The sequence below is a fragment of the Mus caroli genome, unplaced genomic scaffold, assembly GCF_978045245.1.
Source record: "Mus caroli unplaced genomic scaffold, Mus_caroli_1 scaffold_14, whole genome shotgun sequence".
In the NCBI taxonomy this organism is placed as follows: Eukaryota; Metazoa; Chordata; class Mammalia; order Rodentia; family Muridae; genus Mus; species Mus caroli.
The window spans coordinates 38,145,083-39,197,500 of record NW_028227269.1 but is presented as its reverse complement, the minus strand read 5'-3'; the positions used below and the strand labels follow the sequence as shown (position 1 = coordinate 39,197,500).

Below are 1,052,418 nucleotides of genomic sequence, written 5' to 3'. Positions count from 1 at the left end.
ACACAGAGTATAAGACCCCTGTCCTTCAGACTCCCAGTAGATTGTGTGATATTTAAAAGGGTAGTATCTGAGTAATGATGGCTGATAAGACAAGTGTCAGTAACCCAGCAATCCATTATTTGTCTTTGATAAACAGAAACACTAGGAGTTTATAGTATATTTGTGGAGTCTGGCATCATGAATGGTGTCTTAGTGTCCTAGCTTATAAGAGGCTATTAAAAACCCCTGAAAACACTTAGATTTTACCTAATGGGGTCCATGGAGATGCTCCCTTGAATGGCTGTAAAGACTGCTGATACAATTGAGATTTCATTTACATACTAATTTATTTGGTTGTTTGTTTGTTTTGAGATAAGATCTATCATTGACCTAGAACCTACCAGTAGGCAAGACTGGCTGACCAGTGAGCCCCGGCATCTGTCATCCTACAAATTCTAGGGGAAAGAAAATCAACCTAAATTGTCATGGCCAAATTAACTAAAGCAAGCAATTAATTGAAGCAAACTTTTCTATTCTTGAATATGAGCTGCCTCCCATGGCAGGCTTTAAGAGGTCAGCATATGATGTGAGGAAGATAAAGTTTTTATTGTTTAGAGGTAGGTTTGTTTTTTTTTTTAAAAAGATTTATTTATTTATTTTATTTTATGTATATGAGTACACTGTAGCTGTACAGATGGTTGTGAACCTTCATGTGATTGTTGGAAATTGAATTTTTAGAACCTCTGCTCACTCTGGTCAGCCCTGTTCACTCCGGTCAACTCTTCTTGCTCAGGCCCAAAGATTTATTTATTATTATAATTAAGTACACTATAGCTGTCTTCAAATGCACCAGAAGAGGGTGTCAGATCTCATTATGGGTGGTTGTGAGCCACCATGTGCTTGCTGGGATTATGAACTCAGGACCTTCGGTAGAGCAGTCAGTACTCTTACCCATTGAGCCATCTCGCCAGCCCCTTGTATTTTGGGGTTTTTTTGTTTTGTTTTCTTGTTTGTTTGTTTGTTTGGGTTTTTTGTTTTGTTTGTTTTTTTAATGGGGAATTGACAGGCAAATGGGAGGAGTTACAGAAGCAGAACATAACCATAATAAGTTTATCATAACAACCTTTGAAACAAAGACATTGTGGTGGTTTAAATATACTTGGCCCAGGGAGTGGCACTCCTATGAGGTTTGGCCTTGTGGAAAAAAAAAATGCATCACTGTAACTAGTAGGAGATGCTCCTCCTAACCAGGTGGGAGCCAATCTTCTCCTACTGGCCTTCAGATGAAGATGTAGAACTCTCAGCTCCTCCTGCACCATGCCTGTCTGAATTCTGCCATGCTCCTGCCTTGATGATAATGGACTGAACCTCTGAACCTGTAAGCCAGTGCCAATTAAATGTTGTTCTTATAAGAGTTGGCTTAGTCACTGTGTCTGTTCACCGTAGTAAAACCCTAACTAAGACATGTCTAGGTGGTCATGATAACCTTTTGAAACAAAGGCATGGTTACCATTTTCTGGAACAGGCAGTACAGAATCATTTATAGTTAAGGTTACAGGTATGGAATAGCCTAATCCTTGAGAAACAGATTTAATCATAAATAGGAATGAAAATGAGCCTACTTTGTCATTATTATAAGATGGCTTTCAAGCCCAAGATGGAGGCAAGGTGGTTCAACAGGATCCACCTGGCTCTGCCTCCAGCTGGCCATTATTTTTATAATGTGAGTTCTTGGGACCGAACTCAGGTTATTATACTTATGTGGCAAGTATTTTATAACTGAGCTATCTCCCAAGCCTTACTTGGAAAGTCTTTAAAAGGAGAAAACTATTAGCTCCGGAAAAAAAACAGAGACAGGCCAAGATGTGGTTGTTTATGTTATGTTTGTAATCCCAGCACTCACATGGCTGAAGCAGGGTAATTCTGAGAGTTCAAGGCCAGCACGGGTTATAGTGTGAGTTCCAGTCCAGCCTGAGCTACAGAGTGAGAGCCTGTTCCTCAAACTCCCAAACAAACAAAAGCAAAAACCAGAAACAGATCATCATGAAAAGGATGCAAATTGTCTAGTATTGGTTTTGGAAAAGAAGAAAGGATTAAGAAAGAAAAGAAAGGAAAAAATATTCCCCCAGTTTTAACCCAGTGACACATGTCAGGTTTGTGATTTACAAAGCTGAAGAACAGATTTTGGTGCTATAAACAGCTCAAGTTGTGGTAATTTGTTGTGGTATCAACAAAAACTAGTACACGGTTTGTCATCTCTCTGCTTCAAGATAATGGCACTTCCATCTATAAACTTCTAGATCTAGATGACTGACATTAAAGTGCTTAACAAGCCTCAAATATCTGTTGCCAACTGTTGGATCTCTTGAGGTTCTAGGGAGAAACTTTTTTTAAACTGCTTATGAACACTTGAGAGCATGTTGATGCCTTACACCTCTGTTTTGTTCTGCTTTTTGCAGTAATGTGACAGGGCAAGACAATACAGGGGGTTCTTCCAGCTTGTATTATTATTAAATCCATTTCAGGCTTCACTAGAATTTGATCTTTTTGAAGAATTCTATGGAAATATATCCAATATCTTCTAGGAACCTGGGATCAAGATGCCCCAGCTAGCTTATCTTAGCTTCTGTTAAACTGCTTGTGCAAACTTCCCCTCCAGCTAACTGCTTATCTTAGCTTCTGTTAAATTGCTTGCTCTGTAAAGGTGCCATATAGCTGCTGAGAGAGATGCTAGGATGTGATTTCTCCCTTTAAAAACCAAAAACCTGTGCTCTAGACACTTGTTACACATAGGTCCCACATATCTGAATATATGAGTCCCAGCTGACTAGAATAGATTTCCAATTGGCTATTAACTGTGCCTGAGTGGTCATCTCTGATGGACTCCCTGTAATAATAATTAAACAGTAACCCTTGATACCTGGTCCCAGAACACATAGACTAACTTCCAGCCAATTGTAAGTAGAAAAAGTAAACAAAACAAAAAACCCAAATCAAACAAAACGCATTATTCCCACCCCCAAATGATATTTAAGTCAATCATGGAGATGCTACTGTTTAGCCAACCCTAAAACCCTGAGTCTCCTTTTTAAAGACAAAGTCTCAAGTCCATGCTGGGGTGCTAGCTCCAGGATCAGCCAGATTCTGCAGAAGAGATAAGGAGGTGGCAAGGAAGGAGTGACTCAGGCACGGTGGTGGTGATGGTGGATGATCTTGCAGCCTGACTGATTGGCAGTTAGAGTGATTTTTTATTTATACAGAACTCAGTAGGCAAGGATAGAGTCATGTTGTTCCAAAACATAGATCATTTCATTTTTGTCTCTGGATGTGTGTTTTAACTTCCTCTTGGTCATGAGTCTAATTATCGTTGATAAACAGTGACCGAACAAAGTTATCTTTTACAATCACTTTCCCTCATCAACCCTCCCACCCAACTTTTACGAACCTAGAGGCATATTTTGCCAAAGCATGACAGCTCATTCTCAGGCTGGTAGCTCTTGCTGTTTCAAAACATTGGAAAGAAAATCTCTAAGGCAGCCTGGGTAGATTGTCGTGTTCAAGCAGTGTATTAGCAACTTTTAATGGTCAGAGTGTTGATTGTTATCAAACCTAAGAAAAATCTTCAGGCTAAAGCAGCGGCAGTTATTATTTAATTTCTGCCATAATACAATGTTTGTATCTTTGTGGAATTTATTTATATGTCTAATCTTGATACTCTTTTGTCCCCTTGGTCATATGACACCAAGTGGCCCCCATGAGCTAACTTTTCTAAGAAGAGCTAACTTTTCATTCTTTTATCATTTATCTATACTATTCTTTGTCCATTAGTAGAAACTCATATGTAGGGCAGAGATGACTCCAGCCCACCTAACTTTGTTGTTGTATCATTTCTTTAAGGAGAGTACCATATACAGCCCTCAATCTTATATGCCACATAATTTCTTGAGTCTATAGTAAGAAGAGGCTTTTAATCTGATCTGTTGCCATCTCCTCTAGCTTGCCAAATCTTGTTTACATTTTTAAGTTTACTTTGTTCTGATTATCTTGTTCCTGTGCAAGTACAGGGACAGAATATGTGTTCCAAGAGTGTCTGGGAGTCAGAGCCTCTTAAGGACATCTCTGGTGTCTTTATTTGAGTCACAACCTCCAGGGCATAAGAAAGACCTTCAAGCAGGGCCAGATAAGGATCTCTCTCTAAAAGGGGGAGGGGTAGTATGCTCAGGACTTTCCTGGGGAAACTTAGAAACAGTACTCCTGAGAGAAGGCATAAATGATTCATAAGAAATGTCCATCAATCCAATATCCCAAGTTGTACAAATATTAAAAGCCCCCCAGCATTCAGTAGTGGAGATCAAGACCAAAAAATGAAAGACGGCATGGCAGTGATTGCATCCGCGTCACTACGCTCAGCTTTGCTGGATCTTTGTCAAGCAGCTCTGCCAGCTTTATGACATTTGCTGTTCCTATTAGATATGGATGAGCCAAGTCCATATTGTTATTGAACTTGCTTTGTATCCAAGGATGACCTTGAACTCGTGTTTCTTCTGCCTCTACTTCCTGAGTGTTGGGATTAGAAGCATTCACCACCCTGCCCAGTCTGTGCAGTGCTAGAGATTGAACCTGGGACTTCTTGCATGTTAAGGAAGCATGCTAGCAACAGAGTTACATCCCAAGCCATTTTCTCCCTCTTTTAAGATGGGATCTTATTCTGTAGCCCAGGATGATTTTGATCTCACTATGACCCTCCTGTCTCAGTGTCCTGAGTGCTGAGATTCTAAGCATGAGCCATTTCCAGCTTCAGTATATATTTCTACACCCAAACGATTGTTCTCATTGCAAACTTTAAGGTGTATGGGACTTTAGATTAATTAGGATTCACCAATAGGCTATAAAACGTTGCTTAAACACCAAATACAGCATCCTGTAGCAACAGGTATTATATAACCTGAGCTGATTATTCAAGCCCAAGCCACCTGTGCCTGAAGAATGCAAATAATTATCATGAAGGGAATGTAGGGAGACATAAGTCATCCAGGTATTTGAGTAAATTCTCCCTTTTATTGTACATATGTAAAGCAGTCCTCGGACCCTTGAGGCTGTTGAAGAGTAATAGCTACAGAAGGGCATTTTTGATGTTGCGACAACTGCAGAATCTTCAAAGCATAATTTACTCCACTGACAAAAGCTCATTTCTAGATGCTTCCCTGCTTTGCAAGTAGTGCCACTGAAGGAGGATGGGAATCTGCTTGGATTTTTACCTGCCTTTGTTATTTCTCTTCAGCAATGATTTGTGAGCTTCATGATTTTAGATGAAAAGAATCTTTGAGTTAGTTAAGGGGTGACCATGTGAGAATGCCAGTGTCCAATCTTATAGAGCACTCACATGCTGGGCGGCTGATTAGACAAAGGCCACAGGAAGAGGACCAGAGAGGCAGCTGCCTTGGGTAGGGGATTTGGGTTTTTGCCATGGTTGACACCTATTTATTTGTTATTTGTAGACAATTTCCCCAGGGAAGGAAGGGAAGTGTGTCATCCTGCTAGAGGAACAGAGCAAGAAAACCTGTAGGTGACTGCTAATTTTCTCTGAAGGTTGGAAGATTTATATGTCATTTTTCTTTTTCGAAAACTGTGTACCCCTAGCAAGGAAACTGAAGACTCCAAGCGAAAGCTTAAGGAAAGTGTTTTAGATCTACCTCCTAAGAATAGCATCTGTTATTATCCACCCAGACAGACAGACAGGCAGGTCAGTCCCTGTTAAGTTTTTCACACTCTTGTCATAGAGACTTTTAATTTTAATCCAATGTCGAATGCCACAAAACCTTGACATTTAAAGACTGTAGTTATGACCAGAGCCGTATTTTGTTTAAATCCAGTTATGGCAATTAGGCTGCAAACCTCATGTACTCCAGGTGGGTAGCGAAAGCACCTCTGTGCTCTGTTCTTCCAGGAAAGCTGGAGGGAGGTGACTCCTGGTTGGTCGGGGGTTGGATCAGGTCTCCAGGCTCCTCTCTACCTTCTGCTCCACCTCCTTTACACATTAGCTTTCCAAGAGTTCTGTTGTCACTTCCTCACACAACCAAGTCCCCTCTGTATGACTTCCCCTTCTTAGAGCAAAGGAAACTACCTCCCAGATGGTCCCAGCAGCGATGCTGCTTTCTACATCTTTTGCCAAGAGACTTATTCCTGAGATAACCCCAGGAAAAGAAGCTGGGATGACCTTGTTTGGTTGACTGTTCTAAGTTTGGTTCCAGTTGTCTAGATCATCTCATTGTTACCCCCAAAGCCCAGAATCAGGGAGCCACTCAGGACCATACAGAGAAAGACTATTGTGGAAACAGGATTAGATATTTCTTATGCGTTAGACAAACATAGGGTGGTGGTAACAAGAATGGATTGCAGAAGTCAATGATCCTGATTCGAAATGGGTCTCAGTGGCCTATGATCTTCCTCCATATTCTTCCCCATTCAGCTTCCCTCTTTTCAGTGCCAGGGCCCTGTATGAGAGCTGCACTACTGAGCCCAGAAGTGGATGTTTTCACAGCTCCCAGAATAAATAAGATCTGATTGAGTTACCAACCTTGGGTTAAGACACTGCAAGAGGGAAATGGCAATAAGTATCTCTAAGAAAAATAACTTTTAAACTCTTCTGGCAGACTATTAATAATCATCAGTCTATAGCTTAATAGTGTAGTACTGGCTGAGCATGTACAAGGTCTTGTGTGAAATCCCTAATACACACAGAGACACACACAGTTTAAAAAAGTTATTTTATTGTTTTAGATGTATGGATGCTTTGCCTGCATGTATATATGTGCAGCACATATGTAATTGGTGACCACTGAGGGCAGAAGAGGACAATAGATCTCCTGGAACTGGAGTTATGAGCTGCCATGTGAGTGCTAGGAATCGAACTTGGATCCTTTGGAAAAGCAGCCAGAGCTCTTAACCACTAGGCCACTTCTCCAGGCCACATATCACTATAACCAATTAGATATTACTGCTGATGAATACATGTACATCTACTGTTAGTAAATAAATATTCTTTTTTTTTCAGTGAAAATGAATTTATTACATATGCTTAATAGTGACATTCTTAGAGTAGCCACTGCAGAGCAAGTAGGTAGTCTCCATTTCTCTCCCTCAGTGTGTGCTGGTTATTTCTGGAATCTACAGATTCTGGGTTTCTACACACTGGTTGCTTCAAGTGACCAGAGATGGAAATAAGGAGGTGGCAGGGGTTCAGCTCAGGACATTGGTCCAGAAGCAAGAGAAAGGCTCTGGCCCATCACTCCCTGAAAATCTGTCTGGTTTCCTAGCTAGGATTCATCAGTGGTGTTTTTTTTTTTTTGTTTTTGTTTTTTGTTTTTTCTTGGTGCTTTTAAATCCTCTGGCTGCACCCTGGCAAAAAGAGATAGTAGAAGGTATTCTGTGGCTGTAGGTCCTCCTTCAGGGGCAGCGGTTCAGAGCAGATCTTCATGGCATCACTGTCGTCTTTCAAGGCTCTGGCTGCTGCATCTGCTGCAGCTGGCATGGCTGGGACTCTCTTTGTCTTGAGTCTATCAAATCAGATATCTGCAGGGTACATGTATAGCCTTATCATGTGATCCGGTCTTAGCTGGTCTTGAACTTCTCTGGGCAGTTTTCACCTGAGCCCTGTACATGTCTTGCCTCTGGGCCAGGATCTAAAACAAAGAGTTATGTCATTCCAGGAAGTGCACACCCAGCAAATGCCCGGAGGGGAAGGCACAGCTGCAGAAAGAGCAGGTGTTTCTATGCCTCACGTGGTAATGGTGCTGGTATTCCACTATGGAGGCAAAAACTTGGCAATGGTCAGCCACCTGACAGGTGAACTCTGGCACCGTGGACTTTTCCAGCATCTCAGACACTTGAGTGAGCATGGCCTGTAAGCACAAGTGCTGCTGCACATCCCCATCCTCGAAGAATTCGTGATCCTGCAGGAAGTGTACGGGATGTGGAGCAAATCAGAAGGGTGTCTCCCCAGCCACAGGGTTTACTGATTAGGCTGCTCCAAGCTCCTCGGCCCTTCAGCCACAGCCCTTCAGCCCCTGTCAACATAAATCAATATTCTTAAGCAAACCTGAAGAATTTCTAAATAGAGTCATCAGAGTCATATTCTAATGTACTTATAATTCCTAACAAAGGCCAGGCAGGCATTTGCCTAATGTTCCGGGGTCCTACCTCTGGCTTTAGACTTTATTTCTAACCTAAGATTCAGTATCCCTTATTTAGTAGACATGTAAGTCTGGACTCCTTAAATGAGCCAGTCTCATTAGGTACAATATAGAAAATAAAACAATCAGAATAATGCTTGCATCAAAGGTAGGTAGAGAGGAATGAGATGAGGCATAGGAGATCCTTAGCATATTAATGACCCTAGACTGGCCTCCTAGCCTGTAATGACCAAGACATGGACAAATATAGCCAGATGATCTTTTAACCCCTTCAACATGAGACCTTTGCATGACTGTTTCCTGTTCCATACTTACGACTCTGTATTGATACCAAGACAGAAAGTATGTAAAATGACAATGTGTCTCCTTATTTCTTCTCAGTCTTTCTCAAAGAACGTGGTATCCACTTTGGGGAACACCTCTTTATTTAAATTACTAGTTTTCTAGGGTGGGGAGATGAAGTGTGTGTGTGGTATGTGTTTGTGTGTGTGTGTTGCTGAGGGTTAGATCTGGGTGTTTGTCTATGCTAAGAACATAATGTAAGACTAAGCTACATTCCAAACCAGTATTATAAGGGTAATAATGCATCATGTTTGTATCCTAGTTTGCTTCTCTGATGTAAGATCAGAGACCAAAAGATCACTGACCAAAAACAACTTAGAGGAGGAAAGGGTTTATTTAATCTTTTAACTCCCAGAAGATGATCCTTTCTTGAGGGAAGTCAGGGTAGGAGTTCAGTGCAGGAATAGAGGCAGAGACTATGGAGGAATGTTTTCTTATACAGCCCAAACCCAGGTGCCTAGGGATGGCACCTCCCACAATGGGCCAGGCCCTTCTACTTCAATCAGCAACCAAGAAAATGCCACCACAGACTTGCTCACTGGGCAGTCTGAGGGTCCCTTTCCTTCGTTGATTCTAGACTGAGTCCAGTTGACAAACAACAACAAAAAATAACCAGCATAGTGTGTGTGTGTGTGTGTGTGTGTGTGTGTGTGTGTGTGTGTGTGTGGTTGGTGGTGATGGTGGTTGTTGTTAATTGAATCCAGGCTTCATAAATGCTAGGCAAACACTTTCCCACTGAGTTATAGCCTTTGCCCTACACTTCCAGGTAGGGCTTGTGTTTTTAAGGTTTCTAAGGAAGACATTTGTCCTTGTATATATTATTTTAATTTCTATATACAACTAAATTAATTATAATGAAATATGTCAAAACATGATTACTTTTATCAAATAGTTTGATGTGTCAAAATCAGAGTCAATGTGTACTGGCTGGTTTTGTGTGTCAACTTGACACAACTGGAGTTATCACAGAGAAAGGAGCTTCAGTTGGGGAATCCATGAGATCCAGTTGTAAGGCATTTTCTCAATTAGTAATCAAGCGGGAAGGTCCCCTTGTGGGTGGTGCCTTCTCTGGGCTGGTAGTCTTGGTTCTATAAGAAAGCAAGCTGAGCAAGTCAGGGGAAGCAAGCCAGTAAGTAACATCTCTCCATGGCTCTGCATCAGCTCCTGCTTCCTGCCCTGCTTGAGTTCCAGTCCTGACTTTCTTTGGTGATGAACAGGAGAATAACAGAAGTGTAAGCTGAATAAACCCTTTCCTCCCCAACTTGCTTCTTGGTCATGATGTTTGTGCAGGAATAGAAACCCTGACTAAGACACAATGTGATCAGCAAAAACTAAAAGCCACTGTATAACAAGATAATCTTGCCCACTGATAACTTGCTAATTCAAAGTATGACTTTGGAAACATAATATGGTTGTTAAGGTTAGCCAGAACTACTGGCAATTGATATGAGATTGTAACTTAGTTCCAAATGGAAACTGCACCTTTAGAATGATTACTAGAAGTGGGCTCAGATGTTTTCATGTGAATTTCTTCTGGAAGGAGCTTAACATGTTGAAACTTTGAGATCAAAACTAGTGCTACCCAATACCTTTCCACAATAACGGACTACATTCTTGCTGCTTACTATCGTTAGTCACTAAACACATAGGGCAATTGGGCACTCAAAATGTGGCTAGGGTGACTCAAAAACTAAGTAATAACTTAATTTAACTTGGAATAAGGAGCCATGTGTGCTTAGTGGCTAGCATGGTAGATAACTCTCATCTACAGAGGGTTTTGTTTTTTTAAAGCAGGTAGACCAAGTATATAGAGGAGGATTTCAAGAGCTTTATATTTTAAAAAATGAATTCTCCTACCGTCTCTTATTCATTTGATTCCAATTTCCTCCTTTCACTATTATTCCACAGTCAGTGAACAGGTTAGCCCCTGGCTCCAAACCTTCACTGCTACAGTGATGAAAAAGTAGCCTTGTATAGACATTACAAACAGAGGGAGGGAGGAAGGAAAGGAGGGAGGGAGGGAGGGAGAGAGGGAGGGAGGGAGGGAAGAAGGAAAGGAGGGAGGGAGGAAGGGAGGGAGGAAGGGAGGGAGGAAGGGAGGGAGGAAGGGAGAGAGACAGAGTCAGAAACAGAGACAGAAAGAGAGAGAGTGACACAGAGACAGACAGAGATAGACAGAAAGTCTGTCGTTCCATATGAATTTTGTCTGCAAGAGAAAACAAAGGCGGGGCACTGAAAAGTAAGAGGCCTCCTTGATTTGTTCCCCCACTGGCTTAAGATGTTCTGTGCATATTAAGACAGCAAATCTATTGAACCTCATGCCAAGTGGTGAAGGGACACAGAGAGAGACAAATTGATCCTTGTAATATGGCAGTGGGGGGCGGGGCGGGGTGGGAGGGTGAGACTCGTAATCTTTTGACCAGGAGGAGTAACTTGGAAACTATGGATGCCATCTAAACTGACACCTCAAAGTCTGGGTGCAAGAGACTGAGGAAGAGAACTGGGGAGGGAGGAGAAGTTTGTGCTAAGAGGACTTGAGATCGCCACTTGAAGGCATCTCATTTTGGCAGATTATTTTGAGCTAAATTAGGCAACCGAGAAGCAAATAGCAGAAACGTTTCCTGCTCCCTCCTCATTTTCCTAAAAGCAGAATATACTTTTCCAAAGGCAGAGATCTTTCCTCTCTCTTTTTGGGCAGGACGTATGAAAGTTTGTCACCAAAGACAACTTCAAGCCCTTCTTTACACAAAAAGAGCCCCCAAGGAACATCCATCGCAAAGTCCCTCTCAGCTGCCTTTCCACAAGTTGCTACCCTTAAAGATGTGAAATTCTTTTCTTTCTCTCATCACTTCTCTAAAGCTGTGCTGTCCTCTGTTGACATTCAGTATAAACCTGGATCTAAAGTGACTTCTTTCAGAGTTATGTAGCCTGAGAATTTCCTTCTGTATATGGGGAACAACACTTGTCTATATACTTGTATAAATCTGTCTTAGTTATAGGGATCTTTCCTAGGTATACACATGAAGAATAAAGAGAAAATTATTTTTGCTCCATTGAAGTACCAAAGCCCCGGAGGCAAGAAAGAACACATTGTCAGTGGACCACAAATAGCGTAGGTGGAGAATAAGGCACGAGGAAAAACTGGATGGGGATCAACCTGGAGAGAAAGCGCCTGTCAGACAACAGACCCAAGTGTCTTACCCAGGCCAGACTTACTCTGAGAACAGCACATCAGAATGTAGTCTATATCAACAGACAGAAACCGAAACAGTGTGAAGTCAAAACAGCTGGAAAATTCCACAGAGGAAAATTTTTACTCTTACCTGAAAATACTGTACAGACAAATTAAAATTCTCTCCAAGTGGAATTTTTTAAGTGCTCATTAAATGAATGGAGAGAGATGTAACCATCAGTTCTGATACTTGTGGGGTTCAGTATGAACCTGGCTGTCAGCTGTCACTGGTCAACTGCATAGGCCCTTTGGAAAGCAGTTAGGAAATTTATATTCCATAGTTTCAAAGATGCTCACACTTACTGATTTACTTCTGGTATTCACATTTTAAGGGAATAATCAAAAACATGAAAGACAATATATGTCTAAAGTATTCACTGCAACATTAATATATTTATGTTATATTGTGAAATAATTAAACAGAGCTAAGACTTCCAACTATCATAAGGAAATATTTATGATGCTTATAGTATTTGCAACCATGTAAAGATCCAGTAGTCATGGGGGAAATCAGGCAAATTCAAGATGCTTGGTATTTTCAACTCAACTAGATGGAATCTTCAAAGTATCAAAGTTAAGAAACCCAAAGGATGTGGTCACATTGAAGTGACATCACCATTAGCTTTGGTGTGCGATCATTGATTATATTCCTAATTGGAAAAGAGAAGATATAAAGGGCATTGTTAAGATAATTAAGGAAACTGGTGTAGACTATAGATTAGATAACAGATTTGTATCAATGACGAACTTCTTGCTGTGTTTGTAGAAAAGAATGTCCTTGTTAATAGGAAACACACCAAAGCATATAGTGATAAGGAAACACAATGAAACACTCTCAGGAAAAAAAAAAAGTTGTTCAGCAAGATGAAGAAAGAATGGAAACGATAAGGTGTATACACTCATCTTGCACCATCACACACACGTGCACACTCACAATGATGGAATTAAGTATGATCACACCAAAGCAATGAGGGGGTTGTGGTATGGAATACACAGCAGTTTTCTCTCCCCCGCCTTGCCCAATTTCCTGACAGTAGTTGTATTCATTATTTATTTTGATGTCTTAAAATATTGTTGTTAGACATTGCTTTGCACAGAAGCATACTCTATGAGCTGCCCATTAATGTTTACTTGGGCTCTATTTCAGCGACGTAGGAGAGGAGATGGTACCCATGTACATAAACAACCATGAAGCCACAACCTCGCTTCAGTGCAAATCAACCGGGCCAAAACTTGCTACCCCAAGCCACAAGAGCATAGACAAGAATGTCCCGATCAATGTCCTCCACAATGTCGTGACAGAATGCCTCAAACTATAAACTGACAACATAGGACGGAAGTAAATTACATTCATCTGGCTTATCTAACCGTACAAGTGCTTGCCTTCAGAAACCGACTTTTAATGTATATATTCATATTGAGGGTTGGTGGGTATGATATGTATGTGGGTGCAGGCATGTGTATGCTACAATGTATGTGGGAAGGTTCCAGGATATTTTTCAGGAATTAATATCTTTCTTCTACCTCAGGATTTGGGGATTGAACTCGGATTGCCAGGCCTTCTTGCTAAGCATTTACTCACTGAGCCATCTCCAGCCCTGGGAAAACTATTTTGAGATGGTTTTGTCTTTTTTGTTCTTTCTTTCTTCCTTCCTTCCTTCCTTCCTTCCTTCCTTCCTTCCTTCCTTCCTTCCTTCCTTCCTTCCTTTCTTTCTTCCTTTCTTTCTCCCTTTCTTTCTCTCTCTCTCTCTCTCTCTTTCTTTCTTTCTTTCTCTCTTCCTTCCTTCCTTCCTTTCTTTCTCTCTCTTTCTCTCTCTCTCTTTCTTTCTTTCTTTCTTTCTTTCTTTCTTTCTTTCTCTCTCTCTCTCTCTCTCTCTCTCTCTCTCTTTCTTTCTCTTTCTCTTTTTTGGATATTTTCTTTATTACATTTCAAATGTTGTCCCCTTTCCTGGTTCCCCTACCCCCACCCCCTGCTCCCAAAACCCCCTATCCCATTCTCTTTCCCCCTGCTTCTATGAGGGTGTTCCTCCCCACCCTCAGTTTCCCTGCACTGGGGCATCTATCAAGCCTTTGTAGGACCAAGGACCTCTCCTCCCATTGCTGCATGACAAGGCCATCATCTGGTACATATGAAGCTGGAGCCATGTGTACTCCATGGTTGGTGGTTTAGTCCTTGGGAGTTCTGGGGAGGGGTGGGGATCTGGTTGGTTGATATTGTTGTTATTTCTATGGGGTTGCAAACCCCTTCAGCTCCCCCAGTCCTTTCTCTAATTCCTCCATTAACTCTGTGTTCAGTCCAATGGTTGGCTGTAAGCATCTGCCTCTGTATTTGTAAGGCTCTGGCAGAGCCTCTCAGGAGACAGCTATATCAGGCTTTTTTTTTTTTTTTTTTTTTTTTTTGAGACAGGGTAGCTCTGTGTAGCTCTGTAGTTCTCTGTGTAGCTCTGGCTGTCCTGGAACTCACTCTGTAGACCAGGCTGGCCTCAAACTCAGAAATCCACCTGCCTCTGCCTCCCAAGTGCTGCAATTAAAGGCATGCATCACCACCGCCCAGCAATTTCTCTATATTTCTTGCAACCAAACTGTATGGTATCTTCAGCAAGAGGGTCTTACCCATGCAGTTCTGGTGGGCAACCATAGAGACAATTTCCTATTTTGTCTCAGGGGCCTTGGGGGGCTCACTGAACACCAATTCACAGGAACATAGCTGATCTCAGGCACTGGGATTTTCATTTAATAACCTTATGGCTTCTGGGAGTGGATTTACTACCTATGCAGGGTACGATTATCTAAAGTATTACTTTTTAATTTTTAAAGTTTTCATGCATGTATGTATTGCATGGTGAGCATTGTGTTGGCTAGTTTGTTTGTTTATTTAGTTAGTTATTTAGTTATCTTGACACAAGCTCAAGCCATTTTCATTTGGGAAGAGAGAACTTCAATTGGCCTACAAACAAGTCTATAGTGAATTTTCTTAATTAGTGATTGATGTGGGGGGTCCCAGGCTATAGCGAGTGAGGCTCACCCTAGGATGACAGTTTTAGGTATGATAAGAAAGTAGGCTAAACAAGCCATGCAGACCGAGCAAGCCAGTAGACAGCACTCCTGCCTGGCCTCTGCATCAGCTCCTGCCTCCAGATTCCTTCATTGAGCTCCTTGCCCGACTTCTCTGGAAGATGGACTAGAACAAATAAACTGAAATAAACCCTTTCCCTTGCAAGTTTCTTCTGGCCAGGGTGTTTATCGCAACAGTAGAAACCTCACGGAGACAAGACTATCCCTCCTCATGTCTCCTTAACAAGCCCGGTTCCTTCTCCTTTCCCTTCCCCCACAAAATGACTCACCCTATAAATTGGCCACACAGGAACAAAGCAGATAAAGGCCATCCAGCTTAGCTAGCCGCCCGACTGGCTATTTATCTTTACAAAGCCTATTTTGAAGTTGGTTTTTAAAAACTCCTAGTTCCTGTGTGAATAATAAAAGCAAGTGGAAGTTTTTCTAGATAACCCAGATGGTTGAACTGGACATTTCTAAAGGGCTTCCATCTGAAAACAGAATTAGGGATACATGTGGATAGTAAATCAAAGTTCATTTATATTGGAAATACACAGTATTTGAGGTTGGGGTGTGGCTTTTTGGCAGACCTTAGCTACCAAGCATGAGCTTCTGGGTTTGGTCCCAGCACTGAAATGAATCACTCATGCATTCCACAATGTTAAAGCATGTCTCTCATGATTGCTACTTAGGAGGCCTAGGGGTTGAAGGCTAGTTTTTGTCTCTTAAGACATATTGTTCATTACTTAACAATTCTAAAAATTAGGCATAGTTTCTCTAATATATGCCCTAAGACATAGTAAGCTGGCAACGAGCTCTTTCTAACAAAACATGCTAACTTTTTAAAAAGATGGCCACATTTTGAGATAAAATAGTAAAATATTTTTACTCATCCTTAAAATATTTGTTATATATGTGTACTTCCTGCTGTATTATCTTCTTATATCATGTCATATTTTCACAAGCAAAGGTAGTTTGTAAGGAAGCCTTAAATCACTAATACAAATTGAAGAACATTTGCAATGAATAAGAGAATCCGCATAAATAGATACAGATGAAAACTAAGCTTTCTCGCCAGCTGCTTACCGTGCCTCTCCTCATTCTTTATTAAAAAGAGATATTGTCAAGTTCCGGAAAGATGCCCAAGACCTACAACTAACTGAAATATCTATCTTGGTATAATCAGAAGGATTCAAAAGGAACAGGAAAAAGAACTCTTTTTTTTCATTGTGACTCAATATGTCCTTAATGTGATTTCTGTGGCATTACCTAAAGATATCAGGATATCAAGCGTGGTTGAATCACAACCTTTCCCCTTCCCACACAATTAATGTGCTCCTCTCAGAAATCTATGTTGAAAACTTGTCTCTTTATAAGGTTTGGCTAGGGGATAGGAAGGAAAAATGAAATATCTTCCTCTGCTAACCACTAACCTAGGCTTCATCTTTGGGGAACTCCCAGATGGCCTGTTTTATAATATTTCTGAAAGCTCTTTTTACAGGGTGGATTTCTTGATCCACTGGCCTATATATCTGCACAGTATTGGGCCTCTGATCCTTGAAGTCAGATGCATTGATTCCCCTCTGGAATATTTTTTTTTAACTCGACCTGGCCTCTCAGGACCTGGCCTGCAGTGTCATCATACAATGTGGCATCTAGAGTGAGCTGGATACCAGTGCCAGGGACAATATTCCTGCAGAAAACCTATTGGTCTTGAGTATGAGAACAGGCTTAGCTGGTCCCCCCTCCCCCATCTCTGGTTAATGTTTCAAGCCAGCAAACAGCTACTTACCATGGTAAAGATGAGAGTCACAGACAGGAATGGGGACAGTGGAAGCACTTTCTGGGTTTGGGCTGAGGCCTTGTCATTGGATTGGTGGCCTCATAGATGCTATTTGACCATAGTTGCCCGCTAAGGCTATGGGTGAAAATCACTCTGAAAATTCCTACAAGCACCTCATCCTCAAAGATATTTGTTTGCTTACTTGTTTCCAGGTGTCAGTGTCTCTCTGTTTCCTAGGAGAGCTTTGAACCCTTGAGTTCAAGTGATCCCCTCCTGTGAACCTTTTGAAGAATTTTCACGAAAGTTCTATGCTCAGCTGTGTCAATGTTCCTCACATCATTATGGGGTATAGTCAGAGTCAAGAACCAAGAAATAGTAGATAGTGTCCCACTCAAGTTTTATGGACAGGGATAGAGATCTGGATATAATACTAATTTGCCAGCACCAACTGCCAAAACTGTTCTGGTGGCTTGGGAACACCAGCCTTCCTGTCAGAACACTGTGTAAGCAATCCATGCTGCTGGACTATAATGCAATCATTTATAGGCTAAGGCTTGAAAGAAGATCACTTACAATTTTCCTTACAAATTTTTAGCAGGCTTAACAGAACAAGTGTTTGTTAATCATCTTGATCTCCCTGGCTCATATCTTCAGGACTAGAAAAGAGTGTCTGGTACCCTGTCTTATTCATTCTGCTGTTTCCCTGTGGTCTTAAAGCTGACATTGTTGTTTCTACATTTAAAAGGAAGGATATGATCCATGTGTATGCAGAAGTGAGCTGCTCTCTAATTTTGCCCTGTATGCCAATTTCTCATTTTCAACTGCCTTAGCTACACAGAACCTAAAGCTGTCTCTAAAACAATATTTATGTAGAGGCTAGACAGAACATTGGATTCAAATGGATTTCAAAAATGTCATTATAATAAAAAAACTCGCATCAGTTATTCAGAGTTAAACTTAAAAATATCTTTGCATCCTTTGAAAGAGAGCAATTAATTCACAGGGAAAGTCACCCCATCTTCCTTAAAGCAAGCGGAGGCATTGTGCTGTCACTTGTAATTCTGGCAGAATCAGCACATCTCCTCTCTTCCCACAGGTTAAAGCTCTGTGTGCTGACTCTGAGTGACAGGAACAAATGTCATTGCAGCCACCGTCACACCAAACAGATGTCTCCTAGCTCTAAAGCCAGCCTTTTCCCTTGCTGGGGTATTGAAAAGCTTAATTAATGTTTGCAAAAACTCTTGAAGGGCCTTATATGGAAATCAGTATGTAATTACAAAAGATTGCTGTGAATGAGACTGGGAGAAAAGGTGGAATGCAGTTGGTAAACCTTATGATTTTCTTTAATCACGGCTTTCACAGTGCCGAAATAGAAAGGAGTTACTTTAAGCGGAATGATCTATAAGTTCAAGGCATTATTAAGTTTCATGGTTCAGCTTAATTTTCTTTAAATTCATACTAATGGTACTGACTTGGCCAAGTGCACTGAAGTTCTTTGTTACAGAAATTAAAATCTATTATTTGATATCTGTCTCCCTAAGAAAGCCTTAGTGGATAAGACGCCTTGCTTTTCTATGAGGTTCAGCCAGCATACATCCAAGCCACAGACTCATAATTGAATTTACTTGAAGCCTTTCTCTCTCCACAGAGCTTTTTAGTGCCTTGATAGAAACACATATTTTCTTTGTTAGATGACTGCTCAGGAAACTTCAGCAATATAGGTTATGTTTTGCATTTTATTAGTTTTTATGTTTTTCTGAAGCAGAACCCAGAACTGAGCTTATCCATCTGAAAGCATAATTTCATAACCATGTAATTTGTCGTCATATTTCTCCCTAGTACATCTTCTGGGACAATGTTAAATTTATTCATCTCATTTCAAGGCTAATGGATTCGAGTTATTATTCTAAGTAATTCATTGAAGCCATTGCTTGTGAATTCTGACTACAGTTTACCTTGGCAGTTTTTATGGGGCTCAAGACTTCAATGCCCAGGAGTTGAATAGTTCAACTCTGAACTGACCTTGTCATTGTAGTGAAAATCCCTGTGTACTGTGTGGAAGCATCACCTGTCAATAAGGAGTTCATGACCAATGAGCTGAGGCTGAGGCAGGACATCTGGAAGAGAGATAGGAACCCTGGGAGTTAGTCAGGTGTTGGGGAGATTCACCCTGGACTCTGAGGAAGTCAGATGCATGAAACTAAGGAGAGGTAACTAGCCTTCTGGCAGATTTAGAATAGTGTAAATGGGTTATATAAATTATGAGCTAGTCATGGAACAAAATTTATGGCCTACACATTTATTCATGAATAAATAAACCTCCAAGTTGTTATTTGGGAATTGGGGTATGGGTGGGAAAATCCCAAGGTTACATCCCACTTCTCTTACAGGTCTAGCTTGCAGGGATCTGAGTCTTGATCAAAGTCACAAGCCCTTATCCATGTAATAGAGCAACCTATCTGAGGAGAGATGGCTAAGTTGGTACAGAGGTTACTGACATCCTTTACCCAGGAAAGATTGCCCATTCCAGACTACCCCTATGTGGTATAGGGCTGTGACCAGGTGTGAGATCTAAGGTGTTAGCTGGAGGAGACCAAGGACATAGTATTTTTCAATAACATGGGTAAAATTCTTGTGCTGACCCTTTTGGAGTTAGTATAGTTGCAGCAAAAGGTAAGATCTAGAGAACCCAAGTCATCCAACTAGGTCAGGATGATTAGACTGGGGTCCAGAGAATCCAGTAGAAGGAAAGTCAAAAAGCAAGAGGAAGAACATGTGAGAAGTCAAGTCAAAACCTTAGGATGAGAACAAATGGTAGCAGTTGGTTCGTTGGTATCACAGATCCTCAGTGTTTGGACTCCTCCCTGTGTATAACACTTGAGCGGCTTAAATAGCATCACTGGTATTAAGTCTCAAAATTCCGAACTTGGAACATTATGGCAGACAGCATGGTAGAGGAACCATGCCATCCTTCAGCCCGTTGGCAGGCAGGGCCATCTTGACTATTTCTTAGTCATTTATTTGTTTAATGAAACATTTTGACTCTCTTTGAGACAATTTCCTTTGGGAAATGCTCTCTCTACTGCAATAGCCACAATAAAAACCATCTCTTAAACTTCCTTCATACATTCTGTCTTCCACAATTCCAAACTCCTCAACATTTCACAGAGGCTCACTCTTCATATTCCAACTCCCAGGGCCTCACTTTGATTCCTACCCCAGCAAAGGCTACACTCCAGTATCAGGGTTTGCCTACAATTTACCACATGTAGTGGCTCTTCCTGGTTGTCAACTTGATTATCTGGAATGAACTACAATCCAGAATTAGAGGTTCACCAGTGATCCTAATCTGCAGGCTGGGAAATACAAGTTTTTGACCTGGATCTTGGCATAGAGATCTTGAGGCATAATGACTATGAATTCCAGAAGATTAAGACCAGGAGACCTCTGAATTCAAAGTCATCTGGGATTAAAGGCCTGGTGACACACACCTTTAATCTGGGCTACACCTTCTGCTGGAGACCTACATAAAGACATTGGAAGAAGGAAGATTCTTTCTCTCTCTCTCTCTCTCTCTCTCTCTCTCTCTCTCTCTCTCTCTCTCTCTCTCTCTCTCTTTCACCTGCTTGCCTTGTGGGACTGAGCAATTGCTAAATCCTTGGACTTCCATTCACAGCTGCTGCTGACCATTGTTGGGAGTTGGACTGCAGACTGTAAGTCATCAACCGATCCCTTTACTATATAGAGACTACCCATAAGATCTGTGACTCTAGAGAACCCTGACTAATACACCACAGATACCAAGGGGCAGAAAGAGGTGATATCTTTCTCCATACACCAAAACGTCAGCATATATAGTCAACATTGCTATAACAGAGGGTTAACAAGAGAAAGCATACAACACTTATTTAGTGAAAGTTTTGACTCATGAGAGCCTTCAGGTCCAGAGAAAAACATTTCTATACTCAAGTTTTGGGCAGCTGTGTAGAAATGTGGTCCGACAAAAGCATATGATCTAAAGCTGGGGCGGTGACTCAGTCTGTATGGTACCTGAGTTCAAATTCTTAGCTTCCACGTGAGCAGTGGGTGTGGAGGTATGTGACTGTAGTCCTAGTACTGGGAGACGAGGAAGCAGATCCCTGGAGGACACTGGCTATCCAGCAGAGCCAGTTAGTGAGCTCTAGGTTGAGGGAGTGACCTTGCCTCAGAAAATTAGTGTGGAGAGGAGGTGAGATGGTTCAATAGGTCAAGGCACTTTCTGTGAGTCTTACAACTTGAGTTTGATTCCCAAAGCCCACAAGGTAGAAGAGAACTAACTTCCAAAAATTGTCCTCTGACCTTTATGTGAAAGCCACAGCACAGCCTTTCAACCTCAAACAAACAAACAAATAACTAGGGAAAATTACATAGAGCACGATTGAAGATGGTACCAGACATGACCTACAAACACATGCACTCATATACAAACATATAAAAACACCACACACACACACACACACACACACACACACACACGTTCATGCATACATGTATGCACTGTTGGCCTCTCTAGGGAGCTGTGGGCCAGATGGGGGTGTTCCAGAGAGAAGGGAAAGACAGACCTCTTTCAGTTTTATGGCTTGTTTTGTAGAAAGGAATTCTAGCTTCTATCACCTACCTGTAAGAAACTAAATTCTAGTTTCTGTAACATTCTTTAGGTGAGTACTGTGTGTTACATACATAAATCCTGAGCACAGTCCTTTATTATGAAGGGTCATGTGCTATACTATATGCATGTTCTACACTTCTATATGACTCCCACAGACACAGTGAATAATTCCTGTAGTGGATTGAATAAAAATAGCCCCCATAGGCTCATAGGAAGTAGTATTATTTAAAAGGATTAGGACTTGTGGCCTTGTTGGAGTAGTTGTGGCCTTTCTAGAGCAAGTGTGCCACTAAGGGTGAGTTTTCAAATGCTCAAGACAAGCCCAGTCAGTGCCTTACTGCTGCCTGCTAATCCCGATGTAGACCTCTCAGTCTCCAGCATCATGTCTGCTTGCATGCTTCAGTGTTTCCCACCATGATGATAATGGACTGAACCATTAAACTTGAAAGTCTGTAAGCCAGCTCAAACAAATGTTTTCCTTTATAAGAATTGCTGTGGTCTCTTCACAGCAATAGAAACCTTAACTAAGGACTCATACAGACATAGATGGTAGTAGCATCTATATCACTAGGTGGCAGGAATCTTTCCATTAAGTTTCATCTGTTGGCACATCATTGGCCAGTGGTATTAGTGGGTAAAGACTATGAAGTTTTTGAGTCTTTGTGTCATATCTAAAAGTTTCCATTCCACATAAAACTTTGGACTAGAAAATGTGCTATTCTTTTCTATACTAATCTACCTTATGTTCTAGGAATATTTCAGTAGGATCATTGAAATGAGTGAAGGATAATATATGGTCCCCCCCCTCTGTTTTATAGCCTCCTTCCCATATATTTACCTTAAAGCAGGGAAGCCATGCTGGACTCTGAGCAACATGCCTGGTGGGCAAGTAGTTAGCAAATATTAGCTGAAAAGAAAATCTGGCTTGACTAGTGGTGATAGAGTTAGAGTGGACATCTACAGGAGAACCCACCTGTGTGCTGTTTCCATGGAAATGAGCATTGCTGCTATTCCAATCTGATTGATAGCACTCACTTTACAGATTGGAAGCACTAATTGAATGTCAAAGGGACTAAATCGTGAAGAGTGAATTGTTTCTTAATTAAAGGGATCGAGCAATTGAATTAAGTGGTCTGGTAATTGTTGAGAATCACTGAGATGAGCCCTCTGAATCCTTACACCCCTGTTTACTCTTCTTGTTCCTGACCAGGCTCTGGAATGAGAAGACACCTAGCTTGGTTCTTGCTCCTCATTACTTACCATTCTCCTTCCTATTTTTACTTTACACTTTAGTTCTTTTCCAGCTTTCAGTCTTTACTGCACACAATATTTTTCCCATACTTTCTGCCATTATGTATGCAGCACTAATGTCCCATATGCATTGTATTTTATTTCACTAATGTATACAAAACACAAATTTTATATTACTATGCTTAGGTTGGGATTGATTAAACCCATGTGGAAATAAAAGAAAAAAAAATAAACTAGCCTCTCCAGAAATAAGTAGTCCTTTAATCAGAACAATGAAAGATAGTCGTCTCTTTGGGAGAACAGAGACTGTGTGGACATGGTGCAGGGAACTTGGGAGGGCAGAAGAAAGCAGGGATGGAAGATCCCATCTGTAGGTCCATTCTCCTACAGTGTCAAAGTAGTAGATATCAACCTCTGTTGGTTTGCTGTCTTCAGGAGCATCCTGGATCCTAACAGATCACCCCACAGGCCTTACCAGTCAAGTCAATATTCCTGTCTGAGCTATCTTCATCTGAGGATCTTAGGTCATTAACTCTTTCACTACCTAAAACAATATTCAATATTCAATATCTGTCATGATCCAAAGTTCATCTTAAAAATAAGGAGACATGACTGAGACATGAGACATTTCCTCTCTATACTGTGAGGAAAGCAGCTTTACCTGTGCAGAGCTTGGTCTCTGGCTGCCTCGAAAAATCCTCCCTCTCTGGTAGATCACAAATCTGTCCCTTTAAGGCACTGGTCACTCTAAAAGGCCAAATCTCACAGCCTAAAGAAATTAAGCCATATACCTACTCCTACCCTACCCCCCATCCCTTATAGTGCTCTCCTTAGGATAGAGACTTAAAAAGCTGTTCTGGGCTTTTTTTTTTTAACAGATCCTAATTTATGATACTACCCAGTACCTGGCTCCTCCATTTTCCTTACCACTAGACTATTTCAGACTAAATCACATGGTGTGTTATTTACTGTTCTACTGCTATGAAGAGATACCACAACCAAGGTAACTTATGAACAAAAGTCTTTAGAGCTTGCTTACAGTTTCAATGGGTGACTCCATGACTGTCATGGGGAGGGGGGGGGTGTGGGAGGGCATGACACCAAGCCGGCAGACATGGCTCTATAGCAGTAACTGAGAGATACATCCTAATCTGTAGGCAGAGAGTTGGGGGAATGAGAGGAGAGAGGAGAGGGGCGAGAGAAGAAGGGAGAGAGAGAGAGAGAGCAAGCGAGCATGGACTTGAAACCTCAAAGGTTACCCCCCAGTGACACAATTCCCGCAATAAAGTCACATCTCCTATCAAATAGTGCCACTCCCTGATGACTAGACATTCAAATATATGACCCTAGGAGGGCCATTCTTATGGCCAAACCACCACCCAAAGGAAGCATTTCTTTTCTTTTAAGGTCTTATGTTGTTTTCACAATGTAGTCTCCTTTCTAATGCCCTCCCACCCCAAGGCACTTTTTCCTAGTAGAGCTAATTTCTGAAGGTCTCTGCTCCTTTCCTGAACCCATCTGACTCATTCATCCATCTCATGTCTTCTTGATGACCACTTTTGTGTAAGCTTAAAGGCTCTGTTTAATTGAAGGAGACAGCTAATAAGTACCAGGGTGAATACTAGGAAACATCATTGACTGGAACTGCACGTTGTGTTATCCTTTTACAATTATTTATTTTTGAGTCAGATTTTCTACTGTAGCCCAGGCTCACCTGGTGCTCATTGTGTAGATCACAGCGGTCTTCAACTTGCAGCAACTCTCCTACCTCCGCCTTTTAAGTGCTTGGATTCCAGGCATATGTGTCACCATGCCAGGCCTTTTGGTGTTATTTTGGCCTACATTGCCCTTGGGTGACTGATTTGCTACTATGTTCATCAAAGTCGAACAAGAGTACACAAATTTTCACTTACCCGTAGGAAGTGACTTTGACTAACATTTAAAAAAAAAAAAAAAGCTTTTTATCCCTTCTAGTCTTCCTGTGCTCAAGGATCTTCTCTTAAGTGGACTCTAAAAGTCACACGACTGGGATCTGGACCCGACAGTGAGCAGTCACCTGCTTTTCATGTGTTAAGTCCATTAATCTTCATACCAACCTTGAGAAACCGTTTCCACACTCCCTATTCGATAGGTGTAAAGATCTTGAATGTTACAGCAGCAAGTGGAGACTCCATAGCCTGGCTGCTCACCCCTCCTCAGCACTGCCTCTGGAAGCCTGCTGGAATGCCCTCAGAAGTTTGCATCATGGCTCAGTATCAGGGCAACTTTGCTTCGAAAATCTTATTTGCTGCACACCTCGTTTACAAAAAAAAGAAAAGTCACATTGGTTATGCCAAGGCTTCCTCTTCAGTGTTGGCTCCGGAGGGCCATTTCACTGGAGATGGCAGACAGCTTTCATCTGCATGCCAGTGCCAAACAGTAAGCAAAAGCTGCATGGGGCTCAGCACTGGAGGATGCTCGGGGACTTGGCAGGAGAAGGTGATTAATTAGAAATGGCTCCCCTGGGCCCTGGAGCAGGAAGTCTTTGCCTCGCCTGAAGCTAGCTTTCTGGAACCACTCACGTGCTCAGTCATTTCCCAGCTAGCACAGGCCTGCCCTGGATTTCCTCTTTTTATTCGTGGCTTTGGGTTTGGTTGGGTTTTTTTGGGCGGGTGGAGGGGGATCATTCATTTTTTTCACTAGTTACGTTTTAAATTTTGAATCCAATTGTGTGAAGATGCTGAAAAACATAATTTCCCTTGCTTACAAAATCCAGAATTACTATATAATTGAGGTGAAATCAGATAAACTAATAAAAGGATGGGCTATATGAGTTAAATTCTTAGATTTTATAATCTATTAAAAAACAAGTTTCATAGAACGTATAGTATTTCATCAACTTTTGTGCTTATGCTTGCTAATTTTAAAATTGTTTGCCGCTTACCAAACAGCTCCTATTGACCACACAACCCATTTCCAGTTTCACTGATAAAATTTCCAAGTTTGTTATATGCCCCAGTACAGGGGAACGCCAGGGCCAAAAAGTGGGAGTGGGTGGGTAGGGGAGTGTGTGTGGGGGGGTATGGGGGACTTTTGGGATAGCATTGGAAATGTAAATGAGGAAAATACCTAATAAAAATATTTTTTAAAAATTCCCAAATTTGAAGACTCATTAAGAATTAAAAGCAAAACAAAACGAAAATAAAAGCAACAACAGAAAACAACATAGAATGTTTGTCTTAAGAATTTCATTGTTTAGCTCATTGGTTAGAATGCAATAAGAGTATTTTTAAATGTACCTATAGCTTTTAAATTTTTCTCACTGAACTTCTACCTTTATAGAGAATAAAGCAGGCTCCAAATAGACGTTTACAGAAGACATAAACTGCTTTGAGAAGGCCATGCTTTCTAATGTTCTACAAAGGAAAGACATTGAAAATTCTCCCTGAAAGAAAATTTTAAACAGATAAGTACACTTTCTTCAGAAAGTAAAAATATGTACATAGTAAAATTATAATTAAAATTCTCTGCAGCTGTTTTTTTTTCCCCCAACCCCAAACTCTAAAACATAATTTAAGAGAAGGAAGTTCTGTGACCTTTTGCATCCACAGGAGTAACACATACCTAGAATATTCTAGGCTTAGCATTTGCATACTGATTCTTCGTTTGAAAAAAGAAGTGGATTTTGGCAATCAATTTATCTGGTCTAAATTACAGACAGTGCTTTGAGAGTTTTTCTCTGCTCAAGTATCCCAACTATAAGCACATGAAAAGAGAGAGCACAAGTCACATGGCAGCCTCAAGAGAATCGTCATTTTAATTGCATTGATCTTACTTCATGAGGTTAAATACAATTGTTCCCCAAGTAATATATCATTTTTATTGAGGTTAATGTTGAGTCAAGATGTAATTTCAGCAGCTTCTTAAAGGTGTTTGATCTGTCTCCCCAGCCACAGGCTGATACTTATTGTTCACTTGGAATTCCAAACTGGTCTTACTCCACTCATTAGAGTTGAATATACTTTAAATAAATACTGTGATTCAAGATAGAAGTATGTGCTGTTTAAGTAAAGAAACTTCAGAAGGCTTCCATCTTTCAACATGGCAAACTTGATGACAAGTGATTGTTGACCTCGAAGTCTCTGATACTGTTCTCATTGAGAGTTTTGGGCAGTTTTTCAAAGTTTTCAAAAGTTTTGGACACTAGAGCTCAGCAGAAGTGACATAAAATGTCCTATGCCTTTGACCCAAAATGTGCTCTGCCTATCTTCAGGATGTGCAGGGACAAAGACAAAGCAGAAACAATGATAGTGGCCAACCAATGACTGCTCTAAACTAAGACCCAGCCCTAACACTCTTGATGATACTGTTATGCTTGCAGACAAGTCTCCTTCCTCCCAACAGTCAATGGAAAAAGATGCAGAAACTCACAGCCAAATATTAGATGGAGCTCTGGGAGTCTTGTAGAAGAGTTGGGAGAAAAATTGAGGGACTTGAAGATAGGGAATCCACAAGAAGACCGACACAGTCAACTAACCTGAACCTTTGGTGGCTCCCAGAGACTGAACCGCCAACTAAAGAGACCATAGGTTGGACCCAGGCCCCTTCTGCGTACTTAGCAGAAGTGCAGCTTGGTTTTCATACAAGTCCCCCAACAACTGGAACAGGAGCTGCCCCTGAATCTGTTATCTGCTTGTGGATCCCATTCCCCTACCTGGGCCACGTTGTCTAGCTTCAGTGAGAGAGGATACTCCTAGTCCTGCAGTGACTTGATGAGCAGGTGTGTGTGTGTGTGTATACTGGAAAGGGGGCTGATACTGGAGTGTTAAGTGAATAACTAAATAATTTAATAAAGAAACAGCCTATAATGCTAGGACATGAAAGACCATGCAGTTTGCTTGCTGGGATACTCGTTCTGTTCTTGGCAGCTGGAGTTACCATGTAGAAACTCAGCCTTCAAGAAGTCTCCATGATGGAAAGACTCACACAAGTTTGCCTACAGACACTCCTGGTCAAGACCAGCTCCCAAATACCTAACAAAGGCACCAGGTATGATTGATGAAGCATCAGGTGACTTAGTCTTTGAGTTATATCCTCAGCTCCACTGTTCAAAGCTTCCTTTCATTTTTAAGTTCTATTTTATGTGTATGGGTGTTTCACCTGCATGTATGCCTGTGTAGCACTAGTGTGCATGGTGCCCAAAGAGGCCAGAAGAAGGCACCAGACACCTTGGAACTAGAGTTACAAATGTTTGTAAGTTGCCATATGGGTATTGGAATTAAACCCAGATTCCCTACAGGGGCATTTAGTGATCTTAACTGCTAAGCCATCTCTCCAGTCCCTGTTCAAAACTTCTTAGTTGAGATCCAAGAATGAAGGAGGTCAGATATATTACTATGCGTGTCCTATTTAAATTTCTCCCCCCAGAGAATCCATGAGCACAATTAATTATGGTTGGTTTATCTTCTAAGTGGCGTGTGTGTGTGTGTGTGTGTGTGTGTGTGTGTGTGTATGTGTGAGACAGAATATGATTCTATAGCCCTAGCTGACCTGAAACTCACTTTTGTGTATCAAGCTTGCCTTGAACTCCCAGACATCTGCTTGCCTCTTCCTCCTGAGTCCTGGGGTTAAAGGTGCTCCCTACCATGCCCTGAAACATGTAACTCGTGCCTGGAAAGAGAGTAATTTTATAATATTTATTAGATGCAAGATAAATATGTTTTATTGCTTTTAGGGCCAGGCACTTGTAGAAGACTCATAGATTTTGAAGTAAAGTGTTAAAGGAAGTTCAAAGAAGCATTAGAAGAAGTTGGAGGAGGAAGGCCTCTTGATGGTCTCCATAGAAAGATAACACCATCACCTGTGAGAGTGTAGAAAAGAGATCGGCCCGAATGAGCCACCGAAAGAGAGAGAGAGAGAGAGAGAGAGAGAGAGAGAGAGAGAGAGAGAGATTTCTTCCTTTTCTTGTCTATTGTGGGAGGCATTTCCCTGGAGTCTTTTCTGGGACTGGAGGGTGACATTGGCGTGCTGAGCACGCTCCTGACTCAGGGCTTGGAGAAGCTCTCCATGCAGAACAGTGTAGGTCTCCAACAAAACGTGATGGAGCGATGCCCTGAAGATCCTAGAGCTCAAGCCTGAGTTCGATATTATAAAGGGATAGGGCATTTGTAGGTTCTCTTGCAGTCGGTGCCCTGCCATTTCCCACAGGGGAGGACCACACATGCCTGTTGCAATGCCAGGCAACTGGTAGTCTGAAATCTGACCACAGAGTCTTTGACTGTTTTCTCATTAAGAGGTGGAATGTGGATGGAATATTTGTGGTTTCCCACTCCAGATAATCCAGATGTCCAAACCTAGTCTCCAGTGTGATGGCATTCGGAGTGATGCCCTTTGAAGGGGATTGCTGCCCTTATAGGAAAAAGAGCAGAGAGCAAAACTCCCTGAGCACACAGGTTAGATGACCACACCACAGGGAAGAGCAGGAACCTACAAGCCAAGAGGAAAAGCCTCAGACGACACCAACTCCCTGGAACCTGGATATCTTGGGCTTCTCACCTTTAGAGCTGTAAAAAACAAAAAAGTGTGTTGGTGCAGTCACTCATGCTGTGGTTTTGATAGACAAGTTCGATGAAGTCACGTAGTAACCGTTTCCACTTACTCAAACTTCATACTAAGCCCCCATACACACACATACATACATATATATACACACACATATACATAAACACACACACACACACACACACATATACATCCCTCAAGGCTACATGGTGGCATTTATTATAAAGCACATCAGGTGAGGCTAGGGCCAGGTGAGGCAGTGGGCAGGCTCTGTACAGGCAGTCAGAGACCCCTGAGCTGTCTTTGACATCTATGCTTCTGTTGTCTTACTGACCTGGCTGAAGTCCTTGCTGTCCCCACCACCATCCTCAGTGGCCAGACCCTACTCCTCATGAAAGGCCGCTCCTGAGCTGGAAGATATGTTGCCTTTTGCTCTCAGCTTTGTTCTCCATGGCTGTTAGTAGCATGTGCCTGCCCTTTTCCTTCAGCCCAGGTTCTACCTCAGCTACTGCATGGAGAGATGAGAAGGCGGGATGGGGGAAGTGTCTGGAAATAAACAGGGCTCTCCAGGCAGGAGGCAAGAGGAGACAGACCCTGGGCCCTGGGTCTGGTTCATGAGCCAGACATCTGCAGGGGGTCCTGCCTCATTGCATATGCATCTTGCCCCTGTGCAGAGTGTCTAGGCTCTGCTTCACTGATCTGAAAGAAAGAGATGCAGGGAAACCTGGTTACTCTTCATGACATACGGGGAGACTTATTTGTCATTGAAGTTCTCTATCATGGGTGGAGAAGCCTGGTCTGTCAGCTTCTGAACCAGGACAAAGCAGGGGTGTGGGTGGGGGAGGGGGGAAATGAGGGGGTTGGAAACTTCACAGCCAGTGAGATGATATGTCTGTGGCACATCATCTGGATCTTCTTCCATTTTGGTCAGATATTTCCATTCTCCCCCTCAGCAGTGTAAGAGAGCTGGGTCCAAGAGAGACCATGATTGACAGAGTGCTTCATCTAATAGTTCTAGGGTAGGCAGAGGAGTTTGTGGCGTTACATGCTCATCAGGACTTCTAGCTTAGCATTGTAGATTCTCCCAGAAGGTCATGGATGTGGGTGCCTGCAGGGTAGGAACCATAGGGATATATATGTATACAAATATGTGTGTGTATGTGTGTGTGTGTGTGTATATATATAGAGAGAGATAGATAGATAGATAGATAGATATAGATATATACATCCCTGAGCTACATCCTCCTTTTTCTAAAAGAAGAACAATTATTATTATTGTATGCTTACATTACCTTGATTTAGCAGTTCTTCAGATCTCTTCTTCTACTAGGTGGGTTTTAGCAATCAGCTCTGGTCTTCACTCATAACCAAAACATCCTATCCATTGAACTATTATGCTAGCTTTTTATTTTGTTTTTATTTTTTATTGGATATATTCTTTATTTACATTTCAAATGTTATCCTCTTTCCAGGTCTCACCCCCCCTCCCCCGCTCTGGGAAACCCCATATCCCCGTCCCCCCTCCCCCCAGTGGCTAAGATCAGAAACTCAGGTAATAGCAGATGCTGGTGAGGATGTGGATGTGGAGAAAAAGGAGCACTCCTCCATTGCTGGTGGGATTACAAGCTGGTACAAACACTCTGGAAATCAGTCTGGTGGGTTCCTCAGAAAATTGGACATAGTATTACCTGAGGACCCAGCTATACCACTCCTGGGCATATACCCAGAAGATGCCCCAACATATTAACAAGGACACATGCTCCTCTATGTTCATAGCAACCTTATTTATAATAGCCAGAAGCTGGAAAAAACCCAGATGTCCTTCAAGAGTACATATATTTTTTAAAAAGGTTTATCAACATGAGAAATAAATAAAGCTGATGCCACCTATGTACAGAATTGGAAAAAGAATGCTATTGCACCATTGTAAATGAAAATAAATCCAAGGTTGATCAAGAAAAAAACAGGTAAACTTGGTATTTTCTTCAATGGGATTCTATTGTGAATCTGAATGTACTTAAGTCCACAAACTACATATATTATAATATCATCTATGAAATCACCATCAAAGACAAGAAGCTGAGCAAATGAACAAGTTGTAGCTACAAAGTGATATCATTTCTTTAAACTTTTCAAGCCAAAAATGCTATATCTTATTTGCAGACATACTCAGATGTTGTAACCAGTAAAAAAAAAAAAAAAAATCAAGGATGTAATGTTGAGCCAGGGAAATGTTAGTGATCCCCCAAAACAGACAGGAGCCGATCTGATGCAGCTCACACCAGGGCCTATATTCTATTAGAGCTAGTTCAGGCCCCCTCAGCCAACCACCATCACGCAGGACAATTTTGGTGGAGGGGGAGCCCCGATTGTCTATCAGGACAAGGCTTTATAGTAAGCAGCAAACAGGGAATACATGTGCAAGCATCTAATTGGAAAGCTACTGTGGCCTTTAACACAATTGGCTGCTGCTGGGAGTCATATCATAAACTTAATTTCTGCTCCCCTCTGCATTGGTGGTCATTAGGCAATGGGTGCGTTTATAACCTGGGGGTGCCGGTTTGTTGGGGGAATAACCTGGAGACGCTGGTCTTGTTGGGGATTAGCCTAGAGATTGGAGCTAGGCTCAGGTTTTGTTGGGGGACAACTGGAAAACTAATGCTAGGTACCAGCTTGTTCGTTTACCTGAGCTCAAACTTAGGTCAGATTCTCTAAAATGGAGTCTGAACTTAAAAGCACTGACATCTCAGTGACATGTGCAGACTTTAGTATGGTAGCGGCATTCAGAGGATTACATGCCAGGGAAGGGAACTAGGGTCTGAAAAAGCTGTTAGTCAGTGTGTATGATCTATTGTTTCATCTCATACATTTCCTACAGATTGAAAGTATTTCAGAATAAAATGAAAAAATTATTTCAAGTCACATTCTGCCTTGGTTATTTAAAAAAAAAAATCTGACTTCTACCAATTACATACTTAGAACCTTTTCCTCTAGACTGTCACAGCAGTGCAGACATCAATAGATACATCGTGGTTCTGAAACAAAGCTAAGGGGAGTGCCAGGACTCCTGCATATATGGTTCATTTTGGCTTGTGAAAGTGAAGGACAAATGGTTTTCATTTATTCATCAAACACTTGGAGAGTGTCTACTAAGACAGCTACCGTGATAAATAAGACATGATCGTGACTTTAGGCACCAGACTGACGGGCTTCGTGCTTGTACAGACAGTGATTGCACACCTGTGACAAATGCTCCTCGTGGTTTATACAAGGTTCCTGGGGAACAGAGAGTCATCAAGTAAACCAGCTACAAAGAGAGAAAAGAGCATCTGGAAGACTGGGGGAGAGGTCTTTGCAATAAGCAAGAGAAAAACAGAAGAGGGGGAGGAATGTGCAGCCTCATCCACAGAGTCATGGTCCGAAAACAAAGAACAGCATTTAAGACTTCTTGGAGACTGGTGCGTGCCTGCCTCTGTGTGTGTGTGTGTGTGTGTGTGTGTGTGTGTGTGTGTGTCAGGACTCAAGACTCTAGACAGTTGGAAATGAGGAAGAATTCAGGTGCAGGTCTCCAATGTAAACCATATAATCCCCAGGAATGGATACCATGCAGAGAGCTTTGGAAGGGCCAGTGACACACTTCTGTCGAAAAGGAGCAGATTATTTACTTCTGAGCATTTCCCAAGACCCTTACATGTGTATGTGGCCTCTAGGTGTAGCAAGAAAGATCTCTGTGGGCTTCCTGTTCCCTTCAGACACCCTGATCTAGTGAGAACTTGCTTCTCCCCTGAATATTTCAGTGGGTTGACAGCTTTCCTGGTCACACTTTGGTTTGTCACTAAACCCTAGAACTCCAGATCTAAAAACCCATTAGCGCTTCCCAACAGAAACATCCGGGGGGGGGGGTGAGATTTTTCTCCAGTCAGTTCTTTCTCAGTCACTAGCTACTATGTTAGACCCTTGCAAAGGTATAGAGGTAGTTGAAGTGAAGTCTTGTTTGAATGATGCAGGCATGAGCTAAGCTCCCTCCAACACAGCAGGAGTCCAAAGCTGGACAGATGTCATAGCACATTCTTCTAAGATCCCACACTAAGGCCCAAAGTCTACTTTTCTCTCACCATACCTATATAGTGCCTTTGAATTGCTTGCTCATTTCTCGCATTAAAGGAAGTCACAGCCCAAGTTTTCTACTGTGCTCTATTGCTTATTTCATAGTCTTCTTGGGGGTCTCTTTTAGGATGAGCCCAAGTTATCTGTCTTCAGTTCTAATTTGAGTCCACTGGAAACAAATACCTTTAACCACTAGCAATGGAAGCACAGCGTGGAATCCCTCTGCTGCCTCTCATGCAGGTTAGGACACAACCTCTTATCTTCAAACTCTTTAGATGTGAACCATCCTGGATCATTTTCACATTCTCTGAATTCCAGAGAACATTTGCCAAGCCCTTTGAAATCCCTTGAGCTCTGCTTATTCTGCCTGAAGTGAGAAGTCTGTTGTAAACTCACCTACAATATATCAGCCCAGCCCAGCACAGCACAGCACAGCACAGCCCAGCCCAGCCCAGTCCAGCACAGCACAGCACAGCACAGCTCAGCTCGGCCCAGCACAGCACAGCACAGCACAGCACAGCACAGCACAGCACAGCACAGCACAGCACAGCACAGCACAGCACAGCACAGCACAGCTCAGCTCGGCCCAGCACAGCCCAGCACAGCACAGCACAGCATAGCACAGCCCAGTCCAGCACAGCACAGCACACCCAGAGCCCTCTCTATGCTTTTTCTAGTTTATCCTTCTCTTCTTTATCCCCTAGGGAGATGGTGGGTTAATACTGACAAAACTAGTTTCACATTTTTCTCAGTATGACTCACTTACATGAGTAGTCTGAAAGGGAGCAACTTGTCAAACTACAGCCCTCGGGTGCCTGTCACCTATTTGGGCAAATAAAATTGTATTGAATGTGGAAATATCATGTCTCCTTTGATGCTACAGTGGCTAGTTGCAACAGAGACTGTATGGCCTGCATGCCTAAAATACTTATCACTTGGCTTTTTATAGAAAAAGTTCCCAACCCCTGTTCCAGAAATGTTCAGTATGGTAGCATCAATGTGTATGTGTGGTTACACTTGCATTAAATTAAAGATGTAGTTTTTGCCATGTGAGGTGGTTGAATGAGAAAAGGAAATTAAAAAGGAAAACATGAGTGCTCCTAGGTGTGGTGGAGGGGAAGGTGTCTTGTAGATATGAGGAAGTACATTGCCAGGGGCTGACATCTGGGAGAGTCTAGAGTGAGCAAGACCCTGACCTGGGCCATTTGAGGAGAAGGGAGAGGGGAGGTGGGGGAACCAGGAGACCAAGAGGCCAGGAGGGTAAAGTACAAAATTGCTGTAGCCAGTAGCCAAAATGGCTGGATTCTACAGGGATCAGGCAGCCCAGTCCATGGCTGGAGAGTATATAACAGGTAGGGACTGACTAAGGGAAGCTGGGAGAACCTGGAGGCCACTTCCACTTTGATATATTAGGCACCTCGTCAGCCCTTTGTAGGGGGTTGAGAATTAACAGAGGTCACACCTGGAGACAGAGGCAGGGGCAAAGGCAGGATAGTGGAATATATGAGTTCACCAGGCTGGAGTGATGGAGTGCTTACTGCTCTTGCGGGAGCCCCAGAGGGCAGTTCTCAGCACCCAATACCACTGAGTTCTCAGGACTCAATACCATCTGTAACTCTAGCTCCAGTGGACCTGAGAGCCTCTTCTGGACTCTTCCAACTCCTGCACACACCCAAACACAGAGCCACACACATATATACCTAATTGAAAATAAGCCTTTTTTTAAAATATGAGGCAAGCGTGAGCTACATAGCAAGACAACTTTCTCAAACCCAAATAAAATACAAATGTAGGTCCTGAGTTCCATCAGCATTGCAAGTGTTCCTTAATCCTGTGTGCCTAGAGTTGCCACACTGAGAAGCAGGCATATTTTCACCACTGCAGAAAATTCTGTTGTGCAGGACCGATGTACAACATCGTTTCAGTATATAGCGGCATGTGGTCCTCTGGTATTCTTGTTGGCCTTTTCTGCCCTTAACCTGAGCTAAGACTGAAAATACCCTACTAGTTTAACACATTTACTATTACATGTAATTCTCATTTAATCCTCTTAAAGGCCTACGAAATAGCCATGTATCTGTAGATAATGAAACGGAGGCTTCAGAAAGTTTAAAATGGAAGCTATCTTGAGATAACACTTTCATTTTAAGAAGCTAGCTTTATGGTAGGACATGAGACTGAAGGGAAGACATGGGCTAGCATATTAATGCAATAAACTGAGTGACAGAGTCATTTCCTATGGCTCACACAGCATAGGACCCCAAGCTGTGTAACTTAAGATGCCTGGATTTATTCTCTCACAATTCCTGCAGAGCTGTCCCTCTGATAAAGACGCTAAGAAGATTCTGCCCTTGCTTCTTCTAGCTGTGCATAGTTGCTGGAGCCCGTTGGCTTGCAGGAAAGCCTTCACATCATCTGGATCTTCTCTGTGTGTCTCTATCAAATTCCTATCTTCTATTCTAAAGATACCCGCCACTAACTATGGTCGACCCCAATACAATGTGGCTCATTTGACCTGACTTAGGTCTGCAAAGAGCCTACTTCCAAGTAGGATCACACAAGTATCTAGGGTTAGAACCTCAACATAGTATAATGCGGGACTCAACTCAACCCACACGTGGATGTGAAAACTAAAAAAGCTGGAAGATACTAAAGGGACTCTGGAAGGAAATTGTGAAGCCTGAGATAACTTGCAGATCCGTGGCTATCATGGCCAAGAGGAGAAAAACAAACAACAAACAAAAAAACAAAAGAAAGAAGTCCCAGGGGGGAAAGAAAGGTAGTTTATGAGCTTACCTAAGCTGGACTATGTGCCACCTAAACTGGGTTTTGCATTAGAAAAACTATGGTGATTGGGATACAGATGTGGGGATGAGACAGATCAACAGAGATGTAAACTGTGACACTGAGAGCCACAGCTGGATGGTAGGAAAGGAGCTATCCATGAAAAGAACTAAGACTGAACCTAAGAGAGTAAGAAGAATGCCTACAGGAGAGATTGTGGGGGGACTTCCAAGACAAAAGCATTTGGGGGTTAAAGGAGTCACAAACAGTGTTTTACACACTGTCTTAATTAGGGTTTTACTTCCGTGAGCAGACACCATGACCAAGGCAAGTCTTATAAAAAAAACAACATTTAATTGGGGCTGGCTTACAGGTTCAGAGGTTCAGTCCATTATCATCAAGGTGAGAGCATGGCAGTATCCAGGCAGGCATGGCACAGGAGTAGCTGAGAGTTCTATGTCTTCATTCAAAGGCTGCTAGTGGAAGACTGACTTCCAGGCAACTAGGGTGAGGATCTTATACCCACACCCACAGTGACACACCCATTCCAACCAGGTCACACCTATTCCAACAAGGCCACACCTTCAGATGGTGCCACTCCCTGGTCCAAGGATATACAAACCATCACATTCCACTCCCTGGTCCCCATAGACTTGTTCAAAAACATGAGTCTATAGGGGCCATACTTAAACATAGCATAATGCAAAATGCATTTAGTCCAACTTTCAAAGTCCTCATAGTCTATAGCAGTCGCAACAATGTTAAAAGTCTAAAGTTCAAGGTCTCTTCTGAGATTCATTCAACTTAATTAACTGTAATCCCCAAAGCAAGGCAGGAAACCAGCTGGGCAAACTCCAAGCTCTGCATCTCCATGGCTGATGTCAAAGTGGTCTTCAGATCTCCACTCCTTTTTCATCTTTGTTGACTGCAACAAACTGCTTTCTCCTGGGCTGGTTCCAATCCCTGTTAGCAGCTTTCCTAAGCATGTATCCCATGGCTTTGGCATCTTTAACATCTTTGAGTCTCCAAGGCAATTTCAATGTTACAGCTTCTTGTTTCAGTGTCTGGGATTCCACTTTATCTTTTGGACTCCTCCTAAGGGCTGGCATCACTTTTCAGCTCTACCCTCTGTAGCACTCTAAGCTCAGGTTGATCCACTCCACTATGGCTGCTGCTCTTGGTGATCATCCCATGGTACTGACATCTCCAATACACTGGGGTGTTCCACTCCAACTAGGTTTCACCAATAGACTCTCATAGGTTCTCTTTCAAGGTGCCAAGCCTCAAATCTTTTGCATGACCCCTTCAGTCCTGGGCCATCAGCTACAGCTGAGGCTATATGGTCTCCAATGGCCTTCCATGACCCCTCAGAGTGCCAAGCCTCAGCTGTTCTTCATGACACCTTCATGCCTTCAAAACCAGTACCACCTGGGTGACTCTTACACATTACCAAGTCCAGCTGCAGCACAAGGTACAACCTTGGCTATCTCTGGAACACAGCTTCTTTGTGCTCCCAGAAAACTACTCCCAGATTTCAACTCTGATGCTGGTCTCTTCTTAATCATTGCTAATGTCTTAGCTCCAGCTAACCAGCATCAATTGTCCCAGTAGTTCCTTCCATTCTTAACTCTAGAGTCAGAGCCACATGGCTGAAGCTGCCAAGTTCTGGTGCTTACAGGATCTAGAACATGATTCCCTTGTTAACACTGGCTTTATGTTTTCTAAATCCTTCACTGCCTAAGCTTGGCTATCCTGGTTCTTGCTCTGTAGATTGACCTTGAATGCCGAGATCAGCATGAATGTCTCATGGGATTAAGGGTGTGTACCACCAAGCCTGGATCTAATTAAACTGGGTAGAATCTTGCCCCAAGGTCCCACTCCCTTAATCTGTCATCTCCTAGAACACAAGATTTTGCTCCATTTCACTTCCTGGTACTCCTTTAATACTCAAACCATATATTTTATATTTTGCCTTTCTAAGCTTGCTATGCTTGTTCAAACTTCTTTTTGTGAGACTTAACCAGAGAACAAAGTCTCTGCTGGGCTTTTTTGAAATTTCCTTTGTCAATGCAATTAATGCAATTAATCCAAGTCTCTTCACCTTAGCCTCAGGCAGACTTTTCAAACAAGGGTAAAAAGTAGCCACATTCTTCACCAAAATACCACAAAACCAGTGTTTATGCCACATACTGAAATTCTTCTCCTTTGAAATCTCTTAGGCCAGGTCAACACAGTTCAAATTACTCCCAGCAACAAAGTCTTCCATATCCCTACTAGGATGACCCATTAAGTCCCATTTAAAGCATTCCACTGAGTTCCAAATCCAAAGTCCAAAAATCCACATTCTTTCAAATAAAAGCATGGTCAGGCCTATCACAGCAATACCCGACTCCCAGTACCAACTTCTGTCTTAGTTAGGGTTTTACTTCCGTGAACAGACACCATGACCAAGGCAAGTCTTAGAAAAAACACAACATTTAATTGGGGCTGGCTTACAGGTTCAGAGGTTCAGTCCATTATCATCAAGGTAAGAGCATGGCAGTATCCAGGCAGGCATGGCACAGGAGTAGCTGAGAGTTCTATGTCTTCATCCAAAGGCTGCTAGTGGAAGACTGACTTCCAGGCAACTAGGGTGAGGATCTTATACCCACACCCACAGTGACACACCCATTCCAACCAGGTCACACCTATTCCAACAAGGCCACACCTTCAGATGGTGCCACTCCCTGGTCCAAAGATATACAAACCATCACACACACCTTGGTGGTGGTGGTGTTCAGGAGCAGAGCAGATGGCAGTCCTTTGTTCATCCTAGCCTGATGCCTGGCTTGGTGGCCAAAGCTGTCTTATGCCTAGGACTCATGAAAACCAAATCAAATTAAATCAATTCCAGGCAATGCAACGTGGAAGGAGGAAGACAGACAGAGACTTGTGGACTGCTGTGCCACCCCAGACCTGCCCTACAGTGAGTGCACAGCACAGGCAGGCCATAGGAAACACCATCTTGCCACCATTCCATGGATTGATGGAAGATATCACCCAGAGGCCCACCAGCCGGGTGGCCAGCCTGCAGTTTGAGTATGAGTATGGGAGAGAAGAAGCAGTGGAGTAGCTTAAGCATTATGATGATAGCTGGAACTGTAGACTTGAGGGTGGAGCAGATTAGCCTGTTGGGAGTGGCCAGCCCTGCCACCTAGAGCCCTGGTGCAGTCCTAGCTTGAGCTGCTGCTGCGACACATGTCTGGGTCCCTGACTACATACAGTAGCAGGGGTGGGTGTTGACATCCATGGCCCATATTACCACTAGGGAAGATGGGGATGACCCTGTTTTTGGCAGCCAGTAGGGACCATGTGGATGTCCAGGGGCTGTGCATAATAGGCCCCACTGTCACTGGATAAAGCACTCTGAAGAACTAACACTATTTCTCTCTCTTGCCAGCAGCAGCACTTGGGACAGTGGGCCCTACCACCCACCCAAGCAGCACAGTGGAGCTGGGGCTGATGGCAGGGGTGTGGGTGAGCTTGCCCTGAGAATGAGAGTATGGGAGAGCTGACCCCACCACTCATCTATTATGGTGTGGCATAGGCACAGAGGTAATACCTTTCCCATCCTCCATCTGGCCACCTTCAGCAGTTGGGAAAGCTATCCACCCGGTCATGAGCTCAGGAGAGTGGGCCCTGCCCCTTGCCTGGACAGTACAGCAAAGGTGATCCTGCTGGCAGGGGCCCAGGTAAGCCAGCCCAAAAGTCGAGATCTCACAGGTGGTGTGGGTGAGCTGGGGAATGCCTTGCCCCCTTGGCTCCTCATCAGCTGCAGCAGTCTAGAAAGCTGGCTCCCGGGGTCACGAGAGTGGGAGAGCTGGCTCTGCACCTTGCCAACTAGCTATAGCCCTTGGGAGAGTGAGCCCTGAACCTTGCATGAGCAGTGCTCTAGAGCTAGCCCTGGTAGGGGGGCACTGGTGAGCCAGCCCTGGAGGTGTAAGTGAGGGAAAGCTGGTCTTGCCACTTCTTTGCAGTGAGATGGCCAAGGGATGCCCTACACTCCCTTGCCTCTTGCCACCTGAGGCAGTCAGGCGAGGTAATCTCGGGGTCATAAGAGTAGGAGAGCAGGCCTGCAACTCACCTAGGCAGCACAGTAGATCTGGCCTTGGTGGAGGTGGTGCAGATGAGCAGGCCCTGATGTCTGCAGTGAGTTGGCATGTAGACGTGGGTGGGTGTAGGGATGATGTCCTCTTCTCTCCCACCTCCACAACTGGAGTAGCCTGTGTTTGTGTTTTATTTTGGGGCAAGGGTTGCGGGGGCGGGGGGGAGGTTACAAGGGTGAAGTACAGCTATGAGGGCATGAGCTACATGATGTGAGATTCACGAAGAATCAACAAAAACATTTTGTTTTTTAAAGAGAAGAAAAAGAAAAACCCAGATGGAATAAAAATGTTAACAATGTGGAAATTCAAACAAAGCTAGACGAATCTTAAGGTCAATGTAGACTAGAGTACGTGCAGGGGACAATTCATGGGGACTCAGTGTGTAAAGTGAGTGCGACTGACTTCCACCACCAAACTTGTCTGTGGAGGAAGCAGATCGGAAGGGCTGATATAAGAGCAAAGGGAAATGTTCTCTTCTCTGTTTGGTGTCGCTTAAGATGGGGTATCTGAGCTTATTTAGATGCTGAGGGAAAAGTCAGTAGAGCTGGGTGGGATGATTATGGAACAAATGAGGATTGATGATGTAGCAAACTGAAAAGACACGAGGGACTCCGAGTACCGATTTTGATGAGAGGAGAGACAGTGAGCAAGAGAGTGAACAGTGGGAAATCTAGGAGGATGGAGCTGAACGTTTAATGACATTCTTATTTGCTGGTCTTTAATTTCTTGTCATATATAATGGAAGGTCATCAATAACAATGGATTTAAAGAGTTCCAAGAAATACTCTTTTTTTATGTGAGTGGTAAATTCTTTGATACTATATTCTTTGAGATTAACATTTTTTATCATCAACTATGAAAGCACAAAAGACTATATAAATCATTTTGACATGATCCTGAAATTCATTACCCAAGCTGTTTTTCTCCAAGAGATTTGTTTTTGTCCTTCCTGTTTATTATTATTATTATTATTATTATTATTATTATTATTATTATATACAGAGAACTCAGTTGAGGGAAGTCCAGCTGGCAATGGTCACCTACAGGTACCTAAAAGGCCTGGACCCTGGCTTGGAGTCTTGTTATTTCATTATTGTTTCTTAGAAATGATTTCACATCAGATAACTTAATGATCTATCCCCACTAGAGTCTTTTAGAAAAGGGCTCTGCTTTGCTCCAAATCTTTATCACCAAGTGAGATGGAGACATTAAAAGTTACAAGTTTGGTAATATAAAAGATGATATGATTATGACATAAAAATATACTGTGGTTTAAAAAAAAGTAGTCCAAGTAAACAAAAGGAATTTTAAAAGGAACGAATCTGCAGTCTCAAATCCATTGCCAGGAAAGTATATGCTCCTATGGTATAGGAAGAGACAGAAAGGGGTTATTTGAGGTACTGGATACAAACATTTATTGTAAAACTATTCAATACAAAAAGTAAGGTGTTGGTACGAGCAATCAGTCCATTGGAATAGAACCATGGAAATTAATCCATTCAAATATGGAACTATGATGTCATAGTCTCCTCAAACCCTTGGGGAATGTGTTCTAAGATTTTCAGAGCATCACCATACCCCTTTCATAACCAAAATACAAGATAATAATAACCCTTTGCATATCATATTTTCTTCTATTCATTCATACTTATGATAAAGTTGAAGTTGTAAACTAGCTCCAATAATATACCAACAATGATAACTAATAATGTGGTCAGAAGTGGTAGCACAGGCCTGTAACTCAGGATGCTGATGTAGGAGGAGGGCCATGAGTTCAAGAACAGTTTGGCCTATATAGCAAGTGCTGGACATATTCAGGGCTACATGTGATCCTGCTGCAAACCAAAGAAAAACTATTAACAAACTAGAGTGATTATAATATGCCATAACAGAAGATATATGACTTTGGTCTCTGGCAGCAGAACAGAATTGTGTGGCACTCATCCCTCTTCTTGGTATAATAATATACTGTCCCTGGGTTGGAAGGAAGTGAGGTGACTAGAGTGGGCACTATGACAGCATTTGACTACTACATATGGGCTATTTGCATACTAGCACCACAACATTCCGATATGGCTCCTGAGGGAGCAACAGGCCGGTTTTCTAGGGTAGGTATCCTAAACTAAGGGAAGCCTCACTTTCTGAGCCGGTGGATGAGGACAGCACATTACTTAGAATCATGCAATAATGTAACATTGCTTCTTCTGGATGCTTTTCATGTAATATTTTCCACAACGGTTGACTGGGTAAATGAAGGTCCATCAAACATCTCCGTGGATAAGGAGAACTATTGCCTCCAACTGAACTGGCCCTAAACACGAACAATGTAGAGTGCAATGTAGAGTCATCAGGGTTTCCAGGGTTGGAGAGATTGCTCAGTTGGGAAAGTGTGAAGACTCAAGTCTGGATCCCCAGGAGCCACACAAATGGCAGGAGAGCATGACAGACACTTGCAATCCTAACACGCAGAAGTGGGACCAGAAAGTGACAAATTAGTTGCTAGACCCACTGAGCTAAAGAGCAAAGGTTCAAGGGAGAGACCCTGTCTCAACAAACGGGGATGAGAGTAATGAGGGAAGATACTCAATGGTAACTTGTGGTTTCCCTAGGCATGTGCACACATGTGCACACACACAGAGACAAACACACATGTATGCATACATACCACACACATGTACAAATGTAAAAATCAAAGAGAAGGAGTGTTCAGTGAATGAAACAGATGGTTATCAAATACAACATGGAATTATATCTTCCACCATACACAAAAATCCAGGTGAATCAAATATTATACCATGAAGGGGGGATAGACTATCTTGAATACTACAGAGGAAAGGGGAACTCCCCCAAGATAGGAGAAGATTTCCTAAACAAACAAGATAAAACAAATCCCCCTGTGAACTACTGTGAAAAAGCCTTATAGATCTGACCACACTAAAATGAAAACCATAATCATCAAAAAGCATCCTAAAGAGACTGGAAAATACAAGTTACAAACTACCAGAAATATGGAATGCATTAACATGACATGTTAATATGTAGAATATGTAAATTAATCTCATAATCAATATGAAAAAGAATTTTCAACTAAATAGGAAGAGGCTTAGAGGCACCTCACAGGGAAGATGTAAGAACAACCAATAACTGAACAAAACGATGCTTAGCCTCATTAGTAATGAAACAAAAACAAATTAATATCACAGTAAGGTACCATTTTATTCCCATTAGATTGAAAAAACCAATTAGTTTTACAATATTAAGCACAGTGAGAAAGTGGAACTACAGGCTTCTTAGCCATTGCTGCTGAGAGTACAGAGCGTCAAAATGACAGTGGAAAACAAACTGATATTTTTCAGTAAAGATGAACACCTGTAGGCTGCGTGACTTTTTCGATACATATTTCAGAAATTTTTAGACTTGTATGCAAGGAGCAGGTGCCAGAGTCTTCACGACAAATTTTTAGGGCACCCCACTAGAGACAACACAAAATCCATGCTGTCGAGGATGTGAATAAATGATGCCTTGACAAGGAATAAACTATAGCAATATCCGGGATTGTGGGTCAACATTTAAAACAATGTGGAGTGAAGAAGATAACCTCGAGTAAATGATAAGAAGCATGACTCCGTTATATGGATTTAGAATACAATAATGTATGTCACATACATGCCACATATATGCTACGCTGTGATGGAAACAAAATTGCTAATAGTAGAGAGAGTTGGTGCTGTCAGTAAATGACACACAATTGACAACAAGGGTATTAGAAACGTTCTGTTTCACCAAAGAGGACAGGGAAGACCAACAGAGTCAAACCACCTGGACCCTTGAGAGCTCCCAGACACTGAGCCACCAATCAAAGAGCATACTCAATCTGGACTTAGGCTCTCACACATGTAGCAGATGAGCAGCTTGGTCTTCATGAGGGTCCCCCACCAACTGGAGCGGGGGTTGCCCCTGAACCTGTTGCCTGCCTGTGGATCCAGTTCCCCTAACTGGGCTGTCTTGTCTGGCCTCAGAGGAAGAGGATGTACCTAGCCTAATAGAGCCTTGATGTACCAGGGTGGGTTGATACCCAGTGGGGGCCTCCACCCTCTCAGAGGAGAAGGGGAGAGGGAACGTGGGGAGAGGCAGTGTGAGGTGGGTACTGGGAGGAAAAAGGCAGGGGCTTCAGTCAGGATACAAAATGAATGAATGAATGAATGAATGAATGGAAAATAAAGATAGAAAAATAATACCAGAAAAGAAAAAGAAGGAGGGGGAGGAGGAGGAGCAAGAGGAGGAAGAAGAGGAAGAGGAGGAGACTAGTTAATGAAGAGTCCAGCATGCAACTGTTTATTTTGATTGTTGCATAATTTAACAAGTACATGCCATAGACATTTCAGTAGATGTGTTTCTTTCAGAGCTTATGTAGCCGTAAATAAAAAGTTTGCTTGTTGTCCTGGCTGGTTTTGTGTGTCAACTTAAAACAAGCTGGAGTTAATCACAGAGAAAGGGGCCTCCCTTGAGGAAATGGCTACATGAGATTCAGCTGTAAGGCATTTTCGTAATTAGTGATCAAGAGTGGAAGGGCCCATTTGTGGGTAGTGCCATCCCTGGGTTGGTAGTCCTGGGTTCTATGAGAAAGCAAGCTGAGCAAGCCAGGGGAAGCAAGCCAGTTAGCAGCACCCCTCCATGGTTTCTATATCAGCTCCTGCCTCCAGGTTCCTGCCCTGTCCTGGGTTCTTTTGGTGATGAACAGCAATGTAAAAGTATAAGCTGAATAAACCCTTTCTTCCCCAACTTGTTTCCTGGTCATGATGCTTTGTGTAGGAATAGAAACCCTGACTAAGACAAATTGGTACCAGCATAGTGGGGTATTACTGTGATAACCTGACCATGTTTTGGGGAGGATCGTGGAAGGACTTTGGAACAATGGCTAGAAGAGCCATTGAGTGTTAAGAGCTCTGTGGGATGTTCTGTAGGAGCTTGGAAGATAATGTTGACAACTGTGCAAACAATGGAGGCCTGGCTTGTGACATTTCAGAGGGAAGATTAAGAACTCTTATCAGGGCCGTTGCTATTTTGATTGTGAATATTCTGTGGTTTTGGTTAGCTGGGGATGAAGAATCAGCTGTGATTAACAAGATACCAGAACTTGCAATGCGAAAACTAAGCATTGCTGGGACATTTGATGCTGGTTAGCTGGAGCTAAGAAATTAGCAGTGATTAAAAAGAGACAAGTGTCACTAAGTTGAAATCTTCTGGGAAGTGTTTCCTGAGAGCACAGAGAAGCTGTGTGCCAGAGGCAGCCACAGTTGCACCTCAAGTTGGCAGCCAGGCTTGGAAGTGTATAAAAGTCACTCAGTTGGTACTGGTTTTGAAACATGAAAGGGTAGCAGCTGATGCCTGGCATTGTGAGAGGCCAGGAGAGGTCACTGGTGAAGGTGCAGCCTTAGTGGCAGTTGAAGGCCCAGGACTGAAGGGGTCATGCAGAGAAGCTGAGGCTTAGCACCATGAAGAGAGCCTATGACAGGTGGCTATTTGTGAAAGTGCAGTCCAGTTGCAGCAGAAGATAGCAGTGTTTTGGAGATGCCAGTACCATGAGATGACCACCAAGGACAGCAGCAGCAGTGGAGTGCCAGCTGCCGGAGCCTAGAAGACAAGGTGTGTGCTACAAAGGGCAGAGCTGGAGAAGCGACCCAAGCCTTGGAGGAGCCCAGAAGATCGTGAGTGGATCCCAGACATTGAATCAAACGGTTAGAGTTTGATGTGCTTTTTATTGTGACTATGCCCTGATAGTTTGCCCTCTTGAAGTAAGAAAGTATTTTAGTGGAGCCCACAGTTTAAGAGACTTTGAATTGTAAAAAGACTTTGAAATTCAAAGAAGATTGTATATTTTAAAGAGACTGAAATTTTAATGTATAAGAATTTGTAGATTGCGGGACTTTTAATGTTATTTAGATCTTGGAGATGAATAAGAAAATAAGGGTTGAGGCTTAATATTAATGTGTTTGTGTGTCAAGTTGACAAGGGGTCAGTTGTTTTGGAAGATTTTGTGTGTCAACTTAAAACAAGCTGGAGTTAATTGCAGAGAAAGGGGCCTCCCTTGAGGAAATGCCTACATGAAATCCAGCTGTAAGGCATTTTCTCAATTAGTAATCAAAGGTGGGAGGGCCCTTGTGGGTAGTGCCATCCCTGGGCTGGTAGTCCTGGGTTCTATAAGAAAGCAAACTGAGCATGCCAGGGGGAGCAATCCAGTAAGCAGCACCCCTCCATGGTTTCTGTATCAACCCCTGCCTCCAGGTTCCTGCCCTGGGTGAGTTCCAGGCCTGACTTCCTTTGGTGCTGAACAGCAATGTGGAAGAGTAAGGTGAGTAACTCTTTCCTCCCCAACTTGCTTCCTGGTCATGATGCTCTGTGCAGGAATAGAAATCCTGACAAAGACACTTGTACATGGAGGATATAGCTCATAATTTTAAAAAGTCAGAATTCGTGCTATTTGTCTTTGCAGTGGCTGGATTATTTGTTAGCCATAATCTCTTCAAGTTTCACCTATTTTGTAATGTATGACAGAAGTTCCTTTCTTTCTGTAGCTTAGCAATATTTCACCATATATACATATGACAGCACATGACTCATTTATATGAGGTAACTGAAGTAAAATTACTAAACAGAATACAGAGGAAAGGAGAGATGCAGAGAATTTCAGCCATGAGAGATTAATTTCTAGGTATGTGTGGAACAGCATTGTGCTTACTGTTTTTTTTTAATACTGAAAAAAATGTTTATTGTCATTTATTTTATTTAACAATTTAGGAAGTTCGCAGCCATTAGTCATTTCAGTGCAGTTTCAGGTGTGATTTGGAATTGAGGAATCTCAGTGGAGCTGTGAGGGTGGCGGACTTTGTAGGTAAAATACATGCACACTTTCCATAGCACATGTGGAAGGATCGCTCTAAAATTGACTTCGTTGGGGTTTCATTCTCTGCAAACTGACCTGGGCCACTCAACATGGCCATTATTGTTCTTGATGTTATAACATGTTCTTTGTACAATGAATTCATGACCATCAGAAGATATTATATTAACTTGACATACCTGGCAGTCGATTATGTTCTTATAAATTCTACTTGATCCCAGGGGAACTTTAGTAGTTTCACCCATGGGTTCTGGGGCACAAGAAGGAATTACTTCTGTTGAGTCACGGCTGCTTTCTGCCCATTGTGTTTATTGTTAATGCTATACTGTACATATTATTGAAGTTTTTGACAGGGTAGATTTCGTGTTGTTTTAGCATAATAAAAACAAAGAGTCAATAAAATCAGCTTTTGAAGAAAGGGTAAGAGAGGCCAGTGAGATGACTCCATAGGTAAAGGCGCTTGCTGCCCAGGTTAGATCACTCTCTGGGTCCCATGTTGTGGAAGGAGACATATCCCTGACAGTTGTCTTTTGATCTCTCCATGAATGTTAAGGCATGTATACCCACTTGTGCATACACACAGTAAACGGGTACAATTTAAACAATAGCTTTAAACAAACAAAAAAAAAATGACTAGGTTATGGTAAGAAAGTCTCGACTTCAGATCCCTGCAAGTGATCCTCTTTCTCTAGCATGCTCTGTTATAAGTGCCGGTGAGCACACTGTGGCAGAGAATGGCAGCTGGAGCCTGTTTCAGTAGTGAGTCCTCACCTGTAGGATGTTAAGTGAAGTGTTTAGTCTGAGGTACATCAGGTGAGACTCTTCTCAAACACATGAAGAGCTGTCTCTAGAGTGGGAGGGCTAAGGTAGCAAGAATGCCACACCCACTCCACCAAGGTCACGCCTCCTAATAGTGTCCATGGGGGCCAATTACATTCAAACTACCATGTACCTGTAACAGAAACAAAACAAGGGAATTTATCTTACCGTTCACCCAGCTATTTTACAAAATTAAGGGCTATAAGCAGAGTCAGTACTGGGAAAGCGATCAGCTACTTGCAACTGCTTTTCACCTCTTTGTTTCTGAAATTTTTTTGTATTTTTGTATGATCTTTTTATGTTCTTCATGTGTATGAATACGTGGAACATGAGGATGCTGGAGAACTTCAGGTATCTTCCTAAATGGCTCTTCATCTTTTTTTTTTTTAAATTATTCATTGATTGGGTTGGTGGAATTGTGCACACTTGTCAAAGTGAGCCTGTAAGAGTGGCTCTTAGAGTCAATTTTCTCCTTCTATCATACCAGTGACTGAATTTGGGTTGGCAGCCTTGGCAATAAGCACCTTTCCCTGCTGACTATCTATATGGCATCTCTACTTCATAATTATTATTATTACTATTATTTTTATTACTATTATTATTATTAGGGGGTGAGACACGGTTTCTCTTTGGCCTTAAACTCAGCTACCTGCCTCTGTCCAGCTGAGGGCTAGGATTAAAGGTGTGCACCATCATTGCCTGATTCCACATTACTACTTGAGTTAGGGTCTCTTGGTAAACCTAGAATTTACTGATTGGCTAGACTAGTGGGCCAGCAAGCCCCAGAAAATCCTTCTGTCTCTACTGGGATCATAGGTATGCCATGGGGCCCAGCCTTTTATCTAGGTGCTGAGGTTCTAAACTTGGGTGCTTACACTTGTACAATAAACACTTTATGAACAGAACTGTCTCCACAGCCTTTAAATTTTTCTTTTAGATTTAGTTTATGCATGAGTGTTTTGCTCATACATATGTCAGTGCATCACATACCTTGCCTACCTGGGGCCTGTGGAGGTCAATATACCATATTGCATCCCCTGGAACTGGACAGATTGTTTTCAAATCAACCAGGAGTCCTCTGCAAGAGCTGTAAGACCCCCTTTCGGGGACCCCCACTCTAGTCTCAGGAGAGAGAGCGCACCCAAAGAAACATGAGAATCCTTCTTGCTGCAAACACATGAGGCAGTTTAATGGCGGAGCTCTGGGTCAAAACGTATCTCACACAGGAGACAGTGGATTTGACCCCGAGGCTCGAAAACTAGGGGGTTTTATGGGGTAAAGGGATTAGGGGTGGGGAATTCAGCATAGCGACACACTATTGGCTTATTCAGACATCAGCAGAAAAATTACATGTCAGCAAAAGAATATGTGCAGGTCAGGGTGTCAGGGTTCTATGAGTTGGATGTTTATCAATGCTAGCAGAGTATCTGGTTTAAACTGCATCAAAGGGCAATGGGCAGAGGGAGGTGCTGGGCCAGATGGTTGTTGACTTAGTTCAGATAGCCCTGTTATGTCCTCACATTCCTCTTTATCTTTATGGTCAAGCTGTTCCCAGGAATGCTTTAACGACAGGGCATGCCTGGGTTTGTTTTTCTTTGTTCTCAGCCCCAGGAAGCCTCTAGGCTCACAAACAACCAGCAATTTCTGAGTACTTTATATGACTTACAGGTCTTGAAATTTCATCTTTCTTTCAGAGCAACAAGTGTTCTTAAATATACTGAGCCATCTCTCCAGCTTAGGCTGGGGAAAGGAGGTCCAGTAACAGGCTCTAATTGGAATCCAGCTCAAGGGAAGGCTCCAAGGCATGACACTATTACTGATGTTATGGTATGCTTATAGACAGGATCATAGCATGGCTGCTCTCTGAGAGGCCCAACAAGCAGCTTAAAGAGACAGATGCAGATACTTGCACCCAACCAATGGACAGAAGCCAGGAACCACTGTGGTTAAATTAGGGGCCAGCAGTCTCAACTAACCTGGATCCCTGAGATCTCTTAGACACTGAGCTACCAACCAGGCAGCATACACCAGCTGATATGAGGCCCCAAATGCATATACAGCAGAGACTGGTCTGGTCTCAGTGAGAAAAAAATGCATCCAATCCTTAAGAGACTTGAGGCCCCAGGGAGTGGGGAGATCTGGTAGGGTGGGGGCTGGGGGTGGTGGTGAAGACATCCTCTTGGAGATGGGGGAGTAGGTATGAGATGGAGATCAGTCAGAGGGCAGACTGGGAGGGGGATAATGACTGGACTGTAAAAAAAAATTAAAGTATTATATATATATATATATATGTTCATAAAGCTGAGTGGTGGTGGCATACACCTTTAATCCCAGCACTTGGGAAGCAGAGGCAGGCAAATTTCTGAGTTTGAGGCCAGCCTGGTCAACAGAGTGAGTTTCAGGACAGCCAGGGCTACACAGAGAAACCCTGTCTCGAAAACAAAACAAAACAAAAGAAAGTAAAAAATGTGTAGCTCAGGCTGGCCTCCAACAAATGATCTTTTTGCCTTTGCTTCTTCAGCGCATTCTACGACTGTGCGCAAGCACAACCAGCTCTTCCCACATTCTTAAGGAGCCTGTGGGCTCATTCTTTTCTCAGCTGCCTCTTTCTTTAAAACAAACAAAACTTCACTTGTAGTGCCAGGCTCATGGGTGAAGAGTCTTGATAGGCTGAGATTATATCAGCGGTCCATGCCCACTCTGCTTGGTCAGGGGCTAATGGTTGAAATGTGAAGTAGGGTTTGTGTAGATAGACCTTGGAGGAATGGAGCAGTAAATGGATTTGGCAAAGACCCTTAATGCTGTCAAACAAATATTTAATTCAAAGCATTGAAAGAGGGCTAAATATAGTGGTGCATAGAGCACACAGCTCAGAGACATGGCATTAATGTTAGTTGAATTATTGTCTCTCTCCTTTCTAAATCTCAATAGTTTTTTTTTAAGTTATTATTTATTTTTTAAAGATTTATTTATTTATTTATTTGTTTATGTATTATAAATACACTGCAGCTATTTTCAGACACACCAGAAGAGGGCATCTGATCTCATTACAGATGGTTGTGAGCCACTGTGTAGTTGCTGGGATTTGAATTCAGGACTTTTGGCAGAGCAGTCAGTGCTCTTATCTGCTGAGCCATCTCTCCGGCCTGTGGGATAAAAAGTAGGGTCCCGAGTCTGGCCTACAGTATGCCACAGAAGAGCTGAGAACTGAGTGTGGGGCTGGCAGGTAGACTCTGGCCCAGGGCTGAATGGAAAAGAACAGGGAAAGAGCTCTAGCAGATTCCTGCGATAACAAGAGTCCTTGGTTTGGGTTGGAGGAAGCTGTGGCTGGAAATGCAAAGAGGTCTCTGGGCGGGAGTTTAGACACATGGGTGGGAGGTTAGACACAAGGCTCTCTAAGGGAAGACCTGCTCCATTGCTCCAGCATGGTGGGTGGATGAGAAGAGGCAGTCTATGGTTTTAAGGAGTTTATTGTAGAAAGGCAGAGAGGGAGAGAGTAGAGATGTAGAGGCCAGATGAGGGGAGAAGGGAGGGGGAGCAGGAGGGCAAGAGGTGAGAGTAAGAAAAAGAGGGTAAGAGAGGGGAGAGAAGGAGGAGGGGGCAAACAGACCCTTTTATAGTGGGCCTGGCCTACCTGAGTGTTTCCAGGTAACTGTGGGGGTGGAGTCCAGACAGAATACCAAGAGCTTGGGCCATTGCCTCCATGACTGATGGTCATACACTTGGGGGGTGGGGAGCAGGGCAGGGAGGAGACTTTGGAAGGCTGCAGCTGTGACAGGGGCCCAGGAGGCATGGCCAAACATCTGCCATTCCTTAGGGTTACCACAGTTCAAGTTCTGTGCTCAACCAGGGACCAGGCTGTCTGTGCACAGCTCACTGCCTCACACCAGCCCTTGTTTTATATATTTATTTATTTATTTATTTATTTATTTATTTATTTATTTATTTTTGGTTTTGTTTTTTTTTAAACTGAAAATTATATCTTTACTCCTTTGTTATTGTAAAAGATAATATTTTAAAGAACTCTGCAGACCCTGAAAAATATAAATTGTAGCTATAGTTGAGCGAGGCAGCGATTGCAGGCACCTATTGCTAGAGTCCCTTGGGACACCTGGCTTCCGTCTTCCGCTACAATTACTTTGGTCTCCTCTATTAACCTGCCTTACCTTTATAGGTTGGTTTAGTTTCTGGGAGTCTTAGTGAGGGTTTCTATTGCTGCAAGAAAGCACCGTGCCCAAAAGCAAGCTGGGGAGGAGGAAAGGGTTTATTTGGCTTACGCTTCCACATCACTGTTCATCACTGAAAAATGTCAGTACAAGAACTCAGAGCAGAGACCTAGAGAGTCAGAAGAAGTGAAAGACCAGAAAAAATTCAGACTCCCTAGCACCAAGAATATAGGTTGGCTGGTTCAGTGACACTGTTCCAGGAACTGGCCGACCAGAAAAGTTAGATTAAAATCCGGAGAACAATCTTGAGAAGCAGGGAGTTTCCCCTTGTGATTTTTAGTACCCCCTTGTGATTTTTCACTGGTATTTTTGGCATTTTCCAATAACACCCTTCCTACCCCCTTGGGTTGTGTTTTTTTCCTTTAAATACCCCCTTTCCCAGCTACTCGGGGCGGAACTCTTCTACCCCTGCGTGGGATACGAGTTGACCCCAGCGTGCTGGTTCTTGTCAATAAACCTTGTGCAATTGCAGCAAGGACGGTATCTCATGAGTTCTTGGGGGGTCGAGTCATCCTGAGACTCGAGTGAGGGTCTTCCAGAAGCAGAGGTCATGATGAGGTGCTGCCTACTGGCTTGCTCAGCCTACTTTCTTATAGAACCCAGGACCACTAGCCCAGTGAAGGCACCACCCACAATGGGCTGGACCGTCTCACAGCAATCACTCATTCAAATGGCCTTCTGCTTGCCCTCAACCTTATCTAATGGAGGCATTTTCTCAGTTGAGGCTCACATTTCTCAATCAACTAGCCAGCATACTGGGTAATATAGATATGCAGCCTGCCTTCGTCACTAATCGAGCCTTAATACAACAAAATGGCCTATTTAAAAAAAAATGGCTTTTTTCCTTTTGTAAAGGGTAAAATCAGCTGTGTCTTAAGTATGGCCAAATACGCTTACGCTGTCCTTCCAGACTCTCAGTCACATCAGCCACCAGCTGACAAGCCATTGATTGCATCTGTACAATTGTTTTGCTTTTTCAGCTGTTGTAATGACAAGATTGGCCAACAGTGCGCTTATAAGTCACATCTTATTTACTCGTTATTCTATAGATAAACAGTGATGACCTAGAAAATGTTAATTCAGCTGAATTAGACACAGTCCTTGCTCTGCTCCTTAGGAGGTGTAGCTCTGCTTACACAAAGTACACTAACTCATAATTGAAAATGGAAGCCCACGTGTTGGCTGGTAGGCCTTCAACCTATTGGAAATACTGGAAAAAGAAAGCCAGGCAGGTGGCCCACATCTCAAATCCCATCTCTTGAGAGTCACAACCAGGCAGATCTCTATGAGTTCAATGCCACTGTGGACTACACAGTGAGTTCCAGGCCAGGCATAGTTATAACGTGACTCAGTCTCTCTCTCAATTAAAACTTGAATAAATTAAAATATAGATTACAGACATATCTGCAGGGCACAGGAGAGTTTTGTAATTCTTTGCTCTTATGTGTAATTCTTAATGTGATAAAAATAAGTGGCATTTTCCTAGGCAGTTTAAGCATATACTATTATGTATGCATTAATCGTATCAGTATGTTCTATATTCGTGTTAACCAAGCTAAGTGGCACATTAACATTGCTATGCAGCCACCACTACTGTCTGTCCCCAGAGCTTTATCATCTCCAAGGCAGTTCTCCATGTTTAAGTGCCCATTTACAACTGTTTTTGTATCACCATTGTTAGAAATGAGGTATATTTCTTAGGAGTTTCCCTGATAATTTCTACTACTTCTTTTAGTGCCATGAAAAGAAAAGGGGGAGTGGGTGGGGACACTTTCAGAATGGCAGTATCTTCAAGAATCCCACATAACAGTAAGGCAATAAAAATTTTAAAGCTAAACTAAACTCAACACAGTACCCGCTCAGCATTTGTAAAGACTCTCCCAGAGGGCTCTGTCTGCTCACAACAATGAAGCCATGGGGATGTTTGCACAGATGCTTGCCTTCTGCGTAGGTCACATTTCCTGCACAGTTTAACTGTCATTAAAAGTTTTGCTTTTACTGTTGTGGTTAATGCAGAAACATGCTTGTAGCACTGTGAGTTTTGAGGGTGTTATGTGATTGCAGCAAGAAGGCCCCTGGAGCTGGGCTGCCAGGACCAAATCCTAAGAGAAGTCTGAGGTGCTCCACTTGTTCATACCCCACTTCTTTGTAAAACAGGACAGACAGATATGGTTTAAATACAATCTCCCTCAAAAGTGTATACATTATAGCCTTGCTGCTAGGGTGTGGGAACTGGAGAAGAGTGTGGGTGAAGAGGGTAGAAAATCCTATGGTCCCTGGGGATGCACCATTAAGGGGACTCTGGTCCCATACTCCCTGAGTCGATCTCTCTTTGCTTCATGGATTGTGATGGAAGTGCTCCCTGTTGTCTGAGGTCTGTGATGGAGGACTACAGCAATGAGGTGACTGGATGCTGGCCCAAAAGCTCCATCACTGTGGGCCAAAATAACCTTTTCCTCTTTGTAAGTTAATTGCCTTGGTATTTTGTGATAAAAAGCTAAATCAGGGACCATAGCAAATCTTACCTCAAGACCATACTGAGAAGACTAAGCAGTCAAAAGTTTTATCCTGGTACTTGTCACAGAGTAACTGCTAAATAGGTGTTAGATTTATTACAATTATAAAGAACAAAAAGGTTGAACTGTTATATGCATTTCTCATTGCAGGGTCTTAGTGGGGCAACCTGAAGCTTGTGGAATTGAAGTTTGCGGCTTGACAATGTCCTAGTCGACATTGTGAGTTTTAAAACTGAGTAATATGAGATCCATGAGCATCACCCTTGTTTCCTAATCATTCTCACTGTAAGATATAAAGAAGAAAGAAAAGAGAGACAGGAAGGAAGAGAAATGAAAAGAGCCTAAAGATTCCGTTCTCGGGTTATAATATTAATGTGTGATTACTTAGCCAAGAACTTACTGAAGCATTTCAAATTTGCTCCTACATAGTGACAAAAAAAGTTTTAAAACCAACAAGAATTGTTTAGCATGTTACATCTTTGAAGTCGTTTCTTAGGTAAACTTTGATGTTTTACTTAAACAGCTGCCTCTTCTCAGGCAAGCCTTCACTGGGAATATCTACAATATCCCAATAGAGTTCAAAGTGGTCCCAAGGCTGAGAAATTGGCTTCATGAAAAAATATAATCTTAAGAGCTCCAAGGTCTAAGTTGATTTTATATGACAAAGCCAATTACAGGCCCAGCTGCTCTCTGCTTCTGAGAGCTAGTTTCAACTAACATAATTTCATATCATCTTTCTTGGGAACTAAACCCTTTGCTTCTTATGTAAGTAAAAGGCTTTCTTGACTTCAAAGGGAATTCTGACTACCTTAGAACCGGGTGCGGGTTTTTAAACATCTCCCTTTCTAAATTCTTCTTAATTCCTTCATATCTAAAAATTCTGGATAGGTGTAAAGAAATGTAATGCATTGGTATAACTTCAATGATAGGATGTATTCATCTCTTCCCTTTGCCTCTGGTGCTTAATTGACATTTAAGGAACGTTGATTCTCAGGCTTCTGAAAAAGCTCACATTGTCACATGCAATTGTGTTACAATGTATTGATATGCATTAAAAGCTCCCAGAGATGGTACATAACAATCTCTAGCCCATGGCATTGGCAAGATGAACACATGTAGTCTGTTTTTGCTCTACTTTAAAGGCATATATAGGTCATATGAGTCAACGAGTCAAAAAGTCAAAGAGTTTCAGCAATTATACAGTGTCTTTAAAAAATGACCTGTAGTCTGCTGGTGTTTCTAACCTGTCCCAAATGAAAATGCTGACTCGGCCTCCTTGACTCTTCCAAACAGTGAGCAGGAATCAGGCTTGTCTCCTGGAGAGTCACTAATTGCATTCAGTGGATGCAGGCAAGCAGTTATAAGAAGATCCCTCAAGTACAGGTCAAGAGAACACTCCAAAACAAATTTGGTCTCAGAGAGCAAATTTGAACTCTAGACTCATTTGTTTTCACCAGTCTTTTGCTATACTGAAAATACACATGTCATACTCAGCTTCTGCTTGCCCAGAGATACCTGACCCTATCTCCTGACTTAGTGTGTGTTTCTACTGATTCGATAAAACCCCAGGACCAAAAACAACCTGGGAAGGAGAAGGTTTGCTTCATCTTATACTTTCAGGTAATAGTCCAGGGAAGTCAGGGCAGGAACCTGGAGGCAGGAACAGGACCAGGAACCATGGAGGAACAATGCTTTGCTGGCATTCTTCTTCTGACTTGCTCAATTTATTTCCTTATACACACTGGATCACCTAACTGGAGGTCACATCACCCATAGTGGGCTGACCCTTCCTATATCAGTCATTAATCAAAACAGAAAACAAAACAACAATAAAACAAACAGACAAACAAACAAAAGTCCCACACACCAATTTAATAGAGGCAGGATGTCAGGACAGGAACAAGATGACTCTAGTTTGTGTCAAGTTGACATAAACCAGGCAATACAACTGACCCCTTGTCAACTTGAAACACAAACACATTACTATTAATCCACAACTCATCCTTTCTTAGTCCTCTCCAAGATCTCACACTAAAAACATAAATAAAATTAAAAGTCCCATGGTCTTTACAAATTCAAACACATTAAAATTTAAGTACCTTGAAAATATCCAATCTCTTTTAAAATCTATAGTCTTTTAAAAATTCGAAGTTTCTCTCTCAGTTGTGGACTCAGGGAAAATACTTTTTTACTTCAGGAGGGTAAAATCGGGGCATGGTCACAATCAAATCAGATCAAAACCAAATTCCAACCATTCAATGTCTGGTTCAACCGCTTATGATCTTCCGGACTCCTCCAAAGGGCTTGGGTCACTTTTCCAGCCCTGCCCTGTGTAGCACAGTTTGTCTTCTAGGCTCTGACTGGCTCCACTCCATTACCACTGCTGTTCTAAGTGCTCATTCCATGGTACTGATATCGCCAAAAAAACCCAATGGAGTCTTCTGCTACAACTGGAGTGCACTTTGACCAGTAGCCTCTCATAGGCTCTCTTCATGGTACCGAGCCTCAACACTTCTCTGCATGATCCCTTCAATCCTGGGCCTTCACCTGCTATTGAGGCAGTAACTTCACTGATGGCCTTTCATGGCTCTCATAATGCCAGCCCTCAGCTACTCTTCATGACCCCTTCATGCCTTCAAAACCAGTACCACCTGTGTGACTCTTACATTACTAAGTCCAGATGTCAACACAAGATATAACCATAGCTGCCTCTCTCAGGAAACATTTTTCAGAAGATTTTACCTCAGTGAAGCTAGTCTCTTCTTAATCACTCATAATTTTTAACTCTAGCTAACTCTAGTTGTTCCAGTAACGCAAAGGTTTCACTTCAGCCAGTGGTGTTGGATGGTCTCTTGTTAACCACAGCTGACTCTTTCAGCCCCAGCTGACCAGAATGATGGACTTTTAATTGAAAACATCAAATGGCTTGAGTCTTTAAATTTCTTCCTGAAACTTCTACAAGTCAGGCCTCCATCTTCTGCACTTCTCTCAACATTCTTCTAACCTCCGAAGGAACATCTCACTGAGGTCTCAACATGCAGTGGCTTTTCTAGCCCAAAGTCCCAAAGTCTTTTGACAATTCTTGGTCAGATCTGTCACATAAATACTCCACTGATATCTACTTGCCTCAGTTAGAGTTTCTATTGCTGCAACAAAACATCATGACCAAAAGGCAAGTTAGGGAGGAAAGGATTTATTCAGCTTACACTTCTGCATTGCTATGCATAACCAAAAAAAGTCCAGACAGGAACTCAAGCAGGGCAGGAACCTGGAGGCAGGAGCTGATGCTGAGGTTTTGGAGGAGTGCTGCTTATTGTCTTGCTCACCAATGGCTGGTTCTGAAAGACCCCTGTGGGGAGTCCCTCCCCGGGAAGGCACGCGCACCCAGTAGGACGCTGAGACCTTACTCGTTGTAACTACACGAGGCTTTAATGGCACACAAACAACAAAGGAGTGCTCAAGCCAGCATGCTGGGGTCAAAACTCATGCACTGCGCAGGGGGCAGGGGAGTTCGACCCCGGCCCAAACTTTTTACAGGCTTATAAAGGCAAAAACCACAAACCAAAAAGGGGGAGCCGAAAGAATTTGCGTGGTTACACATGATTGGCTTATTTAAATGTTGGCGGGGTGATTACAAATTAACAGGGCAGTACGAGCCTGCTAAGGTGTAGGAAGGCACAAGGGCTTGGGACCTCTTGAGGTCAGCAGGACACCTGGTCAATGTATGATTTATGGTGGGCTATAGGGAGGCGCCACCCTGGAGACGCCATCCTGCCAGATGGCCATTTGGTCCGTCCTGATAGCCCTGGCTAGTTCCTGCACTCTCTTTTTTATCTTTTATGGCTGGACATTCTTAGCTACAGGGCGGGTCAGGCTGTGCCTGGACCTGCTTGGGTCTATTCTTCAGCCCTGAATTTCTTGAACTTAGATACCACAATGCTATGAGACCCAAAATGATAAGTTTTCGCTCTTCAGTTCAACCTGTTTCTTGTGGTAATCCAGGACCACTAGCTGAGGGATGGTACTACCCACAATGGACTAGACCCTCCCTTACTGATCACTATTTAAGAAAATGTCTTGTAGCTGAATCTGACAGAGGCATTTTCTCCATTGAGGCTCCTTCCTCTCTGATGTGTGAAATTAACCTAGGGACTGGCATTATTGGGAGTCGTGGACTTGTTGGAGGAAGTGTGTCATTGGGGTGGACTTGGAGGACTCGGAAACTGAAGCCTGGCCTAGCATGTCTCCTTTTGTTCCTGCCACCTGTGGATCCAGATGTAGAACTCTCAGCTACCTCTCCAGCACCATGTCTGCCTGCGTGCCATCATGCTTCTCACCATGACGATTATGTCCTGAACCTCTGAACTGTAAGCCAGCCTCAATTAAATGTTTCCTTTATAAAAGTTGCCATAGTCATGGGGTCTCTCCACAGAGAGAAACCCTAAGACACCAACCAAATAACACACTACCCAAAAAACAAAACTGAGAACTGCATCCTATTGAAGGTCGTGTCTGCCTCTAGAGTAGAGATATAACCCATGCTTTTCTTAACTGTCAGTCACCAGTTCATTCTAGGGAAAGGAATACTAGGTTCGATTATTTGAGTCACAGTTTCAAAATTCATGGAGATTATGGGATCAGAACCAGGATTTTGGAAGCAGTAGCTAAAATAAACTTATTAAAGGTGGACCTCCTGACAGCTGATCTTTACTGGACAATATATGTAAAGGCTTTCTTTAGATAAATGAGCCAACAGGTTGAGCTCACATCTGTTGTCATTTCTCTTTCAGGGGTGAACAATTCATCCACCACAGATGAGATTCCAGCCCCCCACAAGGCAGGTCTCCTAGAGATGGTCCTGCAGGGAATATATACCTCACCTGTCAGGATAGCCAATGGTGGGGGCCCACTGATAGCTTGCTGTAGCTCCATGACTCCAAAACATTTTTTTCAAAACCAATTTGTAAACAATTCTATTTGTCCTTGAAAGGGAGTAAAGGAAGCTTTTCTCTTTCTTTCTTTCTTTCTTTCTTTCTTTCTTTCTTTCTTTCTTTCTTTCTTTCTTGATCAGTCAATACATTCTACCGAGGAATTCTGAGGTTAGACATGTTTCCTTAGCTGTGATGGTTGGTGACAGCTATAGTCGTGTGGCATCAGAATGGCAGTGATACAAGTCATCACAGGCAGAGTAGTGGAGCTGCTGTACCTGACTCAGATCGCCTCCAGGATTGGGGGCAAGTTATCAGGAGTGTAGGTACAGTCAGCTCACAGCTATATCACTGAATTTCTGATTCTCAGGAATTGCATTTAACCAAATGAGGTCTCCTCATTTTCTACCAGCTGCTGCCAACTGCCACTGTTCTCTGCAAGGTTCAAAGACCTACCTACCCCCTCATCCAGAGTGAAACCGTTGGGGAGGAAAGCATCCGCTCTAGGCTTTCTGTGGGATTAACTGGACTTTCTCAGTCCAGCTTCTCCCTGCCTTTTCCTGCTTCAGCACTCACAGCCTGTTTCAGATGTTCTCAGTAAATAAACTGCACAGAAACCTCTTTCTCAGAATGATTTTCTGGATCTGAGAGCCGTGATAGTCCTGTTACTAGCGCTTATGTACAAACAACTACGGGGACCTAGCCTTGACTGATTTTTGTGTCTTAATATTGACTTTACATTTCTATGGGCAAGAGATGAAAATGGTTTTATTATGTATGCACTTCATGATAGTATAGTGTGGGCTACATCTTGTCATTTGCTAAGTACCTGTATTTATCCTATCAGATATACACGAAACACTTATGTAGTCAATCAAGGATTGCAGGTACTAACTGAACGTGGGATGCTTCCTATCCACATCTTGGGCTCTAGAAGAAAGCAGATCATGCAAGCCATGAAGAATTAGCCAGTAAGCAGCATCCTACCATAGTCTCTGCATCCACTCCTACCTCCAGCTTTCTGTCTTGTTTGAGTTCCTATCCTGACTTCCTTTGACGATGAACAGTGATATGGAAGTAATCCTTTCCCTCCCCAACTTGCTCTTTGGTCATGGTGTTTTGGTGCAGCAATAGAAACTCTAACTAAGGTAGCCCTCAACTATATTATCCACAATGGGGGCTTTCCCAGATGACAGTGCGAGAGGTGTCTCTGTGATCTCTCTGGCCAGCACAGTAATGATTCCTGGTAGGCAAGAAGATAGTTTGGTTCAGCACAACCCGATAGCTGGGGTTGGTTCAAACTTTGGAAGTCTGGCCCTGAGCTCTTTATTTTAGGCATATTTAAGGACAGCACAATTTGGTGAAACCTTTCCTCATGATAACTAACTCAATCTCATGTGCACTATAAAGCTTAAGGTGTGACTACATTGAAACTTTTTGCAAAGCACATATAACACCTTTTTTACAAAACTGGGTTCTCTAGATTGGCCAACCCACGATGAATTTCTAGTGTGATCTTAACCACACAGCACAAAGGTCATCATGCCGCTAACCATGACCTCTCCCGGGCTTCTGGGTAGAGACAGGTTATACATTAGTCCCTTTGAAGGGATAACCCTGTGTGCTTAACATTCCTTCTCCTCATGTTGGTCTATGAGCACAAGGACCTTCGTACCTCCTACAACAATAAAAACTAGATTCTGAATAATATAAACTCAAAAGGATCTGCTGCACGTAAGGTAGACATAAAATTTAATAGGATTTCAGGTAAAATCTTTTGGATTAGGTGACAAAGATCCAGTGTCAAGTCAAACCTGCATATCTGACTTGCTGTCACTCTTAAACAGGGATATTTGATCTGTATGGTGGGAGAGATAAATTAGATTAATCTGTGTTTTGATGGGAAGATTAACCTTGAGAAGCATTTTGGGTTTCATATATTCTTTTATATCCATAAATGTATACAAATACGCACATACACACACTTGAAAATAGTCTCTCATGTAAATGTAAGAATATGACAAGTATCTGCTTTGATTTATTTCATCTTGCCTACAATTGCCTATGTTATTTTTGCAGCACAAAAATTACCAGGAGGTCTTTGCAAGCAGGATTTACTTGCACTGACAAAACTAACTCTGGTTCTCTAATTGAAAGTGCACATGTATGGCGTAGACTAGGGATCGTTCTAAACCACGTAGATACTGTGGGCTGAATCTGACAGCAGCCTTCTTTGTACACACAGGATAGCACAAAGGTTCCATGGTGGGTAGTTAGCCTTGCTCCATGACACATGTAACTTCCATCTCTGGTCCCAAGGTCACTTCTGTAGTAAGGTGAAAGGCTGTAATTCAGAGCCCAGAATTGACAGACATTATGCATAATCACATGCCACTGTTCTGTGTCTAGTAACATGGCCATTTCTGGCTAAAATGGGAGACTAGTCTTTGTAATGAAATCCAACAAAACCCAAGAAAGAATGATAGGAATGGAGGCCAGTAGTTTAGTTATTTCTTTCTAAGTCAGGGTTAGCTGATGTGGAAAACATCACCAGCCTTTTCCACCATTATTAAGCCATAGTTTCAATGGTATACAAATGATGTTCTTTGAGCAAGGAATCTCTTTATGTCCATCACTTACATATAAGACAAACATCAAACACTCAAGACTATAAGAATTACCAGGGCTTATCATCTTGACTTTTAATTTACCGAGTCTGTGCAAGAATAGATGACTTAACTTTGTTCATTAAGTTGATGGGGATGAAAATGGCTGGAATATTGCAAAATTTAAAATGATTACTTTGTGTGTGCATAGATATGTGTGTGTAGAACCACTAAGGGTAACTTAGTTGCCTTTTAGATAATAATTTTAATTATTAAAATGTCCTTCAGGTTGTGGATGAGGACATTTACAATCCCAGTACTTGAGAGCCCAGTGTGAATGTCACTGTATTTCCTCTGATGGAGGGATGAGATGAGAGCCATTCCCAAGCTGTGTGAATACATGCTTTGGGCTGATTCCAGAGCATAGAAATCTAACTCTCCCTAGGCCTAGGCCTGGAAGTTTCTAGCTTCCATACAGTCTAAGCTTCTGCAAGCCAAGACCTTGAAGGCCTCAGCTTCCAGCCTCCATCTGCCAACCTAGGTCCTGAATGTTTCAGCCTCCATGACTTACTGCTAAATAAACTCACTCTTTCTAGCTCTTTCTGAACTCTTGATGGCTGGGTCAACTCAGCTGTTCTGGCTCAAACTCTTCTCCAAGTTGACTGATTCAAATTGGCTACTGGCTGAATTGTTCTACTTGGAAAAACTACCTCTGAACTCCACAAACTTATCCGAACTCAGAGGCATTCAACTGAACTGCATCAAACTCAACTGAACTCAATTCCCTGCACTGCTCTTAAGCAGCCTCTTTCCTGTCTGTTCTCCTGAGAGTTGGGCGTATCCTATCTCTGACTCATTCTATCAAATCTTTCTCAGATGCATCACTTTTCTGCCCCTCAATTAGACATCATTTATTTGGGATTAAAGGTGTGTGCTAAAGGTGTGTCCAGCCAGATCGCATGGATATAGATATCCATAGATATCTTGGAGTGTGATTTTTTTGCCAGAGCAACCACATTGCTGGGTTAAAATTCCTCTACACCCTAGGGGAGTAAGATCAGGTCTGAGTATATCAAAGTCCACCAGGGAAGCACAACCAAACAGAAGAATAAGCTGAAAAGTAGATAGAAAATCATGAAGAGGAGACTGCTATGGTCTGACACCCTCTGCCCCCAGAACAGCTGTAGTCATTTTGTTCCATGCCTACCAGCTACCAATATGAAAATATTGTTACTGTAACATGCCTGCCAGTCACTGACAGAGAAATAAATGACTTGGGTCTGTGCAATGACATGCTAACCACATACCCTGTTTTTGTTTGGAATGTTCTGAGTGTTCTGTATGAGATGTGCTAATCTTAAGAAATCCCACAAAGCTTTACATAGGACCCATCAAATCAAAGGTCAATATGAGCTGTTAATGTCTGAAATATCTTGTGTCAGAGCTGACCACTGGGCAGCACTTCCTGAATATAAACTCATTGTGGTCCCCCCCCCTTTATAAGTTGACAAAAAAGGATATCTGTTGTCTTAGTTCAGACAATTCAGAGCTACGTTCCTGGTCTGACCAGTGTGTGCTTAACTGAGATCAGTGTTCATACAGTTTGTGTGGTGATTCCTGAGCCCCAACAGAGACATAAAGACAAAGGGCATTTTCTAGGTACATAAGAGGAGTCTTGAAGAAGACAGGCCAGGTGATCAGACATCGTGCCTTCAGTGTACCTTGGATGTGGAAGACCTGGGAATCTTGGTCACCTTCATGGGTGACATGGGGCTATTTCCATCCCCCTCCTCTTCTTTCTGCTCCTCCTCCTCTTCCTTCTTATCTTCCTCCCCTTGAGCCTCCTCATGATTCTTTTACATGCATAAGCTTCTGCATCTCTGTCTCAGAGCAAGTCTTCCACGTAAGTGGTAGGTGTTCAAACTAGTCTTCATTACGTTTCTGTCCAGCCTCACTGAGAGAACCTGCTGGGGGCTTAGTTCTCATCCAAGCTGGAGTGCTGGCACTCCACTTTCCTTGAAAAGATTTCACAGATTCAGCTGGACCAGGAGCCTGACAGCCACTTGAGTCTCCATTGGGCCACTGTCCCTGGCTTCCTGTCCTTACTCCTGGATCCTGGAAGTGAAGGCACAGTGACAGCACCCAAGTAGAACATCTGTGGGAAGGAAGAAGAGTTTATTAAGGAATGCAACTCCTGGTTGGTTGAGGAAGGAGGAAATCAAACAGCAAAAAATCAGGAAAAGCCTTGCCAGTTTTGAGAGCACAGGTAGTGGTGGGGTTGTGGTGGTATGTACAAGCCAGAATAATCTAAACGATAGAGTAGTGGGAAGTGAGGTGTGTCACAGAACAGCCTGGGAACCAGTGTGGGAACTTCAATCTGCTACAGGCTTGATGAGCTCATCAGAAACTAGATGCTGTTGTCAAAGGCTGTCATTTACAACTTTCTCATCCTGAGTTTGAAACGTGGGTAAACCACATGTTAGCATAGAGATGCCTGTAATGTAACCTCCCCCCACAGCCTGAAACAGGCTAAGCCAGAACCTGACCTTGCTGCCACTAAGAAGATTATCAAGGGTGGAGCCTTCCTCCCTAGATCGCTCTATTGTTCTGCCACTGCCACTGTTCCTCTTCAAGATACTGATACCCTTGGCGGAAATGGACCCCCCCCCCCTTTTATAAGGCGTGTTCCCCGACATTAAAATTTGAACTTTGAACAGACTAGCATGTCTTGGTTCCATTGTTTCTCGACCCGCCTAGGCTCCTTCTTTTCTTCCAGATTCCAAGATGCCTTCCAGGCTCGAACCCGGACATGTGAACCGCTGGCCGACCTCAACACTGTTAGATTTGAATTTCTGTGGTTCCTCTTACAGCTAATCAATTGCTCCAAGGCAGGGTTAACTTGATGGGAGGTTCCAGTTCTACTCATCTGGTCTCATTACCAGAAAACTGTCACTTGTTATCCACAAATCCTCTGATGCCTTAATGATAATGCTAGTTACTTAGGCTTTGAGATGTATCCTTTTAACAGTACCACCGAATCCTTGAGGGCTAGTTGGTTCTCTTTCTTACATTTTTAAAAATGAACTCTGCAAGGGTATTTATGAACATATAATAGGCTCGTGGTAATTTTTGAAGGAGAGGATAATGAGTCAAGGAAACTGGGAAACCCTTAGGTCAGAGTAATAACAATGCTTTCTTTTCCTAGCATTGTCTTCTGAGCAGCTTGGAGGAGTGTAGCCTGGCTGTAATTGACAAGGAAAATGGGAGGCTATTTTCTCCCTTTGTAGTCTTGTTGATTAGCACCAGGTCTCATAGTTGTCTTTCCATTTTTCTGCTTCTTCCCTTGGGGTGTCCCAGGACCTGCCGCACACCAAGCAGGGAAAGACAGAGCAGAGTGGAGTTCTGAGTCGTCCCTTGCAATGTCTGGACCCAGATGCACAAAGGGACAAAGGGTAGGAGAGGATGGATTGAAGTCTGGAACAGGTTGGGTCAGTAGGGTCCTGGCCCAGTGGTGAATGCCAGAGGAGGAGGTCTCCTTGGAGGACTTCAGTTTTGCAGCTTTTTTAGAAGACAGTTCTCTTAGACAATAGTCAGAGAAACAGCGTGTGCTCTTTATTGTGGGTGAACAAGGACTGTAGAAACCTTCGAATATGGCAAGGGGTTCTTTTTAGGGTGAAATTTCACTGGCTGAGGTTTAAGGTTCTTGGGGATACTTTATTTGCATGGAGAGGCTTTCCCCAGATGTTGAACCTGGAATTTTGCCAAGGATTACCGTGACATTCCTCAGCTAGAGTGTGGGGGTTGGGCTCCCCACATAGAGGAGAGAAGAGGAAGCCTTTCATCCATTTTGCATGGAGATCAGGGGAGCTAACTGAATGTAGTATACCTTGGCTGTAAGTAGCAGGGTTTCCCAACAGATAGTCATGAGTTACATGGGGGAAAAAATGTCTTAGCTCTGAAGCTAGCTCCAAATGTGACATCAATGACCTGGGCACCACTCATGGTAGAAATATAAATGGGATTTAATGTAAAAACATAGCCTTTGAGACTTCTGTGGCCAGGTCGGCTGTCAGCACTCACTGTGTCTGATGTGCCCCGTGCCCTACTTTTAGCCTACAGGGCTGGCTCACCAGCTGTCTCTTGGATCATTACACTGGTTGGTATCCTCAAGGTTTTAAGATTAGGTAAGCTTCCCTAGCCTGCTTGCCTGCGTGCCTGCCTGCCTGCCTATCATTCTTTCTCTTCCTTCCTTCCTTCCTTCCTTCCTTCCTTCCTTCCTTCCTTCCTTCCTTCCTTCCTTCTAAATCTAGGAAAGACACATTTTCATCTTCATTGCAGCTTTAGATGGGACATCAATAGTTTTTCCCCTGTTACAAATGAAATTCTGGTTAGTCTGTGGGAAGGTGCTGGAGTGTGTAGAAAGAACAAAAGAGATGGTGTGAAGAAAATGTGGACTGCTGTCCAGAGCCAAGGAGTAAACAACAGATAAATAACAGAGGAGGAAAGGCACCTGAGGTTGTCTCTCTGTGACTTGAATCCGTGACCAATTATCCCAGTGACTGTCAGTTCCCTGGTGACAGAAATACTAGATTATTTCGCTATTTTCTATTGTACAAGAGGGTTTGAGCTAAAAGCTTTGCAAATCAAGATTGCTAAGGTGAAGTCTACTGAGGGATCAAAAGAAAACCTGCTACAGTAAGCTTGGGATTGCAGAAAGCTCCTGGCAGTGGGGGCAGAGAACACGCCAGGAGACTGTACCTAGCCTTTTTCTTTTTCCAATTTTTTCTAGATTCTAACTTTACAAAGTAGGATAAATACGATGATGGTGTATTTTATTGGTGAAAGTGTATTTTTTTCCAAATGATAATAATAGAGCTAAAATGTTATTGCCAAGTTGAAGGCATGAGAGGCCACTCTGGGAACTGAGAGGAGAGCAAATATTGTAGTTACCTGCTGGGCTGGGCTTTGCCTTCTGACTTTCACCTCCTTCAAGCTCAGGTGCTCACTTCCCCAGCACTGCCATGTGGTGCTCACCTGCAGCTGTTCAACAGCCCACCCTGTCCCCAATCCCTCCTGCCAATCCTACTCCTCCTGCCTTCAGCTTTTACCCGTTCTTTCTCTCCGAGTGTCATAGTCTTTGAGCAGGATGATGGCCGCCTTCATTTGCCTCCCATGGCCACTGAATGCTGCTGAAGAAAGTCACACAACTGTACTAATTGGGGCCATTACAAATTCATAATCTTCAGTCTCTCTGCACTGTTCAGGAAGTCTTGCATGTGCTTAGGAATTACGAGCTCTGATACATTTGTGTTGACACAGGCCTCACAGCTCTCCTAAAACCTTTCCTAGCTCACTGTCCTCTCTCTCAACAAACAATCATCCTGCCAACAGGAGAGGCCTCTTTAAGCTCCCTCCATATCCCTAAGAGATGCTTGTCTCTGCTCTGCACTGAGTCCTCCACAGGAAGAAGCACCTGTCTTCCTTCTCAAGAACATTCCCGATTCTGTCCCCCAGAGCCTGGTCTCTCATCTCCAGGAGCCTTCTCATCTCCTTCACAAACCAGCTCATGTCTCCCAGACACATCTTATTACTCCAGGATCTGCTGGCCATCTTCTGAGTACTAATTCCCAGGCCCCTGCTTGCACAGGCAATGGAATGGGGTGTCTCTTGCCCGTTTTGTCATGTCTGAGTGTTCCTCAAGCCTTTGATAATAAGTTGACACATCCGTGATGCCATTTCTGGCCCACATCATCCCATTTCATCTCACTTTAGGGTCAATGTCTGTCTCAGCTTTACCATGGCATCCTCTGTAAGACTTTTCAATTCTTATCATTTAGTCACCCACTTATTCTTTGTCTTTACACAAACTAATGTAGGAAAACTGAAACTCCAGAGAGAATTCCAACCTACAATTCATATATTCTGATTTAATCAATACTGTCATTTGACACATTCTAATATATATTTCTGAGACTATATATAATTTTGATTATGTGTTTATATGTGCTATTTTATGAACAGCTATAAGTATTTTACTTAATTTTTATTTTTAAATTTATTTTAATTATTTAATTTAAATTTTAAATAAAGTTATTTTTAATTCATATACATATAAATTATGAAAACTTATAAATAAAATATTTCAAGGTGTTTCATATTTACAAATATACAGATACATAATAATCTTAATAACTATTGATTGTCACATTGTATGAAGATCTTATTAAAACTATTCCTGACTATTAAATCAATAGGATGTCGACTTCTATTTCAATCAGTGTTGCCGTGATTATGTATAAATATCTGTGCCCATTTTTTTTAAATAAAGATACTTTCTTAGAATAAATTCTTAGCCATGCAATTGCTGGGTTGAGAAGGCTAGTCAGTGCTTCGTAGATACTGTGCCCAATGCTTCACTCCACTAATGCTTTCCTTTCGGCCTTTGAAAGAACCGATGGAGAATTCACTGCTGTCACATGAGCTTTTGGCATAGTAAACTTTAGTGTTTCTCTGTTCAGCATTGCTCATTTGGTGCCCATTTTGCTGAGGCAGCCAGTGGCATTGTTAGAGATCACGTAGAAAGCCAAGGTCACTTCAGTCCCTCCTGTCATTTCAAACCTGCTGTTTGTGCTCAGTCCCCCTCTCCCCGCCCCTTCTCAAGCTATCAATTTCCTTTAGCATTATGCTCCTAATATTTGAGGAACCTGACTTGAACAACATTTTTTGAATGACATGTAGTACCTTTAAAGTAGTAACTTTGAAGAATGTTGGGATTTTTAAAAAACACCAATGATGGGAATATTGGAGAAAAGAAACTTGCGTCTGGCAGACATTATCAACTCACCAGGGTTGCTTGAGTGTTTCTGACTTGAATTCTGCAGCAATCAAGCACTCAAGGCTCAAAGTTAAAGATGAACTCCAGGCTTTTAGCCTAAAAAGTCTAAAATCACAGTTGAACAAAGCAGGGTAGAGAGGAATAAAAATGGATTAAAGGTTACTAAATGCTTGGAAAGTTACTGTATCCCACGGTACAGGGTAGGCCCCAGTAATAATGAATCATTTCTGTAAAAGTACTTTTCTTTTTAAAAAATTCTTTCAGCTTTTGAGATGATGGTATAATCACATCACTTCACTTGTCTTCTCTCTCTCCAAACCCCCCCAAATACCCATCTTTGCCCTCTTTCATAGTCATGGCCCCCTTTTTCATCAATTATATATTATATACTAATGATAAGATATGTAAGTACAACCTGATCCGTCTGCATGTGTGCATGCCTTCAGGACTGGCTATTTGGTGTTGGATAACCAGCTGGGATACTCTTCATTCCTTAGTTGCCTGTAGTTCTCTGTGCAGGGTGGAGGCCTGACCTCTCTGTCATGCCCGTTGTTGTTCTTGTTCAGGTTCCGATTAGGCAGTCTTGTTGATAAGACATATGGATGTGGATGTAGCTTCTGACACTCCTTGACAACACAATTTCTCAGCAAATTCCCTGGTCCTCTGGTTCTTCCAATGGTTCTGCCCCCTCTCTTTTACAAAGGTCCCTGAGCTTTAGGTGTGGGAGGCGCCACAACTCTTGCCTGTTACCGCAGGCCTAGCCAGTTCTCCAGGATTAGTGAAGCCATAGAGCCTGGAAGGAGAATCTACAAATCCCACTTCACTAGACCAGCGTCATTTCTAACAACATCTAAGTAACCATTCCTTTACTCACAAATAAGTGCAGTTCTTACCCCGCACCAGAGAGACTCCTCTTTGCAACAGAGACCATTACAGAAAACTGCAGCTGTGAAATGTTTGCCTCTTTAGAAAAGTATTGAAAGCTGTGCTTCCAGAGTCTACCTTATGTCACCAACAGTAGCAGAAGCAAGGGCCCCTGGCTCTCACCTACACCAGGCTCCATTCAGAGTTGGATTTCTACCTGCTTGTCTTCCAGCCTTTGAGATTTCCTGAAGCCTATACTGGAAAGGCCTAGAGGAAGTTGTAAGTAAGTTTCATTTGCACCAGTAAAGATGGTAGGGAATCAGAGCATCCGAGAAGGGAAGTTTCTCCCAGTTAAGGCCCATCATGAATTGAAGACAATAGATTTGCCCAAATTAACAGTCTTTATTTTTCTCACTTCAGGAAAATGTGTTATCAGCTCCTGATGGGAAATACTGATATGCTCAATCATGTGCCACTCTCTCCCACAGCTGGAAGCACTCTTTCTGTTTCTGCTTTCTTTCCTGCCACAAGCTTCTCCTACTTCCCTCCCCACCTGCTTACCCTCCCCTGCCCTCCCCATCCTTTTTCCTGGTCCCAGAGAGACAGTATGGCCCAAAAGCTCTTTTTCTGACCACTTATCTCTACTGCACAGTCATCTCTTGTAAGCATCAGTCCAGATGTCCTGATTACAGAGCTTCTCAGTGTCACAGTGAGAGGGAAGGGAAGCCGGAAGAGCTGGCCACCTCATCACTTACTCAAACACCCCAGTACATTATCAAATTGTCCCCAGGAGTGGTTGTTGCCAGCATCTGCCAAATCCACCCCTCCTATTCCTCAAAAGGGATTTCCTGCTTGTAGAAAACACGTTGATGTGCCTGTCCCTTGGCCTTTCTGTCTTTGCATTTCTGTTACAACTTTAAGAGATATAATGAAAGAAATGTCAGGATGAGATTATATGCTCAAATAACGAACATGACGCTTGATCTGTGTTGGCAAACTGTTTCAAAATGATTATCCTGTTTTAGTGCCAAGAGCGCTATCAAAGACTGCGGCTCTCCTTGTGTTCTAGCTACAAACCTCTGCTGTCATCTTACACATTTAGCTACTGTAATAAACAGCAAATGTGTGAATCTTAGTTGTCAACCTACTTGGATTAGGAATCAACTGACAGTTGAGCATATCTGCCAGAGGTTTTCTTGATCAGTTTAATTGAAGGAGGGAAGACATCTGCAACCCCCAACTGTGGACCACACCTTCCTGTGACAGCTCAGAGAAAAGTAAGCCTTTTACCTGCTGGTTTTCTTTCTTTCTTTTTGTTTTTTTAAACTTCAAATCTTTTTCTTTCTTTAATATTTATTTATTTTATGGATATAAGTACACTGTCACTCTCTTCAGACACACCAGAAGAGGGCATCAGATCCCATTACAGATGGTTGTAAGCCACCATATACTTGCTGGGAATTGAACTCAGGACCTCTAGAAAAGCAGTCAGTACTCTTAAGGGCTTGAGTCATCTCCCTTGCCGGCTTTCACACTGTGTTGGCTCCTTTATCTGCTTTGGGGACATCTTATTGCTGTTGCTCCTATTCGTTTTATTGGCTCTTTTTCCTCTCAAGAAGCCTAATGCAGAACACTGTTTCATTGCATAGTCCAATGAAACTGAGAGAATCCTAAGGAGGAAAGGGAATGTGAAAGCTCTTCTATCACCGAGTCCCTGGGTGGGAGGCAAGCTCAGGAGAGAGGGCTTTTATGGAGAGGAAAGGAGAGACAGGAAGCTCCATTCGGGGCTAGTTTAGGGTCTAGAGCACAGCTGTGGATCTCTCCCTCCAGCAGCATTTTAGCTAAAGAGTAAGGGCCAAGGCCCGCAGACATTCTGCGTTTTCTGGATCCAAAGATCTAGAGTGGACATGTTGACTATTTAATAAAAGGGGCTTCTCTTTAGAACCTGGAATGCTGGACACAAGCAAGGCAGGGTTAAAGGATCAGGGAAGACTGACTCTATCAAAGACATGAACACCGCATCCCCTAAGCTTCGCTGTTTCAAAGTCCGGTGGGTTTAGGAGCAGTATCTGAGGGCCGTCTAGTGGGCTCAGTGTGAACAGAGGGATCCCAGGGTCTTCCCAGAAATCTCTCCTGTGGAATAAAATACCTTCTCGAAATGTCATCCTAAGTTTTAAGGCTATTACTTTTCATGTTCCCTGTCACTTCCTTTTATCAGGCCATCAATTTCCTCAGCACAGATTCTGCAAAAGACTTAATTGATTTATTAACATTTTTCAAAGTTTAGGAAATAACAGCAATATTTTCTTCCCACATATTAAATTAGCAGAAAAAGAGAATCCCTAGGAGCAGTATATCATATTAATATTTAATCTTTAAAAGAAGATTCAAGATATATTGATGATGTTAGGATAGGCTTCCGAGCTGAGGAAAAAGGGCAAACTGTTGGTAGCCAGTGGCTACTGCTCATAGAGGAATAGTCACGTGACTCCAAGAATAATGAAACCTTTCTTTTCTTCAGGTACCAGGGCTCTTGCCTTAGGGTACTATTGCTGTAATGGAACACCATGACCAACAGCACTCATAGTTCCACTTAATAGCTCATCATCAAAGCAGTGAGTGCAGGAACCTGGATGCAGGAACCTGGATGCAGGTGCTGATGCAGAGACCATGGAAGGGTGCTGCTTATTGGCTTGATCAGCCTGCTTTCTTATAGAACCCAGGACCATCAGCCAAGGGGTAGCACCACACATAGTAGGTTGGGCCCTACCCCACTGATCAAAATGCCCTACAGTCAGAACCTCAACTGAGGTTCCTTCCTTCCAGACAACTCTAGCTTGTGTCAAGTTGATATCAAACTAGCAGGCACAGCTCTAGAACGTTGAAGGCCATCAAAGCCATCAAGAGACTGTGGCTTTCAAGTTCTTGTCTCAAAAATTCAAAGAATAAGATTCAAAGACCATAGAAAGTGAGTTTTAGGAAGAAGTTCAGTATCAACACATAGATAGAAGCTTAAGACAGAGAGAGAGATAGAGAGAGAGGAAGGAGGAGGAGGAGGAGGAGGAGGAGAAAGGGAGAGAAAGCAAGCAAGCACAGAGACCCTGTATGAGTGGGGTATCCCAGAAAATAGGGAGCTACTGAGCTGCTAGTCTTGAGCCTTTTAAAATGACTTATGGCGTAACTGGGGTGAGGCACAGAAGGGGATAAGCAGGCCCAGTTGACCAACCTAGTTTCCAGGTGCCTCCTCCTCTTAGCTTCAGTCACTAGCACACATAGCCTTTAGGCTGAGGTGCTCCTTTTGGAGAGAACAAAGGACAGAGACTCATCCCTGACCTCCAGCCTGCACATCCTGGGGTCTCTGTCCTACCTGACTAGTTTCTGTCTCCTGTTCTCACCAATGTGTTTGAAGAGTTGAATTACCACAGTAGGGCTACATTAGGACAGTGGCACTAAAAGGGGCATGTCACTTTGGGGGACTAATTTATCAACAGCCAAATATAGGACAGCAGAATAGGTCAACCTAAAATACAACTCTTGGAGACTACGATATGCTTGTTTGGCATACATCTTATTTTGAGTGATTTTGAAAAACAGCAAATATTGAAAAAGATCTGAAAACAGTGATACTACCTCTTTGTAAGAGAAATTAATAATCTCTAAAGCAGTGGTTCACAACCTGTGGGTTATGATTTCTTTGTGGGTCGAACAACCCTTTCACAGGTATCACCTAAGACCATCAGAAAACACAGATATTTACACTATGATTCATAACAGTAGCAAAATTACAGTTATGAAGTAACAATGAAAATACTTTTATGGTTGGGGGTTACTACACCATGAGGAACTAACTGTATTAAAGGTCACAGCATTAGAAAAGTTGAGAATCAGTGCTCTAAAGAAAATTCCCAGTTGTAAGCATGTCTCCATGGAAGGACTCTTACCACTCCAAAAGTTGTATCTTAGGGTGACATATTCTGGTATCCTATGTTTGACACCCATATTATACCCAGTTGTAAGCATGTCTCCCTGTCTGTTCCAGGAAACAATTCTTACCACTGGAAAGCAAAAGATTACATTTTACACACAAACTCCCCATTCCCTTTTTATTTTTAGCAGCACTGGGGATAGAACCCACAGCCTCAAGCATTCTAGAGGAGCTCTCTCCACTGAGTTATGTTTGTTCCCTAGCCCCTTGTTCTTGCTTAGTGTGGTTTCTTAGTCATCGACCACCACTGGCTTTCCTATCTACTCCTTATCTTTGCTATCTTTAGCTGACTGACGAGGCTTAAGCTTGAAGTCTAAACTACTTCTCTGAGATGGTCATTTACATCAGTAGCCTTCAGTTTGTTGCTTATTGAGTGATCTTTTCTTGTGACAGTTCCTGTTGTATAAGCAAGTTTCCCCCAAAGCTTGTTATGACTAAATAATCTTTTAAAAAGGACTTGTACCTTAATATAGGAAACTCTAAAGGTAGCCTCCTTAAGTCCCAAAGTAAAAAAAGTCCAAACTCAGGAAGTTCCTGAAACTTACCAGATGCACAAGGTCCCTCCTTCCCTAAGGTTATATAAACAGCAAGGTCTTCTGAGGAAGCACACAACAGCCGAGTTGTCAGGCTGCCCGTAAGTCATGCAGTGAAGTCTAGGCTTCTAACTTTCATGAGCTATGTACGAGCCATGCTGGGTAGACTTTGTAGATGGAGCAGTGTTTGCGGTATTTCTGCTCCTCTAAGCAACCCCTCACCCATACTCCTGTGAGTAACTCCAACAAACTCATTGGTTCACCAAGTTAGACTTTGATGATTTCTCATTGGTTCCCTATCTGGAGTAGGTGTTTGTTCATGTCTGCCATATATAGTGTCATATAACAGTCCCTGCACAGAACAAACACCATGTTCTCGCCTCTTACACAGAAAATTACATGTAAAATCCAGGATTCCTTTGCCCTTGCAGTTCCAGTCAGAAAGTCACTTTTGTGTGAGATTTATCACAGGGAAATAATGCAAAACATGGAACATGCTCTGAATAATAGTCTCAGTGATGTTATATATGCATAACATATATACAGCTGTATTTCAAGGTCTGTGATTATAACTATGTTGAAAGATACCTGTTTAGAAAAAGTATCAATCCCATAGCTTATGCCTAGTGAGCATGACGTCATATTATTTTGCTCACTGGCATTAGTCTACTCTCCCAGGTGTTTCTTGTCCAGCGATGTAATCATCATTAATAAAAGGAACATTCACATAGACCTATAAACTCTTTTTATAAAAAGCAACAATTGAAAGTTTGAGACTCTCTGAAACACTTTGCTCATGATGGAGCATGGTAGCTTCATTGGGAAGTTCTACAGGCCACAGGCCACATTAACTTTGTTTCCCATACTCATTGCCTTTTTGTAAGGCTTGTTACTAATGCTTTGTTGTTTGAGTCTTTGTAATTGGATCTTGTATAACCCCAGGCTGGCCTGGAACTTGTTATGTAGCCCAGGCTGGCATCAAACTCTCAGCAATCTAATAGTTTAAGATATCAACTGCTAAATTGTCTTCAGATTTATAGAACTCAGAACACCTACTCACCTCTATAATTCCCCCCCACCCCGTCCCTTAGTCTTTTAGTTCAGTTCACCAACTGAAACATAAATTCATGTTAGGGTTAGCTTGCAGAAAATTCCCACTTATGTCTAAAAAGAACTGTGGGAGCCAATTCCAGGATGAAGTCCACTGAAATCTTGCAGAGAAGGTCACACAGAAATAAGCTCATTTTGCAATTTTGTTCAGATTCAAATGCCAAGTCTACTCTTCCCAGATCATGATTTTCAAGGAAAGGGATGGTCAGAGGTGATTTCTGAATAGATATTCAGATATCCTTTCCCCAGTGTGGCTGTGAGAACTTTCTGACTGGGAGCATGCTAAGTGGAGCTGGTGAGGGCAGACAGGCTGGTACATGCAGATGCCAGGATTAGCATACACTCTGGTCCTCATCTCAGAATCCTAATCACACTGTTGCAATGTTGGACTAGAGCAAAGGACAGAACAGGGCATCTCCATGCTACCAACAGTGTGCCCAGTTTTTCTCTTGCATATTCCTTCGTTTTCCTTTGCTCTGTACTTCCTCGGTATCAGAACACACAGGCTACTCTCACAATGGTTCATCATGAGTGGACACCAGGACTGAGTTCAAACATGAGAAAGACACCCCTAGGACACGGTCCTCCCCGGCCCCATCTTCCTTTACCTCCAGAGCTCTCTGTGGTCCTGCACTTCTCAAAATGCACCTCTGAGGTTGACACCTGCTATTCTCTTTAGATGCTAGCCTTTGAGTATTTCCAATTCTTCCTCACAAGTTTTTCCTACAACACTGTCTCTCAGGCTGGGAACCTTGCCCACCTTATTCTAGAAGCAAACTCCCAGCTTTGAAATAAACCAACCCTGAAAGACGTTAAGTGTGATCTTTATTTAATCTTTTATCAAGGCCTTAGTCAAAACTTCAGAATGTAAATTAAATTGTGCTCTTGCTCCTCTGAGAACTGAAGAGGGTGAGGCTCTCTCCTTTGTGGCATCAGTCTGGGAAATGAGCACTTGACAGTGTACAATGGGCCTGGAGTACATGCTTGGTGAGTGAGCTACCTCTGTGAATCCTGCTCACCATCTTACACCTATGTATAACGGGGTGTACATGATTAAAATTAGATGCATTAAGTGAAGGGAATGGTTATATAACTTAATGTGTCCATCAAAACAGAACTCTTTCACCATACCCTTATTCTATAAGTTCATAAAAGGCAGCCCCAAACAATAACCAAGGCCCTTTAATATCCTCACTTAATGCCTTGCTATCATGCCTTTGCTTTAAATAAAGTTTCCTTGCTACTTATGCAAATTTGTGTGCTTGTTTTAACCCTTTGAGTAAGAGGCCAAGAATGTGAGAACATCCAGCCTCGACCCCAACCATTGGTTAAAAAAAAAAAAAAAAAAAAAAAAAAAACTACTCATGGTTTTCTTATAAAATTAGGACCATGTTTCAGTATTCACACATTTTGATATAAACCACCCTGCAATGTGTAAAAATCAAATAAGACAGTGGAACCTGTTACTCTTCTGTGTAACAACCACAAACCAGACGGAAACCAACTTAGGTAGGAGTCTGAGCTATTCGTATTGCAATTATGCACAGAGAGTAAAAATACTTGCAGGCTTAGTTATAATAAAAATGTTCACAAAGGATCCAAAAATGCTGTAGTTAACGGGTTTTGGTGTTTAATAGGACAGCAGTTTGTCATTGACTTACACAAATGTAAACCCATCTCATGAAATTAAAAGACAGACTTTAGTTAAGAGACATTGTTTTCCATCAATGGATTTTTTTTTATTATGAAATACATGTCCTATCATTTTGTAAAATGGCAATACAAAGGGCTGGCATGCAGATAGACCACGTCACAGCTGGCAAAGGCAGCAGTCAACCTGGCAACTATCTGTTTTGTGTCGAGCTTTGTAGTGTAGACAAACTTGGATGGCTTGATTGGCTACATTGGCTCTGGTTAAAATCCTTAGTGTTCGGCTGCCCAGGTAATGGTATCATCTCCACAGGATGGTCACTTACACCGGTAACTTTCCAACCTTTGTGCTCTGTGGTGTAACTGTGTTCAGGGTCCAACAGCAACAGAAATAGGATCGATCGGCAAAGAAGTTTACAGATCTCATGACCAAGAGATTTGTGCAGCCGCTATTCTCAGCAAAGCCACACTGATGACTGGAATAAAGGCAGAAACATTAAGATTAATCTGATAACTTTATTTAATATTTACCATTCTGCAGCAATCAACATGAACATCTGAGCTAACAGAATCTCTTAAAATGTTCTGCTATGGAGCTGCTTTAGAAATACACTCATATGATAAAGTCAACTATTCAGTGCCAAAAAAGAAAAAAAAAAGGCATCAAGAGCAAATAACACTGATTTATTGTGTGCCCAAGCACTAGTCAAGAAATCTACTAAATTACACAGGAAAAGGAAATCAAAGCGGCTTTGTTATCTTATGCTTTTCATCTTACTTATGGGAAAGATTTTACTTCTTTAAAGCAAAAGAAACATGGAGCTTTCTACATACATGTATAAGTGTATGTATGTATGTATGTATATATATATATATATATTTTTTTTTTTTTAGGGTGTGATTACAAACACAAAGTGTTATTATCAAATGCAAACGCTAGTTCAAGAAATTTCTAACTGCAAAACCTGCAAGATACAAAGCTAAAATTCATAGGTTCCTTTCCTCAATTATGAATACTTTCACTAAACATAAATATTTTTACATATATTAATTTTCTGACATTCAAAATTGTAAAGTCAATATGGCAGAATTATTGTTAAAAGCACATATGTACAAATATTTTCCATACATAAAGTATTTGGCATAATTATAACAATCATACTGCATCCACAACTGTTTGCTTTTTACTTTTTTTTTTTTTACACATAATGGTATCTCTTATTAAAATTAACCAGTTATGTACAAAAATACTTGAACATTTATTATAGAAAACCTCTATAACCAGCCTCAACAGCATATACCTGCTGAATGGTTTCATTAAGAGAATATAAAAAAGTGGTCACTGCCTTCCAGGTAAGCTAGCAACAAAAACAAACACAACTAAACTAAGATGAGCTTCCCAACAAAAGAGGGAAAATATTTAACAGCATGGTTTAAAATACAGTTCATATCTATTGTCAATTGAGTGTTATAAACAGTCAGTAAAAGGAAAAGACAAAGATTAAAAAAATACATTACTACATACAAGGTGCTTTTTCACCCTCCTACAACTGCGCCATCATGTCTACTCTACCTCCACCTAATGCTATGCTGCTGTATCCATGCTAGAATGGTCCACAATCCTCTTCCCCAGAAAAAGGACCACAGGACGAGCGAGCAGAGACACTCAGCTCTCCTGGGAAGAAGGGAGAGTTTGAGGAATTCTTTATTTTATGCAGGATTCAAAGTTAATGCCCTCATCTTTTCAAAGTCCTTTCACCATTCAATCATGTTAATATATTTTCACTAAGGTTTTGCCTTCCTTCACACTATTGATTTAATACTGTCCTGTATTGATTCCCGAATCCTAGTTAATGGGACACAGTAATTTGTGCCTATTTAAACCTTGAACACCTGCTCTTTATCAGTGACACGTTTTGTGTAGGAAGTTATCAAGTAAGGAAGCACAAAATTCAAGTAAACACTTCTCCTGGGGTCTCTTGCTTAATCTAGCTGATTGGAACTCCGAAAGCAAATTGCACCTTGAAAAGTAATGCAGTAGATAGCATGGTGTCAGGACACTTAAAGATTCAGCAACCGATTCACAAAGCAGAGTTAAGGATGGAGACAGCTGTCAGATGTCAAAGAAGTATTTTGTTTAAAGAACAAAACAACTTCCGTTCCCAATCCATGCAACCCTTAAGTATCTACTCCAACCAACCAGCCTGCTTCAACCTTTAAATCTGAAGATATGAGCTTAACATTCTGCTCAAGGGGAGAGCTGAAGTCTTCACCTTTACTGAAGTCTCAAGAAAGGGCCATTGTGTTAGTATGTGCACAGACATGATCAGCTTTCTCAGAGTATCAAGTATTCAGAATAAAAGGTATACAACATTATCACGCATTCTATTGCTTGACAATATCGTATTGGTTTTAAGACTAAACTACATAAAAAAGGTGAACATAAAAAGGTACAAAAGGAGTCTTTTTCACAATTTACCACTTTCAAATGAGAAACGTTTTAATGAGACTCAGCCCCATACTTCATGTAACATCTGGCGTTTTAGATCAGTAACTTTTAATATTGTGCAACATTATATTAATAAGCAAATTTAACTCCATTCATTTAAAGAAAGGTCTGAGTAAGATATTTAAAGTGCCTACACTAAATGTCTTCTCATCAGACTTATCTTGTAAACGGCAAAGAATTCATCGCAGGTACATAGAAAAGTGACTTATAGCTGAGACACCTTGCGGGGCAGGGGCCTGGGCCTAGGGCCAGGGTCAGTCCTACGGGTCCCATTCTCCAGGTGGCTGGACCGGGCAGCCAAGGGCTTGGGGGGCAGAGCAGGTGGCTCAGAGGTGACAGGGATGGAGAGGCTGTGAGGTAGCGGGACAGGGCGCCGCAGAGTCCGCTCGTAGACACTGTAGGGGGGTGGGGTTTTGCTCTCCTTGCGTACAGGTTCCTCCGACCCGCTGAAGCTGGGCACGGGCACTGGCACAGGCACCGGCACCGGCACAGGCACTGACTGTTCATTGGCTTGGTTCTCAAAGCCCGAGGTTTCCGACGTGCTACACCGGCTAAGCGAGGAAATCCCACTGCTGTAGCTGCCGGACAAGACTGGGGAGTTTGAACTCAGTCCTGGGGAGTTGTACTCCACTGGAGATGGGGTGAAGGACTGTACGGAGCCCTGCTCCCACCAGAGTTGGGGTCATGCGAGAAAAGAGACAGATGTTAGAAATGTTTCACCAAACTGGCACTTGACTGACTGGCTCTTTATGAAGACAAACTTGGATTTATAGGTGAATCTGTAAGCCAACAAAGACCATGTGAGCCTACTGAGAGCAGGTAGCCATCAGTAAGCCCTAGAGAGGAGATATAGACAACTCAAATCTGCCAACACCTCTAGCCTCCAGGAAGGAGGGAAAATATATCAACTATACCACCCAGCCTGTGGCAGCTTACGGTAGTCTAAGCTAAGACAAAGATCAGATTTAAATTTAAGCATTGCCATCTGCAGTACTGAAAATACACCCCCAGATGCTTATCTGCCAGGCCCCACCCCCATTTACCAAGTTCACCTCAACACCTGCTAGATAAAACGGTCCTGAGAGTAACTGCAAGAGGGTGTGGAGACTACCATCAGTCCTGTCTTAAAGAGGATAAAGAGCTTCAGGGGCGTGGCTTGGCCGTGGGTCATGACTGCCAGATAGGATGCAGACAGCCTTGAGGAGCCAGTGGGAACACTTCCCACTGTAGGGGAATCCTCGCAACTGAGTCTTCTGGGAGCCCCTAGACATTGGAGCCAAAGCTGCAAAGTGACAGCATTTAGATTTTTTTTTCCCCCTGAGATGTGAGCTGTTTCATCTGCTATGTTTTTAAAAAGCCCAATTTAGTTGCTAATTTTTGAAAATAGGAAAATTTCCACATAAAACCCAGATTTATGGCATTTCGTAAGGAACTAGACACTGCAGAAAGAGCCCACATCTTATGGAGATGATCTAAAGACAAGCCACTCTAGGCTAACTTTAACTTGATGGCTGCCCCGCTGTGGTGTGTGTGTGTGTGTGTGTGTGTGTGTGTGTGTGTGTGTGTGTGTGTGTATGCAGGTACAAGTGGAAGTCAGAAGTCAACCTTGGGTATCATCCCTCAGGAGCTACCGACCTTGTTTTTCTAAGACCAGGTTTCCCCATGGCTTGGAGCTGCTGACCAGTGAGCACTGAGGTACTTCCTTTCCCTATTCCAGAACTGGGCTGGGTAGTACACACCACCACATCTACATGGGTAATGCGTCTGCTTTTCCACAAGGGTTCAGAGTGGCTGGACTTAAGGCCCTGTGCTTTCAAGGCAAGTACTTTACTGAGTTCCTTCTCCAGCCCCTAACCTCTCATTTAAAAAGATATAATGCTGGTAGGCACAACTCCTTTCATTTAATAGGAGTATATAATTAAGCATAGTGAATTATGAGATCCAGATTCTCTGACATCTTTTTCAGAAAAGACATCACACATTCAATATAAGACATGTAAGTTCAGTCTTCGGTAAAGAGTCAGTTCTAATGCATTGGGTGTTCAGGCACACCCCAAATTCTATCAGATAAGATACCAAAGTGCATTCCAATTGTAGGGAAGCTTGAAACTTGGGAGTAGTGTGCCCTCTAAAGTAACCTGGGAGTTACAGCACAGAGTGTGATCTGGTGATATTTCTCCTTTCTCTCCCTCTCTCTGTTCTTCAAGCCCTAGTTATAAAGATACGTTATATCGCAAGACTGCCTCTGGGCCAGTACAAATGCACGCAGGTCCCTTTTAGGACAGTACAGACCAGCTTGCGAACTCGAGCTATTTAATAGGCCCTTGAGCATTTTCCACTAAGGCTGCCTTTCTTCTGTAAGAGTTTAATCGCCAACACTTACTGCCTTATTTCAACTCTGCATAATGGAAATGAGAAATACAGGCGATAATTCCATCACAATGTGTGGGAGTGAGTGCTTTTGAGGGTGTACAGATACAAAGATGTGGAAGCACCATGCTGCCTGCCTTCTTCACATCAGGATGATGACAGGCAGTGGCTTCCAGAGCAAACACTTGTCTGTCACGTGGACTTCACAATAACAGCTGCACTGCGGAGTGACAGCAAAACTAGAAAATCATTTGCACTTCCAGAAAAATTTTACAACAGGAACTCTGGCAAGGAAAACCTAGCCACACTTTTTTTTTTGAGGCCCCACCCCCTGTTTGGTATTGTCTCTGTTTCCATCGGTGACAGTCATGAGCAGCACAGATACAGTGGGTCACAACCTGTCCTGAAGTGTTTGTGGAGACCAATTTGTCTTTTCATCTCAGCTAGCACTGTGTTATCCACACAGAGGACACAGGGTGTGGACACCTAAGTCAACCTGGTGCCAAACCATCCATTCAACACTCCCTCCAGCCTCCTGTCTGCTCCTGGGGCTGCACTTCTCACCACCCTTCTCCAGTGTGCTGAAAAGCCTTGTGGCCAGTCTGACTGAATATTGTTCTTGATCTTCCTGAGGGATTTGTAGGTTTGGAGATGTTAAATAGCCTGCATTTACATGTCAAACACGTGACCCTTAAGGTGGCTACCTTGTTCTCCATGGTTTTTTATTTCTCCCATTTATGCCATCATGTCCTCTATAATTCAGTATATGTTTGTAATGTGGAGTATCTTTAATACAAAGTATTGAGAGAGAAAGTTGGGTTTGGCTTTGCCAAAATGAATAAGGTTGATGATAAAGCCCCAAAACTTCCAGAAGAACATTTAGTAGACCTTGATTACGGGCATTTTTCAATGTAGGCGCACACATGTATGTTTAATGTGCTTTAAATGTGTTGACTATAGTTTGTTCTCATTGCCAAAATTTGGAGAATTAAGCTGCTCCTCCTCCTACTAAACAAAACAATAGAAAACAAAAAGTCGCCCACGAGATCTGTGTTCTTGGGTAAAGCTCTCCAAGGGGAAAAGCAGAGCTGTTTTCTTGCCCCCATCCCCCTTCTTAATATGACCTTGTCTGTAGGAATGAAAGCACCTTTTGATGAGCTTAGGACAAGGTTTTAAGAAAAAGGAACCAGGGCCGATCTTTGGACCCAGTCTAATGACAGACCTGTACCTTCAATGGAGACCGTCCAGCAGGCGAGGGGGATACTGATGTGGTGTGTCTTGCTGGCGAAGCTGTAGATGAAGAAAGAACATTTTAACTAAGAAAAACCAGAGGGCTGGCTGTATATGCCATCTATGTGTCCAAGCCCAGGCAGATGTGTTAGTGGATAAGGATCTTCTCAGCAAGGGAAGAAGAAAATGGAGAGGACAAACTACACAATGGCTCTCTAGAATAGATTCCTCGTAGAAGATGGTGCCATCAAGACATTGGCCAGTTAGTAAAAACGTTACTGGTGCACACACATGATGCTTTGACTAGAAGGGTATGGCCCCAAACTGCTCCGATGGCCTTTTTTTCTTTCCTTCCCGTTCTTTTTCTGCTGACAAGGCTTCATGTAGTCAAAGCTAGTCTTGAGCTCCATACATAGCTGTGGATGGCCATGAATTCCTTAGTCTCCTGACACCTCCTAAGTGCTTAGGTTATGTGTGTTTGCTGCCACGCTTGGCTCTCAAATCCTTTCTAAACCTCCAAGTCTAGATGCCTTTCATCACTCAACTGCTTTATCTCATAAAATGCTCCTGGGGGAAAGTGCCAGGAGTTGTTGGGAGACGCCTTCTGTCTTTGGCCTGAACAGGGAAGACCAAGGCCCTGCAGGCAGCCTAGAGCAGGCCTATAGAGATGTCCAGTAACCCTTCCCTTTCACGCCAACATTCCCAGTGCAGACAGAAAGCTTGTCCACATCAGTACAAATGGGGATAAGCTTCCCATTTCTTCTCTAATGCCTGTCCATAGGCTTCCCTCAGTCCCCTAGGTGGGGAATTTGAGATATCACCATCATGGCAAGAGTGACTTCTGCTTCTCTGGGATTTTCAGGTCTGATGCCAGGGACCCAGCATGTGTGTGGCATGTGCTCTTTTGTGTGCTTACAGATCATGTCTTGTTTCTAGAATGTAACTGCATAGCATAAAAACAGTTTGTGACCCAGTCGATGGGGCGAGGCCAAGCCGTACTTCCCACTTTCACACAGAGTGATTTTGGTGAATGTGAGCTCTGTTCCTCTGTGATTTCCTGCCACTCTTCCAGCCATCACACTGAGGTCTAGAACTCATAAAAACCTACCAAAAGGCTGAAAGGAAGAAAGACAGACAGTTGCACAGCCTCACAACACTGACCACAGATGATGACATCAGGACAGACCATGAAAGCAATCAGTACAGAAGGGACAGCAGCCCTACCAATCTACGTGGGAGGAGAAGGGTTTCCCAGCTGTACTGAGCCCTAAGAGACCACAGAGGGTGGTCCATTATCACACTGCGGGGTTGGGAGGTCTCATCTATACAAGCCAGCTCCTACTTCTGTTCCCACATGTTGTGAGTGCTGACTAGGAAGAAAACCACATATGTACAGAGAAATCGGTCCCAATGGGGGTGCCACATCTGCCACTACTGTCGCTGAGGTCAAGGTCTCCTGTGTACTTGACTTGGTCTTAGACACAGCACAGGCCTTGCACCTAATGCTCTTTCTTCGAGCTATTTTTCTGGATATATACTTTCTATAAGCCTAAAATAGACCCATCAGCTTCTTTTTGTCTCAGACGCCCAGCTAGCATTGACAATATTTATTCCTTTGTCAGAACTATCAATCCTATTTTCCCTTAAAAATACCTTTCAAGTTCCCATATTCACGGGCACAACCAAGCCTTTAAATAACTAGACTGTCTGAATGTACATGGATCACCAAAGAAATACAAATGATTTGGCTGATGGGCCCTCATTTCTACAATCAGACTGATATACTAATGCTGATCAATAGGATTAAATTCATCCCTCATTCTGTTTAAACATCTCACTGACCCTGCAGAAACTATTCAAAGGATGAGAAGCAACAATGTAGCAAGTGAAACCGAGTGCTCAGACTAGGGCAATCTGTGGAGGAAATGGTACCACATTTTCTTTAGTTCTTAGGCCGGCTACACGTGGAAAGCTCTAGCCAACGCAGGAAAGTGCTGACAAGATCTGGTTACTGGAAAAGGCAGTCAGTTCAAGCTTCTCTTAAAACTGCTCCACATGCAAGTCACCAAGCAAGTGGTGTATGTTCAGAGGGAAAGTTGGCCTTTTCCCAGCAGAAGCTCATGAAAGAGCCAGCTCTGCTTCTGTCTGTGATTCTCTCGGGACCCAGGGCCAGGCTGGAAGTTTCCCAACCATTTTCAGCACTCAGATGTTAGTGAGCAGAAGCAGCCCACAAATGGCCTGGTAAAATGCTGGCCCCAGCCTCATTTCAGGAACATAATCTACCGGCTCAGAGGCTAGACATACGTTAGGATGTGCTTCGTGAGCCACAGTTACGAGAGATGCAGGTCCACGCTTTAGCCCTTTGAGCAACACCACTGCTGGAAACAGAGCTCTGAGAGCAGCAGATAACTCAGAGTGTCAGAGGCACCTCAAAGCCACTGAGAGTTGGCTCTCGAGTCAGCTGAAACATTGATGTCATTGGAGAAGATTATAGAAAGCGGCCGAGTTAGCAGAGATCAGTGCAAGCGAAGGGCAGAGGCCAGTGGCCCATCAAGCAAGAAGGGTTGAACATGGAGCCAGGAAGAAGATGGCATGCTCAAATTCTTCCGAGGGGCTTATTAGAATGGACTGTTGTCTGACTGTATGGCAGAAGAACAGGGAAAGGAGGAGCCAACTAGAGGTGAATGATGTTGCTAGCAAACTGAAATACTCAATATACTTATTATATGAAAGTGATTATTCAAATGCTTCAAATACCCACCAGTCTGTGTGGGCCTTGGAGGGACAGGGGGAGAGATAAGTTTCCCACTGTCCGACATGTTCTTGGCTTCTTTCCCACTGTCCAGGCTCCAGCTGCTAGGGGTGGGATTCACAGCTGGAAGGGAATAACACAGCTAAACACACAAGAGCCAGCTTTGCCTTTCAAATGCTTGAGATCTTAGGAGTCCCGCAGAATTATCCAGAATGTAGTCAAAACGACCACAAAACCTTAAGCGGTAACCAAGCAGGACACTTCCCCAATACTAAACCTCTCTCTAATTGGTTACCTAACAGAGCTGACATTTAATTGAGTAACAGCAGGTCTCTTTATTTCCCTCAAGCTGTCAAACAGGACTACAAATCTCTATGCCAGGGAGTAGCAACCTGCTGAGAATTCCAAATGTGTTTAGATGCTGAGAAATAGATGGAAAATATAGTCATCAGCCTATTTGTAGAAATGTCTGAACAAATGGCCATCTAAAGGAGGCGATGAGGCAAAGGGCACTCTCTTATTTCAACTGTGTGGCAGAAGTACCAAGGGCAGGGTTGAGGGTGCCACACTGACCAGTCCTGTCAGGAAAGGATGAGTCCCAAATGGACAGATTACACTAAGTAAGTCCTGAGAAAACCACTTGGACTGCTGATAGCATCATTGTTACTTTGCAATCCGTCTGCTCCAGGCATCAAGGTGTAGGAATATAGACAGCTCTGCTAGGAAGCAGGGCAGGACACACAGGTTATGAAACACTCTACAATGAAGTTTCTAATAGTAAACCAGTGTTCCTGCTTGCTTCCCGTGCAGATACTGCCATCTGACGGACGCAGTGAGAATTGCCACGTTTTATTCCTCCAAATTACTGCTTTGATTTAATGGGGTGGAAATATTTTAAACATTATTTTTTTCTCTATTTCTTTTATATTTGCTGGGTAGTTTTCTTTAGTAAAGTTGGTAAAAATAACAGCACATTCCCTAGTTTCTCCCGGTGAAGATCAATGCTTGACTTACAACATTAAAGCTAATTCCGTGCTTTAAAATAATTTTGGCTAGGTCCTCACTAATTTTCATCTCCCTTTGGGAAGTTTTAATGTTAATCTATCAGTGTACCAAAATGGTAATACAGCCTAGTTCTTAATGGGGGCAATTAAAGTGCACTTTACTGGGACATTTCATTAGTGAGTCTTGATTCATTAGCCTGCGAAACTGCTATTTTTGAGGCCTGACCCTGAGAGGCAAACGGGTGACTTTGCAAGTCCCTGCACCCACAGTGGAGGAAGTGACATTTAATCTGCTCTTCCTGGTCTGTGTGTTGCTAATTGGCTTCTTAGCTCTATGCATGCATTTGGTGTGTGCATCTTATTTGTGTGTGCTTGACCTTGAGGCGGGGCCCCACTCCATTATGCATCGGATTGCAATGCTTGCATGGCATTTAATGGTACAAGAGCCTGTGTGAGTGACCACAAACAACAGATGAGCTGGCTGAATATGAGCTTTGTGAAGGAGACAATGGATGGGGTCTGTGGAGTCAATTTTAGGGGTAGCTACTTTTATTGTGTGAACTAGTGGCTTAATTGGCAACTTTGCTTCAGGAAGAGCAGGCTTGGCCCGGGCTCGCTGAACAACACAAAGTCATTACACAAAGGAGCTTCTAATTTGCTCAGAGCTTAGGAGTTTATGGAGAATGGATCATGATAAACTGCCTTTCACTAATTACCTAGAGATCACACTCACCCTGATCATTAACAGTCTAGAGCTCTACCTGCCACACGGCACACAGAAGACTGGGGGAAATGAGGACACAACAAACCCTGACACATTCTAGGACCTACAAGGGGTAGATGACTGGTACCCACCTTTCTCAGGTGCAGAAAGGTTGGGGTCACTTCGAGGCAAGGCCCCATCTCCAATGTGATTAAACAGCATCCTCTGGAAAGGGAGAAGAGTCCATTTTTATGATATAATATGCTGAGATAGGATGCCTTTTAGAAAATGAGATGGTTATCTCCTTATGAACCTCTTTGCTCAAAACATTTTCTATATGGTATAATGAGCCTAGGAACAAATAATTAAACTCTATTTAAGGAGGAAAGGGGAAACAGAGTCTTAAGTTTTCTGAAAGAAACATAATAAGAAATGGTGTTGTACATTAAATATAAATGGTAAATAATTACTCATAATAAACATAGGGAAAATGAATAGTAAGTATTCCCTAGTGTTCTTTACAAGTGTATACTGCTAGACTGGCAGTATGACATATGAAGAAGAGTGAAAGGAGAAATATTCATTTAAAAACCTACTATATAGACAAACTTAGAGTTCAAATCCTATAATAGACAAAAAATGAGCTAATGAATATTCTATAATTTTAAGCTACAAAATTACCAATTTTACATGGCTCTACCTAACTCATGAAAAGAAAAAGTGGAAACCTACAGCATTATACATTATTGTAATTGTGGTAACATATATACTGATTCAAATTTTATCCAAGACAGATAACTTAGGACTAATCAAGGAAGCCTTTCAGAGTTTCCCATGCTGGCACATGATCTCTTAGAGCAGATGAAACAAACTGAAATCCCCTTGCAATGCCAGTGACAACGGGAAATAAAATTGGTTAGCTGGTTCAGCCAAACGCACTCAGAAATCATTTCTGCAAGACATCAGTGCTGCGCAGAGGAGGTATCCTGGGCCTTTCGGGAAGATCACACAATCAGCAAAGATAAACCAATCAAGCCAAATCCCACTCGCTCTCATCCAATTCCAGATGCAGCTACAGCCTTCTGCCAGGATGGTGTAGAAAAACAGAGAAATTAGCTGGAGCAGAAACAAGGAGTTTTTTCTGCTCTTAAAATTAGTCCCAAATAAACTGTGAAAAAAAAAAAAAAGCTCAGGGATACAACACGAATCTTCCACTTCGTACCCACCCTCCAATGTACATACGTTGCCCCTGGATGGAGCCTGTGGCCCCATGCTCACTCAGGTTTTTGAAAGCGAGGTTTGAGTGACAGGCAGAACCACATTCCCTAGCTCTTATGACATCTCCAGGACACAGCCCCTTTCCTGGTAATCCATGGAAGACCAATGGCAAAGGCAAATGGATTGTACCTACATTCTTGGGGAAAGGAGTCAGCTGCAGCAGTTCCCAATAGCTATGGACAAACAGGAAGGTCTGGGCAGAAGCAGGAGTCTTCTGCTAAATTAAGTTGTTCTCCCCTCCCCAGACTTCTGCTCATACACATGCAAACACACACACACAGATGGTTCGTATGCTGGCTTTCCCTTGGAATGTTGTTGTAGCAGCCACGAACCAGGTTGAGGTCAAGGGTCAGGCAGTCCCTCTCAGTTTCACCGTCAGGACTGTGACCCAGATATCCCTCTAGAATAGTGGTTCTTTAACCTATGGATCCTGGCCCTATTGTGGGTCACATCAGATATCTTACTCAACCTGTGGGTACCATCACATATCATGCATATCAGATATTTACAGTATGATTCATAAAATTTACAAAATCACAGTTATGAAGGATTTATAACAGTAGCAAAATTACAGTTAGGAAATAGCAGCACAGTCATTTTATGGTCGGGGTCACCACAGCATGAGGGACTATAGTCAAGGGTCACAGGATTAGGAAGAACCACCGCTCTAGAAGGATGAGTCAGAGGGTACACCAAACGATGAGCAGAGACCAGAGGTGGACTGACAGTCTTCTTCCAACTGGCCTTGTCACTGGTTGCTTTTGGCAGGCACTGTATGACTCCAAAGAGATTCACACACAATCCCACACTCTCCCATTTTCTAGCCTCTGATCTCCCGCCCCCCCCCCCCAGGAGTACCTGAGAAGGCTCCACGGGTGTCGGGTAAATGGCACTGCACGGTCTATCTCTTGGGGACAGGCAAGAGTTTTCTCTGGAATGTTTGTGTTTGTCAGACAACAAAGGCGAAGCTGGGAAGAGAAACAGACATTATCAGTGAGCTAGCCCGTGGGGCCTTAGTGAAAGCCAGAGTGGTGTGGCAGCTGCCTACAATATGGGCCACTGAAGCCACAGTTCCCAGGGCCTGGAAACATCTCAGGGCGCCAGACAGGACATCCCCAACTCGGCACTAACCTCTGGCACTCGATGGAGCAGAACTCGTCACATTAGGTGAAGCAGAGTGAGTGGAACTCAGGCTTGAGGTAGATGGACTGGGCTGGAAACACAGGGCACTACTGTCATATATGGTAGGGAGCTTTCATTCATGACATTTGAAGCAAGACACCAACATTCATTTCGTTTTCAAATTAGCAAAAAGAAAAACGAAAACCCCAAAGGCCATTTAGAAACAGAGGAAAGTCTTAGGGATTCAGACCAACCATGAAGATGGCCTGGCTTAATCAGGTCTGAGAGTTCCACTACTGCTGAAGGAAGGAACACACATGTAGTTTCAGCTCTAGTCCCCGACCCCATCAGTAGCCTTCCCTCCCTGTAGTATAAAGAGAAATACTTCTAGTCTTGGGGACATAGATAGGGAATTATTTCTAATTTTCATTTATTGATTGACTGGGAGCATATATGTGCCACAGCATGTGTGTGATTGCATGTGTGCATGTGTGCATGTGTGCATGTGTGCATGGCATGCAAGGGGAGGTCAGAGGACAGACAGCCTGCAGAGAACTTGAGTTAGTTCTCTCCTTTTGCTATATATGCTTGGTGACAAGTGCTTTGCCCACTAAGCCATCTAGCTGGCCCAGGTGAGTGTTTCTAAAAGGCACACAATCTGCTTTCTCCTTAGCTTCAAAACTGTGTTCAAAGCGTATACTGGGAGTCACATTGTGGCTGTTTCCAAAGACAGTGCTAGGCTTATTTTACTACCACAAAATAAAATGCTTGAAGACTCCCATGAGTTCTAAAATACCTACAAAACTATGCATTTTCTTCCATTTTTTTATTACAGAAAATTTTCTTATATAACTATGCAAATTTTATACTGGGGCCTCAAGCCACAAGGGAACTCATAAAGAGTTACTAGAGAACAGTAGGAGGCAGCTAGAGTATGTCAACTTGCTCCAAGAACCCAGGACCCAGAAAGCAAAGAACTACCAAGATCAATCTGAAAGCTAAGCCGGGGCAGCCTGCCTGGTCTTTGTAATTGGTTATTTATATGTTCTTAAAGCGATGGGCATTTTGGAGAGACACATCTTTGTGGATTCCAAAGGCCAACAAAGCGATACTGAGAGATCTTAATAGGTTGGTCCTTAGGTCAAGTTCTTGCTCGAAGGTCTGTTCATGAGCCCAGCGGAATGGACAGACACTCTCATGATGCAGACAGAAACGGAAATAGACATAAGCAGACAAAAAGCTAATGAAGTACCTGCATGTTAAAGACTTCATCAGAGCTTTCTGATTGCCCTGTAATATTGCTTACTTCAGCAGAGGCCTGTGAGGACAGCGAGGACGAGGAATACCGGTTGACAGCTGGGTAACTTAATGGGCTGTTTCAGGAGAGAAAAAATAACAACAACAACAACAACAAAAAACCAGTTAGTTGTTAACTCAGCCTTGGAACTGTATTTTATCACATGCTGGCATGGCATAAAACCGAAGGGGAAAAAAGACATCTCATTTTGTTTTCTCCTGTTTGCCGTGATATAATCAAATGTTTGAGTTTATTTATTTCTCATGCTGTCGCTGTTTTTACCGGGGCAGATGTCTGCAGCTGCCTCTTGGCTTAATTATTTCATTAAGAAATAGAGAATTTGACAAATTGTACCATAAAGAATGAGAGAACCATTCCAGATCATCTTGCGGGGCTGGCAAATTGTAAAGTAATTCAGAACACGACTTACCTGCGTCTAGGGATTACCCTGGTACCATCTGGACTCATGGAAGCAGGGGCTGAGTTTCTACACACACGAGGGCTTCCATTGGGAAAATGGACAGGGCTGGCCTGGATACAAGCAGGGAACTCCTGAAGAGGAGGTAAAGGGTATGTGATTAGAGCAACTGATGAGGCGCTTCAACCTACTAAACAGACACTCTCAACACCATGGAATCTACCTAGGGACCAATTACAAATGCCAGTACTATTGAGCCTCTGCTACGGACATTTGTTTCATAAGCAGCAGGAACGCCACTGTAATAGTAGAAGCTCCCTGGCAAATGCTGCAGTGTGGCAGAAGAACCAAAAGATGTCACTGTTGGATAGATACTGCATCCACAGACTCACAAACGGCAATGGCTTTGCTTAGATTGCCCTACCATGGCGTTCTGCACGCACCTGTATCCCAAAGCTCGATTTCATCACAAAGAACTGGTCCACCAGTTTTTTGTGAAGGGGTCTCATATCTTGAGGTACAAACTTCTCGTGCACGGCCAGCCCAAATTCCAGAATCTGTGCCTTGATAACAAACAGAAGGGAAAGACTGCATTAGCATCTACTTTTCATGGATGCTTGCTGTAGACCACACATCTCTCTGAGCAGCTACACTGATGAATGGGAACAACAGTTACTTTACAGGGAGGTCACAGGATGAAATCCCTACGTGGGGATTTGAATTTGGGACTCCACGAACTTGACTTCCCTACTTCACCTTCCCTAAGGATCTCTTTAATGATAACCCTCTTTAGTGGCTATGGGTCCCTGGCCCCCTCATCCCCTTCCTAGGGTGAGGCAGGGAATGGGGCAGAAGCTGTTTCCTGTTTGGAGGGTCAAGCAAATCTTTCTTAGGATGACACCTTCTCTCCTGCAACAGACTCCCAATCCTGAGCTTGGCAACATTTTCTAGGGGAGAAAGAAAAAAAAATGAGCAGGAACTCTGTAGCAGTTGCTATGCTTTTCGTTTTTCTTTAAAACAACTATTCTCATTTAGTTACTATAATACACAAGGAATCCTGTTTCAAAGAAAAGGAAATGAAGATAAACATTAAACTTTCCTTTGTTCAACTATCAATAGTGTGTGGTTTCTTGGGTTTTGTATGACAGCAATCTTCTGCATCTCAGTAAACTGAGCTGGGGTGAGCTGGGGCTGCAGCATCTTCTCCTCTGGATGCCTAGCCCTGCCAATGCATTCCAAGGAGAAAAGCCCCATGAAATGAATATGGAGGAAAGAGTGGAGTGTATCTGACACACAAAGGGAGCGACAGCCTGTGAGATGGGAGATGGGAGGGACCCAAGAGTTGTGACTCACTACAGCAACTGCTGGCCTTCTTTATTTTAAATAGCTGTTGGGTCACCTTTCATTTGCTCGGGATAATTTTACTTGGGTCCATCAGGGAATAGACTCCAGCATGGGGATTAGGAAGCCCATTGCAGGGAGCTTGGCCTGCGGGTCAAGCAGAAACAGGGCTCTACAGAGAAAGATGTGCTATATAGCAAGCTGGTCAACACTACTAAGCCCTCTTTGGAACCTTATTAGGCTTTCAAGGCTGTCTTGTGTTGGACCCAAATGGCCAGGTTTCATACTTTGCCCTAGTCTTAGATGTGGGCCATTGAGAAGACAATGACCATAGGCCAAGTGGCTCTCTACAATTGAGGCAACTCCTGTAAGATCAGGCCGCTAGATATATCTACTGAAGATATTTCTATGCCAACCAGACAGAGGTCCAAGAAGGATGGTGGCCTTTCCAGTCTAACTCCTAATGGTCCCATAGAAATGATGTGTCATGCCCAAGGTTACATGACAGGTGTTTGTTTCAGCTGTTCTACAGCAGAGACCTCACATTTCCAGGCCACAGACAGCTCTTTCCATAGGGTCCCATAAACAATACCAGGCATGACATAGTAAAGTCTTTCTAATTTTATTTTCTAATAAAATTTTATTTTCTAATAGAGTTAATAAGTTTAATAATAGAGTTAATAAGTTTAATAGAGTTAATAAGGGGGTGTTAAAGTTCTCCACCTTCTCTACTAGTCTACATGCTCTTATTATATAGCCCTATCTCTCTTACCCCATGTCATTATTTTGTGGATAATACCTACAGAGCATAAATGGACTAAATTCATCATAACCCCATCATCTTCCAATGTTAAAAAAAACATGCTTTTTGATTAATTTAATATTACCAAGTAGGAAGAGATGCTTCTGCCCCAGCCTATCATACATACTCTGCTTTCCATGATGACAAAATTATTTCCTGTTTAACCCAGATTGCCAACTGTTTCTTCTCTATCAGAGGTTTGCAAACCCTTTTCAGGCAACCATCAACAGGGGCATGGTCAGCAGCAGAACACTTATTCTTGCTCTCGGTTCTTGATGGCACCAAATAAAAATAAACTGCTTCTTTGAAATAGAAAATGAGGAGAGTACCTAGTTTGTCCACATAGTTCATCCTTTAAGCTTTATCTGCAAAACACAATACTACCACAGAGCAACTCTACTCATTGTCTACTCTTTACTATTGCAGTTACGTAACCATCATATTCATTCATGTTCTTATTCAGGATCTTGAGGTGGGCTGAATTTATTTGAGCATAAAATTTTGAAGGACAGGTTAGCAACAGGTCTACAGAGCAAGTCTTCAGGAAGGACATTCAAAGAAACTATGGGAAATGTTACTTATGGGGAACAACTTGTTAAGATTGCTCTTGGGTCCAAGTGGGGAGAAATTAGCCAGTTGGGTTATACCACAGGTGAATCTGTCAGCTTGAGACTGCCACTTCAGAAAGGCTGTTCATGCAAATGCCCATAGGTGGGTATCTGGCAAGGATGCATAGAGTTGGGCAAGATAGAATGGTTACTTCTGAAATCCTACCTGCTCAAGCATCAGTTCTCTTAACCGTGCAATCTTCTCCCCATCTTCAGGATGACTTAAAATATAGTCTTTGACAAAGAATGCCTAGGAAGAGAAGGGACAATCAGACTACCCTGGGAGAGTTACCATGGAAGTGAAAGGCAGGCACACTTATTATTTTTCTAAGGCTTGGCATATGCAGAGAAATGGTATGATTATGAAACATGTTTGGGGACAGATGGAGTGATTTCTAACTGTGGGCAGCTCGTCACAGGCAACATTCAGAAAGTCAGAGCATCTCTTGTAAAGCAGACCAAAGTCAATGAACTCTACATATTATATTCTGAAATAAATTGTCTTAAGATTCAGTGTGGCTAAGATGGTTTTCTGGCCTATTATGAAAAACAGATGAAAAGTCCACTTAAAGGATCAACAACCAACCAGCCAACAAACAACCAACACAAGACTACCCCACTAACTGCTTTGATCAGGCAAATTACTTTAGGTAGACATTTGTTAAACAGTTCTGATCTCCTGGCCCCAACACAAACACACTCAAAGTATCTCATCATGAAGATGAAATACGTGGGCTACACAAATGGCTGGCTACACATTTGTCCTGTGTTATAAAAGAGTGCACTTGGACAGACCACAGCCATCTGTCACTGATAATGGGACCATGTTTGCACTAAAAGATCTATAAAATCTGAAAGCATGGCCACTGATGAGTTCCTGTCCAGCAATCCTCAGTTCTCACCTCTTGATACCTGGAGACCCCACCATTCACTGCAGCATCTATGACTCCATTGAGGCACATGGTCAAGGGGTTGATATTCTGCATCTGCCTCGTCTGACACTGGCTGATCAGGGTCTTCAGCTGCTGGTTCTTGTTTTCTAACACTTCCATGGCGTTTTCCAGAGGACTCATCTCTACCTGAAAAGCAAATGAGTATAAATATCTACTGACTTTCATGACATTCAAAACCAAAAATGCCGAGGGGTTGGGGGACAAGACAGACAAAGTAGACTATCCACCTTATGAATCATCTATGGTTCTTAGTGGCTCCCATCAGTATCTCTTCTGGGAATTATCCCATAGCAAGGAGAGGATGTGGAAGTCAAGTTACCCATTCATCAGTAAGGCATGAAAACATCAGATAACTATATCCATCGGTGGGGGTATGGTTTGGGTAACAAGGAACTGTCTACTCTATAATAGCACAGCTATAAGCATCCCCTGTTTAGGATCTTTTGGGTGGACCCCGAATAATGACTGTGTCACGCTTCTAGGCACTTATTTGATACAAAGCAGCCTGAGAAACCCAGAGATACATTAGCAGATCTTCTGGTGTCAAAGAGCTCTCAGTCTCACTGGAGAGAGGGGACATATGCCCATGCAGACCCCATATGCATTTATAACAGCACCATATGGTGGCACAGGATGGTACACAGTTGGGAATTACAGAAAACAAGCTAATCACATACATTCCAGGATCTATTTTTTGGTGCAGAGCCAAATAGAATCATAATGACTTACTGGGTTGGTACAGGGGACCTAATTGTGTCTGTGATCAAAGTGCTTTCCCCAGTATATGGCACTGTGCTGTTAATGTCACTGACATTCTCTGTGAAGAGAAGGGCTGCCAAACTCTTAGTGATGAAGTGACTGAGCTTACAGGAAGCACACTCAGGCACTTGTTCTTTCAGTCAGAGAAACAAATTAGAATAAAAGGCCACTCAGGCTATCTGAAAGTAACACTTTAAGTGACTCAAGTATATGAAAATTAAGAATAAATACTAGTCAAGGATAATATAAAGGGAAGGGACACCAGAACACATGACAGGATAATTTCAATATGTGTAATCAGAAAAGAACACCTTCACTGAATGTACAAGACTTGGAAACTAGTAAAAAAGAAAAAGAAAAAGAAAAAGAAAAAGAAAAAGAAAAAGAAAAAGAAAAAGAAAAAAGGAAACAACACAAGAAAAACTGGGCAGCAAATTCCTGAAGTAAATTTAAGTAGCCAGTAAATACCTGCAAAAGTTCTAAGCCTTATATGTGAGGAAACACGAACAATACTGCCATACTATAAATACTATACAAGGCCCCGTATAGTGGTAAAAATAAATATGGTGATAGACAGCAAATGAGAGTAGAACTGTGAGCACCAGTGCCCCCTTTCTGCTGTTGGGAGTGCAGACTGCCTCATTAGCTTTGGAAAACAGTTGCAGTATCTATCACCTATCTACTTATATAAATTATATATAATATTATCTATAGCTTTATCTATCTCATGGTCCAAAAAATCCTATTCACAGGTGTATATCTGAAAAAAAATGGAGCTGGACATCTATCTATATGTGCAGCTGGAACCATGAACAAAAATGTTTGTAACTGTTTCCCTAGTCAGGAATAGTATATAGTAATGGGAAGCTTTCTTGTCGGACTTTTTTTTCATATACCACAAATAACACTAAGCAAATTAAGCAAGTTTTAACAGAGTGCACACAGTTAAGCCAAACTAAGTGGACTGGTTTAGAAAAGCATAAATAGGTGAAATCTAAGCTAGGAAATGCATACCACAAACATCAGGATACCTCAAGGGTAAAGGCAGGGAACTGTCACTGTAATTTGGAGGGTTCATAAGAAGCCCCTATGACGCTTTAGCACTGATAAATATAAACAATTTGTAGTATTAAATCTTTGTTTTATATGTGCAAAAGCCAAAGCACAAAGGCAAGTCTGGGTCTGAGCCACTGTAAGTTAGTCTGTAAGTGTCTTCAGAACACAGGACAGAATGCTGACTCCAGAGCAGTTGTTCTCAACCTCCCTAATGCTGTGACCCTTTAGTGCAGCTCCTCATGATATGGTGACCTCCAACCATGACCTTCACTGCTACTTCATAACTATTATTTTGCTACTGTTATGAACCATAATGTGTGTGTGTGTGCCTTTTTTCTAATGGTCTTAGTCAACTCCTAAAGGTGTCATGACCCAAAAGTCAAGAATTGCTGCTCAGGGGCTGTGGGTGGGGAAGAGCTGCGTCTAAAAGGACACAGACTCTCGGATGACAGAAGGAAGGAATTGGAGAGATCAATGACTCAACAGCTGCAAACCATCAGCCCTGTCACTATGCACTCAAAAGGGATTACAAACATTTTTATGAGTTGTTTAGACTATAATAAAATGAAAAAAATCCATCTTCACATTTGCAAACTCTAATACTAGTAATTCAATAATTTTGTGAACATCACATAAAATATAAGAAAACTTGTATAGAATACATGAACTTCAGAGAATATTTCTAATATGTATCTGAGAGAAAGTATAAATAATTCACAATGTTGGATGAAACGGAACGCAGGGAAGGAACTGACTGTCCTCAAAAGAACCAGAATGAATAAATATACTGCCGCAATTCTTCACCAGCACTCGGTAAATACAAGAAACGGATACACATGTCTCCTTGTCAGGTCAGAAAGCAATGGTGTCTGTGAGGAAGACACTAAGCAGCTGGCCTGTGGCCTGCCTACTCCTCTTCCTGAGGAAGGGCCTTTGAGGAATTGAAAAGGAAACAGGTGGCCAGGTCACTTCTCCCAGCTGACCAACCCTTCATGTAAATGCACTGAGAGTACCTGCCAGGAGGAAGACATATGGTCTCTGGATCCCTGCAGAAGGAAGTCTGTAGTAGGACTTCTTAAGTAGAGAAGCCCAGACTCAAAGACAGTGTCCCTGAGAGGTTTCCAGCTAACCCTCTGAAGAATGGCACGTAGTGTCTCCTACTGTACACTTAAAACGGGGAGCCCTGTGAACCCCATTTATAGCTTTCATGTGTGATTCTAAATTGCTACCATTGCTGTGAGATAGAAAGATGGTGGATGCGGCTTCAGTCTCGGAAGAGCATCTGGACCACATTAAATTATTAATAAAGCCTGATGCTAGGAAGGAACATGGAGTCATGTCTAATTGGCTCAAAAGGAACATCTCTATAGATAAATAAGGAGAATGCAAGAGGCAACTGAACCGAAGCGCAAGTGCAATCACAAAGCAATTGAAAATAAATAATAAAATTAGGAGGAATAATTTAATAACAACAGCTGCCATGGAGTAACACAAAACAAACACACTTAAATCTATGATCCGGTAATAATGGTAAAACCTAAAGCAAACCAAATTCCAAGCAGCCTTCCTGTTACTCCCTCAGGGTGCCAGGACTCACTCATTTCAAAAAGAACATTATATTTCCTTTCCTATATATCACAGTAATAAAATACTTGAGAATGGATATTATTTTATAGAAATATTGCAACAAATAAATAAAGACAAATGATAAAAGTGTGTGTGTGTGTCAGCATGTATACATACATGCCATGTTGTGTACATGGAGCTTAGAAAACAACTTGAGAGAGTTGGTTCTTTCCTTCTAACACATGGGCCCTGGGGACTGAAGTCAAGTTTTCAGGCTTGGCGGCAAGCACCTTTACCTACTGAACTATCTTACTGGTTCCCAAATATCAGCATCTCAATCCCTAAAAGATCAATAGGTCTGGGCAATGACAACCAAAAACCCATTGTCAATTATTCTCACTAACATCACAAGAGAAGAGGAGGGGAGACCAGGAGAAAACAGGAGAGAGGCATAAAAAACTATTAGGTGGTCTTGCACAAACAAACCCTTACTACGCCTTGAGGCTTAACTATCTATCAACTTACAAGAAATATAGGCCACAGAGAAATATGTTACATGACCCCTCTTGGATCAAGATTTAAGAAAACATTCCAAGGCAAACCACTGTGATTCTTCAACAAAAAATATTAAAAGAAAACATGCAAGGGGAAAATCTAGACTAAAAGCCTTTAGGCAACACTGCAAAGAACTAAAGTGAATGTCTAGACTCAAAGGAAGAGTGAAAAGAAAACCAGACTCTTGGTGAGGCATAAGGGAGCGCTAGAAATTTTATATTCACCATTTTACTGTGATTCTTTTATAGGTAACAATGACAGGTTGTTTATAAGCACACACAATGAATTATGGAGGACGCTGTATGACATCACATTTGTTATAACATTATCTGGTGTGATAAGTGGTTAGAAGTGCAGACAAAACAAAATGGGTTCATTTTCTAGCTGCTGAACATGACAAACTAGGACTGTTATACGTTCCCTCTATTGCTTTTGTGTGAATTAAGTGTCAGAGGGTAACTGCCTCCCATGTCCTGGGTGTATGAAGTAAGGGTTGAAGCAGGAGGGGACTTCTTACACAGGCAAAACCAGGAGCCTAGGGCAGCAGTGAAGCACTAGATGGCACTGTTATCAGGGCTGGATAAGACTCCTGGGATTCTGGGTACAGACATATGTATATATATATTTTTTGTTGAGTTTGTTCTTTGACAATTTTGTACATATATAATGTGTATCTTGATGACTACAAACAGAAGCCCTTCTAATATCTCTCACACCCCTATCATTCTATCCTGCCTTTGAATACCTTGCCTACATCTTTTCTTTTCATTGTTGTTGTTGTTGTTATTCCTATTTTTGAGACCCTCTGAGTTTAACCAGGATCATCTATGTGACCATGGGTTTGGAGTCATCCACTGGGCCTAGTGGACTCCTCAGTGGGAACTCAAATGAAGAATGACTATCCCTTCCCTAGAATCCATCACTAGTTCAGCAGGGAGAGGCAGGGGTCCATAGACCCATTCTTGATCTATGGTTGATTGTCGAAAGACCCAGTCTTGAGTAGGCTCATTACAGGAAGCCACAGTTCACAAGTACACACCCTGTGCCAGACCTAGCAGACAGCATTCCACAGCCCTTCTCCCTATCTTACATTCCTCTGTAACGTTCCTTGAGCCGAAGCAGGGTAGGACAAATGTCCTGCTTAGGGCTGAGAGTCCAGCTGTTACTTATAGCCAGCACCTTGCACAGCCCTGGGTCTCCGCATTCACCAGTTTACATTCACCAGTTTATTACAGTCAAGCATTTCCGGTTATGGCTGGAAGTAGCATTTAAACATGGATATAATCACAGATATTTAGAAGGCAGCTTGACAACATGACAGTTTACCTAAACTGGGATACGTTCAGCTCTAGGGCCTAAAACCTCCTCAGGCATGTATTGGGGGGTGGGGCAGGTATACTGCACTGGATATGACTTCCCCCTTGTGGAGGGGGCATCAAATCACATTGAGATTCCATCTCACCAGAATCAGAATAGCTATGATAAAGAACAAACACTGGTTAGGATGTGGCGACTGATAAACCCTTACTGTTGGTGAGCGTACACTGGAGCAGCCACTATGGAAATCAGTGGAGGTTCCTCAAAAAAAAAAAAATAAAACCTAAAGACAGAATTACCAAATGACTCACTACTGACCCAATACCCAGTGGACATCGTATTTCAGAAATACTTGCTCAACCATGCTCATTGATGCTCTGTTCACAATAGCTAAGAAGTGGGACCAGCCTTGATGACCAACCACTGATGAGCGCACAGTGAAAATGTGGCCATATACAGTGTATTTCATTCACCTGCAGAGAAATGCACAGTTAGGAAGTCTGCAGGCAAATGGATGGAACTAGGGAAAAATTATACTGAGGCTTAGAAAGATAAACACTTCATGTTCTCTCTCACGTTTAGAGTCTAGTTTCAGACCTTCAGATCTGTGTGACTAATCTGGAGTAGCTGCAGAAGCAATGCAATAAGACAAGGGCTACTGGGTGAGGAAATGCCTTAAGGGAGTAGGGAAAGCAACACAGAGATATAGCTGTACAGAGGAGGGATTGTGAGGGTGGAAAGTTTAAGCAGAGATGGGTGTGGGTGGACAGAGGAGATGAGAGTGGGAAGAGGAAGGTTAACCAACACTAAGATGTATGGAAAAAGCTATACTGTCAATCATAGACGCACACTACTTTTTAAGCCAGCATAAAACAGAAGTTAAGGAAGACTTCAAAGAGCTCTAGCCCAATATTTGGATATTGCTGCTGCCGCATGCTGAGAGTCACTAAACAAACCCCTAGTGTCAGGTATGAGATATCGCCTGTTGCTTTGTTGGTCAAAGAAGCTCTGCAGGCCTGTGAAACAATATAGGTTTGGCCATTCTTTTTGGTTGCCCACCAGAACTAGCTGATAAGATCCTACTGCTAAAGACACCATGTAAGGAGTAGAGAAATCAAGTTAGAACTAAGCTGCCTGCTGCCTCCCTGTTGGCTGGTGTTTCTCGTGCTGGAAGGTGTTCTCACGCTGGGGAGAAGGTATCAATGGGCTTCCTAAAACATGAACCCTATGATCAAATGAATTTTGAAGCCACCCATTCACCTGTAGATTCTAGCATCGCAGATAAGACATTTCAATTAATTTTTCTGCATCTATTGAGTACCTACTATGTTCTTGAAGTCCTTATATAGGAAGAACTAAACCAGTGAGCCAACAACTCTAATGGATCATGGATCGTTCTAGGTAGCAGGAACAGGAGAACCACACGGAAGTTGCTGAGAGTGGGCTGTACTTAGGGAATGCAGTAGCCCTGTTTGACTTGTTATGTGAGAACATAAGATTGCATATCCTAAGAAAGTAGGCAGCTGATGTTTGAAAGGCTGTGTTTAGTATTTCTCCCTTTAACATTATCTATCAGCATGGTATTTTTTATGAGTGGTGTGTGTGTGTGTATGTGTGTGTGTTGTTTCCTGGGCTAGGACTGTTGGTGAATCTTCATAGAATTTAACATTCTGGACTGTATAGATCTGAAAAGATTGTTTGAATCATTAATGCAGTGTGGGTGACTAAGAACACTGCCATGGGTTGGGCTTTTGCTGTTCTGTAGGAAGCATAATAATAAGATTTTCTGAGCACAGTGGCAGCCTCCCCTCTTCTATGAAAGGCACTAAAGTATGCTATACCAGCAACCAGCAATGGTGGATTAACCCCTGCACACAGATAGAACTGGACTAACATAATTTTGTGAATTGGGTTTCGCTTCCTTAGGGAGCCACATTAATATTTTGACATTGTAAAATGAAAAACTCATTCAACCCTTAGCCTTGAACATGATAAGTTGGTCTTAGATGCTGAGAGATTTTTGTAGGAGAAGCCATTCTGGAAAAACATTTTGGGGAGAGCTATTTTTATTTGTTTATTAACAAAGTGAGCTGCTACTTACTTTGGTATTGTTTGCATGATAGATTTACAATTGATGTATTTTATTTCAAGCAGAATACTAGGTCAATCCAAGGGCCAGGCTCAGAGCCGTAATGGATGTGCAAAAGGAGGAAAAGATCCTGGGAGGCTGGGATGCTATGGCCGCCGTGCTAACATGCAGCAGAGACAGACACCAGTATGGAGTACCAGCCTTGTTGCAGTCAGCTACTCTCTCCCATTTCTCTTCATTTGGATAGAAGCTGTGGAGGTGCCTGGCAACCAGAGAATTCTTGAGAGCTGAGGTTATCAGATTCCATAATGGCCTCTTTACCTGCAGCTCTATTCAGGACCACTCAGCTTCTCTCACTGTCTCTCTCACTGCAGATCAAAACAGCCGAGGCTCCACAGGGACAGATTTTATGTAAGCTTTATATGAAAGGGCTCCATATTAGCTTCATTTTGCCAACAAGAAAACTAAGGCTCAAAGAAAGCAACAGAGCTGGGTTTTAGAATATCCATGTCATAACTCCGACATGATGATTGCACAAGAAAATAGGCTGCCCTCTTGGCATTGGACTGCCTTGTGATAAGCAATGAAGATCACTGATCCAACACAGGTAGGAGAGTTGGCAGGCTGGTTGTCACTCCAGAACTCCAACATGTTGCTTTTACATGCTGCCACCATGACTGCTTTAAAGAAGTGTTCTGGTTGGTTGAAGCAGGACATCAACATTTACCTTCAATCAATACCTTAGATAATGCAGTCAGAACTGTGAGGGAACCCAGGAAAGTGAAAGAGTATAAGCAAGTCGCAGTGGGCTCAGCGACCTGGGCATGGATGATTGCTGGGGCGATGCTATGTTCCTTACCACTTCACGCTTTTCCACTTCGAACCAGCGGGAGATGCCGGGTAAGCTCTGGACCAAGTACAGCGATGTTCTTTCCACCCAGAGACTCTGCAAAACAACACAGAGTCAGTTTCTATGCCTTCCTCTTCTTTAGGCCTCGAGTGGTGACAAATCTGAGCAGGTGCTCCTTATTTCCTGCAGCCTTTCTTCAGTCTTCCCTGGAACACTTGTGAAACAATCCAGTTAGTAATTCTGCACACTGCCTACACCTTTTTTCTATGTAAAAAAAAAAACAACCAACCAAACAAAAAACCAAACAAACAAACAAAAAAAACGAGCACTGGCTTCAGAAAGCCAGGGTCAGAATACAGCGGCAAGCTGTATGCAGTCTTCGCCACTGTTTCTCCAAAATGTGACTTTAACCTCTTCACTCACTGAGGGTTAGCCATTTTCATTTAGAAGGGGCAACAGTATAAGTTATCAAGACAAGATTAGGGTAACAATCATCTGAAGGGACTGAGGACTTTAGAAACACATGGCTTGATTCTTCTGTTTTAAGGTGAAGACTTTAAGTTTTAGAAAGACTCTTGACTCCCTCAAAGCCACATTCTAATTACCAGAAGGGCTAGCATCGTCACCCACACACCAGAGCCTCATTTCCTCTCCATTGTCATATGTACAAAGCCACTCTTCTGGTGATGCACTGAACTACTGTAATGCAGAGGCACCTGTGTTCTTCTGAAGAGGACCTCCTTGAGGACACATGAAAGACAGCTGCTTTTGGCTTGAGGCAATGCTCACGGCAAGTCTTTTCCTTTATTAACCAGTTTTAGAATTTATATTTTATCATCATTATTTAGTGTGTTAACAACAGTAACAGGAATTTGACAAAATTGCTGGAATTGCACCATTTATTCTGACTACAGAGTGGTGAAAAAGAGGATGACGTTCTACCAGGGGAGAGCTCCTGAGGTGACTGCCTAAGAGTCCATGTGGTAGGAGCTTGACAGAGTCTGATGACAGGGAGGCAAGCAGCCAAGAGCTCAGAGTGACAAAAGAGATGCTCACGGTGTGCACAGGATGCAGGTACTCATGCCGCGGGGGGGGGGGGGGGGGGGGGACCAGGATGGCAGCTTAGCTGTAGACAAGTGAGATGGATTTTATAGAGTGAAGTGTTCACCAGGAGGAGAGTGGGGGCAGCTGTGCAGGCAGGAGGTGCCCACACAGACTTGGAGCTACTTGTGAGGGGGTATGGTAACCAATATATAGAGAGGGTGGGTGTCACTCAAGCCAACAGGGAGGGTTGGGGAGGCGGACCAAGAGGTAGGGAGAAGACAATGGGGCACAGTTTAGAGTCAGGTTCTAGGGAAAGGGAGCCTAATTTAGCTTTACCCACCCTGGTAAGGTAGCTGATCATTAAATTGCTGGCTAGGAGGAAATATGGTGCAGTAGAAAAAGCAAAAGAAAGGGAGTTAGAAGACATGGGTTCCAGTACTAGGGCTAGCTAAAGGCCATGGGCACGTGACCCTGAGCAAGCCAACTATAGGACTCTAGTGCATCCAGGACTGAGGACTGAAAAGCACTGCAAGTAGAAAGGGCTGTACCATAACTAGTAAGGTCTTTAGGTGGCCTGAGAGGGGGAAAAAGAGAGTTAGAAATATGCAGAAAGGACTAGAAAATGACTGTGGGTCTTTTCAGAAATATCTCAGTGCTGTTTTCCAATGGTCTCTTTAGTTCTCAATCCACAGGGAGAAAGAAGACCCAGAGAAGAGGCCAGTGGGCAGGCTGCTGGGATAGTTGGCTGATTCTAGTCTTTTTTTTTTTAAATGTATATCTATATATCTGTGTCTATATAGATATATAGATATAGACATATATATGTAGATATAGATATAGGTATGTATATAGATAGATATATACACTATCATCTATCTATCTATCTATCTATCTATCTATCTATCTATCTATCACTATAGCAGTTTGTGATTAGATTTTGAAGAGATTCATAGAAAATGCACATCAATTCTACCACAAAGGCCCATTTCTAAAATTCAATCCTCTTGGAATTCTGCAAAGCTACCACCTCTGCCCCTTGCCTGGCAGTAACCCTTGGCAGCACTGGGAAACCACTGGGCAAGGATGGGTGTGGGTCAGAATTACGTAAGACTGATAGTGTTAGGAGACACATCATGGCTTGAGTATTTGTTGTAAGAGATGCTAAGCAACAGACTCACAGGAATAAGCTCATTTTGCAATTTTGTTCAGGTTCGAATGCCAAGTGACTGGGGCCTAACTCTTCCCATATCATGGTTTTCAAGGAAAGAAGTGATTTCTGAGTAGATATTTAGATATCTTTTTCCCAGTGAGGCTGTGAGAACTTTCTGACTGAGAGCATGCTAAACTAGCAAGGCACATGGAGCTGGTGAGGGCAGACGGGCTGGCACATGCAGATGCCAGGATTAGCACACACTCTGGTCCTCATCTCAGAATCCTAATCACACTGTTGCCATGAGGACTAGAGCAAAGGACAGAACAGAGCATCTCCACGCTACCAACAGTGTGCCCACGTGGCCTCTTCTCAGTTCTCCCTCACCTAGTCCTTGGCTTCTCTTTACTCTATACTTCCTTGATATACTTCCTTGATGTTAGAATACCTGAGTTCAAACATGAGTTTAAAGGTTGGTGTAAGCACCACTGGTATTGGAACTGCTGTAGGGAAGTTTATTTCAAGACCTACTCCCAGATCTGCTCAGACTTTCTGAGCTTGGGACCAAAACTCTTCTTGCTTAGAAAATGTTCCCCGTCACTTGGATACACTGCAGAGCTGGGGTGTTACTAGGATAAAAGAACTCTAGACCCTTTGTTCCAGTCACATGACTTTATCCTCAGTTACTATTTACTAAGTCAGAGAGCTCGGTCTAGGAAAGCATTTGAGGAGGCAGCATGTTACAGACACTGTAGGGTACCTTGAATTCGTTCTCCTTGTCTTTTGTGCCTTTGTGGAATGGTCTGTCGTAGCGGAACTTCCAGATGTGATTCACTTTATAGAAGCTTTTGATGTTGTCTGGAACCCCCTCTCTCTGCAGTACCTCCTGGCTCTCTGGAATGGGAGTCACAGCATATATCTGTAAATCTAAGATTAAAGAGTCAAGGAGGGAACCCGGCTTGGCAAATGGTGTTTCCATTCCAGCTGAAGTCCTTTAAAACTGCCCAGAAGCTGTGAATAACACACTTCTAAGCATGCCTCCAACTTGAGGCCTTGATCTAGTCCTAAGAGTTCGATTCTTACAGGACATGTGCTTGGCATTTCTGTAACCTGTGAAGTTACAGCTTACATTAGTAGGGTTGGGGAGGGACAGCTGGGCGTGGGTTTGCAGAGTTAGGATAACCTACCTCTTGTACACGAGACACTTTCATCTTCAGTTTGTTGCTCATGGCTCCTAAAATTCATTTATAAATATATGGAAATCCTCATCAGACTATGACCAAAGGCAGTAACCAGAACTGACAGGGATTTGCACCTGCCAAGTGTTGCTGCGACCCCAGCCTTCTGAAGTGTGGCATCCATTCTCCAAAGCCAGCTATAGATAAGCCAAGTGGCTAGTTGTACTTCTTACTTTAAATAACTCTTTTGTTTATATAGTTACTTCCTCTCCGGAGAAACAGAGCAAATATTTTTCTTAAATAATTTATTTCTTTTGCATTTAGGTTCTGCCTTGAAAGTATATCCATAAGCCACTGGGAGTTTACCTGTTTTTCTTTAAAACCACTGGTTTCTGGTAGATTTAGGAAGAACTGATGGGTGAATTACCTTTGTGTCTAAAGCCTATATGCTTCCATTTTAATTGTTGCTTTGTGTTTAGATATGTTTACATGGGGGGTGAATTATATGCTATTATTAAGTCAAAGTCCTGAATATCAGAGCTGAGAGTGCCCCCCAAGGATACTGGAGACACCTCTTTTTCTTCTTTCCCTCACTATATAATTCAAGAAGAAGGGGAAGAGGAGGTGGAGGATGGGCTGTTGTGAACACAATGCTACCACTTCCTTGAACTGAAACAGTTTCTGTAGGAAGTCAGAGGAAAACTATTCTATTGTTCTATGGGAAATCCAATAAGAGTGAGCTTCAGAAGTGTAAATTTGCAGGAGTGTCCAACAAAAGGGAGAAAATTCCTTACCAGATGTTTATGGCATTTCTTTCCCACTGACTCTGAGATAACAATTAGAACAAGCTAACACCAGGAGGGTGAGGACTAGCAAGTCTGAGGGGGGGGGGGGGGGCACTGAAAAGGGAGCAGTGGCCGTAACAGTTCACAGGACAATGTCCTGCAGCTAACAGCAGGTACCACCCAACCGGGGCCCATCAGGAATGGATACACTGAGCCTCTGCCTGGAAGATGGTCTCGTCGGGCTGGTTGGCATGCTGCATGGCGATGGCATGGGGGAACTCGTTCAGCATTCGCTGTTGGAAGGCCTCCAGTCTTTCGTAGTCATGCCCTCGACATACAAACTCCTTATTCTGGGGGTGCAATCAAAACAGAAATTAGGATTATATAACAAAGAAGGAAAAAACTCATGACTGTGGTAATAACTGACCATCTGGTCCATGTCATGACACTGCAGCAATGATAAAAGAAACCATAACTGTCTGAAAATATGCCCATGAATAAACATGCTGGGCAAAGGGCAAAGGCCTCACTTGTTACTGATTTTTCACCAGACCCAATAGCATCTGAATCTCAGGTTCAGTTGCATGGGGACTGATGGTGAATATTAAGGACAAGACCCAAGCAGTATCTTAAAATATTGATTGACACATGTTGAAGATGACTGTTATAAGATATACATCACACTCATACACATAAATGTCCAATTTCAAAGAGAACAAAGATATACAATAACTAAAAATCCACATGACTGCATCTTTTCCTAACTGGCTCTGAGATCAGCTTTCTACTTGCACTGAGAGGGCAGGCAGATGGCCATCTCTAGTCTAGCCTTTGGAAGGATGGAAAGGCCAAAGGCTACATCTTGGGGACCTGGCTTCAATGAGTTCTTTAGCTTGTGGCAGAGATGTATACTTCTTTTGTTTTAGTTGCTGGGTAGTAATCCATTGTGAAGATAAATTTCATTTGGCCTGTCCATCCATCACCTGATGATCCTTGAGGTTTTTTTCCTACTTTTTGGATGATATAAACAGTGCTGCCAAGAAAATTTAGGTACAAACCTTCATATAAGTGCTTTCAGAGTTCTTTTTAATGACATAGATGTAGACCTGCCCAGTCATGAGGGTTAACACTTTCCATTTATGGGGAAAAATAACTACTTAGATTATACAACTTTTTCAATGTACTAGAATTTTTAAATGCATCCTGCATTAATCAAACAACAAATGGATATATGGACATTTTAAATCTTGGTATTTATTTTTAATTTGGAATTAAAAAAAAAAAAAAGACAAGGAAGGACACTTCTTGGGATTCTGAAGCCTGCAGTGTTCCTTACAATCCAATAGAGGGCAACCCTTCTCTTCCCTTGAAGTAAATGCCAATTACATAGAAAAAGGCTATTTTCCAAAAGACCAATGATAGACACATCAATTTATTATAATTGTTTATTAAACAAACTTTGGCCTACTTGGTCAATGTAGTTTTGATGTTTGCTAAAGTTCCTTTATAATTTGTGCTTCCAAGCTACTTCTGATTTTTAAAAATATATTATCTTTCAAGATTGATTTTTAAGAAATGTTATATGTATGTGTATGTATCTGTGAGTGTAGGCCACATGTTATATTGGTGCCCAGAGAGGCCAGGACAGGGTGTTGGAGCCGGTGTTAAGGGCAGTTGTGACTTGTTTCACATGGGTGCTGGCAACCCAATTAGGGTCCTTCTGGAAGACCAGCAAGTTCTGTTAACTGGAGCCATCTTTCTAGCCCTATATGCCCTTCCAGTTACAGTAATTACATGAAGTAGATAGGGATCGAGGGTGTTTCACTGAATGCTTGTAACTAAATCACATTTTAGTCAGGGCTACATGACTGCTTCAGCACATTTAGTGTCATCAGCCTCTTCCTCCATAAAAATATAAAAAGGTGTATCAGATGACCAGTTTGGTATCGAGATAAACATATCAATGTTGATATTTACCAATACATGACTTATAATTTATTAAATATTATTATATATTTCCTTCAACCTAAAGATTATTTTGTTTTCTTCTTACAGTTTAAAGAAACCAGAAGCTTTTTGAGTCCTTAAAACTTTTATGTTCTCCAAACACCATACCTTCAATTCACAATGGATTAGCCAAGTCTTGACATGATATGGAAAGAAATGTAGTTTTTCATTCTGTAGAACTTTGTATCAAGAGAAGAAGAGAGTCATCTACATCAAAGCCACACTTTGCCCTGTTGAAGGAGTTTCTGGTCCCCTATGTTGCTCACTGCCCTAGAAGGAACACCACTCCACTGAGAGCCAGGCCCCTGTGCTCTGCAAGGGGTGCTGACAACTGACCAGAACTGGATGTAATCTTTTAAATTTAGCAAATCATCTGCATTTGCCATTATCTTTCTTCCATCTTCAGATAGGCCTACCTGCAATGCTGTGTGCACTTATTTTTTAAGTGCAATACAGATTTTATACAATATCCATGTTGCACTCAAGTACATGGTCATTTCAATCAATAAAATCAATGTCAACTTGTTGAGTTCCTTTTCCTGGTGGTGTGATAAAGTACCCTGAGCAAGGCTGCTTCAAAAACCCTCAGGGCAGGAGAGAGTTTTCTCAGGCTCACAGTTCTAGGGCATAGTCCCTTAGAGTGGGGAAGTGAGGGTGCCAGCAGCAGGTGACATGTCAGTGCACAGGCAGGAATGAGAGAGAGAGAGAGAGAGATGAATGCTCCTGCTAAGGGAGTTTCTGGGTTTTTTTTTATGCAGGGCGCTCCTGAGGGTAATCCACGACAAGCTCTTTCACAATCCATTTGACAAGATCTTTCACAGGAATGCTTGGAGCCTTGTCTCCCAAGTGGGTCCAGATCCTGTCAAGTTAGTGATCAGTGCTAACCAACATACTACAGCCATCATGGAAGTGTTCCACGTGATCTAAATATTTACTGATGCTCTTTGGATATTTTGAAGTCCATTCTGCCAGTCTTTCTACTTATCTAAAAGGCAGATAAGCTAAAGATTAAGCAATAAATGACATCTTTCTCTTTGTACTTCTCTGAGTAGACTCACCTTGCCTTTTCTTACACGTGTTTACAGTTATGGAAAGATTTAGCTCAACACAAATATTTTTATATTGAGATTTAAAGTTGTAATGCACTCAATTTGCGCGCGCTCTCTCTCTCTTTCTCTCTCTCTCTCTCTCTCCCTCTCTCTCTCTCTCTCTCTCTCTCCCTCCCTCCCTCCCTCCCTCCCTCCCTCCCTCCCTCCCTCCCTCCCTCCCTCCCTCCTATCTGGACACATCTTACTCTGAAGGCCAGGCTGGCCTGGAATTCACCACTGGCCAAAGTAAAGTTGTAGCAATTCTCCTGCTTCAGCCTCTCAAGTGCTGGTATTACATGATTGAGGTGCTATACCTGGCTCATAAATGGAATAAATAAATTTTATCAGGAATCCAGAACACTTCTCCACAGTTCCCTAAGTGAGTAAAGGAACTCTTTTAACCAGCATTTTAATACATGGAGGGTGTTCGGATGAATGTATCCAATAATATTCACACATATAAAATACTATGTGGCACAGTATAAACGAGAGGGATGATACTATGTTTGGTTTTTTGTTTGTTTGTTTTGTTTTGTTTTGTTTTTTCTTTTTTGGTTTTTCGAGACAAGGTTTCTCTGTATAGCACTGGCTGTCCTGGAACTCACTCTATAGACCAGGCTGGCCTCAAACTCAGAAATTCGCCTGCCTCTGCCTCCCAAGTGCTGGGATTAAAGGTGTGCCCAACTACGCCCGGCTGATACTAAGTATTTTATACTGCCTCACAATGTCTTGAAGTTACCCTTTGCAGATTTATAGTACCAATAAATCAGATGTCTCTGCTGGGTGATATTTACCTTTTTATAAAGCCATCAAAAAGGACCAACAACACTTTTCCCATGTCTCTGAAGTAGGATTTTGACTTGATGTGGCTCTGTTAATTCCTACAGTCTGCAACTGCAAGCCCCTCTATTGCTCTGCTCCACATTCTCTAATGCTAACTATGGGAACTGCACACTGAATATAACAGTAAATACCACCGAAGGAAAGACATAACCACTGAAGACTTCATAACATAAACACAGGAAGGGGTACACTGTTTGGTTTTAAGACACTGTCTCCTTCTTGTCACTGGTCATACAATGTCACTATATCTTAGTTTTCTTGATTGCAGGATCTGAGCTGGAAGGACTAAAGCAAATTAAGTAGTGTATAACTTACCCTTAAGAAAAATGGAAACTTTTTCCCATAAAATCCAACTCTGAAGAATTCAGGTTCCAGACGCTGCTGGTCCATGATTTTGTCATACAAGGAGGCTTCCATCATCTGGGAAAATGTAGGGGAAGGTCTGTGAATTCCATCTCACATGTCAGCCACACCAATACAAGAATGTCCTTCTGTACACAGATGAAATATTTTAATTCATTCAGAACAGGATTTGATTCCTTTTTAATGCTTTCAGGAGAGGATCAGCAAGCCAATGTTGTAAATACATACTGAACACTTCAGCCTTTGTATTCCCTGGTACGTCTTAATGTGCCAGAGCACAGGCTACAGCTTACTGATCCCTGAAAGGATCAAGGATTTTACTGTGTGCTTCTACCAGAGGAGACAATGTCTACAAGTCTATTATGGAAATGTTTACTCCATCATAGACATAGACAAGTCCCAGTTAACGCAAATAGTTAGAAGCTAAGCCTTTCTGGAGAATTCTTATGCTAGGTGTACCTGCTTTCCCCTTGCACACAGTAATTGAGGACATAGAGAACGTACAACTTTGTATAAGTGGAAGGGGGAATAAATCACCAACCCAGGCCAAGGGAGGTGTGTGGTACAAAGTGCTGTCTGGGCTAAAAGCTCTTAAATATGTCTTTGACAATGTTCAAACTAGGGAGCAAACAAAGCCTATGGCTTCCCTTTTGTGGTATTGTTATCCCTGGGGTTTCCAGAGAAAGACTAATATTGTACTTGAAGGCTTCCTCCTCCCCCAGTAACAGCACCCCAAAGAGCAGTTGATATGAAGTGTAATGTGCTGGGTTTATAAAAATCTTAGTGGCTACGGCACCCAAGGGCTCTCACTGGTAAACACTGTAACCTCGCTTCTGTTGTGGGGACAGGATGCCAGGAGAAGTTAAATAGCAATGTTTGTATATAAAGCGTCAGCATGATGAACTGAAGTTTTTTGGTTTTTTTTTTTGTTGTTTTTTTTTCTCCTTTAGTTTTTCAAGCGAGGAGAAACATCCTTGGCCTGCTGATGTGAAGGACTTGGCCAAAAGTATAGGGTCAGTTCCCAGCGGGTGAATATGGTGCTTGTGGTGGTGTGAGGGGCCTTTGCAAGCTGTTGAAGGTTATGGTATGTATCCAACGCCAGCCTCAAAAGTGGAAGGGGATATCATTATCGGTTAAATATGTGAGAGCAGAGAAACAGAGCGGCACCTCTGCATTCATCATGATAAATGCGTGCAACTCCCAAGTGTAAGGATTTGTCTGACTCTAAAAGCAAGGAGACACAAACAAGTGACTCAGGAACAGGGAATATGGAGACCCTTGACCACCTGGGACTCGGTTAATGAGAACAATTTCCAAGGGTATAGAGAGAGTTTATGTAGGATTTGTCCTGAATGTATTTTAACACAAGGCAGCTAACCATTTCTACCAGTTTGTTTTGTACACCACAGATACTAAGAACTGTAAATTGCCTGGAAGTGTTTTGCATAATTGGGATGCTCTTCAGTGTAGAGATTTTCCACAATAAACTTAAAATCCTGGATTAGATTGTGGATTTCAGATGTGGGACTTCAGAAACAGATCGAGGGTTCCCCCTTTATATAGTAATCAAAAGAACACACAGATCAATTTGTTGTTTTTATGCATACATGGCGTAGCATGCTTCAGGGAAAATACTTATCTTAGAGAAAGTTTCTATAAGCTGTATCGAGAGAGTCACAGCACTGATTTCCTATGGCCCTGCTGGGAAGTTAGTCACACAGGGGTACCACACCTGATTCACAGACACCCAAGTACTTTACCCTCATCTTGCTCAGGTTCCTGTAGTCATAGTAACTCTCATATTGCTCTGCAATCTTCCGGCACAAGATAATGCCATTCTCCCAACACTGCGGACAGACAGGAGCAGGAAAGTAAGCAGTCACCATACTTTGCACTTCTACGCAAAGGTCAGGATATGGATGCTTTTGTACCATAAAGCCGTATTGGCTAAGGCTTTACAAGAATCTAAAATAACAACAATGCCATTTTAAGCATGGAAGAACCATCCAATTAACATGTAACTCATTAAAAATGTTCAGAAAGTTGGATATGTCAGTTCCTCGTAACATTCACTAATACATGCTGCAAAACCAATATTTTCTTGTGTTCTGTCATGCTCCGGAAACAACTGTAGTTTCATGATGACCACATATATGGATGCAGACAGACTCTTAGTGCTCAGGAGGAATTATCATTGACCTCTAAGGCCTGGAAGCTTGGTCTCCTCGCTTGTCTATCTAACATGCTTACATGATCATGAAGGCCATTGGATTCTGGTTAGAGTAGTATGTTACTTTTAGAATGAATGTTTAAATTTTGTCATCTAGCATACTATCAACCAAGTTTTTTCTTCAAAACTTTTCTTCAAAAGCCTAGACAGTCAGTATATGCAGCTAGCTATAGGGCCACACAACCTTTGTCAGTTACTAAATTCATCTGTTATTGCATGAAGTCAGAATAGTCATAACTGAGAATGGCTATGTCATAAGAATCTATGGGCACAAATGTAAATTTCATATAGTTTTCACATGCCTCATAGTTTTTTGTTTTTGGTTTTTCGAGACAGGGTTTGTCTGTATAGCCCTGGCTGTCCTGGAACTCACTTTGTAGACCAGGCTGGCCTCGAACTCAGAAATCTGCCTGTCTCTGCCTCCCAAGTGCTAGGATTAAAGGCCTGTGCCACCACCGCCCAGCCTATGCCTCATAGTTTTAATAATCTCTTCATCTCTTTCAACCATTTAACATGTGAGAGCTCTTTATAGCCTATATGCTGTAGGACTGTGGGTAGTGGTTTATAGCCCTGACCTATAGCACAAGTTTCTGGGGATGGGCAATATATGAAATTTTGAAATAGCTTACTGCCAAATCAACCCTGGAGATCAATGCAGTGACAGATGTCACAGCCAGATCACCCACCGAGACCCACAGCTAGAAATTATGCAGAGTAGAGACCTTGCAATACTCAGTCCGAAGTAGATGTCTCCATCACATACTTCCCTAGAGGCTAAGGGAACCCTGCAGGAGAGGAGGCAGAAAAAGTGTGAGAGCCAGAGGGGATAGGAACCAAGGCCCTCTAAACATAACAGGAGAGACACACATATGAGCTCACAGAGACCGAGGCAGCATGCACAGGGCCTGCACAGGTCTATACCAGACGGAAAGAAGAGACTGAAAGAAGTGACTACGTGTCCCCAAGCCTAATTCAGTCGTTATCTCCAGTTGATAACCACTTGCAAATGAAAATTTCGTTTTCTCCGAGGGAATCTCACTGGGGAAACAAAAGAGTCTTAAGGGTAGGTCGCATGTTCAGCAGTAGACGGTGGCCAACAGAAAACAAAATCAATGACAGCTTTGCAGGTTCCTGCATCTTCCTTTTGTCAGGGCTTTTGTTTTTTATTTTCTCTTCTTCCTCCTCTTCCTTCTGTTCCCCCTCCCCCACCTCCTCTTCTGCTCCTCTCCTCCCCACCTTTTAGGCTGCAAGTCCTTTCTGTATGACATCAGTTTTGTGTATTTATGGGACTCCTGAGTGTGTGAACAAATGGGTCTCTGTGTCAGTATGTGTGTCCTGTGCCTTTTCTTGGGCTCTGTTTCTTCTGTTTATCCGTTTTACCCTATTTTCATGTGTTCGTTCGTTTTGGTTTTAGCATGTGAATAATAGTATAATTCCTTAGAAGCCTGTTTGTTTTCTAATGAGAGACAGAAAGGGGGTGGATCTAGATGGCTGGGGAGGTAGGGAGAAATGAAGAAGAGGAGAGGGAAGGAAAACCATAATCAGGTTGTGTATGTGTATACACACACACACACTCACATACTCACACACACTCACACATATACACACACACACATATATAATTTTCAATAACAGAAAAAGAAATAGCTATACAGGTGGGAACAAAGGCATTATGCTGGTATTAGTGTAAAGTCCTATCCCTGTAGTTAGATGCATAATAAAGCAGGACATGAGATAAGCAATTTACTTACACCAAATGTTAGGGACCCCTAACTGTGTTCTATAGAAAAATGACAGCCACTTGCTGTATTTAACTCTGTGCTTAACCTTTGTGATTGAGACAAGATATATAAGGCACCCAAATATATTTGATTTTATTCAAATCAAATAAGCTGGTGCTCAGATTCCCAGTCATTTAGAAGGAAGAGCCACACCCTTGAGGAGGGATGAGAAGGAAAATGGAGTGGCACACTAAGTTGCAGTAAGTGAGTGAGGTTACTTTAGGATCCTGAGTGTTTTAGTTACACTAAGGGCTACAACCTCTTTAACACATCCAGTCTCCTTCATTTTGCCTTAAAAATAAAGGCAAATCAAAAATAAAGGGGATCGGGTGAAGGTAGATAGTAGGTTTTCAGAGAACAATGTCAGAATGCTATGGTCTGAATGTTGTGTTTCCCTTACATTCATATGTCTAAATTTTAACTCCTCAGGTCTTCATACACAGGGCCCCTGGCAGATGGTTAGGTCATAAAAGACTCAGTGTCCTTTAAAAATAGGTTTCCCGAACCGGGCGTGGTGGCACACTCCTTTAATCCCAGCACTCAGGAGGCAGAGGCAGGCAGACTTCTGAGTTCAAGGCCAGCCTGGTCTACAGAATGAGTTCCAGGACAGCCAGGGCTACACAGAGGAACCCTGTCTGGAAAAAACAAACAAACAAACAAACAAACAAACAAAAAATAGGTTTCCCAGAGTCAACTCCTCTTCCATCATGAGGACACATGGAGAAGACAGCATCCATGAGGAAGAGGGTCTTTACCACATTGAATCCTCTGAGGTCTTGACTTAGCCTTCTCAGCCTCCAAAACAGTGACAAATAAGTAAATCCATTTCACTTGTTTAAAATGTATCCAGTGTGTGTGTGTGTGTGTGTGTGTGTGTGTGTGTGTGTATGTGTGTACATGAGCACACACATATGTATTACAGCATGTGTGGGAGTCAGAGGACCCTTTGCAGGAGTCTGTTTTCTACTGTGAGTGTCACAGGCATTAGCCTCAGGTCATCATGCTTACCAGCAGGTGACCTTACCAAGTGTCAGTACCCCAAGATCAGTCAAAGATGATAAAGAACTTGGACCTCATTAAAACAATAGATTCCCCAGACCCATGACAGAGCTACTTAATCAAAGTATCCAGGGGCTGCATTTAGACACCTGAACAAGCTCTGGGCACTTCGACTCCACTCCACAGTGTGGAGAGCCTGCTGGAGAAGAAGAAAGTGAAGCGCATGGGTTGCCTGCCACTGAGACTCACTTTGCCTCGGTCGAAGTTCTGGATGATGGTGAGGTGCAGGTGCTCCTTGCGCTGCCACTCGGTCTGCATGGGGTAGGTCAGGAACTCCCTGAGGGGTCGATCAGACCACTCCAGCAACTCGTCATACAACAGGAGGGTGTAGGCAGCCTCTGCAAGTCAAGAAAGAAGACACAAAGTCAGCCAGGACCCCAAACCATTTCCTGATAGGCATGGCCCCTGGTTGAGGAATGGGGCCACCCACCCATCTCAGTCTTTTAACCCAGAAAAATGTTCAAAGGACAAAAAAATGGAACAGAGACTGAAGGAAGGGCCGACTGTGGAACAGCCCCACCTGGGGATCCATCATGTCTGCAGACACCAAACCCAACACTGCTGCCATGGTCAAGAGGCACTTGTGGACAGGAACCAAGCGTGGCAGTTCCTGGGGAGCTGCAGCCACCCACTGACCAATGAAGAAGCCAGCCATTGACCAATGCAGAGGCATATGCTTGGAGCCAACCACCAGACTGAACTCAGGGAACCTGGTGGGGGAGCTGGCAGAAGGACTGGAGGAGCAGAGAGGGATTGCAACCTCACTAGAAGAACAACATAGGCTGGCCTAACCACCCAGTTCCCCCAGAGACTAGACCACCAACCAAAGAGTGTACCTAGAGGGATCCATGGCTCCAGATACATAGATGTAACAGAGGAAGGTCTGGCCTGACAGCAACAGGAGGGTAGGCCCTTGGTCCCAGGGAGGTTTGATGCCCAGAGTAGGGGGATGATAGAGCGGTGGGGCTGGAGAGTATTGGTGGATGGGGGAGCACTCTCATAAAGGCAAAAGGGAGTGGGAGAGGGCAGAGGGTAGAATGGGAGGTTGGCCGAGGGTTAACTGGAAAGTGGGATATCATTTCAGATGTAAAGGAATGGAATGATTAATAGTAATTAAAAAAAAAAGAATAGTTCCCCAAACTCAATACTGAAGTATTTTAAGTGCTTTTAATTCTGAACTTAATAATATCAGGAATACAAGGAACAAGTTAATTAACAGTGACTTCAGTGACAGAATCATTAGTGCACTGGATTGAATCTTTGTGTTTCTATTATAATCTATATCTCTCTTCTGTTTTTAGTTCTCCTTGTGTCAACATTCACATGCTCAGGGCATAATTAACCTGTTCAAGAAAGTCCATGTTATAGGCAATTCAAAGATGTAGGGCAGACATGCCATTGTTTGCAGGGAAAATCCGTACGTCTCTTGGAAAGTAGGAGTCTTTCGAAAGCAAGCTAGCTAGGTAGCTAACTAACTAATTAACTAACTGTGCTGGCCAGTTTTATGTCAACTTGACTCTAGCTACACTTACTTTGGAAGAGGAAACCCCAACTCAAAAAATGCTCCCACCAGACTTGTGAGTGGGCAAGTCTTTGTGGTCATTTTCTTGATTGATAGTTTAATACCAGAGGGCACAATTCACTATGAGCAGTAATACCCTGGGTGGTGGTCGGGATGGTATAAGTAAGCAGACTGGGCAAGCCACAGGAACGAGCCAGTAAGCCACACCCCTCCATAGCTTCTGCTTCAGTTTTAGCCTACTTCAGTCTCTGCCCCAGCTTCTGTTGATGATGGACACAGGAGATCCATTCTTTCTTCATCAACTTCCTTTTGGTCATTATTACAGCAAGAGAAACCAGAAGAAGCTAATGAATTTGCTAATTAAGGAACATAGGTTTTTCTTTGAATGATAAAGGGCTGTGAATTTGAATCTGGAGCACAGGAGGGTGATTCAAAATGTAGCCAGGATTTAGAAAGGGGCAAAAAAGGACCTAGTCATTGGTGATTTTAAGAAGTCTTGGTAGTTGCACAGCTCTTGAGTTGAGTTCCAACCTCAGCTTCAGAGGAATAGAGTGAGATGTATTGTGGTCCAGGCAGAGCCAGGTATGGGAGTGTCCTCAGTGTACTTGCCTGGCTACTTGTTGGTTCCTTTCTTGTGAGGATTAAATGTGAGATGGACAGGGTTTCTTACCAAGGGTGAAAAATGGGTGGAAACGGAAACAGCTGAAATCATAGAGGCTGCCATGGGAGATGCAGTGAATGTGCAAGAATCACAGTGAAGACATTTTAGGGACTGTGCTGTGCTTGGAAGAAGTGTCTAGCCAACCGTGTTCCTGTCTTAGACCATGTGGGTCTATACCAACTGCTCCTAGGTTCTGTTTCTTCAAGCCTGAATAACTCCTATGTTCTACTAATGACCTACTTCAGGGGTCGCTTCCCTTGTTCTCCTATCCCTTGTTCTTCTCCCAACACTGCAGTGCTTGAAAGTTCCTCAGAGAAAACGGAGCTAGTCTCATCTCAGGATTAAGAGAACAGAGGCCTGTGTGCTCACAGACGTGCCTGGAAGGACACAAAGGGCCCTGATGGTCAGATTCATAGAAAGAGAGAAGGAAAGGAAAATTAGTGTTTAACAGGAAAGCGTTTCAGTTGGGGAAGCTGAGAAAAGTTCTAGGGTCAATGGTGATGGCACAGACTGCACACTTAACAATCATTATGGTAAAAAAGGGCATGTGACATATACCCCCAAATTAACAACAACAACAAACAACAACAAAAAGTTTCTAACCTCTTTACTACTTCCCAGATATGTTCATCCTTAGGAGGGCAGGCATAGGTGAGTGGTACCTGGGCAAGTCTGAGAAAGTAGAGATGCTGACTGGTGACCAGAGGAAGCTGAGAAATGACTGCTAGTGTCAGAGAGAGGTGGCAGGACAAATCACAGCTGCTTGAAGGTGACCATCCACAGATGAGAGATGCATGCACGCTGAGGGCACTGTGGACTGTGCTGATCAAGGAAAAGCGTGCACGCCTTGCAGGTGTTCCACCCCCTCAACCCCCTACACAGCTGGTTTTCAATAACTCAAAAGTTTTAAGTGTTACTGTGGGAGCTGATGCAGATGGGAGAGGAATAGATTCTAAGGGACAGAGAGTTTAAGATTCCAAACAAAGTACCACTGCATGGCTTACTACAGGCCATCTCATTATTTCCACAAGCATACAGAGAGGAAGGCGATATACAAAGAGAAACAGCACAGAAGGATAGAGATGAATTGGGAAGGCAAGGCGAACACATAGAAGGCTGCAGGGAGGTTAAATCATTTTGACAGTGTAAGGAAGGTTCTCCTAGCAATCTCCCTGTTTTCAAGGACGCATACAGAAATGAGGACATGTGAGAGAAAGGATGTGAGGGCCAGCGAGATGACTCCGAGGTAAAGATGCTTAATGTGCAGGCCTGGTGACCTGGGTTTGATCCCTGCAACCATGGAATGGCGGAAGAGAGAACTGACTCCTAGAACTTTCCTGTGACCTCCACACCCACATGGCACACAGGCGCCATAAATAAATACATTAAGTAAGATGTTAGATGGGAGGAGCACATATTGATTATGATTTAGGGAACATGGAACTTTGAGCAAATAAAGAAAAAGCACCCATCTCTGATATCTTAGACAAATCTGGACTTTCTTGAAAAACCAAAAAACATCTGTGCAGACATTGAATAACTTTTGTCAGCTTATTTTCTCAATTCTTACTTTTATCAGTTTTTAAAGTAAAACAGTTTACCCTACTGCATTGTTCTCTCATGATTCAGGCATTATCAGCACTGAAGGAAACCCATCACACCAGGTGTTAAAATTTAATTGATGAGCACATTCATTAGGGATGCACTTATTTAGGTCTCATATCCCTAGTCTCTCTCCTAGGAGCTGAGAAGACTAAGAACGAGAAACAAGAAATTCATCCTTAACTGGGAATCATCTGTCTGTCTAGACACATGCACACCACCATATGTGTGTGTATGTATGTTTGTATGTTAAATAATAATACATATTATATAAAATATAACTAATAAAAAACATCATGATAAGTGCTTTAAAATAGAGACTATGGGGTTGGAAAGATGGCTGGCTTGGTGGTTAAGACTGCTTGCTGCTCTTCCAAACCACCCTCCTTTAGGTTCCAACACAGACATAAGGCAGTTCACAATTGCCTGTGACTCCAGCTTCAGAGATCCAATACCCTCATCTGGCCTCTTCAAGTACCCATATATTCATCTCTCTCTCTCTCTCTCACACACACACACACACACACACACACACACACACATATACCATTTTTAGAGAGAGAGAGAGAGAGAGAGAGTAGAGAAAGAGATGTTAAGATCAGTTCAGCCATGGATAAAGGATGGTAGGTGTGGAGTCAGTAAAGGAGCCTGAAGGAAAAGAACCCCAGCACAGGAACTACTTTGAGGAGAAAGAATCCGTAGACCTCAGCGTTCAAGCTGAGGGAGGCTCCAGACTGCAAACAAATGCTACAGAGACAGTGGGACCAGCTAGAGGCCTTAAAGGCATGTTACAATTCTCGAGATGTTACAGAAAGGACTTCTTCACTCCCTTAGAGACCTGTGCTAAGGCCCCAGTCAAGAGTTCCCTGGTAATTTAAAATTTTCATTAATTTTGTAACAGTGAATTTGTACTGTGCTGTTCTAAATTAATACAACCCTATGTGATTTAAAATAAAATTTTGTGTGGAAGAACAAAAAAAAAAAAAAAAAAGAGTTCCCTGGAAGAACACTGGGGCAAAGCCCTCAATTTGTCATTCCCAAGCGTGCAGAAAGGATTCTGATTAAGGTGGAGCGAGCACCTTCCACTCGACTTTCCCCAGTAATTAAGGAAGTAAGTAATCGCTTCCACAGAACATGTGAGGTGCTTAGCGGATCTTGAAAAGTAATTAGGAACAAACAGAGCAACTAGGAAAAGCCACTGCTGAAGATGATCACGATGTGTTTGGTTGCCTAATTTTATTTTCTTCTTTTTATGTCTCCTGTCTCAGACTTTCTGCAAATGGGATCAATCACAGGTCCCGGAAGACCTTTTCTCTTAAAGAGCTGGGACAGGGTTTCCGGTGACACAGAGCTCTTAAACTCTCTGGCTTCTTCCACCTTCCAACCTCAGCTTCACAGCCAGAACACTAAGAACTGGGAGTGCCTGGGCCACGGGAAGAATGGGGAATCAGAGAGAAAAAGGAGTTTGAGAGAGACATAAGTAACACAGTAGTGCAGACCATAAGCAAAAACTGGAGACCCGCCTTGGGTGGTGCACATGCAGAGAACTGGAATGTAGTACCAAGGTCTTAAAACTCAGACATTAGAATCACAACCTCTAGATGGTGGCACAGGACCTGAGTTTTAAACATAACTGGACTGATTGCCAAAATTAAAAATAACAATTTTGACAGAATGCTGAATCTCGTAACATAATGTTCAAAAGGTCCAGGATGTAATCTAAAATTACTTGGCATTCAAGAAACCACAGAACTAAATAACTATCCAAGGGAAAAAGCAATTAACAGATGCCAACCCCAAGATGACTCACATTTTGGAATCTTAGACTAGGAAGCAGCTATTGAAACCATGCTCCATGTAGTGAATGTGAACACTCCTGAACAACTGAAAAGGTGAATTCTTTGCAATAGAAACTGAAGCTATGAGAAGAAAACAACAACACGAAATTTTTAGAATGGAATAGTCGCAAAATAAACATTTCAGCGGAGAGACCCAATTCCAGTCAGCTGAGTGAAGATGACAGAAAGCATCTGTGGGCTCGACATAAAGCAAAGTTAACTAACTGTCCTAAACCATGGACAGAAGTGAAGTTGCAGGGGGCTGGGGGGGGGGTAGGGGGGATGACAGAGTCTCAGGACTCAGGGGACAATGACCAGAGGCCAAATACTCATTCCACGGCAGTCCTAAAAGAAAGGATTGGTATGTAAAATATATTTTGAGAAGATAATGCCGAAAACCTTTTCAGATTTGATGAAGGGAATAGATTTCTAGATCCGAAGAGCATGGCAATACCAAACACACTAAGTTTTGAGAAAACCATGTCTATGTATGTCATCATCAAACTACCGAAGGCCAAATAAAAATGCTCAAAAGCAACCAGAAAACACCATACAATCAGTCATTAAAAGATTATATACCTCTCACCACATGCAGGAAGTCCAGGAGATAATGACAACACTTTTGAAGTGTAAAAATGAAAGAACCATTCACTTAAAATTCCAACTACAGCACACATGGCTTTCAGAGATGAGGGTGTGGTATGGTATGGCAATGTCCATCAAAGCCCCATGTGTTAAAGCTTGGTCCTGGGTTCGAGAGAAAGCTCAGGAGTTAAGAGTACTTGTTACTCACACCAGTCAGAATGGCTAAGATCAAAAATTCAGGTGACAGCAGATGCTGGCGAGGATGTGGAGAAAGAGGAACACTCCTCCATTGTTGGTGGGATTGCAAGCTTGTACAACCACTCTGGAAATCAGTCTGGCGGTTCCTCAGAAAATTGGACATAGTACTACCGGAGGATCCAGCAATACCTCTCCTGGGCATATATCCAGAAGATGTTCCAACTGGTAAGAAGGACACATGCTCCACTATGTTCATAGCAGCCCTATTTATAATAGCCAGAAGCTGGAAAGAACCCAGATGTCCCTCAACAGAGGAATGGATACAGAAAATGTGGTACATTTACACAATGGAATACTACTCAGCTATTAAAAGGAATGAATTTATGAAATTCCTAGCCAAATGGATGGACCTGGAGGGCATCATCTTGAGTGAAGTAACACAATCACAAAAGAACTCACACAATATGTATTCACTGATAAGTGGATATTAGCCCAAAACTTAGGATACCCAAGATATAAGATACAATTTGCTAAACGCATGAAACTCAAGAAGAATGAAGACCAAAGTGTGGACACTATGCCCCTTCTTAGAATTGGGAACAAAACACCCATGGAAGGAGTTACAGAGACAAAGTTTGGAGCTGTGATGAAAGGATGGACTATCCAGAGACTGCCATATCCAGGGATCCATCCCATAAGCAGCTTCCAAATGCTGACACCATTGCATACACTAGCAAGATTTTGCTGAAAGGACCCAGATACAGCTGCCTCTTGTGAGACTATGCCGGGGCCTAGCAAACACAGAAGTGGATGCTTACAGTCAGCTAGTGGATGGATCACAGGGCTCCCAATGGAGAAGCTAGAGAAAGTACCCAAGGAGCTAAAGGGATCTGCAACCCTATTGTTGGAACAACATGATGAACTAACCAGTACCCCGGAGCTCTTGTCTCTAGCTGCCTATGTATTGAAAGATGGCCTAGTCGGCCATCACTGGAAAGAGAGGCCCATTGGACTTGCAAACTTTATATGCCCCAATACAAGGGAATGCCAGGGCCAAAAGAATGGGAATGGGTGGGTAGGGAAGTGGGGGGGGGTATGGGGGACTCTTGGGATAGCATTGGAAATGTAACTGAGGAAAATAGGTAATAAAAAAATATTGAAAATTAAAAAAAAAAAAAAGAGTACTTGTTCTTCCAGTAGACCTGACTCCCATTCCCAGGATTCAAGTCGGGTGGATCACAACCACTTGTAATTCTAGCTTCACGGGATCTAACACACTTCTCTGTCTTTGGAGGGTTCCTGCACATGTACAGCATTCACTCACACATATACAAGCCCATAAAATCAAAATATTAGAGGTAGCATCTTGGTCCTTCCATCAGTGATGTGGAGAGATGGCTAGAAACTGTAAGAGGTGGGGCTTGGTGGGAAGGTTTAGGTTATCAGTGTCATGCATGAAGTGACTGTGAGGCTCCTTTCTTCTTTCTCTTGTGTCATAGAGAAGTTAGGTTGTACCAGGCACTTTCCCCACCATTATAAGCTACTTTGCTACAAGTCCAGAAGCAACAGAGCCAACTCACAATGGACCAAAACCTTCAAATCCCTGAACTAAAACAAACCTCTCTTCTTCATCAGTTGATTATCATATATACTCTGTTTCAATAACTGAAAGCTGACTACTACAAAGGGCAATAAAGATATCTTTACATGGAGAGAAATGTAAGAGAACATCACTATCCAATCTCTTAAGCAGTAAAATTCTTCAGGGCAAATAAAAATGTAGGGAACCCGAGAACTTCACAAATGGAGAGTCTCAAAGTAGCCAGTATCTTAGTAAACACAGCGCTCTTCTTACAAGTTCTTTACAATTGGTATGACCACTCCAGTGAACACATACCCCATACTTAACACATATCCTACAAGTACAGCACAGAGTAGGGGGTCTATAAAGACTCCATGTTTAAATTAAGACAGCAAACCCCGAGTGCAAGCGTGTTGAAATGAGGTATGTACTCCATAATGCCAAGGGCAATCTCAAAACAATCATGCATACATAAAGTAGAAAATACAGCACTAACAAGCATCCACAAAATTAAAATTCATTTAGGGTTTAGAAGAGAAGTGCCAGAGTCTTCATCCCTAACTGTGAAAGGAAGAGGCGTTACCATAGCAAATGCATCAGTACCTAGCTCCCTTCCCCACCTTAGTCCCCAGCACTCTGACCTGTGAAGTTCTGCGCCTTGAGATGCAGGTCGTAGAGTTTGTGGATGTAGCGGATATACATCTCCTCCTTGTTCAGCTCCGTCTTATAGAAGTTCTGTGAAAAAGAGCACAGACCTGCGTGTTTCCTCAGTATTCAGGCACACACACACACACACACACACACACACACACACACACACGCCCTTTTACACTGTTGAACTTCCATGCCTCCAAGTCAAGAGAACACATGCATTTTTTTCCCTCCCGAGTATTGTTTTAATAATACAATGAGGAGACTAAATGACAGCGACAGATTTTCAACCTGACACTGTGTTAAACATCTGGCAACTAGTGGACAAGCTGGGAATTCTTGGGTTATAATCAACAATTCAAATTTCTTCTTTCATTCTCTTGTTTTCTTTTTCTTCTAAGACAGGGCTTTGTATGTGGCCCATACTGGCCTTGAACCCACAGCCCGATACTTCTGCCTCATATTCTAAGAGCTGGAATTACCACTATGCCCAGTTGTTCTCTTGTTAGTTTCCATTATTCTTAGTTTAGCTGTCAAGTGGGCAATCAGCCTATTTAACTAAAATATTAAGAAAATGTAACAAATCACCTGCATATTTAATATGCTGGTTGGCAGCAAGGACATTTTCTTTAATTTCGTGTATACCTTTTTCTAAAGAAAGAAGTCTCTAGGACATAAAGATTATGGAGTTTTTCTTGCTAGGTGGGGTTGCACATGCCTTTAGTCCCAGCAGAAGTCAGGGGCAGGCAAATCTCTGAGTCTGAAGCCAGCCTGGTCTATAAAATGAGCTCCTGGTCAGCTTGGGTTATACAGAGACCCTGTTTTAACAACAAACCAACCAACCAAAAAGCATCTCTCTCTCTCCTGTGGGTTTTTGTTTCATTTTGCTTGTTTTTGTTTTTGAGACTGGTCTTAGTATGTAGTCCTGGCTGGCCTGGAATTCATTACTCAAACTCCCAGGAATCCTCTGCTTCCCCCATGCTGGGAGTAAAGCACTCCTGGCAGCTGTATTAAGTTTTAATGTTTCTTGTTTATGTTTAAAACACAAACCAGAGAATTTTATGTCTGCTTATTATTATGGAATGGGTTTACCGGAAATATTAAATGAAATAACCTTTTTATTTATTTATTTTTTTACAAATCTTAATTTTACTAAAATTCTCTAAACTATTTTACCAAGTTTTATAAAACTCCAGTGTTTACTACCTGGATATACAAGCTGCAGGTACATTATGACGTCCCTGCTTCAGACACATGAAATGATAACTTATTGATGTTGGAGCTGATGCTACTTAGGATATGAAGGACACAGACTAGTGCGGGAGGGGGTGAGGGGGACGGATAGCTATGCACTTGAAAGAGTGACAGGTTTCTGAAACAGAAAATGCCAGGAGTCCTATAGGTTTCCATAGCTGATGAGTCAGTCAGGAACCTAATGATCAACTCTCAAAGGCGCTGTCTGCCCATTATCTGACTCCTGTGCATTCTTGAACCCAAGGACTCATATACTGTGTGGGCACTGACGCTAACTTGAATGCATTATTATTTCCAACATTGGCTCTCTCCTTGCTTTTCATTTCCTGTAGATCCTGGCAGTCTTTAAAAAGCCAAGTAAACAATGCTACTCAAACCTCCCTCATTATCATCAAAATCATTTTAATTAGCAAGAATTGTACCATAAACACAATCTAACAGCCCCACAGCAGGTTTTACATTATTAAAGGACGATCTGTTCTAATAGTTTTCTGTTAAGAAGCTGCTGCGTTCTTTCAGAACAAAAATAAGCGATCACTTTGTAAATGAATATTCCTCCTTAAGAAAAAAAAAAAAAAAAAAAAAAAAACCAAAGCCCGACATCTCCCCAGCTGGCAGATGACAATCTCTCACATATGTCTGCTAAAAACTGTAACACAGAGAACAAAATAATAATTATAATTCCTCCTGTTAGTCATGTCAAATAGTGTGCACTGTCACCAACTGTGAGTTAAGCTCTGACCGTACACCAGCAGTTAGAGGCCCCCTGGCAGGATCTGCTGCTGACCTCACAGGGAGGTAGTGACGGGAGCCATATTGCCACTAGCAAACATACAAAACTTTCCATTTGGAGTAGGAGCTAAAGAGATTAGCTTCAAAGTGATAAAGCTGGGGTTTTAAGAAGGCTCCTCGTGCTGGTGTGCAGTTGGAACAGCTTTTTCAAAGTGCTCACCTTCTCTGCTCTTTGTCACACTCCAAAGCTAATGGTGTCAGGCTCAAGTAATTACAACACGGCCCCTGATTTATGAGGTTTCCTTCTTATTCCCCATAGAAGACAAGAAGGAACACAGTGCAAACTAGTCATTCTTTGACCAAAGGAAAGGGCCTCTTCTGTTGGCCCAGCTGAGGAGACAAGCCGAGGGGGCTGCATTACTGTGTTCATCTCCAAAGAGAAGGAACTTGGGAGAGGAGATGAGGGTGACAGGGTTCCTTAGGAAACAGTAAATGTGTCTGCTTTGAGGTTATACGAGTGTTTGTGCCTGGGCTGAGGATTCAAACCAAAGCTCACAGAGCACAGGGCATATAAGCAAGGACGTGGAAAGGGCTGAGGGTCCTGATTGTGATGAAAGAGAGACGAAAAACACTGAGGAGATGGAAGGCTGGATAGAGGGAAGGACTGTGCCGAGCCGAGAAAGGACTGTTAGAGGAGAGGTCATGGCTAGCACAGTGGGTGGGCTGATAGCCGCTCACTGTTGGTTTTAAGGAAGAAAATTATGTAAGTATGTCGGTGTGAATAAGATGCACCCTCACAGAGCATGCTTAGGGCTTGATATTTTTAGGGGCTGGTGATGGAGGTAGAGATGTAACAACTCATTAAAAAATGAGGAGGAAGAAGTGGGTGTGGTAAGGAAAGATAGGGTCACGAGCTCAGAAGTGGAAAGCAGCACAGCAAAAGATTAGGGCAACAGAAAGGTAGTGGAGTCAAAGTTGAGAGATTTGAGAAGGGACTGAAGGGACTGAGTGAAAGAAAACAGCAGCAGCAGCAGCAACAACAACAACAGTAAACCCATTCGGCTGAATGCAGGGCAGACCAAAAGTTCAAGGTTCAGACAAAGCACAGATGCAAAGGTTTCAGGACATAGGGCAAGAATGACAACGACAGTACAATGTTTACAACAGACAAGGACGTTTCATGTGCTCTCAGAAATACAAGAGAAAAAAAAAAAAAAACCCGGAACATTCACAGGTTTAGAACTGCAAGAGGTCATTCTTCAGTTCCAAATGAGATGGAGGAAAGCTAGTAAAAGCATTAATTCACCAGATAGCAAAATACAATAATTAATGTCCAATGTAGGACTAATCTTTCATGATGAAATTCCAATCTACTTAATAAAAAGGGAGTGATACTTTTTTTATATATAAATTTTGGTTGGTCCAGAGTAATTATGATTTAGACTCCTGTCCATATAGCTGTCATCTATGCATTGCAATGCAATTCTTTGCAATAGTGCTATTATGAATTCAATGAGCAGGGGGCAGTGAGTGAAAAGCATATTAAGCAGAAAGTTTTCACAGGTTAGAAAATAAGAGTTGAGTAATTGTTATGAAAACATACAATGATTGTGAGGGAGAGGAAGAAGATGGGCAGACAGGAATAGTCAACAGAGAAATGAAGGGACTTCAATGCCGATATTGTGCTTTTCCAAGAAAAGCATCTAGACTGAGTAAGAAACTCAAGAGGGGAAGACAGCAGCACGCAGTCCCTCTGTGAGGTCTGCTCACTGCTACCAGCCCAGCCCAGCCCAGCCCAGCCCAGCCCAGCCCAGCCCAGCCCAGCCCAGTGAGTATCCTGCAATGTTCTGAGCTGAAGATTTTCTGGGCTTCATTCAACCTAAGGGTCACTATCTTCCCTTTAAAAAACACTTTTCCATTTTTGTAAGAAACATCCTGGAAAAGGGCACATGGAAGATTAAAAACAAACAAAACTTAGTGCTTCAGTGAAGAGCAGCAGAGGTTAGAAGGAAGGGGGAGACGGAGTCAGGCACTAACCAAAAGGCTAACTGTGCAGCCAATCTTCTTGCCATCCACCTCTCCTATCTTCATGCAGTCCCTGTAAACAGAAAGCAAGAGTCACACCGGGAACTTTCTCTTGTGAGGAAAACACAGTTCTCTGCTGTCTGATGTGTGGGTAGGTGAGGTATCCGCAGAGATCAGAGACGATTGTGTGGGTTCAGGAAAAGGGGACTGGGCAGGAGATCTCTGATGGGACTGGAAGTAGAGACTGACACCCAGCTGCAGTAGGCAAGCAATATGCCTCTCAATGGACAGGGACTCAGGGAGCAGGGGAGAGAGGGTGCCTACCCCTCCTTAATCAGAGGTGTAAAACTGCCAGGGACAATGAACAGAGAAGAGTTCTTAAAATAAAAGAAACCCACCATGCATAGAATTGGGACAGCCTGCTCTAAAGGCAAAGTAAATGAAAATAAAAATAAATTGTATTCCTTTAAAGGTGCAGCACACTGGTACAATCCCCTAGATCTTCATTCTAAAGTGTTTGGATCACCGGCAATTTTTGAGTGAGTGAATCTAAATACCCAAAGATTTTCCTTTTCTTTCCCTTCTTTCTGTTTTTGAGGTCTGTCAAAGACTCTGAGAACTCTTTTAACTCAAGACTTTGAGAGAATTATCAAAAACAGAACTAAACAAACAAGTAAACAAACACCAAAGCCAGATGCCAAACTTTGAACAAGCTGGTTTGCAGTCCAGGTGCTGATTAGCAATTCTTTGAATGATTAACTCAAGTGGAATGCAAATTACAGTTCAGCTATTTGGGCTTTGAACTAGAATAGAGCGTATTTGGAATCTTGGGATGCAGCTTACCTGTAGTCTAACAACCTCTCCATCAGCCGAGTGACAGTGGCAATTAATGAAACGCCACTTTCCCTCCATGTTTCCCGCTCAATTTTCTTTAGTAGACTGGAAAAGAAAGAACCCAGGGCATTTTCAACATTTATTTTTATCAGTCACCATGACAACCATTTTACTTTCATCAGTACCTTAAATGCCTTAGCAACCACTGCAACATCTCACAAGTAGGACAATTTGCAAACAATGTCTTACCTAGGGTAGGGACCAAATAGTGGAATTCTAATCCAGGAAGCATTGACAAAGCAAATCGATTTTCAGATTATCCATGTCATAAAATACGAACTCATGCACATAATCATGCTTTCAAACACATACAAGCACCTCACAGCTCAGAGACATTTCCCCCCTAGCTCTCCTGGTAGGCTGACGGAGACTGGTGTCTTGCCACATTAAATAGCAGCACAGAAGCAAAACACGGGAGTCCCTCCAAGTTTACTTCCAAGTAAAGAGCTTGCTTTAGTCCCATAAACATGTTTTCCTACCTCTCGGTGGAACGCATCTTCCTTCACCCAAGCAATTTTGCTGCACTGCCACTGCTACAGGAAAATCCTTATACAGACGGGATGACGTTTGCACTCTCCCTTCACTTAACATTTGCCCACTCAATACATATTGTACTATCTGTGCGCTCACTCAACGCTTCCATTCACTCTGTCATTAATCACAGACGATTTTCTAAGTGGTTGTTACAGCGGATTTGATGACGGGTGCCTGGGCCACATCTCTCCTCCTACATTTCTCCTAATCCTAAACACCTTGGAGCAGAGGCACTATGTCAACAGAAAATATTAACTTAAGTCATCATGATGAGAAGCCGATTTGCTTTCATTCCCTCTGCAAATTAACACTGTACTTGGGAAAGGTTTCCTGACTGAACTTCCCCCAAAGATAGAGGAACATAGGTATGGTGGTATTAGCTTACTTCCTTACCCCTGTTTCTGTGATTATCATTTCTGTTTAAAAATCTTTTTTCTTTTGCATCTTGATTTTAAAAAGTGGGGGGGGGGGGGGAGGAAACAGAGTGTGTGTGTATACAATGGAAACCTGTCAAATCTGTACTTAGTTGAAAAAAAAAAACAGCAAAAAGAAAACTGCTGTGGTAAAGGGTTGTTCTATTTGTGGCTATATATTTTTTTTCCCCAAATTTCTTTCCATTTCCACCTCAGTACCTAGTATTCTGTCTGTTCTCCATGTCTGTTGTCTGTCACATCATTTGTTTGCCTGACTGATTTTAAGCGCTTTTCTAGATTGAAAGTGGGTTGGTCAGAGAGGGGTGACTTATGGGAGGTGTGGGGCTTGCCCTGACTGATCCTTAGGGACAGCCTCTTAGTTTGTTTAAATGTGTTTTCACTTAGAAACCCCTGAGCAGTACCAGTTTAGAGTATACGTTGCAAACTGGTACTGAACCAAGTTCTCACATCCTGCCAATCATGCAGGATGCTACAGAAATTTCTCCAAGTGACAGCCCACATCCCACATACTCAGAGGCTAAAACCAAGTAACTCAAGTTAAGTAATAATTTTAAAAATAGACAGAGGCTTCATTTATGACTTTCATTAATTCACAGCTTCCCATGTATTAAACCCATGTATTAAAATTCAGAGCTACATCATCCTCTCAAAAGAGGCAGAGCTGTGCACACCCTTCAGTGACTCAAGACCAAATGTTTGGAGCAAGTCTAGAACCTTGTCCATCTGCATCCTTGGTTAGGTTTATTCCTTCATTTGGGGATCTTCCCACTTTACACTTTACCTGATACAACCCAAGGAGGCTATCAGCACAGGGAAGCAGTCTTTCTCGATACCTTGGGTGAGACTGGATGTTTTCTCCTGGTCTGTACCCACGCTCTGGTGCTGGTGTGGAGTATTCTGAGACCTCATCTCATAAAGCAAGAGATAGTTTCTCACAATTTTGTTCTGGATTTTCCAATGCTATTCTTCCATCAAATGGACAGCAGGACAGACTACAGTCTTGCTTACAATGAAGGAAATGGGGCTGGACTATGGTAGTTTTATTTTCAGTCTGGTTTTCTGTATCATACCAGGCTAATGCTGAGAACACTGTTCTGACATATATGCTGTCCTTGAGCAACCCAAACAGCAGATTGGGATACTTGAGGCATGGTGTTATAGAACTAATCTCCCAAACCAAACAGCGATGAAACATGTGACCCTTGGTTAAAGATTTTGGAATAATTTGGAGTTGTGGAGGACAGGACAGAGTGTAGGGAGAACTGAGACGGATGTCACTTTCCTTTGCAAAGCTAATTGGGTGCCTCAGGATAGTGACAACTCTGCTGCACCTCCCCAGTGTTAGAACCTCTGTGGTATCCTCACTCAACCCAAGCCTGCCTGGAAAGTTGGCACAAAGGCCAAATCATAAGTTAAGAGGAGCCAGTAATGCAGCCGATAAGCTCCGAGGCCTGATTTTGAGTATCTCACAGTGTGGTCTGTCGGCCACGGTTTCAGTGTTTTCAAAAATAGGGAATCTCACTGATATAAAAAGCAGAGATAATGAGCACAAATGAAGATTTTGTGGGGAGTTAGTGAAAGTGAGAGGGATTCTTGGCAAGCATATGACACAGAGACTCAAAGTCTCAGTCTAAGGGCTGATTTGCCAAGCACAGCATTCAGAAGCAGTGAGTGTCTTCTAGGCTTCCATCTTCTCAACTAATTTTATGAAGTTTTAGGCATGAATTTCAGAGTAAATGAGAATCTATGCCTTCCTAATTCATAACGGGTGCAGCAACTCACCATGATTACACTAATCCACTGTGATTGTTAGCCCCACAAATAAAAGGACTTTATTGTTTCCTTGAAATCCACTTGAATTCTCACTTTCTTTCCTGTGACAAGGTAGTAATGCTACTTAATTGTCACTTTAAGTGTGCTTTATTACTAATATGCTGACTATAAAAGCATTAAAGAAAAATATCAATAGCCCTTTTAAACTTTATTTTTATTATTATGATTTTTATATTCTAGTAATATGTTAAAAATAAGCAAAAGAATAAAAATTTCCATTGAACAAATCTGGTCCCTTAAAATATAAAATAATTATAGAGGTTTAATTATTACTTTGATTCTAGTGTCAACGTACATCTTATATTTCACAGTCATATTTATATAAAAGCAATCCAAACTGCAAATTATCCGCCCTTTACTAATGTAGATAAGAGGCATTAAAGAAACAGAGCATGCATTTATCAATCTTATGAATTCATTATAAATAATTAATCACAAATCTCAAGGGCTTCATTCCACCAAATGCTTTTGTATTTTAGCTCTTTGTTCTAACCAAGGACTAGGAACTGAAACGAAAGCATTTTTTCAAAGGCAATTTATTATGTTGGATGAGGTTTTAATCTAAATTCTTGCTAAACTCCAGCTGCCGCAAAAGACAGACACTTTGTACACAAGAATGAACAAGGGCTTGTGAATAATTAGCAAAAGTTTTGGCTGAATTACAGTATGAAGAGAAAATGGCACTCGGTGTTCACAATGTAACTAAGCACCAAATGAAATCCCTGAAGCCTTTCTTTTTCCTTTCTATATAGTTTTCCTGAAAGCTCCAAGAATGACTATAAATCAGGCAAGCTGAAGACTACCCAACCTATCGTCAAGCCTTTCAGTTTTAAGATAGCATTCTTAAAACCCACACATCCAGAGTTGCACAGCTGCTAATTAATGAACGTAAAGTCAACTTGAATCTTGCACTTGGCTATCAGTGCCACTTAGGTGATGGTTGGGCGTTAATACCAACACAGGTGTATTTTCTAGGAGAGAAATGTATTAGTTTTGCACTCTTGAAAGAAATCAGAACATTTTCCCAAACTCAGTGTGCTAATCTTCTCAGTTAAAAGAAAAATACATTATAAAAATACTAGGTTCAAAATGACTAAGATCTATAAGATCATAAAAAAACACATTCCAGGTGGGAAGTCCCAAAGCGCTGAAACATTATCATGCCTCAACTCTGGCTATTCCTACAGTTAGATGATACTTGATACAAGCAATCCATTCTGAGACTGTGATCATATTGGATCACTTGGGACCATCTAGAAGTCCCTTCCTAGAACTCCATTCTTTTTTTTTTTTCTATTCTCTTTGCAAATCCCAAACACCAAATTTACTAGAAATGACTTGCTTTGGTGGCAATCTAATAAGCAGCACTGGGGAAGTATTTAACAGTCCCAAGCAAAAAAAAAAATGGTCAGCATGGAAGCAGGTGCTGAGCATCAGGCACAAACGAAGTTAATTTTCTAACAGCAAATCAGCCAGAGTCATACTTTGGAAAACACTGTATACAAATGTTATAATCACACACTTTTCTCCTCTCCCACTCATAACTCTGTTTAAAATCATTATCTTATAACAATGGCCTTATTTTCCCTTGAAATTTCCAAGCGTGAAAGGAGTGAGCTTTGTTATGTAACATAGGCAACCTGTCCTAATCGGAGATTAAAATAAAGAGACATATCTAATCATCAACATAATAAGATCCACTTGCTAGAGTTAGGCAATTATCCTTTATTTCACACTCCACAAAGACAGAGCTCTCCTATGAGACCCAAGCTGTCTCTGTAGCTCTCATCTACTGTGGTGCAGAACAGCTCAGGACTGACACCAGATGTCCTGAATAGAACCAAGTGGAGAGAAACACATTACTCACATACTGTTGAAGAGCTCACGGTACGTTTCATCACCTTTGCCCTCTGACATCAGGCTGTCCAATTTGTCAATTAGCTTGGCCTCCACCTGAAACACACCCAAATATCACTCTCCTCCTCCCACTTCACATGCAAGATTTTTAGGCAAATTGGTATGTATTTCTTTATGCCTGGGGAAAGCCGTGATACACTTTGTCAAAGTGATATCGTCAGCCATGGTTAATAGCAAGCCTCCCTTTGGAATTCTAGAGGACTAATTTAGATGCAGTCAACATGACTTCATACTGCTGGCTAGCTAGCTTCTTCTGCTGCCAAGGACAGCATCTATCTATCTGGGATCCCAACATAAACGCTAGCAGCCCAATTTAAACGTTTCGGTTCTTCTTTTAGGGACTATAAAAACTGGCAAGTCCCATTTCTTTTTCTTTTTTTTTTTTTTTTACATCACTATATCTGAGAACATCAGCAAACTAGCATGCCCAAATACATTAATTTAAATCTTAAATGTGCTTTTTATCTGTTTTCTTTCCTAAAACAGTTCGAGGTTGCACTAAATCTTTGCTGAAGTTGAGAATCCATCCTAGCCATGTACAGATGGTAGAGCCACAGAAATAGTCTAAGTCAGCAGTAAGCGGCAGGAGAGTGAAAGGACATATTTCCTGAAAACTGTAGTCAAAACATTTATATTTTCAAGGACATAAATTCTTTATAACTTGAATATCAGAAAGGGAAAAATTTCCCTTTATCTAAATGAGGCAAGAGAAAATGACAACCTTTAGCCAGTGTTAAAGCAATTTGGGCTTGAGACGAATATTCAACTTTGTCCAAGGACTGAGCCCAGTTATTTCTTTAAAGCAAATGTCAATCAGGAGATAAAGATAAGAGGGAAGGAAAGTGGGACCCCCTACCAAGCACAGTGTGTTCACAGCTTTTCACTCAGCCATTAGCTTTCTTAAAAATAAATGTATATACGAATAACAAGAGAAATGCCCACACTCTTGGCAATAGGAAAGGTCTATGCATGCAATCAAATTGCTTATACAGATGACAAGCACTTTTCTGAGGTTTGAAGAAGGCGTCATGTGGAGATGTATGGAGGAGGGCCACATCCTGTGGGTAAGCAGGTTTGAGAAGTCACTATGTGAGAGCATGTTTTTCCTACTTCCCCCAACAGACTTGGACCAGCAAAAGTGGCTGATTCTTTACAGATCTGATTTTGCAATCAGGATGTCTGTCTTCCTCAAACTGCAGCACCACTACTAGAACTGAAGTCAGCAAGAAACGACAGATTCATCCCCTTGGAATTTCCTTTGTGAGATTTTCCACTGCTTTCTCCTTCAAATTAATTTTCATTGCTCCAAGCTAAGAGCAATAAAACACACTGTGAATCAAATGCTCAGAGCTAAGCCATTCAGCAAACACAATGTGCAGACCACTGAGAACTCAATGGCTTAAAGAGTCATTAACCTTCCAGTTCCTCTGAGTCCGGGCCAGCTGGGAGCAAACAACCCTCTGTAAATTCTTAAATACAGATCTGGAATGTCAAAGAATTTTGTTTTTGGTGAAAGGAATAAAATGGGATTCCAGGGTTTCCCTGGAGGCTCAGGGCAACAAAAAGCCAGAGGCATGTATCCAAGGCTATGTGGTACAGGGAGAACTGGTTCACCTGGTTCTGGGTCCATTGAACCAGTGTTCATTTCTCCACCGAGAGATGAATGGAGAAATTGTGAAGACGCCAGACAGGGAAGTGACATTCCCTGTCAGTCCTGATGAGCAATACTGCCTACCTGTTTAAAGTTGCCGCTCCTTCTTTGCTCCCAATCCATCATATCATGAAAAATAGGAATCATGACATTCCGGAGATCTGGCTGGGGTATCAAGGTTACTTCCAGAAAGGGCCCAATCAGGGCAGGGATGAAATGAAGTTTGTGTTCTCCTAAATTAAGCAAAATGTTCGCGTTTCAGTATATTATGTTTTAATAAGATTTTTAAAAGGTTACTATTAAAAATTTTAGTTAAAACTAGTATCATAAAATACTGAACTACAGTTATCGCCCCAGATAAGAAAAGAACCCATAGCATACAATTAAAATGGCAGAAATAGAAATATTTTATTACTGTACATGCTTGTAAACAAATGGATGCAGTTAATATAAAAGAAACTGGAGCGATGGTTCCGTAGTTCACATCACCCAGAAGCCACACAGTGGCCCATAAGCTCCTGCATCAGCAGTCCCCAAATATCTGATGCCTTCTGGCCTTTGTGGCATCAGGTGCACACTGGGTACATAGAAATACAAGTATACAATACTCCTACTCACAGAATATATGGAAAAAAAATACTAAGCTAGAAGATATCCCTAAGGAAACCACAGCTGTTATCTCTGGGTGGCAAAACTGCAAATTCTTTTTATGTACAAAAAACTGGCTTCTGTTTGTATTTTAAAGAAAAATAAATACATAACACACAGTCTAAACAAAAGTCTAAATGCAACCCCCTCAAACTTATTTCTGAAAGGATTAAAACATAACAGTATTGAACCCAACTGGTGTATAAGCAAATGCTAAGAGGTATGATAGCCAGGATTCAGGACAAAGGAGGGCAGGCAGCAGCAGGGACACAGGTGACTTTAAATATGGAGCAGATCTGAGTCCATTAGTCTATGTCAAATCCCATAGAGAAGTTTCTATGTTTATAGTAAGAAAACTACATGCCCTGAATGATACATTCTTTCTCAGTATCAGGGCTAAAAGCCTATGATGCCAAAGGTCCAATCTAGGACCCCTAGGACAAGCTCAGGGGTTGAGCTGAGGGTAGCTGGCTTCATGGAATAGATACAATCATGCAAACATTTTCTGATTTATTCTATTGCAAGATTCTTATTATTTCCTATGCTCAGACCATGAGCACTTCCATCATGATGAAACTCTCCCTGTCCCAGTAGCATGGAAGGAATACTACTACTTATAGCTGAACATTTTAGTCTATGTTAATACAAGCTTTACTGTTTCCCATGATAATCCCATGAGAGAACAGAGGTGTTCAATGTCTTCCTTCTATACCCTGTGATCCACTCATCCACAGAGAGAGTCTCTCCTTTCCTGGGTAAGACATTATCCCAGTAAAAACAGCTGTGAGTTTTCAACGCCTTACATGATTATAAACAAAAAAAAAGGAAAGTTGAAATGAGTACCTCTTTCCAGAATATGTTTTGGCAGGTGACAAATTATGAATTTTGTTCAGAGTCTAGAAATTTGGTTAGTCTTTTAGTATAGATTTTATATTTGTCTCACTAAGACAGTCATTAATCTACTTTTTTTCAGGGCCTCAAAACGTAGGCATGCCTTGTCTGATTTGAACAACCTATAACTTGCAAACATAAAACACAACAAACACTGAGACTATTGCAGAGATGCATGGCAAGAATCAAGAACCACTGAGGATGGTATAGCTCATCTGGCAGGGAAACTGAGGAAAGCAGTTTGGACATGTTCTTTCACTTGATTGGGGCATAAGCAGCAGCTGCCCCAATATACGAACAGAAGGAACTCCTGGAAACAGCATGGGCATAATGTTACATCTGAAAGTGTAGTAGAGGTCTGGGGGAAACTAGCTGTGGCAACATGGGTTATGTACCATGTTGGATGGAAAGGCAGTGGGACTCTTCAGCTGTGTGTGGGAGTCCTTATTACCAGGTTGTTTTGCAGAAACATAACTTTGGGGGACAAGAAAAAGATGTACTATAGTGGGAAAACTGATGATAATTTATAATAGACTTTGGCCCCAAAGCATGAGCCATGGCAACAGGCACAGGAGGCCAGATTGGAGGGACATTCCAGATGTAAAGCATTAGCAAGAGTAAATCCAGCTACTAAATGAGATGCAGTTAAAGGAGGAACAGGGACTATATGGAGGGGGATAATGACTTCCGCTTGAAGCTCTTTTGAGACATTCTCATGTGCATAACACTCTACCTAGTCCCAAAAGTCAGATTAGGGCTCAGGAACTTTGCAGAATTGTCAATGATAAAGAGGACTTGGTATCACCAAGTGGATGAAATAGCTTTGAGGGGAAAAAACAAAAACAAAACAAACAAACAAACAAAAAACCAAAGACACACACACACACCAGATCTTGAATACAAAAGTATAAGACAAGAGAAGGCACCAGCTAATGAGATGGTAGATATGTGGACTAATAGAGAAGAGAAGGCTTTTGCAGTTAGGGAGGGACAAGAGTAGCAAAGTTGGCGTCTCAGTAGTAATGTCAGCCATCACTTGTAAGCACTTGCCCTGTGGCAGGTAGGCATGTGACTACTTTCTATGCATAATTCCATTAATTTGCCATGACAACTCTAAGCAGTGGGAACTGTCACTTCCATATGCAGAGAAGAAAGAAAAGTTGCGGGGCCTTAAACAAGTTGCTTGACTAACCAGTTAACTTAACTAGTAGCCCGTTTTGAGGGTGGCTAGCATCTGGATCCACCAAGCAGGTTGGCTCTAGTTTGAAACAGCAGTCCTAAGAATGGGACCAACACAGGCCTTTGGGTTTGGCAGAAGAGGAATAAGAAGTAAGCCCAGTCATGAATCAAAGGGTAGAAAGAAAAGACCGAGGAGGCAGTACTGCCAATGTATCCTCTCGAAGTTGCTAGAGGGTGAGGCAAAAACAGAGATAAGACTCACTGACCACTTTAGAGCATTCTATCTTTTTGAATAAGATTGTTGTCTGTCATCCCACAACCTCCTATTCTGGCCTCAGGAACAAGCAAGAATAATCTTGTCCAAATATCAGCTTCATCTCTGGAACCAACATAAGCCATAAAAGACTTTTCTAGAAGGGTCTTTAAGGAACAAATATGTTTCAAGTCTTCAAAAACCATTTTCCTATTGAATGGAAACAGTTCCTTTGAGACTAAGGTTAGCTCTCAGAGCAAAATGCAGCTAAGAATAGTGAGCCTGGATGTTCTCTCTAAAAACTCATGCCCCAAGCCAGATCTATCAGCAGGCCTCCTAGCTATACAAGAGAGCATGCATCAATTTGTGTCTCTCTATCTATCTCTGTCTGTCTGTCTGTCTGTCTGTCCTGTATCTCCCTCCCTCTCTCTCTCTCTCTCTCTCTCTCTCTCTCTCTCTCTCTCTCTCTCTCTGGCTTTTCAAGACAGGGTTTCTCTGTGTCCTGAAACTTGCTCTGTAGACCAGGCTGGCCTCAAATTCACAGAGATCTGCCTCCCAGTTTCTGGGATTAAAAGGCATGCTCCGCCATAATCCAACTGATCATGTATTTCTTAATACAAGATTCATTTGGGAGTTCTGGGCTTTACTTTGTCAAATGCAACCTGTATATATCTGATGCAGCAGCTAGAATAAATTTGTCTGTTCTCTCAAAAAACCTCATGAACAGTATCTTGCCTGCCCACTAGAGACCAGAACCACAACAGGATGAGACAAGGGTAGTAGCACCTTGAATTCTGTCAGGATTTCCACATACCTGAATGGGTTTCTAGACAGAGGCTACTAGTTTGAACTACTTCCTTTTTTGGAGATACCTAGAGGGCTTCATATCAAGAACTTTTCTAACAGTAGTAATAATGTGTTTGAAGCTTCTCCAATCAATGTCCTTACCCTTTCCTGTGTCTGGAATGCCCTATATAGGTCAGAGATCCTCATGATCTCTATTATTAACACATAGAATCCTGGGGTACTTGTCAGGTCCTTTCTTTGGGAACAGGAGTCCCACATGGACCTCACATGGTCAGAGAGTTACCAGTTCATCACAATTGGGAGTGGTATTGACTTTGCCTTGTCTTTAGTTTCAGTGAGAATTAAAGTGCTTGACCAGGGGCTGGAGAGATGGTGCAGTAGTTAAGAGATTAGATCGTATAGAAGGTGTATGCTCAGTTCTCCACAAACGTGGTGGCTCCCAAGCATCCATAACTCCAGTTCCTAGGTATTTGATGCCGTCTTCTGAACTCAGGCACCAGGCACACACACAGCACACATACATAAGTGCAGGCAAAATATTCATTCACAAAATGAAACAAATAAATATAAAATAATAAATGATAAGTGCTTTAGGAAGGGCTTTGAGAATAGAAACCCAGTCCTGGATACAATCTTTCAGCCCTGCCCATATAGAAAGTCCTTTTTTATATCAGTGAAGTCACAATACAGCCCATCACGTATCACTGAGGTTTCATCAATGGTAACTGTTTTTTTTTTTTTTTACCATCTTTATTATTATTACTAAATTAGTTAATTGGCATGTGTGTTTGCATGCAACATGTGGAGGTCAAAGGTCAGCTTTCAAGTGTCTGTTCCCACCATTCACCATTTAATTCCAGGTCATCGTACTCAGGCTCTCAGGTTTGGTGGCAGGTGCCTATACCCACTGAGCCATCTCCCTAAGTGTCTCATCCATACCCATAATGCATATGGAAGAAACTTGTAACTTTTTCTCACATATTCCTACCTGTATTTCTGACCCAGATAATCCTTTCCCTTTCCCAAAAGACTGCTTTGTTTTCCTTAACGCAGCAAGAATATCTCAGGAGAAACTTCCTCATTCATGTAAATTTGTAATATTTTCTTCCAAAAATGAATGCTCTACAGTGGAAACGCAGGCACTGTTATCCACTCCCCACCCCCCTCCTGACACCCACATTTCAGGCAGGTAGCTGGCAGCTGGTTTGCAATTCCTTTTCTTGGCTATTTTTGTCAAGGCAGAAAACAGAACCTGGATGCGAGCACTCTCCCTGTCATCTGTAAAAGTCTGCATTCACTGCTTATTCGAGCTGTCCTGGTAAGGGAGAAAATGGAAGAAATGGAGGTGTTGCCAATGTGTGCATGTTGGGAGGCTGGGGAGCCCTGAGGGTTCAGGTGTGATGCCTGACCAAGAGCTTGCCCCAGGACCTGGCTACAGGGCCAGCTTCTTAAAGCCATCACATAAAAGCTGCCTTGAAGTCTGAGTAATTCTTGGGCTACCTCCACACTGTATAGATACACCAAATCTCTGCACAGCTTCTGAGTATGTGGGCAAAAGGGAGTGACCCACAGAAATTCCACATAAACTCAAATCAGCCGGCTTTTGTTTGTTTGTTTGTTTGTTTGTTTTTGTTTTGTTTTGTTTTTCGAGACAGGGTTTCTCTGTGTAGCCCTGGCTGTCCTGGAACTCACTTTGTAGACCAGGCTGGCTTCGAACTCAGAAATCCTCTTGCTTCCGCCTCCCGAGTGCACTCGGCTTTTATGGCCTTCTAATTGAGAGTTAGTAGAAAAAGGCAGAGACACTATGGTGGCAACTTTGGTTTTCTGGTTGTTTTTTTTTTTTTTTCCTTCGTGTTTTAAAACAATGTATTTATTTGTTATTTTACTGGGCTGCTAGGAATTAAATCCAGGCCCCTACACATGCTAAGCAAACATTGTGTCAATTGAGCTATAAGCCTGTTAGTATATTGTCTTTCTTGACCTTAAGTCTCTCCTTTATACATTTCAGAGATGACAGATACATAGATATTGATGGACTGTTACCTTGTGCATCCTTCCAGCTTTGTTTTTACTCTTCCCTGAGTCTGGCATTCACTGACCTCCAGAGTGGAGATCACTCCTAGTACCTACTTATTTATTGATCACTATTTGCTTGGGCATTTTTTAGTCTCTTACAGAAATATCTTTACCATTTATAGATATTTCATAACCTACTTTTGTCTTTTTTAAAAATTCCAATGTACTCACAACGCTGAGAAAAGTAAAACAAATCTCACAGGAACACTGTCCAGATGTTACCCAGTTAGAATTTTCACTAATTTGTTTTACTACCATGCTGCCTAACTTTTTTCTCTAAAGAATTCTAAAGCAAGGCTGAGACATACTGTACTACTGCACCAATCAAAACACAACTATACAACTGTGACTGTACACAGTCACAATGCCTCTATCATGGCAGCACATCCACATATTAATTTTTTTCTAATTAATTAAAAACATAACCAACATCCAAACTTCCCGACGGTCCTGAAGCATGCAATGCATTGCTTTTGTTTCGGATACAGTTCAAACAAGGCCCACAGACTACACTCTATACCTGTACTTTTCTTCAGACAGTAGAGAAGTCAGAGAGTAGTCACACTTGGGTCTGTTTCATGCATGAAGGCTTCAGAGTAGCCTTATTGCTGAAACTCACACTTTTAGGAGCGAGGAACATATGCAAATCCAGATGGGCCCTCAAACATGGAAAATCCCATCCCTGCTGAGCTGGTGATGTTTGTAACACCAGCTCTTCGCTTACAAGACTCCTGTAAACCAGAGGGTACGAGTACAGCCCCATGGCTAGCTTCAGCCATGTGGTCATATTTGGAAGTACTTAGGGTACCTGCTACTCGGACTGTTGGAGTTTTATGTTTACGTACAGTGAGCAGCCTGATGGGGAAGTATTGATTTTTATACAGTGGTTACAAGATACTCTGTTCGCAAATGCAGATCAAAGAACCTGCTTTGTGTTTAGGAAGAATGTGAATCCATCTCGAAACAGAAAGTGAAAACATCTTTGCAGCTAAATGAGGGCCACATGTGCAGCAAGTTGCCAAGAACTAACCTCTTCAGGCCACCCCACTCTTCCAAGGGAACAAGTAAGTGGACAAAATTTGGGGGTTGAGGGTAGGGATGTAATATATAACTCTCTTCTTCTATTGCCTGAATAATTTTTATTCCTTTAATTTAGGAAATAAAAATATTGAGGAATAACACATTTAAAAAGAGGTATTCACTTATTACCAGTTAGTCCTTATTCAAAATAAGTTATTAAAACCATGTTATATCACTGAGCATCCACTAGTTATGTAGAAATTGGAACCCTGGAACTCGGGAGATGGAAATGTGAAACAGGATAAAAGCTATGCACCAAGTTGCCAGGTCCTCCAAAGGTTAAAATACACTGAAGACAAGAGCCAACAACTTTGCCTCTAAGCTTCTGTCCATGAGAAAGAAAGCAGGACACCAAGATTCCCCTGGATACATACTCATAAAGGCAGAACTTCTAACGGCCCAAGGTGGGAGCAATTGATATATGCAAGGACAGAGGCAGGCAGAGGCACAGCCAGGACAGTGGACTATCACAGACCCTCTAAAGGGAGGGAAGCTCTGACCTCTACATGGACCGAGCGTGAAACTCAGGATCCTCCTAAAAGAAGCAAGTCTGAGGAAGGACGACAAAGGCTGGATTTTCTCATGTACATGAAGTAGCAAGTGCAGAAAATTTAAGAGAGAAACTTGACACCTGAGGTGGAGAGTGATGGAAGCTTTCTTTGTTAGCCTAAAAAGAGTTAGGTTTTCTTACTGGATTTTTCAAATAAAACGTGTTCTTGTTTCTGGCCCCCACTTCCTTTGCCACTCTTCCTTCCCTTGCACCCTCCCCTCCCCAGGGCCTCCTTTCCTACAGCAACTCAGTTTTCTAGGACAGGAGTTCTGGAGATGATGGTGGTCAGGTCAACTGGCAAGATGAACATAGTACTATTCAACACTGAGAAATAGTTAAGATTGAAAAATTTATAAGACTCTCCAGCCTAGATATTCCATTCTGTGTTTTAGTAAAATCTAGAGACAGTTATAGGATCTTATTTTTCAGATGCAAACTCATTTTATTTTTCTTGGATCATCATTAAGTATTCATGAATGACAAAGCTCCCCACATTGCTGTGCATATTTGAGGGACATATAAATTCTGGGCAAAAATCAGTCTGTAACAAGAAAGCAAGCCCTCCTATCTCTAAGCTGTACTTCAATGAGCCCCACCAAAGGAAGGAACTCTTCCATCATCACATAGTCCAATGTCAATCCCTTAAATAAGTTGCAAGGGATTCACATGCAGTAACAGTGAATGATATAAACAGTATAAAATTAATATGCCAAATTAAATGTTATAAATCTCTAGAAAGAGATTTTATGCCAATGAAATTTAGAACAGTTTATCTGCCAAATATTATTCTTTCTGTGCAGGCAGATCTGTGCCATCGGTTTGCTGGGATAATATGCTTTCTACACTGTGGCAGATTAACACAATTGGATCTAAGAGTCTCTTAGCAACTGCAAATGCTTTGAAAGGCCTTTGGTGATATTCTTTATGGTACAGATCAATGGCATGAAAGGTGTTTTAGAATGATGATGGTTAAGGCAACCTTTCACCAAGTTTAATCCAAATTGACAAGGATTCATAGCTTCCTTTCAGAGCTGTAAAAGTTTTGTGGTTTCACATTCTGGAAAGTTCGTTTATTGCTAGAGAATGTTCAAAGGATTCGAACACTGCTAGACAATGTTCCTGGGATACTAGATCTCAAACCATGTTGTTAATAAGAAAAGAAGTAAAGGTATTGGGATGGTTTTCAAATAGACACCAGTGTGAAGAATTAACCGTATCCAGTGCTCACACGATGTCAGTTTCTGGAGACAGCTTTTGTGTGCGATAGAGTCAAACACTGCTACTGATGAACATCTCTTCTTATGTGTATGGAAAGGTCAGGAGATGAGCTGGACCACAGAGGGGACTGTGCTTCTGATCACTTACCTAGGTTTTGCCACATGCTAAAAATTTCACAACCCATGGTGACACGCATATCACCATACCTGAAATAGAAAAAGATAAAAATCAAAACTGATGTCATTTTCAGAACAAAGGACTTGTGTTCTGTAGGATACAGTGTGCCATTCTGAATTAAAGGCAAGAGATTTTTAAATATAGATAGCTAGTGAACACGTCTCAGTGGCCTTAAATAAAATACCCCCATAAACTCATAACTTTTGATTTCTATAATGCGGAATTCTGAAAACACCACAAGAAAAGGTATTAATAAACTCAAATATTGAAATTTCCCTGAAAACCCTGCTCTAACAATTGCTTCCCTTCTTGTCATTTCCAGCTGCGAGCATTCTGATTTGCGAACATCTGGAACTAAGCATCCTCACTGAGAGCACACTTCCATCCTCTGTACTTACTTTTCTAGCACCTTTTTCTTTTTAGAAGGTGTGAACATCTCCAGCTGCAGACACAACTGGTTTATAAAAATGACAGCGAGGTAAAAGTAGGAATCCCAGATCTAAAACAAGAACGAGATACATTAAATAGTATTGAGCTAGGCAAACATCACACGAGCCGATGCAATGGCTGACCTTGGCTTCAGAAGCAGTCAAGGGATGAAGAGTGGACTAGGTAGCAGCCACAGCTAGCTATAAATTCGTGGGGTGACACACAGTTGAACTTTTCTGCTATAAAATTAAAGAAATACTCTCTTGCTATTGCTTAACATCTGAAGCCCAGAGGCATGCGCTCTCTGGTGTAGCTAAAGGACAAATGCTTTCTTTCAGTAACTTTACTCTGAGCATCTCCAGGCAGCCTTAGGTATTTCATGCCTGTGTGGATTAATTTTTGGTGCTTCTTTTGATGGACAACTTTTTTAAAAAAAATGCATCTGTATCTCTGGAAGCACTAATTGCCTTAAATTCACATTGTATCTTTAAACTCCCTATCCAGACAAATTTTTGAGTCATAAATTTTCTTATGCCAAAAAGAGAAAAAGAAAGACATCAGAATAAAATTTCCAGAAATAAACAGCAGAAGCCATGTAGGACATATGGACTAAAATTATGTCTCCAGGGATGTCACATCAGAGGACAGCTAAATAACTACAAGAAACAGATCAAGAGCTATCTGTCACGGGTATAGGGCTCTCACAAATAAAACAGGGATGTGATAGAAACCCCAAACTAAAATGATTCTACTAAAAACATGTATTAAAGGGGTATTGGGTTCTCCTGGCTGGAGTTAAAGTCCGCCGGACATAGTTGCTGAGCATTGAACACAGTTAAGAGCAGCAAGCGCTCTTAACTGTTGTGCTTTCTCCAGTCACTCCACTAATAATATTTATTCAAGGAAATCTAGGCACAGGGCAATTTTAATTTTACAAGGATATACATTTAAAGGAAAATTTACAAGGAGGAAGTAGTAGAAGAAAATAAATGTCAAAAAAGAAAAGAAAGGAAAAGAAAAGGAAAGGAAAGGAAAGGAAAGGAAAGAAAAAAGAAAAGAAGAGAAGAGAAGAGAAAAGAAAAGAAAAGAAAAGAAAAGAAAAGAAAAGAAAAGAAAAGAAAAGAAAAGAGAAGAAAAAAAGAAAAGAAATGTCAAAAAGCAGGGGCTGGGGGTGTAGGAGGTAGATGAGGGCGCTTGCTAAGCTACTGTGACATGTTACCCTGTGTCATGGGTAGAATATATTGAATTTTCAGTTAAGTTTCTACTAGTTCTTTAGATGGCTGGGATTTTTGTTTAACTGAGCCCAGGGTTAGCTCCTGTATGACAGGCAAGAGTACTTAGAATTTTTATTATTGCATTTATGTTTTCTGTATTTTCTAGTTGTCAAATCTTACTAAATGTTTAATGTTGAACATGTTACTTAAAAAAAAAAAACAGGAAACAGGAAACAAAGATACCATTATTGAGAAAGGAAGGCACAGCAGGTACTTTGTCTATACATTATCACTTGCTATTGGGTTTAAAAATGATAAAACTGTCTAGGCTAGGCGGACATGCAGGAAGATCAGCAGTCATATTACTGATGAACTGAGAATCCTACCTGAAAGAATCGTACTAAGGTTTCATAGTTTTCACCATCTCACTCCAAAAATTCAAAGCTAGGAAAGTGTTCATTTCTTTCTTTATAAACTTTAAAAAGCAAAAACCTAAAACTCTAAAATAAAACTTTAAAATGACTTAAAAACATGTACGAGATCCTTCTTGTTGTACCCTGGAATGGCACAATAAACAAGCACAATAATTAAAATTTACAGTAACAGGTATGGCCAATCTTCTTTTAAGCACAATGATTTCCATCAGGCTGATAAGCAAATGTAATAAAAACAGTGCTAACATTATGCACAGTTAAAACTAATATTCTCAGGAACACAAGCAAGGTGCCTCTCTAAAATACAGCACAGATCTTTCAGCCCAAGCCAGCCAGTCATGGATCAGATACTGACCTTATAATCAAAGTTTTCATTTAAGAAGTTCTTACGGAGTGCATCGGAGAGGTACAGAACTGTTGTGATGATAACACTAGTGATTAAAAAAAACACACACAGAATTAGAGCTGAAATTGTACAGTAGTGAAATTCAATTAAGAATAAAACACATTTAAGATAAAAGAAAATCTCCTCCAGGAAGCATGTGGATTAAAAACAAAACAAAACAAAACAAACTAAAGCAGAGAAAAATATCTAGTTGAGAGCCAGTTCGTTCACAAAATGATACACAGGAAGATTTATAAATTTAACTAATTCATACACACATATACTCATATATTAATGTCTTAGAACCATTTAAAATTAATTTCTAAATGAGGCAAAATTACTTAATGTAAACATAACTGTACTTGATTATCATGAATGACAGAGAGCCTAAAGATGCAATGGATAGATAAAACGACAGACAGCAATGTTCCTTTATGAGCCACTGTCTCTCTGTTCTCCATGTAAGGTGTCAGATGGCACAGAAGGACGATGGAAGGCAGAGTCACAGCATTTTAAAAGTAACTTAAATTTGCCAGAGGTAATTGTCATCTCAAAGACTTATTGCTGAATAAGTTCACCCTTTTCAGATCTTTCTGAACTCTGGCTGGCTAGCTCAACTCAGCTGTTCTGATCCAAACTCCTCTCCAAGATCACTGATTTAATCTGGCTTCTTTTAGCTTCAGACTGAATTGCTCTGCCTGGCCTCATACTAACTTTGGCAATGTGTTCTAATCTGGCTCTTTCTCATTCTCTGGCTTCTGTCTTCACTTGAGACTAGCTTGTTCTCTCTGCAACCTGTCTTTAAAACTGTCTTGGTAAAACTGTACCCCCACCCCACGCTCTCTCTGCTGCTCTTAAATAGTCTCCCTTTCCTGACTGCTCTCATGAGAGTTGGGCATATCATCCTAACTCTGACTCATTCTGACAAATCTTTTTCTGATTTGTCACTTTGTCTGCTATTCAATTAGACATCAATTTCAAACATGGATGCTTCCTTCAAAAAAACTAAGTTTACCTTCAATGTTAGGGTATACTAAGGTAAAGGTGTGTACTAAGGGCATGTCTGTATTTCATCCAGAGGGATTAAAGGTGTGCAGCATGTCCATTTCCAGTCAGGTCACATAGTCCTAGAAAGTCGTTGGATGTGATCCCTTGCCTGAGCAGCCATGTTGCTAGATTAAAATTCCTCTATACAGGAGGCCAGACTAACACTAAAGACACAATTTCTTTAAGTGTCTATAACCCCATAAAAACAGAGTCACAGCCACTCCAAGAAAGAGTCATCTCCCAAGGGCAGAAGAACACAGAGATAGCTCTATGTTCTTAGCACTCCTACACACACACACACACACACACACACACACACATATCTATCTATCTATCTATCTATCTATCTATCTATCTATCTATCTATCTATCTATCTATCTATCTCTATATCTATCTTGCTTGGGAATTTAATGAAGAAGGATTTGGTGAATATTTTTGTCTAGGTCTGAACAGAGGTCTGTAATTTGTTAAAAAAATCTACTCATATTGATAGCCAGGAGAGTATACATTCAAATTTGAAGGTGTCTGTAACTGGTTAACTTAATGGTGAGACAAGCCAGCACTTTAACTATTAAAAAGTAGCATCAGTGCACAAATGGTTGACTTCTATAATTGTTTTGGTCTTTTCTTAGGTGAATATGTAATGCTGCATTAGGTTTGAGGAGGTCTTGCCTGTCATCATGAAAGTCAGAATTGAAGAGATAAAGGGAAGAGTAAAATAAAACATCCTACCAACCTTACTCCTTGGTTATGCAAGTGGAAAAATACAGGTAAGAATACTTTTATTATATTAATAATTGTAAAATTGATAGTCTCTGAAGGATATAATGGCTCATTACTGTTTTCACTTACTGGAACATTCACTGTATATCTTTCTTGCCATACAGGGAAATAGAAACAAGGCCAAGGGCTGGGTGGTTAAAGAAGGAAGAAAGGAAAACTGAACCATTATCTTTCAAGCACCCAACGGGACCCTGTTTACACACATACACATACACTTCTGAACAGATCACCATCCTTTTCAAAGAGTCTTGTTACCAAAGTTAAGTGAGAGAAAACCCAGTAAAATTGAGAATTGCTGTGATCTCCTCACCTCCCACGTCAGATATAACAAGCCAGTTTCACACTAGAGAGAGGAATTGCCTCACTTGATGGTATAGAGGTAGTTGTTTGCATAGGTCCTCCCCAAAACAATGATGATAAGTGAGAACTCATTGGGGTTCCCCAAAGGACTTTACCATGTGAATGTAAAGCTTTTTTTTTTTTCCCTTAGAAGTAAAGATTTATGTACCCTTATCAATATATCTGGGGAAAACATCCAAAAATTGAAATCTTTTAAACTCATTCACAAACTAATTCAACAAACATTATGGTAATATGAGCTATGCAAAAGGTCAACAACAAATGTAAAGCTTTATTATCAGAAGATGACAATGCTATCAGGTAAGAAGTGACTATTTATCCATTACTCAGATCACTGGGATTCTAGGTTTAATGAGGGAAGGTTTAGAGGCGGGGGGTGCAGCTTGATGGCAGAGTGTGTGCTTAGCCATCACAAGGGCTTACATTCAATCAGTCAAACAAATGAACTCAAAAAATTCTACCAGCTTAAATAAGTAAAATGTGAACTCTGTGTGTGTACACATTCTTGTGTGCATGTGCAGGGTAGGATGTCAACTGTTTTTATCTATCACTACCATCTTATTCTCTTGAGAAAGGGCCTCTCAATAAACCTGGAGACTAAGGTCCTGGAAAAAGAATGACTAATTCAAATTTCCAGTTGAGAAAAGGCAATTCCCTAGAAGAATTATAAAATTGCTTACATGCTAGGTCATAAACACAGATAATACTTATGGTAGCTCGAGATGCATGTACTGATTAACATGGAACCTCTGTGGTCTTAGTACTAGAATCATTGATGTTTTAAAACTGCAGACAGCTGGGCCTTCCCTCTGGAGATTATAATATGCACAGGATATCTGGCTTTGCGGAGCTCCCAGGGTATTTTTGGTGCACCTGGAGTAGAGAGCCCCCATTCTAGGCCAATGCTTCTCATACTTCAGTGGGTACGTGGTAACCTACTTAACATTCAGACAATGAGTCAGGCAGCCTGGAGTAGTTCTTGGAAGTCTGTATCTCTAACAAGCTCTAAGTGATGGCATTGCTCTTGTCCATAAAGCACCCTTTGAAGAGCAAGGCTCCAGAGCAGTGGTTCTCAACCTTTCTAATGTTTCGAACCTTTCATACAGCGCCTCATGTTGTGGTGACCCACAATCATAAAGTTATTTTTTATTACTACTTTATAACTGTACTTTTGCTACTGTTATGATCCTGATGTAAATATCTGATATGTGACCCCCCCCAAAGGGGTCATGATCCTCATGTTGAGAAAAGCATCCCAGGGCTGGAGAGATGGCTCAGTGGTTAAGAGCACTGACTGCTCTTCCAGAGGTCCTGGGTTCAATTCCCAGCAACCACATGGTGGCTCACAACCACCTGTAATGGTATCTGATGCCCTCTTCTGGTGTGTCTGAAGACAGCTACAGTGTACTTATACATAATAAATAAGTAAATAAAAAAAAAAAAAAGAAAGAAAAGCATCCCAACAAATTCTGCTTCTGCATGTTCCTCTCCGTGGGGTTTCAGTAGTCTTAGGGTCTGCAGTGCAGCATATGGTCCTATTGATAGACTGATGATCTTGGACATTTATCAGCGCTGCCTGTTCTGCTGGAACAGAGACACAGGGTTCAGGCTTCTCAGGGAGGAAAATACAAAAGGCCGAGAGAATGCCATGCTACCAAATAAACTATGAAATACAAACCAGGATATAGTCAACTATACATACTTTCAAAAGATGTAACTTAACTAATTGCCCAGTTATTTATGTAATTTTCACTAAGTTAAAAATGATAGGTTGCCTCTTATACCTTTGTAAGAATTCCCAAATAAGTTAAAATTCTGATAAACAATTTTTTTGGCCTCAGTGAAGGTATCTAATATGGCATATGGATCTGTTTAGTGTTTTTTTTTTAATTAATTTATTTTTAATTGAATATTTTCTTTATTTACATTTCAAATGTTATTCCCTATCCTGGTTTCCCCTGGGAAACCTCCTATCCTTTCCCTCCTCCCCCTGCTGTGTTTAATATGATAGAGAGAGGACCGCAAAGCAAGAGTTCTCAAGGCTAGAAAGGTCGTAGAAAGGCTCTACTTCACATGCTTTCCAGTTCGTGCATATGTTTTCTTCCAAAGAGCTCTCATTCCATCCCCCGGCCTCAGATCCCAGCCATGGCTTCCCTGCCATTTGGTCCATCTACTTTCTCTTTTGCATTTCCGCTGGGATATCTAATAGCACCTTGCTTGTTTGTTTCCTACAGGGTTTTGCTGTGTCTCTCAGACTGCCCTGGAATTCACTCTGTAGTTCGGCCTCTTCTTGTACTTGAGGCCTGTTTTCCTATTTCAGCATCCTGAGTACTAGAACAACAAGCATTACATCTGGATGCTAACATCACCTTAAACTTACCTTTCTCACAGACTTCCTCTCTTCTCTCACTCCATGAGTATCTTCTCTCTCTGTATTCTCCACTTAACCCACTGGTACCACACTGGTCCATCATTACTCATTTCTCCTCTCTTCCACTCACATCCATTCATCTGGAGACCTCACCATCCTCATCTTCAAAATCAATCTTCAGACTACCTTCATTGCTACCCACCAGTCCAAGCCACCACCTCTCATTTGGATGGCTGCAGCAAACTTCTGACTGACTCTTCCCCATTTCTCTTTGTCTCTCTATTTGGACCCTGTACCAGCTTGCAATGGCACCAACAATGGAGACTCCTCTTTCTCCACATCCTCGCCAGCATCCCCTGTCACCTCAATTTTTGATCGTAGCCATTCTGACTGCTGTAAGGTGGAATCTCAGAGTTGTTTTGATTTGTATTTCCCTGATGATTAAGGATGTTGAACATTTTTCAGGTGCTTCTCAGCCATTCAGTATTCCTCAGGTGAGAATTCTTTGTTTAGCTCTGTACCCCATTTTTAATAGGGTTATTTGATTTTCTGAAGTCCATCTTCTTGAGTTCCATATATTAGTCCCCTATCTGATTTAGGATTGGTAAAGATCCTTTCCCAATCTGTTGGTAGCCTTTTTGTCTTATTGACAGTGTCTTTTGCCTTACAGAAGCTTTGCAATTTTATGAGGTCCTGTTTGTTGATTCTCGATCTTACAGCACAAGCCATTGCTGTTCTGTTCAGGAATTTTTTCCAGGTGCCCATATCTTCAAGGCTTTCCCCCACTTTCTCCTCTATAAGTTTCAGTGTCTCTGGTTTTATGTGGAGTTCCTTGATCCACTTAGACTTGAGCTTTGTACAAGGAGATAGGAATGGATCAATTCCCTTTCTTCTACATGATAACAGCCAATAGACCCAGCACCATTTGTTGAAGATACTGTCTTCTTTCCACTGGATGGTTTTAGCTCCTTTGTCAAAGATCAAGTGACCATAGGTGTGTGGGCTCATTTCTGTATTCCTCTTCTAACAAAGAAGTTCCCTGCTTCACCTTGACAGGGCCACATTCCCTCTGATCACAGGGACTTCTGTGTACATTATCTCTATTGATAGGAATAAGTTGGTTTTTTTTTTTTTCCGCTATTTGCCCATTATCATCACATTAGCTTTAGCTCAAGTTTCACACTTTCATGAAAGTCCCTTTTTAGTTCAGTCCACAACAAAAGTCCCTTCAAAAATTATCCCTACACCTCTGAGTTCTTTATATTTTTATCATTTGATATAAAGCACTACAATATAAATGGGTTAGTGAATGGAGGTTCTAAGGATCTTGGTTTAAAGAAATTAGTTATTTGTGCTCCCTCACAGAATGAACTAGCTACACACACACACACACACCCACACACCCACACACACACACGAGAAAGAGAGAGAGAGAGAGAGAGAGACAGAGAGAGAGAGACAGAGAGAGAGAGACAGAGAGAGAGAGAGACAGAGACAATATCTGTACCTTTCATCTAAAATTTAAATTGGTTATTATGTTGTGTCTGAAGCCAAAATACACACAAGACAAACAAAACAAGAACCTGAGATTTCAAGTGAAGATCCCAGCTTTCCTCAACAGATATAAGTGTGATGTAAGATTTATCTCCCAGAAACAATGCATAAAGCTGTGACTTTATTTTTATACTTTATTTCACAATGTGTATGGGAAGGAGGTGGAGAGAAATTTCTCTCAACGTGTCCTGTATTTTTGGTACTTAGTTTTCGGCATCCTTCTGTTCCTTCTTTCTTGGATGGAGGAGTGGTTATCATCTCCAGAAACATCTACCAGGGACCCACATGAGCACAGGGTAGCTATGCAAAAGGGAGGGGAAATTTCCTGTCCTAGTGGAACTGAGGCCTGGTATATTTGCTGTATTTCAAACTGTACATATAGGTGCAGACAAAAACAAAACAAGACAAGACAAAACAAAACAAAACACTCATACAAGGCACCTAGCATCTAGACCCAGGTTTTAGGGAATGCAGTGTGGAGCAGAAGAGGGATGAGATGGATATAACATGGCTTGGGGTGGGGGATGGGGGGAAGTTACAGGGGCTTGAGTCACGTGATAAAGACAGCAATGAAGTATTGAGGGATAGGTATTTGGTTGTGTTTAAGAGATAAGCATCAGGACTTCTCAGCTAGGGCTAATAAAGGCAGGAACATAGGTTAAAACAACTCTTCAAGAGGCCTTGAAAGACCACGAAAGAGAAAGAACGTAGTGAGCTTTGAAGACAGAGATGCTCTTATAATCCAATATAACAATTTAGCAAAGTGCAACACTTTCTTTCAGTATGCACACTTTCAAATATTTTAAATAACTTGAACATCTTTCTGAGACCATCTTTCCTTGCTTCCTTCCTTCCTTGCTTTCTTCTACTCCTCCCTCCCCACAGTTTTGCTGTGTAGCCCAGGTTGACCACAAACTCATAATCTTTTTTTCTCTATCTGTCTGAGTGCTAGGATGATGGGTTTGTACCACCATGCTCAGCTCAGAAATATAGTTTTCTATCAATATTATTTAGGTGAAGATTAAGTAAAAAATAATCTAGGGCATTTTTATGGACTGACTTCTATTTATAAACCAAGTCACATCACATATGGTTTCCTAATTTGAATAGGAAGTGGCTATTGCAATCAAGAGGAACACAGAGGAGAGGATGAGACAGAAGGGAGCACAGAAGCAAGGAAGCAGTCTGTTCCAACCTGGAGTCTTAGCCATTAGTGAGGCTGGGTATGTAGCTAGTCCACACTGCTACCAGTACTAGCCTGGGTGACAATGTGGCATTATTGTGTTTAGCAGGGGCTTGGGTTGACCATGGAAGAGATCTTCATTTTAAATATTAAATTTTATATTAAATATTACACATAGCTCATCTCTAGCCAGAATGGTTCTTACATGATTAACACTGTCAATGAAAACCTTTAACACTGTGCAGAGAAGTAGACTATGTATGTCTTAGTCTGACAGCCAGTATTGTGGCCGTGAAAGCCTGTGAATGTAGGGGTCTTGATGTGGGATGGGCAGACACAGTATTTCACATCAAAAGCCATACTGTTGTCATGGTTTCCAGCAAACTCGAGCACAGTGCCTAAGAAAGGAAATGTTAAGTTTATTTCCACTTTGATGGACTGCCACTGAAACTCTTAATTGAAGCCAAATTTCTCTGCACATGGGGCAAGCACAATGACCAAAGTGAGGTGCTCTGTGATTCTGCAGCTGCGGCTGCTCACGGCCCGTACTCCTTCTCGATTGGCTCCCCATGTCACACCGTCCTCCTTCCCAGGGATTTTGAATCTTTGGTAATTTGGGGCAAATATACCAGCGACAGCTCCAACTTAAATCTGAAGCTTATAGACATCCACAGAAGCAGACACTCGATTCTTTCACAGATAACAAAATACATATGCTGAATTCTAAAGAGAGTGATTTCACTAGTCTCTCAATTAGTCTTCCAAGTGGAGAAGCCACTCAGTGCTTATGGAAAATATAATATGCCACACGACACTATTTGTTACTTCACAAGTTTTTAACACATCATTTTAACACCTCTAAGTCTAAAAATGTACCCTGAAGCAGAAGCCACATTAAGCATATCTCATTAAAACCGAACCTGTGCTCCTGGAGCACGCACCACCATCATACCTGCATGCCTGGGGGTGGGGACAGATGCTGGCCCTGGCCTGGGGTGGCTATACAGAAAAATCTTAACTTTATTCTAAGCATGTGGGGGTTGGTATTTTGAGAATGGCAGATGGCAAAAGGATGTTAATGAAATGAGTTAAATAATACTTTTTAAACTGTTGATCAAGGCCCTGTTTTAAAGTTCACGTTCATTCTCTTCTAAGCCTTTGGAGACAAGACGCTATAGGGACAAAATGATGTCTGCCATTGTGACTGTGCCTAAATTTCCTGTCTTGACTCTTGTTCCTCTCATGTGCTTAGGGTTACAGTTATGAGTGACTACTCTATATAATGCTTTTATTTTGTTTGTTTGAGATAGGGTCTTTCTGTGTAACCCTGACTGTCCTGGAACTTGCTGTGTGGACCGAGGTGGACTTGAACTCAGAGTTCCTACTGTCTCGGCCTTCCAAAATGCTGGGATTAAAGGTATGCACCTACATGCCCAGCTATATTGTTTGATTTTTAAAGACACTAATATGGTCATATTAAATAACAATTGAAGACAATATTATTACTTTAAAAAGACTGAAATTTGGTAAAGATAAAGAACCTAAGATCCTAGAGGTTTCAGCTTGTGATAAAGCTACAAAGAACATTCTAGATCATTGTTTTCCCTCGCCGTTATCAACTGGAAAGTCTTACTTGTTAGCAACCAGGCGCATGACAGTCCAGTCCTTGGGAAACATCTCTGGGCGTATCAATATTCGGAAAACAGTAAAAATCTGCAGCAAGAAATCCTTGGATAAAAAAAGAGAAGGTTTTATAGGTTTATCATAATTGTCAACATACAGACAGAGAGCACTGTTGTTGCCATTCTGAAAGCACCTGCAGAGAAGGGAGCCTGACTACAGACACTTAGCAGAAGGGAGCTTGCATCCTTGCATCCCCACACCACTGCCCAGACTAACTGCACCTAATCCTTCCCACTCTTAGGAACAGGGAAAGTCATTTGTTCATGCATCTTCACGGCTCTACAGATGTAGGTTCCTGGAGACAATATGGAAAACTTATTTCAGAAGATAACCACACAACCGCTTCCCTTTCTTCCAGTACAGTGTGCTAAATATTAGAACTTCTTAACCCAGGAGCATAATAAATTGTCCCAGGTCAGTTAGATGGTTATTGAAATTTGGAAAGCTATTTTCATTGAAGGATCTTGCACAAAAAAGCATTGTGATTGTGTTAAAGAGGTTATTGTTCAGGTGCTGAGATAAGAGGATGGGTATTGGTTTAGGAAATCTGAGTTAGCCTTCTTCCATGAATTGCCCAGAATTCTAAGGATACTATGCGCTGAGATGGGCCAGTCACATGTGCTTACCAGCTACAAGTGCAGCATGACCCTCCCTGAAGCACAACAGACCAGAGGGCAGCAACATTTGGTATCTGACGGCCTAGAAGGTCCTACTTCTACATTTTCCCTTTTGCTTTTATTTATTTTAACTTAAAAGGTTTTGTCTTGGACTGGAGAAATGGCTTGGTAATTAATCACTTTCCTTTTAAGTGAACTTGAGCCCAGATCCCAGCATTCACATTGTGTGGCTTCCAATTGCCTGTAACACCAACTCCAAGGGATCTGATATCCTCTTCTGGCCTCTGTGGGTAAGTGCACTCATGGGCACACACACGCACGTGTACACGCGCACACACACACACACATGCACACAAACGCAGACACAATTAAAAAATAAAATCTTAAAAAATTAAAGGTTTTTATTTGAAATTTATAGAATTTCATGTTTTTATCTTGTACATACTGTTTGTAATACACACACACACACACACACACACATGTCCATATATACACACGCACACAGACACACACACACATTTTAGAATAGCGAAGTCCAGTTACTTAGCAAATGCTTTGCCTTATATAGTTACCATCTTTTTGGTGAGAATACTTACACTTTTGACAAGAAGTTGTTGTCAGACATTGAAATACCAATTTCCAGACATGGAATTAGTACTTCTTTAAGAATTATAAGAGACAGGACCCAAAATACTATACAGCACATGGTACTTAGAAAGGAAAGGAGGGAATAGACCACTCGCCATAAAAGAACTGGAGCTTTCTCCTCAAAAAGGAAGGCTGGCTCAACCACGTCTAGCTTAAATTATCAACTAGCAAACATGAAAGCTTTGTTTTGTGCAACTTTAAGTGATTCTAGGAAAATAAATTTCTCTAACAATCTGATAGAAGTCAAAAGTGTAGGATTCAGAAATAAAAAGCAACTCAAAACACAAAATACATTTCATATTTACAAATCTAACAAGACACCATGTTAAACATGCAAGCTGCCTGAATAAAAGATTACTACTGTCACTCTTATCAACAGAAGACTGTTAAAACTGAGAACCATGTGGTAGCTTTTCCTCTGTGGTGTGTGTGTATGTGTGTTTCTTTTTATATATTCTAACAGCTTCAATCGAGTCCACAAATATTTTGACAAGAAATTATTTCAACTTCTTTGACATCAACACACATATGCCGATACATAGTATGTAGCATGTAGAAACATTCCCACTAGGTCGCCTGTCCTTAAATGGGTAAGGATCCTATGCATGTCTGTGGAGTCAGTAGAGACACACATTTTCCCTAAGGTATTCCACTGGAGGGCAGGTCATTTGGAGACCTGGAAGTGTAGCTTGGGGGGAGGGAGGACTGAACACGCATGAGGCTCAGAACTAATACCAGCACTTCATGCTAGCCCCGTTTCTACATAGCATTACTATGACGTTAACTTAGTAGAACTGTATGGTGGTCTTTTAGAAGCACTTCTAAACACTAATCTAATAGTTTTCCAGTTAGTTCTTCTGGGTTTCTGAGACACAAATGCACCTTATTCTTGAAAAGATGTGTTTGCATTTATCTTTCAAAGCTTTCCTACCTTATGAAGTAAATCATGTGTGTGTGTGTGTGAGAAAGAGAGAGATTTGAGTTTTATAGACCACAATTAAGAGTTAAGAAAAGTTCTGAAATGCTGAACTTCCATCATCTAACCATACAACTCTTGTCAGCATTGAGTATTGGAGGCAGAGGCAACATGGTTGGTGGCCTCAGGTACATGTGTGGAGTGGGATGAGGTAAGCATGGGCTGCTGACTGCAAAATTGTCAGAAAGGTGGCCAAAGAAGGCAAGCTTCTACCTTAGTGGCTAGCAGCCTCAAGTCTTCCTTCTCAGTGCTGTGGTCAAAGGGAAGGTTATTCCGGATGCAGGAGTTGGGGTTATATAAAGTGTCTCTGTGTCTTCCCATTTACCTGTTCATCTCACAAAAGGAAAAGCAATAGTAGCAGGTGACATTGCACTAGGAAGCCTATGTTGATATGAATCTTTTTTCCTCATGTGTAAATTCTTTAGGTCTTCAAGTAGCTGTATAAGGTACTCAGCTAGTTGTAGCCCAATGACCCTGGGAACTAATTCAATCTTTGAGGAGTTAAGCTCTCATGATGTTTTGAAAAAACATTAACACACACACACACACACACATTTCATATAGTACCCTGCTATTTTTCTTTTTTCCTAAACTACAGTCTACTGCTTCCTTTGACCACAGGGTGATAACCAGAGCACAATCCACTGTGGTCCTGAGATACAATGTGGTTCAGCAAGTATTTGCCTCCTGCCTTTTGGGAGACTGTGCTTCATAATCAGCTCTAGTATTGTAAAGTGCAGAGAACCCATGTGTTGGCTTTCCTGTGCCTTCCTCCTTCCTGCCCCAGTACACTGTTGCTTCCTAGTATATTCTATACTTCTCAGCCCTGGCTCTTTCCCCATGGTCAAGCTTTTGTACAGGCAGCTACCAGCATTCTACACATGTAACTTACAGATTCTTTCTATTTTTTTTATACTACTAAAAAGAACATTTCTGTGTCTAATAATCCTTACTAGGTTAGAACCAAGAACAAGGGCTTCACATGGCACCATTTGAAACCTGGCATCCTGGCAGAGTGCTTCCGTGTATCTGTTTGGCTATGTAATATACACAACATGGTAACTGGACCACCATCACTCTTCAGATTGCTCAAAACAAAAAAGGAATTGGGAGGTTTTCTTTGGGGAATTTTTTCCCCCTGTAGCATAAGAGGCCCAGGTAAGAAAGTCTTTAAACAAGAAAAAGCCCATGTTCAAACAGAAAGGAAGGCAGGGAAGGTTGCTATGACTTAAAAACTTCTCTCTATTTGCTCACTTAAGAATATTGGGTCTTAAAAAAAAAGAATATTGGATCTTTTACTGTGTGTCCAGGACTGTGTTAGAGTCCAGTATTTCTGGTTACTTAAGACACAGTACATTAGTTAATGAAACAGGAGGATTTAAGAAGTACTTGTGACGTGCCAAAACAAGACATTTAAGTACAGCACTTTCTTGTAGTAATGCTTTGTAAAAATCCCTCTTACATTTTAAGAAACTGGAACTTTTGCTGGACTTCACTAATGAAATTAATAATATACCCTGAGGTCACTTAAGCCTTAAGACAGCTATCCTATTATGTACCCAGAGTGTTTATTTAACGTACCTTTAACAGAAAAGTATAACAATAACTTTACTTGCCTTGGATTTATCGTGGAATCTACTTTTACAATAGCTATAATCTCAAATTATATGATCTTGCATGCTCCTGACACATGAGCAATGCAGGCGTGTACGTGTTATGATCACTTGATGAAGACAGCAAATAGGATGAAAGAGACCTTAAGAAATGGATATCCACCATAAATGTTGAATGCAACATGTGAATATTTCTTTATAGTGTTGGAGTCAGTTGGAGTTGGTGATATAATCTCTTGTAAAACTCTGCTATTAAAGATTTCTGGAAAGTGTCCCTCATTCCTTTCCCCAGTGTAATACTTTCTGTGCTGTCTAAGAAAAGAGAGGGAGAGCAAAGCCCTTTGCTAGAGACAGATACTCCAACATAGACATAGACACAGATTCAGACACAGGGACAGACTTAAAAGATCTCTACTTCAGGCAGATAGCTAGACTCATACAACTGGCAGATGAGAGCTACAAGAAGACACACAGACAGCAAAGGAGAGAGTTTAAATATGGGCTTAATCTTGGTCAAATGACAAAAAAACAAGGTGTTCTACAGATTTCTGTCTCAATGTAACACTGATACCTAACTGGTGACTCTGAGTTTATTATTACTGTGCTTAAACTGATAGACTTTCTCATTGTTCATAGAACTCATGGATCAGTGGTATAGATAGATGGACATTAACCAACACTCATGTGGATGGATGCAAGCTCTACTAACTAAGAGCATGGACGGTGAGGTTTGTCATACCAAGGGAACACCTGCCAGAGGCAACACCAGGTATCAGGATTGTAAAGGGTAGCGGCAAAATATGGGTATAAATGGAACTAGGAATAAATTAAAGATACAGAAATTACGATAAAGAATATGTAAATAAAAGCTAAGTCATCAGGGAGTTTTGTTTTGTTTTGTTAAAACAGACAATAATCTCCTTCCTTCCCTATGGTAAGGAGTTTGGAATTTACTCTAAGGACAACATGGAAGCCTTGGTTGGCTCAATGGTATGCACAATGTAGAGAATTAAATTTGTGCTGACTTTTTTCTATGTTATATACAGAGTACTTTGTGTTTAAAGATGATCGTGTATTAAGATGGCACAAAATAGAAACTGGCTTATGAAGCCAAAATGGAAAAGGAATCCTGAGATCATAAACACAGAGATCCCTGCCAAGCATCGCAGAGCAGGTAGGTGACCGAGAACAAGGGACAGAGCAGAGGCAGCTAAAACACATTTCTACCTCTTAGAACATCTGCAGTCAGATGGTACTTTACAAAGTTGCTACAACTTTTAAAGGTGTAACAGCCTTGTACAGAGTTTGAATTAAATTAAGGGCATTAGTAACATTTATCACATTAAAATTGGTACTCTCTGGGGGGCTGGTGAGATGGCTCAGTGGGTAAGAGCACCCGACTGCTCTTCCAGAGGTCCAGAGTTCAAATCCCAGCAACCACATGGTGGCTCACAACCATCCATAACGAGATCTGGCGTCCTCTTCTGGAGTGTCTGAAGACAGCTACAGTGTACTTGCATATAATAAATAAATAAATCTTTAAAAAAAAAAATCTAAAAAAAAAAATAATAAAATTGGTACTCTCAAAATGGAATCTTGAAGTATGTCATACAAAATACCTGCCACGAACTCTTCCATCTTTGAGAGTGGTAGAATTATTGTACTGTAATCAATATATGTAAATTAAGAAGTCAAAATAATTGTGTGGGAGATGATGGCTTCCTAATGCAGATAGAAATTGGGTAAGAAGGCTCATTTACTAAGCATAGATTTATTTTCTAGGCTTTGTACTTATGACACAATGAGATGGTTTCAATCCAAGTGACCACAAACACTGAGAATACAAAATCCAGTGAACAGCACTTTAGACAGGACAGTGTTGAGGTCGGTTGCTGTGTATTGTAGTGCTAAATACTGGCCCTAGTTTCTTCAGGGATGAGAGAATTCTCATGTAAATCAAGTGATGCTATGTGACCTTGCTCCTTAATTTAAAACTATTGGTTAAATAAAGATGCCAGCAGCCTATAGCTGGGCAGAAGAGACGTAGGTGGAATTTTGGTTCCCGGGCTTGGGATCTGAGGAAGGGCCATGAGGTGAAGAAGATGGTGGAGAAAGCAGAAGACACCATAGGGTAGGTGAGTCATGAAAGCATGGCCATAGGGCTAGCCAACTGGAGTTTAGAGCTGCCCAGATAGAACACAGCAAGTTATAACTCAGTATTTAGAAATGCATAGCTTAGAGGGTAGATATCTACCCATTTCTAGTACTGATTAAAGTTATTATAAATATAAAAATTTTGTGTCTTTTATCTAGGAACTGATGTTCAAAGGTGGGATAGAAACCCCTGAATGACATTAAATATTTACAACAGGATGGACTTTCTCCTGTGAAGACTTTACCACAGAGTTGGCATTTCAGGTAGAGAGGAAACAACAGCAACAAACCTCCAAACTACACAGACAAATTACAAACAATAGACACAGTTTGCTAGGAATGCACAATTTAAATTATGGAATGCAATTTGAAATGGGTTGGGGGAAAGGTTGAAAGGGAGACATTGCAATTAGGATACTAGACTTGTTAGGGTGTTTAAACTTGGATTAAGGGCAGTTGTGGTGGCAGGGTCACCTATAATCTCAATACTTAGGAAAGAGGACCATGAGATCAATACCAGCCTGGGATACACATCAAGTTCCAAGCCAAGCTAGGGAAATAACAAGTTCCAGGTCAGCCTTGGCTATATGACAAAATTCTGCCTCAAGAAACAAAAGCAATTGGATAGAGGTTATATCTGATATAGTTTGAAAGCCAGCATATAGACAATGGAAAGTTCCAGAATATGGATAATCTCATGCCTACATCAACACCCCTGAGGCTCTATATGAAAGGACATAATCAACAAAGAGGAGTTTCAGTGCTGTATATGAAATGCCAAGGATATGGACAAAACTTTATCCTCAGTACAATGTGGGTGTATAATAAAACACCACCAACAGGCAGAATGAAAAAAAAACTTAATCACTACCCAGTGACTACTTTTGTTCATTTTTTTTTTAAAAAAGTAATATTGTACTCAAGAAAAAAATTAAACAATATAGGCTAGCAGCCTTTAGGTTTCTGCTCCCTCCCACACACTTGGGCTGTGACACTGTGACTCACACCACTCGCACACAAGTACCTGTGGACAGGAAGAAATGGCATATGATCAAAAAGCTGGGAGCCACTTCAACAATAACCCTACAGGCATCCAGCTTCTTAGGCACACATGGAGCTAAAACACTATTAACCTCAGTTGTTACTTGAGAACTACATACTTCTGAAATTCAGTTTGAGTTGGAGAACTATTTGAGAAAAGCTAAGACAAACTTTGCTCTGAACTGGCAAAGGAAAAATGGAATAGGAGGGACACCAGGCCCATTTGAAATCTAAGCATGTAGTCTGTCATTCTCAATTTCAAATTCATATACCCCAAGACTCAGCAATAAGATTTCCAGATCTATGAACCAAAAGAAACATCTTTCTCCATTATCCAGTCTCAGGCATTCTGATACAGCAACAGAAGATGGAGTAAGTCAGGAAGCTGACTTCTGTAAATGAGTTAATATTAATCACTTATACAAATCATACTTGTTTCATAGTTAAGTCTACATTGTTTATTTTTAGAGGTCTTTGGGTCTTTCTTATGATATCAAAATCTACTTCTAAGCCATTTGGCATGAAAAAAATGTCACCTGGATTATTTATTTCTCTAGAGGAAATGTTGCATTCTTGCAGATCTTACTGGAGGGCTAAAGGATAACATAAAGTGTTATTCACCCCATCAGCTTTCTGATTTCCAAAAGACATCTGATACTAAGGGCTTTCAATAAGGGATCTTGGATTAATGTTATAATCTCTGGAAAATAATGCAAGATAGTTTTGAGGGACTTAACTAAGGCTACCTCAGCTTGACCCAAAATTGAGCACTGGTAAGCTAATCTACTAGATGGTGATATCTGGATGCTTAGTGTGCAGATCAAAATCAGATAATTAGTCTTTGGTAAATCAAATCAATGGCCTCTACTTTGCACTTTCTCCAGTTGCCTCTTTTTTTAGTCTTTCGCTAGGAAAAGTGAGTTTCTCTCATTTTTTACCTATCTGCTAACTTCTCAGGACATCTTGTGGGCCAGCACCTCACTACTTTGTCTTTAGAGTCTATCTCTACCAGCTCTAATTATTAGACAGCTCCCTGTCTACTTCAACTACAAAAAATATTCCTCTGACATCACCCTCTCTTTCCATAGCCCCTTGTCTTGTTTTTGAACATTGCAAAGATCTCTCCAGTTAGATTCTTTGTTCATTCTTCAGACCCTGACACTGGGGTTCCCATTGCATCACTAGTTCCATAGCATCAGTGGGCCTTTTCATGATTCATTACTTCTTGATCTGTATTAATTCTGATTATAGGCAGACCCGTTTACTCTACACACTCCTTAGAATTCACAGTTACTCCTGGACTATCAATTATTTATAGGGTTTATAGTTCCCAAGTCTATACCTGCAGCTCCTCCCTCTTGCTTGATTTTAGACACTGTCTACTAAACATCCCCTTTTCAATATCCCTTAAGTGACTAAACTCAGGAAAAAAAAAATCTGATTTATTTTGCTCCCAAACCTGCACATTTACTCCCTCTATATTTCCTCAGTGAAATGGTACCAACGACCACCTAGAGGATAGAAAGCCTGGAAAGAGTACCGTCGCCCTTAAAAAAAACCCAAAAAACAAAACTAATCAGATTCCTTTGAGATGGAGTTACACACGGTTGGGAGCTATCTAATGCAGCTGTTGGGACTTGAACTCATGACCTTTGGAAGAGCTGCAGGTGCCCTTAACAACTTGGCTATCTCCCTAGTCCTCACCTTTATCTTTAAAAAAGTTTAGGGGCTGAAGATAATTTTGTTTTGATGAGTCATCAAGTCCTGTCAATTTAAATCCCCAAATTTATTAGGACTCTGCTTCTACAATTGTCTTGATTTCAGGCTGTCCCAGCATGCTTCCTATAAGGGCCTATTTTACTTTACATGTTATAGTCTATCATTAAGGGAAATGAAGGCAAGAACTCAAGGTAGGAAATGGAAGCAGAAAGCAATAATGGAACATTTTTTTTCCTGGCTTCCTCCCTGGGGGTAGTTCAGTGATCTTTCTCACACAGCCCAGGTCTATCTGCTTAGGGATAGCTCACTCACCACTGTGGGCTGGGCCCTCCTACACTAACTAATAACTTAGAAATGCTTCATAGGCATTGCCCACAGGTCAATCTGATCTAGCCACTTGGTCAACTGATGCTCCCTCTACCTAGGTGACTCTGGGAGTTGACAGCTGAAATTAACTCACATTACAGTAGCTTAGATAACTACATCAAAGTCTTTCCATGGTTCTGTTTCCTGAGACCTTGGCTAATAATACATTTTCAGTTGTGCAACCAGACAAATGTGATCCCATCTCTCCCTTCTTTTCTCTATTTTATTGTATTTCAGCTTTGTTGTTTTATTTACATTGTATGCGTTACAAAATCTACTTGGCTTATAGTCAAGAATTGTTCATTTATGTGTAATTTGTATTTGAATTTTTTAAAAAAAACCTTTATACTCTCATACAATGCATCCCCTTCTGTAGTTTCCCCTCCTGCCTCTCATTCCACACCTCCACCTCCTCCCTTCCCAGATCCACTCCTCTTCTGTTTTCCTTCAGAAAAGGGCAGGCCTCCTAGGGATATTAACCAAACATCGAATAACAAGATGCACTAAGATTAGGCACAAACCCTCATATCAAGGCTGGATGAGGCAACCCGGTAAAACTCCCTTCTTAAAGCTATCCATGCTTTTAAAATAATGCCCACATGCACTCCCTGATCTTTATGATGCTGATTCTCATGGCTTGATGCTCTATCACACAGTGAACATATATTGCTTAAAGACCTCAAGATGTGACCTCAGAGCAAGGAACCAACCAGACCTTTAAACATCAAGACATTTTTAAAAAATAATTTTTTAAAAAGATTTATTTATTTATTTTATGTATGTGAGTACACTGAAGCTGTTTTCAGACACACCAGAGGAGGGCATCGGATTCCATTACAGATGGTTGTGAGCCACCATGTGGTTGCTGGGAATTGAACTCAGGACCTTTGGAAGAGCAGTCAGTGCTTTTAACCATTGAGCCATCTCTCTATCAAAGAATTTTAACCTAAGTGGCTGGAAGCTGAGAAAGTCACGTAAGCAAATTAAAAAAAAAATCATCCAGATTCTAATAAATGTTAAAAATAGACACTAATGAGGTACGTGCTATGTCAGAGCATTAAAATGACATTCATTCATTCATTCATTCTACAGTGCTGGAGGAATGAACCTAGTCTCATTTAATGTTGGGCAAGAGCTCTTCCACTTGCTCTATCTGCAGCCCAAGCAGCAGGTTAATCGTGAGCACAGCTCCATACCTTATTCTCAGCCAAGACCTCCCCTGGAAACTTTTCTGTTTCTAGTTTACATACTTTGATGAGATGTGATTAAAATCTGATGCCTTTCTCCAAAATAACAGCTAATAGCTTTGTTTAAGTAAAAGAATTCTCAAGAGCCCATAAAGAAAAGAAGACTGGTTAAGACTACCGAGAAAAAACAGAACTCAATGGGAAGAGGGAAAGCAATTGCCAAGAACCATTCAGAACAGTGATGCAGGACCAGAGAAAGTAAAAGGAGAAAAAGCCACGTAAGCATCACTTACCCTCAGCTCCTCTTTAGTACTGAAACTATTCAGAAGTTGCTGATAATGTCTATCTGTCATTTGTCGTAATAGGGAAAGGAGACAGGCAACAAATTCCCCCTAAGGGAAAAAAAAAGCCCATATTTTAAAGGAATGACATAAGAAAACATCAATAGCTTAATATGAACTGCCCTCGCAGAGAACACTTTATGAAGTTGCTATGATCCCAGGTTTACCCTGGACTGTCTTCTTAATCTCTGCTAATTTCACATTCTTCTCTGAATGTACATGACCCCCTTCAGCTCATCTGCACACTGGTCTTTTGACTCAGCAGGTAAAAGAGGCCACACAATGCATAATGTCGGCTTCAGCCTCCCTGTCGAAAAGGGTTTTAAGTTGATAGCTACTCTTTGTGTTTGAGCCCCTATGTACCTGACTCTTATGAAGTCCAATGCTTAAAAATGAAAAAGGAAAGTGCACACAACATCCTTAGATTTGAAGAGTGATAAGATTGCTATAATTTGCATTTTATAATACACTTTAACTTGAAACTATCATTCTAATACAACCATATTTGTTCAACAAAGAACTTACCTTCTTTTAAACAGAAAAATGATATAAAGCACTGGAAACACAACAGGAGAAGCAATGACTGGCTAACGGAGTACACACAAGAGCCCACTTTAATTGGGAGATTGGTTTGAATGTATGTGGAAAAGACTATAGCATCACATTAAAACTGGAGACTAAATGGCCAAGAAGTAGATTTTGCAGGTCAGGCAGTTGAGTTAGTTCAGTCAAATGTCTTTCTACCAGTTTGCACAAGAGTTCCAAGAATACAACTTAATGATTATGCCAGAGAAATCAGAGTTTCATGTTGGCTCTTCATATGAAGTCACTAGTCATATGTCAAACAGTTGCCCCTGTACACTAAGGTATATATTCAATAATCATATAATTGATATTTCCTGTGAGTTCATATTTAATAATCATATAATTAAATAATTCTTATGGGTTATGATACGGTTTGGATTTGAACTCCCCTTCCCCTAAGCTTCAGTACTTGGTCCAGGGCTGGCCTTCTCTGGGAGGCTCTGGAACTTCTAGAAGCTGAGTCTGGCTGGTAGGAACAGGTTACTAAAGGCAAGCCTTTGAAGTCTCTGACCTGTTCCCTGGTTCCAGTTCTGCTCTCTGTTTCCTATTTCAGCATGGTGTGGACAGCCACCAACACAAGCTCCCACTGCTATGGACTGAGCCCCCTTGCGACCCCTGCCCCATTATGACAGCCTGTATAACTATGGAATCCTGAGCTCAAACTCGTCTTTTCTCCTATAAATTGTTTCTTAGGTATTCTGTGACAGGGTTACCCAATAACTAATGATGACTCTGAGGCTCAACACACTATCCTGTCAAGGAGCAAAAGAATTCCGTAACTTCATACATGAGATAGAAAATATAAAGAAAAGGTTATTATTGTTTTAGTGCAAAAGTGATTTTGATTTCACAAGTTTCAGAGAACTTTAAGTGACATTACAGCCATTTTTCACCTAAGCTGGGGGGCCGGGGGAGCACTTGTAGCCTAGCACAGTGACCTTAATGATCTGCTGTGTAAAAAACAAAATAAAACAAAACAAACAACAATGTCATGATAGGCACAAACACATCCTTCATTTGCCTGAGAAGGTGGCTATAATTGGTGAAAATACCTCATCCCTGGCTACACAAGCAGACTGTTTAGTTCATCTTAGGAGCCAGCCAGAAAACAACTTCTCATTCTGTCTCCTCTGGTGTTACAAAATTACATCAAATAAAAGGCAAATCTTGTCTACTCTCACCTCCTTTTAGTTGAACATGTGTAACTAACTATTAACCCGAGGAAGGAAACAGCAGGTAGTAGAGTGTTAGTGTAGCAGAGACAGAGAGCACTAGCCAGCACGCTGAGCTACAGAAACAGTAAAACAGCTGGCTGCCCGAGAACCTCAAGCCAGGAAGCTTTTGTGCAGCAGCAACAACAGCAGCAGCAGCAGCAGCAGCCACCTACCAGCAAAGGGCTGGCCACAGCTACATCTTGAGCAATGATAGCTGTGACAGTGGCTATAGCAGTAAGAGAGAGAGCCATAGAAGTCAGGAATGCAGCCAAGGGAGGCACAAACCAGAGTATTGGATGTTGAGAAAAGGAGAGATACAGTGGACAGCTGAGGCTGACAGAGAACAGAAGGCGACTGAGAGTCAAGGAAGAGAAACTGTAAGCTATGGTTATTTTAAAAAGTTCCAGAGAGTTGTCAAGTCTTTACAATAGAGGGTCAGAGGGTTGTAGACACTCAAAGCCCAGAAGCTATAGCACTGGATAGAGACAAGGGTTGAAGAATCCTGACATCCATGTCATGCATAAAAGATACACAGGGATAAGAGTCCTGCTACGTGGGACTTGCATGAGAATCTTAACACTTGAGGGTGTCCCCTGCTCCCGACTGTTGTTGCCACTCTCCATCAAATGCTGAGGATAAAAGGCTGGTAAGGAAGAGCATTTAGAGCCTCTCCTTAGGTGACCATGGTTTTTATTTAGATAGCAAAAACCGTTATCAGTCAGCTGAATAATTAAAGGGGACGGAGAGGAAACACTAATTGACTTTGAAGTGGTGGGCATGTTCATTATCTTATTTATTGTAATGTTAAGTAAACATAATGCATTTACTCTATTGTTTTATACATCAATAAAATAACTTTTTAAAAGGTGTTACCAACACTGTGATTTGTGGAAAGACATCATGTTCAAGTTACTATACTCTGCATTGTCAAGTTCATTGCTTATTAGAGTCTTGTTAGGTGCACACTGTCAAGCAGAAGATAATACTCTGGCTTCAGAGCTAGCAAATGGCAAAGCTTAGCTGTGAATGTCGGTGGCTTTGTTTCTACAAGACTGTGCTCTGTGGCTTTCACTCCTACTTTGAGATTGATTTCATGTAGGAAACATGCCTGAATTGAGGGGGCATGGTTCAAACTTATATAAATACATAAGAACTTATCTATTGATAATACTGCTCAATGTGTCATGTCTTGTCTTAAAATGCAAATTAGTTGGTAGAGTTTCAATCAATTTTTTGTTATGGGTTTTTATATTGCATGTAAACTATTCAAACTCACTTACCACATAACCGACATACTTAAATACTTGTTTCAATATATCCTATAAATACTAAAATACTTTAAGTTTGAAAAATTACATATCCTAGATCATAATTTTAGTAACAAAAAAAAAAACAATAGCAAATAGACCTTTAGTAGCTTGTTATAATCTATGTACATAGATGAATTCTTTGAATCTAAGGTATTAACTATGTCTGTTGTGTCTGGGCTAGACTGACTACAAATAACTTATAATTATGACATATAATTTCTGGCACATTTATGACATACTGTCAATCTCAACACTTCAATAATCCAATTTCATTTGCTCATATTTTTAAACTTCAAGTTCTTGTCCAGAAGATTAGATGTCTAATATTTTACTTTTATCTTTTTCTACTAAAATGTGATTTTCTTTACTTTTAAGATACTTTAATAATGTTTATATAAATTCTTCTAATTTGTGAAAAATGAATGATAAAAAAAATCACTGGTCAAGATTTACTTACTTAGCAAATTGCCTTTAAAATTCAATAGTCTTCAGTGGCTTGTATCCATTTTATGTACAGAATACATTGCATATTTCTATCAATAACTGCCAAGAATATTTTATATCTATATCAAAAGTCTTCAGAAAGCTTCTCTTAAACATGTGCCTGTCTACACACCCCTCCTCTGATATTTCCTAGGCAATGCTATTCTCTTCTTTCTCTAATCACAAAGCAGTACCTGAAGCCTTCAGACAGGCATGCTAGAGAATCTTAGACAGTGCCAAGCAACCCACTACGCATGCTATTTGACACAGTCATGTACAAAGAAACATTTATGCATTGTAAAAAACTCTGGTAGACAATTTGGTATCTCTCTATCATGCATGCATATGCATGTTGAAGCCAGAGGAAAATTTGTGTGAGATGGCTTTCTTCTTTCACAATTCGGGTTCTGCAGATCAAACTCGGGTTTGGGCTGAATATTTTATGTCCACGCAGTGTAACACAGAGACCTTCATGCTATGGTGCCAAGGAGGCTTAGGGAACTGGTCTTCCACTCTATCTTCACATAAGTTGTCATCTGCCTTTGTTCTCTCTAGCTGTGAGATATCACATTAAGGACAGCTAAAATAGAAGTCTCACATGTGACCCAGGACCATATACTACAGAAACATTTGGATTACAAATGAAAATCACTCATTATACCAAGAATCAAGATTTCAAATCAAATGAACAAAACTAATGACAAATGTCAAAGTCAAGAGCAGAAAGGGACTAAAATGATGTGACTCATAAAAGCCAAGACAAAATGGTTCCTGGTTCTAAATGTTAATTATACCATTCTAACACTCTGAGGGAAAATAGGTTGTATTGTTATGACTAGATAAAAGGGTTCTTAAACATGAAATCAAACCATGATTCATCAGAGGAAAAATTAATAATCTGGAGTTCATTAAGATGAAAAAAAAAACTTTGCTTTTGCAAACACCATTAAGGGGATAGAGAACAAGCTACAGTGGGAGAAAAAACCCAAAACCACTCCCACAACTCTGCAGTGAGAGAATCATTCGGCTAGAAAATGGGACAAGACATGAAGAGACATTTTGTCTAGAAGGTGATATGGATGGCAAATGTAAGAGAAAATCCTTACAGGGTAATGTCAGCCATTGGTGAATCAGAAGGCAAACCCTCAGTGAGAGGAGGCTTAGAGCTCTCAGAATCATTATAGCCCTGACACACACGGACACAAAGGGAAAGGTGACAACTTTGCATGCTGACGAGGGTGTTGGGAAATGAGTTCACTCAGACTGTGCACATGTGGAATGTTAAATGACACTGCCACTAGGGAAGGAAGTTTGGCAGTTTTTAGAAATCTGGGCATGTAGCATGAGCATGAACTTTATGATTCAGCAGTCAACTCCCTGGAATTTCTAGCAAAAAGCAAAACAAAACAAAACAAAACAAAACAAAACAAAAAACAAAAAACAAAAAAACCAAAAGTGGAGAAATGTGTCCACATAAAACCTAAATGGAAATGATGTTTAAACTAACTGTCCTAATATAACACAAACCCTGGAATTAACCCCACAGACCTTCATAGGTGAAACATTAAACAATTGTGGTGTATCTATATACCATGGAATAATACTCAGTAATGAAAAGGGAAACAGGATGTATATAGCAACCTGCAGGAATCTTTGTAAAACTCTGCTCAGTTAAAAAAAAAAGTCAATCATAAAAAGTCACATGCTCTGAGATTCTATATACATAACACCCTCAACTGTCAGAGCTACATAGAGAGCAGAGTGGTGGCTGCCTGGAGGTGGAAGAGATGCAGGACAGGGGATTCAGCTCTAGAGCACACCATGAAACGACTGGGATGATGGAAAGATTGATCAAATCAAATCAACATCCATGGCCTGTTCTGGAATTCTGTGAGCGGCTACCATTTATAGAACGGGGTAAACGACACATGCAACGTTTTTATGTTACTTCTTATATCTGCATGTGATTTCACTGTAATTACAAAATAAAAAGTTTAACTTAAAAAAGTAAAAAAAAAAAATAATTAAATCAAAACAGAAGACAGTCACTTAAAGCCTTCAAACCTGTAACAAACTCCAGTGGCTGTGAGCACCCACCATCCATCAGGTAACAACCAGCCCATGAAGCAAACCTGAGGGGGTGGGTGCCATTTCACACACCAGGCTCCGGAGACCATGAGAAACCATGACTCAAACTTCTTTACTTTAAATAAGACAGTTCAGCTACTTAAGAATTCATTTTTTTTTTTCTTCATGTGTATGAGGGTTTTGCCTGCATATGTGCCCATGCACTCCTGTGTGCCTGGCTTCCACAGAGGCTGGAAGAGAGCATGAGATCCTCTGGAACTCGAGTTCCTGGTGGTGGCTGTGAGGTGCCATGTGGGTGCATAAAACGTAGGTCCTCTGGAGGGACAACCAGCACTCCTAACCATGGAGCCATCTTACTAGTACTAGGGTTGACTGATCTCTCCTTTCCCCTTCCCCTCATCTCTATATATATGTATGTATATCCATGTGTGTGTGTGTGTGTGTGTGTGTGCAGAAATCTTAGTTTGTTAAGATAGTTTAACTTTACTTGTAGTGGTGATTTGGATGAAAAATGTCTCCCACAGGCTCTCATATTTGACTACTCGGTCCCCAGCTGTTGGCACTGTTTGGGGAAGCTATGAAACTTTTAGGAAGTAGAGCCTACATGGAGGAGGTATATCACTGAGGGTAGGCTTTGAGAGTTTATAGCCTCATCTCACCTCTAGTTCTTTCTTTCACACGGGGAAAAATAGAAAAGCTGTAATATTTACACGAAGGACCTACAATGTTAAAAAGAATGCTCTGGTTTAACATTACAAGACAAAGAACCTCCAAAGACACCATTGAGTTTGTTTTGTGATGGCCTTCTACACCTTAAGAAAACTGTTTCCCCACTGAGACTTCCTTGAAGAAAATGAATTTTTCATTTGCAAGTGTCTATCAGTTGAAGATAGCTTGTGCGTTAGGGACTGGGGCGTGTGTCCTTTGTTCTTTTAGCCCTAGGATCAGACCAGTACAGGCCCTGTCTATGCTGTCAGTCTCTGAGTTCATATGCATAGCTCTGCCGTGTCTAGAAGGCCTTGATTCCTTGGTGTCCTCCATCACCTCTGGCTCTCACACTCTTTCTGCCTCCGCTTCCACAGAGTTCCCTAAGGATCTGAGGCCACTTAAGTCCCTCAGACTTCCCAGTTTTTAAGTGAAAATGCAAGTTATTTGTATCTAGTGCTGAACATTCTCGAGGACCACAGCACAGTTAGTGAAGCTGATAGCAAGTGCTTAATTAACACTTGTGGAGATAATTTACAGCTGAATATTAAAGTATCTACCGCTACAGCTACAAATGATAGCTCTTGCTTAGAATAAATTGTTTAATATATAAACATTTAAAAAAAATAGAAATTCCTATGTATATGGATAACTCAGTGGTAAAGTACTTGCCTACCACACATGAAGCCCTGGATTTGATAAAGAAGCACAGTTTACACATGCAGCATATACAGATGCATATGTGTAGATATCTGACATTATCATATGTGTAAATATCTGACATTATCTCTCAATACTTTGCCTGAATCATGCTATGCTAGCGTCCTAAGACAGCTGAGCTTGAAAGTCCCTTAGAATTTACCAAGGTAAACCTTCTCATTTAACACAACCAAACTGAAGACTAAAAAAAGTTAAGGTCCTAATGATTCCAGGGGAGAAATCCAGAATTAGCACATAGGGTCTTCTGATTCCAGCTGCTGTTGCCCTATCCTTTGTTCTTTAGAGAATTTGGGGAATTAAAAGCTATCAAGTTGACTAGGGATATAAAATCATAGATCAATTTAAATTTAGAAAAGTGAGAATATGAATGTTGTCTTTCTGAAATTCAGACTTGCTACGATTAGCAAATTTACCTCCAGGCTTCCTTCCTATCATAGTTTTTGTATGGTCAACACAACCATTTGTGTTCTAGCAATGCCCCAGTTCACCCTAGGGACCAAATTTCCCACAGTCATAGTACAACCCATCACCAAGGGAATGGAGCTTTAAGAAGCACAACCAGGTCCTGAACATATGGCAAATGCCACATGCTTATGATCTTACAGTGACATCCTGGAACTGCAGCCTCATGGCGGAGCTGGATGCTTGAGGCCGACTGGTGATCTCCAATATGGTCCTGAGCAGGATATCCAGCAAGCTGGCCACTATCACGTCTATTTCCTCCAGCACAGACTTTTCCTTAGAAGAGAAAAATCAAAAACAGTGTGCTCAGGAGACTGCCTCTGCATGCACCAAATCTCTTTTTAAGGACAACGGGAGTCTATTCCCAAATCTAGAATCAAAGATTCAGGGAACTTAAGATAATAAAAGATGTAGACCTCAACAGGAAAAAAAAAATGGCCTTTCAGAGAAACATAACTTCAGAGAGTCAACGGCTTGCCCCAAAGCACACTGTCTGGCTATGCAATAAAAGCTGAGATATAAACAAAAGAGGCACAGTATAAAAGCCACCAATTCTGTGGCCAGCCCTACTCCTAAGGAACTCACGGCCTTGGGCAAAGCAGGGAGCCTCTCTAGGCTGTAGTTTTCTCTTACAGTATGATTTTCTTAGGTCCTAAATGTTCTTACATTGAGTCTTCTCAGCATGGCAGTCACACAGATCATTTTCCAAGACTGGTTTATATGCAAATAGCTAGTCCCATAGAAGTGGGTTTTTAAAAAAAGCCTACATGTAAGCATGAGAAACTGGAGAGCAGTCTAGATGAGTATCCTTGGTCACAGAGATCCCTGGTTAGTAGCCACAAGAGGGATTGGCTTTCCTGAAGTGCTTAATACCATCCACACTTCAGGACTCCAGAGAGATTATCTCTGTAGTCTTCTGCACAAAAGAATGGATTCTTAAAATAATTGCATAGGGAAAAACTTCTGTGCAATTTTATATATTGCACAGAAGTTTATATATTATCTATATATGTACACACACACACACATATATATATACATACATATATATTACACACACACACACACACACATATATTATGTAACACTTGTGAGAAATCTCCCAAAGTTTCTCCAGTGAACTGTTTTCAGCTCTAAATTCCTTATGAGCTAAGCCCTGGCTTGGCTAAAACCTGACTGCAATTCTGAAATTTAAGTAGAGGAGACGTACAAAGAAATCCTCTCTACTGTAGCTATTTGCTTTTTGTCTCTCTAGTGACCTGGTTAGCTTTCACTCATGGTGACTGTAACCTGGGAAAAAGCCCTTCTAGTCAGGCATGGCTTGGTCCTTTGTGATCAAACAATCAGCAGGAGTTTCAATGCGGGGCAAAAGCCTTCTCGCTCTTGCTACTGCTCTATCTCATTCCATGACACTGGTGGACTTGGATTGTGGGGTGGCGGAACAGCGAGCTGTGCCCCAGCCACGGATGCCTAGCTCATCACACTTTCAGATGGAGAACTCATAGGTTCTCTAAAACACCACCCGTTTCCATAGCAGCAGGGCATGGGAGAGTGATGGGGGAGACATCACCTCCCCTGGCGTTGTTCCTACCCCTGCTCTTCAGAAGCATATCACGAACACAGAAAGAATGGGGAATGCAGCACCGAAATGAATGTGGAATTGCGGAAACCAGAGGCTCAGGACTCACTTTCAGACTTCTCTGTAGCCTTCTATGGCTGAGCCCAAACTTCCATTAACAGCTGCCAGATTGACAGAAAGAGAACAGGACTTCCCTCCTATTCTAGTTTCATCTCAGACTCCTGAGCTGAGCACATCAATCCCAGACATTGTTCCTCGGATATGGAAACATACCATTTTTCTCACTTTGTGCTGTACTCTTAGCACACAGTAATTATACTGTGTCAAGAGTCAAGCAAAACAGGAACCCTCAAAGCCATAACGAAAAGACTACAGTTGAGGTTGTGTAATAGCTGTAGTGCAAGGTACTTCTAGTCTCCTGGGGGCTGTCCTTTGCTTCTGTTAATTTCCACAGGACTAGACCCAAGGGCCATGGCCAAGTTCTAAGCACCATCATGTGGCCTTTCCCAGAACAGGCCCAAACCACCATACCCTGCAAGCAGTAATTTATTTTTGCCACAGAGTGTTTCATCCCATCAAAATTAAAGATACCTGTGGGAGGCCTTGAGATTTCTAATTTTTCTTACTTGGTATTCAGTTCTTCCTTGAAACACAACTTTAGGAAGCCAGGTTATTCAAGGTTACACTAATTCCATGGGATTTTAAAAAAAAAATTTACTTATTTGTTTTAAAAATTTTTTCTTAATTCCTTCTGTGGAACCCCAAGTTGTCCAGCCTGGCTGAAAATGAAAAGCGAGCCTCTGGGTGTTCCTCCTTCTCGTGACTCCTTTGAAGACATTTAAGATTGTATTTGCAGAAGCCATTTGATGAGAACCACACACTATGACCCGCATGTACTTACTGAGCTATTTTTCTTGATGAGACAGAACACGTTGCTAAGGATACGTGCGCACATGATCAGGTCCTTCTGTTCTTGCAAGTGGATGTGGAGGTGATGCAGTACGACAGGCAGGAGAATGTACCTCGAGTCTGTGTGAGTGACAGAGAGAGAGAGAGAGAGCCATTAGTGTCTCAGCTGCTGAGGCCCACACAAGCCTCAGTGAGTCCTCACTGACTTTTTAATTCCATATCAATTGTTAAACTAACAGCACATGGTGCTACAAGGGGTCCTAGCTCTATGAGTTTTGTATTAAAGATGACACAATTGCCCCCAATGCATCACACTTATAGTCTAGAGGCCTCTCTTAGTAAGAGCTAGTTTCTTTCCTATCTTTCCTCCCATTCTGAGGGTGTTTTACCTCCACGTTTGTAAATCAAATGCTTCTCTTGCTGTTCTCTGTATTCTCTCTGAGGCAGGCATCTATGATGTCTACTATGGTAGACAGGCTCATAGCTTTCCAACCTCCTGCCTTGCTCCTTGGTTTCTGGAGAGTTACAGCCCAGTTTCTGATTAATGTTATAATTATGTTCTCACTCTACCATGTGATTTCCAGTTCTTGCTATAAGACTGTATTTTTTTTTTTTTTTGCATTGCTTTGTTTGGTTTTTCTCTTTTAGCTCTCAGAGTTATTGAGGAATTATCATACACACACACACACACACACATATACACACATACATACATATATATTATATGTAAGTACACTGTAGCTGTCTTCAGACACTCCAGAAGAGGGTGTCAGATCTGGTTACGGATGGTTGTGAGCCACCATGTGGTTGCTGGGATTTGAACTCAGGACCTTTGGAAGAGCAGTCAGTGCTCTTAACCATTGAGCCATCTCTCCAGCCCCCTATAGCAATGGTTCTTAATCTGCAGATTGCAACCCCTTTGGGGGTTGAATGACCTTGTCACAGGAGTTGCCTAAGACCATCAGAAAACACAAACATTTACATTACAATTCATAATAGTAGCAGAGTTACAGTTATGAAGTAGTTACGAAAATAATTTTATGGTTGGGGGTCACCACAACATGAGGAACTGTATTAGAGGGTAGCAGCATAGGGAAGGTTGAGAACCACTGCTGTAAAGTGTCCGTTACTTGGAGGAAGCTATGCTGATATGCTTCTACCTGAGATCAAATATATTCACAGTGCGTGTGGTGGTTTGAATAGGAATGGCCCCCATAGACCATGTGTTTGAATTCTTGGCCATAGGGAGCAACTCTATTAGGAGGTGGCCTTGTTGGAGGAAGTGTGTTACTGTGGAGGCCAGCTTTGAGGTCATATATGCTCAAGCTATGCCAAGTGTGGCACACAGTACCCTTCTGCTGCCTGCAGATCAAGACATAGAAGTCTCAGTTCCTCCAGCACCAGGTCTGCCTGGATGCTGCCATGCTTCTCACCATGATAATGGATGAAACCTCTGAACCTGGAAGCCAGTCCGAAAGAAGTGTTTTACTGTATAAGAGTCGCCTTGGTTGTGATGTCTCTTCACAGCAATAAAACCTTCATTAAGACAGTATGACTCTCTTGATCTTGCCTTACATATTTTTGTATATTTGTGTCCCACTTTCTGGTGACTTCCATACTTTATCTTCTACCCTTCCTATTTAATTTCTTATCCCTCCTAACAGTTCATTTCCTTGCTCAGGTCCAGTGCTGTGGACTTTGGAATTTCTACAGTATCACGTCTTCCAGGCCTTGCCCCTCACTGAGACAGAACACTTAATTTGGGCACTTGGGAAACATTTTTTGCATGATATTTTTATTTTAAATCATTTATTTATGTGTTTTCATAATGGCCTTTGCCCTTCACATTGGAAGATTTCACTGGTACCTGGTGGTTCTTCACCATCCATCTTTATAAGCAATGATCAAAAAGAGAAAACAAACCAACTTATGTAACCCCGGAGTTGGGCTTAGAAAGTCATATTTCTCTTGATTCTTGCCACTGAAGCAGCAGTACAAGGATGTCTGGCTTTATGTTGATGTCTGGCTTTATGTTGAGAGAGAGAGAGAGAGAGAGAGAGAGAGAGAGAGAGAGAGAGAGAGAGAGAGAGGAAATACTAAAATTCAAACCTGTAAGCTAACTCTCTGTAGGCCTTCTGTAAGTAGTACAGCACTACAGAAACTTTACTTATTTACAAAGCAATTACTTGACAGAAAGAACCAAGGAAACGAACCTGGAAACTGAAGAACCATTATGTAGTAATGTTTAATTGGAAGGGAAGGCAAAGCTCATCTGATAGGTTCCAGCAGCGAGCTGGCTTTGGTTTTCAAACGCTCAATTTGCAACCAACTGTTAAAATATCTATGAGCTAGGGATAGAGCAAGGGAGACAAATAGTTCACCTGTGTTGTATCAAAAAAGAAACAGGTGATGCGCTTGCTACCACAAGTTGGTATTAAAAACTCCAGAACCATGGCCAGAGAGCAAAGTGGAGCTTGAATCCCGAGTAGCCCAACACATGACAGCCAACCAATGCCTAAGCCAAACCCCAAATTGTCCTGGGGGTAAATCTTTGATAAAGTTCAGAAGAGAGTATGAACAACCGTGGGAAGGAACCGTTGAGTAAGATTCTGTGATGTGGAGGGAGTATGGAAAGGCCTTTGATCTGAGTGTTCCCCCAGGACAAGCCTGAGATGGGAAGCAGGACAGGTAGGGAGAGGTTAGGGTGGGGATAAAGTAGCCAGAGCAAAGGGAACAGAATGTTAGTGCCCTTGAGGTCATAGTGCATGCTTTATCTCCCTTCCTTCCTTCCCTCCTTCCCTCCCTCCCTCCTTTTTTTTTCTTTTTCTTTTTTTCTTTTGTTGTTGTTTAACCCACTCCTACTCTCTCAGTCTACTCCTGGATAACTGCCTTTATATTTTTATAGAAGACAATCAATAAGAAATCTTGAATTAAAAAATGTAACAAAACCACCCTTATGGCCTGCACATTTTCAACATATGAACAGCAGGTCTAACCAGCAAGTGTTATCGAGCACCCATCAAGTACAGTAAGATTTTTGTTCTTGAAATTGCCAAATCAACATAGAAATCTAATCAAATAACCTTCGTAATTTTATGCTACTAATTCCTTAAACATGCTTTTAAAATACATTATATTCTACTTCCTCTTATTAAAAAAAATTTTTTTTCAAAAAGATTTACTTTTTATTTATATATGCCCATGTGCTTGGGTGAAAGTCTGCCATGAGTCGGCTGGTATCTATAGAGGCCAGAACAGGGCATCAGGTCCCCTGGAACAGGGCATCAGGTCCCCTGGAACTGTTGTAACTGGCAGGTGAGCCTCCTGACTTCAGTGCTGGGAGCTGAACTCTAGGAACTAGGACTTCTCTAGAAAAGCACTAAGCACTCTAACTGTTGAGTGGCTGTCCCAGCCCCTTTTGTATTTTCTATTACAGTTTTGTATCATTCTACAGAATTACAGGTAGGGACTGGAGAGCCACTAAAAAGAATTCTGATCGCTTTCATACAGAATTGCCACCATAAACTATCTGATCCTCTGTTTGTAGGTGACAGTAGGATCACCAGCTTGTCAGCCCTGAGCTGAGACCTAAGAGCATCTCACTCAGAGTGGAGGATATCGCTAACACAGGGGAGCATGGCAGTTGGTTGTCCATGTCTAATCTTTCTGGGATCTAAACAAATGTATTTAGGACATTGAACAGTGGTGGCTCATTTCTCCCTTTCTGCCCCAGACTGCTGGACTCAGATAGGCCTAAGATAGGGGAGTGTCTCATCTCAGAACAGGCATCCAGGCCTTTATACTTAGCCTCACCCATCTGTATGGGTTTTGTCTTACCCGTGGTTCAATCACAAGCAAATACAAACATAACCTGTTTGCAGCAAGAAAATAGGTAAGTAGTGGTTACGGATTCCTGCTAAACCAATCAGCAAATGTTTAGCACCAGGGATACAGCAAGGGCCAAGGCTCACAGCCCCTGCAAGAAGCTGACTTACAATCTCCTTACCATTCTTTAAATCATCATTCCTGACTCCCAGCCTTCACCCTTCTACCAGGCTTCTCTAGATATTGCCAGACCTGCTTGCTCTAAAGTGTAAGCCTCCTCTCCTCTGCTTCTCTGGAGAATATTTCCAATAGGATTCTAGTACACCATTAACTTATAGAATGTTCTAGGTTTCTGGGTGGGCTTATATGGGTAAGATCAAATTCTCCAAAATTAAAAATTTATTTCCGTAACATGTGAGTCAATTGTGGACTTCCTTCTGTGTAATAATACTAACCCCTAGAAAACTATTTAACGTCATTTCCTCTCGACTTCTGTATCACAGACCAAGTTTCTGCTCATAAAAATTAACATCCATAATAAATAAAGAATAAATAATGAAGAGCAACTGCCTACTCTGTGTTGGGAGATATGGGGTTGTCATTAAGAAAAAGTCAAGAAATAGTCCTTTGGCTGGATATTATGGCTTTGAACATGCTTATCACCCCTCATCTTCCCGCCATCTCTGGGTTATAACTGTCAAAGAAGAAACACCTGTGACCTCTTCCCAGTCGGGATATGTGGACTCAGTTATAACAACTGCAGCTCTTCTGGGCTTCATTTGTTTGAAACAGAATTCCAGGATAACTGTTTTTTTGTTTTTTTTTTTTTTTTTCCACCTTCTTACGTGGAGTAAAACCTGCAAAGTGCTTTTGAATCTGTATCTTCTGCCCACGTGTGGGGAGGAGAAGTGATTGCTTTCTAAGATGTTTTCTAGATCGCAACTTCCTGGATCCTGGGAATTATATTATAGCCAAGGAGCCTCTGCAGATGGAGGGAGGGAGATTTATGTGGCCCCGTGGCAAACATAGGGGTCCTTATGAATGAAAGAGATGAAAGGATCCAAATGTGTGTGTGTATGCACGAGAGAGAGACAGAGAGAGAGAGAGAGAGAGAGAGAGAGAGAGAGAGAGAGAGAGAGAGAGTGCTAACGTGTACAGATGGCCTCTAAAGCTATAAAATATTAAGAAGATGACCAGTTCCCCAGGCCATCAAGACAGGAGAACAGGTCTGGAAGCACTCTGAACTTTGTGCAGTGAAGTCACCATGAAGTTCTGCTCTACAGATAAGGAGTTTGCGTCATTTATTTAAAGCCACCAAGGTGTGGTTCCCATGACAGGAGCAATGATAAACTACTATACTACCTCTGTCTTCAAAATGCCAACCTTCACTTCTTATTTTGATTATCTTAGCCTTAACTTATGCTTACCATAAAATTAAAGTGTTACCACATCCCTTGTCATTTGGATATAGTTTTCTTTGAGAAGTTGGGACACATTCACTTACTTTCTTTTCTCTGCTTAAGATTGACATTTGGTTTGGTTTGAAAAGGCAAATGTCATCCTTTACCTGCTATGCTGCGTGAGCTGACACTGAGACCATTTGTGTTGTGCTTCTTTGCTCATCCTGCCATGTCGGTAGTTACAGTTTTATACTGTCCCTCTTCTAATCACAGTCTCATTATTTTACTCCACTTGTCAGCTCAGGCATTCACATGGCTCATTTGGTTTTCCTTCCAATATTTTTTCATTCACAAGGATACTGCGGGACCTACCTGCTTGTTCCTTGAGTTCACAGCAAGTAGGTTTGAATGCTATGATCCCTTGCAACCCTCTCTAGGTTTCCCTAACACTACTAGGGATTACCATGTGATTTAACAGGGCCTTTTCTATCTTGGAAGACTCCCAGGGACATTTCCTGTTTTTCTCTTTGATCCAGGCTTCTTCTGGCTATGTTGTTCCCTATCACTTACATATGACAGTTTTTGTTTTCTTCAGTGATGAGTCAGTGAATATGAGGCTAAGCTTCACTTGTGAAGTGAGAGAAGCAGTTTTAGCTATGTTGACTGTGAGTGAATGGCTTCTGCTTCTCCATAACCATCCTCCAAGGGGAGTGGCCCCCATAGAAAGAACACACAGGGTTCCTACTACTTCCACCTACCCTAGGCAATATGGCATCTATCAACTTCCTAATCCTGAATGGTGAGCCTCTCCTTCAGGGTCCTGATACCGACCCTGCAGAATATCTCCAGAGTTAGCTTTACAGATAGTCTCACCAACTCACACAGAGACCTGACTAACTTCTTCATTGTATTGACTTCTTGACAAGCTCTCTGATCTTGCTTTTCCAAAGTTCCCTGAAGGTCAGGAATCCAAAGGGTCTGTGGAATGAATAAAATCCTCTCAAATAATTTCATTACTATTGAAAACTTATTTTGGTGACCTTAGTTTACTTTTAGTGTAGGACTTTAACTAGTGAAGAATCATCTACTTAGTGTGGGGAAAATATGGCAGAAATCACAATTTCTGTGAGACAGAAGTCTCACAGCTAAGTCTTCCTTAGCTTGGGGAAAGCAGAGCTGGCGCCTGAGTTAAGCTAGGGACTTGGTCCACCCCTGTCCTTTCTACACCTCTGCCCTCAACCCTAGAGAGTCCCTGGCTGCTGAAACACAACCCTGCAAAAAACATCTTTCTTCTAGGTCAGTGGCTCTCAACCTTCGTAATGCCATGACCCCTTCAGACAGTTCCTCGTGTTGTGGTGATCCCCAGTTATAAAATTATTCTCATTGCTACTTCCTAACTATAATTTTGCTATGATTATGGATAAAAATATAAATATGTGTGTTTTCTGATAGTCACCACTGCTCTAGAGTGATCTGATTTTTTGTTGTAATCAGAAGAAATCAAAAGATTAAACTTTCTTTTACATTGAAACATTATTAATTTCAGCAAAGGGAAAAAATGGCCTGGCTGTCCTGGAACTCACTTTGTAGACTAGACTGACTTTGAACTCAGAGACCTGCCTGCCTCTGTCACTGAAGTGCTGGGATTGAAGGCCTGTGTCACCATGCCCGGCTAAGAAAATAAGAAAGTGATGAATTCCTCAATAAGAAACTTAAAGTAAATACTTGGATGCTAAGATTTATTCATGATTTACTTATATGCTCTATTTTTATTTGTATCCTTAAGATGTTTTATGATAAAATCATGTTTTGTTTTCAGTATGTTTTGGATGATTTTCTCACATATACATTCAAATGGAAAAAAACTTCTGATAGAATCTATCTTAAAAACATTTTAGTTGGTGAATCAGATGGAAAAAATTTCAAGTAAATTTTAAAAGAAGGAGGATACTTCATTATTTTCTTCTGGAAAATAAATTTAAAAATTGGGAGACAACAGGATTTAAGGGTAGCTAGCATAGTAAAATCTACTTGGTACCTGATTGCTTGATAGTGGGATAAAATTTAAAAACGACTACAAAGAACTTCCATACAGTTTCAGAAGACAAATTACGTTGGTTTGAATGAGGATGGCCACCCCAGGCTCATTCATATATTTGAATGTTTAATTCTTGGTTGGTGGACTGTTTAGGAAGGATTAGGAGACGTGGTCTTGTTGAAGGAGGTGTGTCATTGGGGGTGACCTTTGAGGTTTCAAAAGGTCAAACCACACCCAGTCTTGCTCACTCATTGAACCTAATATATATATATGCTTTCAATCACAGTTATACCTGCCTGCCTCCTACCTTGCTTCCTGCTATGATGACCATGGACTCTGAAACCCTTGGAAATTGTAAGCAAGCCCCAATTACATGAACTTTAAAAACAGCAACAACAAAACAACAACAACAAAACCAAAAAAAAAAAAAAAACTACGTTGCCCGTATTGTGTTATCTCTTTACAGATGTAGACCAGTGACTAAGTTCCAAACTGATGAGAACCATTTAAAACACTAGACAAATAGGACCATATATAAATATACAAATCTCAGAAGGAAAAGGTTAATTTTTCTCTTGATCCTATCATAAGAGATCTACAACAATGTGGGCAGGAGACCCATGCCCACACCACTAATAGTTGTGATTACAATCAATAATTTATTCAGTGCTCTCCCCACTTCCTTTCCTTCTTTTGCTATTGGGTCTCAGTATGTTTACTCTGCTCAGGCTGGTCCTAAACTTCTGGATTTAATGGATCACCTGCATCAGCCTTGTAAGTAGCTAGGACTCCAAGTGTGAGCCACTATGGTTGCCTATTCAGTCTAGAAATGATATTTTGGCAGCCACACTTTAATATCTGACTGATACATACATTTCCCATTGAGATTATAATACTTTTGGGAACGTATGTTTGATTTTTATTTGCTTCTGTGACCGTTGGCCACGAGGCATGAAGAAGGGCTTTCTAGACACAGCATTTGACCATGGGGCATCACCACCATACCTGGGTTGGTATAGAGCTGGCTCTCGACAGTTTTGCCAATGCACTGAAGCTTAATTGCCTGCAGAGAATCGTCCACATGCATGATGGTAGGTAGGCTGCCCAGGGTGTCCTGGACCAAGTTGGCCACTTCCCGGACATCAAAGAGCTTCAACAGTTCTGAGTACACAGCTGGAAAGGAGCTCAGGAACACAGCCTTAAAACAAAGAAGGGATACAAAGGAATTACTGATCCCGTGGAAAACAAGATGTAAAATGGCACAAGTTTTTATCGGACCTGAGGATAGAACCTTTGTGTAGCCTAGACAACCACAGGGGTACAAGGCTACAACCATAGCCCCTAATATTTTCAAATATATTTTATTGTGATTTCTTTCTCTTTCAAAATGAAAGCTTCATGATTGTTTTTTCAAAACACTATGCATTTGCTTGACTATTCTTAAAATGAGGAACTTGGTATTCCCTGCTAAAGACTGTATCTATGTAAACTTTGGTGTACTTGGCAAAGAATTGTGTCACATAAATGGAATAAAATAAATTAAAAAAAAATCAATGAATCGCTCTGCTTACAAAAAAGTCAAATTATCCCCTTCCTGTATCCCTTAACATATTCCTGAGTTCTTTATTATACTTTTTTACTTGAAAAATGTATCTTGGTGTCCCTGAAATGTAAGGTACCTTTATAATATGACCACTAAAAAGCATAAAGCAAGAAATACTTTATGATGAGGGCAGGAAGCCAGCTGCCCTGGGATAAGCTAAGGGTTATAATTGAAAATAAAAATAAAAGTACAATTTGGTTTTGACCTTCCTATGCCCTGAGACAAATGGAGAAAAATAATTACAAGGAACTTGCAGCAAGGTCTGGGGCCTTTACCCTTTTTGCCCTTCGTCTTCTTTTCCAGGAAATTCTGGGGCAGGAGTCAGTACATGAAATGGGAAGTGGCAACACAGCCGAGCTGGTTCTCCGTCCTGCCTGACATGGTAGGGCTCTTCAGGACTCATTGCCAAGTTGGGCTTTGGCTAAGAGGAATAAATGAATCTTCCTACCAAGCCTAAGGTGAGATGACCCACTGGGAAGCAGTCCCTTGCCCCACTGATAGGCAGACTCATTGGGTAGCAATCCCTTAGCCCACTTGATAGAGTACTAAGACGGTCCCTTTGTCTCTAGGAATCAGCATCTGTGCTGGGTTGTAACTCACGTGGGAAAGACTCCCACAATGTCAAGCGAGCAAACTCAGTTTCTGCTTTTAACATAGTTTAAAAATGTAGGCCAGAATGATCCTTGGCTCTGGATAAAGTAGATGCAATTCTAAGATGATTGATCATGACCTTTGTCCCTGGTAGCTTTGCAATTACATTATGTTGCATTGCCAAAGAGATTTTGCAGAAAAAAATGAAAGATGCTACCTATGTAGGTGACTCTTAAATATGGAGACTATATAGGTAGGCTTACCCTAACCATAAACCTTTAGGTTTTTGTTTTGTTTTATTTATTTCATTGCAGGAGTCTTAGAGAGATTGAGAGCATGGACAGAACACAGCATATGGCTGCTGGATTTGAAACAACCATATGTAAAAAAACATTCTGAGTGTCCTCGAGAAGACAGACTACCTCCCATACCCCCAGCCTGTATTGGCAGCCTGCAGGGAGAGGTCCTTGACCCCACAATTTCTACCAAAACCCTGAAAAAACAGTCCTGTTCTTATTCAAAGGCTTCAGATAAGAAATCAAGTTCTGATTTCGACTCTGGGAAACTCTTAGGAAAGAATTCAACTAAGCCTGAGTAGACTCCTGACCTATAAAACTGCAACTCAAAAGCTGCTTAAGGCCATCAAGCTAAGATATGTTAGCAGCAGTAGAAAACTAACCTCTCTCATTAACCAAACTTTTGCCCTCCTCCTTTCTTTAGGAGGAGTGTAGGATCATCAGTGAACTTGGAATGGGAAGAAATGTGTCATTAACCTCACCACCAAAATATTGGGAAGTAATGTCCCCCTTTTTTTTTTATTAAAGAAAACCAATATCTCATAATCTTATATTAACTGTGACTTTGCATAAATCTAAAACGAACACACACATATAAATAAACAGCATACAGAGTAAAGAATTCCTTCAGTAGGGTTATTAGCTTTTTTAGGAACTTTATATACTTTAAGAAGTAACAAAGCTGTGTCTAAAGCTCAACTGTGGAATAATACTCTAAAAAGCAAGACTAATGAAAGTCAGAATGGTAGAGAAGTATCGGGGCTGCTACCCACTGCAGAATCATAGCAATGGGAGGTACCTTAGGGAATGCTAGGACTCACAGGAGATACGGTGAAGGTACAGAAAGATTTCTGTAGTTTTAAAAGAGTAAGAAAAATGTCGTAGATCTCCAAGAAGTGATAAACAATAATTTAACGTTACTCTTAAGAATAGGAAGATATTTTTCAGGTGCAAAGCAAACAGATGTGGTCTCTGTGATTAACAACAGTTAATAGAGATGTTTCAGGGTGAAACCTTAATCACAAAGTAGTAAATTCTGAGACCTCTGTGGTAAGCATACTGGATTATCCTCCTCAAATTATCAGCTGCTACAAATCAAATCAGCTCTGGCAAGGTGAAAGCTTGCCTTTGAGGTCTCCGGTAAGTTCCCTGGTGCTGGGATTGGACTGCTAACTACAGAGTATAAAATGACATTTAAAAGAGCTTGTTATATGATGGCCCGGGTGGAAGATAAGTCCACATCTGTAAGGAAGAGAATAAATAACAAGACTAGCTGTGTAAGCAGTCGGGAAAAGTACAGTGGTGTAACCAAAGGACTGTGAGTTCTAGTGCTAGGACACTGTATGGTAGGCCTGCCACATGCCACCTACCACATGACTCCAGATGACATCAGCATCCTTAAGACCCAGTTTGCTTTAATCTTCATATTAAAGCTCTAGTTCTCCAAGATTTTAAGTTTCCAGAGGATGGTGGGAGGCTGCCTCTCTATCTGACAGCTCTTAACCAAGGCATCAAAATTAAAAATATACAAGAAGGATTAAGAAAAGATAGAGAAACACTAAGAATTGTCTCTGGGAATGTATAAAAGGCAATGCTATTTTGAATGTTGATGGATTCAGAACTTAAAAAAAAAAAAAGCCAAAAACAAATAGAAAAAGAAAATCAGAGCCAGGCATGCTAGTTCACATCTGCCATTCCAGCCCTTGAGAGGTAGAGGCCAGACTAGGTTAAGTAATAAACACCCTGTCTCAAAATGGCCAACAACATATTGGTGCAGGTATGCACTCCAGGCACACATGCATAGATAAACGCATGTGAGGCGACTCTCAGTAATAGAATCTGCAGCATTGGCTTGGCATGATCTTAGATCAGTCCCAGGAAGGTGATAGCAAGTAAAATAGAAGAAGACATGTGAATTTAGCATTGTCCAAGAGGATGATTCTCAAGTTGATAGATTAAAAAGCAATGAGGCTGGGGTAAAGAACCAGGTTCTAGAGACATTCTGTCTCCCAGTTGAGGGTGACAGTGTCAAGCCACCTGAATGAATGTGTTCGAGTAAATGAAAACATGGCTGATGCAAACTGTCTCTATTCTAGCATGGGATGTGGGGAATGGAGTTGCTTAGGTTAAGCCAGTCCATAGAGCCCAGGGAACGTCAAAGTCTCATCCTGATGATGGCCAAAAAACAGGAAAAAGGGAGCAAGGCTACTCAACCGAGCTGGCAGGTAAAAGGAAACAAACTGCACTCCCTGCTTTCTTCTATTCAGCAGGGATGGAAAACAGTTACCTGCGACTGAGATAAAGCTCCAGTCCCTTTGCTCTCTTGTGAGAGGAAGAAGCGGACAGACATAAGGAGCTCCTGGATGCAGCAGCGGAATTCCTCTTCATTCTGCCCTCCGGTGGCAAGGGAAAACAGCCTTCGGGATTGAACTATATACTTAAAAATGTATTCTTGTGCCTTGAAACAAGAGTGTTAGAAAGTTAGCTTCAAAGGACTCTGAGAGTATTTATGTAACAATGACATAGCATAAAAAAATATTACAGAACAGTGTTAGACTTTTAAATAATTCATCCCGAAACTGAGCTACCCTGAGATGTTTGAGTGATATATACTTAAAGTGGAAAAGCCATTCTTCTTTGATGCCAAAGAAGCAAAACATGTTAAAAACTCTTTATAATTCCAAAGTTAAAACACTGAATATTTTTGATCTTCAAATAGATTTTGTTTTAATTTAGCCGATGAAGTAACGAATATTTTCAAAAGTAGTTTGCCACTTAGCACTTGACTTCCAAGCAGACCAAGTGAATAAAATGAAAGAAAGTACCTGTTTTATAATCTTTATGTATGCATTATCTATGTATAGGCTGACACCACAAAGTATAGTCTCAATATGAATCAAAGGACGGCTAGGGCTAGGAAACCCCTTGACAGACAAACTTTATATATATATATATATATATATATATATATATATATATATATCCCCATCCCCTCGCCCCATGGCAGTACTGGAGATAAGCCCAGAGCCTGATACTTGCTAGGCAAACACATACTACTGAACTATATCCCTTGCCCCAAATCTTCATTCTTTACTTAAAACGATTACACAAGAACATTGAGAGTTGGAGTTCATCCATGGTTACCTAATGAGACCCTATCTCATACAGAGATTGGGAAATGGAAGGAGTAGGAAGGAGAGGGAAAGGATTTGGTAGCTGGGGAAATTTTATTCTTCAACATGTCTGAAGACCATGTTAATATCTTGGGTCTAGAGATGTGGGAGTTACTAAACCAGGAGACCCAGTACAACATAAGGTTCCTTCATTGTGATCCCTTAGGTGATCGAGCCTACTGTCGTTTAAAACTTAAGCTAAAGGGTTCTCATTAGGTCTCTGTCAGGGTGTGAAATAGGCAAAAAATTTCCAAGTTTAATTAACTGCTCATTCCAGTCTCTTCCCATGTTCCCTCTCCTGCCTGCCCATTCTGGACATCATCTCTGCAGGATTCAATCCCCAGCAGGTGCCTCTGGGCAGGCCTGGCAAAGACCCTTTCAAGTTTCATCAGCTCTGGAGCAGTCATAAACTGATTAAGATCCTTGAATTGGAACGTCAGTAATGTATCATCACCAATTACTGTCTGTGCAGAAGAACCAATTAGTCTCCAATCATCACGTAACAGCTTTGCGAGACTCTGTCATCAGTTTTCAACAGCGTGTTATTACCTTCAACACTTCCTGGATATGCTCCTGGCGCTCTGCTTCCGTTATCCTGTCCACGTACCACTTGAGCACTTTGATGAGATCTCTAAAACACAGGGAGCAATGCCCAGATTGCAGAATGGCTAATTCTCAATTAAATGGCAATAAACTCAGCATACGTGCATATCAGGAAGACTAGTCTTTCTCTGTAAGGTCTCACATTCCCCTGCTAGGTTGCTCTAGAACAACTTTATTGAAACTGCAGGTCACTACTTGTCTTGAAACTTAAGATGGAAACATACTGTGGCCCCCTGCGATGGCCCTCAGTCTGTAGGTATCCTGTTGACCCTAGAATTAGGGCTGTCATGAGCCATCTTGAACAACTGCTCATCAGTATTCTTTCCTTTCAAATCTTGTGAGTACTGCAAAGTGGTTGCTATTTAGATGCAGGTAAAAGGCAGGGGAGGCATGAAGACAAACTATTCCACTCCAAGCTACATTCCTGCATTTACCAGGCCAACTTTCTCACCATCAAAGTGTGCTCTTGAAGAAGCATTTCCTGGGGAGAAAGCTGCTTTCTTGTTAGTGGTTTATATTTAATTTATTTTAGGAAACAAAACAAAAACTAAAGAACAACCCACAAGTTTTAGTATTACAATCTCACTGACAAAAATGCTGGCTAATTTTTATTTTCTAATTCAAGTGGTAGTTTTTCTTCTTTTTTTAAAGGTAGAAAGAAAGGAGAGAGAGAGAGAGAGAGAGAGAGAGAGAGAGAGAGAGAGAGAGAGAGAGAGAGAGAGAGAGAGAGAGAGAAACAATCCACCTGTGTTTAGAGTTAGCTTGCTGGTCTCTATTTAGATAATCCCAATTCTACTGGTCAGGGACAAAGTCTTCACATAAGAACACACTGTATAGAGCCTGGTGTGCAGCTACCTTCGGGCGATTATTAGTGGCTTTCTGGAGGCTAGCAGAGCTGAAGTAGGACATCACTCATGCCCTCTGCTACTTACATAAGTTGCACTGTTGGAAAAGAGGCAGCTACTATCTAACAGTAGACTTCAATGGCTAAATGGCTTGAGGCCAGGGACAAGGTATGTATATTAGAGCACAGAACAAGGCACCTGGTAATAGGTAGGGCCTCTGTGAATATTAATAGGCGAACAAGTGCTTGGGACAGGGATGAAGGCAAGGGCTGCTTTGCACTCATAGTTATTCCTTTAAGTCATATACAAGGAGTGCAGTAAAAACAGGACTCCTTGCAGCAAAATTGACAAGGATCTGGCATCTTAGACCAGAGCACACCGGGTGAAAGGGAGGTGAGAAGAAAGGCACCAGGTTCCAGGATCAGACTTCAGCAAGCTCTCCCAACCCCCTTTCCTTTTAATCAAAATAAGTTATCACCACTGAACAGGGGTGTGTGAGGAGGAGAGACAGGGTTTGTTGGCTGGGGTTCACATCTGCCTATGTTCCCTTACAGCAATTTCTTCCTAAGCAGCTGCTTAAGCTTTAGCACGAGTGTGATTCCTAAGGCAGTTACAAGGTAAAGGGTCTTACCTGTATGCAAGTGCCCCAGCAAAGTGACTCTCAATGTAAGTGTCCATGACAGGCTTAAAATGATGGAACTTGCTATCTTGTAGCAAATTTATTATGTGGACCTAAGGAGAAAATTGAGTGTTACAGAACCCAGTGCCAATCTTTTCTTTGTCTGCTCAAAATAAGTAAATAAACTCTTACATCATCAAGTGGCCATTTCTGAAACAGCCAGGATGGAGAGGCACACTTATCTGTTATATTATTAAGAAAATGTAAACTTACCAAAGAATCAAACACTTTAGACCCATATTTTTGGGAATTTTCATCTAATATTCCAAACAAGGTATCCAGTGTGTCTTGGAGAAACTATGGATTAAAGAGGTAAAGGCAAATGAGTAAGACCCAGGGTGTCATCCTCCCAGAGTGGTTGAGTTTCCAAGTGGTAATGAAACAATGGATATACCTTTACTATCTCTGAGCCATCGATTTCTTTTAACTTAGAGAGACAGCCTGTGATCTTGTCTGGGTGGGTTCTCCATTTCAAAAGGTCAAGCATATCACCTTTTCAAACAGAAAAGGAAGATTAATTGCTTTTCATAGAGGACAGCCCCTCTCAGGAACAGTGTGCTCTACTGGTAAAAGCTGACTTCCTACATGCACTACTACCCAGTCCCCTCACCGGCACTAGCCTCTCTACTCTAGGATGGCATTTACTTAAACGTATTTTCATTATCTCCTCTACTCCCCAGAGCTCCTGCTCATTGTTTAGTTCTCCAACTAGATGGTGCGGTCCAGGAAGGATCACCATGCCTTCTACATGTTCCTACCTCACAGAAGCACTTGTCTTTTACCTAAAGGTTTCGACGTCCAAGGTTGACTGTAAAATCCAAAGAGAGTCGAGATGAATATGACCCAACTGCATCTCCAGTGCTAAGAACTGTATAAGCAGCCAACAGATATCTGCTGTAACCTTTTCTGCTACCTTCTAGTAAGAGTGGGGTTTCCAGACAGGTAGGAACCTGCTTGACTCATGCTTAGACAGCTGAACACAGTCTAGCAATGGACTCCAGCAATGAAGGCCTTCTTGATTGTTTAAGGTAACTCAATTCTTAGGAACACACATTGTCAGTGTACTGTGACAACAAGGCCAAAGTACCAACATACCATCTAGTGAACCGTTGGATTTAAGAGTGCCCTCCCAGTCCATTTTCTACCACAGCTTATGAAGAAGCACATAGCCCTGCCTCTTCCAGTTCCTTTCTGAAACTGACAGGTGGATTCAGAGTCCAACAGGCTTTTCAAGAACTAGAAGAAACAAACTTGGCCTCTACCTGTCTTGGGGAGAATTTAGATAGCCTCAAGGAGAGGATCTCATGGCCAAAGCTTCCTTAGTCTCCAAAGGATCAAGGGATATAGAGATCAATAAGGCCAGTAAGACCTGCCAAGATAGGGAAGGCATGGGGCAGAGGAACCTGCCAGCTTTAAAGTAGAGGCAAACGAAGGACATCAGAGCACTGAGCAATGTCAAGAGTGTGGAAAGGAAAGAACATTTCTGAGGTTACTGTGGGGAAGCGTATACAGGCATTCCAACATTTTCTAGAAGCAGGTCAAAGAATCTCAGACGGGCCCATTCATACTTCAGTGAATTAAAGAGCACACTAGTTATGTCTGTCCATGTGATGATCCCTGTAGAGGTCAATATATTCTAAAGAAACAGTTGTGTCCTCTCTTTAGGCATCAGACTATTGAAGAAATGGCCCTGAAGAAACTGAAATTTCTCCCGAAGTCTTATCCTGGGAGAAAGAAAAGTCTTGCAGTGTGGTGCCACCCAGAGGAGAATCTTGTCTCTCAGGAAGAGATTTCACATCATTCTGACAACGTGTCACACCTTGTAAGAGAGACTAAAGCAGAGGCAATGATGGTGGAAAGGACCACACCTTGACTGGCATTACTCATTAAGTATACCCTATGCTCTCTACCTAAACCAAAACCTCAAGATAGGACCCTAAAGACAGACTTGGGAGCTCACCAGAACTTTTATTCATTCCTAATCCCAATGCAGCTGCATTAAATAAGCCTCCTCTTCACTATTAACTTCCCTGGACTATGACAAGTGGGTGGTCAAGCCTAATTTGTTAGGGCTATCAGGGTCCAGGTTCTAACTTCAGCAGCTGTAATCAGCTGTGTACGTAAAACATTAAGAGTTAAGGCAAAATTGTCATCTCACCGTCTGCTCTAGTCATCTGAAGGTATGTTGGATGTCCAGCAGGAGCAATGTTCTACCACTCAAATTATTAATTTTCTATATCCTATCAAGTAGCATTTATTAAATATACTCTATGCATCTGACCTACCAAGTATAAACAAGAATTAATTTATTCCATAACAATTTGTGTATGTGTCTGTGTGTGCTTGACACAGGGTCTCATGTAGCCTTTGCTGGCTGCTCATGAGGTAGGAAGGATAACCTTGAAGATCCTCCTGCTTTAGCCTCCCAAGTGCTAGAATTGCGGGCATGTGTACCACAGACCTAGCCTCCTATTCTTGTAAAGAAGTTTAAAGAATCTACTTGATCTGACCATCAGAAATACCTGAAGAGTGATCTGGTTGGATTTGGAGAACTAGCCAATAATGCTGGATTCCATACATCAAGAAGAGTACACATAGCAGGAATCCTGAGTGCAGATCTGCTTTTAAAGACTACTCCTTGAAACCAGATCATTTGTTAACTGTCCAGTGGGAGTGGAAATGGAATCTCTGTCTTTTCCAAGTCAAGTAAAACGAATGCATACCAATTTAATTCTGATTTGGAACTGCAACTTAATTTCAATTTGTTTTGAGATGGAGATGTACACCTAGTATGCAAATTTCAGAAAGACAAACTGACTGGCCACAAGAACCTTGCTATCTCTTGAAACACACTGTTTCTTTTTGTTGTTGTTGGTTTTTTTCTCTTGCTCATTCTGAGTTGATAACATTAAACAAGACAACATAGTTTTTCTCTTGGTTTTATAGGGAAGCAGCTTTGAGTCTTTAGGATTCTCCTTTCTTGTGTTTACAATTATAACACCATAATCCTTAGAACTGTAAAAAATTACAAGCAATTTTGTCATTAAGATTACCTGTGTGGTAGGCAGAATAACAGCCCTCAGGAAGCCCTAATTCCTAGAGATGCTAATGTTTACCTTAAATTGACAAAGAAAATTTGTAATATGCTTAAATTTCTGACAAATAAGGGGATAGAATTATGTTTTCCAAGAAAATGTAATCAGAAAGGAATGGTAAAAATTGTAGAGGGTCAGAGTTAGAGAAATTGGTAGATGCTGAATTGATAACTTCTAAGGAAGAAGGTAGAGACCATGATCCAAATAATGCAAATGGCTTCTAGAAACTAGGAAAGATAAGGAAAAGACTTTCCTCTACAACAGCATCACTACATGAAATGGACTGCAGATCCATAGAGTAATATATTTCTGTCATTTTAAGCCAGAAAGTTTGCGGTTATACCAACAATATTCAATAAATCCAATCCTGAACCATTCCAGTTAGGTCATTTAATTAACAGTAAGAGCTACAAAGACACACAAATACCTTATATAGGATAAATATAAATTTTGTCCAAGGAGCTAGCTGACTTTATTATTTTCATAACTTCCACAGCAAACACTCGAGGGTTGGTAAATGCTTTATTTATAGTTACCGAATTATGTCAGTAGAGTTCAAATTCAAGTCAAACCATTAAGTACTGGATACTAATAAAGTCTAGGAAAGCTTAATACAACTTTGTGTTTTATGTAAATACAGTAGACTTGCTACTGAGAGGAAATTAAAAGAGGGTCAATACTGCAGTGCTCTCTCTGTTTTGCTGCCTTTTTGACACTATATTCTAAGACAGTTACTTCTTTATACAAAGTGTTCCATAATACCAAAAAAAAAAAAGGAAAAAGAAAAAAAAAAGCTTAGGTATAGGAGCTGCATGAAATACAGTGCTTTATAATGAAGCTATCCCTCTCAACACATTTCATCTAATTTATTAATACGGCAGTATTCAGGGTACTAGCCAGAAGCTGTGTATGGCGACCATGAAAAATTCAGAAATGTTTAATTTACTTCTTTCATTACAGATGTAGTTTTCATAACGATTTGCCAAGGATATGTGCTTGCTTTATTAATCATAACTTGCTAAACAATTAGTGACATAAGAAGTAATGCTATGGAAGAAAAGCAGTATCCATCTAATTAAACAAGTCAAAAAGCAAGCTTTATTCTAAAGCCTGCAATTAGCACTGCTTATGGTGCTATAAAATAGGAGATTTCAGGTGGTGGCACTTTTCATCTTTTCTTGATTTAAGTGCAGTTGGTTTTTAATAGTTTATTCGAAGAGTTAGTTGACATTTGGGTTTCAACACTGGGCTAATTCTTAAGTCATTAAATTGCTCAAATGGAGTCACTACTTGTTCTTTTGATTAGAAATCCTACACAAAAGAATCCAGATAATTTCTAGTGCAAGATTCTTAAATACTTTAATCCTTGCCGAATATGCTTACCAAAATACACACAGTTCCCACGTGCCCTTAGGTCGAAGGGCTTGTATCGTACATTACCATTTTGAGTGAGTTTTGTGGAACAGAGAAATGATGTTATCCAAAAGGATTCCTTTGTGGCCTTCATGGTTTGATTATTGTTTCCAAGGAAGATGACCTTGGAAAACGGGAGCTTGAGGTAGCGGGTAGTATCCTGAAGGTTTGTGTTTTCTTCACACTGTGAAAAAAATATTAAGAATGGGAGGTGAGACCTCAGAAGAATTATTAAGCATAATTCTACCATTAATCCTTTCTTCTAGCATTTATGAACTGGAAACATTCTGAACAGCATTATAAACAGAATTTGGCTTTTAAGGAAAATCCATAAAAGAATTCAATATGAAATTTGGACTCTGATCAATCTGAGTTGAGCTCTGTTACTCCCAGTGTGAATGAACCTGTCAAGATATTGAGCCACCCAGATTTTCTGTCATCCTTCCTTAAAACATCATTGTCTTCTTAGGAAACTTAGACTATAGGCTTTACCATGGTCTGGGAAATACTGCAAATGCCAAAGAAATCACTTTTGATGATGATCAGAAGATTTTTTTCAAAAGATGCTTACAGTTCTCAAACATGACATCTGATAGCTGTTGAACGATTATCACTTTGAAAACTACTAGTTACAGAAACAGTATTTTAGGTAGTTTAACTGTCCCATGGTGTGATGCAAAACTTCATTTCAAAGAAAATGTTAGCTCTGTTCTCCCAAATCCAATCCTCCAGTCTCATCTTCAGAACACCTGTGGCAGTCTTCTCTGCCACCTTGCTGCTATCAGGATCCCATAGATCTTCCTCTTTTAACCTCCCTCTTTCCACTTGTTGTATTGTCCTAGCTCCCAGCTCCAGCAGGCACCCCTGCTAACCCACAGGCCATGCTTTTCATAAGACCAGGTAGGCTATCTGCAGATCTTCTCCTCTCCTCTCTTTCCTCAAAGTCTCATCCACAGCTCTGCAACAGCTGTGACAGCCTTCCCTGATGCCTCTTCCCAACTCTTCTGGATCTACAGATCTTCCCCTTTTAACCTCCCTCCTCTAGCTTGTTGCTTTGTTCCAGCCCCCAATCCCAGCAGGCACCCCCGTTAACACAAGGGTCACATCAAGTAGGGTGACTGTGGATCCATACCTTTACTTCTGTTCTTCCAGATCTAATCCCCCAAATTTCATCCCTAGCTCTGTAGTAAAAAATCTGCAGTGGTATCCCTTTTCTTTGTGATGCCATTCTCAAAAGATGACAAAGATCTTCTCCCTAAACCTTTCTTCCCCCAACTCACCCATTATCTCAGCCTTCAGCACTAGCAGGTGCACCCTGAAACTACACCAGCTGACCCCACTTTTTGAGGGTCCTCAGAAAGTTTCCTACCAGGCAGCACACAGCCATCACACACACACACACACACACACACACACACACACACACACACACACACACATATATATATATATATATATATATATATATATATATATATATATCCATCATATTTTTCTAAAGTCCAGGGAGGAAACAGAAACCAAGGAACAAAGCACCACCCAATAGAGACAAACCTGATACCATCATCCAGACCTATAATCACCCCAATACCAGATGCCTAGATGTCAGCATAAAAACACAAACAATATCAGCTAAGACAGTATATCTCCACTGAGGCCAAGAAGCCCCAGCACAGCAAGCAATGACTACTGCAAGATTCCCAAAGCCCAAAAAAAAGACCTAAAAATAGCCTGTATGAAGATGGTAGAGATACTTAAAGAAGAAATTAATAAATTCCTTAAAGAAATCCAGAAAACACAAAGAAACAGTGCAAGGAAATGAATAAAATTGTCCAAGATCTGAAGATAGAAGTAGAATCTATATAAAAATAAAATAAAATAAAATAAAATAAACAAACAAACCCAGAGGCCAATGCTGGAAATGAAAATTTTAGGAATGAGAACAGAAACTACAGAAGATAGCTTACATAGAACAGAGATGAAAGACAGAATCTCAGGTGCTTAAGATATGATGGAAGACATAGCTAATATTGGAAAATGAAAATGTTAACTCTAACAATTTCCTCACATAAAACATGCAGGAAATCTGGGACACTATGAAAAGACTAAATCTAAGAATAATAAGAATAGAAGAAACCCAGCTCAAAGGCCAAGAAAATATTTTCAGCAAAATCAAAGAATATTTTCCTAACCTAGAAAGGAAAAGACACCTATAAAGGTACAAGAAGCATAAAGAACACCAAATAGATTGGAAGAGAAAAGAAAGTCTCCTTGGCACATAATAATCAAAACACTAAACGTACAGAACAAAGAAAGACTATTTAAAGCTGGAAAAAAGAAAAGACAAAGTAACATAAAAAGAACTACAAGAATTCAGCTGACTTCTCAGTGGAGACTTTAGGGGCCAGAAGGGCCTGAATAGATGTGCTGCAGACTCTAAGAGACCACAGTTACCAGCCCAGACTACTATTCCCAGCAAAATTAAATAGATGGAAAAAATAAGATAACCCATAACAAAACTAAATGCAAGCAGTATTTATCTATAAATCTAGCCATATAGAGGATACTAGAGGGAAAACTCCAACCTAAGAAGGCTAATTATAACTATAAAACACAAGGAATAAATAACAGACCAGTAAAATAAAAATAAAAAAGGGAATTAAACACACACCACATACACATAAACACACCATCACCACCATCACCCACCAACAAAATAACAGGAAAGCCATATAGAGGATACTAGAGGGAAAACTCCAACCTAAGAAGGCTAATTATAACTATAAAACACAAGGAATAAATAACAGACCAGTAAAATAAAAATAAAAAAGGGAATTAAACACACACCACATACACATAAACACACCATCACCACCATCACCCACCAACAAAATAACAGGAATCAGACAATCACTGCTCATTAATATCTCTCAATATCAATGGTCTAAATTTGTCAATAAAAAGACACAGACTAACTGAATGGATGCGGAAACAGGACCCATTGTTTTCTTGCATTCAAGAAACACATCTCAACATTAAAAATAGACATTCATTTAGAGTTGTTCCAAGCAAATTAACCTAAGAAACAAGCTGCTGTAGTCATTTTAATATCTAACAAAATATATGTCAAACTAAAACTAATCTATAAAGATGTGGAGGGACATTGCGTATTCATGAAAGGAAAAATCCACTGAAATGACATGTTAGTTTTTAACATCTATGTTCCAAATACAAGGACACTCACGTATGTAAAAGAAATACAAGTACAACTTAAAACACATATTGACCCTTACACACTGAAAGTGGGAGACTTCAATACCCCACTCTCATAATAGAAAAGTCATCTAATACACTAAATAGAGAAATGCCAGAGCTAGTGTACATTATAAAACAAACGACACAGACAGATATTTACAGAACACTTCACCCAAACACAAAAGAATAAACCTTCTCCGCATCTTTTGGAACTTTCTCCAAAATTGACCACATAGTTGGACAGTAAGTCTTAACAGGTAAAAACAAAAATTAAAATGAGTCAGTGCGCATGAATGAAAATGAATATATATCATAAACAAACATGGGATACAATAAAAACAGTCTAAAAGGCAAGGTCACAGCACTATGTGCCTACAGGAAAAATAAAAGAACTGTAGAGATTGCTGGGTAGTCATAATGTATACCTTTATTCCCAGCACTTGGTAGGCAGAGGCAAGTTGATCTCTGTCAGGTCAAGACCATTCTGGGTTATGAACTGATTTCAAGGACAGGCAAATGTTTGAGATTAGCAACTTAACAGCACGTCTGAAAACTCTAGAACCAAAAGAAGAAATCATACCCCAAAAGAGAGATGGCAAGAAATAATCAAACTCAGGGCTGAAATCAATAAAACAGAGAGAAAGAGAACAACAAAAACAAAATCAATGAAACAAAAAAAAATGGTTCTTAATGAAAAGGGGGACATAATGACAGACACCAAAGAAATCCAGAGAACCACAGGGCAAACTTTTAAAAACCCGTACTTCATAAAATTGAAACAAATCTTTTTTTAAAAAAGGATAATTTTCTACATAGATACCACTTACCAAAATTAAATCAGGATGAGATAAACAATTTGAACAGATGGATAAACCCTAGTGAAATAAAGCAGTCATTAAAAATCACCCCCAACTCTAAAAAAAAAAAAAAAAAAAAAAAAAAGGCAAAAGGCCAGGGCCAGAGTTAGCATAGAATTCTACTACACATTCAAAGAAGAGTTAACACTAATACTTCTCAAATAATGCCACAACAAAAACAGAAGGAACATTGCCAAATTCATGTTGAGGTCCACAGTCACCCTGATATCCAAACCACACAAAGGTTCAACCAAAAGAGAAAATTACAAAAACATTTTCATTATAGATGCGAAGATACTCAATAAAATACTTGCATATCAAATCCAAGAACACATCAGAAAGACCATCCACCACAGTCAAGTAGGCTTCCTCCCAGAAATGCAGGCTTGGTGCATCACATGAAAACCAGGAAAAATGTAACCCACTATCTAAACAAACTGAAAGAAAAACCAATACGATCATTTCATAAGATGCAGAAAAGGCCTTTGACAAAATCCAGTACTCTTTCATGATAAAAGTTCTGGAGAGAACAGGGATACAAGGGGCATACCTAAACATAATAAATGCAGTTTACAGCAAGCCTACAGCCAGCATCAACTTAAATGGAGACAAACAAAGCAATTCCACTAACATCAGAAACAAGAGAAGGTTGTCCACTTTTTTCATACCTACTCAATATAGAACAGTAAGGCAATTGGGGGAGATCAATGGGATAAAACTTTAAAAGAAGAAGTCAAGAGAATATGATAATATACAAAAGTGACCAGGAAAGTCATACAGTTGATTAACACTTTGAGCAAAGCAGCTGGATACACAATGAACTCACACACACACACACACACACACACACACACACACACACACACAATAAAATAAAATAAAATAAAAATCAGTAGCCCTCCTACATGCAAACAAGGAATTACCTGAGGAAGAAATCAGGAAAACACACTTTTATAATAGTTTCAAACAATATAAAATATCTTGAGGTAACTGTAACCAAGCAAGTGAAAGGATTGTATGATAACAAATTCAGGAGTCTTTGAAGAAAGAAATTGGAGAAGATATAGGAAGATGGAAAAGATCTCCCATGTTCATAGATTGGTAGGATTAACACAATTAAAAACAGCCATCATATCAAAACCAATGTACAGAGTCAATCAACCCTCATCAAAATTCCACACAATTCTTCACAGATCTTGAAATGCTCATTCTCAATTTCACATGCAAACACGAAAACCCAAGGTAGCAAACCCTGAACTAATAAACTAACAGTGGAAGGTCCCATCCTTCCCAATCTCAAGTTATACTAGAAAGCTATAGTAATAAAAACAGCATGGCACTGTCATAAAAACAGACATGTTGATCAATCAAATTGAACCAAAGACCCAGACATAAACCTCCACACATGAATACCCAATTTTTATAAAAGAAACCTGAAATATACACTGGGAAAAAGACAGCAGCTTCAACAGATAGTGCCTGTTAACTGGATGTCTGTATGCAAATAGATTCATACCTATCACCCTCTACAAAACTCAACTCCAAATGGGGCAAAGACCTAAACATAAAACCAGATACACTGAACCTGATAGAAGAGAAAATGGCAATAGCCTTGAACACTTTGGCACAGACAAAGACTTTCTAAACAGTACACCAACAATGCAGAGATCAACAATTAATAAATGGGACCTCATGAAACTGAAAGTTTCTATAAGGCAAAGAACAACATCATTTGGATAAAGCAGCAGCATCCAGAATGGGAAACAGTTTTCACCAATTCCACATCTGATAGAGAGCTAATGTCCAAAATAATGAAAACCAACTCAAGAAATGATATCATAAAACCAAATAACTCTATTTAACAATAGGGTGTAGGTTCACACAGAGAATTCTCAATAGAGGAAGTTCAAATGACTGAGAATCATTTTAAAGAAATGTTCAATATCCTTAGCTATCAGGGAAATGCAAATGAAAACTACTTTGAGATTCCATCCTATACCTGCCAGAATGGCTAAGATCAATAATACAAGTGACACCTCATGGTAGTGAGGATTTGGAGCAAGAAGAATACCCTTCCATTGATGATGGGAGGGAAAACTATTACAGGCACCATTCAAATCAGTATGATGGTTCCTCAGAAAGATTCAAATCTATCTACCTCAAGATCCATTCTTAGCCATATACCCAAATGATGCTTTATCCCACCACAGGGAGACTTGCTCAACAGTGTTCACTGCTGCACTATTCATAATAGCCAGAAATTAGAGGAAGCAACCTAGATGCCCCTCAATAGAAGAATGGATTAAGAAAATGTGGTACACTTACACAGTGAGCTCAGCAACTTAAAAAAAAAATGACATCATGAAATCTGTAGGCAAATGGGTGGAAATAGAAAAAAAAAATCATCCTGACTTATGTAACCCAGACCCAGAAAGACAAATATGGCATGCATTCCCTTATATCTGGGTATTAGTCAATCAGTAAATGATAACCAAGTTACAATCCATAGACCCAGAGTGGTAAGGCATAGAAAAGGGGACTGGAGTTAGGGGTTGAGAGGGGGGTTACAATGGATCTCCTTGGGGAAAAAGAATAGATTTTATGGGTGCACTGGAGTCATAGAGTGGGGAAGAGAATGGGAGGGTCACGTAGGAAGGGGGAGAGTTGATGGGATTAAGGGAGGGAATGAGGGGAAAAGAGAGCTACAAGCGAATAACATATGAGGACAGTATTGAAGCCTAGTGCAGTGGGAATTTTTGTATAGTACACGAAAACAATCCGAATGAAATCTTCAAATAATGGGAGAGACAGAATCACTACTGGCCATTTCTTATCATCACAGGAAGCTTCCAGAGCTGGGACCAGGTTTCATCTTTTTGAGCTGTTGATTAACAGGGTCCCATGGAAATTCCAAACAACCCAGATTGTTGCCAATAGGACAATAAGTTGTTCTCCACAGAGATCAAGGTCACATGGCTGAAGAGTGGTACCCACACAACTCATTGAACATGGAGAGGTCAGGCTGGTTCACCTCCATGTACTAGTGCCTATAACATGAAAAGGTACTCTGTAGGCAAATAAATAAATAAATAAATAAATAAAAGTAAGCTCCTATCCAACCAGAAAACCTTTGTCCTGCCTGCAAATTATGCTGGTGCAATGGTGGCATAAACCTTGTAGAAGTCACTAGCTGATTTAAGGCCCATTCCATGAGATAGAACCCATACCTGACATTGCTTGGTTGACTAAGAACCAGAGTCTAAATAGCCCAGAGACCTTGAGTAAGACCTTTCTGGTCTTAAAAAAAAAACACACAATAACAATAAAATGATTCCTAATTATATTCTATTATACTCATGGATTGGTGCTTTATTCAAGGCATCATCATAGACACTTTCTCCTGCAGCAGATAGGCACAAATACGGAGAACAACAGCAAGACATTATGTAGAGAGAGAAAGAGACCTTGGAACACACAACTCTAAATGAGATATCTCTATCAAATCCTTCCCCAGAGCTCAGGGAACCTTACAGAAGAGAAGGCAGAAGGAGCTGGAGAGACAGAGGGGATGGAGGACACAAGGAGAACAAGACCCTGTAAGTCAACTGAACAAATCATATGAGCTAACAGGGACAGAAGCACCATGCACAGGGCCTAGAGGAGTCTACATCAGATCCTCTGCAAAAGTACTATAGTGTTCAATTAGTTCTCTTATGGGACTCCTGAGTGTGTGAATGAGGGAAGCTCAGATTTCCGGGCCTTCTCTTGGGACTTTGTAATTTTTTCTGTTGGTTTGTCTTGTCCAACTTTGATATGATGCTTTTTGTTCTATCTTAGCATATTTAATTTTGTTGTTATAACATAGAAGCCTGTTTTTTTTATTTTTTCTAATGAGAGATAGAAAACGAATAGATCTGCATAGGAGAGGAGATGGGGAGGAGTTGGGAGGAGTAGAAGGAGGGGAAACTCTTTTTAGATTATATTGTATTTGAAAAGAATCCATGTTTAATAAAAGGCAAAATAAAGAAATAGGGAATGTTTAACAAAGAAAATGGTAATTAGCAAAAGCAAAAGGAATTATGGGTTTAAAAGTTATCATTTCACATCTCTACTGTAACCATCTATCTGGGTAAAGTACTGTCATTTAATACTCATACTCAACAAGAGGATTATTGATGAGGAACTGGGTGTTCTCAGAGTACAATGCAGTGAACTTGAAGACACGCATGATACCTACAACACACTCTTACCAATGGCATCCCGTGTCTGCATTGAATAATAGGCTAAAGAGTGTGGAAGGGAAGCAGTGAAGCCCCTCTACTGAGGCACCTTCTGAAGGATGTGTGGCTCCATGTCTTTGCATGAGTGTTGTCTAACAGTGGACTGTTTAATTTAACACAACACTCAGGAGCTAGAAAGCCTGAAGTGACCTTGACTTTGGGCAAGGCTGACCAGTCCAAATATTGTTTGAGAACTGATATGTTACTTATTTCTAGACAAAACTTTAATGTAGAAAGAAGAAAGTTTCCAGAGGAAGTGGGAAGAAAAAAAAGAGGGAGAAGACAGTGAACAAAATCCAAATACATTATATACATGTAGTAGATTGTGAAAGAATAAATAATAAAAAATAGTCTAGTGATTGGAAAAAAATTTAACCACAAAAGTAGACTTAAAATAACTATGCATCACCTATTACCATTTGTCTAACAAATCCATATATCAAAACATCTAAATGGATACATGCTGAGAGGCTAGCAGATGGTAACATAGAATTATGATATTTTTTGTTTTATTTGATTTGCATACTATTTTTGTAGAGACAATGGTGGTCTTAAATTAAAACATTGTGAAAACATTTTAAAATATACAGAACTGGTAGCCTGGAGTAGACAATGCAGTGACAGTAACAAGAGAGCCAGCCTCCAGCAAGGCAGAGGATGAGCACTGATCTGCAAGGTTGTCTTCTGACCCCCATATGTAAACCATGACACAGGTGCATCCCCACATGCAAACATCACACACACACACACACACACACACACACACACACACACACAAATAAATATATTTAAAAAGCTAGATGCTGGAAAGATGGCTACGTGCTTATGAGCATGATTGCCATTCCAGAGAACCCCAGTCGTGTTCCCAGTACCCATATCAGGTGTCTCATAACTGCCTGTGGCTCCAGCTCCAGAGGATCTGATACCTTCTTCTTGCCTCTGAAGGTGCCAGCATGCACACATAATACATACACACATAAACACACATACATACATACACACACACACTTGAATAATTAAAATATTTTTAACATACTCATATGAACTACACTCTATATTTTTTCAAATATTATGCCAGTGTCTTGATAACAGGCAATAGTTAAACTGCAGAACTCTTGTACTCGAGACCAGTTTGTGAGATACAAAAAACATAGATTTTTTAAAATAAGTCCTTAGCAAAAACCTCTCTAGTGAGTTGAGAAACAGTGTCAGAATATCACAGGGTGTTCTTGCCAGAAATTGCTTTGAAACACAAGTACTGGCATCAATATAATAAACAGTTCACCATTCTCTCCTTCTGTCACATTTCCAAATGGTTTCTTTTGTTTCTTCAAGATATATCACATAGAACAAAGACTCCAGAAAATATGCACAGTTTAAAGAAAATTATAAAGTAAATACTTCAAATATTTTCCTTAGAAAACTGTTTAGGCAAGAGAATGTTCTGGCCTCTTGCATATCTGCTTCCCCCCTGATCCTCATCAGAACATGGGACACATTAAGTCATGAACCCAAACTCAATCCATTCTTTAAGTGTACCTGGGCTAGAAACATGCTCTGATCTCCCATCTCCAGCCTGTCATGTCCTTTGTACATCTATGTAATTTTCTATGTGATGAACACTCACTTCAGCTATTCCCAGGCCTCTTTCTGAGGAAATTCTCATCATACAGAACCATCTTTTAATACAGCTTCCATCCCTTAACTAATTGGCTCGTGGATTATTCTGTCAGCATCTTGGGATTCCTGTTATTGTCATGATGCTGACTACAGACATATGGCTCTGGACAGATGGTTGTGCTCTGGCTCTACAGGATACCATGAAGAGTCTACTTGTGGGCCAGCCATAATGGCCAAGTTAGTTCCACCAATCCTGCTTAGCTTCACCTTCCCGCCAGCCCAGGACACTAAAACCTTCGCATCCAAAGTATGAGACATGGTATCTGAATAGCTTCCTATAGCTAAACTGTGTCATCCTCATATATAAAACATAACCATGAGCAGGAGCAACATCATGAGCACAAAAGGTATTTTAAGATATTCTTTTAAGAATAGAACAGAGAAAAAGAGACAGAAAGACAGATAGTATATTCTACCCATCATCTAAGTAAGTTTAAAAGCTTATAACTCTTGGTAGTAATTTAATAAAATACAAAGAAATTCTTATCACATACCTTTTATTGTTCAAGGCTTTCTCATGCATAATTAATACATAGTAGAGATACTGCACATTTGAAAACTTAGGCAACACTTATAAGTATTTATTGGGCACTGCTCCACACTTCATATATACATTTTCCTTCATAACAATCCCATGATATAGAATATTGTGGCTGAAGCACTTATATGATTTGCCTAATGTTGCGATCTTACTTAGTGTCAGCATCAGGATAGTAACAAGGCTTGTTTTCATAACTATGTAACACTGCCTTTCCCCACTATTCTTTTAAATCAGTTTTAAATTTTGTGGAAACAAAACTGAGCTTCACATTGCATTCTCGATTAAATTCAGACTGTCAAGTTAGAGAGAAAAAATTACTCTCTCCAAAAGCTTAAGGAATGGCAGACAAAATGACACAGGGCCCCAAGAGGAGTGTGTAACTAAAATGATCTCATGAGACGTAAGACTCGAGTCTTACAGTGAAATTGCTAGTCTACATCTTGAAACACGGGGAACAAAAGAAATTGTGGGACTTGGCTGTTAGGCAGGACAAGCAGACAAGAGCAGAGGGAGCATGGCACACGAGCCAGGAGCAGAACAAAAGACTTTCATTTGATGGCAGGGACTCTAGGAGAGAAATGGAATTTGATGGTAGACATAAATAGGAAAATTGTTCTAGAAGGTAGGTGGTAAGAGAGGGGCACAGGAAAGCAAGGATTTTTAGCCCAAAAGGCTACACACTCTCCTGCTAGGAAATGCAGCACTCAAGAGTTCACTCACCAGAGAGAGTACTCAGTGGTAAGTTCTCTTCTAGAATGCATGAAATATCCAGACATTGCTCAGCCAGGTATGAGAAAGGCCCACACTGAGAGAGAGTTGTGTAACCAGAGTATGAACAGAAGACAGCAAACAGGAAGCACCAGGCACCACTTTAGAAAAGGCTGAGAGTGGGAGAGACTATGAAGTGTGGTTGGCACTGCTGGTTATGGACCGGGAAATAGCAGGCACACCAGAGTCAGAGCTTAGAGGTTCTATGGCTACAAATATGAGTAGTGCACTGTAGTCAGGGGGCTGGCTTGTTGGTATGGAAAAGGTTAGTTGTACCCTAAACGACACAACATAGGGAGGTACAGATTCTTTGCATTCTGGGAAACCCCAGACTCTGGGATTTGGCAGAAGTAATATCTTCCTCATCAAACCCAGTATAGGAATGGAGCAAGACAGTGTGGACATAAGAACAAGAGTTCACTGTTCTCAGTAGGGAACATGTGCTGTCATGGGACCTACAAGCATAGCCAATGTATTACCCGTGCTCTGATGGACACCTGAGGGTAGATTAGCCCAGAGGGAGCGCAGTACATGGGCCTGTAGCAGAACAAAAGCCTTTCATTTGATGGCAAGGACTCAAGGTGAGAAACAGGATTTGGTTGCAGAGATAAATAGAAAAACCTTCTTTTAGAAGGTAGGCTGTTCATAGGGGCACACAGCAGCGAGAATTTTTAGCCCAAATGGCTACACACTCTCCTACTAATCAATGCAAAGTTCAGAGGAACTGAATGCAAGAATGCAGGGAAGAATTGTCTCAACTCCTTTAGATTCCTGAGTCTGCTGCTGGATTGGGGGAACAAAAGCATGTTGCTAGCCAAGTAAAAGATAATTTGCTTTAATAGTCTGCAATCAACATAGGTCATCTTAAAATGCATTAATGTATTCCATATTAGAGATAAGAATTACCTTTTTGACCACATTTGGGCCTAAAGTCAGATCTTATGAGAGATGGGCTCCTTTGTACACTTACAGAAGTACTTGAAGTAGCACAGGTAGCCTTGATCATTGAGACTACACCTCTTGCATGCAGTCATTGGAAATCAATTGGGATAGAGGTTGTAAACAGGGCACTATGTATTGGGCTACCTGCTGACTATAGCCAAAAATACATGGCTGAGAACCACAGTGGTCAGTCCTGACAGTCTTCCATAACAGTAGCATCCAGAAGCATGCTAGATTTGAGGTGGGGAGATCCACATGTATCATTTATTCATAGAAATCATGCCAGTGAATTCCCAGCCTGCTAATCAAATACAGGATCCACAGCTTAGGACTGTAGAGAACTGAACTGAAAGTACAGAAAGTGAGAGCATTAACTTGAAATTCTATACTAGCTAATGAAAACCAGATTTAAATAATTTTTAATGACAAAGTATATTTGGGGAAGTTTTCAACAGGGACAGTCACTGCTAATATCATTACTAAATACTGATTAAATTCATAATATTTGCCCATACTTCATTTCAGAATTAAAAATACAACCAGGAACCGGGTACTAACCAGGAAAGGGGCACTGGCCTTGTTTTGAAGGCCTCACACACCAGACCACTGCAGTCATGTGTTTTAGACGTAGGTCTAAGCTTATGTCAAAGCTTAAAGACCACTGAATACCAGTTCTCTTGGGGGTAGGGAAGGCTTTCTAGAAAGGGGAGTATTTAAGCTCAATCATAATCAGAAGAGAGTTACTAAGCAGGCAAGAGGGTAAAGAAACAGTACAGAGGGAGGGCAGTGATGGGAGGCATGTGAGTGAGTCACCGGCGGACTGCTAAATACCACGTGGGGTCTGGAATGGAGCAGGAATAGCCAGATGACATTAGTGGAAAATTTACTGTGTAAAACAAAACAACTCACCCCCCCCCAAAAAAAAAACCCTTTACCCTAACAAAATTTTATCCCTTAGATATATTTACTCTTAATATGCCTTCACTAATGTAAATAGCTATAATGTAAGAAGACTTGGGAGAAGAACTTATGGGTTGTCTTAGTCAGGGTTTCTATCCCTGCACAAACATCACGACCAAGAAGCAAGTAGGGGAGGAAAGGGTTTATTCAGTTTACACTTCCTACACTGCTGATCATCAGCAAAGGAAGTCAGGATTGAAACTCAAGCAGGTCAGGAAGCAGGAGCCGATGCTGAGGCCATGGAGGGATGTTTCTTACTGGCTTGCTTCCCCTGGCTTGCTTAGCCTGCTCTCCTATAGAACCCAAAACTACCAGCCCAGGGATAGCATCACCCACAAGGGGCCTTTCCCCACTTGATCACTAATTGAGAAAATACCCCAAGCTGGATCTCATGGAGGCACTTTCCCAACTGAAGTTCCTTTCTCTGTGATAACTCCAGCTTGTGTCAAGTTGACACACAAAACCAGCCCGTACATGGGTATATTACAGTTCTGTGAATCTAAAACAACCACTAAAAAAAGACAAGTGTATGTATCATATGTCTGATCCATGAGATTTTTCAACATGAAAAGCCCAGAGATCTTAAATAAGAAGATCTCAGTACCTGGGCAGGCAGAGTCAAGCATGAGTGTAATAATTTGCTACTCAAGATGCTGAAGCAAGAAGACTGCTTTCAGGGGCCAACCTAAGGCAACTTAGCAAGACCCTTTCCAAATATACCAGGGGAAAGTTCGTGGTATAGCTCACTGGTATAGAGCCCCGCTACCACCATCCTCAGGGTCTTTAGCCTGTGGCTAAACAGAAGCAACATGGTGGAAGCTCATGTGAATGGTGAATGGTGGCATCATGAACCACTGATGGGACTGAGCAGTGGAGAGAGTGGGTGACAACCCGTTTCTACATGAGATAGGAACAGAAGAGGAAACCTGTACCTATTAAAGAAAGAAGAAAAATGCTGACTGGATAGCTAGACATGGAACCAGTTATAGATGCAGGAGGAAGAGAGAACACTGGAAGAAGTCCTGGGGGCAGGAAGTTGAACTGGCTTTGGAGAGAAGGCACCTTCCCTCATCCCTGAGACAGGAAGTAGGAAGAAAGAGAGGAGTGTACATAAGGGTCAAGTCAGGAGGCAGGGAGGAAGCACAGGAAGTTTCTATTTCCCCTAGAAGGCAGAAAAGACTCCTGGAGCGAGGTGATGGTAGGCCTTCACCAGCAAAAGGAGGATTTTTGAGAAAAACTGCATCTGCCTTCTGAGTGCTGGAATTAAAGATTATACTGCCATGCCTGGTCTCTAACCTTATTCGAAAGGGTGCTATTTTTAGTCCTTTTCCCCTTTTCTAAAGCTAGAAGATGTGCAGCCAGTAACTATGCCCTGCTCTTGATGGCGATCATCAGTAGGAACCACTGGTACCTTATGCACGATGAGCTCGTGTGTGCCATCTGGGAGAGTCCTTCCATCTTCTTGCATCAGGGGCACGAAAGAGAAACCGAACAACTTCTTTTCTCCTTTCTCCTTTGCTGTAAGGAGAGGAACGGCTTGCTTACTAGAAGTACACAACTGATATACAACAAGCAGAGCATCAACAAAGATAGCCCCGTGCCCTGCACGTGCCTGGTCCTCACACACGGGGGAACAGCTTCTGTGGTAGACACCTTTTCTGAATGCTGTACGCGGGCTTCCGAAACTTTAGGTTACATTCTCTGCCCAATTGTCTTCATAGGACTCGAGAGCTGAAATTATGTTCTAGACAATGCATGGACTGCTTTCTGCCCTCATCTCTTCCCCAGTCCCTCAGCACTTAGCTTCCCGTTTTGTTTGTTTATCAAAAGGGATCTGGGATATGGTAAGGTCTCAACAAATAATGTTTAATGGAGGAAGAATGGATGTGAGGAGCCAAGCTTTGTCAGTGGGCCTCTGAAGAGAACTTTCAAGCTCTGCCCTGGTCAGTGCATGAGGACAGAGCTGCTGTAGAGCTGTTTCCCTAGCTTTGGCCAAGGCTCCTGGGGGGAAAAACCCTACAAATTGTAAGCTGCCATTTACTTTGGGCTGACTATAGTGTCCTGCAAGTAGGAAGTGAGGTGGGGACTTTTCAGACACCAGACACCTGATTAAGGACAACCTTGGTGCAGAGAATCCTGGCTGTCATTTATAGGAAAGGAAATAGAGACCAAGGACTGGAAGCAGCTTGCTCTAGGACTTTCAAGGCATCTCAGTCCTCCTAGCAGGGCTGCTTTTCTCCCCAAATAGAGCAAGGGTTAAGGCTTTCAGTTCACATGCATTCTCCCCTGGTATGTGCATATGTGAGTAGTCACTGAGGCTCCAGGCAGGAGCCTGTGATAGCGGTAGTGTGGTTCTTTCCCATAAGCTTGGCATTGGATCATAATCTTTGATAACAACAGCTCAGCTCTGGAACCCAGTGAGACCTGCACTAAGTTAGATGTTCAGGAAATCTCGACCATTACTCAAGGGCTTTAGTTGTGTACTCTTCCCTAACAACTGCCCTCACCACTTGATGGAGGGGGGTAGCGCCCCTAACAAGAGGACATCCCGGGATATGTGAACTCACTAAATGTGTGCTTCAAAGGAAGAGGACTTCCTTTCCAAATGATTGATACCCAGTCTAGAGAGAAGGTGGGAAAAGACTAACATTTCTAAAAGCGATCAAAGTTACAGCAGAAGCATTAAGAACCAGGTTTCCCCACAACAGTGCAGCAACTCATGATCCACAAAGCTGTAGTTTGTAATATGCAATTAAAAACAAAGAGAATCGAGAGTCTACAGCAAGTACAATTAACAAAGACAAGAAACAAAGCCAATAGGCTTTTCAAATTAACCATGCATCATAAAATAAGACATTGATGGTTTAAGAGCATGGCCACTGTCCTAGGCTATCAGTGAGTTGAATGGACTGTTGAAGACATCCGCCCAGTATGACATCCTTTTGCTAACACAATACCTGAAGTTCGTGGACGTTTCCTCCTAACTCTCCAGGTACTTCCCCATTCCCCTAACCACACTTCTCATTTTTCTAGCCCTAGCCCATGGAAACTACTGAGCATTTTATTAGCTCCCTAGTTTTGCCTATTCTAAACTGCTGCACAGCTGAAGTCACACAGCACGAGGCCTCTTCAGACTGGCTTTGTTCACTGTGGTGTTCATTTAAGGCTCTGTTGTGTACTGGCACAGATTGATGGCTCATTCATTTTTATTTTTGAAACTGAAATAATTTTCCCCCCTTCCCTCCTCACCCCTTGTCCCTCCCACATACTCGGTACTGGATAACCACCTGGGGGCTCTTCCCTTGGGAAGACTTTCCCCTGCTCTCGGCATTCCTTAGTTGTCTATAATTCTTTATCTAGGGCCCCACTCGACTTACTTCTCCCTTGTTAGGCATATCTATTGGTGTGATAAAGACATCTCATTTAGCACTGAGAGCTCCAGAGTCTCTACACACTGTCCAGTTGGGGATTTCTTCTTACCCACAATCCGCTGCGAATAGAAGCTTTGGAAAACTGTTGGATAATGCTCAACTGAGTCCCAGCCTAGTGTGGCTGCTTTGGATTACTAGTAGAAAGTGCTTTGGATTACAAGTTCTGTGAGTGGGTAAAGCCACAAAGGACTGGAGATGGGCTATAAGCAATGGGTGAAAGGGGCTACCAGGAAGAAGTAGGGGATCCTGTTTGTATACCAAGAGGCTTAGTCCCTAAGGAATTAAGAAAAATATTTTAAAATTAAAATGACCTTCAGATTATCAGTTTTTCTTTTCATGGATCTGTTCCTGAGTATAAAGTCATTGCCAAAATCATGGTTATCTAAATTTTCTTCTATGTTACCTTCTGGGACTTTTATAGTTTGATATTTTACATTTATACCTATAAGTCAATTTGAGTTAATTTTTTAAAAGAATATATGGTCTGTAGCTAGATTAAATTTTAGCTAAGGATGAGCTGATATACCAGTACAATGTACCTCTATGGACTTGACTTTGCTTCTTTGTCAAAGATCTTTTGTCTATCTATATCTATTTCCATCTATATCTGGGTTCTCCATTCTGTACTACTGATACTTTTTCTAGTCCTTCATACTAGACAAAGTGTGTTGATTTCTGTATTTTTTCTAGAACTTGATGAATAGTCTAGTAGGACCTTGAACTCCTTATTCTAGCATCTCTACTCACTGAGTGCTGGAATTAGAGGCTTGTGCCACCATCTGCTATATATTGTACCAGGTACTGAACTTGGGGCTTTGTGCTTTCTAGGCAAGCACTCTACCAAAGGAGATACACCCCAACCCAGTGTACTTTATGGCGAGTTGTAAAGTCATGCAATGTCATTCCTCCAACTTTGTTTATCTTCCATTTTATATTGACTATGCTGGATCTTTGGCTTTTTCATATCAACTTCAGAATCTGTTTTATTTTACTCATTAAGAAATGTGCTGAGATTTTTTTTTTTTAAACTAGGATCACATTGGACCTACAGATTTAGTTAGGACATCTTGATAATACCGAATTGTTCCACCCACAGACATGATTCCATTGCAGAAGTTCTTAAATGGTTTATCTCTATTTGTTGTTTTCCTTTCCTTCTCTCCTTCTCATGCTTAAACTCAAATTTATCACTACAAATCCACCCACAGTGCTTGTCAGGTCCAGTGATTTCTAGGATCTCAAATCGAATATTAATTTCTCTGTCTTCATCTTACATATCTCTCACTGAAACACTGATCTTTCTTTAGACTCTTGGATTCCTTGATTGTCCTTCAACCTTCTGGTGCGTCCTTCTTAATGTCCTTGGGCAGCTCTTCATTCTCCAGCTGTAAATGTGCCCTAGAGCTCCATTCTTGGACTTCCCTCTGCTATCAAACTTACTACTCAGGCATTTTACCCAGTCTCTTGACTTTAAAATTATCAAAATGGATGTTGTGCTTGAGATAGAATACGCTGGATCACACCAGCTGGAAACAGACATCTTTGCCTAAGCCAACATTCCATAAAGTCATATGAGTGCTTAAAAGTTGGAACAAAAATAGCATGGGAATTATCAAATGTTACAGATCAGAGCTAGTCCTGCTCCTGATACTGCTTATTAAATATTTACAGCAGAACAATAACCCACATGCAAGTTTTCAACTCAGACTTTGGGATGTGTAGTAGATGTCAAATCTCTAACATGGAAAGTTTGGTGTCTGCCACCCACCCTGCAGCAGATGGTCCCTGTTGTCTTCCTACTTGATTAAATGAACATTTCATTCTCAAGATCAAATACTGGGTCATCCTTGGTGTTTTCCTTTCTTCTACATCTAATCTATGAGTGATCTATAGAAACAGATCAAATTGCTATCACCTTACTCTCTTATTTATTTCAAGAACTGCAAAGACCCCCCCAACCCCACCCCACCCAGGGCCAACCAGTCTTCCTATTCCCAGCTGGCCTATCTGTAGTCTATTATCTATACAGTAGCCAGAGCCTCCCTCAAAATCAGCTCTCCTCCTCAAACAAAATTCACAGGCATTACCAGAACACAAAAGCCAATATAAGGCCTTGTTCCCTTGTTACAGCTCCAGTCTCTAAGTATTCCTTGAAAATACAAAGCATTTCTCAACCTCATGCCCTCTTTATTTACTGTTCTTGCCTGGGATTTTCTTCCCTGGGATATCTCATGGCTCAGTTCTTTTAGCTTCTTCTTGTTACATCTCCTCATTAGAGCTCTTCTTCCCGACTATCCCATGTAAATCAGCAGTGTAGCATCATGACTTTCTAGTCCTCCCCATCTTCTTGGTTCTATGCACCATTTGGTACACAGCAGCCCACCCTAGTATGCAGGGTGCATGTCCCAAGACTCCTAGTGGCTGCCTGAACTATACAGAGTATTAAACTTATAAATCGATCAGATTTCCCTATCCATATAGACCCCTGGTAATCTTCATAAATTAGGATGGTAAGATACTAAGAACAGAGATATTATCAACTTCCATATGAGATTTTCTTTTCCTTACTAAGTTTAGAATTTCCACCTTTCTTTTCACATAGAAGTAACTTATTGCTTCTTTTTGACATATTGAGACACTAGTATCACTATTCTTCCATTTGGGGACTAGCGGTAAGTACAATAAAGCTCAAATGAACACAAGCACTGGGATATCTCAGTAGCTGCAGGGATATTGCAGACAGCTTAGCATACAGGCAGGTACTGTACACAGCACAGATAAGAAACAATTCTATCTCAATTCATATCTCAAGTTGGACAAAGTGTTGTCTGAGCAAGATTTCTCTGAGTTACTGAAATGGGGTGTAACTTAAAATGTTGGAATGGTTTATTCTGGAATTTTCTACTTAGTATTTGATCAGAAGTAACTGACAGCACAGGAAACAAGCCTTCAGATAAGGGGTGACCACAGTTTCTTATGCATTTATTGTTCATCTATCTGCTCTCCCTCTCTCAGTAAATACTCTGTAAGAGGAGGAACCTTGCTCTGGGATGTGCTCCTAGCACCCAGTAAAGTGGTTGGCACCCAGTAGGTGTTCAATTTTATGACTAAATCAGTCATGTTATATGAGCAAGTACTATCACTTACACAGGAATATTTGAACTCCATGTGATAAAGATGATTACACTGGGCATTTACATTTGGTGGGACTGTGGGGATTTTTTTTTTTTCTTTTTCTTGTGGCTAGTTCTTCTGAATTAAAATAACAACAGCAAAAACTGAACAAAACTGTGAACGATGTTTTAGGTACAAGGCTGGGAGTGCAGAAACCAAACAGATTTTATCTAAACACACCCTTTGCTCCTCTGTTCTGCTCTCCACATCGTGCACTGTTGTGTTTTCTCCTCTTCACTTTCCCTTTAGTTCCCTCTACTTTCTTCTTATTTTGGAACTAAAGCCAATGACAACTCCAAGTAAGAAGAAAGCCTGGCAGACAGAACAGTCCAGCAGCACCGCCCCACGTCCGTACCCCTCATGTCCTTTCCCTGGGACTCCCCCGGGAATTTAGAACAGTAAGAGTTGTACCTCCATCTCCCTGCACATTTTGTTTTGTTTTGCTTTTTTGAGACAGGGTTTCTCTGTAGATCTCTGGCCATCATAGGACTAGCTCTGTAGATCAGGCTGGCCCACTCATATAGAGATCTGCCAACCTCTGCCACCTGAGTGCTGATATTAAAGGCATTCAGCACCACCCCCTAGCTCTTCTGCATTGTTAAACACCCCTATAAATCCAATTTACTGAGATGATTTAGCCAATTCTGAAAAAAAAATGCCATATCTCTGATGATAGACACAGTCCCTCCACCTGAAGTTCGGGGGAAGTACATACTGCACCTCTAACAATGTGATTCTTCTGTGTTGCTTGCTTGATATTCATTCTTCTCCTAGAGCAAGATTCTCTAGAACCTTGCCAATCACTCCTCAGGTAAGTGCTGACACGTCAGAGGCACAGAAGTGTCAGAAAACCCCTAGTCTAGAGCTGGAGGGGGCAGAAAACCAGTTTGGAAAGATAGAAAGGGAGCAAACAGATTGAAATAAGACTGAAGATATGACTAGTAATGTCCACAAGGACAAGCTTATTCTTGTCTTCAGCTGCTTAAATCTGGGAAATGAGATAATTACTTTATCTCATATCAGCATCATCTAGAACTGCCCAATGATGTAGGCATACAGAAATCAGCACAAACCTAAGCTTCACCGATGCTTTCCTGGTAGCTTCACATACCCAGAAAATTCCAAGGGGGCTTCCCAGAGCTGAGTCAGCTCCCTGGTAATACCAGGTCAGGATTGCCGAAGCCCACCAGACAAGCTGTGTCTCCTGCTTCTGTTCAAATATTCTAGGTTGGAAGCGACGAGCCACCAAATTACAGTGAATCCCTGGACTTCCTGTGTTTTCTTTCATGTCTTTGCTTTCATAGCTTCTCTAGGAGTCAGTCCCCTCACTTCAGGGCCCCCACTGCTTGCCTTCTTTCCTCCTTTGTCACCTTTTCTATAGATCTACCCACAGTAAGTACAGAACCCACCCCAAGCCCACAAAGCCTCAGGGTCCACACCCATACTTACTGGAACAATGCCGGAACTCAAAGCGGATGTGGGAGCCCCTGAATTTATCCACAGGAATAGGAAGTTTCAGCAGCTCTGACCACCTGGGACTGTTGTTATGATAAAGCACAAAGGAGTGGTACTCACTAGCTGGTGGCTCTCCAGAGCCAAAGGAGATAAAATCCTAATGAAGAAACATGTAAGTTAGAGTCAGGTTCATTTAGACTCTTCCACAACAGGCAGAGCATTCACTGCTGATCGCCTGCTCACAAACATCTTCCCAAGAGACATTACCTATCTTTTCTGTTCTTTTTCTGCCTTTGCTCTACCTAGTGAGGAGGAGACCAGTTCCATTCTGAACCTGGTTCTCCATGGCTTGTTATTCTAAGTATGGGATGTGATATAAGAATTCAACTCATGAAAACCACATTCCCAGCCCACTCAGGAGGCTCTTCCATGATCCAGGGGTGACTGTGACAGTCCAGTGCAACTTTTGGGACAGTGGTTCTCAACATGTGGGTGGCAGGACCCCTTCACAGGAGTTGCTTTAAGACCATCACAAAACACAGATATTTTACATTATGATGTAGTAATGAAGATAATTTTATGGTTGGGAGTCACCACAATATGAGGGATTGTATTAAAGGGTCACAACATTAGGAAGGTTGAGAACCAGTGCTTTAGAAGAACAGGCACACACACTGTGAAACTAGCTGTGTTCAGAGAAAACACTTCTTCCAGAAGAGGGTCTGTTATTGTTTCCCCAAGTGTCAAGTACTGCCAAACTCTACTTTAGCTAAAAAAATAAAAATAAATAAAAATAAAAAACTAAACATGGTAGGCTTTTGTAGTAGTTGCTGTTTGTTTGTTTTTCGAGACAGGGTTTCTGTGTGCAGCCTTGGCTGTTGGAATTCACTCTGTAGATCAGGCTGACCTCGTACTCAGATCTGCTTATCTCTGCTTCCCAAGTGCTGGGATTAAAGGCCTGAGCCAGCAAGCTAAATAGTTTTTATTTGTTTGTTTCTTTTATTCTGCTTGGCTTTTTTTTTCTTGTTGTTGTTGTTTTGTTTTTCCCCAATTGCCAGAACAAAAAAAAAGTAAGAAAAAAATTAAATGATACTAAAATACTGTATTTAAGGAATGACTATTGTAATAAAATTATTGGTATACATAGTCAGGAAAGTGAAAACACCGTTTCCATTTATATATATAGCATGTTCCATGTGTGTGTGTGTATATATATATATATATATAATGTGAGTGTTCTGTTTAAATGTATGACTGTATGAGAGGAGAGCATCAGATGGTTGTGAGCCACCATGTGGGTGCTGGGAATTGAACTCAGGACCTCTGAGTGCTTTTAACCAGTGAGCCATCTCTCTGGCCCCTTAATGAACTTTTTAAAAAGAAAATAAAAAGCCTACATAGAGTTAGAAAAGAAAACACTGGCAACTGAGAAGTTAAATGATCACAGGTAGAGATGAAGCCAAGCAAGGGTTGTCAGACCAATGGCTGTCCAGAATGAACTTACCTTTAAGGGCTGACCATTACTGTCTACAATAAACATTGTAACTTCCACATTTCTGGCCACACTCTTGCCTCCTTTCTCAAATTCCCCCCTTTCTACGGTGATATATAAATCATTCCTCATTTCACCTGTTGAAAAATGAAACCAAGAGCATGTTACATATATTAGGACATGTAATATTCTACCAAGAGAAATGTTAGTTTGTAAAAACACATGGTTATTGTTACATCACACATATAAAAGTCTCAAGGCATTTACGCTTTTATAAAACAGTCTCTACCCTGGCTGCTTATCAACACTGGAGGAGGATACAGGCTGGGCTCTGGGACTCTGGTGCTGCAGTGCAGCAAATGGGCATTCAGGAGACAAATGAGGTGGCTGAGGACGAGGGAGCTGTCTCACCGTTTCCCAATATTTCCTTCATTTCATTTATGAGGTGTGACTAAAAATGACAGCCTAGTGGTGATAGCTCTCCGAAGCCTGTATAATTATTTTATAGTCATGTGGCTCCTTAGAGGAAAGAAAGACCTAAACAGAATGCAATGGCAGGACCTGCAAAGAGAAGAATTACAGCAGAAAACTTTTTCCAAGACTCATGGACAAGAATGACCTCACTGCTGGAAGAGTCCAGATTATTGCATGGGAACAGATGTGGCATACTCAGCCGCACAAACTCAGTGTGCTATTTCACACCATGCAGATTATACCATACTATAAAACAAATGAGAAAGAGCCTAGATTCAAACCACGTCAAGATATACAAAAATCACCTGTATGTTTACCTTGGTGATGTATACAACTTTGGTTGTTTTATAATATTGCCCCTTTCTTATTACTCCAGGAAACAAAAACTAAAGCCAACTAGAAAACTTAGAAGAAAAGGACTGGGAGTAAAGTTAGTAGGCAAATCACAAGAACTAGAGAGTGACGGGAAGGGCCGGCATCTCAGCTTATTTAACAGAACTTTCAAACAAACAAATTAACAAATTTCCTACAAGGAATCAAATCACTAGAAGGAAAAATAATCACACACACACACACATCTGCAGCTGGGAACTTTGTAAAATTTCCTGGTTAAAGCTGTTAAAAGAAGCTGCCCAGTTCTCCAAAACCAGGGGGTAGACAATATGTCCAGTTACCTTCTTCCACAGACATTTGCTTACAGTGATCCCCTTGCTGACAGGACACAGATAGGCATAAAAAAGATGAACTGTGTAAGGTCAAAGAAGCATCATCCCTTAACTTCCCTTTCAAAGAGTACATACAGCACATCTTAGAGGAACAGTTGATAGAGAGGTCTCCTGAATTTTAGACTTCTCATACAGCTCATGAAAGACAACTTCAGAAAACAATGAGCTTACCAATTCTGGAGAAAAGCAATGCATTTCAACACAGTTAAGATTATATATAGACATGTGGGGTGGCACATATCTTTAATCAAAGCACTTGGATCCACGGAAGCAGGTAGATCTCTAAGAGTTTAAGACCAACCTTGTTCTACAAAGCAAGTTCTAGGCCAGCCAAGGCTCCTTAGTAGGATTATATTGTTACCCCTCCCTGAAAAATTATATTTTATCAAAGTTTTTGGTTTAACTGCTTCCACACTTTTCAATTTCTAGACAGGGGATCAAAAGTTTCACAAGTTTACGAGCTCTTTCACAACTGATCTCATTACAACGAAGATGGTTCCAGGGACCCTCACATATACCAAAATGCACAAATGCTCAACTTCCTTACACAAACCAATATAATTATTTGTGTAGAACTGATATACATCTTTTAGCATGTTTGAATTCATGTTACTTCTATCCAATACAATGTTCATAGTTCCAGTGTTGCATTGTTTAGAGAAAAATAATTAGAAAGAAAAAGTTTGTCCATATTGAATGTTTTCAATTCTAAGATCACTGAATCTGATGAATGGTTAAATTTAAATAGTAATATATAAAGTGAGACTACAAAGTATATATGTATTTATATACTTATATGTATACATATATACACATAAAGTATATATGTATATATGTGTATATATTCTTTACATACAATCACTCCTTTAGTGATATTTAGTTTAGAAATTCCATCACAAAGTCTACAACAAATAAGCCATTTTTTTTTGTCTGAATGAAAATCTTGATACAAAGTCTAGTGTGGACTGCACATATTTGTTCAGTGAGCTGTATGGAAGGCTATTTTTGACAACACTTTTCTTACTAACAGGTCTGGCAAATAAGATAACAATATTTAAACCAAGATACTTTAAAGATTTTAGCTAACAATTTTCTTGCTTCATGGCATAAGTAACACGCCTCAGAGACTATAAGCCACATGCTGATTGGCAGGAGATCTAGCCACAGGGCTTTTTACCTTGAGAATTTCTCATAGAGAGTGATTAATCTTTCCAATACACAAAAGGATTCACTATCATGACAACGTTTTCAGACTCGGTGTGTTTTTTCTCCTCTAGTGGAAATGCAGACATTCCATCTTCAGCAAGGCAAAAGCGATGAGGGAGGTTTGAAAGGTGTGTTCTAATGTCTGTAGGGTAGGCTCAAATCCTGGAAGGCCAGGGGATGCACTGCTAGTAACATACTGTTCTCTCTCCGCTCTTCGCAAAGCTCTGTGGGTATTTCCTATGTGTAGATACTCTATCCTAGACCCAGCGCATGCCACACTGAACAGAGCAGAAGCTCCATATTGATTGAGTGAGGTCTTTGTGTCCATGTTGTATGTGGTGAATCCATGTGTGCAACTGTGTGTGCATGCATGGAAGCCAGTCATAGGTATCACCCTCCACCTCACTTTGTGATTGGGTGTCCACTGAATGCAGAGCTTGTATTTTAGCTAGCATGACCTCACAGCAAGCCCTCCTGTCTCACTACCCCTAAGCTGGAGATACAGGTGCATGCTACCAAGCCCGTGCTAGGGATCTGGATTTAGTTTCTTATGCTTCTAAGGAAAGCAAGCATTGGACCCACAGAGTCATCTCCCTGATCCTCACGAGTCAGATTTTTAATAATTGTAAAATGGGAAGTATGTTACCAGTGGTTAGTGTTGTAGATCTCAAGGAGATGAAAACGAGAGACAGTACTCACTGGAGACAGAGGAGTGATAATTTTATCATGCTAGCAAAAGAGGCCCTGACGAGAAGAACAAAGTAGAGTGGTGTATTTCAACAAAAGAGCAAGGTAATAAAAGATGTTAGATCCTCAAGTCAATTCTCAAAGACAACTGAACTCATGATATCTGGATTCTTCTTTTCCTTTACTACAAAAGAAATACTTGAATTCAAATATGCCTAAGGCCTTTAGGGTCATAGACAAGCAGAATAAGGACCTCAAGGCCTTCTACCTCCATTAGTCTGTGAACTAAGTCTAGAGTGGACAATATAAACCCCTGGGACTCTAGTTTCTGTGTTATAAAAATAGTAGGGAAATAAAGGCAGAGGTGAAGAGAAGAAAGGCATTAGACAGCATACTTTAAAACTTCAATTTCACATTATTAATTATTATTATTAATAGTAGCAGTAGTAGTATCATTAGTTGGGAGGGGTCGTGCCATGATGCACATGTGGAGTTCAGAGGACAATCTTTCTGTCTTTCTGTCTTTCTACCTTTACATGGATTATAAGGGTGAAATTCAGGTTATTAGTCTTTATGTAAGCACTGTTCCCTCCTGGGCCATCTTGCTGGCCCCTACAATACCTTTGTTATAATGGTGTTTCTATGACTTATAAAGGAACTTCTAGAATAGAGTACATCCATACTTTAGCAGATCAAGCCGGTCAAAAGTCCTGCATGGAAGGGGACTTCACTCTGTTGTATTGGAGGAACTGTTTGCAAGTTAATGGCTGTTGAGAGAGGAAGGGTCACTTTCCTTTGTGGCTGTGGCTCCTGATAGGCTGTTCATGCCCCAGTGGATGACCTTGCCCCCACGTGTATATGGGCAGCATGAACTGGATCAAGGGTTTATTAATCAAAACTAAAAATAAAAACAGAAATGAAGTTGGAAGGTGAGCAGGGTAGAGACACTACAGGGAGTAAGAGGAAAGTAGTAGGAGAGATGTGATCAATATACATTATAGAAATGTTTAACACTTTGAAAGAACAAATACCACTATTTTTTTTTTAAAAAGGAAAAACCTTATACACACGCTTTAATATTCTGCTCCTAAACTGTTCCCATGCCTGTGACACCCTCCTCCCAACTTTTGCAAATCCTTTAGATTAAATGAGATTCCACTGCAGAACTAACACTTGATGAGAAGACAGCTTCTTCTGGTGGCATTCTACATATGCCTCTCTCCAGGAATTTTGCAACTTGCTATGTTCCAATACCACAAGGTGCCACATTTTGCCAAAATATGCAGAATGAGAAAGTTGAAACAAGTGCTAATTAAAATCAATGTACTTGAAGACTCTGGAGAAAACTAATGAGCCCAACTGGTGTTAGAAAAGCATCTTGGGTAATTAAAAGACAAGCTGTAAAGTATGAAACGGAGTCACAGTGCCAGTGTGAGCAGCTATGTTTGTAACAGTGTTTATTAAGACCTCACATCTTTCGGATTAATTGCTTTCTCTTCTCTATAGCAAGCCCACTGGCCTGTGCACACCTACAGAGTTCTCAAAATATTGTAGGTAAGAAAAGGGTAAGGACACATTAGTGGGAACAAAGCACTTCGGTGGATGAAGTCAATAGGATAATTGATCATTTGAAGAAAATGAGCAAGATCTCTGTCAGAGGATTCACTCCTGGGTCCTCTATGCTGTCCTGGATTTGCTCTGGACACAGACATAAAATGCATGACAGCTCTATCATGTATAGTGCTTTCGCAGGGCCAGCCCAGCTCTTTATCTGAACATTTAAAGTTTATGGAATTAGAGAAAAGCTGTCCCTCTGTTAAGAAGAAAAAATATGCAAATGACCTAGAATTTTCTTTCTTTCTTTCTTTTAATTTAATTTAATTTAATTTAATTTTTTTGAGACAAGATCTCACTGTATAGCCTTGGCTGATCTGTAACTATATAGACCAGGCTGACCTCAGACTCACAGAGATTCACCTGCCTCTGTCTCCTCCCAAGGGCTCATATTAAAAGTGTGTGGCCCTATGGAAAAATTTGAAAATCCTAACACACCTCTAGGGTCTCAAACACTTAGGTCTTAGCAGTTTTAGATATGGCTATTCCTCTACAGTAGTAGTTCCAGCAGCATGAACAACAGCAGCTCATGTTACTAAATGGCTGCTATGAGTTGGCTTCTTCATAAAGCTCTTGAATGTCTACCTAGATCTTGCCTTGCATTCAGAGGAAGGCACTAACCATTCCATTTGATAGATGAAACTGACGTGTAGAGATTAAGATGTGTATGTAAAGTGCTACTGGTAACTCTCTGAATAAAGAATTCAGCTGCTGTCACCACAGGACACTTGACCAAGGAATTGCTCAGGCCAATCTTGAAATATTAATGTCAATCCCTGGGTCTGGTCTGACCTGTGGCTGGAAGGAAATCCTCCATCTCTCTCTAGTCACTGACATCTTCTGACTGAAAGTATACCATCTCTCCATGTGACTAGGGGTTCATATCCAACATAAGTGATGGCTCTAATGTGACCAAGAATCTTTGTGACTCCAACCAAAGCATAGTGAACTTTAGTTAAATTTGGAAAACACTTTTACAATATTAGGCAGACCCTGAATTTGTGATCCTTCCTTCCTCAGGTCTCAAGTACCTGGGATGAGAGGCATGAGGGATCTTGACCAAGTGTAATACATTTTTAAGTAAGATTAAATCATGTCATACTAATTTCTATTCATCTAATCTATTTTCTCCCAAACGAGGATTACTGTAGGATTCATTCTATCTGACCCATGCGCTTCTTTACCAGTAAGTAGCAAAACATAATGCCAATATTTAAAAGAATGAAATTCCTTTTTTTTTAAAGAAACACTATGGAAACATTTATTCTATTATTATCCTAGACCTATAAATCACCAAGTTATTTGGAAAATAAATGTAAATAAATCTTAAGTTCAATATCAAAATTAGTCTCTAGATCTCAGTGCCCTTGTCCTCCTAACACCTTGGCAGTTACACTTAATTCTCTTTAGAATTAGAATTTCTGAAAGATTTACAGAAAGCCCCAGAAAGTGTTAATGATGTTTTCTCTAGCAAAACTTGACAGTTTAACCAATCACTCTGTGGGAGCTCGTCTCCAGGGAACAGGACATAAGCCAAGAAGATGAAGTCAAGGGATCATGATAAAGACAATGACAGATTCACCTACAATATAAACCTAGAGTAAGAAGAAGTGAGCGCTTAAGGGGTGTGCAGAGGGGAAGAGCCAGCCTCTTATGACCTACCAGACACATCAAGAGAGCTGTTCCAAGACGTCTTGTGGAACCCAGACCTTCCTCATACTCCAGATGGCCTGGGCCTGGTTTGCATGGGGTCTGTTAAGACATTTAGGGCCAGGCTGTCCAATATAGTAACTGTTTCCATGTGGCAACTGAGCAATTGAACTGTGACTTGGCTATAGAGAGAAAGATACATCAAAGTCCAGTACTCAGCAGCTTGCAAAGACTGAGACTGGAAAACAGTGTGAATAACTCATTAGAAAATTTTCATGTGGATTACCTACCAAGATAATATTTTGGGATGCACTGAGCTAAATAACATATGCTGCTAAAATTAATTTTACCACTTCTTATTTCTTCTTAAGCAGTGGCTACTCATTATTTGAAATTACATTTGGGCTCACCCTACATTTTTGTGGAGAGCAGTGATTTAAATATTTTGCTGTCATAGAGATCTTTCACTTTCTTTGTTGGAGTTACACCAAGGTATTTTATATTATTTGTGGCTATTGTAAAGGGTGTTGTTTCCGTAATTTCTCTCTTGGCCCATTTATCATTTGTATGAAGGAGGGCTACTAATAGCCTTGACTTAATTTTGTATCCAGCCACTTTGCTGAAGGTACTTATCAGTTGTAGGAGTTCTCTGGTAAAATTTCTGGAGTCGCTTATGTATACTATCCTATCATCTGCAAATAGTGATACTTTAACTTCTTCCTTTCCAACTTGTATCCCCTCATCCCCTTTAGTTGTCTTATTGCTCTGGCTAGAACTTCAAGTACTATATTGAATAGATAGAAAAAAAAGTTGACGGCCTTGTCTTGTCCCTGATTTGAGTGGATTTGCTTCATTTAGTTTGATGATGGCTATTGGCTTGCTGCATATTGTTTTGATTATATTTAGGTATGTATCCTGTATCTCTGATTTCTCTAATACTTTTAACATGAAAGGGTGTTGGATTGGTGGATCTAGGCCTCCCTGCACATACATAGCAGATGTCAGCTTGGTCTTCATGTGGTTTCTGAACAACTAGAGCAGGGGCTGTCCCAAAAACACATATGTGGGATATGTTCTTCTAGCTGGGCTGCCTTGTCTAGCCTCAGAGGGAGAGAATGAGCCTAGCATCACAGAGATTTGAAGTGCCAGAGTGGGAGGATACCAGGGGGCTCCCTTCTACTCAGAGGAGAAGAGGAAGAGAGAGTGGGTGACCAGGAAAGGGGGCAGTGAGCAGGATGTAAAGTGAATAAGAAAAAACTAAAATTAAAAAAAAAATTTTTTTAGCTGTCCTCCACTAGAGACTGTAGCATGAAATTTCCCTTAGAGATAGTATTTGGTTTGTATATCACAATGATAAGTCATCTTAGAAAAAGACTTTTTGTAGCCAGAAATCAGTATATTAAAATAATTAATAACAACAACAACAAATGAATAGTTAAAACAATAGGCGCTCAGGGTCTGATCCACAGGCTTGAAAGCACAAAGGCAGCCACTCCCTCTTCCACCTTAATATGAGGCAATAAGTCATGAGCTGTTCAACAGCAATGGCTAGGAATGGACTTCTGCTTCCAGGTCTTCCAGTTTCAAAAAGAAGCACTGATGATATCCTATGGACCTGAATAAAGTTCTGTGTCCATTTCTGTCTCATTTTGCAGACAGACTGTGTGTCTGTGTTAATGAACCTGATCCTCTTGGTGTAAGGTGGGCCTCACCTGTTCTGGCCCCATCAGAATACTCGATACAAATAAAGTCTGAAGGACAGTCTAGGAAATGAGATAGGAGGGGCCATGCCTGCAGATGGTCCACAGGCACTGTGACCAGAAATGTTATTCATAAATATTTCCTCACTGGAACATTCAACTCAAGTTTTCACTAAGCCACTGGTTAGTTTGAAAGCAACAAAGGACAGCAGAGCAGTGACTATTTGTCACTGTATACATTCCAGTGAGTCTGACAGCTGTACTCTGATGGTTAGGAACCTACATGCATTGCTCTTATCTCCAGCTTGGTTGGAATAGTAAGAGGTCAAGGAAGAAAAGAAAAAAAAAAAAAAAGAGGAAATGATGAAATGGGTTTTCAAAAGCTTTCTTGCAGGCTCATGGCAAGCAGAGATGTGTCTGTCTGGAAGGAATGTTTGCTTGGAGAGTATGAACCATACATTACAGAGCTCTGCCAGCAAGAGGCAGAAGCAAGCCTCATTCTCAGCTCCTCCCATCATTAAAGCCAGACAAAAGCTACATAAACACTGAGCCACCCAGACAGTTCTTCAGCCAGAGAAGTCCCATTTCATATTTTTCCATTCCTTAGTGATATAGCCCAGGGACCAAGATGAGGAATTCTCCCAGCAGCTGGCCACATTCTGCTCTAAATATGTTTTTTATATTAGATTTGCCCATCAATTTGCTTCCCAGTGGGATGAATGCTTTTCTTTTTTGTTAAGGAGGAAATACCAGTTATTTATAGCAACTAGGGAAATAAATGAACGGTTGCAGGAGCCACTGGATAGCATGTCACCACGTAAACAGATCTATAAACAGTCATTTTCCACAACAGTCCTGCAAGATGCGAAAGATGACTGGGCCAGGTCATTCCACAAAACCTTCCAAGCTGCAATGCCAGCCTTCCCTGCAGGAATGAATTTCAATCAAGAGATCAGTAAATGGGACAGTGGGCGATACAGAATGTTTGGGGTCTTTTCTAGGCAGGTCTGCTAGGTCTTAGAGCCAGCCTTGGCGTTGTCCCTTGGAGTTGTAACTTGGGGAAGGCTGGAATCATCAGCTCTGAAGACCCTACTGTGTAATAATAAAAAAAAAATTAAAAAGCCATATTAAAAGATTTTATCTTTAAAGAGGTACTGAAAATGTCTGTTTGGTGAAGAAATCAAATATTACAGCTTTATTGTTATATCTTCTGCTCACCCCTCATCTCTTCCACCTTCATCACCACCTCCTTTACTATTCAGATGTGTAGATCCTCTTCAACACCTTTTAATACTCTCAAGCAAGTTGGTCTTCATTGGGCATGACTTTTTAAGCATATATTTTTATCATATTTTGATCCTCTACATATAACTCACCTTCTTTTGTGCTTATACTGTTCTCCATGTTTAGAAACAAAAACCAAACGAAGAATAGGAAGACCTAAGAGGATATCACCTAACATGACCTAAACTTCTCCACAAAGAGATCATATATTTTTGGATGGGATCTCAGCTTTCACTGTTATTGCAGTCATAAAAGAAATACCGCCATGGTCCTCAGAGTTACGTCATTTCAGATAACACTTTTTCATTTGCTCTTTACCACTCACCTCGCTTAGTTTTCCCACAGGCCCCCAGGAACACTTCAAAGCTGACAATGTGACAATTTCCTCAAATGACAAAGCAGAGACCATGCGCATCCTTCACCATTGTGGGGCACACCGAGTCACCTACCAGGCATGATAATGTCAGAAAAACCCAGCTTCCGCGTTATGGACACTCCGTGAGAGAACACTGAGGAGTATTCTCTTCTGATCTGTTCAATGTCTCCGTGTAACAGTTGGAGGGAAACTGCTAATCCTGAAACAGAGGAGAGACACGCCAGTTACCATAAGTGACCCGTGGTCCCTAAGAAGCGAGTGCGGCCCCCACAAGCTCAAGCTTAACGTATGAGGTTTTACTAGCCACACAGAATTGATAGAGACTAGGAAGGATCTGTAGGTAACACTCTTCCAACATCGACACTGGAGTTTCCCAGTTTCTAGGAACTGGAGAATCACTGGCAGGAGGTTAAGAATGGGAGGCAGGTTTCTAGCCATGGCGCCCTGGCTGTCAGAATGTGCCTCTTTGGCAGTACTTACTCTCCAGAAAGATAATGGGCAATGAAATCAAATTAGAGCCTTACCCTTTCTCAACCCTACAATGCCTCAATATGATCTATCAAATAGTACAAGCCAGGAAACAAACCTTAAGATATAGGCATTCAAGAGGTTTGTTTTTTGAAAAAAAAAAAAAAAAAGACTTTTCTTGACATTAAAGCAACAAAAGTAATTGGAATAATATCAAGGCTACATTCTTAATTTGATAAAATACAGAGACTTAAAGTGGCATGATTTTCTGAGAATTTATTAAGACACAGGATACTTTGACAAACAAGAAGGAATCCAGTCAGTTTAAAATTATCTGTTTTTCTTCTTTATCCCAATTACAGCGACATTATCACAGCAGGACATGCAGAAGAGGACGTTTACTTCATATGTAATTTTCTCAATTCTAAGGCAGGAGCAACAAAAAGGAGACTAATGGGGAAATGCTAGTCTATCACTTCAAAGACACAGCATCGTCTTCAATTCCCTCCTCTTTTCCTCATTTTTAAAACAAAAAAGACAAAAACCCTCTCCCCTGTATCAGCAGGAGAAAATGAAACCTCTCCGAGTGACTTTTTTTTTTCTTTTAAAAAAGTGAGCCATTTTTAAAAAAAAAAAAACCTGCACTCAGTCTAAAGTGAGGCAGGATAATAGAGTAAAGAAGATAATACAGCCATCTACAGATGACCTTTAATCTAAAACATTATTTGTCCTGAATAACTCAGTCATTCATTTACAGTACTACAATGCTCTCTAAAAAACGATATACAAATAACCTCAATTACACTGGAAAAAAACCCTGCAAACCTTATGTGCAACACAGGCCCATGAGGGTTTTCCTTTTATTCTCCATAAACAGTATGAAAAATACAGAATAGTGAGAGGTGTTTTGTTGACTTGTTTGTTTTAAAACAGGGGTCATAAGGAAGACAAGAACTAGAAAGGAAGCCCTGCCTTGGGCTTGTCTCATAGGACGTGTGCCTCAGAGAAGGGCTTTGGGAGTGAAGTCTAGCAGGCTTCAACACTTTGTCCCTGCTCTCCACTTCTCTGGAACTCTCCCTTCTTTATCCCACCTGACCCAGCTCATATGTAGCAGAAGAGGAGGATGATCAGCCCTTCCATAGTCATGAGGACTGAAGTTAGAAAGAAGCCAGCCATCTGGACTAGTGGATGGATGGCAACCCTCAGAGCAGCTTCAGGATACTTCATAGGACAATCAGATTCCTTTCAAAACTCTTCGGCCAGGGAACAAACACCAGGCAGCACGGGTTCTAATCTCTCTGACCTAGCAGCTCTTCTTCCTAACTCCAGGCCCCCACTGCCCCATCGAGTCATCACAGGCTGTTCATTTCCCACTATTGTCCTTTAGCCTTCAATTCCCACAACATCACCAGCAGCGTCACCAGGAGCTGGAGTGTGTAGAAGACCCACATGTGCCACACACAGTTTCATAAAACAATGATTCCTGCTGGGGAAGGCACTGTTCAAAAGTCCCAGAATTCTTAGAGAGTGAGGGAGTTGACATAGATCTTGAGATTCTATTATATTTTTCAAATGACAATCATTTTATCAGGATGTCTGTGGAAGGGCCTGATCTGGGACACTTGCAGCACCATGTGGCAAATACAAAGAAAGACAGGGGAAATCTCTGCAAGAATTAAAAAACATAGACTATCATTTTCAGGATAGGAGGGGGAATGGGCAAAACTGACTAGGATTCCTGTTTATCCAATGGGTGCCGCATTTATTTAGCCTTCAGTCTCTTCCCCTTTCACACTTCCTTCCTCCTTCAATACCTCCTTTAAAAAAAAAAAAGAACAAAAACAAAAAGTGAATTCTTTCTAGAGAATTAGATACCAAAAAAAAAAAAAAAAAAAAATAATGGCATCCTGGAGAAATTAAAGAAGATGTGGGAAAGAGAAAGTACCCTGTCAGGAGAGAAATGGATGGAGGGAGAGCAATAATGCACAGGAGATGCATTGATGTCTAGAGAGCAAGTGACATGGAGAAGGGAGGGCAAAAGACTGAAGGGTGTCAAGAAGGCAGCAGGCCGGGGGCAGCCAGCTAGCTAGTGGATGTCAGAAGGGAACTCCAAAGTGATGGGGGAAACCTAGAGAAGACAGGATGGGAAAAGGAAAATCACTTACATGCTGGATACATTCTAGAAATTAGAAAAATAGAGAAAAAAGTCCTAACTCTGGTTAATTTCACTATCCTAGTGACAAAAATTGGTGCTAGTGGGGGCAGTAATTGTCATTTGCGGTTGACCCATGTTCTCCAGAATGAAGAATTCACAATCAAGAAGTGGAAAAGTCAACTGAATGGAAGGACTGGCTACAAGACACATGCTCTGCTCCAAACAGTTAGGCTTTCCCACAAACTACAACTCTCCACTACAGAACAACTACGCTATGAAAACAGACTAGGTTCTCTCCCCAGTTCCACAAGTTTCCCTGTAGCCATATATTAAGTAAGTACTCCTTTTATCCAGCCTTGGTGATCCATACCCTCAATCTGAGCACTGAGGAAGTGGAGGTAAAAGGATGAGGAAGAAACTCAAAGTTGTTCTCAGCTATGAAGTGTAGCCTCCCACAAGCCTGAAGCAGGCTGAGCCAGAACTTGACCTTGCTGCCACTAGGGAGATTGTCTAGGGTGGAACCTTCTTCCCTAGATCACTTTTGAGCCACTTTCGCTGTTCCTCTTCAAGATACTGCTACCTGCTGAGAGGCCCCAGAGCTATTCCCTATCCTGCACGTTATCACCTGCAGCTGGTTCCAGGCTTCAAGAATGAATTGGCAGGAATGGACTTTCCCCCCTCCTTTATAAAGTGTGTCCGCCATTAAACATTTGAACCTTGAGCAGACTAGTTGTCTTGGTTCCATTATTTCTCAACCTAGGCTCCCTCTTTTCTTTCAGTTCCAAGATGCCTTCCAGGCTCGAACCCGGATATGTGAGTTGCTGGCTGGCCCCAACAATGAAGCAAGTGTATAATTTCAGCAAACAAACTAAAATAAAAAGACAACACATGGTGCCAGCAGCTGGGCCACAAGGAGCAGCTCCACAGAAACATCATGACATTTCTATTTATTTTGCCATCATAGAGATTGTTGATGTTATTTTTATAGTGGTCCTTAGTTACTGTGACCTTACCACTACAGACTGAATAAATTAGTCATCAGAACACTATCAACAGAATGGGTAAAAAATTGCTCATCACTACAAAGGGGAGTTTTGACAAATATTTACATACTGATGTATAAAAAAAAAAGAACAGGAGAAGAATGAAGACTGTCTGAGGGTAAGTAGAGCTGGTCGGGGAATGAGGGACATGCGAAGACTTCTGGAAAGGATAGAAAATTTCACTTAGATTTTCAAGGTTCTCACCACACCGTAAAAACAAACAAACAAACAAACAAACAAACAAATAAATACAAGCATGTGAGATGACATATACATTAAGTACCTTCATTTACTCATTTCATAATGTAAACATAAATCACAGGATCACATTTACAATGTAATCCCATACATATTTTTATTTGTCAATTATATTTAATGAACCCAAGGGGGTAAAAAAGAGAATTTCTTAATCACTCTAGGTATTCAGAGCTTAGTTTAATCTTTCAGGGCTACTCATTCATGCCAGTGAGAAGCTCACAAAAGAGGAATTGGCTTTCTATTTCCATCCTTTGCTACTTTACTATCTAGGCATTCTACTGATCTCAGAGGTGATCACTTCCAGAGTTTGGTCTGTATACTTTTCTGGATTCTTACCATTATTTGATATGATCAGTATGGGGATAGGTAGCTTATGGTGTGAGGAAGCAGAAGAGAGAATACAAGGATGTATACCACAGAATTTCTGGTCCTAAGGAATTGCTAAGTCAAGATACGTATAAGTGAACAGACAATAAGACAGTTGGGGCAAAGTATATGAGTGCAATATACAGAAAATGATTGCTGAGAAGATTTTTAAGTTGAGAGAAAAATTATACAGAGCTCTATGATAACCGATAAAATCAGCCAAAGAACTAAGTTACTTTTAATTTTAGAAAATAAATTATGTTTTCCAATCTCTCTTTTTTTTTCTTTCTAGCCCTTGATGTAAGTTATTCTTCACTGTTAACCTTACTAGATTGAGAATCACTTGTGAGACACACATTTGCTTTGAAAGTGGTTTCAAAGAGGTTTACCTAAAGAAGGGAAGATCGACCCTGAATGTGGATTATATGTCCTACACACCAGCGGGCTGATGTCTTGCACTGAATAAAGAGGAAAGGGAGACATTGTGCTTAGCATCTGCATTCATCTCTCTTCCTGACTGAGGACCAACTGTACTCAGTGGCTTCCTGTTCCTGGTATCATGCTAGGATGGATCAAGTCCCCTCCGAGATTACAAGCCAAGATGAACCTTCTTTTTAGTTGATTTTGTCAGGCATTTTGTAACAGCCTCAGGAACAGTACCCAAAACTATGTTCAAAGAGAGCTGGCTCTGGGAGGCATGTTGCCCTTACTAGAAGAACCATCATCAACCTGAACTTGCATGGCAGCCTCAACATTTGCGCTCCAATTAGAAAGACCTGCTGTGTAATTTTAAGCCAACACGTAGTCATTAGTTAATCTGGAGTTTGCCAAAAAACAACATCAACAACAACAACCAAACAAACAACAACAAACCAACCAACCAGACAAACAAAGCAAACCCCAATCAACCCTGAAACTGTATTATTCATTATCATGCTCAGAGAACAGCAGCAGCATAAAGAAAGGCTAAGGCTCTGCTGACTGTTTGGCGACTCTCATTTTATGGGGACTAGAGATAACTCATTTTAGAAGATGGCTCTTATTAGGCTTATGAAATTCTGCATTTTTATATTGAAAGTGGCAAGCACAGCATGATTTGTAAGAAGCAGCCAGATTTGATTTTAGGTTACATCAGCCATTTTGTCACTAATGAACCAAATAACAGATAGCTGTGAATACACAGCAATGCAAAATGGAAAATCACAACAAACATTTGCTAAAGATATGCTATTAAGTGTGCCATTTAAAAAAGTGCATGAGAAGGCTGAAGGATGCCGTCTCAATGTGGAGTTCTCCATGCTTCGGTTCCCATCTCCAAAATATAAACATAATGACATAAATTTTACAGAACTCTTTAGGTAAAGCCTGATAGGAATTGCTCGAAAACGGTAGCAGGGGTGGCTGCAACTGTCGTAGAGTTGCTATTGGATACTGATCTGTCACTCATTTCTCCCTTATTCTCCCCAGCCACGGAAACCAACAAACTAGGTTCCATTCTAAGCTGCAAGCGTTTCCCAAGTGCCATACATTGAGAAAGCACTCTTTTTACCTATGCTCGGTGGTCCATACCCACAATCCAAGCACTCAGGAGGTCGGAGGCAGGAGAATGAGGACCCAAGGTTGTTCTCAGCTACAGAAGCAAGTTCAAAGCTAGTCTTGGGCACACAAGACCCTGTCTTGGGTCAGAGAGGCAGAGGACGAGGAGGGAAGAATAGAATATAACAAACAGAAATCAATTAAAGTAAAATAAAACTTTAGGAAGTAATACAATTAATAAGGCAGGAGGAAAACATTTACTAGGCCTGGCTTTTTATCAGTATATAGAGCCCAGGGTTTACTGAGTGCATGATCAGTTCTGTGTGGAGGGTTCCAAGACAAAGCTATCTATCAACATCATAGCTCTAACCTGGAAGGTGGGAACAAGATGTAAGTGGGACAAACAGAGATACGAAGGTGGAAAGGTCCCTAATCACACAGGGCTTTGGATGGGATTATCCAGATATAAACCAGAACAGGGAACCAGAGACAAACTTCAGATCCCCAGATGCTCAGCCGGCAAGTCCATCTAGGCATCCTCCTGCCTTACTGGTTTTCAATGACTTAGATTTTTCTTTTTCTTCCCCCCCCCCCTTCATTTCTAATGAACCAAATAGCTCACAGCTGTGGATGTAACAAGGTAAAACTGCAAAACCATGACTTTAAAGACTCTGAGTTGGGTTTTCATATTTTACCTATTGTCCTATGATTCTGGAAATACTATATTCCATTTCTACTTTTAAACAAAATTAACACAAACGATTGACTTAAAGCCTGTATTTAATTGTGCATGTCTCTTCCTGCAATGGTGGAGGGGGGAAAGACATCCTATCTCTAAAGAGGACATCTTTTGACTTGTGCTGTTTGCTGATGCTTAGGTGTATGTAAGGCCATGTTCCCATCCTCCCTGCACACTCTTCTCATGTGTCCTTCTTTGCTCCTGTTCTCAGTCTTCCTTTCCCTTGTGGTCATTCCTATTTCTTTCCATGAATATGGATGTTAGGGTTTCTATGACTCTATTTGAAATTAGAACTATTTACTTGAAATTGGAATCATTCTCACTTGGAAGGTATAATGTAGCAAGATGTAGGATGCAAAGTTGGCCTTTTCCCTAAAGCAATTCTGTGACTTCCTATGATGTTCAGACCTTTACAATTGCTGATGCTACACTGGAGGGCAGTGAGGTAAGCAGCATTTTCCTCCTGGATTTTAGCTTGGGCTTTAGTGTTCTGTGGTTTCGTAACTGATTGAGATACAGCTTGAACTGCATCTTCTCGCTTTATGATTTCCCTTCTTTCATCCGAGCGCTTCCATTTCCTCAGTCCTTAACATTCAAATATTGCCACTTTTTCCTTTACCTGTACCACCTCCGTAAGCCCTGTTAGACCCATACTGGCCTTTCCATTCACTTTTCTATATCTTTTAAGTGTTTATCCAGATTTTTCCATTTCATTTTCCCTTTGTGCAGAATTCTGTTGGAATTGAGCTTTATTTTCAGAGAACTGATTCATTTGTTTCAACTGTGCTCACCCCCTTACTAAGCATTAAAGAAGAATTTTCACTCTATCCAGGACCATCATAGAGTTTAAGCACCAAGATGATACAATTTTTATTTGTTTTTTTAAATGAGTTATGCCAGTGTGTAGAGTAATGTCAGCAGAATACAAACTCAATCAGCAATTTTTATGCATTAGTTTTAAATCTTGTTATTACATTAGACTGTCCTGAATTCTACTTAGCCTTTTCTTGTCAGATACTTTTCTGGACTCCTAGGATGTGATCTTCACTGGCTGTACCTGCTTCTTCTGAGTGACAGCTGACTCTTTAGTGTTATTATCATAACTCATCTTGGGTGAATGTTTTTCCAGCACAGGAATCCCACTCATTTAAATGTACAATGGCTACATATTTACATTTTTAGGCTACTCAGCTAGGATAAGTTTTATCTTTACACACCAAGTTTAAATTTTATAAGTATGAATTTTTCTCAACTATTACATAATCCAGACTAAGGGCATAAAGGTCAACCAAAGAAGAACCATTCTACCCATTATCTCTTAAAGTCAGAGAACAGCTTTCTTTTTTTTTTTTTTTTTTTTTTTTTTTTTTTTTTTTTTTGGTTTTTTGAGACAGGGTTTCTCTGGCTGTCCTGGAACTCACTCTGTAGACCAGGCTGGCCTCAAACTCAGAAATCCGCCTGTCTCTGCCTCCCGGAGTGCTGGGATTAAAGGCATGCGCCACCTCCCCCGGCGAGAACAGCTCTCTAAAGCCCAGTACCAGAGGAATCATTTCTCGGTACTATTTATTTGGTAGTAAGCCTCATCACATGTTTTTGGGTTGGTTCACCTTAAGTACTCTCTTCTCCTTCTCAGGGCCCCCATTCTCTCAGATCAATAATTCAAATTTTATTTGTTTAGATTTGAGCCTCATATTTACATATAGTAGCATTATTTCTCTTTCTTCAAACTTTGTTTCTCCGTTTCTTACCACATTTACACCTTCTGCCCTAACCCTATACTGGATTAAAACCAGGGCCTTGAATACACCAGGTAAATGTGGTCACTGTCCCCACTGCTGCCCTTGACCACTTGTCCATGCTTGTAGCAGAAGAATGGGTGACACAGTTGACTATACCAAGAATTAAAAAAGAAAAATACCAATTATTTAAAAAGTCTTGACATTTGTTTTTTTCTAGTAACACAGTAGTCCATCAAGAAAATGTACTAGAACATCTTCAGTGGGAAAGTGAATTGGAATTGTAAATCAACAAATCAAACAACCAATCCAAAAATATTCTAATGATGAAGTTTTTAAGGGACATTAACCTTAACCATGCTTTGTTCAAAAAAACAAAAAACAAAACAAAAACAAAAACAAAACCTACCCCTTTAGTGTAAACAAAATCACAATATTGATGAAAATGTTGACCTAAGACATATAAGCTATTGCAAGCCTAATATTGTACTCCCCCACCCACTCCTGACCCCTCTCTTTTCAAACAAAGTCTCACCATGTAGTTCTGGCTAGCCTCAAATTCATAGAGATGCATCTGCCTCTGCCTCTGCCTGCTGACTGCTGGGATTGAAGGACTGTGCCAGCATGCCCAGCTGTACTACTTACTGGTTTTTATTTTCTATTCTGAGTTTCTACAAAAGTTTGGAAGAAGATTACAAAATGTTAAAATGTATGTTCTATAAATAAAGACGCTACAAATACCTGAGCTAAGAATAGATGTGCTAATCATGTAACAAGATTTTCACACACGAGTTAAAGGGCATATTACAACCCAGAAATAGTTACAAATGAATCCGCAAACTGAATTACTGGGATAGGAAAGGAAGAATATAGTTGGACTATCTATAATAATCCTCATTTCTTTTATTTTCTTAAAGAGAAGTTTCATAAATTACAATCACTAAACTCTAATGGTTCCTCTTTTTCATAAAAGTCAGCATTTAAAGATATGAATATGCTAAGAAAAGGCTCCAAACTGTTTCATTTGCCTTTTTGTTTAAAAATAAATAAGTCCAATAGTGAGGCTGGAATTAGGCTCTCTATCTGAACTCAGCCATGATATTAAAAAATTCATACCTATTTTAAAATATTCGTGCCGGGCGTGGTGGCGCACACCTTTAATCCCAGCACTCGGGAGGCAGAGGCAGGCGGATTTCTGAGTTCGAGGCCAGCCTGGTCTACAAAGTGAGTGCCAGGACAGCCAGGGCTACACAGAGAAACCCTGTCTCGAAAAACCAAAAAAAAAAAAAATAATAAAATAAAATATTCCTAGTAGAACCAAGGTCTGGTAGCGGCATAGAAAAGGACTGGCAGGATAATCATTATGTGTAATTTTAATAATTTGGTAAAAAAATAATGAGGGATTAAACTTAATATCACAAATTGTTTTAGAAGATGAGACCCCCAGCTCAGCAGGTTGCCCTGAGAACAGAGCAGGGAAGTAAACACATAAAGTAGTCACTGGCAGCTTTCCCTTCTCTTTCTATTCATTATCATAACAATGCCCAGATCTCAGGTTTTGCATCTCTTAAGCACTACTGATTTTCTCTAAGTTATATTTCCTTTTCTTTCAAATTGAATACCCAACCCCTTTTAAATTTTGGTAACTTGTGCAAAAAAATCCATGGAACTCATATTCTTCCCAAACTATTGCTCTTCTAAGGCATTATGCTAGGGTCACATTCGGAAGCACGGAGAAGGTTCTTACACTGTTAGAGAAAAAAATGAAAAGGCACTGAAGAGTGCTGTTTAGTGAGGCTTTGGAAAGCACCTTAAGAGCCTTGCCCTCAAAGCCAGGGTGAACTATAAACTCCCTTAGGGGTTTGACAAACACTTCCAACTTCCTGCTGTTTGATCTGGCACTAGGAGACCATGAGACAAGCTTCAGCTACATATCTTATAATTGGCAATATAGCTTCTAATTTTATTTTATCATTCATAAAATGGATACTTATCAAATGGTCACTAGTCATTGAGCATAGGATATCTTAAAATGTAACATATATATATATACATGTATATTAGGCAGTTCAAACAACTGAAGATCCCACTCTAGGAAAAATATGCTCATTTATACAACTTCCAGTGTAGCCTTTCTTATGTATTTCATTGGAATTTCCTTCCTTTTAATTGTAACTGTTAGAATGTAAACCAGATAAATTACAAAGACAGTGATTTAAAAAGAATATGGCTATAGAAGCTAGTTATAAGAAAGTAACATCCTATCTTTAAAAGAGAAGACAGAAAGCTGAAAAATGGAGAAGCAATTTTCTGTGGAGTTGACACTACTACCATGTGCAAAGCCCCCAAAGGAAAGGATCCTGCTGGCTCCTGATCTCTGTCTCTATGAGACCCCTGTTCTACTAGGAATATTTTTGAATTGTGTGTAAGTTTTATACTATTGTGATTGAGTTCAAATGAAGATCTTAATTCCAGGCCAACTCCGTTGGCACCTGGTGGAGAGTAAAAGAGCTCTTTGGAGGCCTCTTTCATAGAAATACTAATGCTAGCCAATGAGACCACCTTCCTCTCAATACCCCACAGGCTCCACATCCTGTTGCCACTATACTGGGTACAGTACTCTCAGAGACCAGCAGAAGAGGATGGATCCCTTGGAACTTGCTCAGAGCAAGAGAGAATTTTCAGGGGTATAGATAGCTAACAATCCATAAGATCTAGATTAGATCCTATTAAGTGTTTGTTCTGAAGTAACTGGAGACCAATCTACTGAAATATTTCCAACAACCCAGGTGATAAGATGTTGGGTATCCTTTAATATTGTCATTTTGAACAGCCACAAATTTATGTCACTAATACTGACACTACTCAAATATGGTCAGAACTGTATAACATAGCAGTTCTGATATGTCAGAGCAATAGCATGGTAGATGAATGTCCCAGTAAGAGTGAACACAAGTAGGCAAAAGCAAAGCTCCCTTCTACCTTCTTTTATCTGTGCTGCTGAAGGGGAGGCACCAATTAGGGCAGGTCTCACTGAGTCAAATAATCAGATTAAGAAAATTCCCCCCAGCTTGCACAAGCCGTTTGCCTTTTGGTTTGTTCTAAATCCAGTAAAGTTGACCATTAAAGTTCATCACCATCATGTTTCCTGGAATCTGGAAAGAGGCTAGCCCTACCTGCTATGCTCTCCTAACATGCAGAACTGAGAAGCACAAGCGGCCTCTGCTGATTGTAACTGCTGGCGCAAAGATCTCCTAGTTTTCAATTGGGGAAATGCTTTGATGTTTTTATTCCAAGGAAGTGATTAGCCAATGGCTACAAATTATAGAGAAAACAGGACAGGTCCAACACATAAATTAATGCATGTCAAATGAAGACACAATAGAGGCATTCGGAATTGTTTGCTTTCACAGTCTTAACCAAAGTAAATTTACTGGCTAAAGACGAGAGCTGGAGGATCTATACTAACCGGAGGATGACACCATAAGAATACTTTAACGTTGTCTTTTGACTAATTGTTATTTTCCATTTTAAAATTCCATTCTTGATTCTGATTCAGGATAGCAATGTTTTCATCACACACACACACACACACACACACACACACACACACAGAGCTTAGTGCCATGAGATTTGGAACTTTGCCATGGTTTTCTCTGCCTGTTCATTTCTCATTAATCTGCTGTAAAAATGTTATGCTTGCCTACTTTCTCAGCACTTCTCATGAGGGTTTCCCCATCTGAACACATGAAGTAAGTCTGAAATACTTTCTTTTCCTAATCTTTTAGTTACCAAAGGATCGGTCACGAAGTTAGGATGGGTGAAGAACAGCTACATTTCCAATACTACAGTAGTATACATGACTGTTCAGCTCTTCAACATTTTGTGTACCTTACAAATAGCAGATCTTAGTGACCATGAGTAAGTTAGAGAAATAGTAACTACTGTATATAATAATGCTAAACTCTAATCACTACTTCCATTAGATTAAAACTTAAACTCAGAGGTTTTTTTAAATCAATTCTACACATATTCTTTAAAATATCTTAGAGTACAATTTTTTGCCTGCATGTCTGTATATGTACCACATGCATTCCTGGTGCCCACTGAGGCCAGAAGAGGGCACTAGATCCTTTGGAATTGGATGTACAGCAGTGGTGAGCTACCATGAGTGTACCAGGAAGTGAACCTGGGACAGTAGTGAGTGTTCTTAACCAGTGAACCATCTCTCCAGCCTCTTCAGTCTTACATTTTGAACTATATAATGGAAAACTGAAAAAAAAAAAAAAAAAAGGGAACCTGAAAGGATATGGCCACATGTGACAAAGCCTTGGTTTTCTTGTATTACAAAGGACATTGAGAATACGGTTGTGAAACATTTAATAGGTTCTATATGTCAGAAATCTTATTACGCCAATGTTGAGTTCCTGATCTTGCTATTATACACTGGATATCATAGCTGGGGGTGTAAAAATAGAGTAAGCAGCTTGCTCTCAAATAGTTAACAAAAAGTAATGCAAATATGCATATAGGATTCACTGTATAGATCTATATGTCTGTATGTTTACCCTGACATACATTTGTACACATATGCACACAAGTCAGGAGCAAAGAGGCCAATATTAAGAATCTCAGCTACCCAGGACTATTGAATCATGCCATCGTGTGCACATGCCAACATACTTGCATTTGGGAAATACAGATAAAGTGAATGAAATGAAATATCATCCTATGGGAAATGAGTAAGTCATTGCATGACTCACTACTTTGTAATTGAACAGAATTAACTATGAAATAAAGTTCAAAAGGATTAAACAGATAGGGTGGTTTAATAATTAGGAAGTTCAAAAAAATAAACAAAAAAGTAACACACTATCTTTTTAGCCAATAGGTGGTGCCATAAAGTACTATTTTAATCTTAGTGTTCTGAGAAAGCAATTTATAAATTCAGCACTCAACAGCCAGGGGCACCGATAAAAGTCCTTGGGTACTATATCACTTGCAGGATGGTGAATCAACTGACTACACTGGTGTGCAGAGATACAACTGTCAACAGAAAACCGCAGTCTAACACTACAGAAGTCTCTGCAACAGCATCTAAGGAATACTATTACAGCTGGCATAGAGCCATGCCACTCTCCCTGATAGAAAGGGTAGGCTCCTTATGTAACAATTCCTGTGAAATCTCACAGGGTTACAATGTAGTTGGAAGGGTAGAATTGTGCATGCTCATCTCACAAAGGCAAAAAAAAAAAAAAAAAAGATTCAAGAAATTTATCTGATTAACAAATATGAGTTCTTTTTTATATGTGTGCAAACCACACATGATACACAAATGATAGGTAAACACTGTAAATTTTCTGTTACTATATGCTGAAATACGCTGTGAGTTTTTACTCTATTTGTGTGTGAGTGTGTGCATGCGCACACTTGTGCGTGCAGAGATGTGACCGAATGTGGAGGTCACAGGACCACCAGAAAGAGTTGCATCTTTCCCTCTACCATGTGAGCATTAAGACTCAAACTCAGATCATCAGGCTTGGCAGCAAGTCCTTTACTCACTGAGCTATCTCACCAGCCCTGCCAGTGACTTTCATAGACTTAAGTCTTACCTACAAATTTGCCTAAATACATAACATGGGCTCAGTCTAATTCCACATTCCTGGACTTCAACTGCCATCTATTAGAAGTGACATTTATAATAATCATTTTTGTTCAGCAAGCTAAAATCTGGCTTATTTTTAATGAATATTTTTAGAATTTCAAATATTTTTAAATATTTGGTCATTATATTAATACATTTAAGAATTCTCATCTAACAGAACTATTAAAAATTCAAATTACTTAATCTAATTATAAAGTTTATATTAATTCAATTTTTTTAACCATTTAACTCACTCCTTTCTCCCAGTTTCTAAGTGTAATAGATAAGGTGGCTAATATTCCTTTCAACAAAGTCGTAGGTTAGAGGGAAATGTGAGTTACCTAGATGAACCCATTTACCCATCACACAGACAAGATGACATCACTGAGACTGAGAAGCACATCAGTGGGGCAGAAAGGCCTACAATTGGCTGGGAGAATTGTCTCAAGAGCAAGTTTAAAGGTCTTTCTCTTCCTCCCCTTTCCCCCCAGTACCAATGGCCAAGGAATAGAATGGGGTGACAACAGGGGAAAGCAGCCCTTTTATAGAACGGACTCCATTTCTCTTCCTGACTCAACACTTTCTGGTACTCTGTTTTCACTTTTTAAAAATCACATATACCAGTACAGCTTATCTCTCCAGCCCCTCATGTCTGCTCTTTGCCCTTGCTATAGTGTGTCACAGTGTGTCATACTGTATACCCTTCTGTCCATACATCTTTACTTGCCAATTAATGAGTCATTGGTCTGGTTTGAGATCTCTGGCTTCTGTGACATCATCAATATTGGTTTCTTATCAGGACTCCTCCTGGTTACTCTCTTGTGGCCTCATATAAGTCAGTAGAGTGCCACCTATTCAATAATGAAGTTGACTGGACCGAAAACACCTAGCTGGGCTTGTCATTTCTTCTCCTCAAGGAGGCAACATAGAACAAAGTAAGAAGAATGAAGACTCACCAAGAAGGAAGGGAAGTACTTTGCTGGAAAGTATGAAGGTCTTTGTTTTAAAAAGACCGCTCTGAGCCTTTACTCTGGGAAATTACTGTGCAGTGCTGAGGCCTGGAGCTAGCATGTCTCCAGTTTGAAAGAGCTAGAAAGTATCAGGTATTGGTCAGAGGAGTCCACATCAAACAGATGTTGGCTGTGTAAGAGTTGAGTGGGACTCAGACTTGAAGGAGGTGCATGGGAGGGTGGGTGTCCTAAGGAAGAGTCAGCAGAGCGTTATAGCAGAAAACAGGTACAACCAGCATGTGCCGAGCGGCCAAGGAACTCAAATATCCCAGGTACACAATAAAATGAGATGCCCCTCACCACAGCGAACAGCCTTTATATGAGGTACCATGTTACAACGGAGGCTTTCGTGCTCCAGACAGGTAGTAGCAACTGTGGTTTGGGTTTTTGTTCTTACTGTCATTTTGTTTATTTGTCCATTTGTTTATAGTACAATGGTTATCAGTAGAAAAGGGAAGACCCAACACTAAGGTAGCTCATGTCTCATTTTTGGGTCGAGTTTCACTTAAGGATCCAGGAAGACGATGTGATCAGGTTAGCCAGTAGTATTGATAAAGGACATAAAATATGTGGAGCACTGCCCCAGTGTGCAGCCCCTCCTTATGGAATTAGCAGATGTAGCCACAAGGACAACAATAATTAAATTAAGAGTAATCAGAAAGAGATGTTAACAAATCTGCAGAGAAAAGTTGGAAGAAGCAAAATGTAGAAGAGGTTGGGTTGTTTCTCAAAGATCCAACATATCAGTAAGACAATTAGAATTATTATAAAGAACAAATAAACAAAAACCCTAACCTTTTCAAGGAATTAAATAAGGATCTATGATTTTAAAAATGGACCCAGGAAACTGTGAGGAAATGTAATGCATAGTGGACAATGGCTTCAAAGGGACTGACTATAAGACATATATTCTATGACACATTGCTATTCATGATAATTGCAATCTCTGAATAAGCACACATACATCTTCTCTGTGAATACATCACGGCGGTCAGCATCACTCTCCTGTGCAGTCTGCTTCCTTGTGTGAACTGTATGTTTGTTACCCAGTATATAATTACATTATTGTCCACAGCCATAGAATGATGCATGTTTTTACTGCACTTTAATGTCAGGTTTCCACTAACCATTGGAAAACCCGACAGTGTTTATAATTTAGTTTTTGGCTTACAGTAAAAACCTGAAGGCCTCAAAATATGGTAGCACAGAACAAATCCAGATCCTCTGCTGTTTCAAATGAGAGTGGAAAGAATTTTTTTTATAGAGAGAATTATATTTGCAAGCCTATCACCATTTAGGGAAGTGCTGAAAAATATTTACTGTTTTTACGTGGCAAACAGGAACAAAAAGCCACAGTGGGGTGACCATTGTTTTCTAACACGGATGAATGGAGGGTGGGAATATAAGAAGTGTAGGGAGAGCCACCAAGCCGAACACACCCACCTGCATTGGAGCCAGTCAAATTATAGCGCGCATTCAGCTTCTTGATGATGTTCTCGTGGATCTGGTACCACTCGCTCTCTGTATTACACCTATGAAAACACAACCATTCGGTTAGGCTCTAACACACAAGTTCAAGGCCCAGGTGTGATAGCACACCTCTCTCAGATATAAACAGGAGAACATATTGTTCTCCGTGGAGTCCCCAGTGCCTGGCCATGAGGCTTACTTAGTGCGGGCAGGAATGTTCAACTCTACCTTAATCCACCAAGTGGAAGGTGTTGAAGACTAAGAATGAGATACCGAGATTCAAACTTACACTATTAAATGAGTTATGTCTGAGGGGCAAGTTGATCATTTTCTCTGTACCTTGCTTTCCTCATCTGTTAAAATTGCATAATTAGCATATTAAATATTGAATAAACATGGGCTTATGTAACATCTGGCATTTAGTAAGTGCTCAATAAATAAAGGTTCTTAATAGAAAATTTTTGCTCTCTGTTATATGAGTAGGTCTGGCTAAAGTAAAATGTAACCAATTAAGCATACTTAAATTGATGCTAACACAGCTTATACTAGTGAAAGCCTGCCAGCATTTATCAGGAGGCAATTTTCCAAGTCTCAGAGAAATGGTATTATTCTATTGTTTTCTCCTCTGACCTACCTCTACCTCTTTACTTTTTGTTGTTTGATTGATTTTTTTTTTTTTTTTTTTTGGGGGGGGAGTGCTGGGGATTGAACCTAGGGCCTTGTACATCCTAGGCAAGTATTTGTTTGTTTGTTTTCTTTTTTTTTTTTCTTTTTGGTTTTTCGAGACAGGGTTTCTCTGTGTATCCTTGGCTGTCCTGGAACTCACTTTGTAGACCAGGCTGGCCTTGAACTCAGAAATCCGCCTGCCTCTGCCTCCCAAGTGCTGGGATTAAAGGCGTGCGTCACCACGCCCGGCCTAGGCAAGTGTTTTATCACTATTGCTATATAACTCCAGTCTTTGCTTTTAGTTTTTGTTACTTACTAGCTCATGGTATCTTTGCATGGTGGACTATCAGGGTTATCAGGGACTTAATAAGGGATGTTTGTTATCTGAGTACCAATGAACACTTTGAACATAGCAAAGCCTAAAAACTATCAGTTGCATAGGATGGATGGAAGAATGAGTAGATGGAGGGATCGTGGATGGGGTTCTCACAGACTAGTAACTATTAGTGTTACTAGTAACTAGTAACAGTAGGAGGAACTCCTAATAGCTCATAGAGATTTGTGTCTACGGGTCTGCTTTACTGCTACAACGACTCTAATGAGACAGCAGAGAACTTCCCTATCTAGATGTGCTTGGAAATCTGCTGTTGTCTTTTTACGCTCCTTCCTGAGGGTCTTTCTTGGATATGGAGACTCCATGTATTATCAACCCAGCCCCAATGTCCCACAGCACCGGTCCTCCTCTTAATGAGCAAGTCTGAGGCATACATTTCACCAGTATTACCTTACATATGTACATATCACCATGGGTCTTCTAGGTTAAATATGATGGGGGTTATTGTCAGGACAGCTAACAGTGGGATACCAGACTGAGCCTTGGCTCTCAGAAGACTGTAAAAAATCTACATAGAAAACCATTCCACCCAGAGGTCAAATTCCATTTAGTACTTTTCAATGTCCTTCCCTCTGCCCAGTGAGGAAGAAGGGAAGATAACTGGTTTAGTTGCTGTTAGACTCTAGAATTTATGTTTTGACCTAAAACAACCTCCAAGTAAAATCAATGCTCCTGAAACAGGTAACTGAAATATCAGCATTTGTTACTTCTTTTCTTTCTCTTTTCTCTCTGCCCCCCTCCCCCTTATTTTTTTTTTTTTTGAGTCCTAAATGGAGGTAAGCATTCAGTCACTACAAGAAGTAGAATTTCTTCCAAATGATTTCCAACTATCAATTTAAAAGCCTTACTACTTACTACTGTCAGAGATGGCTTCCACTGATTAATATTTTTCTCGTGGAACTGTTTCACAATTTGTGGAGCTGACAGAAAGAATAACCAATAACATAATTTCCTTTCTAAGATACAACAGGCAATAAAAGACCTACAAAAGAGCCACACAATTTTTGTTTAAAATGGACTTTTTCAAAGCTGGTTGCACAATCAGGGGTGCCACTGTCAGCCCCTCAGTCTCTCCAGTGGTGAGATAAATACAAAGCCGTTGCCATGCCTGGAAAGACTACACTAAGAAATGATAAGACTATGTTTGTGAAGAATTTTGGCTTTCTTTAGTAATGCTGTGCTCTGTCATGCTCACATTACTAGACTGTGGTGCCAAATAACATCCCTAAAAATAGAAGTAGAAGAGTTGAGAGCTCAGGTTCCAGAGTCAGACATATTTTGATCTCCTTCCTTGGTACCTGGCTGACACAGGTAAGTTACTTAATTCTCAGTCTCCTGTGCGAACTGACCTAAAAACCACCCGCTTCATGGGTCTGCTGTAAGGATGAAGTGACACAGAACATGTGATGTTCTGAATCCTTTGCACACAGTGTACAATCCAAGGACAGAGGGCTAATGGTCACTGTGATCTTAATTAAGTCACATTTTAGGACTATGAGTAGTATTTAGGAAAAATATTACAGTGGATTTCATCAAAACCATTAATAATGAGGGCCTCCATGAGAAAAAAGACTATCAAGTTCTATTACCCATTCGTTTTAAGATATTTTCAAGCTTAAAAGCAAGGCCATAGGTTTAACATTCTTAGAAAGGATAAAACCATCTCTGGTCCACAACCAGAGGCTACAGACAATCTAATTTGTTTCGGTGGAAAGTAGAACAATCCATGAACCCCTGCAGCTGTGGCCACAAAGCAATGTTATGACCAAACATTGGCAAAGAGCCAGTTGTACTATCCCCATGTTAAAAAAAATAAAACCCTACAAAAACAAGAAACACCTACTGCTATATGCTATAAGGAGCAACACAAGTTTGCTCATGGCACTGGCCCACAAAGTAGTCCATGAACCCAAAAGTGGATGCTCTAGTGGACCATGGCACTGTCTATCAGATCTTCTCTGCCACACCTGTGGGAGGAGTCAGGGTGGGTTGATGTAGACCCATGTTCACATCATCATCTTAGAAATCATTTGACTTAAAACTTGGACCAGACCACATGATCTTCTTAAGAGTATTTGCAGTTTATCTGTGCCCAACCCCAATACAACATTGAAATCTTAACCCCCAGGGATCTTGGAATGTGACCTTATTTCAAAAGAGGATCTTCATAGAGGTAATCAAGTTATAATGATGTCTTTGGGGTAAGCTTCAACCCAATATTATTGTATGCTAACAAAGAGAGAAAATAGACAGAAAGACCAACATGTATCCAGGGAAAGGGTCACATGAAGATGAAGGCAAGGGTCAAAGCAGTGAATGTATCAATGGGTATGGATGCCTGGAGACAGGCATAGAACAGATCTCCCCATAGTCTTTGCTCCTGAAGGAAGTAAACACGCCATACCATGACCTCAGACTTCAGTCCTCCAGAACTAACTGGGAAATAATAAACTCTGCTGTATAAGCCAAGTTATGTATATATGTCATTAAAGCAGTTTTAGTCAATTAGCTCAGTAATTACCTGTGCTTCACTCTCTTAGTTTTAAAAATAATAGAGTTGAGCCTTCTAAGAATAAACTAATTGTGTAAAAGTAAGGGTGTGCTGCTATTTGTTTATGAACTGGAGGAGATATCTATCTATGCAGACGATCGTCCTAAATCAATAAACTGCATTCACTAGGACCCTGATTCACAGTTTTCTGACTGAGAATTTATAAGGGTTTTGATGGATAACTCAAGACCACCTTTTCTCCTGTTGCTCAATTATGCATTTAAAGTCCATGCACCCAGGCAGGATTCTGAGGCACCCTCCGGCCATGCCAACCCCACCTCAGGCATGTTTCTTACATGTATACTTTCAGGACCAGGTCATCCTTCGTCTCTCCCGTGAGAAGGTCTGCAATGCTAAGGACTGCACAGCCAAAAGGTCGCCGGTACTGAACACTGCAGGCATTCTTTTTCTCTCCTGCTCCCATTCGACCTGTCCAGGTAATAAGCAAACATGACCCATGAATATGTGAGCAGATGCATCTTAGATACAGACACAGGTACAGACAAGCCACAGGCAATGAAACAAGGGCTAGGAAGAAAAAGACATTAGGGCTAGAAACTACTTCTCTTCTTGTCTAATCACCTAACTGTCCAACCCTGAGTGAGTGGCTTAAACTCCGAGCATGAACAGAACATGAGAACTCTGTACAAACATGAAGACTGGAGCAGATCTCATTTATGGGAAGCAGCTTCTTCTTCTGGTGCCTCATGAAAGCATCCCAGAAGATGGAAAACATTAAGAAAGGTCACGGTACCCATTTCATTTTCTGTCTTAATAAGTGCCTGTTCAAAAAAAAAAAAAAAACAATTCAAAATTTCGACTTTGGTTAGATGTCTCGGAACAGGACTGTGACCCTCGTACTTGGAGTGCTTAGACAAGCTTCCATCTTGGGCTGCCTAGCAAGATCCTGTCTCAAAATCCAAACACAAGGTTCACATCTGAAAACAATCAGTTGGAAACTCTGAACATAACAAGTACAAACGATCAAATGCATATACTCCTGCCTTGGGACACAACTCACAACTCAGTCCTCCTCTGATAGTTCTAGGGTAGTTCTGACAGTTACAAAGTTTTAAGTTCATTTAAAATTTTCAAGGACAAGTTGAAAATTCTTCTCTTCTCTTTCCTCTCCTCTCCTCTCCCCTCCCCCTCCCCCTCCCCCTCCCCTCCCCCTCCCCCTCCCCCTCCCCCTCCCTCTCCTCTCCTCTCCTCTCCTTTCCTTTTCTTCCTTTAAAGATTTTATTTATTTATATGGGTGTTTTTGCTCAAATGTCTACTTGTGTACAACATGGCTGCAGTACTCCAAGAAACCAGAACAGGGAAGTTAAGTGCTCTTAACCACTGAATCATCGCTCCAGTACACTTGTCGAGTATTTTAATACATGCTATTGGAACAATGCTTTGTGTTTTTCTTCTCTCTCTCTCTCTCTCCCTCTCTCTCTTGTGGCAGGGTATTTGTGTTTATGTAAACCTGGTTTTCTGTGAAACTCGTGTAGAGAAGGCTGGCCTCGGACTTAGGGATTTGCTTGTCTCTGCCTCTGGGGTGGTAGGAATAAAGGTGTGTGCTACCAGCGGCTGTCCGGCACATTGGTATTTAACTTATTGGCACTTAACTATCAATTATTATTCTTATAGACAAGCAGACAGCATGCTGGTGATGAAATACTATGAAAGAAGATAGGAAATTGGTAAATTTGTCTGTAGTTCTCCAAGTGATCCATATTTTATTTTCCATGTGAGCAGCAATCTACAGTATATGAACATACACATGGCATGCCCCTAGTCTAATGTTAAATAAGAAAAAAAAGATGGCAAAATCCAGTTTGGTGTCTGTCAGTAGGTCTTTCCATACTATTCATCTTCCTCTAGTATATGCACTATAGAAAATGAGGCAAATGCTGTGGAGGAGGGGACCGATAAGCCCTGCTCTCACTAAAGAAGACCCTGCCCTAAGCTTTGTGATTCTTAGATTTACCCAAGTTGTCCTCCCCTCTCTAGTCCTTGAACCCACAGTTTGAGATTCTCTATCCTGACTCTGTGGGCAAACACAGCTTTGGAGACTAAGGTCTTGATATAATCACAATATCAGAAAAATTGGATGCTAGCCTTGCTGTTCCCAACTGTATGGCTGATGATAAGAATTCAGTTCTGGTTGGTTTCCAGGAAAATCCTCTATATAGGAAGGAGGATAAAATACAGACCAATCAGCTAAAGCCCGAAAGGGAAGCATGGAGGGTGGTGGAACCCAGTGCTGGGAAGTTCAGAAACGAACATCTCCCTTTGCTTCTTTCCTATTCTCTCCAAATCAGAGACCTGCCTATAAATTCCCAGAATGAAGACATTGCTTTTGCTTTTGGCAGCCAGTGAGGGTCACTGTGCCCTTTTCCCAGTAAAGCAGGTACAAGGGACATTCTATAAAAAGCAAGAAGCATCTGTCCTTGACAGATAATAATCTCTTTAATTTCTCTGCATCAAGAACACTGCCAGATAAGTCTTAACCTTTCTCAAGTGTTTTACTTTAGTTTAAATTCTGATCAATTTCTAACTGTGGAACCAATAACTATTGTTTTGCAAGGATTTCTTTGACCCAATAGGGAATAGGAATTCGTAGGTAATTCCTACTTCAGCATTTATTTTATGTTATAGTCATGAAAATCTTGGGAGATTTAAAAAAATAAAAAGAAGGATAATTACCAACAAAATAATCTATATTTGAGAGGATGCCCCAGGATTTTACAGTACCAACGTGGGTGGCATCATTGGCAGTGATTTTGTGGTGAAGGCCCTAATCCCCAAGGACACACACTTTGATGATTGTTATCCTACCAAACCAAACTGACAGATATGGTCTAGAATGTTCTCAATGCCAGAAAGCTTTGCTTTTTCCTTCAATGAGTTAAAAGATCATACAGGAACTTGACCAATATTTACACAAACATATTATCTAAAACACATTTTATATTGACAACTGGCTGTAAATTAAAATTCAAGAAACTAAAAAAAAAAAACATGCACACCAGAAAATATAATACAGACCTCCCTTTTATCATATTACAGGCAAGTTTCAAAAGTAGATAGCAGCATATCACCTTTCCTGTTATTTTAAGAGTCTAATTCTTTCTCACACACTCAGCCATCTAGTGAAAAGCTAAAGACCCACACAAACATAGGGGATGGAGCATACCAGCAACCACAATACCTAAGAGTTGAAGCAGGAAGATAAGGAGTTGGAGGCTACATAGTGAGTTTTAGATGTATGTGATCTAAAAATGAGATCTTGTTTCAAAACAAAACATTCCCAAAGCAAACAAAGTAAGTAAAAACTGAGTTTACTTCAAGAAAATCAACTCCCCTATCCTTCAAATATAAAAACAGCATAAAATAGTTTCAGAACACATTTCTTGTGAGAAAAAAAATACAGACAATCTCTGTGTGAATGATATAATATGCTTTTTAGTTTCCCTCCAAATACCACTGTATTGCAACATTTGGTTACAAGATATACAAACTACAACACGACAAAGACAATGATGCTCTTGCGGGCCTGCATGGCGAGCTGCTGCTCTGCTGCAAAGGCACCGTCACCCACGTACTCTAGCAACTTTACTGGCTTGGGAACAGATTCTTAGTTTCAGCCTTTTGGCCCTGATAGGAAAGCCGTGATGTCTACACCACTCACGTTCACGAGCTGCTGTGCTGGCGAAGGCCCCACTTTTAAAAGAATTTCATGTATGAAAATGAAGAAGAATATCCCTTCCCTACCACGATGACGCTGTGCACGATGTGAACACATGCTGCATTATCTAAATGTCTTCACGATCAGATCAAGTCTGAGAAAGTGGGCGCTGACAGTTAATGAAGAAGCATATTCATTTTTCCCCACAGTGTTTCTTAGATCCTTGAATTAGGTGATGATAGCACACAAACTGAAAAACATACAGTATCTACTGTCTCCAAACCCCTCCCTCATGCAATATTCCACAACAATGCTCTGTAGCACTCTGAGGTAAAGGCAATGCTAGTTGCTACACAGATTTCATAAGCTTGCGGGGGGGGGGGGACTTAGCTTCTAAAAGTTCATTTTATGGTATAAGATACTGGGACTCGAAGAAAAATATAACATGTTTGAATCAATAAGGCACAATGCAGTATTTAACAATTTATATTGGAAAAGATAAAATTCTATTTGAGGGTGAGATCAAGGGGGCCTGGAGAATAATTCTAAACCTCTTAGCTTCTGGGATGCAAATTTGATTCCAGACAGAACACAGCACTGAACCATACAGAAACCCCTTGGGTATCATTCCCAAGAGTCACAAGTCTGCAACTTACCAATTCGGATGATGTGCACGGTAATGTAGATGTCCTTCCGGAGTTCACTGCTACCCAAGTCCTACCGAGAAACAAAGCCTGGTTATTTTAGAGTTCCTATGCTGTGCAGCAAAGCTCAAGCACTTCTCCATTCTCTCACGAACAAGGACAAAGATACACATAGCAATGGAACAAGGTCAGAAGGACGGTGTTCAAACCCAGGTCTAAATAACTCACTGGGGCTGATTAGTCGGTATGAAAAAAAAAAAAAAAAGCTTAGGAAGAAAGACAATTGTTGATCAAATCTCTTACTCACCCATTTTTAAATACTTAAGAACAATGGGTTAGATAGCCAATGCCTTGCTAGGCCCAGGTACCACTGTTCTTGTGAAACAGTCACCCAGGGTCACCGGTACTCTAACAGGTGTTTTAGCCAGACTAAAAATCTCAGTGAAGGGAGCAAAGCAACTGTGATTGCTGTTAATCAGAATTCTAACCACTACTGTAATCTCAGCATTATTTGAGCCATTTACGCAGAGTCATGGGTTTCTCTATCAATAACCTAATTCTCCTAAGCAATGAACACAGGACCCCACTTACCACAAAGAGAGAACAGTGTCTTTCAGGCTTATCCGGGGCTTTGGGAAGCCCATTTCTATTCAGTCTCAAGAAAAATCTCTCACTATAAGAGAAAGAGAGTCGGACACTTAGAATATTATTTCATAGTTAGCCTTTACTAGTTGTTCAGCATCTGAAAGCTCGGCATTGGAAAGCACTGAATACAACAAGCATGGGCTTCATTTCTGATAGAACTGGCAAAGCAGTATCTGCATAAATGCATATGCAAAAAAAAACCCCAAAATCAACCTTTCCAGCAATAGGCTGGTTTCCTGTCAGTAGCATCACTGCTATTACTCCATACAGTAGAAACCAACACATGATTTGAGATAGCAGAGCCCAATCCTCCCTATATTTACATTTAAGATCTTTTAATAATTTATGCCATGTTGCTTAATGTAACAATAAAAATGGCTTTATAGTTCTTGGTCTTTGTGTTTATGCTTCAAAACACAGCGAAAGTGTCAACGGATAAAACTTGAATTTACTTGGGTCTACAGATAAACAGAAGATCTCAAACTCTCCACTGAGCCTGTATTTGATAATACAGTGTCACTCATGTTTATAGCAAACACAAATTACTCACTCTGTCAACCAGCCAGTAATTTAAGGCCAGAAATGTTGCCAGATTCAAGGTAATTTATTAAACAATTACTGACATTCAAACATCACAATGGTTGTCCACCCAAGAAATATCAAGGCATCCACTATCTCCAGCTTTAAATCCCCCACTGAATTTCAATCTCTGGTGGAAGAATCAAATAAGTGGCTGCCCCAGGCAGAGAACACAAAGCCAATATCCACTGAATGTGAAATGATCATATGTGGTCTTGGCTACTGCAGGGTTAGCCTAGGAGAGAAGCAGGGAAATGTGGTATCTGGCATTATTAGTACAAGGCTCAGAACCTATTACATTACATTCATCACCATATCCTTGCCTTAAATAACGGTTCTAATATTCAAATACTACCAGGAGGAGAATGAGAGCCATAACAGATCTCTATGGGAGGATTTGGGTTTCAAATTATAAAGGCCTTACCACACTTCTGTTCCCTTTTGTGATATAAATCTAGATGGAGGCATTTAACAGATGCAGCTGCCTGGGTAACCTCATCATTTTCTCATACTATGGCTATTCTTGACCTCTCATATGAGAGGGCAACCAACACACATCACTCTACTGGGCCATTTCCATTCCTCTGAGCCCAGCTTCTTCCACAGAGCAGGGGGTTGATACAGTGGGAAGAAGAGAAATTGCTGCAAGGTTTCAACTGAAACCACAATCCCCAAGTGAGTCTGAAATGCATGCTGGGAAGAACAAACACAACGAAGCATGCAACGTGAACCCAGTCTTCTCCAATGCTCAGTTATGATACTTTCCTTTCAAAAGGACTACACGCTTTCTTCATGGTGAGAGCACATTCATTTTTATTTCAAACTTAAGATCTGATCAAAGGAAGGACATGCAGATTTATCTCAGAACAAGGGAATTCCAGCTCAATCATGATTGTCACACTACTGGTTGATCCTTTGAACAGTCATCATTTATCAGGCACTCTGCTAAGCTCTTCATTTGGCCTGACTCATTTGACACTCACCAAGCCCTCAGGAAGCATAGCTATTATGTTACTGTACTGGCTATTTTTGTGTCAACTTGACACAGCTGGAGTTATCACAGAGAAAGGAGCTTCAGTTGAGGAGATGCCTCCATGAGATCTAGCTGTAAAGCATTTTCTCAATTAGTGATCAAGGGGGAAAGGCCCCTTGTGGGTGGGACCATCCCTGGGCTGGTAGTCTCGGTTCTATAAGCGAGTAGGCTGAGCAAGCCAGAGGAGGCAAGCCAGTAAAGAACATCCCTCCATGGCCTCTGTATCAGCTCCTGCTCCCTGACCTGTCTGAGTTCCAGTCCTGACTTCCTTTGGTGATGAACAGCAGCATGGAAGTGTAAGCCGAATAAACCCTTTCCTCCCCAACTTGCTTCTTGGTCATGATGTTTGTGCAGGAATAGAAACCCTGACTAAGACAGTTACCTATTTAGCTGATGGGCAAACTAAAGTAAAAGTTTTGTCCAAGATCAAAGAATGAGTGACTAAGAACGGTATCTGGTATGCTTGTTGAAAATCTTCACTCCTCATTTGACTACTAAAGTCAAATTACTGTTCCGTTCTACACAGATATGGACCAAAGAGTTCCTTAGTATGAGGAGACATAGACAGGTATGGTGTTGAGCACTTGTGAGGCTAAGGCCGGAGGATTGACATGAGTTGGAGGACAGCTTGGCCTTCATAGTAAGCCCTGTCTTGAAAATCCACACAGAAAAAGGCACAGTCATCTGTGTATCTGGTACATTCACGTGGCACTGATGTCAAACAGGACCCGGAGGTTTCAAACTAACTTTTACCATGCCTTCTATGTGCCACCAAGAACAAAGAAAGCACTAATCTTGGTTAAGCAGGCTGCAAAGGAGTCCTTAGTTGAAATTTGTTCCCTGACAAGTTAGTTTGTTTTTCACAGTGAAAATATGAGTAGGGACATGAATTCTACGAAAATTCTATTAAACAAAGACAAAACTTGCCAAAATTGTAAATATGTGATTTTATTTAGTCAAAACTGCTAAGGTTTAAGCAGTCTTAGGGTATAAATGATGAAGTTACTTAGTTTCTCACTGATCTATCACTACTGTGCAGTTACTAATTATAATACCTTAGCACACAACACAAGTGGGACAAGTGCCCTCCCCTGGTCTCTGTTGCAAATAGTGTCTCATGTCATAATGTGAATGGCCTTCCCTGTGAAGTTCCTCTTTATTTTCACACTACCTTACGACTTATCTGCTGAAAAAATCAATAAAACTAATACGCAAAAATTCAGACATTTTTACATATTAAAACCTCAACGTTAATCCTGTTATTTAAAGAAAAACACTCGCTATCTGTAAGTTTCATCAGTGTTGGGATAAAAAACATCTTCTAAAGAATTCTGTTTCAGGAAGAGGCGCTTTTTGCTCTGTCACTATTTAATTTCACCGGTCTAGACAGAATCCTGATTATGCAAGTATTATACTATATCATATCCTGTTCCAGAAAGAACATCAATACATACTAAGCCAGCAACATATCCTTCAGCTTAAGCATGCCTTAGAGGGAAGATAAAAATAGGTTCAAAATGGATACCATGAAGCAATAAGTCATTTGCAATTTATTAAAAACCAGACAGAAAATCTCCATGTCCAATAAAAGACAGTCTATTCATTTATGACATGGTGCTGTTTTACAAAATGAGTTTCCTTTCAGCTTTAGTGATACATCAACTACTTACTCAACAAATAGTTTTAGGAAAAAAATTACCTTCAGTAATGCAATTCAGAGTCTTTGAACTATAATTCCCTATTCTCACATTTAGAGATTATCATAACATATGTTTTCTGAGCCAGGCTAGAAACCAAACAAGCCAAAGCCAGTTCGTTCTAGCATATCTGTAAGTCTCGAGACAGTCTCATATAAAGGTTATTGGCCACACACAAATGGATTTCTGCCATGCTGCCTCAGGCAAGCTTCTACTGCAGTTCTCTCGGATGTGTGAGAGATTCTAGTTTATAAACTCATAAGTGTTTTATGAGGGATGTGCATGCCTCGTTAAGGAATTTCCATTCTTTTCTGCCTCAGAAAGGTTGTGCGTCTGACTTATTACAACAACGAGCAACTAGAACTAGGTTTATAATTAGCAACATGCACATCTTCAGCTTCTACGAATGACGTGGCAGTCCTTGATTAGACTAAACAACTCTTGGATTATTTGGTTTCTGTTGTTTCTTCACGACAGGGTTTCTCTGTGTAACTGCCCTGGCTGCTCTAAAACTTGCTTTGTAGATCAGGCTGGCCTCAAATTCACAGATATCTGCCTGCCTCTGCCTCCCGGGTGCTGGGATTAATAACATCCACCACCATGCCTGGCAAGCTAAGCAGCCTTCTTAAGGCAAAACAAAACTAAAATTTTCCCATAGCTGGAAGCTTTAATCCCTTTCCAACATTTCCTCTTTCCCTAAAAGTCTTGAAAAGTGAATTTACAGTAGGAATGCATACAGAATTTCCCAGCAACAGTTCAATGGATGGTACTTCATGACCAGTGGTCAAGAGTCACCTCATTTAGTGCATGGTAGCTCTGAATTCTAGATGTTCTAGATAACTTCATTTACTCCTGTCCCCATGCACATTTTACATCTTTATTACACTAAATGGGATAGATAAAACATAGTGTGATACAGTATTTAAAAAGTAAACATAATTCAAAAAAAAGACAATAAGAACAACTACAGTGACATGACGTTTTCTAATGCTTTCTTCTTAAAAGATTAAACAAACGAATATGTCAGGAACACTGGGAACGAAGGCTGATATATTATAAGTCGAGAAAAAAATCATTATTTGGCTTTATTATGTGCTGCTGTGTGCTCCTCGAGGAAGAACTTCACCATTGGGGAAATTTAGAATCACCTAAATTCTATATGTGAGCCACCACAAATTATGACTATAAATTCTTCTGACTAATTCTTTCCTTGGAAATAAAGAACAAATCATGTTTATTTATTATTTATACTCTACCTTCTAATAAGGATATGAAAAAAAGAGAGAATGAAAGAGGAATATAAATAAGCATCCATGGCAGGGTGCCTGAAGAAAAGTAACAAAGGAAACTATGTACTTGGTGCCAGATTCTGTCATCTAATCTTTGCGATCTCATTTAATTCCCACAACTGCCCTATGGGGTAGGAAGCACTACCATCCCTGTCTGGTACATGAGAGAGCTGGGGCCTGAGATACGGACCAAGCTGTCTAATGGTTCATGGATCGTCAAGGATGAAGCAATCTTAACATGCAGCATCTGACTGGAGAGCCTTGGCTCATATCCACAGTGGTACCCTATCTTTAAAGACAGAGTAATTCAGGAATCAACAGAGAAGAGCAAGACTGTATCGCAAGGAATAAATGTTTTAAAGACTACCATAAAACTTAAAAATACTTGAAAGTAAATAAAGCTCAAAAAAAAAAGCCAGAAAATAACTCATGTTATATTCAGGTGAGTTACTAATTCTGAGGTCCTAAGTGAGACCTTTCCAAATGGAAATGGCATCTTAACAGAATACTTCAGTAGAGTTGTCCTTACGCTGACACACTATGCCATGAGAAACACATTAAGGGACTGAAGTAACTATGACACCCCTTCCTTTCTCTGCAGGGTCTTCCTGTCTTCCACTGTTTTCTTCAACCACTCTGAATCACCATCCTTTTGGTTAAAAAGGCTGTAGGTTGAGGAGGCCACCAGGCCAAATCTGAGAAGGTCCTTGAGAAATAGCATTAAGTGCTACTCCCAGTATACTATTCGAACATTCTAATGACCAGTGCCAGGGATTTTGATATTTTTATATGACATATATTCCTATATTTCAAAGAGATTTATACTTTATAAGGAAATTACCATTTCCCAACATGAATTCATATTATCAATCTAAGTCACCTCTCACATAATAATCAAATTGATTGGAGGATTTAATGCCTGTCAAAGTCACACAACTTGAATTTTATCCAAAATACAGGGAGTGATTAATATCTTGGTTTGAACCAAATGGTGCAAAAGATCATGAGTTAATTAATCTATAAAAAATTACAAAGAACACTTTTTAAAAAGTTTTAATAGTTCTGCTACTTGAAACTAATTTACAGCCTGAAAGTTAGCAATTATAAAGTGGTGTAAACACTTAAAGGGCCCTGTTTTTATAAGGTAATTGGGAAAATAAGGGAAAATGATGGCCTTGTCCAAACCAACCCAAAAAACTAAACCAAACCTCAACATAGCATCTTGGAAAATTCTTAATGTCTTAAGTCAACCGCAGAGCTCAACAGAATGGGCATTAAAGTCTCCCTCTAGAATGCAATGAAACTCAAGTGTTAGGAAGTCTCAAGGCTTCTCCTCTTTATCTCAAATGCATTTGACTAACAGTGCAGCATGCTTCCAACGATGTGTTCTAAGAGATTAGACTATGCTACACCAAAACACGAGAACCTGGCATAAGGTTTGCCACAATAATGACAGTTAAGAAGCAGCAAATACAGAAAGTTCTGTCCTTCCTCACTCTGCCTAAAAGCAGGACAAAGGGACCCTACTACTCTTCTACAGTAGTACAGTATTCACCAGTGAAGACTACAGTAGGCCTTTATGGGCCTAGAGTCAGTGGCAGATGTGCCACACCAATCACCTGTATTTTATCAAGCCAACCCTTTGCCATTTATTTGCCTTCCCACAAATTATTGTTGCCCCTTAGAAATTCAATACCTTCCTTAGTCTCTTCTCTTAAAATGCACTGTTTGTGAAGATGCTGCATACGCTGAAATTCAAAACCACCTCAGAAAATTACTCATTCCCTGGCCATTGCCCATGTATAGATTAAATCTTCTTCGCCTTCTCCCCTTCCCCTCCCCCTCCAACTCCCCCTCTAACTCCTCCTCCCCCTCCCCTCCAACTCCCCCTCTAACTCCTCCTCCCCCTCCCCTCCAACTCCCCCTCTAACTCCTCCTCCCCCTCCCCTCCAACTCCCCCTCTAACTCCTCCTCCCCCTCCCCTCCAACTCCCCTTCCCCTTCTCCCTCCTCCATTGTTATTATTTTTGAAGCATTGTGTTGCCCTGCTATCCTAGAACTGCACAGACCAAGTTGTCCTCATGTTCCTGATACTCCTGCTTTTTTCTGCCTCCAAGTGAATTAAAGGTGTGTGCCAACCCATCCATCTTCATCTTCTCCCCTCAGTTTGTCTTCTGTTACAGAGGTATGTAACAAATGGCTGAGAAAAAAGTTCCTCTCTCCAGCCCAATACCACACAGAGTGCTATAACTGTATCTCTTTCTTCGATGGGAAACATTTGAAATGGAAGAGCTTAAACATCATCATAACGGGCTGAGGTAGTGCTAGTGCTACCTCAGGTCACTGTGGACAGTGGGCAGGAGGCGTGGAAGCAGCTCTGAGTTCCCTTCTGGACAATGGGATCTGGTCCTCCTAAGTAGATGAAGGCTGGGGAGACACTGTATCCTAAGAGAATGACTGCCCAGTGGAAAGAGAAGAGACTCATTCACTTTATCTGGAAGTCCTTCATCTGTCTGGTTATTACTTTCTCTTGCAATGCCTAATGCCTAACAAGGAGATCCTGACTTATTAGGGTGGGTGGTTGAAAACATTTCTCCATGAATAAGATCTAGTTATATTAAGGAGCCCTAAGTCTTAACCAATTCTAATTTTGATTTTTTTTTAATAGCTGTCTTAAGTGTGCCCAAATAGGCAACAAAGCTATCTCATAGAAAAAGACTTTCTTCTTTTCTTCTTCAACCACAAGACCAACACTAATGACAGGCCATTTCTTTGAAAGTCTTACTAGATAAGATCATTAGTGTACTTATTTTAAGACTAAAGTAGCATTACAATCATGTGATCCTTTGAGTAAAAAGAAATGGAAACAGGAAGCCTATGGAGACGGGCTGTGCAAAACAAGTCACTTACCAAAGAAAGCAACAGGCTTTTTTTTTTGTTAATATCCAAGGCTAGATTCTGTATAAATATCTATGAAGAGACTGAACAAACCATCTGATAGCTTTGTCAGGTAAAGGATTGAGCTGAACGTCACATCAGAAGATATATTTTTACAGTATAGCTAAGATCACTACAAATGTTGACTTATCAAAATCAGTCAATTTTTACCTCTTAGCACAATCTGAAACTACCTTATGCTATTTTCTTTGCATAATAAAAAAATGGACAAAACACTCTAAGACAACAAATTTTTATGATAAGAGGAATACAACTCTCTTAAAGGGATAAATAAGCAATCACATGTCTACCATTTCACAGCACCTGCAGAAACTCCACCCTAAAGAAACAGTTACAAATAATGATGATGGTGATGATGATGATGATGGTGGTGGTGGTAGTGGTTGTGGCTGCCTTATATATAGCAATGACTCTAATTACAAAATCCCCAATTTCCCACTTGGGTAAATTCTTAGAAAGATAAATGCTATATAATTAAATGACCTAGGAAATATGTATCATGGATACTCTGAAAAGGATTTCAACATCATAACAACACCAGAATTGTCAAGTGGTATTTTGTGAGATTTAAGTAGTACAAAGAAGCAATCACCAGACTAAAGAGATGCCCTATACAATAGGGAAAAAAAAAGTCTTTGTCAACAATACATCTATCAGGGGACTGAGATCTAGAGTACAGAAAGAGCTATACACCCCTAAATTACACAATAATATGTTGGCTAACAAACTGAACAGAGATTTTCTCAAATTTAATTTAGCCATTGGTGAAGTATACTAAAATTGCTTTACGATTCTATCTCATACCAGTCAGAAGAGCCCACCAAGGAAGAAATGACAACCAGTGTTAGCAAGGATGCAGGGAAAGAAGAGGAACGCAGATACACTGGTGGGGACAATGTAAAGTGATAAAGCCACTGTGGGAATCAATATCAAGGTTTTCAAAACATTAAAAGCTTTAACTACCATGATCTAGCCATACCACTACCAGACTTTTTTTTTTTTTTTTTTTTTGGTTTTTTTTTTTTCGAGACAGGGTTTCTCTGTATAGCTCTGGCTGTCCTGGAACTCACTTTGTAGACCAGGCTGGCCTAGAACCCAGAAATCCACCTGCCTCTGCCTCCCAAGTGCTGGGATTAAAGGCATGCGCCACCACCGCCCGGCACCACTACCAGACTTTAAGTTAGAGAAAATTGCACATCCACGTTTATTCCTGTACTACTCACAATAGTAAACACACAGAACCAGTCTCCATGTGTACAAACAGATGAATTGGTCCATTGCTACATTAATAAAGTAACAGAGACTCAGAGATGAATGCCACATGTTCATCTCATTTGCAGAACTGAAATGCAAGAGGGGACAGAAATGTGTCCAAGTATGTGCATGCCTCTCTCTATGTAATTCAGGAAACAAAAATCTAGAAACTAAGAGAAGAGGGAAGGAGAATATGGAATCTGTGTGAAATGGAAGCAACAGAGGGTACGACTTGAGGAGACACTTGGGGCCAGCAAGAAACAGACAGGAGATGGGGAGGTAATGAAGGTGTTGTGGGGTAAGATGACTTTTAAAAAGTATAACCATGCCTGTACAGAAATGCCATCACCAGACCTATTTTGAATTCTAAGAATGAATGTGGTTAGGGAGGAGAGCACATGCTTTAGTCTTTCTCCAGAGAATGTGTTAGAAGATGGATAGGAAGACAAGCTTCTTCTGAGCAGAGGATGCAGAAGTAGACATGGGTAGGAGCAGGACCAACAAGAGCAGGGTCAGGAAGCAGGATGATGTGCATGAGGGAGGAGTGTCGTAAGCTAATTCTTCTTGGAGTTCACAGAATTGGATCACTGCCAACACTGTATCCTGGACACTCTGTGAGGAAGAGATCAGTCCGATCTATACATGGAAGTTATTTTGACTTTGTAAAATACTATTTCTTTGTTAGGAGACCATTTTTAATAAGGAATGGGAAACACAAGTAAACCAAAGCTCTCTATAGACTTTGGGGTGAAGTAGGCATTTTAAAACAAATGAAAAATAAAGGTTAAGAAGATGTTAACGCAAATTGTATCTTGGGTATTCTAGGTTCCTGGGCTAATATCCACTTATCAGTGAGTGCATATCAAGTGACTTCTTTTGTGATTGGGTTACCTCACTCAGGATGATATCCTCCAGACACATCCATTTGCCCAAGAATTTCATAAATTCATTCTTTTTAATAGCTGAGTAGTACTCCATTGTGTAAATGTACCACATTTTCTGTATCCATTCCTCTGTTGAGGGGCATCTGGGCTCTTTCCAGCTTCTGGCTATTATAAATAAGGCTGCTATGAACATAGTGGAGCATGTGTCCTTATTACTAGTTGGAACACCTTCTGGATATATGCCCAGGAGAGGTATTGCTGGATCTTCCGGTAGTACTATGTCCAATTTTCTGAGGAACCGCCAGACTGATTTCCAGAGTGGTTGTACCAGCTTGCAATCCCACCAGCAATGGAGGAGTGTTCCTCTTTCTCCACATCCTCGCCAGCATCTGCTGTCACCTGAATTTTTGATCTTAGCCATTCTGACTGGTGTGAGGTGGAATCTCAGGGTTGTTTTGATTTGCATTTCCCTGATGATTAAGGATGTTGAACATTTTCGGTATTCCTCAGTTGAGAATTCAATTTGCAAAACACAAGAAAATCAAGAATAAGGAAGACCAACGTGTGGATACTTCATTGCTCCTTAGAATAGAGAACAAAATACCCATGGAAGGAGTTACAGAGACAAAGTCTGGAGCTAAGATGAAAGGATGGACCATCCAGAGACTACCCCACCCAGGGATCCATCCCATAATCAGCCACCAAACACAAGACACTATTGCATATGCCAGAAAAATTTTGCTGAAAGGACCCTGATATAGCTCTCTTATGTGAGGCTATGCCAGTGCCTGGCAAACACAGAAGTGGATGCTCACAGTCATCTATTGGATGGAACACAGGGCCCCCAGTGGAGGAGCTAGAGAAAGTACCCAAAGAGCTGAAGGGGTCTGCAACCCTATAGGTGGAACAACAATATGAACTAACCAGTACCCCCCGGAGCTCGTGTCTCTAGCTGCATATGTAGCAGAAGATGGCCTACCCAGCCATCATTGGGAAGAAAGGCCACTTGGTCTTGCAAACTTTATACGCCCCAGTACAGAGGAATGCCAGGGCCAAGAAGTGGGAGTAGATGGGTAGGGTAGCAGGGTGGGGGGAGCGTATAGGGGACTTTCAGGATAGCATTTGAAATGTAAATGAAGAAAATACCTAATAAAAAATTGGGAAAAAAGATATAAATGAAAATAGAATGATTAATTAAAAAAAAATCTATGTAATTTAAGCCCTTAGTATCAATAACTAAATCTTTCTTTTTTTTTTTTTTTTTTCTCAAAAGAATGTTCTGAGGTTTTTTTCGTTGTGGGTTCGTTTTTTATTTTTTGTTGTGGCGCTTGGCTATAATCCCAGTACTCTGGAAGCAGAGGCAGGAAGATCTCTAGAAGTTCAAGGCCAGCCTGGTCTGCATACCAAGCTTCAGGCTAACTAGGACTACATAGTGAGACAACTCAAAAAACAAATGAACCAAGAAAATGCATACTGACTGCCATACCCTTATATACCATACTATATAAAGGCACAACTTAGAAACTATCCTTATTTTTCTCAACATTTTGAACCTAAGTAGAATACAAGGCTTGGGAGGACATGGTTTTCTTTATGCCTTCTCTAGATGAGCACTTGGCCTTAGGTGGAGCTTATTTGCTGGCTAAATGTATGAATGAGCAGGCGTCAGTAATTGCACAGTAGTGGTGTGAAATGCCAGTGCCAAACTGCCATAAAGTAGACCCTCCCTGCTTAACTTAGGATCCAAAAGGTCCAACTGCTTAGGGGGTGACACCAGGCCTTTATCTGATGATTCCTATGTACTTTTATTTTTAGCATGACAGTGTTTGCAAATGGTGGCTCCCTGGAGACAGTGCTGAGAGCACAATGTAACATGAAACAGCTCTTAGTGATGATGCACTCAGCACCCTGGCTCTCTCTTATTAAGAGCACATCCCCACCCCACTCCTGGAGGGGAAGGATGATAGCAAAGATTAAGGGACTAATGTCAGGATCTTTTAACGCTTTGCCTCAACAGGAAAGCAAAACTTAAAAGCTTCCTTTAAATGCATCACCACACACACACACACACACACACACACCCCACACCCAGTATCAAGTACTCTGCAAGGTGCTGAGAAACTGAAGGGGAAGAGAGGGTAGAGGCACACCACTGATCATCCCTTTGTGGATGCCAAATCCTTCTGCAACTGTAAATGGCACTGAATAAAGTCCTTGTGAAGTGCTTACTATGCGTGGCAGAGGCTTATCCCATTCAGACTGCAGGAAAACTAAATTATTCTGAATGCCCTACAGGCGGCAACCTGGGTGTTCATGAAGAAAGACAGAGAAGACCATGATACTAGTGAGGGGCGGAGGCTCACTAACCTGCCCCTGCCTTAAAAGGCAGGATTGGGGAGAAGAGGGCTTTCTGCTCACCTTGTACAAATAAAAATACTCCTCTACTTAAGAGAGTCAAGTTGTCTGCATAAGTGCAAGGCAAAAGAGAAGCCTACTCAAGTTCATGCACTCTGTGAGCTTCCGGTTTTCCGAAACTCTAGTTTTTCTAGTCATCTACTAAAGTTAAATAATTGGCATTGTATTCTTATCATAAAATGCTATAAAAAAGTTGAGTGGTTCCGTGATACACAGTGTGTTCTAGATTTGGATAAAGCCTTTCCTTGCTCAGTTCTTTGTATTTGTATCCCCCTCCTGCCCCACCTCTGTTCCAGCAGCTTCCTTAGAGTCACTACCATTAAAGGCAACCAATATGTGTGGGCCATTTTTTTTTCATGTGTAACACAAGAGTGAATGAGGGATAAACCACAGGTGTGATTAATTCGGAGGTGACAACACCACCAATTTCCATGCACCTGCTGGAACAATCAGATGATGGAGAGGAGGGAGGTGGGAAACAGTTGTGCTTGTCAACACGGGGCCCCGGGGAAGGTCTCTATGGGTCACTGCTGGACAGACACCCACAGTGAATCTGTGCCAACATGTCTAGACACAGCAGGAAATGCTCTGGGCCTGATAGAAAGGCTGCCACTGTGCTGCCACAATTCAAGGAGGGGTTCTGAATGCCTCCTCTACCTATTTTAACTCTGTGCACTGTGTCCCTTGCTAGTCTGGCTGGGCCATTTTCCTTACACTGCTTTTCTTTGCTTTGGAAAGCTTACAAGTTTTAGTGAGCATTGTAATATGAAATTACAAACACAGACCTAGGCCTACAATATGTCACAGTCAAAACACTAAGTATTCCTAAATTATATAAAAATGTAGATGGTGAACTTATATGATCAGGCCATGGTAAGCTTCAAGTAATGCATCAAACAAGACATGTAGCACAGACAAGGGGAACTAAAACCTGTAAAGGCTCTATTAACCTTGCTATGTAGTACTATACGTGGATAAAAGTAGTATCTCTTTCTCTAAGCTCTTTATTTATTATGTCTGCCTCTGAACAGGGTTACTGGAAGCTATGAAGGCAATTTCATAAGACTCTCCTCATCTGGAGACAGGATTTCCAACTTCCTTATTCCTGTTCCCTCTGTGGTGTTTCAGGTTGTAATCCCCCTTCAGGCTTCTGATTCCCATTTTTTGTGCACTCCTAGCTAACATAATATGCACTGCATATTACCCTTTTGCTAGAGGGTCTCTCTAAACTTTAACTGCAGTATCATAACTAAAACATCAATTTCTTGGAATGTGTGATTTCTGTAAGAATGCAAAGGTAGCCACCACGTACATCTAGCTAGGGTGATGTATACTTTCTCTTTGGGTTCAAAAATCCTCCTCCTCATAGCCAGGACGCACCAATAAACTCCTGGGTCCTGAGCAACATCCTATACATTTCACATTCAAGAAATCCCTCCAGGAAAGCACTGTTATCTTCATTAATTCCTACCAGTTAACAGCTGTAAGAGATGTGCAGTTAAGTGCCCAGGCTGATGTAGCAAAGTCAGAATTTCTACCCAGATTTCCTAACCACAGAGTGTGGCCACTTAGCCACAATGAAAGGGTGTACAAGACACAGGTGATGTGTGTCTCTCCCAGACAGAAAGTCATAGCCATTTTACAGTTAAAGGATCTGGATTTTTAAAATGCCTGTGCGTTACCTACTGCATTCAGTCCTCTCGCTCCCTTAAATGACAGAATTGGACTTAATAAGGCATAATTTTAGGCAAAAGAAAGCTTCTATAGAAATGAAACCTTTCAAGAAAAATGGGTTTAACCGCATGATAGTAGAAAAAGAAAATCTAACTTCAGAAAAGTATGTGAAAAAGGACTCATCAGAAAGTAAACTTTGCCTGGCGTGATGGCGCATGCCTTTAATCCCAGCACTCAGGAGGCAGAGACAGGTGCATTTCCGAGTTCAAGGCCGGCCTGATCTACAAAGTGAGTTCCAGGACAACCAAGGCTATACAGAGAAACCCTGTCTCGAAAAACAAAACAAAACAAAACAAAACAAAAAAGGAAAGTAAACTTCATCATTGCAATTACTAGAATTAAGCACACGCTGCTGCTAATTTCTCACTTAGAAGCCCAAGCTGATGTGTACGAGCAACTTTGCTGTAGCCAGGGACCAATGGGTGGTACTCAGGCCAAGTCCTCTGCTGAGTCAAAAGTAAAGGAATGAATTAGTCCCAAGACAAAATGACAGTGTTAATTAATAAGGACTTAGAATGTGCCAGTAAACAAAGGAACGAAAGTTACACAACAACCATGACACCAAGGCTCACAATCAAACATATAACAGAGTCTCTCACTGAAGCTGACTACTTCAGGCCAACTGGCTGGCTGGCCAGAGAGTGAAGTTCACTGGGCAGGATTATTAATACTCTGATGCAGACGAACACCATGGATGAAGGGAAGATAAGCATCGATGCACAGCTGCACGGCCCATGTGAAGCACCACACTATGGTTCTTTATATCCCATGTGGTGCAAGAGCCACTCCTTAAGTGTCAGCTAAAGGCGACCCAGTAGCATAGACTGCCAGTTCCCTTTCTCTGGAAAATTACAATTCATAAGCCCATCCTAAGGCTCAAACAGCTCACAACCACACCCTCAGCTCTTCCTTTCTCATGGCTAATCTCCCATTTGCAAACTCAAGTCTTATTTCCTGAAGCTCCACTCCTAAGGGGCCTGGGGCCATCAGTGATTTCCCCTCCCCTTCCCCTTCCTCATTAGATCCTTCCTGTACAATCTTCAAAGCTCAAGTTTCTATCATTCTAGATCTTAAAAGAATGAGCCCTATATAGATCCCCTCAACATTTAATGGTAAACGTAAAACAACTGGGGAAGAACATAGCACATTATAGACATTAGAGATAAGGAATATAGAGTAGGGATAGGAAATATTGATTCCTATACAGCCTACCCTGTTAAAGTACCAGCTTCACTTGACTTTGGGCAAGGTCTCTAGGTTACATCATCTACAAACAAAGGAATATTAATAATATGTAACACATCGGGTAGTTGTAAGAGCTAAGTCAGGAAATATTTTTCAAAGAACTTAGAATAGTGTTTGACATATAAAAAGCAGTACATAGTGCTTGCTCCATGAATATAATAAAAGATGCAGAGGGCACTCTCCCTCCCCCAGCTACTCCTTGTGGAATATGGAAATCAGCCTTCCAGCCAGAAAAATGCTCTGGAAAAATGTTTTGCTTATGTGAAACAATGGGGTAAACACATTTTTTGAACAAATAATTATCTTTCATAGAAGTTATGTGAAGGGTGTATTGGACTTCAATGAAGAGTCTGTAATTTTCAATGTCACTAGGTTCTATGGGCTATCCAAGTGGCTGAGGAGAGCAAAATTGAATGATGACCTAAGGTAGGTCATGCTAACCAGATGCTGTCAGAACATGCCCCCCTCTTTTCTGACCTTCATAGGAAGGAGGGTCCATACCATGATCAGAGAGCCCCAATCTCCTGAGCCACATCATCAGGCAGATTCAATAATTGTTTAAAAACCCAAAACCAGGCTTTTAAAACAAAGCTTCAGTCAAATGATGATTTGGGGGACTTAAAAACTCAAAAACATCTGCCTTGGTTGGTACTCATGGTGGTATGTCACGTATTTCACATTTTTGATAGATGAACTAGAAAGATGATACCACATGCTGGCTCCCTTTATACTCGATATCTGTAAGGGCAGACTCTAAGCTTTTCATCCTTGGAAAAGATGAGCAGCTGACACTACCTCACCTATCTTCAGTCCTCTGGGAGGAGCTGCTGAGATGGGTCAGCAGTAAGAACACTTGCTATACAAACCTGGTGACCCAAGTGTGACCCCTGGAAGGTATTCAGACATGGAAGGAGACAGCTAATTTCTCAAATCTGTCCTCCAACTTGGCACACATATGCCACATCATGGGATTGACACCCATAGATCATGCAGAAATATATACAATAATGTCGCACTATTTAGGGTGACTTAGGGCTCATCAGGAAACTCACTGCTAAGCTCAAAATCCTGACTCTCTTCCAGGGACCCACATGGTACAAGACAAAGATAAGGAGAGCATAACCTCCATGAGCTGCATGCCCCATGAATAAGCAAATGGAAATGTTTTTAAAAAAATCCTCTCAAAGGATTTGATTTCAGAAATCAATTTCTATAGACTAGATTACTTCTGGAGCCTCATACTGGTTTCAGTATTAGTATTATCGATGATAATAAATGATGACATTACAATGTCTGGTGACAAAAACTCATTGTGCTGATTGTTTTGGTCAAGCTGACACAAACTAGAGTCACCTGGGAAGAGGATAGCTCAGATGAGAAACTGTCTCCATCAGACTGGCCTGTGGGCAAGTCTAGAGGGCATGTTCTTAATTGCTAATTGATGTAGGAGAGCCCAGCCTGCTATGGACTATGCCATCCCTAGGCAGGTGGGCCTGGGCCCTTTGAAAAAGGAGCTGAAGAATTGAGTTGGAATTTTGATGGGGATTGCATTGAATCTGTAGATTGCTTTTGGCAAGATATAGTTGTCTCTTGTGAGGCTATGCCAGTACCTGGCAAACACAGAAGTGGATGCTCACAGTCAGCTATTGGATGGAACACAGGGCTCCCAATGGAGGAGCTAGAGAAAGTACCCAAGGAGCTGAAGGGGTCTTCAGTCCTATAGGTGGAACAACAATATGAACTAACCAGTACTTCCCGGAGCTCGTGTCTCTAGCTGCATATGTAGCAGAAGATGGCCTAGTCGGCCATCAGTGGAAAGAGGCCAATTGGTCGTGCAAACTTTATATGCCTCAGTACAGGGGAACGCCAGGGCCAAGAAGTAGGAGTGGGTGGGTAGGGGAGCAAGGAGCAACGAGGGTATAGGGGACTTTGGGGAAAGCATTTGAAATGTAAATGAAGAAAGTACCTAATAAAAAAAATTGGAGGGGAAAAAAAAGGAGCTGAACAAACCAGAGACAAGCAAGCTACTGGCCTCTGCTTCATTTCCAGCTGCCAAGTAACTCTTGCACCCTTGCTTTGGCTTCCTTTGATGATAAACTGTATCCTGAAAGCCAGATAAGCCCTTTCTAGCTTAAGCTGATTTTCTTCATGCCATTTATCACAGCAACAGAAACAAAAGCAGGATTCTCACAAGGCCCTAAAAGTACATTTGCAGTTCTGAGAAGATGCCACCATGGAATGAAGGAAGCAAGAACTGTTCTGAGTTCCAAGGCTATTTCCCTATTTTTACCGAGAGAACGGGAATCAACCACAAGGAATGCTGAATATGGACTCCTAAATGGAGTGTTTTAGAAAACTCGAAAATGTTTTTGCAAGAGAAACTCCGAAAGAAGCTGATATTAAATCAGTGTTATTTCAATGATGTTAATATTATAAATTATTAAGTACATCTTTATAGTATGGTAAATATGATAAGAATATAATGGTATGATATTGACTATGTTAATTGTTAATTGTTAATATTGATAATTTTATGTCAGTTGTCATTCTATTAATCCTAATATAAAAAAATAACTGAACTGTTCTGTGAACTCAACTGTAGCAGTTGTGAAAAATATGGGAATTTATTTTTCAGAATTTCAGATTAATAGAGACAATCAAAAGAGCTCTTTCACATCTGATATTGCTTCTTAAAAACATAAATGAGTGTATATCGTACATCCAAAGTTTTCAAGATTGTGTAAAACTATGGGTAAGCCAAAAACATTTCAATAGAAAATGACAATGCCAAACCAGGTATGGTGGCACAGATCTTTATTCATGACACTTAGGAGGCAGAAGCAGACAGATCTCTGAGAGTTCAATGGCAGCCTGGTCTACATTGAGAGTTCTAGGATAGCTGAGGTGACATAGTGAGACCTTGTCTCTAAAAGATAATAGTAAAGAACAAAGAAAAGCGGGTGTTATCGCTAAAAATCATTCATAGGCGTTAAGTGCAGAGCTATAACAGGTCAGTATTTTAAGCCTTTTTCTTCTCTTTGAGAACTGATTTGTGATGGGAAACATTCTTCAAGGACACCAATTCATTTCCTCCAACCATGTTTCTGGTTGATTCAGGAAGCATATTATCATTGTTATTGCTGTACTTCACATATAGCCTTACTTCACATAAACACCGCCTTCTGCATTTCATAGGCATGGTCCACTACCAAGAAATAAAAGCCACACTTATCAGTACATAAAAACTAATTCATTACAGTTATCTGTCATGTGCTATTGCTACAGATGCATTAAAATGAAAACTTCACACATATTTCCCAGAAAGAGGGAAATACTCCTAGATTATTCCATTTATGAATCAGTATATGTTGCTGAGAGTTGCTTAAGAGTCTTGCTATTTATTTTATTAAGTACTCTAAAAGCACTGTACAAATGGATCATTATGTGTGACTTGAGTAATTCCATCCTAATTCATAATTTAAATGTGAAACCTTCATTTAAAACGTAAAGTACTTTACGCTTCCCTTCAAAGTAAACATAGTTCTCTTAAAGTCTCAGGAAGAGTTCAAACCCTTGGCTGTGTACACAAAGCGTCCACTCTTTTCCTAACCATTAAAAGTCTGGGCTAGGGATAACATTCAGCGATAGGGAGTCACTTAGCAGGCACAAGGGCTGGTACTTGATTCCTAACACCCCAGAAAACCAAGACTTATAATGAAAAGCTTGCCCCAGAGAACCATGACAAGTAAGAGTCAGAGCACTGACAGAAGCACAAAGCTTGTGCTATTTCACAGCTCTGCTACATCAACGGGAGTGTCTGCAAAGTTCTTCCTCCAGACCATTGATCCAGACACAGGAAGATCAATGCTTCTATTTACTGAAAAACTGAAAGACAAAATGTGCTGCTTTCCATAAGTAAACATTATATGCCAGAGAAATTTTACCTTGGCATTATCACCACAAAGCAACTAAAACAAAAGCAAACTTGGTATTGAGGCCACATAGGATTCTACAGATCTTTTGATTACCTAGAAATCCTCAAATCCAACCTTAATGGAAACATCTAGAAGGTAGGTAAATGGGGAACTCAGAGTTTTATACAATGAGCTGAGGGTGGTAGATAAAAAATGTATCTGAAAGCATCTAATATGCAAATCCACCATAGTTACAACAAGAAACTCAAGTCCTACGTCCACATGCCATTACCTGATTGGGCGATTCTCTTTGCTGTCAAAGAGCGAGAAGATGACCTCTAGCTCCTCTCCCAGGTTGGAACACATGAGGCTCTTCATCTGGACAAAGAGGTGGTGACTGCTGGCCTGCACAGGGGTGTCTTTCTTCCGATGTCGATGTTCCATCTGAATGATACCCACCCCATCAGAAAAAAACACATCAGCATGGACAATGCCTTGCAGTGCTGGGGACTGCTTAGAGTACATTTTTTTTTTCAGGCTAGATTCAGTATCTAATCTAAATTTCAAATTTTCTTCTAGCTTCATCAAGGCTATTGCTTTAAGAGTTCCTTTAAATTTTTAATGTTAAGGCAATATAAACTCAAGACATAGAAGGAGGAATTTCAAAGGATTTCTGTGATCTTAATCAACGTGCAGGATGAGACCAAACCAGTGATCCTTGAGAACAGACAAAAGAGCTGGCCTGGTAGGGCTGCTTGTAATCCCAGCAGCTAGGGAGGTAGAGGCAGGAAGATTTCAAGTTCAGGACTAACCTGCCTGCAGACTTCAAGGCCAAATTGGACAACTTGATAAGACCTTCCCTTCTCCCTCTCTCCCCCAACATTCTGTCCATACGTCTGTGTGTGTGTATGTGTGTTAGAGATATATGTATGTATGTATGTATGTATGTATGTATGTATGAGATGTATGAATTTATCTTAGAAATGCTGCAGTGGTAGAGCACTTGCTTAGCATATAAAAGACTTTAGGTTTAATTCTCAGAACAGGAAACAAAAACAACAAAATAACCCCCTCAAACAGACAAACCAACAAAGTAAAACCCTTCAGATTCCAGTTACAGATAATTTGAGCTGAAGAGTATTTCTATAACTTCTCATTGATTGTACTTTGCAATTTTATTTTGAAAACTATACTAACCTACAAAGGTTCAGTAGTTTCAGAATGAGGCAGTGACAAGCCTTATTGTACCACTAAAGGGAGGACATTTTTAACTCACTATAGCGCTCCGGAGAGATGGTCCAGGAGCCCATGAGGAAGCTAAAGTTAGGAAGAAACTCCAGTGCATCCCTCTCATCTTGTCCTCACTGCACTCAACTGTTGTCAAACTTGGGACGGAGAACCAGAATTGAAAAGGCAGACAGTCCAGGAAGGAAAGAAATCACCTATGGGGCTCCAGGCAGGAGACCATAAGGACAAATGCCCAGTCAATTAATACTCATTAGGTATCTACTACATGCCAAGCACTGGGAGCACAACAGTGAACAGGCCTAGAAGCATTCCATGCTTCATGGAGTCAGTACCAGCTAGCAGGATAAAATGCCAGGAAAACTGGTGTGTGCATACACAAAGACACACCCATCCACTCATACACACAAATGCTCACAGATACAGACAGACAGACAGACACATACACACAGACACAAACACACACACACACACACACACAGAGGCACAAACATACACATAGATACACACACACACACACACACAACCAAGAGTGATGAAAAGGGAAAATCTAAATTGCAAAAAGAGCCCAAAAGGGTGTGTTGATTTGAGCCTGGGAAGTCAGAATACATGGAAAACTGCCCCTGTAGTAAAGTACTACAGAAGGAGCAAGAATTGTGGCCTCTTTAGGACAGAGCTTCCCGATCTGATTGTAGTGAGGATGCAGTTTGTTTTCCCTTCTTATCCTTTGGAGGTTGGTAAGTAAATACTTTCAGAAAAGCAAAAAGCTAGTGAGACTACTATGACAATGTAAAAATGTATGGAGGCTTCTACATCTCTATTTGGCATGCGCATATTGGCCCAGCTGCCAGCTGCTGCCAGTCTACTCAGCTATTGGACCTCTCACTGATGAAGACTAATGGGGCAGGGAAAGGACCTGGAAAGCCTGGGCATTATCAGAAGGAGAGACAATAAAATAAGGGAGGGCATGGTCACTTTCCTATCAGAGACTGCTTATTGTCACCCTGTATGAGCCTCCTGACTAATAAAGGGATACTTTTAGCATCAGAGATTTGAATATTAGGGTTCCGTCTATGGCTATGAATGGTTGTCGGGGGTGAAGGCACATAACCATATCTCTATATTAGCCACCTCTTAAGGCTTGTAAATAGAAATCAGTAATTGCCAAATGATTAGCCAACTTTCAGAGCAGATGAGATTTTTACAATTTACATGCAATTACATGACATCATCAGAAAGTTTATATGCATCACTTTTACTCTGAACTATGTAAAGTGAAAAGATCACAAACAAGTAACCCACTAAATGAACGTTTAGTTGGCCCCTACTCACATGGGACACATCTGTGAAAGTGAATATGTACATCATATACACACATATACATATACACACATACATATACATATACACACATATACATATACTTTTTTTTTAAAAAGAAAAGCTTCTGTGAGCCTTGCTTTATTTTGTGCTTTCAAAATCTTTCATATGCTCATAAAACTAATTTCTTTAGTCCAAAAGTAAGAATTCCCCCCTTAGAATTGCTAACTTACTTGCTGAGTTACTTAAAAGCCTCTCTACAAAGGCATAGTCAAAAGTGTAGCACAGCACAAGCTACTCCAAAGAAATGATGGGTACCAAAGGCCAGAGCAGGGGCCACAGACTCAAAGGCCTCCTGTAAAGAACTGACCTCAAGGCGGTGTCCGCTCTTGGCCTTGCAGAGTACGAAGTCTCCAGCACCAATCGTGGCAGGCAATAGGAACTGACAGGGGGGAAAATCAGCTCCCTGACTCATGCAAATAATGTAATATATCTAGAGCAGTGGTTCTCAACCTTGACTGCACTTTAGAGTCGCCAAGAGAGCTTTTAAAAAATACTTACACCAGGTCCCGTCCCAGAACAATTAAATGGGAATTTCTAGGGGGCTAAGGAGGGGGGTCTCACGAGCTGTAGTTTTAAAGGCTCCCCAGGTAGCTCTAATGGGCAATGAGGGTTGAGAGCCATTGATGAAGATTATATGCAGAGAGATACAAATCACAGCAGACTGAAAAAAAATGTATTGTTGCCTCTGACAAGTCATTAATTGTGTCCTGGAATCTACCTTGCGTGCTAGGAAGGAGACTGCCTGGTTCTGGGCTATGTGCCTATGATATAGGCCCTTCTGTGTAGCACTCTCTAGTGCTTAAGTTTCCCACCCACCCATTATTCTTCCAGATCTGGGATAGATTTGGATTTAAATAGGTTATGAATACGTGCTTATGTCTTGATAGTTCAATACTTTTGAGGACTGCTAAAAATATCCTTATGAAAAGAACATCTCAGCAATATCAGGCTAATACTTTAAGAGCTATAACTTATAGTCACAACACAGACAACAATCCTTCTTGACTTAATGTATAGCTACAGATGATCCTGACAGCTGTGCTCCATGTACTTACAGCTTATATTTTAACTATATCACTTATTAGGAGAAAAAAATAGATTCACTTCAAAGATTTCTTCAACTCAAACTGTTTTCCCAGGCTTCTCAATCTTGGAAGAGAGTTGGGGGCAGGGCTTTCAGGGTGTATAGCACTCCCTAAGTGAACTTTCTCTACTGCCACCTCTTGTTGTGGCAACGACATTCTGTCCTCAGCCAATGCCAAATATACCTTGGGGTGGAGGTTCTATAAGAACCACTGTTTTCTCATGGCTGTCCAGCAATGACCATGAGAATGAATGGAAATCTGCAATTGATGGGGAGGAGGCATCTCCAGGAAGAGACAGAGACTTTGGATAGGGAGGTGCCCAAGAATCAATAGGGGTGTCCTTCGCTTTGACTCACAGCAATGGGGATATGGAACCTCGAGAGGCTGCCTTCTATGGCCAGACAGGAATTCCAGGGGAGTGATAGTGACACTTACCTACCCACAAAAATTTTGACCCAAAACTTATTGTGCCTACAAGAAATACAGGCACAGGGTATGGAGCAAAGACTGAGGGAATGGCCAACCAATAACCAGGCCAACTTGAGACCCAGCCCATGGACAATCGCCAATTCCTAACACTATTAATGATATTCTATTATGTTTGCAGAAAGTAGTCTAGCACAGTTGTCCTCTGAGAGGCTCCACTCACCAGCTGACTGAGACAAATGCAGACACCCACAGCCAAACAGTGGATGTAGCTTGGGGACTATAATGAAAGAATGGAAGGAAGGATTGCAGCCCCTAAGGGGACAGGAATGTCACAGGAAGACAAACATGTATCAACTAACCTGGACCCTTGGGGCTCTCAGAGACTGAACCACCAACCAAAGAACATACACAGGCTGGACCTGGGCCTCCCCACACCTATGTGGCCCGTATGCTGCTTGGTCTTCATGTGGGTCCCAAACAACTGGAGCAGAGGCTATCCCAAAAGCTGTTGCCTGTCCATGGGATATGTTCCTCTAGCTGGGCTGCCTTATTTGGCCTCAGTGGGAGACAGAGGAAGCACCTAGCGTTTCAGAGACTTAAAGTGCCAGGATAGGGAGATACCCATGGGAGCCCCAATCTCTTCAGAGGAGAAGAGGAGGAGAGGATGGAGGAAGGATTTTGGGAGGGGGTGAGTGGGAGGGTCAGTGAGCAAAGTGAATAAGTAAAAAGAAGAAGAAGAAGGAAAAAGAGGAAGAGGAGGAGGAGGAGGATAAGGAAGAGGAAGAAGTAAGAACCACACCAATTTCTATTTGGCAACCACTGCTATAGACCACTAAGAACTGCAAACAAGAAAATAGGATTCTACACACATAAAATGTCCCTAAAAAGATACTCTGCCAGCAGAGATTCTGGCCCATTAGCTTTTCTTTATAGCAGAACCAAGATTGCCTTTGGCAATCCAGTCTTTTAGGTAAGCATGGGTTAGCAAGGTAAGGCTTAGCATGTTCTAGCTTAGATGGGCAAAAATGAGTGAAAATGGCCCGTGAAAAGAGTTGGCCAAAACACAAAACCAGGATTTTCTTCCCCAGGGTACAACATCAATTTGGCAACTTCTGAAGAGATAAATCATTCTTCCTGGGAATATTTATCTTGACCCCACGGTTCCTGATCTGAAACGATAATATGCTGTCAACCTCCATGGTCCTTGATCTAAAATGATAATACACTGCCAAAGAAAGGCATGGAAATGGTGACGGAGCCTCCCAACTTCTCTCCCTGGTGAAATCAAGGCAGGCAGATGCTGACAGGCTGCATAGAGGGAAATGAGCAGAGTGGCAGGTTACCTGATGAAGACAGGATACAATAAGGAATGTAAGAGGAGAAATAGCTGCCTTCAAAAAGAAAAGTGTCATTCTGATATTCATAAACACTGCTTCTTTTTCTTGAGCTACTATCTTTGCTAAAAAACAGACACATGCAACTGTTATTGAGGAGGTATTACATTTTTGTAGACAAAATTACAACGTTTTATGTTCTTCATCCATAAAAAGATGGCTTTGGACCAGAATCTGAACTGTAAGATGCCAAGTCACAATGGCAAACATTGACAATCAATCTGAGCCTATGTGAGATGCCAGCCTCTCAAAACCATTGAGTTCAGGCCACCACCATCAATAAAGTGTAAAGGTAAGAGAGATTAAATTAATTTGACACCCTATATACAATGTTAAAGACAGAAGCAGAGTTATATAAAGAAAACCAAACTAGGGAAAAGAAACTGTATTGATGAAGGACGTTATTAGTTGGTTGTCAAATATTTCATATCTTTAGCTACTCCTGCAGGTGCATCTACTCTGCCAAAAGACAAATTAAGGCAATGGTCATGTGGAACTTCCAAGGAGGCTTGTTAAAGTAGCTCAGTCAGATACAATGAACCTTTGTCCTTGCAACTCCATAGAGGTCAGACATCAAGGCTACAACTTCTACAACTAGATTGTACTTTTGAGGTGTCCTAGCTGTTTAAGTCAAGTACTATGTAGCAAAAATTCAAGGGTCTATGTCTTGTGCACATGATTAAGCCATAAACCAATTTAGAACTTCCTGCGCCTAGGTCATCAGAAAATTAAGTTTTTATTATATCTAGGATTCTATTATTCATTTCATTAAAAGCACCTAAACCTAATGTCCAGATTTAGCACATATGATATCAATTATTTTTGCCCTGTTAGCTCGCTAATGAAGATGAACTAAAGATGAAAAGGAGTGCAACTCGACTGCATGCTTAGGTGTTTTTCAGATATCTTTCACGGAAAGGCAATCACCATCAACATGAAAAGAAGTGGTTCCCCACTTAGTAGAAGAAGAAACCGGATCTCAAGGAGATTAAATACTAAGCCGCCAAGTCCTGAGTTGATAGAGGCTGGACGTGCAGTTGTTTGGACCTACAATCCAGGGTGTATTCATAATATAAAATGACCTCAAAAATCACTGACTTGGTGATTTTGGAAAGTGTTGCACTAGGTCATGATGAGCCTAACAGAGGAAAGAGAAGGCAATGTGCAATGTGAAGTAGTAACACTCATAACACAATTTGTAACTCCTAAAAAGAGAAAATACAGACATCAATCAGAACAGTTATCAGCAAAGATGCAGAATTAGAGGATGTGACTGATTCAAAGGTAAGAAGACATGACTCACAAATAAAGAGCATAGAGTGTCCTTTTTTTTTTTTTTTTTGGTTTTTCGAGACAGGGTTTCTCTGTATAGCCCTGGCTGTCCTGGAACTCACTTTGTAGACCAGGCTGGCCTCGAACTCAGAAATCCACCTGCCTCTGCCTCCCGAATGCTGGGATTAAAGGCGTGCGCCACCACGCCCAGCTAGAGTGTACTTTTTTAAGGCTAGGATTATGGAGTTGTGCACCACCATACGTGATTTATACAGTGCAGGGGACAGAACCAGTGTTTTTGTGCACGTTAGGCAATGCTCTATCCACTGAGTTATACCCCTCCAACTATTTATAATGGCTTCCTTAAGTCACACCAGATATTCAGTTTAAATGCTGATGCAAGAAAGGCCCAGAGCATGAAATAGCGAATGCCAGAATTTGGAGTAAAGTAACCCTCTAAACAAAGCAGAAAGCACCCCAATCCATAGCACAAAATACAGACATCTGGATGGTCAAGGAAGAAAGTAAAGGGACTATAACTAAGACTGACTTCTCATGATCACATATGATGCATCTCACATATCCTGACCAAGGCTAACTGATGGGTTTTTCAGATGTGAATGCATAATCATCAGTTAAGAATACCTTATTATTCTCATAAAAGTACCACAATGGAAAACTACTTCAAAAGCACCAAGACCTTCAAAATCGAGGCTCCTGCTTCTGCAGGGCCTTCATTTTAGGAACATTACAGCATGATATAGTCATCACTAAGATCACACTAAAGTTAAGCAGAAGGCAACAGCCTTTCAATGCCCTTTCTAACCCAGGCATTCTCCTCTAATTTGTTGTTGAAGAAAGCTTACTTGCTGTGTTGGTTTGAATTAAAATGGTTCCACTCTTCCAGCCGGAACAGCACCAGGGTAGCTAGAGCGCAGGGTCAGCTGACACCCGCCAGCTACACACGACCCCCGCCACAGGATTTTGAGACTTCCGGTGAGTGGAACACAGCTTCTGCTCCAGTCCAATCACACAGGACCTGAGACTGCTTTGGTTGGGGAGGCAGAAATCCGACCTGAGTAGGGCCACAAGCCTCTTCCGGTCAGAAAAGCACCGGGTAGCTAGGGCACAGGGTCGGCTGACACTCGCCAGCTACCCACGACACCCGCCACATGATTTTGAGACTTCGGGTGAGTGGAACACAGAGTCTGCTCCAATCTATAAACAGTGACAACGATAACAACTAACCCCAGAGATTACCAGATGGTGAAAGGTAAACGTAATAATCTTACTAACAGAAACCAAGACCACTTACCATCATCAGAACCCAGCACTCCCACTTCGCCCAGTCCAGGGCACCCCAACACACCAGAAAAGCTAGACACAGATCTAAAAGCATATCTCATGATGATGGTAGAGGACATCAAGAAGGACTTTAATAACTCACTTAAGGAATTACAGGAGAACATGGCTAAAGAGTTACAAGTCCTTAAAGAAAACCAGGATAACACAATTAAACAGGTAGAAGTCCTTAAAGAAAAACAGGATAACACAATCAAACAGGTAGAGGTCCTTAAAGAAAAACAGGAAAACACATCCAAACAGATGATGGAAATGAACAAAACCATACTAGACCTAAAAAGGGAAGTAGACACAATAAAGAAAACCCAAAATGAGGCAACACTGGAAATAGAAACCCTAGGAAAGAAATCTGGAACCATAGATACGAGCATCAGCAACAGAATACAAGAGATGGAAGAGAGAATCTCAGGTGCAGAAGATTCCATAGAGAACATCGGCACAACAATCAAGGAAAATGTAAAACACAAAAAGATCCTAACTCAAAACATCCAAGAAATACAGGACACAATGAGAAGACCAAACCTACGGATAATAGGAGTGGATGAGAATGAAGATTTTCAACTCAAAGGACCAGCAAACATCTTCAACAAAATTATAGAAGAAAACTTCCCAAACCTAAAGAAAGAGATGCCCATGAACATACAAGAAGCCTACAGAACTCCAAATAGACTGGACCAGAAAAGAAATACCTCCTGACACATAATAATCAGAACAACAAATGCACTAAATATAGATAGAATACTAAAAGCAGTAAGAGAAAAAGGCCAAGTAACATATAAAGGCAAGCCTATCAGAATTACACCAGATTTTTCACCAGATTCTATGAAAGTCAGAAGATCCTGGACAGATGTTATACAGACACTAAAAGAACACAAATTCCAGCCCAGGCTACTATACCCAGCCAAACTCTCAATTACCATAGATGGAGAAACCAAAGTATTCCACGACAAAACCAAATTCACACATTATCTCTCCACGAATCCAGCCCTTCAAAGGATAATAACAGGAAAAAACCAATACAAGGACAGGAACCACGCCCTAGAAACAACAAGAAGGTAATCCCTCAACAAACCTAAAGGAAGACAGCCACAAGAACAGAATGCCAACTTTAACAACAAAAATAACAGGAAACAACAATTACTTTTCCTTAATATCTCTTAATATCAATGGACACAACTCCCCGATAAAAAGACATAGACTAACAAACTGGCTACACAAACAAGACCCAACATTTTGCTGCTTACAGGAAACTCATCTCAGAGAAAAAGATAGACACTACCTCAGAATGAAAGGCTGGAAAACAATTTTCCAAGCAAATGGTATGAAGAAACAAGCTGGAGTAGCCATTCTAATATCTGATAAGATTGACTTCCAACCCAAAGTCATCAAAAAAGACAGGGAGGGGCACTTCATACTCATCAAAGGTAAAATCCTCCAAGAGGAACTATCAATCCTGAATATCTATGCTCCAAATAAAAAGGCAGCCACATTCATTAAAGAAACTTTAGTAAATCTCAAAGCACACATTGCACCTCATACAATAATAGTGGGAGACTTCAACACACCACTTTCACCAATGGACAGATCATGGAAACAGAAACTAAACAGGGACACAGTAAAACTAACAGAAGTTATGAATCAAATGGATCTGGCAGATATCTACAGAACATTCTATCCTAAAACAAAAGGATATACCTTCTTCTCAGCACCTCATGGTACCTTCTCCAAAATTGACCACATAATTGGTCACAACACAGGCCTCAAGAGATACAAAAACATTGAAATTGTCCCATGCATCCTATCAGATTACCATGGACTAAGGCTGATCTTCAATAACAAAATAAATAATAGAAAGCCAACATTCACGTGGAAACTGAACAACACTCTTCTCAATGATACCTTGGTCAAGGAAGGAATAAAGAAAGAAATTAAGAACTTTTTAGAGTTCAATGAAAATGAAGCCACAACATACCCAAACTTATGGGACGCAATGAAAGCATTTCTAAGAGGAAAACTCATAGCTCTGAGTGCCTCCAAAAAGAAACTAGAGAGAGCACACATTACCAACTTGACAACACACCTAAAAGCACTAGAACAAAAGGAAGCAAACTCACCCAAGAGGAGTAGACGGCAGGAAATAAACTCAGGGGCAAAATCAACCAAGTGGAAGCAAGAAGAACTATTCAAAGATCAACCAATCAAGGAGCTGGTTCTTTGAGAAAATCAACAAGATACATAAACCCTTAGCCAGACTCACTAGAGGGCACAGGGAAAGCATCCTAATTAACAAAATCAGAAATGAAAAAGGAGACATAACAACAGATCCTGAAGACACCCAAAACACCATCAGATCCTTCTACCAAAGGCTATACTCAACAAAACTGGAGAACCTGGATGAAATGGAGAAGTTCCTAGACAGATACCAGGTACCAAAGTTGAATCAAGATCAGGTTAATGATCTAAACAGCCCTATATCCCCCAAAGAAATAGAAGCAGTCATTAATAGTCTCCCAACCAAGAAAAGCCCAGGACCAGATGGGTTTAGTGCAGAGTTCTATCAGACCTTCAAAGAAGATCTAATCCCAGTTCTTCACAAACTATTCCACAAAATAGAAACAGAAGGTACTCTACCCAACTCATTCTATGAAGCCACAATTACTCTGATACCTAAACCACAAAAAGACCCAACAAAGATAGAAAACTTCAGACCAATATCCCTTATGAATATTGATGCAAAAATCCTCAATAAAGTTCTTGCTAACCGAATCCAAGAACACATCAAAACAATCATCCATCCTGACCAAGTAGGTTTCATCCCAGGGATGCAGGGATGGTTCAATATACGGAAATCCATCAATGTAATCCAGTATATAAAAAAACTCAAAGACAAAAACCACATGGTCATCTCGTTAGATGCTGAAAAAGCATTTGACAAGATTCAACACCCATTCATGATAAAAATCTTGGAAAGATCAGGAATTCGAGGCCCATACCTAAACATGATAAAAGCAATCTACAGCAAGCCAGTAGCCAACATCAAAGTAAATGGTGAGAAGCTTGAAGCAATCCCTCTAAAATCATGGACTAGTCAAGGCTGTCCACTTTCTCCATACCTATTCAACATAGTACTTGAAGTCCTAGCCAGAGCAATTCGACAACAAAAGGAGATCAAAGGGATACAAATTGGAAAAGATGAAGTCAAAATATCACTTTTTGCAGATGATATGATAGTATATATAAGTGACCCTAAAAATTCCACCAGATAACTCCTAAACCTGATAAACAGCTTCGGTGAAGTAGCTGGATATAAAATTAACTCAAACAAATCAATGGCCTTTCTCTACACAAAGAATAAACAGGCTGAGAAAGAAATTAGGGAAACAACACCCTTCTCAATAGTCACAAATAATATAAAATATCTTGGCGTGACTCTAACTAAGGGAGTGAAAGATCTGTATAATAAAAACTTCAAGTCTCTGAAGAAAGAAATTATAGAAGATCTCAGAAGATGGAAAGATCTCCCATGCTCATGGATTGGCAGGATCAACATTGTAAAAATGGCTATCTTGCCAAAAGCAATCTACAGATTCAATGCAATCCCCATCAAAATTCCAAATCAATTCTTCAACGAATTAGAAAGTACAATCTGCAAATTCATCTGGAATAACAAAAAACCTAGGATAGCAAAAACTCTTCTCAAGGATAAAAGAACCTCTGGTGGAATCACCATGCCGGAACTAAAGCTTTACTACAGAGCAATTGTGATAAAAACTGTGTGGTACTGGTATAGTGACAGACAAATAGACCAATGGAATAGAATTGAAGACCCAGAAATGAACCCACACACCTACGGTCACTTGATCTTCGACAAGGGAGCTAAAAACATCCAGTGGAAGAAAGACAGCATTTTCAACAAATGGTGCTGGCACAACTGGTTGTTAACATGTAGAAGAATGCGAATCGATCCATTCCTATCTCCTTGTACTAAGGTCAAGTCTAAGTGGATCAAGGAACTTCACATAAAACCAGAGACACTGAAACTTATAGAGGAGAAAGTGGGGAAAAGCCTTGAAGATATGGGCACAGGGGAAAAATTCTTGAATAGAACAGCAATGGCTTGTGTTGTAAGATCGAGAATTGACAAGTGGGACCTCATGAAACTGCAAAGCTTCTGCAAGGCAAAAGACACCATCAATAAGACAAAAAAACCACCAACAGATTGGGAAAGGATCTTTACCTATCCTAAATCAGATAAGGGACTAATATCCAATATATATAAAGAACTCAAGAAGGTGGACTCCAGAAAGTCAAATAACCCCATTAAAAATGGGGCTCAGAACTGAACAAAGAATTCTCACCTGAAGAATACCGAATGGCAGAGAAACACCTGAAAAAACGTTCAACATCCTTAATCATCAGGGAAATGAAAATCGAAACAACCCTGAGATTCCACCTCACACCAGTCAGAATGGCTAAGATCAAAAATTCAGGTGACAGCAGATGCTGGTGAGGATGTGGAGAAAGAGGAACACTCCTCCATTGTTGGTGGGATTGCAAGCTTGTACAACCACTCTGGAAATCAGTCTGGCGTTTCCATAGAAAATTGGACATAGTACTACCTGAGGATCCAGCAATACCTCTCCTGTGCATATATCCAGAAGATGTCCCAACCGGTAAGAAGGACACATGCTCCACTATGTTCATAGCAGCCCTATTTATAATAGCCAGAAGCTGGAAAGAACCCAGATGTCCCTCAACAGAGGAATGGATACAGAAATTATGGTACATTTACACAATGGAGTACTACTCAGCTATTAAAAAGAATGAATTTATGAAATTCCTAGCCAAATGGATGGACCTGGAGGGCATCACCTTGAGTGAGGTAACACAATCACAAAGGAACTCACACAATATGTATTCACTGATAAGTGGATATTAGCCCAAAACTTAGGTTACCCAAGATATAAGATACAATTTGCTAAACGAATGAAACTCAAGAAGAATGAAGACCAAAATGTGGACACTGTGCCCCTACTTAGAATTGGGAACAAAACACCCATGGAAGGAGTTACAGAGACAAAGTTTGGAGCTGTGATGAAAGGATGGACCATCTAGAGACTGTCGTATCCAGGGATCCATCCCATAATCAGCTTCTAAACGCTGACACCATTGCATACACTAGCAAGATTTTGCTGAAAGGACCCAAATATAGCTGTCTCTTGTGAGACTATGCAGGGGCCTAGCAAACACAGGAGTGGATGCTCACAGTCAGCTATTGGATGTATTACAGGGCTCCCAATGGAGAAGCTAGAGAAAGTACCCAAGGAGTTAAAGGGATCTGCAACCCTATAGTTGGAACAACATGATGAACTAACCAGTACCCCGGAGCTCTTGTCTCTAGCTGCATATGTATCGAAAGATGGCCTAGTCGGCCATCACTGGAAAGAGAGGCCCATTGGACTTGCAAACTTTATATGCCCCAATATAGGGGAATGCCAGGGCCAAAAGAATGGGAATGGGTGAGTAGGGAAGTGGGGGGCGCTATTGGGGACTTTTGGGATAGCATTGGAAATGTAATTGAGGAAAATATGTAATAAAAAATATTCAAAATTAAAAAAAATGGTTCCGATAGGCTCATAGAGAGTGGCTCTACGAGGAGATGTGGCCTTATTGGAGTAGGTGCGGCCTTACTGCAGAAAGTATGTTAACTGGGAAGGGCTTTAAGGTTTCAGGATCACAAGTCAAGCCTAGTGGTTCACTGTCTCTTCCTGCTGCCTTTGGATCCAGGTGTAGAACTCCCAGCTACCTCTCCAGCATCCGGTCTACCTATATGCCACCATGTATCCCATCATGAAGGTAATAGACTAAACCTCTGAACTGTAAGCCAGCCCCAATGAAATGTTTTCCTTTATAGGAGCTGTCATGGGCATAGTGTCTCTTCACAGCAAAAACAAAAAACAAACAAACAAAACAAAACAAAACACCTCTAAGACACTTACTATTAAGAAATTCCATACAGGCATTTAGAAGCACAGGCTATATTCAAAAGCAGACTGGACTATGTTGAAGGAACTAAGCCAAAAGGTAGAATACCAGGCAACTGGGAAAAAATGGTGTGATGGGTGTTCTTGTGATAGGCAATGTGTTCAAATCTTTTATGGTTATTGGTTATCTCCAACACTAAGAAATGGGGCGAGGGAGATAGATGTAAGACATAAAACCAGCAGTTGAAGGCTACTTTTAGAGATACTTTTTGAAGTCCATATACATGATGATAACATAGGGGGAGGGGGAAGGATAGCACCTGGGGGAACGCTTTTTCTTTTTTCTTTTTCCTTTTTTGTTTAGTTTTTGATACAGGGTTTCCTCCGTGTAATAGCCCTGACTGTCCTGGACTTGCTTTGTCGAGCAATCTGGCCTCAAACACAAACAGATCCACCTCCCTCTGCCTACTGAGTACTGGGGTCAAAGATTTGCACCACCCTGTCCGGCACCTAACATTTTACTATGCAGAAACACAGAGGTGAGGAAGGGCAACTTGCAAACCTTTCACCAGACAAAGCCAAAAGAATAAGGGTTTGGGAATGTCTGATTGGACCTGCTAGAGCCTGTTTAGCTGAGGACTGGATGGAAATCTACAATGCTCTGAGACAGAAAAAGAACTTTTGGGGCATGATCACCTCAACTTGCAAGTCTCTACTCTCTTCAAATTAGACCAGGAACATCCAGTTCTTAAGACATCTAGTATGCAGAATGCCATGGAAACCACAGAATTAGCAGTGAGCAAATGCTCTATGCACCTACCAGTCGGTACAGCTCAGTGATGCTGATGTCCTCTGGGTCTACCATTGCGTACTCCTTCCTAGGCACCAGGTCTAGTCCCAGTTGTCTAGAAAACAAATTTCAAACATTTCGGAGAAAAGTCACATCAACGGACAGTTCTATACATGTCTTCACTAGTGTCTGAAACTGTGATCAAATCTTTTTCCCCATTTGTGTCTACCACAACTTGTTTCTGGAGTTGGAGAAGACATAGAACAAGGTTGGGCAAAACTGGGAAACAGAGGAAACTCATGTTAGGGTGTTTTGCTATCAATGGAATGAACCTGCCATTTGTTACTACACAGAGGAGAGTCTTCAACAACTGACCAACTGGCAAAGAGAATCACTTCTAAACGGGGGTGCTCCAAAAACTGTCATCACCTGGTTCTAGATAAAGGAAGGGACAAGAGTGAAGTCTGGTTTTAGGGTTTGATCTAGGCTAACCTTAGCTAAAATGTCTCGTGTAAAGCCCTGAGAATTAATGTATTTTCTCGTTCATGGCAGCGTCTGGGGTAAGATATTAGAAACAGCAAATACCGAGTTCAGGCAGCACAACTTAGGCCTTTCCATAGTGGTAAAATGGTTTTGTGTCAAATGCTGCTGTGGCCAATGTGTGATTTTACTGTGCTGAGGTTGACATTCTATCAACTGCATGGGTTATTGGTATGGTGCTCAATTTAGTATGTCTTACCATGGACAGCAGAATGTGAGTGTAACCCCTTTATCTCCCCAGTTTCCCTCCCTCCCCCCAGTAATATTGATAGCATACTCCTGTCTGGGTCAACCACTGTGCAACACTGATACCAGTGTCACACGAGTCCCTTTACCTTCTTTAAGCATTGGTGGTCACCTCAAAAGGGTCCCCACTGCCTTTGTATGTTCCCTGTTACTATACTACTTCCTTTTTTACACCTCTGTTCTCATGCTTAGCTCATTGAGGACAGGTTACTCTAAGACCCTCCTGTAGCATCACTATCTTTATAAAAATCACCTTCTCGGAAGCCTTCCAGCACTGCACTTCCAATGACAGAACCACAGGCTTCTTAACTTTTGCATTTGCAATAATAGAGAATCCTGAAATTCTATGCTTGCCTCAAAATCTCATTAAGGCCTCAACATTAAAATTGCTAATTCAGCACCAACTTTAAGCCAAACACTATCTAGTCACCCCTGAAAAATACTAGCTCTTAAATAACGGAAGGCTGTCACTAGACACCAAATTCTTTCCTTACTTTCTTAAACAATGTTCAGCTAGCCAAAGAAATGTGAACATCTACTCTTTCAGTTGAATATTCAGAAAATAACTACATCTGCTTATGATCAAAAACTCTAGGGTCTATTCCTAGTCTCCATTCCCTCTCTGCAGATATTGAACTAGGAAGTGAGATATCACTTGACACCAGGTTTACCTTGCTGATGAAATATTATCTAGCACAGAATATGGAACATACAATCACATAAGAATCTTAGCATCCACCCTGCCAAAGTTTCTTCTAAAAGAAGGTGCTCAAGCCTCATTCTCTCCTGGGAGAGGTTAGGGGTAGAGGGTATTCATGTGACCATCTTCTCTTGGTGTTGGATATCTGACTGGGTCTCATGTGGGCACCCAACATCTGTGGAAGCAATCCCCAGCTGGCCAGCAGTCTGAAAAGGCTAATAGAAAATGTTCAACTCAATCAGAACTTACCTACTGGTTGTCATTGATATTCCTTCTTTGTGATGCTAAAACTGAGAATTTAGATCCCCTCTAATAACATTAGAAAGAAAAGAACTGTGAAGGGCCAAGCACCTCTAGTGCTACAAAAGTAAGTCAAGATGAACTCCAGCAGTGAGCCTCAGGCCATTCCTGAGCTTTTATGGAAAGAAATAGTATTCAAAGCTTCTGTTCTCTGAATGGCCTGAGTCACCAGTTGCTGCTAGCTTCTCATAAATGTGGAAAAAGCATCTTACCTGTTGCTATTTATTGCTGTCGGTTAATAGATACAGTCTGATAGTAAATAAGCCACTGTTTGACTAGAATCAGAATAGTGCTTTAATAAGAATATGAAAAAAAAGTAGGCAAGGCTTAGAGAAAACAGATGGAGCAAGAATACATGGGAAGTCAGGAGCCAGGCAGAAAGGGACAAATTTTATATTAGCCTAGCCACTAAAATACTCTGTGACACCAGAAAAAAAGGATGAAGCTCTTAGCCCTTCCATGTACTCTCAACAGGAATTCAGAGGCCATCATGGACTCAATGGGTGACAGAAGTCTGTATCATCACTTTAATTCTTCCTGGGGATTTCAGAAGAGAAATAATTTTTTATTGATTCTGTGAGAGAACAAGATGGATCACTTCCTACTTCATGTAAGCTCCCCAAATCCAAAGAACGCCTTTCCACTGCTCTTTAGTAGTCTGATATGCAATGTGACACTGAACACATTCTCAATTTATGTTTCTTATATCGATAAGAGATTTATGTGGTGACAGATCATTTTCCAGGACAACATGACCTCGTTTAATAGGCAAAAGAATTATCTTAATTTGCCTTCCACTTAGCAATCTTTAATGAGGGGATGGATTTATCCTTAAAGGAATATGGCAAATCTATAATTTCTATGCTGTAAATTATTCTTAAGTAAATTGCCAATAAAATTTAAAGAAACTGAAGTAAGAGCTTGGGAAAATTCATGAGCTCAAGGATGGTTTAAATTGTGCTGTTCATTTTCATATATCAATTTTTTTTTTTTTTTTTTTTTACCAACTTACCTTAACTTAGCCATAGAACTGCACGGAGCATAAGCTAGAACTCGTGTAAGTCAAAAATAGCCTCAGCACAGCCCTGACTCACAGTTTTCTTCCACTTCCCCTTTCTTCTGTTTTCCTTCTTCAAACTGAAAAGGGTTGTTTGTTGTTGTCTGTTCCTTTGTTTTTCAGTTTATTCCATGTTTCCTTGTGACTTTTGATAATCTAATTTGATCCAACATCCTGATTAACAAACTAATCCTCATTTAAATGAGGACTGGAATAGTAACCAACTGTAACTAGGTAAAAAGTCAAAGGCTTTTAAAAATGAGAATAAAGACCAACTGATCTGGGCATGGTCTCACACACCTCCAATCCCAGCATTTGGGAGGCAAAGATCTCTGAGTTTGAGGCCAGCCTGGTCTACAGAGTGCGTCCAGGACAAACCAGGCTACATAGAGAAACTCTCTCAAGGGAGAAAAACAAAAACAAAACAAATAAATACATAAATTAACCAACCACACAAAATAATAAGGGGCACATGCAGTCAGGTTCTGACCACCTTGAAAGCTGTGTCTCTCAGGACTACTGCATGCACAAAGAAGAAACCCAACCAAATGCTGCAAATCCAACCCACCAGTATGCCCAATGTGTTCTCCAGATCCAGAAAGAGGTAAGTTATTCATGGTTTCCTTCCAGGTATGTTCTCTTTCTATGTCCCACATTCCTTCTCATTTTCCCCCAAATCCTGTACTGAGATCCACTAAAGGTCAACTAGCAAATGGGAGCTTGATATGATGAAAGGGAAGGCTGAGGGGAGCAGGGCCAAAGCTGGTTTATTCTAGTTAGCCATTCATATATCAACATTCATACTTTGTAGAGTATTAGCCTTGCTTGGAGTTTCCAGTAACTAGACTTCCTACTTAAGTGCTTGGCTGATATTTTAAAATAAGTCCTCCACATTTTTATTTAAGAGTAGATCTCAGTTACTGGCAGCCTTTACATGAGCCCTCCTCAGCAGCTCTTTGAAGAGTGGCCATTATGCCTCCCAGGATGTCTCAGAGCTGTGCACTTGTCCTAAGACGTTTAGCAGTAACTGGTAAGATGAATGTTCCCCTCTGGATTACACTATGATATAGAGGAGTTATACGATAAAACCAAATACATGTCTCAAAACTAATGACTACAGAAGAAGAAAAAACATTTTAGTCAGAAAATATATCTAATCAATAATCTCTATGATTATTATATTTATTGTGACAACCTGTATACTGTTATACTACAGGGTATTAGAAAGAAAAAAAAAGATGGCAGTGTTCACACCAGAGCCATGAATGTGGCTTTTTGGCTCCATCCTTGATAGAGTTCTCCCAATGGACTCAGCACATCCTAGCTTAACTGGTGTTACATCTAGGCTCCATCCTGTCATTGTCAGTACTCACTCATTTCCCCAATCCAGTCGGGCAGTAATGTGGCGCTTCACATCCTTCATCCTGTCATGGGTGAGATGGCCGACTAGCACCTGCCGTCGCAGATCGAGGATTTCATTCATGATGTGCCACAGGCGATGGAAGAGATCCCCTTCATTTCTCTAAGGCATAAGGAAGCACAGAGATTTGGCAGTCAGTCCTCTTGCTTGACCAAGAGGGGGACCAAGTGCTTGCCACATGGTAGAGGGCTTCTCCACCAATAAAGCTTTCCCATTTCCTTGTCCTCAGAGGGACTTGCAGTTCTAAGTTTTTCACTCAAGTCCCACAATACCGCTCTCCTGTCCAAACCAACATGATGTCTCAACTGCCAACATGGACAGATGCAATGGTCCTTACTCTCACTGTGCTACACCTAGGCTTGGCTAGTCTCTGCTTTAGTACACAGTGAGGCTTTCCTCTCCCAGATCTTCTTCTTCAGCTTTCTTATACGTTAAGGTGTGGCCTGACTTCTACTTGTATAGCGGTTCTCCCTGACTGGTTTTTGTCTGAGCCATGGCAGCATGCAAGTAAAATAAGTGTCTTGGAGACATCGGCATCCACTTATTTCTCGAATGTTGGTCCTAATTCTTCATCAAGTTGAATTTGAACACATTGATCACTGTTCACTGCAATTACCTGATTAGTACTCAGACTCATTAAAAAACAGGTGTTCTAAATTTAATCAAAGAGATCATATGGCTTCAATATACCTTTGTCAAAGCTATCAATCAATCCCCACGGTTTCAGAAAGGGAAGGTGGGTAAAACCCTGAGTTCAAATCTACATCTTGCTTCTGAAGGTGAGTTTAGCCATCCGTGAAATTGGGCAGTACTGTTTTTCTGCAAAGATATCTTATGGGTTTGTGACCACAGGTGGAACAACAGCACAGATGATTGTCACCTGACTTTCACCCATGTCATTTCTAGTGCAAAATACTCTAGCAATTCATTGATTTTTCTGTGTTTTCTTACCTGTAAAGAGCACCACAGTACCTACCACAGAGAGTAACTGTGAAGACACAGGAAATAGGATGCAGACAGTGAAGAAAAATGGCCCTGTAACTACTACTGTTATGATAAGCTCTGAAAACTTATCTTTTTTTTTTTTTTTTTTTTACCAACACTGAAAAATATACATCTTCCCGCAGAGATACTGGGTAACTATCTATCTCAAATCTTTCTTAGCCACAAAATATACTTCTAATTTTTACAGAAATTATTAATAGTCTATATTAGTGCTTCTCAAACTTCCAAATGCTGTGACCATTTAATATATATTCCTTATGTTGTGATGACCACACCCCCCAAATAAAAGTATTTTGTTGCTATTTCATAACTGCTACTGTTATGAATCATAATGTAAATAATTGACATCCAGGATATCTGATGTGTGGCCCCCAAGGGATTGAGACCCAGAGGTTGTGAAGCAGTGGTCTGTATAAAGAGTAATGTCAATTTACAGACATTATCCACCAGAAGTTCTCTAGAGATAAATGATAGAAAAAGTTATCAAGTTCTATGTGCTAGGTAAATATATATATATATATATATATATATATATATAATTGGAAAGGTAGTTATTTTTGATACTAGATGTTTTAAGGGACCACTGGGTACTACTCAGGACTAATAAATATGGTAGATGCTTAGGAAGCTCTCTCCATGAAGCCACTTCTGGATCCTCTGAGGCATAAGTAATCTCCTTCTCCTCGCAAGTCCTTATACACTCTATTGCGCCTGCTTTCTATTACTGTCTCCTATGGCTGCCTGCTCTTTTCTCGTGTTATACACTGTCCTACAAGCCATTACAAGGGCTCTGCAACACAATATTCTTGTAATTAACTGCTCAGTGTCTGTTCCCATCCACAGCAGCTGTGCCTGAGCTCCCAGAGGTGGGAAAGAATGAACACATCGGTTTAGAGCTGTTATTCCTCGCACACTTCCAGAAGTGGGTTCTGTTTAGGCCATACAAATGAATATGCAGAAGACCAAGAAACATCTGAGGACGTCTGTGGTAGGAAGGGACATTTCACAGAGTGAAACTAAATTTTATAAGAGAGTTATAAGAAATCAGATTTTGTGCAGAAAAGGAGAGAGATGGAGCCCTCACCATCGCAAGGTTGAAGGCATGTGCCTGCTCAGGTTGTTTAGCAGGGTGAACTTGATTTTATACATCATCTCTACTGACAAGGGCATGGTGACATGAGAAGGAAGCAAAATCCTTTATAAGAATGAAAACTACCTAGTTAGTCCCTCCTCAAGGAAGAAACTAGAAGTGGAAGGGATATTCCAGCACACAATGGGCCCAATGTGCTCTTCTGCTCTAAGAAAAGGAGCTGGGCATTGTAGCCCTTGACTTTATTAAGAGCCTCAGGAGAGCGCGAAACAGGAGCGCCATGAGGCGAGGCCAGCCTGCACTTCACAGTGAACACTTACCAAACACACAGGGAAGCAAACAAAGCAAAAACAATGAAAAACACAAATAGATCATCTGGTCATATCAGCATCTTCTGTAAAAAAATGGATTTGAAAAAAATGGATAGCTATGAAGCAGACTAAAAATATTTAAAAACTCTATTCAGTTTAGCATTAAATGAAACAATACTAAACAACTGGATTAAAACACTACCTAGAAAGTCCCCAATACATTGTACACGCAGCCAAAAGTGAATATGGCAGAGGTTTGATTTGGTTTAAAATGAAAACAGAACAAACAGGTTTTGGTGGAGGCGGGTCTAGATTTGGAGTCTGGCTTTACTACATCATGTGGGATGTGGGATAAATCATCTTTGGTAAGATTCAAGAATAAAAGTACCTGGGAGAGGCCCAGGCTAAAAGAGATGTAGATCACAGCTCACAGTCGACATCAAGACTCTTGTATGTCTCCACAGCTTTTTTCCTGCTTAACCTGAGGAACTTATTAAGGGGTATTTTATAGGTTGATATTTAACCCCTTATCAACACTATTTAAAAGAGCAGACTAGTATTTCTCAAGCAGTTACAATCCTTTTATATACATATATCACCTCATATACTGTTTGCAATCTACAAGATTTAACTGTTCTCATCAAACACCTTTCACTGAAAAGGTTGGTGCTTTCCTTTAAAACCCATAAGTATCTGGATATACAAATACAGATACACAAATGTATGATGAAGCAAAGCAATTTGTAACCAGGAAAAGAGAAACCAGAAAGCCCAACATGATCATATCACCCTTGTGCCAAAAGTCAGTCTATCTCTGGCCTGAATATTGTATTTGCTCCTCTAATAACTGACTATTATTCCAGTACCAGAGACAATGTTAGCTAATCAATCCCTTTCCCATTACTCAGGACAGCAATGAAAGATATTTGTAGATTTTGCTATGTACAGATCTTAAACCAACCAAGGATGTTGCCAGAGTATATACTCATAACCTCAATAGCAAGTAAAAATAACTAAACAAGACAAAATCAACTTTGGTGTATGTTAGCAGTCCTATCAAAGAAAAAAATATGGTTATACTTGCTCAGCTACAATAGGACATGGATGTGTGCACATGTACATATACACACACAGTGAGAGAGAGAGAGAGAGATAAAGAACTATAATAATACTATCATGCTGAGTATTTTAAAGATGCACTAATACGAATACTTTACAATATTACATTTAATGCAACAAAATTTGGATTGTATGATCTTTCTAATTAAAACAACAAGACAAACACAAACACACACTTGTGCACTCACACAAACCTAACAGCTACATCTGCATTTCCATGTCTCTGTCTCAGCAAAGACCTCTGGAGGTGCACTATCTGTTTACCAAGACACCTCAGCCACACAGCTCAGATCTAAAAGTATCCTGTGGATTTTCCCAGAAAGCTCAAGAGCAGTCAGCTCCAACAGGAGAGGGCCAGACCACTCCAGAACTAACAATGTAATTAGTTATAATAAGTAAATTAATACACACATATCTCTAATCCATTTTTTTCACAAAATTACCTTTCTTTCCTTAGTATATTTAGAATCTGTTCTCTGACACTAGCTATCAATTTACTTATAGAACTAAGATGGGCTGAAATACAACACTACTAGACCGTATGAGAATGATATTTTTGTTTTGTTTTGGTTTTTGGTTTTTCAAGACAGGTTTTCTTTGTGTTGCTCTGACTGTCCTGGAACTAGTTCTATAGACCACACTGGTCTCAAACTCACAGAGATCCACCTGCCTCTGCCTCGGAGTGATGGAATTAAAGGTGTGCATCATAACCACCCAGTGGCTTCATCTTTGAAATTAAAAATATTCAGAAAATCAAGAACGAGCCCCTACCCCAGTCATATTTTTTTTTTATGTATCAGAAGACTTATCTTCTTGTGGTATTGAGATGCAATGCATAAAACCCATGCTCTGTGGGAACAAAGAGACCACAACATAAAACATAAGATCTACATCCCTGACTTTCCAAGGAGGCCCAGTGAATTATAGCAAGCTCTCATACATTAGTTGATGGTTACTAATGGTCCTATGTTTCTTAAGATAATTATCTAAGTAAAAATCATGCTCTTTAAACGTTACTTACGACATAGAGCTGTTTCCACATGGTTCCCCAGTCCCTTAAAGTTGATGTCATCTCGGTGATAACAGAATCTTCAGTGGGAATAACCATTTCAAATTGTCTGTGACATTCAAGAAGACAAAAACATATATGTAAATATCAGAGACAACACTTCCTTTTACATACTCAAGAAGATAAGCTAGAAAAGAGAGCCACTTGCAGCATGTGAGTTCACTCTGTCATCCTGGGATAAGGAGCTTGTGTGAGGAATCCTATAGGTGAGGGTAGTACAATGCTCAAGGGACCAGTCACTTCATCTAGGTCAAAACTGAAGGATGCAGGGAGAAGAAAGAGCATCGGTATTCTACTCCTGTGACCGTGTGATCAGTAGGATATCTCTTAATCTCTCCAAACTCAACAGCTTTCATCTGTCACATAAGATCACTAGACTACATCAAGTATGAGGTGACTTGAACCATCCAATTGCTAGGACTGGAGGACTCAATAGGAGTAAAAGATGCTGTTCATTCAACATCTGACTGCAGGGAATGTGAATTTGTAACTAACTCATAACTAGAACATTTGCTAAGCATCTGTTTGAGCTCACTAACCCCCTCAATTATATTATTTGGAACAGGCCAATGAAAGAAAATGTGCGTTTTAAATAATGTTATTATGCTGCACAGCCAAGGTTTAAGATGCCATAGATATTAGAATACACATTCCAGAATGTTCCTCTCAGTGCTTAAGCTAATAGACTCTTTACATTTGTTCTTTTAGGGTCATAGACAAGGATTTTTAGTCAGGTATAGATGGCTGTCCTGAAAAGAAGCACCATCAGAAGATAAATGGGAGGGGCTTGAGTTTGCCCTCGGGTCACGCTGTTAGCATAGAAGGATCTCCTTTTTTCATCTCTAGTTTGTTTTGTCAAATCCTTTCTGGAATTGTGCAGGTTCAAGAGGTTACATGGTCATTATCATTACTGCCTCTCAGAAGAACGAAATCAGTCATATCAAAGGAGACTGTTTCCTTTTTCAAGTTTATGTTTCCGAAGGTCAGCATCTCATATGTACAGGAAGCAGTTTATTAAACTGCATGGGAGATTTCTTCTTAGCATGAGGCTAACTGCTCTGCAGGTCCTTTAGGACACCATGTCCAAGTATGTACTGTGGTATCATGGAAAATCCTCAAATAATATAAATGCAGAAATTAAAACCTTGATTCTTCCCCTAATTGAGCTCCACTTCCTTACCTTTCAGGTTTGCTAAAAACCTGGCCTGTGAATATTTCCCTTCCGTCTAAGGCACAGTGAAGCTGAAAATTTAAAACTGGGATTTAAAACTAGAAAGAAAATAAACAGTACTATAAGCCTGTAGAGGATACATACAGTACTGTTCAAAGAGGCTACACATGACACTTCCCAAAGGCAGAATATTTACACTGCGTTGGAAGCAGCTGTTGCAATTTAAATGATGAATATTTGGATTTGGAGATTATAAAATGATATCACACAAGGCGAAAGTGGGAAAAAGAAATCCCAAGGAAGCCGGGCATGGTGGCGCACGCCTTTAATCCCAGCACTCGGGAGGCAGAGGCAGGCGGATTTCTGAGTTCGAGGCCAGCCTGGTCTACAAAGTGAGTTCCAGGACAGCCAGGGCTACACAGAGAAACCCTGTCTCGAAAAACCAAAAAAAAAAAAAAAAAAAAAAAAAAAGGAATCCCAAGGAATTCTAGCCACCTCATTCAACATCTCAAAGGTGAGGACTTGGTTGGGCAGTGGTGGCACACACCTTTAATCCCAGCACTAAGAGGGTAGAGATAGGGGGGATCTCTGAGTTCTACAGAGCTGGTTCCAGAATAGCCAGGGCTACACAGAGAAACACTGTCTCAAAAACAAACAAACAAACAAACAAACAAACAAAGAAAACAAAACAAAAGTGAAGAAAATAAAGTGTGGTATCAGCAAGACTTAAAACAATATAGAAGCAGCTTCCCTAATTCACGAACTCCTATTTAATTTAAAGACCCTTGTCATAGACTCTTCTTTGCTCCCAAGGCCCAGGAAAGAACCACAGACAATTCAATAGGTGAAAAGTTTACTTGGAGTTGTCCAAACAAAATGTAAAATTTTAAACAGAAAACACCATTTAGGCAGGGCAGCTCTTTTGTATTAATTACATAAACACTTAAATTAGTGTAGAAATAAGCCTGAAGCTATATTTTGTTCAGTTATTCTAGGATGAACTGTTCATCAGTTTCACCCTAGCAGCCAATTCATCATGATAAAGTAAGTTAGGTGATATTAACATCCCCGAGAGCTTTCTTTCAGGAAGAACAGTCAGCTGCCATTCTATGTCCTTAAACGTATTTAGCACGAAGTTCTTCTCCTATAGTCCTGAAACTGTGGACCTATTTCACAAATTCATAGACCACTGCAGAAAGTCCTTTTTAGAAAAGAATCCATCCACCCTGAGGTCCCACCACTGCAAAATCACCATGATGTGTGGTGCTGCCGTAGAACTTAAGTCTTCTACTTAACCAAATCCGAGGATACCTTTATCCAGTTACAGTTTCCTGAGGCTCATGAACTGGGACCGATATAAACCAGTACACCAGGAAAAACAATCCCAAAAATATGAATAAGGCTGAAGATTTGGCTCAACAGTTAAGAGCTCTGGTTACAATTACATAGGACACAGGTTCTATACCCAGCAACCACATAGTGGCTCACAGCCATTCCATAACTTTAAGTTCAGAGCATCAGACACTCAATCCAGGTACCTGAGGCCCCCAGAAGACATATGGTGGACAGACATACATACAGACAAATACACATACACATAAGATAAGCTTTAAAAACTAAAAAAAAAAAAAAAAAAAGAAAAGAAAAAAAAGGAATGTATTTATTTTAAAACTATGTCCTATGCCACACTTCATTGCACTTCATGCACTGCCACAGTTCCTTGTCAACAGGACACAACCCAGAATCACCTGAGATAAGAGTCTCAAGGTGGGACTATCAAGGTCAGGTCAGCTTGTAAATATGTCTGGGCGATGGGGGCAGGGGTGGACATTGTCATTACTATGTTATTGATGTGGGAAAATCCAGTTTAAGAGTGGACTGAACCATTACCTTAATTTGCATCCTAGACAGTATTAAACAGTGAGAAAGCTAAGCATAAGGCATGTTTTACTAGCTGTTCCCTGCTTCTGGCTGATAAAGGATCCAACGTATACATGTGGATGGAGTTCACTTGGAATTCTCAACTAAAAGCAACTCTTTCCCTCTTAGACTTTGTCAAGGAATTTTATCACAGCAAAAGAAATGAAACTAAGAAACTACAGGAGCCTTTGAGCTCTTTCAACCTTGATCACAAGGTAGGATGGAGGATGGGTGGCCATTGCAAGAGACAGGAGAGCCAGACTGGCTTCAGGTAAAGGCAGCAGGGACTTGTTCAGATGGCACCTGAAGGGGTGGCTTAGACTAAGACAATGTGCCTCCTCTGGAGGACAGCAGCCTACCATAACAGGTCCTGGGGAAAGCAATGTAGCCAAAGCACAAGACAAGGACTACAAAATAACTACTAGGAATATGTTCAAGGACCTTAATCAGGATATGAAACAACTGATCCTAATGAAGACTGTGACGACACAAACCACTGAAAGAAAACATTCAAGACATGAAAGTAGAATTTAACAAAGAAACAGAATCATTAAAGACAACCAAAACTGAAATAAAACTGAAAGTGAACAACTTAGGATGCTACGCGAAACCCTCACAGAAGTCAGCAGCACACTAAAGTTGTACCATAACTCTTCTATATTGTAAAACTACTAAAGTTTTTCAAAGTATTAAAATAAATGACGTACAGCACAACGTTATTATAGTAGACCATTTAACATTTATCCAAATAGAGAAACCCAAGGTGTTTGTACCATAGATGCTCAGTGACTTGCTCATGTTTGTTCATTGAATGTTTTACAGAAGATGGATGTAAAACCATCCATTTGACTAATATCTATGCAAACTTTTTTGGTGAAATTAAAATTTAAATATATTATCTACTATGCTTTTGATGTTGAAATAAAAAGTTGCTATTTATTGCTATTTGCATAAATATGTAATTTCTATCACAGAGCCTGTATATTTTGGCCATAAAATGAAAATTAGAATTATAATTCACAGATGGCTCCTTGTGACATTGCCATCAGATACACGTGTCAAAATCTACCTTAACAACAATCATTTACTTATGTGCTAAGTACACAACACCAGGCATGTTCTATTGTGATATTCTGTAGGAACTCATTTGATACACATTATTCTAAAGGCTGATTCCAGTCCATTTAGAAGCAGACTGGAACATATTATAAATACTTAAGAAGTCCTTGGTGATCAAGGACATCCATGCAATATATCAGGCAGACATGTCACATGTTCTGTTTGTGAAGCTAGTTATCTAAATATCATGCTGGAGAAATACACAAACATTTTTTTAATACATAGATTTTAATTGAGTTTATGACTTTTGTGTTAGACCAGGTTCGTGGCAATCTGTGACAGGGTGTGACCATAGGTCAAATAGAGAAATAATATACGAAGTTACACAAGGACCTAGTGTTATACTCACTTCAGAGAACAGATGGGCTTTTCCTGTCCTTACGCTTATGAGACAGAGTCTTATGGCCTTGCCTGGCATGGAACTCACTGTGTAGACCTGGTGAGCCTCGAACTCACAGAGACCTGCTTGACTCTGTCTTCTAAGTGCTGGAGTTAACTATGAACTACCACAGCCAGCTTTCTTTTTATTTGTTATTCCTGTGTGTATACGATGTGTGTAGGTCATACAAGTGCTGTGGTACACATACAGGGGTCAGGGGACAGCTCTGTGCAGTCCGTTGTCTTCTACCTTTGTGTGGCTTCGCAAGCTCAAGCTCAGGTTGTTGGGCTTGCCCAGGAAGCACTCCGTCTCCCACACACACTGCTGGCCACAGGCTTCCCTTCTCTATAACCAGTAGTAAATTAAGGAAGTTCTGGGCACTGAGGCTACATGACTCACCATGTTAGGGACTGTGCCTGGCATGATTCTCTAAACAGCAGGAAACCAAGAAGAACCAATTTCTCAGCTTAAGATTAAACAAGTTTCACAACTGGTAGACAATGAGAGGCCATAATACCCTAGCATGCTCCTGTGGTTCAGCACTCAGAAATGAGTTCCTTAATCGTCTCTATTTGCTGCCATAGTATCTCCTTATCAAACAACACGGGCCACGGTTCGCTCTTCTGTAGTTGCTTTCGTAATACAATTACTAAGCCTTTCAATTCCAAGACAGCAGCTGGGGCAAAATCTTCCAACTATGAATGCAATTCATTCTTACCCTTTGTTCTTTACACAGGCATTTTTCAAGTGAACATAGCTGGAAGGAAATATACCCTGGAAGAGAAAACATGAAGGTTATGTTTTCTAGCTATCTCTTAAAGCCAGTTGTTCATAAGAAGGATGTATTAAACAGTTACAACCATGACAATATCAGGAATAGAAAAACATCAGTACATTTATGGGCTAAATAAAATGCAATGTAGCATGAATCATTATTTTCTAATACTAGTTACAACCATTACACTTTTAGAGATTTTTTTTTCTAAATATAATTGAAAAAAAATCAAATCTCACTCAGTAAATACATTCTTTTTGTTTACCTCTGCAAACAGAGTCTTGCAATGTAACCTTGTCTAACCTGAAATTTATTATCTAGAGCAGGCTGACCTTAAACTTTTGGCTGTCTTACAGCTATGCTTTCTCAAAGCTGACGTACAGCTATGGGCCACCACTTTGGCCATCTAAATACGTATGCTTTTAATAAATCAGAAAATAAAAGATTCAATAATTCTACATAAAAACTGTGCTTTAAAAAAGAGGGGAAAACAGCACTGTACTGGCAGGTTTTGTGTGTCAACTTGACACGGGCTGGAGTTATCACAGAGAAAGAACCCTCCCTTGAGGCAATGCCTCCATGAGAACCATCTGTAAGGCATTTTTTTCAATTAGTGATCAAGGGCCAGAGGGCTCCTTGTGGGTGGGACCATCCCTGGGCTGGTAGTCCTGGGTTCTATAAGAAAGCAAGCTAAGCAAACCAGAGGAAACAATACAGTAAGCAGCCCCCTCCATGGCCTCTGCATCAGCTCCTGCCCCCAAGTTCCTGTCCTGACTTCCTTTGGTAATGAACAGCAATGTGGAAGTGTAAGCTGAATAAATCCTTTTCCTTCCCAACTTGCTTCTTGGTCATGATGTTTTGTGCAGGAATGCAAACCCTGACTAAGACAAGCACCTATGATGTTGTTATTTGGTTATTGTTTGTGAGACATGGTCTCACACCAGAGGCCAACCAGCAAGGAATTCACTATGCTGGTCAGGTTGGCTTTGAACTTTGCAATCCTTTCCCCTCAGCATCCCAAGTGAGAGGATTACAAACATGTAACATCGGACCAGGCTGCATGTTATGTTCCAATGAATAATTTTAGCTCTGTGAGAAAAGAGAGCTCTGTGAGAAAACATGTGTGCCATTGGTTCAATTCCTGGTATTTAAAAAAAATAAACTTGGGACTGGAATGATGGATCAGTGTTTAAAAGTGCATATACTCAAGACCGGACTCAATTCTATATATTCTACAATAATAAATAGGAAGAGAATGCTTTTTAGCTTTTTTCATAAAATTTATATTTATTTCAATATAACAAAATTAACAAGTGAAGCAACATCAGTATAGAAAAGTTAAAATCAAGATTTATGATATGAGATGGAATTGAAAGAGAAATCATAATAAATTTTTCAGAAATGTGTGCTAGATGAATAATTAAATATCAAAACTATATTTGCATGTGCCCTGCAGATGTCCAAATATAAAAAAAGCTTTAAATGAAGACTAAAGTATCAAGAAATTAAATTTATATGCTCATTTGTCCCTTAGGCTTTTCTTGAGACTGATCTAAAGTAATAAAATGAAGTAATTAAACACAGTTGGATATTCTAGCAGAAGCAAAGAGACAGGCAAAGGAATTTAGATTGTATTTTCAAAATGAGAGATGAAAAAAAAAAAAAAAAAAGGAATGACAAACTAGAATGTATTAGAGGAGTCCGCAGGATGGGCTTTGTTGTCAAGCCTGGCCACCTGAGTGTGATCCTCGAGAAAAGCATGTTAGACAGAGAGAACGAGCTATGTACCACGCTATGTGGGTCTGTTGCTCATGTGTGCACAGACAAACACACACACACACACACACCGCAATAAAATTTTTAAAAAGGAACAACACAGTAGAATATGGAAACATATTCAAAAGCTACAGATGATTAGAATAAAGCACGTAGCAAAGATTACCATAAAAATTCATGAACAGCCCAGATGAAAGGTAAAATGAAAGTCACATTGCTTCCTAAGGGTTTCTCTAAGTAATGACTCTCAGGACCTCCCTAGACTGGCAAGAAACATGAACGCTTGCAAGGGCCGTGTTCCTGGTTTAGCCCCCATCACCCAGGGAACCCTCAACGTGACACTAAAACAAACTTGTTCCTCCACACCAGCATCTTACAGACAATAATACAGGAAACTGAAAGATAAAATATCATTATTCCATATTTCTTTTGGAATATATTTCTCCTGCCTGAATTTTAATTTACCTCTCTGGGAAACTAACACTTCAAAAAGATTTTGTTTATATCTAATAAGCTTAAGGACTTCCCAGTAAAATTTTCAGCGGCAATAAGGAATTATGATTTTAGCATCTTACCTTACCTTTAATCCCAGTTCAAAGGATTCCCCCAAATTATGAAGATGTGTATTACCATGTTTTTGGAGTCTAATTAAGAGCTGAACTATAATTTCAATTGTACACCACAAGTTTTAAAGAATCCTCTAATTACAGTTACAAATAACAGTTTTTACCTTGATGTTGGGATTTTTTAAGGCAAATCCTCTGTACCAGCCTGTGGAGAAATAATCACGATTACATTTTAATACATAAGGCCTGATGATACTAAAGATAACAAATAACAAATGATTGTATGTTCTTTGATGTTGAATTTTTAATCTTCATGTGACTATTCTATGCATGAATACAGTGATTCAGGATTAAGCTAGGTAACAGATCGATTGACCCCCAAGTTTAAGCATTTTATTTATGTCTTGTTTTATTAAAATTGAACCAGAAGTTTGTATAGGAAATAAGGGCTTGGACCAAAAGCATTATGCTTAAATAAAGAAACCCGCAGAAATTTACTAGCTATATTTTATTTTGTTTTATTTTACAGTAGGGTCTGTGTAGCCTAAGATGGCCTTGAACTCAGAGTTTTCCTTCCTTGGCCTCCCAAGTGCTGAAATTAGTTATGTGCCACCAAGCCCAGCTTATTCTTTAATCTGGGGATACGACTTTACCTCCCTGTGCTCCACTTCTCCCCATTTTATTAAAAGCCACACTATGACTATGGGAAGTCTACACAGATTTACTGCCACTCTGAATTCTGTCTCATGAGAAGCACAGGTTTGATTGCCAAGCAACAGTGCCTGGCCAGTACATACACAAGCCAACCATCTGCATCAGTGCCTGGCCAGCAGTGATGTAACAGATGTGTGTATACACAAGCTCACCATCTGCATCAGTGCCTGGCCAGTAGTGGTGTAGCAGATGTGTGTATACACAAGCTCACCACCTGCATCAGTGCCTGGCTAGCATGATATAGCAGATGTGTGTATATATAAACTCACACCTGTAACAGTGCCTGGTCAGCAGTGATATAACAGATATGTGTATATATAAATTCACCACCTATATCAGTGCCTAGCTAGTATTGATGTAGCAGGTGTGTGTATATATAAACTCACACCTGTAACAGTGCCTGGTCAGCAGGGATGTAGCAGATGTGTGTATACACAAGCTCACCACTTATAACAGTGCCTGGCCAGCAGTGGTGTAATAGATGTGTGCAGACAAAATCATACAACCTATAAAAATGCCTGGCCAGCTCTGATGTAACAGATATGTGTATACACAAGCCCTCCACTTGTCACTAGATCAGCTTCATGTTCTAAGAACTGCTACCCAAATGGACTTGTATATTCTTCATTGGAATACTATTTAATCAACATAGTTTGCCACAGTGTCTATGATGCTTAAACCCTGAATGACCCAGAAGAAGTATTACAGTACCACTCTTGAGGGAGATTTCTCTTTTTTCCCAATTTAAACAAATGTAAGTATACTTTTTTTGGAAGTGCAGAAGCTAATTTTCTTGATAGGAAATTATTTTGGTGTGTACAAATATTCTATCTAATTTAATTCTTTTTGACTAATTGAATTCTTAAGAGCAAATGTTTGAGTTTTATATTATATTTGTTTTAGTTGCTGACAATTCTTTCATATATTTGTATTTGTATATATATATATATATGTATGTGTATATATATATATTTTTTTTTTCCCTACCTACATCTAACCATCTGAACAGCAGCCCCAGTAAGGAAGACTGGGTTGGGAGTGAGAATCTCTGTATTTCAGGGTTTATTAGCTTCTCTTAAAAACAGATGTAAAAATGTATTGATTTGTAATAATTATTCTAGTAGAATTGAAAATGTCTTGATAATTTCAGAAATGCCAGACAGATCTCTGTATAATTATATTATGCAGGAAAAAGTTTAGATTACTATATTTCATTTAATATACACCCTGTTTCTATGCACCCATTTAAGGACAATTTTATATTTCTGTACCAAGGAGAAACAGACTGATTGCATTCAGTAATGACATGAAAATTGTTATTATATTTTGGGGTTTTTCAATTACAGTGGACAGAATAAATATCCACATATCATCAGCATTTAAAACCAGATTCCAGTAAATGTATCAGCTCCATTTGTTCAAACACAATTTAATGCCTGATGAAACTTTGTAAGATAGAACATTATCATATAATAAATCCCTAGAGGAAGGAAGCCTTCTAAAAGGAAGTCGGTATTTTTTTTTAATATACTCATGACATTATAGTCATTTTGTTAAAAAGAAATGTAGACAGTTCATCTGGGATCCTTTCAAGCACTAAAATTTCAAGGTAGATTCTAGAACAAGAATGGAAGCATCTAAGAATAGATGAGGTATTTTTAATGAGTTACCTGTTAAATAAATTAATAATAATCACACCAGATCGTACAATGAAGTCTGCTAAAAATTCGTTTCAAATTCATTGGATAATTTTATTCCAAATTTGGAGAAGAAAGATTACATCCAGGCTAGAGTGGAGCAGGCCAGCCTGCCTCAGTTTCTTGCTACTCAACTTCAGGGGCACCATCTTTAATGCTTCAACCCGAGGTACACCAGTTATGAGCTTGCCCCTCAGTGTTTGATCTCCCAGGGTTTCAGGAAAACCGTCAAAGCTGGAGTTAGTAATGAATTCCTATAATCAGTGACTTCTGCATCTCCACATAAGGACTAAAAGATGATAAATTAGGGGAAAAATATAATCAACTTAAAAAGAATACTAGTTTTCCCATAATCACACATCAAATATATAAGGAGCAAGTTCTGTCAGAAATGGTTTGCTGTGCATACTGGCAAAGTTTCTGAAATGAACAGACAGAATTCTGAAGGGTCACAAAGAATTCATGGGATAAGAATCTCTTCCTACGACTTCAAGCCATAAGGGGGAGGTCACTGACCGTCGCACTTCTCCAGGATCTGAACAGTATCTCCGATCTCCAATGACAGGCCATATGGGACAGTGCCTCGAAAGCTGGCAATAACTGTAAGAAATGATAGAGAATGTCAGAAGGCAATCACGTCAGTTAGAGCAGCTATACTGCTTACAATTAAACAGTATTACATAGGGAAATGAATGTGAGCCTACTGTCATTTCACTTTTATATGCTTTAAAAGAAAATCTTTAAGCTCATATATTTTACCAAACTCTTGGTCAAATAAACACTATGAAGATCCACAGAAAATATAAGGAATACACCCCAGGTAGTATGTAAAACACCAAGTCTATTGCCAGCAATATATAAAGGCAGTGATATTGCTTGTAAAGGTCCTTGAGGGACTGTGTACTTTAAATCCTACTGCAGTCAACTGCTCCTTCCGGGTGCCTGGCTGTGGTAATTAATAAACAGATGTTACTCATAAATGAAGATGATATCTCATACTCAGTACTAAGCTGGGGTTGCCTAGAGTCTATACTGTTGTGTTCTTCCCCTGAGTCTGTAAACTTCCAAAGAAAAGGGATTCTGTCTATTTGCTGACTCGCATCTTGAGAGCCACGCCTAGTTTATGGCATACCAACAGTCGTTCTTGCAGTAAAATCAGTGGTGACGTTTTATTTCCCAATGACTGACCCATCCTTAGAGCTAAACACTCAGCCATAACTCCCACAGTCCTTAGCACTTCAATATTTGCAATCGAGGGCACCATTAATTATAGATTAATGCTGTAGATAAACTGGTTTCAGAAACACTGTGCAGAGTAAGGCAGACTAGGATGCACCCCCTACAGAAAGACATGCACCTAAATTAGTTATCCCAGGCTACCCCAGGAATGATAGGGAGAATGAAGCTCAGAGATGTTAAAGATATTAAAGAAAATAAATCAAAACACCCAGAGAAAAGGTTACCACCCACAAAAAAAAAAAAGAAAAGACCATGTACACTGAAGCCAATTTGTAATTTATGTCAGGTTGAAGGGATTTCTAAAAGGTGAAAATTTGAATTTTATTTATAATTTTGTTTCAGGAAATAAAGTCCAGATATAGCCCTAATCACCAAGCAAGATTCTGCTTTTTGGGGAATATATTTGAAAAGCCCGAGCAAACACATGAATCTGTCAAAAATAAATAAAAAATAAATGTACCAATATGTTAATGAGCTTTTAGAGACATCTCAAGCCCTTTTATGATCTCAGAACAAAATTAACAGTAGAAATCAAAATACAGGACAGAAAAACAAAACCCAAAGTAACACAGGATAGAACAAAATAACAACACAGGACAAATTGAGGATACTTTATGACTACAGACAAACACTAGATTATGTCATTTTCTAACTATAACAGTAAATACCATAAGGTCTCAAAGTAGTGTTCAAGAAAGTATTTGCTTGAAAATCCCAAGTTCATGTACCTTGAAAGATTAGATCATATAACTTTCAGATACTTCTAAGAGAATGACCACTGAACAGACCATAGATTTGTTATTATTTAGAACACTCCAACAGAAACCTGTACTTAGACAGACTTCCTCTCCTTGCTGGTAACTATAATCCTCATGACAGCCTCCTTGACTCCTGCGTGTCCTCCGGTTCCACAGTGCGTGCGTGAAGGGACCAGAGTCTATCACTCTCATTGTTTATGTTCTCAAGGTTTTGGGCAATGTTCGACTGAAAAGCACTGTGAACATGGTGACTGTCTCTCGGTACGAGTAGGCTGAGCTTTAGCCTGTGACCACTCAGGGGATGAATGGAATCATGACCACACTGTAATATGTTTTGGTCTGAAACAGTCATGTTTGTTTCATTGCTCAATTTTCTAGAATAAACCTGTTACCTGTGAAAATGCATTCTCTCAAAGAAGCTATTTAAACTGATTTTCTGGGTTTATAACTATTTTTTATCTAATCTACTAGAATATTTCTCCTCCTGCCCCATCACAGTTCCCTAGAAACTACCAGGTAATATGACTTTAAATCTTAGCTTGATTAGCTTTCTCCTTTGTTGGAACCACGTGGAGCTAATGCCTTCATTGAAGCTCGCACTGACTCCACGTCATGAGTATCTTGGCACATGAAAGGAGTTTGATCAAACACAGATGAAACCACTGAGAGACATTTCTACTGGACTCACACAACTACATGGACACATGCCATAGCAGCTACCCTGGAAGTAGTGAAGAATAGACCATATAGAAGAAAAGCACTTCCAGGAGGTAGCTCAGGGCATGGCTCTTGCCCTTGTACTCTGAACTGGTAAGCCATTTTCAGTTTCTGAGTAGGCATTGCTGAGCCCTGATCAGAGTTTTCAACTTCCGATTATGAAAGAGAATGCAGAAAGAGCGAACCACAAGCAAAACAGAAGGTGATTTAAAAACATGACTGGTTCACCTTTGTTATCAGCAGGATGGACTGCATTACAAACTAAGGACAGCTAGCTCATTGAAGCACAGCTCCAAAGGAAACACAGGCATTCATTAGTGAAGGCTCTGTTTGCATTTCCATGAGAAACTCTTAAAGCAGACATTTAAAATTTTTGTTTTGGAAACAAACTTTCAACTACTCTGTGTGAACATTCTACCAGTGTTCTTCTAAGAAACAAATTCATAGTTGAAAATTAACTTGGTCACCAGTTACTACGATACACTAGCAATGTCTTTATACAAAATGTACTCACATACTTCTTAGGGGCAGCTTTTTCCCCAGTCTACTAAAGTGGCGACACATGTGTTGCGCCTTGACTTTTTTATTTGTTTATCTTCCTATGACTTAAATAGCTACAAAACACTTCACAGAGAGCTTGCAGAGCTACAGAGTCACAGGCTTAGTCCTACTGAGCACCAGCACCGAGAACACAGCTGAAAGTCAATGTCTGGATCATGTTCATTTCCCCATTCACAACGTCCAAATATTAAAAACCCTAAGCTTTCCTTTAGACTAAGATAACAAAGTAAAGGAATTAATTATTTGGAAAAAGAAATATGTACAAATTTCATTTATATTTATGTCCTTAAAGTATATATTCAAGTGCCAAAACACTAAATATATAACATTGCTGTGGTGATTGATAGAAATGTCCCAGCCATGGCCATATTGTTCACAAACACTGTCTTTCCTTTACATAGTGATAATAGTTCAGTGTACACTGGCACTTTTCTAAGATCTAAATATATTCAAGATATATTCTCAGATATAACTATTAAATATTTTCTAAGTCAGAGGCAAAGGGAAGTTAAACCATGCTACATGATAGGGATTCATTTCTTAGGCTCAAGAATACCATTTCTTTATGTAAAGAACAACAACAAACTATTTTCAGGCTTTTAAGATGGGTGCAGAAAAATTCAAGCCCAGAGTTCTAGGACTTTTAAAACCTGAAACTCAAACCAGATTACTCAAAAGTTTTATAAGTGAGACATGTGGCTGCAAGTTGCAGACGATATCACCAGCACAGTCAAAGTAGGGGGTTTACAAGGACTCCACTTGCCACAGTCCACTTCGAGCCACGTAAATACTGGCTGGTCCTTGCCTGTTGCAAGCTGACCATCTGAGATGACTAGAATATGGAGCAGGAATAAAAAGAATGGAATTTCTTTGTCCCTGGTGACACAAAGAAGGGGTCTCATGTCTCTAAGAGAGAATTCTGCCTTCATCTTCCTGGTAAAAAGATCTGCAACATACTACCAAGTTGTGGTCTGAACTATGATGCTACTAGTCTCAAGTTCTGAGACTTCACAGACTTCACAGAATTCGATTTACTACCAAAATGTAACTCCAGATCTTTTTTCTTTTTGCTTGTTTCTCAACAAAACAGACAACTGCCCCTCAAAATTCAATACCCAACTTTAAGTGAGATAGCTATACAATCTTCCGTGCCAGTCAGAGACGGGGTGAGGCGGGTGCTGGCTGTGGACCATCTATATACATTCTCTTGCTCCTTAGACCACACTTCACACTGGCCCTTTCTCTCTCTGAATGTCTGGCTGGCTCTTGTTTTGTCATGAATATATTCATATGTGAGTTTCTTATCTTATATGGGGATCATGAGGTGACAGAGGAAAGGGGAGGAAGAGGTAGAATTCCTGAAGAACTTAGAGATGAGCTGGGGAAGTGGGCAGAACAAAGAGGGAGGAAGATGAAGAGGACTTGACTTCTTTGTGGGGCACTTTATGTAATGGTAACCTGTTAAGAAAAGAGGTGTCACCTCCTCCACACATTGTGAATTCCCAAGAGAAAACCTGTTGTGGACTTGCGATGACAGTCTCATCAAATGTGTTCCTGTTTCCCTAAGTTTCTGGGGCAGGACTTGCTAGAGGGTAGGATGGGAGTATGTAGACTGGAGCTGTGTATTGGCACCTCTCCTACGGCAGGGCCGGGCAGAACTGTTCTTCGCCTTTATTCTAGTCCCCTATGTCCTACTCAGGATGGAATCAGAAGCACATGTGTCCTGGTTAGCCTGAACTGTCAACTTTACACAGTTCAGAGTCATCTGAGAGCAACTGCCTACAGCAGACTGGCCTGGGGGCATATCTGTGAGGGGTTATTATTAATTGATCAAGGAAGGCTCAGCCTTGGTGGGTGACACAATCCTAGACAAGTGGTTCTGGGGTATGTGTGAACACTAGCTAACTGTTAGCTTGATAACAAGCCAGGAAGATCATCTCTTGCTTCTAAAATCCTGTTTTGAGTTAGTGCCCTGACTTCCCTCAGGGATGGATTGTGACCCAGAAGTATAAGGTGAAATAAAACCTTGTCTCCCCTCGGTGGCTTGTGTTTAGTGTTTCATCACAGGAACAGAATGAAACTAAAACAGATGTCATTATTGACTTGAAGGGACTTGCAGCTGGCTATCAGTGTGACAGCATGACCATGGGAGCAGATGGGTCACAAAGGTATGTGTGGGGGCCGGGGAGGGGAGGAGGAATCACAGGAAATGCAGAAAGAGATGGAGTATTAGGTTTTAGATAAAGTTTGATGCTTAACATTAATACAGGAACAATGGATAAATGCTGAGTTCTAACTTCCACCCTTAGGCATGCCCCAAGTTTGCAGCTGCCTACTTTTTGTCAATGGGATTCACAGGGACCTACACACCTTGTAGGGAGGCCTGAGAGATACAGATTCATGTATTCTACCAAACAGGATCCCTTTCTTATGCCCCAGTATCCAAGATCAACATCTGGGACGTTTCAGGCCCCTCTCTAAGTGCAGTGACATTGAAACAATAGAAATGGACCAAATAACACTCATTTCTGGCATTTCATAAGTATATCCTGGCCTTCATATCAAATCCTAAAGCTGTCCTGTTATGAGGCTCATTCTACCAAGGATTTCAGTGCATCCTATTTGTGTCACTGTCCTCAGAACACATGGCACTAGAAAGTATGGCTTCGGGCAGTGTGGTGAGCATGAAAAAAACCCTCTAGCAATGCATGGTGTCCTCTTGTCTATGGGTACAGAGGCACAAGGTAACTGGCTGCCAGCCCCTGCTAGGACAGCCTTAGGTGAAGACAGATGTTTCACTCGGGTTAGGCCTCCTTGCCACTGTAGCTGCCATCCAATGACATCCAGATCGTTGTACTTGTTAAAATTCTGACAGGAAATTCCAGCTCAAGTGTTAGACCATCACTGGGTTTACATTGTAGTTCATCTCTCTCTGCAGAGGCTGCTTGCTTCCATTCCTCTTTTGCAGTGTGAACCCCAAGAATCCCTCGTGATTCAAATACCCATAACCTTCATCTTAAGGTTTCATCCTGCTCTGGGAAAAGAACCAGAAGGAGGTGAGGAAGGCACCGAAGTAACAGTTATCAGGAGGGAATGACTAACATGTATTTAATGGCACTGGCACCATGGTAGGAAATGACCTTGCTGTATTCCCCACAGGGCTACAGAGCATTTGCCACGGTATTCATGCTACAAATACAAGGGCATGCTCCTAAGTAGCTCAGGAATCACTGAAGGTCACAACAGAAACTTTAATTAAAACTACCAGTTGGTATTTTAGAAATAACTCAAAATGACCAAAAAAAAAAAAAAAAAAAAAAGTTATGGTTTGGGACCACTGCCAGTCACACAGGACATCTTAGAAGAGACTTTAAACAATTATCTCAAAAGAATCCTAGCAAACTGGAAAGGGGCAAGATTTTAAGCAGAGAGGAGGGCAGCTGGGACCTTATTCCACTGATTCTGGGGATCTCAGCCACATCACTGCCCTGCAAAAAGATGTTGGGGGAGTCCAACTGGAATATGGACTTGGGAGCCTAGAAGGAAATGTGGTGGGTTTTTTTTTCCCCACCAGAATTGTTAACTACAAATTTGGAAGCTAGATTTGAATCCAAAAACCAAACTAAGGCTTTTACTTAACAGAGGCAAGTGAAAAACTCTCTTTTATTATTTTAACTTCTTGGAAATCATTCTTAGCAAGTTATGTTCAGATGCTGATTTAGGCAACTGGAAAGGTAAAACAGAGTTATGAATAATTTTTCTGATTAAAAAAAGCATAAGGAATCTGCTTTAGAAAATAATAGATTAAAAGACATTTTCCTGACTCAAAGGCAGAGACATGGGTCCAACTGTTGGGTGTTCCATATTCATTCCACTGCAATAGTGTATTATTTGTCCAGGGGACAATAAAGCCTTCAGGACTAAAACAGATGGAAGTTACAGAAAGCAATAGTTGCTTTTCATATGGTTTATGTGGATTTTTATTAGGTAAATAAGATACCATTTTCCCATCATGTTTTACTAAATCCAGTACCCAAGTACTTGGCAAATATGCATACAACAAACAAACAAACAGCAAACAGCTGCCTTTTCGAGAGGTTAGATGGTGAATATTTAAATAATATTATGTAGAAGAAGCCTTTGAAATACAGAATTGATCAGATTCCTTGGCTTCATTGTAAGGTGTTCATGTGGTTTTGCTACAATCAAGAAGAATAACAGGACCTGTTGTGTGTGCTCTTTCTCTAGTTTCTGTCCTCAAGTCCTAGATACTCAGTGACAATACCGATCTAGGGCAGAACATCAGCACTGGGGGCACAAGGGGAGGAGGCACAGCTCCCACTGCCCCTCAGCACCCCTAGAAGCTGATGGAGTTTATAGTAGCTATCTTAGCACTAGGTGGTTCCAGAGGGACATCAGACAGGTTACAACTGATAAGATAACAGTGCCGTCCATAGTGGCATAGGAGGGCAGCTTTCTTTATCATACAAAGCTTTAAGATTTTCAGGAAATGTCTCTGGGAAAAGAATGCATTGCTGTTTTAATGTGTTTGTATATGAAAGGAATATGAATTCTACACTAGCAGTCTTATACGCAAACACATCCGATTGTGATAGAATTCTTGCTTCAAGAATGGTGAGAGGCTTTAATTATATTTGGGATTCTTTTCCTCTCAAGTTCATGTCATTCCCCCATCCTTTCATCCTGAAGCACTGAAGGGTCTACCTGAACAACCATACAGCTTCATCCCTTCCCTGCACAGGGATTTGGCTCAGCAAAAGCACAGTGCACAGTCCTTGCTGCTCCTCGTGTTTCCCAAGCTAATACACAGACTTCTCTCATCTAGAGCAGCTGTTATCTTCACACACCTAGGCTCTGGTTTGCCTCATTGGTAGTTTTCTCTCCCCCATTTGGAATTGTGACTCCAATTCCCAATGCTTATTTCTCCAGAGGATGGCATGTATATGACATTCCACAGTACATAAACCACATTGACATTCCATCTGGAGACATAGAACCCTGAGTTCCCAGCATTACTCCTCGTCCTGTGCTGAGGAGCAGCCATACAGCATACCAATGGAGGAACAAAGGAGCAGTGTCCCATACTCTCTCAACACCTACGCCCTGTGTCTGTGTGCATCTTTCAACCCATCCCTCTGCACAAGCCCTCTCAGCCATCACATAGAGCTGCTTCCTAGCTCTACACAAGTGCTCTTTCTCTCCTCACTTGGGATTCAGGCTTCCCTATCAATCAGGGTATCCTCCTGAAAGAGAGTCCGCATTCTTTGACCCTCCCACACATATCATTCCTCTCTCCTTTGCAGCACTTACCACATACTACAATGAAAATTTTAGGTTCTTTCATGCTCCCAACACCTAGCACAATGGCTGATTCCTAGTAGGTCTTCAATAAATGTCAGGGGAAGAAAGAAGAAAATCGACAAGTTTGCTCATGTTCCCAAATCCCTATGAATGGTGTTAGGCTTTAGAACCAATGGGAAGGCAACATTCTGCACTTGAACGTCAAATCTGTAGTCACGAGAAAGAAGTTTCGTACATCATTTGCGCTCTACAAATGATAGACCAGGAGCACACCAGTCTTTTGCTGTTTGGATTTTTGCCATTTAAGCATTTAATTTGGCCCTTCCCTTGCCCATTTAAACTATTATTAAGAAATCGGGGCTATAGTCACAAAAGAACCCACATGGTATGCACTCACTGATAAGTGGATATTAGCCCAAAAGCTCAGAATACCCAAGATACAATCCACAGACCACACAAAGCTCAAGAAGAAGGAAGACCAAAGTATGGATGCTTCGGTGCTTCTTAGAAGGGGGAACAAAATACTCATGGGAGGAAATCCAGAGACAAAGTGTGGAGCAGAGACTGTAGGAAAGGCCATCCAGAGACTGCCCCACCTGAGGATCCAACCCATATACAGTCACCAAACCTGGACACTATTGTGGATGTCAAAAAGTGCTTGCTGACAGGAGCCTGATATAGCTGTCTTCTGAAAGGCTCTGCCAGAGCCTGACAAATACAGAGGCGGATGCTCACAGCCAACCATTGGACTGAGCACACGGCCCCCAATGGAGGAGTTAGAGAAAGGACTGAACGAGCTGAGGGAGTTTGCAACCCTATAGGAAGAACAACAATATCAACCAACCAGAACCCCATCCCCCAGAGTTCCGAGGGACTAGACCACCAACCAAAGAGTACACATGGAGGGACCCATAACTGCAGTCGGATATGTAGCAGAGGTTGGCCTTGTTGGGCATCAATGGAAGGAGAAGCCCTTGGTCCTGTGAAGGCTCGAGGCCAAGGCAGGGAGGTGGGAGTTGGTGGTGGGTGGGGGAACACCCTATAGAAGCAGAGGAAGTGGGGTGGGATAGGGAGTTTCCAGGTGGGAAACTGGGAAAGGGGATAACATTTGAACTGTAAATAAAGAAAATATCCAATTAAAAAAAAAAAGGAGATCAGAGTTAGTCATTTCTCATACATGTATGAGTCTTGAAACCCCTAAACTCAATGTATTTTCAGGGCTGAAACTAATATTTTATCAAGGACGGCATATAGAAAAGAGGAAAAACAGTTGTTTAGTAAACCCTTCCAGGTAAATGGGAGGCAGGATCCAACCCATCAAATAGCATCTTCACGTGTGGTTTCTCTTTCCCTATTAAAAAAGCCTTGCTAAGCCATGGTTCCCACCAGCGCTGAGATGTGTTAGATGTGATTACTGGTATTAACAAACTAACCACCACTTTATAGTTTCTCCTTGCAAAGATCAGGTATCCTATGGAGAAGCACTAAGAGGATATGCAAATATATCCCTTCTCATCCAATTTCATAGGCTGTAGTGATAGCTCTTGCTTACAACCATAGCCATTTCTAATTCTGATTTTCCCTGCACAGGGTTATTCAGACATAGCTGGACTATTTTGCTTGGAAACAAAAACTGCAATGGATCCTTTTTAAAATAAAAAGAATGTAGTGAGTTTAGTCTTTATTATTTTTTAAATAAAAAGCTTACATTAGCAATGCTGCCATAGGTATTCTTCAGATGGCCTATTCAACATGTATACAATTTCATTTGTATTAGAAAACGAAAAGTATCAAATTTGTCTCAGAAAATTAAAGAAACAATAACTTAAAAACATTCTGCCCAAGGCTGAGAAGATGGGGCATTTGGTAAAAATACTTTCCACAAAAGTATAAGGAGCTGAGTTCAATCCTTAGGAGCCTCATAAGATAGCCAGGTACAGTAGTGTGCACCTATTACCCCAGTGCTAGGCATACAGACGAGCAGACCCTTGGGACCTCCCAGCCAGCCATCGTAGCCTAATCAGTGAGCTTCAGGTCAACAAGAGACACTACCTCCCCAAAACAAGATTGGGAGTTCCTAAGGAATAATGGCAGAGGTTGACCTCTGGACTTCATATTCCCAAACATGAATATAAGTCCACAAGCATACATATACAAACATGCAACTATGATTCACAAACACAGACAGAAGTTGAATCTGGCTATCACCATGCAACATGAATTTAATAGACACTACTTTCTTATACACATCTGTGGATCTGTGTTTGGCAAAAGGCAGCCAATATTTAAAAAACAAAAACAAAACAAACAAACAAACAAACAAACTAACTTGGATGGTCTTTCATCGACCACAACAACCATTGGCTTAAGTCAAACCTTCCTATCTTTGTTACAATTGGTGATTTATGATGTAATGCTATTAAAGATAAACTTCCCAATAACTGTAATCATTTTGTACACTAATGCTTGCCTTCAACAAAGACCTTAAGCCTTTATGATGTTTAGAACAAAAGCTTTAAACTGCTGCATACTACATTAGAACCATTAAAAATCCTTAAGATCTTAGCTGAAGTTACAGTGAGTCCCACCTTAGAAATGATCAATGCATTAGAGATTTTATGTAGCTTCTTATTTAAAGGCAGGAGCCCTCAACTGGCTCATTGAACTTAACTATAAGTAGCTGGAGTGTATAGAAAAGGAGAAAGAGTGGCGGTAATCTGTAGCAGGAGAGTTGCTACATAGAACACGTCTCTCAAGAAGAGAAGGACCTAGCCAGGCTGGTGCTTTCTTCTCCTCAGCACTTTTCTCATCCATGTCAGGGGCCAGCAAAGGCTGACCCACCTCAGCTTTGCCATCTGTACTGCTCAGAAATGGCCAGCACAGATAGTTTATAAATACTTTTCTGTCAGTTCCTTCTCCCATAGGAACACTGTTGTCCTGGGAGCACGGATCTCTTCCCACTGGATGCCAGCCCCAATGGACAGGATCTATATAGCAGCCACCTGACAAAGGGGGCTGAGGGATGGAACTGTCAGGTCTTTGGGGACCCACGGCAAGCTGGGGCTCCTCTGTAAACTTGCACAGTTTCAAGACTTGAAAGGCCACACAGCACATGTGATACCTGAAAACTGGGATCTACCTGGCTTACATTACCCAGGAGATTAATGGAATTCTGTTATTTCTGTGTAATAAGTTCTCCATGAAGCCTTTCAGCTCCCTTTCAATTATTATTATTTTAAACAGAACGCTATTAAATAAGGAAATGCTGCTAGTTTGTTGTGAAAAACCTTAACGACAAGTTGAGGCAAAACTCACAAAAACTTAAGAGCTAACTCAGGGAGCTGGAATAAAAATGAACATTACCAACTCAGCATTTATTAATTCTTAATCAACTTTTAGATTCTTCCTCAGGGTTTTCAGAGGACACCAAGTTTCACTGGAACCCTGCTCTCTGCTCTTCCCCTCCCGCAACTGTATAAACCAATGAAGCAATGGCTTGACTCCTTTTGCTCACTTGTGCATCTTCAGCTAACTATCACAAACTGGAGTGTCAGTTTTCTAAAGAGTTGAACCACTTTAGAGAGACTTGTTAAAACTAGCCCTATGCCCAAACAACCCCCTCCCACTGGCATCAAAATTAACACCTATAAATAGCCTTTGTCCTCTTTTGTGAAGGAAATCAGATACATTTGAAAATATCTTAAAACCAGACAATAGGGCTGGTGTTAGGGCTGAACACAGTGGCTTATTTCACTGTATGTTAATTAGGAACAATCCATCTACTGCAGTTCTTTGGTTCAGAAGACAATTTGCATTTGTTTTTATTTATCTGACCATTAATTGAGGTAACTTCCTCTGTCTGTGAACTGAATTTGACAGTGTGAAAACCCTTGGAGTTCTATGCACAAAATGAGAACTTTCTGTATTCTAATTAGTGGGGACAAGGACCCAAATATTAATAAGATTTTAAAAGGTTAAACAATTTCAATTTTTAGAATGTAAATTTCCAATAATATATTCAATGTACAAAATTTGAAATGAAGGTGGGATATATACTTCTCTAGTAGTGTGGGAATTTACAGGCATTTCCCTTAACAGAATAGCAAATCTAACCTTTTAAACATGGCTGCAGGTACAGGAATGTAAGATAAGATGATACATAAAATATGACGTGCCTAGAAGATACCTCTTCAGTTAATGACTACAGCTAAATGTATATGAGGGCCTCCAGCATCAGTCAACATTAGTTAAGCCTTAGGAAACACTAACAGCTTGATAGCGAAAGTCATAGTTTATATGAGGGCCTCTGCATCAGTCAACATTAGTTAAGCCTTAGGAAACACTGACAGCTTGATAGCGAAAGTCATAGTTTCACTAATGATAGTACAGGTTAACATAGCAAATCCTAAAAATTAAAGCTTAATTTCTTTCTACATATAATGAATATATTAGGTATTTTTAAATATAAATGAAAGAATTTAAGCACTGGGTAGGAACTTTCAAAAGAAAGCGCTTTAAAATTCTAAAACTAGCATTTCCTTGTAAAATATAAGTAAACAATAAATACCCTTGCCCTTAATCTACAATTAAATCAATATTAATAAAGGACAATGAAGGTGCATCTTTTAAATGTAACTCATTTATTGTGTGTGCACATCTGTATGTGTGCACATAACAATGGCAATGCATATGGAAGTCAGAGGCAACTTTTGGACGTAGTTCCTTCCCTTCTACCCCAGTTCTAGGACTTGAACTCTCATCAAGATTTTGCAATAAGAACTTTGACCCGCTGAGCTATCTCCGAGGTCCAGAAGTCTTTCTTCCACATTTTAAAATCAATCAAGTTTTAATTTCTTTCTCACACACTGAATAAATGTTCATTTAAAAATCGTTTTTATGAATCTAGAACAGCAAGTTTGCTTACTAAAGAATGCCGCTTTAGTATGTGTTCGACTAGAGAGATGGGCCAGCTCTGGCTGCTCTTCTGGAGAGCCCAGGCTCAGTTTCCTGTATCCACAGGGCAGCTCCAGAGGATCGAGCACTCTCAAACAAACATACATGTAGGAGAAACACAAATTCACATCAAATGAAAATAAATAAATCATTAAAAAATAGTCTGTGCTCTACGTTCTCCTTAAACTGTAAGACTAAGGCCAGCCATGGCTTACTGGGGACTCCCTGAGTGAAGGACACAGAACCGAGAATCAATGCAAAAAGCAAGAGGAATTTATTGTCCCAACATGTTGGGGTTGCCCTACACATGAAAGACCCTGCACAACCTGTCCGGCAAGCCTTTATACAGTTCTCAAGGCAGCAGCCATTAGGCACAATGTGATCGGCAGAACAGTGTGACTTTTAAGCTGACTGGTCTATAGGGAATGAGGTAGGTGGCCAATAGTCACAGAACATGTCTATGAGCTCTGCACCTCCCCTACCCACCGGTAGCAGGTGGTCTGGCTGGTGGTCAGTAAAGTCCTGTGGTTTGAGAATGCAATTAGCCCCTCCCTTCTTAAGGGGAAGGGTCTGGTGGAATTTTCTAAAGTTCCTGAGCTGGAACTTTCAAAACCATGGACAGCAGAAAGACCATTCAGCTTATTGCCCAAAGTGATAAACCAGAATTACGTCACCTTATGCAGGAAAATCCTATTTCAAATGTGAGATGCGGAGATAAAAATACCAAACAGTGGAGGGAAAGACTTTCCTAGGCTGTATCTATTAGGTCACAAACCTGGGAGGAATGGCTGAGGTGCCTATCTAACATAGCACGGCAGTCCTACTTCTAGGTTCTCCCAGCATTCCTCAGACCTTGCATGTTAGAAGGTATAGTTGGCATACCCCACCCTCTAACCTAAACTTCTGCAGCCAGTGGCTGGGCTGCCCTTCCCCCAGCTGCCCTTCCCAATATAATCCAGCCATTTTGGCTCCCCTGGCTCCTTTTTTTATCCTTTTAACCTGTTATTCTCCTGGTCTTTTTGTCTCCTGGTCTGGCTTTCCGGCCTTCCCTCCCCTCTCACCCCACAAGGCCTGGTTCAGGTTCTAGTTTACTCTGGGCTCTCCCAGAGTTCTCTGCTTCTGGCTATGTTCTCTCTCAGATCTACAGTAAACCTCCTCCACCACACCTAGGAGCACACATGCCCTCCTGTTTGACTTCTTTTGTTTTTCATTTAGTAATTCAGTTTCTGACACTCTTTACTTATTTCTAGAAGTAGTAAGTTTTCTCCGTGGTCTCCTGCCACATGCCAACTCCATTTCTGACAAATACAGCCTACAAATAGGCCAGGCTAAGAGCTCATCACAAAACATGTATTAAACGCTAATATGTTTCTGTCTCTGCCCATGAGATTGAACTTTTCTATTTCCTGAAGCCAGGTGAGGATTTGATTGTTGTCAGTTTCCAAAGACTGTGTGTCCTGTAACATGTCTGGCTCCTCAGTGTATCTCAGTGTGGAATTCCCAAGATGAGCAAGATCAGCCTCTTTCTACCCCTCAACTGCTGCAGGTCCTTTGTTCCTCATAGGAAGACAACAGGAGAGTCTCAGCAGGAGCCATTCATGCTTCCATCTACTCTACAGCTGCACATCTGAAGATTCTCTAAAACACAAGTTCTCATTCTTACATTTGTCTATGAAAGGTGGGCACACATTAATCATTTCTTGAAGTCGAATGAGCATCCCTTGCATCCTTCAATCCAAAACGTATAAGAAGGTCACCAGGCCAGAGTTGATTTTGCTTTCTGTGTTGAAAGATAACTGATACCTTTCAAGCCAAAGGCATTTAAAAATGTGCTTGCTTCACGGCACAATGGCATGGCTTTCTGTCTGGAACCATGGCATAAGACATGATCTGATCCTAAGCAATCATTTGTAATTTCTCAAAATGACGCCTTAAACTTTCTCTCTCCTTCCTCAAGCATTCATGCTTTATTTAAGTGGGAAAGGTGTAAGAATGTTATCTCCAGAGATTAGCTTCCTGAGGCATTGGCATCTCGGTAAAGCATACTTTTAAAATCAGAACTCTTATCTAATCAAAAAGGACATCTGTCCCACTACTGTCCCATTCCACTAGTCCAGGATAAAGTTCAACATTGGGGAATAAGAAGGTAGACTGCTAATCCACATCTGCTTCTGCAGCTGGGCAGTGTATTTACAGGTTATTATTGCTGTTTTTCACTCCCAGTGGCTTCCTAGGCCTCCACTTACACATCAGCTTTGTTTTAGGAGACAGCAAAGCCCAGGAGACAATCCTTGTTTCTACGTCCCAAACAGGCTTGCTCACGTCACAGCAGATAGCCATACAAGTGAAGGCTTGCATTAGAAAGACCTTATTTTGTAAAATCCTTAGACTACCTATTAATATAAGAATTAGAAGCTGAAGAAGAGTTTTACTGTAGGCCTTGGAGCTTGAAAGACACAGAATGCTTTCCTCAGGCTTGCGTAGGTAACAAGCTCTTGCCATGTAGAGAGGAAGAAAGAAGAGAAAGGGTGGGAAGGAGAGTAGGGAGAGAAAGAAAAGAAGGTAAGGAGGTACGGAGGCAGGTGACAAAGAAAGAGGCATGCCATAGAGTTGCATGAAAAGCTCTGCTTCATATCCCGCTGGTCAAGGTCTAGCAATAGAAGAGCAGAGGCTAAGGTCTAGGGTCTAGAGATTTCAAACCAATGAAGTGCGTGTTCTGCTTTGCCATGCTCTGGGAGGTACAGAAAGGATCTCTGTCTCAAGGTGGAGTGAAAAGAGCAGGCTGACATGCTTTGTATGTTGAGTCTCCACTTCACAGACATTCTCTTCTTGAGAATGGATTGCAGGGAGCTTTAAACAGGTAACCACATTCCACACCAGCCCTGAGCAGGATGGAGAATGCAGCTGGATTCTAGGATTCTGAGAACTCTAACTATAGCTTAGTGGAAGATCAAATGAGAAAGAAAGGCAGTCTTAGCCTTAACCATAACCATATTAGAGGAAAGGACAGTGGCAAATCTGATGCTCAAAGCCAATCTAGGTTTGCTCTTACAAATTCCTTCTGGTCCATAAATCAGTCCTCTGGATTTAAACATTAAACAAGAATAAACTGCTACCAATGCATATCATGAATTCTAATACACAAACTTCAGCTGAGTTCTGGTTTGCCCAGGCTTCTGCTTGTTAGTCAGTTCTATTTAAGACACTCAGAGAGTAGCAGAGACATAAAATAGTACATGTATTTGTGTGTGTGTGTGTGTGTGTAGACTAGGTACCTCTTCTCAAATGGCCTGTTCCTATGTGAAGAAAGAGGATAGGTGTAACATAAAAATGAATAAAACTCAATGCTTGTTTATCCTTTGACTAATCTGAAAAGGAAGGTAGTGGGTACATGTGTTCCACACAGCTCTCACTGAGCAAAATAAAAACTCCCTGGGCCCTGTGTGATGCACAGATGTCTACAATCTTCAGAGAGACGGGTGGGCTCACCTATCCTGTTATTTTTAAATGCAAACCTAGGCATTGGACATCAAAGACAAAGAAGTGCCTAGTACTTCCAATTTTTCACAAACTTCCTGGTTTATTTCCTTAGAAAAAGTCTTAGCCATCCCCATTTGCCAAACAGGACTATAGAGAGTTGTCCTCTGAGCCTGTCTGCTAACTTTTCCCATTCAAGCATATCCCGACCCCTACCACCAGCACCTGGTGCCAACTGTGAAAGGCAATGCCATACTTCAGGCATACCAAATGCTATTTTAAAAAGAATCCCATATTTGTTCCTACCGAATATTAAATGATAATCCAAGGAAGACCACAAGGCCTCAGCTGGGACATACTTTACTTGGTACTATTTGTGTCACGATGGTGTTATAAGCAGTCACAAGTGAGTTTACCTTCCCTTTTTTCCATACATCTCCTCTCTTTCCTGGTCTCCCAGGAGAGGTGCTGGAAGAATATACTTAACACATTACAATTACTTGCTGAATACGTACGTATTAAACATCTGCCACAGACCTAGTAACTATTATACTAAGCACTACTATATATAGTACTAAACACTGTTGTATGCATATACTCAGCCAGGAGCACCCACAAGCATAGTGTTCAGAGTGATGCTGCATTGCAGATTATATTTGACAAGGGAGGCAATCTGGACCTAGACAAAGTAATTTACCTAGATAACAAAGCTAGAAAGTTGCCTACTAGAAGGTTTAAACCTGGCTTAGCTGGTAGACGTCACAGTGGTAATAACCACTTCTTGGTAGGCAAACAGCACCAGGGAGGAGAAGAAGAACATAGAACAGACTTCTACATAGGTGGGTTCAAATCCCACCCTTGTATGGTTTAAACCCTGTGATTCCAACCAACTATTTACCGGGCTGTTCCTAGGTTTACTCAACTCTGAGACTGATGCTAGAGTAGTTATGTATCTTAGAGACCAATGTGGAGAGAGATGGAGTACCATGGAGGTTATAGAAAATGTTCAGTAAAGTGACTATTACACCTAAGATAATATACATGATCTGTCACCATCCTAGTAACCAGAAGAGAAGTCCACAACACCCAACCCAAATACTAATTACCCTGATTGACAACCATACATTGTATACACATATTAAGTTATCACACTGAACCCCATAAGTATGTAGCTACTATGTATCAATCAAAAAGAAAAAAAAAATTGCCTGAGGAGATGTTTATTTCATCAGTTTCCATCCTGTCATTTATTGGTGCAATTTGCTGCTCAGCACCTGTGCCCCAGGTCTGCAAGAGTACAACTTCTTTCACAGAACAGCTTCAATGGCAAGACTTGGACTGTTGCTCCATCAAGCTGAGGGAGGCCCGTGTGAGATGCAGCACTGAAGACGCAGCATGTACCAAGTGATCAGTTAATGTAGCAAGTTTCAGTGCAGGCTTGTCTTCCCCTTAGGGTTCAGTGTTTACTTCCATTCCAGTTGCAGTGTGTGGCCAAGAGACCAGGCCGGTGACAGAGCCAGGCTGCACTCTGCCTCACAAAGGCACACTACCTACTTCTGAAGCAAAGCCTTTGGAAGCCAGCCCCAGGAAGGTAGGCATTCCACACTTCATCGCCTCAGTGCTGGCATTACATAATACATGTAGCATTTCTACAACGTGAAAATATAAAGGAAAATAATCCTCAGCTGACCAAGTCATGTTACAACAACTGACGGCATCATGATACATCTCAGGGGAAAAGATCACAGTGCAAAATCAGATTTACTCTTTAGCCCGCACTCTCCCTCTCATGCCATAAGATCTTTAATATGTCATGCTGTAAGGCACTACCCAGGAGACTACATGATAGAAAAGTGTCTCCTTCCCTTGATGAGTCACACACAGGAGGAAAGGAGCTGCTTTGCCCCGGGGTTTCAGAGGAAGACATGGCTTTACGTGCCAGTGAGCTCAGTTCTTTGATGATTTGCTTTTAGAGAAAGGCTCCTTAGGTCTGATCTGTAGAAAACATGATCTCTAATGCAATGCTTCCAACTTTCCAAATATATGACGTCATAAGAGAATCAATTTGCTTTAAAAAGTTAATAATTCAATAATTTATGTGTCACAGGGGACTTTGCTTTTCAGGCCTGGCTTTAAATATCTTCTGAATGGGGATGTCCCAAATTGATACATCTGAATAAGATTTTCCCCTGTTCTCCAGGTTAGTGTATTTAGTACACCTGGCTTATCATTTTATAATGTTATTAAACTGAATTCCCAAAGTCTCTCCTCTATCTTCACCAACCCGAAGCCTACTCCACTGTCAGCCTTCCACCTCAGCAAATGGGTAATGCGTCCTTCTGCCTAATTAGCCACATGTAGTTACTCTTGCCTTCTATCTCCCCATCAGCTAGCCAACATGCTGATTCCTATTCTCTGTCTGTCCGTGATATCTAAATTCAGGTTACTTCTCCCTCACAGACACTTACCACAGACACCCACAACTCAATCCACCAGCACTTTAAGCTGAGGTTATTTGAACTACGCTTTCTCTATCCTGGAAACCATACTTCTGATTTCCCAAGTAGCATCCAGAATCATTCTTTTAAACTTAAGGCAGATAACATTATATGTCTGGTCCAAATCACATAATTCTTCTCCCCCAACCAGCCCCTCATTGCATACTGAGAAACACTGGGCATGTTCATCTTTGGAGTTCTCATGAATAAACACTGATGTAGGTCTTTGTGGGGCAGTGGGCGGTGCACAGACAGCCTGGTCTCCAGTCGAGCATAGGTCTTGAACCCTGGGGGATCCAATGGATGGTGTAATTTGATATAATATATAATTAGCAATGTGATACAAACTTCTCTGGATGGAATGCCTTACCTTTTTGTTAGAAGCTACGAAACTTCTCAGGAAAGGACAAATCTGTTCTCATTTTCATGCTACTGAGTTCACGTATAAATAGCCAAATTTCCAAGTGGAGAAACTTGGCTTGCATAACACAGCTGGTCACTTCGAAAGCACTAATCAACAGAGATGTTGAAGAGAAACCTCAAGTCTTTAGTGATGATGATGATCATGATCGTACAGATGTCTTCCAAGTGCTGACAGAGCCAAATCCTCTACACACTCAGCACCTACCATATTCAGGCACTATGCTGGCTGCTAGTGTCTAGTGATGGTCCAGCTGCCATTTCAACCTCATCATCACCATCATCATCAAGTTCACCACACTTTTAACGTCTATACGTATGAAGTCACTGTGAGCCCAGAGTCTCCTTGAATGAAGACAAAGACTAACCTGGAGCTTTTGGTCTCCATGTGGCTGCAGATGCACAATGTGTCATGTAAGTGGTTTCAACAGAGAGATCTAAGAGATGCTTGAGCTTTCAATCTTCCTTCAAAGTGCTCAGTCGTCATATTGGCCAAGGAGAGGCCAGGCTACTCTTTTCAGATGATAACCCTATTTTGGAGCTTCCCTAGTGATGGCTCCCACCTCATCCTGATTCCTTTCCACTTCAGCCTGCAGCATGATATGTCTCAAATGGCATCAACTGTATATCTCTAAAATAAATCTGTCAATAATTTCTCAGGATTAGTAAGGTAAAGTCCTTGTCCTCTGTGGCTTGGCCTAGCTGGCTTGGCCTCATCTCTCAGCATCTTTTACTGTCCCTAAGACACATTGGACCCTTGTAGTTCTCTTACTCATAAGGTTGGTTTTTAACCCCTGGATGCATTGTGTGTCCTATGGAGAACAGCCTTCAGTCTATTCACTGCCTTATTTATTGTAGAATCAATGGATAGAAGGGAGGAGAGACTCTTGGTCTTGTGAAGATTATATGTCCCAGTACAGGGGGACACCAGGGCTAGGAAGTGAGAGTGGGTGAGTTGGGGAGCAGGGCAGGGGGAGGGTATAGGGGACTTTCGGGATAGCATTTAAAATGTAAATGAAGAAAATATGTAATAAAAAAGAAACTGTTACCACCCCAAGATGCCTTCTCTACCTACTTTTATTCAATCAATTATCTTTTCAACTCAAAAGCATACTTATCTCATTATATCATTTCTGCATATTAGAAAAACTAGCTTTCTTCATCTATAAGCCCCCAGAACTCTTGTCTATTTCACTGTCCACTTAAGAGACAGGAAGAGCCTATAGAACAAGGGACCCGTAAGTGCTTGAATGCTCATTCCCTGGAACAGAGATCAACAGGCAACAGCTGTCCACTAACGTTATCCAACTTACTCCTGTTTTGGTTAGGCCTGTGGGCCAGTCTGTTTGGGATTTTTTTTTGAAACAGGGTCTTATTATGTAGCTCAGGCTATCCTTAACTCACAATTGTCTGGCCTTATCTTCTTTAATGTTGGGATTAAGGCATGTACCACCATTATGAGTTCACGAATGTTTTTAATAGTTGTGAATGGTTTTGTGAAAATCAAACTTAAGAGATTTGTGCCATGTGAAACTTACATTAAATTCAAATTTCACTGCCTATAAATGACATTTTGGGAGGAACTATTACTTTTGAATTTTTTCCTCCTACTGTAATTAGACTTTTTTTTCTCACATAATATATCCTGGTTATGGATTGCTGTCCCTCTACTCTCCCCAGTTTCTCCCCCATACCCCCTCCCATCTATATCCACACCCTTTGGGTTTCACACTAGAAACCAAGCAAGCTTCCAAGAGATAAAATAAAATAAGATAAAACAAAAACCAGCACATTAGAATAGGATAAAGGAAACAGAAGGAAAAGAACCCAAGAGAAGGCACAAATAACAGAGATCCACTCAGTCACACACTCAGAGTCACAGAAAAACACTGAAGCCACAACACATATCATACATACATAAAAGACATGTAGGGTAAAAGAGAGAAGAAATATATATAGAATTTAAAATACAGTGAAATTAAAGAAAGAAGGAAGGGAGGGAGGGAGGAAGGAAGGAAGGAAAAGTCCTGCCATGATATTATGAGTCAAGAAACCCCCAAAGACACCATTGAATTCATTTTCTTTTAGCCATCAACCCCTGGGTATAAACTTGAAGCCATGACCACTCCATGGTATAGTGAAGGAGAAGGTTGTTGTTGTAAAGATGAAGATATAAGAGAGAGAACAGCCAGGGGCATCTGGAAGAGGCCAAAGCACGAGTTAAAAAAACAAAAGAACTGAACAAGGCCAGCTGGCTGGGCCTGGCTATGTGAAAAGGAACAGAGAGCATGGAGCAGACATAGGTGACACAGCAGCATTAGAAGGAGAATGAGCTCCAATAGAAACTGCCATATCCGGGGATCCATCCCATAATCAGCTTCCAAACGCTGACACCATTGCATACACTAGCAAGATTTTGCTAAAAGGATCCAGATATGGCTGTCTCTTGTGAGACTATGCCGGGGCCTGGCAAACACAGAAGTGGATGCTCAAAGTCAGCTATTGGATGTATCACAGGGCCCCCAATGGAGGAGCTAGAGAAAGTACTCAAGGAGCTGAAGGGATCTGCAATCCTATAGGTGAAACAACAATATGAACTAACCAATACCCCCGGAGCTCATGTCTCTAGCTGCATATGAATCAGAAGATGGCCTAGTCAGCCATCAGTGGAAAGAGAGACCCATTGGTCATGCAAACTTTATATGCCTCAGTACAGGGGAACGCCAGGGCCAAGAAGTGGGAGTGGGTGGGTAGGGGAGTGGCTGGGGGGAGCGTGTGGGGGACTTTTGGGAAAGCATTGGAAATGTAAATGAAATAAATACCCAATAAAAAATATGAAAAAAAAAAAAAAGAAGGAGAATGAGCAGCAGGAGCTGAAAATGTCTAGGGGTGGATAGGAGGTGAGAAGGGTAGCATAGCCTTCCAGATGTGTAACAGGTACTTGTGATACTGAGGGAACCTGGGGCCAGCATGAGCTTTGATATGTTAATAGGTACCAGGGATAGCAATTTGTCCCTTCTGCCAGTGATAAGGGAAATGTTTCCTTTGGGTAGAGAGGAAGTGGCTTCGAAAATTTCCTCAGAAATGCTGGGTTTTATCTAATCACTAGAAACCCTCCTATAGTCCAGGTTGAGCCCATATCTAGATATTTGGAATGCCTTTTGGGGTTTGGGGAATTGGAGTTTCCTTTGGATCTGACAAAGAACATGCAGTCTGCCTTTAAGAGTTAGTTTCCCCCTTGAGACTCCCTTGTAGAAAACTAAATTTGCTTTTTGCAAATGGTTACCGACTGGAGATTGTTTCTGGGCTGGGAATGGAGACATGCGTCCACATCTCCTTTCGGCTCTAGGAACCCATCTGGTGCAGACCTGTGCATGCTGCCTCTGTCTCTAGGAGTTCATATATGCATCAACCTTGCTGACTTAGAGGGCCATGCATTTTTGTGTGTTTCTGTCCTGCATCCCTCTGACTCTTACACCTTTTTATGATGTCTCTTCCATGGGTTCGCTGAGCTCTGAGGGGATTTTTTATTCATTTATATGCTGGCAGTACCTGCAGGGTACTAGACTAGCTTAGCAGCTACACTGTATGTTTCCCAAACCTTGGCTATGGATCCATTTATAGAAAGAGTTTCCCGGCCTGCTCTGCCACTTACTTCACCTGACTATTACTATCCCACTCATTTAGAACTCGTATATGAGATGCCACAGAAAGTCACACTAAGGAAAGTCAGCAGTGCTGAGTCTTTGCTGGAAATGTAAATTCTGCTATGATAAACCTGCCTCTAGGCCAGCTGCAGACACAATCTGCTTCGATGAACTCATTTGCTATTTTCAGGTACTTTATAATTTGGGGGCAAGTATAAAAAGCAAAAATAATACTATAATTCAACATCAGAAATGGAAACATGTCATGCCACTGCTGAAGGACTCTAACAACTCACACATCTGCACAGAAGAGAGGAACTCATGTAAAGGCTTATCAGCCCTTGTTTTTATAGATCACAATAATTCCTATTAAAGAAATCAATATATCATGTATACTGAACCAACAAGCAGGTAACGAAAAGGAAGTTGGCTCACTTGAATGGCTGTATGGTCAAAGAGGATGACAAAATAAATTTAAAGTAAGCAAAACATTTGCATGTAAAGAACTTCAGCTGAACCAGAGAGCTTCAAATGTAGGGTGCTATGGGCACGTCAGGCTCAGGAATGGCAAAAAAGGAAAAGGAGTGGGAGGAAGAAGAGGAAGGAGAGGGGGAAGAGGAGGAGGAAGAGGAAGAAGAGAAAGAGGAGGAGGAAGAGGAAGAAGAGAAAGAGGAGGAGGAAGAGGAAGAGAACATTTTCCTCTCAAATTCCCTTCAAGTACCCATTTCTTTCTTTTTAAGAGGTGCACTTACTTATCTTATATATATGAGTACACTGTAGCTGTCTTCAGACACACCACAAGAGAATACCAAATCCTATTACAGATGGTTGTGAGCCACCATATGGTTGCTGGGAATTGAACTCAGGACCTCTGAAAAAGCAGTCAGTGCTCTTGACCCCTAAGCCATCTCTCCAGCCCCAAGTTCCCACTTCTCAAGTGCCTGAGTCCCAAGCTCAGGTGCCCAGAGCAGAGTACATCAGTCCTTTCTTGGAATTCACAGCAGAACAAAGAAAGAGAAACAGGAGACCCAACAGTTACAGTGCAGGCTGTGAAAGGCAGGGCTGCAGGTGACTGCATTAGTGAGGGGTAAAAGGCATAGTGGGGAGGGGGGGTGACAGAGCATCATTGATTAAGACAACATCAGTCTTGAACTTGAGACAACAGGGCTACAGGAGAGAAAGGAAATAAACAATGAGCCATTTAAAAAGATACAAGGAGCTAAGTACCCAAGGCTAAGAAGTACTTACAAGAGCATCAGTGGGAAGAGAAGACAATGTAGCTAGGGAATTGACTTTTAAAACCATTAACTTGAAGAAGGCTTCAATAAAGGAATGAGGTCAAAGTTCAAGTCTTTTGAGGACTGAGGGTCAAACAGGGAACTGCAAACAGCAGAGAGTCTCAATACCTTCCAATATCTTTATGAGAACATTCCAATTTCAAGGGAAAAAGTACTTCGCTCGCGGGGTAGAGGCCAGAGTTGTCGTCAAAATAGACATTTCCTAAGGTATTATCAGACAATTACAATCCAGCCAATTACTATGGGGATAACCTTCAGTGCTGAGCTCATGCTCAGATTATGTGGCTCTGTCTGGGGAAAAGGGAGCAGTGGTTTTCCTAACCAATGCTGGCTGTTCCTTAGAACCCTGAAGAACAACAGCCATTTTGTTGTTAATGTTTAAATTGAAATGCCCTGCAGGGACTCTTGTGGGTGCAAGTTCCCTGATGTTGGAACTACTATGGGAACCCATGAACTTTTACCAGATGGGACTAAGTAAAGGAAAGCTCATCACAGGGGTTGGGCCTTTGAAGGTTGTGCCTGGGTCGTGGCTCCTGTACAATTCCTTACTTCCTAGTCAACTATATTGTGAACAGTCTATGGATTATACCACATGATTCTGCCGTCGTGGGCTGATCTGGTCTGTCTCTGGCACTATGATAAACTGAAACCCTCTTAAAAGTGAGCCATAAAAAGGAGAGGAGAGGAGAAGAGAGCTGAGGAGAGGAGAAACTAATTCTCTTTTGTATGTCAGGGCAGGCAAAAACTAACCAAAGTCTGACAGCAGGACATCAGAAGTGATGGCTGGCACAGACTCGAATCGCCTCCTTGGACCATCTATTTCTCTTTCAACACTGGAAGACACACCGATGACAGTGGATCCTACGACAGCTCAATTATGCTCACATGGCTGTAATTTATTTTTAAGATATATTTGTCCCTATTCATTTCAACATAATAATGCTGAGGGTAGTATTCTCCTACAGACACCCTGCAATGTACTTCAGACCTTAAGCAGGCCTGGTCCTCCAACTCTTGGTTGGAAAAACATTTCTTACGTGTCCCTCTTTTGTCTCTTAGCACCAGGCTCCTTCCAACTGACCTTGGGAACTGTTCACTGAGTTAGCATCACAGAATTCTGAAAAAGTGACTTCTCTGTCTTTGGCTTTGTGTCTTGTCACTGATGTCTCCTGAATCCAAAGTATAATGGTTGATTTTTTTACGTCCAATTACCTGGATTTGGAAGTCCATAGTAACCTATCTCTAGGTGTGTCTGTGAGGGTGCTTCCTGAGTGCTTTAACTGGGGCAGAAAGGCACATCCTTACTATGGGAAGGAAGCACAATCCCATTGGTTAAGGCCCTAGGTTGAACCCAAGGGGGAGGAATAGAAAGGAAGCTGAGGCCTAGCATCCATCCCTCAGCTACCTCATGCTTTAGCCAGTGTATTAAAGAGATTGCCTGCATCTCTTTAAACAATGAGCCAAAAATAAACGGTATGTAAGGTACCCGTCGCGTATTTGTCCATAGCAAAAAGTAACTAATGCGCCCACCATACCTGATGAGTTCAGCATCTTCAGCATGCATCCCAACAGCTTCAGTGCCACTCTAATCCAGCTGATCCACTTGACCATAAGAGAAAGGAGCACTGGCCCCCAGCAGCTGGGTACAGACAGATGCTACTAGAGCTAGAAAGCATTTTTAACTTTTCAAGCTATATAACATAGAATCACTTCTTTTACATACAGGTCCTGGATAGGAGCTGCTTTGTAAACATGAAAACCATGAACAGTTTTGAAAGACAAAAATAAGTGAAGAAAAATAACTCATAACATGTCGCTATTCATTCTGAGCCCAGGACCAACAAACAACTGGTGTTTGCAGCGTCTTTTGCTAAGTTGCACTGACACGGGATAAGAACTGTTATTAACCATTGAATTTCTGTGCTAATTTGAATAGCAGACCTTGTCACTTTAGCTAGATAATCCGAAATGTCAGGCAGCAGTCCTCTTGCACTGATGTGAAAATGCATTAGTTCCAGCAGACAGCTGTGTCAATGGAGAGGATGATTGCACTCACTGGGTGGTTTGCTTGTGTTGAGAGAGGCGACTTTCATGGGAACCCGGCTGATCTCACTTAATCCTTAGAAAGAGAAGGGTAAACTACTAATGCCTCCCAGAGAGAAATTACTTGTGAAAACATGGCTGAGATGAAACAGTATCACTTGTGACAATTAAATAGCTATAATACTTCAGGGAAGATTGGGATATCTAAGTCATTGCAAATATGACTTTCTGGTTCAAAATGACTTGAATTTGCATATGCAAAGTAGTTAAGAAGCATTTTATTGGCAGAAAACTCCTTACCTGTGTCCAGAACTGGAGCTAAGCCTAGTGGCACATTGCTATAATCCTAGCTATAGGAAGGCAGAAGCAGGAAGATTGCAAATTCAAAGCCTCTCTAGGCTAGAGTGAGTTCCAGGCCAACCCAGGCCATGTCTCTGATGCAAACGCTGGCCCTGACTGTACCAAGCAGACGAGTGAACACAACTTGTTTTTTATTGGCTGGAGTTTGGGAGAAGCACCCTCTGCGTTTTATACCCTTTCCAGCTGGGCAATTGAGCAAAGTCTAAATAGATTGTTCTTTGAAACTTCAGCATGATTGAGGAGGAAAGATATTCCACCCTCTAAGGCTCTGAGCTCTCAGACACAGGAAAACCTAGGCAGACAGCACTGGCTGGGGATGAAAAGAGCTCTGAGGGATAGGGAACCCCAGACTCAACTGCAGCAGCAAAGAGTCAGCTTTGTAAATTTCTACCTAATCAACCTTTTAAAAACCAGCTCGAATTTTGCTGTCTGCCCTTTGTGAAGTATTGAACACACTTCATGGCAAATACTCAGAGATGCAATGTGGGTAGGGAGTGAACCCTAATTCCTTTTTTTTAAGGTGCTTGTTTTTTATCTTGGGGCGAATGCAAGCTAGTCTAGTGTTCTATTACTGAGTTTTAATCCCCGCCCTTCTAATGCCTTCTAAGTCAGAAGTCTCCCATCTATATTTTCCTGCAGCTTGCATTTTATTTGGCGAATGCATGCCCACCTACCTTCTGCACTCATTTTACCATTGAGGAGAAGAAGAGAAATAGCAGGAACATTTTGCTGTCAGTAGGAGCGGTATGAAACCATGGCCAGCATCAATCAATAACTAGGCCAAAGGATTGAGACATCAGCAACCAAGGCAAAGCAAATAGAACACTAGATCTGAGGGTGCCGAAGTGGGTGATGATCCAGGCTCTCAGCAGTGACAGTGGCCTTCATCACAGTCCATTGCTGATTCAGAGGAGCCATTCTCTGCTTCGTCATTGGATTTTGTGTCTACCGTGCAAAGCCATGGAGCAGGGCAGCATTTGTTCACTTATCTAAGATGAAAGACTGAGGAAATTTAATTCTGCTGGCTCTCTTACTGCTTCCAGCGTTCTTTGCCTTCTTTTCCTTTGTCCCTTTCCTTCCTCTTCTTCCTCCCTTTACTTAACTTCCCGCTCTTCCTAATGAAAACTTTCTTGATATTGATATAGACAAGTCATGTCATCCTATAACTGTGCAGGAAATGAAAGCAAACCCAGCCTGACTAATCTCTCAGGCTGTGTCAGGCTCCCTGGCCTTCACATGGCAGGAGCCTCTTCCCTCCAGCTCATCCACATTGCGTGCCATTTATGAACTGTCTCCCTTTCATCACTTCCAGCCTCCTCAAATTAATCTCATTGCTATCGGATGCTTGCTGGCTCCACTGAAGGATATTCTTAAAACTATTAGATTAATGCCTGAGAAATACAGATTTATGAGAAATGCTGACACACCAGAATTAAAGTCAGGTGAACATGCCATTAAAACATCTCCTGACAAAATACCCAAAGATACACACGGTGCATTACAAAGTCAAATTACCCAAATCAAAGATATTGCTTCCTGAGACTTAAATTAAAAAGCATGTCTACCAAAAAAAGAAGCCAGTAGGTTTACATGACGAGGCTGGCCATTATCTCCATAGGAACAAGCCTGGAAAACAGAAGTACAAATGTTGGAGCCACTGAAATCTGCAACACAAAATTCACCAGAATTTTTAACCTTCACAGAAGATTCCTAAGTAGGTCATAGCAAAGCTCTGAACGATGTGACAACAAGAGAGTGTGATGCGTGACAGTGTGCTCGTGAGCTTCGGAGGACAGGCAGTTGTCTCTTATTGTGACCAAACATTTGCTGCATTAGAATCATCAAATGCTTCAGAAGAGGGTGTACAGAAATATCCGTTCAGACGCAGAACCTAAAAGAAGTGTTATGCCATCCTCTCTTGGAGGAGAGACTGCCATGAAGTTAGAAAGGGAGAGAATGGCTAGACACTCTAAATAGAAAAAGGAATTATTTATGTAAATATGCTAATTAAGTTGAAAACAGCCTGTCTTTCCTAATCCCACCCTTGGCTTCCCCCTGTGGGGCTGCCACCTTCAGTTGCACAGGGCCCTTCGGGTGCTTTGCTATTCCCTGGGAGACACCAAAGAAGATTGGTATTTCTTGGAATTCCTCTCTTCACTACTCTGGGCTGCAGTCAGACTCTTGTGCATTGTGGGAACACCGTATAAACAAGAAGGTCGCTGCTGAGAGAGGGGCTAAGTGTTATTTAGTCTCAGCCAAACTCCTGAGACGACCTCAGTCCTGCTTTGCTGCACTGTTTTCCCCAATGCCTTCCTCAGCTAAAATGTGTGTGTGTGGGGGGGCAGTTAAAGTAAATGTGCTACTTTTTACGTACTTCAAATGAACATTTAGAATGCCAATTGAATGATTTTTTTTTTCCCCAAATGCATTTCCTTTCAATGAGGAAAAATGTTCTAATAGTGAAGAGCAGGGGGGATAACAGGCAAAGGCCCCGGTGTTCTAGATGGATAGAGGGGCAGAAGTTCTCCTTTACATGGCTTAAGGATGGATGTCACCGTGATCACTCTGGCATCAATCACTAAATCTGTCCATTATTTTAGAAGTAGCTCCGAGAAAACAATTCCATGAGACTTATTTTTTAAATTTATCCCATTTTTTATAATTCATGTTTTTGTAGAAAAGTCATCATAAAGCAAATGACCACAGAGGAAACAATGAGAACACACAGGCAGAGAGATACAACAGAATGCAGAGTCAAGCCAAATATCTTTATTCTAAATACGTATTATTAGAATAATCCTTTCTGTTGTTAGCTGCCGATTGAGACTAAAGGGAGAGAAAACTCGTGGATTGTAAAATTTCAAATTGATGCAAAAAATTTTTGAGTACTTTACAGCACTGTTGAAACAAACAAAAAGAAGGGGAAGGAAAAGAAAAAGAAAAAAAAAAACTACCAAAATACCGTTTTCAAGAGGGTAGCAGTAAATGCCCATGATTGTCATGATGCACACTGTGTTTTGTTAAGGAATTCAGCAATGCCCTTCAACTGACTCCTTAGTCACTCCCCACCGCTGGCTCAATCTGAAGTTCCTGTATGACGGTTTGCCACCTCCACTTATTTAAACCTCGAAGTTTATCCTTCCCACTGTTCTCCCACCCTATCTGTGAGATAGGGCTGATCTTCCCTGATAGTCAGGGTCTGGCTGCTTGTTCTGCTATTGGCATGAAGTTATGAAAACTGCTCTGCTAAAGAAAAGGGTGAGGAGAGCCCATTAGTTTTCCAACTATTTCCAAGAAAAGGCCTAAGTAATACAATTCTTGGAAGCCTGAGCCATCACTTCCCTGCTGAGGAATAATAATATTCTTCATCCCAAAAGACAAAGAGACAGACAGACAAAGACCAACTTAACAGGTCTAGAAAGCTGATACAAATATCCCCTCAGCCCTTCAACAGTGAAGGCTTTAGTGTGAAATACCATGTGCAGTCTTGGAGAAAAATCTTGGTAACAACATCTTAAACAACAAGGCATTTAATTATCAATGCTACAAGACAGGAGCTGCCTGCTCCCAACCTCTGCTGCTGCATTTCTAGGCTTCATCTCAAATATCCATCTCAATTTAAAGGGTTTAATATTTTCACTTGCATGCACATATTTATGATCAGGGGAGAAGGGTGGAAGAATAAAGAGAGAATATAAAAAGATAAGTCATTTGGCAAACTGAAATAAAGTTTTATAAGTAGCATCATAACAGCAGAATCAAACAATTACGAATCTATTTTCTAAAATGACTAGGAAAAATAATCTCAACTAGGAGCTGAAATCTGGTGAGGAAATAGCTCACTTGGTAAAAGGGCACAAAGACCCAACTCTGAACCATCAAACCCATGTAATAAAGGCAGACAGAGCATCACTCATAGGTAATCAGTACTGTGGAGGCAGACAGGCAGATGCATGGAGCTGGTTGGCTAGAAAGCCTAGTCTACTGGTGAGTTCCAGGTCAAGAGAGGCTCTGTCCCAAAGAAAAGAATAGACAACACATGAAGATAGATACTCAAGACTGTCCTCTGGCCTTCACAGCCATGTACATATATGAACCCACAGACACATCAACAGCACATACACACACACACACACACAAACACACCGATACTATGGAAAAAAACAGTACATTGTCTTAAAAATGAACAGGCTGGGGAAAGGATTAAAATCCCAGCATGGCTCAGAATCTAGCACATGGACTCCGCACAGCACCTAAGGTCTCCTGTAAACTGGGGAATATAAAGAAGCTGAACTGGAACTTCCAGGGGGCAGGGAGGACCTCTGAGACCCATGGGCAGAGTTTAGCATGCTGCTTTATGTGACATACAAGACAGCAAGCAAACTGAGTTGTGCTGAGTCAAATTATTGGTGGCAACACACATTGAGCAGGGGAGAATTGATATTTTTCAGAAGAGGAACACCAAGGCAGCATAACCATAAGATGAAGAGGGAGAATTTCTAAGATGCAGAGACGTCCATGTGAAATTTGCAAAATCTCAGACATGCCAGCCTGGTTAAACATCCGGGACTCCTGTTAATGACTGCACTCAGGGGCAGCTGAGTTCTCCCAGGCAGCCTGCAAACTGAAGGTGGGGATTTGAAAACAAACTATCCCCCAAGAAATTAGAAACAGTAGAAGTTAACTCAAGTCTACTTGATGGAATCAAAGAAGCAACTATGGAAAGTTGTCCACACTGCATAGAAATGATGAACAGAGGATAACTGTGAAAATATACTAAAATATAATGGGGGTGAGGGGCTGCATTAGAAAGACAAATGAGGAGCTGTGAGTGAAAGAAACATTATCCCAGAAACAGAAGATGGCTTCCAGGCCCCAGCAGACTTCTTTAAACTGCACAGAACATCTGTAGTTTCCTAGCAAACACTGAAATGAGGAAAACAGAATCAAATGACCGAAGGGAGAGGAGACATCAAAATCAGAAAGCGCCAACAGGAAAATGGGCGCCGCAGGTGAGAGGACACAAAACCTTAGCCGAGACAAGATGACAAACAGCTGTACTGAGTGCTTCAAAAGGGACACACCCAAGACATTACCAAATGTCAAGATGGTGGATATTCTTGAACTAATGCACATGTGTGCATACATGTGTGCATACATGTGAGTATGAGTGTACATACGCAGGCACCAGGCAGGGGCATGAAGAGAATGGTCACATTTCTAATGCTTCCTTTATAAATAAAGGAGGAATTGAGGTTACAGATCAAAACAACAAACTGAGGGCCTGAGAGAAGACAGACACAATTAAAAAGAAAGAATGCCTTGGTTTGATTAAGTCATGAACAATGGAAAGGTCTTCAGGCTTCCGGCATAAAAAGCAAAGGTATCTGCTAGATGGAGGATGACTTAAAAATGAACTTAGGCTGACTAGAGAAAGCTAGACAATGATGCTCAGCATCACAAGACAGTGGGGCATCCATGTCTGTAGAATAGGAAGCAAATGACCTGAGAATACTAAATCTAGCTGCATAACCCTTTGAACACAAAAGTAAAAGGCAAGCATTTGTAAATGTTTAACAATGCAAGAAAGGGTAAATTCACAAGTCCTTCCAGAGGGCGTGAGAGGGGAACCTAAAAGAGCACTTGACATAAAATCTGGATAAACAAGTCACAAATCAGAATAAATAACCCCAACTTTGAAAAACCAAGGCAAAAGATGCATGGTAAGCACAGGAACCGATTAAATGCAAAACTAAGACGGAACAACCGGATGGCTATGTGGCATGCAAAGAATCAGTGTGTGGAATCTGGGGGAAGAGAACCTGATACAAGCTCCACGGAGACAGCACAAGGATGTGAGCCTTCTTGTTTCATTACCAGGATATACTGCACTATGCAGTATCCAATACATGCATTAAGTGTGTCTTAAAGTCCTACACTGAGATTCAGTTTTACACACACACACACACACACACATCACAAATGTACAGTTGAATGTTCTTGGAAATGCATGCATTATCACTTAATTCTTTCCACAGCAAGAGGTGTACATGCCATAATTTCAGAAAGATGCCTGTTGCCTTTTTCTGGTCTATCTTCCTCCCATCAACCTGAGGCAGGCACATGGCTATCATCACGGATAAACTTGCCTGTTCTTGAACACCATGTGAGTAGACTCTATAGTACGCATAGCCATCTTTTACTATCTTAATAAAATCGTCCTGGGAAAATAAGATGTCAAATCAGAGGATGCTCAAGTTTCCCATAAAAAGGGGCACAGTATTTATACTTAACCTTTGCACAATCTCATACACTTTTAAACATCCCCAGATTGTTTATAAGGCCTAGTACCACATAAGTGTCATACTATGAGATGTTGCTTATATTACAATGGCGAGAAAGCAAAGCCTCTACATCCTCTCTATATATGAAATTTCTTTGCTGGTATTTTCTGTGTTTCCTTGAATTCACAGGTATACAAGATAAAGATACAAAAGCCTATTTGTCTCCTTTTAGTCGATGTGAACTCTGTTGGTGTAGTCATACAGTCTCTTTTCTCTTGTTGGATATAATTCTAGTTTGTATATTTATATAAATTGCTCCTAAGTATTTATGGTTGGGTGTAAATCTGAAGTAAACACTTTTTAAAACTTGTTATTTATTATTTCTGAATTTCACATCATGCTCTCAAATCCCAGTCATCTCCCTGTTCCTTCCCAGAACAAACAAACAAACAAACAAAAACCAGCTCTTCATGGAAGTTGTAGTGTGTCACAGTGATCACACAGTATACCCTGTCTCCACACATCTTGACTTGTAAATGTTCATGGCAATGAAACATTGGTCTGTTTGAGGCCACAGGCTTCTCCTCCACTATCAATACTAGATCCTCACAGCTCTCGGATATCCTGTTGTTACCCTGTGTCATAGAGATCCTCCAGCTTTGGATCCTCAGGACCAGCCCCTCTACACCATCCAGCAGTTCAGAGATGGGATCGATGTTGGTGTGGGCTAACTCAAAGCGATACAACGGGGCCTGAGTGGAAGCTGAGGTGATCAGCCTGCCAGCTCTCTTGTGGTCACCAGGGCCAGCTCTCCAGCTCTGAGATTTAGGGGTAAATCTTAACTAACCATTTTTTTTTTACAGTAATTTTATTTCACTTTTGGAGACAGGTGTTGCTATGTAGATCAGGCTCGCCGTAAACCCACAATCCTTCTGCCTTAAGTCTCTGACATGCTGGGCTTATAGGTATGTGCCTACCTGCCTTGACATTTAAACATCTTGCACATATGACCTCTATTTTCAGTAAAGGTGAACAAAACATTGGCTCATCAAACAAGAGTCCATGGAGTACCAGGTGTCCCACATCCTCATGTGAACCATGTATTTTTAGTATGTTTAATTTCGGACATCAAAATGTGCATTGTGGTAATATCACAGTGGCCCCAACCTTCTCAGAACTCCTTTAACTAGGTCTCTTTTCCTTCAAGACACCGTTTTGCTAACTCATGGCCTCACGGGCCGGGGATAATGCATCCTAGTTAAGTGCTTGCTTAGGATGCATTAGGCCCTTGCTTCAATCTTCAGTGTAAGAAGTAAAGAAAAAGGAAAAGAAGGAAAGAGAAAGAAACATGGAGAAATGGTTGAATAATGAGCCTTGCTCCAAAGTCTCTCCACTTCCGATTTATTAAGTCCAATGTCTCCAGTATCTAAGGGCTTCACCATTATGTGTGCCTGTGTACCTATCCATGTACCTTCCTCCTATCTCTGTATTTGGTTTGACATTCTCCAAATGATAACATTTTATTTAAAGTAGATAATCTGGAGATGATTTATATCTTCCTTGTATTTCCCTGTCTTCCTATAGCTTTATAAACTAAACATTTTATACTTTAGAAAAATTTATGAAGACATTTATTGTTTGGTGGGCATGAGAAATGATGATAAATTATGGATTCATAAAAATGTTGATGGTAATTTAAAGGGCATTTGAAAAATTAATTAGCAGGCATATTGATAAGCCACTTCTATTTGGGAACATTTGACTTCTCAAATATTCTGTAGGAAGGAACAGTGCAAAAGCTGGGCGATGACAAATACTATTATTCTCTTGTCACATAATTGTATCAGGACCAAAAAGTGATTTACCAAAGTAGATTTAAAAGTGGGGAGGCAAGCTGGGGGTTGTCATGGTGTCATTCCTATGCCACCTGTATCTGAGAGGTTACAACTGTGATCAAGACAGGCTATCCTGTAGACCAGTGCTTCTCAGTATGTGGGGTGCAACCCTTTTGATGAGGGTCAAATGACACCCTTTCACAGGGGTCGCCTAAAGCCATTGGGAAACACAAATTAACGTTACAATTCATAACCAAAGCAAAATTACAGTTATGAAGTAGCAACAAAAATAATTTTATGGCTACGGGGTCACTACAGCTTGAGGAACTGTAGAAAAGGGTCCCAGCACTAGGAAGGTTGAGAACAACTGCTTTAGCCTTATACACTAGAAAGCAACACTGCCAGGTTCAAAGCTCTCCCGAATCATCACACATACAGAAGATGTACTCCAAATGCATTCAACGCCTGAGTATGGGTGATGTCCAGAAACCATATCCAGCTCTCATTATCTTAGTGGAATGATGCTGATTGCTGACGGTGAAGGAAATTCGGCCATAATTCCTACAGATAAGGTTGAATTACTTACTGGGCTCCTTAGAATACTGAATTTTAAAAAGAGAATTGAACTTATGCATCTGAGAAAGTCACAGATGTAGTGATAGGTGGCTATTATTTCTTTTCTTCTCATTAAACCATTGCTTACTTCAGCACTTCTGGTTTTTATACGTTATACCTATTTTTAAAGAGACACTATAGAAATGAATGTTAGAAAATCCTTTCATAGCTCTGAAACTGATATTCCCTTTATCCTAGAACTTCTTTATCTAAGCCTAGCCTAGACCAATATACATTGGTGGCAGCACAGTATTCTTAAAAAGTTATCATTATTGCTAATATTAATAAATTTTCCATAAATAAACTGAATTTCACCCTTTACATGAAAAACGTTACTGTAGGAATGATTTCACATACTAAGAACTTAAGTCAAGTTAGATTAGGCACCAATGCATTTGATCTAGAATAGTCTCCAGGTCTGCAGACAGAACTCAGAAGTAGAGTACTTGTCAGGTATGTACAAAACCCTGAACACGATTCACAGCACCAAAGACACACACACACACACACACACACACACACACACACGCGCGCACACACACACACAAGCACACACACATTTTCAGGTATTCCAAATACTTAAACCAGTTCTTTGTAATCATACATGACATCAGTTAGCCTTTGAGAGTATGGTCCCTAACAAGTGTAATGTAAATTCCATTCCAATTACAGTATACTGCAGTTGTCATTAATAAATCATGAGGAATTTGAGATATAGACTAATGATTTAATCTTGCATATAGTCCACTATTTAGAAAAAAAATAAAGATTGTAGTTTTAATGCATGATTCCCCAGTTTTATGTAAGGTCAAACTGTTTGAACAAAATACTATAATGGCAACAATGGTAACACAAGATGATTAGTCAAATTCTCCAAAATGAGTCTCAAGTGATAGATATTCATATGCACCAAGTTTTTTGAACGAAGATTCTACTTGGAAAGACCTTTAAAATTGAGTGGTCAAAATACAGTAAATTACATTCAACATAGTATCTGCATGTCTGTTTTAGAAGGTCCAATAATAATAATAATTAACTCACCAAGTGTGGTGGCACACACCTGTAATCCCAGCACTAGGGTGATAAGAGACAAGTGGATCTCTGAGAGGTTGAGGCCAGCCTGGTCTACAAAGTGAGTTCTAGAACATCCAGGGCTACATAAAGAAACCCTGTCTCAAAAATCAAAAAACAAAACAAAAAAAAAGAAAAGAAATAAAAAAAGAATTAATTCAAAAAGATCACTCTATCCACATGAAGGAAATGTTTTAAAAGGTTATAGAATATTTTACCAGATGATCAAGATATATTAGCAAGTAAAAGGAGGTCTTAAGAGAGTTTAAATAATGCTCCTTTAAAATATTAATTTACTGCTACACTTACACAGTAAATGCATACACATACATACTAGACTGCACACATATGCCTGTAAAGAGACTAAATACATGCAGGGCCTATCCTTGTATTTTCTAGGCCATGGACTCAGAAGTAGCTAGTATTTTTCTCTTCTTTTCACAATTTTTTTCTTTGTATTGAAAATAGATTTCTCTCACATAATATATCCTGATTAACATTTTCCCTCTCTATATATCCTACCCACCGGTTCCTCTGCATCTGTCTCTCATTTGAAAACAAATTGGGCTTCTAAGGTATAATAATAAAATATAACATAATGAGATAAAGTGAAAACTAACGTATCAGACAAAGCAAACAAAGGAAACGAGCCCAGGAAACACATGAGGATCTGTGTGTGGAGTCAGGGGTGTGGTGGAGAGAAGTCAGGAAGTAAAACACAAGCCCCAGCAGTAATTCAGAAGCAATCTCCAATTAATGATCATTGACAAATAAAAATCTAGTTTTCTCCAATGGAGTCTCTCTGAGGAAACAAACTACTATTACAGGTAGGCTGCAGCCCCAGCAGTGAAAGGCAACAGAAAATGAACTCAAAGGTGTCCTTGGAGGCCCCTTGTCCCATAATGGTGTGTCATGGTTGTACTCTTCAAGTTTTCAACAAGGAGTAAGAAGAATTTTTGATAAAACAATAAATGATCTGCTGTGACTAAGATGGAACCTCTACTTGAAACCATCCACTGAAGCATCTTACAAACCATTTTGCCTGCATTAAACAGAGAAACATTAGTGGGGCCTGTGGACAGCATTCTGTCCAGAATCTCACAAGCCCTTCTACTATGATAGGAAAGTCACAGAATGCCCAGCTCTGATACTTTTCAGGAGAGGTAAGACCCCAAGGAGTAGGGGTCAGAGTGGATAAGAATGCAGAATTATAAAAGTTAAAACTTCTTTTTCTTCTGACCGCAAGGATACAATGGAGGTCACCACAGATTCACAGGTTAGCACATTTTAAGTATCAAAACAGGTTGTCATTCAATTTGTCAATTTAAGACAAAGGCAGATTCTTTGACAAAAATGTTCATTCCATAGATAGAGAACAATTCCAAAACGAATAATAGGTAATTATCCCAAATCACACAGTTATTATGTCACAAGAAACCATAAAACCAGGACATAAAACTTACATCTTGCCCCCATTTTTTTTTCCGCCATTTTACCATGAGGTGAAGCCAGAATGGAAAGGCTTTTAGTTAGACCTGTTAGTTTCTGTTAGACTGCTAACTTCCATTTTAGCAGACACTTCCCATTTCTGAGTTTCCTTTCCTCATCTATAACATGACCAGGCCTACAAAGCCCCAACATATTCCCAGCCACAAATGATGATTTAAAAACAAGGAAAGAATCCTGACTTACACTCCAGAGTACCTAATCTCTTTGGCTGCACACAGCCTGCCTTTAACTGACCCAAGCTTTTTACTCATTGGTCTGAGAATACCAATCCATGGATTCTTCAAGGCAACATAAGGCCTCCAGTTCTGTGACAGAGTGAAACTAATAGCAGGTACAGAGCAATGACGTTTTCATCTCTGGGCATGTTTAGACATCACTTCAGTGACCCTTGTCCCACTTCCCGGATCAGGCAGTGGTTGGTATATATGGTCCACAAAACCCATAACTCAGAAATGGAGGTTATTTTCTACAAGCACATGTCTTGCTGTTTTGAACAGGAGGATCATTTTCAAAGTATGAACAAGACTATTTCATCACAGCCAGCGACAGAGACAAGAAGCCACTAAATAATGGCTAAAAGTCACAGCAAACACAATAAAAGCAAAACCATCAAGGAAACAAACAACATCAACAACAAAACTCTTTACAGCTCTACGGAGGAAAACTAGAAACTGGTATGCGCTAAACAGAGATTCTGTAAATCCAGGTGGGGAAGAACTGATGGTGTGCACTGTATGGACGGATCTCCTTCCACTGTCTAAAGAACCATGCTCTCTGCATGACCAATCAGCACTGGATGACACTGTCTAGCTCCCTTGAGTCATCTCAAGGTTTGCAGAGCCTATTAGGCAGAGAGGGGGAATTCAGTCCAACCACACCTCCTGACTTACTGTATTCACTTTTCCCCTTTCAGGCTTGCCTCTGTGGGAAATCGTCTATCTATAGACATGTGATGGCGTGTCCTCTTAAGTAAAGGTCTCGGGGTTCCCATTGGCCGAAAGGGGAACCTCCATATTCATGGGGGCACTAGAGAGAGAAGGGATTTTTGAGGCAAATGTGACTCTGACCTGAGGAACAAATCTTAATAGAAAACTCAAAGGGATCAAATTGCTAAACTTCCTGAGTAGGAAGTTACAGACATTTAAAGGAATTCAAATATTCATCTATTAAGACATCCTCTGGCATGCAATACAAAGTTCAGAAATGCAAATGCACAGAAAACAATGTGGGGGAAATCAACTAATGTAAAGTGATTCAGAATTAATACAGAACAACATAACGGTAGCCCTTGGGAACCTGACAGACATGCTGATTCATAGGGAAACTTGGCCTGGAACCAACAGTTGAAGGTCTTCTCTAGCCTGTACAGGCACATATGCATAGACTTCTGCACACATGGGTTGGGTACATCATCCTAACACACATCCACACATCTGAACACACACACAAATAAATGTTTGAAAAATTAAATATGACCATATTGATGAACACTTTATACGTGATGAGACTATGCACCAGAATTGAAAGCTAGGAATTAGCACATTGTTAAAAAATGAAGAGCTTAAATATATGAAGAAATGCATATCATATATTTAAAAAATTGAATTTAACATGGTAACATCAACCAAAAGAAAGCTGTAATTGCTTTATTAATTTTTAGACAACTAACCATCAATATAGGCAAAGATCATTACCCAGTGATAAACAGTCAATTAATCAAGAAGACCTAACCATCTTAAGCATCTCTTTTATCAAATTAACAGCACTAAAATATATCCAATTATATCTGTATCAAATTTGTGTGCTGCTGAAGAGTGATTCTACAAGTCCAGAGACTTAAATATAAAGTGTAATGGGCCGTGAGTGTAGATCAGTGGTAGAGTCAGGAATAAGGCTACATTCAAGTCCTAGCATGCACACCGCAGGAAAAGACTCTGTCTTAGTTACTCTTCTCTTGCTGTGATAAAACAACATGAGCAAAGAAAATGTAGGGAAGAAGGAGTTTATTTATTCAAGGGAATAACAGTCAATCATGGTGCAGAGGCATGGCAGAGAATGGCAGGCATGGTGGCAAGAGCAGGAAGCAGAGAGCTCCTATTTCAAACGGAAGCACAGGCAAGAGATGGCTATGTTGAAGAGGTGCAAGGCTTTTCTTGTGAAAGCCAGCTCTCTGAGACTACGTCCTCCAGCAAGGCCGGACCATCCAGAACTCCCCAACTCCAGAACTCCCCAAACAGCACCACTAACTGGGAAATAAGTGTTCCAAAGCCTGAGGCTACAGATGATATTTCTCATTCAAATGATCACTGGCTCATTACTAATTTTTACAACCACTTTACCTGATAAAATCCCCCAAGGCTTCATTTCTATAGCTCAGCCCATAGCTAGGTACAAGTAAACTAGGTATCAAGTATAAGGATGGAAAAGTATCTATCTACCTTAACACCTAGCCTGCTGATTGGTACAAAGCAAACACTAAAACCCTCATTTCTCTCTTCTTCCCTATGTCTGTTGACAGACAACTCTGAAACAAGGAATTCAGCATCACAAATAGCATGGAGCATTTCCCCCAGGCTTTAAAGATGGCCCTGCCAGAAGACTTTAAAACACTGCTCCCTTTGGACTCATCTTGGTTTACCTTGGATTTTGGCATGTCACTTCCAGTAGGTTGTAGTGAAAGTTATAATGTTATTCAATCTAAGGTCATTGCACTCACTCTCTTGATTTTAAATGGACTGTATACAACCTAAACAAACTAAAGTATGATATTGTTCACTTACCAACCTTTGCAGTGCCCTGTCTAACCCACTTACATGAAAAGAACATTATACTAGTCACAAAGTATTTTGATCCTTTGATTTCTGTTCGTTCTATCTAATGTTATATAGTCAGTCAAGTAGAAAGAGTAAAAGGAGTCATTGATACAAATCTCAACTGTAGTCTTAATAACATGTCTTTCCTGTGTATGTGTATAGGTTGTTTGCCTGCATTTAGGTCTGTGTAGAAGTGCATGCATGGGTCCTGTGAAGGCCAGGTAAGCGCATGAGATTACTCAGGAATGGGAGTTAAAGGAGTTTGTGAGCAACCATGTGGGTACTGGGAATTGAACCTGGATCCTCTGGAAGAGCAGTCAATTCTCTTAACCACTGAGTTACATCCCTAGTCCCCCAGTCACATATATGTTAGAACTCATGGGCAAGTCAGTGGAAAGGAAGAACTCTAGCTCCTGAACAATATCCTCTCACCCTTCAGCATTAAGAAAATTGCTGATAGAGCATGGACTTGTCAGGCATCAATGGGAGAAGAGGCTAGATGCCCCAGTTTAGGGGAATGCAAGGCTAGGGAGTTGGAAGTGAGTGGGTGGGTGGTGGCACATCCTCCTAGAAATAGGAGGAGGGGGGTTGGATAGGGAGTTTCTTCGGGGGAGAATCAGAAAAGGGGATAACATTTCAAATATAAATAAATAAAATATCCAATTAAAAAAAAAGGAAAAGAAAATTGGCGATTTGGGTTTTGTTGTTTGTTTTGTTGTTTTACTTAAAAGTATACGTTATAATTTATACTGTGAAAATGTCTGGTAATGATGCCAAACCGCCCATCTATATACTGTCTCGTTTAGTTACATATTTTAAAGTGAGACTCTTACAATTGTCACATTATATGGACAAATCAATGAATTATAAAAATATTGTGTGATCTGGCAATATAGCCTATCAGGCACAGTCCTAAAAGTGAGTGCAACCATAAAAAAAACAAAACAAAACAAAACAAAACAAAACAAACACCTGAGTAGGACTCCCCTGACTATCACATCAGCCCAGAACCTACTGTTATCCAATACAGGGATTCACGGAATTTACTCACACAGAGTAGGTGAGACACTGAAGAAGCACAGTCCAGGGTCAGCATCTACTACAACCATGGAAGGTAGGCTAGTGGCAAGATGGTGTGAAAGGCCTTCACGGTTCTACACACACATCAGTCATTCTTTGTACACAAAGAATGACCAATGACACTAAATTACAGATTCTTTTCAAGTGACTTCGTTCATTGATAAGAATAAAAGCAAGGCAGATTGAAAGATTTAGGTGACACCTATAATGCTAATTTTTGCAATGAGATCTCTAAGAATGATTGCAGTCATTTCAGAGAAGCCATTAATAGGTCAAAGAGAGACCAGAGAAAAGAATGACATTTTCTAATAATAAAAAATTTAATTTGCTCTTGGCTGCAAATATTTTTTTCAATAAAAGCCCAGGAACATGAGAAAAAGAATCTTTGTAGCTATATGAAACAATTCTATAATACATGATGATTTTATATAACTATGAAAAATAGTCTAGCATTTTCTAAAAACACCAGAGAAAATAATTTTTGATCTTCCCAACACTATTCTAATTTACTTCCTAATTTAATTAAAACCTTGAAATAAACAGCTTGACAGGTATCTTTTTTTTATAGATCTGTGTTTCTAGGTATTTATGAATTGAGATATACATAGCTAGATGTATACATGTATACATGTAAACATATTACATACACAGGCACACATACAGACATATGCACACACAAGGGACACAACGACACACACACACAGCACAGCACACAGACACATACACACATAAACACACATATGCTACCTATTCAAATCCTAAATGTCTTTTTTTCAGGAGCCATATAAATACAGGTAACATTATATTTGGTAAAATTCCAGGCTTTTGTTCAACATTCCTTTCTATTTTCTCTTCTTTTGGGCAAATAATACAGTACAGATGTCTGGTGCTGGGTTTCATGGCGATTCACAGACTCAGGAAGGAATGGTGAGACCTTTGCTGAGTCAGACTGCTTCCTGAACACCCATTTGCCACCACCTGGATCTCTACACTCTTTTTGTAACATCTTAGACACAACCCTGAAGTATAATACAGACATCTGGTGCTTACTCCTCACCCACAGTAAAGCTAGAGGCAGAAGAACTTGTGCAGCCCACCCCTCCCCCCACCCTCCTTTGATGTGTCCCTGCATTTATCCCTATCCCTCTCTAACACAACTGTCACACTCTCAGTTCTGCCTGGCAGCATCCTCATAGTCCTTCTACAAACTGAGGCTCAAGAAAATTTGTATGATTCACATCAAATATAGTTAATTTGTTTTGAAATTAACTAACAGAATACCCATAGGATTTCAATTTTTAGTTTTGCTGCTAATTAATCAAATCCAAAAAAAAAAATTTTTTAAAGTAAGAAGCCAGTTAAATGCTGTACTTCACTCTACTCAGTATTTATTCATTTTAAGTATGATTACTTCAAAGTGCTCAAATATACTGTGGCTCAATTCTCTTAAAGCCTAGAGCTAATAAAAGCACTTACTCTTTCGGCCTAGGCATCACTCAGGAAAGGTTATGGCAGGCCATAAAGCTTACTAATTATAGTACAATATTTGGCCACGTGTAAGACCCCAGGGTGCTGTTTATATCCAACTCTTCAGATCAGGTTCAAAGGTTTGAAGTTCAAGAGGAGGACAGGAAACGTAGCAGAACCTTCAGTGCAGGAGACCACATCACACCACTAAGACACAGGCAAGCAAAGGATGTCTTTGGCCACCTCATTTCATGGTTCCCTGGGTACGCACAGCTTTACCAAGGCTTCTTTATTTAAAAAAAGCCATGGCACTCACCCCTTGTTTCTACAGAGGATTAGACCTAACTCTGCTCCTTCTCAGACACAGAAGTATCGGCAGCTCTTCATAGCCCAGTGAAGGTGCCACCCAGTTTAATTATAAAAAGTCACAAAGTCCAGTGACGTAATAATTCATTAAACAACAAAGGGCTCTTTCCAAATATCTATCGATGTTCAACATAAATAAAAAATGAGGTTTTCTTTTGAAAGTGACTTGCAGAGGAGCTTGTTTTTCCTCTCAGTGGAATGGATGCTGGATCCCAATGCCTTTAGCTCCTGCAGAAGAGTCTTCATCAGTGCCATAGCCTCAGGCACTGAGCCCAGCAGTTGGGCAGAGGCCTACCTCAAGTCCACAGGAAATAGCAGAGATGCATGGACTGTCAGAGATGTCAGAGGCAGAGGAAAATCACCTCCATGGAAACTGAGTTACTAGAGAGGGACTCAGAAGCGGACACCCCAGCTTCTCCAGCGCCCCTATGTGATGGCTCAGAGGATGTCCTACCTAGCCAGCACTTGTCTGAGGAAAGCAGAGACTGAACCACATATTTGTTTGTTTATTTGAAAGAGTGGGGCAGAACAAAACAGGCATCCCACTGCAGAACTGGCTCAAAAATTAAGAATCTGTTCAGCACTGGGCTTGGAACTACAAAGTCATGGTTTCTTGGATAAAAGTTATGTAATAATACTGTTTTCCAATTTCAAAATGAAGAGATCTGTCATCCTATACCTTTGTGAGTTCTAGAGTGGAAACTGCTAATCCCCAAAGTCCAACAACATAATGAAATATAATTATGGATTTTTCGGTTCAGATAGGGAAAAAATAATAGTTTTTCATCAACACTAAATTTATTAACCTCTAGTCTCAAACCCTTTTAATTATTGAAAAGTCATTCACTAACTTTCACTAACTTATTTTTTCTTCATTTAGAAGCTTTCTCCAGGAAACCACATTAATTTATGGACGACAATAACATATAGCAGGCTTTATTTTTAAAGACCTTGTACTCGTTCCAAAAATAATTCACTTAAGGTACACTTAATATAGAAAACTATATTTTAACATTTTTAATTTTAAAAACAAATACCAAAGGAACAGGAAGAAAAGCACATAAGTATAAAAACTGGTGAAGTCCAACTGGGCCTGGTGTACCATAGACATCCACACATTGTAAACAGTGGGGCAGATCTAAGTACTTGTTAGAGAAAGGAACTGAAAGAAAAGTGGGCACTGACAAGCATTTTGTGGCCCACAGATAGAAGCAGAGGGCCAACAGGGGAGAAAAAGAACATTTAATGCCCAGATCAGAGGATAGCTTTACCTCCATTCCCATTATCAAACTGTCCTCTAAGCCATGCTTGGAAAACAGAACGTCCAGGTGGAAAGGGACAGGCAGGTGAGAGCAAGTGACGGGCTGCTCCCCCACAGTCCTTCCAGAGAAGCAGCTGCTCTGGGGTTAACATAACCAGGCTCTCCTGAAAATGTTACTGGGCAGGCAGGGAAGGGGTGGGGAGCCTATCTATTTATCAGCTTTTGAAGTGATCAAGCTCACAGCCTGTTGTAATCCCTGAGATGTACCTTCAGTCCTCTATGGATGTATATTAAGGAACAATTTGGCAATCAATGATAGAATTATATCTATTTAATGAGTCACAAAAGTCTAAGAAAACATACGAGGATTTCTCTGTATAGAGAACAATATACTTAAGTATTTTAAGTACCTAAAGTGTATAAACAAATATAACTGAGGTATTCAAAATTTCTTCACCAGGCTGGAAAGGTGGCTCAGAGTTAAAGTCATTTGCCACCATGTCTTATGAACCAAGTTCCATCCCCAAGATCCACACTGAGAAAGGAGAGAACTGACTTTTGTAGGTTGTGCTCTGACCTCCACATGCCCAAGGCAAATTCATGCATACACACAAACACATAAACAAATGCACAAAACAAAGTTTACCAATGTGAAGGACTTACTTAGGGAAGGGCAGAGTCAACCCCAGGAACAGATCACACTCATTGTCCCACTTTTAATATATTGTGAAAACCCACAGTGCGCCTGGGCTTGCCTGAGTGGATTTCCAAACAAGGCTATCTCAGTTAAATAACTCATTTACAAAACACAGAAAGGTTTTAAAAGATCCCCAGCTGGAAACGTGGACTAAAGATAACACCAGTAATGTAAGCATATGCAAACAAATAAAGATCTGTAAATCTGACACTTGAATGTTTGTAAAAGTGGAACACTTAATCAGATATAAAGAGAGACAACATAATAAATTATACAGAAAAGTTCAAAATAATCAAGAAGGCTATTTCAAATAACCATTATCACTGATGAGTAATCCAATTCTAACCATATCATGTGGAACAGATATCAGCTGTTTAAAAAAAAAACAAAATTATCTATTTTAAAACTCATCAAACTTCATACTTTAAAATGGTTCTAATGTGTTGTATACAAACAATAATAAAAAAGAAACCAAAGATAAGGTCTTTGGAAAAGTACCTTTAAATTTATCTCAAAGACTTAGGCTAAGCTTAAAATTATAAATGTATTTAGCCTGTATTGCTTATTATGGTGTAAAAAGGAGTTTTATATCACTAATAAAAAGTTTTATATCACTAATAAAATGAGCTTGTTTTGTTGTTGTTGCTGCTGTTGCTGTTGCAGGGTTTTGGTTTGGGTTTTTTGTTGTTTTGGGTGTTTTCTTTTGTTTTGTTTTTTCGAGACAAGGTTTCTCTGTGTAGCCCCAGCTGTCCTAGAACTCACTCTGTAGACCAGGCTGACCTTGAACTCACAGGGATCCAGCTGCCTCTGCCTCCAGGTGACTTTATTGCAGTCCACCTTATTCAATGATACAGAGGAGTAAATAAAATGCACACAGTGGGAAAGTATACTCCCATTTTCTGCGGATGGAATTTCACCGCTGTAGGAGGTTTTAGGGACTGTATACAGGAGATGTTCAGAAAATACATGGACTCCCACAGAGTGCATTCTCATACAGATGACAGGCATGGTAGCTCTGCTTGTCTTCTCTCTATGACTCCTGTATCTTTTCTCTGTCTGGGTAAACGTGGCTGATGCTGCAGAGGTTGCAGTTAGTACAGTCTCATAAACCATTACAACAACTGTTATTAAGGAACAGCAAACATTGCTCTCTTTACTCCAAGAAGGACTTAAAAGCACTACAAAGCAATGGCAGAAGGCAATAGGCCTAAATTACCTTTTAGTGTGAATGACTTCTGCATAATTCACAGTCAATTTAATTTGTGACCTTTCATCTAAATCACCTTGTTTGATGAAAATCCCTGCTGTCTTTTCTGTTCTTCCCAATGCTCACTCTCCTGCATGCAGCTTCCACGGACTAGATTTGTCACCTGCTCCCTGTTTTATTAACTCTGCCATGAATACATTAACTATTGAGCCCCTGAAGCAAAGGTCACATGTAGCCAATTCTCAGTGCCTCATTGAAACCAAGGCCATTAAGTGTGGTTTTGCCCATGGTGTTGCACAGGTCTGGGCCAGATGATGAGCCAGAGACAATGAGGTACGCCAGAAAGCAGATGGAAGAGATGGAAAAAAAGAAAGAAAGAAAAGAATAAAAGAAACAGGAAAAAAATCTGGTGGTTGGTTTAATGTGAGTCTACTGAAAATAAAATAAAATAAAATGAAATAAAATAAAATGAAATGTAAAATATAGCAAAGGAAAGCCTACTTCTGCTTCCCATATCTCTACCATGACCCTGCCCTAACATCTGGTCTTCAGCAAACTAAAGACTGAGAGCAGAAAGACAGTTCATAGCTTGGAGGGAGGAGGGAGCTCTTGCCAGGTCTTAGGTCAATACTAGAGAAGGAACTCGTAAGTGAGCTGTTCAATTCCACTCAAAGGACAAATGAGGCCTTCTACTCTGACCTGGCCTAAACTTCAGAATACTTCAAGAGAACCATTAGGCTTAACCACCCAAGATATCTAAAGGCAAATGAAACCACAACACAACCCTTGCAGAGCACATGTCATATGTTCATATTTACAAAGTGCTATCACAGAATTTGGAAGTCTATCTTTTGTATCTATTGAAGGTATGATGATTTCCTTACAATTCTTCATTTTTCACTTAAATAGCAAGTTATGTACAATTATCTGTGCAATTTGTAATATAATCATTTATGAAGATTTCAGACAAAAAGCCCTTATTATCCAAACTTGTATACTTAAACAATTCTCTAATTAACTAATTCAATAATCTTTTCAGTAACATAAGAACTGATTTATGACTTCAGATAAACATATCAAAATTAAAAAGAGAATGAATACCATGGCAAATTGATAAACATTTATGGGAAGGTTTTCCCATGGTTTTGTCTACTATTTTGAGAAATCTTCCTTTCTGAGCAGTATGCATTAACCATTCTCATTATACACACATAAACACAGCTACTTTTCTCAAAATTCATACCAGCTCTATCAGTTACTTTTGCTCGCTGTGACCACCAGGAAATAAATGCCTTAAGAAAAGAAAGGCGTGTTCTGCTTCCCTGTTTTAGAGGCAATCAGTTCATCACAGCACAGAGGGGACAGGAGATGGAAGGTATTCCTATCAAGATGGACTAGGGAGACAGAAAGCAGGTGTTTTAGACAAAACGTAAAGCAGTGTGACAAGGAGACACCACCCCATCTCCATTAGGATGGCTGTTACCCAAAAGCAAAAGATTCAAGTTAGGTTGGGGGAAGTGAGCTACTGCTGGGATCCTACAACCCACCATGGAAAAGAAAGAGCATGGCAGCACCTTGACATTTGGAAAAAAACACCACCATGTAGTCCAGCAGTACCACATAGGAACTGAAAGTAGGGTCTCAAAGGTATCAAAGCACACCCTTGTACACTGCACCCATGCACATAGTATTATGCAAAGGAACTGTGCTGTGGGAGCAGTGGGGGTTGTATATCGGCAGATGAATGGATAAACAAAATTTGATCCACACACACCATGGAAGTGTTACTCAGAAGGAAAAGTTCTGAAATATACACCACGTATGAACTCTGAAATTTATGGAAACAAACCCTTTACTCTGTTTGACTCTACTTACACTAAGGGGATGGATTAGTCAAAACTTTAAAGGCAGAAGGTCAAAGGGTGTCTGTCTGGGCTGATGTCAGCGAAGTAGGAAGTAATTTAACTGGGAAGCAGTGTCAGTCAGTGTTGCAAGAGAAGAAACCCTGGATGGTGGGAATATCTGAATTTAACAGCACTGATCTGTACGCTTCAAAGTGGTTGGTGTCGTATTGCATGTTAGCTTGCAAAACATCAAAGAAAATGTATGGGGGGGGGGTGATAGTGTTATTCCCTAATTTATTCCTTTTCACATTTGTGGATTTACAGGGTGTGTATGTGTGCACGTGTGTATGTACATGTGACAAGTCTATTTTTCATTTTCTTTACATGTCATTATTTCATGCCATGTGTACTTCTTAATATGAATTGAAATGGTGGAGTTAAGGCACCGTTCTCCTACCTGCAAGTGCCTTTTCCACAAAGATACGATGACCAAACTCGTAAATTTGCACTTGCAGTAATGGACATTTTGGTTGAACTCAAGGCTCAGCATCAGACTGGAACGCAAATAATTGGGGAAACTATTATCTCCTGCTCCATAGGTTTTCCTAGCTCTGAAGGTGGGCACATCACCAGCCAGTCCTCATGAATTCAATACACTGACATACACATGAGAGAGCCATACTGGAAATGTATACAGGGTATCAACTTCCATTCACAAGTAGCCTAAAACAGGCCTTTCTGCTGTCTGCTACACAAGTCTTTCATCTAATAAAGCTTTAGCACACACAGCAATTGCTTTACAGGCTGTCTCCAGCTTTCTTTAAAAAAAAAAAAAATCAATTGTTCTCTTTGAAAAGAATTATAATTGTAACTGATTCATAGCAGCCTTTCCCGAACTCTATTTCGTGGAATCACATTCTGGGAACTTGTTAATGTTCCACACAAGCAAAAAGGTGTACACGATTATTTTAAATGTCAACAGGTTTCTTCTCTGGAGAAGTTCCCAGAGTGTTTGTTATGTTACTCCACACTGGGAATCTCCCAGAGGGGAGCTAAGTGATGATGGCAGTGCTCCTGGAGAGGTTTATGAATAATACACTCCAGCCAGGTCAGCTTTATGTCATTCTTTCAACCAGATGTTACCTTATTTGATAATCAACAGACCCAAGGGAAAGGAACAGTGATATACCATATGCATGAGGAAGATTGTGATGGAGCAGAAAGACCAAGGCATTTCTTTTCACCCATCCATCCCTCTCACTCTCCTACTTAGCTATCCACCATTCACCTACTCACCCATCCATCCACCCACCCACCCATCCATCCTCCCAGCAATACAGTGAATCAGTGGGCATTTCTCCAGTAAGTTTCTAACCATCACTACTATATCCTCGTAATAACACTTATAAACAATCCATGTTTTCTTTAACCAGGTGTGGGTTTTTGTAAAGTATCAGATTTACATAAGTAGAAAGAAAAGCATAACAAATATCTCTCCTTCCCTTTTAACTTCACTTTGTGTAAATCAAAGTAGGTTTTAAAGAAAAGGGCTCTAATCCAAATCATGGAGGAAAAAGCACTCTAAATTTTCATCCACTTGAAAGGACAGTTTCATCTTAAGTTATAAAATGATGCTAATTTAAAAAATTTTTAGAACTCAGAGGGAAGACACTTGTCATTGTTAACACATTGAGCTGGTGTTTTAGCCAGTATCTCTTGGGAATATACAACAAGGAGTGGCCAATGAGATGTGCTCATTTTGGTCCCGATCCATCTCCAGCATCACAACAGTAGTATGACAAAAGATCTCAGTTGAGAGATTACTAAACAAATCTATCTGTAAATGTATGCATAAGAGAACTATAGTTGGATTCCTCTGTCTCTCTTTTTTTGTTTTTTTTTTTTAATTTTATTTTATTTTTTTTTTTGGTTTTTCGAGACAGGGTTTCTCTGTATAGCCCTGGCTGTCCTGGAACTCACTTTGTAGACCAAGCTGGCCTCGAACTCAGAAATCCGCCTGCCTCTGCCTCCCAAGTGCTGGGATTAAAGGAGTGCGCCACCACCGCCCGGCTCCTCTGTCTCTCTTGATGGCACAAAAGTTTTTCATTTCCTGTACTTCAGCAATGAGTACACACCTACCTACACATAATAGGCTTACACATAGCACCCCACTCCCAAAAGATAGGAGTCAACCTTAGATAGACACAAAGCATGAAGGATGCTCCAACCTGACAATAACCACAGTGGAAAAGATAGCTATAGAATCTTCTAGTCTGAATGACCAAATAGGAAAGGACAGGTTCAGGGGGAGCCTCAAGACAAGAGCTGAGGGAATCTGAAAGGCACAGCTGTACTTTCAATATGCAACCTTCTTTACAGTGTAGCAGCCTTTTGTCACATCGAGTATCACAATAAAATCCGGGCATTTACTGATGGGATGCAGAGATTTCTCATCTTGTTCTTTGCATCTCTGCCATACCTTCTTAGATAAGACAATAAAAAGATATCCTGTTTTTTTGTTTGTTTGGTTTGGTTTGGTTTGGTTTTTGTGTGTGTGTGGGGGGGGGGGTGTTGTTTTGTTTTGTTTTGCTTTGCTTTGTTTTGTTCTGTTTGCAAAGGCAGGCCTTGGAAGCTAGAAAGGCCAAGAGTATCCTAGACATCAGTCACATACCATGTTTGTACTTCAAATCTTTGTTTTTCTTTTAGTCAGAAGCAGAGCCTGTCTGTGGCATCTCCTTATCCTGTCAATCCTTTCCAGGATTCCGCTACAGCTGTTGTGCAGCCTGGCACATTCTGGTTTGACCTTGTGGAACCTGGACATCTATTTTGCCAACAGAGGTGATGGCAGGGATGTGGATTTGGGAGACAAGCATGGTGGGAACCGCACAGCTGGCAGGAGGTTCTAGGGTTGGCAGCAGCAGCTCTCTTTTCAGACTATTCCTGTGGGGGTGGTTCTAGGAAATATTCATGGAAATCTAGCCTACAGCATATTCCTGCAATCTATCAAAGCTTCTATAAACCAGCTAATATGTCACAATAAATCCTACTGAAGTCAGCAAGGGTGGAATCTCTCCTCAGCACCAGAGAGCCCTGGCAGACACAGGACTCTAGAAAGAAGGCTGATAAAGATCCTGACCAGTAAAGCAAACATTCCCTATCCTAGCTCCTCCCCTCTATCCACACTGGAATAAGAAAAGAGTACACCACTCTCTGCTTAGGGCTGCTCTAATAATAGTAAAGGGCAAAAATATACCATAGGTTTTTGACTTGGCCACAGTAAGAAGTAGAAATAACAGGCTTTGTCTGGTTAGACTAGAAACTATAAGAACATTATTACAGCCAGGCGTGGTGGCGCACGCCTTTAATCCCAGCACTCGGGAAGCAGAGGCAGGTGGATTTCTGAGTTCGAGGCTAGCCTGGTCTACAAAGTGAGATCCAGGATAGCCAGGGCTACACAGAGAAACTCTGTCTCAAAAAACCAAAAAAAAAAAAAAAAAAAAAAAAAAACAAAAAAACAAAAAACAAAAACCAAAAAACAAAAAACCAAACCAAACCAACCAAACAAACATTATTACTAGGTCTAAAGTGTATCATATAAAGTACTTATACCAGTAAAATAGATAGGATGAAGTCTAAACCCTTAGAACCTCAGAGCATGACAGCGATAGTAGAGCCTTTAAACACATGATTACCTTAAAAGGAGGACCCACACTAAACCCAACTGATGTCTTTATGCAAAGGAGACATTTGGAGTCACAAAAGAGACACAAAATCAGGCCTCTAATGTGGACCCACATTAAATTCCACTGGTGTTCTTACATAGTGAGTAAATTTGGAGACACAAAGGGATACAAGTGGTTTGTGTACAAAGATGGCAGACTGTCAGGGAACATAAAGAAAATACTGCTATCTGTAAGTGTATTGGAAAGGTGGTGGCACACCTTTAATCCCAGCAATCAGGAGCCAGAGGCAGGGAGATCTCTGTGAGTTTGAGGTCAGCCTGGTTAAAATAGAGCTCCAGGACAGCCAGAGCTGAGTAGTGCATTTCTCCTTTCTTCTGCTCTGTGCACCCTGGCATAGCAGCATAAAGGGCTTCTTTGGATCTCCCAGATTTCATCCTGCCATCACCATCTGGAGTACTTGAATAACTGGTAAGTGAACTTTGAATTCATCTGTATGCCCTTACCTTTCTGGCCACACTGCAGAGACTGACACTTTAAGTCATGATTCATGCCATGAAATCTCTTTCCTGTGCTGTGATAGTTAATCTTGATTGTCAACTTGGCAGGATTTAGAATCACCAAGAAAAAACACCCCTTGGTGTGTGTATGAAGAGATCCTACCCAGAATCTTGGCACGCCGTTCAAAGCGCTGGGTACTTTGACTAAGTAAAATGGTAAAAATGAGCTGAGTACCACTGTTCATCTCTCTCTGCTCCCTGGCTATCAAGGCTATCAGTGTGATCTGACCGGGTGCCTCAGGCTCACACTGCCATGTCTACCAGAAGACAAAGCAAATGGAAGTTTCTGGAAGTTGTTTTAGTAAAGCATTTTATCAAACCAATAGGAAATAAACTGGCGGGTGCATACTTCACGTGCTTGGCTTTCTCACCCTAGAAACTGTGAAACTGTCTTTCTACAAGAGACTAGACTTATTTCCCCTCAGTGCTATTCAAACTGATGATGAAAATTTTCATTATTATTTCTTAATACACAAAGGCTGGTTCTTTGTTGTTGGGTTTTGTCAGTCTGTTTTTTTTGTTGTTGATGGTGGTGGTGGTAGGTTTGTTTGTTTGTTTGGTTGGTTGGGTTTTGTTTGTTTGAAGATCTAAAACTCAAACCCAGAGCAAGAAAGTAAACTACTATTGAGTGTTATACCCCAATACAATAATCACTCTTGATACTTCTTGCCTAGTAAAACATGAACTTTATGAGTCAGGACAACAGGTCCTCACTGTATTTTTCAAAGTATAGCACAGTGTCTGGTTCACTGAGCACCCAACAAATAACTCATTAAGAAAGCTGGCCCTGAAAACCTATGCTACTACATGGCTCTCCACTGATTAGAGAGATGTCCTATGGAGTTGAAACCATAGGCTCCAGCCCAGAGGCTCTAATTTAATTGGCCTAGTATGACAGCACTTAAGCATACAGCTGGATTTAATCTCAGTAGACTAGACGACTTGCAAAGTTTATTTCAACACTAGCTCATCTGTCCCAATTGGTGAGCTCCAGTTTCAGTGTTAGACCTTATCTCAAAAATAAGGCGAAGAAAGGCACTTGGCATCAACCTCTCTGTCCTCTCCACTCATAGAAACACATGTGCAAGTCCAACAACACAAACACGCACATACATGGATGGTTCTGTCCTTGTAGAGAATCCACACACACACACTCATCTCTTTCTAGTTAACAAGCTAGCTATCTCCATGCAGTGGATTCATATCTGACGTCATAACCCTTCATGTACCTCTGTTACAATAATATATAATATCACCCAATGAACATTATTACAATGATAATTGAAGATCAGTCACATTTACTTGGTGCAAAAAAAAAAAAGTTGCTACCCCAAAATTCAAACTGGAAACTACTAGGATACCCACCCCTTACATTCTAATGGGGAAAGACTCGTCAGGAGCCCTCAAGCCAATTCTACCTTGTTGGCAGAGCAATAGAGGGCACCCTGAGAGGGTGACAGGACTGTAGCAATGAGTCTGCCATAGAGGTGTTCCCCGAGGTGCAACATAGGCTAAGTCTTGATAGATTACAAAATGTATTGAGAGAAAAAAGAAAGTCTTCTGTATTCTCACTGGGTACTGAGAGGAAGGAAAAATGCAGTGTATAAACGACAGGGCACAAGATGAGGGCTGCTGCCTATTTCAAAACAGCATGACTTGTAAGAAACGGGCAGAAATGAGCTTGCTGCCAGCTCTTCCAGAACGGATAGTCATGACTTGCATCCATTTCCTCTGAGGGGGAAAAAAACCTCCTCAGAGTGGGGTAGGAGTACAAAGCATGTGGTATCACAGAAAGGCTACCATTAAATAATCCCCAGGGAACTTTGTAGCATTTGCCATGTCACTGCCTTGGAAAAAGGACAGCAAACACCTATGAGTATGAAGCCAGGCTGTTTGTTGTCATTAACAATCTTATCATTATCAGTTCATGGTGAGCACTATGTACCAACTTAAACTGGAGTGCAAGTTCACACTCACCCCTGCATCCTGAGTACTTTATGAGCAGTGCTCAGGCTCCTGTCAGGATCCCAGTCCCGAGATCCTTTCTGTGTCACCCAGAAAGAAAGGGCTTTGCTTGCTTCCTTTATCAACAAGTGATTCACTAGGGAATTGTTGCTTTGATGAGTTAGCACAAAAATAAGCAGCTGAAACAATGTAACACAACCGGAAAGAGGACTATTAATGAGTAATATCACTATGATGATTAACCAACTTCTATTCTCTGACTTCTCCCCAAATGTGCCTCCTGCCGAGCAGTGAATTGCCTGACATTTAAAACATACTGCAGTACCTTCAGTAACAGTGACTAGCTGTGCTGAGCTACACGTCATTTGACATTAGCACTACCAGACAATGAATGAAGAAAAGTTTTACCATCCTCAATGTGTTTATTCTGAGAAAAAGTTAGCCTTGGATATGTAACCTGAGTAAGTTATAAAAGCTCCACCTGTGGTCCATTTCTCCTTTAAATTCAGGCAACTGTAATTAAACATGCAATTTTTGCTTCAAGGGATACTCAGCCTAATGAGAGGAGTCATAGAGTGCTGTAATTAAAAGGCAGGACCTTACAGTAGGAATGATTTCATTGACTTTCAATTCTAACACTCATTGGAAGATTTAGGAAAAAAAAATGTCTTCATCTTTCCTTGTGTGTGAAATGGAGAAAACGCCAGCTATCTCACACAGTTGCTGGGAGGACTGAATCACACAGTAGAGACTTTTTGTTGGTGGTACCCCTGGCTGCTGCTATTGTCAATGGTGGCTGTGCAAACAGAAGCAGATGCACACCTGACGCCAGCCATAGACTAAGAGAAGTCAGTTCAGTGCTGTGTAGCAGAGAAAGGATACGCACCTGGAAATGTTTAGTGGCATGGAAAGGAACAGCAGAGGGTGGAAACAAGAGACAACACAGCTAAGCTGGGGGTAAATAGGTGGCTTTCTCTGGAAAGAGCTTCTGTCTGGTTAGTTTGTTGGTTGTTTTCTTTGTGTGTGGTTTTCTGTTTGAAACAAAGTCTCACTATGTAGCCCTGGATGTCCTGGAACTTGCTATGGAGACAAGACTCAGAGATCTGCCTGCATTGCCTCCTTAAGTGCTGGGATAAAAGGTGTGTGCCATTTGATCTCAGTACACAGGAAGAACGAAGGGACATCAGTATCTCAGAAGTGATGACATCAGTGACTGACAGACGTTACAGGAAGTGATGCACTTCTGAGGGAAAAGACTAAGAGTAAGTTTCAGTCACATTGACTTTTAGAGTGGAGTAAAGTTGGCAGAACCCAAGGAGCTGAATGTATAGATTCCTCAAAGATTGGAAGACTATATGAAGCCACGGGCTGTCGCTACAGCGTTTTACTAAAATAAACAACCAAAATACAGATACATTAAGATCTTAAGCCCTAATTCACACCCAGAAATGAATTAAAAGAGGAAAAAGAAAAGCAAGCCCAAACAGTGTCAGAACAAAAAGTCAATGATTTGGGCTCTGTTAGCCCACCCCGTATGCCTTCTAGCTACAAGACCCTGGAGGTTTATGAATTCATTCCCTAACAATTTAACGAATAACCAGGGTCTCAAAAAGACTGGACCGGAGGTGCATGAGGTAAGCAGTAGCCACTCAAGTGCCCAAAGCCCTGCATCCACCCAACTACATCATCTTCTCTGAGAGCAAGAAAACTTTGCAGGCACAGACTTATGGGAACAGGTGACAGCAAATGGCTCGCTGTACAGCATTCCTCATAACCATGTTGCAGGAGGGAAAAACAATGTGTTCTAGATAACTTTTATTGTTTTGAAAATAAGAGCGCTGGTTGCAATATGATTTTGACTTAACCACAGTCCATGGCAGAACTTTACTCCAAATGCATCTAGCACTCCTATCCATCCCCAGGCCTGACAAGAATTAGGACAGCTATTACACAGCATTTTTCTACTACTCCCAACGTTTATTTCATTCTCCCTCTGTCTGTCTTTCTCCTGTGTAGCAGTCTTTAGTATTTCTGTGTCACAAACTTCTTCCTCATGTACTTGCACTAAATATTCAAAAACACCTGGTAAAGGTTGACTGAAGAGAAGCAAAAATGGGTGAGGGAGAGAGGGAAGAAAAGAAGGGGAGAGAAGCAGAGAGAAAAACGAAGAAAAGAAGCAGAGAAAAGAGGAATTATCTAGTACCGACAAGATCAACAATATGAAAAATTGACATTTAACTACCCCTGATTTAAACTGCAAATCTTTACCCCTGTCTCATGACTCTTGTTCTCTCTAGCTGAAATGATGCTACTTCCATAGGAATGCCACCTACATTACTGTAAGTATGGCACCTCACATAGTCCTCAGGCTTTTCCAAAAGACTGCTGATGATCTCTTAGATATCTTCTAATTAGTCGATTTAAATTTTCCTACAAATTCTTAGACTTTTGCTTGCCTGTCACTGGCCTCAGGAGAGAAAGTTACAAGGAAAGGTGTGGTGGATGGCAGCTAGTTACATTTGTCTCCTGTCAAAAATGCATAGAGTCTCATCTCTAAGATTAGGTAAATGGGTTAGGGCAATTAAATCTCAGATAGCACCGTTTTCTACGTGTCTCTTATGCCTCTTATGCCTCACGCTCTGTCTGTCTCTGCCCCACCCTACCCCCTCTCTCTGAGACAGGATTTCTCATGTGACTCAGGGCTGGTCCTAAACACACTATATAGCTGAGAGTGATTAAACATCTGATCCTCTGAGTATGATTTTATAGAAATTTCTTGACTGTCATAGGCCATATATATATATATATATATATATATACACACACACACACACAATATAATAAACTAGCTTTACTAAAACCAAAATTAAAATTAATACTTGAGTCATTACTGCCTCCAAAACCATAAAGACTTCTACTTCCTTTCCCAGAATCTCAGTAAAAATAGTTTCAACTTACTTTCCTAGAGTTAAGAAAAGGAAAGAAAATTAGTTCCATGGGACGACAAAGAGCTGACATCTTTTGAAATTCTCCTCTGGGGTTGGAGAAAACCTACCTAATAAAAATATATAGCACCATGGCAAGTGAGCCAACATTTATTTTTATCTCATGGACCCTTTACTACATACAGGACACTATGCCAGGCCCTTGGAATCCCTGATCCCTTCTCATTGAATAAAGTGTCATATGTGTTGTTTAATTCAGAAATTTTCTAGACTTGAAAAGTAGTCTAAGTTAAATATCATATGTTTCTAACCTTCTCGGGTCTACCTGGGTCAGTATCTAGCCATGAGTTTTGCATTTGAAGCAATGCATGCATGTGTGTGTGTGTGTGTGTGTATGTTATATACAGATTTGGTGATAACAAATAAGTTACAATTCTTACACAAAGCAGCTAAACAGATTCTTAAGTATCGTCTGCGTTCATCTCTAAGCCTGTTGTCTATCAGTTTTATATTCACCATCTCCTGCGATGCTCACCCAACAACCTGCAAACCCTATTTCAACTTGGCAAACTGCTGTTCTCAATATGGCCTTAGGGAGTGTGGGACAGTGGAGGAGAAGGAAGTCTATCAGGTGCCCTGTCTGTGACTTCATTATCCATCCCCACCCACTCAGGTAATGCTTGTGACACGAGCAGCAAGAAGCACTCCCTCAGGCTGCACTGGAGTCTAATTGGCTTGTGTCCCAGTCTCATAACATCACCTAAGTGTAGCCTAAGCTGCCATTCTAGAGTCTTGGCACTAGGATACAAGCCCGTCCCTCCTCAACTGTCTGGATCCCAGCTGCCCAGTGACCTTCTGCATTCAGCTACAGCAGCATCACAGAAGGAGCTCCTGGTGTTCAGAACCTGCTCCAGTTCTCCACTTACAAGAACTGTTTACATTCTCATAACACACCCTGGTCCCCACACTTCCAATATCCTCGACGTTTTAGAGAATTCGTCTATCCTTGCATGCTTCTTAAGTGTCACTTCTCTATCCAGGTAACCATTATCTATATTAAGGTACACTGCTCAAAAAAGTGGGAAAGCCTTGGCTCCACCTAACACACTAAATGCAATATGGCATGCTAAATATGAGCACACCAATTAAGAAGTAAGATCATACTGGCAGAACCTGAAAAAGTGTGGAAGAGTCAGAGGCTGAAGCATCTCATTACATGGTTAGAAGGGACTGACCTGAAAGAAAATGGCAGAAAGACAGGCTCTTACAAAACAGAAACACTGCTGATTGACTAAGAATGGAGAGCCTGGCCTGGCCAGAAAAGGGATTTTTTGCCAGGGAGAGGAAGCAGGGCTCAAACAGGGACAATCACCAGTGCTAGCAAGCTGGTGAGGCTTGGGATGGCAGAGTCGTGGAAAGCAAGTAGGTGAAGAACAGCAATGGCCTGGAGTGGGTATTGCATCCAAAGATTAAGACTAATACGTTTCCTCTCTGATACCTGGGACAATCTGGAGTGCAGTTCAGATACAATTCACTAAATATCATATAATTAGGTACAAATTAGTTCCCAGTCTTTGGGTCACACTTGTGGACAGATTGATGGTACTTTATTTAGTTCAGGCCACAAAATGACATGACATCAACATTTGAATCAAGGTTTATCTTAAGAGACTTCTAACCAGATATAACTGCCCACCCCCAAAACACCCCAGACACCCACAAAACTAGCCACAGTGCAAACACTGTGAGTTTAAAGTCTGTCCTTATTTAAGCACACAGCACAGTTCCCCGGGGAAATGAGGAGAGCAGGAATGAACTTCCATTCTTAAAGTCCGGCCAGAGCACTGCAGTCACCAGTGGCTTTTCAGCACCATCGCTTGTGTCCTTGCACTGTGATTTCCTCTATTCTCCTAAACTAGACCATAAAATACGACTCTGACAGAGGGGGAAGTCTGCCACATCTATAGTCTCCCAGACTCTCTTGCAATGAATAAAAATTCCTTTTAAGGAGCTTTAGGTATCCACATAAGAAACACTGTAATTGATTCCCCACACAACAACAGCCCTTAGTTAGATCAGTCCTTGGTAATTGATTAGTGAACTCTGAACTTTCACGCTTAAGCCAATAGCAACAGGTATAGTGTTTTGTTTACAGTTGATAATGCATGAAATATCTGCTTACTTGACTGGGAAAGAAAACTGAGGGCCCTCAAAACATTCTAGAATAATATTCAGTATCTCTGGATCTGGAAACTCAGAGTTCATTAAAACAAGTTTGATTTGGCAAAGGGGTTAAATGCTTTCTATTCTGTTTTCATATTAAATGGTCAACTTATGAACAGCTGAGAAGAGTTTGGGACACCATGGGACACTTCCACAGATTAGTTGGTGATCAAAGGCAGATGGCTTTTTTTCCCTTTCTTTCTTTTTTTTCATTTTTTTTTTTATTATTTATGGAATTCCACTTGGTATTTTCAAAACATGTTTTGCAATATTTGGATATCCTCCAGTGGCTTACTTAATTCACATTTCCCCAAACACTCATCTAATTGGGAAGTCTGGTTACTTCTTTTTTGTGATTCTCACATGAATACTAAATTCTCTGTAAAGAATGTTCAGGGTCTTTTTTTAACCCAACAAAATGAAATTAAAGATAAAAATTTTTTTCATGGTAACTCAAAATTGATCTTAGAACATTTCAATTTGTGGGGTCTCAGGTTCTGCAACATAAATAATGTAGCTAAGAAGGGCACATCGCACAGGTGAGACTGTTCAGGAAGTAGTATTACATTCAATTAAGAAATATCTAGCACTGTGAGGATGCCGACTGCTGATATTTCTCACAGTAGGGAACAGGCATGGAACACTCTGGAGATTCTTCACACCAAGAGAGGTGTTAAGAATAAATGGCAAGTTATGAGGTAAATGGGGTTGGACTGCGTGATTTTATTCACCAAGAAGCTAAAAATTGGAAAAAAAATAGGGAACAGAGAAAGAGGGGCTAAATGCTCATGAATAAAGTTGAAGTTTGCCGGGGACCAGGAGTTCAAATCCCGGAATCAGTAAACTTTTCTGAGAAAAATAATTTTTAGGATAAAACTTCCCCTCCCTTATCTGAATGTCCCCATAGTAAACTAGCAAAACAGAAAAAAAGAAATCTCAACAAAAGCTTATCCATGCCACACTAGCAGGAATAACCTACTTGCATTCATTATCATTAGGAAGGAAAAAAAAAACCTAATATAATAGTAACATGGTTTTGGTAGGAAGGACTATATGGAAGGAAAGTGAAAGATTTTTTTCTTTTATACTTTTTATATTACAAAATATTTATGGAAGCTAGAGTATGTTTAAAATGTAGGTTGCTTATAAGACAGAGTTATGAATTGCTTCTCCAGTGTTCTGACGCGTGACGGGAGAGGTGTTCAGAATGAGTCTCAGTCATAAGTCAGCCATCAGCACTCCATAATGAGTCATAGCACCATGCACTTTAGAGTCCTAAATGACTGGAGTTTGAAATGCTAGCACTTTCGCATACCTTCAAAGAGACTTATCATTTATGCATGTGTGTGCGTGTTAACATGCCAGTTATTTATCTGGAGTACCAGAGCAACAGTCTATGCTGAATGTCGGCACCAAAACGCTTTGAATAATACTTATAATTTTTGCTTAATACTCTCAATTATTTCATAAAAAGCTATTCATTTGAATACCTTTGGGGTAAAAGAGAGTTAATGAGCAAATTTAAGGTATGATAATATGTTTATTTGACTGAAACACTGCAGAAGAAACAGCTATAAGAAGTTCTCACACACACACACACACACACACACACACACATGAATGAGAAGCAAATAAAACTCAGTAGAATTGTTGGAAATTAGCAAAAGAAAGGAACGTAAGAGGTAACTGGGAAGAAACTGACATAACCAAGCTGCAAGCTGCCTTCCCAAAGACTGGATAGTGAAGTAGTGTGTTACAACCCTACAGGATGCCCACCATCAGCTAACTAGAGGGAAGCAGAGGCAGGGGAATGTCAAGTATCAATGCAGAGAGAGTTCCCTCATGCACTCAACCATGCATCTGTCCACTGAGCCTGGGGCTCACTCTCGACACAGATTATTACTACCAATGAATCGCAAAAACTTCTAAAATGTGGTAGGTAGACAGAGTGAGGCAAAACAAAAGAAGCTCTAATATTTAAAAAGTATAACTGAATTCCCAGGTATCTTTTATAACTGTTGAATATGAATAAACTTTAAAGACTCTTAACAATATTATGCAGACAACAGTATGTTTAACCTGGCTAAAAGTACAATTAAAAACAAACATAAAAACCAAACACTGAACAAAATAACAATAAAAGCATAATCTAATTAAAAATGGGCAAATAACCAGGACAGATATTTCTCAACAGAGGATACACAAATGGCTAAAGTCTATGCAAAAAGCATTCAACTAAGCACTGAGCCTCCAGGAAATGAACATCTAACCCACACCGAGATACTGTCTCACCACAGGTAGAATGGCTCTGATGTATAAGACCAAAGTCACTATGCATGGTGGTGCATGCTGGTGGTCTAGGGAGCCTGAGGGAGGAGAGAACCATAGGTTTTATACTGTCTTAAAATGAAATTAACAATTACAATAAAACCAATCAATATTGCAAAGGATGCTAAGTAAAGGGGACTCTCTTACACTATTTAGAGTAACCTCTGGGTATCTATGCAAAGGAAGGAAATCAGTCTGGCAATGTGATAGCTCATCTATGTTTACTACCGCACTACTCATGAGTAAGCTAGACACAAACCTAGATGTATACCAATGAATGAATGACAAAACAAGTGTGCGCTCTCTCTCTCACACACACACACACACACACACATTCACACACATACATGCATGCACATACTAGAATAGTATATAAAAATAACGTTTTATCCACCCAGAAAGCTTTCAGCCCAAGGTTTGTCCTATCTACAAATAATGCTGACATGGGGGAGGGAGCAGAGAGTGAGGGCATGGCCACCAATAACCAGCCCAACTTGAGAGCCATCCCAAAGGCAAACACCAACCCCTAACACTATTAATGATACGGTGTTATGCTTGCAGACAGGAGCATGTTGTCCTCTGAAAGGTTCCACCCAGCACCTGACTCCAACAGATATACACACCCACAGCCAACAGTGGATGGAGCTTGGGGATACTTACAGAAGAATGGAAGGAAGGATGACAGGCCCTGAAGGGGATAAGAACTCTACAGGAAGACCAACAGAGTCAACCAACCTGGACCCTTGGGGCTCACAGAGTCTGACCCACCAACCAAGGAACATAACAGGCTGGACCTAGGCCTCCCTGCACATATATAGCAGATGTGCAGCGTGGCCTTCCTGTGGGTCCTGAACAACTGGGACAGGCACTATCCCAAAAGCTGAATATATACCCCTGTCTGTGGGATATATTCTACTAGCTGGGCTGCCTTGTCTGGCCTCAGTGGGAGAGGAAGCATCTAGTCTTGCAAAAACTTGAATTGCAGGGGGTAGGGGTGGGGGTCGGGAAAAACCAGAGGGGCTCCCCACCCACTCAGAGATGAAGGGGAGGAGGAAGGGAGAATGATTATGGGAGGGAGGTGAGTAGGGGGGTGGATAGTGAGTGGGACATAAAGTGAATACATAAAAAACAATAAATTAAAAACAACAACAACAACAAAGTTTTATCATTGGCAGCAAGATGGATATAACATTACACAAATGAAATGCCAGGCACAGGCATGGTGGCTCATGCCTACATACAGAATACTGAGGACTCAGAAGCAGAATTATTGCCAGGGATTTGAGGCCAGGCTACGGATATTGTCTCAAAATATAATAATAATAAAAAAACTCATTGTAAATTAGCTGTGTAAAGTATGTTACTCACATAGAAAACAAAACAAAACCTACATGACGTAACATCCAGTACAATGGCCATTAAAAACCCTGCACTGAGCTTAGCAAGGTGGAATGTACCTGTATAAACCACCAGTCAGGAGACTAACAAGGACAACTCGGAGTCTAAAGCCAGACTGATCTGCAAAATGGCGATCATATACGCACCTATCATCTCTTATGGCAACTGTGAGAAAGAGAAACTAAAAAGAAACAGTGGGCCCATTCATATAATGGACCCCAACAAGCACTAACTCCTATTTTTCACAGTCTCGGGAGGGCATACTTAGGACCCCAAGAGTAGAACAGAGAGAGAGCTTTCTGCCAACAGAAACTGTAAATCCTTCTTTCTCGTTTCCAAGATGCCTTGTCTTCACTTTTAACTTGACATACCTATAGGGACGCCTGTTCGACTAACCCTTAAATTCATATCATTCCTTATTTAAATGTCTATCGGGGGAGCAAATGTTTGGACAAATTTTTAAAACATTATTTGTTTAAAAAAAATCCGTACTCTAATTTGCCATTAGGGAAACATGAATTAATACACTTCCTGAAAAGTAAGTAAAATTACTAGAAAAATGATATCCAACTAAATACAGAGGTCAAATGGAACCAGCAGTAAGATTTTAATATAAGCATGTGTCCTATGTTACATGGGAGATACTTATACTGAGTAGCTCTTTCCTGCCTGACTGGTATCACAGGCTTTTCTTTGCTAAATCTAGCAATTCTACCTAACAGGGCAAACTGGACATTCTATAAATAAAATTTTGAGCTTGTATTTCTTTTAGATTGTTTTCTTGTATTGATAGGGAAATGTCTTATCTATGCCAATGTTCATTTAGACAACATTTCAGAAATTCTTCTTCCCTGACACATAATTTAGCCATGTCTCAATTTCCTGTGCCTGACTGAGTTGCTCAAGAGGAGATCACGTGCAGCTCTGTACTGGCGGCAACACGCAGGAACAGAACTTCCCATCGATCTGGCCACTGGCACAGACGTACGGCAGACTTTTGTTTTCACGTCTGGTAGAAACAGATGACACAGTTCCTCTGTTCCGGAGAACTGTTGCACAACTGCTAGATACTAATTTGGGAAGGAATCAAGTCATGTCATTTTTCACAGCCTCGACTATCACGGTCACTATCACTAGAATACAGCGAGCTGGCCCCTGAATGGCAATGGCAAGGTACCTCACTGTTACAAAAATATATTCATGCCATGGAAAATCTGTCGTGTGTAAGAGTAAGAGTCAATGTAAGTACCAGCTCCAGCTGTGCAACGTCACAAAGAAAGCCTTAAGACATGGATGACTCCAGGTGTGCATTCCTACTACGTCCATCAAGAAGCCCACAGGCAACAGGCCATCAATGACTGAGAAAAAAAAAGGGGGGGGGTAACAAAGACACTGGGACAGAAGCGACTGGAAACAGGAAGAAGAAACGGGGCACCAGGGGAAGACAAGTCATGTGGACAACTGAAGGAAGTAGGGAGGTCAGAGGACCACACAGGACAAAGTCAAGCTGCATTACAATAACTCAGCCTCCAGGAGACAAATGCAGCTCAGAGTTCATCATAGTGTACAACATGAAAAACAGCAATTCACAGAAATATTATATAAACACTATAGAATCCTCTGAAACTTCTGATTTTTCTTTCATCTGTCCTGTCTTTTGTCTCTGACTCTTTCCCTTTCTACTCTCCACCCGCTTCCTTCTTTCTTTCTTTTTTCCCTGATTCTGGGTTTTGGTACTATATATTCCAGGTTGCCCTGGAATGCTCTATATTCTACACTTTGAATTGAGAGACCTGCCTGCCTCTGCCTCCCATGTGCTAGGATTAAAGTTGTGAGCCTCATGCCTGGTCTACTGGAAACGTTTTATGAATAGAAGTAAGAATAAACTGTTGTTAACAGTTCCACACAATATTCCATGCAAAGCTAATACTTAATAAATACTACATAGTTGGGTTTTTTAGGGGACCGAAAAGAAATTTGGCAATTAAATGTGGGACTCAATAATGAAAAAACAAAATCTATTCAAAGATCATTGTCCACAATGTCAAGACTAAGAGTTGGGGATGACAGAGCAAGGGGACAATACAATTCAACGAACATCGCTCACATGTACCATGTCTGCAATGAACAGCATCTCTGCTAATGGAACCATGCTAAGTGAGGTCTCAACACCTAACAGAAGACCTGGGAATACACACAAAGAATAGTGATGCCAGTGGGTAAATTACCAGCCACTGCTATGGTCCATTGGTGGGTCTAGGATGGGGTAAGTGTCCTGAGAGCCTAGGAAAGAAGGAAGGAGAGGTGGGGTTTCTGTGGTTCAAATAGACTTCTCATCCCCTGAGGGTTGGGGGAGAAAAATAGGATTGGAAAGCCCCAGACAGGATGGGATTTCCCATCAAATCAAACAACATAATTGTTGCCTATCTCAAAAATTCTTTTTCCTTCCTGTATGTAATGCAGGGAAGGCATTATTAAATTAAACCCTTGACTAATGGAGATGAGAAGGCACTTATGGGCAGCCATGACCTCACTTTCTCCTCTCACATTACATTCCATTTAATGCATCTTGGCTTATAGATTGCTAACTGAAAAGGAGAAGGGAAAGAAAAATACTAACTACCACAGCACTTGACAAGACACATCATAGCCAAAGCAGCTACATGAATTCAGTAGTGTTTTAATGCAACCAAAAAAATATGTCATGCTTCTAAACATGGTAAAATCTGATCTATGTAATTTTGTTAGAAATACACGTTGAGTTAATATTACTAATTGTGGAATATATTAAAATAATAAAACACTTTATTATTTTTGATTTATTATAGAGGTGGTCAGGTAAAAGAAGACTGGGCCTGTGTTAAGACAGATTAAGCATACATGAAATTAGCACTAATTATACTTACCATTAGTCATCTCCAAAATAAATGTTCTCATTTTATAATGTACTTTTTTCAGTGGGTTCATTACACTAATCTTCTTAACAGGCGCCCTTCCTCCATCAACTGCACTGAGGTAAAGTAAATTTCAATGCCATTTAAGTGGAGTGATTACATATTAGGAATTATAGCATTTATATTTATATGGCATCCCTATAGCTGAAAACTATTTCATTTTATGTTTGAAGCCAGCACCATCTCCCCAGGTTCTCATCTCTATCATTCCATTTGTTATATTTGCAAGCACCCGGAGATGGGACAATTTCCTGATGGCAGTTCTATGAGTTGCTTGATCCCATATACAATCCCCAAAGCCAGACACTTTTGTGGATGCCAACAAGTGCTTACTGACAGAAGCCTGTTATAGCTGTCTACGGAGAGGCTCCACCAGTGCCTGACAAATACAGAGGTCGATCCTCGCAGCCTACCATTGGACTGAGCACAGGGTCCCCAATGAAGGAGCTAGAGAACCAAGGAGCTGAAGGGGTTTTTGCAGCCCCATAGGAGGAACAACAATATGAACTAACCAGTACCTCCAGAGCTCCCAGGGACTAAATCACCAACCAAAGATTACACATGGTGGAACTCATGGCTCCAGCTGCATATGTAGCAGAGGAAGGATGGCCTAGTCAGTCATCAATGGGAGGAGAGGTCCTTGGTCCTGTGAAAGCTCTACGCCCCAGTGTAGGGGAATGCCAGGGCCAGGAAGTGGGAGTAGGTGGGCTGTGAGGAGGGAGAGTGGGGAGAGGATAGGGGGTTTTCGGAGGGGAAACCAGGAAAGGGGACAACATTTGAAATGTTTATAAAGTAAATATCTAATAAAAAAAGAAAGAAAGAAAAGTTAAGAATCTGAAGTCGAGAATTTATAGTAAATTACGTAAGTTGGTTATTATAACAAAATGAATAAACCTCCAGAGTTTATCTTTACACATTACCTCCTTATTTCCCAGAGTCAAGTCCCTGGCAACAAAACTCACTTTCTGGGGGAAAAGGAAAAAAGAAAGAAAGAAACAGAGCAAAGTACAGAAAAAGGCAAGCAAGAATCTAAAATAGACAAGACGAGAACTTCACTTTACAGGAGAAAACCCTAAGTCCTACATGGAACTTATATGTCCTCGTCTGAATAGGAGTCTTTACCACACTCACTTAGGGCATGAAGAAAGAAGGATTGATTTGGGGAAATTAGAATAACGCAAAAACCTTGTTAGGTGATCACAGCATTGACCCCAGCAATTTTAGTTCTGTTTGGTAAATAATTTACATCTTCTTCTAACCCACCTTCATGGGAGCAGACTCTCCTGCTCCACGGATGTAAGGCTTAGTACTCACTTACTTTGACCAACAGAATAGAATTAGACAGAACTCAAATGGAGATTTAGAATGTGCTTGTACCTCTGTCAATACCAGTACAAAAATTTCACATTCTGCTGTCTTTTCCTATTGGGTTGCAGAGTAAATATCTGACAAGGGAACTAAAACCCAATCCAATATGAAGACACAAAACCAGATTAGTGTATAACTGTCACACAGACAAATCCAGCTTAGCAATCCCCAGGGAATCTTCAGGGACAGAGTGATGATCAAGCCAAAATCCTTTAAGCTGCTTAATTATGGGTTTGTTTGTTACACAGCAATAACTAACTAATAAACTCATGAAGAAAAAAAGAAAAGAGGCACTAATATTGCCTCTGCGTAAAAGAGTTATAGTTTTAGCAAAAATTCCTATCAGAAGCTATTAAAATATTAAAGTGAAATATCTGAAGAAAGCAAGTTTCAGATGATTCAGATTTGTCATCTGAAGTGTCAAGATTTCAGATGAGGAGAGAGAAGATTCATTTATAAGAAAAGCATTTCCAAACCACTGCTTAAAGAGTTTGGTACATGGGCCTTAGGATAGCTATCTCAAAACAAAGGAGCAAGCGCGCTCCTTAACTAAAGTTGGCTTAGCCTTGCAGGACAATTGCACTAGACCAGGAATTAACACACTCTCTTGGAAGGTTTCACACTGCTGACCAACAAGAAGAAACTGTCACGTGGGGCTGTGGGCTGAGAAAATGTTTACTTCACTTCCCACAAAGAAGACAGTTCTTTCAGAAAATGCCAAGTCCTGCATAAAGAAAATGAAAGAAACACTCTTGTTTCCTTGGGACTGCACAGAGTGAAGTCATAGGCATTAAAAGTCAGTGCCACACCTCAGGACTGCACTTGCTATGTAGTTGACCTTGAGCTGGGTATTGTACTACGGTCAAGCAGCTAGCCACCCTGACAGGAGTTACCACCATGTCCATTTCAGAGAATGAAGACAGTATCCTATGATGAATACGAGGAAGCAGGATGCACATCTTGGAAGCTATGGTCTATACACTACACAGCGCCAACAGAACATCATGAACACTTACAGAAGTTTCCATCACAAAATCACATTCTCATCTTTTCTCCTCAAAACGAGGGGAAAATTGAACATGCTGATATTCGAAGAAAAGAACAGGTACTTCCTCCCTCAAAACACTTCCTTGAAGTAGATCTTCAGGGATTACAGAAAACAATTTCAAATAGTGTTCTGAAATCAGTACATAGTTGATCAAATCTTGATGGCACTAAACTAAAAAGACTAGAGGTCAAAGTGTCCTGGCATACAGTAATTGGAGCAAAAAGAATAAGGACAGCAATGGATTGAATATATTCAATATATGAAAATGTGTCGGTTTCTGATGAACCTTGTGGGGGATCTTTAATTACCTCTTACTGGGCAATGCTAGGGCACTGACTTATTACTCTCAAAGTTATAAATCTGAAGAAAGAAGCAAACAGCTTCCTGTCTTGCCTGCACAAAGTATACTTTACTATAGTCAGGCAGCAGACAGACAGAGCTGCTTTGCTATAGAATTCTTCCAAATAACTGTAGAGAAAATAATCAACATAGTTTTCTAATTCCTGAGAGAAACAGCACACCATTCTATGGCCATCAATGTAAAATCAAGTAGGGAAAAGCACATGGAGATTTTTGTAGCAGATCGGGCTGAGAACACTTGGTGTCAGCACCTTCTGTCAATCATTGAATGAGGAAAAACAAGAAATTAGTCATCAATAAAGGGAGGCCAAAGGACACAAGGCCAAATGCTTCAAATGAGGAGAAGGCCACAGTCATTAGACCTAACACCCAACTCCTAAGAAACACAGGATATAGAAAAAATAAGTAAAAGTGTAATAAGAAATAATAAAAAGGCAATCAGCCTCTTCATTCCTGCACCAGAGTCTATTATGGGGGAGGGAGCCCAGAACACTGGGAAGATTGGCCATAACACCACCAAAGAGTTAAGAGATCCGAATTACCAGAAAGTGTACACTTAGGCTGGATCTGTAATTGGGAGGGAACAGCTGCAGAAACACACCCCAGAAGAAGAAGAAGAAGAAGAAGAAGAAGAAGAAGAAGAAGAAGAAGAAGAAGAAGAAGAAGAAGAAGAAGAAGAAGAAGAAGAAGAAGAAGAAGATTTAAATGGACTGATAGCTCTACAATATTAATTCTTGAAATCACTCACAATGCTTGGAGTGATGACGGTGTGTTAATTAGGTTTAAAAGATAACTCTCGCTCTGCTTGTGACATCTAGAATCTGCCTAACAAGGACTCCACTAGAAGGAAAATAGCCGTGCATGGAGTTGAGTAATACAACTGCAAACAATGGAGATTGATTCCCGAATACCATAAACTTTGTGCTATTTCTGTGTACATTTATGAACAAATTTCACATCAAAGAGAGAACAGAAATCCAGAAAAATCTACCCCACAGCAGTCAAAGCTCCTACATGTCTTCTCGAGTTTGCTTTTCACGTTACAGTGATAAAAAGCACGACCAATGGGCTGGAGAGATTCCTCAGCAGTTCGGAGCACTTACTGCTCCTCTGGAGGTCCTGAGTTCAAACCCCAGCAACCACACAGTGGCTCACAACCATCTGTAATGAGATCAGATGCTCTCTTCTGGTGTGTCTGAAGACAGTCACAGTGTCCTTAATACAATAATAAATAAATATAATATACATAATACTTTATATTGTGCATAATATATAATATAAAATATTATGTATGTCCATAATAAATAAATTTTTAAAAAACCATGACCAAAAACAACTTAGGAAGGAAAAGCTTGATTTTATCTTACAACTCAAAGGTAACAAGCAATCACTAAGGGAAGCCGGGGCAGGAACTAAGAAAGGCAGAAACCTGGAGGCAGGAACTGAAGCAGAACTTACAGAGGAGGACTTCTTACTAGTTTGCCCTCGATGGTTTGCTCAGTCAGCCTTCTCAGGACCACCTACCCAGAAGTGGCAGGGAAAATAGTGGGCTGGGGTCTCCCATGTCAATCAATGATCAAGAAAATGCCCTACAGATTTCACACAGGCCAGTGTAACGGAAACAATTCTTCAATTTAGGCTCTCTCTTCCCAAGTGACCATAGTTTCTATCAAATTGACAAAAACTACCCGGCATATACATCTAAGGGCATCTAGCATCACTTCTGTGCCTGCCTTTCTCTCCTTGATCCCATTCTCATTATAGTACAGTGCTATGTACAGATGTAAGCTTGGGAGATATTGTTATCTATCACAAGAGTCAATACGATCCACAGTTTGAAGCTATTAGAACTGACAGCGCCAAAAGTAATTTCTTTAATGAATACTTAGAATCCCTACCTTTTTCTTGCTCGTGAAACCTAAGCCTGTGCATAGGACACCAGTCCTTTCTACTGCAGCACTGCTGAAAACCTGACAAGTGCTAGGTTGCCATGACAGAGATCAGGATGCAGTAACAGACAACTCTCCACATCCAACTCTGGCATGCAAAACGTAAATAAAATCAAGCTTCCAAGTCACACGTAATTGATCCTGACAGGGTTTGTGCTGAGCCCAAGCACACCAAACATGGACTCTGAAGCACAGGCAGAAAGATTACACCAATAAGAGACCGGGCTTTGCCACGGTATAGCCTATCATTAGTACCAGGAAGAGGAAAGCCAAAGAACACAGGAAGGACTGAACCATCCAACAAGCAATGACAAACACCACCAAGGGAGGACAGAAGGAAGAGAAGGCAGGCAGGGATGGGACAGAATATGGATGAAGACATTAGTTAACAGCAATGTCTTCTGAACTCCAGGTAAAGGGGGTTATGTCAGAAATGCAATGAAAACCCTCCAGATTCTGGCTCTGCCTTCCGTGTGCAGATATGGAGGCTCACCACACTGGGGCTGTGGTCAACTATTTCATCTTTAATGCTTTAAGATGCCAGATTAGATGGTGTTTAAAGTGATGGGCAAGAAGTCAGTATTGGAATGAAGCTTTTAATACATGGTATTCTTTAACTACAGACATTCAGGAAGGATTAGTAGATGCAGAAAATTCTAGGTAATACAAATTACTGTATGATAGATACAAAATGACTAAACATTTTAAAATGTAATTTTGGGTTCTGAAATATCCACTTATGATCTTTTATAAAGGTTAGGTGCTTGTCGACTAAATTATGTATCTACTGAATATTTAATGCAGTCTCTCAGGTCTTTCTTCTGAAAAACGTACAGGATGCTTATTTGCATACTTAATACGCACACAAATGATAATTACCATGTTCTTGGTGAAAACTCAGCAAACATATGTCATATTAGTGTGGTTTCTGGTTACTATAACAGAATATCCTAGGCTAGATGCTAAATAAAGTATTTCACTTACCTCAGCCTTCTGCAGGTTCAAGGGCTAAGCACTGGCATTGCCTAACATCTGACATCACATTTATGCCAAATGACAGCACACTAAGGGAAGTGGGTAAGAGGGAAAGACCCTAGGGCCAGGAACTGAAATCCCACTATAACTAACTCAATCTTATCCAGAGGCCCATGCCCCAGACCTAAGAATATTTAATACATCCCACTATCGCTTAACCTCACAAGCTAAACCATGGGATATATGTCTCACGAGAAAACTACAGTGTCATGACTGAAGCAGTTACTAGCTGCTCTCATTTTTCTATGCATATTATATATAAAAGAGAATAAAATTTAAATATGAGTTTACATATATTTTGAGTTCTCTGACAATTTTCTTGTATCCACACGACTGTCTGACTGTGGTGGGACAGCCTGGGGTTAACACCAAATATTCTGGGATGGGACAGCCTGAGACTACTCCTTCACCCTACCAGTGTTGCCCTGGGACTTTAAGGATGAGGTGGGCACAGGCATGCACATGCCAAGGCAAGTATGTGAAGGTCAGAGAATGTTCTTCATATGCCGGTCCTCACTTTATCATCTTGTTTTAAGTCAGGATCCAGGGTCTCGTCACTGGGTAAATCAGACCAAGTGGCTCAAAAGCTTCTGGGTGTAATGCAATTGCAGATGTACAGTGCACGGGTGGGATCTGAGCTGTACCATCAAACTGTGTGTCACAAGTGTTTTTACCCACTAAGCCATCTGCCTAACCCATCAGGAAGACACTTCAACCTCTGTGTGTGTCAGTTTCCTTGACTCCAAAGTGAGAATGTCATTAATACCCCACCACACGGAGCACTGAAAGGATAAAGGAAGCAGTATCTCTTCAAAGTGTATACAGCTAGTACGTGCCCACTAAGCATTCCACGACGGCAGTGTGGAACACATACTAGATTCCAAAGGCTTGATTCCAAGAAAATAGAAAGATATGCAAGATATACCTAACAAATTATGAGTATTATATGTTGGAATGACAAATTAAACCTCAGAATTCGTTTTATCTGTTTGTGTTTACATAGTTTAAAAAATAAAAAGGATTCTGTGGAAATTTGGTTTTGCTTCTCTTACAGGTAAGGTAGGCTCTAGGTTAGTCCTTACAGCCAGAGCACCTCCTCCTTGCCTCCTCTCAAAGCTGTGAATTGGTTTTCGAGAAGTAAGAACAACTTTGCTATTCTGGATCAATACAGTAAATTGCAGCATGTATTCTGCCTTGATCTGCAGACAGTAAGTTCCCACTGCCAATTCTCCTCTCTCTCTCTCTCTCTCTCTCTCTCTCTCTCTCTCTCTCGTACATATTCACATTCAGTTTTTTAATTTTTACAAACATTTTAGTTACAATATTTTCAAGAATATGAAGTTTAATATCAATGACATTAACTTATATTCATAGCTCTATCCCAGGGTACTTCTAAGCTTTTTCCATGTATTAAAACATGGGTTGTTGTTGAATGCCTTGCCCTAATCCTAAACTTTGAAAAGTAGTGTCAGAGATCCCAGATCAAGGCACATGAACTCAACCCAAAGGCTGAGGATATTAAGAGCCATCTAGATATTCTGACTTAGTCTTTCAAGAATGTCTTAATTTCAGTGTCAAAGTGGAGACAATGAATCTATCGTGTAAGTAAATGCATAATTATCATGATAAATGTTGTAAAAGAGGTGACAGGATGGTATTACAGGTTCTACAAGATAAAAATAAAATATAAATGATGATATAAAAATTTGAACTCTGCCAATTTAGTTGATCGTAATTATATTTGAAGATGGTGAGAGGGAAAAGCATATAATTTAAGTGTAGTCATGTAGCTTGAGAGTAGAGAGCTTGCCTAGCATGTGTAAGGTCACAGGTTGTGACTCCAGCAATGTGGACGGGAAAATACAAACTGTGGTACATCCTTCAGAAAAGAAAATATAGGTTATTTACATATTATGCTATTTCTCTTATATAAACATGTTTTCATAAGGGAGAACCTAAACAAAATTTTCAACTCTAACACCCTCAAAATATCTACTCTCATCTAGTCCTTAAATAATCCATCTATCTGATGGATTGGTCATCTTTTAAAATATAGGCAGAGAAGAGCCTCTCCGGTTTCTTTCAAGTTGAAAAGAGTTCTGTAAACTCCATCAAAGGCAAATTGGTTAGGCTTTGAAATGAAAGTTAAATATACATACTCATTTGGAAAGATTAAACAGATTATTTTCCAGAGGGAAAAGGTGAGTAACATATTTTTATTTTAGAAACTATATTCTGATCATAAACTCAGTGCCTGGAATAGAGCATCCATCAACATGCCCTGAGTAACAGCTACATTGTGACTACTGGGAGGGATTTCAGCACTCATGGAATTACCTGTTCATTTGGGTTCTTGTTTTATACATAAAGCAACAGCATTCCAGGGCTTAAAGACCTTGGAGTGACAGGGAGTGAGAACTGTCTCAACTCCAACCTACGGGTCCCCAGACCACCAGGCATACATTCACCAATACCATCATCCAAGAACCCAATGTCCTGAAATCTGCAGGCTCAGGAAACTTTACTTAGGTAGAACTCTCAATGATAAAGGAAGGGCTGTTGGTTTTGCATTTAAAAAAAAAAAAAAAGAGAGAGGGCTAGGTATCATGGTACGCATCTATAAACCAGCTTTCAAGTGGCTGGGGCAGAAGGCTCAAAGTGTCAGTCTGAGCTACACAATGAGACTTTATACAAAAACAGGATGGGGGTAGGAAAAAATAAGAAAGACAAAACCAAAATGCACTAGGGAATGTTCACTGGCACCTCTATTACTTATTCATTCTTATGGCTTCACAGATTTAACATTGAGCCCAAAGTTCCAGCCAACTAATTTGTGGACAAAATTAGAATACAACAATTATAAAGATACCAATATAACTTTGATTTTCATTTTACTTCTACTAGATAAGGTAGCTCTGGACCATTAGGCCTTAAAACCAGAGCTACAACACACACACACACACATACACACACACACACACACCCGTACACACATGTATACATGCACACTATTTTATCATCAGGCTCTAAAAAGATTTTCATGGATTGGAGAAGTAGGTCATAGAGGCCTTCTGTACTGTGAGACCCATCTGAATTCCAGAAACAGGTACAGTGCACCTATGTTCCTGAATTGAAAGGCTCCCTCCTAGAACAAATGTTCTTGCTACATGGGCATTGGCAAGAGAAACTGAATCACTGATGAATGGGTTCAACTTCCCACCTATTCAGCATTGTATCTCCATGCTGAGACAGCAAGCAAGACTTGATCTGAATCAAACCTCAAGGCACGCAGCAACTCTACACCACAGAAAGAGCAAAGGGTAGTCTTGCCACATTGCTTAGGTCTCTGCTCACTTGGAGAAGCAAATCCTATTCCACCCAAGCTACCAGCTAAGGATGCTATGCTCCTGAGATTTGAAATCAGTGCTGAGCAATGGTACGCTGTAGACTGTGAAAGCATCGAGAACTGAAAGCAACCAACACATGAGGCACACTCCATAATCTTCCATTCTGTCTGTGAACACGTGAAGCCAATGGACTCAACCTCATTTCACCTTCGTCTGGCCATGTTAGCCTGTCACCCTCCGTGCTGTCTCACAAGATGCTCTCACTGTATCACAAGATACTCAAATAGGCATAGCAGTGATCTCTTTAAAATACTAAAAAGAGCTTTAAATACCAGTGTCCGTGGATACAGGACCACATTCAGCCTTATACCCAACATCCTTCACCCTTATATCAAAGGTGATTGTCCTAACTTTGTTTAATGAAGATGCAAGGACTATCAGGAACCATTTCTTGGTCTGGTACCACACCACAAATATTCATGTCCTACCAACTGCTCATCTCCCGTAAAGTACAGTTGCCTCACTGGCTTGTCACCTGCCAAGAAATAAATCAGTCCCTACCATTAGAGAGTAACCCCTAATTTAAAGGTGCTCACATCAAATTTTTTAATGCCCTCAACAACCCAGTAGGATATTTTTAACCAATACTTTATAGCATATAAAAGTGTTAGTGTTGATTATATGCCCATAAAACAGCTTCCTGCAGGGATGGCATGTGCATCACATCTGATGTCAAGCACTGAAGAACTCTAGCCAACTTTGCCTAACTGGGAAGAACAGGTTTCTGGGATTGTCCTTGGACCTTCATGTCCTTGACTTTGGGCCTGAAACACCAGGTCCCGTTGGAAGCACTGTCTTAAAAGAACTCGAGTGAAAATCAGTTCCATCAAAGGCTGTGGCAGTGTGAACCAGCTAAAGATGACCCTGCCCCAAAGGGGTGGTGATTTGCATTAAACGCCTCTTCCTTTTCTCTTTAACATGCCCAACAGGCAGCCGGTAGCTCAGAAAGCCATAATCACAATCCCAGTTTTGAAATTACACTGTCCTCCTTCCCCAGGAAGGTGGAATGAAAAGCGCAGGCAGCAGGCCCTGGGCACCAGTAAATTACACCTCCACACACCTCAGGGTGTCAGCGAGGCTTCCTTTGGCTCTCAGTGGGCATCCAAGAAAAAGCAATGACAGAATACTGAATCCTCCACATGCCTGGAAACTGGGTGTTTGGGGAACTCCAAGTGCCCTTTATCAACACAGGATTTGCCTTCTTTTGTCTCCCATCCGGGCATGATCTTGGAAGATTTGAGACCATGTGGAGATAATTACATCAGGAGATAGAGCAGAAAGTAAGGCGAGCAAGGCAGAGATGTGTCGCTGCATTCTTAAAAAGGCAGACAGTCACGCTGCTGTTTGAAAGGGCTGAAGCAGGCACAGGATTACTCAGAAATTGTGTCCTGGTCTCCTGGTCACAAATAAACATTAAGTGGCATCTATTACTTGTGTCCTCTCCTACTTCCTCTCTACCTCTCATTCCCCACAAATCACTAGCCCCATTAATACTGCAATTAATTCTCTCTGGACAATTAACTTCTTTAAAGTGTCATTTAAGCTGGCCTACAAATCAGCATTAATAAACTCCTCATGAAAATGATCTAGTTTCTAATGGCATCGATTAAATTGACCATCATCCAATGTTTAAAGGGGAGAGAGTCTTCTCTTGCTGTTAGCACAATGGAATCAAATGGTGGCTTCACACACAAATCAGAGAGACAAATTTCCACCGGAATGTTTTCAAACACTCCTGTAAGTAGAGCTGGCAGCCAGTAAAGATGCTGTGTCTTTTAAAGGAGAAAGGGAATACAGTGAAACTACCTTCCAGTAAGGACATTGCTAGAGTAATATGTCACCCCAAATCAAGCGCCTCGCCCCCCCCCCCCAAAAGTCAAGCCATTTCCATCTCATTCCTTAAGGAAGAAAATGTGTTATCCTGAATAAACTAAACAGAACTCTATGTAAAATTTTAAAACTTCTATTAAAACTTATAGTAAATTGATCTACCAGGTCATCAGATACTTTGTCTTAAATGTGCCTTTATGACATATAAGAGAAAAGAAAAAATACTAAAATGATTATGTGTTAAGTTTAAAAAAAAACAAAACCAAAACCTTAGTAAGTGCAGTTCTAAACTTAGGGAAGCAGCCTAAGCTTGGGCAGTTTAAAGCTAACATTGCCTTAGCACAGTAAGCAGGAAAACAGGGCAAAGTAGCTGAGGTCTATGGACACACAGTAGTGTTGACATATGTGCCAACAGCTTCTTTCATCCATTCACCTACAATCTTTACCTTAGAAACAATGTATCACTCAGTTAATCTCCCCCTAAATAAAACAAGCCCTACTTCACCATGTTGAAGCATCAGTCCTCAAAAGGAAAATGATAATCAGATCACTGGCCAGCTCCTAGGAGTTTCATTTCTGATTCAGTGACAAGCCTTCCAGGATAGACCAAAAGGTCCAGAAAATGAGGAACAGAATTGAATTTTGGCAGTCCTCCTCCTTCTCAATCAATACTTTTATCAGATGAAGATCTTCTTAGGCTAAAGCAGTTTCCAACAACTAACACTTCGGGAAACGCTAGGAGGCATCAATACTAAAAGTTGGGGAAGGATGTTTTTCAAATTACACTAGCTTAGCTACTGATAACTTAAAAGACAGAATCATAATAACTGTTCAATAGAATAGGATGTATGCCCAAGGGAAAAAGAAATTTCATCCTATGTGGTAGAAAATCATGAGCTCATCAACGGAAAGATGTCGAGAGCTGAAAACTGACCAAGGTGTAAGGGTTCATTTTGACTACACACCAGGAGCCTTTGCAGAGCCAACCGAGCCGTGAGCAGCCTTGAAAAGTGTTCTGTTGTGTGCAATTAGACAGTCTCTTCAATAACGGAGCTTCCTTATTTTATATGTCGTCGGAGCATACTAGAGTTAAGAGCAGGCAATCTAACTGAGCTAATGTCCTAACCTTGAAATCACTGAGAATAAACAGCCATTGTTACCTAAAAGAGAAATAGGAGACAGGGGAAGGTTCTGGCTTCCAACAAGAAATATTTAGAATTACATTGAAATAAAAGAAGAAATGTTAAACAGGATACACTAGCTTTTTAAACCTGAAACTTTTAATCAAAAGACAGACTATGTAGCTACTATGTGGCCCTTGATATTTCCTGACACCCTCTGACTCCGAATGCTGCGGACAGAGGATACAGCAAACACTGACAGACGTCTGCCTTGCCCTGGTAAGAATGATGACTAGTAAATTGATTCCTCTCTCCTGGCCCATGCTTCTAACTTCAAATACTGCCATTGAGTTCCACAAGGGGAGGGGAGGAGGCAAAATAAAAGCAAGAACTATTGCAAAAGCAAACCATGAAACAACATTTCCCCAAATGCCCCTAAGAAAACTGAATTTAGGTGTGCCTGATAATTAAGGAGGTAATAAGGTCTCTCTGAAGTAAATTCCTCAAATATATAAAACTGCGTAGAATGTTTTATGTCATTGCTATCTGGTGGTTTGAATATGCTTGGCCCAGGGAGTGGCAGTATTAGGAGGTATGACCTTGTTGGAGTAGATGTGGCTTTTTTGGAGGAAGTCTATCATTCTGGGGGGTGGGATTTTGATACCTTTCTCCTAGCCACTTGGGAGACAGTCTGCTCCCCACTTCCTATGGATGAAGATATAGAACTCTCAGTTCCTTCTCCAGAGCCATGCCTACCTGGATGCTACTGTGCTTTCTGCTACGAAGAGGAAGGACTGAACCTCTGAAGCTGTAAGCCAGCCTGAATTAAATGTTGTCCGTTATACTAGTTGCCTTGGTCATGGTGTCTTTTCACAGAAATGGAAACCTAAGACACTATCCCATCTTGTATAATGAACTGTGCTGTGTGGCCCTGAAATCACAATCGAGTTTTACTCACCATTGTATCAGGATACAAAGTATTACTTTATGCTCTGCTGATCCTGGATAAATACCTAACACATTTAAATTCTACCTACTAGCCAAGACAGTGTTAAATGTCAATGAGATACTGCAAGATAAATGACATTTGGTGTCAGCCAGACCCAAAGCAAAAATATTACAGATTAGCAAAGATTCAAGTGAGGCTACAAGATAAGTTATAGTCCAAGAGAGCACGGAGGGGTGACTGAGCACTGAGGCAATGTGCCATGGGGGACAGAGGTCCCTCAGTGTGTCATGTGCTCAAAGAGATGCATAAAGGCTGCATCAGAGTCCGAGAAGCTGGACTCCAAGGCTTCAGTCTGGGAAGCATGGAAGGAGCAGCAAGGAGGATGGACAGGACCGTCTACAGAAAGCAGGGCTCCAGCACAGAACAAACACAATGTTCAGAGCACACAGGGATGGAACATAAGCACTGATTACCAGCAAAGCACCGGGTTGTCCCAGGGCAAAGAGAAGCTGAGAAAGCAGAACCAAAACAGCCAATTGCCATCAAATAAGGAATCTTGAACTTCCTTGGCTAGGAAAAGGATTGTATCCTCAGAGAACGTCTTAACACAGAAAGCCTTTAAATCCATGGTTCTCAACCTTCCTAACGCTGTTACCCTTCAATACAGTTCCTTGTGTTGGGGTGAACCCAGCCATAAAATTATTTCATTGCTCCTTCATAACTGAAATGTTGCTACTCTTATGAATCATAATGGAAATATCTGATAGCCGATTCACAAGGGACTAGAAACTCACAGGTTGAAAACTGATTCTTTAAAGTCTTACATGTAAAAGGATAAGAAGAACCTGTGCTGTTCTACAGGCTCCTGATACTCCTTGGGTATGGCCAACAGGTTTTTAATGATATGTCTTAGCAATATGCTTACTAGTGAGTCCTTTTGCTGTTCTGATCAACGATGTTCATAATGACCACATAAGTGTGTGTATGTAGATAGGTAGATAGATAGATAGATAGATAGATAGATAGATAGATAGATAGGGAGAGAGGGAGAGGGAGGGAGGGAGGGAGAGAGGGAGAGAGAGAGAGAGAGAGAGAGAGAGAGAGAGAGAGAGAGAGAGAGAGAGATGAGATAGAGAATTCCAAAAGTCACTTCTAGGCTATGAGAACAGCTCATTACAACCTCCCCCGTCGCCAGATAGAGATGTAGGAGTGGGTGCCATAGAGTAGAAGGGTAGAGGTTTGGAATGCTGATGTATATTTCAGCATCAAAAACTGTCGTACAACCAGGACTTTGAAATGTAACATATAAGTTAGCCATGCAGAAATCATGTTACTTATCTTATGCCTGACATCTCAAGGTTCCATACTTCACAATTGCTACAGAGCATGAGAGAAGCAAGCACCAAAGAGAGAATCATAACAAGGAGATGGTCTCTACACTCTGTTCCAAGTCAACAAAAAGAAATTATTTGCTGCTATAAGAAATTGTGTATTTTTGCAATAAACATGTACATATATATTTAGAATTGCATGAGTGTCCTCTAGTGTGTTTTTGTTTCATACATTTTATATATATATATATATATATATATATATATATATACACATACGCACACACATATATATACATATACATACACACACATATATATATATATATATATATACACACACACACACACACATATATATATCATATGTAAGAGAGAGAGAAAGAGATCACACAACTTGAGAGAAGTACAGGGCTCCAGTTAACGTATGCTGAATTCTAAATAATCTAAGAAGCACTTTCATAACTCTAAAAAGGAGAAAAATATAAGAGAAATTCACATTCTTAAAGCATAGTACCTTTGTGTCCAGCCCAGAAAAGCAAATCACTGAGCGCATAAAAACCCCGGCAGAGGCAAGTCCTGCTAAGCTCAGGGCTCCCATGTCTAAGGAGGGCAGCCATTTACTGGCTCTTCTTCAATAACGACTTCTTATTCTCTCTAAAAGGAGAAAATGGCTTATTGTGTGCCTTAACACAGTTGATAATTATGCATTTCTTTGTCTACTCAATGAATGTCTGTCCCTAACACTTCATTGGAATGTCCCATCAGGTCAGGGAAGGGAATGTTGTGTCTCCACTCCCACTTAGGAGCTCTCCTTGCATACAGTAGGCACTCACTAAGTTGGTCAATTGATTCACTGAGATAATGAAAAAATTGAGTTTTCTCTTAGGTTCCCAGATCTTATTACATACATACATCATTAAAAAGGAAATTTCCTTTCAGCTAACCAAATATACAGAGAAAAAACTACAACACACCCTATCAAAACAAAATAAGCAATATAAAAAACATGTTGTTGATCCAGAAATTCTATAATATGCATATATAAGGAAAAACATATATAATAAGATAAATAGCTAAATGGACATGACAGGAGAAACAACGAGTCACTCTCACATTTATAAATGTATTTATTGATATCTGAAGCCATTAACATACTACTAACCTTATTTCTGTAGGGAAACTATGATTTTTTTTTATAGTTTTAAATTTATTAATTTAAACGTATGAGAAAATGATTAGGTTTTGTTTCTCCGGAATGATTGCATAAGTTAAATTCTGATATATATTTTCAAACCAAGGATTCACAAATAGTATTTTATTCTCTTAATTCTCAAAGTTATTATAATTTTATAATTATATCTTTATTTTTAGACTAAAATAAAATAAAATAAATGCTGGCAACAAGAATGAGCTATGTTTCAAACTTGCATATGCTAACTCTCAGAACTCTTCCTAATTACACACAAGGCATATTTAGCCTGAAGCGTTTTGTATTCTTGTTATAGCTACCATTCAGGTACTAGAAACCATGAGAAACAACAGGAGAAATTAGATAATCTCAAGGCAAGTGAATCTGAAGACTACTCTTTTGAGGTGTGTGGTCCCCCCTTGAGATTCAGTGGAGAACAAATATACATTGGACAGTGAATTAATACGGTCAACAGTATGTCCATTCCCTTTGGGGAGAAGACAGGACAGCTCTGGAAAAGCCATTCATTTGCCAGCAGAGAAAAGTTGAAACTGGAACATTCCAGTTTCTTCCTCCTTACCAAACCCTGCCTGGAGAAGGACAACATTCAATGAAGGGTCTTGTGGTCCACCCCACACCCAGAAGAAAGTTTTTTCCAATTTCCCACAAACCGCTCATATCTGTGCACTTAACTTGGCTGCCACTCAACATCCAGGATTGTATAAATCAAAATTGTCCGTTTACCTCTACCTCCTCCACTAGAACCAAAGCTCAGAGAACTCAAGAACCTTGGATATCATTTCCACATTTCAAGTCGAACATATGCTACACATTCTAATGTCCACTAAAGGCAAAGATGAAGTCAGAAAATAATATAAACAAACAAACAAAAAACATGGTGGCAGCAAGATGGCGGAGACTTTGCTTCCTAGACTCCACACAGTAGAAGAGACGAACTGACTCCCACAAGGTGTTCACTGACGTCCTCATATGCACTATGGCATGAGTACACCCCGACATGAAAACATAACATTTTTAAATATAAGTAAGTGAATTTTTACAGGTTTTTTAAAAAAATTTTGTTTTTACTTGTATGGGTGTTTTTCCTGTATTATGTCTATGTACCACATACATGCTTGGTGCCCACAGAAGCCACAGAGAGTGGTGGATCCCGAGACTGGAGTTACATACTTGTAAGTTGCCATGTAGGTGCTGGGAATCAAACCTGGGTCCTCTAAAAGAAAAGCTAGTGCTCTTAACAACTGAGCCACGTCTCTAGCTCCTAAATAAATAAAACTTAAGTGGTGGTTTGATTGACCCAGGGAGTGGTACTATTTGGAGAAGTATCCTCCGTGGAGTAGGTGTGGCCCTGTTGGAGTAGGTGTATCACTGTTGGGGTGGACACTTATCCTAGCTGTCTGGCAGCCAGTTTTCTCCTAGCAGCCTTCAAATGAAGATGTAGAACTCTCGGCTCCTCCTGCACTGTGCCTGCCTGGAAGTTCCCTCTATGATAATAATGGACTAAGCCTCTGAACCCATAAGCCAGCCCCAATAAAATCTTGTCCCTGTAAGAGTTGTCTTGGTCATGGTGTCTGTTCCTAGCAGTAAAACCCTAACAAAGACAACTTACAAATTAAAAGCTGTATTTCTCTCTATTGCTACATATCCAGATAAACAAATGGATGGGGCAGAAAGGATGGCTCAGCAGGTAAAGCATTCACTGTGTAAGCATAAGGACATGAATTGAGATTCCCCTGAACTTGAAAACCCACAATATGGAAGCATGTGACTCTAATCCAAGGCTGGAGAGAAGGGGACAGGTAAATCCCTAGAGGTCACTGACCAGCCAATCTAGCCAAATCAGTGAGGTCCAGGTTCAGTGAGAGATTGTCTCACAAAATAAGGTGGAGAGCTATCAAGAAGGTCAACCAACATTTACCTCCAGTCTCAACACATATATACAATATACACATTCACATACACACACACACACACACACACACACTAGCAGATATACAGAATGGAAAACACACACACACACACACATCATGTGAACTAAAAGAAGCACTCAGAACAAATTCCTCCATAAGGAATGGATCATATATTACACACTGAGTTTTGAATTCAGATTTCAATTACCAAGTGCACAGACAACATGGATAAATTTCAAAAGAAAGGGCAGCCATCTATTGTCAGAAGATTCTAGGAACTGAATTTCAGAGTGATATAGGGAAGGATGGAAAAAGACACATAGAATAGAAAGAAGTCCACTTTGAGCATCACTCGGATTTTTTTTTAGTTGAAACAGATCCCCATGTAGAGCAGAATGACGATGAACCCCTATTCTCCCTACCCACCCCTCCTCCTCCTCTTCCTCTTCCTCCTTCTTTTCTTCTGCCTCTTCCTCCTGCTCAGGGCTAGGATCTATGAGCACTACTTCTAAAGATGAGAATTATTACGGTGAACAACACACACACACACACACACCAGTCATCTATTCAGAACTAACAAGCAATTTCATCATAGCCACACCCACCATCAACATAAATTCTGCTGCATTATACCAAGGTAAAGTTATGGTGATTTACTACTATATATTTCACAGGCTAGTTATGAAATTCACCCATAATATTTATCACTCAAAATGTCTTTTGAATCAAGGCAACAGTGACCCAGACTATGCCATAGCCCTAGCCCCAGAGAATGAGACATACGCCATAAAAAGCAAAGCTTGATTTTACATGTGATGGCTTAGCATCAAGCACTTCTATGTCAAAAGATAAATGGGACCAATAAAAAGGCTTATTACAGAGGCTACTGACAGACCAAAAAAAAAAAAGCATGACCCAGTGCCAACTTCCCAAAGCAATTCTCTGGGCTTAATTTTATATTTATTGTTTTATAACTTTTCACATGATGAAATCTCTCTAAATGAGGCCTTTTGGTATTTTTCAACTCTAGAACATCCCTTTTTCCAACCATAACTGCTTTACCTTTTTTAAACCAGCAAAAACATTCATCTTCCTCTTGTCCTCAAATTGAAGCTGCCCCTTATCCCAGCACTCTGGCTTTCTATACTTGATGACCAACTGTTCTTACTGTCTTCCTGGCCTCAGTCCTCTTCTAGCCGTCCTCCAATGACAGCGCCCCAAGGCTTTCCTGAGGTTCATGAGTACCTTCTGCCTGCAGATCTCTGTTCTGCTATTTTCTAGTCAGTCTGTGAACTGCTCGTGAATCTGGTGAGCAAGTGACTGACAAACTGACAAGCAGTTGAAGAAAGGACAAGAAGACCCTGTGTAATGCTGGAAGCCTTAGGACAGACAACACAAAACCACAAACAAGGAAGAGTCCAGAGAATAAGGCAGGCATTCAAGTGCTAGTCCCCCCTCCCCCCACTGTCTAGCCCAGTGGCCATGGGGAAGGTGCCCTGACAGAAAGAAGGCTTGGGTCTCCTCGAAATGCACATGGTGAGTTGCCTGCCTCAGATTCCTGGTGAGATGTTTTGTCAACTTGACACAAATTGCAGTTGCCTGGAAAGAGAAACCTCAATTGAGAAAATGCCTCCATCCTAATGCCTGAAGGCAAATCTGAAAGGCATTTTCTTGATTAATAATTAATGAAGGACAACCCAGCCTACTGGGGTTGTGCCATTCACTGGCAGGTAGCCCTGGGTTATAAGAAAGAAGGCAGAGCAAGCATGAGGAGCAAGTCAGTAGGCGGCATTCCTTCATGCTCTGCACCCGTTCATTTTTCAAGGTTCTACCTTGAGTTCCTCCTACCCTGATGTCCCATCATGATGGTCTACAACTGTAAGCTAACATATAGTATCTCCTCTCCAAGTTGCTTTTGGTCATGATCTTTATCACAATAGAAAATCAACTAAGACAGATTTGTAGTACATTTGTAGGGTCTTCATAAATAGGAACTCATGCCATAGAAGGCCTAAAGAAGGAACTACCTACAAACCAAGATGCTGGCCCTCATCAGACTCTACATTTGCAGCACCTTTTCTGGGTTCCAGAAATACTTGCTGCTTAAGCTTCCAAGACTATAGAGCATTTTTGTTAGAGCAATATGAATGATCTATAACATGTCATAAGGAATAACGGAGTTAATACATGCCCAAACACCTAGAAAGATGCCTTTAAACACGTCAAACATTCTCCGTGTCAGGAATTAATATTTATGAATGGATTAACCCTTTAAAACTCCCAACTCACACTAATGAAAAGTGTAAGTTATTAATAAAATGTGGAGCTCAAAAATATTTTAGGGCCGGGAAGTGGTGGCACATGCCTTTAATCCCAGCACTTGGGAGGCAGAGACAGGCAGATTTCTGAGTTTGAGGCCACCCTGGTCTACAGAGTGAGTTCCAGGAGAGCCAGGGCTATACAGAGAAACCCTGTCTCGAAAAAAAAAAATTAGGATTTCCCACAAACCCACACGGATGCCACTGCCCATCTCTAGTTATACTGACTTAAGTACATGTTTGAATTTAAATAGTACTGTATATAATCCACTTAAAAGACCTACAAAGTCATACTAGCCAGGTGGCTCCATGCTAAAGGCACCAAGCCTGGTCACCTGAGTTCAGTCCCCAAGACTGACTCTCACAAGCTGTCATCTGATGTCCACATCCATGGAGACAGAGAGACAGACAGACAGACACACACACACACATATGAATAATATAAATAAGTTATATTAAAGTTTTTAAATCAAAGTTAACTCAAAATACATAAAAGTCTCATTTTTAGTTTTATGAATTCTATTTATTTTCTGCTGTAACAGGAAAAGACCGTACTGTATTTAGTTTTATTCTGAATTCTCAAGTCATAATCCCTAAACGTGGAGATAAAATAGAAAATCAGAACAAGACTGGGGGGAAAAAAATCAAGGTTCAGGAGGAGGGAAAAGTGAACAGGAACTTGAGCTCACAGGAGAAATGCTAACCACACTTGCAGAGTCCCCTCCCCTCTTCTGGCTGGGCCCCAGTCTCCTAAAAGCCAGAGGAAAACCACAGTCTGGTTTCCTGGGCTGGGCAGAAACACTATTCACTCAGAGGAACCAGAACTACAGTGTATTTCATCTGTCCATAAAAAGGTTCAGACTTGAGGTAGTGAAGGCTGAGGAAAGATGATACGCATAGAAAATTTCAGAGATACATGTCACACTTGGGGCACCAAAGGAAGGCAGAAAAGACAGAAAGGCAGATGTCTATATGTCACTTGGAGACACACGGACAGAAAGCTGGGAATGGGTGGTGTGGGCTCCTATCCAGAGAAGCTGCTTACCCTGTAGGCTCAGTGTGGTTTCATATAGAGCTGAACAGGAAGGCAGGGTGATTGTGCACAGCTGAATAAGGAGGCAGGGTTACTGAAGTCAGAGAAAGGAGAAGGCAGAGTTTATGGTAGAGCAAGGAGACAGGTTTAGTGAACCTCCATAGGATCAGTCTCTTTAGGGGAACAGTCTGCAAAAGCTGTCAATGTGCACATTTGGTTCCCTGAGTGATGTTCACCATCCCTCTGAGCCTCGTGGGATGGGGTGGAGTGTGGCTGGGACAGGGGCTTTGCCATTCCTTTGGGGTCCTTGGCATGGCTGTGCCCCTGGCAACAGCGCACACATACTCAGGACTTCACCCACTCAGAGCTTCCTCCAGGCCCTAGAGTCACAAAACCACAAGTGTTCAAGAACATTCTTGAACCTTTTTTTTTTTCCTTTTGTGAGGCCTGAGACCCTATTCTGTGCATCAACATAAAACAGAGAATTGATCTATAGTAAGAAGGCCACCTCACCCTCAGCAGGAATTCATCTAGAAATGACCACCCCACCCCAGGACTCTACAATACCCAAGCTCACTCCCCAGTCTTCTCCCTGCTGACAACAGTGTGTCACAGGCTCTGCAAAGACATCCATTCTGGTTTTGCCTACAACAGTGGCAATCAGCGAACAGCGTTAGGTAAGTTGATGCTCCCTCAGTCTCACTGCAGGACCTGCACAGCAGACGTTCTACTGCTACCCTGGGTTCAGGACTTTGAGCCGTGGCCCATGATGGCATCACCACTGCATTCCTTTTGAGTGCACTGTAGAAAGAGAATGCCTCTTCAAGGAGCCATGAGCTCCACATGAGCAAGGTTATCATGACAGTGGGTACCGCTACAGTGAGACGGTACAAAAAGTAAATAAAAATAAAGAACAAAACAAAAACACAAACCAACCCAGCAACCAACTGCAAACTTTTACAGCTTCTCTGAATATATCTACAAGCCTCAGCTGGTGCAACTTAGCTCTCTGCAAGGGAAGTGTCAAATTGAAAATTAATTGGCTGCGCCTCAGGTTCTGAGAATCAAAAGTGGGAATCTCTGCTCTCCACTCACCATTCCCTCTGTGGCATAACTTGACTACATAAGTATACAGCATTTCTTGTGAGAAGGAAAAAAACTCAGATGACCCACTGTGTTTTACATTCGTGGTGAGCAATATGGAAAGAATATAAAAAATAAATGAGGCAGAGTTTTCAAAATGTTCTGATCTAGGGGGGAATACTAGATTATACAGAATAGTGTAGAATTCACCCAAAGCTCGGTGGAAAAATTCTTATCATAAGCAGTAAATGGGCTCAACCCAAATGAGATCAGTAACACTGGAGGATGCTGGGTACAATGATAACTGCTCTAACAAGAAAAGAAATCTAAATGCATCACTTTAGATTATCCCCAAAAGATGATGTTTTGAATCATTAAAAAAAATATGGAAATATTATCCGTTCTCAGAAACATACCAGAGACTATAGAGAGAGATTAAATCAGCTAGCACAAGTCTTAAGTCACTATCCCCTTGGGAGGTGATCTAAGATGTGTTCAAATTAATTAATTTGTTACAAAAATACTAAGTACATGTTCTCAGTAACTAACCTCTATTCATTTCAGCCTTACTCCAAATAAAATTAAGAAAAGTAACAATGAGGACCCCAGAGGAATACATATGGAAAATAAATATAAAAAAGCAAGGAAAGCTCAACGTTCTTTCAAAACAAAAGTAAACACCATGACCGAAAACTGAGGAATGGGACCTCTATCTGCGATTTTTAACAATAGTTTAATCATCTGGAATCATTTTTAAGATAAAGCAAATGTAATAATCATGAGAGCCAAAATCAAAATGCAAGCACTATAGCTATTGACAGGGTTTCACACTGGACTCTATGCTTCCTTGAAGGTGAGGCCAGGAGCCACCAAACTCTGAAGGAAACTCTTACAAGGAGATCTCTGTTCACCTGAAGCGTGGGAACAGTTCTTGTGTAGATTGCAGCTACAGAGAGTGTAACATACAACCTGGGCAATCGGAGGTGCGGTGCAATCAAAATAGCATCTGTCCAGGTTTAAATAAACACAGGCCCTTTGGGCACATTACCCCAGATGCCTCTTTCTCTTTGGAAGGTTTCTAATAGAAAAGCTGTTTGTCAAAGAGTTAAGACCCTGCAATCTTCCTTCAACAACTGGTGTTCTCAACTGCTGTAAGGAAAACTTTCAACATGACCTCCACACAGAAACCTCACCAGGGCGGAGACATTTAGCCCGACTTTGGGGGATGAAGCATGTGTACCCTCGGCATGCAATTAACACACAGCAAAGATTCATGACAAGACAGGGGTCATTTGCCAGGCGACTGTGAGTGACAGAGCAAGTGGGAGTCTGTGCACTTGTGGGTCATAGGATTCGGAATGGGAATTACAAAAGTCTTAACCTAGTCAATGTCAGCTTCGTATCTCCAAGGAACATTCAATTCTGAGCAGCATGTCTTCATAATGAGGTCTGTGATGTCACCTCCCCAGAGAGCAAAAGGAAGAGGCTGGTGACACCCAGGCTTTGCTTAGCATTTGCCAACTGAATGCAGAATAAAATAAAATAAAATAAACTGTGTAGATTTAGAAGGCAGGCACATTAAGTTCTGCTCTGACTTTCTTTCCTTTTGAGTTCATAACTATGAGAGAAGATGTAGATACACACACACACACACCACATACATATACATACATGCACATGCACACACATGGGTAAAATGAGCATTACTTAAATCTGAAGGAAAAGAGAGTAACTTACTATTCTGGCAAGGCTTTGTTTAATAAATTCCTTGGCAGAGTTTGGCCTAATCCATAAAGTAATTTTAAGTACCATTTTTGCCCATAGATCATCCCAATAAAAGTCTAATAACTACACTAAATTTTTCAGGAACCGTTTTAATTAAAATTAGATTCAACAGATATTTAGTGATTATTTATTATGGAACATTACACTAGTACCTAACAGGCTCATTGGAGCCTCACCCTACCTTCAAATACCTAGTTTAATAAAGCACGGGGAAAGGGGAGGCTTGAAAAAGTATAAAATGCCCACTGTGTGGGACCTGGCTGTACCAATCCTCCCAGTGTGAGACAATATCCTTGAATATGACTATTTTAAAACATAGCCTCTCAAATGATATTAGGGTTAAATGAGGCCACATGGATTGGTACTGGTCCAGCCTATTTTCCTTCTAAGGAACAGACACCAAGATGCATGTGCACAGGGAAAGCCCTGTAAGTAAACAAGGCAGGGAAGCTGCTATCTTCAAATCAAAACCAGTAAAAAGCAAGCCTGTTTATATTGAACTCCCAGTCTCCAAAACAGCAAGGAAATACCTTTCTGTGGTTTAAGCCTCCTGGTCCATGCTAATTTGTCACAGCTGCATTACTAAACTGCTCCTTCCACTCTGGAAAGAGCACCAAGTGATATGTTCCAGGGTGGAGGTAATTATGTGAACGTCTATAGTCACAGAAAAGGCAATGATAAATCAATATATTTACCAAATAAACTGGGAGCAGGGGGGCAGGTAGGTGACTTAGAGCAAAGTGCAGAAAATTCTTCCATAGGTTTCAGAAGCTTTCTTGTGAGCAGGAAATGGCTGTGTGTGTGCACATGCGGGTGTGGTCAGTAGGGTTCTTGTGTGTGTGTGTGTGTGTGTGTGTGTATGTTTGGGGAGGCCGGATATAAATTTCAGGTGTCCCTTAGTGATGTTTCCCTACTTTTAACAAGGTGGGATCTCTCACTGGACCTGAAGTTCACCATTTTGGCAGTTTAGCGAGCCAACTTTCCCAGGGATCCCCTCTCTGCCTCCAAGGAGCTGGCATTACAGGAACATGACCACATCAGCCCAGGATTTTATGTGGGTGCTATGGATCTAAACTCCCCTGTCCTATTTGTATAGCTATCTCTCTAGCCTCACTGCATGGTCATTAAGGAGACTAAAGATAGTAAGATGAGCCAGTGAGATAGCTCAGCAGGTGAAAGTACTTACTGCTTAAGCCCAAATCCCTGAGTTTAAATTCTGGAACACATATTATCAAGTTGGAAAGTGTGTTCCCATCTATAATCCTAGCCCTGCTATCATGATAAGAGGTGGAGAATGGACAGTTGGTCCAAAGCTCAAGGGAGAGTTAACCCAGAGTGCTCAGTGATAAGAGAGCAGAGACAACAGAGATGGCAGAAAGAACAAGAGCAATCCTGCGTCAACACTGAAGGAAAGGATCAACTTCAGAAAGTTGTCCTTGAAACTACACACTTGTGCCTAAACTCACATACTCACACGATTTAAAAAAAGGCGAGGAGGAGAAGAAGAAGGAGAGGAAGAAGGAAAAGAAAGAGGAGGAAGAAGAAGAGGAGGAGGAGGTCGGTAAGGAGGGGGAGAACAACAATGACAACAAGATTGCCCAAGATAATCTGGCTCAATCTGCATATTCCAGTTCTCTGCAACCATAAAGCTCTGAAACTTTCTGAACTCAGAAACTTCAACTTTGTTGTGGTTTTTCCACAAACGTCAATTCACATAACAATTCATACTGAAAACAGAAAGTAGTGGTTTATTTAACTATAACAATCGAGAGAGATTACACATTGGGCCCTAGGAATGGGTAGAATTCTTACCAATATAGACAAGGAAGGAACACCAGAGGGGTGTAAAAGCATTCCAAGCATAAACCCAGATTCAGTGTAGTGATAGCTAAGGTATTTAGAAACCTACGAGAGCAAGATGGTAGGACTCGGTGCAAGCCAGCTTGTCAAGAGCTTCAAATGTCAATGTAAGAAATGAGTGAAGAATTCAGTGGATGTATAGAAAAGAGAATATCAATTGTCTACTTCTTAGACACAAGAAGGTCTATTCCTGAATATACATCAGCACTCTGGATAGGGGAAATGAAGTCACTAAACTCTGATTTTCTTAAAACACATGCACGGTAGATTTATAATCAGTTAATATTATAAGATAATACCTCTCTGAGGTTACACACTCAGTGTATACTGAAAGATATTCCACTGCTCCCTAGTCTCAACCTGATAGAACTTTGAAAAAAAAAAAGTCAATCTCAAAAGGGGCTACCAACTCAACCTCCAAATTCACATCAGTATATAACATTAGTTGTCATTAGCAATAGCAGTGACATGAGCCTTCTAGGTACCCAATGGAATTTGACTGTTCTAAATAAATCTAAAAAAATCTGAAATTGGACTGCTCTAAAAAAATCCTCACTTTTAGCCTGTTACACTGCAAGCCAATTCACTCTGCCTCAGAATTGAAATCTCCACCCCAATTAATAAACAGTACAATACAACATTTCATTCCATTAATTACATCATTTATTATTAGACCATTGAGGATACTGTTAGAAAACCCTCCTGGCAACTAGACATTTATTTATACTACTTTAACTGGAAGATTTCAGTGAAACTTAGATAATTAAAAGGGTATTTAAAACTTGGTTCATTAAAAGAACATTGTCCTAACACAGTAAGTTTCCATAGACGTCAAAATAAACCAAAACCCCAATCCAGGAGCTGACCTTTAATTACATCCTTTGTATTTATCAAAGACAAATGTCAGAACACCCACATGATTGCATCTCCGGGAAAGCGAACAACTGCTAACTACCATGAAAATGGATCTTGTAATCTGCCCCTCAGGGATATAATCTGACAGAATGTAGAGAATTTTAATTTGCAGTAAATTCATCCAGACCCCCCCCCTTTTTTTTTTTTTTTTTTTTTTTGAGTATTGTTAGAGAGCAGGAGTGAAAAATAACCAAATACTTGCAGTATTTATCTCAGTTGTATTTGGTGAGGAAGGAGAGCAACATCTATACAGAAAAGGGAGACAACTGTCCTTTGCCCAAACAAATTTCGAAGGACGAATGAAAGAAGAGATGGCCTTGCCTCTTCTGTAGGACTCTGGCAGAAATGTCCTTCCTGTAGGCCTGAGATACTGACTTCATGGACACATGGTGATATCCCAGTGGCAGTCCTAGAGGCCAAGTTTCCTCCAAGTAGAAATATGATGCATGATAAACATGGGAGCTGCAGCTACGGCTCCCCAGCCTCTTCCCAATGAAAACAGCCGCCTGCAACAGGATGAAGGTTTCGCTGACTGTGCTTCTTCCCATCAGTGAAATCTCCAGAAGAGGCAGCATGAGAGTCAGGATGAACACAGGCTGACTCAATGCCTCTGGAGGCTCCAAATGAGACACAGAGAAGGAAGAAAATACATAAGAAGCTTAAAGTATAAAGCACAAAACTGTTCCTTTGAAGGCAGTGCTGTGTAAACTCAGGAAATACACCTCTCACATAAATGGAGCCAGCATTCATGATAGTGAGTCCTGGGCCACCTGCTCTCTCAAGGTAAAACCATTGAAATAAAAATAAGAATGCATTGATTTTTTTTAAGACTATTGAAAAGCAAGGGCCACAAGTTTTAGAGCAGGTTGCAGAGAGAGGAGTCACTGGACCAAAGTTACATATTTGTAAGTGACTTGGCTGCATTTCTAAATGCAGCACTATTTTTTTGCTATTAAGCTACAGAAAAAAAAAAATCCAGAAGCAAAAACACTGTGTTCAAAAAGCAGGAGCGTCAGTGGAGACCCTCCCGGGGAAGCCACAGGGCTGTTCGGCGTGAATAGGTGCCCATTTTCACTCACTAAAAGTTAATAGTGTGACAGATAACTTTCCAGTAAAAGTGAGAATTTTCACACACTGGACAATCTTCTCTTCAAACCTTAATACTGGCAGAGTTCAATTATGATTAAAGTAAAAATTCAAGGAAATAAATATTTCCTATAGACATGCACACAAGCTTGTGTATAACCAATGACCTCGATCACTCAGTAGACTGAGTTTTACATGACATATTTATAGATGTGCTATGTGCTCATCCATTTGAGAAGCCTTTGTTCTCAAAGACATGCCTAGATATTCTAAGAAATAAAGCTGAATAGGATAGATCACATATAAGTTATCATCCTTGCAGGCGTACCACCACACTTTCCAGGGAGAAGCCACATGTTCAACAGGAGCCTCAGGCCATACTCATCAGCTGGTTAACATAAAAGGCAAATGTGCCAAGTACCTTCCAAGAGGCTAGGATGAGACACATTAGACAGTCTGTGTCAAGGCAATGGAGAAGACCTTTGCTTAAGCTGACTTCCTATCTGCAGCCCTTTCAGATCAAAGGCTCTTCATGCCCATCAACACTGTCCTAAGGATTCTGTTTTAGACAATTCTTGCCCCAGATCCCAGACTGGTGGTCAACTGGAAGAAGGGTGGATGAGAGATATACTGAAGGAAAAGCTTGGTGCACAGAGGCAATTCAGCTTACCTTTCCAGCAATGAAGTGCACTACCACTTCTAGCTGACAAAATACACACACACACACACACACACACACACACATATACATACACACACACACACACGCACATGCACATGCACACTAGATTCCTCTACAAGAGCAAGATCTTACACCTTCCTTTTTTCCAACTCTATCAATGTATATTCTCAGCATTCCCAGGAGTGGATTCTACCGCTCATTACCTATTGTCTAGGGCAACTTTTTAGGAGTTTTACTTTTTCCTTTCTAGAAGAATAATATTCTCTGCCAGTTCATACATCAAGTCTTATGGCCCTGACCTAACATTTAACATGTCTTCAAGGACATGTTGAGTTGCCACTTCCAGAGAGATGATTAGTGCCTAGGAAACAGATTTCTGAAAGTAGGATTCTTAGAAAGCAACACAGGTACTGAATCTTAAAAGATTGTATTGCATATTTAATAAAAAATGGACATGTAATGAATAGCAACAGGAAATCAGGGCAGAGGCTATGTTGAAAGGAGCCATTATTAGAGAACTTTGGGGGCAAAATAGGGCATTGGCCAGTTCTAGCAATTTCAAAGCCAAAACGATGAATCTCTTTCTAATGCTATAGGGCCAAAGAGGAAATCTGTACTCTTAGCTTTGTATCCACTTTGGCTCATTGAGGATATAGTCCTGGAATCCCAATTCACTCATGGGTCTCACCAAATAAGAAGATGAACAAAATGGCCCAAACACCAAACCACTATCTAAGAACATCCCCCAGCAAGTAAGACTATGAACCAGGATCCTGTCTAACAGCTAGAACAAAAAGAAGGGGGCTCAATACTGGAAACACCACAGTAGGCTCATATCAGCCCTGTGTATAGTAAAGGAGCAGTTACAGTTGTCTCAGGCATATGTGTGGTGTTTATTTGTTATTTTGATACCAGGTCTCACTGTATTTGCAAGTGTACTGGCTATTTTTGTGTCAACTTGACACAGCTGGAGTTATCACAGAGAAAGGAGCTTCAGTTGAGGAAATGCCTCCATGAGATCCAACTGTAAGGCATTTTCTCAATTAGTGATCAAGGGGGAAAGGCCCCTTGTGGGTGGGATCATCCCTGGGCTGGTAGTCTTGGGTTCTATAAGAGAGCAGGCTGAGCAAGCCAGGGGAGGCAAGCCAGTAAAGAACATCCCTCCATGGCCTCTGCATCGGCTCCTGCTTTCTGACCTGCTTGAGTTCCAGTCCTGACTTCCTTTGGTGATGAACAGCAGTATGGAAGTGTAAGCCGAATAAACCCTTTCCTCCCCAACTTGCTTCTTGGTCATGATGTTTGTGCAGGAATAGAAACCCTGACTAAGACAAATTGGTACCAGCAGAGTGGGGTATTCCTGTGACAACCTGACCATGTTTTGGGGAGGACTGTGGAAGGACTTTGGAACTTTGGGCTTGAAGATCCATTCGTTGTTAAGAGCTCTGTCAGATGTTGTGTAGGAGCTTGGAAGATAATGCTGAGAACAGTGCAGAAGATGGAGGCCTGGTTTGTGAAATTTCAGGGGGAAAATTAAAGACTCTCTTCAGGGCCATTGCTGTTTTTATTGTGAAGATTTTGTAGTTCTGGTTAGCTGGGGCTGAAGAATCAGCTGTGATTAACAAGATACCAGAACTACTAAAGCAAAAACTTTGCATTACTGGGACTATTGATGCTGGTTAGCTGGAGCTAAGAAATTAGCGGTGATTAAGAAGAGACCAGCATCGTTAAGGTGACATCTTCTGGGAAGTGTTTTCTGAAAGCACAAAGAGGCTGTGTTCCAGAGATAGGCAAGGTTGTACTCCTTCTGCAGCGGGACTTGGTAATGTGTAAGGGTCACCCAGGTGGTACTGGTTTTGAAGGCATGAAGGGGTCATGCAGAGCAGCTGAGGCTCGGCACTGTGAGGGGCCATGGAAGGCCATTGGTGAAGGTGCAGCCTCAGTTGCAATTGAAGGCCCAGGACTGAAGGGGTCATGCAGTGTTTTGGAGATGCCAGTACCATGAGATGACCACCAAGAGCAGCAGCAGCAGTGGAGTATAGGCATCTGGAGCCCAGAGGACGACGTGTGTGCTACAAAGGGCATGGCTGGAGAAGTGACCCAAGCCCTTGGAGGAGCCCAGAAGATCGTGAGTTGGATCCCAGACATTGGACGGTTGGAGATTGATTTTTGCTTTGACTGTGATTGTGCCCTGATATTTTCCCTCTTGAAGGAAGAAACTGTTTTAGTGGAGCCCACAGTTAAGAGACTTTTAATTGTAAAAAGACTTTGGATTTTAAAAGAGATGGATATTTTAAAGAGATTGAAAATTTAAGAATATGTAAAGACTGTGGGACTTTTAAAGTTATTTAGATCTTGGGGATGAATAAGAATGTAAGAGTTGAGGCTTACTAGTGATGTGTTTGTGTCAAGTTGACAAGGGGTCAATTGTACTGGCTATTTTTGTGTCAACTTGACACAGCTGGAGTTATCACAGAGAAAGGAGCTTCAGTTGAGGAAATGCCTCCATGAGATCCAACTGTAAGGCATTTTCTCAATTAGTGATCAAGGGGGAAAGGCCCCTTGTGGGTGGGATCATCCCTGGGCTGGTAGTCTTGGATTCTATAAGAGAGCAGGCTGAGCAAGCCAGGGGAGGCAAGCCAGTAAAGAACATCCCTCCATGGCCTCTGCATCGGCTCCTGCTTTCTGACCTGCTTGAGTTCCAGTCCTGACTTCCTTTGGTGATGAACAGCAGTATGGAAGTGTAAGCCGAATAAACCCTTTCCTCCCCAACTTGCTTCTTGGTCATGATGTTTGTGCAGGAATAGAAACCCTGACTAAGACAGCAAGGCTATCCTGGGATTCACTATATAGCTCAGGCTCGCCTTAATTATTACAGTCCTTCTAACTGTTAGGATGACAAGCATTAGACAGCATGCCCCAGATGAAATAGTAATCATTAAAGATAGTACAGAAAATGAGAAAGTCACCTTGGAAAATCAGTTTCTCTAAATCTTACCTCATAGTCAATAAGATTAATTTCTTTTTTTGATGATTTTATACAGAAGTAAAAGTCATATAAAGATCCAGCCTAAAATAAAGCATCATTTTCCCTGACACCTACCCTGTTCCAAGCCAGATCATTCACATAAACTCACTTCCTTTCAAACCACACCACTTTCTAATGCTCTAGGGCTAAAGAGGAACAAAATGGCCATTGCACTTTCCGGAGCTGCTTAAAACCTGCCGAGGCCCTCAAACCCACACCTACTAATAGTAGACATGCTGGATCACATGGTAACCAAGATCTAAAGGCTGGCGTTTGACTATACATCATTAAAACGTCACAGTTGGGGGCTGGAGAGATGGCTCAGCAGGTAAGAGCACTGACTGCTCTTCTGGAGGTCCTGAGTTCAAATCCCAGCAACCACATGGTGGCTCACAACCATCTGTAATGAGATCTGACACCCTCTTCTGGAGCGTACTTACATCTAATAAATAAATAAATAAATAAATCTTTTTTAAAAAAATCACAGTCTCATCAGAAACATTCTAAAGTATTGCTGCCCTGATAGGCTGGCAGGAGCAGATACAATTTTTGCAAAATTCTGATTTTTGAAAAATGTTATCATTAGCAATAAATGCTGTCAGTTCTTTACATTGAAATTACAGGCTTATGCCGCACATCTGCAAATCTTCCAGTCATGCAAGGCTGAATTGCAGTAATTTGGCCTTCATTTACCATGTTAAAGGAAGCTCCAGTGAGAAAGAGAGAGACAGACAGACAGACAGATTGACTTTTTTCCACTCAAACAACTTTGTAAGTGTTTTGTGGTAAAATAGCCAGCACTCTTCAGTTTGCAGTGCACATGTTACCTGGATGCTTTCTATACTCTCACAACACAGAATCTCAAAACTTTGAACCCAGGGTTGAAACTTTTCCTGTCACATCAAGGATATTCTTAAGTAAAACTATTTTTATGCCTGCAAGTACACAGAGATTAAAAAAAAACAAAACAAAACACACAGCCTGAGTTGTTGGTGTTCTCTTCAGGAAGTTGTTTCCTGTACCAGTGAGTTCAAGGCTATTCCTCATTTTCTCGTCAATTAGATTAAGTATATTTGGTATTATGTTGAGGTCGTTGATCCACTTAGACTTGAGTTTTGTGCAGGATGATGAATATGAATGTATTTGCATTCTTCTACATGCAGACATCCAGTTAGGCCAGCGTCATTTGTTGAAGATGCTTTCTTTTTTTCCATTGTATGGTTTTGGCTTCTTTGTCAAAAATCAAGTACCTGTAGGTGTGTGGATTTATTTCTGGGTTTTCAATTCGATTCCATTGATCAGCCTGTCTGTTTTTATGCCAATACCATGCATGTTTTATTACTATTGCTCTGCAGTAAAGCTTGAAATCAGGGATGGAGACAAAACCAGAATTTCTTTTATTATACAGGATTGTTTTAGTTATCCTAGGTTCTTTATTTTTCCACATGAAATTGAGAATTGCTCTTTCCATGTCTGTAAAGAATGGTGTTGGAGTCTTGATGGGAATTGCATTGAATCTGTAGGTTGCTTTTGGTAAGAGTGCCATTTTCACTATGTTAATCCTACTGATTAACATAGCATGAGCATGGGAGATCTTATATTTCCTTCAATTTCTTTCTTCACAGACTGGAAAATTCCTGTCATACAGGTCTTTCACTTGCTTGGTTAGAGTCACACAAAGATATTTTATATTACTTGTGGCTCTTGTGAAAGGTGTTGTTTCCCTAATATCTTTCTCAGCCCATTTATTGTTTGAATAAAAGAGGGATGCTGATTTTTCTGAGTTGATTTTGTATCCAGCTACTTTGCTGAAGGTATTTATCAGCTATAGCAGCTCAGGATCTAAAAACAACAACTAATAAAAGTGACTTCATGAAACGGAAAAGCTTCTCTAAGGCAAAGAACACCATGAATAAGACAAAACTGGAGCCCACAAAATGGGAAAAGATCTTCACTAACCGTACATCCCACAGGGGGCTAATATCCAAAATATATAAAGAACTCAAGAAATTAAATACTAACCACCCAAATAACACAATTTAAAAATGGGTACAGAGCTAAACAGAGGAACCTCTAATGGCTAAGAAACACATAAAAAAATGTTCAATGTTGTTAGTCATCAGGAAAATGCAAATTAAAATGACCCCAGATTCCATCTTATACCCACTAGAATAGCTAAGGCCAAAAACTCAAGTGACAGCACATGCTGGCAAGGATGAGAAGCAAGGGAAATTCTTCTCAATTACTGGTGAGAAAGCAAACTTGTACAACCACTTTGGAGATCGATCTGGTGGTTTCTCAGAAAACTGGAAATAATTCTACCCGAAGACCCAGTTATACCACTCCTGGGCATATACCCAAAAGAATCCCTACTGTACCACAAGGAAACTTGCTCAACTATGTTCATAACAGCTTTATTTGTAACGGCCGGAAACTGGCAACAATCCAGATGTCCCTCAACTGAAGAATGGAAAAAGAAGATGTGGTTCATTTACACAATGGAATACTTACTACTCAGCTATTAAAAACAAGGACATCATGGAATTTTCAAGCAAATAGACAGAACTAGAAAATATCATCCTGATTTAGGTAACCCAGACTCAGAAACACAAGTATGGTATGTGCTTATAAGTGGATATTAGCCATAACTTACAAAATAACTATGCTAAAATCTACAGACCCAAAGAAGCTAAGGTGAACACCACCTTGACTTGTAGGTTGCTACATTGGCTACATACGGTGGTACTTAGTACTAAGTACCTAGGATACAGATTCAACACAAGCCTTTCATTTTTCAGTTGTGGCAGAATATCTCATTAATGTTAACATTTTAAGATTTAGTGGCAATTTGATATGTATGTGAGTGCCTCCATGTATGTATGCATACCACCTGGGTGCCTAGTGCTCACAGAGGCCAAAAGTGGGTATCAGATGCCCTGAAATTGAACTTATAGGTAGTTATAGACTACCTGTTTTCTTCAGGAGTAACAACTACTCTTAACCATGTATCTCTCAGGCTCAAATGTTAACATTTTAAAATATACAACTCAGTGATCCTAAGTACATCTGTGTTGTCGTAGAAACATCAATACTATCTAGTGCCAGAGGCTTTTCAACCCTAAATGGAACCCTCATACCAGTTAGACAACCAACTCCCTGATATCTCTGTGCATTTAACTATTCTGGGTAAATCATATATATAGAATGATATAACATGACCTTCTATGTCCAGTTTGTGATCACTCTTTTCAGGACTCATCCAAGTTGCAATAGGTATCATTACGTCATCCCCTTTTGGCATACATATATGGATCTAGGAATGGAGCCAAACCCCATGCAGCCTCGTGCATCTGCTAGCCAACAGCTTAAGTTATAGACACAAACTGAGCACTTAATTGTATTCCCACCTACAATCAAAGCCTCAATATTCTACTGAGTAAAAACACTTTACTCATTTATTTATCCTTCTTAAAATAGATTATTATTTTGTTTCAAAATGTTCATCTTATAACTATAGCCAGTCTTCAAAGAAAAGCACCTATTTTCCCAAGCCACTTCACAAAGAAAATGTGCCACATGACACAAACAAGATGAAAAGGCTTAGCCATACAAATGATCAAACATTACACTGTACCTGGCATTGCAAATAAACCCAGGCTTCAATTCCATCTGTAACGGCTAAGGCAATGATAAGCCTCCTCCTTAGACCAATTAAATGATTTCCATTTATATTTTTAAGACACCAAAGAGAACAAACAAAATCAAAACAGTTTATTGTGCAGTCAGTTTTCTATAATGCTCGCTTTAAAAACACAAATTTGTTCCAATGGAATTGACACAAAAGGAAATGATTTGTGCATAACACAAATTTCTGTTTAATTAGCATGGCTTCCTCAGGGTGAGCGAACACTAAAAATGCACGCTCAGCTGAATCAAGCCTTGAAGAAACTCACAAAACACAACTGCACACCCTGACTGACACCTCTGTTCACTGCTTGTATTGCAAGCCACACTAATATGTGGTTTTAAAAGCTCTCCTCAGAGTAACTACATTTTTACTGTAGTATCTATATGTACTTCTTGGCCACTTAATGTGTGTAAAATCGTGCCATTATTTTTACTAGGTTCGTGTGTTTTCGTTTGTAATGTATTGCTAAGTTCTTGAATGTAAGTCTCTATCTCCATTTTCTTTTGAGGCACCGCGTTCTTGTACATCATAGTGAGTGTAACAAATGCAGAAGCCATGTTTCAGCAAAATGGACTTGGCACTTGTTTTAAAATAGAACCTGAAGCTGAAGCGCACACTTTAAGCTCCAGATCTGCTTTATGTCGGGTCTGTCTTAGGCATCCAAAGACAACACTGCACTTTTTAAGCCTCTCGCCCTTCAACTCCGTTAAAACTTTTTTTTCGTTGCTAACCCATGAAGAAACTCAAAGGCCTTCCCACTGTCCACCAAATCTCTGATCTGCTCAAAGATCCACCAATTTATATCACAGCACAACCACTGAAACCAACCAGAAGGAACCACTTCTCTAAAACCCCCAAGAGCTAACTTAGGTCAAATTCAGTTTCCTCTTCCTTACATTTCAGAGAATTTACAGGAAGCATTAAGTAATTTATTTTGTCATGCTTAACTGGACCACTTCAAATGAGAGCCAGTCAAAGAGGGGCAAGATGATTAATGTAAGGAGAAGAGGTTTCAGATTGATTTAGGAAGATGATACACACTGTGGTCAAATATACCACCAGAATAAAGCTCAGACATCCTAAACAACCCACTGACAAGTATCCACAGGGAAAACTGCCCCTAAGACTTCTCTACTTACTGAAGACCCCACCCTTTCATAGATTGTTACCCAATGCCATGCATAATTCTAAGACCATCTCCCTTTGAACACCTAAAATATCTACCCAGACACAACAGCAACCCACGGATAAAGCAGCCATATTCACCATGACAAGAAGAGAAGAAAGGAAAAGCAGCTGTCATCTCAGCCCTCCAACAACTCTACTCCAACATCCCAAACTCTCCATCTCTTCTACACAGAGCACCAGCCCAGGTTCTACAAAAATGCAGAGCACTTACACAACTTTAGCCACTCTCCCTAGATCTGAGTGTTTGGCTGTTACAAATAGGTGTTAGCATCTTTCTGTTTTCCTAATGTAAAAAGAGGGGAAGGAAACCAGAGTTGCTCGCTTTAGCTTCATTTTCAACTACTATTGGTGGTGAAATCACCCTTAGACAATATACTCAAGTGATTATGTAATTCTACAAAGGAACTAAATGAAGCAGGAGAGATGACATTTTGGAGAGAAGAGAAATAGAAGCCATCAAGCTGCAAGAAGTGGAAGGCAGAGAAGAAATAAATGGATAGAGAAAAGAGGGAGGAGAGAAACGGAATTTGATTAACTGTAGATTTTCAAGGCTGGCTAGATACTTGCATTCACCTGATCGAAACCCCTGTTGCCACTGTCTCAGTAAAATTCTAGGATGCTCTTAGGCTCTATAGTACTAGGAGTGTCCAAAGGCCTCAGACATATTAAACATTGTCCAAGAACCTGACATTTATTAGATCATATGATACAGCAACCCAGGCACATAATCCAAGCACCTGTATCCTGGATGCACTTTGGAAATATCTCTTCACAGTGAGACAGAAAAGAGTCATAAGCAAGTCTCAGTCTGAAGGTTAAATATCATGAATTCTCCGCCTACACAAATCCCACTGTGACCCTGAGAAAGTCCCAGATATTCTTGAGCCTCCATTTCCTTATCTATAAAAGGACCATCATGATAATACCAGTTTCATGGAGCTCTTACCCGGATATCAAAGGTCAGCTTAGTGCTGACATACAAATGATTAGGTAAAGCACTTTTAGTATCCTATCTAGACATTGCTGCAAAGCCTTATGTACAAATATCACAATAACTATACAATGAGAGCAAAAGTTATAATAAATAAAATTTCACTGTATAGATTGTGTAAGAGATCTCACGTCATCTGCTGGAGTACAGGGAAAAAACTATTAGAGAGTGATATTTTAAATTTAGGTTGTAATATCATAAAAGAGAACCTAGACCTCAAATTTCATAAAATATTAGTAAGACTTAAACTCTGCCTGTATTTAGTAATATAGACAAAAAAAAAGAGTGTTTTTACTGTTCATATGCTCAGGAGAAGACGCCAGTGCCTTGACATTTACTAGTCACATTAGAACTAAAGATACACATCTAGAAAGAACATATTCTGTGATCACATATAAATTAAGTAATCCTGACATTGTCAACTAACTATTCAAACTCCTGCCACAGACAGTGCAAACTTCTTCAAAAACACATGTATAAATATGTGTCTATGTTTGTATGTGTGGCAGCTGTTAGCAGGAGTAAAAAGTATAGCTGACTGGGTTAGATAATTGCTATAGATAATTCAATACAGGAGATCTACAGAAGGAGCTCTTCAAAGCCAGATTTTCTTTCTTTCTTTTTTTTTTTTTTTTTTTTTGGTTTTTCGAGACAGGGTTTCTCTGTGTAGCCTTGGCTGTCCTGGAACTCACTTTGTAGACCAGGCTGGCCTCGAACTCAGAAATCCGCCTGCCTCTGCCTCCCGAGTGCTGGGATTAAAGGCGTGCGCCACCACGCCCGGCTCAAAGCCAGATTTTCATGACCTTAAAGATTTCTTTAAAATTTGTTTGCTAATTTTAGAACAGTTCAATATCTGGACATATTTTTAGACATTGAAGGTCTGTAATATACAGTTAACAAAATTAGATCTCACCAGCCATTTGGCTTCTCACAGGCTAACAACTACCATTTTGTTTTATTCTGCAATAACCAAGAATTGAGCTAGTATCAGGTATCAAGGAAATTCAGTTAGGCATGAAGTCATTCAATAAATAACAGTATTAGCCAGTAGCTCTCACATATTGAGCATTATATGTCAAACATATTGCAATGTATTTTTGTATGTTATTTCTCACAACAAAACTGTGAAATTAAACAAACACCCTTCAACACATCTGAAAAAAATAGACAGCCTGATGCCATCTCATGCCCTTTTTATTTAAAAAAGCATTTACTCATTATATGTATTAATTTCTACATGTGTAGGGTCTCGGGTTCAAGTTATCTTCTTCCTTCTAGGAACAGCAGAGAATTGCCCCCGTCACCAGATACCATAATTTCAATGAGATACTTGGTTGACTTCAGGTCCCCAGTGCTTCGAAAACAGATCTACATTTGTTCTCTCTGAACAAACACCCAGCACAGCTTCCAACCAACCCATAGGAGCAAAGTGACTTCTGCTTTCTGTCCACTTAGACCAGTGGAGTTAGTGACCTCTTGGTATCCAGTTCTTAACTTGCAGAACCCTTCCTTCCAGGTTTTCTATCTCTACCATTCACCCCCTCATCCAGGGACTTTCTATCCACTCTAATATGAAAGAAATACACAGAATGCTTTTGCGTTTAAAAGTAAGATCTCAGGTGCATACACCAGCAGAGAGAATAACTCTGAGAGGATCACTTAATACACAGCCAAACACAGGTGCTCCTATGGCTTAGAGTCCCTCTTCTCTTTGGTTTTCCTTCATTTCTTGAGGTCAGTCATATTTGGAGCTGCGGTAGTCTGAATGAAAATAGCCCCCTGGGCTCAGAGAGAGTGTCACTACTAAGAGGTATGGCCTTATAAAGAGTAGGTGTGGCCTTGTTGGAGGAAATGTGTCCCTGGGGATGGGCTTTGAGGTTTCAGATATTCAAGCAAGGTCCAGCATCTAGCTCTCTTCCTGTTGCCTACCAATCTAGATGTAGAACTCTCAGCCACCTCTTCGGCAGCATGTTGGCCTTCGTGCAACCATGATTCCCACCATGACAATAATGAACTGAACCTCTGAACTGTAAACCAATCCTAATTAAATGTTTCCTTATAAGAGTTGTCAAAGTCATAGTGTCTCTTCCCAGTAAGAGAAACCCTAAGACAGGAACCCACTTGTTTAATAAAGCTGCTTATACTAAAAGACTCTGTTGACCTTTCTACTGCAAAATTCCAGTTGGTCTCTACTTACCATACATTGATGGTCCTTTCTTTCTGACTATAAAAAAAAAAGTTCTAGAAAGTTCTCCACAACTATATTTAGATCAACTTCTGTATCTGCTCCTGGTTATATCTGACCTACAGTTATTTCTGGGAATTAAAAAAAATGGTGGAAACAATATTAACTTGTATTTCCCATGTTTAATTTTCCCTTTGAATTCTACTTTATCTGAAATTAATATCATATTCAATTCTCACCTGCCAATTTGTATTTTTAATCTTAAGTTTAAAAGACTTATGTTGTTTAACTGCAGTAAAAAAAGAACTTGTATAATCCTGGCCTTTTATAAATGTATAGCTTAACAGCATGGGATCCATTGATGATGTAAAAGAGACCTCTAGAATGTTGTCAGCTCACAAGTCAAGAAGTCAGACCCGCAGAGGAGCCCTTTCCATCCTGAGCCTCTGCTCAGACAAATCCCTCCCTGTTCCTGCCAATCTAGCAACTCAGGTGTGGTGATTTCAAGAATGCCTCTTAAGAGCAATATTTACTTGGATTTGTTTTATTAGATGAGGTCTCATATAACCCGGCTGGCCTGAAGCTCCCTATGCAGCAGAGAATAACCTTGAACTCCCAATCCCCCTACCTCTACTTCCAAGTGCTGGGATTACAGGTATGCCACCATACTCTAATTGTATTCTTGTCCTTTTCTCTTCTTTACGGGGGAGGGGGGGGAGAAAGAGAGACAGACAGAGAGAGAGAGAGAGAGAGAGAGAGAGAGAGAGAGAGAGAGAGAGAGAGAAAGAGAGATCTACTTCATTAAAGGCTAAACTTCTGTTTACTTTGATCTATTTTAGTGTTATAAAATTTGAAATGCTTCTATTGGTGGCTGCTTTTAGAGTTATAAAGCTCTATTTCTCTGATTATGAAGTAAAGAATGAGGTAACTTAATGCTCCCATATGCAGAGATGAGGTTCACAGCACCTGTCACAAAGAGTAACTGGAAGGGCTGACAGTGTTTGGGTTCCAAATCAAAACAAGAGTAATGTTAGCTAATCCCCATTCCCTTCAGCCACTTCTATAATTCAAAGCACAGTGTCTAGGGTTTGGGGTCCATTCAGGAAACCTCTTCCTACCACATGAAAAGAAAATAATTTTCTAAATGGTTCCATGCAGCATGCCAATTAGTTGCTCAATAAGTTTTTCACTACCCATCTATGGAATAGCTACAGTGAATCCTATATAGTGAATTTTATATTCTGGACACTGTATGTCCTCCATCTCCTCTACTACATCATTCAGTTAGAAATCAAGACAGAAAACAAATATAAGTAAGTGTAATGGCTATACCTGGTTGTCAACCAGACTCTATCTGGAATGAACTACAACCCAGAATTTTCTTGCTCACCTGTAATCCAGATCTTGAGGCTGAAAGACACGAGTTTCTGACCTGGATCTTGGCATGGGGATCTTGAGCCATACTGGCCATGAAAAGTTTAGGCCCAGGCAAGGTAGTACACGCCTTTAATTCCAGGAGACTAAAGCAAGGATATCTCTGAGTTCAAGGTCAGCCTCTGACATACCTTTAATCTGGGTCACGCCTTCTGCTGGAGACCTACATAAGGACATTGGAAGAAGGAAGATTTGTTCTTCTTTACCTGGTTGCATTTGCTTGTCAGCACTTTCCTGGAATCTACTTCTACAGAAGACCAGCTTAAACAGCTTGCCTGTGGGACAGAGAAACTACTAGATTCTTGGACTTCCTATTCACAGCTGACCATTGTTGGGGAGTTGGATTATAGGCTAAGTCATCTTAACAAATTCCCTTACTATATAGAGACTACCCATAAGTTCAGTGATTCTAGAGAACTCTGACTAATACAGTAAGGAAAGCTTAAAAACAAAAACAAAACAAAGTATGAACTAAATCTTGACAGAGGGATGCTAGATAAAAATTGTCTAGAGGTAAGATAAGGGCTATCTATCTTACATGGCTCCTTCACTACTCTGCCCTGCTACTAACTATAAGCTGATGGTTATTGTGACAGCAAAATACTGTTTTCCTAATTATGGGGAGATTACATTAAGTGACATCATAAACCAACACTTTGTGGGGAGGATGGGAGCTCAGAGGTTATTCCTCAGAAACTGTCCGCTGTGTTTCTTGAGACAAAGTCTCACACTGGGACCTGAACTTCACCAAGTAGGCTGGGATGGCTAACAATGAATCCCAGGGAGTCTTCTGTTTCTAACTATGGAGCAGGGGAATTACTAACAAACACCCCCATGGCTGACTTTTCCATGGGAGCTGGAAATTTTAGTAAGGTTCTCAGGCTTACCAACTAAGCTACCTCCCAACCCCTACAACTTATTATTACATATAGGAATAAATATATGAAAAATATTTAACATGGATTTAATATAAATCTTAATCTTAATTTTGAGAAGATCACTATGTGATGCATTATTATCCCCTCACCCCACAAGTGATTTTAAAAAGAAAAAATTGGTAAAATATCTTTTTTAATTAAAAAAAATTACACCCATTAAAGGGACATATTTACCAATACATTTTATATATACTTTGGTCTCTGTTTCCTCAACAACCTTTCTAACTATAATTTCCTTCATGTTTTATACATGGGCTGTCCATGAATTAGTGTGCTGAGAAGTGAGACAAAAATGCTAGACCCAAATGAGACATTCATATCAAACACGAATACACCTTTCTAAACATCGAAGACCTTTTCAGAAGGAAGATCTGCATGGGAGTGGTCTCACAAATGGCTCCAACTCACTGAGTGAACACAGGTCTCACTATGAAAACAACCAACATGAAAGTCCACAGCTTCACCAAATTTGAAATTACAAACAATGCAGAATTAAATCCTTTAACAGTAAAGGATGCTCCGGCGAAGGGGCATGTCAATCAGTTCACTTCAGGTAACTGGAATATCGACTACTTCCTCTGATATCTTCATGTTTTAAATTACAGTCGATGGAGAAAATCATATGCTTTAGAGACAGTTCTTTCCCCACCAGGATGATCCAAAACCAGCTCCATCACATCATTTACGGTAATTATCCTGCCTCTGAGAAATCCAACCGGCTATTAAAAAATACCAATGTAGTCAGTCTTGCTTTCTGAAACACAAGGTCATTTTGTTTGAGTGGTTATTTCCAAAGGCCTCTAGATAGAGCTTTGTTGTACTTCCTTGCAGGGTGGCCCCCAGGGCATGAGGCAAAGATATCTGAGATACCGAGTATAGAGCCATTGGCATTAAATGTGTACCACATGGGCAACTGCATTCCAAGACAATCCTTATACTACGAAAGAGGCATTCCCTAAGGTCTGACTAAACAGGACTTTCTAGGTTAGAATTCTAGTTCCTCAGGATCTGTGTGGCCTCCAGGAAGTTAGTCACCTCTCTGACCTCTGGTTCCCATTCTCTGAAACAATGGGCACTACAAGAGTGGTTAAGCAGATGCCCTGTGAAGCTCCCTCAGTACACAAAGTTCATACCTACTGAGCACAGCACTGAACTCGGGATGCTCTCAGTCAGCCTCGTCACAGTTCTTATAGAGTTATCAATGTTCTCTTTTCTCAAAAATGAATGGAAGTATGAGCTATGTCCAATCGACAGCAAAACTTATTTAAAATTATAATTGCGATTTTTCAAAACAGGCAAGTTCTAGATTCTATGCATAACTCAGGATATGTTATTTATATTACCTAATCTCACAAAGTCCAGAGAATTAAGCATTTTCCTCTCTGTATTAGAGACTAAACAAATCCCAAAGAAATACCCATAGCTAAGATGGCTAGTTCCCACTCACTTCCAGTTTCCTACCTTACCCCCATGGTGCGAGCTTAGTGTCTGATCTTAGCATTCTCTCACTAAATATATGCTAATAGAGATACTACAATAGGCAGGAGAAAAGTCTTGGTGCTTAAGGGTATCTTGTGCTCCTGAAAAGGATCCATAGTTAGTCCTAGCAGCTCACTCACTAATGCCTGTAACTCCAGCTCCAGAAACTCAGGGGGGAATCCAACATCTCTACCCTCCATGGCCACTTACACTCATGTGTACATATTCATACACACACACATAAACATACACACACAAACATACACAATTAAGATTAAATCTCTAAGAAATAAATACTGTACAATAACAACAAAATAACCTTAGCTTTACCCCACCAATGAATATGTATGCAGTATGTCTTTGTATAGAAAGCCTAAGCTTTCTATACATTGTTAGACAAATACCACAGCATACATATAATTAAAAAATAAAAAAACAGAAAAACAAAAAACAAAACCTCCCTTGCTACCTCTTGGCAATGGTGTAGCCCAGCACTGCCCTTTCTTAATCCTAGAAGAGTCTGAATACCGCACCCAGATGAACCCTCTCAGTAGTATCAGATACTGGTACCTTAACCACTCATCTCTCTCATACATGGCTAGTAAAAGAGTGAAATGCAAAATCACTCTAGAAAATAGTTTGGCAGCTTCCTATAACACTGAATGTATACTTTTGACCTAGAAATATAGTTGTAGGCATTTCTCTCAGAGAGTTAAAATGTATATGCAACAGAACTCTGCATACAAAAGTCTGTAACACTTTCACTTGTAACAACTCCACAGCACAAACAACCCAAATGTTCTTGAGTAAGGAAAAGGCTAACCAAACTTTGCTATACTTACAGTATAGAATACCCAGCATACAAAGCATTGAATCATCATCAGTGCCTTGAATTCAAGGCATTATAGTTACTAGGGGGTTGGGGCTAATCTCTAAAGGTTATAGGTAGTATAGTCCATTTTTCATAACAGCCATAAAGATGACAAAATTACAGAAATGGAGAATGGCCAATATTCATTGGGAATCAAGAACCCATAGAGAGACAGGGCAGCCTCAAAGTGGTCGTACAAGGAACAACTTCTGTGGTATTTGTAACAATTCTATATTCTCACTAATGTGATGCTTACAGGAATCTAGGCACGAGACGTAGTATTTCTTGAAATAGACAAAAACTGAACAAGTGGTCTGCTTTAACAGTAATGTACCAATGCTGATGTCCTGGTTTGATAGTCTACTACAATTACAAGATATCTATGCCAGGAGAGCTGGCCAAAGGACACATGAGACTCTTGACGGCTGAGGAATCTCCAATTCATGTATAATTAATTACGCCAAAAGAAAGGAAGAGTGGGAGGGGAAGCAGGGGGTAAAGGGGGAGGGAGTTCCCATGCCACGTTTTAGCTCTATAAGTAGAAAACTACAAACTACAGGAACAAGTTCTGCCTTTGATGAGACTGGGATTTCCACTAGTTTATTCATGCGACAAACAGGGGGTAACTCATGTTACAGACCTCAAAAACGAGCAAAACCAAAGGCATTCACATACCCGTATGCCTAGGCTTTCAGGTAAGCCATTCTCAGACGTCAAATCCTTGGACTCTTTATGCAACAGAACAGGACTATGAACATATCCATACTTCAAAGCTCTTAATTCTCCCTGGAAAGGTCAGGAGAGGCTTTATCCACCAAGGGAAATATGAGTGGAGTTTGAAGGCTGAGTAAGAGGTCACCTGGCACAACTAGGAAGTGTGAGCCAGCCAGGAAACCAGAGGAATGGACGGCACCCCAGCTCAGACTGCTCTACGGGCTTAGCAGGGAGTGTGGAGACAATATAACATATCTACAGGTGGTGATGCTGGGAAGGAAGAAAGGGCTTGGCGGTCTCTAGAGCTCGCTGTGGGAGATGAGGCTTAGAGCTGAAGCAAAGCATGCCTGTGCTCTCTCCACAAATGACAGCAAATCTTAGCACCTCTATATTTTAAGATACCTTCATTATTTCTCTTCCTCACAGGAATGTATTTTGGTTGTTAACAGAAACATAATGGTTCTAACATGCAAGAACAATGTAGCATGATGTTTTGTTTTTCTGCCTAAGCAAAGCTGGTAGATTCTTAGGAAAAGTGGAACTAATGAAGTGATGAATTACGTCACTACCCTAAATAATACAGAAATACTAGAACAATCTCATTAAGCATATTCCCCAATCATATCTGTTTTTGATTCAATCTCTCTCAAAACTAATCTGTCATCACAACATAAATTTAAACCATGTTTTTAATGTGGTGAGTATGGAAAACAGTTTAATGTTCAGGGTGTATGTAAAAATACGTGTCCTACCAAAAGGAACCAATAATTCTTGATTTAAATTTAACAGCCTATTCACAGTGGCAATAAAATATTAATGGCACTGCAAAGCTGAATTTACTCAGGCAGTAATTCACAGTATCTGAAATACAGTCTTTATTTTATGTTGAGTCATTATATCAGTAAAAGTTACCAAAAAATAAATCTATTTGACTTCCAGTATTTTATACAATAAATTGAGCCATTTCTCCCAGTGTCAAGTTAGCTTTGAAATACATGGGCTTTATAACAGTGAAAACCCACACAATATCAAGGAAATGACAAGCCATCTGCCGTAAATATGTCTTAAAACTAACAAATGCGATCCTGTCCCTTCTTGTGTTGGAGATGTCTTCTGCTCTTTGAGATAATCTAAAGCTCTCAGCGTGAGATGAATGCTGCATGCCAGACAAGATCAATTCCCTTTCAGCCGTCAAGGTTATTGTAAAATGTGCTCAAGCTCATGACTGATCAGTTTGAGTTACACAAACAGTATATGCAACCAAGTGACCCCCTGAATACCATGGTAGGGCAACAGAAACCAGTACGCCAGAGGAGTCCGGAGTGTCAATTTGACAGACACAGGTTATTCTCCAGTTGAGCGACTTAGTTACCCATGGCTTCCTTAGACAAAGAAGAAATAACCCATTATAAGTTGTGTGCTTCCCGAGCACAGCAATTATGTTTTATTCCTCCTTAGTATCTTCAACCCCTAGCACAGTAATTCTTAATGAATGGTTTTTTTTTTAACTACATAACTAATTAACAGAATGAATGCATACACGCAAGATACAACACAAGAAATTGCTAATATACTACTAGGGCCATTCGTGCACTTATATTTATTGTAACATTTATTAGGCGCCTGAAATGAGACAAGTTTGGTGCCAACTGGTGGAAAGCCAAAATAATAAGAATAAAGAACACCAGCATGCCATAATCCCTGCTCTTAAACATGTAACTGGGCAGCTGTACATCCACAAGACACAGGAGAAAAGGGAGGAGAAAGAACAAAGAAAAGCTGTAACAACCTTCAGGGTTCCAACTAATCTAGTGGCATAGGGGTGAAAAGATATAAATCCCATCCCTGGAAAGAGACCAGTGTCCCTATGGGGACAGCATCCAGAATCTGGAGGTAAAAGGCCAAGGCAGACAAAAGACCCTTCATATGATCATTATCAGCACAGGCCTGAGACACTGTCAGCATCTCATTTTGGAAAGATTTATTAATATCTCTGTTGAGGGCTAAGATAAAAGGGGGTGGGAGGTGGGGAGGATGGCAGTTCTCAGACCATCAGCAAAGTGGTAGGCTTCCAGCCACAGCAGCAGGTGACTTTGATGGGACCGCTTAAATCCATGTAAACTGGCTCCCTATTTGGGAGCTGTAGGTCATTTTCTCTATGGTCGCTTAGTAACTACAGAGAATCCTGAAGAGGCTTCTGCGGCAGTTTCAAAGGCACAGATCAGCTTGAACTCAGGCCCAATACAATTACAGAAGCACAGACTACCATCCCCAAAGGCTTTCTAGGTATCATGAACAAAAGAATGGAACTTAACTGGGAAAAGCCGGGATGATAAACAGGACATTTGGCCATCCGGGCCTTATGGAGGCTCTCACAAAGGATGTGATGCTAAAAATAGAATGAGCAAACATTCGCACAGAGATGGTATCTGGAAACAGCACAAAGCCTGCTGACATCCCTGCCCTGAAAACACCTTACAGGAAGAAACTGACATGCACAGAATGTATACTGCACATGGCAAGGCAGAGACACTATGCATGAACTAGAGAGAAAAGTCCTTCATTCTAGCAAGCTTACCTCCATACAGTACCCATGCTGATAAACTAGGAGAACAGGACCCAGGCAGACAGATCACTAAAGAACCAACAGAAGCTTCACTAGCCTTAGGATCACTAACACATGGTTTATTTCCCTTGGATACCTGGCCCAGGGTTTGACACACTAATCCTCCCTGCAGGATTCCCTAAGTGAGGTTCATATACCTGTCCTTCCTCTGTGGGGAGTTACTAACTTGACCCCTGAATTGTACTTACCCATAAATGGAAGCAAGAAATTAGCGATTCAGTACACAGATACCTTAGAATGTAGAAGTCCAAATTCCAGGATCATAACCAACCACTGAATTCTTTATTTCAGTCTTCCTGAGATAGTCAGCCTTCTGGCAGGCTGAATCCAAGAATTTATGGATAAGATAACATAGCTGCTCAGGTATTTCTGGGGGGCTGCGAGACTATTGGTGGTGGCACTATATGTGGCTTGGAGCCACATGGCCTCTTATAAGCTGATGTCTTCTCAGGCATTATTCTTCTCAGGAAAATGAGAACCAAGGTAGAGTTAAGGACTGAGGAAACTATCTCTCTCTGTTTCTGTCCTATAAATGCGTTCATAATGAGCCTCCAAAGAGCTCCACAAATAGCCACACAGTCCTGCTCAACCTAACAAGGACGCTCTCGTATTTTAGAGCTCCTTGTTTGAATAGAGTATAAGAAGGTTGCTCAGGGGCCAGGTAGATGTTAATGATGGCTCCTTGTAAAAGAAACAAAAACAAAAACAAAACACACACACACATACCCCTTGCCACACAAGCAAAAGAACCACAGATCAGATCAGATCCCCAAAACCCACACAAATGCCAAGAGGGCATGGTGGCTGGCCGGTAATTCCAACGACAGGTGGTCTCGAATCAAGCAAGTTGGCAAGACGAAACTTATTGATGAACACTAGGTTCAATTGAGAGACCCTACCTTAATGAGTAAGGTAGAAAGTATTCAAGAAAAACTGGCAACCTCCACATACATGCTCATGCATATACTTACTCACATGTACTCATACATAGAACCACTCACACAGCATCACTGCATACATACATTTAAAAAAAAGAAAAATAAATACAAGGGCTGCCTGGCCGTACAGTTAAAAAAGGTAGGATGGCTTATGTGGAAGAGGACTGTATGTATGCCAGAAAGTCGTCAACTTAATCAGTGCTATTCAACCTGTGAGCCACCTATTATTAATGCTTCTTTTAAAGGCTCATGAGAAAACCTCATGACATATGATAGAATGAAATGGGAGCCGAATTGAACAGAGTGGACCAGAGAGGAACAGAAAGGGAACACCACAGTGACTTCACATTGTCAGGTCTATCATTTGGTGAATTTGTGCCATGGTGAGAGGCCAGGATGGTGTCAAAATGACATTTTTAAGAGCAAATAGACCTTTATTATGGTGAATTCTTCAATACATGCTGCTGCCTCAGAATCACTTCAGTTGTAATTAGAACAAGTTCTGGGGACTCTGAATTTACAGTTAAGTGAAGACCACCAGGAAGGAGGAAATACAGAGAATATGGACGTACACATCTTGGTGGATTTCCGTGGTTTGAGTATGTGTTTGCTGGTTTGGAGTCTAATGTCTGTTTTAATGTCTGTTGGGGGACAGAGTCTCTCTATAGCCCTACCTGTTCCAGAACTCAACAGACTATCCTCAAAACTGTGGCATGCGTCCTGCTTCTTTCTCCTAAGTGTTGAGATTACAATTGTGAGTCACCATGCCTGGCAACCCTACATCTTTTAAAATAATCTACTCCATAAACATTAGAATACCACAAGATAATATAGCCCTCTGAACAAGGTATATAAGCTGCATTTTACTAACATGTTTAATAATTTTAATAACTGTAAGAGGTAAAATATCTAGAAAACCAGAAAGAAGTAATTTCTAAATGACACTAAATAATCAAAGAGTTTCAATAACCTCATGTGTGTTCTCCTACTCAGCAAGAAAATGCTCAACCTCAATAAAGCTCGCTTCATTTCCCAGAGCAGAAGTAACATCGTGATTAAATCTGTATTCATCCTTGATTGCTACAAAAATAACCTCAATCTTAAAACACATGTACAAAACAAATAAATAAAAACATCCTTTGATTAATCGATTAACTCTTCTGTGTGTAATTTATTCTTTTTAAATCTCTGATCAGTTCAATTTTGCCTTAATTAAGAAATAATTTTGTTCTAATTAAGATAGAACTATTTCAATTAGGGCCCTTTAAATTAATTGTTTTACAGCACTAAATTAAAAGTGGGTTGAGCTTTTCAAAAGTATATGATTTGAAGTGTGACTGAATTGTAATTTATTTTAAAGTAGTAAAAAAAATGGGAGGAAAAATTAAATTTTTATAAGAAATTTAAGCTTGCCTCATTCTTCATCTATTATCAGCACTAGTATATCTACCCACCTATAAAGATATGAGCATCCATACTGTATTTCTTTATATTTTCCTGCCATAGTATCATGCATATGGTAGGTACCAGAGATTGCATAAGACACACTCAATCTATTCAAGTGTCCAATTATAGTCTAATCTATTAAATATCATTCCCTAAAGCAAATTCTTATTACTATGTAACCTTTTCCCTTTAATCAACAGAAATCCATCACTTCAATATTTCAGTATCCCAGCTACTCAACTGTCACAATGCTGCAGTGCTTCAGCAGCCTGCAGATTTCAGAAGCAACAAAAGAGTCCCAGGAACAGAGACTCACCTATCTAAACTTACCAAAAAATAAAAAGCCATGCCCAGTAGCTATCACTAGTAGTGTTCAATGGTCAAAATAGTATTCTAGCCACTATCTTATCAAAAAAATAAAAAAAAAAAGAGAGAGAGAGAGAAAGAAAGAAAGAAAGAAAGAAAGAAAGAAAGAAAGAAAGAAAGAAAGAAAGGAGAAAGAAAGAAAGAAAGGAGAAAGAAAAGAAAGAAAAAAGGTTAAACTTCTCCAAATTAGCCAAAATGTAATGAGGAAAATATGGGGTTCTTTTCTCTTTCTTTCCCCATCATATCTAAAGGCCAACAGTGTAGAAAATAAAAATGAACAGGCATCCTTGTTAATTCCCTCCCACATTCTTCCTCCTTCCGGATCGCCCACCTCAAATTAAGACTCAAAGTTCTGCGCCTCAAGAAGGCTGAGTGTTCAGCACACCACAAATGATCAGAGTTTTCTCTTGGGGCACAGATCACAGCACACATCTGAACGGGACGTCTGTGGGCTGATTTCCAAAGATGCTGGTATAAATCCAACAGCTACAGAGCTGTTTTTACCCTCCCTGTGTTTGGAAGCTCCAATCAATAGCTTGCAAAACGTCAGGGCTCTGAAGAAATTCAGACAAAACAGAATGAAACTCTTTTTACTTTATTCCAAAAAAAAAAAAAAATTAACAAATAGAAACAGAAAACACGAAGGGCTACCAGGCAGAAAACCCCATTATCAGCTGGTCCCGTTTCCCCTCTGGGATCCCAGAGACTAAAGCTGTGATTAGAAGCTGGCTTGTCAACCAGTTCATCTAAAACCATGCCACAATTCCCAATAACACAGACAAGAGCAATGAAGTTAGCGAGCACAAAGCAATTGTTACTGGCTCAATCCACAAACTCACAAAAAGGGCAAGCAGGTTACAAACTGCCACAATCCACTCATTCAAGCTGCAACTCCCCTGTGGTGAGCCTCTTGAAGCAACAGCCCTATAGCTAAGTAGGAAGTAGGAAGAGTCCTAGAGCTTATGTCAGACTTGACAAGAGTTCAAGGTCAAGTGTTGTAAGTACCAAAATGGTCTAAGACAAACAGTAGTCTGAAATTATGTCTACTTGACGTGACTGGACAAGATTTGGGTTTGTTTTAAAGGCGGTCACATTTAAATTAGGCCGGTCAGGATGAGTAGCATTTTAAAAAGTAGAGCAGGAGAAACAACTTGAATAAGGAAATGAGCCCAAGAGCTGGCATTGCTCAGAAGATTAAGTGTCAGCACTGTAGCAGGGCTTCTATTTATGATGCCTGTCATAGGATTCAATCATGGTTATGGGGGAGAAAAGCAAAAAGGCAAGGCAACCGATGGGTGAAAAAGTAAGGTGTCCCTAAGACCAAGACTCCTAATCTGGATTCCACCTGAGACAAAAGGAAATATTATTTAATTCATCTTGTACTCAGTTCAATAAATCCTTCTGTCAAACCCCTTCCACAACAGGAGACATTAAGCAAGCAGTTCTGTGTGAAGCACTGTACAGGTGAACCTTCTCAGCATCTCTCTGAGTTAAATCACTCTTATGGCTTGGACTTTGGTTTCCAAATCTTTATGAACACCAAACATTTTGGATCTATTCTAATACTTCATCTTTGGGTTTTATCGTCTATAAAATCAGTGGGGGTCGGGGAAGGTGTTCATCATTGATTGTATGCTACATTGGCAACCATTTTTCATAGAGGCAAATAAAATAAGGATGCATTTTACCAACCACTCAGTGGGGTCTTTGATGCAATAAAACTGAGAAATACAATACTTCACACAAGCTTGGCCAAATCCCTCTGCAATACTAATCTGTTGGCGAGTTTGACAAGTGCTCTCAAAGGAAGAGGTACTGAGAACAGATCCTGGAGGCAGACCCCAGCAGCCAGCAGCAGTCCCCCTTTTACCAATTGTCCTGTATCCTGAACCAGTTAAAGTTTCTTTCCATTTCAAATCCATCATCTGAAAATGAGGCTAACAGTACCTGCCCTCTGTCTATCATATGAAACATATACATGCAGTTCTTTGTTCAATATTTGACATGCAATCAATATCCCCAGGATATTGATAGCAGTGGTGACTCATAGATTAAATAATTCACTCTTCATAATCATATTTCACATGTCATCATTTCTGAACCTTTTGCCTACTTCTGGATCACTTTGATTTGTCAACATATCCCTAAAAGACACTATGTTCAGAAATAAATACACTGTTACTTACATGTTTTGGGATGAATCTCATACAGAAACAAAGTTATTTCCCTTACTTTTGAATATTTTGAACAGGAATCACAGTCTCATAGGAAGAAATAAAGTAGGAAAACAAAACCAAAAATAAACTAACAAAACCAGTCTTCAAGAGACTGAAGAGATTGATCAATGGTTAGGAGAATTACTGTGCAATCATAAAGGCTAGAGTTTGGATCTCAGCACAAGCCAGGCATACCACAAATACCTGTAACTTAAACTCCAAAGGATACAATGGCTTCTTCTGGCTTCTACACTCACAAGCATATTACATATATACATACACACACACACACACACACACACACACACACACACACAAATTATAAGACGGTATTTAAAGAAAAAGGCAAATTATACACTCATATGTCATATGAAGAAACTAAGTATGAATGCTAGGATTGTAAAATATTACCTGGGAAGAAGATAAGAGTTTTCCCTGATGCGAAATAGATGGGAAAAGTCTCTCACATGTCCAGGTTTCCATCCAGAAGAAACCACTCACACAAGCTCTATGCAAGATCAACTCTATAGATGCCAACTCCTGTGCTATACACTAAGTGTATGGAGCTCTCAAAACTAATGTTGAGGTCCTTTCCCCAAAAGCAATGGTATTTGAGATGAAGCCATGATGGTAGATAAGTGGGCTGAGATTGGGACAGGAGAGTGGGACCTTAACAATAGGATTGGTGCCTTAGAGTTGTCAGTCTCCCCACAACCCCCCCCCCACTACAAGCATGAATTAAACCCTTAGGAACTATCAATGAACAAGCAGCTGTCTACAAACCTGTCAGCAAGCCCACCAAGAAACCAAATCTGCAGGTTCCTTGAACTTTATTGCTTCTTAGTGGAAAACAAATGGTTGTTGTTTAAACACCCAGTCTTGTTATCACACCCATGAGCAAATGAGATAGTCATGATTATAAAGAGTCAGGAAGCAGGAAGCACTTATGACCAACTTATGCACACTGAGAAACAGTCTGTGGACACCAAGAAGACACTGCTAATGGTATAGGTACTGGCTGCCAAAAACCTACCAAAAAGCGACCTTATGCCTATTCAGCAGAAAAGATAAAAACACCCTCCCAACAGTTGATTTACTTCATTGTAAACACCAATCCCTAAAGCAGGCACAGCCACCAGAGAAACAAGGTCCCAGAGCAGTATCTACCCATCACAACACCACCTCCAATGATATATTATGGAGCACTTGGCCAAAAGTATAATTTTCACAATGTAATGGCCATCTTGCGGACTACTTACAATACAGAAAAAAGAGTACTATCTATGTCCATCCTTTGAAACTGTGTGGACAGGAGTAGAAATGTAGTGCAATGATGATACGACTCTTGCCCAGCATATATAAAGCCACTGATTTCAGCCCAAAGGACTAAAGGAAAAGGTGAGAAAAGAATTGCACTTTATCTAAACTAAAATGAGAAAGAGAATAGGAAGTATGGCAAATTGACAAATTAGCAAATTGGCAGCCTGATACTTTTATAGCCAGCTGTCACAAAACAGTGTTGCAAACATTAACAGAGATAATGAGATATTTTCTGGAAAAAAATTATGTATGTGTTTGTGTGTATATTGCTGTGTGTATACATATATATGTATATTTATGTACACATATCATGTACACATATTATGTGTATATTATATCTATACACTTGTATAAATATTAATGAAAAGACCAAAACCATTTGAGTCTTGAAGATGCGCAGGCCTCCACTGAAGCAAGTGATACTGATGCTGATGAGAGAACAGGAGGACCCAAGGGACTGTGAGCACCTCCAAGTGCTTGCTAGGCTTTGGTTTACAGAGGAGATAAAGTGCAGTATCTGTTGACAACTAGTTGACAAACTAGCTCAATTCTATTGCTGTGGGATAAGGAAAACAGAGGCTTCCTGAGGTTGCAAAGCCAGAACACCAGCCAAGTCAAAATGGGAAATCCTTCCAAACCCATAACCTCTGCTCCTCCCTCCTAAGTCTGTGACCTATGCCAAGAATCAACACTATCACAGCTGGAATTCCTCCTAGAAAAACTAAGACCTGATCTGCATGGTGCTAGCAAAAGACAGAAGTGGAACACTCATGCTGTATACTTTCCCCTAGAGCAGGAGATGGAAGGCTAGCAATGTTGAGAGTCCCCACCCCATTTGAAGCACATAACCGCCACTCCATCCCCATCGCTGCAATGTCCAGATCACACCAGGATCCAGTGCAGGGCTACTGAGTCCTGTAAAACTTCTATTTAAATGTGCTAAGGTAGCTCGGACTGCTTCCACAATGGTTGTTCTAACTCATGTTCCTACCGACAACATCCAAGAATCCTCTTTTCTCCGCAGCCTCGCTGGAGCTTCTGAGTCTGTCATTGTCACACTGCTCATTCTTACAGGATGAGGCCGTATCTCACAGTGTGGTTTATATTGCATTTTCCTGGTAATTACTGACATTCAGAAACTTTGTACATGCTCCATTTGTATCCTTTTGTGGGGAAGCCTATCTGAACCTATTGCCTATTCTCCTTGAACTTGCTTTGCTGCTGAATTCCTTGAGTTCCTTCTAAGTCTCCTTGGCCACCTGTCAGACATAGAGTTTGCAAATCTTTTCCCTGCAGGATGTCAGACTCCTGTCACTTCCTTTGCTGTGCAAAAAGCTTTGCAGTTTGATAAAAACCCATTTGCTTATTTTCACTTTTGATTTCTGTGCTTTGAAGATCTTAAAGAAAACCCCTTGTCCCTCCTGTGTCCAGACCCATGGATCTACTTTTTGAGATTCAGCCTTGGAAGCTAAGCTGTTGAGTTGTTGATGTCAATTCTTAAGATTAATATTCTTGCATTTTCTGGCCACTCCATTGTTTCATGGAAATAAAACACATTTGGTATTTTAGATTGTACAGAATTCTCAAAAGACACATGGAAATAGAGTCGTGAAGTTTTATTCAGACCTCTATACCCTCCAATTTCCTAAGAAGAAATAGACACCAAGGAAAAAAGTTCTATTACCTGATGCATTTAAAAAATAAAGAGACATGCACTCATAAGAATTTTGTTTTCCTATTTTTGTCTCTTTTGCTTTGCTTTTCTGCCTCTCTATGGCAGCACCTCACAAATCTTTGAGAAACAAAGGCAGCTTTGGAAGGATTCCTTTTAAGCCTTGTTGGCAACCTCCCAAAGCTCAGAGCCGCAGGAGGCTAACGGAGGAGACAACGTGTTTTCACAAGCAGCATTAGAACCTGACCTTGAACAAGCATGGCATACACCCATATACCTGATTAGCACGAGCTGGACAACAAGGTGAAGAAATTTAATTTCTTCCTAAATGTTCTGTCTTTCATTAAGTCTATATGTATCTCCTCCAACAGGTCAAAAAACAAAAAGCAAAACAAAAAAGGGAATGACTAGAACAAAGTTACTGTGAAGAAAACAAAGTGTTAACATTGGGGGAAATGGCCTAAGTTTACGATAAAAAGACTGTTTATTTTTTTCAACATTTTGGCAACTTCAAAATTGGTTAAAGTTTAAAAGGGGGGTGGAAGTGGATAAAAACCTCTCTTTAGAATTCGCAACATAATTCTCCACAGAATTGCAAAGTTTGGGTTAACTCCTAGGTACAGATGCAACTTCCATAGTACTGGAAATAGCAAAAAGCTGGTTTATTTGGCTCTAGGGCCACCAGTCCCCAAATGTCACCACACTGACATGAGGCAAAGCTGGTTAGAATACCTCTACCTGAGCTTACATATATTGCTCAAGTATGGTGTCAGAAAAACTGAAGCAATTCTTTGTTTATCAACCACAACAGGATGAAGTTATTTAAACTAGAGAGAAAAAAAAAATCAATGATTCATTAGAATCCTAGTCTCTCAAGCTATAGCACTTTGCCATCCATCCACATGAGTGGTATTTGAAAGATTCGAACTGAAGCATCCTGAAGGGCATCTGACTAAAGTCGGAGGCACTCTCCTGCTGCCCCCCACCTCCAGCTATAAAGAAACCTCTTTGAACTCACACAATTTTCCCCTTTGCCCCCCTAATCCTTATAACCAGCTAGAGGCCCCAGGCCAGGAGAAATGTGTACTTCTGCGAAGTCCCCAGAAGGCCTAAGAAGAGTGACATGGGCCAAACCCACACCCAGCCTTGTCCTCTAGGAAGCCTGCCAGGGCTAACCTCATCTGAACCATGTCACTCACTGCCTCCTCCCTCTTCGGAGTCAAGCATTCCCTCCAGACTCACTCACTTAGCACTTGTGGCTGTTTTGATTGGGATCATCTGTAAGTCCCTGTTATGTTTTCTCTTCACACAGAGACTGTAAACTTCTCAGTGTGCTTTGTCAACCTATCGGCAAGAACAATTGCCGGAATGTAACGCAAAGGAGCTGAAACAGAAAGGAACATGAGATTTGGCTCCCAGTCCTTTCCATGACCACAGCCTAAGGGTGTTACAGACTCCTTCCAGAGACTTTGTAGAGGCCCTGTTACTGATACATACTGTGTAGGTGCAAGCATGCTTGCGGTTCTCACAGTAGAGGTAGCTAGACCACTATCAGCTAAGCCCTACTCAACAAAAGATGGTTAAAGTAACTGTGATGAGCCAGCAGCCAGACAACAAACCGCTTCAGCAGACCCTGCAACTGAAGTGTGCCTTCTCTATCCAGCCTCTTCAACCGTGGCCCACACTCAGGAACAGTTTGACATTTTAGCACCATATGGCTCAGCGAGGATCCAAAGGCCACACTGAAAACTGCCAGGCCATTTGGCATTTCCTGTACTTGCCCAGGCAGATGGCACTAGGCGCCCAGTTCCCAGCTGCAGCCTGGGATAGGTCCAAGAGGACCGGCGCTTCTCCAGGATGCCAGGTCAGCAAGGAGTCAGGGCTGTGGCATCAAGGCTGTGTGGTTGGAAACCTTGATGCCAAAGCTAATAATCTGGTCCTCACTCACGAGGATTTCTAGCACAGCTGAGAAAATACACAGTGGATTTACAAACAACTGTCTTTCCATCGGAGGCATCCCTAGTCACTCTCACCAGCAAAATGCCAGGCCCCTAAAGCGTGCTAGCCGCTCCTCCTCTCTACATAAGACTTGTGGGATTCCCAAGGAAATCTACTAGGACGGCTAGTTCAAAGACTGCAGAGAGGGATGGATAGGGTCTCATCCTAAGAAGTCACATGGGATTTTGTTTTTTCTTTTCTTTTCTTATTAGGCTATAAGACACGTGTTGGTGGTTAAAGCTGGGCTTCTTTTTCTGGGATCAGTTCCCCGGGGAAGGAAGCAAAATCTCCACAGTGAAAAGGACTCAGGCCAAGGTTGCTCCAAGGCAGAGACTTGGAGAACTGTCAAGGATTTGGGTACCACAGAGAAGTGATCGCAGGCAAGCTTTGCAGAAAGAAAAGGTGAATCCAGTTGGAGAAGGGCCTGGGATCAGGAGAGTTCAGACAGAGGCTGTTGCCACTCAACACATCCCTGAGCAGCGGCTGGGGTTTTAACTGTCCATGTCTCATTACTCTTACTCGGGATGCTAAAACCTCTTAACATATGAACATACACACACTAACACACTCCCATACTGCACTGAGATTAGTTCAGCACACATAAAACTGAATGACATGCAAGCATCTGTCATTCCGGGATGGGGCCTCGGGGCTTACAACAACTACAGTGTTGCACATTCAGAGTTATTCCCGGTTTATAGTGCCAGAGCTATCTATTCAGAGAATGAGGAACCCAGACAGGCAGGTCATCCCTCTCTTAATGACAGTTAATCTGTATAAAAACCTAACTGGATCATTAAGCAGGGTTTTTATATTTCCTTCAGGCTCACCCAATTTCATCATTACCGCAGTAAGCCCTGGTCTGTGTGCCTCTAGACAGAAACATACTCAAGAGGAGGATTTTTGCGTGGAAATGATATTTTGGTCTGACTTCTCAAGTCCAGGCCACAGCACTCAAGTCACAGAACTTAGCTACTTAGAAGACAAAATAAATAAACAGATTCTGGCCTGGGGAGATGACTAAGTGCTTAAGGGCACCGACTGCTCTGACAGAGGCCTGGGTTCTCTGAGTTATTAAATAAATAATAGGAGAAGAATTATCTCTTAAAAGTTCCAAATACATCAATTCACAAATGATATATGATGGAAATATATGTATTTTAACAAAGCAGAACTCTTAATAACATACAGTAAACAACACACTCAGTTATTAAAGTATAAAGACAGTTCCTTCTTGTTTAATAATGTTTATACATATGGTTGTATCCCTAATTTAAATAACGTGGGATTCAAGTTGAAGATACTCTTTAGAAACACACATGGATAAGCAGTGCATTTTAGTCAGGTCTGAGTTTTGGATTGGGAGGACATAGCATCATGTAGCGTCTAAGCTGCCACTATCTCCTAACTATTGGTATTGTAAGCATGCACCACAATACTGGACACCAAGGCTCGAATTCAGGTCCAGAGAGAGTTCCTCAATCAAGGAGCTTGCTGCCAAGCCAGAGGTCCTACATTCTATCCCCAGAACACACACAGTAGAGGAGAGAACCAACAAGGTCTTCTCTGACTACCACATGCATACATACATGGGAAGTAAATGTAATGTCAAGAAGAAAGAAGGTGACGATTCACATGGTCTACTATTCACTAAGGCTAAGCTCTTTAGAACTGCATTATAAGCACACATTGCTCAGCTATAGCAGCACAAGCGTCCCACTTCCATTCTGCCCAGATACGTTTTCTATGTTTCCCCTTGGTTTAGTAATCAACACTCTACCGTAAAAAGATATTCACCTAAGCATACTTTCATGGCAAATATTTTTCCCTTTTGCTCCAAATACCCTCAAATATACCCTCACAGGTATGTCTATGAGCGACCATAATACTATAAAGTCTAGTCATCCCACACTGAAAATTCTGCCTACAACTCTAACCAAGGCAAGGATGCAATCCAGGAGACGAGCCCTGATTGCCAAAAACTCTGTGCTGAATTGAAGAGGTTGGAGACGTGGGTGAAAACACTTTCCTTAACTACACAGGAACAGTTCCCGGGAGCAAAAGCACCTTTTGATAAACAGAAGCCTCCATCCAAAGAGGCTTGGAAGCCTCAATTTAATTACTCCTCCATCTTCTGCTTATGCGACCAGACTCACTCCTTGTCTTCCTCCTTGTTTAGCCGCCTAGGCTGCTCTCCCTTGGGCCTCTCACTGACCCTGGGCACATGCTCAGCCTTTCTAACACACTTCCAGACACTGGGTTCTCTGCTTTCTGCACCTTACTTTCACAACATAGAGCTTTCGAGTAAACTGTGGCTGAATCAACATTTTTCACTGGAAGTCTGTCTGAGACAGTGTTGTACGAGAGCCATGGAAAAGCTAAAGAGCTTTAAGATGTGAAAACGACAGACAAAAATAACCAAAGCCGTTTCATTTCTGCAGTATAGCCCAGATTCCATCCCAAAATGATCCATGGCCACACAGAAGCACACCCCTGCTCCCCAGAGTGCACAGGGAGGGCATGACAGAGAGGGCACCAGAGAAACAGCTAAGAGCCCGACTAATACTGAGCACATTAACAGACAGGGTCCTTAATAGTTTATATTGCCCTCAAGATCCCCTTCAACAGTCTGCTGAGGTCTTCGAGTTTGCTTAAAGCATAAAAGCTACAGAATCATTTAAAAAAATCAAGATAAAACACAGCTATCAAAATATTAAGAAAACTACGAAATCGTTATATTTGAGCTTCTCTGCTGACTTGCAGAACTTTTATGGGGACGAATTGCATATTTCAAAAGTACTATGATTTCACATACTAAATACTAGCATGATTTGCTGTCATCATGTAAAACTGAGGAAAGTTACATTTCAGTGAGAGGTTATCGACAATGAATAGGTCCCCACCACCACCACTAACAGAATTTGGAGAGCCTGGCCCTCCATCTGTGGGCTCCTTGTTTGAGTGGTAATAGCCCTACCGCAAATGTCTTCCCAGAATCTAAAATGATTCAGCTTTCTTAAAGTACCATTTCTACATTCACCATCATTACAAACCTAGAGTCAGATCCAACTGAGTGACAATGCACCACACATTCCCCATTTCCGCCATTGTAACCCCAAAATCTGATTCTTTGGAACTGACATATTTTTTTAAATAAGTAGTTTCACATTATTATCAATACACAAATATTGTGTTAAAGGTGAAAATGTCTGATGAAATTGTCAAATGTTATACAAAGATACAAAGCACCCATTATTTTGTGCATTAATAGAATCCTTCAGGTAATTTCTTTAGCCAATGTACTTTAATCTTATGCAAAAGTACAACCACCAGCTAGCTCAACAAACCACCCATTATCCATATTCAGCATATGTTTAACAAACGCTTATACAATGTTGGGCATCTAAAAACATTGCAAACATTAAGCCAGTACTTCAAGTCCAGCCTATGAAGTAGTAGCTAATGACTGCATTTTCCAGATATAAGGAAACTGAGTCATGCAGAAGTTGACTAGCTTAGTCAAGGTCACAGAGTAGCTAAGTTGCAGAGCTTGGATCAATCCAGACAAGTTGGCTGATAGGATCCAGATTTTCAACTATGCTCTTTCACTTTGTCTTTCCCTGTTGCACATCTCTTTTTGGCATGTGGATTTATAGAAACTCTCCATGGAGATTTTTCAATGTCAATAAATAGGGCCTTATGATTCATTAGTGTCTGGACTAAAAGATGGTGCAGCTGCAGGAACAAGCCAGGCTCTGGAAGAGGGTGTCACTGCTAGCTCTTTGTGGTAAATGTTTCTCAGCTCCTCACTTGACTATAGCACTATGTCTTTGCTCAAGCAAAGAGTGTGTCCGTTGAAATAAGTCAGCACTCAGAGGGGAGGGATACGAAACAATCAGGACTTCAGCAACTGAGCTTTTCAGAATGCACGTGGCAACTTTTCTGAGAAGACGCCAGCATGGGTCTGATAACTCCTCTGTGTATGAGAATATGGGATCTTCTTAAAGTCTCTCCAGGAAAGAAAGAGGCCATTTAGAAAATGATTTAAACGAAAATGAGGAGTGAACATTATTAGAGCACTCAATATTCCCTCCTTTGTAGAAAATAAAAGAATAATAGCCAAAGAGGGGTCAACATTCTATCATCGGGGCACAAGTTCACAAGAGTTGTGAGAAGAAAACTCAGATGTTATTTCTTTCGTGGCTACTTCCTAGACTCCACACAACTGGAAATGCAGACTTAAATTAAAGGCCTTATGTAAAATAACAAAATTACATATAAGCTGTTCTGGAATGTGAAACTAGACCTGATTCCATAGCTCATGCTTTAAAACGGGTTTGTGCCTGAGGAATTTCTCCCCCCTGAGACCCTGGCTACCCTGTAACCAAATCTCCTCCTCAAAATGCCAATGTAAATGTAGCAGTAGATGAACTACATTTTTCGAACCATTCCAGAAAAAGCAAGGTCAACCGGGCCAATACTTACGGTGATCTCAGTAACCAGACCTTCACTGTGTTTCTTCTCCATTCCAAACCTGAAGATGCTCTTGAACTCTGCTCCACCTTGTGGGCAATGGCCTTGTCTCTTCTTGCCATGCCACCACACATAGTCCTGCACAAGTTACTAGGTGACATGAAGCAGAGCCTAGCAGCACATCCACAAAAATCTCATCCACCTGCTGAAGCCCATTGTCCAGTATTGTAGTTGTCACCCAGAGATCTCTATCAAGTAACTTTCCACCATCCATTAGGCTCACCTCCTTTCTATCTCTTCCTCCTCATTGGTAAGATCATCCCACATCCTCTGCTCAGGAAATCTGACTTATACCAAACATCCAGTGACTGAACAATCACCATCCTTAATCTTCCCAGGACTTGTGGGTCCCAATGTGTGACCACTGACTCTTTTTAGGATATCCAGGCATTTCTTACCCTCTCCCTTAGAAATATTAGTGAGACCAAGTCCCCACAATTTAATTACAAGGCACTCGGTGGCCTCAAGCAAGACTAGGGATCTGAAATTCTCAGAGAGGTTGGATGCATGTTGGATCCTACCAGTTATGCGTGGGGGTTGGGAGTAGCACTTCCTTGTCTCCAGGAGGCACAGGAACACTCACTCACAAGTGACTCAAAGGATAGTAGAGGAACATACTCCCTATAGCCTTCTATTACACCCTGGAGCCAGTTCCAAGGCAATGTGATGAAATACACCTATCTGTAGGCATTTACAACAGAGTAGATGTGTATCACCAGCTAGGCACTTTAGTTGTTAAGAACAGGGGCCCAGAACTCTGAATCCAAGTTAGTGGCCCAACTGTTTACACGACAGGTAACATGGTAGCAACATTACCAAATCACAGGACTGTTAGAAATAAAGAAAATAATACATTCAATACTTCTCCCGGACTCTGAAAAGGAAGAGCCCGTGAATGGTAGCAGTTATGTAATAGCAAGAGGGAAAGTGACTTGAAGATATACATATACTCTGTACCACTACCACCATACATGAAGGGTATGACAGACAGCATCAGGACCATTTAATGCTCAAGCCAATGTGAAAGCTAGTGCATTGTAAAGATGCCGCTGGACCCAGAGCTAAGGACCAGCATGCATCTGAGTCACTCTTTGTAGCAAAGCATCCTGTACATATGCATGCTTATAGATAAAATCTGGCAAACATGAGCTTTTTTATTCCTGTGTCTCTAAAGGTCTTTCTGACACACAGCTCTGTTATTTTCCCTTTATTAAAACAAGTCTTTCAGCAAGATATAAAGTCTAACAAGAAATAGATATATAGAGGGAAATTTTTTTAACACGAAGAGTCACCCACCTACAGTAATCTGTTTATCAGAACTAATATTATTTTTTTAAGAAGCCTATGCCTGACAGGTTCAGTATGATGGGGAGGAACATTAGTCACTAACAAATGCAGACCAGACCATGGGCCCCTGCCACTTAAGTAGGGCATCACATTGTGAGGGATTTCAAAAGCAAAATAGAACTGCAATAACAATATCTGGCTGTTTTTAAGACACAGAAAAGCTAAGGAATAAAACCCATCAGAGATACAAATGAATAATGAATGCTGGGTTCTCAAGTGTTCTGTTTATAAAAGAATTTTTTTTACATAAAGCCACATGTTCAACCTTAATTTTAGAAAAATGGAGAAAAAGAGCTCTTGCATCTTCTATGTAACAAACTCAGAAAGCAGTCAATAAGGCCATTCGGTGACAGAGTTGTCAACATTCAACTCTTTTACAAATATAAGTACAAATGTCTCAGCACAACAGCCTACCAAGGACTTCATATTAACTCAAAACTCACTTTTCTTAAAGTCTTATAGAGTTCCAATCAAATGGCATGGCCATGGAGATACCAACTGGGTCCACACCTCTCCTGTTGTAATGGGGACTCATCAGAGTCCAATGGACTGACGATGTTTTCAGAATTATTATCTGCCAGTACTGAGATTCAATTTCTCCAAATCAACTGAAAATGAACAGGGCACAGGCAAGCCAAATGTCCCTCTCACATATTTCCAGTCACAAAATTAAATTCATTTACCATTCAAAACACAACCAGCCTGATGTTTAAGGGTATATTTATAGTTTATATACACACCAAGCTAAAGCAAAGGCAGGTGATCATCTTGAATAGTAAAAGTAAGGAAATGTCAACATTTCTTTAAACTAAGATGCTGTAAGGGTAGCCTGCTATACACTAAGAATGTTAAAGTGTTTTTATATTTAATCATTTCAAAAACATGTAACAAATAGAATAAGCAACCACACAGCATCCAATGTCACTTTCCACAGTAATTTCAAGACTACAAAGCTTTGAGTGGCAGATGGGAAATAGTAAATTACAGCCTTTATACTTCAATATTATTGGAAAATAAATTATATTTGCCTTTTTAGGCTGTATCGCAATAAATGTTTAGGCTTATGCTTTTGTTACTACCATAAACTAACTTTAATTAATTCTCTTCACAACAAAGGAAAACAGAATAAATTAATCATAGAAGACCACTTAAAAATCAGACTTAATTAAAGGAAAAAAAACACTAAAAATGAGCAGTACAGATTTTTAAAAGTCAGCACAACTTTTGCAAATAAGAGCAAAACTAAATTTAGCTCAACTTCTACCAGTTGCTAGACGTTCGCCGGCTTAATGTCAAAGTTGTTACAAAGGGGAAGGAAATCTGAGAAATCAAAATATCTTAAAATTTCATAAATATGATAGTTATCTGGGATTTACACTATATATAAAAAAAAATCAACCACTCTCCATTGACTTATTAACTCATGTAGTTCTCTGTATAAGATGTCACTAAGTCTGTCTGAGAGAACATCTTCAGATTCTAGCATGTATGCTTCTCCATCTACTAAGCCATATTAGGAATTAATCTATAGACCTTGCTGGGAAACAAGTTATTATCTGTTATATTACTCTAAATAGGAAAGCAATTGCTGATTGCAACACAGATCGTGAGGTGTGTGTGTGTAGGGCACTTTGTCCTAGCCAAACAAAAGGATCCCCCTCCAATTCCTATCAAGCCTTCCTTCTCATTTAAGTAAACAGTGCCACAAAGCATCCTACCTGGTATTCTGTGAGAAGCAGCCATGCTGCAGAAGCTCTGCCTCTCAGCTTCAAAGGAGAATTAATTAAAGTACAGCCCTGGAACAGAGACTACTTATCCCTCTAGGAAATGATGAGTATTTTAAGTGAAAAGAAGACCTGTTAAGTTGGTCATACCTAACAAAAGTGCAGATTTAAAGACAGCAGTAACAGCAGTCAGGAGATCACAGCCTTCAGTTATAAGCAGCACATTTACACTTCATAGGTGCTGTTGGAAAGAACAGGTTTCTGAAATACTCATTAGTATGGAATTCTACGATGGTCTGCGTCTGGCAAGGCTGCATTCCTAAGCATCGGATACTTCCCTTAGCTTGAAATACAGATGGCGGTGGATGCATGAAGTAATATCCACATCATATCCTGACAACAGTGCTCTTCTATCTAACATATTAAACACTGAGATGCATTCCTCCGAAAGACAAAGAATATGCCAGAAACACTGGCATATTCTTGGTGAGCGAGATTAGAAGGGGCAGCTAGTTCACATAGCCATGACACTAGGACTCCTTCTATTCACTGTATGTTCCATAATGCTAATGCCTCACTATGGGCCTCCTCCTGAGGATATGTCCCTTCACTGCAACACACGCTAGGACAGAGTAGTGGAGTCGCATCGAGCACACTTAGGGCAATTGGATTTAACATAAAGCTGTGTTGTTCTTCACATTTAAAACATGCAGAGAAAGGAGGGTCAAATGACATGACACCAGGGCATCTGCACTGCACCAGAAGTTTGAAAAACACTTACACATCCATATATAAGCTGAGTATGCCTTTCCCGAAATGCTTTGAAGCCAAAATGTTAGAGATTTCAGTTTTTCAGATTCCAGAGTACTGACATAGACCCTAAACATGGAAACCCAAAATTCTCCCAAATTTCTAAGTTCTTTACTATCTCTTATCGTTCTGATATACAATGTAGAAACTATTATTTTAATTTATCATGGATTCTTTTACTAAAGACAAAAGAAGTTGCCTACTGTCCTCTGCCTACATTTTCCATTGTGTTAGCTGCTAACCACTGTGATGACTGAGAACCCAAAAACTGTTTGGTGTAATGGGGAATTTTAACTTTGATTGTGTTTGGATCCAATTGATTTAAATGTAGACATGCAGTGTCATATGCACACAGCAAAGCTCCAAATTGGAATATCAGCCAAAAATTTACCCAGGGTTCATAGATAAGGGCCTCTTTCTTAAGCGTCTCCACTTATTTCTTGAACTTCACCTTCTTCACTGCCATATTGGGTCTCTCAGAGCCAACCTCTCAGGATGGTAGGACAGGCCTCCTTTCTTCTAGGTCTAGCCCAGATGATATTCAACAGAAGTGACTCCTCAGTCGAACCTCTCCCATCTCTCTTACTCTAAAAGAATAACATACTTTAAACTTGGCAGGCAATTACAAGATAGAATCTACTGTACTCTACACAAATAGTTGAGTTTCTAAGAAGTAATGAAAACTCATGTCTGGACCTGTACTTTTGTTAAAAAAATTATTTCAATAAAATTTCATGTTTGTGATCCTAGCACTTCATGGAGTTGAGGCAAGAAGTTTGCTGTGCCTTTGGAGCTAGCCTAGGTAGCATGCCAGTGCTGGTTCTGGTTCTGGTTCCCTGTCTAAAAAGGAAAAAAAAAATATTCTGATACAAAGCATGACATTATACAATAGAGGCCATAAGAACCAGCTAAGGATAAAGATGTCAAGTGAAGCTTGATGTCTTCGATTCTTATATAAGGATGAACTACTCAGCAGGGCGCTATCACTCAATAAATGTTTGATTAATTTTAAAAAAGAATCAAGGGCAGTCACTGACAACCTTAATTATATGCCTAGCTTCAGAGACTATCAAAAGAGAAGGGGCCTGAAAAGATCCCTCAACAATTAGAAACCATTGTTCTTCTTACAAAAGACCCAGATTCAGTTCCAAGCCCTCACACGGCAGTGGTTCAATACCCACCTTAGCTCCACAGGCAACAGGCACATGTACGGTGGATATATACACATGCAGGCAAGGCAACATATATGAAAGAAAAATTTAAATCTATTTAAAAAAAAACCATTTGAACATACATTAATTATTTAGTATAGCCAATGAAGTTTTATTTATAAGGACAACAATCACCTTCTGTTTCACTATATTGCATACACATCAATGAAAGCCTATGAAGAGAGGGTATGCTTAAAGTAAGAAAGCTTCAGCTTGCGTGCATCTGGAGACATGACTCAATGACTGCTCTTCCAGAGGTTCTGAGTTCAATTCCCAGCAACCACATGGTGGCTCACAACCATCTGTAATGGGATCCCATGGGCCTCTTCTGGTGTGTCTGAAGACAGCTACAGTGTACTTATATACATAAAATAAATAAATTAATTTAAGAAAGAAAGAAAGAAAGAAAGAAAGAAAGAAAGAAAGAAAGAAAGAAAGAAAGAAAGAACTTCAGCTGAATAGAATATATGGATCTGTATGGTTTGGTTCTGATATCAAAAATTAAAACTCTATGGGAAATTTTTAAAAAGGAAGCTACCTTTATTAAGATAAACTAGCATGTAGCTCTTGCCCTCATACTCTTTCCTGGTTCCCATCCTAAGTGTTGATGCATCAATAAGGCTCACATGAGGAGGAAAAGCTCGATGACTTTTAACACCATTTACTGTGGTTGAGGTCCAGCAACCTTTGCTTCCTCCAGCAGAGAGTAGCCTAAATGACAGCACACAGACCGCCATGTTCTCTGTGTGTGCCTGCTCCCCAGAGGTAAAAACACATTGGGGGAGGTAAAGAGGGATGCTTTTCCACTCACCATACAAATACACCTAGGGAGCTTCACAACTGAGTCTTACTTGGTACCAAAGACTTCTAAAACATCCCTATATAAAAACAAGCATTAAATAATTCTGTTACTATCAAAAACTGGAATTTTGTTGTTGTTGTTTTGTTTTGTTTTGTTTTTTGGTTTTTTTCGAGACAGGGTTTCTCTGTATAGCCTTGGCTGTCCTGGAACTCACTTTGTAGACCAGGCTGGCCTTGAACTCAGAAATCCACCTGCCTCTCAAGTGCTAGGATTAAAGGCGTGGGTCACCACTGCCCAGGGGAAAAAAAAAAAAACTGGAATTTTTAAAACATCATTTTATGGATGCTCACAGTCAGCTATTGGATGGATCACAGGGCTCCCAATGGAGAAGCTAGAGAAAGTACCCAAGGAGTTAAAGGGATATGCAACCCTATAGGGGGAACAACATGATGAACTAACCAGTACCCCGGAGCTCTTGTCTCTAGCTGCATATGTATCGAAAGATGGCCTAGTCGGCCATCACTGGAAAGAGAGGCCTATTGGACTTGCAAACTTTATATGCCCCAATACAGGGGAATGCCAGGGCCAAAAGAATGGGAATGGGTGAGTAGGGAAGTGTGGGGGGGGGTATGGGGGACTTTTGGGATAGCATTGGAAATGTAATTGAGGAAAATATGTAATAAAAAATATTAAAAATTAAAAAATAAATAAATAAAAATAAAACATCATTTTAAATGTGCTCAGCAAAATCCAAAGGATTGTCCGATAAACATCTTTCTTTAGTGAACCTTTGGTAATACCTGGCTTTTTATAAATGGATGTTTCTCAATCTCCTGATAGTAGTTAAAAATCATGTTTCCATAAATACTGCATTTTTTTTTATCGGTTCTCACTTACTGTTGCTACAGTGTTAGTCTGCACTTGAGGGAGGAGCCCAGCTTCACCCAAGTTACCAAACACCAGCTGAGAGAATCTCATTGCTGACAGCAACATGTAGCCTGTTCTGTGTGGGTTGCTGTACTGGAGAAGCCAGAGACTTTGCCACAATTTATCCCTGCGAATGCAACCCAATCCCTTCAGTATTTTAGCTACTGCCCTACTGCCATACATACATACATACATACATGCATACATACACCCTTGTAGAAACAGGTTATCTTCCCTTGACCCTACAAACCACCCACCTTCATTATCATCCCCCCACTTGATTACACGTTTTTTTTTCTTCTACCATAATCTCTCCCGTGTCTGTATTTCCTCCTCTTTACACCCCCTATATCTCTGTTCAGTTACCTACCAGGTGTCCATGCAGCAACCCTGAGCACTTCAGCCCATTTTCAGTCTCTCTCTGAGACATTCCCACCAGCACCTAATCCCAACAGTCAGAGCCTCACCAAAATCCTTTCACTCCACTCCATCATTTCACTCCTCTCCAAACTTCTGAGCTGTTTCTTCCCTGCTTCACTAAACAAACTCCTCAGCAACACATTAAGATCTAACACATATTGACATCCCTCTGCACCTCTTGGTTCTACACAATGAATTCAATCAGCCACAGAAAGAAAACCCGGGGTGGGGCGGGGGGGGGGGGGATTTGTGCATGAACTGAACATGTACAGAATTCTTAGATGGTCACTGCTCTATCTGTACATTTGCCATGCATTTTAAGCAATCTAGGCACGATTTATAGTACATAGAATATGTACAGATGATAGGCGAATACCATACACTATATATGGGATACTGGTATCATATTTTTACATTTGACTGACTAAGTTCCTGAATCAATCTTCCTTAGAAAACAAAAGATGGCAATATATGGCCCTCCAACCCCTGAGGCTCCACTCGCCCAATAGCAAGCCCCTCTTCCCACTCTACACAAAATAAAACTTTCTCAACTTGGAGCACCCATGCACCACTTCCCTCTTTGGCCAGATTTCGAGTTCCTGCACAACAAGGGCTGTGTACTGCACTTATTAGCACCCATGTGCCCACCTCAGTATGCTGCAGTCAGAGCACACGCTCCATAAATAAATATTCCACATTGTGACTCAGCTCATCTGCAAACGGAAGCTCCCATTATACCTCTCCCAAAGGGCTTTTGTGAATATCGTGTGAGATAATAAAATTTTTCTCTGCAAAACACTCCACAATTCAATTGGTAGGATAATATAATTGGGGAAGCGAATGTATGCTGACAGACTTTTGGAGGAGCAAACAGGAGGGTCTAAGAGCAAGCTCTAGGGGTGTGAAAGGGCAACAGAGACCACAGCAGGTTCCATGGGATTATGATTTAAACTAGCCCTGGGAAGGAGGATTTCAAGCAAACAATGGCTGGAGGGGAGCGGGGAGCATCTGCCACCTAGAAAACCCAGTATGCCTGTCTGGTCTCTCCCAGGAGCGCCTTAGTCTTCTCCTGGAGGTCAGAGGTTACACAGAAATCCTGAGACTAAGACTGGGTGGTCTTCTTCCTCAGCTGCCACCATTTCCTCAGCCACATGATAATGACCGCAGCAAGAAAGAAAATAGAATGTTCCATCAGCAGAGAACAACACTTAATTTGCTAAACTTTTAGCCTTCCAAGCCCTCATCTTCTGTATGATTTATATGCATTTGGTTGCAGCCTCTGCCAGAAATCACATCGCTGCCTTCCTCATTGCAGATCTCCCCAATTCTCCCTCCCCTACCCCCAAAAATCACAGGCTTAGTAAATATTTTCACCAGCTGATAGGAACACTGGCCTTTGTGAGGCCAGACCTATGGCAAGGATCAGGAGCTTTTGGTGGCTCTTGTGCTCTGGTAGAGACATTTAACCTGTGTTTGGGGGTTGAAAGATTTAATAACTCTAACGAGTCTCGATATTTTAAACACTGAACCAGCCGGAAACCAGACAGGCATGGATAAGGATACTAAGCAGCAAACATCCAAGGGTCTCTTCTCCCCTTTGATGAGTAGCCTTCAGATATGTCATTGTACTGATATTTCTAAAAGGCCTAAAACCATGTTATTACTACAGACAGCAATACAAATGAAGGACTTGAGAAAAAAAAATAAAAAGTCCTGGGGACTTACAAACTTGCTATGCTTGTTTTTAAAATGGAATGGGGAAGATTCCTACTGCCTAACTAACCCAAGGCCCAAAATTTCATGTGCTCTGTCATGGAACTGTAAGAAACCAGCCAGCTAGGCCGGGAAACAGGAAGGAAGGAAGACTAAATGTATCTTTCATGTCTGGCATGGGAAACCTAATAAAGACTGAGTTTCCTCTAAGTTCTAGCTAGACTTGAAAGGACAATCTGCGGACAATTCTTTGATCCGGAAACCTATCTATATAGCATCAACCTGGGAAACACAAAAACCACTTACTGCTTGGCATTGGAGTTTCAAGCAAGTCTTTTACTTTATTTTTTAGGTAGATATTTAGCCCTCTCTTTTCTCACATAAATTCCTTTTCTCTTTCTTTCTTTCTCTCTTAGTTTAACCCTAACCCCAATCCTCAGGGAGAAAATTCTTTTAGGGTTAAGAAACAATTTTAATGCAGTTTATACTAATAGCTAAAGCAAGTCAGGCTCATTTACAAAAGACTTTATTTAGAAGAGGAAAGCAGGTTAAGCCCTTCTCCAAACAACAGCCTCTCTGGACCACTTGCACAGTATCAATAGTCCACTTACCACATTTACATGTGGCATGAATCAGAAGAGGATCTTTACGCTTAAACACTGCCACCAAGGCTATAAGGAAAACTATCCTGAACCCACAGCTGAGTTCCCTGTCCAGCCTGCCTTCAACTCTTGAAGATCTTAAAACTGGGGGTAGAAGGTGGCCTGCTAGTAGTCTCCTGGTTACTGAAATGCCAAAGACAGAAGGAAGGGAGAGAGGGAAGGATGGATGGAGGAGGGGAAGGAGGGAGGAGGGGAGGGAGAAGGGAAGGAGTGGGAAAAGGGTGGAGGGAGGGAGGGGCTGAAGGTAGGTGGGGTTTTTTCCTTTACAGGTTACAGGCAAAAGTTCCCATTAAAAACTAGTGTAGGAATTTTTTTTTCTTTTTTTGAAACACGTAACGATTTTATTTTGCATGCTTTCAGGAAGAGTAAGTTATTCCAGGGAGTGTGAAAGCTCATTTATCTGGCACAGAGAGAGCAGAGCTCTGGAGGAGTGGTTTCCTGAATAGCAAGCACTCAGCCTTTCTTTTGCCTGGAGTGGAAGTGTGGGCTCTGCCTGCCAGCACCCGTCCCCCACCAAGGCTTCCTTGATTCTACAGGGTTCAGGAAGCCAGAGAGGTCAGGTACCCCAACTCTAGCTTAAGAAAAATACCCTAGCAGACTGGACCAATCTCAGGAACCACTCTCAGCTTACAGAGGTCATCATGGGAACCAACCACAGAATGATGTCTTTCACTTCTTTGGGATATAAGCTTTAGGAGGCCGGCAGTTTCTTTCTTTATTTTATTTTTTTAATCCAGAAGCCTCAAACACGTAGGCTTAACACAAAATCCTTTTAACCTCCTGGGTTCTGAGCACGCTGTCCCTGAACATCTGGTTTCACAAGCTCATTATTTTCACTAGCAACTAAAACAGATAGGGATTGATACATTGCCCCAAGTTCACCTGCTTCTAATTGCACAATGTTAAAGAAAACCTCCTAAAATAAACTGCCTGTATATACGTTAATTTATGAAGAGAGAAAGCGGCATAGTAAGGAGGACTAAACCTCCTGGACAGCATAGGTCAGTCTCAAGCAGGACTGAATTGGCCAAGGCTTTGTAACAGGTGTTTGCTATATTGTCAGCAGCAGAGCTGCCTGGGCACAGCCAGCCAGCCTTCAATTTGCCCTCCCTTGTAACTGCTGTCTCCTCTAAGGCCACATTCTGTAACAGGTGGGTTTGTTCCTAAACAAAAATAAACATTTATCAAGGAGGTACAAATTAAGACATGCCAAGCTAGTTGTTGTGAATGACTAATCACGCCATGTTCTGTCTCCCAGGGAACAGAGCTTCACTGGACACACAGCGGCTTCCCCCTCTCACTCGTTTTCTCCTTCACAGGCTCAGCTCTCACCCCCATCCTGGCCAGTGAGTGGGTCCCTTGCTTTCCCTTAAGTGACACCTTCTTCAAGGACTGTGTGTCTTGCTCTCAGGGCTACCTGACTTGGTTTCTCATTTCCCAAATAGAGATTCCTACGAATATAACTTGGCTCTGCCTTCTGAGCTAAATCAAACTCATGGATGGATACCTCTAAGTTGGTACCTACTCCTAGCACAATAAGGAGTTGGCATGTCACCCAAAAAGGGGGTTTTCTTACATATTTATTATTTACATAGCAAACACTTACATGAATGGTAAACATTTACAGAACTCAGTATAAGTAAGGCAGATGTTTGCCTGAGTGCTTTAGAAATACTCATTAATTTAATAGGCATGCTACATCAATAGTCTGGATAAATTGATTACTCCATTCAAATCATATCACCTATATGTATATTCCACGCCCTTCAAATACATAACACTACTGTTTTAAAGTCTATACATGATATATTAATAAGGTACATATTTGGTAGAGTTTTGAAAGCTGAATAAAACGTATCATAGTTGTTATTTGCAATTCTGTCAGGATCATTTATTCTATGTTAAGTGAGCACTATATTATTTATCCACTTACACACACACACACACACACTAAAATTTAACAATTATTCCTCTCTCCTAACAACCTTTGAACTTGCCAGAAAGCATATATAGTGCTCAATAGTTACATTAAAAAAAAAACTTTTGATACATCAAATATCCTGGACATAGTGTTCAGTGCAATGCATGCTTGCTTCAAGGCCATCTTGATATGGGTACAGAAGAGAGCCAAGGCTCTTAGTAACACTTAGTAATGGTAACAGCAGAATGTAAACTGTGGCCTGTCCAAGTTCCACTATGGAAATATCACTGAATGGAAGATGTGCTTCTTCAGCCTCTTGGGATACAGAAAGAACAATTGGCTAAAGTTATCTATCCTACATAGTAACATTGGTAGACACCAAGGGAGGACAAAGGAAACTAGGTGAACTGGCTTATACTCTCGAGTATCCTATCAAACGCAAATGCAATAGTCCTCCGCTACTAAAATATTCATCACAAAATTCTACACCTTGTAGCTGGACCAAAGTCTCAGGATCACAATTAAAAGATGTTGTTCTTTAGGGAACAAAATATAACACACCAATTTACCAAGTCGTACCTCCCCTTCCCAAGTTCTCACAATGAATTTTTCACCTGATGTGGATACCAAGAGAAGAATTAACATCTTCCATTTATTTGAAATGGGACAGAAAATCAGAAGCAGGTGGTCCAGTGGATCAGCTGGCAAAGCTTCTGGCCAGTAGCAGGATGGGCTGAATTCAGTCTTGGCTGAAGTCACCAGTGACTTCCAATGCTCAGATGTAGAGAAAGCAGTCCCACCTTAACAGAAGATGCTTGACAAGGCAAGAAGGGTATGCTTGGTATGTAAAGACTTACTCCGGCAGTCTCTGCATGCTACACCCCTCTGGTTTCCCTTCAATGTTCTGTTCCATTTCCTAAATTGCTAGTGTGAGTCCAACCTGAGTAAAATCACGTATTTAATCCATCTATCTGTGCTTTCAACTGTATGAAGGAGAGAGAAGTACTATACTAAAGATTCTCTTAAGATTCTTGTAATCTCTTTTATTTTATTGTTATAAACTCCTTCCTGGGGCATTTCCTACTCCAGAAGATATCCTGCCAGCCCATTCTCATTCCACATGCTCTAGATAACAATTCTCTACAAAGCAAAAACGTATTAACTTAGATATATTAGACACAGTAAGGATTTATTCCTAGCAGAGACAAGTAGATCTCTGTGAGTCTGAGGCCAGCCTGGTCTACAGAACAGGATCTGAGATAGCCAGAGCTACACAGAGAAACTGTCCTGGAAAACAAACAACAGAAACAATATTCATATATATATACAATATATGTATATATACACACACATACACACACACAACACACACACATTCTGGACTAAAACTTGTTTGTAATTTAACTATTAAAAATTAAATATCAACTGGAGTTTAAACTGCCTTTAGATCATTCACCTTGTTGCAAACAATCTAAAAGTGAAGTTTGAAATATATTTCATGTTCAATAATTCAGAGTCTTTCATTTGAATTACACTGAATGTGAACTACATGTTTGAAATCTTAAGCCCTCAATCACCCACTCTGCCATTTGTGTCTTCAATGGATAGAGTATGTGGTGCTACAGCATTGTAAGTCTCCAAGTCATGTATGTGCTACTTGAGTGACCTGATCGCATGCACAAAGTTCCCTTAAGAATAGGCTTGCAGAGCCTGTCTGTGGACTAGCCATGGAGAAGAGTGAGCGGAGCCAGCAAAGGCTGAATTCTACCTGCAGCTCCACTCCGCACCCCACCCCACTACTTTTTGTTGTTTTTTTTTTTTCCCCTGAGTTTTGCTTCTGAGAATAGAGGATATGTAGTGATTGACAAATAGACTGATTTGAATTTTAAAACAGGAATGAGAAAAAGACAAAGCAAAAAAAAAAAAAAAAAAAAAGCTCCACAGACATTATTGCATTGAAAACTAGCAGTACCTTGAAAATGGAGTTCCTGTTTAATTTAGTCACATAAAAGATCAAGCCATAATCACAATATACTAAGAAAAAAAAAAAGAGCCACTTAGGCTGGTGACTTGGCTCAGTGGATAAACACACTTGCCACAGAACCTCCTGACCTGAGATCCTGGAATCTAGGTGGTGGAAGGAGAGAATCAAGTCAGAGAAGATGCCCTCTGACCTCCATAACAAGCTGACACTTGAGCCCACACACATTTTCCCCCATACACACATATATACCACCCAGCTCACAACCAACTTTTAAAGACATAGTTAATATTGACAATTCTAAGGGTTAGAAAAACTTTACAGAGGGTCTGAGTCACACCCTTCCCCTGCTTGAAAGCACAGACCTTACAGAATCACACTTCAAGGGCTTAAAGTGTATTTTCATACCACATTAGGAAGGCAGAGCGGCTCACTTGTGATATTAATTTTCCCCTTAAATTGAAAAATGATTAGCCTGTTTCTCCATAAAGAAATAACTAATGAATATAATTACAATCTGACTCACAGAATAGACTGGCAACTGAAAAGAAAACATGGATGTGAATTGAAATAAGAATTTTGATGTTTTGTTTTGTTTCATGAAATTTGATTTCTTTCTTTATCATTAACATGCCATTTCATCCATAGAAAAACTGCATAATGCCACACAGATACAGTTTAAGTTACAAAACAGCATTACAGAACCCACTGAAGCAACCACAGCATCCTGGACAGAGCAGGTACTTGGCCAAAACCTAGTCTGTCTAGTCTCTTCTTCCCTCTGTAGTGTTTTACTCACATATACATTGCAAACTTCTCCAAATTATTACAGCTGGAAAACTATTACCAGGTATTCCTAGGGACTCTCCTAGATGACCTATTAGTTTTCCAAGGCTGAACTAATAAATTGCCACAGGCTGGAAAACAGCTTAAACAACAAAAATTTATTTTCTTGTGGTAACAGAGGCTCTTTATATTCAGTCCAAGTACCTAAATATGCTATACTCAGTTCAAGTATCTAAATATTCAAGTCTACGGTCAAGGTATTTGGCAATAGTGGTTTCCTCTGGGCCCTCTCCCCTTGATTTGCAGATGACAGCACCCTCTTAGCCCTCCTCACCTGGCTCTTCTCTACACACGCTCCAACTCTGTACACAAGCTACATCCCTGTATATACGCTTCATCTCTGTACACACACTCCATATCTGTACACACACTTTATATCAGTATACAGGCTCCACGTATGTATACACACTCCGTATCTGTACACAGGCTCCAACCCTATACTCAAACTCCGTGTCTCTACAAGGTTCTGTATCTCTGTGTGTCCACTTTCCTCTTCATATAAGGACACAATGATTGGAGGGCACCAACCTTAAATATCTCATAGTACTTTCATCATTTGTTTAGAGGTTCTATCTCCAAATACAGCCACATTCTGGGTTAAGTCTTCAACATTTTGTCTTCTGAGGTGGGGAGGGGTGGGGCACTGTTTAGACAATAACACCGGTCAAAAGAAATTTAAACCAAATAATGAGTTCCCTGTACTTGCTTTTGGAATTCTCTAGGGCAATTTAAGAGAATAGCCCTATTTTGAAGGCTAATACCTCATGTGACCAAACAGAAGAAATACCCGTAAAACCAGAAAATGCTTCCAGAAGAAAAAAGCCCAGAAGTTACAATGCATTAGCCTCTCTTTTGGGTTTCTTATGATCTCCCTGTAAGAGGGAGTTCAACCTGGTTTATCCTTTACCGCTGCTGGAAAATGAAGCACCTGAAGCACTGAAGGGCCAGGTAATCCTCATTTCCTTTGTCCGAAGAAAACCAGTGAACACCAGTTACTCATTGCCGGTGTTGGACATAGAGAGAAAGCAGGGCAATTGTTACTTCCCAAGACGGCACTGCTACTTCAAATGGAGTCAGTTATATTAGTAATTACCTTCCGCAAGACAAAAAAGTTATTCATGGTCTATCATTTAAATGTTAAAACTATGATGCTAAGAAGTAGGTAATATGTGAATGTATTAAACACATCAATAAAATATTAAGACAGTAAGGACCTTAAAGAACATAGTAGGTTATCTATGGTCATAGGATTGCTGGTGGATTGTGGTACTCTCTCTTAACATATTTTTATATTCCCAATTTTTTCAAGCATAAATTATAAAATCTTATTTTCTGCTAGATTAGATGCCCAGATAAATATGAAAGTCAGTTGTACAGAAGGATCTTGTAGGGTGAGCAGAGCCAAGATGACACAGCCTCAGATCTGAGCAAATTAAGCCACAAGCTTCATTGTGTGAGCCTCCAAGACAACCATACAAATCCCAAGTATATTTATAATGTCACTGACACAACAGAAATCCTGCACGTTAACAGATCAAGGGCCAACCAATGATTACCCACAAGCCAGGGTAATCTCTCTGACATTCTATACGTTTGCCTGATGTGGATCCGATTTTACAGACACTCTCTTAGAAAACCAGGAAGGACGCCAAGTGCTGAAAAACATGATCTCACTCATAAATGGTGTGACAAAGAAATAACAAATTAGATAACCACCCCCCCCCGCCCTTCCCCAATTTATAATTACATTTCCGTGTTTCCACACAACTGTCTAAACTCAAGGGACAGAGAGAAATGTCACTTCTGGACTTAAGGCGCTGTTGTACTAGATCATCCTCCATTGTCTCTGCCTGAAGACTTAGTGGACAGGCAGCTGTTTTAGAGGCGGCGGGCTCTCAAAGCCTGTGTCCCCAAGGAACCATTTCCTAAAGAGATTAATAACAGAGCCACCCAGAAGTGGCTCTGAAGTCTGCATGGCTCTTTTAAAGGCAGTCAGTAGCAAATTCTAAAGGGTCCCAATGGGAGCTAGTCTGGTTTCATAAACACTTGCTAGTTGGACAATATTTAGGAAATCAGCTGCCTCCAAAGGCGAACACATATTCTAAACACACCATCCAGGACTGCCAGAGACTCTGGTCATATCTGTGCCAACTGAGGAAAAGCTGGCAAGTGCCCAAGGGCAGGGGCTGATCCAGCCAACCTCACAGCCAGACGACTTCATTTGTCACTCCAAGTGGAAAACGGTCTCTGCAAAAGGCTACCTAAGCATTGTTTTGCCCAGTGATGTAGTGACCAAGCCAAATTAAGTCAAGGGGATAAACAAGATATCTTGTACAGCCTGAAAACAGAGAGGTATTGATAGGGTTGGGTGTGGGAAGGTGGCTGGCAGGAAGTCTTACCAGGTAGGCACTCCTTCTTCCTTAATTCTCCCGCTTCCCTCTTCTGCATCAGCGCCTTCCAGATACTCCTGAGTACATCCCCTGGCTTGCCAGCTAGGGTGTGAACTATGGCCAGGACCATACCATCTACTGAGTCTTAACACTGACTGGCTCACAACCTTCCACTTTTCTGTTGACTAGCTCATCAGACGATAGTACCCAACCTGAGATGACTGTAATCACTAAAAAATAAAACTGTCCAACCAACCGATGTGATAAAGACTGCCCTGATCTTCAAAACACTCTTGCTTTTTCTCTATGTGTATACTCTATGTTCCCAGGAACTTTCGTGATTCAAATTTTCGTCTAATTCAACATTCAATTTAAGGGGCAGGTCATTCTTTCACAGGAAGCTGTGTGGGTACCATCTTGGGGAAATAAAAGTCACAAGCTCATTTAATTTTATCCTTATCCAACAAAAGGACTAACACTCTTTATAATCACACTAGAGCAACCATAAAACATTCACATGTTCACACATACGTATGAGCACACATGTATGCATAAACATATACATGTACCTTCCAAATCTGGGGGATAAAAATGAGGTTTTAAATAATAACTATTTTTAGTGTTTGTGTGTGTTTGTGTGTGTGTGTGTATGTTATGGGTGTGTGCATGTGTGTACATGCACTCATGTATACAGGAATGCACATACATGTGGAACTCACTGCTAGGTGTCTTCTTCGATTACTCTCTACCTTACTTTTTGAGATAGGATCTCCTCCCACTGAACCTGATGCTCACCAACTTCGCTAGACGGGCTAGCAATGATCTGACATACTTGTCTCTGTCTCCCCAGTGTTGGAATTACAAGCCTACACCACTGAACTCTGTAGAAAATGGGGACTCAGGTCCTATTGTTTGCATAGCAAACACTTTACCAACTGAGTTATCTGCCTATCCTCAATAATAATTATTATTATTTTATTTAAAACATTTGACCATAAACTTAGAATACAGTATGGTGCTTTCTTCAACAAGCCCCCCCCCCATTTACTAGGACCACAAATAGAGCCAGAGAATTATAACACCACCCAATTTTAGGACCCTCTTGTCCACATTGTAGCCTGTCCTCTTCATGACTCAATAGACAACTTTAACTAATACCTCCCAAAATGTTTCCAATTATATGCTTGCCAAAAGAAACATGGCAACTATGTTTCCCTTGTACTTTTATATTGACATCTTAATGTTATTTTACATCTCAGAGTTAAAGGTGACGAAGATCAATATTGAAGATCAATATTTTCAGAATATCTACTAATAACTTTTGAAAATCAAACAGCAACATACTAAGATTACTGAAGAAGAGCAATAGACCATGCTAGTGCTATTTAGCAGCATACATGAAAAAAGTAAATCATATTCTGCAAAGTTTTCATATAACAGAAATAGCTTCTAATTTGCTTCTATTCCTTGTACTATTTGCATTCTCCTATGTCCACAGAATTTTACCTTCATATAAAGTATCACTTGAAGGTTCTAGTATTATTCTATCACAGAACCCTGTAAAGTATCTCCAACATGTGCATAACTTATTGACGACTGTTACATATGATCACAGAAAACAAACATATGTACATACCTTATGTACTTGGGGGTTCAGGAAATAGCTCAGTCAGTAAAATGCTTGCCTTGCAAACATGAGGACTCTCTGTGGAATGAGTTCCATCCTCAGAACCCACATGAAAACAAACAAAACAAACAAACTGGTGTCGCAGTACATCATAGTAATCCCAGAACTGGGGAGGAGGCCCATTAGCTGGCCACACTCTAGCCTTGCCTGCTTGGTGACTTCTAGGTCAAGAAAGTATGCAGTACATCATCTCACGAAAGAAAGCAAGCAAGCTCAGCATACAGCCAGGGCCATACAGAGAAACCCTGTCTCGAAAAACCAAACACACACACACACACACACACACACACACACACACAAAAACCCAAAAAACAAAAAAAAACACTTGTTGTTCTAGCACAGATATCAGGTTGGATTCCTAGCACCCACATGGCCACATGGCACCTCCAGGCCACCTCACAACTCTAGTTCTCCAGGTCCAGGGGATCAAATGCCCTCTTCTGACTTCTTCTGGCACCAGGCATCCACACATGGTACACAGACACACATGTGAGCAAAATAGACATGCACATAAATAAAATAAACGAATCTTTTTAAAAGAAGGTGATCTGAAGGAGGACTCCCCAGATTGTGTTCTGGCCTGCACACCTGTGCACAAGTGCATCTGAATACACACATATGCATACACATACTCATATATATACACAAATGTGACTTTAACAATTTCTCATAGCCAGAAGGCTCATTAATTAGCTCTTTCTTTGGACTGGCATAAATCTATTATTCATTTCAGATAATGAACAATCATATAACATATCTTACAAATGATTATGAATCAAAACAATACCAGGCATGGTAGTACATGCCCATCACCCTAATACTTAAGAAGCTGGCACAGGAGCATAGGGAGTTTAAAGGTAGCCTGAACTGCATAGCAAGAGTATGCTTCAAAAAATAAATAAGTAAAAGAATTTTTAAAGACTACAAATACATCTCTTAATGAAACAAATGAAGTGCTTCCTCCAATTAAAATGCACACTAGTAGAGAAATATCTCTAATCTGAGCTTTCATTGATTCCTATTTGACCCCTCCTCTAATCTAAAGGCTGAGAGAAAATGTGTTCACACAACTACATGGAAATTGAAGTGGGCTATAATAATTTCCCTCAATAGTTTGAATTACTTCTGGGGCATATGCCAAAAAAATCTCAGAGTGATCTATCACCGAAATTATTTTTAATGATCAACTGACAACTCAATTAGTCCTCTTTCAACTTTGGAAAATAAAGGATTGGATGTCACCTGAATTGTAAAAGTATTTGTTATGCTGTCGTGACCGTCATTAATTTTCATCAACAAAAGCACCATGATTTCAATCTTTCCTCTGTTTGGAGCCCAGGTGTTTTTCCAACCCCAGAGTCTAAAAAGCATCTCAGCAAGATGAGAGATGAGCCAGAGCCTGGACTTTCTCTTGTGGAGAAGAAAAGGCCTCCTGGGAAAGGACAGCCATTGATCTGAAACAGAAGGCCTCCCCACAGCCCCCAGCACACTCCCATCAGACCCTGTCTGAGTCCAGAAAATCCAAAGATTCTAACTTGATCCTGTAATGTTCCCTGTGGTCAAACTCTAGTGCAAATAAAGGCCTGGGAGGTTCTGTCTTCTCTCTTGCAGAAATGCCATTCTGCCAGCCTTCTCTCTCGTTACAGCTTCCCCATTATTGAAAACAATACAAACATTTTTAATAGTTCAATTTCCTGGCATAGAAACGCATATTGGAAAAAAAAAATCTTATACATACAATGCTTTTACTTGGCTTCTTTAGAATCAAAACAGAAAATCCTGTATTTTGCACAAACCTGCCAATTACTTCATTTTAATTACAGTGATTTTTACCCCCTCGAGTCTACTAACCAGCCACCAAATCCTGCACAGTAACAATATGGGAACTGACTCATTACAGTAAGCTGTCTCCGGAGTACTGAGCTCCTCTCTCTACCAAGTGCGTCTGCTCTGAGAACACTGTATTTGGTGATGAAACTGCACACAGACAAAAACAAGTTTGTTGCTGGTGGGTGTGTTTGTTTTTTGAACGAAATTGCAGCACAGATGTTGGTCATCAAATTGTGAACAGCCTCAAGAGCTGGGCTGTGGTCCTCCTCTGACCTAAATTGCTTTAGGTTACAGGGCCAGTGGGGTAAGGGGTTGACAGGAGGGGGCACAATTCTCCTGCTAGCCAAGTTCTAATTCTAGCCATCACTGTTCCATATTCACACTCTTGGGGCACCCAATCAGAGCCAGAATAAGTAGCTAGGGAAAGCAGGTGGAACTCACGCAATCTGTCCAGCTGTCAGTCAAGACAAGAAACAAGGTAGAAGAGAAGGTACTCGGCAGTCAGGCACCCGGAGCTCAGTCATTTCACCTCACACTCAACCCATGAGCTCACTGAAGAGAACAGGCATGTTCAGGGTAGTATAGCCAAGGACCAAAGAACCTTCCTGTAGCACAGGATGTCTTCTGTAATCCAGGGATGAGAAGAATAGAACCTTCCTCGTGAGATTAGCTGATAATGCTTTTGAAGCAGTTAGCCTGGGGCCTGGCAAAGAGATCTGCTCATCCACGGGAGCTGTTCTCGCATTAGCTTTACATATTTGACCACCAATTTCTTTGTTAAATCAACTTGTAAATGTCAAACGCAATAAGAAAGATGGGTTTACATAAAAGGATTTTTCAAAGACTCACTTAGAGGCTATCCAGATCTTTATTGACTCAGAAGTATTGTCCACTGGAAAGAAAAGACAGCTGCTCAGAAGAAATGCTGATCTTTTTTCATGCTATATTGGTAGCCCAGGAGCAATAGGTCACCAGTCCACATCTGCTGTGTGTGTGCATGTGTGAGTATGATCTGTGTCTGTGTCTGTCTGTCTGTCTATCTATGTCTGTACCCTAGGGCCTTTATGGCCACTGAAATGGTCTGAAGGAAAATTGTCCCCACAGGCTTATTGGGAGTGTCATTATTCGAAAGTGTGGTCTTGTTGGAGGAAATGGGTTTCATTCACTTCCTGCAGCCTGCCGATCCAAATGTAGAACTCTCAGCTCATTCTCCACCACCGTGTCAGTCTGCATGCCGCCAAGGGGAAAAAAGAAAAGAAAAGAAACATTTTCCCTTTGCCTCGGTCATCCCAAGTTCCTTCATCGCGCTCTTTTCCACTCTACTCAGAATCACAGAAGAGCTTAAGCATAGAAAAACCTGACACTGGATGGAGTTTGCCAAATCATGCACTTGTACAGATCCTGATGGGCTAAACGAGCACATGGAACCTGAACACTATCAACTACAAAGGTGAGCTGAGAGACGCCGCAACGCCAGACACGACATGCAGCTCTGACGACTTTTAAAACCTGTCTGTCCTTCTTTAGCAAACTCCTCATAGGTTATTCTAAACAGCTTCTGGCGATTACGATGCTCATTTAAGGTGCCGTGTGTTTACTAAAAGGGAGGAAGTATTTCTACGAGAATCCCAGAAGCATTGCCACCAGGTCAGAGTAGAAATATAGTATTGGTTAGGGAGTGTCAGTAAGGCATCCAGCACAAACAGGTTTTTTAAAGAACTAGATATGTGAACACAAACACACCAGAAGCAAATGAAAAAATGCCTGGCATTCAAAGAATCCCTTCAAGGAAGACACGGCCACTTCAAAGGAAAGTTGCTCTAGAATCACTACACCATTTTTGACACACAAGGTCATCACAAAAATATTTTCTTCTGCCCCTGCAGAAACCCAGTTTAATTGGAAATATGGAAATAAAGGTGGGAGTTCTGTCAAGATTTAGGAGACAGGAGCTTTATTTAAAACCCCTTGAGATCAGGAATTTACCCATGAAACAGGCATCTCAAAGGTGGGGTGAATGTTAAACGTACGCTCCTATAATTTTAGCAGGAACTCTTTTCCAATTACAGCCTTGATATATTATGTGACTGCTGACATGTTGTTAGTAAACTGACAGGCTGCCAATCCAGATTCTAAAGGAGGCGGCACAGGAAGGTAGTGCCTGCAACATCAGTTTCCTGACTTGCAGTCATTCCAAAAGTCTGAATGAGAACATGCCTGGAAAATAAAATTCCAAAGGAGAAACTATAAAGTACAAGAGCTCCAAAATCAGCCACTGAGCAGGCGTCAGTGTAGGGACGGACAATAGCTTCTTCTTCAGAAAGCTCACCCAAAAAGAGAAATAGCGCCTGCCGTGCACAGGGTTGCATAGCTGCAGACCCAGTCGAGGCAGAAGGAAGTATAGCCCAAGCTGGGTCTGCTGCAGACTTCAGAACCCTTCAGGGAACTCTGCGCTCCCAAAGCATACAACAATCCAGAAACAAGAGAACCCAGGAAAGCAGAGGGAAACAACCAGTAGACACAAAACACCTTACTTCCACTGGCAAGCCACCTTCTTTTTTTTTTTTTTTTTTTGTATTTTTGTATTTTTTTTATTAGATATTTTCTTTATTTACATTTCAAATGCTATCCCACACTGGAAGTCAATCTGGCAGTTCCTCAGAAAATTGGACATAGTACTACCAGAAGATCCAGCAATACCTCTCCTAGGCATATACCCAGAAGATGTTCCAACTGGTAATAAGGACACATGCTCCACTATGTCCATAGCAGCCTTATTTATAATAGTCAGAAGCTGGAAAGAACCCAGATGTCCCTCAATAGAGGAATGGATATAGAAAATGTGGTACATTTACACAATGGAGTACTACTCAGCTATTAAAAACAATGAATTTATGAAATCCTTGGGCAAATGGATGTATCTGGAGGATATCATCCTTAGTGAGGTAACCCAATCACAAAAGAAGTCATTAGATAAGTGGATATTAGCCCAGAAACTTAGAATACCCAAGATACAATTTGCAAAACACAAGAAAATCAAGAAGAAGGAAGACCAACGTGTGGATACTTCATTCCTCCTTAGAATAGGGAACAAAATACCCATGAAAGGAGTTACAGAGACAAAGTTTGGAGCTAAGACAAAAGGATGGACTATCCAGAGGCAAGACACCTTCTAACTCACAGGTTCACACAACCGAAACTCGGCTCTTGTCAGTTGGAAGGTAGGTGTGAGGTACTCATGAGGGAATCCATGGTCTCTCTGAGGAACTCAGAGTGAAACAGAAAACTAATCTGACTGTCACAGGTGTCACTCCCATGATGACAGCATGCACCCCATGTCTACGTGCATGAGACATTGCAAACTCGAGTCCCAGTGCCAGCTCCTTTCTTTTAAGTGGCTGGGGTCCTCACGGTTGCACCCAGCACTTTGTGCCCAAGCACAGCTCTCTCAAATTAACAGACACACAGTGGTCATCTTCCTTGAGTTAACAAAAATGGCTCAAAATAGCACACATTTCCAAGAGAAAATTTTGTTTCCTTGCTTAAAAAAAAAAAAAAAAAAAAAAAAAAAAAAAAAAAGATTCTTGACATAGTCGTCTCCACCTGACTTTAGCTTTGGAGTAAATACAGAGATTTGATAAACTAAAAGATTATTATACTAATTCCAAACACTGATTTTACCCACTTAATATACTGACATCACTTTATAAACTAATACAATAATAGAAATAATTTGACATGAGTTAGAAAAAGAAGTATACTGGTGGGAGTATAAAATGTTACAGTCTTTAGTAAGATGTGTAATCATCTACAAAATGGTTAAAGAAGTATTCATTTGACCCCAAATTCCCTCATTAAAGACTATTATCTTCACACATATTCACTGCGGTATAATTATGATATTAATGGAAATGTCTTTGAGGAGGCATTGCTTAGAACAGCATGATACTAGAAGTCAGGTGGGGAAGTGTTTTATTAAATGATGACATATACCTACTGTGGAGTAAGTATGTAACTATTGAAAATATAGGATAAGAGGAAACAGAATCATGAAGTTGAAATGGAAAAGCAGATGTCCTAGTAATAGCACAGAATACAGAGAGATCAGGACACAGGGACACAGGGAATACCTTTCCTTGGATATGTGCAGTCTCCTGAGTGTGCTATCCTCAGAAGCACATGAACAAGAATGTGAGACACTGAGCAAGGGCCCACTGACTGTCTTTATGCCGTGTGCTGTCAAATCCGGCATTCTGCTGTGATCACTCTGGGGCCACCAGCTGTCTTGGAGCACCCATCTTCTGCACTTGCCGGAGATGTTCCAGCATCTCAGCTTCTTGAACTGAAAAAGTGCTATCAATACTGCTATTATAGAGAGTTGTTACAATACATGCGAAAGATTTGGAACAGTGCCCAGCACACAGGAATCCTCAAGTTTAAGCACTTTAGTTATTACCCTTTTACATAGTTTATCAAGTAAATCAATTTTTACTTTTTAAGAAAAAGAAATGTACTTATACTGGACCTATACAGAACCATTTCCCCCTGACCCGCTGTTTTAAATAAACAAGTCACAGACTGTGAAAAAGGTGATCACACAGTAAGACGGATTAGAAGACTAGAGAGGGATGTAGGCTCCACCCAAAAGTCTCAGCAATAACTGTTCACTGAGGATAGAGGAAGTGAAGGAAGACTCCAGTTACCTTCTCCTGTACCGGCTGAACAAACCTCCAACATGAATGAGCTCTGTGTAAGACTTCACTGTGGAAACCAGTAAAGTCCTGAAGGATCTCCCTTTCACACACTGGATACCTTTAACTGAAATGTTGGCTTGACACACCATCAGCTCCAGGACCAGGGGCGTAGCTCAGCTGGTAGAGAGCAGTTGCCTAATACATGGGAAGCCCTGGGCTCTGTCCCCAGCACTGCATAGACCTGGTATGGTGGCGTACACCTACAATCCCAGCACTTGAGAGGCAGATCCAGGAAGATCAAGCATAAGATGAACCTTGGGTACATAGCAAGGTAAAGGCCATCCTGGACCACATAACCTTGTTTCAAAGAGGAGAAAGGTAAAGAGATGGCTCAGAAGTTAAGACTACATACTATTTTTACAAAGAGTCCAGGTTCTATCCATATCATCCAGCCACCTATAACTCCATTTAGAAAGGATGAAATGCCTCTGGCCACACACACACACACACACGCACTACAATAAAATAAATCTGCAGGGGGGGGAAAAAACTCTACATTTAAAGAATACGATAGGTGTGTAGATATTATCAAGACACAGCACGAAAGACCTAGAACCCGTAAGCAATACATTGGGAGCACAATGGTGCACTCTGGAGTTGTGTAACAGGGTGGCCACAGGACTATATAATGTCCCTGTTCAAATGAGCAAAAGGAGCTGTGTGGGCTCTAGCACAGCTGGCTGGACCCAGTGATGCTCTGGCTGGCTTCCAGCTTCCACTTGCTCCGTTCATGCAGTACACAAACCACATCACTGTCCACAAGGCCCAGCTAACAAACCCCTACACTATATCTCAGTCACAAATACACAGGCTTCTCACACTACCACAATCTTACCAATCAGAATGCAGCCTCTCTGCAGAGGGAAGATCTCCTACGAAAGGAAGGAGCCAGGCCAGGCCAGTCCAATCTTTCAAACCCACCAGCTGATTGCCAATAACGGGAGAAAGAGAGGGGAATAAGGGCAGGAGACAGTACCTGAGTGTTTCTTTAATGGAGTATCCTCCACTTGTACAGAAGTACTAGCCCTTAAGAAAGATGCTAGCAACATAAGTTATTACCTAGAATTGTATATATCAATAAAAGATGGAAACCAGAAAGGGCAAAAGAAATTCAAACAGCTATACATGGGAAAGCACTTGAGCATCTCCCAACATCCTAAGAGCCATGTGACCTTGGTTTTCAAACCTTGTTGGCCACCCTCGCTACCTTATCACATGATGGAAACTGTCGAGGGGGGAGGGAGGAGGCAGTACTGGCAAGTGAAGGACAAATAACACCCCTCCCTAGTCATGTGCAGTAAGTGGCAGAAGTACTTCTGAGTGATTACTAGACAACACTTTTCCAAACACCTTGTGTGTTGGTGGGGGGAAGTGTACAGCCACACTGCAAGTCACTGTTTTAAACTGAAAGAAAAGGTATACAGCAGTAAGCCACGCAGACTTCCCCAGCCATATGAATATAGCTTTAGGCTGCTCCTTTCTCCAAAAATCATCTCTCTCATTACCTTGACCTCCCTGACTCCCACAACAAGCTCTTAACGTATCCCCCACCTTTTCCAGGACATATGAGCCTGCCCAGATCCAAGGGCCCTTTTCTCTGGGCACATTTTTACCACAACTAACCTTTCTCTCCTGGGGCCATAACCAACAACTTCCTATCAATCTTTCATCAGCACCTTAGCTTTGACTGAAGTCCACTATTCATCTCTGGGCCCACACCATATGTGATTATCTAATGCACAGAGCAGCACATACTTAGATGAAAAGTTTTTGTGTTAACCATTCACTTACTAGTGGAGACCTAAGAGCTAGGACAGAGTCTGGCACCCTCATATCACTGTACACTGCCTGGGTGGCAGTCTTCCTAAACACTCCTTTCTGCATGCACATTGGGAACCTTCTATAGGTACAGTTTAAGTAACTGATTCCCAGGATAGGGAGAGTCCTCACCTCATCCTCAGACCAGTTCAAACTAATCTGAGGTTTAACGGAGCACATCTTCCACTCTTTATTCTTTTGCCTTTTTAAACAAAAAACACCAGCTACTATTTATTGTTCTTCTGACTAGTTTCAAGTGACATGCATTGACTATCCCTGCAGGCCTCTAGAGGCCAAGTGCCTGCTCCTGCCTGACTGTGAGTTTCTGTTTCCATGGCCGTATGCCCCTGAACACAGACTCCTAGAAATATAAGCAGGTCTTCCAGGGGCCTAATGAAGCGTCCAGCCATTTTAATATCCAGCAAAGGCATGTCATGTGACCAGTTTACCCCCAGAACTTGCAGAGGGAGTCTAGAAACACTCACAGATGATCTTATAACCAATTACTCTAACTGCTGTCAACTTCCATCTTGAACTCAAGAACCTCCATAATAACTCCTTGGACTTGCAAAACACTTTATCATTTTCATGGCTTTATAACGATGATCTCATTTGATCATGACAAGTATGTTGTAGATATAATTATCAAGAAACTATTATTCCTCTTTATTGAACAGGAAAGTAAAGCTTAGGACCCTATAGTTAACAAAAGAAAGAAAGAAAGAAAGAAAGAAAGAAAGAAAGAAAGAAAGAAAGAAAGAGAAAAAAAGAAAGAAAGAAAAAAGAAGAAAGGAAGTAGAGGCCATTGGAAACTAGAAATATTCAGAAAGTGCCCAGTACACATCGTACTGGCTATGTGGAGGCCTGCAAACTGCACCATTTGAAGTTTGGGCTATTATTCACAATTGCTCTCACCAGAAGGTAGAAACTGCCAAGCAGAATCCTCTCCTACTTGATATGGACAGGCATGGGTACACTGATGTGTTATCTAGCCAGTTTCTTCCAGGATGGAATGTAAGCAGGCAGTCCTAAATGAGATGCCATTATCAAACCGTCCCTTCACTCAAAACTCAGGGACCTATGGGCTGGTGAGATGGCTCAGCAGGTAGGAGCACCCGACTGCTCTTCCAAAGGTCCTTAGTTCAAATCCCAGCAACCACATGGTGGCTCACAACCATCCGTAACAGGACCTGACTCCCTCTTCTGGTGTGTCTGAAGACAGCTACAGTGTACTTGCATGTAATAAATAAATAAATCTAAAAAAAAAAAAAAAAATTCAGGCACCTATATGAAAGAGGAGGCAGAAAGACTGTAAGAGCCAGAAGTCATAGATGACCCAAGGAAACAGTGTCCTCCAGATACAAGAGTGACACACATAGGAACTCAAGGAGACTACAGGAGGACACACAAGCCCTGCTGGGGCTCAAGCACACAGAGGCTCAGCACTAAAGGGGGAAGTAGACTTGGACTCCCATCCCTAAGCAAGATGCTATCTTAATTGGTACCTACTTGCAGAGGAAAAATGAGTCTTCTATAATGAAGTCTCACTGGGAATATTAACCATATTTCAGGACAGGCCCTATGCCCAGCAGCAGACGGCCAACACAAAATAAACTCAATGGTATTTGTGTAGACCTTTTGTCTTATTCTGCTTTGTCTGGCCGTTTTTTGTTTTGTTTTGTTTTGTTTTTTGTCTTACTGGGTTGTTTGTTTTTTTGTTGTTGTTGATTATTTTTTGCTTGTATATTATGGCTTCCTATGGTGTATGGTTTGAGGGGTTGTGGCAGTGAGGGATGTTTCTTGTAATTTTTGTTTTTTAAAGAGAGAGAAAGAAGGGGCATGGAGATGGGTGGGGAGGGTGGTGGGGGAGGACCTAGAAGGAGTTAAGAGAGGCAGAAAGTATAATCAAAATAGATTGTATGAAAAAAAAAAAAGTCTTTCTATAAAAATAGTGCAAAGGCAAAGAAAGAAGGGAGGGAGGGAGGGAGGGAAGGAGGAAGGGAAGAAAGAAAGAAAGAAAGAAAGAGAGAGAGAGAGAAAGAGAGAGAAAGAAAGAAAGAAAGAAAGAAAGAAAGAAAGAAAGAAAGAAAGAAAGAAAGAAAGAGAGAGAAAGATAAGGGGGAGGGAGGGAGGCAAAGAGGGAGGGAAGAGGAAGGAAGAAAAGAAAAGTCCTCCTATCAAACTGAGCTAGTCCTTCAGACAGGGCTGGGCTGTCTCCGCTGGCACTTTTTATGTGCACTCAGGCAATCCATTCATTTTCTGTACCTAAGCTGTCATCACTGAACAAGGAACAGCTTATTCCGTCGACCTCATGGAGGCTAAAAGGATCACACAGGACAAGTGGGGAGGCCTAAAACATCCCACATAGGGGAGCAGTTTTATCACTCCACACACAGGAAAGTGATGATGTAAGCATCCAAGCCATATTTTGTCTAGCAGGCCCGACAACTCCACAAGGGAAGTCAGAATCCGTGTCCCCAACAGTACACCATCTAGGACAAAGGTCACTTGAAATAAAAGACTTAGTCTGACCACAGCACTACAGCTGCTAGTGGTCCATGGTCCTTTATACGGTGGCAGGTCCATCCCTAAATAATAAGGCAGGTTTTTTCCCACCTCCTGGAGCTCAGCTTTCAGTCAGCTCCCACCCACACTAAAATGCAGTCCGAAACGACCTTTCCTAATAGGAATCCAGTCTTTTCCAGATCACCTGACAAATAATGGACTATTTTAAGATGGAAAGGCACCTGCCATCCCTGGCTGTAGCACAGAGACTTCTCAGCTACACATTGAGGGCAGGTGGCCCAAGGCCCAGTCTCCCGGTAGCACATTCTGCTCTGAGTCTCAGCCTGTACTCCCTTCTAATGAGCCCTGCTGTGGTGCCAGGCTGGGACACCAGTAGGTTCTCAATAGTGAGCGAGGGACCAGGGTTTAACTCAGCCCAAGGATCTGAGAACCACAGGCTTCCTAGCCAGCCTGAGTTGCAACCTGACACTGCTACAAACCAATGTGTTTGGACAGTGTCAGAAGAGGTAACACTGTGGCGATATGCATTCTGCCAAGCACTTTGTTTCACGTTAGTGGATACTCCCAACTCCTGCACAACCACCAGCATAATGAAACAAAACAAAGGAGCAACAAAAATGTGACCAGAAAACACCATGACAGTACTGGGGGCACTGGGCTTATGATCCAAGCACAATCACAATTTCACAACCTATTAAACTGGTGATCCTGGAGAGAGCAGGCAACACTTCTGGGCCTCTGTTTCTCCTTGGTACTTGAGAAGAGGAAGAGCAAACACTCCAAGTAGTTCACATGGGTGTTGAATGAAAAGCTGCACTCACAGGCTTGGTCTGACACACAGCACAAGTTCAGGAAGTGCTTACTACTATTATAAAGCAAGACATTGCCTATTGTAGTCTACATCGGTACAAACTACAGTGATCTGAGCAGTCTTCCCATTGTGCTTAATGAGACACCTACAGAAAAAGTGGAGCGTTCTAACCTACATTCACTAGACATGCCACAATAGTTCTCCTTCTTAGAAATGCTACACACACACACACACACACACACACACACGTTTCTTTTTAGTATACTAAAAGAACTCTATTTTGGAGCGGTGGCAGCATTTCAGTGACATATTAGAAGAGGCTGCTTGTTTACTAAGTTAAAGGTACCCAGCAAATATTCCAAGACTTTCAACAACAGATATTAAGGAAAAGAAGACAAGATTCCCTAAACAATGCTGTACACATATTTAATTTTGCTTCTTGATTTTAGGAAGGTGATTAATAATGCCACCTGGAGAAAAACTATTTTCAAAAGCCAAGCATGATTATAGATTAGCATGCGTCAATTATATTTTTGCCTTAATTCTGCTTAAAACGTGAAACTGCCCAGATCAATTCTAAATATGCCAAAATACTAACAAGTAAAAAACAATAACAAAAAAAAAACCTAAATAATTCCTGTTGCCACCACGATTCTATCATTAGAAGACTAGAACCATCATAAGAAAACCCTAGTAAATTGCTTTAAACAATTTTTTTGTCTACTGATTTAATCTGGGAAGGATTGAAACTTCAGGGTTCGGTCATTCCGAGGTCCCCATACTCCAAAAAACTTTCTCTTCATCAATTACCCACATACAGATCATTCCAAAGTCTCTGTGCAGTCGCCACATTTCCTCAGCCTCTCGGCCTCCCTCCCCACGTTTTCATTTTCACAGCTATTGCTGTGGAATAAAAATGAAGGAATGTTCTCCTCCTGTGCGCCTGCCTCCTCCCAACTCCCAAGCTCTGCAAGCCTTTGTCTGAGCTACTCCGGAGAACCCGAGCCAGGAAGGAAATGGCAAGGGAGAGGACACAGCAGAGAATTATTTTCCTCTGGGAAGCTACCATCTCTCAGGTGGAAAGTAAGAATGTCATACCATGATGACATTTCGCTTTGTGTCACCATGATTAATAGTCCTAATGTTTTCCAATTAAAGGAGTGAATGCATCCAGTCAGTGAGATCTGACCAACCTTGCACAGTGTGGCTGGTTGAGTGTTATAATTTGGATGTGGAATGAGATCTACAGAGATTCTTTGTTTCTTGACAGTTAACTAATATATTTCATTCCTGGGCTCTTCTCCAATAATAAGAAAATCTTTCAGGAAGAGAAACTAAATTATTTCCAAACTGACCCCATTAACCAATATTTTCTTCAAACCTGTCTCAAAAACAGAATCCAAAGCTTATCACTTGAGAAAATTGACTAGACTGGTAATGCCTTATAAGGGGGCTGGATGACTTGGTAGGGAGGAATGGAGTCTATATAGTACGTATCAATTCCTAAAATTCACAGGCCTAAACTCTTTAGGATTGCCCCAGAAGTCAAGCCAGCAAGGTCTGTGCAATTGTACCAACTGTCAGGTAGAAGAGACTGGCCCAAGCAGAAAATATCTCATCCACCATGCCTCTCATCCCCGAAAACAAAAACACTATCTATAGACTACTCCAGACATTCCACTGGCATGCTGTCGGCCTGCCCCTAGAATCTGAGGAGAACACAGAAATCACCTCATGCAACTCTCTCATTTTCTGGCTGAGGCCTAAGAAGATAAATGCTTTGCCCGAGGTCCACCATTATTATGAGGGAACCGAAATTAGAACCCCAGACTTTTGCTTTCACCGGATAAACTCCCATTAGCCTCCGCAAATGGGTCATACACAGAACAAAGGGATCACATGTATGTTTCCCAGACACAAACAATTTTAGTATGTCACGGTGCCAACTATGGCACATACTGTGTGTTCTGGAAAGTACAGAAATTCCATGAAAATGCACCCCCCGCCCCAAACCAAAATATTTCTCTACCATCTCCTTAAGTCAGTTCATCAGGAGAAACATGGCTCTTTAAGAGCTTCCTAGACAGAATTTAGAATTTTTATCTGTAATATCCCAATATTGCTTCAAAGTACTCTGACAAAGTCCGTGGTTTTCAAACTCTGACTTTGCCAAGAAACTTCTTGTTTGGATAAACCCTTTATAGAATCTTAAAACAGAAAATTCACAAAACATTTGCTCCTAGGAAATTCACACTTTTACACTGACTTGGCAAAACGTGAGCTGATCAATCAGTGAAGTTAGGTGTGCTCTTGTGTTAATTTGTTTGTTTGTTTGTTTGTTTGTTTTTGCATGCCAGGTATTTCTGCATTTTGTTTTGGTCATTCATAGAGTGAGAATATTATAATATTTGGTAAGAGTTCTGTTTCTGTCTTTTAATAAAGAGAGTAGTCCTGGGGGTATTCTTATGGGGGAGAGGGATAGAAAGATTTTGTTGCAAATTTAAATCAGCAAATACTTAGCTAAGTACCCTCAAACTTGCAACAAGCATTGAGAATGTCAAATATTGAGGACTATGTTCAAGGTGCAGTTACATTATGGCCAGAGCATGTGAAGATCAGATGTGAAGGACATCCTACAACATTTAAATGGAGTCCAGTACTGAAAAGATTTGTATCAAGACTTCATTTGTTGTAAGCCTAAAACTTAGGTCTATATATAGAGACTCAGAACTTTTTTTTTTACATCTTTATTATTCAATAACCAAAACATGACAACTTGCACAACAAAGAGTATGCTCAGAATAGTAGGTATAACAGTATATGACATCATAACCCAGTCCTGTCTCTGAAGTTCGGTGGTTAGCAGCATGTATTTCTGTGAAGTTTCCCTGGTTCCTTTGTTTCTAGTCTCCATTTTCTGTGTATGGTAATCTTACATGCACACATAACAAAGAGACTCTCGTTTTGGATTATATGTACCTAATTTCAGACATGTCTCTGAGTAGCACCTGCCTTCCTCGGAGCCACCAACACTCTTGGGTGTGGGAGCATACTACGCCATCAGTCAGTCAGTCAGTCCTTTTCTCCTCAAAGCATGCTTTGCACACCCTCAACAAGTTGGGAAGAGCCCCAAATCACCACCACACACTGAGCTTTAACGCTTTCTCCCTCTTCATCCAAAGAACCAACCCATTCATCCATTCAGCACCCAGTACACATGTTTGTTATGGGCTAGTTCTGTGTTCTCCCTAAAGGGACCAGAGCCAAACAACAGCCCACCATCGCTAGCCTCAGGGCTTCCCTGGACTATGGCTAAAAGGTAACTGTTCGAAGCAGCTGCTGCACACAGATGTGGGGTAGAGGGGAGAAGTGCAGGAAATGCCTTAAACAGACTTTGTAGCTTTATTTGCCAGGTAAAGACTTGGAAGAGAGATGGCTGGCCCAGACAGGATTCTAGCAAATCCAGAGGTCTTAAGTCCTGGGGCAGTGCTGCATCTTTGAGGTGCAGAAATTGGGTCCCTAGGATGGAGGATAAGGGGACAGGAGGAAGAAGTGCTCAATAGCTGACACGACAGGACTATAGTCATGTACCAACTTAGGAGGAACCCATACACATGAAAGGACTTTGGACTCTAAAACCTGACCAGAAAAGAAACACTAAAGTCCCTACCACCATGACCCCACATTAACAAATCTGCTTTCTAAAAAGGTCAGGTGGTTCACAATCAAAGCACATAATAGACAGACAGAAGTGTAGGAAGGAGACAAACTAGGAGGCTACAGCAGTAATTTAGCTAAAAGAGATGCCTCTCCAGCATACCAGCTCCTTGGCCACACAGGATGAGGCTGCTCCTTGGGTGGGCATGGGTGGAGTGAGAAGTCCCAAGTCTGAGAAGAGCAAGGGCTGCCAACACAGAAGCAGGAGCCTCAGAGCTCAGTGGTGCTTAGCCCCATCCAGTCATGTGACCTTCCTTCTTCCTCTGCTCCTTACGGTTACCCTGAGTCGCTGAAGACTTAGTCCTTACTACGGAGTCAGTCCATCCTGACTTGTTCAAACATGCTTTGATTTCCTCAAGTCAGATCCATCCACCAATCCTGACAGAGGCCCCTCCAGCACTGTGCTCCTCAGTACCACACAGAATAGGATGACCTGACTAGCAAAGTCTAATGAGACTGGCAAAAGGACAAGGTGGAGACTGATTTCACATAATGCTTTTACCACTGCCAGGGTGAAGGATGGTTAACAACTTCACACTGTGCACAGAACACCAAAGCCTTAGGGTTGTGCCTCCAGATTCTAGCCCCAGGTCTTGTGAGCATGAGAGGCCTCTGAGTTTTGTCTCATCTGCTTTTCTAAATATCAGCCTTTCCCGGCTGCATCCCCTTGAGCAAATGACTTGCTGCAGGGCTGGAAAGCATACATGGTACCCACCAACAGGCCTAGCTGCGTTCAATTTTCATCTTTAATTCAGTTTGGTTTTTTTGTTCTCTGTTTGTTTTCTTTCCCTCGGCCTGCCCATACCTAGTTTTCTGCAATTTAAACATACACTAGAGGTTTTATTTACAGCTCAAAAATCTCTTGAAGGAGAACCAATACTAAATCCTGTTTCCTTCCTCTGCCTGAGTTAGAAAGAAACGACAAAAAAAAAAAAAAAAAAGACAAACCATTGTCCAAGACAGGTCAGGTGACAGGAATGGGGGGAGGGGTGGAAGTCACCCAGAAGGAAGAGGAAAAAGATGTCCAGCTATTTAAAGTACAGGTCCCACTCAGGTGTTTACACTGGACAATCAGAGCAGCTGGTGACTCATGCCCACAGCAGTATCTTCAAAGGAGCACTTCCATTCTCTTCCACAAGTTCCGAGTTCTTCAGGATATGAGACACTCCCTCCACAGGGCTGTTTCCTCAGGAACAAACATCAATAGCATCATCATCCCAAGTCCTGATTTTCACTTTAAAGTTTGATGGATCTGCCTTAATCTTTGTGCTGTCTTCTATGTGTGCCTGTAATACCGCCATAGTAAGTGAACATCGAAATATACATGCAGATACTTATCCACTTGGAAGAGATGTTACATAAATGAAATACAGCTATGAACTAGTCTAAGTCCTTCCCTTGCCCAGGCATCCAGTGCTACACCTCTGAGGATCCCCATCGAGCAATGCCTGCTTTATCAGCAGTAGGTATACGACATCAATAAGCACCCAATTCTTCTTTACCAATGCGTCATCAAAATTCACCTTTATACTTATAGTCACTACGGGTGAATAATGCAACAAGCCAGCCTACTTAAGGTCAAGCTAACTCCATGTCGCACACGTAAGGATGACAAAATGGGAAAGGGAAAAAAAAAATTCTCTGAATATTGCTTGTCTCTTCAGGGTGCTGCAGTGCACAGCCAGGTTTTCCAACCCAACGGGCACATGAAATGATGCTCCAACCCAAATTCTTTATCATGAAACTTCATCTGTCTGTCTTAAATGGCAGCCTAGATGGTTAAAAACCTGCTGTCGCCATTTTTTATTAATAATTGTAGCATGAGAAATGAAACATTTGAAGACTGTCTTCTGTTGGTTGCTTTGAGGGGGACTCAGAGTGAAAGAACTCAAGACTGTAACCAACTGTGCAAAACCACAAATAAATATAAACCGAGCATTGTTCCAATAATATAAGACCAGAGTTATTAAGAGATGAACATCTTCAAAGAGTCTAATTCCAGTTAAGTCCATGCTTCCTGGGGTCGAGTCAGGGGAGTCGGGATTCTGGCCCTGCAAAGGTCTGCGTGGATTGCACTGACGTCCAGGATGCTGATTCTCTTTTCTTTGTCTCTCTCCTAGGATGTCTAAGATCATCTAATTTTCTCTCTTAGCCTGAGCTACCATAACAGAAAAGCACAGGCTTGGCGGTATTGATGCTTTCCATTCTAGAGGATGAATGTCTCAGTCAAGATTCTGCAAGGCTGGCTCCTGATGAGCACACGCACGTTTCCTGGCTTGTATGATGGCACCTCCTCCCTGTGTGCTCTAATGGTTTTCCTGAGTATGCAGAGACCCAGAGAGTTCTCTTTCATCTCCTCATTAAGATATCAACCTCATGGGCTTAGAGCCTCACCCTATGACATCATTTCATCTTGATCACTCCCTTTCTCCAAATACAGCCATATTAGGAGTCAGGGCTTCAACACATTGAATCTGGAGGGAACACAGCGGATCCATAACACTCATGCATAAGCAATTATGCTATATAAATGCTAAGTGAAACAAACCTTCAGGTTGTTGACTCTATGAAAGGTTTCACTCGCATAAATTATCCATGGCCCATGGTCTCACAGGACAGTTACAGAACAATGTAAACGGAGTAAGGCCACCACCATCAGACTTCCAAGCAAACGCTTCATGCAGAGGGTAGCATTTTTATCGCAGGTGAATTCATTTGAAGCCATTTTTTCAAAAACAGGCTCTGATTTTTTATTTCCCAAAGACTTATGCCCTAAGGACCTCTAGACGCAAAGCGTCACAGTAGCTACTGGGACATGAACAGGGCAGCAACATGACAACCACTAACTGGACACAGCAAGGAAAGCCACTTTCAAAGGAACAGGGTAAAATATGAGTTTCCTGACTCGGCTTCCTACAGTCTAACCTCTAATCCTGAAAGGAAATTCTACCCATGAATGAGTGCTTCATTTATTAAAGGGTTTGCATAATTGTTTTCGGATTATAAAAGGAATTCATGTTAATTTTAGAAGTCATTAAAAGAAGAAAGTTCCAGCCGGGCGTGGTGGCGCACGCCTTTAATCCCAGCACTCGGGAGGCAGAGGCAGGCGGATTTCTGAGTTCGAGGCCAGCCTGGTCTACAAAGTGAGTTCCAGGACAGCCAGGGCTACACAGAGAAACCCTGTCTCGAAAAACCAAAAAAAAAAAAAAAGTAGAAAGTTCCATTATACCTCTGTCATTTGTACTATTGGTTATAATAATACTAGCATTCCAATTGTTTTCTAAATATTTTCCTCTTTTTAAGCTTACAATAGCCATTATGTAACTATATGTATATAAGAAAATACACACACACACACATACTACACATTTCCCTGCTGACTTCAGGTCAAAAACATCCATATTTATATTAGGAACTACATTCTGCACACCACTAATAGAAGTACTAAACACTCAATTTTGTAGACGTTTTCCCACATTATTCCTAACGATTTTTCATACAGAGCTCTACAGGAAACTTCTGTAGTCTCTTCTACATCTTGACCAAACTTTTTTTTTTTTCCTTCAGGTTTAAGTGTCTGTATTTCTTCAAGAGCCTGTCTGAACCCTAAGCCAAGGAGGCTCACAAACCTCTCCACTAATTCTGGCTGTCTCAGGAAAATGGAGAACAGACACCTCCTCCCCAGGTGGAGGATGCTGTTCTGTCCAGGCTATTTTTAGTTGCCAAGCCATACATGCCTGTCCATGCGCCCAAACCTGTCTGCTTTTTCTTTTTTGTTGTTGTTGTTGCCAATGACAAGTAGAATTCTTTCATTCGAAATAAATAAAAACATGGAACCAAATCACTACATCTCTGCCAGATTTCTGGAAGATATTTTTAGGGCAATGTCCAATCGATAATCAGATAAAAAATGAACAATTAGCTGCTTGATTTACAAAAATGTTGGCCAGTTAGAGAAATATGACTGCCGAGGTCACAAAGGTAAGGGTTCAAATATCCCGAGGAGGTTCTTGTTAAGGGCCCTCCCTGATACCTTTTCTCTCTGCATAGTCACAGGAGACTGGAATGTCCCTAAGGAACAAATACACATGCATTGGTTGTCGTCAAAAGCCCCGTGTAAATGTCCTGTTCTCCCTTTTTCCTTGCCATGTTATCATTCATCCCTTTGCATCAGATTCCTGTTTTCAGATTTAGTGGTTTTCCTTCTTCAAGCTAAAGGATGCAAATATGATCACCAGCCAAGGTAACCTGAGCCTTAAACCTCATCCTAAGCCCTAACTAAGGATGGTGCTAAAAATAAAAGCCTGGTGCATCCAGTTTTCAGGTGTCTGTTCAAAGGCTGGCTGATGTGCAAGAGCTCCAATCCATCGCTCCCACTTACTGGTCATCATGCTGCCATGCCTCTGTTTGGGGCAGGTCATCTCCTACCCCACTGCAGGGCCTCTGTTTGGGGGCAGATCATCTCCTACCCCACTGCTTCTTTCTCTGTCACCAACAGGCACCCAAAAAAGGGGCATAAGCTTGGTTACTGTAGCATTTTAAGGCCACCCTTATAATCAATCACTTTTCTCATGAAGACCACAGTTCACGTCTCAACGACAAAGTAGCGTCCATCCCCTTCAGATTGCTTTCCTCTCCCTCCCACCCACTTTCCCATCCCAGTTCTTTCTGGAAGGGGTCATATCTCAGAAATTAAAAATTGGAGTAGAAAGAGAATTACCATGGATGCCTCAAACAGAGAGGAATACCCTCCCTGTTGAATATGTCTGCTCGAGCTCAAAGCTGGTGTGTGAGAAGCCCTGTAAAGCTTCCAGTCACAGAGTCTTTGAAAGCACCCTGCTTAGCAAGAGAAAAAGCAGAACACAGCACCACTGCCTGCTTTTCTTCCCTGGTTTTCTCCTAGTTTTACCCTGGTATGGGTTGCAAATGCAAATTTTACATATTTTTAAAATGATTTTTCTTTATTTTTGCTTGCATGTCTGTCTGTCTGTCTGTGTTCCATGTGTTTATCTGTTGCCCAGTGTGGCCAGAAGATGGGGGGGGAGGGGGAGGGGTGGGGAAGGGGGTGGGGGAGGGGGTGGGGTGCTTTACAGGTATCTCAAACTCAATGTGGCCAAACAAAACCCCTTCTAGAGACACTATAAGCTTGCTTTGCCTACACAAAAAAAGTCTCATTTACTGAACAGGAGACACTTCTTCATCAGGGTACCTAAGCAGAAACCAAGACATCTGATGTGCGCTGTATGCTTGCAATCCTCAAGTCAACATACAGAGATGCTAATCCTGAAAGCCATGGTATTTGAAGATGAAGCCTTTGAATGATAATTTGCCATTGGGTTGACCCTTCACAGTTTCATTGGTTAACTTATTTAAAAAAAAAAAAAAAAAAAAAAAAAAAGGAGAAACCTTGCTTGGGTCAATGCTATGAGGACACAGCACAAGTGACTACTTGCAAGCAAAAAAAAAAAAAAAAACAAGTTAGCTAGCATCTTGAAGTCTTGGAGACTTCCAGTCTCCAGCACAATGGGAAATAAATTTCTATTGTTAAACTTTCCTGACTGTGGTCTTTTTGCTATACTTCCCATAGCTCCTTAGGACAACATCTCAAGCTTTTCTCCAGTGCCTAACGTTCAGTTATGAAGCCCTGCTGCTTTTCTTCCTTACTACCTCTCAGTCCCATCCACATTTTTGTTCGTTGGCTGGTCAACTGCTGTCTTGATCTAATTGGTTTTGTTTCGTATGAGTCCCTGGTCTCAACCTTTTGATCATCTTCCTCAGCCTCCTGAACGCATGTCCCGGGCTTACAGAATGGTGCTACCACATGGCCCCATCCACACCTTCCCAAGCTGAAAGCTGCTAATTGGTCCAGGTACTCACCAGTTATGTGGTAACTACTTAGTTATATGTATGCCACTCTTCATAAGCAATATGTATGTATGTATATGTATATATATATGCATATGTACACTCATATATATATTCATATTTAATATTGAAAAAGGAATGAGAATTTACCAATGTTTAACACTGAGTCTTGTTTGTACAGTGACTGCATCTTCTTTATACATCTCATATAGTTTCAACTCTACTCTCTGCTTTCTCTAACTCATAAGTTAATATCTTGAATATCTACTTTTAAAATATATTTTAAAAAAATATCCCATTGTACATTCTCATAGCCCAAACTGACTCAACTATTCTACGGTCATTTATGTTGTCTCAAAGGTAATATGTTTAAGGACAATGCTGTATATAAAATGTTTTGCATCTACCTGGTTTCTGGCTTCTTGTCCCCCCCCCCCTTTTAAACTTTGGGGAGTGGGAATACCAGAAGTCCTCTTAGCAACTACCACCATAGATAATTCATCATAACACCTAAGAGATTTATTTAAGGAAGCCTTCTTCTAATCCTTTCTGTGTGACGTCTGACAATTCACTTAACCCTTCCATCATTCAGTTTTCTGTTAAATATGAATGGCGACTCAAGCTTCCTTCATGCAATGTCATGAAAACTAAATAGCAATACAAGACAAGCTCTTAGAACTGTCCTGGGCATACAGCAAATGCTCCCTAAATATTATTTTTATATGATACAGTGCTTTGAAAGAGAATGGCCTCCATAGGCTCAGTCGCCAGCTGGTGAAACTGCTTGGTAAGGACTAGCAGGTGTGCCCTTATTGAAGGAAGTGCCTCAATGGTGCCTAGCTTTGAGGTTTCAAAAGCCCATGTTATTCCCTTACTCTCTGCCTCCTACTTATGACCAAGAAGTGAGCACCCAGTTGTTTCTGCTGCCGTGCCTTTCTTTACTCTACCATCATAGACTCTAAACCTCTGAGACGATAAGTCAATTAGACACTCTTTTTTAGAAGTTCCTTTGGTCATAGTGTTTTTATCACAGCAATAGAAAAGTAACTAAGACACATATTATACATAAGTACATATAAGGTTACAAAATAATACTGACAAACTACAATCAGCAGGGTACAGCCTAAGAGATTTACCACAACTAAATTTTCAAAATATATTAACACTTTTTAGTGATTTTCATTTCGTTAGTGGGTGTCCACATCTCACCACACATCTCGTCAATTCCCAGGAGCACAACAGTTGTTCCATAAGTAAAGTTAAATTATTCAAATGGAAATAAGCTTGGGAAACTAGAGTTCTTTATTCCTTTTATAATACACAAATAAGTAAACTCAACTAGTTTAGTTTTTCAAGAAAGTTAAGTGTCTCTTATAGGATCACTGGCTGCTCTAAAAAAATTGATCAAGAGCATTAAAGAAATAGTATAAGAGATGACTTATCCTACTGTCCTAATTAGTTTTCCTTTGCTGGGTTAAACAGCATCACCCAAAGCAAATTGGAAAGAGTAAGAGTTTATTTGGCTCATACTTCCATACTGCAGTCCATCATTGAGGGAAGTCGGGGCAGGGACTGAAGCAGAAACCTGGTGAGAGGAACTGAAGTAGATGCTTACTGGCATGCTCTGATTTTGCTCAGCTCCTTTCCTTACACAATGCTGCCCACCTGCCTGGGGATGGAGTGCTCACAGTGGGCTGGACCTGCTGCAGCCATTAGCAATGCAGAAAGCAAACGTTCCACATAGGTGCTCATAGATCCATGGAATAGAAAGAGGCTTTTGCTCAACTGAGGTGACCTATTCCCAGGGGACTCTAGTTTGTGCCAACTTGACAAACTCGACAGCACACCTCTCACCTGCAGTCTACCTCAGTAGTGTCTCTATGCAGGGAGTGGAGAACAAAGGCAAAGGAATGATATGAAGAGTCCCACAATGATCTCATTGAGATAGCCTGCAGAAAGGCACACAAAGGACCCTCAAAATAAAACAGGCTATCGTCATGGACCTTGGCTGCCTACCACGGCGTGAAAGCAAGAGCCTATTGCTAAAGACACCACATACTTCATTCACAGGGCTGGGGGTGTGGGGTGGGAAGAAATCAAGGTAGTCTAACCTAGAAGCCTCCTCCCTGAAAGCCAGTTCTCATGGTGTTAGAAGGTGCTAGGCAAGCTGCAAAGAAAGCTGTTAAGCCTGGGAACCACAAGGACAGTACTGCAAAGACATCCTCAGTGGTGCCATGGCAGCATCTGTATCTCCAGAGCAACCAGGAGTTATCTAATTGGACCTAATGCTGGTCAAGTGGAAGGAACTCAGACTGATTACTATAAACCTGTGGCTAGAGAGATCTTAGGCCGTATAGGAAAATCGAGCACCACCACATTACTAAAGCAATAGAGTTCCCACCTGCATTATAAACATGCATCCTTATATCCAAGGTTAAGCACGCTCTCACATCCCACCAGAGATTTAGGACTGGTCCAAACGCAGAGAGTGGCTGTGGGCTCTTCAGTCTCAAGTGAAATATCTATAACACAATCCCTATACCTAAAGCTTAATGACTATCAAGGAAAAGAATCAAAAGGCTTGGAGGAGCCAGAGGATTGGGAAACTGCCATATGACAATGTCTTCTGGACTCTCATGAGATACTCCCTGAGTTCTTAACAATACAGCTGCCTGCACAAGGTCTACACAGCTTACCAGTCCACATGCCAGTGTATGGGGGAAATTTCACAAGATCACAGCTGCAGATGGAGAGCTACGGCAACCAATGCCTACTGAGAGAATAAGAACCAGTTGTAAAAGTGTTTGTTTTTGTTTGTTTGTTTATTTGTTTGTTTGTTTTAGGGATGAATCCCCAATCCTAAGGGGTTACACAAGTAAAAGCAACACTAATTGGGCTCAGCCAGTTACACACACACACACACACACAAACACGAGGAACAGGGCATTAATTCAAGAGGAGTTGGTTAGGAGGACTTGAGAGGAATTGGTGGCAGGAGAAGGGAATAATCCTGACATCAATCTTAGGATTCCATTTGAGCATATTAAGTGTACCCACACACATGCAAACACATACATGCGCGCACACACACACACAAAAGGAAGGAAGGAAGGAAGGGAGGAAGGAAGGAAGGAAGGAAGGAAGGAAGGAAGGAAGGAAGGAAGGAAGGAAAAGGGAGAGACAGAAAGAGAGAGAGAGAGAGAGAGAGAGAGAGAGAAACTCCATGCCAACACCATGTTAAGAACTTGACAGAAACCTAACAAAGTCTGAGTTCTAATGCAGTCTGTCTCTTATATGTGGCATTTCGGTAGTATTTTCCAAAATATGGGTTGGGAGCCATTAATAAGTCACTGAGTTGATTTAGTAATGAGCTTTAATGAAAAAGAGTAGCTAACGTGCAATACAGGCAAATGTGGTTTCCCTTATGTGTGTGAAGTGGTTCTAGAGGGTGCTTAATATACACTAGAGCAGGAAACTTATTATTTCTCTTAGGATGATAGTGCAAGGTTAAAAGCATCTAAGCTGGGATAAATGCTACTGTTTCCTCATCTCTTACGTGTACATTATTGCTCTGTTTCAAAGAGCAGGCTCACATAAACTAATTTCACATTTTTATGAAATATGAAATGTTGTATTTGTAAGCTATTAAATTAACTTTTTTTTTGGCCTTAGATATCTTTCTGATGCATGTGCTCACAGCATCAAGTCAGCATGGGAAAAACTTAGACACAGACTACCAAAGACAATCCTCAAAAGTGTTACAGTAATGAATACAGCTGGAAACAGGAAAAGTCTGAGTTTCTTGAAATTTTGTAATCCTTAAGGTGCTACTATAACAGCTTCTTAAGGGAATCTGGACTAGAAGAAATGGGTAGCATCTCTGTTACCATGGGGACCTTATGAAAGAATCATCACATAGGACAATGACCAAAAGGAAAAAAAAAACTATTTTTTATTGGCTGTTGCCTCAGGAGGCTGGATCAAGAACAGCAGCAGCTCTGTCACTGGCACAGCCCTCCTAATTACTCTTTTCTTCCCACCTGCAGTATAGAGTCTGCACCAGGCTCAAAGCCTTACCAACAATCCCAAGCTATTTAGTTCTGGGTACTGTCTATCGACAACACAGTAGCACAAAACAGGAAACATTTTAAGAAACAGCAAGGAAACTGACAAAAGCCAAGAGGACAGGCAGATACCTTCCTAACTCTCCCACACAAGCCCATCAAAGAGCCCCTCCAAAGGGAAGGGGGCTAAAGATCCTAAACAAGAAAGAGAAGGTGCCACTTCGAATTTGAAGACACTTCAACAAGAATTGATTCCTATTCCAATGTGTTCTAGAAGCACTTCCAGAGAGACACAGGAAAGAATATGTGGAAGGATCAGTAACATCAGGATGGCAATATTTTATTTTTAAAATGATATTCATGACCTTCAGAGTAGCTCGCATGGGGTTTTGTATTTTTGTAAGGCTCTCTGGAGCTTTTATTTCCTTTTCCTCTTTCTTTCTTTCTTTCTTTCTTCCTTTCTTTCTTTCTTCCTTTCTTTTGTTGTCTTTTGTGATGTTTTGTTTTGTAGCCCATATTCTCTGGCCAAGCTTAACCAGGCTCACACAGATAAAACATCTACCTAGCTTAAGAAGGAAGAGCCTGAGGCTCTGCAGCTCTACTGCCTCTCCTGAGGTTGCTGTGCATACACGGTGAAGACAAAAGCACACATAGTGGCTTTAACTTTCTTTCTTACTAATGCCTACCACTGTATGAAGCACAAAAGCAGAGGAGGCTATGCAAAAGGCACAGAGAGGTCTGAAGGGCATTAATAAGTGGGTGATCAATTAATAAGTGGGAGTCCCTGCGCATGGAGCTCATCCCAGAGAAACAGAATCAGACTGAGAAAGAGCAGAAACACCTGGATTCTGGCAGCCTTCCACAGAGCATTTGCTAACTTCTGGTTTTACTTTAAAACCATGTGGGATGCGTCATAACAAAAGCATCCACCTCTTGATGCTCAAAAGCACTTGATACCTCTTGATGAAGTTTTGTAACAAAGGACACATTTGGTTGCAAGAACTCTCCAGAATTAGTACTGGTAAAGACGCTGGGTAGCACTTACCCCAGAGATCAGGGCTCAGAGGGTTAGATTACTTCCTTCCAGTAACACAGTGGACAGCAGTGTGTAGATGAGAGCAGGAGCTCATTTGTTTTACCTAAGACAAATGTGCCTATCATCATACCCTAGCTCTTATGCTGGACCACTGAACCATAGCCTCATCCTTGACCTTTCCCCCTCCCCTGGGCAATCCTGGGTATTGAGTCTATGGCCTCTTAGCCACTAAGTTTATTTCCATTTATGTATGTATGCATGCACGTAGGTATGTATTTATACTGGTCTTGCTGACTTTTTCACACTAGCCTATAGTTGATACTGTAGCCCAAGCAAGGCTTAAACTTGTACCTTTGTTTCCTGAGTCTCCTAAGTAGCTGAGGTTATAAGCAAGTCTATGCCACCAAGTTCAGCTACAAATATATATATATATATATATATATATATTTAAAGGAAAGGTTCCTTATCCCTCAGCACTAAAGCTTTACTAGTGTACTTCCTGAAAATCAGAGACAAAGTGTAGATTGTTTATGCTCACTCATCAATTCATCATTAAAAAGAATTCCTATGTACCAGACTTGAACATATACTGATATATCTATCTTTCAAGTACAAAATTTACAAGAATAAAATTTTAGTAATTTTATCCACTATATAACTTTATATATAATCATAAGTTATACATCTATTTGTATGAAAGGCCATACTTAAGAGGCATCATTACAAAAATACACACTATATACTGAAACTTTGTGTACTGTAAGTTACATATTTTTTTGCAAAGAACAAGGAAATTGACTTCTATACCTGCTATGAGCCAAGCATAACATATATTCTCTGTAATAATAGAAAACCATAACTCAGATCTGAAATTTTTTTTAAAGACTTTGCAATCTAAGCAGCTCCGAATACTGCTCACCATGGTGAGAAATGAAAGTCCACGCGTAAGTATCCTAGCAAAATTTTCATCACACACCCGCCTAACAGATGGGTTCTCAAAAACAACCAAGCATTCCGCAAGCCAAATGCTCAAAACTTAGTAATAAACAATGATTAACATTCTTGAGTATGTGATGCTGCAGAAATGAGAACCTCAGCAACAATTTGGGGGGGGGGGGCAGAAGCTCACTTTGTGCTCTCACCTCTCATGTCCCACCTCCCTTTCCCAAACAGGCACACCCTCTCACCTCCCTACCCGGCTCAGCATCCCAAGCCTTGGTGTCCGCAGCAAGCTCAAAACACTTGACTGATCATATCCGGTTGCCATTCCAGGAAATCCCAGAGTGGTTTTTAAGCCTCTGCCCACAGCTTGTAAAGAAAGGCAAGAGAAAAACTAATCGATATCAGCACCCAGCTGTGACCTGGCACGGAAGGAAATCTAGAAAAATAAATGTCATCCATAATCTGTATCATTTAACACTTGCAAGAAAACAACCACTGGGATGGACTCTAAGGCGGACAGCGTCGCCGGGGTGGATCTGAGATTCCTGCACCAGGTGTCAAGACTGGTGCCCTCTGGTTCCTCAGCCCTCAGACAAGGAAATGCCTTTTCCCTTGGCAAGGGTTATCTGATTCCCGCCCCCCCCCCCCAAAAAAAAAAGAAGAGGGAACAGAGAGGAAAACAACCTCTATCTACACCACTCTGGGAGAGCCCCTTGGCAAGAGCTCACGTTAGACTTAGAAGCTGGAAACCTTTCGCAAAGGTGGGCACACAACAAACTATTGTCTTGCTAACCAGTCACAGCCCAGAAAGGAAGCTCATGGAAAACATGACTCTGTTGAATCGGAGAGTCCCTTCAGTAGATAAAGTCCGATCCCTAGGCAAAGTAGGGGAGGTAAAATCTGCTGTGATTAGGGTTCCCCTGAAAGGTTTTACAAATTTTTTTTTAAATTACAGGAGAATGAAGTCAGAGCATAAATACGTCTCTGTATCATATAAATTACTAGGTCCGTCCACAATAAAAACAAGAACGCCAATCGGCAGAACGGGGAATTTTAGGAAATGAAGATTGTCAGTAAAATCTATAATGCTTTCTTTCTGTTAGACCTTCTGGGAGGTTATAATTGCATTTGGCCAATTCGGGCTTGTCAGTGAGCCTGGCTTCTTAATAGTCTCAACCCTAAAAGGAGTGACTGTCAAAGGGGGAGGGGGGGGACCCAGCTGAAATCAAACAACAAAAACGGGAACTGTAATCCTACCGACAAGGGAGGAGGGAAGGGAAGGGAGCCTCCTGTATTCATCAGTCAACATTAATGGTCTTTGTTGTTCACCTTTGCACAGAACAGTGAATGCTATCCTATTCCTTTTTCTCTCAAATCAGTGCCAGGGTAGTCCTCTCCTAAAGCTGCCTGCCAGCCTCTAAGAGCCAGGCTTTCTGACCCTCCTCTCCCTCGTCACTTTCCACCCGGCCTCTATGACCCCCACTGCGCTCGTTCCCTGGTAGAGAAGGTGGCCAGAAGTAAAAACCCTGCCAAAATCTCGGTTCCCCTCCAAGGACCAAAGAGCGCAGCAGCACAGATGTTGAAATTTACAAACCCCCCTGCTCGCAACACACACCCCAAACACCCGGGAGGCGAGGGAGGAAGGAGGCTATGTCCCGACTCCGTCTGTCACAGGGGCTACACTACGCACTCTGGGAATGCAGACCCCAGCCGCAGGGACTTCGCGCCTCCCTACTGTTTGGGAGTATTCTAGCAGCCGGTCCCCGGTCTCCCTCTTCACCCCGGGAAATCTTAGCAGCCCACTGCCAGCTCTCTGCCGCTGTGGGCCAGCAGGGGTAGAAAGGGAGAGAAACCCTGTTGGCTTCCCCTTCCAACTTGACACGCAACACGCCCCGCGGCCGCTCCGAACTCCGCCAGCCAGCAGAGCCCGGAGCGGCTGTCCGGACGTTCTGGGATCGGGTTCGAGAAGCGCCGAGTGCGCGGTGAGGAGCGAGCCCCCCAGTGCGAGCCCCTCAGCCAGAGGCCGGTGCGGCCAAGCCCGGGACCCGCTGTGCAATGCCAAGACCTGGCATTTGCAGCCTGGAGCGGAGCGAGCTGCGTGGGGGCAAGGACCAGAGCGTGGTAAAAGTTCGCCCGCGAGCACTCACCCACACCGTATTTCTCGTGCTCCGTAGGTATCCACATGGCTATGAAGGGCGTTGAGGGGCTCCGGGCTGTGCAATACCCGCGCCCCTCCAGTGGCTCACAACAATGCACCGCTCCCGAAGAGCAGCTGCGTCGCTAGAGCACAGCGGATCGCGCGGGCTGCGGCGCTGGGCAGGGTCTGCTCCCGAGGCTCTGGAGCGGGCACTGACACTACACCGCCGAGGCGGAGCCGCCCGCCGCTCTGCCGGCCGCGGCTGCTCACAGCCCTGCGATGCGCTCCCGGGGACCCGGCGGCGCAGTCATTGTTCTGATTCACTGAACTAAGCGAACACGCCGGGGCACTCGCGGGCGCACCCCCGCCCGTCAGCGCCCATCCAGCGCTGACTCCCCACTGCCTCGCGGCATGCTGGAAGTTGTAGTTCTTACGCTCCCGGCTCCGGAAGGGGGCGGGACTACAGCGGTTAGGGGCGGAACACCTAGTTAGGCTCGCCACATTCGATTGGTCCAAAATGTGACGGCACAGCATAGGCGTGTAGGAACTCCCTCAGTGGGGCGGCTGCGACCCCAGGCGCGTTTTTATTGGTGTATCACCGCTCCGTCCCGCCTACGGCCCGCCCCTTTCTACTGTGCCAGGTAATGGCTGCTAGTGAGGTCCAGGGGCTTCCTGTGGACCCCCGGGAGGCTGGGGTCCGCGGGGCCCGCGGCGGAATCGGACACACGGATCATGAAGGTGAGTGTGCTGTCCCTTAGGCGCGGGTGATCTGTCTTCCTTCTGTGCCCGGGGTGCAGCTGGCAGCCGCTCAGACCTTTGAAGCTGGTCAGCTGGGAGACCACCTTGGTGCCAGGCAAAAAGCCGCGGGCGGGACCCAGAGATGGGGTTGGGCAGACGGAGGTTGCCAGGCTGAGGCTGTTTTGGGTGGGAGCAGAAAATGTGAAGAGCTGCCTTCCCGGCCTCTGAGAAAGCTCCTTTGCTGTCTTCCGGTTTGGAATTCTGTGCTTTGCACTTGCCGCCAAGTGGGTGTGGGTCAGGTCTGGGTTGCACATGTGTGACTGTAAAGCTGTGATTAGCCGCTATTTCCTGACTTGTAGCCCTCACTCTCCTCGGTTTGCTGAATTTGGCTCTGGGAAGGTGTTTTACGTAGTTTGGGATCGGTTTCTAAGTTGGAGACTAGTCACGTCACGGCTCTCCAATACTTATTTGCCGGTTGCAGGTTGTAGTCCTCTTCAAAAGGAAAGCATGTGTGTGTCTCAGGTATCATTTGGCCCTGTAGCCTGGGAGATGTTACATTCTAAGAGAAAGAGAAAAGAGAATTAAATTCACTCCAGCCCTCACAGAATATTTAAAATAGGGTTTTAAAATTCATCACAGCTACTTTGTATCAACCTGACTTTGCTGCTTTCTTCAGTTCCACTGTAGAGACCAAAAGTCAAACTTTCATAGACTACCTTTTCTTTTGGTCGAGCTCCACTCCCCACCCATTTTGTTTAAGTGTTAATTTGGGGGTTAATTTGGGTTCTCAGTCCTTGTTGATGTTTTTTCCATTTAACCTTCACAGCTTTTTATCTCAGTAGCAGGGAAATAAAAGTGCAATTTCTTTCTTTTCTTCCCACTTCCCATGAGTGAGATTCCTATCATCTAAGCAACCTATCAATGGGTTTGCCATATATCCCGTACTTATGTTTTTCCAGGTCACCAAAATTCCACATTTTAAGATATAAAGTTGGAAGCTTTGATAATTTGGCGGCGGGGGTGGGGGGAGGATGTTGTTTATGGTTTTTGTTTTTGTGTTTTGTTTTTTGTTTTGTTTAGTTGGTTGGTTTTGGTTTTTCGAGACAGAGTTTCTCTGTGTAGCTCTGGCTGTCCTGAAACTCACTCTGTAAACCAGGCTGGCCTCGAACTCAAAAATCCGCTTGCCTCTGCCTCCCAAATGCTAGGATTAAAGGCACACGCCTTTAATCCTAGCATTTGCCTAGGCACACGCCTTTAATCCTAGCATTTGCCTTTAATCCTAGTCACTGCCCGGCTTCTTTTCCTCACTGATAACTTTTTCTCACGGGTTAATTTATTTGAAACTTGAAAATACCTCTAAAGCATAATTAATTACCTTACACTTAGAATTCATTACAAATATTTCAAGCACTTCATTCAGAGGTCATTCAGAGGTCTTTAGATTTAAAAAAATAATAATAATAGTAACATCCACTACACAGTTCCACTTATAAAGACAAAAGTGATGCATATTTTATAACATAGTCCTTTATAATATGCATTGTATACCTCATTTTAAAATAAAAGGGATAATTCTAGTAAACTCAAAGATCTACAGCTTTCTTCTTCCTATTGTTTATCAAAGGGAATTGTTATCAATTTTTTGTTACATTTCTTAGTGAATACACTCATGTTCCATAGAAAAGATATTCCATACTCTAGCCAGTCCCCTGTTAATAAATGTATAAAGTAGCTCTGAGTTTCAATAGCATTACAGAGAGTGGATTTATGTATATGTATAATATATTTGTTATATATTATATACATAATATAGATGGATAGATAGATGTTTGCCCAGTAGAGTATTAAGTTTGTGTGAGTTTTCCATGGATGCCAGTTTTCCCTGTTAAAAGTACTCATGAATATTTCCCAATAATAACCAAGTATCCTTTACCCACTTAATATTTTCAAAAAGTACGAGGAAATTATTAATCCAGGACCAGTGTTGAAATATGGTAAGCCTGAATTGGGTGACTAATGAAAACTTAATTTTAGACTTCAAATTATCTTCCACAAAACCATTGAGCAGCAGTGAATTTTCAGTGGTTGTCACAAAAACAAACCCTCTCCTTATTTCAGAACTGCCCAGTATTATCATTGATTTAGACCAGTGACTGGGGGGAGCTTCATGATTGATTCTTATGTCACTAAAATTCTCCTTTAATAATGGATCACTCTATGACTTTGTCAGAATTCTTTTCAAATCCTGCAAAATGGGACACATAGTATAGGTGGGAATAATTGCATTAGGAGTATATTTCTTCTTAGGCAGGCACTTAAGTTATCCAGGATGTCTTTCTCTGTAAAATCACACACCTCTTTAATTTCTGGAAAACTGCTGCTTTTCAGAGGTTTCCTCCAATTCTAATTAAAATGTCAATCTGTGTGTTTAATATCCTGAGACAAAAGGGCCTGAGGAGCCATTTAACAGAAATCCTAGCAGTTCTATAAAATCTCTGCTACAAGGAGTCACTAGGTGGAGTGCAGGCATATACAGCTCCCTCGCTGAGACCTCTGTGCTTCCTGGGGTGTCTTTAGTCCGTTCCTCCCCAAGTCCCTATACTGGTTGGTTCACCGCAAAATTATCTTTTGAGAAAAATCAAAAAGTCTATTTTGTTGGCAGTATAGATGAAGAAAGAGATGACACCAAGTGTGCCCCTATCTTCCTTGCATGTTCTCCAGTACACAAGAACCCTTGGGTGTTATGAGAAGGGCCTGGGACTGAGCTGTGGATGATCTCCTGTGGAGAGGAAATTAAATGACATGGTCAGGCCAAGACTTAGCCCTGCTGGCTGTTCAGTTGGACAGAAACTAGTTTTTCATATTGTTTCCTAACACAAAATAGGGTTTGGGTAGATGGCTTAGTGACGAAAAGCACTTGCTATGCAAACTTCAGTGCCTGGGTTCAAATCCCCAGTACCCACATAAAAGCCAAGCCTGGCCCCTTGTGCCTGAAACCCTAGCTTTGTGAGCTGGGAACAGAAGGATCCCAGCTGCTCTTTACTCAGCCTCTATGGCAGAAGCAGTGAGCTTCAGGTTCAGTGACAGTCTGAGGCGAATAGGATGGAGCATGAAAGAGGGAAAAAACAGATGCCCACCTCTGGCCTTCCCATTCAGGTATGCAAGTGTGCAACACACACATACACACACACCAGACCACTATATGTTGCTATTTATTCTCATTTAGGTTTTAATAAGAAATGAATCTGTAGTTCAATGATTGACACTTACATGAGGATTTTGTGACTAGGGTGATTTCTGATGATAATGTTTGCCTATATTGTAAGACTCTCTGGCGGTCAACTTGGTTGTCTTCTCCAAATGAATACATAGGAGATCACGATGGTGGTGTTTGAACTTTGGGTGCTTGTCCTGCAGAGACCTTATTAATTTCATTGTTAGGTTTGTGGAAGGAGTTGTGGAGAGTAGCAAGTGAAAACTCCTTGCTCTTGTATTCCCTATTCCGATAAATGCTAGAAACCTAGGGAGCATCATTGAGTCCCTTCTTGCCCACAGGCCCTGAATTTGATCAGTTACCAAGTCTTCCTCTGTTCCAAAGCAATGGAATCTGCCCTCTGTTCCCCTCTGTACACTACTCTCATTCTGTCTCCAACCCTGTGCAGCACGCCTCATCACCTATCTCACCTCCTAGTCTGTGCTCCAAAAAGAAAACCAAGACCTTGTTGGACTTGTTTTGTCTGCCTGATCCTGGCACAGGGTTAATATATAATAAATGCTTGAGCTAAACAGTATTCTAGCCTTCCCAGTCGGAAAACCTTCTTTTGACCTCCCTGACACTTAACTTTACCCCCTTTTAATCTTTTGAAAACAAATCTATTTGGGGGTCTGCACTGGGAATCTTCACTACAACTGGGCTACATGCCTAAGTAGGTCCAACTTCTTTAGGTAATATTTATTCTGCTTTTCAGTCTCATCTTTTTTTATCCCTCTTCCGTGTTCATATCTTCATTATCTGCATCTCTTGTCACACTCTAGTTACATGTTAGCATCTGCACTTACTAAAGCCAAGCCTTATTTACTTTATATCCATCAACTGTCAGAGCTCCACGCAATAAGGAGTAACAGTTTGAATGCTGAGAATATTTTTGAAGCTTACTCAAAGTGTTTATTTAGCATGGCTGACACTTTAAGCAGAAGAATTGAAATAGAATTTTTAAAAAAAAAATGAGGAAATGATTTGTTTGTGAAAGGTATGCATACCAACTAGAAATGCAAGTATCATCAGAAGGCATTTTGTCAGAGCTAATCATGGTGTTTGCCTTTTATGTTGTTTTTCTGCCCTTTTTAAAAGTGATCTCCTAATATTATTTAGATAAGGATTAAGTTTTCAGACCTGCCGCACGATCCTTGGGCTCTGCCTTCCATCATCTGTGTGACTGGTTGCCAGTTTCCTACAGGCTGGTTTCTGGTCTCTCATATTTGGCATGGCTATGGAAAGGGGACTAGACTCTATTTGAGAAAAGCTGTATTTCAGTTTTAATTCTGGCCGTGAATAGCTATGTAACAGAGCGGTATGCTGCACATTAGTAAAAATATACACAAACACCAGCCTTGCAAAATTCCTGATTATTTCATTGAGTTACATGTCTATAAAAGATCAGTATATATTTATTCTATAAAGCTAGATCTTAAATAATATCGGTTGTTCTCATGATGAAGATACGCCTCACTGAACAATAAAGCTGCCTGGCCTCTGATTCTGGGTGTAGGTAAGAGGCGATAAATTGTGGTGAGACCCTGGGGAAGCTTAGGAATGCTCCCATAACTGCTGATGCCTGCAATACCCTCCTGGAATGTGGGGGCTGTCACAGTATCTGTCAGAGCTCTATGCTCACATTGTAACTTGTGTGCCCTGAAAGCCCTTTACATACCTTCTATACTGTTTCCACCCTACACAGCTCTGTCCCTTTGCACTCAGATACCCACACCACACATCCTCCAGGACTCTCCTCTCTGCTGGGATGGCCATGAGAGGTAGAGGCCTGAGGATATCACGGGAAACACGGTTGTTATATATCTTGCTTGGTACCAGGACCTTCTCGGAGCATCTTTTTTAATTTTTCTATAGTACATGAAACCCAACAAGTGACTTCCTAGAGGAACCATTATAAAAAGGGCTATTATAATAATGGAAGTGGTAATGATGGCTAACATTTGTGAAGTGCTAACTCTATCCTGCACTTTCTGTTTCAAACCACTTACAGTATTTGTCTCATTTAATCCTTTTTATTTATAAGTGAGGAAAATGATACAAAAAGTGGTGCGCGCAAGGTCACACGGTACCTGAAAGAGGGCTTTTACCCAGTGCACAAGTGTAATAGTTTGACATGGTAACTGAATTCTATTAGATGAAGTCTGAAGTCAACTCTCTTAAATTCTAATATGTTCTAAAGTGAATGTTGCTATAGCAGGGTAGTGTAGGACAGTGAAAAGATTGAGGTCAGGCCAACTGAGGATGGAATTCTGGTTACTTACCAGGTTCAAACCAACAAAGCTGGGAGTCTCCTTCTGAAGCAATGGCAATATAACGGTCCTGCTGCAATGCAGACATGACCCCGTGGAATGACACATATAGGAGCCTGGTCTTCAGGAAATGGCGACTGTTGTCATGGTCTGGTTGTTTTCCCTACCTCCAGGACAAGTTCCTATTTGGTGGACACTTCACAGGATCATCGTGAATTTGTATGCAACTCTCTTCCTGTTAACAGAGTTCTGCATTCATATAAAACAGTAATGTCCTTTCCAACACACACTCAGGTTCCATCTAGAAAACTGAAAAAAAAAAAAATGTCTGTCGGAGTCACATAATGGAAACCATGCCTCTAAATGCAGATCAGGGTGCATAGAACTAGACAGTGGACACTAACAGTCATCTGCAACAGCTGGATACATGCAGGCTTTAACTACCTATTCCTGGCTAATGTCGGCCCAGAATTAGGGTTCAATGTTGTCAGAGCATTTCCACTGCTGGGAGAGTAAGCACCATGACCAAAGTCAATTTGGGGAGGAAAAGGTTTACTTCACCTTGTAGTCTGTCATCCAGGGAAGTCAAGGCAAGAACGTGGAGGCAAGAACTGATGCAGAGGCCATGGAGGAGTGCAGCTGACTGTCTTGCCCTTTGCAGCTTGCTCAGCTTGTTTTCTTATGCTACCCAAGACCACCACAAAGGGCTGGGCCCTCTTGCATCAATCACTGAGTAAGGACATGCACTACAGATTTATTTTATGGAGGCATTTTTCAGTTGAGGTTCCCTTTTCCCAAGTGTCTCTAGCTTGTATCAAGTTGACATAAAACTAGCTGATACTGCTATTGTTTATCTAATCAATACATCTACAGAATTGGCAGGTAACTCACAGGACCTGAACGGCTCGTCACCTCTTACTGAAGCAAGTAAGTTCTACTCTCCTTCACTCAAATGTAAGCAGGGTAGCATTTTTTCAGAAATAATAATAATCTCATTGATCCACCTTTGGCTTTTCTTTACACCTGATCCCATCATTGTGTGACTAGTGCTATTTGTTTGCAAAGTGTCCAGCTGAGGTTAGATACTACCTTGAGCTATTAGGAACCCAAAAAAAATGGTTTTTGAAGCTAAACAGGACTTAATCTTTTCTTTCTTTAGTGTAGGACTCAGCATGGTCAAGTACTAGAATACTTTAATAGCATTTGTCACATAGTTAGGCTTTCTCCATATTTAGCATATCTTAAATAATAAACATATGGAAGGAAATGTATGGAATAATAGTCAAGACTGGATTCAATGATGAATATTCTACTTTGTAACAGAATAAACTTAAGAAAAACTTTTTAACCTCTTTGAGCCCGAATTTCATCAGAAAAACAATGGTGCCTCTAGTATTGTTGAGCACTTAATGAAGTGGTGTGTGTGTAAGCCCTCTGAGTCCCTTGCAAAAACAAATACAGGCTAGGAGGTGCTATCTGAAGAGGCATAGTGGGCATGAGCCTTGGAATTGAACAATCTGGATTGTTAAAAAAGCAAAAAACAAAAAACAAACAAACAAAAAAAAACTGTGTGACTTTGAGCCAATCAAGGGACTTCCTTGCCATTATTACAAGTGAAGTAGGGTCAGGAGAGGAATAGGGTGTCACATTTATAATTCAGACCCTGTACGACAAAAAGGTCCCATCCTGTTCTGTTCTTATGGTAGACAAAAAGCCCACCAGGTGCAGACCCCAAAGTCAAAGGAGCCATTGAGCTGTATTTTGGAGGGGGGGGCAGGGGGATGGGAGGGGAAAGGAGGGGTGTCTTAAAACAAAGGACAAGATTTCTTTGAGAATACTATCCTCTTGACTGGTAGAAAATGACTAGAACTGGGTCACTCCAGAAACAGCAGGAAAAGACCCACATCCCTTACTCTCTCCCCCTTTACCTCTATAAAAGCTTTTGCTTGCAAAGTTTGCTCTCCTTGTTTTATTTCTGTAGACACTGAGATCAGAGGACCTCTTATCTGGTCTCACTCTACTGCTACTTCAGAACTTGGACTATACCGTTACTTATTAATTAGGTGTTTTTGTTTCGAGACGGAGTTCACTATGGAACTCAGTGTGTAGGCTTGCCAGCCTGGAATTTGGACACTCTGCCTCCCCAGCCCTGGGAGGTACCAGTCTGTTTGTTTTGTATTGCTGATAACTGAACCCAGAGCATCCTGCATGCTAGGCAAGCACTCTGTCACTTACACAGCCAGCTCCAAACTAAAAGAAAACAAGGGAGTTCAGCAAAGCTCTGCAAGGACAGGTCCCTCCCTGATATTAGAAAAGCCCATAAATCTAGGGACTGCCACATATTCCTTTTGCACTAAGTCTCAGAGACAGTATCATGTTGTGATGGCATTTGGGCTTGTTTGAGTAGTGATTGAGGACCACCTACTAGGCTTCCTTCTGTATGGACAAAAAAATAAAGAGAACTCTTTGACTTTGTCCATGGAGTCTCGGTGTTCTGCTCAGCATCCCTGTCTCAGCAGAGCAAATGGTCCTTTCTGTTTCCTTGTTGCTCTTGAAAAATGTGGATACATTTAAAGCTATGATGTGTACTGACGTAGGAACTTACTGAACTTTGTAAATGACTTTATTTGTATAAGGAAGGAAATTCCTATTTCATGGCTGGCTTTCTCTAATGCTTTCTTAATTCTTAATGAAAAGATGGCCTTTCCCATCTCACCTCTAATTAATGCTTTTATCTGGATACATGGAGATACTTGATTTTTCCCCCTACTAAGGACCTCAGAATTATAATTGTGGTCGTTTATTTAGCACAGTCTTCTGTTGTATAACAGACTGCTCTTCACCAGTAATAGCCAATTAGAAAAGAAAATATCTGATCGTAATTACCATTAGAAAGCAATTAATAGCAGGAGCTGCTGTTGGGCTGCAGCATCAATCGGCTATCTTTTCTAATCGCATGTAACTAATTTCCTCAAAGAAGAAAGAGAATGAGAACGAAAGGAAGGTGAGAGCCTGGAGCTCCTTGGAATTCCTCACAGACCAATTTATGAATGGCTCTTGAAAGCTTTTCAAGTCTGAAGCCATTGATGAGAGGAAGTCTTGCTAATAACTGACTGGGACACTCACTGAGTTATTTTTCCAGCAGCAATAGAAAAATCCATAGAAAATAGGAATTAGTGAAGACAAGGGCTGGGAGTCTTGATCCCATTCCTGCTTCTGACTGATTTCATAGCCATTTGTACCCCTGGTCAAGGTTTCCTGGTTGTAAATGAGGACACAAGCTTGTGTGTCAGGGTTCTTTCACGTAAATCTTACATAGATCACTTTTTTAAAAAGTCATTGAGTTTAAATTTCCTGGGTTCTGCAAAAAGCACACATCAGAGTGTTTCCTCAAGAATAAATTCCACATTTGACATTCATTAATCAGTTGTGTCAGGTTAGAAAATTAGCTGAGAACCACTGCCAAGAGTTGACTTCTGAGTCCCTCACTCCCAAGACAACATAAATTGATCATTAGATCACTTCTAATGAGATTTAGGCAGAGCCCATCATGGATATGAATGAATCATCAACTACACATTCAGGAAGGCTTGCCTGCTGTAATAGGACAGTTCTCTGTATAGAGCTGTGCTCAGGTCCAGATACAAGGGGAAATGGTGATTTATAGCCCAGAAGATTGAGGGTGTTCAAGGTTGGGAGGTAGATGTTTCTGAGAGAATGCAGCAAAAGTAAAGGGAAATTCTTTGGTAAAGCTGACCAGGGTGATCAGGTTCATGTCAGGGCTGGTGGAAGGATGGAGACTTTGATCAGATATCAGGGTGATAAGCTACTGAGAACTTATGCAAATTCACCTAACTGGATTCCAGCTGAAATTGAATGATGCAGACTGGGAAGGACCAGGCTTCCATAAGGAAAAGTTGCAGAGGGACGAGGGGTCTTTGTTGGTAGCAAGAGTATATCAGCAGGTAAATAGGGCTTTAGGGACAGGAATCGAGTTATAGGCTTTAGAGAAGCAGATTTAGGGGACCATGGATTCTGGGTGAAGTATCAAGTCAATTAAGTTCTATAGATCAGGTCAATAGATGAAGGATCCAGTTACTAGAAAAAGAATACAAGTTGAGATTTGATATCAAGAAACTGGCTATAGGCCAGTAGCTAGCGTTCCAGACCTCTGTAAAGAGGAGGCCAAGTAGACTGAGTTGACACAAAGCCACTGTTAGAAAACATAGCCACAGTGATGATGGGACATGCTCATTAGTGATTCTTGCAGGAAGCTTAGCACCAGACAGGACATCACCAATGGTCATGTGACCGGCTACTGAACTCCTAACTCTGAGTTCTTTAATTCTGAGTGTCAGCAAATTGTAAGATAACTCTACAGCATAAAGGGATAGCACCCTTCTTTTTGATGATCCCTACAGTGTAAGGAATTGGATACTGTGGCCTTCCTATTGCTATTATTTCTCTTGTGAAATGTTTGTTATTGACAGAACAGATTAGATTATGTTCATAACTACCAGGTTCGTGAGCTATTTTTTTTGTACCAGCAATTATCATTGTTCCCTTAAAGAGGGCGCAGTCTCATTTTCTGTTTGCTTTGTTGAATTTTGCTTTTCCAAACTCAATGTCTTTGCATACTAGTTAGGCACTCTCGTCTCTGAGCTAATATCCAGACCTATTTTCCTCTCAGTACTCAAAAGTCAGCATACAATAGACATGCAAGCTTACCTTGTGGTTTCTTTCTTTCTTTGTTTTGGGGACACAGTTTCTCTATGTAGCTCTAGCTGGCCTGGAACTCACAACATAGACCAGAATGATATCAAGTACTTCCTACGTGTCCTAAGTGCTGGGATTAAAGACATATGCATCTGTGCCCAGCGACGCTCACGTTTTCTGAGAACCTAGATGAGCTAGAGATGAAGTAAACCCCTTAGATAGTAGACCACAAAGAAAGTCGGTTCTGTGCTGTCTTGCTCTTAAGATGTTTTTATAGAAATTTACTTTTTATTCATTGTGTAAGTGAATTAGCCAGAACCAACATTAAATTAATATGTTATTTATGCTTATAGGGACAGTACCCTGATTCCATAGAAGACAAGAAGGAATTATTTTTTTTACATATACAGAATTTCATGAGTGAACAATTTACAAATATAAGTTATGTAGCTTTGCTCCAGAATTTATTCTAACTTTATGGCTGTTCAGGAGGTAAATATTCTATTTAGTTTTCCAAACATTTAACGACCACTTTCCATTTATGAATTATACCTACTCAAGTTTTATGTATGCTAGTCTTCCATGGAGTTTAATATAGGAAACTAGTCAGGGTCCTCTCCCCATTATTTATTAAGAATTTAAACATTCCAAAATGTTCTAAGAAGAGGCCTCCCTGTGCCTATGATAGGACCTCTGGGGTTGGTCCACTACACTGCATCCTGGCTTTGTGCCTTTAATCCAAAACTTGAAGGCTGCTAAATACATTTATATAAGAAACGACATCTTTTTCTGTTGAATGATGTAGCTTTTTTTAATAGTATTTCTTCCATTATATCTAGGAAGGTGAAAAAGATATATAGAATATATATGTATATATTATCTCTAAGATAGAATAATTAAAAATTATAGGACTAAAACTACCATTTTAGCTCTATGAGCATACTTAATCTTCAAGTTGGTGCCTTTTCTTTCACTCTTTCCTTTCTCCTTTGCTTTTATATCCACACTGCTTACAGTGCACTCTGCCACTGACCTATACCTGCATTCCAACATATTTAGTTTTAATATCACCTCTTACTACATTTGCATTAAGACCTAACTATTGAACATAGAACAGAAAAGTTTTTTCAGTAACCCATGTTACTGAGTTTCTGACCCATGGTTTGGAGTACTCAACCCTGTGCTTTATTATATTGTCACGTTACCATGGTTATTTAATGCATTATTTAAGTTAATAAAAAATTTAACCCACATTCTTCTATCAGCTTTCAGTGACTTCAAGAATGTGAGTCCAGTTTCTAACCTATTTGTGTGTGACATCAGTGTCAGAAGTGTCTGTAGAACATTGTCATTTATGAAGTAGATGATAAATCCAGACTCTCTTTGATGCTTGTAGAGGAATTGTTTGGTGAAAGGTTGTTTAAAACAGCTTTGATGTGATTCATAGTACCCATTGTTATTCACGTCTAGTTGGCAGTCATGAGATCCAACTGGCAACTCTCCATTTCTTCAGGACTCACTCTCACTTTCATTAAGTGTGGTCTCCTAGCAGACTGACTTAGGCAATTTACAAGGCAAAGCTGGATGGCTTCCTTTTGTCTTGTTGCCCTTCCTGAAATTAGGTTTGCTGTATAGTTTGTAGTAATACATTAGAAAATTCGCCTTGAAACACATCGTTCTTATGGTTATCAAGAACAGTTATAACTTTATCAGCGTTAGTTATCTGCAGGAGTTCAAATACATTCCCATTTGTGTGTGAGCTGATTGGTAGCTTTGTGTGTGCCAACTAAGTTGTATTCCACAACTGCATGCTTCACTCGCCTTTTCCTCTTTCTTTTATTTCTTCATGTGTGTAGATGTTTCATCAGCTTGTATGTGTACACCACATTCATGCCTGGTGCCCTGGGATTAATCACAGAAGTTTATGAGCCTCTGTTTGGATGCTGACAATCAATTCAGGGCTCTCTGGAAGAGAAGCCATTCCTCCAGCCCCAAGTATCACATTTTTGTTGTTGGTGGTGGTGGTGGCTGTTTTGGGTTTTTGTTTGTTTGTTTGTTTGTTTGTTTGTTTGTTTTTGAGACTTGGATTTTCTGTGTAGCCCTGACTGTCCTGGAACTCCCTTAGTAGACCATGCTGGTCTAAACTCAAGAGATCTGCCTGCCTTGCCTTATGAGAGCTGGGGTTGAAGGTATATGCCACCACGGCCCTGCTGAAGTGTCACTTTTAATGTGAAGTATTTCTAGAAATCATAGCTGAAGTCTTTTTTTGGAGGCTTCCTCATAAACTAATAGTTTTCTAGAAGAATCTATAACTACTTATAGAGAAATGGGTTTTAATTGTTCTTCATTTAGCTTGTCACTGTATTTCCTAAGGTTTCTCTAAATCCTCCCGAACTGTGTGTCTTATCACATTGAAATGTGCTCAGTCACAGCTCTGAAGTCCAGAAGTCCAGAATGAAGTCCCCAATATGGCCACTCCATTTCTGAAGACTCCAAAGGAAAACTGTCCCTGCCTCTTGAAGTTGTGGGTGGCACTGTGTGTTCTTGGTGTGGCAGCACAACTTGAGTCACCTGTCTTAGTCTCTGTGCTCCCTTCTGCTGTTCACACTTCTTCTCCCTTCCTGTCTTTAATGAGGACATCTGTCATTACATTGAGAGTTCGTCATAATCTACTATGATTGGATCTCAAGACTTTTACCATAATTATGAATGCAAAGACCCTGTTTTAAAGTAAGATCGCATCCTCAGGTGCTAGATGGTACATGTTTGTGGGTCACCAATCAGGCAGCAGCATTTACTGAATATATGCACACAAGTAGCATCCTTTTTTTTTTTTTTAACTATAGAAGTTGTGCCTAGAGCTTGACTTAGTAGACTTGGAACGTAAGTTCCAATCCACTGCATCCATTAATATCAAGCCCTTGTTACCAAATATATACAATTGTTTCATTGTGAATTTGCTATCATTGCCATTTTTACTCTACTTCCTGTTTATTTTTCAAAGTAGTTTGAGTGTCTACAGCATAATCCCAAGTCCTTTTGCTTATGGAGAAATAGTTATCAATTTGTCCTTCTTGTACACAGTCCCTGAAATCTAGTCTCAGGATGAGATTGAGAGCAGAATGTGCCAAGAACCCTGAGTTTGTAGGCAGAAGAATCAGGTTACTCACCCACAAGGAGAGCTTGGATGAACATCAATTTCTGCGCATCTGCTCTTTAATAAGCAAAACAAAAGTAATAATATTACTGCAAAGTGCTGAGATGATTGGTAATACTTGGCTGATAATTTTTAAAAATGTAAAGTTATATGAATGAAAGTTACATGAGTCACCGAACATGTGTAAATACCAAGTTGTGTGTAGCACTAGGGCACTAGGGTGCAAACTGAAAGGATGCCCCTGTAGACTTGGCCACAGGTTTGTCTCACTTGAGCAGTGTAACCAGCCTCTTCCTCCTTTAAACTGTCACTGGCCATTTACTGAAAATGTGTATAGCGTAAGTTTGCTTTGTTGTTGATACAGAAAGAAATCACCTTGAGAAATGTGCTAAGAGGACAAGACATAGTCTGTGTCTTCTTTGAGGTTATAATTTAACAGGGAACGAGATGTGCTTAGCAAGAAGTAGGCTAAGTGCTGAGGAAAGGGCCTTTGCTTGGAAAGGGTGATCAGGGTGGCTTCCTGGGAGGCAAGAGACAGGTCGGAAAGATCTAGCCCCTGTGAGTGAGCACCGCAGCTGAACTAGACTGACACCTTTCGTAAAAGCAAAGCAGAAGACCAAGATGCTGGCCAGGGACGTGTCACATGTTACAGGATATTTGACCATGCTGTGAACCCTGAGATTGATTTATTTACCGAGAAAACACGCACCTTGAATCCAAGAGCTAAATAAAGTCAACCTCAGTCAAGAGGCAGATCGAGGAACCAGCTGATAGGAAGTGACTCTAAACAGAAAGGAGTGAAGTTGAGTTTGAAGGGTATTTAGGACAGCCTGGAGGAGAAGGAACTTAATTCCTTCTGGGTCTTTATCAGTAGAGTAGGAAGGTCAGCTGGATACTTTTTCTGCCTCTCAAAGCTAGCTGGTTTTCACCACAGCATCTGGATCCTGAGTCATCATTGGCTGGGATTTTGTTTTTTAAAACAAGTCAGTGTCTCCTAAAAGTTGCAGTCCCTGAAGAGAAGCAACAGATTACAACGTCTGATAACTAACTTCTGAGTTATCTAACATTCTGAACCCCTCTATTGTGACTGGATGTCTTCGCTCCACTAGGATTGATCTCCACTAGACTGAGCAGTCACCAAACCAGTTAGTAAATCTTCCCAGTTGAAAGAACACACTGGCAATTCTTCCTAGAAATAGAAGACTCGCATTCTTGATATTCTGGGTTTGGATCTCAGCAAGTGTTTACTAAGCACTAATTATGCATGCGCCAAAAAGAACAAGGACCCAATGCCTGTCTTGAAGGAACCCTGTCTCAAAAAGAACAAGGACCCAATGCCTGTCTTGAAGGAACCCTGTCTTGAACGAACCATTTAGTTTCTAGAATAGGGAAGCCATGCGGAAGATCACAGGTTCACGGGAAGTGAGAACCAAGCAGAAGGGCACAGGAAATAAGGGGTCTCCAGCTTCTATGTGAGGCTCAGAGACAGACAAGTGGTTTTTGGACAGGACTCTGTCAGATGACCAAGAGCAAGTAGGCCTTTCCTCTAGAGAAGTCTCTGTCTTCTAGGGACCCCTCTGCCAGCATTTTCTCAAAGCCTGAATAAATAACAGGGCTGAGAAGGCAGTAAGGACTTCATTGAAAAGACCTGTGCACCATGCAGAGCAAAGTGGGTTTTCCCTACGTGCTGAGGAGGAGCAGTGGCGCAGCACAGGGCATGAGGTTTCTAGTTAACAAATCTGTTGTTTCTGAAGTTTAATCTGATGCTCAGGTGAAGAGATCTCCCTAAAATGTGTGAGCTTTCTAACCCTGAACCAGCCAGTGAGTGCCCCGTGCCTCGCGCCCTGTGACCCACCCCCGCTGGTGGAACCTTTGACTACTTCCCTACCACGGAGATATAGCTGAGGCTTTTCGATTTATTCCTTCCTTGTGATGACTAGGCAGCAGTGAGTTCCACATTCGAGGGATCATCTCAGGGCTAATTAAGTCTCAGTGTAAATGTTCATTTCACTTACTAATATTGAAATCTGTTATTCAAATCTTCTTTATTTGCCAGATAAAGTAGCTTTTAGAGCCATGCTTTTCTTATCTGTAAGGAACTCATAGCAGTCACTGTCTCTGCGATTAAGATCCCCACGGGTCTCCCGCTGTCCTCTGCTTTGTTTTGTTTGACCCACAGCAAGTTTTTCAGAGCGTTCCAACTGTAAGAATTTTCACACAAGACCTTGTGCCCTTTGAGGTTTGCAATAAGGAAACATGTGTGTCTTGATGCATATGTTAATTCTTTAAAAACCTTTGAAAAGTTGTAGTAAAGTTTAGCATGCTATGTGAGGGGGCAGTGTTTGTCATTACTCTCTCCATTATTAAAATGTCCCCACAAAGCTGCAGCTCTCCTTTCTTGTCAGGAGGACTGGCAAGGCCGCGCCACCCTTACCCAAATTCCAGAGATACCCAATCTCCTCCTGAGTGCTCCTCCTTAAGGCCAGGCTGCATGTGCTGTGAGTTGTCTCTGACAGCTCAGGTGAATACCATATGGTCCTGATGCTAGATTGCAACTTTACAGATTTTTTTTTCCATATTCCTGTTCTGTCTTTTCCCCCATTTTGGTAATGCATTTGAATAGGTCACCTCATGGCCTGCAAATATTTTCTTCAGCATGGTGTCGCCTTTAGTTTCAGAAGCAAGGAAGTGATCTATCCCCTCATCCCCCACCCTATTCTTAAATGCTGCAATCAAGACAACCATGAAACATTCCTAATTCAAAAAACTTCTCAATCAACTTTTGTGCAATTTAGCCATACTTCCTAGTGTATCTATTTACCTCAAATGGGTCATTTTGAGGGGTTAAAAAAAAATGTGTAGCTTCCGTTTATTATACAAGAAATTGTTGCCAGGCAAAGGTGATAGCACTCCTTTAATCCTAGAACCAAGAAGACGAACATATCTCTGAGTTCAAGGCCACCCTGATCTACAGTGGGAGTTCTGGACATCCAGGAAAAACCCTGTCTTAACCAAAAGAGGAGGAAGAGGAGGAGGAGGAGGAGGAGGGGTGGTGGTGGCAGGCAGGCAGGCAGGCAGAAAGATAGGAAGGAGGAAAGGAAGAAAGGAAGGTAGGAAGGAAGGAAGGAAGGAAGGAAGGCAGGCAGGCAGGAAACTGGAAGGAAGGAATTGTACATTTAAAGTTGTTTGCTTTCTCTAGTTAGTTCCCTTAATGAAAATAGTATTTAGGATCTGTCACCAAATATTAACTAATTAACTAATTTGTTAATAACCACCACCACCCTCTTTGCTGAGAGTTATTCTAAAGCCTTTGTGTGATATTTTTAAAAGATCAAGCAGATGACTTGAGACCCACACGAGACCCAGGGAATTAAATAGCTAGGCGTAAGTATAATCTGGATCAAAGTTTCAGGGGGAAACAAAGGAACTGATGTATCCATCAGAAACAAAGGGTAGCAAAATACAAAGTGACGGGATCTGGAGAGTAAAACCCAGTGCCCTGCCTGGAATCATGCTAAGGGTAATTCTTCAGGCAGGAAGATCGACTTCTCCAGCATCCCCTCCTCAGTAAATTTTCCTGCTCTAAATCAAGGGGACACTTGGCTGGATAGCTAGCAATAACGTAGGCACTCAGGATCGCTCTGAGCCTCAAAGCTGGGTTGTCTTTAATGGAAGATTTGTTGTTAGAGCAGTGGGGTGACAAATGTTGGCCACAGTGGCCGAGTCAAGAATGAACTCCTGCAGCTCTCCTGCATGGCGTTGGCAGGCATCTACACTGATGGCCGTTAGTGTACTGCCCTCTGTTCTTCAGTGATGTCTGTTGATTCTGAGCCCAAGGTTACCTGAGTATCCACTCCTATTATGTCAACACATTTTCATAAAATGTGTCATATATCCAGTCCACCGGCCCACATCCATATTGTCTCTTCCTTGTATCTTTTCTTTGCCTGTTTCTCTCTTAAACTCCTACGTTCCTTATGGCTTGGTTAAGACTTCACCTTCACCTTTTCTAGAAAGTGTTCTGCCTCACTTCTTGTTTCACCCTAAGAGTAACCCATCGATCCATTCTCTTCCGTTCTCGATCAGTTTCTGAGTTCACTTCCCATGTGAGAGTTCAGACTGTAATACTCTTCGCTCTTTTACATTGTGCTCAGATGGCCTGTAGGTGATGTGTGTTCCTCTTAACTTGGTACCCAGCCCTAGAATAGGATTAGACACCTATCTGCTGTATGTTCAGGGCTGAACCATCTTCTACTTGCCTTTAGTGTGTTCTGTGCTGTGCATATGGTTGGGTTGGATGCGTGTGGTGTTTGTACTTGTCAGTGTGGGTGGACACATGTGTAGATAGATACATGTGCATCTGGATGAAGTACACATAGAGACCAGAGATCAATACTGGAATCTTCCTTACTCACTCTGCACCTTAATTTATTTATTTATTTATTCATTTATTTTGAGATGGGATCTCTCACTGAATCTGAAGTTCATCCGTTTGTCTAGGCTGGCCAGCCAATGAGATTCAGGGTTCTCCTGTCTCCAGCCAAATCCATTATGGACTGGCAGTGCTGGCTGGCATTATACCACCATGCCCCATTGTATGTGTGTGCCCGGGAATCTAACCCAGATGCTTATGCTTGTGTGGCAGGCGTTTACTGACTGAGTATCTCCCAAGTGCCACAGATACTACCCATAAAGACCTTCCCAAAGCCCTCCGTGTCACACCCTTGCAGAGGGAGAGCTTAAGAAGCACTGGCCTGAGCTCTGTGGGCTTGACTGCCCGTAGGACATGAGCTGTTTAGCAGCAGCGGCGGAGGTCATGGGAGTTTGTTCAGTGGCATTGTCAGGGCAAGTACCAGCCTGTTAGCATCTCCTTCCTCAGTGGCAGAGCTGAGCCAGCATGGGCATCAGTATAGCAGCAGGCATGGCATTGCTTCTGAAATTGACAGCTGATGACTCTATTGTGACATTCTCATGCGTGTAGTATTCTGAGGTGTTAGCTCTAAATATTAAACCACAGTTTCCACTTGTCATATTTGAAAAACCAATGTTACTTTTTTTACAGTTGTATTTCCTTTGTAAAACTGTCAGAGTTCTCATATAAAACGGTGAATATAATTTCGACTGCTTATGTGACTGTGTCTTTCTGTCTTTCTGACTAGACTAATTGCTCTTTTGCCTTTTTAATTAGTTAGGTATTTTTAACTTCTGGAGCATAAGGGTTTTTGTTGTTCAGAATCACCTGCTGCTAGTTTAAACTACTTAATCTCTCTGGTTCACAGGTGGGTGGCCCCTGCTGTTTCTCAGATAGTACAAGGGATGAGGCAGCTAACTCACCTCCCCTTTCACAAGGGTTTCTCATAACCTAAATGCATCCCCAAAGCACAGAACCTTCTGAAAGCCTCATGCTGGTGTTCAAGCTTCAAAGTGATCATTCTAGAAGAACACGAGCATTCAGACTGCAGTCATGGCCAAATCTTCATTTTCATAAATGAGCTATCCTATGCTGACAATAGAATAGGCCTAGTCTTCTCTGAAAATAAAGTACATTGTCAAACTTGGTTTGGTTTAGTTTGGTTTGGAGGCAGAGTTGTCTTCTAAAGCACAGACTGGCCTCTTCAGTGACAGTAGGCTGTGAACTAGAGACAGTTCAGTGCTGCTGCCCACAACGCCCTGTGATCTATCCTATCCCCTCAGCCTCGGTGAGGCCGACTCCAGGAGGAGTCAGTATGAAGTGATCTAACATAGATTTAAGTATGGGAGTTAATAGAGAAGTGTTCTGTGCCTACCAAGCTGGGTTTCAGACTTCTAGAGAGAAGCACACTCAAGAGTCTTCACAATATAGCACCTCAAAGAGTTGCTAAGAGACTACTCGCCCTCAGCTCCTGTCACAAACACCTTATTTTTCTTCTTTTTTTGCAAAATGAGGTTGCAGGGTGACACTTTACTTGGATTAGATTGGATTGCAGTTTGAAAAGGTACAGCCAGCCATGGCTGACAAGCCTGCAGAGGGTAAGGTATGTCTCTTACTGTAAATGGAATTTCTAATCTTACTTGTGAAACGTTGGGAACGGAGAAGAGCCATGCTTGTCTCACATGTGGGCCTCTGGCAGGAGTCATGCTACCTGACTTCCTTATTTGACATTTTTTTCTCTGTAGGAAGAATCATGGCAATATTCACAGCAAATGTGAGTTGCATCAAAATCTCAACCCCATTTTTTAATATGATCTGTATTCAAATAGTAGATCACTATTCACTTATAATTTTCTATATGATTTATATATTTTCTTACTTGTATGTAGCTATGCCTAATTCCTGGTTTTAGTGTTGTGATTAGAATAGAAGCATCATTCATACATTGAACATTTGTGTTTTCATTGCAGGCATTACATGTCTGTCTTGTACTTTGATGGCATCTACACTCCTGTCTCTTGTCCTCCTCCTTTCCCTCAGTACTTGGTTCCCTTCATCTTCCCAATAGTCACTCTGGTATTTTTGAAGCATCTATTTGTTGTTTCCATGGATATAAGAAAGTATATGATGCTCTATCTTTCTGGATGTAGCTTGTTTTACATAATGTGATGATCTGTGTCTACCTGTTTTTCTGAAAATGACAAGAGTCCACATTTTCTTTACCCAGGCTCTGTTGCTGTGCACCTGGGCTGATCCCATGTCCTGATGCTTGCACATATTATGCCTCTCAGTGTGCATGTGAAGTGTCATCTTGGGTAAAGGAGTAGTGTGCTCTGTGTGCACTAGTAAAGCGCATCCCCACCGACAGTGTGTTGGGGTTTCTCTTTCCTCACATTTTTGCTAACATTTGTTTAGATTGGGAAGCGGGGGGTATAATTTTTTTCTAATTGCCATTATGACCGGAATGAAGCGGAATTTCAGTAATTTTATTTGGAGTTCCCTGCTAACTAAGGATAGAATCATCTTTTTTTGTGTTTATTGGCCATTTGCACTGCTTCTGAGAAGTGCCTTTGATGATCATTTGTGCTTTTATTGATTGATGTTCTCATCAGGTACAGCAGTGAAAAACTAAAACAGAAACCAGTCATCAGAGAAGTTGGCTCATTGCTGTGAGACTTCACCATGTGATTCAGAAGCAGCCTAAGACATCCTGGATGCTGTAAGCAGATCTTAATAGATGATTCCATTAGGAACCAACAAGACTAGTACCAATAGAATAATGTTCTCTTGTGATTTCAGATGCTAATGAGCGATTTATCAGGAGCAGAAACCACGAGGGTTATATTCTGGCAAAGCACTGTTAATCCCAGCAGGCAAGAACAAGATCCACTACCACAAGTTCTGAGCCAAATTTGAAATATTCTTTATTAAATCCATGATCCTGGCCAGGTCCATACCTGAGATTCCCATTACTCATGAGCTTATAAAGGCAAAACCTATAAGGAAGGCTATATACTTCCCACTCTTATCCAATCAGGGGAAAGTATACATCCTGTTGTACTTTCTGCCTACATACCTCCTGCCTCTATGTGATCAAACACATCCTGTGCACTTGGGGCAACCAAGCTTCTTTATAGAAGCTAAAATGTGTGCCTTGTTATCTTACATGAACAACAGCCCAAAGAATTCCAGGAAATTATCTGTCCTTGGGCAAGTAGAGCTTACAGATTAGATGCATTTTTGTTTATAAATCTCTTAAACACAGTAGTTTAAACTTAAAACATTAGCATCATAGCACTTGTCTGCATTTTGTTCCTGTTATGACATTTTTGGGAGAATAAAGTTAGAGGAAACAGGTGGAACAAATTCAAAGGCAGCTAGCATTCTGCCTGTAGCATGGTTTTTGCTAGCTTCTTTTATTCACATATACAGTGAAAATTGTGAGCAAAAACCAGAACAAAATGAAAAATATATAGTTCAGTCAGAAAACCTTATATAAATTTAAACTTAAGACTTGCATGTTTTCTGAAGATACTGCCATTAAAAGGAAACAAAGTACTTTGAATCATATAATATAAAAATTTTATTAAGGACATCTCAAGTATTATTAGTAAGACACACCCATCACAGGCTCAAGTGTTTTTGTTATTAATGGCTATCTGATTTTTTTGCTATGTGAGGTTTTTTTTCTCTATAGTACTCAGAGTTAAAACCAAGACAGAAAGCTCTATCCCTAACCCTTCTACTCCTTTTCTTTTGTTCTGTTTTTTTTTCCGTGTGCGTGTGTATGTATGTGTGTGTGTGTGTGTGCGCGCGCGCACGCGCGCACTTCATTGATTTTGTGTATGCTGTTATATTTTAAGAATAAGAATAATATGAACAATAATTCTAGGACAGTATTTTTTATTCTGGTGTGTTTTCCTGCCATGCTGTTTTATTGACATTTACTTGGAATCTCTGCTGTCCCTGAAATTTATTTTGGAGTGTATGCTAATATCAATAAGGAACCTGTTTCTATTTTTACATATCTTCCACATTCTTCTTACCCTTAGCTACTGATAAACACTCTTTCTTTATTGCTAACAAAAGACTACCTTTGTCTTCTTATCACATAAAAATTTTCAGTATACCATAAATTTTCTTTCATGTATTGTGGAAACATCTTCCACGAATGAAGGAAGCTGTGTGCAGAGATTTCTAAGGACTTATGAGAAACTCTAAGTAAACTTATAACTTCTCTTTCTCCACAACATGGATTTGTTCTAGGAGTGTGCTTTCATGTCCCTCCCAGGTATAGTAAATGAGAGTGGGTTTGCTTCAGATTACACATTGCTGCTTACTTCTGTCATTCAAAACTGCTTCCATGCCCAACTGGATTGCCCTTGTGACTGAATACAGCCTAAACTCATATGATCTTGCCTAACCCTCAGAACAGAAATTGTCTGATGCTCTGAATAAAGTTGCCTATTGATAAGACTTAAGCCCATTTCATTTCTAGGCCTGCTTTCCCAAGTTTACACCACCAAACAGAGAATAAAGCACGCAAAAAAAAAAAAAAAAAAAAAAAAAGAGGCACAAATTATATGATTCTATTCATACCAGATGTTCAGAATTGAAACTTCTATAGTGACAGAAACATTAGCGGTTTCCCAAGACTGGCAGTTTTGAGGGTGTAAGAGAATGTTAGGGTTGATTATAAAGTGTTGTTAGGGTAGAGAAAGTTAGGGTTGAATATGAATGGTAACATTGCATCTTTTTTTTCTTAACTTAAAATGTCAGAGAGGGAAATTTATTGAGATAATGCATGTGGAATGGATGTGAGCATGCTCACAACTTTGTATAGCCATCACTGTAATCAGTAAACATTTTCACCCCTCACAAAGAAACCCTTTGCCCTTTAGTTATTCCCCGTGTAGTCAGCTTTGCTGCTGCTACAACAGAATGGCTGTAGAAAGAAGAAAGGTGTTTTTGACATTCTGTATCCCAAGGCTTCGCTTGTGATTGTTTGTTCCTGTCCAGAGGGGTAGAATACCCAGCAATAGAAGTGTATGATGAGAGATGTTGTTTGCCCTGTAACTGAGAGGAAACAGAGAAAGAAGGTACCAGGTCCATTAAGTGGCACTCACCCAGCAACTTGCCTACTCCTTACTCCTTCCAAAGTTTATACCATCTTCAAAAACAGCAGCTCCCATTGCAGACCAGGCATTCAATATATGAGGCTGGAGAACAGTTAATATTCAACCCTAGCATTCTCTAAGGCCTCTAAACTGCCAGTCTTGAGAAACCACTAATCTTTCTGTCACTATAGATGTTTCAATTCTGAACATCTGGTATGAATACAATCATATAATTTGTGACCTTTTTCGTGGCCTATTATTTGTTTGTTTGTTTGTTTTTGTTTTTTAAGACAGGGTTCCTCTGTGTAACAGCTCTGGCTATCTTGGAACTGGCTTTGTAGACTAGGCTGGCCTCAAACCCACAAAAATCCACCTGCCTGCCTCCCAAGTACTGGGAGTGCTACATTTAAAGGCATGTTCCACTACCACCCATCTTCATGGCCTATTTTTGTCTAACAGTGTCTTCTCTTCCCTTCTCCCAACATAATAGTTTTTATAGTTATTTGGGAATTTAATACAATGCACCCTGCCTAGCAGACAGCAATGGGACGAGGTGGGCCTGGTGGTGGCCAGTGGACTGGCTGTACTGGTCATGGTGTCTCTATTTCCACTTCACTCTACTGTGCACGCCACTCCATTCTGCTATAGTTTTCAATTTTAACAACATTTTCAAGGTACATTTTGAAGTGTCTTATCAGAGTTTTTCTTTAATTTCATGTGTATTAAGTGTTTTGCCTACATGTTTGTATGCATACCACATGCATATATACCTATTATCTTTTGAAACTAGAAGAGAGCATTGGATTCTTTGAAAGACATAGAAATATTATAAGAATATGTTTTCCTTTTAAGCCCAGATGTGGGATATGGGGCTAATCCAGATTGTCTAAAGCAGCTGACTATGATATGCCTCGTGCTCTATCTAGGAGGGGTGTGATTTTTCCAGCAGCAGATAGTTTCTGTGATTGTATGACATTTGGAATTCTGGGGACTTTTCAGAGGATATATAAATGCTAGAACCCTGAGAGCTTGGGTGTGTTGTTGGTTGGTTGTTGGTGGTTGTGGTTTGTTAAGTAGTTGTGTGCAAAAAAGGAACAAGAAGAAATTAGATATCCTGATGGTAAAAATCAAATTTGTCCCAAGGAACTTGATGCCCCTAATCAGCAGGAAGCAGTCTAATGATAAGGACACCCCATTTCCCCTCTATCTTTTTATTCTCTCCTGTCTAGTGTTCAGGGGTTGAAAGTGTGGAAGAAAAAAGAACCCACAAAATATCCAAAAGAACCCACAACGATCCCCTAAAACAATAGTTACAGACAGTTGTGAGTCACCATATCAATGCTGAGAACTAAACTCCAGTCCTGCAAGAGCAGCAAAGAGCTCTCTCTCCAATCTCCGAACATAATTTTTATCACTAAATATTACTACATTTGTATGGACATAGGACATTTTACTTTTCTATTCATTAGTTGATACACTTGTACCTTTGGCTGTTACATGTAATTCATCTTTAGTTCTGTTCTAACAATCAACCCAAGGCCATATGTATGTAAGCATATATCCTACCACCGAGCTACGCTAAACCTATAGTTTCTACTTACAATACAAATAGATGTATTTAACCTGATGTTTTATAATTTGCTAGTTGGTTTTCTAATATGTGATTGTTTATATGATTAGACAATTGTGTACAATTTTCAAAAATGAAATATAAGTATTTTAACCTTCTATAAATAGTAGCACAAATTTTGTTAGTTTATGGTCAATCGCTTTAAATACCTAGTTGTGGTCATAGAACTCGAATTATGTATCTTTTGAAAAAAAAAGTTTGTTTATTAATCTAAGACCTTTTCTGCTACTCATATCTTCTCTCCTCGCCTACTTTTTAGAAACACTTCTTCCCAGCCTTCTGATTTCCCAGTGGCTGCCCATCTACTCTTCTTTCTGGCTCATGCTCCTTCAAGTCCTCATTTCCTCCCCTGAGGTATCCCTTGCCCCTCCCTCAAGAAAGCGACAGCAGTCAACCAACTCTGCTTTAGTGCCCAAAGGCTCTGAGGACCTGACAGCTAGTTATAACTGTATTTACCTTTCTCTCACTGGTGCTCTGGTACAGGGTCAGAGGGCAGCGGGACTAGGGGAAGGAAGGAGAAAAGGGAAAGCAAGCCTGGGGAAAGAGCCGAGGAAGAGCTAACTAAAGCTGTGTGTTGGTGGTCTCTCAGGGTCTCTTCTGATGTCCTTCCAAGCCCCTGAGCCACAGCTGTTGAAAGTGTTTAGCTTGCTGGGACTACTACAGCACAAGACCATAGCTGGTGCCTTAAGCATTGGGTTCATTGTCTCATAGCTCTGAAGACTAAGAATCCATGGTCAAAGTTTTAGCAAGGTTCATTCCTTCAGGGCTATAAAAAGGAAGATCATCTGTTTGTAGGTCCTGTGGCCTCCTGGTCCCATTACCTAATTCCTTGACTTCTGGGTGCATGTCTATTGCATCTGACATCGCCATAATATAGGGTGTGTGTGTGTGTGTGTCATCCTTTTTGTATGGATGTTGGTCACACTGGATTATGATCTCTGATGACCATTTGAACTTTATTACCTCTGTGAAGACCATTTTTCCTGGTGAGATCGCATTTTAGGGTCTGATGGTTTTACTTCCTTTCTAAAGGAATAGACTTCAGCCCAAAGCATTGAACATTTTATTAGAGTTAGAGCATATAAAACTAAAACACTCACTGTCTGTCTTTGACAAGCATGTTCCCACAAAATAACTCATAGGTGGCTTTTAAATATGTACTAGTCCATGGACTTTATTGGTATCGTAAGATAAATAATACATGACAATGCCTGACTCTGAAGGGCTTAACTAGGGAATGTGATACTAAATTGAATATAAAGGAGAGCAAGTCAAAGAGGGTGAGAAGAAAAACCTTGGAGGACCAGCCAACTCTGAAGGAGGCAGGAGTATGGCCTCAATGGAAATTAGATGATGCATAGAGATAAAAACACGTTAAAACTGAGGAAAGTGTATGGTAAAAGCAGCTTGGTGACTATCTAGAAAAGACAGGTGCAGAGTACAGCATCTGTAAGGAGCATTAATGTAGCCCTAAAGTAAGAAGCATTAGTTTCCTCTGGAGGAGAGCATTGCAGTGTGGAGTGCTAGTCAGTTCACTTAGAGGAGAAGGAGCAGTCTGGTGTCTGCAGAGCATCAGCCCACGTGCAGGAGACAAACAGTGAAGACACTGAGCAGCTTTATATGGATGCAGGGATGCTATCTCTCTTCCGATGGTACCTTCTTGTCATTACATACTTGACATACAGTAATCACAGAACAAGTATTGATATGGTTAATTTGATGAGTGACTTCAAAAATCCTAACAATGTATGTTGGTTAGCTGTGGGGGTATGAGTTTAAAACAGGTAAGGAAAGTTTTGACTTGATGGAATATTCAGGAGATTAACATGAACAAATTGCACTCACAATATTAATTAGTCTTAAGGCAGAACACAGATAGGATAAATTCAAGCTGGCAGCCAGAAATCTAGACAATACACTAGGCTATCTTAGAAATTGTATTGACGTGAGACAATGCAGGCCTGAAATTGGAAATGGACAATAGATAGACCTTGAAGATACCCGCTGATTCCAATCATTTGCCATGTTATATGATTTTTAAAGTTATTATGATTTAATTTAGAATTCTTTATCCATACACAAAACTCAAACAAGATCAAGGCAGCTAGACTCCCAACATTTCCTAAGATAGGGCAAGTTCAACCCCTATCTAAGGAAATGTTAGCCATTGATGGCTGCCAAAGGAAGGAGAGGCCGTTTTCTTCAGGAATGTCAGCTCAGAGAGGCTATTTTCTCCAGTTGATACTCCAACATCCATGCATAAAGAGAAAGCATCAAAATCCACAAGCTGTGGATATTGTGAGGTGAGAGGGCAGGAGAGAGAGAGAGATTGAGAAAGAAAAAGTGTGAGCATAAAAACAAAACAAAATAAAACAAAAAACCAAAAAAGAGAAAGTGTGAGCAAGTATACATGGGGATAAGGAGTTAAATGAAGGATGCCCTTGATTAAAACACATTATATGTATGGATATATATATGGATGGATGGGTATGTATTTATCCAGTCAGTCAGTCAGTCATTTGTTTTAGTTTTTCAAGGCAGTGTAGCTTTGGTTATCCTAGAACCTACTCTGAAGACCAGAATGGCCTCGAACTCAGAAATCCACCTGCCTCTGTTTCAAATGCTGGAATTAAAGGTATGTGATACCACTGCCCGGTATAGATAGTAAGTAAAATGATTTTAAGAAAAAAGTTATGATTCTTTGAGATTATAGTATATCAAGACTTTGAAACTAGGATAGGAGCATATGATTGTATCTTTACGTTCTAAATACTCACTTGGTGTTTGTGGACAAATGATAAAGGTCAAAGCTATGTAAAATTCATTTCCTGCTAATAGATGGTAATGGTTTAGTCTCTGTGAACTATGAGCCTGAATAGCCATGTTCCAGCTTAGGAGGGGAATGAAGAAGTGGCTGTGTTTGAGATGGCTGCAGTGCATGCAGGCAATCTCAGGCTTTGCCTCTCAGTCATGAGAGTGCCTTGAGATTGGCCTATCAACTACTGGTTAAAGCCAAAAGAATGTGTGTGGCTCTGAAGAAGTAGGTGGGATTTTATGAAAGATTGACTCTATCTTTTTTTTTTTTTCATTTTGATCAATACTGAAGAGCCAGAAGGCTGAGGACCTTCCATAGTTGAAAGTCATAAGAAGAAACATGTTAATGATGGGAACTGAATGAGGATACTGATAAAATACCCTTATGTTTTTCTAGTTATAATAATGAATTTCTGTGAGTAACACAATGAATAAAATTACATAATACCAAAAGTCTAAGGAAAAGGGGAAAAGATCATTCTAAGTCTGAATTTGGAGATAACCATTATCAATGTGCTTTTAAAAATACAATGTTTTTAATTCTTTGAGTGTTTCATAGAATATTATTTATCATATTTACTTCTACTTCTCTCATCCCAGATCCACCTCATCTCCCCCAACTCTGTGTTCTCTTTTTGTATTCCCAATAACCCATTGAGTCCAATTTGTGCTGCCCATGCACTCCTAACTATGGGGCCTTCAGTGGAGCATGGTGTACCCATTGGGAGCCACACCCCTAAAGAAAACTACTCTCTTTTCCCTGGAGGCCATCAATGTCCATATCTCCTCAAGGAGTTTGTGCAGGCTTATCCATTAATGATTTAAGGTCTGTCCTTCCAGACTTTTCTATGCGTGTATGTAAATGTGTATTTGTGTTTATATGTATATACCACTATATATGTATGTGTGTACATATACATATATACATACACATATTTACATGTATGTGTGTGTGTGTATATATATATATATATATGTATATATATATATATATAAACACTTATTCTTACACATTTATATTTGTATACATTCAAAACCTATAGTCACTTTGGTGACTGGTATTCCCTGTGTTTTACCTGTTCTCTCTCTCTCTCCTGTGGATCACTACCTTATTTCGCTTTCCAATACCAAATTGTCCTTCTTACAGTGTTGCTTGATGCTCCTAACTGTACTACTTATTCCCATGCGTTGCTTCTCTTATCTGTCCTCTGACCTAGACTGTCTACCGCATGTCATACATGTCTAGACTTGGCTTCACAATGTTTTCCCACTCATAGATAACATTATCTGTGGTGCAAAAACAGAAAAGGAAAATTGTCCTAGCAACATTTGTAGGCCAAAGTCCAACTGATCAGAGCTGCTGTGTCCTTCCATCTGGAGCCTTGGCATGGCCATAGCTTTACTCTACGTTGAAAGGGTAAGATGAAGTAGGGAGAGTGTCTGATTTCTGATCCCTCTCATTTTGTTTTCTCCAATAAATACATGAGCTACTCAATAAAATACTAGTTTTAATACTCAAAATTGAGTCCCCTTATATTCCCCTGGCAGAAGTGACTCTACTGTGTTTAGAGGGCTCCGTTAATAGTGTGTGAAATTGGCTCAAGCTTGAGACATGGAAGTTGCTTCTCAAGGCCCTCCATGCTTTTTGGACTCATATAGTTTTACTACAGTAGTGCTTAACTATGTGAGCTGGTGCATTTTGTACAGTGACACATGAACTACATGCAAAGCAAAAGCTCAGTGTTTTCCTGTCACATTCCCAAGTATGTAGCTGATGAGAGAGAGTCTCATTGGTGTGTGGGATTCTTACAGCACATGTGAGATGCAAAAGGATAGCTGGATGCAGTTAGGAAATGCTAATAGATGGTGACACAGTCTAGAAAACCAAACAAAGAACAAAGAGCCTTTGTCTCCATAAAGCCCCGATGTCTTTAGGCATCTCCTTAGAAGAGTGGGTAGACACAGTAAGATAGCACAGTAATGTTCCTGTGTCCCATGCAAGGCTAGAGGCTGTGATTTTCTTGAGCCACTGAAAAAGAAAAAAAAAATTTTTTTTTTAATTTATCTAGTTTCCAAAATCCATCAGGATGAGTCAGCAAACGCAATCTAAAGACCCGCAATGCTCACCTTTGACCCCCCAGCTGAAGCATCTGGTAGCATCTGCTTTTGTTTCCTCACCTGGATAAGAATTCTGAAGCACAATCCACAAATAACAGTTGCTAGACCTCAGTGCTGAAGAACATTGACATGAAGAATATTGACAAATATGACCAAAATCCTGACCATGGGACTCAGTAAAAGAAACTAAAGAGATTATAACTTGGGTTCTATAAAATTGACTGGGTGAATAACAAAGAAACAGAAAAGCAAGATGTATCCAAATTGGAGCAGTGTCTCAAGACAGGCTACCCACTTAAAGGAGAACTATGAATAAATTGTGGTTTTAATCCTTGCAGAAGTTATAAATATATACATAAACCGAAAAGTCACAGTGTGGTTTAATAAATGGTGTCCTGCAAGTAGGGTAGATAAGCAACACCTTCTGACAAAGGCGGCTCCTGAGAGGGTGAAGGCGGGCTCTACCAAAGGAAGGCTCAAAGAGTGATTGGTATGGCTGTTTCAAGACTTGTCCTCCTAGTCCAGTTATAAAAAGTTTTGGTTCTTTGTTGTGTTGATAAATATAATTTAAGAATTTTGCTGTTATAGTTGCAAGACTTGAAGTAAAAAAGCAGAAAATTCCTTTGAGGTTATAGTGCTTTTGTTTTCTAGAACTGCATTATAAGCCTACTTTTGAACCATTAGGAAGCCCTGGGCATGACAGCTAACCCTTGTTCACTGAGGACTTGGGTAGCTAAGACAAGGAATTATCCACTTCGGGGATAACCTAGTCTACATAGTTGAGGGAAGCCAGGACTACAGAGCAAGACTTATCTTAAGAAATAAAAATAAACCTTGAACAAACTATGACAGTAGAGTCATTTGCTGCCTAATGCCATTTGCAGGAAACTGCAAACAATACTGACTCTGCCGCTTTACAGTTTAGCTCTCCAGCTATCTCTTCCCCTGACCCTGACTAGAAGCTAAAAAGCTCACTGTTTTGAGAAGAATCTCAAATGTATTTCGGATGAATCTCTGCTACTGATTTGTCCTTCCTCTTCTTTTGGTAATGTTTTCTTTATCTATGACTTCAGTTCATCTTCATTCTCAAACAACCTAAAAGCAACCCTGTTCCTGTCCCTGCCAATACCCAGAACAGTGCTTCATACTTACCCGAGTCCTTTATCTCCAGCACAATCCAAGCTGAGTCCAGCTGCCAGATAGTTTACCCTTCTCCAGTGGCCCCAGCCTTGAAGGGTCATCATATACAGAACAACGCACTTGCAGCCTTCATTTTCTGATCCTTTTAAGAGATTTTTATTCTGTTTCCCGCCCCGAATTTCAAGGTGGAAATCTCTTTGTTGCTATACCTTATTATTAAAAGAAGATTTAAATGAGCATCAGAGAATGTGCAATATGGCTTTGCTTTAGTTTCTTAAACCATCAAAGTTCCCCTGTTGGTGTTGGTGCCTTCCTTCTTTTGCTGTGCACTGAAGGTTCTTTCCAGTTGGTCCCCATAGCAACACTGAATAATGCTAATGAAACTGCAGCATCTTAAGTTCACCCACGGAGAATCTCTGTGAAAATTGCCATGAAACACAGTTGCACTTCTTTTCTTTCCTTTCTTTAAAAGAGGTTGGCATTTGGAATCTTTGCTGTGATCAAGACTTAACTCTCTAAATTACCTGATTAGAATTGGAATCTCTAATTTAGAGCTGCTTTTGAGAAGATGGTATTTTGTAGTGAGGACACTTTCTTCCTCCACATTCACACTCCAGGTTGGTGTACAACAGTCGGTCTCAAAATACAGTTCCCCAGCAGCTTCAGCATCACCTGGGGGCTTGGTAGCAGTGCTAGCTCACATGCCACACCCAAATTAGCAGAAGCAGCAGTTGAGGAGCCCCTACCCAAGAAAGGTGTGCTATTGTAGGCTGTTAGTATGTCCTAGCTCAAGCTAACATGATTAGGAATTCTTTTACTAAGATTAAATACATTATTTAAATGTATTTAAATTAGGAAGCCTGGCTGAATACCATTTTGTGTAAGGTAAAATATAGTGTTGTAAAGTGCATAATTGATTTTAGCTCCTGAAGTGTTTCCCAGCCCTGATTTGTCATTAGCAAGCATAAGAAAAAGCCAAGTTATTGCTCCTACATTTAGGCTTTGTTAATAGTAATGACTCAAAAGTATAAAAGCCTACAGATATTTGGATATTTTTCCCCCAGCATTTTTTAAGGGGCTAGGCTAATCTTCCAAATAGTGTTTTGTCTGATTGTGACTCAGCTTTTTTATTCTTGAACATATCAGAAGCATACAGTGAAATCAGGGTTGCTTGCTTGCTTGCTTGCTTGCTTATTTTGGCACCTATGACTTAATAGAACAAAAATAAGAAGCAGATATAATAGAAAATTGTAAACAGGATAAGTTAACCTTGTCTCAAGCATTTGAACAGGCAGGTATACCTCAAAACAAGATGTAGGCAGAAATTTTAACTGGAGCCAGTCTGCGTGTTAATCGGGCTCTCCTCACTGCCCCACAATATGGTACCTGAGACAGACAGCTTAGGAGGGAAAGATTTGTTTGGACTCAGGATTTCAGGGCCTTCTTTTCATGGCTCTCTGGTTTCTTTGCTCTGGCCATGGCAAGGCAGAAGTATGATGGAGAAAGAGCATGCTATACAAACTGTTTACCTCGTGCAAGACCAGAGGCCCCAGAGCCAGACCTTAAAGGCTGTCCACTTCTACCACCCCAACTTCTCCAGTTCCACGATTTTCCAAAACTCAATTTTGAATCTGCCGATGGATTGAACAAACCTCTCATAGTGGGATCCTCCGCACAGACACATCCAGAAGTGTGCTTCAGTAGTGTCCTAGATGCCTTTTTCAGTGCATCATAGTCTGTAAAGCATTTAAGAGGATTGGTCCTCCCCACAAGCAAACCATCTATATGCCAAAATATTAGTACAGAGCCTAAGGTGGCCTGTCTTGACCTGAACACAAGGCTGCCAGTATGACAAAGCCATGATAAACTTCAGCAGGTTACAGTGATGCAAGCAGTACACACCTGTAATCCCACCAACTTGAGATAAAGTGGAATTGTCATCATGATGTAAAGGCCAGTTTGAACTACATAAAGAGCTGAGACCGCATGAGGTCAAATAGGCCAAGTAGACAGGAACAGCTTTGTTGGACTCTCGTTTTTATTCTCAATACCTTTTTTGGGGTTTTTTGTTTTGGTTTTGTTTGGGGGGGTTTGTTTTTGTTTTTGTCTTTGTTTTTTGAGACAGGATTTCTCTGTGTAGCCCTGGCTGTCCTGGAACTCACTCTGTAGACCAGGCTAGCCACAAACTCAGAAGTCCGCCTGCCTCTGCCTCCCAAGTGCTGGGATCAAAGGCGTGTGCCAACACTGCCCTGCTCTCCTAAATATCTTATGTACAAAAATATCAAATGTTCTTGCTACTAGACATGGAAAGAAGACACCCCTTTAATCCTCATGAAGACCATGTTAGGTTAGCCATGTGAGAACATTTCAAAGAAAGTTTTATAAGGATTAAAGCATGGAAATAGAGTGTTTCTGTACTTGTTTGAACAATTTTGTTCTAAAATTATTGGACTGAATTATTCACCCAGATAAGAAATTTGTTAGTTTTCTCTTTCTTTTTACATTTCTATACCTTTCTAAAACTTTAAATTGGGGGATTGGGAGTGTAGTAAGAATTGAGGATATAAAACAATTCTGGGTTTGTTCAGAAAACGAATGGCTTATAGTGTTCTTTAATTTCTCTGGCAGTATCTCAGAAAACCGCACCACGTCTTGTACCAGGGGCTTACCAGCTCTCTGAAGATTTTGATGTTGAATACTTACTTTTCAAGAAATTTCATGCTTTGCCCACTGCAAACAACATGCTTTGATGACTGTGGTGATAACTCATTTTCATTTACTGACTCCATACCAGATATTCCTAAGTTACTGTTCTTTTTTGTCTTTTGTTGTCACAGTTATTTTCACTTCTTGCCTGGTGACCCATTCATTAGTCAAGTAAATATTTCCCATGGCTTTCCTATGTGCTGGGTGCGAGAACCAGAAGAATCAAACCTAAAGAGCCAGATCTGCTGTCCACATGGAACATAAAGATTCTCGGGAGAAATGGGCATCAGCATTTAGTGTCTCTCTCTATTCTCATTGGTGGCAGAGAACAAGAGGCATGAAGTCATTGTGATGGAACCAGGGCAATTCAGGGCCTGGAAGGATTCCCCAGGCAAAATCGATGATGGAAAATGAGAGGTCATCTGACAATGGACACGTTGAATTGATGCTATTTTCAGCTTGAGGTTGGGATAACAGAGAGGACTGAGGATAGTGCTAAACAATACCAGCCATCTGAATCTGGACTGAAGCTTCAGCAAGCACCAAGTTACTACCATGTCATTCACATTTATAATCCCTTTGGAAGGAGGTAGAGTCTGGGTCCTTGAGTATTAGAGTGCTCACCTCGTGTGTACAAGACCCAGGGGTGCAGTCTTACTGAAGATTCAAAGACTATACATCACAAGTACTGTACTTAGTTAGCCAGGTGGCTCTGGCTAATTGTTGCCATTTTATAAGCCATGGAAGAACCTGGCCCGTTAGCGTATTAGGTATGTGAGCTTACAGCAACTGATTCCAATACGTAAAAGACACTGTGACTTTACTTCCAGATTAGATGACCAGCCTCGTGTAATGAAAATTAAAAGTGAGTCCCAATTTCATTTGAATTTCAGGTGAATAGTAAATACTTTTTTTTCATGCATGGGGTATATCAACTATGCAGCACCAGACAGTGTTTGGAATACATTTTTACTTTTTAAAGTATGCTTTATTTACTTAAAACTCCTTTTTTTTTAAATTTAGGTATTTTTATTTACATTTCCAATGCTATCCCAAAAGTCCCCCCACTACCCCCCCCACTCCTGCTTCTTGGCCCTAGCATTCCCCTGTACTGAGGCATATAAAGTTTGCAAGACCAATGGGCCTCTCTTTCCAATGATGGGCAACTAGGCCATCTTCTGATACATATGCAGCTAGAAAAACGAGCTCTGGCAGGGTACTGGTTAGTTCATTTTGTTGTTCCACCTATAGGGTTGCAGACCCCTTTAGCTCCTTGGGTACTTTCTCTAGCTCCTTCATTGGGGGCCCTGTGATCCATCCAATAGCTGACGGTGAGCATCCACTTCTGTGTTTGCCAGGCCCGGCATAGTCTCACAAGAGACAGCTATATCTGTGTCCTTTTCAGCAAAATCTTGCTAGTGTATGCAATGGTGTCAGCATTTGGAGGCTGATTAGGGGATGGATCCCCGGGTATGGCAGTCTCTAGATGGTCCATCCTTTCGTCTCAGCTCCAAACTTTGTCTCTGTAACTCCTTCCATTGGGTGTTTTGTTCCCAATTCTAAGAAGGGGCAAAGTGTCCACATTTTGGTCTTCGTTCTTCTTGAGTTTCATGTGTTTTGCAGATTGTATCTTGTATCTTGGGTATTCTAAGTTCCTGGGCTAATATCCACTTATCAGTGAGTACATATTGTGTGAGTTCTTTTGTGATTGGATTACCTTACTCAAGATGATGCCCTCCAGGTCCATCCATTTGCCTAGGAATTTCATAAATTCATTCTTTTTAATAGCTGAGTAGTACTCCATTGGGTAAATATATCACATTTTCTGTATCCATTCCTCTGTTGAGGGACATCTGGGTTCTTTCCAGCTTCTGGCTATTATAAATAAGACTGCTATGAACATAGTGGAGCATGTGTCCTTCTTACCAGTTGGAACATCTTCTGGATATATGCCCAGGAGAGGTACTGTGGTACTATGTCCAATTTTCTGAGGAACCACCAGACTGATTTCCAGAGTGGTTGTACAAGCTTGCAATCCCACCAACAATGGAGGAGTGTTCCTCTTTCTCCACATCCTCTCCAGCATCTGCTGTCACCTGAATTTTTGATCTTAGCCATTCTGACTGTGTGAGGTGGAATGCTTTGATTTGCATTTCCCTGATGATTAAGGATGATGAACATTTTTTCAGGTGCTTCTCAGACATTCGGTATTCCTCAGGTGAGAATTCTTTGTTTAGCTCTGAGCCCCATTTTTAATGGAGTTATTTGAATTTCTGGGGTCCAGCTTCTTGAGCTCTTTATATATATTGGGTATTAGTCCTCTATCTGATTTAGGATAGGTAAAGATTCTTTCCCAATCTGTTGGTGGCCTTTTTTGTCTTATTGACGGTGACTTTTGCCTTACAGAAGCTTTGCAATTATATTTTATTTTTTATTTTTTTTATTTTTTTGGTTTTTCGAGACAGGGTTTCTCTGTGTTGCCTTGGCTGTCCTAGAACTCACTCTGTAGACCAGGCTGGCCTCGAACTCAGAAATCCACCTGCCTCTGCCTCCCGAGTGCTGGGATTAAAAGCGTGCGCCACCACGCCCGGCCAGCTTTGCAATTTTATGAGGTCCCGTTTGTCAATTCATGATCTTACAGCACAAGCCATTGCTGTTCTATTCAGAAAATTTTCCCCTGTACCCATATCTTCAAGGCTTTTCCCCACTTTCTCCTCTATAAGTTTCAGTGTCTCTGGTTTTATGTGGAGTTCCTCAATCCACTTAGATTTGACCTTAGTACAAGGAGATAGGAATGGATCAATTCGCATTCTTCTACATGATAACTGCCAGTTGTGCCAGTACCATTTGTTAAAACTCAAATTTAATTGGGCATATTGTACTTAATATGATCCTCATAGTTAACCCCAGTCCTGTGCAATTACTTATAATTTATTTACTTTTTGTTGAGTGATTGCTATATTCCAGGTGTGAGAAACTTCAAATAAGAAGTGGTTTTGTGGCCAGGAGGTGGTAGTGGTGCACACCTTTAATCCCAGCACTTATGAGGCAGAGGCAGGCAGATTTCTAAGTTTGAGGCCAGCCTTGTCTACAAAGTGAGTTCCAGGACAGCCAGGGCTATACAGAGAAACCCTGTCTCAGAAAAAAAAAAAAAAAAAGTAATTTTGTTTATTTCCTTTGTTTTCTGTAAGACAGGAACTCAACTGTGGAGTATAATCTTGGCTGTCCTAGAATACACTGTGTAACCCAGGCTAGTGTCAAACTTGTGGCAATTCTCCTGCCTTAACCTCTCTGGGCACGATCCATTGTGGTGGTTTGAATGAGAATCACCCCTATGGACGTTATGTTTTCATTCCTGGATCCCCATTGGTGGAACTGTTTAGGAAGGATTCAGAGGTGTGGCCTTGCTGGAGGAGGGGTGTCACTGAGGGTGGGCTTTAAAAGGTTGGGATTTTAAAACCACAAGCCATTGCCAGGACATCTGCCTCCTGCTTGTGGGTCCAGATGTAAAGTCTCAGCTACTGCTCCAGTGCCGTGCCAGCCACTGCCACACTTCCCACCATGATGTGCATGGACTCTAACCCTCTGAAACTGTGATCCCAATTAGGACTTCAACAAGTTGCCCCGGTCACGGTATCTTATCACACCAATACAAAAGCCCAGCACAAATAGGAAGAATAAAGCCCACAATGCTAGCATGAGTGGATTTTCAGAATCCACACAAGAGCCTGTTATCTCAGCACTAAGGAAGCAGATAGGGGGTCTCCAGGGCATGTTAGTTAGCTAGACCGGCCAGAACTGACAACAGACCCTGCTTTAATAAAGCAGAGAGTGGATGAGGAAGACACATGCAGGCTCAAGGATATTCTAATACACATACACACACAAACATACACAAAGAAAATAAATCTGACTGTCCATAGGGAAATCTTCCTTGTTTTGCCTTTATATGTAGTCTGCTACTATGTTTTTATATATTATGATTGTGGCACAGAAGTTTTTCTGCCCCTGTGGTTCAATGAACACTTTTCAACCGTGTGTGTGTGTGTGTGTGTGTGTGTGTAGGTCAGAAGACAACTTGTAGAGTTAGTTATCTTTTAGACTATGGAGATCCTAAGATAAAGCCCGGGCCATCAGACTTAATGGAAAATGCCCTCGGCCACTGAGCCATCTCAGTGGCCCCCAAGTAAAATTTATGTTTTATCCCTGCATTACCAACTTGCCCGTGTGACTGCTAAAAGTCCACCTCTACATTTATTTATGAATTTCCTCTGTGGGGGCGGGAGGACACATGCATGTGAAGGTTGGAGGGCATGACATGCAGGAGTCAGGACATTCAAGATCTCAGGCCCCATCTAAGTGCCTTTATTGTCTCAGTCTTGAGAACATGTACTTGACATGACCTCTTTGGTTCTGTTATTTTAGGCAGGCTTTATAGAGTATAATTAAGGCCAAAGTAAGAAATGCACATAGTATGAGCATAGGATAATTTGCACAGATTATATTGACAGAATGTCTAAAATCACTCATTTACTTTCTCTAAACAGTTAACTCTGAAAACTCAGATACTTAGAATGTAAACACCAATAATTTCTAGGGCTTATTCATCCTGAAGCACTGAACTCGTGTCTTATATGAGATGGGATTTTAGAATTTTTGAATGTTTCATACATACATACATACAAAATATAAGTATCCCCACCGCCTTTGTTACCTCCCTTCCCTCTGAATACCTTCTTCCCAGCTAGTCTCCAGTGGCCTCACCATTGAGAAGACAGTCACACCCCACCCAGCAGCAACCATCAGTAACTCCTCAGAAAAAGGTCCTTTTCTTCGAAAATCTAACACTAAGTGGTTTGTCTTATATGTGGCTGTTCCCAAGACCCGTGTCATTTCAACATTGTGTTTGTTTGGGGTTTTTTTTGCCTTGTATTGTTTGAGTTTCTCTTATTCTTCACTTCCAAATAGTAACCATTCTAGGATTTTTGCTAATAAATTGACTGTTTATTTGATTGATTGATTGATTGATAGTTTTAATTAGAAAGATATGCAGTGTGCCAGCAGCTGTTCTGGTTTTGCTTTACTGTCCCCAGATAAAATAAAATACAATAATTTTTTATATTTTAACAAAAAATAAATCTAAGATTTTTTTTAATCCATTATATATTATAAAGGACTAATTGATGGAACCCTTGCTTTTATTATATTCCCTATATAAGAAGTTTCTTAGCCAGGCATGGTGGCACATGCCTTTAATCCCAGCACTTGGGAGGCAGAGGCAGGCAGGTTTCTAAGTTCCAGGCCAGCCTGGTCTACAGAGTGAGTTCCAGGACAGCTAGGGCTACTCAGAGAAACCCTGTCTCGAAAAAAAACAAAAACAAAAAAACAAACAAAAAAAGTTTCTTATTTGAAATACTCCCTGACTAACTAACTGATGTAAGAGTAAAGTCTTAGAACAACGGATCTAAGCAGAGAATGGCCTGACCCAGAGATCACAGAAAGCCACAAATACATCCTAATGGTTTTTCCAATGCTTTTATAAGGACTACGCTTTCTAAACTTATTAACCACTAACAAAGTTACTCCAAGAACCGTTAATTCCAAAGAAACTACCTAATGACTTTGCTTTTATAATTGCTTGCTTTCATGGTTTTGCTTGCAGTAACCAAAAGGTCTTTTCTTTACTGAGAGAGAGAAAGAGAAACGGGGGAAAGGCAAACTTTTAGAAGAGAATTTTAATGTCCCGGGCTTTGTTAGAGACACTGGGAAAGTTATAAGCATGCTGATGCACACACAACAGTATCTGCATACAAACTGAGCCGTCTTCCTTCTGAACAAGCAGCCTCCAGTGTGCCGGTTCCTGAAAAAGAACCAAAGGCCCCTGTGGTATCTCAAGTACCAATGTAAGAGAAACTCGCGTAAAGCGGTATTCGAATGTCAAGGACCTGAAAAAGGAGCTACATCCCCCAAGAGTTCTAAAACGATTTATGTAACACTAGAGATCATTCTCTGAAAATCTCTAACAAATAACTGTTTCATTTCGTAGTATGATCTGATATAGTTGGTTTCTGTATTTCATTAATTCTGTCTACTATTCTAATATTGGACTATTTCTGATTTTTTTCTACCATCAGTGGGTATCCATGAGTAAAGTGCTCACTCTTGCTGTCTTAAAAAAGTAATTTCTGATCAAGGGTCAATCTTAGTTGAACTTTACCATACCTTTCAAATTTCATTTCAAAGTATAAGGATCTTGCCAGGTTCCTAAGAGGAGGAGGAAGCAGTCAGATTGTGCAGGGAAGGTGGGGATAGAGGCAGCAGACACCTCCACTGCCTGACGTGAAGGGCTGCAGAGACTTAGATGGTGTTTCTCAACCTGGTTTCAATGTTTTACATGTTGAAATGTTTGGTTTTTTTTTTTTTAATCTTAACATTTAATTCTGGACTTATAGAATTGTTAATATAATTCAAAACAAGTTACAGAGGTGTGCATGAGAAAGAGAGGTTGGAATTTGTCGTAACAGGTCACCTTGACCTTAATTAGTGTTTAGGTGTCACCCAGTGCCTCCTGCATGGGCAGATCTGCATAACCATGGAAGTGCAGCCATTGCTAACTCCTTAGTGATGCTGGGTATCATTCTGAGCTGCACCAGTCTCTGAACTCCTTTGTCTCCTTGGTGATGCTGGGTATCATTCTGAGCTGCACCGGTCTCTGAACTCCTTCTTGGTCTCCTTGGTGATGCTGGGTATCATTCTGAGCTGCACCGGTCTCTGAACTCCTTCTTGGTCTCCTTGGTGATGCTGGGTATCATTCTGAGCTGCACCGGTCTCTGAACTCCTTCTTGGTCTCCTTGGTGATGCTGGGTATCATTCTGAGCTACACCGGTCTCTGAACTCCTTCTTGGTCTCCTTAGTGATGCTGGGTATCATTCTGAGCTGCACCGGTCTCTGAACTCCTTCTTGGTCTCCTTGGTGATGCTGGGTATCATTCTGAGCTGCACCGGTCTCTGAACTCCTTCTTGGTCTCCTTGGTGATGCTGGGTATCATTCTGAGCTGCACCGGTCTCTGAACTCCTTCTTGGTCTCCTTGGTGATGCTGGGTATCATTCTGAGCTGCACCGGTCTCTGAACTCCTTCTTGGTCTCCTTAGTGATGCTTTTTCTTATGTGCAGCATCTGCTTCCACATGGTGCTTGTGTGAAACTTCATGGAAGCACAATGTTGGTGCTTTTTTTTTTTTTTTTTTTTTTTTGGAAATTAGTAATAACATATTCAGGGACCAACTATGCTTCCTTTCACCTTTTGCAAACTTATTTGGCCTAACTGGAAGTTTGGGGGGGTTTGTATGTAAAAAACATGAAAATGAAAAATAAATTTGCTGCAGTCCATAAAGAGCTTACAAATGGCATTTCATATGCCCAACTATGTCTGCTTTATTTTGGAGCAGAGAGTGATTAAAAGTCACATTAACCTTTTTATAGGCTCTGGACATTGGAATTCAGGTCCTTATATACCCACAAGCAGCGATTATAGCAACCCTGATTTGTCCTTGATAGTGATGGCTGCTGCTGCTGATGGGCGGAATACTTTTTTTTAACTTTTTTTTTTTGAGCGTTAACCTTTAACCTGATTCTTGCCATTCATCTGGTATGACAAATGCCATGTATAACAAACATTTCACCCCAAATCCTTTCATTCTTTAACCTGCAAGGGACCCTTCAAAACTGTGTTTGTTTTTGTGAGTTTCTACATAATTTTGTCTCCATTATAAGACATGCAAGTTCATTTGTTTAATCCTCTTGAACACCAACACCTGCTCTTCAAGCTGTTTGCTTCTATTTTAATCTTTAATAATAGAAAACTTTTGAAAGCAAGGTGACCCGAATGACCATTTATTCCAAATAAAGTCATTATTTACTTTCTCAGTAGCATCCTTTGACTGATAGGAAAGCAGCAACAGCTTATGGTTCGGTTAACTTTTAAGACACTTGGAGCATCATCCTTTACTGAACTTTTCTCTTCTATTCAGTGTGTTTAGCAGATGACTACCAAGGATGGGCTGGCTCCTTTTCTTTAGAAACCGGTGTTCTATAACTCATTACTTTACATCTCTTCAGCAGATCTACACTGTGCTCAGCCTGCTGCCCTGAAGGGCGCTCCTCCCTCCTGCAATCTGCCCTCTCCTCTCGCAGCCTCAGTTGAGTTCATCTCTTCATGTTCTATCTACCAAATTGCTGAGACACTTTCATGAGTAATTTAAGAAGAAAGGATTGTGGAGCCATGTGTTTAGAGCTTGCTTGCCCAGATTTATGACACAAAATTACCAGACTACTAACTAGAAATGTTCAGCTTTGTATTAAAACTCAGAGCAAAAGCCAAAGACGGGGCATTGTAGGGATTTTCGTCATTTTAAAGACAATGTCAGGCCATCAGTTCACATGGAAAATAATGTGTTTTCTTTCAGTTCAGCAGAATAATTGTCTAATGCCTTAATTTGTCTCTTTTCTTTTTCTTTTTCCTTCTTTCCACTCCCCCCTTTTTTTTCTTTTCCTGAAAAGAAGAACTGTAGTTCTGGGGAGATGGACTGATCAGGAAAACAAACAAACAAACAAACAACCCACTTTCTCCACAAGCACAAGGTTCTGAGTTCAGATCCCAAGCCTCAATGTAAAAGCTGACTGAGACATGCAGCTGTTATCCAGGTGTTGGGAAGGGAGAATGGAAGGATACCCAGGGATTGCTGGTCTTCCTAATATATGAGCTCTGGATTTAGAGAGAGACCCTGTCTCAAAGAGTAAGGTAGAGAGCAACTGAGGAAGTTACTCAGTATTGACTGACCTACATACACACACACACACACACACACAGAGTTATACATGATTTATTTTCTGTATCTGTATAATTAAAAGCTAGTAAATTCATAATATTACTAAAGATAATATTACTAAAGATAATTTATTGTTAAAATTTGTTTTATAGGGTTGTATCTCAGAATATTATATAAGTAACATATTATAGATACTTGTTTTTATGTGTGGACATGTGTGTGCACATGCTCATGCAAGCACATACACAAAACAGTAGAGAGCATTGGCTATTATCTATCACTTTCTAGTATATGTCTTTAAGACAGGGTGTCTCACTGAAGCTGTGAGCTGTAGCTCACAGGTGTTTGTGGTATGTTGGTAGCCACTGAGCACCAGCAATCCTGATGTCTCCCCTCCACTATACCTCCAGTGCTGGAGTAATGGGTACATGAGACCACACAGTGTAGGTTGGAAAGAAAGTTTTACACAATTTACTCAATAAGTGTTGAAAACATGCGTCCCTGAGTGAAATGCCACATTGTTTTCTTACTTTCTTACTTTTTCTAGGGTGTAGTTTTTGCTCCTTGTGTTAGAGTTTTCCATCTATTATCCTTTGTAGGGCTGGATATTGTGTAAATTTGGTTTTGTCATGGACTATCTTGGTTTCTCCAACTACGGTAATTGAGAGTTTTGCTGGGTATAGTAGCCTGGGCTGGCATTTGTGTTCTCTTAGTGTCTGTATGACATCTGCCCAGGATCTTCTAGCTTTCATAGTCTCTGGTGAGAAGTTTGGTGTCATTCTGATAGGCCTGCCTTTATATGTTACTTGACCATTTTCCCTTACTATTTTTAAAATTCATCTTTTGTTTAGTGCATTTGGTGTTTTGATTATTATGTGGCGGGAGGAATTTCTTTTCTGATCCAGTTTATTTGGAGTTCTGTAGGCTTCTTGTATGTTCATGGGCATCTCTTTCTTTAGGTTAGGGAAGTTTTCTTCTATAATTTCGTTGAAGATATTTACTGGCCTTTTAAGTAAGGAATCTTCACTCTCTTCTATACCTATTATCCTTAGGTTTGGTCTTCTCATTGTGTCCTGGATTTCCTGGATGTTTTGGGTTAGGAGCTTTTTGCCTTTTGCATTTTTTTTCTCTTGTGGTTTTCTTTTTTATTTATTTTCCTTTTTAAAATATTTTTATTAGGTATTTTCCTCATTTACATTTCCAATGCTATCCCAAAAGTCCCCCATATCCTCTCCCCACCCCCGCTCCCCTGTTGTGTCAGTGTTTTCTATGGCATCTTCTGCACCTGAGATTCTCTCTTTTATCTCTTGTATTCTGTTGGTGATGCTCGCATCTATGACTCCTGATCTCTTTCGTAGGTTTTCTATCTCCAGGGTTCTCTCCCTTTGTGATTTCTTTATTGTTTCTATTTCCATTTTTAGACCCTGAATGGTTTTGTTCAATTCCTTCACCTGTTTGGTTGTGTTTTCTTTGACCAGGACTATAGCTTTTACTATAATCTTTAAGTATATCAGTTGTGCTGAGTAGAATTAGTAATTGATTGTTTTAGCTCAGTTTGTTTTTTTCTTTAGTGGTTATCATACATGATCAATTAGAGTACTAGATGTTGGGCTTTGGGTGCTATGTGATAATATTCTTACCTTTTGTTTGGTAGAAGCCAGTGTCTCTTAATATATTCATAAAAGTCTTACCCAGTGCTCATGACACAGATAGATCAGACACAGAGGTGATCAATAAATTTTATTAAGAGGCTGAACAGTCATCCAGGATCATTTGGGTCAAGACCTACAACATTTCTGCTTTCCACGATCACAGAAACCCTATTAGCCTTAACACACATGTAGCTTTTTCTTTCTAGAGACTTCAGATCAAGTTCTGGTGCTAGGAATGGAACGTAGGACCTAGTGTGTGTCAGGAAAGCACACCACCACTAAGCTACACACCAGAAAACTTCTAGCTAATACTGATCTCTTTGTCAGTATTTTTTTTTCAGTTTTATCAAATATTTCCCTCATATGCTTTGATTTTAGTATTTTTCTGAAACTAAGTGCATTCTGTTTTAAAGCTCCTACTTAACCATGTTAAGCTTTTTAAAATGTGTTGTAAGTATGAAAAGGCTGGGGTATACAAAGGGAAGAACACAAAGCAAACAGAGTCTAGCATCTCTAACCTTTAGCTGGCATTTGCTGGCCTGCCCTCCCAGCACTTTTTCTTTTTCTGCCTTACCTGTTCCTAAAAATCCCCTTAATTTTTTTTCCCTATCCAGTTTTTCACGTTAGATCTTCTCCCATTACTAGTAAATGAGTGTGCTGAACAAGGACCAGGAGGTTACAGGCACAAAACTGAAAGACAGAGAGGAAATCCAACATTTTCTCTATTATTGACACTTCTCTATCCGAAAAGTGGCTCTGAGACCACTGTTCCCTCAGAGTAGCTCACCCAGGAAGACCTGGCCTAAGACTTCCTGACTGCACCCTTGGGTGACTGAAGTTCTTAACAGCAGCAGCTCCTCATCTCCTAAAGCCAGCTAATCACTACCCTCTGATCTAGTCTAAGACCCACATAAATCAGCACAGAATTTCAAATGCTCTTTCTGGGGATTCAAATGGATTTCGTGATAATTTGCTATGTTGTTGCATTTAATTTTCCTATAAATCATTTCCATCAAGGAATATACCTCTCACTGAAGGTGTATTTATCACAGCCCTTCCCCTGCTGGCCAGATAACCAGGCTATGTGTGAAAAACAGAAAGAGGAAGGAAAGAAAGCTGGATTTCAAAGAAGAAATCACATTTTCTGGGATTTAGGAGGAAAGTTTACATGTCACATGTCTGGGCATGGACACATTAGCTGCTGAGTGCTTGGGAACTTTGTCTTCAGATTCAAGAGGCCAAGAGACATAGGGCTTACTTATGTTTTATATTTACATGTGACCTGGAAGGCCTAGACCCAGCGTCTTCCCCAGAGTAAGCAGAACTGTAGGAATTGAAGCCTGATTATACTACTTTGCTTTTCTTCTCTCTTCCTCTCTCTTCTCTCTCTCTCTCTCTCTCTCTCTCTCTCTCTCTCTCTCTCTCTCTCTCTCTCTCTCTCTTTCTCCCCCCCCCTGTGTGTGTGTGTGTCCAACATGGAATGATTTGCAAACACTGCAGATTGGGCATTATTTATAACCTAAGGATTGAAAGAAATGTGCTTTCAGACTGGCCTTCCTCAATTTCTTCTGCATATCCTAAACAAAAGTCTATCCTAGAAGGTAAATCATGATAAATACCTAAGAATGAAACATAACAAAACCATAGATTACAGTTTTACCAGGGCACACAATCTTTCTGTTGCTTGCTTATTTTTATTCATCCGTGGTTTTTGGATTTTTCATGGATATTTAGTATCTATCTTGTTTTGTGTACTTTATGTAAATATCTGACTGAATTTTACTGATTGCCATTTCATAAATTTAAATACCAATCCCAGGCATTTTTATAAGGAATGGGCTCTATCCAGAGGTAGAGCCTTTGTCTCCTCCTTTAAGTCCACTGGAGCAGGTCCAGGATCTGGCTAGCTGACCACTCCTAAGAAACAACTGCGCCTTACTGCACTCCCAGTGAGTAAGGTTCAGCTGCCTTTCTGTAGCTAGATTCTGTAGGAATATTATGTAAATATTCCTTTTCCTTCTCTGTTGTCTTTTTCTGACGGTGCCAGCTAGGCTTTAGACTTTACTATTTTCTAAAGCCCTCTCCCACACCCCTCCATGTAGCTGCCTGCTGACATATGGCTGACCTCCTTGCCACCTTCACGCTCCTCCTCCAGGCAGCTGTGATAATTACAATTTGCCTGCCTTGAGTTTTCCATTTAAACTAATAAACTGTCCCCAAGCTTCCCTTTGAGTTCATAGCCATCAAACTTTCATTTGAGATCAGTCTTAAACACTTGTATCAATGAGACAAAGAGCCTGGAGAGGGGACGCCAATTTCTTCAGTGTCACATGATGGCTCTACTGGGACGCTCCACCATTTCTCCTGACACCCTTTTCCTGCCCTTTAATTCTTTAATTGGCAGAGAAAACGAGCCTGTGTTTGCCTACTGGGGTGGCATGATCCTGTCTAATCTGGATTTTCAGGGGACTGTCTCACTTTTGGGGTTGATTCTCTTTGGTATCTCTACTCTGTGAGTCAGCACCTCCAGGACTTGGGCATGGTGGGTCTTGAGGAAAGCCATGTTATCTTCATACAGTTAGTATTTTTATTCTCTCTGCATGGCAGTTATAGATCCGGATTTGGGGAGGCATAAAGCATTGTAGTAAAATTAGTTAGACGGTGTGCTTTGGTAGCCAAATACCATTTGTCAGGATATTGCTGGAAAGACCTGGAGCTGCGCAGGCAGGATAGAACCTTAATGTCTCAGGCTGCAGCTCCTGTAGAAACAGTGAACCGACCGGTCCTTTGGTACAGTGGACATTGGTGCATGCAGCAGGGATAGACATGACACTTCTCTAAGAAGGGAGAAAGCTTCCAGAAAATAACTTTCTTATCTGTCAGGTGGGGTTTGATTGTTTTTTTCCTTCTCACTCACTAACAGTTGTGCTGCACTGTTTCTGAGTCACACTTCTATTGGATTCATATTCTTATCCTCAAAACATAGGTCTGTGGGGACATTGCTTTTAATGAAGGTCATTTTTATTAAAATTAAACATCTGGCCAAAAGAGAATAGATGTCTCTCCATCAGGTATGCTTTTTACACGGGAAAGTGATGCCCTTCCCACGCACAGCTACATGTTCAGCTTCCATAGGCTCCACCTTGCCTTAAGGAAGGACTCCCAAGAACTTACCAGATGTCCTCAAAGATCTTTTATGTATCCAGCATCTACAAAGCTAACTGACATTAAAGGAAAAAAGTCAATAAGTGATGGTATATTTATATTTTATAAAATGTTCTTTAGTTCAATTTACTGTCTGTAAGATACAGTTTTATTCATTACAAAATATCACTTCTAAAATAAAATGCTTTTTCTCCCAAAAGAAAACTACTTTTATCTTCTTATGCTAACTTATAAAGTCTCATAATTGATCATAAAAGGATTTTGTTACAACAGTGGTTTGTTTCATCGCATAAAACATGACCCTGCTACCCTAAAGAAATTACATTAGCATCTCTGTATGAAAAAAATCAGCATGTTTTGAAAGCTCCTGAGTTGATTCCTAAGGACCATCACGGTTGAGAGTCACTGCCTGAAAATCAAAATGACTGAAGGTATTCATTAGTGTCATTTTTAGTAATCTTGCATTTAGACGCCGTTACCTAAGTCAGTGCTGGTTGGATTAACTGCTGGTGAAATTCAGTGTTATTGTCATATGAGTCATTACAGAATGTGCTGTGTGGGCTGACTGAAATACCTATTCTTTCAGAAAAATAAGATTTACATCATTTGGGGGGACTCATTTTTATAATGTTGACTATAAAATACAGGAAATGTAACCAGCCCATTGAGACGGCAAGGCTAAAATCTGTTCCTTATGGTTTCTAATGTCCAACATTATTTTACTCCCTCAACGTTTGTTATCTTTCATATTTTTAGGCAGGGTCTCATGTATCCTTGTGATCCCAAATCCCTATGTCACCTATGATCACCTTGAATGTCTTATCTTTCTACCTCCATCGCCACAGTGCTCGGATCATTGGCAATACATCCTCCATGCCTAGCTTGTGGAGTGCTGAAGCTCAAACATAGGGTCTGGTGCATCCTATACAAGCACTCCACCAAGGAAGCCATATCTCTACCCCCTCGAGATGTCCTTCTGAGATAGTCAGATATGGAGATAGAGTTCCTGATATCAAACTTGTAGAAGATCATGTGTCACAGAGATAAGATTTGTGATTCTGAACTTCATGGGAGACATGATAATTATCAATAAATGAATGAATCGAAAAATATGCTTTAGTGTTCTGAATATGACTGCCTTTTCACTATTTACAAAAGCTTTAAAAGACTTTTCAAAACTGTATCTGTGTTAAAGCAGTCCAAATCCTAACAGGTAGCTTGAAATAAAAGGCTTTGTTTAAAATGTTATAAAGTAAGGCCAGAGCATTTGCTAAGCAGCTTTGCGTTGGCTGGGCTCTGCCTACCTTGTTCTACCTTTAGTGCTTGTGACAGTTTCCATTGTGTTGATATGGCCATGAGCAGCCAGCCTTCTGGAAAACATGGGTTCCTGGAGAGCAATCCAGCTCAGATATTTTCTTTTGCCCCTTGGGTCTTGCATAGCCTTTGCCTGAAAGTGCAGGGTTTTAGAGAAAAATTTACTACATTGTGGTAATATACTGAATATTAATTGTAACTTTAAGTTTTTATTTCAAAGTGCCAAGACTAAGACATAATTTATTACTTTTCAGCATGAATGCTTTTAGACCCTTTCAACGCTGCTTTATTATGAAGAAGGCTGTTATCATGCGACCTGTTTCTATTTCAACAATGAAAAGCCCTTAGAGTCGACCATCAGCAGATGTAGCCAGTGCTGAATAGTCCAGCAAATATGCTGATTGTCTAGCTCTACTATGGTAGTTTCAGGCTGTCCTCGAAAGAAATGAGGCTGAATTAGTTCATGCTAACTGTAGCTTCTCAATAACAGGTCAAAAGGAATTGGAGCAAATTTTCTTTTTTTTTTTTCATGATTTATTAATTTTATTTATATGAGTACACTGTAGCTGTGTTCAGACACACCAGAAGAGAGCATCGGATCCCATTACAGATGGTTGTGAGCCACCATGTGGTTGCAGGGAATTGAACTCAGGACCTCTGGAAGTGCTCTTAACCATCTCTCCAGTCCCCAAATTTTCTTAAGTTTAGAATAGGTAAGACATATTGCTGAATAAGATGGTAAAAATTGCTTGCCTATAGGGTAGAGAATGTAGCCTATGACTTTTATCCAAATGAAAAATGTACTTAACATAGATATTGATTTGAGAGCAGGACTTGACTTAATTCTAAATTAGAAATACACAGTCAGCAACAAAACAAAGAATCCTCTCTTTAGTAGAAAGACAAAAACTGACTCTTTCAAGGAGCTGAGGTGGTGTTTTTATAGAGAGATGTTTAACACAGAGCTTGGACTTCCCACAACATTTCAGACAATGTAAATAAGTAATATGCAGGACTTTTGTGTGAAGGCCTATTAATTATTAATGTCAGGGTTTTTTTAGGAAAAAAATTGTGGAAATTGTTCCTTTTCTGTTCTTATAAAAACAACTGATCATACAAAGAGTTATTCGTAATAATGAATCAAGACACTAGCACTGAAATAAAAATATGACTTAGTTATCTAATTTTGCAAATAGAGATATATTAGTCCCACAAAAAATTTATGACTCTATCAAAACCACTAATTATACTTAAAAGAGAACATCAGATAGGTAATTTATAATTTTCTAGCTGCCAGCCCATTTCATTAAAATATTGACTAGACTACTAATTCTAAACTAATTTCCTGTCAAATTAAATAAATTAAATTATGTTAAACGTACCCTCTGTGAATGTGTATGAAGTTTCTGGTAGGAGCACATTGGAGTGCATACTATGCATAAATAAGGAGGGCCAGTTAACCAATCAGATTTTTCTGAGTTGGAGTTGGCCTTTCTCCCTTTCCATCCTTTTTTCTTATTAGAGTTAAATGAATAAAAACCTTTTCTTCCCATCCTTGCTTGCTTCAAAGGCTTTGCTTCTCAGTGCCTTCTGTCTCACTGATCCTCTGGCATTGTTGGCTTTAAGCTTTCATGATTCGTGACGTTTACCATTAGCTAAGGTTAAGATTTTAATGTCTGGTATTGTTGTTTATACTGTTTTGCCATTGAAAAGTCATTCTGCATTCTGCTAGTAAAGGGGAGGTCACGAAGAACATAGCACAACAAAACAAAAGCAGGTGTTGTGGCTCAGGACTGTTCTTTGGAAGTAAAGACAAGAGGATTAGGAGTTCAAGACTGGTCTGAACTAAATAAGACCTAAGCAGAGGTAAAGTAAGGTACGCACTAAGAGCCTAGCACCCATTCTGTGTGAAAATGTACCACACATCGAGCCTTGACTTCCTCTTAGTGCTTCAGCATCCCTGGTGCTGGCCCTATTAAAGGAAGAATGATAATCTTAATTTAAGTTCTTGGAAGTATTTTTAAAAGTGTAAAGTAGGAGCAGCAGAGGAAACATCTTAGATGTGAAGGAATATTTAATGTAATTATATAATGTATAGTATGATCCTTCATCTACTTTTAGAATTGAAATCTCTTGTTGACAGTGAGCATTCCAGTAGGAGAAGTAGCTTCGAGGGAAATGAATATACTTATTCGTGTGTATGTTTTGAAGCATGTTTTCACAGTGGAAATGGTATACGACTCAGATGCTTACCATATTATAAGGGAGGGTTTGTTTTTAGCCATTTCTCTTCCTGCAGTTTATTTCCTTTAAAATGTCAGGGGTTTGTATGGTTTCTAGCAGCTGCTGCTTTCATATTATTCTTGCATTGATCGGGGAGATAGGACTCGTTCCCTCTTCTGGAGTGAATTAGGAAAAGAAGGTATCATGTATTGCCCAGAAATGTAGTTACTTTATAGCTAGATTCATTACTTGTTGCTATGAGCAAATCATTAACAAGAAGAAAGGTAAGGGAGGAAGTCTATCTCGCCTCACAGTCTGAGGATACAGTCCATCTTAGAAAGGAAACCATGGTGGCAGGACTGGCTGGGTTCATGGCAGCAAGGACCTGAGGCCCCCCTCACATCCATATAGATCAGGAAGCAGAGGGAAGGGGGACTATCAGTGCCCAGCTTGCTTTCGCCAACTCCTGTTTTTGTTAGTTCTGGACTTCAGCCCGTGGAATGGGGCCACCCACACTCAGTCTGAGCCTCCCCCTGCAGTCAATCCTCCCTGGAAACACCTCACAGACATGCTCTTTTTTTTAAAAAGTCATACTTTATTTTTTATTTCTGAGTATGTTTATGTGTCTGTGTACATATTCATTATGTGCACATGCATCCATGTTCCTACAAAAGCCAGAAGAACGTCTCAGAACCCTCAGACTGAAGTTACTGGCAATTGTGAGCTGCCTGGCACGGATGATGAGAGCCAAACTCGGGTACCCTGAAAGCACTCTTGGCTGCTGAGCACTTGCTGTTCTCTGTGTCTCTGTAGCCCTTGGGCATTTCTTTATCCAATAAAGTTGACAAGCACGATTAGCGGTTACAATAACCAAGAAATGAAACAAGCGTCCAATTTAGTTTCCTACTTTGTTTTAACCAGATTTGCCCGAGGGACAAAATCTCAATCACTATACTTTTCACTCTTAGGTAATTTTGAAACTTAAAAAAAAAAACAAAAAAAAACACAAAACGGAATCAGAAGCCAGATTTGGGGGCTGGAATTCTATGTCACTTTGTTAGTATAATAATGGAGAGGACCTTGGTCAGCGTCATCTTTGGTGCCCTCTAGTCTAATCATAATATGAATGGAAAAGAGGTCCTCCCCTACTCTACTAGTTCACACCCAAGAGCATTTTTTTAGTAGCATCTGAACATGATGATGGTTTTTCAAACAAAAAAGAAGAGAGCTACAAAATAACCAACTTCCCAGTTCGTCCTAGCAGAATGTGTTAGATGGACAGGGCTTTGGAATCATGTAAGAAGGAAATATGGGGCATTTCTAAAAGGATTGGCCATGGTGACAGCTTTGACGTTAAGGCAATATTGTTGCCATGTGCTGTCACACAGCTTCTCCCTGGCTCACCTTCGCTCTCAATGATACATGCTACAAAGCTGAGCAGAACCAGCTGCTTTAAGTTCCCAACACCCTGGCTTGCCTGCAATGGTGGGCTGTAATGTAGAATTCCAAGGCAAATCAACCTGTTTCCTTTCCTTTGCTTTCATCTGGGTGTTTTCATCACAGCCTTAAGAAACAGAATCAAAGGGTAAAGTACCCATTAACCTCTAAAATAAAGTTGTTCATTATGTTTCTCTCGTTTATTATAACAACAAAAAGCTAACAAACACTGTTCGTGTATACACACTATGAATAAAAATAGCAATAGAATGCTAACTTAACACTGTTTGCATATTAGTAGACCACCTAAAAGAAAATATCAATAAAAAAAGGATTCATGATGATGAAACATTTTGTAGTTCCCCTGAACCATTTAAGAATCAAAAGACCTTCTTTCAAGAAAATTCCACATGTACATAATTTTAAATAGAGCTTTACATTGGAACTCAGAAAACTAGACAGTGTAAATCATGTGTGTGCCTATTAACCCCAACTTCTGAACTAGTGTGTGAAGTCTAATATAACTCAGCAGCTACACATGATGATTTAAGTTAGTGAAAATATACTAGAATCTTAATGAGCTGCCCTCTGTCTGCATGCTAAGAGCTCAGTGCCCACATGGGTGACGGGCTCCAGTTTTGGATCAGCAGATCAAGAGCCCTTTGTTACACTATGGCTGTAACTGAGACAACCATTCCAGCAAGGCCCTCGGGACAGTTTTACAATTGTTGAGCTTTTAATCTTAGTTTTTATCTTTTGTTTTGTATCTTAGTAAATTCTCCATAATGATAGTTCTGAGTCTCTCCTGCACTTCTTTAAGCCCCCTGTGTAAGATGAGTGGAGCTTGTGTCCTGTCATCCTCATCTCTGAGGCTAGCTTATAAGTCCTTCAACTTTTCTTATATTTATATTAAATATATTGTGGGTTCTCTCTTATTTCTTACTATAATATGCTACAGCAATGTCAGAGATACACAAATACCAACAATATAATCAGGACTTAAAAAGTAGGAAAATGGGATTGTTTTGTTCCAGGAACCTAGGTTCCCTGTTCTTCAGCTCTGTGCTGAGAAATTTGCACCTTTAACTAGCCCACAGGAATTGTGTGTGTGTGTGTGTGTACTTATATATGTGTGTGTATGTATGTATGTGTGTATATATAGATATAGTAAATATATGTAAATATATATGACATATATGTAAATATATTTAATATATATGTATATATATATGGGTGTGTGTGTGTATAAAATCAATGCAAATGTTAGCCATCTCAGACCATCTCAGATATAACAGCCAATCCCACTGTCAGTAGAAATAAGAATGGTTAAGCTTTTGAGGAATTCATTTTTGAGACACCTCCCTGTTGTAAGGAGCTACAATTCTATGCACTGGTTCACTTTTTTGTCAACTTGACACAGCAGAGTCACCTGAGAAGACAGAACCTCAAATAAGAAAATGCTTATTAAACTGGCCTGTTGGCAAATCCATGGGGTATTAGTGATTGATGTGGGAGGTGGCCCCAGACCAGTGTGGGTGGTGCCAGCCCTGGGCAGATGGCCCAGGGTTGTATAAGAAGCAAGCAGAACAAACAGTGAAGAGCAAGCCGGTAAGCAGCACTCCTCACTGGCCCCTACTCTGTTGCTATGGTCTCATTCCTGCCTTCGGTTCACTTCATGAGGAATTGTGACTGGGACATGGAAGCCCAATGAATCCTTTCCTCTATGAGTTGATATTGGTCGTGCTCTTTATCACAGCAACAGAAAGCAATAGAACACTCGGACTCCTACTAACACTTTGCTTGCTTGCCTTTCAAACCGAAGATTCAGCTTCTTTTGAGTTTATATGTATGACATTCATGTATGTTGTTTTCTATTACGTCCTTCACTTAACTCTTGGAACTCTTTTTCCAGAGGGAATCACGAGGAATAGAAGCAGGCTGGGATGGCATAACCATGTCACCGTACAGTATAGAGTTAACGGCCTATGCCTTCCGTGTTTACCTCAGTGACTTGACTTCTCTCTTTTTTTGTAACTTGGTTTTAAAATGTATTGCATGAAATCTACCCACATAACAAAATTTAACCTCACATTACCACTAGTTCTCTGCATGTTGCTGTGCAGCACATGTCCTCAACACTGGCATCTTCATCCCTGATGCTTTAACCGATTAAACCTCAATACCCCAGTTCCCACTCCTCACCACTTCACACCACCATTCCCTGAATGTCTGTAGGTTGTTCTACCATTAGATACCATAGGTAAGTAGAATTGCACAGTGCTTACCTTTCTGTTCCTGGTTAATGATGCCCTCGAGGTTTTTCCTCCATGTTGTAGCATATCATGGATTTCTCTCCTTTTCATTAGTGTGTGTGTGTGTGTGTGTGTGTGTGTGTGTGTGTTTGTGTGTGTGCATCCCATGTGGTGTGTGCCACAGCCCACATATGGAGTTCAGAAGAAAATTTGTGACAGTTGGTTTTCTCCTTCCACAATATGGGCCTCAGGGGACAAATAGGTTATCAGGCTTAGCAGCAAGTGCCCTTACCAGCTTAGCCATCCCCTAGGCCCTGAATTCACTCTTCTTTTAAGACTGACTAGTGTTCACTGAGCTTATCTATCCCTCAGTTATTTCCATCTCTTTGTTATTCTATTTAACATTTCAGTGAGCATGGGAAAGGCACTGACACATCTTCCATCCTGTCGTCACTTCTTTGGGATAAATAAGCAGAAGCAAGAAGACAGGAATCTTGTGACCAGTTTCTGATGTTTTCTGGAAGCTTTAAACTGTTTGCTTGGTTTTTGTTTTTCTTTTTGCTTTTCTAGTGGCCATCATATAGCAAACTTAAAATCTTATCTCATTGTGGTCTTGATTTCCCTAATAACAACATTGAGCCCCTCTTCATAGACCTGTTGGCTGTTTATTTATCTTCTTTGGAGAAGCGTCTGTTGAAGTGAGTCCCTTGACTGGCTTTTTAATCTGGGTTTGTCTGTTACTGGGTTAAGGGACTTCTTACATGTGTCAGATATCAACCCACTGATGTGGACTATTGCCTTTATAAGTGGCATCGCAGAGTACACCACTTGAATTTCTCTTGTGGCAGCAGCAGATCTGAATGGCATATTTCCATGGCTGCCATAGCTACTGAATCATACTCTAACAAAATCGTGAAATGACTCACATGGGCGTTCGGCTTGAAGAAACACTACCGGAGAGTAATCATTTGATATTTTGAGCTCTTATCCTTGAGTCAATAAAGCCATCAATACTCAACATGGGATCTCTTCAAACCTTCCTGGAGATGGATGCTGTTTGTTTGTTGTTTGTTTTCTATAAAGTTCATCTGAATGTTTAATGTTCAAAGGGAGAACTAGATCAGATAGCTTGCTGTAGTTTGTAATATACATTTAAAGTAAGTTTAGGGCCAGAGTAGAATCTCTAAGGTGCTTTTGGCTCTTTGTTCAAAGGAGCTGGCTTTGCAGATCTTCCTTCTGTTTTTAAGGATTTAACACCATGATAGCAATGGGTTGTGCATTACTATATCTATCTGCTTTTTGCCATGCAGTAAAATGTAGATCTGAAACTCGTTACAGCTGTTAGACATGATAAGGGAGTTACATTTACTGACCCAGAACTTAGTATTTGATGGCACTCTGTGGGGAAAAATAGACTATCTTTTGCCTTGCCACCTAATTTATAGCCTGCTCTGGTATTGAAGATCCCCACACTTGCTACTGAGTTCAAGACATTCACATTGCTAGTGCTCTGAGTCATTGGTTTCCCAGGAGCAGTGTAGGGATTACTAATACCTGGTAAGACTGCACTTCTTCCGTGTAAGCTGAGGACTTGAAAATCTCTAACGCACAAGGCCCTGGGTTTGACTCACAGCACCAGAAAGAAAAAGATATCTACAGGAATTGGTACTCACTCACTTAGAAACATTTGCCGGGCTCTGAAGCCTGGAGTCAGGGCCCAGGTCTGTCTACTCCATACAAACTTCCTTTGTGTAGTATTGTAACCTACTATGCATCCGAAATGCTGCTTGTTCTTTGCTGTAAAGTATCCTTTCTTTCATAAAGAATAATTTAAAAGTAAAATTCCAATAAAATGTAATATACCAAGGATAGGCGAAGGTTTGAGGTCAGTCTGACTACATAGGGAGACCCTGTCTCAAGCGAAAGACAAAAGACAGACCAACAGAAAGACAAGGACTGCTAAATTGTAACTGGTACACTGACTAATGCTCGTTTCCAGCTTAGAATTCATTTCCATTTTTAATCGGTACTAATTGTCATTGTGCCTGTTATGCCAGGGCCCCAGCACTAAATAAAGATCAAGCTGTAAATACAGCTGGACTAGCCTTAATTCCAAGCAGAAAACGTTCCACTAAAGACAGGCACAGGTGCTTCCTAAAATGGGACTTTCCTAGAAACTTAACATTAGAACTCTAGTTCAAAGGACCTCTGGCCTGTTGTTCCTTCTTTCATGTCTTCATTTAACGAACATTTGTCAAATGCCAACTTTGTTCCAGCCACAGTAGTCTATACAAGACTTATAAAAATAAGCCCTTGACCTTGAGTTCACAGACAAACATAGTGGTGGAGATACATGTGTAAATAATAACAGTGATGCGCGGAGAGATGGAGCAGGTCAAGCCCAGTGGAGAACCTTGGAGAGCAGAGGCTGACAAACACAATAGTCCAAGCTCATCGCACGGAGCACCCATTTCTGCTTTGTGCCTACCAACCCAAAGAGGAACATGTAACTTCTGAGATCATGCCGATTGCCCATCCTTCTCTTTCAACCTAAGCTTTTTCTCTCTGCTTTGTGCTGGAGTCTGAAATCGTTGCCTGGCACTCCCATTCATAGACAGTCCCTGTCTTAGTTAGAGTTTCTATTGCTGCAACCAAGCACTGTGACCAGAGGCGAGCTGGGGAGGAAAGGGTCTATTTGGCTTATACTTCCACATCGTAGTCCTTCACTGTGAAGGAAGCCAGGATGTGAACTCAGGCGGGGCTGGAACCTGGAGGCAGAGCTGCTGCGGAGGCCGTGGAGGATGCTCTCTACTGGCTTGCTCAGCCTACTTGCTTATGTACAATAACTCCAGTCCCAGGGTCAATCATTTACAAACCACAGGTTCCTCCGCATCCGTGGTTTCACTCCCGTTCCTTTGCCATGGCAGGTACTTCTGTTTCTGTACATGTGACCTTTCTGTCTGTTCACTCAGGAATAACCTGAGGAAAAGAAAAGCTGAGCATTAGCCACATAAAGGGATGAAAACAAACCACAGAAGACCACAGGAAGTCCTTTGGGGAAAAAAACTAAAAACAAAAACAATCATGGTCATGGAAGAAAATGGGGGATACGGAGCTTGGAGGAAAAGCTGCCAGTAGAGGTGGTATCAGGACACTGGGGAGCGCACATAAATTCAAAGTGACTTATAAATACATACACATTCAAAGCAGCAGCAAAAGTAGGTGTTGAAAGAGAACTCAAGTTGCAAAATGTCTTTTGGTACCGGGAGCAGAATAATGTACTTGAGCTCAGATTGAACCGTATTCATAAACTGTGACTTTCACTTTTCCTTTCTCAATTCTGTCATCTGGAAGATGAGATTAGAATAACTTTATAGAATGGCATGCTAAGATTGAGGAAATGCCCCAGAGCACTGCTGGGGATTTACCAGGTGGAAATGCCCAAGTTCCTTCCTGAGGGTGGCGATGGTTGCTATCACCTTATGATTGTTTTCAGACAAAAGGAACTTACGAATACCCCAGTCACATTGTGGGAGAAGAATGTCAACAGGGCTTGCTATGTATCCGTCATGTTACGTTTGCTAGCACTGGCTTTAAGACAGCTGTTTTCTTTATTTATATATATATGATATTTTCTTTATTTACATTCCAACTGTTATCCCCTTTCCAGGTCTCTCCTTTGGAACCCCCTACCCCATCGCCCCTCCTGACAGCTGTTTTCTTCATTAAGAATCTTTTACCCATTGACAATTCCATACATGTATACAACATATTTTGATCATATTCACCCCTAACTCTTCGCTTCCTCTCCCCTCATAACCACTCCCAACAGGGCTCTCAACTTCATGTCTTCCTCTTCTTTTTTTTAATAACCTACTAAGTCCATCCATGCTGCCCTAGTAAGTGTGAGACCATCCCCCAGAGCAGGCGCAACCTACCAGAGGCTGCACCCCAAAGGAAAACTGACTTATCGTCCCCTCAGCAGCTACCAACAGCTCCTTAGCTAAGAGTGGGGCCTTATGAGCACCCTCCCCTCCTTCATACTGGGGCACTGACTGGCTTAATCTTTGGTAGGTATCCACAGCTGCCCTGGTTTCAGCCATGTCCTGCCCAGAAGGCAGCATGTCCCAGCACTCCTCCTCATCCTCCAGCTTTTAAGTCCTTTTTTGGCCCCTCCCTCATGATGTTCCCTGAGCCTTGAGGTGGGGTGGTATACATGGCCAGTGTCTGTATTAACCACTACCCACTGGATATGCTGCCATGGTGGTCCTTAGCAGGCAGAGGACTGCTAACAGCAATTTCATTAATAGTATTTTCAAACCTAGTGTCAGGATTACTCAATACCTTCCTAATACAGAATTCTGTACTAATACAGAATGTTATGAGCATATGAACAGTCTGATTTAACAGACTTTAATATGACTAGAGTATGTGAGAGTGGATTGCTAAAAACCTCCTATGGGACACTTCCTTCTCCAGCCATTCTGTGAGCCAGCTTTCTTCTAGCTTTTCCTGAATGTCTGCTGTCACATTCCCTTGATCCCTTCTCTCTTTATCCTGTTAACTTATTTGTGCCTTTTAACAAACTGCAAGCACTTTAGCCTTTCTGGCAAGGCTCATACCATGCAGTCCTGAACAGAAGATCTACACTTGTAGATATATACTCAGTTGCTGTTTGTTAAGTGAGTGAGTGCTTCTACCTATGTTACTTGTCTGATTCTTGGCCCATGCTCAGCTGTGTACCAGTAACTGCTTTAATATCCCTCAGTTAAGAGTGGCTTGAGTGATAAGGTAAGAGTAAAAATTTAAAAATCTAATAAAATATTGGCATTAACCTAATTCCAAAATTCATCTTTTTCTAATTCTGGGGGTTGGCAGTAATGCCTCATGTATGCTAAGCCAGCTCTCTATCACTAAGCTGTATCTCCAGCCTGCTATTTACTTTTTATTTTGAGGCAGGAGCTCAGTAAGTTTCCCAGGCTAACCTTGAACTTGCTTTGTAGCCGCAGCAACATTTGAACTTGAGCTCCTCCTGCCTCAGCCTCCCAGCTAGCTCTGACAGGCCTGCACCACCAAGCCCTGCAGTTTCCTCTTTCTGAAGAAAGGTCCCTTTCCTTCTGCAAATGCAAAAGCTGACCCTAGTTTCCTTTGGCAGTTACTACCCACTCAAGCACTGAAATAAGGTGGCAAGTCTAGGGTTCTGCCTTGGCAGACTAAAGAGAGGTCCTGACACAACTGCCTTAGTTTGAAGCCCTGAAATCAGAGACATGGAGACCCTAAAGCACTTGCAGATACTGTAAGCGATATAAGGAAAAGGAATAGAATGGGAGAGGAAAGGGTTACTGTGTGTCTAATGTCTATCATGTGGCTCACAAAAGGTGATACATGTAACACACGATTGTGTACTGAGCCAATGGCAGAACACAGAGATTGCTACCTCTGCCACTCAGCACTTACTGGTTCACACCAGGATAGGAAGTGCGTTCTTTACATGGCTTGTGATTAGAAATAAGGAGGTTTTCAGAGTGTTAGAAAGAGGCTGGCATGAGCTGAGTGGTGGCTTACGAAGTCACGTGGTCACTTAGGCCCCTAACCCAGCTGTTGCTGTTTCCACTTGCTAGTACTCAGAATCGCAGCCACTGGCCAAGACCCAAGAACACTTCAACAGCTACTTCCACAAGTGGGCTTTCCCCACTCAAGCAAAGAGCAGGGCTGCAAGTTCTGTTGCAGTATGGCTGTGGCTGTGTTTTAAATGACAGCAAGGTTCTCCTGGTGCTGTGTACTTTTTTTGTTTTTTGAAGTCTGTAAAATGTCTCCAGGCTCCTTTCAATGCAAAAGGTAAGAAACCATCCATGTAAAGATGAAGAGTTGGTTTCAGCTTTTCTTTCTTCCTCTTTTGTGCCTCTCACAGACAGTAAAGACTGTATCCTGGAGCCGCTTTCCCTGCCAGAGAGTCCAGGTGGCACCGCCGCTTTAGAAGGGTCTCCATCTGTGCCTTGTATTTTCTGTGAAGAACATTTTCCCGTGGCTGAACAAGACAAACTTTTGAAGCACATGATTATCGAGCATAAGATTGTCATAGCTGATGTGAAGCTCGTTGCAGATTTCCAAAGGTAAATTTTGGTTTTGCCTATGAAATAATTCCTTCCTGATTGGAGGGCAGTATAACCTGCACAGATGGTCATCTCTATGCAGATGTGGAAGTCATGTCTGGGAATTTTTTCCTGAGATTTTTTTTTAATTACAATCTTTTGTCAATGAGCATGTTAATTATGATTAATTAAAACATGGAGTACATTTTTTACTGAGGAGCCTGCACACAGTTGCTGGCTTGCGGGTAGTTACTGTAGAGTGTCACCTCAGCATTATAATGTCAGGCCACCCACATCATTGCCACCAAGGAACCTTATTTTTGCCATGGGTGTTTCAAAGCAGCAGGCTGTATTATTAACAGTAGATAGACCATGGAAACAAGTAACACCGCCTGTGATGTGCTAACTGTCTGATATAGGAGAGCCAAAATTGATTTGTATTTTGATTACTGATGAAATTGCAATCTTGCAGCCTTAGCTTTAGTTATCAGTGCAGCTTTATACTAGTTTAAAAACCTAATTATCACTTATTGATAAGATTCAACTTTTAAGAAAATTTCACTTAAGGTTCCATATTATCTAGATCTTTAGAAAGACAGTTTGTTTGAGGTTAGAATAACCAGCACTCCTGGGGGGAGGGGGGGCTAGTAACACAGCAGTTCCCAGGTTCTGATGTCCTTCCCAACTGCTTGACACTAACGCAGAATATATGTAACATGCCTTCTCTGTATATATGGGCCTGTAGCCACTGGGTATGGTTATTTTTTACCAGTTGGTGTTGCCTGGTCATAGGATAAAGAAAGGAAGTCTGAGTGATGTATGTCACCAACTGCTAAACTAATTTCTTGCATGTTTTCATGGTGCTTCTCCTCGTTTGTTATTCTCTATTTTTAAATTAGAGAAAAATGGTCAGGGTGGCTGACGGAGTATTATGGGAGCTTTGCAACATACACTTTTTTCAAGATGTATTTAAAATATTTAAATCTTGTTCATTTAAGAACTTCTTAAGCTGTCTTCCAATTCTTTTCTTTCCAAGTAATGATGGCAGGAATATTAATGTCTTATTTTACTCAGCTTCTCTTTGCTATGAAATAATTCGTTTACTCTTGGGCCATAATAAAGAAACATTACTCCTAGTGAACTGCAGGAAAATACAACCATCAGTGGTAACTGAGAAGTGTTAAAACTTTTCCTTCTGCCCTTAAAATCTGAGGAATGTTTAGATCAAAATTTGTCTTTTCTCTTTTGTGTTTATGTATGATAAAGTGACCGTATTTATCGTTGTTAATCTCTCATTGGCATTAGTCCTATTGTTACATGTGGGCAGAACAATCAGGTTACTTAGCTAGATCTCAGGGCTTAGGAATCAATCCGTACATGTGTTGCAAACAATCACTAAGTAAGCGCAGGTCAACTGTAAAATGGATGCTTTATAATTACAGAAAAGAGATACATGTAAAGTGTAAGTGTTTTCTAAAACGTGTAGTTAACATGTATTTTAAATGTAGAACTTTAGTTCTTTTTTGCTGGATGCCCTCCTAATTAAATAAAAATTTCACTTTCAGGAAGTAAAAATAAGATTAATTTGAATGGGCCAACATTGTGTCTAAGTAAACTCTTTGTTTCTTAAAAGAACATTTTTTGTTATTGTTTTTGTTTTTCAACACGGTCTCTCTGTCAGGATAGCCCTGGCAGTCCTGGAACTCAATCTGTAGACCAACCTGGCCTCGAATACAAAGATCCACCTGCCTCTGCCTCCTGAGTGCTGGGATTAAAACTACTTCCCAGGAAGAACATTTTTTACTATACCCAGTCTTCTTTGAATAACCTCCTATAACTTAATATAACTAAAAGTTCTTCTCTAGAACAGACATTGACTATTTGATCAGTTAACTTACAATTGTCTCAACACTATGTGACTTACTGTGGCTTTCAGAAAAGAAACTATGAAGGGGTTGGGGAGGTTACAACCCAGAAGAGCTTCCGCTGACATGCGTGAATTCCCTCTTCTCAGAGAAAATCAGAGCCTTCTAAGTACAAGCTGTAATAGAAATGAGGTGGGATTACCTCATACTTTATTTTATTTTATTTCCACAAGGTCTCACTGTGTAGACCAGGATAGCCTCAAGCTCATGTTCCAATTGCTTCAGACTTCAAATGCTAGGATTACAGAGACACACCACCACTTCAGCATTACTCTGTGATTCATAAAGAGTAAGCTATAAATTTTCATATAAAACATATTTGACATTCTTTATTGAAACAAAGTAAGTACAAAACTTCCTACGGCAGAGAAAATAAAACAACACAAAACTGAAAATCTACCCTTGGAGGCCACTTTACAATTATTTAGAGTGAGCTATTTTCTTCCAGCCTTCTCTAGTAGTTAGACTTGTGCCAGAAGATAAATGTTAACTCCGTAATTTTTTTAAGTTGCATTTATTCAGTGCTACTTGGATAGCAGCCATATCTCAACCCTTTATACCTTTACCAGTATAGGTACAAACTACAGTGTCAGTCTGACAGGCAAGATGTTACTACAAAGGTTTTCTTGTATGTGAGAAAGAGCTCCATGAGATATGGTTTGAAGTTCTTTTCAAAAAAGGCATTTGGTGATGACTTACCAATTACTTTTATGGCTTTTTAATAAAGTGTGAGATGTTATTTTGACTGCCGTCTCAATAGGGAATTCATACCACGTATTTCATAGCAGCCTTTATATATTGAGTAGCTGTAACTATTACTTCGAATAACCTAGAGAAGTAGGAAATGACGTTAACCAGTACTCCATAATCATATAACTCTAAAAATATGTTCTAATTTGGTACTGGGACTTGAGGTTTGCTGAAGACCTGCTGTCATTAAGCTGCTTCTCAGTTGAATAGAATTTCTCTGAGTATCTGTAATAACCACAACAAAATATAAAAAGGAACACCCCTAAGTTTGGGTTAAAAACTACAAAGATACTACTATGTGTTTTGGCTACTTCCAAACTCAAATGTTAGCGTAGGCTCAAATATATGTAGCAATTGAAGTTGTATGTAACACAGTGTTTGGAGCGAGCTTATGCCGTTAAGTTATATGGTGATTTGTGATTCTGTTTTGCTTTTCTTTGATGCTGTCACCCTGTCTTTAAAGAGGAAAAGGAAACTCAGACAACAACTTTGTTCCTTACTTATCTCCCCAGCACACTCCCAGAAACTTCTTAACAACATCTCAGGGAGTGCTAGAGATGGATCGGAAAAGCATCATTTCCAAGATTTTGGAGTGCCTGTCTGCAGAGCAGGAAAGTCACTTTCAGCCAGGCTGTGAGATCAGCCAGGCTGCGAGCCGTAAGGCAGGCATCTCAGGCCCCATCAGGTCCGAGGCGGGCCCTAAGAATCTGAGCCTCTGCCTGGCAGGATGGATCTCCAAGATCTTCATTCATTTCAGGCTAGTTTTTGTTTCCCTGTGCTTGTAGCCTTGAAGTAATCGCTCATACAACAGAAGCATTTGAAATGATCTGTCTCATGAAAGGTGTAGTACTCAAACATTGAAGACCTTGAAGACTGGACTACTGACCATTAGAATCGGGTCACTGCTTCCTCAGCAGGATAGGGGGATACTTTGCATCTGTTGCCCCGTCATGGAGAGTTCCAAATCGGTAGCCACAGCAGCTGGTAACAACTTTCCATCTGTATGTAGGCAATTAGGAGCCGTTCCCACAGCCGGCTACAGTTATGTAATGTGCTCTTCAGAAATAGGAGGCTACCTCCCATTCAGACTTCTATATAGTTCTGTTCATATCAAAAATTATTCTCTACACCTTCCTTATCATTCCCTGAATGGGTTGGAGGGGAAAAAAAAAAAACATTTCAATTATTTATTGCAACTACAATTCCAAGAGGTTTTTCTGCCTTCCATTTCCCAGGATTCTTGTACAGACTGATCGGCACATGCCTCTGTGTCACAGAGACCAAGTTTGTTTGGGATCCCACTTCTGCCACTCTAAAGCCACCCTAGACAGCTCAGGGAGCATAGCCTTTGCCGTTACTGCCACCATCTTCTACCTTACCTCCTACCCTGCTACTGTCGTATAACCATTTTTACTTTCTCACTAAATGTCTTTGAAGTGAAGGCAGACTTGTAGTCTCAGGACTCAAGAGACAGAAGCAGGAAGAGTGCACATTCGAGACCAGCCTGCGCTATATAGTGATGCCTTGTCTCAAAAAAATAAAGAAAGAAAGAAAGAAAGAAAGAAAGAAAGAAAGAAAGAAAGAAAGAAAGAAAGAAAGACTTTCCCTGTTCACTCACTTTGAGGCAGGTGCCTGCCCTGCCACACAGCCTATGTGTCTCAAACACATAGGGTCAAGTGGTTCCCCCACCCCATATCCCAGGGAGCTAGGACTGCAGGCCAGTATCATTTCAGCTTCTTCCTCTTTTTATTTTATTATTTCTTTTATAAAATGTTTTTTGCTATTTTGGATGTTTTAGACAGTTATTCTGACAAAATGTCTTCGTTCCTTTAACCACGTGTAAGTGAGTTCCTTTCCTCATGCTACTGTGTATGAGGACTTGGGATGTGATAGCTGCACTATCATACTTAACCATCAATGATAATTCATATGCAAATGAGTAAACAGAGTCTCATAAGGCTTAGATAACTGTAAGTTCAGATTCATATCTCTGAATGCCAAACACTCCTCCTGATTCACACATTCTTACACCACGTAATAAAGGGTTTGGCCAGTATCTTCATTTAAAAAGCACAGTGGCTGAAAGTGTAAGATCAACTTAAGACTTAGCTGGCCAGTGATGGTGCACACCTTTAATCCCAGCACTTGGGAGGCAGAGGCAGGTGGATTTCTGAATTGAGGCCAGCCTGGTCTACAAAGTGAGTGCCAGGACAGCCAGGGCTATACAGAGAAACCCTGTCTCGAAAAACAAACAAACAAACAAACAAAAAATATCAGTTTAAGATAGTACTTATGCTCTAGCATAAGGAGAAAAATGTTTTGACTTTTTATTAGAAAATAAGTCACAATAGTTCAAAGGGTGGTTTAGGCACTCGGGTCCATACTCTCCAAACATCTGCTTACACGGTTTCCCACAGATGATTTCACAGGTCTGTGAACATCTTCCAAAGGTGAGTAGCCTATGTAGGCAGAGTTATCACTGCTTCAGCAGGCTATGAATCCAAAATTGCATTTGGATTGTATGAGACTGGCTACTGTTGTCAGCTTTGCTGAGATGGTATGTGTTGGGAGCTTCCTTGGTCTTTTGTATTGGTAGCCATGAAAAGTTGGCCCTCTTCTCTCTTGATAAGTCAGTTATCACAGGCACCTGGCCCTGCTATATATAGATTTGTTTACATGAACACAAATATCTGTATATTTCAGTTTGAAGAAACAAGTCAAGTCCTATTCTTGACATCTCTAACACAGGTTCTACCATATTTTTTTTTAATCCATGTTTACATGTGCTAAGCAGACCATTCCCAAACCTCTTCCCTGTGTGTATATGAGTGTGTATCTTCCACCACTGCTCTCTACCTCAGTGTCTAAGATAGGTCTCTCAGTGAACGTGGAGTTCCTTGTTTCAGCTAGGAAGGCTGGTCAGTAAATGCAAGAGATTTGTCGATATCCATGTACCTCCCACCCCACCCCCAGCACTGGGGCTTACAGATGTGGATGCACAGCTTTTATATGGATGATAGGTATCCAAACTCAGGTCTGCGTGGCAAGTATTTTACTGACTGAGCCTACCTCCCCAGCCCTGAGTTTCCTGCCTTTCTTTTTCCCTCTATCCCATCCCCTTTTCCGGGACAACTAATAGGGTCAACTAATAGAGAACAGAAATAGCTGTGCAGAGTAACACAGAGTGGAAAGTGCTGAAGGTGACCAAGGAAGTAACACTTTATCTTTTTGTAGATGCATTTCTCCTACTGTGATGGATATGCTGTCCCTTCTTGCTTCAAAGGCATATGAAAGCCAGTGAGCTAGCCATGGAGTGATGATGGATCCTCTGCTGGTTTTGTAATTAAAGCCGAGCTAGAGTTAACACTATCGCTGTCTGATCTGTGGATGAGGTCAGAATTACTGTGTAGGGAATGTTCCTCCTCCTCCACTTCAAGATTGTCAGAGTAGGTAGAGAGGCAGGACTGAATTGTGTGGTCCAACCCTCCCCGCACTCACTGCTTCTTTTCCTTATGCCTCCTATTCTGCCTGATGTTGTCTGTTTTTATTGACTTCCCAGTTCATCTCACAGTTCTCTTTTTCTCAAATCTCTCAACACAGACTCAATCCTAACCCATTAGCCCCCTGTCTCCAGAACACCATGACAGTGACAAACACCCTAAAGGAAGAGTAAAGGGAAACCAGATGTGAGGAGGTGCTGCCTGCCTGGAGAACCCTCAGAGTCTCCAAGCTCTATCCCATACTCCTGCAGCACTGACTTGGAGCCTATTCTGGCAGACCACTGTAGGTACTATATCAAGCCAATTTAAAAGTCCAAGTCCCTTCTCTTTCTATGTTTCTCCCATATCTCAGGAAATCTCATCTCTTTCCATGAAGCTTTGGTTCTTTGGTGTAACTTGCTTTTGTTATCTAATTCGTGTAGTCCAATAGACAATCAACTGTCAGGTCAACTGTCCCATGCCCTCGCTCCTCATGAAGGAGGGTACTCACATTTCCCTGTTGATGCCCTCTGGTCTATGACATAGCACAATAATTCATAATATTGTTAAAATAAATAAATTCAAGGATGAGCGACTTGGTTGCATCTTTCTTTGTCTTTCAGCACATGTACAGGGCTGGGTTATGATTTGCTTTTAAGTTGAGCCCATATGCTACTTCTAACTCTGCTCATTAAATATAAAGTGTGTAGCTCAGCTGTTTTCCAAAGGCTACATCTGATTTATTTTAGGCATGGTGTGGGCATTCAGACATTCTGTCTAATTATGCAGATGTTGGATGTATGCTATTAGCTTACTACACTGACCTTTGCAAAAGATGACCACTCAGTCTGCTCTTCGTTGGATGTCATAAGCCTATTTGATTCTTGGAAACTTAAAACACTAAGTTTAGTTTTATTTTGTATGTATGGTTGTTTTACCTTCATGTGTGTCTGTGTACCACATGCATGCCTAGTGCCTACAAAGGACAGAAAAGAGCATCAGATCCCATAACTAGAGTTATAGATGCTTGTGAGTCACCATGTGGGTCCTGGGACTCAAACCAGACTCCTCTGAAAGGACATGTCAGGCTTTAACTGTTCTAACCCTCTAATTCCTGCACTTTAAATGCTTCTAAACTATAATCCTGTTTTAGAAAACTGCATTATTGCATTAAAACAATTCATTTTAACCATGTGTGATAGCCCTTACCTGTAATTCCAGAACTTAGAAGGTAGAGGGTGAAAAATCAGTAGTTCAAGGCTAGCCTCAACAACAAAGCATGCTCAAAGATAATCTGGGCTGTGGAAGAGTCTGTCTCAAACAAACCAACCAACAACAACTCATTTTAGCTTTCTTACACACCTATTTACCGAATTTCAAAATAGTGAGGTTTAATCACTCTCAAGCCTTTGTAGGGTAGTTTGATTTTATTAAATATTCATGTCATATATCTGCAGTCCCTCACTGCCTTTCTCTTCACAGATTCTTTAGCAATATCATTTAACATCTGCTTTTTGGTGTGGAGGTAATTAGACATTCTTGTATGAGCCTATCGTTTTAATAGGTGTATATTGACTCGCCTCATCCTTTTGAATGTAATTTCTTAGGTACATTTTATACTGGAGGAAAAGGTTCACTGAACAGCCCATCACTGATTTTTGCAGCGTGATAAGAATCAATTCCACAGCTCCATTTGGTAAGTGCATGTCTTGACTGTCCACATAAATCAAAAATTCAGGAAAATAATCTCACTCTCTTAAATTGCACTTGCTCTCATGGCATGATTGCTGAAATTAAACTGATGTTTTTAATATTGCCTTACATGAATAAACCTACATCAGAACTCTATACTAGATACTAATGGACATGCACAGTGTGTGTGTGTGTGTGTGTGTGTGTGTGTGTGTGTTAAGCCAGCATTGGTCTCTGTTACTCTTTTTTTTTTTTTTTCAAATTTTTATTAGATATTTTCTTCATTTACAATTCAAATGCTATCCCAAAAGTCCCTGATTCCCTCCCCCCCCCCGCCCCCCCCCCCCGCCCTGCTCCCCTGCCCACCCACTCCTGTTTCCTGGCCCTGGCATTCCCCTGTATTGGGGCATATAATCTTTGCAAGACCAAGGGCCTCTCCTCCCAATGATGGCCGACTAGGCCATCTTCTGCTACATATGCAGCTAGAGACATGTGCTCTGGGGGTACTGGTTAGTTCATATTGCTGTTCCTCCTATAGGGTTGCAGACCCCTTCAGCTCCTTGGGTACTTTCTCTAGCTCCTTCATTGGGGGCCATGGTCTCTGTTAACAGACTCTTTACCTGTTGTCTGTTTTTGAGACAGACTCTTTCACTGAGCCTGTTGCCACCAATTAGCATAATTAGCTGGCCAGCAAACTCCATGGATCCACCATCCCTGGGCTTTTAAATGACTCTTGAGAATCCACCTTCAGACACCCCCACACCCCATGCCCTTGCCTGCACAGTAAACACTTTACTGACTGAACCATCTCCAGTGTTTTCAGAGCCACGCATTTTTAAAGAAGTAAATACTCCTGAAAAACAAATTCTCCTTTTTCATTTAGTCTTCTGCTCTCCCAACAGAGGAACAAGACAACTATTATTTGTTATGTGATGCATTACCAGAAGATAGAATCCTCAGAGAAGAGCTTCAAAAACACAAACTGGTAAGATCTTAAAATATGAACAGATGAACAGTGCATTAGAAACAGAAACAAAAATCATTCTTATTATCTTTTTTTCACTTTCATTTAAGAGAATTTTCAAACATATACAAAATAAGAGACTACACATGCATGTCTTTCTTTTTTTTTTTTTTTTTTTTTTTTTTTTTGGTTTTTCGAGACAGGGTTTCTCTGTGTAGCCCTGGCTGTCCTGGAGCTCACTCTGTAGACCAGGCTGGCCTCGAACTCAGAAATCCTCCTGCCTCTGCCTACAGAGTGATGGGATTAAAGGCGTGTGCCACCACTGCCAGGCTCCATACATGTCTTAAAACAGAAAATAGTATTCATTTGGTTAAAGGCTAAAGTAGTGGAAATACAGAGAGGACCCTTGACTATTTCCTGAGTTATCCCCAACGTGAAAACTGAGTCTGTATGATTTCCTATAATTCTGGATTCTGGACACTTGACACACACTGCAAAAAGAAGTACCCTTAGCTAATCCAAATTAAATTGAACAACCTTTTTTTTTCCTTCTGTTTACTGACATGTGCTGTATGCTAGCATTTCCTTTACCCACTATGAATTAAGTGCATGGCTCAAACAACATAGTAGCCTTTCTTATTTTCCTTTATCCATAAGCAAGCAAACATGAAAACTTTACCATCTTTATTCTTTAAATGATAACAGCACATAGAACAAATAAAAATTCCATCTTTGTTTGTCATGCATTTTAACATGTTAACTAACGTAAAAATATTGTTTCCAATTTATTATTTAACCTAGACTATTATGTGCAATTGGCTTACTTTTCCTTTAGCAATTTCTTATAAGTCTTCCTTTTAGCTTTAGATCTGATTAAATACATCACAAAGAGATTGTGAATTTAATTATCTCTGCTACATCCTTGAGAAACCTAAAGTGAAAATGAATCCTATAATATCTAGCTATAGCATTTGAGAAAAATCCCTTTAAGCATATTTTGTTTTGTAAACATCCCTAGTAATTATTTTTCAAATAAAAGAGAGATGACACAGTTAGATTTGGGTGTCACATCAGAAAAAGGCTCTTTCTGTACAACAAACCCAGTAAAGAAACAGGACTTCCCAAGTTTCCTTCACCTCCCATAACAGGATCTTGTGCTCTTTGCCACACAAGGCTAACGGCACATGTCAGCACATTACTGTCTTGTATGAATTTCATGACTTTATTTTTTTTATTTTAATTTATTTTTTTATTAGGTATTTTCCTCGTTTACATTTTCAATGCTATCCCAAAAGTCCCCCATACCCACCCCCCCAATCCCCTACCCACCCACTCCCCCTTTTTGGCCCTGGGGTTCCCCTGTACTGGGGCATATAAAGTTTGCAAGTCCAATGGGCCTCTCTTTGCAGTGATGGCCGACTAGGCCATCTTTTGATACATATGCAGCTAGAGACAAGAGCTCCAGGGTACTGGTTAGTTCATATTGTTGTTCCACCTATAGGGTTGCAGTTCCCTTTAGCTCCTTGGGTAATTTCTCTAGCTCCTCCATTGGGGGCCGTGTGATCCATCCAATAGCTGACTGTGATCATCCACTTCTGTGTTTGCTAGGCCCCGGCATAGTCTCACAAGAGACAGCTATATCAGGGTCCTTTCAGCAAAATCTTGCTAGTGTGTGCAATGGTGTCAACGTTTGGAAGCTGATTATGGGATGGATCCCTGTGTATGGCAATCACTAGATGGTCCATCCTTTCGTCACAGCTCCAAATTTTGTCTCTGTAACTCCTTCCATGGGTGTTTTGTTCCCATTTCTAAGAAGGGGCAAAGTGTCCACACTTTGGTCTTCGTTCTTCTTGAATTTCATGCGTTTAGCAAATTGTATCTTATATCTTGGGTATCTTAAGTTTCTGGGCTAATATCCACTTATCAGTGAGTACATATTGTGCGAGTTCCTTTGTGATTGGGTTACCTCACTCAGGATGATGCCCTCCAGATCCATCCATTTGCCTAGGAATTTCATAAATTCATTTTTTTTAATAGCTGAGTAGTACTCCATTGTGTAAATGTACCACATTTTCTGTATCCATTCCTCTGTTGAGGGGCATCTGGGTTCTTTCCAGCTTCTGGTCATGACTTTATAATAAATAAAATTCCTCTTCTTTCGTTTTGCTTACTATGGCCTTGATCAGTCAAGAATGATCAAGCTATCACGTTTTTTATACCAAAGTCCAAGCCTGCCACTTAAGGCATAGGTCTCCCTCAGAGTGCTATATACTGGGTATATACTCAGTACGTACCATATACTCAGGCCCTGGGAAATAGCTACACAATGTAGCCAAACTCTTTGACATTACTGTACAGTCTGAAAGAGTGATAGGTTTGATGAAAGTAGGCATTATGGCACCTTAAAAGGATGAAATACTTTGTTCAGTTCTGAGCCCCATTTTTTAATGGGGAAATGGGGGAGGGGGGGAGGGTATGGGGGAATTTTGGGATAGCATTGGAAATGCAATTGAGGAAAATACGTAATAAAATATATTTTAAAAAAAGGACGAAATACAAATGAAAATGTAGATTGCTGTCATGTGTAGAATCCCTGCTTTATACAATAATTATGCAAAGAACTGCAAGGAAGAACTCACATCATAAAAGTGTACAGAAAAGGATCCACATACATACTCTTAGGAACAGTGTAGAGTGGCTTTCAGGGTGCTGAAGATTAAGTGAAGCAACGCAGGCAATGATACTTGGCTTGTGGAAGCACTTGGGAAGTATTCATCAGCAACAATAACTGTTCATCAGTAGGCTGTAGAAAGATGGCAGGCTGTAAAGACATCAAGATATATTTGGATCTAAGGTTATAGGGGTGTCTGGGAAGCAGAATGACTGAATTTGTCTGAACTGGGAGCATCATGAGGCAAACTGATAAATGTAGATGGAGCTAAGGAACACTGGCTACATGATGATCAAGACCCATTTATGTGTCCTTCTTACCTAGCAGAGGGTCATAAAAAGAAGAGAGTAAAGTGGCTGTGTAAAAGGCCTTTTAACATTTTAACACTGTCAAATTCTGGGAAAGAGCAAACGTACTGGAGTTGCAGAAAGATGCTTACAGTTGCGGAGTGCCAGCCATATGCCAAGCCTTTCAATAAGGCTAACAGCACTGTGAGATCATTCTGGTCATAAGGGATGATGACATAGCTCAGTCTCACAAATAGATGAAAACTGGAGCTGTTGCTTTCAGCCATACCTTCCCAAACCAGTCATTTGTTGAGCATCTCATGCACGTTCTACTGTTATTCCAAGCTTTGGGACTCATTGTCCTGGGTGCTCGAGGAGTTTGATAGCGCTGCATAAGGAGAAGAGTCAGTCTAGGATTGGAGATTGGAAATTCAAAAGTTCGAAAAATATCCAACCAAAAGGAATCATGTCCAGAGCATTAATACAAAGTAAGAGAGACAGGCCAAGCAGCAGGAAGATAGGTTGAATTTGCAGTCACCTAATATCCTACTCCATCATGTAGAAGCTCCAGGTTAGAGTGACTGGTCCTCCTTGTAGAGTTGGCCACAGTTACAAGATAGCTCTTGTATATAAAGAACTGTTTCGATCAATAACATGTATTTCCAGAAAAAGGTCTAAAGCGGTCTAATAAGACAGCATTCAGCAAAATAATGATATACTCTTTTTCTCAGGAAAACCAATAGATTTAAAAAAAAAAAAAGAATACTAAATAATTGCCAAAACCATAAAATAAAGGCATGTTTTCATCATATGCTGGAACTCTCAGTAGCATTTATGCCCTCAGACCAACTCTGAGATACTGACCCTCAGAGTCAGTCCCCCCACTCTTCCACAGTTTGCTTGTGCTTTCCCTTATATTGCTATCATTCACAATTTATCAAATAATTCCCCTTTATTAATCAAAGTTTCAGTGTCGTTTCTGGAAAATGTAGTATAAGCCAATCAATTGGTGTTGCAATATGAGACATGGAGTCTGGCATATGCAAATGAGTTTGGCTTGGGGTCAGCCCAGCTCTATGAGAAGATATACTCAGAGTTATTCACCATGTGGAGTTTGTGCTTCTTTTTTTTTAATTAGATAATTTCTTCATTTACATTTCAAATGCTATCCCCCAAAGCCCCCTATATCCTCCCCCCCACCCTGCTCCCCAAACCACCCACTCCCACTTCCTGGCTCTGGCATTCCCCTGTACTGGGGCATATGATCTTTGCAAGGCCAAGGGCCTCTCCTCCCAGTGATGAGTTTGTGCTTCTGAATGCTTGCATGCACATTGTTCTTAGCCAGAAACATCAAGGAAAGCGTTGAGGTCACGTGCCATGTTCCACTTTGCTCTCAGTTCAAAGTGACTCTGTTTATGTGCTTATTATATATTTGGTTTTTTAATTTGTTGTTACTTTTGTTTTTAAAGATGGAGTCTTGCTGGGTACCACAGCCTAGTGTCAAACTTAAACCCTCTTACAATTTGCCACCCGGGTGATAACCACTGTTCAATGTCACCTCCTGGTTTCTTTCAAGAAAAGAACTGAGCCTGTCTTTAAATGCCCTTCCTTGGTGCTTGTCAGGCTGCTAACCTCATGTTGGTGTTTCTCCCTGTTTGAGTATGAAAATATGAGTAGTTGCAGGCTCATACAGACTCTAAATAGAGTTAAAGTTGGGGCAGTAGATATAAGGTGAGAACAATGTATCTTTTTGTACTTTGTGTGAAACCTCTCCCCACCCTGGTTTCTTGCCATTTGTAGGGTTTACAAGTTGCCAGTTGTCTTTGTGCAAGAGTTTGAGTCCCATTTGATACCTCATTTAATATTATTTTATCTGTATTCTGAAGGAGCTACAGAGTTGGAAAAGTTGGAGGGTCTGGATAGTTTGCGCACATCCCTTAGCTTCCTATAAAAGGCTCCCCCCCACCACCTTTGTTCATTACTCTCTCTCTCTCTCTCTCACACACACACACACACACACACACACACACACACACACACAAACACACACATCTGTCTGGGTTGGTGTCCTACAGCAGTTATTTCATCTCTTTTGTTTCAAATAGTTAAAGATTTCCCAAGGTCACCCCCATTCAGTGTGTGCACCTTCCTGATGATGAACACTATGCTGAAGTCCCACCTCTGGTGCTGATGGACAGCAGGCAGGGCAAATAACCATCCCCTCATCCTGGCTCATTTCTGAACCTGGGCCTCCGTTTCCCTGTACCAAACGTTGCCGTGTTGATTTATCATCAGGGTCTTGTTTAATATGCCTAAACCGGAGCTTCGTTTCCCCGAACCAGATCTTCCTATTCATTCATCCGCTCTCCTTCTCTGACACAGTAAAACCACCATTCTTCTGGTCCTCACTTTGGAAACTTCTAGAATCATTTTAACCCATTTGTTTTCTTTGCTACCATACTCACCTGTCAGGTCCTTTGAGGTACAGGTAAATCCCGTATCCTTTCTTACAACCCTTGTTCTTCTCTGCCTTGTCTGTACCCCGTTTCTATACCAATTAGCATTGCTTCCAGTCAGTGTCAATAAGAGTAAACACTTTACTTTCTTCTTTGATCTCCAGTATCAAATGCTGTAGTATCTGGCGCTTTGGGGCTCAGGCTGAGTTTCCAGTGCCCTTTTTCAACTCTTCCTTCCAACTGCTGTATCTAGAAGTTTTAACCAATGTGTGCTTATTATGTGCCAGGCTTTCTAGCTTCTGGAATAGCAGAGGATGCAAACAGCAGACACCCTGCCCATGTGGGGCTGTTGCTCTGGTGAACGTCTAACTGGTCTCACTTCTACTGGGGTCTGTTAGATCCTTTCAGGACTCTAGCTCATCACCAGTAACACCAGCCCCACCTTGCTTCCTTAAATATGTATCCCAGGTGACATTATCTAAATGGATACTGTGGTGGTTTGAATATGTATGGCCCAGGGAGTGGCACTATTACGAGGTATGACCTTGTTGGGAAAAGTGTATCACTATAGGGGTGGGCTTTGAAACCCTCCTCCTAGCTGCCTGGAAGCCAGTCTTCTGTTTGACTTTGGAACAAGATGTAGAACTCTCAGCAAATCCAGCACCATGTCTGCCTGGATTCAGCCATGATGATGATGGCCTAAACCTCTGAAACTGTAGGCCAGGCCCAGTTAAATGTTTGCCTTTATGAGAGTTGCCTTGGTCATGGTGTCTCTCCACAGCAGTGGAAACCCTAACTAAGACATAGACTTTCTGAATATTTTATCTGATGTCATCTGTCGAAATGACAACCTCTTCTAAGTTTTAATAGCATGCTATTTTATTTACCTTTTCAGTTACAGTTAGTTTCTTGAAAGTCTGCTTTCTTGTGGCCAGGCGTGGTGGCACATGACTTTAGTCCCCAGCATTTGGGAAGCAGAAGCAGATAGATCTCTGAGTTCTAGGCCCGCCTGGCCTACAGAGTGAGTTTGAGGATAGCCAGGACTACACAGAGAAAGCCTGCCTTAAAAACAAACAAACAAAAACCAACATCTGCCTTCCTTGATGGCTCAGAAGGTTCTAAACGGTTAGGGCTGTCAGTCACTTCTGTAAACCTGACGGTGATGACTTACTAGTTCCATAAAGCCATACAATCAAATATTCCTGAATTTTAAAAAGACATAGAAAAGGGCCAAAGCATAGGTGCCTAATCACTGGTTCATATTTTTCACTTAAAGGTAAAAAACAAACCACCTATCTATTAGCCTACAGGAGAAAATATGAGGCATCCATAAGCTCCCAGTACAAGGACATAGCATCACTGCGTCAGGAAGAGGGAAATGTCCACCAACTACAGGGAAGAGCTTTCCTTACACCTCTGGTTGTGAACCTTGACTTTAACAGCTGAGCCATCTCTCCAGCTCAGGGAAGGGTTTTTCTAATCGCTGTTATAAATGACAGCTTGTGACTATGTTTATGACAACTATAGATAATTTATGAAATTTTTAACCTACATAGCAATTTGATCCTCTAGAGAGAAGGTGTGTTTTGGTTTTAATTCTACTTCACATATCTCATTTCACTCCAGAATAAGGCAGCAAAATGAAATTACATGTCTCCCACTAAGACTTTTTTTCTTCCCATGCCACCTTTATGGATTTTGGAGATTTTTTTACTACAAGATAATATTATTGTATATCAATCACTTTAAATTAGAATATAAATACAGGGCTGGAGAGATGGCTCAGCAGTTAAGAGCACTGACCGCTCTTCTGAGGTCCTGAATTCAAATCCCAGCAACCATATGGTGGCTCACAACCATCTGTAATGAGACCGGATACCCTCTTCTAGTGTGTCTGAAAACAGCTACAGTGTTCTTACATATAGTAAGTAAATAAATAAATAAATCTTAAAAAAAATAAACATAAATACAATTCTATATCTTTCTTACACGATGCCTGGCTTTGTAGTATATTGTAAGTTTCAGGACTGCATTTGGAATAAATGCTCCCTAAATAAGCATACGGTGGCATTGTCTGGTGAATAGAATATGGTTATTAATAGTTTAGCAGAGATTGAGTTAACTAACACGAATGGCCATTGGATGATTTTAACCTCTGATTTATTTATGAGTTCATTGGTAAACTTAACCAGAGCCTGAAAAACACTCATCTGCATCTGGAAGTTTACCATTTTGAACTTGTTCTTCTGATGCCTAAATTTAAAAGTCATCTTCATATGTGCATTCACTGTATGGACTCAGGAAGGCAATATTATTGTTGCTAATTTGATGGACAGACAAGGTCAGAGGTGTTAGGGGATGTGGGCAGTCATGGCTCTTAGTGAACCAATAGGAAGGGAAGCAGCTTGAGCCATTTTCTGAGCCCAAGCATCACACACTTTGCAACTGCCCCAGGACCCTCTTACCAAGTTTGGTCTCTACTCCTAAAGTTTGCTCTCATTCTCACATTGTTATTTGTTAGAAAAGAACATAAAATCATATGTAAAGAAATAAAAATTTGTTTTTATTGGAAATTTTTAGAAGAAAATCTGATTTACTATTTCCTTGGGTCAGCAGTAGTAGGAATTTTATTCCTTTGGACCTAAGCTTCTTATATGTTCTTTTAAAATTTGACTGTTTTCAGAGCTTTTCCAATAGAGAAACGTGATGGGAAATCTGAGCCCAGATTCCCATCTCAAGCAGATAACACTGTCATGAGACAGGTTCTGCTGATAGCTCCCTTGCATCTGCGTTTAAAAAGATGGGTATGTTCCAGTCTGTCAAAGCTACCTATTCAGATTTTAAATTGTCTCCCTTCTTCCCTATACTACATTGTTTATGTTTATTAAAGACCGAAGAATGCCTTTTTAACTTTCTCATATCTTTAACTCTTCTATTTTTATATTATCCTGTACATCTACCTTTTGGGGATGATAACCTGATTCTTGTGAGTGCTTAATTTTTTTTTTCTATTTTACTTCTTTGCTTGACAGGCAGGAATAAGACATCTTACTGTAGACCACATTGAGCTCACAAGTCCCCTTCACTCCCCTGTCTTGTACTGGGATTATAGGTGTGCATCATGCCTGGATCTAGGTTGTTTTTTTGTTTTGTTTTGTTTTGTTTTGCAAGGCCAAGGGACCTCTCTTTCCACTGATGGCCGACTAGGCCATCTTCTGCTACATATGCAACTAGAGACACGAGCTCTGGGGGTACTGATTACTTTATATTGTTGTTCCACCTATAGGGTTGCAGATGCCTTCAGTTCCTTGGGTACTTTCTCTAGCTCCTCCATAGGGTGCCCTGTGTTCCATCCTATAGATGACTGTGAGCATCCACTCTGTATTTGCCAGGCACTGGCTTAGCCTCACAAGAGACAGCTATATCAGGGTCCTTTCAACAAAATCTTACTGGCATATGCAATAGTGTCTGCATTTGGTGGCTGATTATGGGATGGACCCCCGGGTGGGGCAGTCTCTGGATGGTCCATCCTTTCATCTTAGCTCCAAACTTTCTCTCTGTAACTCCTTCCACGGGTATTTTGTTCCCTATTCTAGGGAGGAATGAAGTATCCACACGTTGGTCTTCCTTCTTCTTGATTTTCTTGTGTTTTGCAAATTGTATCTTGGATATTCTAGGTTTCTTGGCTAATATCCACTTATCAGTGAGTGCATATCAAGTGACTTCTTTTGTGATTGGGTTACCTCACTCAGGATGATATCCTCCAAATACATCCATTTGCCTAAGAATTTCATAAATTCATTCTTTTTAATAGCTGAGTAGTACTCCATTGTGTAAATGTACCACATTTTCTGTATCTATTCCTCTGTTGAGGGACATCTGGGTTCTTTCCAGCTTCTGGCTATTATAAATAAGGCTGTTATAAACACAGTGGAGCATGTGTCGTTATTACCAGTTGGAACATCTTCTGGGTATATGCCCAGGAGAGGTATTGCTGGATCTTCCAGTAGAACTATGTCCAATTTTCTAAGGAACTGCCAGACTGATTTCCAGAGTGGTTGTACAAGCTTGCAATCCCACCAGCAATGGAGGCATATTCCTCTTTTCTCCACATCCTCGCCAGCATTTGCTGTCACCTGAATTTTTGATCCTAGCCATTCTGACTGGTGTGAGGTAGAATCTCAGGGTTGTTTTGATTTGCATTTCCCTGATGATTAAGGATGTTGAAGATTTTTTCAAGTGCTTCTCAGCCCTTTGGTATTCCTCAGTTGAGAATTCTTTGTTTAGCTCTGTACCCCATTTTTAATGGGGTTATTTTAATTTTTGGAGTCCAGCTTCTTGAGCTCTTTGTATATATTGGATATTAGTCCCCTGTCAGATTTAGAATTGGTAAATATCCTTTCCCAATCTGTTGGTGGCCTTTTTGTCTTAATGACACTATCTTTTGCCTTACAGAAGCTTTGCAATTTTATGAGGTCCCATTTATCGATTCTTGATCTTACAGCACAAGCCATTGCTGTTCTGTTTAGGAATTTTTTCCCCTGTGCCCATATCTTCGAGGCTTTCCCCCACTTTCTCCTCTATAAATTTCAGTGTTTTATGTGGAGTTCTTTAATCCACTTAGACTTGAGCTTTGTACAAGGAGATAAGAATGGATCAATTCACATTCTTCTACATGATAACCATCAGTTATGCCAGCACCATTTGTTGAAAATGCTGTCTTTTTGCCACTGGATGGTTTTAGCTCCCTTGTCAAAGATCAAGTAACCGTAGGTATATGGATTCATTTCTGGGTCTTCAGTTCTATTCCATTGGTCTACTTGTCTGTTGCTGTGCCAGTACCATGCAGTTTTTAATCACAATTGCTCTGTAGTACAGCTTGAGATCAGGCATGGTGATTCCCCCAGAGGTTCTTTTATTGTTGAGAATAGTTTTTGCTATCCTAGGTTTTTTGTTATTCCAGATGAATTTGCAAATTGCCCTTTCTAACTCAGTGAAGAATTGAGTTGGAATTTTGATAGGGATTGCATTGAATCTGTAGATTGCTTTCAACAAGATAGCCATTTTTACTCTATTAATCCTGCCAATCCATGAGCATGGGAGATCTTTCCATCTTCTGAGATCTTCTTCAATTTCTTTCTTCAGAGACTTGAAGTTCTTGTCATACAGATCTTTCACTTCCTTAGTTAGAGTTACACCAAGGTATTTTATATTATTTGTGATTATTGTGAAGGGTGTTGTTTCCCTAATTTCTTTCTCAGCCTGTTTATCCTTTGTGTAAAGAAAGCCCATTGACTTGTTTGAGTTAATTTTATATCCAGCTACTGCACTGAAGCTGTTTATCAGGTTTAGGAGTTCCCTGGTGGAATTTTTAGGGTCACTTATATATTCTATCATATCATCTGCAAATAGTAATATTTTGACTTCTTCCTTTCCAATTTGTATCCCCTTGATCTCCTTTTATCTATTTTTTAAGATAGTCTGCCTGTTGTTCCTTCCTCACTCTTCAAAAGCAGCCTGATGAGCTTCGCCATACTCTGTAGTAAGCAGATGGTTATTGACTCTGTCGCCGAGGCTTCGGAAAGGGTGGGAGGAACTGATGCCTTTTAAGAAGGTAAAATATTAGTCAGATCAAATCTCGTGGGCTCGGGGGAGTAAAACATCATCTAGTTAAGTTTTCCTTCAAAGAGTGTGGGCATAGCTTAGCGGTACAGTCCTTGCCTTACATGTGTGGAAATATGAAGGCTTACTCCCTAGCCCTGATATGGGGAAGGGGCGGAAAGGAGGTAATTTCTCTGCATTCTTTGTTTAACTCTCTTTGCTGACATGAATGGTCTTGTTTATTAAGCTGCTTCGATTTCGTGACAAAGGTGATTTTCCACTTCTGTCCTAAAATGCTGAGAAGGGCAAGCTTTATTATTTTTTAGGAAAGCATATGATGCCATTGCTAGTCTTTGATAGTCATTTCCATCTCACTGTGCCTTAAGTATATTAACTACCTTTATGAGAAATGTTGCTCAAATCATTAAAATCTTGCAGATCATCCTTTCCTAGTACCATTTAGCACTTTTGACACTTGAAAGGAGTTCTTGTGAGAATGGGTTTGTAGTTTTCTCAACTTTTCAGAAGGCTTCTAAAATGCTTAGATAAATTACAGGTAAACGCCACTCCAAGAGCAGCTGCTGCCTTGTGCCAGCACATACCTAATTCATGATCCATCCACCTTTAAACCTAAATTAGTGAAATTTTGTGCATTTCTGATCCCTGCACAGTGATGTTGCACATAAAGACTGTGATAAGAAAAGATAAGTTTTGGCTAATGAGATGCTCAGAAATAGCAAACAGAACAGGAGGTGCTGATGTTATTAGCCTACCTCCGTTTGAGTCGATTAGAAGCCAGTTTCAATAGTCTATATAATGCTCACCTGCTCAGATCCACTCCCTGAGGATCTCGGAGCATCTGGTACTTGCCTCTCCTGCTCTTTCACCATGTTGCACCCAGTCTGTTTGCCAGGTGCACTCCAGCCATCCTGGGTGTCTCTGTAGCCCACGCACTCCAGGCTCTTCTGAACTCCTCGTGCTACTGTTTGTCCCACTTGCTGTAATGCTGACCAGAATTGCTGTACTGGCTGGTTTGAGGTGTCAACTTGACACAAGCTGGAGTTATCACAGAGAAAGGAGCTTCAGTTTGGGAAGTGCCTCCATGAGATCCAGCTGTAAGGCATTTTCTCAATTAGTGGTCAAGGGTGGGAGGGCCCATTGTTGGTGGTGCCATCCTTGGGCTGGTAGTCCTGCATTCTATAAGAGAGCAGGCTGAGCAAGCTAGTAAGCACCATCCCCCCATGGCCTCTGCGTCAGCCCCTGCTTCCTGACCTGCTTGAGTTCCAGTCCTGACTTCCTCTGTTGATGAACAGCAGTGTGGAAGTGTAAGCTGAATAAACCCTTTCCTCCTCAACTTGCTTCTTGGTCATGATGTTTGTGCAGGAATAGAAACCCTGACTAAGACAATTGCATAGCTTCTCTGAAGAGGGAGGTGTGGGAGAAAATGGTATCCAAGGCAAGTGTCTAAACCAGCACTGCAGGCAGACATGCATACATGCTTCAAGAAGACAAAGGTGTAGACTGATTCAGGCAGTTCACTGAAATGATTAGGAAGAAGAGGCCTTCAACAAAGGATTAACTTTCAGTACCAGCATAGTGTTGTGGAAAGTGGACACTTATAATCATATTGATTGATTAATTTATTACAAATTCTTGCTGGGTAAGGAAACTTATTGTGGAGTCAACATTATGGCCAAATAGAAGTCAGAGACTGCAGTGCTCTGACAAGAAACTTTTGATTAACCTCAGGAATTGCTTTCCTCAGTAAGTGGCATTTATTTTATTCTATCCAATTATCCAAATCAACCATTTTCATCAAAAATCTAGCAGCTCATCTTCTCTTCTAGTCCATTTATTTTTTGTGCAATGAAAGAAGGGAGATGGGGAATGAGTTCAAGCAAGCATCTCTGTCCCTCTCAACAGTATCAGCGGGGTTAACTCTCTCCATTCCTTGAGACAGGTTTTCAGTTAATTATTCAGATGTTTAACGAATGAATTTTTTGACTTTTTATTTAGCTTGTTCATCATTATGACCAAATACCTAAGAGAAAAATTCAAATGAGGGAAATCTAATTTTGGCTCACAGAGTCAGAGCTATCAGTCAGTTCGTGGTCTTTTGGCTGCACCTGGGTCTGAGACAAGGTTGACTGTCATGGCAGTGGATTGGAATGGAGGAGGAGGAGGCTGTCCACCTCAAGATACAGGAAGGGGCCAGGTTCAACATAGCATCAAGGGCCTATCCCCTGGGAGCCTGCTTTTCCAGAACCTCAACACCTGAAGTTTCTACCACAGGCCAGAATAGCACCACCATTTGGGGAGTAAGCCTTCAGTGCACGGGCCTTTCAGAGCACTTCCAAACTACAGTATTTTCTCTCCGGGACTGCACGCGTGTGTTTCACATTCACGTATTTACCGGAATGAGGCATGCATTGTACTCACATGTGGAGGTCGGGGGTAAGTTTAGGAAGTTGGTTCCTCTTTACACCATGTGGGTCCCAGGAATTGAACTCGGGTCTTCAGGCTTGGTGGCAAGCCCCTTTACTTGCTGAGCCATCTCACCAGTCCTCTCATCTGAACTTTTATTAATGGCTGAATATTTAAGAAAAGCCTCACATTCCTTTTTTTGTTCTTGTTATTATTTTTCCGACGCATTTGTTTTTATCTATGTGTGTGAGTGTTACTTATCATGTAGTCATGTGTACCACATGCATGTATGATGCTCATGAAGACCATCAAGTGGCATTGGAGCCCTGGAGCTGGAGTTACAGACAGTGGTGAGCTTCCATGTGGGTGCTGGGACCCCACCTTTCTCTTGTATCTCTTTTGCTAGTCCTGATATAAACCAAAGAAGACCTATCCAGGCCTGCTCAGATCCTCGGACATGCTAGAGGAGCCAGTGCACCCTAACCCACCGCTGCCCTCTTACACTCAGCCGTCCACCATGCAGTGGGCAGACCGATTTTCTACCTTTGAAAAGAAAAGGTCCTTATTTAGAAGTATTTTAAAGATATAATTTTTAAATAATAGAATTATCTAAAACAAATAACATATGTATAATTTTCTTGAACATTCTAAGAAGAGTATATAGCCAAAGTTGTTTTGCCAAACTACAGATTAGTTCTTTCCAGCCTGTGTTGTATGTGGCTCCTACACCACCAAACATTGTGTATTCCAGTAACCTTTTAGAGGGGGAACTAAGGAACAGTAGGCCATGCCTCTGTAGTCTTCTCCGCTGCCTGAGCAGTAGCAAACCCATGTTCTGTATTGGTTTTGTCTTTCTCCTAATAGCTTAGAGTTTCTGCTTTAGATGCCAGAGAATGGTGTCAGGAAGCCAACCAGATTGGGGCCTTTTCACTAGAAGACGGCTTTTCTTCACATCTCCTTTCCACACCGCCAGTACTTAGAGAGTCCTGAGACAAACGTATGGAAGAATGGCACTACTCTGTCTAGGAGTCCCACCTGGTACTCCTAGACATTCAGGACAGTTGGGAGCCTCAGGAGACTGGGAAGTCACCTTGTTCTGGTCCAAGTTTCCACAAAGAGCCGTTCCTACTTTTTACAATGGTGCTTAAGTTCTAGCAAATGCCACAGAAGAGGGTTGGCCATTTGATGCCCTGGGAGCACTCATATAAAAGAAACACTGCCTTCTGTGTAAGTCTTGGGTGGCTCTTGCAGCCAGTATCAGACTAGATGCTTACACCTAAGTACTGAAAGAATACCTCAAGGTTTGAGGAGCATAGATTGTATACAAATATATTGTTAATCTGTTATGTACTGTCTTAATTCCTACACTGCCTGTATAATATAACTAAATTTCATACTTATATTTTCATATGAAAATTAGTTATGGAAGTTTCCAGTAGATATCACTTTAATCACTTTTTGAACTAAGAAATATTTATAAAGAATATATATATATAAATATGTATATATATATACTTCTTTTTTCCTAGCCTCTTTCTTCCTTGTTACTATATTTGTTCGTGTTTGGTGCATAGAACTGAGTAAAATGTCAAAGTTCTGAATTTCATCAAGATGTATATATTTAGGGTGGCACCTTACAGCACTTTGAAATACCTCACGTTTATGAAAATAGATAGCAATTAAGTTATTAAAAAAAAAAAAGAATTCATTACAGTTTCAGCCATATCCTTTTACTCCCATGTGTGGCCAAAGAAGAAGTGGTCCCTGGTTCTTCTCTCCTAGGGACAGATTCATCTATCACCTTTACAGTTCGGTGTATCTGTTTGGTTATGGAGTCTGCTTCTTGGACTCAAAACAAGTCAGATCTTTTTGGTTTCATTGGGTTGGGTTGGGTTGGGTAGTTTTTGTTTGTGGTGGATTTTGTTTTGTTTTATGTTGTTGTTGTTTTGTTTGTGTGTTTGTTTCCTGATTTGAAGAGACTCTCTCCAGGCTCCCCTCATCCTAGCAGAAATGAGACAAGTGCTCACCCTGACTGATTAAGGAAGCACTGCCCACCCTACTTCAGAGCTCTCACTGTCCTGTGAGAGGCGTTACCCTCCCAGTGCATCTGGGATATCTGTGTATGTGAGTACTGTGTGTGTCATCTGGCCAGGAAATCTTCCTCGGGGATTGGACGGAGCACAATGATTGATTAATTCACTGACCACTCCCAAGAGTCATGTGGCTTGGATGCCCAACCCACTAATCACACAGTTGGTTTTTCTGGCTTAGCCAGCCAGCCATCATCCTGAGTCATCTGTTTATCATAAGTAATCAACTGTAATCAGAGGGCCCACTGAGTAAAAGAGTAACTCAGGCAGGGGAAATTCAAAGTGTTTATAAATTACCTCCAAGAACAGAAGACAGTGACCAATCAAATTCTCTGTTTATTTCCCTTTTCTAAGAAAGTTGAGAACAAATGTGAAGTCACCTATTAGAGAGGGTGTGTATTCTTTTTATTTTTATTTTCAATGTATGTGCCCACTCACGTACTTTTCTTGTTCTTTCATCTCAAACCTATGCTTTCCTGTCGTATGCCAGCCCAAAGCACTGTTAGACTAGGTGAAGGCATTAAAGAACCGAACACCTTGTAAGTGATCCCTGGTTCTAGGAATGGAAAGCAAAAGGAATAGAAGGTCCTGTTGCCTCCTTGTGGGCCCTGTGGGCCACTGCCATAATTGTGCTAGGAAGGCGGTCTATGCTAGAGAGTCAGCCTAGGGTTCCCTGACCAAGACAAGCTAGCAGATTCTTCTGTGCTGTAGGCCTTGTTTTGATTTTGTTAATACAGCCATTTTCTGTGGTTTTGTTTTCTTCTGCTAAAATGCTTTCTAAATGCTTCTTCCCTACATTGACAGATTTTTATTCTTACAATTTCTACCCTAACTCCCATTTTCCTTTTCTACCTCCGTGTCAATCCCCTGTGACTCTGCACCTGCAGCTTTATTAAAGTGCCCTACGTTTCCAGCTTATGAATAAAGATGAAAGACCATGCACTGGCCCCTCTGCCACTCTGCACCTCTGAGACAAACATCCAGCTTGTTACTATAACTCATTGCCCAATGCATGGGCTGATCTTGTATTCTTACCACTGTGGTTCTTATCCAAGCCAATTTTATAATGAAAATCTCAACTCATTAGACGAACTGCTTAGAGAAATTCAAATATATAACATCTGTGACATTCACTTTATCTCTCCACTCTGCCAGCCCACAAATAAAGCCTAATATATAGCCCAGCATGAAATGTCTTAGAAAAATAAAACCGCAAAGCTAATGAGCTTTGATTTGCACTTCTGTTTGATACTCACTGTGGATTGACTCCTGATGTTATCTCTTTGTTCATAAATGACTCTAAACATATGCTACAGCTAATTATATCAGCTGCTAAGCTGTATAAAGAAAAGGATGAAGAAAGAGATGTAAGGGGGAAGAAAATAGACATTTCCTGATAGCCCAAAGAGCCAGGCTCTTTGTCCACCTTGGTGCCTGGTCAGCAGGTGGTGGCACGTTTGTTATGGAAGACAGACAGGAAGAAATTAAAGCTTCGTTTTGGTTTTTGGTTGTCTGTGATTAGTTTTTTTGGTCCTAGTGGGGTTTGGTGTGATTTGTTGTTACTGTTGTTTTGCATTCAAAGAAAACAGCCATGAGAGTGGAGTGTCAGGACACGGTGTCCACCTTAGCTCTACTTCTCTAGAGGATGTGGGAAAGCTGAGGCCATCTCCCATCAACAGATACTGTGTCCCTCTATCGAGATGCACACTGGGTCTGCATAGATAACTAAAAACAGTTCACCCCTTCATGAGTGTGTCTGGTCAAGAACATTTTGAGATATTTAAAATAGCAGCACTTTCCTAGCAGTCATCCATTGCCTTGGGAATAGTGTCATTGACCTCAGAAAATTATCCCCTTTCTGGGTAACAGAACAGCATCCTGGTGGCTGAATTACTTTGTGGTTTCAGAACTAGAAGCAGGGCATCTAACAGCCAAATGAAATGCATGGACCTAGGATGGTTTAGACTTAGTGAGGAATACTTAAATAAATCACTGGGATGGTTGAAGAATCTACCTATTACCTAAATGCTACTTCAAGTTTCTTTATTTTCTGAAGAATAATGATAGTTTTGTATTTGTGTTTAGGAGACTGTCCTTACTTTTTTAACAGAAAGCACTTTGAATCATATACAAAGGAAGTACCATGATGCCTGAAAGTTATTTTTAAATAATTCAGCCAGAAAATATAATTCATAAGAATGCCAGTTGTGTGTAGAGTTGGGGAAGGGTGGATGGCAAGACTTTAAGTACAGGATTTCATTGTGGTATTGTTTCAACTTCTCTATTGAAAAGAATTATTGCATGATAAAAAATTAGGGACAAGATAACGAAGTAGTCACAAAGTTAAGGGAATGCTGCTTATAGTAACTCACTTAGTAAGCCATGCAGCACAGCATATTCATGTCAGCAAAATCCATCTTAAGAGCAACTGTCTTCTTAATTTACTAACTTGATGGCAGACAGTCAAAACTATTATAGACAATTAGCATTGTGATCTAAATAGTTATATGTTTTATTTTACATATATGTACTATCTGACCAAAAGAATGTATCTTGTTTGGTGTCTCTATCTTAAGAGATAGGGAGACTTTCCTTTTCAGTTCAGCATTCCCAAGAGTAAAGCCTTGTAAAGTAGATGCAGACAAACCTTGATACCATTATTGAGGGTTTGGGTTTTTTTGGTTTTTTTTCCCATGCGCTGGGATCAAATCCAGTGCCTGTAGATATTAGGAAAGCATTCTACCAGTAAGTTACAGCCCCAACTCAATTTTTAAAAGTTTAAAAAAATAAAACAAATTTAACTAATGAAGATGAATAATAAACAATCGTTTTGTACCAATAAATTCAGCTTCCTTAATGACTAGAATTGGTGGTTATCACTCCATTTCATTTCCTCATCTTCACTTGTACCTCCTGTTTGCTCAAAAAGCTGTCTCAGGGATGTGTTTGTATGCATTTAAGATGCATAGGTATTAAAATGTATGTTAAAGTAAAAATTAAAAACTAGTAATGTTAAGTAGATACCTACCCCCGAAGCAATCTAAAATTCTCTGTGTATCTCTTTAGACTTTGTTAATTATCTATTATGACATGTTTGAAGGGAATAAAAAAGAAAGTTTAGGACTTTAAAAATCATAACCAACCATCAATTCCTTTTCTTAGAATAGTTTCCTACACAGTAAGTTCTTATCTTGAAACAATTACCAACTTGCTGTAAGCTAATTTACATTCTCTGCACCAAACACAACTTTGACCTCAAAGGAAATAAGAATAGTTTATTCTAGAGCCAGAGCTGAGTGACTGTGGATCAGGAACCCAGATTCAGATTGCACCCCCCCCCCAAAAAACCCACCCACATTCCACATGCAAATAAATTCATGGAATGTCTTATAGTTATGGAACAAAAGAAAATCATAAATCAAGGCATTTTTTGAAATACATTAGTGGAAACTGGTAGGTGGGTTACAGCCAGGCCAAGTAGTCTCTGTCATAGGTTGTAGGTGCTGTCTGGCAGCATTCTTAGTGTTTGGGTTGATGGGAGCTAGGAGTTAATATATCACAAAAGGTTTTACCTGGTAGTTAAAATGGCGTTAGGGACACTCGCCAACTGCCCACAACACCCGCCACAGGATCTTAAGACTTCTGGTGAGGGGAGCACAGCTTCTGCCCCAATCCAATTGCTCGGGACCTGAGACTGCATTAGTTAGGGAAGCAGAAACCGGCCTGAGTAGGACCACAGGCCTCATCCGGCTGGATCAGCGCCAGGGTAGCGGGGGCGCAGGGTTGCCTGACACCCGCCAGCTACCCACGACCCCCGCCGCAGGATTTTGGGACTGCTGGTGAGTGGAACACAGCTTCTGCTCCAATCCAATTGCGCGGGACCTGAGACTGCATTAGTTAGGGAAGCAGAAACCGGCCTGAGTAGGGCCACAGGCCTCACCCGGCCGGATCAGCGCCAGGGTAGCAGGAGCGCAGGGTTGCCTGACACCCGCCAGCTACCCACGACCCCCGCCGCAGGATTTTGGGACTGCTGGTGAGTGGAACACAGCTTCTGCTCCAGTCCAATCACGCGGGACCTGAGACTGCTCTGGTTGGGGAGAGAGAAATCCGGCCCACACAGGGCCACAAGCCTCTTCCGGTCAGAAAAGCACCTGAGCAGCTGGGGCGCAGGGTCTGCTGACACTCGCCAACTGCCCACAACACCCGCCACAGGATCTTAAGACTTCTGGTGAGGGGAGCACAGCTTCTGCTCCAATCCAATTGCGCAGGACCTGAGACTGCATTAGTTAGGGAAGCAGAAACCAGCCTGAGTAGGGCCACAGGCCTCACCCTGCAGGATCAGCGCCAGGGTAGCGGGAGCGCAGGGTTGCCTGACACCCGCCAGCTACCCACGACCCCCGCCGCAGGATTTTGGGACTGCTGGTGAGTGGAACACAGCTTCTGCTCCAATCTTTAAATAGTGACAACGATAACAACTAACCCCAGAGATTACCAGATGGCGAAAGGTAAACGTAATAATCTTACTAACAGAAACCAAGACCAGTCACCATCATCAGAACCCAGCACCCCCACTTCACCCAGTCCAGGGCACCCCAACACACCGGAAAAGCTAGACACGGATTTAAAAGCATATCTCCTGATGATGATAGAGGACTTCAAGAAGGACGTTAATAACACACTTAAAGAAATGCAGGAGAACACTGCTAAAAAGGAAGAAGACAATAAAGAGGAAGCACAAAAATCCCTTAAAGAATTGCAGGAGAACACTGCTAAAGAGTTACAAATCCTTAAAGAAAAACATGATAACATAATCAAACAGGTAGAAGTCCTTACAGAAAAACAGGAAAACACATCCAAACAGATGATGGAAATGAACAAAACCATACTAGACCTAAAAAGGGAAGTAGACACAATAAAGAAAACCCAAAATGAGGCAACACTGGAGATAGAAACCCTAGGAAAGAAATCTGGAACCATAGATGCAAGCATCAGCAACAGAATACAAGAGATGGAAGAGAGAATCTCAGGTGCAGAAGATTCCATAGAGAACATCGGCACAACAATCAAGGAAAATGTAAAATGCAAAAAGATCCTAACTCAAAACATCCAAGAAATACAGGACATAATGAGAAGACCAAACCTACGGATAATAGGAGTGGATGAGAATGAAGATTTTCAACTCAAAGGACCAGCAAACATCTTCAACAAAATTATAGAAGAAAACTTCCCAAATCTAAAGAAAGAGATGCCCATGAACATACAAGAAGCCTACAGAACTCCAAATAGACTGGATCAGAAAAGAAATACCTCCCGACACATAATAATCAGAGCAACAAATGCTCTAAATAAAGATAGAATACTAAAAGCAGTAAGAGAAAAAGGCCAAGTAACATATAAAGGCAAGCCTATCAGAATTACACCAGATTTTTCACCAGAGACTATGAAAGCCAGAAGATCCTGGACAGATGTTATACAGACACTAAAAGAACACAAATTCCAGCCCAGGCTACTATACCCAGCCAAACTCTCAATTAACATAGATGGAGAAACCAAAGTATTCCACGACAAAACCAAATTCACACATTATCTTTCCACGAATCCAGCCCTTCAAAGGATAATAACAGAAAAAAACCAATACAAGGACAGGAACCACGCCCTAGAATCAACAAGAAGGTAATCCCTCAACAAACCTAAAAGAAGACAGCCACAAGAACAAAATGCCAACTTTAACATCAAAAATAACAGGAAACACCAATTTCTTTTCCTTAATATCTCTTAATATCAATGGACTCAACTCCCCGATAAAAAGACATAGACTAACAAACTGGCTACACAAACAAGACCCAACATTTTGCTGCTTACAGGAAACTCATCTCAGAGAAAAGGATAGACACTACCTCAGAATGAAAGGCTGGAAAACAATTCTCCAAGCAAATGGCATGAAGAAACAAGCTGGAGTAGCCATTCTAATATCTGATAAGATTGACTTCCAACCCAAAGTCATTAAAAAAGACAGGGAGGGACACTTCATACTCATCAAAGGTAAAATCCTCCAAGAGGAACTATCAATCCTGAATATCTATGCTCCAAATACAAAGGCAGCCACATTCATTAAAGAAACTTTAGTAAAGCTCAAAGCACACATTGCACCTCATACAATAATAGTGGGAGACTTCAACACACCACTTTCACCAATGGACAGATCATGGAAACAGAAACTAAACAGGGACACAGTGAAACTAAGAGAAATTATGAATCAAATGGATCTGGCAGATATCTACAGAACATTCTATCCTAAAACAAAAGGATATACCTTCTTCTCAGCACCTCATGGTACCTTCTCCAAAATTGACCACATAATTGGTCACAAAACAGGCCTCAACAGATATAAAAATATTGAAATTGTCCCATGCATCCTATCAGATCACCATGGACTAAGGCTGATCTTCAATAACAAAATAAATAATAGAAAGCCAACCTTCACGTGGAAACTGAACAACACTCTTCTCAATGATACCTTGGTCAAGGAAGGAATAAAGAAAGAAATTAAGGACTTTTTAGAGTTCAATGAAAATGAAGCCACAACATACCCAAACTTATGGGACGCAATGAAAGCATTTTTAAGAGGAAAACTCATAGCTCTGAGTGCCTCCAAAAGGAAACTAGAGAGAGCACACATTAGCAGCTTGACAACACACCTAAAAGCACTAGAACAAAAGGAAGCAAATTCACCCAAGAGGAGTAGAAGGCAGGAAATAATCAAACTCAGGGGTGAAATCAACCAAGTGGAAACAAGAAAAACTATTCAAAGAATCAACCAATCAAGGAGCTGGTTCTTTGAGAAAATCAACAAGATAGATAAACCCTTAGCCAGACTCACTAGAGGGCACAGGGAAAGCATCCTAATTAACAAAATCAGAAATGAAAAAGGAGACATAACAACAGATCCTGAAGACATCCAAAACACCATCAGATCCTTCTACCAAAGGCTATACTCAACAAAACTGGAGAACCTGGATGAAATGGACAAGTTCCTAGACAGATACCAGGTACCAAAGTTGAATCAAGATCAGGTTAATGATCTAAACAGCCCTATATCCCCCAAAGAAATAGAAGCAGTCATTAACAGTCTCCCAACTAAAAAAAGCCCAGGACCAGATGGGTTTAGTGCAGAGTTCTATCAGACCTTCAAAGAAGATCTAATCCCAGTTCTTCACAAACTATTCCACAAAATAGAAACAGAAGGTACTCTACCCAACTCATTCTATGAAGCCACAATTACTCTGATACCTAAACCACAAAAAGACCCAACAAAGATAGAAAACTTCAGACCAATATCCCTTATGAATATTGATGCAAAAATCCTCAATAAAGTTCTTGCTAACCGAATCCAAGAACACATCAAAACAATCATCCATCCTGACCAAGTAGGTTTCATCCCAGGGATGCAGGGATGGTTCAATATACGGAAATCCATCAACGTAATCCAGTATATAAACAAACTCAAAGATAAAAACCACATGGTCATCTCCTTAGATGCGGAAAAAGCATTTGACAAGATCCAACACCCATTCATGATAAAAGTCTTGGAAAGATCAGGAATTCAAGGCCCATACCTAAATATGATAAAAGCAATCTACAGCAAACCAGTAGCCAACATCAAAGTAAATGGTGAGAAGCTTGAAGCAATCCCTCTAAAATCAGGGACTAGACAAGGCTGTCCACTTTCTCCATACCTATTCAACATTGTACTTGAAGTCCTAGCCAGAGCAATTCGACAACAAAAGGAGATCAAAGGGATACAAATTGGAAAAGATGAAGTCAAAATATCACTTTTTGCAGATGATATGATAGTATATATAAGTGACCCTAAAAATTCCACCAGAGAACTCCTAAGCCTGATAAACAGCTTCGGTGAAGTAGCTGGATATAAAATTAACTCAAACAAATCAATGGCCTTTCTCTACACAAAAAATAAACAGGCTGAGAAAGAAATTAGGGAAACAACACCCTTCTCAATAGTCACAAATAATATAAAATATCTTGGCGTGACTCTAACTAAGGAAGTGAAAGATCTGTATAATAAAAACTTCAAGTCTCTGAAGAAAGAAATTATAGAAAATCTCAGAAGATGGAAAGATCTCCCATGCTCATGGATTGGCAGGATCAACATTGTAAAAATGGCTATCTTGCCAAAAGCAATCTACAGATTCAATGCAATCCCCATCAAAATTCCAAATCAATTCTTCAACGAATTAGAAAGTGCAATCTGCAAATTCATCTGGAATAACAAAAAACCTAGGATAGCAAAAACTCTTCTCAAGGATAAAAGAACCTCTGGTGGAATCACCATGCCGGACCTAAAGCTCTACTACAGAGCAATTGTGATAAAAACTGCATGGTACTGGTATAGTGACAGACAAATAGACCAATGGAATAGAATTGAAGACCCAGAAATGAACCCACACACCTATGGTCACTTGATCTTCGACAAGGGAGCTAAAAACATCCAGTGGAAGAAAGACAGCATTTTCAACAAATGGTGCTGGCACAACTGGTTGTTAACATGTAGAAGAATGCGAATCGATCCATTCCTATCTCCTTGTACTAAGGTCAAGTCTAAGTGGATCAAGGAACTTCACATAAAACCAGAGACACTGAAACTTATAGAGGAGAAAGTGGGGAAAAGCCTTGAAGATATGGGCACAGGGGAAAAATTCCTGAATAGAACAGTAATGGCTTGTGCTGTAAGATCGAGAATTGACAAGTGGGACCTCATGAAACTACAAAGCTTCTGCAAGGCTAAAGACACCATCAATAAGACAAAAAAACCACCAACAGATTGGGAAAGGATCTTCACCTATCCTAAATCAGATAAGGGACTAATATCCAATATATATAAAGAACTCAAGAAGGTGGACTCCAGAAAGTCAAATAACCCCATTAAAAAATGGGGCTCAGAACTGAACAAAGAATTCTCACCTGAGGAATACCGAATGGCAGAGAAGCACCTGAAAAAATGTTCAACATCCTTAATCATCAGGGAAATGCAAATCAAAACAACCCTGAGATTCCACCTCACACCAGTCAGAATGGCTAAGATCAAAAATTCAGGTGACAGCAGATGCTGGCGAGGATGTGGAGAAAGAGGAACACTCCTCCATTGTTGGTGGGATTGCAAGCTTGTACAACCACTCTGGAAATCAGTCTGGCGGTTCCTCAGAAAATTGGACATAGTACTACCGGAGGATCCAGCAATACCTCTCCTGGGCATATATCCAGAAGATGTCCCAACCGGTAAAAAGGACACATGCTCCACTATGTTCATAGCAGCCCTATTTATAATAGCCAGAAGCTGGAAAGAACCCAGATGTCCCTCAACAGAGGAATGGATACAGAAATTATGGTACATTTACACAATGGAGTACTACTCAGCTATTAAAAAGAATGAATCTATGAAATTCCTAGCCAAATGGATGGACCTGGAGGGCATCATCTTGAGTGAAGTAACACAATCACAAAAGAACTCACACAATATGTATTCATTGATAAGTGGATATTAGCCCAAAACTTAGGATACCCAAGATATAAGATACAATTTGCTAAACGCATGAAACTCAAGAAGAATGAAGACCAAAGTGTGGACACTGTGCACCTTCTTAGAATTGGGAACAAAACACCCAGGGAAGGAGCTACAGAGACAAAGTTCGTAGCTGTGATGAAAGGATGGACCATTTAGAGACTGCTGTATCCAGGGATCCGTCCCATAATCAGCTTCTAAACGCTGACACCATTGCATACACTAGCAAGATCTTGCTGAAAGGACCCAAATATAGCTGTCTCTTGTGAGACGATGCCGGGGCCTAGCAAACACAGGAGTGGATGTTCACAGTCAGCTATTGGATGTATCACAGGGCTCCCAATGGAGAAGCTAGAGAAAGTACCCAAGGAGCTAAAGGGATCTGCAACCCTATTGTTGGAACAACATGATGTACTAACCGGAACCCTGGAGCTCTTGTCTCTAGCTGCATATGTATCGAAAGATGGCCTAGTCGGCCATCAATGGAAAGAGAGGCCCATTGGACTTGCAAACTTTATATGCCCCAATATAGGGGAATGCCAGGGCCAAAAGAATGGGAATGGGTGGGTAGGGAAGTGGGGGGCGCTATGGGGGACTTTTGGGATAGTATTGGAAATGTAATTGAGGAAATTATGTAATAAAAATATTAAAAAAAAAAAAAAAAAAAAAAAAAAAAATAAAATGGCGTTAGATCAGACACAGAAGTAGACAATTAGTGGTTCTTATGGGTCTAAAAATAACACAAGATCATTTGGCTCAAGGCCTGCGATGCCAGGCCACTACAATCACGGGATTTCTAATCAATCGGCTTTGTGGGATCTTTAAACATAGGTGCTGGAGTTGCCTGTGATTTTCACATCAGGGAGCTAGAAATGGAACCTTGTGTGTGTTAGACAAATACATTACCATTGATACATTTTAGCTCTCCACAGTCACCAAGCTGTGGTTAATCAGCATTGTAGGCACTGTATCACAGATATGGGATTGTTCTGAGAACTTCACATCATAAATTATACACAGTGTGCACAAGCCCTGTTTTAGTAACAGAAACTCAGGATCATAAATCCTTTGAGAATCCCATTTTGATTTTCAGGAGAGCATGCAAACTGGTAATGTCTATATAGTTGCAACCAGGGTACAATTTCATTTTTCACATATTTTTTGGAAATGTACTATAAGAACTTGTGTACACAGTGTATAAAAGCTCATTTTCCATGGGTAATGACTGTCAGTACAGTTTCTTGGAGAAGCAGTGGAGAGGACTGTTCAATTTAACTGGCAAAAAAGGAAGTATTGTGCAAGTGGTCTAGGACGATCACTTTAATAATTAGTAGACTGTTTTTCATGGGAATTTTAGAGATCAACAGAAACTGATCCATAGAAAAGAGTTCTGTCCAATCAACATTGTACATTAGTTAATCAGAGAAGCGAAAGAAAACAGAACTAAGTGGCTGGCCATTGGCTTGCCATTCCACTCACCATAAAGAGGAACCATGTGGACTGTTGTGAAGCAGGGGACAGAGAACTCCCTCTAGGCACAGATGAAGCTGTTCTCCATGCCCTTTGCTGGTTAAAGAAATCAAAATGAGACCTTGAGACCTGCTAGCTGCATTGCTAGACAAATTGCAGTATGGTTTTTGGTTTTTTTGTTTGTTTTTGCTTTTGAAAGGAAAGACAGCCCAGAACACACCAAAACCAACTTCTCAGCAAAAAGGACAAGGAGTAAGGGTCAAAGACAAGGGAAAAGAGAAGGGGACAATGGAGAGGGGGCAGGGGTATTTGCCCTGAAGGGACAAAGGACTTCCTCTGGATAGAGATGAGACAGATGTGGCTCCTAGGCAAATGGCAGCTTAGCAAGGGAAAGGAGAAACCCCATGTTAGTATGAGTTGGTTAATTTTGATTGGGCATGCTAGTTAGAGTAGCCAAAAGAGGGTTTTTGATTGTTAGACTTTAGTACTTTGGTAGCTAGGCCTTGGTGGTCATCCCCAGGAAGAGAAAATCGCCAAATAAAGAAATGGACCTTGGTAGATAGCTTTAGGAATGTAACTGAAGAGTTTAACAAGGTAGCGGGAAATGGAGGAGAAGGGTAAAAGACAAAAGCTGTCCCTGCCACCTGTGCTGTGCTCAGGCCTGCTAGAGCTCTTCAGTTTTATCTGTAATAGAGTTACATAAAGAAACAGTGTGAGGGAAAGCTTTAAAGATCTTAAATTAGAACCAAGTGTTGGGAATTTTGTTTAGTAGCAAACTAGGAACCAATCATATACTTGTTAGAGTTTATTATATTCAAGTTCTCCTCATATTCCTTCTATATTTACAGCCTACTTTTAAGTACCATTTCCAGTAAATTTTAGCTTCTCCTTCCTTCCTTCCTTCCATCTCTTTTTATCTCCCTCCCTCCTAATCTCCCAGCATCAGATAATCATATTTTAAATAAATTCATAGAGAAAGCCTATAAATCATCCATCTGATATCAGATAATCTCAGTTGTTTGAAACGAACCCACACCTTAAGAGGCGAGATATTCTCACCAAGGGGCAGTAACTAACACACCACATCAAAGACAGACACCAATCAGGTGCTGCCCACTCTTGGATGCCGAACATACTTGACCTAGTTACATTCTTGGAATGTGATGGCCTCTGTTTCCTTAGCTGAGTTTGGAAAGTCCAGCAGTTTAGTTCCAGGCTCAGAGGGCAAGCTGAGGGTCTAACTGAGTAGTGTAAATTAAAATCAGGTATAGCTAGATTTTGGATACAGTGAAGAGAAGCTCTGTGCCCAGGAGGTAAACACAGAAGGCCGTAGAAGAGAATAAATGCAGATAAGGTGAGCACTACAGCTTCCTCTTTTGTAGAGGAAGGAGATCCTGAAAGTCAAACAAATTTTTGTTACAATGCAGTACAAAAGTAATTGTTTCTAGCCAGTACTCCACATTGAAAGCAAATCAAATCACATCTAGTATTCAGAATGCAGAGGAAAACATGGAAGGTCATCTACAAAACCATCCTGTGCATAGTTAAACTTTTGCTTACCAGACTTAAATTCCAATGTTCTAGGAAATGAACTTATATAGAATAATTACTAGTCCTTTTCTAGTTACATCTAGAGGAAGACATAATTGTTTTATGTTTTAATATTCCTATTGTATTAGCATGCTCTAGCTCCAACTGTTGAAAGTCTCCCATCTGACTCATTTCAGTGAAGCTTGTATGAGTGCTTTGCTTTGGTTTGGTTTGGGGGGACAGAGGTTACAAGGGCAGAGGGCAGATAGGAAGGGGCAGGGAGATGAGTGGAATTGGGTGCATGATGTGAAACTCACACAAAAAAAAAATCAATAAAAAGTTAAAATGTATAGCTGGATGTTACCAAACAAAAATCCCAGTGCCAGATAGGAGATACACCCTCATGAATTATTAGTGAGGGAGGCCCCAAGACCTGCAAAACAGTACAGGCTCTGTTCTTCTTGGTTGCCTGTCAGAACTAGATAACTCTTGCTAGTTACCTAGCAAGATAACTTGATGAAGACCCCACATGCCTTGGTTGTAAAGTATATTAAAATCAAGCTAGAACTGAGTGGAAGTCTCCTCCCTGCTGGCTGCTTTCATGATGCCAGGGTGCAGAGCCAAAGACACATCAGCTGCCTTACCAAATTCTGACCCATAGAAACTATAAACAGTGCCCACCTGTGAAGTAAAATATGCCTGCTGGTGTAGAAATGGCACAACTATTATGAAGATAACCACCATCTCTCAGATTAGATTTGAGGCCCACTCCACGGAGGCAATACATGCCTGGTACTGTAAACCTGACCTGATCTATGGTTGGAGAAATCTTGGGCCCTAAGGGGAAACTTGCTTACTGTTACTTATCTACAGCAGCAGTAGACAAATGCTATTCTCTCATCCTTAATCAGAGAAATCTCTTCTTTCAATGAAGGGTAGAGAATGCAAGATTCTGACTGCTGATGGTTGAGTAGTCAGTCCTAAACATGTTAGCTACAACACCCTGTCTCCAGCTCAGGGAAAAGTCACAGAAGGAACAGGAAAAAAAAAAATTAAGTCCTAGAAAACAGAGGAGTGAACCATGAAATGCTACCTTTAGGGCATAGTACTACCATTGCAAATATGATCTCACAGCTAGTTCCTTATGCTGGCCCTGCAAAAGACTGGGCCTGTCAACAACTAGTCAGGGATCAGGGAGAGGCTAATGGGACCCTGCCCCTCCCTTTTGAATTACCAGCTACTGATGGATTCTAGGCAAGGCACAGTCATTTTTAGCAGTTGTATACCCAGCAAGTGAGGTCACCAGGCTCCAAACCAGTGATAACACAAATCATCCTGATTAAAATCAGTGAATCACAAAAGAAAATGACACAAAATGTGGGAAAGGGGACTGTAGGAATCTTGACAAAAAGTGGGAAGAAATGAGAGAGGGTGAGGATGTGGGTCAACAGAACATCACTCATACATAGAACTGCCAAAAAGTGAATTAAACCCACACAATTAAGAAGGAGAAGGAAGGGAGGGAGGGGGGAGGGAGGGAGGGAGGGAGGGAGGGAGAGAGGGAGGGAGGGAGGGAGGGAGGGAGGGAGGGAGGGAGGGAGGGAGGGAGGGAGGGAGGGAGGGAGAAGACTGATTGTATTAATGGAGAAACACTGAGAAAATAGCCACAAAAGTGTAGTTCACACTATTGGAATCACAAGAGCCTGGTATGGGAAGAATCCAAGGACGGAGAATCTCTTTACATACAACTGCATGCCCTTGTCTATTGCTCCCAGTTCTGGGGCCCTTTCTTGCATTGATATAAAAGTGAGAACGAACGCATTGCAAGGGTAAAATAGGAAACATCTTAATGTCTAGGAAGGACTTTTGAAAAAATATTTAAGCTAGTATGTAAACAAATAGCTCATTATGGAATTTTCATCCATAAGCATCATTGTACTGTTAAACTTTGTTCCAACTGCCCTCTCCCTTTCTCCCTTACTTCCAACCCCATCTCCCCATCCCCCCATCCCTACCTTTCTCTCTTAAAAGGTGCCCCATTCTGCTTTCTTGCAACAGGATTCCATTACCTTCTATCTCTCCCTCTGTCCTCTTTCTTTTAAGAATTTCTCCCATGACTTTAATTCCAGTACTCAGGAGGCAGAGGAAGGTGGATCTCTGTGAGTTCAAGTCTCTCGAATTCTAAGACATTGAGAGCTACACAGAGAAACCTTGTCTCAAAAAGAAAAAGAAAAAGAACTTCCTCCCTCTTATGCTTTTTATAGTTTCACAACACATACATACACACACACATACGAGTTTAAATTGGGGTTTCCACATATGAGAAAAAATTCAGTACTTTTTGTTTTTACAAAATATTGTTTATTTTATTTAACATAATGATCTTCAGTTTCAGCCATTTTCTAGAAAATGTCATGATTTCCTTTTTGTTTATAGCAGAATAAAATTTCTTCTTGTTGTATACCTTGTTTTCTAGATCCCTTCCTCTTTTGATAGACACACAGACTGGCTTCATTTCCTGGCTATTATTAGCAGTGTATCCATAAGCATAGATGTCCAGGGATCTCAGGGATCTCTTGACTTTGGCTGTATAGCCTGGCATGGCACGACTCAGTCCCATGGTAATTCCATTTTTAACCCTTCACATTTCCTTCCATGCAGGCCACACAAGGTTACAGTCCACCAGCAGTGCGTCATCACTATTAATCGTTGGCATTCGTTCTCTTCTTGCTGGCTTTTTTTCTGACCAGGAGGAGATAGAATGTCAGAATCTGCATTTCCCTGATGACTAAATGTAGTGGACAAACTCCAGATGTTGTTAGCTGATTATCTTATTTTACTTGCTCGGTCTGTTCAGCTCATTATTAGTTGGATGGTTTGGAGGTTTGGTGTCTAATTTTTGCTCTCTTTACATATTGGAGTTACTTATCCCCTGTCTGTTGTACAATTGGTGAGGATTGTTCTCTTTACTCCGGCGATGCTTTCTCTTGCTGAATGGAAGCTTTGTTATATCTCTCACCATCCTGATTGTTAATTCTTGCCATTATTTTGTGTGTGGCTGCTGTCCTTTCAGAAGTGCTCATCTCTGCTGTTCTCCCCCTGCAGCTTCATGGTTTGGGGTGCTACATTAAGAATTTGATCCACATTGAGCCGATTATGATTTGTATAAATCTAGTTCATTCTTCTGCATGAAATTTGTTTTCCCAGCACCGTTTTTATGTTCCCCAATATCTGTTTTTTGATAGATTGTTCAAAATTAGGTGAGTGTAACTGTGAGTTTTCTTTCTGGGTCTTCAATTCCATTCTATGGACCACATGCCTGTCTCTGTACCAGTATCACAGAGGTTTTGTTACTGCAGCCTACAGTGTCATTTGAGATCAGATATTGTGTTGGTTCTTTCTTTCTGCTAAAGATTACTTTAACTATTTAAGTATTTTGTGCTTCCATATGAATTGTCGGATTGTTTTTTCTAGATCAATGAACATTATCATTGGAAGTTTGATACGGGTTGTATTGAACTTGCAGATTGCTTTTGGTATATTAGCCATTTCCACACTGATAGTAATTCTGCCAGTCCATGAACATGGGTAGTCTTTTGAAAGATGGTTTTGCTTTGGTTTGGTTGTGTATGTGTGCATGTACATACATGCATGTAATTGCTCTCGGAGGCCAGGGGCATTGGAGCCTGTAGAGCTAGAGTTACAGAAGCTTTTGAGCCTCCCTGTGTGGGTTCAGGAAATAAATCTCAGATCTTCTGGTAGAGAAATTTGTGCTTTTATCCCCTGACCTGTCTCTCCATCTCTTTAAGAAGGATTTTACAAAGAATCTGGGCAAAGCCAAGCATGGCAATATTCATCTATAGATCTCACTTCTCAGGATTCTAATGTAGAAGGATCAGTTGAGCCCAGGAGTTAAAGGCCAACTGGAAAAACATAAGGCACACATGGGTAGGCCCTGTCTGGGGAACAGAGAGGGTGAGAGAGAACGAAAGTTTGTTAGGAAAGTGAAAAGAGTATACCTAAAAGGATGAAAATGATCAAAGAAAGTTGCATACAAGTATGCAAACATCATGTTGAAGCTCATTATTTTGTACAATAAATATACACTGGGAAAACTTTGAAAGGGGATCAGAACTATAAAGAGGAACAAAAGATTTGTGACAAAGGGAGAGTGAGTGTACTAAACTTGAAAATAATTAGCAGTTATATAGACTGTTATATAGACTGCATGAGATTGTTCTGGAACCAAAGTATTAGAGAACAGCCTGGTTTGGACACTTTACTAACCAGTCATAGTCTTCCTCTATTGCCCTTTTTACCCACTGCTGCCTCTAATTTACTATCCTGTAAATGAGGTTAGCCATATTACTTTAGTTACTTTTTGGTTGTGCAATTAAGATTCCACTAACAACTTAATTCTGGTCATTGAAAAGCCTGTTATGGCTTAGTATCACTAGGGTACTGACTCATAAAATCTATCACATTTGAATCAAAATGAAGATAATGTTATGCTAAGTAAGATTTTTCTCTTAAAGCATCAGGATTAGTATTGTCATGGGCTTGAGAAATGTGCATTAAAGTGTTTTTTTTTTAAATGGGAGTTTTCAGGAATCACACTGGATCTTGATGAATGAGTAATAATTTGTAAAAGAGAGAAGCCAAGGAGAATACTGACCTCCCAGAGAAACACTGAATAGGGCCACCCTGACTAGAGCAGTACCTAGCAGAAAATTATAAACCCATTTAAGTTGCAGCCCAACACGATATTGTACATAAAAGCACGTTTAGTAAATGGTTTTCTCTCTTTGATGGAAGTATATTGCAAGGATTGCAATCATGGTAACTCTGATATTTATTTATAGTAATTTCGTAATAATTCAACAAAATCTGGACTCGGGGTAATGTTATTAGAGATAGTGGGGAAGTGATCAGAACTTGCTTACAAACTGGATAGAGGTTTAAGGATAAGAGCAATCCAAGCACCAGGTAGCAGATTCTGCTCTGATGGGAAGCGGGGATAGGAAACACCTGACACAGCCAACAGAAAGGTCAGGAAGATCTTCCCTCACTGGCTCAAAGTTGCATCCATTGCCATGTGACTCCCACAGCCTACTGTTAACGTGCAGACTTAGTGTTCCTTTTCTTTACTGACAATAGATGTCTTTCATACAACTTATTCTGATTATGGCTTCCCCTCCCTCAACTCTCAGATCCTCCCCAATTCACCACTCACCCAAATGCACACTGCTTCTCTTTCATTAAAATATGAACAAGCATCTGGAAAAACCAATAATATGATAAAATTAAAACAAATCAGATTAAAACAAAATAAACAAGGTGAAAAGGAGTGGAAGAAAGCACATGAAACACCTAGAGATGCCTGGACACACAGAGTCACACACAAAGCCACACACAGAGAAAACCTAGAGAAACAAAATCAGAAGTCATAATGCACAAGCGAAAGACCTATATGGGTAAAAAAAAAAAAGTTCAGACGAAACAATGTGAGACAAAATACTTCCAAAAATACCATTGAGTTGGTTTTCTGTTGGCCACATACTGCTGGCCATGGCCCTGCCCTTGACGAGGTTCATGGACCAGTGAGACTCCCTTGGAGTGTTCCAATGCCCAGACAAGAACAAAGAAATCAGAAGTATGAGCAACTTTCCTGCATGACCTTTGTACTCTTGCACTCTCATCTAGACTGGCACTGCTCGGTGACTAATTGCTTGGTACAGATATTAAAGATAAACTCATAAGTCCTTTTATAATTTACAGAAAGAAGTTCTGGATCAGCAACAGCGAGAGCGAAATGATACAAGCTTTCATGGCGTGTGCATGTTTTGCAGTGAGGAATTTCGAGGAAACAGGTTTGCCATTCTATAACATTCCTTTTTTTTTTTTTAAGATTTATTTATTTTTTAGAAGTAAGTACACTGTAGCTGTCTTCAGACACCCCAGAAGAGGGCATCAGATCTCATCACAGATGGTTATGAACCACCATGTGGTTGCTGGGATTTGAACTCAGGACCTTCGGAAGAGCAGACAGTGCTCTTAACCGCTGAACCATCTCTCCAGCCCTAACCTCAGCCCTGTGGACCAGTATATCAAGTCTATATTAAAGGGTTTTTTACTTGGGTTGGAGCAAACCTTGACGTTACATTGAATCACAACTCATCTTAGCCGTCATTCTGTGGCCATTTTGGGTCTTTTATGGGTATTCACATAGCCTTACACTTGAGTATGGTCTTCTACTCCCCTGTATGCCATAACTTCTCAAAGGCTTCATAAGATATCTTACTCCCAGATTGTCTTAGATGGTTATCTAGTATATTATTTGCCACAAATAATGCTTTTCTCAAGCAGCTGTGATATCTTAAAAACAGAAAAAGTCTTTGACTATTTGAGCATTTGGGACAAATGCTCAGGGCATGAGATTTGGTTCAAATAAAAGCCAGCTTTGTGAGGAGAGCTTGGACAGCTCCTGCCAGGCAGGGTCAGTAGTGACAGACTCTAGAGATGGCCACTCCCTCCAGTGACTGTGAGGCTGCTGGTATGAAAGCTAGAGACCATTAGCAGTGAGTAAGATGGAGATGGCCGATTAAGACACCATGAAGCTCACTACTCCTGCCTACGCTGAGTCCTTTTTCTCAAACAAGCACTTTGAATTACTGTGAATTTCTAGGCTGATAGAACTAAGTTGTTTTGTCTGAGCCTGTGTCAGGGAGGGGCAGCAGCACAGAGCTCAGCCCATCATGATTCTGTGGGGGCCTCTCACACAGCCGTACTTTTAACTTAAACCTTTGTGTCCAAACCACAGAGCTGTAAAGAAAGATCTGACAACTTCCAATGTGAAACCAGGACAAATGGTGAGACCCAGGAGACGGAGGCATTAAAAGAAAAAACAAAAAAACAAAAAAACTGTTTCTAAAGTGTATAGGGCAAAAAAACTGAGAGGAAAAAAAAATGTTTGAAGTAATATTTTAAGTAAAACTTCATTCCTAACTAGAATGATTTAATTATATATTCATAATTATTACATGCCTTTAAGGACCATTGTGAATATGGAAAAATATAATAATTATGAAAACCAGAAGTTTCTCCATAGCTTCTAATTTGAAGTAAAACTCTGTGATTAATGATAAAATTAACATTATAAAGAAGGTAAGAAGTTGAAATACTAGTTAAAATTGCTGTGCATTTAATTTCTTGGAAATTAAGGCTAAATTGATGTGAAACTAATTTAACAATTTTAGTGAATCATCTTGGCTGGTCTTTAAAAACTTGAGAATCTGGGAGATAAAGCAGAAGGTATCATCTTCTGCCAGACTGCAGAAACTGTCCTGCCCTTGCCAGCTAGCTGTGGCTAGAAGCAGAAGTGCAGACAGTCCCAGCCCACCCTGGCCTTCTCAGGGTCATAGGTTGAATCACCCAATCTTGAATTAGCTATTAAACAATTTAGATACCAATAGAATTTATAAAGAATGTAAATAGGAGTTGTGCTTCATAGAATTAGGAAGATGAAAGTTCACAAATCTACCTTTTGCAATCTGAGGATCCAAGAAAACTAATGGCAAATTTAGTGCCAATCTGAAGACATGGATACCCCAAGGACCACTGGTAGTGATGTCTCAGGGTCCTAAGAGAAGATAAATAGATGTTCATCTCTTTTGCAGGATATTTGATCACATTAACCCCAAGATTGTGTTATTTACTAGAAAAAAACATTTCTAGTTGTGGTGTGGTTCGACCCTAACACACACTTTTAATTCAAGAGTTGTCTGTTTATTGTAAACAGGATTAAATAGTCAACCATAGGTTAAGAGGTAGAGCAACCAACCAGTTGAGAGGGAATGAACAGAGGGGGGAAAAAAACATGGAGAGGAAGTCAGGAGGATGGATAGAGAGATGCACAGGAAGTAGAAGAGAGGGGCACACAGTTTGAGTGGGTGTTGAGATGGCATGAAGAAGGAGAGCTTGCTCTTCCTTTAGGGACATCAATTAAGGAGAGAGGTAAGCTGGGTGCTTTTTCTGCCTTTCTAAGCTTTCACCACAGCATCTGGCTCCCAAGACTTTATTTTAAAACAACATATCTCACTCTCCAAATCCTTAATGGATTGGGCTATACCTGCTTATTTTGGTGAGGGTACCTGTCTTTATAAATCCTTCTTATTTATGGACCAGTCTCCTCCAGAAGCATCCTCACAAATATACTCACAAATAATGTCTTACTAGTTACATACTCCTTGCTTAACCAGTCAAGGTGACTCATAAATTAACCATCACAGCAATGGACGGCAAAGCCCCTTCTTGATAGCTCTACCTATCTGTTGTTTCCCTTCGGTGACTGGATGTCAAGAATGGAAGCCCTGGGAAGACCTGGTCAAGTTGGGCCACTTCTAGGCAACCTAATCAAAACTAGAAGGGTATCAATCTGGTCACCAAAGCAGACCCTGGGGTCATGTAGAGACTGGGGTCATAATAAGCTCTCTTCAGGCTGTCTCTGGATCTGTTCGACCCCCCTCCAAGTCTAAAATAGGCATGAAAACCTTGGGAAGATATCAGGGTGGCAAGGCAGGAAAATCTTTGAGCTTTATGAGTATACAGAGTAGAGCTCTTACTGAGTGCTAACCTTCCACCCCTCACTTTCAAAGTCTAGATACCTGCCTGGCAGGCCCCCCAGAAAATTAGAGGAAGATTAAGCCTCAACTGTTGTGTTAGAATGGCGGGTCGCATCTCAACAACACACTAGGCCAAAGCAGTTCCACATGGAAGAGGTTTTATTGGAAGGGAGAGACAAGGTAGTGGCAGAAAGAGAAGAGGGAGAGAAAGAATGAGGAAGGGGCATTCTCCTTATTTATATGGAAAAATGGTGTCACACAGGTAAAGGTGGGAGGTGAGCCAAGTGGATGGTGGAAATATGGTGCCTGTTGTCTTGGCAACCAGTCTGCAGGTCACATGTTGTACTGTCGCCTTGTGATGTCATAAGTTTGGGATGTCCTGATGCCAACATCAACAACACGTTCAAAGTCAACAACAAAGGCTAGACCCATGGCGGGGGGCATTCTGCTACCCTTACAGTTCTTCAGCCAACTGTTGGATCTGTGTCTATTTCTAAGCTCGTATGTAAACATCCTGGGTAGATCTGACTCAGGCCTACTACTTTTAGAAAAAATGCTTAGAGTCAGGATGTCATGGGGCTTGGCCCAGTGGAACCTATCTAAACACAGGTCCTAAGAACAGTGCTGCCCCGACACCCGCTGAGTCACCTTTCTTAGACTCCAGAAGCCACTGTTCACAAAGATTGGGATATCTCTTATCCCACACATTCCTTGAACCTGGTTGAGATCCCACCTCCTGGTTTTCAAACTTTATTCTACAGGCCTTTGATCTGCAGAGGATGAGGGGCGAGGCTCCCATGAGTACATTCAGAATAATTGGTAACAAACAGAGATCTTGGATACAGAGCTTGGGGTAGCAGAAAAGCTGCCAACTCATCTATGCTTGAGCCAACTGTTACTTCTGAGTCAAGCTAGGAAGAGTTGGTAACTGCATCTCCTCCTACAAACCCAAGGCATGTCCAACTGTGTTTTGGCATTCTCCTTGGATCCTCAGGTCTCTGTCCTGCTCTACTGTGGACTTGTGGTATAGGAAGTTTCCTGCTTACTGAATCATACTACTGCCATCCATCCGTCCATCTACCTTGGTTGCTGTAAGAAGTTCCAAGTCTCTTTCTACCTGGAGTCTTCCACAGCATAGGTTCTTCCCTGCAACCTAGGTGTAGGATGTCCTGGGAAAACTCTGAAGGTCTGACCAGCAATGTAAAGTCCCCAACAAGTACTTGAGTTAAAGTTATAAGTTATCACCAAGCACTTAGAGAAAACGACTTATTAATGTGCCCACTATATCATGGACCTAAAAAGGTAACATACATTCATGGAGAGAGGGTTGCTTTATTTTTATGAAAAAGAAATTCAAAGGATTCGAAGGAATCAAAGGTATCTAAAATAAACATCTTATGCAGCAACTATGTGCAGTCTTACAGTGATATACATACTCCTGCATCCCCTAAAACTCTCAGCTTATTTATGAGAAAGTCTTATTAGGAGATATTACATATATATGCTTCTTTGCTAGCTAAGTAGTAGAGATTAAGGTTTTCATGTAATACATATATTGCATAACATGCTACTCAACTCTGTAAAATAGTTGAATCACATCAACAGGGATAGAACCTGGGAGGCATGCTACCAAGTGAAATGTGCCTTGCACAGGAACACAGGTATCTCATGATCTCACTCATATGTGGAATCTGAAAAAAATTGAGGTCATTAGAGTTGAGAATAGAGTGGTGACTTCTAGAGCCTAGAAGAGTAGTGGAAAAGGCAGAGTCAATTGGTGTGTGGGCATCATAGTTAAATAGCAGTAAGAGGTATGCTGGTGTTGCCCAATAGAGTGACATTAGCTAGTGCCACAAAAAGCTAAAGAAAGAAGTTTGAGTGACCTATGTTAGAGCAGATATAACGTAAGCACTCTACAATATCTATATATCAAAATATATGATAATTAATAAATGTATACATCATTATAGTTTACCCCTAAAAGTACATTAAAATGTAGAAATAAGTTTCCTTTTGAGCATAAGATAATCTACAAGCTGATAATTGGGCCTGCAGGCTGTCATGACCCTTGTATGTAACATGTATTAACAGTAGGTTCATAATCTCCATGTGATGCTGCCCTAGGTGAATGTCCATGATCTCATTAACCATGTCCATTAACCATTTGCCTCTTCTCCATTTTATTTGTCAGGATTTTCCAGAGAACAGAACCGCCATGTGTGATAAGGGAATACATAGGATTTAGTAGGAGAGTTGCCTTATCCATAATGGAGGCCAAGCCCTCCCAAGGTGGACTTTGTAAATGTTAGAGACAGACTTGCTCCTTGCAGATTCCCAGGGTTCAGAATCAGGGGAGTTCATTTCAAGTCCTATACTTTCAGATGCCCAACATTCCTGTGAAAACACCCTCACCACCACACATGCCAAATGCTTTCCTTGTTCTCTACTATTCCTTATCCCAGTAACATTAGTGCCTAAAATTAAGCATCATTTCCATAGTGAGTTGGAAAAGCAGAGGTAGCATCATTTATTTACTAGATGAAAGAGTAGGACCCCACCCCACCTCACCCCCCTGACCCCCCCCACTAGGCAGTGGTAAGCAGATCTGAGTTTAAAGTCAACCTGGTCTACAGAGTGAGTTCCAGAACAGCCAGGGCTACACAAAGAAACCTTTTCTCAAAAAAAAACAAAAACAAACTAGAAGAATAGGACCTGATATTCCTACAGAGTCTAGCCCTTCCAATGTTAGAAAACAAGCATGTGGATTTCCATTGTTTAGCATAACCATCTTAGCGAGGCTCAAGTGTTTATGTCTGTATCTAATACTTGTTTATCCTCTGATTGGTGGTTGTTATATAAATGCTATTCCTAGCCTTATTTGCTCCTATATTATTTGTAAATAATAGAAATTGTTCGTATTCCTTCACAGATCTGTTCTGTTGAACCACATGGCCAGAGAACATGCTTTCAACATTGGTTTGCCAGACAACATTGTAAATTGCACTGAATTCCTATGCACATTACAAAAGAAACTGGACAAGTACGTATTCGCTGGCAAAACACAGCCTAAACCTAATTTAATATTAGACGCTTCTGAATTTTTAAAAGTTATTTGAATAAATTAATTTAATTTAGAATTAAATGAAAGTTACTCATTTCTTATACTGTGGGATTTTTCCTTTTTTTGGTATTATGTAGCTCTTATCTAGATTATATTGCCTTCTAGTGAGTTTTGAAATTATTGCATTTAAATGCATGCTTTATGCCAAACATTGACCATTTACATCATAAAAAAATATATTCATCATCAATATTCTGTACTTTTCTCATTGCTGTGATCCGATACCTAGTAGGTCAAATCTTCAAGAAGGCAGGGTTTATTTTGGCATATTGTCCCAAGGAATGCCAACCATTGTGACAGGGAAGGGAGGACTTTAGGAGCAGATGGAGCCTGGTCACATTGCTTGCACAGTCTAGAAACAGAACAGCCTTTGCCACAGTTTGAACTAAACATCAAGTTGTCCAATTTAGACTACTACAAAGCAAACCATACCGTACCATGCTTTCTACAAAGCCAAGTAGCTAAAGGGTCAGGGGATTGACCGAGAAACCGTATTAACCTTGTTTATTTGAACACAAATAAATAAATGTAAAATTAAAATAGGGTTCTGCAACAATTGTCTAAGGGTTATGTTTAGCAGTATGTGTATATTTCCTTTAGTTTACAGTGTTTGTACTGTGAGAAGACCTTCAGAGACAAAAACACCCTTAAAGATCACATGAGAAAAAAGCAGCATCGTAGGATCAATCCAAAAAACAGAGAATATGACCGATTCTATGTCATCAACTACTTGGTAAGTTTTGCTGCTTATAGTTTAAAATTCAGCTACAATACCACAATCAAAATCCACCTACAAACCAACAAATGTCTGAATAATGAATGAATTGACACAAAGGTTAAAAGGCAATGAGAGGCATTATCAAGAAGTAGTTAGCAGTGGTTTACAAAACAAATTTGATTGGTTGTTTGCCAGATGTTTCTGCAGTAAAGATGACAGATGCATCTCTAGAATTCAGTGTGATAGCAACTGAAAAAAACAAACAGTATTTCATTATATACAAACCATTCCCCATTTGGTGCTATCTGGCAGCTTGAAGCCAAGGGTTTATGTACTCTGCTTTTAAAAGCCCTTATTGAGCATTGAGGCGCCACACAAGATAATTTTTTAAAAGCAGTTTCTTTACTCTTCTCCCATCTCCCCACTAAATGATCCTCCCCTTATCCTCAAAATAAAATGTGCATCTGTGTCATTGTCTGCCAACTTCTCTTTAAGGAAAGTTTCAGAGAAACTGTTCCATTTTATTAAGCAAATATTTTTGTTTGGTGGCCCATGCCATGGATTTTAAATGTTTTAAGGTATAAAGTTTCTGTCCTGTCTGCTGCCCACTGTAGATTCATCCTTTGAGGACAAGCAGTGATATTCAGTTAGAGACAACATTCCTAGAGTTATTTAAAATTCTGGGAGGGGATTTTGGACTGACATAATGACTGGAGAATGCCACCAGGCCTGCCTCAGTCCTCCAGCTTTTTCATTGTATGTAATGAGGGGTCCTACCCATACTTAGAAAAGGATTACAAATGCTATAGAACAATGAAGGATGAAAATTCTCATGCTGAAATTCCCTGTTTTTCCCCCTCTCAATATAAGTACATTAAAATCGAAGCCTGGTGATTTGGAAAGACTAAAGGAATATTATCAGCCACTTCCTATGTTGGGTAGAAAGATCTGTGTTGGAAGTCCCTGCTCTCATGTGCACTTTTTGTGTGTTTTAACTTAGTCATATAGTGTTAAACTGAAATTCTCTTCAAGAAGTAAGTTTAGCATTTGCTTAAAGATTGGCTCTGGGAACTTGCCAAGGTTTTCTACAAATGTTTTACAACCAGCAAAGGCACCCTCTGAGTCCTTCCATCTTCTCTTCAAATCATTCAGTCATGACTTCCTAGAGCCAGTGCTGCTTCAGGGCCCAGCCCCCTCCAACAGGGAGTGGATGCCAGCACTGGTATGCAGCTGCTGTAGCGAGCCATGAAAGCAATTTACTAGTTCTCCTTCCGGGCCCTTTAAAGTAATATGCACGAGCTGTGAACTAGCAGAACACTGTATAGCTGGAGTCTCTACCTTGGAGGGAGACTTCAAAGGATCCACACACTCATGTTCTGCTAGCATATTAGCAAAGTGTAATACTTCAATCCCTGAGCATCAAGTAGTGTGCCTGGCTGTCAAGCTGAAATTATTTATGAGTGCCACCTGTCCCTATGGGGAACATGATAGGTTATACTAACCACAGATTTGATGTAGCACTTCATGGCTCAGGAGATTATAATGGTCTTAGTAAATATGAAATGAAAATGAAATCACAACCTGAGGATGCTGTTGACATAAACCCCATTTTTAAAATAACAGCAACTGACAGAGATCTTTCTGTGGACCAGGTACTGTCACAGGTATTTGTGTACTGAATCATTTAACCACATTCCCAGGACACAGGCATTAGTATAAAAGCCTTCTTTATAGATATGGAGACTGGGGCCTAGTGAGGTTTAGTAATTTCCACAAGTCTACAGAGCCAGGGTAAACTAGCTATCTACAGCATCTGTTTTATTCATTCACACGGTTGAGATAGTGGTGGTACCTCCATTGTATTCTTTAGCTGAGTTTTTTAACAACTGTTGTTTTTTTTTGTTTGTTTGTTTGGTTGGTTTTTTTTGGTTTTTCGAGACAGGGTTTCTCTGTATAGCTCTGGCTGTCCTGGAACTCACTCTGTAGACCAGGCTGGCCTCAAACTCAGAAATCTGCCTGCCTCCCAAGTGCTGGGATTAAAGGCGTGCGCCACCACCGCCCGGCTAACTGTTGATTTTTTGATGGCCTATTCTCTTCTATAGAAAGTATAACTGGTTTTAATCTGCAAGAATGTAATGATTTTCACCTACAACCATCGCACTTTTAGCCCAAGTATTAAAATAAATAGTTAATAAGTATGAAAATTATTCCAAAAAATAAGATGTATGCTGATGTATTAGCATTCTTAAAAATGATGCAAACACCTTTGAAAGGGACAGAAGAAAGGAATAAAGTCCCTGAGATATATGGTGACCCTGCACTAAAGAACTGTGTACAGACACCTCAGCATTAACAACATACCAGGGTGCTTAAAGAGTCTGCTAATAACTAAAAAGCATAATGCTTAGGATATGCATGTAAGAGACTGTTCCAAATAGTAGTAATACATCGCTGAAGAAAAAAATTAGAGCTGGCAGCTTCTCAGCATCATTATAGTCCTAATTTAGACATGTTAATGAACAGTATTTAATGTGAAGAACAAGTCATTAACGTGAAGAATAAATTCTCTAAAATTTTGCCTAAGTGATAACTAATGATAAAAACTTACTTTTTAAAAATAAAAGCAAGCCGGGTGTGGTGGCGCACGCCTTTAATCTCAGCACTCACTTGAGAGGCAGAGGCAGGCGGATTTCTGAGTTCGAGGCCAGCCTGGTCTACAAAGTAAGTTCCAGGACAGCCAGGGCTACACAGAGAAACCCTGTCTCGAAAAACCAAATAAATAAATAAATAAATAAATAAATAAATAAATAAATAAATAAATAAAAGCAAAAGAGTGAGAGACATCCGTGGTTCATTCCTCACGGGATCGCAGGCAAATGACAAAGCCGTAATGGTCGTCTGCACTATGATCCCTTCTATCCCTTTCGTGCAGTCCATGCACGTTGCAGCGCCTTCCAGACAGCAGAAGATTAGAACAGAAGGTGAACAGGGGGGCAGCTTGTCAGAACTCTACTCAGAGTTTAGAGGCTGGAGTGGGAGGCTGCTGTGAGCACATTCAATGAGAATCTTGTCCAAAATCAGCATGCCACCTCCTCTGTGGGCTCTGTCAGTAGTAACTCGGCCACCCACCAGGGAGCTTCCTGCTGCATGTCAAACCCTTGCAGCATCTCCAGACCCTCCTGGACACTCGGGCAAGATGCACTCGGGCAGGCACCAAAGGTGAGAGGATAAGGGACCAAGAGGCTGTTATCAGCTTCCCTCGGAACTGAGCAAGTTGGCAGGTGCCTTGCTTCCTCTTAGGTGAGATGGTTTCCATCTCTAATAACTGACAGTCTATTGAATATAACAGACTTACAAACACATTGAAATGTAACAGACTTACAAACACATCGAACTCCTTTGCAGTCTGGATCATCTACCCAAAATCTTCCAAGAGTTCAGCTACTCTAGCCTCAGGTATAACGAACTGCTTAACCTCACTGGGCTTCAGCCACATGTTCCTAATGTGGATTAGGAACTCATGATTCAAGCCCAGACTTAATAAAGGAAACTGTTTCCTTTATCATTTGGTCTGTTTTGTTTTGTTTCCTTTTCTTTTATTTTATATTGTTTTGTCCTAAAATATACAAAGCCATGTAGATGTAGGCTCCTAGACTAAGGAGTTGTTATAGTCCTGTAAATCCTTCACATGTAAAGAAGTGTCTCTAGAAAGTACATGACAGAGTTCAGATTAACTGTCTCTAATGACAGTATGGTGGGTCTCAGCATGTCTGAGCTTATGCTTCGTTTGGTTGATTCATAATGACAGTTTCAAAGCCTCTCATTAAGCTGATAAACAACAGATATTCTTGCTCCCTCTAAAGCATAATGGTGCTCATAGTTCTCTGTATTAGCCAAATGAATGCCTTTATTTTAGAGAGAGGCATGGCCATAACTGAGAAAATCCTGGTTCCAGGCTTCCAGAAGAAAGACATTGAGTGAGAAGCATAGTTGTGCTTAGAGCCGGCCAGGCTGGGCTTGACCCGACCTGTGTCAGCTCCTTGAAAAGTTCAGTGGTAGCCCTCTATCGGCTTTGGTATACTGTCTGCTCGGGCAGAGTTCAGGGAGAGAAGACAGGTCATAAAGAGAAAAAAAAGTTCAAAGGAAAAAGTAAAAATTGACTGGACCAGAATAAACCACCCTAATCGTCCCTGTGGTATTTTCCCGACACTGTGACTTGCCAAACCAAAGTCCCTAAAAGTGGAACTTAGGCACTAACTGTAAACGATGAAAGGTTTGAACAGATATTGAATACCTATTCATACCCAGCATGTGCTTTATAGACATTGTTTAATTACCTCACAAAAATCTTTCTGAAATAAGATCTAAAATGACCTCAATTTTTGTATTTTTAAAGTTACATTAAAAAAAAAAAAAAAAAAAAACTTCGCAGTATCTACTATGGACAGAGTCGGCAAATGTAACCAGGAACAAAGGCCACGTGTCCTTGGACGTTCAAGGGGAGGAGATGGATAGCAAAGGAAGGGCAAGCACATAAGAAACACATGCATGCCTGCAGCTCCTACAGGAACATAAACTGGCTTGGCATAGGAGTGCTGTTCTCTTTCGTTTTTCATTGTTTGAGCTCTGTCCATTTATATACTAACTTTAGTCACTTTCCTGTCTTTCTCTTCCTGGAACTTTTCTTCTTGCCAAGTCTCTCTGCACTGTTTTTATGTCTTCTTTTTGTGAATGGCTAATGACTTTAGAGTTTCTTGACTGAGCATAGGTGGGAGATCATTTATTGGAGCTAGAGCAACTTATTAGTGGCTACAATTACCGCTTCTTCAACAACACTTAATTGTCTCAGTAGATGTGGGGCCTCATATTGTGGTTATCATAGCAGATAAGCACAGCACAGTAAGGTCACAGCTACAATGGCTGGGCCATGCCCAGGGACATCTTCTTCATTGGAAGAGTTTTCTTTAAACAGACCAATCAGTGGAGGACTGGGTTGTGTGTTCAAGCAGAGACCAGAGTGACCACACAGAGATGCAACAGGAAGACTAGCCTGGCTGGGACATCCTGAGGGAGAAAGGGGCATCAGGATATAAGAATACAGAAGAAGCCTGGGAGGGCATGGAGAGAGGTAAACCATGGTAGGAAATCTATACTGTGTTCCAGCTGTGAAGAAGTGCCCTTCAGAAAGATCACTGTGGCTGCTATCTGGGATAGACCAGCAGAGAACAAGAGTGGAAGCAGTCCGTGTGAGAGTGTCCAACCTGCAGACTGCATGCTGAAACATGCGGCCAAGGGCAGCTAAGAGTACAGCCCAATACAAAACCATAAACTTCCTTAAAACGTTATGAGATTTAGAATGCAGCCCAATACAAAATCATAACATTCCTTAAAACATTATGAGGGGTGCGTGCGTGTGTGTGTGTGTGTGTGTGTGTGTGTGTGTTGGTATTTTTGTTGTTGCTATTGTTGTAGTTTTTGGTGGGTGTGTGTATGCACAAACATGCAGACACCTGAAGTTAATGTTGACCACCCTCCTCCATCACTTTCCACTTTATTTATTGAAACTGTTTCTCCCTGAACCCAGGATTCACTAATTACAGCTAGTCTTGCTAGCCAGCTGGCCCCAGGAACCCCCTATGTGGGCTTCCCAAGTGCTGGGATTACAGGTGACCCCCCCATCCCCCCGTGCCTCCTGGCATTTATGCAGGTTCTGGGGATTCAAAGTCTGTTTTTCACACTTATGCAGCAAGTACTTTATGCACAGAGGCATTTCCTCTGCATCGAGTGGTGGCAGCCAGCGGTGGCAGTGGTGGCAGCTGTGGTGGTTGTTAATGTTTGGAGGGAGGGGATTGTAACTTGATTGTGAGGATCTCAAGTGTGAACTCAGCAGATGAGAGCATCATTTTTGCAACGCCGAAAGGTTGTACCTGCCGCCAGGCAGTATTTCAGAGTCTTTTCCAGGAGCTCTTCTTCAAAAAGAAAAAAATTTTAGGTGCAGATCCTTAAGTGACACTAATATATATCAAGGGTTGATAAACAGTGATTTAAAATTAAGAAAGTACAGTGGTGGATGGGAAGAAAAACGTGATTAAAAGGCTACTGCTGTTTCTATAGAAACAAATATTTTTACTATTTTAGTTTTTAGCATTTTAGGATTTATTCACCTCAATCACAGCAATAAATCTGTAAACGTATCTTACTTGTACTGCTGCGAAGCCCGAGGGACTGGGTTTGCCTTGGTGGGGGTGGCACTTAGGTTCGGTGTCTGTTTTCTCACTCTTTGCACCTCTCCTCCTTGCTCTGTCTGAACTCTGCTTTCTTTCTACAAAGGAACTCGGGAAGTCATGGGAAGAGGTGCAGTCAGAAGATGACCGTGAGCTGCTGGACCTTCAGGAAGAGTAAGGCACCAGCCGCTCTGCTGCGGGTTAATTATAGTGTGGGACGGAGAGCAGGCAGATGAGTCTTTCATTTGGGCTGTAATTACCATTCCAACGAGGGAGAATACAAAGAAAGACTCTGAGCCATGCACCCTTTCATGAAAATAGCAAGGTTTTTAAATTAAAATAATTTTCCCATAAAAATCACTAAAGATACTTTTGGGTGAGATTAGTTGGGGTTTTGGATTGTTTTTTGTTTTGCTGTTTATTGGGTTTTTTTTTGTTTTGCTTTATTTTACTTTCTACTTTTTCATACAGAGATAGGGACATACAAACACAGAACTTATGTTAAGATAATACAGATGTGTATTAGACAAATACCTGCTGAAGATGCAACAGTAAAGACAGAAATCCCACTAAGGCTATCTGATTTCTTCATATTCTTTTCTACCATACATAAAAATATCATCAAAAGGAATTTAGATAAAGAAAATAAACTGGTACTCTGAGTCATCCTATGTACTAGTTCATGTTAGACAGTTTGTTATGTGATTCTTAAATCCATCCCTTTGAAGCGGTACTGTTCATGAGTCTGGCAGTGACACTTGCAGTGCAGATAGGTTAGACAGCTTGTCTCAGATCACAGTTACAAAGGAATGGCACTGAAAGAGACGTCACACGCCATTCATTCAGTAATGGGCATTTCCAGTTGTCTCTGTGCCCATTCTCCACTACTTCCTTAGTAATAAAAACCTGATAATTATCAGGATGCTTTCTAGCATGTAAGTAAAAGACTTCCACAGCCTTCTTTGCAGCTACATGTGGCCATATCTGCACTTTGACTGCAGAGATTTCAGCAAGTGAGAGTGCATTGCAAGGTCTGGGAACAATATTTCAGCGCTATGGTATGTGCAGCACAGCTCTTTACAGGGCTTTCCTATCACTATACTCTAAGGACCTGACAAGAGGCCACGGAAGAAAAGGGTTTGTTTGGGCTAATGGCTCCATGGCTGGGCAGCCATGGAAGCTGGATCCCATCACTGCTGATGGAGCTTACAACATAAGCTTCCCATCTTCAGATAAGAAAGCAGAGGCCTTGGGCCAGAGCCTAATCAGTTACAACCTCTCCCTGGCTCCCTGACACTCAGTTGACCAGCGAGATCCCACAGTTCCCAAAACAGCTTCAGGGCTGGGGTTGTGAGCTGCCCAACATGGGTGCTGGGAACCAAACTCAAATCTTATATAAAAACAGTACGTGCTCTTAACCTCTGAGTCATCTCTTCAGCCATGCACACTTTTTGAGTTATCATTCTACCATGAGATGTAACATTTGCCCCATTTAAAATAACCAGTGGTTCCCTCTTGAAATATATGTGTAGGCTTTGTTAAAAGAAAAAAAACAAAACAAAAAACAAAAACAAACCCACAGTCCACCATGTTGAAACACAATCGAAGCACCTCAGCTCACATCCTGTGTATTTAGTGCTTTGACTAATAGAACATCCCATCTCTTGGTAGGTGTCCTTTTGGAGTTAAATTTCTCTGTCTCTGGAAAATATCACAGCACTTCCGTTCGCAAGTCATTGTTCAAACGAATGGCAAACAGGAACACTGGGGCAGCACCTACTGGCTGTTTCTAGTCATCTCATGCTTGGTATTCCAGACCCTGTTTCTCAAAGTCATAATGGGATGTGGCAGTCTTTCCCAAAATGTCATACTCCAGGATTGGTGGCATTTGCTAGCAAACAGGCACTAATACAGCTCACCATGAAGTGTACCTCCAGTGAAAAAATGACCATGCTTTCTGTCTTCTTTTTAACCTAGTGACTGGTCTGATTGGCAGGAGTACCCAGTCTCTGCTGTCTGTCTATTTTGTGAAAAGCAAGAAGAGACGATAGATAAACTGTATGTGCACATGAAGGTGAGATGCTTTTATCTCTCTTTAATTTGGTTTCGTTCTGACAGTGTGGAACTGGTAATCACTGGATCCTCATGTACTCACTGGGGTGGTTTATGTTAAGCTGACAGGACCTAGAATCTCCTCAGAAGGAGCCTCTGGGCATGCTTGAGGGTTTTCCTTGACTGGGTTCATTTAGGTAGGTGACTGCACTAAATGTGGACTGCCTCGCTCCATGGACCAGGTCCGGAACTGAGTTAGGAGAAAGAAACTGAGCAGCAGCGTTTGCCACTCTCTGCTTTCTTCTTTCCCTATGAAGGCTTGTTGGTATGTTGTTGTTGTTGCTGTTGTTGTTGTTGTTGTTATTGTTATTGTTGTTTGTCAAGGTACATTAATCTCAGCGTGGAAACAGTCAGGAAGCACACATCCTCCAGTCCTGAAAGTACACTGTACAAACAGAAGAGCTAGGCCAGGTCCATGCAGAAGAGAGTATGGTGCAGTGTAGAGGATGATTGACTGACCCAAGTGGGCTGCAGCTCAGATGCCGTAGCTCCCACCCTCGAGGTGTTTCCCTGAGCACTGTAGCTCAGGAGTTGAGAGATCTGCAGCCACAGTGGGTTCTGGGGTCTTCTTTCGGTTGTTACGGTACTATTGACTAGGATAGAAAGAACAGAGGTCTTGCTATTCACAAAGATCGAGAACGAAACTGGACATAGAGAGCCACTTGAAGGAGGAAAAAGCAAAAAGAAGAAAAGAAACATAAGAACATACCTGGTCTGCTTTCCCCTCTGGGTATCAGGTTTATATTAAAATGAAGCTAGCAATTCTGAACCTTTATTCACTTCAGTATACCCAAAAGATACTCCCTATGTGTTGCTCTGACCCTTGGCTGGATGCTGGGGTAAAGAAAAGAATAATGATATATGACAGTATTACAACTTGGGAATAATAATAATAATAATAAACTATTTCTGGAGAGTTCTGACATTCTCTTCCTGTCTTCTGAGCTATGTCTATAGTTGGCATCGGTTTTTCAGTCACCTTCAGTCCTCCTCACTCAGAAATACTCTTCTTAGTTCAGCAAAATAAGGACCTGGGCAGAGCTAGAAAGATGATGGCCATATATTCTTATGAATCTGTTTTTCTATAATGGGGTACCAGTAGGATGGATATATGGCCATTTATAGATATATCACCATGTAGGGGAAACATTTTTGGTATCCCCACAAGGATCATTGGTCCTGCTCAGTCACTCTTGTTGGTAGCATGTCATGAACTCCTGAGCATCCTGCATCTGCACAAAATGCTGCCATGGGGACCAAGATATTTTTTTCTGTGAGGTGATAGGTATGAACATTTATTCAGGCAACTAGAGAAAGAGGACAAACAGAAGACCATAAGTCTCTGTACTGTGGCAGTCCAAAGAAAGCATAGTTGATGTGAAAGTGGAACTGAAGAAATACACACACACACACACCTAGCTATGTGAACCATCACTTGCTTATGGCTCTTTAAAACCTCCTTCTGTAATTGTGGTCCAGATGCCTTGCATGCATGAATCACAATTTAGCATTCACTTTTATCAGGCTAGATATTTCAGACATGTAAATTGTCAAAACTGCAATAAGCTGTAACTAATTAAAACATTTCAAATGATTGATGCTTTGGGTTGTGCTTTAAAGAACTGCTGACCATGGAGGAAGGTAGTTAGAATTAGAAGATCTCAAAAGCAGAAGATGATGAATTCAGACTGCTTCTATATACTCAAGCCCCTGTGAATCAGATGTCTGTTTATAGCTTTAGCCTGAAAGATTAAATAATTCATATGCTTACAAATATACTCCTTCCCTTTTTTTAGGACACACATGAGTTTGATCTCCTCAGAATAAAGTCAGAGCTTGGTAAGTTTGGTTGGGAAGTTATTTTCTATGACACTGCACTTTTATCAACCATCCTATAAGTGATGCCTGTGTCCTTTAGGCATGACTGAGGCCTGCAGTCACATAAGCCATCTCTGTAGAGATGTTCCTAAATTCACTAAAGTGATGATTCCAGGCCATTCTGAATTCTGATCTTCAACGGTTTACTTCTTTTGTTTAATTTCACATACTGTTCATCTGTTCTTCTACATATATGAGCACCTTAATAAAATGCAAAAAGAGGCTCACAGAAAGAGCACAGGTAGCTTGAGGCTTGGAGCTTTTTAGTATAATTCATTTATTTGTTTTGTTTTTGAAACAGAGCTTCATTCACTATGCAGCCCTGGCTTTTATATGACCTAGAATTTGCTGTCGATCAGGCAGGCTTCAAACACACAGAGATTTGCCTGCCTTTGCCTTCTGAGTACTGAGATCAAAGATGTGTACTACCACACCCAGATAAGAGCTCTAGTTCCTGAACTCACATAACAGTACAGTAGTGTCTGATATGCACTATGTATATAACACTAGGTCTCAGGGCAGAAAACTGTGAACTGTGTGTTCAACGATACATACTGCAGTGCTTGGCAGAATACCTACTATGCGTTATTATAGATGTGACCAATTGTATAACTCTCAGGGTGACTGCCATGGAAGGGTTAGCAGTGTTGCGACATAAATTACTAACTTCCTAGTGGGTCTAATTACTGGGCTCCTGGATATGTGACTTCGCTTTGCTACTATTACAGACATGCATATGTGTTAGACACACAGTTTGTTTGCTAGTCAGGACCATAGCCACAGAACCACCAGCCTGGTGTGAGATTGTGGCACCACCATTGCACAGCTGTGAGATCTTGAACAGTTTGCTAGTGAATAATGTTGATGTAATGATTCTACCTAGGTGATGATGGTTTGGAAGCTGAAATGTACTAAGACATTAAAAAGTGGTGAGCATAGACCACAGCATGTACGCCCTATACTGGTGTCCATTATTGTATTTTAATTGTTCCATGTTTTCAGGTTGGTTAACTCGGATAAGTGTTTCCTGTAAGAAATTATAACAAACAATTTTCCATGTTTTCAACATAAAGTTGGTAAATATTGTAGAATTATAGACCTTAAGATATCACATGATATCATACAAATATTTAAGTTTTTATATATCAGTTTAAAATAAATTTTTAAAAATTTTTAGAGAAAAATAATTACTGACAATGCATAAATAATGCTAAAGGTTGTCTAATGGGTTACAGGATTAAATTTCTATCAGCAAGTGAAGCTGGTCAATTTCATTAGAAGGCAAGTTCACCAATGCAAGTGCTACAGTTGCCATGTAAAGTTCAAATCCAAAGCAGATTTAAGGACTCACATGGAAGACACTAAACACACCTCACTGCTTCCTGACAGGAAGACATGGGATCAACTGGAGTAAGTCTTGCTGAATTGAACATGAACCTCCAAATTGTGTCCCTTTATTTAACTGCTTTAAATGTATACACACATATGTAACCAAGTATAAATGTGTGTGTGTGTGTGTGTGTGTGTGTGTGTGTGTGTGTGTGTGTGTGATGTTTATGTAACTTTTTTGGAATCTGAGTTGGCTAGTTTGGTATAGAAGTAGATACAGACTTTTAAATTATATTTTATTAGCAAAATGTTTTAAGCACCTTTCCACATCCCATGTTCATGTGTTCCATTTTTTTTTAATGGCTGTCAGATATGCCATTGACTACTATACCCTAACTTGTTAGGTTATCTTTTACTTTTTTGCTATTGCAAGTAGTAATAAAATGCATAGCTATATGGCTGCATTTGTGTCCTAATTATATCATTCAGATAAATTAGTATGTCAATGACATGCACATCACAGAGCTTCTAGTGTACATTTTCCATATTGGCACTTTTGAAACATTAAGCATGCATTCTCTGACACGAACTTTTTGAAATAAGCGATGTCAAACTTCCCAAGTGTCATTTGCCAGTCTAGTCCATCTATGGTGGGTCCACATCATTTTTATTGACTTTAGTGGAGAGAGTGGGATGCTGGCTGGCTACCTAATTTTTCAGTATCCTCAGAGAATGTTAAATTAGGCCTCCACAGAACTCTAACCAAAAAAAAACCTCTGGTTTTCCTTGTTTGGAAGACTTCCCATTCACGAAGGCCAAGGTCAGCCCTCTATTGACCTGGTACTCTGGACTTAGTCCTCATAGAAACTAGAGATGGAGTAACATGGTTGTGGCTTTGTTGGGTATTTGAAATTTTTACTTTTGAAAAAAATAAATAACTATTTTCAGCTCAGTTAAAATTTTGTATGGAGCCTACTTTGAGTAAATAAAGGGGGTTCTGTTTTTTTGGCTGATAACAGAACAGCACAGTACTGGACCAGGTTATCTGTCCAGCTAATGTTTCCTATCATGATAGAGACTGAGCTGAGTGTCCCACTAGCAAGACTCACATCAGGCTCATGTCAGACAGGAAGGGTCAGAGGGAAATCAACAGAGGTGTCTCCCAGCCCAGCCCTTGCAGCTTATTAGAGTGTCATCAGGGGACATGGCACAAGCCGTGCTGTGTGCAGCCTCTGCCTCGACGTTTTTCATGAATTGTACTCATTTGGTTATTCGGTGTATCTGTGGTTACTTTCAGGTATTATTTCCCCACCTATGAGAATGACACTCTCCTGTGTACACTGTCTGACAGTGAAAGTGACCTAACAGCTCAAGAGCAAACTGAAAATGTTCCCATCATCAGTGAAGACACATCCAGACTGTGTGCTTTAAAACAGAGCAGTGTTCTCAACCAATTGCTACTCCAGGGGTGCCTGGAAAACTAGGAGAAGCTGCTGCGGGCACAGTGTCACCTGGTTTTCTCCTGTAAGACACAGACAAGTTCAGATTTGATTGTCCACACAGCATTATTCATGGCTGAAATCATGGTTGTTGTTAATGAAAATTTTTCAAGAAATAAGAAAAATAAAACATTTTGTTTTTATATTTGGACTGAAGAAATTTTGTTATTATCTTGGATGATTTTATTTCATAAACTCATGATTATCTACAATATGGAGAAGGTAAAAGTCACAAACATTCAAATGGATGACCCTGACTTTAACCCATTGTTTAGTCTCCTTCCCACAGGCCTGTCATTTATCAAGTCACAGAGTTCAATGTGATTTCAGTACTAAGTTGGGAACTTATGGGTGATTAAAACAAGACCCACTGAAGCAAAGAAAGGTGACCAAAGATCTGGATAATGCACAAACTGGACTATTTAGAAATCATCCAAACCTGATTGTATTACAGCGTTATTGTTTCCCTGTTACAAACCGCATAGAAATGGGCATAATGTAATTAACCTTACTCTTCCCCAAAATGTGTGTGTACCTATGTGTGTGTTTTCCCTGATATGTATTATAATAGCAATAGTAACAAAGATAAGTACCACTGTCTACGAGCATAACTGGAGCGGTATTATAACACTCAATAAAGTTAAAAGAAACTTTTCAATACCATTTTTTACTTTTCCCAGATAGTCTCAAAAATGTCTCGAGAAAAGCGCCGGGGAAGCTGGGGCGCAGGGTCGGCTGACACTCGCCAGCTACCCACAACACCCTCCACAGGATCTTAAGACTTCTGGTGAGTGGAGCACAGCTTCTGCTCCAATCCAATTGCGTGGGACCTGAGACTGCATTAGTTAGGGAAGCAGAAACTGGCCTGAGTAGGGCCACAGGCCTCATCCGGCCGGATCAGCACTGGGGTAGCGGGAGCGCAGGGTTGCCTGACACCCGCCAGCTACCCACAACCCCCGCCGCAGGATTTTGGGACTGCTGGGGAGTGGAACACAGCTTCTGCTCCAGTCCAATCACGCGGGACCTGAGACTGCTCTGGCTGGGGAGAGAGAAATCCTGCCTACATAGGGCCACAACCCTCTTCCGGTCAGAAAAGCGCCTGGGCAGCTGGGGCGCAGGGTCAGCTGACACTCGCCAGCTACCCACAACACCCGCCACAGGATCTTAAGACTTCTGGTGAGTGGAGCACAGCTTCTGCTCCAATCCAATTGCGCGGGACCTGAGACTGCATTAGTTAGGGAAGCAGAAACCGGCCTGAGTAGGGCCACAGGCCTCATCCGGCCGGATCAGCGCCGGGGTAGCAGGAGAGCAGGATTGCCTGACACCCGCCAGCTACCCACGACCCCCGCCGCAGGATTTTGGGACTGCTGGTGAGTGGAACACAGCTTCTGCTCCAATCTTTAAACAGTGACAACGATAACAACTAACCCCAGAGATTACCAGATGGCGAAAGGTAAACGTAATAATCTTACTAACAGAAACCAAGACCACTCACCATCATCAGAACCCAGCACCCCCACTTCGCCCAGTCCAGGGCACCCCAACACACCGGAAAAGCTAGACACGGATTTAAAAGCATATCTCCTGATGATGATACAGGACTTCAAGAAGGACTTTAATAACACACTTAAAGAAATGCAGGAGAACACTGCTAAACAGGCAGAAGACAATAAAGAGGAAGCACAAAAATCCCTTAAAGAATTGCAGGAGAACACTGCTAAAGAGTTACAAATCCTTAAAGAAAAACAGGATAACATAATCAAACAGGTAGAAATCCTTACAGAAAAACAGGAAAACACATCCAAACAGATGATGGAAATGAACAAAACCATACTAGACCTAAAAAGGGAAGTAGACACAATAAAGAAAACCCAAAATGAGGCAACACTGGAGATAGAAACCCTAGGAAAGAAATCTGGAACCATAGATACGAGCATCAGCAACAGAATACAAGAGATGGAAGAGAGAATCTCAGGTGCAGAAGATTCCATAGAGAACATCGGCACAACAATCAAGGAAAATGTAAAATGCAAAAAGATCCTAACTCAAAACATCCAAGAAATACAGGACACAATGAGAAGACCAAACCTACGGATAATAGGAGTGGATGAGAATGAAGATTTTCAACTCAAAGGACCAGCAAACATCTTCAACAAAATTATAGAAGAAAACTTCCCAAATCTAAAGAAAGAGATGCCCATGAACATACAAGAAGCCTACAGAACTCCAAATAGACTGGACCAGAAAAGAAATACCTCCCGACACATTATAATCAGAACAACAAATGCTCTAAATAAAGATAGAATACTAAAAGCAGTAAGAGAAAAAGGCCAAGTAACATATAAAGGCAAGCCTATCAGAATTACACCAGATTTTTCACCAGAGACTATGAAAGCCAGAAGATCCTGGACGGATGTTATACAGACACTAAAAGAACACAAATTCCAGCCCAGGCTACTATACCCAGCCAAACACTCAATTAACATAGATGGAGAAACCAAAGTATTCCACGACAAAACCAAATTCACACATTATCTCTCCACGAATCCAGCCCTTCAAAGGATAATAACAGAAAAAAAACAATACAAGGACAGGAACCACGCCCTAGAAACAACAAGAAGGTAATCCCTCAACAAACCTAAAAGAAGACAGCCACAAGAACAAAATGCCAACTTTAACAACAAAAATAACAGGAAACAACAATTACTTTTCCTTAATATCTCTTAATATCAATGGACTCAACTCCCCGATAAAAAGACATAGACTAACAAACTGGCTACACAAACAAGACCCAACATTTTGCTGCTTACAGGAAACTCATCTCAGAGAAAAGGATAGACACTACCTCAGAATGAAAGGCTGGAAAACAATTTTCCAAGCAAATGGCATGAAGAAACAAGCTGGAGTAGCCATTCTAATATCTGATAAGATTGACTTCCAACCCAAAGTCATTAAAAAAGACAGGGAGGGACACTTCATACTCATCAAAGGTAAAATCCTCCAAGAGGAAATATCAATCCTGAATATCTATGCTCCAAATACAAAGGCAGCCACATTCATTAAAGAAACTTTAGTAAATCTCAAAGCACACATTGCACCTCATACAATAATAGTGGGAGACTTCAACACACCACTTTCACCAATGGACAGATCATGGAAACAGAAACTAAACAGGGACACAGTGAAACTAAGAGAAATTATGAATCAAATGGATCTGGCAGATATCTACAGAACATTCTATCCTAAAACAAAAGGATATACCTTCTTCTCAGCACCTCATGGTACCTTCTCCAAAATTGACCACATAATTGGTCACAAAACAGGCCTCAACAGATATAAAAATATTGAAATTGTCCCATGCATCCTATCAGATCACCATGGACTAAGGCTGATCTTCAATAACAAAATAAATAATAGAAAGCCAACCTTCACGTGGAAACTGAACAACACTCTTCTCAATGATACCTTGGTCAAGGAAGGAATAAAGAAAGAAATTAAGGACTTTTTAGAGTTCAATGAAAATGAAGCCACAACATACCCAAACTTATGGGACGCAATGAAAGCATTTCTAAGAGGAAAACTCATAGCTCTGAGTGCCTCCAAAAGGAAACTAGAGAGAGCACACATTAGCAGCTTGACAACACACCTAAAAGCACTAGAACAAAAGGAAGCAAATTCACCCAAGAGGAGTAGACGGCAGGAAATAATCAAACTCAGGGGTGAAATCAACCAAGTGGAAACAAGAAAAACTATTCAAAAGAATCAACCAATCAAGGAGCTGGTTCTTTGAGAAAATCAACAAGATAGATAAACCCTTAGCCAGACTCACTAGAGGGCACAGGGAAAGCATCCTAATTAACAAAATCAGAAATGAAAAAGGAGACATAACAACAGATCCTGAAGACATCCAAAACACCATCAGATCCTTCTACCAAAGGCTATACTCAACAAAACTGGAGAACCTGGATGAAATGGAGAAGTTCCTAGACAGATACCAGGTACCAAAGTTGAATCAAGATCAGGCTAATGATCTAAACAGCCCTATATCCCCCAAAGAAATAGAAGCAGTCATTAATAGTCTCCCAACTAAAAAAAGCCCAGGACCAGATGGGTTTAGTGCAGAGTTCTATCAGACCTTCAAAGAAGATCTAATCCCAGTTCTTCACAAACTATTCCACAAAATAGAAACAAAAGGTACTCTACCCAACTCATTCTATGAAGCCACAATTACTTTGATACCTAAACCACAAAAAGACCCAACAAAGATAGAAAACTTCAGACCAATATCCCTTATGAATATTGATGCAAAAATCCTCAATAAAGTTCTTGCTAACCGAATCCAAGAACACATCAAAACAATCATCCATCCTGACCAAGTAGGTTTCATCCCAGGGATGCAGGGATGGTTCAATATACGGAAATCCATCAACGTAATCCAGTATATAAACAAACTCAAAGACAAAAACCACATGGTCATCTCGTTAGAAGCGGAAAAAGCATTTGACAAGATCCAACACCCATTCATGATAAAAGTCTTGGAAAGATCAGGAATTCAAGGCCCATACCTAAACATGATAAAAGCAATCTACAGCAAGCCAGTAGCCAACATCAAAGTAAATGGTCAGAAGCTTGAAGCAATCCCTCTAAAATCAGGGACTAGACAAGGCTGTCCACTTTCTCCATACCTATTCAACATTGTACTTGAAGTCCTAGCCAGAGCAATTCGACAACAAAAGGAGATCAAAGGGATACAAATTGGAAAAGATGAAGTCAAAATATCACTCTTTGCAGATGATATGATAGTATATATAAGTGACCCTAAAAATTCCACCAGAGAACTCCTAAGCCTGATAAACAGCTTCGGTGAAGTAGCTGGATATAAAATTAACTCAAACAAATCAATGGCCTTTCTCTACACAAAGAATAAACAGGCTGAGAAAGAAATTAGGGAAACAACACCCTTCTCAATAGTCACAAATAATATAAAATATCTTGGCGTGACTCTAACTAAGGAAGTGAAAGATCTGTATAATAAAAACTTCAAGTCTCTGAAGAAAGAAATTATAGAAGATCTCAGAAGATGGAAAGATCTCCCATGCTCATGGATTGGCAGGATCAACATTGTAAAAATGGCTATCTTGCCAAAAGCAATCTACAGATTCAATGCAATCCCCATCAAAATTCCAAATCAATTCTTCAACGAATTAGAAAGTGCAATCTGCAAATTCATCTGGAATAACAAAAAACCTAGGATAGCAAAAACTCTTCTCAAGGATAAAAGAACCTCTGGTGGAATCACCATGCCGGACCTAAAGCTCTACTACAGAGCAATTGTGATAAAAACTGCATGGTACTGGTATAGTGACAGACAAATAGACCAATGGAATAGAATTGAAGACCCAGAAATGAACCCACACACCTATGGTCACTTAATCTTCGACAAGGGAGCTAAAACCATCCAGTGGAAGAAAGACAGCATTTTCAACAAATGGTGCTGGCACAACTGGTTGTTAACATGTAGAAGAATGCGAATCGATCCATTCCTATCTCCTTGTACTAAGGTCAAGTCTAAGTGGATCAAGGAACTTCACATAAAACCAGAGACACTGAAACTTATAGAGGAGAAAGTGGGGAAAAGCCTTGAAGATATGGGCACAGGGGAAAAATTCCTGAATAGAACAGTAATGGCTTGTGCTGTAAGATCGAGAATTGACAAGTGGGACCTCATGAAACTACAAAGCTTCTGCAAGGCTAAAGACACCATCAATAAGACAAAAAAAACCACCAACAGATTGGGAAAGGATCTTCACCTATCCTAAATCAGATAAGGGACTAATATCCAATATATATAAAGAACTCAAGAAGGTGGACTCCAGAAAGTCAAATAACCCCATTAAAAAATGGGGCTCAGAACTGAACAAAGAATTCTCACCTGAGGAATACCGAATGGCAGAGAAGCACCTGAAAAAATGTTCAACATCCTTAATCATCAGGGAAATGCAAATCAAAACAACCCTGAGATTCCACCTCACACCAGTCAGAATGGCTAAGATCAAAAATTCAGGTGACAGCAGATGCTGGCGAGGATGTGGAGAAAGAGGAACACTCCTCCATTGTTGGTGGGATTGCAAGCTTGTACAACCACTCTGGAAATCAGTCTGGCGGTTCCTCAGAAAATTGGACATAGTACTACCGGAGGATCCAGCAATACCTCTCCTGGGCATATATCCAGAAGATGTCCCAACCGGTAAAAAGGACACATGCTCCACTATGTTCATAGCAGCCCTATTTATAATAGCCAGAAGCTGGAAAGAACCCAGATGTCCCTCAACAGAGGAATGGATACAGAAATTATGGTACATTTACACAATGGAGTACTACTCAGCTATTAAAAAGAATGAATTTATGAAATTCCTAGCCAAATGGATGGACCTGGAGGGCATCATCTTGAGTGAAGTAACACAATCACAAAAGAACTCACACAATATGTATTCATTGATAAGTGGATATTAGCCCAAAACTTAGGATACCCAAGATATAAGATACAATTTGATAAACGCATGAAACTCAAGAAGAATGAAGACCAAAGTGTGGACACTGTGCACCTTCTTAGAATTGGGAACAAAACACCCAGGGAAGGAGCTACAGAGACAAAGTTCGTAGCTGTGATGAAAGGATGGACCATTTAGAGACTGCCGTATCCAGGGATCCATCCCATAATCAGCTTCTAAACGCTGACACCATTGCATACACTAGCAAGATTTTGCTGAAAGGACCCAAATATAGCTGTCTCTTGTGAGACGATGCCGGGGCCTAGCAAACACAGGAGTGGATGTTCACAGTCAGCTATTGGATGTATCACAGGGCTCCCAATGGAGAAGCTAGAGAAAGTACCCAAGGAGCTAAAGGGATCTGCAACCCTATTGTTGGAACTACATGATGTACTAACCAGAACCCCGGAGCTCTTGTCTCTAGCTGCATATGTATCGAAAGATGGCCTAGTCGGCCATCAATGGAAAGAGAGGCCCATTGGACTTGCAAACTTTATATGCCCCAATATAGGGGAATGCCAGGGCCAAAAGAATGGGAATGGGTGGGTAGGGAAGTGGGGGGCGCTATGGGGGACTTTTGGGATAGCATTGGAAATGTAATTGAGGAAAATATGTAATAAAAATATTAAAAATCAAAAAAAAAATGTCTCCTGATAGCAAGTATCAGCTGTGGTACAGGTAATATATGACCACTTATAAGGTGCACTCAGGGAAACAAAAATCACTTTTGTAGATTTCTACCAGAAAATAAACATCATGCAAACCTAAGTTAAGTGACAGTCTGCAAAATAATTGACTTTTACGCTTATAGAAATGTCAAGGTCATTTTTTAAAGAAAGCTAAAATTAGCTGGGCGTGGTGGCGCGCACCTTTAATCCCAGCACTTGGGAGGCAGAGGCAGGCGGATTTCTGAGTTCGAGGCCAGCCTGGTCTACAAAGTGAGTTCCAGGACAGCCAGGGCTACACAGAGAAACCCTGTCTCGAAAAACCAAAAAAAAAAACAAAAAAACAAGAAAGCTAAAATTGTATTCCACAGTAAGGAGGGTAAAGACAGTGTGATGTGTACAGTGTGATGGGTAGGTGGATGAGGGAACTTTCCATGAAAGGCCGTGGGATTGTTGCAAATGTTTGACATGTTCTGTACACAGTATGGTGTGTGCATTAGTTCCTCTGCTTGTTGTGACCAAAAGCCTGACAAAAAAGAAGCTTAAGGAAAAGGGGACTTATGTTGACTCACAGGTTTGGGGAATGGCCCTTGCAGTGAAGAAAGCACGGCAGCTACAGCAAGAGGTGGCTGATCCTGCAGAAACTGGTGAGGAATGGCTTTCCCTTTAATCTGGGACCCTAGCCCATGCGGTGGCATCACTCACCTTTAGAATGGGTTCTCCTACCTCACAGCTGTCTCAGAGGTTTGCCTCCTAGGGAAATCTTGATCCTATCAAGTTGACAGTATTAACCATCAAAACATTGCCATTAATTTACAGATTTTGATGATGGTACTGTAATGTCTGAGAATGTTCTTGTGTTTAGGAAATTGTCCCCCAAAGTACTTAAGGATGAAGAAGCAATTTGCTTGCATCTGACCCTCAGAAAAATATACGTGAATGTAGAAAAAAATGATAAAATACATGTGTGTAAGATTACAGTGTGAAAAACATCTGGAAATCCTTGGTACCATATCAACTCCTCTATGTCTGAAACTAAAAGGTTTTAAAATATCATTTTGCATTAGGTTTACTTAATCAGGCCCCAAATGACACTAATGAATTACATTTGGTTGGTGTGATTTTTCTGGACCCCTAGAGAATGTTATCTTTACAGCAATTCACATTTCCTCTTTTGGGGGAAGTGGGTGGCAGGAATGTGTGCATGTAAGTGCATGTGTAGGCTACACAGCTAAAGCTTGAAGGTGTCATTTCTCAGGAGCCGTCTACCAGATTTTTTGAGGAAGGAGAGCTTAGTGGGACCAGGGACTCACCAGTTTGTCTAAGCTGATGGCCACTAAGATTTAGAGATTTCCTACATCTACCTCTGCCTGGGTGGGATTACAAACATGCCACCATGCCTGGTTCTTTATGTGGGTCACAAGGGTAAAACTCAAACCCTTGTGCATGTGTGGCAACTACTTCACCAACTAGGCCATCTCCCTGCCCCACATTTTCTCCTTTTAAATGTCACTGTTTACTAAACTGGATCCTCTGTCTCACTTTCTGAATTGAGATTCTTTAAGCCATATGATTTAGCATGTTCTATTACTCATTTGTCCTGCTGTAGCACCTTAGATAGCATTGTCGTCTCCCCCCGCCCCCAAAATTAAGTAATTTTGAATGCCTGGCCTATTAGGAGGTGTGGCCTTGTTGGAGGAAGTGGGAAGTGTGTCACTGTAAAGGCAGACTTTGAGGTCTCATGTGCTCAAGCTAGGCCTAGTGGAGGCACTCTTCCTCCTACTGCCTGCCCCCCCAAAAATATCCTATGCCATCAGCTCTCACTAGCCCAATACATTGCACGCCTCCCCTTCTATTTTTCATCTACCCTTTGTGGCTTCCTTAGTAATTTGGGGCTAAATATGTTTTTTCATGTAATACAGAAAGATAGTTTTCTATTTCTGTTCTTTCTTTACAGTTGAGACCTATGCATACCATGTATGCTATACAATACTGGCTTCTGAGGTTCTAGGCTTCCATGGTTAATGGAAGCCTATGTAATAATATGTTGCCTGGATTTGTAAATCAGATCTGCTCTGACCATCTCTTTACATGCCCACACATCAAGCTCTGAAGATAGATACCCATGTATGTTTTTCATTAGAACCTAGCAAATCCAGAAGTAGATTTCCATATTGTGAAATGTCTGAGTAAAAGGCAACTTGTTAAATTGTCCTAAAAACAAAGGTTAAGAAGACAAGTGTTCTCCTGTTTCTAGAACCCTGTCTCTAGGAAACAGATTTGTTGGGGAAATCAGTGTCTGCACTGTTCTCTAGATTTCTCTTCAGCTTAGAACAGGAGCAAAAGGATGGAAGTTAAAACCAAGAATAGCAAGCCTCAGAAGAAGAAAGCCTTAGGGCTGACAAAAGTGTTGTCTTGGAAAACAAGTCAGACATAACAGGAAAAGTGAGACCAAAAGAAAGGCAGCCACTTAAAGAGAAATGTTCCTGGGGTTTAACTCATAGGATGCTATTCGGGGGTAGATGGGTCTATTTTAATGATCAAAGGAGTAAGGTAAACCCAATCAAGTCTAATAATAGAAGCAAAATTCCAGCAAATCACAGTGGCTCTCTGAGGAACCAAAACAGCAGACAACTATACAGGTCAGGGCCTCTCCAAGCTCGCCTTGCCAAGTAGCTTTGGAGAGCTCACTGTAAAAATGGACAAACATCTGAATGTGGAAGTACACTTAGAATCCCAGCACTTGGGAGGCTGATATAAGACGATTACAAATTCAAAGAAAGCCTGGATATACACTGAGACTCTGTCAGAAACCAGAAACAGACAGGAAAGATGGTTCCATACCCACATCCAGCAGATTAAACAAACACTGAAAAAGATAGACCAAGGGAGTCATGGATGGGGGAACACAGCAATAAACAGAGAGTGGGAACAATAAATGAAAAAAAGCTGCTTGAGGCTTTAGTGAGTTTGTAGGTGTCAGTCCAATTAAAGATAAACACATGAGTGCTGCTATGTCCAGGGGAAACATGCTTGAGAAAGCTTTGGAACTAAGGCTCAAAATGAAGACAAGAAAGGCAAAAGGATCCAGGCAGTGTAGACTTAGATTTTTTAAGACCTACTTTAATTATGGCTTTTTAATGCTTCAACCTCCCTTCTAGCCTACTACCCACCAGAGGCAGGGAAAAAAGAAAGGTTGATAGGAGACAGGGTTTGTGGACCTGTTTAGAAATAGTTCTGTGGGGAGATTGCAATCTTTGTTGTCAACAGTCCAGTCCACTGGGCAAACACCAAACATGAATCAGCAGTGGCAGCTCCATCCAGAACAAATCTCAAGGCTCGGCCAATCAACAGGAGTCCCATCAGTTCTTTGGTGTGTTTCTCTCTGTGGAATCACCACAAGTGGTGAGTAGCAAAGAAAGCAAGAGGAACCAATGCAAAATCATCATCAGTGAAGACCAGCATCAGTGAAGCCCACCAATGGCCAGCAAAGGGTTGCAAGGCAAACCAATGCAAGAGCATCATCCACTGTTTGTTGGGTTATATTTATATCTTCACAAACATCACATGTCCGCTCAAGCATCCACTCCAGCAAAACATCACATGGCAGCTTGTAGAAAATACCATATGTATGCTCTGAGCAAAACATCCTCTCAGCCAGGCGTGGTGGTGCACACCTTTAATCCCAGCACTTAAGAGGCAGAGGCAGGTGGATTTCTGAGTTCCAGACCAGCCTGGTCTACAAAGTGAGTTCCAGGACAGCCAGGGCTATACGGAGAAACCTTGTCTCAAAAAAGCAAAAACAAACAAACAGACAGACAAAAAAAAATCCTCTCAGCAAAACATCTTCTCATAAGGCAGATTCCAGAAAAATATCACATGACACAATTGAGTCTCCAATGAAACCAGAAATTTCCACTTCAAGGCAAGATAGTAATAAAAGAGATTTGATCCTGGATTGGAATATACAGATAAAAGATCCCATTCATGTAGAAATATGGGGAGGATGCACTATCAACAAAAGTGCACTGTCCCAGTAGGTTGTTGACTTCCTGCTTGGAAAGATGGTCTCACCCATGTTCAGTAATTGAGATTAATAGTTGAGCCCAAGGCACAGATATCAAAGATGAAGAGTGTGGGAAAGAAGGCAAGAGACTCCTTTGCATGAGAAAGAAAAACTCATTAACACAGTTGTCTTATCTGCCCCCTTTCTCCTACAAGGGGAATGGATGCATTTTCTTCTTTTTTCTTTTTCTTTCTTTCTTTTTTTTTTTTTGTTATTGGCAGAGTATTATAAGTAGTGTCTATATTTTTTAATTGATTAGGTTATTTGTTTACTTAACATCCCCAATCCTCTCCTCCCAGTTCTTCCTTCTCACCTCCCTTACCTTCCCCCATCCACCCATCCTCCCCTTTTCCTCACAAAAGAAGAGGGAAGTCTCCCAGGGATATCAACCAGCCTTGGCATATCAACTTGCAGTAAGAGTAGGCTCATCTTCTATCGAGGCTAGACAAGGCAGCCCAGTTAGGGGAAAGGGATGTAACAGCAAGCAATGTAGTGAGAAACAGCCTCTCTAGGAGTCCCAAATGAAGACTCTGCTGTTATACATGTGCAGAGGGCCTGGATCCATCCCATGCATGCTCTCTGGTTGGCAGTTCAGTGTCTGAGCCACCATGGGTCCAGGTCCAGATTCTGTGGATTTTCTTGTGGTGTCCTTGACCCCTTTGGCTCCTTCAGTCTTTCTTCTCCCTCTTCCAAAGAACTCTCCAAGCTTCATTTAATGTTTGGCTGTGAGTCTACCTCTGTTTCCATCAGTTGCTAGATGAGATCTCTCTGATGACAGTCATGCTAGGCTACTATCTGGAAGTACAGCAGAATACCATTAATAGTATCAGGGGTGGGTCCCTCTCATGACGTGGGTCTCAAGCTGGGCCAGTAATTGATTGGCCCTTCTGACCAAGCCCGCTCAACAGGTTCTCCAGCGCAGGAGTGAGGATTAAAAAGATAAAAGACAGTAACACAACACTGTAGCATGACCTCAGTCAATTCTAAGACTAAAGGCAAATTTAATTTTCTCAATCTGCTTTTTATACCATTTTAATTATATGCAAGTATTAAGGACAAACAATACAATAAGGAACTAGCAAGGCAATAAGCAAAGTCCTATGACAGTTGTTTAAAAGGGCTTGTCATAATGACCAAAATACTTGAGCGCACTTCCTTGTATGAGCCCAAAATCTTGCCTGAAGCCTACTTCTTCTGTTCCACCCTAAGATTAAAATTCCTGCCTTAACCTACTTCTCTATTACAGCTTAAAGTTAGATTCTTGCCAAAACTTACTTCCTTATCATGCCAGATTCCTGCCTGAAGCTCATTTCCTTGTCCTTGGCCAAAGTCAGATTCCTGCCAAGTGGCACCCCAAAAGGCTCTCCACACCCTTCCCTCAATTTCCCTCAATTTTTTTTTTTTTTTTTTTTGAGATAGGGTTTCTCTGTGTAGCCCTGGCTGTCCTGGAACTCACTTTGTAGACCAGGCTGGCCTCGAACTCAGAAATCTGCCTGCCTCTGCCTCCCAAGTGCTGGGATTAAAGGCATGTGCCACCACTGCCTGGCCGATTTTCTTGATCGATACCATTTACCAAGGCTAAATCAAGATCAGGTAAATAATATAAATAGACCTATAATCTCTAAGGAAATAGAAGCAGTCACTGAAAGTCTAAAAAACTAGGGAACAAGATGATTTTAGTGAGGAATTCTACCAGACCTTGAAAGAAGAATTAATACCAATACTCCTCAAATTATTCCACAAAATAGAAACAGAAGTAACCCTGCCAAATTCATTTTGAGGCTACAGTCACCCTAATACCTAAACCATACACAGACTCAACAAATAAAGAATTTCAGACAAATTTCCCTTATGAACATTATACAAAAGTATTCAAAATACTCAACAAAAGCAAAAATACTCAAAAATTGAATCCAAGAACACATCAAAAACAGTATCCACCACAGTCAAGTAAGCTTCATCCCCAAGATGGGTAATCAACCATACAAACAAACTGAAAGGAAAACAATACCACATGACCATCTCGTTAGGTACTAAAAAAGACCTTTGAAAAAAATCCAGCATCTCTTCATGATAAAAATCTTGGAAATACCAGGGATACAAGGCACACATCTAAAGATAATAAATATACCACAAGCCAACAGCTAACATCAAATTCAATGGAGAGAAACTTAAAGCAATTCCACTAAAATCGGGGACAAGACAAGGCTGTCCACTCTCTCAATCAAACTTCAAGTTTTACTAAAGTTTTGCTAAAGCAGTAAAACAACTGAAGGAGGTCAAGGAGAAACAAATTGGAAAGAAAGAAGTCAAAGTATTGCTACTTGCAGGTGGTATGAGAGTGTACATAAGTGACTCCAAAAATTTCTACCAGGGAGTTTCTACAGCTGATAAACACCTTCAGTAAAGTGGCTGTATATGAAATTATCTAAAAACATTCAGTAGCTTGTCTATGCAAAAACTATAAATGAACTGAGAAAGAAATGAGGGAAACAACACCCTTCACAATAGCAACAAATAATATAAAATAACTTGGTGTGACTCCTACAAGGGAGGGAAAGACCTGTATGACCAGAACTTCAGATCTTTGAAGAAATTGAATAAGATATCAGAACATATCAGAAATACGGTATCAGAAGATATCATGGATCAGGAGGGTTAGCATAGTAAGATAGGATAAGATATAAAATATCAGAAGATACGATGGATCAGTAGGATTAACATAGTAAAAATGGCCATAGTACCAAAAGCAATTTACAGATTCAACACAAATCCCATCAAAATTTCAACACAATTCTTTATAGACCTTGAATAAACAATATTCAGCTTCATGTGGGAAAACAAACAAACAAATGAGAAACAGGAGCTCTAAAACAACCCTGTACAATTAAAAGAACTTCCGGAGGTATCACCATTCCTGATTTCAAGCTGTTCTACAGAGCAATAATAATAAAAACTGAATGACACTGACATAAAAAACAGACAGGTTGTTCAGTGGATTGAATCAAAGACCCAAAAGTAAATCTACACACTTATGAACACTTGATTTTTTGACAAAGTAGCCAAAATTATACAATGGAAAAAAGAAAGAATCTTCAACGAACATTGCTGGTCTAACCGGATGTCTGCATGTAGAAGAATGAAAATAAATCCATATATATCACCCTACACAAAATTCAAGTTGAACAGGATCAAAGGCATCAACATAAAATCAGGTACACTAAGCCTGATGGAAGAGAAAGTGGAGGAAAGCCTTGAACATATTGGCACAGGAGACAACTTCCTGAACAGAACACCAACAGCTCACATACTAAGATCAACAATTAATAAATAGGATCTCATGAAACTGAAAGGCTTCTGTAAGGCAAAGAATACTGTCAGAAGGACAAAGCAGTGGCCTACAGAATAGGAAAAAACTTCAACAACCCCACATCAGACAGATGGCTGATATCCAAGCTATATAAAAAAAATTAGACACCAACACACCAAATAATTAAAAAATGGGGTACAGAGCTAAACAAAGAATTCTCTACAGAGGAATTGCTAGTGACCAAGAAACACTTAAAGAAATGTTCAAAGTTCTTAGTCATCAGGGAAAGCAAATCAAAACAACCCTGAGATTCCACCTTATACCCATTAGAATGGCTAATATCAAAATCTCAAGTGATAGCTCACGCTGGCTAGGATGTGGAGCAGGAGGATGTAAACTCCATTGCAGGAGTACAAACTCATACAACCACTTTGGAAGTCAATTTGGTGGTTTCTCAAAAACTTAAGAATAGATCTATGTCAGGATCCTGCAGTACCATACCTGGGCATATACCTAAAGGATCCACCACCATATCACAAGAGCACTTGCTCAACTATGTTCATAGCACATTTATTCATAATAGCCAGAAATAGAAACAACCTAGAGGCCCCTCAACTAAAGAATGAGTAAAGAAAATGTGGTACATCTACACAATGGAATGTTACTCAGCTACTAAAAGCAAGGACATCATGACACTGCAGGCAAATGGATGGAACTAGAGAAAAATCACCCTGAGTGAGTACATAATGGTATGTACTTACGTATAAATGAGCATTAGGCAGAAAGTGGAGGATAAGCATGTTACAGACCACATACCCTAAGAAGCTAAGTAACAAGGAGGGCTTAGGTGGGGATGCTTGAATCTCATCAAGAAGGGGTAACTGAGTAGACTTTGGGGATAGATAGAGAGAGGGGGATGGGGGAAGGGGTGAATGGGAACAGGAGGGATGAGGTGGGGGAGGGCATAGGGAGAGTACTAGAAGAGATGGATGCATTTATGAACTGTGAATTTGAAGCCCAGAAGACAATGTCTTTTGTTTTTGTTTTTGTTTGTTTCTTTTTTCGAGACAGGGTTTCTTTGTATAGCCCTGGCTGTCCTGGATCTCACTTTGTAGACTAGGCTGGCCTCGAACTCAGAAATCTACCTGCCTCTGCCTCTCAAGTGCTGGGATTAAAGGAAAACAGTGTCTTAATCCTTTCCTCCAACAACTGTGCTCTGCCTTTCTACAAAGAGAACACATCCATCTAGAGACTGCCATACCCATGGATCCATCCCATAATCAGCCTCCAAACGCTGACACCATTGCATACACAAGCAAGGACCCGGATAGAGCTGTCTCTTGTGAGTCTATGCCGGGGACTAGCAAACACAGAAGTGGATGCTCACAGTCAGCTATTAGATGGATCACAGGGTCCCCAATGGAGGAGCTAGAGAAATTACCCAAGGAGCTAAAGGGGTCTGCAACCCTATAGGTGGAACAACAATATGAACTAACCAGCACCCCCCAGAGCTCGTGTCTCTAGCTGCATATGTATCAGAAGATGGCCTAGTCGGTCATCACTGGAAAGAGAGGCCCATTGGTCTTGCAAACTTTATATGCCTCAGTACAAGGGAACGCCAGGGCCAAGAAGTGGGAGTGGGTGGGTAGGGGAGTAGGGGGGAGGGTATGGGGGACTTTTGGGATAGCATTGGAAATGTAAATGAAGAAAATACCTAATAAAATTTTTTTTAAAAAATAATTAATTAAATAAAAAGAAACTAGAATCTCCCTTTCTCAAACACAGACCAAAACAACAACAAAGAGACAAAAATAATGACAATAAAACTCTGAGCAACTGGGAAATGTTGAGAATGGGAAAAATGGTCTTCTACAGGGAAAAGTCCCCCAAGTACTTGCTTATCCAGTACCAAGTGGTCAGCCTGAGTTACATACATACAGATAACATTATACAAACTGAGCAGGTTATATGTAAAATTTATGAATATATATGTAAATAACAGTTAAAGAAAAAAGAGGCCATAAATAACAAGGAGTCCAAGGGAGAGATAGGAGGAAGAATATGGAAGGGAAGAAATGATGTAATTATATTAATTTCAAAACAATAAAAAAAAGTTTTAAAAAGAAGAAAAAATATATATAACCTGGCTGCTAGAAAAACCATGTTCCAATTTCTGATGCAGAAGAATCATCATCAAAAGACAGACCTACTATGGACTTTGGTTGCTTGGGCCAATAAAGCCACTTTATTGTTTAGAGCTTTTAAGTAGGTCTCTAGAGCATGCAGTAGACAAGTCTTGGCTGAAGTAAATATCTCCTCGTGTACATGAGAAGACGTGAAAACCTCTGATGCTCTTCAGTGTCTCCAATCTTGTCCCACTTGTCTGAGTACCCACTCTTACTGAGCAACCAAGACCTTTCTTTTTATAAAACTTCACTTCCCCTGCTTGAACGTTTTCACATTTGCATCTCTGTACATTAACATCTGCTTGTCTTCCGTACACCAACTGGTCCAGTCCAATGTGTATCACTGGGAGCAGCTTGAAATTCACAGACTAATGAGAAGTAAAAGGGGAGGGTCAGGATGTCCGCTGAAAGTCTTCTTAGGTGCCACAGACAGATATTGCATGTGGTCTTTCTCCAGTCTCCCTTCTGAGAGAAAAGGATACAGTATGTTTGTTAGATGGAAATTTTACTTTATATGAACCCCAGTTGGCTATCCCCATGAGACAAAGGCCACGATAAGAAGACAGATTGCACTTCTCTGTTTGGCATAGAGAAAAGAACATACTGGAAACTCGTACAGTGTGGTGGGCAAGAAGAAAGAGATGTAGGGGCTACCAGAAAGGCCGGAAAGATACTGGAGGAAGATTTCAGGAGCTAGAGAGACTATAGGCTGCTCAGCACCTAAGAGTTATTATGTGATGTCCACATTTCTTCCTTCAAAGTTCCTCAGGAGGTGGCACCAACCTTGACCTGTGACCTCCACACATGCATGCATCTGCATGCACAGCTAATAGTTAGGACCAAATGAATTCGTTTTTAAGCCTGCAGCACTTGAGTCATGTGGTAGTTACTGTCCAGGTAACTTCTTCCTAGACTAAAACTGTCTGTCTTTGTATTCCCTTGCTATGAACAGACACATGACCACAGCAACTCTTACAAGAGAAAGCATTTAACTGGGGACTTGCCTATGTGTACAGACGTTCGGTGACATACAGACATGGTGTTGGAGGAGTAGCTGAGAGCTCTACCTTCCATCAGGATCGGTGGGCAGCAGGAAGGGAGACTCTGGGCTTGGAATGGGCTTTTGGAAACTTCAAAGCCCATCACCAGTTACACACTTCCTCCAGTGAGGCCACACGTCTTAATAGTGCCATTCCCTGATAATCAAATATTCAAATCTCTGGATCTGTAAGAACCATTCTTATTCAAACCACTAGATCCCACTCCCTGGCCCCATAGACCTGTAGCTATATCATAATGCAAAATGTGCTTAATCTAATTTCAAAAGTCCCCATGGTCTATCACAGTTTCAACACAGTTTAAAGGTCCAAAGTTCAAAGTCTCTTCTGAGACTCAAGGCACTCTTTTAACTGAAAGCCCCTGTAAAGTCAAAATTTAAAAGCAGATCGCATACTTTGAACGTACAACGGCACAGAATATACATTACCATTACAACAGTGAGAAGAGGGAACACAGTGAGGAAATACTGGACCAAAGCCAGACCTGAACCAGCTGGGCAAAATCCAAATTCTGCATCCCCAGGTCTGATGTCAAAGCACTCTTCAGATCTCCAGTTCCTTTCAGCTTTACAATGCATTCCTCTCCCGTGAGCCGTTTCCTCGCCCTGTCAGCTTTCCTTGGCAGTTATGTTAGGACTAACATCTCTAATATTTTGGGGTCTCAAATGAAATGTGGGTTTCACCTTCACAGCTTCACACAGTGACTTCTCTGTACCTCCATTTAGGGACACATGCCTGGCCTCAGCTGCTTTCCTTAGCTGCAGAGGAAGATTCCACAACCACTTTTTGTGACCTTGACTCTAAAGCCTTAACCCTGTGGCTAGAGCTGCCGAGTTCCTCTGCTGGAACGTGGCCTCCTCACTCAGTTACATCTGCATCAGTTTTCTCTCTTTGCTGGTTTCCTACACTACTTAAGCTTTATCTTTTACCCCTTTCCACAAGTTGGAAGCTTGTTAGGTGGAGTCTTACCCTGAGGTCACTGCTTTCTTAATTCTATTTAACATCAGGCTTTTCTTTAAATTTTTTTTATCTCCTTGATCCCTGGACTTAGGTCTGTTACACTTCCTGATGCTCCTTTTCTCCTCAAACTGTGCATTTTGTATTTTTCCTTGCTCAGCTTGATTTTTTTTTATGATAGATCTGCATAAGAGCAGCCTCGTGAATACTGGACTGCCTTGAAATCTCTGTGAGTCCCATTAATGCAAGCTCTTCAATTTAGCCTCAGGCAGATGTTTTCAGACATGGGCAGAAAGCAGCTCCAAGCTTTGCCAAAATATCACAAGAACAGTCTCTAGGCCTCTTACTAACATTCTTTTCCTCTGAAACCTCTTGGGCTGCTGGGCTGTCATAATCTACATTGTCATCAGCACCACTGTCTTCCATGGTCCTGTTAGTATAGCCCTTTAAGCCCTGCTTAAAGTTTTCAGCTGTTTCCTAATCCAAAGTCCCAAAGTCCCTGATCTACCAACAAGCAGCATGGTCAGGCCTATCACAGCAATACCCCACTCCCGGGCATTAATTTCTGTCTTAGTCAGTGTTTTATTCCTGTAAAGAGACAATAGGACCATGGCAACTCTTATAAAAGAAAGCATTTCATTGGGGCTTGCTTATGGGGGCCGTTCTCATTCTAACCACCACACCCTCGTTCCCCTAGCTGGCCTGAGCGTAGGCTGTTAATGGTCCACAGATACATCTCTTTCTTGAAATTGTCCTTCACTGAAATAAGCTGCAAAGGGTCACAGAGCCACGGGAGAAATGATTAATATAAGTTGAAAGTGGGAGTAGGACCACAGGCCTCATCCGGCTGGATCAGCGCCAGGGTAGCGGGAGCACAGGGTTGCCTGACACCCGCCAGCTACCCACGACCCCCGCCGCAGGATTTTGGGACTGCTGGTGAGTGGAACACAGCTTCTGCTCCAATCCAATTGCGCGGGACCTGAGACTGCATTAGTTAGGGAAGCAGAAACTGGCCTGAGTAGGGCCACAGGCCTCACCCGGCCGGATCAGCGCCAGGGTAGCGGGAGCGCAGGGTTGCCTGACACCCGCCAGCTACCCACGACCCCCGCCGCAGGATTTTGGGACTGCTGGTGAGTGGAACACAGCTTCTGCTCCAGTCCAATCACGCGGGACCTGAGACTGCTCTGGTTGGGGAGAGAGAAATCCGGCCTACATAGGGCCACAACCCTCTTCCGGTCAGAAAAGCACCTGAGCAGCTGGGGCGCAGGGTCTGCTGACACTCGCCAACTGCCCACAACACCCGCCACAGGATCTTAAGACTTCTGGTGAGTGGAGCACAGCTTCTGCTCCAATCCAATTGCGCGGGACCTGAGACTGCATTAGTTAGGGAAGCAGAAACCGGCCTGAGTAGGACCACAGGCCTCATCCGGCTGGATCAGCGCCAGGGTAGCGGGAGCGCAGGGTTGCCTGACACCCGCCAGCTACCCACGACCCCCGCCGCAGGATTTTGGGACTGCTGGTGAGTGGAACACAGCTTCTGCTCCAATCCAATTGCGCGGGACCTGAGACTGCATTAGTTAGGGAAGCAGAAACTGGCCTGAGTAGGGCCACAGGCCTCACCCGGCCGGATCAACGCCAGGGTAGCGGGAGCGCAGGGTTGCCTGACACCCGCCAGCTACCCACGACCCCCGCCGCAGGATTTTGGGACTGCTGGTGAGTGGAACACAGCTTCTGCTCCAGTCCAATCACGCGGGACCTGAGACTGCTCTGGTTGGGGAGAGAGAAATCCGGCCTACATAGGGCCACAACCCTCTTCCGGTCAGAAAAGCACCTGAGCAGCTGGGGCGCAGGGTCTGCTGACACTCGCCAACTGCCCACAACACCCGCCACAGGATCTTAAGACTTCTGGTGAGTGGAGCACAGCCTCTGCTCCAATACAATTGCGCGGGACCTGAGACTGCATTAGTTAGGGAAGCAGAAAAACGGCCTGAGTAGGACCACAGGCCTCTTCCGGCTGGACCAGCACCGGGGTACCGTCAGCTACCCACGACCCCCGCCGCAGGATTTAGAGACTGCTGGTGAGTGGAACACAGCTTCTGCTCCAATCTTTAAATAGTGACAACGATAACAACTAACCCCAGAGATTACCAGATGGCGAAAGGTAAACGTAATAATCTTACTAACAGAAACCAAGACCACTCACCATCATCAGAACCCAGCACCCCCACTTCACCCAGTCCAGGGCACCCCAACACACCGGAAAAGCTAGACACGGATTTAAAAGCATATCTCCTGATGATGGTAGAGGACTTCAAGAAGGACTTTAATAACACACTTAAAGAACTACAGGAGAACACTGCTAAACAGGCAGAAGACACTAAAGAGGAAGCACAAAAATCCCTTAAAGAATTGCAGGAGAACACTGCTAAAGAGTTACAAATCCTTAAAGAAAAACAGGATAACATAATCAAACAGGTAGAAGTCCTTACAGAAAAACAGGAAAACACATCCAAACAGATGATGGAAATGAACAAAACCATACTAGACCTAAAAAGGGAAGTAGACACAATAAAGAAAACCCAAAATGAGGCAACACTGGAGATAGAAACCCTAGGAAAGAAATCTGGAACCATAGATACGAGCATCAGCAACAGAATACAAGAGATGGAAGAGAGAATCTCAGGTGCAGAAGATTCCATAGAGAACATCGGCACAACAATCAAGGAAAATGGAAAATGCAAAAAGATCCTAACTCAAAACATCCAAGAAATACAGGACATAATGAGAAGACCAAACCTACGGATAATAGGAGTGGATGAGAATGAAGATTTTCAACTCAAAGGACCAGCAAACATCTTCAACAAAATTATAGAAGAAAACTTCCCAAATCTAAAGAAAGAGATGCCCATGAACATACAAGAAGCCTACAGAACTCCAAATAGACTGGATCAGAAAAGAAATACCTCCCGACACATAATAATCAGAGCAACAAATGCTCTAAATAAAGATAGAATACTAAAAGCAGTAAGAGAAAAAGGCCAAGTAACATATAAAGGCAAGCCTATCAGAATTACACCAGATTTTTCACCAGAGACTATGAAAGCCAGAAGATCCTGGACAGATGTTATACAGACACTAAAAGAACACAAATTCCAGCCCAGGCTACTATACCCAGCCAAACTCTCAATTAACATAGATGGAGAAACCAAAGTATTCCATGACAAAACCAAATTCACACATTATCTCTCCACGAATCCAGCCCTTCAAAGGATAATAACAGAAAAAAAACAATACAAGGACAGGAACCACGCCCTAGAAACAACAAGAAGGTAATCCCTCAACAAACCTAAAAGAAGACAGCCACAAGAACAAAATGCCAACTTTAACATCAAAAATAACAGGAAACACCAATTTCTTTTCCTTAATATCTCTTAATATTAATGGACTCAACTCCCCGATAAAAAGACATAGACTAACAAACTGGCTACACAAACAAGACCCAACATTTTGCTGCTTACAGGAAACTCATCTCAGAGAAAAGGATAGACACTACTTCAGAATGAAAGGCTGGAAAACAATTCTCCAAGCAAATGGCATGAAGAAACAAGCTGGAGTAGCCATTCTAATATCTGATAAGATTGACTTCCAACCCAAAGTCATTAAAAAAGACAGGGAGGGACACTTCATACTCATCAAAGGTAAAATCCTCCAAGAGGAACTATCAATCCTGAATATCTATGCTCCAAATACAAAGGCAGCCACATTCATTAAAGAAACTTTAGTAAATCTCAAAGCACACATTGCACCTCATACAATAATAGTGGGAGACTTCAACACACCACTTTCACCAATGGACAGATCATGGAAACAGAAACTAAACAGGGACACAGTGAAACTAAGAGAAATTATGAATCAAATGGATCTGGCAGATATCTACAGAACATTCTATCCTAAAACAAAAGGATATACCTTCTTCTCAGCACCTCATGGTACCTTCTCCAAAATTGACCACATAATTGGTCACAAAACAGGCCTCAACAGATATAAAAATATTGAAATTGTCCCATGCATCCTATCAGATCACCATGGACTAAGGCTGATCTTCAATAACAAAATAAATAATAGAAAGCCAACCTTCACGTGGAAACTGAACAACACTCTTCTCAATGATACCTTGGTCAAGGAAGGAATAAAGAAAGAAATTAAGGACTTTTTAGAGTTCAATGAAAATGAAGCCACAACATACCCAAACTTATGGGACGCAATGAAAGCATTTTTAAGAGGAAAACTCATAGCTCTGAGTGCCTCCAAAAGGAAACTAGAGAGAGCACACATTAGCAGCTTGACAACACACCTAAAAGCACTAGAACAAAAGGAAGCAAATTCACCCAAGAGGAGTAGACGGCAGGAAATAATCAAACTCAGGGGTGAAATCAACCAAGTGGAAACAAGAAAAACTATTCAAAGAATCAAGCAATCAAGGAGCTGGTTCTTTGAGAAAATCAACAAGATAGATAAACCCTTAGCCAGACTCACTAGAGGGCACAGGGAAAGCATCCTAATTAACAAAATCAGAAATGAAAAAGGAGACATAACAACAGATCCTGAAGACATCCAAAACACCATCAGATCCTTCTATCAAAGGCTATACTCAACAAAACTGGAGAACCTGGATGAAATGGACAAGTTCCTAGACAGATACCAGGTACCAAAGTTGAATCAAGATCAGGTTAATGATCTAAACAGCCCTATATCCCCCAAAGAAATAGAAGCAGTCATTAATAGTCTCCCAACTAAAAAAAGCCCAGGACCAGATGGGTTTAGTGCAGAGTTCTATCAGACCTTCAAAGAAGATCTAATCCCAGTTCTTCACAAACTATTCCACAAAATAGAAACAGAAGGTACTCTACCCAACTCATTCTATGAAGCCACAATTACTCTGATACCTAAACCACAAAAAGACCCAACAAAGATAGAAAACTTCAGACCAATATCCCTTATGAATATTGATGCAAAAATCCTCAATAAAGTTCTTGCTAACCGAATCCAAGAACACATCAAAACAATCATCCATCCTGACCAAGTAGGTTTCATCCCAGGGATGCAGGGATGGTTCAATATACGGAAATCCATCAACGTAATCCAGTATATAAACAAACTCAAAGACAAAAACCACATGGTCATCTCCTTAGATGCGGAAAAAGCATTTGACAAGATCCAACACCCATTCATGATAAAAGTCTTGGAAAGATCAGGAATTCAAGGCCCATACCTAAACATGATAAAAGCAATCTACAGCAAACCAGTAGCCAACATCAAAGTAAATGGTGAGAAGCTTGAAGCAATCCCTCTAAAATCAGGGACTAGACAAGGCTGTCCACTTTCTCCATACCTATTCAACATTGTACTTGAAGTCCTAGCCAGAGCAATTCGACAACAAAAGGAGATCAAAGGGATACAAATTGGAAAAGATGAAGTCAAAATATCACTTTTTGCAGATGATATGATAGTATATATAAGTGACCCTAAAAATTCCACCAGAGAACTCCTAAGCCTGATAAACAGCTTCGGTGAAGTAGCTGGATATAAAATTAACTCAAACAAATCAATGGCCTTTCTCTACACAAAGAATAAACAGGCTGAGAAAGAAATTAGGGAAACAACACCCTTCTCAATAGTCACAAATAATATAAAATATCTTGGCGTGACTCTAACTAAGGAAGTGAAAGATCTGTATAATAAAAACTTCAAGTCTCTGAAGAAAGAAATTATAGAAGATCTCAGAAGATGGAAAGATCTCCCATGCTCATGGATTGGCAGGATCAACATTGTAAAAATGGCTATCTTGCCAAAAGCAATCTACAGATTCAATGCAATCCCCATCAAAATTCCAAATCAATTCTTCAACGAATTAGAAAGTGCAATCTGCAAATTCATCTGGAATAACAAAAAACCTAGGATAGCAAAAACTCTTCTCAAGGATAAAAGAACCTCTGGTGGAATCACCATGCCGGACCTAAAGCTCTACTACAGAGCAATTGTGATAAAAACTGCATGGTACTGGTATAGTGACAGACAAATAGACCAATGGAATAGAATTGAAGACCCAGAAATGAACCCACACACCTATGGTCACTTGATCTTCGACAAGGGAGCTAAAACCATCCAGTGGAAGAAAGACAGCATTTTCAACAAATGGTGCTGGCACAACTGGTTGTTAACATGTAGAAGAATGCGAATCGATCCATTCCTATCTCCTTGTACTAAGGTCAAGTCTAAGTGGATCAAGGAACTTCACATAAAACCAGAGACACTGAAACTTATAGAGGAGAAAGTGGGGAAAAGCCTTGAAGATATGGGCACAGGGGAAAAATTCCTGAATAGAACAGTAATGGCTTGTGCTGTAAGATCGAGAATTGACAAGTGGGACCTCATGAAACTACAAAGCTTCTGCAAGGCTAAAGACACCATCAATAAGACAAAAAAACCACCAACAGATTGGGAAAGGATCTTCACCTATCCTAAATCAGATAAGGGACTAATATCCAATATATATAAAGAACTCAAGAAGGTGGACTCCAGAAAGTCAAATAACCCCATTAAAAAATGGGGCTCAGAACTGAACAAAGAATTCTCACCTGAGGAATACCGAATGGCAGAGAAGCACCTGAAAAAATGTTCAACATCCTTAATCATCAGGGAAATGCAAATCAAAACAACCCTGAGATTCCACCTCACACCAGTCAGAATGGCTAAGATCAAAAATTCAGGTGACAGCAGATGCTGGCGAGGATGTGGAGAAAGAGGAACACTCCTCCATTGTTGGTGGGATTGCAAGCTTGTACAACCACTCTGGAAATCAGTCTGGCGGTTCCTCAGAAAACTGGACATAGTACTACCGGAGGATCCAGCAATACCTCTCCTGGGCATATATCCAGAAGATGTCCCAACCGGTAAAAAGGACACATGCTCCACTATGTTCATAGCAGCCCTATTTATAATAGCCAGAAGCTGGAAAGAACCCAGATGTCCCTCAACAGAGGAATGGATACAGAAATTATGGTACATTTACACAATGGAGTACTACTCAGCTATTAAAAAGAATGAATTTATGAAATTCCTAGCCAAATGGATGGACCTGGAGGGCATCATCTTGAGTGAAGTAACACAATCACAAAAGAACTCACACAATATGTATTCATTGATAAGTGGATATTAGCCCAAAACTTAGGATACCCAAGATATAAGATACAATTTGATAAACGCATGAAACTCAAGAAGAATGAAGACCAAAGTGTGGACACTGTGCACCTTCTTAGAATTGGGAACAAAACACCCAGGGAAGGAGCTACAGAGACAAAGTTCATAGCTGTGATGAAAGGATGGACCATTTAGAGACTGCTGTATCCAGGGATCCTTCCCATAATCAGCTTCTAAACGCTGACACCATTGCATACACTAGCAAGATCTTGCTGAAAGGACCCAAATATAGCTGTCTCTTGTGAGACGATGCCGGGGCCTAGCAAACACAGGAGTGGATGTTCACAGTCAGCTATTGGATGTATCACAGGGCTCCCAATGGAGAAGCTAGAGAAAGTACCCAAGGAGCTAAAGGGATCTGCAACCCTATTGTTGGAACAACATGATGTACTAACCGGAACCCTGGAGCTCTTGTCTCTAGCTGCATATGTATCGAAAGATGGCCTAGTCGGCCATCAATGGAAAGAGAGGCCCATTGGACTTGCAAACTTTATATGCCCCAATATAGGGGAATGCCAGGGCCAAAAGAATGGGAATGGGTGGGTAGGGAAGTGGGGGGCGCTATGGGGGACTTTTGGGATAGTATTGGAAATGTAATTGAGGAAATTATGTAATAAAAATATTAAAAAAAAAAAATAAAAATAAATTCTCACAAATCTATGTAAAAAAAAAAAAATAAAAGGTCATAATCGATACTGAATTATAAAAAAAAAAAAAAAATAAGTTGAAAGTGATTGTAAAGGAGGCATCCAGAGTTTTATTCGTATCTAACGATCTAGACAAAGATCACTGGTGACTTTGGCAGGAGAGTATGAGGAAGGTTGAGGACTGGGTTTCTAGAAAGCAAGGTTCAAACAAACAAAAAAGAGTGAGAGAGAACATGTAAGACCTGAGTCATAAATACTAAAAACTATGACATGGGAGTGTTGGCTAGGCAGGGAAACTGACTTAAAGACAGAAACTCAGGATGGCAAAGTCCTCTAGTTTGAATGAAGCCATAAGGATACCTTAAAAAGTGGGTGGCGTTCATGCATGGCTATCTTTTTTTTTTTTTGGTTTTTCAAGACAGGGTTTCTCTGTGTAGCCCTGGCTGTCCTGGAGCTCACTCTGTAGACCAGGCTGGCCTCGAACTCAGAAATCCGCCTGCCTCTGCCTCCGGAGTGCTGGGATTAAAGGTTTGCGCCACCACGCCCGGCCATGCACGGCTATCTTAAATGGTACATTTGAGTGCATTCAACCATACTATATATATATATATACTTTCTCATATGCCAGTGAGATTAGGATACTATCCTTTAGTGGGAACTGGGCTCTCTGTCCCTAGCGTATAGACTGTGCCATTCACCTTGGATTGGTGTTTACAGTCATCCTATTGGACTCCATGATTGTGAGTACAATCCATTTACTGAAGTGGGTTCATGAAACCAGTTTTAACACTATGATGACTTTCCTTTGCTCTGGTAGAGCAATGTAGATTAGGACAGCCTGGCTCAAGAGGTTCCAAAGAGAAGAATATTACTAAGGAGCCTAGAGACTGTTCTTGAGATATTTCTTGCTTTTGTCCTTAATTTTGCTAAAATCATTTTGCAGTTTTCTATTCTGTTTGTAGGCGTCATGCAGGAAGGATCACCTACATCTGCTATATTATCTGTTGACTTCTGTCCCTCTGAACTTCCTTTTGTGCTCAGCAGCTCTATAAAATCCTATAGCCTAAATCCGTATTTGCAGAATTTCATTGTATCAAGACAATTTAACCTTGCTTTATCACTAACAAAGTATTCAGTGTGAGATTCTAATCATCAGTCATACCGTTTTGGATTTTTCTTTCTCCACTTCTACACGTTCTAATAAGATTTATTGTGACTAGGAAAAAGCCCTCCCTGAATACCCATCAATAGGAGGCTCTGCAGCTGAGCCTCTCTTGTGTCTCATTTCTAGGTGTGCCATGAAGTGGCACGCTTTGTGGCAGCCAACTTACAAATGGGTAAACACACACTTCAAGGTGAGTCTTATCCTTGTGAAGTTCTGAGGCACTAATGAAATCGCTTTCTGTCTCTCTACACTACTACCCTACAATCAATGTGCTTTTTGAGCTCCTGAGAGAACCTGGCTTGCTAATTTGTTCTATTGCTTTCATCTCCACACATTCTTCTTCTCCGAAGAAAGTGACAACATACTTCTTTCAAATCTCCCTGGAAACCACTGGCAAGGTCAGCCATGGTTGAAAAAGGGCCTTGGTTAGTGAAATTCCTCCTTTTTCTAAGCATATTCTTATCGTCAGGCACTAAAATAACCTGGGTTAACTTATTAAAATAAGTCAAGTTGATGAATGCAATAATCATAGTTTATAATGGCAATGACTTCTGTAAAATTTCTTTATTTAGAGCATTTGGAGCCTTAAAAATGGCAAATTTGTATGTGTCAAACTAAGATGATTAACTTTAAAAGAGGATAAAATTATGTAGTAGCATACAATAGCCATGATGAAGGTGATCTTCATGCAAGTTTAAAATTAGAAATCCTAAACTTGAACCAGTGGATCCAAGTAACAGCCTGAGATGATATCAGCTAGGAAAGTCAGAGAGAGGTAGGTGAGCCTGGGACCCTATACTAGGGGCTTACTCCTAAGTTCTAACCCATTTTTCCAGACTATTCCATTCCAATACACCAGAGATTTGGATCCTAGACAAGCTGGTTGTTGTTGTTGTTGTTTTCCAAGAGAAGCTAGAAACTTGCATTTTTATGTGAGATTTCCTGACTTTTCATCCCTATCTGAGGACTTAACTTCAGTTTGACTCCTGATATCTATGACATTATAAAGTCGAATTTAAAAATTCAATGGTCATCTGGAGATGTGTCTCAGAGGAAGCGGACTTACGTAATATGCACTAGGGCTCGACCCCCAGCACTACTGAATACAGGAATAAAGTTCAAGTAGCTTTCCTGAAAACCACTTTCCTAAAAGAGTAAGGTGAAGCTTATGCTCCAGAGGCATCTTAAAATTATATATGTATTATAATATGCATAGTACGTTAGAGTAGTGACACTTATATATTAAAATGCAAAGAAGCCAGGCGTGGTGGTGCATGCCTTTAATGCCAGCACTCGGGAGGCAGAGGCAGGCGGATTTCTGAGTTCGAGGCCAGCCTGGTCTACAAAGTGAGTTCCAAGACAGCCAGGGCTATCTTGGAACTCATATAGACAGAGAACTTGGAACTCATTCGAGACAGAGAAACCCTGTCTCGAAAAACAAAACAAAACAAAACAAAACAAAACAAAATGCAAAGAGAATAAAAAGAATTAAGAACAGATACCAAGAATATATGCACAGACTTACCTGTGTATCTGTAAGGGATATTTTTTCACAACTCTGTTCTAGTTAGCTTTATTGTAAACTCGCTTTAACTGTAAACTTGATGTCTTAGTTAAGGTTTCCATTGCTACAATGAAACACCACGACTAAAGAAACCTGGGGGGGCTGGCGAGATGGCTCAGTGGTTAAGAGCGCCGACTGCTCTTCTGAAGGTCCCGAGTTCAAATCCCAGCAACCACATGGTGGTTCACAACCATCCGTAACGAAATCTGATGCCCTCTTCTGGAGTGTCTGAAGACAGCTACAGTGTACTTATATATAATAAATAAATTAAAAAAAAAAAAAAGAAAGAAACCTGGGGAGGAAAGAATTTATTTGGCTTACACTTTTATACCACTGTTAATCATTGAATAAGTCAGCTCAGGAACTCAAACAAGGCAAGATCCTGGAGGCAGGAGCTGATGCTGAGACATGCTTACTGGCTTGCTTTCCATGCCTTGCTCAGTCTGCTTTCTTATAGAACCCAGGACTATCAGCCGGGATATAGCCCCATCCACAATGGTCTGGTCCTTCCGCATCAATAACTAAGTAAGAAAATGTCCTATAACTGGGTCTTATGGAGGGAGGCATTTTTAAAAGTAAGATTCCCTCCTTTCAAATAACTGTAATTTGTGTGTCAAGTTGACATAAGACAAGTCGGCACTTGACTTATCCTGAATCACCTGAGAGTCTCAACTGAGGGTTTTCCAGATCAGATTGGCTGTGAATATGTCTATGGGGGATTGTCTTGATTATTAAATGATACAGGAGTGCAATGCCCACTGTGTGTGGCAACATTCCCTACACAGGTGGTCCTGACTTTATATGAAATCCAGCTAAGCTTGAGCAAAACAGCCAGGGATTGAGCCAGTCAGCAAGCAGAGGTCCTCGTGGTTTCTATTTAAAGCTCCTGCTTGAATTTCTGCCCTGACTTCCTTTCATGATAAGACTGTGAACTTGGAGTAAAAGCCAAGAAAACCCTTTCCTCTCCTAACTTGTTTTTGGTTCTGTTGTTTACCATGGCAACAAAATAAAACTAGGGCAGACACCTCAGGTTTGCCCAAATTCATACATAGAACCTCAGTCCCTTCTGTAAAGTGGAGCAGCATGGTCATAACCTATACTCATGCTTCTGTATTCTTTGTGTCATCTTTACATTACCTGTGGTCCCTAACATACTGTAAATAGATGTCAATACTGTGTTGTTTGAAGACTAATGATAGTAAGATGCTTTTTTTGTTTTGTTTTGTTTTGTTTTGTTTTGTTTTTCGAGACAGGGTTTCTCTGTATAGCCCTGGCTGTCCTGGAACTCACTCTGTAGACCAGGCTGGCCTCGAACTCAGAAATCTGCCTGCCTCTGCCTCCTGAGTGCTGGGATCAAAGGTGTGCGCCACTACGCCCAGCTTTTTTTTTTTTTTTTACAAATATTTTCCATCAATGTTTGTGAAACCTGATCATGGCGGAACCCACACAGGTCCAAGTCTAACCGTAAATTGGAGAGAAAATAAGAAAACAGATTTAGCTGGGCGTGGTGGTGCACGCCTTTAATCCCAGCACTCGGGAGGCAGAGGCAGGTGGATTTCTGAGTTCAAGGCCAGCCTGGTCTACAAAGTGAGTTCCAGGACAGCCAGGGCTATGCAGAGAAACCCTGTCTCAAAAAACCAAAAAAAAAAAAAAAAAAAAAAAAAAGAAAACAGATTTAAAAGTACTTCACAAATAAAAGATTAGGATTCAGGTAAAAATAAGTTCAGAGAATGTCCAGTAGAGACTGCATATATGCAGCAAATAGCACAGAGAAGGGCTTCTCAAACTTCAAGGGACTTTAAAATATTGTTTCTCATATCCCTAGACTTCACACTTCACATCTTGGTGTTTCCCCATGGGAAGTGGCAGGGAAAGGTTTCCCTAGTGCAGCCATTACAGCTCTGAAGGGAAAGGTATCGTGGCAGCTGGGAGTCAAAGAATACCACAGACTCACAGCACACATCAAACCTCACACAAGAGATTCACTGGGAAAGTCACAAAAGCGTAGCTGGCTGCCTCTGCTTGGACAAGAAGGAGCAAAGAACTGAGCAGGAGGCAGACTTTATACAGGGTTTATGAGTGTTGGGGTTCCAGGGTAGGGGTGGGTGGGGCACACTCAGGGATTGGTGGGTTTTTGAGATCAGGGATTGGTGAATTTTTAAAACCTGGACTCTTTAAGCCTACAAGGGAGCACTCATCATACTAATCTCTCTACTTATGGCTAGATTTAAAGAATTCCTTGCTGGGTGTGGTGGCACACGCCTTTAATCCCAGCACTTGGGAGGTAGAGACAGGCAGATTTCTAAATTCGAGGCCAGCCTGGTCTAAAAAGTGAGTTCCAGGACAGCCAGGGCTACAGAGAAAACCTGTCTCGAAAAAAAAACAAAAACAAAAACAAACAAACAAAAAACAAAAAACAAACAAACACAAAAAAGAATTCCTAGATGCAAAAGTTCTAGAATGTCTGTTTGCACAGGCTCTGCTCCATATCATCCTGCCAGTGTGAAGTTCTGTTTGGCACCCTGTGAAATGTTCATCTGACCAATAACCAAATAGCAAAAGAACAATCCTTTAAAAGAAAATGTTAGACACCTCACAATGAACTGATTTCAAAGCACATCACATAGCTACAACCACCACAGCCATGCAGTGCTGGCACCCATGAAACGGAAGAGAGAGCCAGAAATAATAGCTCACAGCCTGCAGACAGCACTTACCGAGTGCCACTCTTATGACCACCATCTTTTTCATCTCTAATATCTCTAATTATAATAAACCAAGTTTTCTTTTTACCCAATTCTATAAACATTGCATTATATGTTGATCAGATTTAGTTCAGGGTCATTTCTTTGCTTCATAAAGCCCGAGTTTGTCAAGAGTGTTGACTGGGTATTCAGAGAAATGTAATTTAAGGAGGTTTTAAGTGAAGAATAACAGGCTCCAGAGTGATTTGGCATAAGGACCTCAGAACCTATTCTACCTTGCAGGGATTTAAATAGAAATGAGGGGGGGCAGTCTAGGGCACATAGCAAGACTCTGTCAAAGAAAGGAAGCTGGAATGGAAAGAGGAGTGGAAGGAAGAAGTGAAAGGAAGGGAAACAGAGAAGCCAAAAAGAGAGAGGGAAGGAGGTGTGGGGAGGAACAAGGAGATAGGAAATGAAAGGATGTACCCTTAACCCACCTTTGGGAGTTAGCAACAGAAAATAGTGATCAGCAAGTCTATGGATAAAGCTTTCGGAGCCCAACTGTGGGTGCCTCCACCTACTCTTAGTAACTTCATGCAGCAGCTTCAGAGGGTGGTGGCCCTGTCGCAGTTTGTCCTTGTCCTAACCTCATTTTTCTATGTCTGACTGCTTAGCCAGGGTGATTTTTATTGTGCAGGTGCCTTCAGAGCAAGCAGGCCTGAGGTTAGAGACAGAATGCTGAGCTGAAGACACAAGCTAAGATATCAAAGCACACATTCTCTCTGCCCCTCAGGTACAACAGCTTCTAGAGTTTCTGAGAGGCTCAGCAAAAGCCATGAAATGTTTCTGGGTGTTTACTGGAAACTCTACCAGAATGCTGTGTAGACATTCTCTGAAAACAACCTTACTTGATGATCCAGGTGGAAGCTGTTTACCTCTTTCTTCTGTGAAATAATAGCTACCATTTATAGATAGTAAGTGGCAGTGGCCAGAATGGAGTTTAATTTTATATTCTGAAGGTGTTGGGCCCAGTTTATTTCCTTGTGACACCATATCTCTGCTGCATAGTTTTGTTTAAACCATCTGGAAAATAATTTTTCCAGTCCCGTTTTTGTTTGTCTGTTTTTAGAATTTATTTTTAATTACATGTGTATGTGCAGGTATGCACTTGTGTGCAAGTATCTGTAGAGGCCAAAAGAGACCATCACATCCTTGAAGCTGAAGTTACAAGTGGCTGTGGGCTGCCTCACATGGGTGCTGGGAACTGATCTCAGCTCTTCTGCAAGCTCTTAACTGCTAAGTCATCTCTAATGCCTCTGCAGTCCTACTTTCTATCAAGAGATAATTATAAGTTGATCAACCTACAATGATGTGTGATTCTTATAACAACAGTCCAGTAGGGATGCCAGAGTCAATGGATGTTCTTTTTTATTTATTTTTTATTTATTTATTATATGTAAGTACACTGTTGCTGTCTTCAGACACTCCAGAAGAGAGAGTCAGATTTCGTTACGGATGGTTGTGAGCCACCATGTGGGTGCTGGGATTTGAACTCCGGACCTTCGGAAGAGCAGTCGGGTGCTCTTACCCACTGAGCCATCTCACAAGCCCCTCAATGGATGTGTTTTTTGTTTGTTTGTTTGTTTGTGTTTTTTTTTTGTTTTTTTTTTTTTTGGTTTTTCGAGACAGGGTTTCTCTTTATAGCTCTGGCTGTCCTGGAGCTCACTTTGTAGACCAGGCTGGCCTCGAACTCAGAAATCCGCCTGCCTCTGCCTCCCGAGTGCTGGGATTAAAGGAGTGCGCCACCACGCCCGGCTTCAATGGATGTTCTTAGAGTCACTCTTGTCTGTTTCTACCATGTCTGAGGGTTTGGTGACTGCTTCCAGAGCTACATACTGTAAGAAGGAGCTGTCACTTTGAGGATAATATTCTGTCTCCCCAGAAATTTGGTCATGACTTGGGCCACTGTGGACACCTAGACACTTGTATGGGCCCCCTCAGTACGTCTAGGGGAGTCCTGGGATGTTGTACATTTGGGTTGATAAACAGGCATCAGTTTTTGCTAGAAACAATTCAACTTCAGTTCACACCAGCCCTGAATGCCTTTGAAACTTCTTGACAAACAAGCATGGTCAGGGTCTATGCTGCAGTATCAAGTAGGGACTTTTTAATTTGGGTCTCTGGACTCCCTCTCAAGGACCCTGCATTAAATATGCTTGAAAAACAGAATAAAGAGAAAGGGTTTATTTTATTTTGCTGTTTAAAGATTCAGTTCATGATAGCTACAGGAAGGTGAGTCAGCCGATCATGTTGTATCCACAATCAGGACACAGAGAGAGAGGAATGCTGGGGCCACCACACTAGGGTGGGTCTTTCTAGTGCAACCAAGTTAATCAATCCCTCACAGCATGGCCAGAGGCTAACCTAATCCAGATAATCCCTCTCAGGTGTGCTTCCAAGCTCATCTCCTTGGTGATTCCAGATACTGTCAAGTTGACAACTGACACTAACAGCACAGGGCCCAAGAGTCTGTATCTTTATTTTCGCAGACTAAAATTTAGCATTTCCTTCTTCTACTATGAATATAGTGATTTGACGATAAAATTAGCAGTGCCCTTGATGACAAGGACCATGGCAGATATATTCATATCACAGTCAGCTGTGTCAGGCCTCTCAAAATATCATTGCAGTCATTGCCTCTTCAAAATCCACTGCGCACCGCTGGACTATGATGAATGCATTGCAGATACTCATGTGTATTGCTGCGTTTGCAGTGTTCTATAAACTTTGATGCCTACACTTGTATTTGCTTTTATTTTACCCTCTAAAATATTATTCTGCAAAGGTCTGATGGTGTCTTTGTTAGGGTTTTACTACTGTGAAGAGACACCATGACCAAGGCAACTCTTATAAGGGCAAACTTCTAATTGGGGCTGGCTTATAGATTCAGAGGTTCAGGCCATTATCATCAAGGTGGGAAGCATGGTAGCATCCAGGCAGACAGGATGCTGGAGAAGAAGCTGAGAGTTCTACATCTTGTTCTAAAGGCAAAAAGGAAAGACTGGCTCCTGCGTGCCTAGGAGGAGAGTCTCAAAGCCCACTCCCACAGTGACACACTTCCTCCAACAAGGCTACACCTACTCCTAAAGGCCATATCCTAATAGTGCCATTTCCCGGACTAACCACTAGCCATTCAAACCACTACAGATGAGGCCGATCTTTTCCTACCATTTATTTTTAGGTTTGTCTACAAACTGAGGGTGTCATCATGCTGACTTCATAATATGTCAATATTCTTTGTTGTCAGTCATTCTCCTCCCCACATGGCTTGGATCTGAATTGTTCTTTACAGGCTGTGAGTGACAGGTGGTGGTGTTATTGGTGGTAGTGGGAACTTGGAGGAATGAGATCATTTGAATCAGGCCCTGGAGGGGAGATTGGGATCCTAACCCATTTCCATTCTCTTTTTGAATCCTGGACTACAGGGGGATGTGGGGGAGGGTGAGTAGTTTTACTTCATTTTGTGCTCCTTGCACTGATGTTCCTTCCACCTGCCTGTGGGCCCAAGACAGCAGAGTCAGTCAGCCATGGACTGAACTCTCTGAAATGTACGTCTCCTTTAAGTTGATTTATGTCCAGTATTTTGTCAGAGTGATAGACACATAATTAGCTCAGGTATCCATGATCCTCACCAGAAGACAAACAACAGGCATCTTCCAAGTGTCACATAACTCGGTCTAGAAGAAAGAGTTCATCTTTGCTCTAATTCTGGGAATCCTCTGACACACTAGCTAGAGCGACACAACTTTAAACCCTCCTCGACATAATCCATCATCAGGCATCCACACAATCAACTGGAGTTGCTGTCAGATGAAACTCATTTACCATCTCTGGTCAGTTTCCAAGGAATTTATATAATGATGAATTGTTTCCTGACCCCACACGGTTCAGGTAGGTCCCTTGGAGGTTAGGACAGTCCTAGATGAGATCTGACTTGAGTTGCTTCTGAGCTTAAGCTGTGTGTTTGAGGCAAGTCCTTGGGGGATACAGAAAGCTCTTGAGGGAATCTGGCCCCTGGCAGAGGGATCTAAAACTGGAGAGATTTTTCTAGTTGTAGTATTGTGCGAGTTTATCCTGGCATTCTCCAGGAAGCTATCACACACCAATTCATCCCAACCAAGGCTGCTACAAGTTCAGCCTCAAACATTAGCAAAATGATTACGATCTTACATGCTCCTTAAATACCCACGCTGCCTCCACACACATTGCCCAGGGTACCCTGGTAAGGAAAGGTTGGAGACAGCCCAGTAACTGGCCAAGTCTCTTGTACATCCTGTTTCTTTTCTCACTTCCACTGTCTACCCCCTCACTGTTGCCAGAGAAGTCTCAGACACTTCTATTTCTGGGAGAGAAGTCATCTTATAGGTCAATATGCCCAGTGCAGTAATCACCTGGCCACCTCAAGACAAAGACACCTATGACCTTTCTTCAAATAACTATAAACTCCACAGTGGTGGACTGTTGAGAGATGGCTCAGTGGTTAAGAGCACTTGCTGCTCTTGGAGAGGATCGTACCTCCCACATGAGGGCTCACAACCATCTGTAACTGCCATTTTAGGGGATCCAACACTTCCTTCTGGACTCTGTGGAAACCAGGCATGCATGCACATTTTCCTTCTGGACTCTGTGGAAACACATACATGCATGCAGGCACAAATCACATAAAAGAAATTTTTAAAAATCCACAATGGACTATATTGATTGAAGTATCTTTAAAATCCTAACAGTTACAACCACCTTATCTTATCCATTTTCTTTCATAGAGAAGTTCCCCACGGGCAAATACACAGACATAGACACATACATATGTACATACATACACACATACATACGTGTGTGTGTGTGTGTGTGTGTGTGTGTGTGTGTGTACAGATTTGGTTGTGTGAGGGACAGTAATGTAGTTTCTGCACATGTTTCTCAAACTGTTACCACCAGATGAATTGGAATTCGCCAATAAGGGTAAAGAGGGGAGGCAGCTAATAGGCACTTGATCCATCATTCTCTGACTCTTCGTGGGGTCCAGCCTCGTGATGAACTCAGAGCACCAAGGGTGCACACATCCTGCACATTCTCTCCGAGTGCATATCCTGCTGCATACGTGTTTGCATGCGTCTTAGTCAGGGTTTCTATTCCTGCACAAACATCATGACCAAGAAACAAGTTGGGAAGAAAAGAGTTTATTCAGCTTACACTTCCCACATTGCTGTTCATCGCCAAAGGAAGTCAGGACTGGAACTCAAGCAGGTCAGGAAGCAGGAGCTGACGCAGAGACCATGGAGGGATGTTCCTTACTGGCTTGCTCAGCTTGCTTTCTTATAGAACCCAGGACCACCAGCCCAAAGATGGTACCACCCACAAGGGGCCCTCTCCCCTTAATCACTAATTGAGAAAATGCCTTAGAGCTGGATCTCATGAAGGTGTTTCCTCAAGGGAGGCTCCTTTCTCTGTGATAACTCCAGCCTGTGTCAAGTTGACACACAAAACCAGCCAGTACAGCATGGAAGGCCAGAAGACTACCTCAAGAATTGTTCCTCCGGAAATGCCCAACTTGCTTTTTGATACAGTGTTTCTCTGGCCTGGAGCATGACTTTATAAGTAGGCTAGGTTGACTGGCCAGCGAGCCCCAGGGAGTTTCTGGTCTCTGCCTATCAAACTCTGAGATTATATGCACAGGATCTCATAACTGGCATCCTTCTGGAGATCAAACTCAGGTCCCCATGTTTGCCCAGCAGGCATTTTACCACCTGAGCTACCAATTCCAAGCACACATCTTCAACAACCACCAGTCACTGAGATCCAGTTAACAGCAACTCTCTACCAACACATAAGCTATGCCTGTCCACTGTGAAGTACAATTTTCCTAATTCACAACACTCACAACACAGAGATGGTTTCATTATTTATTATTTTAAAACGTGGGTAAGACAATGAAGGTAAAAGTTTATAGAAATTTCCCTTTTGATCCAAACTGTCTCACCCAAACAATTCCCTCAAAATTGGTGTTTTTATTCTTCGTGGTCCCAAATGAGCAAAGCCTTTTGCTTTTGAGCACTATCCTACAGTGACACTCGAAATGTTATCTGCGGCATGTTGGTGAGCTGATGGCAGTTATGTGCCAGCTGGTGGCAGCTTGTCTTCTCTTCCTGTGGGCTGGACACTTGGAATCAAAATAGCTGAGTGGATTTTCTCCCTCTGTCATTTCCAAAGTGCACACCCTGCACAGAGCCACTGCCGCTCCGAGCCTCAGTTATTTATCTAAAACAAAGTTGCCATGGGATTTGGGAGTATGTAGAAGGCCCAGCCCCGTGAGTGGCATTAGCTGAGACTCAGTCGTTTGTTACTGTTGTTGGTTTTTTACACTTGAGTATATGAGCAACTCAAGGGGGCCGGGAAGCATCCAGGTAAAGTGATGAGGTGAGGGGCTAGTATGAGCTTGGAATGGAAATTGGAAGGCGCAATCAGTTTTATTATCTGCCAAGGGAATGAAGTTCTGTTAGGGCAACATGAGTTTAAGATAAATTCCTCTTTTAGTTTTTGAAATTTTGACAGTCTCATATTCTTGAACAGTGTCTTATTATGCTCCTACTCACTCTCATTACCCCCTCCCCTTCCCACTCCTGCTGACTCCTCCTCTTCCCACTCCTGCTGACCCCTCCCCTTCCCACTCCTGCTGACCCCGCCCCTTCCCACTCCTGCTGACCCCTCCCTTTCCCACTCCTGCTGACCCTTCCCCTTCCCACTCCTGCTGATCCCTCCCCTTCCCCTCTACTTCTTTCTAAGGTACCTAAAGCAAATCATGTGCAGGTAGTTGCTGGTAGCCACAGCTGCTGAGTGCTCATAAATGCAATGGTCATCCCGGGAGACAATGTTTCACTGCGTTCCTCCCTGTCCTCCTTCTCTTTCAATCTCTCCACACTCTGTTCTTCTATAATACTCACCGGGCCTTGGGGCCTTGGAGAGGTGAATAAAGATATTTTTTAGATTACCTACTGTTTAAAAATGTAGATACTTCTATAACCTTTTTCACCTGAGCAATTTTTTCTGACCCATGGTATCTAGGTGTATAAGATAAGTAAATGTCTTAGTTAGGGTTTTATTGCTGTGAACAGACACCATGACCAAGGCATCTCTTATAAGGACAACATTTAATTGGGGCTGGTTTACAGGTTCAGAGGTTCAGTCCATTATCATCAAGGCAGGACCATGGCAGCATCCAGGCAGGCACCGTGCAAGAGAGTTCTACATCTTCATCTGAAGGCTGCTAACAGAATACTGGTTTCCAGGTAGCTAAGACAAGGATATTAAAAGCCTATGCCCACAGTGACACACCTACTCCAACAAGGCCACACCTCCAAATAGTGCCACTCCCTGGGCCAGGCATATATAAACCATCACAAGAACCAAACTACTAGTAAATCATAAAGAAGTGGTTTTAAAATACTGGTTATGTATGTAATTTTGCCATCTGGCAAAGATAAATTCATGTATCAATGATGGCTATCACTAGTTGTCAACTTGACTACATCTGGAATCAACCAAACCTCAAGTGGCTAGGTAAACCTGAGAGGGATTTTTCTTAATTAAATCATTTGAAGTGGGAAGGCCTACCTGCAATCCAGGTGCTTTGAGGTAGGGAAAATCCACCTTAAATCTGGGCCATACCTTCTGGTGGCAGCCTTTATAAAGGACTTGGAAGAAGGAAGTTCTTGCTCTTGCCCAATGCCCTTACCCTTTATGGCAAGGTCATTCCTTCAGTGGCTTAGAGTCAGTTCCTCAGGATTGTTACTTACCTCTTAATCATCTGGTTCCATCAGCACCGTACCTCTTACAGGCAACTGTGTCCTATGGAATAGAACCTGGTCCAGTTCTTTTTCCAGTATATCATGGCAGAAAGCAGAACTACACACAGCTCTGAGGGCAAAAACAGTCATGAATAGTATCGTTTTATGATGTGAATATGGTCTATTCCTGCCCAATATAACCAGGGTAATGTGTGGTATTCTCTACCAATGACTGGCAAGCTCAAGTCTGAGGACTAAGTCACCTCCCTGTCTGCTTCTGTAAACAAAGCTTTACTGGAACATAGCCACACTTATGCATGATGTATGAATACTCTTCGTTAGTTGCTTTTCTCCTTGTGAAAAAATGCAGGTGTTGCTAAAATCCCTTCCCAGGGGGGAGACGTAAGCAATGTCTACCCCTTTTTTTAGGGCCCCCATGACTCAGGTTCTCATGGTTAAGAAGCAAGCATTTTCCCAATTGTGATAGTTAATACTGTCAACTTGCAATATCTAAAATAACCAAGGAGACAGCCCATGGGCTTGTCTGCGAGGAATTTTCTTAATTGCTAATTGATACAGAAGAGCTCAGCCTACTCTGAACAGTGCCATCCCTAGATGGATCCGGATTGTTAAGAAAGGTAGCTGAGTAATCCAGCCTGAATATTTCCTGTGTTGCTTTCTGTTTATAGTTCCGGTCATGAGTTGCTGCCTTGGCTCCCCTCTGTAATGGACTGTAACCTACGAGGCAAATAATCCTCTTTCTTCCCCAAGTTATTTTTGGTCATGGTTTATCATGGCAACAGAAAGCAAACCAGAGCAAAGCACGAAGACCCACCTCAACTTCTAGACTAAATGGAAAGTAGAAATGAGCTGGGCGGTAAGAGCGGCGGTTGCCCGATGCGCCCGATGCTCCCTGACTGCAGATGAAACGTGACCAGTGGCCTTCGGTTTTTGCGGCCGTGATGTCCCCACCATGATGGAATTCCTCCCAAATACAAAGTAAAAATCCTCCTTTCTCCAGCTGTTCTGGTTATGCATTTTGTCACAGCCACAAGGAAAGTTCAGAAGATTGGCAACAGGTAAAGAAAGGCTTTGGAACCGGCTCACTAGAGAAGAGTTTGAAACTCTGGGCTAGAAAACCCCAAGAATGCTGTAACTAAGTCCTTTTTTTTTTTTTTTCCTTTTATTGGATATTTTCTTTACTTACATTTCAAATGTTTTCCCTTTTCCAGGTCTTCCCTACGGAAGACTCCTCCCGCTGACTCTATGAGGGTGCTCTTTCACCTACCCACTCACTCCTGCCTTCCCTTCCTGGCATTCCCTCACACTGGGGCATCGAACCCCCTCACGCCCAAGGGCCTCTCCTCCCACTGATGCCAACAAGGCCATCCTCGGCCCCATACCAGGCCAGAGCCATGGGTCCCTCCATGTGTACTCTTTGGTTGGTGGTCTAGTTCCGGGGGAGCTAGCCAGTTGCCATTGTTATTACCTCCATGGGGCTGCAAACTCCCTCAGTTCCTTTTATCACGGACAATTTTATCATGAGCCCCAGTTCCTAACAAGGAGCTACGGGTTTTGCTGTTTTCTCTACTATCTTTCAGCTTTGCTTTAGTCTGATCATTATTTGCTGCTACTCCATCCTCTTTGAGAAGGAGAATGTTTAAGCCTTTGTGCTATGCTGCAGCTACATAGCTTGTTCTTTGACTGTAAATAAAACTCCCAGTTAAGGAAGTGGTCTTTGGGCTTTGGACTTTTAAAGTGTTGGGACTGTTAAAGTCTAAGGGGAATTTTAGAGACGACTAAGTGCTTTGTGAATTATGAGACGGTCATGAGCTTTCGGGAATGATGAAATGTTAGAGCATTAAAGTGATATGTTTGCATGTCAAGATGACAGAGGGTAGATTTGTGACACATCATACTGATGGCAAGTTTGGCAGGATTTATAGTCACCAAGGAGACACACATCCTTGGAATGTCTGAGAGGTGCTTTTGGATTGGCTTGATTCAACTGGGAAAATCCACTTTAACCTGTAGACTGAATGAAAAGGATAAATGAGCTAGCCATCAACATTCATCTCTCTCTTTGTTCTGAACAGCAGCCTTCTATTCCTGACTAATGTCCCCAACATAGTGGACTGCATCCGCTCATACTGCAAACCAAAATTAACCCTTTCTTCCTTGAGCTGCTCTGATGGAGTCTATTACTACACTGTTTCCACAGCCCCCAAATTGTAGTGTGTGAGCACGGTGTGTAAATGGTAAGGTTTGTTTCCAATCTAACTGTTGCTTTGAGAGATCAATGACAGTTCTAGTTGCTTTCACCTCAGCAGAGCACTTTCTTCTGATTGAAACTAAGAAAAGAACCCTAAAATTTTAAATTACTATTGGTAGAACTCAATCAAGGGGAAAAATATTATTAAACACTGATGTGATGTGAAGGAAAGCAAAGGAACTGTATGGGATAAGGATAAAGCTTTACAAATGACAATACTTTGTGCTATTCCATCATGGTACATCAACAAACCGCCCCCAACACACAGTTCTGTCAGCTGGGATGGTCTGCCAATGACCACATTTTATAGTTTTCTATTTTGTTATTAAGAAAGTATAGCAGCCAGGCAATGGTAGTGCCTTCTTTAATCCCAGCACTCGAGAGGCAGACGTAGGTAGATCTCTGATTTTGAGGCCAGCCTAGTTTACAGAGTAAACATGGACAGCCAGGATTACACAGAGAAATCCTGTCTTGAAAAACCAAAAGAAAGAAGGAAGGAGAGAAAGAAAGAAAGAAAGAAAGAAAGAAAGAAAGAAAGAAAGAAAGAAAGGAAGGAAGGAAGGAAGGAAGGAAGGAAGGAAGGAAGGAAGGAAGGAGAAAGGGAGAGGGAGAGGGGGAGGGGGAGACAGAGAGAAAGAAAGAAAGAAAGAAAGAAGGAAAGAAAGAAAGAAAGAAAGAAAGAAAGAAAGAAAGAAAGAGGAAAGAAGGAAGGAAGGAAGGAAAAATGAAAGAAAGGAAACTTATCATAATGAAAGAAATGAGTTTGCTATCTTGATTTACAACTTTTAAATGTTTAAAGCTGGTATGTGATTTTCATTTTGTATTATCTATATAGGTTTGGCCTCAGAATCTACAAATGTGTGAGGGAGCCTTACTTCAATGCCATAGGCATATCTTTGTCTATTATTACAGTACCATATTAACATGACTATCTTTAAACATATAGAAAAAGTCAGGAGATGAAAACTTAACTGCTACATAATTCCAACCACTCTGTTCTCACCCGTGTCTCAAAACTGTTTTCTATGTATTCATGTTTATTAAATAATTTTAAATATTGTTATCTCCCTTGGATTTTTTATAGAAGTGTTAGCATTCTTAGAATCCTGACCTATCCCTTTTTCCATTAAGATATTGTGGTAATTTACTCACATTAGGATATGCTGGGTATTCTATAAATAAATATTTTAACTAGCCCATATTAAGGAGACTACTTGGACTCTTTTTGTTCTGTTACTATCACTAACAAAATTGAACTGGGGCTAGAGAGATGACTTAGTGGTTAAGAGTATATATGGCTTTTGCAGAGATCCCAAGTTCTCAGGACTGATATCAGATGTCTCACAACAGTCTGTGACTCCACCATCAGATAGTCCAAAGCAGCCTGCCTCTAGGAGAGAGCAACAAATTGATTCAAGAATGCTCTTGCTCAAAGCATCTCCTTTCCATTCAGTCCAGGTACCAGCCAAAGAAATGCTACCAGTCACAATCAGGGTGGACCTTCCCACTCAATCCACCATAGTAAGAAAATCGCAGGCCAGTGAGATAGATATCTTTGTGGAAAAGATGCTTGCCACCAAGCCTGATGGCCTGAAGTCAATCTGTGGGACCCACAAAGAGAGAAATCCCTCTTGCAAGTGCAGGCACACACACACCAAACAAATGTAAGAAAAGTTCCTCGATGGCAGTCCCACAGAGCAGAGCAACCTAATCTAGACAATTTCTCACTGAGACTTCCTTCCCAGATGGCTCTACATTTTGTCAAATCAATAATCAAAACCAACAATTACAATATGTTAACAACACAGGGTTTGCCTACTTTTACCATTTTGAGGCATTTCTTGACTTCAGAAAAAGATCATGCTCTGAGGTCGATGAAGTCTTGTGCCCAGACAACTGTAAGGGACTCAACCAGATTTGTATCTTTTCTTATCATATTCATATATATGTAATAGATAATAGCCAAATACTAGAAAGTAAACCAGTTTCATAAAGTTTGATAAAGTTAGCAATGTACTGTTGATTGACAAAACCAACATGCATGCTCTCTCTCTCTCTCTCTCTCTCTCTCTCTCTCTCTTTCACACACACACACACACACACATACACACACACAGTCAACTTTTATGAAAGAGAAATACTCAGAAAGTCAAGGAGCTAGAGAATAACACCACAGATTGAAAATCGGAAAGACAAAACTGTAGGAGTCTAGTTCAGGAACTCAGAGATTTTAATATGTCCTTCTTCCCAGATGTGGCTCACAACTCACACTGACATTAACGGCCAGGAACTCCTGTTGCTCCCTTTCTCTTCATGCTCATCAGTGCCTGGAATTTGGAGAGCCTTCCCACTTTTTACACACATAAAATGAACAGGGTTGGCCAAATGTTAGCAAGCCTTCCCTTGGAATGTTATCTGAGGGAATTGTCTTTTAAGTGACAAACACACACCTATAAAGGCCTGACAAATGTGTTCCCAAAATCTTGCTCCCTCAGTGGTAGTAACCTCATGTACCAGTATAAATTCCTTCAAACACATATTGCCATACATAACGCTTTCTAGAGCATCCTTAGACTGGTGTGCATTCATTTTCCAAATCGAGCTCCACGACTTCTTAACCCAGGTCATAATTAGAGCAGCAGATTGGGACTAGAGGGATGGCTCAGTTGATAAGAGAACTAATTGCTTTTCCAGGGGACCCATGTTTAAGGACCAGTATCCACATGGCTGCTCATAGCTGTCTATAGCTCCAGTTCCAGGGGGACCCATCTGAGCAGTGGAGTGAATATTTCATGAAATATATAGCATTAAAATATCTCATGTATAGATACTATTAACTGTAATTAAACAGAATTAACGTTTTAAACCATTGGTGATGATTTAGCTGAAAAGAAGGAACATTCTGAGGCTTTTGGCTTTTTGCCTAGGTATTTTGGAGTAGATGATACAAAGATGCCAAACCAGGAAGTACAATGTAAGTATATGTATGTATGCACACATATTTAGGTCCTTTTGACAGACTCCCTCCCTATGTGAAGCAAAGGTTCTACTTTATCAATTAAAAGTTGTAAGTGAAACTGCTCTTTTGAGTAGAGAAATCATGAAGTACTTGGGGTGCCCTGAGGTTTAATAAGCAGGTTCTGGGATCTTGCTGGATTGTTGCAATACAACTGCTACTACAAGGTTGTGATTATTTGATTAACCCACTCCAGGAAAGGCTTCCAGGATTTTGCCATGGATGCTGTCTGTGCTTAACTGTTCCCCTCCTTCCTGGAAGAAGTAAAGAAGCAGGTGCTCTGGAGTGAGCCATCCTGGGCTCTCAGGAAGCACCCAGGTGTGGATAACAACCTTGTCCACTAGTCCAGAGTGCATTTCCCAGCCTAACTGGGGAAAAGAAAGTATTGTGTTTTGTTCTGTTCTTTTCCTACTTAATGATCTCAAAAACAATTCTTGTCTGTGTAGAAGAATAATGAATTTCTTGGCTGGCTTGATCCCGAGTTTAAAAGTTTCTTTTGTCATTACAATTCTGTCCTTACCTGCAACCCCTTTCAAGTTCTCTTTTGCCCCTGACCCAGCCACAGATGCACCTGCAGTGCAAAGCAGACTGGGTGAGGAGAAGCCACCGGATGATGAAGGAAGGCAGCAGTGAGAAGAAGATGAAAGCTGCTCCTTCCAGTCTGAATAGAGCTTTGTCTTGCTCTCGGTTTTGTTTTAAGAAATAACACGTCCAGGCAGGGAGATGTTTAAGAACGTAAAATGCCTGCTGCTCAGCAAACATGAAGACCTGAGTCCAGATACTTGTTAGTAATATAAAATCCGAACACAGTAGATTTCTTCTGCAACTCCAGCACTGGGGGGAGGGTGGGAAGTATGTCATGGAGTCAGAGGGATCCGGGAGGCTTACTGGTCCACTCCAAGTTCAGAGGAATCCTATCTCAAAAGTAAAATGAAGGAAGACATCCAGTGTCAACCTTTGGTCTACTGCTCGCCAAAACACACAAAAACATGTGCAGTTGCACATATAGATGCACACATATGCATACAGTACACACACACACACATACACACACACACACACACACACTACATATATATTAACCAAAAAAAGGTCTTCTTTCTTCTGCCATCATATGACAGTCACCTGACTAAACTTCTTACCATGTCTTCTCTCAAGACTTTTACAATCAAGTGATTTCTGGTCAAGAAACAGAAGCAAAATTGTCCTATTCTCCAGTGGGTTCAGATAAATTAGTAATAAAATCAGGCCCAACTCCAACCGAAGGTGCTGGAGGAGAATGAATGGGTCTTTAAGGATTTAGGCACTATGGTGTGACTGAGGGTTTATGCTGAATCATGTTTGTTAGATTTTTGGAGCACAGAGTAAAAAGACAAAAGTCCAGAAAGTAACCAGAGTCTGACCTCCACACATGACTGCATTTATTAGCATACATAGTAAGGGGCAGTATTTCTCCTGTGAGAATGATGCTGGGGGCAGGGGGGGGGAGGGAGGAAGCTAGGTGTGATCTTTTATAATACAGAGTGGGGGGTTTGCTAATGAGAAAGTAGGAACTCTGTAGAAGGTATATGCAGAGTGCAAAGGTCTCCTCTTCCAAGAGCTGTTTTACTCAACCAAGGCAGACTATCTTGCTAAGACTGACTCAGCAAGCATCCTCTCTGGATTGTGGCTGACCAGTACTAGTTGAGCAAGGTCAGCAGTAATCTCACTAGAATCCTATTTTTACAAGTGAGGCACTCTATCAATGGTCATGCATCAGCCCTATGAGATGGAGCTGAGTGTTTTTCACCTCTTAAGCTTTGTTCTTGTTTAAGCTGGGGATCTGATTTGCTTTTATCTGTTACACAAGAGATAAATGGTTATGACCCATGATAAAAAGTGTAAAACCTTAAAAAATGAAGAAATAATACGGGTTTGGAGAGATAATTCAGTGATTAGGAGATCATAGTGTTCTGGCAGAGGACTCAAGTTTAGCTCCCAGTACCCACATGAGGAGAATCTCAACCAGCTGTAACTTCAGCCTCAGGGAATCTGGTTCTCTCTTCTGTCCTCTATAGCCCCAATTAAATGTCTTCCTTAAAAAAAAAAATTAGGTATTTTCTTCATTTACATTTCCAGTGCTATCCCAAAAGTCCCCCATACCATACCCACCCACTCCCACTTCTCGGCCCTGGCGTTCCCCTGTACTGAGGCATATGAAGTTTGCACGACCACTGGGCCTCTCTTTCCATTGATGGCCGACTAGGCCATCTTCTGATATATATGCAGCTAGAGACACGAGCTCCGAGGGGTACTGGTTAGTTCATATTGTTGTTCCACCTATAGGGTTGCAGATCCCTTTCGCTCCTTGGGTACTTTCTCTAGCTCCTCCATTGGGGACCCTGTGATCCATCCAATAGCTGACTGTGAGTATCCACTTATGTGTTTGCTAGGCCCCAGCATAGTCTCACAAGAGACAGCTATATCAGGGTCCTTTCAGCAAAATCTTGCTGAATCTTGCAATGGTATCAGCGTTTGGAGGCTGATTATGGGATGGATCCCCGGATACGGCAGTCTCTAGATGGTCCGTCCTTTCGTTTCAGCTCCAAACTTTGTCTCTGTAACTCCTTCCATGGGTGTTTTGTTCCCAATTCTAAGAAGGGGCAAAGTGTCCACACTCTGGTCTTTGTTCTTCTTGAGTTTCATAGAGTTGCTGTGACCATGTTGTCTCTTCACATAATAGAAATAGACAGAATTTGGTACCAAGAGTGGAATAATGTTGTGAAAGTCCTGACCATGATTTTGTTTGGGGGAATGTGGACTTCCGGACTTTGGATTAGAAAAGCATTTGAATGATCTTAAGTGAGGCTCAATGAGCACCATCCTAGTAGATGCATGGAAGTCAGTGGTGCTAGTGTTTGAACTGAAGGAGCCTGGCTCAAGAGGCTTCAGAGGAGAATTTTAGTATGTGGCCTAGAGATGTTAGTGGCTAGTCTTATGCAGATTTATAATGAAAGGGAGGATGCTGAGAAAGAAAAAAAATGCAAAATATACAACTTGAGGAGAAAAGGGCTATCAGGAAGTGGAATTGAGCTAAATTCTTTGTTCAAGGAGATAAACAGATTAAAGAATGTCCTGACATTAGATGGAATAAAGGAGTGGTGACCTCAGGAAAGAATCCTACTCAGTTTCCAGTTTGTGAAAAGGAATTAACGAAAACCTTAGGGCCACACGTAGTGGGACGCACCTTTAATTCCAGCACTGAGGAGGCAAAGGCTGACAGATCTCTGAGTTCGAGGCTAACCTGGTCTACAGAGCAAGTTTCAGGAAAGTCAACTCTAGGCAGTAAAACATTCAAAACAGAAATCTGATGGAGATGTAATTGTATGAGGGGGGGGTCCATGTTCCAGCTCCAACGAGCAGCAGAACTTGGCAGTTTAAGCCATGTGGTTCTGGCTTTAGAGTCAAGGATACAAGAAAGGGGTTTATGGAATCTCTCTCCATGACTAAGGAATGTCACTGAGGCCAGGCATGTGTCAGGGGTATCTCTTCATGGAGGCCTAGAGAAACCATTGTGTGAAGCTGTGAAGATGAAGCCTGGATTGCCTTGGAGACCCCAAAATGTTGGAGATGCCAGAGCTGTGGGATTCCCGCCGAGAAGAGCTGCTAACAAGTAGTGAAATCAACCCAGAAGAATGAAATGTGTTGCAATCGACAAGGCTGAAAGGAGTTGGAGATTTGAAGAGTGCTTTCACCTCAGAAACGGAGATGCAGAGATGGGAGTTTGCCCAGCAGGTTTTCAGTCTTGCTTTGGTCCAGTATTTCTCACTGTGCTCTCTTTTGGAATTGTAATGTATATCCTGGGCCATTACAAGTTAGACGTATGTGATCTGCTTTATAATTTTGATTTTTACACAGAATGACAGTTAAGAGATTGTATGAATCTCAAAAGAGACTTTGAACTTTGGACTTTTAAACAAGTTTGAGACTATTATAGACTATGGAAAATTTGAAGTTGGAGAGAATGCATGTTTTGCATTATAATATAACTATAAGCCAGGGAGTGAGATGTGGTAGTTCGAATGAAAATGGTTCCATAGACTCATAGAGTTGCTCTCTTAGGAGGTATGACCTTGTTGGAGTAGGTGTGTCACTGTCACTTCCTGCTGCCTGTCAATCCAGATGTAGAATTTACAGCTTCTTCTCTAGCAGGCATGTTGTCCTGCAGACCACCATGATTCCTGCCATAATGATGATGGACTAAGTAAAAAATGGACTAAGTCTCTGAAACTGTAAGCCAGTCCCAATAAGAACTGCCATGATCACAGTGTTTCTTCACAGCAATAGAAACCCTAAGAAAGTCAGAAGTCTACTAAACAAACAAACAAAAAACTAAAGACAAGAAGAAGTGTTGGTGAGACCCTCCAACATTAACAATGAGAATGTAAGATGGTACTGCCATTCTGAGAAATATTTGAATAGCACTTCACAAACTTAAACTTATAGTTTGCACATGACTCAACAAGTCTGTTCCTAGAACTACACCCAAGGGAACTAAGAATTTAAAGCCCAAGTCCAAGGGGAAACTTGTGCAATGGTAATAGTATTATTCATAACAGCTACTGACAAGCATATTGGTACATGCCTGTACTCTAGGACTCAGGAGGCAGAGACAGGAGGATTGCTGTAAGTTTGAGGCCTTCCTGATCTACATAGCAATTCTAACCTTGTTAGGTCAAGACACTGCCAAACAAACAAACAAAAAATTTTTTTAAAATCCCAAAGGCCAAGTGGAAGCCAACAGAATGCTAGGAAGAATAGTCATATAGTATGTAATGAATCTTGAAATAAATAATGCTAGATTTAAAAAAGTCTGCCACAGAGACCACATGTGGTCCGTTTCTTTCATTCCCTATAAGGACAAGGATAAGAAGGACATCAAGAAAATTACTAGGACAGGAAATGTCCCAAATAAGCAGCTCATTAGAAACAGAAACTGGCTTAGTTGTTGCCAGGGGAGGGAGGAAGGGAAACTAAGGAGTGGTTGCTAGTGGGAACGGGATTTCTCTTTGGAATGACAGAAATGTTCTGGATTTAGATGGTGGCAATAGTTGCAAGACACTATAACCATAACGAGAGCTACTGAAGTAATTATATACTTAAAATCTCTATTGGCAAAAATGAAGACCCGGCCATGCACAGACATGCCTGTGCCTCTTTATAGCAGTGTTGTTCTTAATAGCCTCCAGGCAGTTACAAAATGCCCATCTAGGAATGAGGGGATTAACAGCTTGTATACACTGTGAAATTCTGTTCAGCAATAAAAAGAAATATATATATATACATATATATATATATATATATATATATATATCACATATATATATATAACAACATGAATGAACTCAAAAGTATGAGAGCAAGGAAAAGAAGCCACATACCACATACTGCATGAGTCCATTCACACAAGATGTCCAGAAATGACAACTTTATAGTGCTAGAAATATATCAGAAGTTGCCTAGAGCAGAGGATGGGAGCAGGGAAACTGTAAATGGGCACCAGTGAGGATTGTGTGTGAGCAAAGCATCTCCCACTGGGTTTTGGCATATGTCTTAGCCAGGGTTCTCTAGAATCAGAGAACTTATGGACCATCTCTATATATTAAAGGACATAATTTGACTTGGCAGTTACAGTCCAGTCCTATCGGCAGGCAGACACCAAGCATGAACCAGCAGCTGTAGTTCAATTTTGAAGAAACTGCAAAGCTTGCCAATTGTCCTGAGGTGAGGACGAAGAAGTGCCAAACTACTGGAAGAACCTCACAAGCAGTTCTGGGGTGAGCTTCTCTTTCAATGTCTGTGCTACAAGTTGAGCTCAACAATGTTATGTGTCAGGCGGTGGTGGCACACGCCTTTAATCCCAGCACTTGGGATGCAGAGACAGGCGGATTTCTGAGTTCGAGGCCAGCCTGGTCTACAAAGTGAGACAGCAAGGACTATACAGACAAACCCTGTCTCAAAAAACAAACAAAACAAAACAAAACAAAACAAAAAAACAATGTTACGTAAGACGAACTAATATACGTATGTCATTAACGAGGCAGAGTAAACCAAACCAGTGCTCAGTATTTGACTCCCTCTGTCTGTGGGTTCATATTTATATCCTTCATCACAGGTCTTTTCACATGTTTGCTATATCAAAACATCCTTTCACCTGCATCTACTTTAACAAGACATCATTTGACATAACTAACTTTCCAAAGAGACTAGAAGTTTCCACTTCACGCCTGTACTTAAACTATTTTTTACTTGAAACTTGCTCTGTCCTAGGCTACCCTTGAACTCAGAGATCTGCTTGCCTCTATCTCCTGGGACTAAAGGCTGTACTATCTTGCCTAGGCCTAAGTTTTTCATAGACACTATGCCTCAAAATCCAGATCAAAATCATGTGTTATCCCATGTCAAGGACTGGCTCAAAAGCTTGTGTCTTCTAGCCTCAAGATCTGGATCACAGGTGTGCCCTCCATTTCTGAATTGTAGTTCATTCCAGATAGAGTCAAGTTGGCAATAGGGAATAGCCATCACAGCATGCAACTGGAAAATTCTTCAGTAATTATTGAGTTCACATTTAAATGGGTGAGCTTCATGGTATGTAAACTAGACCTCTACAAAACTTTTAAAGATAAAAAGTTTATCAGCACTCCTGGCTATACATGGGTACTTAGACATTCTCAGAAATCCTTGCTGAAAGAATGAGCATTTTCTACATGCCATAAGATCTAGATGTTACAAAAATGATCTGAGTGCTGTGCATAGCCTCAGTTCTTGTGAATGAACTGGTTGGAAGGAAACAGCCTTGTTGGGGTTTCTCAGTACTGATAGGTTTCTGAGCCAGTCAGATCTCTGCTTCCTAATGTCTGGTATATGAGTCATTTATGTATGTATCACAGAAGCTCTTGAAAGCCTGGGGGCATCAAAGAACAATGCAAACAAAGGAATGATACATTTTCTGAGTCCCAGAAATGACCATGTCCTCCATTTCATAAGTTTCTCCAAATTAGACCTGATTGTACAACACAGGCCTCAGTTGAGTATCCTAATATAAATAACATGCTTTTGCAGTGCCAGGAAAAAAACAGTTTCTACTGCCCACTACACACACACACACACACACACACATCCTCTTTGTATCTCTGAAGTTCATGTAACCATGGCAGTCATATGAAACGGAGAGAATGATGGTCTGCTGCACTAATTGGGTGGGAAACCTTTCCCCACCACTTACCTGCTGTACAAACTTGAGAGAGGTTACCCTTCTCTGTGCATCAGTTTCCTCTTCTGTAAAATGCGGATGATATAGGATGCGATCTGGGTTAGCTGCACAACCGTGCATGTGAGTGTCTGAGCTATGACCAGGCTCATAATAAGTTCTTTGTATGTATCTAACACAAACATCTCGATTCCAACAGGTCCTCTTTATTTTATTATTCTTAATTAGCATACAAGGCATTAGATACTGGTTTGAAAGAAAATGGCTCCTATAAGCTGATTTATTTGCATGCTAAGTAGTCCCCAGTTGAACTGTTTGGAAAGGATTAGAAGGTGTGACCTTGTCAGAGGTGTGTCACTTCACGTAAGCTTTGAAATTTCAAAAGCCCTTGTTTTTTTGTTTTTGTTTGTTTGGTTGGTTTTTTGTTTCTTGTTTTTTTTCAAGACAGGGTTTCTCTGTATAGCTCTGGCTGTCCTGGAATTCACTTTGTAGACCAGGCTGGCCTCGAACTCAGAAATCTGCCTGCCTCTGCCTCCTGAGTGCTGGGATCAAAGGCGTGAGCCACCACTCCAGGCTCTTCAAAAGCCCTTAACAGGTACAGTGTTCTCTCTCTCTCTCTCTCTCTCTCTCTCTCTCTCTCTCTCTCTCTCTCTCTCTCTCTCCCTCCCTCTCACTCCCTTCCTCCCCTCCTCCCTTCCTCCCTTCCTTCTTCCCTCCTTCCCTTCCTCCCTTCCCTCTGTCTGCTCCCTGTGGATCAGGCAGAGGGAAGATGTATAGCTTTCAGCACCATGTCTGCCTACTGCCACACTCTCTTCCATAATGATAATGGTTTAATCCTCCAAAATTGTAAGCAAGCCTCCAATTAAATGCTTTCTAATATAAATTGTCTTCACAGCCATAGAACAGTGTCTAAAACAGACACTGTGATGGCATTTTTAAAAAAGGATGCTTTAGTAGAGTCCCTACCCTCCATTGTAAGCCCACCCCCAATGGGCACTTTTCTTGTGCCCTTGGAAGTCACTTTATCTCTCTGCCCCCAATGTGGTTATCTGTAAGATGACAATAGTAACTGCACTGCTGGACTCTAGGGCTTAATAGGGTCTTACAAGGTGTGACAAGTGAGTCCAGCCCAGCAGTTCCCCAAGTGAGTCTCTGGCCTCTTGTCTCAAGTTCCTATGAGTCATTTAGAGGCACGATGGCTCTGACATTTCCTGTCAGAGAAGAGACTGTTTCCTGCTTTGTCTTCCTCCTTCTATCCACTTCATGTTTCGGCTAAGATATCACTTCTCTGGGAGAACTCCTTGATTCCCCATCTCAATATTCACATTGAGCAGCCTACACGTCCTCCTACACAGGCTGATTACATACATCTAGTCAATGCTTGTCTGCTTCTTTGATTTTTGAGGTTCTTGAAGACACAGACTACTCTGTCTTGCATACTCTTGTGTCCTTAGCACTAACCTCAAGGCCCAGTATATGATGTGTGTACTATAATATCTGTTTAATGTATAATTGACTGAGTCCCTAAAAGTCACATTATTTAGGACAACACAAACTTAATTACATTTAATGCCATGATATTCCAAAGGAACACATTATTAGACCATAGGTTTTGCCCTCACCCCAAAATGTCACAATCTGGAGAGGTGACTTACATGCTCCAAGCATGAGTATTAGGTGGCTTACAGCTAATGGCCTGGAACTCCAGTTCTAGTCATCTGAAGCCCTTTGACCTCTGAGGTCACCTGCCGTGCACAGGGTGCACATAAACTCATAGGCACACACGAGTACACATAAATATGATAAACAGATAAGTAAATCTTTTTTATTACATCATAAACATACATACAAATACTTGTGCCCACAGTGGGAATCCTGAGTGGTTAATTGGGGGATTTCCTGTTAGCTTCAATTTTTCAGTGAACATTTCCATGAACTTTTGTATCATTTTTTATTCTGCTTTTTCTATGAAAAGTTGTTGCTTTGGGGGTTTCCTCTTTTTGTTCCTACAGCACTGAAATTTCATTTTTCTTTGGATCATAACTACTGATATATGAGTAAATTGCAATATCCTTATTTTTTTAATCGACTATAAACTGCATATTAAAAAGAATTCTTTGGACCCTACAGGATTCTTCTGGCAACTACCCCATTTCTTTCTTCATGCTACCTCAAAATATCAGCCTTCGAGAAACCCTCAAAATAACTGCCCACGTCCCCAGCTAAAGGCCTTGTCTCCTCCAGTTCTGAGTGGCTTTGCTCTCCACCTCATTCTCTCTCTCTCTCTCTCTCTCTCTCTCTCTCTCTCTGTGTGTGTGTGTGTGTGTGTGTGTGTGTGTGTGTGTGTGTGTGTATGTTCCTGTCCATCTCTTTGTCTCTCTGTCTCTGTCTCTCTCTGTCACTATGGGAAGGCTCTTGTGAGGGTATGCAGTTTGTCTGCAGCCTTCTCCAGCGGCACGTTCTTAGTTTTCATGTTATTAGGCCCAGAGGCAGCATTTGACAGTGGACTATGCATTCCCTCTTCTTCACTGAATAGTTAACTATTCTTTCCCAGCTTTTCACTGGGCTTCCAGGATGTTGGGTCCCCTTGATCTCCCAGACTTTCTTGGTCTCCATGTCCCATCTGGCTAGTGTCATCTTGCTTCTCGCTTCTTCCCCACTGCCACAGTCACCAAACACCACAGAGCCATTCTCAGCTCATCCCCGAGACCGCAGGCTCTCAGCAGTCACTCTTCCTATCTTATTTTTCTCACTAGGACATTTCCTTGGAGGCCTGGTCCATTCTCACGGCTGTAGATGCCACCTGCATACACTGTGCCCAACTCAGACCTCTCACCTGAAGTGTGGCCTGGGAGAGCTCACTGCCCACGGAACATAACCACTCCCATGATGTCTAAAGGCAGCATGTTATTACTTAGCTCACACTTGAACTGCCTGTAACATAATTAACTTATTTGATCTATTATTTAATTCATGTATTCAGTGTCTAAATGTTGCTTTTTTCTTTCTTTTTTATTAGATATTTTCTTTATTTACATTTCAAATGTAAATAAAGGGGATACCCTTTCTTAGTTTCCCCTCTGAAAAAAGGGGAAACTTTTTTCTCTGAAAAAAAAAAAAAGAAAAAACCTTATCCTCTCTGCCCTCCCCTTGCTCACCAACCCACCCACTCCTGCTTCCTGGCCCTGGCATTCCCCTACACTAGGGCATAGAGCCTTCACAGGACCAAGGGCCTCTCCTCCCATTCATCGATGACTGACTAGGCCATCCTCTGCTAAATATGCAGCTGGAGCCATGAGTCCCACCATGTGTTTTCTTTGGTTGGTAATTTAGTCCCAGAGAGCTCTGGGGTTACTGGTTAGTTCATATTGTTGTCCCTCCTATGGGGCTGCAAACCCCTTCAGCTCCTTGGGACTTTTTTCTAGTTCCTCTGTTGGGGACCTTGTGCTCAGTCTAATGGTTGACTGTGAACATCCACTTCTGTATTTGTCAGGCACTGGTAGAACCTCTCAGGAGACAACTATAACAGGCTTCTGTCAGCAAGCACTTGTTGGCATCCACAATAGTGTCTGGGTTCAGTGATTATAAGTGGGTGGAATAGATCCCAGGTGGGGCAGTCTCTGGATGGTCCTTCCTTCAGTCTCTGCTTTTTAGTTTCTATTGTCTCTTTCTCTTCATCACTCAGTTCTGTGCTATTCCTTAAACACACTACCTCAGAACCTTCGCTAGCCCCTTTTCTTTTTCCAGGATCACTATTCTATCTCCACATGGCTTGCTTCCTCATCTTTCTCAGAAGTTTGCTCAAATAATCCAGTTTTAGTCAGCTTCTCCTGAGTGCCTTTCAAAAGAGCAGCAAGCCTCCCCGTCCTCGTCTATCCTCTGTTCTACCTCTTCACATACTTTTATGTGTGTCTTTTCCATCTCTCCCCTCTAGCTTTGAAGAGGCAGGATTTTTTTAAAAATCACTTTTATTGACTGTTTATTTCTTGACACATGCCAGACAGTCTGTAAACATGGTTTGAATGTCCAGATCACAGAGTATTTGGTATTGGTAAGATTCCTGGGTAATTCGTGGTCAATATCTAGCTGGTCTTTCTTTTCTCCAGCTCACGCAATTAGACTCCCCGAGTATTCCCTCACTCCTCTCCTTCTTTGGGCACTATCACTGGTTTCATCTCAGTGAAATCTAATGCACGTTTATATACATCTGCTTCCCTTCCCCCTTTGAAGGCTTGGTCAACTTGACACAAGCTACTCATTGGAGTGGTGGGAGCCTAAATTGAGGTAATGCCTCCAGACAATAAGGCTGTAGGCAGGACTGTAGGACATATTCTTAATTAGTGACTCATGGGGGGAGGTGACAACCTGTTTTAGGTGGTGCCATCTTTGGACTGGTGGTCCTACATTATATAATAAAGCAGACTGTGCTAGCTATGAGGAGCAAGGCAGTAAGCAGCATTCCTCCATGGCATCTATATCAGCTTCTGCCTCCAGGTTCCTTCTCTGTGTGAGTTTCTATCCTGACTTCTTCCAGTGGTGAACAGCAATGCACAAGTGTAAGTCAAATAAACCCTTTCCTCCCCGATGATGTTTCATCAGAGCACTAGTAACCTTAAGGCTGGTTCCGTAGGGAAGAGGCCATATCTAATCTCTTTCTAAACCTCACTACGATGAACAGCATCTAGAAATAGTTAGAAAATATTGAAAAGTCAGCAAGACCAACCTGCAGAGTGTGGGATGTTGGGGTGACTAATTTCATCCATTCTGTTGTGTGTGGTTGATGCTCTCAGCTTGCTCGGCTCCCAGAACCAGAGGGTGTCCACAGACTAGTGAAATGCAAGCCGTCGCTAATTTCCTCTACCTCTTCCCCCTACAGGCTCAGATTCCAGCAGCTATCTCAGCAAGGGAACAGCTCTCAGTAGCTCCCTGCCCCTTCTTCTTGGCCTCCCCTTCTGCAGCTCCCTCACCCCAAGGTAGGTCCCTTCATTTCACCAAGCCTCTTGCCCTTCTGGCAATCCCTTCCTTTGAAGGTCTCACTGTTTTCTTCCACTCTGCTTTGAAAATCCAACAAAGTTTTAGTTTTAAAGAAATCTTAGACTATTGGGAATGAACATACACACTATTTATTTATTTGTTTGTTTGTTTGTTTTTGAGTCAAGATTTCTTTGTGCGGGCCTAGCTATCCTGGAACCAGTTCTGTACACCAGACTGGCCTTGAACTCAGATCTGCCTGCCTTTGCCTCCCAAGTGCTGGAATTAAAGGTGTGTGCCACCACTGCCCAGTGACTAAAGCACTGTGACCATCAACATTTAAAGACTTCTCACATTTCACACATCTCTATACTGCCTGTGTTACTTACTTAACATGCACACGCACATGCACACACACACACAAACATGTATATAATTTTAATAGGTTTTCTTTTCCTATTTACTTGCCAAGAAACTGCCATCACTGTGACCAAGCGGTTTGTATAGTATTTTTATCTAAAATACATTAAAATTAGGGGTTTGCAAGCTGGTGAGATGGTTCAGAAAGAAGAAGTGCTGGCCACACAAGCAGGACAGCCTGAGTTTGATCCCCTGAATCCCCAGTGGAAGAAGAAAACTGACTCCTGAAAGTTGTCCTCTGCACTGACCATAATAAAGAAATAAACAAATACAAAAATTAAATTAAAATTAGGGCGTGGAGAGATGGCTCCATTTGTAACGTGCTGGCCATGAAGCACAAGGACCTGACTTGGTATCTCCACTATTCATGTAGAAAGCCAAGCTGGCAACGCTCACTTGTAATCCCAGTGCCCATAGAGACAAGAGAGTTCCTGGGATTTGCCAACCATGTAATGTATTTAAACCAGTAAGCTCCAGGCTCGGTGAGACCCCTTGTCTCAAAAAATAAGATAGCATTTGAAGAAACACCATGTTGAACCCTGGGCTCTATAAGCATATGCTGATGTGAATGTATACATATGTACTTATATACACGTGCATGTGTACCTGCACATATGAGAATATACATAAAAGTATTTAAATTAACAAAATCCGGCAAAAATCTCACTTTTTCCATTGAAAATCATATCACAGACTAGTTGGATCCCATGAACTTGACCTGGTGCCTTCACTTTGCAGATTAGGAAGCTGAGAACAGGAAAGGGTGAAGATCATATTTCCAGTTCAGTGTAGAGCTTCTATGTTGGCTTGCAGGTCCACAGGGACCTTTGGCCCAGCGCTCTCTACTGAGCCTAAGATCAGCACTCCCAGACACTTGCTTCCACTTCTCTGAAGATTTCCTGGCAACAGAGCAGGCTCAGTCCTACATGGAACTCTCAAGAGCTGTTCCTCCTCTTAGCTTCCTCTTCCTGCTGCTGTGCAGGCTCTAAGCACTGCTAATCCTTGGACTCCCACCTCCAGTTGTTGAAGAGTTTGTTTCATTCCTTAATGAGCTGAGCTGTCAGAGGCAAGGTTGCTCTGTTGATACTAAATGCCAGTCCCTCTACCACTTTGAAGCACTCTTAGTGTCTTCTAAGTTCATGTTTGGGGCAATCTTGCTTACTGTCTCTCCTGTCTGGGATTTTTTTTTTCCTACATGGTTTGTAAATCTCTGTTTTTAAAAAGAGATTTATTTATTTTTATTTTATGTATTTTGCCATCATATGTATAAATGAACCACAGGCAACATTATCCATTATCCAGCAAGAAGAGGGCATGTGACTCCCTAGAATTACAGTCACAGATGATTATGAGCTGCTGTTGTGTGTGTGCTGGGAACCAAACCACGGTCCTCTGCAAGAGCAGCCCGTGATCTCTTAACCACTGAGCAGTCTCTCCAGCCTCAACTTCTTTTTAAAAGGAAGGTATTTCAGTGAACTGGATCCTACACAGCCTGCCTTCAAACCGTGGCATTCAATGTCTCTGTAACTGACTGAGTGAGAGAACAAATCAACCAAATGAGTTGTCTATGATTAACAGGGGCAGCATAAGGATTTGTGGTTTTTAAAGGGCCCTGTTAATATTTATGTTGCAATTAAAAAAAAAAACACTTAATGTAAATGTCCTTCCTGTTTCGTGTCTCAAAGGTAATGGTACTCCAGAGTCAGCTGAGCTGCACTCCAGTTGTGCGTATGAGACATTCTCAATTCACAACAGCTGTGAAAATCCAGCTGTGTTTATTATTGGTCATAGATGGCATATAATGGAGGCATAATTTGTTAACCAAACAGTCTGTCTGAAGGAGAAACAAGAGGGTAATAACTCCATCAATTATTCTTTCAGGCCACTGATGCCTCCACATCCAGCTTTTAACTCCTTATGTCTACTCTTAAGATGGCAAAAGTGTAAATCTGTAATATTGATGTTTTGGTACATTGTTTAAAAGTGGTAAGGCTAGAATCCTGGGACTGTGTCTCGACTGCTTTTGTTTTATACAGGCTGGAATGTCTGTCACTTTGGACAGTTAATGTGTTAGACTATTCAAGGTCAAGTTTTAATCTTCCTCAGTTGTCTTCTTGGCATCTGGGATGAGGAGAGGATGGGGGTTGATCCAGATATCATCTTTTCACAAATACCTCAGGTGACTTGAATGTAGTCTGGCCACAGACTACTTGGAGTACCCACACACAGTAAGATGGTTCACTCTTTTGATTGCCTGAGACATGTGTAGTGGATACTTAATACATGTTCACTGAATAATGACATTGACTATGTGACTTTGTGTGTGAGTGTGAGTGGGTATGAACAGGTAATGTAAGCATTCCTGGAAAGGGCACCTTAGTATTGTACTTTGACACAATTCTGCAGTTTCTCTTTTCTGCTGTCTTGGTATAGGATGTGAGACCTGCCTTACTGTTATTTTAACGCTAGTACACGATTTATTAAACTTATTTTAAAGATAGTATCTACTTACTTTGCAAAATCTAGTTACAAGAGTGATATGTACTCACTCACACAATTTGAAAACTTGGGATCAAAGACTCAAAGATGGAAGAAAGTGACCTTTAAGCCGTCCCCCAGAGACCCACTATTAACATTGGCATGGGGGTCCATTCAATCACATGTAGCAGCCTTGCATGTTTAAATTAATAACATTACCCCTCTCATTGCTCCATTTTTGGGAGTTTCCATAGGTTATGAAGGGGAATGGCATGTTTAAGGAGCAGAATTACCTAAGTGGAGAGAGTTAAGAAAAAGCTACAAGAAGGAGTAAAAGAAGAAGCTGTTGCGTGAACCCGACTTGGTGTCCGTGTCGTTCTTGTCTCTGCGGGCGGCAGGACTCCGGCAGTACTTATTAAGCCAAGTTTCTAGTTGACATTTTATTTTTCTCATCAAGGCTCTTTGATAAGCAGCAAAAACTAACTTTCACCAACAGTGGCAAAAGGAAGCTTTCTAGGCAGGAGCTAGGAGGCAATGCTCATGGACTAATGGGAGATCAGGGACCTCCAATGCCAGTGGACACCATGAGGAGGCCATCCACAACAATTGATGTCCCTTGATGGTCCTCTCGGCTCAAGAATTCAACTCCTGGGAGACAGTAGTTATAATCGTCGTGTTCTTGAATACACAGTGTGCTCAGACTGTGTTGCAGCTCTTGCAGGTGAAGTAGAGCAGACCATCCAGCAATCCCTCCTATACATCTCTCTGCTTGGATAAGCCAGTTGGTGTGTGGGCCCCTTCCAAAGATTGGGAACAACAGAACGGACCAGTCTGGCAAGGTCTGGGGAGTGGTTTGATGAGTGCTCTGCTATGAGGTATGCTGAGTTGGAAATGTCTCGATGCTTCAAAACGTGTATGTTAGGCCTCTGGGTGCCCAGGTCCAAGTCACACTCTCTGCTTCAGCCTACAGACTCTCCCTATCCCCTGACCTGGGCCTTGGGAGACCAGTGGAGGAAGTATGGTGGGCATCTATATCCCTGGCTTCCTCCCTACAGGGCCGATGAGGGCCACTGAATCCTTCAGCCAGGTCGGATCATTTGTTTTCTCTCTGTGTCCCCTTTCCTTCCCTCTGTCCCCCTTCTTAAGTTCTGACTAGGCTTTTGCTTGTCCTGGAATTTTACCCAAACCCATATAATTTCCCTATGCTCTGTCCACCCCTCCTATTTGAATCTGAGTGTATCATCAGTTTCTACCTGAAACAGTTTTCAGGGTCCTGGAAAACTGCTGCGTTCCGAGCAGAAGCTCACTTGGGACCTGTGCTTCCTGGGTCAGCTGCTTACAGGGGTAGCAAATGCTAAAAGAGATGGTGAATTTCTTCATGAGAATGCCACAAGATAAGGGGATTGAAACTGTTAGGAAACTCACTTGCCTTCCAGTAGAACAGAGATGAGCAAAAAGGACTCAGTGAAAGAAAGAGAGAGAGGAAGAGAGAGGGAGTTAGATCGTCAGTGAGAGAGGCAACTCCTTACATGAAAATCAAAGTGAACAGAGGACCAAGGGACTTGTCTCATTGCACACAAGCAACCTACACAGCTGTATACGTTTATTAAAGTAGGGTAAAGCGTAGATTCTTTGTTTATGATAGAACTTCAGAATAGTGGTGATATAAGAGAACAGTCTGCTTGTTTGTTATATGAATGAAGGTTGGGAATAATTCAGCTCTAGTCCGTGGTTTAAGGGGCTGACTGGGATGCAGGTGGCTGGAGCACAGTGGCTGTGCTGGGCACTTAGTCTTGATTTGGGCTGTTTTGTTTTGTTTTGTTTTAAGGATTTATTTATTTATTATATGTAAGTACACTGTAGTTGTCTTCAGACACCTCAGACGAGGGCATCAGATCTCATTACGGATGCTTGTGAGCCACCATGTGGTTGCTGGGATTTGAACTCAGGACCTCTAAAGAGCAGACAGTGCTCCCAACTGCCGAGCCACCTCTCCAGCCCCTTGATTTGGGGTGGTTATTTGTGCATCTTATCTGCATCCTTTGCAACAGGACTCTTCCCAGAGACTACATATAACACATAATTTGTCCAGAACTTAGATGTGTGACCAGAAAAACGCCTTGTGTCTGATGATTATATGCCCATGTTAAATATCAAAAGTTGAAATATGAAGAAAATGAAGAATGATAGAAATCTTGTTACCTCTGCTGAAACATGTCTTTTTGTAATCTGTTTCCCTGTCCGCTCAAGTATTTTCTCTAAAAAAGATGGTGTGTGGTATGTGTGTGTGTGTGTGTGTGTGTGGTGTGTGTGGTGTGTGTATATATACACATGCACACATGTGTATAGGACAGAAGAGCCCACTAGATCCCTTGGAGCTAGACTTCCAGGCATTGGTGGGATGCCTGGAATGTTTGTGAGATGTTTGTGGAATGCCCAACTTATTATATTGGTGCTAAGATCTGAACTCTGATCCTCATGATTTTACAGCAAGTGCTCGTAACTGCTGTGCCATCTCTCCAGCCCCCTCAAGTATTTCCTTTTTAAAGGAAAGGACTTTTGAGGACTCCTTGAAGGTCATAGGTTCCCTCTAATAATAGTCTTTGGGTCTTCTAGTCTAAAACACCAGTGAGAAATATTAAATGATTCCAATAATCCAACCTCAGATTAGCACAGTTTGGGAGATTCCCCGCAAACCAACCCAGGTAGACCACAAATCTCACCTGCAAAGACACCTGACCTAGGAAAGGAAGCAGTGACGGGTGGGGGGTGCAAATCTGAGTGAAGCCGGAAATAGGCCTCTTACAGCTGGTCCTGACGTTAGTGATTCCAAACTACCACAGTATGTTTGATTCATAAACACACTTAATGTCTTGCTTCAGACAGATGTGAATGTGCACCCCAAGTGGCTACATATCAGCTTCCAGATAGAAATAATCTATGGACTGTTTCCCTCTCTGGGAAGTTGCCTATGTGATGGTGAAGGGGGCCATACTTTTCTGTGGGAGATGAGTTTTCACAGCAGGCCCTCATTACCACATCATCCAACTGCTTTGTCAGAACAACAAATACGGACAATGTTGTTTCCGGGGCCAGTAGGAAAGGTAACCTTTCTCTCGGAGAATCTGGCTCATTAAGCAAGACTCAAACAACCAAAAGAAAAAAGTCTCCCAAATACGAAATAGAAACAATTTTGAAGTCCAGCCAAGGGTAGGTTGGGAAAGGAGAATAATAGGATTTTCCTCACTGGAGATAGTTCCTGTTTATGCAGAATGCACTTATAGAGGGCCAACTGCTACTCTTTGTGGGAATTTGCTCTTGAATTCTGGAGTCATCAAAATCCTTTTCTGGATACATGGCAAAAGAAGGGAACATGGTGAAAGGGTTATAATAAAAATAGCATCTAGAACATAAGATGCTTGGTAAGAAACAAATGTGACTATGAATGACAATTACTACATTTTAAAGTGTCCTACCCATGTTATTTAAATCAGTATCTCCTCTGTCTCATAGCCCTGGCACAGATGTAATTATTTAGCCAGCAGGAGTTATATGTATTCTTCTGCTATAATTATTAGGTCCCAGAGAGCCCTAGGTTATTAGTCGCAGAGGTGCTAGCTTAGCCAGATGGCCTAAGAGTGGTGCGCAGCTCTGCTGAGTGGGAGAATGAGTGAGTCACTGTGTGAGTCTACCCATTTGTGTGGGTAGAAAATTGCTTAACTTGAACGTAACACGGGGAATTAAAGAGACCACTCTGGAAACTCACAGAACTGAGAGTTCCCTACAACCATACAATGGTTACAAAAGTCGGGCTATGGAAGTGTTCATTCGGTTGGACTACTCACTGGTGACGATGGTTGAATAACTTGGGCTGATACACTTTGAATGTAGGAGGCTGCAGGAAACAGCAAGCTACTTGGATGTTTGTCCCACTAGAAGGAGTTCTGAGGGATGGTTAGTAAGAATCATAACTTTCTGTTTTATAAAAAGAAAAATTAGTGAGATTTAAATGTTAGTAAGCTTTAAACAGGAAGTAAAAATCAACTTTTTTAATAATGTTGGATGTTGATGGATATCGAGAATTTTGATAATCGTGCTATAAAATGGATGGCCCTTGTGAACATCATTCTAAGTAAAGTCAGCCAGTCCCCCAAAAAGTCCAGCAAATACTATACTATTATATTAATTTTTAAAAATTATGCATGCATGCACATGCCACAACACCTGTATGGAGGTCAGAGGATAACTTTTGGCAGTGGGTACTCTCCTTACTACCATCTTGGTTCCAGAGAGTGAACTTGGGTCCTCGACCAACAACAGCCTTAGCTGCGGATCCATCTTACCAGCGATCTTCCTTTTGTATAAAGGTTGTAAAGTGACTGAATGGGTGAGTAGTGACGTTCCTAGAGGCTCAGTGGAGTAGGAGAATGAAAAAAAAAAAAAAAGTTCCAGCTTTGCAGCCTGAATGAGTTCCTAGGAGTTTATTACATAGTTAACACTACTTCACCGGATTCTTCCAAAGCTTTGAGATAGTACGTCTCGTGTTATGCTTTTACCGCAATACATTTTAATAATCATAGCTGTTTTCTTTTAACTTCAATGGAATGCATTAAAACAATCCCCAGCACTGAAAAGGAGAAAGAAGAATAAAAAGAGTTTTCATTATCTTCTGACCCGTAGAGCATCAGGTTCTCTGTGGCCCCTGGTCTTTCTCAGAAGTGCTCAGACGCCAGTACTTGCGATCTATCTTGCTTTGGAATAGACACCTAATCTTTCTAGGTGAAGAGATTCCTATTTTTGGCAAGCGATGGGGAGATGCAAGTTCTTATCTCAGTAAACTTTCCTGGTAATAAAATGTAATTATGTGTGTATATTAACTAGAGGAGGGCATGCCATGTATCAGAATTCGACAGACATTATTTACAATGATAGTTTTTGGATTATTGTTTTGTTTTCCAAACAGGATTTCTCTGTGTAAGCCTTGCTATCCTGGAACTCACTCTGTAGACCAGGCTGGCTTCAAACTTATATTCACCTGTCTCTGTCTCCCAAGTGCTAGGATTTAAGGTGTGAGCCACCACTACCCAGATGATGGTCCTTTCTTTATCCATATGAACTTAATCTCTTCTGGAGTTTATTATTCTTCTAAGCTAGGCTGGCTGCCTTGCCAAATGTGCTCATTATGAATGTGTTCAGAAGTTTTGTTTAAACTTATCATTGCTGCCAGTGAAAAATAAACCAGTAGCAAGTCACCTTTGCCCCTTTGGCGAAGTTTGTTTTGTGTTGCAGCTATACATCTCCCATGAAGGTTTGAAATGATTGCTCTAAAGGGCATGAATGAAGTTTATTCTTCATGCCTCCTCTTGAAATATGCTACAGATGCTCCGAGAAAATAAGAACAAGAAGGTGGGAGGCAATGTTCTTAGATGAATGTGAGATTTATGATATTACTTCCCAGAGACATCAGCAGAGTCCTGTGCTTGTGTTCTTAGATTTTTAAAAGCTCCTGCCACGGGTATAGTGATAATGTTTTGAAAATCATCCCATCCACCGATTTAAAAAAAAGAAAATGATTCTTGTTTGGTTCTCCAAGCCCCCCACCCCTTTGTTATCCTTGATATTCTTTGCCTATGGGGGTCAAGAAGACATGACACCAGAAACCCTCATTTCCCTTTGGAGTTTCAAGCTGCTTTTATCATCAGCGTTAGCTTTTGGATACTATAGCAAATATCTGAGAAAATTAACGTAAAGGGGTTAAAATCTGGTCTGGGGATGATCAGTGATAGAGTACTTGCTAGAAGCCCTGGGTTCAACCCCCAAGATCCAGGAGGGGTTGGCTCGGAATTTTAGATATATTAAGTCTATGGTGGGACAGTATATCAGTGTAAGGGTGAGCCATCTTTGAGTTCTAGTTTCATAACTGAGAAATCATTTATTTCCTGGCACTGGACATTTCTAGAAAGGGAGCATTGTGCTCCTCTAGGTGAAAGAGATTTCCCCCACTAAGCCATCTGGTAATCATTTCCACTAAAAGATAATTAGAAATCCTTTAGAAACAAAGAAATCCAATGCAAAGTTCTCTAATGCTCATAGGGTGTCAGGTGTGCCCCTGGATGCATGCAACTTGACTGCTACCAACAGGTCACAGCTCTCAAAACGGACTTGGACTTGGAAGCCTCTTTCAGACTCAGCACACACCACACATTCCACCCTTGACAAGTTGTTTCTTTCTCAGGACTCCAAATCTGTCTTCTTTTTCAGATGTTGTGTTATTTTGGGGCCATGTGCTTCTAAGGGTGCTGCCCCTAGAAAGAAACTTGAGAACAACGTGACACAGCTGGGAAAGAAGCTAGGGTTAATGAGGCAGACTATCCTACCTGAGACGCTTCTGGAGAGGACCTAGATTATACACGATACTCGACCATTTTAGGATGATTAGGATGTCCAAGCTGTCATTTTAATCTTTCTAGCTTTGAAGTTTCAGGGAGACCTTGATAGCACACTGCTATAACCCTATGATTTTAATTTAAAAGCTTGTCTGTCTCACCCAAACTCCTACTCAAGAATCAAAATGTTCCCAGGCTAGAGATCAACTTTGTGATAGCCAATAGACTTATTTACATAGGCTATGTATATTCAAAGTTATGTAGCTGCTTGTGAAATGAGCTGCTTCAACTATATCATATTTGGTTTCCTTTGCTTGCCCTATGGTCACCCTTAGCATATAACATCTGTTTCTAGTCTCTTTCTGCTACTACAGCAAATACCACCCCTGCTCAAGCCTGAGCTTGTATTACCAGACAAGCAGTAGAGAGGGAAGTTGTGATGATTTATACAGATTGTCAGCTTGATACACTCTAGAATCACCTTGGAAACAAATATCTGGGCCTCGCTAATTCAAGCAGAGAAACCTGCTCTAAATGCAGATGGCACCATTCTAGAGTCTGGGCTCCCAGACTGTATGAAAGGGAGAAAGTTAGCTGAGTTCCAGAGATCACCTCTTTCTGCTTCCCAGGTTTGGGTGCAATTCGATGATCTGCTTCCAGCTCCTGTCTCTGTCTTATCCTGGCAATGATGGCTTGTATGTATCTTCAACTGTGAGCTACAATAAGTCCTTCCACTGTTAAGTTTCTGGTCAGATATTTTGTCTCAGCCATGAGGGGAAGAAACATCCAGAAAACTGATTAACAAGAAGTAGGACCATTGCTCCGATCAACCTCACCAAATGGTTATTAGAAGTTTGGATCTTGTGTTTGGAGGGACTATGGAAGAGTTTGGAATTTGGGGCTAGAAAAACCCTCGAATACTACATGCTGAACTAACGACCATTCCCAAGGGAACTCGGAAGGTTAAAAAAAAGCTGAAAGAAATGCAGACAATGGAGATCTGACACAACAAGGACTCAGGGTGTTTATCCTGCTTTTCCAGAAATGGGGAAAGGGCCGATGAATCTTCAGAAAGCCAGTGGAGCTTGCAAAACGACCCTCTCTGTTCCAACCTCTACCAGGAAAGGAACTTAAGAAAAATCAACCTGCTTTGTGCTCTTTTTTATTCTTTCTTTCTTCAGCCCCCCTTTACCACATAATGTCCGTTCAGCTTCTTTGAAACATTATAGTTATAGACTAAGAAAGCATCCAGAGTCACAGGTACTCTGGGGACATATGTCGAACTGTCTTACTTAGTCACTTAGCATTGCATTCCTGGCGTCTGCCACCTAGAATATTGCCTTTTTTTTTTTTTTTTTGTAAAGTCTTCTTTGATTAATCTGTTTGATAGTGTTTCTTCATTGAGTTATACTCACTACTCTCTCTGTGTGTGTGCATACATATGTTCACTTGTGTGTGTCTAGACCATAAGTTAACCTCAGGTATCTTCCTGGATTGCTCGCTACCTACCATACTTGCTGATGCATGGTCTCTTGGTCAATCTGGAACTCACTAGTTTGGCTAGACTTGGCTGGCCAGGAAATGCCAGGGTTCTTCCTGCCTCTTTTCCCCAGTACTGGGATTACAGGCCATCTCTAGCTTTTTACCTAGGTGTTTGGGGATCCAAATGGAGATCTTTCCCAACTGAGCCACACCCTAGGCCTCTAACATTCTTGTACTTTTCTGCATGTGTGCTAAACTCCAATAAAGAAGCTTACTTAAGCCTCTTCAAATTAATCTTGAGTGAACAAAACCACTTAAAGTTAAACAAGTACCAGCAATAGGCGGCTTTACTATAGCTCCTAAGTTGAGGAGCACACACACATGAGGGGGCTTCTTTATGCCATCCAGGATGGAGCATAGAGAACAGGAGGTGGCTGATCCTGCATGTGCTGGAGGGCTGAAGCGGAACAGGCCCTTCTTAAGGGCTCCCAGCTGCATGGAAAGGGCATTCGTTGGCTGTGCGCCCTGAGATTTGACAGTGTACCTCATTTATTTCTGTTTTTTAAATTTAGATTTAACATGTTTTGCAAGTTAGAAGCAGATCTGGAATCTTTTGGAAATCAAGAGAAGATGATGGAGTACCGCACTCTGATGTCCAGTGAGAGCTCTTGCATTTCCTGAATCCTTAAATACCGTTTAGGGCAGTAACACGTGCCTCAGACTTTTTGGATCTTTCTGTTCACTAAATGCTCCCTCTCAGAATGTGTCTAAGCTCAATAGAAATCAAAACCTTCCCACTTGAAAAAAAAAAAAAGTTTTTTAAGTTTCCTACTGGTGCCTTAGGAATTGATTTAGAAACCCTAAAGTCGCTGTCCCCATAAGTCTAGGCACAGATAGGTTATCTAAGCCTTGGTTGAAAAACCTCTGCCTAACCTGGGGAAACTTTTTTTTTCCTTATTGTTTTCTATGACGGAGAAGACTTGAGGAAAGGTCACCTTCAGATGCCTTTCTTCACATCTAACATGAGGCATAACAGCTGCGTTCTGTGAAATAAGCAACTTCTCCAAACAGCCGCTCTTAGCCATCATTAAAATGTTCACAGGGAGGTGAAAAACAATAACAAAAAACAAAACAAAAAAAAAACCCCAAACCTCTCCTTTATAGTTAAAAATGGGTTACCGGAATCTGCAGACCATCCATTTTGGCATATGGTATTATTATGTAATCCAAAGGTAGGAAGGCGCAGCCTAGTGATTTACAGAGGAGATTGTAAGAGTTTCCTCACAGCCTGAAGCTTTTCTGATGAGTTAAAAAAAAAAAAATGAATTTTGCTCACAGCGGCAAGCCTGTCACCTAATCCTGAATGCATTGTTTTAAAAGTTATTTTTTTAAAGCCCAGTTACTTCATGCACAATAGTTTTGACGTTTTATCGGCATGCAATTAAAGATCCTTTGTCTAAAGTTCTACTCTAAATTCTTGAGCAGATAGGAGCTCAGAAAGAACCGTGTTCGGCTTTTCAAAACTGAAATCCTTTGACAACCACCTCAGCCCACACGGGAGGAGCCAGCAGTGTTGTGCTGCCCTCTGTTGGGCTATTGCAGAAACGTGTGCGTTCAGAACTAGCCTAGGGACGTCTCCAGGAATAATCTGGTAGTCTGTTCAAACAGAGTTCTTTTCACAGAAAAGCCCGCGAAGCACAACAAACTAAGCAATGAGGGAGAAATGTAGAGATTAAATTTGCGGAGACTCATTTGGTGGATGCCATAGGCTAAATAAATGTCTGCTCAAAACTTGCTCTTTTTATGAGAAGACAAGACGGGCTGAAAATACTTTCCTTCATTTTCATAACAGCAGTGTGAGGATATCTGTGCAGACCCTGCTGTGGAACATGACGGATCAAAGCAAGAAGAAAGAGTCTTGGTGAAGGTGCATAGCCTGTAAGATTTAAGAGCAAGTATGTTGAAGTTTGTTGGGCCAAGACTTTTCTCCCACTTGTGCATAAGAGAAGAGAAGAAAGTTCTGTGTGCCCACTCACTCATCTCTTTCTGCTTATGCGGGGCTGTCTGCTCATACCTTTCTGCTTTCTCGAGGTAGTCACTCTACAGCAAAGTGCTCTTTTTATTTTAAACTTCCTTTGTTTATTTACATTCTAGTTGTTCCCCACCCCTCGGTCTCCCCTCTCACAGTTCTTCATCCCATTCCTCCTCCTCCTTACCTCTGAGAGGGTGCTCTCCCCTGCCAGGCCTCCCCCTTTCCTGAGGCTTCAAGTCTCTGGAGGATTAACTGTATCTTCTTCCATTGAGGCCAGACCAGGCAGACCTCTGCTATATATGTGCCAGGAGCCTTGTATATGCTGTGTAGCCTGTGCATGCTCGTGGTTGGTGGCTCAGTCTCTGGGAGCTCACTAGGGTCTGAGTTCACTGAGACTGCTGGTCTTCCTATGGGATTGCTCCCCTTTCAGTTTCTCAGTCCTTCCCCTAATTCAACCATAGGGGTCCCTGGAAGGAAATGAGGTCCAATGACAGGCCCAACTTGGGAACCATCTCATGGCGGCTGGTGTGTGTGGGAGTTGGGGGTGTGGGACACAAAAGCCTGACACTCATGCTATTACGGTATGTTTACAGACAAGAGCCTGGCATGGCTGTCCTCTGAGAGGCCGTACCAGCAGCTGACTGAGACAGATACTTACAGTCAAGTGCCCTCAATTCTGCCAGGCATGACTGTTGCACGAAGGGTGGTTCTGGAAAGGCCTGGTTCTAAATATCTTGCTCCTTCAAGTGGAAGTCTCTGCGACTGAACATTTATTTCATTTCAGCTGCTGCAGACAGTCTAACATTGGGTGGCAGGTAACAGCCTCTTCACACTGAAGAAGTATTAGAATTTAGCCATCCTGTCTACTGGAGAAGCCCCAAGGAATACAGTTATATACAAGCAATATGCATTATAGCTTGAAGCAGGTTGAAGCATGCACAAACCCATCCACATGAAATAAATGAAAGGATATTAATTTTCTGTGCTTTCAAATCAGAAATTTCTACTAGAAAGGCCTATTAGAGTCTATTAGAGTCATATAGGAGTCCTTTCCTAAATTACCTGTTTTGTTGTTTGTTTTGTTTTGTTTTTGCAGAAAAACTAGCATCTTATTCTCACTTTTATAAGCTCATGTGTTAACTGAGATGGGGAACGTTAAGATGGGGACAACATAAAAGTCATTATTGACTCTGTGAGTAGGAAGGAACCTTGGGGATCCCCTAGTGGCAAACTGTTATTTAACACTTGAAAATGTGGACTGGAGGTGTAGCTCAGCGCTTCATTACACGCCTAGCACACACAAGGTTCTAGGTACACGTCTAACACAATACACAGAACAAAATAAAAACAAACAGAGGCAGAAGACTTCATCCAGATCATGACTGTGGTCGAGCCAGAATCCCAGGCCTTTTGCCCTGCTGACTTTCCCCCGTGTTCCTACCTCAAATTTACTACAATATTAACCCCTTTCCAGCGGTTCCAGGTCTGTTACCCAAGGGCCCTAGCACCCAAACAGCTCATTTTCAACACGTGGAGGACTTGTGCCACAACCCCTCCAGTGGGGCCACATCAGAACAACAAATATATTTCCGATAAGCGTTAGGGAGAGCAGACACTTGGCCACTGACATCACGGGTTCCCTAAGGTCTAATCCTATGTTTGTCCTCTGCCTACTGGAGGGCCTTTCCTCTGTCCTTCATCTACCCATGGTCTGTGTTTATTTTCAATAGTCTCCTCGGTGAATGTTCCTCAAAAATATCAGCTTACACTACTTTGAAATAGTCCCATGCTTTTGTCAAGCATCTAAGGATCTATAGTGAGATATGTGCACCATTTAGAAAAGTTCTTTTTTTTTTTTTTTTTTTTAAGTAAAAATTATCTGTTGCAATGCCAATGGGGATTCATTTCTGATTTCAACATATAGTTTCTAAATACATTTTCCTCCCAGAGGTCCACGTTCATAATGGTTATATAACTTGTTTTTTCAGACACCTCCACAGCGCCGTTGCAAACATGGTTAAGTCCATAGTTCTTGGACAAGTAAATATTCTCTTGCCCTCTGCTGGCAACATTGAAACCTCTCTGAGAACATGCCAACTAGACATCCATGTGGATCTCGGATATATACTTTATCCTGCTGGTTTTGGGGTCTGTCTAGCAAATGCCTACTTGACAATGTGTATAGCAGGCATGAAAATCTCTCTGTAGCGCCTACTTCTTATCAAGACATCAATAAGTCAGGAGCTCAATTTCATTTAGAAAGTTGTCACCCAGTGCACTGGGAGCGTCGTTCTGCATCAGTTCATAATTGATTTGCGTTATTCACGTTCAGCACCGTCAGCTGAATACAAACGAGACCACAGCCAGAGGAACTAGAACCTCACAGCTCCCTGGTCTTCCTCGGGTGAGAAGATCCCCCTGAGCTTGTCCTGCCTTGCCAGGCATCCCTAACCTATTCACAGTGGTCAAGGCAGAGCACACACACTTAGTCAAGGCCAGTAAGACCACCCCTTCTCTGTGGGGCAAGTTGGAGGACTGAAGTCCACACAGGCCCAGATTCATCCCGACACTGCTGGTGTGGATCCCATGTGCAGGTATGGAAGTGTTGCTCACAGCTCCTCTCTCCGCTTGAGTGATTCCAGACATCTAGCATCTGGAGGAAGCTCTGCAGCAACTGCTTCTCTTGGATTTTGATTTGGAGCTCCATTTAAAGCTAACGTAAACTCGGTTCAGTTGGCCCTTCACGTCCATAGGTACAGTTGGAGGCAATTGTAGAAGAAAGTGTTTTTGAGAACAACTCCATGTATGCTAACATGTGCAGATGTTTTTCTTGTTGTAATACACTCTTTTATAATGCATTAAGTATTATAGATAATGTACAGGTGATTCAAAGTAGATGAGAGAACATATGCAGGTGGTCTACACATTTTACTATTTGCCATTATTTTATATGAGAGAGTTGAGCACTAAAAAATTGTGATGTCTCCCAGGGATTAGACCACCAACCAAGGAGTGTACAGGGAGGGATCCACAGCTCCAGATACATAGGTAGCAGAGGATGGCCTCATCTGACATCAATGGGAGGGGAGGCCCTTGGTCCAGGGGAAGTTTGATGCCATAGCATAAGGGGATGCTGGAGCAATGGGGTGGGAGAGTGTGGGTGGGTGGGGGAGCACTCTCACAGAGGCAAGGTGGGGGGGAGGGTGGATGTGGGATGGGGGGTTTGTGAAAGGGTAACCAGGAAAGTGGGATAGCATTTGAGATGTAAACAAATGGAATGATTAATTAAAAAAAAAAAGAAAAAAGAAAGAAATTGTGATGTTCTCTGAGGCCGTGGAATCAGTCCCCTATGGATACTTATGAGTGATTGTATTATTCTACCTCCTACTTATGCTAATGATACATGATTTGTTTGTCTGATTGTTTATTTATTTTTAGTTCTTGTTCCCTGGCATCATTTTGTACTTTTGCTAGAGGTGGGGTATGTTGGATCAGGTTAGGTGGTTATGGTCATTATTGTGTGTTCAACAGATGCTCTGTTGGTTTCTATTTTATTGTTGTTGTTATTGTTGTTGTTCTGTCAGTCAGTGAGGACAGGAAAAGATTGAGGGCAAGTCTGAGACAATGGGCGTGGCAGTGTACTGCACAGTGACACTGAGGTAATACTTGAGGTTTGTGGGACTAAGATTAAAGTAAGATGAGTCACCGCGATGGCCAGCTTTCCTCTGGGTATGTCCAGCTGCTTCCTGCTGCAGTTCTCTAAGTGAGTACAGAAAAAGGTGCGAAACAAACACAGAGAGGAGTCTGATTCCACTGGTGACACACAAAGTAGCCTGTGTGACTGGACAAGGGGCTGCTCTGCATATGGATCTAAGTACCACATAAGGGTGTTCAGGAACTCCCCTAAAAAGGAGGATAGGAGACCAAAGATGTGAACTAGTTGTTAAGAGAAGAACAACACAATTTAAAAGGTGGCCCTAGCCAGGTATGGTGTTGCATGTCTTTAATCTCAGCACACTGGAAGCAGTAACAGGCGTATGTCTGAATTCAAGGCTAACCTGGTCTACAGACCGAGTTCTAGGATAGTCAGGGCTACAAAGAGAAACCCCACTCCCCTCTCTTAAAAAATGACCCTCAAATATCTGAAAAGCTATTTAACATTGATTATGTTTGTAGAAACATAAATTTAAAAAATTATAAACATTTCATTTTGTTTGTTTTGTTGTTGTTGTTGTTTTTCGAGACAGGGTTTCTCTGTGTAGCCCTGACTGTCCTGGAACTCACTCTGTAGACCAGGCTGGCCTCGAACTCAGAAATCCACCTGCTTCTGCCTCCCAAGTGCTGGGATTAAAGGTGTGTGCCACCACTGCCAGGCTAAACATTTCTAATAGGCAGAACACAAAATGTTTGTTAATGATCTATGTTGATAAGGCTGTGGAAAGTGTGCCACCATCACTGGGGGTGGGGTGGGGTGGGGTGGGGAGTGACTGTGAGGTCAATCAGATCAGGAACTCAATAATGAAACCACATTTGCATGGACCCATTGACTCAGGACTTCCACTGTTGCCCATCTTTACAAGTGGAAAGCGATCGGAGCTGGAAGGTATGCATTGTGTCTCCTGAGTGCTGGGATTTAAAGCACCATTGTGCTTAGTTGCTTTTCTGTTAACGTGGGGAAAAAAAAAACCACTGTGGTCCGTACGCTTTATAAAAGAAAGTGTTTAATTTGACTCACGGATCCAGAAAGCAAAGATTCCATTATGACAAGGAAACAGCAAGCATGGTGGCTGGAGTAGGAAGCTGAGAGCTTACATCTTGAACTGTAAGCACGAAGCAGACAGAGGGAACTGGACGTGGTGCGATCTTTTAAACTAGCAAAGCCTACCTTCAGCAACGTATTTCCTCCAAAAAGGCCATACATCCAAAGCCTCTCCAAACAGCACCGCCAGCCAGGGGCCAGATGTTCAAGCTGAAAATGTTTCTCATTCAACCCTCTAGCACCATGCCTGGTGGAGAGCAAAGCGTCTAAGCTAACCTAGCTCTCTATCTGAAGAGGACATGTGAAATACGCTGTGTGCCATTCACAAATGAGAGGGTGGAGCAGCTGTGAAAAAGAAGAAAAATATTCTCAGAACACCAAGATTCAGAGTAAGAGACTGGATAGATATTTGGACAGAGGTGTGTATATAAAGAGTTATGAATAGATACAGAGGTATGCATCCATACAGAGGTATGTATAGAAGTATGATATACAAGTATGTATAGAGGGCTATATTATTTCTGTAAGAAAAGAAGAAATAAGAATAATGATTATCAAAATCTACAGGAGAATAAATTTTAAATATTTATTTTTAAATTAAAAAAATTAAATTTAAATTAAAAATATTTTTAAAAATTAGGTATTAGCCCAGAAGCTCAGAATCCTTTTTAGAAGGAGGAACAAAATACCCATGGAAGGAGTTACAGAGACAAAGTTCGGAGCAGAGACTGAAGGAATGACCATCCAGAGACTGTTCCACCTGGGGATCCATCCCATAAACAACCACCAAACCCAGACACTAGGCAGATGCCAACAAGAGCCTCCTGACAGGAGCCTGATATAGCTGTCTCCTGTGAGGCTCTGTCAGTGCCTGGCAAATACAGAAATGGATGTTCACACCCATCCATTGGACGGAGCACAAGGTTCCCAATGAAGGAGCTAGAGAAGGTACCCAGGGAGCTGAAGGGGACTGAAGTCCCATAGGAGGAACATCAATATGAACTAACCAGTACCCCCAGAGCTCCACCAATCAAAGAAAACACATGGTGGAACTTGTGGCTCTAGCTGCATATGTAGCAGAGGATGGCCTAGTCGGCCATCAATTGGAGGAGAAGCCCTTGGTCCTGTGAAGGCTCTATGCCCCAGTATAGGGGAATGCTAGGGCCAGGAATGGGAATGGGTGGGTTGGGGAGCAGGGGAAGGGGAGAGAGGATAGGGGATTTTCGGAGCGGAAACTAGGAAAGGGGATAACATTTGAAATGTAAATAAAGAAAATAATAAAAAAAATTTAAAAACTATTTTTAAATAATGTAAAAAAATTATTAAAAGTGATTTCACAGAGGGGTCAGGAAAAATAAGATGAAGAGACAGTTCTGTGAGTGAAATTTCTTTATATTGATTGATGTTGCTGCTCTGTAATTTTGGAGACCAATAATGAAGTGAAGTGGAGTAGGGTAAATGGCCCACCCTGCCATTGAAGACATATAAATTTAAAAATAACACCAAACGGCAGTATTAGTATTAGTAGTGCCTCCAGTTGTTGATCTTCTTCCCTGAGTTTCCACTGTAAGCGCCCTCTTTATACTTCAGCCATGGGAAGGTCTGGAATCTGCATAGCTCATTTCAACTACATTTCTCGTCTCTACACAATATCTGGAATATAGGTGCTCAAAAACTATGGGCTGAGTGAACCAAACTCCTACAAGCAATAAGCTCTCCTTTTATGTATTTATTTCAATTACTAAAGCTGTCATCAGATGAGTACAGACGTAGCCTGATATAGTCTTATCTGAGCCCAGATGTTTTTACTAGAACTACAACTTCATCCCTGTTCTTACTGACATTTATTCATGTCTGGACAACAGCCCTGGCCCCTGTTGCTGTGATTTTAGCTGCAGCTGGCCATCCCCAATAGCCTAGACATTACTCAGGCCCATGCTGTGTTGAAAGTGGCCCAAACAGCCAAAGATTTACTCTCCTCTCTTGTTGGTAGACTTCCAACCAGGCTGCTTTGTGAAGTTTTCCCCCCTTGCTTTCTGTCAGATTCTGTCTTTTGAATGGCTGGAGAAGTAAATCTCTTTTCAAAAACCTATCTGTCCACAGACAGGGAACTTTCTCTCTGTAGCTTTAAAGGTAACCTGTGGAGATCTGAGTCACTAAAACCAGCATCCATCTTCCAAGCCACTCTCTCAGCTTGTCATATCTCGGCATGAAACTTCTAGGAAAGCTGGACTCTGGGAATGAGACAGGATGGGGTTTGGGCCTCATTTGGATGAGTGGCGAACTCACCTTCCAGGGACTTAGTTTATATATTGGGAACATGTATTTGTTAAATAAAAAGAGAATTACATTTCTTTACTATGGACACACTTGTGTGTGGGTGCATGCGTGCACTGTTTTTGTGGTTGTGTGTACATGTGTATATGTATGGAGTTTAATGAACAAGTTTTATGAGTCTGTTCTCTCCTTTCACTATGTGGGTGGGTTCCGGGGACCAAACTCAGGTCATCAGGCGTGAGAGTCAGCTTCACCTGCTGAGCCCTTTTACTGGTCCAATCTTTCTATGTTGGAAATACTAGCAAATGTGTATTCTAAAGCCCTACCACATAGTACTAATGGAGCTTTTAATTTTTTTTAAAAAGGCTATTTCTCACTAATTGTAGAGAACTAAGATCAGTGAAAGTGTGTAGATAATTACTACTCTTGAATGGTGAGATTATTGTGCTTTTTATGGTTGGTGATTAAACTTCTTTTGAATGTTTATATCTTTTTTTTTTTTTTCACATACCTATAGACACCTGATTTTTTATTAAAAAGTCAGAAATATACAATGGAAAAGTGAAAATATCTTCAATAAATGGTGCTGCTCTAACTTTATATCTGCATATAGAAGAATGCAAATAGATCCATATTAATCACTGCGAATGTTTATATCTTATAAGATGACTTTATAGTAGTTTGTAATCAGAATTGTTAATAAAAATGGTTTATACACTTTTACAATTAAAAATCCCCAGTTCTTTTTGCAGGATTCTATCTGGATTCTCAATAGTAACAACGACAAAAATTGAACCAGATCAAGGAAACAGTATCTGTCATTTCATTGACAAGTCAAACTAAGGCGTGGCAGCCTACAGACAAGAACTTCAACTGAGGAGCGGATCTTAGCACAAAGGTCAAAGTTAAGCACTTTTAAGACATTTTTCAAAGGCAAGCTTTTGAAAGTATAGGTCAATAAAAGGAGTCTCACTGTCAGGGAATGGGGTTTTCTGGGAACCATAGCTCCCCATTCTGTGCTGGGAAAGGGCCCCCTTCCAACGAGCTGGACTGATAGGCTTAGAGTAGGAAAACACTCAGCAGCCACCATAGCAGCTCTGAGACCAGCATGGAGAAAGCCTATGGGGCATAGCGCCGGAGGTTTCTTAAGTCATCTGCATCATCACTGGAGGGGCTGGAAGCTCCCTCTGGTTCAAGAGTACAATCTCAGAGATTGGTACCCAAGAAGAAAGGAAGTGGCTGAGGTGGTGGTTGCTCTTTTCACAACCACTAAGCCCCTACTGTGTTGTCATTTCACGGGCTTGTGGCCAAGGTTGCAAGAAAACTGGTGACAGAGGAGGCCTTTCTGACAGCTCGGTCTAAACACCCTTTGAGACCTCTAACCACTCTGTATTTCACAAAAGGAGAAACAGGAAGTGGAGTTAAAGGGAACCGGGGCTGGGAGTGGTTAATTTACGACCGGAGAAGGTAGGATTCTGTACAAATGCATGTTCTCGCGCTACTGTGGATGCTAAAAAGTCATTTCATTGTCATTTCTGATAGCATCAATGGGATCTACTGATGACATCTGAGTCTGCGAGAGAGCTCTGCAGCCTGCACACCAGAACAAGCCATTTCCTAGTTGCAAGTGTATGGAGTAAGGGCCAATTAACAAGTAATTAGTTCTTATTATAGAGATAACCCTGGCACCTCCCACAGGGCACTGGAGCAGGCTTCTCATTCTCCCTTAGATAGGTTTTCATTCATTTCCACTTCCCACGTGTCTTCGACTTGTCCCTCCCTTTCAGTTAACACTTCTGTGAACCTAAACAGGACTCTTAGCAAAGAAGTTGGCATGGGGGCCTCCTCTCCTGTGAAGATGGAAATTCCCAGGAGTCTGTAAGGGCACCTGCCTGTTGCGTTCAGCCTCAGAAATGGAGCTAGGAGGTACGTGTTCGGAGCAGGAAAATAACCAGTCGGGTGAGAGACTGAAGCGTAAACAGGGCAGAGACAAGGAGAAGGTCAGCCTTAAGTGGGTCAGGAGACCAGAGTGGATGGAGAGGGCCTGGGCAGCTCTCTGGGAGGCCTGCCACGGCCCCACCTTCTCCAAAGGCAGGGTGACTCAGCATTTCCTATTATTACGAAGGCCAAATCCAGGAGGCCCTATCAAGGCTGACTGCTGCAAAACCATCCTGTTCTCCTTCTGGCTCCTGGTACATTCTCTGTCTGTGGTGTAAAAGGTTGTTCCAGAAGGGATGTGTGCAGCTCATCCCAGCATTTGATGGCACTTGATGGTACTTTATGACTTTTTAAAACTTTGGGCTAATGCTAGCTTCTTTTGTCAGTTTTGACCCATAATAACGTACCATTTATTGGTGATCCCTAGGTGCCAGTGTAATGTGAACAATTTACAAGGACATTTTGTGTATCTCTCTGAAGCTGACGGTAAGGTAAGGATTACCATGTCTATTTGCAAATGAGAAACTGGAGGCTTAGTGATGTTATGTTATGTGATATTTGAAGAGCAACCCCCCACGAATGGGCTGAATAAGTCAAGTGGGGTCTTTAGTAACCGCTGGTGGGATTGTCCCAAGCTGATTAGCAGGAAGCAGCCCTGACCTCCAGTTGGTTATTTTTAAGGGCAAACAAATAACTGAACAAAAACCCTCAGTTGCTCTCAGTACACCTGCTATAAGCCAGCACTGTTTACAGAAGCCAGCAATAATAGCACTTGAATGATCAGGGAGTTAACCTTTAGCTCAGAGGCACCTTGTGTAGGAATTTGGAGCTGGTGAAGAGACCAGTTTTACTCAAGATAGTTTTAGCACAAAACTATCTCTAGGACTACTTCCATGAGCTGACATAACAATAGTTCAGTGCCCACTACAGTTACATTGTTCAAGGATTAAGAGAACTGACCGCCTAATAGCTCCTCAAGATGAACATGTTTTGTTACCTCCGTTTTCCAAGTTTGAATTTTGTAGATTTATTATAGGTCAAGATTCTTCAAGTCACTTACTGGACTAGATAAGCATACAGCACACTGTGTGCCCGCCGTCTCTTACTCTCTGAAGTTGGACATTTACAGTAACTGAGTGCAATGGCAGAGGTAGGGCATTGCTTTCCAAAAGTTAGCAGCTGTACACATTGTTGTCAGAATCAAACTCACGGATGGCAAAGGATTGCCATTGCTTCTTTCCTTATCCTTAGCTGTAGGTGTGTAGAAAGTGACCTTTATGTACTGCACTGGAAATGTGTAAATAGAGAGGCAGTCTCCCCTGAAGACTGATACTCTTTCTTATATAAGTGATGTCTCTTACTTTGCCAGTTAGTGAATAGGAAGGAATGGCTCTGAGATGAACGTGGCTGGGGGTGTAGTCAGGTCAAGGTGGGAAGCTTCAGTGTTTACAAAGCTGGTGGGTAATCTACATTTCCCAACCTGCCTGCTTTCTTTCTCTCTAAATTGCCTTTTTCCTTTCTTCCAGCTGTGCAAGCAGATGTATCCTGGATTTAAGACTAAAATTTGGAGGTTTAAGCCTCCAACTATAAAAGAATCTCTTTCTCTGTTGCTGGTGTTGTCAAACAAACTAGATATTCTTCCTTTGAGGAAAACAAAGTGAAGCCAAACCACTCTAAACTTCTTCATACTTAGCACTCTAACTTCATGACTTTCATTTACTTATTTTTATCTTTTTAAAAATAAGATCCTGACCATGAAATTCCATACCAGCACTAAACTACCGTTAAACCTGATGAATGCTCTGCTTTAATCTGGTTAGTTCCCAGTAACTGTCATGAAACCTGGTTTCTGATTCCAATTCTACTTCACGACTATCCCCCTGCCCCCCTTCTACATTAGCTCTCTGGTTGTTAAGAGGAAAAGTATTGGCTCAGAACTCCCAAGACCAAGTTCTCAGCACAAAGGAGATTTAGTTGCCCCAGAGGGATAAAGGTAGGAGATAGAGGATGAGGGAGAAAGAGAAGGGAACTAGGGAGAGGGAGGAGGGGTATTTGTCTCACCCTCTACCCCTCTGGGGGACAAATGACTGCCTCAGGATAGAGAGGGGAACAAATGTGCCCCATGGGCAAATGGAGGTTTATAAAGGTATGAGGAGAAACCCTGTGTTAGGATGAGGTGTTTAATTTTAACTGGGCATGTTAATTAGGTGAGCCAAGGGGGCTTTTGATTGCTGGACTTCGATACTTTGATAGCTGGATCTTGGTAGTCAGCCTCAGGAGGAAGAAAGTGGCCAACTAAGGGAATGGACCTTGGTGGCTAGCTTGAAGAATGTAATCTAATGATTTTTTAGCAAGGCAGAGGGAACGGGGGAGAAGGGCAAGGCCCGCCAGAGCCATGCTTGCCACCCTGGAGCTGGCCAGAGTCCCTTCAGTTGTACTTTCTTCCTTTCATGGCTGAAACTCTTCCAAGTTTTCCTTGGCTGTGTTGACACACAAGTAGAGGCACCATCATACGCTAGAGGCAGGCATGTCTAGGAGTGTAGGCAACTCTGACTTCCCTAAAGCTAGTTGCTTGTCCCTTCTTCCTCTTGTTTTCACTGCTGTTTGAAATCAGTGTTGGCCACAGATGGCAAGGCAGCAGAGGTGGCATGAGGAGGATACCAGGGCCACTCTCCAAGTCCCGTATAATAGTGGGACCCCCTTCCATTACACCAGCTCAGCAAGTATCCCAAAAGCCTCGGTTCCAAAAGCAATTTGCATATATTGCAGAAACTTAACTTGCAGAAAATTAAAACAAAAACGACAATGCAATTCTTGTGGATCCTCTTACTTTTCTGGCAAACATCCTCAGCAGCCTGCATTTATTTATTTATTTATTTATTTATTTATTTATTTATTTATTTATTTGCCTTCCTTTCTTCCATCTACCTATATACTTGGGTACACCCCAGGCCTAAGTTCTCTGCTTTTTGTCCCTCTGTGTTTGGTCACAGAGGATGGCTTATGTGTAACTGGCTCAGTCATTCATTTGTTTATTTGTTTATTCATTCAAAACGATCTGGTGAGGACCTACATTCTGCTAAGTTCTGGGGATACGAAAATGAACGAGATGTGGCTTTGCAGGTGCATGGGTGAAGTAGAGAGGGGAAAGCGGCCATAGGCATGGGCTTTTAACGTGGTATATTGAGTGCCCCAATGGAGTATTGTGTGTGTGGTTACAGAGGAAGACCTGGCTTGAGCCTAGAGAGGTGGGTGTTAGAGAAGGCCTCTACAGTATGTATGGGTCTGGGGTCATTCAGAGATTCCCCAGTCTGAGTGAGCATTAATAAATATCGACAAAGAAGAGCTTTTTATTCAGATATTGGTGCCAGGTCTATACCTGGACTTGGGATTCCCCAATGCTGGGCCCATCCACCTCCATCAGGGGTTTATAAAAGCAGAGAATACAAAGTTACACGCTTTTGTTTAGAAAACAGAAACAGCGGTTAAAAAAAAAACAAAACCAACCAAACAAAACAAAACCTTTAACATTTAGAGGTCTAATTTTGCTCCATAGCTTTCTTAAGCATAGAGATTTTAAAATTTTAAACATAAAGTTACCCATCAGCATACCTGGAAAGGTAGTATTATGAAGAGGGCTGTGGAAAAGGAGGATTTTTTTTTTGGTGGTGAAAGGGTCCAAGTCAGAAAGCAGAAACTTAGATGTGAGAACTTTCAAAGAATTAACAAAGGTTTCTGGGCACTGTGCAAAGGCTAAAGCCAGATCCTGAAAACTACAGGTTTAAGGCAAGGTCATAATAGAAGGCCCTAAGAAGTGTCTGTCATAGAGTCATACCCTCGGAGGGAGTATTCTGAGCCGTGGGATGAAGAATATAATTCTAAAAAGTCTGTGAGAGTGGAAAAGGCACCAATTTGGAGGGTTTTAGAAGTGGAGTGATTAGCAGGTCTCAGGTCCTAACGGTAAGGATGAAGAAAGGAAATGAGTTTGAGAGATGCTTAGGAGATAAAAAGACCTAATGGCTAAAGAGAAAAAAGGAGATCGATCAAGGCCTACCACCATTCTACGGAAGAACAAGCCGTTCAGCCTTGTGTTACAAAAGCTGGATCATTCCCGGGCTCTGGCCTAGGGCCAGCCTGTGAGCGCAACCGCCTTGGAGGTTTTGTTCTTACTGCGGTGTGTCTAATCTGTGCTGTCTAATCAACTGGCTTTGAAATCAAGGAGACACACCTCTAGGTGAGTCAGATCTCGCCAAGATCAACTGATTTACCTGATGAGGGAGGGAAGTCTCCTCCTGAAAGTAGGCAGCACCGCCTGTACGCTGAGTGGGTGCCTGACAGTTACTAAACAAGAACACAGTACTAAGTGAACCCAGCGCCCAGCCTACTCTGTGAGTCCTGACTGCTAACGTAATGTTTCCTCACCCCTCACTCCCCACCCCCACCCCCACCCCGTTCTGGCTTCCTTCTTAACTCAGGAGAAGAAAAATCCTCCTTCCTTTGGTTGCTTTTGTCCAGCATGTTGTCAACAGTAATGAGAAAAGTCACAGGGACTGACCCATGAGGTGGTTCTCTGAGACCATTGAGACTTAGCTGAGCCTCCTGCATGATCCTTTTCAAAGGCTCTGGAGAAGTGGCCCTAAAAATTTTGTCTTCTAAAAATCTATATTTTTTTTCTCTGAAAGAGGTCCCAACCCTGTTTCAGTTGATATTAGCTGCAGACACAAAACCTGAATCCACTCCTGCCAAATCCACTCCCAGCTCTTCCTTTATCAGCACCTGACCCCCAAACAACTGCAGTTCTGTCAGCCTGGGGCCCAGCACCTTTGTCACCGTGCCAGTGGCTTTTATCAACTTGACCATCGAACCTTGGAGTTTCCCTTTTTGTCCTTTATCTAAAATTAATTTCCCAGCAGGTGCTTATTGTTTCAGAAAACTAACCTTGCCCTGTTGGTTAAAGCTCTTTGAGACCTATCTGCAGTAGAGTGCTTCTGTGTGACTGTTTTGTGAACTCTCTTGATTGCTGGTCATTTTCTCTGGACAGCTCTCGCTAGTCTCCTTCCCACAGAATCCATCTGACACTGGGCAAACATCACCCTTAACCGTGGCATGTGACCACACTTCAGAATTCTGTTTATTGATGCTGAATCAAAGGCATCTTACATTTTAGAATATAAGCCTTTGGATATTCATTATTCAGGAGTCCCAATATCTGGAATATAGCCTGTTGTCATCTGCAGTCATAGGGCTGGTCTGACCCATTCCCTCCTCATTGTTGTTAGCGACATTGTTACCTGATAAATTACTTCTGAGGGTTCTTCTCTTATCTGAGCAGCTGCTCCGCCATGTACGAGAAATCTAATTTCACTTTCTAAGCTTTTTCTCCTCATAAGACCCCATCTGCTTCGATAGATTCTCATTCACACTAAGACGGTTCTCGTCGTATCAATTTATTATCTCGGTAATCTCAATAAACGTCTCGCTCTCACAGTGCTCTTATTTAGGGCTGAGGCATCGCTCTGAAGAAGAACACCCTGTTCAGCCTGTGTTACAAAAGCTGGAGCCCTCTTCCGCTGTGTGTTGATAGTCCTTCAGTTTTATATCGAGCGGGTACTATCACGGGGAAAGTTCTAGAGAAGTGAAATAAAGTTAGGACGTGTTTCCCTCAGAGGACACTTGTGAGTGCTGTGGTGAAGGCCCCTACCAGATTTTTCTTGGGGCTCTTCTTCACACTTCCAGGCCTGTAACATGTTGCTGGGTAGAGATCAGAGGGGAAGTGAGGCTTGTGACACCAGCCAACCCACAGGGGGATAACCGTCATCATCCCTAAGAAAGAAAAAGTCATTTCCAACCAGATGTGCTATCACATGTCACCCATATGACACAAGCAACTGGGAATTGGAGGCAGGAGGATCAAGTGTTCAGCAACATCCTCAACTATGTGGACGGTTCAAGGCCAGCTTAGGCTACATTGAGACCCGATTTCATGGCAAAAAGTCCAAACACAAAAAACTCATTTCCAAAGGGAAAGCAAAATGAATTTTGTCCTTAGCAGTGCTGAACAGTTGCAGCAGTGTGTGTGTGTGTGTGTGTGTGTGTGTAAAAGAGAAAATACTATTTTCTCTAGCTTTAATCCCTTCTCTATGCCAGGTCTTTCGGTGTCTGTGTGGCTTTGGGGATGTGTTATCCTGTGTGTTAGTGGCTAGAGTAAGGTCCAAAAAAAAGCTTGGTGGAGTCTGAGGTAGGTGGGTAGGAGACAGTGCTGGTGCCTGCTAAGGCCTGAGTGGGTATGAACCCCAAGCTAGGGGTGAGGGGTGGATCACTTCAGTCCTTATTTTCAGAAGCATGCAGGAAGGAGAACTTAGAGGGACACCAAACTTCCTTTCAGTCACACATAGCATGAAGTCTGGCCCTTGCTCCCTCAAGAGAACTACAGAGAATAGCAAAATTACATACTGTTAAGATTATTAATTATAAATCTAAGTTATATTCTGGTCAGTCCAGAATCTGCACTAATGAGCCCCAGGCACAAACAAGGCAATTCATGCTTAGCCACTTTTCGTCCTTTTTTTTTTTTTTTTTTTTTTAGTCTCTGTTCTATTGGTGGTTAGCTAGGTGAAAGAGGACAAAGAAGATAAACTAGATAAAGGGAACTAGAAAGATTTCAAAGACACGCAGACCTTTTTGTAGTGGATTTTACCTCATACCTCCCCTCCTCTGAGCAGCCCTAGCTGCTTACACGACACAGTGCCTGACTCAGGTTTCTCGGCTTCTGCGCTAGGCAAAGTGGTACAAGCAGTCAGTGGCTACTGAGGGGAAATCAGTTTCCTCCAGTGATTATCATGGACAGATTTTCCAACCTTAAGCAGTCAGCCATAAACACATGGACATACTGGTAATCGGACTCAGTAGGTTGCACTCACACGCACATGTGTTACGTGTGTGTGTGTGTATGATATTAGGTTTAAAGGAAACTCCAGTTTCTCAAACTCCAAAGGGCAGTCCAAAGAGCTCATCCTGGACTATAGGAGGCTCTCTGGTTGGTTCTGAGGAAAGCCAGCGTTCCTCAGCAACTTGTGAAACCGGGTTTTCATCTACCCAAAGGAAACATTTTCCTAGCTCTGGCAGAAAGGACATATGGCTTCCTGTGGTGCCTATGTGCATACCAGAGCTCATGCTGGCCTCCAGGCTGCCGCAGTATCACAAGTACCATGCTAGCATCCTGCCTTTCTCCCCTCCTCCCTTCCCCTAAGCTCCTTCTAGCTCACAGGGCTTCCTTCCCAATAGCTACTCATTCTCCTGATGACCTGCCACCACTGTGTGTGTACGTGTGTGGTGTGTACCTGTCTGCCTGTCTCTCTATTATACTTGTACCTCTCACTGTTTTTTTCTATTTTATACCCCTTGCTATTTTCCCCTCTCTTGAGCATAGTCCTGGCTATCTTCTGACCAGGTTCAGAGTATTTTTTTCTCTGTCTGCTCTGGTCTCTTCCAGACACCTCTTTCTCATATCTCCGATAAAAATCTTCCCCTTAACCATACCACAGAGTGGTCATGTCATCAGTTTATATATGCGCGTGCACGTGTGTGTGTGTGTACATGTAACAACAATAATCATAGAAGAAGTCATAAATTTGACTCAGGGCAGTGGTGGGAACGCAGGGAGGAGTTGGAAGGTAGGGGGCTAGAAATGATATAGCAATATACTCATGTATGAGATTCTCCAAAAATTAAAGATTTTTCCAGTGTCTGACTTTTTTGTAAGTCATCACACAGCTCTTCAGCTAATTGATACAGCTGTTCCTCGGAGACCAGGGAGGGAGGAAGGACCATTGCTCACAACCCCATCAGCTGTGTTTGACGTTGTAAATCCTTAAGGTGGGTGGAATTTTGTTGACTTCATCTTTCCTTTCTCCCACTGTCTTTTCTTATCTTCCCTTTTTCTGCCTGCCTGCTTCTTCCTTTCTGGTGTGCTTGATCCTAAGGCATTTCCTGCTCATTATTTTTCGAGCTGCGTTGTTATTTTAATTACCAGTGCCCTCTGTTCTCTGTTGTGGCCAGTGAACTGTTTCCATCATTGGAGGACAAGAAAGGGAGCTGAACAAGCATCAGGCTAGGCTCAGAGGTGACTGATTAGACATTATGAGAAGAAGATGCGCAGCGTTCTTGTAGCTACTGTCCTATTATCTATTTTGAATTTGATCCCAGCATATAAATGTAGGATGATGAGATTCAAGTTGTTAACCCAGCAAAGCAGCTCCAAAGCCTTCCTCTTTGACAAATGTGGTTCCCGTGCTCCTCGTGGGGCCATTATCCTGTCCGAGGTGGAGAATAGGAAGGATACATATCCACTGAGTGTGTTATACGTGAGATCACCTAGGATCGAGGTGAGGGGAGAGGTGCCATCATTTCTGGTTAGGCGCCAGGCTCTGGTTTGGCCTCCCTACCTTGGTTGCCCTGTGTCTTCCCTCCTTCCTTGTGTTGTAACGATGGGAGGAAAGTATCCAGGCCACTAAGCAACTCCCTTGCCCTGACCTCCATAACCTGTTTGCTTTTATTTATTGCATTTTATTTTTAGAACTGATACAGAAAAATGATACCATGAGGTGTACTGGGATGTTTCCGTATGTGCATATTTTGTGAAAGGTTCAAATCAGAGGAAACTGACCAGTCTCTTCATGTGATATATTTCTGTACCATCTGCATTTATAACCAAAGGGGATTGTTCACTCTGCCTCAGTGGGAGAGCCAGAAAATCACAGCTCTGGAAGTAATCTCTAAAACAGAGAACAGAAAGGAGTGCTGTATATGCTGCCTACTCATTGTGATCTTTTGGGAATCTTGTTTATGTGAAAACCCCAGTCATCTGAGGCTGTGAACCTCATACAGCAGCATCCCTATGTTCCGTGACACCGATGCTTGGGCTCACAAGAATTTTTTCTACTTGGGAGCCTCCTCCACGCTAAGTACTCCATAAATACTTACCAAACCAACAAGTGACTCTTGCTGCCTGTAATAGCAGTGCTGTAAGCAGGAGCACACTTGAATACCAGAAGATGTTAGTCATCAGGACAGCCACTAGCCTTGTCCTCTGTCGCCTTCTGTAATTATAGAAGAAAGAATGCCAGGAGGCTTTCAACATTCTACTTTACATCCATTTGTCACAAAATTGGATCGCTGGGGAGGGTAGTGCTCTTTCAGAGGCACCAAGTTCAGTTCCTAGCACCCACATCAGCTACCTAACAAATGCACGTAACTCCAAGGAATCTGATGCTGATGTTCTCCTGGGCACCCGCACTTGTGTGCATAGAGACCTACACAGAGACACATGCATACTGTATTTTAAAAAAATGTTTTTTAATCAGTGTTGTGGTGCTAGGGAGATAGTCAGTTGGGTTTTGCCATGTGAACGTGAGGCCCTGAGTTCAGTGCTCATTGGACAGTGTGGTTGTGAGTGCCTGTAATCCCAGTGCAAGGGAGGCAGAGGCAGGCAGATCCCTGGGGCTTGCTAACCAGCCACTCTAGCCTAATTGTCAACCTCCAGGTTTCAGTGAGAATCCCAGTCTCAATAACACAAGATGGATGGTTCCTGATGATATTAGAGGCTGACTTCTGAACTACACACACACACACACACACTTGTTGTATACTAAGCATTATAACTCTAAGTGGTTGTCTTTTTTTTTAAAATTCTTTTAACAGTGCTGTAAGGGTTTGTGTTTTGATTTATTCAACAATTATGTGGCAGGCTGTATTAGATGCTAACATCACAATAGTGAACCAGACAGAGAAGATGCCATCTTCATGGCCTTTAGAAGCTGAGCCTTAGAGAAAGTATCCGAAGATAGGATTCCAAAATGTATGTTCCTGCTGTAAAACAGTAACAGTTGCTTCTAAGGAGCCTGCATCTTGCCAAGCTTTTCTGTCATGGCTCATTTTAAACCCTTACACAAGTCCTATGCATTTAGCATTATTATCACCAACTTATGAATAAGGAAATCAGACCATGAGGGGCTAAATAACTTTGCTGAGATCACAGAACTGGTAGCTGGGAAAGCTAAGATCTGTACGCTGGTCAGCTTAGCTGCAGGCTCCATGTTGCTTCCTCTTGATTGCTGCTTCCCAGGCTCCATGTTGCTTCCTCTTGATTGCTGCTTCCTGGGACAGTAGCTAGGACAAACCATCCACAGGCCTCTTGCCATAGGAACTTAACAGCCAGTAAGCAAGTAAAACCTAACAAAGTACTGAACAGAATAGCCCAAGGCTGCCAGAGAGAATAAACAATCTGTCTGGGGGTCAAGAGGAGATTTAATGTGAGAAATCCTTGAAAACTGAGGCCAAGGGAAAGGGCTTTATTGAATGGTTCTACAGGGTATTGCTTACAAGCAGAAAATGACCTGTTTGCCAGTGGAAACACAATAGATGGAAATTAAGGCTATTTTACTCCTTAATCTTTCTTATTGTTGTTGCTATTGTTTTGCTCAACAAATACCTTCATTATATAAAATTTATTGAGTGGGAGAATGGGTATCACACTATGATGAATTTTAATTTCAGAGATGTTAAATTGTTTAAGCATATAGATCTGTAAGAGAAATCTGTTTTGCTCTGTTCAAAGTTTAACTAATGAATATATTAGAGAGTTAGATTATAGTCTTATTTTCACTGACTATAGTTCAAGAAACTATAATATCACTGTAAATTATTTGTTAAAACTTATTTAAAGTATGATCTGGAATAATATAGCTTAAACACTTAACTATACAATATTTTTATCGTAAATTCAGTGACTTCATATACCATCTAAATTTCATTTGGGGGTTGTCTTGGTCAGTGCTCTATTTTTGTGAAGATATACTATAACCACAGTAACTATTATAAAATAAAGTATTTAATTGAGGCTTGCTTACAATTTCATGTGGGAGAATGGCAGTAGGCAGGCAGACATGGTACTTAGAATTAGCTAAGAGATCTATATCCAGACCCACAGGTAGTAGGAAGAGAGAGACACTGGGATGGACTTGGGGGTTTTGAAACCTCAAAGCCGCACCCCCTCAGTGATACACTTCTTCAATAAGTCTATACCTCCTAATCCCTCTCAAGTAGGACCAACCCCCTGATGACCGAGCATTCAAATACACAAAACTATGTAGGCCATTCTCAGTCAAACCACAACAGGGGTATTTTAGACCTAGTTTACATGCACCTACTATGTTACAGAATGGTAGAAAAATAATTGAAATAACTTATGAAAAGCCAAAACCTAACGCTATGCATATAGCTAGAGTTAGTCATAATTTGACGCTAACCTGAGTCTTTATTACTGGCATAATGTATATGGGTTGAGAATTCCCAAGCCCCAAATCCCAAATCCTTGGATTCTGGAACAGTATATCTTTTAGATTGTTCAGGCAGAATCTGTACAAATAGTTCCAAATCTGAAAACCCTGAAATTCCATATCTGAAATATTTCTGTCCCAAGCATTTTGGATGGTGGATGGATGGAGAGCCTGCAACATACCATGGCAGTCTTTGTTTTTGATTCATCCTGTTTTATTTAACAGCTTCTGAGGAGTTACACATACCACCTTGACCTGGCTCCTTTGAGATGCTGTTTTATTCATCACAAGATGCTCTTGCTAGCCTGGGTTAATGGTAGACACACAAATACCTTATTGGCAATAATTCACTTAGGATTTTAATGAGTGTCAGTAGGAGCATTGCCTTTCCACAAAGCTTCCTCAAAATCACATCCCACAGGTAACCTCCAGCAGGCCCACAGCACCTCTGAAAGCTTCAGAGTTCTCATAGAGACCATCATGATCAGACCCTCCAGGGCTTATCCTTACAGAAAGTGACGATTCCCAGGGCAGTGAGTCATTACAAGCAGAGGGAGCCTGGATATGGTTCCCTCATTAAACCAGCCAGTGTTCCTCTGTACAACATGGGTCTGACAACGTGGTTACCATCATTAGCCAGAGGCTGTCTGCAGTTTCACAGTTTATGTCATGAAACTGTCATGCTGGAGCATCTATTTCCTGCTGGCTGAATATCATCTTTAAGGAACAATGCTTTATTGGAAAGTTCACTGAACACAAACCGAATTGGAATTTACCAATCCAAAACTGAGGCAGAAGTGTGTGTGTGTTTAAAATGGAAGTGTTTGATCAAAGAAGATGTTTTAATGGTGACTAAAAGCTTAATGCAACACATACAGGATGTGATCACCAAGGCACACAACCAGGTATTTTACTGTACTATTCAAAGCAACAGGGAAGATTTGTATGTTGAGAATATTCACTATTGATACTAAATGGATGGCAGAATTTTTACCTTATGCAGTGCTAACTGAAAAAATAGTTATTAACATTTTATTCATTGACCAAATAATTTCTGAATGTCTTGTCTGTTATCATCACTGGAATGGGTGGTTGAGATGAGGCTGCATAAGGCAGGACACTGGTACCCTATGTTCAATTATAGGTAGCCAGGCTTCATAGAAGATGTGAAATGAAGGAAGGAGGGAGAAGTGTGTTCTAGCTAAAAAGTAGCCATGGACATACTATTGTCTCCTGCATGGTAGTATAATAACAGCAAAGTATTCTGTAGGCTTAGACTTTTCAAAACGTATGTTTGACAAGGGTTTCTCAAATCCCTCCATCCCCATTCTAGCCCACTGTCCAAAGGTAGGGGAGAAAAGATGGTGAATAGGACAAGGGAATGTGGCTATTTAGCAGTAGTTCTTTTATAAATATTTATTTATTTTATATATGTGAATACACTGTCACTGTCACTGTCTTCAGACACACCAGAAGAGAGCATCAGACCCCATTACAGATGGTTGTGAGGTAATATGTGGTTGCTGGGAATTGAACTCAGGACCTGTGGAAGAGCAGTCAGTGCTTTTAACCTCTGAGCCATCTCTCCAACCCTTAGAAGTAGTTCTTGGGGGGGGGGGGGCGGGGGGTGATTCCAATCTGCATTGTCAGGATACCAGCCGTCCAGTTCAGAAGTGTCTGGCTACCAAACATAAATCAGCAGCAGTGGCACAAACCAGCAGGAACAGCCAGACCTCCACTGAATCAGCAAAAGTCAGAGGGAGCAACTGGGACGCCAGGAGTTCTCAGCCAGGCCTCTCTCAACAAAGTGAAGATCAGCAAAGACTCCAGACCAATGAAATGTTGAAAGGCTAGAAATGCAAATACTCAATCACTGTCCATTGAGTCCTATTTATACTCTCTCCAAACATCACGTGTCCTCTCATGGATCTTGTGTAAGTAAAATGCCACCCGAGTCTGCATCACATGACCTAACCAGAAACTTCCACTTAAGTGTTCCTTATAGATTATGCATTTTTAGACTCGATGACTGTCTTAGTTGGTGTTTTATAGCATTTAATTGGGGGCTTACTTAAGAATTTCAGAAGTTTAGTCCTTTGTTAATCACGGCAGGAAGTATGGTGCTGGAGAGTTCTATATACAGGTCCAAAGGAAGCAGGAAGAGAGAGACCCTTGGCTTGGCTTGAGCACCTATCGCCAACAAGACCACATCTTTTAATCCCTCTCTAGTAGTGCAACTCCCAATGATGAGAAGACTAAGCATTCAAATATGTGAGTCTGTGGAGGCCATCTTATTCAGCCACCACAATAGCTACAGATAAAAGGGCCAAGAAAGACTTTATGGAAAAAAGATTGATTGGGGTCTGTTTTATAAAGCGATAACTTTGATGGTTGTTTTTTGTCAACTTGATACAAATTAGAATCACTGGAAAGATGGAACCTTAATCAAGGAACTGTATTCTTCAGATTTGTCTGTGGGCATATCTGTGAGGGGGTTTTTGGCTTTGTTTTTTGTCTGTGTTTTGTTTTGTTTATTTTGATTAATGGTTGAAATTAAGGGGCCCAGCCCAATGAGGGTAATGGCAACTCTGGACAGGTAGTCTTGGGCTGTATATAAAAGCAAATTGAGCAAGCCATAGGGATCATGTGGTCAGTGTTCCATGGTCTCTGCTTTAGTTCCTGCCTCCAGGTTCCTGTTGTACTTGGGCTCCTGGCTTGATATTCCCCTGGTAATCAACTGCAACTTGCAAGTCAAACAAGTGTTTTCCTCCTCAAGTACCCTTTGGTCAGTGTTTCTCACAGCAATGAAGAAGCAAACTAGAAAAAATGCTCACTAGGTTTGGAGAAGAGCCCTGGAAAGACCCTCTTTGCTCAAGACAATGTCTGCATGGGGAACTTCAAGTGATCTTGCTTAGCTGGAGTATAGGAAAGCAGGAAGATGAGTAGGTGCATAAAAGCCAGAATTCAGTGGCTTTGTCAATCATGTTAAAAAGTGTTTTACCCTGTAGGTGTCTTATTATTCTATAGATGCCTTAGTCAGTGTTCTATTGCAGTGAAGAGACACCATGACTTATAAAGAAAATATTTAGTCGGACACTAGTGACGCACGCCTTTAATCCCAGCACTTGGGAGGCAAAGGCAGGTGGATTTCTGAGTTTGAGGCTAGCCTGGTCTACAGAGTGAGTTCCAGGACAGCCAGGGCTACACAGAGAAACCCTGTCTCAAAAAATGCAAAAAATAAAAAAACAAAACAAAACAAAACAAATATTTAATTGGGGCTTGCTTACAGTTTCAGAACTTTAGTACAGTATCATCCTGGTAGGAAGCATGACAGCACTCTGGCAGACATGGTGCTGGAGATCTGCTAGTTCTATATCCAGATCAGTAGGCAAGAGAGAGAGAGAGAGAGAGAGAGAGAGAGAGAACCCGACTTGAACATTTCAAACCTCAAAGTCCACCTCATGTAATATACTTTGTTTAACAAGGCTACACCCACTTCAACAAGGCCACACCTCCTAATAGTGTGACACCCTGATGACCAAACCTTCAAAACCATGAGCCAATGGAGGCCATTCCTATTCAAACATTCAAACTACTACAACATGGGTAGAAGCCAGTGAAGAATTAGCAACCAAGTAGTAACCCAAACATTCAATGAAAAAAAAAAAAAAAAAGGAGTGTAAAGGATATATACTTTTCAGCCCAGTGCTGAAATCTTATAAAATAAAATTCAGTACAAAGAACCCAAAATCAAGTAAACAAAAATAAATTAGTAACATTTTCCAGTGGTTGAATTTAGGGAATTGGTGCGATATAAGTAAAATTGGAACATGGGTTTTGGAATTTGGTATTAGTATCAAAACTAAAAATTGTGTTATTTATGTCATATCTGAAGAATTTCAAACTGTTAGTTGTTTGTATTTCAATAATATGTCAGAATGCAACTATTGATTCCATCTTAAATGAGACCAAATATAAAAAAATAAGTGAATAATATCATAAGAAAGAAAACAGTGAAGCTTGTTGTCTTAGTTAGGGTTTTACTGCTATGAACAGACACCATGACCAAGTCTTATAAAGGACAACATTTAATTGGGGCTGGCTTACAGGTTTAGAGGTTCAGTTCATTATCATCAAGGCAGGAGCCTTGGAAGACTGACTTCCAGGCAACTAGGGTGAGAGTATTAAGCCCACACCCACAGTGACACACCTACTCCAACCAGGTCACACCTATTCCAACAGGGCCACACCTCCAAATGGTGCCACTCCTTGGTCCAAGAATATACAAATCATCACACTGGTGAAGTGTAAATACAACTTTATTTATAAAAGCAGACGTGTAGACAGATATTTTAATTTATATGGTGTGAAATGGTACTGTAAAACTCTACACTTTTGGAGGTGGAAGAGGGTGGATTAAGGTAAAGACGTCAGACATGGGAGAACAAGGGTAAGAAGATATTGCCATGAGCATTTAAGGAAACCATAAAAGTATAGAAGTTGCTGACTCACTAGAGTTACTTGATCAGCCTAAGGCTTCTTAACTGCATTTCAAGAAGCAGAACCAGGAGACAAAGGAAAACTGGTTTGGATAGATACATAAGTGGAAATAACTGCGGCCAGAAGATACTTCCTGCATCCCCATAACTCAGAATAAGCTATGAAAATAAAGAGCATAAAGAAACAGCCTTCAAAGAGATAAGTCATACCCTTGTTAGATAACTATAGTTGGGAGAGTGGCTTTCACTTCATTTTCTCAGTTTTTAGACTATAGAAAAGGTATCATTACTTACCTACCATGGCAGTCTGATTTAGAAGGAAACAAAGCCATTCATGAATCATGAGCAAAGTTAGCCAACTGAGATACCACTGAGAAAACTCGATTTCTCCTATTGGAAGATGTTTCAGTTAAGAAAAGAATATTGCCAATTAGCATCAACAAACAATAAGGAGGAGTCCTGTTACGGTCAAGAAAAGAAAGGAAAACTGTTAATGAGGAATGCTAAGGATAGAGAAAAAAAGAAGAGGGTAGGGAAAAAGTCCCTTAAAAACAGTCATACATGATAAGAGAGGGTGTGGAGGGAAGGAAACACTCCAAATAGAGTTTTAGAGTTTTAACAGGGTGTCCTTGGACAGAAGTCTGTGGAGGCGGCAGAAAGTGGGCAGTAGCCCTATGTTGGTACATTCTACGTACAAAACAGCAGATGACAGGAGTGAGGAATTCAAAGACATTTTCTTTCTTGAAACATATGGGGCTTTTAGGGGAGGTAAAGGAAGAGTTGAGTGATTATTTTTACTCCACTCATTGCTGTAGACATTGAGAATGCTAGACACTACCAAATGTTATCATCATTTGAAGGAGATCGTTAGATATAACAGAATTGGTTAGGATGCTTTCAGCCCCAAGTCATAGACATTAACACTGAAAAATATTTGGCTAAATATTTGAAGTATTTACTACTCATGTGTCTAGAGGTGGTGGGCGGTGCCAGTTAAGTGACTATAGAACCTCACCCAGGTTCTTTTGCTGTTGTTTTTGACATTATGTGTTAGATTTGCTTGTCCTATGGTTGCAAGTGACAATACTCAGAGAAAGACATGACTATCTTTTTCTTGACAATTACTTTCCCTATGTCTCTTAACGCTAATAAACCATTGGCTAGAATTGTGTTGTGTAGCCAAGCTTAACCAACCAGGAATTAGTATGAGGGATTAGTCATGGGATCAGTCATACTCCAACTCCTAGGAAGCACTTGACTCCCTAAGGGAAGTTGGCTATCTGAAGAACATTAGAATTCTGAGAACGAAAATGGAGATAATGTGGATCTGGGGTGGGCAATCATCAGTATCTTCCCAGCCCACTATGGGCGACATCATTCCCTTGGCAGGTGGTCCTGGATTGTCTTAAGAAAGCTGAAAGCTAAGAATGAGCCTGTGAGTGAGCCAGTGAACAGCATTCTTCCATGGTTTCTGCTTCAAGTTCCTATTTGACTTCAAGTTCCTTCTTTGACTATTCCAAAGAGGAGCTGTAACCTGTAAGCTGAAATAAAATGTCCTCTCCTAAGTAGATTTTGATCAATGCTTTATCACAGCAACACAAAACAAAACAAAACAAAAAACCAACTAAAACTAAGTGCTTCGGTGTGACAAATACAAAAGTTTTGTTTGATGTAAGTTTTCAGTATCTTTAGAATTCCCTTAACTGGATTCCTTCACAATAAATATTGTTAAAGTTCAAATTTGGCAGCTCACTCATTTTCATTGCCAAACTGCCTCCAAGTTGCTGCCAATCTGTTCCTACTTCCTACTGCCTTTCAGCTGAGAGTAAAAGACAGGCTTTGTAAATCATACCTGAGGGTCACCAGTTTCCTGGGAGACAAGATCAAGAAAAACAGAAATGCTTAAAAAAAACCACTGGCTTCCATTCTGGCTTTATAATAAAGACTGGCATGACCTGACTTCAGCATGAAAAAAGAGCTTTAGCTCAGAGATGTCCTCTGACCTTTACAGCAAAGTTACCTGTACTCTGAGAGCCTTGCCACCTGGAAGAGGAAAACACAGGTAGCTCGGGCCTTCCTTTAGGTCTGTAACTCTACAACCCTGTCTCAATCCTCTCCCCCTGCAAACTTGCATTTGTGTTCTTCCATGTCTATAGTAGGCAGAAGGCAGCCCCTCTTCTCAAATGAGAGGGATTCTAATTCTGAATCTGATTCACCAACACAGAAAAGTAGCTTCCACTAAAGACTTACCAGGAGAGTCACCAAACTGATAACTGATAGATAAGGCTTCTGAGTCACGATCCATCTTGATTCCATCTGTAGCCACCAATGAGGTTTGTAGGGATGATGCTGGCTGGCCTCCTTGCTGACTCAGTTTAATCTTGGAAGTAAACTGGGGGCCTTGGTAAACTCTCTTAGCAACTTTTAGCTAAAAGGTCTTCCTTTGTTGGCCAGTCTAACATTCTCCAGTCAGGAGTATCATATTTTTCTTTCGTTTAAAACACAGATTAGCCCATAAGCATAGAATCCTTGGCAAGTAACAAAGACTTTGATGATCTCATTGTTTTATGACAATAGAGTGACAACAATGGAGCAGGGATTATTGACTCATTTTTTTTCACATAAGAAAATGGAAGCACTCAGGGCTAGGGTGACCTGCTCAGAACACACTGGATCTCTGGTGTAGATATAGATCTCTTTGGTTTTGTCCTGAGAATCGGTGGTGGAAGCTTGTCAGGAGAGAAGAGTACTGAGAGGGAAGGCCAGCCATGGGTACCTCATGTTGTATATTCTTTGTACGACATGGGGCCTAATACCTAGGTCCCTTCATCTCTTTCATCTTAAGTTCTAACACAGTTCTAAGTCTTTGGTTTGGTTTTTTTTTTCAAGACAGAATTTCTCTGTTAGCTCTGGCTTGACCTCTTGAAACTCACTCTGTAGACCAGGTTGGCCCTAAACTCAGAGATCTACTAGCCTCTGCCTCCTGAGTGCTGAGATTAAAGGTGTGTGCCACCACTGTCTAGCTACAGCTATGGTGCTAGATCTTAACTGTGCTATGAGAGCATTTCCTGGGTGAGGAATTTGAAGTAGATCAACTCTCAAGTCTTTTTCAACTTCAGTTTTCTCACGGCTTAGCTAGTGATTAGTGGTACCTACCACATAGGTCATGCTGGAGAAGAGAGATGGCTGCAGGAAGTAGGATGGGGAGCTCCGGAAAGAAGTTGGTTTTCATTATATTTGGTATGAAACATCAAAAGTTAGCCAAATAAAAACATCGAATGACATTCTTTAATTGTTAAAGAATAATTTCCATGTGTGCTGTTACCATGGAAAAGCTTTTCCAGTCTGAGGTCATGGGTATTGATTTACTGTTCAGTACTAATGGGACACAGTACTCTTCAAACACAGTCTCCCTGTTTATTGACAATACTGCAACTGTGTGAGAGAAACATTCTTGTATTAGGGGAGACTTGAACATTATTCTTAAGTCTTTTGTTGGAAATTTTATTAGAGAAAGATGCAACTTCGAAACTAAAACCATACCCAAGGTCTCCTATGCTATATTAAGGATAGGAGGGTTTTAACTAAATTTGACATCATGCTCATTCTTAAGCTTAACAGGAATCTCATATTTATTAGCACAATGCATTATCACCATTCTTGGCAATGAGACAGAAATTGCAAACATATTAAGAAAACCATACAACCTAGATTATTACAGGTGGCAATTCACTTAAAACTTGTTTGAATAATATTCTTTGATAATGAAGTTATGCTATAATATTAAGAGATAATCTGAGTGATCTAAATTTGCAATGAAATCATTAGTCACCTATAGGGACTGTAGAATGGCATTGGAAGTGAAAGACCACTGAACAAAAGGTCCTACAAGGGAGATGTTGCCCAAATGAACCTTTGCAGGAGGACTGCATACATAAGGCATGACTCTGACGTAATCAGCTTCCCATGTGGCAAAGCTTGGCCGGCCACAACCTTGGAAGCAGGTGGCCCAGGGAGTTAGGTGTAGCCTCATCATTTCCCAGTGGTGTCTTGTTGAAATGACCTTGGTGAAGCTGGAAACCCCCTGTGAGCCCATTTCTTTTTCTTCTATAAGATGGGTAAAACTAAACGTTCTTCAATTCAGTTGTTGTAAGAATTACATAAGATGTGTGAATAACTTCTGTATGTGTGTGTATGCATGTGCGTATGTGTGCACACACATGAAAGCCAGAGGACAGCTTTGGGTGTCATTCCTCAGGAGCCACATGTCTGTTTTACTTTTGAAACAAGTCTTTTACTGTACTCAAACTTGTCAAGTAAGTTAGCATTGGTTGGCCACCGAGGCCAAGGCCTCTGCCTCTCTCTGCATCTTTAGCCTTGAGACAAGAGCACCGCCATCTTTGACTCCCCCCCCCCTCCACTTAAAATGTGGGTTCTGAGAAAGAAATTCAGGGCCCTGTATTAGTGTGGCAAGCACTCCTCTGTCTGAACCATCTTTTCAGGCCAACACTGTGGACTTTTGGTTTATTTTAAGTTCCACGTCCACCTGTTCCTTTGCTGTTGAGGAAACCATTCAGACACATAGTACATTCACCTAGGTATTCATCATAACAAGCATGTGCTTGCACTATGACCATCCCCCTTTCCTTGATGGAGGGTTCAGCAGGGGGTAAATTCCTACCAATTACCAATCTTCAAGTCTGCCATCTTTTTTTTTCTTACTTACACAAAGTTGTATGTATGTATCTGTAAAGACCTGGTGTGGGCTACAGAAATTATCAACTTGGCTTTATACACAAGGACCTTATCTCTGATGTGGAGATAAACAATAAAAAATTACAGTGTATATAACTAATATTCCAGAGCACATGTGAAAAAACTGAAGATATTTAATCAGATAAGCTGGGATGGGGGCAAAGGCTATGACTTAACAGATGAAGGAGAGATTGTGGGTGATGTTCTAGACAAAGAGGTGATGTTCAATTATTTCCCTATCTGTGCAGTCAGATTAACTAAATATGTACTAAGTTCCATAGACTGTCTCAGTACTGAACTTAAGCTGAGTGTCAGAAGGCCAGTGCCGGGGAAGCAGAGTTACAAACATGTTGAGTCTGGGCTGCTCTGCAAAATCTAGGCCTTTCCGGGCTGCAAAGCAAGACCCTGTGTTAAACAACAGATTTTATCTTTTCCAACGTTCTAGTAAGTGGAGAGAGAAAACTGAATTGAGAAGTACTGAGGGGCACTTTGGTTGAATACGTTAGTCTGAGTGGTACGGGTTGGGGTGGGGAGCATGGCTGCTCCTTTTGGAGGGAGAGTGGGAAGCTTTCTTCTGGGAGTTGTCATTTCAGCTGAGATCTGAAGGGCAACTGTGGGCAGCTCAGGATGATTACACTAGGCAGACAGGAGCTGTTGCACAAGGCTTAAGTGGAGAATCCAGTTTGTGGCTTTAAGTCGGTAAAGATGACCAATAGAGCTGAATTACAGGGGGCTGGAGTGATGGGCAGTTGTATGTCATTCCTGTGTGAGGCCCAAGTCATAAGCCCTGTGAGTCTGCAGAGATGGTGTCCTGTTTAGGAGTGTTTGCTTGTTCTTACAGAGGACCAGAGTTCAGTTTCCAGCACCCATGTCTGGCAGCTTGTAACTTAGTTCTGGTGAATCTGACAACCTCTTCTGGTCTCTTCAGGCACCCACATACATGTAACATACACACACACACACACACACACACACACAAAGAAAATAAAAATAAAAATAAAATCTGAGCCGGGCGTGGTGGCTCACGCCTTTAATCCCAGCACTCGGGAGGCAGAGGCAGGCGGATTTCTGAGTTCGAGGCCAGCCGGGTCTACAAAGTGAGTTCCAGGGCAGCCAGGGCTATACAGAGAAACCCTGTCTCGAAAAACAAACAAACAAAAACAAAACAAAAACAACAACAACAACAAAAAAAATAAAATCTGTTTTTTAAGAGCTAGATCCCAGGCCAGAGAGATGGCTCAGCAGTTAAGAGCACTGACTGCTCTTCCAGAGGTCCTGAGTTCAATTCCCAGCAGCCACATGGTGGCTTACAACCATCTGTAATGGAGATCTGATGCTCTCTTCTAGTGTGTCTGAAGACAGTGACAGTGTACTCACATACATGAAATAAATAAATAAATAAATAAACAAACAAATCTAAAAAAATAAAAAAAAGAACTAGATATGATGGAGGAGCAAGGAAACATTTCTACGTATTAGTTTGCAAAGAATCTCAAGGAGCTATAATTAAAGCCATTCAAAAAAAAAAACTCATGTTTATGCTTTCAAGGAATATATATGTGCTACATTTTGTAAAGTGTCCAACAGAGACCCCATGGAAGGTGAAAATTCTTTTCAAGTATGCACAATTCTGACTAATATTACTTATTTTGTGCAACATTTGAGTAGTTTTTCCACTATGGCATTACCTATCACACAGGAGGTTTTATGAAAGCATATGTCACCATGACTAAGAGATAAGAGGCAGTGAATAATGTCCAGATGGCAAAAGATCTTAAATGATAGAACATGGAGAACTTTGCCTCATGGTTTATAAGATGGACATTCCTCAGTTGCCTTCCTCCTATCTTTTATTTACACCCTCAGATTTGTCTGACATAGCACAGGCATTTGTCTTGTAAAGTCCTGCAATCCGAAGTCATAGAATGACACAATTTTTGCCAATAAAATGTAGATAGAAGTCGCTGGGATGGGCGTTCTTTCCTAGATAAAAGGGTAAAGCAAGCCTGGAGCTCTGGGAGAACTGGACCTCTTCCTAGGCCAGCAGTATATAAGTACAAATCTATGTCCAGCTTGAGGTATCTAACGTTGGACAAGTATTATTATGTTGGGCATCTCATAGGCACTGCTCTGCTGGAGATGAACTCTGACCCCAAGGTCTATTTGTGAGGTTTTAATATTGTGATGCCCAAGGAAATTCAAGTTGGAAGTGGTCAAAAAAAATCATATTTTTTGTCTAGCTTCTTTATTGAAATATTCTCTCTCTCTCTCTCCCCCACCCCCCATCTATCTCATGTGAACTATAGAAGGAGTTCAGTGGGAAGAATGAGGTTTTAGAGAAGAAATTCAGTCAAAACAACTGAAAACAAGCAGCAGGGGAAATCAGCAGAAGGTGCCCTCTGCTGGCTGGGTATCAGTCCTTGAGCAGTTGGTGGTCCTAAGTGAAAACCTGGACCAGAGGATTCTGGGAAACGGATGACTGCCAGCTCATTAAGGCTCATTAAATCAAAGTTCAGCTGGACAACGTGGAACACAAGGTTAACACTTCTGCTATCTCTAAAAAGCTCACGCACACGGATGGTGATTTGTAATTTCTAGAGTTTAAGTTGTGAGCATAAATTGTGAGCTTTTAAAATTTTTATTTATTTATTTATTTATTTGCCATAAGGAATAGAGAGATGATGCAAACAGGGATTTTTGTCTTGAGGAAGTGGATAATTTCATGACATGATAGAAATATTCACAAATGAATGTAAAACAAGCACTGTATGATATGGTAGGCTCTGAACAGGCTGTCCAAGAAAAGCCCCTGTGTACACATGAGTGGGTACAGAAAGAACACACCCATCGCAAACTCTGGTAAAACACCATTTTCAAAGTCTCGACGCTATGACACCAGGGGGATGGGGTTCACAGAGCAGCAAGTTACTGTTCTGTATATCAACTTATCTTGAGAACTCAGCTTGTGGTTATAAAGTGTCGTCAACATGTATAGCTCTTTGCCTCACCTACTGAGAACCCTCACTTCATGTCAGATTTCAGGTGTGCCTGTCCAGACACAAGGGACCTAGTGGGGGCCTGTGTGCATGTCTGCGTCCCTGTTTGGTAGCCATGCTCTGTGTAGTTTACTTGTTCTTTAAGAGAACACAGAGTAAAGCAAAACTTGAACGTTGCTCTTCCAATCGAATCTTTGTGAATAGTCCATCTGTGATCGATCTGTAGGGAGAGTGAGTGGCAGCAGAGCGTTACAAAGTCAAAGACTTGTGAGGACGAAGCTTCGTGAAGGTGATAGTGTTTGAGCTGGTCTTGATAGACGGAGATAATTCTTAAGATGAAGATGGGGGGTGGTGGTTAGGGCATTCATTTTAAGAACAGGAAGCAAGATGAACAATGAAGTCAAAGTAACAAAAAGAGCCCTGTACTGGAAACGAAGACCAGTTTAGTTCAGGAGAAGAACAAGATATCTGGAAAGCAGTGAGAGAGGCTAGGTTAGGAGGACTGGCAGATCTGTGAGGTAGGTGGATTAGTCAAACAAGACACTTGAGTAAATAATCAGCCTTCCTGGGCATGAAACATTGGAAGTGGGTGACCTGGTATTAACTGAGGCTACATATGGCTAGAGATCAAGATACAGCCTTGCGTTTCATTTTAAAACCAATTGCTGTGGGGAGTGGGGGGACACACTATGAACAAACTGAATAAATTATGGTGAATAAATTACAGAATATGGGGGAAGATAATATATTGACTATTAAGGTATGGCAGTAAAGGAGAGAAAAATTTAAGTTGGCTTAAGGTACAAGAGGGACATTACGATGGAGAAAGACTTACTATCGTCACTTGAAATAGAATGAAGCCGAGGTGAGAGGTGGAGTGAGTCACTTGCACGAGTCAGTGAGTTTGTTCTGTCATATGGACAGTATAGGAACCTACTAGCAGCTCCTGAAAACAGGACTGGGTGTTGCGACACGGAAAACAGATCAACAGGAGCACCTTGAGAAAATAAACCCCTTTGTGACTGTTGATATAACTCATGTATGTTTTGCCAGCTGCGAACTTCTCATAAACCCTTATCCCAAACTGACCTCCAAACTGGCAGGTGGAATCAAGGCCACATCTTTGTAAGAAAATCTGAGACTGAATCATCAGTCTCGTTATTTGAGATATTAGTCTAGAATATGAGATCCACGAACAATACAAGTTGAAGTAGCTGAAAGCACACTTTTTTTAGACGGTGGGGAGCCCACGTCCCTGAACCCACAGGAGTGTATGGTTGTGCTTGGACAGGGGCCTCATATTAGCAGGGGAAAGGTTGTTACACGTGATCTTACAAGCTGACGTTCATCAAGCTGACGTTCATCAAGCTGCATAACTGCCGCATGGCTCATCGCGGTGACTACCCGGGTGAATTCCAGGGCGGACGCCTCGTTGGGACGAGGTCACGACGCAATCGGACTGGGAGGAGCCCGGAGAAGGCCGCGCCCTCTCGCTAACTACATCTCCCAAAGCTCCACGCGGCCCTAAGGCATGGCAGCCCAGGCACCGAGCGCAGACTGAGGCTCTGGGAATGGGAGTCCGAATGCAGGCACCGCCCCAGTGGACGCCGCGGTGGGGAGATCTGCAGCGATTGGCCAGCGAGCGATGGAGGCCCGCCCACGCATGGTGACGACAAGCCACCGTCTGGCTACTTAAGGCGTCGTGGTCTGGCCACCCCGCCTTCGCTCCCGCGCTAGAGAGAAACATGTATCGTTTCCGCTCGCAGCTCTTCACGGGGATTTCTGCTGCTGCTGCTGCCGCTTCTCACCCGCGCCGCTCCTCGCCTCTCTTGTTAGCCCGAGACTCGCCTCTCAGCCGCCCGCCGCACAGACGCACGAGTAGACAGTGCAGCTCCATCGGCTGATCCTCGCTGAGCTCCAAGTGTAGGCGGCACCGGGCGGCCCACGATGCCGAAGAACAAGAAGCGGAACGCTCCCCACCGCGGTGGCGGGGGTGGCGGCGGCTCCGGGGCAGCGACGTCGGCGGCCACGGCAGGTGAGGGGTGTCCCCACGCCCGGGAGCCGGCTGGCCGGCCGAACGGGAGACTCCGGCCTGGGGCGCGGTGGGACTTGTAGTTCGGTCTTCGCTTCGGACGCCCAAGTCTGCATAGCGCGTGGTACGGCTGAACTGCAGTTCCCATCATGCCCTGGGACTCGCGCTTCTTGAGCTGGCACGCGGGAGCAGTGCTGGAGCTCCGGCCCTGGGGGCGGGGAGAAGTGGGACCTTGGGCTGGAGGGAGAGTCAGAATAAGGGTGACCAGGACTTGGCGTTCTTCCTAGACGTCGCTGCCTGCTGTCCGGTTCTTTATCGAGCTAGAGATGGGGCGGAGCGCTGGTGGCTTGCCGCTGTTGCGCGCTGCCTGTGGCTCTCCCTCCAACATGGAGTTCTCGGGAGTGTCAAACGTCCAGCGGGCTTGGACCGGCTTTTGCGTCACGAGGCCTGAGCTTTGCGTGATGGGGCCAGGGTGACGCAGAGGCACGAGTGGCTTCCATCCCGCTGCTTTCCTGCGCGTCTCGCAGGTCCTCTAAGGCCGGGTGGAGGCGTCGGAAGCCATGGCCACCGCCCCACCCTTAGCGTGGCTTCCACTCCTAACCCGGAGCCTGCAGAAACCGGGAGCCCCCGCAGCCCTTGTGCTGCCAGCCTAGGCGACCGCGTTCTCCTTTGTGCTGCATTCTATAGGTTCCATGCAGTGATAGAGGGGTGAGAAGCCGAGGTTGCAATTGGCTGGAAAGTTAGGGATAAGTTGTTTTTTTTTCCCCTTCCATGCTAAGACTAAGCTTTTTCTGGATGGTTAATTGCTGAACTGAATGTACGATTCTCTTAACATATGGCTAAGAAAAAAAAAATGATTGCAACCGAAGGTCCCTTCTACAAGACTGCACACAAGACATAAGTCGAGTAGTATTGAAATGGGTAGTCATCTCACTAAGTAATTGTTATGATTTATGGAGTTGAATATTGGAATGCCCCCAGTCGTTCCACACCAAGATAATAGCCATGAGGTATTTGTTGACCTAGCTGCTACTCTTTGATCATTCGAATGATATTAGAAAAGTGAATGACCAGTTTTCATGTTAAATATTGGAGACTGGCAATGCAAAAGTTTTTCTCCAGGGTCTGGAGAGCTGAAAGCTCTTGATCATGCATTAGGTGATAACTGGCTGGGTATGAACTATTATAAATAGAAATGTATCTTTAGATATTTTTTCCCTTTCTCCTGAATGCGTGGTGAAATTCACTGTGAAGTTATGAAATACTGTTCATGTAACCTAGTTGTGGTTGAATCAAGGCCCCTGCTACTTCTGTTTAAGCTTTCCCTCCTGAATAAATACCGGAGTTCTTTCATAAAGTCTTACTAGTCTTATTAAAGTTTTCCTTTTAAAAAGATGAAATGAAAATAATGGAGAAACACTGACAATTTGGAAACAGATGTTAACAGAGGTCTCCGCCTCACAGACACCCTTCCTTTCTGTAGTTTCCTGACAAGTATTATTCTTTTCTTAGGACAGACACATTTTGCCTCAAGGTGTATTTGACCTGCCATCAGACTGCATCAGTGCTATCTTTTAAATTCTTTTTCATAGAAAAGATACATGTTTAAACACTGCATTTTAGCATATGTAATGTAAACACTTTAAGCATCTATAAAAGGAAAGTAATTGATTTGGTTGTTGAAACTGCAAGCTTTGATATTGTTACCATAAAAGCTACCTCTAGCAAGTGAGACTGGATGAGAATGCTTTTCTGTAATTTTCTACTTTAGCCACGTGTGTTTTACTTCCTAAATAGTTGAGTCCGAAAGGAAATTAGCAAAAGTTTTACTTAGAAACCACTTTTTCTATTGAAGTTTGGATGACAGGGAGAATAAATCTGATTTAAGTGACTCTCTACAGCCTTCAGTTTGTTGCTTAGGGTCTTGGATTTTTATTTATATTCTTTGTAAGTAATTGGAGAGTTGTAGGAAACCAAGGAAATTGATCTCATGCGTGGATAAGTTTACACAGCAGTGTTCTGACCTGAGGAGTGGATTTTCATGTTTTGTGTTTTCTTTTTTGTTTTTCTCATTTTTATTATGACAGTCTCAATCTGTAGCCTGCTCTGGAATTCACTGTAGCATCAGCTGTTCTCAAACAAAGGCAGCTTCTTGTCTTAGACTTCTGATTGCTGGAATAGCAGATGTAAAGCCATAGATTTAGCATGAAAGACAGGGTTTTTAAGGAAAAAAGTTTGTATAGTAAGCCTCTGAGAAATAAGGAGGACTTCACATATGTAGAGTGCCTGCTCGTTATTAAGTCAGGATTACAAGGTAAGCTTGACCTAGATGTTAGACATTCTTACAAGATGAATTTCCTTGCTTTAAAAGTGCTTTTACTTATTTGTGCGTGAATGTGAACACACCAAGACACGGATAGGGAAGTCAGAACACATTTTCTGTGTGGATCCCAGGGCTTGATGAACTCAGGCGGACAGGCTTGGCAGCAAGCACCTTTTCCGCTGAGGCGTCCTGCCAGTCATTCCTTGCCCTTTCAAACCCCTTCCTGGAATCATGAAGAAACCAAACCAGTTAGTTAAGAGACAGAAGCTTAAAGTTGTGTACAAATAATCTTCAAAACAGGCCACATATGAACAGTTTTAAAATTACATTGGCTAGTATGTAAATATGGTAAGATTCTTCAGAATATACTCAGCTGTTAGCATAATTTGTCATGAGGAAAGATCCAGAAATAGGCTGGTGTTTATTTTTTCCTAGCACAGTGATTAAGAAATGTTGGCATTGGTGCCTCACTTATTCTCTGTGCTTTCCTACTTTAATCCAAGTTACTTTGGTATCAGGCAAGCAGATTTCAAGGTCACTTAAAGTTTTGCCAACTTCTCTGCATAGAGTTGTTTTTTTTTTTTTTGTAGTTGTTGTTGTTGTTGTTTTAGCAACTTATTTAAAGCCTAACTCTAACAGGCTTGATTTTAGAGGATTTAATAAAATAAAATTAACACCCATTAATCCTAGGATTTGAGAGGCTGGAGTGGCAGGAAGATTGGCAGGAGTTGAAGGTTAATCTGGGTTATATAGTGAGATTGGCTTGCAGAGCCCGACTGTTGCCCCAAACTGGAATAAGTAAATAAAAGTAAGGTAATAATGACAATAAAAATACAGGAACTTAATTTTTTTGAGGAATTTGATTTTTATTCATACCTAAAGTTTAAGTATTAATCATGATGATGTGTGTACAGAAGTGTTAATAATTATACATTAAAATATTTCTGGAGAAATTGAAGTTCTAAAAATATGCATTCAAATATAATGCTCATTAATCTATATTTTTTTATAATTTTTCATGATGAAATTAATATACTTATGGGCTTTTGATACTTAACCTTTTCGCCCAGTCTTTGGTGGGAATTGGTTGGCAGCGATTGTCTGCATCTATACACTGTTACATCAGTATATTATACATAGTAAGATGACTGTATAATGCTACTTAATGACATCTTTATGTACTAGTAGAACACTCCTACATTGTAGTATAGGACACATTATTTTCTATACTCCTGTATGATGTGATTGTGTTTGATATGCTTAGTATTGAAATTTATTTCTGTAAAATTGCACATAGATTGTGCATAAAAGGTAGTAGGTGAAACCTTTGTATAATAGGTGCCAAAGGAAGAGGTTAGGTACATTGGTGGGTAAATGAGATTGACTTCTGTTGTGTAGTTCATGTTCATTTTTCTGTATTCTGTCCAGGTGGTAATCCTAGCATCTCCTGCAGAATGTACTCTATAATATTAAAGTTACTAGTTATTATAAGGAATTGATATTTGATGTATGTAGTCTTTGATTTTTACTAATGCAAGGAAATTGAATGCAGGTAAATCAGGCTGCCCAGGTCACTTTATGGTCAGAATATGAGACTCATTTTAGCTCAGGACTCAAAGTAATTCACTACTTCATAATTTTTAAGTTAATGTGTAATCCCTCAATTATGAATTTATTCTGAAAATATGCTAGTTAAATTATTTTTGGTAATAGCATTGGTATTTTTAAACTCTAGGATATGGTTGGAATCTTCACAGAGTCTCACTGTGTAAACCTGGCTGGCCTGGAACCACCCCTATGTAGCCAGCCTCAAACTCAAGAGACCTTTGCCTTTTTTGTCTTCCAAGTACTGGGATTAAAGGTTTATACAGCCACAGCCTGAGTTCCTTTTTTTTAAAAGGGTAATTTTTTTTTTAACTGGCAGATGGCTAAACAGCTTTTGCAGATAGGAGTTCCTGGAGCCCATGTATAGTCAGGATGGTATAAAAATCTATAATCCTAGTGTTCCTACAGAGAGTTTGAGATAGGGGAATTCCAGAATTTTGCAGTTTACCATACAGTATTTTTTTTTTCTCTTTTCTTTTTGGTTTTTTGAGACAGGGTTTCTCTGTGTAGCCCTGCCTGTCCTGGAACTCACTCTGTAGACCAAGCTGGCCTTGAACTCAGAGATCCTCCTGCCTCTGCCTCCCAAGTGCTAGGATTAAAGGCATGTGCCACCACTGCCCGGCTAACACACACTTTTAAATATTAAAACTGACACTGTCTCAAACATGGTGGAATTCAAGGAGGGACCCACAGCTCACACACATGTTCATCCTGGTGAACCGAGCACTAAGGAGCTTGACATGTGGCGATTGCAGTGAATTTAAGGCCAACCTTGTCTTCATAATGAATTCCATGCCAGCTCAGGTAACATATCAGATATAGAACTTCTGCTATTCTTTTGTTACCTTAAAACCTGCCCCTTTTGAACTTGGCACTTGCCTTTAAAATAAGACTCCTGAACAAGAGGCTATTTACTTACTGGTTACTGCTTACTAAAGCTAGTTCTCACTGTTGATGATTGGTACGTTTCTGCAGTTGCTTCATACTGTAAATAGTTGACCTTCTGTAGTACAGACTTGATGAATCAACTTATTTTAGGAATGTTACATATCTTCTTTTGCAATTTAATTGTCTCTTTACAAAAAGTTTGACCTTATTACAAGATCACTTTTAAGTAAGATCATTTCCAAGTTAAGAATTTGCTAGCCGGGCGTGGTGGCAGACACCTTTAATCCCAGCACTGGGGAGGCAGAGGCAGGCGGATTTCTGAGTTCGAGGCCAGCCTGGTCTACAAAGTGAGTTCCAGGACAGCCAGGGCTATACAGAGAAACCCTGTCTCAAAAAACCAAAAAAAAAAAAAAAAAAAAAAAAAAAAGGGAATTTGCTATATATATATATATCAAAGAGAACTCATCTCTTTCCTTTTCCTAATAGGTGGCCCGCATCGGACTGTTCAACCTTTCAGTGATGAAGATGCATCCATTGAAACAATGAGCCACTGCAGCGGCTATAGCGATCCTTCCAGTTTTGCGGAGGACGGTAGGAGTTTTAAATGTATACCTGTGGCTTGCCGTACAAAGATGACGTGGGGATTCTTGTATGTGAGCTATAGTGTTCCTTTTCCCAATCTACATTTTCCCTGCTTTGTTACAGTATTGGTTTCTGTTCTGTAGGACCAGAAGTTCTTGATGAGGAAGGAACTCAAGAAGACTTAGAGTACAAGTTGAAGGGATTAATTGACCTAACCCTTGATAAGAGGTAAGAGGCGTTTTAAGCTTTCCATTCTGGGTGATTCTAACCAGTTACTTTAGTATGTACTTTTTACTTTAGTATGTACTTTGTGCATTTCTCTGGTAAAGCAGTATGTTTTTCTGAAGCTCGGATTTGTTTACTTTGTCTGATGTAATGTTGCTTTGGCCAATTAGTGTGCGTAGTAGCATGTTATCAGCATTTAAATTGGTTTGTATTATTCATTGTTATAGCATAGTAGCATATATTAACTTTTGTAGTTGAAATTTATAGTACTAAAAGTTGATCTTCAGCTTACCAGGACAAACTGCTTTAAGTTGTTTCTCCACTAAATTGGTTATGGGTATGAGAACTGTCAAAGGTAAGTTTTATTCATGGTATCTTTAGAATTGAACAGATGAAATAAGATACCCAGAAGATGTAGCATGAATATGTAGCATGTAGATGTAGATGTGTTTTATGACTTTGGTCCCAGATGGTTGAGGATCTGACAGGTGAGAGGCTCATTTGAGCTCAGGAAGTTGAGACTGGTTGGACGGAATAATAAGTGCTGGTTTAAAGGGGTAGGGTGGTCTGAAGCCGAATTTACTTAAGATACGTACTACATAGCATGTCTTACACATAATGTTTTATACATTGAAAGTACAAAATACTACACAGTCATTTAGAGTTGTGGCTACCAATAAAGAGAAGTGCTCTGATAGAAAACACTGCAAAAGCACCTCTTATTTTGAGATCATATAAGTGTATTATTGAAAGATAGATGCTTGGAGCTTGTTTACAGACACGGAGATCACATGTCTTTAGAAGTCATTAGTTATAGCAGTCTTCTAACTAGTTCTTCCTTTTTAATTTGTTTTCAATAGTGCGAAGACAAGACAGGCAGCTCTTGAAGGTCTTAAAAATGCACTGTCTTCAAAAGTGCTGTATGAGTTTGTTCTCGAGAGAAGAATGACTTTAACTGATAGCATTGAGCGCTGTCTGAAAAAAGGTAATGCCATAGTCCTTGACAGACCTGTGCAGAACCAACAAGGAATTGGCTCTCTTCTTACAGTAACTTTTGCTAATAAACAGATCTTAAGGAGGGTAGAGTGACATTTTTTGTTAACTCAGAAGAGGTTCTTGCCATTCTCAGGTTACATAGGGAAGGGAGGAGCGCATCATATAGCAACTGAAAGTAGGGTTTTTGCAAGACATCTTTGTTTTTCTAAACATGGGAAAGCATTATAAGAATCCAGCCCAATTTTCCCTTGCATGTAAAACAACAGTTATATTCTAAAATAACATCATATTTAGAATATCTCTGGCATATTTGAGTTTTATAGCTGTGTAGTAGAAGTTCTGGAATTCCTATTGTAAAAGGTGACATTTCTAAGAATAAAGAGAAAGGGTTGCTTGCTTTACGAGCTTGAGAACTTGAGGCCATCTTCAGAATCCTCGTAAAGCAAAACAGGCTCCAGGGCAGTGAGAGACGTCATCTCAGCAAACCAGGCTAAGTAGGTGTACTGGTTGCTGAGACAATTTAATGACCCAGATTTGTTCCTGGCACCCACAACACAGTAGATGCAGTGGCTCAGATCTCTACCTTGAGCATTGCTATGAACAGGAAGACAGGTTGGAAGTTTATGTGAGCAATTCAGTAACAGGAATGAGACACCAGGCCTCATAGTGAGATCACCCCATCTCAAAAAAAATTTTTTTTAATTTCAGTATTTGCTCAAACCTTCTACTGTGTGTGTCTTTGAAAAATGATCTAAATTTATCTTTATGTAGAAAGATCTTTTACTTTAATCATTTATTTTGTTAAAATAATCAGAAGAGGGACTCTGCATATGCCCTTAGGTAAGTCATGCTTAGGGTTACTGTAGCAGCCCTGTTAGTGTGAGTTCCTTAAGGAATTAGAAGGCAGAGCTTGACAGGAACCATTTGCCTTTGCAGTCAATAAAATAATCCCTCAAGATGGATACTAGACTCTGTCTACAGATGAGCAAATCTATTTGGAACATTGGAGAAATTAAGCTATGTGTGTTTATCTGTGGTTTGACTGAGGTTTATCTGTTTTTAGCATTTGAGCATTTTAAGCCTGGAATACAGTATGGGTTTCAGAAATAAAGATGCTTCCTTATAAACTACTACCTTGGAAACTCACTCACTTGATACTGAAAATAAAATCTGCCTTGCTTGCTTCTCCGCTGCTTTTCCAGGAAAGAGTGACGAGCAGCGTGCGGCTGCAGCAGTAGCATCTGTTCTTTGTATTCAGCTGGGCCCTGGATTTGAGAGTGAAGAGATTTTAAAGACTCTTGGACCAATCCTAAAAAAAATAATTTGTGATGGAGCAGCTAGTATCCAGGCTAGGCAGACTGTAAGTATGAGATTAAAATTTACAGGTCTGTTCAGACTCAACACCCAAGCCATAAGTAGTAGGATCTTACTAGTACTTTACTCTCCTGTCTTAAAACAGTGAGCAGTTTAAGACAAATTCTCTTTTGTGCTCTAAAGTCTTCCATTTGAATACATTGTTTACTTTTGGGATTAAAGACCATACCCAGGTACTAGATAATTGGTTGTTAAGGTAGGTTGGAGCTTAAATGCCACTGGTGTTTGTTGGGTTAAGTCCTCGTGAAAAGCTACATTTGGATAAATGTCAGACATTTGAGGTAGCCTGTGAAGTGTTGTTAATCTGTCTTAGGGTTTGAGCATGCTTTCAGATCTCTGACTGTGTGATACTTGAGGGAGTTTGAGAATCACTTGAACTTTACTAGATTTCTTTCTGCTTTGTGCTTCATGGAAGCTGATCTGTGCAATATTCCTTCTAGTTTCATGAGTTAGCAAAAGAGGAAGACGCAAGAGAAACAATCCCTGTTGTAAAGTTGTCTTGATATTTGATATCAGCGCTCGGTCTAAAATCTCCTTGTCGGACATTCCTCTGCTTCCTGTTCCGCCTTTCCCATCTCCTTACACTATGTGTGGGAATTAGGGAGGGAAGTCGTTGAGAAAGGTTTCACGTTGAATTTTAAAAGCAAATGTATAACAAGAATCTAATGGTCATTAATATCTTTTATTTTGTAGTGTGCAACTTGCTTTGGTGTTTGCTGTTTTATTGCCACAGATGACATCACTGTAAGCAGAATAATTTTTAATTCCAGTTAGTGCTTTTATTTTATTTAATTGAAGATAGTCCTGGTCTTACTGCATATTATTTCTCTTTCAGGAGCTGTATTCAACTCTGGAATGCTTAGAAAATATCTTCACCAAGTCCTATCTTAAAGAGAAAGACACTAATGTTACTTGCAGCACTCCTAATACAGTGCTTCACATCAGCTCGCTTCTCGCGTGGACATTATTACTGACCATATGCCCAATCAATGAGGTGAAGAAAAAGCTGGAGCTGTATGTATTTTTATTTTCTATATATACATTTCTTTAATTATTTTATGTATATGGGTGTCTGCATGTATGTCTGTGCACCATATGAGTGCATTCTCCCTGGAGGCCAGAAGAGGGTTTTGGATTCCCTAGTACTAGAGATGGTTGAATATCACCATGAAGGTGCATGGAATTTTACTGGGTCCTCTGGAAGAGCAGCCAGTGCTATTACCTTTCTTCAACCTACTTTCATTTTTATTTATGTGTGTGTGCTTGCATGTGTGTATGTGTACCACCTGAGTGCTGGTGCCCATAGAGGCCAGCAGAGGTTATCAGATCCCCTGGTACTGGAGTTAAAAGCAGTTGTGAGTTGCCTGATGTGTGTGTTAGCACCCAAATTTGAGTCTTCTGCAAGAACAGAAGCAAGTGCTATTAAGCCACTGAGCCAATTTTCTAAACCCTTTAGTTTCATTTAAAAAAAAAACAAAAAAACAAAAACCATTTAGTTAACATAACTGGTTGTACTCATAAAGTAATGACTATTTTCTAGGCATTTCCATAAACTTCCAAGCCTCCTTTCTTGTGATGATGTAAACATGAGAATTGCTGCTGGCGAATCTTTGGCACTTCTGTTTGAATTGGCCAGAGGAATGGAGAGTGTGAGTATCTAATTGGCAGAAGGAGACACACGAGGACCATTTTTCCTTTGTATTGTCACTGTCAAAATTAGGAATTGGATAATAAATACATTTATTGGCTGGTCACCTGAGAACTTGTGATTGGTTTTGAGAGTATAATCTGGTGTAGGATTGGTAGAAACATTCTTGCTGTCTGTAGAACTGAAGTTAAGGGAATGTTGTTCTACTCACAAATACTTGACTTTAGGCATGTGGTGTTTTATAATCTAAGACAAAGAGATGAACCACCAGTCAGCATAGGTTTGGGGTGAGAGAAAGTTCTGTTGTTGTTCTTTAGCATTGCTTTTGATAGTGCTCTGGATTCTGTTTGCCTAACCACTGTCTATATGCAGGTGTTAATTACTGTGGCTGGGCCTCTTAGGGTATTTAAATGAGAAATATCTGACCCGCTGTCCTAATTGACCCTGATACTGGTACTACATTAAGTTTGAACTGGAAGTCCTCTGTTCTAGGATTTTATCTTGGCATACTGGATATTTGTTTACCCTGTTCATAATTTTTATTGCTACTAGAAAGGTCAGTTTATTCCTAGATACTAATTCATTCAATGTGCTGGCATTTCAAATTGAGAAACAGGCTGGAGGGATGGCTGAGGTCAAGAGCACTTACTCTTTCAGAGGGTCTGAGTTTCATTCCTAGTACCTATCTACTACCTGCCATCTGTAACTCCAGTCTTAGGGGATCCATGGCTTCTGGCATCTGAGGACACCAGGCACAGATATGGTGGAAAGAGACACATGGAGGCAAACACTCATACACATAAAATACAAGTAAAGGACAAAGGTTTCTGTCACTCCTTATTGTCATAGTAGCAAATGGGAAAAAAGTCATAGGGAAACCCAAATATGTGGGAAATTATTAACTAAATAGGAGACGTTATTTCCAACCTTGGGTTACTTAATAAGTGCTTTTAAAGTATTTATTTTTGAGATTATAATATAATTACATTTATCTTTATTTTTCCCTCCCAATCCTCGAATACACCCCTTCTTGTTCTTCAAATTCATGGCCTTGAGCCAATCCTAATAGCATATAACTTTAATCCCAGCACTATGGAGAGGCAGGTAGATCTATAGATGAGTGAGTAAGTTCCTCGACATATTCAGGCTAAATTTGCCTCAAAAATACAAGTATATTTATATCATGGCCTCCTTTTTTCACTGTTATTGAATGCATACATGTATATTTATATTCCATAGATACTCTTAATCCAGTATATATGATGTTTCTGGTACATATGTGTCAGAGTAGACTGTTGGGGAGGGCCATTTCTCCTGCTTTTCTCAGTTGCCTCTAGTTCTTTGTGTAAGCATGAGGCCTCCTGGGCGGTCCATCCTCTTTGAGTTTTAACCTAAGGAGAAAGGCGGTATTTGCAGGATGAAGCTGTGGTTAGTCGTAAGTTTTAGAACAGCGAATGTTGTAGACTGTACCAAATCTCAAATGGTTAGGCTTTAATACTCAGCCTGTGTGAAGGGGTGGTAGCCCCCTCCCCTTCATTAGGAAGGTAGCAGCTAAGAATGAAGGTAAATTAAAACTGTGAGCAGCTAAGGAATCAGTTTATTCGATTTAATAATTGGACTCAAATTTAACAATCAATTCACTTTACTGAGTTAATTGATGACTCTTAACTAGATATGGAAACTAGATGTCTCAGGTTTAATCTTGCATTTCTCTACTGGCTAGAAAGGGAAAGCATTTTAAAGGTGAAGTAATAGTGTAGTTTTAGTTTAAATTACATTTTAAGTTTTACTACCCAAATACTTTTTGTTCTCTGACTTAATAAAATGTATAGGCTAGCCAGGGTAACACATCTGGATATGTTTAGTGTGTGATGCAAGTAGTTACCACTAAACAGCAATCAGTTGGGTTAGAAATAGAACCTTTTTTTTTTTTTAATAAGCTTTTACATGTGGGCAGTTATAGTGTTTAAAGTTAATTAAATCAAGGTTATAGGTACAGCTTTGTGGTAGAGCACTTGCTAAGTGTAACCAAGGTCCTACTACTGCAAAAAATTTAGTTAAAACAGTTGTCTTTTTGGTTTTGTTTTGTTTGTTTATTTTTTGATTTTTCGAGACAGGGTTTCTCTGTATAGCCCTGGCTGTCCTGGAACTCACTTTGTAGACCAGGCTGACCTCGAACTCAGAAATCCACCTGCCTCTGCCTCCCGAGTGCTGGGATTAAAGGCGCGCGCCACCACGCCCTGCTAAACAGGTTGATTTTTAAGTAACTATATAAAACCATATATATATAATAAATCAATATATATAATTATTATACTAATAAAACCTTTTTAAGAATCAGAAAAAAACAGGTTGATTAATTACATAGGCAGAATTAAAATAATTCTTATAGCAAATAAGTATTTAATTACTCAGAACTTTTTGCTAACATAATTGTTCTGTGGGACTGTTAGCCTGGTTATTACAGTGTGGTGAATCTTTCTTGAACCTTGGAGACAGGAATAAAACTTAAAATATAATTTAAACTAAAACTACATTATTACTTCACCTTTAAGAGGCATTCCAAAAAGGGTTAAAGGAAAATGCCATTTCTAGCCAGTAGAGGAATGTAAGATTAAACCTGTTAACTGGCAGATTAGTTGGTTAGTTATTAGTGAGTATTTAAAATTGTAGAAATTATTACTCCTTTGATTACTGTACTAGCTTACTGTGTGCTTGCTGTATATCTGTATGGGAAGCAATGGCCTCTGGAGCCATGCTGCCTGGACACTTTCCTGCCTGCCACCTTTCCTAGTTGATCTTGGAGAGCTTCTATTTCTCAGTGTCCTCTTCTTTAAAGAGGAAAAATGATGGTGACTATGTCAGGTAAGTGGGAGGTAGCCTTTTATATTAGATGTTGATTGGATTGAGAGTGGCTTCTTTCCAGCAACATCTATTATAAAATAGCAGAGGCCCTGTGATGTTCTGATTCAAAACATGATAGCAGGGAAGCAGGTCAGCTTGTAGTATTCCCCAGTTCTCCCTGTTCTTTTCCATCTGATTGCACAGAGGAGATGCTACAATATATAATGAAACAGAAGGTTAAATCAGCAACAACAGCTCCTTGGGGCTAAGTCTGATAATTACAGTCTCAAAAGAGCACCTTGGCATTCTTTCTTGCCTTTGTAGATAGGAAACTGACCCAGTGTGAAATGTCTGTTCTTTGGCAAAAGTGAAGTGGGAAAGTCTTTGTGCTGAAGTAGAGCAGGATAAAACCATTTTAGAGATCATGTTTAGCTCTTGTGAATTGGGGAGGGATCAAATTGTATTTCAGTGTAAGCTTTCCAGGTGATTTTCTAGACAGGTGTTTGCCATTATACGAAAATGGGCTATAATTTTTATCTAATAGAGTTTAGTCAGCTGGCTAGGACCCAGCTTGCTGCCTTTCTTTTTCTTTTTTTTTAAATATTTATTTTATTTATATGAATATACTGTAGCTGTCTTCCAACACACCAAAAGAGGGCATCAGTTCCCATTACAGATGGTTGTGAGCCACCATGTGGTTTCTGGGAATTGAACTCAGGACTTCTGGAAGAGCAGTCAGTGCTCTTAACCACTGAGCCATCTCTTCATCCTAGCTTGCTTCATTTTTTACTGTGCTGATGTTTTCATACAGGAGTAATGCTTTCAGTGATGTTAAACTTTTTGCCCCAAGCCTATTCAGAAGTTTCTTATAATTTCATTTTGCCTTAATTCTATCCTATTTAAATTGTGTCAGACTGATGACTGACTGGTTTATATCTCCAGAGCCCATTTTTTTTGTTTGTTCAAGAGTGTACAGTTTTTATATCCTAATAAATAAAGTAGACTTTTGATACTGTTTATTGGATGCCTTTGTTGAGTGTATTGTATTTTCTTTTTTTATTTTTTATGCTTGTTTACTTTATGGAAACTTTTGTGTTAGGCATTTGCATTTCCAAGACTTAATAATAGTGTGTTGAGCTTAGTGGTTCCCCAGCTGTCCTTAGATTGAGTTTCATCATTGCATAGACTGTATTGGAATTTCTCAGCCTTGGCACTGCCGCTGTTAGGAGCTCGATAAGGCTTCTAGTACGCTGTAGGTATTTGGCTGTATCCCTTGCTAGAGTCTGCCCACTAGATGACAATATCACTTTCCCTAATGTGACAACCAAAAATGTCTCCAGACAAAGCCAGCGACCTGGGAGGTGCAGTCTTCCACAGTTGAGGATCATTGGCACTGGTTTGCAGTACTTGGATCCAATTAAGATAGTGTATTGGATCCCTCAAATTTGACTTGTCTTCACAGATTTGAAAACTTCATATATTCTTTTTAAAAAGTAAGAGAACCAAGAAAACAAATTGGTAAAATTTGAGTGGAAAATTAGCAGCCCTTGAACTCTTAGAAGTAAAATGGTATCATCTTAGGATACAATCAATTTTATTGGTATTTAAATATAAAGATATTATAACATTGGTCTGATGTAATAGTTAATTATATATTATATATAAGATACCTTACTGGTGGGTGTGGCATATAAGAGAGGCTTAGGTTGAATTGGAGCATGTTGGAAAAATTTATTAGAAGAGCTAAGGAAAATCAGAAATACCAGCATTCAAATCAAGTTGATACATTAATAAAAGATTAAAAGCAAGAATACCACATTGATTTCAAGTTTGTATCAGCTCCTCCCCCAGTAGTGATTGAAGTAGCTAGCTGTCTTTAATTAAATTATTGAATTGTGTTTCTTGCTGCATCTTACTACTTATTAGAGACAGTGGCCATAAATAGAAATCACATCATCTGAAAAAGCACTGTGATTAACTTGCACCTCTGAAATAGAAGTGGTTGTGTGTTGAGGGCCACTGTCTGAGTGATCAGGTATCCAGAACAGATGGCACGTCTGCCTTGTGGAACTTTAGAAACCCAGGTCATGTGCACAGCACAGCACAGCCTGTGCTTGATCGCTAGTTATACTCAGAAGGAGAGTGTTATTTTGTAGTTAGAATTTTTGCATAATATCTGCCTGTTTATTTGTGCACAAATCTCCATAAACAGCAAATTTGTGTTGCTTTATACAACTGGTATTTTTTTTTTTGTCAATTTCAGAAGATGTAAAAGATGAAAAATAAGTGAAATAAAATCTGTTTCCTTGGTCAGGACTTTTTTTATGAAGATATGGATTCTTTGACCCAGATGCTCCGGGCTCTGGCTACAGATGGAAATAAACACCGTGCCAAAGTGGACAAGAGAAAGCAGCGGTCTGTCTTCAGAGATGTTCTGAGGGCTGTGGAGGTAGGCCTCGTCAGTGACAGCACAGCCGGCAACTTGCTGAAATGAGAGACTCAAGCAAGCACCTGTGTTTTGTTACTTGATTTTCACTGTAGCCCAAAGCTATTTCCTCATTTAAACCCCAGAGCAGGGTCTTAACAGTATAGGGAAGAGCTGACTCCTTTGTGAAGCTGTGTCTGAGAGGCTGGGCTGGGCTGGTGAATGCTTGCATGGAGACCTCCCTGATGTCAGGCCTTTACCACCCACAACAGTACAGGGATGAAGTCCTGCAAAGCAGAAGCACTTACTATAGGGTTAGGAGGACTGAAGCCACTGTCCGGATGGAGACTGTGTCCTTAGCAGATGCGAAGCTCTGAATTTTATACCACACTGGAGACAAGAAATAGAGATCTGTCTGTGGTTGGCAGCATCTTACCTTACGTCTCACATCAGAATTCTGTGACTGAGACAAAGACACTCTGTGCTTCTTAAGGTTTGGTATAATGTTGCCTGTAAGCTTCTCTGATCTGTGGGAGGACTGGGTGCTAAAAATCCAAAATAACAAGACCTAGGCTCTTACAAAGGCCACATGGCAGTCAGAGCCTTTTGGGTTCGTCTGCTTGGTTGAGATGAGCTTTCTTTAGGATGGGTGAGGCAGTCTCTTGAAGTTGAAGACCTAACTGCTTTTGGTTGGTTGGTAAGAAGAGTTTATTTTTCTTGGGGTGGAACAGATGAGCATTCAAGACTTAATCAGCCAGGCGGTGGTGGCGCACACCTTTAATCACAGCACTTGAGAGGTAGAGGCAGGCAGATTTCTGAGTTCGAGGACAGCCAGGACTACACAGAGAAACCCTGTCTCAAAAAACCAAAAAAAAAAAAAAGACTTGATGTGTATATGAGGATTTAAGCTAGACCATGAAGCATTGGGAGAAAAGCCAGGTCAGTGGTTTGGAAGGTGAAGAAATGTGTCCCCAATATCTGTTAATAGGCATGGCTATAAGACTTAAAGAGGGGTAGAACTGGCAGCTAGAGTGGTATAAACAGCTAGTAGTTTTGTTCTGTTTTGTGTTAGCTGCTAGTGAAAGGGATCAAAAAAATGATAGTTTGAAAATATAAATGAGGGTTGGGGAGATGGCTTAGTGAGTAAAAGCATCTGCCTTGCAAGTTTGAGGACCTGCATTTGAATCGCCAAAATCTACGGTTAGCAAATATCTATAGTCCCAGTGTCCTACACTGAGATGGGACAGAGACAGTAGAATGTGGAAGCTCATGGGCCTGTTGTACACGGTGGCATACAACCAATGAGAAACCCTGATCTCAACTAGGTGGAAGATGGGGCGAGGACTGACACTGGTTGCCCTCTGGCCTCCATGTGCACACTCCATGTGTGTACTCAGTGAAACAGGAAGTGGGGAAGAGGGAGAAGAGGAAGGGAAAGATGCAGATCCCTGAGTTAGGAAGCAGAGGGGCTTAGCTATCTTTAGGAAGGAGGAAGAGATAAGGGTTTAGAAGGAGTTTACAGAAATGATTGGGGAGTAAGCTCTGAGGTCTACATGTTCCATGAAACTACAAAGGGTGAAAGAATATAGAATATATTTTTTGACTACCAGGATGTCACTTCATAGACCATGCTCTCTCTTAAACCTGTAATAACTGATAGGTGGCTTCATTTTGTAGGCCACAGAAGAGATTCAAAGAGATTGCTTGTTAAGTGACAAGCTATGTAAGCCTAGATGGAATTCATATTCCTTCCACTTCCTTCTCCTTACTGTGCTTAGAGAAAAGGAACTGGGTCGTTGTGAAATGCACATGTCTCCTCAGGTTTCGTGGATCCCTGTGGCAGTGAGCTGGATGTCCACTGGCAATGTCCATTTCTCTTGGGCTACAGCTCCCTTGCTTCTTAAGAATAGCTGTGGTGCTGTGGCAGAATCACCCTGCCTCCAAAACACATCTCTCTTCTCCCTTCTCTTCTAACATCTTACCCAGGTTGCCGTTGAACTTTGTCTTCTTGCCTCAACCTTTTGGGCATTATAGGTATACGTTGCTGCACCTGGCTTTGTTTTCTTAATAAACCTAGAACTGAGGTTTCTTGGAACTCCTGGTTGTTCTCTCCCATTTCCGTGTCTGTTAACCTACTTATCTTTACGTACTTCCTCTCGTAGAGTCCAGAGGTCCATCTGTTCACTCAGCTTGCGCCTTGTCTTGTGCCATTTCTTTTGGCAGCCTCCTCTTCTCCCATCATCCTACAGCAATAGAAACACTTGAACTTGTCTTCACATTTCTTAAGTCCTTTGAAGTTTTAGGATACTTAAAACTGTGGCTTTGTTCCCAATTTATTAGTTGTTTTAATTGTGTCTTCAAGTTTATACAGTTCCACGAGGTTCCTTCCCTCTTGCTCTGAGACAGTAGTTACTCGCTTGACCACATTTGGATAAAGAAATATCAGTTTCAAATACTGTTCCTTTATATCACTGTTTTTTAGAATAGGAATTGTGTTTGGGCCATTTTAGGACATGTGATAATTTTGGCTCCTCTGTTGTATAGGAACGGGATTTTCCAACAGAAACTGTTAAATTTGGTCCTGAGCGCATGTATATTGATAGCTGGGTCAAAAAACATACCTATGACACGTTTAAAGAGGTTCTTGGATCAGGGATGCAGTACCACTTGCAGGTGAGTGACATCCTTGCTTTAATTGAGTGGGGTGGAATTATAGGACTAGAGTGGCTTTTGAAGTTAACTTGATATCCAGGATGCATCCAGGCATTAAAAAGCAGTAAATGTCTGCTGGAATATTACTGGTGCTCTATGAAAGTGTACAGTTTTACGTTACATAGTCCTAGGATTTAAGGCACTCAGGTTCTTATTTCAGAGAGCCATATCACTTCTGTAGTCAGACTCACTGTATGCAGTGAAATAGATATTTGATACACGCCGTACTTCTTTCATTTCAGACAAATGAATTCCTTCGCAATGTATTTGAGCTTGGACCCCCTGTGATGCTTGATGCTGCAACACTTAAAACCATGAAGATTTCTCGTTTTGAAAGGGTAGGTTTTTGGTTTTTGTTTTTTAAACAAAATGTACAGCTTCTCTGGTTTCTCTTCAGGTCTTCGAGTCCTTTTGCTTCTTAGGACTAAATACATTGAAGAGGAGTTCTAGGAACTAAAGCTCTGATTCTGCCTGGTGATGGGAACATTTGCGTGTTTCTGTTGTACTGAGCAATAACTTAGTGGAGTGCCAGGCTTATTTTCTAGAAGGAGTCCATAATTTGAAGTAGTGATTGGCACCATTTTCTTGTGTTTGGTTTTTATTTAGGTAAATGTGTGTAGCGAAATGTTCATGCCCTTTATTGTAGGATGATGTGTGCCTGTTACTTCTCTAGTTCCTTAGAGAGTTTTATATTTCCCCCCTAGTTTGTTTCCTCTTGTTTATAAGAATATCTTGTCTTACTGATCCATGTATATTTTTTCTTTTCTATTTCAGCATTTATATAACTCTGCAGCTTTCAAAGCTCGAACAAAAGCTCGAAGCAAATGCCGAGATAAGAGAGCAGATGTTGGAGAATTCTTCTAGATGTCTGAATTTGATGGCTGTTTTCTAATCTCTTCCTTTATTATTATTTTTGCTACTTCTAATGTATATAAGCTTTTAGAGACGGTTTTTTATCTTGGTCAACTTAAATAATTTTTGATGTAGGGGTGGGTTGTATTTTAATTTAATGTACAGTGTTACAAATTAATGAGTTCTTTATTCTCTGTAAAAATAACTGGTAACCACAAATAAAGTGTTTGTGATGTTTGGTCGTATTCTGTGTAGTGAGCAGATGGTATTTCACAATGAGAAGGTTAACAAGTTTACACTAAAGTATTGACAACTTATGACACACACATGGCACTTGTAGTTTTGAGGAATGGGTTCGAGTGGAAGGTTGATACTTTATCAGCTCATCAAAAGGCTGCGTTCAAGCCCTTGTGTTCAGATCTTGGGAAATGATGTCAGCCTATGCCACAAAGCTGCCAGGCTTCACCCCAAAGAACCAAGAGCAGGACATGCTAGATGAAGCATTTACCTTTCACTTTGAATTTAAAGGTCTTTCCCCACTGGAGGTGCTTCTTTGTTAACAAGAAATGCTGTTCATGGCCGAAATAGAGTTCAGAATGAGTCAAGGCAGGCAGGGAGTGAGACATTTTTGAATATTTGGGAACATAACGAGACAAAGCTTTGAGTAATCAAACATTGAAATTAAGAAATAGATTATTAAGAAATACATAACCAGGACTTAGGTTAGCCAATTTCAAAAGTGTTTTCTGTTGCCCTTGTGAGGCACCTTGCAAGCATTTTGGCAGTGCATAAAACATAACCATTAGTCTCCACATAGCTTCAATGAGTGCATTTCAGGGCACACAGACTCAGTGTCCTCGATGCAGAGGGTGGGGCTAGGAAGCATGATGCTTGAGGGTTTTTTTTTTTTTTTTTTTTTTTTTTTTGCCTTTAACTTTCACGATGCCATTCTTTTTTTTTTTTTTTTTATATATTTTTATTACATAATTTCCTCAATTACATTTCCAATACTATCCCAAAAGTCCCCCATAGCGCCCCCCACTTCCCTACCCACCCATTCCCATTCTTTTGGCCCTGGCATTCCCCTATATTGGGGCATATAAAGTTTGCAAGTCCAATGGGCCTCTCTTTCCATTGATGGCCGACTAGGCCATCTTTCAATACATATGCAGCTAGAGACAAGAGCTCCAGGGTTCCGGTTAGTACATCATGTTGTTCCAACAATAGGGTTGCAGATCCCTTTAGCTCCTTGGGTGCTTTCTCTAGCTTCTCCATTGGGAGCCCTGTGATACATCCAATAGCTGACTGTGAACATCCACTCCTGTGTTTGCTAGGCCCCGGCATCGTCTCACAAGAGACAGCTATATTTGGGTCCTTTCAGCAAGATCTTGCTAGTGTATGCAATGGTGTCAGCGTTTAGAAGCTGATTATGGGACGGATCCCTGGATACAGCAGTCTCTAAATGGTCCATCCTTTCATCACAGCTACGAACTTTGTCTCTGTAGCTCCTTCCCTGGGTGTTTTGTTCCCAATTCTAAGAAGGTGCACAGTGTCCACACTTTGGTCTTCATTCTTCTTGAGTTTCATGCGTTTATCAAATTGTATCTTATATCTTGGGTATCCTAAGTTTTGGGCTAATATCCACTTATCAATGAATACATATTGTGTGAGTTCTTTTGTGATTGTGTTACTTCACTCAAGATGATGCCCTCCAGGTCCATCCATTTGGCTAGGAATTTCATAAATTCATTCTTTTTAATAGCTGAGTAGTACTCCATTGTGTAAATGTACCATAATTTCTGTATCCATTCCTCTGTTGAGGGACATCTGGGTTCTTTCCAGCTTCTGGCTATTATAAATAGGGCTGCTATGAACATAGTGGAGCATGTGTCCTTTTTACCGGTTGGGACATCTTCTGGATATATGCCCAGGAGAGGTATTGCTGGATCCTCCGGTAGTACTATGTCCAATTTTCTGAGGAACCGCCAGACTGATTTCCAGAGTGGTTGTACAAGCTTGCAATCCCACCAACAATGGAGGAGTGTTCCTCTTTCTCCACATCCTCGCCAGCATCTGCTGTCACCTGAATTTTTGATCTTAGCCATTCTGACTGGTGTGAGGTGGAATCTCAGGGTTGTTTTGATTTGCATTTCCCTGATGATTAAGGATGTTGAACATTTTTTCAGGTGCTTCTCTGCCATTCGGTATTCCTCAGGTGAGAATTCTTTGTTCAGTTCTGAGCCCCATTTTTTAATGGGGTTATTTGACTTTCTGGAGTCCACCTTCTTGAGTTCTTTATATATATTGGATATTAGTCCCTTATCTGATTTAGGATAGGTGAAGATCCTTTCCCAATCTGTTGGTGGTTTTTTTGTCTTATTGATGGTGTCTTTAGCCTTGCAGAAGCTTTGTAGTTTCATGAGGTCCCACTTGTCAATTCTCGATCTTACAGCACAAGCCATTACTGTTCTATTCAGGAATTTTTCCCCTGTGCCCATATCTTCAAGGCTTTTCCCCACTTTCTCCTCTATAAGTTTCAGTGTCTCTGGTTTTATGTGAAGTTCCTTGATCCACTTAGACTTGACCTTAGTACAAGGAGATAGGAATGGATCGATTCGCATTCTTCTACATGTTAACAACCAGTTGTGCCAGCACCATTTGTTGAAAATGCTGTCTTTCTTCCACTGGATGTTTTTAGCTCCCTTGTCGAAGATCAAGTGACCATAGGTGTGTGGGTTCATTTCTGGGTCTTCAATTCTATTCCATTGGTCTATTTGTCTGTCACTATACCAGTACCATGCAGTTTTTATCACAATTGCTCTGTAGTAGAGCTTTAGGTCCGGCATGGTGATTCCACCAGAGGTTCTTTTATCCTTGAGAAGAGTTTTTGCTATCCTAGGTTTTTTGTTATTCCAGATGAATTTGCAGATTGCACTTTCTAATTCGTTGAAGAATTGAGTTGGAATTTTGATGGGGATTGCATTGAATCTGTAGATTGCTTTTGGCAAGATAGCCATTTTTACAATGTTGATCCTGCCAATCCATGAGCATGGGAGATCTTTCCATCTTCTGAGATCTTCTATAATTTCTTTCTTCAGAGACTTGAAGTTTTTATTATACAGATCTTTCACTTCCTTAGTTAGAGTCACGCCAAGATATTTTATATTATTTGTGACTATTGAGCAGGGTGTTGTTTCCCTAATTTCTTTCTCAGCCTGTTTATTCTTTGTGTAGAGAAAGGCCATTGATTTGTTTGAGTTAATTTTATATCCAGCTACTTCACCGAAGCTGTTTATCAGGCTTAGGAGTTCTCTGGTGGAATTTTTAGGGTCACTTATATATACTATCATATCATCTGCAAAGAGTGATATTTTGACTTCATCTTTTCCAATTTGTATCCCTTTGATCTCCTTTTGTTGTCGAATTGCTCTGGCTAGGACTTCAAGTACAATGTTGAATAGGTATGGAGAAAGTGGACAGCCTTGTCTAGTCCCTGATTTTAGAGGGATTGCTTCAAGCTTCTGACCATTTACTTTGATGTTGGCTACTGGTTTGCTGTAGATTGCTTTTATCATGTTTAGGTATGGGCCTTGAATTCCTGATCTTTCCAAGACTTTTATCATGAATGGGTGTTGGATCTTGTCAAATGCTTTTTCCGCATCTAAGGAGATGACCATGTGGTTTTTGTCTTTGAGTTTGTTTATATACTGGATTACGTTGATGGATTTCCGTATATTGAACCATCCCTGCATCCCTGGGATGAAACCTACTTGGTCAGGATGGATGATTGTTTTGATGTGTTCTTGGATTCGGTTAGCAAGAACTTTATTGAGGATTTTTGCATCAATATTCATAAGGGATATTGGTCTGAAGTTTTCTATCTTTGTTGGGTCTTTTTGTGGTTTAGGTATCAGAGTAATTGTGGCTTCATAGAATGAGTTGGGTAGAGTACCTTCTGTTTCTATTTTGTGGAATAGTTTGTGAAGAACTGGGATTAGATCTTCTTTGAAGGTCTGATAGAACTCTGCACTAAACCCATCTGGTCCTGGGCTTTTTTTAGTTGGGAGACTATTAATGACTGCTTCTATTTCTTTGGGGGATATAGGGCTGTTTAGATCATTAACCTGATCTTGATTCAACTTTGGTACCTGGTATCTGTCTAGGAACTTCTCCATTTCATCCAGGTTCTCCAGTTTTGTTGAGTATAGCCTTTGGTAGAAGGATCTGATGGTGTTTTGGATGTCTTCAGGATCTGTTGTTATGTCTCCTTTTTCATTTCTGATTTTGTTAATTAGGATGCTTTCCCTGTGCCCTCTAGTGAGTCTGGCTAAGGGTTTATCTATCTTGTTGATTTTCTCAAAGAACCAGCTCCTTGATTGGTTGATTCTTTGAATAGTTTTTCTTGTTTCCACTTGGTTGATTTCACCCCTGAGTTTGATTATTTCCTGCCGTCTACTCCTCTTGGGTGAATTTGCTTCCTTTTGTTCTAGTGCTTTTAGGTGTGTTGTCAAGCTGTTAATGTGTGCTCTCTCTAGTTTCCTTTTGGAGGCACTCAGAGCTATGAGTTTTCCTCTTAAAAATGCTTTCATTGCGTCCCATAAGTTTGGGTATGTTGTGGCTTCATTTTCATTGAACTCTAAAAAGTCCTTAATTTCTTTCTTTATTCCTTCCTTGACCAAGGTATCATTGAGAAGAGTGTTGTTCAGTTTCCACGTGAAGGTTGGCTTTCTATTATTTATTTTGTTATTGAAGATCAGCCTTAGTCCATGGTGATCTGATAGGATGCATGGGACAATTTCAATATTTTTATATCTGTTGAGGCCTGTTTTGTGACCAATTATGTGGTCAATTTTGGAGAAGGTACCATGAGGTGCTGAGAAGAAGGTATATCCTTTTGTTTTAGGATAGAATGTTCTGTAGATATCTGCCAGATCCATTTGATTCATAATTTCTCTTAGTTTCACTGTGTCCCTGTTTAGTTTCTGTTTCCATGGTCTGTCCATTGGTGAAAGTGGTGTGTTGAAGTCTCCCACTATTATTGTATGAGGTGCAATGTGTGCTTTGAGATTTACTAAAGTTTCTTTAATGAATGTGGCTGCCTTTGTATTTGGAGCATAGATATTCAGGATTGATAGTTCCTCTTGGAGGATTTTACCTTTGATGAGTATGAAGTGTCCCTCCCTGTCTTTTTTAATGACTTTGGGTTGGAAGTCAATCTTATCAGATATTAGAATGGCTACTCCAGCTTGTTTCTTCATGCCATTTGCTTGGAGAATTGTTTTCCAGCCTTTCATTCTGAGGTAGTGTCTATCCTTTTCTCTGAGATGAGTTTCCTGTAAGCAGCAAAATGTTGGGTCTTGTTTGTGTAGCCAGTTTGTTAGTCTATGTCTTTTTATCGGGGAGTTGAGTCCATTGATATTAAGAGATATTAAGGAAAAGAAATTGGTGTTTCCTGTTATTTTTGATGTTAAAGTTGGCATTTTGTTCTTGTGGCTGTCTTCTTTTAGGTTTGTTGAGGGATTACCTTCTTGTTGTTTCTAGGGCGTGGTTCCTGTCCTTGTATTGGTTTTTTTCTGTTATTATCCTTTGAAGGGCTGGATTCGTGGAGAGATAATGTGTGAATTTGGTTTTGTCGTGGAATACTTTGGTTTCTCCATCTATGTTAATTGAGAGTTTGGCTGGGTATAGTAGCCTGGGCTGGAATTTGTGTTCTTTTAGTGTCTGTATAACATCTGTCCAGGATCTTCTGGCTTTCATAGTCTCTGGTGAAAAGTCTGGTGTAATTCTGATAGGCTTGCCTTTATATGTTACTTGGCCTTTTTCTCTTACTGCTTTTAGTATTCTATCTTTATTTAGAGCATTTGTTGCTCTGATTATTATGTGTCGGGAGGTATTTCTTTTCTGATCCAGTCTATTTGGAGTTCTGTAGGCTTCTTGTATGTTCATGGGCATCTCTTTCTTTAGATTTGGGAAGTTTTCTTCTATAATTTTGTTGAAGATGTTTGCTGGTCCTTTGAGTTGAAAATCTTCATTCTCATCCACTCCTATTATCCGTAGGTTTGGTCTTCTCATTATGTCCTGTATTTCTTGGATGTTTTGAGTTAGGATCTTTTTGCATTTTCCATTTTCCTTGATTGTTGTGCCGATGTTCTCTATGGAATCTTCTGCACCTGAGATTCTCTCTTCCATCTCTTGTATTCTGTTGCTGATGCTCGTATCTATGGTTCCAGATTTCTTTCCTAGGGTTTCTATCTCCAGTGTTGCCTCATTTTGGGTTTTCTTTATTGTGTCTACTTCTCTTTTTATGTCTAGTATGGTTTTGTTCATTTCCATCATCTGTTTGGATGTGTTTTCCTGTTTTTCTGTAAGGACTTCTACCTGTTTGATTATGTTATCATGTTTTTCTTTAAGGATTTGTAACTCTTTAGCAGTGTTCTCCTGCAATTCTTTAAGGGATTTTTGTGCTTCCTCTTTATTGTCTTCTTCCTTTTTAGCAGTGTTCTCCTGCATTTCTTTAAGTGTGTTATTAACGTCCTTCTTGAAGTCCTCTATCATCATCAGGAGATATGCTTTTAAATCCGTGTCTAGCTTTTCCGATGTGTTGGGGTGCCCTGGACTGGGTGAAGTGGGGGTGCTGGGTTCTGATGATGGTGAGTGGTCTTGGTTTCTGTTAGTAAGATTATTACGTTTACCTTTCGCCATCTGGTAATCTCTGGGGTTAGTTGTTATCGTTGTCACTATTTAAAGATTGGAGCAGAAGCTGTGTTCCACTCACCAGCAGTCTCTAAATCCTGCGGCGGGGGTCGTGGGTAGCTGACGGTACCCCGGTGCTGGTCCAGCCGGAAGAGGCCTGTGGTCCTACTCAGGCCGTTTTTCTGCTTCCCTAACTAATGCAGTCTCTGGTCCCGCGTGCAATTGGATTGGAGCAGAAGCTGTGTTCCACTCTCCAGAAGTCTTAAGATCCAGAAGTCTTAAGATCCTGTGGCGGGTGTTGTGGGCAGTTGGCGAGTGTCAGCAGACCCTGCGCCCCAGCTGCTCAGGTCGCTTGAGGGTTTTTAACCCCCAAGTTATTCTGTGTTCCCAACACACTGTCAACAACACTGAAGGTCTGTGCTGCTAGGGGGACTTGAGTTTGGCTTGTGGCTTTCAGTTCTAGCCCTGGGGAGCACAATGGAATCCAGAGGGGCTTTGTTACTTTGTGTTGGCTAACATGAGAAACATTGCCTCTGTATTTACAAACAGTTTTTGTTGTGTGTGTCCATGCATGAATGTTAACTTCTCAGGATCCATCCATCTTTTTCTGGAAGTGGATCCTGTTTCTACCTCCCCAGTGCTGAGTGGCCAGTTTAATAATGGACTTTCTGAGTACCAAAAATCAATACTTGGCTTCTCCAGTCAAGCATTTTACCCCCCGGCCTGTGTGTGTGTTTTAATGAGTTTTTATCACAGTTTACTTCAAGGCTTCTAAAGCCCTCTTCTCTCTGTCATCATCCATCAGTCCTGTCTCCTTCAGGCGTTTTCCGCCTGCCTTTCACGTTTCTGTTTACATACACTGATGGCAATTGCTTGGTTTACTGGTTTTAGGCAATGTTTAACTGAATAGGAGAAGAGTTCTCACATCAGTTTACTTGGGGGGAGTTAAGCGTTTGCCTTAAAGTGGTATTTACCTGTCCTGGACTTTTACACACATACACTAGATGCTTGCCCTCAATTCTTTCCTCACTAAAGACATTTATACAATTTGGTTCATTGTGTGTCAGTCAATATAGATTAGTTTCTCTCACCCACGTGTGCAAGCGGCTTCTTGAAACATCCAGGTTATCCTTCGGATTGATTTTTCAAGTCAGAGTTCACAGTAACCAGAGTTTCTTAGGAATGAATACAAAAAGGGTCAATATTTTAAGGTCTTAACTGGAAGTTTGATTTATGAGTTTCTGTGTAGAACATCAAGTTCAGAATTAAACATTGGGCAATTCAAATTCAATTTTGGGAGGTTTGCTTTTCTGATTCATGAAATGTTGAGATTTAAATAATTTTGTTTTTGTCTTTTGTGTTTAAAATTGGTTACACGGTAGATAGCATGCCTGGTGGGCTGAGCAACCTGGAAGTTTTTCACGCACTCGATTTCATTCGTTGGAGCTACTGAAATGACTTTGGGCCTTATGTTTGCAATTTCTTCTTCCTTAGAGACGTCTCTCTAACATTTTCAGTCACACTCTACCTTGTCTGGCTCACATACAATGACTTACCTTGGCTGAGTCCATACTTAACTCTTCCCTCCCAGCCCAGCTCGGAGCCTACTTCAGCAGCATTAGTTGGTTCATACACCCGCAAGTCCAGGCAACTTAGTTTCCCACCACAGTCACATTTTTTGAACGCTGGTATTTATTCCTATTTTCATCTTGTGGCATATTCCTATGCTTTTTTTTTTTTTTAAACTAGGGTTTGAGGAATGAGAAATAAGCACTTAACCCATGCTTGAGATTACAAAGATGGAAATCTTAAGAATTCATTGAGTAACTTCTGCTGGCAACGATTGCTAAGAACCTGATGTTTAAGAATTGAGTTGAAAGGTAGTGAAGTGCTCTGTGGTTGCCCAGCCAGCCAACCACTGATTCTCAGCCAAATTACTGTAGCACAAGAATTAATTTCAAAACAATCAACAATAGACTCAACTCTGTGATGGCTGGGAATTGACTGAATACCATGAGGGGCATTTGAGAGAAAATGTAAGGCCCTAGACATGTTTTCTACTGACTCAAAAAACAGCATTTCAATATTAAGAGAGCCGTCATATTCTGGTCAAGTCGTCTATGAGTCTAACTAAAGCCAGGTGCCTTCAGACAGGTGTGATGGATGGATGCATGCATGGGGTTGTCTCATCTCTGCCACTTTACCCTCCCTGGCAGTGGAGGCTGTTTCCCATCTCTGGAGGACTGGTACTTGAGGTTATAATGTTAGAAGAAGGGGAAAACAGCTCTCAAATCTGAAGCAAGTACTTCTGAGATGATAGGGGATTTGGGACAGATTGGGTAGTTAGAAGAGTTTTGTTTTTTGACCTGCATGACTAGATGATGGGAAAATCTTCATTTTTTTCTGAGCTTAGTTTTAATACAGGTGACAGCACTTAAATGATAAACGTATCAAGTGCATGGTCTTGGTTCTCAAGCTATGGGAAGACCAAAAAATGTGAGATTCCTGTTCTCTGAAAGTATAATAATGTCCCTAAAGAACCGTGTAAGAGAAACTGGAACACACAGAGCTATAGAGTGAGCAGGCACTTGTGGTGAGTGAAGGCAGATCTTAAACAACTGCAAGTCTGTTTTCATCCAAACTGTGTGATCTGGCACCCAGAGCTTGCAGACCCCAGCTCTCACTGTAGTACCTTTTGTGTACACCAGAGGGCAGAAACTGCCTGCCACTTGTGGAAAGGAAACAAGACTGGTATTTCCAAGAGGTAGGTGTGCTTCTGAAGCCCATTTTGGATGGAATGCTGAAGTGTGCAATCTTTGCACCCACAGACACTTTGTAAAGCTAATTGAAGGCCCAGGAGTCCCTGGACCTGCTGCTATAGTTTAGGTCTCTGAAGTCTCCTTAAAGAAAAGTGTAGAAGGCTTGCATGGTCACCAGCCTGGAACCACTGGAGAATGGTGGATCTTTTGGTGTGAGGCTTGGTTGAAGACAAGTCATTGGCCCTTTCCTCTCCTTTGTTTCTTGGCCTCATAAGACTAAGCCTCTTCTTTCAGCTGTACCTGTTACCATGTTTTCTATTGCTGCAAGCCTAGATCAGAGGTCTGAAACAGGGGGCTAGTATAAAGCTGACTTGTTTTGGATACAGGGATGGAAATCTAACACATCAGCCACTCCACTAGTTGTGTTATCACAGCTAACTTCCCTGTTTACTGAGGTTTCTGCACACCAGATGTCCCAGTGGCAGCTCCTGCCTGCTGCAGGGTATTTATACACAGGAGCACACCACAGCAGAAGTGCTAGGAATGTGCTGTCAGATGATACAGCCACTTCCACTGAGTAAGGACTTTCAACTTGAGCTTCATATGAACCACATCAGTTACCAACTGAATCAAGGCTTGCTGGTTTGTTGTTTTAAAGCAAAGTTTCAGCAATGCGTATCTTAAACTCAGACATAGGGGAAGCCAGTGCAGGGAATCTTATCGCTTGGCTACATTTACACTAAATATAGACCACCAATTATGTGCGGGGTTTATGGGCCTCAGGGGAGCACTTGTGAGCAGCAGGAAGATTAAGAACGAACTACAGAACTGGTAGAAGGTTTGGCTGTAGTTGTCCCTGAGTAGTTATCTTTTCTAGGAAACCGAGCAGTGGAGGCTCACGTCTTTGTAAGTAATTTGCATGCTATTCCTTACTGAGACCGAATGATGATTTTTGAGTCCTTGGGGTTTTCATTGCATGTATTCTGTGCTTTTTGACTGCTCATAGAAAAGATGTAGACTTGATTTTTAAAATTACCTCCTGACTCTGAGGCATGAATTCAGGAATGCTGTTCATAAGTGGCCGTGACTCACTCAAGGAAGCATCGTATTAAGCTTTGAGTTCAGCCTTCATTGGTAAACAATTCTGAGTTCGTAGCATACAATATGGTGTGAGGTATTTTTCTGCTTTGATACCAATACCTGCAGGGGGAAATGTACAATAAGGTTTTTTTTTTTTTTTCAGAGACAATTTTTATTTGTTGAAGTGTCCTACTGGTAGAAAATCAAGCAATTATTAGATGATGAAAGACTCAGCTGTTAGCAGTGATCAAGAACACAGAAAAATGAAACTACTTACGTGTCTCAGTTCCAGGATCAGAAAAGAATCTGCCCAGTGGAGCTCGGCAGGAAGGCCAAGTTAGTGCGACACGGAATAGGTAGTGACACTCTGCACCAGCCTTGGTGGTTGCTCCTGAATGCCCTCATTTCAGCTTCCAAAGATAGCAAGGGCTGCTGTCGACAGCTGTGGGTTCTGGTTTTCAAGATGTGTCCTTGTATCCGTTTACTGGCAGAGTCCCTCAGAAGCCACCTGCAGGCCCTTGGAGGCCATGAATCACACTGCCTTTTTTTTTTTTCTCTACTAGTTTGTCTTTCATTTTAACATGTTGCAATACTGAAAAGGCTTATTGAAAAAACATCTACCAACATTGTGAGCTCACTGTAAAGATGCCTCCTTCCAGAGGACTCCATTATTTACTTGGTCTATCTTAGATTTAGAAAAAAATCTTGAACAAATTTTATGACAGATTTTATTCTAAATTATGTGTGTGGGCGGGGCATGTTCATGCCACAACACTTACTCAGAGGTCAGAGGACAAGTTGCAGGAGTTGGTTCTTATCGAACAAAGGTGAAGGAGATTGAGTTCAGGCTGCCAGGCTTAGTGCCATGTCTCCGTAGCTTAGCTATCTTGGCATCGCCTTCTTAGTCTGTGGCAAGCAAAGTCTATTAACTGGACTATTACTTTAAAAGTAGGACCTTTTAGCAGTGACTTTTGTAGCTAGTCTTCCTCCTCCTCCTCCTTTTTTCCTCCTCCTCCTCCTCCTCTTTTCCTCCTCCTCCTCTTTCTTCTTCTTCTTCTTCTTCTTCTTCTTCTTCTTCTTCTTCTTCTTCTTCTTCTTCTTCTTCTTCTTCTTCTTCTTCTTCTTCTTCTTTTCTTCTTCTTCTTCTTCTTCTTCTTCTTCTTCTTCTTCTTCTTCTTCTTCTTCTTCTTCTTCTTCTTCTTCTTCTTCTTCTTCTTCTTCCTTCCTCTCTCTCTCTCTCTCTCTCTCTCTCTCTCTCTCTCTCTCTCTCTCTCTCTCTCATCAGTAGTGACATTCCTGAGGGTGAAACAGCTATTAAGTCAGATTCAGAAATGAACTGTGTCTCCGTTACCATGCCCAAAATAGAAGCTGTGTTTGTAACAATGATCCTACCATGTGACACATGCACCTATTTTTTTTCCTGGTCCCCTCCCCCCACAGAAAATAGTGTTTGGAATAATAAAGTATAAGGAGGTGATGAAGAAAGCACTTCTGAAAATGTGGCTTCAAGCCTGGTGCCCTGGCATCCAACAGCACTTTAAGGGCATGGCTTATCTTCTGAGGGGTGAGGTTTGCTCTCTGAGGCACTTTCCTTCCCTTCACAGCTGCTGCTGGTCTTGTTTTTAACTGTATCCTGTCATTCTTTTAAGACTGCCCCAATGCAGTATATTTGAAGTTCAATAATTTCAATATTTAAAGCACTTTATAGTAATGACTCCATACATGCATTCTTTCCAATTAAAATGTCAGGATAATGAAAACATACAGTTTGAATTTATGAGAAAAAAAATCAGTGCATGACTTTTGGATCTTTTTTTTTTTAAACCTTGAATATTAAATACATTTTATTGTATATTTTCTTTATTTACATTTAAAATGTTCTCCCCTTTCCCGATCCCCCCCCCACACACACAGAAGCCCTCCTTATCCCATTTCCCTCTCCCTGCTTCTATGAAGATGCTTCCCCACCCACCCACCCACTCCCACCTCCCCGCCCTGGCATTCCCCTACACTGGGGCATCAAGCCTTCACAGTACCAATTGCCTCTCCTCCCATTGATGCCTGACAAGGCCATCCTCTGCTACATATGTGGCTGGAGCCATGGGTCCCTCCATGTGTACTCCTTGGTTGGTGATTTAGTCCCTGGGAGCTCTGGGGTGTCTGGTTGGTTGATATTGTTGATCTTTTTATGGGGTTGCAAACCCCTTCAAATCCTTCAGTCCTTTCTCTAACTCCCCCCTTGGAGACCCTATGGGGACCCTGTGCTCAGTCCAATGGTTGGCTGCGAGCATCTGCCTCTGTACTTGTCAGGCTCTGGCAGAACCTCTCAGGAGACAGCTATATCAGGCTCCTGTCAGCATGAATTTCTTGGCATCCACAATAGTATCTGTGTGTGGAGACTATATATGGGATGAATAACCAGGTGGGGAAGTCTCTAGATAGCCTTTCCTTCAGTCTCTGATCCACACTTGGTCTCCATATTTGCTCCCATGAGAGTTTTGTTCCCCCTTCTACACCCACACTTTGGTATTCCTTCTTCTTGAGCTTTGTGTGGTCTGTGAATTGTATCTTGGTATTCTGAGCTTTTGGGGCTAATATTCACTTATCAGTGAATGCATACCATGTGTGTCCTTTTGTGATTGGGTTACCTCACTCAGGGTGATATTTTCTAGTTCCATCCATTTGCTTAAGAATTTCATGAAGTCATTGTTTTTAATAGCTGAGTAGTACTCCATTGTGTAAATGTACCACATTTTCTGTAAGTATTTCTCTGTTGGAGACATCTGGGTTCTTTCCAGCTTCTGGCTATTATAAGTAAGGCTGCTATGAACTTAACAGAGCATGTGTCCTTGTTATATGTTGGAGCATCTTTTGGGTATATGCCCAGAAGTGGTATAGCTGGGTCCTCAGGTAGTACTATGTCCCATTTTCTGAGGAACCACCAGACTGGTTTCTAGAGTGGTTGTACAAGCTTGCAATCCCACCAACAATGGAGGAGTGTTCCTCATTCTCCACATCCTCACCAGCATCTGCTGTCACCTGAGTTTTTGATCTTAGTTATTCTGACTGGTGTGAGGTGGAATCTCAGGGTTGTTTTGATTTGCATTTCCCTGATGACTAAGGATGTGGAACATTTCTTTAGGTGCTTCTGAGTCATTAGATATTCCTCAGTTGAGAATTCTTTGTTTAGCTCTGTACCCCATTTTTAATAGGATTATTTGGTTCTCTGGAGTCTAACTTCTTGAGTTCTTACTATATATTGGATATTAGCTCTCTATCAGATGTAGGATTGGTAAAGATCTTTTCCCAATTTGTTTGTTGCCGTTTTGTATTATTGATGGTGTCCTTTGCCTTACAGAAGCTTTGCAATTTTATGAGGTCCTGTTTGTTGAATCTTGATCTTAGAGCATAAACGATTGGTGTTCTGTTCAGGAAAATTTCCCCTGTGCCCATGTGTTCAAGGCTCTTCACCACTTTCTCCTCTGTTAGTTTCAGTGTCTGGTTTTACGTGGAGGTCCTTGATCCACTTGGACTTGAGCTTTGTACAAGGAGATAAGAATGGATCGATTTGCATTCTTCTACATGCTGACCGACAGTTGAATCAGCACCATTTATTGAAAATGCCTTTTTTCACTGGATGATTTTAGCTCCTTTCTTTTTACTTATTTATTTTGTGTATATGAGTACACTGTATCTGTCTTCAGACACACCAGTAGAGGGCATTGGATCCCATTACAGATGGTTGTGAGCCACCATGTGGTTGCTGGGAATTGAACTCAGGACCTCTGGAAGAGCAGCTGGTGCTCTTTCCCGCTGTGCTACCTCTCCTTTTTCCAATATCAAGTGACCATAAGTGTATGGGTTCATTTCTGGGTCTTCAATTCTATTCCATTGATCTACTTGTCCGTCGCTGTACTAGTATCATACAGTTTTTATCACGATTGCTCTGTAGTACAGCTTGAGGTCAGGGAATGGTGATTCCCCTAGAAGTTCTTTTATTGTTGAGAATACTTTTTGCTATCCTTGGTTTTTTGTTATTCCAAATGAATTTGCGAATTGTTCTTTTTAATTCTATGAAGAATTGAGTTGGAATTCTGATAGGATCACATTGAATCTGTAGATTACTTTTGGCAAGATGGCCATTTTTACTATATTAATCCTGCCAATCCACGAACATGAGAGATCTTTCCATCTTCTGAGATCTTCAATTTCTTTCTTCAGAGACTTGAAGTTTTGTCATATTTATCTTTTACTTGCTTGGTTAGAGTCACACCAAGATATTTTATATTGTTTGTGACTATTGTTGAAGGGTGTCATTTCTCTTAATTTCCAGTTTATCCTTTTACTACTATAGGAAGGCTACTGATTTGTTTGAGTTAATTTTATATCCAGTCACTTTGCTGAAGTTGTTTATCAGGTTTAGGAGTGCTCTGGTGGAATTTTTGGGGTCACAAGTATATGATCATAATATCATCTGCAAATAGTGATATTTTGACTTCTTTCTTTCCAATTTGTATCCCTTTGACCTCCTTTGGTTGTCTAATTGCTCTGGCTAGGACTTTGAGTACTATATTGAATAGGATGGGAGAGAGTGGGCAGCCTTGTCTAGTCTCTGATTTTAGTGGGATTGCTTCAAGTTTCTCTTCATTTAGTTTGATGTTGGCTATTGGTTTACTGTATATTGTTTTTACTATGTTAAGGTATAGGCCTTGAATTCCTGATCTTTCCAAGACTTTTACCATGAAGGGCTTTGAATTTTGTCAAATGTTTTCTCAGCATCTAATGAGATGATCATATGGGTTTTTTTTTCCTTTGAGTTTGTTTATATAGTGGATTATGTTGGTGGATTTTTGTATATTGAATCATCCTAGCATCCCTGGGATGAAACCTACTAAATCATGATGGATGATCATTTTGATGTGTTCTTGGATTCATTTAGTGAGAATTTTATTGAGTATTTTTGCATTGATATTAATAAGGGAAATTAGTCTGAAGTTTTTTTTTTGTTGTTGTTGAGTCTTTAAGAGGTTTTGGTATCAGCGTGAATGTGGCTTCATAGAAGGAATTGGGTAGTGTTCCTTCTGTTTCTAGTTTGTGGAATACTTTGAAGAGTATTGATATTAGGTCTTCTTTGAAGGTCTGATAGAATTCTGCACTAAACTAAAAATAGTTCTGGACTATTTTTGGATGGGAGACTATTGATGACTGCTTCTTTAGGGATTATGGGACTTTTTGATTTTACAGTGTTTCTTAGCTAGGGATTTATGCATATGTTTAACACAAGTACCACTACATTTGTAGGTGAAATCCTTCACTACTCCCTTGCACATGTCCATATAAGCCTCACATGTGTGGGTGCTCACAGGCCTGAGGAGGAGGAGGTTGGGTCCCCTGGAGCTGGAGTCAAAGGTGGTTGTGAGATGCCTGACGTGAGTGCTAGGAAACAAACTCAGATCCTCTGGTAGATCAGCAGGCTTTCCTAATGACTGAGCCATCTCCAGCCCTGAGGCTTTTGATTCTTTTTTTTGGTTTTTCGAGACAGGGTTTCTCTGTATAACCCTGGCTATCCTGGAACTCACTTTGTAGATCAGGCTGGCCTCGAACTCAGAAATCCACCTGCCTCTGCCTCCCAAGTGCTGGGATTAAAGGCATGCGCTACCACCGCCCAGCTAAAATTTAGGTATTCTTAATTTCTTAAAAATCTATTAAAATGGGGGCTTGAAGTTCGTACATTCATGCATAAACACACACATACTCTCCCCTCGCCTCCCCTACCCTGTCCTCATTCCTGTGTCCACAGTGACAGGCTGTAGAAACTTTCCCTTAACATGCTCTTTGAAGTTCATCTTTAATAAGTTCAGCTTCTTGTGGTTACAAAGCAGGCCTCAAAATGGCAGTATCCAATGTCCTAACATGAGGGCCCTGGCCCAATCCAGGGAGATTCTTCCTGGGTAAACAGGATTCTTTGTTTGTTTGTTTTTCGAGACAGAGTTTCTCTGTATAGCCCTGGCTGTCCTGGAACTCACTTTGTAGACCAGGCTGGCCTTGAACTCAGAAATCTGCCTGCCTTTGCCTCCTGAGTGCTGGGATTAAAGGTGTGTGCCACCATGCTTGGCGAGGCTTTTGATTCTCAATAGTGTTGTTTAAGGAGTCCAATAAGTATGTGATACATTTTCCCCAGATTTTCTATGGATATATTTGTTCTCTTCTCCATTTAGTTTCTTTTAACTCTATGGTTGGGTCTTAAATCTCTTCAAGAGAATGGTATCAGGAAGGCATCTGTTGCCTCCTGTAGGAAGACACATTTACTGCATCCTCCTGTTCTTCCTGAGAATTATTTTAACTATGAATACATGTGTCTAAGTATGTGCATGTGAGTGCAGGTTCCTAAAAAGGCCAGAAGAGAGAGTTGGATCCCGTGGAGCTGGTGTTACAGATGATTGTAAGCCAGTAGATACAGGTGCTGAGAACTGAACTCAGGCCCTCTGAAAGAGCAGCACTCACCCATAACATCTTATCCATCTCCCTAGCCCCCTACCTTGTCTTTTTAAAATGCCTTTATATCTTAGAAGCCCTTTTACATCTTTCAAAGCTCCAGAATCTCTTATTATTGTTTGTGTGTGTGTGTGTGTGTGTGTATGTGTGTATGTGTGTATGTGTGTGTGCCCGTGTGTAGTCAGGAGGTCACTTTCATGCATCTTCTTTCTACCCAGAGAAAGGGTCTCTTAAGGAACCTGGAGCTCACTGCTTTGGCTAGACTGGTTGGCCCATGAAGCCTTGCAATCTGCTTGTCTCCACTATTACCCATCACTGGGTTTACAGATGGGCAGCACAGCACCCTGCTTTTCTGTACTGAGATGTGAAGTCAGGACCTCATGCTTGTGCAGCAAGCACGTCACACAATGAGCTGTCTTTCCAGCCATGCATTAAAGAGGCATCATTATTGATTGGTCTAATCTATTCAGACTTTTTAGGATGGAAGTCGTGAATATTACCTTACATATAAACCTCAGCTGAAAAAGTACCTGTTATATAGGTGATCTTAGTTTCTTAGAAACTCGATGGAACAGAGCGGAAGTCCTGGGACAATCAAGATTCCTCTTTCTACTGGCTGGAGACATGGCTCAGCGGTTAAGAGCAGTCACTGTTCTTGCAGAGTACCTGGGTTCAGATTTGGTGGTAGCTTACAACCTGCCTTAACTTTAGTTCCAAGAAATCCAGCTGTCTCTTCTAGCCTCCTTGGGCACCAGACATGCATGTGGTCCACATACACACATGCAAGCAAACACTCACGCAGAAAATAGAAATAACAATGGTAAGTTATTAGTATCTGTGTTTGCTAAGGGTTGGTCCTGGAAAGCCACAGCCTGTATCTAATGGCTAAATGATATATTTGAGGACAAAACTTCAAGCCAAACTGAAGAAAATTTCAACGAATATTTTTTACATTATTTACCTTGTGCATGTAGGCATGGTGCTTAAGTGCTGTGTGGCGGTCAGAGGGCAGCTTGGGAGATTTCTTCTTTCCCTCCACCATATAGATTTCTGTGCTCAAAGTCAGGGTGTCAGGCTTGGTAACAAGTACTGGGCTATCTTGCCAGACACCAAGATTACATTGTTTTTGTGTGTGAGTGTGTGTGTGTTAAATTAGGAAATTAGAAGGGTTCAGAGTTAAATATTGGTCTGTCTGTTTTATGCTCATTTTGTTGACTAGCTTATTTTGTCTTTATAAGTAGTGTTTTTGCACTGAGGGCTTGAAGCATATTAAACTAGGAACCATGTAATTTGAAAAAAAAACATTTTGAGAGGCAATTATGGAAAATAAAAAAACAGACCCAGAGGAAATAAGATAGAAGTGGGGAAGCCAAGGAGGAGAGAGGGTGTTACAGATAAGCAGGGTATGAATGGCTGTATGCTAGCCACACACTTGGCTCTGGCAAGCAGAGGCAAAAGCATACCGACTACATTGTCCAACCAAGGAACTCTTTCCTCTAGACAGTGTGTCTCACCCCTAGCCCAGCATCCGTGGATGGGAACTCGTGTGTCTCTCCAGCTTCCCACTGTTCTGGCTTGCACAGCTCCGCAGCCCAGCCTCTTCTTCCTAATGTTGATGCTTTCTTTTCAGGCACAATGACTCATTCCTCTCAGGATGCTGGGTCTCATGGCATCCAGGAAGAAGGAAGACTCTACGTTGTGGATTCCATAAATGACTTAAACAAACTCAATCTCTGTCCGACAGAATCACAACATCTATTCTGTATGTATGGTCCTGGAAGCATGGCCTTGGGACTTCTTAAAGATATCAAGGGCATGGTGGATGTGTTTCATGCAGTAGGGACACAGTGGGCATCAGCAATCACTGGACACTGGAAATGTTGTTTATCATTTAGCAGTTTTTGTTTCGGGCTCCCAATATGTCAAAGTGTTATTGACTTCCTTGGCAAGGGCTGAACTCATCAAAATTCCCAAGAGAAGTTAGTGACCCATGCTTGTAATTCCAACACTTGGAAGGGTGAGGCAGGAGGATCATAAATGTAAGGTCAGTCTGGGCTATAATAGGTAGTTCCTGGTAGCCTGCTTGCATAGTAAGACCCTGCTCCATGCCCTGTTTTTCCCTGTAAAACTCTTAAGGAAAAATCTATGGTGTTCTGTTCCTGGGTACAAGGATTGCTCAGCACCCCCCCCCTTTTTAAAATAATCTCTGCTTCCCAGGGGTCTTGTTTTATCAGAGATTACTGAAAAAAAATGCTCAACACATTCATCCATTTATTTTAAAAACCATTAAAATTCTGTTGTGCAAGGAGTCAACTTCCTTCTCTACTTAAAAATTACAAATTTTCCAATTAAAGTACTGGAGGAGACATCAGAGCAACCCAAAAACCTCCTGAATACACCATGTATCTTGCTCTCTAAGTGTTAGAAACCAGGCCTTTCGGGGCTTCTGGGCTCCATCTTTTCTAGCTTAACTGATGACTATCCTAACACAGGCGTGAATGGCCCATTTGTCATTTGCCTCATGCTCACTCCACAATTCCTGCCCAGTTCTATAACTGCTATTTCCTTCTCATCTTTTCTGGGCTCTTCCTTTTGTTCAGATCCTCGCCTGGTTTTAGTGCAGTGGGAAGGGAGGTGTTGGTGTCAGCTGTGGTGTGGCGTGGGTTAGGAAGCAGCAGCTGCTGACAGACCGGAACATGGAATGTACTTGATTAGATAATCAAACAGTATAATGTGTGAGACCAATTCAGAGAGGAGGAGAATCTAAAATGTAATCTGGCACTCTGCTTATGCCAGGGGTTCATGGCTCTTGTTTAAGTTTATCTGTAAGCTTTTAGGCACCGAAGAGTTACAAAGTAGCTAATGAGAGGCAATTCTCAGCACAGAGCATTGAGAGGGGCTGGTTTCTCAGCAGATCTATCTTGGAAATAGCTTCAAGAAACCAAAATACCCCAGGGGCTCTTTTGTCTAAATGGATATAGACCTGAGAGATTATTCTGATAATAAAAGCAGTTTCCTGGGATACACCACACAGCTTTTGGTCTTCCACTCAGGGAAGGCATCACATACCTAGCTCTGTTTAGGTTACCTAGGAGACGGCCAGTCCAGCCTCATCAATTTTCTATTCCTTCTCCAAAGAATAATTCATGTGCTCTATTCCACAGTGAACAGTTCTCAAAGAACCTTCCAAACAGGTTCAAGGACATAGCTCAACCCTATTCTTTTTTTTTTGGAATTCCAACAGAGAAGGTAAACAGTTACAAAATTGCTTGTCCAAAGGTATTCCGAATGCAGAAGTCACTTTTCAGGGCTGTCCAGGGAAAATGAGTGTGTGTATCACATCTCTGTGAGATGCGGAGATTCTGTCACTTTGTTTCCCATCAGCTTTAGAGGACAAATTCCCCAATGCTGGCACAACCCCAGGAAATGGAAGGCGGGGGCTGTTTTTTGTGGGGCTGCTCCTGGTGTTGACGGTCAGCCTGGCTCTGGTCTTCTTCGCCATCTTTCTAATAAGTAAGTACTTCAGGCAGGACTGTCTCTACTTTGTGTGTGCGTCCTTAATAGCTGTTGCTTCTGGAGTTAGAGAGTCCTAGCTATCAGAATTTCCAGGAGAAGCCTGTGGGAGACCCAGTGTCTTAAAGGCACTTTGTTGCTCCTGGATAGGGTCCTTGGGTACAAGTGCAGGGCATGCTCCCATATCATCAGGTTACATTTATATTAAATATTTATATAAGCTTTTAATTTATCACCTGGAGCCTTTACTGCCAAACTGTATGCAACACACCCTACTTAATTTTAGTTTTCTTTATTCAACACATAAATATCTTCATCACATTTAGATACACACGCATTTTCCTGAGGTTTAAATGCCACCTCCCGTTTCCTCATTTGCACATCTCCCAGAAGTCTGTTCCAAGTAGCAAGGGCTCCAGCTAATGGCTTGAGCTAGCTCTGGGGTTGTGAGGATGGGTTACTCTGCCCTGTTGGATGCTAGCTAGCTTCTGCCCTGTTTGCTCTTGACCTGGGCAATACATGTCACCCTTAAGTGGTGACACAGCCTCATCAATTTTCTATTCCTTCCCCAAAGAATAATTCATGTGCTCTATTCCACATATATACCTGCACTTCAGACTAGAGACCTCTAAGCTGATTGTGTCACCATTCTATTTATCTGAAGTGAGATGTATTATGTGTAGTCTCCTCCATTGGAGCTACCACAGGTCTCCCTTAGATGACCCTTTTTTTCTTTTACTGTTATTGGGAATTATTGCTATATTCTTTCATACTACAGATAGCTACACAGAGCTGGGGATTATCTTTGACACCATTTTGACTAGACTTTGGGGTCTCCCATCTTGTCATTTCTTCTGCCCTTTCATGTTTTTGGTACCTGGCAAGTTCTCTCTCTCTCTCTCTCTCTCTCTCTCTCTCTCTCTCTCTCTCTCTCTCTCTCTCTCTCTCTCTCTCTCTCTCTGAGGCAGGATCCTCTTGTCCCAGCCTCCAAGTTCTGGGAGTATAGGCAGGCATGTGCCACCACACCTGTCTTGTCTTCAGCAGTTTTAAATAAGAAATGGAACTTCGTGTCTTTGCAATGTTTCTTATTTAAGTTCATTTAGGAGCACAGGAGGTGGAGATGCTGATGATAATAAGACTCCTTGGGGTGTTTGAGGCTGAGCTTGTGGGAAGGCATATCCTTTGACCTTTCCTGTGGAGACATGAAAAAAAAAAGTGTCTATTCACCCCACCCAGACAGATGAAAAGAAATGAGTGCACTCAAACCCAGCTTGGTGAACCAATGAGTTTATTGGGATTGTTTGTATGCATTAAAGGTGTGTTAGTAACTCTATGGTTGCTGTGAAAAAAAACACACAGCAAAGGACAACTTAAGGAAAAGGGAGTTTGCCCATGATGACGGGGAGGCATGGCAGCAAGCAACAGGCATGGTGGAGGGAGTAGGAAGCTGAGAGGCCAAATCTTTCACCACAAGCATCAGCCCCTATCCCCACTGATGCATCTCCACCACCTAAACCTGTCCAAGTGGCGACACTGATGTGAGCCAAGCATGAGTACCTCCAAGGCAGTTTGCATCACCAGGATGCAAACTTGAACTTTTACAGATGGGATGGTACAACGTGAGTGCTGGGAACGGAACTCTCGCCATCTGAAAGAGCAGCAATTGCATCTCTCCAGCCCCCTCTCCTCCTCCCCCTGCTCTTCCTCCTCATAGGGTTTCTCTGTGTAGCTGTGGCTGTCCTGGAACTCGCTCTGTAGAGCAGGCTGGCCTCAAATTCACAGAGATACACCTGCCTCTGCCTCCTGCGTGCTGGGATTAAAGCTGTACACCATTGCCTGGCCTCCCCCCCCCCCGCCCCGTCTTCTCTTACTTCTTCACATTTCCTCTTCTGTGATGTTCTATGTGCTTTGGAGGGGGGTAAAAAGGCATTTTGTTCAAACCTCCCCAGGAGAAGCCACAGAACAAAGAATGACATTTAATTGCTCCTTTTTCTTCCAGATTATGTCCCTTCTCACTTAGAAGCAGTAGATGAATACTTTGCAATAAATGTAAACTTGTAGCTAGCTATCAACATGGGAGGGTCAGCCACCTAACCCAAAAGAGATAATAGGTTCTTATTCTGAAATGTTGTCACGTTAGCCCAAAATAAACAAATGACCTGCCTTTATCCTGCCATGCCTAACTTCAGGTAATGACCCAGTTAAACTATCTCGAGATAGTTTAGATCTGTCTATAGATAAATGAGCACTCCAAAGGGAGTCCTCTTTTCTATAGGACAAGTAGAAGGATAAGAGAAATAACAATAACAAGTGTCATACATGAAGTGTGTAGTCCCAGGTACAGCCTGATGGCTGTCTGTCAAAACCTTTCCAAAACTGTGTAGTATAGAATAAAAAAAAATTAAAATATGCTGAGGGGTGAACTTTGTGTATATCAGGCATCTTTTATCCCACAAAGATGGATTGCTAGCACCCTTTATACTTTTTATTTTGATACATACTCACTAAAATTGCCTTAAACTCGCTGAGTAGCCCAGTTATGCAAATACACTTGTGATCCTCCTGCTTCAACCTTCTCAGTAGTTGGGATTACACGATGACATTACCATGTTTGGGTAGGTTCTACCATTATCTTGAGTTGACTATTGATGAAACTGAAGCCTCATATGCTCAAAGTGATGTAGCTAATACGAGCCATTCAGGACTCAGGGATTCTGGTGTATAGTATAAGGCAGAACATGAACGCCACTGTCTGCTTTTATAAAGACTTGTTATTTTACGTGTCTGATGTCTTGAATGCATACGTGTTTTATATCGAGGACAGGATCATATTGACTAAGAACAGGAAAAATGAGGCAAGGAAATACGAGTGTCTTTATGCTAAATGGGATGGCACACAAATGGGATGACATACACTTGTAATCCCAAAGCTTAGCAGACAGAGACAGGGAACATGAGTTCAAGACCAACCTAAGATACACAATGAGACCTACATAAAAAAAAAAGTATGTGTTTATTGTACAAGCACCCTAGGCTAGATGTATTAATCTCATTCTTGTGTGTGTGTGTGTGTGCATGTTCATATGTATGCAGGTACAGATAGATGTTGGAATACAGCGAATATCATTTTTTGGATAATGAGGAGAAGCCATTTCTGAGAAAGAACCTGGAAATGAGACAATGTGATAATCATTCCTAAGGAAATGACAGCCCGTGGCACATCCTTTTCAGCCAGAATCCCCTGGCATAGCCAGGGGTGGTCTAGCCTGGCACTAGGAGGTCCTCAGCATAGCTAGGCACCTTTTCCGTTTCTTTTTTTTTTTTAATTAGGTATTTTCCTCAATTACATTTCCAATGCTATCCAAAAAGTCCCCAATACACTCCCCCCCAGTCCCCCCACCCCCACCCCCACCCCTTGGCCCTGGCATTCCCCTGTACTGGGGCATATAAAGTTGGCATGTCCAATGGGCCTCTCTTTCCAGTGATGGCCGACTAGGCCATCTTTTGATACAAATGCAGCTAGAGTCAAGAGCTCCAGGGTACTGGTTAGTTCATAATGTTGTTCCACCTATAGGGTTGCAGATCCCTTTAGCTCCTTGGGTACTTTCTCTAGCTCCTCCATTGGGGTCCCTGTGATCCATCCAATAGCTGACTGTGAGCATCCACTTCTGTGTTTGCTAGGCCCCGGCATTGTCTCACAAGAGACAGCACCTTTTCCGTTTCTTTCTGGGCTCCTCGGATGCATGGGATTTGCCAAGGGTGCTTCTCGGTACTCAGTTGAGTAGTCTATCAGGGCGCCCCTTGCTGGCTCTACTGTAACAGTCTGTTTTCCGGTTTTTTTTTTTTTTTGTTTGTTTTGTTTTGTTTTGTTTTTTTTAAGTTCAAACAGGAAACCAGATGGAGGACGTGTCAAGAAGGCTGACAGCTGAGGGAAAGGACATAGATGATCTTAAGAAAATCAACAACATGATTGTAAAGCGGCTCAACCAGCTGGACTCTGAACAGAACTGAAAGGATTTCCCCCCAAGAGTGGTCGTGGATGCTGGAGCTTCCCACTTGCTGGAAGTACACTAGGTTAAGGACTGAGAAAGTGCACATACTATCCATTATACCTCTTGGTTCGAGGATGGAGATAACGCCCAGGCAAGGAGTTTAAAGATGGCAGCTGAAAGGGGTGAACTTGATTCAGCCTTATTGACTGCTAGCCGGCTGCTTCTGTTTTGGTGGGGGGTGGCTAGCATGGAGAAGAGAACTTAGCTCTTTACATGGGACTCCTTTTTGGAAATATGCTTGGTTTAAAAGACTTTGAATGTTCTAGGGAGATCTCTGATGCCTCACGTACCTGTACAGATTTCCTGCACAAGCTTAAGGAATCCACCGAACTGTCTCTGTGTTGAGGGGAACCGGGTGCTCAGGCTTTTCAGTAGCGTACATTCTTCTTTTCGGGTGACACACTTTGACAACAGCTTCCGAGCGCTCTTCCTTCGGTGATCGCTGGAGAAAACATGGGGAGCATGATGTACGTGTGGTGAAGCTGAGGGACAAGAGAGAACGCCTGCTGTATTCTACTACTGTTTCCTGAGCCTCTGCTTTGTGAAAATCATCTGACTCTAGAGTTCCTACCATACACATGTGCAAAGAGGGAATTATGTCTATTATATATAATCTATAAGCCCTGCTAGCTTCGTTATGCAAAATAAAACAAAACAAAACATCAAAAAACAAAAACCCTTGGTACCCTGCTCATGGCTTTGGAAGAAAGTGGTTAGGTTTGCGTGGTCTTTGCTAAATTAGAGTAGAAAACTGTGCATTTGGAAGCTTCCTTGTTTTAGCAAGAATAAAGTATGCTATATATGCCAAGATTGAGGCAAAATAGGTGCGTTTAAAAGCATGAATTTTTATTTAATTAAAATACACTGCTATGAGTCAGTTGAAGAATTATTGAAATTTTTGTTATTTTGGTTTATTCAAAATATTTGAATTTACTTGAAAATGAAGCAGATGCAGAGCCACATTTTGAATAATAATAGTTGATGAAATAAACACAAAGAACTTTACTTCTATTTTAATTTATTATTAGTTTTTGCACTAAAGTATTTATATTGCATACTTTTCTTAAAATTGATCAATATGCAGAACATCAAAAATATAAAATTTGTGTTTACTGGATCATATTGATCTGTTATGGCAAATTCTTGTCATAAGGATTTATTGGAAAAATATTTCAAAAACCAGGAGATCTGATACCAAAGCTCCAAGTAAACACTCATTTCTTTCTGCTTATCCTAGGACATTTTTGTCTTTCTATGTACACTGTGCATGTTTTTATGCTCAGTAATAAACAGTCTTTATTCAAAAGCATTGTGAATTTTACAATGTAACCATTTGAAAATAATTTTTTAAAAGTGGGTTCTGGGATCAAACTCAGAAGTCTTCATGCTTGCAAGACGAGTTTTGAAGGGCATGAACACAATAGGACCTCGTAAGTCTTGGAAATGTATTATTTCTGTATTTCTGACTGGGGATATAGTTACTTTATGGCAGCATGTTTATTTTAAGCTGAGTGTGGTGGTGTATAGATGTAATCCCAGCATTTGAGAGGTAGAGATAGGATCACAGATTCAAGGCCAACCTGAGCTAAGCAAAGTATAACAGGTTATCCTGGACTACATAATGAGACAAGAAAAAACCGAAACCAACCAACCAAACAAACAACATATTCTACTGTACTATTCTGTATAAGACTTTAACATATCTTTGATACAAACCAGAATGATAGAGAAAGAAAATCTTAATGAAGGATTATCAAGATTAGGTTGGTCTGAGAGCAGGTCTGTGGGGATTTACCTTGGTTATGTTAATTGATGTGAGATGACCCTGGCAGAATGTGAGCAGCAACATTGAATCCTTGGCTTTGGGTTCTGAATTGTCTGAGATTAGAGAAAATGGAGCGGAACAATGAACATGCGTACACTCATCCTCTCTTTGTCTTGCCAGAGGATGTGACAGGCTGCTTCAGGATCTGCTTTGACTCCTCTGCGGTGATGGATTTCTAAGGCAGTTTGTCACAGCAACTGAAATGTAATAAGTACTGAGGAAGCAGGGCGGTTGGTCCTTGGGTCATGTGGAGCAGGAACGCCCTCAAATGTTTTTGTGAACTCTCTCCTGCTTTCCCCCTGCTCTGGGTGAAGATGTGATTGTTTTACTTCTCTGTGCTCTGGCCCTAAGGAGATGCTGCCCTCTTCAGAATGGAAGCAATGAAACGCTTTGAACTCCAGGCAGTGAATGAAATAAACTTTGTCTCTCAAGAGTCAGCTGCCTCAGGCATTTCACTGTAGCATCGTGAAACTGACTACTTCATATGTGGAAAATAATCAATAAACTTACCTTACAAAGTATTAATTTTAAAAGTTGACACTTAATGTATCTTCAAAATAGTTTTTCTGCATTCATGACTTTACTTATTGAACATTAACAGAATTTCAAAGATCCTCAATATCTTTTCCTTTTTAGGGGATTAGTGGGGGTGGGGTGGGGGTGGAACAGGGTCTGTATAGCCCTGGTTGTCCTGGAATTCACTTTGTTAATCCAACTGGCCTTGAACCCACAGAAATCTCCTTGCCTCTGCCTCTCAGTGCTGGTATTAAAACATGTGCCACCATGGCTCACCCAAAGATCCTCTATTTTGATGTTATTATGAAACAACATAAAGGCCCAGCACAGGGCAAGGAAATGAACCCTACCTAAGATGCTTATTGCCAACCATCATGGTTTACTTCCTATATCTGTTCTAGTTGGTAATTTTTGTTTTTTCCAAAGAGATTTCAAACCCACTGGCATTTTACAGTAAGCTATTGATATTTATTCCTAGAAATACCCTAGTCATTCTCTGGCCACTAGTTAACTACTCTGCAAAAAAAGCACAACTGCTGCTGCTGCTGCTGCTACTACTACTACTACAGTAGTACTAGTACTATATCATCATCACCATCACCATCATCATCTTTTCTATCTTATATCTTGAGTCTGGAGAGATAGCTCAGCAGTTAAGAGTGATTCCCATTCTTCAGAAAATTCAAGTTCTTTGGAAGTCATATATACATAATTAAAAATAAAAGTACAAATATTCTTCAGGACTATTTTTAATTATGTATATGTATGTGTGTGTGTGTGGTGTATGGATGTGAGTGGTGGTGCCTCTGGAGACCAGAGGAGGTCTTTGGATCCCATAATGTTGCATTCACAGACAGTTGTGAGCCTCTGACAAGGGTCTTCCAAAAGAACAATAGAGCTCTTAACTGCTGAGTCATCTTCCATCCTCTTGTTCACAGGATCCAGTAACAGGAGCTGTGTGGCAGCTGTGATATTTCCGACAGTCATAGACATGGTATATGCTTATGACAAACTGTCCTTGTGTTTGTGTGTGTCTTGGTAAAATGCCAGGTCTTTCTTTTACCACCTGGAGTGTTTACATTTATCCTTCACTGTCTTTTCAAATGAAACTTTGGACACCACTTCTCTTTTCTTCCCCAAGCCCCGTTGTAGCATCTGTCTTATCATAGAGGTATTGGTTTTTGTTTTTGTTTTAATTCTCACATGAACTTTGAGTTCCTTAAGATCATGAGATGTCAGTCAATTCTCTTTGAATTCCTATACCCTAACACACAGAACTTGCTATGACAAAGGTCCTCAGTAAATACTTGCAGCAACAATTCTTCTTTTCCTTTGAGCACATGTCCTCTGCCATTTCTGAGTTCTTCTCCACTTGGTAAACCACTCAAAGATTATTCTAACCTGGAGAGCAGATTGTGATTTCACTACTTCTATAGAGACAACTTCACCTGTCTCATGACGGTGGCAGATTCTTCCATGTGAAGATCCCGCTACCTACTGAGTACAACCATCCATCATGATGTGAAGACCCCTCTACATCCTGCATCACGAGTAACTCTTTGCAGTACTCCTCACAAGTCTCAAGTCAACTCTCAACAGATGAAAACCATCCTTTAAATCTAACAGCCTAAATGAAAGTTAACCCATGGGAAATAACCCGGACCCTTCAGCTATTTAGAGAACCATCTAAGAGTGTTATTTTTTTTTATACTGTATGCTTTTATTAATCATTGATATAAAACACTAACAATGTAAGGGAGGCTGACTATTTTATAGTGCTTTGGTGAAAGACATCTCCCACTGTGTTAGTTTCTTTTTTTTTTTTTTTTTTTGATTTTTAATATTTTTATTACATATTTTCCTCAGTTACATTTCCAATGCTATCCCAAAAGTCCCCCATAGCGCCCCCCACTTCCCTACCCACCCATTCCCATTCTTTTGGCCCTGGCATTCCCCTATATTGGGGCATATAAAGTTTGCAAGTCCAATGGGCCTCTCTTTCCAGTGATGGCCAACTAGGCCATCTTTCGATACATATGCAGCTAGAGACAAGAGCTCCGGGGTTCTGGTTAGTACATCATGTTGTTCCAACAATAGGGTTGCAGATCCCTTTAGCTCCTTGGGTACTTTCTCTAGCTTCTCCATTGGGAGCCCTGTGATACATCCAATAGCTGACTGTGAACATCCACTCCTGTGTTTGCTAGGCCCCGGCATCGTCTCACAAGAGACAGCTATATTTGGGTCCTTTCAGCAAAATCTTGCTAGTGTATGCAATGGTGTCAGCGTTTAGAAGCTGATTATGGGACAGATCCCTGGATACGGCAGTCTCTAAATGGTCCATCCTTTCATCACAGCTACGAACTTTGTCTCTGTAACTCCTTCCCTGGGTGTTTTGTTCCCAATTCTAAGAAGGTGCACAGTGTCCACACTTTGGTCTTCATTCTTCTTGAGTTTCATGCGTTTAGTAAATTGTATCTTATATCTTGGGTATCCTAAGTTTTGGGCTAATATCCACTTATAATGAATACATATTGTGTGAGTTCTTTTGTGATTGTGTTACTTCACTCAAGATGATGCCCTCCAGGTCCATCCATTTGGCTAGGAATTTCATAAATTCATTCTTTTTAATAGCTGAGTAGTACTCCATTGTGTAAATGTACCATAATTTCTGTATCCATTCCTCTGTTGAGGGACATCTGGGTTCTTTCCAGCTTCTGGCTATTATAAATAGGGCTGCTATGAACATAGTGGAGCATGTGTCCTTTTTACCGGTTGGGACATCTTCTGGATATATGCCCAGGAGAGGTATTGCTGGATCCTCCGGTAGTACTATGTCCAATTTTCTGAGGATCTGCCAGACTGATTTCCAGAGTGGTTGTACAAGCTTGCAATCCCACCAACAATGGAGGAGTGTTCCTCTTTCTCCACATCCTCGCCAGCATCTGCTGTCACCTGAATTTTTGATCTTAGCCATTATGACTGGTGTGAGGTGGAATCTCAGGGTTGTTTTGATTTGCATTTCCCTGATGATTAAGGATGTTGAACATTTTTTCAGGTGTTTCTCTGCCATTCGGTATTCCTCAGGTGAGAATTCTTTGTTCAGTTCTGAGCCCCATTTTTTAATGGGGTTATTTGACTTTCTGGAGTCCACCTTCTTGAGTTCTTTATATATATTGGATATTAGTCCCTTATCTGATTTAGGATAGGTGAAGATCCTTTCCCAATCTGTTGGTGGTTTTTTTGTCTTATTGATGGTGTCTTTAGCCTTGCAGAAGCTTTGTAGTTTCATGAGGTCCCACTTGTCAATTCTCGATCTTACAGCACAAGCCATTACTGTTCTATTCAGGAATTTTTCCCCTGTGCCCATATCTTCAAGGCTTTTCCCCACTTTCTCCTCTATAAGTTTCAGTGTCTCTGGTTTTATGTGAAGTTCCTTGATCCACTTAGACTTGACCTTAGTACAAGGAGATAGGAATGGATCGATTCGCATTCTTCTACATGTTAACAACCAGTTGTGCCAGCACCATTTGTTGAAAATGCTGTCTTTCTTCCACTGGATGTTTTTAGCTCCCTTGTCGAAGATCAAGTGACCATAGGTGTGTGGGTTCATTTCTGGGTCTTCAATTCTATTCCATTGGTCTATTTGTCTGTCACTATACCAGTACCATGCAGTTTTTATCACAATTGCTCTGTAGTAGAGCTTTAGGTCCGGCATGGTGATTCCACCAGAGGTTCTTTTATCCTTGAGAAGAGTTTTTGCTATCCTAGGTTTTTTGTTATTCCAGATGAATTTGCAGATTGCACTTTCTAATTCGTTGAAGAATTCATTTGGAATTTTGATGGGGATTGCATTGAATCTGTAGATTGCTTTTGGCAAGATAGCCATTTTTACAATGTTGATCCTGCCAATCCATGAGCATGGGAGATCTTTCCATCTTCTGAGATCTTCTATAATTTCTTTCTTCAGAGACTTGAAGTTTTTATTATACAGATCTTTCACTTCCTTAGTTAGAGTCACGCCAAGATATTTTATATTCTTTGTGACTATTGAGAAGGGTGTTGTTTCCCTAATTTCTTTCTCAGCCTGTTTATTCTTTGTGTAGAGAAAGGCCATTGATTTGTTTGAGTTAATTTTATATCCAGCTACTTCACCGAAGCTGTTTATCAGGCTTAGGAGTTCTCTGGTGGAATTTTTAGGGTCACTTATATATACTATCATATCATCTGCAAAAAGTGATATTTTGACTTCATCTTTTCCAATTTGTATCCCTTTGATCTCCTTTTGTTGTCGAATTGCTCTGGCTAGGACTTCAAGTACAATGTTGAATAGGTATGGAGAAAGTGGACAGCCTTGTCTAGTCCCTGATTTTAGAGGGATTGCTTCAAGCTTCTCACCATTTACTTTGATGTTGGCTACTGGTTTGCTGTAGATTGCTTTTATCATGTTTAGGTATGGGCCTTGAATTCCTGATCTTTCCAAGACTTTTATCATGAATGGGTGTTGGATCTTGTCAAATGCTTTTTCCGCATCTAACGAGATGACCATGTGGTTTTTGTCTTTGAGTTTGTTTATATACTGGATTACGTTGATGGATTTCCGTATATTGAACCATCCCTGCATCCCTGGGATGAAACCTACTTGGTCAGGATGGATGATTGTTTTGATGTGTTCTTGGATTCGGTTAGCAAGAACTTTATTGAGGATTTTTGCATCAATATTCATAAGGGATATTGGTCTGAAGTTTTCTATCTTTGTTGGGTCTTTTTGTGGTTTAGGTATCAGAGTAATTGTGGCTTCATAGAATGAGTTGGGTAGAGTACCTTCTGTTTCTATTTTGTGGAATAGTTTGTGAAGAACTGGGATTAGATCTTCTTTGAAGGTCTGATAGAACTCTGCACTAAACCCATCTGGTCCTGGGCTTTTTTTAGTTGGGAGACTATTAATGACTGCTTCTATTTCTTTGGGGGATATAGGGCTGTTTAGATCATTAACCTGATCTTGATTCAACTTTGGTACCTGGTATCTGTCTAGGAACTCCTCCATTTCATCCAGGTTCTCCAGTTTTGTTGAGTATAGCCTTTGGTAGAAGGATCTGATGGTGTTTTGGATGTCTTCAGGATCTGTTGTTATGTCTCCTTTTTCATTTCTGATTTTGTTAATTAGGATGCTTTCCCTGTGCCCTCTAGTGAGTCTGGCTAAGGGTTTATCTATCTTGTTGATTTTCTCAAAGAACCAGCTCCTTGATTGGTTGATTCTTTGAATAGTTTTTCTTGTTTCCACTTGGTTGATTTCACCCCTGAGTTTGATTATTTCCTGCCGTCTACTCCTCTTGGGTGAATTTGCTTCCTTTTGTTCTAGTGCTTTTAGGTGTGTTGTCAAGCTGCTAATGTGTGCTCTCTCTAGTTTCCTTTTGGAGGCACTCAGAGCTATGAGTTTTCCTCTTAGAAATGCTTTCATTGCGTCCCATAAGTTTGGGTATGTTGTGGCTTCATTTTCATTGAACTCTAAAAAGTCCTTAATTTCTTTCTTTATTCCTTCCTTGACCAACTTTATCATTGAGAAGAGTGTTGTTCAGTTTCCACGTGAAGGTTGGCTTTCTATTATTTATTTTGTTATTGAAGATCAGCCTTAGTCCATGGTGATCTGATAGGATGCATGGGACAATTTCAATATTTTTGTATCTGTTGAGGCCTGTTTTGTGACCAATTATGTGGTCAATTTTGGAGAAGGTACCATGAGGTGCTGAGAAGAAGGTATATCCTTTTGTTTTAGGATAGAATGTTCTGTAGATATCTGCCAGATCCATTTGATTCATAATTTCTCTTAGTTTCTCTGTGTCCCTGTTTAGTTTCTGTTTCCATGATCTGTCCATTGGTGAAAGTGGTGTGTTGAAGTCTCCCACTATTATTGTATGAGGTGCAATGTGTGCTTTGAGATTTACTAAAGTTTCTTTAATGAATGTGGCTGCCTTTGTATTTGGAGCATAGATATTCAGGATTGATAGTTCCTCTTGGAGGATTTTACCTTTGATGAGTATGAAGTGTCCCTCCCTGTCTTTTTTAATGACTTTGGGTTGGAAGTCAATCTTATCAGATATTAGAATGGCTACTCCAGCTTGTTTCTTCATGCCATTTGCTTGGAAAATTGTTTTCCAGCCTTTCATTCTGAGGTAGTGTCTATCCTTTTCTCTGAGATGAGTTTCCTGTAAGCAGCAAAATGTTGGGTCTTGTTTGTGTAGCCAGTTTGTTAGTCTATGTCTTTTTATCGGGGAGTTGAGTCCATTGATATTAAGAGATATTAAGGAAAAGTAATTGTTGTTTCCTGTTATTTTTGTTGTTAAAGTTGGCATTTTGTTCTTGTGGCTGTCTTCTTTTAGGTTTGTTGAGGGATTACCTTCTTGTTGTTTCTAGGGCGTGGTTCCTGTCCTTGTATTGGTTTTTTTCTGTTATTATCCTTTGAAGGGCTGGATTCGTGGAGAGATAATGTGTGAATTTGTTTTTGTCGTGGAATACTTTGGTTTCTCCATCTATGTTAATTGAGAGTTTGGCTGGGTATAGTAGCCTGGGCTGGAATTTGTGTTCTTTTAGTGTCTGTATAACATCCGTCCAGGATCTTCTGGCTTTCATAGTCTCTGGTGAAAAATCTGGTGTAATTCTGATAGGCTTGCCTTTATATGTTACTTGGCCTTTTTCTCTTACTGCTTTTAGTATTCTATCTTTATTTAGAGCATTTGTTGTTCTGATTATTATGTGTCGGGAGGTATTTCTTTTCTGGTCCAGTCTATTTGGAGTTCTGTAGGCTTCTTGTATGTTCATGGGCATCTCTTTCTTTAGATTTGGGAAGTTTTCGTCTATAATTTTGTTGAAGATGTTTGCTGGTCCTTTGAGTTGAAAATCTTCATTCTCATCCACTCCTATTATCCGTAGGTTTGGTCTTCTCATTGTGTCCTGTATTTCTTGGATGTTTTGAGTTAGGATCTTTTTGCATTTTACATTTTCCTTGATTGTTGTGCCGATGTTCTCTATGGAATCTTCTGCACCTGAGATTCTCTCTTCCATCTCTTGTATTCTGTTGCTGATGCTGGTATCTATGGTTCCAGATTTCTTTCCTAGGGTTTCTATCTCCAGTGTTGCCTCATTTTGGGTTTTCTTTATTGTGTCTACTTCCCTTTTTAGGTCTAGTATGGTTTTGTTCATTTCCATCATCTGTTTGGATGTGTTTTCCTGTTTTTCTGTAAGGACTTCTACCTGTTTGATTATGTTATTGTGTTTTTCTTTAAGGATTTGTAACTCTTTAGCAGTGTTCTCCTGCAATTCTTTAAGGGATTTTTGTGCTTTCTCTTTAGTGTCTTCTGCCTGTTTAGCAGTGTTCTCCTGTATTTCTTTAAGTGTGTTATTAAAGTCCTTCTTGAAGTCCTCTACCATCATCAGGAGATATGCTTTTAGATCCGTGTCTAGCTTTTCCGGTGTGTTGGGGTGCCCTGGACTGGGCGAAGTGGGGGTGCTGGGTTCTGATGATGGTGAGTGGTCTTGGTTTCTGTTAGTAAGATTATTACGTTTACCTTTCGCCATCTGGTAATCTCTGGGGTTAGTTGTTATCGTTGTCACTGTTTCAAGATTGGAGCAGAAGCTGTGTTCCACTCACCAGCAGTCTCTAAATCCTGCGGCGGGGGTCGTGGGTAGCTGACGGTACCCCGGTGCTGGTCCAGCCGGAAGAGGCCTGTGGTCCTACTCAGGTCGGTTTTCTGCTTCCCTAACTAATGCAGTCTCTGGTCCCGCGTGCAATTGGATTGGAGCAGAAGCTGTGTTCCACTCTCCGGAAGTCTTAAGATCCTGTGGCGGGTGTTGTGGCCCCAGCTGCCCCGGTGCTTTTCTGACCGGAAGAGGCTTGTGGCCCTATGTAGGCCGGATTTCTCTCTCCCCAACCAGAGCATTCTCAGGTCCCGCGTGATTGGACTGGAGCAGAAGCTGTGTTCCACTCACCAGCAGTCCCAAAATCTTGCGGCGGGGGTCGTGGGTAGCTGGCGGGTGTCAGGCAACCCTGCGCTCCAGCTACCCCGGCGCTGATCCGGCCAGATGAGGCCTGTGGCCCTACTCAGGCCGGTTTCTGCTTCCCTAACTAATGCAGTCTCAGGTCCCGCGCGCAATTGGATTGTAGCAGAAGCTGTGCTCCACTCACCAGAAGTCTTAAGATCCTGTGGCGGGTGTTGTGGGTAGCTGGCGAGTGTGAGCTGACCCTGCGCCCCAGCTGCCCCGGTGCTTTTCTGACCGGAAAAGGCTTGTGGCCCTATGTAGGCCGGATTTCTCTCTCCCCAACCAGAGCAGTCTCAGGTCCCGCGTGATTGGACTGGAGCAGAAGCTGTGTTCCACTCACCAGCAGTCCCAAAATCCTGCGGCGGGGGTCGTGGGTAGCTAAGAGTGTTATTAAGTAGAGGATGGCAACTTTCCAAAAATAGAGCTTTGCCTGCTTGGCCTCAGCAGCCATTCCAGAAAGCTGTCTTCTAAGTCTGCAACTCTATTTCCACGTCTGGATTCACACAGTGAACTTAATGTTTGTGGATATCGCAAATATATATATATATATATATATATATATATATACACATACATATATATGTGTATGTGTATATATATATATGTATGTATGTATATACATATATATATATATGTACATATATATGTATGTATATATATATATATATATCTGAGCAGTGAGTACTACGACTTAGAACCATGATGTTGGCAGTTATGAAATAGTATTTGATTATCAACAGACAAAAGGAACACACGCACACTCTCACTTATTGCTTAGTAAGGATGGTTAGTGTGTTATAAATCCATGTGTCTAATACGTCACTGAATGACATATGTAGTTCAGACTCAGCAGCAAATGACAGAAACAAGGATGGAATCTCTGTTGTTTCTGATGGGCTTATCCATGTCGTAAATGAGCTAGGTCTGAGAGAAGCTTTCTTAAGTCTGAAAAAAATATTTTAGACAAGGTTAGAGAATAAAACATCATTTACCATGGATATGTAATATAATAGTGATAAAGCAAATTCATGGAAAGGGGGTGGATGAATGAAGATTGTCTAAGTAGGATCTCTCCTTATTTTAATATATTTCTTTCTGAAGATTAATAATTTAATGTATAGGCAAGGGTTGGGTTTATAATTAAAAAGAGTATCAGATAATGCATATACAAAAATGAGATCAAATATAATTCTATCACAATATGAATATGTTCTACATGAATATTTATAACCAGCATATTAATATAACTCTCTCTATGCAAAGAGAAAAACAGAAGAGCAGATAAAGCACAAATGAGGGAAAAACAATGAATTTCTTCTACACATATATATATAATATCTATATATAAAATATATAGTGTACTGATAAAAGCATGGTTCCTAGAGTCATATTATTTCTGTTTTCATACTCTCTTAATTGCTGTGCATAAACTACCAAGCCTCTTTCCTTACTTATGAATGGGATAACAGTATAGATTCTAAATATTGATGGAGGTAAAGTACTTACAACTTATGTAAATATTCACTGAATGCCCACCTTATGATACTTATTATACCTGCTAGTGTAAATGATTAGAAACCACAAGCTGTAACTGTCTTGTTCAGGGCATCAAATCACTTCCACCTGTAAATGAAATACGTTACTGTTAGAGATGGAGAATCAACAAAACATGCTTTTCATTTGTGAGTGGTTATCAGTTTGACATAGCTTCTGGGGCTTACCTAAATATTTCACCAATGCTAGTTGGAATTTTAAGACTAATGAAGTAAAGCTCAAGGAATGGTGTACATTCTTATTTGACTGGAATCAGCTTCTGTAAATGGGTGAATTGGAAACTGTGTTACAACTGGGTAACCACCAGATGTCAGTATTGTTTTAGGTTAATTTTCAACGTGGCCTTACATTCTGTTTGACTGTAGAGCATTGCCATTGGAGTGCTGGGTGTTCCCTCTGTACTGTGGGAGGATCCTCTGGTTCTTACAGTCTTTCTACCTTCTGCATTAGGTCTGGGCTCCTCAACTCTGCATTTTGATTGGCTATGACTTTCTGTAAGGGTCTCCACCTGTTGCAAGGAGAAGTTGCAAAGAGAAATTTCCGTGACCAGGGGTGAGGACCACACTTACCTGTGGGTATAAGACAACATGTTTAAAGTGTACTCAGGGATGTGCTGATAAAGCAAAGTGGTGGTTGTAGGATCTCCTCCACGACTCATAATTTCACTAGTCCTGACTAGTTGGCTAGTCCTAGTACCAGGCATGACTCCCTCTTGTGGAGTAGGTGGTAAGTTCCATTAGAGAGTTGTTGGTTACTGCTAAGGCACACATGCCTCTATTGCATCCAGAGAGATATTGTACCATGCTAGTTGTTGTTGTGGTTCATAGGCAAAAAGACAATTTTTGAGAAGTACTCTTTTGGATTAAATTTAAGTCATGACTTCTGAGTGTAGGTGAGTTGTCATAAAGTTATGAATATTACAAAAAAATCTATCTGCATCACATTTTGACAGTTTTTTAATAAAGGTATATGGCTAAAAAGATAGTATCTTCAGTTTGTCTTTGAGACAGGGTCTCACGTAGCTCTTCTGGCCTCAAACTTGATATATACCAGAGGTTAGCTTCAAACTCTTGATTCCCCTGCTCTATTTTGCAAATATTGGAATCACAAGCATGCATCACCTTACTTGGTTTAAGGTCTCATAACGTAGCCCTTGTTGTCTGGAAGTTGCTATGTAGACCAGGCTGGCTTCAAACTTACATATATCCACTTACCTCTACTTCCCAAGAGTTTGGATTGAAGACTTGAGCAATCACACCTGGCCCAAATGGTAACTACAACATTTATGTTATATTTTAAAAAATTACCTTTGTGTGTGTGAGTGTGTAACATATATGTCTGTATATAAAGTGTTTTCTTTGTACATGCATATCAGGGAGGTCAGGTGATAACTTAGGGAGTCAGTTCTCCCCTATCAGGGTGGATTCTGGGCTTGAACTCAGGTCACCAGGCTTGCATGGAAAAGGCTGAGCTGTGTTACTAGTCTGATCTCTTCCTATCTCTCTCTGTCTCGGTCGCTCTATCTCTTTAAGACAGGCTCTCCAGTGTCCTAGCCTGTTACTAAATTCTCTACGTAGCAAAGGATAACTTTAAACTTCTTCAAATATACTTTGCTTATTATCCTTGAATATATGTGCATGCTCATGTATGTGAGGATCGATACATGCATGTATATGCATGAAGGCCAGAAGTGACCTTCCTCAGGAACAAGCCATTTCATTTTTGAGACACACTCTCTGACTTTCCTTGGTACTCACTCAGTAGGCTAGGTTGGTCAGTGACATCCAGGCACCCACTTGATTCTGCTTTCCCAGGGCTGGGATGATGTAGGTGTATGATGTGACATCCAGCATTTTCATGTGATGCTCTAGGAACTAAACTCAGCCTCTTGTGCTTTCCTATCAAATGTTTCACCAGCTGAGTTATTTCTCTAGCACTGTTCATTTGTTTTTGAGACAGGATCTCATTATGTAGTTCCGGCTGTCTTGAATTTAGAATCCTGTATCAGAGCCCTGCCCGGCCCCCAACTGAGATTACAGGCATATGTCTCCTTGCCCAGTGCAATTATTAATATGGTACCATTTAGGGCTAGTTTGCATTGTACAACACTCCTTATTTAGACAAGGGTGGACATTGTTTGCACATTATACTTAGTTATTGTGAGTATATCTAAAATAAACAGTAAGATGTTACATAGCTATAAAAGAATATTTAAGGGTAGATATTTAGAAAGAAAAAAGGTTTGTGTACTGCATGGGAAGATGAAGCCCAAGAGTATGTGGCTCCATCAGTGTGACCTCGGTGGAGACCCCAATAGTACATGGTAGATGGTATCATGGTGGGAGTCCATATAGAAGAGTTCACATGACAAGACAGGAAGCCAGAGTTTCTAGGGGAAAGGCTGGCCTTTATGCCACAATCCACTCTGTGAAGTGGGCTGAGATCCCACAGAAACTATGTGAATTTTCCTGAGTGAGCCCTAACTAATTTACCAGGTTCCATCTCTTAGGACCTACTGTGTTAGCATCACACTGTGTCCCAAGCTTTCAGCACGTGGATTCATGAAGGACATACTAAAACCCCAGAAGATGTCAGTAATGATTGTCCCTGGATGTTAGGTTAGATATTCTTTTCAAAAACAAGAAGCAAATTATTGCAAAATTGTGGTTAACTTATGACACACACACATTAGTATGGATTACTTTTATGTAGATGTGTATTCGAGAGGAACATATCGACTTCCTTGTATGTGTGTGCTGTCTCTCACTCATTATGGAATGTCAAGGATGCTTTTAATGGAGCCCTGACCTCAAGGACCTTGTAAGTAAAATAAAAACTAGGATGCAAAATGTGCCATTCACATTACAAGGTCCCTGGGGAAGGAGATGCTGTAGAGAGAGACTTCTAGGACAGTAAAAAGTGGGCATGGAGCCGGGCTTTGAAGGGCAAGACTAATTTCTGCAGACTTCGCGGAAGGGATAAATAAGTCTGGTGATTCGCCTTTCCTGGGTCCTAATAGCCAAAGCCCAGCCAGAGACGTCATCAACAAAGACAGGTGTTGTGGGGGACTATACTGTTTTGTCTTTGTATGTCTAGTATATGGTTGTACAAAGATGTCATCTTCAGGCTTGTGAATGCCAAGTTACAAGCTTTTTTTTTGTTGTTGTTTTATTTTGAGAGAGAGAGAGAGAGAGGAGGGGGTCTCTCTTTGTATCTCTGTCCTGAACTCGAGTTCAGGGGCTGGCCTTGAACTCACAGAAACCAATCTGCCTCTGCCTCTCAGCACTGGAATTAAAAGTGTGTGCTACCATATCTGGATTAAAAAAAAAATGTGTACTAGTGTTTGCTTGCACATGTAGAGTATGTGTGGAATCCCAGAGGCCAGAAGACAACACTGTGTCTACTGAAAGTGGAGGTACCCACAGTTGTGAGCTGTCTGTGTGGATTGAACTTACATTATCTGCAAGAACAGCAAGTGCTCTTAACTACTGAGCTATCTCTCCAGCTTCACAGCCTTTAAATCTACATAGTGATTGACTTCTTCTGTGTAGGTTTGGGAATGTATCCAGTATTGCTGCTCACAGCATATTGGAACAGGAGTTTTTAAACTAATTGTGAGAATTATCTTTAAGTAGAAGTCACATGAGACCCCTGCCTCTTTCTTGAAATGTGAACAGAAATTATCTAGATTTTTTTTAACTTTCCTCCTTATTATGAATATCACTGGTACAGTAGATTGAAGGGTGAATGTTGTGAGTAATATTTCCCAAATCTCCCCCTCCCCTACTGGGAACCATGGGCACTCAGTCTAGTGAATTTAAATAATACCTTCAAAGAGGAACTTCTGACAAGAAGTCCTCCTCTCTTCTCTTCTCTTCTCTTCTCTTCTCTTCTCTTCTCTTCTCTTCTCTTCTCTTCTCTTCTCTTCTCTTCTCTTCTCTTCTCTTCTCTTCTCTTCTCTTCTCTTTCTCTCTCCCTTCCTCTTTCATTCCCTCCCTCTATCTCTCACTCTTCCCCCACCACTTGAGAAAACATACTTTTATGGTGGTTTAAAGTCTACCTTAATCAAATAAGATTGTTGTGTAATTTCCAAGGTCTAGGTGAACAAGATGTTCACTTGGTATACAGTTGAGTGTTTAAAGCACACCTTTGCCATCGTTTGAGATGGGACCTCCCTATGCAGCCAGGCTAGCCTAGAAAGGATTATATAACCTGGGATTGCCATCCCCCCCTATCTCGGCTTCCTGAGTATAGGATTAGAGGGTGTGTATGGCCACGCCTGCTCTAAAGCAAAGATTCATAGTCAACAATTTAGGAAAAAAAAAAAAGAAGTACCTATTAAACGAATGCATATTTGCTTTTGCTGGCTCCTCTGTAGCATCTCCCATTAGACACACAGCAGGCAGCAAGGAATATGTACAGTGCACTTATGGATTATGTAGAAAGAGTTTATGAAGACACACCTGATTAGGTGAGCCAAGAATTCAGGATATGTTGATGAGTGCTTATATCAACTCTTTCGAATTACCACTCAGTTACTCTTTCAACTGAAATGTATTCTAGCCTAGAAAAACTTGAATATCAGGTGAAGTATTTACTTGGTGCTCACAGCATTTTAAGTGGAGATTGAAAGACCCAATAATTATTATTTCCCCGGGTTTTAATGAATTTTGGAAACTTATCAATAGACTGTCCCCATTTTAGATTTCTCAGAAGTATTAGGGGCCACTCCTCCCAATGTTTCTCCTCCTAATGTTTATGACTGGAGAACATTTTTGTCAGGCTTCCACAGGGAAGCATTTGTGTACCCTTGCCGAAGCCTTTGTCTGGGAGCTGGGGCTGTCTACAGCAGGTCAGAGGAACCAGAGATTCCCAAGTGATGTCCATCCATCAGTCACTATAACGGTTGCTTGACACTGTGCCCTAGAATTCCCCCATGGGGGTCAAGGTTCAATTTGTACTCCGTTGGCTTTCCTGACTCACTTGCTCACACTCTCAGGTTTGTTTTGAGAGCCACCTCTATTTTCAGCAGCATTTGGATTCAGTGTCTGCTTCCGGGAAACCCAAATCAGATGACAGGAAGCAGAGGGGTGATGTTGGAAGACAGGAAGCCTGGACAGCAGTCTCACTTTGAATGTCCTCCCCCTGGGCACATTGCACACACAGACTGTCTTTCAGGCCTTTACCTATGGAATGGTGGTCATGTCTTCTAACCTTAGAGGAGACCCTGGAGCCTGAGTCACCTTGTGCCTTCTCGGTTCTCATATGACTCTTTACTTATAGAGCATGACACAGCCTATGACAAGGCAGATTCATACAGGACTCAAGTTGACCTGGAATTGTGTGGTATTGAATTTTTTACTTAGAAATTTTAATCTGTTTTCCTGGGTTTTAGATCATTATAAAATATGACATATATGGACACAGCTACTGATATCACTTTGATTTGATTATTGTTTATGATTATTGATGATAGTTAAGTTGTTCATGTTGCTTAACTGTAGGTATATATACTGAGAAATGAACTCCTGTGTGATTTTGATTGTTGTTTTTACATGGGTGGTATCTGTGTCTGCTACATGCCTGAGCTCTATGATATATGCTTACTGCTTCTAGGACTAAGGCAGGATAAAAAACTTGGGGAAGTATGAGGACAAGGGAAGGGAGAGAACTCCATACAGGGACTCAGTTACATTTCCTGCTGGTAGAGAGTCAGGAACAGTCACACAATAGATTCAGTGACCTGGACAGTTAGTGCTATTTTTCCTAGCAGTGTTTCAAGCAAGGGCATCCAAAACAACAAGTGACATATGCTTATTTGGAGCCAAACGGTCTTGAGATATCCACCCCCCCCCCGACAAATAAAACCAGTATGGAAAATGTTTATATTTGTTTACTTATTCTTGCTTAAAGTAACCAGCGCTGTTGGTGTAAAACAAAGAAAAGTGATAAAAATAAATTCAACACTTTCTCAATATTTACAAAGCTGATATAATATCAAACTTCATTTCCTTTGAATGTACTAGCAACAAAAAAAAATCCAAGACCAAGATTGTATATGTAAACATGTGGATGTGAATATAAATATACAACAGTGGCAATTATCATGCTTTATCTGCTGGACTTTAACGCCCAGTCAGTCTGTCTTCATGAAAGGCAACAGGATCTTGAGGAAGGATGTTTGTTTTAGTCTGCATTCTACTGCTGTGAAGAGACACTGTGAGTGCTGAAACGCTTATAAAGGAAAACATTTAATGTTTCAGAGGTTTAATCTATTGTTATCATGGCAGGGAGCATGGTGGCATGCAGGTAGACATGGTCTGGTAAGTAGCTGAGAGGTCTATATCTTGATCTTCTGAAAGGAGAGAGAGAGAGAGAGACAGACACAGAGACAGACACAGAGACAGAGAGACAGACAGACTTGGGGCTTGGCGTGGTCTTTGATGCAAAACAAAGAAAAGCAATTAAAAAAAAAAAAGACTAACAACCCCTCCCAGAATCCATTATACATGTTTGTGTGATACCATGTGGTTGCTGGGAATTGAACTCTGGAAGGGCAGTCAATGATCTTAACTGCTGGACCATGTCTCCAACCCGTTTCTATCTATTTAATAAACCCTGCTTCATTCTCACTGCTCCTGGAATTTCTCTCTGCAGCAGAGTCCATGACCCAGCTTTAGTGGCATAGGGTCCCTAAGTGTGGATCACAGCAGGCTACTGGCAGCAGTGCTGGGTTATGTCTCCCTGCCACTACTGAGAAGGTCACAATGAACAGAACAACCCAGGAAGCAGCTATTAGATACATGAAGGCCAAGAACGCCATCAGAGAACATCTGAAACCATTAGTGGAGGGTTTCCTGCTTTGCTGCAACCTCCTTACCTCAAGTCCTCAACAGTGTATTTGGAAAATGCCTTGATCTATGATTTTATTTTATTTTATTTTTTGTTCCGTGACTGTAAAAGCTCATGGAACTGCTTCTGCATTGGAACACGTCATTCATGTCTAACAGAGTCCATATTCCTGTAGGCTTCACATTTTCTCCATTGCAGCAATCATGCCTACAGCCTCCCTCAACTGTTCAATAATAGACCTAGAAAAACAACAATATAAAACAAAACAAACAAATGAACAAAAGCACGAAGTGCGGGATGCACCTGAAACAACAATAGAAAGTGCAGTAGAAGGTCGAGGGTGGTGGCATGTGCCAACGATCCACTTCTTTGGGAGGCTGGCATGTTCCCACAATTCCATTTCCTGGGGATGCTGAAGATAGTGAGTTAAGCTAGCCTTGCCTACACAGTGAGACTGCCTTTAAAAAAGCATACAAATACATAGAACAGTAATATGTGCAATTATCATTGGCATCAAGTATGCTATACTCTGTGGTAAGTGTATACTATCATGTGTGCTACTCTTCGTAGGACCAGCAGCACAATGGGCTTGTTCACACCTGCATCACTCTACACCCATGAATATGCATGCAGAAGAACACTGAGGGTTAAGGCAACACTAGAGAAGAGCTCTTAGCACCTTGGAACTGCTATCAAGATGTCATATGGTACACAACTGTTCAGTGATAAGGCTTTGTATGACTGTGGGCAACTTACACACTGCCTGGCATAGTTTTCTCATCTGTAGGATGTTTGTAGGATTCCTATGATATGATACAATTTGATTTCTCCAAAAAGTCTGTTCATAAAACATTTGGAGCAGGGCAAGAGGCACTTAGTAATTGCTATACAGGTATTTTATGAATGAACACTTAAAATAATGCATCTTAAATTTGTAAAGTTAAAAAATATATATTATGCCTAGGACTGTTCAAACTAAAAGCTTTCTGGGTGACGAGAGGGCTATAGTTTGTGGTAATTCAATACTCATTTAGAAATGTTAATCTATGAGTCCATAGGGTGAGGGAAGCATAGAAGAGCAGTCATCTGACATCTGACGGCTGTGTCCAAGAGGGTATGATGAACATATGAAGAGTGGGTTGTCTGCCAGAGTTCATTTGTATTTGTGAGTGATCGGTATAGAGTAAGCAGTGAAAGAAATAGGTGCACAATCTACCAGAATAAAAGGGATTCCAGAGAGTTTAGGTGAACAACACAAGATATCAAACTATGCTCACATTTATTAGGAAAATTCAATCAGGTATGAAACGGCTGCAATACACTCTGTCCCACAGAGCTGAACTGGAAGAGATACATGCTATAAAGGACCAGGTGATGTGAGGGATGAACTAGAAGCCTGTGCACTGCCTGAACATTCAAAGAATGTAATTTGGAAAATTATTTGACAAATTTCTCTAATGTTAAATGTATATATATAATTTATGATGCAGGATTTCATTGTAGTTATGTTTAGCTAATCTATACAAGGAAGATATGCACACATATATGTGCACTGCAATATTTATGTAGGAATATCCATAAGGAAATTGTTGTGTTAACCTTTAAAGCAGAGACAAATCCAGGGTCAGTGGGTAACAGAATGGATAAAGTGATATTAGTTATGCAATTGATTATAACATGATATGGAAAATAAAAAATTGTTGCTATAAGTTCAACATATATAATGTCCATAAACATACTAATCGAGCTAAAAAAAAATCAGTCAGGCATGTGTTTAATTCCAGTACTCCAGAAGCAGAAGCAGAAGCAGGCAGATCTCTGTGAGTTTGAGGTTAGGCAGATCTACATAGCAAGTTCCAGGCCAGTCAGAGCTACATAATGAGACCCCATCTCAAACAAAAGAAAAGAATGCTAAAGAAAAGAAAACAAAACAATTAGACACATTATTTCATATGTATAAGATTTTATTCACATGCAGGAAATCATTTGCCCACATGTAGGGCATCAGGAAGCTGGCTCCCTTCATCTGAAGGGAATGAACATAATGAGGACTTCCTGAGTCTTGAAAGTGTATTATTTCTGACTGGGAATATAGTTACATTGTGGCACTATATTTATTTCAAGCTGGGTGGGGTGGTGCACAGCACTGGGGAAGCAGGGCCAGAAGGACCACAGGCCAGTCTGAGCTATGCAAAGTACTGGAGGTCAGCTTGGCTTACACAATGCCTCAGTCAAAACCAAAACCAAATGAACCAAATATCTATCAGGATACCATTCTATATAAATGTAATGACCAAGCCAGCTCAGTCAGTCAACAGGGTCTCAAGCGAGGGAGTGAGGACTGAAAAAAAAGAAAATCAGTTAGACAAAATTATAACATGACTCCAGTCCTTTCTGAGACTGAAGCAGCATTATTTCTCTCTAGCCTGCTTGTATATCATTCCAGGTATATAAAACAAAAACAAAAACAAAACAACAACAACAACAACAAAAACCATGGTCAGTTCTTAGATCAAAGGCAGCGTAACCAAGCAAAGTAGTAAACAAGGAGATCACACAAGATAGTAACTAAGTAAAGTAGCAAGCAAAGAGATCACACAAGGTAGTAAGCAAAAGTAGTAAGCAAAGCCCGTGGTCACTGTCTCTAATATTCTTATCCGAGCCTACTTCCGTGTCCGAGCCCAGAGACAAATGCCGAGTTCCTAGAAGTGGCACCAAAAGCACTCCACAATGAAAGACCTTAATAAATCTTTGAATCAGAACTTCTGCTATAATTGCCTTACATTTGAAGACTAAGTGAGGTCTCATGCATTTTAAAGCTCTTTGGATCTCACGTTCAGTTCAATGTTCTACACCCTCCTAAGCAGAAGCTTGCTCTGCAGCTCAGGTGGAGAACATGGGAAAGTTGTCCTTCTCTTCTCTTTCTGCAATTTCTTTCCACCACATGCCCTCCCTTCCTGGTTGCATCTTATCTATAAGCTGTTCGCAACTGGGAGAGAGAGAGAGAGAGAGAGAGAGAGAGAGAGAGAGATAGAGAGAGAGAGAGAGAGAGAGAGAGAGAGAGAGAGAGGAGAAAACATCTGTGATTGGCCACTGGCACCTCTATGTTGCAGGTGTCTAAGCAGTGACTGACTTCAGGAGGACATTTTTGTTCATTTTTCTTGGTACTGGATGTTCTTTAAAGTCATCTGAGGAAGAGTGATTCCAGAACTCATCTTGAATCTCTGCTTGAGCCTCTGCCTCCAGAATTCACCCTGAGTCCAGCCTTGGCTGGCTACTTTTTACTGGTATCTTCAGAGGCCCTGGGAATAGCCCGTTTGATTTGAGCACTCATGGGACTACTAGAGCCCAGCTGCTCATCAATTTCCTATGTTTATGGGATGTTCCATGCAGGCTAGAGATGAAAAAGCATGAATGATCCCACCTTTTGCTTCTCCTTTTTTTGACAGTGAACCACTTCTCCACAGGAGGTTCCATACCACGCTGAGGGGGCACCAGAATGGACTCTGCATTTCCTGTAGTGCTATAAACATGTATCCAGAATGTGGCTGCTGCCTGCTTCATCTACAGACTGTCACAGTCTTCACAAATATTTACTGACTCTCATAAATTGGCTTTCTAGGGATCAGAGTGGTCTTCCATAGGGCTTTCCTCCAGGGATAATAGTACCTATGAAAACAGAAACCCAAACATTTTCAGAATTTCAATAGTTAATTTGAATGGAACTTGAGTAGACACTCTGGCCAAATCTATCTTTGGGAAAGCCCTATAGGTTTGTGCCTTCTGGTAGCTTCTCTATGAATCATAAGCGCTTATCTCTAAGTTTGAACTTTGAGGCTTGTCTTGGTTGGTTTTGTGTCAGACCGACACAGGCTAGACTCTTCTGAGAAAAAGACAACCAACCACAGTTGGAGACACGCCTCCCTCAGATTGGCCTGTGAACAGCCTGTGGAGCATTTTCTTGATTAATGACTCATGTGGGAGAGCCCAGCCCATTGTCGGGGGTGTCAACCCATGGCAGGCACTCATGGGGTGTATAAGAAAACAAAATGAGCAAGCCAGGAGAAGCAAGCCAGTAAGGAACATTCTTCCAGGGCCTCTGCTTCTTTTCTGTCTTCGTAGACCTGTTAGAATTCCTGCCTTGATTTGCCTTCATGATGGACAATAACTGTAAGCTGAAATAAACTGTTTCTTCCCAGGGTGCTTTTGGTCATGATGAACAGCAAAGCAATAGAACCCCTAACTAACACAAGGTTAAAAACGCTTTTGAAGAATCAGAAAATATCCCATGTCTCCATCTTCTTAACACTTACGTATCTCAGCTAAGAGGGCTTTAAAAAAATCTTCTTGCCTCTAAGAAATCTCATGGTAGCATGACTGTGTCCACTCAACTACTGTGTCACCCTGGTGTGGATAGAGAAGGGAGTGTCTAAGTGTGAAAGCCAGAACTCTTTGATGACTTTTGCACATTGACCAGTTCACAGTCAAGTTTGTATGACTTCCCTTAATTTCATTAAACCACATGATGAGTTAGGTGTTACAACTACCAGCACTTTTATTAAAATTTCTAGACTAGGAAACCAAAGCCCCTATTAGGAACTGAATGTTAAAAATGTTTATTTAAGACACTTCAGAACACTCATGTTGTGCCGTAGTTCTCAGTTACATCTACATCGACCCCAGCAAAAAAGTACGCCTGTGATAAATATTCTATAAGGCTGATGGGACTGATTAGAACTTTGTGATTGTGTTAAGGTGGGGTATTGAAGATTCATAGCCAAAATTATGCTGGGTCATCTTTAACTTCTTAATGGCTACTTATTGTCCATCTCTGTGTCTGATTTGACAACCTTCTTACTATCAAATAAAGCTTCTGAAATACATTAACTTAATAGACCACTAAGCTCCCACCAACCCCAAAGCTAATATGTCATCAGAAAACATCTGGAACCTATAGCAGAGGTATTTCCTGCTTCATAACATGCCCATCTAAAGTCCACCTTTGAGTATTTGGCCAAGGCCTTCATCTATACAGTGATTTTGTTGTTGTTTTGTTTTTGTTTGCTTTTTGTTTTTGTTTTTGGTCTTATGACTATAAAAAAGCTCATGTAACTGCTTCCACTTTTGTGTCAACCTGGATCCATATTTCTAAGGTCATGTTCATATTTGAAATAGAGCAAAGTCTTTGCTTTGAGGCGAGATCTGTGTTTTACAGCAACAACAACCCCCTCCCCTCAAACTTACTAGCTCAGTCAGTGAAGTTCTCATCTCTTATCACAGCTGTGGTCATGCTCAGCCTTTTCCTCCCCAAGCCTTTCCGAGTTTGGCTCCAGATAGCTGCTGCCGCGTAGAGATGGCGTGGATAACATTTAGCAGTCAGACTTGCAATCCTACTCACGAGTGACCTGAGAGCAAAACCTCAGCCTTTTCCAAAGCCGGCTCTGTAGTCTCTTCTCATCTTTCTTTGCTGTTCTTCCAGAAAGCTGCTGGAGAAAAACAACATAAGATGTCCTGAAATCCCCTCAGATGATCGGAACATCTTCTAAGGGGGATGCTGATGAGCTGTGGCACCAGCCTGGATGCCAGAGAAATCTGCACTCTCCCAGGGACACAAGAAACTCCTAAAACAACACATGTTTTCAGGCAGAGTTGTGAAACTTGAAACCCTCTTGTTGCAACATGGATGTGATTATTGTCACAGGGTTTTAATTTCATTTGTGAAGTTTGGATCTTGCAACTACGAATGAGAGGCTGCAGAAGTTTTACTTTCTGTTGCTGCTCAGAGTTCAGGAGATGCTCTAGGCTGAGATTGCCTAAGGAGAGGCAGACAAGGAAAAAAAAGCTTATTAATTTTGACCATTCAGCTTCTCTATGGCAGATACTGTAATTAAATGTCCAAGTCCTTCAGAGAAAAAGATATCTGTGTATTACATAGTCTCTTGAAGGATGACCACACTACTGTGTACAGAGACATAATTATTGGGTACACATAAAAAGGATTTTATTTAAAATCTAGAAGACAGTGTGGCGACCAGAGCTGAAGCTGCTCAGAATCAAATGAGTACTTTCCTAGTGGGTAATATTCAATGAGAAAGGGTAGTAAGGTTTTTGTTTATGGCACAGGCAAATAATTGCTCCTAGAAACATGTTGTTTGAGAATTGGAGGGTAATGACAGGTAGTTTATAATAGTGTTTATTTTGAATGGGGGGAAAAAGCCAAGGGAGATACACTAAGTCGCATAGGGGCTGGAACAAACTTTATTGTATTTATGGCATGTGAAATTTGCAGTGGAATCTTTTGTTTTTATGTTTTCCTGATACATTAGTCCAAGCCTCTTAAATACATTAAAAAAATAGAAGACATCCCAGAATAAGACATTAAATGACTGCCCTGAAGATAATCAGGCTTGGACAGGCCACAGTTTCAAGGTGCTACAAAGTTCCTCTTTAACATAGGAACCATCTTCTAAAAGGCTGATTAGAAACACTCAGGAAAAGGAAACAAATGACTGGCCAGTGCTGTTTTGTTTCTGATCGAGGTTTGATAATCATTTCATAGAGGAGAAAAGGAAAGGTCAGACTGGGTCATCTTATCTTCTTCAGGGTTTTTTTTTTTTATGAAAATTAGCCAAAATATGGTCAAACCGGACTCAGTATCTCTGTACAGAAGCAGCATTCTCTGGAAAGGCGAGGCAGTGAATTCTACCATTTAACAAAGGATTCTCTGCCCATTCAGGTTCCTTAGAGTTTTAACAGACGACTATATTCTTTAGAAAAACAAATACAGAAATGTAGCAAATATTGGTTTCAGTACATTCCTATGGTGAACTCACTCTGGAAATGCTAATGGAGAGGTTGAAATGCCCCAGGACTTAATTAGCCTGCCTCATTCTTTCTCATCTACACACATGCCCTAGGCAACCCCACCCGTCCTTACTGCTGTTAGGGCTATCTTCTTATGATTTCCTATGTACATGGTTCACCTTGGTATATCTTCTAAACTTAGTCTCTTGGATTATGGGCTGCCTATGACAACCTATTTGGCACCTCTCTACAAAAACCTAATAATCCTTAGCTCTGTGTACTGGCTATTTTTGTGTCAACTTGACACAGCTGGAGTTATCACAGAGAAAGGAGCTTCAGTTGAGGAAATGCCTCCATGAGATCCAACTGTAAGGCATTTTCTCAATTAGTGATCAAGGGGGAAAGGCCCCTTGTGGGTGGGACCATCCCTGGGCTGGTAGTCTTGGGTTCTATAAGAGAGTAGGCTGAGCAAGCCAGGGGAGGCAAGCCAGTAAAGAACATCCCTCCATGGCCTCTGTATCAGCTCCTGCTCCCTGACCTGTCTGAGTTCCAGTCCTGACTTCCTTTGGTGATGAACAGCAGCATGGAAGTGTAAGCCGAATAAACCCTTTCCTCCCCAACTTGCTTCTTGGTCATGATGTTGTGCAGGAATAGAAACCCTGACTAAGACAAATTGGTACCAGCAGAGTGGGGTATTCCTGTGACAACCTGACCATGTTTGGGGGAGGACTGTGGAAGGACTTTGGAACTTTGGGCTTGAATATCCATTCGTTGCTAAGAGCTCTGTCAGATGTTGTGTAGGAGCTTGGAAGATAATGCTGAGATCAGTGCAGAAGATGGAGGCCTGGTTTGTGAAATTTCAGGGGGAAAATTAAAGACTCTCTTCAGGGCCATTGCTGTTTTTATTGTGAAGATTTTGTAGTTCTGGTTAGCTGGGGCTGAAGAATCAGCTGTGATTAACAAGATACCAGAACTACTAAATCAAAAACTTTGCATTACTGGGACTATTGATGCTGGTTAGCTGGAGCTAAGAAATTAGCGGTGATTAAGAAGAGACCAGCATCGTTGAGGTGACATCTTCTGGGAAGTGTTTTCTGAAAGCACAAAGAGGCTGTGTTCCAGAGATAGGCAAGGTTGTACTCCTTCTGCAGTGGGACTTGGTAATGTGTAAGGGTCACCCAGGTGGTACTGGTTTTGAAGGCATGAAGGGGTCACACAGCAGCTCAGGCTCGGCCCTGTGAGAGGCCATGGAAGGCCATTGGTGAAGGTGCAGCCCCAGTTGTAATTGAAGGCCCAGGACTGAAGGGGTCATGCAGTGTTTTGGAGATTCCAGTACCATGAGATGACCACCAAGAGCAGCAGCAGCAGTGGAGTACAGGCATCTGGAGCCTAGAGGACGACTCGTGTGCTACAAAGGGCATGGCTGGAGAAGTGACCCAAGCCCTTGGAGGAGCCCAGAAGATCGTGAGTTGGATCCCAGACGTTGGACGGTTGGAGATTGATTTTTGCTTTGATTGTGACTGTGCCCTGATATTTTCCCTCTCGAAGGAAGAAGCTGTTTTAGTGGAGCCCACAGTTAAGAGACTTTGGATTTTAAAAGAGATGGATATTTTAAAGAGATTGAAATTTTAAGAATATGTAAAGACTGTGGGACTTTTAAAGTTATTTAGATCTTGGGGATGAATAAGAATGTAAGGGTTGAGGCTTACTAGTGATGTGTTTGTGTGTCAAGTTGACAAGGGGTCAATTGTACTGGCTATTTTTGTGTCAACTTGACACAGCTGGAGTTATCACAGAGAAAGGAGCTTCAGTTGAGGAAATGCCTCCATGAGATCCAACTGTAAGGCATTTTCTCAATTAGTGATCAAGGGGGAAAGGCCCCTTGTGGGTGGGACCATCCCTGGGCTGGTAGTCTTGGGTTCTATAAGAGAGTAGGCTGAGCAAGCCAGGGGAGGCAAGCCAGTAAAGAACATCCCTCCATGGCCTCTGTATCAGCTCCTGCTCCCTGACCTGTCTGAGTTCCAGTCCTGACTTCCTTTGGTGATGAACAGCAGCATGGAAGTGTAAGCCGAATAAACCCTTTCCTCCCCAACTTGCTTCTTGGTCATGATGTTGTGCAGGAATAGAAACCCTGACTAAGACACTCTGTAAAGTCAAAATTCACTTCTCATCTCCCTCTCCATCCTCTCATGGGCTTCTTTCTCATCTCAGCATATAGTAACCTTGTCTCTTTTATTTCCTACCCTATAAGCTGTTGCCTCACAAGTTGAAGCACTTTTCAAAGCCTCTGGTAAATATACTGGTCTAAATCCCACTGTCTTTTGTCTGAATTTTTGAAGTGGCCTCCCATCTGGAGTCCCAGGCTCAGCACAAATCTAGTCTCAGAACAACAGTGGTTACTTGATTCGTTTGAAATGTATTTCACATCATGTTATTCTGTTCCTTAAAACCCTTCAGCTTCTACACCATAAAATGGCTTTCAGTAGTCCTTGATCCTTATTTCTCTGTGCTGTGTTTACTTCCTTTTTGACCACTTCCTTTGACTGCCGTGTCTTCTTTTTAACAGAGGTACTTCAGGGAGTTTTGTCATGTGTTCTCTATGGAGTCCCTGTACCAAATTAAGCACTAAAAGACAGCCAAAAAGTGTGCTTCAATGACTGACTCCACTTGAAAAGCTGAGCGCCACACAGTGAGCAAAAGTATCTGAAGAGTGACGTTAACTGGCCTCTCAAATTTGTGAGCATTTAGTGTTGTGAGGTTCCTCCTCCTCCTCTCCCTTCCTCTTCCTCTTCCTCTTCCTCTTCCTCTTCTTCTTTCTTCATCCATTTGCTTACAACTCGAGCTCTTTTTCTTTATCCAAGAGCAGGTAGTTGAATTGCATATCTCATCTCTTGAATTGACTTCTTTGATCTCTAAATGAATGCCCACGTAGGGTAAGATGGAGAAAGAACACCAAGATGCTACTAGATAAGAAATTCAGCTTTGGGGGAAAATATTGACAGAAGTGCCTTTAAAAAAAAAAGGTGTACAATGATAGTGATTTAATCCGGGCTTGATAAAGCTATTCATAATGAAGAAATTGAGACAGTGACGAAAATGACCTACATTAACATGTCCTAAGGATGACCTGGGCTTGAATGCACTGTCAGAGAACTGACTTTTCCACAAAGGTTCTGATTTGCAGCTTATAGTGCCCTTTGGGACAGTTCTAAGAGAAAGTTAAAAATTTTGAGCACTTTTTTTTTTTGACAAGGACTACCTCAATAGTGATGTATGTCATTGTTAAAGTTATGTGGGAATTATCAAGCATTTCTTTTAGAGAAAGGAGACCTAGGATTTGCAATGCTGGTATCAGTCAGATACATGTTAGAACTCAAAAAATAGCTGCTAACCAGACAATGACAACTCTAATGGCTTTGGGACAATTTTCAAGATCCTTTAAGTGCACAGCCGTGGACTACATTTTTGACTCTGTATGTATAAAAAAATATGGAAAATTCAAAATAATTATTGTTCCAAACATACATATCAATAGCTATTTGTCACAATTAAGTATGAACATTATCCCAGAGTAAGAATGCATAATTCTTAGTGAGCGCCTTCTGTAAGCATTATAAGTATTTATTATGTATAACTTATAAATATTTAGATATTTTATATACACATTATATATGATGAAACTATATATGTATTATTAGCATATGTGTAATACATATAGCCATCATCTTATAGAGGGTGTGTGAAGAAAGTTATTAATTTTCAGTGGCCACAGAGCTGTATAAGCAAACTGCTTGGAGATGAATTCTGGGTAGAACTCATTTTTATTGCTAAGTTTAGTTTCTGAACTCCTCACTCTACTGAGAGCATTCAGAGCAGGCAAAGGTAAGAAACAGGCTTCAGAGAGTCTTTCCATTGCTGAAATCTGCCTCCCTAAGCAGGTGCTGGACATACATGTCCATTCGTGATACATGTCTACAGATTGTGATATATAGAGAGAATGACTTTTAAGTTGAAGAATTCTTTTTCTTTAAAAACAGTTAAAAACGAATTGCTGTTTCTTCATGTCTACAAATTATTGTCCTTCGTGGTTGAATACAGTATTAAAACATTTGCATATAGAATTAAAATATTCAGACTTCAGAATTAGATGGTAAGACTCCATTGTGAAGGAAACACACACTTTGGTTGGAGAACACAAACAAACCAGAATAGACCTGAACTCCCAGCTTTCTCTCTGCTAGATGGCTGAGAAGTGCCACAGTGCTCCAAGGTTCTGCGTAGGCAACTGTGGGAGAAAAATCAGCAACTGTCTTCCCAAGCTGGGCATCTTGCATGTTACATTACAACGGGTGAGGGAAGATGCGCCAATCGGTACAATAGTGGCACAAACTTTATGGGAGAGAACCAGCTGATATCTGAACGGATCCACAGTTGCTACTAATGCTGGCCCAACATAAGAAAATTACCCAGTGGACCTGCAGCATTCCAACCTCTCCACATCACTGCAGTTCAACTCAGTCTTTGCAGACATAGCTTCTATCAAGGAATTCTCACTCACAAAAATGTTGGTTCAGAATCAGGACCATAGACGCCTACAAATAAATCTAGCCACGTCGCCCTATGTGCATCCCATGGAAATTACAGTTTAATGATTTTTGAAACTACATAATGTTCAAGTTTAGCATTTTAATATATAGTCAAGATTTTTAAACACTGTAGAACTCGTAGGACCAAGAGCCCTCTCTGCTAGTCACTCAGCATAATAATTATTATCACTTGGACAATTCTATTTCACCTGCCCTTTCAAAGTTTATTCTTGAAATATGTGGAAATAAATCATTTTATTCACAAATATTTTCATTCTATCTCTAAATGAGAATGAAAAGTTTGTATCATTTTTGATGAATATGCATGTATCAATATTTAATTGCTATTATTTAATCCAGTACTGAAGTCATAATAAAAATGTCAGTGCAAGGGGGGAAGGCTTATTAGGCCTCAGCCTTACACAAAGAACTACAGGCAAACTAAGGAACTCTGAAAGAAGGAAAAAAACATCTTCAAGGACAGGCACATCAACTGACCAATACCTATTGGTCAGTCTTAAAACATACATACAAGTAGCATTATACAGACGGATCAGGTTATATTCCTATTAAACCATAAAGAACAACAGATAAAGGAAAAGAGACCATGAATTTGACACAGGGATGTACGCAGGAGGAGTTGGAGAGAAGAAAAGAAGAGGAAAGTGATGGAATTATAATCTCAAAAGGTAAAGAAATATGAAAAAAAAAAGCCAGAAAAACATCAGTGCAGCTGAGACCACTGGCTGCAGCAAAGAGGGAAGCTTGCTCTGTTTGCTTGCTTCTACTCAAATACTCAGCAAGCCATGGTCTATGGGTTGCGTACTTTATCTCAGTAAGTAAATACACTCCATGGCTTGTTAGAGGATCAATGAACAGATAAGATGCTCCCAGACCCATGCTATAGGAAGCACACTATTCCTAACACTCATTTGAATGTTTTCACGGTGATAAGCTGTTAGGCTGTAAAGAATCGAGGTCATACATACAATGTGTATTTCTCTACAGTTCTTAAACTGGATGGTAATAAAATAGTCAATGAGTAACTGGGGTTTCACAGTCCATGTGAAACATTTCCTGAGTTAAAGATTTTTTTTTCTTTTGTCACTGAAGCTAAAAGTATACTGAAGAAATAATAGGACGGGAACCACTATTTTTAACTTCAATAATGCTCACAAGTCCTCACACTTTCCCTACATCCCTAAGTAGTTTTCTTTTTTATTTATTTTTTATTGTGGCAACTGTAAAATTTGCACACGGGCGTACAGACATTTCAAAGTCTGCCATTTACATACAGAAATAAAATGTGAAAGCTTCTGGTTTTTGCTTTTGTTTTTTCGTTTTTTTTGTTTGTTTGTTTTTTCGTTTTTTTTTGTTTGTTTGTTTGTTTGTTTGTTTTGTTTTTTGAGATAGGGTCTTTACTATGTAACCTCAGTTACTCTGGAACTTTCTTCCTTGGGCTGTGGCCTTGTCAGCGAAGGGATCATATGTGTCATCCCCCTGTCGTGTTTTAAAATCTTTCTTCCTATTTTATTTTGTGTTGTGTTAGGATTTTGGCAATCAGATGTGCAGAACTGAATTGGTACGCTTCTTTGGCTAGTGCCGTTTTAGTGCTATTTGTTTTCGTCCTGAGGATTTAACCTAAGCCCTCATGTATGCTAGTCCAGTACTCTCCCACACGTCTGTCTTTTTACTTTTTATTTTGAGGCAGGCTCTCTCAAGATGCCCGGGCTGTCCTTGAACTCTCTCTGTAGCCTAGACTGGCCTTGAACTTTTGATCTTCCTTCCTCTGTGTCATAAGCCCCAGGTTCCACAGGTCTGAGTCATCAGGCTTCCAGCTTAGCATGAGTCACATTTACTACTGACCTGACTTCTTCCTGCTCTCACGTTTTATTGCCTGGCTCCTTTGGTTGTTCCTCCATTTTCATTCCCCTTCCTGTCTTTACCACGTGCCCTCTCACATTCAGTTACTGTATGCCCTTCCACATTACATTTCCAATGTGTTACATTACAGTCATTGCAAACACATCAATCTATGTCATTCATTTTTACTAATATAAGCATGCTTTCTTCATCGCATAAGCTCACGGCTCTATTTTACTTGACTTTATAAGTTTGAAACCTGCCTATGCCGCCCTTCCTTCCATGTTGTTCTTCCCTCTGACTCTGTCCATCTTTCTTCTTACAAGCATCTACCTCCCACACTGTAATTATACGTTTCCTTAGTCTCCTTAGTTGCATTCAGCTCCTTTGTCTGTTTGTCTGTCTTTGGGGGACAAGTTCTCACAGAGCTTTGCATTAGGCTCAAACTCACTATGTAAGTGAAGATTGCCTTGATCCTTCTGCCCCCACCTCCTAAGTGCCAGAATTAGGTCTGTATCCCACTCCACAGTTATGAAGTCTGCGGACTGAACCCCCAGGGTTGTATGCATGCTAGGCAAACATTCTATCATCAGAGCTATACCCCGGCACTGCTTTCCACTTCTTTCTGCAAGTAAGATCTAGCCAGTGTCATTGTCCATGTCTCCTGATGTATCTACAAGGAGCATCTGGGAAACACTCCTACACAAACAGAACTTGAGAGCACACGTATTAATTAAAGTATTAGAATATGCCTGCAATCCTCACTAAATATCACCAGACTGCTTCCCAGATGGCTCCATCATGCCAGATCTAAGTCCCTCCTTTTCCCACCTTCTGACTGGACTCTGATGTTCTAGAACTGGAATCTTTCTAATTGTAAACAGACTGATAGCTATAGAATAGAATAGTGTCATGGAGTGACAGGGAAGGGTTGAAACCACCCCCCCCCCAAACAAAACAAAAAAACAAAAAGCAAAACCAGACAGCAGCTGATCAGATGCAATCACAGTAGGGCCTTTTAATTTGAACTAGCTCAGGCCACTCAGTGTGCTGCCATCACATAGGACAGTTTTGGTGATAAGTAGCCCTGACCATCTATTAGGGCAAGGCTTTATAGAAAGCAGCAAGCAGGGAGGTGGTAGGGTGGTGGTGAGTGTGCAAGCATCTAAGTGGGAAGTTACTATGGCCTTTAATATACTTGGCTGGTGTTGGGAGTCACATCATAAACTTAGTTTCTGCTTCCCTCTGCATTGGTGGTTGTTCGACAGGGGCAGGCTTGTAACATGGGGTTGTATGTTTGTTGGGGGAGTAACCTGGAGACGCTGGTCTTGTTGAGGGTGTAACCTAGAGAAGCTTGTCTGTTGGGGGTTAGCCTAGAGACTGGAGCTAGGTTTGGGCTTTGTTGGGGGGCGACTTGGAAATTAATGCTAGGTATTGGCCTGTTAATTTTCCTGAGTTCAAACTTAGGTTACTTTCTCTAAGATGGAGTCTGAATTTAAAAGATTTGGCCTCTCAGTCACAGATGCAGGTCAGTCACAGCAGTTGTACTGTTGGGGTCTGGACTTAAGCAACCTGCTTAGATTCAGGTTCTAGGTCTACATCTCATGTTTGTGGGACTCTGTTCCTGTTCTGTAGCTTGTAACATAGACAAACGCACAGGTCAGAGTTGTGCAAAGGGTCAGAGCTGTGCTTGAAAGGGTTTAGAGTGATCCTGCTCATATCAAGCTCATGGATACTGCCTCTCAGATCCTTTCTTTCATTAATGACTACTTGTTTTTGTTTATTCATTATGTAACCCTGGCTAACCTGGAACTCTAGGTAGACCAGGCTTACTTCAAACTCACCGAGATCCACCTGCTTCTACCTCTTGAGTGCTGAGATTACATCCATGTATAATTAATTATTTGTTTGTGTATGATGTTCTATTATAAAGTGCTTAAGAGTTTTTATAATATCTGAAATATGACTTATGTATTATTATATTATATAAATATATTATATTAATATATATAATATATATTATATTATATATTATATAAATATGACTTATATATTACTTTTATAATAATCTGAAATATGACTTCCAACTATAAACTAATATGTGAACAAATACTGAGATAATACCACATCTTAGAGGGTAGATAATATCAATGATAATATTTGATGTTTAATTCATTCTTAGCCTTCTGTGGAAAAATATAAGAGCATTGACATGTTTTGTTAAATAAAAATCTAAAAAAAACAAGCAAACAGACAGACCAGTGCTAATGTGTCAGATGAAAGGGAAACATGGCCCACAGTTAATATAGAAAGATACAAAGTAAGAGTTTTATGTACGGGATACCGTGCTACAACTTAGTATCTATATGTGGATTATTAAACAAGTCATACGGAGGAATGTGATTATCACTTTGGATAATGATTAAATTGCTATATTACGTGATAGCATAAATATATTCCAGATGGGGCAAAAGTCCAAAGAGGAAAAAGAGCCACTGTTTTTATAACAGAGTAGATGGAAACACTATTGAACATGTGATCAGGAACGCTTTCTAGGGGAAGCATAAGAGGAAAATAAATGACGTGTCTGCAAGGCTCATGAGTGGAAATTTTAATTTTTATTACACATAACTACAATGAGAACGCTTACTATGAAAGACACACATAAAAATAGCATACTATTAAGTTTCTAGGCAAAATAAGCTTAGGCAACAAATTCATAGAATGATGCTCGATTTCACTAGTAACCAGAGAGTCAACTTCTAAAGGTTGAGATAGGTGTTTTATGCATCAGACTGGAAAAGGTTTTTTTTTTTTTTTTCAAATGAAAATTTCTTAAAATGTAGTTATCAAGTGTGGAAAATGGGCATATTGATGAGTGTAGTTAGAGAGTATCTTAAGACTCCAGCCAAGCTCCTGCCTCGGATTTATTCTACTCCTCAGGAAATGGAGGCAGGAAGATGAATTACTCAAGGACTTTCTTGGTCTCACAGTGAGTTTGAGGTCAACATAGTGAGTCTGAGGACTGCAAGAGATCTTGTCTCAAAAAAAATCCAAAGGAGCCCCAAACATTTTTTTTAAATGAAGAACTAGCATGTTTTTAATTAGTACTGGAGAGGCTGAGGCAGGAGGATTAGGAGTTTAGGGTCAGCTACAAAGCAGGACCCTGACTCAAAAAAACAAAACCAACCAACTAAAGTCATTTAGCTGAATAATTCTATTTTTAGGAGTCTACTTTATAGAAATACTATTGCACACATGCCAAAACCAGCATGCATGGAAATTTGTTTCTTGAGATATTATTAAAGGAGATATATTTTGAGGCAACTAGAAGTACACAAGCAAGGAAATCGTATATTAATATTGTGAAATACAAAGTCATTATTTTCAGTGAAATAAATATTTACTTCCATACATACCTGAAAGGATCTTCATAATTAAAAAACACTTATGTCTTTTGTGTATAATGGAACCTCCTGCCTCAGCCTCTCCAGGACTGATTACAAACACGCACTTTATTTTTATTCAAACTCCTGTGGTAGATGGGGATAGTCATGTTAATGTGTACCAAATAAACATATTGAGAGCTGTATTTCTTGTCAAGAACAACTTTAAGGACTTAATCTGTACACTCGTGTAATTCCTGTAGCAATCCTATTGCATGGTACTCTCAGTTTAGATCTCAGGGCATTGAGTTTCAGAGCCACTTTCTGGCAGCTACACAGCTGGATTTGGCAAAGCAGGGAGCCGGGATAGTTGCTGGCAGGGCCTGTGTTCCAACCACAGCAGTGAAAGACAGATGTGTGAGCAGACAGACAGTTGGACAGACAGGTAGCAGCACATGGGTATGTCTGGATCATCTCAAAACATTTCAAAAATATGTATCAATTTATTGAAAAATACATCAAATTTTTAGTGATCTAGTCTCTTAGACATAGAATTCAGCTGACCAAAGATAAGCACTTACTTCTTACACATCTGCTGAAGTAAAAAAGGGCAGGCAAGAAGTGAGTGTGGACACCATAGTCTAAACAATTACATAAAGCTTTGTCAAAATAATTTTTGGTTAAAAATACAGTACTCTTTGACTCCAAAATGACACAGAATCATCTCTGCACAATGTCTGGCTTTCCAAAAAGGAAAGATGAGGTCTTAAAAAAAAATCTCATATTGTTTTTCAGCCCCACGCACACCCTAAAATGTCTAGGTGTTGCAAGCCATAAAACTAATTACCAATCAACACATATAGGGTCATCTCAAGCCCTCAATTTAAAAAAATGTGATCAATGTTTATGCTAGGTTTTGCGACCAAATATTATAGTGATTTTACCTGTATTTGGCAATTTTGAGTTTGACTTCAGTGAACATGTGTGTGTGTGTGTGTGTGTGTGTTTGTGTTACTTTCTTGTTGTCACAAAGTACCCAATAGAGGCCCTTAAGAAAGGAAAGTGTTGGGTTGAGAGACAACTCAACTGTTAAGAGCACTGGCTGTTCTTCCAGAGACCATGGGTTCAATTCGCAGCCATGGGTTCATAGCAGCTTACAACTGTCTAGAATTTCTTTTCTTTTCTTTTCTTTCTTTCTTTCTTTCTTTCTTTCTTTCTTTCTTTCTTTCTTTCTTTCTTTCTTTCTTTCTTTCTTTCTTTCTTTCTTTCTTTCTTTCTTTCTTTCTTTCTTCCTTCCTTCCTTCCTTCCTTCCTTCCTTCCTTCCTTCCTTCCTTTCTTTCTTTCTTTCTTTCTTTCTTTCTTTCTTTCTTTCTTTAACTTTTTCCAATTTTTTATTAGGTACTTTCTTCATTTACATTTCAAATGCTATCCCGAAAGTCCCCTATACCCTTTTCCCACCCTGCTCCCCTAACCACCCACTCATGCTTCTTGGCCCTGGTGTTCCCCTGTATTGGGGCATATAAAGTTTGCAAGACCAAGGGGCCTCTCTTCTCAATGATGGCCGACTAGGCCATCTTCTGCTACATATGCAGCTAGAGACACGAGCTCTGGGGGTACTGGTTAGTTCATATTGTTGTTCCACCTATAAGGTTGCAGACCTCTTCAGCTCCTTGGGTACTTTTTCTAGCTCCACCATTGGGGGTCCTGTGTTCCATCCAATAGTTGACTGTGAGCATCCACTTCTGTATTTGCCAGGTCTAGAATTTCAATTCCAGAGAATCTGACACTTGGACATAGACAAACATACAGGCAAAACACCAGTGTACATAAAATAAAAATAAATTATTTAAAAAAGAAGAAGAAAGGAGAGTGTTATTTTGGCCCCAGTTTGAGGGTACAGCTCATCATGGCAGAAGCCATGGTGGCGGCAGGAGCTTGAGGCAACTTCTCACACTGCATTTGCAATCAAGAATCACACAAGGATGAACACTGATGCTCAGCCTGCTTTCTCCAGTTCTATTCAGTCCAGGACCTCAGCCCCTGAAGAATGCCACCCCTGTTTAGGGTGGACCTTTATACCTTAATTAATGAAGTCTAGCCTATGCCACCCCTGTTTAGGGTGGACCTTTACACCTTAATTAATGAAGTCTAGCCTATGCCACCCCTGTTTAGGGTGGACCTTTACACCTTAATTAATGAAGTCTAGCCTATGCCACCCCTGTTTAGGGTGGACCTTTACACCTTAATTAATGAAGTCTAGCCTTTTATGAGCATGTTCAGAATTTCCTCTCCAATGTTATTCTTTATCCCATCAATGTTAACTTCCACAATGCTTAACTACTGTAGTAGTTAAAAAGGCACAATGAGATTTGCACAGAAAGTCAAAGAAAAAAAATTCTTACTCATCTACAGAAAACTGTCACAGTATCCCAACGACCCAGAGCTCCTTTGGCAAAGTATACTGTCCTCTGTCATGAGTGTGGGGTGTCTAGGGAGGGCTGTCGAATGTGTTTCTTGAAATATGTTCTACAAACCTAACTGACGTACTACAGGCCTGACTGACTCATAGAAGCCTGTGATTTTTAAGGAAGTCTCAAAAGTACCAAGAGAAGGGGAAGTGAAGAGTGACTGCATTACCAGCTGTATTGCTCAGTGTAGACTCACCTGAAGGGATGTCTACACAGAGGAAACTTTCTACAGGAAGTGACCTCTGGCTGGCAGAAGTAAACCTCAAACAACTTTGAAAGGCAGCCTTTGCTTTCGTGTAGGTGAATCAAATCATCGTATTCTGTAAGTGCTTCCATACGAAAAGGATTGTCTGGTTGCGTTTGGCCGCCATCCTTTTCTGCAGTCACACATGCCTGGGGTTTAAATGTGGCTGACAGATTCCTTGAAAAGCTGAAGCGGTTTCTCATGAGCTGGTTAAGGCAGGACTACAACCAGACATTGCATGTTAACTGTGATCATTGGTAAGGAGACGCAGCTGGAAAGTCATACAGAGAGAAGAAGACGCTGCCACAGGGTCAAGCAGCTTAAACCCAGCTTTCTGATCCTTCCCAACCATCTTATCTCCAGTTACAAAAACCTTACACCTAGAGAATAAAGATGATTATATTAAATCATAAATCTCCATGAGGATGAAACTGGTTCTCAAACTTTACTATCATTAGCAGCTTATTCTGATCTCTAAACCTCGCAAGTCACCACCATGCCACCTCTCAGGGGCCAGGAGTTGACTGAATGGTAGTAAGAAAACACTTGACAAAATGTAGATGTAATTGCCAAACAGTTGTAATCTTCTGTGCTGTTCTGCTTTTGAAAATATCAAAAAGGTTGAGCCAAACAGAAATATATATGCATGGTGCTGCTAATGAGTCTAAAAGGAATGTCATGACTGTGGACCTTCAGCACCAATAAAACTTTCACCCTAGTACTGAGCCAGGAACTCTATCTCCATAGTACCAGCTTTATATTCATGCTAAAGTATCCTGTAGATAAGCAGCAGTGCTCAAAACCTTTATTGAAGCTTAAAAGAGCCAGAGAGATGGCTCAGCAGGCAAAGTGCTTGCCACATGGTCAGACAAGCTTGACATGTGAGCATGATCCTGGAACCCAAGTTCAAAGGTGGAAGGAGAAAAGAGGCTCCTCAGATTGTCTTCTGACCTACACATGCACACAGTAGTGCTCATGCCCTGGCTCTGAATAGCAATGATAACAACAATGATAATAATACTCCCCCAAACCTTGTAATTTGTCTCCTTGGGCAGGATGAATTACTCCCCAGCAGTCCAGGGTATATTCCCACTTGAATCTCTAAGCATTGCAAAGCGCCTTTGCTAATTATTAACCATGTTTATTGACTGTGTGCTTGGGGTTCGACACGAATAATCTTTTAATCTTCGCAACCTCCAAGTCTTCTTTCCCCAGGTTTATGCCTGCAAAGGGTATGGTCAATAAAACACAAATCGTTATAGTTGAATAGAAGGGCCAGGAAAATAAATGTATTTTAATTGTATTCATCTTATAATTTATAATAAAAAGAGAGTCTAGCTAACTCATGTGAAGCACCTCCCTCCTGATGAACGTCCTGCCATTTACATGTGTTTAGTTTTATCAACTGTGGCTATTATGCAGTAACTGTTTCTCACTTATCACACGTCACAAGCAGCCTTACAAGTGTGCTATAAACATGTTCAGACTGTTAACAAAAAGGAAAGCCCACGGGAACTCCTTATCTCATTTTGAAATGATAATTTCCAACATTTGCTCAAAAAATTTGCTTTACTAAAGCAGCTATTAGTATATTTCTGAGATGCAATAGGGGATCAAAACATTTTTTGGAGGAGGAATAAATACATAAAGAGAGACTAATGAATATACTTGCAGCAATCAATTTGGCTATTTTGTGAATTGATATAATGAAATAAATATTGAGGTTTAATTATATGATTAAGATTGAAATTATTAAATCTTCCAGGTCTTGTGTGTGTGTGTGTTTCTGTCTGTGAGAGTGTATGCCACCTCTGTGCAGGTGCTGGACATCAGAAGACGGTAACCTGTCCCTGGGAGCTGGAGTTCCAAGTGGTTGTGAACAAACCATTGAAAGTCCTGGGAATTGAACTTGAGTTCTCTGAGCAAGCAGCAGGTTCTCTTAAACCCCTGAGCCATCTCCCTAGTCTCCTCTGTTATGCCTTTAAAATAATGAACAAATCAAGAAGAAAACTTTTGCATAGTCTAGCTGGTTTTTTTTTTTCCTCATGCTGCTGACCTGCAAGAGAATATACTTTGCATATGCAGGTGAGTGCTTTGCAATTTTTGTATAAAAGAAACTAAAGACATTAAATATTTTATTGTTCTTAAAAGGTGGTGGGGCAAGCATTGTGGCACACACCCTTAATCCTAGTACTAGGGAGGGAGAGACAGCCAGATCTCTGAGTTTGAGGGCAGCCAGGTCTGCATAGTGAGTTCCATACCAACCAAGGCTTTAAAAGATGATCCTGTCTCAAAAAACCAAAAGAAGAGAAATAAACGTAAAGTAAAAAAGGCAAAAACAAAAACAAAACAAACAACAAACAACAACGATAAAACCAAAACCAAAACCCAAGCCAAAAACCAAGCCATTTGAATCACAATATATTTGAGGAATGACAACCATTTGAAACCAAGTTTTTAAAAATGTTGTTATTGCTCTTCCGGTCAGAAAAGCACCGGGGCAGCTGGGGCGCAGCTGGCTGACACTCGCCAGCTACCCACAACACCCTCCACAGAATCTTAAGACTTCTGGTGAGTGGAGCACAGCTTCTGCTCCAATCCAATTGCGCGGGACCTGAGACTGCATTAGTTAGGGAAGCAGAAACCTGCCTGAGTAGGGCCACAGGCCTCATCCGGCCGGATCAGCGCCGGGGTAGCTGGAGCGCAGGGTTGCCTGACACCCGCCAGCTACCCACAACCCCCGCCGCAGGATTTTGGGACTGCTGGTGAGTGGAACACAGCTTCTGCTCCAGTCCAATCACGCGGGACCTGAGACTGCTCTGGTTGGGGAGAGAGAAATCCGGCCTACATAGGGCCACAAGCCTCTTCCGGTCAGAAAAGCACCGGGGCAGCTGGGGAGCAGGGTCGGCTGACACTCACCAGCTACCCACAACACCCACCACAGGATCTTAAGACTTCTGGAGAGTGGAACACAGCTTCTGCTCCAATCCAATTGCACGCGGGACCAGAGACTGCATTAGTTAGGGAAGCAGAAAACCGGCCTGAGTAGGACCACAGGCCTCTTCCGGCTGGACCAGCACCGGGGTACCATCAGCTACCCACGACCCCCGCCGCAGGATTTTGAGACTGCTGGTGAGTGGAACACAGCTTCTGCTCCAATCTTTAAACAGTGACAACGATAACAACTAACCCCAGAGATTACCAGATGGCGAAAGGTAAACGTAATAATCTTACTAACAGAAACCAAGACCACTCACCATCATCAGAACCCAGCACCCCCACTTCGCCCAGTCCAGGGCACCCCAACACACCGGAAAAGCTAGACACGGATCTAAAAGCATATCTCCTGATGATGGTAGAGGACTTCAAGAAGGACTTTAATAACACACTTAAAGAAATGCAGGAGAACACTGCTAAACAGGTAGAAGACACTAAAGAGGAAGCACAAAAATACCTTAAAGAATTGCAGGAGAACACTGCTAAAGAGTTACAAATCCTTAAAGAAAATCAGGATAACATAATCAAACAGGTAGAAGTCCTTACAGAAAAACAGGAAAACACATCCAAACAGATGATGGAAATGAACAAAACCATACTAGACCTAAAAAGGGAAGTAGACACAATAAAAAAAAACCAAAATGAGGCAACACTGGAGATAGAAACCCTAGGAAAGAAATCTGGAACCATAGATACGAGCATCAGCAACAGAATACAAGAGATGGAAGAGAGAATCTCAGGTGCAGAAGATTCCATAGAGAACATCGGCACAACAATCAAGGAAAATGTAAAATGCAAAAAGATCCTAACTCAAAACATCCAAGAAATACAGGACACAATGAGAAGACCAAACCTACGGATAATAGGAGTGGATGAGAATGAAGATTTTCAACTCAAAGGACCAGCAAACATCTTCAACAAAATTATGGAAGAAAACTTCCCAAATCTAAAGAAAGAGATGCCCATGAACATACAAGAAGCCTACAGAACTCCAAATAGACTGGACCAGAAAAGAAATACCTCCCGACACATAATAATCAGAACAACAAATGCTCTAAATAAAGATAGAATACTAAAAGCAGTAAGAGAAAAAGGCCAAGTAACATATAAAGGCAAGCCTATCAGAATTACACCAGATTTTTCACCAGAGACTATGAAAGCCAGAAGATCCTGGACGGATGTTATACAGACACTAAAAGAACACAAATTCCAGCCCAGGCTACTATACCCAGCCAAACTCTCAATTAACATAGATGGAGAAACCAAAGTATTCCACGACAAAAACAAATTCACACATTATCTTTCCACGAATCCAGCCCTTCAAAGGATAATAACAGAAAAAAACCAATACAAGGACAGGAACCACGCCCTAGAAACAACAAGAAGGTAATCCCTCAACAAACCTAAAAGAAGACAGCCACAAGAACAAAATGCCAACTTTAACAACAAAAATAACAGGAAACAACAATTACTTTTCCTTAATATCTCTTAATATCAATGGACACAACTCCCCGATAAAAAGACATAGACTAACAAACTGGCTACACAAACAAGACCCAACATTTTGCTGCTTACAGGAAACTCATCTCAGAGAAAAGGATAGACACTACCTCAGAATGAAAGGCTGGAAAACAATTTTCCAAGCAAATGGCATGAAGAAACAAGCAGGAGTAGCCATTCTAATATCTGATAAGATTGACTTCCAACCCAAAGTCATTAAAAAAGACAGGGAGGGACACTTCATACTCATCAAAGGTAAAATCCTCCAAGAGGAACTATCAATCCTGAATATCTATGCTCCAAATACAAAGGCAGCCACATTCATTAAAGAAACTTTAGTAAATCTCAAAGCACACATTGCACCTCATACAATAATAGTGGGAGACTTCAACACACCACTTTCACCAATGGACAGATTATGGAAACAGAAACTAAACAGGGACACAGAGATACTAAGAGAAATTATGAATCAAATGGATCTAGCAGATATCTACAGAACATTCTATCCTAAAACAAAAGGATATACCTTCTTCTCAGCACCTCATGGTACCTTCTCCAAAATTGACCACATAATTGGTCACAAAACAGGCCTCAACAGATACAAAAATATTGAAATTGTCCCATGCATCCTATCAGATCACCATGGACTAAGGCTGATCTTCAATAACAAAATAAATAATAGAAAGCCAACCTTCACGTGGAAACTGAACAACACTCTTCTCAATGATACCTTGGTCAAGGAAGGAATAAAGAAAGAAATTAAGGACTTTTTAGAGTTCAATGAAAATGAAGCCACAACATACCCAAACTTATGGGACGCAATGAAAGCATTTCTAAGAGGAAAACTCATAGCTCTGAGTGCCTCCAAAAGGAAACTAGAGAGAGCACACATTAGCAGCTTGACAACACACCTAAAAGCACTAGAACAAAAGGAAGCAAATTCACCCAAGAGGAGTAGACGGCAGGAAATAATTAAAATCAGGGGTGAAATCAACCAAGTGGAAACAAGAAAAATTATTCAAAGAATCAACCAATCAAGGAGCTGGTTCTTTGAGAAAATCAACAAGATAGATAAACCCTTAGCCAGACTCACTAGAGGGCACAGGGAAAGCATCCTAATTAACAAAATCAGAAATGAAAAAGGAGACATAACAACAGATCCTGAAGACATCCAAAACACCATCAGATCCTTCTACCAAAGGCTATACTCAACAAAACTGGAGAACCTGGATGAAATGGACAAGTTCCTAGACAGATACCAGGTACCAAAGTTGAATCAAGATCAGGTTAATGATCTAAACAGCCCTATATCCCCCAAAGAAATAGAAGCAGTCATTAATAGTCTCCCAACTAAAAAAAGCCCATGACCAGATGGGTTTAGTGCAGAGTTCTATCAGACCTTCAAAGAAGATCTAATCCCAGTTCTTCACAAACTATTCCACAAAATAGAAACAGAAGGTACTCTACCCAACTCATTCTATGAACCCACAATTACTCTGATACCTAAACCACAAAAAGACCCAACAAAGATAGAAAACTTCAGACCAATATCCCTTATGAATATTGATGCAAAAATCCTCAATAAAGTTCTTGCTAACCGAATCCAAGAACACATCAAAACAATCATCCATCCTTACCAAGTAGGTTTCATCCCAGGGATGCAGGGATGGTTCAATATACGGAAATCCATCAACGTAATCCAGTATATAAACAAACTCAAAGACAAAAACCACATGGTCATCTCCTTAGATGCGGAAAAAGCATTTGACAAGATCCAACACCCATTCATGATAAAAGTCTTGGAAAGATCAGGAATTCAAGGCCCATACCTAAACATGATAAAAGCAATCTACAGCAAACCAGTAGCCAACATCAAAGTAAATGGTGAGAAGCTTGAAGCAATCCCTCTAAAATCAGGGACTAGACAAGGCTGTCCACTTTCTCCATACCTATTCAACATTGTACTTGAAGTCCTAGCCAGAGCAATTCGACAACAAAAGGAGATCAAAGGGATACAAATTGGAAAAGATGAAGTCAAAATATCACTTTTTGCAGATGATATGATAGTATATATAAGTGACCCTAAAAATTCCACCAGAGAACTCCTAAGCCTGATAAACAGCTTCGGTGAAGTAGCTGGATATAAAATTAACTCAAACAAATCAATGGCCTTTCTCTACACAAAGAATAAACAGGCTGAGAAAGAAATTAGGGAAACAACACCCTTCTCAATAGTCACAAATAATATAAAATATCTTGGCGTGACTCTAACTAAGGAAGTGAAAGATCTGTATAATAAAAACTTCAAGTCTCTGAAGAAAGAAATTATAGAAGATCTCAGAAGATGGAAAGATCTCCCATGCTCATGGATTGGCAGGATCAACATTGTAAAAATGGCTATCTTGCCAAAAGCCATCTACAATTCAATGCAATCCCCATCAAAATTCCAAATCAATTCTTCAACGAATTAGAAAGTGCAATCTGCAAATTCATCTGGAATAACAAAAAACCTAGGATAGCAAAAACTCTTCTCAAGGATAAAAGAACCTCTGGTGGAATCACCATGCCGGACCTAAAGCTCTACTACAGAGCAATTGTGATAAAAACTGCATGGTACTGGTATAGTGACAGACAAATAGACCAATGGAATAGAATTGAAGACCCAGAAATGAACCCACACACCTATGGTCACTTGATCTTCCACAAGGGAGCTAAAAACATCCAGTGGAAGAAAGACAGCATTTTCAACAAATGGTGCTGGCACAACTGGTTGTTAACATGTAGAAGAATGCGAATCGATCCATTCCTATCTCCTTGTACTAAGGTCAAGTCTAAGTGGATCAAGGAACTTCACATAAAACCAGAGACACTGAAACTTATAGAGGAGAAAGTGGGGAAAAGCCTTGAAGATATGGGCACAGGGGAAAAATTCCTGAATAGAACAGTAATGGCTTGTGCTGTAAGATCGAGAATTGACAAGTGGGACCTCATGAAACTGCAATGCTTTTGCAAGGCTAAAGACACCATCAATAAGACAAAAAAACCACCAACAGATTGGGAAAGGATCTTCACCTATCCTAAATCAGATAAGGGACTAATATCCAATATATATAAAGAACTCAAGAAGGTGGACTCCAGAAAGTCAAATAACCCCATTAAAAAATGGGGCTCAGAACTGAACAAAGAATTCTCACCTGAGGCATACCGAATGGCAGAGAAACACCTGAAAAAATGTTCAACATCCTTAATCATCAGGGAAATGCAAATCAAAACAACCCTGAGATTCCACCTCACACCAGTCAGAATGGCTAAGATCAAAAATTCAGGTGACAGCAGATGCTGGCGAGGATGTGGAGAAAGAGGAACACTCCTCCATTGTTGGTGGGATTGCAAGCTTGTACAACCACTCTGGAAATCAGTCTGGCGGTTCCTCAGAAAATTGGACATAGTACTACCGGAGGATCCAGCAATACCTCTCCTGGGCATATATCCAGAAGATGTCCCAACCGGTAAAAAGGACACATGCTCCACTATGTTCATAGCAGCCCTATTTATAATAGCCAGAAGCTGGAAAGAACCCAGATGTTCCTCAACAGAGGAATGGATACAGAAATTATGGTACATTTACACAATGGAGCACTACTCAGCTATTAAAAAGAATGAATTTATGAAATTCCTAGCCAAATGGATGGACCTGGAGGGCATCATCTTGAGTGAAATAACACAATCACAAAAGAACTCACACAATATGTATTCACTGATAAGTGGATATTAGCCCAAAACTTAGGATACCCAAGATATAAGATACAATTTGATAAACGCATGAAACTCAAGAAGAATGAAGACCAAAGTGTGGACACTGTGCACCTTCTTAGAATTGGGAACAAAACACCCATGGAAGGAGTTACAGAGACAAAGTTCGTAGCTGTGATGAAAGGATGGACCATTTAGAGACTGCCGTATTCAGGGACCCATCCCATAATCAGCTTCTAAACGCTGACACCATTGCATACACTAGCAAGATTTTGCTGAAAGGACCCAAATATAGCTGTCTCTTGTGAGACGATGCCGGGGCCTAGCAAACACAGGAGTGGATGTTCACAGTCAGCTATTGGATGTATCACAGGGCTCCCAATGGAGAAGCTAGAGAAAGTACCCAAGGAGCTAAAGGGATCTGCAACCCTATTGTTGGAACAACATGATGTACTAACCAGAACCCCGGAGCTCTTGTCTCTAGCTGCATATGTATCGAAAGATGGCCTAGTCGGCCATCAATGGAAAGAGAGGCCCATTGGACTTGCAAACTTTATATGCCCCAATATAGGGGAATGCCAGGGCCAAAAGAATGGGAATGGGTGGGTAGGGAAGTGGGGGGCGCTATGGGGGACTTTTGGGATAGCATTGGAAATGTAATTGAGGAAAATATGTAATAAAAATATTAAAAATCAAAACAAAAAAAATGTTATTATTTTATTTTAGGTGCGTGAATATTTTGTATGTGTGCCTACCCATGGACCACACTTGTGCCTGGTGTCTGCAGAGGCTAGACGGGCCATTGGATTTCCTGAAACTACAGTTACACATGGTTGTAAGTTGCTGTGCGGGTACTAGTAATTGAATTCAGGTGCTAGGAATTGAATGGCTAAGAGCAGTCAGTGCTCTTAGCCATTGAGCCCCAAGCTCAGTTGTTTTTCCAGACCTGAGGAATCACAAAGACTCAATTGTATTATTTGACATAGTTACTGTTTCAAGGATTAGGTAATGTGGTGTTTCCCCATTTGGATATCAGCGCTCCAGAACACCAAACTTGAAGTCATCACAAGGTTCCAAATCCCAAGCCTTTGACTTTGGTAAATGACTTGTTTCCATTGGCTATTTCCCTAGGGGTTGACGGAATTTATAGATTGATATAAAATGAATACAGAATACTATAAAACCAAGATTTCAACCATACTTACTCAACATGTGTTACAGTGACGCTAGGGAATACTGAGATGTAAGTCTCTAGACTGGCCTATGATGGCCTATGAGTTCATGAGAGGAAGCTTGGTTCAGAGTGTTTTGGCTACCAGAAGGTGAGACCATGAGAATGGGAACACAAAGTGAGGATCTGATTCACTGGGGCCAGAGAGTTATGTAATAACAGTGAAGGCGGGAACCTCTCATTATCATATCATATATATCATGTCGTACCAAGTGGAACCAGATACAGACACACACACAGACAAAGAGACAGAGAGAGACAGAGAAACAAAGAGAGACAAACAGGGAAACAAAGAGACAGAAAGTGGAGCAGAGAAGAGGAAGAAGAAAAAGAAGAGAAGAGATGAGAAGGGGAAGGAAGGGAAAAGAAGGAAAGAGAAGGGGAGGGGAGGGGAGGGGAGGGGAGGGGAGGGGAGGGGAGGGGAGGGAAGGGAGGGTAGGGAAGGGGAAGGGTAGGGAAGGGGAAGGGTAGGGAAGGGAAGGGAAGGGAAGGGAAGGGAAGGGAAGGGAAGGGAAGGGAAGGGAAGGGAAGGGAAGGGAAGGGAAGGGAAGGTGATGTAAAGGCCTACAGGAAATAGGATTTGAAGACCTTTATTGTTTGGGGAATGGGTACTCCTCACCCAAGCTAGATTTTAGGAACATTATTTCCATAAAACTAAATTAGGAGAAGATAATTAATAATCAGTCTCAATCGATTTCACAGATGCATGCTGTATGCCAGATCCGGTTTCAGGTTTGCCCTTCACAACTGTGGTGGTTAGAATGAGAATGGCCCTCATAGCTTCAAAAATTTGAGTATGTGGTCCTTAGTTGGTGGAACTACTGGGAAAGGATTAGAAGGTGTGGCCTTGTTGGAGGAATTGCATTCCCAGGGGCAGGCTTTGAGGTTTCAAAAGCCACACCCTCCCCAGTCTCTCTGCCTTAGATTTACTGTGGATGAGATGTGAGCTTTCAGCTACTGCTTCAGAGCCATGCCTGCCTGTTAGCCTCCATGATCCCCACCATGGTGGTCATGGGCTCCAATCCTCTAGACCCACCAGCCCCAAATTAGATGCTTCCTTTTTCTTGAGTTGCCTTGACATAGTATCTTACCACAATAGAAAAGTAACTAAGACAAGAATCCATTTCTATCAGTATTTTCATTCCTCAGATGAGAAAACCGAACTGGACAATGTTGAGTAACTTTCCCAAGCTGTCAGTGGAATCAGGAAAGAGGAAGAAGCTACCCAGTATGGAAGCTCACATTGACTTACTTCATCCAGTCATAACCCACTTCCTGATTCCTACCACTTCCCAATTGTGTGACCACATTCTGAATTTATTGATGGATCAGTGCTTTGACTCGATGGGAGTCCTTCTGACCCAATTTCTTCCAGTGATAGGATTCCTTGAGTAAGGACCAAGTCTTCCATTCATGAACATTTCAGGGACATTTTGCATTGAGCTGTAACACCAACTATGCTACCAATTACATTTCTTTTTAAATTTTTAAAAAATTTATTAGGTATTTTCTTCATTTACATTTCCAATGCTATCCCAAAACCAATTACATTTCTAAGACTTTATTTCACAACTATAATGGCATTCATAGTAAGGTTTATTTAAGAGAGTCACAATGTTATTTGCAAAATATTAGTACCATAAATGCCTGTGAACTGGAGCAGAGAAAATAAAGGCATTAATTATGTAGAATACTATGTAGTCTATAAACAAGGCAGCTAGCTCTATGACTATGGAGTATTGATATTCTCTTTCTCACACACTTACTGTGTGTGTGTGTGTGCATGCATGTGTGTGTACTGTTGCCAGGTAAAATGTTATCAGGAGGCATACTTCCCTGGAGTACTTCCTGGAGACTTTATGAATCTCTCCTGATTTTAAGATACACACATGCATACAATAGGGGCTGGGGTATGGCTCAGTTAGTAGAGCTTGCTTGAAGTCCTGGGCTTGATCCCCAGCACCAGGTAAACTTGGGCTGTGGTAGTACACCCTTGTAACTCATTATCTGAGAGGCAGAATGTTCTAGCTCATCCTCAGCTAAATGTTGAGTTCAAGGTGAGTGTGGGCTACATGTGCTACATGCGAACCTGTCTAACAAACAAACAACAACTCAAAAACAAACCCCACAGCAATATAAATCCTCATGAGATTTACGTATACAATACAGATGCAGGTTAGTGTTTAAATCTATCCATACTACACTACGAATATTTTTGTTGATTAATAATGTCCTTTGGAAAATTACAAACTGGCAACCTTTGGGGAAGGGAGTGGGGTAGTTGTGTGAAATGTAAATGAATTTCTATTGTCATTTTGTTTTGTTTTGTTTTGGTTTTGGTCTTGAGAAAGAATCTCACAATGTAGCACTGGCTAGCCTAGAGCCCTCAAAGTACATCCTTCCTCAGCGGGGATTACAGGCGAGCACACTGCACTGTTGAACAGATTTTATGCCACTAAATTTTTAAACACTTCAAGCATTGCTTATTTAAAAAAGGTCACTAAAGAGAGCATCTAAGTGTGCCCTTACTATTAATGGCCTGCTAGGGAGTTCTGCAATTTGGGGACCAAGTGGAACAACTCTCTAATGTTTTGTGTAGTTTCTGATTTGCATTTTCAATAACAGAATTCCTTACCACATCAGTTTCTGAATGCAATGAAGTGAACGCAAATCATTCTTTAGTGAGCAAAACAAAGAAACATCAGTGAACCAATGAGAAGTGAGTGCCTTAAAATCAGATCATTAAAAATGCAGGTCAGTTTAAAATCACAGTCATGGACAGCCCAGTACAGAGCGTCCCTGGAGGGCGGCTGATGTGTTTTTGCAGAGATTTTCTTGGCTAAGGCAGGCAGGTGGCATCTTACCACAGTTCCCGGGCGCCAGGGGATTTGCCGATCTCTGACGCTGGCAGCCAGATAATTTTGTCTGATTTTTATCTTTTCTAGAAAACCTGACGTACCTTTGTACATGTAGTTTCCAAACTTATCTAAAGAGAAACCTTGTGGCCACCAGGAGTGGGAGGCTGTTAGGGGAGTCAACAATGCTCGACTTTTAGAGGACCGCGCAATAAGGCTCCTCGCACTTGGGAAAGTGATACAGCCAGTTACTCCGACGACGTGTTGTGGTCCTCAAAGCCAGAAGTGTTTTGCAAGTGGATGATTGTAGTTCTTAATGCTCTTTCTCCTCACCCTGGCATCAGAGGGTGAACACCAGCAGGGAAGGAACTGGGGTAACAGGGACCAGTGTGCACCGGTCCGAGCTGATCCGAGCAAAATCCTTCTGTTGCAACGTAAAATAGCAATTATAATGTTTATTTACTTATTTGTTTTAGGAGGGAGGCATTTCCTAGAGTTTTGGTTAACCCGGTCCAAACTGGGATTCAGGTTCCCGCCCAGGGTCGGGCGTGGCTGTTGGCTTCCCTTCCAGTCCCGCCTCCGCTTCTGGCGAGCCGCTTTAAAGCCGGGAGAGCAGGTTCGCGGTCACCGGTCACCGGGCTCTTCCTTGGGCTCAGGGCGCGGATCAAGTCCTCGGCTCGCTCGGCCAGCATCGCGGCACCATGGCGCAGGAGCTGCAGCATCCGGAGTTCGCGCGCGCAGGCCAGCAGGCTGGGCTGCAGGTGTGGAGGGTCGAGAAGCTGGAACTGGTACCGGTGCCCCAGGGTGCCTATGGTGACTTTTACGTCGGAGACGCCTACTTGGTGCTGCACACCACCAAGTCCAGCAGGGGCTTCTCCTACCGCCTGCATTTCTGGCTGGGTAAGCAGTGAGCAGCACAGGGCAGCGGTGGGCCCAGGGTCTGTACGCCATCCCTCCCGGGCGGGCTAGGTGACACTTAGCCAGCACCCTCTCCTAACTCCAGGTCAGCTCCTGGCGAGCTGTAAACTCCGGAGATGCGAGTCATCCAGGACTCATCAGTCTTGACCAAACCACTTCTTGGAGGGTCATACTCATTCCTCCGGGGTTTTCCACTTTAACTCCAAACCCCAGTGTATTCGTGGGCGACTGCCTGCCTGTGGGAAACCGGGGTGCTGGCCAAATACTGAGCATCCTCCGGCAAGTTCAGTCCTGGTTTTTCAGGCAGGGTGGGGATGAAATCAAACTTGTTTGTGGATATCTGCCTCAGCTTGGAGCGAAAACTCCCGCTCCCAGCAGCAAACTTTTATTTATTTGTATTTGTTGCCTTGGGGCTCCGGCTTAGATTTCCCTGCTACCTGTGATTACTTACCTACGTAGCTCCAAAACCAAGATTATCCTCGCACAACAGGGCTTGCCTGTTTGGGAAAAGATACGGTTATCATCTTTTTTTTTTTTTTTTTTTAATTGCTCTATCTGGCTGGTGTATTTCTTTAGATAGGCTGCTTTGTTTCAAATTATTCATTTATTATTCATCTGTTTTAACAAGGACACAGTGTGGATCAGAACAGCTCCTTCAGCGGTCGTAATTATTTTGAGCTGCCTTGGTGCCAGGCTTTCAGGAGGACACTGGCCGTGTGTTCCACTTTCTCCACCTTCTACTTTTACCCGTAAACATCGTGAATGTTGAACCTTTCTCTGTGAGGTCTTGTGCCAGTCGGCACACCCCGTCTGACAACGTGCGCATTATCTGAGCCTCCTTTTCAAGCTAGCGTCTCTCCTATACCAGTGTTTCTTTCAGTATATTTATTCTTGAGCTCAGGAGGGAAAACACTCAAAACCACGGACTTTGAGTGCTGCCATTGCATTTTAATATTTAACATCTGAAAAATTAAAGAAAGAAGTAAAAACATTTAGACGTGATGTCCCAAGCCTTAGCAGACACCGGGAGCAGGCGTCTGAGACAGAAGACACATAGGGAAAGGTAGTGTCTTTAATTACAGTGCTGGGTGCTTGCTTGCAGTGGTTGAGTGTCCATTGCTGTTTTTCCCCTTGTAATGCCACTGCAGTCATAATACAAACGACAGAGTAATATATGCTCTCTTCATAGAACAGTGACCCTGGGGAGAACAGCATTCCCACCCTAAATATGGGGTCTAGAAAGGATGAATGTCTCAGGTGTCAGTTGGGTGAGTTTAAATGGGTGAAAATTCAGCTTGCAGTTAACAGCAGCTATATTTGCCTTCATTAGAAGCCTGCTCAAAGAAGACCAATTGTTTAATTCAGTAAATTTCTCCTCATCCAAGCAGGTTCCTTAAGCATGGTGCTTTGCTAGATTTAGAGAGACAGGGGCTTATAGTTAGGATGGTCCAGAACTCTCTGGAACTTAAGTGTAGCCCAAATTGGCCCCTCTTTCTTTCTCCTCCTGCTTTCCAGATCCCAAGTGCCTGGCTCACTTAAACTTAATTTTCCATTTAGTGCTAACTAATTTCTCAATTATAATAGGATATAATCTGGGCAGAAACATCCTATGATCTTAAAAATCTGGAAAAAAACCTCCCTAAAGTTAATAGTATATTAATTACAATCTAGTTCATCTATAACATTTCAAGATGCCCAGGAACCTGTAAGTCACTTAAGATAGATAGTTTATGAAACTATCCAGAGAATTTATCACTCCAAAGAATCAATAAGAATAAAAAAGATAAAACATTGGTAGAATGTGATTTGTGACATTAGAGATCTATAGGCTCTTTGCTACAAGGACAAGTAGCCTTGGTGGACATAGGGAATGAAGGCAAGAGGGAGAGGTTTCTGTGCCAAGGCATAACAGGCAGCAGAAGAGGACTCGGGACACCTTCAGAGTTTCCCAGCAGCCTTTGCTATTTCAGTTCTTCAGGCAAAGGAAACTCTGTCTGAAAGGGTTTATTCTGAGATCCGAATAGGGTAGAGTTCATGAGGATTAGTTAGAGAGAATGATTGAAGCAAGTTCTAGGAGCAAGACCCCAAAGTGCAGGGATGAAGTTAAATAGAGGCTGCATGAGAAAGGCTGTACACCGTATACAGATGGGGGCGGGGTAGAACCAACAGGAGGAAGTCAGGTCTCAGATGAGGGGATAATTTAGGTCTGTCCACTCACTGTTTCCATGACACTAGGGCATAGCTCTGATAACTGTGGTCATATTTCATGTCTAGATGCAGGGAAAGTAAGAAGTTGTTGATGTAACTTTAAACCTTTTGTATTGCTCCTTCTTAGCAAATGTTTCGGTTTCATACCTAGCAGTTAAATTGTATCTACCTTTTGCCTCTGTTCTCTCACAGCATCCAGTCTGTGGGCAGCAGTTCCTTTAAAGGTGCTATTGTGCCTCCAACCTATATTATAAACACCTTCCCTCAGCCTTCCTTCTCGACAGCTTTAGATCAGTCTATTAAAAAAAAAACACCATTTATGTTATAACTTATGTCTGTGTGGCCTTACACAAGGCACTGGGACACTACAGGACTAGATTATAACACATAACACATAATATACAGTATAAAGCTCTCATATTTTACAAAAGGCTAGTGCCAATACCAAGGAACTGGTCACTGGGCCAACAAGATGACTTAATGTTTAAAGGAGCTTTCTGCTAGGGCTGACTCTTACTACCCAAGTTCTATCCTTAGGTTTTAGAAGGAGAGAAGGAACCCCTAAATGTTGTTTTCTGATCTTCACACATGTGCTATGGCATGAACATGCCTTTCCTAAACTAAGTAAACCAATGTAGAAAAAAAAATTAAAGAAAACAACATGGCGGCCTTTTTGGCACCGGAGGTTTTTGGTATCTGGATTCTGAAGGCAGACATGTGAATTCACATATGTGATAAAACTACACAGAACTAACTTCATATAGACACATCAGTGGGGAACTAGTAACCCCGAGGCTGAATCAATAAGGTGGACTGTGTCTCTGTGGGGATCCCAGTGTGCTCCCTTGCAAAAGTCTGTGCTCACTTCTACTTCAGTATATTACGCACTATGGAGCCATGCTCAAGTTTTACAAAACTGCTCTCAGCTTCTATGTGTTTGAAGTAGATGCTTCTCACCATGGTGAGGATGCTCACTGCCTTCTATTCCTAGTGTGAGGATGTGATTTTAAAATCAGGAACAAGAGCTAGATAAGTCTATTTGTGAGTCCTCTCTTTAAATCAGTGTTGTGTTTATAACATCCCGTCTCCTAGTTCTAGGAGGTTCACATAATACATGCAAGTGTAACACCACACACCAGACTGCAAAGCAGCTCAGCCCAGCACAGCATAACAGGCGTCAGAAGAACTAGTTTAGGAAAGCAAGGGATGACGTCACAGACACAATTCCCATGGGAAATCAAATGAAGTCAGAAGCAGAATTCGTACATAAACATTTTTGAGTAGCTGCTAGAATTTCATCATGATTCAGTAGACATTCACTCAGTATAATACATTTAAAAAGTTTATATTAGCTTCATTAAGTCTTTTCAACTTAATGCAGGCAAGGGCTTTGGCTTATTTATTCTGATCTTCTCTGGCCCAGCATCAGCAGATGAGAGCATGACCTAATTAACTTGTTGCCACCCCATTCATTAACTTCATGCCCACCATTCATACTTACCTCGAAAGAGTCATGCTTTAACTTGTCAGATAACAATGTTTCTGCCAAATACATTATCTTTAATATCTTTGATACCAACCTTGACTTAAGAGTCTTTCTTAAAGCATCTTTGCATGAAATCGACATCAAGTTCTGCTATTGTGAGCGCTGGGAAAACAGGCAAAGAATGGCACCAGCATCTTTCCACATTGCAGAATTAGATGTGCAAATACATTTGGCCGTAGAAAGTTTACAAAACTCACAGTATCAGGTACAGTTCTGGCTACTGAAATTTTGTTTGAGAAGATCTTTGCTATGTAGAGTCACCCGTGAACAGGGATGGGGAACTGTAAAGGAAGTTGACTGTTTCCCTAGTCTAGGTAACTGTTTTCCTTTCCTCAATTTTGATAAGTTTCAACTGGTATTATTCAGGGAAATCCTGCTATTGCTTCTAAACTTATGGCTCATTAGGGGAAGGTTACATATTGTGATCACCTAAGAATTTACTACTAATAAGAATTGTAATAAATTCAAGTGGGGCTGGAGAGATGGCTCAGTGGTTGGGAGTGCTTACTGTTCTTGCAGAGGACATGAATTCTGCTCCCAGAACCCACACTGGGTGGCTCACACTGCCTGTAACTCCAACTCAGAGGGTCCCATGCCTCCTCTGGCTCCCAGGACACACAGAAAAGCATATAAGTAGTTTTAAGAAGTCTCTTTAAAAACACATGTATTGTGCTTCCTAAGAGCCTACCCTTTAGAGGTCTATAAACTTGTTTTGAAAGTCTTTTATAACCTCAAGAATTACTCAGTCTCCCTCAGTGTATTCATGACCTCCACAGTACCACAGTATAAAACAGGTCTGTCCTGGGGCTACTGGAATGCCATTCGTACAAAATACTAGTACCATGTAGCCTATGGCAAGAGTAGTATAAATGGGTTGGAATTTGCATTATTAGCAATTATACTTTTTTTGTACAGCTCAGATGTAGTGAGGGTTTTGAAGGCTTATGATTGTTAACTTTTTTTTTAATGAATTGTGAGTCTTCCTCAAGCCTGTCTTGGTTCTAAACATCACATACACCATACACTGTAGAAATTGATGCTCAGGAACTTGACTTCTGCTTGGATTGATTTTACTTTGTAACCATGAGAATTACTTATATACTGTCTCAAATTCTATCAGATATGTAGCATTAAAGACATGTTAGCACCTTATTTCCTTTACTGCCTTGCTATCAGTGATTGTTTAATACAACAAGAGGAAGTGGATGGTGAAGCGGGGAAACAGCTTCAAAAGTAGGGGACAGGTGCAGTTTTATTCATTTTTCTGTCTTAAAAATGATGCAGTTATTTAATTGGGGCCCATGAAGTTAGTATTCCTCACTGGCACCCTGTAAGCCTGCAGGATGATGACAAGGCACTTCTGAAACATTTTCCTGGCAGGATCTTATTAACTACATGAAGTGAGCACTCACCCCAGTCTTGCAAGAATATATTGATTTTTCCACAAGCAGATCTGCGTGCCATGTTTCTTTTGAAATATTTTTAAAGGAACCAGAAAAAGCAGGAACATGAAAAGCATTTGGTTCTGAGACGAACAACATGTCATGTGTGGCTTTTGATAAGGGATCTTTCAGCTCAGACTCCTGTCCTGAAACATCACTGAAAAACAAAACAAAACAAAACAACACCTTCTCCATGTTAAACACCCATGGACATTGGCATGCTCGGCTGGCAGAGGGAGAATTAGCCTCTCTTAGGGATGCGCTCATTAACTGCTTACCCAATACAGAGATACACAAATAACAAAAGTGGACTCAGTAGGTTGTATCAATGTATTTGTACATATCCCATACATATGCCTATATATGCATGCATATATATGTATATATACATATACATATATATGGGATATGCATATGTATATATGCATGTATATGCACATTCATACACATTCAAATTCTTTTAACATATATGCATATATACATATTTATCAGTTTGAGAAGGGAAGGGAAAGGAGGAAGTAGTATGATTACACTTTAAAATGTATTAATAAATTAATAAGAAAATTAAAAGAAAAGAGAGCTTCTAGTGTCCTTCTCCTCAGCTTGTCTGCCCTGTTGTTTTCCCCACGCAGCTGAGGGTCTGTGTTGGTTTCAGGAAAGGAGTGTTCCCAGGATGAGAGCACAGCGGCTGCCATCTTCACGGTCCAGATGGACGACTATTTGGGTGGCAAGCCAGTCCAGAGCAGAGAGCTTCAAGGCTATGAGTCGACTGATTTTGTGGGCTATTTCAAAGGCGGTCTGAAGTACAAGGTAAGCACTTCTCATCGGCACTTTCCATTGTGACATTTTCAGCCAGTTTCTCTTCCAGATCATGGTATGTGCTGCCACACCTGGTTCATGCTGTATTCGGGATGAAGCCCAGAGATGTCCAAATGCCGAACTAGCACTCTACCAACTGAGATGCATTCTTAGCTCCTTTATAATAAAAAAGTGTATGTGTTAATAGTTAGACAGGCCTCTTAAGGCAGTACACAGTAAAGGATAGACCTTGTCCAAGGCAATGCATAGTACCAGCTAGACCTTGTCCCTCACCCTAATTCTCCCAGGGAGCTTTATAGTAGGATCATCTCTTCCTACCCCTTGCCTTTCTGTCCACATATTCAGTTAAAACATGAAGGGATGAGGAAGACATGTGTCTCAGGAACCCTGCACAGCTGCTGCTTTCCTTCTGCTGTGTGCCTAAGACTTTAGAGCTAACTAGGATTTCTGATTTTATACTAATTTGCCCTTTAAAATGGCAGATTTAAGTCAGGTTTGGGGGGGTGCATACACATATTCCCAATATTTGGAAGGTTGAGGCAATAGGATTATGGGTTCAAGGCCATAGTGTGAGCCGTAGAGTCACACTCTATCAAAGTTGAAAACAAACAAAAAGTAACCAACCAACCAACCAACCAATTAACCAAACAAATACCAGAATAATGACCAAAGGCATCAGGTTTATGTCTCTTTTTATCTGATTATATCCTTGGATGAATATCTGCAGTACTATGAGATCAGAGTAAAAGAACCACGAATTTTTGTCTATCTCTTGAAATCATTATTTCACACTAGGATGCAAACCACTTCAAACATGAGCCTGCTACCTCTTGTTTTATTGAATTCCCATGAGTTCCTCTGGTTTGTGTCAAAAGATCCTGAAGTTTCCTTCATGTCAATGAAGCTAAGTTTGAAGAACTTTAAGCTTTCATTGTTCAAAGCAAGTGAGGTAAAGTCACCTTGTTAGTAACCATTTTATCCACAGATGACTGGCTTGCCTCAGGGAAGTGCATAAGCTTTTTGAAACCCTTGGTTTTCTGGAGTGTACAATGTAGTTTACACAATTTCCCCATACAGGTATAGTATGGGGATTAAGCATTACAATAAATAATAAAATTCTAAAATACTAAATACTCAGGATTAACTTGTCTATTAACAGAATCTTGGGAACCAAAATCTTGGATACATATGCAAAAGTGGACATAATAAAAAGTAACGTAGTTGTTGTAGCCTTATAACTATCAACATTTATGCTGGCACACATCAGCGTTTTTCACAAAGGAGATGTTTTGTAAATGGAGGTCCTATAGATCATGAAGACTCCCTAATCAGCGTCACAATGCTGTTGTGAATGGCTACAGGAGCAACGGATTGCTGTGGCTTCAGAGATCACTAGTCACCAAGAATGACCTAGATGACCATGTGATGCCCTTTCACCCACTTTTATAGATTATGATAATCATGGCATATACACGACCTCACTTAGTATAAACCCCCAATTGGTGCATTTTTCCACGGTTACTGATCTGTTCAGATGAATAAAACAAGACTGAGTCTATGCAATTTTTGACTGGTCTCTCATAGAAGTGACGGTGTGACTGTCTCACCCCCCGGGGTGAAGCTGGCAATCACCACTTCCTGCTTCTCTTTACTTAAGTAAGTGATTCATATGTCAAGACAAAATAAACTGGGAAGCAGTTCATTTTGACAGGGCCTATCATCGACAAGTCTGTCAAAATTATCTTCTTGCTGATTATGAGAATAGATACAGTTCCTAATTTAATTAGGAAAAGAGGAAATGTAAAAGATGATTGCAGTACTACAAGAAGATGTAGTAGGTATCAGTCTGTCTTAGTCAGGGTTTCTGTTCCTGAACAAAATATCATGACCAAGAAGCAAATTGGGAAGGAAAGGGTTTATTCAGCTTACACTTCCATACTGCTGTTCATCACCAAAGGAAGACAGGACTGGAACTCAAGTAGGTCAGGAAGCAGGAGCTGATGCAGAGGCCATGGAGGGATGTTCCTTACTGACTTGCTTCCCCTGGCTTGCTCAGCTTGCTTTCTTATAGAACCCAGGACCACAAGCCCAGGGATGGCACCACCCACAATGGGCCCTCCCACCCTTGATCACTAATTGAGAAAATGCCCCCCAGCTAGATCTCATGGAGGCATTTCCTTAAGGAAGGCTCCTTTCTCTGTGATAACTCCAGCTTGTGTCAAGTTGATACACAAAGCCAGCCAGTACACAGTCATAGTTTTCTCTTCAGAAACTCAATCAGTGCTCTCTGTTTTGTTGTGCTTGGGCATGTAGAATAAAGATTCTGTATAATGCTTAACTTAAGGTAAAAGTACTTAATACTTAGCCCTAGCTTTTTTTGTTTTTGTGCTCTTCATAGGAACAGCTCACCTTTCCCGTATTTCCTTCTCTGCTCTGTGACAGAGGGAAGGTTAGGAATCTTGTCTCCATGGTGACAGTGGGAAGGTAGGGGGTTCTCTTTTCTGTGAGTGACAATGGAGAGATTGGGTACCAGCCCTGAACTACTGTAGTTGAGCTTCCTCATCTCCAGTTTTTCCAGCCTCCTGTTGCATTCTTGCTAACCATCTGTAAGACATGAGTCATCTGGGAAACATATGGGCGATCAATCAATATTGACTTTTTTTTTATATAGCAGGGTATTCCTTGCTGAGGGGCCTTGGGAAATATTTTTAATTTTCTATTAAATTTTTTGATGGGGAAAAAAGAGTAACCAACTCACCTGTTGATTTTACCATTTACTCATTCCTCAGTTTACTTTCCACATGTGCTAAGGTGGTGAGTTTATCCTGTGCCTTGCAGCTTGTGCCTTGCGTCTGGGTAGCAGACTCACCTCTCTCTGTTTTGTGTTGTGTTTTGCTCCCCCTGGCCAGGCTGGAGGTGTGGCTTCTGGACTAAACCATGTCCTCACCAATGACCTGACTGCGAAAAGACTTCTGCACGTGAAGGGTCGGAGAGTGGTCAGAGCCACTGAAGTTCCCCTCAGCTGGGAGAGCTTCAACAAGGGCGACTGCTTCATCATTGACCTTGGCACCGTAAGTTTCATAGGCACATGGAGATCTGTGGAATTTGCTGCATCAAATAAGATATGCACAGCACTTCCACACACTTGACAGTTATTTAAATGACACATAAAATGGGACTACTTCAAAGATTCTTTGTTCTTTGATAGGTTTAGAATAGAAGAGTGATTTAGTTCTTCCTACCATAGAACAGAAATTGAACAATTTTCAGTGGATTTCCTCATGACTCTGGACAGAGTTTCCACTGATTATTTTTATCTTTGGTTGCATGTGAGAAAATGGGGCTTGGAGCAGGGAAGTGATTCTCTAGGCAACCAAAGTTTCCAGAATTTAAGCTGGGTATATTTGTCTAAAGAAGAAAATATTTTAACACATAAGCATACATAAATGTGTGTGTGTGTGTGTGTGCACATACCTTAACACTTCATGTTTTTCAATGATCTTAGGGTTATTAGATAAAGAAACAGAAATACAAATATTGTATATCATCTTAATGGGGTGTGGCATATTGTATCTAACTTACATTTTCTCTCAAGAAATAGGCTCCTCTGATATCAGTCACACGTTTCTTAATCATTATCATTAAGACAAAGACTTGTAAGGCCTATGTTACAACCTCATAGGTAGGGTTGATATTGTGTCTTCTAGACTTTCAAAGTCAAAATAGACAGCTATTGAAGAACCATGTGCCATAGTATAAAAAGACAGGCAAGATGGCTCTTGATCAGGTTTTCTTTTCCGCTCTTCCTCATGACCCTCACTCTGACCATGTGTTTCATAGCCATGTTCTGATAGTTATTTTTTATGCAGAGTCCATTGCTTCAGGTAGAATGTGGTTTGAGTTGCCTAGACCCCATTCAAGGAAGCATAGCCAATAAATGGTGAAGCCAGAGTTAGACTCCAGGTTTATGTGATTCTCCTCTCAGCATTTTGAGATAAAGCATCAGAGAGATTCCTGAAGGGTTTATTCTTCATTCACAGAGAAGGGAGCAGTAGGGTTCTAAACGTGGAGCTATGTGGTTAGTTCTGTCTGAGTAATAGTAATTTGGCAACAACAAAGGCATGAAATGTGTTAAGAGTTAGAGAATGGCCTGAAAACCTAAGTGCTACCAGTTCCTCTAAGTCAGCATGTGTCTATAGCTTCAATACAGTTAGTCTGTATTTGATTGTTTTGGTTCATAGCAGCTAGGATGTACAAGTGAGATTCAAACAATACCAATACTTAAAATACAGTTCCCAGTCCCATTCTCTTATTTTGAGTCTCATGGTCACTTTCATGAGCAATCCCTTCCAACTTCAAAACCCAATCTACTCTGCTAACCAGATTTGAGACCTGGCCTCCACATCTAGGCACAAACCAACTATGAGACCAATCCATCATTATCCTAGACCCAAAATAAAGAAATATGGATTGGAAATAAAAGCCCAGAGGCATATTTAAGCCACACAGTTCTAAAAATCAACTGCAATTGTCTCTCAAGGCCTGTGCACAATTATTTGTCTCAGCTTTAATTTTAACCATATTTTCCTTTTTTTGAAACATAACAAAATAAAGTATAATAAGATAGAACAAAACCCATCATATCAAAGTTGAACAGGGCAAACCAACAGAAGGAAAAAAGCCCAAGAGAAAGCACAAAAATCAGAGGGCAACTCATTCAGGAGTCCCATAAACATGCTAAACTCAAAGCTATAATTTATATGCAGAAGACCTGGTGCAGACCTGTGAAGTTTCTATGAGTTTATATAAACATTGATCTGTTGACTTGCAGGGCCTTGGTCTCCTAGGAACCTGCATCCCCACTGGTTCTTTCACTCTGTATGTACCCTCAATGTTTTCCTGAGATCTGAAGAGAAGGATTTGATGTAGACATCACATTTACAGCTGGGTGTTCTAAGTTCTATCTGTCATCTTCACTGCCCCACTCTGATGTATTTGTTCCCATCTGCCTCAGGAGGAAGTTTCTCTGATGACTGAAGAAGTACAGCAGGATATCATTAGGAGTGATTTTATCACTACTTCTTTTGTTTTCTAAAGACCAGTTTTTAACCTTGGGTTTCTGGTTCTTGATCATCCAAGCAGTGGCAGGAATGGTTTCCATATTGTGGGGTGGGCCTTGAGTCAAATCAGATATTGGTTGGATACTCTCGCAAGCTTTGGGCCACCACTGCTGTAGTTTATTTTGAAGGCAGGACAGCATTGTAGATCAAAGGGTTTGTGGCTCAGTTGGTGTTTACCTTTCTCCTTTGGTAGCCTGCAGAGCATCTTCCAGTACCTAGACACTAGAACATAGGAGCAAAGGTTCTATGTAAGGATGATCTTAACCTATCTGTGTTCCATGGGTTGTTTGGGAGTTGTCTTCAGCAGTGGGACCTTGCTGTCAGTTTGTGGAGAACAACCCATTCTCTTGACAACAACTTGGGTTGTTTGGGGGTTTTCATGAGGCCCCTATGGCCAACAACTCAACTGGATGTACCCTAGTCCTAGTACTGGACGCTTGGACACTTGGTGACAAGACATGGCCAGCTGGGACTCCATCTTCCTCATTATTTGGAGACTTCATTAGTATTGACTTCATATATTTAAGGAAGTTTCCACCTAGTTTTTTATATCACCTTTTATATGCCTCTCAATTCTAGCTATTTCTCCCTTTATTTCCTCTCTAACTCCCTTTTCCCTCACTATCCAACTCTCCCATTCTTGCCCCCCGTTCCCCAGTCCACCCATAAAACTCTATCTCTCTCTCCTTGGAAGATACATGTGTCGCCCCCCCCCCCCCCCGACTCCCAGTCCCTTCCTCTATTCCTAATTTCTCTGTGTCTAGGGATTGTAGCTTGGTTATGATTTACTTAATGACTAATATCCATATAAGCAAATACATACCATATTTATACTTTCGAGTCTGGGTTACCTGACTCAGGATAATTTTTTTTCTAGTTCTATCCATTTTCCTGCAAATTTCATGATGCCATTCTTAAAAAACAGCCGAGTAATAATCCACTGAGTAAATGTACTGCAGTGTATTTATCTGTTCTTCGACGCAGGGACACATAATGTGCTTCTGGCTATTTTAAATAGATCAGCAATGAACATGTTTGAGCAAGTATCCTTGTTGTAGGATAGCATCCTTTGGGTATATGCCCAAGCGAGGTATAACTGGATCTTGAGGTAGTTTTCTAAGGAACTGCAACACTGATTTCCATATTGGCTGTACAAGTTTGCAATCCCACCAGCAATGGATGAGTGTTCTCTTTATTCCATATCCTTGCCAGCATGAGCCATCACTTATATTATTGAACTTAGCCATTCTGACATATGTAAGTAGTTTCATTTTGCATTTCCCTGATGGCTCAGGATGCAGAACATTTCTTTGTTTCTGTGCCATTTGAATTTCCTCTATTGAGAAGTCTTTGTTTAGATCTGTGCCTCATTTTTAAATTGGTTTATTTAGTTTTTTGATATTTAGTTTCTTGAGTTCTTTATATATTTTGGATATAATTCTCTATCAGATGTAGAGTTGGTAATTATATTTTTTTCTGTTCTGTAGGCTGTCACTTTGTCTGGAGGACAGTACCCGTTGCTTTAATAAGCTCTTTAGTTTAATGAGTCTCATTTATTAATTATTGATCTTAGTGTCTATGCTAATGGTGTCCTGTTCAGAAAGTCTTCTATACCAATGAGTTGAAGATTATCCCCCCACTTTCTTGACCATCAGATTCAGTGTGTCTGGTTTTATGTTGAGGCCTTTGATCCACTTGGACTTGAGTTTTGTGCAGGATGATAAGAATGCATTTATTTGTATTCTTCTATGTGCAGACATCCAGTTAGACCAGCACCATTTTTTGAAGATGCTTTCTTTTTTCCAGTGTGTATTTCTGGCTGCTTTGTCAAAAATCAGGCACCAGTAGATGTGTGAGTTTATGTGATATCTCCAGAAGTTCTTTTTTTTTTTTGAATGATACATTTTTAATTAAGTACAAAGAAATAGAAGCATGCTGTCTCTGTAGTAAAAGGACTATGTTACAATATGACATTAGAAAGTGCTTGTAGGTAGGAATTCTCAACGCTCTTGGGGCATCCCTCACCATCAGTGTCATCTCTGTTTGGGGCTGGACTAGTGTGCATCTTTCCCAGGACCTATTTTATCAAATGAATACCATGTTTTAAATAAAGATTCAGAGTAGATTAATTTACCAACAGAAGGCAGCTATAGACTTTTCTGTCATGGTACTGAAAAGAAACAAATTTCTACCTCAATCAAATTTTATATCTTTTCTATACAAATATGTTCAGATATCTATTAAATGTCATATGTAGTCTACAATTCATATTTTCAGAATATTTTACACTAAAACTTTAGATGTTTGACAATAAAAATATTCCAAGGGCAATGTTTTGTACATGCTCATTCCATCTTTCCTTTTATTCCAGTCAGAATTTCTTTTATTTTTCATGTTTGTTTTAACTATCCTGGTTTTTGTTCTTGTTGTTGGCGATGGGTTATGTGTGTGTGTGTTTCCATATGAAGTTGAAAAATGTCCTTTTAATCTTTGTAAAGAATTGTGTGGAAACTTTTGTGGGGATTGCATTGAATCTGTAGATTGCTTTGAGTAGGATGACCATACCTTTATTATCACCAAAAATAAACACTTATTGGGCGTAAAAGCCCAGGGGCATTATTAAGCCACACAGTCCCAAAAGCCACCTGCAATGGCCCTCAAACTTGTTCGATGTTGTTTTAACAGCACTTAGATTTTTAACACATATTTTTAAAGTCCTTTACAAGTGTTTTGCATATGAAAATTTAAAGACATAAAGAGGGTCCCATGGCTCCAGCTGCATATGTAGCAGAGGATGGCCTTGTCAGGCATCAGTGTGAGGAGAGGCCATTGTTCCTGGGAAGACTTGATGCCCCAGCGTAGGGGAATGCCAGGCAGGGTGAGGAGGTGAGAGTGGGTGGGTGGATGTGGAAATACCCTCATAGAAACAGGGGGAGAGCAGATGGATGGGAGTTTCCTAGGAGGGAAGGGGAACTAGGAAAGGGGATAACATTTGAAATGTAAATAAAGAGAATATCCACCCCCCCCCAAAGAAAAGATCTCAGTTCTAGTTTGGGTTATGATGATCTCAGGTTCTCATCTGTGAAGGTAGGTTTTTGATTAGGGGATCTATTGAGACCTTAAACAAGAGGCACCCACCAGAGCTATGCTTCATCATGTTCACAAGTTTTTGTTTTCTAAGTTTGATGTTTTATGCAATTGCACAAACGCTGCGATCTATTTAATTAGCACGAATAGCTTCCAATTCAGCTTTCTGACTATCTACCCTTTGACCTTTGGCAAACAGTTAACTTCTGGAACCTTGGTTTTCTCTTATTCCCACATCCTGACCAGGCTTCTGGTCCCCTCTCTAGCTTAGCTGACAGGGGTTCACTCCTACCTGTCAAACTTACAGCTGAGAAATAGCTGTCGACATTTTAGTTCTCTGAAGGAACAAAAGTCCTCGAATGTGTGTGCATGATGACCACAGAGGGGACTTGGGGCTTCTATCTCTACATCACAGTCTTGTCACTGACCAAAGCTAATGTGTTGAGTGAGATAACATAGGGCTGAATGGCTTGAGACATTTGAGTCTGCTGAGTTCAGAGCTGATAAAACAAGTCTATCTGGCTGGGGTTCTCCTGAAAGTTGGTTTTATGAAATTATTATTTTATGGAACAAACATCGAGTTCTACAATGGGCTAGGTAGTTGCATGAGGTAGACAGGTTGAGCTCCCAGTGACATATGTTTTTTCTCATAGGCAATGCCAGCCATTTGCCTTAAATGACCCATAAAACCTCAAAGGATTAGGGTATGCATAGCTCAAAGATATATGTCTGTTTACCAATAAATTATCTATATTTTGGAGACACACTTTTGCTTTTAATTGTGTGTTTATATGTGAGTATGTGCACAGGTATTGAGATCAGAAGGTATTGAGTCCCCTAGAACTATAGTTACAGTTGATTGTGGGCCACCCAATGTGGGTGTTGGGAACTGAAAACTGTAAGAGAGGTATACACTATTAACTGCTAGCCATTTCTCCAACTCTCAAATTAGCCTTATTTTATGTAGTTAATTATCTTCAAGTTTTCCTGCTTCAGGGCCTCTTAGACACCGTGTGAAGGCAGTGTGCTTAGCTATTTTCCATAGCATGGACCTTTCCTGCACTGTGAAGGAATACTAAGGCAGGAATCCTCCAGACTCTAGAGAAAATACTCAGAAGATCGATGTCTGAGTTACTAACCTTTATCCCATTGACATTGTTAAACGTTTCTCATTGTGATAAGCTCTTGTGATTATCTTGATAACTTTATTGTGGGGTATGGCATAGTGAACAAAGAAGGAGATTGGACAACATTTTTCTGAACCATATATTTCAATATATCATATGAATATTTCAATGGTAGCTAACTATTCAGACCAGTATCTTCATTAGAGGGCACAGACACAAAGCCATTGCAGCTTAGGTTTGTTTTACTACCCATGTATGACAAACTCAAGTTAAATACCCACAGCTGTCACTGAACCAAAGCCAGTTGGACAAAACTTACCTTATATGTGCAACCCAAATCCTGTTTTTAATAGTGTTTGAGAAATGCAGTTTTTGTGATAAACCAAATTACTAACATGAATTCTCTGTGCCTTAGCAACACTTGCTCTTTTATAGTGTTTGGGCTGTGGAGACATTTCCTAGGCTTATCATGTCAATTGCTGAGCATGAGACAAGAGACTGTAAGGTCATAAGTTTAGAAAGTCAGTATGAAAGTAAAGAAAATCATGAATATTTTAGAGAATGGTATATTATATTTGTGTTATCGTGGTATGCCATTGGAAAATAAAATGAGATGTGGTTGGATCTTCACCAGATCTTACTTAAGTAATACATGAGAGGTAGAGGCAAGAGGGTCAGGGGTTTGAAGCCACACTTAATTACATAGTAAGTTCAAAGTTAGCTACAAGAGACCCTGTGTCGAAACCAAACCAACAACCATCACAGCAAAGCCCCAGTAACTATGGAATGCACACATGCTTTGAGGGTCGGTGTTCTCAAGGTTCGGGATATGAGGCTAACTTTCACAAATACCTCCGAGTCAGCCACAGGTGGAGAATGAAGCCGCACGGGAGGGGAATTCTTGTGCTGAGTTACCAACCTTGTCCTTCTGCTTTTTCTATTTCCCTGCTAACTCACTGGATCAGCTACAGAGCTTTGCCCTACTCAGCTGACTGTGACCTGTCACCCTCCCCAACATCCAGCCACCTGGCTTTGAAAGAGCAGGCTCTACTTCCATATTCACCAGTCACTGTGCACAGTATCGGATTTATAATCCCATCGTTTCTTGCAGCCGATGACTGTGGTATCACTGATGCTATGGCCTTTGAGCATCCACCATCAACTTTTCCCTCCGTCTCTGGGCTGAGGTGGGCACTGTGCATTTCTCTTGCCTTTGGCTCCCCTCCTTGCCTGGCTTGCTCATCTTCCTTTCAGGCTACCCTTTCTCATCTCTTGTTCCATGATCTGTGTGTCCACCTACCACCGAGCATTTTAAAAAGTGACACCACTTTTAATTATTTTATTGTTATCACACATTCATTTGGATTGCACTCACTCCCATGGTAATTTAACTGTCATACACTGGCAATTCCGAATTTCATAGTCTAGCCCTGAGCTCCAGATATGTTCAACTTGCCTAGATATTTTAATTTCAACTTATATGTATCATATAAGTTGAAACTAAACTTATATGGACCTTATAAGGTCCTTATATGTATCATATAAGGTCCCTTAAACTAAGTTAAAAAACATGTAAATAAACAAATTAATTAATTAAATAAGAAAAGAAGGCCATCAACTTCACCCTCATTTCAAATCATCTCTTCTCCTTTTTGTCCTTAAGAATGGAGCCACTTTGCACCTGGGCTGCCAAACTCCAAAGCCAGGAGCCATGCTGATAACTTTTCCCATGGTGCCCCTTACAGTTAATCACTCTCCAGGTCTATACTAGTACTGCCATCCTTATATCACCATTGCTACTGTGTGTGTACAAGACACTGTGTGACACGCCCCCTCCAGACGCCTTCCAGAATACTTCCAGATGGCCTAGAATATTTTCCTCTTCGGTGACACCTTTCTCCAGCAAACACCCACCAGATTCATGTTCACAGCCCAGATGTGGCCTTCTTCACCGGTGGCTCTCCGACATCCTTCTTTTCTGCTTCCCTGTCCCACCTGTAGTGTCAGGTCTTTGTTTATCCCTCTCTTGTCACCACACAGAACTTGCCTCTCAAGGCAGTTCTCACAGTTCCTCTCCACTCACTCACCGGATGCACTGGATGGATTTGTTCTTAGCATAAAACCCGGGACTTACAGCCATTCAGCAGATACTGCTACAAATGTGAGCTTGTTCACTTCTGACTACAACTCAGTCTGACTTCTCTTCTCATGGGAGGATCTAAAATCTAAGTAACACACACCCACACACGATATTGTGGCCTTGGGTAGGGGTGAGGTTGGGCATGGTAGTATGAGACTAACCAACCTTAACTTACATAGAAGCTTCACTGTAGCAGTGTGGTTCTATTTATTGTTTTGGTTTCTCTCTCTCTCTCTCTCTCTCTCTCTCTCTCTCTCTCTCTCTCTCTCTCTCTCTCTCTCTCTCTCTCTCTCTCTCTTTCCATGTGTATATATGTTTGTCTGTCTCTATTGTTCAGTCATGGGCTATTTCTGTAGTTTAAGTTGACCTGGAATTTATCTGTGTAGCTCAGGTTTACCTCAAGCTTTCACCCCAAATGCTGGGGGTAAATTACTATGTGATTTTATACTATTTTTTTAGAAAAAAAATCTTGAGACATGATCTTTTTGTAACTCACACTGGACTCAAACTCATGAAGCCAAGGTTGACCTTGAATTTCCGATCCTCTTTCCTTCACCTTCCAATGCTGGAATTATGGTTGGGTACCCCTGTGCTCAGCTCTGTGGTTTGGCTTCTTTTCTTATAACTTTTGCTATGTAGTGGGTTCATCTAGGTCACCTGATACCCTGTTCTCACCTCAGCTGTAAGACTTTCCCTGCCTCTTTCAGCTACTGCTTCACTCATCACAGGATTGCTGCTTAGTTTGTTCTATGCCATGATAGAGGGCTGGGCCACTCTGCCCACATTCCACTGGTGGCCTGATTGTCTGGGACTATGTCCCATGGTCATTTCTGCTCTGATAATCAGGCTCAAAGATGAATGGCTATGTGACTGATGGATTTAGTCATCTTTGTGTACCTTTAACAAAAGTACCTCAGGTAGTTAACTTGAGAGAAGTAAAGGTCTGTTTTGGCTTGTGGTTTCAGTTCCTGGTTGCTTGACCCCATTGCTTTGGGTCCTCTTCGAGAGTACCACAGTGAGAATGTCTTGGGGAGGGATAACTTACCTCTTACATCTGAAAAGCAGAGTAGAAGAAGAGGGGCTGTGATCTCAATGGGCTTTAAGGGCATGCCTCTCACCTCTAGACTCCTAGGTAGTGCCCATCTCTTAAAGGCCCTGGTACTTCCCAATTACATCCTGGGCTGTGGTGCTTATCTAAACCATACTGATGCCAAGTGCACTGAGGGCAAGTGTCCTGGGTCACTGCTTCCTGTCCAGTTTCTTCTTCTTTTACTTCCATTATGCCACATTATATTCTTGAAATATATATGTCATATTATACTCCTGCTGAAGAATTACAAACCGTGGTTCCTAGTACATTCTAGCACTTAAGGGAAAGACCATGCTTCTTGGTATACAAACCATCTTTCCAACCATCATTCTCTTCTCTGAAGAAGGACTCCTTCAGTCGAGGCTGTGGTTTGGTGGGAGAGGACTTGCCTCTTACACATGATGCCCTACATTCAACCTGTTGACAAAAAAGAAGTTTTTTTTTCTGGAAAAATCAAATTATTTAAAAATTAAAAGTGAGTTTTTAGAATTTTATCTTTGCTCTACATAAAAAAAAATCTTAGTTTAAAAATAAAATAGACAGGACAAACAAGTGTTCTTTGTTCTGAATAGATTTGTCCTTTCTCCACTGTACTGCCTAAGGCTAAGTTTCATAAGAGGAGAGCCTTGTGGGAAGAAGAAAAGATAAGAAGAAACATTAAGTCATTCTAAATCCTTACACAATGCTCTGCAGTGAAAGCAGGGGCCAATGATATTGCATATGCATGTAGTGAGCGGAGGAAGGGCGAAGAGCAGGTAACTTTTGACCTCTAGCTATGAGGTGTGCAGTGTAACAGAATGGAAGGAGAGCACGCTGGACAAGGTACAGTCTCACTAGAGTTGATGGACGGGTAAGGGCCCTAAGAAAGACTGATGGTGGCAGAATTTCTAACTTAAGTCTTACTTGTGCCTTTCTGTTTATTTTGGAAATTTGTTTTTTAAATGCTGAACTTATCACTAGACCCCAAAGGATTTTGAATTTAAAGCTTGGGGTGACACTTTGGCGTGGACCATGTTTTAAGCTCCTTCTCCCTGGGTTGTTTCTTCTAAGGTACTGTGCATGTTGACAACCACTTCAGGATAGGGGCTGTCTAACAGTGTTGGACAGTTCAGGGTTGTAGGCAGGAAGACTGTGCAAGTCATTTGAATGGCTGAGTCACCACGTATATGGATACTGGAAAAGGCTTTTGATAAAGCATGACTGTAAACCTTCTTTGATTTGCCAAACACTTTGTTAGTATAGATAATCACTTCACCTACTCTCTCTGATATGGGGACAAGAAACCTCCTGAAGCTGTTCACCTGGTATCAGTGGGTGGCATCACTATCAGCAGGCAAGCCAGAATTGTCCAGGTTCTTTCTTCTTTCTTCTTTCTTTGAGCCTCTACTGCAGTGGTTCTCAACCTTCCCAATGCTGTGGCCCTTTAATACAGTTCCTCATGTTGTGGTGACTCCCGGCCATAAAATTATTTTTGTTGCTACTTCATAGCAGTAATTTTGCTACTTATATGAATTGCAATTTTAATACATCTGTTTGTCTATGATCTTATGTGACCCCTGCAAAAGAGTCGTCCAACTCTCCCCCCTAGTGGTCGTGACCCACAGGTTAGAAACCACTGCTCTTGGGCACTGCCCAGTGGCACTGTCCATAAGTCCTGCAGGTTTAATCCTCTAAATATCCTCAAGTCTTCTTTGTTCCTGCTGGTTCCTGCTGCTCTGCCCAAGTTAAGATGTTGTTGCTTCTGGTCATCCACTGTTCAGTAGTCTGGCATTGTCAGTTACTCATCTTCCATCCTTCATTAAAAGAAGTGTGGGCTGGTGAGAGGGAGCAGCCTTTAAAGGCATGTATGTGCCACTGAGCCTGGCAACCAGAGCCTGTAGTTCTGCCAACTTTGCCGTGTCATGAGTCAACACGACGTGAGCTGCTTCGTGCCCCTTTCAATTAACTTCCAAAGGCATCATTGAGCACTGGTTTATTATTGCTTTTATTTCCAGTCCCCAAGTGATGTTTGCCTGCCCTTTGATGTCCTACGTATTAACTCTGACCACATAGTTGAAACTGCTGCTTGTGTAGATAAGTAACAGGCATTCCTTCCTCAAATCCACCTGTTTTTAAAATCGTCATTTGCTTATTTCTATTTCTGGCTACTCATGGATCAGTCTAATTGCTAAGAGCAGGCTGTCTTTCTGTCCTTATTTCTTCCTTTTCTAATTATTTAGAGTAATTCTGTTTTCTGTTCACAGTTTGGATGGTAAATGTTTGTGAACTTCTACTGAAGGATATGTGTCTCAGTTAGGGTTTTTATTTCTGTGAAGAGACACCATGACCACAGCGTCTCTTATGAAGGAAAACATTTAATTGGGGCTGGCTTACAGTTCAGACGTTCAGTCAAGTATCAGCGTGGCAGCAAGCATCACACAGGTGCTGGAGAGGTAGTTGAGAGTTCTACATCTAGATCGGCAGGCAGCAGGAGGAGATTGAGTCAGAATGGCATGGCCTGAGCTTCTGAGACCTCAAGGCCCTCCCCCAGTGACATCCTTCATCTAATGAGGCCATACCTCCTAATAATGCCACTCCTTATAGGGCCTTTGAGGGCCGTTTTCTTCCAAACTACCACAATATGCATGGGAAATTATATATATCAACAGCCAAAGAGGTAAGCAAACTTCATCCCAAACTGTGTGGATGTGTCCTGATTTACAGTTTTTTTTTTTTTTTTATATTCTGTGCCCAAAGAAATACCACATGTAGTATTTGCTAAATGCCTTAGTAGCTTAGAAGGTGAAAGAGTTGCCTCTGAAACCATGTTTACTTTATAATTTTCAGTGCCTCATATACCCAGACTGATGGAAGTTTTTCAGTTAAATTATCTGGTAGTATTTTAAACAAAGTAATAAAGATTATAGCAGAACTTTTTCTATAATGGCACTTTTTCTAAACTATCATGTCCATCCAGACTTCTCTTGTTTTTTATTATAGTTCTACACAGAATTGCTTTTTAAAGAAAATCTAGAAAACAGACCAAGTTGAGTTATAGGAGAGTTTATTAAAGCATGGTGCCAATTGAATACAAAGTGTCCAGTGTGGAAAGGCTAAGCAGTCTTACCATCTACCTCTGAATAGAATGAGTGTTGGGCAGTGTAGTTTATTAATAGCACCGTCTACTCTGTTTTCACAAAGCAGAGCTCTGTTAAAATGAAAACACCATAGACACAGCGTCATGTAGTGAAGTATAAACTGTGTAAATGGAAGGGATTGCTATAATTCTGTTTATGCTGCTAAAGCAAGCTTTTATACATTACTGCCAGAAGTCAGTCAGCTATTTGCACATCATATTAATTAGATTAAACAGACTAAACTTTAATTAAAGTGACTCTTCAAACTCTTGTGAATTTTTACTTTTGACTTTTTACCACTGAAAACCAAATCTAGTAATTGTCTATAAATATGATGAAAATAATACATAATAAGCAAAACATGAGTCATACACTTACATGCCAAAATAAGACTTATTTTTTAAAACCGTAGTTGTTTAGTCATCTTGAAGTTCAAAGGAAAATTTCACTTAAAACTTTTACTGTTTTAAACATGAGTAATTCTTACCTATTTTTATTCTATTGGAACTAAATAGAAACTAGTCTCTCCCTTTAAGCAATAGTGAGTAATATTTTATACAACCGATAACTGATTTTATTTGTAAATTGATATACACATTAGAAGCTTCATCCAAAAATATAGTTAAGATTTTGGATGCATATACAGGGGAATGCCAGGTCTAGGAAGTGGGAGTGGGTGGGTTGGAGAGCAGGGCAGGGGGAGGAGGGTATAGGGGGACTTTGGGAATAACATTTAAAATGTAAATGAAAATATGTCATAAAAATGTATAAAAAAGATTTTGGAATCTGTAGACCATTATAAAATTTTATTATAAATAACGTTTATGAAATTATCATTATCTATCAGACAATCTACATACATTTTACTAAGTTTCCATAAGGCTCTAGAGATGGTAATACAATTCTGATTTTATATAACTCTCTGAAATAGACGAGAGGTCATTTATACAAAGGAGATATATAATGACACACACACAACACACACATACACATAAATATACATACATATATATGTGTATATATATATGTATTCTTTTCATCATATGTTATTGATAGACAAGTGATGTATTTTCTTACTAGACTTGGTTTTCAATGGTAAAAAGTCAAATGTCAGAAGAGTTTGAAGAGTCATATTAATTAAAGCTTAGCCTATTTAATATAATTAATTTGATATGCAATATAAACATAAGTTAGATGATTATATAACTGGAGAAAATCCGTTATGAGAGTTACTAATTAATCTGAGGAACCTAGAGAGCTAATTCTGGTCTACGTTCTCTACTTACTGCAATATAAAGTATCAACACTCAAGTTTACTCTCTTGCATCTACTGTGAAGGGAATAATTTGCAAACTGTCATTATCTGGGGTAGGGAAAGGACTCTGTGCTAAGACTCTGTGCTGTTCTTGCCGGAAGGGTGACCTGGGCTCCATGTCAGAACTGTGTGCCCAAGGTGACTGGCAGTGGTTTTGATGCTAGTGAGTGCTGGAATCTCCCAGAGAACTTCAATATGCAGTTTCTCAGGAAGTCTCTCAGGTTAGGGCTTTTTGTGAAAGCAGTCCTGTGGCAGGCCAAACAATTAAACATGCTTCTCTCATATCAGGATTTCTGTGTTTTTGTACTACAGAATGGTTTGAACATGAAGTGTGATAGCAACAGAAACTTCCGTCTGTGTATATATCTCTGTATTTTTTTAAAATGCCCTTTCTGCTCCATTGATCTTAAGACTCAGTGACTAACAGTCATTGGAAACCATGTGTTTTCATGCATTGTAATTGCTGACCTTGGAGTGGAATTCAAATGGTTCTACATGTGTGCCTCAAATTCCAATGTGCAGATTCAGAAATGGGGCTAGAAGGGAAATAATAGGAATATTCTTGGTTAGAAACAGGAAAGAGATGTGCCTTGATGATCCCGAGGAATGAAATCATACTACAGAATAAAATGGAATCCAAGACAGCTCTTAGTATTTCTTACCAAAGTTTGAGTTTACCAATAGATATACTTTGTTCTTAAAGAGGATTATGGATTAAGTCAGGTGGGACCATGAGAAAGAGGAAGGTTTGAAGAACAATTGCAAGCCTCTGTTGTTCAAAGCTTGCCCCAGTACCCCCAAGAAAGCTTGTTCCATTTTTGTGCATTATCCTTTGAGTGACAAAATGACTCTGGGATGAAGATATATTATGAATGAAGCACACAGTGAGTGTGCTTTCATTTTGATTTTAATACATATTATATGTAATATACGATACACAACATATTAGATATTATATGATTGAATACATTCAAAACCTGCAAATACATTGCCCTACCAAACAGTGGCTGCCCTGGCCCTTCTCGCTCACACATCCTCTCCCTCATATTTAGCTGCCATGCTATCTATTCTCCACAGCTCACCAGGTGAGATTCATGGAAGTTGTAAAACAACCCTGGTGCAAATGTTAGAGCAGGTGTCTCTCTATGTAGACTCTCCTAGTGGCTTTGTCATATTTAACTCCCTTTCTCCAGAATTCCCCTCTCAGAGAGTTCTATATAAATGAATGGGGCAGTAAATGGATTCTCTCTAACTAGTCATGCCTCTACACTTAAAGCTATGCCTCCTTAAATACCTTTCTTCATAGCCAAAGAATGTTTTTGGCTCTACTTAACTGAGTTGCTCTGTGGCTTGGTTTTATTCTTCATAGTTTGCCTGAATGGTTTCCACACCATATTAGAACACATACCTCTGTTTTCATCTCTGAGCATCCTGTACACCAGTTGCATAGCCATCCTTCTATTTGATGCTTTTTCTTTCCTATTGTAGCTCATGCTCTGACCTTTCTGTAGTAGAGAACCATGGGGCCTCTTGATATTAGGAGCATTCTTAGTGATTTGGTCTGCTGCTAGACTACCCACACAGGAAGTTTCTGTAGGTTTCCACCACCCAGATAGTGTGTGATAATTCAGACCCCTGTGTTTGGCTGGGTGCCTGGGAAAAAACTAAGTTCTTTCATTTGTTAAACCACATTCTTTTTGATAAAATATCTTCTTCTTAGAGAGCATGGACTTATGGGAGGACTTGGAGGGAGGAAAGGGCAGGAGAAACTTGAAGCAATTATATTACAATCACAAAATATAATTTTCAAATGTCTTTATTTTATGATTGCAGCTGTATATATTATGATTGCTGTTACCAAAGTTCAATCTGTAATGTTTCAACCCAGATGACACATAATATAATCTCTGTGTTATTACAAATGACTTTTCCTGTTTCTCTGTTAAGAGTAATTTTAGTAGTTCAGCATCCATTTCTTTCTATGCATCTTAATTTAAACAGCTTTTCCTATAATTAAGTATTTAATAGCTTTGTTATGCCTCACTAAGATCACATAGTAATTACAATTCATGTGTATGTAGGTTTTTCCTCTTTTTGTGAATAATTATTAAAATGAATCACTACCGAGTCAAAGGTCATTAACTTCTTTTATGGTTCTTGATAAAACTGTTGGGTGATTTTAGGTATCTTAATTTCTTAAATTTAATTATTTAATAATACAAATATATATGTATATATGTGCATATATATTAAGGTTCCATGTTGTATGCATCTTTTTGACTATTTAACTGTGTTGTTCTATATAAATTGTATTGGCTAATTTTAAAAATAAACAGATAAATAAATTATTTTATGAGAATGTTAATACTTTAACAGATTTTGACCATGCTTCTGAAATAAGGTACTCATAATTTTTTTTTTAATTAATTTTTTTATTAGGTATTTTCCTCGTTTACATTTTCAATGCTATCCCAAAAGTCCCCCATACCCACCCCCCCAACCCCCTACCCACCCACTTCCCCTTTTTGGCCCTGGGGTTCCCCTGTACTGGGGCATATAAAGTTTGCAAGTCCAATGGGCCTCTCTTTGCAGTGATGGCCGACTAGGCCATCTTTTGATACATATGCAGCTAGAGACAAGAGCTCCGGGGTACTGGTTAGTTCATATTGTTGTTCCACCTATAGGGTTGCAGTTCCCTTTAGCTCCTGGGGTAATTTCTCTAGCTCCTCCATTGGGGGCCGTGTGATCCATCCAATAGCTGACTGTGATCATCCACTTCTGTGTTTGCTAGGCCCCGGCATAGTCTCACAAGAGACAGCTATATCTGGGTCCTTTCATCAAAATCTTGCTAGTGTATGCAATGGTGTCAGCGTTTGGAAGCTTATTATGGGATGGATCCCTGCATATGGCAATCACTAGATGGTCCATCCTTTCGTCACAGCTCCAAATTTTGTCTCTGTAACTCCTTCCATGGGTGTTTTGTTCCCATTTCTAAGAAGGGGCAAAGTGTCCACACTTTGGTCTTCGTTCTTCTTGAATTTCATGCGTTTAGCAAATTTTATCTTTTATCTTGGGTATCCTACGTTTCTGGGCTAATATCCACTTATCAGTGAGTACATATTGTGTGAGTTCCTTTGTGATTTAGGTAATCTATGTACATTTACTTTTAAGAACTATAGTTAATAGATACACACAAGAGTGATGATATATAATTTTCATTTTAATGCTTTCTTTATAATGCTATCAAGTCAGTAAGATGTAGATAAGTATATAAAAATTTACATACCTTAATAGTATCTGATTTTAATTTTCTTTTTAAACTATATAATCTTTATGTTTATTCTTTGAGAGTTCCATACATAACCCAAGGCACTTTGATCATTCTCATTTTCCTCCCCGAACTGCTCCTGGACCACTCCCATGGTCCCCTCCCAACTTCACTGAATCTAATTAGTGCTGCCCTTATACACATGGGTGTGGAGCCACCCAGTGGGCACACCCCTAAAGAAAACTGATTTCTCTGCTCACAGCTACCAACTGTCAGTGATTCCTTAGTGAGGTGTGGGGCTGTGCAGCCCTTCTGAGTCCATGCTGGAGTTTTGACTGTGTTATCTTGTGCAGACCTTGTGTAAATAAGCACAGCTGCTGTGAGTTCATTAGTTTAGTCTTCCCACGTGTCCAGGGGACAGTTTCACCCCAGCTCTCCCTGACGCCCAACTCTCCCTGACCTCTGGCTCTCAAGTTCTTTCCACCCCCTTCTTCCTTGATGTTCTCTGAGCTGTGGCAAAGGGTGTGTGATATTGGTGTTTGATTCATGGTTGAGCATTCTGAAGACACTTTGTACTCTGAGTTTCTACTATCATCCTCTGTTTATTTTTATTATATATATTTTATATTATTTTGTTTCCTTTTCCAATTTTTTATTAGATATTTTCTTCATTTACATTTCAAATGCTATCCCGAAAGTCCCCTATTCCCACCCACCCACTCCCACTTCTTTGCCCTGGTGTTCCCCTGTACTGGGGCATATAAAGTTTTCAAGACCAAGGGGCCTCTCTTCCCAATGATGGCCGACTAGACCATCTTCTGCGACATATGCAGCTAGAGACAAGAGCTCTGGGGTACTGGTAGTTCATATTGTTGTTCCACCTATAGGGTTGCAGACCCGTTCAGCTCCTTGGGAACTTTCTCTAGCTCCTCCATTGGGGGCCCTGTGTTCCATCCAATAGCTGACTGTGAGCATCCACTTCTGTGTTTGCCAGGCACCAGCATAGTCTCACAAGAGACAGCTATATGAGGGTCCTTTCAGCAAAATCTTGCTAGTGTATGCAATGGTGTCTGGGTTTGGTGGCTGATTATGGGATGGATCTCTGGATGGTCCATCCTTTCATCTCAGCTCCAAACTTTGTCTCTGTTACTCCTTCCATGGGTGTTTTGTTCCCTATTCTAAGAAGGGGCAACGTGTCCACACTTTGGTCTTCAGTCTTCTTGAGTTACATGTGTTTTGCAAATTGTATCTTGGGTAATCTAAGTTTCTGGGCTAATATCCACTTATCAGTGAGTGCATATCGTGTGAGTTCCTTTGTGATTGGGTTACCTCACTCAGGATGCCCTCCAGATCTATCGATTTGCCTAGGAATTTCATAAATTCATCGTTTTTAATAGCTGAGTAGTACTCCATTGTGTAAATGTGCCACATTTTCTGTATCCATTCTTTGTTGAGGGACATTTGGGTTATTTCCAGCTTCTGACTATTATAAATAAGGCTGCTATGAACATAGTGGAGCATGTGTCCTTTTTACCAGTTGGAACATCTTCTGGATATATTCTCAGGAGAGGTATTGCTGGATCCTCTGGTAGTATTATGTCCAATTTTCTGAGGAACCGCCAAACTGACTTCCAGAGTGGTTGTACAAGCCTGCAATTCCACCAACAATGGAGGAGTGTTCCTCTTTCTCCACATCCTCGCCAGCATCTGCTGTCACCTGAATTTTTTATCTTAGCCATTCTGACTGGTGTGAGGTGGAATCTCAGGGTTGTTTTGATTTGCATTTCCCTGATGATTAAGGATGTTGAACATTTTTTCAGGTGCTTCTTAGCCATTCAGTATTCCTCAGTTGAGAATTCTTTGTTTAGCTCTGTGCCCCATTTTTAATGGGGTTATTTAATTTTCTGGAGTTCACCTTCTTCAGTTCTTTATATATATTGGATATTAGCTCCCTATCTGATTTAGGATTGGTAAAATTCCTTTCCCAGTCCGTTGGTGGTCTTTTTGTCTTATTGACAGTGTCTTATGCCTTACAGAAACTTTCCAATTTTATGAGGTCCCATTTGTCCATTCTCGATCTTACAACACAAGCCATTGCTGTTCTATTCAGGAATTTCCCCCTGTGCCCATATCTTTGAGGCTTTTTCTCCACTATAAGTTTCAGTGTATATTTTATATTATTATTAAGCCTCTGTATATTTATGAAACAATGTTTATTAATCACCAGAAGGTTCATATTAAGGCTGAAAGTCCTCTGAGTGTATTTCAGGTTAAGTGATCTGCCTGCTTTCTTTTAGGAAATTTACCAGTGGTGTGGTTCCTCCTGCAACAAATATGAACGTCTGAAAGCAAGCCAGGTGGCCATTGGCATCCGGGACAATGAGAGGAAGGGAAGATCTCAACTCATTGTGGTGGAAGAAGGAAGTGAACCATCAGAGCTCATGAAGGTATTGGCATTTGTCTGTTAAAGTCTGAGTCATACACAAGTGTGTGTGTGTGTGTGTGTATATGTGTGTATGAGAGATAGAGGCACTAAGACACACACACACACTAAGTTAGAGAGACACACAGAGAGAAAGACAGAGACAGACAGAGAGACTGAGAAGAGAGACAGAGAGAGACTAAGTTAGAGAGAAAGAGACAGACAGGCGAGAGAGAGAGAAAAAGAAAGAGAGAGGGGGTGGGTGGGCTAGGAGAAGGGGGTGGGATCAAACATATAATCAAATGAGCTTGGGCTATAATTTGTTTTTTAAAAGCACCGATGTTATACAAGTCATGGTGCCATGGGAATTCAGTCTCTCCTCCTTTCTCTCAAGGTTCTGTTGATCATATGTATCTTTCTTTTTCCTTTTATCAATATTGGTGCCCTGAGTGTGTCAGGCAAGTAAGTTGTCAGACACTGAGCAGCTCGTCATTATATATTTTGACATTTCCAATAGTTTAATCATCTAGATTTAATTCCTTTTTTAGTTGTACTGATTTTCTTTAATATAAAATGTTATAACTACTTCATTAAAGAATGAAAAATCTGGGTCTGGACAAATAGCTCCCCAGTTAAGAGCATTGGCTGCTCTTCTAGGGGACCCAGGTTCAATTCCTAACACACATGGCTGGGAATGGCAGTTCAGTGGATCTAATGAGCTCTTGTAGCCTCTGCAGGCCAGGCATGCATGTGACACACAGACATACAGGCAGGTATAACACGGACACACACAAAAATAATAAAATAATAATAAGTTTACATTTTTTAATTTATTATTTGTGTGGGGGGACACAGGAGGACAACTTTATTTTTTAATGTATATGAGTACACTGTAGCTATCTTCAAACACACTGGAAGAGGGAGTTGAATCCTATTACAAATGGTTGTGAGCCACCATATGTGGTTACTATAAATTAAACTCAGGACCTCTGGAAGAACAATCAGGGCTCTTAACCACTGAGCCATCTGTTCAACCCTCAAAAATAAGTTTTAAAAAGGATGGAAACTCTTGTGCCAAACTGTTAAATATCTCAAATTTTTTATATATTTTAACCAAGCTAAAAAACCTTGTCTTGTAAATAGAGTATTTTTTATTTTACTGTAGTTTTTAAGTGAATATGGAAGTTAAATATCCATAGCTCTACAGAACTAACCCTTTATGTGTTAGTTTTTATGTCAAAATAACACAAGTAAGAATCATTTGAGAAAAAGGAACCTCAGCTGAGAAAATGGTCCTATCAGGGTAGCAGCCTATGGGCAAGTCTGTGATGTGTATATTCTTAATTGATGGTTGATGTGGGCACACCCATTCCACAGGGGGACGTACCACACCTGGGTAGGTGGTCCTGGATGATATGAAAAAGCAGGCCATGGGGAGCAAGCTCACAAGGAATGATTCTCCACAATTGTTGCTTCAGGTTTCTGCCTTGCATTTCTGCCCTGACTCCCTTTCATGATGGATTGGGATTAGAACATGTGTGCTGAAAGAAACCCTTTCCTTCCCAAGTTGCTTTTAGCGGTGGTGTTTTATCAAGACAATAGAAACCCCAACTGAGACAATGTCCGTTACTATCACAGTAATCTCTGACAATTACTGTGTCACAGTAGCACAGCTGGGCATGCTCACACTTGGGGTCTTTGCTTATGGTGTTTCTTTCAAAAAACTGAAGAAGAAAATGTGAACTTTCAATACATTACATGTAGTGTTAAAATATGAAAATGCCAATGGAAGGCAAATAAAACCTAAAAATACAAATTGAATTTTGAAATCCTAGAGAATAGGAAAAGAGTTCCAACGCTCAAGATGCTGTTTGCATTCCAGAGACTTCTTGTTTTTTTTTTTTTTTTTTTTTTTTTAATTCCTAAAAATATGTGCATTGTGTCTCTACCCGGTATGGTCACTGTTTGTGCTGCATCCTCTCTCACAACTCATAAGCGCACAGTGAATGGAAATGAACCTTCAGTGAGGGCCTTCCTTAAGTAAAAGGAAGCAGACAGTGGGCTTTCTGTCATGGCAGCTTTGCAGCCTGATTACAGTAGGGCTCGTTAGATGGACTGACTATATACCTATGTGAAACTAGTTTAACTCCTAGAATTTTTAGAGTTGATAATTGTGACAATTGAATCTAAGACCTCAACTTGGTTGGAAAACTTACAACTTTATTTTCATGCACTTGTGAATGTGGCATTTCCTCAAATTGTGAATGCGGCAAGTAAGAGTAGCGTGACTGTTCCTGTGACTGTTCATACCACAATTCAGTTATTGTGGATAACCTCAAAATAGCAGTTAGCTTCATCACAATTTGGTGGTTATTTTTGATATCTGTTGTTCAGTAATGTTGTTTAATGAGCTAATGGAGAAGATGGTGGATTTTTTTGTTGTTTTGTTTTGTGTTTTTCTTTTGAGACAGGGTCTCTCTACCTATCCCTGGCAGCCTTGGTTTTTACCATGTAGACCAGGTTGGCCTCCAACTCACAGAGATCATCCTGCCTCTGCCTCCCAAATGCTAGGATTGTGGGTGTGCTCCATTACACTTGGAAGAAGCTCATATATGAACTGGCTTCTTAAAAATATATTTATGACCTGGGAATAGCACAGTAAATTGAATCTCTGCTCTTGGGAGATGAAGGGAAGAGATCAAGAACTCAAGGGTGTTCTTGGCCACATGTCAAGTTCAAGTCCACCCTGGGCCATGTGACACTCTGTCTCAAAACAAAACAACATGACCAGTAGGTAGATGATAGATTGATTGATAGTTGTATTCCAATATAATTGTTTTTACTGTAATTTTTTGTATCTTATTTTATGCATTAAAATAAATTTTCTTAGAGGAATCCCAAGTTCTCTATGACATACAAACCAGAAATGGTTCATAGTTTGTACCCCAGTCTCCTAGAGTAAGTCAATGAAATGTCATTTCTTCTTCTGGGACTCTAATGCAGTAGTGATCTTTTTAGAAGGGGTCTGAAAATCTAAACATCTGTCAAAATAACCTTTACATTTCACCCTCATTCATGTGTGCAGAGGGTGTTTTAAGTTACTTAACTCTGGAAACTTTAAATGTCTACATGACTCAAAATCAAGGCTTTTCCAATCACTGAATGATCCAGTGTTCATGACTATGTACTTAACACTCAGGACTTGGGCATGTTCAGAACATGGCAATAGCCACTGGGTTATTTGTCTGTTGATCACAATTTAAATATGCCTTATTTCAGACCAAAGCACCTTGTAGAACAAAATTACAGGGCAGGCAGGACATGCTAAAGTCACAGAACTGTCTGGGGATGCAGGATGTGTGGTTGTTCTATTCTCTGCTGTGTTTAGCACGTCTAACATCCCATATGCCTAATGGTGAGAGCAATCCTATGTGAGGAAGCCACTGAAACTCTTGCTACTCACATTCTGCTCTGTGCTCCCCCCTCACCTTCCAGTATTTATCATAAAAAGCAGCACATAAATTATGTAAAGGTTCTTCTTGGTCTGTCTTCTTTTCATATTTAAAATAACCACCGAACATGAAGGGAAATTAAATATCTCACTAGCTCTAAGGCCCCAACAGTTACTCCTTGTCTGTATTCTTCTTTAAACATTAGGAAGATAATTTCTCTATCCGATTATGTACTTGTTTTTTTTTTTTTTTTTAAAGACAGTATCTGGTAGGATGAGAGACTAAAGGTGGGGCAAGTTGTTTTCTAATTCAGAAAGATTCTATGTAAATATAATGTAATGAACTTGACTATATAATCATTATAAATGCTCATGGCAAATACTAGCTGTAAAAACAAACAGTACAGGAGATACAGGTAGCTGCTGAGGGACTGAGCTGGCTCCTCTCTTGTTTTTATAAAAATAATTGGAAGGCTCTTTACAAAGTTATATGTTCAAACATTGTTTTGGATTCTCTATAGAGAAAGAAAATTGGGGAGGAAAACCATATTGTGTCTCACGGTGTTTATTGAGCATTAGGGTTTTATCATAGTTACAGTTCTATTGCTATGACAAGACACCATGACCAAGGCAACTTACAAAAGAAAGCATTTCATTGGAGTCCTGCTTACAGTTTCAGAGGGTTAGTCCATGATCATCATAGTGGGAAACATGGTGGCTGGCAGACAGACAGGCAGACCTGGTACTAGGGAAGTAGCTGAGAGATTACATCTGATCCTCAAGTTGGAGGCAGAGAGAGGTGGAGACTGGGCCTGTTTTGGGCTTTTGAAACCTTAAAGCCTACGCCCAGTGACACCTCTCCTCCAACATGGCCACACTTCCTAATCTTTCCTAAACAGTTCACCCGCTGGAAACTAAACCTTCAAATATATAAGCTTATGGGGGCCATGCTCATTCAAACCACCAAAGGCTTGTTCCCAATAAAGCTTATTCTATTGTCTAGCAGAGGAGGTAAGCACCAGAAAAGGGAAAGGTAAGGATGGGTGTAAGGATCACACACTTCCCAGGGCAGGGTATCATGTCTGTTAAGCTGATTGGATATTTAATATGTACAGATCTGGGAATCTGGTAACTAAAGACAGGAGTTGACTAGTTTAGATGGTTTTAAAGTCAATTTTCCCAACTTTCCTATTTAGGCAAAGAGCAAAATTTTAGTGGTATTTACCCAAAGTATACTGTCAAATTAAATGTGTATCTTACGCATGCCACTTTGCATTCCTTGAGGTCAGGCATTGCTATCATATGTGAGTACCTCTCACAGCTCTAATGTATTGCTTATTAGTGTTGTGATAGTACGAAGCGCATATACCAGAGACCGAGTCAGTTTTCCTTTCTCTAAGGTTGAGATGACAGTGTTGGCAAATATATGAACAAAGCCATATTCTTGATTGAAATACATTGTAAGTTCAACTACATTTATATAGGAGTAACTGGCATTTTGATGAGAACAGTTTACATAGTTGGCTAGTGTTTTTTTTTTTTTTTGGTAGATGGTTACAGAAAGTAACTGAGATAATCATAGTGACTGATAGAGCAAGCTACACTCCCAGAAAACAGCATGTGTCCCAGATGAAGTCCTGAGTGCTGGAATGTATACAGCTGCTGTCTAAAGCTGGCTGTTCCTTTGATAACAAGGCGTAGTTCCCCTTCTGTAGAAATTTCCTTCTTAGGTCAGGTCAGTTTCCTATATATTGTTCATCAGCCATAATAGTCTGATTTACCTCTTCCTGTAAGCTACAACACTGCTGTCCACTGGTCTTGGCCACTTGGCCTGGCTATTGCTCTAGTATTGCTCCTTCAAGATCTGTTAGCACACTGCCTACCATTCTGACTTAAGCAGAGTGCTAGAACCCCACAGAACTGCACAGCTCTAGAGCTTCCGTTTGTTTTTTTTTCAATCATCTAGTTTATGTCTTATCCTTCTTTCAACTAAACAGTAAAGGTCTATGTACATTTTCGGTCTTTCTGCAGGTCTCACATAGCTTCAGTTTATAGAAGTTGGGACGATTTTGAACTTGATGATTTCAACTTTGGGACAGCTGTATATATCATCCATCTGTACTGCACATTTCAGCATATAAGGTACTAGGAAAGATCAGACGGGAATATGGAGGTGTAGGATTTGGTCAAACCTGACATAGGTGCTGGGAACCAAACTCGGTTCTCTGCAAGAGCAGTATGGGCTCTTAACCACTTCCCATCCTTCTGGCCCCAGGATTTAGGTTTTAATCTTTTAACTAAAACACAACTATTTATTTAACTCAAACTGATAGTTTCTTAAATGTCCTCTATAGATGGGGCATTATTTCCTAGGGAATACTTTGGATTAGATGAACCATTCTCCATTTTTCTTTGTAGAGTCAGAATGAAGTCAACCAAAGAAGTGTAATAATAAAACCAGGGTGCTGGTGTGAAAGTTTTTGCAATCATTTTGCAACAATGTATACAGTTTTTAAAAAACTCTCTAAAGCTTCATGGGTAAATACTACTAATAAGAAGGGAAACCATCCTGCTTCTTTTCATCAGAGAACAAACATGGGCGTTTTGAGTTTCATGAATATAAGAAAGACCTAAGACTGTTCCCTGTCTATAAGACACATGTGAGAAAAATCACAAGAGGAGGGAGAGGAGGCTGAGTGGAGGGAGGGAAGGTTGAGTGGAGGGAGGAGAGAATGCAGTAAATATGCATTGTGTAAGAGAAGAATCAAAAACCCACACTCCTTCAACTGTTTTCTGTAGCTATCTCATTTATTTCATTGTTAGTTAAAACTGTGCTTTGTAGGAATAGAAATGTGAGTTGCCTGAGAAGTTTTATGTGGACAACAGGCACAGCAATGTTGGTTTTTGTGTGCTGTTGTAGTAGTGCTGTGCTCTGCATTGATTCTTCCTCTGCTCTCTGGGACTTTTTTGTAAGTCCTTGAGAAACTGAACAGAATATTAAATATTTTGAAATCTTCCATTTCTATAGCATGGGGCCTGGTCCATGGTCACCAGAGTTTATTATCTGATTGAACTAATGTTATTATGAGAGTTGGGTGGGAGAGGACTTTCTCATTTACAGTTTATTGTTCAAAATAATTTAGTTAAAGGGATCAAATATTTGTCACTCTGTCTGGATTGCTTTTGAGGTTTCATTACCTGTATAGAATAGATGCAGTGTGAAAGGTACCAGAAATCAAGTGCCTTCCCCTTTCTCCTGACTGGCCCATTGTGAGGAGATATTTTCTTCCATTTTCCCTTAAAGCAATGATACTCTGAATAATCGATAGCCAAGCAAAGTGCAGTGGCAAACTTTACATAGTAGCTGTTGTAGCTATTTACATTGACTTTATGGCCAAGCACTGTACAAAGCAATATTAACTTAACTGTTTTATTTTTGTCAGTATTGAGGATTGACTCTAGGGCCTTAACCATATTAGGCCAGTGATCTCCCACTGCATTATACCCCTTCCCTCTTTTTTTCCCCCTGGGCCTTATGAAGTTGCCCAGGCTGACATTGACATCACTCTGTAGCTCAGTCAAGCTTTCAACATTCAATCTTCCTGCCTTAGTCTTCAGAGTACCTGGGATTACAGGCCTGCACCATCAGACTTGACTCAGGCCTGCACCATCAGACTTGACTCGGTCGGCTAATTCGGTGAATCTGTTATTTGAATTTTTGTTATTTATTTAACTCAGATATGCATTTTGCTCCTTATCAGATTCTTCTGATGGGAGGAATTTCAATATTCTGAACCAAGATAAGGGATGTAGAGGTAATAGCATAGCCAACCATATGCTGCAATAAAGTGACAATATCATAGATAATTGTTGTCTCACCAAAGTTCAATATGGAGACTTGTGACCTTGCTGATAAGATATCACTTTTATAAGGTCAGCGTGACCTGATAGCACCTGGCAATCACTTCTGAATGAGAAACTTTTCTCTTTATTTTGCCCTGGAAGTAATAGACTAACAGTAGAGCTTGCCAATGGGATGATACAATTCCAAGACAGGTAGACTCTGTGAGTAGCTCAGGGAGCGGTGAAACATGACCTCTAGATGATACAGTTGAGCCAATAAGCTCCTGTAAATATTAGACTAGATAAACTACTGTAAATACTGAACTAGAATGCTGGGCTTTAGCTCTGTCAGCTTAGTGTTCCTTATGTTATCGCAACACTGATTATATGTTATCAATATTAATAAAGAACTAATAGGAAGCCAATTCCTCTTTAGTCTCTTGTGCTAAAGATTAACCAACCCCAGATATTAATGATCAAATTTCTTATTTATTTGTTTATGCTCCTTTGCATTGGTTTTATAAATGACATAATTTCAAAGTATAAAACAATGAACAGTAACAGTAAGTTTATGTCAGCTTCCTGTTATATCTTGTGCTAAGAATGTCCTGAGCCTGGATATTAAAAAAAGTTCCATGATCCATCAACTCATATCCCTGTAGCATTTATTTTATGAGTAGTATTTGTTTAATGCTGTGAAGAAATCTGCTTCTGTAGCATAAAGATATCTCTGAAGAGGAAGACGTCTGAACTATGGAGTTAACACTTCATGCAGAGCTAACCATCCCAATGAGTCATAACTGGATTATGTTAACAGGATTTGTACAGCTCGGTGTTATTGTAGTCATGGTCACATGGGTATCTAATGCACCTCAAATTTAGAGTTATATTGTTTGAAAAATTATAAATATTTATAAAAGTAAAATTTTAATTGACCTTATAAAGAAATCACTGTTCATGTTAACAGAATATTATGCCATCTATAAAGGGAGGGAGTGCAATTAAGATTACTCAGGCTTTAGAGAGCCCATATTTTCTATTAATCATGAAAAAGATACTACCATAAATGAAAATGAAAATGTGCTCATATCTGTAGAGGACAAGCTCTGTCCATATACACTGTTAAAAGTTCTAGGCTGTTGATACTCTAGAAATTAAATACTAGTGTTTGTTATCGTAAATAAACTAAAACGTTTACTACTAATGAAAATTAAAATTTTAATGGTAGCATGCATGTGAGTCAAATATGATATTTTGGGACTATCTGGAAGAGGGCAGCCAGTGCCCTTGCACTGTTGGCTTGCAATGCTCACTGTCTGCCTTGGAACTCTGCAGACAATGGTCTATAAGGCAGAGCCTGCTCATCATAGGATGAATTTTCTCCTTAGTCCTCAATCATCCTCAATGCAATTATCTTGGTAGCATAAATTTTTATTAATTTAGAAACTACATAATTAAATAGATTATGTTATTTGCTCTGAAAGAAGTAATAACTGCCATCATGGTAGCTCTTTCCCTGTGAGTGGCACCTTCCATGGGCTTTATAGAAGGAGCTGCTTCTATGACGTGGATACATTTATTACTCTCTCCTTTGGACTGTGTCCCCCTGAAACCTGACTCAGAGACAGGACTGTTGTGATCTGGAAGATGCTCCTGATAACACAGGTAAGGGTCAAATGTGACAGCCACATGTTAGTGATTCATGGAGCAGTTGCTGGGCCTCAGTTCCGGAGGTGTTGCGGAACATGTTTGGGAGCTGGCCCATGGAAGGCTGAGGTGACTACAAGGTTCAACCTGCAAGCTTATATCTCAGGAATTCAGGGTCACTCTGTGGAGGTTCATTGCTGAGAACCACCAGCAAGCTTATGTGTGAACATGTACAGCTCTGTAGCTGCTGATACTGTCTGGAAGAGAGAAGGCTTTCTTTCACATTTCAGGTACACTCTCCTGAGGCAGGACAAGGATGGCCTGGGCAGAGTCACAGGTGCTCCTGCCATGTCTTCTCTTTTAGATGAGAAAAAAATAAGTCCTCAAGGGGCTTTGGGACTAGCCTGTATGAGAATGAGAATAAGGCACCGGGGTATCCTTCCACAGAAAACATTCTTCCTTGTTTAATTAACTTATTAGTTTCTGGTAAGACTTCAGGCTGACACAGTACTCAGACTGGCCTCAAACTTGGCAGCAGTCCTCTTGTCCTAGCCTCTCAAATGCTAGAGACCTGAGATCCCCATGCCCAGCTTAGGGCTATGTTCTTCACTGTCCAGGACCTCAGAACACCTAGGGTGTCCTATAACCTGAAGCATTTTGCCAGACAGCTTGGATAAGTTTGCCGTGTTTTGTATCTTCTCTATCATCATTTGTAGTCTCACGAGCAGGATGCTTGCAATTGGTGGAACAGGTGCATCCTTCATCAGTGCCCAGCTGTTTCTTTTCCCGTGAGGCATTAGATTTAGGATCACTGCGGAAGGCATTGTTTTCGGAAAAAAATACATTCTTTTTAGTCTAATTCAAAAGGTATGCAGATACTTTCCAACCTATCCAAGTATATGGAAGGTATGTCCAGTGTGCTAAGTTAAATTTTGGTGCTTAGAATTTTTCTGGATGATGTCAATAAAGAAGGTTTTGTCATTAAAACTGAAGCTGGCCCAATGTAGCTAAATATGACTTGTAAGCTGGGGTTCTTTACCTTCTTTTGAAGGGGGTGTGTGGAGAATGAAACTGCTTACATACATGAAATGAGATAAAGCAATGGCCATGGAGGCATAACTGATGATTCTCCTGAGGGAGACGTGTGTAGATTTTCTCTGTCTCATAGAAAGAAAGTGGAGGGAAAAGACGGTCTCTTCTGCACCCCTCCTCATCAAGCTTGATGTTTCTCCTCTGGAAACCTTCTCCAAGTGTGGTGAAAATAAAAAAGAGGTTAGTTACTGGGGGAAGAGGCTCAGAGATGTTATGAAAGAGAAAAACAGTTTGGGGGATGGATAGGCCATTGGTCTTTTGAAGACCAGATGCTTTTTTTTTTTTTTTAAAGAATTTGTGTAGCTGGGTGGAGGTGGCACACACCTTTAAGCCGGGGCAGTGGATCTCTGTGAGTTCCATGTTAGCCTGGTCTACAGTGAGCTCCAGGATAGCCAGGGCTACACAGAGAAACTCTGTCTCAAACACCACCACCACCAACAAGAACAACAAAAACTGAATCTCAGAACCCTCATAGGCTCTTTAAATATATCTGGACATAAAAATAAGTTGTAGCAGATTTTGAGAAGAGCAATTGCACTTGGTATTTACTCTGGAGGGATGGTCACTCAGTCTGAAGTAATCTCTTGCAAATATTCTGTGATTGTTTTCTGAACGTATGAGGTTGTTTTTCTTTGGGAATTTCAGAACCTTAGCATGACCACAGTCATTAAGACTTTCCTGGCAAACCTAGAATTCTTAAAATGGCTGTGTTTGCTTGGGTAGTGGTTCCCTAAGAACCTAGGTCAGGAGAGATTTGGGTATACTGTAATTGACTTGCTGAAAGGCCTTTTGTGCTTCTGCAAGGTGGTCCAGAGTTCAGTCCATCAGAGACTGGGCTTCCCTGCTGCCCACTTAACACATCCTGCAGTGTCTCTCCTTCATCTGTGTAACTCAAAACACTGACAATAAGCAGACGTGTGTTCATTCCTTTCTCCTATTTGCTCGGATGTGAAGTAACTGCCTGACCATGTTAATTGTCTTCTGCAGACTCATCTAATGGTCCCTGCCCACACAGGTACTTGTCAAGGACCAGGGAAGCCCACATACATCCCTGGATTGAAAGCTAACTGAACATAGGCCAAAAGCTAACTTGTTAAGGGTTATAGCCCCTGCTGTCTTCCATGGTATTGGTACACCTCAGACACTACTGGAGCAAATCTTGCCTAACTCATATCTCTTGCTTCACTAAAATAAAGTTCTATGTGCAAGACTATTGGAGGACATACGATTTAATGTCTTTAATACCAGCACTTGGGAAGCAGAGGCAGGTGGATTTCTGAGTTTGAGGCCAGCCTGGTCTACAGAGTGAGTTCCAGGATAGCCAGGGCTACACAGAGAAACCCTGTCTCAAAAAAACAAAAGCAAACAAACAAACAAAAAAAAGTGACTGTTCTGTCCTTTCTTTAGGGCATTGCCAACCACTGCCATGATGATCATACAGGTTCTCTGCTTTGCTTAGAACGGATATAAACAGGTCCATCTTCACTTTGTAGTCTAAGTCTAAAATAGAAGATTTGACCAGGTCTCTCTCTCTCTCTCTCTCTCTCTCTCTCTCTCTCTCTCTCTCACACACACACACACACACACACACACACATGCATGTGTTAGGATATAGCTAAGTTGGCAGAGTGCTTTCCTAGTGTTTTCAAAGCCTTGAGTTTGATCCCCCAACATCATATAAACTGAACATAGTGGTGCACACTTGTAATTCCAGCTCTTAGAAGGCAGAAGGAAAAGGATCAGAAGTTCAAAGCTCATTTTCTGCTAAATAGTGAATTTGAGACCAGCCTGGGATATATGAAAGAGACCTTGTCTTTAATTAATTTATAAATCAACAAGATATATTGTCTTGACCTAGTCTTCTTGGCAAAATCATTAAACTAAGATATGAAAAAACAATAAAGTATAAGTTCACAAGGAGATATAAGCTCATTATTAAACCATTATGAAAAGGATTCCAGGTGGGTGTGGCAATTGGGACACTGATTACACGAGACACCAGTACTTGGGACATTAAGGCCTGCGCATGACTGCAAGTTATTCAGTGCCACATGGTGAAGACCCTATGTTAGGAAGACACTGTCAAGTAGGACTATGCAGGGCCATTTAAAAGAGAAATGCTTTGACCAGGTTAACAGTTCACATTCGGAGGACTTAGCTTCTTTCTGTTCTCATAATGTGCTAGTAATATTAGCAATCACTTCATATACACTTTTTGATTAATCACATTAATTAAGTGACATCCATCACCGCACCATTTGAAGCACGTTCAGGGAAACTTACAAGAGCTCCTTCCTGCCTGATCCTGATGAATGAAAGATCATTCAAAAGGCAAGAAGGGAACACATATGAAAGCCAAAAGCTAATAATGTTGGCTTTCTTCTTTCTGATGACTCCAGCTTGTTGTGTCAAATTGACATAAAACCAGCAAGTACAATTTTTGTCTTATACATCATAACAGTCTATGAGTGTATTTTCTATATTATAGTAGCTCCTGTATTAACTTTTGTGAACATTTAGTAGCCGAATCTATTTTCAAAGACTGATCTCGGTCAGACGGATAGTTTATTGGACATTCACCCAGGACTGATTGATCATGGCTGCAGATCAAACTTGGGAGCTGGTTGTGACTCCAAGCCAGGATCCTCTAGATCTTTTAAGTCTTGAAATCCACAAACATCTGTGTCAAGTTATTTCATCAATCAGGATTTAAGGATAGAGGATTTCCTTAGGAACATAGCTTTGTGGTACACCTTCCTTGTCTTCATTGGTTGGAGTATTCAAGTATGGCAAGGGTCTTGCCTTGTCTAACATTTATATCTTAACTCACTAACCAAGATGTCAGTTACACACATACATGTCTCTTTTTGCCAAGCAGGATGTAGGTTCCCAGGGAGGTCTTGGGCACTTAAACTTTATTTGATCCCTCCTCAAAATGGAAGTCTTATTCCAAATGGCTTCTTATGTTGATGCAATTGTCTCTCTTATGTTGGGGCCCATCCATGGAGCAACTTGAAAAGATAAGAAACCATAAAAGCTTATACATAGGCTCAGAAGTGTTGACAGGTGATTAGTTCAGATCCCAGCTTATTCTGAATAACTATACAAACCAATTGTAACTGACCTCTGTTGTAACCAGTTTCCAAGAACACCAAAGCACAGAGCATAACAGAATCTACAGCCAACTAAAGCATGAGAAAGTACCCTAGTAATAGCACTTGAAAAATTTTCCTTATACCGTTAGGAACAGCATACAATGGTAGGCTGGTGAGGTAACAGTTACCTAAGCCTTAACAATTTACCTAGGCTTTAATATCTGTATGTTTTTTTTTCAAGATGTATGGCATCATTTACTTTTAATTACATCAAATACATTAAGATGAAATAATATTTTATTCAATTAGTTACAGTAACCACACTCCTTGGGATCAGTAGTGACAAATGACTAGTGACCCCTGTGTTCAGCAACTCTGCTGTGGGGCATTTCATCACTGTGGTGAGTGCTAGTGGCTGGCCCTGTGCTAGATCATCTCACAGGTGCCTCACTGACCCAGACTTTTGTCAATACATGTCCCATGCTTTCTGCACTCTGAAACATCCCTACTCACAACCCAATACAGCAAATCCCCCTGTATCTGATAAGAAAGTGGGGCAATACATGCATTTAAGAAGCTGGAAAGCATGTATTAGAGAGCAAGTATTGGGTTCTCATGTCCAGGGAGTGGCAGCTGCTATGGGAGGTCACAGCCCTTCCTCAGAAGTCCTTGTGTTTATTTCTATCAGCATCTTCCCTATTATCAAATATTTGTTTTACCTAAGGCACAAAGTGCTCTGCAGCAAGTGAATATAGTAGAGAACCTGCTTTCATTTTTATTATGGATTTCTATGCTCTGTGTGCTTGATTTTCATTTGGGGAAACGAACATGGATTCAAAATTAAATGAGGATTAAAATGTTCCCCCATGAAACCTTGGCGCTTTCTCTGCTTATTGTTGAAACAGAAGGATAGCCATGCATATTAAAGTGACAAATACCTGAGTGGGTTGCCTCATTTATGATGCACGGGCCTTCAATGGTGGTCATGGTGTTGGCAATGACAACCAGAAAGTCTGAGGCAGGAGACTGCATCTGAAGCAGAGATGGTTCATTTACTCCATCAGGTAATGTCAAAATCTGACTTACTTACAACTGAGTTCTTTCTGAAGATAGAAGAGCAGCAGAAAGAATGGTTAATTTTGATAGAGGACAAAACCAAAAGCAAAGCAAACCAAACCAACAACAACAACAAAACCAACTAGATTTATATAGATTGTCAACTTCTTGAATGCAGAGAGGAACCTCAGGTTGTAGATTGTTTCCAGCACGTTTAATGACACAGCTGAGAAGAATGCAAGCTAACCCACTTCCTGTTCAAGGCCTTCCTTTTAGGTGCTAGTTAACTCTTCCTGAAGACATGAGACTCCTCATGGTCACATCTAGATCTTTGGAGTATTGTGTCTTTGATACAATGCTTTAGGAGAGTTGGGAACACTTCCTATGCTTTGATGACTTGAGTGGCCTGTGATGAATCTAGAAGACTTCAATAAACAGGAAATGATAATTACTTATGTAAAGTAAGGACATAAATATTCTGTTCTGGAAGGAAGAAAAAAACACAAAACAAAGCAAGAAGTATTTTGTGTGTGTGTGTATGGTACAATTTTTTTACTGTCTTATTTGTTAAAGAAATATAGCTTAAAATTTTAATTGAAATATTAATAATATTTTCCTTCCCATAAACAGTTCTATAAATTTTAGGGTCTGCATAATTTTCCACCATTTGACTATAGTCATTTTAATGTAATCAATCCCTTGCATATTAGGCATTCAATAGTTTGTTCTTTTTAATATAAAACATTGTAATAAAAATTTAAGTTATTTTTATGTATATTTTATTTATCTCTCTCCTTCTGAGATAGGATTTCTCTGTGTAGCCTCGGCTCTCCCAGAACTTGCTCTGTAGACCAGATTGGCCTCAAACTCACAGAGATCTGCCTACTTCTGCCTCAAGCACTGGCATTAAGGTGAATGCCAGCATAGCCAGGCTTAATTTTTTTCTTTTTCATAAACTGCCACAATAACACGATTGAGCTAAGTAATTGGTGTGTTTTCTGTTACTTACAGATCACTTCTAGAATTTTCCTTCATGTCAGACAGTGACTGTTGGTCACATTTCCTTCACATCATAGATTGTTGATTGTTGATCCTTGCTATGCAGTATTTTTACTTATTTTTATTTTGGGGCATGGTCTCTGGTGTCCCAGACTGCCCCCAAATTCAAGGATGGCCTTGAATTTATAATCCTCCTGTCTCTACCTCCTGAGTTCTGGGATTAGAGGTGTGTGCTACCATGCCCAGCTTTATGTCGGATCCAACTTGGGGTTTCATGCATCCTGGGCGAGCACTCTACCAACTGAGCTCCATTCTTGCCCACTCCTTCTTCTCTTAAGTTCTTCTCTTCACCCATACAACACTCTGATATGATGAAAGAATTTCTCTGTTTCAGAATTTAATGGCCACGGCATAGGCAGACCCAAGAAGATGAAAGAAAAGACGGCGGGTATTAGAGAAAGGTGGAAACAAGTTCTGTAGAGTAGTGAGTTACACACTCTAACCCCCATGAATAGAGAGTATGCTGGAGTGTCACCACCACCATGGACTAATCTCAATGGCAGAACCAAAAGTACTTCCTATGCAGTCTGTGCAGAGATGAAACTTTGGAAGAATCCACAAAGCAAGAGTAGTATATTAGCTAAGAATACATAGTTTGAAGCCAGATTTCAAACTGATTTGTTGTTTAAAGCACTGTAACCTTGAACCAGGTACTCAGCCTCTCCTCTGCTCATCTTTATAAATGTGCACTTGTAAAAGAGGATAAATAACGGGGCTAGCTTCTAGGGTGTGCCATGAAGTGACTTAGAGTGCTTAGAGAGGTGTCTGGTGCATCTGTTAAACAAGCCTTTAAAAGTATCTGGCATTGCATACAATGACACTCAGAAGCACTGGCTGAGACACATAATGACTAGTAAGGGGAAAAATACATACACAGACCCTGTCTAATACATGTGGTTTAGACAAGTTGAGCGCTGATGTTTAAGAGTAATTTTCAAAGAAGTAAGACCAAATGAATAAAGTCTTATAACAATGTTCAAGGACTGAGTTACTTTCTGTGGCAGTGACAAAAGACCATAATAGAGGCAACTTATAAAAGATAGCTTTCAGCTGGGGGACTGTGGTTGTAGAGCAGTGGTCCCCAACCTTTCTCGTGTTCTGATGCTTAAAGACAGTTCTTCATGTTGTAGTGACCTCAACCATAAATTATTTTATTGCTACTTCATAACTATAATTTTTCTACTATTATAAATTATAATGTAAGTATCTGATATGCAGCCCCCATATGGGTTCCAAACTATAGGTTGAGAACCTCTGTTTTTTGAAGCTTAGAGTCTAAGACCGTTATGACCAGGAGTGTAGCAACAGGCAGGCAGGCATGGTGCTGGATCAGTAGCTGAAATGTTGAGAAAACATCCATGAGAAAGAGAGAAAGCCAACTGGAATGGCATGGATTTTGAAACCTGACCGTCTACCTGCTATAACACACCTCCCCCAACAAACTCACACCCCCAACAAAGCCACACTCCCCACAAAGCCACACCTCCAAATCCATCCCAAACAGTTTCATCAACTGTTGATCAAGTATTCAAATATATGTGCCATTCTCATTAAGACTACAGACTAAGGTCAAAGATTGTGTTTAACTCATTTCTTAATCAGAGAAGCAAAAACATTATAACAAGGAAACCCTCAAAGGACAGGCGTGTGCATGTGTGTGGAAGTGAACTTCTGCATAGGTGCAATGCTGGCCTCTTGTGCAGTGTAGAGTTGCTCTTTATTTCTACCAGACAAAAATTCTGTGCTTCTCTGTGAACAAAAATCACTTGATGTCCTCTATTTTCTACAGCACTCGATCGTAAATCAAAGGAAAGAGGCAGGCACCTGGAGCATCAGATTGCTCGATATGTCCCTGAACATTATCTGTGAAGTAATTCTTAGTGTCTCATTCAAAACTTGAAAAGTTTCCCCTGATTTAGGGGAAACATGTAAACAATTATTTCAAATTAACTAAGGCAGTAAGAGAGCATGAGTGGGAATCTTAGCCTCAACACTTATCAGTTAACTTGATGAAACTGTTCTTTGAGTGTCTGCACTTTTCTGTGGAATTAGGATAACAGAGCTCTAATAAGGATGAAATGACAGGACTAAAGTTCCTGATGTCACTCACAGCCATTCAACGAACAGGGACTATTATGGACTTAATTATATCTAACTGAACCAGGTAAGGAGTAATTGCTCAGTGCCACACCATTGCCCCAGCTAGAAGCTACATCCAGCAAGAAGAAAAGCCCAGGGGAAGGGTGGAGCATGACTCCCACAGGGGACACAGAGGATATCATCCTGATTAGAGAAAGGAGCTAGGGAGAGAGCACTGAGAAACAGCACCAGGCTGGTAATGCACACATAGTATCTGCAAGAGTTCCAACATCCCTACTGAAGAGTCTTGGCTTGACGGACTAAGTACCCAAGTCTGAATGGGCTGAAGTGCAGATCCAGAGGCTCTAGCCTGAACCTGTTGACTTAGCTGCTGGTGGTTGACTGCCTGTATTTGTCAGCTCACCCAGGTTTTAAAATGATTGCTACAGGATAAGTAAAAATACTCTTGTTTTTAACTTTCCATCGTTTGAGGCATGACTGACAGTAGTTACACATACTGCAAGTAGACAAAGTGGCCTTTAGTTTTGGTATTCATGTATGTTTGTGAAATACCTATCCAAATCAAATGATTAGAATAGAATATCACTGTGCTCTCTCTCTCTCTCTCCTTCTCTCTCTGTCTCTCTCATGTGTGTGTATGTGTGTGTGTGTATGTGTGTGTGTGTAAGTGTGTGTGTGTATGTGTGTAAGTGTGCATATGTGTATAAAATTAGGATCCACTCTCTTGGAAAAATGTAAGTATGCAGTCCTTTAACTAGATACTGTACTGTTCATTAGGTTTCTAGAATTTTTTTTTAATCTTATTACTGAAATTTGGTCCCTAAGACCAAAGTTTTATTTCTGCTGTGCCCTGCTCTCAGGAATCCACTATCTACTCCTGCTTCTATGAGTTCAAATACTTCAGGTTCCACATATGAGTGAGGGTCTGCCATATCTGTCCTCCTATGTCTGGCTTATTTCACTTAGCAGAATGCCCTCCAGGTTCATAAATGTTTCAAATGACAGGATTTCCCCAGTCAAGTTATATTCTTAAAACATGGGGGAGTATAAAATAGGGATCAGTTGCTAATGTGCTAGGCACCTTATGGGGAAAAAATGAGGGGAAGGGGAAGGGGAAGGGGAAGGGGAAGGGGAAGGGGAAGGGGAAAGGGAAGGGGAAGGCAGGAGGGAGTTGGCAACATAACTGTGACCAATGCAGGAGGGGTGGGGCCTTCACTAAGTCCACATGAAGGACACTTTACTATGACCATAAGAGGAAGAATTTAGTGACTCAGCAGAGAGCAGGCTTTATAAAGTTCAAGAAGAGAGGGTTGGAGATATCCTGATGCAAATAAGGGAATGGCGAGCTGCTAGTCAGGAATTTGCTAGATGAAGATATTCCAAACAGATGCTTTCAGGAGCAGAAAGACAAGCAAGCTCGAAGCTTGAGTGACAGGTCTGAGCGGGAACAAGGAGAGTTTTATGGCTGTCAGAACACATCATTCCACACACAGAAGCCGCCTGGGCCGGATGCCAGCCACACAGAACTGAAAAGGAAGAGACTTTACACGTATGTTCAGTCTTGCCTGGAGCTAGAGAAAAGATGCAGGAGCAGTCTGTTTCAAAGATGAAAGTGTATGGGATAGCTACAAAGTGCTGTAACTTAATTGTTTTGTTCTTTCTAGGCAGGGCGTAAAAGCCTTACGGGACACTCAAGGTGTTTGGAAACCTACTTACATTCCCCAGGGAGAAGCGTGGTAAATGCTTAGTTGTTGAACTGAGATTTAAGGTGATCCTTAGAGAGATGTGAGCCTATGCCACCTCTATCCTGGAGTTAGCCTGGTTTCAGTAAGTTGCGTTGGTTCAATTTCCAACTGCGCTAGCATCCTTCAAGAGGCTGATTAAGACACCTGGCTAACATGAGAATTGCTGTCTGGAAATTAAAACTTAAAGTACACCCCAGTTCCCAGACTCAGTTGGCCCAATGGGAGACTTGCCAGGATCAGTTATACCCTTCATCAGAACTGTTTATTCCCAACTGTATGTTGGTTGGGGTAGAATTGCCGAGGCTTCAGGAGGAGGCTGGGTGATCCTTCCCTGACACACTCGCTTTTATCAAACTACAAATGCCTTTTAAGAGAGATTTTGGTTTCAAGTATTTTAATTTGGGATACAATTTAACTCTTAGCAAAACAAACAAATGAAAACCCTCCATTGTAACCTTTTAGATTTTATAATAATTAATAATTAAAATGTTTTATTGTTCACTGTGTAAATAAAAGATGTCAAGTTCCCTGAGCATTCATCCGCAGGTAAATTTCCAAACATGAGATTGTACACATGCTCACAAACGGTTTATGTACACTTTCATTATTTGACATTCAGTAGTGGGTATTTTCCTGCAGCACCAATGTCATAGCTGCTTTTCTTTTGCTGCAACAGAAACACCATGACCAAGGAATCTTATAGGAGAATGTATTTAAATTGAGCTTACAGCTTCAGAAGATTAGAGTCCATGCTGGTGCAGTAAAGGCAGGTTGAGAGGAACAGCTGAGAGCTCACATCTTGTCCTTAGCCGTTTACTGAATCTATGGGAATACCTTCTGTCCCTTTCCTGAATTTAAACTTAAACTGATATTGTGACAATCACATTACTTCGAGGAAGTATATATTTTAGGTCTGTCCTATGTTATTTATGTCAATTAAGTTAATGAATCAAACTTTAAAAAAATTATTTCATTTATTTACATTCCAGCCATTGCGCCCCCGCTTCCCCAGGCCTTCTCCTTCCCTGAGACCTCAAGTTTCTTGAGGATTAGGCACACCTTCTCCCACCAAGAATTAGGCAACTTAAACTTCTTATATTTTGTGACTTGAGTATAAACAAATGCAAAGCAGATACAAAGTTTTTTTTTTTTTTTTCCCAAATAACATTCCTGAACTTTTGGGTTGCATCACACATACAAAGCATTGATAAATGTATTATCTATCGATTCAGCTGATAAATACTTGTGGAGCATCAACTCTCTCTCAGGTTTTATTCCAAAACTGGAAGCACAGCATGAAACAAAGTTTGATTGTGTATTTTGTGGGACCTGGACTGAGGACTGCAGATGAGAAGCGACAGCCATGTGACAAATCCAGGGAAATCTGACTCCAGATGCCATCAGGGGGCAAAGCTGAGTTTATTGCACAGCACAGATGCTTATATACAGTGTTTGAGCCTATCCCAAGCCCTAAATCTTCTTCCAGTCATATCTCGACACACTGTCGTCATGCCCCCAATGAAAGCCCTGCCTGATGATGTCACCTAGAAGGAGGGGTCATCATCACCTGTTAGGACTTCCCTGAAGATGAGGGAGGCAGCCACTGCCCTGGCCTAGGTTCCTTTTTGTGGTCTCACTGGGGTTCGGGGAGCCATCTTAGATCTAATGCCATGTGTAGCAGATCAGGACTCTTCAAAGAGTCGCAAGAGCCTGTGGTGCCTTGCTCTGCATCTCACTCATCCCTTCACAATATTGGCCTCCACATCCTTCACAGTATTGTGCTTTGGGTGTGGTGTGCATATCTTCAATGCTAGCTATGAGCCCTGACAAAATATCCTGACAAGATGGTCTTATGAAGAGAGACGCCTTATTTTAGCTCACACTTTGAGTTCCATTCAGTCATGGCAGAAGCCTGAGGTGGCGGCTGGTCATTGTTAGGAAGTATGGAGGAATGAATACTGATACTTAGCTAGCCTTCTTCTATACACTTTTGGGACACCAGCCTAGGGAATGCTGCTGCTGCCATCTAGGGTAGATCTTTCTACTTCAACTTAACCAATATAATGCCTCACGGACGTGCCCAGGGCCTAACACCTAGGTGGTTTTAGATTCTATCAAGTTGATGGTTAAGATTAATTAACCCTCATCATATTTTACCTCAAAACAATAACCTAATTTAAGGAATGAAATTAGTAGAAATTAGAGTATTTCTATAAGCATGGGCCTCAGAAGAAATCCTGCCTGCTATGGAGTTGAGCTGAAGAACACATTTTACTTAATTCATGTTAGCCTAAAAAAAGTGGGGGCCCCTGAGTTTTCACATGGGCTTTCCTGGAAGGGCGTGTCAGCAACAGGCACAGGATTTGTTTACTTCATGCTACCAGCTTCTTTGACCCATGAGAAGAGGCCTGTGATAGAGGAATTGATGAGAAATTCATGACTCTGCTCTTTTAATTGCATGGGCTTTATAATTGATATCTTTATAAATGTAAGATGGTTCATCGTTTTTAAGATTCTGCACAACTCTTTCTCTCTTCCCCTTTTCCCAGGTTTTAGGGAGAAAGCCTGAGCTTCCAGATGGGGACAACGATGACGATGTTGTAGCAGACATAAGTAACAGGAAGATGGCGAAGCTCTACATGGTGAGTTCCTGGGGTGGGATTCTGAGTTTGGCACTGCAGGGACTGTCTCTACTGTAGGAGGGAGCTCTCCTTGCCCTTGTAGAGAAATGTGCAGGTGAGTTTTCACATGTATGTATTAAAATGATCGTGTCTGTAGCTTTTCATTCTTTTCATTAATGATAACAAAGTTACTGTTGCCGGGCGGTGGTGGCGCACGCCTTTAATCCCAGCATTTGGGAGGCAGAGGCAGGTGGATTTCTGAGTTCAAGGCCAGCCTGGTCTAAAAAGTGAGTTCCAGGACAGCCAGGGCTATACAGAGAAACCCTGTCTTGAAAAAAATTAAAAAACAAAAAACAAAAAACAAAACAAAACAAAAAAACCCAAGCAAAACCAAAAACAAAGTTACTGCTGTAACTTACATTGTATTGTATAGTTACCTTTAGTTTGTTTTATTTTGATATAGTACACCTGATAAAAATGTTTCCTTTGTAGAATAAAACATTTTGTGGGCTTTTTCTTATAAATTCTTGGTAAAATTGTAAAGGCTTCAACTTCCTTAGAATATCCTTTTAGTACAAAAGGGCCTTCTTTGTTCCAGGAAGGTGAACTTTCAAATCAGCCAGCTTGAAGGAAACAGGGTGGAGCCAGTCTTGGGTCAGGTGCTGGCTGACCTAGCGACCAGTGGCTCCTGCTGTGAATGACTGGGCATGGTGCATTTTTCTGAGGCTTTGTTTTCTGAAAGGGAGGGAAGAAGGTATGGAAAGACACGGGAGGAAGTGGTTTTATTAGGTGATTATTCAAGTTTCTTCCAGCGACAGAATTTTGAATCTACTCTCATGAAAGCAACAAAAGTCACACAACACAGCAGAGGAGACTGAAGGCAAGAGTCTCCAAATGCCTTTCTCTTTCTCTTACAACTTTCTAAGGAAGTGATTTGGAGCAGATAGTATCTACCTGAACAACTTAGTGACTTTCTTCTTTTCAACAGGAAGAAACTGTACTTGGTGGCTTTTAGGGAACTTCCTTCTCCTTTTCCTCTTTCTCTTCCCCCTTCCCCTCCCCTTCCTTCCCTTCCTCTTCCTCTTCCTCTTCTTCTTCTTCCTCCTCTTCCTCCTCCTCCTCCTCCTCCTGTTCTTTTGAGACAGGGTTTCTCTATGGTCTATGTAGTCCTGGATATCCTGACACTCACTACGTAGACCAGACTGACTTTGAGCTGAGAGAGTTTCCTGACTGCCTCCTGAGTGCCGGGATTAAAGTCATGCACCACCACACCTGGCTCCTTTCAGGAACCAAGTTCATTGTTCTGAATGAAGATAGATTATTAATTTGTGTCACATTGACTTCATTTTTATAATGATGACATGGCTTCTTTTCTTCTTAGGTGATAAAGGAAAATGTGATTATCATATCTGCTAAATACTGATATTTTTAATACAATTCTCCCAGAGAGTGTTAACTAAATAGTGTGGCTTCATTACTCTTTTTACAGACTAACAAATGTCACTTATTCCCCACAATTGATCAAAATCTCTTTTCTCTCTCGGATAGCATTATGTATGAAAGAGATAGTTTAACATAGGGAAATATTGATCTTAAACGATAGCTCCCTCTAGTGGAGATGTAGTATAGTGTACAATGTGGGGCCAAATAAGATTGGAAAGCCAAATCACTGTGGGCACTTTCTGAATATATAGAGTGCAAACTTCCCTTGTTGATGCAAAACTGGGCTACTGATTGGAGTTGGGTCTGGAACCTTCATATTTAACAAATACGCAGTTGATCCTCTGGCAACCCACAAGCTAACCTTTGGAAACCAGTGCATTGAGATGGCGCATAAATATCACCTTCAACTTTGTATGACCACCTTCAAAGTTTCCTTAAAAGCTTCATCTCCATTGTGACCGAAAACAATTGACATTAATAGCCTATCAACATATAGCTAAATTTCTGGACTTAGGTTGAAAAATATTTGCAGCCATTAGCTACAGTGTACAGATGTTTTCTCCAGGGTAGTTACTGCCGTTTGATAAGGACCCAGTGACTGAAGTTAAACAAATTTACACTCAGCCTTTTGTGTGCATATAAGGAGTGTAGGATTGTCACCTGCTTGAAAAGTTTGCTCTAAATTTTAAAATAAATGATTATGGAATAAAGAACTCAAGGAATTTAGTAAACACTAGCATTGTGGTAGCCCTTACACAGTACGATTATAACCATGATTTTCTGATGTATTAGAGACAGTGTCAAAGTTTAACCTTCCATTAGCAATTTTCTGCCTTTAAAGATCTTTCTACAAAAGTGTTTGGGTTGCAATTGGGCTCAAAGATGCTTTGTCTCTGTCTTGAATCAGCTCTGCTATATAAACTCTGTAAGGCTCATGTTCTCAAAGCATAGTATGTAACTATCACTGTAACGCAATTTTAGAGTGATTCTTCCCAAAATGAAATCATGGAGTTCAAGTCTTTTTTGTTAGGTTTCAGATGCAAGTGGGTCCATGGAAGTGACACTGGTGGCTGAAGAAAACCCGTTCTCCATGGCCATGTTGCTTTCTGAAGAATGCTTCATTTTGGACCATGGTGCTGCAAAACAAATTTTTGTATGGAAAGGTAAGAGATGCCATTTCTATGGTTGCTGTATTTCAGATTTGATGTTCTCTTCCTAGGAGGTGAAAGAAAACATCCCGATTTTAAAGAAAAGCATCTCTTCTGAGAAATGGTTTGTAAGTCTCTCAGCTGGTGCAGCTGGTGGGCGAATATTTGGAACCATTCAGCAAGGGTTAGGGAGCTATGGAAAGCATTCAAAGTAGGGCAGTGGTGGCTCACACCTTTAATCCCAGCACTTGCGAGGCAGAGGCAGGTGGATTTCTGAGTTTGGGGCAAGCCTGGTCTACAGAGTGAGTTCCAGGACAGCCAGCGCTACACAGAGAAACCCTGTCTCAGGGGGCGGGGGGCGGGGGGCGGGGTGGGGGGAACATTCGAGCATCAGAAATATACATTGTCAAATATACTGTCAATTACTGTGATAGTAAATGCATTTAATATGTCAGGGAATTTTGCCATTCTCCCATTGCTATATTCAAATTAAATTATTTCGGTATGCAGGGACTAACCAGCTTGGCCTTACTTAGATTCTGAGATTAGACGAGGTTTAAGCATGCTCAGGGTGGTGTGGCCACATACAATGCAGTATATCCCCTTCTGTAATTATATATACCTTTATCTTTCTTTAGGTAAAAATGCTAACCCACAGGAGAGGAAGACTGCCATGAAGACAGCTGAGGAGTTTTTACAGAAAATGAATTATTCTACCAATACTCAAGTATGTGTGAAAAGAAGTCACTAGAACAATCATTAAAACATGAGAGTCAGGAAATCTCCACAAAGCTTACAAAAAGTTTGCTTCAAAGTGCTCTCTCTCTCTCTCCCCACAAGAATCCATAATAGTTTATGTGTGAGTGTGTGTGAGCAAAGTTTTGCAAAAAGTGGAGGTCAGTGTATAGGGCTACACAGAGCTGAACATGCCCTTGGTAGAATGCTTGTCTAGAATGTATAAAGCCCTGGACTCCATCTCAAAGACTGCATAAAACTGGGTGTGTGGTGGTGCACACATGTAATCCCAGTGCTTGGTAGGTGTGAATAGCGGGATCGGTTCAAGGCCATTCTCAGGAGCCTAGAAGCTTTGAAGCCAGCCTGCATTGCATGAAACCCTGTCTCAAAAAGTTTTATAACTTCCATAAAGACTATCAGCCACTCTTTAGACTATTATGAAGACCTGAGCAGCAACATTACAGTGTTTGGTTTCCTCCAAATCAAGTCGGTCATTGACTAGCTACTTTTTAAATTAATTAATTAATTGTTGATTAATTAATTAATTGTTAATTAATTATAAGTACACTGTAGCTGTCTTCAGACACACCAGAAGCGGGCATCGGATCTCATTACAGATGGTTGTGAGCCACCATGTGGTTGCTGGGATTTGAATTCGGGACCTCTGAAAGAGCAGTCAGTGCTCTTAACCATTGAGCCGTCTCTCCAGCCCCAAATAGCTACTCTTTTTCTCTGTGAATTTCTTATTTCATTGATGCCCTGTGTGTGTGTGTGTGTGTGTGTGTGTGCGTGTGCGCGTGTGCGTGTGTGTGTGTGTGTGTGTGTGTGTGCTTGTGTGTGTGTGCTTGTGTGTGTATATGTGTGTGTGTATGTGTGTGTGTTCTGGCACAAATAACACAGTGGGATCATTTCTTCCTGGTCTCTTGTGAATCTAACATAGAGAAATATTTATGCAGAGGTAACACTTGAAACCTTTTCCTCATCTTTATCATTCAAATTCAGCAGCAATAACTTCAGCTGTGAGAAAAACCTAGGTTGAATTGCTGTATTTTCATTACCTCATTCTTTTCCCTACTGTAGCAATTCTTCTTGGTCTCTTACTTTCCCATTGATAATTTTTTTTTTTTAAATTGCAGATTCAGGTTCTTCCGGAAGGCGGTGAAACACCAATTTTCAAACAGTTCTTTAAGGACTGGAAGGATAAAGACCAGAGTGATGGCTTTGGGAAGGTGTACATCACGGAGAAAGTGGCTCACATAAAGCAGATTCCATTTGATGCCTCAAAACTGCACAGCTCTCCGCAGATGGCAGCACAGCACAACATGGTGGACGATGGCTCTGGCGGGGTGGAGGTACTTTTCCATCTCTCTTGCTGTTTGTGTTTCTATCAGGCGTCTCCGTGGTATCTGAGAGGGGGAAATACTACCTGGGCAAACTTTAAACCTTCTAAAAAGGTGAGTTTTACTTAGTAAGAAAAGAGGCCTAAAACTATATTCTGAGTCATGGGAGTTACAGCCAAGAGCTCCTGCTGGGTGTAGGTCCATTTGTATGTGTGTGCTGATTCTCTTTAAGGTGTGGTGGGCACAGCAGCTTTTTCTATCAGAAAGACTGTGTGTGTGGTTGTATAGGGATGTACTCAGAACATGTCACCTACCATCCACTGCCTCCCCAACACATATCCAAAGCATTCATGAAGAAAAATGAGCTAAAAGCAGATTTTTCTTGAGTGTTCAACTTGAGTGTGTTTATTATTAGATCAAAATTGCTAAATGTCCCTTAATTGTCTTAAACTCAAATCTCTTCAGATCCAGTCCACTCTCCAGTCATCTGATTTAGTGAGGACTGGTTAATAGCATCTCTCCTCTAAAATATCTGCACCGCCCTCCAGCCTTCCTCAAGCTTCTCTCCTGCTGGAACTTCAGGATTTGACTCTTGGTCTCCTCTTGACATCTGAAGTATTCCCACTCCTCCATGCACTATGGTCAAATAGTTTCCATTCCTAGCAACTCAATCCAATAGCAGGTACATCCTTCTCTGAGGAGCTGTCCCTCAGTCCTGAAAGGCCTTCTTGATGTATGTATAGGTGATAATTTCCCCAAATGTATCACACAATTGTTATCAAATGTACCACACAGTTGTTATCCGAATGTACCACACAATTGTTATCCAAATGTACCACAATCTGTTATTTATTCATGAATTTCTCCTAGATCTTTTATCAGGTCCTCGAGGACAAGAGTTAAATCCTTTACATCTATATTTATTTCTAGGTCTTATCACAATGCTAGAACCAAGTATAATTGATAAATTTAGGGAATAATTTTTCCTCTTTTCAAAGATTGGAAGTATGATGCTAGGCTGCATAGTTGTTGGCATGTGGGAACAAGGTCATCAGCTTTCAGATGCCACCATCAGATGGGGAGCAGCCTCCTGGTCTGCATCCCTATTCTGCTTGAGTATCCACTGCAGCTCAGGACATGAAGCTTTGTAGAATGCATTCTGAGCAGACTGAGCTCATCGCCAGCTGTGCCTGTGGTGCAAGCTTAGGTTCTGACCACAGCTTCTCTGAGAAGGCATCCTGGGGCACACCGGCACTGCTAATACCTGGTGTCTGTGTTTAGGCCCTTGAGGTTGGTGAGACTCTGTTCTCTAGAAGGTACGGTGAAGGGATGCTTTTCCCTAGACAGCCTGCACTGTTCTCTGGATTGCTCACTCCATATTCCAAAGCCATATACTGACCTGCTTTCCCCCAACACCCATATGGGAGGAATGGTGCCATTTACAGAGGCACACTGCAGTGCCTGGTGGTTCACTGGCCACTTCACAAATGATGAACAGTTTTTCCTATAAATTTGAAGCATATTTCTGAGCTGAGTTGTTGTAGTTTTATTGTAGTAGTACCATATTCTTCTCATTAATTCATATACATGTGCTTGTGCTCATGTGCATGTACACACGTGCGCACACACACAAACACACACTCAGACATACACACATCGATAGTATCAAAACTATTGGGCAAGATAGCACATACCCATCTTCTCAGCACTTTGCAGACTAAGGCAGAAGGATCATGGGTTCAAGATCAGCCTGGAATACATAGGGAAATCCTGTCTCAAGACAGAATAACAACAAAATTTAAGAACAAAACCATCAACAACATTCTCAGAACTGATGAGATATTGTGGAGTAAACAAAAGAAAGAGAAGATTTCAAAAGTCAAGAAATTTGTTAACCTTCTTGCTTTTTCACAATTAAAAACTGTTTAGAAAAATAACTAAAACATTGTTGGATAATGAATCTAAAGTGGAAATGACCTACAGTTTGTGAGTAGTATTTTAGGTCAGTGAACTTTTAACAGGTTATGTCTACTCTGTCTCTTTCAGATCTGGCGCGTAGAGAACAGTGGTAGAGTCCAGATTGACCCAAGCTCCTATGGCGAGTTCTATGGTGGTGACTGCTACATTATCCTCTACACTTATCCCAGAGGACAGATCATCTACACATGGTGAGTCTTTCCAGAGCACAAGTGCCATGGGCCATGCACATACAAATGACTGTATTGTATGTAGCATGAGGGAGAACCATCCTTTGATTATCTGTACAGCGTGCAGATAGTACTCAGATTCTGTGCACTGTGGGGATGAATTTCCCGAAATAGCAAGCATCAGACAGACATGGATTATTTAGCAAAGTCATATAAGGAGCCAAGGCGCAGTTTCTTTAAAATGAAGATGAAAAGGTTCTGTACAATGTCTGCATTTCTCAAAATACACAGGGCAGTCCAGGATTAGTATTTAGAAAACAGCAGTAGCTTTGATTGTTCTGGTCATGATGAACTGTTGGCTTCTTTTTGATACTTTACAATATCGAGTCTCTTTTTGAAATGGCTGCATGAGAGGGTATTAAAACTTAACTATAAGCGAGTGTGATTTGTTGACTCTCCTCTAGGCAAGGAGCAAATGCTACCAGAGATGAGCTGACCATGTCTGCATTTCTGACTGTCCAGTTGGATCGGTCCCTTGGAGGGCAGGCTGTGCAGGTTAGTATACTTTACTTACTTTCCCAACTCATGCAGGTCCCCATCTTCCCAGACCTCTTCCTGATGAAAGCATACTTCCCACATCCAGAAGGGATCTTGGAATTTTAAGGTTGATTTCTTTTTATTTTGAAATTCAAATATTCTATAACACACTTGTCATCTCAGATTCTGGAGAAGAGGAAGCCTCTGAAAATAGAATAAAAACATCAATAAACTAATAATTTAAGAGTCCAAGGAGAAAGCAAAGAGAGCTCTTCTCTTTAGAATCCACCATATGCCACAGTTATTGGACATTTCCAGTTGCGAATGGTTTTAATAGACAGACTTATGTGTTCATATGAGAGCATCCTTACCCAGAGACCCTTTGAAAATGTTATGTTACAAAACAAAGGAGAATGAAAATTGAAGACAGAACCATAGTTGCTCCTCAGCTGACCTCAAGTTAAGGAAATGATCTGGGATTACTGGGTGATGCAAAACACTCAACAGTGTCCTTAGGAGTCAACTAGGGAGAGGGACAGAATGAGAGTGATGTAACGTGATGAAGACTCCGTGGACCACTGCTGGCTTTAGGGGAAAAAGGGACCCAAAAAGGAATATTGGCAACCTTGATGAGCTGAAAACAGCAAGGGAAAGAATACATCCTTGAGTCCCGGCATCTTAGTTACTGTTCTGTTAGTTTGTTGATGAAGAGACACCTTGACCAAGGTGACGTATAAAAGGAAGCATTTAGCTAGATGTTTGCTTACAGGTTCAAAGGGTGAGGGCATGATCATCATGATGGGAAGCATGGTAGCAGGCAGGCAGGCTTGGTGCTGGGGCAGGGCTGAAGAGTCTACATCCTAATCCACTGGTCAGAGAAAGTGAGACTGGACTTGGCATGGGCTTTTCAAAGCTCAAAGACCCCTTCCAACATATCTTCTCTAACTAGGTCACAACTCCTAATTCTTTTCAAACAGATTCACTAGCAGGGGGCCAAGCATAAGTCTATGGGACCCACTCTCATTCCGACCATCATGCTGCACTCACCAGCTCTAACCCAGAGAGTGAACTCCTGTAGGTTTTTAACCAGTGACTAAATTAGGGTAATACTATGAAGTATAAGAAGATGAATTTTGTATGTTAATTACAGTACAAAGCAAGCACAACTGGACAATTATCAGCTATCTACAACAATAGGTAACTGTAAAACATAAGTAAAAACATAGAACAATATTTTATACATTCCCAATCATAGAAATCCCTAAGTTATGGTTCACATGGGCAAGCCAAAATCAACCTTGACAGATACATAAATCCATATTTTCTCTCGTAGGGATCAGAATCTTGCTTGAAACAAAATCCATTGGCCAAAAGTGATGGAAGTATCAGGCAGGAAAAATAAAACAAAAGTGGGCAGGGAGGGGACAGAACAAAGGAAGGAAGGAAAGGGAGGCACTGGGGAAGGGAAAAGAGACACAAAGGAAGAGAAGTGCAGTGAGGGAAAGGAATGGATCCCATGTTTGGTATTTCTAAAATTAAAAACAAAAAACTAAAAAAACCTTGAGAATGACTGAACCCTGTGTCAAAAACCACACATTCACACACATAGATATATACATACATACATACATATACATACACACATGCACATATGCATGCACACACACATGTACACATGTAGACATACACACATATATATATATTCATACACACGTGTATATTCTCACATGCACACACATACACACACATGTATATACATACACATACCCATGCACACACCCACATGTACACACCCACATGTACACACACATATACACACACACACACACATATGCACATACACCCATTCACATGAGCACACACATACACATACATGCACGCACACATGTACATACACACATGTACATAGAAACATGCACACACACATACACACATTCATGCACACATATGTACACACACACACACACACACACACACACACACACACACACACTTTGTTTCTATGAGAGGGGACAGCAACTAATGTTTGACAATATGCAGACAGTATAAGTAGTAGGTCGACATGTCTATGCCGTGTCTAAAGGGCCAATTCCAGTGCGTTTCAGTGTCAACATTCTTTCTTCAAGCCAGCTTTTCCTCTTATGCTGGAGTGTCTACCACATTTCATGACTGTTACTAGTATCTGCAAGAAATGTATGCTCTCTGCCTATTTAATTCCTTCCTCTCTATCCACAGCATGTCTGTCTGCTCTCACTATTTGCAGAGAGGCACTAACTTGTTCCTTGGCCTTACACCTAACTAGAGATCTCTGTCTCTGTCTCTCTCTTGTATGTCCTCTCACTTTATAACTGGGTTATAAATGGGGCTGGTTGCCTTACTACCTAGCGGCATTCTCTGACTGGTTTGGGGGGGGGGACATTTGTTCCCTTGTATTAAGAAAACCCACCTTCTAGACAGCTGCCTTGGCCTGTTTATGACAGTTCTGATTCAGCATCATGAAGTGTGAAGTTTTCTCTTCACAAGGAGGTATTGCTTAGCTACCTCATGTGTGATGTCAAGTGAACTCAGGTTCTGTATGACCTAAAAGATGTTTGGTTTTCAAACCTTTATAAATGTGAGCTCTGGATTTCAAGTGTAATGATTAAGCAGAAAGGCGAGGCAGATACTTTACAACATAAGATTTATGATGTGGAGGCTGAACTTGGTCTCTAGCTGGCTTCTTTCCATCGTGGTATGAATTCATAGATACACACAGATACATACATTAATAGATACACACAGATACATACACTAATAGACACATCAAACATGTTGATAAACAAACTCGATCAATAAAATGGTTGGGTTCTTCAGGTACACGCAGCTCCATCAAATATTTCAATTGTTGGAATATAATATTAATCAGCCAAGAAGAGATATCACCTAAGCCATGTAGTTGAGCGTAAAGCTGTTCGTCACAAATGATTCAAAATCTTTGACAGCTAGACATTGTGTTTTGAAATGGTAGATAATACACAACTGACGAATTTCTAGGAATTAGTCAGCTGAATCCTACAGTTGATGAAATATTAGTTTCTTTGTGAATCACAAGATGGAAGTGGTTCACAATAATTATTTTGAAATCGCATTGCTCTTGTAAGTGTTTTTGGTGAAGTAACTTAGAAGCACTTAAGCAAATTATTAAGCAATTCAATCCACCCGTTTTCCACTCTACTCCCCTTTGGAGTAAAGTACTGACCTTAAGAAGTGCCCCTGAGCCTCACATAGGCAATTGCCCTTTTTTGAAGGTTATATAGCATATTGGTTGTTTTCAGCACTCCTTCCTACACTTCCCCAACTGTGCTACCATGCCAGAAGATACTTCTTAGGTAGCCGTTCACCCATTTGGATGTGTAATTGCTGAACCATGCGTATAAAGTCAGTTATTTTCAGTATTCCCCAAGCCCCTATAGCTGAGAATGCCCCTGAATTCCCATTTGCCTGGCCTCTGAAAGCTCAAGTTCAAACTTCTGTCTCCCTGCCCTGTGCACCCAGGTCCGTGTCTCTCAAGGCAAAGAGCCTGCTCACCTGCTGAGTTTGTTCAAAGACAAACCACTCATTATTTATAAGAATGGAACATCCAAGAAAGAAGGGCAGGCACCGGCTCCCCCTACACGCCTTTTTCAAGTCCGGAGGAACCTGGCATCTATCACCAGAATTGTGGAGGTAAGGCTATGCATTCCATGAATATGCTCTGGGTATGGACTTCCCAATCTGCCTGGCTATCAGCAATGTTAGCCTCTACATACTGGCAAGTAGATGGCCTTGACTTCGACAATATAAAACACTAGAAGAGGAGACATTGAATGAGAGGGCAGCTCAGGTTTTTCAACTGCACTGAACCCAAACAAATGAATTTTGTGAATATCATTTCCAGTGAAACTGGCAAGAGGCAGGAAGCAGCTACAGCCCTACCTTGAAAGGTCTGGGCTAGAAAGACTGTGAGGTGTGATCAGATGATCGTGAAACCTGGGGAGATCTAAGAAGGAGGCCTTTGTACAAGAACATCTGCCCACACTGGAGTAATCTGTCCCACCTTGAGTTCTAGCCACCATTGAAATCCAGGCCTCTTCCACCACTCCATTGCCCTGTGTTTCTCCAGATCGGAGCTGCTTCCAAACCCGTTTATATTTTAGGAGACACTCAGCCCAGATCTGAAAAGTCAACCAGTCTTGCCTCGATCTACCAGCAATCTCTCTGCGTCTCCTCCTGCCTCATCTCTGCTTGCCCTCTGAAGACTGACTCTGCCTCCTGGTGGAGCTGTAATTCCTCAGTTTCCTTTCACTGGGACCCCCTGGATGGGGCTGTCCTAGCTCACCCAAGCCTCTCTACCTTCTCTTTTTATATGGTTCATCCCTCTTCCTCACCAATGCTGCCCCTTCCTCCTGCAGTCCCTCCACCCACAGCCCTCTTCTGTTGTCATCTGCCCTGTCATTGTGATGGCCACAGCCATGATCTCTGTCACTTCTATCCCTGTTCCTTTCAACAACCTCCTCCTTCTCTCAGAGAGAACATAAATGTAATCACATACAGATCACCACATCTGCACTCCTGTAATTTCACTAGCTACATCTGTACATAGATATTATCCTCTCCTCTGACTTATGAAAGAATTTAAAAAGATAAACTGATTTATATTTTTAAGAATAATTCATATATTAGTAACTTATACAAAAGTGATGATGTGTTTTATCAATTAATATCAATGTTACCCATAAATTATATATTTTGTAGTGATCTGTTAAGTTGATAATAAATACTTATTACATAGAATAAAAAAGTATGGCTCTTATCTAAAGCAAAATTGCTCCAGCCCCCAGTCTACCCCTCTGCCCATGATCCCCTCTCTGGTTTTGCTTAGACTTTCTTTGGTTTCAGATCCGCTTGTATTGCAGTTCTTCCAATACTTGCTGTTTGTTCTGACTGCAGGCTGTAATCTCCTTTTCCCTCATACACATGACAAATTTATTCTTGTATCCTGGATCATTTACCAGGAGATATGAAACCGGGAGATGTGCTTGAAAACAAATTCTGTAGACACTGTGTCTTGCCTTCTCCTGGGTTTTCACATTTCTGTCCTTCTGAGAGCATATCTTCTTGTGAGCCTAAATATGGTAAGTGGGGTGAACAAGAACAGTGCTTTCAAAGATCACTTCTCTGACCTTGTTTTTCTTAACCAGCCACAGGCAGGCATTTACCACATCAACTTGTATTGTCTATTGAGCATATTTTTCTGATGAGGTAGATGTCTCCACATTCCCAGTGAGGTTTGGGCTTTACTTTGTCTGCTTGGCCTCTAAGCACTGGAGTATTCCAGGCCAAGATGATCTCATATGGTCTTATCATTTAAATCTGGTCTCCATATTGATCTTATAACACTCTAGGCACAGATTCTCATGTGTTTAATTGTAACTAATTTTTTTAATCCAATAAATCAACAGTGGAGTCCTTACCTGTGAACACTCATTTGAGTTCATATGGAAGAGTCAATCACAAGGCTCCACTGTTGAATTCCTGACCTCTCCCATAGTTGACATTTCTTTAGGGGTGTCATCAGTTGAATTCAGTGCATCACCCCGTTTCCTTACAACATCCCAAATTGGCCTTTCCCTCTTTACTTTCTCTGACACATCAATTATGATGATTCTACGTGGCCTTCTATCTTGTTTCCCAGCAAGCTGGTCTTCGTAAACAGACAGTTCTCCTTTCCCAAGCTCACCCTAATCTGAGCACTGGCCTCTTGTTACCTTTGCTTATATTCTTGGATGATGTTTCTGCAATAAAAAAGATACAGATTGGAAATCAGAAGTCCTGAAATCAGACCTGGCTACTGGCATTCTTCACCATATTAAACGATGATTTCCTTGGACTTGGTCCAGGAGGCCTCATTCCTGGTGAGAGAAGACAATTATAACTTTCCTAAATACTACCAATCCCCAGACACTGTCTTTTAAACTCCAACAGCCATTCTTTTTTCCTCTAATTTTTCTTTCTAGGGTCAGGCCCTTAAAAACTGGCAAGATCCATCTTTTCTGCAGCAGATGCTTTGATTTGGGTAGTCCATTGAGGTGGGCTAGGCAGCATCATTTGGAACAATGGATCATGCCAGCCTTTAAAACATGTTTTCTCCCTGTAGTCTCAGATTGGCCACACTCCTGTTTTCCTCTTGCTTGTTGTTTTGGTCTGGCTTACTACTTGTTCCTGGTCTCCCTGGGAGTCATTTCACACTCAGCTCCACAATAACGTGATTGTGTGTTCAGACCAGTTTTCACAGATGTGGTATGATGTCACCAAACCACAGAATCCTAAGCTAAGCCCATCCTAGGATGCTCATGATCATGACCAGGCCAGAGACTTCAGAGATCCTGTCCATGCCTGATGTTGCCATAGGCCACACTCACACCTCAGTGTCTAACCCATCTGGGCTCTTTCCTCTGTGGACCCAAGAACCCAAATTGCACTTGGCAGACCCCAGGCTATGTATCTAGCTCCTGGCTGCAAGGAGAGTGTGTGCCAGAGCTGCTTCTCATCCTCTGCACAGATCTGTCATTTAATCTGGCATTTATCTGAGTTAGAAAACACTGGTAGTGAACTGGAAGTCATCTCTTTGCCCTCTCTGTTTTATGGATTTCAGGGCTCTTTCTACTTAGTACCACATTCTCTTTAGTGGGGAGAAAAACGGTACCATCTTTGTGTTTGCTATTCGATGCTGTACCCTTTGTTCAGGCATCACGTGTGGCTTGTCTTGCCCCTATGTAATATCTCTGATTATTATTTTTATCACTTTGTTAAGTCATCAATTGGGTTGTTTTGTTTTCTTTTTTTTTCCCCTATTTTTGTGAGTGTATGCTCATGTGAGGATCTACTATGTTGACAGCCATGTTTCCCTGCCATGTTTGGGAACTACAAGAGGTTGTTGGATCTCCTGGAGCTCTATGGAGTTAGAGCATTTACAGCTGCCTGATGCAGGTGCTGGTGACCCAACTCAAGTCCTCCAGAAGAGCAGTGTGTGCTCTTAAGAGGGCTGTCACTTTAGCCGTCTTGTTTTTGAGATGGAGTCATCTGTATAACTTAGACTGGACTTTTTACTATCTTCTGTTTCAGCCCCCAAGTGGTAGAATTATAGGAGTGAACTATCTCCTGGCCTTCTGGCCAAACCCTCAATTCTTGACTGATTGCTTGGCTATTTTAATTAATTTTGAGACAGTCTCTCCATGCAGTCTTTGCTGCCCAGAAACTTCTATGTAGACCAGTCTGGCTTTAAATTCACAGAGCTCTGGCTGCTTCTGCTTCTTGAGTGCTAGGATTAATGGCTTGGGATAACACATGCTGCCAAACTAGTGACATTTTATTTTATTTTATTTTATTTTATTTTATTTATTTTTTTTTTTTTTTTGGTTTATTCGAGACATGGTTTCTCTGTGTAGCCCTGGCTGTCCTGGCACTCACTTTGTAGACCAGGCTGGCCTCGAACTCAGAAATCCGCCTGCCTCTGCCTCCCGAGTGCTGGGACTAAAGGCGTGCGCCACCACTCCCGGCTCTAGTGACATTTTAAAGCTGTGTTTTATTGTCCAAGGGCAGCTGAACATGTGTCATGGACCAAGACATGCTTACTCAAATGTTTTAGGCATCTGTTGCACCTATGCCTTGAATTAATTTCCTGGGGTCAGGCAGAAGGTTCTAGATGGCTCCCCACAGCCTCAGTAGTAAATTTGAATCATTGTATTGTTTTCCCTCATACCCTAGGTTGACGTTGATGCAAATTCATTAAATTCTAATGACACTTTTGTCCTAAAACTGCCACGAAACAATGGCTTCATCTGGATAGGAAAAGGTTCTAGCCAGGAGGAGGAGAAAGGAGCAGAGTATGTGGCTGATGTCCTCAAGTGCAAAGCTTCAAGAATTCAAGAAGGCAAGGAACCAGGTGTGTGCTGTGGGCCCAGGGTCACCACTTTCATAGTCCTAATTGACTTCATTTCAATTAACAATCATTTTTCTTATCATTAGAGTTGCATAAGGATGCTTCTGTTAATTGCAAGTGTTGATGGCATCTGGTATAATTTAGTTAGGATGAAATAATATTGCTATTAATGTGAAATCCTATGAAGTATATATGCTCCTGAATATGTACTAAGTAACTCATTGTGTATTCCATAGAGGAATTCTGGAACTCTCTTGGAGGGAGGGGAGACTACCAGACTTCACCATTGCTAGAAACTCGGGCTGAAGACCATCCTCCTCGGCTTTATGGCTGCTCCAACAAAACTGGAAGATTCATTGTAAGTGTCTTAGCTGGACAGAGCCTAATGTTAGGGGAAGCAGCATCCTGTCCTGGTTCGAAGAACTTTCAAATGTGGGACAACTGGGTTTGGCTTCTCTGTATACTGTGGGTGACAATGTTTACTCTGTACAAGTAGTTTACGGCCTAATGATATGACAGATGCAGAAACATCTAGAAAACTCTATAGTATATAAATCAAAATGTCCTTAAAAATATCTATCTCACATCTGTATCAGCATTTAGTGTTTTTTTGTGAAATGCGGATGTCTGGTTCTGCTCATTTAGTACTTAGTTTCTCGGGGGGGGGGGGTTGTGGGAGGAGTAGAGCTATCATTTCTCATCTAAGTATAAACAGAGGAATATAGATTTTTCCCAGGCTGACTGAATGAAACAAACAAATAAGCACACACACACACATATGGGGTTATTAAGGTCATTGAACAAGGCCACAGAGAACTTTGTGCACCTCTGAAAATTACCTAACACCAAGAGTAATTTTTTTTTTTCCGAGACAGGGTTTTTCTGTGTAGCCCTGGCTATTCTGGAACTCACTCTGTAGACCAGGCTGGCCTTGAACTCAGAAATCCACCTGCCTCTGCCTACCAAGTGCTGGGATTAAAGGCATGTGCCACCACCGCCTGGCCTGTAATGTTTTGTTTTCTAGTCCTTTATAGTTCTGGCAATTAAAAGTAACAGTAGGAGACTGTGAATATCTATTGTGTGACACCATTCCTAGGGAGATGTGAATAACCCGTCTACTTGCCCCAGATAGGAAACCAATGACAGGCCAATGAACAGAAACCACCAAAGTCCAACTTGGTGAACCAATGAGTTTTATTAGTGTTCCTTTCAGGAACAGGAATGACTCAAAGGCAGCTGCATCATCAAAAGCCATCTCCTACATGGGTGATGTCTCATGAAAACTGGAAACCTGGAAGTCACTGCACAACCTACAGGTGGCTTGGTGGATTGGAGACTGTTTCTTCCAAGCAGCTTGTCTTAGTCTGAGAGTTTTCTCAGCAGTCATTACGACTAGATATGCTTTGGGAGGGAGAGAGCCTAACACATCTAATCAGTTTCAGGAGTTCCTGAAGCTTTTCAGTTGTTTACTTCATGGATGTAATGCAGGAGGGGTTGTTTCACCTCCCTTTACAACATCCAGAGTCATAATGAGCATCCTATAATGAGATGAGATGTTTCATCTGGAGGAAATTGCTGCACAACAAAGTCTTAGTTTAAGCTGTTGTTACACTAATGTAGCAGACTGGAGTGTTTAAACAGTAAGTATGGCTTTCTCATATCCTGGAACCTGGGAGGTTCAAGGCACCAGCATATTTGTTGTCTGGAGAGGGCCTTTCTAGTGTCTTTACATAGCCCAGTGAGGTGCTATGTCTCTTCTGAGTACACTGCTGTTATCAATGGGCCTTATCCTTGTGACCTCTTTGTGAGCATCAGCCTCCACCCCCTGATTCTGAACAAAAACATGCAGTCTGTATCAGCACATGATTTTATAATGGGTTCTGAAATTTCATCTTGGGCTCCATCCATTTACCTCAACTTAATCAGAAAAGTCTGACCATCTTAGACATTCTAGACTTTTGTGTGAAGAGTGTTGAAGGAGAGATCTTTCTCATCCTGGCAAATAAAAACTTAATTTTCATCACACAAAACTAAGTGCTCACCAGATTCATTACTAGAAATAAAGTGCTGAAGGAACTGTCCATTTACTAAAAACATAGTTGGAGCTTACAAATGATTTGACTTGAAATTTTAAGATATGGCAGCCACGGTTCGTCCCGGGCGTAGTGCGCAGGCGATGGCAAAGAGACGCCGAGCAGGCCGAGTGTGGCCGAGCAGAGCAGGCCGAGTGTGGCCGAGCAGAGCCGGAGCGGGGCCGCAGGAGCGGGGCCGCAGGAGCGGGGCCGCAGGAGCGGGGCCGGGTGTCGACCGGCCGAGATGTCCTATAAACTGAAGAAGGATAAGGAACCCTCTAAGCTTGCCAAAGGCACAGCCAAGCCCAGCAGCTCAAGCAAGGATGGTGGAGGGGAAAACACTGATGAGGCCCAGCCCCAGCCCCAGTCTCAGTCACCATCATCCAACAAACGACCCAGCAACAGCACACCGCCCCCAACACAGCTCAGCAAAATCAAGTACTCAGGGGGACCCCAGATTGTCAAGAAGGAACGATGCCAAAGCTCCTTCCCCTTCAACCTCAACAAGAACCGGGAGCTACAAAAACTTCCTGCCTTGAAAGACTCACCCACCCAGGAACACGAGGAGCTGTTTATCCAGAAGCTACGCCAGTGCTGTGTCCTCTTTGACTTCGTGTCAGACCCACTCAGTGACCTCAAATGCAAAGAGGTGAAGCGGGCAGGACTCAATGAGATGGTGGAGTATACCACCCACAGTGATATTGTCACTGAAGCCATCTACCCTGAGGCTGTCACCATGTTTTCAGTGAATCTCTTCTGGACGCTGCCTACTTCATCGAATCCCACAGGAGCAGAGTTTGACCCTGAGGAAGATGAGCCTACCTTGGAAGCCGCCTGGCCGCATCTCCAGCTCGTGTATGAGTTTTTCTTGCGTTTCTTGGAGTCTCCAGATTTCCAGCCAAATATAGCCAAGAAGTACATTGACCAGAAGTTTGTACTTGCTCTCCTGGACCTATTCGATAGCGAAGATCCTAGAGAGCGGGATTTTCTCAAGACCATTTTGCACCGCATCTATGGCAAGTTTTTGGGGCTCCGGGCTTATATTCGTAGGCAGATCAACCACATCTTCTACAGGTTTATCTATGAGACTGAGCATCACAATGGGATTGCGGAGCTGCTGGAGATCTTGGGCAGCATCATCAATGGCTTTGCCTTGCCCCTTAAGGAAGAACACAAGGTGTTTCTCGTCCGTGTCCTGCTTCCACTTCACAAAGTCAAGTCTTTGAGTGTATACCACCCTCAGTTGGCGTACTGTGTGGTGCAGTTCCTGGAGAAGGAGAGCAGTCTCACTGAGCCAATGATTGTGGGACTTCTCAAGTTTTGGCCTAAGACCCACAGCCCCAAGGAGGTGATATTTCTGGATGAGCTGGAGGAGATTCTAGATGTCATTGAACCCTCAGAGTTCAGTAAAGTCATGGAGCCGCTCTTCCGCCAGCTTGCCAAATGTGTTTCCAGCCCCCATTTTCAGGTGGCGGAGCGTGCCCTCTACTACTGGAACAATGAGTACATCATGAGCCTGATCAGCGACAATGCTGCCCGCATCCTCCCCATCATGTTTCCTGCACTCTATAGGAACGCCAAAAGCCACTGGAACAAGACAATCCACGGACTCATCTACAATGCCCTGAAGCTCTTCATGGAGATGAACCAGAAGCTGTTTGACGACTGCACACAGCAGTACAAGGTGGAGAAGCAGAAGGGCCGGTTCCGAATGAAGGAAAGAGAGGAGTTGTGGCAGAAGATTGAGGAGCTGGCCCGGCTCAATCCCCAGTACCCTATGTTTCGGGCTCCTCTGACACTGCCCCCTGTGTATTCCATGGAGACAGAGACGCCCACAGCAGAGGACATTCAGCTCCTGAAGAGGACGGTGGAGACAGAGGCCGTGCAGATGCTGAAGGATATCAAGAAGGACAAAGTGCTGCTCCGGAGGAAGTCAGAGCTGCCACAGGATGTGTACACCATTAAGGCACTAGAGGCACACAAGCGGGCAGAAGAGTTTCTTACTGCCAGCCAGGACGCCCTCTGACCCCCTCACCTTCCCTTCCCACAGGATTTCAGCCCACTTCAGCCCTGGATGCAGCCCAGCCCTCCACCCTCTGCTCCTCATCGGCTGACCTGGGGCAGAACAGCACCTCTCTGGATACTCTAGAGGATGCAGGCACTGGAAGCGGGATGCCCAGAGTGCTCCCTCTTCTCCCCTAAACGTGTTCATGCCTCCCTGTGGCTAGTACAGACAGGCTGAGCACTGAGTGCTCAGTGCTTAGACAACCTGGGGGTGCCTGTCCCCCTGCTCCTAACCCCACAGCTGCCTGAAACTGTTCTGAGAAATACACACAGGAATCACATGTCCCTCTCTACTCCCTTAATCCTCATCTGAAGTTGAGGTGTCTCTCCTCTCCCAGCAGGGTACAACAGGAGACTGTCACCAAAGTCACGTTAAGCTCCGTTGGCCCCTTGAGTGAAGAGCTATCCCCGGCAGCACAAATAGACCCCTAGACCCAGCTTTATGCAGGCGGGGGTAGTAGTGTGTTTCTTTGTATCCTATACCTAACCAAGACAACACAGAGGACAAACAAGTACGTTATGGACACTAGATGACTAGTGGGCCCGGTGGGGAGAATGAACCATCTGCCTTGCCCTCTCTGGCAAGCAGCAGTCCTTGGATCACGCATTTGCAAGGGACCACCCTGTGGCTAACTGCTTTCCCTTGTGCTCTTGGTTCCCAGAGCTATAACGAAGGAGGCAGGAGCAGTGCTCCAAGCATGGCACCCTGCAGTGCCTGTTTATTTCCTGGTTTCTGCTGACGCTGGGTGGGTCCTCACCTGTACCCTCTAGGCACTCAGAAACAAAAGCCTGGGGAGGGCTGGACCAGGATTCAGGAGCACAGGCGGCTGGCTTCTGGCCGTGTACACAGGGTGCTTTATTCTCCACAAAGTGATACATGCTAAGGTGGGCTGGGCTTGGGCCGATGTCCCCATATGTACAGAACTGAATAAAGTGGGTCTCTGAGAGGTCTGAAAAAAAAAAAAAAGAAATTTTAAGATACAATGATGGGTAGTGATAAATATTAATTTTGGGGACCACAGTTTCCCATCTACCATAGAGAATCCTTGAACTTGCTGTACTTTATGTTCACTATATGAAGTCTCTTTTGTTGATTATTAATATTATATCATATCCAAACAGCTTCTCTTTTGCACATGCTTCACACATGCTTATGTAATTTGTTTTACTTGCTAATATTGCTATAAATTAGATTCTTAAGAATTTCATTTTATAATTTTCATACATAAGTACTATGTCATTTTTATGTATCCCTCTTCCCCATCCAATGCCATTCATGTTCTCCCCGCATGCTCTCAAGTTCATGAACACTTCTTGGATATGCACATTCACACATACACCCTAATTCAGTTCATTTATTGCTGTACATTTAGTCCTATGTACATGTATTATAGTTTGACAGCTTGGGATGGATATGAAGGGGCTCATCCTTGGAGAAAACCTATTTTCCATCTCCCAGCAGCCATTGGTTTCCTGTTGCTCTTCATATAGGGGCAAGACCTTCTGAAATGTCCCCATCCATGTTGGCATGTTGAATGGTACTGTCCTTACTCAGGTCTCATTCAGGAAACCACATTGGTGAGATTTTATGGGTTCAGCTAGAAGACACTACCTAGAAGTTGGGGTTGAAATAGTTTTCCAATGCAAGGGTATCTTGGCAATTAGGAGTCAAAAAATACTTCAAAGTCACACCATGCAACACACCTCACACAAGAGATTTACTGGGGCCAAACACAGAATGACAGTCCCTGAGTCATGGGACTGGGCGGGGGGTTTAAGTCCTACGTTTGGGGAAAGGCTTGGGCAGGTGATTTTCCACTAGTCTGTAGTACCCTATAGGGTACCACAGGGGTCCTGGTCACCTGACTTTTTACAATATTTCTGTCTTCTCTTTTGTGCTGTTCTCTGAGCCTTAAGTTTTTAGAGGTTGCATTGTAGGTTAACAGTTGTAGTTGGGTATCCCCACACTCTCAGGAAGATATATTTCGTGAAACCAGGTACTCTGGCTTTATCCCCAGTCATATTTTAAAACCATCTGTTGGTATCTATTAGTCTTTAAATTTTTTTTTTGTGGGGGAAGCATGGTCGTGCTCATATTATCCATTATGAGAAATACACATTTCTTCTGTATTTACTCTTTCTCTTATGTGATATTTGGAACTTTATTGTTCCTTCCACAGTTAAAAAAAAGAACTATTACCAATATGCATTTGATGTTTACAATAACCATCTGGAAATAGATTTAGGCATATGCATTGCAGCAGAGCCTACTGCTGAAAACATAGCTTTTAGAAACAGTCTTCCTGAGGGTCTGCTGACACTCGCCAACTGCCCACAACACCCGCCACAGGATCTTAAGACTTCTGGTGAGGGGAGCACAGCTTCTGCTCCAATCCAATTGCGCAGGACCTGAGACTGCATTAGTTAGGGAAGCAGAAACCAGCCTGAGTAGGGCCACAGGCCTCACCCGGCCGGATCAGCGCCAGGGTAGCGGGAGCGCAGGGTTGCCTGACACCCGCCAGCTACCCACGACCCCCGCCACAGGATTTTGGGACTGCTGGTGAGTGGAACACAGCTTCTGCTCCAGTCCAATCACGCGGGACCTGAGACTGCTCTGGGTGGGGAGAGAGAAATCCGGCCCACACAGGGCCACAAGCCTCTTCCGGTCAGAAAAGCACCTGAGCAGCTGGGGCGCAGGGTCTGCTGACACTCGCCAACTGCCCACAACACCCGCCACAGGATCTTAAGACTTCTGGTGAGGGGAGCACAGCTTCTGCTCCAATCCAATTGCGCGGGACCTGAGACTGCATTAGTTAGGGAAGCAGAAACCGGCCTGAGTAGGACCACAGGCCTCATCCGGCTGGATCAGCGCCGGGGTAGCGGGAGCGCAGGGTTGCCTGACACCCGCCAGCTACCCACGACCCCCGCCGCAGGATTTTGGGACTGCTGGTGAGTGGAACACAGCTTCTGCTCCAATCCAATTGCGCGGGACCTGAGACTGCATTAGTTAGGGAAGCAGAAACCGGCCTGAGTAGGGCCACAGGCCTCACCCGGCCAGATCAGCGCCAGGGTAGCGGGAGCGCAGGGTTGCCTGACACCCGCCAGCTACCCACGACCCCCGCCGCAGGATTTTGGGACTGCTGGTGAGTGGAACACAGCTTCTGCTCCAGTCCAATCACGCGGGACCTGAGACTGCTCTGGTTGGGGAGAGAGAAATCCGGCCCACACAGGGCCACAAGCCTCTTCCGGTCAGAAAAGCACCTGAGCAGCTGGGGCGCAGGGTCTGCTGACACTCGCCAACTGCCCACAACACCCGCCACAGGATCTTAAGACTTCTGGTGAGGGGAGCACAGCTTCTGCTCCAATCCAATTGCGCGGGACCTGAGACTGCATTAGTTAGGGAAGCAGAAACCAGCCTGAGTAGGGCCACAGGCCTCACCCGGCCGGATCAGCGCCAGGGTAGCGGGAGCGCAGGGTTGCCTGACACCCGCCAGCTACCCACGACCCCCGCCGCAGGATTTTGGGACTGCTGGTGAGTGGAACACAGCTTCTGCTCCAATCTTTAAATAGTGACAACGATAACAACTAACCCCAGAGATTACCAGATGGCGAAAGGTAAACGTAATAATCTTACTAACAGAAACCAAGACCACTCACCATCATCAGAACCCAGCACCCCCACTTCACCCAGTCCAGGGCACCCCAACACACCGGAAAAGCTAGACACGGATTTAAAAGCATATCTCCTGATGATGATACAGGACTTCAAGAAGGACGTTAATAACACACTTAAAGAAATGCAGGAGAACACTGCTAAAAAGGAAGAAGACAATAAAGAGGAAGCACAAAAATCCCTTAAAGAATTGCAGGAGAACACTGCTAAAGAGTTACAAATCCTTAAAGAAAAACATGATAACATAATCAAACAGGTAGAAGTCCTTACAGAAAAACAGGAAAACACATCCAAACAGATGATGGAAATGAACAAAACCATACTAGACCTAAAAAGGGAAGTAGACACAATAAAGAAAACCCAAAATGAGGCAACACTGGAGATAGAAACCCTAGGAAAGAAATCTGGAACCATAGATGCAAGCATCAGCAACAGAATACAAGAGATGGAAGAGAGAATCTCAGGTGCAGAAGATTCCATAGAGAACATCGGCACAACAATCAAGGAAAATGGAAAATGCAAAAAGATCCTAACTCAAAACATCCAAGAAATACAGGACATAATGAGAAGACCAAACCTACGGATAATAGGAGTGGATGAGAATGAAGATTTTCAACTCAAAGGACCAGCAAACATCTTCAACAAAATTATAGAAGAAAACTTCCCAAATCTAAAGAAAGAGATGCCCATGAACATACAAGAAGCCTACAGAACTCCAAATAGACTGGATCAGAAAAGAAATACCTCCCGACACATAATAATCAGAGCAACAAATGCTCTAAATAAAGATAGAATACTAAAAGCAGTAAGAGAAAAAGGCCAAGTAACATATAAAGGCAAGCCTATCAGAATTACACCAGATTTTTCACCAGAGACTATGAAAGCCAGAAGATCCTGGACAGATGTTATACAGACACTAAAAGAACACAAATTCCAGCCCAGGCTACTATACCCAGCCAAACTCTCAATTAACATAGATGGAGAAACCAAAGTATTCCACGACAAAACCAAATTCACACATTATCTCTCCATGAATCCAGCCCTTCAAAGGATAATAACAGAAAAAAACCAATACAAGGACAGGAACCACGCCCTAGAAACAACAAGAAGGTAATCCCTCAACAAACCTAAAAGAAGACAGCCACAAGAACAAAATGCCAACTTTAACATCAAAAATAACAGGAAACACCAATTTCTTTTCCTTAATATCTCTTAATATCAATGGACTCAACTCCCCGATAAAAAGACATAGACTAACAAACTGGCTACACAAACAAGACCCAACATTTTGCTGCTTACAGGAAACTCATCTCAGAGAAAAGGATAGACACTACCTCAGAATGAAAGGCTGGAAAACAATTCTCCAAGCAAATGGCATGAAGAAACAAGCTGGAGTAGCCATTCTAATATCTGATAAGATTGACTTCCAACCCAAAGTCATTAAAAAAGACAGGGAGGGACACTTCATACTCATCAAAGGTAAAATCCTCCAAGAGGAACTATCAATCCTGAATATCTATGCTCCAAATACAAAGGCAGCCACATTCATTAAAGAAACTTTAGTAAATCTCAAAGCACACATTGCACCTCATACAATAATAGTGGGAGACTTCAACACACCACTTTCACCAATGGACAGATCATGGAAACAGAAACTAAACAGGGACACAGTGAAACTAAGAGAAATTATGAATCAAATGGATCTGGCAGATATCTACAGAACATTCTATCCTAAAACAAAAGGATATACCTTCTTCTCAGCACCTCATGGTACCTTCTCCAAAATTGACCACATAATTGGTCACAAAACAGGCCTCAACAGATATAAAAATATTGAAATTGTCCCATGCATCCTATCAGATCACCATGGACTAAGGCTGATCTTCAATAACAAAATAAATAATAGAAAGCCAACCTTCACGTGGAAACTGAACAACACTCTTCTCAATGATACCTTGGTCAAGGAAGGAATAAAGAAAGAAATTAAGGACTTTTTAGAGTTCAATGAAAATGAAGCCACAACATACCCAAACTTATGGGACACAATGAAAGCATTTTTAAGAGGAAAACTCATAGCTCTGAGTGCCTCCAAAAGGAAACTAGAGAGAGCACACATTAGCAGCTTGACAACACACCTAAAAGCACTAGAACAAAAGGAAGCAAATTCACCCAAGAGGAGTAGACGGCAGGAAATAATCAAACTCAGGGGTGAAATCAACCAAGTAGAAACAAGAAAAACTATTCAAAGAATCAACCAATCAAGGAGCTGGTTCTTTGAGAAAATCAACAAGATAGATAAACCCTTAGCCAGACTCACTAGAGGGCACAGGGAAAGCATCCTAATTAACAAAATCAGAAATGAAAAAGGAGACATAACAACAGATCCTGAAGACATCCAAAACACCATCAGATCCTTCTACCAAAGGCTATACTCAACAAAACTGGAGAACCTGGATGAAATGGACAAGTTCCTAGACAGATACCAGGTACCAAAGTTGAATCAAGATCAGGTTAATGATCTAAACAGCCCTATATCCCCCAAAGAAATAGAAGCAGTCATTAATAGTCTCCCAACTAAAAAAAGCCCAGGACCAGATGGGTTTAGTGCAGAGTTCTATCAGACCTTCAAAGAAGATCTAATCCCAGTTCTTCACAAACTATTCCACAAAATAGAAACAGAAGGTACTCTACCCAACTCATTCTATGAAGCCACAATTACTCTGATACCTAAACCACAAAAAGACCCAACAAAGATAGAAAACTTCAGACCAATATCCCTTATGAATATTGATGCAAAAATCCTCAATAAAGTTCTTGCTAACCGAATCCAAGAACACATCAAAACAATCATCCATCCTGACCAAGTAGGTTTCATCCCAGGGATGCAGGGATGGTTCAATATACGGAAATCCATCAACGTAATCCAGTATATAAACAAACTCAAAGATAAAAACCACATGGTCATCTCCTTAGATGCGGAAAAAGCATTTGACAAGATCCAACACCCATTCATGATAAAAGTCTTGGAAAGATCAGGAATTCAAGGCCCATACCTAAACATGATAAAAGCAATCTACAGCAAACCAGTAGCCAACATCAAAGTAAATGGTGAGAAGCTTGAAGCAATCCCTCTAAAATCAGGGACTAGACAAGGCTGTCCACTTTCTCCATACCTATTCAACATTGTACTTGAAGTCCTAGCCAGAGCAATTCGACAACAAAAGGAGATCAAAGGGATACAAATTGGAAAAGATGAAGTCAAAATATCACTTTTTGCAGACGATATGATAGTATATATAAGTGACCCTAAAAATTCCACCAGAGAACTCCTAAGCCTGATAAACAGCTTCGGTGAAGTAGCTGGATATAAAATTAACTCAAACAAATCAATGGCCTTTCTGTACACAAAGGATAAACAGGCTGAGAAGGAAATTAGGGAAACAACACCCTTCTCAATAGTCACAAACAATATAAAATACCTTGGCGTGACTCTAACTAAGGAAGTAAAAGATCTGTATGACAAGGACTTCATGTCTCTGAAGAAAGAAATTATAGAAGATCTCAGAAGATGGAAAGACCTCCCATGCTCATGGATTGGCAGGATCAACATTGTAAAAATGGCTATCTTGCCAAAAGCAATCTACAGATTCAATGCAATCCCCATCAAAATTCCAAATCAATTCTTCAACGAATTAGAAAGTGCAATCTGCAAATTCATCTGGAATAACAAAAAACCTAGGATAGCAAAAACTCTTCTCAAGGATAAAAGAACCTCTGGTGGAATCACCATGCCGGACCTAAAGCTCTACTACAGAGCAATTGTGATAAAAACTGCATGGTACTGGTATAGTGACAGACAAATAGACCAATGGAATAGAATTGAAGACCCAGAAATGAACCCACACACCTATGGTCACTTGATCTTCGACAAGGGAGCTAAAAACATCCAGTGGAAGAAAGACAGCATTTTCAACAAATGGTGCTGGCACAACTGGTTGTTAACATGTAGAAGAATGCGAATCGATCCATTCCTATCTCCTTGTACTAAGGTCAAGTCTAAGTGGATCAAGGAACTTCACATAAAACCAGAGACACTGAAACTTATAGAGGAGAAAGTGGGGAAAAGCCTTGAAGATATGGGCACAGGGGAAAAATTCCTGAATAGAACAGTAATGGCTTGTGCTGTAAGATCGAGAATTGACAAGTGGGACCTCATGAAACTACAAAGCTTCTGCAAGGCTAAAGACACCATCAATAAGACAAAAAAACCACCAACAGATTGGGAAAGGATCTTCACCTATCCTAAATCAGATAAGGGACTAATATCCAATATATATAAAGAACTCAAGAAGGTGGACTCCAGAAAGTCAAATAACCCCATTAAAAAATGGGGCTCAGAACTGAACAAAGAATTCTCACCTGAGGAATACCGTATGGCAGAGAAGCACCTGAAAAAATGTTCAACATCCTTAATCATCAGGGAAATGCAAATCAAAACAACCCTGAGATTCCACCTCACACCAGTCAGAATGGCTAAGATCAAAAATTCAGGTGACAGCAGATGCTGGCGAGGATGTGGAGAAAGAGGAACACTCCTCCATTGTTGGTGGGATTGCAAGCTTGTACAACCACTCTGGAAATCAGTCTGGCGGTTCCTCAGAAAATTGGACATAGTACTACCGGAGGATCCAGCAATACCTCTCCTGGGCATATATCCAGAAGATGTCCCAACCGGTAAGAAGGACACATGCTCCACTATGTTCATAGCAGCCCTATTTATAATAGCCAGAAGCTGGAAAGAACCCAGATGTCCCTCAACAGAGGAATGGATACAGAAATTATGGTACATTTACACAATGGAGTACTACTCAGCTATTAAAAAGAATGAATTTATGAAATTCCTAGCCAAATGGATGGACCTGGAGGGCATCATCTTGAGTGAAGTAACACAATCACAAAAGAACTCACACAATATGTATTCATTGATAAGTGGATATTAGCCCAAAACTTAGGATACCCAAGATATAAGATACAATTTGCTAAACGCATGAAACTCAAGAAGAATGAAGACCAAAGTGTGGACACTGTGCACCTTCTTAGAATTGGGAACAAAACACCCAGGGAAGGAGCTACAGAGACAAAGTTCGTAGCTGTGATGAAAGGATGGTCCATTTAGAGACTGCTGTATCCAGGGATCCGTCCCATAATCAGCTTCTAAACGCTGACACCATTGCATACACTAGCAAGATCTTGCTGAAAGGACCCAAATATAGCTGTCTCTTGTGAGACGATACCGGGGCCTAGCAAACACAGGAGTGGATGTTCACAGTCAGCTATTGGATGTATCACAGGGCTCCCAATGGAGAAGCTAGAGAAAGTACCCAAGGAGCTAAAGGGATCTGCAACCCTATTGTTGGAACAACATGATGTACTAACCGGAACCCTGGAGCTCTTGTCTCTAGCTGCATATGTATCGAAAGATGGCCTAGTCGGCCATCAATGGAAAGAGAGGCCCATTGGACTTGCAAACTTTATATGCCCCAATATAGGGGAAAGCCAGGGCCAAAAGAATGGGAATGGGTGGGTAGGGAAGTGGGGGGCGCTATGGGGGACTTTTGGGATAGTATTGGAAATGTAATTGAGGAAATTATGTAATAAAAATATTAAAAAAAAAATGTTACAAAAAAAAAAATAATAAAAAAAAAAAAAAATAAAAAAAAAAAAAAAAAAAAAAAAAAAAAAAGAAACAGTCTTCCTATGTAACATCACCCACTTGATGATGTTACATGCTGGATGGGTGACCTTAAGCAGTCTCTTTGCTCTCTCTGTGTACATGCTCCCATTTTTTAAATGTGGGAAAGGTATTTACTTCATATGGTTGTTGCGTTAGTGATTTGTGTAAAAAATTTAAAACAATACGCAGCAGAGAAGTGATATTTCAAGTTTTGTCTTTTAAATGATCAGATGATTGGTAAACATTCTGGAAGATGGCAGTACAGGATTGGGGAGAGGGCTCAGTGGTTAAAAGCATACACTGAGCTTGTAGAGGACCCAAGTTCAGTTTCCAGCATTCTTGTAGGTTTGCTTGCAACCACTTGTAACTCCAGTGCAAAGAATCCAAGACATTCTCTTTTGGCTTTCAAGGACCTTATGCATCAAGTACACACACCCCTGACACATATACACATGTTTAAAGATAATCTTTGATGGTGACCAGCCTGGCATCAGTTCTCTGAAGAAGACAGCAATGAGGTATTGAGTCAGTGATTGTGGTCAAATGTTTTTATTTTTGGCAATTCTGTTTCTCACTATTTGTTACTCTAAGGCCAACCATTGCTGGTGTTTGGTAATTAATTCCTGCTGGCAGCTTCAGGGGATTAAGAAGAAAAAAAAGGCTTAACTACACATACACATTCCAGTCGGCCCAACCTCCAGTCTCATCAACTCTACACGTGTTCACTCATACTACATACATACACATATACCTACATACATATGTATATACATACACATAGACAAGCAAACATGTACTTATATACATTTGGTGGATTGGTCACAGCCCCACAAGCTACCATTTAATTTCTTCTCTTTGGCCTCTTTATACCTTCTTAAATAAAAGTTTTTTTTTTAATACCACAAGGATAAAATGCTACACAAAAGGGGAGTTACAGAAGGATGGTGATAGTAAGTTCAAAGCAGTGTTTCATTCTCTAAGTTTATTATAAATTCAAAGCAACAGTTCCCCCACGGCCTTGCTTTATCATAGCGCACACCTGTGGCTTCACCCGTGGACCTGACCTAGAATGAATGTTTTCTCTTGATCACAAATTTGTCCCAAGCCTATTTCTCTTCTTAGTGTAATTGTGACAGCTCATTGTCCTCCTTATTATGCAGCCTTTACTTATTGTTCTATGAGGATGGGGCACATTCTAGTCTTGATTACAACTTTATTTTGTCTTTCTGAAATAACTAACACCATGTCCTTAAACTTTTTCTTGTAAGTATTTGAATCAAGTTAGGAATTCTATAAAGTAATTCATTCATCTAAACAGCATTAATTTATGAAAGTTCATCTTCATGTTGATCTGCAGGGAATTTGTCCAATAAGGTGGGCTGATGCCCAGGAATCACTAGGCTGGGTAATAGTGACAGGAAAGGCATGTCCACAGCAAGAAGCAATCCTGGGACATAGTCTCTAAGGCCCCTGCATTCTTAGAGCTCACCCATTTCAAGCCATGAAAAATGATGGGCCATCTCCAGAAACCTCCCTTGCTTGCCTTTTTAGCCTTTCCTAGATTGCTTCTGACAAGTCTTTAAGACAAAATGACAATAGAAAGCAATTTCTTCCTCTCTGATCATGTTGCTTTCTGGTTTGCTTTGCTTTTGCTTTTTTGTTGTTTTAAGGATTTTGGAATCTCCTCAGGGCACAGAAAACATGCAAGATGGTGAAGCTGTCTGGTTAGCTTGTTCTAGTCTGGAGCTTCTGCCTATTTTCCCATGACAGAGTCAGGAGCACAGGAAATCCCTGATAAGTCACATTTGCTAATATAAACTGGCAGAATCCAAGGTCTATGCCGTTCATGTGACTGCTTAAAGGGAAGGTAAAAGGAATTAGGAACCAAAATCTAAACTGTCAAACGTCCCTAAGAGTCAGGAAGAATTGCAGAAATCTCTAAAACTTTGAGCTTCAGGTTAATATGGTCTACTTGTATTGGTAATGAGTAACTCAATTACCATCTAATGGCAGAAAACAAAATTTATTCTATTAGAAATAAAAACAATCAAAACTTGCATATATATTATGCTGCCTAAATAAATTTGCTGATTTATTAGAATAACCAGATTAACTGACTGTTAACTAAAACAGTCTTGACTTATAAAAGAAAGATAACTCCATACCCAGACCATGGACCATTCTATCAAATATCTCGAGATTAGGCAGGCAAGAAAACCTGTGAAGTTTTTGTCATTAGACACTACAAGTACAGAGGAGCAGTGTTCACACTGACTGTACATGTCTGTTCTAAATGTGTTCAGATTCTATGTTTATATTAAATACTATCCTGTCTAGACTCTACCATCATTTTGTAATACTCAATCACAAAGATAAATCTGTTTACCCTAACTAAGAAAAATAAAAGACAATCAAGCTTTTTGCTGTCATCCAAAGTACTGGACAGAACTTGTCTCCTGTGGATTATAAACTTCCTTGCTGTATTGTTTGGTCATAAAGCTCTTCAAACATTTCAGATTGAAGAAGTTCCGGGAGAGTTCACCCAGGATGACCTGGCAGAAGATGATGTCATGCTACTTGATGCGTGGGAACAGGTACAGCTGTATTTTGTCTATAACAGGAAACTGTTGGGAACTGACAGTCCTTGCTTTGAGAAATGGCAATTCAAATAATGAATAGGTCTGGGCTGTACTAGACTGTACTCAGGAGAAATTTCACAGAGTGAAGCAATAAAACTGCTATATAGGGTAAGTTGATTTCTTACTATGCAAATCATTCTATAGCTTTCACCTTTTATAGCTTAAGGCAAACACCTCAACTTTTCATTTGTTTATAAACTATATATACTCATTGTTAATTTGTGCATTCATTACATTAACAAGTGCATGAATATGTGCAATGCTGTGGGATAGAACAAAAGATTGAGAATTTCAACAACATTCCCAAGGAGGAACCCATTCCTTGGTGAAAAAAATCAGGCCCACAATAGTTTGGAAACTAAATAGCAAAATATGTTTCTTTTATAGGTCTTAATTTAGGAGAAAATCAGTGGTGACTTGTTAGGTGATACACACACACACACACACACGCATATACACATGGTAGTCTTTTAAAATCTTTACATAAATTAACAACCACGAAAAGGACAAACATATATGTTAAGAATCAAATTATATACAAGAATGTGTGAAACACTGAATTAGTCCTACGCTTATAAAATAATCCACAAACTTATTTACAAAATCTCTCTCTCTCTCTTTCCTTTCCTTTCCTTCCTTCCTTTTAAAAAAAAAAAAAAACAAATTATTTTGGGCTGCAGAACTGGCTCAATGGTTAAAGGAACTTGTTGTTTTAAAGGACCACAGTTTGATTCCCACTACTCACACAGGGGCTCACCACCTCCTTGGGCACCAAGCGTGCCATGTGATACAGAGATGCATACAAAGGGAAAACACTCATACACATAAATAATAAAAATAAATAGTAGAATAGAAAATATTTTAAAAGAAGTATATATTTTATGTGCATGAGTGTTTTGTCTGTAGAGGTCATAAGGGGACATTGGATCCTCTGGAACTGAATTAATGAATGGTGATGAACCACCATGTGGGTGCTGGAACCAAACTCAGATAGTCTGCATGAACAGTGGCTCTTAACCCATGAGCCTTTAGATTGGTTTCTGGCAGCTAAGGCACTCAGTAAATAATACCCTGGCCTTGGGTCTTTAAGGAACATATTTGAATTGGGGATTCAATTCTATATCCTCCCAGAACATCATTTCATTTCTTTATAAGTTATATCTTTTATCCAAGATACTATGCTGTTGCGGTGTCTTCTGTGCTCCAACACATTGTGTGTCAGAACACAAGGGAAACTTAATTTGACCAAAGCTGCTCTGCCAAGTGACTATAGGATAACTTAAGTCTAAAGTAATTCAGTGGAGTCCTTCAGCATTACACATTTGATAAAGGAATGGATGTATACAGATCACAGGTTCACATATTTATTTTATAAAGATTATACATGTAACACTTTAAATAAAATTTCGAACGAACTCTTGATATTTAAATACTGAATATTAAAAGTATCTTATCAAAGTCTTATAGGACACTGTACTATAAGAAAGAATTAGATGGAATCCAGAGATTCAAGAAGATATACACAAACAAATCCTGCACCCACATGCAGTCCTTTACTGCTTAGACCTACAGCTTGGGTTGGAGATGACTGCCATGCAGGCTCAGCAGATGGACGGAAAAGCAGTCAAGAAGCTGTTGATCTTGTGAGATCACTTTGTAACTAGAATACCCTCTGCAAACATGCTCAAGTGTAAACTCTAGTCAGAAAGGCTGGATGTGAGTACAAGGATCTTCTGGTGAGAGGGAGCCTTAAGAAAGCCACAGCGTTTCCACAGGCCTCACCTTTACCCACTTCCTGTGTGGGGTGAAGGTGGGTGTGTGGGCAGAGCACCAGGCCAGCTGTCCCTCTACAGTGCTTGCTCTCATCGAGGGTTTATTTTTTTCTTCAGATCTTTATTTGGATTGGCAAAGATGCCAATGAAGTTGAGAAAAAGGAGTCAGTGAAGTCTGGTAAGTAGTCCTGGGAGGACTGTAGCAGTAACTCAGCCGCGTTACCCCGGCCAGCCTGGCTATCCTTTCTTAGCCTGTCTTCCACAAAAATACACATCAAATCTTAGATGTCCAGCTGTCCACATGAACTTGCATAATGGTATCTTTTAAACTGAAAGAGTTTCATGATACAAGAAAATTGTTCTGTTGTCTAACTTAGAATATAAGTCTCTCTAAAATTCACAATATGCTTATTTTTGAAAATGTTTGATCATTGTGTCCTTTTTAGCATGGTTCTCCTATTTACAGAAGTGTCACAATAACTATATCATAAGGATAATTCCATTAAGTTTAGAATTCTTTCAGGCAACAATGACACTTTTTTTTTTTTTTTTTTTTTTTTTTTTTTTGGTTTTTCGAGACAGGGTTTCTCTGTGTAGCCCTGGCTGTCCTGGCACTCACTTTGTAGACCAGGCTGGCCTCGAACTCAGAAATCCGCCTGCCTCTGCCTCCCGAGTGCTGGGATTAAAGGCGTGCGCCACCACGCCCGGCAACAATGACACTTTTAATGGTACCTTCCATGGCAGGTGAGAGAAATACCTGGAGACTGTTCATATTTGAATACTTGGGGCAAAAAGAATTTCACTTTTTACTTGTATCCAAAAATTTTTCATTGTATATTTATTTCAGTTTAACTGAAACTAGCTGAACCTTTTTTTTCTTTTCAATTCTTTTTAGCCAAAATGTACCTTGAGACAGACCCTTCTGGAAGAGACAAGAGGACACCAATTGTCATCATCAAGCAAGGGCACGAGCCCCCCACATTCACAGGCTGGTTTCTGGGCTGGGATTCCAGCAGGTGGTAAAACCAGCAACTATCCTGGCTGCATTGGGGCAGCTGCCCCACTTCGTTGTTGGGGATTTGTTTACTTTTTGTTATTGGCTTTTGAAGATAAACTCCTGCCAAATGGATATATATATATATATATATATATATATATATATATATATATGCTCCTCTTTTCCTTCTCTTTCAAAAGGAATTGTTGTATGCTACTATACTGAAATAACCTAAAGCAAACATTTGCTTTCGATCAATTTTGCAATCTATGGAATTTCTGAGGAAGTAATTTTATCATTCAGCAACTGCTAGCCAAACTTGCCTTTACACATTAGAGAGAAAAGCCACAGTGCTTCTAAGCATTTCCCCTTCTGGCTATTCTCTGTTTGCAGTAGGGTTTACTTTATGTATGGCTTTAACAATGCCTTGCTGTTTCCCATCTCAAGTCAATGTGACTTGGATGCCATTCACTCCCAAGTGTCCTTATATACGATGAACTTCTTTAGCTTTTTTAGAAAACTAAAATCAAAGGTCTTTAATGATAAAACATTTTATTTCTGTAAGTTTAGCTTTATATATTTGATAGCACATGCTCAATATCATAAAGAATATGCATTGAATGCTGTTTTTCATAATTAAAATACATCTTTTTGGAAAATGTTTTGTATTGTGACTTTTTAGCCAAATTTGATGGGTTAATGATTATCAATTTTTTTATTAGGTATTTTCCTCAATTACATTTCCAATGCTATCCAAAAAGTCCCCAATACACTCCCCCCCCAGTCCCCCACCCACCCACCCCCACCATTTGGCCCTGGCATTCCCCTGTACTGGGGCATATAAAGTTGGCAAGTCCAATGGGCCTCTCTTTCCAGTGATGGCCAACTAGGCCATCTTTTGATACAAATGCAGCTAGAGTCAATGATTATCAATTTTATAGTTTGATACTTTTATGTATACGTAGATATGCATTTATATTTCTTGACTCCTATTTAGTAGTCAAATGACTTTTCTATGGTTAGATTATAACATTTTATCTTATTATTTTATGGACATTTTCTCCTTTCTTTTTCTTTTTTTTGAATTAATTTTTTTATTAGGTATTTTCTTCATTTACATTTCCAATGCTATCCAAAAAGTCCCCAATACACTCCACCCCCACTCCCCTACCCACCCACTCCCACATTTTGGCCCTGGCATTCCCCTGTACTGGGGCATATAAAGTTTGCAAGTCCTATGGGCCTCTCTTTCCAGTGATGGCCGACTAGGCCATTTTTTGATACATATGCAGCTAGAGACAAGAGCTCTGGGGTACTGGTTAGTTCATAATGTTGTTCCACCTATAGGGTTGCAGTTCCCTTTAGCTCCTTAGGTACTCTCTCTAGCTCCTCCATTGGGGGCCCTGTGATCCATTCAATAGCAGACTGTGAGCATCCACTTCTGTGTTTGCTAGGCCCCAGCATTGTCTCACAAGAGACAGCTATATCTGGGTCCTTTCATCAAAATCTTGCTAGTGTATGCAATGGTGTCAGCGTTTGGAAGCTGATTATGGGATGGATCCCTGGATATGGCAGTCTCTAGATGGTCTATCCTTTCGTCACAGTTCCAAACTTTGTATCTGTAACTCTTTCCATGGGTGTTTTGTTCCCAATTCTAAGAAGGGGCACAGTGTCCACACTTTGGTCTTCGTTCTTCTTGAGTTTCATGCGTTTAACAAATTGTATCTTATATCTTGGGTATCCTAAGTTTTTGGGCTAATGTCCACTTATCAGTGAGTACATATTGTGTGAGTTCCTTTGTGATTGTGTTAGCTCACTCAGGATGATGCCCTCCAGGTCCATCCATTTGCCTAGGAATTTCATAAATTCATTCCTTTTAATAGCTGAGTAGTACTCCATTGTGTAAATGTACCACATTTTCTGTATCCATTCCTCTGTTGAGGGGCATCTGGGTTCTTTCCAGCTTCTGGCTATTATAAATAAGGTTGCTATGAACATAGTGGAGCATGTGTCCTTCTTACCGGTTGGGACATCTTCTGGATATATGCCCAGGAGAAGTATTGCTGGATCCTCTGGTAGTATTATGTCCAATTTTCTGAGGAACCACCAAACTGATTTCCAGAGTGGTTGTCCAAGCTTGCAATCCCACCAGCAATGGAGGAGTGTTCCTCTTTCTCCACATCCTTGCCAGCATCTGCTGTCACCTGAATTTTTGATCTTAGCCATTCTGACTGGTGTGAGGTGAAATCTCAGGGTTGTTTTGATTTGCATTTCCCTGATGATTAAGGATGTTGAACATTTTTTCAGGTGCTTCTCTGCCATTCTGTATTCCTCAGGTGAGAAATCTTTGTTCAGTTCTGAGCCCCATTTTTTAATGGGGTTATTTGATTTTCTGGAGTCCACCTTCTTGAGTTCTTCATATATATTGGATAATAGTCCCCTATCTGATTTAGGATAGCTAAAGATCCTTTCCCAATCTGTTGGTGGTCTTTTTGTCTTATTGACGGTGTCTTTTGCCTTGCAGAAGCTTTGCAACTTTATGAGGTCCCATTTATCGATTCTCGATCTTACAGCACAAGCCTTTGCTGTTCTATTCAGGAATTTTCCCCCTGTACCCATATCTTCGAGGCTTTTCCGTACTTTCTCTTCTATAAGTTTCAGTGTCTCTGGTTTTATGTGGAGTTCCTTAATCCACTTAAACTTGACCTTAGTACAAGGAGATAGGAATGGATCAATTTGCATTCTTCTACATGATAACCGCCAGTTGTGCCAGCACCATTTGTTGAAAATGCTGTCTTCTTTCCACTGGATGGTTTCAGCTCCCTGGTCGAAGATCAAGTGAGCATAGGTGTGTGGGTTCATCTCAGGGTCTTCAATTCTGTTCCATTGGTCTACTTGTCTGTCGTTATACCAGTATCATGCAGTTTTTATCACAATTGCTCTGTAGTACAGCTTTAGGTCAGGCATGGTGATTCCACCAGAGGTTCTTTTATCCTTGAGAAGGGTTTTTGCTATCCTAGGTTTTTTGTTGTTCCAGATGAATTTGCAGATTGCCCTTTCTAATTCCTTGAAGAATTGAGTTGGAATTTTGATGGGGATTGCATTGAATCTGTAGATTGCTTTTGGCAAGATAGCCATTTTTACAATGTTGATCCTGCCAATCCATGAGCATGGGAGGTCTTTCCATCTTCTGAGATCTTCTATAATTTCTTTCTTCAGAGACATGAAGTCCTTGTCATACAGATCTTTTACTTCCTTAGTTAGAGTCACGCCAAGGTATTTTATATTGTTTGTGACTATTGAGAAGGGTGTTGTTTCCCTAATTTCCTTCTCAGCCTGTTTATCCTTTGTGTACAGAAAGGCCATTGACTTGCTACAGTTAATTTTATATCCAGCTACTTCATTGAAGCTGTTTATCAGGCTTAGGAGTTCTCTGGTGGAATTTTTAGGGTCACTTATGTATACTATCATATCATCTGCAAAGAGTGATATTTTGACTTCTTCTTTTCCAATTTGTATCCCCTTGATCTCCTTTTGTTGTCTAATTGCTCTGGCTAGGACTTCATACAATGTTGAATAGGTAGGGAGAGAGTGGACAGCCTTGTCTAGTCCCTGATTTTAGTGGGATTTCTTCCAGCTTCTCACCATTTACTTTGATGTTGGCTACTGGTTTGCTGTAGATTGTTTTTATCATGTTCAGGTATGGGCCTTGAATTCCTGATCTTTCCAAGATCATGAAGGGTAGTTGGATTTTGTCAAAGGCTTTCTCAGCACCTAACGAGATGATCATGTGGTTTTTGTCTTTGAGTTTGTTTATATACTGGATTACCTTGATGGATTTCCGTATATTGAACCATCCTTGCATCCCTGGGATGAAACCTACTTGGTCAGGATGGATGATTGTTTTGATGTGTTCTTGGATTCAGTTAGCGAGAACTTTATTGAGGATTTTTACATCGATATTCATAAGGGAAATTGGTCTGAAGTTCTCTATCTTTGTTGGGTCTTTTTGTGGTTTAGGTATCAGAGTAATTGTGGCTTCATAGAATGAGTTGGGTAGAGTACCTTCTGTTTCTATTTTGTGGAATAGTTTGTGAAGAACTGGGATTAGATCTTCTTTGAAGGTCTGATAGAACTCTGCACTAAACCCATCTGGTCCTGGGCTTTTTTTGGTTGGGAGACTATTAATGACTGCTTCTATTTATTTAGGGGATATGGGACTGTTTAGATCAATAACCTAATCTTGATTTAACTTTGATACCTGGTATATGTCTAGAAACTTGTCCATTTCATCGAAGTTCTCCAATTTTGTTGAGTATAGCCTTTTGTAGAAGGATCTGATGGTGTTTTGGATTTCTTCAGGATCTGTTGTTATGTCTCCCTTTTCATTTCTGATTTTGTTAATTAGAATACTTTCCCTATGCCCTCTAGTGAGTCTGGCTAAGGGTTTATCTATCTTGTTGATTTTCTCAAAGAACCAGCTCCTTGATTGGTTGATTCTTTGAATAGTTCTTCTTGTTTCCACTTGGTTGATTTCATCCCTGAGTTTGATTATTTCCTGCCTTCTATTCCTCTTGGGTGAATTTTCTTCCTTTTGTTCTAGAGCTTTTCGGTGTGTTGTCAAGCTGCTAATGTGTGCTCTCTCTAGTTTCTTTTTGGAGGCACTCAGAGCTATGAGTTTTCCTCTTAGAAATGCTTTCATCTTGTCCCATAAATTTGGGTATGTTGTGGCTTCATTTTCATTAAACTCCAAAAAGTCCTTAATTTCTTTCTTTATTCCTTCCTTGACCAAGTTATCATTGAGAAGAGTGTTGTTTAGTTTCCATGTGTGTGTTGGCTTTCTATTATTTATTTTGTTATTGAAGATCAGCCTTAGTCCGTGGTGATCTGATAGGATGCATGGGACAATTTCAATATTTTTGTATATGTTGAGGCTTGTTTTGTGACCAATTATGTGGTCAATTTTGGAGAAGGTACCATGAGGTGCTGAGAAGAAGGTATATCCTTTTGTTTTAGGGTAAAATGTTCTGTAGATATCTGTCAGATCCATTTGTTTCATAACCTCTGTTAGTTTCACTGTGTTTCTGTTTAGTTTCTGCTTCCATGATCTGTCCATTGGTGAAAGTGGTGTGTTGAAGTCTCCCACTATTATTGTGTGAGGTGCAATGTGTGCTTTGAGCTTTACTAAAGTATCTTTAATGAATGTGGCTGTTCTTGTATTTGGAGCATAGATTATTCAGAATTGATAGCTCCCCTTGGAGGATTTTACCTTTGATGAGTATGCAGTGCCCTTCCTTGTCTTTTTTGATGACTTTGGGTTGGAAGTCGATTTTACTAGATATTAGGATGGCTACTCCAGCGTGTTTCTTCCTACCATTTGCTTGGAAAATTGTTTTCCAGCCTTTCATTCTGAGGTAGTGTCTATCTTTTTCTCTGAGATGAGTTTCCTGTAAGCAGCAAAATGTTGGGTCCTGTTTGTGTAGCCAGTCTGTTAGTCTATGTCTTTTTATTGGGGTGTTGAGTTCATTGATATTAAGAGATATTAGGGAGAAGTAATTGTTGCTTCCTTTTATTTTTGTTGTTAGAGTTGGCATTCTGTTCTTGTGGCACTCTTCTTTTAGGTTTGTTGAGGGATTACCTTCTTCTTTTTTCTAGGACGTGTTTTCTGTCCTTGTATTGTTTTTTTTTTTTTTTCTGTTATTATCATTTAAAGGGCTGGATTCGTGGAAAGATAATGTGTGAATTTGGTTTTGTCGTGGAATACTTTGGTTTCTCCATCTATGGTAATTGAGAGTTTGGCTGGGTATAGTAGCTGGGTTGGAATTTGTGTTCTCTTAGTTTCTGTATAACATCCGTCCAGGCCCTTCTGGCTTTCATAGTCTCTGGTGAAAAATCTGGTGTAATTCTGATAGGCTTGCCTTTATATGTTACTTGACCTTTTTCCCTTACTGCTTTTAGTATTCTATCTTTATTTAGTGCATTTGTTGTTCTGATTATTATGTGTCGGAAGGAATTTCTTTTCTGGTCCAGTCTATTTGGAGTTCTGTAGGCTTCTTGTATGTTCATGGGCATCTTTTTCTTTAGGTTTGGGAAGTTTTCTTCAATAATTTTGTTGAAGATATTTGTTGGTCCTTTGAGTTGGAAATCTTCATTCTCATCTACTCCTATTATCTGTAGGTTTGGTCTTCTCATTGTGTCCTGTATTTCCTGGATGTTTTGAGTTAGGATCTTTTTGGATTTTGTATTTTGTATTTTCTTTGATTGTTGTGCCGATGTTCTCTATGGAATCTTCTGCACCTGAGATTCTCTCTTCCAACTCTTGTATTCTGTTGCAGATCTGGTTCCAGATTTTTTCCTAGGGTTTCTATCTCCAGTGTTGCCTCAATTTGGGTTTTCTTTATTGTGTCTACTTCCCTTTTTAGGTCTTGGATGGTTTTATTCAATTCCATCACCTGTTTGGTCTGGTTTTCCTGCAATTCTTTAAGGGATTTTTGTGCTTCCTCTTTAATGTCTTCTACCTGTTTAGCAGTGTTCTCCTGCAATTCTTTTAGGAATTTTTGTGCTTCCTCTTTAATGTCTTCTATCTGTTTAGCAGTGTTCTCCTGCAATTCTTTAAGTGTGCTATTAAAGTCCTTCTTGCTGTCCTCTACCATCATCATGAGATATGCTTTTAGATCCGGGTCTAGCTTTTCTGGTGTGTTGGGGTGCCCTGGAATGGGCGAAGTGGGAGTGCTGTGTTCTGATGATGATGAGTGGTCTTGGTTTCTGTTAGTTAAATTATTACGTTTACCTTTTGCCATCTGGTAATCTCTGGAGTTAGTTGTTATAGTTGTCTCTGTTTAGAGATTGGAGCAGATGCTGTGTTCCACTCACCAGAAGTCTTAAGATCCCGTGGTGGGTGTCCTGGGTAGTTGTTGGTTGTCAGCTGACTCTGCGCCCTAGCTATCTTGGTGCTGGTCGGACTGGAAGGGTCTTTTTCTTTTTTTATTAGATATTTTCTTTATTTATATTTCAAATGTTATTCCCTTTCCTATTTTTCCCTCTGAAAATCCCCTATCTTTTCCCCCCTCCCCCTGTTCCCCAACCCATCCACTCCCACTTCCTGGCCTAGACATTCCCCTATACTGGGGCATAGGACCTTCCCAGGACCAAGGGTCTCTCCTCCCATTGATGAGCAACTAGGCCATCCTCTGCTACATATGTAGCTAGAGCCATGAGTCACTCTGTGTGTTTTCTTTGATTGGTGGTTTAGTCCCAGGGAGCTCAAGGGTTACTGCCTAGTTCACATTGTTGTTCCTCCTAGGGGGCTAAAAACCCCTTCAGCTCCTTGGGTACTTTCTCTAGTTCCTTCATTGGGGACCCTGTCTAATGGATGATGGTGAGCATCCACTTCTGTATTTGTCAGGAACTGGTAGAGCCTCTCAGGAGACAGCTTTATCAGTCTCCTGACAGCAAGCTCTTGTTGGCATCTGCAATAGTGTCTGAGTTTGGTGGTTGTTTATGGGATGGATCCCCAGGTGGGGCAGTTTCTGGATGGTCATGCCTTCAGTCTCTGCTCTGAACTTTGTCTCTGCAACTCCTTCCATAGGTATTTTGTTCCCCCTTATAAGAAGGATCAAAGTGTCCAAATTTTGGTCTTCCTTCTTGAGTTTCATGTGTTTTGCAAATTGTATCTTGGGTATTCTGAGTTTTTGGGCTACTATCCACTTATCAGTGAGTGCATATCATGTGTGTTCTTTTGTGACTGGATTACCTCACTTAGGATGATATGCTCCAGATCCATCCATTTGTCTAAGAATTTCACGAATTCATTGTTTTTAATAGCTGAGTAGTACTCCATTGTGTAAATGAATCACATTTTCTGTATCCATTCCTCTGTTGAGGGACATCTGGGTTCTTTCCAGCTTCTGGTTATTATAAATAAGGCTGTTATGAACATAGTGGAGCATGTGTCCTTATTACAAGTTGGAGCATCTTTTGGTTATATGCACAGGAGTGGTATTGCTGGATCTTCCAGTAGTGCTATGTCCAATTTTCTGAGGAACCGCCAAACTGATTTCCAGAGTGGTTGTATGAGCTTACAATCCCACCAGCAATGGAGGAGTGTTCCTCTTTCTCCACATCCTTGCTGGCATCTGCTATTACCTGAGTTTTTTATCTTAGCCATTCTGGCTGGTGTGAGGTGGAATCTCAGTGTTGTTTTGATTTGCATTTCCCTGATGATTAAGGATGTTGAACATTTTGTTAGGTGCTTCTCAGCAATTCAGTATTGCTGAGTTGAGAATTCTTTGTTTAGCTCTGTACCCCATTTTAAAATAGGGTTATTAGGTTTTCTGGAGTCCAACTTCTTGAGTTCTTTACATATATTGGATATTAGTTCCCTATCTGATTTAGGATTGGTAAGGATCTTTTCCCAATCAGTTGGTTGCCATTTTGTCTTATTGACAAGTGTCCTTTGCCTTACAGATGGTTTGCAATTTTATGAAGTCCTGTTTGTCGATTCTTGATCTTACAGCATAAGCCATTAGTGTTCTGTTCAGGAATTTTTCCCCCTGTGCCCATATCTTGGAAGGCTCTGCCCCACTTTCTCCTCTGTAAGTTTTAGTGTCTCTGCTTTTATGTGGAGTTCCTTGATCCACTTAGACTTGAGCTTTGTACAAGTTGGGTCAGAGTCATTTGTTGAAAATGCTGTCTGTTTTCCACTGGATAGTTTTAGTTCCCTTGTCAAAGATCAAGTGACCATAGGTGTGTGGGTTTATTTCTGGGTCTTCAATTCTATTCCATTGATATACCTGTCTGTCCTGTACCAGTACCATGCAGTTTTTATCACAATTGCTCTGTAGTACAGCTTTAGGTCAGGCATGGTGATTCCACCAGAGATTCTTTTATCATTGAGAAGAGTTTTTGCTATCCTAGGTTTTTTGTTATTCTAGATGAATTTGCAAATTGCCCTTTTTCTTTTCTTTTTTTAACTTTAAACAAAATTTTATTACACAAAGGTTGTCACATAATTGGATACTTCTCTACTTTGTACACAATCATTCCCACCCTCCACAGAAAGACTGCTTCTGAACTCTCATGTGGTGACACAGCGCTACAGTCCTGATGCTAACAGAACAGTAGAGATGCTTCAGTGATTTAAGTTGAAAGCAGGACACTCTGGTATATGGCTCTTGCACCCAGTAACTGATGGTTACACTGATCAACCAGCCTTCTCTTCAGTCATTTTCTCCAGGTGACTTCTCTGAAGTTATTGGTGAGGAACCTGCCTTGAGCTTCCTGTCACAGTTCATTGATAAGGGCAAAACAGTATTCTAGGAGTTAGAACATGCCACCTCACATACCCTCTCCAGTTCCACCCATTGCATCCATTCCAAGGTCCTTCTCTTTAGGAATTTCTGTCACTACAGCTTCGGCTGTAGTTAGCAAGGAGGCCACCCCAGCAGCATCCAGTAAGGCAGTTCTTACAACCTTTGTTGGATCAATGATCCCTTTCTCCACCATGTTCACAAAATCTCCAAGCATGGCGTCACAACCAACTTCTGAGGAACTCTGCAGAATTTTCTCAACTATCAAAGATCCTTCAACACCTGCATTCTTAGCAATCGTCATTGCAGGAATTTTTTGTGCTCTTTTAATCATTTCTATATCTATTTTCTGGTCTTCATTAGCAGGCTTTAATGAATCCAAGGCTGGGATGCTCCGAAGCAGAGTGCAGTCCCCTCTTAGAACAATGCCTTCTTCAACAGCTGCTCTTGTAGCATTGAGAGCGTAGGTAACTCTGTCTTTTTTCCTCATTCACTTCAACATCACTTGTTCCTCCAACCTTCAACACAGCTACTCCATCTGAATGCTTAGCAAGTCGCTCGTTCAGCTTTTCCTTTTCATATTCACTAGTTGTAATGTCTAGCTGCTCAGTGATTTCTTGAATACTTTTTCAATGTGAGCTTTGTCACCTTTTCCTTTCAAAAGCATGGCATCATCTTTGGTGACAATGACCTCCCCAACTTTTCCTAAGTCATGAGCTTGAACATCTTCAAGATTTAGGTTCAACCCCTCTTCTCCAAACACCGCACCACCAGTAGCAATAGCCATATCTTTAAGCTGGTTCTTCCTATTGTCCCCAAATCCTGGAGCTTTGACTGCTACAACCTGAAGACCAACTTTTAGCCTGTTCAAAACCAGCGTGCTTAGAGTTTCTCTGTCAATGTCTTCGGCGATTATGGCCAATGGCTTCCGATGAGCATTAGCAATTTCAAGATCGGGGACAATGGACTGAACACTGGAAATTTTCTTTTCACTCAACAAGACATAGGCATCTTGGAATTCACACTTTTGACCTTTTGATGTGTTAATAAAATACGGGGAAATATATCCTCTATCAAACTTCATGCCTTCAATAATTTCTAGCTCATCATTCAGGGTTTTTCCATCCTTCACTGTGATGACACCCTTTCTTCCAACCTTTTTCATTGCATCAGAAATGATGTTCCCAATGTCTTTGTCTCCATTTGCAGAAATTGTAGCAACCTGAGCAATTTCTTCAGGGGTTGTCACAGGTTTAGACTGTTTCTTAAGTTCAGCAATTACAGCATCAACAGCCAACATCACAGCTCTCCGGATTTCCACTGGATTAGCTGATCTTCTCAAGATCTCCCTGTGCTGATCTTCTCAAAGCCCTCCTTGGCAATAGATCGTGCCAGAACAGTGGCAGTGGTGGTGCCATCCCCAGCCTCTTCGTTTGTGCTATTGGCAACATCCTGAACAATTTTAGCTCCAATATTTTTGTATTTATCCTTTAAATCAATTGACTTTGCAACAGTGACCCCATCTTTTGTTACTTTGGGACTTCCCCAACTCTGTTCAATAATCACAGTTCTTCCCTTTGGCCCCATTGTAACAGTTACAGCATTGGCTAAAAGGTCTACACCTTGAAGCATTAAGGCTTGAGCATCCACACCAAATTTTACATCTTTGGCATAGGCCCGAGTGAGATGAGGAGCCAGTGCTCGGGACACTGGTCTCATCTGGTGAAGGACTGTGGGTAGTCGAAGCATTTCTGTGGGGTGGCGGCAGGAGAGCACAAGGCAAGGCAGGCCGTCTGTGGGGAGTGAGGGACCCAGATCTCCAAATTGCTCTTTCTAACTCAGTGAAGAATAGAGTTGGAATTTTGATGGGGATTGCATTGAATCTGTAGATTGCTTTCGGCAAGATAGCCATTTTTATTATATTAATCCTGCCAATCCATGATAGTGGGAGATCTTTCCATCTTCTGAGATCTTCTTCGATTTCTTTCTTCAGAGACTTGAAGTTCTTGTCCTACAAATCTTTCACTAGTTTGGTTAGAGTCACCCAAGCTATTTTATATTATTTGTGACTATTGTGAAGGTTGTTGTTTCCCTAATTTCTTTCTCAGCTTGTTTATCCTTTGTGTAGAGAAAGGCCACTGATTTGTTTGAGATAATTTCATATCCAGCTACTTCACTGAAGTTGTTTATCAGGTTTAGAAGTTCTTTGGCGAAATTTTTGGGGTCACTTATATATACTATCATATCATCTGTAAATAGTGATATTTTGACTTCTTCCTTTCCAATTTGTATTCCTTTGATCTCCTTTTGTTGTCTAATTGCTCTGGCTAGGACTTCAAGTACTACATTGAATAGGGAGATAGAGAGTGGGCAGCCTTGTCTAGTTCCCTGATTTTTATTTTTTTTATTGCTTGAAGTTTCTCTCCATTTAGTTTGATCTTGGCTACTGGTTTGCAGAATATTGATTTTATTATGTTTAGGTATGAGCCTTGAATTCCTGATCTTTCCAAGACTTTTATCATGAATGGGTGTTGGAATTTGTCAAATGCTTTCTCAGCATCTAATGAGATGATCGTGTGGTTTTTTGTCTTTGAGTTTGTTTATATAGTGGATTACGTTGATGGATTTCCATATATTCAACCATCCCTGCATCCCTAGAATGAAGCCTACTTGATCATGATGGATGATCGTTTTGATGTGTTCTTGGATTCAGTTTGTGAGAATTTTATTGGGTATTTTTGCATTGATATTCATAAGGGAAATCGGTCTGAAGTTCTATTTCTTTGTTGGGTCTTTGTGTGGTTTAGGTATCAGAGTAATTGTAGCTTCATAGAATGAATTGGGTAGCATACTTTCTTTTTCTATTTTGTGGAATATTTTGAACAGTTTTGGAATTAGGTGCTCTTTGAAGGTCCTGGGCTTTTTTTGGTTGGGAGATTATTAATGACTGTTTCTATTTCTTTATGGGATATGGGACTGTCTAAATCGTTAATCTGATCCTGATTTAAGTTTGGTACCCGGCATCTGTCTAGAAAACTGTTCATTTCATCAAGGTTTTCCAGTTGTGTTGAGTATAGGCTTTTGTAGTAGGATCTGATGACTTTTTGGATTTCCTCAGATTCTGTTGTTATGTCTCCCTTTTCATTTCTGATTTTGTTAATTAGGCTACTGTCCCTGTTTATCTATCTTGTTGATTTTCTCAAAGAACCAGCTCCTGGTTTGGTTGACTCTTTGTATAGTTTTTTTTTTTTTTTTTCCTATTTGTTTTTTTCAGCCCTGAGTTTGATTATTTCCTGCTGTCTACTCCTCTTGGTTGAATTTGCTTCCTTTTGTTCTAGAGCTTTTAGGTGTGCTGTCAAGCTGCTAATGTATGCTCTCTCTAGTTTCTTTTTGGAGGCTCTCAGAGCTAAAAGTTTTCCTCTTAGAACTGCTTTCATTATGTTCCATAAGTTTGGATATGCTGTGGCTTCGTTTTCATTAAACTCTAAAACGTCTTTATTTCCTCCTTGACCAAGTTATCATTGAGTAGAGTGTTGTTCAGCTTCCACCTGTATGTGGGCTTTCTATTATTTGTGTTGTTATTGAAGATCAGGCTTTGCCTGTGGTGATCTGATAAGGTGAATGGGCTTACTTCAATATTTTTCTATCTGTTGAGGCCTGTTTGGTGACTGATTATATGGTAAGTTTTGGAGAAGGTATCATGAGGTGCTGAAAAATGGTATATTCTTTTGTTTTAGGATAAAATGTTCTATAGATATCAGTTAAATCCATTTGTTTCATAACTTCTGTTAGTTTCACAGTGTCTCTGTTTAGTTTCTGTTTCCAGGATCTGTCTATTGATGAGAGTGGGATGTTGAAGTCTCCCACTATTATTGTGTGTGGTGCAATGTGTGTTTTGAGCATTACTAAAGTTTCTTTAATGGTTGTGGATCCCCTTGCAGTTGGAACATAGATGTTCAGAATTGAGAGTTCATCGTGGCAAATTTTACCTTTGATGTGTATGAAGTGTTTCTCCTTATCTGTATTGATAACTTTGGGTTGGAAGTTGATTTTATTCGATATTAGAATGGCTACTCCAGCTTGTTTCTTCAGACCATTTGCTTGGAAATTTATTTTCCAGCCTTTTACTCTGAGGTAGTGTCTTTCTTTGTCCCTGAGGTGGGTTTCCTGTATGCAGCAAAATGTTGGGTCCTGTTTTTGTAACCAGTCTGTTAGTCTATGTCTTATTGGGGAATTGAGTTCATTGACACTAAGAGATATTAAGAGATATTAAGATATCATTGTTGCTTCCTGTTATTTTTTTGTTAGAGTTGGAATTTTGTTCATGTGGCTATCTTCTTTTAGGTTTGTTGAAAGATTGCTTTCTTGCTTTTTCTAGAGCGTAGTTTCTCTCCTTGTGTTGGAGTTTTCCCTTTATTATCCTTTGAAGGGTTGGATTTGCGGAAAGATACTGTATAAATTTGGTTTTGTCATTGAAAACCTTGGTTTCTCCATCTATGGTAACTGAAAGTTTTGCTGATTATAGAAGCCTGGACTGGCATTTGTGTTCTCTTAGGGTTTGTATGACATCTGCCCAGGATTTTCTGGGTTTCATAGTCTCTGGGGAGAAGTCAGTTGTAATTCTGATAGGTCTGCCTTTGTATGCTATTTGTCTTTTTCAATTGCTGCTTTTAATACTCTCTCTCTCTCTCTCTCTCTCTCTCTCTCTCTCTCTTTCCATTTGGAGTTTTCATTATTATGTGACGAGAGGAATTTCTTTTCTGGTCCAAACTATTTGGAGTTGTGTAGGCTTCTTGAATGTTCATGGGCATCTCTTTCTTTAGGTTTGGGAAGTTTTCTTCTGTAATTTTGTTGAAGATATTTACTGGGCCTTTAAGTTGGAACTCTTCCCTCTTGTCTATACCTATTGTCCTTAGGTTTGGTCTTCTCATTGTGTCCTGGATTTCCTGGATGTTTTGGGTATCTTTTTGCATATTGCATTTTGATTGTTATGTCAACATTTTCTATGGTATCTTCTGCACCTGAGATTCTCTCTTCTATCTCTTGTATTCTGTTGGTTGTGATTGCATCAATGGCTTCTGACTTCTTTCCTAGGTTTTCTATTTTCAGAGTTTTCTCTTTGTGATTTCTTGTTACTTCCATTTTTAGATCTTGGATGGTTTTGTTCAATTCTTTCACCTGTTTGGATGTGTTCTCCTGTATTTCTTTATGTCCCTCTTATAGTCCTCCATCATCATCATGAGAAGTGACTTTAGATCCATATCTTGCTTTTCTGATGTGATGGTGTATCCAGGACTTGCTGTGGTGGGAGAGTTGGTTTCTGCTGATGCCAAGTAACCTTGGTTTCTGTTGCTTCTATTCTTATGCTTGCCTCCCACCATCTGATTATCTCAAGTGTTCTCTGCCTTGCTCCTTATTGGAGTCTGTCCTTCCTGTAATCCCATTTGAGTCAGAACTTCTCAGAGTTCAAATTTCTTTGTGATCCTGTAATTTTGGGATCCTGTGATGATGATATTCTGGATGTGCTAGAGTTCTTGGCAGTCAAGCTTCCTCTGAGACCCTGAGATCCTGGTGTGACGAAGCTCCTTCCCAGGATCCTGGGATCCTAAGATAGTGGGTATGTTAGAGTACCTGGAAGTGGTACCTCCTATGGGGGCTGTTGGACTGTCTGCTGAGTTTGAAATCAAGTTGACCAGCACCGACTGGAAGGAACCCAATCCACTGGTTGGGCAGGGTTCCTGTGTCTGTACTCCTGCTGTCCCCAGGCTTCCTTGCTTCTGTTGGAACAGACATGTTCCATTCACCAGTGATCCTAAGATTCTGGACGTGCTAGGGCACCTGTGGTGTGCAGATTCCTCTGGAGACTGTGGGCTATAACATATTTTAAATATCAAGAGTATATATATATATATATATAAACAACACAGGTTCCAGAGGCCAGAATTTGAGGAACAATCTAGAACTGCAGTAACATAGACAGTAGACAGACTTTGGCAGAAAAGTTTGGCTGTAGCTTGAGTAGGTCTGGTTGGTTGGATGGTATTTTAATAGAGACTAGAGAGAAAATCAAAACCAGGTGCTTAGACTCAGGTAGGAGTGTAGGTGGTTAGACTCAGGCAGGAATGCAGGCGGTTAAACTCAGGCAGGAGTGACAAACACAATGTTCTTGAAGAGGAAATATATCTAACAAATAAGAAAGCCTCACAAACAACAATCCATAAGTGGGTACTCTGGGAAATGAATGTAGCCAAAGATGATAAATCATGGGCTGAGCCTGGGAATGTTCCATCAACTAGATGGCAATCTCAAAGAAGCAACCTGAAGAATGCTTCCTAGAGAATCCTAGAGAATGCTTTCGTGTGCTTGTCAGCTTTCTTTAAATCTTTTTAAAAAAGATTTATTTACTTACTTTATTTATATAAGTACACTGTTGCTGTCTTCAGACACACCAAAAGGTATCAGATCCCATTACAGATGTTTGGGAGCCACCATGTGGTTGCTGGGAATTGAACTCAGGACCTCTGCAAGAGCAGTCAGTGCTCTTTACTGCCAAGCCATCTCTCCAGCCCACAGTTGTTGACTTTATACATAAATGTGAATTTTGTGGAAACACCCAGCTGTGCTGTTTTGATAATTTGCCTACCCAAAAACATCTAAATATCCCTGTTGATGGTAAAAGGGTTTCCACCAAATTGTGGTACTAGGTTTCACCACAGGGTCATTTGTTTCCCAATAGACAATCATAAGGACCTAGTGCCACTTTTGTTTTTCACAACTGTGAGCATCTAATGCTGCTGGCATATAAGCAGAACCTGATGATACTCTAAACATCTTTTGATGCCCAAGATAACTGTCACCCACCACAGCAAAGAATTATGCCAACAGTGACAGAGCTAAGAATCTGTAAATTATACTCTAGACCAGTACTTTTCAACCTGTGGGTTACAACCCATTTGGAGATCTCATATCAGATATCTTGCACATCAGATATTTAAATTATAATTCATTACAGTAGTAAAATTGTAGTTATGAAGTAGGAATAAAATAATTTTATGGTTGGGGGTCACCACATCATGAGGTGGCATTAAATGGTGGCAGCATTAGGAAGGTTGAGAGCCACAATTCTAGACTTTAAGTTGAAACACAACATTCTGTTACTATAGTGGATTTTTAAAGAAAACAAGCTAAAATGAAGTGTCAGTTTTCATGTTTAAAAATATAGTGTTTCATAAAAAAGACCAAATAAGAAACAGAGTTGGCTAAACTTATCATATCCCAGCTTCATTAAATAGATATTCCATCCAAGACCTATGTGTATGTATAGAGCTATACACATTAGGTTATCTTTTAAATGATTTCAAACATTATAAATTTGATGCTTCTATATATAAGACATTATTTATTAACTATTCAATTTTCTAAATGGATATCTTAGCTTTTTCATTAAAAACATTTTTATTTATTCTTTGGACATTTCATAGATTTATACAATGTATATATGTACTTACGACATCTCTCCAACTTCTCCAACCTCACATGTCTTTTGTTATTATTAACATCCTTTTGTTATGGGGTTATCAATAACCCCTAAGTCCAGTTAGTGATGCCCATATTGAATCTCTTTTCTAATGCCATATAAGAACCACTTGAACCTCAGTGAACTAAAACAATGCACATAGACTGTGGAATACTTCTGATGTTAGCAATTCTAAAATAGGTGAACAGAGATGCATTCTGGAGTTCTAGGAAAGAATCCATTTCCTTCATTTTCGTGATTCTATAGGCGATCTGCAGTCATTGGCTTGTGGCTATTTTCTTACCTTACCAACTACCAAAATAGTATTTTAAAAAAATCTGTGTCCCTGTCTAGCCTCTTCCTCTATCGGTCATGTCTTTATTTTATTAAAATATAATTGCTTCATTTACCTCCATTCTATGTTCTGTATCCAGCTCGTCATGGGTACCTCTCATATATCTGGCCTCCTCTTCTTTGTTATTGGTTATATCTTTTTTTAAACTCTGATTATCCTGTCCCTGGCCTTCATTGATAAGGACCCTTTTGTTTAGTTTATGTCTAGTGGATTATTCAGTCCTGGAATGATCCAAGATAGTATTCTTATCTCAGGGTTCTTAATCACACTGAAGTCTCTTTCATTGTGTGAGGAAACACACAAAATCTACACATATTTGCTATGGTCTATGAATAGCTTTGGAGCATGGGGAGATTTATTAGTCAGCCTTGATAGAAAGGTATGCAATAAAGCTAGTGTTCTAAGTAGTGAGTATTGATTAAAAGCAAACGCAGTGAAAAACTGATAGACTTTTCTATATACTGTTAAACATACCTTGGCCTACAGATTTATTTCTAAAATAGAAAAAAAAAAGATGGTGACTAGGGGAAGAGAGGAAAGTGGATAGTGTTTCTCCTCTGTCCCAATCCTTATGAAACTGCTGTTGTTGTTCCAAGTTGGAATTTCACAAACCCAGGTAAAAAGAAACGTCTTATGCTGGGCTCACAGCCATCTACTACTGATTGAAGAACCCTGGGAACACTGAAGGAAAATCAGGAGCATAAGGGAGCATCTGTGGACACCAGAGAGTTGGGAGATTTCAGCTGTGTTTAACCAAAGTAGAAATACTTTAAACTAATGATCTCATTTAGTAAGAAAATGCTGAAACACCTGCCACCACTCTCCCAACCCCCCCCCCCACAATTTCCTCTTAGCTTTGGAGGGGCATTTTCTTATTCTTGATCATAGGATTTTCTGAATTTAGACATCCAGTAAGGACATTACTAGAATAATGTTATCAGCAGTTCCTCAGGTAGACAATGGACTTCTAATGGTACAGGTTCAAACATGCAAAACTATTGTGCTGAGTTGCTGACTTCCAAGTTTAATATTGCTTACAAAAGGCCAAGTATGCTTTATAGGGGCAAATTTTGGTTTATATGAACTTACATGAGCATCAGATGAAACACACACCCACACACACATGTGCACATGAGAGAGAGAGAGAGAGAGAGAGAGAGAGAGAGAGAGAGAGAGAGAGAGAGAGAGAAAATGAATATGAATGAATGAATTCCTGAGTGAATGTGAATTGCTGACCTGGGCATAGCCCTTGGGAATTCACATTACCTCTTAATAAATTCATGACAATTCTCTTTCGTATGAACAGTTTCTGCCAAACACAGCAGTCAAGTACTTCTCATTTATGAGCTGCATAAATGACCCAGGGACACCACTTTGTATTCCAGAACCAAAACTGCTCTAAGCTAAGAAAGAACATAGGTAGTGATGGCCACAAAATAACGATTCCTCAGATTTAAATGAAAAAGCTGATAACAAAAACATAGAATTATGTCCAATTTCCTAATGAGAATTAAAGGTACTTTAATTAGGGTTTGATTACATAGTTAGGGTTGCTATTGCAACAACTGAAACAGCATGATCAAAGAAACTTGGGGAGATACTTTCACATTACCGTTCATCACTGAAGCAAGTTAAGACAGGAACTCAAACAGGGCAGGAACCTGGAGGCAGGAGCTGATGCAGAAACCATGGAGGAATGTTGCTTACATGACTTGCTCAGCCTACTTTCTTATAGATCCCAGAACTACCAGCTCAAGGTGATACCACCCACAATGGACTGGGCTCTTCTCCATCAATCAATAAGAATATGCCCTACAGGCTTGTGTATTGCCCAGTCTTATGAAAGCATTTTCTAAACTGAGGTTCCTTCCTCTCAAATGACTTTTAATTGTGTCAAGTTGACATAATGCTATCCAACATAAGAGTATAATTTCCTTCGATTATCTAGGAATCACTTTTCCTACCAGATAAATAAGCAATTCTAGTTAAGTCTTGGTAGAACTGGTTTCTTTTGTAATATTCATCTTTACTATTCTGTTGCTGTGAAGAGACACAATGACCAAGATAACTTATAAAAACATTTAACTGGGGGGGCTTGCTTACAGTGGGTTAGTCCATTTCCATCATGGTAGATTGTGTGCCATCAGGCAGGTAAGCATCGTGCCAGAATAGTAGCCAAAGAGTAGGATCTTGATAGGTTCTTCAAAAGACCCCAGGGAAACCTTGGGGTTACATCTGATCCACAAGCAGGAGGCAGAGAAGGCAGGACTGGGGCTGATGTGGGCTTTACAAACCTCAAAGCCTAACCTTGGTGACCTACCTTCTCATCCTTCCTAAATAGTCCAACAACTAGGACCAAACATGCAAATATATACATGGGGGGGGCATTCTTACTTAAACCACCATATTCCACTCCCTTGTACTCAAAGGATGTTAATCATGTAACTTACTGTTATGTGCAAAACATAAACAGTCCAAATTTAAAAATCCCTATAGTCTTTTATAGTCTCAACAGTTTAAAAGTTCAAACTATCTTCTGAAACTCAGGCAATCTATTTGTAATCCCCTGTAAAGTCAGCAAGCATATTACACAATTGCAACATATAATTAACTAAGGATTGCTGCTTCTCAGCTTCTTTTGGTTCATCTGAAAGCAGTGTGGTTGATTTCAGAGGTAATGCAACAACATAGAACAGTGCCTCGTATCTTGATAGGTCCTTCAAAAGACCTCAGGGAAACCTTGGTACTCTCATTAGCTAGGCTGAGTACACGTGGTAAATCATGACATTGATTTTTCAGCTTCAGCTTATCTATAGTGAAGCATGTTTTTACCTCCTTATTTATGTCACAGACTTTCAGTGGTGAGTATAAATTGGGAAAATATCGGCATCTGCCACAAGTGTGGGGAGCAGAACTTGGTAGACGGTAATTGAAAAGAAGGAATAAATAAGAGGACCTCAGTGAACAAGAGCAAATTAATTCAGTGTTAGAGCATGTATGTAGAAGTGCAGTATTCCACATTTCATCCTTAGCCACACACACACACACACACAGAGAGAGAGAGAGAGAGAGAGAAACCACTGGATATACACGTATTTCACTATTCAGAAGCTTTTAGGGGGGAAAAAAGTGAACTTAGGAAAAGGTCAGTAACTGAGTGAATGAATAAAAGTGTGGTAGTCATTCCACTAGTGTGGAAGGGAGAAGCTGAAGCCAGAAACTATTGCTATTATAATCTCAACTAAGTGGTGATTAGCAACATTTGCAATATATATTCACAGAGGCGAGAAGTAAAAACTAAGGAGAAAAACACCCATGTAGATGTTAAGAAAAACTCCTTGTCTGAGCCCGTGTTCTACTGCTGTGAAGACACCATGACCACGGCAATTCTTGTAAGAGGCAACCCTTACCTGGGGCTTGCTTATAGCTTCAGAGGTTTAGTTCTTTACCTTCGTGGGGGGGAGGGGGCGGGGGGAGCTTGATGGCATGCAGGCAGACATGGGACCTGAGAGATCCATATCTGGATCCAAATTTCAGCAGGAAGTGAGAGAGCCTCTGGGTGGTTCAGGCTTCTTCTGAAACCCCAAAGCCCACTTCCACTGACATAATTCCTCCAATAAGGTCATGCTTTCTAACCCTTAGTACCATTCCCTGATGACTAAGTATTCAAATGAGCCTATGGGAGCCATTCCTATTCAAAACACCACACTCCTTTCCCCTAAAACTCCACTTTATAAAAACATTTAACTATCTGTGATGGTTTATATATCCTTGGACCAGGGAGTGGCACCATCTGAAGGTGTGCCCTTGTTGGAATAGGTGTGACATGGTTGGAATGGGTGTGTCACTGTGGGTGTGGGTATAAGATCCTCACCCTAGTTGCCTGGAATTCAGTCTTCCACTAGCAGCCTTTGGATGAAGACATAGAACTTTCGGCTCCTCCTGCGCCATGTCTGCCTGGATACTGCCATGCTCCCACCTTGATGATAATGGACTGAACCTCTGAACCTGTAAGCCAGCCCCAATTAAATGTTTTTTATAAGACTTACCTTGGTCATGGTGTCTGTTCACAGCAGTAAAACCCTAACTAAGACACTATCTTGTTTACTATTTTCTCATTTCTTTGAAGTGTCTTAAATATCCCATGCTGTAACCTGATGACCTTGAACTTCTCCTGCCTTCACCTCCATAGTGCTAAGATGACTTGGTGTTTATAACACTATACCTGGTACACACAGAGCTGAGACTCAAACCCAGGGCTCTACAAATGCTCTGCAAGCTACCACCTTAGCTACATTCCCATTCCACTTTTTATATCTTCCACAAACAGTTCCTACCATCAGACACATTAGTAGGAAATTCAGATTTTATGGAACACTTCAGGAAGTACAAGGTGGAAATTTAGAGTATTCTCCACAGCACTGAAAATATACCCAAGAGTAATGTCAATGGTACAGAGAATGAAACAAAATGTGCTATAATGTTCCCACTGATTGCTAACTTAGGGCTGATTAAGTCTGAATTTTTAAAATCATATCTCTGCTGAAAATATATAACTTTGTGAGTCACTCAAAAGCTAAAAACATTGTTTCTAAATTTTCTGGTTAGTTTTGCCAACTTGACACAAGCTAGGCTCATTTGAGAAGGCATTTCTCAGCTGAGAAAATGCCTCCATCAAACTGACCTGTAACACAATCTTTAGGGGCATTTTTCTTAGGTAAGGACTGATATAGGAGGACCTACCCCATTATGAGTGGGGACTCCCCTGGGCAGGAAGTCCTAGGTAGTCAAAGAATGCAGGCTGATTAACCCATCAGAAGCATGCTGTTACTTCTTCTTGGTCTCTGTTTCAGTCTTGCCTCCAGTTCCTGCCTTGAGTTCCTTCCTGCCTTGGCTTCAAATGAATGGACTATGATTTGGGATATATAAACCAGCAAACCCTTTCCTCCTCAAGTTACTTTTAGTCATTGTCTTTATGGAAACAATAGAAGGCAAATTAAGACACTAAATATTCATGCTATTTTCCCCCAAAGTGATATAAAAAATTGAAAGGACAACAAAATATATAATGATTAGTTTGATATCTTCATTTTGTATTCTATCTTGCCACTTAACAGCAGAAACCCCACTTGCATATTTTTGTAGTGCTCATCCACTGATCCTCTACCAGTCAAAATTGTGGTCACTTGACAGTTCTGGAAAATATGCTGCTTTTTGAGCTAAGAGGGCATGTTTCTTGATGCTCTCGTCAAAAGAAAGCTTCTAGCCATCCATTCTTTACAATAATCACGATTACAGAGAATTTTCAAGGAAAGAAAAACTTTCATGCTGAATTTTTTTTTGAAGCTACCATCATCCCACACTTAGTCAAACATTGTACAGCCATCTGCAAAACGCACTCCACTTTCTGTAACCAACAAAAATACCATCTACAAAATGAATTATATATGTTTGAGAAGATGACTTCTTAACTTCCAATAAAGCCTTGTCTATGAATTTTTGGCACAATGTAGAATTAGGAAGTTGTAAATAAGGTAACAGTAAGAATTGAGCTATATTTTGACCTATGAAGTCTCCTTTTATACTTTAATCATAATTTAACCATAACTTTTAATTTTACCTAAAGTATCAGAATCCACAACTTGAAGTTTTTCCCATAATTGGGCCATGTCCTACAATGAGGTCCACAGCTCCTGAATAGGGCTAAGAGACTGCCCCATTAGTTTTCTGTCCTACCCGCTTCTCTAGTGAGCAGAGTCCCATTCTCATGGGACCTTGACCTGCAATCATTCCTCCAGGGTTATCTCCACAACAGCCTGGACAGAGACCTGAAGAAAGGCCCTTCTTATTTCCGGAGGGATTCTTACAATCCTTACTCAGGTGGCCCGGTTTTTCACAACTGAAACATGCAATTCCATAGTTCTTTATCTTACCTGCTTCCCTGGTGAGCGGAGTCCCATCCTTATGGGACTTTGATTTACATTCACTACTCCAGTGCTTTCCTTTGCCATTATGTGAGCAGGGACCTGAAGGAATACTTTTCTTGTCTCTGAGAAATTTTTACAAATTTTTCTCAGGTGCCCTGGTTTTTTACAACCAAAACATGTAATTTCATAAGTATTTCTGATGTAGGCGCCAAATTTCTCCCCTTTCATTGCTGCGGCATAAGCTATCCCCTGAATTACAGCGGGTGAGGCATCTGATTGCCCCATGATAAAACTTACTCTTCGTCCTTATTGATCTACTATTCAGCCCGTCTGTGGCATGGTCACAACGAGATCCTATCCTTGCCTGAGAAAATAAATAAGAGAAAGAAAAAAGAAAGAAAAAGAAATAAAGACTTACCTGCCCTGCTGTCCCTGTTCGGGCGCCAAATTCTGCCACAGACTCTCTGGGTCCCTTTGTCTGCGTTGACGGGTCATTGGGTGCAGATGGGCAAAGAGTCGGCAGGAATGACAGACGGATGCACACAGGAGATTGTGTAGAATCTGAATGTATTTTGTCAGGTCGAGCATCAAACTTGTTATACAGAAGAATAACTAGAAACCAGGTGAGATACAATCCCCCAAGTTACAGTGACACAATACAAAAGGAATGTATACATCAAAAGAGACCAGGCCGCTGCCACTAGGAAGGGAGCCAGGTGTAAAGCTAGTCCATTGTTAAGACCACCACCAGGGTTTCCCATCTAGCAGATCTTCTCACGAATAATCCAATACCACAACCTCCCTCTTTCCTAGGCCTTGATAAATTCCTGTATGAGTGTAACTCTTAAGTATCTGTGGAGAATCTCCATTTGTCAGAAGATTTCACCAACTTACTTCTAATATGCAATGTAGCCTGTACTGAATATTTCTATTTCAGTAGGATTCCCTAGCTCTTTCATGGTGAAAGACTCTGAAAGGAGCCCCTCGCTCAGGCCTCAGGACAACAGCGGACACCCAAGAACTCACGACAGACCGAGCTTGTTGCAAACCACATGAGGCTTTATTCAGAGAAAGCCAGAGCTCTGGGGACGACTCATATCCCACGCAGGGGTAGAGAAGTCGACCTCGAGGGGAGAGAGGTCCCAGTTTTTATAGGCCCTCAGTGGGGAAAGGAGAAGGGGGGAGTAGGGGATTTCCAGATCTAAACAATATCTATTCTAAAATGATTGATTCCTCAAGAAATGGGTATGGGAGGGAAACAAGGAAAGAATCTAATGAAGGTGCAGCAATGGGCACACACCTGGTCAGAACATTGGCAGGCACACAGGTTCGAGGAGTGGCCATAGCATTGTGCACCTTTATTTTTCTAAATCAGTGAAGCCAATCTACTAATAATAAAATCTATTTTACCAATTCCAGGGCTTCTATTACCTTTTACATTCTGCCAGGATCATTCAATGGTATTCCCTTGTTTGGGTGAGACTGGCTACTGTCCTTAGTAAACGCTCTGCAGACCAGCCCTGAGCTGCTGGCTCCGTCTTTTGTAATGCTTAATTAGTTACTGAATAGGTAACTTCCTTACTGCATTCCTACCGGATTCCAAGCTTGTGGGCTTCTGGAACACTGGAACACTGGTGGGAGGCTTAGCTATGTCTGAATTCAAACTTAAAAGACACTTATAATAAAATAATACTAAAAGAGAGCACGTGGATCCATATACTAGACTAATGTGGGGATAGGGTGTGAGTATATGGGTTAATGAGAACACCAAAGCTCCAGGAGGTGAGTTCCTTTTGAAACTCTATGCCTTGTGAGTGCTCCCAGGCTTCTCAGCATGTCAAGCAGACTTCACTGGAGTATGCATGGCAAAGGCTCAAATGTTTAATAAAAGTCTGCGCTTATAAAGGGGGAAACCCATTTCCTGCAATGTCAAGTTTCTGGCTGTTGTGATGCCAAGTTGTCAGCACAGCCTTTTAGCTGTAAGTCGCCAAAGTCACAGGTTGCAATTAACTCTGGAAAATCTCAGAGAAATGGTTCGGCCACACAGCAGGTGGTAGGCAGTGTCACATCAAAGGAAACTAGCTGAGTCAGAGGAGCTGCACTCCAGGTGACCCCACCTCAGTGGCGAAAGGTCTGAACCAGCCTGCATTTCCCCCCATTATTGGCATAAAATTTATTTATGCTCTATAGTCCTGCCTGGGAGTTATGGTGGCTGGTGGCCGCGCCTGTCTTAGGAAATCTTAGATCTTCCCGAACCATCCAATTCCGACTTGGAGGCTACATGCAGCTAGTTTGTGTTATATTACACACAAAACTTGGCTCTGTGGTGTGTTATCAACAGTCACGGCCTTTTGGGATGTACCTCTGTCTTAGACTGGTATGGTTCCGAGATCTGGGTGCCCGTCATTGACTGTCTGGCCCTCATTAGCACACCTTATTCCCAACTCAGACCAAAGCCACACTATGTACTAGAATGCTTCTTGATGAAGATTAATAATTGCCACCTGCGCTGTTGGAGGCGAGGCTGTACACCTGCTGCAGTCAGGCTGAAGGGCATTGACTGACCTGCTTGAAAGACAAAGTCAAGACTGTGAAAAGCAACAGTACGAAAGCTTCTTTGGGAAAGTCTAGGTAACCAATTCAATAGCAATTTAGCAACAATCAAGCTTAGACTTAGAGCTCCCGGTGTGGGGGAGGTGGCTGCAGCTTCTCTGGGAGTGGAGGCTGTGCTCCAAATTAACATTGCTAGGTAATTAAGATTTTAGCTATCTTCCCTAAGAATCTCTAATACTGGAATTATTACTAGACCAGTCCAAGATTGAGCTAGAATAACTGGTCACAATGAGGGGAGGAAAAGAATCACTATAATTCTTTCTTGTGACTAATCTTTCTAAGTCACATTACATGGTTTCTACTGTCCTAGGTCCCATAAGGTTTAAAAAGCTTGAAGCAAGGCAGCTTAGATTGTCCAAACTGGGAAAATGGCAAACAAAGGTGGGTCAAAAACATATACCCAATTCAGCTTTCTTGTCACTACAGTCAGGGCACTCAGTGAACTCACCTGTCAGCTTGTCACACGAATTAGCCATCATGCTTCTGCAGCGTTCTGTGAAGAGAACCTATGCTTTTCTCTTTCCCAATAAGGTAGCTGTTTAGGATCAAGCCATATGCCAATGAGTAGATCCTTTTCATCTCACCTAGACTTGATTATTTCTGGTTTTTAAGATACTATGAGGCATTTATTACGTTCTTTGACATCCAATTTTCAAAATTCTTAAAAATAAAAGTATGATTTAAATAATGTGCACGGGGATATATTAAATAATGTGCACAAGGATATAAATAATTCACAATAAATAAAGGACCACACAAATAATGAAATATTAGTTTCTCTGAGGCACTCCTAATTAGATTCATATAACAGAAGAATCTTTTTGTCTATTTGTGAAAAAGGCAAATTTTAAAATGTAAAAGCATTAGGACTCTTTAAGGGGTGGCTTCAGATTTATCAGGGCACTCTTTAAAGAGTGCTGAGGTGGTTTTGATCCATGCAGAGTGGTCTCTGTTTAAACACACACATAAAGCATTAAACTGTCAAACACAAGTAATAATCCAAAGCGAAAGGTATTAGAGTGAATACCAAGAGAGGGGAAGAAGGCTCTTCTCAAACAAGGTAATGTATTCCCAAGCTGACACACTGGCGTTCTTTCCAAAGTATTTTGGCATATCTGTGCAATATTTACTACTTAGGAAGGGCAGAAAGACCCAGCAGCTCACTGTCAGGAGGGGTCAACCTCCTTTCTCTTGACTCCAATGGAGAATGCTTAGCTTAGTCAGATGGAAATCCTCTTATCTGTGTCTTGAAGAGCCATTTAAAAACCTACTGCACTGAGTCAAGCACAAGCCTTAGTGTGTGTGTGTAGCTGTCCTGTGGAGCTGCTCTGGAACTCACCCTGTAGACCAGGCTGGCCTCAAACTCATAGATCCACCTGCCTCTGCTACCCGAGTGCTAAGATTAAAGTGGCATGTGCTACTACCACCACCCAGCTTAAAATAGGTAATTTATAAACACAAGAGTTTCAAGTACTTCATAGCCCTGGAAGTTCAAGAGTATGGTGCAGATGTCCTCAGCTGTGGTGGAGGGCTTCAGGGCAGAGGTCTTCAGAAAAGGGGAAACATGGAGAAAGAGAAAGTAAGAGATAGAGGACACACCAAGCTCATCCTTCTTTCTAATAGCCCACTCTAGTGATTAGCTACTTGATGCCAACATGGTCCTGTCTGAGGGCAGTACCATCATGATCTAATTACCTTCATTAGGTAAATCTCTTAAGGTTTTCATCGTCTCCACACCAACACACTGAAGACTAAGCATTCAGTACACAACACAAGCAAGTCCAGAGCATATTCACTTACAAATAATTGCATATCTGTATTTTTCTATAGATTATTGTGCTACCATAAAGTAAAATAAGAAATTAAATACACATTAATATTGTGACTCGTATTTCTCTGCAAAACTGTGTAGGGAAAAAAAATTAGGACTACACTGAGGAAGGTCACCTTTCTTTCCTTTTCTCTGTCTGTCTTTCTTTCTTTTCTTTCTCCTTCAATATTTATTCTTTTATTTTATGTATGTGAGTGCAATGTAGCTATACAGATGGTTGTGAGCCTTCATATGGTTGCTGGGAATGAAATTTTTACGTCCTCTGCTCACTCTGATTGGGCTAGCTTGCTCCAGTCAACTCTGCTTTCTCAGTCTCTGCTCACTCCGATCCAAAGATGTATTTATTATACATAAGTACACTGTAGTTGACTTCAGACCCACCAGAAGAAGATGTCAGATCTCATTATGGGTGGTTGTGAGCCACCATGTGGTTGTTGGGATTTGAACTCAGGACCTTTGGAAGAGCAGTCAATGCTCTTATCTGCTGAGCCATCTCGCCAGCACCCCCCGCCCCTTCTTTTTTTTTTTTTTTTTCAAGACAGGGTTTCTCTGTATAGCCCTGGCTGTCCTGGAACTCACTCTGTAGACCAGGCTGACCTTGAACTCATAAATCCGCCTACCTCTGCCTTCCAAGTGCTGGGATTAAAGGCGTGTGCCGCTGCCACTACCACTCCACACCCCCCTCTTTTAAAATTTGTTTTATTTATACGAGTACACTACCAATGTCTTTAGACAGACCAGAAGATGGCATCGGATGCCCATTATAGATGGTTGTGAGCCACCATGTGGTTGCTGGGAATTGAACTCGGGGCCTTTGAAAGAGCAGTTAGTGTTCTTAACTACTGAGCCATCTCTCCAGCCCTCACCTTTCTTAATATAATAGAGATCAGAGACTAGTCAACATTGACAGAGCATGACTTGAACCATGGTAGTTTGGCTCCAATGTGTAGTCTGCCAATTCCAGTGAATTGAAATACTTCAGCCTGTTAATAAAAACCTTTTTACTGAGATCTGCACCAGAATTTGGAGCAGGTTTCCTGGAGAGAAAATATAGAACAAGATTCAGAGAAGCTGAAGGGTGAGAGTCTTCTTGTATTATGATCTTTTAAACCTACCAGTATCCAGCAGGCACACTGACCTTCTCCTTAGCTCTGTCAGGAGAAGAATCTTGGGGTACATTGAGAAATTTTGAGAACAGCAGCAATGGACCCTCACACTTTCTGTCTTAGAGGCAGAACAAACATCAGAACTGTTCTGATATTGGAGATGTGGTTAAAAATGGAAACAGTGCCAGTTCACCAGAAAAGTTATTGGAAAGGAAAACTTATACATTTTAAAAATAGTTGCTCAAGATGGCTTGTCATTAGTTAATCAGAACACCTACTTAAATATGATCATCAATCCCTGCTTCCTCTTTTGATCGTTCTGACAGGAGAGGTCTTGAGCTGAGTCTGGAGAACTGAAACTAAAAAGTGGAAGTTGTCAGGCCCTAGTTTCTGCCTAACCTTGTCAGTGTCTCAGGAGAGTTTCAAACTTGCCCATATTTAGGTAGATGCAAACTTAACAGTTGTAGTTTCAAACACATTACAACAGATGGCAGTGTTGCCCTCAAAAAATAAAATCTTCCACAGACCCTCCAGATGTTCTCCAGGACACCTCAGGATGCAACAGTGCAGGTTTTGAACTGCAGCAAAAGGTAACTCCTTCTGGAACAAAGAGCACCTAAGTAAAACACCTACATGGGCTCCGTGCAGCAAAATGAAGAGTGGGATTCAGAAATTTTGTGGCTTTTTAATCATTTGCTGCTGTTTTTATATGAATATTATTGCTTATAGATAAAGCATACCAAACATTTTTCTATATAGCAGTAGATGCCAAATAATTGAAGCTTTGTAGGGGCACAGATGGTCTATCTATATTAAATAGTCTTTCTTTCCTTTGGAGTTCTTAAAGACACGTGAAAAATACTTATCTCTCAAATTCAACTCACAGGCTGCAGGCTGCTAGTGACTGTTCTAGTCAAAAGCTCAGAGTAACACACTGAAGTGCAGTTCAGCAAGATGTTTTCTGCAAGGCTGGATGGAGTCTCAGTGTTGTCAGATCTCACCTGCTTTGTGTCTATGACTGCAAAAATGGAACCGAGCATGAAATATCTGTAGGATCTTGATCTCAAAACTACTGTAAATGGTGCAGTTTCACCTTAAATTATTTAAGGAGATTTGCAAGCAATTCAAGCTTAATAAAGAATCTCTGTTAAAATTCCCGAGGAGAGCAGTTCTTGCACAAAAGCTTTTCTCGCTTTTTACGTTAATAACTGTAACTGGCTAATGAGAGCCCATACTTAGTTACAATCTTTAGCTCAGATTACATTCAATAACTTTATAGAATATGCCATTTGAGATTTTTCTTCCTAAATTAATGATGCTGTCTTAAAGCTAGGCACTGTGCTTATTATTCCTTAGATTTTTATATCAGCTATTAAAAACAACAGAAATAAGGTGAGCAGTTGTGGTGGTGGTGCACGCCTTTAATCCCAGCACTTGGGAGGCAGAGGCAGGCAAATTTCTGAGTTTGATTCCAGCCTGGTCCAGGGCTACATAGAGAAACCCTGTCTTGAAAACCAAAACCAAAAAACAATCAATCAAACAAACAAACAAACAAAAAACAAAAAATAAAACAAAACAAAAAACCCCAAACCCAAACAAACAAGCCCCCCAAACCAAAACAACAACAGAAAAACAAAACCATAAAGAAAAACAACAGAAACAAGCCCAACCCTCTCTATTATTCATAAAATAAATACTACTGGCTATGGTAATTTTAAGATCAGGAAATTTCTTAGGAAAGTTACAATCATCTATCTATCTATCTATTTATTTATTTATTGAGTCAGGGTTTACTACGTAGCCTTGGCTGGCCTGCAACTCTCTATGTAGACCAGGCTGGCCCTGAAGTATTCAGATCTGCCTGCCTCTACCTCCCAAGTGCTTGGTCAGAATCTAGTTTAAAATACACTTTTAAATTGCACTATTATTATAGCCTTCCAGATAAAAATTTCCTGTAGGTTCTACCAAGCTTTAAAATGCCCTTTGTTTTTCTAAACATCTTTAAAAGATTGCTGGTCACGTTTTATAATTGGTTCATGACCAATTTGGTTCATTCTGTTTTTACAAAGACTGGAATATTCACAAAAACGACAGTTTGCCTCCTAAGGCCAAACATAGTGGGACACAATTACATTATGGAACCCAATGTGCTTTACCACTAGTCATAAGTTACCAGCTGTGGCTTCATCACCAGTTCTTCTTGGGCTACTGGAAATATTTAGCGTTTCCAAAGTGCGTTTCTTCCTCTGTAAGAGGGGCATTGGTTCCAGTTTCAACTTGTGGGGCGTGGCTAGACTCACTTAGGAGGTAGTGCTTGGCTTACAAAAGGTAGGCTACCATTCTAGCCAGCACATGCTGGGGAGGGCGGCAGCGCAGGCTCCCCCAGGCTGCCTAGTGACGTGACGTAAGGGACCCACCCGGCCAGTGTCCTCCAACATCAAGGACCGTGAATCAACGCCGCCGTCGCCCAGAGGCCGCCCTAGGGTGACAGGAAGAGGGGCGGTACGGACGACGCCCTCAGGCACCCAGACTGGGGCGGCAGAAAGACCGAGAACCGGCGGCCGAAGCCCCGCCCGTCTGCGCCGGCGGCGGGCGCCGAAGGGGTTGGAACGTGACCTTGTTTGGGCGTTGCTAGGAGACGCGGCCCGCACGCGCGCGCGCGACCCCCGCGGGCAGGCGCGGCGCGAGGGGCGGAGCCGCGGCCCGGAGCGAGACTGGCGAGCACCGTTAGCCCGGCTGGCGCGCGGCGTCGGCCCGGCCGCCGTCAGGCCTCGCCGCTGCCCGGGGACAGACTCCCCGGCGGCTGACAGCCGCGGAGGCGGGACGACGGAGGGCCGTCAGCCAGGTGAGCGGCGCGGGGTCACGTTGGAGAAGAGGCCCGCGGCGGGGCAGAGGCGGTACTGCCAGAGCCGTTCGGTGTGCGGAGGGGCTGGCGCGGCCCAGCGAGCCCGGGCGCACGGCGAGCTGAGGCGCGGTGGGCCGCTCCCGCCGCGTAGGGCCGCGTCACCGTGGCCCATGCTGCAGGTGCGCGAGGCGGCCGGGCGGCCGGACCTGCAGCCGGGGCTCGGCGCCCTCTGCGACGCCTGCTCGTTTCCCACACAGGGCAACAGGTGGTGCCGGAGGGCCGAGAGCGAGCCCTGGCGCTGCCGCCCTGGGAGTGGCAGGCACCCTTGCCAATTAGGGCGCCGGGGCGGGAGTGGCAGGGCGGCCCTGACGCGCTGACCAATAGGATCGCGGGGCCTGGGTGGGCCGTGAGGGTGGGCGTGGCCAGAGGCCGAGTCTGGGCTTCCCGGTGGGGCGTTCGCCAGAGCGGCGCAGAGGTCTCGGTTGAGAGGAGCTGTGGCGCGTTCCTCGCGGGGAGAGAGAGACCACCAGCCAATGTCCCCGCATTGGAATCCCGACTCCAGTCCGGGAGGTGAGAGCTTTGGTAGCGGGGACGGAGGCAGGAAAGTGAGCCTGGGTACCGGGTGAGACGTGCCGGTTAGATCTCCCATATGATAGGGCTGCCTTTTTTTTGAGTTTTCTGCCAAGAAAAGGCACTTTAGTGGTGGATTCGGTGACGGGCACCAGATAGTGGCGCCTGGGTTGTCTTCAGAATGAGCTTTTGAGGTTCGGGGATCGTAGAGAATAGAGAAAAGTACACGTTACTGCAGTTAGAGTGGATCGAAGAAAGCCTTTGGGTGACAGTTATGCATCGTTTGTTTTGGATTGAGTACATCTACTACCTCATCTGGTGTGTTTACTCACAGCAAGTTTTATTAAGTCCCTCATGTGCTTATTTTGGGCGAAAGTAGAGAAACCCCATTTTTAATGTGCTCACAGTAATAACTTACTCATTTCCTCCCCAGCAATCGCGTAGCCCGATCACCCAGGAAGAGAAATTGTAAGCAGATAAGAAGAACGCGTTCAGTTTGGGACACCATTTGCAGCTGGAAATGGGGAATGGACTGTCAGACCAGACTTCCATCCTGTCCAGCCTGCCGTCCTTTCAGTCCTTTCACATTGTTATTCTGGGTTTGGACTGTGCTGGAAAGACAACAGTTTTATACAGGCTGCAGTTCAACGAATTTGTAAATACCGTACCTACCAAAGGATTTAACACTGAGAAAATTAAGGTAACCTTGGGCAATTCCAAAACAGTCACTTTTCACTTCTGGGATGTTGGTGGTCAAGAGAAGTTAAGACCACTGTGGAAGTCATACACCCGATGCACAGATGGTATTGTGTTTGTGGTGGACTCTGTCGATGTTGAGAGAATGGAAGAAGCCAAAACTGAACTTCATAAAATAACTAGGATATCCGAAAATCAGGGAGTCCCTGTGCTTATAGTTGCTAACAAACAAGACCTGAGGAACTCGCTCTCTCTCTCAGAGATTGAGAAGTTGTTAGCAATGGGGGAACTGAGCTCATCGACTCCTTGGCATTTGCAGCCCACCTGTGCAATCATAGGAGATGGGCTAAAGGAAGGACTCGAGAAACTACATGATATGATAATTAAAAGGAGAAAAATGTTGCGGCAACAGAAAAAGAAGAGATGAATGGCAGTACCTTTTATATTGGTGTGGAATAGGTTTTCCTGGGTCTGATTTCTGACAAGCTGAAGAGTGTCTACAGCCTGGTTTGCCTGTCTGCCCTCATGGATGCTATTAAAGCTTTGTTTTGTTGAACAGTCAGATACCCAACTCTGTTGCCTTGTGGAAGATGAGTCAATGCAATGCTTCTTAAAGTGGTCTCTTCTCCCTGACCCACAAATCTTTTGGTACTACCATTTTGGGAAAGTCAAAAAAGGCTAGTAATTGACCAGAAAACAATTTTGTGGAAATTTGACCTGAAGTTAGTGAAATAAAACTTTGAAGAGTGTATGCCCTAGTGTTTTGTGCTTGTATCTTTTGGGGGGAAGCCTTTGCCAAGAAATTGCAAACGAGGCTTTGTAAACACAAAATGCTAATGAATGGAAATGTTAAGGTAGATCAGTGTGTACACATGCACACACAGCTAAGTTGAACACGCTGAGATAAGAAGGAAGTATTTTTTTCTGGAGGTTTTGACAAGGTAGTTTTTAACGTTATTCTGGAAACAATTTAATGCTATCTCTTTAACTCTAGAAAATATTTAATTTAGTTGGTCTAGCATTAATTAAAATATTTGGGGTATATTCAAGTGCATGGGTTAGTTTTCCTGACAAGCATGTTTTGGTGTATAGTCTTTAGAAATAGCTATGCATCTGTCTACACAGGTTTAAAACAACTTTTTGGGGTCTTGGAGCTATTGTAGAAATAGTTCATTGTCAGAAGCGCACTATTACTTGAACCTAAAAAATGACTGCTGTAAATATGAGTATGTTAACTAAATACATATGCTTGAATACATGAATGGATTTATAGAGAAAGTGGTGGTGAATTCAGTTAGAGGGAATTACTGTAATACATAGTCTCTAAATGATCTAGTTAAAAGATACTTGTTTTATTACTATTTACTGGATGGAAACGGATTTTTTCATATATTTTTGTAGCATTTTGGGAGAAATGAAAGCTTTATAATCACCTGATACGCTGTGGAATGAAAATGTAAGGTACCTTTCAGTATGTGCTCTGAGCTTTAATTTTTTTTTGTTAATTGGCTGAACAGTATTTCCAGAGCTTCCTAGCTCTGGTTGTAGGAAGAAATGGTACAATAGTGCAGATAGGAATTAGGAGCCTAGAAAATGAACGGGAGAAGTAGCAAAGCCATTTTAAGACAATTAACTGGTGCTGTTTCTACTGTAATAAAAACAAAATGAAATTACAAGGAGGGGAGAGCTTTCATTTTTCTCTCCAGGAAGACTTATTTCCATAAATCACATACAGCAAATCAGCACGTTTCCTATGTTTGAAGCCAGCAGCTGTTTGTACTGAAATCACCAAAGGAAGTGCACTTTGCTAACAGGACTGGTTTTTGAGCTTTTACTTTTTTTTTTTTTTCCAGTGACACAGGTGAATTTTTGGAACTTTGATTCTTGTTACAAAATGATGTAGCACCCAGTGGAGGGTCCATGTCAAATGTACCTGCGCTAGGAGTAGAGCTGTGGAGAATAGTTACCAATAAACAGCTGGAGGCATTAGGATAACAATCTCACTTGGAGTTTATATGTATTTCCACTTCTGTAGCTTTTAATTAGATGTGTAAGAAGAACGTTTATCAGCTGGAATGTTTAGTTTTATACTAGTGTGGATTTTCTCTGGTGAGGTTTCCACAGAAGGCTAGTTTCTGGGGGTTCACCCCACCCCCACCCCACCCTTTACTGAGTTCAGTATTCTCTCCCAAATCCCGAGTCCATGATGGGATAATAAAGCTTGTCTTCCTCAATTCTAAATCAGTGTAAATTTTCACCCTGCTTTTAATTGGGAGGCAGATCTCTGAGTTCAAGGATAGCCAGGGATACATAAAGAGACCCTGTCTCAAACAAAACAAAACAAAAGTTTGTGCTCACTCGCTCTTGACCCTTGTTCTGTACCTTAGAATTGGACCATCAAGTCCATGTTGTTCTTATTTATAGAACAGCAAAATGGCCATTGCATAAATTGTATTTATGTGAGCCACTTCAATTAAAAATTTAAGTTCAAAATTTATATCACCTATTAAAGCTATTAATCGCATAAGCTAATGAATCTATGTAGGTTTTTAATTTTAAGTTAAAAAGTATCCTTTTTCAAAGTATATTTGTCTTTTTAAAGTGTCAGGGATCAAACTCTGGGCCCCTGTATGTGAAGCAGTCATCTGATCAATGAACTACATCTCCAACACCTAAAGTGTATTTCTAAAATAGTTAACTGTATTGGAAATGAGTTGGTTTATACAAAGTATTAATTGGGTTAAACATTCTAATTTCAAATTATTACTGGCGAGCAAAGTTTTAAGTATCCTTTGATACTTAAAGAGTCATATATCCAAACTTATGCTAAAATAGATTATTAATGTTATGGTTTAGCCTAGATAAATTAATAATCATACAATCCTTACAGGAAGCTAAAAACTGCAGTGTTAGGATATGTAGATGGAAGTCAATGACTAGTCTGTAAGTAACTGGATGATGGCTTAAGAATGAGAGTAAAGGGCACATAATTAGAATGTTTTGGTAGGAGTTGGGATTATGGGTACAATGGGTGCTTGCCTATCAGGTACAGGGCTCTGGGTTTGAGTGCTAGCACTGCAAAAGAAAAATAAATCACTTACCAGAATGGCTTGTTTAGAAGAGTTTAATTGTTTATAGTGGCCATGAGAGAAATCTGGTATAGTGTATCAGTGTTCTATTTAATGTAATGGTTTTATCATATAAACAATGATTTTAGCGGTAACAAAACACAAAATGTTTCTTCAAAATAAATTAATGCAACTTGGAGACTTGCGTTAGACTATCATTTGAAGTTCAATTTTTTTATTGTTTTTCTGAAATAAGGTCTATGTATGTCATCTTCTGGGTGCTGCCTCAGATTATCAGCATATACTATCACACTTAGATTAAGATTTCATATTAAAATTTCATTCTTGGGACATTCTGGAAATGGATAGTATTGATGTAGAATACTCAAGTTCTTTTTTTAGCTGAGACTTCCATATGAGCAAATGATACCAAAAATTTGCAAGTTAATATTAAGGTACTCGAAGACCAAAGATTTTTCCAATAGACTGCAGCCAGAGAATGTTTCAATTCTGTGCAAATTCAAAATGCAGAGGTATTTAAGGAGAGGATAGATTTGGAGAAGAATAATCGTACTACTAAAAACATGAGATTCAGCAGGGCAGTGGTGGGACACGCGCCTTTAATCCCAGCACTTGGGAGGCAGAGGCAGGCAGATTTCTGAGTTCAAGGCCAGCCTTGTCTACAAAGTGAGTTCCAGGACAGCCAGGGCTACACAGAGAAACCTGTCTCGAAAAACCAACCAATCAATCAATCAATAATCCTTGAGGTTCAGAGTTAGTGCTAAACCTTGGCATTTTTGTTAGGCATAAAGCTCTTTGAGCAAATCCTTTGAAACTTGCCAATGTTTAAGTGACATTAATGTTAAGTGGCATGTAGACTCACGTAGCTTGAGAAGAGTGAGGGGAATGATGTGTTTAAGTCCTTACTGAGTAGGGATTTGTTGAGATGCAGTATGGTATCATTGATAATGGCCACACAAGCCCCTGCTTGATAATGGAACCTGCTTACTAGACTTGTCTGGGTCAGTTTAATATCCGTTCTTAGTTCCTTCGTTTGTAGGCTGAGGATCATATCTACTGTTGGGGATTGCTTTGTTGAATAAAAGGACTAAATACTTTGCTAGTTAGGGGACTTGGCACACAGTAAACATTGAGTACATTAGTAGTTAGAATATGTTCCTCACATATATATTTGAAGAAAAGACATTATGGAATGGGAATGGTGAAAGCTCACAGTATGGTTTTCTTAGAATCTGTGTGCCATAGAACAAAATGGCAGCATGATAGAACTTCTGAGAGTTTAAACATCCCCAGTTCTTTGAGGTTTCAGTCATTTTTACAGCATTTGGGGATAATAAAAGTCTTAACTTTTCCCAGAAACAAAAGTAAAAGTTTGGGTTATTTTCTAGGTAGTGATAAAATACTACTTTGCTTCACAGAAATTAAAAATCCCAAAGTAAGTGTAGATCTTCAAAATGCTTTTTGGTTTTAAATTACTTTCAATTTGGAATTCTTTCCACCTCCCATCCCATACTGGAGATTGAAAACAGAGCTTTTCATGCAACCACTGAGCTATCTTCCTACCTCTTCTGGTCATGCTTCCCCCTCCCCCCACCCGTTTCTTTTGTAGCAATTGGTTTTACCCATAATGTGCAAGTTGGGTTAACAAAATCCCAAATTATTTGTCTGAGTAAGCCCTATTTTGGGGGAGGTGGATCTTTACCCCCTTTTTATAAGGGAGAATTAAAGCATTGCTGAAAGTCTGGAGAGGTGGCTTATCGGTTAAAAGCACATGTTCTCTTGTGGAGGACCAGAGTTCAATTCCCAGCAGCCACATTGGGAGGCTCATTGCTGCCTGTAACTCCAGTTCTAGGGGATCCGTGGCCTCCTTAGGTATCTGAATTCTTGTGCATCTGCCCTCACACATACACATAATTTAAAAAATTTAAAAATCTTTAAAGCATTACTGAAACAATTATCTAGAGGATTGTCCCATACGGTGCAGCTGTGAATAGACTACTGTGATACTGCTAAATGACAGCAACTGGTCTAACACAGTAATGGACTGGAAGCATTATTAGCTACGAACCTATTAGAAGCACAAAACCTCAGCCTCCACTCCATACCTAGGAATGTGAAACTCTAGGGTTGGGCCCAGCAATCTTGGTGCTTACAACATCTAGGTGATTCTGGTACTCATTAAAGTTAACCATTGCATTAACATAAAATCCAGTTGTTATAGAAAGTGACACTGGGGAGATGACTCTGGTAGAGTATATATTTGAGGAATTCCACTTAATCTCCAATATTGGAAAGAACATTAGAAGAAACTGTAATACAAAAAAAAAGGTTAATACTGTATAATTTAGACCTTTTATTTTTGTTTGGTTTTGAAGACAGTTGCCTAAGCTGGACTGAAATTCACTGGCCCAGGCTGGTCTTGAACTCTCAATCTTGCCTCACCTTACTGAGTACTAGGGTTCCAGGCATGAGCCTCTACAGCCCTTTTAAAAAGTATTTTTATAGGAGCACAATGCTTGCCTTTATTTTATTATTTCTTGAGACAGACTCCTACTCTGCAGGGGTAAACCAAAACTTGCTGTGTTAGTTCAGGATGGTTTTGAACCCAGGTGATCCTCCTGCCTCAGCTTTCTGAGTGCTAGGATTAAAGACGTGAGTTAGTATCCTGTCTATACAGTGGTTGCTTTATAATAAGCATTTAGCAAAACCCTGAGTGAATCAGTGCCAAGTCTTTTGTTAAGTGTCAAATCCAATAAATTACTTTTTATCCACACATGTCAAAGAAGCAGCTTTGCCTTTGAACAAGCTGAGTGTCTTAAGGTGTGCATAGCATGGGTAGTCAGGGGATGTTCAAGCAGACTCATTTAAAACGAGCCATTGTAAGATTTTATAGTAAAATCTTATGTCAAATTTAAAACCCAGAAGTTAGACCAGCATAATTGTGTTGGACAGCTTTCCAGTACTGTGACAAAATACTTGGGATAACTTTAAAAGAGAGAAAAGGTTTGTCGTTTTGGCTCACGGTTTCAGAGCTTTGGGTCCATGATCCTTGTCTCTCTTGCACTGGTCCTGTGATGGCATAGTTGATCATTCCAGGAACACGTAGAGGAGGAAGAGGTCTCTTCACCTCTATAGCTGGGAAGTACAGAAGGAGCTGAAGTCCTAGTATTTCTATTAGGAGCATACCCCAAATGGCTTAAATTCTCCCAGTAGGCCCCACCTTCCCACTGTCCTGCCTCTGAGTCTTTATTCCATGTCTAAACCAAAGCAATGACCAACACTCAAAATAACTCATTTCAGAGCTATTTGCTCTAGACCTTGCTGAACACATCTCCGTAGTGCTGTGTATTAAAAACAGGTTTGTTTGTACTTTCAGTTTCCTGGTTCTCTTTGTAATGTTAAGTTATAGGTTGTCCAGATTTTAATGATGTTAATGGAACTGCTTATGGTGCTGAATATATTCTCTATATGGTCAAATATTGTAACCTTGTATAACTAATCAGTACTGAAAATATGACTTGTATATGTGAGAAATTATGGCTTAAATTTTTACAGAAATTCGTGTAACAGAACACATTTGGCTAAAGAACACTAAACTAGATAGGGCTAGCAAGTCTGCCCATTCAATAATATTTTGCAAAAGTTATTATGAGGCTTTTAGTACTATTTGAGTGTGTAATAAAATTCTGTATGTTCCTTTCTGAACTCAGACTTACTACTTAGCCTAAGCTAGCCTTAATTTTCAGTGCACTTTCTGTGTCTGCTTTCTAGGTGCTTAAATTATAGGGTTGTAAGTGTGAACCATTATGTCTGGTACTATTTTAAGACTTATCTTTCCTAGACTTTTTTTTTTTTTTTTTTTTCTAGATAGGGTTTCTCTGTGTAGCCCTGACTGTCCTGGAACTCACTCTATAGACCAGGCTGGCCTTGAACTCAGAAAACCGCCTGCCTCTGCCTCTCAAGTGCTGGGATTAAAGGCGTGCACCAGCACTGCCCAGCTTAGATTTTTGTTTATATGTCTGTGTTGGTGTTTGTGTGAGTGGATGCCACTCAAATATGGGCACTTGGATACCCATGGAGGGCAATAGGAGGAGTTAGATCTCTTGGAGCTAGAGTTACAGGTGGATGTGAGTCACCCAGCTGACACAGGCAGCCATGAGCAGCCTGAGCCCGGATTAGCTCTCTAAACCATGTGATTCTCTTTGTCCTTTTGCTCCCATACTTCTTGCTGGCAAGGGAGCTACTAAAAGAATATGCTCTGGTAAAAGTAGGTTTTCTTGTATTCTCTGGCCACTTGTGATAGTTGTCTTTGTTTTTTGGCAAGTTGATTGTGTGTCTAGGGATACCTTTCTTTCTATACTTTTGACAGAATCGCTATAGAATTATACATGTCGATCTCCAGCACCACAGTAAATAATATATAAAATTTAAAAGTTGCTCTTAATTTTACCCATTAGTCTAAGCCCCATTATCTGTTGCAGACTCTTGTCTTATTAAGTTAGGAAGTTCCATTTTAAGTCTACCTTACATTTTTTTATATGATTTGTACTTAGTAGGATATTTTTTTCAGGTGCTGGCAACTGAGCTTAGAGGTTTGTGCATGGTAGGCAAGTGTTCTTTTACTGAGCTGCCTAATACATTTTCACCAGTAAATTGCTTATGTCTACTGGAGTGATTATCTAGAAATTCTAGATTTGACGTGCTGTAACTTGAGAGCTGCTATGTAAGTTGGAAAGTTTGCAACACAAGTGATATAGAAGACCTCATGGAGAGAGAAAGGTTTCTAATTAGTAAGACTTGGTTTCTCAAGCCAGAATACTAAAAATGCTATTTATTTATAATTGCTACTTACCAGCTACTTTGAATAGGATACTAAACCTCTCTGGACCACACTACTCTCAACTGCAGCATGGGATACTCATATACTGGATTAAGTTAAAATTACAGGGTCAATTGATGCTGTTTAGTAGGCAAGTATTCCCAGTCTACATTCAGTGCATCACTCTTAGCTTACAAATGAAATTGTATCTGATGTACCATAGACACCGTGGGTTTGAGTGCATTATCTGAAGTCCCTGGCATTCTGTCATGTAATGCCAGTTTCAGAGTTTGTTCCCAGTGCACATGAGCTATATGGATGGCTCCCTTTCTCAATGAGATACTGTTTGTATTGTCATTTCATAAAAGAGACTGAATTGTCATTTCTTTATGTAGCAAATGTGGTTAGGATGATACTGGATAGAAACAAGCAATTGCTTATGTCAAACCCAGTGTTGGAAGAGGGAAGCAGAGATGCTGGTATAGAGAACCACTGGAGGATGAATGTGATTTTAAAGAAGTAGCATTAAAAAAAAAATCTTTTTCTTTTTTTTTTTTTTGGTCACAAACATGAATGTTCAGAGGTCTCTGATGTGAAGGGAGAAGCAGTGAGCCAACCAGAGTAGGGACAGAGAGCTTATGCATTGTCCCCAGGAGGACACCAATATTCTCTGTAATGAGTATCATCACTTTGATTGCACAGCCTTGTGGAAGTGTGAGTGGCCTAGGGTTTCTAAGGTGACTTAATTGGCCATGCACAAACAGGATGTCATTGTCATTCCTGTCAGACTACGGAACAGTAATTTGGTAATGTGTACACACCTTGGATTTGTGCCGTCTCTAACCTGAAATAAAAGGGAGAAGAATAGTGAGTCTAGTTTTTTCTTTCTCTTTCTTTCTTTCTTTCTTTCTTTCTTTCTTTCTTTCTTTCTTTCTTTCTTTCTTTCTTTCTTTCTTTCTTTCTTTCTCTCTTCTTTCTTTCTTTCTTTCTTTCTTTCTCTCTTCTTTCTTTCTTTCTTTCTTTCTTCCTCTCTCTCTCTCTCTCTCTCTCTCTTTCTTTCTTTCTTTTCCTTCTTGGCATTTGCCCTCTAGAGGTTTCCTTATCTTTGTAAGCATATGTAACATGGTGCTAGGATGTATGTGATACATATGTTAGTTTTGGTCTTTTTGAAGGGTAAGTTGAAGGAGCCATTACTTTTGCTGAATTATGAATAACAACATGAGTGCTGTATGACTGTGCAACACTGATAACAACAACTGCTAATCCGCTGGTCAGGCCTCTGGTGATTCGGCATTTACTGTGTTTTCTTGGTGAGTAAACTTGGTTCTGCAAATACACCACTTTTCTTAATGCACCTTTGTCTGTGGGAGTCATAGTCATAGGCTAACAGGTTAAGATGATATTCTTAGTGTGGCTATCCATTCACTGGAGTCACAGTCACAGAGAGTTGACAGAGTGGTTGAGACTGTATCCTTCACTTTTGAGTTTGGAACAGTTTCAAACTTGGTTAAGAGTTACAAATGTAGCACAAAAATATCTGCAACCTTTCACCCAGAGGCACCTTCCTGGCCAGTCAGTTCAACAATGTCCTTTATGACACAAGGATGCAGCACAGGCTCAGGGGGTAGCTAATGTCATTTACCTCAGGACTGTTCCTCCTCCCTTCCTTGACTTTGATGCCACATTGTTTATGAATATTACAGGTCAGGTGTTGCACAAATAGCCTTTGAACTAAATTTGGCTTTATCTAATAGTTTCTTCATAATTCTGTCCAGCCAATCCCCTTTGTGGCAACACTTTTACAATTACACTATTTTTCTTAGATCCAATCATTGGCATGCAGTATCAGTGTTGGTGATGTCTGGATTAGTTATTTTAGTGGTTTAGGCATAGTGGCACTTTAATCCCTGACCCTGGAGAGGCAGAGAGGAGGATCTTTGTGAGTTTAGGGTTTCCAAGGCTACATAAGACCCTACCTCAAAAACAACAAACAAATAAAACCAGGTTGTGTTTGCAAAGTACCTCCATTGGAAGTATGCTATTTTGTTACAACTTGTAATTAGGAATTACTCTGTAAAGAGAAATCTTGAGACTAAAATACCCTTCTGCTAAACCTGCTTTTGTCTATTACTATTAGCGAGTATTACTTGATTAAGTATTATATTGGTTAAAAACATTCTAATTTTTAGTGCTTTTTTAGTTCTTTCTATATTACTTAATATTAAACTCCCACTTATTTATGTTACTTATGCCATTATCAATTGATTTATTTATGTCATTATGATTTCCTGAAATTATATATTGCCTAGTAAGCTCTAATTTAGTTTATCATGGTTTCATGGTTTACTTTGGTGGTCAAATTGAGATTTGAGTAGTGGGAATGAGCTCTGTCAAGGATATATGCTATGTGTATTTTTTGTTTTTCCTTCTTTTCTTATTTATTTATTTGTTTTTTATTTTGTTTGTTTGTTTAAAGACATGGTTTCTCTGTGTAGCCCTGTTGTTCTGAAACTCACTCCGTAGACCAGGCTGGCCTCAAGCTCAGAGATCAACCTGCCTATGCTACCCGAGTGCTAGGACTAAAGGCGGGCGTGTGTACTTCCACTCAACTTATTTATTTTATTTTTGAGGTAGGCTCTCATGAAGCTCTGACTGCGGGCTGATTGGAACTCACTGTGTTGCTGAGGTAACCTTGAGTCTCTTGAGCCTTCTGCTTGTGTGTTCTGAGTGCTAGCATTTTGGTTGAGACAAGGCCCAGGCTGGCCTGTCACTTGCCTTGCTCAGCCCCTTAAGTGTTGATACTGCAGATATGAGGGACATGCTCAGGTTGACTTCTGTGTCCCTTTGACATGTCCCTAGCATTCTTTCAGTGCCTCCTCAGTTTCTGGCACAGTTGCATGATCCAGGTTCACTTCCTTGTCCCTATACTAAAACTAGCCATTTCTCCAAGAAGTCGTTTCTTTGAGGAGAGTGGCATTAGAAACTAGCTGCTGGGTGCTGGATAGTGCTGCTTCAGGCATTTCTCAGTGAAGAAACTGATTTATGCACACACTGCTCCTACATACATGTTCTCTCTATATGTACATGTGTGTGTGTCACTATATACATCTATGTATGACCATGAGTACATACCTAGATCCGTGGTTCCTGCGTCTTCTCTTCATGACTTATAATAGTGTCACTCTTTGTCAAAGTGTCCTCCTGCCCTGACTGTAAGGAGATAATGGCCCCTGCTATTTAATTGCTCATTTCCCCTACATGTGGCCATCTGTCAGGCTTGCCAGACTGCCTTCCTATCCATTTGCACCTGTACGTTGCTTTTCAGTAAATATTAAGGAACAGAGAACTAGGAAGGGGACAGAAGGAAGGAACATATTATTTTAAATGTGAGTTAGAATTCGTAGATTTTTACAGATGTTTCTATGGGTAGGTATTATAAAACTAAAATTCTAGGAATCAAGCATTCATTCATTCATTCATTTGGCAGGATCCCTGTAGTCCATGCTGGATTTAAACTCTGCACAGCTGATGACCTGGTTCTGCCTTTACCTTCCACATGCCAGAAGTACAGGTGTGTACTACCACAGCAAGCTCAACCAAGTTCACCTTTTCTTTTTTCAAATCTTGAATCTATAGTCTAACATTTTTTATTTACTCACTTATAATACTTATCACTCACAGAAGTTAGATGTATGAAGAGGCATGAGATATAGTCTACAAAAAGACCCAACTATAATAACGCAGACAGATACACTAACTCCTTTAACCACATAGAAAGAGTCAAAGAAAAACACAGAGTTTCAGGAGCAAGGAAAACATATGCTTTGGCATAGGCAGCTGGAGAGCGTGACTGGCTAAAGGCTTCATTTCCCAAATCCTGCCTTTTTCTGAATGGTTTTCTGTGGGACTTTTCCTGTAGTGGGCTAGGGAAGGTCAGCGCAGGGGAAGGTCAGCGGTCACTAAGTGCAGGAAGTGCAGCCAGTGTGACGTTTTGTTGTATGTTTTCAATGAATTTTATAAAATGGTTACATTACCAGGTAATGCTAATATTCTAGAATCTTTTTGAGGTCAGTTATGTATACTTCAAGGACTTAATAGGAGGAGGATTTCATTTCACACACACACCCCTCTTTTTGTTAAAGACTCTCCATTGTGCAAAGTGTTTTTAAAGTATGCTTATTAAGTGTCTCAATGATACAAAAATGTAGGCTGGGTTTATCACTCTTCCATCACAAGCTATTGCTTCATGGCTTAAGGAAGGAAGTTAGGACACGTGGAGAATCTGATCCCATACTGCATAGTGTAAGTAGAATAAATAAATTCCACATTGATGAATCTCATCGTGGCTGCCACTCTAAATTGCCTTAGTTTGAGATTCTAGTTCAGTAAGCCATATTTTCTTATCCTTAGCTCTCGACACTTTAGATGTTCAGTTTTCAAAGACAAATTTAATACACACAACATACCATTTGAGATTGTAAAGAAGGCACTAGAGATATAACACAAAATCCATATAAGCTACCTTTCTTCATTATAGTTGTGAGTCTTCAAATATTAAAGCACGTACCACTCTCCCCTAATTGTATATTTTACATTTTTAAAGATACCCCTTAAACTCGGCACCACTGTTAGTTCCCACTGAAACCCCTTGTTGAATAGGAAACATGGATACTGGGTCTTTTCTTGACAGGACTCTCAGGCCTATTGAAAGGTGACTACAGCTTAGGGCAAAGTCTGCATGAAGAACATAGTCACACTTCCCTTATCTTTTATGAGTTCATAGAGTTCAAATGTTCAAGTAGCCACATAAAAAGCTGTTTGCACTTTGGCGACTTGTAGGTGTCATGTCTGCTGAACACTTCGCTATCTAGAAACCCCACCCCTGCCAGCCCCCTGGATTCTTAAGAAAGTACAATTACTTATCATCCCTTTTGTTTGAGATATATCTCCACTAACAATTTAAAACGAAAAGGCAGTGACAGGAGTTAAAACCTCCTGCTCAGTGGTTTTAGATCATTTATTCTCTTCCAGGTGTTTTCACCCACAATTCTAGCTCAAACCATAGCTGACACATGAGCAGATGAGAATTTATGAAAAGTTGGTTTTGAAGATGCTAAAGGAGACAGTCCTCAGAGATTTATCTTCTGGATTATTCTAACAAGATGCTTGAAGTGATATGATTTACAGTCATTTCACCAAATATACCTGTCAGATTATACTGTTTGTTTTAAGGGTCTCAGGAAATAGGCAGTAAGTGGAACACACTTATATTTAGTGATGGAAACATCAGGGCTGGTGGCCCGAAGTGCTTTAAACCATGACTGCGTATGGCTAACCTAGCCACTTGATAAACATGCATTGAAAGTCTCTGAGTGCAATGACAGCAATAATAAGATGGCAGTGGCCTCGCCTCTAATGCTCATGACTCTTGTGTAAGACATAATTAAGAAACCACCGAAACCACAGAGGAATATCTTGTAACATGGTTTAGGAGACCTTTGTCCTCAGGTTTATTCACTAATGGATTCTGTAATTATTGGGCAGACAATTGAATCATTGTTTTTAAAATGTTTGGGACTATGCAGTAAAGCTATGAAACCTCATGGAAGACTGAGAGCTGGTATCTTTTTTCTAAACTCCCAGTCTATTTTTATTGCCAATGGGACACTGTGGGTCTGTCTCTTAGTAGATAACATTAAATGCCAGAACAGACTTTTATTTTGATACCCAGCAATTGCACAAACTTATCTATTGAGATATGTTAATAATTGCTAAACTTTACTGGCATAAATACTGCATAGTAGAAACAAGGTTGAGGGTTGTTGGTAAGTCAATCCATTTATTTGACTTCTTGAAACACAAAAATCAAGAAACAGCTGGGCACTGGTGGCATACACCTTTAGTCCCAGCACTCAGGCAGCAGAAGCAGGTGGATCTCTTTGAGTTCAAGGTCAACCTGATCTACAGGTGAGTTCCAGGACAGCCAGAACCCCTGTCTCAAAAAAAAAAAAAAAAAAAAAAATCAATCATCATCAATCAAGAAACATAAAAGGTGTTTAATATTTCTTTATGTCAGGAAATAGCTGAAGTAAATGTATTTTTAAGTGAAAATATGAGTTGGGTATGGTAGTATACACCTGTTGTCCCAGTATCTAGAAAGCTGAGTTAGGATGGACAGTGACTGAGACAGCTGGGACAACGTAGTAAATTCCAGGCCAACCTGAGCTATAACAAGACCTTGTCTCAAAACAAGAACAAAAGCAGTGTGTGTTCTATCTGAGAGCAGAGTAACTAGCAAGCCCTCTAAGGCATAGAAGCTGGAGGAGGAGGAGTTCTGTGAGATATATTGTCATGGCGACCGTACATATGAATGCTAACGGCTGCATGTTTCTCTGATGACTTGCTGAAACGACACTTGTGAAATTTGTAAGAAAGCAAGCATACAAGGGCTCAGCATACAAAATAAGCACAGTGATACAGAGCTTAGGTGATACACACAGAACTTTGAATTTGATTCCCAGCCCTGAAGAAAGACACTGAGAGTATATCAGTTGGGTTTTGTTGTTGTGTTTCTTTTTTTTGTTTGTTTGTTTCGTTTTTTGTTGTGGTGGTGGTTGTTGTTTTGAGACAGGGTTTCTTTGTGTGGCACTGGTTGTCCTGGAACTGCTCTTTAGACCAGGCTGGCCTAGAGCTCATAGACCCACCTTCCTCAACCTCACAAGTGCTGGGATTACAGCTGTACCACAACTGCCCATCGAGTGGAAGGTTTTAGACTCATGGGTCTGATATCCCCAGACCACTGCAGAGGACTCCAGGCCTGCTGAGGGAGTGAAGGTGAGTGGAGGGGTCTTCCCCTTTTCTTCCCACCCAGGCCCCTAGCCAGCATTGTTCCTCACTCAGTTTGCTGGCCCACATGTCAATCTTCTGTAGTAACACCCTTACAGACACAGCCAGAGGTCTGCTTGACCAGTTCTCAGGGCATCCTTCAATTCAGCCACCTTGACAACTGAAACTAGCTATCACAGGAACTCCGAGCCTAGCAACACTCAAAGCACAATGCTGGCACTGACTTAAACGTTCATGAATTGGGAAGTGTTTAAATGGTAGCAAGTCTGTATGATGTTGTACTGGGAAGGAGTTACAAAGAATACAATAGATCTGATATGCACAGACCTAGGACCATCTTTAAGACATTGGTGAAAACTGGAAATCTACAAAGAAAAGTTGCAAAAGCATGTGAATTTCATCCGTATGAAGCTGGCTGTGTTTGTGTATTCCTGTAATCCAGGGTCTTGGGAGCAGCAGAATTCTGAGGCCTTTTTAATTTTTTAGCTTTTGACAGTTTCATGCATGATTTCTTCACATTGCTCTGTACTCACCCTCATTATCCTCATCCATCCCTTCATTTCCCTTGTCTTCTTCCTGTCTCCAAGTGGCTGACAGAGAGGGAGGGAGAGAGAGGGGGAGGGAGGGAGGGAGGGAGGGAGGGAGGGAGGGAGGGAGGGAGAGAGAGAGAGAGACCTATTCAAGGTCAAATGTGCAGAAGTCATTCATATAGCCCATCTAGTGGTGTAAATCTTCCTCCTTAGTAGCTAGTGACATCTCAAGGAGATGCCTTATATGGGCACTTCCTTTATCCGTGGTGGAATGTCAGGGCCACAATCATGTTCTAGACGTTGTTGCTGCTGTGTATGAATCATGAGTTTCAAGTCAGAGGATGAGAACAAACTCTTATTTTCTAATGTCTTCACCCATATACACTTGAGTATAAATGTACACATATGTGAACACACCATAAACATACATTCCACCACATAGCTTCTTCTGGAACTCCAACACACACACACACACACACACACACACACACACACACACACACACACACACACACGGTGTCATGGCATGTTCCCACAAATCCTAATTCTAGTAAGGTAGAGCCAGGAGGATCTCGGGGACTTGCTGGCCATCCTGTCAGGCTAGACCAGTGAGCTAAAGGTTCAGTGACTGACCATGTCTCAAAAAAATAAGGTGGACCACAACAGAGGACTTGACACTGATCTCTGCCCTCCACACACGAGCAAATACATGAATGTACACACACACATGTATACATATACATATACACATATATATAGCACAAACACACACACACACAACAGAATTTCTCTAGTAGAACTGAAAATGTACAGATAAAAATTTGAAGACACTTGTCAGAGATATTTATATATGCAAGTATATTTTATTTAAAATTTTTTATTATATATAAAATATATGCAAAAATATGTAATGTTCTTTTAGCAACTATTATCCTACAAGATTAAGCCTAATTTGAAGGTCATATTTGCCTAAAATAGAAATGAATACAAATAAATATTGAGAAAAATTCCATGCTAAAATAACTTAAGATGCACACACACACAGAGAAAGCATTCTTTTTCTTTCCTTTCCTGACCTATTAGGCTGGCTCAGAAAATGCATTAGGAGACAGAGATGTGGCAACAAGGCAGAAGGTACACTATATATACTTATGTGCTGGACCCTAGCCCTGGGTTCAGTACCCAGTGTACACAGCATATTGAATTGATCCAGCCTGTTGTCCACTTTCACCTTAGCTCAACCTGACCTCTGGTAAAGTGACTCACAACACTGACAGTGACTTCTAGTAGTTGAGACACCATCTAACCCAAGATCTATTTTACTGTAAAGTATCAGATGCTTTGTGTAACTTAAAGATAGAAAACAGAATGGCTATGCAGATATATTCACTCTCTGAGGATTCTCACTGGTCAGCTCACAGTTTGGCTAAGTTGAATGATGGTAATTCAGCGACCACATCTATACCAAACCCTAATGAGTTTGACACTCGAAAGTAGCAGTATGAAGCTGGACGCAATAGCACACACCTTTTTTCCCCAATACTTGGGAGGCAGAGGCAGTTGGACATACAGATGCCAGCCTGGTCTACAGAGCAAGTTCTAGGACAGCGAGGACTACATAGAGGACTCTATTTTGAAAAAAAAAATAGTGATATGAATTACATCTTAATAAAGCTCTATCCCAATAAAGCTGTATTTTAAAAAAACAAATGAATTACAAATGAAAAATGAGTCTTTACTTTTTACCCTTAGTTTAAATACATTTATCTAAACCCCCTCACATGAAGACTTGATTCTATCACTTAAGAAATTTAGAGAATTTCCTAGAGCACACATTCTAGGACCACCAGAGGATTTGTTGATGTATTACTGAAGATCTTGAGAATAGCTCACCCCAACCCATAGTTTCTGAAAGATAAGAGTAGATGTCTTGCCTTCCATGGCATCCTCTTATCATGTGATCACAGACAGCAAAGCTCACTCTTCACTGCTCCAAGGTATGTCCTTCAGAACACACACACACACACACACACACACACACACACACAGAGAGAGAGAGAGAGAGAGAGAGAGAGAGCACATGCATTTTCCAGTCAAGGTTCCTGTGATGGTTGGTGGTGTCAGCTGGACAGAATGTAGAGTCACCTTGAAACAAGCTTCAGGGCACCCCATGAGGGGTTATAAGATTGTATTAGCTTTTGGGATGTCTGTGGACGATTGCTTCACGAGGTTGATTGATGTGGGAAGACCTGGGTTAACTGTGGGCAGGACGCTGGACTGTGTAAAGAGAAAAGGTAAGCTGGGCACTAGCGCTCACCACTCTGTGTTAGATTGTGGAGCTGGGGTGACCAGTTGCTTCCAGGTCAGGATAGACTGTGAGCTCAGAGAAACCCTTTCTTCCACAACACATCAACTTTGTGACATGGAAGCAACAGAAAAACAAACTGTCCTGCAGGTTAGTTCAAGCTAACCTGAAACTCGGAAAACAACTCTTGGCTGTTCTCCTGCCTTGCCTCCCAAGGACTGGGATGATACACCTGAATTACCAGGCCTGGCTTCTTTGCAGCCCTTTAGAATGGGAATTGTGTCATGTGATACAGTTGTAAAAACAAGGCTTTGAAATTATTAAAAATGATGCAAACTAAGCAAAATCACTCTGGGAACATTAATCTTGCTAAGTATATTTTAAGCATTTCCAAAGATTACACAAAATCATCTAAGAACATAGACTCTCAAAAAAAAACTCTCATTATAAAGCTTTTTTAAAAACTATCCACACATTTTTAAACTGTTTTTCCATTATTCATTAATTCATTAATTGAAGAAACGTTCTAAACTAAAACTGGATCTACTCTCTGAGCCACCTACAACACTCCTTAGTGTTTACTTAAGGACTCTATGATGACAGGTCACAGAGATACATGTATAGCAGTATTTACCACAGCAGTGGTCGTCATAGCTATTATGGGAACAACCCAAGTGTCCTGAAGAAGGATGAAGAAAATATGCTACATAGATGTGATAGAAATGTTTACAACCATAAAAATGAATGAAGTTATATTTGTGAAACATGGATGCAACTAGAGATAATTATGTGTGTTAAGTTAGTTTCAGAATGACCAATATTGCGCTTTCAGTTGTGATTCCTAGATTTTATATACTACATAAAACCACGGATGTGCATACAACATGAAACCGAAAGCAAAACTGCCCAGGGGGAATGCTGAGGACAGGAAGGTGAGGGAAGAAGAGGAGGGAGGAGGGAGAGGGAGGAGGGAGAGGGGGGAGGGGAAGGTAGAAGGGATGGTGTGTTGAACGGGCTGAGCAGAAGTCTGCTCTGCTGTGAAAATGTCCTGTGTGACACAGTGCTGTGTACAATGGGACACACAGTGAAAACAAAGGAGTGTGCCTGTAACCCTAGGCTTGCTGATATTTTAAAGGAAGGCAATCAATACAGTGTTTCTGATTCGTCCTGGTCAATGATTTTTTTTCCCTGACTATGAATCCTTGGGATTTGAATTCCATACCTCACTGATTTATGAGAGAGCATAAATTTATATAGAATCTTTTTTTTTTTTACCTTGTTAAAATGTTTCCACACATTCTTTGGGGAAAATTATCTAAGTGAAATAATCAGATGTTTAGGTTGCTAATGTCCAATGGAAGGCTAGGGTTTTAGAAACAAAACAGTGCCTTGTTAGACATTTCATGTGTTCAAATTAATTGGAGAATTAAAAAGCTATCAGAAGTGACAACAACTCCACCTCTCACACATAATTATGAAAGAGATATAAATATTGAGGAGGGTTTGTGAAAAATTCATACCTCTGAGGCTTTTAATTGCAGAAATCAGAGTATTTAGAATAACAGTTTGTAGAATGTACACTTTTTAGAAGCTTAAATTGTGGTGGAAGAATGTGTTAGGGGTGTGGTTGTCATTTCTGATAGCTTTTTAATTCTCCAATTAATTTGTACACATAAAATGTCTAACAAAGCACTATATTGTTTCCAAAACATTAGCCTTCAGTTGGACATTAGCAACTAAACATCTGATTATTTCGTGACATTCAGAAACCTAGCCTGTGTTAAAGAGGACCATGGATTTTTAAGCAGTCCTGTTAAGAGCAGAGGCTCTGGTGTTGACCATTATTTACAGCAGGCTTCGTTTCCCTGTTTGTGACAGATGGGTGGTTTTACTGGAAAGAAAGGATTCGGAGATAAAGTAGGAGTCTAGTCAGAGGAGGCTCGTGTTCCTCATCTTATCTTCTGTTTAGTGTGAGTGTGTGAGCGTGCGTACGTGTTAGTTGCTGAGAGCCCCTTCCTGTCTGCTGGGACGGAACTGAGAGGGGTGGTGCAGCTTTAGAGGTTCCGAAATCTAAGAGCCACTTTCCTTTCCCACCGCTTTCCGCTGACTCAGTCCAGCAGTGAGCCCCGCAGGACCGGGAGGGCTTTGTGTTCAGATTATTTTACTAGCTACAAACGCCACACCCTTGTAGTACAGACACAGAACACTTTGTGCTTCCAGGAGGTCTGGACTTTGACCACAGCCCTGGGATTTCAAAGCTGCCTCACGGAGGCCTGTCTACTGTGATCTAAAGTGTTGGGCCCAGTGAGGGTCCCGTTATAAAGCAGTTTTACAACTGCTTGCTGCTAGACTCCCACACTAGTGAGGCTATATCTTTAAAATGGCACATAGTATGTTTTGAAGGGGAAAAGGCCATTGCTCTACACAGGCAGCTGTAAGGAAAGAGTTAGTGTCTAAAAGGAGAGCTGAATTGGAGACTTGGGTGGAGTTGGCACCCAGAGTTTTAGCTTCCTAAACTGGGAGTAGTCACTGTCATTAGGATTTATAATTCTCTTCTCCTCTGGACACTGCAAGGCTTGAAATGGTTATTTACTGTATTCTAAATCCTCTTCAAAGCGAATCTCGGCATTGGACAATATGATACTTCCCTAGTAACTGTATGAAATGGGATCTCTCTCGTCCAAAAGTGTAAATCCAGTAAGAACAGCTAAATTATGTGTGTATATTTATGTCTGAGTATTAGTATGTGCACACCTGAGTGTAGGTATCCACAAAGTCCAGAAGAAGGTATCAGATCCTCTGGAACTGGACATGGGCAGTCACGATGACACCATGCCCCCTCCCCCAACCCCACCCCATTAGTGTTAGAGCCCCTTAGGTCCCCTGCAAGCGCTGCACACTATAACCACTGAGATACCTCTCCAGCCTTAAAGCTAATGAGCTGAAGGAAAGACATGTACCCTAAAAGCACTGGGCCATGAGCCAAAGGTCGTTTATAGGTCATCTTCACGACACCCAGATAGCTCCCAAACATCTGTCTATCTCAGGCTTCTCTTGGGCACGCACCACTGGCTGTATGAAGCTCGGTAGGGAGTGGCTCCCCAGTTTTTGCCAACTGGCTTCTCTCATAGGCTAATCTTGATTGCTTTCTATTGTCTACCCTGCCGCCATAACATCTTCATAAAGGAAGGTCATGAATACTTTTTTTTCAAAGCATCTTAGCTGAAATGAAAAGAAAAAGGAGTTTGGAGTTAATGTCGAGTCTCAGGAGAGGGCAACAGCTCTCTGGCCTTTAAGTACAGGAACTTCACCTTCAAGCAACCAACAAGTTTGCATGCCTAGAGCAATCTGACCAAATCAGTTATTATCACACATGTAGCCACTGAGCTACACCTCCAGGCCCCTTTTATTTTCATTAAAATATCCAAACATTTACATTTTTAAAAATTTATATATACTTACAGCTTTGTTTTTATTTCAGATGAAACCTTTTCAGGCCCAGATCAATACAAATATTCATTAAAAAAATAAAAAATAAAAAACTTTAAACAGCGTAAATCATTTCTTAACCCCAAACTTTGGTCTAGAGACCAAAGAATCTCAGAAATAAAAGGTGATGAAGTAAATAACAGTTGTTCACTCAAAGGGAGTAAGAGACACTTTATTCTGGAACCAAATATAAGAGGCCCTTGCTCGGGAATACAGATTCAGGTTGCTCCAATTACCATGTTCCAATGAGGTAACAATTTTATGAAGTTTTTATAGTAACAGAACAAAATCATAAATCAAAATGCTTTTAAAAACATTGGTTTGTACATCAAATAGCCGGGTTGCAGCGAAACAAGCCTCTGCAGGAGGAGTGCTGGCTGGTTTTATGTCAACCTGACACAAACTAAAGTCATCAGAGAGGAGGGAACATCAACTATGAAAATGCCACCATAAGACAGGGCTGAATGCAGCCTGGAGAGTATTTTCTTAATAAATTATTGATAGGCAAGGGCCTAGTCCATTGTGGGTGGTGCCATCCCTGAGCTGGTGGTCCTGGGTTCTATAAGAAACAAGCTGAGCAAGCCAGGGGAAGCAAGCCATTAAGTAATACCCCTCCATGGCCTCTGCATCAGCTCCTGCTTCCTGACCTGCTTGAGTTCCTGTCCTGACTTCTTTCAATGATGAACATTGATATGGAAGTGTAAGCCAAATAAACCCGTTCTTCCCCAATTTGGACATGGTGTTTCATCCCAGCAATAGTAACCCTAAGATATGTAGGCCTCAGACGCTCTCTGAGAACACTATTAGCTTTGGGGTTGATGAAAGCTAGGGATCTGCTCATACACTACAAAGGCATTTACTTCCCAGTTACGAGGATATTATGTCGCACACAGCTGGGTACTAAATGACTGTTTAGATGGTAATATGGCTGTGGGCTTGCAACAGTCTGACCTCTCTACAATCATCACGGTTATGATCAATCAGCCCTTGTAGACTGTTCCATGAAGCTGTGGCCTTTTGGAGTTTTATATCATGAAAAGGTTTCTCTTTCCTCTCTCAGTGTGTAGCTCAGTCTGGCTAAAACGGAGACAATCCTCATGCCCTAAGGCCTCTTGAATACTGGGATTTCAGGTATTAACCATCATGCCCACTTCAGAAATAACAGATTTAATGAGCTGAAACAGGTGCCAGCCAAAACGAAATAACTGATTCAGGATGCCCTCGGCCACCAGTCACAAGGCCAGGCAGCAGGTGGGAAAAGATCCTCTAGACCTAAGAAGCTGAAGTATACTTTATAGTGAAAATTTGGGAAGGAAGACACAAGTTCTTTTTAACATTTCTATACTCCCTGTTGAAGAGGGAGGGGAAGATATGAGAAGAAGATGGACAGCTTCCAGGCAGCAGCAATCCTTGTCTCTGGACTAGTTGGGCGGCAAACATGATAGTGTGGCAACTCCAGGATCTCCACAGGATTTGAGTTAAAGTTCAGTGGGCTTTCAAGAATGGAAAATTGTCTTTTGTTCTCTGCCCTTCCATCCTATGTCCCTTTGTAATTAAACTTAGCACTCTTCGTCTTTTTCTTATAAATACAAAAGTCTTAAGTTAATTTTGTGTTTGGCTTTGTAAGAGCGAGCTGATTTGATCACTTTCTCCACAATTTTGTTTCCTGCTGAGATAATGTTCCTTCTAGCCAGTGGCCGAATGGCACTGAACCTCAGACTTGGCTTTCATCTCCATCCATTCTCTCCCTCCAACTGGTTTCATCTGGACCTGTGAATTTCAAGCCAGCTCCAGGCTGTTGAGTCCAAAATGTCTACATTCACTCCTGACAACTCCCTCAGTGCCAGCCACTTAGTACTCATCTTCTGCATTTATTGGTCATTGCAAACATAGAAGGACTTCAGTATTCTTCAAAACTTTTTCTTTCCCAATCTTGTTCATTTTGTGTAAGCTATCACTCCCATTTTGAAAACAGTTGCATGGCTCTTGTTTGCATACCTTTCCAGTCTCTTATTTTTCCTTTTCTATACAGACTAGTTTTTCTGGAGTTTACTTCCCAGGGCAACTAGAAAACATGAAGGTCTGTCATCGAGCCTTGGGTCTGGAGATGCATGGGGGAGATTTTTGAAGAAGATGGTTGTGTGGTAGGAAAGTCAGACATGACAGAAAGGCATCAGGATTAACTAATGAAAGAAGCCTGGTAGTGGAAGGACTGAAAACCCCTCCCCACCAGGCCTACAGGCAAGGAAGAGAAGCCCCAAGGTCTCCAAGCTTGATGAGTCAGCAGCTCACTTCCATAAAAGATACTTTTGCAGGCAGCCTTGCCTTGATTCCTCCCTTGAAGTCCCACCCACTCTGTGGGATGGGGAATTCCTTCTCACTTTTTAAAAATGTCTGTTTGCTCTGCTTGTCTGCCCTTCCTTATTCTTTTGGGGTATAAAACAAAGAACATGAACACCACTGGCTTGGGGTGGCCTTGATGACTATAGATTAATTGTCCGGCATCCCGACTCTCTGATTTGAGCTCACTAAGAGCTCTGGCTCACACAATGAATCCCCATCACAGTGGTGGTTTGAGCCATGTAAATGACCCACAAAAGCTCATCATTAGAGCTTCCTGCCTTTCCTAGCTCTTGGGCCTGTTTCCATTCACAGGACCACTCTCTGTCTTAATAACAGTTTTATTTCTTCTACTGTCCCTGTGTACCTGGTCCAATACTTTGTTTTGGACCAATACATAGAACCTGGAAATCCCAGGGAGTTGCCCTGGCCATAACAGTTGGTAGTGGATACAAGTAAGGCGAATGTCCTAATAATACTTCATGCATCATTTTATGAAGTTTTCGAAAGTCTTACATTGCTAAGGCTGACTAGAACCCTAGAATTAGGAAGAATACTGCTTTTGTTGGCCATGAAAATCCAAAGGTGTCTCTACCACTTTTTTTTTTTTACTTTGTTTCTTATTCAGTTAAAAAATAACTTGCATATGTTTTGTTTTTAATTCTCCTTGACAAAAGAGCTTTCTCTAAAATCAACCTAAAGTTTGTATCTTCTCTGAATGTTCAGGCCTAATTTCCAAAGTAAGCACTGGCCAAGTTAGTCATTTGGAGATAGTTAAGTATCTGAGGAGCTATGTTGATAAGTAGCCTTGGATTTATCCAGAATCTGTTAAATTATAACCTTATAGCTATCAGTCTGAGTAATCGGTGTTGGAGTGGGAGGACACAATTATAGGCATTTCTCCAAAAATATAGAGGTCTATTGAGAAAGAAAAAAAGCAAACATTAATTTTGACAATTCAATGGAATGTTGTAAGATAGCAGAGATGGACCCTTCCTTTGGGCTAAGTTTTCTTCCATCTTGAGAAGGCATCATAACGAGAGCTGGTTCATATTCTTCAAATACATTGCATTGGTCCCGGTACACAGGGGTAGTAGAAGAATAAAAATGTTTTTTAAGACAGAGTGCTCCTGTGCGTGAAAGCAGGTCAGAGAGCTGGGAAAGACAGGAAGCTCTAATGATGTGTGTGTGTTCTTAAAGAGCGAGCACCTTAATGCTCAAGTAGGGAAAAGCCTGAGTCTGAATCTAGACTCAGTCTACTTTCTTACACTTTAGCCTCTCAATGAAGCAGTGTTTAAATGGAAAGCTGTCCCCACCCCCCTTGAAATGAGACTTCCTGTCCAGTAATGTGGCGATTTCCATGTAATAATTATATATTTGCTTTAAACACTCCCTTTTTGAACCATTACTAAGAAAATGGTGCAATCTCCATCTACCCCCAATCTTTTATACTTACATCTTACCAAAGATAAAGTATCTGAAACTTTTTCTGTAATATTGTCACAGAGAGAAGCTTAGTTACAGCAATGTTTTGGTGGCCAGTTGCTACAATATTACTCTTGCCATTTGTGTGTGTGTGTTTGTATGTGTGTGTATTTGTATGTATTTGTGTGTGTATCTGTGTATTCATGTGTGTGTGTATGTTTGTGCTTGTATATTTGTATGTGTGTACTTGTGTGTGTGTGTTTGTGTGTATGCGTGTATTCATGTATATGTGTATTCGTGTATGCACACACCCATGTGTGCACACACATGCATGTGGAGACCAGCGGTTGATATCAGATGTCTCCCTTCATCATTCTCCATCTCGTTTTCTTGAGACAGACTCACTTAACCTGAAGCACATCAGATTGTCTATGCTAGCTGACCAGTGAGCTGCAGGATCCTCAAGTTTCTGCTCCTCATGTGTCCCCCAGGGGGTGTTGGGAATACAGATGTGTGCCACCATCCTGGCTTTATGAAGGCATCCAAACTCAGAAGCTCACGTGTGCACGGTAAGCACCTTTTCACCAAGGCTCTGCCTTTGTTCTTGTCGTGCTTTATGGATTATTTTTTGTTTGAAAAGGAAATTCTTTACATGATAAATTGTTTTCAACCCTCAAACTGTCATAGTCGGAAAGATGATAGTTTCGCTGCCATTTCCTTACCTTTTCCCTTTGTCTAATCTAAAGCCTACATCAACACTGAGCCATTGGTGTGGGAAACCGTCACAAACATCAAAACTGAAGAATGTATTTTAAACGATGCTTTGTAAAATATTATGGGTCTTAAATAAAATCTGTCATCATAATTAAGATTGCCTCCAGTTTCAAACAAACTGAAAAAAAAAAATGTCTGGTAGAACAATGAAGAATCTGAGCTCAACTTGCACAGGGGCTCCCGGTCTGCCAGGCTCCTGGTCCCCGGCTCTCCTTGCTTCATGAGCTATCCGTAGAAAACAATGGGAGAAAGAGCACCTCTGAAGGCTGGCCGCTGTAAACCCTCCCCAGAACTGTAAACCCTTCCTAGAACAACATCGCCATGCACTCATTCAGTCATAGCCAACCCCTCCACTTACAGTGCCAGGCCCAACTCCCCAGCTGCTTCTGCAACACAACTTCCCGTAAGTTCCACAGGCAATCAACCGTCAGGACTTTCGTCCACTTTCCTCTGACTGTTTCCCCGGTGCTGTTCCATTGCCCATGGCAGAAAGTAGTTTCTGCCACCTCCTTCCCAGGCCTGATGCAAAACAGCCACCTTGGATTACTTTATGGTTTCCTGATCTCTGTAACTAGGTTCTTGCTTGACCTGCCTGAGAACATTCTCTTCCCCTCGTGCTATGTCTTCCTCAACAGTGTTACCAGTTTTCCTAGCAAAAGCTGCCCAGGGTGGTGCTACATTTAAAATGGCTATATACTTCACGATGAAGTCCTATCTCCCATCTTCCTCTTCAAGACTGTTTATCTCCTACACAGGAACCCTGGGCTTCAGAAGTTCTATATTCTCTCTCTCTCTCTCTCTTTCTCTTCCTTCCTTTCTTTTCTTTTTCTTTCTTCCTGTCACTAACCACATAGACTATTTGGCTGGAAATACCCTTTCACCCCACATGAATGAGCAAGTGCTTCTCGCTCAAGGTCTAGCTAGGGTATGGCCTTTCTCAACACTTCTGCCTCCTCCTCTCCAAGGAATGCACCCCTCCTTTGTTTCCTAAACATGTAATACTTGGCTGTCATGCAAAGAAGAGTGTGACCTCTGTAGCTGACTCACTGGGGTCATACAGACTTGGATTTGAATGATATTGTTCATCATTTACTGAAGTAATATTTGTCCTATGCTCAGAAGGACTAATCTCAACCTAAAAAAACAAACAAACAAACAAACAAAAAATAACAAAAAAAAAACTATGCCAGAGATAGCACTTGTCAGCTTTTATTTTTATTTTTGTTGCTGTTTGTCTTTTTCAGATAGAGCCGCACTGTATAATCTTGGCTGGCCTTGGACTTCCAGTCTTCCTAGCTGAGCTGCCAGCATACTGAGATTACAGGTTTGCTTCACAGTACTTCCTCTGGCTCAACATAAGAAGGCATGCATCTATATACACTTTGATCAGAGTAGAATAAACACTATATGAAATCTATGCCTGCTTTGACGGGCGTATCTGGGTTTCTCCCCATCTCTGTGGGTGTATCATGTGCTCCTTGGGGATCGTTAGGCCGAGAACAAGAAGTTCTGCTCCTGCCCCTCAGCGTTTGACATTAGTTTTTCTCAAAGCACTCCCACAGTCAGACTCCACATGTCGGTGCCTCCTATCATCCTGGCTGCTCATTGTTACTACAGAGCCTAGTGTTCACCATGTACTTTACCCCAACGAGCCCATTGTGCCTCTCCTTAGTTTATCTCTCTACTATTGGGGATCCACCCAGGCGCCCCCCCCCCATCCTAGGAAAATGCTCCCACTCAGCTTTGTCCCCAGCCCCATCATCTCTCGTCTCTAAACCGTAAACTCTAAGGAGTCACTTCTTTTACTTCCCCAGAGACATACACAAGCATAACTAGCTACTTCAGAGAGACCATGGGGTCACAGACCTGCACCGACAAGAATCTCTTCATGGGAGTCTTAGAAACACTACATTTGAAAACTGTGGCTTTAGAAATTGTGTATTGTAGTAGTACCCACTGCTAAATATTTTCTAGGTTGTATCTTCCTTCTATACACCCCCTTTTCCTCCCTCCCCACTTCCTTCCTTCCTTCCTTTCTCTCTCTCTCTTTCTTGTTAAAATTTTTTAGCGTTTATTTCCCCCATTTTTTTCCTTTAGAAATTTCTCAGGCAACATGTGCAAAACCTTTATATGTCCCTGCTAAGTGTTTCTTGACACAAAGGAAGCCACATCTTAATCAAATGCTGAAATGCAGAGTCAGACCTCTCCCTTCCCTTCCTCTACTCTCCCCAGGAATTCCTGTACTCCTCTTGACTGCCCCTGCTTCTCAGTAACCCACTACCACACTTTCCGGCCCAGCCTTAATTATCTGTCTTCTGAGTTTCCCTAACAGGCACCTGACTTTCTGTATTAGTCAGGGTTCTTTCGAGTTTAGTTTTTTAAGCAATGGGTCACAACCCTGTGAATAGACGGTTGTGAGGCCACAGTAAAACTAATTTGAAGTGAGCAAAACTAATTTGAAGTCCAGTGGGCAATGACATCAAAGTGTTTTGGAAGCTTACTCATATTGCATCTTAGACTAGACTGCAGCTTTGGGTCTGCAACAAATGCAGACTATTTTATAGAAAACCACAACCAATCAAAGTGCAGAGTTGTGGAGCCCAGTCCCAATGGATAGAGCTACAGAAAACCTCGACTGTGTCTAATGCTCAGCGAACACTGTAGAAGAGGGTCAGATAGATGGCAAGAGCCAGGGAGAGGATCAAGAGGTTTGCTGGGAGATTGCCTCTCCTAGCAATGTCAGAAGCTGTACTCATAAAAATCTCATCAATATGATTGCCTATGCATGATCTTAACAACATCAACAACAGCAGCAACGACATCATAAAGTGAATGAGGGTAAGTCTACAAGCCTTAATCTTACATAAAGAACTATAGTCAACTAAGGAATACTGAGAGTGAGAAAAATAGTCTTTTCCAGGGAAGAGCACACCAACTGGTTACTCAACACTGTACTGGCTGGTTTTGGGTGTTAACTTGACACAGGCTGGAGTTATCACAGAGAAAGGAGCTTCATTTGGGGAGATGCCTCCACGAGATCCAACTGTAAGGCATTTTCTCAATTAGTGATCAAGGGGGAAAGGCCCCTTGTGGGTGGGACCATCTCTGGGCTGGTAGTCTTGGGTTCTATAAGAGAGCAGGCAAAACAAGCCAGTAAGGAACATCCCTCCATGGCCTCTGCATCAGCTCCTGCTTCCTGACCTGCTTGAGTTCCAGTCCTGACTTCCTTGGTGATGAACAGCAGTATGGAAGTGTAAGCCGAATAAACCCTTTCCTCCCCAACTTGCTTCTTGGTCATGATGTTTGTGCAGGAATAGAAACCCTGACAAAGACAAACACCAAACGGTCATCCCTGAAAACACACATAGGAGTAATATTAAACAGTCTGAGGAGACTGTATTTCGGAATATACATATATATATATTTATATATATGTATATATTTATATGTGTGTGTGTGAGAGAGAGACAATAATTAATGAAAACAATATATGAAAACAAAGATGGAGACAATGAATTTGAAAGCAAGGCATGCTGTATGGAATGATTTAGAGGGAGAAGGGGAAGGGAGAAAATGATGTAATATATTAATCTCAAAAAATAAATGGGGGCTGGTGAGATGGCTCAGTGGGTAAGAGCACCCGACTGCTCTTCTGAAGGTCCAAAGTTCAAATCCCAGCAACCACATGGTGGCTCACAACCATCCGTAATGAGATCTGACTCCTTCTTCTGGAGTGTCTGAAGACAGCTACAGTGTACGTACATGTAATAAATAAATAAATCTTAAAAAAAAATAAATGAAATAAGAAATGATGATATTGGAAGTGGAAAACATTTGACAGAGATAGACAGTGGTCAGAATAGACAGTAGGAGGGAGGGGTGGAGGGAAAGAGAAGGAGACAAAAAAACAGAGATACAGCCCCAAAAGCTCTCTACCCTCCAAGTGACCTATTTCTTCTACTGAGGTCCCACCTCCTAAACTTTCCACCTCAAGATAAAATCAAGCAATGACTGGGACCAAGAGTTTAACACAGGAGTCCGTAGGGGATATTTCACACTCAGACCATGACACAGGTCTTCTGCTAGCCACAGGAGATCACAATCAAGTATTGCCTCTGAAGTCTGACTGCTAGGGTTCAAAGTCCATCCTTGTTCTGGTTGCCTTTCGCCTCCGTTCATTTTGCTGGATATAGATGTTATAAAGCTCTTATGATGTGGGACACTTAGAAACTACACAAATTTTGACCACAGCCATCCCATACATAGTTTTATAAAAGGTTGTTCCATAGTCTTGAGAACATTATACTTTGTGTGGTGCTATATCTGGTCTATATCTGGAATGTTCCCCAAAGCTCCAGTGTTGAAGGCTTGGTCTTCTAGCAGAGGTAGGGGCTCTGAGAAGTGATTGGGACCTGAGGGCTCCAACTTCATTAAAGAATTAATCTGTAAAAGAGGTTCATGGATGAGCTAGGAACAGAGAAAGCTACACGAGGTGATGACTAGCAGGAGGAGGTGGATCTCAAGGCTTGTGACTCTGACGGGATGTTTTCTTCTTAGATCCTGGCTTCCTCAGTCTTTACTCCTGAGGCAGTTTTGTTTCACCTGTGAACTTTGCCATGGTACTCTTTGACTTGAGCCCAGTGACAGTGAGTTAAGTGATCATGGACAGATACTTCTGAGTCTCTGAACTGAATAAATCTTTTTGCTTTAAGTTGATTTTCTGGAGTATTTTACCACAGTGACAAAATACAAATGTATTTATTGCCTTTGATAACTTATCTAGCCCTGAAGTTCCAGGAACGATCTTTCAACTCTCTCTCTCTCTCTCTCTCTCTCTCTCTCTCTCTCTCTCTCTCTCTCTCTCTCTCTCTCTCTCTCTCTCTCTCTCTCTCTCCTGCCCATAAACCCTCGTAGGTTTTTCTTTTGTAACCTTGGCTGTCCTAGAACTTTTTCCTGTAGACCAAGTTGGCTTCCTTCTTCTTGGTCTGTTTACCAGGTTGGCTTCCTTCTTCTTGGTCTGTTTGCATTTACTTGCCAACACATCTGTTGGAAGCTACTTCTTCAGGATTCCAGCTTATACAGAAGGCCAGCTGAAGCACCTAGACTTTTTGGGACTGAGGAACCACTAGATTCTTGGGTGTTCCATTCACAGCTGCCCATTGTTCGGTTAGTTGGACTGCAGACTGTAAGTCATTCCAATAATCTCCATATATATATAATTATTATTTCCATATATATATTCCTTAAGTTCTGTGACTCTAGAGAACCCTAATACAAGCATATATTTACCTTCTCTTTTCTTTCATTCACCTAAACATGCACACTTAGTTTTTTCCTTGTCCTGTGTGGTGGCATCAAGCCTTTAGTAAGAACACCTAGGAAGCATTGCCAGAAGGCCGACTCTCTGAGTCCAGGGATATCTGCTCTATATGGGGAATTCTCAGCTAGCAGAGCCACATAGGAAGACCCAGCCTCAAACGGACAAACCAAACACTGGGTCCTGGCATCATGCCCTGCCACTGCTACCTCTAGATCCCTCTTCTCTCTTTTGTGTAGAAAATCCATTTTTTTTTAAATGTTCTTAGGTTCTAGAAAATAAGAGAAATCTCCTAGAGAGGGCTCTCTACCTTTATAGACTAGTTTGCTTTCCTTTTTATACTGTTTATCACAGTATAATTTCATCCTTGAGCTGTTGTTTTTATCTTACGTTTCTTCTCTTTGCTTGTTTTAGTTTTTTTTTTTTTTTTTTTTTTTGAGACAGGGCCTCACACTGTAGCCCAGGCTGGCTTGGAACTCACGATCCTAGGAATGCAGGAGTCTTTAAGGTCACTTTCTCCCGGCACCTGGCACACTGAAGATGCCTTGAAGTTATTGAAGCTATAAATATGGTGATCAAAAGATCACCTCTCTTTTGTGTATTTCTTCACTCTTGAGTCTTTAGCCAAAATTGTATTCCGTCTATTGTATTCATGCATTTGGCTATTAGATCTGCAGTAGCATTCTGTAAAAATAACCAAACATTATTCTAAGAATCCTGAGATTTCTTTTGGAGAATTGTCTACATCTGTAAAAATTTCTTTAAAATGTTTGTAGATACCTTGCATTTGAAGGCTTTCTAAAAGGTTTTAGTTGTTTTTCACTTGTGAAGGCAATCTTGAACACATTATTCCTGACTTGTCATTGGCTATAGATTGTCTGTAGCCACACCCTCATCGTTGTTACTGTTTATGCCTCACACATACACACACACATACACACACACACAGACACACACATACACACACACACACATACACACACACATACACAGACACACACACACACACACACACACACACACACACACAGACACACACTGTTGTCCCCCCCACTACCAACGCTGGGAACTCACAAGGCGCCTCCTATTAATTAGTTATGCCCTCAACAGTGGCTTGGATTATATGTGACCAGTAGAGCAAGCAAGGTTTATGGTCCAGGCTAGAGGTTAAAAATAGCCCTCTTCTGTCTCCACTTCCACTAAAAGGGAGTGTTGCTGTAGATAAGGGCAGGTCAGGAGTGTGGCTGGGTGAGGAACACAGATCTGATAGAACCGCTAAGCAGATGTTAGGGAAGCCTGAGGCCCACAGGTCCCAGTTGCTTCCAGTGTCCTAAGCTGTACACCAACAGGAATAACATAGTTAACACAGTCTCTAGGAATCCCTCTAGCAGCTCCTTTCACAGGATGCAAATGTAAAGCAGCCATCTACCTATTGCTGCTGCTTGAGTGTCTAATGGATGTTATGAGCTATCCCTAACCTGCTAATTATGCAATTTTTAAATGAAGAAACTGCATGTAAGAGTGGTTAAATACTGCACTTGGATTTCCCAGAACAGTAAATTGTGGGGTCTGGTGTCTAGACACAGCCCTTTTTGATTGTTGGGCCTATTAACTCTTTGCTAGCCTACTATTTAGCTGAAATGTCTGGAGCAATATATTTCTGTGTCTAAGTGACTGATTTCTGAAATGATTTTTCATTGCTTTTCATATCTGTTAGGATATTCTTCACCCTGAAGGTAGCCTCATTATGCTCTTTGGTCAGGTTTGGGTTTTTTGTTTGTTTGGTTGGTTTTTTTTTTTTTTTTTTTTTCTTTTAACTTCTTTATACCACCTTCAACCTTTGAGGGAGGTGATTTTCCTTGAAGATATTGTATCTATTAAATAAATAACTGTTTCCATTGGGAAACAATCTTTTCTGAGCTAGAAACAGCTTTTTCTTTTCTTTTTGATTTTTTTTTTTTTTTTTTTTTTTTTTTTTGGAAGCAGGGTTTCTCTGTATAGCCCTGGAACTCACTCTGTAGACCAGGTTGGCCTTGAACTCAGAAATCTGTCTGCCTCAGCCTCCCAAGTGCTGGGATTAAAGGTGTACGCCACCACACCGGGTGAGACAGCTTTTTCTAAGACAAGATTAATTAGCTTAATATACTCATCTTTAGTTACATCCATCTTTGTTCTCCTTCTCCCTCTTTCTCTGCTACCCCTGACCTCTATAGTGTGCCCAGCACCTTCTTTGGGTTCTTACAACTGCTGAAGTTATCTTCAGCTCCAGAGGTCCAATATCTTCTTCTTCTGGCCTCCTCAGGCACTTCCCTCTACACACACACACACACACACACACACACACACACACACACTCCTTAAAATGTTCTAAAAAAAGTAAATGAATTTAAATAAAACTTGGAGGGTATAGTGTTATGACATGGTTTGGTGGTAGCACATGCCTTTAATCCAAGCACCAAGGGAACAAAGGCAGGCAGATCACTGTGAGTTTGAGGCCAGCCTGGTTTATAGCAAGTCCCACAACAGCCAGGCTACATAATGAAACCCTATCTCTAAATAAAAAGAGAAAACAAAAATATTGAATAGGGTATAAAAACAAGGGATAGCCTTATTATTTAAAAAATTCTACCCAGAAATCCCACGAATAAAAAATTTGTTCCTTTAATTTTTTTTTTTTTTGAAGACAACTCATGTTATTTAACTTGCTTGGAAGAGTTACACTTCTTGTCACTTTTTAGCTTACAGTGAACATTTTAGCAAATGACTTTTCTTGGACCAACAAGGTGAGATTAGTTTTCCTGAATGGATGGAACTTATTTTTTATTTTTATTTATTTATTTATTTATTTTAAAAAGACAGGGTTTCTCTGTGTAGCCCTGGCTGTCCTGGAACTTGCTCTGTAGACCAGGCTGGCCAAGAATCCAGCGATCTTCTGCCTCGAGAGTGCTGGGATTAAAGGCATGTATCACCACCACCCTGGCTATGAGTGAATGTATATTTTAATGTATGATGGGGTAGAAAAGAATGAATGGGAAAGGAAGGATAAGTCACGTGGGCATTAAGGTGTTAATGAGATCTGATTTTGGCTTGGAGCCCTGGAGAGAGGAGTTCCAGGACAGATGTTGTTCTCTTGGAGTAATTGGGATTGCCTGAGAATGGCTAAGTCTGTGCCAGGATGTGAAGCCCAGGTACAGGGCTGAGCCTGGGACTTGGAGAGAAGCTTTGCCTTGGCACTGAATGTTGGAAAGTGGCATCACATCTTCAACTCTGTTCATGTTTTTTCCCACTGTTGGAACAGTTCCCTCTGAGCATAGTGCAGTGGCTATCTCTGGTTGTCAACTTGACTGTATCTGGAATGAACTACAATCCAGAATTGGAGGGCTCACCTGTGATCCAGATCTTGAAGCTGGAAGACAAGTTTCTGACCTGTATCTTGACATGGAGATCTTGAGGCCCAGTGGCCATGAAAAGCTTAGGCCCAGGCAAGGTAGTACACACCTTTAATCCCAGGAGACTGAGGCAAGGAGATCAAGGTCAGCCTGGGACAAAGCAAGTCCCAGATTCAGGTGTGGTGGCACACACCTTTAATCTGGGCCACACCTTCTGCTGGAGACCTACCTAAGAACATTGGAAGAAGGGAGATTCACTCTTCTTCAATTGCTTGCACTTGCTAGCATATTTGTTAGAACCTACTTCTACAGAAGACCAGCTGAAATAACTAGCCTCGTGGGACTGGGAAACTATTAGATTCTTAGGCTTCCCATCCATAGCTGCTCGTTGTTGGGTTAGCTGGACTGCAGACTGTAAGTCATCACAATAAATTCCCTTAATATGTAGAGACATTCCATAAGTTTTGTAACTCTAGAGAACCCTGGCTAATGCAGAAGTTGTATTACGAGGGAGTAGGGGATTGTTGTGAAAGGCCTGGCTATGAGTTGTTTGGAAGAATGTGGATTTTGGAACGTTAGATTTGGAAAGCAGTGAAATGCTTTAAGTGAGGTTTAAGGGGCATGGGCTTTAAGACCCTCTTAGTTGCCTGGAAGCGAGTCTTCTCCTAGCAGCCTTCAGATGGAGGTGTAGAACTCTCAGCTTTACTTGCACCATGCCTGCCTAGATGCTGCCATGTTCCAGCCTTGATGATAATGGACTGAACCTCTGAACCTGTAAGCCAGCCCCAATTAAATCTTGTCTTTATAAGAGCTGCCTTGATCATGATGTCTGTTCACCACAGTAAAATCCTAAGACACATAGTTTGCATCATTCTGCATCTTACTGAAGAACTACCCTGACTCCATCTTGGGCTTGAAGCCATCTTATAATAAAGACAAACTAGATTCATTCCTATTTGTGATTAAATCTGTTTCTCAAGGAGTAGACTGTGACCCACCTATGACCTTATCTACAGATGACTCTACTGCCTGTTCTATGTCTTCATTTCAGAAAGTTGTCATCATGCAACCTTAACTTTGCTTCATAGAGTCGTTTTGACTGCAGGGTTACTACCATCTTGTTATGCTCCATTTCTGCAACCCCTCCTATTTTGCCGCCATTTGGAAGCCCCCTACCCCTAAGCTATAAAAACCTTGTCTTCTTCATGTCCAGTGTTAACCTCTTGCCTTAGTGGGAGGTAGCCCATGTACAGGAGTGAAAAAGCTTGCTTTACTTAATTTGGCCACAATGATTTGTTTTTGTATTCTTTCTCCTCAAATCTTTGGGATTAACATTACTTAGGTCTGATTTCCTTCTTTTATTTAATTTTGCATAGCTAGTGGAGGAACTTAGAGGTCTCACGGATCAGGCCCTTCCTTGTACACTGCCAGTCCAACTTGCCTAATGCTGTAAGCCATAGAATTGGGTTCAAGGAAGTTTTGTTTTTGTTTGTTTGTTTGTTTGTTTGTTTGTTTTAGACACACCTTTGTAAAGGTGCTTTTCATAGGCTTCTGATACCACCCCCACCCCCCACAAAGAAAAGTACAGGTCAAAGAGCTAGCATTCCTCAGAAAATCTCGAGTCTAAGCTTCTTCATAACAGTCTGGTATACTCTTTGATCTTTGAAGACTTATTTCCCATGAGCATTTTAGACTTTCTGCAGATTGAGGATTGAGGGACAACAATCTGTTGTGCTTGTTATTAGCATCTTATGAGACCTGTACAGATGCTGTAAGCAAACTTTTCAATTAGACTGTGTATAAACGTAGGGTGACAACAAGGACTCGGCACACCCCTGGCACACAACACTGCGCCTTTGGTTTGCTTTGTGAGAATTCCAGCAGATGACTTAATGTGGAATATTTCAATGCCAATTTACTGGCCAGAGGAAAGGCTTCAGAGCCCAACTTCTTATCCACCTCCCCCAACCCCCCTCTCCCCTTTCAACCCAGCAGCAGTTCAGGCAAGATCAAGGACTGGACTGCAAGAAGACAGTTTTCTGTAAGAGAGTCATGGGGGGTGGGGATGGGGCTGCTCCAGATGTTATCTTTTTACACTGGTTTTTCTTTTCTTTTCTTCTTTCTTTCTTTCTTTCTTTCTTTCTTTCTTTCTTTCTTTCTTTCTTTCTTTCTTTCTTTTTTTTTGTACTTGTGAAAAAGACAAGGCAAGTATCTTCGCATCAAAAGCAAAACAAAAGCTCCCGCTGGTAAAAAACAGTCCTGTAAATCCTCTGACCAGACCACTCCGTTTCCTTTGCTTAAGCTCATTTCCTGACAGCCAGCCCTTTGCCCTCCGAGCAGTTTACCCAAGACTGTGTATCACTGGACCCTGCCCTATGCTTATTGACACATCTTTGGAAGGTAGGATTTTAGGCTTTTCCCATCTATGCCTTCTTTGATGAGATTTAATTTCACATGGAATTAAAATCTTTCGCATGAATTTTCTCTTCTCATCAGTTGACTGAGCTTGCTTCTTATCCCCTTGCAGAGTTCATCCTTATGCTGCGGTCTCCTCTAAGTTCGCCCCCACCCCTTGCCACCTTCACTTTAGACTGAAGTGTGTGATCACTCAAAACAAAACAAAAACCCTACCACACACAGGCCAGCTCTAGCGCTGGCTTCTTTCCAGAATTCCATTAGCCAGACAATGCCCCAGCCCAGACCAGTACAGCCTGGAAGTGTTGGGGGAGGAAGCCCATCTGGCCTTGCTTGGGTGTAAGGCTGAGCTGGGTCAATAGCAGGTTGAGGCCAGGAATGGGGTAGAGGGATTGTTTTTCAAATGCAGTAGGTGTGATATCAGAGTATCTGCCAAGACCTGTTCTTCTCACATTCACCTTAGAAACAGATCCAATTTAGCAGTGTGCTTTTAAAATGCATTTTAGGAGAGTATTATTATTGTCTGTTATCCTTTTTTTTTTTCAGTTTAGAATGCTTCAAATAAAACTGGCCAATTTGGGATAATACAGGCAGGGCAGAACAGGCTGAAAATAGAGTTTTTCTTTCTTTCTTTCTTTTTTCCTTGTTTATTTCCAAAAGACTTTCTAGTATCCAGCTAGGCTTATAAAGACTAACCTAATCGTATTACAACGGGAAATGTAAGGCTTAGCATTTTATTGTATTACAAAGGCAATTGCTGTCTGCCTTGGGTCTGAGAATTCTTGTCTCTCAGTGGTGTTCTCTGACTCTTAACAAAATGTGAAGGGGATTGTAGTCAAATGAATACGAACGTTGCCTCCCAAGGGGCTTTTAATAATAATAATAATAATAAACACGTGGAGAGGTTTTCCCTTGACTCAGACTCAGTACTTCAGTATATGGTATTTTCATTATTCTTTCTAATATCCCCCTCAGTCCTCAGTGTCCACCCAGGAGGGTAGGGACCTTGGTTTGATGATTGTTCCGTTGATGGTGACTTCTCAGAGAGAAGGGGAAGAAACCCCCCACTTGGTGAAACACAGCCTTCCATTTTGCTGGGGCTTTCAATTCAGGCCCTCACCCCAGCACAGCCCTCTCAACACCCTAGACTCCCTCTCTGCATGCCATTTCCATCGTACAAAAGAAGTGAGACTTACCCATTCCTATCGCGCGTAACAACCATCACCCTTCCCCAAGCTGTAATAGCATAAATGTACTGTATGGTAAAGGTTGCATGAATTCTGATAGACAGGTCTAGGATCTATCCACCTGGTATATCACTGAGCACAATCTTCTTTCCACTAAATGCCTATTGTCAAGGTAATTACCTTAATCTAGTCATAGAGGACACTGCAGGTCAAAGCTGTAATATATTGAATTTAATTGCCCACCTGCAGACAACTAATACATATATTATAGAACACTATTCAGCCTCAAAAAGGAGGAAGGTTCTATCATGTGCAAAAACTTAAAAACTCAGAGGACATCATGCATGCTAAGTGAAATAAATCAGCCAGAAAAAACCCCAACAGTTGTCCCAGGCTTTTACTTTTTTCACAAAGGCTTAGGCTGATTGGTTGGTAGGGTGATTGGTGAAAACGTCCAACATTTCAGTTAAACAGCAGCAAAGAATTATGAGCATCCGAGGGGATGGCTGTGCTCATGAGACCTGTTCAGTTATTTCAGATTGTATACACATTTCAGCTTGGATCCCATAAATGCATACATAGCTACTTGTCAACATTCCAGGAACAAACAAACAAACAAAAAAAGGGTTTTTTTGTTTGTTTCTTTATTTGTTTTTGTCCTCTCAGGTGAGAGAAGAAAGAGCTAGTACCCCTCCAGGTAGATGGGAGATCTTAGCAAAGTGGCCCATGATGCCCCCACCACCACCCCACCCCGCCATGGTACCCCTAGCATCAGGCTGGGAAAACAGGATCCATCCGGCCTTTCAGGATGCCTCTGTTCTTGGCATATGCTGCGATCTCCCTTTTGAGGAACTGCAAATTCTCTTCCATCACCCTGTTCAGTTTTCTTCTTTCTTTGAAGTCACTGCTGACTAGAGCGTTCGCAGGAAAGTGGAGCCTGTTGGTGGCTAGAGTTGAGAGCAACGGAAGGTTTCATGGAGTCAGACTGACTCAGAGCCTGCATGGATCAGCGGCATGTTGATGTGGCTATTCTGTCTGTCACTCAAGAAAACTCAGTTTGATAGTTTCATCTGAACTTGAACCACGCAGCAGGAGGGTAGTGGTAGGGCAGTCCAGGAACACCCCATGCCCTGAAAAAGGCAGACCATGTTTTCTGTACATAAACAGGGGAGCAAGAACCCAGGGGGAAAAGGAAAACAAGAATGACACACATTTTTTTTTTTTTCTTTTCTGCATATGGTTCATGGGTCTAGAGCTTGCAAAGACTGGCTGCATCTGGCCCTCTGGAAGGAGAAAAAGACATCGGTCTGCATGACAATTGCTGAAGGAAGTACTCTTTCGAACAGTCTCAAAATGCCAGCGCATGATAACTGTTCTTTGTCTTATTTCCTACTTCTTTCAGGTGTTGCAATCTGAATTCAAATATATTGGCAATTCTAATTTTCTGTTTTGAATTTCAAGAGAAATGGTAATCCTACTTGGGTTCACATTTAAAAAAAATCAATAAAAGTAGTGAATGAAAAAGAAATGTGTTATCCCTCACCTAGAACTTTTTTTTTTTTTTATCAAAGGGTGGCAGGTTCTCCTGCCACACCCAGAAAAGTCTCTTTTAAGATACTGCTGTCACTGCAGAGTCATTCTGGGACAGGGAAGTCAACACACTACACCTGTGTTAGAGCCTTGATTTTATGGAAAAGAGATATTTTGTTTGCTTGCAAGATCTAGCAAAATATCAGGAAATGCACGCAAATGAATACATCAATGTAAAAATTTTCAAAATTACTACTACATTAAGCATCTGACTTACCCAACCTCCTCGAACTCTTCTGAGACATTTAGGCTTCTACAAGATTGTGTGGGGGTGTTTATAATGTCCATTTTGGTGAAGTCAGAAAGCTATTAAAATCTGAATAACCTTTCAAAGTCCAGCATTTTGACCTGCTTACTGTGATTATATTTTAAAACAAATGCAGATAAAAAATGCATTTCTAAATTCGTTGCAACTGCCAGTTCTTGGCAGGCTTTTAAAGAGAGCTTTGAATTCAGCAAAGGAGAAAAAAGATTAGCAGGTTGTTGTTAATTAAATATTATTTCTGTTTCAAAAGGGAAAATGGCAAGGAGTACAGGTTAGTGGCAGAGTATATGAACTAAGTTCTAAGTTCAATATTTAGCTCTAGAAAATACAAAAAAAAAAGAGTCCATGAATACTGTTTGAATATTTTCCAATTGGCTTATACATTACTTAAAATTTAAAGTGTTTTAAAGACTTATTTTATTTTTAGTTGTGTGTGTGTGTGTGTGTGTGTGTGTGTGTGTGTGTGTAAGTGTAAGTGTAAGTACAGTGTCCTTGGAGTCCAGAAGACAGCCTCAGTTTCCCTGAAGGTGTGAATCCTCTGACATCGATGCTTGGAACTGTTGTTTTTGTAAAATGGAGCTATAATGCGGCGGGAAGAAACACTTTAGTGGGCCATCTTAATGTCTTACAATGAATACACTGAGCACCAAAGCTCAGACATATTTATTAATCATTTGAAAGCTAGCTTACCCAGAAAAGCCAGGTAGCTCAGAAAACTGCCATAACGAAGCATTTCACAAACTGGGATTTTTATGATAACCATCAGTCATTATAGTCGACATAATTTAATTTTATTTGGAACCAGAGATTGTTTTTGTATCTTTAACTAATGATGATTTCCCTTCAAGAAAAGAATACTTCAAACTAGTGATTATGGCTAGGAGTCCTTTTTACCCAAGCCGCCATTGTCAGACCTAAGATAACCCTTCTTACCTTATCCCTAACTACATTGTCCTTTCCACTGTGTTTACCAGGCCTTTCCATAAAGGAAAAACAAAAAATCTACCTGATGTTTGTTTTAGGGCACCCGGACTCTAATGCCTGCTAATTCCCTGGTTTGTTTTTATTCCTGAGCTGTTATAGTGGCTTCACATTTCCCAACTTCTGTGTCTTGGGGCAGTTCTGTCTTAGCTGTACTTCCTAGTTGGGTTCATTCAGTATCCTGATGTTAAGTAACACATCTCGCGGATGCCTATCTTTGCACCGTATATGAGTCGGCTCACTCCACATTTTCAGTCTGGCATCTAGCTGGCAACATAGCTGAGGACAGTCCACCAATAGTGAGACTTTTGGCCCAATCTTAAATTATGTTCTGAATTGAACTGTTCTTTTTTGTTAAGAATACTTTTTATTTAATCAATTAATTTTTAAATTCTTTAATGCACATGGATGCTTTGCCTGTGTGTATATCTGTGTCCCATGTGAGTGTCTAATGCCTGCAGAAGCCAGAAAAGGTAGTTGGATCCCCTGTAAGTGGAGTTACAGACACTTGTGGACTGCCCTGTAGGTGCTGGGAATTGAACCGGGGTTCTTGGAAGAGCAGCTAGTGCTCTTCACGACTGAGCCGTCTCTCCACCCACGAAGCAGACTAATTTTTGTGATTTCCACCGTTGCCAACTAGTTATAGTAATTGCTGTTTCTGGCCTGGACTATTGCAGAAACTACCTAGTTATTTGCCTTTTTACCCCCATGCACCCCCACCCCCAACTCTAGTCCTCATATAGCAGATTTCAATCTATTTGGAAAGTAAATGCAGTCATTTTGGTGCCATAACCAATGACTTTCAAATCCCATGGCAAAAGCCAGGTATTTTCAATGACTTAGAAGTCCATACAGGCCAAACTCTTGCCTAATGTACTTTAACTTACCCCCACTTGGTGATGGATCAGCTTGTATTTCTTGTTCTTTTAACTAGGTCAAGGTGACTTGCCTGGAGTTTTACCCACCGACTGGGCCCTCTTTCCCAAAACCTTGCAGGCTGTCTCACACACATCTTTCGAGTGGCTCTGAGATTAGGTTTTATTGAGAATCATTCCTCTATAACTTCTGTTCCTTCCCTACCTGTATGAGTGACATGATCTTTTAGGACTATGATATATTCTCTCTACCTGACATTTTACAATTTACTTATTAAATAAATTATGTAGTTAATACATATAGTTCATATACATAGTTCATGACTTACAAAGACAGTACCGGGTACATAATTAATACCTACCAACCATTTGTTCAATATTCTAATGAACTTATTGATTCTGATTTAATTAAATATATGAAATTGGCAGGTACCTCTTTTCAAATTGTGTTATATACACACACCTTGAAGTTGTTTATTTAACTTACATACTTTGTTCTCTTCAGACATGTTTTTCTTGACTTTTGTTGTTAAAAGGAGGGAACCTGGCCACTCCTGGCTTTCTTTACTCAGTCTTATTTACATTTCTAAAAATATGTTGTGCCATTGTTTATTTTAGAAGCAAGGATAATATTTACCTTTTCAAAATGAAGCATGTGCTGACTGACAATGCATAAAAAAAGTGTCTCTCACCGAACACAGCTCATTCTGAAGTTCTCTGTACGTGACAGGTGCTCCCTCCACTGAAGGCCTATGCAGCGTCCTTTGCAGTACCACAGACTTTAAAAGGTCAACCTGGGCATGTGATATAAAAGTGGATATAAAAGTTGAGAGCACCATTGGGTCTTAGGTCCCACCATCCTGTTTTCCAGCCTTAGAAGGGACTTCTTAGGCAGATCTCATAATCTCAAAAGAAATAGTTCTCAATTCTTTTGAAGTAGGTGGTGGAGATAAAAGTGTGGGGTTGGAGCCACTAATGAAAGAAGCTAACATTTTTGAGAGCCATAAATATATGACAGATATATGTATTATATGTGTATAATATATTCAATTCTGATTAATTCAGTAATTTAAATATAATCAGATACTGCAAACAGGTATGATTTAACAGGCCAATAGGATTTCACTGGGGGAAAAGATGGGCAAATAAAATCTTAGTACATAAAATAAGTCATTTTGGTTATGAACAATTAGTAATGAAGACAAATATTTTTTTCCCTTTTGGCATTAACAAAGTATATCAGACTCTTTCACTCAACAGGTTACCTCTAATATTCTCCTGAAAGTAACTGGCTTTCCTTAAACAGATCTAGATACTGACTCTTGGAATCTGTGAATATGTTGCTTTGAGATGTAAATGCGATCAAGGGAGCCTTACAGAGAACTGAGTTACAGCTCTTAAAGAGAGGGTGTTATCTGAGTGAATCTGACACAATCACATGATTCTTAGAAAGAGGAGGATGACAGAGAAGATGCTTTAAAGATGCTGGGAGGGAACACCACATGCCAAGAAATAGAAGTCCATTCTAGAAGCTGGTGAAGATCAAAAGGAAGTAAAATAAAGCACAAGAAAACCCGCTGTAAATTCTCCCCAACAGCTTCCACCAGGAGTATATGTTTGTGTGTGTGTGTATGTGTGTGTGTGGGTATGTATATGTATACATGCATGTGCTGTGAGTGTGTGGAGAATAGAGGTTACCATTATCTGTCTTCCTCAGTTAATTTACTCTGGTTACTGGTGGTTATCAGTGGATGCCAATTCCTTAAATTGCTACTTCATCCTCTTATTCTCCCTCCCTTTCTGGTTTTGAGCATTGAACTCAGGGTCTCATGCATGCTAGACAAGCATTCTACTACTGAACTATTCCCACAGCCCCTGGATTTCAGACATTGTGTCAGCTGAGACGGTGATTTACATGTTGAGTCTACTCTGCGAGTTTAAAAATGTGCCCACAAATTCCAAAGGTGAAGCCTACATTTTGCCCTCAGTGTACGTTGGACTAGTTGACTTGCTTGAAATGAAAAGATGCAAAAATGATGTCATGCAACTTTCAGAGCTAGACAGCCAGCCACATTTCCCTCCCCTTTGTTCTCTTACTATGGGGAGATAGCATTCATGTCAAGCAGTTGGTAGCTGGGGAGTTGAGGTCTCCTGGCAACAGCCCTGTGTTGTTCCTGTGTTCCCATTCTGGAAATGGCTCCAGAGGAAACATAAGAGGAAGATTTATCTCAAAATCTGTAGCTTGACTGAAGTCTTGTATGGACCTTCAAACAGGAGCATCATGTTCACCATTTTTCATTTCCCAAGTTCAGAAAATGGTTGAGGTGATAAATGTTTATTGTTTTGGGCTGTTGCGATTTCAAGTGATTTGTTGTGAATGAACAGAAAATAAGCATATCCATTCATGCCATTTCCTCTATAAAGCTGTTTAACATTGAAGAAACTGCCATGATGTTGTAAAGAACTGATACCCTTTCTACTTATTTATTGAGCATCATATAAAATGGGAAAGGTCTGGTTGGACCAAGCTCACTGCTCAGGCAAGGATAAAAAAAAACCAAACCAAACCAAGACAAAACAAAACAAGAAATTCCCAAGCTTTGAGGATTCCTTTTGAAAGGGCAAGTATTTATAGGAAAGTGACTAATGGAGAGTGTGTGGGAAACAAAGCCTTTCCCACCCCTTCCCCCTTCCATTCCCACCCCATCCTTCTAATTAGCATCATTTAACGTTCACAGTTCAGAATCAGGTCAGATAATTAGAGAAGATTAAACTCTTCTCTCTTGGAGATGCTTAATTTAAACTGTTTGGAAACCATTTAAATTATCTGGAAGGCTCTGAGGGACAACATGTGGAAAGTATGTGCAAAGAACAAAAATGTCCCCCAAAGCCAGAAGAAGAACTCACATCTTTACTAGTGGTAAAGTATCCCAGAAGGGAAGCCTAATGGAGACTTTGAGTTTTACCTGGGTTGACAGTCATGGCTTCTATAGTTGCTAACACATGAGTGTTTATCTTTCATTGACAGAAAGTCCTGCTTTTAGATGGTGCAGTTACAAGTGAAGTTAGCTTGACTGAATTCCATACTTTTTTTTTTCCAGCTGAGATGAATTTATTTTTGCATCTTTTACCTTTTAAACTTCTGTGTTGTTTGTGTGTGCACATGTGTACTCACGTGCTTGCCAAGGAGCATGTGTAGAAGTCAGAGGACAACCCTATGAAGTCAGTTTTCCCATTCCACCTTTGTATAGAGGCACAGATTAGAGTAAGCATTGGGAAACCCAGGACTGTGCATCACATGGACCTATCATTTTCAAAGGAAGGAAATGAATGATGCCTCGTCACCTGGAATGACAGAGTGAAAGTGGTCAAACCACCTGGAGATTGGTAGGATCCAGCCTCCACCTGACTTCCCTCAATATCCTGAACACTGTTTAGGCCCTAATCCAGAGTTCTGTCTCTCAGTGAATAGAGTCCATTCCTATGAAAGATACCCCATGAGCCTTTTATCCTCCAAGAGGCTCTGCCCTTGTGCTTACTGTGGATCGTCCGTCTAGGCCTTGGCCTGAGCTCTGTCAGGGAACAGAAGTCATTCTGTTTGTAGGGTCTGGTGAGGGGTCAGTGTTTTTGAGACAGGGTTTCTCTTTTTATCTTTGGCTGTCCCGGAACTTGTGTTGTAGAGCAGGTTGGCTCCAAGAATACCTTCTTACTGTAAAGGTCACAGGTGCATTGCTATCTTGCCAGGGAGTCTGTGGATTGTGTTCTCTTGGTGTCCATGACCCCTCTGGCTCCTACAGTTCTTCCTCCCCTTCCTCCTTGGGGTCCCCCGAGCTCCAACTAATGTATGGCTGTGGGTCTTTGTATCTGCTTCCATAATCTGCTGGAAGAAGATTCTCTGATGACAATTAGGCTAGGCAGAAATCTATGAGTTTAGCAGAAAATCATTAAGAATCATCTCATTGACTCTTTTTTTTCCCAGTCCTGTTTGATTTTAATCTAGGTCTCTGGCTACTCAGCTTCTACTTCCTGGCCATCTAGGCAGTGTTGGGCATGAGTTCTCTTTCATGGTGTGGGCCTACTTGGAGTTCTGGTGACTGGTGCAGCCTCTGGTCCAGCAGGGAGTCTCTGCCTGAGTTGGGGGCTAGGATATGTCAATGAAGAGGAGGCCACTGAGAGAATAGAGGAGTTCTATTGGTGGGCAGCCTACCTGGTTTTCTGGTAGGCGTGGCCTGTGTTTGGGTAGGGCATGTCTGCCAGTTTTGGGACTGGGACATAGCAAGGAATGGGGAAAAGACAATTAAGGATTGGACCTATTGGGAGGGGAAGAGTGGGGAACGTGTGTAGGTGGACTGCCTAATTGATCTTCTGACAAGCATGGCCTGTAGTTGGGCAAGAGGTGTCTGTGCCTGAGGGAACAGAGGGTGGCTTTCTCAAAGTTTTACTATGTCTAAATGTGTAAGAAGAATAAACCATGAGCTCAGAATCCAGAAGTTTCTGACCCAGTGCCTGCAAAGATGGTATTGACTTGAGTTTCATTCTTTACCTTGTTTAGGATGTGTCTAGGCCTTCGGGGTCTCTGACACACCTTCACTTAGCTTCTGGGGATCAAACTCAGGCCTGGCAGTGAGTGTCTTTTTCCACTGAGATATTTTGTTGGCCCTATTTTTATGATCAAATATCCAGAGATCTGATCATTTTAGAGATCTGGCTGCAGAAATAATCCCTAGTGTTCTTCCTTTCTGGGATCCAAGTCTTAGATTAAAGTAAATAGAAAAATCTTTATTTACCAAAAAAAAAAAAAAAAAAAAAAAGTCTTCTTGATGGCTGGTGGTACTTGCTTTTCTTCCCAGCACTTGGGAGCAGAGGCAGGCCAATCTCTGATTTCGAGGCCAGTGTGGTCTACAGAGTTCCAGGACAGCCAGGGATACATAGAGAAATTCTGTTTCAGAAAAACAAACATCTGGTAAAAGCTAAATTTAAGAACTGACTTGGTGTTAAGATCTACACACACACACACACACACACACAAAATGTTATTCATTGTCCTTCATATGGAACAAAGTGATTTTGCTAGCTGTGTCAGGGATAGGTGATGGCTATAAATACTTTTTTGTTCTAGTCATCTGGAAATTAGGTTCAAATTCTAACTCCTCACCCCCACCCCCTTTAAATCAGTGAATGTTGGTATAGGATCTGAGTTCCAGAGAGAAGGAAGGCCATGCCCCTTGCAAGTTAGTCTGAAGTTCCCATTTGCAAGAGAATCTTGGAAGGCATTTTTATATTCAATTCATAATGTCCCTAAGCCCCATAGCCAGTTTGTTATAGATAGAAGCTTCATTTATAGCATGAAAGACATAGCAGACCATGGCTCTCTTTGGAGGTCACCTCTTCAGGTATACTTCCAAAGTTGGAGTGACGGATCTTAGAAAAATCTGAAAAGCTAAGGGAACATTCCCAGCACAGCAAATGCGTGAGAAACTAAGGGAGCCGGGTGACCACTGGAGACACTGAATGCCAGGTCACACGGAATCCCTGCATCCCTTTATGGAGACCCTAGACTGCAGCTGTTTCCTGCAATTCTTTCAAAATGTGGCTGTGGGCTCAGGTTAAAGCTTATTGCCCCTTTCCCCTTATTGAAAATCCAGCTGATCTACTACCTCCTCTCTGACTGTATTCCAAGAATGGAAGAAAATAAACTGCATAATATTGAAAGCACAGTACAACAGATTCACTGCTATTCGTTCACTCTTTCCTTCAGTCCTATTTTACTTTTACTTTCTTTCTTTTTTTTTTTACTTTTCTTTTTTTTTTTTAATTTTTAATATTTTTATTACATATTTCCTCAGTTACATTTCCAATGCTATCCCAAAAGTCCCCCATAGCGCCCCCCACTTCCCTACCCACCCATTCCCATTCTTTTGGCCCTGGCATTCCCCTATATTGGGGCATATAAAGTTTGCAAGTCCAATGGGCCTCTCTTTCCAATGATGGCCAACTAGGCCATCTTTCGATACATATGCAGCTAGAGACAAGAGCTCGGGGTTCTGGTTAGTACATCATGTTGTTCCGACAATAGGGTTGCAGATCCCTTTAGCTCCTTGGGTACTTTCTCTAGCTTCTCGATAGGGAGCCCTGTGATACATCCAATAGCTGACTGTGAACATCCACTCCTGTGTTTGCTAGGCCCCGGCATCGTCTCACAAGAGACAGCTATTTTTGGGTCCTTTCAGCAAAATCTTGCTAGTGTATGCAATGGTGTCAGCATTTAGAAGCTGCTTATGGGAAGGATCCCTGGATACGGCAGTCTCTAAATGGTCCATCCTTTCATCACAGCTACGAACTTTGTCTCTGTAACTCCTTCCCTGGGTGTTTTGTTCCCAATTCTAAGAAGGTGCACAGTGTCCACACTTTGGTCTTCATTCTTCTTGAGTTTCATGCGTTTAGTAAATTGTATCTTATATCTTGGGTATCCTAAGTTTTGGGCTAATATCCACTTATCAGTGAATACATATTGTGTGAGTTCTTTTGTGATTGTGTTACTTCACTCAAGATGATGCCCTCCAGGTCCATCCATTTGGCTATGAATTTCATAAATTCATTCTTTTTAATAGCTGAGTAGTACTCCATTGTGTAAATGTACCATAATTTCTGTATCCATTCCTCTGTTGAGGGACATCTGGGTTCTTTCCAGCTTCTGGCTATTATAAATAGGGCTGCTATGAACATAGTGGAGCATGTGTCCTTTTTACCGGTTGGGACATCTTCTGGATATAGGCCCAGGAGAGGTATTGCTGGATCCTCCGGTAGTACTATGTCCAATTTTCTGAGGAACCACCAGACTGATTTCCAGAGTGGTTGTACAAGCTTGCAATCCCACCAACAATGGAGGAGTGTTCCTCTTTCTCCACATCCTCGCCAGCATCTGCTGTCACCTGAATTTTTGATCTTAGCCATTCTGACTGGTGTGAGGTGGAATCTCAGGGTTGTTTTGATTTGCATTTCCCTGATGATTAAGGATGTTGAACATTTTTTCAGGTGCTTCTCTGCCATTCGATATTCCTCAGGTGAGAATTCTTTGTTCAGTTCTGAGCACCATTTTTAATGGGGTTATTTGACTTTCTGGAGTCCACCTTCTTGAGTTCTTTATATATATTGGATATTAGTCCCTTATCTGATTTAGGATAGGTGAAGATCCTTTCCCAATCTGTTGGTGTTTTTTTTGTCTTATTGATGGTGTCTTTAGCCTTGCAGAAGCTTTGCAGTTTCATGAGGTCCCACTTGTCAATTCTCGATCTTACAGCACAAGCCATTACTGTTCTATTCAGGAATTTTTCCCCTGTGCCCATATCTTCAAGGCTTTTCCCCACTTTCTCCTCTATAAGTTTCAGTGTCTCTGGTTTTATGTGAAGTTCCTTGATCCACTTAGACTTGACCTTAGTACAAGGAGATAGGAATGGATTGATTCGCATTCTTCTACATGTTAACAACCAGTTGTGCCAGCAACATTTGTTGAAAATGCTGTCTTTCTTCCACTGGATGGTTTTAGCTCCCTTGTCGAAGATCAAGTGACCGTAAGTGTGTGGGTTCATTTCTGGGTCTTCAATTCTATTCCATTGGTCTATTTGTCTGTCACTATACCAGTACCATGCAGTTTTTATCACAATTGCTCTGTAGTAAAGCTTTAGGTCCGGCATGGTGATTCCACCAGAGGTTCTTTTATCCTTGAGAAGAGTTTTTGCTATCCTAGGTTTTTTGTTATTCCAGATGAATTTGCAGATTGCACTTTCTAATTCGTTGAAGAATTGATTTGGAATTTTGATAGGGATTGCATTGAATCTGTAGATTGCTTTTGGCAAGATAGCCATTTTTACAATGTTGATCCTGCCAATCCATGAGCATGGGAGATCTTTCCATCTTCTGAGATCTTCTAGAATTTCTTTCTTCAGAGACTTGAAGTTTTTATTATACAGATCTTTCACTTCCTTAGTTAGAGTCACGCCAAGATATTTTATATTATTTGTGACTATTGAGAAGGGTGTTGTTTCCCTAATTTCTTTCTCAGCCTGTTTATTCTTTGTGTAGAGAAAGGCCATTGATTTGTTTGAGTTAATTTTATATCCAGCTACTTCACCGAAGCTGTTTATCAGGCTTAGGAGTTCTCTGGTGGAATTTTTAGTGTCACTTATATAGACTATCATATCATCTGCAAAAAGTGATATTTTGACTTCATCTTTTCCAATTTGTATCCCTTTGATCTCCTTTTGTTGTCGAATTGCTCTGGCTAGGACTTCAAGTACAATGTTGAATAGGTATGGAGAAAGTGGACAGCCTTGTCTAGTCCCTGATTTTAGAGGGATTGCTTCAAGCTTCTCACCATTTACTTTGATGTTGGCTACTGGTTTGCTGTAGATTGCTTTTATCATGTTTAGGTATGGGCCTTGAATTCCTGATCTTTCCAAGACTTTTATCATGAATGGGTGTTGGATTTTGTCAAATGCTTTTTCCGCATCTAATGAGATAACCATGTGGTTTTTGTCTTTGAGTTTGTTTATATACTGGATTACGTTGATGGATTTCCGTATATTGAACCATCCCTGCATCCCTGGGATGAAACCTACTTGGTCAGGATGGATGATTGTTTTGATGTGTTCTTGGATTCGGTTAGCAAGAACTTTATTGAGGATTTTTGCATCAATATTCATAAGGGATATTGGTCTGAAGTTTTCTATCTTTGTTGGGTCTTTTTGTGGTTTAGGTATCAGAGTAAGTGTGGCTTCATAGAATGAGTTGGGTAGAGTTCTGTTTCTATTTTGTGGAATAGTTTGTGAAGAACTGGGATTAGATCTTCTTTGAAGGTCTGATAGAACTCTGCACTAAACCCGTCTGGTCCTGGGCTTTTTTTAGTTGGGAGACTATCAATGACTGCTTCTATTTCTTTGGGGGATATAGGGCTGTTTAGATCATTAACCTGATCTTGATTCAACTTTGGTACCTGATATCTGTCTAGGAACTTCTCCATTTCATCCAGGTTCTCCAGTTTTGTTGAGTATAGCCTTTGGTAGAAGGATCTGATGGTGTTTTGGATGTCTTCAGGATCTGTTGTTATGTCTCCTTTTTCATTTCTGATTTTGTTAATTAGGATGCTTTCCCTGTGCCCTCTAATGAGTCTGGCTATGGGTTTATCTATCTTGTTGATTTTCTCAAAGAACTAGCTCCTTGATTGGTTGATTCTTTGAATAGTTCTTCTTGTTTCCACTTGGTTGATTTCACCCCTGAGTTTGATTATTTCCTGCCGTCTACTCCTCTTGGGTGAATTTGCTTCCTTTTGTTCTAGTGCTTTTATGTATGTTGTCAAGCTGCTAATGTGTGCTCTCTCTAGTTTCCTTTTGGAGGCACTCAGAGCTATGAGTTTTCCTCTTAGAGATGCTTTCATTGTGTCCCATAAGTTTGGGTATGTTGTGGCTTCATTTTCATTGAACTCTAAAAAGTCCTTAATTTCTTTCTTCATTCCTTCCTTGACCAAGGTATCATTGAGAAGAGTGTTGTTCAGTTTCCACGTGAAGGTTGGCTTTCTATTATTTATTTTGTTATTGAAGATCAGCCTTAGTCCATGGTGATCTGATAGGATGCATGGGACAATTTCAATATTTTTGTATCTGTTGAGGCCTGTTTTGTGACCAATTATGTGGTCAATTTTGGAGAAGGTACCATGAGGTGCTGAGAAGAAGGTATATCCTTTTGTTTTAGGATAGAATGTTCTGTAGATATCTGCCAGATCCATTTGATTCATAATTTCTGTTAGTTTCACTGTGTCCCTGTTTAGTTTCTGTTTCCATGATCTGTCCATTGGTGAAAGTGGTGTGTTGAAGTCTCCCACTATTATTGTATGAGGTGCAATGTGTGCTTTGAGATTTACTAAAGTTTCTTTAATGAATGTGGCTGCCTTTGTATTTGGAGCATTCAGGATTGATAGTTCCTCTTGGAGGGTTTACCTTTGATGAGTATGAAGTGTCCCTCCCTGTCTTTTTTAATGACTTTGGGTTGGAAGTCAATCTTATCAAATATTAGAATGGCTACTCCAGCTTGTTTCTTCATACCATTTGTTTGGAAAATTGTTTTCCAGCCTTTCATTCTGAGGTAGTGTCTATCTTTTTCTCTGAGATGAGTTTCCTGTAAGCAGCAAAATGTTGGGTCTTGTTTGTGTAGCCAGTTTGTTAGTCTATGTCTTTTTATCGGGGAGTTGTGTCCATTGATATTAAGAGATATTAAGGAAAAGTAATTGTTGTTTCCTGTTATTTTTGTTGTTAAAGTTGGCATTCTGTTCTTGTGGCTGTCTTCTTTTAGGTTTGTTGAGGGATTACCTTCTTGTTGTTTCTAGGGCGTGGTTCCTGTCCTTGTATTGGTTTTTTTCTGTTATTATCCTTTGAAGGGCTGGATTCGTGGAGAGATAATGTGTGAATTTGGTTTTGTCGTGGAATACTTTGGTTTCTCCATCTATGTTAATTGAGAGTTTGGCTGGGTATAGTAGCCTGGGCTGGAGTTTGTGTTCTTTTAGTGTCTGTATAACATCCGTCCAGGATCTTCTGGCTTTCTTAGTCTCTGGTGAGAAATCTGGTGTAATTCTGATAGGCTTGCCTATATATGTTACTTGGCCTTTTTCTCTTACTGCTTTTAGTATTCTGTCTTTATTTAGAGCATTTGTTGTTCTGATTATTATGTGTTGGGAGGTATTTCTTTTCTGGTCCAGTCTATTTGGAGTTCTGTAGGCTTCTTGTATGTTCATGGGCATCTCTTTCTTTAGATTTGGGAAGTTTTCTTCTATAATTTTGTTGAAGATGTTTGCTGGTCCTTTGAGTTGAAAATCTTCATTCTCATCCACTCCTGTTATCCTTAGGTTTGGTCTTCTCATGTGTCCTGTATTTCTTGGATGTTTTGAGTTAGGATCTTTTTGCATTTTACATTTTCCTTGATTGTTGTGCCGATGTTCTCTATGGAATCTTCTGCACCTGAGATTCTCTCTTTCATCTCTTGTATTCTGTTGCAGATGCTCGTATCTATGGTTCCAGATTTCTTTCCTAGGGTTTCTATCTCCAGTGTTGCCTCATTTTGGGTTTTCTTTATTGTGTCTACTTCCCTTTTTAGGTCTAGTATGGTTTTGTTCAATTCCATCATCTGTTTGGATGTGTTTTTCTGTTTTTCTGTAAGGACTTCTACCCGTTTGATTATGTTATCCTGTTTTTCTTTAAGGATTTGTAACTCTTTAGCAGTGTTCTCCTGCAATTCTTTAAGGGATTTTTGTGCTTCCTCTTTAATGTCTTCTACTTGTTTACCAGTGTTCCTTTGTATTTCTTTAAGTGTGTTATTAAAGTCCTTCTTGAAGTCCTCTACCATCATCATGAGATATGCTTTTAGATCCGTGTCTAGCTTTTCCGGTGTGTTGGGGTGCCCTGGACTGGGCGAAGTGGGAGTGCTGGGTTCTGATGATGGTGAGTGGTCTTGGTTTCTGTTAGTAAGATCATTATGTTTACCTTTCGCCATCTGGTAATCTCTGGGGTTAGTTGTTGTTGTTGTCACTGTTTAAAGATTGGAGCAGAAGCTGTGTTCCACTCACCAGAAGTCTTAAGATCCTGTGGAGGGGGTCGTGGGTAGCTGATGGGTGTCAGCCGACCCTGGGCTCTAGCTACCCCAGCGCTTTTCTGACCGGAGAGGCTTGTGGCCCTACTGAGGCCGGATTTCTGCCTCCCCAACCAAAGCAGTCTCAGGTCCCGCGTGATTGGACTGGAGCAGAAGCTGTGTTCCACTCACCAGCAGTCTCAAAATCCTGTGGCGGGGGTCCTGGGTAGCTGGCGGGTGTCAGCCGACCCTGCCCTCTAGCTACCCTGGTGCTGGTCCGGCCGGAAGTGGCCTGTGGTCCTACTCAGGCCGTTTTTCTGCTTCCCTAACTAATGCAGTCTCCCCTATTTTACTTTCTTAAACAAACAAACAAACAAACAAACAAACAAGAAAGACCATATTATCCCCTCCCCCACAAGGTGGGCATTCTTTTATTCCCTTAGAAATATAGTAGAAAATTATTATTATTATTATTATTATTATTATTATTATTATAGATTTATTTATTTTATTTATATGAGTACACTGTAGCTGTCTTTAGACACACCTGAAAAGGGTATCAGATCCCATTACAGATGGTTGTGAGCCACCATGTGGTTGCTATTAATTGAACTCAGGACCTCTGGAATAGCAGTCAGTGCTTTTATCTGCTGAGTTATCTCCCCAGCCTAGGAATTATTATTAGATTATACATGTATATATATTATATAATAAATAAGTATTGCTGGAATTTTTGCACATTTTTGAGGATGATAGCCGCTCCATCCTTTTGCAGAGGGCCGGTCCTCATTTGTTCTCTACCAACTCTTGTCTTCTACGTATTGGCTTTTGAATGGTGAGCAGATGGTCTTACAGTTGTTCCCATCATGGACTATTATAGCGTAATCAGCAAATGTGAAAAAAATCAAATTAGACTGATTATGGAAATTAGCCAAATTCACAGTGAACAAGCCCTCTAGGATAAGCAGCGTGATCTGTGTCCTGTGAGATGCTTGGGTTACTTTCCTTTTCAGGAGGCCAGAAGAGAGGTGTGGTCCAGCAGATGGAGAGAAGTATTGGCAGGATGCTGCTTTTCACCACAGATCTCTAGTTGCACATCTCCTTCCAGGTGAGCTACCATTTGCTGTTTATTTTAACCACTCGAGCTCCAGGAGAAACTTTCAAAGAAGGAAGGGATTAGTTACGGGGGGTGGGGTGGGGGTGGGGGTGTGTGTAGGGCTATCAACACAAGTTGTAAGTTTTGTTGACTTGTAGAATATTAAGATGAGGTAAAGAGGTTCCTTCCTAGAGTGGCCTCCTGTGATCTGCTTTATTCTGTAACTCTTGAATGGGAAGGATTGCTGGGAGGGACATTTGGTATCTTGTTTCAGATCACCACATTTTAACAAGAAACCAAGAAGGTTGGATAAACCAAAATCTGTTGTGTTTTTTCTTTTTTCTTATCCTTCTCAGAGTAACAATGAGGAAAAGAAACTAAAAATGTTCTCTTTATGCTTGAAGCTGGAGTGATGAGTTCAGGGTTCTCTCTTTTCATTATTTATGCTCACAAAATTTCATGATATGTATTAAAAACTTAACATAAAGAAGAATGCACATGGTTCTATGGGAGACAGAAAATAGAAAACCCAGTAGGAAATAAAATGAACGTCATGCAAAAGGAATTGTAGTTTCAGACCATTGATTTTAAATCACTGAAATCTTGGAAAACATGTTCTGCACCCTTCTGGGTGTGGAAGGGTTATTCCTGCAGAAGACTGCTAAGGTCCTTGAAGAACTGGTGGAAGGTTGGTGACAGGTCAGTTGAATCTGGAGAGTGAGGCAGAACTGAGTAGCCCAGTTAGTTCATCCAGCTTTGGAAGCGTAGGCTGTTCAATATGTGGTCAGGTGTGGTCGTATCGAATGGGCACTTTCCGTTCACCAATGTTGTACAAGTACTGCAGTTCTTAGTGTATCTCATCAAGTTGCTTATGGAGCTTCCCAGGTATAGCAGTTTCACTGGGATTCAGAAATCTGTAGCATTTCAGACTTGCTGCAGGCCGCCCAACAGTGACCATTACTAGCGTTTTGTGTGTTAGTTTATTTCTGGGAAGGCCTTCTTGGTCAGTAAGTAACTGACATTTTGTTGCAAATCACAATCAAGAAATGATGCCCTCCCCTCACTACCCCCTCCTTGCCTGCAGTGGATGGGAGAGCTGTACTCAGAGTTAGAAGAGCCTTTGCCCCTCACTGGCTGCAGCACTTGGGAGATGGGTCCTGCACCTCGTCTAGGGAGCAGGGTAGAGTTGGCCCTGGTGGCAAAGGCATGGGTGAGCTGGCCCCACGGACATGAGATTGGCAGAACTGGCCTTGCCCCTTGCTGGCTAAGACATTGGGGTGAGGCAGTGCTGGAGAGCTCACCCTGGTGGCAGGGATGCAGGAGAGCTGATGAGTTGACCAACTTAGCTACTACCCAGGTCCAGATCCAGGGCTTTGAGTTGGCCCACCCCAACATGTACCCCATCTATGAACTCTTGGAGCTCATGAAGGGGCTGGTCCTGCAAATTCAAAGCTGTAGGATCTCTATGGCCCAGGGCAAAAACAGGACATTGGAGAGGCGTCCCAGTGAGGATCTGGTATTGATAGGGTGGCAGAAGCCAGAAACCAGACCAAAGACTCATTGTGACAAATATCTGCAAGTAAAGGTGTGTGGACAAAAGGGTGTACCTTGGGACACACTGTGACACACTACTGCTTCCCCTGTGTTTGTTTTGTTTTAATTCTTTTTAAAACTTTTTTCGATTTTCTTCTTTTTTGGGGGAGGGGGAGGAGTTTGCATGGGCAGAGGGTGCATAGGAAGGAAAGGACGGGGAGATGAGTGGGATTGGGGTGGCATGAGGTGAAATTCACAAAGAATCAATAAAAAAACTTTAAATAAAGAAACGATTCCTTCGTTTTATGTGCTAGTTTGGTTCTGGGAAGGCCTTCTTGGTCAGTAACTGACATTTTGTTGCAAATCACAATCAAGAAATGATTCCAGGGAGAGGTGCCCTCCCCTCCTTCACCCCTCTCTGCCTGCGTGGATGGGAGAGCTGCATTCAGAGTAAGAAGAGCAGGGAGAGCTGCCTTTGCCCCTCACCGGCTGCAGCACTTGGGAGATGGGTCCTGCACCTTTTGTCTGTAGTGTAAGAGAGGATAATAGTTTTGAGGTTTGGTTTTGTTTGTTTTTCAAGACAGGGTTTCTTTGTGTAGCCTCGGCTGCCCTGGAACTCACTTTGTAGACCAGGGTGGCCTGGACCTCATAGAGTGCTCGGATTGAAGGCGTGCATCATCCACAGCCCACTACTTTCATGCTGAGTTCTTTAGCAACTTTGCATGTAGCTGGAAGAGGATCAGCAGCTAGAATTGTCCCCAGCTGGTATTTGTTAGCTTCTGATGGCTGCAGCTTTGCTCTTCCTCTTCAAGGCTCTCGCCTCTTCTCAGCTTCTTGAACCACTGCAGTTCCCTGGCCAAATACATTGCTGATGGCACCAGTTGTCTCTACTGCACTTAAGATGGTTTGTGAGCTGAAATTAGACAATTTCTCGCTGAGCATGGTGGTACTTGTCCTTAATCCTGGCAGAGGCAGAGAGGCAGAGAGGCAGAGAGAGGCAGAGAGGCAGAGAGGCAGAGAGAGGCAGAGAGGCAGAGAGGCAGAGAGGCAGAGGGGCAGAGGCAGGGGGATCTCTGTAAGTTCGAGGTCTGCCTGATTTACGTAGCTCCAGGACAGCTAAGACTACATAGGGAGTTCCTGTCTCAAAAAAACAAAACAAAACAAAAATTCTCTAATTCACTTTTGTTTAATATTATGTCCATAGTATAACATGAATAGGAAATGTAATAAGTAATGAATAAGTCATTAAAAAGCCAGAAATTCCCATTATAATACACATGCATAGCCACCTTTATTAGTAATATAATCAAACAACAAATTCAACAATGCAAAAATGTCATTTTTCTACCAATTAAAACTTTTTCATGTTTTTTTCCATGTTTTCTATGAAATATTTGTTTATAATTCAATCCTTCTAGAAACGTTTCTAGTGCACTTGAGGTCAAACTTAGCCAGGTTAACAGAGTTATGATGTGAATTTGGACCTGTCTCTGCCCTTTTTACCACTCCCAAGTCATATATGTGCTTACATTTCTATTTTTAGAGGATATGCAGGATAAATATACATCACCATCAAATATATATTTATTCACATGTGCAAATATTGGTTGTGAACTGGCTAATCCCTGCTGTACTTAACTTCCAGGTCTGCATTTTGTGTGATTGTTGTGAGATAAGAGGAAAATATGCCTTTAAAAAATGCTCTCAGGCACAGGGTCCCCAATGAAGGAGCAAGAGAAAGTACCCAAGGAGCTGAAGGGGTTTGCAGCCCCATAGGAAGAACAACAATATGAACCAACCAGTACCCCCAGAGCTCCCTGGGACTAAACCACTAACCAAAGAGCACACATGGTGGGACTCATGGCTCTAGCAGCATGTGTAGCAGAGGATGGCCTAGACAGTCATCAGTGGGAGGAGAGGCCCTTGGTCCTGTGAAGGTTCTATGCTCCAGTATATAGGGGAATGCCATGGTCAGGAAGCAGGAGTGGGAAGGTTGGGGAGCAGGAGGAGGGGAGGGGATAGGAGATTTTCAGAGGGGAAACTTGGAAAGGGGATAACATTTGAAATGTATGTAAAGAAAATATCTAATAAAAAAGGAAGAATAAAAAAGAAGGAAAGCTTTTGACAAATCAAAAAAAAAGCTCTCAGCATGGTAGTAATACTGTTATTTGATACTTTTGTGTGTTTCTATATTGTATTTTACCCAGCTGTTAAGAAATTTACAAGCTACATTCTTAACTTAATATGTCTGAAGATACACTGGAAACGAGCTGAGCTGAAGGCTAGCCAAGGTCTGGAGACTGGTGTGAACAGACTTTGTAAATATATTTCATATAAGTCATGCACATGTGAGACCCTTTATTACTACGATGTGTATTTCCAAGCACTATAATTCCTGAAAAAAATGTAGCAAACTACTGTAAGAGAATTTCAGATAGTACCTGAATTCTTGGCATTTATTGAATTTTGAGCAAATTCTTCAAATGTCATTGCTGCATCACCAACACTGTTTCTACAAAAGGACAAAAGAAGCTGATAAAGGACACACTTTAAAAAGTCATTATTAGCCTAGTTATCTCAAAATAGTACAAAAAGTTAAGTGATTGACCTCAATAAATAGCACACTTCATATCATTTTTTTTTCCTTATAGAAATGAGTGCTGTGAATTGTTAGAGAGCAAATTCAACTCCAACACTGGAGATGAAACATGATCCACAAAATATATTCTGATTTTGGCAAATGCACAAAAAAGATGCAGTATCAGGCTTTCCAAAAATGAAATATAACGATGGTCTCTGCGTTCACGTTGTCTGTACAGAGTTGAAAGGTGGTGTCCTATGGACTCTTGTCATTTGTTTGAGACAAACTCTTTGTATAGCACAGGCTTGCCTAAAACTTAGGTCCCTTTTACTTCTGCCCTTCCATTGATGGTAATACAGGAATCTGCTATCAGGCTGGCAGTTTGTGACTTTAACATCTCGGAGACTTTGGTTGTATAGCGGATTTTATTTCTCTAGGAACTTGGTCAACTCATAAAACTCCAGTTGTTTTTCCCTATTTATAAAATGGGACAGAATTTAAGGTCTGTGCTCTAGGTTGCATTAGTGTTTTTCATAGATAAGACTAGTTAGGGAGGCAGGTGAATTTCTGAGTTCAAGGCCAGCCTGGTCTACAGAGTGAGTTCCAGGACAGCCAGGGATACACAGAGAAACCCTGCCTTGAAAAAAAAAAAAAAACAAAAACAACAAAAAACAAACAAACAAACCAAACCAAAACAAAAGATTATTTAGGAAATCACACATGATACTTTTCAGTCTTTTACCTGAGAAATAGGAGAAAACAGGATTTTTGTTATATTTTGTTTGTTTGTTTTTCAAGACAGGGTTTCTCTATATAGCCTTGGGTGTCCTGGTACTTGCTCTGTAGTCCAGGTTGGCGTCTAACTCACAAGAGATCTGTCTACCTCTACCTTGAATGAAAGGCATATGTGACCAGTGTTTGCTAGAAGGAAACAGTTTTATAGTTTGAAATTCGTGGATTGGTTTTGTCTTTGAATTGTCCATTTATAGTCTTTGAGACCCAATATGCAGATCATAACATGAATATTTAAATTTCTCCATTTCTCACTGAAAGCTAGTAGTTTACAAATGCTTGAGAGATATAGCACAACATAAAATATCAGACAATCTATTACTGCAACTGATGAAAAGAACCAGTTGTTCTGACAGTGATTCGGTAACTATCAGTTTTACATAAAATCACTTTAACTCTTGATGTACCCTAGATGTATGGTAAGGAATGGTATTCAGAGAATTTTGGGGAGGAGTGGGGAGGGAGCTAAAAATTGAATCCTAACCTCATGCATAAGTAACTCTACCTGCAGACTCTGAGAGTATTCATTATTCTTTGATAATTTCATACATGCAAGTGATACATTTTAATTGCTTTTTAACCCTTTATTATTCTCTCCTACCACTTCCCCCTGTCTCCCAGGGAAACCCCTCTTCTTCCAGCAAGTGACCCTCATACTTTCAGATCTTTGTGGAGGTAATCCACTAAATTTAATTAGAATTTCTTGCCTAAGGGAAGGAAGTTTATTTATTATTTCTTAAGTGCAACTTACCACTGGTTATACCACTGGAGAAAGTAACACCTTCTCTCCCTGAAGCCAGTGACTGCCAGCTGTCCATCCCTCAGGAAGGAAGGAGGCCTCTTGAGCCCCTTCCCCATCCATGTTGAAATAATGATGGGCTCAATCTTGGGGGCAGTTTTCTAGTATTCAATTTAATATTTTTTGAAATGATGCTAACATTTGGCTAGGCAGGTAGACAAAATAGTGAAAATAGTTTTGACTGAGGATCTAAAGTTCACTTAAAGAATGAGAATGTTTTATGTCTTTTGTGGGAAAATGTATTATCTATTTTGAGATGTTTGTATTCAAATTAATTATAAGAAATCAAGCGTTGTTTGCATCCTGACATCCACTTGCCTTTGATGTTTGTGAGTGATTAACACCTTCTCTTCTCTCAGTTCATATGAACACATAGAAGTTTTTCAAGTGTCTAGTACGGCTTCTTAAAATGTCTGCTCAGAATGTTCGCAGTTGGTGCACTGGCTGGTTTTGTTTGTTAATTTGACACAGCTGGAGTTATCACAGAGAAAGGAGCTTCAGGTGAGGAAATGCCTCCATGAGATCCAGCTGTAAGGCATTTTCTCAATTAGTGATCAAGGGGTGGGTGGTGCCATCTCTGGGCTGGTAGTCTTGGTTCTATAAGAGAGCAGGCTGAACAAGCCAAGGGAAACAAGCCAGTAAGGAACATCCCTCCATGGCATCTGCATCAGCTCCTGCTTCCTGATCTGCTTGAGTTCCAGTCCTGACTTCCTTTGGTGATGAACAGCAATGTGGAAAGTGTAAGCTGAATAAACTCTTTCATCTCCAGCTTGCTTCTTGGTCATGATATTTTGTGCAAGAATAGAAACCCTGACTAAGACAGTTGGTCTTCACAAATTTGTTTCAGCAAAGATGAAAGCTAAGTCATATTTCAACATTTGATTACATTCTCTATTATAGCTGAAGCATTCATGGTAAATGAAATGCCAAGGAAAATGCAGAGAAAGACCAAGCACCCACGCTGTGCCTGAGCATTGACTCCGTTCCAGGAAATGTAGTTAAAGGAAGCACGTGAAGGGAGACTGGAAAAACAAAATTGCACAGTTCAGAAAGCAATGGAAGGAAGAATTTCTTCAGCTAGAACTTGATTGGTCTAGAATAGAAAATTTGAAATGACTTGGATTTGGGAGCCAGATATACAAGTTACATGATAAATTATGGAAATTTGGAAAAGAAATATGTAGTATAGCATGGGGTGGGGGTTGAATGGGACCGATACATTCTAGAAGGAGGTGTTAGGACCTGGCTGAAAACATTCTTCCCCAGAGATTTCCTCCCACTTCCCCAGAGGCCTTGGTGGTTGACAGCGGGAGAGGGGAGCTGTCACAATCAGGTAAATTGTGAAGGAAACCAAAGGAGAGCCTGTGATGTGTTTGAGGCACGGTGCAATCAATCCCAGAAATAGACATGGAGCATGAGGTTGGTCATCAGTGAAGTCAATGCCGTGAGCTGGTTACTAGAAAGAATGTTCCCATGACAGAGTTCCGAACTAAATGGATTCTCACCACACTGTGCCTTACAGGCTCACAAGATCCCTGAGATTTGGATGAGTCATAGGCTAGAGTGGGCGTAAGTGTTGGTAGATAGCACATGCTCAATAAACACTTGTTGCATGAATGATCCATCTGGTTTTAGGTGCAGGGAGAGGAAATTTCTGTTCTTATTCAAGTATATACAGGCGTCAGTTTACACTTATTGTGCTCCATGAAAACTAATTTCTTAGAGTAAAATGTTTTGATATCAGAGTTTTTTGACTAAATAATAAGGAACTAAAGTTTTAAATAAAATTAGTTGCATTTTAATATTAAAGACTTCCAGAAACTTTAACTACAGATTATGGTTTTCTGATATGTAGATCAAGTGAGTACATTTTCCCAAGTTTATCTGATTAGAAAGCCCATTTCTTAACAATCATGTTAAAACACACACACACACACACACACACACACACACACACACACACAAAACAACCACTGTTTTTCTTAAGTATCTCCTGGACTCATGCTCAGGAGAGGACACAGGTAAGTTTTGGATACAGAGTAAGGCGAAATTCAAAAGAGTAGCAAAAGACATACATAGATTGTGGTAGTATTAAGGAGAAAGCTATCTTTTTGAAGTTTCTAGGATTTCAAGAGCAAAATTTATAGTAATTAGGCAATCTTCATTTTTATTAATGTTCCTGCCTAGAGCTGAGAAGCCAAGAGTCAAGAATTCTATTTAATCTGTGTCTATAGCTCAAGGCTGAGTTAGATAAATTTGGATAGTATGGGATGAAATGGATTAGGGGGTGTAGGCAAGCGATTGCCAGAGTCTATACATCACTGAAGCTTCCTGTAATTTCTACTCGGTTTCCCAGAAGCAGAGCTATTGCCTGTGTGTGAAGAGACTGGGGAGGGTTGTGGGAGGAGCATCCTTGCTCCTGAGTCCATTGCTGTGTCTCACCCTCCCCACCCCCAACCTGAGGGTGGAGTGTGTGCTTGACTCACTCTCACATAGACAACATCTAACTACACTTGGAATATGGAATGAGCTCAGTAAAACTGGAAGTGAACTAAGTCACGAGAACAGAAAGAGAAAAGGCAGACCTTGAATCCTCATACCACTTGTCCTCCCTAAAATGATAAGGCCAGGCAGCCCTGTCACCCCTACAGCCAGTGATCTGGGGATGTGGGAACATTGCTTTCTGCAGGATGATGTGTTGTTTGTATTGCATAAGATGTTTTGTACCATGTTTCACAAGCATGGATAGAGAACCCCGTTCTAAAGACCGGTCCCTTAAGCTGTCCTTTGTTGTTGACAATGAAAAGGCAAGGCTTTTGGCCTTTCTGCTTGGATGAGAAGATTATTGGAAGCCCAGGAACCACACACAGCTCTGAAGGGAGAAGGTGTCCCAATAGAAGGGCATCCTGAGACATGGCATAGCTCTGAACCATATAGCTCTGAGAGGAAGCCTCCTCAGCAGAGGTATTATAGCTTCTAGGGGAGAATAAGACCAGCTGAGCTGAGGAGCTCAGAGGCCTTGGCCCAGCTCTTTCTATTCTTCCCTTCATTTCTTCATTTTTTTTTTTTTTTCAAGACAGGGTTTCTCTGTGTAGCCCTGGCTGTCCTGGAACTCACTCTGTACACCAGGCTGGCCTCGAACTCAGAAATCTGCCTACCTCTGCCTCCCAAGTGCTGGGCTTTAAGCTTCTTTTGATGAGAGAGTCCTACCAAGCAGCAAATCTCATACAAGAGATTTATTGGTGGGTCCAGGGTGTGGAGAGACAAATCCAGGAGTGGCTGCCTCTGCTCCCAGGAGGGAGGGGACAGCAGGTAATTGGACAAAGGACAGAGCTTATATAGGATTTTTTTAGGGGGCAGAGTTTTCCAGGGCACAGATTTCCAGGGTGAGGATTGGTGAGATTTCAAGTCCTAAGCTTGGGAGAGCTCAGGGATTGGTGGGTATCTGTGGAACGTTCAAGGATTGGTGGGTTTTTCTTATTCAGGGATTGGTAGCTCTTGCTGAGACTTTTACCAAAAATTAGCATAATCTGGAGAAGGTCCTATTGAGGGGCTGGAGATAACCTTGTGACAGTTACAGAGGGTAGAAAGGGCATTATGACAGGTCTAGCAGGGGGGGCTGGCTGCTGGAGCTACTCAGGCAGGGGGCTGTCCAATTTCTTGCTCTGAGGGTTTGCCAAATTTACAAAGTGTACAGAGTATACGAAGTTTACAGATGAGCGGTGTGAGTGGCCAACAGGTTGCCTCTACAGTTTCAAAACTCATCATTCTGGTTAAGTCCAACTAACTAAACAACTAACTAAAGACTATGAACGCTTGTATTTCCAGAGAGTTGAGAGATTGAAGATCATGTATGGGTGATACCTTTCCCTCCTCTCTCAGTTCTTTGCTCAGGAGGAAGTGTGATTCCTTCCACCTCAGAGTGATGTCATCACAATCGAAGCCAACAGAATTCTCCTGAAATGAGGCTCCTGGAAAAATGCATTCAATACTAGCATTGAATTCACAGAGGAAGAAGGAAAGACCAAATGGAGCTGTATAGTTTTAGAAACTTAGAGAATTTCCATAGCTAGAACATGACTGACATAGGACAGAAGAAATCTGAAACGGCTGTGATTTTATAGAAAACTCCAGGGATACACAGATACCAGTATATTCAATACTAGTGTGTATCTATGCATTTTCTGTTTTGATTGTTGATTATTTAGTCAGGCTCTCTATGCCAAGCATGTGCTGTACCACTGAGCTATGTATAGCACCAGGCTAAGATATCTGTTATGTATTGAGTTGAAATAATATTTAGTAAATATTAGGTATTAGAGACCACTTAACTTTTAAATTTTTTGTTTTGTCTTGTTTTGTTTTGTTTGAGACTGTATATCTCTGACTGGAATACCCTATGTGAAACAGGCTGGTCTAGAACTCACACAGATCCACCTACCTTTGCCTCTTACATGCTGAGATTACATGTATGTGTCACCTTGGTTGTCTTAGAGTACTTAATTTTTTAAAATATTATTTATTTATTATTATTTATATGAGTACACCGTAGCTGTCTTCAGACACACCAGAAGAGGGCATCAGATCCCATTATAGATGATTGTGAGCTGCTATGTGGTTGCTGGGAATTGAACTCAGGATCTCTGGAAGAGCAGTCATTGCTCTTAACAGCTGAGCCATCTCTCCAGCCCAAGTACTTAAATTTTTTATCTTCTTGTTTGGAATAAATATATTTGGCCAGAGAGATGGCCTAGTGCTCTTAACTGTTGAGCCATCTCTCCAGCTCCAGCTTTGTGGGGATCTTAATCAGGATGTATATATGTCTTAGACAGACAAAATCCTAAACATTTAGACAAGCATCATTATGATGGAACACTCAATGCCAAAGGACCCCTTGAAAGAGAAACTCTCAGTGCTTCTCAGTATAATTATAACCTACCCCGCATATCTTCAGGGAATGCTGACCAATGGTCCATATATGGCATATACTACACTGTTAGTAAATACTGCTTTCCTTCCTTCCCACAATTCCTAGTACCATCCCTCAGCGAGGCTTTGGGAGTTTCTAACCTTGTATTGCACAGTGCTATTGACATAGCACCATCTTGTAACATCCCCCGCCCCACCCCCCAGCCCCCAGGGAAGATGGGAAGTCTTGCTTTATGATTCCAACTCAAATACATCATGGGGTTTCTTAAGCAAACCTTTCAGAACAGAAAGTATAATCCCTGCTACCTGTATCTCCATTTAAAGTGGATTTTCTCCTAAGTTGTTATCCGGTACACGACAAACTGATTTCTGTGTCCATTTCTGCTATTTTGAAACAATTTCTTTCACTGTCATGATGTTGATAGGCTCGTGCAGGTACGGACTGATTTGGTATCCGTGGGTTCCTCTGCTGCCTGCTGCTCATTGTTTGAGATACAAGTAAGAAGCACATGTCACCCTATTACATCCACACAAAGGCAACAAGAAGATTAAAGCTGCCACCCAAGTCATTGTTTCCCCATTATGCTCATTTTCATGTTGCCTGACCCCCTTATGCATATAATAATTATTCTTAGATTTCTGCAAGCCGTGACTGCACTAAAATAGATCACAGCATTGGCTCCGTGTTCTGCTTACATTCAGGATGAGGGGCTCTGATGAACTGCTCATTTCCAGGAGAGGAGTTTCCATGGAAACTCGGACAAAGGGAAGGCAAAATAATTCTTCAAGGCACACAAGAAAAAAATTCTACCTTTCTTTGTATTTGCAAGCACTCTGTTCCCTGAGCAGATCAGCTGCTTAGTGCTACCCTGGCTCTCGAGGAATTCCTGCCTAAGGGCGGGGGTGGGGGTGGGGTGGGGTGGGGCGACAACTAAATATTAAGAGATCTATAAAATAGATAGGGTGATAAAAGCTTATTTCTCCGGAAGGCTCAAGCCCAGGAAGTTATTCATTATTATTATTATTTAACAACAAGACTTAAAAGAATCAAAGCATATATTTAAATAGCCACTGAATTTGTAAATGTGGGCTTGTTCTTCAAATTCTAAACTTCCTGAAATAAATAGGCCTTAAGAGGAAAGCTCAGGGCAAAACAAAGGGATCAGTGATAAGAGGCACTTCTGTGTAAAATACAGATCAAGTAAGAGTAAAAGACAAATGAGTTCTCATAAGCATGGGGATCATACATGTGGAGTCAAATGAAGTCATGTTCATTCCCTTGGAGAAAACGATGTCTCTCTCATTGGGTTGCAGACTGCCTCATTTATATTTGTACCCTCCACGGTGCCAGACCAGTGCTATGAAGCTGTCTGGAGACAAGTCTAATGCAGGAGGGGGATACACCAGCTCTCTTACAGAGTTAGTCAGCACTGTGTGTAACTACTGACGCTTTAATGCATCTATGGCACAGTACTTGCTTGTTGCATTTGTTTACAATCATGTTCAGGAAAAAAAAAAGTGTCTCTCTTTGATGTATTCTTCCCGTAAGGGACCTCAGAGTCATTACAGAACACACCCAGACACTAAGTCACCCAGACACTAAGTTTTCAGAACAAAGGAGATTTACTACCCTTGAGGGACAATTTGGCGTGTGGGGAGCTGCCTCTGGATTGGACAAAGGCAGCAAGCAACATGTGTTTCTCTGCAGAAGTTTTAAGGGAAGTCTGCACTAGGGCGAGTTGGTACGTCCTGATTGAACAGGTTCTCCAATAATGAATTTTGATAGCTGGACCTTGGTGATCAATCTCAGGAATGGGTCAGTGGCCAACAAAGGGAATAGACCTTGGGGGCTAACTTTAGGAATGTAATGTAATGGTTTAATAAAAGGAGGAAAGAGGGGTGGACAAGGCTTGTCATGTTTGCCATGCTGGGTTGGGGGTGCTGCTGTGAAAGAGCCCATCACTTCCTGCAATAGCTATAATAGTTCATGTATTATAAAGGCACATAAGTCTCTGAACTGTCAGATTCAAAAGTGAAACAAAAATTACGAAAACACAAACAGTAAAACAATGATTGGAAATACTGCATATTGTCAACATACTCAAGTTGAGGGTAGATCTGTTTTTTTGTTTGTTTTTAAATCAAAGTCTAGAGCAGAGAAAAATCAGTCAACCTAGCACTGTCTGTGTAGGCAAGATAGGAAAAGCCTTTAAACCCAAGATGCGTTTATCGTGGGTCCTCAAGGAAGTGAGATGTGACTAAGGCAGACAAGTGGGTAAATACATCCAGAGGGAGGGAACATGTCAAACGCAGGGAGTTGGAAGAGGACCAGTGTTGTAGGCATTCTGTGTAGGTCTCAGCTATACAGTAATGGAAAGGGGTGGGAAGGCAGAAGGCAGTAGCCTTCTTGGGTGGTTTTATGTAAAGCTGAGAAGTTCAAGTTTTGTTGAAATGTGGATAAGTCACGGACTGATTTCCACAGAAGAATTAAATATTAACCCTTTCCTGCCATCATGTTGGAAGAGTTCAGGAGGGAGGAAGTCACTGATAACAGAGCGATCAACTCAAAGAATAAGGGGATGGCGTTGATAGTGGAGAAATGTCTGTGTCGAATAGCTTGGCTGTTGTAGACAGAAGTGGAGAGGGGATTAAGTCTGGAGGAATGCTGATAGTGGAAATCATCTACTTAGGTATGTTTCTTTAAAGAAATGGAGGCTGGACTGAGCTTTGCTCGCTGGGAAAACGGCAGCATCTTTTAGTGAAATTAGTTTTCTCAAGGTTGAAAATGTTTCCTCAGTGGCTCCTGTTAAATGTATGGCCAGCAGCCTGTGACACTCTTAGGATGAGGGAACCCTTTGGTAGGTGAGGTCTACTGGAACAGATGTAGGACATTGGCAGTTTGTCCTTAAAGCCGTTCAGCTTTCCCTGATTGCTGCCAAAATTAGGTGATCAGAAACCGTCAGCACAATACACTGTGACATCACAGGCCCAAAGCAACAAAGCCAGAGAAGCATAGACTGGATCTCTGAACTCATGAGCCTGAGTAAACTTTCCTCCTTAAATGGTTGATCTCAAGTATTTTTCACAATAAGAAAACCCTAACACACAGTTCAAGGGACGCTAAAACAGAAACGTATAGACACCAAGGCTACAGCTTCAACTTTGTGCAGCCTAGATGATTGGTCGCAGTAGGTCAGGCTAACTTCTTAATGCTTTGAATTTGTTTCTTGAGATGCTTTTTATGTAGTTATTTGGAAGATAAAATGAACCAGTGTTTATAAAACCTTTACACACTTGCTCAGTCTATGTTTTTGGAGCATTTGTTACTGTGTACTAGGATAAGGAATTGGGACCAAGTTCTTGCCTTTGTAGGACATCTGCTGGATGTAAGAGGTTATAAGCCAGCTAAAAACATGCATGTTCATTAGTGATTTAGAAAACTGATGGAAACAGGTTGGAGAGACAGTTGTAGACAGAATTGAGAGGTCTTCTTTCTGGCATGTAGCTAGGAAAGGCTAAAACTTGTATGGTGGTCTCAGACAACTCTTAGAGCATAGAGGGGGACATCTGATGACAAGGCAAGAATAAATATTGAGCCTTGGAAGTGAGTGAAGTCAGAAGACTAGTATGCAGTCAGCAGCACTTTGTGTATAATAAGCTCACAGACATAATAGATGGGCTGCTGTGAAGGTGCCATGTATTTAATGACATGCCATGGAATACAAACTTCACAGAGTAGAATATCTCTTTTATTTATGTATGTTCTTAGTTAAGAAGGTAAATATATTGCAAATGGAGTGTAGAAGAGTTCTCTAAGGCAATACTGAGGGTTTTGGCTTTAGACCTCAGTCTCAGGGCACTTTGTAATTAATGCCCCCCCCCCCCTCCCTCCTGCTCCCCCAGGTCTGGAAATATATTTTCTTTTTAAAGTTTGTTTGAACCTATGCACCTTTAATAGTAGGTGGCTTCTAGCATAGGTACAGTTAAGTACCTTTTAAAAGGTCGAAATCCATAGAAGCACATACAGAACCCTATTAACCCTCCATTATCCTTTTAGTAGTAATCTCTGCCATCAGTAACTAATATATATATATATATATTAGCATGCAGTGATAGAATATATTTCATTCAATCAGGCAGTTCACCCTGAGGCTTAGGAATGGCTATGATATGACCCAATCAATCAATGCATTTGTAGATGACAATGTCATGTCACAATGTGAAAAGATTGGACACCCCTCAATGGGGACTGGGAGTGTAACGCTCTGGATTCCGACATCTCATACAATAAATAAACAAACAAAATTGAACTCAATAGAGATGCTGTTAAGTGTGCAAAAAAGTATAGACGAAGTTGGGGATTATAACTCAGTTGTAGAGTCTACCTAGCATATGAAAGCCCAGAAATTGATTCTCAGAAACTCATACATTTGTGAATAGTAAATGCTATAGAGAGAAGTCACTATCTTCTTTATCTTTACCTTCAAGGACAACTCCCGAGAGTTTCCTGTGTTTCCAGCAAAGATAATTATCATCAACCTTTGCCAACAAGGGCACCTGGGTTGATATGAAACTTGTTAGTTAGGCTTTCTATTGCTATGAAGAGACACCCTGGCCACAAAAATTCTTATAAAGGAAAGCATTTAACTGGGGCTGTCTTAGGTGGATAGTCTTCTTGTAGCCCTGGCTGCTACTTCCTCATCTACCTCTGGCTTTTTTCCAGCTTCCATGAACTCATTCATTTATTAGAATCTGCCAGCTGGACACAGCAATTCAAAGGTTTAACCCATTATTGTCATGGTGGGAAACATGGTAGCATGCAGGCAGACATGCTGCTAGAAAGGTAGCTAAGAGTTCTACATTTGGATCCATAGGCAGCAGGAAGAGAATGAGCCTGGTTTGAACTTCTAAGACTTTAAAGCCCACCCCAGTGACACACTTCCTCCAACAAGGCCACACCTCCTGGTAGTGCCAGGCTTTATGAACCTATAGGGCCATTTTCATTCGGACTACCCAAACTTTCCTAACAGATTTACTAGCAAATCTTAAAATGTACATTAAAAATGAGCTGTAGAGGAGAGAGTTAGGTCTTTTTGGAACAGGGATAGCATAAGGGCAAGATGTAATTGCTACAGTTTTCCGATATTATGGTGAATCTGTCAGAATTTACCACTGAAGGATTCAGATTTAGTAGGGCTTACAAGACAAGGTTTTAGTTGTTGTACCCAGAGACTGAGTTACCATTGTTTCTGGGGAACAAAAAAGCTGTAATTATACAGTAGCTCTAAATTAAACATAGAGAACATAAAAACATTGCACTTTTTAAAAACTAATGTGTGTTCTTTACTGATGTATTAAAACAGTATAAATCAAAAGTTTGAATATCAAAGGAAACAAACACAGAATAAATAATTGAGTAGACATTAGAACTACACAAGACAAGAATAGGACTATAGCATAAAATGAATGGTAGCTTCCATGTTTGCCCAGAATGAGTTCTAACAAAGAGCTAATGAAGATAAACAGTCTATTTAAGTGTGGCTGGAAAATTCCCCTTCAGCCAGCAGCTGGCACAACTGTTGTCATTCAAAGAGCATTAAATAAATGTCAAATAATTGAGTCACCGAGAAACAGGGATGACATGACCTACATTCTCATTAACACTTTTTGAAAATTCTCCCTTGGCCTATTAAACAGATGATGCTTAATAGTCATATTAAGCTAAAGCAAAACATCAAGAAGTCAGTATTTAGACAGGGTTCAGCTTGGGATTCCTCGGGGAGATTGACAGAGGTGCTTGCAATCTAGGTAGAGTGCATTCCCTTGAAATTGCCCTAGTAGGAGCTTGAACGACCATGTATTACTGCTGAGAGCAATACAAAGTTCACTCCAACAATGGTAAGTACAAAGGCTGTCATATCCTAGGACAGACAGTGCCTGCAAACTTCCCTTCCTGCCTGAGTAACCAAGATGTTCTTTAGCAGAATTAAAGGTCTTCTTGTAGCCCTGGCTGCTACTGCCTCATCTACCTCTGGCTTTTGTCTAGCTTGCATGAACTTAGTCATTTTTTAGAGTCTGCCAGCGGACACAGCAATTGGCTTTTGTTTTGGCCCTTGATTTCGTCTTTGCCTCTTGGAATCAATTTAACTCTGTGTCTTTGAAACTAACTTCACTCATTTGCCAGGTTTTAGCTTGGTTTGTGCTCTACCCTAAGGTCAGAGAATTACAGGCATACCATGTAATACCACAGCAAGGAGGAAGATTTTAATAATAGACGTCTTAATGCCAAATCCCACACATCCCTTAATGGTGAACAGAAATAGATCATTTCAACATTCTTCAAGTTAAAAATGTTCTTAGCAGAGTCTCAGGGTTTTTAATGAGACTAAGTAGGTTTGAGGTCAGTGATATGCGAGCTCAGCTGCTCTGTTGTTTTTAAATTTGGTGTTCCACAAGAAAACCAAAGAGACTGTCCTGAATAGAATATAAATATTTCAATAATGCTTCTTATAGATGGACATTAATTAGAGCCAGAAAAAACAGGGACTAGAGAAATGGCTCAGCTCCTATGAGTCCTTGCTACTCTTCTAGATGACCTGGCTTTGATTCCCATCATCCGCACAGTGGCTAACAGCTGTGTGCAACTCCAGTTCCAGGGATCCAATACTCTCTTCTGGCCTCCATGGGCAGTGCACATATATGGCTCACAGACATACATGCAAGCATGACACCTGTGCAGATAAAGTGAAAAAAAAAATAGAACCAGGAAAATGTAAGATTAACTTGTAAATATCATGATAAAGTTATTATACTCAACGTGTCAATAAAAACACTAAAATATATATTACTAAAAATATTCCTTGGTAATTCCTGAAATGATTTTTGTTTTCCCCTTTTGATAAATGAGGCATGGCTGTAAGTCTGAATTCTAGTCTCTCAGTTCCTAATTCATTAAATATATCCAGGAATGGGTACAGCTGCTGATCCTCCCACAAGGCCTTAAATGTCCTTTACTAGATCTAAACACCATTTTCCAACTTTGCTGACAGTTTGCCATTAACAGCTGCCACATGTAGCCCTTTCAAGGCTATCTTTGGGCCACTAAGCTGCTTTTCTCAACAGCTGGGAGGCAGGATTGCTGGAAGTATGTGGAGTTTATCTTTCCTAGGGTGGAGCATGCCAGTGTGTGGGACCACAAGATGATGTTGGAAGTAGGCAAACTCTGTAGATTAAACTATAGACCAACATCAGAGTGATGCTAGAAGTATGCTACTTACAGGTTTACATGAAGGTAATGGGCAGCATCAGTGTTGTACTCTTAGTGGTAGTAGTTTTTTGTTTGTTTTGTTTTATTTTAAATTTCTTAATACAAAAGTGTGTCTGATGGTTTGAAGGTGAGTTAGTGAAATGAGGAACTCTGAAAGAGAGAACAAATACTGATGGGAAGTAATAAGGAAAACATTTTAGGGAGAAGTTAACTTCTCTACTGGTAATATGGAGGTGCCAGGCAGTTTGTCCTGCTTAGAAGATTCACTACTGAGAAACTGAGGCTAATCAAGGTTTAGACAGGAATTGAGCTACTACTTTGACACCAAACTAGATCTTCTGCTTCAAATAATTATCATTTTCACAGTTACTATTGGGACAGGAGGCAACACGTCAGAGTTCCACATGTGGAAGGAGGCCATCTTGATCCAGGTCATACACTTGGGGAATCACTATCTTGATTGACAGCAGGATGGCTTTACAACTGTTTGGTTTTATTCCAGAGGGTCAACTTCTCTTGTAGATAGGTATGTTACTAGTTTTGGCATAGAGGCCTTCAGTTTAACAGCCAAATGATGTTAAACAAACCACTGACATTTTAAAACCTCCAGCCCCAAAGGTATGTAATACAGTAGGGGGACATACAACATGCATGGTAAATGCTAGTTTCTACCAGATTTACCAAAGTTTCTTATTTTTAAAGTCTCATTTTTTTAAAAAAAGTAAAACGAAGCAGCTCCTCTCAGGAAAACAAGCCCAGGAATCTGGCGAACAGTGCTTAGGGACCAGGGGGTAGGGACCAGGCTTTACCCTGGGTCACAAGCACATCCCCATTCTTAGTCACTGGGAATTCAGTAGTCACCAAGAATTGGACGGTACACAATTGGATTTTTATATTTACCATCTCTAGGACCAGAATGTGTATGCAGTTGAAAGCTGCAGTGTGGAACGAGAATTAGAGGAATGTACTGAATAGAAGTCAGGTGGACCATTGTCAGGAGCTTTCATCTGTCTGTCATGTTATAACCTACTCTTTTTTTTTCTTTTTAAATATAGAAATTGACCAGTTCTTACTAGCAAACACCTTATATCCCGATTTTGGTTCCTCTACCTATAATTAGAGACACTAAATGGCATAAAGTTGGGATGGTGATTACATGAACTGATTTGGCAGTTCACCCATCCGGTCCTACATCCATCTTCCTCCCATTTTATTCTCTTTCTGTGCACAAGTAGCAGATGCACAGATGATGCTGTGCAAATGCGGCTGCATCCCTGCTTGAAGACACTTAGGCTTTGGAGCCAAAACCGAACAGTGCAGAGTTTTAACCTAGAAGTGAGACCCAGGTATTGTACTGGCCTTCACTAAGGGACGCTCTTAATCTTTTTTATGGTGTAAATGATTTTTTTTGAGAAAAAAGTGTAATACACAAGCCAAAATGCAAATGAAATGGACTATAAGGAGATATAGTTCTATTTCAGAGGATTTTGAGTATCTGTAGACCATTACAGTAGACTTGGAAGTCCTGGAAAGATGTTTGTGCTACCTGGATGGGGAAAAAAAAATTCAGGACTAACTAGGCAAATGCTGAGAAAGTGAGGAAGAAGGATGTGAGCAAGGAGGAGCATTATGGGAAAAGAGTCAGGGTGGAGGTAGGAGAAAAGAGAACAAGGTGTCTGCTTTCTGAGCTCAGAAATCAAGTCTGGAAGGGTCCGTCTAAAATAAAAGGAATCGTAGTCTGTACAGCTCCTTTAGCACAAGGGTCCCTCCAAAGGGCTTTGTTCTGTAAGCAGGTACGTGTAAGTCACAAACATTCTCTGTGGCCATACATCAGTGAAGACAGTATATTGTAATTGTAGTATGTCAATTTGCAAATAACTCTATACAACTCTCAGGATGGAGAAGATTTAAAATAGACTAAGCATACTAATCCAGAATTACTCTGTTACTAAATGGGGACCATGGTCACAGCTGGGCATCTCAGCATTCTCCTGCGATCACCCGGATTTTACCCTGATGTTCCTGTGGCTGAAGAACAAATCTATAGCAGGGGGCTCCTGGGCTTTGTACTGTAGCATTTGTGGTCTGGTTTTGCAAGGAAAGGCTACTACGCAGGTTTTGTTTTATTTTAATTAAAGAACTCAACATAAGTACTTGTATGTATTTTTAGGCTGCAGTGTGGTGATTCAACATACTTACTTTGTATAACAATCAAATCATAATGCTTACAATTTCTAACATTTGTATCTTTCTTACTTTTTGTAAGGAGAAAATTCAAAAAACCTCTCCTAGGAGGCTGGAGAGATGGTTTTGTGCTTAAGAGCATTCGCTGTTTTTGCAGAGAATCTAGATTCAGTTACCAGCAGGTACATGACAGCTTACAACCATATATAACTCCAATTCCAGAGCATCCTAGTCTCTTTGGCCTCTGCAGGCAACACACACCCATGGCACACATGCCGGTAAAACACAGATACATAAAATAAAAAAACCAAATGCTTGTAAAACACTCTCAGATGTTCTGAAAAGCATAACAACATCACATGTGTCAAGTACTGTGTGCCTTTTATTTGGAGAGGTGAGGTGAGTCTCAATGGAAAAGACATACGTTTCACAAGCTGGTGAAACAGTACAGATATATTAAGGTAGTTTAGTTGCTGTATGGCATCCTGGAAAGAACAGTACAGTTCTAAGAACAAGAGGAAACAGATGTTTGAATTGCGACATTGTAACTGTTTTTTTTTTTAAATTTTAAATTAGGTATTTATTTCATTTATATTTCCAATGCTATCCCAAAAGTCCCCCACACCCTCCAACACCCACTCCTCCACCCACCCACTCCTACCTCTTGGCTCTGGCATTCCCCTGTACTGACGCATACTGCACGACCAATGGGCCTCTCTTTCCAGTGATGGCCGACTAGGCAATCTTTTGATACATATGCAGCTAGAGTCAAGAGCTCCAGGGTACTGGTTAGTTCATATTGTTGTTACACCTATAGGGTTGCAGACCCCATTAGCTCCTTGGGTACTTTCTCTAGCTCCTCCATTGGGAGCCCTGTGATCCATCCAATAGCTGACTGTGAGCATCCACTTCTGTGTTTGCTAGGACCTGGCATAGTCTCACAAAAGACAGCTATATCAGGGTCCTTTCAGCAAAATTTTGCTAGTGTATGCAATGGTGTCAGCGTTTGGAGGCAGATTATGGGATGGATCCCCAGGTATGGCAGTCTCTAGAGGGTTCATCATTTTGTCTCAGCTCCAAACTTTGTCTCTGTAACTCCTTCCATGGGTGTTTTGCTCCCAATTCCAAGAAGGGGCAAAGTATCCACACCTTGGTCTTCATTTTTCCCGAGCTTCATGTGTTTCGTAATTGTATCTTATATCTTGGGTATTCTAAGTTTCTGGGATAATATCCACTTATCAGTGAGTACATATCATGAGTTCTTTTGAGATTGAGTTACCTCACTCAGGATGATGCCCTCCAGGTCCATCCATTTGCCTAGAAATTTCATAAATTCATTCTTTTTAATTGCTGAGTAGTACTCCATTGTGTAAATGTACCACATTTTCTGTATCCATTCCTCTGTTGAGGGGCATCTGGGTTCTTTCCAGCTTCTGGCTATTATAAATAAGGCTGCTATGAACATTGTGGAACATGTGTCCATCTTACCGATTGGAACATCTGGATATATACCCAGGAAAGGTATTGCAGGATACTCTGGTAGTACTATGTCGAATTTTCTGAGGAAACGCCAAACTGATTTCCAGAGTGGTTGTACAAGCTTGCAATCCCACCAACAATGAAGGAGTGTTCCTCTTTCTCCACATCCTCGCCAGCATCTGCTGTCACCTGAATTTTTGATCTTAGCCATTCTGACTGGTGTAAGGTGGAATCTCAGGGTTTTTTTTTGATTTGCATTTCCCTGATGATTAAGGATGCTGAACATTATTTTTTTTTAAGGTGCTTCTCAGCCTTTCAGTATTCCTCAGGTGAGAATTCTTTGTTTAGCTCTGAGCCCCATTTTTTAATGGGGTTATTTGATTTTCTGGAGTCCACCTTCTTGAGTTCTTTATATATATTGGATATTAGTCCCCTATCTGATTTAGGATAGCTAAAGATCCTTTCCCAATCTGTTGGTGGCCTTTTTGTCTTATTGAGGGTGTCTTTTGCTTTGTAGAAGCTTTACAATTTTATGAGGTCCCATTTGTCGATTCTCAATCTTACAGCACAAGCAATAGCTGTTCTATTCAGGAATTTTTCCCCTGTGCCCATATCTTCAAGGCTTCCCCCCACTTTCTCCTATATAAGTTTCAGTGTCTCTGCTTTTATGTGGGGATCCTTAATCCACTTAGATTTGACCTTAGTACAAGGCCATAGGAATGGATCAATTCACATTCTTCTACATGCTACCTGCCAGTTGTGCCAGCACCATTTGTTGAAAATGCTGTCTTTTTTCCACTGGGTGGTTTTAGCTCCCTTATCAAAGATCAAGTGACCATAGGGGTGTGGGTTCACTTCTGGGTCTTCAATTCTATTCCATTGGTCTACTTGTCTGTTGCTATACCAGTACCATGCAGTTTTTAACACAATTGCTCTGTAGTAAAGCTTTAGGTCATGCATGGTGATTCCACCAGAGGTTCTTTTATCCATGAGAAGAGTTTTTGCTATCCTAGGTTTTTTGTTATTCCAGATGAATTTGGAGATTGCCTTTTCCAATTCGTTGAAGAACTGAGTTGGAATTTTGATGGGAATTGAATTGAATCTACAGATTGTTTTTGGCAAGATAGCCATTTTTACTATATTGATCCTGCCAATCCATGAGCATGGGAGATCTTTCCATATTCTGAGATCTTCTTTAATTTCTTTCTTTAGAGACTTGAAGTTCTTGTCATACAGATCTTTCACTTCCTTAGTTAGAGTCACGCCAAGGTATTTTGTATTGTTTGTGACTATTGAGAAGGGTGTTGTTTCCCTAATTTCTTTCTCAGCCTGTTTATCCTTTGTGTAGAGAAAGGCCATCAACATGTTTAAGTTAATTTAATATCCAGATACTTCATTGAACCTGTTTATCAGGTTTAGGAGTTCTCTGGTGGAATTTGTAGGGTCACTTATATATACTAACATATTATCTGCAAAAAGTGACATTTTGACTTCATCTTTTCCAATTTGTATCCCCTTGATCTCCTTTTGTTGTTGAATTGCTCTGGCTAGGACTTCAACTACTATGTTGAATAGGTAGGGAGAGAGTCGGCAGCCTTGTCTAGTCCCTGATTTTAGTGGGATTGCTTCCAGCTTCTCACCATTGACTTTGATGTTGGCTACTGGTTTGCTGTAGATTGCTTTTATCATGTTTAGGTATGGGCCTTGAATTCCTGATCTTTCCAAGACTTTTATCATGAATGGGTGTTGGATTTTGTCAAAGGCTTTTTCTGCATCTAACGACATGATCATGTGTCTTTGTCTTTGAGTTTGTTTATATACTGGATTACCTTGATGGATTTCCGTATATTGAATCATCCCTGCATCCCTGGGATGAAACCTACTTGGTCAGGATGATTGATTGTTTTGATATGTTCTTGGATCCAGTTAGCGAGAACTTTATTGAGGATTTTTGCATCGATATTCATAAGGGAAATTGGTCTGAAGTTCTCTATCTTTTTGGGTCTCTTTGTGGTTTAGGTATCAGAGTAATTGTGGCTTCATAGAATGAGTTGTGTAGAGTACCTTCTACTTCTATTTTGTGGAATAGTTTGTGAAGAACCAGGATTAGATCTTCTTTGAAGGTCTGATAGAACTCTGCATTAAACCCATCTGGTTCTGGGCTTTTTTTGGTTGGGAGACTATTAATGACTGCTTCTATTACTTTAGGGGATATAGGACTGTTTAGATCATTAACCTGATCTTGATTTAACTTTGGTACCTGGTATCTGTCTAGAAACTTGTCCATTTCATCCAGGTTCTCCAGTTTTGTTGAGTATAGCCTTTTGTAGAAGGATCTGATGGTGTTTTGGATTTCTTCAGGATCTGTTATTATGTCTCCTTTTTCATTTCTGATTTTGTTAATTAGAATGCTTTCCCTGTGCCCTCTAGTGAGTCTGGCTAAGGATTTGTCTATCTTGTTGATTTTCTCAAAGAACCAGCTCCTCGTTTGGTTGATTCTTTGAATAGTTCTTGTTTCCACTTGGTTGATTTTTCCCCTGAGTTTGATTATTTCCTGCGGTCTACTCCTCTTTGGTGAATTTGCTTCCTTTTGTTCTAGAGCTTTTAGGTGTGTTGTCTAGCTGCTAATGTGTGCTCTCTCTAATTTCTTTGTGGAGGCACTCAGAGCTATGAGTTTCCTCTTAGAAATGCTTCATTGTGTCCCATAAGTTTGGGTATGTTGTGGCTTCATTTTCATTAAACTCCAAAAAGTCCTTAATTTCTTTCTTTATTGCTTTCTTGATTGAGAAGAGTGTTGTTCAGTTTCCACGTGAATGTTGGCTTTCTATTATTTATGTTGTTATTGAAGATCAGCCTTAGTCCATCGTGATCTTATAGGATGCATGGGACAATTTCAATATTTTTGTATCTGTTGAGGCCTGTTTTGTGACCAATTATATGGTCAATTTTGGAGAAGGTACCATGAGGTGCTGAGAAGAATATATATCCTTTTGTTTTTGGATAAAATGTTCTGTAGATATATGTTAAGTCCATTTGTATCATAACTTCTGTTAGTTTCACTGTGCCCCTGTTTAGTTTCTGTTTCCATGATCTGTCCATTGATGAAGGTGGTGTGTTGAAGTCCCCCACTAATATTGTGTGTGGTGCAATGTTTGCTTTGAGCTTTACTAAAGTTTCTTTAATGAATGTGGCTGCCCTTTTATTTGGAGCATAGATATTCAGAATTGAGAGTTCCTCTTGGAAGACTTTACCTTTGAGGAGTATGAAGTGCCCCTCCTTGTCTTTTTTAATGACTTTGGGTTGGAAGTCGATTTTATTCGATATTAGAATAATGGCTACTCCAGCTTGTTTCTTCCTACCATTTGCTTGGAAAATTGTTTTCCAGCCTTTCATTCTGAGGTAGTGTCTATCTTTTTCCCTGAGATGGGTTTCCTGTATGCAGCAGAATGTTGGGTCCTGTTTGTGTAGCCAGTCTGTTAGTCTATGTCTTTTTATTGGGGAGTTGAGTCCATTGATATTAAGAGATATTAAGGAAAAGTAATTGTTGCTTCCTGTTATTTTTGTTGTTGAAGTAGGCATTCTGTTCTCGTGGCTGTCTTTTTTTAGGTTTGTTGAAGGATTACTTTCTTGCTTTTTCTAGGACAAGGTTTCTGTCCTTGTATTGTTTTTTTTTTCTGTCATTATCCTTTGAAGGGCTGGATTCGTGGAAAGATAATATGTATTTGGTTTTGTTGTGGAATACTTTGGTTTCTCCATCTATGGTAATTGAAAGTTTGGCTGGGTATAGTAGCCTGGGCTGGCATTTGTGTTCTCTTAGTGTCTGTATAACATTTGTCCAGGATCTTCTGGCTTTCATAGTCTCTGGTGAAAAGTCTGGTGTAATTCTGATAGGCCTGCCTTTATATGTTACTTGACCTTTTTCCCTTACTGCTTTTAGTATTCTATCTTTATTTAGTGCATTTGTTGTTCTGATTATTATGTGTCGGGAGGAATTTCTTTTCTGGTCCAGTCTATTTGGAGTTTTGTAGGCTTCTTGTATGTTCATGGGCATCTCTTTCTTTAGGTTTGGGAAGTTTTCTTCTATAATTTTGTCGAAGATATTTGCTGGCCCTTTAAGTGGAAAATCTTCATTCTCATCTACTTCTATTATCCGTAGGTTTGGTCTTCTCATGTGTTCTGAATTTCCTGGATTTTTGAGTTAGGATCTTTTTGCATTTTGCATTTTCTTTGATTGTTGTGCTGATGTTCTCTATGGAGTCTTCTGCACCTGAGATTCTCTCTTCCATCTCTTGTATTCTGTTGGTGATGCTCGCATCTATGGTTCCAGATTTCTTTCCTAGGGTTTCTATCTCCAGTGTTGCCTCACTTTAGGTTTTCTTTATTGTGTCCACTTCCCTTTTTAGGTCTATTATGGTTTTGTTCATTTCCATCACCTGTTTGGATGTGTTTTCCTGTTTTTCATTTAGGATTTGTAACTCTTTATCAGTGTTCTTCTGTATTTCTTTAAGTGAGTTATTAAAGTCCTTCTTGATGTCCTCTACCATCATCATGAGATATGCCTTTAAATCCGAGTCTAGCTTTTTGGGTGTGTTGGGGTACCCAGAACTGGCTGAGGTGAGAGTTCTGGGTTCTGATGCTGGTGAGTGGTGTTGGTTTCTGTTAGTAAGATTCTTACGTCTGACTTTTCCCATCTGGTAATCTCTGGAGTTAGTTGTTATAGTTGTCTCTGGTTAGAGCTTGTTTCTTTCGTGATTCTCTTAGCCTCTACCAGCAGACCTTGGAGACTAGCTCTCTCCTCAGTTTCAGTGGTTAGAGCACTCTCTGTAGGCAAGCTCTTTTCTTGCAGAGAAGGTGCACAGATGTCTGTTGTTTGGATTTGCCTCCTGGCAGAAGATGAAGACCGGAGCCTGTCCTAGAAGCTGTTAGCTTCTGTTGTCCACACTCTCACCTGTGCAGACTAGTCTTGGCAGGATCCGGGAACGAATATGGCTTCTGCAGATGCTCCAGCCAAGCCCTCCTGGGCAGGGTAGACACCTCTCCTCTGGCAGGGAAGGTGCCCGGATGTCTGGAGCCTGAAATGGGGTTTGCCACAGAAGCTCTCTGGCTTCTGCCTGTCCCAGAAGCTATTAGCTTCTGTAGTCCACACTCACCTGTGCAGACTAGTCTTGGTGGGATCCGGGAACCCATTGTAACTGTTTTTAACAGCTGTTGTTCCTAAACATTCCTGAGAGTATTAGGAGTAAGAAGTTCTCTTACTACTTGCACTTTTGGACTAACCGAAATAATACAGACAATGCGCCAAAAGCAGTGCATCTTGGGGGATTTAGCAGTTAGGTCAAGAGACTCCTGGTTTGGCTTGATGTTCTTGACTGCCCTCCAGGATCCACACCTATTCACACATCAGCAGTACTACAAATGGTAGGGAAGGGTATGAATTAAAAAGAGCAGAAGGACAGAACAGGAGAACAGAGAGTGGTTTCTATGCAACATTTTGTAGACCAGGGACTGGAAGAACGCAAGTCCCCAGATATGTTACAGACTTTTCAGTTACACATGTATTAAACAATTTGTCATTGCCAAGGATCTTATATATTCTCCATACATCTTTAGATTGTTTATTTTTAATTAAATTTTATTTACTTATTGATGTTCTTTATTATTATTATTTGTGTGTGTGTGTGTATGTGCGCGCACATGTGTGCATGTGCGTGCATTCATGACCCCACATGCATGTATCATGAAGGTCAGAGGGTAACTTTTAGGCACCACTTCTCTTCTATTACTTTGTGGGTTCCAAGAATAGAACTCAGATCTTCAGGCTTAGCAGTAAACATGTTTCCCTGCTGAGCCATTACATCTTCCCTACTTTACATATGATGCTATGAGTCTATGCTGAAGGGACAACAAGATTATACAGATTAAAACGTATTTGAAGAGGTTATACATACATTGGAATTTTTACTTTTTTAAAAAATCCAAACTTTAATCCTGAAGATTATTGCAAAACATATTACAAATGGCAGGATAAATAAATAACCTCGCACAGTATCTCAAACATTCAGACCTGCACAGTGCCTTTAAACTGTGAAATCTCAAATATTCAAATAACATTATAAACAGTTGTGTATTCACAGATAATAATCATATAAGGATTTAAATGCACTAAGAAAGGCAAGCCTTCTTGACATTTATCAGATGACATAGTAACTAAGCAGTCTCTGCATGAGTGCAGACTGGTTGGAATTTTTTGAAAACTACTCAAGCTCAAAGGATCGGTTTCTAATCGTTACCCATCAGCCTGTGTTAACAGTAGCTTTTGAAGTCTGCTCATCCATCTGTAGCTGCATGTGATATCCAAGCCAATTATACAGGTGTTTCTCTTTTGATATATTTTAAATCTTAAAGTTGATCAAGTGTGACCAGCTTTACTTCGGACTTATTAGCTGTGGGGCTTTAGATGCAGCGCTTCCGTTCCCGAGCCACAGAATATGTGCTTCTTATGCTCAGTGTCTCAGTGGAATGCAGAGCTACTCGGGTGGTGGGTTTGTGATGGGTGGGAGTGGGGAGTGGCAGCATGTACAGAACTAGGTCAATATTCATCAGCACATCTGTAAGTCACATTCCAGGGTATGGATGCAGGTGAGTGAGTTGCACTCTGCATGAGGCAAGAGGAAGAACCCCTCTTTCATCCCTTGGGGTGACAGGTTGTGAAACTATGAAAAAGAAAAAAACAAACATGCACCCACCCAGATAAAAAGATATCCCTAGTTAAGAGGTAAAGACACAGAGTGGTGTTTTTGTTGTTGTTGTTATTGTTGGAAAGATGAAGACAGTATGTCATGATAGAAATGAAGAGATTGAGTTTAAGCATTAATCTCCATTTTTGCTGGTATAGTTTCTCTCACACGATCAGTTGCTTGAAAACTCTATTTTATTTTTTAACTTTTTGGGGGGCAGTAGTTAAATCCCAATGTTGTGTTATTCTTTCATAAAGAAGGACTTCATGTCAAAGGGAAGCAAACAAGGGTGACTTACTATCACGTGAACATCCCCCTTTTGGTGGGTGTCATTGTAGAAGTGAAGGAATTCTGGAGACAACTGTTAACAGGCACCATGATACTCATGCTCTCTTTTCTAGGTGGCCCGTCTTCCCCCTCCACTTTTGAAACACTTTCCTTTAGAGCTCTTTATGAAACCCTTGTTGTTTGATCTTTAAGCCAAGTAGGCCAGTGCAGAATACAACGATCAAAGTGGAAGTGTGTTTACTTGCCTCATTCTGAGTAATAAGATAGGTGGGACAGACTGGGCACTATTAAGCCAACCAAGATCCCGGTACTAGAAACCATTGTCCTTATGTCAATATTTATTGTTTGGTTTTCATTAGAAGCTGCACACAAAGCTTTAGCTCTCTCCAAGACAGAATGGGAAAGAACCACAGATGCATTCGCCTTTTCTTCTGGCATGTTGGCTTTTACAGTTTTATTTTATTTTTTCCGACTAGCCATCCATGCAATTCCTGTTCTCATACCCAATGTTGTTCTCTCAAAGACATCTTGCTGGTTCAACAATTATTAAATGTTGCTTCCCGGTTACTATGACCACCTGGCTAGTCTGGATTTTACTGTTGGCAGTTGGAAGGGGAGGGATGGTAGTGGGTGAACAGCCATGATGGAGTAGTTCAGCCTGGCATGGCATTCTGCCATGCGTCTTTTCAACCTTTCTCTTTTGCTGGAATCTCTGGCTCCCCTCCAGGCATCCGTCACTGAACAGATAGTTTGGCAGTGAAGGAAGGGGGAGAGACTGAAGTGGAATTCAAGATTCAGCAGACAGTTTCCAGCCTCCTTCTCTACATTAGCTCCTAGTCTGTTGCTCTGAAGACCTTCACTCTTCCAGCAGACACTATGCAGGATTTGGGGCTCAAGAGACAAGACATTTTCGTTATGATTCCAGTTAACTTTCTCCTTAAACAGTCACATTGTAAGGGAATTTAAAAAAATCACGAGTCATTCCATTTCTGCTATTAATGATAAGAGCATCACCCACTAGTGTCATATTTAAAGTAAGCAGGTCTTACAAAGGTGTATGTGGTTCTACTCCATGAGACCTGTTTCCCTGTAGTGTGCTGTGCCTGTGTTTTTTGTTTGTTTGTTTGTTTTTGTTGAGTTGGAATCCTCAGAGCAACGATTAGCTTTTTTTCGAGAGAGTTGACCTAATGACACTCTTCCTCTAATAAAATTAGAGTGGGATTTAAACTGTGCTTTTTTTTTAACATTCATTTTATGTGTATGAATGTTTTGACTACACATAGGCACATGCATTGCATGTGTGCCTGGGGTCCCCAGAAGCCAGAAAAAGCCATCAGATTGTCTGGACTGGAGTTACAGATGGTTGTGAGCCACCACGTGGGTGCTGGGAACTGAACTCAGATCCTTTGCAAGAACAGCAAGGGCTCTAAAATCCTGAGCCATCTCCCCTGTTCTTAAATTGCACTTTAAAAGAAATATATTCTATAGTTTTTTTTTGCTGCACAGACTAACATTACTTCCTCTCTCTTTGATTATTCATGGCTATAATTATCAAACTGTTCCTATTTGTTGACTGAATATTTTACAGTTCCCAGTTCCAATATTCACGAGCTATCAAAGTAACATATGAGCCAGGCAGTAAAGCATGAAATATTGTAATCTCTTTTCACCAGGAAGGCTTTTGGATGTAGAAAATTCCTAGATCTCTTCATTAGAGTGCCAGCTGATAGAGTATGCCTCAGTGTTCATTGAAAAAAAAAACAAAAAACAAAAAAAAATAAACCCACAACAAAACAAAAAAGCAAAAACCATGAACCTGTGGTTCTGGAGTATCAAACTATAAATTAAATAAAGTATCTGTTATACAATCATAGGAATTGTATTTTTATTTGATCAGTTCTTACTTATGCTACTTGTGTGAATAATTTGACTGATACTTTTAGTTTCTCTTCAGCTAACTGGCAGCAGTCCGTCACAAATCTATTTGTGAGGTACCTTGCACAGGATAAAATGTTATTTTTACTCAGTGTGCTCTCATTTGATTACAATTGCAGCCGGGCTTGACCGCATTCCATCCATAATTAATTGTCACTCCGGTATCCAGTGGCGGGAGGCGAGTGCTGCCCGGCTTACATCCTTAGATAACGGGTTGCCACGCCAGCTGGCAAGTGAATGGGGCCTTTCACACTGTGCCTAATGGGCGCAGAGGCTGAGCTGTCAGGGGTGCTCATTCAACCGAGCCGTGCCAGAAAAGGCCCGACTTGCTGCCTTTGACACTCTCATTGGCACCTCCTGCTTCTGAGGAAACACCCTTTACAGAGGGGTTTCATTTCGCCACGTGATTTCACTTCCTCTCATTGGACGATAAAACATATTGGTAGAGATAGGATGCGAATTCTTTCCTGGCTTTTCCAAAGAGGCCAGATCATCCATCCCCTCCTTCGTGAATACTGAGCTGTCATCTCATCATTAAATGCCTGCTTCTTGGCCATATATAGCTTGACAGTCAGTCTTCTTGGGTAAAGAGTAGGAAGGATTAAAAAAAGTGTACCCATGCCCAACCCTGAAGTTTACTTTTGAACACCGGGGTACATGACTTTTTGATTACTGGTGCAAAGAGATAGATGATATTCTTTATTTTGTTTCCGAGACAAGGTTTTGCTCTGTAGCCCTGGTTGTCCTGGTATCCACTATGCAGATGAGCTGCCCTTGAACTTGTAGCAGGCCTCTTGCCTCAGTCTCCTCAGTATTGGTACTGCAGGTGTGTGAGGCCAGGCCCACCAAGATTTAAATAATGTGATACTTAATTCACTTTCTGCAGAATGGCCTTAGCAATGAACAACATGGCTAGTCTCATCGGGCATGCACTGTTGCAGAATCTTATACAATACCACGACTTTAACCTAGTTCTGATTACTCAAACAGAATTGAATCCAGATTTTGAAACCTATCTGACTTGGCAGCCATGCAGGTGAATTTGAGGGAAGTGGGTCAAGTGTGACGGACCCAAGAGATAGGAGATGGACTATAATAAAAGGCTCATGGTTTATATTCTATATAACATAAGAGTCAGAGGAGGGGGGTGGTTCTGACAAATCATTGGCACATGGAGAAGATGAAGAAAGGAGGTAATAATGGGCCTATTTCCATTAGAAAAGGTCTTTCTGGGCTAGAGAGATGGCTCAGTGGTTAAGAGCACCGATTGCTCTTCCAGAGGTCTTGAGTTCAATTTCCAGTAGCCACATGGTGGCTCACAATCATCTGTAATGGGATCCAATGCCCTCATGTGGTATGACTGAAGACAATGGTGTACTCATATACATAAAATAAATAATTAAAAAAAAGTCTTTCTTATGTCAAGAGAAACTGAATATTAAGATTTTTATCTGGCTCTAGGTTTTTATACCAACAACTGCAAAAACTTCAATTAAAAGACATTATTAGCAAACCAGGTATGGTGGTTATAACTGTAACCCTAGCACCTGGGAAGCTGGCGCAGGATATCTAGGAAAGGCCAGGTTACAGGAGAGGCTTTGTCTCAAAACCAAATTAATAACCACCACCACCAAAACAAAACAAAACAAAACAGACCCAAACAAACAAACGAACAAACAAAACCCAGACCAGGTTAGGCTATGCCAGGGCAGACCAGACCAAGGTCTGATATATAAAGTACTTAAAGCAATAGTGATTCATTTAATCAGATGAACATGTTTATCTTTTCCACAAAAGTGTCCTCAGAGACTGTCTCTTGTGTCACTTATCATGAGAGAACATCAATGCTCATCTATGAAGCAGATGAAATGCATGTGTTGGATAAGCTACATCATTTTCTTGCACTCCTCCCTACACTGCAGGCCTTGTCAGAGAGCATAAAATGGGCAACAAGGGAGATGTTCTCATTGTGCTATAATACATCGGCATCTCCTCTTATTCTGCTGCCTAGTTTATGATGCTAAAATGATTACGGTTGGAAACTATATTACACCATTAGCTCAACAAGATAGTCTGTAGTGCAATCACGATGCAACCTAGATTTGGAACCCCCAAAGATATTTTGCTTTGCATGTAATTGTGAAGGAAATTCAAACCACTCTTTTGTGGGGGGATCTAATTTAGATTCACTGCCATGAGACTATAGAACATTTGCTAGTCTTTTAGTCTTTTTTTTTTTTTTTGATATGGGGACTCATTCTGTAATCTGTGGTGGCTTATGACTCACTATATAGCTCAGATTGGCATTAAACTTGCAGTATCTTCTTGATTTAACCTCTTAAGTGCTGGGAATGCAGGTGTGAGCCACCTGGTCTGCCATGCTGCTGTCTTCTTCTTCTTCTTCTTCTTCTTCTTCTTCTTCTTCTTCTTCTTCTTCTTCTTCTTCTTCTTCTTCTTCTTCTTCTTCTTCCTCTTCCTCTTCCTCTTCCTCTTCCTCTTCCTCTTCCTCTTCCTCTTCTTCTTCCTCTTTCTTTCCTCATCCTCCTTATACTGAAGAACACAGGTACTGAACATTATTTAACAGTCTTTGATGTACATGAAATGAAGTGTCACTAATTTTAAGTTAGGTTTAATTTAATGTCAAGTCCTTTCTTTAAAGTGAAATAATAGCTGGTGATTGATGCATAAATCAAGAGTGTTAGTATATTGAGTGTTGTGCACTGTGAGTGTATCTCTAACTTCTTTAATTCAAGGCACATAGATGTGCAGTAAGGAATGACAATAAGACTGACTTGGGATATTTACAACTAATGCTGTGTCCAGCATGTCTTCATGGTGTTTCAGCAGTGGAATAGATAAAATAAGGAACTCAAAAAAGCTGGTTCACTAGAAACTGTTGTAAATGTGTTCTAAGAATTGGCTGGTGGTGCTTTTAACGGAAAGCAAGGTCAGTGGCCAAAATGCAGTCAAGGCTTCAGGATGTAGGAAGTTATTTTTTTTTTTGTTCCTGGAAGAGAAGTGGAAACATGGAGCAAGACATCATTAGAGGAGCCTAGACAGTTCTAAACATTGAATTATGCAATTGGTAATGTGTGATAGGGTGTTCCCGTCTACAAGACTCTGTAGAGGCATGATCACAACCCTTTGCACTAGGTAAACTTTGAAGATATTTTGTGATAATTGAAAAAAATGTAGACTGGTTCAGAATATTGGATAATTCATTTAGGTTAATGCTGATGATATCTTAAGGATGGAGGACATGGTGGTATCACATGGGTAAAACATCTTAACTTTGGAAACATTCATTCTGAAGAACTGAGAGGCAAAATGTCCAGGTCACAGTGTCTTGCTTCAAATGAGATGGCAAAAGAGAGGCCAGTCCTGTGTGTGGGGAGATGAGGGAGTTCTGAAAACTTTTATCATCTTGAATGCAGGTGAGGGGTATATGTCTTATTTGTGTTGTGTTATAATCTGTTAAAACGTTTATTGCATTTAAACATTTATAATAAATTAAAAGTAAACAGCACTGTCAAAAACAAGCAGATGACAACATGGTATCGGAGAAGATTCATGGTAAGCTCACACGGCTTCCCTTAATTCCTCTTAGGACAGATGAAAATGTGGTAAGTATGAGGAGAACTCAAGTATGCTGCTGATTTCTATCCAAATTATCAGAGAACATATGGGAAGGGGGTGTTCTGTCTGTGGAGGCAAGAGTACAGTTTTGAGTGTCATTTCTCAGATGCTATTTATCCATTTTTAGAGGCAGGGTCTCTTATTAAACTGGTACTCACCAAGGAGAACACCAAGGATCTTCCTGCCTCCCACTTGCTCTACCCTTCCTCACCTCATCGCCGTATCTGTTGTTACAGGTATGACACTTGTATATATATATTAAATGTGGACTCTGGAAGATTGTACTCAGGTCCTCATGCCTGAGAAGGAAGAAGTGCTTTATTGACTGAGCTATCAATCTAGAACTATCAAGGTATCTAAAGGAAGTTAAGCGGTTGCCAGGCCAAACACACAATAACTAGGTAGGGAGTTTAGACTGAAAACAGAGCAAATTCAATCTGAACTCAGAGATTTGGATTCCTAAAGGTCCTCCTATCTCAAAGGACATGAAGGTAATGGCTGTTGCCTTCCATAGATTCAGTGGCTAAGTTGAATTGCTCAAATTTAGAGTGTTTCAGTTTGTAACAATGAAATGAACTTTGACCTAAAGTGTATGATGTGGCAACGTCCTCAGTCTGGGGGAAGCCAGAGACCAAAGGTTCTGGGAGTGTTTTCCTCCGGAATAGAACGCAGGATGCTCACGCAGGAAAAAGGACAATTGAGGCTAAGAGCAGAGTGCCTAGTGTTGTTGAGGAAACACAGAAAGACTGATCTTTCTAAACTCCAAAGAGTGTGATGAGATTGTAGCCTCCTCTCCAGAAAATTTTCCACCCTGATTTTATGAGGTAGGGTATTATTTATCATTATTTATGTTTCCAATATCCCAAAAAAGATCATAAATATAAAGTCAGTTTTGAATTGCTTTAAATTAAGCAAGAAATGTATGCCTGATATGTATATTTGCTCTATAGGCACATATATTTATATAAAATTCGGAGGTGACAGACTGATGGAACAATATAACCACTGACCATTCATGATTATATTCCTGATTACCCCAAGAGATTATGATTCTATAGGTGTCAGGTGGGGACTGAGAATATTTTTTTAGGGATCTTTCTTTGTTTTGGGTGCTGGGGATGGAGGGGAAATGTCAGAGTTTAATGCAAATAAGATAAGTGTGGTATCACGAAGTTACCCTACTAGCTCAGGAATCTGTTTTAAAATGGCTGCCCTTTCAAAGAACTGGTAAGAAACAGGCCTATTCTTTGACTTTATGTTAGACCGGTAACTGCAGAGAAGGGTTTAATACAGTCCTGCAGTTCCGTTCACCAGCTCTGTTGTAGCTCCCTTATGTCGGAGAATCAGCCAATCCCCAAACTTCTTACATCTTTCAAATGTGACATTTTTGCTTTGCTCAGAGAGACTGGCTTCTACACGTACGGTTTTCCTTGGCAAGTAAATGTTCAACCTTGGCCTAGATCTGTCGGAGGAGCGTTCTCTTCCCCTACTGTGTCAAGAGATTTTTGTCTTCCGCTTTATATTTATTTTCCACACCTTTCTTTGCAGAGCTGAAACCCAGCTCCAAATCACGTTGGCAAAACAGTCCTCTGAACCCAGCCAGGTTTCCTTTCCTCATCCTGATTCCATGACCTTTCTGCCCCAGTGTGGGCTAGCCAGGGCTGGGCTTGGCACATGCTTTTTATGTGACAAAGTTTTTATGAGTATATCGAGAAATGAAAGAAACAAGGTTGGTATTCATAAACCAGCTGAGGGTTATTGCAAGATGTCAAATATGGGCTTGGATAGTTTTATGGGATCACATTTATAAGGTGAAATGAGATTCAAGGGGTGTGCTGAAAGTAAAGGCCTCACAGTTGAGCTTGCTCATCATCACATAGGTTTCGGTTTTGATAAGTTTCTCTAATGGTCATGTGTTACAGGCTTGGTCTGACCCATGTTGCTGTTGGAAAATGAAATCTCTCAGAGATGGCGCCTACTTGGAATTACGTCATTATAGACTTTCCCTTGAAAAAGACATTGGGATACATACCCCTATGGCTCTCAGTTTCTTGGCTATAATGAGATAAACAGGCTCCTTTCACTGCAGGCTTCTGCTATGTTGCTGTGATATTTTGTGTTACCACAAGTACAAGTGGACAGGCCCAGATGGCTATGACCAGAAGACTGTGAAACTGTGAATCAAAACAATCCTTTCTTCCTTTTAAGTAGATTCCTTCAGATCTAGTGTTACAGTGATGGAAAGGTGAGCCACACACACAGTGGGGAAGATAAAAAGATCACAGGGTACTGTGGCTCACATCTGTAACTCCAGAACTCAGGATGTGAAGGAAGGAGGACTGGTGTGAGGTCAGGCAGACTGGGGTTACCTAGTGAGTTCCAGGATAGCCTGGGCTACAAAATGAGAACCTGTTTTAACCTGTCCCCCATTCCTATCCTTTTCCCCTCTGCCACAAAAACAAACAAACAAACAAAACAAAACAAAAAACCAAAATAAAAAACCCCAAAAACAAAAAACAAAAAGAGAAAAAATACCCCAAAGCATATTAGAACAGATAGATTTCATCAAAACCAAAAAAAAAAAAAAAAAAAAAAAAGTTTGTCCTGTGAAGGAGCCTGAAAAGAAACCACAGACTAAAAATGAACAGGTATTTCACAAAGAACTTGTCTTGAGAATATATATATATTCTTTCAAGATCTTTTAAAACTCCAACATTAGTGAAAAGTCACAACCCATCTAGAAAGTGAACCAAAGATAAGAATGCATGTTTTATCAGGGACTGTGACAACAGCAAAGATACCTGTTTAGTGCTAGCCAGCACAGAAATGCATCCTTCACCTCACCAATCAGAACAGCCTTCATGAAAACCAGTGGCCACGTCATATTCTGGGGAGACTGGAGAACTGGGTCACTCACACATAGCTGCTGGGAGGCTGCCAATGGCACAGGCACTCTGCAAACTAAAAGTGACGCTAGCTAGAGAAATGAAAACGTACGCATTCAGCCAGTCATTTGCACGTGAGTATTTACTTAGCTTTATTGCACTAGCCAAATGCCCTTTGGTACATGTGTCGACTGTGGTCGAGTCATACCATGGGAGTGAACAGTAAGAATACAAGTGCCATTGATACCCACAGTCATTTGTATGAACCTTGAGGGAAGGATATGACAGAAGCTAATCTCCATTGGTTATATGCTAGCCGGTTCTACTTAAATGACAATTGCAAGCTAACGTCACAGACAGGGAGTTGTTGGGGATTAAGAATGGGAAGTCTGCATGATTCCACATACTGGAGCGCTGCAGCTAATTCCAAAGTTTTGGAATTTATTTACAATTCTTTTTTTAGTGTTGATACTGACTTTATTTTTTTATTGGTTATTTTATTTATTTACATTTCAAATGTTATCCCCCTTCCTCGTTTCCCCTCTGCAAATACCCTATCCCATCCCCCCCTGCCCCCTGCTTCTATGAGGGTGCTCCCACACCCACCTACCTATACCTGCCTCACTACCCTAGCATTCCCCTAAGCTGGGGCATCCAGCCTCCACAGGACCAAAGACCTCTCCTCCCATTGATGCCAGATAAGGCAATCCCTTGAAATTGAATTTTGTTAAAATGTATTTGATTTGGGCAGTTATATGGTTTAGTAGTTTTAAAAGTAGTTCAGGATCTCTTTAACCATCATAATTCCAGGCCTGTAGGAACTAGCACCACTCGGAAGAGGCCAAGAGGTCGAGGATAACTAACTCCGTGGCCATCACTGAGTTGATCCACCCCAACATCTACTCCACCTACAAGCTCCTGGAATATGTGGAGGAGCCAGTGCAACAGAAAAGATGTCATTACTGAAGAGGGCCGATCTTAGATCCATGGGTCGACTCCAGCATAAAGCAGCTGCGGCTCCACCTGTGTTTCTTGTCTAGTTTGGAGACCTTGGAGAAGGAGAATGGTGGCAAGAGTTACAAGCATAAAGGTCTAGCCTGGGGAGTGTCAGGGTGGGGAGGTGTGTGGTAGCCTAGAGTTTTCTCGGCACCTGCCCCAGAGGTCTTACCTAGCCACAAGATCACCCTGAGTCTAGGCAACAGCAGAATAGCTGAGCATTTATGGTGTGTCAGAAACCAGAAACTGTGAACTGACCAATGACTCATTGCAATGAATACTTGCTTATAAAACTGTTGGGGTATATATATTTATATCTATATCTATTCCAACATATTATATATATATATATATATATATATATATATATATATATATATTGTGATACCCTGCAATTTCCAATGCCACTATAATGAACAAATATGAGATGGAGTGGTGGGAAAAATGGAGGAATGGGCAGAGTGTGTGAGATGGAAAGAGGCAGAAATAGAGATGTGATAGTGGTGACAGGTGTGAGAGAAGGCTGTAGTGGACAGAGGAACTTCTCGTTGCAGAGTAGGGTTGGCAGGGTGGCGTGCAGCAGAAGGGAGCTTGTGCATCTTCAGCCTCCCAGGATACCACTTAACAGCCCCATCGCCTTGATTTTGAGCAGCGACGGAATGTCTAAAAATGAAGAATGGTTCATTTTCTCAATTGTAGTTGGAGATGCTGTAGGGGCTATGTTAAGTGTTGGTTGTCCGAGTTACTGCCAGAGGGCATTTTGATGTGAGTGGCCTGTACTGCTACCTGAGGCCATGTTGGTATCAATGGTCCATGCTGCTGCAGAGGACCATGTTGGAGTCCATGGTCCTGATGTAGCCAGGGGTCGTGTTGATGTCACAGTTAAGAAAGAAAGAAAGACATAGAAGGCTTCTGTGACAGTCCCTATCCCACCAAAGTAACAGCTTAGACAGAAAGCTATGCAAGGGAACGCTTAAAAATTGTGGAAGAATGATGAATCGTAGCTCTCCACATTTGAAGGCTTCTGGGAGGGGTGCGGGGGGAGGAAGGACTCAGTTTTCTTTAAGGGGCTGGTCACTGGGAGTTTAACCATGCTCCAGTGAGTATATGGGCAACACAAATGTACACCCTCCTTTTTTTTGGGAGGGGGGGTAGTTCATAAGGGTAAGGGGGTAGCCTGAGGAGGACTTGGGAAATAAGTGTGATAGATCAACTTTAAATTCTTTTACTTCATTTTATTTTATTTTTGCTTGAAACAGAATTTAAAGATATATTTGTTAGAACAGAAAAAGCAGGAAAGCATTTATCTAGGGCATGTAAAACATAATCCTCCATTAAAATATTTGATTAACATTCCAGAAATACATCTGTTATAGTGAACAGGGCACAGCTGTGTTTGAATTTTACTTTTATGCATATGGAATTTTGTAGAAAGGAAGGATAGTGCCGCTTCCTGTCACAGAGAGCATATTGAATGGGCATACATTTTCTTATTCTTCCTGATGTTTTTGATTAGAATTCCTAAAGGCCTGGCTTTTCTTGGACCAAATCAGAATTGGCTTGAAAACAATCCATGCTGGCAGATTTTTTTGGCACCATCTTGAATTTCAGTGTGTAAATGGAGCTGATTTCTGGTTCACAATTTAAATGCGGTGGTTTATAAATTGATTAAGTAGGGAACACAAGAGGCTGGCTCAGTTGGTAAAGTGCTTACCACACAGGCATGAAGGTCTGTTAGGATGCTCAGAGCCCACATAAAAGACAGCTTGCAGCAGTATATATGCTTATAGTTCCAGTGCTACAGGGGTAGAGACAGGAGGATCCCAGGGGCTTGGCTGAGCTCCAGGTTCAGTGATTGAGGTTGTCACACAATATAAGGTAGGAGAGAAAAAAGCTGGTGTGTACAGACTATTAGTCCCAGCACTCAGGAGTCAGAGGTAGGTCGATATCTGTGAGTTCAAGACCAGCCTGGTCTACATAATAAGTTCTAGGACAGCTAGGGCTATGTAGAGAAACCCGGTCTCATGTACACACACACACACACACACACACACACACACACACAGAGCTGAAAACAAGAGGCACAGACATATCTCCAAGAATTCCTAGAACTGGTTGTCATGGTTCTTGTGTTCCCTTTTTGAAATGAAATTCCGTTATTAATATATAAATATAAAATTAGTTTCCTTACTTAAAAAAATCTATTCAAGGAAAGAACAGGGTGCCATACCTTTACTTTAAGTTGTTAATCTACTTTCTAAGGACATTTTGGCTCTGTATATTTTACAGGTTTGGTTAGAGTCCTAACTCCTCCTATCTGCCAGCATCAAGAACAACCTTAGTGCTAACTGGTAGCCAAAACTTGCCCTGTAATCCACTCAGCAGCGCCTGACAGAGTCTTTTCTTCTCTGAGTTTAGCTGCCAAAGTTGGGTAGAGTACTTATTATCCTTCAACCAGTATATTTATAAAAATTTCTCAGTCCTTTGAGAATAAATTATTTAACTCAACAAAACAAAACAAAACAAAACCTAGGCTGAGTGTGGTGGTTCACACCTTTAATCACAGTCCCCAAGAGGCAGGGGCAGGCAGATCTCTGAGTTTGAGGCCAGCCTGGTCTATAGAGTGAACTTCAGGACAGCAAGAGCTATGCAGAGACCCCCCTACCCCCACCCCAGAAAAAGAAAGAAAAAGAAAACTTTAAACATCTACCTCCCAAGCTAATATTTTTGTTAAAAAGATGGAAAGAATCTACTTTCTTTCTTCTTCTTCTTTTGGTGTTTGAGCCAGGCTCTAAGGTAGCCTAAGTTGGCTTCTGACGTGCTACATAGTCATTATCCTAGTGTTGGAATCAACCTTGTTTCAATGTATGAGGTGGGTATTATTGACCATAATCTGCAGGGGACCAAGTAATAGGTGGATGATGAAGCCAGAACTCAACCCAAGTCTCTGCTTCTGAAGCCAAGCCCTCCAAACTTACTCCTCAGAGTTAGGAAGCAGAGAATATAGTCTAAGAGACCTTGTGGAGTGCTGGGTAGCTTTTGGATGGGTCCCTGATAGAACAGGAATTCAAAATGGCTGTCTGCCATCTTTCATCTTACTAATGGGACTAAGAATTACAGCTAATTACAGAAACCAGTTAATAAGTACAAATGCAGATAAAAAAGGGATTCGTGAATGAAAACATAACAAAATGAGTTTAAATGAGTTTGACCCTTTCAGGGTACTGGTTATGGACAATACATGTATGTGAAAGTGGCACGTTCCCTCTTTTTCCTCAAGCCTTCTAAGAAAACCTCATCCCACAATTCCTCCCATGTTCCCACACATGCATGGCTCATTTCCTTTTTTTTTAATTTTTAATATTTTTATTACATATTTTCCTCAATTACATTTCCAATGCTATCCCAAAAGTCCCCCATAGCGCCCCTCACTTCCCTACCCACCCATTCCCATTCTTTTGGCCCTGGCATTCCCCTATATTGGGGCATATAAAGTTTGCAAGTCCAATGGGCCTCTCTTTCCATTGATGGCCGACTAGGTCATCTTTCGATACATATGCAGCTAGAGACAAGAGCTCCGGGTTTCTGGTTAGTACATCATGTTCCAACAATAGGGTTGCAGATCCCTTTAGCTCCTTGGGTACTTTCTCTAGCTTCTCCATTGGGAGCCCTGTGATACATCCAATAGCTGACTGTGAACATCCACTCCTGTGTTTGCTAGGCCCCGGCATCATCTCACAAGAGACAGCTATATTTGGGTCCTTTCAGCAAAATCTTGCTAGTGTATGCAATGGTGTCAGCGTTTAGAAGCTGATTATGGGATGGATCCCTGGATACGGCAGTCTCTAAATGGTCCATCCTTTCATCACAGCTATGAACTTTGTCTCTGTAACTCCTTCCCTGGGTGTTTTGTTCCCAATTCTAAGAAGGTGCACAGTGTCCACACTTTGGTCTTCATTCTTCTTGAGTTTCATGCGTTTAGCAAATTGTATCTTATATCTTGGGTATCCTAAGTTTTGGGCTAATATCCACTTATCAGTGAATACATATTGTGTGAGTTCTTTTGTGATTGTGTTACTTCACTCAAGATGATGCCCTCCAGGTCCATCCATTTGGCTAGGAATTTCATAAATTCATTCTTTTTAATAGCTGAGTAGTACTCCATTGTGTAAATGTACCATAATTTCTGTATCCATTCCTCTGTTGAGGGACATCTGGGTTCTTTCCAGCTTCTGGCTATTATAAATAGGGCTGCTATGAACATAGTGGAGCATGTGTCCTTTTTACCGGTTGGGACATCTTCTGGATATATGCCCAGGAGAGGTATTGCTGGATCCTCCGGTAGTACTATGTCCAATTTTCTGAGGAACCGCCAGACTGATTTCCAGAGTGGTTGTACAAGCTTGCAATCCCACCAACAATGGAGGAGTGTTCCTCTTTCTCCACATCCTCGCCAGCATCTGCTGTCACCTGAATTTTTGATCTTAGCCATTCTGACTGGTGTGAGGTGGAATCTCAGGGTTGTTTGATTTGCATTTCCCTGATGATTAAGGATGTTGAACATTTTTTTCAGGTGCTTCTCTGCCATTCGGTATTCCTCAGGTGAGAATTCTTTGTTCAGTTCTGAGCCCCATTTTTTAATGGGGTTATTTGACTTTCTGGAGTCCACCTTCTTGAGTTCTTTATATATATTGGATATTAGTCCCTTATCTGATTTAGGATAGGTGAAGATCCTTTCCCAATCTGTTGGTGGTTTTTTTGTCTTATTGATGGTGTCTTTAGCCTTGCAGAAGCTTTGTAGTTTCATGAGGTCCCACTTGTCAATTCTCGATCTTACAGCACAAGCCATTACTGTTCTATTCAGGAATTTTTCCCCTGTGCCCATATCTTCAAGGCTTTTCCCCACTTTCTCCTCTATAAGTTTCAGTGTCTCTGGTTTTATGTGAAGTTCCTTGATCCACTTAGACTTGACCTTAGTACAAGGAGATAGGAATGGATCGATGCGCATTCTTCTACATGTTAACAACCAGTTGTGCCAGCACCATTTGTTGAAAATGCTGTCTTTCTTCCACTGGATGTTTTTAGCTCCCTTGTCGAAGATCAAGTGACCGTAGGTGTGTGGGTTCATTTCTGGGTCTTCAATTCTATTCCATTGGTCTATTTGTCTGTCACTATACTAGTACCATGCAGTTTTTATCACAATTGCTCTGTAGTAGAGCTTTAGGTCCGGCATGGTGATTCCACCAGAGGTTCTTTTATCCTTGAGAAGAGTTTTTGCTATCCTAGGTTTTTTGTTATTCCAGATGAATTTGCAGATTGCACTTTCTAATTCGTTGAAGAATTGATTTGGAATTTTGATGGGGATTGCATTGAATCTGTAGATTGCTTTTGGCAAGATAGCCATTTTACAATGTTGATCCTGCCAATCCATGAGCATGGGAGATCTTTCCATCTTCTGAGATCTTCTATAATTTCTTTCTTCAGAGACTTGAAGTTTTTATTATACAGATCTTTCACTTCCTTAGTTAGAGTCACGCCAAGATATTTAATATTATTTGTGACTATTGAGAAGGGTGTTGTGTTCCTAATTTCTTTCTCAGCCTGTTTATTCTTTGTGTAGAGAAAGGCCATTGATTTGTTTGAGTTAATTTTATATCCAGCTACTTCACCGAAGCTGTTTATCAGGCTTAGGAGTTCTCTGGTGGAATTTTTAGGGTCACTTATATATACTATCATATCATCTGCAAAAAGTGATATTTTGACTTCATCTTTTCCAATTTGTATCCCTTTGATCTCCTTTTGTTGTCGAATTGCTCTGGCTAGGACTTCAAGTACAATGTTGAATAGGTATGGAGAAAGTGGACAGCCTTGTCTAGACCCTGATTTTAGAGGGATTGCTTCAAGCTTCTGACTATTTACTTTGATGTTGGCTACTGGTTTGCTGTAGATTGCTTTTATCATGTTTAGGTATGGGCCTTGAATTCCTGATCTTTCCAAGACTTTTATCATGGATGGGTGTTGGATCTTGTCAAATGCTTTTTCCGCATCTAACGAGATGACCATGTGGTTTTTGTCTTTGAGTTTGTTTATATACTGGATTACGTGATGGATTTCCAAATATTGAACCATCCCTGCATCCCTGGGATGAAACCTACTTGGTCAGGATGGATGATTGTTTTGATGTGTTCTTGGATTCAGTTAGCAAGAACTTTATTGAGGATTTTTGCATCAATATTCATAAGGGATATTGGTCTGAAGTTTTCTATCTTTGTTGGGTCTTTTTGTGGTTTAGGTATCAGAGTAATTGTGGCTTCATAGAATGAGTTGGGTAGAGTACCTTCTGTTTCTATTTTGTGGAATAGTTTGTGAAGAACTGGGATTAGATCTTCTTTGAAGGTCTGATAGAACTCTGCACTAAACCCGTCTGGTCCTGGGCTTTTTTTAGTTGGGAGACTATTAATGACTGCTTCTATTTCTTTGGGGGATATAGGGCTGTTTAGATCATTAACCTGATCTTGATTCAACTTTGGTACCTGGTATCTGTCTAGGAACTTCTCCATTTCATCCAGGTTCTCCAGTTTTGTTGAGTATAGCCTTTGGTAGAAGGATCTGATGGTGTTTTGGATGTCTTCAGGATCTGTTGTTATGTCTCCTTTTTCATTTCTGATTTTGTTAATTAGGATGCTTTCCCTGTGCCCTCTAGTGAGTCTGGCTAAGGGTTTATCTATCTTGTTGATTTTCTCAAAGAACCAGCTCCTTGATTGGTTGATTCTTTGAATAGTTCTTCTTGTTTCCACTTGGTTGATTTCGCCCCTGAGTTTGATTATTTCCTGCCGTCTACTCCTCTTGGGTGAATTTGCTTCCTTTTGTTCTAGTGCTTTTAGGTATGTTGTCAAGCTGCTAATGTGTGCTCTCTCTAGTTTCCTTTTGGAGGCACTCAGAGCTATGAGTTTTCCTCTTCGAAATGCTTTCATTGCGTCCCATAAGTTTGGGTATGTTGAGGCTTCATTTTCATTGAACTCTAAAAAGTCCTTAATTTCTTTCTTTATTCCTTCCTTGACCAAGGTATCATTGAGAAGAGTGTTGTTCAGTTTCCACGTGAAGGTTGGCTTTCTATTATTTATTTTGTTATTGAAGATCAGCCTTAGTCCATGGTGATCTGATAGGATGCATGGGACAATTTCAATATTTTTGTATCTGTTGAGGCCTGTTTTGTGACCAATTATGTGGTCAATTTTGGAGAAGGTACCATGAGGTGCTGAGAAGAAGGTATATCCTTTTGTTTTAGGATAGAATGTTCTGTAGATATCTGCCAGATCCATTTGATTCATAATTTCTCTTAGTTTCTCTGTGTCCCTGTTTAGTTTCTGTTTCCATGATCTGTCCATTGGGACATGGCTCATTTCCACTCACCACACACACATATCACAGGTACACATGCTTAGATGTACCACTCCATTCACAATACCTACCTACTCACATGTGTACCCCTAGCCCCCAAAGGTGCCACAGACCTATACACACCATTTTACATACTACTTACATTCAACCAGCATAGGCAGCACACAGAAGCTGACAAGTATCACCTAGTGACACATGCCATGCCATACACATATATGTTCAACTTATACCCACTTGCTCCTCCATAGGGACCACATACTTACTCATATCATTTTACACATTCTCAGCTCCCGCCACCTCTCTCTTCTCTCTCTGTCTCTCTCTCTGTCTCTCTCTCTCTCTCTCTCTCTCTCTCTCTCTCTCTCTCTCTCATACACTAGGTATTACATATTCACACACTGCTCCAGAAACCATAATACATAAGACACACTTCAAACACTCAGAGACACACTACTTCACCTACAACTCCCACTACACAAATGGATGCTACCTCCACATCCACATAGTCTCACACATATCATGCACAGATGTACCTCAAAATACCATACCCATACTGTCAACACTCCACAAAATCTACATACACAACTTGCACATGTACCCATACATCACTCATACTTTACAAATGTACACATTTCCACCTATAGCCTCCCCCCTTCATCCCACTGCCTGCATGCAACCCCATGCCTGAGAAACTCAGAAACAAGGAGAATGATGGTGTCTATTTCAAGTTACGTACTCTATGCTTAATACATCAAAGTGGAGGTGGTGTTGTCTTAAAGTTCTGTTTCTAAAGTGTGGGGGAACACTAAGAATGACAGATATTTAATAAAAACAGTCTTTGCCTTGATCCAAATTCTGAAGCAGAAATGCCAGAGAAAGCCAGGAATTTGTGTATTTAATGTACCTCCTGGGTTTCTAAGTAATTTTCTTTTCTCTTTTTAAATTTTGAGTGGGAAAGGAACCTGGGACCTTCCAAACACTAGGCAAGTGCTCTATTGCTGAGCTATACCCTGTTTTTACTCATTTATTTTGGAAGATCCTCATTGAGTTGTTCAGGAAGCCTTAAACTCACTCTATAAAGCCGTGAGCTTGTTGTCTGCCTGCTCAAACCCCTTGAATAGCTGGGATTACCGACTTGGGTCACCACCAGGCTCTGTATGTAAGATTCATTTACTTAAGAGATAATGGTACCTTGAGTGAAAAAGAAGTGTATTCCTTATACCTACTATGCTCCCAGACCCCTTCCAAAGCTCTGTGCTATTAGGGTGGTTGCTGGAGATATCAGGACCCGGGTGCTTGGCAGGCTTGCTCACTGCCTGCAGGACTGCAGGGCAGGAATGGGTCGAGAGGCGGGATAAATTCTGTCACTGCTGTTCTTGTTGGAATATCTGGAGTAGCAAAGCGTCTTGAAAGTGACATTAACGGGCTGTCATAGGACCCCACTTTCTCATCATATTGCCCTACTGTACTTGAGTATTACAGAAGGGAAGAGAAAGGGCATCATAGGTATCACTTAATTTAGCATCTAACTCAGGCTGACCTTGAACTCATCTCTACCTTACAACCCCTGCGATGCAGATATGTGCCACTTCATCTGCTACAAAACGTGTCTAAACATGTATAATAATTAGTGCTTTATGATAACCAGAAAAGAACTCTATTCTCTGGACAAAATGATAGTGCAAAATTATAGTCATAGGAGGACAAGATAAAACTACAGTAAAATATTAGTGAATTAGACTACTAGTTGATGCCAATATTAATATAAATATGTGGTCTCCATAGATATTGTGAAGCTTTTGATATTTTCCCACTTTATAAAGTTGTAAATGCTTGATTTATGTTGCTATCCTAAACAAATAGTCACTTTTATACTTAATTTTGTATTTTTTTTCCCTGAAAGACTCATAGGTTACATAAACTCAACTGCCAACTATACCCGGGCCTGTTCACAGAACTGTAGAAAAGAGTAGCTGCTCTGTTATTGCCAAATTCCATCAAAGAGCTCTTTATCCAGGGGAGATGCAGCCTCGCCAGCTCCATAAGTTTCCTGCTGACTTCTCAGAAATTCCAAATGTGTAGACTGCAGCCTGTGCCTGTCAGGTTGGCTCAGAGACCAGCGAGAGTCCAAATGATGTTCCATGCCCACCTGGTGACAGCTTGATGATTTGGGATCGACACGGCTTTGCAAAGTAGAGAGAATGGATTGATCAGTTCTGTGGGCTGACACAGGATGTGTGCTATAAACTGCTTAGTTGGTTTATACGTCTTTCTATGTGTGTGTTTATCTGTGTTCTGGAGTGTAAGCCCCTCTGATAATAAATCCATTTCTTTTTTTCCTCACCTGGAAAGGCTGCTGACAGGAAGATCTGGGACTGTAGTGTACACTCCAGGGCTCAAACAACTCCAAGGAAAAGGTGAAGGCATTGGAGAGTCCTGGCAGGTTGCGTAGAGATTCCACTCTAATACAAACCCGACCCAATCTCAAATTTCTTTGTTCAATAGACTCATATCCTTTTTGTATCTGGTGGGAGGGGAGAGCCTATTTGTCAAGGAAATTGCTTCATGACTCTGACATGTTTCAGAACTGGACATTGACCTCATGGTCTCTTGAATGCTAAGAACACACCCCAGCATCTAGCTGTACTCCCAGCTCTTCAATTGGTGACTTTAAAAGGAAAATAAAGAACTTTGAAAGCTAGCATCCTTTCAAGGTTCCTGTGTGTGTGTGTGTGCATGATACACAAAGATTATGTCCTTGAATTGTATTATTTTAGTACATGCAACACCCAAAGACTTTTTTTTTGCCCTGAGGTTATGAAAACAAGTTAGGTAAGCACAACATCTTGAAATTAAAAACTAAAGCAATGGCTCCTCGTATAGTATATTTGTTCTTACCTACTATTGTTGTGTGTGGTATATGTATTTATATGGGTTTGTGCACTTGTGTGTGTGTGTGTGGACATGGACATTAGAGATCATTGTCAGGTGTCTCCCTTAATTGCTCTATGTTGTTTTCCTTTGTTTATTTTCTGGTTTTGTTTCTGCTTTTTGTTTTTGTTTTGTTTTGAGAAAAAGTCTCCCAGTGCATTTAAAAGTCACCAATTTGCCTAAGCTAGCTAGCTACTGAGATCCAGGGATCCACCTATTCCTGCTTATCCCAGCACTGGGTTTCAGACAAGGAGCTGAGCCTAGTTTTTGTTTTTATTTATTCTTTGGCATTCTTTTTTGGGGTTTTGTTCTTATTGGGCCTAGACATCAAAGGCCACTCACTGAATAGTCCTATATAGATAGAGCTGTACACAACATTAGGAGAGAATAAAACTATAGGAACTCTTAATACAAATATTACTACTTTTTACATTATACCAAAGCTACAAACACCACCATCACATCCCCAAACACTGTGCAGTTTCTTGAGACTTTTTATCTTTCTTTGATTAACACACACACACACACACACACACACACACACACGCACATGCACACACACACGTACACATGCACCTTCTCTATCTCTGTCCACTTCCTAATTTAGAAATTGGGGTACTAGGTTTATAAAGCTCTTGGAGAGCAATGATTGCTTTTTGAGTGTTCTTACTGAGTGACTCAGAGATAAGGACCTAAGAATGATTTTAAAGTTCAGAGGTCTAGAGATAGAGTTTTGTGGAAATTGTCACGATGCCAAAGATGATTGGTTTATTCTTTTTTTTTTTTTTTTGACAGTCTCATACTGCAGTGTGATTAGCCTAAAGCTAAATATATAGCCCATGCTAGCCTTGAACTCTGAACAGTATTTCTGCCTCTGTCTCCTGGGTTCTGAGATTGCAGGTATATTACCTGCTTAATATAATGGGGGTGTGTCAATTCCTTTTCTGAATTGTACTTTATGTTAATGTTTGAAATAGATATTGATGTTGTCACTCCTAAATACAGTCCAGTTTGCTCAAATTTAGACCATTTTATGTAAAGTAAATATAAATGGTTTTTTTTTGGGGGGGGAATTGTAGGTTCTGTAAAAGTTTCATCTCAATGGGGGGAGGTTTGCGATGTGACACTCAGATGCCATTTTGGCTCAGGCACTCATCGCATCTACAGTGAAGGTCTTGCATCTTGGAGTATTAGTTGCTCGAGTTTCATGCCCTCTGCAGAGGCGTGCATTGGTTGGTGCTGCTGGATGAAAGGGGAGAAGAGTGGAGGACCAGTTTTCTTGTCTATCTCCATACAGCCACTAAAATTCTGCCAGCAGGACCAATACATGGATACTTCATTCCTTCCTAGAATAGGGAATAAAATATCCATGGAAGGAGTTGCAGAGACAAAGTTTGGAGCTAAGACGAAAGGATGGACCTTCTAGAGACTGCCCCACCCCGGGGTTCATCCCATAATCAGCCACCAAACGCAGACACTATTGCATACGCCAGCAAGATTTTGCTGAAAGGACCCTGATATAGCTCTCTCATGTGAGGCTATGCCAGTGCCTGGCAAACACAGAAATGGATGCTCACAGTCATCTATTGGATGGAACACAGGGCCCCCAGTGTAGGAGCTAGAGAAGGTATTCAAGAGCTGAAGGGGTCTGCTATAGGTTCCCTAAAGGTGGAAAAACAATATGAACTAATCAGTACCCCCAGAGCTTGTGTCTCTAGCTGCATATGTAGCAGAAGATGGCCTAGTCGTCCATCATTGGGAAGAGAGGCCCCTTAGTCTTGCAAACTTTATATGCCCCAGTACAGGAGAACACCAGGACCAAGAAGTGGGAGTGGTGGGTAGGGGAGCAGGGTGGGGGGAGGGTATAGGAGACTTTTGGGATAGCATTTGAAATGTAAATGAAGAAAATATCTAATAAAAAATTAAAAAAAAAATCCTGCCAGCCCTGTAAGGCACGCTGAACTCTCTGGAGGATTTCAGTGTTAGTGTGGTGAAGTTCAGCTTCTTGAGCTTAGACCAGGTGCCTTTGGAGACCATCCCCCAAAAGATTACTGCATTCAAAGTTCCCTCATTTTTTTATATCAAACCTTCAAATATACTCCATAATTTTTTTTGCTATAAAATGTGGATGGACATTTAAATAAAGACATTTGAGTTTCTAATCTGTATCCTGTCTACAGTATGATGTTAACAAAATAATATGAGCTGCTCAAGATCAATGTCTTAAACTTGCCACTCCTAAATGTAGTCATATAGTCCTTCATGGACATGATACATAACTATAGCTATGCTTGTATAACAGGACCACCCAGGTCTATGAAATGTTGAAAGTGACTTACTACCAAAAATTATTATGGTCTCCTTGAGTAGTCTCTTACACAGTCCATTTAGACCATCATTATTTAAGTATAGCGATACATTTAATTCAAAGGAAAAGATTGAACACAGTGCTTATTTTCATCCAAGAGCAGCACATGCAGGATAATAGTGATAATGTGTAATGAATTTGACTTTTAGGGTCCCACGTATGTATTACCTTTAGGAGGCATTACACAATTAAGAGAAAAATTCTAAATGTTGAGCCTTGGCTTTGTGGTGGAGAATCTGCCTAACCTGCATGGAACCATGGGCCAAATCCCAGTGTTGCCACAATAAGCAATTGAACACTGATAAGCTCTATGTTTTTGAGAAGAACCTAAGGATATCAATACTATTTATGTGACTTTATAGATAAACATCCATTCCCCATTCCCCATTTCTCAGGCCCCTGCTTCTTTGGCTAAGAAGCTAAGAAGCAACAAACCACCAAGCCATTTCCATTCATGGTACAGATCACTCGATTGCTGGCCTACTTTCTTGTTCTCTCTCTTATGTCAAAGTGAGTTATGTCTCCCCCCCCCCCCAAAGACTCTATTGTTAATAACAGTGAGAATAATGGCATTTCCTTTTAGGCAAATTGTATGAATTGCCAAACCGACTATGGCTTATTTTAATTTGCAAAGGTCATGACTAATGCTTTGTGTATGTGCCAGTTGTGAGCTGTGGCAATTGTGGCCTCATTTTCATTTATGGAACTGATTGGAAGCCACAGACCAAGGTTTTCAAGAGGCAAATATGAGGGAAGATTTCTTTCAAAAATTTTTTCAAGAGATGGAAGTAATTCATCTGTTTATTTCAATGTAAGGTTCAGTTAGACCTTGACTGTTACAAAGTTTGTTAAGGAGATCGTAGAAAACTTTTCTAGTTCATGTTTCATGAAAATCTGGAATTATCTTATCAAGCTTAACATTTTTACAAAAGCCTAAACAGATAAGGGGAATTTAAATAATACAAAATACATTTATCTTACTAAAATTGTACATACCGAAGGGTAATAGAATTATAATTGGACAGAGATGCGACAACATGGCTTAAAAATGATTTTTAAGAGTTTTATGTGGTATGAAGATGCCTTTTACCCAAACAAATGTCATGAAGTGATTATAGTCATTATTACATCTGAAGTGTTGAAATGTCAGAGTAATTGACAACACATTGTACTCTAAGGGGATAAAATGACATGTTTGGATTTCAACAGATTCTTATTTTCTAGACAAAAAGCTCTATTCCTCCTTATATCTTGGCTTCACACACACACACACACACACACACACACACACACACACACACACACACACACACCACACAAATACAAATGCGTGCACATGCATATGTGCAGTGCCACACCCTTCCCAGACACCCTACCCATATCATACACACACAGACACATACATAAACATATACTCCCCCTACATGCACATGCACATGCACATGTGCAGTATCACACATTTCCCAGACACCATACCTACACCATACATACACACACACGCACATGCACAATGAAGAACCACAACTTCCCAGACACCATACCCACACCCTACACACACACACACACACACACACACACACACACACACACACACACACACACACACACATAACATTGGTGCATCAAAAATGTGGAAACCTGAAATTTATAATACACAGGACATTTTACTTGGAAATTCATTCCCTTAAAAATAAATAAATTAATTAATTTTATGTTAAGAGAAAGTCATTCTTTGGCAGGCATCAACTCTCATGTGTTTTGACTCTCTGTTCTAGTCTGGCACTCCTGTGTTTATCTTCAATTTATTCATTTCTTAATGTCCAATTTGAGGACTGGCTTCCAGGGTTCTTGGGCTTTGAGTCCCTCTAATTACAGGACTTCTTTTTGGGCTGATGTCATAAATAAGCTTCCTTGGTGCTTTTCCTGGAGGAGTGAGTCTTCTATCCCTTATCCATCTGCAGTCAGCATTCCTGTGAGGACCTGTCTGGTTGCTGCAGCCAAGGCAGCTTTAACCGACTGAGGTCCAGGCGCCAAAAGGTTGGAGGAGTCATGAGCTCATGTGCATACTCTGAAGGAGTAGACCTCTTCCGAGTGTTTAGATGGAAGGGGTCAAATCAAAACAAGGATGACTCTTGAAATCTATCCAATAGGGTTTGCTCATTTCATAGGCTCAAATGAAGTAATCATCTCATATACTACTTTAAAATATATATTTAATTTATCAGGAGAGGTTTTTTTTTTTTTTTTTTTTTGGTTACAGAAAGAGACAGCTCATATGTCAATGGAAATAAAATGTAGACAGAATTTATCCAAACACATATTATAGTCAATACCATTCAAGAGTTTGGAAGAGATCTCCATCTGGTTGTAAAATAATCTGAAAACATAGAGCTATTTTGCTGGAGGTGATGGTGGCGGTAGGGCAAATGGAGGACTGGTTCCCACTCGTCTACCTCCTGTGTAACAGCCACTCTTCTAGTTGTTGAGTGAGCTTTAAATCAGGATCTGAAAACTGTGTTAGTTCAGGCTTTCATAAAGCCTGCATAAAGAAGGGGTTAACAGAATGGTAGTTTCAGTGATATTACCAAAATCTTCTAGGAAATTTGTGGTAGAGACATGGCTCAACTCCTGTGTTTCTAACTTACACTGGAGTTTCTTTTTTTTTTTTGATTTTTAATATTTTTATTACATATTTTCCTCAATTACATTTCCAATGCTATCCCAAAAGTCCCCCATAGCCACCCCCACTTCCCTACCCACCCATTCCCATTCTTTTGGCCCTGGCATTCCCCTATATTGGGGCATATAAAGTTTGCAAGTCCAATGGGCCTCTCTTTCCATTGATGGCCGACTAGGCCATCTTTCGATACATATGCAGCTAGAGACAAGAGCTCCGGGGTTCTGGTTAGTACATCATGTTGTTCCAACAATAGGGTTGCAGATCCCTTTAGCTCCTTGGGTACTTTCTCTAGCTTCTCCATTGGGAGCCCTGTGATACATCCAATAGCTGACTGTGAACATCCACTCCTGTGTTTGCTAGGCCCCGGCATCGTCTCACAAGAGACAGCTATATTTGGGTCCTTTCAGCAAAATCTTGCTAGTGTATGCAATGGTGTCAGCGTTTAGAAGCTGATTATGGGACGGATCCCTGGATACAGCAGTCTCTAAATGGTCCATCCTTTCATCACAGCTACGAACTTTGTCTCTGTAACTCCTTCCCTGGGTGTTTTGTTCCCAATTCTAAGAAGGTGCACAGTGTCCACACTTTGGTCTTCATTCTTCTTGAGTTTCATGCGTTTATCAAATTGTATCTTATATCTTGGGTATCCTAAGTTTTGGGCTAATATCCACTTATCAGTGAATACATATTGTGTGAGTTCTTTTGTGATTGTGTTACTTCACTCAAGATGATGCCCTCCAGGTCCATCCATTTGGCTAGGAATTTCATAAATTCATTCTTTTTAATAGCTGAGTAGTACTCCATTGTGTAAATGTACCATAATTTCTGTATCCATTCCTCTGTTGAGGGACATCTGGGTTCTTTCCAGCTTCTGGCTATTATAAATAGGGCTGCTATGAACATAGTGGAGCATGTGTCCTTTTTACCGGTTGGGACATCTTCTGGATATATGCCCAGGAGAGGTATTGCTGGATCCTCCGGTAGTACTATGTCCAATTTTCTGAGGAACCGCCAGACTGATTTCCAGAGTGGTTGTACAAGCTTGCAATCCCACCAACAATGGAGGAGTGTTCCTCTTTCTCCACATCCCCACCAGCATCTGCTGTCACCTGAATTTTTGATCTTAGCCATTCTCACTGGTGTGAGGTGGAATCTCAGGGTTGTTTTGATTTGCATTTCCCTGATGATTAAGGATGTTGAACATTTTTTCAGGTGCTTCTCTGCCATTCGGTATTCCTCAGGTGAGAATTCTTTGTTCAGTTCTGAGCCCCATTTTTTAATGGGGTTATTTGACTTTCTGGAGTCCACCTTCTTGAGTTCTTTATATATATTGGATATTAGTCCCTTATCTGATTTAGGATAGGTGAAGATCCTTTCCCAATCTGTTGGTGGTTTTTTTGTCTTATTGATGGTGTCTTTAGCCTTGCAGAAGCTTTGTAGTTTCATGAGGTCCCACTTGTCAATTCTCGATCTTACAGCACAAGCCATTACTGTTCTATTCAGGAATTTTTCCCCTGTGCCCATATCTTCAAGGCTTTTCCCCACTTTCTCCTCTATAAGTTTCAGTGTCTCTGGTTTTATGTGAAGTTCCTTGATCCACTTAGACTTGACCTTAGTACAAGGAGATAGGAATGGATCGATTCGCATTCTTCTACATGTTAACAACCAGTTGTGCCAGCACCATTTGTTGAAAATGCTGTCTTTCTTCCACTGGATGTTTTTAGCTCCCTTGTCGAAGATCAAGTGACCATAGGTGTGTGGGTGGAGTTACTTTCATCAAGACACATGTTTATGTTTCTATATGACTACCTATTGGTCATGATATAAATACTGCTTGATATCATGATTATATATATATTTTAGAAGATGGATTATTTTAATTCTTCCTTAATTTCCAGACAGTTTATAAACTCTCAACCTCAGAATCATTTATTACTTTAATTTTTGGGGTTTTGGTTTTTTGTTTGTTTGTTTGTTTTTGTTTTGAGACAATGTCCCATGTACCCTAGCCTAGTCTTGAACTTACTACTTGCTGGCTTTGACTACATCATCTTCCTAACTTCAACTTCTGAAAACTGTGGTTTCAGGCATGTGCCATCATATCGAGATCAATCAACATTTTAAAGAGCTCCAGCCATTCTAGTTTATTAAGAACAAAAATTCCACGATTAGAGTGTCTTTTGCTATTCTGAATTAAATTATTTCCAAGATGACAAAGAGAATATAAATTACTCCAAAGAGTCCCTGCATACATCCAAAGCCCATCTTAGCTGCTGGTTGGCAGTTTTGGGTTGAGGAAGAATGAAAGGCATACTATTTTAAGCTCTTTATCCAGTTAGCTGTCTGTTGAAACGCTTTCAGAGCTTAGGCCTGCAAGGCTGGCCGTAGAGAACAATCAAAGCAAAGCTGTGTGGAAGGAACCCGGCGCGGAAACTGAAGAAGCTACGAGAATGTTTTTGGTCTTCTGACAACTGTAGAGTCTGAGTCAAAAATAAAGGGACGGCTGGTGCTGCCTTACTGGCTCAGAGAGTGCCAGCTCAACCTTGGAAGTTCTTTGTTTTCTGTTTCTAGCCTTATCCTGAAAAGGAAGCACTGAATTTCTACAGTGGGCTGCTGAGTTCATCTTCAAAAAGAGAAGCAAAATGCGTGGCTTTATACTCTTCGCACCACCCGTCGTCTCCCCTTGGACAGTCGTGTCCCTGGGAAAATGAAAAACCCCTTTACTTTAACCCTTTTACTCTACTGACAAGGGGCTTTTGCTCGTGGTGTAGATGCTTGCCAGCAGGCTGTTTAAAGCAAAGGCTCACTGAGATTTGGGTTCTGTTTGTTTTCTTTGAAAACAGATCCCTGGAATCCGACAGCACATCCCTTCTCTGATTTCCTAAGACTTGTGCCCTCTCAACTCACTGACTCATTTCTTGCTATCAAGATGTTAACTCTTGAGAACGGCGTCCTCCTATCTGAGTCGCAGTGATTACATTTTACAATGACAGCACACGTGTACAAAGGCAGGTGCACCCAGAAGAGTCATTGACCCTCGGGGTAATCATTCCTGAGCCCGCCCACTTACACGCCACGTCACGTACATGTTGCTACCACAAAGCAGGCCTACCAGTAAGTAAGGCAAGATGAAGGCAGGTGAAATTACTAGTGGGAAGGCGTTGCATCACCGCAGAGATTCTGGAGGGTGTAAGCTTTAGATGTAAAGTCGGCCGACACTGAACAGTGGCTGGGCCAGCTTACCAGATGAGAAAGTAGGACAACTGCAGAGGTTGTCTCAATCTCTTCATTGTCCTTTCTTACTAGGCATGAGCCCCTTTCTAATGACTCCAATTGTTCGTCCTCCTGGATTTTCCCTTTAATCATCTGCCAGATAGACGTTAGATCCTGAGCAATTCTTCCTCAACCATTTTACCTGCTCTGCCTTCTGCTAGAAAATTGCTAAACTGTTTTGGGTTAAAATGCTCAAGTGCCATAAATTAACAGTAATCAGGATGTGGGATGGAAGGGTCATTAGAATCCCGTGATGCTGGGCCCAGAAAGTTAACTTCTATTTTCTGTGCAGTCTTCTTGAATTATTTGAGCCTTACAGTCTCTTTAAAACACGGATAAGGATTTATGGTTCACTTTGGATCATTTTGAAGGTTAAATGAAAAATGTATGTAAAGGAGTGACTGCTCAAAAGGTTCCTTTTTTTTTCTTCCTCAATTTTCAGATGATGGTTCACTGATTATCAAGCCCTAGATACTCGCGATTTTGCTGGTGGGGATTCAGACTCTGAATGGTATCTATGAAGTAAACCTTTCCTGAGAAAATACCTTCATGAAAGATTTTTTGTTGTTGTTGTTCTGTATGTGACTACATCTCTGTGTTCAGTAGTGTAGATACAGATGTTCGACCATGAGTGCTGGCTTTGCATTGCTGAGGTTTGTCTAACCTGACCTTTGGCCCAGGAAACTGACTCATTCATACACGTTATCTTATGGCTCCTGTATCTTCTGCCCTTTGACTTCCAGGTAGGTTTAGCCACTGGGGAACTACTGCAGGTGACCTTGATGTAATTTTTTTTCTTGATATCTTAAGGTAGATTGCTGAAGGTGGTATTTTGACAAAGGCAACTGTACCCCCAACCTTCCTGTTGAGTTGGAGAACAGGGCAAAGTGGCATGTCTTCTGGATCCCATACGGATTCTTGTGTTGTTCTTGTTCAAGGCAAATGTCACTAGATAACACTCTTCTTTTCAGCCCCAATAACTAACTACTCCTTCTCTTTATCCTTTTGGACTTAGGGTGTGAAAATGTCACCAGCTCAGCACTCTCATATTAGAGCATTGGGGTTTTCTTACACTCAGACCTCTGCAAATAGACTTTTGTAAATAAACCCTCCTCAGACCTTCTTAATGGGAGTATGACATCTGTTTCTGGTAGGAATCCTGGCTTATATACCATGTCACCAAGGTGGAATTAAAGAACACCGATTCCTGTAACACATGTTCACAAGGCTAATACAGCATGCTTCCAACACTTATGATTGTGTTCTATAGGACAGGTTTTGACTTGAAGTATGTCTGAATAACAAAGTTATTGTTTAAACCTCTTCTATGATCTTGCCTAATCAGTGCCAGTTGGAAAACAAAAGCCAAACCCCAAAGAGAATGATGAGGAATGGCCAGAGGAGAAGCAGTTGTGTGGACTGCATTTTCAAAGAAATGGTAAAAGGACATTTGAGGTAGTAAACTTGGATTTCCATTCACGACTGTGATCCTTACTTGGGGGTCACAGTCTCTCTGACTGCTGCATCTAGGGTGTAAAGCTCCCTCAGATCTTACACTAGACTTTGGAAAAGTCCCACTCTGGACTAAACTTGAAAGATACCAGTGAGATAGCCTTTGCTAGTGCTGTGACTCCAGCCCTGTTGTACTTGGCTCTTTTCTTCTCGGTTTTGGAAAAATCCAATGTAACAACGCTAGTTAGCAGAGATGAAATGAGACTGGGAGTCTGGAATAATGGTGGCAGTAATAGTTTTAATGATAACCAAGAGCTGAGGTTTCTTAGGCAAACCTGAAAGTCCCAACAGCCAGACAGGGTTGTTTTAGACGAATGGCTAAAGAGAAGTCTGTTTCCCTACTTTGTACAAAGGCCCTATGAATGCGGCAAAGCAAGACTGAACATATCAATTTATACTCTCCACAGGCTTGAAAATTCCATTCATACTTGAACTTTGAATATGTCTTCTACTTCAAATTGCTCATTTGACAACAGCCATTTTAAGATGGGATTGCTCTTTTCTGACAAACTTCCTTCCTGCTGATATTCTTAATACCAGTGCATGTTTCACAGAGAGCTAGCAATACTTCCGATATTTGCCTTTTGGCTGGCATCACACTCCCGAGAGTCTAGCAAGGCTGGTGCTTATGGATTCTTTTCACTTTGTTTCTGCACGGCAAATGACGCAGCTCGGTATATGTGAACCCAGAAGGAGAGGATTAGCTCCCCTACAGCATGGCAAGTCATACAAGAAAATCCAAACAGAAAACAGTAGTTTTTACACGGTGGCTGAGTTTTACACAAAACTCAGAAATGTTTGTTTTGTAAGACAACGTAATACTCGTTAAACATGGTGACCTCAGCCACTGTTCTTCACTGAGTGTCTGTTTCCTAAAACGGTTTTCTTAACCTTCCCATGAGAAAAAAATCTTATTTCATGCTTACTGAGGAAGGACTAAACTTTTATTTCTCTAGCTCAACCCCCCTTCTTCTTTTATATATACTTGTTGTTGGTTTACATACATATTTAGATGCTTAAGGATTCTTTAAGAAGATTAGTCTTCTTCCTGCCTCCCTTCCTTTCTCCTTTCCTTCCTCTTCCCTCTGTCCACTCTCCACTTTCTCTTTCCTTTCTTTCTTCTTTTTTCTTTCTCTCTTTTTTCTTTTCTTTCTCCCTTTGGTGGCTCCTCCTCCTCCTCCTCCTCCTCCTCCTCATCTTCCCCTTCCCCTCCTCCCCCTCCTCCTCCTCCTTCTTCTTCTTCCTCCTCCTCCTCCTTCCTCCCTCTCCCCCTCCTCTCTCTCATTCTTCTGAGACAGGGTCTTATGTAACTCTCTGACCTTGCACTTGCCATGTGGGTGATGATGACTGTGAAATTTTCATGCTCCTGCCTCTGACCTCCTGAATGCTGGAGTTACAGTCACGAACTGCCATGCCTGATGCCTTCTATTATAACCAACCTCAGAATATCCCATGGTAGTTTTGACTGTTTAGATCTCTAGTGACAAATGATGTTGGATACCTTTTCATATCTGTAGACTTCTATATATACTCTTTTGAGGAATGTCTATTAATATTATTTGTAAATTTTAATTAGGGTGTTTTTCTGTTAATGAATTATAAGCAACCTTTTTTTATTTTCTGAATGCTAAATCCTTAACAGATACATAATTTACAAATATTTTCTCCTGTATTGGGTATTGTCTATTTTCAGCTACCTGATATAGCAGAAAAGCTTATAGTTTTTGAAAGTTCAGTTCATATACTTTTCTCTATCATATATGCCTTCGATGATATTTATAGTTTTAGCTCATACATTTAAGACTATGATACACTTTGAGTTCATTTTTTTCTCTGAATAACAAGAATATATTAAAGTACTTTCTTTGGCAAAAAGGAATACCTGTATTTTTACACATCAAATGATAACTAAATAAGAAAATAAATGCCTTCCCTTAAGATCACTTGAAATCTTTACTTATCCCTGCATTTAATTTATTGTAGAATGGATCAAAAGGCACAAGGATGAGGCTTTATGTCCTATCTTACATGATGTACTAGGTTCACTCACAAACATGGTTCTGGGAATGGTTTGTCACACAATTGATCTGCTGAACTGTAAAGTGGAATCTATACAGGCTCTTAGCACACTATAGGAGTGGAAATCTCACTTAACACACTTCCTGGCTTTAGTGTATAGAGCTTAGCTCCTCTTGTGGTGAGATCAGAATTCAAAATGCTTTCTCTACTTGACAGGCAACAAATGTTACAGGGAACAGGAGTAAAGCACAGAATAAATGTAACTTTTACTGGTTTGGGAAGATCTATTTTCTTAGCTGCTCTTATATTCTTTGATTTATACTCTTATATTTAGATAGAAAAAATTATATTTGAAGACTCCCCAAATACTCCGCTAAGAGTCACTGAGGGAGATTCACTGATTACGATATATTCAAATTCAGTTGTTCACATGGATTGTTGAAGGCCACCAGAGAATACAAAAACATTGCACTTCCAACAGCAACTCATAAAGAAATCAACTTGGCTTTTGCTTGCCTGATATTGACTTTTAAATAAATATTTTCTCAGCTATTGTTGGGATTAGCTTCAGGAAGAGTTTTGATGCAATGATTCATTCACTAAACTTGGGGACATGTTCATGCATGCACACATAGACAGACAGACGACAGACAGACAGACATATAACATTGCATTTGCTGATCTCTCTGTTTGCCTATCTAATCATCTTATTACTCCCTTTTTCTTTTGAAATGAGTCACAATGTTTTCATCTTGCTTTCACATCTGTTACAACTCCAGGGAGGGATTTCATTGTAATTTGTTTTTCTTGGCAGTCATAATGGTAGTGGCTACAAAGCAATGGCCCTTAGTGTAGACTTCACCATGCCTGATCTACTCACTTTCCACACAATTAAAAAAAAAAGCCATTATATCCTTGTGCATGCTGTTAAATGCTCTTACTTGGGAGGAAAGAAATCAGAAAATTCAAGGAATGGAATTAGTTATAATGAGTTTCCTTTACTTATTTGAAGTAGAAAAGTGAAGAGGAAAAACATGACAAAGAGGGACATGGCTTTGAAAATGATCACAGTGAGTTTCAGCCTGTGGTAAGAGTTTAGTTCTCCACTGAGAGTTCATGTATGTTCTGTCCTGTGCAAGGCAGCTTGCCAAGAACCTACAAACAAATGCCCAGCTCTTTCCTGCCTTCCCTCCCTAGTTCTAGTTCTGCCCCAGAGGTGGCCTGCCTCATTTTCTGGGGACTGTGCTGTCCCTATTAAGGTTTATGGTCTTCTCCAACCATTCAGGAGTCACCTCAGGCTGGTTCTATGAGTCAATGTACCTTACTGTGGATGCTCCGACTGCTCACGCTTTGAATTTCTTAGTCATGGACTTAATCCGAGAAGCTGATTTGGAGCCAGGAGAGAGGGGAGGGGGAATGTCATGACAAGCCTTCGGAAGAATTATTTTTGGACAGGTAAATTCTTGTCCTCCGTGTAGCCAAGCTTCAAGGAGTAAAAACCTGAAGACGAAGAGCTCCCTAATCTACAAGTTGTTCATGAGTTCTGACAACTTCAGAGAAAGGCTTTTAGACACAACTCTGGAGAAACATTTTTCTTACAGAAATGAGTGTCCACATGGTGAGAAATGTTAAAGTGCATACAGACATTGTACCCTAATACTTCTGCTTGAGAGTCTATGATAGACAGTTGCTGTGCAACCTCCAAACCCCACAGAAGGCTCTAATTTTGTAGGTTTTTTTTTAAAAAATAGATGTCTTTTAGTTTGTATTCTCTCATAGTTTATACTTTCCCCCAATTAGTTGAAAATTCAGTTAATTTGTGAGACATTAGTTCAGGTCGTGCTATATGAATGACTATAGATCGCCAACCGTTTTAGGGGCAATTTGTTGATAGATATCAAATCTTTAAAGACAGAAACAGGCTAGGCCATTCTTAGCTGTAAATTTTATTTTAAACAATAGTTAAAAATTAGTATCTGAAAATGTTTATCACAGAATTACTAATACAAGTCAATAAAACTGAAATAACCTAAAAATCCAATTCTAGAGATGTACACTGGCTTCACGATAACACCTTGGCAGCTGAGTTGTGTGGAACATAGATTTTTGCCAAATAGAAAATTCTAGTGATTTTTATTTTTGTACGCCACCTTCACAAAAGATTTCATGTCTTTGAGAATCCAGTTTTGAAGTTTTAGATTTAGGTTTTGTTTGTTTGTTTTTTGGCTTTGTTTGTTTTGTTACTATTTTGAGACAGGATCTCATGTGGTATTGACAGGCTTAAATCTCATATTTCTGCTTCTTCTGCCTCCACTTCCCAAATGCTGGGATTAAGGCATGGTTTATATAGTACTAGAGATCAATCCCAGGGTGGCAGCTTTATGCATGTTAGGTAAGTACTCTACTAACTGAGCCATGTCCCAGGCCCCAGTTTTGAAGCTTTGAATTACATATACACAGTCTGAGGTGTCCTGCCTTTAAGAAACAGCTTTAGATCTAGGTCTCCCTTGTCCCCAAATTAGAAGAGTTTTTAGAAACCTAGGAAAACAGTGTTAAATAATTTGTGTTCAATCCATAAACACAATATGACATTAACCAGTACTTAGCATACAATTAAATAAGGCTCACCTATTATCATTGAGAATCCTAGCCATATGGTTATATTACTTAAAATTCTATGTGTATATTATTATTTATGTATTATATAATACATGTATTACATATGACATGTATATATATTAAATAAAATGAAGGCTATATAGAATGGTACTATTTTGTAAAACATTATGTGTGTATGATAAACATTTATTGGATATTCAAAAGTTAATGTTTTAGAGGAATTGTAAGGATATGGCTTATCATTAATTATTTTTAAAAGTTTTACACAAGGGAAATTCTATTTTATAGAAGCACACACATTTTTCATTGTGCCGGGCATGGTGATGCACGCCTTTAATCCCAGCACTCGGAAGGCAGAGGCAGGCAGATTTTTGAGTTCAAGGCCAGTCAGGTCTACAAAGTGAGTTCCAGGACAGCCAGGACTACACATAGAAACCCTGTCTCGACCCCCCCCCCCCAAAAAAAAAGAGGGAACTCTTGGTAATAAGTTTCTTCAGGAGCCCCAAATTTTCATATAGAAATTTAAAACTACTTTCAATGGTAGAACATTTTTTAGAATAATAAAGATATAACACCATAGATTAAGGTACATTTTAGATTGATTACATTTATATACAAATGCTGATTTACTTTTAGAATGTAAACAAATATGACATTGATTTTTTTCTTTTTTTTTTTTTTTTTCTTATAGAAGAAAGCATTTATCTGGGGCCTGTTTACAGTTTCAGAATTTTAGCCCATTGTTATCATGGCAAGAACCTGGTAGTACACAGACAGACATGGTGCTACCGAAGTAGCTGAGAATTCTATATCTGGATCCATAGGCAGCATGAAGAGAAAGACTCTGGGCTTGGAATGGGTTTTTAAAAACATCAAAGTCCACACCCAGTGATACACTTCCTCCTATTCCTTTCAAACAGTGTTACTCCCTGGTGACCATTTATTCCTGTCTATGAGCCTATGAGGCCATTCTTTTTTTTTTTTTTTTGATTTTTAATATTTTTATTACATATTTTCCTCAATTATATTTCCAATGCTATCCCTAATGTCCCCCATAGCGCCCCCCACTTCCCTACCCACCCATTCCCATTCTTTTGGCCCTGGCATTCCCCTATATTGGGGCATATAAACTTTGCAAGTCCAATGGGCCTCTCTTTCCATTGATGGCCGACTAGGCCATCTTTCGATACATATGCAGCTAGAGACAAGAGCTCCGGGTTTCTGGTTAGTATATCATGTTGTTCCAACAATAGGGTTGCAGATCCCTTTAGCTCCTTGGGTACTTTCTCTAGCTTCTCCATTGGGAGCCCTGTGATACATCCAATAGCTGACTGTGAACATCCACTCCTGTGTTTGCTAGGCCCCGGCATCATCTCACAAGAGACAGCTATATTTGGGTCCTTTCAGCAAAATCTTGCTAGTGTATGCAATGGTGTCAGCGTTTAGAAGCTGATTATGGGATGGATCCCTGGATACGGCAGTCTCTAAATGGTCCATCCTTTCATCACAGCTATGAACTTTGTCTCTGTAACTCCTTCCCTGGGTGTTTTGTTCCCAATTCTAAGAAGGTGCACAGTGTCCACACTTTGGTCTTCATTCTTCATGAGTTTCATGCGTTTAGCAAATTGTATCTTATATCTTGGGTATCCTAAGTTTTGGGCTAATATCCACTTATCAGTGAATACATATTGTGTGAGTTTTTTTGTGATTGTGTTACTTCACTCAAGATGATGCCCTCCAGGTCCATCCATTTGGCTAGGAATTTCATAAATTCATTCTTTTTAATAGCTGAGTAGTACTCCATTGTGTAAATGTACCATAATTTCTGTATCCATTCCTCTGTTGAGGGACATCTGGGTTCTTTCCAGCTTCTGGCTATTATAAATAGGGCTGCTATGAACATAGTGGAGCATGTGTCCTTTTTACCGGTTGGGACATCTTCTGGATATATGCCCAGGAGAGGTATTGCTGGATCCTCCAGTAGTACTATGTCCAATTTTCTGAGGAACCACCAGACTGATTTCCAGAGTGGTTGTACAAGCTTGCAATCCCACCAACAATGGAGGAGTGTTTCTCTTTCTCCACATCCTGGCCAGCATCTGCTGTCACCTGAATTTTTGATCTTAGCCATTCTGACTGGTGTGAGGTGGAATCTCAGGGTTGTTTTGATTTGCATTTCCCTGATGATTAAGGATGTTGAACATTTTTTCAGGTGCTTCTCTGCCATTCGGTATTCCACAGGTGAGAATTCTCTGTTCAGTTCTGAGCCCCATTTTTTAATGGGGTTATTTGACTTTCTGGAGTCCACCTTCTTGAGTTCTTTATATATATTGGATATTAGTCCCTTATCTGATTTAGGATAGGTGAAGATCCTTTCCCAATCTGTTGGTGGTTTTTTTGTCTTATTGATGGTGTCTTTAGCCTTGCAGAAGCTTTGTAGTTTCATGAGGTCCCACTTGTCAATTCTCGATCTTACAGCACAAGCCATTACTGTTCTATTCAGGAATTTTTCCCCTGTGCCCATATCTTCAAGGCTTTTCCCCACTTTCTCCTCTATAAGTTTCAGTGTCTCTGGTTTTATGTGAAGTTCCTTGATCCACTTAGACTTGACCTTAGTACAAGGAGATAGGAATGGATCGATTCGCATTCTTCTACATGTTAACAACCAGTTGTGCCAGCACCATTTGTTGAAAATGCTGTCTTTCTTCCACTGGATGTTTTTAGCTCCCTTGTCGAAGATCAAGTGACCGTAGGTGTGTGGGTTCATTTCTGGGTCTTCAATTCTATTCCATTGGTCTATTTGTCTGTCACTATACCAGTACCATGCAGTTTTTATCACAATTGCTCTGTAGTAGAGCTTTAGGTCCGGCATGGTGATTCCACCAGAGGTTCTTTTATCCTTGAGAAGAGTTTTTGCTATCCTAGGTTTTTTGTTATTCCAGATGAATTTGCAGATTGCACTTTCTAATTCGTTGAAGAATTGATTTGGAATTTTGATGGGGATTGCATTGAATCTGTAGATTGCTTTTGGCAAGATAGCCATTTTTACAATGTTGATCCTGCCAATCCATGAGCATGGGAGATCTTTCCATCTTCTGAGATCTTCTATAATTTCTTTCTTCAGAGACTTGAAGTTTTTATTATACAGATCTTTCACTTCCTTAGTTAGAGTCACGCCAAGATATTTTATATTATTTGTGACTATTGAGAAGGGTGTTGTTTCCCTAATTTCTTTCTCAGCCTGTTTATTCTTTGTGTAGAGAAAGGCCATTGATTTGTTTGAGTTAATTTTATATCCAGCTACTTCACCGAAGCTGTTTATCAGGCTTAGGAGTTCTCTGGTGGAATTTTTAGGGTCACTTATATATACTATCATATCATCTGCAAAGAGTGATATTTTGACTTCATCTTTTCCAATTTGTATCCCTTTGATCTCTTTTTGTTGTCGAATTGCTCTGGCTAGGACTTCAAGTACAATGTTGAATAGGTATGGAGAAAGTGGACAGCCTTGTCTAGTCCCTGATTTTAGAGGGATTGCTTCAAGCTTCTCACCATTTACTTTGATGTTGGCTACTGGTTTGCTGTAGATTGCTTTTATCATGTTTAGGTATGGGCCTTGAATTCCTGATCTTTCCAAGACTTTTATCATGAATGGGTGTTGGATCTTGTCAAATGCTTTTTCCACATCTAACGAGATGACCATGTGGTTTTTGTCTTTGAGTTTGTTTATATACTGGATTACGTTGATGGATTTCCGTATATTGAACCATCCCTGCATCCCTGGGATGAAACCTACTTGGTCAGGATGGATGATTGTTTTGATGTGTTCTTGGATTCGGTTAGCAAGAACTTTATTGAGGATTTTTGCATCAATATTCATAAGGGATATTGGTCTGAAGTTTTCTATCTTTGTTGGGTCTTTTTGTGGTTTAGGTATCAGAGTAATTGTGGCTTCATAGAATGAGTTGGGTAGAGTACCTTCTGTTTCTATTTTGTGGAATAGTTTGTGAAGAACTGGGATTAGATCTTCTTTGAAGGTCTGATAGAACTCTGCACTAAACCCATCTGGTCCTGGGCTTTTTTTAGTTGGGAGACTATTAATGACTGCTTCTATTTCTTTGGGGGATATAGGGCTGTTTAGATCATTAACCTGATCTTGATTCAACTTTGGTACCTGGTATCTGTCTAGGAACTTCTCCATTTCATCCAGGTTCTCCAGTTTTGTTGAGTATAGCCTTTGGTAGAAGGATCTGATGGTGTTTTGGATGTCTTCAGGATCTGTTGTTATGTCTCCTTTTTCATTTCTGATTTTGTTAATTAGGATGCTTTCCCTGTGCCCTCTAGTGAGTCTGGCTAAGGGTTTATCTATCTTGTTGATTTTCTCAAAGAACCAGCTCCTTGATTGGTTGATTCTTTGAATAGTTTTTCTTGTTTCCACTTGGTTGATTTCACCCCTGAGTTTGATTATTTCCTGCCGTCTACTCCTCTTGGTCGAATTTGCTTCCTTTTGTTCTAGTGCTTTTAGGTGTGTTGTCAAGCTGCTAATGTGTGCTCTCTCTAGTTTCCTTTTGGAGGCACTCAGAGCTATGAGTTTTCCTCTTAGAAATGCTTTCATTGCGTCCCATAAGTTTGGGTATGTTGTCGCTTAATTTTCATTGAACTCTAAAAAGTCCTTAATTTCTTTCTTTATTCCTTCCTTGACCAAGGTATCATTGAGAAGAGTGTTGTTCAGTTTCCACGTGAAGGTTGGCTTTCTATTATTTATTTTGTTATTGAAGATCAGCCTTAGTCCATGGTGATCTGATAGGATGCATGGGACAATTTCAATATTTTTGTATCTGTTGAGGCCTGCTTTGTGACCAATTATGTGATCAATTTTGGAGAAGGTACCATGAGGTGCTGAGAAGAAGGTATATCCTTTTGTTTTAGGATAGAATGTTCTGTAGATATCTGCCATATCCATTTGATTCATAATTTCTGTTAGTTTCACTGTGTCCCTGTTTAGTTTCTGTTTCCATGATCTGTCCATTGGTGAAAGTGGTGTGTTGAAGTCTCCCACTATTATTGTATGAGGTGCAATGTGTGCTTTGAGATTTACTAAAGTTTCTTTAATGAATGTGGCTGCCTTTGTATTTGGAGCATAGATATTCAGGATTGATAGTTCCTCTTGGAGGATTTTACCTTTGATGAGTATGAAGTGTCCCTCCCTGTCTTTTTTAATGACTTTGGGTTGGAAGTCAATCTTATCAGATATTAGAATGGCTACTCCAGCTTGTTTCTTCATGCCATTTGCTTGGAAAATTGTTTTCCAGCCTTTCATTCTGAGGTAGTATCTATCTTTTTCTCTGAGATGAGTTTCCTGTAAGCAGCAAAATGTTGGGTCTTGTTTGTGTAGCCAGTTTGTTAGTCTATGTCTTTTTATCGGGGAGTTGAGTCCATTGATATTAAGAGATATTAAGGAAAAGTAATTGTTGTTTCCTGTTATTATTGTTGTTAAAGTTGGCATTCTGTTCTTGTGGCTGTCTTCTTTTAGGTTTGTTGTGGGATTACCTTCTTGTTGTTTCTAGGGCATGGTTCCTGTCCTTGTATTGGTTTTTTTCTGTTATTATGCTTTGAAGGGCTGGATTCGTGGAGAGATAATGTGTGAATTTGGTTTTGTCGTGGAATACTTTGGTTTCTCCATCTATGTTAATTGAGAGTTTGGCTGGGTATAGTAGCCTGGGGTGGAATTTGTGTTCTTTTAGTGTCTGTATAACATCAGTCCAGGATCTTCTGGCCTTCATAGTCTCTGGTGAAAAATCTGGTGTAATTCTGATAGGCTTGCCTTTATATGTTACTTGGTCTTATTCTCTTACTGCTTTTAGTATTCTATCTTTATTTAGAGCATTTGTTGTTCTGATTATAATGTGTCGGGAGGTATTTCTTTTCTGGTTCAGTCTATTTGGAGTTCTGTAGGCTTCTTGTATGTTCATGGGCATCTCTTTCTTTAGATTTGGGAAGTTTTCTTCTATAATTTTGTTGAAGATGTTTGCTGGTCCTTTGAGTTGAAAATCTTCATTCTCATCCACTCCTATTATCCGTAGGTTTGGTCTTCTCATTGCGTCCTGTATTTCTTGGATGTTTTGAGTTAGGATCTTTTTGCATTTTACATTTTCCTTGATTGTTGTGCCGATGTTCTCTATGGAATCTTCTGCACCTGAGATTTTCTCTTCCATCTCTTGTATTCTGTTGCTGATGCTCGTATGTATGGTTTCAGATTTCTTTCATAGGGTTTCTATCTCCAGTGTTGCCTCCTTTTGGGTTTTCTTTATTGTGTCTACTTCCCTTTTTAGGTCTAGTATGGTTTTGTTCATTTCCATCATCTGTTTGGATGTGTTTTCCTGTTTTTCTGTAAGGACTTCTACCTGTTTGATTATGTTATCGTGTTTTTCTTTAAGGATTTGTAACTCTTTAGCAGTGTTCTCCTGCAATTCTTTAAGGGATTTTTGTGCTTCCTCTTTATTGTCTTCTGCCTGTTTAGCAGTGTTCTCCTGCATTTCTTTAAGTGTGTTATTAAAGTCCTTCTTGAAGTCCTCTATCATCATCAGGAGATATGCTTTTAAATCCGTGTCTAGCTTTTCCGGTGTGTTGGGGTGCCCTGGACTGGGCGAAGTGGGGGTGCTGGGTTCTGATGATGGTGAGTGGTCTTGGTTTCTGTTAGTAAGATTATTACGTTTACCTTTCGCCATCTGGTAATCTCTGGGGTTAGTTGTTATAGTTGTCACTGTTTAAAGATTGGAGCAGAAGCTGTGTTCCACTCACCAGCAGTCCCAAAATCCTGCGGCGGGGGTCGTGGGTAGCTGGCGGGTGTCAGGCAACCCTGCTCTCCAGCTACCCCGGTGCTTTTCTGACAGGAAGAGGGTTATGGCCCTATGTAGGCCGGATTTCTCTCTCCCCAACCAGAGCAGTCTCAGGTCCCGCGTGATTGGACTGGAGCAGAAGCTGTGTTCCACTCCCCAGCAGTCCCAAAATCCTGCGGCGGGGGTCGTGGGTAGCTGGCGGGTGTCAGGCAACCCTGCGCTCCCGCTACCCCGGCGCTGATCTGGCCGGATGAGGCCTGTGGCCCTACTCAGGCCGGTTTCTGCTTCCCTAACTAATGCAGTCTCAGGTCCCGCGCAATTGGATTGGAGCAGAAGCTGTGCTCCACTCACCAGAAGTCTTAAGATCCTGTGGCGGGTGTTGTGGGTAGCTGGCGAGTGTCAGTGGACCCTGCGCCCCAGCTGCCCTGGTGCTTTTCTGACTGGAAGAGGGTTGTGGCCCTATGTAAGCCGGATTTCTCTCTCCCCAACCAGAGCAGTCTCAGGTCCCGCGTGATTGGACTGGAGCAGAAGCTGTGTTCCACTCCCCAGCAGTCCCAAAATCCTGCGGCGGGGGTTGTGGGTAGCTGGCGGGTGTCAGGCAACCCTGCGCTCCTGCTACCCCGGCGCTGATCCGGCCGGATGAGGCCTGTGGCCCTACTCAGGCCGGTTTCTGCTTCCCTAACTAATGCAGTCTCAGGTCCCGAGCACTTGGATTGGAGCAGAAGCTGTGCTCCACTCACCAGAAGTCTTAAGATCCTGTGGCGGGTGTTGTGGGTAGCTGGCTTGTGTCAGTCGACCCTGCGCCCCAGCTGCCCAGGTGCTTTTCTCGATTTTTTTCTTAATGTATACTTTAATTATTGATCTCCTATTTAAAATTAGTGATGAAAAAGTGGGTTTAGGAAAAGATCCATCAATTTACCTTGGCTTTGAATGATCAGAGAACACATGTCTTCACACTTAACTTATGTAAATCGTGCCATTGGGAGGATTACTACCTCAGTAAACTCCCATCTTTACCTACTTCTTCACTCAGTCAACAAGTCTGGATGAATTTGCTTTGGTTCAAAGTGCACAGCTGGCCCTAAAGCACTGGTGTACTTGGCAAGCTTCCTTTGTTCTTTGAGCCTGTCCTTCTGTTCTCTTGGCCAAATCCCTGACTTTCGCTCATACTTTACCAAGCTTACTGCAGATAGGTGTCCTTTGAAATTCAAGAGAAAAACAAGAATTTAGAAAATGACTTTCAACATCTGAGTTTTGTTTTAGAAACATTTCCTCCACTCTATTCTGATGAGTTTTTTCCTAGGGACTGAATGTACGTTACATGTATGCCAGCAAAAATCCACCTGATAATCTTAAAGGGATTGCTAGGATATTCTGTGATGCAGTAAAGATGGGGTGGGCTGGTTTATCTGTCTATTCCTGCCTTGACTTCCTTCAGTGATGGACTGTCCTGTGGAAGTTTGAGTAGAAATAAACCCTTTTCTCCCCAAGTTGCTTTGGTCATGACATTTCATCTCAGTAATAGAAACCCTAAGATTATCTATCTATCTATCTATCTATCTATCTATCTATCTATCTATCTATCTCTATTTACGAGTGTACTATCACATGTGTACCAATGTGCTAGATTAATTTTATGTTAACTTGACACAAGGTAAAGGGAACTTCTATTAAAAATATGCTTGCATAAATTCCAGGCTATCGACAAGCCTGTGATGAATTTTCATAATTGTTGATTGATGAGAGAGGGCCCAATCCATTGTGGGTGGTATCATTGTGGGCTGCTGTTCTTGGGTTCTATAAGAAAGGAGGCTGAACAAGTCATGAGAAGCAAGCCAGAGAGCAGCACTCCTCCATGCCCTCTGCATTAGCTCCTGCCTCCAGATGATGGACTGTCACCTGGTAAGATGAAATAAATGCTTTCCTCCTCAGGGTCCCTTGGTTATGATGTTTCATCTCATTAATAGAAACCTAAGACAACCAATTATCCATGTGTTTATCTGTTTATTACTTATCAATTGTTAATCAGCTATCACACAATTTATCCTTATATCTATGAATCTATCATCTATCATCTATTTATATCTGTCTATTTCATACCAATACAGTATAGTTTCTAAATACAAGTTCTACAAATGTAATAGAAAAATCTGTCTCTGATATTATAAATGTATTTGCTAACTCATAGGCCAAATAGGGAAAGACTCCTGCTATGTTTGGTCTGGTGCTGCTATGTTTCAAATGCTAAATTCTGTACTCCTAGATTTGGTTGCCCTAAGATGAGTGAATTCCATCTTACAAAGATGTACGCCAGCTTTTGTTGTGCAAACCTTGCTCCCCAAATTAATTGGTCAGTAAAAGGCTAAAGATTGGGCAATAGAGAGAGATAGGTGGGACTTCTTGGGAAGGAGAAAGGAACTCTGGGATGAAGAAAGTGGGAAGTTCTTTTTCCAGGAGACATTAAAGGAGCTGGACATTATTACAGGTCTGGAAGGTATAGCTAATCTCGTGGCTGGATGGGGTTCGGTGGTTGGGTTGATTTAGATGAGCTAGTTTAGAGTCTGCCCAGCTAAGGGCTAAGCCTTGAAATATTAAAAGGTTTCTGTATGGTTCTTTGAGGTAGTAGCTGGTTAAAGAATAACTGATGATATATTGATCAGTTTACAACATTATTTAATGCATATGAAATTTTAACAATCACATCCATATTCTATTTTCCCTAAATTCCATATCTTGCAGAAAAGTCAACTTCTCTTTCTTAGCAGGTGAAAGTTTTATTTTATTATTTTTGCCACTGTTGATAACTTACTATTTTGTCTTTTGTTCA

At 41.0% G+C, this 1,052,418-nt stretch overlaps 7 protein-coding genes and 5 pseudogenes across 16 annotated transcripts; 7 read left to right on the top strand and 5 right to left on the bottom strand.

Moving 5' to 3' along the window:
- Positions 1 to 7,305: 7,305 nt before the first annotated feature.
- LOC110307341 (zinc finger protein 511 pseudogene) lies at positions 7,306 to 7,943 on the bottom strand (annotated as a pseudogene).
- A 21,025-nt stretch (positions 7,944 to 28,968) lies between these two features.
- On the bottom strand, positions 28,969 to 30,047 carry LOC110307338 (N-alpha-acetyltransferase 10-like; annotated as a pseudogene).
- Positions 30,048 to 46,843: 16,796 nt separating this feature from the next.
- On the bottom strand, positions 46,844 to 47,203 carry LOC110307337 (elongin-C pseudogene; annotated as a pseudogene).
- A 30,323-nt stretch (positions 47,204 to 77,526) lies between these two features.
- On the bottom strand, positions 77,527 to 485,743 carry Dock4 (dedicator of cytokinesis 4). Of its 7 annotated transcripts, none has more exons than XM_029484743.1 (53): positions 485,380 to 485,743; positions 308,639 to 308,722; positions 305,876 to 305,916; positions 303,313 to 303,368; positions 297,958 to 298,054; positions 293,365 to 293,513; positions 289,179 to 289,263; positions 274,497 to 274,648; positions 255,150 to 255,231; positions 254,571 to 254,631; positions 250,535 to 250,667; positions 246,601 to 246,689; positions 230,276 to 230,401; positions 220,499 to 220,623; positions 218,989 to 219,151; positions 212,346 to 212,452; positions 197,679 to 197,835; positions 193,538 to 193,635; positions 193,357 to 193,440; positions 193,096 to 193,196; positions 191,566 to 191,647; positions 190,131 to 190,301; positions 186,359 to 186,551; positions 178,083 to 178,210; positions 175,744 to 175,878; positions 167,988 to 168,086; positions 157,324 to 157,418; positions 148,362 to 148,437; positions 146,328 to 146,428; positions 145,900 to 145,958; positions 137,135 to 137,283; positions 135,350 to 135,435; positions 130,871 to 130,897; positions 130,631 to 130,726; positions 129,800 to 129,860; positions 125,767 to 125,860; positions 117,327 to 117,475; positions 113,828 to 113,914; positions 112,020 to 112,124; positions 107,975 to 108,116; positions 106,564 to 106,730; positions 103,619 to 103,705; positions 95,367 to 95,543; positions 94,631 to 94,714; positions 92,157 to 92,276; positions 91,726 to 91,847; positions 91,251 to 91,371; positions 90,008 to 90,089; positions 89,735 to 89,844; positions 87,751 to 87,823; positions 85,901 to 86,014; positions 83,132 to 83,199; positions 77,527 to 80,200 (listed from the first exon to the last, which is right to left on the bottom strand). In XM_029484743.1, exons 1-53 carry the CDS (start codon positions 485,414 to 485,416, stop codon positions 79,745 to 79,747), a joined length of 5,943 nt encoding a protein of 1,980 aa, XP_029340603.1. In that variant the 5' UTR covers positions 485,417 to 485,743; the 3' UTR covers positions 77,527 to 79,744. The 7 variants fall into 7 exon arrangements, with proteins under 7 accessions (XP_029340603.1, XP_029340604.1, XP_029340607.1 ...); XM_029484744.2 differs by having other exon boundaries at positions 83,138 to 83,199; XM_029484747.1 differs by having other exon boundaries at positions 91,305 to 91,371.
- Positions 485,744 to 485,994: 251 nt separating this feature from the next.
- Znf277 (zinc finger protein 277) lies at positions 485,995 to 608,964 on the top strand. Of its 2 annotated transcripts, XM_029484540.2 has the most exons (13): positions 486,002 to 486,107; positions 506,527 to 506,633; positions 546,220 to 546,421; positions 554,162 to 554,250; positions 555,149 to 555,231; positions 589,098 to 589,189; positions 594,870 to 594,980; positions 595,662 to 595,794; positions 602,110 to 602,177; positions 603,981 to 604,077; positions 605,912 to 605,954; positions 607,229 to 607,403; positions 608,620 to 608,964. In XM_029484540.2, exons 3-13 carry the CDS (start codon positions 546,363 to 546,365, stop codon positions 608,804 to 608,806), a joined length of 1,137 nt encoding a protein of 378 aa, XP_029340400.1. In that variant the 5' UTR covers positions 486,002 to 486,107; positions 506,527 to 506,633; positions 546,220 to 546,362; the 3' UTR covers positions 608,807 to 608,964. The 2 variants fall into 2 exon arrangements, with proteins under 2 accessions (XP_021034855.1, XP_029340400.1); XM_021179196.2 differs by lacking the exon at positions 506,527 to 506,633 and having other exon boundaries at positions 485,995 to 486,107.
- A 104,422-nt stretch (positions 608,965 to 713,386) lies between these two features.
- LOC147001222 (uncharacterized) lies at positions 713,387 to 713,545 on the top strand. The gene has a single exon (XM_085830315.1). It carries the CDS (start codon positions 713,387 to 713,389, stop codon positions 713,543 to 713,545), a length of 159 nt encoding a protein of 52 aa, XP_085686441.1.
- On the top strand, positions 713,396 to 732,392 carry Ifrd1 (interferon related developmental regulator 1). Its single transcript, XM_021179179.3, has 12 exons — positions 713,396 to 713,676; positions 718,976 to 719,080; positions 719,215 to 719,299; positions 720,157 to 720,281; positions 721,495 to 721,652; positions 722,360 to 722,410; positions 722,502 to 722,680; positions 723,207 to 723,315; positions 728,473 to 728,607; positions 731,128 to 731,256; positions 731,538 to 731,633; positions 732,070 to 732,392. The coding sequence occupies exons 1-12, from the start codon at positions 713,589 to 713,591 to the stop codon at positions 732,157 to 732,159; spliced, it is 1,350 nt and encodes a 449-aa protein (XP_021034838.1). The 5' UTR covers positions 713,396 to 713,588; the 3' UTR covers positions 732,160 to 732,392.
- A 9,790-nt stretch (positions 732,393 to 742,182) lies between these two features.
- Lsmem1 (leucine rich single-pass membrane protein 1) lies at positions 742,183 to 759,068 on the top strand. 2 transcript variants are annotated; one of them, XM_085830314.1, is made up of 5 exons: positions 742,183 to 742,505; positions 742,843 to 743,035; positions 750,805 to 750,936; positions 752,559 to 752,687; positions 756,568 to 759,068. In XM_085830314.1, the coding sequence occupies exons 3-5, from the start codon at positions 750,810 to 750,812 to the stop codon at positions 756,696 to 756,698; spliced, it is 387 nt and encodes a 128-aa protein (XP_085686440.1). In that variant the 5' UTR covers positions 742,183 to 742,505; positions 742,843 to 743,035; positions 750,805 to 750,809; the 3' UTR covers positions 756,699 to 759,068. The 2 variants fall into 2 exon arrangements, with proteins under 2 accessions (XP_085686440.1, XP_021035355.1); XM_021179696.3 differs by lacking the exon at positions 742,843 to 743,035 and having other exon boundaries at positions 742,186 to 742,505.
- A 48,716-nt stretch (positions 759,069 to 807,784) lies between these two features.
- Positions 807,785 to 893,435, top strand: Scin (scinderin). Its single transcript, XM_021178708.3, has 16 exons — positions 807,785 to 808,108; positions 813,978 to 814,132; positions 817,051 to 817,212; positions 836,702 to 836,851; positions 858,464 to 858,556; positions 861,009 to 861,141; positions 861,765 to 861,853; positions 862,998 to 863,213; positions 865,248 to 865,369; positions 865,813 to 865,903; positions 869,420 to 869,590; positions 873,671 to 873,848; positions 874,082 to 874,203; positions 889,905 to 889,982; positions 891,917 to 891,977; positions 892,695 to 893,435. Exons 1-16 carry the CDS (start codon positions 807,910 to 807,912, stop codon positions 892,820 to 892,822), a joined length of 2,148 nt encoding a protein of 715 aa, XP_021034367.1. The 5' UTR covers positions 807,785 to 807,909; the 3' UTR covers positions 892,823 to 893,435.
- On the top strand, positions 876,080 to 877,992 carry LOC110306682 (serine/threonine-protein phosphatase 2A 56 kDa regulatory subunit delta isoform pseudogene; annotated as a pseudogene).
- An 8,682-nt stretch (positions 893,436 to 902,117) lies between the features above and the next one.
- Positions 902,118 to 903,853, bottom strand: LOC110307327 (60 kDa heat shock protein, mitochondrial pseudogene; annotated as a pseudogene).
- Positions 903,854 to 923,909: 20,056 nt separating this feature from the next.
- On the top strand, positions 923,910 to 926,321 carry Arl4a (ARF like GTPase 4A). 2 transcript variants are annotated; one of them, XM_021178854.2, is made up of 2 exons: positions 923,910 to 924,297; positions 925,301 to 926,321. In XM_021178854.2, the coding sequence occupies exon 2, from the start codon at positions 925,388 to 925,390 to the stop codon at positions 925,988 to 925,990; it is 603 nt and encodes a 200-aa protein (XP_021034513.1). In that variant the 5' UTR covers positions 923,910 to 924,297; positions 925,301 to 925,387; the 3' UTR covers positions 925,991 to 926,321. The 2 variants fall into 2 exon arrangements, with proteins under 2 accessions (XP_021034513.1, XP_021034512.1); XM_021178853.3 differs by lacking the exon at positions 923,910 to 924,297 and adding an exon at positions 924,707 to 924,867.
- Positions 926,322 to 1,052,418: the final 126,097 nt, after the last annotated feature.

Bases quoted from the DNA above. Each gene is read 5' to 3' on its own strand.
- Dock4 (XM_029484743.1), bottom strand. From the start codon at position 485,416: ATGTGGATACCTACGGAGCACGAGAAATACGGTGTGG. The intron at 254,632-255,149 runs GTAAGTGGGGTC...GTTTCTCGGTAG, and splicing joins GACACTGTTCTCTCTTTGTG to GACTTGGGTAGCAGTGAACT. The intron at 90,090-91,250 runs GTACTTCATTAG...CTGTGTTTCCAG, and splicing joins ATGAAGTCTTTAACATGCAG to CCCAGTCCATCTACCTCAAG.
- Znf277 (XM_021179196.2), top strand. From the start codon at position 486,014: ATGGCTGCTAGTGAGGTCCAGGGGCTTCCTGTGGACCCCCGGGAGGCT. The intron at 605,955-607,228 runs GTAAGTTTGGTT...AATGGGTTACAG, and splicing joins CAGAATAAAGTCAGAGCTTG to GATTAAATTTCTATCAGCAA. The intron at 607,404-608,619 runs GTAAGTCTTGCT...GGTTACTTTCAG, and splicing joins AAGACATGGGATCAACTGGA to GTATTATTTCCCCACCTATG.
- LOC147001222 (XM_085830315.1), top strand. From the start codon at position 713,387: ATGTATCGTTTCCGCTCGCAGCTCTTCACGGGGATTTCTGCTGCTGCT.
- Ifrd1 (XM_021179179.3), top strand. From the start codon at position 713,589: ATGCCGAAGAACAAGAAGCGGAACGCTCCCCACCGCGGTGGCGGGGGT. The intron at 722,411-722,501 runs GTAAGCAGAATA...TTTCTCTTTCAG, and splicing joins TTGCCACAGATGACATCACT to GAGCTGTATTCAACTCTGGA. The intron at 722,681-723,206 runs GTATGTATTTTT...ACTATTTTCTAG, and splicing joins GTGAAGAAAAAGCTGGAGCT to GCATTTCCATAAACTTCCAA.
- Lsmem1 (XM_085830314.1), top strand. From the start codon at position 750,810: ATGACTCATTCCTCTCAGGATGCTGGGTCTCATGGCATCCAGGAAGAA. The intron at 750,937-752,558 runs GTATGTATGGTC...GTTTCCCATCAG, and splicing joins AGAATCACAACATCTATTCT to CTTTAGAGGACAAATTCCCC. The intron at 752,688-756,567 runs GTAAGTACTTCA...GTTTTTTTTAAG, and splicing joins CTTCGCCATCTTTCTAATAA to TTCAAACAGGAAACCAGATG.
- Scin (XM_021178708.3), top strand. From the start codon at position 807,910: ATGGCGCAGGAGCTGCAGCATCCGGAGTTCGCGCGCGCAGGCCAGCAG. The intron at 863,214-865,247 runs GTACTTTTCCAT...TGTCTCTTTCAG, and splicing joins ATGGCTCTGGCGGGGTGGAG to ATCTGGCGCGTAGAGAACAG. The intron at 874,204-889,904 runs GTAAGTGTCTTA...CAAACATTTCAG, and splicing joins ACAAAACTGGAAGATTCATT to ATTGAAGAAGTTCCGGGAGA.
- Arl4a (XM_021178854.2), top strand. From the start codon at position 925,388: ATGGGGAATGGACTGTCAGACCAGACTTCCATCCTGTCCAGCCTGCCG.